The sequence below is a fragment of the Oryctolagus cuniculus genome, chromosome 10, assembly GCF_051225735.1.
Source record: "Oryctolagus cuniculus isolate XC-2025 breed Fujian yellow rabbit chromosome 10, ASM5122573v1, whole genome shotgun sequence".
In the NCBI taxonomy this organism is placed as follows: domain Eukaryota; kingdom Metazoa; phylum Chordata; class Mammalia; order Lagomorpha; family Leporidae; genus Oryctolagus; species Oryctolagus cuniculus.
The window spans coordinates 63,083,830-64,237,262 of NC_142876.1; the positions used below are offsets into that span (position 1 = coordinate 63,083,830).

The window sequence follows — 1,153,433 nt, forward strand, 5'->3', positions numbered from 1 at the left end:
ACCAAAAAGAAATGGAAAAACAGTGCTGATCAGAAGTGGAGCAGCCAGGACTTCAACTGGCACTCAGATGTGGGATGCGGGTATGGAAAACAGTGACTTAACCTGCTGTGCCACAGTGCAGGGCCTCAGCTCAAATTAAATAAATAAACACTTCAAACAATAGACAGAATCAGTGAACTGGAGGACAGTGCTGAAAAAGTTACCCTAGCACACAGCATAAAGATACCAGAGTGAGATTTAAGAGAGAGATTCAGATACATGGTGGATAGATGGGCAGGCTCCAACAAATGTTAAACTGGGATTTTAGAAGAGGACCTAGAAGGACTGGTAGAAAAACAATATTAGAGGCTGGTGCTGTGGCTCAATAGGCTAATCCTCTGCCTGCGGCGCTGGCATATAGGGTTCTAGTCCTGGTCAGGGCGCCAGATTCTGTCCCAGTTGCTCCTCTTCCAGTCCAGCTCTCTGCTGTGGCCAGGGAGTGCAGTGGAGGATGGCCCAGGTCCTTGGACCCTGCACCCGCATAGGAACCAGGAGAAGCACCTGGCTCCTGGCTTCGGATCAGTGCAGTGCACTGATCGCAGCGCATTGGCCGCTGCTGCCATTGCGGGGTGAACCAATGGAAAAAGAAGAACTTTCTCTCTGCCTCTCTCTCTCACTGTCCACTCTGCCTGTCAAATAAATAAATAAAAACAATATTAGAGAAGATAATGGGTAAAATTTATTTAGGCTTGATGAAAGACCTGGGCCCTCAAATTGAAAATAATAAATAAGGTGCTAATAAAGTTAAACTAAAATAAATCTTTGACAACATTTCGGAGTGAGAGTGCAGACTATCAAAAAGAAAAAGAAAACCGTGAAATTACCAGGGAAATTATTGGCAAAGATATGGAACTAAGAAAGATTTCTGCCGATGCCGCGGCTCACTAGGCTAATCCTCTGCCTGCGGAGACGGCACCCCAGGTTCTAGTCCCAGTTGGGGCGCCAGATTCTGTCCCGGCTGCTGCTCTTCCAGGCCAGCTCTCAGCTGTGGCCCAGGAAGGCAGTGGAGGATGGCCCAAGTACTTGGGCTCTACACCCGCATGGGAGACCAGGAGAAACACCTGGCTCCTGGCTTCAGATCGGCGCAGCACGCTGGCTGTAGCGGCCATTTGGGGAGTGAACAAATGGAAGGAAGACCTTTCTCTCTGTCTCTCTCTCACTGTCTAACTCTGCCTGTCAACAACAAAAAAAAAAAAAAAAAAAAGAAAGAAAGATTTGTCATTCATAATAGATGCAGAATTGTGGACCAGAAGCTTTGCAGTACTAATGGTGATGTCAACCTCTCATTTAATACCCATGTAAACTATAATTTGAGATTGAACAGAAAATAGAGCCATTTTCAGACATAGTAAATAGTTTATCAACCACAGAACTTTATTGTTAAAAGTTTTATCATCAGGAAGAAAGGAAATATTTATGATAGAAAAAGTATTAATAAATACAGCAATTAATAAAACATACTAGTAGACATAATTAACAATAGATTATAAAACACCAATAACTCACTAGGGGATATGATTTTAGTAAATAAAAACCCAACTCCTATCAGTTAAATATGCTAAATTTGAAGTTTGGTGTGTGTGTTTTAGAGTTGAGGGTAATGCTACATGAGTCTGCACGTGTGAATAAAATCACATAGAGCACGTACATTCATATGTGCACATACACAAACATAGACAAATACATATAAAACTGATGAAATCTGAATGAAGTCACCAGATTTTAACAATGTAGATTTCTTTGTGATATTGTTTTATGTTTATAAAGTTGTCAGCATTAGGGAAAAGTAGGTGAAGTTTTAATCAGATCTTGTTCCATTATTTCTTATAATTACATGTTAATCTACAGTTATATCCAAATAAAAAGTTAAAAATAGTATAAATATAGTCCCCAGTTTCCAACCTTTCCATAGAAACATAAGTTGGGGATGTAGACAATATTATCAATTCAACAGAATATAGGAAATGAAGAAGCAGATAAAAAGGATGATAAAATACAATATGAAATGTAGATTATAAGTTCAAATCCAAGGGTAATTACAATTGTGAATTGTATCACCCACTAGCTTAAGACAAGGTTAGTAGAATAAATAAAAATAAAATCAACCACATGCTATTTACAAAAAGAAAAGTAGAATAAAATGATACAGATATGTGAAGAAAAAGAAAAGAAAATGATATGCCAGGTAATTATTTCCTAACCAAGTTTTGGAAGTTAGTTGATTTGGCAAAATTAATGTGAGGCAAAATAGAATCTAAAGGAAAAGCCATTAAATGGATAAAACAGCCTCAAATATATAATCAGATAAGAACTATAGCAATCGTGAGCTTTTAATATAGAAATTAGAGTTGGAAGAGAGACATGAGTAGCATTTATGAAACTATGTCTATGGGCTATATTTTTGTTCAGTTCAGTAAATTTTATTAAGTCTTGGCTAAGAACATCCTTAATGTTCTAAGGACTATACTTGCAAAGGAATTCTGTCTTACATGTGGAGCTAAAATTTGGATAGCATGGAAAAATTTTTGAAAGTACTTCAAAAAGTTTGTGGAAAAATGACATTAAAAGAAAGTTTTGTTTTGATGCAAAAAAAAAAATGAAGCACATGCATAGTTTTTTCATGATACACATTTTCCATGAGTTTTTGGAAGATTCCTTGTATGGCCAAAAGTTTTGTTACATAAATAGAATACAGAGCCAAACTGGTTATTAGGATTGTGTGTGTGTGTGTATGTGTGTGTGTGTGTGTCCTTAACTTCTGTGAATGGAGTAAGAAAGACAACAAAGCTCTTTCATGAGACATTATTTGTTTTGATGTCAGAGGTATCAGGTTGTTCCAGATCATTCTTCTCACACAAGATTGGCCTATGCAGTTACATTGTGCAAACTGCAGAAGTTCATTTCACATAATGTTTACCATGATCCAAATGTATGTGTTGTTGAAATTCTAATCACCAATATGATGGTATTAGCACCTGCAACCTTTGAGATGTGGTTAGGTCCCACGGGTGGAGCTTCCGTGTTTGGGATTAGCACCCTCTTAAAAGGGACTCCAGCTTGCTAGCTGGCCTCTTCTGTCCTGTGAGGCCACAGGGAAAAACTTGCTGTCCATACCCTCACTACACAGGGATCCTGCCCGAGCCTTGCTGCTGGACTTCCTGCCTCCATCAGTGTGAGAAAGAAATTTCTTTCATTTATAAGCTACCCAATTTCGTGATACCTTTATGAGAACAGCCCAAACAGACTAAGGTGGACTTCTGGATTGTTGTGATTAAAGCTAAAACTTCAATCTGAGTGCCACAGGCCCGGCTCCCCATTCCAAAAGTCTGAATTCTGAAAGCCCAACAATGTCTGAGTCAAGAACAGACATTCCAGGCCAGGGTAATAGACCACTGATGTGTGACTGAGGAGGAGCATGCCACGGACACCACTCACCCCTCACCCAGCTCACTGCTTCATCTCTTTGGCCTGAAAGGAACAGAATATTCTATGGCTTCCCTCACCAGGCTTATGTACTGAATGAAACCTGGAATTGTGTGTGTGTGGCTTCTGTAGGAATTATCATTGGTGTACTACATACCAATAAGGTTCTTACGACATTTACAGTATGTATTTTCATCAATTAATTAGAAAAGGTCAGCCTTATTGGAATGATTAATAACCCTTAGGAAGCCCCATCAATATCTCTTCTTCCTGTGGCAAGCACAGAGGTTAGGCTCGGGGTGGAGGGTGGAGCCACAGGCCTTGGTGACAGAGGGCAGGTGTACAGGTGCGTGCTGGCGAGTGCTTGTGTACAAGCATGCACACATACACACACATATACACACACTACTTGTGACCCACAGCCAGAAAGAGGTTGCTTTAAAACACAAAGACGACTGGCTTACAACAAGCTCTCAATTGTTTTAAGCTTGCTCCTGGTTTTGTGGGTCACCAAACCCTTGCATATTATTGTATCCTTCTTAGGCCTTAGGGGAAACAAGACAGAGAAGAGAATTCTCATGGATCATAGGTTGGAAAAGTATTTGGCTTCACGCAGAGGAGAAATGACTCAAGTTCAGAACCTGGCACATTGCGTATTCCACACTTATCCGAATAAAATCTCCTGCCTCCCACTGAGCTAGTTGAATGACCTCTAAGGTTTTAACAGTCTGCAATTCTGGTGTTTTAGCTCTTATGGTACATTCACATTAGCCTGGTAGCCTAATGAAATTCAACAAATCCTTGCAAATATAACACTGTAAGTGGATATATTTTATTAGCTATCTGCCTGTACTTATATAAGGGTACTTCAAAACTCATGAAAAATGAAATTTAAAAGATCATTCTTTTTTAGTACAAATTTGAAATCTATGCATGTTTTTTCAAAATACAATTTTGCCATAAACCTTTTGAATATCCCTTGCATATATGGATTTCCACTTTTTTTTGCAGTCAAATTAATTTACCTTTTAATTCTGTTTTCCCATAATGTTTAAGTATCCTCACATTTGTATTTCATTGTTTTCTACCATGTTTAAATGAATTCTTGATGCCTTTTCTGAGTCTCAAATAAACACACAAACTCACCTGCAAATCTTCGAGGTTTGCAGACTTACTCTTTGGGTGAGACAAAGGACAACCCTAGAATCAGTGGGGTGCTGGAGCTGATTTATACTGGGTTGGACGAGCTGACTCCGGCATGTCTTTCCAATTCCATTTTGGGTGATGTCCCAGGGGGCAGTTTGAAATCAGCCATACTGAGAACTTCCACTGTGGGAACCAACAAATGGTGGAGAGCAGGGTTCTCCCTGCCAGTTGCTAATGCTTTGCCAGCAAACTTTTGTTCATAATCCTTAGCCTTCAGTCAGTTTCCGCTAGCATGCTCTTCCAAAGCCCGAAGAAAGGTCATCTCAGAGACTGTGCACAAGTGACCGGGAAGCAGTGACACTAGTGTCGCACAGGGCCTGAGGGGCATTTATTCTTCCCTTAGCAGAAGACTAAGTGCAAGCTTTTTCCTCCAAAGTTGACATGAACTCAGTTACAGCTTCCAGTTAGAGAACTGAAAAAAAAATCCCACCTCCAGAAATGTGTCCTGTTGCTGAAGTTCTTTATTCTCTTATATTGTAAATTACTGGCTCTTGCTATATCAGATTATAATAATTCTTTCCAAACATGATTTTCTTGTCAATCAAGGAATGAAATATTCAATGAATATTTACTACATACAAGACTTGGTTAAAGGCAATATGCTAAATATAAAGAATGATTGTCTAGCCTCAAAATTATTATCTTGAAGAACCATAAAAGTTCAACAGAGAGGCAACACCTATACACAGAAGTTATGTTTTAAAAATTCTATAACAGTGAATGAATTGAATACATGCAGGATCTCTTTTTTCCCTCAAGGTCGGTTTCAGCATATTGCTGCATCAGAATACACAGGGGTAGTGTCCAGTGCAACAGTTCAGTTGCCGCGTGGGACACCTGCATCTCTTACCAGAGTACCTGGTTTGAGCCCCAGCCACATCGCTTCAGATTCGGCTTCCTGCTAATTTGCACCCTGAAAAGCAGTGATGATCACGCAAGTACTTGAGTTCTTACCAGCCACACGGAAGACCTGGTTGGAGTTCCCAGTTCATGGCTTTTGGCCTGATCCAGCCCTGGAGGTTGCAGGCATTTGGGGAGTGAACCGATGGATGGAAGATTTCCCTTTGTCTCTGTCTCTCTGCCTTTCAAATAAAAGTGAAACACACACACCCACACAACTATTGAAGATTCTTCTTAAAGGTCTCTGAAGGGTGGATATCATAAACCAAAGGTGGGAGTGCCATTTCACATCATACAGCAAAACTTTCTAAAAATCTTCCTTCGATATGGCTAGGATTTGAATATCTGTGTACACCAAAACTCATATTGAAATTTAATTCCTAAGTGTATCTGTTACTGGGATTTGGAAGTCGCACCTTCGGGAGGACACTAGGTGGAATCCTCATGATGACATTAGTGGGTTTATAGAAGAGGAGAGAGCCCAGAGCTGGCTGTGAGGCCCTCTACTTCATACGATGCAGCAAGAAGGCCCTCACCAGATGACGGTGCCATGTTCTTGGACTTCTCAGCATCCAGGACCCAGAGCCAAATAAGCCTCAATTCTATATAAGTCACCCAGTCTCTGGTATTCTGTTGTAGCAAAAGAAAGTGGACTAAGACAAATATTTTTATCTTTTCACAAATCACCACTCTGACAGCACCCATCTCCTCTCCTCCTGTTTCTTTTCTGTCTTTCTTCATTCTCTTGTTTCAGCCCTCGTGATGGTTCTATGCCCCCGTTTCTTCAAATATTCTTGAAAATTTAGCAAAACAAGGATTTTCTAGGGACCCACCCTCATTAGAAGGATAAGGAGGAAATATTGGTAAATTCAGATGGCTTCCTGTGCATATGCCATAAAAAAGAGAACAATTGAAGATGGATCAGAAAGAATATCCCAATTAAAGGCAAACGGTTTTGAGTTCTAAGTTAAGATGGAGAAAAAAAACATGAAAATATCATTTTGGGGATGAGAAAGCTTTAAAAGAGTGGTAGGTGAACAGAAGGTCTCAAAAAGAAGGGGACTGGAGTAACCAGTTAGTGCTTCTCTCATAATTGCTGCTGCCTGGAAAGTTGCTAAGTTGGGCTCATGCTCCAGGTGTTTGGCGATAATCATCTCTTGCTTTTTACATTATTGTGCCCTTCTGTATCCTTAAAATGACCTGCAGTCCATGGACTCTTTATTCCCTCTCTCCAGAGAGGTGGCGAAGTCTGCTTCAGGTAGATTGAAGTGCAGATATATTTTTAAGACACATCCAAGGTCATTCTGCAAGTTGGTACAGTGGTAGGTCATATTCAGATATTTGGATCTTAACCAGGGCTCTTCTCTGACTGCTAATGTATTTAATGAGAGATTTGTTCCAAATAATTTTGAGATGACACTGTATTCCAAGAAGTGTTATACCCAGGTTTCCATGCTACACACAATTTTATATATAAAACCCAACCCAATAACCAACTGGAAATGGTACTTCCATGCTGCTTGGGTCACAAAATGTTGGCTACACAGTCACTAGCATTTTTGTTTTGTACCCCTGTACCAATAAACTAGAGAAATTTTTAGAACAGTCGTTTCCTCTTCTCATCGAAGTAGACTCAAATGACTTTGATGTAAAGAGACATTTTGGCAGTAAAGTCTGTTGTCAGCAACTTTGCAAAGTTCCCAGCTTGAGAATTTTCAGCCTTGTCTTCCTGCCTGTTTGACAAGTTCAGAAATCTCTCTCTAGCATTATGAAACATTGTCAAAAACCAAAGTTACCCCAGGGATTTGCACACTTTCCATGCCCTTTTGATGATGGAGCTGTCAGCATGGGACATGTGGAGCTCGAAGTATTAGGAATCGCTGTAGGAAGTCGTTAAACTAACAGCAACCTGATTTCCTTCATTTTCAGGTCTGAACATCTATATTAGTCTAAATAGCTCCTTTCCCAATCAACTAATAAGCACTCCCACTCTTCTGACAGCATCAGAGGCACTTGAGTCATTCAACCAACTCTCATCAGAGCTTCAGAGATATTTGGCTCCTCCGGATTCTGGACAGTTTCTTTTTCCACCTCACAGCGGCAGCTCCTTCTGGCCATATGACCTTGAGTCAGTAACTTAACACCTTCCTGAATCTCAGTATTTTCATCTCCAGGTCAAGCCAGTGACTCATTCTGCATCTTCAGGCTGTTCTGAAGATCTGGATTAGCTGATATGTAGGAAATCACTTGGAAATTAGAAAGCTCTATGCATTAACTAATGGGAAGATTAAGATATATCCTGCTGGCTGATGAGAAAAGCAAGCTTGCCGTGGAGTCTTAAGTCTTATACACAAACATTGCATTCAAAGCTCGAATCTGTCATGTAGCATGTCCAGGATGTTTAGGCCACAGAAGGGTTAAGGGTTTATGTGAGAGAATTCATTTCATCCTGGTTTCTAATACGAGGGACCTTCCAAATTTTTCAAAATATGTATTATGAAAAAACTGTGTATGGATTTCATACTTTACATCAAAACATACTTATATTTTAATTGCATTTTCCTTCAACTTTTTGAAGTGATTTTGTAGGTTGCTCCCAAATTCGAATGACATTGTAGACAGGACTTATTATTCTGCTTTCTTTGACAAATAAATTATTGGGGAAAAGACGAACAAATCATTTCCCATAGTCACTAGCACTTGTCCAAAACACAATATGTAGCCTTACTAGAGCCATAATCCATGCAGTCCAATTTACGAGAGAGAGGAAGAAGAAGCACATCAAGAGAACAGATTGAAAAATTACTCAAGTTCCCCTAGAGAAACTCTTCCTAAACTTATTTTTCTCAGTTATGTGTAAGACTTCCCAATTATGACTTGGATACCTCTTCTCCTTCTATTTTCTTTTTCCCAGCTCTGCATCACCCAAGCCTAAGAACCAAGCTAGCAAAAGTGGTACTCTCCTTGGAGGGCAGATGAAGAACATGAGTTACTGGACAAAACTAGAACCCTCAGGAGAGAGGCAGATGCTGAGAACACTCATATATCCAGAATATTTGACCAGTACCAGTGCAAAAAAGAATTGTCACTCAAATCATGGCAGGGCACAGACATATTTGGGTGTGAATGGAGTCCTGGAGCAGACAGGACTAATAAGAGTCCAAATGAAGCAAGATCCAAGTAGGAAAACCATGGAAAAAATATAGGCAGAGAAGTGTTCAGCAGGACGTATTTGGTTGAGGTCATTAGGAGGGATAGGTGATTCTGAACAGAGCAGGTAGTGCCCCCCTGGTCGGGTCCCATGAACCCACACTGGAAACCCAGGGAAAGAAGGCTACTATGAAAGAACAAATAAAAAAGCTGAGACACTGGAAGAGGGAGGAAGGATCAAAGCTCGTGCCAGCAACTTCTGCTGTGACAGGAGCTACACCGTCAGCCAGGAAACATCAGTCTGCTCAGGGCAGATATTGAGGTGGTGGGGGTGGGATGGGGACAGGCAGCTGTGGTTAGCAGGCTGCAACTCTGGAAAGCCCTGGGAGCAGTGCTGACACTTTTAGGATCGGTGGGGGTGAAAGCTGGGGCCAGTGCCCAAGAGTGATCAATAGAATTCACTGGAAATGTCCAGGACAGCTCTGGAGGAGAGAGTAGGAGGGGTGAGATCCTCGAGTCATTCACTCTTCATGACATTGAGCTTCTCCAGTCATCCTTTTTATGAGCAGTTCCATAGAAGGCAGCAATAGCATAACTATTCCCAAACACCCCATTCTTTCCTCGAGCCTACCATGTAGTTGATCAGCACATGAAATTTTCATTTCTTAAAAGAATTATATAGTTTCTTCCAAAGGAAACAGAGATACCATATTTAACTGGTACATACTGTGTAGCAGGTGCAACTCATGGAGCTTTACTGTTTATTGCTGTGTATGTTCTTAGTTTTCTCATCTGCAAAATAAGGGTTTGACACAGAAGGCCCCTCCTGCAGCTCCGAGTCTACCTTCCTGGAGCCAGCAGCACAGTGAGCTGCTTACTAGGTTCAGGGCAGTAGATCGTCTGCATACTGAATAACAAAGAGGCAAAGGTCTGTGCTTATGTTTTCTATTGTTTTAACATCATACCTGGGGCTGGGTAGTTTATAAGTAGAGAGGTTTATTTGGCTCATGATTCTGGATGATCCAAACAACACGGAACCTGCCAGAGGCCTCCTGGTGAGGGCGCCGTTGGCTGCATCATCACATGGCAAAGAGCAGAAAAGAAAACTGTGTACAGAAGGGACCAAGCACACAGGGTAACCTTTATGACAGCTCACTCGCATCAAGACTCACTCACTCCTGCAAGACCCAACCTGCTCTGGGAGACCAGCATTCAACCATTCATGAGATGGAGCCCCCTGAGCCTTGACTGCTTCCCGCAAGGCCCCACTTCGTAAAGTTCCATCATCTCAATTCTGCCACTCTGGGGACCAAGCTTCTAGCACATGGACCTGTGAGGAACCCACTCAACCCACATCCAGACCATGGCAATATCTGGTAAGAAGAGCAAACTAAGAGCTTGGTTCTCTACCTCAGAAGGTAGAGACGGATTCTATGATGAGGAACGGCAGTCCCTAAGTGTTGCAACACAGCAGAGAGGACTAGGGTATCCATCACGGTGTCTAAACAGAATAGGGAAGCCAGAGGAAGTACTCAGGGCATCTTGTCCTCTGCAAAGTCACTCTCAAAGGAGGACCCAAAGTTCTGTCTCTTGAGTCTGTATCTTTAGATACTGCAGACCATCAGGTCATGTGCCTATGTGTGACCACAAGCAGGCAGATGTGTGTATTTGCGATTAGAACATTGCTGCTTTTTGAAGATTAGTTAAGAAATGTTGGGGCTGGGCATTTGACATGCTGCTTGGGATTATTTAATTCCACATGTGGGTGCCTGGTTTGAGTCAGTTCTGCTCCCAATTCCACCTTCCTGATAATGTGCATCCGAGGAGGCAGCTGCTGATGGCTCAAGTGGTTGGGTTCCTGCCACCCATGTGGGAGATCAGGATTCAGTTCCCTGTTCCAAGCTTCAATTTGGCCAGGCTTCCATGTTGTGGGCGTTTGAGGAGTAACCAAGTAAATAGGATATCTCTCTGCCTCAAGCAAACCTTTGGAAAACCTAGAAAAGTCAGTAGAAAATATAAGTGACCCATGATCCTGTTACTTATAAATGAAATTAATATTTTGGCTAATTCCTTTCCTGTCTGTTCCTTTAAAATATTGCTAAAGTGCAGTATAAAATTGTATATCTTACTATTTTCTTTGCTTAATGTCATGACAGAAAATATGATATTGCTACTTAGCATTTTTTACATACATACTACATTGTTAACTTGAATGTTTCCCCCCATGTACATTCATGTTATTATTAGATATTCTTTTATTTCAAATCATTTTTAAACATATTTGTACTGAAAATCCTGGTCTTTTTTTCTTGGTTATTTCCAGAGGATAAAGTCTTAGAAGGATGTTCACATTTCAGAAGTCCAAAATGCATTCCTCTTATTATCTCAGTGACTATTGATCTGGGCTGTGTTCTGAGCCCTGTGCCTGGGGAAGAAGGTGGCAAGGCGGCCTGAACCCTTGGAGCTCGGAGGTTGCAGGAGATGGGGAAAGCCGTCTAAGAGGAAGTGCACTAAAGGAATCGGTTCATGAGACCATAGGTTCTGAGAAGTCCCAGGAAAGGCAGTCTGTGCTGGCTGGAGACCCTGGGATGCCAGCAGCATGGCTGAGTTCAAGTCCAAAGGCCTCAGAACCAGGGAAAATGACAGGATAGGTCTCAGTTTGAGTTCAGGAATCTGTGAACCCACGTTGGGTGCTGGTGTAAGTCCTGGGGTCCAGAGGTTGGGAGCCCGGAGTTCTCTGGTGTGCCAGGCCACAGGAAGAGCACAGCCCAGCTCTCAGACAAGAGACCAGTTTACCTTCTGTGCTCACACCCCTTGTGCCCCAGCCAATCAGATGGTGCTGTCCACATCGAGGTCGGCTCTGCCCCACCTTGTGCACTCGGACCCACATGCTGACCTACTCTGGAAACACCCACACAGACACCCTAGAAATAACGCTTTATCAGGTTTCTCAGTGTTCCCCAGTCCAGTCAGGTTGACACCTGACATTAACCATCACAGACCCCAACTGAGGAAGAGGGCTAACTAACACCAATCAGAGACACTACAATTATGTTCCTAAGAATTCTCACAAGGGGGGAACAGTCTGCAAGTCAGCTGGAGAAAGGAGGGGAGGTCCTCAGAGACCAACAGGAAATCAATCAATGTCTACCTGTGAGGAGGGTGGCTGGTCCACTGTAGGGGTGTGGGCTTTTCTGGGCGGGCTGGGCAAGCATTGGCAGATAGACAATATCACACCAGATGAGGTGCCCTCCTGCCGCTCGTGTTTCAAACACATCTGCCAGACACATCAGTGAGATGACCGGCTGAGGTGGCATTTGGTCAGGGGCGTCAACAGGAACAGGCAAAGGAAGAGAAGAAGTTCACGAGCAGTGCCAGCACAGGAGGAGGCCTGAGAGAGGCCAGGAGAGTCCAGGGAATGAAGGTATAAAAGTGAGCAGCTGGTTGACAGTGCACAGTGGGGCTGGAATGCCGAGTGAGAGGATGATGGAAGCGTTGTGTTGGGTTTACCAGCGAGGAGCTTGGTGGTCATCTGTGGTTGCAAGGATTGTGTGAAATGTGGGGAGGATTCTGGGACATTGGGCAGCAACTTTCTCACTGCAAGTCATCAAAGTAGAACGAGGAATTCAACTGATCTTCCCAGCAGTTCGGCATTGTATGGCGTGCGAAGAGAGTGGAAGGTGGCATCTCCCTCCTGCTGCCCTCTGGCCTTACGGCCTGTGCAACATTTGACAAAAGTTTCAGAATCAAAACACGATTTCATGATTTGAACTTTTGACATTAATTATGAGTAACAGTGACTATTTTCCCTTATGGTTATGTGTCATTTTTCTTTTGTTATTTATGTCTTTTGCCCAATATTCTGTGTTAGATGAGTCATCATCTTATTCATTTTGAATATGTATTTATATACCATAACCTCTGCAATTATATTTCAGGCAAATATAATTCCCAGTGCTAATTCTATCTCTGCTTTTTAACATATAAATTTCATTTCCATCTATTTGTTTATTCTTTTCCTCCCTTCTTTGCTTCCTTCTCTCTCTCTCTTGCTCTTTCTTCACTTATTTTATTTGAGTGGCAGAGAGGGGGAAGCAAACAGAAAGGGCTCCCATCTTCTGATTCACTCCCTCCGCACTCACAGAGGCTGGGGCTCGGTAGAGCAGAAGCTGGGATCTGGGAGCTTAATCCAGATCTCCCGTGTGCGTGGCAGGGACCTAACTACTTGAACCATCACTCTTGCCTCCCAGGGTCTGCGTTAGCAGAAACCTGGAGTCAGGAACAGGAACTGGGTATTGAACACAGGCTCTCTGCTTTGTAGGATGTGTCTTTATGTTATGAAATCTTCCTTGGACAATAGGTTTTCTTTTTTTCTTTTTCTTTCTTTTTTTTTTTTTGACAGGCAGAGTGGACAGTGAGAGAGAGAGAGAGACAGAGAGAAAGGTCTTCCTTTTTGCCGTTGGTTCACCCTCCAATGGCCGCCGTGGCAGGCGCGCTGTGGCCGGCGCACCGCGCTGATCCGATGGCAGGAGCCAGGTACTTATCCTTGTCTCCCATGGGGTGCAGGGCCCAAGCACTTGGGCCATCCTCCACTGCACTCCCAGGCCACAGCAGAGAGCTGGCCTGGAAGAGGGGCAACCGGGACAGAATCTGGCGCCCCGACCGGGACTAGAACCCAGTGTGCCGGTGCCGCAAGGTGGAGGATTAGCCTAGTGAACCGCGGCGCTGGCCAGGACAATAGGTTTTCAAAAGAAAAGTAAGTAGCAACAACTTGAGTTACATGGGCAAGATCAACAATCTGGTGATAGGTTTACAAGAAAGTCCAGGGACACACTTCCTCAGGGTGAAGATGACCGAGCCACATTCTCTCAATTACGTCATTTAGGACTTAATTGAGTACCTGCTCTGTCTAATTCACTGCTGTTGCCGCTGAACTCAGTGTGGTTTTATCTGGGAGAGTAATTTGAAGAGACTGTCTTAAGGGAGGACCATGAGAGAGTAGTTCAGTTGTAATGAAAGATGGCCCGCACCATGCCTGGTCTCCTGCAAATGAGCATGCTACCCCACAAAACCTAGCACCATACCTGAGGGCTCAACCATTTTTGCACAATGGTCGATGTCTTTTCTGTCACCAGAAATTGTCCTGTTAGTTGCTTTTGCCCTTTGCTCTCCCCTTGTAGCCTGAGGGTTTGGACTGCATCATCCAGTCTTTCCCGCTCTGCCTGTCTACCACACACACCCAGCTCAGGCCACCTTGCTGGGTGAGTACTATGGACTGGATGCTTGTGTCTCTCCACAATTCATGTTGAAACTTACTCCCCACTGAGGTGGTATTAACAGGTGAGGTTTTTGGAGAAGTGATTAGATCGTGAGAGTTCTGCCCTTGTGAATGGAATTAAAGCTCTTTTTTTTTTTGACAGATTTATTTCATTATTCACTTGAAAGGCAGAGTGATAGAGGGAGAGGAAGGAATATTCAGTGCACTGCTCAAATAGTTACAACAGCTGGGGCTGGGACAGGACAAAGCCAGGAGCCAGGAATTCCACCCTGGTTTCCTACATGGGTGGCAGGGGCCCAAGGACTTGGACCATCTTCCCGTCCTTTCTTAGGAGCATTAGCAGGGAACTGGATTGGAAGTGGGGTAGCTGGGACACGGACTAGCACCATGGTATGGAATGTGGCCCTTTTGCAAGCGGCAGCTTCACCTGGTGTGCCATGATGCTGGCTCAAATGATTGTCCTTGTAAATCCGACCTCAGGGAACTGCCTGGCCCCTCCGTCTCTTCTGCCATGTGATGACACAGCATTTGTCACTTGTTGCCCTTTCAGTCACGTGAACGCACAGCAAGAAGCAGCAAGTCCTCATCCAACCTGTTGGCACCTCCAGCTTGGACTTCCCAGCCTCCTGAACTGTAAGAAATTCCTTTCTGTTCTTATCCGTGACTTGCCCTGCTCCCAGCGTCACTGTTATCTGTGTGGCCCATTCATCCTGAGCCCCTCTGTCAAGGCCTCTTCTCTACCTGATGATCTTGAGCAGGTGATATGAGCTGTCTGTGCCAAGTTCCCATCTGTAACAAGAGGGGAGGTGGTAAAAGGACAAACGACGTAGGGTTGCTGTGAGGATGGAGAGGGTGAATGGAGAGGGCCGCCGTGTCCCTGCGACTGCTGCTGTCATTACTGTAAATGGGGTCTGCCACCCAGCCTCAGGCCCCGTGCTACGACTCTCCAAGGGGAGGCAGATGATCCAGTAAAACTCCAGGAAGCTGTGTCTCTATTGCCAGCCGTTCCACAGCCGGCTCACTCCCGGCTGCCACAAAGTTCTGCCTCCACAAGCAGGCACGTCGCAAGGCACCAGGCAGTTGGAGACTCTCTTCCATGGGCCCTCACCACTGTGCAGCTAGAATGCTCTGGCTGAGCAAGGAAGGCTCAGGAGGCCTAGCCAGCTTTTATTTGCCTGTGAATGGCGCTGAGAGGAGCAGGGTAGCAGGAGGCAAGGAGGTCCCTTCCCCTTGGCGTTCTCAGGGTAGGCTCTGCCGATGTCTGCATCTCAGCACTGTCCTGCTATGAATGTTGGGACCACATGACCTTACATTATGCAGGTATTTTATAATGGCCACAGTACCCTTGTCCTTGTCTCACCTGTTCTCCTCCATTCGCTGGAAGCTGGGAAGTGGGCTGGATGCAGAGGAGAAAGCATGATTTTTAAATCTGTTTTCTTGCTCAGAGCCAGGAGGGAAACAATGGGAAGGAAAACAGGAGTTATTGTCCCTGTTACATAATCCTTAAAAACCGAAGTTCACTGGGGCCGGCACGGTGGCATCGTGGGTAACAATGCCACCTGCAGTGCTGGCATCCCATATGGACACCAGTTCTGGTCCCGGCTGCTCCACTTCCAATCCAGCTCTCTGCTGTGGCCAGGAAAGCAGTGGAAGATGGCCTGAGTCCTTGGGTCCCTGCGCCCGTGTGAGAGACCCGGAGGAAGCTCCTGGCTCCTGCCTCCGGATTGGCGCAGCTCCGACCATTGCGGCCAATTGGGGAGTGAACAAACGGAAGGAAGACCTCTCTCTCTCTCTCTCTCTCTCTCTCTCTCTCTCTCTGCCTCTCCTCTCTCTATGTAACTCTGACTTTCAAATAAATAAATAAATCTTTAAAAAAATACCCAAAGTCCAGATGATGCTATATGATTGCTTCCTTTGCACATGGAAAAGCATTTGGAATGAGAGATCTACTCCCTGTGACACTTTGCAGCTTTCCTGGCGCTCCAGTAGCAGTAAACAGATGTCATTCCTGGGAACCAGGAGAGCAGAACCCAGGGCTTCATCAGCCAGCCGTGGGAGGCAGGGTCTACTTTCATGAAAAGGGCTGAGAGCAAGACCAAAAGCATAAGCAATGACGACATCAAGGAAACCAGCATCTATCTCCTTAAGCGTTGACCCAGTCCTGTTGTTTGGAGCTCATGGACTCCTCTTTATAAAAGATCCAGTAATTTGTTGTTAGCTACAGCCCCCTCCTGTGCTGCTAGACAGTTCTCTGCTAGATGATTCTCTGGTGTGATCACCACACATTTATATGCATGTATCAAAAAAATCACACTGTGTCCTATAGGTATGTCACTTATTATGTCAATTTTTTAAATTTATTTGACAGGTAGAATTATAGGTAGTGAGAGAGAGAGAGAGAGAGACAGACAGAGAGAAAGGTCTTCCTTTTGTTGGTTCACTCCCCAAATGGCCACCACAGCCAGCGCTGTGCTGATCCAAAGCCAGGAGCCAGGTGCCTCCTCCTGGTCTCCCATGCGGGTGCAGGGGCTCAAGCACTTGGGCCATCCTCCACTGCCTTCCTGGGCCACAGCAGAGAGCTGGACTGGAAGAGGAGCAACCGGGACAGAATCTGGTGCCCATATGGGATGCCGGGGCCGCAGGCAGAGGATCAACCAAGTGAGCCACAGTGTCAGCCCCTATTATGTCAATTAAGAATAATTTTTAGAGGTATTTTAAAATGCCTTGGTAGGAATGGTCAATAGCTGTGTTTGGGGTAAGCCTCACTCTTAGGTCGGGTAGCTAGACAAGGGCCAACAAGGAGGATTCTCTGGCCAGTGTCATGTCACCAAACAAAATAGTTAAAATTCTTACAACTGAAACTCATTATGTTTAAGTTTTATAATCTGCTTTTTGTAACAGCGCTTTTTTTTGAAGATTATGGACACATTTAACATGTACAGAGGCAGGTGGGTGTTTGGCTCAGTAGTTCAGGTGGCATTTGGGGATGTCTGCTTTCAGTATCAAAGCACCCGGGTTTGAGTCCTACCTCCACTCCTGACTCCAGCTTCCTGCTAGTGGGAACCCAGGGAGGCAGCAGATGATGGGTCAAGTACTTGCATTACTGCCACCCATGGAGACCTGGATTGAGTTCTGGCTTCTCCTGGCCAAAACCAGGGGATGCCGCTCTCTGTCTGTCCCTCTGTCTGTCTGTCTCTGTCTTTCACATAGATGAAAATAAATGTAAAAATATTTTAAAATTTAAAAAATGTAAAAATGAAGTGAGTTATTTCCTAGGGGAGATACTATTTCTGCCTAAAGTCTTTGAGAAGACTTAGGGTGAGATACATAATTCCATCTAGGGCATCTAGGAAAGTCCCTAAGGACACGCCAGGACGCTAAGAGGTAGATTGGTGCCAGCGCTGGAACACTGGGCAGGCCATGAGACTGTTCTTAGTGTTCAGTGGGTCCAGAAAGGAAGCATCAATGGGTCCACTGTGGCCGTGGTTCTGGGAGACCCAAAGAGGGGGAGGGGCGGCTCGCAGTGTGGAGACTACAGAAGCTCTCATTCCTCCTACGGAGAGACTACTGGCTGCTAATAATGACTGGAATACCTGTCATGCTCTGGGGATCGTGCGTGCATTCTGACGACTACAGGCAGATAACATTCACCCCATTTTATGAATGAATGAGCTGAGACTTGGAAATGATTGGGGATTTAATATTCTCCTGGCTCTGTCTGGCTTCACGGGCTATGCTTTCTCAGGCTTCTTTTTGAGCTTGTTGTACTTACCAGGTCTGAAAATGTTGGAATTCCTTCTCTTCTCACCCCCTGCCCACACAGCACAGTATTATTAGCCACTTTCTGTGAACTTCAGAACTTAATTTCCAACCTCTATCTCTCCTCAGAATGGCAAAATTAACCCAAAAGAACATATGAGGAAGGAATACATCCTAGGGCACTTTGAAGAATGTGAATAATGGGATTAAAAGATAATTTTATTTTGGTATACACAAAAAATTGAAATTCATGCATAGGTTTTTCATGATACAAATTTTTCATAAGTTTTTTTAGATACATTTTATTTATTTAAAAGGCAGAGTTACAGAGAGAGAGAGAGAGAGAGAGAGAGAGAGAAGGAGAGAGAGAGGTCTTTCATCCACTGTTTCACTCTTCAAATGGCTGCATTGGCTGGGGCTGGACCAGGCTGAAGCCAGGAGCTTCTTCCAGGTCTCCCACGTGGGTGCAGGAGCCCAATCACTTGGGCCATCTTCCATTGCTTTCCCAGGAGTATTAGCAGGGAGCTAAATCAGAAGTGGAGCAACCAGGACATGAATGAGAACCCATATGGGAATGCCGATGTTGCAGGCAGCAGCTTAACCTGCTGCACCACAGTGCTGGCTTCTCCGTGAGCTTTCAGAAGACCTCTCATTTGTATGGAATTAAAACATTTTTTACAACAAAATAAACATTGTTTTATTTCATCTTCCGTGAGCTTTTTTAAAAAAAAAAAAGATTTATGCCGGTGCCGCGGCTCACTAGGCTAATCCTCCGCCTAGCGGCGCCGGCACACCGGGTTCTAGTCCCGGTCGGGGCGCCGGATTCTGTCCCGGTTGCCCCTCTTCCAGGCCAGCTCTCTGCTGTGGCCAGGGAGTGCAGTGGAGGATGGCCCAGGTGCTTGGGCCCTGCACCCCATGGGAGACCAGGAAAAACTCCTGGCTCCTGCCATCGGATCAGTGCGGTGCGCCGGCCACAGCGCGCTGGCCGCGGCAGCCATTGGAGGGTGAACCAACGGCAAAGGAAGACCTTTCTCTCTGTCTCTCTCTCTCTCTCATTGTCCACTCTGCCTTTCAAAAAAAATAAATAAATAAAAAGATTTATTTATTTATTTGAAAGTCAGAGTTACACAGAGAGAGAAGGAGAAGCAGAGAGAGAGAGAGAGAGAGAGAGAGAGAGGTCTTCCATCTGCTGGTTCACTCCCTAACTGGCAGCAACGGCCTGAGCTGTGCCAATCCGAAGCCAGGAGCCAGGAGCTTCTTCCAGGTTTCCCACACAGGTGCATGGGCCCAAGGACTTGGGCATCTTCCACAGCTTTCCCAGGCCGTGGCAGAGAGCCGGATCAGAAGTGGAGCAGCCAGGACTCGAAGCTGCCCCCATATGGTATACCGGCCCTGCAGGTAGTGGCTTTACCCGCTACACCTCAGCATTGCCCCCCCCCCCCCCATTAACTTTTTAAAGTACTCTGGTAGATATAAACATTTCTATTTGTTTATTGGAAAAGCAGAAGTAACAGGATGATTTCAAAGGTGGTGTTATTGTAACTAATAAAATAGACAAAAGATTAACTGATCCAATAAAGAAAATTAGAGAAAACATAAAATTTGGGATGAGAAAATATTTCAAGAGACCACTTTTCCCAATTTTCTGTGGATACTTTGGAACATTTCAGTGAAAATGTAAATTTTCTAGGAAAATAGTTATTACCAAAGTTCACACTAGAAGTGATCCCACTCCTGGAGCTGCCAGATTTAACAAACAGAAATTTGAATTTCAGATAAATAATTGTTTTAGTATAAATATGTATGCCCATCCAATATTTGAGACATGCTTTATAGCAAAAAAGCATTATTGGTTTTCTGAAATTCAAAAATAATCATACATCCTGCATTTTATTTGGCAGTTCTACTAAGACAGATTAATTATCATGGAAAAATATTAGGGACCAGTCAATAATTTTAAAAGCAGCCAGGGTACAAGGGTTTTGCTTAGAGGATAAGACACTTATTAGGGCACCCACATCACACATGGGAGTGCCTGAGTTCAAATCCAACTTCCAACTTCCTGTTGAAGCAGCAGCTGGAGAGAGAGGTTCTGGCCCAGGTAGTTGGGATCCTGTCACTCACCTACCAGACACGGATTGAGTTTACAGCTCCTGACTTTGGCTTGGCCTATCCCTGGCCACTGGGGGCATTTGGGAAGTAAACCATTTGACTGCAGGTGTCTCTCTCTCAGTCTGCCTCTGTCTCTCCACACACACACACACACACACACAGTAGATCGGATATTTCAAGTGAATATATGAACTGAATTCAAGGAATATTTTCAACTCTATTTAATTACTCCCAAGTATAAAAAAGAGAGGCCATTGTTGTAGATCATTAAGCTAAGCTGCCACCTTATAATTTGGCATACCACACTGGAGGGCTTGCTCGAGTCCCAGTTGCTCTGCTTCTGACTCAGTTTCCTGCTAATATGCCTGGGAAAGCAGTGGAGGATGGTTCAAGTACATGGGCTCCTGCCACAACATGGGAGACCCAGATGGAACTCCAGACTCCTGGCTTTGGCCTGAACCAATCTTAGCTATTTGGGGAATGAACCAGAGGATGGAAGACCAAGTCTGTCTCTCCCTCCGTCTCTCTCTTTTTCAAATAAATAAATCTTTTTAAAAAATTGTATTTAAAGTATACAAATTTCATGTAGTTCTTGTATACAGATTTAGGAACATAGTATTTCTTCCTACCCTACCCTCCCACCTGCTCGCTCTCCAACCCTTCTTCTTCCTCCTTCTCCTATTCCCACTCTTAATTTTTACAAAGATCTATTTTCTGTTTACTTTATACTCATAAAATTAATCCTACACTAAGTAAAGTGTTCAACAAATAGTATGAAGCAAAAAAAACAAACAAACAAACAAACAAAAAAAAAAAACAAAACACTGTTCCTCAACAGTAGAGGCAAGGGCTGTAAACAAGCATCAAATCTCAAAATGTTAATTTCTCTCCAAAACATTACATTTTGGGTACTCTATTAGTTACTACATATCAGATAATACATACGGTATCTGTCTTTTTGGGACTGGTTTATTTCATTAAGTATAATGGTTTCCAGTTGTATCCATTTTGTTGCAAAAGACAGAATTTCATATATATATTTATGAAACCACTGAGTAGTATTCCATAGTGTATATATACCATATTTTCTTTATTCACTCATCAGTTGATGGATGTCTGAGTTGATTCCATGCCTTAGCTATTGTGAATGAACATGGGGGTACAGATAACTCTTTCATAGGCTGATTTGATTTTGTTTGGGTAAATTCCCAGGAGTGGGATGGCTGGGTCATATGGTGGATATATTTTCAGATTTCTCAAGTATTTCCATACTGTCTTCCACATGGCTAAACCAGTTTACATTCCCACCAACAGTGGATTAGGGTTAAATAAAGGAATAGAGATCGGCGTTGTGCCACAGTGGGTAAAGTCGTTGTCTGCGATGCTGGCATTTGGGTGCTGGTTCAAGTCCTGGCTTCTCCACTTCTGATCTAGCTCCTTGATAATGTGCCTGGGAAAACAGCAGAACATGGTCCAAGTACTTGGGCTACCGCACCCACGTGGGAGACTCAGAAGAAGCTCCTGGCTCCTGGCTTCGGATCAGCCCAGCTCCGGCTGTTGCAGCCATTTGTGGAGTAAACCAGTGGATGGTTCTTTCTCTCTGTCTCTCCCTGTCTCTCTCTCTCTCTCTCTCTGTAACTTTTACTTTCAAATAAATAAATGAAAAAATCTTAAAAATAACCTTAGGAGAAGAGATTACATCATTAATTGTATAAATTACATAATTTAATTATATAATTAATTATTAATTATATAAAATTATAGTAAAAGAATGTAGGCACACAGCTACAAATGTCTGTGATAAAATCTTTATTGTGATGGTAATAAACCTGGAGGGAAATGATATTTTCTTTAAAAGTGACACACTTTAAAAAAAAAGCAACTGAGGAAAATTATCAGGTGATTTTGCCAAGTTTTCTGTATTTTTTTCTCAGTCTTAATATGCCTGTGTGTATTAGGGACATAATTCTTAGCTGCAAGTCATTTGTATAATAGATGTTCCTTCCTATAAACATCTCAAATTAAAGCCCATTGTTCGGAGAGTATTAGTCAATGCAATTAGATTAGAGAAAGAAGTGAGACATCAATCCATCAGCTGAAGAGATAAAATTATTACTATTTTCAGACAATGTAGTTGTTTACCTAGAAAACAGAAAAGAAGACAATTCAGTTAGATGAAATGGTTTTAAAATTAATACCCATATTCAGTAAGCACTTTACTAAGCAAATAGTACTTAACTATAAAATGTAACAGAGCAAATGATCTCATTTATGTTAGCATAAAGAAGATAAAACACATAGCTATAAATTTAATAACAACTGTATAAAATCTATTTAAAAAGCTAAAACTTCTTGAAGGGCTTAAAAATGAATAAATAAAAAGAACTATTGCATTCATGGGTAGAAAGATTTAGCCCTGTTAAATCTGTAAACACATTCTTTTACCTCAAATTAATGCAAAAATATGACAAAATCCTCATCAAAACACCAAAAGGCATTTTTATAGTTGGCAACATATTAAAGGCAGCTGGAAACATAACCTAGGGGATCTGCTCAGATTCCTGCCCAAACCCAATAATTTCAGTGAGGAGCCGCACAAAGCAGTTTATAATGTTCTTCCACCTTTAGGTCATGGAATCGGAGGCCTGAAGGCCTTATTTTATAGCTGTATTTGCCATTTTCATTTTAATAGGTGTGCACATATTACGTACATGATTAAAAATGATAGGTGTTTTAAAAGAACATTTTCATTCACTGCGTAGTGAGTCCTGTCCCTCATTCCTTTTTAGAATCATAGATAGGGCTTACGAAAAACAAACGAAGAACCAAAATAAAACAAAGAAAGCACCAGTGTCCACGCCTCATCTCTAGATTCTGACTCATGTGGTCTAGGTTTGACCAGGGCATCAGTATTTTTTCAAGTGCCAGAGTGGCTCTGATGTGCAGCCAGGGCTAAGAGTCACTGCCACAGAGTGACCCATGCCAGAGCTTTGCAAACCTGCTCACAACACATTGGTCATGAAATCAGTTTAGTGGGTTGGGATCAGCATTCAAACAAACAAAATATGGGGCCTGCATACTGGCACCAGTTTGTGTTCTGGCTGCTCCACTTCTGATCCCACTCCCTGATAATGCCCTAGGAAAAGCAGCAGAAGATGGCCCAAGTGTTTGGTCCCTGCCATCCATGTGGGAGGCCCAGGTGGAGTTCCTGGCAACTGGCTTTGACCTGTCCCTGCCACTTCAGTCATCTCTCTCTCTCTCTCTGTAACTCTAGCTTTCAAATAATTAATTAATTAATTAAAAATCAAAACAAACAAAACACAATATAATTAAATAAAAATTATGTGTGTGTGTGTGTGTGTCTACTGGCTGGTGAGATGCAGTAAAAATTATTAGAAAACTGCTGTCTTTGTGACTCAAACGTTTCTGACTTTCTGAAACACCTCATCAGAGTTTGTGTGAACTATTAAAGGTTTTTTATACTTTAAAACTTATATTGTAATGCTCACTTTTGCTTATTTTACTTAGCTGTTTAATCATTCTTTTATCACCAAGGTTCAAAGATGCAGTGTATAATTACTTGTGCTTCTGTGATGAGCATTGGGACTTGCTCAACAAATGCTAAAAAAATGGATGATTGGAGCTGGCGCCGCGGCTCACTAGGCTAATCCTCCGCCTTGCGGCACCGGCACACCGGGTTCTAGTCCCGGTCGGGGTGTCGGATTCTGTCCCAGTTGCCCCTCTTCCAGGCCAGCTCTCTGCTGTGGCCAGGGAGTGCAGTGGAGGATGGCCCAAGTGCTTGGGCCCTGCACCCCATGGGAGACCAGGAGAAGCACCTGGCTCCTGCCATCGGATCAGCACGGTGCGCCGGCCACAGTGCGCTGGCCGCGGCAGCCATTGGAGGGTGAACCAATGGCAAAGGAAGACCTTTCTCTCTGTCTCTCTCTCTCACTGTCCACTCTGCCTGTCAAAAAAAAAAAAAAAAAAAAAAAAAGGATGATTGGAATAATCATTAAGTAATACTTTCTGGTTCTCTGTTGAGTTATTTTTATACGCTAGTTTCTTCTTTTCCATAAATAAGCTCTAGTTAAGTAATTACTCTGGGTAGAATAAAACAAGAATAATTGGGTGGACATCCAACAAGCAAGGCAGGACTTTCTTCCTGGCCAACACACTCATGCAAGTGAGGATGCTGTTTGGACTAGGCCCTACATATTCCAGTCACACCAATGTTGCCGAAGGTCACCCTGACTGGCATGCCTTGCCATGCCGTAAGACACTCAGGAAAAGATGGAACCCGAACAAATATGGCTGATAGGAGTCAGCTTCATTCCAAGGAACTTAGCTCATGGACAGTTTTCAGGTTGAGAGTCAGGTCTTCAGAGAAACATTTGAATTCTCTACACCACCAATTTTATGTAACTGAGCAATTACTTATTGAGTTACCATGTTCTTAGCCTTGGGCAAGGTGCTTCAGGAAATATTAAAAAACTATCAAAGTTGCTTAAACCACGTGATCCTAATTATAAGCGAGAAAGAAGTTCAAATTGGACAGGGAAAAACATTAAGTAAAAAGGAAGAAGTCTTCAGATCCAAAAACCAGACGCTCGGGACATCACACAGGCATCACAACAAAAAGGCTCAGGTGACATCCTCGGGCCTGAACACTGCGCGCTGATTCACCTAAAGCCTCTTCCTCCAGGGCCTTGTCTTGGGTCACGTTTTCAAAACCGTGAACAAAATAGCCATGTCTGGAGTTTTCTTGGCACATTAGCCCGCTTGGACACTGCTGAGTCACTGCTGCACGACCCCATGGCTTTCTGTTCTGTTCCACCTCCTGTTCCTCGGATGACGCTTGTGAAAGAGTTGACGTGGACAGAGAGTGAAAATAGGAATCCATGGCATCGCAAGCATTTACCAGAAACGCGCCAGAGGTCGGAGTGACCCCAGCTGGCCTGTGAGGGAGCCTTCAGAGAGGGTTCTGTAAGGTTAGGTGGGGGTGAAGAGCAGAACAGAGCAAGTGCCTTACGGGGTCCTTCCAGAAATCTGGGGAAAAGCAGTTAGAAGCTCATATTGGTGAAAATATTTTGAAATCCCTGCAAAACTTTTTATTATGTGCATTTTCCATGAACTTTAGATTTTTTTAAAAGATTTATTTATTTATTTGAAAGAGTTAACACAGACAAAAGGAGAAACAGAGACAGAGACCTTCCATTCATTGGTTGACTCCCCAGATGGCTGCAACAAGGAGTCAGGAGCTTCATCTGGGTCTGCCATATGGGGACAGGGGTCCAAGGACTTGGGCCATCTTCCACTGTGTTTCCCAGGGCATTGGCAGGGAACTGGAGTTGCTGGGACTCAAACCAGCACCCATGTGGAATGCTGGCATTGCAGACAGTGGCTTCCACTGCTACACCACAATGCCAGTCCCTCCATAGACTTTTTTGAAGATCCCTCATTTAAATAAAAAATTTTAAAATTTTGCAAGTGGCTGCAGTGAAGCCAAGAGTCAGGGGCTTCTTCAGGGCCCCAAGGACTTGGGCCATACTCGGTTGCTTTCCCAGGTGCATTAGCAGGGAGCTGGAGCGGAAGTGGAGTAGCTAGGACTCGAACCAGTGCTCACATGTAATACTGGCATTGCAGGCAGAGGCTTAATATACTATTCCACAGTACAGATCGTCAAATGACTTTTTACACTTCTTTTTTAGAATATTTTATTTATTTATTTGAAAGAGTTACACAGAGTGGTAGAGTCACAGAGAGACTGCTGGTTTACTCCCTAAATGACCACAACAGCTGGGGCTGGAGCTGGCTGAAGCCAGGAACCTGGAACTCCATCTGGGTCTCCCAAGTGGGTGGCTTTGGCCATCTTCCCCTGCTTTCCAAGGCACATTAGCAGGGAACTGGATCAGAAGTGGAGTAACCAGGACTCGAACCATTGCACATATATATGGGATGCCGGCATGGCAGGTGGCAGCTTAACCCATTATAGTAGGTGTTCATTTGCTCATTCATTATTGTAACTCCTTTATGTCAAGCATTCTGCTGGAGAAGGAAGAGACACAAAGGAAGGTCTAAGAGCCCTGGATTAAGAAACTCACAGACATGAAAAATTAAACCTCTAATTCTGCCAACGTACATTAAAGCAGCAAAAAAAGCTATTTCAAATAGATCACCCAAGAAAATTAGGAGCAACAAAGTCCTGAAGGTTCTAACGAGCTTATTTTAAGTTAATAATGAAAAAAAAGCTAATTGGAAAATGATTACTCTCATTGTGGTAAAAATTGACAGTGAGACTTGAATTACAAAATGTTAATCAGAGTATAAGTTATACAGTTACTTGCCAAGAGAAAATTATGCTAGGTATTTTTAAAAGATAAGTAAATTATGTTTAGATATGGAAAAGTATCTGCATCTCAGAGTTAATTTTTGCCTTGATCTTGAAGATTGGTGGACAAGAACCAAGCGATACAGTACTTGATCCAGAGCTTAAATTACACAAAAATTGAGTTCTTAAATGAACAATTTGAGGGTCAGGCATTGTGGTTCAACAGGTTAAGCAATTGCCTGCAATGCAAGCATTCCATAGGAGCACTGGTTTGAGTCCCTTCCAATCCAGCTCCCAGCCAATGCACCTGGGAGAGCAGCAGCAGATGGTCCCCACTTGGGAGACCTGGATAGAAATCTATCCAGACTTTGTCCTGGCCCAGCCCCAGCCACTATGGCCATGCAGGGAATGAACTGGTAGGTGGAAGATCTCTCTCTCTAGATCAATCTCTTTCTCTGTAGCACTACCTTCCAAATAAATAAACAAATCATTAAGAAGTGAGTAAAGAAATCATAATTTGATGGAGTTCAAAATCCATGTTCAGGATACAATAAAACTACTTCTAATTTTTTTATGATTGATTGATTTGGAAGGAAGAAACAGAGAGAGAGAGAGAAGAGAGACAGAGAGATCTTTCATTCATGGGTTTCACTCCCAAAATGGCCAAAACAGTCAGAGCTGCTTCAGGCTGAAGCAGAGCCAGGAGCTTCATTTGGGTCTCCCGTGTAGGTGCAGGGTCCCATCCTCCGCTGCTTTCCCAGGTGCACCAGCAGGGAGCTGAATTAGAAACGGAGCAGCCAGGACTTGAACCGGCGCCCACAGGGGATACTGATGTCACAGCTAGTGACCCAACCCACTATACCACAGCCCCGACCTCTAACATACATGAATACAGCCTTTAAAAGTTGTACTTGGGGCACATCTTTGCCTAAGCAGTTAAGATGCTGGTTAGGACATCCACAACCCACATTAGATGCCTGGGTTGGACTCCTGGCTCTGGCTTCCAATTCCAGCTTCCTGCTGATGTGGACCTTGGGAGGCAGCAGTGAGGACTCAAGCAGTGTTGCCCATTCCACCACGAGGGAGATCTGGACTGAGTCCTTGACTCCTGGATTTGGTCCTGGCCCAAAATAGGGCATTTGTGGGCATTTGGGGAATCAACCAGCAGATGGGAGTGTCTCTCTGTCCATCTGTCTCTCTTTCTCTGCCTCTCAAAAATTAAACAAGACAATTAGACTCTGTAAAGCCAGTAGTTGTTAAACTTACCTTAGCATTAAGTCACATTTTTTCCTTAATCAAAATGCTAAATCTTACGTAGTCCTAGAACATACTTTTTCTTTTTTAAGTTTTTATTTATTTATTTGAGAGGTAGAGTTACAGACAGTGAGAGGGAGAGACAGAAAGAAAGGTCTTCCTTCCGTTGGTTCACTCCCTAAATAGCCGCAACAGCCAGAGCTGAGCAGATCAAAAGCCAGGAGCCAGGAGCTGCTTCTAGGTATCCCAGGTGGGTGCAGGGGCCCAAGCACTTGAGCCATCCTCTGCTGCTTTCCCAGGCGCATTAGCAGGGAGCTGGATGGGAAGTGCAGCAGCCAGGACTTGACCTGGCGCCCATATGGGGTGTGGATACTGCACGCTGAGACTGGCTTGCTTTCTTTCTCCCTTTCTTTCTTTCTTTCTTTCTTTCTTTCTTTCTTTCTTTCTTTCTTTCTTTCTTTTCTTTTCTTTTCTTTTCTTTTCTTTTTTTTTTCTTTCTTTTCTTTCTTTTCTTTCTCTCTCTTTCTTTCTCTCTTTCTTTCTTTCTTTCTTTCTTTCTTTCTCTCTCTTTCTCTCTCTCTCTCTCTCTCTTTATTTCGTTCTTTGGGAAAGGGTTTATTGGAGGAAACTCAGAGGGAAGGGGCGAAGAAGGAGAAAGAGAGAGAGGAGAGCATAAGGAAGATCAAGAGACACAGAGAGATAGAGAGACAGAGAAGTCAGGAGATGGGAGAGAGAGAGAGAGAAAGAGAGAAAGAAAGAAAGAGTGAGCCACATGTTCAAGAACAGGTCCTTTTAAAACTTTGCTGGGGCAGGCAGGGAAGTAGGGGCAGGGAATCCCATTAGGATGGGGGTGGAGCTTGACACTGGTGGTTGGGCCAAGTGGCCACCTGGTTTCCAGGCTGGGGCTTTAATCCACTGTGCCACAGCCCTGGCACGTATCTACATCTTGTAAAAAGAAAATTTTGATCAGATAATTGGCTCAACTGATATTATATCTGCTTTTTATCTTTCGTTATTTCTCTCTCTTTTTTGCTTTCCTCTTTCTTCCTTTTAAAGTTTTCAAGTGCTTCCAAGTGCAGATATTGGTAAACCATTATAATTTATAGACTTTTCAGTTTAAAAGAACTGGCAGAGAGCAAAATAAATAGATGAAAACATGTTGCTAAAATTGCATATCCTCTAAGGCTAATCAACTCTCAAATTAATGTGCGTAAAACTGACCTATTTGGAAATGTTGCCCCTTGGAGGCCTTGAAAAGAATTGTGATATGGCGCCTATTCTAGGCACAAGGTACATACTTCTTCCCACCTTACTGGGACAGCGCTGTGGTGTAGCAGGTGAAGCCGCCACTTGTAGTGCTGGCAACCAGTTTGAGTCCTGGCTGCTCCACTTCCAATCCAGCTCTCTGCTATGGCCTGGGAAAGCAGTAGAAGAAGGCCCAAGTCCTTGGGCCCCTGTACCCGTGTTGGAGACCTGGAAGAAGCTCCTGTCTCCTGGTTTTAGATCGGTGCAACTCTGGCCATTGCGGCCATCTGGGGAATGAACCATCGGATGGAAGACCTCTCTCTCTCTCTGCCTCTCCTCTCTCTGTGTAACTCTGCCTTTCAAATAAATAAATAAATCTTTTTTAAAAATAAAGTTATTGCCATTTTTAGTTCATCATTGTATTTGCTCTCTAATCACATTATTAACCTTTAGCTACCCTACTGGAAGGGGATGAGAATCAAATGTTAGTTGGATAACTTTCTGGGTTTGGCAGGATTACAAAGCATAGCTATGTGAAAACATATTTGCATTTAAAATTCTTATGTACATATGCATAATAAATATTAGAACACCAGTGAGCTAAAATTAATGTCTGTATTTAAAGTGTGACAGTATTTAAAATTACCTCCTGATGACAATTTCAGTTAATCACATTAGAAGTATGTCTGATTACTTCTTGTTAATTGCAGTTTACAATCCAGAGGGGAAAAGGTCTAGAAAATTCTAGGTAATAGGTTACATAATTGCTAACATCGATCTGGGGTTTAAAATAATATTCATACTCTTGGGCCAGTCAGTTAGTGATGGGTACTGAGAGCCACCTCTGTAGACTGTGACAGGTTCTGTAGGGGAGAGGTGGAGCTGTCTCCACAGTTTACAACAGCAGAGCAGGAATGAGGGCTTAGAAATGATCACGGAGCCAGCACCGCGGCTCACTAGGCTAATCCTCCGCCTTGCGGTGCTGGCACACCGGGTTCTAGTCCCAGTCGGGGCGCCGGAATCTGTCCCGGTTGCCCCTCTTCCAGGCCAGCTCTCTGCTGTGGCCAGGGAGTGCAGTGGAGGATGGCCCGAGTCCTTGGGCCCTGCACCCCATGGGAGACCAGGATAAGTACCTGGCTCCTGCCATTGGATCAGCGCGGTGCATCGGCCGCAGTGCGCCAGCCGTGGTGCCCATTGGAGGGTGAACCAACGGCAAAGGAAGACCTTTCTCTCTGTCTCTCTCTCTCACTGTCCACTCTGCCTGTCAAAAAAAAAAAAAAAAAAAAAGAAAGGAATGATCACGGGAACATTCAGGTATGTGCCAGTTATGTGTCGAGTGAATCACGAAATGCTGGCGGATTCCACCAAAGGGCACCACTTGACCCGACTGTGCAGAGATCTGTGAACCAGTCAGGCCGCATCCCCATTCCATAAGACCCCAGACTGGTCTCTCTTTACCCTTCTACCATTCATTTCCATAATTTATGCTTATTATTTATTTTCTATCCACTCACTTACATTTAAGTTTCATAAAGGGAGAAATTTTTATTTGATTTGTGCACAGAAATATCCCAACTGCCAATAATGCTGGATTCTGTTGAATGAATGGATTTAATCATTTCACAGTGGGCAGACGGAGACATCTGCTCGGGTGAATTTGTTAATTCATTTGAGGGAAATTTCAGAATCAATAGGAACATGTATCTGTGATATTTTTCCTTCTACTCTTCGACCTATCTTTCCCAGCCTAGAAGGCATGGGGCTAAATCTCTTTGAAGATCCAACAAGGACAGCTTCAGGTTTCAGACTAATGATAGCAAAGGCTTGTAAAAGACAAATCTATTCTTTAAGAAAAAATATAGGGAAAGTTTGGCTGTTCTTGAAGAGAAATAACATTGGAAATTGGTTGAAAAATGAAAGAATAAGATTCAGTTACCAATGCCACATCACCTGAGTCACTTTCCCTTTAATAAACCCACTTTTGACTGGTGTGTAGACTCTTTTTGTGGGAGAGGCCAGGCCAAATGAAATTCAAATTGCTTCTGCTTGGAAAACACAAAACAAAAAGTAACCTCTACTGGCTTCTGAAGCAAATTATCACCATGCATCCTAACCTCAAGTCAAGGAACAATTCATAGAGAAACATCTGCCTCTAGGGAAGCCAGATGAGAATCCTACACTTATCCTATCTGCTCTCACACTGAGCTGATGACGAGACTTGGGCACCTTTTGGGAGTGCTACAGTCTGGAGGTGCCCCCAAAGCTCCAGTTTTGTAGGCTCAATCCCTAGTGCAACAGTGCTGGGAAGTAAAGCTTAATATGAAGTGATTAAGTTAGTAGGACTCTGCCCTCATGAATGGACTAATGCTGTTATCACAGGAATGAGTTTGAGTTCCTCTTCCTGTCTTGAGTTCTCTTGCCCTTCTGTGTTCTGCCATGGAATGAACCAACAGGATGGTCTACGTCAGATGCTGATGCCATGCTCAAGGACACCCAATCTCCCAAATCATCCCAACACACACACACACACACACACCATCCTGTTGTCCACAAATTACCCAGTTCTGTGATGTTCTGTTACAGCAACACTAAGACTAAAACTAGAATGAACTAAGACACAAAGAGATCCTGTAGATACTCCTTTTTATTTCTTAAAAAAAAAAAAAAAAAACAACTGAAAATGGGCTAATATTAGTCAATAGCTCTTGATACGTTTCTTACTGGAAACTGCTGAGACCCCAGAATTTCTTAGTGAAATACAGGCATTGGAGTTTTAAAATAGTCCCCATGCATGCTTGATACAACTGCTGTCAGTTATGGTTCAACGATCGTGGTTTGATCCATCGTGGGACCATCTGGGTTTAACCGGGGGTCTCTCAGCACGTTGTGTTCTTCCTCTATCAATCTTCCTTGATGCCTATATTCCTAAATCAAAGGGAACAACATCTAGTTTCAAATGGCAGTAAATGGGGAATTCATGGGTGTTGCCTCATTGGCAAAACATAGCACAAAACAATTAGCACGAGGCCATGAAACAGAAGCATTTGGAGAAAAAGAAATTAACAGCATATTTTAAACTTAAAGTCTCATTCCTCCCGTGTTTTGATTCCCATTCTCTTTTGAAAGGTTGTTTCACATGTTTTTTTCACCCCATCACATCCCCAACTGACTTTTCTCCACTTCTGGGTTATTCCTGCATGTCACTGTTAGCAAATGGTGACTGGGACACCATAGCATTGCCCCTCCACACTCTGCAGTCCCCAAGGGATGGACAGCATGCTCTGGTGACACTCCTGTGGCCTTTTCAGTCATGCAGGAACCCATCTCCACGGCTGCCATCATGCCCTCTGGACTTCCCAGCCCATCCCAGCCTGGGATTCGGCAGACACCGCACGAGTGTGTTTTATTGACCACTGGATTCAAAATCTGTCATCTGTCCGAAAGGAAAGCCTGATGCAAAGATTTAGAAGCAGGTAATTTTACTGAGAAATCAAATTACCGATCACCGATTCACCAAATGGCTCAGTCAGCAAGTTTACTTAACTCTTGGGTTTGGGTTGAGCAGTTTTCTTTCTGTCTTACAGCATCATTAAAAGGAGTGTGGCTGCCCCTGCTGCCTGCTACAGCTGGAGTGGGCAGAGAGAGACAGAGACCGAGGGGATAGAACAGGAATATATCTTGAAAAAAGATTTCTTCTAAATATTTTATTAATCAATGTATTCACAGGAAGGATAGAAAGATTCTGCATATTCAAGATCTATTAAATAAATTCTTCATGAATATATGTACAGGAATAATTTTTGAGAGAAATATCTTTGTTACAGAAAATATTTGTGGAGAATATGTTCTCAACCATTAAGAATACAGTCACAGAAACTTGTCCTATTCAACACAATATTCTTCAGCCCCAGAAATTGCAGACACAAACTGAATTTCCTTAAAATGGTGTAAAGTAAAACTCAGTGTTTCAAAAGAAATGAGTAAGTGTGGAGAGAGTTGGTCATTTGCTGGGTGGTTAAGAGTTGCTTCTAGAGCATGCATCCGGCAAGTTGCAGGAGTCTTGGGTTTAAAGCTGCACCACATCCAAAGCCCAAGTACTTCCTGGTATCTGCCCCTGCCTCCCCCCTCCCCCTGCTCAAGAGATGGGGGTGCTGTAGACATGGGTGACTCCTCTGAGACATCCCAGGCATGTCTGAAAATCAGCGTTCAGCCAGGGAGCCGCGTCCTCACTGGGAGTCCTGTGTTAGCCAGCTCTCCATCTCCAGCACCAGCACTCCTGGAAACACTTTTAAAACACGAGTTATACAAGGTCAGGATTTCAAATCACAGAGGAAGAAAGGAGGTGCTCAGAGATTGTTAAGGCTCGAGTTTTTTTTAATGTCCTAGGGCTGTTGGAAGTGAGAGAAATTTATTTTTTGCTGAAGCTATCTGAAGTGACAGACATTCAAAGACTATAGTCCCACAAGTCCCAAGCTCCTTCAGGACTCTCGCTAATGATCTAACTTCCAGCATCATCGTGTGTACTTGTGATGTGTTGCACAAATGGTCCTTTGGGGGAGCTTCTTCTAATAACCTAGAAGTGTGTATCTGGTCACGAGAGGAGGAGGTGCGTATGAGGCTGAGGTTGGGCTGGGGTAGCCGAGGACTACACGTTGTCTGCCATTTCTGGGTGTTGCTTGACCCAAAGGTGGTGGGAGTCCTCCCCGCACAGCAACGATTTCAGCTCCCGATAGGTCACGCCTTTCTGGAGCCCATTGGGATTGGGGAAGAGGCACTGGTTGGAACAGGAGCTGGATGTGGGTAGAGGTGAGTCCCAGGCAGTTGAGGGCTCAACAGCACCCCAGCGTCTGCCGTACCTGCTCCTGGGCCTCCAATTTGGAGTGGCACTAAGAGTGGCTCAACTGGGTTGCTGAAGGTGCTCACGCTTGACGCACACCCAGGGGCTCCTATGCGGGAGATTGAGGCTCAGCCACTGCTGACTTAGAGAAGTGGAGCACTGCTGGCACATTCCTGGAGCTACTTCGTGGTTGCTCTTAGATGTCAGTACCCCATACCAGGGTGCTTCAAAATAGCATTAAAAGGTTTGAAGTCTGAGGCTGGCGCTGTGGCGTAGCAGGTAAAGCTACTGCTTTCTGCGCAGGCATCCCATATGGGCACTGATTTGAGTCTGGTTACTCTACTTCTGACCTAGCTCCACTGCTAATGTGCCTGGGAAAGCAGCAGAACATGGGCCAAGTCCTTGCGCCCCTCACCCATGTGCAGGAAGAAGCTCTTGGCTCCTGTCTTCAGCCTGGTCCCGCCTTGGTCATTGCAACTATTTGGGAAGTCAGCCATTAGATGGAAAGCCTCTCTCTCTCTCTGCCTTTCAAATGAGTATTTTTTTTATTTTTGAAAAAGAATGTTCTTGAGAGCTTAAAGAGCTCATGCACCTTAAAAAAATTCAAAATCTGGGTGTGCGAGAGTCTAAGATGTTCATGAAAAATATGATGAAATCACATAGATTCCAAATTTCCTTTGGCACCTTTTAATTCCATTTTTCCACGAACATTTTGAAGCACCCTCGTGTGTGTGTTGTGTCAGCCATTTACATTCACAAGCATGCAGGCGTCCTCAAAGTGAAACTGAAAGACCTTTGGTGTAGGTACTGTCTTCTCATTCCATGGAGATGTTCTGCCTATTTAGGAACGTGCCCAGGTGGACTTTGCCGTGGAGTTTGATTGGCTTGTTTGAGCAATAAATAAATACTTACGTGTGTCAGTTAAGTGTGAGAGTAGGTGTTGAACATGACAGGTAAGAGTCCTTGTTCCCACAGATCTTCCAGACCTGGGGGAGAGACCAACTAGGAACAATAAAAAGAAAAAAGCCAAATGGTGGGTAGAGACCAGGTGCCGTGGGGCTGTGAAGTAGGTGATACTGTGGACGCAAGCAGTTAAGGGGTCAAAAAAGACTGCTAAGAAGTTGGGGGAGGGGTGAGAACACCTAGGCAGAGGGATCAGAGACACGAATGGGGGACACCCATGAATTGGTGCGTTTGGAGAAGAGAAAGTTCAGTGCAAATCAAGTAGGGAACATGAGAGAGGTACCTGGAGGAGCAGGACTGTGGACTGCCTGCAGCCTCTTGGACCTGGCACTGGTCACCTCTCAAGAGTTGACTGTGGGGGCTGGTGGTGTGGCTCACTTGGTTAATCCTCCACCTGTGGCGCCGGCATCCCATGTGGGTGCTGGGTTCTAGTCCTGGCTGCTCCTCTTTTAGTCTAGCTCTCTGCTGTGGCCTGGGAAGGCAGTGGAGGATGGCCTGAGTGCTTGGGCTCCTGCACACATATGGGAGACCAGGAAGAAGCACCTGGCTCCTGGCTTTGAATCGGCACATCTCCTGCCGTTGTGGCCATTGGGGAGTGAACCAACGGAAGGAAGACCTTTCTCTCTGTCTCTCTCTGTCTATAACTCTACCTGGCCAAAAAAAAAAAAAAAAAAGAAAAAGAAAAAAAGAGTTGACTGTGCCCTTTGTGTCCTAACTCCAGTGAGGTCATGTTGGTAGATGACACCCCAGAAACGGGGCAAGAGGTGGGCAATTCCAGTTTCCTGGTGAACAGTTCCTCTGATGATGGCACTGTTTTGTGTGGTGCTAACACTTGGTTAGGGGATCCAAGTTCCTTTTTCTAAAAAGTGATTTTTATTTATTTAAAAGGGAGAAGGAAGGGAGCCAGGCACTGCACCCAGGTTTCCCACGTGGGTGGCAGGGACTCAAGTACTTGGGCAGTCACCTGCTGCCTCCCCGGGCGTGTGTCAGCAGGAAGCTGGCATGGAAGGTGAGGTGGGACTTGATCCCAGCCACTCTGATGCGGGCTGCAAGCAGCTCAAGCAGCAGCTTCTCGCTGTGACCTAACACAGAACTGCCCCCGAGTTCTCTTTTGAGTAAGTCAAGCTTCAGATACTTGGAAGACAAAGCTGATGGCTGGCTACCTGGATTTCTCTCTTCCTATGTGACCACATGGTCTTTTGTGAACAAAATAGTTCAACCCCAATTTGGCTTGTTTTATCCATCCTGTTTGAGATCCGTCTGTTGAAACGACATATATTAAATATACAAGCCAAAAATTTCTGGTTTTCTATGGAGCCTATACAATCAGCAATTTTGAGATTCTTAGTAATTGAAAAAACTTACAATTTGATTTCTAAGAGTATTAACATGTCAATCTATTTTCCTAAGGAAACACCCTAAGGAGCATGGTCTCCCAAAGTGACTGACTTCTTCGCCGGCCAATGCATGCAGTTACCTTTGTTCTCCATGCAGAGAAAAAACATGTTCCAGGCTGTGTTGCAGGCACAGGTCATGGCAGCACAGTCATTAAGACAGTAGTCAGGTATGGGTTTTATCTGTTTATTATCATTTAAAATATATTAAAATCTTAACACAGCAGAGCAGGTACTTTTGTTGCACATGACAGTTTACAAAAAGCAAAGCAAAACCAAACAAAATTCCACAGAAACAAAACATCAACCAATAATATATTAAAATTCCATTTCTGTAAGGATATAAAGGCATGTAATCAATAATGCACACCTCTGAGAGAAAATCTATCGTTTCTTCAGGGACTTACACTTGGAGACATTCTTGAAGCAGAATCAACTTTCTTAAACTGTACCATCTTAATGAAGCAAATGGATAGAGCTGGGTCTTTCTGTATCTATTGCCTTTCCCTCCCCCTCAAAAGTGATGACTGTCCACTCCCATGAGGGCATTGGTAGCTGTTACTATGTGTGACAAGACCGAGAAGTGTAAGCAAAGAGGTACTTGTCTTTGAAAATTGTGGGACTGATTCCACACGACTTAAATCTTGGATAGAATCACCTGTAACAAAAAAAATAAGGTTGGATAACAAATCAGAATTTTTCAAAGAATCAATACTGAGCTCCTACTTTAGAGATCTTCCCTCTCACAGATATGCACAGGCCCCAATGTAACACAGCTCCCTGCAATGCGAACTCCACAGCCAGTGGGAGAAACAGTTCTCCTGCAACCTCTTTGGAGTGGAGCCAGGGAGATTTCAGACCCACCGCCCAATGCCAGTGTGAAGGCAGGGTCCCTGGGTCCCGCTGCTGGTGGTGTGGGCTCAGCAAGAAATGAACGGCTTTTGGATGCCCTCTGCCTGTTCTCACCTCACCCCTGGCCACTCTCCCACTTCTTTTAGGCTCTCTTAGGTTTGGGAGCAAACCAGGAGATGGAAAATGGGAGAGTAAGGAGATTTAAGGAGTCCTGAACACATGTGCTTGTTATTGCTGTTATCTTTAAAGAGTCACACTTCCTGAGAAAAGTACACAGACACCTCCTGTGAAGTCTTTTGCCTTTAAAGCACCAGGCCTCCAACTCTCGGACCTGTGGCACCCAGATGGCCGATGTGGGGCACGCTCAGATGTGGTTCAGGTAAAAACATTCACACCTATTCCTGAAGATGACTTCTCTATTTGAAGACTTGAGAGCTGTACGCTTGCCAAATGGGGAATGGTCTTCTTTCATGGCAAGGGACAGAATCAGGTGTGAGTGGGGCTTCTCCGGTTTGCTTGCTGCAGCACATTAAAGTGGGGGTCCCACCCTTGCTGCAGCACATGGGGGGCAGGGGAAGTCCCGCCCCGAGGTGGTGACCTTCCTAAACCCACATTGTCCCCGAGTGAGTAACTAGTGCTAGGTCAGGCATCAAAGTCCTCTGCACACACAAACCACACTTTGGAAGGCCCTGCTGAAATGCAGATAGGACCCCAGAGACATCAACATCAAATTAAGAGGCACCAGACTTCCTGTTGACCGGGCCCATGCATGTTCAGTGAGCCGGCTACCCCCTGATCTGGCCTAGGGCAGGGTCTTCCTCGGTGAGGTCCTGGGAGTTTCTGAACATCAGGATGGAATTGTATATCTTCAGTGCTGGGCCCAGTTTGATCTTCATCACCTTGACGATGTCCGTCTGTGTCAGAAGCAGGAAGGCTTTGCCATCGATTTGCTGTAAATAAACACACACACACACACACACACACAATGTGAATACCCCATGCTGTTACATCCTGTTCCCCCTGGGGTGCCGAGCCTGCTGATGGCTGAGCCTCAAGGCTCTAGCCAACTGTCACTCAACATCCCCCCACAGGAATGGGAAGTTGAATCAGATTAAAAAGGTGCTCACTCTGGTAAGTACAAATTCAATAGACACAAACAGTTCCCAGGCTACATTTTGGTTGTGATGTTTTTAAAATCTTGACCTCAATTTGTATTGAGAGCTTTAAAAATGACAGCAAGCAAATCTCCAGGAATTTTTCCCAAGAGAATAATTGCAATGTGTATTCCCCAGTATTATTTATGACAAGCGGATACTGACAGCAGCCCAGGGTTCCAATAACAGCAGAAGTAAATAAATTATGATATAATCACAGGATGGGATACCACAGTCATCCAAATTCATGTCCCAGTGAAACATTTAATGATCTGGGAAATTTTTCATGAACTGTTAAGCAACAAAATAAGATACGATGATATACAGAGATGTCATATTTAATCTGTAAAATTAAATATGCATGGCCACATGAACACATCTACATATGTAAAATATTTGAAGTCTTCATACCAAATGATAAACTGAAGTTATCTTTGGATGGTAGAATAGTGGCTGATGTTTATTTTCTCCTTTTAACTTTCTTATATGAAAAAAATTCTGTAGTAACATTATAAGCAGAAATGTATACAGAACAAATGATTTCTTTATTAATTTTTAAAAAATATTTTAAGGGGCCAGCACTATGGTGTAGTAGATTAAGCCACTGCCTGCAGTGCCAGTATCTCATACGGGCACCAGTTCGAGCCCCACTGCTCCACATTCCATCTAGCTCCCTGCTTATGCGACTGGGAATGATGTAGAGAATGGCTGAAGTGCTTGACCCCTTACACCTCATGGGATACACAGAAGAAGCTCCTGGATCCTGGTTTTGGACTGGCCCAGCTCCGGCTATTGTGGCCATTTGCGGAATGAACCAGCAGATGGAATATCTCCCTCTGTCTCTCCTTCTCTCTCTCTCTCTGTAACTATGCCTTTCAAATAAATAAAAAATAATAAACCTTTTAAAAAAGAGAGAAAATATATTTTTACACTAGTTCAGAATGATTTCTGGATTCAGATGAATAAGTTTTGGTGTCTAATGTACAGCAAGGATAGTGATGGACGTGCTAATTAATTCGACTGTGGTAATCACTTCACTATATACACACACACATTAAACTATCATGTTGGATAATTTGAATATATTCTTTGAATATATTCAGTTTTTATTTGACAATTACATTTTTAAAGATTTATTTATTTATTTGAAAGGCAGAGTTATAGAGAGAGAGGGGGAGAGATAGAGAGAGAGAGAGATATCTTCTGTCTGCTAGTTCACTCCGCCCTCCCCCCCACCAAATGGCCACAGTGGCTGGGGTTGGGCTGAGTGGAAACTGGGAGCCAGGAGTTTCTTTCTGGGTCTCCCACGTGGTGTCAGGGGGCCAAATACTTGGGCCATCTTCAGCTGCTTTCCCAAGTGCATTACTGGGAGCTGGATCAGAAGTAGAGCAGCTGGGGCTTGAACTGGTGCCCACATGTGATGCTGGCGTTGCAGGCGGTGGCTTAACCTGCTGCGCCACAACATCAGTCCTGACAATTCTGTAGTTTTAAAGTCAAAAACATACTGCAGTCTGAACTGTGGCTTTCCCCAGTAATAGACGGCCCTGGCCACCATGCAGGCTGCTTGTCCAGCTTCTGTAGGCCTCAGTGACCCAGGTTTTGATTCATGGGACTTTTTGGGGTCCTTACACCAACGTGACTTATTTATACACAGCCTGGCTCAGAAGATTCCTGGATCCAGAATCTTGTTCATTTCCTGTTCCAGAACCATGAACGCAGGAATGAGATTTCCATGGTAACACCCTTCCTGAACCAGGGTTCTAAACCTTTGCAAGTTTAACAGTGAATGGGGGCTGGTGCTGTGGCATAGCAGGCAAAGCTGCTGCCTGCAGTGCCCACATCCCATGGTTCGAGTTCCAGCTGCTCCACTTCCCATCCAGATCTCTGCTATAGATTGGGAAAGCAACAGAAGATGGCTCAAGTCCTTGGGCTCCTGCACGCATTAGGAGACCCGGAAGAAGCTTCTGGCTTTTGGCTCTGGATCTGGATAGCTCCAGCCATTGTGGCCATCTGAGGAGTGTACCATCAGATAGAAGGTCTCTCTCTTTCTCTCTACCTCTGCCTCTCTGTAACTCTGTCTTTCAAATAAGTACATAAATAAATCTTTACAAATATTTAACATTGCTTGCACACACCCTTAGATGATCTCACTGATGGTGATGCTTACGAGGGCAGGAAACCCCTGGGTGGTGTATGGGAATTATAACATTTAAAACAGCTTTAGAAAGCTTCCTGTGTATTAAGGAAGACTCATCCCTCTGGAGAATGGCACACTTTACCAGGGCAGAGGAGAGAGAATGTCTCTACTTCCATACCCTGACCCTTCTCCACATGCCCAAAGGGGACTTTTTGTGTGGGGCTGGGCCACCACAGCCAAGCTGGCCACACCCAGGCAGAAGCAGGGGAACATTATATTTCCTTGGCAGCTGCCCAGACTGATAGCGCCTGGGCCTTGTGCTGTGCTCCCTGTGGGGCTCTCAGGGATCCAGGACTCAAAACCCCAAGAGCACTCGATCTGAACCCTGCCTGCTCTGAACTCTAGAGAGGGAGAGGCACATGCTGTTTCCTAGAATATCAAAAGGTCCATTCTCATGCAGAGTTCTAGAGTAGTGACTGGGGCTCTGGAATCAGGCAGCAATGTGCTGGATCCTGGCTGTCCTTTTCTCAGTATGCCTGACCTTCTAGAGCTCAGAGCTTAGGTCCCTTGGCCATGAACGGCCACCGTGGAGTTTGGTGATGATCGAAGCTCTATGCCTTTTATCTAAGCACATCTCAGCACAGCACCTAGCCCATGGCAAGTCCAGGTAAACATCAGGAGCATTACTATTTGCATTATAATTCTGTAGCAGGCCCAGCCCCTTCTGAGGCCCTTGTCATGGATACTAATTCCTGGACAAAATGCTAAGCAGTTCAGCATATTGTCAGGCAAGAAGCAGCAACCCCAAAGGAAGATTTTGTGGTTTGTCTGCATCCCCCATAGAGCAGGTACAGGGCAAGGATAGGCTTATGATCCTGCCCTCACTTGGGAGTACACCAATCCCCTCTGCTCCCCAGTGCAGTCCCAGGGAGGATCCCTCCCGCCCCCAGTCAGGCTTAATGCCGCCATGCAGAGGCTTCAGGACACCTGCAGGTATTAATTCATTACTGCTAGGGTTAGAATGTCACCAGAAAAACTGCTGTTGAAGTTTAATCTCCATTTTAAGATGTTTTAAAATGTGGATGCAGAAGATGAGGCCATAATGGCTCTATCCTCACGAATGCATTGACTCATCCACCAGTTAATGGTTAACAGGTTATCCTGTAGGTGGATTTGTTACCAAAGCCAGGGTGGTCCCATCTCTTGGAAGCACTCCTCTCATCCATGTGATGCCCTGTACCTCCTCAGATCCCTGCAGTCCCCACAAGCAAGAAGGAGCTCACCAAATGCCACCCTTTGACCCTGAACCTTGTAGCCTGTAGTACCATGAACAGAGTAAGCCTCTATTCTTTATAGTTGCCCAGGCTGCGGTATTCAGTCACAGGAACATAAGATGGAGGAAGACAAATCCTCTTGTTTATTTACTATTCCCCTGAATAGTGTGTTTGCAAAGCATGACATATGAGCTGGGTGCCACAGAGCTCTGTGACAGCACAGCTGGGTATAAGAGAACCCAAGATGGGGGCTGTCCTGCTGTCCCACCTGCATTGCTGGCTCTTTCCCCACTGGCCCTTCTCTTGCCTCCCCAAGCTGATCTACACATCTGTCAATGGATGCAGAGCACTGCTGGGGGCCTAGAAGTGCAGAGACACATATAATGTTCACAGTTCTCACCTCTTTCCTGAAGCACTTGGCTTGTTCTTCACAGCCCAGGAGAGACTGTACAAACTCAGCCACCTGCAGAGCAAGATAAAAGGCCTCATTTACAACAGGCACCTGCGGTAATACCAGGTCCAACATTTGAGGAAGACACACGCCACATCTCTCTCATGTTTGGGATTAAATAGCAACTATCAGTTCACATCAGCATTTTCCAACTCACAGCTCAGAAATGAAACCTACTCGTGTCTTTTCTGTCCCCTTGTCACTAGGCCTACCCAGGGTCATGGGGATGGTAGTGCCAATGATGGCCTCTATCTGCACAGGGCTCTGGCATTAGGGAAGCTTCTCTCATCGGACTTTCTGGTGCACCCTGTAAGGGGTTGGAGGAGGGGTGGTGGCCTTGTGCAGCATTTGCCGAGAGAACTGCCAAGGGGCAGCAAGCGGTCAGCTTCCTTGCAGCAGGCCCCAGGCAAGGTCCTCTCTGAGGTCCCAGCTCCTTCCTGGTGTCTAGCCAACCACAAGGACTCAGTAAATCTAACTGGAATGGGTCCCCCTACAGATGAGGATGGAGCTGAATGCTGGTGACCCCCATTCACACATAGTCGCTAAGTAGCAAGGTGGATCTGGAACTCAGGTTAAATCCAAACCTCAAGTTCTAGACAACCTCTTCAATTCGATCTCCCATTCTCACTTTTCCCCCACCTTCTTTAACTCCCATATCCCCCCAAATTCCTCTTAGTAAGAGAGTTCTCATAAAGACCTGGCTGTTGGCTCAGGAAGCCACTAGATGTTATAAGCAGGTACTTGTGTGAAGCTGACTGAGTCAATGTGATACAGTGCAGACTCCCAACAAACTGAAAAGGCAGCTGGGTTCTGGCTGCTTCCGGCCAGGTCAGGTGCAGTGGCAGCATGGGCTGGGAGGCACCAGGGCAGCATAGGTAATTGCAGTCTTAGGTGCTGCCTGCATTGTGTATACCTGCCCTCCTCCTCCCGCGGGTCCCACAGGAAGGTCCCTGGAGAGCTACACAGCCCAGGACCTGGAGTCAGCCTGTTCTGCTATCAAACATCTCTGCAAACACCTGCTCCCTCCAAACTCGGCCATGAGTAGCAGTACAGGAGTGGCCACCAGGTGCATGGATTCCTGGTTACAGAGCAGTTAGAGCCAGAGGAGCACCCTGACACCTGTATGCACCCTGGATTTGCCCCACGGTCTCACAGCTCTACAATATTCAGTCTGTGTGAAGGAGGCGAGTTCTCAGTATCTTCTTTCTAGAAGCCATCAGTGTGTTACGTCTGCTTGTTACTCATCTCTGGTGCTGCCATTACATTTTATCATCAGTTGTTTTATAGTCTTCCTTCCAGAGTGCAGGGTGATAAGGGTTTTTAAATGCCCTCCCATATCAGCCATCGTGCTGCCATGCAGTGACATCTCCAAGCCCTGGGAGCTCCTGGGACTCGTGTGGGTGCTCCCACTGTCCTCAGCTTCCACATTATGAGTGGGTTCAAAGCAGACGCTGGCAGTTCAGAGGCAGAGGAGGCCAAGTCTGCTTGCTGAGTTAAGGTGATTTTTCTGGGTGAACAGGATGCACAGAACACTTTTGATAGTTGCAGGTAGCTGGTGAGAGCTATGGAAGGTCTCCAGTCAAGCTGCAGAGATGGTACAACTAGGGTAGGTGACAGGGCGGGTGGCAGCAGCCCTGACGGTGGCTGAAGCGGGGCTTCCAGAGTGTCTCATGCCCGGGACAGTGACAAGTGGATGGCTTCGTCTTTCCCCAGGTTGCTCCTTTGGCTTTGTGGGAGGCCTTGTGCTAGGTGCTGGGAGGGTTGCACCTGTGAGCAGGTTGGGCCTGAAAGTTAGTGAGCTGACTGATTATTGCGGGGGGATAGACGGTGCCTGGTGCATTCGGGAAAGTTCATTCTTCACTACAAGACAAGGTCAAGTGCACCAGCATCCTTAAGAGAAGTATAAAGGCCTTGGGTGATAGGGACAACCTGTATGTCGGGGGGACTCAGGGAAGTCACCATGTAAGTGGTGGTCCCTGGGTGGATGGGTAGAGAAGGCAGGAGAACCTCAGGAGCAAGCCCAGAAGCATCTGTGAGGAGTGCAGCATGGCTGAAGCTGAGCAGCAGGAGGGAGTGGCAGGCAAGGCAGGGGCAGCTCTGGTTTCTCACTGGGGGTTGTACTGCCATCAGCAGGTGGCAGGGAGCGCTGGGTTCTCTGCCATGGCCACACAGTGGAATCCCCTGCAGAGCACTGAAACTGACTGGGGTGCAGGCCTCATGCCACTGAGGTTACAAATGAGTCCTGCTGGACAGGGTCCAAGTACTGGGCAGTTATTTTTAGAGCTCCCTAGCTGACGCTAATGTGCACTGAGGGCCGAGGACAGCGGCGCTCGAGAATGCTGGGGTGATGATCCAGCAGTGTCCAGGATCCGTGCTGGCGCCTCCAGTGGGCAGTATCATCTGGGAAGCATCGGGGCAGGCGGAGGCGCCGAGGGCCTGGATGCTCTGCATGGGCTGAGCAAACAACCCAGGCAGCAGGCGCTGCTCAGGTGAAATCCTGAGGTTCTGGGGACGGACTGGGTGTGGGAATGAAAGGGATGGAAGCTGAGTCTGGGCCGCAGGCCCGCGAGCGCAGCTTCTCCACCTCAGTGCTCCTGAAACTGGGCCAGCCAATGCTGTGCAGTGGGGGCTGTCCTGTGCATTGTGGTGTGTTTAACAGTGTCCCTGGCTTCCGCTCACTAGGTGCGTGTAGGCTGCAGTAATGTGACCCTCCTAGCCGTGATATCCAAACATGTGTCCAGATGTTTCCGAATGTTCCCAGGGGGAAAACCGCCTTCTACAGGAAGATAAACTGTCACAGGAGGAAAAAAAACAGTGATAGAAATAGGTGCCCAGAAATTAGCTAAAGACCCATGCTTGGTTCCTCCATCAGCAGCTGCTGTGGGGAAGCTCGCTAGTGTGAGGTGAGGCCCACTGATGGAGAGAAGTGGTTGGTCAGAGACACGGTATTTGAAATACTTGTCCAAAGGGCTTCTGCTAGCAAGGAAAGTGTGGCAAGTTGCTCTGATGGTTTGCATATGTTAAACTGTCCTTTTCTGGGCAAACACACGAAAAAAGGCCCACATCCTCCTGCCTTCGTTTTGTTAGCCAGGAAATCACTGTCCATGTCAGAGGTAAATTGGATTTTTTTAATGGGAATAAACAATGTGTTGAATCACAGTGTCAACAGCACGGAGCAAGTGCTGCCGAGAAGGTGGCCTTGTTCAACATCAGCCCGGCGCCTGTGCCTCCCGCCCGCCTCACCAGCCCGCTGCGATCTGCAGACGGTGGGGCAGCTCTGGCTCCTCTGCTTTGCCACTCATGTCAAATCCTCTGCCTCTCGGGAAAGCGATTCCCATCCTATTCTTTGTTTTCCAAAGAACAAGTTTCATGAACTCTAATGAGACAGTATTCTAATAACTGAAAAATATCCAAAGACCTGGATTCAGGATTATTAGCTGGTGTTCAACTGCCCCTAAGAATAATTTCTAAGTTTTAGTAGAAAGCCAGTACTGCTATTAATTTTCCACATGTACAGTGGTGAGTTTTAATACACCATAGACCCACATCACAACGTTTCCCCTTCATTCCCCCTTAAAAGACTTTTCCATTCCCTCTCAAGTTCATGGTAAACTATGGACAGCTATTCAGATGGGAGCGAGCTCTGTGAGAGAGGAAATGACCACTCATTTGTCCTCCACCCAACAAATAGCAGGTTCTGGGATGAATCTGCTTTTGCAAGGTAACAACTGAGTGTCCTGTTAGAGCCCAGTGGGAAGTCCGGGCCTTGGTCTTGGCTCACAGCAACCCCAGTCCCTACCCCCACCTCTGTGGTGGGGGCTGGTGCTGCTGCCATTTCCTGCACTCTCTGGAGGGAGCGCCTGTGACTAAAGCCCTGTTTTGTTCTGGAAGGACACTGAGCAAGCTGGATCCAGGTATGCAACATCAGTAGTCAGGGACAACTAAGAAGGGAGACCCTGCCCAGGCTTTCTACAGAGGAGCCCGTCACTTTGCCCAATCCCGTCCCCCATGACCTACTTTCCCTAGCTTCCACCCTGGAGCTCAGCAGGCCTTGTGTTCTTCTGCGGGGCTGCTGCTCTTAAATCTTCCTGTGTGGTGGTGTCCTCTCTCTTGCTGAGCCTGGGGATGTGTGCCTGACCGGCCGGGCTAACGGTCCACTGGGGACAGTGCTTCCAGCCTGGCTCTCGTGTTGGAGCCACAGAGCTAATTTGCTTGCTTTTTTTTTTTTTTTAAGGGCTCAATGGTACAAGGCAGTTATGCTTAGTTAGCAGTACTCTGAATTTTTCAAAAGACTCCCTCCTGTGTAAAGACTTTTAAAGTGACTGCCATCTTTTACAGTTATGGATCGTTTAGGGCACTTTTGATTGAGGCTCAGGCAATTTACATGGGGTGCTTCAGACAATGTTTGTGAAAACAGGAAATAAAAGCATCTCCATGTGCATCCAGCATGACTGAGTCATCGCTGTGGTGGTAAATGTGCACTTGACAGGTGGTACCCTGCACATGTGTGCTTGGACACACACCTGCAGGAAGAGACTTACCCATTCACTCACTCACTCTCACTCAACACTTGTAAAACACTTACTCTGCACAGGATGCTTGCCTATGAAGATGTAAATGTTATAAGATATTTTATTTCCTATTCTCCAAAGCCTGGACTCCCATACAGGGTATTTTATTCATGACCCAGAATAAGAAACATGAGGGGTCTTCAGAGAGTTCAGGGAAAATGCATATTATAAAAAAAAAACTATGCATGGATTTCAAAAATTTTTGCATGAAAAAAATCCTTATCTTTCAAGTCCATTTTTCACAAACTTTTGGAAGTACCCTCGCACACACAAGGATGGTAACTTAGTGTGTGCACCCCTCTCCACAGCTAACCAAAGCTTCACAAAACAGTAACAGTTATGACCCAGCACCTACTCTCATCTTTCTCGCCTTTCATTTTGTAAGTATGAAACTGGCTTCACAACTCAGGCATGCTTTGAAAATTATCACTTGGGGAGAAACAGCCCCAGGAGCAAAGGAGTTCAAAGCCCGCTCTGGGCTCTAGGGCAGGTTACAAAGGCCCTGCGCTGGCCTCTCTTCACAGGTAGCAGGCGCAGAGCGGAGTCTTCCTCCCAAGCCAGGACTGGGGACAAAGAGATGTGCTTTTACTCCATCTCTGCCACCACCACTCTTCATTAAGTCTCGCTGAGAGGCTTAGCACTCATGCCTGAGCTCATTTCAACACTCCCTGTCCCTGATACCCAGGTCCCCTCCAAATGCCAGGCACCCATCAGGCACAAGGCACCCCCAGAGCCCCTGCTCAGCCCCGATTCACCTTTTCAAACCCTCACTCCTCCCAGGCAGCCACAGTGGTCTCACGCTGCTATCGGTTGGTGTTCACTGGATGCTCCCTACATGGATGCCCTCCTCGGAGCTGCCTTCCCATCAATCAAGGCCACAGCACAAGAGTCACAAAGTCCCCATTTCCAGCCCATCATTCCCCCAGACCTGTTTGGTGAGGGAAACATGGGTAGTGGGACAGGATACAGAAGGAAATTTAGAACAAGCTCCTCATCCTTCAGGGCATCCAATGATGGGCTCTGGAGCCTCAGATATGTTCAGCATTGGGGAATAATGAACTTGGTCTCTGGGATGCTTTCCAGATGGAAGTCATGGTTACAGAAGCTTCAGGAGGCATCGCCAGCAGGAGTGCAAGGCACTTGGCGTCTCCAATAGCCATTCTGAAAAAAAAGTCTATCAGTGCTCTCGGGCCTCTTCCAGCTGTAAAAATGCTGAGATTCGTGTGAACGTGCCCCAGAGAGCTTAGGAAGTGGGACCTCAGCTTCCCACCAGTCCTGGAAAGCATCCAGTTTCCTTCCCTTGGGCCTTCCTCCTGAGGCCCTTGGTGTCCCAGTGAGACGTGATTTGAACCAGCAACTCCCTTTAATCACCATCAGCCTCTCGCTCCTGCTTTTCTTCAAGGACGACTCAGAACTCATCAGACAGGAGCCAGCTGCTCCTCCTCTGTTCTTTTTAGTGATGGGACTGGAGAAAGTAATGAGTGTGCTGGCCGCGAACACGTGCATGCACTGGACAAAGCTTTCTGAAGCTTCTGGAGCCCACGCCCTCAGGACTGTCCCCTTCAGTGGCATCTGTCCCTTGTTCCTGCCCACTGACCATCTACACTCTCACCACATCCTCCATAATAAATTCTGCAGGTTGGCCTCTGCCCCCATGCTGGGTCCCTACCCCAGAGTTTCAGACCCAGGGCCGCACGGTTTCCCATTCTTTCAGATAACTCCCACTCATTCTCATGCTCATCACACAGCAGACCATGTAGCTCATTTCACCCTTCCGTCTTCTCCACCTGTGCTGCTGCTGCTGACCTTAAAATGTCTGCTGGATGCAGGTTCTTCTCACAGCAGTGTCCAGTCCTGGCCCTGATGCTTCCAGGCCAGGTGCATATTGGTGATTTCCTGGGCATCTCCCTCCTTGGCTTCTTTTCATTGCTCTTTGCTGTTCTCACGTCCCTGTAAAGCCCCCTTCACCAACCTACCTGCACAAGAACCCTCTGTGGCTCCTGCTGCCCATCCAGCACCAAGCCCACTCTCTGCCCAGCCTTGAGGCCTTTCACACCTGGTCTGTCTTCCTTGTCCCAGATCTGCCGTGTGCATGATGGGGAAGCAATGAACGTAGGGGCTGGCTCGTATAGTCTTAAGCAAGTCATTTAGTCTCTGAGCATCTCAATTTCCCTATCTGCACAATGGGCGTAACAGGAGTATCTGTCTTACCTTCACTCTATTAGCTCAGTCGGTCAGCATCACTAATGTTAGCAAAGGACCCAGGGCTTTGCCGTCCAGGGCATGGTTCCAGCCATATCCATGCAGCCTCCCGTTTCCCTTTCAACTGCAATGTCTCCCCTTCTGCTCTCTGCTTAGACATGTGCCACTTCTGCTTCCAAATTCAGCTCATGATCAATTCCCTTGTTATTCAACACTTACTCAACAAACATTCGCTGGGCATTTAATAAAGCCAGGAATAGTGACAGGTTCCCAAGAGACTACACCAAGTGAATGAAATGAGGTCTCTCCTCTGGGCAGGAGTCAGGTGAGAGAGGTACAGGGAGAGAGGTGACCCTTGGCTCTGCTGGAGGTGGTGGTGAGCACTGAGCTGTGGGCTGGTGGTGGCAGTGGAAGTGGGCGGTGGTGGCATGGTGGGCGGTGGCTGGTGGTGGCATGGAGGTGGGCAAGAGTGGAGGATCAGAGTGGAAAGGTAGTTGTAGACAGAGTGTGTGGTGAGAATGTTACTGGAAGCCAGGGCCTGTTTTAAGTCAGGCAGCTCCCTTCCATATTCTCCCACTGTCAGGACTCAATTGCTCGGTAATCACTGGGCTGTAGAGGCCCTGAAGCTCTCTCTTCCAGCCCACTGCAAGGTGAGGTGAGAGCAGAGCTGGGGTTGGAATCTGGGCAGCTGTTTCCATGCTATCACTCTGCGGGACAGTGAGGAGCAGTAAGAGAAGAGGAGCCTCCACCACTCTCACTTCCAAGCAGGCAGAACTTCAGACAAGTGGCTGGGAAGTCAAGAATGAAGGACTCGCCACTTAGTTCTCAACTGCATTCCCTGTTCCATGCAGTGCCACTTCAAGGGCGAAACCACCATGATCTGATTACAGACATAGCAGATTTTAAGTCAGTGGACTTGGTCCTGCATCTGCTGCTTACTTTGTAAACTTGAACAAATCCATAAGCCAGGAGCAGACTCAAAATACACTTTCAGGAGCAGGTTCATATGTCGGTCACCTCTCCAGACACCCAGCCAGCGTCTGGCGAGTTCAGCCTACTCTGTTCCAGGACCATCTGGGCCCATCAAGGAAGGGGAAGGGAGAGCAAGGCATGCTGGGAAAACAGTGTCAGGCCCGTTCTGCTCCACAGTGGGGGCATGTAGGACACAGGGAACCTCAGGCCCATTGTGAGAGGGGTATGGGAAGGAGGCGGGGACACGCTGGCTCCAGGCTCCAAGGTCTGTATGGCTGCCAGCCCTGCCTGCTCCCTGGCCCACGAATGGCAACCAAGTCTTAAACCAGGCCTAAGTGAAGGTGACTGCAGTTAAGTGCTCGGTGAACATTCTGGGCCTAATTTAACTTCAGCTCCAGCTGTCATCTTGTCCTCAGAGTGACACAGAATTTTCCTTGATTGAAAAAACAATGTTATCTAATACCTAACTAGTGAAAACAATATCTTTTTTAAAAAATGCAATATATTCGTTAAAAGGAAATTGCTTTAAGCATGAAGAATCTCTACAGCATTCTAGTAAGCAATGGGGCTTCACGGATCCTTATTAGAAACCAATACTGCAAGGCACATTTACATTAAAACCTGAACCAATGCCCTCTGTACATCGCTGTGAGCAAACACATGTTTAACATCAGCCCGAGGCTGACCTTGGCTCTGCGGGCAGCAGGGGCCTGCTCTGATGACACCACATCTGGGGTGGGCGCTCGTTTCCTGAGAGGACGCTGCTGAGGTGCTGGCCCAAGATGCTACTACACGTGTCCTGTGGAACTGGAGGCTTAGGGCTCTCTGCTTCCATTCTCCTGAGCAGGTGGTGCTGGGGTACAGGTGGTGCTGCAGGAGAGGAGGTCCTGGACCAAGTGGGCATGCCCTACGGGCTTTCTTCACGTCTACAGAGTCATGGCATACTTCTCCCTCCAGCTGAGACTGTAAATATGACACAGTGGATGCTACCCCTAAGAAACAAGGGTATTCTCCCAGGCCTGCCTACAGAACCTCAGCAGCAGCACGTCCCATCCCAGGGCCCCGGGGCGGCTCTGCTCACCTCGTCCACCGTCCAGCGGGCCACTTGGCTGGCCTGGATGTCCGCCACGCCTGGAAGCAGCTTGCAGTGCTGCTCCCTGCCCAGGGGAAGGTCCCGGAAAGGGTGGGCCGACATGGAAGACATGAAGACCGACTGGTGGAGTGCCTGCTGTGTCTGCTCGGCTGAGTACTCTGCAAAAGAGGAGTGGAGTGAGCACGGGCTCTGTGAATCAGCTGGCAGCCAGGCCAGCCTCGTGACAGAGGCCCCTGGGTCAGCGTAGGTGAGGTGCAGGCAGAGTCACAGCCCCATCCTCTGCTCCTGCAGGGCTATAGCCAGAGGGGTCCCAGAGCACAGCCTACATCACTGATCTATTTTAAAACATGCTCATGAAAAACCGATAGCAGCTAAGGCCCACAAGACTGGGGCTGTTCGCTAAGCCAGTTCAAATATTCTCCCTGAGATACTGTCTGATGGGCAGTGAGGACTGGCTTGTCACTGCCCCTGGCTTCTCTCTCCTTCAATCAGGAGTCAGAGGAATCAAAGACCACGCAGAATGTGAAATTAAGCAGCCTGACACACTGAGCCATCTGGGCTGTGCGTGCACACAAAGAACCATGTCTTCCTGGAAGCTGCTGCATACATCTCTAAAGAGAGAACAGGCCAGGTCCACAGCTGGCTTTGTAAACCCCCTGAGTGATACGGACCAGGAAGTGCAGCTCAGGGGCCCCAAGGGAGACATCAGCTGCTGCTCTGGATCCCCATCAAGACAGGCTGCCCTCACCTGGCTGGCGTGAACTCGTGTGGCAGCCAGGGACATCTGGAAAGCAGTCATGGCTGAGGCAAGCCTTCCCTGGCACAGGCAGCCTTACGTGGGGCGCCCTCTTTTCTCTGCAAAGCTCTGGATGTTCCGTGGTTCTCAGGCACAAAGGACAACGGCAGCTTGCTGGCCCAAGACCGGCTGCTCTTACTAAGGGGTAGGACTTCGCTGGGGTCAGGATGCATTTCAAACTCACACTATCAACGGCCTCTGCACTGACTTTCCACCTTCCAAAGTGACTTAGCTCTTAGGTTACTTCCCGACACTTAAGATGCAGAATGGATCTCAACTCCCTAATTACGTTGCTTTGAATTTACAAATGGAGGGTAAGAACCAACAACATTACAGAGACTGCAGAGAAAACAAATGGTTTTATAATGACATCTTTTAAGATAATTTCAACACACATTAGCAAAAATAAAACTGCTGGTATTTAAAGAGACTTTGAAAAGAAAGATCACAAAAGGAAATGCTTCCAGCCCTCTGGAAATCAACCTTTCCTAATGCAAACGCGAGACTGAGTGAGCAGCAGACACATAATGCAAAGTCTTAGGGTGGTTTGTGTTTTGCGAGCCGAGTCTGAAAAGTTATTATTCAAACGTTGCCACCTGAAATTAATTGCAGTTTTTAGTGGATGAGGCAGACGTAGTCCCTTAGCCACACACCAGACAGCAAGTCTCTGAACAGTGAGTGAGCCTGTCCATCATCGGACTTCTCTGCACAATGCCAATGTCACAGATAGGAACAGACATCCTCATATTTACCAATGCTTGCTGCCTATGCAGATAAAGACAGCAAAATTGCCAGCTTCTCACCAATCCTTATGCTCCAGTTACACCCGGCAGAAGATTCATCTCTAACTGCCGACTGTCCAACGCTGACCTTTTTAGTATGTAAATAGGTTATCTCTCCCTGTAGTTCAGCCAACAGTATGTAAAGCTGCGGCTTCTCAAAGGAGAGTTCACATCAAAAATCAGTGTGCCGACAAATGTGAATTTTCTTCCATGGAGTTGTCAGGTTGGACGAGGAGCACATAGGAAACAAAGCCCAGGAAACCCAGGGCTGGCTGGCAGCTGCACCTGCCAAGAGACCTCAGAGGGCTCTCCTGGGAAGCCAAGAGTTAAAGCCATGCACACTCAGGGATTAAGACAGGGGTCAAAGCCCAGCTTGATTCTGGAAAAGAACTGCTGCATCCGTCAACTAGTTGTTTTTGCTGGAATAGCATGGACTTGAAAAAAATACATACATGTTTATGTGTATGTATCTCAAACCCAGGCCTTGGGTAAATCAGTCATGCATAGCTTCCAAAATATAGGCACAGAACTCTAGAAAGACACAAGATTTTATTTTGGAAGTGCAAGGATGTCGAGTGTTGGAGATCAGAGTCCTGTGATTTACAAATAAAGGCTGACCATTTAAAATGCAACAACAGCAACAAGGCACCTGTGTGCTCCCAAGCAAGAACATTTTCCACACCATAATCTTGGAGAATTGTCTGATCTGAGTATGTAGCAAAGCTCTTAGGAACAGACCTAATGTGTGACCGGCAGATCCCCAGCAGTATGGGGTTTCTTGATCCACTGCTTGCCATTGCCAAGGCTGGTCATGGGTCCTGGAAGATGGCCGAGGGTGACTAGTTAGTTCAAAACCTTCAGGATGGTCTTTTGGTTACAACTAGAGGTAGGGAGCTCTAGCTTCATGCTACACACTTGAACTCAGGCAGATTTGATATCATTTTTTGTGAAGGGATGTGTAATCTAGATTTTGTGAAGGCTGGACCACCCCTGAGAGCTGTGGGTAAGAGCCACAGGTGGTGGAAGCAGACTTGTGGCCACTTGGTGGGCTGTGGATCCCCGACCTGGGGTCAGGAGTCCTCACTAGTCTAAGGGCCCTATTTGTCTGCAAACCCAAGTTCTGCCTCATCCGTTACATGCTGCACACAGGTGACTTTTGTAAAAAAAAAATTATTTTGAAATAGTTACAGAGACAGAGGAACACACAACCCCATACACAGTGAGCTTCCATCCACTGACTCACTCCCCAGATGACCTAACAGCCAGCAGAGGACCAGGCTGAAGCCAGGAGCCAGGAGCTTCATCTGGGTATCCCACGTGGGTGGCAGGGCCCTGGCACTTGGGCCATCTTCTGCTGCCATTCACAGGGAGCTGGATTAGAAGGTGGGAAGCTAGGACACCAACCCTCACCTCTAAGGGATGCTGGCATCACAAGTGGAAGTGTTACCTGCTGTGCCACACCAGCCTCATGGGTGACATTTTTACCACACCAATTTTATATCATGGAAAGTTGAGTTTGTTGCTACTCAAAAAGATATGTTAGGTGAGGGAGCAGGTCTGTGAGCAGGAAGCTGGGCACAGCCAGTTTGTCATCTCTATGACAGGAATAGAGTTATCAGTGAGGCAGACAGAGATGTTCATGGTATGACGGCCTCACTCACTGGGACCTACTGTTCTGAACTCCCTCTGCAAGCTCCTTGAGGCCAGGACTGACATTTTATAAAGGGAAGTTGCCCTGAATGAATGTAATGTAACACAAGACCAATTCTCCCAACAGTAACAAGACTGTTTCTTGTCTTGCCGTTTTTACCCTTTAAGGTTGTGGGACAGCCAGTTCTAGCAGAATGAGTTCTGGGTGGCAGCCACAGAGCTGCTGTGGCGGAGAAGGGGGCAGGGCTGGGTTGACTCCAGAGAGCCTGGTTCTGAAGCTGATCTGCTCACGTCATGGCCCAAGGTTTCTCAAGTCTGAAATGGGGTGTAATGATTATATGAACCCTCACTGTTATCATAGAACAGCTCCTGGTTACATAAATAACAACAATTAGAACCCTGTTGTAAGATGCAAAGGTGTCTTTAAGTTGGAACAGCAGCAAATACGAGGACATACAGAATTTCCAAAGCCAGTGTGGCTCGCTGTGACTAAACCCTGGGAACACTGGCATCCAGATTGAGACTCTAGACCTTGCGGGTCAGGCCCAGGTTTCACACCCATGTGGTCCTGTAGTGACAGCACAGTGCTCAGCAGAACCCTTTGCGTAAGTCCCAGGGAAAGTCTCAGCTCCACAGGGGGGACTCGTGCTCTGCAGGCAATCTGGGGCCCATGTGTGGCAACTGCCTCACAGGGCCAAAATGCACTCGGTCTGCAAGCTTGGAGAGTACATGGCTCGTGAGAGACTTTTAAAGTTTGTGGTGATTTGCATGATTTTAAATGTTGTGCATAAAATTAGACTTTTGAAAATATCTACTTAAAATCTGCATAAAATTTCCAAAGTTGTGAACACACTGATTTCCACATTTTACCAGATCCATCACAGTTCCTGTCCTAGCAGATACTCACTGAGTCACTGTTAATAAACTAAATGACCTAAGCTGGTGTGTGCAGTATCCTCAGAAGCCATCCTCATCAGATCCAGAGGATCAGATCATTCCGCCTTGGAGTATGCTGGGTAAGCAGGGACTTCCGGATTGGAAAAGCACATTGCCCATGCAGAGGGCAGGAGGGGTCACTGGCATGTACCATGGCCGGCATCCTGGCCCCGCTCCCATCTGACACAGCCCAGGGCCAGGGGAGGCTCCCAGGTTACACTGTGGTGTCTCTGACCTAGCTCCCTGAAAAGTCAGCCAGGGAAATTCAGCCAGCAACAGCAGCGCGCCGACTGGAGGTTTGAACATATTAATTAATCAAAATGTCCTTTTGTACCAGAAAATGGAACGCGTATCTAATCCTGGCTTTGCCTCTAACACCCATATGTGAGTGACAATAAGTACATCTCAGACGCCTCCCCTTTTCAGAAAACAGTACGCAGCACTTGTCACCTTAGTGGTTTAACCATGTGTGCAACTGTTTGCCTGTAAGATTTTCTTGCTACCACTTCTCTTGCAGCCTGTAAGAACATATACAATGAAGTGCTTAATGACTCGTTCAAGGTGTGGTGAGGTTTGGAATGCTCTGAACTTCCCAAGGCCACGGTCATCCAGCTCTGTGTTGCTCCTCAGGATGCAGCGCTGGAGGACTTGCCCTGGGAGTCCCATCAGGACCTCCCATGCAGAGCAGTCGATAGCAAGTGGGGACCCGGCCGACTCCCTCAGGAGTCCTCATTGCAAGTCAGAAACAGCCAGCTGGAGGCGGGCCCATCTTAAGAGCCCAGGGAGCCGGGCAGCCCGGCCAGCGGTGAGTGGCCACCCTTCCAGGCTTGTGATGTGCTGAGCAGTGCTGGCTGCTTCCCAGTTGCATAGATTGTTTTTTTTTTTTTTTTTTTTTTTTTTTTTTTTTTTAATTACGTACTTAGAAACGAAAGGATTTTAATTTGTCTGAAAATAACATGAAAGTAGGTCCCTGGTTTCTTCTCTGTCCCTCTCACTCGTCCTTCCCACTCCTGCTCAACCCCCACAAAAGAAAAAAAAAACCTTTATGGAAATGTTCTTTAAAAAATCTGTCTGTTTCTTCACAAAAGCCTCACACAACAAAGCTGAAGCAAGTGAGTCATAAATGGTAAACTGGAGTCTGCATGACGGCCCTGGAGTTATTTTTAATCCCACTAAAAACGGAGACCCATTTCACACGTAACCTTCTCTTCAATGAAAGGGGTAGCGATGCTACCGCGTTCCCTGCTCCAAAGAGGAGGACATAAAGAAGGGAAATCGCAGTTGGTCCCCAAATCTAGTCACGGGATTGTTCTCGCCCACTGTGTAATGGGGAGGACTGCCGACTGATTCCATCAGCTCAGCCATCACTCACTGCGGAGCCGCTCTGTCCCAGGCACTGTGCTCCCCTAGTGACTTCTGCTGGAGAAGCCAGGAAACGTGCAGAAATGGCTTCTCACTTGGAAATGCTGTTTTCTTCCTGGGTCACCTATTTTCAGGGTCTGTGAACCCAGTTTGCCTGGAGCCTCATTCTTGGGCTACATCAACATCTCTTCATGCTTCTGAGTCTGCTCCATCCCTCTTTTTTTTTTTTTTTTTTTAAAGATTTATTTATTTATTTGAAAGAGAGTTACAGAGAGGCAGAGGCAGAGAGACAGAGACAGAGAGGTCTTCCATCAGCTGCTTCACTCCCCAGATGGCCGAAACGGCCGGAGCTGTACCAATCCAAAGCCAGGAGCCAGGAGCTTCTTCCGGGTCTCCCACAAGGGTGCAGGGGCCCAAGGACTCGGGCCATCTTTTTTTTTTTTTTTTTTTTTTTTTTTTGACAGGCAGAGTGGACAGTGAGAGAGAGAGACAGAGAGAAAGGTCTTCCTTTGCCGTTGGTTCACCCTCCAATGGCCGCCGCGGTTGGCGCACTGCGGCCGGCGCACCGCGCTGATCCGATGGCAGGAGCCAGGAGCCAGGTGCTTTTCCTGGTCTCCCATAGGGTGCAGGGCCCAAGCACCTGGGCCATCCTCCACTGCACTCCCTGGCCACAGCAGAGGGCTGGCCTGGAAGAGGGGCAACCGGGACAGAATCCGGCGCCCCTACCGGGACTAGAACCCGGTGTGCCGGCGCCGCTAGGCGGAGGATTAGCCTAGTGAGCCGCGGCGCCGGCTCGGGCCATCTTCTACTGCTTTCCCGGGCCATAGTAGAGAGCGGGATGGGAAGTGGAGCAGCTGGGACTCAAATCAGCACCCATATGGGATGCCAGCACACAGGAAGCGGCTTACCCACTGTGCCACAGCCCTGGCCCCTCCACCCCTCTTCATGTCCATTTCTTTATCTCCTCTGTTCTTCCATATACAAGAGAAAACCAAAACAAAAGAAGTCCAGCCGGCGCCACGGCTCAATAGGCTAATCCTCTGCCTACAGAGGTTCTAGTCCCGGTCTGGGCGCTGGATTCTGTCCCGGTTGCCCCTCTTCCAGGCCAGCTCTCTGCTGTGGCCAGGGAGTGCAGTGGAGGATGGCCCAAGTGCTTGGGCTCTGCACCCGCATGGGAGACCAGAGAAGCACCTGGCTCCTGCCGGATCAGCGCAGTGCACCGGCTGCAGCGTGCCGGCCATGGTAGGCATTGGAGGGTGAACCAACGGCAAAGGAAGACCTTTCTCTCTGTCTCTCTCTCTCACTATCCACTCTGCCTGTCAAAAAAAAAAAAAAAAAAAAAAAAAAAGTCCAATCTTGAGTGACAAGACAACTGTCTCTGCCTGTGCGGGCACAGAAGCCCTCTGCACATGCTGTTGGTGACATGCCACAGCACACCACTGAGCACCATGTGCTGTGGTTTGTCCACCACACTATGTCCTGTTTCTTCAAGCCTTTAATATTTAGAATGGGTCCACTGGTGTCTCCAGAGTGCGTGATAGCCACAGCTGTTAGTGTTCCCTCATTACAAGCTGTCTCTTCCAGACTGGTTTTATACAAAAGTGAGAGATTAAGTCAGAGATGGTTCCAGGACTGCCCAGAGGACTATCAAGAGAATTGGAAGTTGAATAAAGAACTTTGGATATTCTATATCTGTTATTGTCCAATGTGGTGGCCATGAACCACGTGTGGTTGTGGAGCACTTGGAATGTGCAGAGTACAAATTGAGATATGTTATAATAGGACTTAATGTTTAAAAATGATGTAAAATATCTATGTAATATTTAAATTGTAATGCACACACTAGAATGATATTGGGTTAAATAAAACATGCTGTTGAACTGATTGTATTTGTTTTGTTTTATTTGAAATGTGGGTGCTACAACACTTCAAACTATGCACGTGGCCAGCGTTCTATTTCTGTTGGACAGTCCAGGTCTGGAAGGGTGCTGCGTGCTGCCTCTCTCGAGATCTGCCCTGGTGTAGGAAGAGACCAGGTGGACAGATCAAGTATCTATTCCTGCTGAATGAAGGACAACAGGGCTGGAGTTCCCTGCAGCCCAGGAACACCAAGAATGGTAGAAGACATGAAAACCCTCGCGAGGTCATGGCCAGTCTACAAGAGTGGACAAGCCTGTCTGTATTCAGAATACTTGAGTTCTTGTCTCGGTCCCACAGTTCATTAGCTGTGAGACTCTGAGTGCCGTACGTGGCTGGCACACAGTAGATCCTCAACCGTTACCTATGGAGTGGACGCACAAGTGACTGAAGGGAGGCATGGGCTAGGAAAGCAGGACTTTTTCATTTTCTACAAAAGCTAAGAGTGACTCAAAACTAGGTTAGGAAACATTCGGATCTATAGCCACTCTCGCTAAAAGTGTTGCTGCCCACCCCAGATCACTAAATACCAAAGCAGTTTGTGGCAACCCAGCTGCTCTTCCCTTCCCGAGGCTTGGGTGTTGAGGAGAAGAAACCAGGGAATGAGGGTGTGGGCGTCTCCAGACCCCCTGGTCACTTCCAAGCCTCCTCCCCAGTCACCACGGTGCAGTCCCACTCCTTGGAGGCCCCAGCTGCCTGGCTTTAGGGCTCACTGGATGACTTGGCCAGCCCAGTCTCACGCCCTCCTTCAGAGAGGAGTGAAGGCCCAGGGCATGGCCCTCTTCTCAGGCCTGCCCTCCTCCGGGACCTGGGCCTTTGCCTTCCTCCTGCAAGCTCCTGGGAGGTGTGAGTAGGGCTGAAGACCATGCAGCTGCCTCCTGCCCTGGGAAGCCTGTGGGATGGCTGTGCGGGTCCCTGGCCTTCCTGCCGGCACAGCCAGCCACGCCTTCCTTGGCTTGGGCCTCTGGCTGCTAGGTTTCTCAGTGGTCTCCACACTTCATCACACTGGGGTCTTCGTGCCCGTGCACACCTGTCTCTCTTCCTTGCCCTGACCTGAGGATGAAGCCTGCTTCTGGTGACTTTCAAGGCCATCACTTTCTTCAGACCCCTGGGGGCCTCACCTACCCCAAGCCTGGCTGCTGCGTGGGACGCACTTTTCCCGGCTTTCCTCATCTTGCGGCCTCCAAGAGCTCTTTCTGAGAGACGCATTGCCAAACAGAGCTGAATCTTGATGGCAGGGGTCACTTAAAAAGCCACAGGTGTCTGTGTTTTTGCGTGTACGTGAAATCACAAACCCCCTTGAGAAGGAGTCGGTGTGGATTCTGTGACGAGCTCGGCCGTCAGCTTGTCTTCCTGAGGGCGCGGTTTCAGTTCCTTCTTTCGTTCCAGTTTCAGCAAACACCCTTTAGAAGGGTGCCTGATCCCAGGAAGTCAATTCCCAGGGTTCCTGAGACCCAGAGGCCTGGGACTCAGTGTACCCTGGCTGGGAAGACTTAACTCTTTGCGACTCCCTCCACCATTATGGGGTGGGCAGTGCACCTGCCACTTGCTCCTTACACTGAAATTTTCTGTTTAATTTTCAGCCTCTGTTGGTAGAGTACAAAGTCAAGGGCAGTCATTTCGGACTCACCCTCAGAGTGTGGTGGTGGGGCACAGATCTGACACATGGTGCAGCCCAGTACAGGTGCTTAATCCACGAAGTGACTATTGAACCATCTGAGGAAGTTTACTGCAGAGACAACTAATGCAGTGGCAAATGCGAACTTGGCCTGTGCCAGGGAAAACAATGAGTTTCCATCCTGCGCTGGCTCGTTTGCCAAGTATACTCATGCCTGCAAAGGCTGGGGCTTGTTTGTGATATGAAATCTCACTTGCTCCTCTGATATTTGAGACGCAGCCATCCCTTGATTTCATTTTATCAAAAATACAGAAAAAACTCTTCCAACTTTTGATATGTTATTCATCCCAAAGAAAAGAAAAAGGAAGACTTCAGTGCAGCCTGTTGTTGGATGGCTTTTTCACACAGCTTGGAACATTATTAATTAACTCCTCCTGCTTGACTACTACAACTCCAGCACCAGCATGTACTTCTGTGTCCTCTGCAAGGCTTCTATGTCTTCTTCTTTCAATAGTTGAATGAATTCAAGCATCAGCTTGACCAGAGAATTGGAGCTGTTTTCTTCTCAGAGCAGGCCTCTTACCTGTCACCTTCCGACCCCTCTCCTACATGTGTGGCTAGAGGAGGAACAAGCTGGGTGGGGTTGGCACTCACAAATGTAAAAGCCCCACCACATGACACAAGGGAAAATGTTCCATTGCATGAGGCAATGGTCTAATTGACCTTTAATTCCAACTGGGCATGGCAGCACTGGAATGAAAGCAGATGGATTGGGAAGCAAAGCCTGCGAGATCAGGGCAGGGTCCAGGTGCCCAGGTCTAGGGTAGGGCAGACCGCCACTTTTGCAAAACTCCAAGCAGGTCTGTGTGTGAGTCTACACCACCCAACCCATCTCTCCACTCCAGCAGGGCTGAAGCTTGGAGGAGCAAGTGAATGAAGAGAAATTCTAATCCTCAACATCTTTACACAGCCTGCCTCTGGGAGGGCTGGGACCCAGGGAACAATAGTTTCCTGGACCTCTCTTATGTGGTTTTATTTATTCCACGGGACTTCAGGAGGGGCAGTGGTCTTAATATTTTTTATAGACAATACAATGATATCAGAGACACAAAGTCAACTGACAAGCTCTCCAGCAGGCCAAGTCAGGGCTGGAGTGCTGACTCCAGAACCTGTCATACTGGGGCTCCCACACACGGAGCACAGTGGGCTGTGAGACTGGAAAACACATGGGCACATATCCCTTTCCTTCAATCCTTCAACGGTGGGTTCTTTCATCACTGCCTGACACTCCTGGCTGAAGGTTAGGGCAGAAGTGACACTTTGGGGATGGGGAGTGGCCCATTCACTCTTCCTGGAGAAGGAGTGCCTCTGTTGTAACACTTGCTATCCAAATCTCCAGGTAAGGCCTTGAAAGTATTGTCAAGTTCATATCAAAACCAACAGGTTCCCAGGGGTTGTGCCTGGGACCCGGAGCCTTGATCTAAGGAGCCCCAAGAGCCTTGCGAATGCCGAGGCCTCAGCTTTGCTGCCTTGGGAACACAGGGCTGCTGCTCAGCCTCCTCATCCCTGGCACAAAAGCATCTCCTCCCCTGGCAGGGAGCTCAGCACAGATGCCAAGGGCTCCCCTCATGGCAGTGCTGACGTGCTCATGGGCAGAACCAGGGAAGTGAGCCTGCACGGGGCTGCGTGGGGGTGCGTGGGGGTGCTCCGAGGTCTGAGTGGCTTCTGTGTGTGTCTTCGGAGCCACCTGTTCAGGTGCTGCCTCTTCCCTCACACAGCTCTTCCCACTGGAACGTGGTTCCTAGGAGAAGCCAGCAGCACACAAGGAATGAACAGCAAGCACCTCCTCTTAGGCACTTTATCACACCTTCTGCCCCTGGTTCTTTCTTTTGTTGAGAACATAGAAGTGTTTGGACTTCTTTTGCATGAATACAATGAGGAGGCAGCTTCTGGGCTGTTTCCCTCTTGTAGGAGTTCTGTGTTTTTTCCCAGGATTTCCTCTGCCTTGTGGAGAAGCCAGAGGCACTCTGAGACCAGAGGGGACAGCACCCTGGGCATGCCCAGGTGTCTGGACCCACGCCAAGTGCCCTGCTGCTGAGCCTCTAATGAGCCCCACCTGCCTGTTTTCCAGGATTTCCTCCATGCACACAGACGACTGCCCCCGCAGCGTGGCACTGGCTACCTTCCCACCACTGCCTCTTAGTGTCCTCTCGGTTCCTTGGCCTGCTCTCACATTCTGCTGATTACAGGGAGCACAGGAGGCTCGGAGACTGGAAAATACACGTGCAGAACAGAGAATACAATAAAGCCTCATCTTCCTTTGGTAAAAGAAGAACGTAGTGTTCTCAGTATTTCATGGACTTCACTGTTTTCTTTAAAAATTAGAAAAAAAAATACCAGCATATTACATCAGCTTTTAAGAAAATGGATTTGTTCTGGATCTTTATAAAACATGCAAAAATGCCATACTCTTTGTTACAGGAGTCAAGTCTTGGCAGATTCTGGGTTCCAACAAGCAAACAAGCTATTCTGTCTGGTCTTTCTCTTTTAGTATAAATATCACTTAATGCCAATATGTACAGATAATGTATATGACCTTTTCCAATTCATCAACATTCAAGCAACAGAAGGATTTCAATGGTTTCAGTGTTCTTGTGGTATGTGTGTGTGTGTGTGTGTGTTGGAAAAAAAGAAATAAAAACCCCCAAACCAAACGTTTAGAATGGCAGGATCAAGCACCTGGAATAAGCTAAAAACAAATGAAGCAAAGGGATAATGAAGGAATGGGGTCAGCCTCAGCCCATTGCATCTCAACCTGCTCTTTGCAGATGTCCAGCCCATGGACACATTCCCTGCTCCTGAGCAGGGCCTGCATGGCCTCTTCGCACCCAGGCCGAGTGTCTCATTCCCGATGGCCTGGCTTGAACAGCCCCTTCTCTCTTTCAGTCAGTAGGTTCCTTTGCACTGCCGACCTGACTTCCCAAGTCCACCAGGCTGTGGTTACAGCCAAGTGTTGCTTCCTGGTGACACGCTAGAATAGGAGTCAGAACTTTCTCTGCCACATGACATCCACACCCTCCAATCAGAATTCCACTTGGAAGTATGAAGTGAGAGGAACCACTGTAGAGTGCTTCACAGCCCTGGGCCTCGTGATGTCCAGGAAAATGCCCAGGATGGGGCTGGTGCTGTGGCACAGCAGGTAAAATTGCTGCCTGCAGTGCCGGCATCCCATATGGGCTCTGGTTCGAGTCCCAGCTGGTCCTTTTCTGATCCAGCTCTCTCTAGGGAAGCAGTGGAAGATGACCCAAGTTCTTGGGCCCCTATACCCACATGGGAGACCTGGAAGAAGGTCCTGGCTCCTGGCCCCTGGCTTCAGATCGGCTCAGCTTTGGCTGTTGTGGTAATTTGGGGAGCGAATCAACAGAATGGAAGACCTCTCTCTCTCTGGCTCTACCTCTCTCTGTAACTCTTTCTTTCATATAAATAAAATAAATCTTAAAAAATAAAAAAAGAAAGAAAATGCCCAGGATGAAGCCAATGGCTTGCTCTTAGAAAGCACAGATTGAGAAATGCACTCTTTGCACTTCTAAAAACAAGCCAGGAGAAATTAGAGCTCAGAATAATTAAGTTTATGATCCTATTGTATTTACAGCATACATTAGTTTCACATGCTAATTTTATGCATTCGTAATTTCTTGTAGAAGTAATGGTCTGTTTCATGTCCAGTCTTAAAAAGCACAGAAGATTGGCTCATAGCTACCACGTTTATCAGACCACGCTTAAGAGAAGTAGAAATGAGGTAGTATGAGAGGTGGTAAGATTTATCCCAACAGATGGCCCGAGTGCTTGGGCCCCAGCACTCATGTGGGAGATCCAGAAGAAGCTCCTGGCTCCTAGCTTTGGATCCGCCCAGCTGCAGCTATTGCAGCCACTGGGCGAGTGGACCAGCAGATGGAAGACCTCTCTCTCTGTCTGTAACTCTGCCTCTCAGATACATAAATAAATCTTAAAAAAAAAAGATTTATCCTGGAATAATTCATTGAATGGTGTTTCCTGTTAATAGGAATATATCAAAAGATGCAGAATTTGATATTGGCATTTTTATGAATACTAGTGTGCCTACTAAGTGACTATTTCTTAGTAATCACTTTGAAAGCATCATGTCAAGTAACAACCAAGGGGTGATGGAGGAAATGGGTGTAAGGTTTTCTCACTTCAGTGGGAAATGACAATTTCCTAGGGCCAAAATTTTACTTTTCCACGTGGATAAGCACGTGGTGAGAACCTGCTAGTAGAGCCTCAAGTTGCTGAGATCAGACGGAACACGGTCTGTGGTGAATTAAGCCCTTCCCTTCTGACGACATGAAGGGGAATCCCAGACTTCTAACGATTTGGTGAGTGTTTCTCAGTGTAAATGATACTTGCATGTAAAACCCTTCTTCATGCCGCTGTGCAATGCAGCTGCATGTGGAACCAGTAACTTTCTCTACATGGCTGCTTTCCATGGGAAGGTGCTGTGGGGGTGGTGGATCAGCAGGGATCAGCCCGCCACAGGGTAGCCGCAGCACTGCTAAGACTGACAAGCGAGGTGGCCCCACCAACACTTAAAACAGCAAGTTGCTAATATTTGTGTATTTGTGTGGGTGGGTGGGGATTTTTAAAAAAAGTTTCAGAAAATAAACGAACCTCACTAAAGTTGGCATTTGAGAAGACTGATTCAGGTAAGCTGTCACCACACTCTCAAAGTGCCATTGGTTGTGATGGTAATATTTAGAAACATTCTGCAGAGCTTCTAATAAACCATTCAGAAGGAACACCATCAAGTGGCAGATTGAATAGTGACAGAACACAATGGAAGTGATGGAAAATGTGCCTGAAATAAATGAGAAACAGCAAGTTTCTGAGGCTGGACGACCCCTCCTTCCTCCCGGATAACTTGTGAATCTTCAGGGAATAGAACTGGCCCTCATTTTGCAGTCTTCCTGTAGGCTGACATCTCCATGCTAAATATCCTTCAATTACACAGTGAGCCTTCACTGTGTCAAGCTGTATTCTAACCTGGGAATGGCAAGATCATGTGAATTTTTTAAAGGCTCATGCAAATTTATTAGGACATACCAGTGTGATTCTTTGGGGGAGTGCAAGGATAGATAATTGTGGCAGCATTTCTGAAGTATGATAGCACTGCGGGTCCCATAATCAGTTAGACCTGATTTTAGAATACTCCTCGTCTCAAATCTAGGTTGAAGTGCTGGTGTGGTGCACTGGGTTAAGCCACTACTTGCAATGGCAGCATCACAGATCAGAAAACCAGGAATCCTGGCTGCTCTGCCTGTGATCCAGCTCCCTGCTAATGTAACTGGGAAAGCCGAGAAGAATAACCTAGGTGTGTGGGTCCCTGTCACTGTTACAGGAGACCCAGATGGAGTTCCAGGCTCCTGGCTTCAGCCCAGACCATCCCTGGTTGCGGTGGCCTTCTGGAGAGTGAACTAGTGAATGGCAGATCCTTCTCTTGCTCTCATACTCTCTCTTTTGCTCTTTGTCACTCTGCTTTTCAAATAATTAATTAATCTTTTTTTTTTTTTGACAGGCAGAGTGGATAGTGAGAGAGAGAGAGACAGAGAGAAAGATCTTCCTTTTTGCCGTTGGTTCACCCTCCAATGGCCGCCACGGCTGGCGCACTGCGGCTGGCGCACCACGCTGATCCGAAGGCAGGAGCCAGGTGCTTCTCCTGGTCTCCCATGGGGTGCAGGGCCTAAGCACTTGGGCCATCCTCCACTGCCTTCCCGGGCCACAGCAGAGAGCTGGCCTGGAAGAGGGGCAACTGGGAAAGAATTCGGCGCCCCAACCGGGACTAGAACCCGGTGTACCGGCGCCGCTAGGTGGAGGATTAGTCTATTGAGCCGTGGCGCTGGCATAATTAATTAATCTTAAAAGCTAAAACTATAGCTGCAACTTTAATGTGCCAGAGAAAATCGCTTCCTCTTTTTTTCTTTCTTTTTTTTTTAAAAAGATTTATTTTATTTATTTGAAAGACAGAGTAACAGAGAGGTAGAGACAGAGAGAGAAGTCTTCCATCCACTGGCTCACTCCCCAGAAGACCGCAAGGCCGGAGCCTTGCCAATCCAAAGCCAGGAGCCAGGAACTTCTTCTGGGTCTCCCATGCGGGTGCAGAGGCCTAGGGACTTAGGCCATCTTTTACTGCTTTCCCAGGCCATAGCAGAGAGCTGGATCAGACGTGGAGCAGCTGAGACAGAACCCATATGGGATGCTGGCGCTTCAGGCCAGGGTGTCCCATATGGCTGAGTCCCAGTGCCAGCCCAATGGCTTCCTTTTTCTAATGATGTCCACTATATTACTCAAAACTGTAGATGGAGTGGGTGTTTGGTGCAGCAGCTAAGTCACTGCTTGGAACTCTAGCATCCTGTATTGGAGTCCCAGTTATTCCACTTCCTGATCCAGCTTCCTGCTAATGTGCACCCTGACAGGCAGCAGATAATGGCTGAAGTACTTGGGTCCTTGCCAACCCTGTGGCAGACCTGGATGGAGTACCAGGCTATTGGCTTCAGCCTGGCTCAATGCTGGCTATGGCAGGCATTTGGGGGAGTGAAGCAGCAGATGGAAGATCTCTCTCCATGTCTGCCTGCTGTCCCCACTCCCACTTTCCCTTTCATATAAAATGAAAATAAATAAAAAATATTTTACAAATTGAAGATGGGGGGTGGCATTGTGGTGTAATGGGTTAAGTAGCCGCCTGTGATGCCAGCAACTCATTTGGGCACAGGTTTGAGCCATGGCTGCTCCACTTCTGATCCAGCTTCTCTGCTGATGCACCTGGGAAAGCCCAGAGGATGGCCCAAGTGCTTGGGCCCCTTCATCTATGTGGGAGCCATTTGAGGAGTGAATCAGCAGATGAAGGACCTCTCTCTTTATCTCTCCCTCTCTTTCTGTAACTCTACCTTTCTGTTTATTTAAAATTTTATTTAAGTTATACAAGTTTCATATATTTCATATATATAGATTTAGGCACACAGTGGGAAACCACCCCCCTCACTCTCCCTCCTACCCACGCTCCAACCCTTCCTCCCACTCTGTCTCAGATTCCAATTCTTAATTTTTACAATGATCTACTTTCAGTATATTTAATGATTGTATAGTCAACCCTACTCTAAGTAAAGGAGTTCAACTAATAGTAGGATGAGAAACAAAACAACAAAACAAAGCACTGTTCCTCAATGGAAGTGGAACTCTGCCTTTCACATAAATAAAGTAAATCTTTTAAAAAACTGAGAATGATGACAAATGAATATGAATCCAAAGACATTTAAGTAAGTGTAAGAGTGGAAGTTAGGCTTCATACAGCTGAATATCTGGAAAACAAGACTTTTAAAACACATCAGAGGCAATTCCAGTTCAGATTTGAACAGAAAAGGGTGTCCCCTTTCTCTGTCCTAAAACATTACCCTATGAAAGCTGCCCTTGCTGCTCACAACCCCACTTATTTCTTAGAGGATTAGCTGATAAGCTAAGATAATTAATTGATATGCTAGGATAACATGCATTGGAACCTTGTCCCTGAATGATTTTTGGGAGATTTTGGCCTTCTTGAATCATGGATGATAATCTAGGTATCTTTGGATGAATTTTTGTCAGGGGGATAAAATTTTATAAGTGCAGATAATTGTGGAAATCATATTGGTCCATTCTAGGAAGGAAAGGAAAACTTCTGCTTAGGCTTCAAACTCTGCTTCTTAATGATTGGAACACATTATTCTAAATGTGGCACAATTTAATGAAAGTTTGCACATGCTGGACAATATTAAGAAGCCTATTTATAACCTTCTCTGAAATCTAAGTAAAAGGCTCTTACTTGTTCGAGGTTCAAATGAGAGAGGCATTGGTGTGAAGACACAAAGAGAAACTCAGGCTGGGAGAGAGGTGTACAAGACACTGAACCAAAGGCAAGGACATCAAAGATGCCACGGGGAGTCAGTGGGGAACCCCAAGGCAGCTGGGGCTGACCTGAGCAGCACTGGAGGTGAGGTGGTGTTGCAAGTGAAGAGTATGCTATTGCTCCTTGAGGTAGGACTCTGCTTATTCTGCTCCCTGTGACTAGAACCCAGCCCCTTTTCCCCCGTCTGCCCCGTAGGAACACATACCACGTGCCCTAGCTTCTATGCACTGCTCATGGAAGGCCAGCTGCTGTCCTAAGACTTGGAAGTGGAGAAAACAAGGCACAGAGGGCACTGGAATTGGCCTAAGAATTTGCTAGAAGGTGGCAGAGCCAGGCTTCCTAATAAAGCTGTCTGGCTTCCAGGACCGTGCTCTTGACTCCTGTATTAAGGAGAGGGATTCAAAAAGTTGATGGAGCGGGCCAGTGCTTTGGCATAGAAGGTTAAGCCTGTGCCTGCAGTGCCAGCATCCCATATGGGTGCCAGTTCGAGTCCCAGTTGCTTCACTTCCAATCCAGTTCCCTGCCAATGCACCTAACAGGGCAGTGGAAGATGGCCCAAGTTTTTGGGTCCCTACACCCAATTGGGAGACTTGGAGGAAGCTCCTGGCTCCTTGCTTTGGATCGGCCCAGCTCTGGCCATTGCAGCCATTTGGGGAGTGAACCAGCAGATGCAAGACCTCTCTGCCTCTCCCTCTCTCTGTCTGTAACTCTGCCTCTCAGATAAATACATCAATCTTTTAAAAAAAAAGTTGATGGAAAGTGTGCAGTTACTTTCATTCCACTGCTTTTATCAAGGTACTGATAAAGTTATAAAGGAATGTTGTCAACAAGAGGCAAGAACTGGTCTGTAAAGAGCAGGCTGTGGGAATTACTGACCTGCCTGGGAGACACGGCCAAAGTCTTCAGACCGGAGGCTCTGGGCTAGGTTTAGAGCCCATAAGAATAGGAGAAGACAAAGGGTAGACAGCAGGGATGCAAGGGGACTCCAGAAGAGGCACTAGGAGAGGAGTCAGATCCAAGAATGGATTTTGTGGTTGTGGTCTGGGGGAAGGGTGTGGCTGAGAGCCAGAGAGGGTTGCATTGTAGATGTGGCTCTGAGTGTGTGTGTCTAGGACAAGCAACCAAGGGCACTGGACAATAATGCGGCCTTGGCTAAGCACTGGAAACTAAGAGGGACGTGGTCAAACAGAGCAAAGCATCCACAAAGCCCAGTGAGTGGAGCGGGTATGTCATCTGAAATTGTGCTGAGTCAGGCCTGAGGAGGTATGTGCCTGTGATCTGAACCATTCCCACTTGGGCCAGTGGGCCCCTGTCACCTATAGGCTTAAAGCATATTTCAGATCCTATTTCATTTGATCCCCCCCACAATCTTGTGAGATGCCACGTTTCCTGCTTTCAGATGAGGAGACTGATAGGCATGTTGCCTGCTTCTAGTTTGTCAGCAGTCATGAAGTGGGTGGAGAAGGTGGGAGTTGAACCTGGCACCTGACTCCTGTTTTGCTGCACTTTCCATTAACTTACAGTTCTTTTATTTATTTATTTATTTATTTTTAACTTTTATTTAATGAATATAAATTTCCAAAGTACAGCTTATGGATTACAATGGCTTCCCCCCCATAACGTCCCTCCCACCCGCAACCCTCCCCTCTCCCACTCCCTCTCCCCTTCCATTCACATCAAGATTCATTTTCGATTCTCTTTATCTACAGAAGATCAATTTAGCATAACTTACAGTTCTTAAAAAGGGCTTTAAAAAGTGCATGGGAAATCCACATCACTTTGTAATATCTTTTCTATGAACTTTTGGAATTCCTCTTGTATTTTCCTACCTCTGTGACGTGTACATGTCAGTGTTTGCATGCAGTGTCATAAGATGACATCACCTCTAATAAACATTCCCTGAGAGCCTCTGCTAAAATTCTGCCAAAAGCAAAACTCCCAGTCCTGCCAGGAGAACCTGCCTGTGTGTGCTTGTCTGCAGGGCACTGAGGCCAGTGAGCCTGCATCAGTGCAGCTGCTGTGAAGGGAACAGACCTGGGTCCTGACTCCACTGTGCCTTCCAGGGGCAGTGTCATTGCGAGATCTGACTTCCCTGATCCAGTTTTTCGACAGGCTCTGGAGTTAGCTAACTTAGGACTGTGAAGGAATGGATACCACTTGCATGGACTAGCGGGATGCAAACGTCAGCACTGATCTTGTTCATGTTTTCTAGCTTCCCTTCCAGGCCAGAGAGTAGGGGACTCCCAGGGAAAAGCACGCAACTGTGTCCCTTGTCAGGGGGAAGGCTGAGCCACTTGTCTCTGATGGCTTTGCTAAAGCCTGCACGGCTGGCTGCCAGCCTCCGGGTGACCAAGCCTCCAGGGGGCCCTGGCAGAACAGCTGCCGCGGAGCTTGCACGAGGTTCAGTTTGGGGAAGGGTCTGAGCCCTCAGTTTTGCTCTTTTTTTTCCCATCAGTCTTGAATTTCCTGGGGGACTGAAAATGTGCTACAAAGTAAAAGAGGCATACAGAAGCAGAGAGTGGAGGGCATTCTAAAACTGGTTTATTTTTGCAAAGCAGAATGCAGGATAAATCTTGATGAATTCACATTAATCTTAACATTCGGCACTGGGCCCTCGCCCACTCAGTGCCAACTGTGGGACCCAGCCCCGGAGTGTGGGAATGCACTCAGAAACGCTGCCTGAACAGCGTCGTAGCTGCAAGTGGACTTGCTAACGAGGAGCCAACTATATTTCAGTTCTCGCTATTTAGGTCTGTCTCTAGCGTCCACCCACAAGGCACAACACAGATGAATGAAATCCCTGAACCTCACAGCGCACATGGCCCTCCCCCTCCCCCTTGAGCAGTGCTTCTAATCAGTTAGATTCTTTGCGATGATTTTCCCAGCATCTCCCTCAAACAGAATGCTTTTTAGTAAAAGTTCATAAAACAATACAGACATTACTCAAAGTAAGTTAGTGGAAAGGTGAGAAGTAGAACTTCTGAAAAAATTCTAAGCTAGTGTATGATTTGGGAATTTAGCAAAGTGAACTGATAAACTAGGCCACTCAAATCTGTGCCACCAATCTTTTTTCTGGCAAGAGATTTGCATTTTCACTTTAGGACTTAAATCCTTTTTTTTTTAAACCTGGAGGAAAATTTTCCATTAGCTGTATCTTTTTGCCAATGCATATTATAATATATAATTAAGCATAATCACATTACAATATTATGATGCTGTAAGCTATTAGGAAGAATGAAATGTCTTGCATGAAGCCATCACATGATTTACTCTGCTGCTTGTTAGACCCCTAATCAAGGAGAGCTGCCCCGACAGCAGCTTTCACTTGCCAGGCCCTGCAGAGCAGGAGCCAATCGGCAGCCTGGGATGGGGGAGGATTCCCATTAAAGCTGCAGCATTAGAGGAGTCATCCGCTAGGGCATCCTTCTGTGGCATCAACAGCTGAATCCCCACAGTCAGAGCAATTATTCTGAAGTAATTAAAATACAAATGGAATTTCAGGCTATGTGATAATGGACAAGGTAATAAAAGCAGTTCTATGATTCTTGAAGGGACCCTGTGTGATATATATTAGCTTTCTGCTAATGTAGCTGGGAGAGGGGATGATGGCTCAAGTACTTGGGTCGCTGACACCCACATGGGAGACCAGGATGGAGTTGCTGGCTCCTGGGTTTGCCCTGGCCCAGACTTGGCTGTTGTTGACATTTGTGGAGCAAAACAGTAGATGGAAGATACCTCTCTCTCTCTCTCTCTCTCTCTCTTTCTCTCTTTCTGCCTTTTGAATAAATAAATAAATCTTAGAAAAAAGAACATCTGGAGAGTGGTCACTGGTAGTTTTACCAGGTCCTCGTCACTGGGTGAAGACTCGATAGCTTAGAGTCCTATGACTCTCACTTTGGCTGTGTTCCCTGTCCTATTCCCATGGGAGATGCTTCTGTACAAAGTCTCTGAAGGAAACTCAAAAGGGGCATCCTGCCCTGCACTCTCCCAGGAGTTCTATGGTGGCACCTGCCAAGACTTCTAGTTCCCTGCTGTGAGTTCTACAGGAGCCCACAGGCCCACTAAAGGAGACAGCGGGGGTGGGGGTGGGTGGGGAGGCCCGTGGGGAAGTGGAGAGCACACGCCCACTAATGAGAGAGCCAGTTTCTAGCCCATTGTGCCTTCAGGAAAACCATCAAGTTTGCAAGAAAAGTCAGAACTCTGCTTTTTATGTGGAGGTCTCTTAGTTTTTAAATGCTTACAATGAATTAAGAATTTATGGAAACTATGTTGGCTAAATAATCTCATAGATATGGCTTACCAAATGCCAAATTTATTATTTCTGATGTAGCATTCATCTTGGACTTAAGCAGACCCAGATAAATATTTGCAACACAAATGAGTACAACGAAAACAATACCTGGAAAGTTTATGTTTTAAACATACAGGGAAGTCTATGTTTGCTTATTTATAATTTAGCTGTGCTTTCCAGAACCTAATAGTATAGGTTCTATTAATAAGCCCTCAAAAAGTTTGCTAAATGAATACAGTCTAACCACTGTAGAGCAAACATCAAGTCAAATCAGCCAACTGCCCACCCCACTGGACCCCTTGTGAGACACACAGGGGTTCTCAAACTTTCTGTGCAACTAATCAACTGGGGGTCTTGTCCTGTCCCTGTGGCAGGGGCAGTGGGCCAGCTGGACCTGGTTCTGCAGTTTTTACAGGCTCACAGGTGCTGTCACTGTGACTGGCCATAACCACTCACATATCAAAAACTAGGACTGTGTGCTCCTGGAGGGCAGAACCTGTCTTGTTCTCACTGGGCCTGGCACATGCCAGGAGCTCAGTAAACATAGACTGAGCAGCACAGTGAATGGATGCACATGGAGAGCTCCTAGGACAGGCATGCAGGGTGCGGGCTGCAGGCCCAGGAGAAAGCCACACCCAGAGGCCCTTAGAGTCTAGTGGGGGAGAAGATTGCATCCAGATAGGTGGCAGTGAGATAAGCTCCACTCATTGGGGACCCAGGAGATGGGAAGCCACCAGTAAATGGAGATGCAAAGTCAGGCCTTGGAATGTTACTCTGAGGGGTCTGAGTTTTACCCCCACTGGCTGCAGCGAGCCAAGGAAGTGTCTCAAGCAGGGAAGTGAAATGATCACAGTAGGACCTTAGGAAAATGATTTTGGCAGTGACGTGATGAGGGCTGCCAGACGAGTCCCTCTGGAAGGCGCCTGTCTAGAAACTCGAGTTGGAGCTACTCCAAGGTTGCTTGTCCTGCTGCTCTACCTGTGCCTTGTGCCTGCTGCAGAAATCAAACCTCCTAAAATGGCAACCACTCGATAGCTCTGCTCCTGCTCAAGTGTCTACTTACAGATTTCTGAGAGCTGTTACCCAAAAAAATCCATGTCTCCTCGCAAGGAATACACATGAAGAAAACAATAGCACAAAGTGAAGGCTGTGTTTGGTGAGCTATTATTTCACCTGGGAGACTCCAGTGTACACTGAAACCATCTTGTAGAAAAGAATGTCTGAATTTAGTAAAATCAAACTCCTTCACCTGCAGACAAATGCAATATATCACAAACCCAGAATCCCCTGTTCCCGGATGGAAATGGCATGAAGAGAATGGGTATGGTATGCTCTACTCCCAACATCCTGTTGTTTTTAACTTTGCTTAAGTGCATAGATCAAAATTGGCCACATTTATTATATAAAAATGAGCTAAGGAGCCGATGTTGTGTCTAACAGGTAAAGCTGTTGCCTGAGACACCAGAATCCCATATGGATGCTGGTTCAAGTCCTTGCTGCTCCACTTCTGATCCAGCTCCCTGTTAATGTGCCTGGGAAAGCAGCGGAGGATGGTTCAAGTGTTTGGGTCCCTGTACCCAGGTGGAACACCTGGAAGAGTCTCCTGGCTCCTGAGGCCATTTGGGGACTGAACCAGCAGATGGAAAATCTTAATCTTTCTCACTGTCTCTGCCCTGCCCTACAACGCTGCCTTTTAAATAAATAAATCTTTACAAAATGAGCAAAGGTTGGGGCTGGTGCTGTGGTGTAGCTGGTAAAGCCACCGCCAGCAGTGCCGGCATCCCATATGGGCGATGGTTTGGGTCCTGCCTGCTCCACCTCCAATCCAGCTCTCTGCTATGGCCTGGGAAGGTAATAGAAGATGACCCAAGTCCTTGGGCCCTGCACCCACAAAGGAGACTTGGAGGAAGCTCCTGACTCCTGGCTTCGGATTGGTGCAGTTCTGGCCGATGCTGCCAATTGGGGAGGGAACCAGCAGACGGAAGACCTCGCTCTCTCTCTCTGCCTCTCCTTCTCTCTCTGTGTAACTCTGACTTTCAAATGAATAAATAAATCTTTAAATAAATTAGCAAAGGTCAAGCTATGAACTCCAATATGGGATGTAAGCATTCCAACTGGAGTCTTAACTGCTACACCAAATACCTGTCTCCACAATTTGTTCTTAAATATATGTATATTTGTCTGTATCTTCTATTACTCTCTACCTAGCGGTTAATCCAGTGCTTTACATGGAATAGGGGTTTAGTAAATGCATGTTAGGGAAATAAGTGGAAGACTATAATAATTTCTTTAAGGCAAAATCTATTATTCAGTCCTTCAGGGCTTTCTGCTGAAACACTTTATTTTTTTTTAAGATTTTTTTTTTATTTGAAAGGCAGAGATACAAAGAGGAAGAGGCAGAGAACGAGACAGAGAGAGAGATCTTCCTTCCATTGGTTCACTCCCAAAATGGCCACAATGGCCGGAGCTGTGCACATTGATCCGAAGCCAGGAGCCAGGAGCTTCCTCCAGGTCTGCCATGTGGGTGCAGGAACCCAAAGACTTGGGCCATCTTCTACTGCTTTCCCAGGCCACAGCAGGAAGCTGGATCAGAGGGAGAGCAGTCGGGACAAGAACTGGCACTCGTATGGGATGCGGGCACTGCAGGCAGCGGCCTCACCCACTACACCGCTGGCCCTGCTGATACACTTTAAAAGACCCTACATAAGTCACCGCTCAAGTTAGTCACTCAATTCCTGCATCTTCTGTCTACACTGGAGCTGTCTATAACCCATTTAATTACCCTCATGCCTAGACTTCTATAACTAGAGTGAGGAAGCAGGAAGGCCATTGAGGTAAACTAAAGAAAAGTTCACAGTCACCAGTGCCAAGATTTTTGAAAAATGCAGTTAAAATGGCAGGGAATTAGCTAGCCCCACCTTTGAATTGTCTGCAATAAAATGTTACTACATAAAACTTCAGTCACATTAGACACTCTTGAAATACTTCTGGGCTGTGGGGTAAAATCCTGGGTCATCTGTAAAAGGCAGCACTGGCTGGGCTGGGGCTGGGGCAGAATCTGAATCCCTGCTGAGCCAGGCCATCTCCAGGGCTCGAGGTGCCTCTGCCCCTTCCCCACCTCACCCAGGGCCCTCTAGACCGTGACCAACAATGCAGCCACCCAGCCTATGCTATGCCAACTGCTTGGTATAGAGATGAACAAGACTCATTTTTTGCCATCATGAACTCATGATCTATAGGTAAGATTGATGTGGAAATAATTAGTTGTGGTGATGCAGCAAATGCAAGGGCAGAGTCATGCACTGAGTTCAAGGGCGAGACAGAGGGGATGGTGACGGGCCATGGGAAGGGATGCTTGGGTTGGGTCTTCAGTTGAGTGGGAGCCTATCAGGCGGATAGGGCTTTGGGCCTTCAGGTTAATTAAGGGGCATGGGGCTGTGGTGTATTTGTTAAGGGAAGAGCAGACCAGGGAATCCTCTGAGCACACAACTTACTTTGAACATCGCCTGCAAGGATGTGGAGGAGCTTTCTGCACGGACAAAGTCAGCAGATTCAGGGGCAGAGGACTGGCTGGCGGGCTGTGGGACTGTCAGCAGAACAAGCCTTCTGGAGGGTTAGCTGGTCTGAAAGCTCTGAGCAAGGCAGCTGTGGTGCCTTGTCACCTGCTGTCTTTTCGGCACTCCTAGCTGTGTGTAAGGGCATCTGTGTTGTGGGGCAGGGCTCTGGGAGCATCATCCTGTGTCCACATCCCAATCCTACCTCCTGAGCCTTTCCCGAACAAAAAAGTTTCTGTCTTCCCAAAGAGAATCAGTTTCCAGCTCAGTTTGAGGATGAACTGGGGGGGGGGGGTGGGCAGGCTTGGGACGATGTGTAGAGCCGCCCAGGGAGCAGCAGCCTCTGTAGATTACACTAACAACAGCTTAATTGATCAGGAATGAGGAGATGCCCAATGGTGGGACAGCTTTTGATATTTCATCCTTTATTTCTAAAATGAGACACAATGAGCTAGCCTGGACAAGCTCTTTTAGGGAAAGTTGATTAGTTTCTGTTTTCCCCCCATGATTTTAGGATTAGGCATAATCAGAACCACTAATTTATCCAAGTGTTTTGCCATTTGCAGCTAATTGAAGAAAATAATCCTGCTGAAGGGCGCAGGGCCTTTGAAGCAACATCATATACTTCCTTTCGTATGTCAGTCTATGCAGTAACAACAATGACAAAGTGCACCTGCGATTATACGATTATAGCCATTTTCTCCCATAAGGTCGCAATGCGAATAACTCTTATTTTCCCTCAATAGTTTCATTCAGAAATATAAGAATGGAATTTGCAAGAATTCAGAAAACTTATATAGGCTTCTAACTGAATAAAGTTCTGGACTGGATAAAGTTCAAAAACACATGTTTTTGCATGAAAAGTTTTAGACTCTATCATGTTCGTAAAGTTGAATGTGTGAACAACTGAATGAGTGAGTCAGGGATTCTAGGGAGATGTGGTCCTAGATGAGGGCAGCGGGGCCTCAGCCTGCAGCTGCCAAGGGCCCAGGGCCCCTGCTCCTCTTCCTCTTCAAGGCGCAGGATCCACACCATTTCCCTACCGGTTCGGCTGTAGGTTCAGGTAGAGGCTTCTCAGCAGCCTCTCCTGGGTGCTAAGCAACCTCTTACATGGCCCTGTGTCCCTCCAGGCCGCAGGCTGGCACTGGCTTTCTTCTTCCAGCGTAACTGGGAGCTGCGTGGAAGCAGGGCTCACGTCACTCTCTCTGCTGCACCTTCAGGGTCTGCTTTACTGCTTAGCAAGAAGCAAATGCCCTCAAGAGATCTTTCCCATCTCTCAGAAACCTGAGAAAGTATTTTCCTTACTCATATGAAAGTTGTCCGAATCAAAATGGGGTTACCTGTGTCAACTCTAACCAAAATAAATAAAACCAGGGAGCTATGAAGAAAGCTTTTGTGCACAACTGCCAGAGAGTAACGGCCACACAAGACCCTGCCAGAACCACAGCTTCAAAGAGGCCACCAGAACCTTACATAGAAAGTACTATGTCAAGGACACCTGCCCAGCCACTGTCTGTTCAGCCCTGCACTAATGTCACGCAGTTATTTATTCACTGTGGCCAAAGATCACTGTTGCAAAATGTCAGACACAATCTTCATTTTTACCGTTAAAAACTTTCTCTTGCCTCAACCTCTGTGAAGGTGCCCATGGTTTACTACAGCATATTCCCATGGCAACACGCTGCTATTCACATCGCAATGCTCTGGGATCCCCAAACACCTGTCATTATTCTTTAGAGAGCCTCTCTCTCTTATGTAGCGTTTTGTTGCTTCCATCTAACAGGCATTCACACAACACTTTCTATGGACCTGCCACTCATTGTTCTAAGTTTTTATTTTTTCAAATATCAACTCTTCAAATTTCTTAACAGGGAAGCCACTGAGGCATAGAGTGGGTGAGGTATGTGTGTCAGGTTGCATTTGGTATGCAGCAGAAGCAGGATTCAAAGCCAGACAGTGAGGGCTCAGACTCTGCCCGTGCTGGCACCTGCTTGGCCATGCTGTCCTCTCAGAGGGGAAGGGGCTGGACTGCTCTGGATGCAGGTGGCCCTCTCCAGCAACACAGCACTGTCTCCTCCAAAAGTGAACCTTCCCATCCTGAGCGTGGCCACCAGTGCTGGTTGGGTGTTCCTTGGGCTAAAGTGAAACTGACACAATCCTCCTCATTTTTGCCATTAAAAACTTTCTCTTGCCTTTTATCTGTTAGCCTCAGTTCTGCTCTCTGGAATAGCTTTGAAATAGTCCATTTTCTCTTCCACAGAAAGACCCGTAGCCTTACAGTGCATTTAGATACCACACATTTATAAACCTTCACACACACTCTACAGTTACTCAGGATCCCCCCCCACCGCCCCGCCCCGAAAGGAGGCAAGCCTTCCTTTCATCACTCAGAAGCAGTCAGGCCTTGTTATTACTAGAAGATGATGCATTCAGAACCGTGGGTTTTCTTTACAAAGTATGTTTAAGGCTAATTTCCCAAATGGTTGGAAAATAGCTATGTTCAGACCCCAGCTATAGAGAATGGCTGCATGCAGCGGGGCTGTGCATTTGATGTCACCGAGGGACAGTCACCATCTGTGCTTTCACAGAGGTGGCTTCGCCATGTAGGGACACTGCAAGGTGGAGATGCAATCAACAGCTTAGAAAATAACACAGCAGTGGGCTCCCTGGATTTGATTAAATCCCAACATGCTCACCACTGTGTGTGGCACCAGACTGTGACATTGGGCACTGGATTTAATGTCATGGAGAACAAGGATGGACGTCAAAGGTGGAATCCTCTTTAAAAAAATTCATGGGGCTGGCACTGTGGCATAGCAGGTAAAGCTGCTGCCTGCAGCACCAGCAACACATATGGGTGCTGGTTCATGTTCTGGCTGATCCACTTTCAATCCAGCCCCCTGATAATGTGCCTGGGGAAGCAGAAAACAGCCCAAGTACTACACCCACATCAGAGACTCAGATGAAGCTCCTGGCTCTGGGCTTTGGCCTCACCCAGTGCTAGCTACTGTGGCCATTTGGGAACTGAAACAAAGGATAGAAGATCTCTCTCTGCCTCTGCCTCTCCCTCTTTGTAACTCAGCTTTTCAAATAAATAAATAAATAAATAAATAAATCTTTGGGGGAAAACCCCTACATACTACAGAGAGGCTATTTTCGAAGAGTTATTTATATAATGGTCTTTCTTAATAATGGAAAGTTCATTTATGAAAACAAGAAAAACAGAAACTCCGAATTCAGGCTCGGCTGTGGTGGAGGAAATGTTCTCTGGTCTTCTAGCTATAGTTATTTCACCCCAGCCCTAGGATGGCCCCTCGCACTGCTGGGTGCAGGCCTGTGCGGATTGCTCAGTGCAAATCGAGAGGCAGACTGTGAAGCTGGAGAACAAGTGCAGGAGGACAGAACAGTGCTGGAGGAACACAAGAGTACGCTGAAGGACTAGTTTGGTATGGAAGATGGAGAAAGGGTGGGCCCAGGAGTCCAGTGTTTTCAGGCAATGCCGTCTGAGTTATTTTCACTTTCCATGAAAGGAGGCCAGGAGATTCCTGTTTACCAGCTAGGTGTCTGGGCTAGAACAGTGTGAGAAGTACAGGCTGGGCCAGCGGCCAGCACAGGCTTCTGCACCCCTTCTCTGGCTGTGGCTATCTCTGGGGTTGGGCCCCGTGGTTGCTCTAGAATTCATCATCCCAAAAATGGGAGCTGGAGAAGCTTCTCTGCAGGAAAGGGCTGGGCCTGGCCACCTCGCTAGCTGTGAGTTAACCTAAGTGGAGGAGATGAAGCACACTGAAGATGCTAAGAGGGAAGCGTTTTAAGACTAAGCATCCAGAAAGCACCAGATTAAGTTAACAGTGTTGAGGGGAGGCAGCTCGCGGAACAGCTTAACAATGGGCAGGGCTCAGAGTTCTCTTGATATCAAATTCATGGGTTCTTCAAATGGACAAAAGGAAGTGATGCTAAAAACCACTAGTATCGAAAAAAACTATTTTCCCTCCAGATCCACACTCCTCTGAGGATTTAAAATAGGAAGGTGGGCCAGTGTTGTAGTGCAGCAGGTTAAAGCACTGCTTGGGACACTGATATCCCATACTGGAGTACCAGTTCCAGTCTCGGCTGCTCTGCTTCTGATCCAGCTTGCTGCTAACATACCTAAAAATGCAGCAGACGGTGGCTTACATGGGAAATCAGAATGAAGTTCCTGGCTCCTGGCTTTAAGTTGGCCCAGACCTGGCTGCTGCAACCATTTGGGGATGAACCAGTGGACAGACAATTCTCTCTTTCTCTCTCACCTTTCAATTAAATAAATGCATAAATCTAAACAATAACAATAATAAAAGAGGGGGACGGGGCAGGCATTTAGCCTACTGGTTAAGATACTCCAGTTCCACAAAGGAGACTTGATTTGGAGTCCTAGCTCTTTCTCCTCTTAATCTTCTTGTTAGGTTTTCTTCACCTTTATTGATTTTTTTCCTGTTTATTCTTTTGGTTCCTGAGAGAAATGTGTTCAACTCCTGTATCACAGCTAGGGACATTGTCTATGAGGGGTTTTCAAAATGTTCATGGAAAATGCCCATGATGAAAAAACTATGGATGGGTTTCAAAAACATTTTTGCACCAAAATAAACTTATCTTTTAGTTTCATTTTCCCACACACTTTTTGACGTGTCCTCATATCAACAAGGTCTCAAGGGCCATAGAGGGGTCAACAATAGAAGTCAGAGGCTCGGAGACTGTTTTCTCTTGATGTGGTGGAATGAGAAGGCCATGCCAAGATAGCCGCTGGCAAGTGAGCATCAGTTACTCAGGAATGGCGTTGAAACCCACCTGGCAATGGAGCCTGCCTGGCAACTGGCTCTGATTGGTTAGGGCATAAACCTCCCCTTGACTGGATTGGCTGCCTTGGCTATTTAAGCCGCTTTACCAACTGAAATAAATGAGTCTGCGGGTTGCTTGCCTCTGGCCCGCTTTCACCCGACTCCCGGGGTCTGTGTGGTGACTCCACGCCTCTTGCCCCCACCACACTCCTCTCAGAATGAATCCACCTCAGCACTCTGAGGCTTGGCTATCTTTCTGGAGGGGCCATAGCGTGGGGCTGCTTGCTGAGGCTGAGGGTGTGCCAAGTTTAGGGGCCTGGAGGAAGGGAAGAAATATAATTTAACCAAAGGCCCCCATTGGACAAAAGACTTCAGCTAATCTTTTATAAACCTATGAATGGGAATGTGGAGGGTCTATGTCCATTCTTGTTTATCAATACCAATGTCAAAGTCATAAATGAATTATTATGATTCACTTATTTATTTATTTGACAGGCAGAATTACAAAGAGAGCAAGAGAGAGAGAGAGAGAGAGAGAGATCTATCTATCTGCTGGTTCACTCCCCAGATAGATGCAATGGTCAGGACTGGTCCAAGCTGAAGACAGGAGCCTGGAACTCCATCCAGATTTCCCAAATGGGTGGCAGGGACCCAAGCAGTTGGGCCATCTCCCTCTGCTTTCCCAGGCACATTAGTAGGGAGCTAGATTGGAAGCAGGGCAGCTGAGACAAAAACTTCTCATATGGGATGCCAGCATCATAGGTAGTAGCCTAACCTCCATTAAGTGAATTCTTAATACACAAACTATATGTCATGGCAATATGGGATTTATCATAAGAATGCCAGGGAAACCTTGTTATGGGAAATATATTTATATAGAAAAATCTAAAGAGAAAAAAATATGATCACCCAGATCAACAATCATTATTAATAAAGATTCAATAAAGGTAATGATTGGTATTGATCCTTAACACACACAAAAATCTCTATTTTAGTTTAAAAAGTTAGCTCTATATTTATTGGGAAGCACTAAACTAATTTCACATCAATTTCTAAAGAAGTTTGCCTATAATCACCACTATTATTTATTATGAGCATGCTCGTCTCACTGTGGCCAATCTCAACACAATTAGACAACAGAAAATTATGAGAGAAGTCAGCTTGAGCATGTCCCAAATTGTACATCTCTTCCCTCTCTTATTCCCACTCTTATGTTTAACAGGGATCACATTTCAGTTAAATTTCAACACTTAAGAATAACTGTGTATTAATTACAGAATTAAACCAGTCATATTAAGTAGAACAGACAAAAAAAAAACTACTAAAAGGGATAATGTATTAAGTTGCCCCAAATGGTAGAGTTAGAAACATACCAGGGGACTCCAATTTAATCCCATCAAGGTGGCATGTACCAATGCCATCTCACTACTCCAAGTGATCAATTTCAGTTCACAATTGATCATAATGAAAGGACTAAGAGTCAAAGGGAGCACATAAACAAGTCTAGTACCTGCTAATACTAACCGATAGAATAAATAAAGGGGAGAGCGATCTAACATGGGAAGCGAGATACTCAGCAGACTCATAGAATGGCGGATGTCCTAAATAGCACTCTGGCCTCAGAATCAGCCCTAAAGGCATTCGGATCTGGCTGAAAAGCCCATGAGAGTATTTCAGGCATGGAAAGCCAAGACACTCTGGCAAAAGATCTCTGTGAGTGAGATCCCAGTGGAAAGAACAGGCCATCAAAGAAGGAGGTACCTTTCTCTGAAGGGAGGAGAGAACCTCCACTTTGACTATGACCTTGTCTAAACAAGATAAGAGTCGGAGAACTCAAGGGGCTTCCATAGCTTTGGAAGCTCATGACTGGTGCATAGGGAGATTACTGATGCCATAAACAGGAGTGTCAATTTGTAAAGTCAGCAACAGGAGTCACTGTGCACTTACTCCTCATGTAGGATCTCTGTCCTTAATGTGCTGTACATTGAGACTTAATGCTATAATGAGTAGTCAAACAGTATATTTCACTTTGTGTTTCTATGGGGGTGCAAGCTGTTTAAATCTTTACTTAATGTATACTAAACTGATCTTCTGTAAAAAAAAAAAAAAAAAGAAGAAGAAATTATCAAATCCCAACTTGACTCTCACTGGGATTAAACATGACAATAGGTCTGATCTGATTTCATCATCATTTAAAAAATCATCTATCATTTTTCACTTTATGTTTCTGTGTGGGAGCAAACTGTTGAAATCTTTACTTAATGTATGCTAAACTGATCTTCTGTATATAAAGAGAATCGAAAATGAATCCTCATGTGAATGGAAGGGGAGAGGGAGTGGGAAAGGGGAGGGTAGTGGGTGGGAGGGACGTTATGGGGGAAAAGCCATTGTAATCCATAAGCCGTACTTTGGAAATTTATATTCATTAAATAAAAGTTAAAAAAAAAAGAAAATTATGAGAGAAGTATCCTTTGGAAAAGAGAAGCTAATAGTACCATGATGACAGATGGAATAATCATAAACACAGAAAACCAATGGAATCAACTGAAAAACTCCTACAAAAATGAGAAAATTTAGTTAATTAGGGTTCAAAATGTAAGACTGACATAAAAAGCCCTTGTATATGCAGATACTTACCAATTAGAAGATGTAATGGAAGAGCCCATTACACTAATCAAATACTATAAAGACATATAACAAGAAATGTGCAAGACTTCTACCAAGAAAAAAATTGGAACATTTCTGAGGGACACAAAAGATTAAAGAAAATTAAAAGACTCAGCACATTCCTGAAGAAGAAATTACATCATATGCAGTCCCACTTTTAAGTTACTTCTGTACATTTACTGTGACCACAATAAGAATGCTAACAAGTTGATCCTGAGGTTCATATATGAGGAAACTTGAAAATGAGGGAAATCTAATGGCTGGACGTTTATTTCGTAACAGAACTTTCTGAAATCCATGGACTTTTTTCATAATATGTTTTTGCTACAAAGTTTTTGAAGACCTGTCACAGATAATATAACAAATAAGAACAGCAATGAAGTGTAACTGACATCAGATATTAAAATATATTGTGAACTTCAATAAATAAAATAATATGACACGAGCACATAAACAGACCAATAGAGCAGAAAAGGAAGCTCACAAATAGACCAGTTATTTATGGAAGCCTAATGCAAGCTAAGTAGATATCTAAGATTAGTGAGGAAATGATGTAAGTAACATTGAATCAACTAGGTAGCCTTCTGAACAACAACAACAAAACAGATAAAATTAAGTTGAATTGTTCATTGATGACTTGACACACTAGGATAAATTCAAAATGGATACAAGGTTTATGTAAGCAACAAAAGTACAGAAGATAATATAGCAGGATCCTGTCATGGCAGAGGAAAGTGTTTTACAGCTATGTTATTAAATAAAAGAAAGTAAAAATTTGATTAAAAAAAGGCAAAGGAAGCCTAAATCAACCAATCAGATATGTACAACACCTGTAAGTCAACAGGAAAACAAAAAAATGAGAAAAAGCAATGCAAATCATGTCAAGAAAAAAGACCTAAATACTGCTACATACAGATATAAAGCTCTAAAAATACTAATACGGAGCTATAAAAATTGTAGAGTTCACAGGAAGGGAAACACAAATGACCCTTAAACACTTGAAAAGAATGCACATAATAAGAAAAGTCATATATAATAAAAGAAAAACTCATTTTTAATAAAAGACACAAATTATAATTATACTAAGATAGCATTTTTTAATTACCATGGTGGCAGAAAATGTAAATGTTTGATAACAATGGGAAGTCTTCAAAAAGTTCATGAAAAATGCAAGGTATGAAAAACTTCTGCATAGATTTCAAAATGTTTTACACCAACATAAACTTATCTTCTTTCATCTAGAGTGAGTGATCACAAGGATTTATCCTTGTCTGAGAAGGGGAAAGCACCCCTGCCCAGCGTGCCTGGGACCCTCCTCCATGCTCTTCTCTAGAATCACATGTCCCACTCTTCCTCTGCAGAAAGGCTGTGACCTTGACCTAGGTTTGATCTCTGTCCTTTTGGGGGCTTGTGACAGACACCTGGAGGAAGGGTGATCTGCATCTGGCATAGAGACGTATGAATTTGATGGAGACGCAAACATTCAGTCCACAGCTCCACGGGTTTGGATTTTGTTCACATTTCTAAACTGGGTACTGTTTGTTACATTACCCTTTTGCCCACCCATTTAGAAAATCTGAAGCTTACAAAGTCAAAGGCTAGACCCCAGCGTGTGTGTGTTCTGACAGACACGCCTCTGAAACTTGCATGGGGTATAGTGGCTCTCAGTGGGATGGGAGTCACTTATACAGCCACAAATAGTGGCAGTCCATTAGCACCACTCCTGGGTGTGCTGAGGAAAGTATCCCTGGACTTAGAGGTTTATGTGAACCTAAGGGTAAAGTTCAGAGAAGGAGGTCCAGGGTTGAAGCCAGTGGCTGTCAAAAGCAGGCACGCCTGGGAGGGGCAATCACCAGCCAGGAATCCTGGCAGCCCTGGCTTCCGGTAGACAGTGAGGGACAGGGTGAAGACCTGGGGGTCAGGGCCAAGAAGAGCTCCCCAGGGGCCTTGGACTTTTCCTGCATGCACCAGGAGTCTCAGGTTCCCTAACTCAATACATTGCAGATTTTCCAAAGTGCACCAACAGGCCAGTGTCCTAGATGTCAATTTAAGGGCACAAGTACAGGGATCCAAGGGAGAAATCTGCTCAACATAGCTCCTTCTCTTTAGTCTGAATGGTGACTAAGAACAAAGTTGCTATTGTGAATTGAGCTGCAATAAACATGGGGGTACAGTTTACTCTTTCACTTGCTGATTATGGGATATGTATACCATGAAGCACTACACAGCCTTAAAAAAACCTGAAATCCAGTCGTTTGCAACAAAATGGGTGGAAATGGAAAACATTATATTTAGTGAAATAAGCCAGTCCCAAAAGACAAATGTTCTCCCTGATGTGATAACTAATGGAGCACCTAAAAGGTAATCTATAGAAGTGAAATTGACACTTTGAGAAGCAATGTCTTTGAACAGCCCTTGTCTTGACTGTTAAGGAATAGTTTTTTTTTTGTTTGTTTGTTTCCATACTATTTGTTGAACTCTTAACACAGAGTTAATCATATATGTATAAAATTAATTGAAAATAGTTCTTAGTAAAAAAAAATGTGTGGGAGGATCGGTTTGGTGGGAGCGATCACCATATTCCTAAAGTTGTAGTTATGAAATGTATAAAGTTTACATTCCTTAAATAAAAGGTTTCTGGGGAAAAAAGAAAAATAATAAACAAAGTTGCCCATTGTCTCCTCTGTAAGACAGTTACTGATAGGAGACTCACAGCTCAGTTAGGGCCTCAGGCTTTTAGAAAATGTACTTGAGCTCCCTGCCCCTTTCCCCCAACTGTTATCACGCTGGGTTCCTTAGAACCATTGCTTGTCTGCTCTGTCCCCGTCATGGTTTCAGGTGTGATGAGCTACTCAACAAGGGGCAAGGGATTTTTTTTTTTTTTTTTTGGAAGACTGTAAATTGAAAGTAATGCATTTCTGATTAAGAAACCTCTACTCTCTCTTTCTTTATAAGACAGGCATTAAAATTTAAAAGTCGGAACATGGAATAAGAAGTGCTAATGAAAATGTCACCAAGTGAGAGTTTAGATTTTAAAATGGTGCAAATCTAATAAGAAATACGGGATGAGCACGAAGGGCCGAGCAGCTCTGATATGATCTGTGCTGTGCCTTTGAAATGTCCTCCAAAATTCCCATAAAAATCACTGGTGATTCACTTTGATCAGGGATGACTCAAATTGTATGTGTGTTTTAAATAGGAAACCTGAGCAAGTCGGATGGGAGGCGAGACCCGAGAAGGCAGAGGGAGCGGCTTTCCTCGCCGGCACGCCTACCTGGACTAGGTGCACTGTGGCACGGCCTCTGTGAGACAGATCTGGTTTCAATCTGTGTTTCTTCAATTTTTATCAGGGTTGGCCTAGATTTCCAAAGCTGAGCTAAAATGGAAATATTCTTTCCCCCCCTTTAACCCATCTGTCTCCTTTTATTTACATAACATCTTTTTCCCTGAAGAATTCTGAGTTTTTTTTTTCTTTTAAGGCAAAAATTAAAGTTAAATAAACAGAAAATTTCTCCTCATAAGGGCTCTTCCCTTTGGATTTCTACACAGCCAGGCCTCACCACCTCCCAAATTCAGTAAAAATTAGTGGGAGATAAGGCTATAAAGCAGCAAGATGCCCGTGACTTCAGAATCACATTTGTCAAGTGAGTCAGTGACACCTCAGAAAGCCAGACTGAAGGAATACTCCTGATAGCTGGCTCATGCCGGCCTCGTCACTGCAGAGTAAGCACAGCTGCCTGCGGATGGCTGTGTTGAGCGCCAGCATGGGAAAGGTTCACGGTCACACAGGCTCCGCTGTTGATGCTGCCGCTGACACAGTAATTTCTCACCTTGTGGTGTCTCAGGGAGGTGACAGAAAAGCACGTTACCAGTAACAAATGATTTCTAAAGAAGACTTAATTACTAGTACATGTGTTTTTAATGTTGGCTGAAATACACAAGAGGAAAGCTTAAGTGGCATGTGACAAGTCCTCATTTAGTCTGTTGGCCATAATAGCATATTTAGAAAGGTACAAAATTAAAAAAAAGATCAAGAGATAAAAGCAAAGCAAATCTTCTTGTCATCTCCAAATAAATGGTAGTATTTGCAGGTGAGGGCAAAGTTTCTGCAGACAGATACTTGACAAAGATAGTTCTATAAACTTCAAGTGAGAACTAGGTACAAGGCCATGCTCAGTGCGTAGTACTGACTTGGGTGCATTCTGACTGACCCACATCTGAAATGTAACATATCTATGTTAATACTTCCTGGTCTTCTTTCAGTTTGTTCAGAGTGAACTGCTCCCATCCCCATCTATTGCCAGAATTACTATTTTATATTTAATCTGAGAGTCAAAGACAGAGTTCCCAATCACTAGTTCATTTTCCAAATGACTGCCATGGCCAGGGCTGGGCTGGGCAGGGCAGGAGCTATGCGTGAGGAATTCAATCCAGATCTCCCATGTAGGTGGCAGGAACTTAATTGTTTGAGCCATCACTGCTGCCTCCCACCCAGAGTGTGCACTGGCCGGAAAGCTGGAGTCAGGCACCTGAGCCAGGGACCCCCCGGGCACTCCAATGTGGGACATGGTCTTCTTAACTGGTGGGTTAAATCCCAGAGCCTTGCACTGCCTGCATTTATTCTCCCCTGTGCTAAGAGAAACGCATCCACACCCTATGGGTGGCCCTCATTAGTTGTTGGTCAGCCCAGCCCAATGCAGATGCAGTGGCTTCAGGAATACAACTCACCTCTGAGACACAGAGCACAGATGGCAAACTTTCTCTCCTATGTCCCCAGTTTCTTGTTATGACACAAACACACAGTACAAAATACTGGAGCTCTTGGCTGAAGGAGAACTGTTAAATGGATATTTTTAAGTAACAGAGAAACCAGCACTGCTTATTGAAGCAATGGCTTCGGAATTGCTTTCTCTAGTTCCCATTAGTAGTAAACTTTGCATCTGGATAGAACTATTTTTTTACTTTTTTGGCCTGAAGCACTTCCACATCAAGTTTTCCTTAAAAATAGAATTGTAATGACTACCCGTGTGCAGGCTGCTGGCCTGCAAAGATAGCGGGACAGACATTTCAGGAGGTAGCTGAGGTGCACGCGCCGCACTGCGGCATAGCTAATGTCTACAAATTAGATGAGGATTGGAGGGGAAGCAGCAAACACAGGGCTTGGATCATAAAACAATAAAAATGAAGAATTGAGGAACAGTTGTCCTGAGGAGCTCTCTGGAAGGGACACAGCAAGCACACTAAGAAATTTAAAGTTACATTTGCTGTTGATGAAATAAAGATCAAGCAGGAGAAAAGAAGAAAGGAGGCAAATTGTTACGAGGGTGATAAAGAAGAAACCTGGGTTTCAAATTCCTAGTGTAGAAGGTAAGTTTTGAAAACACACACAAGCATCTTCATATTCATGTCAGTTTTGCCAGAAATCAGAATTAACGTTTTTGCTTTTCATTAGCGGCAGCAACATGCAGAATAGCTCCAAATGGGCCAGCATGTACAACCTTGGCATTTTTTTCACCTGATCCTCCATGCTCTGACCATTTCTCATGAGTCTATGCACCTCTATAAACAAGAATGCCTTTTTCCCAGTGCAAGCTTGTCTGGTTCCATCTCTAACCTGCTTGGGGAAACACAAACCTCGCCCCCCTCCTCCCTATCCCATCTTGCTGTTCCAGGGGCAGCCAGAGGTCTCGGTCGCTGCAGAGTCCCTCCTGTCTGGGCTTTCTTGTCCTGGCCTGATGGACAGGGTGACCAAATGGCTTACTGTACATGTGCTCACTCTCTTAAGGGGAATAAAATCAGCAAACCAACTCTAGTCACCACCCACAGGGCCCCTGTGGGTTCAATTTTGATACCAGGAGAAATGTCCTAGATTGCACTGATTTTCAATAAGGACCCAGAGGCAGACATTGGCAGGCAAACCCCTGCCCACTGGCAACAGGAGCTAGCTTTTGAAAGTGGAACATAGTAGTGAAGGGAGAATTCATTTGCTCCTTCTCGGAGGCAGCGTTGTCTCCCTCCAGCTCCTTTCACTGTCTTGCTTTGCCCTAATGTCTCAGCTATAATTGGCTGGAACGCTGTCTTGTGCTGACTCACAATGCAAAGTGGACGGAACTTCGAGGGAGACCTTTTATCTCCTTCATGTTTCCAAGATGAGCTGTGCTCTTCTGCTCCCTGAACTTCCAAGAAACTAAGAGAATACTGCTCAGGGTGACTTATCATCTTTGCCCTCTGCAGGTACCCTGGCAGCCTAAGCCCTCCCAGGCCCAGTGAACACCTGCTGCTGCCCAGCACAGGCTCAGATCTCCCCAGTGGGGGAGCTAGTGGAACTGCCCCCTGCCAGCTCCTGAGGAACCACCCCTGCCTGCCCCCAGGAGCTCCTCGCACAGTGTGATTTCACATGGTTCTCCGTGGTTTTGATTGGTCTGCCTCTCCTGCCTGTCCACACACAAGGCAGATACGGTTTCCATGGTTGTCTCAGGACCCAAAACATATTAGATATATATTAGACCACCAAAAGTATGTCCCGAATTACTGAACAAGAGGGATGATCTGATATTTGTTCTCTTCTCATGATCCACTTTCTCTGCATTTTCTCTTACTCCAAGACTTTCCTGGTGTAAAGATGGTTGATTATTCAGTTTCTCAGTAATAACCAGAGAACAGGCAGCCCTCAGGGCAGGGTGGGTGGGATGGGAATGGCAGTGGGGGACATGGCCAGCACTGCGGAAACTTTTCATCACGTCCGAGGTCAAAAATCCAGTGTGACCTTTTGCCAGAGACTTCATTACTCTGGGCCTTGGCTTTTTCTCTGGTAAATGAAGCTCAATATTTTCTGCCCCTTCTACCTCACACAAAGCTGTTAGTGTGACAAAACTGATTTTTAAAGGTGCTATATAAAGATAATGGTTATAGGAATATAATGCATTTTTTAAATGAAATGCTGTGGGGCACTTAGATGTCATCTCTTACGGTTTCACATACCATTGATGAGTTCTCTAGATCAGGTTGCTTCTTTAAAGCTGACATTTCCAGAGACGCTATCTTTTCAGTAAACAAATCACCCATCCACCCATGTATCCACCCATTAATGTGCCCATGCTTCCGTCCATGAATTCCTGCGTCTACCGTAGAGGCATCCAGCCTGCAGGCAGACTGTTACTAAGAGCACAGCTGCACAAGCTCCTGCAGTTCCTTACAGCAAGGTCTGCGCGAAGAGCAGCAGAGGCTGCTCTGCTAGTGGAGAAAAGGGTCCCTCACCCAGGCCATGAGAATGCTGAATCAGAGAATGCTGCTGAGTAGCTGAAGTCTAGAGACAGATCTCAATCCAAACCAGCCGCAGCTGGGAGGCGGCAGCGTGTGTTTGAGTGACAGCAGAGAGGTTAGTGGCAGCAACACAAGTAGAGTCCAGGAGGTGAGAGGAGCATGGGAGACTCTGAGCAACAGAGGGTCCATGAGAACTATGGCTCAGTGCGGACGGGGGTCAAAGGAGCTGGCATAAGGGAACGACAGGCTGTGAGGGAACATGATGAAGGGTTTTGTTAAGAAGACTTGATCCTAACAGCAATGGGAACACTTAGAAGAGCTTCAGGCAGAAAGATTACATGATGGCATATGACCTTCTGAGGTAATGACTTTGGCTTGTAAGGTTAAGAACGGATCACAGAGAGCAATGGAGGCAACAGAAGGCACAACAGGACCAGCTCTGTGCAAAGCAGGTGAGATGTCATGGTGGCTCAGATTTATGTAGTCACAGAGAAGCAGGACGGAGATCGAGGTCAATAGTTGGAATCAACAGGACTCCCAAACGGGATGGCACTAATACTCTGGTTCTGGCTTCACCTAGTGGGAGGAAAGCCCCTCACTGGCACAGAGACCAGGAAAGAAGGGGGAAAATGTCATGGCTGGTGTTTGGGAACATCCAATGGAGTATCCAAGAAGCAGGCTAATTTTGTGTTGGGAGCTCAGGAGAAGGGTGAGAGCTGGAGATGCAGGAAGATTTCAATTTGTTCAGCAACTGAAATGGAGTGGAAGATATTCCCAGAAGCAATATGGAAAGAGAAAGAGAGTGAGGTCTAGAGGAAGAAGAGGTCTCCCATATCTCAAACTTTAAGAAGTCCAGGAAGGAGGGGCTGGTGATGCAGGAGCAGAGGTAGGAAATCCTGGTGCTTTGTGAAGCTTCTAGAGGGAAGGACCAGAGGGTCAACTGCATTCACAGCTGCCTAAAGCTGAGACCTACCACCAGGTGCTCTTCTCGTCACTGTGCCATATTTAGCTATCCCAGCAGTGATGAAGGGCAGGGCCACCTTCAAAGCCTCCCTCTACATTGTGTCCTCTGGGAGTCTTCATAAACCACTCCAGTCAGGAGTGATCAGCATTTCTAAGTATTTATTGAGTTGCTACTCTCTGCACAGGGCATCAGTAATTTTAAAAGACAAAGAATGGTCCTTGAGGGGAAGAGAGTAGACATAATAATAAATCATGATCCAGCACAGCCTCTACTTGGTGTCCTGTGAATGTTACAGAAGAAAGGTGCTCACGTGAGGTGGTCAGGGTGGTCTATTCTGCTCTAAGCTGTGTGATTATGGTTCACATTTCTTTGGCAGCTTGTAGGTAGAGGCCATGGTGTCTTTGTAGCCTTTGATCATTCCACAGGGACTGTCCTCTAGTGCAAGAATTTTTCATATGAACGAAACTGCAAAGATGCTTCTGTGGCCTGTGGAGGCCAAGAATGGTGGCACACAGTCCAGTGAGCTGACGCCCACTGTCCTCAGGCAGAGCCCCAGCAATTGGTTCATCAGGTGTGGTGTGGTGTGGCCCTGAGTTCCCTCCCTGTCTCAGAGCAGCTGTCTTTGTTTAGGTCATCTCTTTTGTCCTTTGTCATCATTCAGTGGATATTCATTGAAGTTCTGCTACTGCTCAGGAACGGCAGGGATTAGCAGGAAAATCTCTTCCTGCCTACAGGCTACCTTTAGGGAGCTGTGAGCATGGCCAGCAAGTCAATGGGCAACTTAAGCACCATTCCTTAAGTCTACATACCTATGATGAGTGAAGAGAACAGTGGAGGCCCCTAACTCGGTTCTGGGAGGGGGCAGGGGTGTGGCGGGCAGAGAAGCCCCTGAGCACAGGGCCAGAGAAGAAGGGTCATGGAGGCTGGAGAGGCCAGCCAGGTTGGGAGCACCATGGATCCTGCCCCTCCCTTACCAGAGCTGAAGCACAGTGAGGGGGTGGTGGTGAAAGGCCCATCTGAGCTGGTCCCCAGGGAGTGAGGCCCACAGTCTTCCCGAACACATGGGCAACAGCTGAACACAGACCTAATTGGCTCATTTCTAGTTCTGTTCAATACAGAAATTTGGCAAAAAGATGAAAACAACTATGAGCTCTCAATGTCTCTAAACGAAGTCTGCATTTCCCCCAACCTTGGAAAAATACTGCAAAAGATAATGTTGAAAGAAACACGTAAAATGGATTGAAATGTAGTCTAAATGAAAAGAGACAGCCAGGCCAGCTGGAGATGAGAGACACTGCTCAGGAAGTGACAGTGTGAGAGACGCTGGTGCCGTGCAGCCCAGAGCGAGCGGGTGAGGACAACAATCCTTTCTGATGCTGACGCTGAGTCAGTGAGCAACAGCTGTGAACATTTATTTACTTTTCCCTAGATCCTACACTGTAATTTTAAATTATAAATACAAGTTGTGTCACCAAACACTCCTATCTATTGGACACACATTTTCTGACTTGTGTCAGGCATTGGACACAAAAGGGAAGATCACATGGTCCCTGGCCCTTGAGGGTCGCTGGTTAAATGGGGAGATAGACCCATAATATCTCATGGGGAATGGACACCAGTGGGGTGAATGGAGCGCTCGGGCCACAGGAAGGGTGGTTAATCCGAGCATTTCAGTGTAAAAAAGTGTCCTCAGGAGCTCTGAGGCATCAACAGTGCTACCCTCAGGGCTACCTGGAGAGCTTGCCAGAAATGTCCAATCCTGGTGGGGGGGGTGGGCGGTTAGGCTAAGATGAGCTTGAAATGTCCACATACCTTACCAGAGTGCCTTGGTTTGAGTTTTGACTCTGGTGCTGATCCAGTTTCCTGCTGACAAGCACCCTGAGAGGCAGCTGTCATGGCTCATGTACTTGGGTTCTGGCCACCCACGTGAAAGACCTAGATTGAGTTCCGGCTTTGGCTTGATCCAGCCCTGGCTGTTGCTGGCATTTGGGAAGTGGACCAGTGGATGGAAAATCTCTGTCTCTGCTTTTTAAATAAAAAAAAAAAAATAAGAATGTCCTATTCTGGATGGGGTCTGGAGATGGGAAGATGTGGCATAGTAAATGTTGGGAACAGGAGTTCTTTTAAGCTGTTTCAAGAGTTTTTCTTGGCACAAGGTATTTTACAAGTCAGCATCTTAGGATATGTCTAGATTTCAATGAATGGAAAAAAAATTGAGGTAGAGGTAACACCATGGAGAAGAGATGTGCAAGTGAGGATCCAGTGGAGTCCTGGAGGCAGAGGAAGTTGGAAAGTTGGGCAGAGGCCGGAGGTGGATACACTTCAGTGCCATCCAGAGGACAGCGGGTCCCGGCTATAGCTGCATTTCCAAATCACCTGTACAAGCGAGAAGTATCTGCATGTCTGTGTACTCGTGCAAATTCACACACATGAATTTCACGATGGTCTCCTAGGTGGGGCTTGGGTGCCTACAACTTGAAAAGGCCAGTTGGTGATTCTGACCAACACCCGGGCGAAGCACCACCACCTAGGTCAGAACACAGGGAGTGCTGGGAAGTCAAGAACACCTCTCTCGCTACCCCCTGGATGTCAAATTTGTCTTGTTACAAAATATGGGTAGTTTTTAGAATGGCAATTATCGTTGCCTACTTATTGACAACTGCAATGCATAAACTGCATGCAGAAGTAAGAGATGCTCCGCAAGTTGTTAGCATGCATTGTGTTCTCTAAACCTGTGAAAACCACGAGAAGCCCTACAATCTGCTCCTCACCCTAGCTCTGAGGGCACTCTTACTTTGTTTTTCCTGTGAACAAACCACTTGTGAGCCTCTGAAGAGGGGTGTTCATTCTTGGGTAACTGAATGATTATTTTAGGAGATGTCAAACTAATGACATGCCTATGCTCGGAGAAACAATTAAGATTTGAGGAGCCAGTGTTGTGGCGTTGTAGGCTGGGCCTCCACCTGGGCCGCTGATGTTCCGCATGGGTGCACGTTCGTGACCTGGCTGCTCCTCTTCTGATCCAGCTCCCTGCTAATGCACCTGGGAAAGCAGCGACCCGGCTGCTCCTCTTCTGATCCAGCTCCCTGCTAATGCACCTGGGAAAGCAGCAGAAGACAGTCCAAGTGCTTGGGCCCCTGCACCCATGAGGGAGACATGGAAGAAGCTCTAGGCTCCTGGCTTCAGCCTGGCCCAGCCCCAGCCATTGCTGCCACTTGGGGAGTGAACCAATGTGTGGAATATCTGTCTCTGTTTCTCTTTCTCTCTGTGTCTCCTTCTTTCTTTTTAACTCTGCCTTTCAAATAGATAATAATAAATCTTTTTTAAAAAGAGTTAATATTTGAAGAAAATCTGAGCGCAAAAAATATGATCATCATAATGTTAAAGAGAGGCAGCAGCAAAGATTACAGCAAAGTTGACTAAAGGTATGCAAATTAATTAATGTCTTAATGTTATCTCAGGAACCCAAGACTAACCTAAATCGACTCGTTAGAACACTGAGAGTGATGGGAAATAGAAATTTCATGATATTATCTCTTAGGAGTCAGGAAGGCAGATATGTTAGATCACTAGCAACACCAAGAAGAGGCTTATGGGATGAGTCTTTTCCCAAATAAATAAAATGTAATATATAGATACTACCTACAGCTTTTGGTCAGAATTATATTCTTGGGACATGTTTTCAAAAGCATCTCTGCTGTTCCACAGACAACCACAGGTGGAAGAGAGCCTCCTTAGGGTGCCAGGCTGATGAAGTTGTTCTGGGCAAAAGAGCTTGTTACGTAAGACAATGCAGACTCAATGCTGTGGATGAATTCAGATGGCCCAGGGCTGGGGAATCACTCTAAGCAGGAGCAGAGGGGTGCAAATGATTCCCCCAGGATGTGGTAGGAGTTTGCTAGCGTAAACACTGTCCCTTTGCTCCCCAATCGTTCATTACAGTTTAATGGAGGCAAACAATAAATTATATATTAGACTACAGCTTAGAAACTTTCCTCTCCTGAGAGTGAAGTTGTAGCTGTAGTCATATTCAAGAAATACTTTCCTTCTCAGTTGGCTTCAAGTGCACTCATTCAAGCAGCACTGTGTAAATGAGCTTAAATTCGTTCCAGTGGTCAAACAGCTCCTGTCTACTGAGAGCACCTACTAAGTGTCATGCTTTGTATAAATGCCACTTCCATTATTTTGTTCAATCTTCCCTACAGTGTTGTGAAGAAGTGAAGAAAATGAAAAGTTCAGATAACTTAGGTCCATTTATCCACCACGAAAAAGCTGAGTCCCAAGCTGGATCTTGCGTTAGCTTCTCTCACTTTTTAAAGAGCAACCAAGTCTTGCAGGTGACATCAGCCACTCCCTCTTCTGCGCTAAGCTGGGTTTTGTATGCACTTCCATTACTGCACCTTGGATATGGTAATTATTCATGAAATTTTCTTCTTCATAAGAGTATGAGTCCTTGGAGGAGGGATGCACAGTCTTCTCTGCATTCCCAGGGGACATTATTTATTCGCTAAAAGCTTTTGAGTGCCTACTGTGTGCTATACATGGATTTAGGCACTGCAGATAGAGGGATGAACAAAGCAGAAATACTCGCTACCCCTATGGAGCTCACATTTTGGAGGAATAATGGGTGGTTAATTAATCAACTAACAGAGTACAATACATGCTATCTTGGGAGGAATACAGGATTATAGGCTTAATGAAATTAAAGGGCAGGGCTCAGAATCCTACTGTGGGGAGTGAGGAATAGGAGCTAATGGTGACAGGGACTAATGGGGGAAGAGATATTCAGGTTGAGCTGAGAGGGTTTTAGTCAGGTACTGGGTGGAGGTGAAAACTATGAAAGAAGGTTCTGGAAAGAGGAAATAATATATGCTAAGGTAAGAGGTGGGAGGAAAAACAGGAGGGAGGATAGCAGAGAAAGAGCTGAAGAGGTGAGCAACCAGACCATGACACCTACAGTATCTGTAGTGTATCATGCTGAAGGGAGTCACACACTGGGTGTGTAGAGTCTTGCAGTCAATGCAAGAGGCTCTCAGGGCCTGGATCAGGTTACACAGATGGAGAGAAGAATTTGAGTTAGAATCAATGGACTGGAATTCCACATAATTTCATCTGTGTGGGTGCATGCATTCATTAACCAGAGGAGGGTCAAGAGTAGGACATGAGACCCCAGCCAAAAGGCTGAGGTTGCTCAGAGCCTGGAGGAAAGGGGGCTGCACAGTAGGATGCCTACCTGCAGGTGGAGGAGACAAGGTGGCAAAGGAGCCAAGGCAGAAGGAGAGGCCAGAGAGAAGGCAACAGAGGAGAGAACAATGCCAAGGGAGGCATAGGAGGAGATTTTCAGAAGGCCAGGTTGACTCAGAGGTCCCAAATCTTCCCCAGGACCAGGTAAGCAAAGCCCTGAAAAGACTCTAGGGGTTTAGCAGCAAGGAGATGGTCTATCTCCACAGCCCTGGCCTGCTGAGGACTGAGGACACAGGGAAGGGGCTCTTTGGGGGCACATCTTGAACCCAAGTCTCTTTGCTAAATCCATAACATAATAAACTTTACACTTTCACTCATGCAGTGCATTTCTTTTCTTTTCTTTCTTTTTTTTTTTTTTTGGACAGGCAGAGTTAGACAGTGAGAGAGAGAGAGAGACAGAGAGAAAGGTCTTCCTTCCGTTGGTTCACCCCCAAAATGGCCACCACGGCTGGCACACTGCAGCCAACGCACTGTGCCGATCCAAAGACAGTAGCCAGGTGCTTCCTCCTGGTCTCCCATGCGGGTTCAGGGCCCAGGCACTTGGCCCATCCTCCACTGCCTTCCCGGGCCACAGCAGAGAGCTGGACTGGAAGAGGAGCAACTGGGACAGAATCTGGCGCCCCAACCGGGACTAGAACTCGGGGTGCCAGCCCCACAAGCGGAGGATTAGCAAAGTGAGCCGTGGAGCCAGCCTGCAGTGCATTTCTATGTAGCTGTGGGAGATGCTGGTTTATCTGCAGGAGAGAATGGATCTTGGTGAGGATAGTCAGGAAGGGACAATGCAAACAGAGACTGAAGGGACCAAGAGGCCAGGACTGTGAGTCACTTATGTTCAAAGACACCATCTGTTGGGAGCACCATAGCACAGTGCCTGTTCTCTTTTGTGACAGCCAATGGCAGCTGCTCTCCTGTGGGAATCTGGCCTTTCAGGGCACTGCCTGCACGGAAGTGACTTCACTAGCAGTTTTCAGACTGTGTGGGAGAGGGGACCAATGGGAAAACTTAGGGTATCTATCAGACTTCACTCAGCATAGACAAGGGGAAGGACGGTGAGAAGCAAAGCCAGGGCATGGTGCTCCTTTGGTTCTGCCTTTCCTGAGCGGTTTGCTTCTCAACTCTAGTGCAGCTCCTCCCCTCCCTCTTGCTCTTCTGGTGCTGCCCTCTCCAGCCCTTGGCCTCGCCCACCTTCGTTCCAGGAGATTCACCCAGCACCTCCTAGGAGCCCCACTGCCATGGTGATGTTGTTGACAGTCATTTTCCTCTCTCTAGATAAATCCTGAATGTTGATTCATATCACAGGTGGAGCTTCTGAACCTCCAAGCCTATATCTAATAGAAATTTTATCTGTGATTTTGGGAGTATAAAATCTAGCATTCAGCCTCTCCCAAAGTAGCCTTGTTATTTTTACCAGGAAATCTATTCCTCATCAATATCTCCTATTTGGGTTAATAACATCACCAGGCACTTGGCTGCTAGAATCCCCATGGCCCTGTGTCATGGCCCCATCTCTTTACCCCCCACATTAACTGGCCACCCACCCCTTTCCTCTTCCTCTTCAGTATCTACGGGGCTGCTTCCCTTTCCCTTTCCCCCACCACTGACCTCTTCCAACCTTAATTCCTCTTGCCTGTACCACAGGAGGAGCTCTGATCTTGGTCTCATCCACGCTTGTAAGGTCGTTTTGTTTTGTTTTGCTTTTGTCTTTCAAAAGCACAGATCTGATCATGTTCTAGATGGGTTAATGGACATTCAATGATTTCTTCTGCCAAGAGATGGCAGTCGACACTCTGAGTCAGTACTGCTCAAGAGGTCTTTAAAAACCAGTCTTCACAGCCTCCTCACCCAGCTGTGTGCCAAGCACCACGCCACTGTGCTTTGTGTAGATTGTCCCATCCAACCCCAACATCTCTGTGAGCTAGGTGTTTTAAAAAACCTAAGGCATGAAATGACTAAGTGATTTGGTGAGGGTCACCTGGCTGCAAGTGGGCCAGAATTCAAACCCAAGAGTTCACAGGTTTCAGATGTTTATGTTTCTCTTTTAGTTCTCAGCAAGTATTACTGGGCACATTACTGGCACCTTCAGTACAAAGAGAGAGAGGCACCACTGTCACTTCCCAGGCCACTTTCATTCAACTGTCTCTGGGGTCACAGTGCAGGGGGCTGAATTGCCGCTTTCACTTTCTACTCTGGTGCCTTGATTGGATCACTGCCACCCACGAGGCTTCTGCCTACTCCCTGGTAAAATCAGGACTTGCGGGATGCGATGAGGAAAAGATGAGTTGCTTGTGCAAAGCACCTTTGGACAGGGGGTGGGTGTGCCAGCTAGGGCCAGGGCTCAGTACAGGCAAGGCCATTCCTTGGGCATTGGATCCTGTCTGCTTCTAGCATAGGAGCAGCTGCTCTACCAGTTAACCAAGGCCATTTATGTAACTGGACATACTGGGGACAGCTGTTCTTTTTCAGTGTGGGGAAGGCCAATAAAACTGGAAAAGACAAGAAAGGTAGAAGTGATCTGTGTAACTAAGTGCACTCCTTCAAGATTTGCAGAGAGGTAAAAGGAAGCTCTGCTTTGATAGTCCTCAAACCTCAAATGGAAGAGAAAGTAAAATATCTACAGAAAGTGACTCAGCTTATTTTTCCTTGGGATTGGAATGTGAAGCTTTCCACAGGCAATGTATAAATAAGTGGCCGATTTCCTGTGGAAGAGTTCAGTCTTCTAGGAGACAAGAAAGTAAATGAATGAGGATTAAATAATCCAACATTGTGTAAGCATTTATGAAGGAGCACATTTCACTGAATACCCTGCAGGACACTGTGAGAAATACTTGAAAAGAATGGGAAGTAAATGATTTAAATTGCTTAAATGATTTAAAATACTTAAAGCATTCTTAGAGATTTATTTATTTATTTGAAAGAGAGGAGTAGAAGCAGAGATGGGGAGAGAGACAGAGAGATAAAGGAAGAGAGAGGTACCTTCCATTTGCTGTTTCATGCCAAATGACTACAACAGCCGGGGCTGGGCCAGCCAGGAGTCAGGATCCAGGAAGCTCATCCCAATATCCCATATGGGTGGCAGAGTCTCAAGTAGTCAGGCCATCTTCTGCTACCTTCCCAGGTGCATTAGCAGGAAACTTGTTTGGAATCAGAACATCCAGGGCTTGAATTGTTACTCTGATATGGGATGTGGGCATTGTGATTTAATTTGCTGTGCCACAAAACTGGCCTCCTAAAGTAGTTTTAACTGAAAATCAAGTTCATATGAAATGACATTAACAATAAACTGGGTATGTTGCAGGCTGGGTTGTTCTTTTCACACCTGGTCCTCAGTTATGCTGGGGAGAGTACCACTATTCCTTAATACCAAGTGGAAATTGAGGCTTAGATAAGTTGAGATATTTGCTCAGGTTTGTGCAGCTTGGAAGTATAAGTTACCATTTGAACCCAATGCACTTTCTATTGCAATAAAACACCTATGCAAAAACACAAATTACTAAACTTTTTACAAGTCTGTGATTCTTGTTTTAAAAACTTACCTCTTTAGCATACTTGCATGCTATCTTTGCATGGGAAAAAGTTACATCAAGATTAAAAGTAACTGTAACTCCCACAATATGCAATGATTCCTGAAAAACTGCCCATATATCAACATTTTCTTAACAAAGTACTGTGCTTTGATGTTACACACGCCATAGATTTCCAGAGGCAGATTTTCAACCTGTTGGTCTGAAAGTGGTAACTGTCAGTACCCTGCTGGAAGCTCCTCCTTCTTTACTGTCTGGTAGCATACTCTGTTCACAACTACCCTAATTTATGTGTTTAAAGTTTGCATGGTCACCTCCTGGAATTTCTTGCAATGGGGCAAATTCATGCACTATACGTACAGAGTTAATAGTCACAACACAGTTGGGGGGCTCCCAATTTTTCCTCTCTTGCTATCATCTCAAAAACACTGATTTAGAAGCCTATGTCTCCTGACTATTTTTATATTACAAATATAGCATTTATATTTACATAAATGGCTTTTGAGGGCACAAAATACAAAAGGAATCTGTCATTGTTGTTTCCTAATCTATTCAAGGATATTGCTTCACTAAATCAGTCTCCAAAACCCACAGAAAAATACGAACTAGCTACTTTTCCGCTTTCAGGTGCACTGTCTGAAGGAAGTCACTGCGTAAATAGTGCCTGTGCTAATTAATTAGTGCTGGTCATACTCATTTTTCCAAACTAAGAAATGAAACCAAATCATATAATTTGCATTCTTTCCCCAAATTCTAGTTAAAATTAAAAAGGCCAGAATAATAAACTCAGCTGCAGACTGCTGCTTACAATGATTCTTTCTTTCTAATTACTCAAATCAATGGGTATTAAAAAACCCTCATATTCAGTTTCATTGTTGATTTTACAAGACAGGGAGGCTAATTAAAACCACTGCACATGCTGGCACATTCTGGAATGTAGTTTATGATTGTGAAAAGGTCACATACTTGTAAATAAAGTTCAGTACGCCTCCCGCATTTAGCTATATAATTACAGAGGGTGTTTAAAAATATTTTTTGTTCCTCTCTTTCAAGCAACTTCTTTTCTTTTCCTTGTCTGCTCATGATTGCCCATCCATGCCCTCTCCTCCTTGGGTGATCACATATTAATTGGGTTCCTTCAAATGATACTTAAGATTATAATTTGCAGAGGGCATTAGAAAATAAGGATTCAGGTCTGGCAAAAAGAAAACAAAACAAAATCTTGGAATGATGACATTTCAGAACTGGAATACCCAGTTATGCATCTATGGAATATCGGTGATCATGCTCTCCCAGGTAAATGGGACAAATACACTTTAAAGCCACTGCTCCTAGGTAAGAGGAGTCACCTTTGCCTTTCCTTGGGCAGTTCTCTAAATTCAGAGAATGTACCCAGGGACTTGCTTGCTGCACTCCTCTTCCTCACAGCCCTTTCTCCCTTTAATACAAACCAAGCTTCATCTGATCTTTTCAAAATGAACCATAACATCCAGACAAGCCCAAATCTTTTCATGCTGTCAATGACTGAAGACTTTCCCACATTTTCAAGTGTTGGTGAAAGTTTTACTTCTCATTTATGATGTCTGGTAGGATAACAACTGCAGGTAACATGGTCTCACTTCAATCAGGTCAGCAGCAGAGAAACATCACGATATGACTATCACTCACTTCTCTCATGTTGCTTTTCCTCCAATTGGACATTTCTGCAATGGACGGTTTTCTAGTCTTAGAAAGGGACAGAAAAATAGGACCTTATAAAAAAGTATGGCCAGGAGCTGGCACCGTGGCTCAATAGGCTATCCTCTGCCTTGTGGCGCCAGCACACCGGGTTCTAGTCCCGGTCGGGGCACCGGATTCTGTCCCGGTTTCCCCTCTTCCAGGCCAGCTCTCTGCTGTGGCCAGGGAGTGCAGTGGAGGATGGCCCAAGTGCTTGGGTCCTGCACCCCATGGGAGACCAGGAGAAGCACCTGGCTCCTGCCATCGGATCAGCGCGGTGCGCAGGCCGCAGCGCACTGGCCGCGGTGGCCATTGGAGGGTGAACCAACGGCAAAAGGAAGACCTTTCTCTCTGTCTCTCTCTCACTGTCCATTCTGCCTGTCAAAAAAGAAAAGTATGGCTAGGATAACAGAGAAATATTGGGGTGTGAGATTTGAGAAAAAGAAAAGACTTTGTATATAGAATTTAAAGGAAATTTGCACTGGTACTCCTTTTGGATATTGTTTCAATAGGTTTTTATTTTTTAGTTAATATATTTCCCAGCCTTCATGATGTTTTACAATGCCAATGCCTTATTCCAAGGAAGTCTGCTTGTGTTTATATTACTCAGCATTTCCAATTTGCAATGATATTAGCAAGAGGTAAGGGTTAATCCCTTTAAACCACAGGGAGTCAGTGTGAGGACTTCAGGGTCAGCTGAGTAGGAATCCCTGGCTGTGGGTTCTCATTGCAGCTGTGCCCTCAACATGCTGGAGGAACACAGGAATGACGAAAACCCTATCCAGTTTCCTCACCTAAAATGCCCTAGGAGGAATAGAATAACTGCCTTGACTAACAATTATCAATACAAGGGGCTGTTTGGTGAGCAATGACTGCAGAGTATGACTACAAATACAAGAGGTTCAATATTAGTTAACATTTATATCAATTAATTAAATATTGAATAATAATTCACACTCACAAATTGAAAATATCAAAGTAGGGAGGTTAAATGATTTGCCAATGGTTGCACAACAAATTGGAATCTGAGCTAAGATCAAATCCATAATGCCTCACATTAATTTTCCTCACCCTATGTTAAAATTTAACTATAAAAGCACTGATTATTAATATTCTCTCAAGCAGCAATCTTAATTAACTTGTGTGTCCACTCACCAGTAAAACAGCTAATGTGGACACCGATGAGACTTAGGAGCAATGTGATACTGGAGTCCCCAGTGAATTAAGTCATAGAAGAAAAGAAAAAAATTAATTTGGTTCCTTATAAGACTACCAATTATCAGATGATGAGTCTACAGTAAGACATGCTCGGTATTACAATAATACTGCATATAATTTAATTTGGACAACTTTAAACTTCTGCGACTCAGCATTTTGTTCTTCCTCTCTGAATGTTCACCAGAATTGGTAAGGAAACCATAAGGCAAAAGTTTAAATCCCCTGAAGCCATGACTCCTTCCTAAACAAATGTGGGAAATGAGTTGTTGAGAAAAAGAGAAGAAAAAGTGAGAAAAAGCGCACGAGACTAAAATAAAAGCAAATTAACTGAAGGGCAGTAAGAGGGTTCTCACTAGCCGTATGGGAGACACAGTTCCCTGCAAGCTCAGGGGACCTCCATTCTACCTGCCAGGAAGAAAGCAACAGTACATGCTGGGACTTCAAAAAGCTCACGGAAAAATAGAATTAAAATGGCTATTTTAGTGTGACTGTTTTTCATCAAGTAACTTCAGTTTAGGAAAAATTAGAATAGAAAAATATTCAATGGTTAAAGTGATAATTGTCTGTAGATGACATATTTACTTACTCAGAAATCCAAACTAATTACACGGGAAATTAAAAGTAGTAAGAGAACCCAGTGGCAGAATTAATATTAATATACCCACACTGACAGCCTTTACGTACAAACAGTCCTAGCCAGAGGATAGCAAGGAAGAAATGCTCCATTTATCACAGCAACAAAAATAATAAAATGTTTAGAAGAACAAACTTCACAAGAACAATGTAATTTATACTTGAGGAAAACTTAAAATGTTATTAAAGGACAATAAATATTTGAGTACATGAAAAGCTTAGAATAGTTAAGTTCATAAAATACAAACTTAAAGCAAGGAAATGTATATGTATATATACACACATATATATATATCTGCAGAAAAACTGATACTAAAGTTAATTCGTAAAAGTGAACAAGCAAGAGTAGCTAGTGAAATTCTGAAAAGGAAGGGTATTAAAAGGGGGCTAGCTGCTATTTACGTTTTAAAGCACAGAGCAAAGCTATAGTAAGTGAAACTGCGTGGACACATTCACAGGTGTGTCTATCAATGCAAACGATGTAAAACACATGAGGGACTCTGTGATGAAGGGAAGATTTCAAATCAGCGGGGGAAGATGGATTACACAGTCAATAGGGTAGGGACAAGTGGGCAGGCAGCTAGATAAAATGTTAAACCTGGAGCCAGTGTTGTGGCACAGTGGGTTAAGCAGCCTCTTGCAACACCAGTGTCCTATACTAGAGCACGGGTCTGAGTCCTGGCTGTTAGGCTTCAAATCTAGTTCCCTGCTAATGTGTCTGGGAAAAAGCAGCTGAAGATGGCCCAAGTTCTTGGGCTCCTGCCACCCTTGATGGAGTTCCAGATTCCTGGCCTGGGCCTGGTCTGACCCTAGCCATCATGGCCATTTGAAGAGTAAACCAGCTGACAGAAGAGCCCTCTCACTATCTCTCCATCTCTCTCTGCCACTCTGTCTTTGAAATAAACAAAATAAAAATTTTTAAGATTTATTTGTCTGAGAGGCATACTTACAGACAGAGAGAGGGAGAGGGAGAGAAAGAGAGATATTCCATCAACTGGTTCAGTCCCAAAATGGCCAGAGCTGGATCCAAAGCCAGGAGCCAGTAGTTTCTTGGGTTATCATCCACTGTTTTCCCAGGCCATCAGCAGAGAGCTGGATCAGAAGTGGAGCAACCGGGACTCATTCTGGTACCCACATGGGATGTTGGGCGCTGCAGGTGGAGGTTTCACCTACTACGCCACAGCATCAGCCCCCAAAAAATAAATCTTAAAAAACAGTTAAATTTCTTCCTTACACCTTACAAAGAATTTCAAATGGAGCAATACTTTCAACTTAAACAAGGAAGCAATAAAAGCATCAGAAGAGATCACAGTAGATTTCCTTCTTAATTAAGGAAAGAAAAGCCTTTCTAAAGCTGTTATAAAATTAGAAGCCACAAATGAAAACACTGACATAGTTGAATACAAAAATATATAAAAAATCATAAATAGTGCTACAAGCAAATCCAGAGACAAAAGATAAGCTCAGGACAACACTTCGCACAGCAGTCAAGATGCTGCTTGGGATATCCACAGACCAAATTTTTTTTTTTTTTTTTTAATTTATTTTTTTTTTTATTTTTGACAGGCAGAGTGGACAGTGAGAGAGAGAGACAGAGAGAAAGGTCTTCCTTTGCCGTTGGTTCACCCTCCAATGGCCGCCGCGGCCGGCGCGCTGCGGCCTGCGCACCGCGCTGATCCGATGGCAGGAGCCAGGAGCCAGGTGCTTTTCCTGGTCTCCCATGGGGTGCAGGGCCCAAGCACCTGGGCCATCCTCCACTGCACTCCCTAGCCACAGCAGAGGGCTGGCCTGGAAGAGGGGCAACCGGGACAGAATCCGACGCCCCGACCGGGACTAGAACCCGGTGTGCCGGCGCCGCTAGGCGGAGGATTAGCCTAGTGAGCCGCGGCGCCGGCCCCACAGACCAAATTTGAGTCCCCAATTAAGCTCAGGGACTCCTAGCTCCACTTTCCATTCCAGTTTCTGGTTAAAGTGTAGTCTGAGAAGGCAGCAGATGATGGCTCAAGTAGCGGGGTCTCTGACACCCATGTGAGAGACCTGGACTGAATTCCTGGCTCATAGCTTTGGCCTTGCCCAGCCCAGGCTGTTGCGGGGATTTGGGGAATGAATCAGAGGATGAAAGATCTCTCTGTTTGTCTCTCTGCCTTTCAAATAAAATGAACGTATATTTTTTAAAAAGCTGAAAAAAATGACTTTACAATACAGAGAAATGGATAATTTCTCCATGTAGACACACACATAAAATTACAACTAAGGAGAAAAACGGGTACAAGATTTAACCAAATGTCCAAAGAAAAAGGAACACAAATGGCTCCTAAAATACAAATCATGCTTACCTCATCCTTAATTTAGTATCAAATTCCCTCATCAATACAGTGTGTGGAAAAGAGATGCCCTCTTACAAACTGCTGATGGAGTATATTGGTGGAAATTTAATGGAGCTAAAATTCACACACCCACTGACTAGCAACTCCACTTATACAGTGTTTCCTCCAGACCCTCCCAAGTGTGAGATGAGGAATGCAGAAGACATTCGTCAGCACTGCTTACATAGCAAACACTGAAAACCACCCGGATGGGCCGGTGATGTGGCACAGTAGTAGGTTAATCCTCCGCCTGCGGCACCGGCATCCCATATGGGTGCCGGTTCCAGTCCCAGCTGCTCCTCTTCCAATACAGCTGTCTGCTATAGCCTGGGAAAGCAGCAGAAGATGGCCCAAGTCCTTGGGCCCCTGCACCTGCATGGGAGACTGGGAAGAAGCACCTGACTCCTGGCTTCTGATTGGCGCAGCTCCAGCCGTTGCGGCCATCTGGGGAGTGAACCAGCGGATGGAAGACCTTTCCTCTGTCTCTCCCTCTCACGGTCTGTAACTCTACCTCTCAAATAAATAAATAAAATCTTTAAAAAAAAAAAGAAAACCTCCCGGATGGCCATTGGCAGGGGACTGTTCAGTTACATTGTGGTACAGTCATGTGCTAAGAGAGAGCCGTGGCTCCCCACGTGCTGACGTGATCCACTTGTCAACTTTTACTGCTGAATGACATGTGGGCAATATTAAAGGGTATGGTATGCCTTCATTTATGTAAACAAACACATGCACATATTCTTAACTAAGTAGAGCAGTAGAGAGGATACCCTCTGGAGAGAATACTTGGGGCTGATGGACAGACTCAATTCCTATTCAAAAATTAATGGTTGGGCTGGCGCTGTGGTACACAGCATCCATATGGGCGCCGGTTCGAGACCCAGCTGCTAAAATTCCGATCCAGCTCTCTGCTATGGCCTTGGAAAGCAGTAGAAGATGGCCCAAGTCCTCAGGCCCCTGCACCCACAGGGGAGACCCAGAAGCAGCTCCTAGCTTTGGATTGGCGCAGCTCTGGCCATTGCGGCCAACTGGGGAGTGAACCAGCGGATGGAGGACCTCTCTCTCTCTCTCTCTCTCTCTCTGCATCTCCTCTCTCCATGTAACTCTTTCAAATAAATAAGTAAATAAATCTTTAAAAAAATTAATGGTGTGTTTTGTAGCCTTTTAAAAATTCTGGGTGCCAGAATGGGTGGTTAGGAAAAAAATAACTCCAAGAGAATTAGAAATGAAAGAAAGCAGGAACATCTGTCCAAGTACATTGATTTTATCAGGAAATATTACTTCTCATTGTTCTACTGAACAAATGATGTAATAGGCTTACTTTAATTAGGAAGTGCTAGTAGAGAAGAGAAGGTAGCCTCCCTTCTCAGACTTGCAGCTAATTAACAATGGTTGAGAGTATTGGAAGCCCACTGCAGAGGATAGACAGCCAAAGGAGGAAAGAAAAAAGATCTAAGTTTCCCAGGTGGCAAATTTTAGTTTAGTCTTATTTGAATATGCCCAAAGCATTTGCTTGTCCTGTCCACTGCAAACTTTGCCAAATAAAAACTCTGTCTTAACTTTTTATTTTTATTCAGTGCTATCTCAATTTCTCCCTGTTTTATTAGTGTTCTAAGATTTTTCTGGCTTGAAATTTCATTGCATTGAAAAACTTATCATAACACAAAATAAAATATTTTAGAACAGGCATACACAGAATATACTGTGACTGCATTAGGTGCCATTAAGAGCCAGGCAGCTAATTAAACCCAATGTGTTTTCCTTTCTAAATACAATGAGCTTATTGTGGACTACTCAATACGCTTGCTAATTAATTCTACCATCTCATCTTTCCCTTCACCTGGCTTGTTTGTTCCATGTTTCAATGTTATGTTGGCCCTGAGGCCAGACTGCCCCATGTAATAGCCACTAAATCCAGGGGTTACTTATTAAGAAACTGGGGTTTGTGATCCTCTAGAACAGCCATGTGCGACACGAGGTGGAAGCACAGCTCTTCCTCTGATTTGTGTCCTCCCTTTCCTCCCTCATGGGAGTAGAGTGAGCAGTAGGCATTATTTTAGTTTCTATTACAAAGGGGATTTAGCAAGTGGATCTACCTGCTGCCAACAAGCCCACTGGAATGGGGGACTTTTTTTGGGGGGCTGTTGTGCATTTGAGTTACAGATTTTCTTTTCTGCAGAGATGAATGCCCTTCTCCTCATTTCAGACGGGAAGTGAGTATACATGAAGCACTCCTTCTCTGTGTCCATCCAACTTCTGAGCATTACAGGCTGCTAAGAGGGATCATTCTTTACCTCCAGAGGCCAGATGCATTTCATTCTCTTTTGCTTAAAACATGAACCATTTATTCAGCTCACACATCTGTGGATCAGTGAGTCAGCCTCAGGTAAGCTGGGAAATTCTGATTTCCATGGAGTCCACTCACACAATTGAGCGTCCACTGGGTGATCAGAATGCACATGGACTTGGCTGGGCAGCTGGATTCACCATCACAGTTTCTTCCTCCAGCAGGCCAGCTTCAGCATAGTTTGATGAGGGAAAGCATAGAAGTGAGAGAGGTGGGGCTGGTGCTTTGGCGTAGTGAGTAAAGCTGCCACCTGTAGTGTCAGCATCCCATATGGGTGCTGGTTCTACTCCCACATGGGTGCAGGGGCCCAAACACTTGACCATTTTCTACCACTTTCCCAGGCCATAGCAGAGAATGGCATCAGAAGTGGAACAGCACCTGTAGTGCTGGCAGGACTCTGTTAAGTATTTCTTGAAAGGCAGGTCTAGTGGCAGCTAATTCTCTCAGCTTTTGTTTATTTTGGAATGTCTTAATTTCTCTCACTTATGAAGGACAATATTGGATACAGGATATAGGATTCTTGGTTGACAATTTTCTTCTTTTAATATTTCAAATATATTATCCCATTGCCTTCAAACTTTCTGATGAGAAATCTGCTAAGAACCTTCCTGTGATTCTGTTGTATGGGATGAATCACTTCTTTCGCACTGCTTTCAAGATTCTCTGGTTTTCTACATTTCAATTTCTAATGTGTCTTGATGTGAATCCTTTTGACTTAATCTTACTTGGAGTTTATTGAACTTCTTGGATTTTTATGAAATTATTTTATATTAAGATAATATACAATTAAGATTATTTTAGATATTAAGATAATAATTAAGATGATTTTCTTAATTTTTTTAAACTTTTATTTAGTAAATATAAATGCACAAAGTACAGTTAATGGATTACAATAGCTTTCCCTCCCCCATAACTTCCCTCCCACTCACAACCCTCCCATCTCCCACTCCCTCTCCAATTCCATTCATATCAAGATTCATTTTCAATTATCTTTATATACAGAAGATCAATTTAGTATATATTAAGTAAAGATTTCATCAGTTTGCACCCACACAGAACATAAAGTGTAAAATACTGTTTGAGTACTAGTTATAGCATTAATTCAGATTGAACAGCACATTAAGGACAGAGATCCTACATGGGGAGTAAGTGCACAGTGACTCCTGTTGTTGATTTAACAATTGACACTCTTGTTTATGGCATCAGTAATCTCCCTAGGCTCTTGTCATGAGTTGCCAAGGCTATGGAAGCCTTTTGAGTTCACCGACTTTGATCTTATTTAGACAAGGTCATAGTCAAAGTGGAAGTTCTCTCCTCCCTTCAGAGAAAGGTACCTCCTTCTTTGATGGCCCATTCTTTCCACTGGGATCTCACTCGCACAGATCTTTCATTTAGGTGTGGTTTTTTTTTTTTTTTTTTTTTTTTTTGTTATTTTTGCCAGAGTGTCTTGGCTTTCCATTCCTAAAATACTCTCATGGGCTCTTCAGCCAGATCTGAATTTTATGAAAGATTCAGATCTTTCATAAAATTTAAAAATTTTAAGCCACTACTTTTTAAAAAAATGTTGTCTTTTCTTTTCTCTGTGTCTGCTCCTGGAACTCCAACAATGTGTATGCTGGTCCATTTGATGGTTCCCATGGGTGTCTCGTCACTTACTTTTCTTCTTCAATCCTGTTTTCTTCCTGTTCTTTAGAGTCAATAACTTCCATTGTCCTAGCTATGTTTCTCAAGGTAATCTCCAGTGTTCTATGTTTAAGTTAATCAATTCTTTCTTCTGCCTTCTCACATCTGCCTTTGAATCCTTCCATTGAATTTTCCATTTCAGTTACTGTACTTTTCAGCTACAGATTTTCTTTGGTTTACATTTTAAGTTTTCTGTTTCTTATTTTGGTGTTTCCATTTTATTTATATGTTGTTTTCTTGGCTTTCTCTACATTCTTAGTTATTTCAGCATCTTTTAAAGTCTTTGTCTAGTAGACCTACAGTAAGGTCTTTTTCAGGGACATTTTGTTTCATTTGATTTTTTTCTCTTTGAATGAATTAATAATAAATGTTTCCAATGTCTTCTGCATTCCTTGAGTTTTTTGTTGTTGTTGCTGAAAACTAGACATTTGAATTTAATAATGTGGTCACCATGGGAATCAGATTTTCCCACTTGCCCCAAGTTTGCCATTTTAAAAATAATTTTTGAGCTTTTCATTGGTGTATGCTATCACTATGGCATAGATTAGCCTGAGGCATAAACTTAAACTTTTCTTTTTTAAAGAAAGTTTGGTTTATTTCAAAGACAGAGTTATACAGAGGGAAATGGATATATATATATATATATAGAGAGAGAGAGAGAGAGAGAGAGATAGAGAGAGAGAGAGAAAGAGAGAGAGAGAGAATATGAATATCTTCCATCTGCTGGTTCACTCTCCAAATGGTGGCAATTGTCTGGGCTGGGCCATTCAGAAGCCAGGAGTCAGGAGCTTCATCCAGGTCTTCCATGTGGGTGCAGGGACCTTAATACTTGGGCTATATTATGCTGCTTTCCCAGGCACGTTAGCAGGGAGCTGGATCAGAATTGGAGCTGTCTGCAGCCATACCACCCTGAAGGCACTTGATCTCATCTGATTTCAGAAGCTAAACAGGGTCAGGCCTGGTTAGTACTGGGGCTGGCACTGTGTTGTAGCAGGTAAAGCCACTGCCTACAGTGCCGGCATCCCATATGGGTGCTAGTTTGAGTATTGGCTGCTCCACTTCCCATCCAGCTCTCTGCTATGGACTAGGAAAGCAGTAGAAAATGGCCCAAGTGCTTGGGCTCCTGCACCCACACGGGAGACCTGGAAGAAGCTCTTGACTCCTGGCTTCGGACTGGCCCAGCTCTGGCAATTGCGGCCATTTGAGGAGTGAACCAAGAGGTGGAAGACTCTCTCTCTCTCTGTCTCTCTGTCTCTCTCTCTGCCTCTCTGTAACTCTGCCTTTCAAATAAATAAAATAAAATAAAAAAGTGGAGCAGCCACAGTGCCAGCCCCAAACTAACTCTTCAGAGGTCTTTTCTGAATCTGTGCCTTTCCTGGTCTTGGATTGTTACTTACTAATTTTATTTGTGTATGCACAAATCTTGAGTGATCTAGTCTTTAATATCTGGCTCCCAAAAGTGGAAAAGGATAAAATTGAGAGTGGGTAAAAAAAAATAAATGTCATTAACTTTTGGAACCTACAAACACTCACTGCAGCCAAAGACAGGGTAGGGCTTGCAACAAAGGGAGAAGTGAAATAGCAGTGGCTTCCTGCCTCTTCATACCTCTATTATCAGAGGTGGTGATCCGTAATCAGAGCACAGACCTCTGAAATTAAAGGACAGGGTTCCTCTTTATGCCTACACTGAGTCCCACCAGCTGTGTGCATGCTACTCCAGGAATGTTAGTACTGCTCCTCTGCTAAGAAGAGAAACTGACCAAAATTAACAATAATTAATGAACATATAGAGCACAATTTACTAAGTCTTCATGTGGAATTTTCAAAACAGTCACAATATACACATTCTGCCAGTGTAATTGTCGTCTAGATGGGGAGACAGATTCTTGGTGCTTCCTACCCAACCATCTTACCACAGTTCATTCCCAAGAATGAATCATTTTTACAGTGAGACATTAATTGGGATACAGCTATCATGCTACATATGAAAATCCACACAGGGTACTTTCCTTAAAGGAAAGACTGTAATTTAATTTAATTCAAGACTGGAAATTTAATTTCTAATAACTCTCAGTCTTTAATTTCCCTTATATAACACCAACAGGTACATTTATTTTGCACAAAATAAGCAAATAGACAATTTGTGGAACAACAATGACAGCCACCACAACTGCAGAACCAAATGAAGTCTCTATTAACACAGGCTGGGAAGATGACTGTTTATAAAACTTTGTTCTGTAACTGCGTAATGACATCTGAGATCATATAGGTGAGGCTTAATGATGAATGTTAGGGAATATCTAGTTTTCAAGGGAACCCAGTATGCTAGTCACCCCTACTCCATCCCAATATTTCAAGTGAGAAGAGCACGAGTGTTCGGTTAATGTATAAAAGTGCTCTGACTCTGGCCTCAGAATCAGCCCTTAAGGCATTCGGATCTGGCTGAAGAGCCCATGAGAGTATTTTAGGAATGGAAAGCCAAGACACTCTGGCAAAAATAACAAAAAAACCAAACCAAACCAAAACAAAACAAAACAAAACAAAAAACCTAAATGAAAGATCTGTGTGAGTGAGATCCCAGTGGAAAGAATGGGCCATCAAAGAAGGAGGTACCTTTCTCTGAAGGGAGGAGAGAACTTCCACTTTGACTATGACCTTGTCTAAATAAGATCAAAGTCGGTGAACTCAAAAGGCTTCCATAGCCTTGGCAACTCATGACAAGAGCCTAGGGAGATTACTGATGCCATAAACAAGAGTGTCAATTGTTAAATCAACAACAGGAGTCACTGTGCACTTACTCCCCATGTAGGATCTCTGTCCTTAATGTGCTGTTCAATCTGAATTAATGCTATAACTAGTACTCAAACAGTACTTTACACTTTGTGTGTTTCTGTGTGGGTGCAAACTGATGAAATCTTTACTTAATATATACTAAATTGATCTTCTGTATATAAAGATAATTGAAAATGAATCTTGATATGAATGGAATTGGAGAGGGAGTGGGAGATGGGAGGGTTGTGGGTGGGAGGGAAGTTATGGGGGGGGGGAAGCCACTGTAATCCAAAAGCTGTACTTTAGAAATTTATATTTATTAAATAAAAGTTAAGAAAAGTGCTTTGAACAGGGAAATAAATGGAAGAATAGGCTCATGAGGGATAGTTGGCAATGAGTAGAAAGAAGCTAATGCGAGAATTTAGCAAAAGGAAAAGGGGCTAAAATAACTCATGCATTCATAGCAGCAGAAAGAATATTTTGGAGCCAGTTAGGATAAGTGGATAATGGAGGAGTGGGAGTACCTGTGTGATGACGTATGGATAAAGAGAGAAGGGCAAGCATACCGCTGAATGTTTTTGTCCCCATGAGACTGATCCACTACAGAGAAAAAAAAGTTATTCAGACATATTTTTAAAAAAGATACTACAAATAATTTTTACTATCAATTTCTAGTTTCATTTTTGGACTTTGACCTTGACCTGGTGATCCTACTCAAGGACAGTGACACTGCTGCACAGGGAAACGTGGCGCATCTATAAAGATAGGAGCTGCCATATACCAACGTGCACAGCATCAAAGCAAAGAAATCAGCAACCACAGGCACCTCAGAAATGACTATGTTCATCCTACTGAACAAGCAAAAATGCAGGACAGAGCTTTGGCCAAACAGTCATCGCCTTATAAATACTCAGCAGCTCTGGGTCAGGCATGGGTGTCAGTTCAGGCTCCACATCAGTTCTGGCTTCCTGCTAATATGCACCCTGGGAAGGCAACAGGTGATGGCTCAGGTAGCTGTGTCCCTGCCAACCACAAGGGAGCCTCTGAGTGAGTTTCTGACTCCTAGAGTTGGCTTGGCCCAGTCCAGGCCATTGTGATCATTTGGGGAGTAAGCTGGTTAATAGAAGCTATCGCTGTGTCTTTCAGTTGGTCTCTCTGTTACTCAAAGAAATCAATTAAATAAATAAAAATGTAAAAAAATCAGCAATTCTATCATCCAGTTTATTTTTTAAAGATTTGTTCATTTATTATGAAAGTCAGAGTAACAGAGGGAAAGGGAGAGACAGAGATCTTACTATCATTAAGTAGGTATGATGGAGTGAATATGTGTGTCTTTCCATAATTGATATATTATTGCCATAATCCCCAATGTGATCATACTTGGGAGTTTGAGAGGTCATCAAGATTAGATGAGGAAAGAGTGAGGCCCTCATGGCGGGCGTGGTACTCTTGTAAAACAGACAATGGAAAGCTGACTCCCTTTCTGACACACATACACACAAAGAAGGTGTCATGAGAGCACATGCAAGATGGGGCCACCAGCATGACAAAAGAAGGAGTGTCAGAATGGAACCCATTTCCTTGAACCATGATCTTGAACTTCGGGCCTCCAGAACTGTGAGAAAAACGTTTCTGTTGTTTCAACCACTCAGTCTGTGGTATTTTGTTATGGCAGCCTGGGCTGACTAACTTATTAGGTGTCTAAGATTGCCTCCTTCAAAAGACTGACAGAAAGGCCGGCATTGTTGTGCAGTGGGTTAAGCCACAGTCTATGATACCAGTATCCTGTGTGCGCACTGCTTTGTCCTGGCTGCTCCACTTCTGATCCAGGTCCTTGCTAATGCTCCTGGGAAGGTAGTGGAAGATGGCCCAAGTACTTGGGCCCCTGCACCTATGTGGGAGACTTTGGATGGAGTTCTCGGCTCCTGGCTTTAGTCTGGCTGAGCCCTGATGATTAGGGTATTTGGGGAAAGACTCTCTCTCTCTGAGCCTTTCAAGTAGATGAAAATAGATAAAACAAACATCAAAAAAATAATGACAGAATAAAGAAAACTTTCTTTTGGTTTTAAAAATACTCTGCTCCACCCACACTTTAGTGACAAGGCTTCAACTCTTTAGCTTCCATATGCTGCCTATGACTTTTCCCTTTTTCTGAATGTCTTCACTTTTTGTTTTTCTCCATCATTTAAACCAATGCAAATTAAGGGGTAAGGAAAGGGTGACATAGATCCTTTCTTTAGGATCCTTTTCTGTGTTGTAATTGTGCAGAATCTCTTAACTGACTGATATTTTATAAACTAAGTTTACCTGTGGTCTATTAATACCTTTCACCCAAATGAACACATGCATGCATTCTTCCTTCCTGTTACCTGGGCTCCTAGGGGTTCATAGCCATGCCTGGCAAGTGTGACCATCTCCGAGATACCTGATGCTGAATACACTGCCTATAAAGAAGAGAGCCAAGCATGCATGGCATTCTAGTCTTGGCTGACTAACAAATTTGTGTCAAAATACCTAGAATTGGAACTAACAGTTATTATGATTCTGCTGATTCAAATATTCAAAGTAATGAAAATTATCTGACAAACTGGAGAGTTAAACAAGACTCATAGTAGTTACAATTATAAAAGCAGCATAATGTCCGTGATCTTAAGCCAGTATGATAGTTAGGAACATCAGGATATCAGAAAAAATATTATTTGCTTTTAAGTGAATCATTTTATATACAAAGTTTTTTAATGTTCTCCTTTTTAACTTGTATGATGACACATCTACAGTGGAGAAGCTGGGAAATTTCAGAAAAAGAAAACAAATTAAAATTACTTGGAATTTCATCTTTCAAAAATACACACTGCAAGGTATTTTTATAGCCCATATTTTTTCCTCATCAAATAATATAATAACCTGAAATTAAAAAAAAAGAACCTTCAAACATTACAGAACTAGTTAATGACAGACTCTACACAGTGGTTTCTCACCCAGGGGCATTTCTGTCCCCTTCTTGGAGACATGTTTGGTTTTCAAGTGTGGCGGGGGGAGTGTGACTACAGAGTGAATAGCACCAGGGATGCTGCTAAATGCCCTCTAAGGCAGCAGACAGGCCCCGCAGCAGAGAACAATCTGGTCCCAAATGCCAATGGTGCAGAGGCCGAGAACCTTGCTCTAATGCATCACAGAACTAACAGCTTTACTCCAAACTACCAACAATTATCAAGCCCCTGCTGTGAGTCTGTTTATTCAAAGATAAACAGGACTGAGTCCCATTTCTGCTGAGTATGGGTGATAGCACATAAACCAAAATGAGTGAGCTTTTTGTTAACATCTTTTTTGAGAGCCCTTTGAATGACTTAAATCATTCTGTGCCTGAAACTTCCATCTCAGTTTATGAAAAGAACCTAAGTTAATCTTCATCTGAAAAAACAGGCAGCCAAGCATGGCAGCGACTAAGACACCCTCTTTTGAGTTCAGCTCCACCCTCATTTTGACACTCCCTGGCTGTCAACTCTCAGCTTGCAGTCACAGGAGACAAAATTAAGCCAATGCAATAATATGGTTACAAATCACCTAAATTTTGTACAATTAAAAATTATTTTAGTTTTGACCTCTGTAATCAAAAAAGTAAAACAACAACAACAACAAAATATTTGGTCTGCTAAGAAAGTGACAATGTCACAACCAAGAAACAGCTGCTGCTCAAACTTTTTTTGGATTCACAATCAGATGTCAGATGTGTGATTTACACACTAACCTTATTCACTTTGCAGTAGGGAGAAGGCTGCCCCAACACACTGTGTACCATTGGCAAGGCTAGGAGACCCTGTCACCAAGTCTGCAGCTGTGAGTCTGTGCTGACCCTGCTGGAGCCCGGGTCATCCCAGGTGGGCATCTGCAGAGTGACTTCCAGGACTATGCCACTTTTCACTAATCAGCTTCTAACAGGAGCTCCCACAGAGATCATCAATGATTGATTCTCCTAATTTCTCCCAACTCATCAATCTTGCTTCTTCACTTTCCTCCATTTTCTGTGTTGATTCTGTGGACATTTAAAAAAAATCTCCATAGATATTCCCTTATCTCATTGTCTTGTCACTGTGACCATCTTACCCAAACCACAATCTAAGGAAAACTAGCTCTATCTCCACATCCTGCACAGGGCGTCAGAACCTGCAGGGCTGTTGGCTACTCTGCCCTGGTAGGCCTTCAGCACTGCCCTGTAAACCCACTGCTCTGGTTCACTGCCTTGTCCACACAGAGATATTCCACCTTACTCTTATCTTCACTTCTATAACTCCATTCACCTGCCATAATGGGAATTTGACCTGTGGCTCCACCCATTTTCCCCTGTATGTATGTAGCCTCCATATCGCAGGATCCATCCTGGACCCCTCAGCATCATTTCCCACTGAGGCCTCTCCTTCCTTCTGAACGTGCACTTTCCTCTGGGTGCTTATGGCACCGCAGGCCTGGCACCCACTTCTGCTTTTCTGGTCGGACTCCTCTGTTCTATCACTTTAAGACTCACCACCTTTGATACAGCCTTTGGGTATCCGAGTTCCTCAAGACTTGGGGCTGGGTTTCCTCGGAGGCCTTTTCCTCATCCAGATGCAGGCGCTGAGTTGTCCCCTCCAAGTGTACTGCCCACAAATGCCATCTCCAGGCCAAACTTGGTCTCTGAGCTCTCAGCCCATACATTTACTACTTGACATTTTCTCATAGTTTCTCCAAGGCCTCTCAAAACTCCTCACATTAAAACATAGCTCAGTATGTCTGCCCTTGCCCCAACTGCCCTCCCTTTTCAAGTGTCCTTGTCTAAGTGGAAGGCACCACCATCTACTCATTTGTGTAAGTCATCCTTATACCCCTTGTCTCTCATCCCCAAGAGCCAAACACTGTTAATATTTACTTTTGAAATCCATCATGAATGAATTCTCTTCTCTTTTTCTTTTCTATACCACTACACCAGCCAAAGCTGTAGTGATTTCTGTCCTGGAAAACTTTAATAGTTTCTCCACTGGTCAATTTATATTGATTTTGCCCTACCCTCACCAAGGCCTTGCCTGTGCACTCAGGAATGAAGAGCAGGCTCCCTCATCTGCTCATCTTGAAATGTGCTCTGCTCATAGCCACCCACTCTCTGCCTTCTGCCACTCTCATGTCATCTTAGTGCTCCCCGCTGGCCCCTCCCTGGGCTTGCACACACAGCCCTCTGCTGCGATGCAGACCTTTCCTCCCTTGCCTCTCCCTCATTTCTGCTCAGCCTTTCAGTCTTAGCTCAAATATTGCTTCCTCAGGAAGCTTCACCGCATTAGCTCAATTGCATCAAATCCTCTTCTAATCAACAGGCTCTTAGAAGCCTCCTGAATAATCCTCTGTTTGACTTGGTCATTTGACTAAGGGAAAGTTAGTGAAGCCCAGGGCTGTGCCCAGTTTTGGTGAGCAGAGCATAACACAGGACTTGCCAAGTAGTACACTCTATCAATGTTTATTAAGTAAGTGAACGAAGGGGCTTTAATACTCATGCACTTAAACATGTTACAAACAGATCCAAATGTTTGGATTGCGTTATGGAACAATGGGATCTTCAATTTCACTTCCATTGTCCAGGATTTTCCAGAGTCTGTCAACTAAAAGCCCACTCACTTTGGTATTTCTGTCTTTTAACCTCCTGACCAGTTAGGTCCTCTGTTTGAAACAGGGTTGGAAGGAGAGTAATTGCTCCATAAAATATTGGTTGATGACTGACACTGGAGTAAAAGGAATCCTTGGTAGGTGCATCATTTATGTTGGGATATTTTCTCATGAGCACTGCTAAGGGATCACTGTTTTGTTTTTAGGTAACCCAGGAAGTAGGTGAGGTTTTGAACTGTGTTTGGGACGTGAATGCTCAGATAACTGCATTCATGAAAAGTCCTATAAAACTTCCCAGAAGAACGTTAGTATTGACCTATGGCACTAGGTCTCTGGAGCAGATGAAAAACACTTTGTTGACTCATTCCCCCATGATGAAAATACACATATCTTCCACTTACATCTCTGTCTGTACCATGCATCTCCTACTTTGTCTCAAAGTAGCACTCAGAAAGGGATTTCTTTTGCAGATGTAGATTCAACACATGTCGGAGACCGCAGCCTGTGCCACTCAACTGCTTACCAGGACATGGCCCCACCGTGCTGGCTGTCACAGGGAATGACTGACTGAAAGCTCTGGTGCTTGTCAGCATTCATTATCTGTGAGGTTCTGCAAAGGTTATCTACACTCTGTGCTGCAGCTTCCCTGTGGTTGGAAGGCGAAAAGAGGAGGAAGAAAAAGAGAGGGAAGAAGGGGTGGGCATGATGAGAATGAGAAGACAGCATGCCTTAGACAGCTGTGATGGGTAGTGGGCGTGGGGCCTTCGGAGCCTGGCCTGGAGACCAGGAGAAGGCATTCTCTGACTTCCCCGAATCATAGTCTCCTTTCTGTTCTGAAGTGGTTCATCAGAGAGCAACTTCTGTCCCCCAAAGATCACATATAGGCTTTGTTTCCAATTACCCAAATGTTTTTTTTTTTTTTTTTCAGGTGAAGTCTCCAAAATAGATTTGCCTGCAAGCGTAGCTCACCTCTCCCCAGAAGGCTGAATAAGGGTCTTAATAAGCCCCAGAGCACCTGCGGGGCACGAAGCTTTCCCTGACAGCCACCACTACAGCACAGCGAGCTTTTTTCCTTCCTTGTTCTGCTGTTCTGATTAGCTCTTGGAAAAGGAAGAGAGATGAAACAACAGGACAATTGCAGCTGGTATGATTACAGTGCAGTTTCAGAAAAGTAAGGGCACATTAAGTCCAATTTGTAACTGCATATGACACTTATACGATGCTACCATGTTCCTTACTTTTAATAAAACATGTTGGACCAATCAGGATGCAAGTTAGCAAAATTTTGCCCCAATCCACAGGGGTGAGATCAGGAAGGCAGCATTTCAAGGACTCTAAGTAAGCTGTCCACCCAACTCATGCAATTTAATTTGGTACAGTAATTATTAAGAGGGAAAACTTTTAAAAAATCACTACAGATTGCCTCAGTGCAAGTCTGTACAACAAATGCTATAAAAATGATATAATATTTGGGGGACACTAAGTGAAAAGAAGGACTAAGAGTTGATGCTCCTGTATTCTGCATAATCTGACTTCTCACCAAATCCTATTTTCCCAACATGTTTTCTCACAGTATGTCAGAGAAATTCTTTAGGACTATGTAAGAGGCTCACTGATTCAGTCATGGCCTTTTCCTTTTAGTGGAAACTGTGTAAGAACCAGTCACACTTACCATTCTGAAAAGCAATTAACCTAGCAGTCTTCACAATGATAAAAATATTAATAACTTCACTATGCAATTTTTACCATTTAAGAGCAAAGTGTCTCAGTCTTTATAAACATTGATACCCTCTATTATTAATACCTGTGCAGAGTAATTTCTAAAATATCTAATTTTACGCGACTCAACAAAATCAATACCTAATATTTTCCAAAATGCAAATATAATCTGACTGCAGCATGCAGAGCAGCTCTGGGATTTGCTACTTGAATATAACCCACACTGCTCCCAGGCAGCTCCATGGGCTGCTACTGCGAAGTGTATGATTTCTGGTTTTTAATGGATTTTGTTTCTCATAGGGCAATAACATGAATCTGAATTAAGCTCTGGAGAAAGGGAGAGAAAGCAAAGAGGAGGATTTTTTACTCCCAGCAGATGTTCTGCTCAAAATGGAGTGGGGGAGGAGCAAATTTTCTTGAAGATTGTGCATAAATTCTTAGAAGACTGTGCTCATAAATTCTTAGAAGAATTCTGAATATGTTAATATTAAAGAGTCATGACCATGTGACCCTACTATAGGTAGTAACCTATTTAGTGCCTTTCCAAGTGGTAGTGTTTCTCTCTTGCCTTAGGTGTCTGGAGAAGCAGATGTGAATGGTGTAGGTGCCAGCTGCTGCCAAGCTCAGGGTGTGGCTGTGAGTGCAGTAGGGTGGTAATCAGACCCTCTTTTTTGGGCTGCCAGAGGTGCTTTTTGTAAAACACCTTGCACTCATATTTCACTGTATCTTCAATCTACACTACTTAACAATATAATTTGGTTGCTAGTCCAGAAGGATTCTAAAATCTTATCAATGCTTGAGCAGCGAGGCCATCGAGGCAGTGACAGTCTGCATTAATGTCTTTATCCTGGTGCATTTCCTTGGTAGGACAGAGTTAGCTGATATATTCTACCCTTGCTTGAGAAGGCCAGGAGTAGACTGAATTGATTCCGTAACTTTGGTGGAGACATTGACCCTGGCCCTGGGTGAGCCCCACCTTGTGTTTTGCTGGGGCATCTAAAAGATGTCTGCTATATTAATGGAATCTGACATTCTAAGCGCTCCATTTTTCAGCCATGGCTTTGACTATACTGCATTAAAAATCCTAGCTCTGCTAGATGAGTGCCAATGGTAGGGACAACTGAGAATAGCAGTTTTGGCTGCTTGAGGAGATACTGCACAAGGTCTAGTAGCAGAAAAGGTAACCTATAGAAGTGAAATTGACACTTTGAGATGCAATGATTTTGAACAGCCCTTGTCTTGATGGTTGAGGAACAATATTGTTTTTTATTTTTCATACTATTTGTTGAAGTCTTTACTTAGTGTAGCATTAATCTTATGAGTATAAAGTTAACTGAAAATAGATCTTTGTAAAAATAAGAATGGGAATAGGAGAGGGAAGAGAAAGAAGGGTGGGAATGTAGGCAGGAGGGAGGGTAGGATAGGAAGAATCACTATGTTCCTAAATTTGTATATATGAAATGCATAAAGTTTGTATGCCTTAAACAAAAGGCTTCTAGATTAAAAAATATTTTTGGGCTGGTGCCGTGGCTCAATAGGCTAATCCTCCGCCTTGCGGCGCCAGCACACCAGGTTCTGGTCCCGGTCAGGGCGCCGGATTCTGTCCCGGTTGCCCCTCTTCCAGGCCAGCTCTCTGCTATGGTCCTGGAGGGCAGTGGAGGATGGCCCAAGTGCTTGGGCCCTGCACCTGCATGGGAGACCAGGAAAGGCACCTAGCTCCTGCCATTGGATCAGCGCGTTGCGCCAGCCGCGGCGCGCCGGCCGCGGCGGCCATTGGAGGGTGAACCAATGGCAAAAGGAAGACCTTTCTCTCTGTCTCTCTCTCTCTCACTGTCCACTCTGCCTGTCAAAAATAAAAAAAAAAATATTTTCAAGTAGTTAGCTCCTCTGTCTCATTCAGCCTTGATGGTGCCTATCTGACCATGGAGAGCAGCGCTTGATTACCACGGGTTCTCAGAGCTTTCTTCATGCTGCAGTGCTCAATTACACAGGCTCTATTTTGGAGTTTTCTGAAAAGCAGCAGATCCAAAGGTTTACTGCGAACTTAGAGAAAGACTTAGCAATTACTAAAAAAGTGTTTAGGTCAAATTCATAGCATTCTTCTTTGTTTTTTTTTGGTTTAAAAATTAAGAATAGAGATGGTAGTAACAGTCTGCTACCAGTTGGAAATTTCTACTAACTGGCACTATCACAGTAATCAATACGATTTGACTGATGGAAAAACAACAGTTTTGAAATGAAGTAAGTCTGTGGAATACTTTCTGAATCATAAAACAATAAAATATGTTCAGTGTATTTGCAGTATCACATTAAAATCAATTTTAAGGAATATAGCAGTGGGTATATAGTTGACTTTTAATTCATCAATATATTGGATTACAATAAATAAAAATCATTGCCTACTCCATGCTGGGTGCTGGTCACAGTGAACCATGCAATTTCCTGTAACTATATGCATTTGATGGAATAATAAATATTAGCCTTAAGACAAGTAAATGGAAAAAAAAGTCAAATATCCTTGTTTGACCTTTGCAGGTGGAAGGGAATCAAGTCATGTAATTCATATACATTTTTTCATCTAACCTTCTAATGTAAAAGAGAATTTCCAGTTAAGTTTTGGAAATATCTGACTTTTTCTTATTTTGCCAAAAGTGAAGAATTTCCTGTTTCAAGACTCACTGAATAAGTAGGCTAATGGATATAAGGAATTCTGACATTGTGAGTTTTCAGGCAAAGAACAAGTCAACAAACTGGAAAATGCACTGCAATGGCCTGAGATTGTGCCATGCAAATTGAATGCCTAAAATCCCTAAACTACAGTGCACACTTGAGGGTAAGGCAGGAGCCATTTACATGTAGGGGATTCCAACACAGGTCCTGTCCATTTACACTTCCTACAACAAATCTGCCATTTGGAAGAAGTCCAATTTAGAAGTATGTCATTATCATCCTGTGGTTTATCATGTCTTCCTATTTTTAAATGGCATAAGGAGCTTCTTGCCTATTTACAGCTAGAGATGGCGCTATAAAACACATTGTTAAGAAAGTAAGACAATTTGTAATCTATGTATTTGTAAAGCAACTGTTTACATAGCTGAAATATAATTTCTATAAGGCAATAAATACTCTACAGAGAAAGAGGAGAGAGAATTGTTACACAATTTATTCAGTACTGAGCTTCCACTGTAGGACTGGTGCAAGGCTTGGTCTAGAGGGTGCAAAAATAAGCAATGATTTTCTATTTATGAGAAGTTGGCAGGGTAGTGGGCATATATGTACATTCAGTGAAGGCAGATGAACAAACTATGATGTAAAAAGTGACTAAAAGTAAACTCATTGCATTCAAATGCTTTTGCCAAGTCTGACTGACTTGGTTGGGTTAAGTCCTATACATCAAACATTTTTGGCCCCGTTCGACCAGGTACTAGCAAATGCCACAATTCTCTTCTGATATCATGTTCCAAGTCCCCTTGCTTCTCTCCATGTGTTGGAAACAATGTACTTATTTGCCCATTCTTGGTGACACCATCTTCTCCTCTATAGATCCTCCAGACTCTAAGACACCATGGGTTCTGGAGTAAGAAGTGATGTATTGAAGCCCTCATCCTTGTCTGCATCTGCCCAATGAGATTTTTTTTTCTTTTTTGGCAAACAGACTGTCACATATCACTGCCACTTGAGTTCCCAAAAGGACCTGCTCACATTAGGAGGCTGTGCATGGTGCAAAACCAAGCTGTGGACTCTGCAGTAAGATTAGGCTCCAAACCCTGGCCCTATCATCTTCAGCAGTGAGATCAAGGGCATGTGACTCAATTTCTATGCTTTAATTTCCTCTTCCTGTAGAGGATATGATTAGATCCCCTATAAAGGATTAAGCACACACAGAACTCAAGTGGACAGTGAATGCATCCTTTTTCCACCTGTTGCCTTTGTCTCTGAATCCCAATTCACTTCTTACTCTTCAGATCTGGGTCCTGAGACACCTCCTCAGTGTCAGGGTCCTGACCTTTCAGCACCCCATACTGCCCTTTTCTGGCATTCTACAGCCTTTCATGGATTAATGTCTATCACCCTGTGAGCTTCATGACAGCTCAGATGAGCTCTGCTCATGTTTGCTGTGGTCTTTCATCCCTGGAAAGATGTTTGCCTGTAAAGGATGCATGCTGAATGAACAAAGGCAGGATTCTAGTATGCCTTAGACAGCTGTGTGGAAATGCCTGCAGGCCCCACATGGCAAGGGAAGCATCACCAAACAGGTGGGCTACAGGCTGTTCACCCTTTGCAGGAGCTCAGCTTTGTTCTGCCTCCCTGAGAGGTTCCTCTGCATGATTCCACTGGAAGACACCAGAACATTTTAGCAAATTCCTGTTTTTAGATTTGCTCCAATGACCCTTTCCCTCCAGCGTCTCAGAAAGTATGACCCAACCCTCAGAGCTGCCTCTTCTAGGAGAAGCAGCTAGAACTGCTCATCAGTTTCTGCAGTGAGCAGCTGCACTACCCAAATACATTGACAGAACCCATTTTGCCCATGTCAACTTCTCTAAGGAACTTCCTGGAGGTTCATGGTATTTAAAAGGATTTTAACAGTTTGCAGAATGGAACTCCCCAAGAAAATGTGCAAAACTTTTGTCATTCATTCTAAGATGAATTATGATGTTAAAGACATTAGGTATCATCTTGTTCCTTTCACTCGTACCCGGTTACCTTTCAAATCACTAGGCCTGAAAGTTGTTAAGCATGAGATATGATGTGCAGGATTCTAAGCAAAATGAAGAAGAATTTACAGAGCAGAGATTTGAAAATGTGCTTTCTTTGATAGTATTTTCAATGTGCAGATTTTTGGCAGAGGATGGGGTGGGGAGCTGAGAGTGATCTAGACAGATTGATCACGAAACACTTTTAATTTTAAGGCTAAACAGAAAGCAACATTCAAACAAGAATTATTTTGAAAATTTGTTATTTCTCAATCTCTGGGTTCACAGAAGCAATAAAAGAATCATCTTTTGATATATGATATAATGAAGAAATAGTTAAAAATAAACCTTGCAATTTAATGAAGTGTCGTTCATCATCTGACTGATATCTTAAGAGGAAGGTGGTCCAACACCTTAGAAACAGTGACCCCTGGGCAGGGGGCAGGCTTTCAGATCCCCCAGGAAGGGTTTTCCTACTAGCCTTTATGATATGCATGTGAGACACAGGTGGACAAACTTTTGTTCTTCTCCTCTTCTCTGTATACAGGGGCTTTGTGTCTTGTTTGTAAATGCACTCACACAAACTGCAAAAGCAACCACTTCTGCAAGGGGCTGGGCAGTTGTGATCTGAAGGTGCACCTGCCAGTGAGGCTGACAACATTTCATGGTTTCAGGGGAGCAGTGCTTTCCTCTATTTTGTTTTGAAGCATGGCTTTGGGTAGATACGTCCGTATTTCTTTCAAAATAAAAGGGATTTTGGCTGTAAAATTCATTAATGGTAAGACAGCAATTCTGTCATTTCCAAGAAGTTTCTGGACAAGCAGGAAGGCATTGCTCCTAAGAGAAGAAAGACTGTCATCAAACAGAATAAGAACACTGGAGACACTGAAATGGCTTTTGACTCCAGACTTCAATGCTGCAGCACAAAGCTGAAGTCCCACAGTTTGTGTAGAAGTTTGCTTTTCTGTTTGAGAACTTGACAATGGTCACAGAGAAAACAAAGTCACAGCACCTTTGGCACATATAGCACATGGGGCTGGGAGGTGGGGGTACCAGCTGCCCACCCAGGACATTCCAGCTGTAGACATTAGGAAACCACATCAGGGACTGACACAGGAATGTCTAAGTTCCAGCTTCACATACATTGTAGTTTTTGTTTTTCATTCAGTAAATTTTAAAATAATCACAGATTATTGAAACCATAGTAGTATATCATTCTTAACCTTCTGTTTGAAAAAAAACCAAAATTTGATAAAACTATATTTGCAGCAATACTGATATACACAGGCATTTCTTTCTCTTTTTGTGTGTTAATTTTTTCCTTTTTAATTTTAGCTCCCACATATAAAGAACATGCAATATTTGTTTTTCTGTGTCTAGCTTATTTCAGTTAACATGATGTCCTCCAGTTGCATCCATTTTGATGCAAATGGCAGGATTTCCTTCTTTTTTATATCTCAAGAACATTCCATGCATTTTCTTTGTCCATTCATCTCATGATGGACACCTCTGTCGATTCCATATTTTGCTATTGTGAACAGTGCTGCTATAAATATGGTGGTACCATGTGTTCTTATCTTTTTGGTATATACCCAAGGTGGGATTGCTGGATTATATACCAAATCCATTTCTAATTTTTGAGGAAACCTCCATACTGTTTTTTACAGTGGCTGTGTTAATCAACATTTCCACCAACAGTGTATAAGAATTTTCCTTTCTCCACATCCTAGCCACCATTTATCACTTTCAGTTGTTTTGGATAATAGCCATTCTGACATGGGTGATTCATTGTGGTTTTAATTTGCATTTATCTGATGGCTAGTGATGTTCAGCATTTTTTCATACTTTGCCATTTGTACATCTTCTTTTGAGAACTGTTTGTTGAGTTCCTTTGCCCATTTCTTAACTGGATTCTTTTTTTTTTTTTTTTTTTTTTTATTGTTGAGCTTTGTCGCTCCCCGTCTTCGTGGTGGAACAACACAGGACCCTGCGCTGTTCTTTTGTCTGCTCGGCCCTCCCCGGGTTTGCTGCTGGTTCTTCCCGGGTTGGCTACCGTCCCTTCCACCTCCGTGGAAGGGCGGTTCCCCCTGCCACTTTCCCCACTTCCGTGGGGGAGCGGCACACCGCTGGCCGGCTCTCTCGGGGGCTGCACAGGTGTTCCTTCAGATAGATGTTCCTGGTGCATGTTGTCTCTCTCCTCCTTTATAGTCCTCTTCCACCAATCCCAACTCTGCTACCCACATGCCGAGTACGTTGCTCTCCTCCAATCAGGAGCAGGATCAGCTCCTGCAGGTCATCACTCAAGTTGGCGAGAGGCAGCTGTGTAGAAGTTGTTACTCCCTTCTCAGCGCCATATTGTGGGAAAGCAGATGCATAGAATAAGTCTTAATTCGAGTAACAGTCTAGTCCCAGTTGCTCCCCACAGAGCTTTCTGGAGTTGCTGATATATTTGGGATGTTAATTCTTTGTCATATAAGTAGCTTTAAAACATTTTCCCCATTCTGTTGTTTACTTTGATACATTTGATTATTGCAATTCTTCCAATCCAAGAACAAGGAATATTTTCCTATTTTTTTGTGCCCTTGATGATTTTCTTCTTTTTCTTTTTCTTTTTTTTTTTTTTTTTTTTTACAGGCAGAGTTAGACAGTGAGAGAGACAGACAGACAGAGAGAAAGGTCTTCCTTTTTCCATTGGTTCACCCCCTAAATGGCTGCTACGGCCAGCGTGCTGCGCTGATCCGAAGCCAGGAGCCATGTGCTTTCTCCTGGTCTCCCATGTGGGTGTAGGGCCCAAGGACCTGGGCCATCCTCCACTGCACTCCCAGGCCACAGCAGAGAGCTGGCCTGGAAGAGGAGCAACCGGGACAGAATCCGGTGCCCCAACCGGGACTAGAACCTGGGGTGCCGGCTCCGCAGACAGAGGATTAGCCTAGTGAGCCATGGCGCCAGCCACCCTTGATGATTTCTTTTATCACTGTTTCATAATTTTCATTGTAGAGATCTTTTACTTCTTTGGTTAAATTTTTTCCTCAGTACTTGATTTGTGGGTGTGTGTGTATGCGCGCGCGAGAGTGTGGCTTTCATATGCGATTTTTTTCTTGATTTCTCTGTCAGCAAGTTCATCATCTGCATATAAAAAGCTACTTTTATATGCTTATTTTGTAACCTGCAACATGGAATTGGTTTATCAGTTCTAATAGCTTTTTGGTGGAGTGCTTAGTTTTTTCCATGTACAACATCACGTCATCTGCAAACTCGTGTATTTTGACTTCCTCATTTTCAATTTTGATGATCTCTAGTTTTTTCTAGTCCCTAACTGCTTTTGCTAATAATTCCAACACTACATTGAATAACAGCGCTCAAAGTGGATATCCTTGTCTTGTTCCTCATCTGAGGGGAAATGCTCTCAGCTTTCCCCCACTTGGTGTGATACTGGCTATTGGTTTGTCATATATAGCCTTTATAATTTTAAGAAATGTTTCTTCTATGACTAACTTGTGGAGGGTTCTTACCATGAAGGGATGTTTAATCTTATTAAATCCTTTCTCTGCATCTGCTGGGCTGACCATAGCTTCTGTTCTTTTTTCTGTTTATGTGGTTTATGAGATTTATTGATTTGCAAATGTTGACCCATCTTTGCATCTCTGGGATAAATCTCACTTGATCTTTTTATATGGTGATGGATTAAGTTTGCTAGTATTTTGTTTAGATTTTCTGCATCTATGTTCATTGAGGATCTAAGTCTGTAGTTTTCTTTTTGTGTTGTGTCTTTTGTCTAGTTTTGGTATTACAGAGGTGTTGGGCCCATAGTAGTTTCTTATGATCCTTTGTATTTCAGTGGTGTCTTCTGTAATTTTTCCTTTTTTATATCTAATTTTATTTATTTGAGTTTTGTCTCTTTTTCTTCTGGTCAAAGGTTTGTCTATTCTGTTTATCTTCTCAAAATATATCTTTTTATTGTGTTGACCTTTTGTATTTTTTAGTTTCAATTTCATTCATTTATGCTCTAGTCATTATTTCTTACCTCTTGCAAATTTTGGGTTTGATTTGTTCTTGTTTTTCTAAGTCCTTGAGATGTATTATTAGACCATTTATTTGACACTTCTTTTTTTTTAAAGATTTTATTTATTTATTTGAGAGGTAGAGTTACAGACAGTGAGAGGGAGAGACAGAGAGAAAGGTCTTCCTTCAGTTGGTTCACTCCCCAAATGATTGCAACAGCCAAAGATGCGCTGATCCAAAGCCAGAAGCCAGGTGCCTCCTCCCGGTCTCCCATGCGGGTGCATTCTACTGCTTTCCCAGGCCATAGCAGAGAGCTGGATTGGAAGAGGGGCAGCCTGGACTAGAACCAGCACCCATATGGAATGCTGGTGCCACAAGCAGAGGATTAGCCCACTGTACCATGGCACCATACCCAGAGACCTTTCTTTTTTTTTAATGTAACCACTTAATGTTACAGTTACCTTTTAATACTGTTTTTGCTATATCGCACAGGTTTTATATGTTGTGTTCTCATTTTCATTTATTTCAAGATATTTCTTGATTTCTTTTTTAATTTCTTCAATGACCCATTTGTCATTCAGTAGCATACTGTTTAATTTCCATGTATTTAATAAATGTCCTATTTTTCTTCCTATTATTGACTTCTAGTTTTATTCCTTTGTGTTTTAAGAATATGCATGATATAATTTTAATCTTTTTAAATTTTCTGAGACTTGATTTTTGGCCTGATGTATGGTCTATCCTAGAGAATGTTCTGTGTGTTGATAGGAGGAATTTATTCTGTAGCTCTTGGGTAAAATATTATATAAATGTCAGGTCCATTTGCTCAATGGTATGGTTCAATTCTGATGTGTTTCTGTTGACTTTCTGTCTGGATGATATGTCCATTGATGACAATGGAGTATTGAATTCTCCCACTATTATTATATTGGAGTTAATCTCTCAACTTTGCTATCAGTACTTGCTGTATGAATCTGAGTGGTCTTTTGTTGAATGCACATATATTTATGATTGCTATATCTTTTTGCTGGATTAACTGTATTATCAATATATGATTTCCTTCTTTGTTTCTTTTTGCAGTTTTTTACTTAAAGTATGTTTTATGTTATGTGTGTATAGCTACTCCTGATCATTTTCAGTTTCCGTTTGCATGGTTTATCTTTTCCCAGCCCTTCACTTTCAGTCTATCTGTATCTTTATTTGTGAAATGAGTTTCTTGTAGGCAGAATATACTTGGGTTTTGTTTTTTTATCCATTCACTCAACCTATATCTTTCGGCTGGTAATTCAATCCATTTACGTTCAAGGTTATTAGTGGTAGATAAGAACTAACACCTGTCATTTTGTTAGTTATATACTGATTATAACTGCTCTGTTAGTGAATCTGGTGGCATCATACACTTTCATGATGTTTACTTCCAATGTAGGATCCCCTTCAGAATTTCATGTAAGGATGGTAGTGGTGAATTCTCTCATTTGCTTATCTGGGAAATACCTTAATTCTTTACTCCTAAAGAACAGTTTCACTGGATATAACATTCTTGATTGAATGTTCTTCTCTTTTTAAAAAAAAATATTTTATTTATTTATTTCAGAGGCGGAGTTACAGACAGAGAGAAGGTTAGACAGATAGAAAGGTCTTTCATCTGCTGGTTCATTTCCCAAATGGCCACAACAGCCAGAACTGGGCCAGACTGAAGCCAGGAGCCAGGGACTTCTTTCAGATCTCCCACATGAGAGCAGGGGCTCAAGCGCTTGGGTCTGCTTTCCCAGACCATGAGCAGAGAGCTGGATCAGAAGAAGAGCAGCTGGGACACAAACCAGTGCCCACTTGGGATGCTGGTACTGCAGGCAGAGGCTTAGCCTACTATGCCACAGCACCAGCCACAAGTTCTTCTCTCCTAAGGCCTTAAATGTATCATCCTATGCTCTTCTGGCCTGTAGGGTTTCTGTTGAGAGGTCTGTTGTTGGTTTAATTGTTTTTGCTTTTTATGTAACTTGACACTTTTCTCTGTTTTTATGATTTTTCTCTTTATTCTTAACTTTTGGCAAACTGACTATATCATGTCTTGGAGAAGATCTTTTTGGTTGAGTGCTCTTGGGGTCCTTAGTGCTTCTTGTATCTGAATGTCTATGTCTCTTTCAAGACTTGAAAAGTTACAACTATTCTTTCATTTAGTAGTTTCTCAACACCTTTTTTTTTCCTTCTTGCCTCCTTCACAAATCCATATAATATGAATATTCAGTCACTTAATGGTATCCCATCGTTCGTATAGACTTTTTCATTCTTTTCTTTTTTTTTTTTCCCGATTGTGCTATTTTAGAAGTCATGATCTTCAGATCAGAAATTCCTTCTTCCACTTTGTCTGTTCTGCTGTTGAAACTCTCAACTGTATTTCATTGATTGAAGTTTCCATCTCCAAAATTTTTGTTTGGTCCTTCTTAATGATTTTTATCTCCTTAGTGAATTTTTCATTCATGTCACCTATTGATTTCCTCATTTCTTCAAGCTGCCTATCTGTATTATTTTGCATTGCACTGAGTTTTCTTATAATCTTCATTTTGAATTCTATTTCTTGCACCACAAGTTTTTTTTATATGTTATAACTTTTATTTATTTCAGAGGCAGACGGAGAGAAAGAGAAACACAGAGATCTATCTCCCACCTGCTGGTTCCTTCCTCAAATGCCTGGGACCTGGGAGCTCAATCCAGGCCTGTCACACAGGTGATAGGAATCTGAGCACTTGAGTCATCAGCTGCTGTATCCAAGAGTGCACATTAGCAGGAAACTAGATTATGAGTGGAGTCAGGACTTAAACCCAGGAACTCTGATATGGGATACAGGTGTCCTAAGTGGCTGCTTAACCATCACACCAAACACCTATCCCTTGTGTTTTGTTTTTAATGCCCTTATCCATCAATTTCCTCTTTATCAACTCCACTGCTAAGGGAGTGAAAGAGATGATCTCTGCTTGATGGATGAGGACACTAATGCTCATAGGATAAAGGACTCAGCCATCAGCAGCAAGCCTGTATCTGAGATTCTGGTCAGGTCTCAAACGCTCCCAATGATTGACTCTCCACTAATCCACACTGTTGGTCAGCTCCATGGGTGCCTGTGAGCATACAGTATGTTTCAGGGAAAAGCTGTGGTCGTGCAGAGCAAACCTCAGGTGGTCACTGTCATTTCCTAGCAGTGTGGCTTATATAGTGGCAAGCGTTAAGTGTTAGATGTGCACATTGTTGCTATTGCTACCATCATAGCTAACATTGTAAGGAAACAGTTATTTGCTGTCAGTGCTAAGAAATGTTTAAAACAAGAGTGTGTTTTTCATAGTTACAGAATTAAAACTATACAAAAGTGTTTAAATGACAATTCATCATCACCAGGGCAATTTTCTTTAATCTGCCACAGTTTAATGGCAAATAAAAGAAAAAGCAATCAAAATAGCTATATCTAGAACAAATCAAGAAGCATCTTTCTATTCTTTTAGTTTCTAGTTTCCTTAAATGTTTGCTATTTTGTTGTTTGATTTAATGGTTTTCTTATAGTTACTTTGTGATCTGATTTTTTGTGCATAAAACCCACTAAGAAGAGCTCAACAGACAAAATTAGAACAAAAAATTGCCATCACCTAAAATTATTTGAAAAACAAAAAATTAGCAAGGAAAAGCAGAAGAAAATGCTGAATGAGGGACACCTATGAAAATAATGGAAAAAGCCACTGGCAACGCTAACCAATAAAACATGTGACATACATGATACACGATATTCCCCCACAAGGCAACAGTAACTATGGCAACAAGGAGAGATGCAAGGTACTCAGAGTGACTCAACCAACACCTCAACTGTTACACAAAACATATTTCAGGTATATTTCTTAAACCTCTTTTCACCTGGTATTATAGTATTTCACACCTCTTTTTAATATAAAATAACTCATGTTAATAGCTATTTCTTTAATTTATACAAAGATGAACATTTCTTGTGCCCTCTACGTTATACAATAGTTCAGTAAGACTTAACCCCAGAGTACTGGGACCAGTAACAGCTCTTACTTTCTCCATCTTAGTAAATAGATTTCAGTTCCAATTTCTAAAAAGATGACTGCCCAGTGATGTAACTAAGAATCATTCACATACATTTAAGACATCCAATCCCAATTCTCTCATAGACATAGGTGCTTAGCATTACTATTTAAAATTCTTATCTTACAGCAATTTAATGAAAGGTCAGTATAGCAGAGCTGTCTGGGCAGAGAAGCTCACGATCTTTGACTGAAGACTTTTAAGAAAAAAGAATACACTGCTTCATCCCCTAAATTGCTCCAGTATCTTGAACATTTCCTGCCTTCTAACCTGTCTCTGTATCCTTCAGAAAGAGCCCTTTGCTCTTTTCATTGTTTCCAAATTTAAGGAGTACAAATCCCAAGTTTAGAAAATTTTTCTTATAAAACAGGCATGTTTTCTTACTTCAAGGAGAGTGTGTATTATTTTCATGTCAAAGGAAAAATTTTGTTTCCTATCATAAATCTGTTGGTGAAGTCTTAGATTCCAGGTAGATATAAGGGAAAGGTACTTGGCTCTGGTTTGGGGTACTTCCCTTTATCACTGAAATTAGCTACAAGGGACCCAAAGTCTGGCAGTGCTGGGGGAGAAATGACGAGTAGAGGAGAGGACTGCCTTGCAGTACAGGAGTCCCCACGCCACATACATCAATATGATCCCTCTGTGATCACAAAACTTAAGGGGGAAACACCTGTATCCTTGAGACCCAACAGGCATGATGCTCTGACCCTGGGAAGAAGTAGAATTCCCTTTCCACCTTGATTAGGATGATGCACCTGGAATCTAAGGATCTAGGAACTCCATTTTGGCCTTGGGGAAAGAATACTGTGTGGTGTGGGAATAAAAAACTGTAATTCTGTTTCAGAAACAAGCACTGCCTGTCTGGTTGTCTCTGGGGTGTCCACTCTGATAAGGACCTCAGCTTGATATCTGGTGTCCACTGCAGTTCCACACAATGTTGAAGAGACCCAATCAACACATAGGCTGGAGTGACCAGTAAAGTTATGGCCACATCTCGATGTAACCAGAGACAGTGTCAATGCAGACAGGATGTGTCAGAGGCAGATCCTAGTGCGTGGGGCTTATTTTGGGAATACTCTGAGGAAGCTTATGCCATGGCTGCCCACATCACACCACACTCAGGGCTGTGGGATTGAGTTTTCAGAGCTGTCATTCCCTCAAGCTTTACAACCAAAAATAAGTATCCACTTATTAAAGCAGGTTTATTTTTACTCAATCCTTTTATTCTTGCACTGTAACTATTCTCTACCTTTGAATTTTCAAAATATTTTGTCAATAATTCTTCAAAATCCATAAACCATAAACTATGTCTTGATTCTAGCTAACCAAACAAACAGAAACCACCTGGCTTTCTCACTTTTATGTACTTCTGGAACCTGACAAGGAAAGAATTTGCATGGAAAAAGTGTGAAAGGATGTTTTAGGAATATGATAGAATATACTAAAAACCAAGTTAAAAAAATGAAAAACAGGGGCCCAAGGTATCTGAGAAGGGAGGCTACACAGGCGCCTCCAGAAGTCCCTCTCACCTGTAAGTCTCTACTCACATAGTCAGCAGGTCCCTGAGCTCAGCTGGAGATACCCTGACCAGAGACGAGTCACTCATGCACATCACAGCTGCTCCCAGGCCTTGAGAGCAAGCCCTGTAATCTCAGCTGGTATGCATCGTGGGATAAAGTTCTTTGGTATTTATTTTGTTAAGCAAAGTAAAGTTGATAACTATCCTTTTTTAATGAGAAACTTATTGCATTCTCCTCTGTCTTGTAAGCTCTTATTATTAATATTCTAATTGACAGCTAAAGAAAGCAACAGAGTGCTATAGGTGAACAGATGCAGTATCTACGCGCTGTAAGAACCAAGACACCATTTGTGTTGTCTCATAGCACTACAGTCATTTATAACAGTGAACTCCCATTATGCCATCAGTTTTGTTTTACTTGTCAGAATACATTCCTTGACTTAATTGTGGGTGCCAGCTTCTCCCTTAGAATTGTCCTTCAGCCCACTTCCAATAATCCCCTCCTTCTTCTGCCTCCTACTCCAGTTTGTTGTAACTCCATATGACTCACAAACCCCAAGCATTAAAATGCATTCAAGGGGCCAGTGCTGTGGCATAGCTGGTAAAGCCACCGCCTACAGTGCAGGCATCCCATATGGGTGCTGATTTGAGTCCTGGCTGCCTCACTTCCAATCTAGCTTTCTACTATAGCCTGGGGAAGCACTGGAAGATGGCCCAATTCCTTGGGCCCTTGCACCCATGTGGGAGACCTGGAGGAAGCTGCCCAACTCCAGCCATTGTGGCCATCTGGGGAATGCGCAAGCAAATGGAAGACCTCTATCTCTCACTCTCTGCCTCTGCCTCTCTGTAACTCTGGCTTCCAAATAAATAAATCTTTAAAAGAATGTATTCAAGTACAGCAAATACAACTTAAAATTTTTTAAATTAATTCTTTTATTTTTTTTCAGGACAGTTTCAGGCTCACAGAAAAATTAAGCAGCCAATACTGAGAGTTTCCATAAGCCCCTTCTACCCATCAATATCAGTTTCCCCCAGTATTAATACTTTGCATTAGTGTGGTGCATTTTTTACAACTGAAGAACCAGTGTTAATGCATTATTATTAACTACAGTCCATAGTTTACATCAGGACTTTGTATTAGATAGTCGAAGTGCTTTGACAAATGCATAATGACCTTGAGTTACTAATATGATGGATTGGTTCCTACAGAACAGCTTTTCCACCCTAAAAATGCTCTGTGTCCTACCTGGTCATGTTTCCTGCCTCCTTTTCCCCACTCAGACCTCTGGCAACCTTTAATCTTTTTGCTGTACCTATAGCTGTGCCTTTTACGGAGTATCATACATTTGGAATCACATAGCATGCAGATTTTTAGATGGACTTCTTTCACTGAGTGACATGGAATTGAGGTCCTCCATGTGTTTTTGGAACTCAATTTTTTATCACTGAATAATATTCCACTGCATCGATGACCACAGATTGTCCATTTGTCCACCTGCTGTACGATCTCTTGGTTGCTTCTAACTCTTGTTAATTGTAGGTAAAGCTGCAATGAACATTTGTGTGCAGGGTTCTGTCTGGATATAAGTTTTAAATTCACTTTGGTAAATACCTAGAAGCGCTAGATCATATGGAAAGACTACGTTTAGCTTTGTAGAGAATGGACAAAATGTCTTCCGAAGTGGCTGTACCATTTTGCATCACCACCAACAGCAATGAGGGAATTCCTGTTGCCATACATCCTTGGCAGTGTTTGTTAGTTTTTTTTGGATATCAGCCATTCTAAAAGGTGTGCAGGGGTAGCTCATTGTTTTAATGTTCATAGTTATTTCCTAAGGATATATGATGTAGAACACTTTGTGTTTGCTTGAAATGTTTGTTCATATCTTTATCCTTTAAAAACTGGCTTGTTTTCCTATTTTTGAGTTTTGCAGTTCTTTGTGTTTGTTGGAGGCAAGTCCTTATCAGTTCTGTTTTCCAAATATTTTCTCCTCAGTCCATGACTTGTCTTTATTTGCATATATGTCCTTCACAGAACAGAAATTTTTAATTTTAATGAAGTGTAACTCATCAAGATTCTCTTAAATGGATTTTATACCTTTTAAAATTTATTTATTTACTTGAAAGTCAGAGTTACAGAGACAGAGAAAGAGAGAGAGGGAGAAACACACAAAGAGATCTTCCATCTACTGGTTCACTCCAAATATTACTGGAATGGCCTGGCTTGGCTGAAGCCAGGAGGCAGAAACTTCTGCCACATGTGTGGGGCCCAGACATTTGGGCCTTCTTCTGCTGCTTTTCCCAGGCCATTGACAAGAAGCTGATCAGAAGTGGAGCAGCTGGGGTATGAACCAGTGCCCATACAGGATAGGTGGTGGCTTAGTCCATTATGCCACAATGCTAGCCCCATGGATTATACTTTTGATATTGTATCTAACTCTTCACCAAACCCAAGATTCCCTAGATAATGCTCCTTTGTTTGCTCCATTTTTGAATCTGCTGCACTATCTTTCCCTGTTTTTCATCTTCCTCTTTTTCTCCCTTTCTGAATTGAGCATTTATACGAAACAATTTTCTCTCTCCACTTAGCATGTCAATTACACTTTAAAATATTTTAAACTTTTTTTTGTCATTGCCCTGGAGTTTGTACTATACACTTAGAACTTATGTTAAGTCCTCTTTCCGTTAACAGGATATCACTACATGGACAGTACAAGTATGCTCCCTCTCATTCCTGTAACACTGCTGTCATTCATTTCACTAAATGAAAAACAGCTGAACAAACTATTATTTATTGGATCAATTAAGATTATGGAAAATAAAAGATCTTACATTTTCATTTTTTTTCCTTCTCCAATGAGTTTTCTTTAGTTAGTTTTGAGTTTCTGATCTATTTAATTTTCCTTCTCTCTGAAGAACTTCTTTAAACATTTATTGAAAGGCAACTCTAGTGGAGTCAAATTTTATTTTTATTTGCAGTTTTAATAGGACTGCAAATGAATATGAATAATATCTAATATAGATGTTTTGGTATTTATCTCTTTTTTTTTGACAGGCAGAGTGGACAGTGAGAGAGAGAGACAGAGAGAAAGGTCTTCCTTTTGCCATTGGTTCACCCTCCAATGGCCGCCATGGCCAGCGCGCTGCAGCTGGCGCACTGCGCTGATCCGATGGCAGGAGCCAGGTGCTTCTCCTGGTCTCCCATGGGGTGCAGGGCCCAAGGACTTGGGCCATCCTCCATTGTACTCCCGGGCCACAGCAGAGAGCTGGCCTGGAAGAGGGGCAACCGGGACAGAATCCGGCGCCCCGACCGGGACTAGAACCCGGTGTGCCAGCGCCGCAAGGTGGAGGATTAGCCTAGTGAGCCATGGCGCCGGCTAAGGTATTTATCTTGATTTGTATTCTTTGGGCTTCTTAGATCTGTACTTGGATGTCTCAATGATTTTGGAAAATCCCATAACATTAGTTCAAATATTTCTTCTCCTTTTGGAATTAGTATTAGACGTATTTTCAATCGTTTGTAATTTTCCCACGGTTCTTACATATTCAGTAACATCTTCTTCTTTTTTTTTTTTTTTTTTTTTTTTTTTGCCTTTCAGTTCTGTAAGTTCTGGTGGCATATCTTAAAGTCCACTGATTCCTTCTTTGGTCATTCTCCAGTGATGGATGAGACTGTCAAAGGCATTCTTCACTCCTGTTTTACATCTACTATTTCTTGTTGACTCCTTTATAGAGTTCTCAACAGTCTACTTATATTTACTCATTTATTTGTGCACTTTTTCCATTAGAGTCCTTAATTTTCCATTTTTATATAATAATAATTATAGAACAGTTAAATTTGCAATTTTTAATAATTTTGTATTTGTCTAAGGTGAACAATTTCATATATATCATACATATACAGATTTAGGAGCAGAGTGATAGTTCCCACTCTATAGTCCCTCCTGCCCATGCTCCCACCTTCCCCTCATTTCTTTCTTATTCTCCTTTTAATTTTTACAGTGACATACTTTCAGTTTATAATCATAAGCTTAATCCTCCACTAAGTATTCAACAAATAGTAAGAAGACAAAAACACTGTTCCTCAGCAGTAGAGACAAGGGCTTTAAACGATAATCAAATCTCAAAACATCAAATTTGCTTATATGTTACTTCTTTTGTACTCTGTTAGTTACCACAGAACATTTCTAAAATCTCAACCGTACCCGAGCATGGTTCTGATGACTGCTTTGTCAATATATACTGTATTTTGTCTCATCATGTAGCATGCCTTGCAATTTTTTGGAAAGATAGATATAATGTAGTGGACAGTAGAAGCTAAGTAAAAGGTATCCAGTGTGAGGTTTTATGTTTATATAGCTAGGAGTTAAGTTATACTTAAGTTTGGGTTACTTCAGGTGTCAGAGGTTTCAATTTCCTTTAGTGTCCTTTTCAGTCTCTCCTGTTGTTTCCATGTTTTCTCAGGAACTCTTTGAATAGTGTCTGTGTCTTGGAGCTGTCTTTTGTAATCTACTTTTACCATACTGGAGCCCTCTGCTAAGGTTCTGGGAGAGGGGGAATGTTCTATAGTTTTATTATTAAAACCAGCACCCTCCAGTCACCTCCTGACCCTGGCCACGATCCTTTGAAGAGTTTCTTAACATTTTAAAATCTTTTCCTTATGGGAGACAGAAAAGATAGAGAGGCTGACTGCCCTTCTCCTGGGGCAGATGAGTCACTGGTAAAGCAGTGTCCCTTGACAGCAGGGCTCCAATTCTCTAAAGGATCTAAGGAGAGTTGATAATTTGCAGTTTGTAATCGTGTTTCCTGTTGTGAGGTTAGGAGACATGATTTATAAGCTCTTTACTAGTCAAAGGTAAACTAATAACCCATTTTTAACTTTAATTATTCCCATGCCTCAACAATGCCAGTAAAAAAGGCTGTTCAGAGCTATTTATTTCTGCAGTTTCCTGCGAGAGGAAATCCTTAGGTCATGATCTTTGAAAAGGCACTTACAATTCAACATATAGAAGCCCTTAGCATAACCAGATCATTTTGCTAAATAGTATAATACATAGCATAGCATTAATTTTCTATGTATCCTTTATCATAACACCTTAAAATTACAGTTTGTGTTCTCACTGAACTTGGAGGCCAAGGAGGTGATGGTGTTTAACCTAATTAAGAGGCTGTAGAGTGAGCACAGATTCATTCCGGGGGATCACCGAGCACTTTCAAATGCTGGGCAGTCACTCTTTATGGGGCAGTGACGAGGGTCATGGCAGGTCTTCAGAGTCGTGCCACATGGAGTAGGACATAGGCCTGGGGCAGAGAAAGTGCTAATTCCAAATGAGAGCCTCAAAATGCAATAAAAATCATAGCAGATACACGTATCACTTTGCTATTGAACTCTCAATCGCAAGTATCTCTAGGTATCATACCTCAGGTTGAATAGCAACCAGTTTTTAAGTCTATGGTGGTTAAAGATCTGTAGGCACACACAGAAATAAGTTTAGTGATATAATTAAAGCTGAAAGCAATAATTCCAAGCTTTCTCATAGACTTATATCATAATTCTACTAATTAAAAACTTCTGACAAAGAGATGTGCAGAGGATGCCTGGAGGGCATTTAAATGTGTGTAAAACTGGTGAGGTCTGAAACTCTGAAAGTCACTTTCCATGGAGAAATTAAGTAGAATAAAAATAAGCCCAAGAGTATCTGAGCCTTTGATACTTCTGGAGAAGGCCCACAAATCTTTGGTTTCCTGACAAGCTGCTTCAACTCGGGTTTTCAGTCTTAGGTTCCTTGGTTGTTGTTTTTTCTTTTTTAAAAATTATTTATTTATTTTATTCATTTGAGGAACAGAAAGACCCTGAGAAAGAGGGAAAAACATACAGAAAGAGGGCGCTTCTATCTGATGATGGATTCAACCCAGGTCTCTTGATTGAGTGGCAGGTGGCAGGGACCCAACTAATTGAGCCAATATCTGCTGCCCCTCAGGGTGCACATTAAAAGAGTGCACATAATAGCAGTTTGAAGCAGTCAAAGTAAGCACTAGTGATCTTTAAGATCAGCCAGTGGGAAAAATCCAGGTAAATAGAAGAAAAATGGAGGGAAAATGTGGAAAAAAGCATATGAGTCATACAAATAAGAAAATTCTAGTATACCATAGATCAAATCTCAAAGAAAGAGAAGAAATTATAGAGTAGAAACATATTGAAGAAACACTAGTCAATATTTTTGAATTGATGAAAGACACACCCACAGATTTATGAAGCTCTCTAATCCCCAAAAGACTGATATACAAATAACTACATCTAGAGACTTCATGGTTAAATCGCCAACAGGAGAATCTTGTAAGCAGTCAGATAAAATAAGATACATCATTAGACACATTTATTTCAAAAGACACATAACAAAGTTATAGCTGACCTCAGAAAAAAATGGAAGTCATAAGACAGTGTAATATCTTATTTGAAGTCTGAAAAGAAATTGCCAATCCAGAATTCTTTAACCAGCAAAAAATATTCTTCAAAAGTTCAGGCATAAGAAGGACATCTCTAGATAAAGGAAAATATACTTTAAAAGAAAATAACTAGGAGACATTTTAAAAAATACAGGAAAGTTTTTCAGACAGAGGAAAAATCATCGTATAAAAAGATGTGTATTATATCAGCTAAGATATCTACTAAAAGAATTTTAAAAATGTACAACCAGAAAGCTGATAGAAAGAAAAAGTATACCAAAATATATGTTGGTTAATGAAAAATAAAGCAATAAGTATAAAATTGAGCAAAACATGTTAAGAAAAACAGAAAACAATATTATAGCTATAAACTCAACAGAAATACTATTAAATACAAATGTATTAAATACTCAAATTTAAAAACTACTATTAGGGTGAACATTTGGTTCAGTGGGTAGGCTGCCAGTTGGCATGCCCACATGCCATATAAACATGCCTGGGTTTGATACCTTGCTGCACTTCCAAACCACTTTCCTGCTTGGGAAGCTTTCTGTTTGGGAAGCAAACAGGTAAGGGGTCATGTATCTGGGTCCCTGTCACCCATGTGGGACACCCAGATTGAGATTCTAGCTCCAGGCTTCACGTTGGCCCAGTCATAACTTGCGTGGGCATTTGGGGAGGGAACCAGCAGATAGGAGAGCTCTATCACTCTTTCAAATAAATTAAATTAAATTAAATTCAAAAGATTACTATCCTTAGTTTGGAATTAAAAATAAAAATCACATGTGTGTTAATCTGCTTTTCACTACCTCAAAATACCTGGGAGGAGCTTCTTTGGGAAAGAAAAAGGTTTATTGCAGCTTATAGTTTGGAGATTACAACACTGGGTGGCTCCATAGCTTGGTGTCTATGGAGGCTGGTCATGGTGAGTGTGGAGGCACAATGACACAGTGAACAAGGGAGCAAAAAGAGACCCAAATCCAAACTTGCACTCAACATCAACCTCTCAGGAGAACTACCCTCCAAGGGCACTCCCCAATGACCTCAAGACCTCCTAGCAGCCTCACCTCCTAGCCGTTACAATTAGGTCAAATATCTACCCTTAATCCTTCAACCATTAGCATTAAGACATCAGAGTTGAAACATCTACATGAATTTGGGGAAGACATATCCTACTCAACCAGTAACTGTATGTCACTTACAATGGACATACTTAAACATAAGAACAGAGATGAAAATATAAAAGAGTGGAAAGAGACAACAATGTATAAATATGAATCAGAAAAAACTGCTGCAGCACTATGGATGTCAGGAAAATTAATATTAAAGGAGGTGGGAGTTCCAAGATGGCAGAATAGTGACAGGGTGGTCTGATTTAGGATGGACGAAATTAATATTAAAAAAGTGGAGAAAGTCCACTTTCAGGACATAGCAGCAGGGGAAACTGCAGTGGAAGGTCCTGCAAAAGCAGTAGAATCAGCCCAGACCTCTGCAGAAAGCACAGACTGCGTGCAGCAAGGTGCAACGGGACAACAAAAGACCCAGCAGCTTAGATAAGGGAAGAAGGTGGCTGCCCTGGTGAGACTGGACTGCAAGGGTCTGTGCCACTGTTTTCACAGTGGGAGGGAGAGCTTAGTGAACATTACCCTTTTGAGTCTGGCACAGATCCCTCAGGACAGTGGGGTGACTGCTCACCCAGTGTGTGTGTGTGGGAAGCTGCGCATCGCTCTCGCCTTCTCCCTGCTACAACAGCAACCTGCAGCCAGTGGTGGGAGTGCTGGTGCCATTTTTGGCCAGAGGCCAGTAGCACCTTCTCCAGCTTGTGTGTTGTGCACACCCACCAGTTATTGGTCTCGCCCTCCACCCAGTAGGCAGGGGCAACCACAACAGTTGAAAATCAAACAATGGAGATGGCCTTCACCATGCCAGTTGCACCTAGATGGCATCGGGAGAAGGGGGAGCCATCCCCACAGAAGGAAAGTGCCGCCCATGGCACTTTACTATGTGCCTAGCACAATAATGAAGGGAGTGGAGCAGTGGCTGGTAGATATTTTTACACGCCTGTCATCTAGAGATCTTAGCAGAGAGAAAAACTGCATTCCCCACTGACATCAAATCTGGTTCGAAAGAACAGACTTGATAGTGGGCTAGAACACACAGTAGCTCTAGGAATACCTCAGGATCCTTGCAGACTGGATGGGGTAGTGGGGCGGAGTGGCCCCACTGGCACTCCTTGATACTGAGAGCCCTGGGAATTGAGACTGAGAAAACACTGTGACTGTGAGAGGAGGCAGGGTGTAGCTGGGTACTGGGCAGTCACAGAGGGCTGGTGCATACTCTCAAAGCTCTTTGGTTCTTTGAGCAGCTCAGCAGAGGGAACCGTGCTCATAGGAAGGACTGCACAGATCATATGTGTCAGTGTGGATGAGTGTCAAACACACTTGGGCCTAACACCTGAGCATTCCTCAGCTTGGAGGATAAGGGTGGTCACACCAACAGAGGTGACCACTCCTCTTCATCCAATTAACCAGAAGAGAGCTACTATGCCCAACCTTGGACACTTGCCTAATCCTGTAGCACTGAACAGAGCTTCCTGGCCACACCCACAACAGACTCTTGGTATTCACTGAAGGTGTAGATATTCCATTAAGCCACAGAGGCATAGCTCAAAGATAAAAGCCATCAGAGAAAAAAAATTCTATAAATGCATAATAATAAATGCAGAACTTCAAGAAACAAGAATAAGGGAGATACTATGACCCAATCAAAGGAACACAAAAAGTCAATATTAGAATATGAAGATGAGAGGCCGGTGCTGTGGCACAGCGGGTTAACACCCTGGCCTGAAGTGCCAGCTTCCCACATGGGCGCTGGTTGTAGTCCCGGCTGCTCCCTGCTATGGCCTGGGAAAGCAGCAGAAGATGACCCAAGTCCTTGGGCCCCTGCACCTATGTGGGAGACCCAGAAGGAGCTCCTGGCTCCTGGCTTCAGATTGGCTCAGCTCCGGCCGTTGTGGCTATCTAGGGAGTGAACCAGTGGATGGAAGACCTCTCTCTCTCTCTCTGTCTCTACCTCTCTGTGTAACTCTGTCTTTCAAATAAATAAAATAAATCTTTAAAAAAGGAATATGAAGACAAAGAGATTGAGGAAACCTTGGAAATGGAATTCAAAAAATTAATCATAGGATTACTTAAAAGCAGTAAGAAACAGATACACAAACTAAAGACAACCATATATGATATGAATGAAAAATTTTCCCATGAAATTGAGATTTTAAAGAAAAATCAAAATGAAATACTAAAAATAAGAAATTTAATAGGTCAAATAAAAATGCAGTGGAAAGCCTTAATAACAGACTTGGTGAGGCAGAAGACAAAATATCTGTCTTAAAAGACAAATCTCTGGAAACTTTATAGTCAGGCCAAAAAAAGGAAGAATAAATTACAAAACTTAAAAACAATGTTGGAGATTCATGGAATACTATCAAATGACCCTGCATGTGGGTCTTAGGAGTTCCTGAAGGTGTGGAAAGAGAGAATGGGTTAGAAGTCCTTTTTAGTGAAATAATTACAGAAAACTTTCCCAATTTGGAGAAAGAAAGGGATGTCCACATACAAGAAGCACATAGAACTCCTAATAGACATGACCAGAAAAGATTTCACCACTACACATTGTAGTCAAACTCTCCACAGTAAAACACAAAGAAAAGATTCTAAAATGTGCACTAAACAAACATCAGATTTCTTTCAAAGGATCATCAGTTAGACTCACAGCTGACCTTTCATCAGAAACTTCACAGGCTAGGAGAGAATCCCAAGATATGGCCCACGTCTTAAAAGAACAAAATCTATAAACCTAGAATACTGCACCCTGCAAAGCTATCATTTATGAATGAAGGTGAAATAACGACATTCCATACCAAACAGAAATTGAAAGAATTTGTCACCACTTGTCCAGCCTTAAAAAAGATGCTTAAGGATGTGCTACACATAGAAACATGGTCATCACTATTAAAGAAGATGAAGGCAGAAAATCTCCCAGTAAAAGTATAAAGGAATTCCAAAGTAAAAATAAACAATAGGAATATTTATGGGAAAATGGCAGGGCTAAGTCATTACTTTTAAATAGTCATCTTAAATGTAAATAGCCTCAACTCTCCAGTTAAAAGATATAGAATGGCTAAACGGATTAAAAAACAAGATCCATCTATTTGCTGCCTACAAGAAAAACATCTCACCAACAAAGACACTAGCAAAATGAAAGTGAAAGGATGCTAATGGAAACCAAAAAAATTGGTGCAGCCATCCTAAAATAAGACAAAATAGAATTTAATACAAAAACTGTTAAAAGAAAAAAATGAGGACGCTATGCAATGATTAAGGGATCCATTCAAGAGGAAGATATGACTGTATAAACATATAAGCATCAAATTATAGGGCATTGACTATTTAAAAGAAATGTTAATGGACCTAAAGGGAGATATAGACTCCAATACAAACTGGGGGACTTCAGTATGCCAAATTCAGCAATGGACTGGTCAACCAGATAGAATATCAACAAGGAAACAACAGCATTAATTGAAACTATAGGCCAGGAGCCAGCACTGTGGTGCAGCAGGTTAACGCCCTAGCCTGAAGTGCTGGCATCCCATATGGGCACTGGTTCAAGACCTGTCTGCTCCACTTCCCATCCAGCTCTCTGCTATGGCCTGAGAAAGCAGTAGAAGATGGCCCAAGTCCTTGGGCCCCTGCACCCATATGGGAGACCCAGAAGAAACTCCTAGCTCCTGGCTTTGGATTGGCACAGCTCTGGCTGTTGCAGCCAATTGGAGAGTGAACCATCAGATGGAAGACCTCTCTCTCCCTCTCTGCCTCTCCTCTCTCTGTGTAGCTCTGACTTTCAAATAAATAAATAAATCATTTTTTTTAAAAAATAGAAAATATGGGCCAAATGGACCTAATGGATCTCAACAGAACTTTTCATCCTATGGTTGCAGAATACACATTCTTCTCACCAGTGCATGTAACTTGATTGACCACATGCTGGGCCATAAAACAATTCTCAGCAAATCCATAAAAAATCGAAATCATACCATGCATCTTCTCTGAGCACAATGGAATGAAGCTGGAAATCAACAACCCATGAATCTCTACAACATATGCAAACACATGGAGACTGAACAACATGCCCCTTAATGAACAGCAGGTCATAGATAAAATCTAAAGAGAAATAAAAAAAATTCTGGAAATAAATGAAAATGACAATACAACATATCAAAAGTTATGCAATATAGTAAAAGTGATATTAAGAGGGAGGTTTATAGCATGTAGTGCCTATATCAAGAAATTTGGGAGGCATCAAGTAAATGAACTATCAGTACATCTCAAGGACCTAAAAAAATAAAACAAAACCCCAATTAGCAGGAGAAAAGAAACAATTAAAATCAGATAACAAATTAACAAAATTGAAACCAAAAAATACAAATTATCAATGAAATGAAGATTAAAAAAAAAAAAACCCGAACAAAATTGACACACCATTGGCACAACTAACCAAAAAAGGGGAGAACATCCAAATCAATAAAATCAGAGATGAAAAAGGAAATGTAATAAAAGATACCACAGAAATATATAGAGAATCACCAAGAATTACTTCAAAGAGTTGTATTCCAACAAACTGGGAAACCCGGAAAAAATGAATAAATTCCTAGACACATAAAACCTACCAAAATTCAGCCATGAAGACTTTGAAAACCTAAACAGACCCATTATCAAGACAGAGATGGAATCGGTCATAAAGATCTTCCCAACAAAGAAAAGTCCAGAACCAGATGGCTTCACTGCTGAATTCTACCAAATTTAAAAAAGAACTAACTCTGATTCTTCTCAAACTATTCAAAACAGCTGAAAGGAAAAAAAAAATCCTCCAAACTCTTTTTATGAAGTCAGCAACACCTTAATTCCCAAACCTGAAAAAAATAAAACAGAGAAAGAGAACTACAGACCAATTTCCTTGATGAACATAGACCCAAAAATCTGCAACAAAATACTGGCCAATCAACTCTAAGAACACATTAGAAAGATTATTCCAGACCAAGTGAGTTTTATCCCTGGTATGCAGGCATGGTTTGACATTCACAAATCAGTAAAAGTGATACATCACATTAACAAACTGAAGAACAAAAACCATATGATTATCTTAATAGATGCAGAGAAAGCATTTGATAAAATACAACATCCTTTCATGAAGAAAACTTTAAGAAAATTTGGCATAGGAGGAACATTGCACAACACACTCAAGGCAATTTATGACAAACCTATGCCCAGCATCTTCTTGAATGGGGAAAAGTGGAAAGCATTCCCACTAAGACCCAGAACCAGACTAGCATGCCCACTCTCCCTATTACTATTTAATATAGTCCTGGAAGTTTTAGCTAGAGCCACTGGGAAAGAAAATTAAATCAAAAGGATACAAATGGGGAAGGAGAAAGTCAAACTATCCCTATTTTCAGATGACAAGATTATACACAAAGGAGATCCAAAAGACTTCACTAGTAGACTACTGGAACTCATAAGAGTTTGATAAAGTAGCAGAATATAAAATTAACACACAAAAATCAATGGCCCTGTATACACAGACAATGCCATAGCTGAGAAAGAACTTCTAGATCAATCCATTCACAAAAACTACAAAAAATTAAATACCTTAGAGTAAATTTAACCAAGAACATCAAAGATCTTTATGATGAAAATCACAAAACATTAAATAAAAAATATAACACAAAAAAATGGAAAAATTTTCCACGTTCATGGATTGGAAGAATCAGTATCATCAAAATGTCCATACTTCCAAAAGAAATTTACAGATTGAATGTGATACCAGTCCAAATACCAAGGACATCCTTCTCAGATCTAGAAAAAAGGATGCTGAAATTCATATGGAACACAGGAGACTCCGAATAACTAAGCAATCTTATACAACAAAAAATAAAGCTGGAGGAATCACAATACCAGATTCCAAGACACACTACAAGGCAGTTATAATCACAACAGCCTGATCCTGGCACAAAAACAGATAGGAATACCAATGGAACAGAATAGAAACTCCAGGAATCAATTCATGCATCTACATGAACTTATCTTTGATGGAAGCTAAAATCAACTGCCTGAAGCACCGGCATCTCATATGGGTGCTGGTTCGAGACCCAGCTGCTCCACTTCCGATACAGCTCTCTGCTATGGCCTGGGAAAGCAGCAGAAGATGGCCCAAGTCCTTGGGCCCCTGCACCCAAATGGGAGACCCGGAAGAGGCTCCTGGCTCCTGGCTTCGGATTGGCGCAGCTCCAGCCGTTGCAGCCAACTGGGGAGTGAACCATTGGATGGAAGACCTCTCTCCTCTCTCTCTGTAAATCTTTCAAATAAATAAACAAATCTTAAAAAAAGAGAGAAATGCTTCTTGGAAAAGACCCCAGAAGTACAGGCAATCAAAGCTAACATTGACAAATGGGATTACATCAGATTGAGACACTTCTGCACTTTAAAAGAAACACTCAGGAAAGTGAAGAGGCAACCAACAGGATGGGAGAAAATATTTGCAAACTATGCAACTGATAAAGGATTAATATCCAGAATATACAGAGAGCTCAAAAAACTCAACAACAGAAAAAGAAACAACACAGTTATGAAATGGGCAATGGACTTGAACAGACATTTTTCAAAAGAGGAAATCCAAATGGTCAACAGATATATAAAAATGCACAGGGTCACTAGCTATCAGGGACATGCAAATCAAAACCACAATGAGATTTCAACTAACTCCAGTTAGAATGACTTTCATATGAAATCAACAAACTACAAATGCTGGTGAGGATATGAGGAAAAAGGTGCCCTAACCCACTCTTGGTGGGAATGTAAACTGGTATAGCCTCTGTGGAAGAAAGTATGGAGATAACCTCAGAAATCTGAATTCAGACCTACCAAAAGACCCAGCCATCCCACTCCTGGGATTTAACCCAATGGAAATGATATCAGCATATGAAAGAGTTATCTGTACCCCATGATTACTGCAGCACAATTCACAATAGCTAAGATGTGGAATCACCCCAGATGTTGTTAACTTAAAACTGGATAAAAAAATTATGGTGTATGTATGCACATCATGGGATACTTCATAGCAATTAAAAAAATGAAATCCTGTCACTTAAAACCAAATGGAGCCGGCGCCGCGGCTCACTAGGCTAATCCTCCACCTTGTGGCACCGGCACACCGGGTTCTAGTCCCGGTCAGGGCACCGGATTCTGTCCCAGTTGCCCCTCTTCCAGGCCAGCTCTCTGCTGTGGCCCGGGAGTGCAGTGAAGGATGGCCCAAGTACTTGGGCCCTGCACCCAAATGGGAGACCAGGATAAGTACCTGGCTCCTGCCATCAGATCAGCGCGGTGCGCCGGCCGCAGCGCGCTGGCCGCGGCGGCCATTGGAGGGTGAACCAATGGCAAAAGGAAGACCTTTCTCTCTGTCTCTCTCTCTCACTGTCCACTCTGCCTGTCAAAAAAACAAAAAAAACAAAATGGATGCAACTGGAAACATTATACTTAGTGAAATAAGTTAGTCCCCAAAAGACAAATACCATATTTTCTCCCTGATTTGTGGTAACTAATACAGTATCTAAAGGTAATCTATAGAAGTGAAATTGACACTTTGAAATGCAATGATTTTGAGCAGCCCTTATCTTGGCTGTTGAGGAACAGGTTTTTTTTTGTTTGTTTTTTTCTTACTATTTGTTTAACTCTTTACTTAGTACAAAGCAAATCTTATGTGTAAAAAGTTAATTGAAAATAGATCTTAGTAAAAATTAAAATGGAAATAGGAGAGGGAGGAGGAAGAAGGGTAGGAGGGATTGTAGGATGGAAAAAATCACTATATTCCTAAATTTGTATGTATGAAATACATGCAGTTTATAGACCTTAAGTAAATGGTTTCTAGGTAAAAATAAAAAAAAAATAGCCTACCATAGAAATGCCTACCTTGTCACTATTCAAGACTCTAGATATGCATCCAGAGATCTGAGTGATGACAAGTTCATTAGCACAATAAGAAAAGTGGTTGTGACACACAAGTTGAAGATGCCGCAACAAGATGTGATGCTGGCAAAACAAACAAAAGCCCTGCACAGTAAAGGGACTGTCAGACATTTTATACAACATTGCAAGTGCGAAGGATGAAACACTGGAAGTGGATCCAAACTTGGATAGGAGGATGATTGTTTACTAAGACATAGAAGAGATGCTCACTCCATATCACAGTTATTCAATAAGGTAAAAAGAAACATGAGAAAAGCTATTTAAACCTAGAGAGTTTTTATTATTAACACCACAATTAATGAGAAGAGTGTTATTGCAGGTTCAATTGATCTAGTGATTAAAGTCTTCAGAATTAATATTTCTTGTATCAGTTTTTATAAGAATTTGTCTTTTTCATTTGAATTGTCAAGTTTGTTGCTACAAAGCTGTCTACAACGTCTCTGATGAGTTGTTCAGTATCTATAGAGACCATGGTATGTCCTTCCTGATTTCTCAAATGGAATCCTTTGTGCAGTTGTCTCTCCCACTGTTTCCCTCCATCTCTCTGTGTCTCTTTCTCTTGATAAATCTTGCTGGAGGTTTATCTGTCTTTTCAATGGGCCAACTTTTGTTTGTTGATTTTCCCCACTGTATGTTTGTGTTTTTTTCTATTATTAATTTCTGCTATTATTGTTATCGTTATTACTGCTACTTTCCACACTCTTAGGGTCTACTTTGATAATGTTTTTCTGACTTCATTAAATGATTACTTAGATCATTTACATTTTAAATGTATTTCAATATATGGACTTAAAGCTATTGGTATTAATCTAAAAGCATAGCTTTACCTATATCCTATAGGTCTTGATTTGTCAAATTTCATAATCTTTAATTCAAAATATTTTTTCATTTACATGGTGAGTTCTTTTATCTCTGGGTAGAAGTATTTGCCTCACTTCCAAGAGCTGGAGATTTCATTATCTTTTGTTAATGATTTCTAGCTGTATTCCACTGAGATCAGAGGACATATTTTGAGCAGTGTTTGTTAATAGTGTTGTTAGATCTTTTTTAATCCTTACTGATATTTATCTTTTTATCTGATTATTCTTTTGGTACCTGAGATAAATGTGTTAAAATCCTCCACTATGATTGTGGCATTATCTCTTACTCCTTTTTATTTTAGACTATATCACTAGACCCATATAAATTTTGAATCATCATACTCCTACATTCTAATTATCTGACTTCTTTATAATTTTGAAATACACCTCTATTTCTCCTAATGCTTGCTTTTAATTTTTTTTTTGTGGGTAGGCATCCTTTAATTTCTTTAGGCTAAATGCACAGAATTGGAATGACTGGTTTATTGCTATTTCATGTTTAACTTTTTTTCCCAAAGTCCCATCTATTTAACTGAAAGGCAGAGCCACAAACAGAGAGAGATCTTCCATCCAAAGGTTCATTCCCCAAATGGTCATAATGGCTGGAGGTGGACTGATCTGAAGCTAGAAGCCAGGAGCTTCTTTTGGGTCTCCCACTCAGGTGCAGGGGCCCAAGGACTTGGGCCATCTTCTGCTGCTTTCCTATGGCCAACTATTTTTAATAAATGTCTTTACATGTGATTACATTTGTTAATTTTCAGCATTCATCATTTCCTTTCTTTGTTGTACTAACACGTTTGTTGGCCAATTTCCTTTTCATAATATCCAGTTTTGTAAAATACCATGTGAGTTTATCACTTGGTGGCAAGCAGGCAACTGAACAAATGCCCTTTTGTCAGCATGTGAACTGAATAACAGATGTGCTATGACCAATCACTGACAGACTTTGATAGACATAAATCATTGGCTACTGAACATGATGAGACACTATTACTAGCAAACAGGTAGTACTAAAGAGCTAGTACTTTTTGCAAGCTCATTTAACATATTATGGTCACTGAAATCTGAACTGTTTTGCTGTTATTTAACTAAATCATATCAATGGATATGCATGTAGATCAGAAGTATGCAAATGAGGTTTACCTGTGTTTGTAATGAAACATTGATTCTGTTCTTGAACTGGGTGTTCAAGAATGTTCATTTTATGAAATTTATTGAATAACACAAGGATAATTTGCACAATTTCCCATGTTTATGGCAAATATCACTAAAATTTTCATTAAGAATCATTTTAATTCACTTATTCACATAAGAAGGGAGAAAAATCATATAATCATATCAATAAGAGCAGAAAAAGCATCCGACAAAATTCACTGCCATTGATTAAAAAAAGAATGAACTAGAAATGGAGGCAAATTTACCCCATCTACCATAGAAAACTATGTGAAGTATCATGAGAATAAAACACAGATGCTTTGCTGCTGTTGCATCTATTCAACTTTACACTGGAGGTATTAGTTCAGGGAAACAACCTCATACTACTGAAAATTACTAAAGAATATTTAACTGAATTGAAGATATACCATGTCCATGAATTAGAACACGCCAATTAAACTCAAATTGTTCTACAGATTCACTGATATTCTAATCAAAACCAGAGCAGATGTTATGGGCTGTGTGTACGTATATGTGTGTGTGTGTGTGTAAATGTAGAAGCCTATCAGAAATGTAAAGGGAAGAGAATAATCAAGGCAATGCCAAAGAAGAACAAAACTGAAGGAGTGACATTCTTAGCTAGCAACATGTATTATATAAAATCATGATAACTAAGACAATATGGTATTGATACAAGAACAGAAAAATAAACCAATGGAATGGAATGGAGTCCAGAAACAAACACACACAAACACACACATATTTATATAGTTATTTGTATAAAATCAATTCTATGTGAATTATGGATCTAGATGAGAAAGATTTAAAAAATTCTAGAATAAAAATAGAATAATATCTTTATGAAGATGAAATAGGCAATAATTCTAACATTAAAAAAATTAAACTAAAATTAAACTAAAAATTAAATTTTTATTAAAAAATAAAACTAAAAGCACCAACCATGCAGAAAGAATCGATAGACTACATTAAAATTTGGAATCTGTATTCATCACAAGGCACCCTCAATAGAGTAAAAAAGCAAATCACAGAATGGAGAAGACATGAAAAATGCATCTCTCCAACAATGTGCTCATACGCAGTATGAAGGATTTCTTCCCAAGTAAGAAAAAGACAACTGAGAACAAACAAAAAAGACAGCTGCAAAGTCAAACAGGAAAGATACTTCACAAAGGAGGACACTCAAATAGCTACCAAAATGAAATTGTATTCAAGTTCATTAGGTCTCAGGGAAACACAAAAGTAAAAGCATAATTAAATATCACTGTAATCCCAAAAGAATGGATACCATTAAGGAGACTGACAAATAACAACTACTGAAAGGATGTGCAGAACCTGCAGTTTTCATACAGTGCTGGCAGGCATGCACTGGGTAAACTGCTTTGTAATGACATGACACTAGCCAATGAAGTTGAACTCACATAAATCCAATTATCCAGAAATTCCACTCATAGATGTTCCTTTACAGAAATGCAAAGACATATCTATCAAATCACATACTACAATATCCCTGGTGGCACTACTGTTAAGAGTGTAAAATTGAAAACAATCAACATTAAAGTGGCTAAATAAATTGGGGTATCTTCACAAACTTGAGTAATAAACAGCAATGAGAATGAGTAAGCCATTATTTGGATATATCTCACAAGCATGCTATTAGCAGAACAAGTCAAACATCAAAAAGCGCTTAGCATGTGATTCCATTTATGAAACATCCAAAACACAAAAAAGTAACTAACAGCAGGAGAGGTCAAAGCAGGCTCTACCATGGCAAGAGGCAATGGGCCAGTAGAAGGCAGGCTTCTGGTCAAGGTCTGTTTGTTGGCCAGGTGGTGATTAAGTGAGAGTATGTTTACTTAGAAAAGAAAGAGGGATGGATGTTTTATGGAGCAGTTAAGACTCTGCTCAGGATAGCTGCTTCTCACACCACAGTACCTGCGTTGGCGTCTTGGTTCTACTCCCAATTCCAGCTTCCTGCTCATGTGCACCCTGGTACACAGCTGGTAATAGCTCAAGTATCTGGGTTCCTTCCACCCACATGGAGCCTTGATTAAGTACCAAGCTCCTTGATTCAGCCTGGCCCAGACCTGGATGTTGCAAGCATTTGGGGAGTGAATGAATAGATAAAGAGATCTCTCCTTGTCTCTCCACCTTTCAAATAAATAAATTAATTAATTAATTAATGTGAACCTGGCAGGTGTATGTACACTGATTTAGAAAGATAATAATGAGGGGACCAGTGCCATGGCATAGCAGGTAAAACTGCCATCTAAGGCTCCTGCATCACATACAGATGCCTGTTCATATTCTGCTTACCCCACTACCCATCCATCTGCCTGGTAATGGCCTGGGGAAGCAGCAGAGGATAGCCCAAATACTGGGGCCTCTGCACCCATGTGGGAGACACAGAGAAAGCTCCTGGCTCCTGGCTTCAGATTGGCTCAGCTCTGGCCGTCACAGCCATGTGAGGAGTGACCAGTGGATGGAAGAACTCTCTTTCTTTCTCTCTCTCTCTCTCCCTTTAACTCTGCCCTTCAAATAAATAAACAAATCTTTAAAAAAGATAAACATCATATATCAATTAAATCACCAAATAATATATGATTTTATATTGGATAAGATAATAAAATGTAAATTATATTCAAAATAAATCTATGAAGGATGTATTAACAATGTTTATTAATTTTAAGTTTTTACCTCATGAAATTTTGGGATTTTTGAAAAATGAATATAGACATATGTTTGAAACCCAAAATAATAAATACTTTTAAAAAAAATCAATGTTCCAGCAGGCCATCCCACAATCCCAAAGACATCCCCTGGTGTGGGGCAATGCACTGGTCCAACAATGATAGCTGTTTGATGCACCAAGGAGCTTAGCTGTAGCTGCTCTGTTTCCAGGCTCTCTTCACTTACATGAGCTGATCTTTCATCATTAATGCAAATTCACTTTAATTAGCCTTTTTCAACTTGTGTTCAAGAAGCAGATTCTGTTTTGTTCTCTGAGGAACATTTACTGAGTAAAGGTAAAAACCCTTTGCTACTGCAAAGATACCCAGTTTCATGCCAGAGAAGGACATGTATTGTCACATGTCTGCATTCTTGAGCTATGTGACTTAACAGAAGGCACAAAGGACAATTACCACTGGTCATGTTTTCCTTATAGCACTCAACGAGCTTACCTGTAAACCTCGAGATTAGTAAGACAAATTCCAACTGTACTCCTGTCAATTGCAATACCAAACATAGTTTTAATATAACCATGCTTTGTTTCACAGATTTACTTAACTATGAAGCAATTTAAACTTTCTGTCATTCAGTCTTATTTTTATACGTTCTATAGAATAGGAAAGAGAGTTGAATCCCTAAGAATTATACTAGAAAATGAGTAGCTTTAAAAAAACTTCGTACTATAAATGCTAGCATATATATTGTGAGTAAAGTGCTTTTTAAAACAAAGTTGATTACAAGTAAAAACTACAAACATGCCCAAGGTCTTAAAAACAGAAACTACCTGTGCATGGGGACATCTGTGAGCACCACCTCCAAAAGTGCAGAGTTTCCCCTCATGGAAAACACATTTTGGCCCATTCTTCTTTTAAAAAAAGAAAAGAGAAAGACTCCTAATGAATGCAGGCATTATTCATTTAAATCTATGCCCAGACCAAAAAAGAAGAAAGATAAGGACTTGGAAATTATGTTGAGGTTTACATGCCTAAGAAAAATAAAGGAAATTTCGTTACCATAAAATGTCACTGTGGTAACATATTTATTCTCATTATTTTGTCTCATCCAGGCTAGAACCAGAGCAAACGAGCTTAATGATAGTAATGGGGATTAGACCAATATGAGGAAGAATGACTTTGGGTGACAAAAGGCTAGTCTAGGAAATAAGTGCTGAATGCAGCACCTGGGAATTTCTGTGGCCCCCTCGTGCCATTCTAAAGGCCCTGGCAACTGTGCTCTGCACGAGACAGCTGCCCCAGTCCTTGCTTTTTGACATTACTGCCATCTCTGCTGCCACAGACCTGGAAATCGCAATGTCTAAATTAACGAGCGCAGTGCAGGCAGCAGTACGCGCAAGCATATGGGCAGAAACCTTTCTAAGAGATGCAGGGAAGAGCCAGTGCACACTGAGCAAGCTGGGAGAGATTCCATCGTTCACACCCTGCCAATGCATTTTGCTACTGGTATTTTCTATTTCTGTCAGGATGCGCCTCATTACTACTCTTACTATGAGAATGGCAAAACTGTGTATCTGTTTTAACAGGAACATATACATAATTACTCTGTGAAGATATTTTCAAAAGTGTCAAAATATGAATTAAAACACTGACACTTTTTTTAAGGTTTCTTATATGGTTCCAAAACATGTTGTTTACAGAATTTGGGCTTAGTGCAGTGGATGAGAACATTCGTATGCAGCAGTTACTAAAATATCAGCTATTTATCGTATTGAAAGCAAGCGTCAGCTCTGGTGATGTTAAAGGGAAGTTCTTCTGGTGAGGGAGAAACATGCAAGCGTGTGAAGAGTTCCAAGCCACTGGACTGCCCTCCGTGTTTTGAGGAAAAGGCCCTCAGCTGGTGTGGCTGAGATGGAAGCAAGAGCTCCACCCACTGGAATAAGCTGTCCAGCATTGGCCAAAGGCCGCATAGCCCTTTTCTTCTGATTCTGGTTTGCTGTTAAACTCAAGCAGATCACTGAAATTGGATAGGAAGTGAAGTATCACCAAATTGTACGAATGTGCTGCTCTTCTGCCCAAGTTTGCCGCAAACTCATGAGTTTTCCTTTTCTCAAGAAGGTGAACAGATCTACCATGTTCTGAAAGATACCATAGAACTAATAGGCAGAAGACACAGGATATACATCACAAATTACCACTATTTTCACCTGACCAAATCAAACACTCTGCACTATAACACAGCCAAGCAAATACCCACTACACCCACTACAATGCAACCTGACCCCAACATTCTTTCCATATTGAGCCTTCAGAGGAGACAAACTAACTCAAGGAAAATATACAGTTCTTTTTCCTACAGTCCAACAAATCCATCAGCTCTGATGGTTAAACATTTCCCCCAATATCCCTGTCCCTAATGAGATGCATTTTCTACTTTCCCAATAGTCATGGTTTCCCTTCATGGCCTCTGCAGATGGCAGAGCAACAGAGTCAACCAATTTGACTATGACTTCAGCAGGCTTGGCTGAGTCCTGTCATGAGAGGAGGCCAGACACCACAGAGTCTAGTCCTTTCACTTTAAAAATTAGAAAATTATCGTTTAGAGGACTGAAGTGACAGAATGAATGATTCACAGGGTTGGAAGCAGGGCAGTGTCTTGACTTCTAATCAGTTTCTTTCCACCATTCTCTACTGGAAAGATAAAACTGAACAAACAGAGAAGACATTCTGAACAACAAAAAGTATAATCTGCAGTTTTGCTAATGTTTGTGTTTTTACCTCTGAAGAGATTATCCAAGTCAATATCTTCTTTTCCTTTGATTTTCAAACTCTTTGCCTGCTGTACAAGTCTGGGCAAAGAACAGAAATAAAATCTAGATTCATTATCATGTGAAGTAGAAATAAATCATGATAGCAGTACAAATTTAAATAGAAACCACAGGGTAAACAATGGATTAGCAGCTAGCTACTCTGCTGCACACAGCCTTGGTAGAATTTTTCTTTAGTTTAAGACTTTAAAAAATACACTTTTGCACAGAAACTCTGACTTTTACAACTGAAACTTGAGTGTTTTTCCTCATTCATTGCAGCAAAACCTTGATAGAATCCTCTGGCGATCACCTCTTCAGATCCTGAGACTATCGGGGATGGGGTGATGCTGTGGTAGATGGGTAAATAATAATTGCTACTGATTTTAATGCTTATTATTTTAATCAGAAGATTATAGACATTGTACTCAAACAACTCTATGAAGTAATTTAGTTACATTGCTGAATGTCAGAGAATTAATTAACTTTTAAAATGTTGCAGTATTCAGTAAGGCCTAATTTTGTAACTTTCATCATGGAACCTTATTAAAACTTGAGGTTCATACTTTATAATGAATAGGGAACTTTCTAAAATGAAACTTTTCTAGGAGAGCTAATTACCTGGTAATTAATTTTAGGTAGACAAACCTGAGATAATTAAGTTATCTGTATATATTTTGATTTTAATGAGATTCTAATACCTTGCTTTGCACATGTTCTCATTTCCAACTGAAAAGCAACTCTCATTTTATGTTCACTGACAAGTCCCAGAGTTGAAAAAGTAAGGACAGTTTTTGTTGCAGGTGAGGAAGTGGATTCAGTGACCAAACCCCTACCTAGAAACCTACATGACTTGGGCATGAATTGTGGTAATTTTATGGACGTGTTATGTAAGTGTGTATGTCATAGTCAAAGTACATTCTATCCACTTCTTCATCATTAAGACATTTTATTTGAAAGGCAAGAAAGTGAGGAAGCGTTCTGGTTGAAATTCTGTCTCTAGAACTCACAGTAGGTCGCGAATCCTCTCTGGTGCAATGGAGAAACAGTGCACCTAGCGTGGGAAAACTGGAGTCCCACCCAGGCCCCAGGCCACAGGTGTGTGACCCTAGGTGGGCGATGAAATGCTCTTACTCTTCCAATCCAGAAAATGGAAAGCACTTGCCTCACTGGGTTGTTTTGAGTAATCAGATACACACACACACACACACACACATATACACATATATATGTAAACAACTTAAAATGACTTATCATGGGCATATATAAAAATGTGTGGACTATTTTTTATAATTTAATATGTATAATTTTATTATATTTTTCATTATATCTATGTCTACATACATATAGGGATCTAATCAGGATCTGTTAACATTCTGTTGGGAAAGACTGTATCTACAGAAAGAGGACTCAAAGTTAGGCAGGGAGCACCCGGTGGGATGGAGCTGGTCAGTACAGGATGCTGGGAGGTACCACCACATGCATGGAACAGCAGGATAGCCATTTTGCAAAGAATAAGATGGAGAAAAGGAAGAACAAGTTCAACTCTGCTTACAAATTTTTGGCAAATCCTTGGGAACTTTTCACTCAATTTTACAAATTTTATGAAACTTTGAGTTGACTTTCAAACCATCCTAAAGCATCCCTCAGTAACACATACCATTGAAGATCTCAATTTTACTTTACAAAATTAAAATATAAAAGCTAGCCTGTGTTATGCAACTTTGAAGAGGATTTTAAAAATTTCTAAATAAATTGAATAAATTTATTGAGTGGTGCTTTTATTTTTAATGCCAGGTGCTGTAATTAATCCTGGGTGTGTGATGGTGCTGTTTTACCCCTGAGCAGCTGAGTCTTGAATGCTCCATGAGGTAGGCACCTCCCAAGGACTCCCAGCCACTTCCCTTGGCTTAGCCTCATTTCACTCTCAAAAGCTCTGGTAGGCAGGAATAGTGCTCTCACTTCACAAAGAGCTGGCTTTGCCCAAGTTGGTCACATAGTGACTCAGAGCTAGAGCCAGGATACCAATTCAAGCCTTCGCATTCCAAATTCAGGATGCCTCTGCCACACTCATCATCTTCCAGTAAGGTAGGGCTCACCCATTATTTACAGGGACATTGATAAGGAGAAGTCACAGAAAGAACAGAAAGGGACAGTCGGTCAGTAATGCTCCCAAGGGCTGAAGGGAGGACATGGCTTGGTGTAGGCTCCAAGCTGGGGTGATCTGCAGAGGATTGGGGGAGGAGTGACTGATAGGTTTCTAAAGGCCTAGAGAATTCAGGAGGGTGAAAAGAAGGAACTGGAATAGAATGAGCATGAGAAACATGAGAGGGGAGAAGTGTTTGGGGGATCTGAATAAGCAAATCAATGGATTTGACTGAAGCATCTGCACTACGAAAGTAAAGGTGACCTTAACCAAGTAAGTTGGAGCCGAGCTGCAGAGGGCCTTTCATGCTGTTCCCAGGTGTTTGGACTACAAATCGTGGACAGCAGAGAAAGCCACTGGAGTGTCTGAATCTTGAAAGTATTTTCTCACAGCCAATAAATGTCTGGAGATCACTAGGCCAGTAAGGTGCCAAAGAAGCACATTTTGTTTCTAATTTAGCTAAAAAGGTCTAAGTCTCCAGAGGTTTCTACTTCACCAGTAATTCTTCCTGAAGCCTGGTCCACACCCTTCATATAGCCATAGTTCCAGGCACCCTAACCAACATTCAAAGTCCTTTGTTAATGGTACTGCTGCTACAACAGCAAGTGTCAAGCTATCTGTCTGTCTAGCTCTACCAGATTCATTCCATTAAGGAACATACATGATCCAGAGGTGAAACTTGCCACTCATAACTGATAGTCTCTGCTCTCTGCTGTTTTTCTACTTGCTTACTATTTTGCAACTCTAAGTTGGAAGAAGGGTTGCGTGTTCTCTGAACTTCCTCCTAGGTTTCTCCTTGATAACAGGGCAGTATCAATGGCTACCATGTCGTGCTCATTAAGTGCAGGGCCCTGAACTTCATGCCTAACATTAAGGAATTCATATTAATAAAAGACAGAGAAGTCAATGAGTTTGTTCAAAGTAGAAGAACCAGAATTTGTATTTGACTCAAGTTCATCTAGCTGCTGCAACAGAAGTTGGTGAACTCTAGCCCATGAGTTACATCTTGCCTATCACCCACTCTTAAATGGCGTTTCATGTATAGCTACTAGCACTGTTTTCTGTAGCATCCTTGTCTGTGATCACTACTAGCCTGAGGTGAGAAACTGTTAGCAGATACTGATGGCCACCCAAACCCAAGCTATTTAACCTGGCTCTTCACAGGAAAGGTTTGCTGACCCCTGTTCTAGAAAGTTCCCTATAGTCAAAATGCACTGGGCACATTAGGGGTTTGGTCTAGGCCAATAACAAACTTTCCTATGGGAAGGGCAGAGAGCCCTAAAGGTGAAGGATATGGTCCTCGAAAAGGCAGGGGTTGGGGAGAATTAGCCACAGGATGTGGTGTGGGATGAAAAGTGGACCTGGAGAAAACTGGTGAGGCCTACAAAAGCTTTGTTTCCCGATGTGTATGTATGTTTGGATTCATGAAACTACTTCAATAACTGTGAGATTCTGTCAACTCAAAGGAATCATACAGTATGTTCAGTTTGTAAATAACAAATAAACATTTTAAAATACAGCACTATAGGGGCTGGTGGTGTGGGACAGAGGCTTAAGCTACTGGTTGTAACACTGGCATCTCATATCAGAATGCTGGTTGGAGTCCCAGATGCTCTACTTCCAATTCAGCTCCCTGCTAATAAATTTCAGAGGGTAGAAAATGATGGCCCAAGTATTTGGGCTCCTGCTATCCACATGGGAGACCTTGATGGAGTTCCTGGCTCCCTGCTTTGGCCTTGCCCCAACCTGGCCCGTGTGGCCATTTGGGAGTGACCCAGCAGGCAGAAGATCACTCTGTCTCTCTCTGTCACTTTAACTTTCTTTTTTTTTTTATTTTTAAAATTTATTTGACAGATAGAGTTAGATAGTGAGAGACAGAGAGAGAGAGAGAAAGGTCTTACTTTCATTGGTTCACCCCCCAAATGGCCGCTACGGACAGAGCTACGCGGATCCGAAGCCAGGAGCCAGGGTGCTTCTTCCTGGTCTCCCACGCGGGTACAGGCACCCAAGCACTTGGGCCATCCTCCACTGCCTTCCTGGGCCACAGCATAGAGCTGGACTGGAAGAGGAGCAACTGGGACTGGAACCCGGCACCCATATGGGATGCTGGCGCCAGAGGAGGAGGATTAACCAAGTGAGCCACGGTGCTGGCCCCTGTTACTTTAACTTTCAAATAAATAAATAAACCTTTTTAAAGTGGTAGTATAAAGCATTAGTATGATAAACATGTGGACTTCAAAAAGTTAATGGAAAATGATGGGAGACTAGGAGGAAGCACCTGGCTCCTGGCTTCGGATCAGCGTAGTGCCAGCCGTAGCCAAATAATGGAAAAAAAAAAAAAAAAAGAAAGAAAGAAAGAAAAGTTGATTTGGGTACAGTTTTTTTTTTTAAAGTATATACGTGCAGGAAAGTAGTTTTCTAAAAGTTCATGGAAAATTAACATTAAGGAAAAGCTAAGCATGGCATTTGGAAAAATTTTTTAAAGATTTATTTATTTATTTGAAAGGCAGAGTGACAGAGATGGGGGGGAAAGACAGATCTTCTATCCACCGGTTCACTCCCCAAATGGCTATGAAATAAATGTTTTAAATTCCATTTTCTGTGGACTTTTGGAAATACTCTTGTGCATATGAACTAGTTTGTTTTGTCAATATAAGAGGGATGGTAAAGGAAACTGCCTATCAATGAGGGAGCAGGCTGAATGAGTTCAAATGTGTCTACACTATGGAATAGGACCCTTTTGTCCAAAATAATGCACAGATCCATTTGTGTTGATGTAGCCATTTATCAATGGCATACTGCTATATCCAAGATAACACACTGCAAATGAACACAAGCTAGAGATGTATGTGCCTGTGCACAGGCCTGTATAGACATGGACATACAAAGAGTGGACAGCACATGACAATCTGTGAGCACCAGGAACCTCAGAATACAGCATCGATGCTGAGGAGTAGGGAAAGGGAAACCATTCATTTAAAAAGCTCCACATCACTTGAATGATGAAGGTGGGCACTTACTCACATTTTTACATGCACACAGGTTATGCTGTTTCATAAAAGGTAGATATTATTAAAGTCTTTCAACTTTCCTTTATACTCATCTATATTTTCTAATTTTCTTATAACAAATAAGTATGCCTTTAGTAATGAGAAATAAAAATCATGATAAGTGTCTCAACTTTACTACTTACAATGAGCGGGAAGTAATTATCTTAGAGCCAAGTTAGGAATGTAGACGAAAAAACAGCGCCTGCTGGTGCTCGTGCAGCAGAGGTTTATTTTCCTGGGTACAGGAACACTCACACTTCCTCTCTGCAAGGAACCATGGAGACTGTAGGACACACTGTTCCTCTGGATTTCATTACTAAAGGCCCATGCAAGGCAAGAATCCAGAAACCCAGAGATGCACAATAAATTATAAAATGCCTCATGAGAATCAGCTCATAAAAATATTTTTATGACCCCACGCAGGCATACATTGGTTATTTCACAACTTTTCAGCAAAAGCCTAAGTGTGTTTGGGAAATAAAAGACATTTTTAATTGAGGTGTCAAAGGGAACAGGATGGGTGGAGCCTGGGGAGGGCCACACCCATTGCTCTCATCACAGTTTCTCTCAACACTTCCGAGTCAATGGATTGACTGTGACACAATGCACTTCATGCTCTATTTCAAAATAGTCAGCAGAAACATTTTTTCCCACAATGACTTGTACCTGCTTATGTTTTCCAGGCTTTGTGATGGGTAACTGTTGAGGACATCCTGAGTGTGACCCTCATCGCACCACTGTTACTTCCTTCCTGGCACCTGTCACAACTTGTGATTTTCTTTTCATTCATGACTTCCTGTCTTTTTCCCTCTTCTGTTTCTGTTTGGTCACCTCCATGTCTCCAATGCCTAACACACCGCTTTGCAACAGTAGAAGCTTCACACATACTTGGTAAATGAATGAGTGGTGCTACAATGAATGAATCAACTACACCCTACTGTTACTCACTAACTTGGGTGGTTTTCTTATCACTGCGTGAAAGCTTGATAGGGATAGGGAGTTCTGTTTTGTCTACTGCTGTTCCCTGGAGTTTGGAGCAGAGTCCTTCTCAATATTTACTCAGTGAGTCAATGTTAAATGAGTGAATAAATATGTCTAACTTCAGGACCTGGCAATGGCCATGATCCTGAATTCATCAAGTCAAGTGTTACGCAGCTCTCCAAAAGTCCAAATCCAATTCTGCTCTGACTGAATTGTACTTCCAGGGTAGGCAGTAGTACGGCCTAGTGAGAAGAGCTATGCCTTAGAAGTCAGAAAGCTCAGAGATGCCACCAACTAGAGAGTTAATAAAGGGACTCAATTCCTTTTCTTTGCTTTCCTTTTTTCTCCTTGGGATAAACCGAATTAATCTCGAGTCCTTTCCTACTATTAATCTTGCAGGTGGTTATACCTGGCTAGAGGCTCCTCAGAATCTGATTGGAGGTGAAGAGCAGAAGGGAGCTTCTCTAAATGCCCTTGGAGTTTCCTGTTCAGCCACGATTCCATTCAGGTCCAGAAGGATCCTGAGTCGTCCTGGTGTTTTCATCAGTGTTTGTTTATTACTTAATTTGCTTATTGATGCTGAGTGTTATACTAAATATATAAAGGTCTAAACTCTTATATTCAGTGGGGAAGACATGTAACACACACAGCTAATACTGATCCACTGCAAGACTTTAAAATCAGTATTTTTTTATAAAAACAGAAAAAATATATAGAACTATTATTTCAATCATTTCGACTATGTGGCAGGCCTGGTCATATATCTACACCCATATCAATGTGTACATTGATACACCTATCTTAACAATCTTATATAAGCCTCACATTCATGTCCATTTTAAAGATAAAAGATTCAGATTCTAAAAGGAAAATGAAATTATATTAGCTGAATCAATCAACTTAGATATACTAAGAATCTATGTAATGTGAACAGTAATGCAGAAAAAAACCAAAGCATAGTGAACACTGGTCCTTCTCTTTAGCAGCCTACAATCTTCTTGAGAAGGCACCCACACAAAACAAGGATTCAAGCAGAACATGCAGGAAGTCACATATAGAAGCTAATGTGTAATACAACACCAAAGGTCAGTGGGATGCTGGGAGCAAGGGATGGACTATCTCTTACTTAACACTATCCCAGTGCCTACCACTGTCTCTGCAAGCAGTGGTTGCTCAAAATCTATTTAGCTTGAGTGTCTACCAAGTGTCAGGCATTATACTGTTATAAATATAGATACTTGTAAAACCCAATCTCTACATTCAAGAAGCTAATACAGGTTGGGATGTTTAGAAAACTTTAGACAGAGATAAGCCTTGGGGAAGGGAGGAGAATGAGGCAGGAATAAAGGATGGATAAAGGCTGGCAAAGAAGGCTTCCAGGTAGGCATCGACAAATTGTGGATGAGAATGGGAGCAAATGGGGACATGCAGCAGCTTTAGCCCCAAAGCAGGGACTTCCATGTGGGAAGAAGAGGAGAAAGGCCTGATGGATTAAAGAAAACTTATTTACTAACTTTGGAGGTTAATATGTGGAACAACTAACTAATACAATTATAATTCTGAAAATGGCCCTCATGGAAGGTATTTATACTGTAGCTAATTTGAGTAGTTTCCACTACTCAACCTAGTTAGCTCATGGCATTGCAATTTATTTTGAGAATCATTAAGGAACTATTCCACTGCATGCCATTCCCTCTGATTGCCATAATTTTCCTCAGCCATCTTTATTACCAGTAAAGACCTTCGTGAAGTGAATAAAATTTATCATATGCAGGGATCAGAAAAAACAAAGCAAGCTTTAATTAGTCATTTTCCTTAGATTTTCTTAATAGCAACGATTGAATATCACAGATATTTTATTGAATGGTGGTGCTATAAATTGTGTGAATTTGAATACTATATTGAACCCTGCTTTTGAGAGGCCAAGAAAAAAAAACCCAAAAAGATTATTAAAGAAAATTTATGTGGGTGGGAAAAGTCTGAAAGAAACATCCTCCTCAGGCCTGAGGCAAGAAGCTAAAAAGAGGTGGGAGACAATTGCATCCCAAAGTAATTTTATGATGAAAATGTCTTAATGACTATAATTTTATTCTCCTGTTGCAGATAGATGTCTTTAGTATATTACAATGAAATGTGTTCACAAAGGAAAATCTGGTATTATTTATAGTATAAATAAGGATAAACACTTCAAGGAAACCATGGTAAGCTTCTTCCCCTTCAGTAGTTTTCATAAAATAAGAAACAAATACATCACAAGATGACCCTGGGAATCACAGAAAGAAGTAAAACATAACATAAATATAAATCCAGCCAGTCTTCCTCAAAAACAGAAACTGTCATTCTCCTTCTGGCCTAGTGCAGTGGACACAAGTGTGCAATTTGGAATCCTATAGTGCTGGATTCAAATTCCAATTTTTCCACTGCTGATTTATGTGATCTTGGACACTTTGCCCAAACTCTCTGAATTTTCAGGTGCTAAGGGAAAAAAAAATCAGAATAAGAAAACCCACTGCACACACCTTATTGTGAAGATGCAATAAAATCAGCAAGATGATGCATATAAATTGTGTAGCACATTGGTTACCCAAAAGAAGTGTGCAATATTACAGGAAAGCACATAGTTATTATTGATACTTCTGGTGTTATAATTGCTTTATTGGACTTGGAAACACTAGATTTAATCATAAGATCCATATCTGAGTCTCAGATCTCTAAAATGTCTCTATCTCCTTGCCTATAACCAACAACACAATGATAACAATAGTGTGTCCTCTGCTTGAAGCGCAAGATGATGGGAAGCTGCAAAGATCATGGTTGCAAAAATTATAAACTGTTAGGCAAATTGAAGTATCCTCCACACACACTCCAAAGCACATACCCAAACAAAAGGAACCCAAGTATAAGGTCACTGCCTCCACCTAATACACTGTGAATATACTACAACTCACTTTATCAGCACAAAGAACACAATCTCTTAACTTCTGGAAGCATAAAAAGGTCAGAAAAAGTACACACACACACACACACACACACAGTCTCAATAATAGTGACCTGTCATGAGTCCAAATTTGGAGAATTAACTTAAGATGCATGTCTGACTGTTTTGGAGGTAAATCTTGCGAACATCTAGTAGTACATAATCTATTCTAATTTAAATAATGATGCTCTCCTTAAAAAATGTGAACATAAACAGAATATTTCCATCATGCAGTGGAGCCATCAGTTTACTAGTAACTGCCACCCCACCCCCAAAGAATAATAAGGGAACAAATATACGTTTTAAAAAAATCAGAAAACTGGAGTGCAGTTAAGGAAAAGACAAAATTCTTTAAATTGCTGAGCAGTGTCTAATTGATTCTGGAAGAATATCAAAGCAGAGTTAATTTTATATTTTGCACTCAAATGGTAAGAAGTCTGGAGATTCTGAGGTGGCAAGTGCTGCTTGTATAAGCAATTACACAAGCCTGGCCCACAGCTTATGCTCCATGGATTGTCTGGAGGCCAGTGGAAACTGTAGCTCCAATTTTCAACAATCAAAACCCCACTCCTGTCCTTATACAGGAGACAGGTAAAAAAATTACCTCTTTTCCACATGTGAAAGAGAAGAGATGGAATTTAAATATTTGCCACCTGGATCTGATTTCAAGAGCAAAGGTTTGGGAGAGAGAAAGGCAGTCCCAGCCGAGGACTGTGACTGGGAGGACACTTAGAAGGAATGCTGTCTGTGCACTATTGGTCTACAGATGAGGGCTCTCCACAAAGTTCATGGAAAAGAAATCCACTTTTCCATGTCCTTTCTGAAGTCCACCTCACCCTATTCCTTGTTCTTTTTCCTCACCCCAGAATTCAAGCCAGGATGTCATGGAGTTGTGGTAGCAGAGGGCATGGCACAGATTTCAACTGGGCCAGACTTCTAATATTATGTAGTCAAACATTACTATAATGATTGGCTGGGGAAAAAATGAAAGGGACTGGAGTGCAAGGATGGCTTTGGTTTGGGGCTTTCAAAGTAAAAGGCAGCATTAGGATTCATGATGTGCACAATACTACCCCTGTTCCTCAGTGACTTACACAGCTGTAGACAATCAGGATTTGGCAGAACTAAATTTTTCTGCTATCAGCTAACATCTTCCACTCGTTCTATCTGTAGTAACTAAGCCTATCTGATATATTAAAGTGCAAAACACTTTCAAAAATGGACTTTTAAAAAAAGTCCCTAATAATATATCAAGAAAGGTAAATTCCTTTGAGTGGGTGAACCAAAAGAAGGAGGACCTTTCTCTCTGTCTCTCTTTCACTGTCTAACTCTGCCTGTCAAAAAATAAAATCAAATAAAAAAAAGAAAGGTAAATTCCTAAGAAGATTTCTGCACAGGGGAGGCAATATGTCTGTGTTTGTTAGAAAGAACAGTTTAGCTAGCCTCTGAGAGACTACAACGGTGGGATCACTTTTTTTTAAGAAAACAGTTCAAAGATCTGTTTAGTCTCTGTAATTTTTGACAATGAGGATGAATGTCTAAAATATTTGCAAAAGAGACTGGGTTTTTATTTGGAACAAGAACAATAGAAGATAGCAAAAAGAACAAAAGGCAAGTGTATATACTATTGATAATTTTAGAATAGACACTGTTCCATGGAAAACATTAAAAAAATAGAAAAAAAAATTCTCCCTCAGCAAAGAAATGGAAAAGACATTCAAGCTCTCAACTACTTAAGTTGTAAACAGTGTGGGTGTGAAAAACAGTAAAGAACAAGTAGACCCTGTGAAGTTTCAACAAGAGGAGTGGATGTGTAACAAATAATAAATATGCAAGATACGGATGCAAAAAGAGAGAGGCAGGCATGCATATCCGTGGGAAATATATCATGCAATCGAGAGGAAAGCTAACCTGCAGCCCAGAGAGAACCATCAAACTGAGATAGGCTATTCTACAAAAATGAAATGTCACCCAAATGCTCTAAAACACATTTGCATAAAATAAGAACAAAATTCACAGCTCTAAAATACCTGTGAAAAGCCTGTCCTATGAGACAAATTCTACCAAGGAACAGGTGCCCCTGTGGGAGTAAAGGAGCAGCAGTGCTGCTGGGAAGGAGGTGCTCCATGGCCTGGGGCAACTGCACTCCAGAGCAGCACGCCCTTCTCACCTGATGCACGCAGAAGGAGCAGTAGCCTCAGACACAATTGACTTCTGTCTGTGGCAGGGTCTGGAGACCCCTGCTTTTCAGTTCTTGTCTAGCTTTTCTTGGCAGTCCCTGTGGGATTTCCTGTTGTTTACTTAAGGTTCCACTTTCCTGTGTTTACAGTCCCCCCCACAGAGTGTGGAACTCTCTGAAGAAAATGTTATTTAGATTGTTTACTCCTTTAGGTTAAATAATGTCAAATCAAGTTGTATTTATAGCTGTTTTGAAAATAATTATATGCAAATAAAGATTGAAAATTATACTTAAAATCATATTTATATACAGAAAAAAAGGATGATGTGTCATCAATAAATCTAAATGGAAACTATTCAGTGAGCAGAGATCACATGTGAGGTGAGTCTGGCTTAAAGACAACAGAAGCCAGGAACAGGTCAGACCTCATACAACCAAGTGGATACAAGTACTGGGCCATGATGAAGAGTAGTATCTATGGAATGTCTATGATGCCAAGGAATAAAGACATTTTCAAGAAAGTAGGGAATCCTCTAGAAGTATACAGTTACATATAGTTGTTTCCTACATATAATATGTACATTCAGAAAGAAGTAAACTAAAATATTTGGGGACAAAGCAACAGGAATATTTTCTAACTGATGATCAAGGCTTAGTAAATTCTATGAAACAGAGAACATAGCAACATCCAGAAATACAAGGAATTATTTTGAAGAAATATAAGAACTATTACTAATAACAAATTTGTTCCTGTACTATTGCACATGGTTTACGGCCTGGTTCATATTTTCAGTTTCTTACCTGGGCTGACTGTTCACCTTTTCATGTTTCCCATTGAAGCTCAAACTACAGAGGTTTTTCTGTTTTGAATGTGAAGACTCTGATTCAAAATTTGCCTGTGTTAGTTCTCTCAGACGATCATGAAGCGTTGCCTCCTTTTTCAAGTTCATGTCCGAATACGGGCAGCCAAAGGCACTGGTTTGTATAAAAATGAAAGCATGGCTGTCAGTTTAGTGATAAATCAGGGATCCACTGCCATTAGAACAGACTTACATCTAATATTTAAAAACTGAATAGAGACATTCTTCTGGTTGAACACAGGCAGATAACAGATTCTTTTCATACAGCCTTTGAAGTAAGTCTCAGGCTCTAGAACCACGGACACTGGTCAGGGAAATGTTACAGGCAGATTCATCAGCACATATGGCTTTTACAATGTGGGAAACATAAAACTCTAAGAATAGCATGCGGATGGGCTTCCTGTGGAGCAGAGAAAATGTCACATAACACTTGATGCAAAGTGTGGATCCTCCAGAATTGACACTCTGGTTTGACCACAAACATCACAAAATGCCATGGGTAATTAAAAAATAATGTATCAGAGAATATTATTCTTTCACTCCCTAATATTCATGTTTCCAGAAACACTGTTTCTGCGTATCTGCTGAACTCCCTTAAAATCCGCTAGTTAGTTTTGTGTTGGGAGGTGCACAGACCCCTGGCAGGTGAAAGGAGCAACCCACGGCCAGCTGGCCTGACTCCCTTCCTGTCCCTCACAGAAGTCAAGGCCAAGAACTGCATCCTGGATGTTGGAGCTAACAGGCTATGGGCAGGAGAATCTGCCAGGGCAACTGTCCTGGTTCCTCCCACAGGCTGAGTGGTTGTCTCCATGAAGCCTGTCACCAAGGAGGCCGCAAACCTCTACTGCTTCTTGGAGTGAGGCAGCCAGTGCTGGGGAAACTGCAGACATGACAGGTCACCTGTGCACCCTCTGGAGAATATATCATGCCTGAGTTTGGAGTATTTCCTCAGTAAAATGGGAGAAGCACATCAAATTCATAAGGGTTGTCGTGACCATGAGAAAACATCTGCACACATACAAAGAAACAAAAGAAACAAAAAAGCACATGCCTACACAGGCACGCATAGGCATGTATGTACCTCCACACTTCCCCCACCCACATGGATGGCAGCTACTATTATCATCACAGTGTTATCTTTGGCTACACCCAGGGGAGCATGAGGTCAAACACATCAACATCAAGGCAGGTGGTTATTTTTTAGGAATTCACTTCCTATTCACTGTGAATTTGTCAATATCTGGTACATAAGACATTCTTTCTGAATACATGGAAATTTTCATTTGGTGCTGAGTATTATGACAAAAATTAAGGACCAGAGCATATGCTCCTCTGCTTAAAAGTCAGCCGAGTTTTCCAAAGAAGACCTATACACCATTTAATTCCAGAAGAAATTTAGTACCAAGTTACATGTAGAATGGATCCTGGAATTGTGGCCAGGGTAAGTAGGATGACAGCAGCTGAGCCCAACATGACAGGGTGGATCCTATTTTTACAATTCATCCATAGTTTTTTCATAATACATATTTTTCATTCACTTTATTTTAAAGATCCCTTGTACACATGGATTTCAAATTTTTTTGCACTGAAATAAAATGGCATTATTTATTTAATAGCATCAACATGAGCTTTTTGAAAAACCCCTACATATACCAATAAATACAATTTATAACAAAAACAGAAAGTTACCCATTGAATATACACTATAGGTAAATGACAATACAAGGTGTTTTACATATATTATTTCTAATATTAATTGCTGAAACCCCCCCAAGACTGTAGTCATATATGTGTTTTACAGGTAAGAAGACAGGTTCTCACAGTGTAAGCAACTTCCCCAATGCCTTCTGGTACTTTCTTGGACAGCCTCAGCATAGATCACTTAATTGTTGGCACCAATCAGGTGGACAGAAAAGGGACAATGATTTGAACACCACCAGAAGAAGCAATGTGAAGGAAACCACAACATAATTCCTTTGCCCTGAATCAGGAAGCAAGTATTCACAGGCTAGAGTAGCACTTGGTTTACTGTGGTTTACTGGCTGAGGGAAAACAAGTGCTAGGCCAGAGTTGGGAGGGAAAGCACTGTTGCCATTCCCAACAGAGCAGGACTGTTTAGATTGCACAAAAGGAGTTTTAAGGGAGATGTTAGAAAGAATTAGGCTACCTGAAGAAACTTAAAGATGTTTTATTCAAGCACAACTGATTTTTCACCTATCCTATTACCAGCATGGCTCTCTGTCCAGCGCATACACCCAATGTGAGATTTCTGAATGCTGTTACAGTGATAACTTTTCTCTTCCTTAACTTCACAGCCCCATCCCTACGTGATTCATGCCCCACGGCACTGATGGCGTCCCTTCCTAAGTTCATGTGCCCAGAACGTGTAGAGCTACCAGACTGTTTTGTTCAGTACTTGTTGACCTTGAGAGAAATGTATCCCTCTATATTTATTCAGAAATTAGTCTGCCTACTTATTTAATCATCTACTTATTTAATCAGTCCAGCTTCTCTTTGTCTCTTTTGTAATAAGGAATGCAAAACAGGATGGAACCCCTGCAGTGCACTAGAATGGACAGTTCCTCACTCTGTGAGGACAGGTTTTGTCGCTCCCCGTCTTCGTGGAGGAACGACACAGGACCCTGTGCTGTTCTTTGGTCTGCTCGGCCCTCCCCGGGTTTGCTGCTGGTTCTTCCCGGGTTGGCTACCATCCCTTCCACCTCCGTGGAAGGGCGGTTCCCCCTGCCACCTTCCCCACTTCCGCGGGGGAGCGGCACACCGCCGGCCGGCTCTCTCGGGGGCTGCACAGGTGTTCCTTCAGATAGATGTTCCTGGTGCATGTTGTCTCTCTCCTCCTTTATAGCCCTCTTCCGCCAATCCCAACTCTGCTACCCACACGCCGAGTACGCTGCTCTCCTCCAATCAGGAGCAGGTCCTGCTGTTTATTGGTTGAACTGGATGCAGCTGTTTAGAAGCTGTTTCTCCCTTCTCAGTGCCATATTGTGGGAGAGCAGATGCATAGAATCAGTCTTAATTCCAGTAACTTAGTCTAGTCCGAGTTGCTCCCAGTTGCTCCCCACAGGTTTGTGGGGACATAGCTCCAGATTCTATGGAGCAGAATCGAGGGTGATGTTCAGAAGATAATATTAAATAACAAAAACATACTTTGCAGAAGATGATGTTTGGTGAATAATTTGAAAGAAGATAATGATGAGAGATAAAACAAAGTACAAAAGAAGTGAGAGTGAGGGAGCTTTCATATATAATTGTCTGCATGGCTTTGAACCTCAGACCCGGGTTCTGAGACTCCCAGGAGCAGGTTTCTTTATTGCCACACTGCACTTGTTTTCTCTGCAAGGAAGTGGTTACCTTAAAGAGATGGCAACCTAAATTTCATGTTCTGTGTATGTGCATGCATGTGTGCCTGTGTGTTTAAGACCGTATATGATACTATATATGATAAGACTATATATGATACTATATGTCTACTATATGAGCAAAAAAGATTAATGTGGATATCCCCACATATGACAAAATCACTTTAAATTTACTTCTTTTTTCATTTTTTTACAAACTTTCTATTATATAAGGTGGACAAATTTCAAGTATTTTATATATGCAGATTTTTTGTTTGGCTTTTTCCTAAAGAAGCCTTTTATTTAATGAGTCCAAATTTCATAAGTACAACTTTAGGAATATAGTGATTCTTCCCACCATACCCACCCTCCTTAGCCCACTCCCACCCTACTTCCTCCTCTCTCTCCCATTCCCTGTCCCATTCTCTATTAAGATTCATTTTCAATTAACCTTATGCACAGAAGACCAACTGTATACCAAGTAAAGATTTCAACAATTTGGAAACAAACACAAAAAATTGTTTGAGAACAAGTTTTCAGTTAATTCTTATAATACAATTCATTGAGGACAGAGGTCCTGCATGGCAAGTGAGTACACTCCTGTTGCTAATTTAACAATTATCACTCTTACATATGACCTCATTGACCACCTGAGTCTCCTGACATGAGCTTTCTAGGCTTTGGAAGCCTTTTGAATCCACAATCTCTATTAGTATATAGACAAGGCCATAAGCAAAGTGGAAGTTCTCTCCTCCCTTCAGAGAAAAGTACATCCTTCTTTGATGGCCACTTCTTTCCACTGGGGTCTCACTCACAGAGATCCTTCATGTAGGACTTTTTTTGTGCTACAGAATTTTGGCTTTCTATGCCTAAAATGCTCTCATGGGCTTTTCAGCAAGACCAGAGTGCCTTAAGGGCTGATTCTAAGATCAGAGTGCTATTTAGAGCGATTGTCATTCTATGAGTCTGCTGGGTGAACTGCTTCTCATGTTTGAACACTGTCTCCTTTTTAATTCTATCCATTATTATTACAAAACACTTGATCTTATTTATTTGATCCCTTAAACACTTATTCCGATCTATATGATCACTTTAACACTTAATATAATCCCTTTATCACTTAAGATGGCATTTTTACCAACAAGCTTAATGGGATTTGAGGTCCCATGGTAAGTTTTAAACTGAACTCTTGGATGCAAGTCTGTAGAAATGTACACAGAACTATAAAGCTTTAAAGTTATGAACTTCTTCCTCACTTTCTTATTCCACTCTTATTTTTTTACTAAGGCATATTTTCTTTTTTTAAGATTTATTTTTTATTTATTTGAAAGACAGAGTTACAGAGAGAGGTAGATAGAGAGAGAGGTCTTCCATCTAATGGTTCACTCTCCAGATGGCCACAATGGCCAGAGCTGCACCGATCCAAAGCCAGGAGCCAGGAACTTCTTCTGGTTTCCCACATGGGTGCAGGGGCCCAAGGACTTGGGCATCTTCTACTGCTTATACTGCTTTACCAGGCCAGAGCAGAGAGCTGGATTGGAAGAGGAGCAGCCGGGACTAGAACCATCACCCATATGGGATGCCAGCACTTCAGGCCAGGGCTTTAACAGCTGCGCCACAGCACCAGCCCCCTGAGATATATTTTCAATTGACTTTATACACATATAATTAACTCTATATTAACTACAGAGTGCAACAAATTGTATGAAGAAGATAAAAGAGGGAAAAAAAACTGTTCTTTGACAGTCAAGACAAGAGCTGCTCAAGTCATTGCTTCTCAAAGTGACAATTTCACTTCTACAGATTTCTGTTTAGATGCTCTATTAGTTATCACAGTTCAGGGAGGATATATGGTAATTGTCCCTTTGGGACTGGCTTATTTCACTAAGTATGATGTTTTCCAGATTCATCCATTTTGTTGCAAATGACCAGATTTCATTTTTTCCCTCTGTGTAGTATTGCATAGAGTATATATCCCATAATTTCTTTATCAAGTCTTCAGTGATGGGCATTTAGGTTCATTCCATGTCTTAGTTATTGTGAATTGAGCTGCAATAAGCACAGAGGTGAGATAACTCTTTTATTTGCTGATTTCATTTCCCTTGGTTAAATTCCCACGAGTGGGATGGCTGGGTCTTTTGGTAGGTCTGAATTCAGATTTCTGAGGTATCCCCAAACTGTCTTCCATAGTGGTGTTACCAGATAACATTTCCATCAAAAGTGGATTAGGGTACTTTTTTCCCCACATCATCACCCGCATTTGTTGTTTGTTGTTTTCCGTATGAAAGCTAATCTAACTGGGGTGAGGTGAAACATCATTGTGGTTTTGATTTGCATTTCCAAGACAACTAGTCACCCTAAACATTTTTTTTTCATGTGCCTGTTGGGCATTTGGATTTCTTCTTCTGAAAAATGTCTGTTTAAGTCCTTTGCCAATTTCTTAACTGGGTTGTTTGGTTATTGTGGAATTTATTGATCTCTTTGTATATTCTGGTTATTAATCCTTTATCAGTTGCATAGTTTGTAAATAATTTCTCCCATTCTGTTGGTTGCCTCTTCACTTTTCTAAGTGTTTCTTTTTCAGTACAGAAGTCTCTCAATTTGATATAGTCCCATTTGTGAACTTTGGCTTTGATTGCCTGTGGCTCTGGGGTATTTTCCAAGAACTCTTTGCCTGTACCAATGTCTTGCAGGTTTTTCCCAATGTTCTCTAAAAATTTGATAGTAGATGGTTGTAGATTTAAGTTCTTAATCCATTTTGGATGAATTTTTGTGTAAGGTTTAAGGTAGGGGTCCTATGTCTTTCATCTGCGTGTGGAAATCCAGTTTTCCCAGCATCATTTGTTGAAGACTATCCATACTCCAGGAATTGGTTTTAGCTCCTTGGTCAAATATAAGTTGGATATAGATGCTTGGATTGATTTCTGGCGCTTCTATTCTGTTCCACTGGTCTATCTATCTGTTTCGTACCAGTATCAGGCTGTTTTGATTATAACTTTCTTGTAGTATGTCTTGAAATATGGTATTGTGATGCCTCAGACTTTATTTTTGTTTTATAAGATTGGTTTAGCTATTCAAGGTCTCCTATGTTTCCATATGAATTTCAGCATCATTTTTTTAGATCTGAGAAGAATATCTTTGGTATTTTGACTGATACTGCATCAAATATGTAGATTGTTTTGGGAAGAATGGACTTTTTTTGATATTGATTCTTCCAATCCATGAGCATGGATTTTTTTTCTTCTGTTTCTTTATTGTTTTATAGTTCTCATAGCAGAGATCTTTGACATCCTTGCTAAAATTTATTCCAAGGTACTTGATTTTTTGTAGCTATTCTGAATGGGATTGATCTTGGAAGTTCTTTCTCAGTCATGGAATTATCTGTGTATACATAGGCTGTTTTTTATGTATTGGTTTTATATCTTGCTACTTTACCAAACTCCTTTATGAGTTCCAATAGTCTCTTGGTGGAATATTTTGGATCCCCTATGTAATCATGTCATCTACAAATAGCAATAGTTTGACTTCCTCTTTCCCAATTTGAATCCCTTTGATTTCTAATTCTTGCCTAACGGCTCTGGCTAAAACTTCCAGGACTGTCTTGAATAGCAGGGTGAGAGTAGGCATCCTTGTTCTGGATCTCAGTGGAAATGCTTCCAACTTTTCCCCATTCAATAGGATGCTGGCCATAGGGTTTGTCATAAATTGCCTTGATTATGTTGAGAATATATATATTCCTATATATTTCTATACCCAATTTGCTTACAGTTTTCATCAAGATAGGGTGTTTTTGTTTTATCAAATGTGTTCTCTGAAACTACTGAGATATCATTTTTTTTGTTCTTCAGTTTGTTATTGTGATGAATCTCACTGATTGATTTGTGAATGCTGAACCATCCCTGCATATTAGAGAATAATCCCACTTGATCTGGGTGAATGATCTTTCTGAAGTGTTGTTGGATTTGATTGGCCATAATTCTGTTGTGGATTTTTGTGTCTATGTTCATCAGGGAAATTGGTCTGTATTTCTGTCTCTATTATGTTTTCCAGGTTTAGGAATTAAGAAGATGCTGGCTTCATAGAAAGAATTTGCGAGGATTCGCTCCCTTTCAATTGTTTTTAATAACTTGAGAAGAATTAGAGTGAGTTCTTTCAATGTTAGGTAGAATTTGGCAGTGAAGCCACCTGGTCCTGGGCTTTTATTTTTTGGGAGGATCTTTATTGCTGATTCAATTTCTGTCTCAGTAATGGGTCTGTTTATGTTTTCTATGTCTCCATGGCTCAATTTAGGTAGGTTGTATGTGTCCAAGAATCTGGCCAAATCTGGGTTTCCCAGTTTGTTGGCATATAGCTCTTTGCAGTAACTTCTGAGGATTCATTTTATTTCTGTGGTGTCTGCTGTTAAATTTCCTTTGCCATCTCTAATTTTATTAATTTGGGTCTTTATTCCCCCTTTTTTGGTTTGTCAGGCTAATGGTATGTAAATTTTGTTATTTTTTTCAAAAAAACTGCTCTTCACTTTGCTGATCTTTTGCACTGATTTTTGGCTTCAAATTTGTTGATTTCTTCTCTAAATGTAATGATTTCTTTTCTCCTACTAGTTTTGGGTTTGGTTTGCTGCTATTTTTCAAGATCCTTGAGATGCATTGAAAAGCTTATTTATTTGATGCCTTTCCAATTTTTTGATGTATATACCAACTCTATATATTTTCCTCTTAACACTGCTTTTGCTGTATCCCATAAGTTTTGAAATATTGTATTCTTTGTGGGCAGCAGGGTCCGTCTCCTGCAACATGGCGGGGCGCCCGGGAGACAAATAAGTACTGAGACTGTGGACTGAAACTAACTCTATGCATCTGATCTCCAACCATATGACGCTGAGAGGGAGTAAGCAAATCTTACACACCTGCTTCGTCAATTAGCTCTGATTGGAAGAAAGCGGTGTGCTCAGCACGCAGGCAGCAGAGCACGGATTGGTGGGAGAGGACTATAAAAGAGAGAGAGAGGGAGAGAAGGCAAGATGGCGGAATAGGAAGGGAGCACACTGATAGTCCGGGGAGAGACAGTTTAATAAAAGTGGAGATACTGCAGGTTCAAGGAAGAGTAGGGGAGGAAACAGCAGAAGAAACTCTTCCAGAATGCGTGATTCACAGCGGACCTGCGTGGAGAGCGTGGGAGCCCACAGTTCGGGACACCAGCGGCAGACTCAACACACCAGCACTGGAACACGAGTGAAACATAAAGAAAAGATCCTAAAATGTGCAAGAGAGAAACGTCAGATTACTCTCAGAGGATCTCCAATCAGACTCACAGCTGACTTCTCATCAGAAACTCTACAAGCTAGGAGGGAATGGCGAGATATAGCCCAGGTACTAAGACAGAAAAACTACCAGCCCAGAATATTATATCCTGCAAAGCTATCATTTGTGAATGAAGGTGAAATAAAGACTTTTCATAGCAAACAGAAATTGAAAGAATTTGTTGTCACTCGTCCAGCCCTGCAACAGATGCTTAAAGATGTGTTACACACAGAAACACAGAAACACGGTCATCAATATGAAAGAAGGTAAAGGAAGGAAAGCTCACAGCAAAAGATCACAGGGAATTCAAAGCATATATTAGAACTTATCTTTGGCAAGTGGCAGGGCAAAGTTACCACTTTTCACTAGTCACATTGAACATTAATGGCCTGAACTTTCCAGTTAAAAGATACCGATTGGCTGATTGGGTTAAGGAACAAAACCCATCTATTTGCTGCTTACAAGAAACACATCTTTCCAACAAAGATCCATACGGACTGAAAGTGAAAGGCTGGAAAAAGATATACCATGCCAACAGAAATGAAAAAAGAGCGGGCGTAGCCATCTTAATATCGGACAACATAAACTTTACCACAAAAACTGTTAAGAGAGACAAAGAGGGACACTACATAATGATTAAGGGATCAATACAACAAGAAGATATAACAATTATCAATGTATATGCACCTAACTACAGGGCACCAGTTTATCTAAAAGATTTGTTAACGGACTTAAAGGGAGACTTAGACCCCAATACAATAGTACTGGGGGACTTCAATACTCCACTCTCAGAAATAGACAGATCAATAGGACAGAAGATCAACAAGGATACAGTAGATTTAAACGACACTATAGCCCAAATGGATCTAACAGATATATACAGAACTTTCAATCCTACAGCTAAAGATTTTACATTCTTCTCAGCAGTACATGGAACCTTCTCTAGGATTGACCACATATTAGGCCATAAAGCAAGTCTCAGCAAATTCAAAAGAATTAGAATCACACCATGCAGCTTCTCAGACCATAAAGGAATGAAGTTGGAAATTAGCAACTCAGGAATCCCTAGAGCATACGCAAACACATGGAGATTGAACAACATGCTCCTGAATGAACAATGGGTCATAGAAGAAATTAAAAGAGAAATCAAAAAGGGACAAATACCATATGTTCTCCCTGATCGGTGACAACTGACTGAACACCAAAAAGGAAACCTGTTGAAGTGAAATGGACACTATGAGAAACGGTGACTTGATCAGCATAACCCTGACTGTTAATGAACAAGTTAATACATTATCCCTCTTAGTAGTTTTTCTGTCTGTTCTACTTAATATGACTGGTTTAATTCTGTAACTAATACACAGTTATTCTTAAGTGTTGAAATTTAACTGAAATGGGATCCCTGTTAAACATAAGAGTGGGAATAAGAGAGGGAAGAGATGTACAATTTGGGACATGCTCAAGCTGACTTGCCCCAAATGGTAGAGTTAGAAACATACCAGGGGATTCCAATTCAATCCCATCAAGGTGGAATGTACCAATGCCATCTCACCAGTCCAAGTGATCAATTTCAGTTCACAGTCGATCATAATGAAAGGACTAAGAGTCAAAGGGAGCACATAAACAAGTCTAGTACCTGCTAACACTAACCGATAGAATAAATAAAGGGGAGAGTGATCCAACATGGGAAGCGAGATACTCAGCAGACTCATAGAATGGCAGATGTCCTAAATAGCACTCTGGCCTCAGAGTCAGCCCTAAAGGCATTCGGATCTGGCTGAAAAGCCCATGAGAGTATTTCAGGCATGGAAAGCCAAGACACTCTGGCAAAAGATCTCTGTGAGTGAGATCCCAGTGTAAAGAACAGGTCTTCAAAGAAGGAGGTACCTTTCTCTGAAGGGAGGAGAGAACCTCCACTATGACTATGACCTTGTCCAAACAAGATAAGAGTCGGAGAACTCAAAAGGCTTCCATAGCCTTGGAAACTCATGACTGGTGCATAGGGAGATTACTGATGCCATAGACAAGAGTGTCAATTGGTAAAGTCAACAACAGGAGTCACTGTGCACTTACTCCTCATGTAGGATCTCTGTCCTTAATGTGCTGTGCATTGAGATTTAATGCTATAACGAGTACTCAAACAATATATTTCACTTTGTGTTTCTATGGGGGTGCAAACTGTTGAAATCTTTACTTAATGCATACTAAACTGATCTTCTGTAAAAAAAAAAAAAAGGAAAGTATCAATTCCCAATTTGACTCTCACAGGGATTAAACATGACAATAGGTCTGATCTGATTTCATCATCATTTAAAAAAATCATCTATTATTTTTCACTTTATGTTTCTGTGTGGGAGCAAACTGTTGAAATCCTTACTTAATGTATGCTAAGCTGATCTTCTGTATATTAAGATAATTGAAAATGAATCTTGATGTGAATGGAAGGGTAGAGGGAGTGGGAAAGGGGAGGGTTGTGGGTGGGAGGGACGGTATGGTGGGGAAGCCATTGTAATCCATAAGTTGTACTTTGGAAATTTATATTCATTAAATAAAAGTTAAAAAAAAAAGTTGAATGAAGGGGCCAGCCCTGTGGCACAGTAGCTTAAGTTACCATCTGTGACACTGTCATCCCTTACGGGCGCTGGATCCAGTCCTGGCTGCTCCATTTCCAATCCAGCTCCCTGCTAATGCACCTGGGAAAGTAGTGGAGGATGGCTCAAGTGCTTGGGCCCCTGTACTCATGTGGGAGACTTGGAAGAAGCTCCTGGTTCCTGGCTTCAGCCTGGCCCAGCCCTGGCCATTGTGGCCATTTGGGGAATGAATCAGCAGATGGAATATCCCTCTGACTCTCCTTCTCTCTTTAACTCTGACTTTCAAATGAATAAACAAATCTTTAAAAAAAAATGAGGATAACAGCACAACATACCAAAACTTATGGGACGCAGCAAAAGCAGTGTTAAGAGGAAAGTTTATATCAATAGGTGCCTACATCAAGAAATTGGAAAGGCACCAAATAGATGAGCTTTCAATTCACCTCAAGGATCTAGAAAACCTACAGCAAACCAGACCCAAATCTAGTAGGAGAAGAGAAATAATTAAAATCAGAGAAAAATCAACAGGATTGAATCAAGAAAAACATTACAAAAAATCAGCCAAACGAGGAGCTGGTTTTTTGAAAAAATAAACAAAATTGACACCCCATTGGCCCAACTAACTAAAAAAAGAAGAGAAAAGACCCAAATCAATAAAATCAGAGATGAAAAAGGAAACATAACAACAGACACCACAAAAATAAAAAGAATCATCAGAAATTACTACAAGGAATTGTATGCCAGCAAACAGGGAAACCTATCAGAAATGGATAGATTCCTGGACACATGCAACCTACCTAAATTGAACCAGGAAGACATCGAAAACCTAAACAGACCCATAACTGAGACAGAAATTGAAACAGTAATAAAGGCCCTCCCAACAAAGAAAAGCCCAGGACCAGATGGATTCACTGCTGAATTCTACCAGACATTTAAAGAAGAACTAACTCCAATTCTTCTCAAACTATTCAGAACAATCGAAGAAGAGGGAGTCCTCCCAAATTCTTTCTATGAAGCCAGCATCACCTTAATTCCTAAGCCGGAAAAAGATGCAGCACTGAAAGAGAATTACAGACCAATATCCCTGATGAACATAGATGCAAAAATCCTCAATAAAATTCTCGCCAATAGAATGCAACAACACATCAGAAAGATCATCCACCCAGACCAAGTGGGATTTATCCCTGGTATGCAGGGATGGTTTAATGTGCGCAAGACAATCAATGTGATACACCACATTAACAGACTGCAGAAGAAAAACCATATGATTCTCTCAATAGATGCCGAGAAAGCATTTGATAAAATACAACACCCGTTCATGATGAAAACTCTAAGCAAACTGGGTTTGGAAGGAACATTCCTCAATACAATCAAAGCAATCTATGAAAAACCCACAGCCAACATCCTATTGAATGGGGAAAAGTTGGAAGCATTTCCACTGAGATCTGGTACCAGACAGGGATGCCCACTCTCACCACTGCTATTCAATATAGTTCTGGAGGTTCTAGCCAGAGCTATTAAGCAAGAAAAAGAAATTAAAGGGATACAAATTGGGAAGGAAGAACTCAAACTATCCCTCTTTGCAGATGACATGATTCTTTATTTAGGGGACCCAAAGAACTCTATCTACTAAGAGACTATTGGAACTCATAGAAGATTTTGGCAAAGTAGCAGGGTATAAAATCAATGCACAAAAATCAACAGCCTTTGTATACACAGACAATGCCATGGCTGAGGAAGAACTTCTAAGATCAATCCCATTCACAATAGCTACAAAAATAATCAAATACCTTGGAATAAACTTAACCAAGGACGTTAAAGATCTCTACGATGAAAATTACAAAACCTTAAAGAAAGAAATAGAAGAGGATACCAAAAAGTGGAAAAATCTTCCATGCTCATGGATTGGAAGAATCAATATCATCAAAATGTCCATTCTCCCAAAAGCAATTTATAGATTCAATGCAATACCAATCAAGATACCGAAGACCTTCTTCTCAGATCTGGAAAAAATGGAGCTGAAATTTATATGGAGGCACAAGAGACCTCGAATAGCTAAAGCAATCTTGTACAACAAAAACAAAGCCGGAGGCATCACAATACCAGATTTCAGGACATACTACAAGGCAGCTGTAATCAAAACAGCATGGTACTGGTACAGAAACAGATGGACAGACCAATGGAACAGAAGTGAAACACCAGAAATCAACCCAAACATCTACAGCCAACTTATATTTGATCAAGGATCTAAAACCAATTCCTGGAGCAAGGACAGTCTATTCAATAAATGGTGCTGGGAAAATTGGATTTCCACGTGCAGAAGCATGAAGCAAGACCCCTACCTTACACCTTACACAAAAATCCACTCAACATGGATTAAAGACCTAAATCTATGACCTGACACCATCAAGTTACTAGAGAACATTGGAGAAACCCTGCAAGATATTGGCACAGGCAAAGAATTTCTGGAAAAGACCCAGGAGGCACAGGCAGTCAAAGCCAAAATCAACTATTGGGATTGCATCAAATTGAGAAGTTTCTGTACTGCAAAAGAAACAGTCAGGAGAGTGAAGAGACAACCGACATAATGGGAAAAAATATTTGCAAACTATGCAACAGATAAAGGGTTAATAACCAGAATCTACAAAGAGATCAAGAAACTCCACAAAAACAAAACCAACAACCCACTTATGAGATGGGCCAAGGACCTCAATAGACATTTTTCAAAAGAGGAAATCCAAATGGCCAACAGACACATGAAAAAATGTTCAAGGTCATTAGCAATCAGGGAAATGCAAATCAAAACCACAATGAGGTTTCACCTCACCCCGGTTAGAATGGCTCACATGCAGAAATCTACCAACAACAGATGCTGGCGAGGATGTGGGGAAAAAGGGACACTAACCCACTGTTGGTGGGAATGCAAACTAGTCAAGCCACTATGGAAGTCAGTCTGGAGATTCCTCAGAAACATGAAGATAACCCTACCGTTCGACCCAGCCATCCCACTCCTTGGAATTTACCCAAAGGAGTTTAAATTGACAAACAAAAAAGCGGTCTGCACCCTAATGTTTATTGCAGCACAATTCACAATAGCCAAGACCAGGAACCAACCTAAATGCCCATCAACGGCAGAGTGGATAAAGAAATTATGGGATATGTACTCTTTAGAATACTATACCGCAGTAAGAAACAATGAAATCCAGTCATTTGCAACAAAATGGAGGAATCTGGAACACATCATGCTGAGTGAAATAAGCCAGTCCCAAAGGGACAAATACCATATGTTCTCCCTGATCAGTGACTACTGACTGAACACCAAAAAGGAAACCTGTTGAAGTGAAATGGACACTATGAGAAACGGTGACTTGATCAGCATAGCCCTGACTGTTAATGAACAAGTTAATACATTATCCCTCTTAGTAGTTTTTCTGTCTGTTCTACTTAATATGACTGGTTTAATTCTGTAATTAATACACAGTTATTCTTAAGTGTTGAAATTTAACTGAAATGGGATCCCTGTTAAACATAAGAGTGGGAATAAGAGAGGGAAGAGATGTACAATTTGGGACATGCTCAAGCTGACTTGCCCCAAATGGTAGAGTTAGAAACATACCAGGGGATTCCAATTCAATCCCATCAAGGTGGAATGTACCAATGCCATCTCACCAGTCCAAGTGATCAATTTCAGTTCACAGTCGATCAAAATGAAAGGACTAAGAGTCAAAGGGAGCACATAAACAAGTCTAGTACCTGCTAACACTAACCGATAGAATAAATAAAGGGGAGAGTGATCCAACATGGGAAGCGAGATACTCAGCAGACTCATAGAATGGCAGATGTCCTAAACAGCACTCTGGCCTCAGAATCAGCCCTACAGGCATTCGGATCTGGCTGAAAAGCCCATGAGAGTATTTCAGGCATGGAAAGCCAAGACACTCTGGTAAAAAGAAAAAAAAAAAAAACCTAAATGAAAGATCTCTGTGAGTGAGATCCCAGTGGAAAGAACAGGTCTTCAAAGAAGGAGGTACCTTTCTCTGAAGGGAGGAGAGAACCTCCACTATGAATATGACCTTGTCTAAACAAGATAAGAGTCGGTGAACTCAAAAGGCTTCCATAGCCTTGGAAACTCATGACTGGTGCATAGGGAGATTACTGATGCCATAAAGAGGAGTGTCAATTTGTAAAGTCAACAACAGGAGTCACTGTGCACTTACTCCTCATGTAGGATCTCTGTTCTTAATGTGCTGTACATTGATACTTAATGCTATAATGAGTACTCAAACAGTATATTTCACTTTGTGTTTCTATGGGGGTGCAAACTGTTGAAATCTTTACTTAATGTATACTAAACTGATCTTCTGTAAAAAAAAAAAAAAAGAAGAAATTATCAATTCCCAACTTGACTCTCACTGGGATTAAACATGACAATAGGTCTGATCTGATTTCATCATCATTTAAAAAATCATGTATTATTTTTCACTTTATGTTTGTGTGGGAGGAAACTATTGAAATCTTTACTTAATGTATGCTAAACTGATCTTCTGTATATAAAGAGAATCGAAAATGAATCTTGATGTGAATGGAAGGGGAGAGGGAGTGGGAAAGGGGAGGGATGCGGGTGGGAGAGACGATATGGGGGGGAAGCCATTGTAATCCATAAGCCGTACTTTGGAAATTTATATTCATTAAAAAAAAAAGAGAGAGAGAGAGAGACAACATGCGGGCCCCCCTGAGAGAGTCGGTCGGAGAGCTCACTAGTGCCGCTCCTCCATGGAGGCAGGGGAGCGACAGCAAATCCGTGAAGGTCCGGGGAAAGAAAACAGCGTCTGGTGTCGTTCCTCCACGAGTGGGGGAGCAACATTCTTCATTTGTTTTTCAGAACTTTTTTGATTTCTCTTTTAATTTCTTCTATTACCCATTGTTCATCCAAGAGCATGTTTAGTCTGCATGTGTATGCATATGTTCTAGAGATTCCTGATTTGCTGATTTCCAGCTTCATTCTATTGTTGTCTGAGAAGATGCATGGTATGATTTTGATTTTTTTGAATTTGCTGAGACTTGCCATATGGCCTATCATGTGGTCAATCCTAAAGAAAATTCCATGCACTGGTGAGAAAAATGTGTATTCTGTGATTGAAGTATAGAAGGCTCTATAAATATCTGTTAGGTCCTTTTGGTCAATAATGTTGATTAACTCTGTTGCTTCCTTGTTGATTTTCTGTCTGGTTGACCTATCTATTGCTGAAAGTGGGCTTTTGATGTCATCCATTACTATTGTATTTGAATCTATATCTCCCTTTAAATCCATTAATATTTCTTTTAGATAGCCTGGTGCCCTATAATTTGGTGCATATACATTTATAATAGTCACATCTTCCTACTGAATTGATCATTTAATCATTATATAGTGTCGTTCTTTGTTTCTTCTAATAATTTTTGCATTAAAGTCTGCTCTTTCTGATATTATAATGGCTACACCAGCTCTTTTTTGGTTTCTTTTAGCATGCATTATCTTCTTCCATCTTTTTTACTTTCAGTTCTCTTACATATTTTTTGCTAAGATGTGTTTCTTGTAGGCAGCAAATAGATGGGTTTTCTTTTTTAATCCATTCAGCTAGTCACTGTCTTTTAACCAGTGTTGAGACCATTTACATTCCTAATGACTATTGTTAAGTACCAACTTTGCCCCACCATATTTCCATTAATAGTCCTAGTTTTTTATTTTGGGTTACCTTTGTACTTTTATGGGGTCATTTTCTGTGTTTATTTTCTTTTGTAGTGATGTTCCTGTTTCTGTGTGTAGCACATCCTTGAGTATCTTTTGTAGGGCTGAGTGGATCATTACAAATTCTTTAAATTTCTGTTTGTTGTGGAAGATTTTCTTTCTCCTTCATTCATAAAGGACAGCTTTACAGGGTACAGTATTGTAGGTTGACAGTTTTTTTCTCTTAGGACTTGAAATATATCTCACTATTCTCTCCTTGCCTGTAGAGTTTCCTATGAGAAGTCCAGAATGAGTCTAATTGGGTTTCCTCTGAATGTGATTTGACATTTCTCTCATGCATATTTTAAGATATTTTCTTTATGTGTTACTGTGATCAGTTTTACTACAATGTGTTATGGTGAAGATCTTTTCTGGTCCCGTCTATTGGGAGTTCTGTGTACTTCCTGTACTTGGATGTCTCTTTCTCCAGACTGGGGAAGTTTTCTGCTATTACTTTGTTAAGAAATTCTGTTAATCCTTTCTCTCTTTCTATGCCTTCTGGAACTCCTGAGATCAGTATTTTGCATCTTTCAATAGTGTCTTGTAAATCTCCAATAGTGTTTTTTAGTTTTCTAATTTCTTCTTCTTGTTTTTGATCTGACTGTAATATTTCTAGAAATTTGTCTTCTAGTTCTGGTATTCTTTCTTCTGTCTTACCTATTCTGTTATTAAGCCTTTCCACTATATATTTTATTTTATCTATTGAATTCTCCATTTGTAGTATTTCAATCTGCCTTCTCTTTAATATCTCAATTTCTTGTAAGAACTTTTCATTTATATCGTGAATTTGCTTCTGACTGCTACTATGTAATCTGATGATTAATTTTCTGAGTTCCATTTCTGGCATAGCCTCTATCTCTTCATGTTCATCTTCTATTATTGAAAAGTTGTAGTGTTTCTTTGGTAGGGTTCATAGTGTCTTCCTTATTCTTATTTAGGGTTTTTTAGTATTTATATATTTTCTCTGGTTGCTTTTCTCTTTATTTGTGTATCTGTGATTTAGCAGGATGTCTATACTTTCAGTGAGTTCCAAGTGGTGTGTGCAAGATGTGGCCTCTGTGCTCTGTTCAATATTCCAGAGTGGAGAGGGTATCCAATATAAGGGCCCCATGGAGCACCATAGCTTTCCTCTGATGTTTTGGTTAGAGGTGGTTGTTCACTTCTGTTGGTGTGACCTTCCCTTTTCCTCAGAGTTATGGGATGCCCTGGTGTTATTCTCTGGTGTATTCAGGGTGATATCACCCTGGTTAACGAACTGCACCTCTAATCTGTGAAGATTTTCTTGTGGTGAGGTTTCCGTTTGTTATGAGCTGCTGTGTATTTATAATATGTTGCAAGCAGAAGTACAAATTCACACCTACTGGAGCCTGGCTCACTTTTGATTCATGGTGGACCTGGGTACGAGCTCTGAGCCCTGGTGCCTGGAGTCCTGTTTACTATAGCCCAGATTGCTTCTCAACGGTGGATGGAGCGGCTCAAATTTTCAATATTCAGGACTTTCCCCTGTTGTACAGCTTGCATGGTGGGGAAGAAGTTCTTCTGAAACACTGTGGTCCTCATTCCCACCTGGGGGTGTGGTGAGGTGACCCTGGCAATTGTGTGAGCAGGAGGCAAAGGCTGCAGTCCCCTGCTTACATTCGAAAATGTAAACAATGAAGATGTCTTCTCCCAGCTGGCTGCAGGTCCATTTAGCGAAGGGGGGAAGAAAGTGGGGAGTAGGGGCAAGACCTCTGTCTTTGTTCCTCTATATTTTCTTTTTTCCCATGTGGAACTTCAAAAACAGTTCATCAAGTTCTCCCTCCCACTGTTATTTGCAGCTCTGTGGACCCATGGTTTCCCATCTCACCTGGTCGGGTGTGGGCTGGCACAACCTCCCCAGTCCAAGCCTCCACGGCTTCCCTTTCTTATTTGCTCTTTCAGCGTGGACCTGTGAAGTCTCTGTTGATCTCCTGGGCTTCGTGTCAAGAGTTTCCCATGGCTCTATCTCTGGCATGTATCTTCTCTCCTTTTTAACTATCTATTTTGACCTGCATGACTCAGGTCATCCTGTTGCTACACTGCCATCTTGGAAACTTCCTAACTCTACTTCTGAAGCTTGGGATTTAGCAAAATATGGGAGAAATATGGTTTTGAAAGAGCTTCATTAATAAATTTCTGATAGAAGCTGAAACTGTTATGAGTTAGAGCTCTGTTGGTCAAGGTAACATGTGAGTTTCAGGTTGGCAGGTGGTAGCACACTCAAATTTCAGTTCAATGTGGATGGAGCTAAGCCAGCTTAAACACTGCAAGCTATAGCAGGTGAGGGGTTTCCCAGGTGCCAGCCTCTGGTCACTTTGGTTCTTCTAATGAGCAGACCATTTCCCCCTTCCTCCTTAATTCACAGAAAAATCTGTTGTTTGCTAAAGAGAAGGGAGAGGCAGCAGGAAATATTCGATTGATCCATATGAAACTGCCGGTTTTAAACATCAAAGGGAGTTGAATATTGGGAATTTCATATGGTTCGACAATAATTTTTTTTCCATTCACTCATTTAACTTTTATTTAATAAATTTCCAAAGTACAGCTTTTGGATTATAGTGGCTTTTTCCCCCCATAACCTCCCTCCCACCTGCAACCATCCCATCTCCCGCTACCTCTCCTATCCCATTCACATCAAGATTCATTTTCAATTGTCTTTACATACAGAAGATCAATTTAGTATATATTAAATAAAGATTTCAACAGTTTGCGCCCATACGGAAGCACAAAGTGTAAAGTACTGCTTGAGTACTAGTTATAGCATTAATTCACATTGTACAACACATTAAGGACAGAGATCCTACTTGGGGAGTGAGTGCACAGTGCCTCCTATTGTTGATTTTACAATTGACACTCTTTTTTTATGGCGTCAGTCATCACCCTAGGCCCTTGTCATGAGTTGCCAAGGCTATGGAAGCCTTTTGAGTTTGCCAACTCCTATCTTATTTAGACAAGGCCATAGTCAAAGTGGAGTTTCACTCCTTCCTTCAGAGAAAGGTACCTCCTTCTTTGATGGCCTATTCTTTCCGCTGGGATCTCACTCACAGAGATCTTTCATTTAGGTCTTGGCTTTCCATGCCTGAAATACTCTCATGGGCTTTTTAGACAGATCCAAATGGCTTAAGGGCTGATTCTGAGGCCACAGTACTGTTTAGGACATCTGCCATTCTATGAGTCTGCTGTGTATCCTGCTTTGCATGTTGGATTGTTCTCTCCTTTTTAATTCTATCAGTTAGTAATAGTAGATACTAGTCTTGTTTATGTGATCCCTTTGACTCTTGATCCTATCATTATGATCAATTATGAACTGAAACTGATCATTTTGACTAGTGAGATGGCATTGGTACATGCCACCTTGATGGGATTGAATTGGAATCCCCTGGCACGTTTCTAACTCTACCATTTGGGGCAAGTCCGATTGAGCATGTCCCAGATAGTACATCTCCTCCCTCTCTTATTCCCACTCTTATATTTAACAGGGACCACTTTTCAGTTAAATTTAAACATCTAAGAATAATCATATGCTAATTAGAGTTCAACCAATAGTATTGAGTAGAACAAAAAAAAATACTAAAAGGGATAAAGTATTAAGTTGTTCCTCGAAAGTCAGGACAAGGGCTGATCAAGTCATTGTTTCTCATAGTGTCCATTTTACTTATATTAGCCAAACATGCCAGCTCCTATACCATCAACAGTCCAGCAGATGAAGGGAGGGTATATGCCTAGTAAGCAAGCAGTTGCTGGATAGCTATAAACTTCTAAAAGAAGAGTTTTCTAACACACCCCAGTGGTCCTCTTACCTAACAATGGGAAGAAGTATAAAATGATTAAAATTAAAAACACTTGTTTGCTTGAAGGTTATTAGGAAAACTGTAATCCTTCGAAGAGAACATTCCTGATGGTTGCTCTGCCTTTGAGTTGTAGTGAGGCAAGGGCTTCACAGGCAGCAATTCCATGTAGCAGCGGCTGAAATCCTGAATTCCGAGTCAGGCCCACGGTTCCTTCCTTCCACCCACAACATGAGGTACCTGACACCAAGTATAGGTGCAGTTTCCCCATATGGCCAGGGAGCATTCTGAGCTGAGGCCACAGGTAATTTGCTGACCTGAGTGCTCCTGGCTAAAGTCCACAGGTTTCACCCTGAGTTGCTGTAGCAGAGGTGCCTTGATTGGAGTCCTACTCAGCCTTGGGGACCCTGGTCCTCTAACTTGGCATCTCCTTTGGTCCTTGGTCTAAAATGCCTTGTCTGCTGCCTAGATTAGAATTCAGCTGCCTACCTATAGGGGACCCAATGCTCCTACTGTCTTCTCAGGACATAACCCCTGCCTACTGATCCCAACCTAGGAAATGAGAGTCCACTTCTCGGACACCATATGGTCAGCCTGCTGTGTGCTTCTCACCTTAAAGTATTCCCTGTTAAGCCCTAAACCACCCCCAGGTTGGGTTTTCCTCATCAGGGCCCTGAGTTTCGATGGTGACTATTGGTTGCCAAGCTCATGGTCCCCAAGTGCTGCTCATTCAGCTACATCAGTATCTTATTGTAGCAATGTTTACTTCCCCATACCCTAATAGGGCAGCAAATTTGGTTCCTCTTCATTCTGACTACCCCATTCTGATGAAACAGTGGGCCACACTGTGAAATCTCAGACAAGGACAGTGCTGACCATGAGATTATAACTAAGTTGTTCCAGTTTACCAATGGCAACACCCTAAGGGGAGGCAGGACTGGGCACCAGGGTCCTGGTCAATCATTTAGCCTCTCAATCCTCCCTTGCTCCCAAATGCTGAGTATAATTTCCTTGCTGTGACATGGCACTAAAAAGACTAGGAAGCATTACAACTTTTAGCAAAATGGCTAAGATGGACTAGCTTCTTGAGTGCTATACTTCAAAACATAAATAAAAACCCAGAAGTCAGCAATATTTCAGGAAATGTCAAATTGTTGACAACCGTTCTTCTGATCCTGACAAGTGAAGTCATTAGACATAGGCAAGTGGCTCCCATAGGGAGCTCAGAAATGTGAATGTGCCCTCATACATCCCAGGAGTTAAGAGATCTGTTTAGAGTTTAAAAAGTTCTACTCCAGATGCAATTAACTCACCCTTCCAATGAAGCCTTTTATAGTTTTTAAGATAAATACTACATTATATTTATTTATTTATTTGAAAGAAAGAAGAAGGGAGAGAGGGAGAGAGAAACAAGAGATATTTCTCATCCTCTGGTACATCAAATGCCTGCAACAGCCAGGGCTGGGCTAGTCTGAAGCTAGGAAGCAGAAACTTCATTCAGGTCTCCCAAGTGACCCAGACATTTGAACCATCACCAGCTTTCCCAAGGTACGCAGCAGTGGGAAGGTGAAATATGGAGTACAGCCAGGACTTGAACCAGGCATTGTGATACAGTGGGCATCCCAAATGGCAGCTTAACTGCCATGCCAAATGCTCGCTGCAGGTCTGTTGCATTTTATATTTTAGTCTCAATTATTTTACCAGTCAGTTCTTTTCCTTCTAAGAAGTAGTTGAAACAAAATTGGAGAGTCATCTCTCAGCCGAGGTAAGAGTTTACGAGTCAGTGGGTGGGTGGGAGGCCTCTTAATCTGGAAGCATTTATGTAAGACAAGGTCTAAGGGGGTTTGCCCCCCAGAACCAAAGAGCAGTGAGAATCACTGAAAGGGGTTATCTCTGTCAGATAACAAGAGAGGGCTCTGAGACTTGGCAGAGAGAGGGATTCAGCGAAGTAAATGGGCAGGAATGAAATGAATAAATGCTGCTGACTTCCCCGTGTGGCCTGCTGGCAGCAAGCGCCCCATCCTGGTGGTGGGTGGCTCTGGCTGAGTGAGGTGTACACATCACACCTGCTACCTAAGGGAGGCAACACCATACCCCATCCCATGCTATTTCCCAGTAAGAGCTGATCCTGTATTCATTTGCCATGTAACGGCATAAAGACAGACCACTTCATTTCAGAATTTTACTGTCCTTTATATGTGGGTAGTCTAATTTTATCCATGTGGAGCAGGGGAGGGCTTCAAAAGACCTGGAAAAAATGGAATTAAAGACAGTACATATTTTCAATGAACCTTCTGAAGATCTCTCATAGTATAATGATGTTAAATGAACATCTTTTATTCTTAAGAACATATTGACTTCTTGGCTAGATGGCACGAAAAGACATGATTGATACAGAAATACAGACTGCTGGAATTATAGGGTAGCTATAATACTTTCTATGCAAACTTTTAAAACCTAACACATGCCTTAAAATGTTGCTGATTTTACTTCTCTGAGGATCAAGAGCAGGTATAAAGGATACATGCTGGAATGCTGACCAGGAAGTGTTTAATATCTAAAGGAGGAGGGAACATGACTTGCACTTTTTTTCCCTTATACATGCAGATGGGTAAAACACAACTGGTCCATTTAAGATTCTCAGGACTTTGGGTCAACTTTCTTTAAATTCATGTGGCTTTAAAATGAGATATTTTTCTGATTCTAACATCTTTCCATAAAATAGCTGATACCTTCACTAAATAGTCACTTCTAGTACTAGGAAATTTAATGCATACAGAGTATAAAAGAAATATGAGGACTGAAATTTTTTCATAAGTAGAATTAAAACAAATCCACATATGCTTAGAACTCAGAATTCAAAGAGCTGGATGAAATACCTTTGGTTGTAAAAATACATTTCTCTGGATTAGTTCAGCATGTGGAATCATCCTAGATATTATAAACTTCCAAAAAATGGACAATTAGGAAAGGAGAAGAAAATTACTACTTAACTTTAAGCACCACAATCAGCTTTGTGTGGTGGAGAACAGCATGACTTAAGAATTGAAAAACTGGGTTAACACTACAATTTATTCAACCTCTGTTTTCCATTTCTTCACCTATAAAATAGTGATGACAGCAGCTTCCTCAGAGTGTTTGTAAAAACTAAATGAGATAATTCACAGGAGACCCTTAAACAGTTACTAGCACCAAACAAATACTCATGAGTTTTTAATTTTAACAAGGTTTCTTTTAATTCAAATATAATATCAATTATTCATTTTATTGTCATTATTGTGCTTATCAATTCTAAAATTTGCATTTGATTGTGCTTCTATTTCTTTGGTAAGACTACTTTTTCATTTGTTTCAAGTGTGTTAGTTGCTAGTTGAAGTGTTTTTATGATGGCTACTTTACAATTCCTGTGAGATAATTCTAACATATATGTCAGCTCAATGATTGCCTTTTCTCCTTCAACGTGAGATTTTCCTGGTTCTTGGTGAGACGAGTGAGTTTTGGTTAAAATCTGCATATTTAAGTCCTGTGTTATGGGAACCTTGAAGGAAGTGACACAGCCTTGTGGCTGCCACGTCAGGGTGGAAGTCCAGATCCTTCAGCAGGCATCGACTGATACCTCCCTGGCCAGGAGTGAGCAGCTTCTCCACACAGCCTCCACAGCAACACAGAAGGATGGCGGCCTTGCTAACCCTGGGCTGGGGAAAAGGGTTTCCTCTGATACCATCCCAGCAGAGATGGAGAAGACATCTTACACCTGGGTGGGCTGCAAAAATTCATTACACAAAATGGGTGGCTCTTGTCTAACCTCTCTACAATGGCCACAGGAGAGAAGGGGAAACATGCAAGTCATGGACACCTGCTCCAGGAGCTGTCTCACAGACCCAGTCCAACATAGGAGCCTGCCTAGCAAGTGATGACAGAACTGCCATCTACAACCTTAAGACTAGCTTCATATGGTAACTGTTTCACTGCCCTTCAGAGCTAGTCACCTCCCATATGCACCAAAAAGTCAATCTGCCTTTAGCAATAACTAGAGCAGGTTTCTCTGTTGTAGTAACACCTCCAACTAGTCTTTGTTCTCTGGACATACCAGACACAACCTGGATTGTGTGTCCTGGATTGCAGTTCCATTCGGCATTCCCACATAAACATTCCCTTGCTGGAGATTCTTCTCTATAGTTTTGCTTGACTCTGGCAGGGGTGTACTCTCAGGCTCCCCACATGATGTTCACTGGCATTGGGTGTCTGTGTGTATTGGGGCTGGGGGTTGTCACCACCAGGGATGGATCAGTAGCCTGGCTCCCCACTCAGACTTCTCTGACACCGGCTTAGTGGTGGTGGTGGTGGTGTGGGGGGTGAGCTTGGGGCCTCATTATAACTCCACACTCAAGGGTTCCTCGGTGGTGGGTGGGCCGTAGTGTTCCTATGGTGTTTGGCTGGAGTGAGTGGTTATTGTCTAAGCTTTCCACATTGATAGGCTGCCCCTTCCCTGGTTCTTTGACTACAGAGATCAGGATAGGGGAGGGAGGGTATTTTTGCCGTCTCCTTCAATTTCTCCACATTTCTGGCTTCTCCCACAACCAGCCCTGGATCTGTAAGAAGAAATACAGGGACCTCACCACTGCACTGATCTTTGGATCTCTAGGTCCCCAGCCTCCTTCATGTTTGCTTTCTGTATAGTCTACGTATTAGAATGAGGAAAAGAAAGAGGTAGTTCTACTCCCTCTTTCTGCAAGTGGAAGCCCAGAAACTCTCCTTTTATTGTTAGGAAATTTTATTGAAGCTGGAGCCTTCTTTACTTCTCAAAGGAAATTATTCTTCTACTCCAGTAAAGTCTCCAAGGAGTCCTGCAGTAGAAGAGGCTTTTGATACAGGTCAGACTGAGTTTCAATCCTGCATCCACCCCAGTCCTCACCTTCTCTAGCTCATGAGTTCCTTGTAGGTAATATCAAGATGAGATTGTACTTACTGTGACATGCTTTGGGCTGCACTGGCTAGAGAGCTTATGACAATAACTGGCCTGTGTGCATTTGATAAATGCAATGTGTTTCTAACTCCAATTTACTCCTGTATGAACCATACTAGTGTTGGCCATAGGAATTTAATCTCTGTATTGCACATGCATTTCAGAAAGATGCAGTCTTTCTTTCCCTCCTTCTACTTGTCACAAATGTGTCCTTTCAGATCCAAGCAGAAATTTGTTTGCCTGGCATTGAAAGTCCCATTCTATCTCTAAGTGACTTCCATCTCCACTCCCCATAAAACCAAAGCTTTGGTCATATCAGAATAGTCACTTTTATGAGTATATTTCGCATTATACTATTGTTTGTATATATCCATCTGCTCAACTACAACTAACTTTCTTAAAATTATTGGTTATCATTGTTAGTGACAGTGTGAACTAAATAAAACCGGGGTACTTCATGCGTCAGCACTTCAGCAGTACATCAGTTTCTAAATTATTCATCAGTGTAATTCAAAGTGACACCAAAGAGGAAACCACACATAAAACCAGAATAAAGACTTTCCATGTCTCAGTCAACATGGAACTTGCCCTACCTCTCATATCACTCCTTTCAGCAGTCTCTAACAGCTCGAGTTGGCACTTCTTGTCTTTCTCATCCACCTATTTAACCACCATAGACTGACTGCTTCCTTCAAGGAAGCTACTGTTGTTCTTACAGAAGAATGACTTAAGGCCCAACTGCAGTACTGGAACACATGCCTTTCCTGGAGCCATAGGCACTATCACAATATATCCCACTGGGCTTGACATGGTTCCAGAAATATTCACAGATTTTAACTGATAAAGACTAAAGGCCATGCCAAGAATATAAACTTTGCAGCTTATGTACACAGAAATAGATGAGTATTAAATGCAATTTCCATTTAATTTTGCTTCATTGCAGCCATGAGCTTAGTCAATTCATTAATACCTATTCTAACACCAAAAATTTAAACATAATAGGTGACACTTAATTGGTATGCTTAGGAACTACCCTTTAATTGAATCTGTACAAAAATGCTATCTGAATTGGGTTATTTTGTCAATACTTTTTGTAGACTATATAAGACAGGAAAAAGACCTCCAGAGTACAGGTGAGGGTGTGTGTGTGTGTGTGTGTGTGTGTGTATGTGCTTATGTGTTTTAGTGTGTGGTTATGAGAACTTCCAAGGTGTAAAATGGTCTCAAAAATTGTGATAGTGTACTAAACTAGAACCATTAATGGCCTTTAAAACTTTTATGCTTAAATCAGTTTAGAGCACTAAATCAGAAATTTATATAATTTATGCATAGAGAATATCTGGTGAATAGAATCTGCAGTTTAAAGATTTCTATGAGAGCACTGTCTACACAGTTAACATTAAGCAGGAAATTAAACAAATGAAGGGATTAACATGCCACATTATTGACTTAATCAAAACAATTACAATGATAATTTTGTTTTTCTATTGTTACAATGAACATTTCTGTTAATATATACGAATTGTTTTCAGCCTTTTAATTATAACATCTTGGTTAACAGTATAACATGTCAAGGTTATTTTTATAGCTTAACTTGTCAGATTCATTTTAATTTGGAATATTCTAGTTATACATACATTTAGTTTCTGCAAAGGTCTTTAAAGTACACTTTTCCCTTTTTTTGTTTTTTAAACAAAAATGCCTTTTTTCCCTCAACAAAGGGTCACTCAGAAGTTACAGCATTTTTCTAGGACAGTAATCCAAAAGGCACCTGAAAAATAACTCAAAAATGCTACAAAAGTTCAGTTTTGTAAAACTCTATAAATGCATTCATTTTGGCAATGGATCACTGTGAAATAATTCCATCTTTTGGAAGACTTTAAATACAATATATTTAATTTTAATGAAATTTTTAAAAGTTACTTTGATGTGAATGAGTATATACATATATATATCTCACACATGTTAAATGTTAATATTTACCCAATGTCAATAGGGCTCTTAAATGTTAGTTTGGATCTTCTTTCTTAAAGTGATAAATTCACAGTTATCTTGACAAACCTATGTACTATGCTTAGGAGTAGAGTCTATGCAACAGAAAAAGAAAAAGAAAACTAGCCCATTCTTCCATTGCTTGAGCTAGTGTTCCCAAACACTAACAGATACACGAAGACCTGCAGAGATCCTGCCATCCTGCACAAGCACGAGTTTTGTTTGAGGTGAGCCACCTGTTAGGACGGCTATTAGAAAAAAAAAAAGATAACAAGTATTGGTGAGGGTATGAAGAAACTAGAACCCTTCTTGGTGGGAATGTAAAATGGTACAGCCACTTCGGAAAACAGTATAGAGGTTCCCAAAACAAACAAACAACAAACAAATAAAACACAAAAAACCTTATATGATTCATCAATCAGAATATTTGCCCAAAAGAATTGAAATCAGGACCTCAAAGTAACAGTATTTTCATGTTCACTGTGGCATTACTCACAAAAGGAAAGAGAAAGAAACAACTCATCTACTGATAAAGACAGTTTCAGACTGGATAAAGACAGCAATACATGCAAGTAACAGAGTATCATTCAGCCTTGAAAAAGAAGGAAATCCTGTCCTATATCGATAGGGATGATTCTGGCTAGTTGAACTAAGACAGCAATTGAAGAACAAAGACTGCATGATTCTGTTTATAGGAGGCATCTAAAATAGTCAAACACATGGAAGTAAGGGGTTACAGTGGTGGATGCCAAGGATAGGTACGATATCAGTTATAAAGAATGACTAAGTTCTAGAAATCTGGGTCTGGCACTGTGGCATAGTAGGCTAAGCCTCTGCCTATGGCACTGGCATCCCATATGGGCACCAGTTCATGTCCTAGCCACTCCTCTTCTGATACAGCTCTCTGTTTATGGCCTGGCAAGGCAGTGGAGGATGGCCCAAGTGCTTGGGTCCCTGCACCCATGTGGGAGACCCAGAAGAAGCTCCTGGCTCTTTGCTTTAAATTGGCTCAGCTCCATCCATTGAGCCCATTTGGGGAGTGACTCAGCAGATGAAAGACCTTTCTCTCTGTCTCTCACTCTCTGTCTGTAACTCTACCTCTCAAACAAATAAATAAATAATCTTAAAAATTTTCTAGAAACCGGCCACATACATTGTGCCTATAATAAACAATTCTTACATGTATACTTAAAAAGTTATTAACGGGGTCACCATTGTGGTGTAGCTAGTAAAGCTGCTGCCTGTGATGCCAGCATCCCAAATGGGCTCTGGTTCCTGTCCCAGCTACTCCACTTCTGAAACAGCTCCCTGCTAATGGCCTGGGAAATGCAGCAGAAGTGGGCCAAGTACTTGGACTCCTACCACCTCGGTTGGGCCTGGTTGAAGCTCCTGGCTCCTGCCTTCATCCTGGCCCAACGCTGGCCATTGTAGCCATCTGGGGTGTGAACCAGAGGATGGAAGATCTCTCTCTTTCAAAATAAAGAAATGAACAAATAAACAAATAAATAAATCTTAAAAAAAAAAAACTTGTTAAGACAGAGGATCTCATATTCTGGCCTTAGCAAAATTTTAAAAAAAGAAGTAATCTTTTATCATTCGCTGTCGCAGAAACTAATTTGTAGATTCAAATATGTATAGTCAGGTTCCATATTAAAGAAGCTGATTGCCAATTATATTCTCTTTAAATTGGTTAACATGCCCAAGGCAGATATGTTCTGTAATTTAATATGTGGACAGCAATGTTGTCCTTATTAGAATAAGAACCTATATTAGGACTCCTTTGTGAAAGGGAGTTTAAAAACTGATGTTTAAAAACAACAACTTTGAGCTATTAAAAACTGGGGATACTGATGTAATTTTTGATAAAGAGGAACATCTAATTCAGAATATGATCAACATAACTTTTCTGCCATAAACTATTCTAAGCTAGTCTTCATACAATTTAATTATGTGATATTGAGAAAGAACACAAAATATTTTATTAAAGACTCCCAGTCTAACTTAAAAATAGATATTTTTATTTCTATTAAATATAGTAGTAAAATTATTTTGAAAGCCAAGATGCCATCAAAACCTAACTTTACTAGTATAATAATAATAATAATAATTTCAAAAGAGGTTATATGAGGGTACTTTACAAAGTTTATAGAAAATGTGTTTTATGAAGAAGCTAAGCATGGATTTCAAGGATCTTTTTTTGCACAAAAAATAAACTTACCTTTTAATTCTCCTTTACCATGAACTTTTTGCAGTATCCTTGTACTTCCACAGAATTCACTATGACTATACTCTGATTAAATTCTTCTTGTGTATCATTAACCAATTTTCGCAATATTCCTATGAATGGATGCTATTATTATCTGCATTCAGTAGATAAAGAGACTAAGGCACAGAACAGTTAAGTCAGTCACTCAAAGTCACACAGTTCAGAAGTTACACAGAGGGGTTAGAGTGCTGGCATAGTGAATTAAGCTGCTGCCTGTGACACCAGTATCCTATAAGGGCACCTGTTTGTGTTGGGCTACTCTACTTCCCATCCAGTTCCCTGTTGATGTGCCTGAAAAAGCAGCCGAAGATGGTCCAAGTGCTTGGGCCTCTGCCACCCATGTGGAAGACACAGATGAAGTTCCTGGCTCCTGGCTTTGGCCTGGTCCAGTTCTAGCCACTGTGGCCATTTGCAGAGTGAACCAATGGATGGAAGATATCTGTTTCTCACTCTCTATTTCTCCCCCTAACTTTGCCTTTGAAACAAATAAATAAATCTTTAAAAATACAAAAAAAAAAAAAAAAGAGAGAGAGGACTGAAACCCTGGAAGCTAGCTAGCTGTCAGGGCTGGGGCTCTTATCTACATGCCGAACTGCATCTGCTGCTGGATTCTTCTCCGAATACACTAAGGAAGGTAAAAAAGATGGAATGCCTGATACAGTGCATTGTACATAGTAGGTGCTTTGCCAAATGAATACTGATGATATTAACATGTTCGTGTCCTATCTTTGGCATGGCTGACTGAATATGGAGAGGAGTGAGTAGGGAAATTAGAATAGTTTAAGGGAATTTGAATTGCTTAGGGCTTTTAAAATTTCACTGTCCAATGTACTGGGTTGCTGCAAGAATAGTACATGTGGTAAAGAAGGGATTCTTTAGAAACAAAGACACATTCTCTGCATGGAATGAAATGTAATGTGGAGCACTGGCCATCTGGATAGCTTTTTTTTTTTATTGGAATGAGCTGTAATTTATAAAACCGTGAGAAAAGAAAATAGAAAAGACTGAGCCTTGACTGTCTGCCAGAAAAATATTTCAAAGCTCAGGCCTCACATGCTTTTAAATGAGAATTTAAATATTTCAGATTCACATATACACATATTGAGGTTGCACCTACACAGTCAGACACATTTTACCTATCAGCTTTACAAGCACTCAAATTGTATCTGGTTTTAGTTGAAGCTAGGATTAGAGGGTTAAGCCAGAACCACTTCATTCCATGCACAAATATGTACAGAATACCACTCTATACATGGCATTATACAAGGCAGATGGTAAACTCAAAAAAAGGCAAAGATCCTACCTCAAGGGCATTTGACCAAGGAGAAAACAAACAAAAAAACTCAGTGGCAATGTAAAATACAGAAGCTGTATATACTGTGTCTTATTATTGTTATGTATGTCTAAGTAATGATATTTCACAATAAGAATGTATACTTATTATTAAACATTTATTGTGGAACAAGGTTTTATGATAAATGTATATCATATGATCTGCATTATCTTGTTAAAAATACAATCTAGGAAAGGAAGGTTTTCATAAACTGTTTTTGCTGCTACTGTTGTTGTTTCTTAATTTGGTACAGTGTAGAGAACAGGCACAGGTTCTGCAAATAAGACTGGCCCTGCTCAGTTCCCAGGGAGGAGGCAGAGAGGCATGACTATGAGAAGGGCAGAATGGGAAGGACCCATCCTTCCCATGGCAGACATGGCAGACATGTCTGGTCAGAGAGGCTGTGTGTTCTTGAATTATGAAAGTGTCCAAAGGTTGGGAAAGTCACTTCACAGCCTGGACTGCCAGGAGCAGTGTGAGGGAGAGCTGAGCAGGACCTGGCTGGCTTCCAGGTCTGGGTAAGCGTGGCAGGAACAGAAGGAAAGCTGGTTCTACACCATGCTAGAAAAATAGCCATCCCTTAGTATCCACAAGGGATTGGTTCCAGGACTCCTGTGGAGATCAAAATCGGTGGACGTTGAAGTTCCTTATAGAAAATGACATAGGGTTTGCAGATAACGTACTCAGGTCCCCCACATACTTTAATCACAGAGATCACAGATGATACCTAACACAGCGTAAATGCTACCTAATCAGTTGTTACACTGTATTGTCTGGAGAATGATGAGCAGAAAAGTCTGGACATGTTCAAGAGCAATGCATTTTTTTTCTAGGATGATTTTCCACCTGCAGTTGGCTCAATCTGTTTAAGCAGAACCCACAGATATGAAGGTCCAAATGCAGTTAAGAAAAAGCAGGGGAATTCAGGGGAGCTCTACTAAGCCTCCTTTTCCTGGCAGGTAACATTTTCCTTCTGTTGACAATGGCCTTCCCTGTTCCACTGATGCTTGTGGAGTGATATGACCAGTGGGAAATTCAGGTCAGATAGGAGGGGAGGGGGAGTTTATCACCATAACCATGGTGATAAACATGAGCCTGGCAGAGATGCTGATTCTGGGCTAAGATAATGCGCCTTGTTTCTACCACATAAATGGCAGGCCTGGTAGTGGAATTATGGACTCTCTGCAGGTGAGCAGAGGCAGAGGAGTCCAACGTGAAAGTGACTTTGGGGGTTTCAGCAGCAGACCCCTGTGGCTGAAGCAGCCGACAGATGTATTGGGCTGTGCCTCATATTTCAAGCATGGGTTAAATATTGCCTGGAAATCTCCAATATTGCCACCACTTCACCTTGCTCACTTTCCTCAGGTAACACATCTTTTGAGTAACAGGATTAACCATTGAGCTCCCCAAATAATTGCATACTGTGCCAACAGGAAGGATGTGCCTGACCACACACAGCAAGCGCCTGGAATATTCTCTTCCAACTGGGGCAGGAAGATGCAGCACTGCTGTGCTAATAAAACAAGAGCACTGCACAGAGCCCCTGGTCTCCCACTGCCAGTCTGGCTAGGGATATTTAATAACAGCCTTAAATGACCTTGCAAGGACAAGTGCTTTTGTGCTGAAGAGTAGTTTGAGGCAAGAAAGACTTCACTGCCAAAGCAATGGGAGGTCTCCTGGGAGGAGGGGGGACTTATTTACTCTCAGTGATTGGCACTGAAAGTAAATAGTGTTTTTAAGATTTTTTTTTTTTTAATTTGAAGGGCAGAACTACAGAGAGAGGTAGAGACAGAGAGTGAGGTCTTCCATACACTGGTTCACTCCCCCAAATGGTGGCAATAGCTGGAGCTGAGCCAATCCAAAGCCCGGAGCCAGGAGCTTCCTCCAGGTCTCCCACACAGCTGCAGAGACATAAGGACTTGGACCATCCTCTACTGCTTTCCCGGGCACATTAGCAGGGAACTGTATTGGAAGTGCAGTAGCAAGGACTCGAACCGACGCCCATATCAGATGCCTGTGATACAGGTCAGGGCTTTAACCAGCTGTGCCATGATGCCAGCCACAAGAAAGGAAATATTTTTAAAAGGCTAAAAATATTTTCCTTTGTCTTCCATCATCTCAATTAGCATCTGTGAAAAACCTACTTGTTTAACAGATACGTTCCAGTGTATGTTTTGCTGGCAAACCTGTCCAGATAAGCTGGCATTCTAAACTCTCTAGATGTGTTAGTCCTGCAAGCTAAGAAAACTGGAACTAGGCACAATTTGCAACAGTATAGACTACTCAGGTCCAGACATTGCTCTCAGTGTGGTTTTACAGAATTGGATTTCACAGCTAGAGTCGCTGACTGCAGTCCATCCTTGAAGATGACTCAGTCTCAGGGCAGATGGGCTTTTCTAGAACTTGGGAGTATCAACTCGCTGGCTGCTCAACTTCCCTTCCTGTGAGCCTTCTGAGGATGCCCCCTCCGTCTGTTTCTTTGTTGGTGCCTTGAGATTTTCCAGGGCATGTGTATCTGTGCAGTTCTGTGTGTTTGGGTAGAGTTGACAGTACAAATGTTCCAGGGGAAAGAAACTAGTGAAACTAAATCAGGATTGTCTTTTGACTCTACAACATGAAATATCCTCCTCAATCGATTGTACAGTTTTCTCTCTAATTCATGGTCACTGACTTTTAGACCAGTGGTGGGCCTCTTCTGCAAGCAGCATCTGACTTCAAAGGTGAAACTAACCCACGACTCCACCCTGGTGGTGGTTGTTTGTTCTAACAGTTTCTTTGCCAATGCAGGTCCTGTAAATTTTCACATTTACTTTCTTTGATTTAAATCTTTATCGAGTCATTAGATTGTATCAGTTTCACAGTGAAATCCTTGTGAAAGTATTCTGACTCTGCAGACTTTATTCTTTCTTCCCACATCTGCAAGGTTTATTTTTGTCCGTGAACATTCTGGGAATACTACTACCTAAGGCCTTGCACAAGATTTTTCCTGCTTTCATTTTAGCTTGCAAACTATATATTAATGTTTATATTTCACATTTATATATAGAGAGAGTATATGATTAAAAAATTTTCAGCTTTCTAGTTTAGGATAAATAGAAAAAAAGTCCCTCTACTCCCACCAGAAACCATAAATATGTTTCTGCACTTCCTTCCAGTTTTATTTTTTATAACATATGCATAAGCAGGTGTATCTAAGTATGTACATGGATGTAGATGTTGTCATAATCCTTGTCAGCAGGCTTTCATGTCTCATTCCTGGGATAAAATTCTTTAGTACCAGCACAGCTTTGGGGCTACGCAGCAGCCTTGCAGGATGTGTCTGTCCCTTTGCTGGATTGAGCATCCCTTAAGGCTTTACTGTACCCTCTATCAGTCCTTTCCGAATGACTAACCAATATCATCTCAGAGCCTGTTTTGGGTCAAAATCATAGGAGAATCTATTGAGCATTGTGAATCCCGTGGCTGAACAAATAATGCACATGTACAAACACATCTCAAATTGGAAAACCCTTTCCCGGAGTTCCCAGCCCTCCTGCAAGCCATCGGGGCACTCCAGAAAACTTTGGGCCAATGAGATCTTAATACACAGAAAGTCCCATGCAATATGATTTCCCTGAGCGTCTTACTTTCTTTTTTTTTTTTCTTTAAAAAAAAAAGGATTTTACAGGGGCCGGCACTGTGGCTCACTTGGTTAATCCTCCGCCTGCGGCGCCGGCATCCCATATCGGCGCTGGGTTCTAGTCTTGGCTGCTCCTCTTCCAGTCCAGCTCTCTCTCTGCTATGGCTCCGGAGGGTAGTGGAGGATGGCCTAAATGCTTGGGCCCCTGCATCCACAAGGGAGATCAGGAAGAAGCACCTGGCTCCTGGCTTTGGATCGGTGCAGTGCCGGCCATAGCGGCCATTGGGGAGTGAACCAATGGAAGAAAGACCTTTCTGTCTCTCTCTCTGTCTATAACTATACCTGTCAAATTAATTTAAAAAATGTAACTTTTAGACAGGAGTGTCAATTGGTAAAGTCAACAACAGGAGTCACTGTGCACTTACTCCTCAGGTAGGATCTCTGTCCTTAATGTGCTGTGCATTGAGATTTAATGCTATAACGAGTACTCAAACAATATATTTCACTTTGTGTTTCTATGGGGGTGCAAACTGTTGAAATCTTTACTTAATGCATACTAAACTGATCCTCTGTAAAAAAAAAAAAAAAGAAATTATCAATTCCCAACTTGACTCTCACTGGGATTAAACATGACAATAGGTCTGATCTGATTTCATCATCATTTAAAAAAATCATCTATTATTTTTCACTTTATGTTTCTGTGTGGGAGCAAACTGTTGAAATCCTTACTTAATGTATACTAAGCTGATCTTCTGTATATAAAGAGAATCGAAAATGAATCTTGATGTGAATGGAAGGGGAGAGGGAGTGGGAAAGGGGAGGGTTGTGGGTGGGAGGGACGGTATGGGGGGGAAGCCATTGTAATCCATAAATCGTACTTTGGAAATTTATATTCATTAAATAAAAGTTAAAAAAAAAGTTAACCTTGAAAAAAAAAGAATTATTCATTGCTTTTTAATATGTTCTTCTGGTCTCTTTCAAATATTTTCTTTTTTCCCTTAAAGAAAAGAGAAGACACCAAGCCACTTGTTATCCTACAGGCACCAGGGCTGCTGGATTCTGTATGTGATCAAGGTGGACCCTGCGAAGGTGCACATATGGAGTGAACAGACAATGGCCCTAGTGGGCATGAGCCTGTAGAACCAAGGGTGTGTCTCACCACAAATATTTACTAGCAGTGCAAACAGATGGTAATAAAGAATTTTGTGATGCACTATTCAGCATCTTTTGCATGCTAGGAAAACTAATGACATTTATACTTGAGAAGCCGGTTGAGTTCCAAAATTTAATCTATTGGGAATAGAGTGAATAAACATTGTAGTTATCATTATTTCTGCACATTTATATGAGTCAATTTTTACACACACACAGTGGTCTGCTTCTGTATCTTTTCTTAGCTGTGTATGTTCATGTGTGTGTTTGTATGTGTGGTGTGCAGGTGTCAGCAGCCCATCTGTATCACTCGTCTGCCAATGGTTACTATTTTGGGAAATAATAGGAGGAAAATATTAGAAGGACAGAAGAAGGAGATGAGGCGAGTTCCATATGGGAGCATTCTCACCTTCTCACTCTCTGTGCTTGTCCTGTCCACCTCCAGCTGCTCTCAGAGCGGCAGGCAAATGCCTCTTTCTATCTCCTCCTTTCCTCCCTCTTTCCCTTTCACAGCAATGGACAAGAGAAGACCAAGAGTTGTCTTCACAACTTACGAAGAACAGAAAGAACCCAAAAAGATAACTATGCAGGGACAGGAGGACCAAAAAGGAGAGTAAGAAAAGATGAAGTCAGAGAGGGACAAGGAGAAAGAAGAGAAATAATCTGACAAAGAGGAGTGAACATGAGAGGAAGATGCAGAAAAGGTTTATTTTGATTAAAATGTCCTAAAAATAGTGTGATTTACGACTCTGAATTCACTAAAAGCTACTAAATGAGTAGTAGACTAAATTCATAAGTTGCTGGGGCTGTGTTTGTTGTCCAGTGGGTTTTGGTGCCATTTGGGGCATCTGGAATCCATAATGGAGTGCCAGTGCAAGTCCCAGCTACTCCACTTCTGATCCAGCTTTCTGTACCTGGGAATGCAGCAGAAAATGGCCCAAATACTTGGGCTCCTGACACCCATGTGGGATTCCAGGATTGAGTGCCTGGCTTTTGGCTTTGGTCTGACCCAGATTCAAGTATTGTGGCCATTTGGGGAGTGAACCAATGCATGGAAAATCTCTTTCTCTCTGTCTCTTCATATCTCTCTATCACTGTGTCTTTAAGTAAATATTTTTAAAACATAAATGAGTGAACTGCATGGTGTAAGAATTATAGAAAAATAAGGCTGCTATGTTAAGAAATGTGACCTACGAATTTCAAAAGCACATTGTTTAGCCTGGCGCCGTGGCTCACTTGGCTAATCCTCCACCTGCAGCACCGGCACCCAGGGTTCTAATCCCGGTTGGGGTGCTGGGTACTAGTCCCAGTTGCTCCTCTTCCAGTCCAGCTCTCTGCTGTGGCCCAGGAGTGCAGTGGAAGATGGCCCAAGTGCTTGGGTCCCTGTACCTGCTTGGGAGACAAGGAGGAAGCACCAGCTCCTGGATTCGGATCCACGCAGTGCTAGCCATGGTGGCAATTAAGGGAGTGAACCAACGGAAGGAAAACCTTTCTCTCTGTCTCTCTCTCACTGTCTATAACTCTCCCTCTGTCTCTCTCTCACTGTCTAACTCTGCCTGGCAAAATTTTTTTTTATAAAAAAAGCACATTGTTTCAAAGCACACAAGTCCTGGGTCCACTTCTGCACAGCACAACCTCCCTGTTAGCCTATGCTCTCACTTGCATAACGAGGCAGATGGCCTCTCACCGTCACTATGGATGGGGAATCCTAAGAGGAAGCAGCCTCCTGCAAGGGTCCATTGTGCAGCTTCAACTGCTGAAAATCTGTCCTTTTCTGAGCTCTTGAACACATTTTACAAATTAATAAAAATTGCATCTATTTGTTCTAAACAACATGATATTTTGAAACATAATGGAAAGGCCAAATTAAGTTGACTAAGATATAGGTTACTTCACATACTTATTTTTATGAGGACATTGGGAATTAGCTCTTTCAGCAATTTTCAATAATACAGGGACAGCACTGTGCTACAGTGAGTTTAATTGCCCTTTAGGACTATGGTTTCCTATGTCGGAGTGCCAGTTTGAATCCTGGCTGTTCCCTTTCAGATTCAGCTTTCTGCTAATGCACCTGGGAGGCAGCATATGATGGCCCAAGAGCTTAGGTCCCTTCCCCCCATGTCAGAGACTCAGATGGAGTTCCTGGTTCCTGGCCTCAGCCTAGTCCAGCGCTGGCTACTGAACCATTTGGGGAGTGAACTAGTGGATGGAAGATCTCTGTCTCTCTTTCTCCTTCTTTCCCTCCCTTTTTTCTTCCTTCCTTCCTTCCTCCATCCCTCCCTCCCTTCTCTGACACTGCCTTTCAAGTAAATAAATATTTAAAAAAGAATGAAATAGATTATCATTAACTATAGCCATCATCTTATACAGCAGAGCTCTTCCACTTGTTCCTCTGTGTGACTGAAATTTTATATTCTTTGACTAATATCTCCATTCCCAGCAACTGGTAGCCTGATTCTACTCTCTGCTTCTTGACTGTAACATATTTTTAAAGTAATTATTTATTTATTTGAGAGGCAAAAAGAAAGATATACAGAGATAATTAGAGCAAGAGCAAGCAAGAGCAACCATCTACTGGTTTACTTCCCAAATGCCTGCAATGGCTAAGGGTGGGCTGAGGCATAAGCCAGGAACTCAATACAGGTTCCCTCTGTGGGTGGCATAAACCCAAATACTTGTGCCATTACCCCTGCCTCTGAGAGCATGTGTTAGCAGGAAGCTGGAATTAAGACTCAGAGGCAGACATTGGTCCCAAGTACCCCACTCTGGTAGGTGGGTGTCCTAACAGCCTCTTTGAGGCCATATGTCTTCCAAAGCTCCAGTTTTTGGAATCCACACGCAAGTGAGATCACAAACACATTTTTAATTAGAGAAAAGTGGCCAATTAACTACTAGAGATGCTCACCAATGCTAAAATCCCATTTTCCTGACTACCGCAAACACACATGCACAGACGCCCACACACTCACCAGGACGGACATGAACTCATGACTTTCTGTCACTGTCAAAGCTGTTCTGTTCCATTTCTACAATACTAATACATGGCTACAATTTTCAACTTATTATTAAAAATGGGTCTGACTTTAATCCTAAATTCTTTGGTAACTGCTCTGTAGTTAGTACTTTCCAATAAAGTGTCTCTCCTTTCTGCCTTGGCATTCGCCAAGGCCTGAAGTAGGGGAGCAATTAACCACATCTTTAGAAGCACTTGAACCTAGCAACTCATCTTGGGCCCAGGAGAGACACATACAGCCTGCGGTAGCCTCTTGCACTGCCCAGAGGCTGTTTCTAGCTCCCGTCCTATGTCTCAGCCTTGCTCAGCATGGACACATGTATTGAATAAATTATCTCTGGCTATGCAAGGGATGTATCTATTTTGAAATCTCTACACCACCTACATTTATGAATCAAATTCAGAAAACCAATTTTTCTCCTTAATCCTGAGCAGTACTCAGAATGTAGTATGAATAGAAGTTACTTTCAAAACATGGTAGGTATGTACCTGTCATAATTTGGAAATTTAAATAATATAATATTGTTGTAGGCAGGCATGTAGAATAAAATTGATCAGATTTGTGAGCTGGAAAACCACACCTTCACCATGCCCCTGTGTGACCTCATGCCCCTCCCTGCCACACCTGTGTGCCAAGATAGGCCATCGGATTAATTAACCGCTCCCTTTTGAAAGTGGATTAAAAGCCTGGGACATGGTGGGCTCGCTCTTCTTTTGGCTTTCAGCTCTTTTGCCAGTGTGGGCCCCTGCAGCCCTGCACCTCCAGGGCATGTGGCCTTTGGACCATCTACCTCATGCTTCCTTGCCTAGATGCTCATCCACATGGCTGGCTCCTAGTACTCAGTATGAATCCAGATTTGTTTCTCTTTTAGATAAGGCCCTCACTCTCCTTTGCATTTCTCTCACTGAATAAAAAAGCTTAAAACATATCATGCTGCCTCATTCATTTAATGCTGGTATTCAGAATTCTTCTCTGAATATTAGGAAAGAAACCACACAGGATTATTAATATCGGGAATTTATTAATAAGCACATGGTAATATTGTATGGCACCCCATATTCCAATATCAGTATTGGGGTCAGTGCTGTGACATGGTGGGTAAAGCCACTGCCTGTGATGCCAGCATCCCATTATGGATGCTGATTCAGGTCCCGGCTGCTCCTCTTCCAATCTAGCTCTCTGCCAGTGGCTTGGGAAAGCAGTAGAAGACAGCCCAATTCCTTGGGCCCCTACGCCCTCATGGAAGTCCTGGAAGAAGTTTCTGGCTCCTGGCTTTGAATTAGGCTCAGCCCTGGCCATTGTGGTCATTTGGGGAGTAAACCAGTAGATGGAGGACCTCTCTCTATCTCTGCCTCTCCATAACTCTGCCTTTCAGATAAATAAATAAATCTTAAAAAAATAGTGTCTTGGATGTCATAGATACAGTTATGAAAAAAGAAATTGGTATTTAGAGAGGAAGTCTCTCCTCAATGTAATTCAAATTTAAATTAATGAGAAGTAATCTTGAAGATGCATGATTGATAAAACAGCTCCTTTTTGGATCTTAGTACATTTAGAAATAATCAAGTTATATAGCAAATTAGGGGAAGAAATTGCCTCTACGATGCCTGGGAATGCACATGGTAAATGATGAATTTTCCCATTAGTGTTAATGAGCTGTGCCTGGTTAACTCCCCAGTACATCAGCAGAAGAACAGAGCCCAAATCATCTGTCTTCTATATTTAATTCAATTTGTTTGTATATTGAATCTTTCACTCAATGTTTCCCAAAAAGCAGTTTTAGGAATAAAATTATGAGAAAATATTTTACAAAACTGAATACAGTGATAACAAAAACAAAGGAAATGGACAGGAATCTTGGGAGAAATAAAAGTTACTTTTTAATGTTCTGTGTACATCTGAGAATTATCTGATTAGTATTAAAGGCTAACATATTCATTCCTGGAAATTGGAAGTGCTGCTTTTGTTTTCAAAAACTGCTAGAAGAGAACAGAGACTGACAAAGGAAGCATATTCAAAGTGCTTCTAAAATCTATATTGTATAGCCACAAACTAGATAAAGCTGTGTTGCATTAAAGTAAAACTAAGGTGCTAATATAATTGTAGGGATGTGTGGGTCAAAGGGCAAATGTGAAAAAAGAAGTAGGAATCTGTATTTTTTTTTTTTTTTGAAAATACCAGCTACAGTGATTTGATAATGGGTCTCATTGGCTCCTTTAAAGGCTGGAAGCATTCTGTTCCCTTATTGGGTAAATTTAGGCATTGAAGTACTGAAAAACATTTTTCAAATATATTGATTCACTGTTTGAGGATCACTAAACCACTGCCTTCCTCTAGGAAGGGGAAGTCCTAGGGTAGATTCATTTTCATGTTCTACTAATAATGAAGAACTCAAAGACAACTCGAGTTTACAGTCAGAATTGCATTTCCAAAAACTAGATTACTAAAGCTTGGTCATAGTGAATTAAAAAAAGGTAAATAGTAAATAAAATAGTAAATAAAAAAATAAAGCAGTAAGTAGTAAGTAAAAAATTAATGTTTTAAGTTGTTCTAACGTTAAATAGTCCCCTCCCCCATCTGAAACACATCATGAAATATCTTGCCCCATGTGGAAATTAAGACCAAGATCAGATGTGAATTCTTTCTCTCCATTCCTCTCTGTTTTTCCTTCCTTCACAAAACACTGAGCATCTACTATGTACTGGGATTATATAGGCATTTTTGACACTGCAGTGAACCCCTCCACACACACACCACATATATGGGGGGGCTTCAAAAACTTCATATAAAATACATATGAGATTCATATTATAGTGCTCGCTTGGGCAGCACATACACTAAATGGAATGAAATACATATGCCTGTATTTCAAATTTTTCTGAACCAAAATAAGCATATTTTAATTCTGTTTTCTGTGAACTTTTGGAAGTACTTGGTATTATAGCAGAGCAGTATTTTTCCCATTTGGCAGAAATGTTCCTATCAAGGTAGAATTTCATGTTTAAACATATCCAGAACTGCCACATGGATTTGGCATGGTTTGCTTGGTTGCACAGGAACACTCATCCTTCCAAGAGCTCCTGTGCAAGACTGCCTTCCACCTCTACTGGAGTGGCACTACCTACCCATGCCTCAGTGGCACCAGGTATTGACAATAATAACGCTCTGAAGCTACAGATAAGGAAAGATAGAGCACTGTGTTTTGATTTTTCTGCTACCAAACGCTGGCATGATTTTAGAAACATGACTGCTAGGGATTTGTGCTGAAATCCTTGGCACTTACATCTCTGAACAAAAATAAGGGGCTGGCTAGTCACTATCAAAAGGAAGTGTAAGAATGTTTGACCAGCTGCCCTTCGCACAGTGATGCTCAGTGCTGTGGAAGCCAGACACTCCCTTCTGCTCAGCAAGGAACTGTAGTTTGCTGCTTAACAAAACAAGGCTTTTTCTCTCTTTTAAAAAGACTTTTTTTTTTTTTTAGTGTTTGTGAATTAACAGCAAAGAATTCTTAGATAAATGTGTGGGTGGTGGCGATGAGAATGGCAGGGTGTTAGGCGTGGATGTGTGTGGATCTCTGTTCAGGAAATACTCAAAATAGTGATCCATGCTACTTTATTCTTCCCAAGATTTTACCACTAGTTTATAATCTAACTTAAAAAGCACAGCAGCCCAGGCTCAGGAATATCACCTGACAGAAGACCCCAAGCCTGGCTCCTGTGTGGGAGGCGTGGGTAGCAGTGGCAGGCTGGATTTTAGGACCACACCCTGGGTGTTTCCTGACATGGCTTATATGTCTCCCTCCAATACCTGTTGTCTCACAGGAGGAAGAAATCTTTTCTCTACCCACCCAGAAGCTAAGTATATAGGAAGCAGAAACAGACCAACTACTGGATAATGTACCCCACAACACAAGGCTGAAAAGCTAGGCCTTCTATTTTTTTTTTAAAAAGATTTATTTTTTATGTATTTGAAAGACAGAGTTACAGAAAGAGAGAGAGAGACAGAGAGAGACAGGAGGAGGGGAGAAAGAGAGAGAGAGAGAGAGAGAGAGAGAGAGAGAGAGAGAGAGAGATCTTCCATCTGCTGGTTCATTCCCCAAATGGCTGCAATGGCTAGGGCTGGGCCAGGACAAAGCCAGGGGCCAGGAGCTTCATCAGGTCTCCCACGAGGGTAGCAGGGGCCAACCTCTGCTGCTATCTCAGGCCATTACCAGAGAGCTGGATCAGAAGTAGAGCTGGTGTCACAGCCTTAACCCACTTTGCCTCAAGCTGGTCCCTGGGTCTTCTGATTTGTAACTCCAGGGAATTTAAACATTTCAGTCTGCTCTGTTCATCTCTAATTCATTACGAAGAGGTGAAGCAGATTAACACCCTGGAGACCATGGGACTTCGTGAGCGCTCATGACAGCACAGCTGCTTTGTTTTCAGTCTTACTGAACATCCTAGGGCAGCCTGGAAGCAGGCTACCTGCCTCCTGAGTCACTCAGCAAGCACCCTGGGCCTGGGCATGGTGGATCTGGGGACTGCTCTAGAGAAGACAAGACTGGGACTCCCTTCCAGCTTGGCCTTGCTAACCTCCATGTCAGACTGTTAGAAGGACTGCCAAACCGAGAGGGTCACCTTGTCCACACTTGTGAGGACTGTTAGCTAGGAAGGTGACCTTGATATCCATGAGGTAATGTTTTTATTATTATTAAAGTGGATCTTACATACAGAGTGTGCAGAACACAATTTGCTTTCAAAATCTGCATACACTCATGTAACAAGTGCCAGGTAAAGAAAAGGAACATGAATGCAGAAACCTTTCAAAGCCCCTCTTCCAGTCCCTACCCAAGGGTAACTGCAGTACTGTATTTTAAAGCAGTAGGTAATTTTGTACCTAAAATTAATTGAATCACTCAGAATTCACCATTTGTCCTTGGTGTCTTTGGATCAGCATTAAACATATGAGCATCATCCATACTGTGTGTTGTTAAACCTGCTCATTCTCATTGCTGTCCAGCATTCCACTGTGAATATGCACACTTTATCCATCCACTGCTGATGGACATTTTGTAGATCCAGGTAGGGCTATTATGAACAGTAGTGCTATGAGTATTTTGGTACATGTCTCTTAGTGAACAGATGTACACAGTTCTGTTGGGCATATAACTAGGAATGGAATTGTTCTATTTTTGAAGTTATTTTTAGTATTAACTACATAATTGATAGTTTCAACATTCCATAGATTTCTAGGTTCAAAACTCCATTTGTTGATTACATGGAGAATTATCTGTTGTCCATTCATACCTACCTTCTGTAGAATGTATTATTACTGGAGTTGACATCATTGTGTCTATCTTAGTAAGCAGCACAGTATGTTATTTACTTTGGATACTGCTACAGCATCCCTAATGGAATCCTACACCACCCTCAACCTTACTCACTGTCACCACTGAGGGATTCAGAAAATTCAGTGATAACAGCTAGTTCTTATAAATAGGCAATGCACCTCTTCCACCTGGCTCCACATAGACAGGCAAATGAATATTAAATCTGATATTTGCAGACACTGAATTATAATAACAGAAATTTTAGTATGATGTGGTAATTATTATATCATCAAAATGAGAACAATCATGACAAAAGGATAATTAAAAATCATACCTGGCTTAATACTTTCATAACTTAAGCTTTTATTCCAAATTTCTAATTTGTAGTTTTCTTATTGATAGTTCGTGTTCTACAAGGAGTAATTTAGCAGTCTACACATTAAGTGGAGGCAGATTCAAGCAGCTTATATTCTTTATTTTCTATAATAAATTGAAAGCAACAACTACAGTTTCCTTTAAGAGTCTTCCCCTTCCCGTGTGTGTGTGTGTGTGTGTAGTATGTATTTTGGAACTGGGACTCAAAAATTTGCAGTTTGAAAAAAATCCTGGAGGTCATTTTGTTTTGGCTTTGCATCAAGTGAAGAAGCTTTTATAATATTCCTTAATGGCTGTTCATTCAGATGCAGTAGATTTGTGTGTTAGTTTAGTATCAATTTCCTTTTTTGACCTTAAACCTACCCAATACACAAATAAAAGGCATAATTTCAACTACCATTCCAGTTCTACATACATGTGGGGGCCCAGGAGAAACATTATCAGACAGGTAGTAAGGAAGCATTGAATTTAAAATCAGCTCTACCAAAACTGAGGTTTGGCCCAGGAGGAAGACACTGATTGAGATGCTGACATTCTGTGTCAAAATGCCTGGATTCAAGTCTTGGCTCTGCTCCTGATTCTAGGTTCCTGCTAATGCACACTCTGGGTGGCAGCAGGTAATGGCTCAAGTGGTTGGGTTCTTGCCACCACATAGGATAGAAGATCTAGGTTGAATTCCTGGCTCTCATGAGCATTTGAGGAAAGAACCAGTAGATGGCAGCTCTTTCTGTGTCTCTGCATCTCAAATAAATAAATAAAATTTAGTTTTACTAATTATGAAATGTGCAATAAGAAGACATATTTGTGTAAGATTTATTTTTTCATTCATATAAAAGGTGTGCTAAAACATACCCTACACGGATGTACTGTGTGTATGGGATAGTATAATGCATGTGGAAACATTCTCAAAGTGGTTAAATGATACATAAATAAAACCTATTATTATAATTGTTGCTACTTGTTTGTGTAATAGACTCTTTCCAAAAGAAAAATCATCAACATTCAAATTTCTAATCAATCTAGTCCATCCTATTGTTTGCACTGCAAGAAATTTCCAAATAGATCCCTGTGGTCAACATGATCTTTCACAAAAGGCAATCTTGGGTCCCGCTGCATAAACTCCTGGGCTTTAGCTCTCACAATGGTGTTTAAGAAAAAATTGAAGAAATCAGAGTCTCCAAGAGAATCATGTACTTAAGCTTAACTTACATGAGGGTATTTTGAAAGGTTTGTTGAAAATGCATATTATGAAAAAACTGCATGGATTTCAATTTTTTTCACCAAAATAAATTTACCTTTCAATCCTATCTTTCCATAAACTTCTGGAAGCATCTTCATAAATAATGACAAAACTATAGAAACTGACAAATTTTCCAGGCATAGAAATGTTAGCTCTTAAGAAAAATAATCCACTGGAAGGGGGGAGGGAGAGGGAAAGGGGAGGGTTGTGGGTGGGAGGGAAGTTATGGAGGGGGGGAAGCCATTGTAATCCATAAGCTGTACTTTGGAAATTTATATTCATTAAATAAAAGTTAAAAATGTCATATTAAAGAGTATTTCCATGCATTCAGATAAGCTAGGAAACTTTTGTCATCAATTTGATTGATTCCAGGAAGTCACAGCAAGTTAATTATGAAATGATATGTCTTTTTCTATGTGTATAGTAGATAATGGAAGGATCATTAATCCTGATTCTTACAATGACTTTAGGAAAGGGTGTTATTCCAACCCAGTTCCAGCTGCTAGCAACAGTTTTGCAGGTGTGGGTCTTGGAATCCTGATCCTGGACTCAAGCTACTTATATTTCAGTAAGCAGTGTAATGTACATATGGATAAGTTACAGACAACTGGGGTAAGCCCTGTTCAATTGCTATGTTACAGGCTGTAGAGGATTATGTTGCTATGTATCTTTTAGACTAAACAACATCATAGATACTGATATACTTCCCTACTCCATTCCCCTTAGCTGTAGTTTTAAGTTCTGTGGTTTCAATTACCTGTGGTCAAATATGGCCTGAAGATAATAAGTGGAAAATTCTAGAAATAAACAATTCATAAGCTTTAAATTGCTTGCAGTTCTGGGTACTGTGATGAAATCTCCCACTTCATCCTGCTTGAAATAATAATCATCCCTTTGTCCAAGGAATCCACTCTGTATGTGTTACCCTGTGTTGTTAGCTACTTAGCTATCTTGGTTATCAGATGGTCTGTCACAGTACTGCTGTGCTTGTGATCAGCTAACCCTTATCTTACTTAGTAATGGCCCCAAAACATAATAGTAGTGATACTGGTAATTAGAGAAGGTGTAAGTGCTTCCTTAAGTGAAAAAATGTAAAAGTTCTGAACTCAATATGTAAGGAAAAATAAATCATGTGCTAAAGATGCAAATATCTATGGGAAGAATGAATCTTCTACCCATGGAATTGTGAGGAAGGAAAAAGAAATTTTATTTATAGCACCTCAGACTATAAAATTTGTGGCCACAGTGCTTGATTTAAGTGCTTGGTTAAGATGGGAAAGACATGAACAGAACATATTTCTGACTGTTGGCAACTTGGTGCCCCAGCCCCGAATCTATACAAAGATGGTCACAAAGGAGTCCTAATGAGAACTACCAAGCCATGTACTGTAGGATAAGTAATGGCTACACAGATCTGGGGACAGTTTTGGACTGGAAAATATTTTTAAAAATACCAGATAGGCTGCATTCAGTATTCTCTACAGTGCCAAGCATCCAGGGGGTCCTGGAATGTATGCCCACACACAAGGGGTACTCCTGTCACTACTAAGGAAATGAAAAATCACCTTGCACAATCATATGGTTTTGCAGTTGAAGAAATTGTGACTCAGGGATGATGGGAACTTATTCTTTATCCTACTGCCTGGCATTATAAGGATTATTCTTAAATTACTTTTAGTTAAGGGCTAAACCCATTTGAAGATTTTTGTTTTGAAAAAGTAAAATGCAAGAATGATACTTTCCATTCCAGAGGTGTTTATATGTACGAGCACTTTAAAGTCTAGAATTTTGCATTGGAAATGCCTCCCTTGGTAACCAGTAGGAAGCAGATCCACTTAAGGCCAGTACAGAAGATGGTGACTGGGAGGGCAGGAAACAAGGAAGTGGGGAGCTTGCAAGGAGGAGGCATAAGACAGTCCTCACGTGGTGAAACCTCCACAGAGGCGCACAGATACTACCAGCTTTTTAGAACCTAAGTTCCAATGACTACCCTAGCACCCAGAGGGACAGAATGGAGAAGTGAAAATGATGAGAGCAAAGATGAGACATGATGCACAGACACACAGCATCCAGTGTCTTTAACAGAAATTCTGGAGTGAAGAGTGCAGCAGGAATCAAAATTTCAGAATAGTTGGAGAAAAAAATGGTCTGATACAGAGGAAGATTTAGGCCTAAAATTGTGATAAAACAGCATTACAGGTAAACTTAATAAAAATAAAGTCTTATCTAGAGGTATCTGGGAGAATTTTAATTATACCCTCCCACACACACCAATCTACCAGTGTAGACTTTGTCATCACAATCAAAACTAGAAGCTAACAAAAGTAACATTGACAGAACTCTGGAAAGAAAAGGCATCCATCAAATTGCTGTCATGGGTAAGATGTGTTTTCTGATTGGCAAAGATTTTAAATATAATATTCAGGCACTATATACAAATTAAAACAAATCTTGAAAAGAAGTGTGTCAGAACAAAGAACAAAAGATGTTAAGAAACAGGGCAAGAGGACTGGAGATTACCACTGGAAGCAGTAAAGCTGATGGAAATAAAGGCACACAGGTGTTTAAATATGATTTCAAAATTGTTTTTCCGTTTTCTCTCTTCTTTATTATAGGGGTTTATTCTAACACTAAACAGAAACAAAGAAAATAGTGATATGTTTAACCACAAATTCAACAAATGGATTAGAGAAAAAGAACAGTATTTATCATTTCATATTTCCCCCCATAAAAGCCAAAAATTAATGTTCTTCTAATGACTTTGGTAATAAGTAAGTGTAAAACGTTAAAATTACCAGTAGAATAAATACAAACCTTCTATCTAAACTAAAAGCAACCAACACTTAATAAAAGGAAGGAAGAATGGCTTCTTCCCAGTCCCATCACCATCAACAACAGCAATAATAACAGTAACAAAAGAAATAAATCATGTAAGGCATATGTACAATTTATGTGATAATTATAACAGCAAATACAAATAGATAAAACTCTGTCATCAATAGAAAAAGACTTACAAAATTTTCCTTTTAAAAACCTATATATGCTTTTCACAGAACTATACCCAAATAAAATAACATGAATGCCAAAAAATAATAGAACAAATATTTTTAACATTCACACAAAAAAGAATTTTGTTAGATGGTATTAATATGAAACAAGGCAGAGGTTAAAAAAAATCCACACAAAGTCATTTATAATTAATATCTAATCCAGAACACAAATAATCTTGAAACTATTAGATATCATATCTAACTAATGTATATTAATAGTTTCTAACAACATGAAAAAACGATTTGATATTTTGCTTAGAAATAGGTGACAAAATACTATATATCTAGTCTGATTCTACACATGTACATACATACTATACATATTTAAGTTTATAAAAGCCTGGATGAATAAGCAGATTAGGGCATACAACTTTATAGTTGGATTGCAAATATTTTTTGCGTTGTTTTTTAATGCCTCTTTATAGTGACCACATGTTTAATACTGATTCGTTGGCTAATCTTGTAATAAAGTTCTATCAATTTAAAAATAATGTACATTGGAAATATTTCTAATTTTGAAGAGAATGAGCTTTCTTTGTCTATATTTCACTGTGGGTTTGGTTTTCAAGGTGATTTACAATGAACAGATATCATCACTTTTGCTTACCCTTAATCAATGTTCTACTGTTCTCACACAGAGATAAACCAAAGCTGTGTCTGCTGTAATCATAATAAGGATACAGTTTCTACAACCTTGGAAATTCATGTAATTTGAGATGCTAATAAAAAGGCCTCAGTATGTGTTAAAGAATAAAGTGTCTTTGGAAACCAATGCTGTAAAACTAAGCATTCAATATGCAATTAAAAAAAGAATTTATTAAAAAATCATAGAATTCTCATTGATTTTTCCCCAGTTCAGTAAAATCACATCTATGCATTAACCTTCAAGAATTTTACAGTAATGGATAGAAGTGATTTAAAGACCCATGACGGATCTTTTGTTATACTATCAATGCTTTTACTAAATTAGGTAATTAATCATGTCATTTTGAGAATTAAAAGTGTTCTTTAAAGTCAGATAGTCATTTCCCATTACTTATTGAAGTAAAAATATGTCTTCCAGTTTATTTTAAAATTTCTACCCAACTGAATTACACTACATGGTATCCAAGACAGCAAAACCTCAGACCAATGACAAAGGGATCAGATGTGAACATGTCAATAAATTTAGAAGTTCTGTACATATAAAATTAAAGCCATATATTTAGAAATCCTTATAAACATGGTAATACAATCAATCACAATTAGTTCATAAAAGCTACAAGGCCAAGCTAAACAAAAACTCACTTTATGAGATATTTTATTTTCTGTCTTTATGAAGAAAGTACTACTGTGATGAAGTACGAATACTACACAGACAGAATTAAAAACAAAAACTCTAAGCTGAATTACTTTGAGGTAAAACAAAGTTTTAAAAATAAGGAGAAACATGCCAGGTTAGAAAATTGTATTTATCCTTTCTCCTTGACAATAAATTCAATTTCTCTGTATTAAAAGAAGAAAAAATAAATAAAAGGGTCTAAATTAATGAAGACAAAGCATGAACAAAGAGATGCTAGAAAATAAGAGAAGGTAACACATTTAAAATTTTGTTTGTTTGTTTTGCAAGGCAGACAGAGTGAGAAATAGCAAGAGCAAGAGAGACAGAGAATGCAGGCTCATTCCCATGTGCTGCTTCACCACCCAGATGTGCAGAATGGCCACATCTGGGCCAGCTAAAGCCAGAATCCAGGAACTCATTCCAGGCATCCCACATACATGGTAAGAACCCAATTACTTCAGCAATCACCGCTGCCTCCAGGGCCCACATTGGCAGGAAGCAGGAGTCAACAGGAAGATCCAGGAGTCGAACCCACACACTCAGATAGGGAATGTGGACATCTAAGCAGGTATTTTAGTAGGCCTCTTAACAACAAGGCCAAATGCTCACCCAGAAAGACTTTTTCAAACATGGAAATTGGCTCTCCAGCTAAGAGTCTGTTGAGGCAAGATGCCACAGAAACACACCAGGAAAAGTCTGGAAACATTTTCTCTGACAGTAGGAACTTTCTCAAAGAACAAGGCCTCCTGGAGGTGGTGCAGGAGAACTCCTAGGCAGCACCCTGGTCCCTGCCCAGCTGCACTTCCCAGGGCTCACAGGGCACAGAGCTTCACATCAGCCCTTTGGATACCACACTTTCAGAAGTGAATGAAGATAAACTCTGCCAGGATTGGAGAAAACACTTTTAACATGATGGGAAGGAGGGGAAGGAACCAACCAACCTAACCAGAAACCAAATCAAAACAAAAATACTGGAAAAAAAAAAAAAAAAGAAGTTCACAGAGGACAAACAAAGGTAACTTCCACCACTACCATACAGGCAAGGCACACATTCTACCACACAGGAGCAGGACATGAATGAGTTGTCAGGGCCTGGCAAGGAGTCACGCATATTTAAAAACATCAGTGAAAGGAACAGCAGACACACTGGAGGGAAAATTTCACTCAACAGAACCAAAGAGGGAGGGTTTCAAGCCATATGAGAAAATATGGAGCCTCAGCTCTGGAAAGCAAAGGCAGCAAACAGTAAAGAGAATGTTATTAAAGAAATCATGTGCACAAATGCCCAAGAATGAAAGCTGTAGGTGTCCACACAGAAACGATGAATGAGAAAGGCCCATTTCAGATATCAGAAATAAAAGGCAGTCTGACAAAGTGTCCAGGGCATCCAATTTTTGCAGAGGGTCGCAGGGAGTAGGGGTGGGATGGATGAAGACAGGAAACATAATGAAATTTGAAGGACAGCAGCCTTCTCAGTAATAATAAGTCAACACAGCAGGGAATGATGCCTTCCATATTCTGAGGAAAAAGGATTTCTAACTGGAATTCTACCTACAACTAAACTGTGATGGCTGAGGAAATATAAAGGATGCTTTAGATACACCAAAAAATTACCTCCCACAAACCTGACCCCAAAAAGCCAGGGGAAGAAGAAAATAAGCCAGCACAAAGGTTTCTCAGTTCCACAAGGCTCACTGTGCAGCCTGTCAGAGGCTCCAATAGAAAGGAGCCAAGGGGGATCCCTTGGAGTAAGGCCCAGGAAGACCCTGAGCAGCATGCCTGGAGCGGAGACTGGAGGGTGTGGAGGCCTGAGGGCTTCCGCAGAGTGAGCTGATAGCCTGAATGAGAGGAGAATCAGAGGTGAGGATGGCTAAGCAAAAGCAGTGTGAGGCTGCTCTGAGCTATCAGGTGAAGGAGCTGGTGTTTAGGTTGCACCAGGATGCACCTGAGATATTCATTACCAAGCAACCCAGCAAGCAGGAGGATGGTTCAGGCAATGATCTCCTTGGGAAAGAAAATGCAGCCACTTCTAAGGAAGAACGGAGCCAAAGCGGTTCCACTCCCTCAAAGAAAAAAAGGCAATCAATAATTTAAACCAAATCATTGTATATCGGGTCACAGCAATTGAACAGAAAAGCCCAAGGCTGTGCCTCTAATTCCTTCTATAAAAGGAGTCCTAATTCTCAGAATAATGCAAGGAAGTTCAAAGACAATTTCTCAACAATGTTGGTACCTACTGTTTATTGTTATAGTGCTACTATTTTGCTTCAAAAAAAACTTTCTTGAATACTTTTTGCTGATTTATGGTCTTTTGTGTGTGTGTGTCTGTGTTCCAATTCATTCCTGTTAATTTTTTTGCTTGGATATTTCCTCCCTTTCTGTGATTTCTTGTAACTATTTGACTATTTCATTAATTTGTTTCCATTCTTTCTTGTTGATGACGGTATATATTTATCTCTACTCTGATATACAGTGATATCTCAGAATTTATCTCTTGGCTATTCTCATCACACTAAGTCTAGATTTTCTGAGATTCAGGTTTTGGTTTCCTTTGAACACATGACTGCTTAAATTATAGCCATGAATGTTTCTGTATGTGTTATAGGTGACTGAGCTTTATTCTCAGCGAGAAGGGATCTGAACTGTTTTGGCTTTGAGAATTCATGGAGTTGCTTGTTGTCTAACAATCAACTTTTCAAAAGTGCTTTTAAGCACTTAGACTGTTTTCGGCTTGATAGATACATTTCAGTCACTCTTCCTTTCCTTAATTCATGTCATTCTGATTTTTATATCCTTATTTCTGCTTTGCCTATGTCACCTATCATTGTCTGAAATGAATGAATTAAAGTCTCTTTATATTATTCTGTTTTTCCTTTATTTTCTGCAGTTATGCTGTTAGTAACATACATCTGAGGCCGGCATTGTGGTGTAGAGGTTTGGACCTCTGCCTACTGCGTCAGCATTCAATATGGGTGCTGATTCAAGTCCTGACTACTCTACTTCCCATCCAGCTCCCTGCTTAAGCACCTGAGAAAGCAGCGGAAGATGGCCCATGTGCTTGGGCCTTGTGGGAAACCCAAATGTGGCTCCTGGCTCCTGGCTTCAGCCTGGCCCAGCACCAGCACTTGCAGCCATTTGGAGAATAAACCAGCAGATGGAAGACCTCTCTCTCTGTCTGTCCCTTTCTCTCTCTAACTTTGCCTCTCAAATAAATAAAATAAATCTTAAAATATATATCTGCTTTAACCTCATTGTGAAATTTAACATTTTCTACAGCACAAACCTCTGATTTAGTGATGAGGAAACTGAAACTAGAAATAATGGAGCAATCTGATCTATATTACATACTAACTGGTAGATGTAGGCATCCAACTTGAGCCAATCTGAAGCCTCAAACATATAGAGATTCAAATCTCTCTGTCTCTCACATACACACATACAAAGGAACAAATGTGAAAAGTAAAAATAAATCTGAACTAATTTCAGTCATTGTTCTTGTTTTTTAATTAATTTGTTTACAAGAGAGAAAGAAGAGAGGAAAAGAGATAGGAAGAGAGAGAGACAGAGAGAGACAGACAGACAGACAGCAAGACAGCAGATAGACAGAACTCCCATCTGGAGGTTCACTCCACAAATACCTGTAAGGCTGGGGTTAGCTCAGCTGTAACCAGGAGCTGGGACCTCAGTCCAGGTATACTATATTTTGAGCTATCAAATGCTGTGCCACAGGGTGCACATTGCACACTAACAGAAAGTAGAGTGGAGACTGGGACTGGAGCCTGGAGTTGAACCCAGGCACTCTAATATGGGCCACAGGTGTCCCAGGCCGCGTCGTAACTGTTGCACCAAATGCCTGCCCCCATCACTGTTCCTGAACTTACAAAAGGATTCTGGCAATTCCTAAGTAGCGGCTGAGTGTGTTCTATGTTTCCATGGAAAGACATTGTGGATTTATTTGAAACCCTCCCTTCTGAGCAGCACATGCTCCCTTTTGATCTATGTGGTTTAGGGTGGGGCACATTAGCCATTTGCTCCCTGCATCCCACACATCAGGACTGGGGCCAGAGCCCATCACCTTGTTAGAATATTTGGCTCTCTATGTAAAGAACATAATTATTAGCACCTCGATAACTTCCTCTGCATGTTTTATGACACAGAATTAGATCAAATCTTCTTCGGTCTGTGTTCTACTCACTTAGAAAAAAACACACAGCTTCACATCTAATCTTGGACCCTGGCTCAAAAGTAAGTTTACATCTTGCATTCTCAATGTTGTCATCTCTAAATATTTCTATGTTAACAAATACACCTACTTCATTTTATTCACTATGTAAATTCATTCAAATAAAATGTAAATGTGTGATAACTGTGTGCCAAAGTCCTATTTTCATAAAGATAAGAACTGATGCAATTTCTTTCAAATAATGGTTTATGCAGATTCTACATGAACTCCAAACAGCTTTGATTATTATTGTTAACCCCTTGCCTATTTTAATGAAAGCTAAAACAAACCCGTCTGAAATCCATCTAATCCATAGAAAGGATCTGCCTGACCTACTAAAATGATGTATTAATTTTCAAATGTCTTTAGTGACATCTTGATGCCATTGTTCTAATTAGCTATATAAACCAAGAAGATGACAATTTATTTTAAGACTATTTACTTCCTTTCAAAACACCAAGGCTTCAATATCAGAATCAGAAATTCTGACATAAAATGGTAAGAACTACTTTCACTACTTATAAGAAGTCACTGCCTGGCAGTAATTCTATAGCAAAGCAGCAAAATCCCCACTTGCTTTAAGTGAAGCTCCAAGGTTTGAAGCTTTCTCTGAGGCTTTGCAAACAGAAGTCAACTGGATTATTTTGTAAAGGCCTTTGTGAAGCTGGAGGGACTTTCTGCTTTGATTTTTTTGCTTTCTTCTTGTTTTAAATTTTAAAAAGAATATTTGCTTAATGGTATAGATAGCAAGAAACACCTTAGAGAATGATGCTTCTTTGGCAAAGGGACATATCTACGACATGAGAAAAAAACACTTTTATTTTGCAGTATGCAAGTTGTACTCATTTAAATTTGTCAGGAACCTCAAGCTAGAAGCTGTGATAATAACACATTAAGGAACCTTGGCTAAGCAGTGACATTTTAAAGTCTTCCTCTCTTGTTTACCACCTCTTTGACATATAGAAACCAAGGGATAATGATAACCTGGGGTGTGTTATGGCACAGTGTTATCTGGTATGTGTGTCTGCATGTGTGAATTCTTAACAGACACTCCCAAAGATAAATAGTGAAGAACAGTATTTACAGTCTTTTAGATTATCTTGGTTAATACCATGACTAAATGACTATAGCAAGAGGTAGAACCATTGAGCACTTGTTGGCACAAACCTGTCACCTGTGACCCCCACTCTGCAGCTACTGTTGAAGTTCAACACCAACTCCAAGAAATTGTCCTCACTCCTTGGATACAAAGCAGGGTTAAATGCCATAAAAACCATTTACAGTTCCTTTCACAGGAATGTTAAAATTTATTTAACTCATAGTGTAAATATCTTATAAATTCTATATAAAAATATGTGTTCAAGAAACATCCAGTTTTCTAATTTTCAGCTTTTCCATTCTAAAGGGAAGCTAACAACAGTTACTCATTGCTTTTCATTTTTCATTTCTGAGACCTTGGAATCATTAAGCTTTGGAATCCCTTGCTCCTGCTTTCATGAGCTCTGCTGTGTCATGACAAGGTTGAGAGTTGGCAAAGAGCCAGGAGCCAAGCACAAGGCATGGCCCTGAGCTGTCCTGTGCCTTTGTGAGGTCCAAGGGAGGAAAGTCTCATAACTGCCAGCTCCTGAAAATGTCCCACTGCTCTCACTGTCAGCATCTCCAGTATTTCATTTTCTTCTCTAAGTTTCATAGAACACTTTTCTTTAGATTCTGCTTTATTTATTTATTTTTTACATTACTGTCCCTTGTTCAGAATTTCTCAGCTCAACCTTTATTGGCCACTTGGTGGATAAACATCTGTCAAATATGTTCAATATTACTGATAATTAGATGGCACAGATAAGGACATTTGGCCCAATTACATCATATTGGATGAGCCTAAGTTGAGGGAAGTTACCAGAACAAAGTGGTATAAACCCACTGTGACTGATCACAACATTTTCAGAACCTGCTCAGGAAAGGTGAATCACTGATGGGTAAGACAGTGGGGGAGGCTGTCAGTTTCTGTAAAGTGGAAGAAGAAGCCGTGGATGAGTAATCCAGAGAGGATATTTGTTACTCTAGCACCAGCACCACACAGGCGAATGTCCAGACGGCTCTGTGGGAACCATAAACTGTAACCCTATATTCTGATTACTTCAAGGATAAAGACCCAAGTTCTGATGGAGGCACTAAGGTGGTTAGTTATTTCACCCAGAAACACCTGCCACTCAAAAATCTTCAAAGAGGAGTCGTAATGTGCTTGACTCGCTAGCCTCTCTTGGTGATGGTGGAAATGTTCTCTACCTGTGCCGCCCAATGCAGTCGCCGTTAGCCATGTGTGACTGCTAAGTATCTGAAATACGGCTAAGTGTGACTGAGTGACTGATGTTGTAACTGTATTCAATTTCCATGAATTTAAGCAGACATGTGACTAGTGACTATCATACTGGACTCAGTAGCTCTAGATGCAACTCACACACACACGCCTGAGGCAGGTTCTCTGAAGCAACTCCAAGTGATGTCTGGAAGGTGTCTCTCCCCCATCCAGCAGAGCCTCCACCTGATTCAGATCACCATCCCCATTCTGAGGTGTTCTCCTCTCCTCTCTTTCCCTCCATCTGTCTGTGCTTTCCTCCCTCTTCTTTCCTCCCTCACACAGCACAGAAACATTTACACCAGGCTCGGCTCACTTTCAGAACCTGAGTCCCAAATATTTGCAAAAGTAACCAAGCTGTCTGCATGTCTTTAAGACTGATACCTTTTTTTTTTTTTTTGGATTCTGTGTAATTTTTATTGTGAATGTTAATATACTTACACACATGGCATTTTTATTCATGTAGGCTATCTGGGGTGTCTGCCACTGTGTCCTACAGAGACACTGACTTTGATTCACTTAGACAATAGTTTTTAGGCAATGGCTTCCAGGATTGCCTCCTCCTGAAAAAGCAAGGACTTCCTTACTGCATTTAAATTTATTTTAACAAGTGTTTTATATTTATCTGTGTTTGTGTATTTGGACACATTTAATGTCAATCCTGCTCAGTTTTAATTCATGTAGTCTGTTATGAGGTCACCAATATGAACAGTCAAAACATCATGTTACCAGTTGAAGGGAACAGAAAAAGTAGTGAAGACATAAACCTTTATTTCTACTTGAAAGTGTTATCCAATCCACATTATCAAGCATTCAAAATATGGGCATATTCTATAACAGAACTTCCCACTTACTATTTGTTCACAGAATGAGCTCATCTCCAAATGATTAAGAAAGAGAGAAAAAGAAACAGAGGCAACGTGAAAACAAGAAGGGACAAGGCAAGAAGCTCCAGAGTTCTCTAGAAGAAACAAGACTCAGAATGGTGTGGAAACAATTTAGGCCTGGGGTTGGACAGGTCTGTGTGTACGTGCAGAAAGGTGTGTTGCGAAGAAAGCTGATAGACCCCAGAGTCAGGCACACGATCTGGGTCTGCCAAATGCCTCAGATGTCCAAGAGGGCCCCAGAAGGGGAGAGGAGGCCAGATGGCAGGAGACGTCAAGGAAGGGCTGTAGCAACAGAGAAAGGAGTGTGATAGGGGCAGCTGGCTCCAAGAGGCTAAGGTATAAAATGCTACAGCAGCTGCTCATCTGCATAACGTTCTCATTCAACCCTGAAATATTAAATAAGAAAAAACTTTACCTGTGATGTCCTGAATAACGTGGACCACGGATATGGCCTATTCCTCGGCACCCTGGAGTAGGACAAACAGCTTGACCTGGAAGGATTTTCACATCATTTGCTCCTTCAGGAAGTAAAAGAACATACCTTAAAACACCCTCATTAAAGAACTAGAAAGGCTGAACTATGTAAATGACATTAACTGAAGCTTTGCAAATGAAAACCAACCCATCAACAAAAGACACTCACTGAGTACTTTCAATGTTTTATAATGTTTTAGCAAAAAATACCACTGCTGTAATGCTGTAATAAATAACAACCACAGCACAACTGATAGAGGGAGAGAGGGAGAGGGAGAGACAGGGAGAGAGAGAGGGAGAAGAAGAGAAAGAGAAAAAGGAGAGAGAAAGAGAGAGAGAGAGAATGAGTAGGCATAGAGAAATTAAAAACCTTTGGGAACATTCCTTTATTTCTTTCACAGATTAAAAATGACAGAGGCAATATAGCTGTCAGCTGAGAGCCTGAGGATATGGGCTCTAGTTTGTTGCTCTCAAAGAAACCCCCACTTAGCCAACACAAGGCTCCCCAAATGCAGAAATGAAAGAGAGCTACCCTATGGGAGCTGCCCCAGATAGCAAACATGGTCCTAACCCATGCTTACTCAAGAGCTGTCACAGCTGGGCTAAAAACTGAGTGATCTCATACTGAATTGAACTGGGCCATGCTGTACTATAAAACACTATACTGTACCACACAATACTGCACTGCATCATACCATACCATACCATATCATACCATACCATACTGCATCATTCCACACCATATCATACCGTATCACACCAAACCACATCACACCATAGTGTACCATACACACCATACCACATCATCTCATCCCATCCCGCACCATTTCACATGCCATACCACACCATATACCACACCACCTCACATACCATACCATACCACACACTATATATATATATACCACATAAGACCATATTGTACCATATACTATACCACACATCGTACCAATATACACTGTACCATACTATACCACACCACTCCACATCATATCACACCATACCATACCATATCATCTCATTCTGTCCTGCCCCATCCCACACCATGCCATAACACATCATATACCGTTCCATACCATACCACACCACATCACAACACACCATACTATAACACATCACCAGCTGAATATCCATCTGAGCATGCTATCCACCATGCTATTCCAACTGATCACAAGTCTCCTTATCTCTGGTGGCCCCTTTCCCAGATCCATCTTGGTCACATGCACCAACAAAAATATCAGAGATGTGGCATCACCACAAACAGCCCCACTTCCAAACTTGCTGAGCCCTCACCCCATCAGATGACACAGCACATCATTCCAGGTTTCCAGCTCAGGTGCCCAACTGTAGAAGATATTTCAACATCAGAGAATTTCCTAGCACTGACTTCTTTTTTGCTTTCTTTATCAATCCTCTCTATCACTTACCTAACTTAGATTCTATCAAATCATTAGCTGACTTTCTGTTGCAAGTAATTTAAACTCCTTTGTCTTTCTGGCTTTTTATCATACCTGGCTGTTACGGAGAAAAAGCCAATCATGGAGGGGTAAGCCATCCTACATGCTGTTTTGCATAGTAAATTTTCTTGGGAAAATGCCACATGGTGCAGATTGATGTTATCAAAACACCACTCTCACAAACCTTCCACTACCTTCCACCTTTTGGTTCTCAACAGCTGAGCCTTCCTGCTAACTGAGAAAATGGGAGTCAGTGCACAGGCACTCCATCCTTATGCACCCATCTGTCTTCCTTTCCCTCTGTCCTTTCCCTTGCTGTGGCTGGTAGCACTCTCCTCTCCCCAGAGCAAATCCCTCACCATTTATGCTTAGCTCTCATCCACCTCCCATTCTTTAGAATCTTTAGGCTACCCTGTGTTTCAATGGTTCCTTGACTACTGCCCAGCATTTAGACACATTCCAGTTTTTCTCATTATAAAAAGAAACCAAGAAACCAAAACAAAACCAGTGTCTAAAAGTCTATACAAACCCTACATTCCCCTTAGGTGCTTTTATCTCTTCTCTGCTTTATAGCCATATTTCTGTTTCTGCTGTTTCTGCTAGCTCACATCTCTCAATCTACACAATCTACCTTGCAGGGTCACTAATGATCTCTGCATGCTAAGTCTCCACCCTGCTGCTGACCATGTGTGCTGCTGACCACACTCAAGACGGTGGTGCTCTTCATCACAGCTGCACATCTCCTTGAATTGTTACTGTCCTAGCTTTGATGACATCACACTCTGGCAGTTAGCCTTCTGCATGTGAAAAGTCATTAGTAATCTCTGTCAGTGTTTCCTTCTCTAGTCGACTTAAAAACATCAGAGAACCTCCTGGAGGTTTGCTCCTGAGCCTTACAACTGCAGTTTCATTTGCTAACCATGAGCTCAGGATGCTGACAGATTAGCCCTAACATTCTTCACGTTCCAGTATATCCCTGGTTTCTAACTTCCCACTCAACGCCTTCATCGGGATATCTGAATGTCATTTCAAACCCAACTCATCGTCTTGTCCCCCCGCTTTTTTTTTCCTGTAGCCACTCATCTCAAGAAATCACATCACATCTATGCCAGAAACCTGGGCCCTGACATCCCTTCTCTCTCATTTCATTGCATCCCCCCCCTATCAACCAGCCCTCAGTCTCTTAAGGAGTGCTCACCTGCTCAATGAACAGATGAGTAATTCATAGGTATTTCCTTCAGGTGCTCACAATATAGAAAAGAGGCTTTCATATAACCCAAAAATTCGCAAGATCATATGATTATATTGCATGAAAACAGTGATGGAGGCCAAGTCCCAATGTATGATGATATTATAACAACTATTTAAATCTCAAATACCAATACATCACAATTACTGAATAAGAAAACACTTCTCAGCTATTTCTTCTACTCTTTTTGAAATACGTGGAGAGATAAAGAGAAGTAAGAGTTGCCTTATAGGGCCGGTGGTGCAGCGAGTTAAGACACCACTTGCAGTGTCAATATCCCATTTGTGTGCCAATTCAAGTACTAGCTGCTCCACTTCCACTCCAGCTCCCTACTAGTGTGCCCAAGAAAGCAGTAGAAGATGATCCAAGTGCCTGGACCCCTGTCACCCATGTGGGAGACCTGGATGGAGTTCCTGCCTCCTGGCTTCTGCTTGGAGCATCAGCTTGGTGCAGCAACTAATGCAGCCATTTGGAGAGTGAAATCAATGGATGGAAGATCCCTCTTTCTGTCTCTGTCTCTGTCTCTCCGTCTCTCTCTGTCTCTCTCTCTCCCACTCTCCCTCTGCCTTTCAAGTGAATAGTCTTTTTAAAAAGAAGCTTGCCTTTAGTAAACATTTTTTAAAAAGAGGAATTAATGATTAAAATCATAAACAATTCCCCTGTTAAGAAATACGCTTGTGTGATAGCAAATAAAAACAACTTTGACAAAAAAAAAAAAAAAAACACACACACACACAGGATATATAAATGGGCTCTCTGAATTGCTTGTCACAAAGGTCTATAATACTAAATCCATAAACCACTACTCTCCATCAGCCAGCACAAATGGAACTCTGTGGACAGTACTCTACACACATTGAACTCTCGAAGAATGGCACTTAAATTATTTTCAGCACTAACTTAATGTTTTTGATTAAGTTAAGGTTAAAGCAATATTTAAATATTTACCAATGCATATTTATCTCCAGATTCCTGATGAGTGCTATAATTCTCTCCTTGTTGGAGCTATAAGGAGAGGTATGACCTTGACCACTGGGAAAGGAGTTATTACATAAAGAATATTTTACAAGGGACATAACAAAGAAGGAGTCCAAAAGAATATGAAGTAAAAGGTGTGAGACCTTGCCATTTCCCTCTTAAATTTTCTATGAATGAAATTTTCTATGATGAAAAATGTATTCACTCAACGGTGAGTCAGACAAGAGCCATCTATTAGGAAAGAGAAACCTGTATGTTCTGTAACAGTTTACATTATTGCCTAGGATACAGGGGGCCTTGATTAAATCTACATTTTTCTCCAGGAAATAGACACATTTCTCCAAAAATACCTTACTTGAAATTCTGATATTTAGAGATTTATTTGTCAAGAGAAAGTGTTCCAAATCACTTTGTCAGAGACCATCCCTGGCCATAGCACCTTCTCTTGCCTTTTACCACTATTCCTGAAATCATATTTCCAGTTTATTTGCTGATTGCTTGTCTCCCTTCACTAGAGTCAGTGCATCCACATTATCTGACTTGTTTGTCATTGAGTCCATAATACCTACTAGAGCGATGATTGGGGTATAATACTCCAGAAGAATGTTTTATAAATCAATAAATAATAGTAAAGATAATGATTAATGCTTGTAAGCATTACTGTAGTATATCTTCTTCATAGTGTTCTGAGTTAATCCCTATTTTATTCCAACTTCAGAATGTAGCTTATCTAAAACCAGCCTCTGGTCTCCTATTTCTAAATATTATGGGCTACTTGCTATATCAAGCAACATGATATAACTCCTAATTTATTTCAAGTTGTCTACAAGAATTTCACTTAGAAGGAATAAATCTGATGGTAAGGTTCCTTAATCAAGAAAAATAAATTCATTAATTAAACTCTCTTTATAGACTGGCAAATACTGGAACAGCAAATAACAGGCACGGCTGTAAGAGATCCTCAGAGGTCACCACTCAGGGGAAACCCCGTCACTATGAGCAGCCAGCACAGGCTCTGAGGTTGCCTTTCCACTATCGATTCCTGCTGTGTCTGCTAACCAAGTCCTGATTTTGTTCAGCATAGCAATGTGTCCAGCTAAAAATGTCATCTTTCCCAACCCCTCTTACATCCATATGTGGACACTGGACGCTGGACACCACTCAGGAAGTGAGACCTAGGGGAGAGGCACCAGAAGCATGTCTCTGGATGGCTTTCTTTCTTGCTGAAAGGGTGAAGGTGAGGCTGATGCTGCTCGGCCCTCTTCCCCATCTTTGAACTTTCTGAGATGCAGACATAAAGTTCACAAAGGGACAAGCACAAAGACAGAAGCAAAAGTGTTGAGGAAGGACAAGATAAAAGAAAGGCAGGGCGTGGACCTGTGACACTGCCAGCACTGGACCCACAGCATAGTAGTATGTCATGGAAGAAAAATAACCCTCTATCTGATGAAGCCACTCACAGATTTTTGTGTTACTTGCAGCTGAATATTCCTAGGATAAAAGAGCAATTTTATTTTACTGCTTTTTTCTTCTGTGAAATCAAGCAATTGCTCCTCAAAAAAAGAAAAAGAAACCAATAGAGTTGCACATGGGCATTAGTCCTCTTGTCATGTAAAGATGATGTGAGACATCAAGGCAAAATCAAGGCAGGAGAGACAGTGCTCACTGAAAAACGAGCAAGGAGTCCGTCCTTTCTCATTTCAAAATGGCTCTATTTGGTAACTATGAGTGAGGCAGCTGAAAGGGCTCCTTCTTCTGCTCGGGGTGGACAGAGGGGGTGATCATCTTCCTCCTGCTGAGGGGGATGCAGTTTCCTCTCAGAATTGTGATTGTATTTGGCATGGAGATGACCCACAGCAGAATGGTAGCACTGACATTGATTGAAGCAAATTTAGATGATCTGTTCACTTAAACATATCTGTGAGTCCCAGACTGGTGTTGGCCAGCATCCGAAAACAAGGATGAAGCAGAAGCAGCATTCTTATCCTCGTTTCAACACTAACTGCTTGCTGCTGAAAAAGCACTCAATTCATCCTGAATCATTTAGCAAGTTTTTTTTCTAGAGAAGCAACATTAGTTTCTGGTGGTAATATTCACTGCAGGATATACAAACACTTCCTCTTTCAAAGGGGAAACAGATACATGTCAACAGTAACAGACAAGTTACGACACTATATTCTCATTTTTAAAATAAAATAATTGCTGGGGGTTCCTCATTCAATGATGGACAAGTGTGCCAGAGAGTACGACAGTCCGTGTGTGCTAAGGACATGGCAGAAAACCAAACAGGAAGACCCTGCCTTTTCGCAGCTTAGTCTTTGTTGCCAAAGAGAGAATTAAACACCAAGTTAAAAAAAAAAAAAAAAAAAAAAAAAAAAAAAAAAAAAAAAACCTGTGATGTCCGACAGTGATGGTGCCAGCAGATGGATCAAGTAGTATAAGAAAGAAGGACACGGGATGCCATTTAAGGCAGGGTAGTCCAGTAAGTCCTGACATTTAAGCAGAATCCTATATGAAGTCAGAATGTAAGCCAACCCAAGACAAGTGCAGGGAGACCAGTGTGGCTGCAGCAACATGGACAATGGTAAGGTTGGCAAAAGATGAGGTCATGGGGGCCAACGTGAAAGTCTCCCTGCAGAAGTGTTTACTTCCTCTACTGGAAATGAATAAAGACTTGGAGGTGAGCCCAGCATCACAGGGCTGGAGGTAAACTTTTGGGGGTCAATTTATAGACGTCATCCATGCCCTGTACTTAAAGCCATGAAATAGATGAGAACCCATGGTGAGTTAGTGGCCGTGAGAAGAAAAATCTGAGGACTGAACTCAGGTAGATATTAGAATGGAGTGAGAAAGAGCAGCCAGGGAAGCAGGAAAAACACCAAGAGAGGAGTGCCGGGCCAGACACATGAAATCAATACACCAAGAAGGGAGTCCTGGCTGTGCTCAGCGATGCTGAGATTCCCATTTGCATGGGTGCTACTGGGCTTGGCAAAGTTCAATGACTGTACCGTGAATGTTTTCAGTGAAAAGATAAGAACAAGGCTGACTAAAGTTCAAGGGAGAATGGGAGAGGTAAAAGGAGAAAGCAGTAATTTAAACAACTTGTTTGAGAAGTTTTTATATAAAAGTGGTTATAAGAAGTAGATCTCTGGCCTCATTATTATTATTATTATTATTATTTTTAGTGACAGTGAGAAGCTTTCAGTAGAGGGACATTTCATTAAGTGGCAAGAGAGGGTATTCTCATAGGAAAAGTCTTTTGGTGTGCAGGCTGTGACAGACTAGTGTCCAGGTGGGGATGAACTGTGGACAGGAATAGGACAGGCTCCAGCAACAATGGAAAGGACTGCAAAGTGCGTGGCTGGGAGGCAGGGGTGCTGCTGGATTCCACACCTAGAGAACACAAAGTTCTCCACGATGGCTTTTATTTTTCTCAGCAAAACACAGAGCAAGGTCATGAGCTAAGACTGAGAATAGGCAGGGAAGCAAAAATATTAAATCTAGATAAATAATTAAAATAATAATAAAGAAAAGTGTTAAAATATGCACATGTCCCCATTTGGAATAATAAAGGTTTGGCTATTTTAATTCTTGATTGGAAACTTATAAGTTAATATACTAGTTTATTTCCATCCCACCCCTAGAAAATTTATGTTTTAGCTTGCTAAGAAGATTTAATGAAATAATTACCCTAGAATGTTAGAGAATGTAAATAATAAGCATTATCTTTCAAACTGAAATTATAGGTTAATCATACCTATCCTCCATCTCCTAATGAAATAAATACTCATTGTGCTGTGATAATGAGATTCTCAAATAGACGGAAAATACCATGGTTGCTTGAACTGGGTTTCAGGCTATCGTATTTCATGATACATAAATAAAACAGAACAATCACTCTGTGAAATGCAAACATAGCAAAAGACTTTTTTTAAAGATCCTAAAATATAAATTTTACATTTACATGATGATCTAGGAAAACCTTTACCATATAACAATGAATGGCAAAAATCAATAGAGAAGGGTAATCTAACCATCTGCCTAACAGAGACAAACATTCAGAAATGAGGCAGAGTCCTGAAGGAGACCAGGGAATGTAGTAACAGCGGCTATTTGCTACACTGAAACAATCAGCTACACTGAAACAATCACACAGTAAGGAAAGGGTGCAAAAGCAATAGGTTTCTAGAAGTGCTTCTAGAAATCAGAGCTACCAAGCAGTTAAGCCAAAAGGAAAACCATGTTATATTAAGCTTTGCTTATTATATAAATAACTTCTTAGAGAAACATGGTAAAATACATTTATCATATGTTGAACATTGAATAGGTGCAAAAAATGTGCAATACATGCATATATGGGGTTTCCAAAACGTTTGTGGAAAACACATATTATGAAAAACTATGCATGGATTTCAAAATACTTTGCACCAATATAAACTCATCTTTAATTCAACTTTCCCTGAACTTTTGGAACTTCTCTCTTAGTGACATTACGGAGTAAAGAAAAGAAATAGATTTAACATTGGATACCTTTCCATTCCAGCATATTCAAGTAGCATCTTAAAGTAAAGAATTATTTCACTTTTTATGCCACAAATATTTAAATACACAAACTAGGCTCTTTTTGAAGTATGGAATAGTGTAAGACTTTGTGAAATCCCGGTTGTTTTATAATCCAGTCTTTTAAGTTTTTTACAAAATGAGGAGAATGACCCTTCTTTTGACCTCTAGAAAAAATAAAAATGTGATAAGTATAAGGAAAGAGGGGCAGAACAGAGAAAAGACAGGATACGAACTCACAGCCAAAATGAATTTATTTCAAGGGAAATAAGTTCCCAGAGAAGGCTAACTGCCAGCATGCATACAGAGCGAGCACATGGCAGCAGGCTGGGTTTATATAGCATAAGCCAGCTAAGGGCCATGACAGAGAGCAAAGCTGAGCTAGCTTTTCCAGTGGGCCTTCCTCTCTGCTGGCTGGTTCACTGGAAATGAATGCAGAGGGTTGGCTGAGGAAGAATATAGGGCATGGGATTGAGCTGATTGAGAAATAATGCAGGGGTTAGGAAGTCCCTAGAGGATTGGATCTATTTTCAGACAAGGAGCTAAAATGGCCCTGAGGCTTCTGTCCCTGGTCCATCAGTAAGCCCACACAGACAACACAGATCACAGAATTTTAAGAATAGAAACAAACTTTTTGTTGGATCATGTGCATGTGCACATATACACTCAGAAAAGGAGTAAACTGAAAATTAACGCAGATCACAGAATTTTAAGGTTAGAGAGGGGATGGCCGGCACCACGGCCCACTAGGCTAATCTTCTGCCTGGGGCGCCGGATTCTGTCCAGGTTGCTCCTCTTCCAGTCCAGCTCTCTGCTGTGGCACAGGAGGGCAGTGGAGGATGGCCCAAGTGCTTGGGCCTCTGCACCCGCATGGGAGACCAGGAGGAAGCATCTGGCTCCTGGCTTCGGATCGGTGCAGCGGCCGTAGCGGCCATTTAGGGAGTGAACCAATGGGAGGAAGACCTTTCTCTCTGTCTCTCTCTCTCTCTCACTGTCTAACTCTGCCTGTCCAAAAAAATAAAAAATAAAAAAAAATAAAAAAATAAAAAAAAAAATAAGAGAGGGGCTGGCACTGTGGCATAGTGGGTAAAGCTGCCGCCTGCAGTGTTGGCATCCCATATGAGCATCAGTTCAAGTCCTGGCTCATTCACTTCTAATCAAACACTCTGCTATGGCCTGGTAAAGCCCTAGAGGATGACCCAAGTCCTTTGGCCCCTGCACCCATGTAGGGGACTTTGAAGGAGTCCCTGGCTCCTGGCTTGAGATCTGCCCAGCTCCTGCCATTGCAGCCATCTGGGAAGTGAACCAGTGGATGAAAGACCTCTTTCTCTGCCTCTCCTTCTCTCTCTGTGTAACTCTGACTTTCAAATAAGTAAATAAATATATCTTTAAAAAAAGAACAGAAAAAAACCTTTTTGCTAGAGCACATGCATATGCACACACACTCACAAATGGACTAAACTGAAACCTAAACTAAACTGAGTTAAATCTGCCCTCTGATAACCCTATTACAACAGACTGAAGAGTAATGTCATATCTAAAAGTATTTAAGAGAAATACATTTTCATTAGACAATCCTATTTCATTTTTTCATTGTTTTTAAGAACAAAATAAGAATCTGTGACCAAAATAGATGTTTGCCTTTATAAACTTGTATCTTTGATAAGAACTGTCTTTCAAATAAATTATAAAAAGTTATAACTACTTTCCTTTAGTTTTTTTTATCTTTTAGCTGAACTTTTTTTAGTTTTTTTATATGAAATCAACCTTTAAAAACAAAAACAAGGGCAAGCCTTTGGCCTAGCAGTTAAGATGCCAGCACCCCATAACCAGAATACCTCAGTTCAAGCACTGGCTCTGCTTCTGATTCCAGCTTCCTGCTAACATGCACCCTGGGAGGCAGGAGGTAGAGGCTCAATAATTTGGGTTTCAGCCACCTAGTGGGCATTTGGGGAGTGAACCAGTGAGTGGAAACTGTGGGGAGCAACCCGGACTGGACTAAGTTACTGGAATTAAGACTTATTCTATGCATCTGCTCTCCCACAATATGGCGCTGGGAGAGGAGAAAACGGCTTCTATGCAGCTGCCTCTTGCCAACTTGAGTGCTGACCTCCAGGAGCTGATCCTGCTCCTGATTGGAGGAGAGCAGCGTACTCGGCGTGTGGGCAGCCGAGTTGGGATTGGCGGAAGAGGACTATAAAGGAGGAGAGAGACAACATGCACCAGGAACATCTAAGGGGAACACCTGAGGAACACCTGTGCAGCCCCCGAGAGAGCCGGTGGTGTGCCGCTCCCCCGCGGAAGTGGGGAAGGTGGCCAGGGGGAACCGCCCTTCCACGGAGGTGGAAGGGATGGTAGCCAACCCGGGAAGAACCAGCAGCAAACCCGGGGAGGGCCAAGCAGACAAAAGAACAGCGCAGGGTCCTGTGTCGTTCCTCCACGAAGAGGGGGAGTGACAGGAAACTGTCTCTGTCTCTGCATCTCAAACAAATAAAAATTACATAAGTAGATTGTTCTCATTGCACCTAAGTGAAAATGCTACAAAATCCCTTATTATTTTCTCCCATTATTCTCTCTCACTCTCCTCTACCTAGGCCCCCTGTCTGCATTGCTTTATTGAAAATGACACTAAACTCAACCCAAAAGGACTTGAGTTTCACTCCTGCCCTCCTCATTCCTAGGCATTTTCTTATTCAAATAACTTATTCAAATGAAGGGCGATAAAGGAGAAGCCTAAACTGCAAGTTTCTAACAGACTCTGATGAACAGCTTTTGTGTTTCCCCAATCCTTAATCCTTAATCTGCTTTCTCCACCTTTTGCCAAAAGAGGAAATTAGGACACTGCAGTTTCATTGAAGGTATCACACATGGTTTTCTGACTAAAGAAAACCCAAACTTACTAGTGGCTGATAGAAATGCCTATGTTCTTACAACTAAAATGTACAAACATAAAAATTAGTTAGAAGAATCAAACAAACTGTATAATGCAAAACTCCCATGTGAGGTGACAATATCTTCTCAGTAATCAGAAAAATACTTCTAAAGCAGTGATTACAGTACCAAAATCTCTTCTCAAATTACTCTAACAGGGCCTAATTAAGAGTGTTCATGATCAATAAGCATTTGGTCATTCTTAACAGAAAATGTTATGATTTGAACAACTCTGAAAAAGATGTATACATACACATATGTATATATATTCATATAATACAGATATCTGTATTTCTCTTTATATATAGCTATATTTATATATACAAATGTACATATATATGCATTCACACCCACATAGGTACTTCAAAGTTTTAAATGGAATTAAAAGATAAATTTATTTTATGCAAAAAATTTAAAATCTGTGCACAGTTTTTCCATATTAGATGTTTTCTATGTATTTTTGAAGATCCTGTGATATGGGGTAGGTAGCTAGTCAGGTTTATGGAACTTGAAATCACAAGCTATCCCCACTTACCCTGTCAAACTACTCAGGTACCTGTCCATTCAATTGCCCCTTCACCAGGGATCTAGGGGTGGGGGAGGGGAACCTGTCCATTCAATTGCCCCTTCACCAGGGATCTAGGGGTGGGGGAGGGGAACACCAGGTGAATAGCCACTTTCCTCCCTAACTCATCAGAGAGGTCAGAAACTAGGAAGAGCTCTCTGTTTTTCAAGAGACTAAAAGTGTAAGAGGAACTCAAGTGCTGACTCTCTGCTTCCCTCTCCCACCCCTTTTTTCCTGCCCTACTCCCCACTTTTGCTTACCTGTGTGTGTGTGCTTTACTTTCTCACCTTCTGAACAGAATTTATCTGTGCCACCAGAATTCCTTTCTATATGCAAGGCAAGGGCTTAGAATATACATTAAACCCTTTCCCTGTGTATGCACGGATTTCAAAATGTTTTTCCAAAATAAACTCATCTTTTAATTCCATTTTCCATGAACTTTTTTGAAGCAGATTTCCATCTATATGCATCCAATTCTTTTTATTTATTTATTTTTATATTTTTGACAGGCAAGTTAGACAGTGAGAGAGACAGACAGAGAGAAAGGTCTTCTTTTTTTTCCCCATTGGTTCACCCCTCAAATGGCTGCTACGGACAGTGTGTTGCGGCCGGCGCATCGCGCTGATCCGAAGCCAGAAGCCAGGTGCTTTCTCTTGGTCTCCCAGGCGGGTGAAGGGCCCAAGCACCTGGATCATCCCCCACTGCACTCCCGGTCCACAGCAGAGAGCTGGACTGGAAGAGGAGCAACCAGGAAAGAACCGGTGCCCCAACCGGGACTAGAACCTGGGGTGCCCGTGCAGCAGGCAGAGGATTAGCCTAGTGAGCCACAGCGCTGGCAAGCATCCAATTCTAATCCTCTGTATCTCCATGGCTTCTGCCCTAGCTTAACTCTCCAATCAATAGTGTGTCCTTATTGTGAGCAGAATTGGCAGAGTTGCAGTATTTCTAAGTGGAAGGAAATTCTCCACTCTGAAGACTACAACAAATATTTTGATAAACTGGAAGGAACAGAATAGCATGCCTTTCCAGTTTACTTTCTGGTGACTTTTAATCTATCTGGACTGTAGGACCCAGAAAGACAAGCCCTCCATGAGTGCCAGGGATAGTGCTGCCCCAATGGGAGCTCTATGCAAGAAGCTGTAATAGTCTAGACTTTATACCTGCTGCCTGATCAGAACAGCACAGAGTAACACTCACCTCAAGACTCTCCCCTTGAGGGAGAGAAAAACAGCTATCATAGGTATGAGACTTAAAATTCTAACTTGCCTGTGGCTTGTGGGCATCCACAGTGTCATGGACCACATTTGCTGCCATTTCAGCACAGTCTAAAACAGCAGGCCAATAATTTACCAGGCTCCATAAGGCCAGGGGCCAAAGGACACAGCATGACTAGGAGAATCAATGAGGCTACAAGAAGAAGAAGGGCTCTGTCACTGGCATACAGAGCTGCCCAGGACTCAAAATGTTTAAACATATTAATTTCCAGTTCCTATTAAAAAAAAAAGGTCCAACGGAAGCCTGCGAATCTTACGCTTTAAGTGTTTACCATTCAGGTTGTGAGTCACAAACTTAGTCCTCCCTCTTATTTTTTGTGAATGAGGAAATAAAGGATTAGAATGTCAAATGATTTGTGGAAATACATACGTTAAATTATGGTGGTTAGGACAAGAATTCAAGCTTCCAAATGCACAGATCTGTACGCTTTTGACTGTGCTATGCTGTATAATAAGCAACTGCTATAATTGACTTTTGTTAATTTAGAAATAATTAATTGACAAAGAGAGATTATATATATTCAATATGTTGAAATGTGGATTTTTTTAAAAAAAATTTATTTTATTTATTTGAAAGGCAGAGTTACAGAGAGAGAGGAAGAAACATAGAGAGACGTCTTCCATCCATTGATTCATTCTCCAAATGGGAGCAACAGCCCAGGGTCAGGTAAGGCTGAAACCAGGAGCCTGGAGCCAGGAGCCAAGAGCCAGAAGCCAGGAGCTTCTCCTGGGTCTCCCACATGAGTTCAGGGACCCAAGCACTTGGGCTGTCCTTCCATTGTTTTCCTAGACACATTAACAGGGAGCTGGATAGGAAATGGAACAGCCAGGATTTGAACTGGTGCCTACATGGGATGCCAGCATCACAGGTAGTGGTTTTACCTGCTATGCCGTAACACCAGCCCCCAACATAAGGATTTGATATATGTGTACACTGATTATCACTTATGTGTATAGGATTATCACAGTCATCACCACCCATGTTGTAAATTAAATCCCCACCACATCATCTGTTTTTTTAAAAAATATTATATAAAAGGAATAAATTTCATGTATTTCATATATACAGTTTTAAGAACATACAATAGTTTGCACTGCATAATCAAATTTCGCCATTTCCTCCATCCCCTGGCCCGCTGCAGCCAGTATTTTACTATCAGCTTCTGAGTTAAACCTTTTAGACTCCTTATGTGAAATCGTATAGTATTTGTCTCTCTGATTTATTTCACTTCACATAATGTCTCCAGGTTCCTCCATGATGTCCTAAATGGCAGGATTTTCTGCCTTTTTTACTGCTGAATTATGTATCATTATATATTCTGTCTTAGGTTATTTCTATTTCTTGGCTATTATGACTAAGGTTGCAATGAATATGGGGATGCTGATATCTCTTGGAGATACTGAATTCATTTCCTTTGGCTATACTCTCAGAAGCGGGACTGATGGATCACACAGCAGTTCTATCTTTAAGTAAACCCCATTTAGTTTTCCATGTCTGTACCAATTTGCATGCCACCAACAATGTGCAAAGTTTCCCTTTTTCCCACATCTTCACCAAGATTTATTTTTCGTCTTTTTGAAAACCACTCTTAACAGGGGTGAGGTGATATTACACTGTAGTTTTGATTTGTGTTTCTCTGATTATTATTGAAGTTGTGTGCCTTTTCATATACCTGTTGGCTGGGGCCAGTGTTGTCACACAGCAGGTTAAGTCACTGCCTGTGATGCCAGCATTCTATGTGAGCACCTCTCCCAGGCTTGGCTGCTCTACTTCCAATACAATTTCCTGTTGGTGCATCCAAGAAAGCCGCAGAAGATGGCCCAAGTGCTTGGGTCCCTGTCACCCACATGGGAGACTCAGATGAAGTTTCTGGCTCCCAGCTTCAGTCATGATCCATTTGAGAAGTGAATCAGCAAAAAGAAGCTCTCTTTCTTCCTGTATAACTTTGTCTTTCAAATTAAATAAATAAATAAATCATTTAAAAAATCCCATATATCTGTTGATCATGTGTGGATTTTGTGTTATTGGGTTGTGTGACTTCTGATATATTTTAGATATTAACCTCTTATTAGATGCACACTAGGACAATATATTCTACAGTTCAGTAGATTATCTCTTCACTGTTTACTGTTTCCTTTGGTAGGCAAAACTTAATTTGATGCCATCCCACTTTTTTACTGTTGCTTATGTTGCATGTGCTTTCGCTGTCAAATACAAAGTCAAGGAGCTTTATCCCTATGCTGTCTGGAGGAGTTTTGTTGTTTCCAGGCTTATATTTAAGCATTTAAGCCATTTGAGTAAATTTTTTATGTGTTGTAAGACAAGAATCTTCTGCATGTAGATATTCAGCTTTCCCAACACAATTTATTAAAAAGACTCCCTTTCTTCCTTGTGGATTCTTGTCAAAGGTTAGTTATCATATGAAGTGTCTTCAAAAAGGTTGTGGAAATATGTATTATGAAGAATTTCAAAAATGCGGGCACCAAAATAAATTTGTCTTTCAATTTAATTTTCCTTAAATTTTTTGAATTACCAATGTATATGTGTAGATTTATCTCTGGGTTCTCTATTCTGTTCCACTGGGCTATGTGTTTTTATGCTATTAGCATACTGTTTTGATTAGTATGGTTTTGCAATATAGTACAAAAACTGAATACAACATTTCCTATTTTGTTCTTTTTTCACAAAATTGCTTTGGCTAGTTAGTTTTAGGATCGTGTTTTCTTTTTCTGTGAAAATGCCATTGGAATTTTTACACTGTATTAAACTGATCTATAGATCAATTTAAGAACTATGAGCATTCAGAAAACATTGTCTTTCAGTCTGTGAGTATCAAATATCTTTCTATTTATCTGTGTCTTCTACAATTTCATTCATCAATATCTATATAGTTTTCAGTATATAGACTTTTTAACTTCTAGGTTAAATTTATTGCCAAGTATTTTATTCTTTTGGTTGCTATTGTACATGGGATTGTTTTCTTTTTCTTTTTTTAAAGAATTATTATTTACTTGAAAGTCAGTTACACAGAGAAGGAGAGCCAGAGAGGCAGAGAGGTCTTCCATTCACTGGTTCACTCCCTAATTGGCTGTAATTGGCTGGAGCTATGCCAATCTGAAGCCAGGAGCCAGGAGTTTCTTCTGGATCTTCCACGCGGGTGCAGGGGCCCAAGGACTTGGGCCATCTTCTACTGCTTTTCTTGGCCATAGCAGAGAGCTGGATAGGAAGTGGAACAGCCAGGACTCGAACTGGTGCCCATAAGGGATGCTGGCACTGCAGGCGGCAGTTTTACCAGCTATGCCACAGCGCCAGCCCAGGGATTTTTTTAAATTTCTTTTTAGTTAATTGTTAATGTATAAAACCTCAACTGTTTTTTGTATGTTGATTTTGTATCCTACTATTTAATTGAGTTAATTTATTAGCTTTAACAGTTTATTTGATGGAAAATTTGACATAAAGATCGTGTAATTTACAAACACAGATAATTTTTCTTCCTTTACAATTTGCATGCTTTTTATTTATTTTTCTTGTCTGGATAAAACTTCCAATACTCTGCTAACTAGGCATCCTTGTCTTGTTCCTGATCTTAGAAGAAACCATACGGCTTTTCACTATGGCCATGATTTCAGCTATGGCTTTGTCATAAATAACTTATTATTATTTTGCATTACATTCCTTCTCTATCTGTCTTATTAATAATTTTTATTATGAAAGGATATTGAAATTAGTCACATTATTTTTCAGCATCTGTTACAATGATCATACAGTTTTTGTCCTTCATTCTGCTAATATGGTATATCTATTGGTTTATTGCTTTACATATTTGACCCATTCTTGAATCCCAGGGCTAAAGGACTAAATGCCACTTAGTTATGATGCATAATCTTTTTTTTAAGATTTATTTATTGACTTGAAAGGTAGAGTGACAGAGAGCCAGGAAGAGATAGAGAAAGAGATCATCCAACTGCTGGTTCACTTCCCAAATGGCCTCAACAGCCCGGACTGAGCTAGTCTAAAGCCAGGATTCTGGATTCCATCCAGGTCTCCCATGTGAGTGGCAGGGCTCAAGGACTTGGACCACCTTCCATTGCTTTCCCAGCAGCAAGTTCAGTAGGAAGCAGAGAAGCCAGGACTCTAGCACTCCAATATTACATTGCTGACACGAGAAACGGCATCTTAATCCACTATACCACAAAGCTGTTCTGATTTTTGATTTCTGATTCAACCCCCTTACTCATAAATCTGTTCAAGTTTTCTATTTCTTCATGATTTGGGTTTAGTAGGTTGGAAGGAAATTCAACCATTTTTTTTCTAAGTTATCTAGTTTGCTGGCATATAATGGTTCATAATAGTATCATAATGCTCTATATTTCTGTGGTATCATATTTCTCATTAGTCTATCTTGTCTATATTTATTTATTTATTCTCTGATCTTTATTTTGTCCTTCATTCTGATGATTTTGAAGTAAATTTGTTATTTTTTTCCTGGTTCCTTAAGATATGAATCAGGTTGTTTTCTTGAGATATTTCTTTTTTTCTTTACATAGGTATTTATCATCATGAACCTCTCACTTAGCACTGCTTTTTCAGCACCCAGTAAACTTTAATATGTTGTTTCCATTTTAGTTTGTCCAGAGACATTTTTTTAAAATTTTCCTTTCAATTTATTTATATAGTGGTTGTTGAGGAGTGTGTTAATTTTCACATTTGTGAATTTTCCAAAATTCCTTCTGTTAGTAACTTCTAGTTTTGCACCACTATGGTCAGAAAAGATACTTAAGATGTTTTTGATCTTCTTAAATATATTTTCTTCTTAATTAATCTTGTTAAATTTGTTAAGAACCAATGTATGATCTATCATAGGCAATGCTACATGTATGTTTGAGGAGAATTTATATTTTGTTGCTGTTAGATGGAATATCCTGTATATGTCTGTTAGGTCCATTTGGATTATACTGTTATTCAAGTCCAGTGTTTCTTTACTGATTTTCTGTTTCAGTGATTCTATTCAAAGTGGGGGTACTGGCATTGTGGTACAACAGGTTAAGCTACCACCTGCAGCACCAACAACCCATATGAGCACCAATTCAGATCTCAGCTGCTCCACTTCTGATCCAGCTCCCTGCTAATGTGCCTAGGAAAGCAGCAGAGCATTGCCTAAGTCCTTGGGTCCCTGCACCCACATGGGAGACCGGGAAGAAGCTCCTGGCTCCTCTCTGTCTCTCCCTCCCCCACCTCTCTGTAACTGCCTTTCAAATAAATTTTTAAAAGTCTTATAAAATGCTCAATCGGACTTGCCCCAAATGGTGGAGTTAGAAATGTGCCAGGGGATTCCAATACAATCCCTTCAAGATTGCATGTACCAGTGCCATCTCACTAGTCCAAGTGATCAATTTCTGTTCACAATTGATCACACTGATAGGTCTAAGAGTCAAAGGGATCACAGAAACAAGACTAGGGTCTGCTAATACTAACTGATAGAATTAAAAAGGGAGAGAACGATCCAACATGGGAAGCGGGATACACAGCAGACTCATAGAATGGCAGATGTCCTAAACAATACTGTGGCCTCAGAATCAGCCATTAAGGCATTTGAATCTGGCTGAACAGCCCATGAAAGTATTTTAGGCAGGGAAAGCCAAGACACTCTGGCAAAACAAAACAAAACAAAACAAAACAAAACAAAACAAAACAAAACAACACCTAAATGAAAGATCTCTGTGAGTGAGATCCCAGTAGAAAGAACGGGCCATCAAAGAAGGAGGCACCTGTCTCTGAAGGGAGGAGAGAACTTCCACTTTGACTATGACCTTGTCTAAGTAAGATCAAAGTGAGCGAACTCAAGAGGTTTCCATAGCCTTGGCAACTCATGACAAGAGCCAAGGGAGATTACTGACGCCATAAACAAGAGTGTCAAATTGTTAAGTCAACAACAGGAGTCACTGTGTACTTACTCCTCATGTGGGATCTCTGTCCTTAAAGTGTTGTCCAATGTGAATTAATGCTATAACTAGTACTGAAACAGTATTTTACACTTCATGTTCTGCGTGGGTGCAAACTGATGAAATCTTTACTTAATGTATGCTAAAATGATCTTCTGTATATAAAGATAATTGAAAATGAATCTTGATGTGAATGGAATGGGAGAGGGAGCGGGAGATGGGAGGGGTGCAGGTAGGAGGGAAGTTATGGGGGGAAAAAGCCATTGTAATCCATAAACTGTACTTTGGAAAATTATATTTACTAAATAAAAGTTTAAAAAAACAAAAGAAACAAAAAATCAAAAACAAAAACAAAAACAAGAATTCAGAGGATTAAAAAAATAAAAAAATAAAAAAGAAAGTGGATACTGAAGTGCACTTCTATTATTATACTGCTATTTCTTCCTTCAATCCATTTAATATATATTCTATACAATAATCAAAATATGTCTACTTATATACACAACTTTCTTCCCTCAACTATTCCCAATTTCAAGAGATGGCAAGGATTGCCCATACACACGAGAGTAGTCAAATATCTGCTCTGAATAGAATTGTGTTCCAGCATATGTGCAATTCAGGGGCACACACATGGGCAGACAAGGCTGGAAACAAAGGTATCAGAGCAACTCCAAGTGAGGGTGAGCCTATCACATCATTCAGAGATGGAATTGGGCATGTGCACATGGTGAGAGTCAGAGAGTGCTATTCATCTTCTGTATGCTAACGTGTTCCTCAAATGTGAGCAGTACTGAACTTGTAATGGTTTTTGTATTTTAAAATGCAGCATGGTTTTCTTGCAGCATAGTTCTCCACTCACACCAATGACTTCACCCAATGTACCTGCCAAATGTCTAGTTCAAGGATGGGGGAAAATGACTCACTGTTCAGTAACTGTGACCAAACACATCTGTTGCCTTGCTTTCTGAACTTAGAACCTAACCTCAGAGCAAGACGTTGCTACACTGTACTACAGAATTTTCCCTAACTGCATGGCATTTTATACAGTTTTGTTGGAGGTATTACATAAAAGAGTATTCTCCTATTCTAATAAATTCCATGAAAAACAGGCCCACTGACATATAAAAGAGAATGATGACTTCAAAGAAAATGACAGAGGATATTCTTGTCAATGCAAAACATGCAAACTGAACATTAAAGAATGAAAACTTCCATAACCACATTTCTTTACAATTCCTTGAGACAATGAAAGCTTTTAGTGTTCATGAAAATAGTCAAGTAAAGCAGCAATAAGAAGACTGTGAGTTATTCAAGGAGAACAATGTCTTGAAGGAGAGGGTTGGTAATTCAGAAGAAAAAGTGGTATTCTGTAAGCAGCTGTGGCCTCCCCTGCTTGACAACCAACTGTTTGGTGATTGTAGGAATAACATTAAACATGGAAGTTTTCTTGGAAGAACTGAATGCAGGTAAAGTTAAAGCTATAGAATGCTACAGGGTGGATGAGATGCAGCAGAAAATTGAACTACAACAGGTTCAGCCTATAAGGCAACATCAATACAGGGGGGAGAGGCTACTGCTGGCCACAGTGCTTCTGACTTTATGTCTGCAATGCCTGGCAAGACAAGCTCCTTATCTGGCAATCCTGTGAGTAGGTAATAGAAGAAAAGACTGATGGCCACTGTTGCTAGATGGACAGGTGCAGAGAGCTGTTAACCCAAAGACCAGTGGAAAATATTATGCCATTTCTTATAATTATAGCATTCCGTATTGAAGTGAAACTTACTGTTTTACTAAAGAAAAAATAATCTTTTACTTTCAGTTTAAAATGAGTTTCAAACCATAAATGAAAAGTTAACATAATCAAAAGCTCTTAGTTCCCAAGTACACTATAAAATTTTGTAATTCTCTTAACTTTACCATACCCAGCATTCACTGACTTTTAGATTTGTATATATTTTCAACTTCCTGATTCTTGGTTGCTTAGAATGCAGAGTAAAATAAAATAAAAAAAAACCCATAATCTTCAAGCATCTCTCTTTCATAATGCAAAACATAATGGGGCTTTTACATTTAAAATATTTGATTCTCTGTTTTTGCTAGGAGTCATTTAAGGATACAACCACTTATAAAGCAAAACTATCAAGTACTTTTATGTCTTTTTTACCATGAAAAACAAATGAATAAAATATATTTTGAGATGCTAAGACTCCAAAGTTTGTGTTTAACACCAGAAGTTGCCCACACCCACTTCCCATTCTCACCTTGAACTCCCAGTTTTGATGAAATATACTGCCATAGAGACAGCTCTGTGTGTGGGTGTGTGTGTGTGTAAACAACAAGAATTTACTTTCACAATTCTGGAGGCTGGAAGTTTAAGATTAAGGCATACTAATGCATGTGCACAATGTGTAATGATCAGACCAGGGCAACTGGCTATCCAACACTTACACAGTTATCATTCTTTGTGTTGGAAACATTCAAAATCCTATCTACTAGCTATTGTGAGATGTCTACAGAAGCTACACTCCTATACAACTGCACTCCTGTAGTTAATCATACTCTCTTCATTTTTCCCTTCCCACACCTTTTCCAGGCTCATGGAGCCAGGATTCTGTTCTCTACTTCTTTGAGACCTTTTTGTTAGATTCCATATTTAAGTGGGAAAACAAAATAGTTTTCTTTCTGTGCCTGACTTATTTAATATAACATCCTCCAGCTCCATCCATGTTGCTACAATTGACACTTTTTTAACAGCTGAATAATATTCCAATGTGTATATATGAGAAGACTTCAAGAAGTTTATGGAAAAATAGAATTGAAAACTAAGTTTATTTTGATGAAAAAAAATTGAAATCCTTGTACTGAGGAAGTTCATGGAAATACACATTATTTAAATTACACATGGATTTCAAAAATTTTTGTACCAAAATAAACTTCTTAATTCTTGTTTTCCATTACCTTTTTCTGAGTTGTCCCCTCATACTGCATTTCCTTTTTTTGTTTATCTGATGATGGGTATCTAGGTTGATTCCATATCCTGGCTATTGTGAATAGTACTGAAATAAACATGCAGCTGTAGAAATCTCTTTGTCATACTGGTTTCATCTGCTTTGGAGATATACCAGTGTTGGGGATGCTGGATCACAGGGCAGATCTGTTTCTGGCTTCTTGAGGAAACTCTGTTCTGCTGCCATGATGGCTATGTGACTTTATATCCTGACTAGCTGGGCTTAACCATGCCTTTTCCTCCACATCCTCTCTAGCATTTATTTTTTGTGATAGAGAAGACACCTTTGAGAGGAGGAATTCTCATCTCAATTTTTTTTTTTTTTTTTTGACAGGCAGAGTGGACAGTGAGAGAGAGAGACAGAGAGAAAGGTCTTCCTTTGCCGTTGGTTCACCCTCCAATGGCCGCCGCGGCCGGGCCACAGCGAAGAGCTGGGCCTGGAAGAGGGGCAACCGGGACAGAATCCGGTGCCCCGACCGGGACTAGAACCCGGTGTGCTGACGCCGCAAGGCGGAGGATTAGCCTAGTGAGCCACTGCGCCGGCCGGAATTCTCATCTCTTAACACCAAACACTTCTGCCTCTGACAGCCAAAGCAGCTGCATGCTGTCTCTGCTGAGTGTCTTCACCACAGCTCCCAATGCTCCAACCCTCCGCAGCAGTGGGTGATCACAGGCCCAACCCTCCTCAACTGTGGTTTCGCAGTGCCTTCCTCACCATGGCCACCGGTGTAGACTGTCCCACGGGACTCTCCAAGTCTGAGCACAGAGGCTGGTGTACTACAGACACCACACAAATCTATTAAATTACAGAGCAACACTGTAATGACAGAACCTTTCTTCAGGTAATATTTTCAGGGAGTCAACTGCTCATGGTTGCTGTTATCCTGGCACTGCAGAACAACGCAAGGCAAGGATACAACAGTCAAATCTGGTTCCTCCCCCCATGTCTGAAAGGTGTTACCGGATGTGGAAAAGATGGAAAAGATGAGTCCTGGCAGCTTTCTTGTCTAACTCAGGATCTCTACTGTACATCCACATGCTGACCTCCATAAACCTATGACCAGGTCTGGGTCATATTTCAGGAAAGGGTGAGAATCTGTTTAGCTCTAAGTCGTGACTTAGAAGTTAGTGTATATTATATCTGTTGTAAATGTCTGTAAACCTGCATAGAGCTGTGCCTTGTTTAGATGATATCATCTACTGCTGTCTGAACAAATGAAGGTGAGACTGCTCACCACACTGCATCTCAACTGCGACTACAGACTGGTAGTGAACTAGGTTATCTGGCTATGAGGGGCATGAAATCTGCAGAATGTTTCTGAGCAAGCTCTCGCACTCAAAGACCAGGTTTTAGGAGAAAGTAAATGATTAAGCCCCAACACTTACAGAAGGTAGAAACACAGGACATGCACTTCATCAAGGAATATTTAAAACCAATAATATCATTAAGACTTTAAGTACATTTTGAAATGTATTATTTTTTTCTTGATAAGCCTATCACATAAATCTGTAATTAGAGACTTCTAAAATAGCTAACTTTTTTGAACAGAATATGCTGTAATTGTCTATTAAGTCAATGAGTACTCAGGGACTCTTAAAACTGCTGATTACTTGCTTGCTGTATTTTAGAAGAACAAGTAGTACCAAGGTTGCTTATGAAAGTCTCTCTAAATTAGAGTCAAACTAAAAATGTGCTGTTACTTGGCTAAGTTAACCAATTTACTTGTTCACATGAATGTCATTCATCCATCATTATATTTACTGCTCCAGATCTGATGTATGATCTTATTAATTATTATTTTATAATACAGGTGAGTTTTCATCTTTGAATGAGTAAAATTTCTCTAATTCCACAAAGCTCCAAATGTTCATTAAACAGAGCTTTATTAATCATTCATTTCTTAATGTAGATTAAGTATTTTATCTCACTCAACAGGATAAACAATGTACCAAACCATATGTTGTATTTACAAGTCATCCTGTGTAATGAACCAAAGAGAATAAAAATGAGTTATCTCTTTTATCAAGATACACCCTTTATGCTTGTCTATGTTTAATAGTTAAATAAAGTAGCACTGTTTTCAAGGCCTTTAAAGCAAATTATAAAGACGACACATATATTACTGATGTAGTTTGTGTTATTATTCTATTAATATACTCTTCAATTTCATGATAATGATTCATTTAATTTACTTTGCAATGAAGTATTAAAATTGCTTCCAAATATAAAAGAAGCTTAGGAAAAATGACAAAATTATTTAGAGATAGAAGCCAGTTAGGAAATCTCATTTTTCGGTTTGTCAATTTTCTTTTTATGAATGTTTCCTTTGTCTGTCATGGAGGTTGTTGGGACCCATGTCTGTCCTATGAGACTTGACCCTGCTAATTCTATGGCTACTCCTCAAGAACTCACTCACTGCATAAAGAATGTGGGAAAGAACTAGAACTAGAGGAGGCCTCTGGAGATGTAAGTCCATTTGGCATAAGTAATTAACCATAGACATAGAGATGAATATATAAAGTTCCTGGGAAGCCAGTCTCTGGAGAAACACTGATAGACATGCCACTCACTTTTCTTCCATTCATGAAGCTTATATTGTCATAGGGACCAATGACAATTAAAACAGTAACATATTGTAATTTGCACTATCAAGAAAAGCAAGCAGGGTAATGGAAAGCAGTATGGCCAGGGAAGGCCTCTCTAAGAAGAGACCATTTGAAATTAATTCTAAAGAGTGAGAAAGGGTCATCCTTTAGTAGAGTAGATATAATGTTCTGGACATAGAAGGCAATGTATACAAAGGTCTTGGTGTGGAAAGTTTCGGTTCAAAGAACTGAAAGAAAGAAATGCAGCAAACAAGAAGTGAAAGGAAGACAGAGGTTTGGACACCCACACCCTTTTTCTTTTTTCACATTTACCTCCCTTTCTTACCCTTCTTCAGGCTGGCATTTGGAGTGGGCACCTATAAGTACTATAAAGCAAGGAGGCCCAAAATGAACCACTGCTTTCTTCCTTAGGTATACTAAGGGGCAGTGGTGCATCTCCTGGAAAAGATCCTACCACTTGCAGATAGCAAAGGGGGCTAGTAAAGTAGAGGGCAGGAGCCAAATTAACATGTCCAGGTTGTACTTCTGCTTCTACACAGCTGGTGTGGAACATGGAAGGGACCCAGATGTCCCTATGTGCTTCAGGTAGGAGGCACTGTGGCTCTGAGAGGGCTGTGAGGTGAGCACATGCCAGGTGTCAAGACAGAGAGCCACACACAGAGAGGCTTCGGCACTAGACTCAGGGGCTATTTTGATGTATAAATCCTAAGCATTCACTGTGGTGACTTTAATTACAACGTGTTGTGGTGAGGATCTCTTTTGGTCATGTTTATTTGGGGTTCTATGAGCTTCCTGTACTAGGATGTCTCTGTCCTTCTCCAAACCCGGGAAGTTCTCTGCTAGTATCTCACTAAAAAGGCCTTTTAATCCTTTCTCCCTCTCCATGCCTTCAGGAACTCCTAGAACTAATATCCCTGATGAACATAGACGCAAAAATCCTCAGTAAAATTATGGCCAATAGAATGCAACAACACATCAGAAAGATCATCTACCCAGACCAAGTGGGATTTATCCCTGGTATGCAGGGATGGTTCAATGTGTGCAAAAAAATCAACGTGATACACCACATTAACAGACTGCAGAAGTAAAACCATATGATTATCTCAATAGACGCAGAGAAAGCATTTGATAAAATACAACACCCGTTCATGATGAAAACTCTAAGCAAATTGGGTATGGAAAGAACATTCCTCAATACAATAAAAGCAATTTATGAAAAACCCATGGCCAACATCCTATGGAATGGGGAAAAGTTGGAAGCATTTCCACTGAGATCTGGTACCAGACAGGGATGCCCACTCTCACCACTGCTATTCAATATAGTTCCGGAAGTTTTAGCCAGATCCATTAGGCAAGAAAAAGAAATTAAAGTGATACAAATTGGGAAGGAAGAACTCAAACTATCCCTCTTTGCATATGATATGATTCTTTATTTAGGGACCCAAAGAACTCAACTAAGAGATTATTGGAACTCACAGAACAGTTTGGCAAAGTAGCAAGATATAAAATCAATGAACAAAAATCAGCAGCCTTTGTATACACAGGCAATGCCACAGCAGAGAAAGAACTGCTAAGATCAATCCCATTCACAATAGCTACAAAAATAATCAAATACCTTGGAATAAACTTAACTAAGGACTTTAAAGATCTCTACGATGAAAATTACAAAACCTTAAAGAAAGAAATAGAAGAGGATACCAAAAAATGGAAAAATCTTCCATGCTCATGGATTGGAAGAATCAATATTATCAAAATGTCCATTCTCCCAAAAGCAATTTATACATTCAATGCAATACCAATCAAGATACCAAAGACCTTCTTCTCAGATCTGGAAAAAATGATGCTGAAATTCGTATGGAGACACAGGAGACCTTGAATAGCTAAAGCAGCTTGTACAACAAAAACAAAAATGGAAGTATCACAGTACCAGATTTCAGGACATACTACAGGGCATACTAAATGGTAGTTGTTATCAAAACAGCATGGTACTGGTACAGAAACAGATGGATAGACCAATGGAACAGAACAGAAACACCAGAAATCAATCCAAATATCTACAGCCATCTTATATTTGATCAAGGATCTAAAACCAATCCCTGGAGTAAGGACAGTCTATTCAATAAATGGTGCTGGGAAAATTGGATTTCCACGTGCAGAATCATGAAGCAAGACCCCTACCTTTCACCTTACACAACAATTCACTCAACATGGATTAAAGACTTAAATCTATGACCCGACACCATCAAATTATTAGAGAGCATTGGAGAAACCCTGCAAGATATAGGTACTGGCAAAGACTTCTTGGAAAAGAACCCAGAAGCACAGGCAGTCAAAGCCAAAATTAACATTTGATATTGCATCAAATTGAGAAGTTTCTGTACTTCAAAAGATACAGTCAGGAAAGTGAAGAGGCAACAGACAGATGGGAAAAAATATTTGCAAACTATGCAACAGAGAAAGGGTTGATAACCAGAATCTACAAAGAAACAAAGAAACTCCAAGATCAAAACAAACAACCCACTTAGGAGATGGGCCAAGGGCCTCAATAGACATTTTTCAAAAGAGGAAATCCAAATGGCCAACAGACACATGAAAAAAAAATGTTCAAGATCACTAGCAATCAGGGAAATGCACATCAAAACCACAATGAGGTTTTACCTCACCCCGGTTAGAAAGGCTCACATTCAGAAATCTACTGCTGGTGCCATGGCTCTCTAGGCTAATCCTCTGCCTTGCAGCGCCGGCACACCAGGTTCTAGTCCCAGTCGGGGCGCCGGATTCTGTCCTGGTTGCCCCTCTTCCAGGCCAGCTCTCTGCTGTGCCCCAGGAGTGCAGTGCAGGATGGCCCAAGTATTTGGGCCCTGCACCCTATGGGAGACCACCATAAGTACCTGGCTCCTGCCATAGGATCAGCACAGTGCGCTGGCCGCAGCATGCTGGCTGCGGCGGCCATTGGAGGGTGAACCAATGGCAAAGGAAGACCTTTCTCTCTGTCTCTCTCTCTCACTGTCCACTCTGCCTGTCAAAAAATAAATAAATAAAAAATAAAAAAAAAGGAAATCTACCAACAAGAGATGCTGGAGAGGATGTGGGGAAAAAGGGACACTAACCCACTGTTGGTGGGAATGCAAACTGGTTAAGCCACTATGCAAGTCAGTCTGGAGATTCCTCAGAAACCTGAAGATAACCCTACCATTCAACCCAGCCATACCACTCCTTGGAATTTACCCAAAGGAAATGAAATTGGCAAACAAAAAGATGTCTGCACATTAATGTTTACTGCAGCTCAATTCACAATTGCTAAGACCTGGAACCAACCCAAATGCCCATCAACAGTAGAGTGGATAAAGAAATTATGGGACATGTACTCTATAGAATACTATACAGCAGTCAAAACCAGTGAAACCTGGTCATTTGCAACAAGATGGAGGAATCTGGAAAACATTATGCTGAGTGAATTAAGCCAGTCCCAAAGGGACAAATATCATATGTTCTCCCTGATCGGTGACAAATAACTGAGCACCAAGAAGGAAACCTGTTGAAGTGAAATGGACACTATGAGAAACAGTGACCTGAGCAGCTCTTGCTAACCAAGCATCAAAAAGGAAACCTGTTAAAGTGAAGTGAATACTATGAGAAACGGTGACTTGATCAGCCCTTGCCCTAATTGGTGATGAACAACTTAATATGTTATCCCTCTTAGTATTTTTTTTCGTTTTTTCTACTTAATACTTTTGGTTGAATACTGTAATCAATACACAGTTATTCTCAAGTGTTGAAACTTTACTGAAAAGTGATCACTTTTAAATATAAGAGTGGAAATAAGAGAGGGAAGAGATGTGCAATTTGGGACATGCTCAAGCTGACTTGCCCAAACGGTAGAGTTAGAAACATACCAGGGGATTCCAATTCAATCCCATCAAGGTGGCATGTACCAATGCCATCTCACTAGTCCAAGTGATCAATTTCTGTTCACATGGATCATAATGATAGGATTAAGAGCCAAAGGAATCACATAAAGAAGACTAGTGTCTGCAAATACTAACCGATAGAATAAAAAAGGAGGAGAACGATCCATCGTGGGAAGTGGGATACACAGCAGACTTATAGAATGACAGATGTCCTAAACAGCACTCTGGCCTCAGAATCAGCCCTTAAGGCATGCAGATCCGGCTGAAAAGCCCATGAGAGTATTTCAGGCATGGAAAGCCAAGACACTCTGGGGGAAAAAAAAAAAAAAACCTAAATGAAAGATCTCCGCAAGTAAGATCCCAGTGGAAAGAACGGGCCATCAAAGAAGGAGGTACCTTTCTCTGAAGGGATAAGAGAACTTCCACTTTGACTACAACCTTGTCTAAATATGATCAGAGTCAGTGAACTCAAAAGGATTCCATAGCCTTGGCAACTTGTGACAAGAGCCTAGGGTGATTACTGATGCCATAAACAAGAGTGTCAATTTGTTAAGTCAACAACAGGAGTCACTGTGCACTTACTCCTCATGTAGGATCTCTGTCCTTAATGTGCTGTTCAATGTGAATTAATGCTATAACTAGTACTCAAACAGTATTTTACACTTTGTGTTTCTATGTGGGTGCAAACTGTTGAAATCTTTACTTAATGTATGCTAAAATGATCTTCTGTATATAAAGAGAATTGAAAATGATTCTTGATGTGAATGAAAGGGGAGAGGGAGTGGGAAAGCGGAGGGTTGCGGGTGGGAGGGACGTTATGGGGGGGAAGCCATTGTAATCCATAAGCTGTACTTCGGAAATTTATATTCATTAAATAAAAGTTAACAAAATAAAAAAAATCCTAAGCATTCCCACAGGCCAAGCAGGGAGTTTCTTTTCGATGAAAGATCAGGCTCTGTTTTCCCCTGGAAAGAGCTGCTCTGCTGCGAGCTGCTGGTGACTATGAGTGGCAAGGGCAGCTGCAGAGGCTCTGGGGACAATGAGGTTTCCCTGTGATGCCATCTGGTTTCCATCGCTGCCACCTTTGTCCTCTCAGATGTTGGTGCTGCACAACAGAGGACATTGTCTCTTTCTGGAAACCCAAAGGCATTTCTGGTGGCCTGGCCCCAGGCTGGACCCTCTCACACTGAGGGGTAAGGTGGAGAGTCACGTCTCATCAAAACAGTGCAGGCCACACGGCTCCGGTCAAGTCAGTAAATGCATGCTGACCAGGGCCAGAGAGCCACTTCTTTCCAGACAACCATGCCCATCGTTTCATTTCCTTGGCTCTGAATGAGCTCTGACAAACTCTCATCATTGTGTCCATTTCATACTGTCCACCCCTACCTTGGGTGGCTCCCAAGAAGAAAGGATTTGCTTTGGGTTGACTCACCCTTCTGGATACGATGAATCTAATCAGCTCTCCTACATCTGCCTATTTTTATACCAGAGCTGAGAGAGCAGCTTTGTTCTCCTCAGCACAGAGAGGGGAGGTGTACACATCAAAACAAGAAGCCAGCCTAAGATGATGTGGTGTTTCCCCACCCAGGACATACCAGCACATTCCACATGGCTCTCTCTGGAGGGCCCAGTGGCCACCAGCTACTCTGTACCCTACCAGATCTTGTCACTGCATGTCAGCTCTTTGTCACTTCAGAACAGGCACATAATATGTACCCTGGTGAGAAAAGTCTATTAATTACCAAGTGTTGCATCTAAATCTGTATTTAATTAAAATATGCTCCTTTTGTCTCAAGCTGTATCTACAATATTAGAGGAACTGGGACTAGGCATGTTATTATTTTATCATTTTTTTATTCCTAGCTTAAAGCATTAACAAGAATTTCCACATGATCAATTATTTTATTCTAATTCTGACTTCTAAAAGGGTATTTAAAACAAGGGTTAGAGATGCAGGGAGGGTGGATTACTTATAGAAGAATTACATTATAAAATGCAGGAAGTCAGAAAAACAACTGGAAGTTGGACACTCACTCACTGAGGGTCCACCATGCATGCAGTGGGTGGAGGGCATGACTGAGTCATCAGGGTCCACAGTAGGAGGGAGCTTGGTGTCCACAGAGCTGGAAGGTGAGAAACAGACACATTCCATTCTAGACCCCCCAAATGAGCACTGGTGGGTGTGCACTTGCCACCAGCACTGGCTCCAAGGAAGAACAATAAATCATAGGGAAACCCCACTCTGGGGAGGTTCATGGTCTAAAAGGATCATTCACTCACTCATCTGCTTTCTCTTGACTCCCGGGTCTGCACTCACTCACGGTTCTGCCAAGGTGTTACACACAGGGCAATAGAGAACCAACAGCATCATCCAGTTCTTGCCATCACAGGATAGATGGTCTTATGTGGAAGAAGCAGTGAGAGCATGGCAAAAAGATTTAGACTATTGTGCCCATCTTGAAGAGCTGCCATGAAGAAAACTAAAGAGGAGAAGGGGCTAGAGAACAGCAGGATTGTTGTTTGGGGGAGGTGTGGTCAGGGAAGACATCTCTGGGAGGCAGTGTCTGAACCAAGCCTAAGACCATGGGGAGCAACCGTGGCACAAGTGCAAGCTCAGTTGAGGGGGTGGGGCACAGACCTCACAAGAAGGCCACTGTGGCAGATGCTCAGCGAACCAACTCAAGAGAGGAGAATGCTCTGCCAGAGTAGTGGCCACAGGCCAGTCTGTGCAGTGCATCAAGGTGACAGAGAGAATTTTGCAGGGAGTTCCATGACAATTGGGAAGAAAGACCTAGCTACCACAACAGAAGAGAGGATAAAGTATTGGGGCAACAGAGAGGAAGGACCATCTAGCTCCTCCAGGGCATCAGAGTTTTGGACAGGAGCTGGCACTTGACTGCAAAAGGCTTCATCTTGTCTGTGCAGATGCTGGAAGCGACTGGCATTAGGGTCACAGACCCTCTCCAACAACAGGTTAGACTAAGAAGAGAAGGGAGAGGAGGCCAGGAGAAAGTTTCAATGCTTAATCAGAAATAAAGAAAAGTTAGAACAGAACCTAAGGGGTGAAGAGCTTTGTGCATTTGGTAGACAACAGAAAGCTACTGAACAACTTAGAATGATTTTATTTCACTGAGGATATACTCATGGCGTATTCAGATGTTTTTTTAAAGAACTAGTTCTCAGCTGAATTTGGTTTATGGGGCCTGCACAGCTTATGTGTAAATAATTCTAAGTATTATGAACCATTCAAATGTTTGTCAATATTCATTTAGCAATCAGCAGAACCTTTGTTTACTGTATGATTACAAGTATCCAGGAAAAAACCATTCTGGTTGTATAAGTTTTGTGAAATAAAATCAACTGCAAATTTTCTGAATTAATAAGCAGTATGGCCTGGGAAGCAAATATGCCTGTGCTCTTTGCTCCATCCCTGTTCTTCAGTGAAGGACACCGTGCACCAGACAAGTAGCCACTCTTGTGTTTAATCTCATGGGCCTGCAAAGAGATCCTGCAAATATACAGGGATGTGCCCAGAGTTAGAGCAGAATGGAAGTTTAAATCGAAGTCTTTCTGACTCCAGTGTTCATCATCTCACTTCTCAATCTTTGGTAACTTTCAAATCAAGAAATACCAGACATCCCACAGTTCAATGGGGTGAGGAATCTGTGAGAAAATAGCCAACAATGAGCTCTACTGAAAGAAGCACAATATCAAACATAACTGGGATTACACTTTCTAAATGGTGGAACTGAAAAGATTGCCCAAAGCCAATCCAGTTAGATAATCAAGGTAGGATGGCCTTTGGTTCTGATGTTCTGATATCTTTTTAAGAACACCCAAGGTACACACAGCATGATGGTAAGATCATGACAACTCAACAGTGCCAAATATTTCATGTTCAGTTTTGATTGTAACTGTAGAACAGTCCACCATGAAGGATGGTCCAGTAAAACAGACAAATCACATCCTCATAAGAAAAGGAGAGCACATTCCACTAGCAGGAAAAAGGGGTGAATTTAAGCCAAGTGTCTTTCATTAGGAAGGGCAGTGAAGAGGAAATTGTGGTCACCTTGTCACACAAACTGGGCTCCTCCCAGCTGAACTGGAACACTGACATTTTCATTCTCAACAGCTTATCTAGTTACCTTCCCAGGAACTCACAATGGGCTTTAGTGATTAAAGATTATGGTCATGGTCAAAATTTACTACCTAAGTTTTCCTGCAGAAGCTGGAAGCTATAGCATGTACTTTATTTGGCTATGTTTCTTCAATGAGATTAAATGGCATTAGAAAAACTAAAGAGACTATAATCTATTTAGAAAGTTATAATTTTTTTAAAGATTTACTTATTTGAAAGGCCGAGTTATGGAGTGGCAGAGGCAGAGAGAGAGAGAAAGAGAAAGAAGGAACGTCTTCCATCCACTGGTCCACACCCTAAATGGCCACAACGGCCAGAGCTGGGTCAGGTCGAAGCCAGAAGCCAGGAGTTCCTTCCAGGTTTCTTACACGGGTGCTGGGCCCCAACGACTTAGACCATCTTCCACTGCTTCCCCAGGCCATAGCAGAGAGCTGGATCAGAAGTGGAGCAGCCAGAACTCGAACCAGCACCCATATGGGATGCTGGCACTGCAGGCGGTGGCTTCATCTGCTGTGTCAAAGCGCTGACCCCAAAAGTTATAAAATCTTAATAAATTCTAATTTGCATAAGAACCAACAAGTTCCAAAGTTCCAATTTTGCTTGTGCTTGGACACTTCCATCTCTCAAGAGGTGAGTGGCTGCCTCTTTTTCAGGTCCACAGTGCCCTTCTGAGCCATTCAGCTCCATTCTAGGGAGGCTGCAGTGTTCCGTACACTCTTTACAGTCACAATAGCCATCAAGGTTTAGTTTTACTCATTAATAATCAGCTGTGTGATTTCACTCTTTTTTTTTTTTTTTTGACAGGGAGTGGACAGTGAGAGAGAGAGAGACAGAGAAAGGTCTTCCTTTTCCGTTGATTCACCCCCCAATGGCCGCTCCGGAGGAGACCGATTCAACATGGGAAGTGAGATACACAGCAGACCCATAGAATGACAGATGTCCTAAACAGCACTCTGGCCTCAGAATCAGCCCTTAAGGCATGCGGATCCGGCTGAAAAGCCCATGAGAGTATTTCAGGCATGGAAAGCCAAGACACTCTGGGGGAAAAAAAAAAAAAACCTAAATGAAAGATCTCCGCAAGTAAGATCCCAGTGGAAAGAACGGGCCATCAAAGAAGGAGGTACCTTTCTCTGAAGGGATAAGAGAACTTCCACTTTGACTACAACCTTGTCTAAATATGATCAGAGTCAGTGAACTCAAAAGGCTTCCATAGCCTTGGCCACTCATGACAAGAGCCTAGGGTGATTACTGATGCCATAAACAAGAGTGTCAATTTGTTAAGTCAACAACAGGAGTCACTGTGCACTTACTCCTCATATAGGATCTCTGTCCTTAATGTGCTGTACATTGAGATTTAATGCTATAACTAGTACTCAAATAGTATTTTACACTTTGTGTTTCTATGTGGGTGCAAACTGTTGAAATCTTTACTTAATGTATGCTAAACTGATCTTCCGTATATAAAGAGAATTGAAAATGATTCTTGATGTGAATGAAAGGGGAGAGGGAGTGGGAAAGGGGAGGGTTGCGGGTGGGAGGGACGTTATGGGGGGGAAGCCATTGTAATCCATAAGCTGTGTTTTGGAAATTAATATTCATTAAATAAAAGTTAAAAAAAAAGAGGTGAAAAATCTTAACAAAGAAAAACACATGAAAATAACAGAAAAAAAGCCATCTACGTCATATTTTCTTTGATTATTCTTATTGTCATATAAACATCACTGGCAAATTACTGTGACCACTTTTTAAAAAATCACTAATGCAAATCAATAAAACAGATAAATTTCACGTCAAGCCTACCACTATAAAATGATGGACTAGATTAGACAATCTCTAAGATTTCTTTGGCTCTAAACTTTAAGTGGTCTTTACAGTGTTTACTCACCAAAACTGTAGTAAAAGTACCAAAAGTGCTTGTTAAGTTATAGAAATGCAACAACAATAACAATGACAACAAAACAGAATCCAAAAATGATATGAAAGTGAAAATATCTGGAAATTAATGTTGGCCAATTACCTAACCTGTTCATTTGTGATAAAAAACTGTTGTTTTATAGATCTAATTACAAAGATCCAATTATTTTGATATTTGATCACAGAATACTCAACACTATAGTAGGAAAAGTTTATTTTGTATTATAAGATCAATGCTTTGACTGAAAATAGCACTCAGAAATGAAAATTATTTGATATGGTGGGTTGTACAAGTATTATCCATATAATATTTGCTTAGGAGAAAAGTCAAGTATCTACATATAGTTTATATTATAGAGACATTACTCCCGTCAATTCCTCAGCCCACAGGGATTCGACACCAACTGAGGGGTATCATTTCTATGTAAAGAGAGCTAAGATATGGAGCAAAGTAATGGAAAGGTGGTGTATTGTCTGCAGAACCTTAGGAAGCTGACATTCAAGTTTCTAAGAGTGTATCTGTTTGATATACATGAAGGATTTTTAGAGAAAAAGATTGGAAGATTCAGGCACAGCTATAAAGTATAGATTATGAGGGGTATTGTGTACACATAAAGGGATCTAGAGCTTGGTCCCAATGACAAATTTTAAGATTGGAGAGAATGACTTTTGGGTTGTACACAGGCTATTTCAGGAAAGAAATGGAAAACGACAGTCATAAAGCTATGGCAACAGTCAGTGCCAGACCCTCAAACTTCTTTTTGTCTGAATACCTAGAACAACCATTTGTTTCTACTCTCCAGTTGAGAAAGGATTCAGTGGCACATAAATAAAGAACAGGAGTGATTTTGGAGTGGGATGGTGTGCATGCATGCATGTGTGTGTGAGTGCACATGTGCGTATGTGTGCTTGCTTTCACATTATGGGCATGACCAATACACACCAAGCCATATCACAAGGATGCTGTAAAATCTAGGTATTTAAAAATCAGTAAGATATAAACATTATGACTCAGGTATGCATAAGCACAACCATAGGGTTAACCAAGCAACATATACTAAGCCATATTAATAATGAATCATCTAAACAAATTTATAACAAAATCTAAACAAATTTATAACAAAATCAAGCACTGAAGACCACATTCTGCAGATTATCTGTAACTATGATGAGAAAGCTCAAAATAACAGAATGGCATTGAGAAGGGGAGTGGGAACCCAAGATGAACTCTGGGTAAATTAAGAGACAGCAGGATGTGGTGACTGATGGTGTGTATGGCTTACAGAAAGGACAAGAAAGGAGTGGAGCCTTGAATGACTCTGCAAGGAGAAGAAACTTAGGAAGCAGGTAGGAATTACAGTGGAAAGATCAAGTTTTCACTTGAGAAGCAGTTTGGGTTTTATTCATAGACTTTGGGATGTTTGAAACATTCTGTAGATAAGTGAGGTGGGCAGCTTGACAGGTAAGCAAGAGAGGGGGTGAGATGGAGTGAAGACAGCTAACCCTCTAACTGCCATAATCTATCTACCGATCTCTACCCCAGCTGCCATCATTCCTAGGTGACAAAGTTACTGGGTTAAGGCTGGCTATCTGGGGATGAGCCAGAGCAGGTGGTTAACATCAAGTGAAAACCACCTCCCTGTCATGCCTGGAGTGTGGAATCATGGAGAATAAAAAGTGGAGCCAGGGAAAAACAAACACAGACACTTTTCACTACCTGGAATCCTCCCACGGAGTGCTGGCTGCAGCCTCCTGGGCTTTGCATTCTCTGTATAAAGATGCTAAGTTTGCAAATAAATACCCATAAATTAAACAAGGATTTTCATCCAATTGATTGTGTTTGAGGAATCAGCCCAATGTAAAAACAATTTGTCCAATAGTGGGTCAGGGATTCTTCTCACTTTTACAGAACATTAAGGAATTCTTTCTAGAAGTAGTTAGTCTTTTAGGTCTAAGGTTCACGCATCAGTATTAGGCTGGCTCAATGTACAGCACCCTCATTAACAGAATAGCATTCTAGCTTCATCTTCAGAAGCCAGAGGGAGAAAAAGAGAAGCAGTGAGGGAACAAAACAAACAGAAGAATGGAGAATGTCTGCATTTATGTCTGGAACTAGTTATTAGTCATGTCAGCCTAATCAGATCAGAGGACTCCTTCAGACAAAAGAATAAGATATTTTGGTTCAAGGCTCATTAGAATTTAGAGTGCTTAATTTCCTCCTTAAGTTAAACCAGAAAGGCAGCTATAATGAAGATACTAATAAAATAGGGCTTTTTTGTAACTAATTTTTTCTTAATGACTGAAATATAAAATATTTGAAATGTTTTCTTTTCTGAAAACTTTTTACATTCTAATGTATACAATAAAATTAATATGGGATGTTAAAATAAAGCTGACTTCAGCCAAAAGCAATGACCAAAATCAGGTGTATTTAGACATGCTGACTCAGCTTTCCAAACTAAAATACAAAAAATAAAGTTTCCTTTAGAAAATACCCTCAAAATAATTTATAGTGATTATTACTTTTTATTTATATAAAGCATGTCCTCTGAGGCTTGCTTGTGAATAACTGGCTTTCAGTGTAGCTGTAGTGATGAGTAATTAGTTTACCTACTGATATTAGGCTTTCAAATGCCTATAATGACATGAGTAAGCAACTTTAGGCTCGAATTCAGGCTAAGCATTTAAAAACCAACAATAGAGCAAAATACTCACTACATGGCACTTCCAGGGGATGCCCAGTCACATCACACCATCCAATAGGGTGAATATCAGGGCTGTCTGCTTCTATCCAGTAGTCATATTTATGGTCCCAACCATCAAAATGAACCTGTTAACATGAGTTTTGGATTATTAGTATTTAGTAATTATTAGTATTTAGATTTCACTATCCCTGTATCAAAATACTTCAAAACGGATCTCTTATGCTCAAGTTAAAATTTTATTAATCACATTTTGCATCTGAGACAATATTCAAAATGTAGTATCCTACACAGCATTCTAATGTAGCAATCAAAAGCTATTAAAACAAGTTTTCAAGAAAAAGAAAAAGATTGGTAAATAAAAGATTTCCAGTTATTTTTGAATTATAAGGGGTAAGACCAATCCATTTTTTAAACTAAGACAACTATTCTAACACTGTTGAGAAGACAGACACTTCCTGTCCTGGGTAATTGTCCTGGGAGCTACTGTAAGAAATGTCAGCATCATCAACAAGAGTCACCAACTTGACATCAGTATAATCCTTGTGCTAGGATAAAATGCATGGGTCAGAGTATACAGAAGGTATAAGTTCCTAAATCTTCAAAAATGAGGAGAGACAGACCAAATGCAGCAAAGACAGCAGACAAAATAGACTAGTGTATATGTGGATTTTGATAGCTATCTTAGTAGCTATTAAAGGACAAAGTGTAAACTCTCAGGAAATCTTCCAAGGAAAAGATAGAGCCTGGGTCCAGTAATCCTGTTTGAACAAAGTAATTTGTCAGTGTTTTGTATCTTATCTACAAAACAAACATACATATGTATACACATAGGTCTAAGAATAATTAAAGTAAAGCCAAATTTCTGAAAAAAAATCAAATATTTATTTTTATATGTAACAAATTTCATGTTCCAGAAGTTTAATACCTGGATAAAAAGCTAATTATATTTGTGCAGGAAATGAAGAATGGAAAGAGTTCATTACTAAATAACTCTACTTGTTCTCTTATTTTCTGGTTTTGACTATCAATTAAATTGGAACTTTATCTTTTCCAATGTAAAACAACTCCTTAAAGTTTTTTGGAAATCATATTTTGAACAAAAACATCAAGATGTTTATCACTATAATAAACCAACTGAAATATAAATCTATCTAGCAAAACATAGGGCCAAAAAAAGGCAAAGTAAAATCTGTATATATGAAGTCTCAAATAAACTCCCAAAACTCATTTTCCTGAGCAAATTAGTTTCAAAGTACAGCTCCCAGAACAGCAACATCTCCTCACCTGGTCAGGTGTTAGAAAAGGCAAATTCTGGAGCCTCACCTCAATTCTACTGAATCACAAGTTCAAAAGAGTGGGGCCCACCCATTTCTGTGTAGTAGTCCTCCAGCTGAATCAGACACATGCAAAAGTTTGGGAGCTAATATCTGAGGAATAATTTTCAAAAGTATATTTCTACCAGACTTCTGCTTCTTCCCATAACAGAGTGCCCTTTCACAGTAATAAGAATAAAACTGGGTAAAACATATGCAGTGACTAGTTAAGAGATGCTGGACAAAAGGTAGAACAGAAACATAATCTCCAAGTAATAGAGAACACCTTGGATGAACCCTTAATGTCATCCTAAGACAATTGAATCACATACATAAATTGACTCACTTGTACATACACTTATATATTTATATTAATCCATTTACATACATGTTTTCATATAGACAGTCAACTGATTTTCAACAACTATGACAAATATTCAACATGGAAATGACAGTCTTTTCAACAAATTGTGCTTTCTAAGCTAGATATCCATAAGTGAACAAAATGAGAGAGATGATTTCTACTTCACATACAGATTTTGAAATAAATCACTGACTTTAAGATGAAACTAAAACTTTAAAACCTAAGAAATAAACTCAACATAAAATCCTTATGATTCTGGGCTATTCAAGGATGTCTTACCACACAGAAAGCACTACCCAAACAAGACTTAATAAGTTCTATTTTATCCATAACCAAAAACTTGTCTTTCAAATTCATTAAGAAAAAAATAAAGAAAGCCACAGACACTGCAGTATAATTTTCTGACCAAAGATTTCACAAACAATCCAATTTAAAATATGCAAAACATAGATACTTTGAAAAATGTGAGTGATCAATAAGCAAATTTTTAAAAATCTCAACATCACTATTCATCAGAGACACTAAAATGAGATACTACTGCACTGGAATTCTTTAAATTGTATGACTAACAATATCAGGTATTGGTGAGGCCACTGGGTTCCTGGAACAGTATTCAATGTCAACAAGGATAAAAAGTCGCATAACCACTTCAGAAAATGTTTCACTACTTTCTTTATATTAAACTTGTGCCTATCCTGTGACCCCTAGCAAAGACAATAAAACAAAGGTGAAAAGACAAATTTGAGTAAATAAGTATTTGTTGTGATTTTATTGCCAATAGAAAAAACCTGGAAACAACCCAAATCCATACGCAATAGCAGGTACATATCCATTCACAAACAACGGTTCCATGAAAGGGATACTAGTTAGCAATAAAAAGGGATAGAGTATCCACATATGATCATGGGACCAAACACATCATGTTGAGTAAAGTGGCAGATCCCAAGAATATACACTGTGTAATTCCATGCAAGAAGCAACAGAAATCAGGTCTCTGGAGGTTTAGAAGGAGAGATGGCTACACCAAGAGCATACAGGAAACTTGAGTGCTGTTGGAAATATTTCAGATATTGATTGGGGTGGTATATACAGGATATACACTTTTCAAAAGCTCTCAGACCTGTACATTTTATCATTTGTAAACTACATCTAAATAAAGTATTTTAAATATTTCTGAATTCAGGTACTGTCCGTCACATGTGGCTGTTCTGCTGTTTTCCTATATTTTACTTAGGGTGACATTGCAGCATTCACTACTGTGATGACCAGGCAACTACACATTCTAGTAGTGGTAAGGCAAACCTGCCATTCTTTTATAAAATGAGGCCTACTACTTTGGATTTGGAGAGAAGCTGTGTTAAGTCTGTACCATGGAATAAGATGAAGTAAGGACAATTTCCCAAACTTTATTTAATATTTCAACCTATCTAATTTTAATATCCTTCCCCCTTTAGATTTTCAGTGCTCTTTTATGTTTCAAAAGCAAGAAATCCATCTCCAAGCACAAACAAGACAGGTCAAACAAATTAAAGCAGGATCCTGCTTCAAGAAGACAGGCCATTCTATTTCAGATATTGTGCAGGGACTCTCACTATGGAATTGAGTCTAGAAGTGAAAGTAAAAGGATAACATCTTTTCTTTCTTTCTTTTTTCTTCTTTTTTTTTTTTTTTGGTAGTAGGTACAATGTGTTTACATGCTCTAGTCAATATTTTCCTCTCATGCTCATTAAAAAATATTAAATTATTCTCTCCAAGGCTGTACACAAAGGTACTTCAAAAAGTTCATGGGAAAGCAGAATTCGTAAGATAATTTAATTTGGTGCAAAAAAATTCTGAACCCATGAATTAGTAATTCTAATTACTTAGGATGGAAGCACAGGAATTAAAAATAGCCCCTCCTGGGCCAATGATGTGATCCCCACCAAAGGACTATCTAAACTAGGAATATATAATTAAAATCTGTACCCATATACATCTTTATGAAAGATATTTTTATATCTTTGGATCTTCATACCTCTGGAGTAAAAATCCAATTTTAAAAATTCTGACCAGATGGTCAAGTTAATAGAGGAGATCGACATTTTAGTGACATTTACCAAGGCTCCTTTTAGAAAGCAATCATTTTTGAAAACCAAATCTTCATATATATATGGACATATATATATATACACACACACACACACACACACACACACATACACACACACACAGCCCAGTATTTGGGATTGCAGAAAGTAAACATAGACATCACTCTTGTTCCTACTTTGATTAATTACAAAACAGAAGTCACATCACTAAATCAACCACTGTCTCAGGTTCTTTTCCTTAAACAGACAATAATACTTCCTGATGGTATTAACATTAAACATATTGATTATTAGTGACTGGTAAAATAACTCAGAAATTTAAGGGTTAGATCAATCTATAACAATACAGGGACTGACTCCTTAGCATAGCCATGAAGCTTTCAACTATCCAAGCTGGCCCTGTCCTTCTGCTCTGCTGATCACCTCTGGCCCAATGCCTACACTAAGACTTGCCCTCAGCCCCTGAGCCTTACCCCTGAACCTTACTCATCTCTGCTGTCCCCATGGAACTTAGCACTGAGGCCTATGCCCTCATATCGTGAGGAGGGCTCTGGGCCCACTCTCTAAGATGCAAGGTGGTAATCAGCTCCTTGACGTACCTTAGGATAGTTGGAAGAAAAAGCAATTATTTATTCAAGAACACTGGGGCTGAATTTAATGCCCAATTACAACAATTTTATTCACCTAATAAGTGATTATATTTTCTTCTACTGTATGGCTTTTAAATTTTTAATTTCTACTTTAACAGGCTTATTGAATATATGTATTTTATTGTCAGGGCCCTCAAATCTATTTTAAATGTTCTTGGGGAATAAATTATAAGCATATACATGATGTTAATTTATTTGGATAAAGTCTTTACTGAGCTTTAACTCTTCTAGCTTTAATTTCATACGTTTTCAGTTACCTGGACCTAGCCATAAATTCATTCTAGAAAGTCAGGTTTTAATATACTATTCTAAAATTCATTCATCCTGGCTACTGGTGCCAGTAAGACTACAGTTCACCTTCTTCCTGAGATGCAGGTTCTGGCTTCTGCTGAGGGATGGCATGGGGGATGAGGCAAGTACTGGGACTAGACATCCGCTTCACTGCAGGGCAAGGATGCTGGTACTGCACCTTCAGAGAAGAGCAGCACATGGGGTGGCGCATGGCACAATGGGTAAACCTCTGCTTGAGATGATGGCATTCCATGTCCAGTGCTGGCTCAAAACCCAGCAACTCTGATTCTGATTCAGCTCCCTGCTAATGTGCTTGAGAAAGCAGTGGAAGATGGAAGACGGTTCAAGTATTTGGGCCTCTGCCACCCATGAGGGAGACCTGAATGCAGTTCCCGGCCATTTGGGGGAACCAGCAGATGGAAGATCTCTCTCTTTTTGTCTCTTTTTCTCTGTCATGACTCTTCCTTTCAAATAAATGATTCTTTTTTTTTTCTTAAAAGAGTACCACGGGCCCAGCACTGTGGCGTATCATGTAAAACCGCCACCTGCAATACCAGAATCCCATGGGGGCACCAGTTCAAACCCAGCTGCTCCACTTCCAATTCAGCTCTCTTATATGGCCTAGGAAAGCAGTAGAGGATGGCCCAAGTCTTTGGGCCTCTGCACCCACGTGGAAGACCCAAAAGAAGCTCCTGGCTCCTGGTTTCAGATTGGCTCAGCTTCAGCTGTTGCGGCCACCTGGGGAGTGAATCTGCGGACGGAAGACATGTTTCTCTCTCTCTCTCTCTCTCTCTCTCTCTCTCTCCCTCTCTGTAGCTCTGCCTTTCAAAAAAATAAACCTTAAAAAATAAAGAGCACCACAAGCAAGACTGCTGGAAACCACAGAGCATGCAATTTGATGGTATACTTACACGTTAGGCATAGCTGTAATATACATAATACAATATTCATTAATATCCAGTGATTTGCTTTAATTGGTGATGAATGGGAGCTTCAGCAAGGTTAAGAGCTTGGGTGAGATCATACAGTCAGTAATTGGGGAGCCAGACAAGCTGAGAATTATTTTTTGACAGAACCATGCAAGATAATAAAATGCGAGGATACCTGGAACTACCACAGGAACACTGAAGCAGAAGTAAATTACATTTTTAAATATAAAATGAAAATAAAACAATATAGAATAATGCAGAGATGCAGTCAAAAACTGATAAACCATTGAATTCTTCCACCAGAAAAATGAGCCTACACTCATACACACAAAATTTTGTCTATAATTCAATCCTTGTGAAAAACTTAGAAACTTAGACCATTCTTTCTCCTTCAAAATTAATTTTCCATGATAATATATTTCCACTTTTTACTTTTTCATGTCAAATAAATCCCTTCAATTTCTGCTCATTTTATTTCTTTCACCTCCCCTCATTATATTATTGATGATTGATTCTGTTTATTGACTCAGTTTTTCCAATATGGTGTTGTTTCTATTAACTTGTCTTCTTTTATATCCTATAACCTCAAATTCTCTTGATATTTTTATTGTGTTCCTCAAATCTTTTTGAGCCTTACTAGTCACTCCACAAGAGTGAAGAAGGACAACAATTTTGTTCATGGCTCCCCAGCAGCATGTTGTACAACAACTGGACATGACTGGTAACTAGTCTGAGAATGCAAATTGGTTAAGCCACTATGGAAGTCAGACTGAGTAAAGAAATTATGGGACATGTACTCTATAGAATACTATACAACAGTCAAAAACAATGAAACCTGGTCATTTGCAACAAGATGGAGGAATCTGGAAAACATTATGCTGAGTGAATTAAGCCAGTCCCAAAGGGACAAATATCATATGTTCTCCCTGATCGGCGACAACTAACTGAGCACCAAAGGGGAAACCTGTTGAAGTGAAATGGACACTATGAGAAACAGTGACTTGATCAGCTCTTGTCCTGACTGTTGATGTACAATGTAATACTTTATCCATTTTAGTATTTTCTTTGTTTTGTTCTAGTACTATTGGTTGAACTCTGTGATTAACACACAATTATTCTTAGGTGTTTAAATTTTAACTGAAAAGATATCCCTATTAAATATAAGAGTGGGATAAGAGAGGGAGGAGATGTACAATTTGGGACATGCTCAATCGGACTTGCCCCAAATGGTGGAGTTAGAATCGTGCCAGAGGATTCCAATACAATCCCATCACGGTGGCATGTACCAATGCCATCTCACTAGTCAAAGTGGTCAATTTCAGTTCACAGTTGATCACACTGATAGGTCTAAGAGTCAAAGGGATCACACAAACAAGACTAGTGTCTGCTAAAACTAGCTGATAGAATCAAAAAGGGAGAGAACGATCCATCATGAGAAGCGGGATACACAGTAGACTCATAGAATGGCAGATGTGCTAAATAGCACTCTGGCCTCAGAATCAGCCCTTAAGGCATGCGGATCCGGCTGAAAAGCCCATGAGAGTATTTCAGGCATGGAAAGCCAAGACACCCTGGGGAAAAAAAAAAAAAAAAAAAAAGACCTAAATGGAAGATCTCTGTGAGTGAGATCCCAGTGGAAAGAACAGGCCATCAAAGAAGGAGGTACCTTTCTCTGCAGGGAGGAGAGAACTTCCACTTTGACTATGACCCTGTCGGAATAAGATCGAAGTCGGCAAACTCAAAAGGCTTCCATAACCTTGGCAGCTCATGACTAGAGCCTAGGGAGATTACTGACGCCATAAACAAGAGTGTCAAATTGTTAAGTCAACAACAGGAGTCACTGTGTACTTACTTCTCATGTGGGATCTGTCCTTAGTGTGTTGTCCAATGTGAAGTAATGCTATAACTAGTACTCAAACAGTATTTTACACTTTGTGTTTCTGTGTGGGTGCAAACTGATGAAATCTTTACTTAATATATACTGAATTGATCTTCTGTATATAAAGATAATTGAAAATGAATCTTGATGTGAATGGAATGGGAGAGGGAGCGGGAGATGGGAGGGGTGTAGTGGGAGGGAAATTATGGGGGGGGGAGGCATTGTAATCCATTAACTGTACTTTGAAAATTTATATTTACTAAATAAAAAATAAATAAAAAACTAAAAAAAAAAAGAATTACCTGCACTTCTCCACATTGAATTTAATTCCAAATGTGTAAAATCTGCTCACAAATCTGTTCAGGCAAGGACAGAAAAGGGAGCAGGAAAGAAAGGAAACATGTATCTGCACATCTTAAATGTCTTTCTCACATACGATTATCCCTATTTTACACATAAATCTTGAGAGAGACACAGGGTTGGGGATGTGCCTGTAAGTCCCTGTCCCTGAGATTCTGAAACATTGCTATCTCCATGACTGCTCTGAGGCCTGCCTGCCCATGTTTCTGCTTTACTGCTGCTTCCACACTCGGTCTTGCAAACTATCTCAGTTCCCTTTCCTTGCCACTCCTTCACAAATAAAATTGTTTCCAAATTCCTTCTAGTCTATTCCCTTACTAAGTATTGCAGAAAAACTTTTAAGCATTAAATGGAAACATTAGCTTCTACTGTCTATGGTTTTCATTTAATATTTCAAGTCTACTGCTCAAATTTATTACATATGTTAAGACATTGGTTCTAAATTTAGCCAAATATCCACCATTCCCTCCTCCAATAAAGATCTGATTCAGTAGGGGGTTGAGGAATGATGGTGGAAATCTGCATTTTTTTAACCACATATCCTAGATTACTTGCTGAGGCTAGTTTTTGGATAAAATTTTTCAAATGCTCTGTAGGGTATCACCATGGCAACAGAGTGGTTCATCAACTGGATTTGCTGTTAAATTTACAGTTCTATCTAAACCCATCAAAGGTAACTTAATTTTTTAAAAAGTCATAGGCCTTTTTTTAACTTTGTAAGACAAGGAACTCGAGAGAAACCAGATTGAAATCCTGCTGCAGAGGACACTCCAAACGTGTCCACTGGTGATGGTAAGTCTCTCTATGGTTACAGCTGTAATAAATATAATTACTTTTTCCCATATGTTTTCCCCATAAAATTCCCACAAGAATAAAAATGCCAAATTTTAATAGAATCTCTAGGGTCTTCATTCTTAGGAAATATTTAAATATTTCATCAGAGTTAGCCAACAGAGGAGCTATATTCCAGGCTCTGTGGTCACACATCTTTAGGTGTAGGTAACATCTCAAAAATACAAAGTTCCTGCATAAGCAGGATGAAGACAAACCATCTGAACTTCTGTTGTAACTAACATGAAAAGCATCACAGCTCTGCAATGATCCACGTCCGTACAGTTCCATCAAGGCACAGTGCCACAGCTCTGTCATGACAGGAGGCCCTACAGCTCTGCCACTATACACAGTGTCATAGCTCTGCCATGGTACACAGAGCCACAACTCTGCCAGAAACTTTACATAGCCTGAAGGACTGAAGAAGCAAACTGCATAATGATGCTGAATACTATACATTCATTTGTTGTTAATTTCAAAGTTGTTTCCTTTGTGATTATTCGCCCAGATGTGCCTTTCATCTTCCTTTCAGGACAACACCCTCTCAGTGAAAATTATCTCAACATACACTCCTAGCTGGTCCTGAGATCTTTCATTTCCACTTCAGATATGTCTATTTATATACCACCAACTCAAAAAGGACTTGAGCTGTTTGCAATAAAGGAGGATATATTTCCAAATAAAAATATTAAGGGCATGAGGTCATAAAAGATCAGAAAAGTTGGTTATAGCTAGAGTGCCATGAAACTTATGGTCTGATTAGAACATTTTTAAGAGATTTATTGGGAGATCCAAGATGGCTGAATAGGGAAAAGATGTGCTGATTGTGACCACAGGAAGATACCAGAAATGCAGGAGAGAAGCAGTGTCCCCATGGGATGTTTGGAGAGAAGTTTGCAGTACAAAGTCTACAGGAAGAAGAGGGACTCTGAGGAGCAGCAGAGACAGTACAACCACCCAGCAGCTAGATGGACACCGCTGGCAGTTCCCACAACTGGTGGCTGGTAGGACTCCATCTTCTCAGAGTAAGTTGAGAAAAACCTGTAGCAGCCTACAAACAACTGGTGAAATTGTCTGAACTAGAACCTCATGGCCCCAGGTGACTTGGAGTCCAGACTGAACCACCAGCTGGGAGTAGGGAGGTGGGATAAGGGGCCCACCTAACCTTGGGAAGGGAAGACATATTGCTTTCTTCCCCTTCCCCTACCAAGGTACCTGGAAACCAACACACAGGAAATACCATCTTCATAAAGTGAGTTGAGGATGCTGTGGCCTGCAGTCTCCACCGACTTTAAGTTTGGCTGCAGAGCTGGTAGGGGCACAGTGTGCACTTAAGCAAGTGAAGCAAGGGCATGTTGCTAACCTCTCATCACTCTACCAATGCTCTGGAAAGAGCTAGCCAGGGCGGAGTACTAACTAACCTCTGCTGGGCTGGTGGCTGACTCTGGGAATGGGGTGGCCTTCTCCTCAGAGGAGGAAAACAACAAGTATTTTTGCAGATGTCAAAAAATAAACGTAGAAATAATACAAGAAACATGAACAAGAAAGACAATATGACTCCCCAAAAGGAATAAAACACCTCTTCAATATTAGAAAGTGAAGACAGAGATTAAATGAAATGCCTGTAAAGAATTCAAAATTAATTACTCAAAAACAAACAGAACCAAATCGATGAATTAAAGAAATTCATATATGTCATGAATGAGAAATTTTGCCAGGAAATAGAGATATTAAAGTAGAATCAAACTGAAATATTAGAAACGAGGAAATCAATCTCAAATAAAAACACAGTGGAAAGCATTTTGTAAAGATTTATTAGTTTATTTACTTGAAAGAGTTACACAGAGAGAAGAAAGAAAGAGAGAGAGAGAGAGAGAGAGAGAGAGAGAGAGAGAGAGAGAGGTCTTCTATCCAGTGGTTCACTCCCCAGTTGGCTGCAATGCCTGGAGCTGCGCCAATGCAAAGCCAGGAGCCAGGAGGCCAGGAGCTTCTTCCAGATCTCCCAAATGGGTGCTAGGGCCCAAGCACTTGGGCCGTCTTCTGCTGCTTTTCCAGGTCACAGCAGAGAGCTGGAACATAAGTGGGGCAGCCGGGACTTGAACTGGTGCCCATGTGGGATGCTGAAACTATAGACAGCAGCTTTATGATACAGTGCCAGCCTCAGTGGAAGGCTTTAACAATAGACTTGGTGAGGGAGAAGAAAGAAAATATGAGCTAGAAGACAAATCTTCAGAAATATCACAGAAAAGAAAGAAAGAAAGAAAGAAAGTCAGAAAGACAGACAGACAGACAGACAGAAAGAAAGAAAGAAAGAAAGAAAGAGAGAGAAAGAGAGAGAGAGAGAGAGGGAGGGAGACTGAAAATAGTGTTTAAGATTTATGAAGGGCCTTCATACAATTATTCTCAGGTGTTTAAATTTAACTGAAAAGTGATCCCTGTTAAATATAAGAGTGGGAATAAGAGAGGGAGGAGATGTACAGTTTGGGACATGCTCAATCGGACTTGCCCCAAACAGCAGAGTTATAAACGTGCCAGGGGATTCCAATTCAATCCCATCAAGGTGGCATGTACCAATGCCATCTCACTAGTCAAAGTGATCAGTTTCAGTTCATAATTGATCATAATGATAGGATTAAGAGTCAAAGAAATCACATAAACAAGACTAGTGTCTGCAAATACTAACTGATAGAAATAAAAAGGAGAGAATGATCCAACATGGGAAACAGGATACACAGCTGACTCATAAAATGGCAGATGTTCTAAACAGCACCCTGGGCTCAAAATCAGCCCTTAAGGCATTCGGATCTGGTTAAAAAGCCCATGAGTGTATGAGAGTATTTCAGGCATGGAAAGCTAAGACACTTTGGCAAAAAAAAAAAAAAAAAAAAAAAAAAAAAAAAAAAAAAAAAAAAAACACCCACACACCTAAATGAAAGATCTCTGTGAGTGAGATCCCAGTGGAAAGAACAGGCCATCAAAGACATCAAAGAAGGAGGTACCTTTCTCTGAACGGAGGAGAGAACTTCCACTTTGACTATGACTTTGTGTAAATAAGATAGGAGTTGGCCAACTCAAAAGGCTTCCATAGCCTTGGAAACTCATGGCAAGAGCCTCGGGTGATTACTGATGCCATAAACAAGAGTGTCAATTGTTAAGTCAACAACAGGAGTCACTGTGCACTCACTCCCCATGTAGGATCTCTCTCCTTAATGTGTTGTACTAGGTGAGTTAATAGTACAACTAGTACTCAAGCAGTACTTTACACCTTGTGTTTCTGTGTGGGTGCAAACTGTTGAAATCTTTACTTAGTATATACTAAATTGATCTTCTGTATATAAAGATAATTGAAAATGAATCTTGATGTGAATGGGATGGGAGAGGGAGCAGGAGATGGGAGGGTTGCGAGTGGGAGAGAGGTTATGGGGGGGTGGAAAATGCTATAATACAAAAGTTGTACTTTGGAAATTTATATTTATTAAATAAAAATTGAAAAAGAAAATATCTGAACACATGGAGACTGAACAACATGCTCCTGAATGAATAGTGGGGCATAGAAGAAATTAAAATTGAAATAAAAAACTTCTAGAAATGAATTAAGATGACAATAGAAGTCAAGACTTAAGGGGGCTGGCGCCGTGGCTCACTAGGCTAATCCTCCGCCTTGCAGCGCCAGCACACCGGGTTCTAGTCCCGGTTGGGGCGCCGGATTCTGTCCCGGTTGCCCCTCTTCCAGGCCAGCTCTCTGCTGTGGTCAGGGAGTGCAGTGGAGGATGGCCCAAGTGCTTGGGCCCTGCACCCCATGGGAGACCAGGATAAGTACCTGGCTCCTGCCATTGGATCAGCTCAGTGCACCGGCCACAGCAGCCATTGGAGGGTGAACCAATGGCAAAAGAAGATCTTTCTCTGTCTCTCTCTCTCACTGTCCACTCTGCCTGTCAATAAATAAATAAATAAATAAAAGACTTAAGGGATATAGCAAAAATAGTGTGAAGAGGAAACTTTGTAGCAATTAGTGCTTATATCAAGAAACTGGAAAGGCATCAATGATCTAATAATGCATATCAGGTTTCTAGAAAAATAAGAACAAATCAAACCCAAAATTAGTAGGAGAAAAGAAATAATAAAAATTAGAGAAGAAATGAAATTGAGATAAAAAAGATACAAAAGATCAGTGAAATGAACACCTGGTTTTTTTGAAAAAGTAAATTAATAAGCCATTGGCCCAACTAACCAGAAAAAGGGAGAAGATATCAATTAATACAGAGATGAAAAAAGAGATGTTGAAATGGATACAACAAAAATATAAAGAATTATGAGAATTACTACAAAAAATTATATGCCAACAAATTGGAAAATCTAGAAGAACTTGATAGATTTGTGGGTACATACAACTTACCAAAATTGAGACATGAAGACACAGAAAACCTAAATAGATCAATAATCAATATGGGGACTGAATCAGTAAAAAAGTCCTTCCCAACAAAGAAATTCTCAAAACTAGATGGTTTAATTGATGAATTTTACCAGACTTTTAAAGAACTAATCCCAATTCTTCATAAAGTATTCAAAAAAATTGAAAAGGAGGGAATCCCCTCAAACTCCTTCTATGAGGTCAGCATCACCTTAATTCCAAAACCAGAATAAAAACCAACAAAGATCTATAGGCCCACATCCCTGATGCATACAGATACATTATCTTCAACAAAATACTAGCTAATCAAATCTAACAACACATCCAAAAGATTATCCATCCCAGATTTACACCTGGGATTTAGGGATGGTTCAACATATACAAATCAATAAATGTGATATATCACATTAACAAATTGAATAAAATATTATGTTTATTTCAACAGATGTAAAGAAGGCACTTTATACATACAACATCCTTTCATGATAAAAACCTTAAGCAAATTGGGAATAGAAGGAGTATTCCTGAACACAATCAAGGCAATATATGACAAACAGGCATCATTATACTGAATGGGGAAAAGCTGGAAGCATTTCCACTAAGATATAGAACAAGACAAGAGTGTTAACTTTCACTATTATTATCAAATATGGTTCTGGAAGTTTTAGCTAGAGCCATCTGAAAAAAAAAAAAAAGAAATCAAAGGGATACAAATGGGAAAAGAGAAGTCAAGTTATCCCCGTTTGCAGATGACATGTCCTTGTACAAAGGGGAACCAAAAGACTCCACTAAGAGATTACTAGAACTAAGAAGAACTTTGGCAAAGTTGCAGGATATAAAATCAACATACAAAATCAGTATCATTTGTAAACATGAACAATGCCATGGTTGAGAAAGAACTTGTAAAATTAGTTCCATTCACAAAAGCGACAGAACTATTTAAATGCCTTGGGATGTGAAAGATCTCTAATGAAAATTATAAAACATTCAGGAAAGAAATAGAAGACACAAAAAATGGAAAAATCTACCATGTTTGTAGATTGGAAGAACTAGCATCATTAAAATGTCCAAAAGCAATTTACAGATTCAATGTGATCCAATCAAAATACCAAGAACATTCTTCTCTGATCTAGAAAAAAAAGAACTTAAAAGTCCTGTGAAAACACAACAGACCTGAATAGCTAAAGCAATCAAACAATAAAAACATAGCCAGATGCATCAAAATACCAGATTTCAAATCATATTACAAGGAAGTTATAATCAAAAGAGCCTGATACTGGCACCAAAATAGACATGTGGACCAATGGAACAGATTAGAAATCCCCAAAATTTATCCATGCATCTACAACCAAATTATCTTTGACAAATGAGCCAAAATTACTCCTTGGAGCAAGGACATTCTCTTCAACAAATAGTTTGGGAAAATTGGATCTCTACATACAGAAATGTGAAATAAGATACTTACCTTACACCCTATACAAAAACAAACTCTCAACACATCAAGGATCTAAACTTAAGACCTGAAACTATCAAATTACTAGAGGAAAACATAGAAACTACAAGACATTGGCATTGGATAAGATCCCAGAATCACAGGCAAAGAAAGCAAAAATAGACAAGTAGGGTTACATTAAGCTGAGAAGCTTCTGCATAGCAAAGGAAACACTCATGAAGTGAAGAGGAAACTGCCAGGATGGAAGAAAATATTTTCAAACTTCATGTTTGATAAAGGATTAATATCCAGAGTATATAAGGAGCTCAAGAAACTCAACAACAACAAAACAAACAATTCAGTTAAAAATTGGCTAAGGATATGAACAGGCATTTTTTTCTAAGGATGAAATAACAAATGGCCAATAGATACATGAAAAAGTGCTCAGCATCACTAGCCATCAGGGAAATGAAAATAAAAGCCACAATGAGTTTTCACCTCACCCCAGTTGGAATGGCTATCATCCAAAAACCGAAAAACAACAAATGTTGGTGAGGATGTGGAGAAAAAAGAACCCTAATTCCTACTATTCGTGGGAATTTAAACTAGTACAACCATTGTGGAAAACAGTACAGAGATTCCTCAGAAATCTGTAAGTAGATCTACCATATGTTCTAACCATTCCACTCCTGGGAATTTATCAAAAGGAAATTAGATCAGTATATGAAAGACTTATCTGTACCCCCACATTTACAGCAGTTCAATTCACAATAGCTAACATATGGAATCAATCCAGATGTCCATGAACAGATGACTGGATAAGGAATTGTTGTATACATACATGATGGAATACTGCTCAGCCATAAAAGAGAATTAAATTCTGTCTTTTGCAACAAAATGGATGCAACTGTAAACCATTATGTCTAGTGAAATAAGCAAGTCCCTAAAAGTCAAATAGCATATCTTTTCTCTGATTTGTGCTAACTAATAAATAAAGCACAAAAAAAGTGAAATCTACATTTTGAAATTTGATTATTGTTTACAATCTTTGTTTATACTTCTGAGGAACAGTGCTTTTCCTATTTCTACTTTTTGGGTTCTTCATTAATGGAGGATTAACTAGTAATTATAAAGTAAATTAAAAATACGTTATTCAAAGAAATTAAACGAAAAATAAGAAAGGAAGGAGGAAGGATGGTTTTAGTAAGGGAGGGAGGATAGGATGTAACATACCATTATATTCTCAAAACTGTATGTAGAAGGGCTGGCACTATGACATAGTAGATTAAGCTTACATCTGTGGTGCCAGCTTCCATATGTGTGCTGGTTCGTGTCCCAGCTGCTCCACTCCTGATCTAACTCTCTGCTTATGGCCTGAGAAGGCAGTGGAGGATGGCCCAAGTGCTTGGACCCCTTCACCCATATGAGAGATCCAGAAGAAGCTCCTGGCTCCTGGCTTTGGATAGGTCCAACTATGGCCATTGTGGACATTTGGGGAGTAGAACCATTGTACGGAAGACCTCTCTATCTGTAACTCCACATCTCAAATAAATAAATAAATAAATATTTTTAAACAAGCAAAAACAAAAAACTGTATATAGGAAATACATAAAATTGTTGCTTTTATAGAAATAAAATTTAAAAATTCTTTCATTTATTTATAAGGCAGAGTGACAGAGAAAGAGAAAGACAAAGGAGAAGCAGTACACAATTCTCATGACAATACTAAAAACCCACCAGTCAGTCTAAATTTGCAAGATTTCTCCTGGTGTGACTTCACTGTATGGCATCTGTATATAGAGCACCGAACCACGTGATGAACTTGTGATAAAGCATGTGGATAATGCTTTACATAATTATCTAATACCCATATGGGTAGTGTCAGCAAAGAGAAAATCTACCCACACACATGACTGAATGAATCACGGGTACCATTTCTGTAACTTTTTTTTTTTTTTTGACAGGCAGAGTGGACAGTGAGAGAGAGAGGCAGAGAGAAAGGTCTTCCTTTGCTGTTCGTTCACCCTCCAATGGCCGCTGTGGCCGGCACGCTGCGGCCAGCGCACCGCGCTGATCCAATGGCAGGAGCCAGGTACTTATCCTGGTCTCCCATGGGGAGCAGGGCCCAAGTACCTGGGCCATCCTCCACTGAACTCCCTGGCCACAGCAGAAAGCTGGCCTGGAAGAGGGGCAACTGGGACAGAATGCGGCGCCCTGACCAGGACTAGAACCCAGTGTGCCGGCGCCGCAAGGCGGAGGATTAGCCTACTGAGCCGTGGCACCGGCCTTATAACTTTAAGCCAAGAGTAAGCTACACATTTCCCCTATCCATTCTAATTATTTATTTTATTAGTAACAAGTTCTAAATTAGTCATATAAATGAGTTTTTGGTCACTCATTAATGTCTTTTAATTTTACTGCCTTTTTTTTACATCTCCTACTGTATTTTAACTATTAATTGAGAACAGAAATAGTTTCTTTCAATTATTTTGCATCCAGTAGCAGATAATATCTGGAGTATATCTGATGAAGCATTTTAATGCTGTATTTATTAGATAAATGAATAAGAGAATGTATAGATTCAAACATGCTCATTCAAATTATGTAAACATTATCAAAAATATGTCTAATGGACTCATTTAAATTTAATCCAAACCTACTATCAATTTTTCCTTTATTTTACAGCTTGGTTTTTCAAGAAATATGACATTCTGAAGCTTTTTAAAAATAAATTCATTTTTAGCCATTCTAGAACACAAAAGTGGACACATGTTCCTATTTGTTAGGTTCCAAGAATTTGGATCTAATTAAAACTTGAAGACAAGAGTGTATACATCATTGGGGGTTAGGTAAAGAAGGGGCGAGGAGAGAGCTCTACTCAGACTCCATGGAAAGAAGCCCACGCACAAGTCAGGAACTCTCAAGAGAAAAGTATGTTTAGAGTCTCAGGGATGAGCACTGTAAACATTAGCTGAGATCAACCAAAGTGATGCCTCTGCAGGGACAAAAGTGGTGGTGAGGGGACCCTGGGACAAGTGTTTTCTCCAACAAGAGAGAATTGGTTTCTGCAATTTGCGTGCGTGTGTCACTTTGATAAAAATAAAAACAAAGTTTCAAATATGGGCATGCTAATTAATGGCTATATCACCACTACATAAGGAACAAAGAAAAAGAAAAGGAAACAGGATTTTGATTTTTTATTTAGTTTGGTTTATTGTGTTATGGAAGGGGAAGTAAAATGAATTCCACTTTGATCATACTAAAGGTGAAGTGTCTACGGAATATTCGAGTGAAAATGTCTAGCCAGACAAATGAAAATTAGTTCCTGGATTCTACTTGAGAACAAAAAGGCAGAGTTAAGAGTCATAAACACATCACTGGCAGGTACAGCCAGGGGCATATACATGCTTATGGGGAAACAGAGTGAGGACTAGAGACAGGACTAAGGAGAGCCAGACTGAATATTGTCTCTGTTCCCTCAATATCTGTGTGCCAAGGGAATGGACCTTTGTGGATGGCATCAGTGGCCTCTGTTCTAGATTCTGGGCAGGTTCTGGTCCATGAGAAGCATCACCCGGCCTCTGGATGGGTATTCTGCTCCCAGGTACCCCTCCCTGCCAGCTGCAGGCTGGCAACATCTGGGGTCCCATCTGAGGCCACAGCCACTGCCTATGCCTTCTGCAGTTCAGCTCTCTCTTCATTTTCCTAGTCCCATTTCTCACTGGCATCTCCTGATTCTGTCCAAAGCACTGTCAATAGTCCTTTATTAAAGTCTGCTTCCTGAAGGACCCTGACTGATATATGAGTCTGCAAAGAAATCCTGAGAATTCTATTAAAAAGTGGCAGAGGAGTAAGAAGTAATAAAGAACCCTAAGTCAAGAAGGTGGAGAATCAAGACAGAATGGTGAGGCAGCAGCCAGAGAAGGGCTTTTCTAAAAGAGGGATGTGAGCTATTGTGTTGAAGCCACAGCAAAGAGCCAAAGGGAAATTGCAATGCCCATACCTACCAACAGCAGCCCAGCAGGCAGCAGCACTCTGAGTCAGTATGCAGAGTGGAGAGGTAGCAAGCACGTGGACAAATGAGTAAAACTCTTAACAGTGCTGGTGATGACAAGAATGGCAACAGAGGGCCCCAGGAAGGACATGGACCAGGCTGCAGAAACTCGATCCCATGTTAAGGGGAAGACCCTGCAGAGAAGAACTGAAGATGGGACTGAAGAAACAGGGTGGCATTGAGGTGAACAGATTCCAGAGAGAGGAAAGCCAGTGTCCACCGATGTAAGCACAGTGAAGCTGGAAGGGTTAGGATTGACACAGGGAAGCTTCCAGATCTTAAGGCAAATGGCAGGCAAGGCCATCTGCTGAGACAAAGGATGGCCCCTGAGCAGAAGCGAAGTGGAAAGGGCAAACAATAAACTAGCAAAGGAATGCTTCCCTCTACTGGGGATGAAGGCCTGAGCAAGGACAGGACACACAGAGACCTGCCCTGACGGATGCATGCCTTGTGATGCCCTTCCAGTTTGCTCTAGACATGGGAGCCTAGGGGGGTTAGCAGACTCAGGGGACAAGTAAGGGCCAAGGTAAGGGCCAAGTTGGGAGCCTGGTGACCTGTGTGAGGCTGCAGAGCAAAGAAGCAACATGGAGAGCTTTTTTTTTAAAATATTTATTTATCTATTTATTTGAAAGGCAGGGTTACAGAGAGAGAGAGAGAGAGAGAGAGAGAGAGAGGATTTTCCTATCTGCTGGTTCACTCCACTAATGGCTGCAACAGCCCAAGCTGAGCTGATCTGAAGCCAGGAACCAGGAGGTTCGTTTGAGTCTCCCACGTGGGTACAGGGGCCCAAGCACTTGAGCCATCTTCCACTGTGTTCCCAGGCACATTAGCAGAGCGCTGGATGGGAAGTGGAGCAGCCAGGACTTTGGAACCAGCACCTATACAGGATCTCAGTATCACAGGCAGTAACTTTACCCGCTACACTACAGCACGAAACTGTGCTCAGAAATCGTGATTTCAGTTTGAAATCTTAACACAAGCTGTTATATGAGATGGAGCAGGTGCAGGAGCAGGTGATGCCTGAGATCATGGCCTTGTCAGTTTTGTGCCTTCTTTGCTTTGATGTGGGTGGACACAGAGGTCCACTCAGAAGCCTGAAATTAACTTCCATTCCTAAGCAGGGCAGATGCTTGCAAGACCTATATGCTTGTTTGTAGTGAATACATTTGAACTGTCACATTTGTAATGTTTTTGTTTAGTCTCTTTCACCAAAACAAATTTGTATTCCATTCAAATAATACTCGGATTTCAAGGTTTGCATCTCAAAAGTTAAGTCATAACGGAAGATGATCTTGGCTCTACTTCAACAATAAAATCTATGTTTAATAGGTTTCATTTACATTCTAATTATATTCATGTAGTATGCAGCGCTCTAGTTCATTCAAATAAATGCATGTTGCTTCTAAGGAACAGAGAAATTGAGCTTAAAACTGTTATGAATTTAAAATTTTGCACAAATTGCTTCTATTTACATGTATGGTACCTTCTGAAATAGGTCATTTATGCAGCCGACTGCAGGAGTCTATCCTTCTTTTTCATGAATAACTGAGTGATTACCTCGAGCAGAACAACACATTCTGAAAGCAGATTAAATTTCTGGAGAAAATAAATAATGTTCAAACCAGTGAGTAACTTTTAAGTAGCAGAAGAGAATGAATGTTTGCAATTAACATGTTTGCCCATGATTTTTATGTAATTCAGTGTCAGAACTAGAATTTATTTTGGTGAAATTATACTTGTTACACATAGTATACTATGTTACACATAGGGCTCTTGGTACAGGAAAAATGCACAGAAACAAATCAAAACACACACACACACACACACACACACACACAAACCACCATTCACAGTCTGTCTTCTGCCGTCTAAAATTCTATGTTAAACATACTGTAATTTAAAATTATCTCACGGGGCAAGTTCTCTATTGATTTTGTTTTAGATCAAAGTGAAAATAGTCATTATTGTCCGGATGGAAATGGTTTCCAATATTTCAGCACACATATTCTTCAGCATTTCATGGATATCAATTTACTCCCTGCATTTCTCCCGTGCTTCTACCTTGAGAAACTAACGCCTGGAATCTAAACTCGGAAACTAGCAGCCTTGGGAGCCGGTGCCGTGGCTCACATGGCTAATCCTCTGCCTGAGGCGCCGGCATCCCTTATGGGCACCGGTTACTAGTCCTGGTTGCTCCTCTTCCAGTCCAGTTCTCTGCTGTCGCTTGGGAGGGCAGGGGAGGATGGCTCAAGTCCTTGGGCCCCTGCACCCGCATGGGAGACCAGGAAGAATTACCTGGCTCCTGGCTTCGGATCGGTGCAGCACTGGCCGTGGCAGCCATTTGGGGAGTGAACCAACGGAAGGAAGAGCTTTCTCTCTGTCTCTCTCTCACACTGTCTGTAACTCTATCTGTCTAATAAATTTTAAAAAATTAAGAAACTAGCAGCCTTCATAACGATCAGACCCAAGCTCCAGTAACCTCCTCATAGACCATATGAAATTGATAATTAGTTCTATTTCTAATTATATGCATAATTATCATAAATACATTTATTATAATCATACATACATTTATATGTACATGTAGTTAATATTAAAAGTTTAATGATGAGCAGCTTGTGCTGTGGAGTAGTGAGCTAAACAACCTCTGCCTACGATGCCAGCATCCCATATGGGCACCAGTTCATGTCCTGGCTGCTCCTCTTCTAATCCAGTTCTCTGCTATGGCCTGGGAAAGCAGCAGAAGATGGCCCAAGTGCTTGGGCCCTAGCACCCACGTGGGAAACCTGGAAGAATCTCCTAGCTCCTTGTTTCAGATCAGCCCAGGTTCAGTCACTGCAGCCATTTGGGGAGTAAACCAGTGAATGCAAGACCTTTCTATCTCTCCCTCTCTGTCTGTAACTCTACTTCTCAAATAAATAAATAAAATCTTTTTTAAAAAGCTTAATGATAGATAATTTAGCTCTGCATCTTATATTTTAGGGAATCCTGCTCCTGATGCAAATGCTGAACTTTAGAACAGACACTTTAGAAGTACCAGAACTAGAATATGTCCAGAAACCAACTAAAAAACTCTAACACCACAGTTTTTAAAGAAATTTTGGATGCCAAGAAGTCTAACTGATCTGGAAGAGCCCTTTCCTAGGTGAGTAGGGATTTGCACCTCCACCAGTTCTGGAGTTGGCTGAGTTTGGACCCAGCAGAACAGAGAGGCAGACCTCACACGGGAGGGAGGACTCTGTCAGAGGAAGCAGCAGCCATGGAGTTGGAAAATCTGTAAGGCCCTCTTGCTGTCTCTTGGTCTAGATCACTGGAGGGAGGGCCTGCACTATGTGAGGAATTCCTTCCTGTCAACATATCTGAAGCTGGATGTGATCCAAAGATAAAAGTGCAACTTGCTCCAGCCCAGCTCAATTCCTAGCTGGACTGCAGTGATGGGTCTCCACATGAGTTTCCCAAGTCTGCTGTAACAAATTACCACATACCCGGTGGTTTACAATAACTGTGTGAAATGTATGTCTTTAAGTTGTAAGGACCAGAAATATGAAATCCACATGTTTTAGGAGAATTATCCATTGCTTTTTCTAGTGCCCTGAGGCTCCAGGTGTTCCTTGGTTTGGGACCACAGCACAACAATCTCTGCTTCCATCTTCACCTGAATATCTACTTTTCATTATTTTTCCCTTTTCTGTCTCTCACAAGGACACTTGCTATCGGATTTAGGAGTCACTCAAGCAATCCAGGATGATCTTATCTCATGATCTCTAACTTAATCATCTGCAAACACTACTTGCTCAACCAAGGTCATAATCACAGGTTCCAGAAGTTAGGAGGTGGACATATCTTTTAGAGGAGGCACCACTCAACCCACTAAGTCCCTTACATTAGCTTCCTAACAAAAGAAAAGGCATGACATTTTCTTCAATCTCTATGGCCCTTTTATATGCAATATCCAAAATATATGAGGAAATATGGACTATGTAAAGAAATGGGATAATGTGACATGTAACCAAGAGAAAATACAGCCAATATATACAAAACAACACATGACCCAGATAAAGAAATGAGCAAGAAAATATGTTATTATAAGTATATTTAAAGAATAGTAAGAAATGGATAAAACATGGGTAGAGTAACAGAAAAAATGTACTATTTTAAAAAATTCCAATGGATTTTCTAGAATTAAAAATTCCATGTCTGAAATTAAGAATTCATCAAAAGAGCTTAAAAAAGACTGGAAAAGGCAAAACAAAGGGCAGATGACGTGAAAGATCAATAGGAATTATCTGAATTGAAGCACCTACAGGAAAAAAAAAACAGCTGAAAATAGAAAAGATTATGAGAGACATGTGGGATATACTCAACGATCTAGTATAAATGTGACCATTATTGAACAAGGATGGGGGACAGAAAGTGAGCAGAATCAATGTTTGCAAAGAGAATGCCTGACAACTTCCCAAAATTTATGATGAACATCAACCCACATAATCAAGAAACTGAGTCACTCCCAAAAATGAAACAGAAAAAATGAATGATACAGAGATTGCTAGAGTAAATGAAAAGTTCACTTCAATTACATCTGCTTTTATAGCTATTTAATATCTGCTTAAATCTCTATAAGGATAAATAGGTTGAAATAAGAATGCTGAATCAAAGAATGGCAATAAGGAGTTCATAGTTTGATTCCACTTATAATATAAAGACAGGCAAAATTAATCCATGGTAAAATTGGAAGTCAAAATGCTGGTTACCTTTTGAGAGGTAAGGGGAAGATTTGTGGTAGTGATTCAAAAGGCTTCAGAATAAGTCTTTGAGCGATAGAAATGCTCTTGATTTTGACCTCGATAGTTGTAATATGGGTGGATATATATGCAAAAATCCTTGAGCTTACACATAAGACTTGCATATATTAACTGTATAAAAATTATCCTTAGTTTCAAAGATAACTGAAATGGGCTCAAAAATATTTATCCTGTTGTTACATGCTTGCTAGTCATAATAAGGCATTCAGAATTTATCGATAGTTTTAAACAATAATTCATCTATTCATTCACCCCATCAGTATTAGTTGCATACTTATCACATGCCTGAGGCTATTTTTAAGCACTAGGGGTATATTTATGAACAAAATAGTTTGTGAAAAAACAAATCCTTGACTCTGGAAGCTTATATTCTGGTGAGGATAATCAGATTTTTTTTAGGATATTAAAAAAGAAATAAAATCTAGAAAAATTAAAGCAGAATTAGGGGAAGCAGGAGTGTGCCAGTAGAGTTGTTGAAGTTAAGTTTAACAGAGGTGAGGGAGTTAGATTTGATATGTGGGGAAGAGTATTACAGGCAAAGGGAATGGCCAGTGCGAAGATCCTGAGGTACAGCCTGACATGTTTAGGGAAGGCAAGGGATATAGTTTAGCTGAAGCAGAGCGAGCAAGACAGAAAGTAGGAAGAGCTAAAATCAGAGAAGTAATGCTAATACCATATTTGGGAAAAACAGAGAGGTGCTAGAGGGCTTTGCCCGGGGAGTAATATGATCTGAGACTTCTGGGAAAGGGGAAAGCTGGACTGGAAGCTTTGTAATAACCCAGGTGGGAGATGATGGTGGTCTGGAGGAGACGGGTATCAACAGAAGTGATGAAGAGGCCCAATTCTATTTACATTCAGAGGCTTTCTCAGCAGTCTGCTGATGGATGTGAGGATTAGTTGTGATAGAAAAAGCAGAGTCAAAGAATACTGCACATCTGTGACTTAGGCATTGGCAAGGATGGAATGCCCATTGCTCGAGATGGAGAAGACGCTAGGTAGAAAAGGTCTGGAGAAGAAGACAGAAATTCAGTTATGGACGCGTCAAGTTTGTGACCTCTATTATAGATATCTAGCAGGTAAATTGAGACAGGAGTTTGCAGTTCATCAGCATATAGATGATATGTAATGCCTGACATTTGATGAAATCCCAAAGGGAGGGAACCTAGCTACAGAAGAGGCTCAAAGATAAGCCCTAGTGCACACTGATTTTCAGAGGATGGGAAGATGTGGAAGAATCAACAGAAGAAGTTTGAGAAGGGACAAACAAGGAAAAGCACATCATGCCCTAGAAGCCAGGTGAAGAAAAATCATCAGAATTACAGACAACTCATTCAAAGAGGCTTCCTTTAAATGGAAATAGAAAAAGTGAATGGAGAAATATAGTCAGGAAATAATACTTTTTATATTATTTTGAATAAACATTTTATTTAAGAAAGAAAGAACTGCTTAAAAATACAGACAGATATAGCGGTAAGGGGCTGGTGCTGTGGTGCAGCGGGTTAAAGCCCTGGCCTGAAGCACCACTGGCATCTCATATGGGCACTGGTTCTAGTCCTGGCTGCCTCTCTTCCAATCTAGCTCTCTACTATGGCCTGGGAAAGCAGTGGAGGATGGCCCAAGTCTTTGGGCTCCTGCACCCAAGTGGGAGACTGGGAAGAAGCTCCTGGTCCTGGCTCCAGATTAGTGCAGCTCCCGCCGTTGCGGCCATCTGGGGAGTGAACCAGCAGATGGAAGACCTCTCTCTCTGTCTCTACCTCTCTCTGTAGCTCTTTCAAATAAATAAAATAAATTTTTTAAAAAAATATAGTGGTAAAATGTAAATCAACTACAGCACAAATCTTGAAGAAACTAAATAAAATATAATAATTCACCTTGTTAGTCCTCTACTAGTAGAGATTAAACATATTAATTGTTTGTGCAAGTAGAGATTAAATATACTAGAACCAAGCCCTAGAGAAGGAAAAACTTTCAATCTTATACTTTATTACAAAAGCATTCAAGTTGAAAACAAGTTAAAAGTTTACAAGCATCATGTACATGAATTTCTCCCATCCTCAACTATATTGAAGTAATTTAGATGAATTTCAGTTCTTTTTAGTTGTTAAATCATTGTTGTAATAGATTATTGTTTGTTTTAGTGATGCATAAAATGTGCACATTTTATGTGATGTATAAAAATCTTCAGTAATTAATATATGAATACATTACATTTGAGTACAATAGGAGACATCTTGTATTTAAGTTAGTTATGGTAAATCCTTTGCCTAAGTAGTACTTTATTTACTTGTTAATGGATGATATTATTTTATTTTATGAATACAGTAAAGTTTATTAATCAGCCATAAAGAGGAAATTAATGCCTTTTAAAATTTTTTATATTTTTAAAATTTTAATTGATTTTCACCAGATTCAATATGAATTGTAGGTATATTTGTAACAACAGAATGATGATGCTTTCATAATGAAAGAAATCAGGACTGGCATTGTGGTGCAACAGGTGAAGCTACCACTTGTGATGCTGCCATTCCCCATTGGACTGCTGGTTCGAGTCCCTGCTGCTCTGCTCTTAATCCAGCTTCCTGCTAATGCATCTGGAAAGGCAGCAGTTGATGGTGCAAGTACTTAAGCTCCTTTCACCCGTGCGGAAGACCAAGACAGAGTTTCAGGCTCCTGGCTTTGGCCAGGATTCATTCTCTCTCTCTCTCTTCCTGTCACTCTACCTTTCAAATAAATAAATCTTTTTAAAAAGAAAGAACACCATATATGTTTGTTGATGGAAATTATATTACAGAAATGGAAAGACAGATGACAAAGGAAAGGGATAAACTGCTGAAATGTGATTGAGTAGGCAGGAAAGGATGGGATTGTATACAATGGGATGCTTTTGACAGAAGTTTAACATTTGCCTATAGTGAAAGGAAGGCAGGTGGGTTGTATGGGGACACAAGGAGGTAGACACATGTTGTTAGCAAATTGTGTGGGGCTTCTCTTCTGGTTGCTTCAATTTTCTTCAGAGGAATACAAAGTAATAAGCATCATCAGCTGAGAGTAAGGATAGGGAAAGACAGGGAGAAGATAGGAGAGTCCATGGCTCAGGGCCACACCCTGGCTCTCAGCAACACCTGGGTCCAGAAAGCATTTGTGATCTGGGGCTGCACAGGGGACAGATAAGTGGACTGTTTCCCCAGCCAGGTCTCACTTTCAGAGGCAGCTACAGGAGGCAGAGACTTTCCCAGGGCTAAGTTTTTACACAAAGTTAAGATGAAAGGAAAGAAAGGAAACTAAAGGGTGACACGATGGTCTGATGACATCTATCATCCAGAGAACTCATGCTGTGCAAAGAGAAAGAGAAAATAAGAAGGCAAGGGACAATGAGAAAGTGGTAGGCAGTGGGTCAGAGGCCCTGAGGAGGCCGAAGAGGAACAGAGTCAGAGTATTTAAGGAAATGACTCAGAAAGAAGATGGTGGTGGTCACAGCAAAAGGTAAAAAAAAATGCATTCGGGGCTGGCACTGTGGCGTAGTGGGTTAAAGCCCTCTGTGGCGCCTGCATCCCATATGGGTGCCAGTTCTAGTCCCGGCTGCTCCTCTTCCAATCTAGCTCTCTGCTATGGCCTGGGAAAGCAGAAGAAGATGGCCCAGGTACTTGAGCTCCTGAACCCATATGGGAGACCTGGAAGAAGCTCTTTTTCTTTTTTTACTTGACAGAGTTAGACAGTGCGAGAGAGAGAGACAGAGAAAAAGGTCTTCCGTTAGTTCACCCCCCAAATGGCCACTACAGCCAGCACTGCGCGAAGCCAGGAGCCAGCTGCTTCCTCCCGGTCTCCCAGGTGGGTGCAGGGGCCCAAGCACTTGGGCCATCCTCCACTGCCCTCCCAAGCCACAGCAGAGAGCTGGACTGGAAGAGGAGCAACCGGGACTAGAACCCGGTGCCCATATGGGATGCCGGCACCGCAGGCAGAGGATTAACCAAGCGAGCCACGGCGCCAGCCCTCAGAAGAAGCTCTTGGCTCCTGACTACAGATCTGCTCATCTCTAGCCATTGTGGTCATCTGGGGAGTGAACCAGTGGATGGAAGACCTCTCTCTGACTCTACCTCTCTCTGTAACTCTGTCTTTAAAATAAATAAAATTTTTTTCTTTTTTTTTTAATTTAATAAATGTGAATTTACAAAGTGCAACTTTTGTATTGTTGTGGCTCCCCCCCCAACTCCCTCCCTCCCGTGGCCCTCCCCTCTCCCACTCCCTCTCCCATCCCGCCCTTCATCGAGTTCCATTTTCAATCACCTTCATATACAGAAGATCAACTTAGTATACACTAAGCAAGGATTTCAACAGGCTGCACTCACACAACTGTACAAGGTACAGGGCATTGTTCGACTAGTAGTGTTGTTTTTAAGTTTCATAGTAAAACACATTAAGGACAGAAATCCTACGTAGGGAGCCTGCACTCAGTGACACCCGTTGTTGATTTAACAATTGGCACTCTTATTTATGACGTCAGCAATCACCCGAGACTCTTGCTATGAGCTGTTTGGGTTATGGAAGCCCCTTGAGTTCACCAACTCTGAACTTGTTTAGTCAAGGCCATATCACAGTGGAGGTTCCTTTCTCCCTTCAGAGAAAGGCGCCTCCCTCTTTGATGGCCTGTTCCTTCTGCTGGGGTCTTATTCACCAGGATTTTTCATTTAGATTGTTTTTTTGCCACCGTGTCATGGCTTCCCATGCCTGTGAGACTCTCATAGACCTTTTAGCCAGATCCGAATGTCCCAAGGGTTGATTCTGAGGCAGGAGTGATGCTTTGGGCATTTGCCATTCTATGAGTCTGCTGTGCGTCCTGCTTCCGCCGCAGGATCATACTCTCCCTTTTAATTCTATCCTTCATTGTTTGCTTACACTGGTCTTATTTGTGAAATCTCTTTGACACTTACCCTATCTTTTTGATCAGTTGTGTATTTATACTTATCACTTTACCAAGTGCACTGGCATTGGTACCTGCCTCCTTGGTAAAACTGAGCTGAAATCCCCTCGTATATTTCTAGTTCCACCATTGGAGGTAAGTCCGAGTGAGCATGTGCCAACCTATATATCTCCTCCCTCTCTTATTCCCACTCCTATGTTTAACAGAGATCACTTTTCTGTTAATTTTAAACACCTAAGAATGATTGTGCATTGATTACAGAGTTCAACCAGTAGTCTTATGTAGAGCAAACAGAGCAACAAGAACAACAACAACAAAAATACTAAAAGGAATAAAATAGTAAGTTGTTCCTCAACAGTCTAGATAAGGGCTGATCATGTCATTGTCTCTCATAGTGTCCATTTCACTTCAATGGGTATCATTTTACATGCTCGTTTAGTTGCCATCGATCAGAGAGAACATATGATATTTGTCCCTTTTAGACTGGCTTATTTCACTCAGCATGATGTTTTCCAACTTCTTCCATTTTGTTGTAAATGCCTGGATTTCATTGTTTTTTTTTTTATTTTATTTTATTTTTATTTTTTTACTGCTGTGTGGTGTTCCATAGAGTACATATCCCATAGTTTCTTTATCCAGTCATCCGTTGATGGACATTTAGGTTGATTCCATGTCTTAGCTATTGTGAATTGAGCTGCAATAAATATTGAGGTGCAAATGGCTCTTTTTTTCTCCCCTTTAATTCCATTTGGGTATATTCCAAGGATTGGGATGGCTGGGTCCTGTGGTAGTGCTATATTCAGGTTTCTGAGGACTCTCCAAACTGTCTTCCATAGTGGCTTTACCAGTTTGCATTCCCACCAACAGTGGGTTAGTGTCCCTTTTTCCCCACATCCTCGCCAGCATCTGTTGTTGGTTGATTTCTGTATGTAAGCCAATCTAACTGGAGTGAGGTGAAACCTCATTGTGGTTTTGATCTGCATTTCCCTGATGGCTAGGGATCCTGAGCATTTTTTCATGTGTCTGTTGGCCATTTGGATTTCCTCTTTTGAAAAATGTCTGTTAGGGTCCTTGGCCCATTTTTTTATTGGGTTGTTTGTTTTGATTCTGTGGTGTTTTTTGATCATTTTATAGATTCTAGTTGTTAATCCTTTATCTGTTGTGTAGTTTGCGAATAACGTCTCCCACTCTGTTGGTTGCCTCTTCAAATTCCTGACTGTTTCCTTTGCTGTAAAGAAACTCTTCAATTTGAGGTAATCCCATTTGTTTATTTTATCTTTGATTACCCGTGCCTCTGGGGTCTTCTCCAGGAATTCTTCACCTGTTCCAATATCTTGAAGGGTTTCCCTTATGCTCTCAATTAGTTTCATGGTGTCGTGGCGCATCTCCAGTTCTTTGATCCATGTTGAGTGGATTTTTGTATAAGGTGTAAGGTAGGGGTCTTGCTTCATACTTGGACATGTGGACATCCAGTTTTCCCAGCACCATTTGTTGAAGAGGCTGTCCTTGTTCCAGGGGTTCGTTTTAGGTCCTCTGTCAAATATGAGTTGGTTATAGATGTTTGGATTGATCTCCGGTGTTTCTATTCTGTTCCATTGGTCTATCCATCTATTTTTGTACCAGTACCAGGCTGTTTTGATTATAACTGCCCTGTAGTATGTCTTGAAGTCTGGAATTGTGATGCCTCCGGCCTTGTTTTTATTGTAAAGGATTGCTTTAGCTATTCTCGGTCTCCTGTTTCTCCATATGAATTTCAGCATCATTTTTTTGACTTTTTTATATTTTATTTTATTTAATGAACATAAATTTCCAAAGTACAGCTTATGGATTACAATAGCTTCCCCCCCCCATAACTTCCCTCCCACCCACTACACTCCCCTCTCCCACTCCCTCTCCCCTGCCATTCACATCAAGATAAATTTTCAATTATCTTTATATACATAAGATCAGTTTAGCATATATTAAGTAAAGATTTCAACAGTTTACACCCACATAGAAACACAAAGTGTAAAATACTATTTGAGTACTAGTTATAGCATTAATTAAACACCTAAGAGTAATTGTGTATTTTTTTTCATTTTCTATTCTCTTTATATACAGAAGATCAGTTTAGCATACATTAAGTAAAGATTTCAACAGTTTGCTCCCACACAAAAACATAAAGTGAAAAATATTGTTTGAGTACTAGTTATAGCATTAAATCTCAATGTACAGCACACTAAGGACAAAGATCCTACATGAGGAGTAAGTGCACAGTGACTCCTGTTGTTCACTTAACAAATTGACACTCTTGTTTATGGCATCAGTAATCACCCCAGGCTCTTGTCATGAGCTGCCAAGGCTATGGAAGCCCCCTGAGTTCACTGACTCTGATCATATTTAGACAAGGCCATGGTCAAAGTGGAAGTTCTCTCCTCCCTTCAGAGAAAGGTACCTCCTTCTTTGATGACCCATTCTTTCCACTGGGATCTCACTCGTGGAGATCTGTCATTTAGGTTTTTTTTTTTTCCCCAGAGTGTCTTGGCTTTCCATGCCTGAAATACTCTCATGGGCATTTCAGCCAGATCCGCATGCCCTAAGGGCTGATTCTGAGGCCAGAGTGCTATTTAGCACATCTGCCATTCTATGGGTTTGCTGTGTATCTCACTTCCCATGTTGGATCATTCTCTCCCTTTTTGATTCTATCAGTTAGTATTTGCAGACACTAGTCTTGTTTGTGTGATCCCTTTGACTCTTAGACCTATCAGTGTGATCAATTGTGAACAGAAACTGATCACTGGGACTAGTGAGATGGCATTGGTACATGCCACCTCGATGGGATTGAATTCGAATCCCCTGGTATGATTCTAACTCTACCGTTTGAGGCAAGTCAGCTTGAGCATTTGTTGAAGTGAAATGGACACTGTGAGAAACAGTGACTTGATCAGCTCTTGTCCTGATGGTTGATGTACAATGTAATACTTTATCCATTTTAGTATTTTTTTTTTGTTCTAGTACCATTGGTTGAACTCTGTAATTAACACACAATTGTTCTTAGGTGTTTAAATTTTAACTGAAAAGTGATCCCTGTTAGGAATTTGGAAAACATTATGTTGAGTGAAATAAGCCAATCCCAAAGGGACAAATACCACTTGTTCTCCTTGATAGGTGACAACTAACAGCACCAAAAAGGAAACCTGTTAAAGTGAAATGAACACTATGAGAAACGGTGACTTGATCAGCCCTCACTCTGACTGTTGATGAGCAGCTTAATATGTTATCCCTCTTAGTATTTTTTTTGTTTATTCAACTTAATACTTTTGGTTGAATACTATAATCAATACACAATTCTTCTTAAGTGCTGAAACTTAACTGAAAAGTGATCACTGTTAAATATAAGGGTTGGATAAGAGAGGGAAGAGATGTGCAATTCAGCATCATTTTTTCTAGGTCTCTGAAGAATGACTTTGGTATTTTGATTGGTACTGCATTGAACTTGTAAATTGCTTTTGGGAGAATGGACATTTTGATGATATTGATTCTTCCAATCCATGAGCATGGCAGATTTTTCCATTTTTTTTTTGTGTCGTCTTCTATTTCTTTAGTGTTTTGTAATTTTCATTATAGAGGTCTTTGACATCCTTCGTTAAATTTATTCCAAGGTATTTGATTGTTTTTGTAGCTATTGTGAATGGGATTGATCTTAGAAGTTCTTCCTCGGCCCTGGCATTATCTGTGTATACAAAGGCTTTTGATTTCTGAGCGTTGACTTTGTATCCTGCTACTTTGCCAAACTCTTCTATGAGTTCCAATAGTCTCTTATAGGAGTTTATTGGGTCCCCTATATATAGTATCATGTCATCGGCAAATAGGGATTGTTTAACTTCCGCCTTTCCCATTTGAATCCCTTTAATTTCATTTTCTTGCCTGATGGTCCTGGCTAACACTTCTAGGACTATATTGAATAGCAATGGTGAGAGTGGGCATCCCTGTCTGGTGCCAGTTTTCAATGGAAATACCTCCAACTTTTCCCCATTCAATATGATGCTGGCCATTGGATTATTATAGACTGACTTAATTGTGTTGAGGAATGTTCCTTCTAACCCCAATTTGCTTAGGGTTTTCATCATGAAAGGGTGTTATATTTTGTCAAATGCTTTCTTTGCATCTATTGAGATAATCATATGATTTTTGCTTCTCAATTTATTAATGTGATGTATTACATTGATTGACTTTCGAATATTGAACCATCCCTGCATACCAGTGATAAATCCCACTTGGTCCTGGTGAATGATCTTTCTGATGTGCAGTTAGATTTGGTTTGCCAGAATTTTGTTGAGTATTTTTGCATCTATGTTCATCAGGGAGAAGGTCTGTAGTTTTCTTTCTCTGTTGAGTCTTTTCCGGGCTTAGGAATTAAGGTGATACTGGCTTCGTAGAAAGAATTTGGGAGGATTCCCTCCCTTTCAATCATTTTGAATAATTTGAGAAGAACTGGGGTTAGTTGTTCTCTAAATGTCTGGTAAAATTCAGTGGTGAAGCCATCCGGTCCTGGGCTCTTCTTTTTCGGTAGTGCATTTATTACTGATTCAATTTCTTCCATGGTTATGGGTCTGTTTAGATTTTCTATATCTTCACAGCTCAGTTTAGGAAGGTTGTATGTGTCCAGAAATCTATCCATTTCTTCCAGGTTCCCCAATTTGTTAGCATACATCTCTTTGTAGTGGTTTCTGATGATTTTTTTTTTATTTCTGTTGTGTCTGTTGTTACATTTCCATTACAATCTTTGATTTTACAGATTTGGGTCTTCTCTCTCCTTTTTTTTTGGTTAGTTGGGCCAATGGTGTGTCGATTTTGTTTATTTTTTCAAAGAACCAGCTCCTGGTTTTGTTGATCTTTTGTATTGTTTTTTTTGTTTGTTTGTTTCAATTCTGTTTATTTCTTCTCTGATCTTTAGTATTTCTTTCCTCCTTCTGGATTTGGGCTTGATTTGCTCTGTTTTTCTAAATCCTTGAGGTGTATGGAGAGTTCATTTGTTTGGTTCCTTTCCAGCTTCTTGATGTAGGCACCAATTGCTATAAACTTTCATCTTAGCACTGCTTTTGTTGTGTCCCACAGGTTTTGATAGGTTGTGTTATCATTTTCATTTGTTTCTAGAAATCTTTTGATTTCTCTTTTAATTTCTTTGATGACCCACTGTTCATTTAGGATCATGTTGTCCATTCTCCATATGTTTGCATATGGTGTAGAGATTCTTGGGTTATTGATTTCGAGTTTCACTGCGCTATGGTCTGAGAAGCTGCATGGTATAGTTTCAATTTTTTTGAATTTGTTGAGGCTCCCTATATGGCCTAGCATATGGTCAATCCTAGAGAATGTTCCATGTACTGGGGAGAAATACGTGAACTCTGTGGCTGTGGGACAGAAGGTTCTGAAGATATCTAGTAGGTCTATTTGGTCTATAGCGTCAATTAGCTCTGTTGTTTCCTTGTTGAATTTCTGTCTGGCTGATCTGTCCATTGGTGAGAGTGGGGTGTTGAAGTCCCCCGTTACTATTGTATATGAATCTATATCTCCCTTTAAATCCTTTAGTAATTCTTTCAGGTAGCCAGGCACCCTGTAATTAGGTGCGTATACATTTATAATAGTAATGTCTTCCTGTTGAATAGATCCTTTAATCATTATATAGTGCTCTTCTCTGTCTCTTTTAATAGTTTTTAATGTTAAAGTCTATTTTGTCTGCTATTAGGATGGCCACACCAGCTCTTTTTTGATTTTTGTTAGCTTAGAGTATCTTTCCATCCTTTCACTTTCAGTCTGCATGCATCTTTGCTGATGAGGTGTGTCTCCTGAAGGCAGCATATAGATGGATTCTCTTTCTTGATCCAATCAGCTAGTCTATGTCTCTTGGTGGTAGAATTAAGACCATTCACATTCAGTGTGATTATTGTTAAGTGCTGTCTTTTCCCATTCATGTTTCCTGAAAGGAGCTGTTTATGTATTTTGAACTTTGTTTGTAGGTTACTCTACATTCGCTTTTTTTTTGTAGTGAAGTTCTTGTTTTTGTATTTCTGTGTGCAGCACGTCTTTGAGCAAGTGTTGTAGGGTTGGACGCATGGATACAAATTCTTTCAGTTTCTGTTTGTCTTGGAAGATCTTTATTTCCCCTTCATTCATAAATGATAGCTTTGCAGGGTATAGTATTCTAGGTTGGCATTGTTTGTCTTTTAAAACTTGAAATATATCATGCCATTGTCTCCTTGCCTGTAGTGTTTGCGATGAGAAGTCTGGGGTGCATCTGATTAACTTACCCCTGAATGTGATTTGTCATTTTTCTCTGGCACATTGTAAGATTTGTTATTTGTGCGTCACTGAGATGAGTGCTGCCACAATGTGTCGCGGTGAATTTCTCTTCTGGTCTACCCTGTTCGGAGTCCTGGCTATCTGTTGAATTTGCCTGTTGTTATCCAGATGCCTTTGTTTGAAGTTTTCTGATATTATTTAATTGAAAACAACTTCCAATCCATTCTCTCTTTCCACCCCCTCCGGGACTTCTATTATCTGGACATTACACCGTCTGATTGAATCTTGTAGGTCTCCGACCATATTTTTTAATTTTTTAATTTCTTCTTCCTGTGTTTGAACTGACTGTATTATTTCTGGAATTTTGTCTTCGAATTCTGATATTCAGTCTTCTATTTCATCTGTTCAATTTCTGAGGGATTCCATGGTGTTTTTTATATGGTCAATTGAATTTTTCATTTCCAGTATTTCATTCTGGCTTCTCTTTAGGATCTCTAATCCTTGGGCTTGTTTTTCATTCAGCTCTTGACACTGTTTCTCATTATTTCTAAGTAATCTTATTATTAATTTTCAGAATTCTTTTTCTGGCATGGTTTCAAATTCTTCTTCTTCTTCAGCTTCTGTTATGGTTGATTTAGCCTGCTCCATTGGCGAGTTTATATGTTCTTCTATATTCTTATTGTGGGTTTTTGTTTTGTTTTTTGGCATTCCATCTGGGTGGTTTTTCAGGTTGATTTCCCTCTGCTATAGGCTGCTGTGAGTCTGTACCAATATCCAGTGTAATCAGGCTGTTCTGCCTTCTAGAGCTTGTTTATTTATTTTTTACTTACTTACTTTTTATTTATTTATTTATTTTTGTAACTTGAGTGGGCTGGTGTCGGGGCTTTGAGGTGCCAATCTCCACCCCTTGGGGGCCGGTTTCCTTGTTCCTGTGTTAGCCCTTATGTGTCTGTGCCTGGAGTTCACTGGTCAGCCGCTCTCTCTCACTACACCTCCTGCATGAGAAATGTCAAGTAGCTCCAGACTACCTTTGGACTCCGCCCCTGCTGCTTCCTCCTTCGGAGCAGAGGCCAGCCTCCTTTAAGCCCGAATGTAAATAAAGAGGATGGCTGCACTCTGCCCGCTGCAGCTCTGATTGTGGGTTGGGCGGCTCCTAAGGATCCTGGCGTTTTTGATCCCTCAGGTCGTCCCCCTGGATGCTGCCCTCTTCCCGCGGGCACTATTCAATTTTTTTTTCTGGTAACTTGAGTAGACTGGTGTCAGGGCTTTGAGCTGCCTTCCCTCGCTGCCTGCCCCTGCGCGAGGAGTGTTGTATTGCTCCACTCCACCTTTGGGCTCCGCCTCTGAAGGTTAGTGCGGAGGCAGAGGCAGTTCTCCTTTAAACCTGAATGTAAACAAACAAGATGGCTGCTTCCTGCCCACTGCAGCTCTGATTTGGGGGAGGGTCGAGGCAGCAAGGGATCCTCGCTTGTTTAGTCCCTCAATTAGTCCCCCTGAATCGTGCACTCTTTCTGCAGGTGCTACTCACTCTGTTCCATTTTCTATTTCTTCCCCCACTAAGTCGTGCGTGTCTCAGTGTCCGTCCCAGGGTGCGTTGGAGGAGGGGCAACGGCGGCTGTTGCAGCAGTGCTGGGTGAGTGCCCTGTCTCACCTTGACTTCCAGCACTGGTGCGTACACACTCCTGCTGGTGTCCTGCGCTTCAGGCGTCTGTGTCCTCCTCGCAGGTTCACCCTGTCTCCCCAGTTTTGGAAGAGCTTCCCTTTCCCTCAAACTACAGATTCTCACCCTTCTTTGAACCTTCCCTTCCCGGACCATCGGTGTGCTCCTTCCCTATTCCGTCATCTTCCTAGAAGCCTCAAAATAAATCTTTTTAAAAAGAAGAAATTGCAGTCATAACTAACGTTGTATTACTGTTCATTGCATGGCCTGCAGTATGACAGTAAGGGCCAGGGGCTGAAGCAGGGGCAGGGAAGGACAATTCATAGAAGGAAGTTCCAGAGACTGAGAAGAGGGCTGTAGGATACACAAGCATAGGAACAAAGGCTGCTGGGGGAGGGGGGAGTGCCACAGCCAGTAGCTGAAAGCCAAAGTGCACCTGTAGGCATGAGACGTCCTAGCAGAGTTCAAAGACAGGAGATTCAAAGCTAAGGGCTTTCAGGGAGGAAAAGGGAGAAGGTCTAGAAGTAGCCTTTAGGAGCAGAGAAAGATCTCTCCAGATGCTGCAGGGGCTTCATTTACAGGGGCTGCAGAGAAGCAAGGTCCCAGGGCCAAGCCAGCACTAGTCTAGAGTTAAAGGAGGGCAGGTTCAGAAAGAAGCTGCAGAGGGCACAAGGCGAAGCATCAGGACTGGGGTCAGGGAGTGGTTGAGAAGTGCCCTGAAAGTCCAAGCTTCCCATTCAAGCTGAAGAACAGAGGGACAAGGTTGTGCCTGGAGGAATCCAAGGAGCTAGCAGTGTGAGGCTGGGCATCTGGGGGTTAGGGAAGAATGGGGATGTGGGTGTTCCTTCCAGCCTTTGTGGATGAGGGTGTGGCTGACTGGGACACTGGGTCACACACCAGAGCGGCCACTCTCTGAAACATGCTTCACTATTCTTCTATCAGCACAAATGCACTGTATGGCTACCAACTCCTGCTATTTGACCGAAACCACGCAGAGAGTAACAGGACAATGAGTCCTCTGCCCTTGACTAATTCATAATCAAGTTCAGCTGCTTCTGGCAGTATTTACTGCAGTGTTTTGTGGCATTGCAGAGGGCAATACACCCCGCAAAAGTCCTGCACTCAGACTTTTCAAAACTAAGGATAGGAGAAAAGATTTGACACTATTTATATCCTTCTCCACTGGAAAAACTTTTAAGAACTTTTGGCACCAGCAGTGTTAAATTCTCAATATACAGTGATCAGCTTCAGGCTTACGGAAACTCAATAGCACACCTTCCCACACTGCCACCAAAAGAAGCAAACAGATATCTCATAATTCACGTAAGGAGAGTGACTCAGTGAAGGAATCTCAATGAGCCCACTCTCTTAGAGGGCTGGGTGATGGTCACAGCAGCCTGCCTGCCTCCAAAAATGGGCCCAATGCCATATTTGTAATGAATGCCACACGTAGGCTGCTAAATGCCACCATCACAGTCATTTTGCCATTTCTTTTAAAAATATTTTTTCAGTAAAGTGTCAACTAAGGAATCACAGTTATTACCAAGTTAAATGAAAGCACCGTGGGAAGTGGCCCATTCAATAACTGCAGTCCATGTGCTGTGCAGCCTAAGCAATGCATCCTCCCTCAGTTACACCAGCATGGCCAGGACACCCACTTCAGTGAGCTGTGATCGTTAGCTTTGAACTGCAAATCACAGGCAGAAAGAGTCACAAAGGACCAGTGCTGTGGATTGGATATTGGTCTGAATGTCCCTTAAAGGCCTATGTGTGAAAAGCTTAGTCTCCAGGGTGGTGCTACTAGGAGGTGGTGAACCATTAAGAGGTGAGTCTAGTGGGAGGTCCTTGGGTAGTTCTCACACAAGGCCTGTTAGAAAAGCCTGCACTGGGCCTGGTCTCTCTCTTTGCTTCCTGGCTCACTATGTGAGTCTTCCTCCATACATGCTCCATGTTACCAGAGGCCAGACCGATCTTGGACCTGAACCTCCAAAACTGCAAATTCAATAAACCTCTTCTTCTTATAAAATTAGTTGTCTCAGGCATTTTTTTTTTTTGTAGTAATGAAAATCTGACTAACAGAACCAGTAAGGACGGCTGAGTCCCCAGCAATCCATTCTCTGTGAGGTACAGGCAAGAGATGAGCAGTAAAGACAATGATCTGGAGAGCCACAAACCACAAAGGAGTCCCCCCTATGGATTGCCAGCCTGCATCAAAGAGCCCCCAGTATCAAACTTAGCAAACAGCCCCCAGTCCAAATCAGAATGAACACTACTCCTCAGGAACAGCTCCTAGCTCTATTAGACAGACAGCCCAAGCAAAACTCAAGTCCTGCCTCTCCCTGTGCTAGCAGAGTGACTCAGAGCACCTAGCAGTAGAATGATGATGCTCAATAGACCCAAGTGAAAGGTCTCTAGTTATTAGATGTCCTGTATACTAAGTAGGCATGCAGGAAGTAGTGATTATGGGTGCTGACATCATTACAAAAAAATCTTTGCAAGTCATGTCTGTTTGGGGACAATATTAATACAGTTTGTAATGAAACCATGAAAAGAAATAAACTGTCAGTCAGTTAACAATTAATGTCTGTTCTTCCCTAAGAGGGAGCCCCAATGAGCTGTGCTACAAGCTCCTCCTTGGCAGTCGGTGGTCTAAGGAAGGAAGAAAGGTTCTGATCCTGCCTCAAACTCCTGGAAACCTGGATGTGAGGAGCCCCTCACAGCCATCGCATGCCCTTGCACTATGCAGACAGGAGGCCTGAGCTCATGCTCTTGGTACTGGATGACTGATTTGCGCAATCACTGCAGTGCTGAGAGCTCGCTGACTTGCCAGCATTCTGTCAGAGTTGTTTGTGTGGTCAGGAGCTTCAGTAAACTGGGTGACAGAAATTTTACTTGGGGCAGGTGCCCTGGATGTGTTAGTTCCCCACAAGCTTCAGATTGCCTGAGGACCATACACCCAAATATATGCCACTGGCAGACTTCAAAAAAGCCCCCACAATTTTTGTAGTAAGAATGTCAGAAATCTTAATTTTATTATAAAAATACTATCTTAAGGTTAAAACATTTTATTGCTAAGGGGAAAGTAATTTTTTAACTTTTATTCAATAAATATAAATTTTGAAAGTATAAATACTGGATTATAGCGGCTTTTCCCCCCATAACCATCCCATCTCCCACTCCCTCTCCCATCCCATTTTTCATCAAGATTCATTTTCAATTTATCTATATATACAGAAGTTCAACTTAGTATATCCTAAGTAATTTTCAACAGTTTGCACCCACACAGATACACAAAGTATAAAGTATTGTTTGAGTATTTTGAAAGTCCTGTGTAATCCCTGCGCTTGCTCAGTTTAATTTCTCAGATGGCTATTGCTTCTTCAATTGGCTTTTGTAACCATTCTGTCACACTAGGTTTTCCTGTACTACAATGACAAAATGCAATTTTGAAAATTTTTATTTTTATATTTTTAAATATTTATTTATTTATCTAAAAGGCAGAGTTACAGTGACAGAGGCAAAGAGAGAGAGAGAGAGGCTTAAGTATTTAAGTTCCTGCCACCCACGCAGGAGACCTAGATGGAATTCCTGGCTCCTGGCTTCAGTCTTGCCCAGCCCTGGCTGTTGCAGCCATTTAGAAAATAAATCGGTGGATGGAAGATCTCTGTGTGTGTGTGTGTGTGTGCATTTCTCTCTCTGTGTCACCATACCTTTCAAATAAAATAAATTTTTTAAAGATTTATTTATTTTATTTGAAAGGCAGGGTTACAGAGAAGCAGAGACAAAGGCAGATTGGTCTTCCATCTATTGGTTCACCTCCCAGATGGCTACAACAGCCAGAACTGTGCCATTCCAAAGCCAGGAGTTTCTTCCAGGTTTCCCACATGGGTGCAGGAGCCCAAGCACTTGGGCCATCCTCCACTGCTTTCCCAGGCCATAGCAGAGAGTTGGATCTGAAGTGGAGCAGCTGGGACTCCAACTGGCGCCCACATAAGATGCCAGCATGCAGGCAGTGGTTTCACCAGCTGTGTCATAGCACCAACACCCAAAATGGATTTTTTTTTTTTTGACAGGCAGAGTTAGACAGAGAGAGAAAAGAGACAGAGAGAAGGTCTTCCTTCCGTTGGTTCACTCCCCAAATGGCTGCTACTGCTGGTGCGCTGTGCTGATCCAAAGCCAGCAGCCAGGTGCTTCCTCCTGGTCTCCCATGCGGGTGCAAGTCCCAAGCACTTGGGCCATCCTCCACTGCCTTCCTGGGCCACAGCAGAGAGCTGGACTGGAAGAGAAGCAACTGGGCCAGAATCCGGCACCACGACCGGGACTAGAACCCAGGGTGCCAGCGCCACAGGCAGAGGATTAGCCAAGTGAGCCGCGTCGCCGGCCGCAAAACGGAATTTTTAAGAGCTCTTTGCAAATTAATGCAGAACAGAGGACACAGTACTCTGGTGGACACTGAATGTCAGCAGATGAGAAGCTGTGTTGGGGCATTTCTGTTCTGCCTTGGACTGCTCCTCTCCCTCTTTATTTGACAACCCTGGCCCACACTGCTCTCACATCCCCCACAAAGTCACCAACCCCGGTACCAGGCAAACACACTGGAGAATGACTACCTCGCTGGCAGCTCTATTGATGGGGACATCCTGGAAAGTCTAAGGAACGCCCTTATTCACACTTAATCTAGAAATCCTCTGAACTACAACCAGATCTTAACTTGACTCTGAATACACAACATTCTTACTCTCAAAATTTCGGCCTCTGATTCAAATTCTGAACAAAATAGGCAGCAGGAAAGTCACATCATTAGTGAAACCTATTTGCTCCTGTGGAGCCCATCTATCCAAAAAAGGTGTCGAAAGCATTTTAAGTATACAGCCCTGACCCTGTCTCAGTCTCTTAAAGACTTCAATGCAAAGGAGCATCTTAATGTCTCATCTGTCTCATTAGTAAGCCCAAGAATGTCCCAACAGAAAATGGCCCTGACCTTAGACTTCATCCTGAAGATCAGATATTGGTGGAGATAATCGTTAATTACAGAAGAAAAGGATGCTGAAGGACTATAGTTTAGCTGACCCATGAGCTGCTTTGCTTTGGGGACCAAGACCTCGATAATTACAGGCAGCCAAGGCTCAGTCCCAGTCTAAATCTCCACCACAGGGACTAGCTGGCCAGAGTACCCTAGATCCTGACCTCAGTGATGGGTTTAAGGATTACTCCTGAGCACTTAAGAGTCCTCTTCTCTAGCTTTCTGCTAGAAAGGCAGGGGGGACTCTTACCAGTAGGGTCACTGTGCTGGGATGCTGTGAGGGTGGCGGTGCTGCCACATCTAAATAGGGAAAGTCCATCTCTAGATGAAAAGTTAACACCACAGTGGGAAGGAGAGGCTGAGAAACAGAGACAGAGAAAGGTCTTGATCTAGAGAGAACAGTAGAGACTCTGGAGGGAAAAGGAATGAGGAAGTAGAAGGAAGATGCAACACTATTGTTTGAGACCCTGGATCTCATGTAGATCTATGCATGTCCTCTCACTCAGTGAATCAATAAACCCACCCCTGTCTTTTTTTTTAATATTTTATGTTAGGTTGGCCCTGGGATTCTCTTACAACAGTAGATAGAATCTTGTCAAATATTGTTTCAGCAATTTCTTGGAAATCTGAAATTCCACGGAAAGGTAAGGCCAAGTAGAGTCCTGGTTGCTTAAGATAAAACTAAAACATGGGCCTAAACCAGCTTTCAATGGTGCTGAAAGCTCTTGTGCTTCACCCATCCTTGACTGTATTAAGCAGGTCTACTATACAGCCCAAGTCACCTCCTGCTAGCACTGGCCTCTGAGGCACCTGTACAGCTGCAGACCTCCTGTGACTCTGTCCTACATCTCATCCTTGGTACTCATACCTCCACTTACTCAAAGTGACTACCAGACCCAGATTTCTGCAGGTATAAGCTCACTCTCACTCCCACACTCACAAGTATTTGAAGAAGTCACACAAAGCTCCAACACTGGAGAGCAGTAGTCCAGAAGCATCTACACTCTGCCCAGGCCAAAGGACTCAGGGCTAGACAATGTGTGCCTTCTGGCCCTCTTCCACTCATCTATTTCCAGAGCCTCCTAACTGCCCGTTTCTTTGATCCCTTTACTCTTTCTCTGTGCCACTGTGATCCTCAACTGGATGAAAGCACTGCTTTCATCTTCCCTCAGTCTCTCTTTGTGGGTATTTTATCGTGGGCATACTTCTTGCATCCCTAGTTGACACATGTTCAGGGTGAAAATGTGAGGAACACAATTTGAACATCACATAATCCCTGCACCACAGCATACCCCAAGGCTGCAACCACTCACACTTCACAGTAACAAATTTGTCTGTTCCATTTCCTCACATGGGTATATTCCCTGTTGATAAGATTCCTGAGACTTCCCAGAGAAAGAAACCCAGAAATTCTGCACTACTTACTAACAATGTTCTTCCATGAGATTCCATGTCTAATGGAATCTTTTGCATTTTCCTGCATTTTCTGTCATGCTCTGACCATGAGGTACCTGACAAATATCCTTAAAGAATAAACATCTGTCTAAAAGCATCAGTTTCTATTGAATCTTTTTCTTACATGTTCCTTGGTCTGTTTCTCCTGGTTTGAAATTCAGCAAAGTCTATCCCCATTAAGTCTGAATTCTAGAATTCTATGAATCAATCAGAACTGAAATGGCCACATGTTGTAAAATGTATTAAATGAAGGCTACTCAATCTTTTCAGCATGGACAGTGTATTCACTGCTGAACTAACAAGGTGTTTACATTTTGACAGTGGCAGGCTGGTGACATGCACTACTGGGGAATAGTCATTAAATGCCTAAAAGACAGATATTGAGTCGATGTCTATTTTTTAAAATAGTACACAATCCTGAAAAGATCTTGAGAGTAGGAACAGAGAGGTCAATTTAAACATTTAGATTACTGTCAAACTTGAGAATTACTCAATAAATAATTGCTGATTTTGCATACTGCTTAACCAGTTCCTCTCCACTCATCTGAATTCTACTTTTGATTTCCAAATTGGGAAAATCTATTCCACATTTTAAGCTTGTGATAGTCCTTAGTATGTTAAAGAGGCAGCAGGCCTTAAGACACTGGTTACGAGAAAGCAAAATGATAAAATAGGGATATTCCCAAATCCAGTACAGAATCTATCCACTTTCTGAGGGCAGCTTATTAGCCCCTCATGACCCACAAGGACATGTTAAAGAGGACACACACAACTATCACTCTACTTGGCCCCAACTGACCCAGAGAAGCACTGTCCACTGTGACAACCATGCCCAAAAGTCCTTATTTCAATCTAAATTAAATTTACCTAAATTTAAAAAACAAACAAACAAACCATGGTTTCTAAACCCCACTAGTCAATTTTAGTTACATGTGGAAAGTATCTAACTCTCTGGAGAAAGGAGAAAATAATTCCAACCTTCCAGAAACTTCTATTATATAACACTGCCTAGATTACTTGATTACTGAGCCCATAGACAGCACATGTGGGTAGAATTTACCACCAGGACATATAGGTAAAATGATCTTGAAATGGTAAACTTGCACCCTACCACCATCAAATGGGATGAAATGAGAGTATCTGTGTGGACTCAGCCTTGCCATACATGCCCTAAGCAGAAGGGGACATTGGAAAGACAACAAGGGACACTCGAGGTCACATGGAGATCTCTATGACTCTATTCTTTAATAAATGTGGATTTTGAGGCAACTGAAATGAAGAAATGAAAACGAGCCTCAACAGAAGGGAATCACTGTTTTTGGAAACAAAGCTGACTTACAGGTGATAACAGGTGAATTATAGTTACTTATCAGAGCAAAACATGTGTCTCTGGGCTCTCACTGCAAGACCTATGGTCCACAGGCAGCTAAGGAGCTGGGAGAGTGTCCTGTAGGAAAGTGACTGGAGGGGCAGGCAGGATACCAGAAGGATAGACAGGCACCCCAGGAGGAGGATGCCATTATTAGTAGCTGGTGATGGAAGATTGCTGACAGCAAGGAGTGGTTAAAAGGGGCACATTCACCAGGGTCAACACTGCAAGCTTCTGAAGGCCCGAAGAAAACACAGAGATGCACAAGCATTTTCCACTCAAGAATATCACAAGCAAATGTGAAATAATCAGTGTGGAGCACAGGAAATGAGAGGATGCAATAATACTTTGTATATCATAGGATATATTGACTTGTGGTTTGAGAGATTTTCTGCTCGTTGGAATACACCACACTCAGACATGTATGGAACAACACCATGGTCACCATGAGCACCTGCCGTGGGAGGAACTCTCCTAGTTGGCTGGGGATAGGGGGATTAATGTGGATGTCAAGATGGCTGACACTAAGCAAAGTAGGCCACTCTCAAAAAGCCATCTGGACCCTTCATGCTGCTCACAATTTTTGACATTAAAGTTACATTTATTGTAAAAGGAGACTATTATTACTGGAAAATCACTAGCAACCATTACTATTCAGAACTCAAGCCATTTATTATCCATTATGTATCCATTACTACACCACAGTCCCACTGTTTGTCATGTTATTAGTATAATGGTCTCATAATGGGGCTATGATTCTTTGACATTGCTACAATTCTGCCATGATTCACTATGACAATATTTCAAGGCAGAAAGCATCATATACAATGTAACAAGGCTGATTTACATTATTCAAATATTATATAATTCTTAGCCATGCTTTTAGTAAGTGTGATGCTTATTAAAGCTATATTAGGACCACAAAGCCCGAATCAATCTAGTTTTCTATGACGTTATAAGTAGTTACTCTTGTGAAGGAATGTGTTGAAGGCTCTTAGTTTATACCAAGAGATAAGGAACGTTTGTTTTGCACAAGGAATAAGTAATGAATAATCCTTAATAAATGATAACTGTCAGCAAATAATCTATCAGCACATTTTTGCTTATAACTCACATTCATCCCTTCATTTACTGGTTTAGCAAATATGAAATGCCTGGTACTGTTCTTAGGCACTGAGAATATCAAGAATACTTGGCTATTTAAGAAAGAAAAGATGCCCTTTTCACTGGCTTTCATTCTAGTGGCAAAACAGATTATAAAGTAATAAAACAAAGACCTAATCTAATGTCATATAACCATAAGTCCTCCAGTGAGAAGTAAATTCACACACGAAGACAATGAATTGCTTTTGGTAAGAGCAGGAAAAATTCTCACATGGCAAAAAGGATAGAAAGGTAGATGTTGGCATGTGAATACCAGTCATTTCATTCTGTTTCTTCTATTTTCTTAGTGAATGAGAAGCATGGTTGTGGGGAGCAACTGGGAGCAACTCAGACTAGACTAAGTTACTGGAATTAAGACTTATTCTATGCATCTGCTCTCCCACAATATGGTGCTGGGAGAGGAGAAAACAGCTTCTACACAGCTGCCTCCAGTTCAGCCAATAAACTGTAGGACTTGCTCCTGATTGGAGGAGAGCAGCGTACTCGGCGTGTGGGCAGCCAAGTTAGGATTGGCGGAGGAGGACTATAAGGGAGGAGAGAGACGGCATGCACCAGGAACATCTAACGGGAACATCTAAGGGGAACATCTAAGGGGAACACCTGTGCAGCCCCCGAGAGAGCCGGCCGGCGGTGTGCCGCTCCCCTGCGGAAGTGGGGAAAGCGGCCAGGGGGAACCGCCCTTCCACGGAGGTGGAAGGGACAGTAGCCAACCCGGGAAGAACCAGCAGCAAACCCGGGGAGGGCCGAGCAGACAGAAGAACAGCGCAGGGTCCTGTGTCGTTCCTCCACGAAGAGGGGGAGCGACATAATGGTGCCGTGACTCGGATATGAAGCCTAGGCAGGGCTTAGTGTTGCTCCTCCACGAAGAGGGGGAGCGACATAATGGTGCCGTGACTCGGATATGAAGCCTAGGCAGGGCTTAGTGTTGCTCCTCCACGAAGAGGGGGAGCGACATAATGGTGCCGTGACTCGGATAGGAAACCTAGGACGGATAGGAAACTTAGGACGGATAGGAAACTTAGGAGGGAAGAAACGGGAAGAAATGGGAAAATATCGGAGAGAGAGACTAGCAAACAGCCTAGGGAAAAGCCGGACGAAAGAGGTGCCGGAGGAAGCTGTTGAAAGCCTAGGCATAGATTCAGATACGGACTACAGGGGGAAGCTGGGAGAAATCTCTAAGGTCGAAAGCGAAAGTGAAAGCTAGAACAAACAGACTTGGATACGAACTGTGGGGAGAAGCCAGGAGAAATGAGGGAGGAGTATTGTTGGAGGAAAGCTTGGGAAAACGTACCGGGTAGAGAAAAATGTTAGGGAAATTGAAGCCACAGGGGGCAGGCCGAGGCGGAGACGAAAGCTACTTTGGGATTCTCAAGTTAGCCCAGGAATGGGGGGCGAAGAGTTGAAACCAGAAGCGGAAACGTGAGCTGGGTTGAATTCGCCAGGTTAGCCCGGGGAACTTAGATTGAATGCTAGTGGCGGAGACGTAAGCTACACTGTGTGACTCGTGGAGGCTGCCGTGCGCAGAGAGAGCGTGCGGGGCACAAGTAGATAGGGAACGCTGGGCTAGTGCGAGACCACGGAGTGTGCGCGCAAAGCCGAGCCGCGCAGATGAGAGAGGCGCGGGCTGAAGCGGCTCAGCCGGGAAGCCGCCGAGAAGCAGCCTCGGGGCGGGGGCCGGGAAGCCGCAGGGATAAGAGAAACAGAAGTTTTAGAAGTAAAATGAGAGAAATAGGAATGCTGGAAGATAGAAGTAAAATGGGAGAAATAGGAATGCCCGGAGATAGAGAAATAGAGAAATAGAAAGGCCTCCCCACAACACAGCAATGAGAGAGCTTGGATTCGGTCTGCCTGATTAGTGAGGCGATGAGCACCTGCGGGCGGCTAGCAGCTTATGCACCGCAGGTCACCGAAGACGGGCACGTTATTAACATCAATAGTCTCCCCACAACATGGCAATGAGAGAGCTTGGATTCGGTCTGCCTGATTAGTAAGGCGGTAAGCACCAGCAGGCAGCTCGACCAGAGTATGAGCTGCAGGTCACCGAAGACAGGCACGCATCAGCGCCTAAAAACCTCCTCACAACATGGCGAAGAGAGGACCTGGATTCGGTTTGCCTGATTGATAGGACTTGTAAGAACCTGTGGCAACTCTAGCAAGCAGAGCAGAGTGTGTGCCGCGGGACACCGAAGACAGGCGCGTATCAACGCCAAAAAATAAAAAGAAAGGGGGATCTGTGGGGAGCAACTGGGAGCAACTCAGACTAGACTAAGTTACTGGAATTAAGACTTATTCTATGCATCTGCTCTCCCACAATATGGTGCTGGGAGAGGAGAAAACAGCTTCTACACAGCTGCCTCCAGTTCAGCCAATAAACTGTAGGACTTGCTCCTGATAGGAGGAGAGCAGCGTACTCGGCGTGTGGGCAGCCAAGTTAGGATTGGCGGAGGAGGACTATAAGGGAGGAGAGAGACGGCATGCACCAGGAACATCTAACGGGAACATCTAAGGGGAACATCTAAGGGGAACACCTGTGCAGCCCCCGAGAGAGCCGGCCGGCGGTGTGCCGCTCCCCTGCGGAAGTGGGGAAAGCGGCCAGGGGGAACCGCCCTTCCATGGAGGTGGAAGGGACAGTAGCCAACCCGGGAAGAACCAGCAGCAAACCCGGGGAGGGCCGAGCAGACAGAAGAACAGCGCAGGGTCCTGTGTCGTTCCTCCACGAAGAGGGGGAGCGACATAATGGTGCCGTGACTCGGATATGAAGCCTAGGCAGGGCTTAGTGTTGCTCCTCCACGAAGAGGGGGAGCGACATAATGGTGCCGTGACTCGGATATGAAGCCTAGGCAGGGCTTAGTGTTGCTCCTCCACGAAGAGGGGGAGCGACAATGGTCATGAGAGGGGAAGAAGGAAAGAGGATGTGTGAAACTGTTTTGGAGAATGAGAAAGCTAACTGATTGGGAAAATGAAACAATTACAACATTGGATGTGGGGTTACCTTGAACATTTGTGGATATAAATTTGAAGTCAGGCCTTTTGGAATGGCTCTTTGATTTTCTCCAGTTTTAGGATTAAATTTAGCCTCAATCAGAAATGCCAACAATGTGAAAAAGGCCTAAAATTACACTTCCAGTAAAGTGAGGGTCTATAGTAGGAATTCAAAGCAAAATGCAGACAACCCCCTTGGAGACAGGAATGCCAACGCCAATTTGACTACCTTGTGCTACACAAGACAGCAGTGCTTGCCTCACTGAAGATTCTTTGTGCAACACCTTTGCAGTCAGCCTGCAAACCTAATGACTCTAAATGACCCTAAAAGTATCTACATGTGGTTCACATGTACAAATATTGACCATATTAGCTTCAAACTTCACCATCTACTTACACATTTATACTCACAAAAAATTCAGCCTACTTCCATGCATTAGTAAAAAAAATCTGCTGACCTCAGTAAGTGAGGGTCTGTTGAAATAATTCAACAAAAAAGATTTTTTTTATTTCCTTAATTCTATCATGCACATCCCTCACCCCAACTTTTATCTGTTTAGTGACTCTGAAAGCCAAATATATCTGACAATTCAAATCTGAAGAACTTTTCCATCTGCCAATTGCAGAAATCATTTATGAAAAAGTCATTATTACTCATTTGGGTATTGAAAGTAGCCAATTCGAGCCAGCGCCACGGCTCACTAGGCTAATCCTCCGCCTTGCAGCGCCGGCACACCGCATTCTAGTCCCGGTCGGGGCGCCGGATTCTGTCCCAGTTGCCCCTCTTCCAGGCCACCTCTCTGCTGTGGCCAGGGAGTGCAGTGGAGGATGGCCCAGATACCTGGGCCCTGCACCCCATGGGAGACCAGGATAAGTACCTGGCTCCTGCCATCGGATCAGCGCGGTGCGCCGGCAGCATTGCGCAGGCCGCGGCGGCTATTGGAGGGTGAACCAATGGCAAAGGAAGACCTTCCTCTGTCTCTCTCTCTCTCACTGTCCGCTCTGCCTGTCAAAAAAAATAAAATAAAATAAAATAAAATAAAATAAAATAAAATAAAATAAAATAAAATAAAATAGAAAGTAGCGAATTCTTGGGACCAGCATTACAATGCAGTGAGTTAGGCCTCCATCTACGACACCTGTATCCCCTATGAGTGTTGGTTCAAATCCCAACTGCTCTACTTTCCATCCTGCTTCCTGCTAATGCTCCTGGGAAAGGAGTGGAAATTGGCCCAAGTACTTGGGCCTCTGCCACCCACTTGGGAGACCTGGATGAAATTCCTGGCTCCTGACTTTGGCCTGGCCCAGCACCAGCTGTTGCCATAGTTTAGGAAATGAGCCTGCAGGTGGAAGATCTCTCTCTCTCTCTCTCTCTCTTTCTGTGTGTGTGTGTGTGTGTGTTCTGTGTCTGTGTCTCACTATAACTCTGACTTTTAATTACATATATCCTTTTTTTTGGAAAAAAAGAAAGTAGACAATTCTCCAAGAAGGAATCCCAACTTTTTCAAAAGCAGAAGACAGAGTGTGGCCCATTCGCAGACAGCTAACAGTGAAGTATTACTGTCAACTTAAAAGACAAATTAACGAAATCAAAAGTCACTGTCAAATTCTGGTATTTTTCAATTTTCTCCATATTTTATGGTTATCTCTAAATGTGATAATGCATGGAATAAGTCAGGACTAGACTATGCAGGATCTAGGAGGGCGATTAAACAGTTCATTTTTACTTATGCAATGGAAACACACTGAAGGCTGTAGGCAAGGAATTCATGTGATCCACTTCATGTTCAAGGTCACTTTGACATCTCTGTGTAGCACATGTTGACAGGGTCTCAAGTGAGTTCAGAGAGAGGTAAGAGATGTTGCCAGCTATCATTAGGGTGGCAATCATGGAACTGGAGAGAGGTGAGAGGCCAGAGATTTGTAATTTGGAGTTGTAAGCTCCAGAAAACAGTGGTTGACTGTATGTGGCAGCTCTGAGATGGGTAGACATTAAGACTGACTCCCAAGGTCAGCATTATGGCATAGCAGATAAAGCTGCCACCTGTGATGCCAGCTTCCCATATGGGCACCAGTTCCTGTTCCGACTGCTTTAAGTGTTTGGGCCCCTACCACTCACATGGGAGACCTTTTTGAGGTTCCTGGTTCCTGGGCCCTGGCTCCTGGCTTCAGCAATTGTGGCCATCTCTCTCTGTCTCTGTCTCTCTCTCTCTGTCCTCTTCACCCCCCCAACCCCGTGTGTGTGTGTGTGTGTGTGTGTGTGTCCCTCTCTACATATATAACTCTTTCAAATAAATAAGTAAATCTTTTCTTTAATGATTGACTTCCAGGTTTATAGTTTGGGCATCCTGGTAGATAAAAAGGCTGTCAATGGATGCCTAGGGAAGAAACAGGTTTGGGTATATGTACGGATGAGTTCAGTTTAGGAGATAGTACCATGAAACATACTAACATACTGAAAGTATAAAGAGACAGTCAAATATACGAGTCTGGGGTTCTGGACAGTAGTCATGGCAACATATACAAATTTGAAAGTTAGGAGCCTCTGTGATTCTATTGTACTGAAAACCAAAAAGAAGGGTAATCTCACTTAGGGAGAGAGAACCAAGCAGATATTTTCAGGTCAGGAGAGTATCAAAATCACCTGGGGAAGTTCTATAGCATACTGATGCATGCTGGGTGATTTAATTATGCAATTAGGCTTGAGAACTACCAGTATAGAGAGGAAAAAGAAACAACCCAAGTGCATGGCCATAGGTATGTTCACATATAGAAAGAGGTTAAGAAGAAGCGAGAAACCCGAAGACTCACAGGGAGCAAAGAGGCAGAAAAAAAAACCCAGATAATTGTAATTGTATAGAACCTGAGATAATAATTACCATGCTTCCCACTAAATAAAAAGGATAAATAGAGAAACACGATTACATCAGGAATCCAAAGACCACCAGTGTGCCAGCACCATGGCCCTCTGACACAAAGCCTCACATAGGAAACCAAATTAGGAATACACATTTCAAGTTCATTAGCAAACTTTGCTTTCCAGCAGGAGTGTTTGGGTGGGAGGGCTCCCCAGGGAATCACCCAGACCTTAATGTCTGCTGAAATCTGGGCCAAAAGCAGCCACTTGCACCGGGCTTACAGGGGAATGCATTTAGCACTTAGTCCATGTGGAGAATGATATCAAAACTGAGGCAGAGGACAGAAAGACCATGGGATGTGGTGCAAAACAGAAGTTCCTTATTCATACTTGAGGACAAGTGTCTCGACCTTCAGTGCACAGGCAGACCAGGTGGGGATCTCATTACAATGCAGATTCCTATTCAGGAATGGAGAGAGGACCCAATTCTGCACTTCTAACAAGCTACTAGGGGGATGCCAATGCAGAGTCTACTGGTCTTGATGATAAAGTCTCTAGAAAACCCTCACCCTCACTTGTACTGATAAGTCCATGGAGGCCACGTCCAGTTCTGGGAAGAACACTCAGCTGCCAACCTGTGTGCCCTGAAGTCGGCAGACAGCTGTGCCTATCTCAGGTAAACAGCTGGCTCACCTCTCACACCATCAGTCCTGTTCTCTGAGGCTGACCTGCTGGCCTCCTGACCCCATCAATTGGTCAACTTTCATTGTCCCCTCTGTTTGGTGCAACAGCCTCAAACACAAATCCACTCTCTGGGTTTACAGTATGTCCATTCTTTCTCCATCAACAAACCCCTTGCATCGGGGGAAGATGATCCCTGTGAATGGAGCCTGGTCCCATTGCCCCCACAGCCCACTGCTGGTTCTGAAAAGGCAGCACAAAGTCCTGGTGGGGCTGCAGGCTTGGTGGCACTGGGAACAAACCTCTCCTGAGTAGCAGCAGAAGAACACGCTCTGCAGCAGCTGGGGAGCTGGGACTCTCCTTCCCAGCCTCTGCAGCTAAGCGAGCACTCACGGCTTTGTCGCCACTGCCATGCAGCTAGGCATTGTGACTTACTTTCTCTCAGGGCCATAGAAAGATGTAGTATAGAACTGCTGCCCAAGGGCTGCTCTCAATCTAAAAAAGGAAGAACAAAGTCCTAACATATGTGCAGGCGTATTTCAAAAAGTTAAGAAAGTGCAGCAATGAAAGTGAAAGATAAGTTTATTTTGGTGTGAAATTTTTTGAAATCCACGCATCATGCGCTTCGTAATTTATATGTCTCATAGACTTTCTTAAGACTCATCTGTAAGCTTCCATGTGGACACAGATGCATACATACATCCATTCAAATATTAAATGTATCCTTTGTGTCTTCCCACATGATAACAAATAGAAGCATTTGGTGTTTGGAAATGCAATAAAATAAGACATACATATACTTTCTCCAAGGGGAAAGCTGCTTTTCATGATAAGACATCTGCCTCTTCATATCTCTGCTCACTGTGTTCACTACATCGGCTATGACTTCTGTAGCACTTGGGGGTTTGGGCCATGCCCTGCTACAGTGCACTGTGATTCTTCCCTCACTCTGCAACCAGCTTTGGAGTGTGCACTGCACGTCTTAACCCCCTACCTAGAGTCCTCAGCCCCCTGATGCCCTCTTCCACTTTTGGGGTACTCAGTAGACAAAAGCTACTAACTGATTAAGCAGCCAACCTCATCTTGTCTACTTCTTTTTGCTGAATACTCTAATTTTACACAAAACTTCTGCAAAGCAGAATAATGGGTCCTAAAGATGCCCACATCCTAATTCCTGATCTCTGGAAATGCTATTTTACTTGGCAACAGGGATTTTGCAGGTATGATTAATTTAAGAATCTAAACTTGGAGAAAACCATCCTAGATTATCCATTAGGGCCATAGTTATCATAGCAATCCTTCAGAAGGAAGGCATGAATATAAGATAGAAGATTCTAGTGCACTTCTGGTTCTGCAAAATAGAGAAAGAAACATTGAATCAAGGAATAAAGGCACCCTTTAGAAGCTGAAAGAGGCAAGTAAATGGATTCTTTTCCAAATTTCCAGAAAGATCCAGCCTTGTTGACACCTTGATTTTAGCCCCCTGAGACTTCTGCCCTAGAAAAATGCAACATAGTGCACTAGAGTGGTTCTAAGCACTGGTTGTGGTACTTTGTTACAGTAACAGTAACACAACTGCATTTTGTAGATAATTAACCTGGTGTTTTGAAAACGAATCTCCTTTTCCTAAGTCTATAACTCTTTTTCACATCACAAGAAATGCCAGATTTAAGAACAAAGAAGAAATGTGCTCACCATTAGCCTCATCTGTGTGTCTCAGGGTGTTCTGTTCACTTATTTACTTTTGAAAGATGTTTGTCCAGGGGTAAAAACAGAGTTCCTCCAAGGGAGAATGTGATACAAAGATGTGGTGTTCAGCATAATTAGCTAAGTGTCCTTATGAGAAAAGGCATCTGCAATGTCAAAGCTGCAGCCAGTCAGAAAGAGTACACTGTGTTCCAGAAAGCCACGGAGTATGAAGTCTTCTCCAAAGCTAGGACAATTCTAATAGAATCTTGGTTTGCTGCGAAGGAATTCAATGAGCCTGTACTGCACCTTCCAGTTGAGGGTCTGGGAGAGAACAGGCTTCCTTATCACAGCAGGTAAGGGGCTCATATTCTTGAGTATATAAGGCAATGAATGAAATGATAAGAGTGTGTGAAATGGAGACCTTGTTTTATCAACTTAAGTCACTAGGTCAAAATGGGGTCCTACTCAAAGACCCATTAGCCCTTGAAATGCAACTATAGACAAGTATTTGTACAGATGTATGCACATTTTTCAGCATAGCAATTCTATAGCAGTCTTCACTCATAAACATGCATAACCTTAAATCATAGTTTAGAGCAAAACAGGTCTGCAACATCATGATCTTCTATTATAGAGGTCTCTACACAGCCAGCATTCTGCATAGAAAACTGGGAACTTGGGGCCAGTGCTGTGGCATAGCAGGTAATGCCACCTCCTGCGAAGCTGGTATTCTATATGGGCACTAGTTCGTGTCCCAGCTGCTCCACTTCTGATCCAGCTCCCTGCTAACACACCTGGCAAAGCAGCAGAGAATGGCTCGAGTTCTTACGCCTTTGCACCTACATGGGAGACCTGGAAAAACTTGGCTCCTGGCTTTGGCCTGGCCCAGCCCTGGTCATTGCGGCCATTTGGGGAGTGAACAAGTGGACGGAAGGTCTCTCTAAATAAATAAATCTTTTAAAAATAGAATAGAAAACTGGGAACTCTTCTAGTCTGTCTGGGTCATGACTAAGCTGATGTCTTTAACTTATTAATCTCATAGCAGGCTCATTAGCTCTCACATACCAGGCTGGGAAATTTCCAGAGGGGTAAATATTATCCAAGGAGCTTTAGGGTGGGCATCACTGTAGGTGGGGGCAGGGGGGACAGGCTATGCTTCTGTTCTGTCTGTATCAAAGATATATAACTATATCAAAGTTAACAAAAATGTGAAGGCTAAGTCTCTACTTAAAATTCTTGGGGAAGACAATTCTAGCAGAGGATATGCCTACCACAGGAGAGAGTGTATATCATTTCAGTGACTTGGCTATATTCACACTGGAAACCAAACGAATGGACTGTGATTAACTGAGACTAGGAAATTTTTTTACTTTTAAATCAAGAAGCTGTTGATTGCATGATAGGTCTCATCTCTTCTACCTGCTTTTACTGAGTATCTAAAACAAGACTGAAAATTACATATAGATGTGTTCTGGTTCAAAAGTCAAATTAAAAAGTAATTCAAGGACACAAAACTACTTATACTAAAGATAACAATAATTCATCTCATAATCTAATCAATGCAGTATCTCTTAAGAAAGGAATTGGAAGACTATGGTCCACACACCAAACAGGGCCTAACTATTTGTGTTTTGTGCATCCCACAACTAAAAATGGTTTTTACATCTTTAAATGGCTGGAGAAAAATCAGAATAAGAGTATTTCATGACATCTGACAAACATATCATTCATTAATTCACATATTGTGTCTGGCTGCTTTTGTGATAAACAACAGAATCCAGAAATTGCATTAGAAACCATGAGACCCTCAAAACCAGAAAAACTTACTCACTGGCTCATTTTTGAAAAGGAACTTCACCTTGGGTTAGGAGCTTAGGCTGTAGAACAAGGCCTTCCAGATCCCACCTGGCCCTACTGTTTATATATTGTGTGATTTTGAGGAAGTTACTTAAGCTCTTTGTGCCTGATTCTACACCAATATCTACCTTACAAGGTGGCAGTAAGGACTGAGAAAGAAGCTTTAAATAGCCATCACTGGTGTTACTGTTGCTGCTGTTGCATCTACAATTACACTAACACACATACACCAGGGAGCGTGCTCTACCAGCTTCAACTTTTCTGGAAATCAGAGGTGACACGAATTTTTAGTTTCACCTATTCCAAAAGTTATATTAATTGGTCATAATACTTTCTGAAAACAATGCCAGTCTACTTCCCAAATGAAGACAATCATCAGTCATTGTGACACTGTAGTAGTCATTAATTAGAAGTTTAGCTCAAAGGATGGTTATTTTTTCTGTTAGTATCTTGTCTTATCCTCATATTTGAAAGTCATTTCCAAAAACCACTCTAAAAACTGGCAAGTGGGACGACCTACTCCCGAATCTGCTCTCTTCTTGACAGATAATTAAACCAGGACTCACCAGGGTCAAGCAACATTCCCAAAGCACAGGCAATGCTTAATTAAAGTGGGCATTCGCTGACTTGTACTAGACTTCTGCTTAGCACTGATTCACCTGCAGGTGTTTTTTCTTTTTTCTTTTTTTTTTTTTTTTTTTTTGACAGGCAGAGTGGACAGTGAGAGAGAGACACAGAGAGAAAGGTCTTCCTTTTGCCGTTGGTTCACCCTCCAATGGCCGCCGCGCTGCGGCCGTCGCACCGCGCTGATCCGATGGCAGGAGCCAGGAGCCAGGTACTTTTCCTGGTCTCCCATGGGGTGCAGGGCCCAAGCACCTGGGCCATCCTCCACTGCACTCCCTGGCCACAGCAGAGAGCTGGCCTGGAAGAGGGGCAACCGGGACAGAATCCGGCGCCCCGACTGGGACTAGAACCCGGTGTGCCGGCGCCGCTAGGTGGAGGATTAGCCTAGTGAGCTGCGGCGCCGGCTACTGCAGGTGTTTTTTCAAACAAAAGTTTTTGAACCTACTGGTTTAACCTAAAATCCAAAATATTTTGTAGTCATATAAGCAGACAACTTACCATGATGATTTCTCATGGTCATGACGCTCTTACTTCATTTGGAAATGCCACAAATACATCCAGTTAATGCATTAAATATGAAAAGACTTGCTGAAAAGACTCAATTTATTAATGATTCAGTAGAACTTCCTAAAGTATCTATTTGGAATTCATTTATAATTCATTTCACAGCTTAGCTGAAGTTCCCACAGGGCAAATATTTATCAAGTATTACTCTGATTTAAGTCCTCCCTTTACATTTACTTGTAGAAGAATACTTTCTCCCCTCAAAGAAAGACCAAACTTTCTAAAAGCATCCATTTGTCTATTGTAATTTAATGTGCATTTCCTGATAAGGTGACAATAATGGGCTTTTAGATGTGACAGAGTTCACTGTGCAACAAAACAAAGGGATAATTATTAAACCTAATAGCTCACTACAATTGAACAAGATACACTGAATGTATCATTAATATTTATTGAGAGTAACCATGGTAATTAATAAGTCTAGTATCAATACAAAGAGAAAATAGCATCTTCAAATCCTGCCATAGCAAGTAAAACCTCAAGATTCACCTACTCATGAAGCATGCATGATCAAACTAATATTTCCAGAATGAAAAGTAGAATATCAGGGCTGACTAGGATAAGTGGATTCATGAGTCCAAGAGAGTAGAGTATCTATAGTTAAGCTGCCCCTGGCTAATCCTGCATCTTGACAATTCATGACCTCCAATTAGCTTATGACAGTAACTGCTCACATGTAGAGAACATTGGCTTTGGGTGCAGAAATCCTAACTCCTTGAAACATTGGTCAAATTCCTTAGCTCTCTGTGCCAGCTGCACAACAGGAAGAACACCTACCTAAAATAGGTGATGTGACGAGAAAGAGCTGACATACCTCACATTTAGCTCAGTGCTCAGAGCACAGTACATGGTAACAGGAAGCTCCTACTCTACTATTACTACTTCTGTTACTTCTGATTCTTGTACCACTACCTGCACCACGCTTACTGCTTCTGCTACTGAAACCATGCAACAACTTATTTTGGCCATGATATTACTAATGGGCATATTAAAACAATGATAACTCGGTATTTTTGGATCTAAAGAACATAAGACCTACTAGGATAGCTAAAACAAGACAAAACAAAAGAAAACAGAATACCAGATAGTAACAAGTGTTGGTAAAGATGTAAAAAACAGGAACGCTCATATACTTCTAACGGGGACATAAAATGATGCAGGTACGTGGGAAAACATTTCAGTAGTTCCTTAAAATTTTGAACATAGTTATCACAGGACTTAGAGAGTTCACTCTCAGATATAAACCCAAGAGAAATGAAAACACATGCCACACAAGAAGGTGCTTGAATGTTCATAGCACCATTATTCAAAACAGCCCCAAAATGGAGACAACCAATGTCTATCAACTGATACGGGGACAGACCAAATGTGGTACGTCTATACAATGAACATTATTTGGCAATGAAATGGAATGAAAACTTTATGTCAAATAAAAGAAGGCAGTCATGTATTAGTTTATGTGAAATGCCCAGAATAGGCAAATTGAGGGAGAGTACAATGAGGAATAAATGTTAACTGGGCATAGTTTCATTTTTGGAGTGATAAAAATACAAAAATGTTCTAAACTTCATGGTGATAAATATAAATTTTTGTGAAGATAATCAAGAGCACTGAATTTTATGGTATATGAATTATATCTCCAAAGAGCAGTTATAAAAATAGAACTCATAAATCACATAAGGGAAGCTACATACATGTAGAGTGATAAAAAGGAATGAAGCAAGGGAATGCTAGCTCCACATGCAAACCTGCAGAAAAGAAAGACAACAAAATACAGTGGTGGCTGAGGTCTCTACTCCTAATGTGACACATCTATTCTTCACTCAGAAGAGTGTAAATTAGGATAAAAATGAGAACATAAGAGTAGAAGGAGTAGGGAGATTATCAGTGCTCAAATCAGAAAACTCTGTTTGAAAGCTAGAGTGTAAAATTCTGTTGCCTGATAAACCAACTTGTGACCTTGGATCAATAGCTTAACCTCTCTGGGCTTCAGTTCCCTCATCTGTAAAATGGGTATAATAACAGCACCTATCTCACATGGTTAAGGTGAGGACACATCAACACATGTAAAGCCGTGAGAGCCATCGTCACTGCTGCCACTGTTATTACTGTAGTTCCTGACAGAACAAGCTAACCTCACTCACAGACCGAAGCACGCAGCTCAATCACATTTGAAGTCCCTGTTTTTTTTTTTTTAATTTTATTTATTTATTTTCATTTTTTTTTGAGAGTCCAAGTTAGAGACAGGGACAGAGACAGACACAAGAGAGCTCCTGTCATGTTGTTTCACTCCCCAGAATGCCTGCAACAGCCATGGTTGGACCAGGCTGAAGCCAGGAACCAAAACTCAATCTGGATCTCCCAAGTGAGTTGCAAGGAGTCAAGTACATCAGCCATCATCTGTTGCCTCCCAGGAAGTACATTAGCAGGAAGCTGGACAGAGCTGAGCAGCCAGGACTCAAACCAGGGACTCTGTCCCACATATGTGAGAATCCCAAGTGGTGCTTGGATGCTTTGTCCAAGATGCCAAATGTCTGCCCTAAGCTCCAAGCCTTTTACACCAAACCATGTCAACTTTTCCTTTCCCATCTACAGATGCTAAATACTTTCATGAGGCTCCTTCATCAACCCAGAAAATAAACACACCCTGGGAGAGCTGCACAGGGCATTTGCACTAACTATAATTTTTATTTATTATTTTTGACAGGCAGAGTGGACAGTGAGAGAGACAGACAGAGAGAAAGGTCTTCCTTTTGCCGTTGGTTCACCCTCCAAAAGCCGCCGCGGCCGGCGCGCTGCGGCCGGCGCACCACACTGATCCGATGGCAGGAGCCAGGTACTTATCCTGGTCTCTCATGGGGTGCAGGGCCCAAGCACTTGGGCCATCCTCCACTGCACTCCCTGGCCACAGCAGAGAGCTGGCCTGGAAGAGGGGCAACCGGGACAGAATGCGGCGCCCTGACCAGGACTAGAACGCGGTGTGCCGGCGCCGCAAGGCGGGGGATTAGCCTAGTGAGCCGCGGCGCCGGCTTGCACTATTAACAGTGGCAGCCACTACTGAGGTGCCTATAAAGTTTTAGAAATCTTACATGCATTGTACTTTACTGAATTTTCACACACACAAAAAAAATCCTAGAAGGTAGCTGTATTGATCACATCATGTTATAGATAAGAAAAGATCAAATAAGTTGAGTAACTTCACCAAGTCAATAACACAGTTATATAAGAGTCAATTGGAATTCAAACCCAGAGCAGTCCTTTCCTGAGGCTCTTTCTGCTATGTTATGGTCAATTAAATTTCTAGTGGAAGAGTAATTAGGACACGAACTAAGAATCAGGGAGGGGTGCTTTTTGACCAAAATGGATTATGATTCAAAGAATGTTTAGCATCATTCACTCCTTCACTCACTCATCAATAAGCCAGACAAATATTAAGCATCTATTATGTACTAGGGAGTATATAATAATAATCTTTGAAGGATAATGACTTTAAAGGAGAAAATTACAGAATGGGATGATCAACAAATTAACTGAAAAATAAAGGAATATGCCAGGCAAAGAAGAGATCTCCTTTAATGAGAATTCAGAGATAAAAATCTGACACTCATTTTCAATGTCTTTTCCACCATAGAAAAACTGATAAGTAAAATCTTAAGACAATATTTTTATTATTATTTGTTTATATTTGAGAGACAAAAAGAGACAAACAGGTGGCTAAAGACAGAGAGAACTTGCATTAACTGGTTCACTACCCCAAATGCCTGCAACGTCCAGGACCAAAACCAGGAGCTGGGACCACAACCTGGGTCTGTCATGTAGCTTGCAGGGGCACAACTACTTGAGCCATCTCCACTACCTTTTTATACATCAGCAGCAAGTTGAAGTCAGGAGCTGGAGCCAGAAACTGAACCCAGGCATCCTAAATTGGGATAGAGGCATCTTAACCAGAGTAAATTATAAGTTAATGCCTGCTCCCTATGCTGCTACTTTTGATTCTTCTCTATTTGGAAAATGGCCAGGAAACAGATACAGTCTTTCCCTCTCAGCCTTATGGGAAAAGATAACTGTCTACCCAACTGCAGGACTAGACAGATCGAGGTGGACAGTGGAGGGTCCATGGCAGAATTTGTTAGGAATAGGCTGTAAACAGCTCCAGCAGTAAGCAAGCCTTAGGACATTAATGTCAATCAAGAGTGACAGATTCTGATGGACTAAATGATATGTGGAAAAATTTATTTCACATTTTTAAGTCACCACTTCACAGGTCAGACACATCTTAATTTAGTCCTAAAACCCTAACAGGATTTCCATTATGCCACAGAGATAACAATTATGGGTATAATCCTCTCAGAGTCCCCAAATACTTTTCAACTCATTTTCCTCCAATAAAGGACAGAGCAACTACCATGAAAGAAAAAGAATAAGGAGATGGTGAAAATTGTTTTTGGAAAAATCTATTAAATGCTCAGAGATTTAAAGAGGCAAATGCTGAGATAGTAAATAAGAAGCATGAGTTCACTTTAATAGTAAAATATTTTCCTAGAATATTTTTAGGTAACAGGTTAGTCCAGCATACCCCATAATAAGCCAGCAGCAAACAATCAATGGCTACTACACCTTCTATCTCATGAATAAAAAGAATAGTTTGTCAATTAAATTCTAGGTATTATTTGATACGCTATTAAGATCAAGCTTTTCCTAGAATCAACAATTTTAAAATAAAAGTTAATAATAAAAGTTAATGATGAAATATGACTCAATTTACAAATCAGTTACCAGAATTCATTATCATAAAAAATTCCATAAAAGTAAACAAAAAACAAAGAATTTAACAGTATGCATAAAATTTAGTTTAAAATAAAACAGTAATAATAAGGTATTAATGAAGAAAATGACTATATTATATTATCCCTGAATGGAATTTAACAGAGCCACTATCTATATTTGTTAGAATGAATGACATTGTCAATATTTGCTATTGAATCAATGGCCACACTGGACAGTCATCTCTAAACTTTACCAAAATTTAGGTCTGATTATTCTCTATAAAATAAATCAGCTATTACTTTCAAATTATAGATATATCAAATAACATTTCCTTTAAATTATATCAAACTGTATATCAGACAAATATATCTTTCAACTTAGTGTCTTTTAAAACTAGTTGACTTCAATCATTTTGTTTTGATAATAATCTGGAGTTCGTGTGAAAAATCATTTTTTCAACTGTTCCATGCTATGGAAGATTGACTGAATTCCAATATGCTTTCAGTTCTCTAAATAAAAAAGATAAAAAGCTTTCATTTCAGGAAAATTTCATTTTGAAGATGTATTTAGAACATCATTAACAAGGACACTCTACAGATCAGTTAATCAAATCTTTCATTCAAAATCTAACCTTGTGTTTTGGCTATAGTGAATAAAGTGTTTTTATTTTTTTTTTTACAAAGAAACGCTTAATTGTTCTTGATAGGGTTTTTAATGACAATTCCAAGAAAAACCTGATAATGCCAACAAAACTGAAACTTTTAAAAGGAGAGTTGATGGAAAAAGTCTAAGCAGCAAATCAGACAGAAAGTGTCAGACTCCCTCTCAAAGTCGGTCGTATCTAATCTACAGATTTCCCATTGCACACCCAGATACACCTGAGCTGGGAATCTCCCCTTGAAGGTAGTTACTAGAAAGGAAGACCCAGCCAGGGCTTTCTCCTACTGTACACATATATCAGCACTTCGAAATGCCTCTGTGTCAGTTACACTGCCTCCCACTTTAACCATCCTATTATCCCTAGTCCAGTCTTCAAGGTCAGATACAGAATGGCTTTCCTTCTTAGAAAACCACTGTGTAGATGAATGAAAAATTGGAAGGTAAAGAGAACAGGAGAGATGGGGAAACAAAAGAAGTGTGGGAAAAAATACCAACATATAACATAGTAATTTAAAGTGTATACCTTTACTCTTTGGTCATCAACATCTGTAATCGAAGCAACACGAATCAACCTGGGGTTTCGTTTATCCACAACTTCAAGTTTCATATTTGGCAGAAAACCATGAGGCAATCTCTGTAATATACAACAAATAATGTAAAATCCATCAACTCAGATATGCTACTAATTTTTTTCTCAAAGATAGTTTTTAACACATGATGTATTTTAAAGGATTTATTTGTTTGAAAGGCAGAGTCACAGAGAGAGAGGGAAAGAGATCTTTCACCCGCTGGTTCACTCCCCAAATGGACCCAACATCAGGGGGCTGGGCCAGGCTGAGAACTGGAGCCTGCAACTCATCCAGGTCTTCCAAGTGGGTGGCAGGGATTCAAGTGCTTGGACCATCTTCATTGCTTTTCTCAGATGCATTAGTAAGGAGCTTGATAGGAAGTGGAACAGCCAAGAAATGAATGGGATCTGGCTTCTCAGGCAGAACCTTAACCCGCTGTGCCACAATACCAACCCGCATGTGGTCTTTAATACCACTGGAATTTAGTTTTAAGAGAACACATTTATCATACCCAGTTTTCAAAAACTCGTGAGAGAGTCTTTTTTTCATTTTAAAGACACATGAAAATATAACTTTTGATTAAGTCATAGATTAATTAATGGTTACCAAAAGTTAAAAAAGAATTGTATTACAGTTAATATATTAACTTAGGTTTTTTTCTTTTATTCTGAAATCATTTTCAAAAATTAAGGAATTGTTGACTATTCTAATGACCTGGTATGATTTCAAAGGCGGAATTATTTGATAAGTACTTTGAAAGGACAGACATATTCCTTTATAAACTAAACTTAAGGGGCCAGTGCCGTGGCATAATAGGTAAAGCCACCACCTGCAGTGCCAGCATCCCATATGGGCACCGGCTCGAGTCTTGGTTGCTCTACTCCCCATCCAGCTCTCTGCTATGGCCTGGGAAAGCAGTAGAAGATGGCGCAAGTTCTTGGGCCCCTGTACCCACATGGGAGACGGAGAAGAAATTCCTGACTCCTGGCTTCGGATTAATGCAGCTCTGCCATTGTGGCCAATTGGGGAGTGAACCAGCGGATGGAAGACCTCTTTCTCTGTCTGCCTCTGCCTCTCTCTGTGTAACTCTGAGTTTCAAATAAATACATCTTAAAAACAAAAGCTAAATTTAAAATACGCTTAGAGAACAGTTTCATAAATTCAACTTTGTTAAATTGCTTTAAAATCATATCACAAACTCTGACATTATTTAGACAAGGCCATAATAAAAGTGGAAGTTCTCTCCTCCCTTCAGAGAAAGGTACCTTCTTCTTTGATGGCCCATTCTTTCCGCTGGGATCTCATAAGAGATATCTTTCATTTAGGTCATTTTTTTTTTTTTGCCACAGTGTCTTGGCTTTCCATGCCTGAGAAACTCTCATGGGCCAGATCCCAATGGGCTGATTTTTGAGGCCAGAGTACTGTTTCAGGCATCTGCCATTCTATGAGTATATATATATATATATACACACACACACACACACACACACACACTTTGTATCCCACTTCCCATTTTGGATCATTCTCTCCTTTTTAATTCTATCAGTTATTATTAGCAGACACTGGTCTTGTTTATGTGATCCCTTTGACATTTAATCCTACCTTCATGATCAATTATAAACTTAAACTGATCACTTTAGCTAGTAAGATGGCATTGGTACATGCCAACTTTATGGGATATGGAATCCCACTGCACGTTTCTAGCTCTACCATTAGGGGTAAGTCCGAGTGAGCATGTGCCGAACTGTACATCTCCTCCCTCTCTTAATGAAGAATGGGATGGGAGAGGGAGTAGGAAATGGGATGATTTGTGGGTTGGAGGGTGATTATGGGGGGGAAAACTGCCATAATCCAAAAGTTGTACTTTCAAAATTTATATTTATTAAATAAAAGTTTAAAAAATATCACACCACAATGTAATTTAAAACCACAACCTTTGTTTTTCCACTTCTTTTGTAACACTAGAGGGTTAAACTTCACTAAGGTTTCTTTCAAATCTTAAAATGCTGGGAACCAAGAGTTTTTAATGACAACCACATAGGTAACAATTAAGAGAATGGAGTGTGAAAAAAGTGGGAATTATCAATCGTTCACACTAAGGAACTATCAGACAATTCTGAGTTTTTTTAGGTTGGCAAAAAAATTTCTCTTAGAAAGCTAATACATACAAAAGTTTTCAGCTCATCTTACTGGAAAGGACTAACAATCTAGCAATGGTATCAGAAAATAAAACCCTAATAATATCTGAGAATAATCAGTATCTGATGTTTCTCTTCAACTTTTTGTGGATGCATGTGTTCTTCTAAATGCAATATTACACCTAATAAATGGATTATACTGACTTTGTTCTCTCCAAGGTCATTGTCCTGAACTACAAGGGTGATTTCTGAGCATTGAACATGTCAAAGATATTATAATTGAATAGATCCACAATAATCTCATAACAGAGAATGGAAGACACTTTTTTAAATAAATCTTTTCGTGATTATATTTTTATACTTTCCTGCTGGGAAAAGTAAAAGTTTTGAAAGGAAGCAAGAGAGAAGGGAAGTCTACCAAAGGCAGGTTATTGTGCTCAATGAATTTCTGTAGATCTTAGAATACTCTGTAGTACTCCATCACTTCTTGCCATCTTAATTTTATTATACCTATTTCCCCAAATCCTTTTGATCCCTAGTGAACTCTCAGAAAATGAAATCTCATGTAGAAGCCTGCTGACTGGCAAATGATTAGATGTGAAAGGAAAGAGTTTTGAAAACTACCACATTAGAACCACAATATTTGTACTTGGACTATTCATGCACTACTACTCATAAATAAACATTTAGTTCAGCAGCCTTGTACATAAGTACAAATTTGAACTTTAAAAATTAGTATTCTGGGTCAGGCATTTGACCTAGTAGCTAAGATGTCTTTGTTCCAAATCAGAGCACTGGGGTTGAGTCCAGGCCAGGTTTCTGACTGTAGTATTGTGCCAGGGGAGACTTGCAAAGGCAGCTGTGAAGCCAAGGAGTTGGCTTCCTTCCATCCATGTGGGAGACCTGAATTGAGTTCCCAGCTCCTGGCTTCAACTCCCTGTCCATTCTGGGGCCACTGTTGGAATTTGGGGAGTGAACCAGAGGATAGGTATTTCTCTCTCCTTCCCTCCGAACCCCTCAAATAAATGAGTGATTTTTTTTTTCTAATTAGTATTCTAACAATTGGTAAAAGAAATGTTTCTGGAGTGGGTGTTTGGTGTAAGGGTTAAGATACTGCTTGGGACATCCATATCCCAACTGGGCTGTAAACCAGGGCATGGAAGATCTCTGCCTTTTGAATAAACTGAAAAAAAAAAAATTAAAAAAATGTTTTCCGCAAAATGGGTGAAACAATACACACAAAGACTACATACATTTTGCCTATTTTGTTATCACATCAAGGACATTCAGTCTGAGAAAGTGATGCTTTGAAAGCTTGGAGTTTTCAGTCAGCAGGCTAATAGAATGAGAATGGAAGGAGACTTAATAATTAGCCCTCAATGAGGGGCTTTCAGTACTGCCTCTGGTGTGCCCGGAGAGTGTTTTTTCAAGAAAAGAAAGAATATCTACACTTGTATATAGGAACAATAGCAAATGAGTCACCTACTTTGTAGTGTTCACTAAAAGCAAACTAAATTGGTTATGAAAATACCATGTGAATTTAAGAAGAAAAAGGAGAATTTAAAATTGCTACATGCAGGTATAACACAAGCCAGACATTGTTTAAAGGTAAGGGCATATACCTACACAGAACCTACCATTTTAAAAACTTTGGCAGGAACTGCATGAGTTTGAGTAGCTTCCAGATATTCCGTCCAGGAAAAATTTTCTGGATTAGGATAACCTGAAAAAAATACATACTATCAAGATGTCACTCATGGATTCCCAAATGCTACAAAATACTTGATAACAATAACACTTGTTAACTGCACACTCACCAACTAACAGACCCTATGCTAAGAACTTCACATCTCACTAAAGCCTTGTGATAACCTCCAAACTAAAGCATTCCTACACACCAGTACATATTCACTGGTTCATTCACTCAGCCAACAAGGTCAAGCAGGTTGACCAAGGGCAAATGGCAATACCAGTACTTGGCAAAGCAAGGTGACACCCAGGGGTCTGACTTTGCAGCTCCATTATAAGGCTTCTTAGAAGTCTGAAAAAAAATGACTATTTGACCTCAAACTCTGAATAGAAAAAGATACTGACATTATTTCCTATTTGTTCAATAATTTTATGTCTTCTAGGGTTTCATTCTCTGTATTATATTTTTTAATTACAATTTACCCAAATTTCCATTTATCACTATAACTTAAAAATATATATTGAGTGTAACATGGTAAAACATATTCTATTTTTCTAAATGTCCTTTTAGCTGGGTTTCTTGTTTCTCTTATGCCTGTATTCTTTTAGTACTAATCACATCTGCTAAAGGTTTGTCTTTATTCTGTTGTGTTCTTCATCCTTTCAAGGAATGATACTTAGATTTACCCATCAGTTCTCAGCAGTTCTACTGTTTTATTTTCTAATTGTTTTGTTTGCTGCTTTTATTATCATCACTTTCTTCTTCCTACTTCTTTCAGGCTTATGTCGTATAACTTGTTTTGTCACACTGAATTGTAAACATCATTTCCATTTTTTCAAACTAATAGAAACATTTAAAACTATGAACCTCACTGATGCCACTGAGTAGAGCTTTAGATAGCTGGATAAACGTTTATAAAATGTGTATTAATCTCACTTTTACTTTATAAAAAGAAATTATATTAGAATCTGTAATTGTTGTCTTAACTGAGTTGTTGGTGAGACATTGATTTGAGAAATATCCCAAGTGGTTAATTTTGGTGGTTATTTGAAATATTAATATAGAATCTTCCATTCTGTAGTTTCAGAATGTCATGTGGTATATACAACTCCTCTTTTTGATATTTGCATATTGCTTTTTGAAGTAACATTAGATAAATTACAAAAAATTAATGTGTTTGTCTTTTAAGATTTAGAACTAATATATATTAATATAATCTAGCTATAATTATTTTAAAAAATCTGGCTTTTTTTTTTAAAGCAGTGAGCCTGAAGCAGTATTCTAGTCTCAAAACTAAGTATGTTTGTATATAGTTATCCAGTACTGCTGATGTTTCCTTCTTAACTACCTTTTACATGTAGAGCTCTTTGTTTAGAGGAGCACTGAACCAGTGATTACAAAGTAAATTGAAAGTGTGTTATCACAACAAATTAAAAAGAAAGAAAGGAAGGAGGAGGGAGGAAAGTACTGTACTCTTGAATGGTATCTATGAAATTCATGAAATCTGTTCTCTACATGTGAATAAATAAAGAAATAATCAAAATAAATAAAATAAAATAAATTTAAGTGAAAGCACACAAGTCAAGCGGCCAGCCCAAAACTTCCTCACAAAACCAGCAGGGCTGTGTAGCCAGGCCAGCTGACAACTGGAGCATCCCCAGGGCACAGGCCCTCCCCACTATCTTGACCTCTCTCACTGAATCACTTCCTTCCAGAGAAATCTCCACCTGATTTCTCCTGCTTTACTTTCTCTATACAGAGCCACAGAACTGGTGTTCATTTTTGATAGGTGGTCAGGCTCAGGATTCTGACCCTGAGAGTCAGTCAGACTGCTGCATGCAGAACACCCACCCTCACTGCTGTATAGTATTCCATTCTGTGAGTGTTTCATAACTTATTCATCCATTCGACTGACAATGTTCACTTGAGTAGTTTCCATTTGTACTGCTATGAATATTCTCAAATATTCTTAGTAACTTCTGGATCAAGAGGCACTTTCCTTCATATTTTGATGTTACCCTATTCAGCATATTGTAAAGTGCACTGTGAATTGCACTTTTAATGCAATACAGAGAAAACTTCCCTTTTGGACACATTTATTGCATTTTGCTTCAAATTCCTTTCTTTAATAATTATCACTCTGTTATTTTCTGTGTTCATTTCAGAAAAGGTTGAGCATCATTTATGTGCTTATATTATTTTGTTTCAAGTGTATTTACTTTAAATATCTCTTAAATGTATTTAAATCTTTTATATTTTTTATCATAATTAACTGGTTCATTTAACTTCTGTAAACATACTTTAAGTTAGATTAAAAAACAAAACTTTCTTGAGGTGTCCTTTGCTTTCTGTCATTTTCCAAATGAGATGTGCTAGATATCATATGTTTCAATAATTATTTATGTAGTTGCACTTCCTTTTTAAGATTTGTTTTTTTATTTGAAAGTCAGAGGTAGAGAGACACAGGGAGAGACTGAGAGGCAAGGTCTTCCATCTGCTAGTTCACTTCCCGGATGGGAGTTGCTCAGACTAAAGCCAGGAGCCAGGAGCTTCATCTGAGTCTCTCACATGGGTAGTAGGGGCCCAAGCACTGGGGCCATCCTCTCCTGCTTTTCCTATCCATTAGGAGGGAGCTGGATAGAAAGCAGCGGCCAGGACATAAAACAGCACCCATATGGGATGCCAGCACTGCAGGTGGTAGCTTTACCCACCACGCCACGGTGCCAGTCCCAGTTGCACTTACTTTCAAAGGTCATAGTTTAAGAAACCATTCTTTGTCCATGAGATCTCTACCTTTCTGTAGTTTTTAATACAGTCTACACCTTGCCCCTTCAGCTCCAGGGTGTCTCCTGACCCAGGTGCTGACCAGAGGGTTGAGTGGGATGGAGGGGACAGGAACCAGAGTGTAAAGGGTCGAAGAATGGATGTGAGGTGAGAGAGGTAGCAATCAGTCCTGGCCCACCTTGTAAAGAAACCTGGCATGCTTCCATTGGAGGTCCAATCCCTTTCCCCCTCTTTGTGATAATTAAGCAAAAAGATAAGGCTGCGCTGTTTTAAGTGGTTCTTAAGTAACAATTGCCTCTGTACCACTATCTAGAAACGATCTGTATGGCAAAACAGAAAACACATTGCCTTTTTATCCCCTGTTCAATGAACCCAAGAAAGAAATACCTCATGACCACCTATGCCCACTGTCTGCTTCTACACAGTCTCTAGTCCTTGGAGGCTTAGCAGAGCCACAAACAAGGCTACAAAGGAAGAGGTGGCCGGATTCCTTCACACAGCTATGTGGCAGTACCACTGCAGAGGCTTTTGAAAAGTTTAAATTCTTACTTTAAACAAAAAGGAAACACATCCAAAGGAACAAAAGCAGCCTTTGACCTCTTCATTCCACTCAAAGAAAATCAACTGGCTTCCACTTAGTGGTAAGTACTGTGATAATACTTTATGTCATTCAGGTATTCATTCCTCACACATACCTTGTTTTACAGTGAGTCTCAGAGAGCATGAGCAACCTACAGTGTCATATAGTTAGCAAGTAAAAGACGTGAGATTTAAAAAATTGTGTCTGTCCCAAAGCATCCTTGATCCAGGATCCAGGATCCTCCATAGTCCTAGGCCTCAAGACTGAGGGCTTGAGCTCCCTCTGGAGGCCAAGAAGTAATATCGTGAGAGTGAGGGGGTGGGAGGGTAGGCAGCTGCATTGGAGACTGGGCTAAGAACTTAGGCAAGTTCTCTCATGGTGCCATTTCTTTCAACACTATTTAGAGCTAAAAAAAGAAAAAGAAAACTCTGTAGGAAAGAAAAATTAGGTCCGAGCTTTAGCTTTGGACAGCAAGGAAAAGTGTTTTAGACGAAGAAGTATGAAGTCAGGGCCTCCATCCCACAGCCCTGGATCTCCCCCGTGCCACCAGTAACTCTTCAGGTGAAGAGGGACAGCCAAGTGACAAATGTCTTGAATTAATGCTGCAGTGGGATTCAAAGCCATCACACGGTAGCCAAAGGAGTGGAATGGCCTGGCCCTTGGGGAGGAGAAGTTCTTAGGAACAGTTGAGAACTTTCAGAGGAAGCACAAGGGCTGTGTGGGTCATGGAGGAACCAGCTACTCCTTTATTGGTCGCAGGGAAGTAGTGATCTCAAGAGTAGAACCAGAGAAGCTCGGTGTTGAGAAGCTGGGGTCTACGCAGGTTATTTGCAGAGCTTGGAGTGAACAGGTGTCAGGGTCAAGCAAAAGTCACTCTGGAGGATACCAGTGTGAATGAGAATGAAAAAGGGATTCCCAAAGGGTTAAATCAAAATAAAGAGAAGTTAGACACACCTAAATAATGTCATCACAAAGTTCCCTGGATCACTCAGGGAAAAAGCAAGCCCTAACAGTGACATGCAGGCCCCTACACAATGTGGCCAATTACTGCTCCGACCGCATTTCCCTTCCACTTAACTCTTTCTGTAACTACAACATGGCACATGCCCTCCCCTCTTCAAGTGCTGGCACTTATCAGTCCCTTACTGGAAAGTTCTTCCCATAGATCCTGCAGACTTGCCATCTCATCTCCAGTCAGCTGTTGTTCAAATGTCACACTCTCAGTAAGTCTGTTCCTGAACTCCCTACGTAATATGGACCTCTCTGCCCCAAATAGTGTGCCTGTCCTAACCCTGTCAACTGTCTCACTTCTCTCCATAGCTTGTAACCTGCTAACATTTTGTGTGCTTTTCCTATTCCTTGATTCCCTTGCTCCATTAGAATAGAAGCTATCTTACAACAGTAAATTGTTTGCTTCACTGTGATTTCCTTAGAGCACACAGTTGTCACTTGGTGTTTGGTGAATATTTGTTGAATGAATGAACTACATTTCCTGAGAAGTCTTCCTTTAATATTTCAGTGACCAAGAGTGACAGAGATGCACCAAAATGGTTCTGGACTGGCCTCATGACTCAGGATGGATTCTGATAGAAGGTTGTTTGCCTGCCAGTGCTGGATGTTTCAGAGGTACCACTGGAAAAAGATGTCATAAGTGCATCAACACTGGCTAATGTCCCAAGTAGTGCTGTAGATTGGAAGATGCCTAAAGAAGGCCTATGATATATGGCATCTACACAATTCAAATGTAATACTCCTTAATGGTTTGTACCATAGAAAAAAGAAAACTTAACCTGAGATTGGCTATAGTTTCTTTTCATAAGGGTAACCTTGATTTTCTTTTCCAGGAACAATAACCTTAGCAAAAGCCCAATTTTGTCCCTGACACACTCTTTCTAAAGAGCAAGGATCATGAATAAATATTACAAGTCCTTGAATCCCTGACTGACTTCTTGTGTTGCTGACCCATCCCACAAGAACCAGGGAAGCACAACAACCAGAAGTACACTGGGGGCCAGTTCAGGAATCAAACATCATAGGTGTTTTAGGATAATCAACTTTTAAATAATCAATAGTCACATGAAAGAGCCAATAATAAAACATCTGCTAAGATCTGCTAGGAGTCTTACTGAGAAGAAAGGTCAATCAGAACAGACAGAATATTGATCATGGGCACACATGCTGGACAGAAGTTAAGAGGACACTTCATCAGCTCCCCATGGTATTGATAAGTAAAGTGAGTCCTGGCATTTTAAGTGACTTAACCTTGTCAAGACAAGACAACAGATAATGAAGTCAAACCTAGAACTCATGTATCCTACTAGCAATCTATAGACATCACAACTTCTAAGAATCCACTTTGATGCTTAATGAGTGCTCCACAGGCTGCTGGACCCTAAGTGCAGGAGGAAGCACCAACCGATGAGTGGGGACCATGTGTCTATTACCAGCTAAATCCCACCTGGCTTTTGCCATCATTTTAAGAAGATCTAAGAAAGGGCCTCAGATACCAACTACTTTTTTCTGTTTCCACAGCTCTCATGAAGCAGAGCCATATCTCACCCAAATTGATAGGTTTTATGGTTTCCAGGCCTTATAGTGGTAGAAACAGACAAAAATGGTGACCCAATGCTAGCCGCCATCTGTGGTAGATTCTGAACACACAGAGGGATTCTGATGGAAAGCATTTCATCATCCAGTGGTCACTAATTGTCCTGTTACACAGCAGTATGCTGTCTACTAAGAGACTAAAGAAGCACAAGACACGAAGACAATCAGATACCTCCTTCACTGACCCTATTTTGTTCTCAAAAGGTATGCTGAAATTGACATCACATTTATAGTACATTAGATGTCAGAAGTCCCAGACTCATATTCAGTTCATCACAACTGGAGTTAAAATATCCTTTTGAGTTAGGTTCCCCAGTATTAATAGCAGGAGGTCAGATTTGTGACTTCATTATCCATCATCCTCAAAACATATGGAGAACTCTGCCACCCACAGTATGGTGAACCAGTGCCTCAGGCATTTGTCAGAAAGTTCATTTTGTAATTGATTGCTTTGTTCAAAGTTTGGCTGACCTGTAGTATATCAAGAATAGACTTTGCATGGAAATAAACTCTTTTTTGAATCTAAAAAGAAACTATCGGTGCTGCATTGGCTGAGCCCCAGCAGAAATGTCTTCAAGAAGGCCATAGCTACTGCAGAACCTAATCCATCCTAGTGCTTTGGAAATGGCAGTCATTCAAGATAGAGCCACTCTATAATAAGCTTCCAGTTGAAAAGGCAAAAACAACCACATACTTATAGCTATGCTTCCTTTTAAATGCTACCAAAATGCCAGTAAATGCATTTTTCAAATGAATGGCTATTAATGAAGAAAATATCAAACAAATTTTGATAAAACACATCTTATAATGTTATATAGTCATTCTGAAGAAAGAATTAGAACTGTATCAAATGAGATGGAAAGGATTTGCTGCAGGTACATAGTTGAGAAAAGTATGTACTCAATACAATCTTATAGCACAAACAATAACAAAAAAGGAAATGAATTCATGAATATATAGTGTTTGAATATGCACATGAGTATATATACATATGCATATATATACATACACACACTTATGTGTATGTATATATATGTATATATATATATATATATATAGAGAGAGAGAGAGAGAGAGAGAGAGAGAGAGAGAATCTCATGCTATACAACAGCTAATAATGGTTCAAACTGTTTTTCTTTTCCTCTTTAGCAAACAGCTAAACTGCATTTGCTGAGCTGCTTTGCAGTTAGATGTAGTCCTGTGACTGACTTTAGGCTAGCACCTGCCAGTAGAAGTGATGTTATAAGCCACTTCCACCTTTGGCCCCCAAATCTCCCCTGTGCAATTAGCCATTCCCTTGCAATTCTAAGGGTAAATTGAAAGCTTCTCAAGGTTCTGGAGGAGTCCCAGTCCCAGAACAATTGCATGGAGCAGAACTAACCTCTGTCAACCATGACCACACTGTGACAAGATAAATAAATAAATTCTTAATGTGTTACATGCACTAAAATTTTGGAGTAATTTGATATACTACTTAGCTCATGGTGAGTGGTATGGAGGGATTAGCATCAATTGATATATCCTTGGTGGCAGTAACTAACCTGGGTGGAAATAGAAACAGAAGATAACTTAGTGGAAAATTTTGCAGTTAAAAATGGTGCAAATATAATAAAATTCACGGCAAACAAAATTAATACAAGGACATAGGCCACAATAAGAACAGGTAAAAAGCCGATGAGAAATGTCAACAAAAGTTTCTGGAAACAAGAAAAGAAAACACATGAATGAAAAACACTTAATGGTACTGAGAACGCTGAAGCATTAACTCCTCTTTAAGGCGACTGCTGATAAGAAGCAGCTCATTTATGTTACAGAATTCCTGGAAGCTTTGAGAATTACAGGCACCAGATCATTCTTCTGAAGGCAGCAATGAGGGGCTAAATATGTATGACTGTCTTAAAGACCTAACAGACACTACTGGAACCACCAGGTCACCTATCTTGTCCCACAAAGCTGGGCCACTACCCACAATGCATCAAGGCAAAAGTTGGAGACTTTAATCTCTGGAAAGGCTGAAACAGAGATGTCTCTTGGGTCCTGGTGAAGGATCTTGGGTCCTGAGGATCTTGGGTCCTGTTGAAGCATTCTTACTATCCCATGCCTATAAGCTCCTAGCTTCAGCCTCAGCCACGCACTAGTTGTTGTAAGGATTTGAGAAACAAAGCAGTGAGTGAAAGCACTTTCTGTCTTCTCTCTCTCTCTCTGCCTCTCTCTGTCTCTAATAGATAAATGAAAATAGTCTAAAACTGAAAGAAGACACTCTGGCAAAAAAAAAAAAAAAAAAAAGACCTAAATGGAAGATCTCTGTGAGTGAGATCCCAGTGGAAAGAACGGGGCCATCAAAGAAGGAGGTACCTTTCTCTGAAGGGAGGAGAGAACTTCCACTTTGACTATGACCTTGACTAAATAAGATCAAAGTCAGTGAACTCAAGAGGCTTCCATAGCCTTGGAAACTCATGACTAGAACCTAGGGAGATTTCTGACACCATAAACAAGAGTGTCAGATTCTTAAGTCAATAACAGGAGTCGCTGTGTACTTACTTCTCATGTGGGATCTCTGACCTTAAAGTGTTGTCCAATGTGAATTAATGCTATAACTAGTACTCAAACAGTATTTTACACTTTATGTTCTATGTGGGTGCAAACTGATGAAATATTTACTTAATATATACTAAATTGATCTTCTGCATATAAAGATAATTGAAAATGAATCTTGATGTGAATGGAATGGGAGAGGGAGCGGGAGATGGGAGGGGTGCTGGTGGGAGGGAAGTTATGGGGGGGTAGCCATTGTAATCTATAAACTGTACTTTGGAAAATTATATTTACTAAATAAAAGTTAAAAAAAAGGAAACTGGTTTTGGACTCCTAATGTCCAGAAATGCAAAACAAGTTTGTGTTGTTTTAAGCCATACATTTGTGGTAACTTATTACAAAGCTGAATGCCATCAAATAATTCTCTCCAGGAAGTATTTATTCCTCTGTGACCAATTACCTTGCTATCTTCCATGCAGTTACTTGCTCTCCCAAGGTCTGATAGTAGGATGTTAGCTCCCTGAGGCCTTGGAAGGTGGTCTAGTAGCCCCCTCCATCGCACCTCATCCACCAAAGCCCTGCAGATTACAGCACCCTGAATAAAATGGGGATCCATAACTCCATCATACTTTAAGTGGCAAAATGAATGAACAAAGACATTGCTAAAGAAGAAAAGCCAACTAATAGATAGAAGGAATAATGGAATTAGAACATTATCATTTGGTAAACACCACACTAATAACAAATTCATCTAATAAATATCAAATGTTAAAAATTAGTGGGTGAAATCTTGATGAGTAATAGAGTATTTATATAATCTCAAAGCAATTCCCTATCAAGTACAGATTGATTCCAAAAGGAAGAAAAGTAATTTTACAGTAGAGAAACTTGGCACACAACACTTGAATCAAATAGCCAAAGTTACTACTAACAGGAAGTCTGAAAATGCAGTCAACTGGATAGGATGCAAACAGAACGCAGCATTGCTGCTGGGACCTTCCTCCGTAGAAGCACACCCCACATCTAATCATGAGGAAAGACCGACAAACCCAAAGGGAGAACATTACAAAATTACTGGCTTGTCATCTTCAAAAATATCAAACTCAAAATAAATACTGAAAGACCACTGCATAATGAAGGAGACAAATGAGGCAGGACATCTAAATGCAACATGTGATCCTGGATTAACTATGCACATTTTTTTGTCTGCTTGTCTGTTTTATGATACAGGATATTCCTGAGTGACTGGCAAAACTTTTATTTTGGAACTATATTTCAAAATTTGGCAGGGAGGAGTTCTTTTTGCTACTTTTATAACTTTTCCTAGCCTTTAAAATATTTTGAACTTTAAATAAAGCAAAAACCTTCCAAAGGTCAATCAAATATCAGTCTGAGCCCCATGTTCTAAGCCATGGCTCCCATACCTTGCAGCCCAGTTCATTACTCACAATGCTCATCATTCTAATTGTGGAGGAACATCATGCCATCTTGCTTTGGTACATACTCTTCCTTCCACCTAATATTGTCTTCCACCTCTTTTTACTTTTAAAATTTCACACATCCTTCAAAGACTTCAAATTCTCCCTGTCATGTGAAGCTGCCTATATAAGAAGTTGGAATTAACTGTACTTTGGAAATTTATATTTACTAAATAAAAGTTAAAAAGTATAGTATAGAAAACTGTAAGTGGATAACATTACTTGCACCAAAATAAATTTATACTTCAAAAAAAAAGTTGGAATTAACATCTTCCTCCCTAATCTGGAAAACATTATGCTGAGTGAATTAAGCCAGTCCCAAAGGGACAAATATCATATGTTCTCCCTGATCAGCGACAACTAACTGAGCACCAAAGGGGAAACCTGTTGAAGTGAAATGGACACTATGAGAAACAGTGACTTGATCAGCTCTTGTCCTGACTGTTGATGTACAATGTAATACTTTATCTATTTTAGTATTTTTTCTTTGTTTTGTTCTAGTACTATTGGTTGAACTCTGTAATTAACACACAATTATTCTTAGGTGTTTAAATTTTAACTGAAAAGTGATCCCTGTTAAATATAAGAGTGGGAATAAGAAAGGGAGGAGATGCAAAATTTGGGACATGCTCAATCGGACTTGCCCCAAATGGTGGAGTTAGAATCGTGCCAGGGGATTCCAATACAATCCCATCAAGGTGGCATGTACCAATGTCATCTCACTAGTCCAAGTGATCAATTTCTGTTCACAATTGATCACACTGGTAGGTCGAAGAGTCAAAGGGATCACACAAACAAGACTAGTGTCTGCTAATACTAGCTGATAGAATCAAAAAGGGAGAGAACGATCCATCATGGGAAGTGGGATACACAGTAGACTCATAGAATGGCAGATGTGCTAAATAGCACTCTGGCCTCAGAATCAGCCCTTAAGGCATGCAGATCTGGCTGAAAAGCCCATGAGAGTATTTCAGGCATGGAAAGCCAAGACATTCCGGAAAACACACACACACACACACACACACACACACACACCCCTAAATGAAAGATCTCCACGAGTGAGATCCCAGTGGAAAGAACGGGGCCATTAAAGAAGGAGGTACCTTTCTCGGAAAGGATGAGAGAACTTCCACTTTGACTATGACCCTGTCGGAATAGGATCGAAATCAGCGAACTCAAAAGGCTTCTTCCATAACCTTGGAAACTCATGATTAGAGCCTAGGGAGATTTCTGACGCCATAAACAAGAGTGTCAAATTGTTAAATCAACAACAGGAGTCACTGTGTACTTACTCCTTATGTGGGATCTGTCCTTAATGTGTTGTCCAATGTGAAGTAAAGCTATAACTAGTACTGAAGCAGTATTTTACACTTTGTGTTTCTGTGTGGGTGCAAACTGATGAAATCTTAATATATACTAAATCGATCTTCTGTATATAAAGAGAATTGAAAATGAATCTTGATGTGAATGGAATGGGAGAGGGAGCGGGAGATGGGAGGGGTGTGATTGGGAGGGAAATTATGGGGGGGGGAAGCCACTGTAATCCATAAACTGTACTTCGGAAATTTATATTTACTAAATAAAAAATAAAATTAAAAAAAAACCCACATCTTCCTCCCTCTAAACCTAGCACATCTTTGGAAGTCTTTCTTCATTACACTCAGAAGCCCACAAACAGGAACTCACACAATGAGATGGAATGGACATGATAGAAGGATATCAAGTACTCGGGTTGCTACCACATTTCCAACACCACAGAAGAGAGCTAGGGCAAGGTATCTGGTATCTTGGGACCTATGAAACTGAAAAAAATGACACAAATGTCACAAAGTTGCCATAAAGATAGATAAGTTTGTGAAACTCATCTGATATCAGGAATTCAATAAAATAAGGACCCTAAATCAGATACTCTCTTTACACCCATGTGATGTCCTTAAGCAAGAAGAGAAAAATTGATGAAGACGCAGAGAAACTGAAAAATCTCATACACTGTTTATGATAATGTAAAATGGTGTGGCTACTACAGAAAAATGGTTTAGCAGTTTTGCAAATACAAATGATGTAGAACTACTCAATTGCCCAAATTAAACTCTGAGGTATATCACAACAGAACTGAAAACACATACTCATGTAAAAACTCAAAGGTTCAAACATACATTATTCAAGAAAGCCTCAAAGTGGAAACAATCTAAATGCCTATTAACTGATAAATGGGTAAAAATTTTGTGGTTTCTCCACTCAACAGATTATCTGGAAATAAAAAGAAGTGATGAGGTAATACATACTATCTTGTGAATGTGTCTAAAACTTACTATGCTGGGTGAAGTTGCCAGACCACATGGCAGCATGCAATATGATTCTAATTTACATGAAACACCTGGACTAGGAAATCTGTAAAGATAGAAAGTAGGTTAATAGCTGCCAAGACCTTAGAGGGATGGAGAATTGGAGAGTAGTAGCTACACGTTTGGGGTTTCCTTTTAGAGAGATTTAAATTGTTGTAAAATTGGAAGTGGTAATGATTATACAACTCTATATACTAAATACCATTTTTATTGAACTGCACACTTTAAATAGATGAATTGTGCAGTATGTGAATTACAGCTTAAGTAAAGCTGTTATAAAAAATAAATGGATTTCTTACTTCAGGTTGACATCATGTATTCTTATTTGGTTTTGCCTATTTCATCAACACAGGGGACACTGAAGAGACATTTCCAAAATTGAATTGGAGTCAGTTGCAGTCTGCACTCAGATGTGAGCAGCAGTGTACATTTGAAGAGAAATTCTATGCAGCACAGTTCTTCATGGAGACCTGGTCCTGCTGTCAGTCAGTTGTGCCCTCACGGCTCCACAGGTGTTCCTTTGCACCTGCCCAGATTAGGTAGGAGGCTGGGTAGGTAGAGGGTCCTATCATCAACTACAGAACATATTTTTATCCATAGAATACTGCTGGGCAAAGTCTCCTAGTACTGTTTAAAATGGTAAACAAACCACTTAGGCAGTATGGAGTGCTGGAGATTCGGACACACACAAAATAATCAAAATAACTTTTAAAATAGCAATACCAGTCAAAACAATTCAAAAAGCAAGAAATGTAACTTTCAGCTGACATTTGCTTAATATTCTTTAGTACACAGATTGGAAGTTTTACTGCACAGGGGTCACAGACTCTGCTACTCAGCGACTTTCCTTCAACAAAGGATGAGACTCACCCCAATGTGTAAGGCAGTGATTCTTAACTGCACATCACCCGCCCCTCACAGAAGGAAGACCAAGACGTCCTGTGAGCTCCACAACCCTTGTGGAGAGGTTTCTTTCTTTAAATGTTAAGACCTGTGTTGTGAGGGTTTTATATATGTCTAACATCTTTTTGCCATTTTGTAATTTCAAGAAAATTTCAGCATAGTGCTTCTCCTGGAGAAATGGAAGACCTTATCACAGTTTTAAGTCTTCTCTCAGAAGATACTGAACACAATATTTAACACCTAGAATTAAATTTTGAACAATGAAAAGCATCTTACATTTTATAATTTGCCATGTGTTAAGAACTGCTCTCTCTTCTCTCTTCTCTTCTCTCTCTCTCTCTCTCTCTCTCTCTTTCTCAAGCTCTTTCACCTCAAAGCTATGAGAATTTGAGGACATGGCAATTACAGACTTAACACACACTGCTCCATTTTATAGCACAATAGCTGCTCTCAAAAGTGCAATTACACACACACGCACACACACACAAACAACAAATATAGCAAACGCATTTTTCTAACAATATATTTGAAACCAGAAAATAAAATTTAATATAAAAATCAATAGGCATAAATGATGTGTAAACTAAATTCACTTTAAGTAAAATAACTATAGCTAGCACATTTTGGAGCCAAATTACTAACAGAACAAATCATCCAAATAGATGATTATAAATTCTATTTTATATTTTATTATAATTATACTTTAAGTACATATAAATAGATAAACAGACAGATGAAGACAAACAAGTTAAGCGTTCTTAAACCCCAAATCCCAACCCCTTCAACTTCCTAAACTTGCTGAGCACTGACTTGATGCCACAGTGGAATATTCCACTTGATCACAAGTGACAGGACACAATCAAAGCACAGATGCATTAACAATGTTGTATAGGGTATACAACAGGCCATGTGTATAGGGTAAATATGGAACATAAATTAATTTCTTGTTTAAAATTGGATTCCAATCCATAAAAGCTCATTGTATATATATATAAAAATATTCCAAAACTTGAAATACTTCCAGTCCCAAGTATTTAGGAGCAAGGAGACTCAACTAGTGTGTGTGTTTGTGTGTGTGTGTAAAACCTCACAGTCCTAGCTTCAGCCTTGTCTTAGAGGAAACTATCTGAAGACCATGGTGATTCTCCTTCTGCAATTTAATGCTTAAACTCTACTTATAAACCAACTGAGCACACAAGGCCTTCATTTCTCCTGTCTCAGGGACCCTTCCCCTGACTATGACTCTGAATCTTTCCCATGTTACAAAGTCAGTAAGGGCAGAATATCTTTGGCACACTCATGTTTTCACAGAACCTATAGGCCACCATGATTATCTCTCATCACAAGCATCAAGAAATTTTGTTTAGTGCTGAGCATTGTCTTCACCAAATTTCTTCTTACCACTGCTTTGAATGTAGTTTTAATATACTCTATCTTGTTCATTTCTTGATTAAATGGCTGATGTACTTGAATTTTCATTTTAAAAATCATCCCAGCAAATGAGAAGTTGTCCAAGGTTCAGTGAAAGTTGCCATGAAGGGTCAATTCCCCATGTTATCATAAGAAACCCTATCATTTGCAGTTTCATCCTTACTAAAGACAAGTAACCATATGGTGGTAACTACATTAAATAGTTCACATTTTCTACTTATTGCTTCTCCTATTTCTTTTTAGCTTTCAAAATAACCTTATATATCCTATTAGGGAAAAAAAAAACATAAAAAAGAGTGGATTTGGGCTGGGCATTTGGTATAGCAGTTAAATAACTGCTTGGTTGGATCCTGCTGTTTCTAGCTCCGGCTAAACACCTTTAGATGCAGCAGGTGACAACTCAGGTGGTTGAGTCTCTACCACCCACTAGATGACAAAGATTGGATTCTGGACTGCTGATTTCAGCCTGGCCTAGCCCTGGTTGTTGTGGGCATTTGAAGAGTAAAGCCAGGGATGAGAGCTCATTTTCATATGCTCTCTCTCGCTCTCTCTCTCTCGCTCGCTCTCTCTCTGCCTCTCTTTGCCCTAAAGTGAATAAAGGCAATACTGGTAGTATAAGGACAGGCCATATAGACCAATGGAATAAAAACCAAAAGTCCACAAAGGAACCTAAAGACCTATGGAAAGTGTATTTCCACCAATAGTTCCAAGATCATTTAAAGGGAGAAAATTTGTCTCTTCAACAAATGTTTCTGGGAAAACTAGAAAACCAGATACAAAAGAATTAGATTGAGCACCTACTTCATTTAATATATAAAAATTCAATAAAAATAGATCAATGATCTAAATATAAGAAATAAAACTGCAAAACCCATTTTTAAAACATAGGAATAAAGCATTGTGATATCAAATTTGGCAATAGATTCTTAGCTTTAACACTCAAAATACTATTTACAGAGAGGAGGCAAGATGGCGGAATAGGAAGGGAGCACACTGATAGTCCGGGGAGAGATAGTTTAATAAAAGTGGAGATACTGCAGGTTCAAGGAAGAGTAGGGGAGGAAACAGCAGAAGAAACTCTTCCGGAACGCGTGATTCACAGCGGACCTGCGTGGAGAGCGTGGGAGCCCACAGTTCTGGACACCAGCAGCAGACTCAACACACCAGCGCTGGAACGCGAGGTGAGCCGAACCTCAATAGCCCGAGACACCGGCAGGCAAGCGGAGAGAGGAGACTAGAGGGAACGACCCCCGGGGGGGGGGGGAGTTCACCAGGCTAACTGGAAGAGAGAGAGAGAGAGAAAAAAAAAAAAGGTGACTGGTACGGACACGGGTTTCTCTCTCTCTGCTCACCTCTCAAGGGCAAGCAAGACAAAGAGCAGGTGCCATCTGGGACATAGGTCATAAGCAGAGTGACCTCAGGTCTGCACCGGCCCTGAGCCTAGCAGAAAAACCTGACTCTGGGCGGGGTGAATTAACAGGAGATTAGGACCTAGTAAATTTGTGGTGCTACTGAACTGAGACTGTGAAAAAAGAGACGGTGGGGGAGAGAACTCACAGAATTCACGTGAGTACTCTCCAGAGACACTAAAATTCCGTAACTTTGGCAACCCAGTGGGAGACTGAAGGAGAATTTGAGCCCACTCTGAGGGCCGAACAGATTCCCTGTGTGGTCCTTGGGAAAGAGCTTCTGATCTCTGGCTCCTGTGGGTATATCATTTGCGTACTAACTACCTCCAACTTCGTTCAGCTGTGCGGAATTACTTCCTTTTAAATCAAAAAAAGAGAGAGAGAGAGAGAGAGATTTACCACGCCTAACCTGGGAGTGTCACCTTTGGCACACCAAACAGAGCTCTCAGGCCACACCCATCTCAAGCCCTAAGGCTCCATCAAAAACAGATAGTCCACTTAATCTAGAGTCATAGTATAACAAGAAAAAGCACCACAGTGAAGAAACCAAATATCTCCAATATGCCAAATAACAAACGCAAAAACCCTGGTAATAAAAACAAGGAAGTCACCATGACCCTCCAAATGAAAAAGACACCCCAATTCAAGATTATGAAGATGATCACATAGAAGAAATGCAAGAAGCAGATCTCAAAAAATTTATAAGAACATTAAGAAGTTCTCAAAAACAAATTCTTGAACTACAGAAATCCTTAATGGACAAGACAGAAAATCTCTCTTGTGAAAATGAAATATTAAGGAGGAATCAAAATGAAACGAAACAACTAGTACAACAGGAAACTGTGATAGTGACTGAAGTGAAGAATTCAATAGATCAAATGAAAAACACAATAGAGAGCCTTACAAACAGAATGGGTGAAGCAGAAGAGAGAATATTGGACTTAGAAGACAGAGAACAGGAAAGGATACAGTCAGACCAAAGAAAAGAAGAGGAAATTAGAAATCTAAAACATATTGTCGGGAATCTTCAGGATACTATTAAAAAACCCAACATTCGGGTTCTAGGAGTTCCTGAAGGCATGGAGAGGGAGAAAGGATTAGAATGCCTTTTTAGTGAGATACTAGCAGAAAATTTCCCAGGTTTGGAGAAGGACAGAGACATCCTAGTACAGGAAGCTCACAGAACCCCTAATAAACATGACCAAAAGAGATCCTCACCACGACACGTTGTAATTAAACTCTCCACAGTGAAACATAAAGAAAAGATCCTAAAATGTGCAAGAGAGAAAGGTCAGATTACTCTCAGAGGATCTCCAATCAGACTCACAGCTGACTTCTCATCAGAAACTCTACAAGCTAGGAGGGAATGGCAAGATATAGCCCAGGTACTAAGAGAGAAAAACTGCCAGCCCAGAATATTATATCCTGCAAAGCTATCATTTGTGAATGAAGGTGAAATAAAGACTTTTCATAGCAAACAGAAATTGAAAGAATTTGTCGCCACTCGTCCAGCCCTGCAAAAGATGCTTAAAGATGTATTGCACACAGAAACACAGAAACACGGTCATCAATATGAAAGAAGGTAAAGGAAGGAAACCTCACAGCAAAAGATCACTGGGAATTCAAAGCATATATTAGAACTTATCTTTGGCAAATGGCAGGGCAAAGTTACCACTTATCATTAGTCACAATGAACTTTAATGGCCTTAACTGTCCAGTTAAAAGACACCAATTGGCTGATTGGGTTAAGGAACAAAACCCATCTATTTGCTGCTTACAAGAAACACATCTTTCCAACACAGATGCATACAGACTGAAAGTGAAAGGCTGGAAAAAGATATACCATGCCAACAGAAATGAAAAAAGAACGGGCGTAGCCATCTTAGTATCGGACAACATAAACTTTACCACAGAAACTGTTAAGAGAGACAAAGAGGGACACTATATAATGATTAAGGGATCAATACAACAAGAAGATATAACAATTATCAATGTATATGCACCCAAATACAGGGCACCGGTTTATCTAAAAGATTTGTTAACAGACTTAAAGGGAGACTTAGACCCCAATACAATAGTACTGGGGGACTTCAATACTCCACTCTCAGAAATAGACAGATCAACAGGACAGAAGATGAACAAGGATACAGTAGATTTAAACGACACTATAGCCCAAATGGATCTAACAGATATCTACAGAACTTTCAATCCTACAGCTAAAGATTTTACATTCTTCTCAGCAGTACATGGAACCTTCTCTAGGATTGACCACATACTAGGCCATAAAGCAAGTCTCAGCAAATTCAAAAGAATTAGAATCACACCATGCAGCTTCTCAGACCATAAAGGAATGAAGTTGGAAATTAGCAACGCAGGAATCCCTAGAGCATACGCAAACACATGGAGATTGAACAACATGCTCCTGAATGAACAATGGGTCATAGAAGAAATTAAAAGAGAAATCAAAAATTTTCTGGAAGTAAATGAGGATAACAGCACAACATACCAAAACTTATGGGACGCAGCAAAAGCAGTGTTAAGAGGAAAGTTTATATCAATAGGTGCCTACATCAAGAAATTGGAAAGGCACCAAATAGATGAGCTTTCAATTCACCTCAAGGATCTAGAAAACCTACAGCAAACCAGACCCAAATCTAGTAGGAGAAGAGAAATAATTAAAATCAGAGAAGAAATCAAGAGAATTGAATCCAAAAAAATTACCAAAAATCAGCCAAACAAGGAGCTGGTTTTTTGAAAAAATAAACAAAATTGACACCCCATTGGCCCAACTAACTAAAAAAAGAAGAGAAAAGATCCAAATCAATAAAATCAGAGATGAAAAAGGAAACATAACAACAGACACCACAGAAATAAAAAGAATCATCAGAAATTACTACAAGGACTTGTATGCCAGCAAACAGGGAAACCTATCAGAAATGGATAGATTCCTGGACACATGCAACCTACCTAAATTGAACCAGGAAGACATCGAAAACCTAAACAGACCCATAACTGAGACAGAAATTGAAACAGTAATAAAGGCCCTCCCAACAAAGAAAAGCCCAGGACCAGATGGATTCACTGCTGAATTCTACCAGACATTTAAAGAAGAACTAACTCCAATTCTTCTCAAACTATTCAGAACAATCGAAGAAGAGGGAATCCTCCCAAATTCTTTCAATGAAGCCAGCATCACCTTAATTCCTAAGCCGGAAAAAGATGCAGCATTGAAAGAGAATTACAGACCAATATCCCTGATGAACATAGATGCAAAAAAAAATCCTCAATAAAATTCTCGCCAATAGAATGCAACAACACATCAGAAATATCATCCACCCAGACCAAGAGGGATTTATCCCTGGTATGCAGGGATGGTTTAATGTGCGCAAGACAATCAATGTGATACACCACATTAACAGACTGCAGAAGAAAAACCATATGATTCTCTCAATAGATTCCGAGAAAGCATTTGATAAAATACAACACCCTTTCATGATGAAAACTCTAAGCAAACTGGGTTTGGAAGGAACATTCCTCAATACAATCAAAGCAATCTATGAAAATCCCACAGCCAACATCCTATTGAATGGGGAAAAGTTGGAAGCATTTCCACTGAGATCTGGTACCAGACAGGGATGTCCACTCTCACCACTGCTATTCAATATAGTTCTGGAGGTTCTAGCCAGAGCTATTAGGCAAGACAAAGAAATTAAAGGGATACAAAATGGGAAGGAAGAACTCAAACTATCCCTCTTTACAGATGACATGATTCTTTATTTAGGGGACCCAAAGAACTCTACTAAGAGACTATTGGAACTCATAGAAGAGTTTGGCAAAGTAGCAGCATATAAAATCAATGCACAAAAATCAACAGCCTTTGTATACACAGACAATGCCATGGCTGAGGAAGAACTTCTAAGATCAATCCCATTCACAATAGCTACAAAAACAGTCAAATACCTTGGAATAAGCTTAACCAAGGACGTTCAAGATCTCTACGATGAAAATTACAAAACCTTAAAGAAAGAAATAGAACAAGATACCAAAAATAGGAAAAATCTTCCATGCTCATGGATTGGAAGAATCAATATCATCAAAATGTCCATTCTCCCAAAAGCAATTGATACATTCAATGCAATACCAATCAAGATACCGAAGACCTTCTCAGATCTGGAAAAAATGGTGCTGAAATTTATGTGAAGGCACAAGAGACCTCGAATAGCTAAAGCAATCTTGTACAACAAAAACAAAGCTGGAGGCATCACAATACCAGATTTCAGGACATACTACAGGGCAGTTGTAATCAAAACAGCATGGTACTGGTACAGAAACAGATGGATAGACCAATGGAACAGAATTGAAACACCAGAAATCAACCCAAACATATATAGCCAACTTATATTTGATCAAGGGTCCAAAACTATTTCCTGGAGCAAGGACAGTCTATTCAATAAATGGTGCTGGGAAAATTGGATTTCCACGTGCAGAATCATGAAGCAAGACCCCTACCTTTCGACTTACACAAAAATCCACTCAACATGGATTAAAGACTTAAATCTATGACCTGACACCATCAAGTTACTAGAGAACATTGGAGAAACCCTTCAAGATATTGGCACAGCCAAAGAATTTCTGGAAAAGACCCGGGAGGCACAGGCAGGCAAAGCCAAAATCAACTATTGGGATTGCATCAAATTGAGAGGTTTCTGTACTGCAAAAGAAACAGTCAGGAGAGTGAAGAGACAACTGACAGAATGGGAAAAAATATTTGCAAACTATGCAACAGGTAAAGGGTTGATAACCAGAATCTACAAAGAAATCAAGAAACTCCACAAAAACAAAACCAACAACCCACTTAAGAGATGGGCCAAGGACCTCAATAGACATTTTTCAAAAGAGGAAATCCAAATGGCCAACAGGCACATGAAAAAATGTTCAAGGTCACTAGCAATCAGGGAAATGCAAATCAAAACCACAATGAGGTTTCACCTCACCCCGGTTAGAATGGCTCACATGCAGAAATCTACCAACAACAGATGCTGGCGAGGATGTGGGGAAAAAGGGACACTAACCCACTGTTGGTGGGAATGCAAACTGGTTAAGCCACTATGCAAGTCAGTCTGGAGATTCCTCAGAAAACTGAAGATAACCCTACCGTTCGACCCAGCCATCCCACTCCTTGGAATTTACCCAAAGGAAGTTAAATTGGCAAATAAAAAAGCAGTCTGCACCCTAATGTTTATTGCAGCTCAATTCACAATAGCTAAGACCTGGAACCAACCTAAATGCCCATCAACGGTAGACTGCATAAAGAAATTATGGGTGCCCATCAACGGTAGACTGGATAAAGAAATTATGGGATATGTACTCTTTAGAATACTATACCGCAGTAAGAAACAACGAAATCCAGTCATTTGCAACAAAATGGAGGAATCTGGAACACATCATGCTGAGTGAAATAAGCCAGTCCCAAAGGGACAAATACCATATGTTCTCCCTGATCGGTGACAACTGACTGAACACCTAAAAGGAAACCTGTTGAAGTGAAATGGACACTATGGGAAACGGTGACTTGATCAGCATAGCCCTGACTGTTAATGAACAACTTAATACATTATCCCTCTTAGTAGTTTTTATTGTCTGTTCTACTTAATATGACTGGTTTAATTCTGTAATTAATACACAGTTATTCTTAAGTGTTGAAAATTAACTGAAATGTGATCCCTGTTAAACATAAGAGTGGGAATAAGAGAGGGAAGAGATGTATAATTTGGGGCATGCTCAAGCTGACTTGCCCCAAATGGTAGAGTTAGAAACATACCAGGGGATTCCAATTCAATCCCATCAAGGTGGCATGTACCAATGCCATCTCACTAGTCCCAGTGATCAATTTCAGTTCACAATTTGATCATAATGAAAGGACTAAGAGTCAAAGGGAGCACATAAACAAGTCTAGTACCTGCTAACACTAACCGATAGAATAAATAAAGGGGAGAGTGATCCAACATGGGAAGTGATATACTCAGCAGACTCATAGAATAGCAGATGTCCTAAATAGCACTCTGGCCTCAGAGTCAGCCCTAAAGGCATTTGGATCTGGCTGAAAAGCCCATGAGAGTATTTCAGGCATGGAAAACCAAGACACTCTGGCAAAAAGATCTCTGTGAGTGAGATCTCAGTGGAAAGAACAGGTCTTCAAAGAAGGAGGTACCTTTCTCTGAAGGGAGGAGAGAACCTCCATTTTGACTATGACCTTGTCTAAACAAGATAAGAGTCGGAGAACTCAGAGGGCTTCCATAGCCTTGGAAACTCATGACTGGAGCATAGGGAGATTACTGATGCCATAGACAGGAGTGTCAATTGGTAAAGTCAACAACAGGAGTCACTGTGCACTTACTCCTCATGTAGGATCTCTGTCCTTAATGTGCTGTGCATTGAGATTTAATGCTATAACGAGTACTCAAACAATATATTTCACTTTGTGTTTCTATGTTGGTGCAAACTGTTGAAATATTTACTTAATGCATACTAAACTGATCTTTTGTAAAAAAAAAAAAAAAAAGAAAAAGAAATTATCAATTCCCAACTTGACTCTCACTGGGATTAAACATGACAATAGGTCTGATCTGATTTCATCATCATTTAAAAAAAATCATCTATTATTTTTCACTTTATGTTTCTGTGTGGGAGCAAACTGTTGAAATCTTTACTTAATGTATACTAAGCTGATCTTCTGTATATTAAGATAATCGAAAATGAATCTTGATGTGAATGGAAGGGGAGAGGGAGTGGGAAAGGGGAGGGTTGTGGGTGGGAGGGACGGTATGGGGGGGAAGCCATTGTAATCCATAAGTCGTACTTTGGAAATTTATATTCATTAAATAAAAGTTAAAAAAATTTTAAAAAGTTAAAAAAATACTATTTACAAAGGAAAAAATATACATTGGAATGCATCAAAAATAAAAACTCTTGTAGGCGTGGGAATTGGATATAGTGATTAAGATGCTTTTTGGGTTGCCCACATCCCATATTTGACTGCCAGGATTCAAGTCTTTATTTCACTCCTGATTTTAGATATTTGCTAATGTGCACCCTGGGAGGCACCAGATGATAGCTCATGTAGTTAGGTCTCCGCCACCAATACAGGAGGCCAGATGATGGTGTTGCCCTGCCCAGGCTGTTGCTGGCATTTGGGGAGTGAACCATCAGATGGCAGATATCTGTCTGTCTCTCTCTGCCGCTCTGCCTTTCAAATAAATAAAATAAAATAATAAAATGAATTTTTTTTTTCATGAAAAAACTATGCATTGATTTTAATCTTTTTACACCAAAATAAACTATTATTTTTATTATGTCTTCTACAAACTTTCTGAAGTACTTTCATATTCATTTTATAAATCTTTTTTTCTTTTTTTAACTTTTATTTAATGAATATAAATTTCCAAAGTACAGCTTATGGATTACAATGGCTTCCCCCCCATAACGTCCCTCCCACCCACAACCCTCCCCTTTCCCACTCCCTCTCCCCTTTCATTCACATCAAGATTCATTTTCAATTCTCTTTATATACAGAAGATCAGTTTAGCATATATAGGTAAAGATTTCAACAGTTTGCACCCACATAGAAACACAAAGTGAAAAATACTGTTTGAGTACTAGTTATAGCATTAGATCACAATGTACAGCACATTAAGGACAGAGATCCTACATGAGGAGTAAGTACACAGTGACTCCTGTTGTTGACTTATCAAATTGACACTCTTGTTTATGGCGTCAGTAATCACCCTAGCCTCTTGTCACGAGTTGCTAAGAATATGGAAGCCTTTTGAGTTCACCGACTCTGATCATATTTAGACAAGGTCGTAGTCAGAGTGGAAGTTCTCTCATCCCTTCAGAGAAAGGTACCTCCTTCTTTGATGACCCGTTCTTTCCACTGGGATCTCACTCGTGGAGATCTTTCATTTAGGTTATTTTGTTGTTGTTGTTGTTGCCAGAGTGTCTTGGCTTTCTATGCCTGAAATACTCTCATGGGCTTTTCAGCCAGATCTGCATGCCTTAAGGGCTGATTCTGAAGCTAGAGTGCTATTTAGCACATCCGCCATTCTATGAGTCTGCTGTGTATCCCACTTCCCATGATGGATCGTTCTCTCCCTTTTTGATTCTACCAGTTAGTATTAGCAGACACTAGTCTTGTTTACGTGATCCCTTTGGCTATTAGTCCTATCATTATGATCAATGTGAACAGAAACTGATCACTTGGACTAGTGAGATGGCATTGGTACATGCCACCTTGATGGGATTGAATTCGAATCCCCTGGTATGTTTCTAACTCTACCTATTGGGGCAAGTCGGCTTGAGCCTGTCCCAAATTGCACATCTCCTCCCTTTCTTATTCCCACTCTTAAATTTAACAGCAATCACTTTTCAGTTAAGTTTCAACACTTAAGAATAACTGTGTATTGATTACAGTATTCAACCAAGTATTAAGTAGAACAAACAAAAAAAATACTAAGAGGGATAACGTATTAAGCTGCTCATCAACAGGGTGAGGGCTGATCAAGTCACCATTTCTCATAGCGTTCATTTCACTTTAACAGTTTCTTTTTTGGTGCTCGGTTAGTTGTCGCCGATCAGGTAGAATATATGATATTTGTCCCTTTGGGACTGGCTTTTTTCACTCAGAATAATGTTTTCCAAATTCCTAACAGGGATCACTTTTCAGTTAATATTTAAACACCTAAGAATAATTGTTTTTTAATTACAGAGTTCAACCAATGGTACTAGAACAAAAAAAATACTAAAATGGGTAAAGTATTACATTGTACATCAACTGTCAGGACAAGAGCTGATCAAGTCACTGTTTCTCATAGTGTCCATTTCACTTCAACAGGTTTCCCCTTTGGTGCTCAGTTAGTTGTCGCCAATCAGGGAGAACACATGATATTTGTCCCTTTGGGACTGGCTTAGTTGACTCAGCATGATGTTTTCCAAATTCCTCCATCTTGTTGCAAATGACCAGGTTCCATTGTTTTTGACTGTTGTATAGTATTCTATAGAGTACATGTCCCATAATTTCTTTATCCAGTCTACTGTTGATGGGCATTTGGGTTGGTTCCAGGTCTTAGCTATTGTGAATTGAGCTGCAATAAACATTAATGTGCAGACTGCTTTTTTGTTTGCCAATTTAATTTCCTTTGGGTAAATTCCAAGGAGTGGGATGGCTGGGTTGAATGGTAGGGTTATCTTCAGGTTTCTGAGGAATCTCCAGACTGACTTGCATAGTGGCTTAACCAGTTTGCATTCCCACCAACAATGGGTTAGTGTCCCTTTTTCCCCACATCCTCTCCAGCATCTATTGTTGGTGGATTTTTGAATGTGAGCCATTCTAACTGGGGTGAGGTGGAACCTCACTGTGGTTTTGATTTGCATTTCCCTGATTGCTAGTGATCTTGAACATTTTTTCATGTGTCTGTTGGCCATTTGGATTTCCTCTTTTGAAAAATGTCTATTGAGGTCCTTGGCCCATCTCTTAAGTGGGTTGTTTTTTTTTGATGTTGTGGAGTTTCTTGATTTCTTTGTAGATTCTGGTTATCAACCCTTTCTCTGTTGCATAGTTTGCAAATATTTTTTCCCATCTGTCTGTTGCCTCTTCACTTTCCTGACTGTATCTTTTGAAGTACAGAAACTTCTCAATTTGATGCAATATCAAATGTTAATTTTGGCTTTGACTGCCTGTGCTTCTGGGGTCTTTTCCAAGAAGTTTTTGCCAGTACCTATATCTTGCAGGGTTTCTCCAATGCTCTCTAATAATTTGATGGTGTCGGGTCGTAGATTTAAGTCTTTAATCCATGTTGAGTGAATTTTTGTGTAGGGTGAAAGGTAGGGGTCTTGCTTCATGATTCTGCACGTGGAAATCCAATTTTCCCAGCACCATTTATTGAATAGACTGTCCTTGCTCCAGGAAATAGTTTTGGACCCTTGATCAAATATAAGTTGGCTGTAGATGTTTGGATTGATTTCTGGTGTTTCTATTCTGTTCCATTGGTCCATCCATCTGTTTCTGTACCAGTACCATGCTGTTTTGATTACAACTGCCCTGTAGTATGTCCTGAAATCTGGTACTGTGATACTTCCATTTTTTTTGTTGTTGTACAAGCTGCTTTAGCTATTCGAGGTCTCCTGTGTCTCCATATGAATTTCAGCATGATTTTTTCCAGATCTGAGAAGAAGGTCTTCGGTATTTTGATTGGTATTGCATTGAATGTATCAATTGCTTTTGGGAGAATGGACATTTTGATGATATTGATTCTTCCAATCCATGAGCATGGAAGATTTTTCCTATTTTTGGTATCTTGTTCTATTTCTTTCTCTAAGGTTTTGTAATTTTCATCGTAGAGATCTTGAACGTCCTTGGTTAAGCTTATTCCAAGGTATTTGACTGTTTTTGTAGCTATTGTGAATGGGATTGATCTTAGAAGTTCTTCCTCAGCCATGGCATTGTCTGTGTATACAAAGGCTGTTGATTTTTGTGCATTGATTTTATATGCTGCTACTTTGCCAAACTCTTCTATGAGTTCCAATAGTCTCTTAGTAGAGTTCTTTGGGTCCCCTAAATAAAGAATCATGTCATCTGTAAAGAGGGATAGTTTGAGTTCTTCCTTCCCATTTTGTATCCCTTTAATTTCTTTGTCTTGCCTAATAGCTCTGGCTAAAACTTCGAGAATTATATTGAATAGCAGCGGTGAGACTGGGCATCCCTGTCTGGTACCAGATCTCAGTGGAAATGCTTCCAACTTTTCCCCATTCAATAGGATGTTGGCCGTGGGTTTTTCATAAATTGCTTTTATTGTATTGAGGAATGTTCCTTCCATACCCTGTTTATTTAGAGTTCTCATCATGAAAGGGTGTTGTATTTTATCAAATGCTTTCTCTGTGTCTATTGAGGTAATCATATGGCTTTTCTTCTGCAGTCTGTTAATGTGGTGTATCACATTGATTGTTTTGTGCACTATGTTTATCAGGGATATTGGTCTGTAATTCTCTTTCAATGCTGCATCTTTTTCCGGCTTAGGAATTAAGGTGATGCTGGCTTCATTGAAAGAATTTGGGAGGATTCCCTCTTCTTCGATTGTTCTGAATAGTTTGAGAAGAATTGGAGTTAGTTCTTCTTTAAATGTCTGGTAGAATTCAGCAGTGAATCCATCTGGTCCTGGGCTTTTCTTTGTTGGGAGGGCCTTTATTACTGTTTCAATTTCTGTCTCAGTTATGGGTCTGTTTAGGTTTTCGATGTCTTCCTGGTTCAATTTAGGTAGGTTGCATGTGTCCAGGAATCTATCCATTTCTGATAGGTTTCCCTGTTTGCTGGCATACAAGTCCTTGTAGTAATTTCTGATGATTCTTTTTATTTCTGTGGTGTCTGTTGTTATGTTTCCTTTTTCATCTCTGATTTTATTGATTTGGATCTTTTCTCTTCTTTTTTTAGTTAGTTGGGCCAATGGGGTGTCAATTTTGTTTATTTTTTCAAAAAACCAGCTCCTTGTTTGGCTGATTTTTGGTAATTTTTTTGGATTCAATTCTCTTGATTTCTTCTCTGATTTTAATTATTTCTCTTCTCCTACTAGATTTGGGTCTGGTTTGCTGCAGATTTTCCAGATCCTAGAGATGAATTGAAAGCTCATCTATTTGGTGCCTTTCCAATTTCTTGATGTAGGCACCTATTGCTATAAACTTTCCCCTTAACACTGCTTTTGCTCTATCCCATAAGTTTTGGTATGTTGTGCTGTTATCCTCATTTACTTCCAGAAAATTTTTGATTTCTCTTTTAATTTTTTCTATGACCCATTGTTCATTCTGGGGCACGTTGTTCAAACTCCATGTGTTTGTGTATGCTCTAGGGATTCCTGCGTTGCTAATTTCCAACTTCATTCCTTTATGGTCTGAGAAGCTGCATGGTATGATTCTAATTCTTTTGAATTTTTTTTTTGTTGGAAATGTGAAACTTTGTAACCACTTTGTATAACAGTTTGTTTCTTAAAACTTAAACATATACTTTCCATATAAATCAACCATTCCACTCCTTGGCATTTTTCCAATAGAAAAGAAAGCATATATTTATATAAAGACTTGTACACAGATGTTTATAACAGCTTTATTTGTAATATCAAAGTGTGGAAGAAATTCAAAATGTCCATCATCAAATGCATGAATGAACAGACCGTGGTATGTCCATACAGTGGAATACTATACTAATCAGCAATCAAAAACAATAAACTATTGATACACACAACAAAGATGACTCTCAGAATAGTTACGCTTGACTGAAAGAAACCAGACTGAAAACAGAGTATAGAAAGAATTATTTAATTTATATGAAATTATAGAAAATGCAAACTAATCTATAGTGATAGAAAGCAGTCCGTACTTGCCTGGAGTAGGGCAGAAGCTATGGGGAGGAGTGAGAGGAAGAGATTACAAATCAGCATGAAAACAGTTGGGGGTTGATGGACATGCTCATTATCTTAATCATGGGCATGGTTTTACTGACATATGCACTGTACTTTGGAAATTTATATTTACTAAATAAAAATTAAATAAAAAATTATCGTATTCTTTGCATATTTCCAGTGTATTATATGTTAATTATACTACAATAAAGCTTTTTGGTTTTTTTTTAACTTTTATTTAATGAATATAAATTTCCAAAGTACAGAATATTGATTACAAAGACTTCTCCCCCAATAACGTCCCTCCAACCCGCAACCCTCCCCTTTCCCACTCCCTCTCCCCTTCCATTCACATCAAGATTCATTTTCGATTCTCTTTATATACAGAAGATCAGTTTAGCATACATTAAGTAAAGATTTCAACAGTTTGCTCCCACACAGAAACATAAAGTGAAAAATACTGTTTGAGTACTAGTTATACCATTAAATCTCAATGTACAGCACACTAAGGACAAAGATCCTTCATGAGGAGTAAATGCACAGTGACTCTTGTTGTTGACTTAACAAATTGACACTCTTGTTTATGGCCTCAGTAATCACCCTAGGCTCTTGTCATGAGCTGCCAAGGCTGTGGAAGCCCCCTGGGTTCACTGACTCTGATCATTTTTAGACAAGGTCATGGTCAAAGTGGAAGTTCTCTCCTCCCTTCAGAGAAAGGTACCTCCTTCTTTGATGACCCATTCTTTCCACTGGGATCTCACTCATGGAGATCTTTCATTTAGGTTTTTTTTTTCCCCCCAGAGTGTCTTGGCTTTCCATGCCTGAAATACTCTCATGGGCATTTCAGCCGGATCCACATGCCTTAAGGGCTGATTATGAGGCCAGAGTGCTATTTAGCACATCTGCCATTCTATGGGTTTGCTGTGTATCTCACTTCCCATGTTGGACCATTCTCTCCCTTTTTTATTCTATCAGCTAGTATTTGCAGACACTATTCTTGTTTATGTGATCCCTTTGGTTCTTAGTCCTATCATTACGATCAATTGTGAACAGAAATTGATCACTTGGACTAGTGAGATGGCATTGGTACATGCCACCTCAATGGGACTGAATTCGAATCCCCTGGTATATTTCTAACTCTACTGTTTGAGGTAAGTCAGCTTGAGCATGTCCCGAATTGCACATCTCTTGCCTCTCTTGTTCCCACTCTTATACTTAACAGCAATCACTTTTCAGTTGTTTCAGCACCTAAGAAGAATTGTGTATTGATTACAGTATTCAACCAAAAGTATTAAGTAGAACAAAGAAAAAAAATACTAAGAAGGATAACATATTAAGCTGCTCATCAACAGTCAGGGGAAGGGCTGATCAAGTCACCATTTCTCATAGTGTTCATTTCACTTTAACAGGTTTCCTTTTTGGTGCTCAGTTAGTTGTCACCTATCAAGGAGAACAAGTGGTATTTGTCCCTTTGGGATTGGCTTATTTCACTCAAAATAATGTTTTCCAAATTCCTAACAGGGATCACTTTTCAGTTAAAATTTAAACACCTAAGAATAATTGTGTGTTAATTAGAGTTCAACCAATGGTACTAGAACAAAAAAATACGAAAATGGATAAGTATTACATTGTATATCAACTGTCAGGACAAGAGCTGATCAAGTCACTGTTTCTCATAGTGTCCATTTCACTTCAACAGGTTTCCCTTTTGGTGCTCAGTTAGTTGTCGCCAATCAGGGAGAACATATGATATTTGTCCCTTTGGGACTGGCTTAATTCACTCAGCATGATGTTTTCCAAATTCCTCCATCTTGTTGCAAATGACTGGGTTTCGTTTTTTTTGACTGCTGGATAGTATTCTATAGAGTACATGTCCCATAATTTCTTTATCCAGTCTACTGTTGATGGGCATTTGGGTTGGTTCCAGGTCTTAGCTATTGTGAATTGAGCTGCAATAAACATTAGGGTGCAGACTGCTTTTTTGTTTGCCAATTTAATTTCCTTTGGGCAAATTCCAAGGAGTGGGATGGCTGGGTTGAATGGTAGGGTTATCTTCAGGTTTCTGAGGAATCTCCAGACTGACTTGCATAGTGGCTTGACCAGTTTGCATTCCCACCAACAATGGGTTAGTGTCCCTTTTTCTCCACATCCTCTCTAGCATCTATTGTTGGTGGATTTTTGAATGTGAGCCATTCTAACTGGGGTGAGGTGGAACCTCACTGTGGTTTTGATTTGCATTTCCCTGATTGCTAGTGATCTTGAACATTTTTTCATGTGTCTGTTGCCCATTTGGATTTCCTCTTTTGAAAAATGTCTATTGAGGTCCTTGGCCCATCTCTTAAGTGGGTTGTTTTTTTTTGATGTTGTGGAGTTTCTTGATTTCTTTGTAGATTCTGGTTATCAACCCTTTCTCTGTTGCATAGTTTGCAAATATATTTTCCCATTCTGTTGGTTGTCTCTTCACTTTCCTGACTGTTTCTTTTGCAGTACAGAAACTTCTCAATTTGATGCAATCCCATATGTTAATTTTGGCTTTGACTGCCTGTGCTTCTGGGGTCTTTTCCAATAAGTCATTGCCGGTACCTATATCTTGCAGGGCTTTTCCAATGCTCTCTAATAAATTGATGGTGTCGGGTCATAGATTTAAGTCTTTAATCCATGTTGAGTGAATTTTTGTGTAGGGTGAAAGGTAGGGGTCTTGCTTCATGATTCTGCACGTGGAAATCCAATTTTCCCAGCACCATTTATTGAATAGACTGTCCTTACTCCAGGGATTGGTTTTGGACCCTTGATCAAATATAAGTTGGCTGTAGATGTTTGGATTGATTTCTGGTGTTTCTATTCTGTTCCATTGGTCCATCCATCTGTTTCTGTACCAGTACCATGCTGTTTTGATTACAACTGCCCTGTAGTATGTCCTGAAATCAGATTTCAGGACATACTAATTCTTTTGAATTTGCTGAGACTTGCTTTATGGCCTAGTATGTGGTCAATCCTAGAGAAGTTTCCATGTACTGCTGAGAAGAATATAAATGCAATTATGTGTAGGATGAAAAGTTCTGTAGATATCTGTTAGATCCATTTGGGCTATAGTGTCATTTAAATCTACTGTATCCTTGTTGATCTTCTGTCCTGTTGATCTGTCTATTTCTGAGAGTGGAGTATTGAAGTCCCCCAGTACTATTGTACTGGGGTCTAAGTCTCCCTTTAAGTCCCTTAACAAATCTTTTAAATAAACTGGTGCCCTGTAATTAGGTGCATATACATTGATAATCGTCATATCTTCGTGTTGAATTGATCCCTTAATCATTATATAGTGCCCCTCTTTGTCTCTCCTAACAGTTTTTGTGGTAAAGTTTATGTTGTCTGATATTAAGATGGCTATACCCGTTCTTTTTTCATTTTTGTTGGCATGGTATATCTTTTTCCAGCCTTTCACTTTCAGTCTGTATGCATCTCTGTTGGAAAGATGTGTTTCTTGTAAGCAGCAAATAGATGGGTTTTGTTCCTTAACCCAATCAGCCAATTGGTGTCTTTTAACTGGACAGCTCAAGCCATTAACATTCAATGTGACTATTGATAAGTAGTAACTTTGCCCTGCCATTTGCCAAATATATTTTCTAACATATGTTTTGAACTTCCTGTGATCTTTTGCTGTGAGATTTCCTTCCTTTACCTTCTTTCATATTGATGCCCATGTTTCTGTGTTTCTGTGTGTAACACATCTTTAAGCATCTTTTGCAGGGCTGGATCAGTGGTGACAAATTCTTTCAATTTCTGTTTGCTGTGAAAGGTCTTTATTTCACCTTTATTCACAAATGAGAGCTTTGCAGGATATAATATTCTGGGCTGGCAGTTGTTCTCTCTTAGTACCTGGGCTATATCTTGCCATTCCCTCCTAGCCTATAGGGTTTCTGATGAGAAGTCAGCTGTGAGTCTGATTGGAGATCCTCTGAGAGTAATCTGACCTTTCTCTCTTGCACATTTTAGGATCTTTTCTTTATGTTTTACTGCGGTGAGTTTAATTACAACATGTCGTGGTGAGGATCTCTTTTGGTCATGTTTATTAGAGGTTCTGTGAGCTTCCTGTACTAGGATGTCTCTGTCCTTCTCCAAACCTGGGAAATTTTCTGCTAGTATCTCACTAAAAAGGCATTCTAATCCTTTCTCCCTCTCCATGCCTTCAGGAACTCCTAGAACCCGAATGTTGGGTGTTTTTATAGTATCCTGTAGATTCCCCACAATATGTTTTAGATTTCTAATTTCCTCTTCTTTTCTTTGGTCTGACTGTATCCTTTCCTGTTCTCTGTCTTCTAAGTCCTATATTCTCTCTTCTGCTTCACCCATTCTGTTTTTTAGGCTCTCTAATGTGTTTGTCAATCGATCTATTGAATTCTTCATTTCATTATGATTTCTCGTCACTATCACAGTTTCATGTTCTACTAGTTGTTTCATTTCATTTTGATTCCTCCTTAATATTTCATTTTTGCGAGAGAGATTTTCTATCTCTTCCATTAAGGATTTCTGTAGTTCAAGAATTTGTTCTTGAGAACTTCTTAATGTTCTTATCAATTTTTTGAGATCTGCTTCTTGCATTTCTTCTATCTCATCATCTTCATAATCTTGAATTGGGGTGTCTATTTCATTTGGGGGCGTCATAGTGTCTTGCTTGTTCTTGTTACCTTGGTTTCTGCGTTTGTTGTTTGGCATATTGGAGATATTCTTTGGTTTCTTTGGTGTGGTTTTTTTTCTCGTTATACTGTGACTCTAGATTAAGTGGACTGCCTGCTTTTGATGGATCCTTAGAGGCTGTGATGGGTGTGGCCAGAGAGCTCTGTTTGGTTCTTCAGGGTTAAGGGTATGCCAAAGGTGACTCACCCAGACTGTTCTCTTGCTCGCTCGCTCTCTCACTCTCTTTTTTTTTTTTTTTGTTTTTGACCCAGTTGGGAAGTAATTCCACAGAGCTGAGTGGAATTGAGGGTAGTTGTATGAAATCTGGCCCCTGTGGGTATTCATCTGCTTACCCCTGGGACCACACACAGAGTTTATGCAGCCCTCAGTGTGGTCTCAAATTTCCTCGAAGTCTCTCACCTGGTTGCCCAGGTTACCCAGTTTGTGTACTCGGTGAGTTCTCTCGTCCCCCCCCCCCCCGATTTTCACAGTCTCAGTTCGTTAGCTCCACACTTTCACTAGGTCTTAACCTCCTGTTATTTCTCCCCACCAGAGTCAGGTTTTTCTGCTTGGCTAATGGCGGGCACCGCTTTACATATGTAAAATGGCACCTGCTCTTTGTCTTGCTCAGCTTTGTAAGGTGAGTGGAGAGAGAGGCTAATGTCCGTGCTGGTTCCCCTTATTTATTCGTTTTTTTTTCTCTCCTCCAGTCAGCCTGGTGAACTTTCCCCAGTGGGGCTTCAGGCCTCATTCCCTGTAGGCTCTTTCTGCCTTTCCCTGCCAATGTCTAGGGTTACCGGGGTTTTTGTCTCACCTCCCCTTCCAGTGCTGGCGCGCAGACTCTACGGCTCGGCTTCTGTGGCGGCTCGGCTCCTGCGGCTCGGTTTCCACGCGGTGGGCAACCTTGCTCTCCCGGTAGGTCCTCTGTGTCACATCCACTAGATCCGGAAGAGTTTCCTCTGAAATTTTTTCCTGAGCCTTTTCCTGAGGCTACAGTAACTCCACTTTTATTCAACTATCTTTTCCCAGACTATGGGTGCGCGCCCTCACTATTCTGCCATCTTGGCTCCGCCCCCTCAATAAAATGAATTTTTAAAATCATTGTATATCAAAGGACATTTTCAAAAATGTGAAAATGGAATGGAGGGAAAACATTGGTAAATCATCTACCTGATAAGAGTTTAATATCCAGAATGTATAAGAAATTCTTACAATAACAATAAAGAATAAATGTTTGTAATATTTAAATAATAAAACATGAATAACATGAATAAACATTTCCCCCAAGAAAATATACGAGTGACCAAATGCACGTGAAAAGATGTTCAACACAATTATTCAATAAAGAATTGGAAATCAAAGCTACAAAGAGATATCACCTTATATGCATGAGGATAGTTTTAATCAAGAATACAGAAGATCACAAAGATTGGCAATGATTTAAAAAATGGAACACTCACAGGCCATGTAAACACTCACACATTGCTGAGGGGAATGTAAAGTGGTGCAAGTAATCTAGAAAACAATCAGTTCCTCAAACTGTTAAGCATAGAATTAGCATATGACCCAGCAATTCCACTCCTACATATATTCTAAAGAGAAATGAAGATATATGTACACACATACAATTATAAATGAATACTTATAGAAATATTATTCATAATAGTCAAATAGTCCATCAACAGATTAATGGATCAACAAACTGTAGTCTATAGGTTCAACACAATGCTATTCAACCATGAAAAGGAACACACTACTGATAGATGCTACAACTTGGATGACCCTCAAAGTTTCTAAATGTCCCATGTTGTGGGACTCTTTTCACCTAATACTCAGAATCAGCAACTCTATAGAGTCAGAAAGCTGATTAGAGGTTACAGGAGTGGGAGCAGACATCTGATTTTCAAAGTTTATTTATTTATACATATTTATGGAGTACTATGTGATATTTCATGACATGTATACATTGTGTAATGTACAATCAAGGTAAACATATTTATCCTTTCAAGCATTTAACATTTCTTTATAGCAAAAATGTCCCAAATCCTTTCTTCTAGGTTTTTTTCTCTTTTAGGCGTTTTTAGTTATTTAATGAGATTCTCCTAAGAAATTCAGACCACCAATTTGTGAGGGTAAATTCCATTCGTTACAGCAAAAACAAATCGCAGGTAGCACTGGAAATGAGGAACAGTTGGCTTTTTGGCATTATTTGTGAATCCACAGCTTTCTGATTAATCTGGTGCTACTCTGTTATCTCATATTTCTCTTTCTCTGTGTTGAAGACTTCACTTTCCTGGTGTCTGGGCCTCCACAGGTTCTTCTTCTTGAAATAAGCATCCGTGAGATGCTCTGGGATTTTCACATTGCTGATGTTAATTTTCATGAAGGTGGCAATGACAAATTTTTGGTGTGTTCTATTCAGAGGAATCCAATTAAGGGAAAGAGGTCCAGTCACAAGCAGCAAACAACTGCTCAGTTGCTTCAGGAAAACCATGCTTTCGCTTCTGTGGTACCCAGTGAAGATGATGAGAATGGCCCAAGTGGCAATGCTGGCCCACAGTTTCCTCACTGCTGACTAAAGTGATTTTTGCCATGGTTCAACAGTTTTCTAGGGACATCTTCATTGGGATAGTATTGGGTCATTTTGTGAAGCATAAACATCCTGGTGCCACCATTCTTGTCACCATCAACTAGTTTTGTGACAGTAGCAAGAACCTTCTTCTTTTCAATCCTGGATTTGGGAGCCACATATTTCCTCTTGTACAGGACTTTCCTGGAATATATAGCTGACTGGGAGTAATCTGCCAATCCCTCTCACAAGGACAGGGCTTTGGCTGCAGTGGGGCTTCCTTTTCTTGGGCTTTTTATCCTTGAGGCTTTTTTTTTAACTCTGCCACTGGCATTATCTGCATTTTTGGCTGGAGATTTCTTAGTGTCTGGCTTTAGAGCTACAGCTTTTTTACCCATCACTTTGCAGGATGAGAAAGAGTCTAGGTATTTTAAAATAGGGAAATATTCAAGGAATTAACATTATCTACCTGAATACTATTGTGCAAAAGAACCCCAGAACTGGGCCGGCGCCGTGGCTCACTAGGCTAATCCTCCACCTAGCGGCGCCGGCACACCACGTTCTAGTCCCGGTTGGGGCGCCGGATTCTGTCCCGGTTGCCCATCTTCCAGGCCAGCTCTCTGCTGTGGCCAGGGAGTGCAGTGGAGGATGACCCAGGTGCTTGGGCCCTGCACCCCATGGGAGACCAGGAAAAGCACCTGGCTCCTGGCTCCTGCCATCGGATCAGTGCAGTGCGCCGGCCGCAGCACGCAGGCCGCGCTGGCCATTGGAGGGTGAACCAACGGCAAAGGAAGACCTTTCTCTCTGTCTCTCTCTCTCACTGTCCACTCTGCCTGTCAAAAAAAAAAAAAAAAAAAACCAGAACTTCTTATTCCTATTTAGCTACAACCTCATACCCACCAAAAATCCTTTCTTTCCTCTTCTCTTCCCCCTCACCCAGCCTATGTTAACAACCATTATATTTTTAACTTCTAGATCACCTGTTTTTTAGATTCCACATATGGATGAGATCATGTGATATTTCCATGTTTGGCTTACTTCACTTAACATTCATGGCCTCTAGTTCCATACATGTTGTTTCAAAAAACATCTGTGTTTGTGAATGACTGTTATTACACTGTGTACACACATATACAACATTTTCTTTATCTATTCATTAGTGGATGGACACAGCTTGTTTACATTTCCTGGCTATTGTGAATAGTACTGCAATAAACATGGGGATGTAGATGTCTCTTCAACAGAGGGATTTCATTTTCCTTGGATACATACCCACGAGTAGGATTGCTGGATCATATTGTAGTCTTATTTTCAAGTTTTTTGAGGAATCTCCATATTGTTTTCCACAATGGCTGTACTAATTTATACAAAGGGTCTCTTTTCTCCACATCTGCAGTAACACTTATTGTTTGTCCTTAAGATAATACCCAATCTCACTGGAGTGAAGTGATTTTTCCTTGTGTTTTTGATTTGCATTTCCCTTATGATTAGTGATACCGAACATTCTTTCATATAGCTTTGCATGTCTTCCTTTAGAAATGTGTTTAGATCTACTGCCCATTTTAATTGGATTATTAATTTTATTTTTTTGCTACTGAGTTGAGTTCTTTATATATTCTGGATATTAACCTTTTGCCATATGCATAGCTTGTACATCATCACTTTCACTATAGGTTGTCTCTTTACTGATTGTTTCCTTTGCTATATAAAAACCCTCTAGTTAGGGCATCTAATTTTTAATGTACTGCACACAACACCAAGAGACAAAAGTAGAAGATTTAACCACTGAGCCTCTCAGCAAAGTGTCATGAGAACAAGGTAGTGGCAGCAATGGAGGTATTATTCAGCTAGAGGTGTTTGGACAAGACAACACTCTGTCACCAGGCACACCAACTCAGGCAACACACTCTGAGATCAAACACTTCCCCTCATCTTACAGAATATTATTCTCAAGCTACCTGCAGCCAGTTTTACAGAAAAATACAATAAATGAATATGAATCTGCCTGCATATAAATATCAGAATTTGAGATGTATATATTTCTTTTTTTTAAAAAAGATTGATTTATTTGAAAGGCAGCATTACAGAAAGAGAAAAAGAGAGGGCACGTGAAGGAGAAAAAGATCTTTTATCCAATAGTTGATTCCCCAAATGTCCAGAACAGTGGAGCTACGCCAGGCCAAAGCCAGGAGACAGAAGCTTCAACTGGGTGTCCCACATGGGTGGCAAGTGCCCCATCTCCCGCTGCTTCCCCAGGAGTATTAGCAGGTAGCTGGGTCAAAAGTGGAGCAGCTGGAACTAGAACTGGCATCCATATGGGACACCAGCATTGCAGGCAGTGGCTTCCCACATTAGGCCACAAAATTGACCCTGAATTGATATCTATTTTCCAAAACATTTTTAGACTAAATAGATACTTTTGTATAGTTCACAATATGTTGGTTTTGTTTTTGTTTGGCTTTTTTATTGATTTTAATTCTTGATTTCTGGGTCACCAAATTTAGGAATTTCATAGATTTTTTTTTAGTATTTTCCTATATTTAAGGGAAAAGAATTTTTATTTTAGAAAACTTTTATTTAATAAATATAATTTTCGAAAGTACAACTTTTGGATTATAGCAGTTTCCCCCCCCATAACCACCCTCCCACCCGCAAACCATCCCATCTCCTACTCCCTCCCCATCCCATTATTCATTAAGAGTCATTTTTAATTATCTTTATATACAGAAGATCAACTTAGTATATACTAAAGTAAAAATTTCAATAGATTGCACCCACACAGACATACAAAGTATAAAGTACTGTTTGAAGACAATTTTTACCATTAATTCTCATAGTACAACACAGTAAGGACAGAGATCCTACATGGGGAGTAAGTGTACAGTGACTCCTGTTGTTGATTTAACAACTGACACTCTTATTTATGATGTCAGTAATCACCTGAGGCTCTCGTCATGAGCTGCCAAGGCTATGGAAACCTCTTGAGTTTACAAATTCTGACCTTATTTAGACAAGGCCATAATCAAAGTGGAAATTCTCTCCTCCCTTCAGAGAAAGATACCTCCTTCTTTGATGGCCCGTTGAAAAGAAGATTTAGAAGTGGCAAAACTAAAGTCATTCAAATTAAAAACTAAAAATCTGATCCATCCAAAAATAGCATATCTGTGATACTATACTTCTTCCTGTACATTAGTTATAGAAAGAAAACAAAATTCTCCTTGGACATTTATTTTAAAATGCTTAGATTAGGTGTGAGTGTTTGGTGCAGTAGTTAAACTGCCACATAGGACACCTATATCACAGATTGCAGTGTTTGGATTTGAGTCTTTTATCTCTCCTTCAGATTCTAGCTTCCTGCTAATACACACCCTGGGAGGCAGCAGTGATGGCTCAAGTAACTGTGTCCCTGCCACCCATGTGGAGACCTGGATTGAATTCTGGGCTCCTAGATTTGTCCTGGCACTTCCTCTGCCTATTCTGGGCATCTGGGGAGTGACCCAGTTGATGAGGAGATTGCTCTTTGTATATTTTCATCCATCCATCTTTCTTTCTCTCTGTCTCTCTGTCTCTTTCTCCCTTTTTCCTTCCCTCCCTCCCAAATAAATTAAAAAGTGAATGAAAATTAAAAAAAAAAACTAAGATTACACAGATACTGTCTAATTCACTTTTTAATTAAAAAGCAGGGGTTTGGTTGTGCATTTCTCTAAATGCTTATGCAATGAAGAGAAAAGTAAAGCCTAGAAAGCATCCTTATTGAAATATTTAGTTAAGTATTTTATTGGTTTGCTGAAAGAGGATTGGCAAATCTGGAGACTCAATGTGAAGTTAATTCTCACTTGCTAGATTTGTATAGTCATACATTTAGCAGTGAAGTTCAGTATATTTTATAGTATTATGGTCCAAAGAGTGAATTAAGTCATAACGGAGGTGTAAGATAAATTATACATTATTGGATACAGCTAGTTTAAATGGTGATCCATGACAATGACCCTTATTTGGAAGAATAAAGACCTTTAGCATATTTTACTTAATAGCTGACTAATGCATCTTCATAAACACTGTCTGTTTTCAAACGTGGAAGAACATGTAGTTTTCAGATGTTGGGCAGTCAACAGAATTCTGCACTGCATTTTTATCGTACATGATACATGATTTGCATACACGAAAACAAAAATGGACATTGCCACTCACAGAAATGACATCCAACAAAACGTGGCCAGTCCACTCACCTTGAGGTGCTATCAAAGTTCTCCCATTCTCCTGACACCAACCAACTGGCTGGACATAGGGACTATTCACATCACACCTGCAGAAATAGGACTGTACTTTAGATCACATACCACTCACTGCCAGAGAAAGAATCCAAAAATAGAAGGCATTCTGGATATCAAGAGATAATATGGAAAATAGTACTTCATAGCTAGAGAGAATAAGAAGTAATTTTTAGTACTGTATTTATAGATTGAGTAATCAAAATTTTCTTTTACATAACTCTCTTGAAATTTAAAAGTTAAAAAACCAAGGAGGGGTTGTTGACAAGTACCTAAATGGCTAGTGATTTCCTCAGAGTGTACATTTCATAAACTTCCTCTGCTAGCAGCAGAGAAAATGTTAATGGGGTAGTCCAATCAGATTCCAGGTGACTACACTTTCCCCCTCCTGCTCTTTTCAAAGAGCCTAGAATATTCTACCTCAGACATGTGAGATAATTATGCTGTGCTTTGCTTTTAAGTATACAGGAGAAAACAGGGGCCCCACCATGCACCTGAAGAATCAGAGCCTGAGGCAGGGACTTGTCCATTATTCAGGACATGCTATGAAGAAACACGACAAAAATTATTTTTGCCATGACCTCTCCCATATTTCAGGTTTCCATCCAGAAAACCCTTTTAACTCATGCAATGTTAGTTTAATGGCATCGTAGCATACATTTTCTCTGCTCCCCACAGGCTTTCAAATAATTCACTCCCCTTCTCCTGGAATATTTCCTTTTAAAAATGTGACAGGCTGAGTTCAACATTTTTCTGACAAAAAAGAAAGAGAAAATACTGTAGGCTCTTAACTTCCTCTTCCCAGAAATGCTTCTCTTATAAACTAGACAAAATACAGTGAAGTACCATGAACTGGTCATATTATTTCAGGTGAGACCTCATTAGGTAACTTTTCATAGAATGGAGAAAAAGTATCTTGTGCTCTTTAATTCAATAATTCATATGGAAGAGAAAGTAGCAAAAAGTCATCCACTAAATTACTGTTTATCACTATAATAAAAGCAAGAGCAGTGACGGTACCAGAAGGAATGTAAGCTCATAACAACAAACATAGGAACACACAGATATAAGACACACATTGGTGCCTCACCAGTAATCATAACTATCATCCCAATTGTCAAAATGCACTAGTAAGCGATCTTCAACAATGTCTGCTATGGTCGCCACACACACCAAGGACGGGTTCTTCCTGTCGATGGCCTCCAGCTTCATTCCAACTTGAAATTCTTTAGATGTTAGCCCATTCTAACAAGGCACCAGAAGGGGAAGAGGCATGGAAAGAAAACACCAAACAGAACTGAGCCAGCATCAAAACTTGCATGGTGTTTAGCATCAGCAATGTCCATGGGGCATCAGAACTGACCCTCGGGAAGAAGGCCTGCCCACTCCTGTAAACCACCCAGCAGTTGTCTCTTAGATTGCACTCACAGCAAGCATCTGGGAATCTCACTTTCCGTTGGGCTTTTCTCTTCTGTTGTGCAGAGAGATTTTCTTCCCTTTGTCACCTTCATTTTACCCCTCTTCTGTTCTTGCAGCAATATGTATAAATTTTAAGATACTATATTTACTGAATACAGTAATATCAAAGGATTGTATATGCTTTGAAAGGTTTTTGATTAGTTTCCAAATACCACGATTTGAAAAAAGTGGTAAAGATGGGCTCTTTATGTGTCAAAAATATTATTTACCTGAACTGAAAATAGTGGCTTCCTCAATATTTAAGGAGCATATGTACTAATCCATGAATAAAATTATAGTTTAAATATAAATGCCTTCTTCAATTATCTTTACTCTTTTAGTATACAATATATGAATTATGATTTACACCACCATCACAATTTCAAAGTCCCACTCAGTATAGCTGTAACTAATGAGTCCTAGAATTTAGGGAGTGTGCACTGTACACAGTTATCTGGACAATAGACAAAGATTTTTTTCCACTTCTTTGCTATCCACACTGAACCCTGACTGTTATTTCCCTTTAGCACATTCTATTTTTAAAGCAGGTTCACATTTCAATGGTACCCTTCCCTTGGTATCGTTCTATGAAACACATACAATACTTGTACAACATTCGTTTCGAGATGAGCAAAGTGAAGTTTGGAGAGAGTCACTGAGGGACCAGCACAGTGATATGGCCTGCAGGTGGCACAGCTGACTCCTGACCCCAGGCTGCTGTCCTGCCCTGCTCTCTCCGCAGTGTGCCAGCCTCTCGGCTGAACCAGCGAAGAAGAGAGAAGGTTGTAACTTATTCTCTGTTGTAGGTACATTCGGTTGCTGTGAACACAAATAGCAAAGGAACAGCTGCACCCCAATCCTCATAACCCCCTTGAATCCATATGAAATATTAGTTTTGTCTGCATTACACTTAAGTACAGGAAGCCTTCAAAAAGTTTGTGAAAAATCAAAGTTAGTATGAATTTTCCATGAACTTTCTGAAGTTCCCTGGTAGATCTGTGCTGGTAACTCGAAGTCTATCTGGGTTATCTATCGCTTGCAAAACTAAGTCTAAATGACCAACTCACTGACTGCAAGCAGAGAAACAAATGTTTGAAAAAAAATCTTAATTTTTAGTAGGCTTTAAATATATAGTTTTCAACTTTACCCATCTAATTGAAGTATTTAATTGCACTTTTAGAGAGAGAGAAAAAAAATACACCCTTAGGAAATTGTGACAAATTAAATGAGAAAAGTCATAGGAAGTTTTCAGAGTTCCCATAATTTCTTAAAGGATTAAAATACAACATAAATATGAAGTGAATTTTAAGTACTTAAGCTCAGGGGGAAATGTGATTTATACTGAAGAAGAAAATACTTACAGAACTTCTGTTTCTGAATAATTTCTTGGGAGCATTTTGCAATTTGCAGGCTTTCAAGTAATCCATCCAAACAAATTTATCTTTTCTATAACCTAAAAAAAGTGCAGATTACTCAAAATACCCACTAGATGTAACCATATACATATTAAATATATTATTATTATTCAGTCTTCTGCCATACAATGATGTCCTTAGCAGACCACAAATTTACAATAATTATAACAATTTTTAAAATGTATTGAATTCAGAAGTATAAAGGGTGGTTTCCCATTATGTACTTTCTTGTCTACAAATTTTCCAAGTTCACTGAGCTGTAGGGTCGGCACCCTGGTGGCTTGATTATTAGAGTCTCAACTCCCATGAAGCTTTTCCAGAAGGGCAAAGGATAAGATGAGATGAGACTGCCCCCACTCCCAAAAAAGCTGTGTCCTGGAAACCAGTATCAGAGGCCCCGATGGTGCTGCAATCCAGGACGTGAGACACCTTGGGAGATTACAGGCACCCTTCCCAATAGAAAGGCCACTGGGTTTCTCCAAGCTTTCTGTTCCTTCTCTTAGCAAGTTTCCCACTAAAAGATGACTCATCCTCCCATTCATCTTCCCTGAAGTGGCTCAACCCAGCACTGACCCAAATAATACAGTCTCAATAAATAGCTTCTGGCTGAGTGTCACACTGTGCACAGAAAGCCAAACCCCTGGCCAGCCTTCCAGGGCATGGGGACACCTCTTACCTCCTCACCCACTTTCTATCTTGCTTCTCCGCTGTCTCCCTGAGTCCCCTGACCCCCAACCCAAGGCACTCACTCTGGCTTCTCCTCAACTACATGCTTACCTAGAGAGCCAACCTGTTCCCTTTCTCTTTCCATCCAAGTCTCTGGGGATAGGGAGGCTTGCACCCTCAGAGTCCTCTCCATCCTGCTTTCTGAAGAGTGCCCTGCCCCTATTCTCCCTCTTCTAGAAGGAAAACTGCATGCAGATGGAGGCTGCTTGCTTCATTTGCAGTTTTAGCCCCAGTGCCTGTGCACAGAAAGGGCTCCACAGCACCCACTGGGTAGAAGAGCCTATCTCCAGCTCCAGTGAAACCCAGCAACCTTGAGGCAGTTTGCAATCAGCCCACGAGGGGCAGACTCCAAGGGACAGCTTGAATTAATTACAAAAAAAACAACTATATTCTAACTCTAGAAGTTGCAATGGTCATGAAATTGGCTAGCTCCCAAAAGGAGGCCATTCACAGAAGTTTGTTAGGCAAAGAGAGAGACCCATCACCACCTCCCTGACCACATCCTCTCACTTGGCACACACCAAATACAAAAGATTTTGGTCATGTCTACCCAGTCCAGGTTTCTGCAGGGTATAACAAAGATGAAATTTTTAATTCCCACTCAAAAGAGATAGACAGTGAAGTCTTTTTCCTCGAGCCATATTCAACATGATTCTAAACTTTGAAACAAATGATTGACAGTGAATCTAGTGTCCTCTCCATGCCAGGCCATTGACTAAGCGGGATATTTCATTTCAACCATGATCTGATCATATTTTCTCACCTTGTAAGTCTTAATAAAGTTTATGTAAAATAAATGCACTCGTAATATTCTATTTCTTCCCTAGTACCCTACCAGAATATCAAATCTAAACAGTCTTGATGCTTTTCTTTTAAAGACAATCATCTCTAAGGATGGTTATCACTGTGGCCTTACTGCTTTTGTGGCTCAAGCTTTTCTTTTGTAAATCAATTCACACCAGGCTCTCCTGTTAATATTCCATGAAATGTTGTTAAAACAAAGCTAAAATAACCACCAGCTCTCTTTCCAGCTGGTAAATGCATCCTGGCTTACCCTTAGGGATGTGAAGTTCATGTTTGGTCTTTTCACACCACCCCACTGGGTGGATGTCAGGGGAACCAGCATTGGTCCAAAAATCATAGCAGCTTAAATAACCGTCAAAATGAAGTCTTAGACGGTAACCACACACCTGCAAAGTGGAAAGTTTGTAATCATTCATTAAATGCTGTAAATTTGAAGTAGACACAAAATATTCATATATTTTGGCAGTACCATGAACATGTAGGAGACATTCCTTCTATCCTCTTGTTTTCACTAGAAAACAAATTTATAAATGGCATCTAATCAAAATGAAATGGTGAAAGTAAGTTTTCAAGAATCTACAGCCTTCTGCAAAAAATATTATCTTTTTACTTGATTTAGAAATCTGAAGGCCATTTACATATTCACTAACTGACTGCTTATTAATTCAATACTTATCAAATATTTTGCTCACAAACCCTACCTCCTGCTGTCTGCCTTAGATTCACATCTCAAAACAGCAAAAGCAAAAGCAATGAGAGAAACCAGTCTGGGTAGCGTTTGCTTCAACCATAATATATGGATCTGGCATACTCAATAATGGAAATAACAAAATGGTCTAAGAATTACACCCTCTAGATAGGCAGCACAAGTTTAATAGCTATAATCAATCAGTAAAGTAAATGGATGTGACTCTATGTTTAATACCATCAGAAATATAGTATCCTTTATCAATCTAATGAAAATAATATATATAAACATAATGATAAATCATATGTATTACATTTTATGAGCCATCAGTTTTATCATTGGCTCCTCACTCTATACTATTTTCATAAAATGTTTGTATTCATATAAATAATTTACATGCATGAATAGTAATCATACACTTTCTCATTAGTTCAGCTACAACACAAGTAAGTACATCTCTGTTAACAGGTGAAACAAAACTGTGTGGATTCAGATACTGTTATCAGCTTCAGGTAAAAACTATTTGCCAAGTCAAAGTAAGTACCAGTGATGAAGGACTTATTAGAAAATTTATCTTCAGACAAAGATAAAAATTCATTAAGAAGCGTATTTTCAACCATCGCTGACTAAAATAAGTCCACAATGCACTATCACTTATTTATGACATTAAGTACTCAATTCTTTTATGAGAAAACCCTGCTTCTGTCACTATGCAATTAGCCCAAGACAATTCCTCCATCTCTTACCTCAGCTACAGAAAGCACACAGAATACAGACGGATGTCGGGGATCAACGCCTTCTAATCTCATTCCAATTTGAAAACCATTTTCATATTCTGGAAAGGACTGATCCTATGAAAGTTCATGATATATTTTAGCCATTGAGATTTCCATATTAAACATTTATATATTTTAAATTAAACATTTGGTGTCACTTATATGCAGAATCTAAAACTCATGGAAGCAAAAGGTAGAATGGTCATTATAAGAAGCTGAGTGATGGGAGAACGGAAAGACTTTGGTCAAAGAGTATGAAGTTGCAGTTAGGAGAAATAAATGACAAGTTTTTAAGATATTTGATATGTTAATCAGCTTGGTTCCGTAATTCTACCTTATTCTTGTTTTAGTCATCACTGGGTAACTATGTATGATTATAGCTTGCCAAAAAATGAAATAAAATTTGAAAATTAAAAAGAATTTTTGTATAGTTTGGAAGCTCAGTAACATAAAAGACAGAAAGTCACTTTCATATACAATGGCCCTCAAAGTTGGTGTGACCATTTTAATATGCTTCGAAACAGTTTTTCTGTGAAGTTTTATGCCTTGTGGACTTTCAATCTACTCTTTTTGCCCATTTTTCCTTCCCATCCTCTGGATAACCAATCTCTGTTGATTAATGTCAATTTGTGACTTGGATCTTCACTTTGTTTAGAGTGACTTTTTTGTAGAGAAAATTTTCACTTTGATAGAGTAAGACATACTACATTTTTCTTGTATAGTCTGCACATCCAGCCTATGAAATCCTTCATAACCTTGATGCTATACATATATTCTCCTTTTATTTTTTTTATTTGACAGATAGAGTTATAGACAGTGAGAGAGAGAGACAGAAAGAAAGGTCTTCCTTCTGTTGGTTTACTCCCCAAATGGCCGCTACTGCCAGAGCTATGCCAATCCGAAGCCAGGAGTCAGGTGTTTCTTCCTGGTCTCCCATGCGGCTGTGGGGCCCAAGCACATGGGCCATCTTCCACTGCCCTCCCGGGCCATCGCAGAGAGCTGGACTGGAAGAGGAGCAGCCAGGACTAGAACCCAGCGCCCATATGGGATGCCGGCACCATAGGTGGAGGATTAACCAAGTGAGCCACGGCACCGGCCCCTCTCCTTTTATTTTTTAAAATTGTTGAAGTTGTGTTCTTTATATTTAAATCTACAGTGTAACTGGAATGGACTGTTCTGTGGTGTGAGGTGGGGGCCTTTTTTTTTTTTTTTTCATTTGGAAAACAAATTATCCAAGGAACTCTGTTTGAATTGTCCATACTAGAGTTGATTTGCAAAATCACCTTTTCATATCTGGTTCCTACACATGTGACATTTTATTTCTGGACCTTTCATTTTTTTTTTACTTATATGCCTATCACATATAGTCTTATTTGCTTACAATGAATCTTTTTATCTACAAATCAATTTGTACCACATTGATTTTGCTAATACGGAAGTTTGTTCTCTCTCCATTCAATCTAATCATATTTGTTTATTTGACAAAGATGTGTGCTTTTTTTCACACAGATATCCAAAACGGTTGGTTATATTTCTTTCTGGGTAACTTTTAATGTTTATTGGTATTGTAAATAAATTTTCTTCACAATGGATTTTCTAATTTGTTCCCATTCATTATTCCATTCTTTAATATTGGTATCATATACCACAACTTTTCTAAATTAGTTTGAAGCAGCTGCTTTTAGCAAATTCAGCATTACCAGTCTATTTGTTCTTAATTGCAAATAAACTTATCCTAATGGAAAATGATGACTAGAATCTAGTTCTATTAGATCTGGAGTTGGGTTTTAGCCAGTAATTGTCTTACTATTTAATGTTGCTTAACATCAGAATGCCTATTTTTAGTTTCAAATGTATTCTTTTTAATAATCTTTTCATTTGGAAATAATCTCAAGCTTAAAGAAAGTTGCAGGAACAAAATAGTGCATGGGACTCTTGCACAGCCTTTCCCCAGATGCACTGACTGTGAACAGTGCACCTCATTGGCTTTATTGTTTGTTCTCTCTCTCTCTCATACATCTGTGGACACACACAGCTGTATGAAGAGATTTCAAAAGTTAATAGAATATGAAATTAATACATAAGTTGCTTTCGGTGCAAAAAATATTGAAATCCAGGCAGTCTGGCCATTAAACCCATTTTCCATTAACTTTCTGAAAACCTCTTATACAGATTGGATATATGTTTCTATGAATCATTTGAGGGTCCTTTATCCCTAAGTATTAAATGTCTTTTCCTAAGGATGGAACGTTCTCTAACATAATCACAGCTCAGTTACCAATGTCTTCAAATTTAACATCTATATGATTCATTTAACTAATTACCCATTCATATTCCAGTTTTGCATATTTTCCCAACATTTCCCTTTCCCTCACCCCTGCCTCACAACAGAACAAGAGCCAATCTGGGGTCTGAAATTATATGGGGCTGACAAGTCCTCCTAGTCACCCACAGTCTAAATACTTTCATTGCATGTGTTTGTCTTTTATGATACTAATTTCTTTTTAAAAATTTTGTCACAATAGCTAAGATATGGAATCAGCCCAAATGACTGTCAACTGAAGACTGGATAAAGAAATTATGGGGGAGGTTCCAAGATGGCCAAGTAGGGAGGGAGCATACTGCTCTGCTCTAGGAGAGGACAGCTTTAAAAAAGTGGAGAGAGTGCAGTCTCAGGGAAGAGTTAGGGAGAAAATGGCAGAGGAAATTCTACACAAATCAGAGGGACACAGTAGACCTACATGGAGGGCATGGACACCCGTGGCTCAGGATTCCAGCAGCCAAGAGCTTACACACCAGCATGGAAGAGTGAGGTGGGACCAGACTGCAGCAGCCCAAGCCACAGGAAATAAAGCTGCAGGAAGAGCATAGAGGGAACCTGGCTTGAAGCCCCATGGGGGATAGTGTACCTACAAAACTGGAGGGGAAAAAAAAAGGAGAGACACATTTCTCTCCCTCCCCCATCACCTTAAAACGGTGTCCTGTAATAAGCCGATAGAGCAGGTGTCATTTTGGACATATGTAACAGCTGCGCCAGCTTATAGTCTCACCCAGCAATCAGCCAAGTGGAAACTCCTGACTCTGATGGGAAGAATTAACAGGGGGCTAAGTGCTCATGACTTGGGAGGCTTGTGTGCCAGAACTGGAAAAAAAAAAAAAAAAAAAAAAAGAGCGAGAGTGAAAGAAAAAGAAACTGAGGTTGGGAAGGAGGACTGTGTGTGGCTGGGACTTTGGGCAGTAACTATGGGAGACTCCACACTTTCAGGGCTTCCTGGTTATCTGGTAAGGGGCATTGCCGGGGAATTTGAGCTTACTTTGAAGACAGCATAGATCCTCTGTGTGGTCCTTGGGACTGAGTGGACTAATATTACACCCATTGGAGCTAGCACTCCTTTGAGGAGTGGTCTCCTTTAAGGAGAGGAGCTCAGCTGAGCAGAATAAATCACCCTCTGATACAGAGAAAGAGAAGAAAGAGAAAGAGAGAGGGAGAGGGGGAGAGGGGGAAAGGGGGAGAGGGGGAAAGAGGGAGAGAGGGGGAAAGAGGGGGAGAGGGGGAAAGAGGGGGAGAGGGGGAAAGAGGGAGAGAGGGGGAAAGAGGGGGAGAGGGGGAAAGAGGGAGAGGGGGAAAGAGGGAGAGGGGGAGAGGGGGAGAGGGGGAGAGAGGGAGAGAGGGAGAGAGGGAGAGAGGGAGAGAGAGAGATTGACTTACCAAGCCAAACCTGGCTGTGTCACCTCAGACATGACATTCACCCTGGAGAACTGAACAGAGCTTCCTGACCACACCCACCACAAACCCCTCCCCCCATATATATGTATATACACACTCCCTGAAGGCAGACACTCCACATATATACAAAGACATAATACAGAGGCCAGAGCCGTGGTTCAATAGGCTAACCCTCTGCCTGCGGCGCTGGCACACCAGGTTCTAGACCCGGTCGGGGCGCCGGATTCTGTCCCAGTTGCTCCTCTTCCAGGCCAGCTCTCTGCTGTGGCCCGGGAGTGCAGTGGAGGATGGCCCAAGTGCTTGGGCCCTGCACCCGCATGGGAGACCAGGAGAAGCACCTGGCCCCTGCCTTGGGATCAGCGCGGTGCACCGGCCACAGCACACCGACCTCAGCGGCCATTGGAGGGTGAACCAACGGCCATTGGAGGGTGAACCTTTCTCTCTGTGTCTCTCTCTCACTCTCCACTCTGCCTGTCAAAAAAATAAAATAAAATAAAATAAGACATAATACAGAGATAAAACCACCACAATGGACAAAAAAAAAAAAAAAAAGAAAGAAACCAACAATTATCTCCACAAATGACAAATAAAAAATGCATCAATTCAAGAAACAAGAATAAGGACGATAACATGACACTCCCAAAAGAACACAACACTTCAAAACTAGATTGTGAAGATGATGAGATTGAAGACATGCCAGAAATGGAATTAAAAACATTGATCATAAGATTACACATAAGTAATCACAAGCATATGCATGAGCTACTGAATTCTGTACATATGAAAGAAAATTTCTCCAACAAAATTGAGATCTTAAAGAGAAATCAGAATGAAATGAAGAATTCAATATAACAAATTAAAAATGCAGTGAAAAGCCTCAACAGAATCAGTGAAGCAGAAGAAAGAATATCCAACCCAGAAGATAAAACAGGAAATTATACAGTCAAACCAAGAACAAGAAGAGGAAATTAGGAAACTCAAAAACACTGTTGGAAATCTACAGGATACTATTAAACAACACAACATATGGGTTCTATAAGTTCTTGAACACATGGAAAGAAAGAAAAGATTAGAAGACCCTTTTAGTGAAATAATAACAAAAAAATTCCCTATTTGGAGAAAGAAAGAAACATCAAGTGCAGGAAGAACATAGAACTCCTAATAGACATGACCAGAAAAGATCTTCACCACAAAACACTGTAATCAAACTCACCATAGTAAAACCTAAACGATTCTAATATGTGCATGAAAGAAATGCCAGGTTACTTTCAGAGGTTCTCCAATTAGACTCACAGTGGACTTCTCATCAGAAACCCTACAGGCTAGGAGAGACTGGCGATATATATTCCAGTCTTAAAAGAACTGCCAACCCAGAATATTAAGGTGAAATGAAGACCTTCCATAACAAACAGAATTACAAAACACTGAAGGAAGAAATAGAAGAAGATTTAAAAAATGGAATAATCTTCCATGTTCATGGATTACTAGGATCAGTATCATCAAAACGTCCATTCCTCCCAAAGCAATTTACAGATTCAATGTGATACCAATCAAAATACCAAAGACATTCCCAGATATAGAAAAAATGATTCTGAAGTATATGTGGAAACACAGGAGACCTCAGATAGCTAAAGCAAGCTTATACAACAAAAACAAAACCAGAGGCATCACAATACCAAATTTTTAAGATACTGTAATGCAGTTATAATCAAAATAGCCTGGCATTGGTACAAAAACAGATGCATAGACCAATGGAATAGAATAGAATTGCCAGAAATCAATCCAAGCATCTATATCCAACTTAGATTTGACCAAGGAGCCAAAACCAATCTCTGTGGCAAGGACAGTCTCTTCAACAAATGGTGCTGGGAAAACTGGATTCCACATGCAGAAGTATGAAGCAAGACACCTACCTTACACCTTACACAAAAACCCACTGAAAATGGAATAAAGATCTAAACCTACGACATGACACCATCAAAGTAATAGAGAACATTCGGGAAACCCTGCAAGACATTGGCACAAGCAGAGTTCTTGGAAAAGACCCCAGAGGCACAGGCAGTTAAAGCCAAAATTAACAAATGGGATTACATCAAATTGTTTCTGCACTACTAAAGGAACACTCAGGAACGTGAAGGGGCAACCCACAGAATATTCAAACTATGCAACTGATAAAGGATTAATAACCAGAATATACAAAGAGATCAAGAAATTCCACAACAACAAAACAAACAACCCAGTTAAGAGATGGGTAAAGGACTTACATAGACATTTTCTCAAAAGAGAAAATCCAAATGGCCAAAAAACACAGGAAAAAAATATTCAGGATCATTATTCACCAGGGAAATGCAAATCTAAACCACAATGAAGTTTCACCTCAACCAGTTACAATGGCTTTCATACAGAAATCAGCAAACAACAAATGCTGGCGAGGACATGGAGAAAAAGGTACCTTAATTCACTGTTAATGGGATTGTAGTCTTGCAAAGCCACTTTGGAGGACAGTATGCAGATACCTCAGAAACCTAAATAGGGCCGGCGCCGCGGCTCACTAGGCTAATCCTCCGCCTAGCGGCGCCGGCACACCGGGTTCTAGTCCCGGTCGGGGCGCCGGATTCTGTCCCGGTTGTCCCTCTTCCAGGCCAGCTCTCTGCTGTAGCCAGGGAGTGCAGTGGAGGATGGCCCAGGTGCTTGGGCCCTGCACCCCATGGGAGACCAGGAGAAGCACCTGGCTCCTGGCTCCTGCCATCGGATCAGCTCGGTGCGCCGGCCACAGCAGCCATTGGAGGGTGAACCAACGGCAAAGGAAGACCTTTCTCTCTGTCTCTCTCTCACTGTCCACTCTGCCTGTTAAAAAAAAAAAAAAAGAAAGAAAAAGAAAAAAAAAAACTAAATATAGACTTACCATTTGACCCAGCCATTCCATTCCTGGGAATTTACCCAAGGATAATGAATTCAGCACATAAAAGAGTTATCTGCACCCCCCCATGTTTATTGCAGCTCAATTCACAATAGTTAAGACATGGAAGCAACATAAATGCCTGTCAACCGAAGACTGGATAAATAAATTATGGGACATGTACACTATGGAATACTATTCAGAAGTAAAAAAAAAAATGTAATCTGGTTATCTCAAACAAAATGGATGAATCTGGAAATCATACTTAGTGAAGTAAGTCAGTCTCAAAGGGACAGATATCATATGTTTCCGCTGCACAGCGGGAACAAATAGAGCACCTAAAACAAAATCTACAGAAGTGAAATTGACACTTTGAGAAGGGCTGACCTGAGCTGCCCTTGTCTTGACTGTTGAGGAACAGTTTGGGTTTTATTTTTTTATTTTTCATTTGTTTTCACTTTTTACTATTTGTTGAACTCATTATTTAACATAGAGTTAATCCTATGTATATAAAGTCAATTGAGGATGGATTTCAGTAAAAAATAAAAGTGGGAATAAGAGAGGGGGGAGGAATTTTGTAACTGTAAAGCTGTATAGCTCTGCATACATTCACAACACTAACTTCTTTTTTTATTTTTAAGAGGCAGAGTGGACAGTGAGAGAGAGACAGAGAGAAAAGTCTTCCTTTTGCCGTTGGTTCACCCTCCAATGGCCACCGTGGCCGGTGCACTGCGGCCGGTGTGCTGCGGCCAGTGCATCGCGCTGATCCGAAGGCAGGAGCCAGGTGCTTTTCCTGGTCTCCCATGCGGGTGCAGGGCCCAAGGACTTGGGCCATCCTCCACTGCACTCCCGGGCCATAGCAGAGAGCTGGCCTGGAAGAGGGGCAACCTGTACAGAATCCGGCGCCCCGACCGGGACTAGAACCTGGAGTGCCGGCACTGCAAGGCAGAGGATTAGCCTATTGAGTCACGGTGCCGGCTATAACACTAACTTCTAAGGTTACAGTTTAAAAACTTGTAATGGGACCCCAAATTCCATTAAGCTGGTTGATAAAAATGTCATCTTAAGTTTTAAAGTGATCATATTAAGTGTTAAAATGAACATATAGATAGGATTAAGTGTTAAAGTGACCATATAAATAGGATCAAGTGTCAGGTATTTATAATAGACAGAATTAAAAAGGAGAGAATGTCCCAACATGGAAAGCAGTCCACACAGCAGACTCATAGAATGACAATTGCTGTTCTCAATGAGTTGTATTATGAGAGTTAACTGTAGATGCAGATACATCTAATTCTAATCCATCCCCATAAGGCATACTCTACATCTTCCATGCATTTCTGCATTTTTCTTCTGACAAAGTCAACATGCTTACGTATTTACTAAATCCTATACTATATTCTCTTATAGTTTCAGAACAGTTTTACCCATACTACCAAAAAATTTGTTAAAAAGAGTTCAAGATTTGTCTGCAATTTTCCTTCCCTTGTTGTCATCCAAGAACATGGTATACAGTTAAAAGCTGTGTTCAAACACCATTTGGGTTCATTTTTTCTTCTGTTTTCAATGCAGTTATGGTATTTATTTGAAATAAAGTTGAGTTCATTTGTTTCTATTTATTCTCAATTCTTAATGATGATTTTTATTTTATAGTATGTGGACTATGAATATGCTGCCCAAACTTAAAACTATACTGATAGGTATTCAAAGATACATCTCTTGTGGCTCCTCATGCCTCCTTTTGTATGAAACCATCTTCACTGTGTTACTCTTCTGAAGTTTCTTTTTTGCAAAGGTATATGATTATATGCATGTTTCTCTTCTTTTCCTTTATTTCATACATAACAGGCACCATATCATACATGCTCTTTTTCAAATAGCTATTAGCACACATGCATTTGCAATGTCACTCAGCGTCGGTTCTTCTCAACTGCATTCCTTTCCACAGCTGCACTGTACTGCACTGTGTGTAGGTACCACAGCATGTTCAGTCCTCTTCTACACTGGGATTCATGCTTTTTTCATATGGACATGAAATTGTTTCAAAATCTTTATGAATTGGCTTGTAAAATGTTGTTAAGAACTTTCTTACATTCACAGATCATTTTGGAAGCTTCTAAAGAGAAACTTAAAAAATGACAAAACCCAAAAATGAAATGGCAAGAATGAATGATTTCTCAGGAATATTTTATTTCTACAAAAATAAATGTCATGTGTGTGTTTAGCTCTCCCAGGCTTCTTCTCACATCTACTCTGTTTTCCAGCAGATTGTATTTCACAAGTTTTCTGTGACTACCTCCTGCTCACTGCTTTCAAAATTCTCAGTTAAGTTCAAAAGCACCACACACTTATATACATACACACAATATGACACACAAGCAAATGAGAAGGACAGATCCAGGGCAGAGGGAGGGGTGGGGAATCAAATAAAAAATATGGAAAGAGGGCAGGCATTTGGCCTAGCAGGCAAGTCAAGGCTTGAAAGCCCATGTCCCAACCAGAGTGCCTGAGTTAGTTCAAGTCCCAGCTCCACTCCTGATTCTAGCTTCCTGTTAATGTGCACCCTGGGATGCAAAAGGTGATCATTTGAGTAGTCAGGTTCCTGCCACCAACACGTGAGACCTAGACTAAGTCCCAGGCTCCTGGCTTAGGCTGGCTCAGCCCCGTCTATTGTGGGCATCTGGGGGAGTGAATCAATGGAAGGGAGCTCTGTCTGTCTGTCTCTAGCAATCTCTTTCTGTGTCTGTTTGTCCCTCAAATAAATAAGTGGCTAAATAAGTAACTAAATAACATGTAAAAAGCATATGGAAAGAAAATTTAAGGAGACAGAAACTGACAGAAATTTTTTTAAGACTTATTTATTTATTTGCAAGGCAGAGTTACAGAAAGGCAGAGGCAAAGACAGAGAGAGAGGTCTTCCATCCAGTGATTCACTCCACAAATAGCCGCAACAGCCAGAGCTGGGCTGATCCAAAGCCAGGAGCCAGGAGCCAGGAGCTTCTTCTGGGTCACCCATGCACGTGCAGGGGCCCAAGGACTTGGGCAATCTTCTACTGCTTTCGCAGGCCACAGCAGAGCTGGATCTGAAGAGGAGCAGCTGGAACTCAAACAGGTGCCCATAGGGATGCCAGCACTGCAGGTGGCAGCTTTACCTGCTATGTCACAGCGCTGGTCCCAGAAAAATTATTAATGTAAAATTGATGGTGAGGAGAAAGTAATACTACACTGAGAAGACTATACCTTCTAATGACACCTGAATGATAAATACAAAAACACACTAGCAATAATTCATTGATATAAAACTGGGGGCTGGTAGGAAACAGTATTATACTGAGTAGACTACACCTCCTAATCATACTGAACTGATCAATTCAAGTACCAGCAATAATTCACGGGCAGTACCTGGGATAATCAAGGATGCTCATTCCAGAAGTTTAAAATGGTTCCTCAACTGAACGTTCGGAAGCTTCATGGAGTGCTGCAAGGAATACTGTACACCTAGCAGACGAAGCACTCCCTGATGGCGGGTTTCCAATAAAAATAAAAAATTCCTTTAATACTTTGAAAGACAATGTTTGGTGAGAACTATTACTGCCTTTCATCAGTCTTTTGTCCATTCAATGGTTTATTCATGACCTGAGACTTTTAAACTTTTTCCATTCTAAAATTCTTACATTTTGTGAACATAATTATTATCTGTGCTTACAAAATTAGGTTTTATGATGAGAAAAGGAACTATAATCACACACTTAAAGAGAATAAAAAGGCATAAGTTTATATATCTGAAGGAAAATTTACAGATAAATAAATGCAAGCCCAGAGAGGCCAAGAGACTCCTCAAGGTCACACAGCTGGTTTGGCAGCAGAGCATCACTCAGGACTGAGGTCCTCTGAGAGCCTGCCAACTGTTTGTCCCACACAAGGGGACAGAGCTGGCAACAAGACAGGCAAAACAAAACCTGGCTCAAGGCCATGGAAGGTCTCAAGGCCAATCCCCAAGAAGTGCCCTGTGCATGGGTACAAAAGTGAAGTTGTTTTCTTTTGTCATTTTCTTTGCCCAGAACAGGTACAAAATAATATTTTGTAGTATCAAATTGATTTATTTCATCACTAATGATGGAGAAGCAGCATTATTCAAAGTTCCATACCTCGTGGCAAAAGCAAGTTCAAATTATATGCTATTATTTTAAAAGCTTGTAAAATGAGTCATAGCATTAGGGAGAAAAAAGTATGATAACTAGAGGAAAGGCAGACGGGCTACTGGCAAAATTCCTTTATGAAGTACAGCGTGTGAGAGCACTGTGATTAAGCTCTTGTGCCAGCAGATCTTTGTTCCATGGGTAAAGTTACAAATATGCAGAACGAACAGCTCCTGGACACTTGCAAGATGTAGGTGAATAATTCCGGCCTTCTCACTCTGTCCCCAAGGACCTCAGTGGCAAGGGCAGAGAGATGATACTTTGTAATGATTATCATGTGAACCACTGTTGACTGGGGAGGGTGGGTGGCCATCAGCACTAGCAATAGACCAGCTACTGTGCATCCCAGGACAGCACTGGTGTGCCAAGTGCAAGGTGCCATCTGAATACCCACAGGCATGCTGTTTCACTCACTGGCACTATTAATTTGACATTCAAAGAAATGTGGGAAATTGAGCATGCAATTAAATCATGGCCACCAAAGAATAGGGCAGGGCACTGTGCAACAAACTAGGCAAAGTTCAGAGGCCTCTAATTTCCAAACCTTTCCATGACAGCTGTCAAACGGAAAGGTGTTCATAGGAGTTCTAGGTGCAGATGATAAAAAGTTTACTATGATGCCCAAGAGTCTTTCCAGGAGTACAGTACCCTGCTAAAGTGATCCTATCCTAGTAACATTTTCCACATCTTAACTTGTTCCAATGCGCATCTCCATGCATGCTGGAAAGTTACACTTTTCAATATGAAGGTTGAGATATCAGGAAGTCTTAAGTAGGAAACCAGTGATCTTTCAGCTGGACCTATAGAGAATTTAGCTTTTGTCAACACTGTTTTCTTTACTTAATTAAGATAATCAATCATATTATAGTAGAGTAAACAATCATTTAAATGCTGCAGATCAGAACATGGAGAAATATCTTCCAGAGATGAACACAACTGAAGAGAAAGTCAGAATGCATTGTTGCCCTCTGTAAAACAGAGAGAATCAGCCTGCCAGGTTTGGAGTGTGATACTTCTGTTATTTAGTGTTTGATGAAGCAAAAGGAGTCTGGGTTTCCATTTTATCTGGATATCCCACGTGATTCAGAACTCTTTGAAAAGCCATTAAAAACCTGCTGTCACAGCCAACAACCTTAATGGTTAGAAACAATGTTCTCATGAATAGAAATAAAGTCTAAAGAATGAGAAGACCAGTTACAGCAGCCAAGCTATCCTTTTTCAAGCCATAAAGAGACACCTTTTATCCAACAAACACTCACTAGCTCTGAACTTTGAGCCAGATACAGTTATAACCACTATACTCATATTAACACATCACAGCATTATAAAATCCCTGTTAAGTAAGTGTTGTTATGTGCATTTCACAGACAAGATGGCCAAAGTACAGCAGAAGGGTGTCTGGGTTGAATGTTTGGGCAATTAATCTGTATGTTAGATCATGAAGGAAGGTTACAAGCAATACTATTCCCTTAACTGATGAAAAAATGCCATTTTAAAAATTTTATAATGAAAATTATTGTAAATTTTTAATACCTAAAATTGGTGGTCAAATATGTGCTATATAGCTATTAAATGATCCCCAAATGACAAAAGTTTAAAAACAGTGCCATGCCCCATGTAGGATCTCTGTCCTTAATGTGTTGTACTATGTGAATATAACTAGTACTCAAACAGTACTCTATACTTTGTGTGTCTGTGTGGGTGCAAACTGTTGAAATCTTTACTTAGTATATACTAAATTGATCTTCTGTATATAAAGATAATTGAAAATGAATCTTGATGAAGAATGGGATGGGAGAGGGAGCGGGAGATGGGAGGGTTGCGGGTGGGAGGGATATTATGGGGGTGGGAAGCCGCTATAATCCAAAAGTTGTACTTTGGAAATTTATATTTATTAAATAAGTTAAAAATTAAATTAAATTTTAAAAAACAGCGCCATGAAGAGTCCAACAAAAGAGCTACTATACTTGTATAGGGGATTTGATATAGAGTAGAGGTGGCACAGTATCTTGTATGTAAAGCAGAGAAAAATGGCATTAGCACATGTGACGAACCATTTGGAGAGAAATTCCTATCACAATGCACAAAAAAAAAATTTAGATGAAGAGAAAACAAACCTTAAGAATAAAATCCATTGCAGCTATCACAAAAGTACCTGCCAAAGTGCATGACAGTCATAGCAAATACAAAGTATGGAAAAGTATGCATATGCTTTCATTTTTTGTTTAAAAAACAGCTATTTTTATCAACATTATTTACATGTCTGTGTAACAACATACACAAATCTGAGAGTTGACCAATCAAGGTATTTCAAACAGCTCACCCAGAGTATGGAACTGGCAGAGAGAATGTCTTTTATTATAAATTCTTTCCTGCTGGAATTTCTAAATAGTACAGTAATTTTTTAAAAAAAATCAACATACACATAGTCAAGCAATGATGATGCCAGGTGAGTAGGCGGGGTGCTGGCCATGGTACAAGGATGTTGTCTTCCTCCAGGAACCATTAACCCATGCAAAAAAAGAACCATTCTTGCATTTTAGAAAACTCTTATTAGTGGAAGTGTGGAGGATTAATTAGAAAAGTAGGCAAGATTATTAAATAGGCTTTCAAGACCTACCAATAACAGAATTCACCACATGCCCTGTATAGCATCTAACCTGTTTTTTTAAACTTTTATTTAACAAATATAAATTTCCAAAGTACAACTTTTGGATTATAGTGGCTTCCCACCCCCATAATGTCCCTCCCACCCACAACCCTCCCATCTCCCGCTTCCTCTCCCATCCCATTCTTCATCAACATTCACTTTCAATTATCTTTATATATAGAAGATCAATTTAGTATATACTAAGTAAAGATTTCAACAGTTTGCACACATACCGAAACAGAAAGTATAAAGTACTATTTGAGTACTGGTTATACCATTAATTCACATAGTACAACACATTAAGGACAGAGATCCTACATTGGGAGTAAGTGTACAGTGACTCCTGTTGTTGATTTAACAATTGACACTCCTGTTTATGTGCCAGTAATCACCTGAGGCTATTGTCATGAGCTGCCAAGGCTAGGGAAGCCTCTTGAGTTCGCCGACTCCGATCTTATTTAGACAAGGCCATAGTCAAAGTGGAAGTTCTCTCCTCCCTTCAGAGAAAGGTACCTCCTTCTTTGATGTCCCGTTCTTTCCACTGGGATCTCACTCACAGAGACCTTTCATTTAGATCTTTTTTTTTTTTTTTTTTTTGCCGCAGTTTCTTAGCAGTCCATGCCTGAAATACTCTCATGGGCTTATTAGCCAGATCCAAACGCCTTAAGGGCTGAGTCAGAGGCCAGAGTACTGTTTAGGACATCTGCCATTCTATGAGTCTGCTGTGTTTCCCGAATCCCATGTTGGATCGTTCTTTCCTTTTTAATTCTAACAGTTAGTATTAGCAGACACTAGTCTTGTTTATGTGATCCCTTTGACTCTTAATCCTATCATTATGATCAATTATGAACTGAAACTGATCACTTTGACTAGCAAGATGGCACTGGTACATGCCACCTTGATGGGAATGAATTGGAATCCCCTGGCACGTTTCTAACTACACAATTAGGGGTAAGTCCGATTGAGCATGTGCTGAACTATTCATCTCCTCCCTCTCTTATTCCCACTCTTATATTTACCAGGAATCACTTTTTAAGTTACATTGAAACACCTAAGAATAATTGTGTGTTAATTAAAGAGTTCAACCAATGGTATTAAGTAGAACAAAAAAAAGTGGTAAAAGCAATAAAGTAGTAAGTTGTTCCTTGACAGTCAGGACAAGGGCTGATCAAGTCATTGTTTGTCATAGTGTCCATTTCACTTCAACAGGTTTCCTTTTAGGTGCTCAGTTAGTTATCACGAATCAGGGAGAACATATGATATTTGTCCCTCTGGGACTGGCTTATTTCACTCAGCATGATGTTTTCCAGATTCCTCCATTTTGTTGCAAATGATGGACTTCATTTTTTATTGCTGTATAGTATTCTATAGAGTACATATTGCATAATTTCTTTATCTAGTCTTCTGTTGATGGGCATTTAGGTTGACTCCAGGTCTTAGCTATTGTGAATTGAGCTGCAATAAACATTGAGGTGCAGGCAGCTCTTTTATTTGCCAATTTAATTTCCTTTGGGTAAATTCCAAGGAGTGGGATGGCTGAGTTGTATAGTAGGGTTATATTCAGGTTTCTGAGGAATCTCCAGACTCACTTCCATAGTGGCTTTATGAGTTTGCATTCCCACCAACAATGAGTTAGTTTCCCTTTTCCCCCACATCCTTACCAGCATCTATTTTTGGTAGATTTCTGAATGTGAGCCATTCTAACCAGGGTGAGGTGAAATCTCAATGTGGTCTTGATTTACATTTCCCTGATTTCTAGTAATCCTGAACATTTTTTCATGTATCTGTTGCCATTTGGATTTCCTCTTTTGAAAAATTTCTATTGAGGTCCTTGGCCCATCTCTTAAGTGTGTTGTCTGTTTTGTTTTTGTGGAGTTTCTTGATCTCTTTGTAGATTCTGGTTATTAATCCTTTATCAATTGAATAGTTTGCAAATATATTTTTCCCATTCTGTCGGTTGTCTCTTCACTTTCCTGTTTCTTTTGAAGTACAGAAAACTCTTAATTTGATGTAATCCCAATTGTTAATTTTGGCTTTGATTGCCTGTGCCTCCTGGGTCTTTTCCAGGAAGTCTGTTCCTGTGCCTATATCTTGCAGGGTTTCTCTAATGTTCTCTAATAATTTGATGGTGTCGGGTCGTAGATTTAGATCTTTAATTCAGGTTGAGTGGATTTTTGTGTAAGGTGAAAGGTATGGGTCTTGCTTCATGCTTCTGCACGTGGAAATCCAATTTTCCCAGCACCATTTGTTGAATAAAGTGTCCTTACTGCAGGAATTGGTTTTAGATCCTTGATCAAATATAAGCTGGCTGTAAATCTTTGGATGGATTTATGGTGTTTCTGTTCTGTTCCATTGATCTGTCCATCGATTTATGTCCCAGTACCATGCTGTTTTAATTATAACTGCCCTATAGTATGTCCTGAAATCTGGTATTGTGATACTTTCATCTTTGTTTTTGTTGTACAAGCTGCTTTAGCTATTCGAGGTCTCCTGTGCCTCCCTATGAATTTCAGCATGATTTTTTCCAGATCTGAGAAGAAGGTCTTCGGTATCTTGATTGGTATTGCATTGAATGTATAAATTGCTTTTGGGAGAATGGACATTTTGATGATATTGATTCTTCCAATCCATGAGCATGGAAGATTTTTCCTTTTTTTGGTATCTTACTCTATTTCTTTCTCTAAGATTTTGTAATTTTCATCGTAGAGATCTTTAACGTCCTTGGTTAAGTTTATTCCAAGGTATTTGATTGTTTTTGTAGCTATTGTGAATGGGATTGATCTTAGAAGTTCTTTCTCAGCCATGGAATTCCCTGTGTATACAAAGGCTATTGATTTTTGTGCATTGATTTTATATCCTGCTACTTTGCCAAACTCTTCTATGAGTTCCAATAGTCTCTTAGTAGAGTTTTGGATCCCCTAAATAAAGAATCATATCATCTGCAAAGAGGGATAGTTTGAGTTCTTCCTTCCCAATTTGTATCCCTTTAATTTCTTTTTCTTGCCTAATAGCTCCCACTAAAAATTCCAGTAATATATTGAATAGCAATGGTGATAGTGGGCATCCCTGTCTGGTACCAGATCTCAGTGGAAATGCTTCCAACTTTTCCCCATTCAATAGGATGCCTGCTGTGGGTTTATCATAAACTGCTTTGAATGTATTGAAGAATGTTCCTTCTATACCCAATTTGCTTAGAGTTTTCATCATGAAAGGGTATTGTATTTAGCAAATGCTTTCTCTGCATCTATTGAGATAATCATATGGGTTTTCTTCTGCAGTTTGTCAATGTAGTGTATCACATTGATGGATTTGTGAACACTGAACCATCCCTGCATACCAGGGATAAATTCCACTTGGTCTGGATGGATGATCTTTCTGATGTGTTGTTGCATTCTACTGGCCAGAATTTTATTGAGAATTTTTGCATCCATGTTCAAAAGGGAAATTGGTCTAAAGTTCTCTTTTTTGCATCTTTTTCAGGTTTAGGAATTAAGGTGATGCTGGCTTCATAGAAAGAATTCGGGATGATTCCCTTTTTTGTGATCGTTATGAATAGTTTGAGAAGAACTGGAGTTAGTTTTTCTTGAAATGTCTGGTAGAATTCAGCAGTGAATCCATCTGGTCCTGGGCTTTTCTTTGTTGGGAGGGCCTTTATTACTGATTCAATTTCTCTCTCACTTCTGGGTCTGTTTAGGTTTTCGATGTCTTCATGGTTCAATTTAGGTAGGTTGTATGTGTCCAGGAATCTATCCTTTTCTGATAGATTTCCCTGTTTACTGGCACACAACTCTTCATAGTAACTTCTGATGGCCCTTTTTATATCTGTGGTGTCCGTTGTTACATTCCCTTTTTCATCTCTGATTTTATTGATTTGTGTCTTTTATATACCTTTTTTAGTTTGTTGGGCCAATTATGTGTCAATTTTCTTTATTTATTCAAAAAACCAGCTCTTCCCTTGGCTGATCTTTTGTAATTTTGTTTGGATTCAATTCTGTTGATTTCTTCTCTAATTTTAATTATTTCTCTTCTCCTAGTAGTTTTGGGTCTGCTTTGCTAGTCCCTTGAGATGCACTGATAGCTCATTTATTTGGTGCCTTTCTAATTTCTTGATGTAGGCACTTATTGCTATAAAATTTCCTCTTAACACTGCTTTTGCTGTATCCCATAAGTTTTGATATGTTGCTATCCTCATTTACATCCAGAAAGTTTTTGATCTCTCTTTTAATTTCTTCTATGACTCACTGTTCATTCAGGAGCATGTTTTTCAGTCTCCATGTGTTTGCATATGCTCTAGGTATTCCTGAATTGCTAATTTCCAGCTTCATTCCATGGTGGTCTGAGAAGATGCATGATATGATTCTAATTCTTTTGAATTTGCTGAGATTGCTTTATGACCTAGTATGTGGTCAATCCTAGAGTAGGTTCCATGCACTGCTGACAAGAATATGTATTCTTTAAGTTCATGATGAAAAGTTCTGTAGATATCTACTAGATCCATTTAGGCTATAGTGTCGATTAAATCTGCTGTTTCTTTGTTGATGTTCTGTCTGGTAGATCTGTCTATTGTTGAAAGTGGAGTATTAAAGTCCCCCAATACTATTGTCTTGGAGTCTAAGTCTCCCTTTAAGTTCCTTAACACATCTTTTAAGTAAACCCCATGCCCTGTAATTAAGTGCATATACATTTATAATAGTTACATCTTCCAGTTGAATTGATCCCTTAATCATTATATAGTGCCCCTCTTTGTCTCTCTTAACAGTTTTTGTATTACGTTTATTCTGTCTGATATTAAGATGGCTGTGCCAGCTCTTTTTTTTGGTTTCTGTTGGCATGGAATATATGATTCCAGCCTTTCACTTTGAGTCTGCATGCATCTTTGTTGGAAAGATGTGTTTCTTGTAAGCAGCAAATAGATGGGTTTTGTTTTTCAATCCATTCAGCCAGTCTGTGCCTTTAAATGGAGAGTTGAGGCCATTTACATTCAATGTGACTCTGGGTAAGTAGTGACTTTGCCCTGCCATATTTCCAAAGACATTTCTAATATATGCCCTGAACTTCCTGTGATCTTTCACTGGGAGATTTCTTCCTTTACCTTCTTTTGTATTGATGGACGTGTTGCTGTGTTTCTGTGTGTAACACATCTTTAAGCATCTTTTGCAGGGCTGGATGAGTGGTGACAAATTCTTTCAATTTCTGTTTGCTATGAAAGGTCTTTATTTCACTTTCATTCACAAATGAGAGATTTGCAGGATATAATAGTCTGGGCAGGCAGTTTTTTTTTCATTTAGAACTTGGGCTATATCTCACCATTTCCTCCTAGTCTGTAGGGTTTCTGATGAGAAGTCTGCTGTGAGTCTAATAGGAGATCTCTGAGAGTAATCTGACGTTTCTCTCTTGCACATTTTAGAATCTTTTCTTTATTTTTCACTGTGGTGAGTTTGATTACAATGTGTCATGGTGAGGATCTCTATTGTTCATGTTTATTGGGCTTCCTGTACTTAGTTGTCTCCTTCTCCAAACCCGGGAAGTTCTCTGCAAGTATCTCACTAAAAAGGCCTTCTAATCCTTTCTCTCTATACATGCCTTCAGGAACTCCTAGAATATGAATGCTGGCTTTTTTAATAGTATCCTGAAAATTCCCAACAATATTTTTTAGATTTCTAATTTCCTCTTCTTTTCCTTGATTTGTCTGTATACTTTCTTGTGCTCTGTCTTTTAAGTCCGATATTCTCTTTTTTTTTTTTTTTTTTTTTTTGACAGGCAGACTGGACAGTGAGAGAGAGAGAAAGGTCTTCCTTTGCTGTTGGTTCACCCTCCAATGGCCGCCGCGGCCGGTGCACTACAGCCGGCGCACCACTCTGATCCGACGGCAGGAGCCAGGTACTTATCCTGGTCTCCCATGGGGTGCAGGGCCCAAGGACCTGGGCCATCCTCCACTGCACTCCGTGGCCACAGCAGAGAGGTGGCCTGGAAGAGGGGCACCCGGAACAGAATCCGGTGCCCCTACCGGGACTAGAACCTGGTATGCCGGCGCTGCAAGGCGGATGATTAGCCTAGTAAGCCGTGGCGCCGGCCCCAATATTCTCTCTTCTACCTCACTGATTCTGTTTTTAATGCTCTCAAATGTGTTTTTCATTTGTTCTATTGAATTCTTCATTTCATTTTCGTTTCTCTTCAATATCTCAAGTTCATGTTCTACTAAGTTCCTAATTTCATTTTGATTCCTCCTTAAGATTTCATTTTCACAAGAGAGTTTTTCTGTCCTGTGCTGTATGGGTTTCTGTAGTTCATGAATTTGTTTTTGATTACTTCTAAAAGTTATTATAAATTTTTTGAATTCCGTATCTTGCATTTCTTCTATCTCATCATCTTCATCATCTTGCATTGGAGCGTCATGTTCATTTGGGAGCATCATGATGTCTTCCTTGTTCTTGTTTCCTTGGTTTCTGTATTTGTTGTATGGCATTGTGGAGATTGTGGAGACATTTTTTGTTGCTGCTTTATTTATTTATTTATTTATTTATTTATTTTTTGCTGTGGTGGCTTTTCTCATTATACTATGACTCTAGTTTAAGTGGATTGTCTGTTTTTGGTGAATCTCTAAAGGCTTGTGGTGGGTGTGGCCAGAGAGTTCTATTCAGTTCTTCAGGGTTAAGGGTGTGCCAAAGGTAATACACCCAGGTTTGCCATGGTAAATCTTCTCTCCCTCTTTTTTTTTTTTTCAGTCAGAAGGGAAGTAATTCTGCTCAGCTGAGCTCTTCTCCTTGATGGCAATCAGTGCCTGAGCGCTAGCCCCAGTTGGAATATTATTAGTCTGCTCTGTCCCAAGGACAATACAAAGGATCTGTGCAGTCCTCAGTGTAAGCTCAGATTCCCCTGCAATGTCTCTCACCAGGTAGCCAAGGCTACCGAGTTTGTGGCATCTCACACCGAGACTACTCACATCTCAGCCACACTGTGAGTTCTCCCACATACCCTTAATTTTTTATTCATAAGCTCCACTCATTCACTAGGTCTTAGTTTTCTGTTATTACTCCCAACCTGAGTCAAGTTTTTTTGTTTGGTTGAGGGTAGGTGCAGCCTCAAGCTGGTGCAGCTGTTACATATTTCCAAAATGGTGCCTGCTCTATTTTCTCACACACCTTTGTAAGGTGTGTGGTGAGAGAGAATCGTGTCCATACCGTCCCTTCTGTTTTTTCCTCTCCTCTAGTTAAGCTGGTGTACTTTCCTGCACAGGGCTTCAAGCCTCGTTCCCTCTAGGCTCTTCCTGCCACTTTTCTGCCAGTGTCTCGGGCTACTGCGGTTCCATCTCACCTCTCTTTCCAGTGCTGGTGTGCGGGAGAAGATTCTTGGCAGCTGGGCTCCCAAGCCATGGGCACCTGTGTCCTCCATGTAGATCCACCATGTCCCTCTAATTCCAGAAGAGTTCCCTGTGAAGTTTTTTCCCTAACTCTTCCCTGAGACTTCACTGTCTCCACTTTTATTAAACTATCTTTTTCTCGACTATCAGTAAGCTCCCTCCCTATTTCACCATCTTGTAGCCACCCTAACCTGGTTTACTGAAGTCTTGAAACTAATTATATTACAACTCCTATTTTCCAGGGGAAGAACATGACGTTCAGAGTAGTTCAGAAATTGCTCCATTTGCATAGTGAATCAGTACACATTTAGAATGTGAATTTCAGCCCTGGACTGTGCACTTAACTGCAAAGTTACACTACATCCCAGAGCATTACAGCAGCCTTGCCAACTTACAATGAGGACTCAACCAATGCACAGCAGGAGCTGGGGATAGAAGGAGGGAGCCAGATTCAATACAAGTTAGGAGAGAAAACAGGCAGCACTTGCTGAATGGCTGGAAGGAGGATGAGGAAGGCAGGGAGTTTTATATTGTCACTCATGTTTCAAGCTTGGAAGAAACTCTCCAGTTTTCCATAGTAAGATAATCTTTTCTTCTATAATGTGAACAATAGCTACCAATACCCTTCACAGACTTTCTGGGAAGCCCGTGAACAACCCCATGTGCCTGCTTCTCAGTTCCAACCTCCTGGGGCATTGCTATGTTTTCAGTGTTCTTCCAGAAATCTTGCAATAATCGTTCCATCATAAAACCTGCTCACTGTGACATCCTGCAAGACTAGTTAGAGGCTATAAAATTCCTTACTTGCTTTTCCTCAGGAAGCTTTACAATTTTCACTTAAGCTAACAGCAGATTGATCAAGATTAGACCCCCTGCTGGCTTTCTCTTATTTCAATCAGAGAGAAAAGAGAGAACTTGAAAACACACACACACACACACGCATGCACACACACTCATACATGTGATTTTTTAAAGTCTGGTTCAAGCTACACTTCAGTGTAGCTGTTTTTAATGGTGGAGATGGGAGTGCAGTTTATGATGTCTTCAGGGATTCTCAAAACCTCCTGAATCTTATATAAAATTTTGCATGCAAAGGGATACAATCATTTATTCTAGGATATTATAAATAGCTAACATTAGATGTTCAAAGGAATCTATAACTCAAAAACAAAAAGAGGAAAACACACGGCTGAAAGCCAGGTGGCTATATATCCTTTAAGGGATTCAGTTGTTAATTCACCCACTGACGAAGTGACATATTTTGGGGACTTCAGTAAACAGAATACAGCAGTTCCAGCAGTTCACTACAGCTGTTCTTCCTGTACAGACAGGCCAGGCAGCAAGGCTTGCTTCAATTTCTGTTTTTTCAAATTGATGCCTATTTTTGCCATCTATTTGTTAGGCTAATGGAGAAAAATCATCACCTACATAATTAAACACAACTTGCTGCAAAGCTTCAGTTAAGATGGAGTGAAGGATGGTTGATTGTGTATTTTTAAACTTTCGTTTCAGAGACTACTTCCTTGTTATTTTGAACATTTTTCATAGATTAATTCTGAACGCAGAATCCCAAACTGCTGCCAGGATTATACAAGAGGCATTCTACAAATACAGAACATATAATTCAGGGCTCAACAAAAAGTATACTTTAATAAGTTTAATAAGCCAATTCTTACTGGCTTTTTGTGAATCTACTCTGCTATAATCTCAGATACAAAATTTCTCATCTCCCCAGAACCTATGGAAAGTAAGAAACCCGGCTGCACAATAAATATGCTAATATGTATTCTGACCAGTAATGGGCCTGTAATTTCTGACACAGAAAGACACTACATACCAGAGCAGGTAACACACTGATGGGACCCAGACCAACAAAGAGAAAGAACCCAGTCACTATATAATAAAGGACAATATAAAGATAATTTGAGAATGATTTTTAAAGTTATTATCTGAAGACTCACTGGCCACAGGCAAACACATTCCTTGAATCCTCTGCATCTGGTATCTTAAACAATAAATTCATACATTTTGTTGCAAATGACTAACCTCTCCCAGGGGAAAAAAAAGACAAGGATACTTCTAATATAAATTTCCTTTAACTAAAAGAGAAGAGTCATGTCTCTCCTTGATTTGGAATGACACATTTTCTTCTTTTAATTTCTCTTCCTATGAAGAGCTCTGAACTTGACATTCGGCTTCCAGCTGGAACTGCAGATAAGCAGACTTTCCAGGGGCTTCAAGCCTTCCCAGGAACAAGAAAGCAACCCTGATCCGCTTGCCTAGATGCAGACTTCAGACCCTCGATTTTAGAGCACCGCGGGAACTTTGAATCCAAGCATTTCAGAGACGCCAATTCTAAGTACACAAGCTAAGGATACAGCTTCAGTTTTGTCCCAGAACTTAGAATACTGGAGACTATGAGAAACAAACATGAATGGGAATTCCTTTTGTTCTTCAGAGGCCCAGCAATTATCAGCTTAAATGACTTCATATTATAAGGCTACATTATCTTTTTTAAAACCATATTTCCTTCTTTGACTTCCATATGCCTTGTGACTTAAATTGCAATGAGACTTCTGAATATAACGAACACTTGTATTTTCAAAAGATGTTTTGTTTTTGTTTCCAGGGAGATATGTTAAATACCTATGAAGCTAACTTAAAAACTGGGGCGACAAGATGTATACAGAAAATAAAAACAAAAGATAATCAAATAAGTAAACACTTTAGGAAAACAAAAAAAAGGAAATATAGATTCCAATTATAGTTTGATCCACAGCTTATCAGAATGTATGAGGTATGTCTGTACAACAGCTCAAGAAGCCACACATGGTCACTACTTGGCTCATGATGAATATTTAAAGTGCTATCTAAGGAATATTTATTTTAAAACAAGGAGGGTATTCTCAATAAGTGAAAATTAATTTGATATCTGATGACCAGTTGGCTTGAAAGGTTCTCGGCATCTCATGCAGTGTTAGAGGGAGTTAAAACAAACAGAGATGTTCACTGAAGCATCTTTCTGCTCCAGAGCTAAAAAAACAAACCCAGAGTTTATCAAAACATGCAAAGATTATTCAGAATGTATTTAACATATACACATATATGGAAAAATTACTTTTAAGAACATAGCACAGAGCTGGATGAAGAAGTTAAATTTAGAAGGAAAAAGCTATTCCTTTTGCTGAGATTTCAAGTAAGGAAGACAGAGTGATTAGAGACATGTTCAAATGAGGCTGTCTTCTACTTGGATAATTAGAAGGTTAAACCAGGAACGTGTCTTTGTTCCCCAACCACTCCCAGCTCCTCCAAAAACAAATTCAACTCTATGATTCTAGAGATGGCTGGGATTTCCTTATCAGGACACCATTTGTCTAAACTCATAATAGATTCTGCTAGGTGTTAAGAAGGGAAAATGGATGACACAAGAAGATGGGGTGAGCAGCAGCTCAAAGATGCCCCTGAAAGCAAGAGGTCACGGAGAGGAGAATACTCCACCGTTTCTGTCCCAATTGTGCCTTGTTTTAGAGAGAAAGGCTCACAGGACCACAGGAAGACCCGTCACTGTATTCACCACACAAGAGGCAGAGCCTAACCAGAGTGCAAGCAGGTGAGGCTTGCATGATGGTAACTTCCCAGGTGGGCACTCACCCAAGCGCAGAAGATCAGGAGACTAAGAATGGAGCACCCCCATGGGCAGGGCAGGCTGGCAGGTCCTGACAACACCAAGTCTAGGGAGACCAGGAGGGCTTGCGTTCTGAAGGAAAGGGGAGGCCAGAGATCATGGCACAGAGAAAGAGTTCTGGACACAGCAACAGACTATGACCTGGGAGAAAGAGCAATTTCTAGACCTTCTTGCCATTAGTAAAATGAACTGTATGTCAGCCACTGCCATGTGCTGGACACCATCACACAGTAGTCTTCAGGATATCCTTGGGCAGCAGAAGATGGTGTCTGCCATTTCAGGTGAATATGCTGAGTCAGAGACATGCACCTCAGGCCCTCAGTCCAGAAAGTGAGGGGGAAAGAGCTGGAAGGGCTTGAATTAGGCAGCACACACAAAAGCACCAGGACAGTCATAGGCACATCCCCCTGAGAACCACAAAGCACAGAGGAGAAAAGGAAGGAACAAGAGGAAAGAAGGAAGGAGAGATGGAAGGAAGGAAACCATTTCGTCTTCAAGGACATCATAGTTCTACAAGAGGCAAACATACCTCCATGTGACCCAGAGTGGCAGAACAAGCAGCCAATGACACTGTACACACATTATGCAAACAACTCTGGCCCTCAAGGATCACTCTGGCCACAGAATGCTAGAAAGACTAGCCTGGACTGAGAGGCTTTTAAGAAACTCTTGTTAAAAATTCATGTGAAAAAAAAATTAGCCAGGACTTATTTCTAAATCAAGGGAGCAGTGGCAGCGACTGAGAGAAGCCACTGAATGATCATAAAGCAGAAGCTGAGCAGGTTGGAAGCCAAATGCAGGCAGAGCAGAAGAGAGGCAGGCATGGAGCTGGCCTCCCGGGGAATGCTGTAGGAGGGACATTCACAGGAAGAAGACCGCACAGAAGGGGACTGTGAGTTGAGACTGGGCTGGATACACTGCGAAGGGGAGCACCGTGTGCCATCCAGATGAGCAGGCAGGGAGATCAGGAAAAAGACCTGGCAAGAGACTGGGAACTGCACTGTGTGGGGGTGGGATTGAACTGGCCGGGGCGCTATGCAGAGTGGAGCCCAAACAGAGCCACAGGGAAGAAAAGGAACATGGGATGAGTCTGACAAGGAGTGGAGGGGAACTGGCAAAATCAGAAACCAAGACTCGGTAAGAGTCTGCATGGTGGGAGTACAAGTGTTTGCCTGTGAATTCCTAGAGGTCACTTCTGCAGGACAGGGTCAAGGAGGGGTGGGAGAAAAGGCCAAGTGGAAGAGGTAGCAGATAGAAAAGGTGAGAAAAATCAAGAGGAAACAAATGCCGTTTAACATTTCAGCAATCTGGACTCATCTAAGGATATCAGTAAGTGAGGGGACCACAGAACCCAGGGGCAGTTGTATTCTTAAAAGTAGAAGAGACCTAAACATATCTGTAATCCAAAGGGGAAGAGGCAGAAGAGAAGAAACTTTTCAGGGTCACACCAGATGATTCGTGGAGGACGAGCTTTAGAAAAGCAACAATGGCAGGAGCCAGACCCAAGGAAAGTGAGACAAGGAGGAGGCAGACTATTCCAGTCCACAAGGGAAACAGGGAGGACTAGGGCATTGAGTGATGTGTGCAGGGTGAAACTCAAGTCTCACCATAGCCTCCAGGGAAGTCATGGCTTCCAGCAACAGGGAGAGAAGAGGTCTGAGGGTTTAGAGCTGCTGTCCTGGGGAACAAGAGCCCAGGCTAACAACACAGACAGGAGATGCCCATGCAGCTGAGGCAAGGTCTGGGGTCTCCTTAACCAGCAGTGCTCGACACCCAAAGCAAACCCAGATTCATCCAGAGCTGGGACTCTGCATGGCAAAGGGTAGCAGGGGCACAGGTTGCTGAAGATCCCAGCAAGACAATAACTGAACTGAAGAAACTAGGGAGCAGAGGCTGGCCAGGGGAAAAATGTGACTCAAAAAGGGAGAAAATGGGGGAAGCCTTAAGTCTTGGAAGGAAAATTGGTTCTGTGAGAATATGGTAGAGAAAGTCTGGAAAGGCAGTGGGCAGATCAGAAAGTGAGGTGCATCAGCAGGGAGCTGGATTTGGGGGTGGAGCAGCCAGAATTCGAACCAGCACTCTGATATGGTATGCCAGTATCACAAGGATTGGCTTAACCTGCTGCACCACTTCAGACCCCAGGCCCTGACCTCCTGCACAGTGGGGTAATGTGTTGTTTTAAGACACGAAGTTGGTGATAACTTGTGTCAGCAGCAATAAGAAACACATATGTACCCTAGCTATATGGAATTCAAATGAAAATTTTATTACTAATTTATAATGATATATAAAGAAGCTCAAGTAACTTAATTTTTCTCATGGTTACTTTTATTTTGTTCTGAAACAGAAAATTATTTCAAAAAATGTGAATATGCCCTTGCCTTCCAGGTACCTAACCCTATGTCCAGTCTATATTCCTGGCACTCTCACTCTGGCTAGGGAGGCGGGAACACCCTGCTTGGGCATAAAAGGCAGAGCTGGCCTTGTTGCCAGTGACTGAGGACAGGAAGATGTGTGGTGTAGTGGGACTGGCTGCAGAGAGGGCTGCACCCCCAGGTCATAGGTTGGCCAGTACAGGTGTGACTGGCCAGAGCAAAGTGGCTGCTGAGGATGGAGGTCCAGGTGCTCCTCAAGGCCAAACACATGGGAGCTGTCTCTGGCCTCTCTGTGACTATTGCACTGTTTCCAACCCTCACCACCACCAATGTGCACTGGACAGGTGGCGGCAGCCACCCAGTCAGTACCTGTTGACAGGCCACGGTGGACAGGCTGGGACAGTTGCATGGAAGAGGAGCACCTTGAGAAGAATAGCAAGAGCAAGAGAGAACCAAAGCCCTTCGAACCTGGATGAAGACTGCGTAGAAGGACCACATGAGGGCCAACCTGACAGGCAGGAAGCAGCTTTGTCCTGGAGAGACTGCAGCTGAGGCCCTGATGGAGGCTGAAATCCCCAGTATTCCAGGACTTGATGTGATGAGCAACAGGGTGAAAAGAACACACTGAGGACCTACATGTGAGGTTGGGAGGACTGGCAGTAAGGGAGGAGAGAGAAAAGCTCTTCATACCAACTTTGAATGACAGAAAAAGCCCAATATTTCATATTTAAATCAAATCAAGATAGGTACATTTCACAAGCCATGGATAGAAAGTGTTTTTAAATTTACTGTGTCGGGGCCAGGGCTGTGGCACAATAGGTTAATCCTCTGCCTGCCACTTCAGCATCCCATATGGGCCCCAGTTCTGGTCCCAGCTGCTCCTCTTCCAATCCAGCTTTTTGCTATGGCCTGGGGAAGCAGTAGAGGATGGCTCAAGTACTTGGGCCCCTGCACCACCAGCAAGGGAGACCCAGAAGAAGATTCCAGCTCCTGGCTTCGGATGGGCCCAGCTCCAGCTGTTGTGGTCGTTTGAGGAGTGAACCAGCGAAAGAATATCTTTCTCTCTGTCTCTCCCTCCCACTGTATGTAACTCTACCTCTCAAATAAATAAATAAAAATCTTTAAAAAATAAATTTACTATGTCAACAGAAGATGTTTATATCCTTGTGTACTCATTACTCAAGATGGTAAAACAAATTATAAGAGATAAAAAAACACCTTACTTTGCTTTGTGCAGAAATTTAAAACAGTCACACACTCTTCAGTGGTTCAGTCTGGTCTGCACACCACTAGACACACGCACAGAATTAAACAACATGAGTCGCCTGACTCTGATTATGAGGAAGGGGAAAGGCAGGCTAAGATGTCACACTCTAGTTTTCTAACAGTCCCAGACTCCCCCCACCCTGCACAGGGAGCCTTCCAGTCCACAGCCCTGAGACTGCTCTTCTCCTGCTGGGTGCTTTCCTCCCTATGAAGTCAAGGGGGAAGCTCTGTGACGTACGACTGTAACCCAGCCTTCCCACGATGATTCACTTCAAGAGCACAAATCCCATACCTGCCCTATGGTGGTTTTTAGTCAACACCAAGTAATGAAGGATATTCAGAATGTGGGGGAGAAAATCTCTCTTTTATAAGTGTTCTTGCTGTGGCTGATTAACCTTCAAGTATCTTAAAGGGGAAACTCTGAGAATGAAGTAAACACACCTGCTGGCTGAGATGAGGGTCAAGACAGCCCCTAACAGGAAATCTAATACATTGCTGCCTGCAGCCAAAACTATGTCTTACTTGGAGAAATCGTCCACTTCGCCTCACACCTCAGTATTTGATGTAGCCCTGTGTGGACATCACAGAGGACATGTGCCCTGGGAGCCTGGTCACAGAAAGTAGCACAAATATGACTCCTAGGACACAGCGTCATTCAAGCTAGTTTTGTGACAAACAAGGTCCAATTGCAATCACTGACTGTCTCTTCCTCATTACGACTCCTGGCCATCCTCAGAACCTGGACAGTGATGCTATCAAGGCCTCAGCAGCCTATGTATCCTCTGGGTGAATGTCACACCCTGGACCTGTCCTCAGGCGTCATGGTATCTGCCAGGCCATAGGCACCTCCTGTTCTGACCTACTCTACATCCTGACCTGAGTGATTCTGCATGCAGGGCACAGGATGCATTCAGGTGAAAGGGCCACCGAGTTACCCCAGGTTGCGCTGGTCCAAGTCAAGCCCCTTTAAGTCCTTCTCAGAGAACTAAGAAGCAGTTTCCCAGAAAATATTCAACATCACTGGTCACATGAGCCTGCTCAGTATGGTGGGAACTGTGAGCAGACATGGGAAAAAAAAGGTGGAAGAAATCCCCGAGCTTAATGGACTTACATGCTTCCAGTGGACACACAGCCTGAGTTACCTCAGGTGACTGCAACACTGGAGTAGTAGGGATGTGATGGCTGAGCAACAATCACTTGGTATTTAGTCTTTCCACGGTAAAGGGCCTCGAGCCTGCACACAGAATGCCCCAAGGAGGTTCTCACACTACCCATTTCCAGGCCCAGTTCCCAAGGTTCTGACCTAGTAGGTCTCCAGAAAATCCATGCTTATGCCTTCCAAAGCCCAACAGAAGAGTCTGCTGTGAAGCAGGGGGTTAACAACCGATGCTCCAAAACAACCTTTCACACTGCTTGGTCAGTGAAGAACTGCCCAGACAACAAAGGGCATTAACTATTTTTTTTAATTGAAGTGTCAGTCCTTGGTTCCCCTTTTCTTCTTTACCCATACATTTACATATGATAATAAATACTAAAGGCAACACAAGAGAGGTCATGAAAAGTAAAGTTTTAGCTTATTGCTATAGGTTAAAATGCAATATAAAGACACTGGAAACTCAGATCAAGAAGAAGAGAAAGGGCAGCATGAGCTTTGGCCTTGGGCAAAGATTAGCCCCTGTGTCAGCAGGCCCTTGTGGCTGGCCAACCAAGTGCCTGCACTGTGATTCATGCTCTGTGCATCCAGGTAGCCAGGCAGAACGTGATCCAAGGTGGGTCACTGTCTCCTCCAACATCTTGCTTGACCTACAACTCCCATGCAACAGAGCAAAATGGATCCCTCCAACCTGAGCCCTCAGTGGACATATGCAAGTACTACCAGCTATAAAAATAAAGACTGACATTAGCTGTGTATTAAGTGCCCATTGCATCTTATATCCTTCACATAACAACTGAGTTAGCCCTCTGACATCCTGAAGAGGCAGGTAGAATACTTTCCCTACTTTGCAAATGAGGAAACTGAGGCACGGACAGGTTGAATGAACTTCCCAAGATCACAGAATTGGCAGGTGTTGGTGATGTGCTTCAAGCACAGGCAGTCCCAACTGCAGCACATGCAGAAACATCCAGGCTTTCATGAGGTCACTTCCTAGTACAGCCTTTAAATTCAGGTAGGTCAGTGGGCTATCTAGGTAGATGGGTTTATTTGAACTAACTTTCCTAAGTGTTGATTCCTTGCAAAAAAAATATAAGCCCTTCAGTGACTAACCTTGGAAAACAGTTCAACAGGTGCTGCTATTGCTTTCTGTTCTTGCAGGTACTGCTCCCAAGACCACGCTTCATGGTCAACCATGGAAAGGTCTGGAAGAGAAAACACAGTAACTTTTCTTGAAATAGTTAGTGACAGAAAAATAACATTTAACTGAAGACAAATGCAAGAAACAGGCTGATGAAGCTGGTAGTCAGAAAACCCAGAAACTAGTAAGAACCTGCTCTTTCGCTCTCTGTGAACATTCAGTAAAAAAAAAATAAATAAAAATAAAAATAAAAAAAAAATCACCAATCCACTTGGTACACAACTCTTCCTGCTTTGGGACAGGCTAAAAATACTTCCCACACTCAAGACAGTGCCTGATCAACTCTCTGATGGGTGCCATCAGAGAGGGTGAGCAGGGACAGGTTTTCTGGAAAGGGATCTGGTGCATTTTAAGTGCTTCACCTGAAGATATTTTAGAACTCCTTTCACTTTCATACCCTTTTTGGGTGTGGATGTCAATTGGTACAACCTGTCAAAACCCACTGTGGCAATATTTGTATGAAGCCTTCAAAACTATTCCTACAGTTTATACCAGCAAGTCTCCTTCTCAGAATTTGTCTTAATGAAACAACAGTAGATGTGCACAAGGGAAAAAAACGCAGTGTTTTTGCATTAGAACTCTGCATAATAATGAAATACTGGGAAGAATCTAAAGGTCCACCAAGGGGGGATTAATTAAATGCATTGCACAGATATGTCATTTTAATAACAGGCAGTAAAATTACATTGTGGAAGGCTAATGACAGAGAAAGGGGATGTTAATGGCATACTACTAAGTGAGGAGAAAAAGCAGTTTAGGAAACAAAATGATGCTTTTTAGTAAACAGTAGCAGATTTGAAAAGATTAACATTATGTAAATCAAAATCTTGATGCCAGAATTATAAACCATTTCTTCCCAGTTTTTTTTTCTTCTTCGTTGTCCTGCTTTTCCAATTTTTTAGATGAACGGCTAATTCTTACAATTCAATAAGTGTCATTTTTAAATAATAAAAAATGGCAAAATAATTAATAATTGTTTTAATTCTATGTCCTAATAATTAGAACTCCATACAAATGAATTAGTCAAACTCTAAGAAAAGTTGATGGAAAAACATCACTACATAACTATAAAAGTAAATAGCAGAAAGATGATTACCAGAGGTCCAGGGAATAAGGTATGGAAAAGGTAAAAATGCTGATTAATGGGTATAAAGTTTCAGTTGGAGAGTAAGCTTTAGAGCTGTATTGCATAACATGGTGACTAGAGTTAAAGATTGTGTATTTTAAACTTCAAAATTGCTAAGGGGCAGAGGCAGGGATTAAGATGCTGCTTGGGACACCTGTACCCACACAGGAATTGCTATTTCCAATTCCAGCTTTCTGCTAATGTGGACTCTGGGAGGCAGAAGGTGATGCCTCATTTACTTGGGTACTTGCCACCCATGTGGAGGACACAGACTGAGTTCCAGGCTCCTGGCTCAGCCTGGGCTATGCAGGCATTTGGGGGAGTGAACCAGTGGATGGAAGATCTGTCTCTCTGACTCTTTGTCTTTCAAATTAACAAATAAATAAATTTTTACAAATGTTTAAAGAATAGATTGTAACTATTCTTGCTGAAAAAAAAAAAGGTGAGGTGCTAAATTCGTTAATTTCCTTGATACAATCTTTATAGAATATAAACATGTATAAAAACATCACATGGTGGGCTGGCACTGTGGCACAACAGCTTAAGCCTCCAACTGCAGTGCCAGCATCCCATATGAGCAATTGGTTCATGCCCCAGCTGCTCCTCTTCCAATCTACCTCTCTGCTAATAGCCTGGGAAAGCAGTGGAAGATGGCCCAAGTGCTTGGGCCGCTGCACCCACGTGAGAGACCTAGAAGAAGCTCCTGGCTCATGGTTTCAGATTGGCTTAGCTCCGCCTTTGTGGCCATTTGGGAAGTGAAACAACAGTCGAAAGACCTTTCTGTCTCTCCCTCTCTCTGTAACTCTGCCTCTCAAATAAATAAAATAAATTTTTAAAAGAAAAACAAATCACATTGTCCTAAATCTGTATATATGAAATACATGAAATGTGTACCTTAAATAAATTTTTTTAAATTTAAAATTTTTATGGCCGGCGCCGCGGCTCAATAGGCTAATCCTCCACATAGCGGTGCCAGCACTCCGGGTTCTAGTCCCGGTCAGGGCGCCGGATTCTGTCCCGGTTGCCCCCTTCCAGGCCAGCTCTCTGCTGTGGCCAGGGAGTGCAGTGGAGGATGGCCCAGGTCCTTGGGCCCTGCACCCCATGGGAGACCAGGAGAAGCACCTGGCTCCTGCCTTCGGATCAGTGCGGTGCGCCGGCCGCAGTGCACTGGCCGCAGCGGCCACTGGAGGGTGAACCAACGGCAAAGGAAGACCTTTCTCTCTGTCTCTCTCTCACTGTCCTCTCTGCCTGTCAAAAAAAATTTTTATGAATAAAAAAGATTTTTAAATAAAAAGCATCACATTGTATCACATAAATATATATAATAATTTTTCAATTACAAATTAAAACAAAAATATATACATATTCATTATTAAAATATTCATTCATGTACACATTGGGCAATAGGCACATATTCGTTCATATCTGCAAACATGCTCCCATAGAAGAGGAACTGGAAAGAAATAGCGCAATATTAACACTGGCTATACATAGATGGTAAGATTAATCTAAATTTTCTTTCTTGTTACATTTTTTAAAATTCTCTACAAATATTGCTACTTAACCATACACACACACACACACACACACACATTTCCTTTGAAGAATACTGGTCAAAAAATGCTTTCTGAATTTTAAATATTCATCATGCTGCAGAACATTCCAGAAGTCATGGATGGTACAAGATCAGCATTGCATTAGCAGTAGCGATGACAGGTGGTAAGAAACACTTCTAACTCAACATTGAATCCTCTAAAGCCAACAAAGCAACTGGATAGAATTACAAACACAAAACCCATTCAGCTGTGCAGGAATTCATGTATACTTTAACCATTTAGAAGATTTCTGAGCTCCTGTGAATGTGCCCAAACCTGCGCTGTTTGTCCACTGGGATGAATAGATAATTCTGTTCCTGAGGCAGGAAATGAAAACTAAACAATAGACATTACTTTTCCTTTGATACCCAAATATATAATTGACAATGAAAGGAGTAATTTAAACTCTGGAGATAAAGAGAAACATGCTATCAATTTATAGGTTAAAAAAAATCTGCAAACACATTGACATCAACCTTCACCAACAGTCACAGCACTAACTTGCCATTGCTAAGAAATACATTTGTTAAAGTATGAGATTTGTAAAAAGCATTCTACTCATCAAATAAGACTAAGAATTCTCATCAGTGGATTTTCTTATTTTGTTTGACAACAAGAAAAATAAAAAAGAACCACAGTATGATTTCCATCAAGAAGCTTGCAGTCTGTTGGTCCATTACTGCAATAAAAGGTTTGCTGCCATCTCTACCACAACGTGAGATGTTTTATTTTGCTGAACAGAGAAAGCAATTTGACAAACCCTGAAGATGCTTGGGTAAGATCATTCAAGGTCCTTATCTTCACACAAGCATTTTACTGCCTTACAATTATGTACTTTACAAAAATATTACAGCAGGGGTAGCTCCAAAGCAAATACAGATACTTTGTTTTCTAAAACAGCTGTGTTCTTAGAAAGCCTCTGTAATTTCTCAATTTAATCATATTTCCAATTGTCACATGTTACCATTTCAACAAATGCAAATTGTATCTAAGAGACTTTCTTTTATGATTACCTCAGTGGGCAAAGACACTTTTAAGATTTACAAGAACAAAAATACATAATATCAAACAATAAAAACTCCTGAATGAGGTAAGTATCTTTGGGAAAGCAAGGAAACTACTCAACAACATGGAGCCACAATTGTCCACAAGAGCCTGTAAACTGACCCTTCCTCTTCCCTGACTCTGTAAAGATTGCCTCGCCTTTGCTGTCTCCAAACGTTATTGCATTATTTTGCACAGGGATTACATTAGCTGAAATTAACCAGTTTGCTTAATTTTAAGTAGAGCATAAGCTTATAAAAGGGAGGGATCTTATTACTATTGTTTATCACTAAATTTTTGGAGCTATAATCATAGCTGGCCATAATATTTGTTTAATGAATTAAAGGGCAGGCAGGCAAGCAGAGCAGTACTTTCACCTTAAAAACAAACTCAAACATACATATTTTGACTAACTCATTTCTCAGTTTCCTAGACAGAAGGAACCGATTATGAGACAGATTGCTCAGGCACTGAATTTATTTTTTATGCAATTTTCTCAGAAAAATTCCAGATAGGCCATTCATATTATAGAATATTAGATAATCCATGCAGCACTGTAAACTCTAAATTTCATTTCCTTTCACTGTACTCATTAGCAATAGAAGAATACTCCAATTATTACTTTTCTGCTAAACATAATGTAAACAAAATTTGCCAAGGTACTTCACAATGTTCATGGAAAAATGGAATTAAAAAGTAAGTTGATTTTGGTACAAAACATTTTTGAAATATATACACATCTTTTTCATAATATGTATTTTCATCAACTTTTTGAAGATACCTTGTATGCACAGATTTTTGTTTTAGTAACACTTTTCACAAACTTTTTATTACTTCCATATTTGATTGGGTATCATCTGTCACTTAATATGCACTTATTCTATGCCAGGCATGGAATTAGGTGGTTGAGGTATGTCTGCATGTGTACACATGTGCATGTGTGAACATGTGTGTGAATGTGTATACTTCCATTTGTTCAACACTGAGTATGAAATTAATGATGCTACAGTTCTAAAAATTTGAAGCTCATAGAGGTCTCACAACTGAAAAAGTCTGACTTTAAACAAAAGTCTTCGTGTAGACTCTCCCATTACAAAGTACCATCTAACCTTAGAACACACAGACAAGTTGTAGCAGTAGCAGAAATTATAACTTAAAAAGTGAGTCTTCAGGGAAGTTAATAAACTCACTCATTGATCGCAGCTTTGTAAATTTGATTAAAAGTTTTTAGTCATATTTATAATACATATTTATAGCTATAAAAGATGCTATTTTAATTGATCTATTCACCAACTTTAGTATTTTATTCTAAAAAATGCAAAAGCAATAGATATAGACTTTACAACAGCACAAAGCTGGGAAGAAATATAATTTCCAAGAACAGAAGTCAAATAAAGTAAGTTTATGAGGGTCACATGTTACTTTATAAATGGAACACAGCTTGTATATTATCATTTGAACCCTGTATGTTTACATACAATTAAAAATCACAAAGTAGAAAGAAATGAAGATTAAAGTAAAGCAAGACAAAGGCTGACCTGACAAATCTGGCTGGTGAAGAACCTAATTTTTTTAATATCTAGACAATTCATGTCTTACATGGACAGCTAAGAGAGCCAGCTCCTCTGGCCCAAAGGACAGTGAAACTAAAGGGAGCAGATACTGAGACATGGATGGTCAGAGACCCTGCTGTGGAAGATCTGAGTTTATGAGGCAGCCATGCAGCTCCATAGCCTGCACCAGGACACCAGAGTAGAGACACTGTCCTACAAAAGGATGGATGGATGAGGCTTTTAAACATGGAAATGCAGCCCTTCTTCTACACGGAAATAAGCAAGGCCATCTCTTTCTCTCTCCAGCAGAAGTAAGTAGTATATGGGGGGTGTTTCCTTTCTTTTAAAAGCAACGAAGACTCCACCAGCTTCATTGTCTGCCAGCCTGCACTGTTTGGTTTACTTGACCTTAGCCAAATATGCAGCTCAGCATTAATCATAGCCACTTCTTTCACTCAAACTGGAACGTGTGCCTGCTGAGAAGGCACACCTTCATGTTACCGGCTGCTAAATTCTGCTTTGATTTCTACACGTACCTTTAGGTCTGTTGGATTATTCATCAGATTGGCAATAAAAATGGCAGTAAATTGTAAACAAAGTCCACGGGAAAAAAATATGAGTATTCAAGAAAAACATCAAGAAAGCTAGAAGCAAGTGGCCAAAGTCCAGTCAATAACCAAATTACATTAAGAAATATTGATGGTGGCTCTCATTACCATCACAGGAGGTTAGCCTCTCATTGTGCTGTTGCTTGTTTTCAGGAGTTGAAGCAGCCATGAGCATCCCCTTGTTATTAATTAAAACCAAAAACAAACAAACACGGCTATGAGCCAGTGTGTCACACTGACCATAATTCTCTCTTTTGCCTGCAGCACAAGGCACAGGCCTGTGGGAACTTTAAACACAGCAGGTGGGGAAAAGAAGCCACAAAGGACCCAGTCAGAGCGAATGCCAGAGCATTCACAGTGCAGAAGTATGGCCCAAGGGAAGGCAGTGAGTGCTAGGAGACAGAACTCAACTGTGGACTGGGCGGTGGAGCAGGAAGGTCAATCGCTGAGATAAATAAATCTAATGGTGCAGCAAAACAAAAAAGTCAGGCAGAATGCAAGCCAAGGAAAGGCAGGCTCAGTGTTCAGACGGGCTGAAGGCTGGTGCTGTGATGAGTTTTCTTAAGAGTGTGTGCGTGTAGTCTCACTTTATGAATGAATAGGCACACTTCCCTGAGCCAGGCCATGTCCTTATAGAGAGCAGAACACAGACAGACCCAGGGTTGCAGCTCTCTGAAATATCCCTTTTTACAAAACACTCAAAATGTCTAACAGACTTAGGCAGTAATATCACACTTGTAAAGGGGGCTCACACACTGAGTATGCTATCATCCAAACCAGGTCCACTTTAAACTTTTAGATATATGTAACCATACCTGTGTCCTACTTTATCATTTTGAATATGGAGTTTTGAATAACCGAATTTACTTAAATTAATAAAAGCTATAACAATGAATCTCAGTTTTTATATGAATATGCTTTCACATGTGTACACTAATGCTTTTGTTCTCAGCTTTTATCAAAAATCCCTAAAATAAAAATGCACAGTGTGCTTTTTAGATATGGAAAAAAGCCCTAGATGTCATCTAGTAGCCCTGTGATTTTCTCAGACCTTAGATTTCTCTCCAGCATGACTCATTTTCACTTACAAAACTATCATATTAGTAGCCCCAATGCTAGGAAACCTACAAGTAGGACTGCTTGGGCTGCTACACAATCTGCCACTTGGCCTCCCATTCACCTCACCTGAGAGCACAAATTGGAAATATCACTGTGAGATTAACTTCTCACTTGGGCAATAAGAATGCCCAGTTCTAGGAAACTGCACAATAGTTATTTGTAAAAAGCAGAGAAGTAAAGAATGAATAAATTATCATTCTTACAGACACTATGTAAATTTTAAGACTCATGTCTCAGAGAAGGTCCTTCCCAATTCTACTAGATGTAAATACAATCCTTTCACAGCACTATTTCAACTTCATTTCTAAAGTTATGGTGTATACAGCTCCATGAGAGAATATGTGAGAAACGACCATTAGTAGCAGCCAACCAACTTTCTAATAGTTATAAATAATGCCCTCCTTTGCAGTACCAACTGGAAATGATACAATTTCTCTAATGTTAACAGCTTATCACTCCCAGATAATGACTCCTGAAGCAGCAGCTTCCTGAGTATAACTGTACTTTGCAGGTTCACATTTTAGTAACTATGGCTTGCCACTGCAACAAGGACATGCCCATATTCTGTCTACATTTTTCAATTGAACATTCGAGCTGCTTTTCATCTTGGTACGGCTGAATTTGAAAACAGTGCATCACTCAGTTCCCTCAGCAAAGCAGGGTACTGAGTGTCGTTAAGATGCACAGAGAACTGGACTCCTGGCCACATACAGCATTTGCTCTAGTGGGACAGCCACCTCTGCGGACTGACCATTATCAACCCTAGCATTTAGCAGGTCTTATGTGTTTTGATAAATAAACAAGCAGACATGAATGCTAACATGCACTAGTTAAGAAGCTCAAACAATGTCTGGGAACAAAATGAAAGAGGATTAGTTCTGAACACAGGAAGTTTCTGGGGGACCGTTACTTTTGAGACAAATAGAAATTGAGCAGGCAATCTGGGGAGAAGAAGCACGCAGCATGAGCTAAACAATGAAGCTGAAAAATAAAGAGCTGCTTCTGCAAATACCACAAAGGCTGTTAAGCATCAGGCATCGGGCCTGTAGGAACCCACAGAACAGAAGATTGGATGGCTGGTCTGGGAGGAGGCAAAAATGAGATAGTGAAAGTTCTTGAAAGTCAGCTTCATAAATTTGACCTTATTTCTTGTGATAGAAATAACCACTGGAGACTTCTGAGTGACAGAGGATATCACCAGAACTTACTTTATAACACAGAACTAGGCAAGGGTGAAAAGGATGTGGAAGATGAAGACTGAAGACTAAGAATGACAAGAGATAGAGTGGGAAGGAAATTGAGAAGAAATGCAGAATGCAACTGACATGCTATGGCCAACAATGGCCAATGGACAGGGATGGGGTGGGAATGAGAGAAGGCAAAAATGACTCTGAAACTCAATTCTAGGAACCCAGGAAGAGGTTAGTGAAGGGAGGGAGCCAGCACAGAATGTTGGAGGAGAAAGGGATTGTTTTCAGAAATGCTTAAAATTATGCATCTGGAATAATCTATCTATAATATTCATTCATATATATTATATGGAAATATATATATATATATCTATATATATCTATATATATATCCAACAAAAGGCAATTCCAAATTTTTCAGAAAGAAGCAACAATGTAGTAAATACTCATCAGGTGAGTGAGCAGGAGAGGAAGGGGTATGAGGATCACAGGAGGCGCAGGCACCTCCCGGGAAATAGAAGCCTGTAGCAAAGGGGGCATAGGGTTTCCAGAGGGCAGGAAGTTTAGCACAGCTAGTGCTGGAGAGCGGTCAGGTAGGAGAATATCAGAGACAAGCTGCTGGACTTGTCAGCTGGGCTGTCACTGGGACCACAGGGGCAGGTTTCTGTGGAAGGATGAGATCAGAAGTCAGAATACAAATGCCAAGAACAAAAAGGACACGTCAGGAACGCAGCAAGTATAGATCAGCAATGAGATATTTGCAAATGCAGAGGAAGAGGCAGGTGAGGAGGTGGGAAGGAACAACAGAGTCAAGAGATAGGAAGTGTTCCTCTCTCCCTCCCTCGTTCCCCCTTCCCATCCCCTTTCTTCGCCCCCTTCCTTCATCTCTTCACTTCTTTCTTTTTTGTTAGGAACATACAGAGTAAAAGGTATTTCAGTTCACCAGCTAAGGGACATGAACCCAGGGAGAGAAACAGAACTCTTAGAAGAGAGGGGTGGTCCCTGGGGAGAGAGGCAGAACAGAGAAAGAAAGGTTTAGTAACATGGGTAGGGGCAAGACCCTGAGATTTTAAAAAATGCCCTGGTGAATGAGATTAACAAAGGAGTTTCAGGTGCTAGCGAAGAAAATGTAACATCATACCACCAAATACCCTGATTTACTTCAAGAGGTTGAAGGACATCTGCTAAGAGTCAAGGTTACAATGTTACCTTTGGAGCACAAGGGAAAGCAATCCAGAAATTCTACCAGGACTGCACACTATGCAGTCCCAAAAGGGCCCTCAGCTACATCAGTGGTTCTGCAGAGGAGCCTTGGCACCAAGGGGCTTTCTCCAGCTGCTCCTGGCAATTTGGAAGCGGGGCAGATGGTGAGGTTTATAGCAGCTGGGAGCTGGGAGGACCTGGCCAAGAAGCCTGGCAAACAGGAGACAGAAGGTGTGAGGGACCCTCCTAGAAATGGAAGCAAATAATGTCAGAAAAAAACTGCTAAAAACCAGAAAGAATGGAAGGAAACACAGGATATAATTTTCTTTTTCAGTTCCACAAAACTGAAGGAAAAGGAAGAACTGTGGGGAACAAGGTTTATGATCAAGAAAGAGACTTCATAATTTTAGGTCTGGTGAAGCAACAGTTCACTCGGCAAGCATTGTGTTCAGAGTTGACAGCACAGCCATGCAAGGCGCTACCATTGGAAGTCTGAGTCAGCAGAGAGAAGAAGTGGGAGCAAGTTGTTCAATAAAATGCTTTTCAAAGCACCCCTGACACCTAGTTAAAATGCAGTTTGGGGACCGCACCCCAGATCTAATGATTAAGACACTCTGGGTGAGATCCATAACCTGTTTTAACAACCCTCTAATTGATTCTGAGCCTTGAGAATTCTAGCTTGAGAACAAGTGTCCTACTGTAATAGAAAGAAGCCTGTGAGCTAATTCTGGCTGACCTCACCAAAGATTTCCCAAATGCTGTGACTGGGCCTTGGATAAAGCTCTCCAAGTGTGATACCCAGACCAGCAGCAGCAGCATCCCTTGAAGAACTGTAAGGAAGATGACATTCGAAGACATCAGTGAAAACTTGGTGTCTACTGAGTCAGACATTCCATGCATGGGGCCCTGCAGTTTTTCAAACGCGTACCAGGGCACTCTGAAGCAGCGAGCATTTCATAACAGCGCCTTACAGTGAGGGCCCAACCACTGCTCAAAGGCCCTACAGACAGGGACAGGGTCAGAACTCTGATCACAGACCCTGTTCTGTAATCTCCTGAGTCTCCATCCTCCTCCAACTACTGGAGCAAGCCTGTGTGATATGTTTTCTTCACAAAGCAAAGTGTCTACCCAAAACATCATGTTCAGAATTTCAGCCTTCAGCATGTATGTCCTGTGTAGCCAGTGAATGTTTCTGACGAAAACAAGAAAGAAAGCCATGAGCAATGTTGGACATCTTTCTCTTCTGCCCTCCCTTCTTTGTGGTTGTTTTGATTTTTTTTTAAGATACCACTATTGGCTGTTTACAAGACAATGAGATGGATGGAACAAGGAAGGAAGACTAATAACAGAAACATCAGGAAAGGAGACCACTGCAAAACTTGGGCATGAGAGGATGACTGCTGATATGAGATAGCTCCTGTGGGTGTTTAGAGGAGCAGAAAGAATTCAGAGAGCTCACCAAACAGGACTTGGAAAAACTGGATGACCTATGAGATGGGAAAGACAAGGCTTTGACATTTCTAGCTTGGGAGACTGAGTTGATCATTGTGCCTGCCATTATGCTGAACAAAGCTGGAGGAGCAGGCCTGAACAGCAAGAACAGTCCCACATTTTCAGAAGTGCTGACTCTTAAACCTAAGGGGATCTGAAGGATACTAAGGATGAACTACACACAAGCATTTTAGCAGAATGTTCAGAACAGGAAACTTGGATTTAATGACCATCAGTGTACAGGGAATGAGGACAGAGGAGATTCTCAGGCAGTGCCTGCAGAGCAGAAAACCTGGAGGGCCCAGAACAGAAGCCCAGAAAACCACAGTTTTTAAGATGCAGGTAAAGGAAAAATCAATAAAGGCCAGTAAGAAGGAGGAACGCAGGAGGAAATACTTTCACAAGGTAGAGAACTACCACTGTCACACTTGATAAAAATTTACAACAACATGAAGACCAAAGACAACTGAATTCAGTAACCAGAAGAGTATAAGTGGCTTTTCCTTGAGACTTGACTCAAGCACAGGGATTGACTGGCAATGCAGGAAAAAGGAGGAATCTTAAGCAACAGAAAAGGTGAGATCAAGCTCAGGTGGTGGGATTAGTCTCAGCATGGTTTCTTCCATAAAAACCAAGGAAAACACGTGCTTGTTCAGGGAGGTCTGGGGGTGCAGAGGAGAATGGCTGGAAGAATAGTATGTGATAGGGATAAGGTTCACAGGTATGAAAGTGTGTATAGAAATGGTAAACTTCAGAAGTGACAAACTCAAAGAACCACAAGATTGTGGTAATGTATAAATCACTGATGTTTTAGTCACCTATGGCAAGAAAAAGAGAACACCAACCTGAGTGATATTTACTAAGTATCCTCTTTGATAGGCAGGAATTACTCAAACAATGAGATACAAAGTTTGCTCTTAAGGGGCATGAGGCATAGTGGAGAAAAATGGATAACTATGAGAAGACAGGGAAAACCAAATTGCAGAGACATGAGCTAAAGGCTGAGAATACAATAGTCAGAACAGTTGACATTGTTTGGGGATATATTTATTCAGGTTTCATTTTTTGTTCACAAATATTAATGGAATGCTTAATATATGCTAGGAACTAATGACACAGCAAGAAGCAAATCAACCATAAATTTATCCACTATAACTTCCAATGAGTGAAAACAGACAATAAACAAAATAGATAAAAAAAAGCACATAGGATGTCATAGAACAATAAGTGTTAAAGAAAAAGTAAAGCAAGAAGAGAGTTAAGAAATATTGGCAGGAGGGGTTGTGTAACTTTAGATATAGCAACTTCTCATCAGAAACAAGGGAGGCAAGAAGATAATGGAACAGCATCCAACTTAAAGTGTTTTAAAAGCACTGAAAGCTAAAAGACTGCCAAGGTAGGAATGTTTATCCATTGACTAACTAAAGGGAGAAGGGGATTGTTAAATAAAAATACAAGAGACTATTGTTTTGGACTGAACTATTACATACAACAGGCTAAAAATTAAAACTGAGACATTCATGCTCAAGTTGCAACTTTCACCAAGTTGGAACTCAGCTGTTTATATGATCTTCTAAGAAATCAGGATTAGGGAGTTAAGAACCAAATTTCCCAAACAGGACAGTTATAATTGGTATGATAAAGAAGTCAACTCTGCTTCAATCTTATGCAATGGTAATTTGAAGTAACCTGATGTTAACCAATCAGTTATTTTCCTATTTTTCTTTCTCCTTCTCCCTATTTTACCAGGAAAGTAACTTGGATATGACCAGTATACTTTTTGTTTCTATTTCTGGTATTTTCAAGAATTTTTCTGTTTATAAAACCAAAGTCCTTAGTCTAGACCACTGGAATACTTATTCTACTTTATGGAATGAAGTACTGCCCAATTCTAGAATAAAAAATGAAGCAAAATAAGATTTCTTTTAAAAAATAAGTATATGCCCAGTAAGAACATCATTAATGAAATTTTAAGAGTAAATAAAAACTGATTTTGATATGTCTTCCGTTTAATTTATACAATACAGATTTTGACTTTTGATGTAGTGCTTCCTCATTTAGCCTCCTAAAATGTTCTTATGGAACCATTTTTGTTTCCTTTTAAACATTCACTTCTTGAATGTATTGGAATTCCTTTTGTCTAGATGGACAAGAGTAATCTATTAAATACTCTATGTGCTGTCTCCCAAATTGATTGGTCATCTTTCTCATCTATTTTCCTGTATCTATTTCTGGTTTCCCTCTCCTGTCCCAAAGATTTCTGATCTATTACTGTACCACCAAAATGCTGGAGATTTAAGTACAAAATAATTTTCACTCATTTCAATTAATACCATTTGGATTTCTGCTTTGGAACTGAATTAAATATTAATCTGAGGAGAACTGGCATTTTTGTGGTATATCTTTCCACTGTTCAGATGCTAATTTATGTTTCTAAGTAGTATTTTCTACTTTTCTTCACATAAGGTTCTTCTCATTTTTTGTTCACTTTGTTCTAATTATTTTATATCTTGTGAATGGAATATTTTTTCCCTTTTTAATCTGTAAGTGTTTATGGCTGAAATAAGCTAATGATTCTTTATATTTATCCTACATCCAACCAGCTCAAAATTCCTGTATTAATTTCAATAGTTTACAATTAGATTCTCCTAAATTTTCTAGGCATAAAACCCTATCTTCTGCAAACACATGAACATGTGTATGCATGTGCACACACACACATACACAGAGTAGTTTTATCTCTTTTTTCCAAGTTTTGCAATATTTAATCTTGCTGCTTATTTCACTCATTAAATACTCCAAGACAACACTGAATACTTGGCCATCCCTGTTTTTTGTGCTTTGTATCTCTCTCCCTCCCCCTCCCTAGGTCTCCCAGTGGAGATCTACAGCCAGTGTGGGGAGAGCTGATGCCATTTTTGGTCACAGGCAGGTTGTAGCAGCCCCAGCTCCTGTGTGCACATCAAGCAATAGCTGGGGTCACGTTCCACCCAGTTGACGAGGGCCAGAGCAATTCAGAGGAAAGCAAGGAGGAGGGCACTGTGCCAGTTGCCCTGCAATGGCAGGGGAGGGAAAGCCACCCCTAGAAAGCAGAAATGCTGCCTGCGAGACTCTCCTACTCACCCAATACAACTGAGAAGTGAGCGGGGCTACAGTGGGCAGGTACTTTGCATGCCTGCGAATCACAGATCTAACAAGAGAGAAAAACCTACCTTCCCCACCAACACCAAAAAAAATTTGTTGGAAGGATCACACGCAGACAGCAGCTCTGGAAACACCTTAGTTTTCTTATAGACTGGGCTGGCTAGAGGTGCGTGCAGAGAGGCCCCACATGACACGGAGAGCCCTGGCAGCTGAGTCTGAGAAAACAGTGACTGCGTAAGAGGAGGCAGAGTGTGGCTAGGCCCTCGGTAACTACAGAGTGCTTCTCCACACTCTCTAAGCTCCTCAGCTGCCTATAGCAGAGGGAACCATGCTTGCAGGAAAGACTCCACAGTTTAAATGTGCAGTTCATAAAGCAGTGTGGATGAGTACTAAGCAAACTGGGGACTAACATCTGTGTGTTCCTTAGCTGGAAGAAGGGCTGGTCACAGCAACAGAGGTAACTATTCTTCTCCAGCCAGTCAACCAGATAGAGCTGCCATGCCCAACTGGGGTCTTACTGTGGAAACTTGCCCCACTCTGGAACACTGAACAGAGCACCCTGACCACACCCAGCACACACCTCTTGGTATTCACAGAAAGTGTAGACGTCCCACTAAGCCACAGAGACACAGATCAAAGTTAAAAGCCATCAGGCAATAAAGGCAAAAACTCAAGAAATAATAAGGAAGACACTATGAGCCCCCCAAAGAAACACTACAACATTTCAATATTAGAATGTAAAGAGGAAGAGATTAAGGAAATTCCGGAAACAGAATTCAAAAACTAATCATCAGATTACTCAGAAACAATCAGAAGCAAATTCACCAACTAAAGAAAGCTGTATACTATATGAATGACAATTTTTCCCATGAAATTGAGATCTTAAATCAAAATGAAATACTTGAAATGAAGAATTCAATAGATCAAATAAAAAATACAGTGGAAAGTCTTAACAACAGAGTTGGTGAGGAAGAAGAAAGAATATCCAAGCTAAAAAATAAATCTCTGGAAATTTTACAGTTTGACCAAAATAAGAAGAAGAAATTAGAAAACTATAAAACACTGTAGGGAATCTACAGGATACTATCAAACAACTCAACATATGGGTCTTAGCAGTTCCTGAAGGTGTGGAAAGAGAGTAAGGATTAGAAGGCCTTTTTAGTGACATAATAACAGAAAACTTCCCAAATTTGAAGAAAGAAAGGGACATCCAAGTACAAGAAGCACACAGAACTCCCAATAGACATGACCAGAAAATACCTTCACCAGGACACACTATAGTAAAATTTTCCACAATAAAAAATAAACGATTCTAAAATACACATGAGAGAAACACCAGATTGCTTTCAGAGTATCTCCAATCAGACTCACAGCAGACTCACATCAGGAAACATTACAGGTTAGGAGAGAGTGGTGAGATATACTACACGTCTTAAGATAAAAAAAAACTGTCAATCCAGAATACTGTACCCTGAAAAGCTCTATTTTTGAATGAAGGTGAAATAAAGACCTTCTGTAAGAAGCAGAAATGGAAAGAACTTGTCACCACTTATCCAGCCTTACAAAAGATGCTTAAGGATGTGCTACACATAGAAACACAGAAACATGGTCATCACTATGAAAGAAGCTGAAGGCAGAAAATCTCCCAGTAAAAGTTCAAAAGAAATTCAAAGGAAAAATTACAACATTTATGGTAAAATGGCAGGGCAAAGTTGTTCCTTATCAATAGTCACCTTGAATATGTAAATGGTCTCAACTATCCAGTTAAAAGACACAGACTGGCTGTATGGATTAAAAAGCAAAGTCCATCTATTTGCTGCCTACAAGAAAACACATCTCACCAAGAAACATACTCATAGACAAGGTGAAAGGATGGAAAAAGATATTCCATGCTAGTAGAAACCAATAAAAGAGCTGGTATAGCCATCCTAATATCAACAAATCTAGACTTTAAAAAAAAAAAAGTTGAAAGAGATACAAGGGCACTATGTAGTGATCAATTCAATAGGAAGAAGTGACTATTATAAATGCATATGCACCTAATGACAGGGCATCTGTCAATTTAAAGGAAATGTTAGTAGATCTACAGGGAGACATATACTCAAATGCAATAGTAATGGGGGACTTCAATACCCCATTTTCAGCAATGGAAAAATCAACCAGACATAAAATCAGCAAGGAAACAACAGAGTTAACCTACAGAACCTATGAAAAGGACCTAACAGACATCTAAAGAACTTTCTATCCTATAGCCATAGAATACATACTATTCTTACTAGTAATTGGAGCGTTCTATAGGACTGACCACATGCTAGGCCATAAAGCAAGTCCCAGCAAATTAAGAAAAAAATGGAAATCAGGCCGGTGCCACAGATTACAAGGCTAATCCTCTACCTGCAGTACCGGCACCCCGGGTTCTAGTCCCAGTTGGGGCACCGGTTCTGTCCCGGTTGCTCCTCTTCCAGTCCAGCTCTCTGCTGTGGCCCAGGAAGGCAGTGGAGGATGGCCCAAGTGCTTGGGCCCTGCACCCACATGAGAGACCAGGAGGAAGCACCTGGCTCCTGGCTTCGGATCAGCGCAGCGCACGGGCCGTAGCAGCCATTCGGGGGGTGAGCCAACGGAAGGAAGACCTCTCTTTCTCTCTCTCTCTCTTTCTCTCACTGTCTAACTCTGCCTGTTAAAAAACAAAAATTGAAATCAGACCACACATCTTCTTGGATCACAATGCAATGAACCTGAAAATCAGCAGCTCAGGAATCTTTAAAATATATGCAAACAAATGCAGACTGAATAACATGCTCCTGAATGATCAGTGGGTCATTAAAAAAAATCAAAATAGAAACAAAAAAGTTTCTGGAAACAAATGAAGATGACAAAACAACATATTTAAAAGTAAGGAAAACAACAAAAGCAGTGTAAGGAGGCAAGTTTATAGCAATGGGTGCCTACATTAAGAAACAGGAAAGACAACAAATAAATGAGCTATCAATGCATCTCAAGGATCTAGAAAGACAGCAACAAACCAAACCAAAACTAGGAGAGGAAAGAAATAATTAAAATTAGAGAAGAAATAAAAAAAGAATCCAAAAAAAAAACCATAAAATATCAGCAAAACGAAGAGCTGGTTATGGGAAAAAAATTTAAAACACTGATGCACCACTGGCCCAACTAACCAAAAGGAAAGAGAAGACCCAAATCAATAAAATTAGAGATGAAAAAGGAAATTTAACAACCAACACCACAGAAATAAGACTCACCAGAAATTATTACAAAGAGGAGTATGGCAAGAAACCGGGAAACCCAGAAGAAATGGACAGATTCCTGGACACATGCAACCTACCTAAATTTGGCCACGAAGACAGAAAACATAAACAAACCCATAACCAAGACATAAATTGAATCAATAATAAAGACCTTCTCAATACAGAAAAGCCCAGGACTAGATGACTTTACTACTGAATTCTACCAGACATTTAAAGAAGAACTAACTCCAATTCTTCTCAAGCTATTCAAATCAATTGAAAGTAAGGGAAGCTTCCCAAATTCTATCTATGAAGCCAGCATCACTTTAATTCCTAACTCTGAAAAATATATAAGATAGAAAGAGAACTATACACCAATTTCCCTGATGAACATAGATGCAAAAAACTCTCAAAAACAAGAGAGGGATGTGATGCACCGTTTGGCACAGGCTCAACTGGACTTGCCCCTAATTGTGTAGTTAGAAACGTGCCAGGGAATTCCAATTCAGTCCCAACAAGGTGGCATGTACCAATGCCATCTCACTAGTCAAACTGAACAGTTTCAGTTCATAATTGATCATAATGATAGGATTAAGAGTCAAAGGGATCACGTAAATAAGACTAGTGTCTGCTAATACTAACTGACAGAATTAAAAAGGAGAGAACAATCCAACATGGGAAGCAGGGTAGACAGCAGACTCACAGAATGGCAGACGTCCTAAACAGCACTCTGGCCTCAGAATCAGCCTATCTGGATCTGGCTAAAGAGCCCATGAGAGTATTTCAGGCATGGAAAGCCAAGACACTATGGCAAAAAAAAAAAAAAAAAAAAAAAAAAAAAACAAAACCTGACCTAAATGAAAGATCTCTGTGAGTGAGATCACAACGGAATGAAAGGAACATAAAATAAAAGAAGGAGGTACCTTTCTCTGAAGGGAGGAGAGAACTTCCACTTTGACTATGGCCTTGTCTAAGTAAGATCAGACTTGGCGAAATCAAAAGGCTTCCATAGCCTTGGAAACTCATGACTTGAGCCTCGGGTGATTACTGACACATAAACAGGAGTGTCAATTGTTAAATTAACAACAGGAGTCACTGTGCACTTACTCCTCATGTAGGATCTCTGTCCTTAATGTGTTGTACAATGTGAATTAACAGTGTAACTAGTACTCAAACAGTACTTTACACTTTGTGTTTCTGTGTGGGTGCAAACTGATGAAATCTTTTCTTAATATATACTAAATCAATCTTCTGCATATAAAGACAATTGAAAATCAATCTTGATGTGAATGGGATAGAAGAGGGAGCGGGAGATAGGATGGTTGCGGGTGGAAGGGAGGTTATGGAGGAAAAAAGCCACTGTAATCCAAAAGCTGTACTTTGAAAATTTTTGTTTATTAAATAAAAGTTAAAAAAAAAACTCAAAAAATACTAACCAATTGAAAACAACAACACATCAGAAAGATCATTCACCCAGATCAAGTGCTATTTATCCCTGGTATGCAGGGATGGTTCAACATTTGTAAATCAATCAATGTGATATATCACATTAAAATGCTGAAGAACAAAAATTATATGATTATCTCAATAGATGCAGAGAAAGCACTTGATAAAATAAACACACTTTCATGATGAAAACTCTAAGCAAATTTCATATAGAAGGAACATTTCTCAACACAATCAAGGCAATTTATGACAAATCCACAGCCAGTGTCCTATTGAATAGGGAAAAGTTGGAAGCATTCCCATTGAGATCTGGAACCAGACAAGAATGCCCACTCTTACCACTGCTATTCAATATAACCCTGGATGTTTTAGCTAGAGCCATTAGCAAGAAAAAGAAATCAAAGGGATACAAATTGGGTAGGAGGAAGTCACACTATACCTATTTGCAGATGACATGATTCTATATACAAAGGATCCAAGCAATCCATTAACAGACTATTGGAATTCATAAATGAGTTGGGGAAAGTGGCAAGATATAAAACAAACACACAAAAATCAATAACCTTTGCATAGACTGACAATGCCATGGATGAGAAAGAACTTCTAAGATCAATTCCATTCACAATAGCTACAACAAAATTAAATACCTTGGATAAATTTAACCAAGGATGTCAAAGATCTCTATGGCAACAATTACAAAACATGAAAGAAATAAATAGAATAAGATACAAAAAAAGGAAATATTTCCCATGTTCATGGATTAGAAGAATCAATATCATCAAAATGTACATAGTACCCAAAGCAATTTATAGGTTTAATACAATTCCAATAAAAATACCAATAATGTTCTACTCAGATACAAGAGAAGCAATTGGGACAGAACCGGTGCCCCAACCAGGACTAGAACCCAGAGTACCAGTGCCGCAGGCAGAGGATTAGCCTAGTGAACCACGGCGCCGGCTACAGACTCATTTCTAAGGATACAGTTTAAAAACGTGCCATGGGACTCCTATATCCCATTAAGCTGGTTGGTAAAAATAGCATTCTAAGTGTGAAAGTGAGCAAATGGATAGGATTATGTGTTAAAGTGATCATATAAATAAGATAAAGTGTTTGGTAATAATAATAGGTAGAATTAAAAAGGAGTGACTGTGCCAACATGGGAAGCAGTTCATATAGCAGACTCAGAGAATGACAATCACCTTAATTATCACTCTGACCTCAGAATCAGCCCTTAGGGCATTCTGGTCTGGCTGAAAATCCCATGAGAGCATTTCAGGCATGGAAAGCCAAGACACTGTGGCAAAAATTGTTCTACATGTAGGATCTTTTTGAGTAAGATCCCAGTGGGAATAAGTGGTCATCAAAGAAAGATGTACTTTTCCCTGAAGGAAAGAGTGAACTTACGCTTTCCTTATGGTCTTTTTTAAATACTGAAGGAGTCTGTGGATTCAAAAGGCTTCCATAGCCTAGGCAACTCATGTTAAGAGCCTTAGGTGATCACTGATGTCATATATAAGAGTGTTAGTTTTTAAATAAACAACAGGAGCCACTTCCCATGCAGCACTTCCTCAAGAGTTGGATTATTATTTTGTCCTCAAAGAGTTGGATTATGAGAGTTAATAGTAAAACTTGTTCTCAAAGTTTTACCTTTTTTAATGTGTTAAGTAGAGGATATTCTTATGTCTCATAAGCTATAGTTATGTCTCAGTGCTCGCAAAAGATGTATCATTCTTGGGTTCCCCTTCAACTTAATTAAGTTTTCAAAGAAAAAGAATGCTTAAAAATAAATATTAAAAATTAAAAATAAATTAAACTCAGAAAGGTTTACTTTTATTGAATTAAAATGTTTTTTCCTTATTGTAAAAATAATCCTTCTGGCATTCTATTGCATAGTAGGGTAACAATAGGTAACAATAACATATTGAATATTTATAAATAGCTAGAAGAAAGAGTTTTGAATGTTCATACTACAAATAAATCTTGAATATATGAAGTGATGGATGCCAATTACCTTAATTTGATCATTAAAATGTATGCATGTATCAAAATATTACATTGTACTCCATAAATATGTACAATCATTGTATGTAAACAAAAACAAATAAGCTAATAAACAACAACAAGAAGAAGTAACCAGGAACATAACGGAAGTGGATATTTGGGGGAAGGGGTAGGAGTGAATTGGTATGGGTGAAGGACAACCAGGTTAAGTCCACTTACAACATAAGAGCTGAAACACAGGTCTGCAATTAGGTAGAAATAAGCAGGGCAGCATTGATATGAAAAAAGAATTCACTCAGAACAAAAGTATAAAATGAGAAGAGAACCAAAGTTGACACAGAGGGAATCCCAACACTTATGTAGGTAGGTAGAAAGTGAAACACTGATAACAGAAAGCGCTGAGATATAAAAACCAGGACAGACTTATGTATTAGAATATGAGGCCGTCAAGTGGGACTGGAGAGTCTGTGGGCCCCACAGACATAGGTAGAATGTCCTTCACAAGCAGGATGCCAGCTGTGGCTGGAAAGATTGTCTCCAGACAGGCTGGCATCTCCTCGACTAGTAGCTTCTTATGATGCATGCGTGCCTGTGGCTTTAAATCACACCCTCAGGGTGGGTGCAATCTTTCACCCAGAGCTGGCAGGGAAAGAGGCTGAGCACCTGGGGAGAGTTGGACTGGTTCCAGATCCTGGCTATCTTGTGTGACCCTTGCAGTTTTAAATCATGCCTTCAAGTTAGCAGTAATCTTCACCCAGAGGTAGCAGAGGAGGAAGCTCAGTCTCTACAGGGGAGATAGGCCATCTCCAGGAGTCCCCCACTACCTCTATGAACCCCAAGCCAATCAACATACAGTATGTGAAATCCCCATTCAATAGGCAACTTCACAGAATGACCCAAGGTGGGGCGGGGAACAAAAACAGCAACGCCTTAAAAACCTGCAACACTTCCTCAAAGCCAGTTTCCCGCTCGGCGCTCCAGCTGGTCTCCTCTCAGACCAGATGCTTTTCTGTCAGTTGCCAAATAAAAATTTCTTTTTTGTCAAATAAAAGTTTCTGCTTCTTTCCCTGCCTCCCCTCTGCAACCGATAACAGAATACAGGGAAAGTACAAGTGAATACTTAGAAGAAGAAAAGGAAGGAAAAGGATGAGAAGTGAAAATAAGAGGAAGAGAGGAAGGAGAAGAAATAGTCACCACCTCTCTGGAAGATCAAGTCAGATGGATAGATATGGCAAAGAAAGTAAAAGACACAAGAAACTGCCAAGCAGATTGAGGGTCACTGTAACAGCAAGCTGAATGTTGATTGGGATTTCTGAGTGGGATTGGCTATGGAACTAGAGGTGAATAGAAACTGAGGAATCTCAACATTCTTGCTGGATGATGGTGAAGTGCAGGTGACAATGAAGTCAAGAACTCATTTGTTTGAGAATTTCAACTTTGAACTGATTTTCCCCTTAACACGTAGTAGATATGGGGCAGACAGGTCTATGAAAGTAATTCTCATAGCTGAGACTCTACAAAAAAGACTCCATATTATTAGGAAGTTGATGTTAAAATACTCTCTGATGAGCACCACCCTACAAGTCATCAAATAAGCAACTGTCTATATAAAGAGCATTATTCTCTTCATAAAATGATCACCTACCTATTTCCTTGACCTTTTTATTCTCTGTGTCCTAGACACACCTGATATAATCTATTAAATATAATACAGTTCCAGCTGTTATTGCTACTTTCATTATTTTAATAATGTCAATCAGAATTTAAACTTTCCTCTATTTAAAATATATGCTGGTGGGCTTCAATTACTGGATATATTTAAAATAATATTCAAGAATATTTTTTTCTCTTGGCTCCAAAAAATGTCCAAAATAAATTATTTTCAGAATCGTATCTTACCCTCACAGCTTGCTAACTTTTGAAACACTGGTCATTCTCAGTGAACATAAATTTAAAATCCATGAAGGAACACTGAATTTCAGTTCACTAGCAAATGAGTATAATTTTATTATTTGATACGTAATTTATATCTGCTTAAAGAGAAGTTTTAATGTGAAAACATCTAAACCCATCTCATAAAATTAAATTTCTAGAAAGCCCATTCAGAACAGCCAGTGAAACAATCTATTTGTCCATGCTGGCCTTTGTTTCACTGAGTCTTTTACGACCCTTTTGGAGAAAGAGTCCCTTAGTCCTAACCTGAATTATAATGTGGCATCATTATAACCCCCAAATTTAATAGCTGTTGGACTTGATGACTGAAAACCCTAAACTACATGCCAAATAAGTTCAGTGATGGTGCTGTTTCCTTAGCAACAGGTACCAAATAATTTCCATTTCCTATAAGAAAGCATACAGTGATTATACAGTTTAAAAACCATGGCAGGAACAGTACTGGTCTCCCAAAGTTGTCGACATCTTTATCCCTAGAGACTGTGAATGTATTACTTCATGTGTCAAAAGGAATTTTACATATCCGGTTAACTGAAGTCCCTTGAGATGGAGAAAGTATATTGAGTTATCCAAATTGCCTCTGTCGGCCCAATGACCCCAGGGTCATTAAGTGAAGCAGCTAGGGGATGTGGTTGAAGGGAGATGCAATTGTAACATGGCAGTCAGAGAGATGGGACTCTGCTGGCTACGAAGATGGAGGGAGGCTCTATTTGCCAAGCAGTGCAGAAGGCTTGTAGAAGCCAGAAAAGGCAAAGAAACAGACTATCTCCTGGGCCCTTCCAAAGGGGCACAGTGCTGCCAACACCCTAGTTTTAGCCAAGTCAGATCCAGTATAGACTTCTCCAGGAAGATTTTTTTTTAATTTTATAGACAAATACAATTATGTGTATTTGTGGGATACTGTGTGATATTTTGATACATGTATACATTGTATTATGCCCAGTCAAGGTAACTATATTTCCTGAAACATTTAACATTTCTTTACAGTGACAACATTCAAAATACTATCTTTTGTGTTTTTTTTTCTGTTCTCTAGAGAAATATACACTATACTAAAATTATCAATAGTCACCCTACAATAGAACCCCAGGACTTCTTCCCCATATCTAGCTGTAACTTAGCACCCATTCTCCCCTCAATGAGATCACTGCTTTTTTAGATTCCACATGTGAGTGAGAGCACATGATGCTTTCTTTCTTTCTACTTGGCTTATTAAGAACCTCCAGTTTAGGCCGGCACCCCGGCTCACTAGGCTAATCCTCCGCCTTGCGGCGCCAGCACACCGGGTTCTAGTCCCGGTCGGGGCGCCGCATTCTGTCCCGGTTGCCCCTCTTCCAGGCCAGCTCTCTGCTGTGGCCAGGGAGTGCAGTGGAGGATGGCCCAAGTCCTTGGGCCCTGCACCCCATGGGAGACCAGGATAAGTACCTGGCTCCTGCCATCAGATCAGCGCGGTGCGCCGGCTGCAGCACGCCGGCCACGGCGGCCATTGGAGGGTGAACCAACAGCAAAGGAAGACCTTTCTCTCTGTCTCTCTCTCTCACTGTCCACTCTGCCTGTCAAAAAGAAAAAAAAAACCCTCCAGTTCCATCCATGTCATTGTGAATGACAAGGTTTCATGTTTCTTTATGGCTGAGTAGTATTCCATTGTACATATACACCACATTTTCTTTATGCACTCATCAAGGGATGGGCACTTAGGCTGTTCCCATTTCCTGGCTATTGTGAATAGTGTTGGGAGTGCAGATGTCTCTTCAACAAATTCATTTCATTTCGTTTCCACTGGATATACACCTAATAATGGAGTTGCTGGACAAAAACAAAAGTAGACAAATGGAATTTCATCAAACCAAAGAGCTTCTGTGGAGCCACCATTGTTTGCTAAAGTAGTAAAGTTAAGGTTGCACAGCTGTTTTAGATGCCACTCTGAACACTGGCATCCCATATTGTGGTGCCAGTTCGAATCCCAGCTATTCCACTCCCCATCCAGCTTTCTGCTAACACGCCTGGGAAGGCAGTGGAAAATAGCCCAAATACTTTTATCCATCATCCATGTGGGAGTGGGTGGAGTTTCTGGCTCCTAGTTTTGGCCTGCTACAGACCTCACTGTTACAGCCATTTGGAGAGTGAACCAGTGGATACAAGATCTCTCTCTCTCTCTCTCTCTCTCTCTCTGCCTCCCTTCCACCCTCCCCCACCCCCAGCTGCTCTGCCTGTCAAATAAATAAATACATCTTTTTTTAAAAAGGATCTTCTGGGCCAGCACTGCTACTCACTTGGTTAATCCTCTGCCTGCTGCACCAGCACACCGGGTTCTAGTCCTGGTTGGGGCACCGGATTCTGTCCTGGTTGCTCCTCTTCCAGTCCAGCTCTCTGCTGTGGCCAAGGGGGGCAGTGGAGGATGGCCCAAGTGCTTGGGCCCTGCACCCGCATGGGAGACCAGGAGGAAGCACCTGGCTCCTGGATTCGGATTGGCACAGCGCACCGGCTGCAGCACGCCGGCCGTAGCAGCCATTTTGGGGGTGAACCAAGGGAAAAAGGAAGACCTTTCTCTCTGTCTCTCTCTCTCTCTCTCACTGTCTAACTCTGCCTGTCAAAAAAAAAAAAAAAAAAAGGATCTTCTGCACAGCAAAGATACAGAGTGAAGACACAGCTTAAAGAATGGGAGAAAAAAACTTGCCAGTTACACATCTGACAAAGGGTCAATATCCAGAATACATAAGGAACTCAACATAAGGAACAAACAACTTCACAAATTCTCCAATTAAAAATGGGCAGTAGATCTAAACAGACATTTCTCCAAGGTAGGCATACAAACAGCCAACAGGTACAAGAAAAAGTGTTCAATGACACTAACTCTCAGATGCAAATCAAAACCACAAGGAGGTACTACCTCATTTCAGTTAGATTGGCTCTGATCAAAATAACAAAAATAACAAGGAGTGAGAACCCCTGCACTACTGGTATAAATGAAAATTACTATATACCACTATGGAAACAGGGTGGAGGTTTCTCAAAAAACTAAAAATAGAACCACCATATGAGCCAGGTCAGATTTCTAACATACAGAAATTTAGATACTAAAGTTCTGCCATCTGAGCCTTTCAGCTGTGGCTGTGGCGGCAACAAGAAAGTGATAGAAAAATGTATCTCAGGAATAACGAGCATAAACATTAGCAAACTGTTCAAACTCACCACCAAATTCTCTATACCTGGTAAAACAGAGCAAATAATGACATTTAATTTTTCTCATAAGAAGGGATCTATAAATAATAAACTACTTTAGGACTACAGTCATCTCAAAATAGGTACCATATTCTCTGATTTGGACTGAGGCTCACTGTACAAAACAGAGAACAAGGTAATATTTACCTGCTTCTTTGAGCTGATGTTCAAGGAACTAATATATAGCAGTGCATGGGGGCAATGAAAATAACCCACCACTCTCCAATGGTTTTCGTACATGAAATTTATATGCTAATTCTAATATGATTTCAAACATGATCATAAAGTTCAAAGCTTAACTGTGTCTAACAAATCAGCTAATCATTTTAAAGACAAAAAATGTAATTTCCTCTTAGGTTTAACTGTGGCATAAATGCCTTATTTCATGGACCAATTACCCCAATAAGCCATAAATGTGCATTAATTTGAATAACTGGTTTCAATTCCCATGCATCCTTTCTGTTTAAAAAATCATCCATAAAATACAGTTTCCTTGTCAAGTTAAATTCTGAACTACTGAATTCACATTTGCTATTGTAAAAAATTAATTATGACAACATTTCCTGAGAAAAAATAATTTCTCCTAAAATCTTGAGCACTGTGAAAATAACTACAGATAATTAAAACTGCAAAAGAAAGTGGAAAACATGGCATAATTAGCAATATATAGCAAAAATTAAAATAACTGTCATACACTTCTAAAATTTAACCTTATGTACTTTTGATGCTAATTTGTGAAAAAACATGTGTTTCTATTTAAAAAGCCCATCATCACACAAACATTCTCTCTGAAAACTAATGGTGCACACACAGTGCCAACAGCAGGTCCTGGAGCACAGAATGCCACACACCCTGTCCCCTGTCCCATGACCTGGTTCCCTGGTCCATTGCTGTTCCTCTAGCTCTGAGGGCTCTGCCTTAGTTTCTTTCCCTATCAGAGATGTTCCCAGTGTGGCCCTTAAAGCTGATCCTAGTTCCTTCTGTGGGTGAATGGTATCTACACTGGATCTGGTGACCCTGCCTTTTCCAGCTGCTGTGGTCAGTTGTTTACCAAGCCCTGTGGACACCCCCCCCCCCCCCCCCCGCCAACCTTATTGAATCAGTCTACTCCCACTGTCTCACAGACATAACAGCTGAGCAAGCCCATCTCTCAGCTCTGGGCAACACAGCCATCTCCCATTTCCCTTCAACCTGAAGTGACACCCTGACAGTAGGGACTCCATTTTAGAGCACCTGAGACTCCATCTTGAGAAAGCACCCCCACCATGAGACTATTGGTCTGAAACTAAATGTGGTCTTAAAACAAGACAATAATAGTACACTTCATCCCACTTGGCAGAACAGAGACCATCTCCTAGCATGATCACTTAAGCTTAAAACAGATAGGCCGCACCTGGATTAATGTCACGATTGTAATTTGTGTATGTCCCACATATGATTTAGATCAGTACCTGGACTAATGTCAAGATTATAATTGGTATTGTCAAAATTGTAATTTATATTAGTTTCCCACATGCTTTAGGTGAGCTTGGCCCTAGTAACCATGTATCCCCCCTCCCCTCCTTGCGATTTTTGCCTTTATAAACCCTGTTGCTTTGAGCTTTAGGGTTGAGAGTTCTTTAGGGCATGAGCCTGCTCTTAACTGCTGGCATTAAAGAACTTCAAAGTTTATCAGTGTATGGTGCTCTTCTATCAGCACTCACTCAGGCACACCTTTGCCTAAGTCTCCATAAGGCAGGCCATGCCTCCACTGCTCTAAAGCTTCAAATGAAAGCTTTACGAAACACAGGACAATGTCCAACAACCTGAGCGTGGCACACAGGTGCTTCTCCCCAGGGCCCAAACCAATACCAACCTCATCCACTGTTCTCTCTAGCACTAATTCAACAAATACTCAGGGAGGACCTACTACATGCTATGGGCACAAATCTGGACAAAAAGAGAAAACAGCACTCCCCTCGCAAGGAGTCAAATAATCAAAAATATAATGACAAACTATACTAAGTGCTTTCATAGAATGACAGCATGGAAGAGAGGCCCAGCCCAGTCTAGGAGATCAGGGAAAGCTTTCCTAACAACATTAAAGCCAAAACCTTTAGCAACAGAGACAGTTAAAACAGGCAAAAGAAGGAGCTGGAGAAACAAAGATATTCCAGCACAAGGGTGGCAAGTACAAGGGTCCTGTGGCAGGACTTCAAGCAAGGGCGACACTGTCAGAGCATGAGGGAAGAGAGGGCAATCATGGGAGTCAAGGCTGAGGACACAGGAGAGGGCTGGATTCCACAAGGCTCAGAGCCTTAGTGAGGATGCTGCCCAATCCTCTCTGACAGGCAGTGGGAAGCACGTGAATGGTATTAAGCAAATAAAAGGTGGGTCTGTTGACAGGGCCAGGCCTATATTCTGAACAGAACAATCTGGTCAGCACCGCATAGCCTGGGTTTGACAGTTCTAGGAATGGATCTACACAGATCAGCTAGGAGGCCCAGGTAAGGGATGACAGCTTGGCCTCAAGCGGCACAGGAAAGATGAAAAGAAGTAGAAAGACCCAAAAAGTAGTCCAGAAGTGGAAGCAACAGCCCTTGAAGACAGACTGCCCACAGGAAATGGAAAAAATAAAAATGTCAAGACGGCCCAAGGCCCCAGCTGTGCCCCTGGTGGGCTGGGCTTTCGCTGACCTCAGAGCATCCTCACCCCTTCTGGACCACTGAGTATGGGCTTCAGAAAGTGGCAGGGACTCTCAATCTCGCATGTGAGATCCCTTTTCTCCCAAAATAATTAAAGATTTCTTGGGCTCTTAGAGAGTTTTTATATTTTTAGAATCCTACACCTATATATCTTTGAAATCTGTTCAACTTCCTAAAGACCATATCCATGCCACGATCATTTTCTCAGGCTCTTCATTTTCATCAGAACAGTAGCAATTATTGGCAGTAATCTTCTATTTTCACTTAAAGAGTGCTTTTCCAAAAAGTTATTTTCTACACATAGCTACATCCCAAAGAGGCTCTTCAGGAAAGGCTTGTGAGAAACATATTGTGCTGCTTCCAGTTATATAAGGAGAGAGAAATTAAGTAAGTTTTAAAGGTTTAAACTTCATATCTATCTACTCCTCGAATTAAAATAAGTTCTTTCTTAAGTAGGATAAAAACACCAGAGCAAATGCTTCCATTAATGTTAATTCTCTAGAGCAAACAGTTTTTAAAATAGTCCTCTAGGAATCTCCCAAGCAAAACATAAGCGCCTCTAACAAAAAGAATCTAAAAGTCATTTAAAAACTAACATATAACTTCCACCATTTAAGCTGCTCAAGAAAAATACCATTTATTGAGTATTTAGAAAAGAATGTAAAAATTGTCAGAATCAAAATGAAGTTGTCTATGCCAACTCCAACAAAAACAAGTAAATAGAACTGGAAGAGTGTGAAGGAAGGATTCTTACACACAATCGTTTGATAGCAACTATCAAAAAAGACTCAGAAAAAAAAATGACCACATGCTTTGTGATCAGGCTTAAATGTGGCATGCTTTTCCAATATCACCTTTATAAACTAGCAAAAAAAAGTATTTTCTTTGCTTGTTTCACCAGTTCTACTGTAACACACTCGTGAGCATACAGACATGAAGCAATAATAGGAGGTGGGGGAATATAGTTTCACAAAAGGGCTGGAACTTGCCTTAAATCTTCCTCAACCAAATAAGCATTTTGTGTACTAGTGCTTGAGAATATGAATGTAGGATGGGTTCGGCTGCACGAAAGGAAGAGATCTATACCACTTTATTTTAAATAGAGATACAAAGTGAAGAGACCACTTCTTAGTGCTGAAATGGTGTCCAGTACATGAATATGCCTTGTGTAATTACAGAAAAATCCAGAACTTATACTATTTTTTCCATGTAGAAAGGTAAGGACATTTCCCAAGCTTTCCTGGACAGTGGATAAATGAACAGACACTCTAGTGTGAGTGTAGTTACAGGTGCAAGGATCACTATGTGCGTACTCTTGGACTATTTTGAAGAAGTAGGTGTTCGAATGTAAAAAGAGAAATGAACTTGAGTGGTAATATATTTTGGGGAATCGGATCACTACAAATTGTGAGTGTAAACATTGTACTGTAAATGTTTTGTAGTTTTCTCCTAATAAAATTTTCTGAGGAAAAAAAGACTCTGCCGGAACCACATTACAGAGAAACCACAACATCCTTATACAGAAAGTAAATGTCAAAGACATCTGTCCAGGCGCTTTCTGTTCAACCTTAGACTAACATCAATCTGGTTATTAATTATAGTGGCCAAATATCATAGCTTAAAAATTACTGATATAATCCACCCCCAATTTTGCCTTTATAAACTTTCCTTTGGATGATGGCACAGCAGATTTAGTTGCTGCCTGAGACATCTGCATATCATAGAGAACTGGTTTGAGTCCTGGCTGTTCTGCTTCTGGCCCAGCTCTCAGTTCATGCACTTGGGAAGGCAGAAGATGTTGATACAAGTACTTAGGACCCTGCCAGCCACTAGCAAGACCAGTTCTTGGTTCTGGCTTCAGCACAGCCCAACCCCAACCATTGCAGCCATATGGGCAATAAGCAAACAGTTGGAAGATGCCCTTCTCTATCTTTCTAATTTCTGTCTCTGCCACTATGCATTTAAAATAAGCAAATATTTAAAACACACAAACAAACACACAATGAAAATATTCCTTTGCCTCATCCTCCTAGAATATTCCCATAGCTTGCTATGGCACATATATTCCATGGCAATACTCTGTTATTCCCAAATAAATATCACTATTCTCCAGAGAGTGTCTTTCTGCTTGTTGTTTGTTTTGTTATTTATGCTGACAATATCTACCAAAGAGTCCAACATGTTAAAACATTTTCTCATATAATCTCAACCATTTGAGGGATACAACTTGCTGGAACTTACACAGCCAATTAAGTGGCAAAACTAAAATTCAGACAATGTCTATTTGCAAGCACACATTCTACACTTCCTTTCAAACATCAAAAGAAGTCATTCTTCATAAAGAGTAATTAAAAGTTTGGACTTCCTTTTTATTTTTAAATATTTATCTTATTTATTTGAGAAGCAAGATTACAGAGAGAGACAGGGAGATATAGATATAGATATATAGATGATATAGATAGGGATATAGAGATATAGATATAGATATATACAGACTGAGAGAGAGAGAGAAAGCTTTTCCATCATCTGCTTCACTCCCCAAATGGCCAAAATGGCCCTGGTTGGCCAGGCCAAAGCCAGGAGCCAGTAGCCAGAAATATCTTCCGGGTCTCCCACATGGGTGCTGAAACCCAAACATTTGGGCCATCTTTGGCTGCTTTCCCAGGTGCATTAGCAGGTGGCTGGATTGGAAGTGGAGCAGCCAGGACTCAAGCAATTGCCCATATGTGATGTGGGCACTGTGGACAGCAGCCCAATCTGTTAAGCCACAATACCAATTCCATGTTTGGACTTCTAAAAGATAAAATTTACCCTGGGCAAAAGACATAAACCTTGGTTGACTCCTCCATGTTCAGCATACCTACTTGCCTATCCATCTGCCTATCAGTCTATCCACCCATCCATCTATACACATGCCTTCCATTCACTGGCTTGAACATTAGAGAATATGTTATATACTACACAATAACTTCTTCAATGTGAATTAAATGCTTTCTTAGAGAAAAGCTGCTTCTTATTTAAATCATTCAATTGTACACATGGAAATCAGAAAGAAAATAAGATTCTAATCTTGAACATTAATTTCCAGGTAAATTCACAAAGAATTCTTCTGTTTATAAAGTGAACTACCACTCAAATCCAGGGTTGCATTTAAGCACTGAAGTAATTAACATCTTTACCAAAGCAGCAAGAATCACTCCTAATTACTACCTCTTGCAGGCTTTTGAGGGAAATGCACAGTACTCTCTCAGTCCACTCCAAAGGGACAAATATCATATGTTCTCCCTGATCAGTTCATTCTTAAAGATTTGTTTTATTTATTTGAAAGACAGAGTTACAGAGAGAGGTAGACAGAGAGGTCTTCCATCTGCTGGTTCACTCTCCAGATGGCTGCAATGGCTGGAGCTGCACTGATCCAAAGCCAGGAGCCAGGAGCTTCTTCCGGGTCTCCCACATGGGTGCAGGGGCCGAAGGACTTGGGCCATCTTCTACTATACCAGGCCATAATAGAGAACTGGATCAGAAGAGGAGCAGCCGGGACTAGAACCGACACCCATATGGGATGCCGGTGCATCAGGCTAGGGCTTTAACCTGTTGCGCCACAGGGCCAGCCCCAGCATTCAGTTCTAAAGTCAATGTGTGGGGCAGAGCAAGGTAAGACAGAGTGATAAAGTCAGGCAGAGCAACTCTTGTCCAGAGCTGGCCTTACTCCAGGAGGTAAGGAGGGCATCTGCTCAACATGAGAAATGCAAACACGTTGGGGTGGGGGCGTCCAGGACAGGAAAACAACCTTACCGAGGAAGGAAGGCTCACCATGGAGAAGCAGATTGGCATGGGTTGGAGGCAAGGATGAATCTTAAACAAAGCATTGAGAGAGTATCTACCTGGAGGGTGACCAGAGTCAGGAATCAAAGCTCAAACACAGTGAGCAGGATGACTCCTGTAGGGCAGGCTGGTGTGCAGCCTCAAGCCCAGCTGGAGTTGTTCAAGGGTGGCATGATACATCAGAGCAAACCAGTTCAAGGGTGGGACCCAGGGCGAGGCAATCTGGACTGGTGACAACTGGGTCCAATGAGCTGGCCATGAATGCCAGGCAGGGATGTGGACAGCTATAAGAGGTTGACATAGATTACTAGACAAATAAACAGAAGTAGTAGGAATGATGGGAGCCATGTGTCTCACTGACAAAAACTAGAGGGCAAACCAGAATGAATCCTGTGTGATGTTACTGAAAGTGGAGATAACACTTTGAAGTCATGGATATCAATAGAGAGACACAGATGTAAAAACAGTGATATAAGGTTGTGTGCATGTAAATTCCCAAGGATGCACATGTTCTTATAAACCCATGGGCACTCTCTAGCTCTGCTCACTGAAAGGGCCAAGAACAATGACACCCTATCAGCAATGAATACACTTAGCTCCAGTCACAATAAAGAATCAGAGTTCTGTGGAGAAATAACTGAGTTAAGATCTAGGACAAGGAGAGTAAACGTTGAGTCCAAAACATCTTGTGCCAGAAAACATGGAGGTGCTCAGAGACAGACACACACATGAAAGGACAACAAACCAGCATAAAGAGGGCCCTAATGCCAAATTGGACAATCTGGGCATCAGAACAAGACAGAAATGGGTTAAAATCACTGGGTAAAATAAAGAGCCATAAATCCACAAGGAAATAAATAAAATAAACAGAAAGTTGGGTAAAAAATGGGTTATTTTAAATTCAAGTTACCTCCCTACAAGACATTTAATTCTCAAAGAAAACTAGTAATTTTACAATGTAAAAACACAGAGGACAACACCTTAATCAAGAGATCAGAGTTAACACCAAGAATGATACGTATCATATGGAAACCAGTTCGAGTTCCGGCTGCTCCACTTCTGACCCAGCTCCCTGCTAATAGGCCTGAGAAAGCAGCAAAGATGGCCCAAGTCCTTGGACTCCTGCATCCACTAAGGAGATCCAAAAGAAGCTCCTGGCTCTTGGCTTCAGATTGGCATAGCTCCGACAGTTGTAGCCATCTGGAGAGTGAACCGGCAGATGGAAGACCTCTCTCTCTCTCTCTCTCTCTTTCTCTTTCTCTCTCTGTCTCTGCCTCTGCCTCTCTGTAACTCTGCCTTTCAAATAAATAAATAAATCTTTTTTAAAAATGAAAAAAAAAAGAATGAGACATATCAAAATCTTGAGCCATCTGATATGATTCAAGAAGGAAGAAAAAGGCATTACTCTAATACTTCCGCAAAGATACATAACTTAGGTCTCATTATGAGGAAGCTCAGACAATTCCAAAATTTTATATTTTACAAAGCACTGGTATAAGATCATCAGAACTTCCATGGTCATGGAAGTTCCTAAAAGGCTGAGGAAGCATCTCAGACTGAAGAGACCAGTGCAACATAACAACACCATAGGACGTATGACTGAAACAGCTTTGTCCACGAAGCACACTGTGGGGATAACTGGATAACCTGAGATTTGAAGCTTGGAAGGGAGCAGCACAACCATGTTGTATTGGAATTGGCTGTATTGCAGGACAGACCATGTTCTTCTTGTTTATAGAAAGCAGGTAATAGAGTATAGAGGAGGTGTATCCATTTGGCAACTGACTGTCTAATAAAGGAAAAAAACTTTTCTTACTTGTACTGTACTTGCAGCTTTTTAAAAAAGTGTGATAGAGTTCCATTTAAAAAACAAAGACTGTTTTCACTCTTCAGCATTGAGAAAGAGAGCACAGGGAAATGAAGCAGTCATTTAAGATAGTCATGTCAGCAATTTGCTATGGATGGTATTTGACTGCCTGTATGATGAGGTCTGTATGACAAGGAGGTGCTATCTGAGAATGCCTTCTACAAATAGGAGAGCAGCACAGACCCTGCCCAGCAGAACAGGAAGGGCGTGACCCTGTAACGCATTGCTACATTCTTTGCATGGCTGTGGGAAGCAGCAAATAAGCCATGATCCAAATATTTCCTATGAAAAAGTTTAGGTCTGTATGAATATTAAAAGACCCTCCCTCCAAGGAGCAGCTTTAATATCAGTAGCAAAAGGTAATTATGTGGAACAAAAGTCAAACATGTTTTAAAAGAATAGAAAAAGCATATTGGTGGAAAGAGGCCTTCGGTTAAACTCCTCAAATGAAGCAGAAGCTTAGCTTCAGGAAAAAAAAAATATGAGCAAGGCTCACAGGAGGGAGGATGATACTGACACCAGTGAGGTAGGGGCTGGCTACCACGTGGCCACCTGTGTGCAAGGCACTGCCCACACAATTTGAAGGCTTCACAGGTGTCTCTACTGGAACAAAGGATGCACTGTGACATTTTCTTCTGTTGGATCCATTAAAACATCAAAGTACACTGTCTGCTTTCCAGTGTTCAACACTTTCATTATCCACCAGGAACATCCAAGCACAGAAATAAGAGACAGCACTGGCGTTAGAGGAGGTTCCTGTGTAGTGTGGCTTGAGGACATGAATAGAAAGCCTTCACATGAAGCTCTTCAAGGAGGGCAAATTTTGATTATGGTGTTTACATTCTCAGGAATTCTACACAGGGGAGTAGGCATTTAACCTAGCAGTTAAGACAACCACATTCCACATTAGAGTACTTGAGTTCAGCTCCTGGCTCCAGCTCATGATTCCAGCTCCCTGCTAATGTAGATCCTCAGAGCCAGCAGTGAGGGATCAAGTCATAAGGTTCCTGCCACCCTTGTGAGACCCAGATAGTTTCCAGTTCCCAGCTTCAATCATTGACCTGCTTTGCCCAGGCTGTGGGCATTTGAGGAATAAACCAGCAGACAAGATATTCTCTCTCTCTCTCTCTCTCTCTCTCCCTCTCTCTTCTCCCTCCTTCCCATCCTTCCTCCCCCTCCCTCATATAAATAAATAAAAAGAATTACACATGGCCCACAAAGACCATCTCCATAAAACAGTTTTCATGAACACAAGTCTTTGCCCCATTGTGGTGCTTTACACAGTTTCATTCATTGATCTCATCTCCTGAATACCTCCAGGCATAAAACAAATGTGCTCCTTTCCTTTGTAAGCACCTACATTCACAGCAGGACTACCTTACCCCGAAGCAACAGAATGCCATAGGGAAGGTTTGGCAACTCAATCAGTGAAGTTCAAAGAATAGCTCATTTATAAATCAGCATCGAGAGCAAACAAATGATTTGAAAATACATACTAAAAACAACTTGTTTCAGAGTTGTGCATGCAGATGCTGTAACATGCTGTGCATGCAGTGCCACCAGAGAAAACTCATTCCTTAGTTATTCATCCTCCAATGAGTGGCATGGTTCAATGTGTGGGGAGCAAACCGGACTGGACTGAGTTACTGGAATTAAGACTTATTCTATGCATCTGCTCTCCCACAATATGGCGCTGGGAGAGAAGTAAACAGCTTCCGCACAGCTGCCTCCAGTTCAACCAATAAACTGTAGGACTTGCTACTGATTGGAGGAGAGCAGCGTACTCGGCGTGTGGGCAGCCGAGTTGGGATTGGCGGAGGAGGACTATAAAGGAGGAGAGAGACGGCATGCACCAGGGAACATCTAAGGGGAACATCTAGCTGAAGGAACACCTGTGCAGCCCCCGAGAAAGCCGGCCGGCGGTGTGCCACTCCCCTGCGGAAGTGGGGAATGTGGCCAGGGGGAACTGCCCTTCCACGGAGGTGGAAGGGATAGTAGCCAACCCGGGAAGAACCAGCAGCAAACCCGGGGAGGGCCGAGCAGACGAAAGAACAGCGCAGGGTGCCGTGACTCAGATATGAAGCCTAGGCAGGACTTAGTGTCGTTCCTCCATGAAGAGGGGGAGCGACATCAATGAAAACAAAATCCTTTAGCTTTAAAGTAGCCAGATGCCTAAATAATTAAATGTCCATTTAATGACAGTAAATACCATCTATATTAATAATAATCAAATAAAGTAAAGGCAATTTAGCTTTCCCCATTGTGATACTGATACGCATTCCTGGGTAAGGAATTACCTCCACAGAAATGAATGGATCTCTTATCAAGTTTAGAAAATACAGGCATTAGTTCCACTGACATATTATTCTTTAGCAAGAACATCCTTATGTCATTACACAATGCCACGGCTGAGGAAGAACTTCTAAGATCAATCCCATTCACAATAGCTACAAAAACAATCAAATATCTTGGAATAAATTTAACCAAGGATGTCAAAAATCTCTAAAATAAGAATTACAAAAAATTTAAAGAAAGAAACAGAAGATACCAAAAAATGGAAAAATCTTCCATGTTCATGGATTGGAAGAATCAATATCACCAAAATGTCCATTATCCCAAATGTAGTCTACAGATTCAATGCAATACCAATCAAAATACCAAAGACATTTTTCTCAGATCTGGAAAAAATCATGCTGAAATTCATATGGAGGCACAGGAAACCTCAAATAGCTAAAGAAATCTTGTACAACAAAAACAAAGATGGAGGCATCACAATACCAGATTTCAGGAAATACTAAAGGGCAAGTATAATCAAAACAGCATGGTACTGGTACAAAAACAGATAGAGAGACCCAAGGAACAGAACAGAAACACCATAAATCCATCCAAAGATCTACAACCAACTTATATTTGATCAAGGATCTAAAACCAATTCCTGGAGCAAGGACAGTCTATTCAACAAAAGGTGCTGGGAAATCTGGATTTCCAGGTGCCGAAGTATGAAGCAAGACCCCTACCTTATACCTTACACAAAAGTACACTCAACATGGATTAAAGATCTAAATCTAACACCTGACACCATCAAATTATTAGAGAACATTGGAGAAACCATGCAAGATATTGGCACAGGCAAAGACTTCTTGGAAAAGTCCCCAGAGGCACAGGCAGCCAAAGCCAAAATTAACAACTGGGATGACATCAAATTGAGAAGTTTCTGTACTGCAAAAAAACAGTCAGGAAAGTGAAGAGGCAACTGACTGAATGGAGAAATTATTTGCAAATTATGCAACTGATAAAGATTAATAACAATAATCTACAAAAAGATAAAGAAACTCCATAACAACGAAACAAACAACCCACTTAGGCTGGTGCTGCGGCTCAATAGGCTAATCCTCTGCCTGCGGCACTGGCACACAGGGTTCTAGTCCCGGTTGGGGCTCCGGATTCTGTCCCGGTTGCCCCTCTTCCAGGCCAGCTCTCTGCTATGGCCCAGGAGTGCAGTGGAGGATGGCCCAAGTCCTTGGGCCCTGCACCTGCATGGGAGACCAGGAGAAGCACCTGGCCTCTGGCTTCAGATCAGGGTTGAATGGTAGGGTTATCTTCAGGTTTCTGAGGAATCTCCAGACTGACTTCCATAGTGGCTTGACCAGTTTGCATTCCCACCAACAGTGGGTTAGTGTCCCTTTTTCCCCACATCCTCGCCAGCATCTGTTGTTGGTAGATTTCTGGATGTGTGCCATTCTAACTGGGGTGAGGTGGAACCTCATTGTGGTTTTGATTTGCATTTCCCTGATTGCTAATGACCTTGAACATTTTTTCATGTGCCTGTTGGCCATTTGGATTTCCTCTTGAAAAATGTCTATTGAGGTCCTTGGCACATCTCTTAAGTGGGTTGTTGGTTTTGTTTTTGTGGAGTTTCTTGATCTCTTGTAGATTCTGGTTATTAACCCTTTATCTGTTGCATAGTTTGCAAATATTTTTCCCATTCTGTCGGTTGTCTCTTCACTCTCCTGACTGTTTCTTTTGCAGTACAGAAACTTCTCAATTTGATGCAATCCCAAAAGTTGATTTTGGCTTTGACTGCCTGTGCCTCCCGGGTCTTTTCCAGAAATTCTTAGCCTGTGCCAATATCTTGAAGGGTTTCTCCAATGTTCTCTAGTAACTTGATGGTGTCAGGTCATAGATTTAGGTCTTTAATCCATGTTGAGTGGATTTTTGTGTAAGGTGAAAGGTAGGGGTCTTGCTTCATGATTCTGCACGTGGAAATCCAATTTTCCCAGCACCATTTATTGAATAGACTGTCCTTGCTCCAGGAATTAGTTTTAGATCCTTGATCAAATATAAGTTGGCTGTAGATGTTTGGGTTGATTTCTGGTGTTTCAATTCTGTTCCATTGGTCTATCCATCTGTTTCTGTACCAGTACCATGCTGTTTTGATTACAACTGCCCTGTAGTATGTCCTGAAATCTGGTATTGTGATGCCTCCGGCTTTGTTTTTGTTGTACAAAATTGCTTTAGCTATTCGAGGTCTCTTGTGCCTCCATATAAATTTCAGCACCATTTTTTCCATATCAGAGAAGAAGGTCTTCGGTATCTTGATTGGTATTGCATTGAATGTATAAATTGCTTTTGGGAGAAAGGACATTTTGATGATATTGATTCTTCCAATCCATGAGCATGGAAGATTTTTCCATTTCTTGGTATCCTCTTCTATTTCTTTCTTTAACGTTTTGTAATTTTCATTGTAGAGATCTTGAACGTCCTTGGTTAAGTTTATTCCAAGGTATTTGATTGTTTTTGTAGCTATTGTGAATGGGATTGATCTTAGAAGTTCTTCCTCAGCCATGGCATTGTCTGTGTATACAAAGGCTGTTGATTTTTGTCCATTGATTTTATATCCTGCCACTTTGCCAAACTCCTCTATGAGTTCCAATAGTCTCTTAGTAGAGTTCTTTGGGTCCCCTAAATACAGAATCATGTCATCTGCAAAGAGGGATAGTTTGAGTTCTTCCTTCCCAATTTGTATCCCTTTAATTTCTTTTTCTTGCCTAATAGCTCTGGCTAGAACCTCCAGAACTATATTGAATAGCAGTGGTGAGAGTGGGCATCCTTGTCTGGTACCAGATCTCAGTGGAAATGCTTCCAACTTTTCCCCATTCAATAGGATGTTGGCTGTGGGTTTTTCATAGATTGCATTGAGGAATGTTCCTTCCAAACCCAGTTTGCTTAGAGTTTTCATCATGAACAGGTGTTGTATTTTATCAAATGCTTTCTCGGCATCTATTGAGATAACCATATGGTTTTTCTTCTGCAGTCTGTTAATGTGGTGTATCACATTGATTGTCTTGCGCACATTAAACCATCCCTGCATACCAGGGATAAATCCCACTTGGTCTGGGTGGATGATCTTTCTGATGTGTTGTTGCATTCTATTGGCGAGAATTTTATTGAGGATTTTTGCATCTATGTTCATCAGGGATATTGGTCTGTAATTCTCTTTCAATGCTGCATCTTTTCCCGGCTTAGGACTTAAGGTGATGCTGGCTTCATAGAAAGAATTTGGGAGGATTCCCTCTTCTTCGATTGTTCTGAATAGTTTGAGAAGAATTGGAGTTAGTTCTTCTTTAAATGTCTGGTAGAATTCAGCAGTGAATCCATCTGGTCCTGGGCTTTTCTTTGTTGGGAGGGCCTTTATTACTGTTTCAATTTCTGTCTCAGTTATGGGTCTGTTTAGGTTTTCGATGTCTTCCTGGTTCTATTTAGGTAGGTTGCATGTGTCCAGGAATCTATCCATTTCTGATAGGTTTCCCTGTTTGCTGGCATACAAGTCCTTGTAGTAATTTCTGATGATTCTTTTTATTTCTGTGGTGTCTGTTGTTACGTTTCCTTTTTCATCTCTGATTTTTTGATTTGGGTCTTTTCTCTTCTTTTTTTAGTTAGTTGGGCCAATGGGGTGTCAATTTTGTTTATTTTTTCAAAAAACCAGCTCCTCGTTTGGCTGATTTTTTGGAATGTTTTTCTTGATTCAATCCTGTTGATTTTTCTCTGATTTTAATTATTTCTCTTCTCCTACTAGATTTGGGTCTGGTTTGCTGTAGGTTTTCTAGATCCTTGAGGTGAATTGAAAGCTCATCTATTTGGTGCCTTTCCAATTTCTTGATGTAGGCACCTATTGATATAAACTTTCCTCTTAACACTGCTTTTGCTGCGTCCCATAAGTTTTGGTATGTTGTGCTGTTATCCTCATTTACTTCCAGAAAATTTTTGATTTCTCTTTTGATTTCTTCTATGACCCATTGTTCATTCAGGAGCATGTTGTTCAATCTCCATGTGTTTGCGTATGCTCTAGGGATTCCTGAGTTGCTAATTTCCAACTTCTTTCCTTTATGGTCTGAGAAGCTGCATGGTGTGATTCTAATTCTTTTGAATTTGTTGAGACTTGCTTTATGGCCTAATATGTGGTCAATCCTAGAGAAGGTTCCATGTACTGCTGAGAAGAATGTAAAATCTTTAGCTGTAGGATTGAAAGTTCTGTATAGATCTGTTAGATCCATTTGGGCTATAGTGTTGTTTAAATCTACTGTATCCTTGTGAATCTTCTGTCCTATTGATCTGTCCATTTCTGAGAGTGGAGTATTGAAGTCCCCCAGTACTATTATATTGGGGTCTAAGTCTCCCTTTAAGTCCGTTAACAAATCTTTTAGATAAACTGGTGCCCTGTAGTTAGGTGCATATACATTGATAATTGTTATATCTTCTTGTTGTATTGATCCCTTAATCATTATATAGTGCCCCTCTTTGTCTCTCTTAACAGTTTTTGTGGTAAAGTTTATGTTGTCCGATATTAAGATGGCTACACCCGCTATTTTTTCATTGCTGTTGGCATGGTATATCTTTTTCCAGCCTTTCACTTTCAGTCTGTATGCATCTTTGTTGGAAAGATGTGTTTCTTGTAAGCAGCAAATAGATGGGTTTTGTTCCTTAACCGAATCAGCGAATCGGTGTCTTTTAACTGGACAGTTCAGGCCATTCACGTTCAACGTGACTAATGAAAAGTGGTAACTTTGCCCTGTCATTTGCCAAAGGTAAGTTCAAATATATGCTTTGAATTCCCTGTGATCTTTTGCTGTGAGGTTTCCTTCCTTTATCTTCTTTCATATTGATGACCGTGTTTCTGTGTTTCTGTGTGTAACACATCTTTAAGCATCTGTTGCAGGGCTGGACGAGTGGCAACAAATTCTTTCAATTTCTGTTTGTTATGAAAAGTCTTTATTTCACCTTCATTCACAAATGATAGCTTTGCAGGATATAATATTCTGGGCTGGCAGTTGTTCTCTCTTAGTACCTGGGCTATATCTCACCATTCCCTCCTAGCTTTTAGAGTTTCTGATGAGAAGTCAGCTGTGAGTCTGATTGGAGATCCTCTGAGAGTAATCTGACCTTTCTCTCTTGCACATTTTAGGATCTTTTCTTTATGTTTCACTGTGGAGAGTTTAATTACAACGTGTCGTGGTGAGGATCTCTTTTGGTTGTGTTTATTAGGGGTTCTGTGAGCTTCCTGTACTAGGATTTCTCTGTCCTTCTCCAAACCTGGGAAATTTTCTGCTAATATCTCACTAAAAAGGCCTTCTAATCCTTTCTCCCTCTCCATGCCTTCAGGAACTCCTAGAACCCGAATGTTGAGTTTTTTAATAGTATCCTGAAGATTCCCGACAATATGTTTTAGATTTCTAATTTCCTCTTCTTTTCTTTGGTCTGACTGTATCCTTTCCTGTTCTCTGTCTTCTAAGTCCAATATTCTCTCTTCTGCTTCACCCATTCTGTTTGTAAGGCTCTCTATTGTGTTTTTCATTTGATCTATTGAATTCTTCACTTCAGTCACTATCACAGTTTCCTGTTGTACTAGTTGTTTCGTTTCATTTTGATTCCTCCTTAATATTTCATTTTCATGACAGAGATTTTCTATCTTGTCCATTAAGGAATTCTGTAGTTCAACAATTTGTTTTTGAGAACTTCTTAATGTTCTTATCAATTTTTTGAGATCTGCTTCTTGCATTTCTTCTATGTCATCATCTTCATAATCTTGAATTGGGGTGTCTTTTTCATTTGAGGGCGTCATGGTGACTTCTTTGTTTTTATTACCATGGTTTTTGTGTTTGTTATTTGGCATATTTGAGATATTTGGTTTCTTCACTGTGGTGCTTTTTCTTGTTATACTATGACTCTAGATTAAGTGGACTGTCTGTTTTTGATGGAGCCTTAGAGGCTTGAGATGGGTGTGGCCTGAGAGCTCTGTTTGGTGTGCCAAAGGTGACACTCCCAGGTTAGGCATGTTAGATCTCTCTCTCTCTCTTTCTTTTTTTGATTCAAAAGGGAAGTAATTCCGCACAGCTGAACAAAATTGGAGGTAGTTAGCAGGCAAATGATATACCCACAGGAGCCAGAGATCAGAAGCTCTTTCCCAAGGACCACACAGGGAATCTGTTCTGCCCTCAGAGTGGGCTCAAATTCTCCTTCAGTCTCCCACTGGGTTGCCAAAGTTATGGAATTGTAGCGTCTCTGGAGAGTACTCACGTGAATTCCGTGAGTTCTCTCCCCCACCGTCTCTTTTTTTCATAGTCTCAGTTCAGTAGCACCACAAATTTACTAGGTGCTAATCTCCTGTTAATTCGCCCCGCCCAGAGTCAGATTTTTCTGCTAGGCTCAGGGCCGGTGCAGACCTGAGGTTGCTCTGCTTATGACGTATGTCCAAGATGGTGCCTGCTCTTTGTCTTGCTCGCCCTTGAGAGGTGAGCGGAGAGAGAGAAACCCGTGTCCGTATCAGTCACCTTTTTTTTTTTTTTTTTGTCTCTCTCTCTCTTCCAGTTAGCCTGGTGAACTTTTCCCCCCCGGGGGTCGTTCCCTCTAGTCTCCTCTCTCCGCTTGCCTGCCGGTATCTCAGGCTATTGAGGTTCGGCTCACCTCGCGTTTCAGTGCTGGTGTGTTGAGTCTGCCACTGGTGTCCCGAACTGTGGGCTCCCACGCTCTCCACGCAGGTCCGCTGTGAATCACGCGTTCCGGAAGAGTTTCTTCTGCTGTTTCTTCCCCTACTCTTCCTTGAACCTGCAGTATCTCCACTTTTATTAAACTATCTCTCCCCGGACTATCAGTGTGCTCCCTTCCTATTCCGCCATCTTGCCTCCTCTCATAACTGAATATTTTTAAAACCAGATTCCCTAGAATGTGATGAGAAATAAATAGAATTGGGAGAAAAAAATAAAATAAAAAGAAAAGACAATGATTTTTGAAGGAGCCAGCCAGAATAAAGAATCTCCAGGCAGAGAAAATGATTATTCAGACCACACATTCTAAACTGAGTGCTCTGGATAACTGTAAGGCAAGTTAGGGGTGTGGGGCGGGGCTTGGTAGCAGGATCCAGGCAAATGCAGGATATGAAAAAGGACATGATACACTCTACTAATAGAATTTCATATTCATTCCAGTTGAGAAAGAGAGGGTATGGAAAGACTGAAGATAAATGAAAAGTGATAAGGAACTCTGTCATCTGGGGAGACATTATCTGAGAGCTATCATAAAGGACAAGCTGAGCAAAGGTGATCCCTGTGCTGTGGAGTTGGGCAGATGAGAGAGGGATGCCATTTCTGGGATTCCAGTTTGCCTACGGGTTGAGAACAACACTTCAAGTGAGGCACTACAGGCAAGGCAGACAGTACAGTGCAGAACAAAGATGAGTTCAGTTTTAACATCTGAAATTTCAAAAGGAAGAAAAACATGAGCATGAAAATGGCATTGAGTTAGGAGGTCCCTGTTTCCATTCAATCAAACCTATTTTAATGACTATGGTGAGGGACTAAGAGCTAAGCAAGAACAGCTTCAGTGGGTAGATGAGTGTAGACACCAGTTGGTACCAACATGATGAGCTGATGGCAGGTGAGGAAATATTGCAGCTTTCCAGAAGCTTGGATGCTACTGGAGACTTCTGGCTATGAGAGAACAAGATAAGAATATGCAGTAAAAGTAATCTATATACCATTCTAAATGTATAGTGACATTCTGAATTGAATCTTGCAATACAAAATGGATATTATTGCAAAAACTGGTGAATGAAGTCCATAGTTTAATGAATAGTAATGTACCAATATTAATTTCATAGTTCTGACAAACTTTCCATGGTCTTAGAAGATGCAAATGTCAGGAGGAACTAGGGGAGGGGTATATAGGACTATCTCTGCATAACCTTAGTAGCTTTTCTGCAAATCTCAAATGACCCCAAATAAAAACTTAATTACCCCCCAAAAAAAGTAAAATCTAAGAATAGATTTCCCTACAACACCCTCTACTCCACAAATCAAGTGATCAGGAGTTAATGACTTTACTTTTACCAATATTTGTCTGATTATAAAATTATTATGTTATCTTTACAAAACAAACTTGGAAAATACAGAGCTATATTTTCATCTTATGACTTAGAGATAATGTTAACATGTTTTTCTTTTACTCTTTAAATTTGTGATTTTTAAGACACCATTTATACTAATTTTCTAGAGTTTTTCTTCCTTAATATCTTATCATAAGCTTTTCTTCTCATGAAATTCAAACATCTTCCCTCAAAAGAATTTGACTATATAATTGTCTATACACAATTGCACATATTAATTTGTTTAGTTTCTTAATTTTTTACTAATATAAAAAGAACAGATTTTATGCATTCCACAGGTAGAGTTCCAAGCAGACAACCACACTTCCCTAACTTCCCGAACACAATATTTTATTTATTCCCAATCAGCTGGACATCTAGATTATTTCTGACTTAGCAACCACTTACAAATGATGTCATGATGACCACTGTACATAGATCAAATGCATATGCTCATTTCATCAGGAGAAATTTCAAAAAGTGCAGTTCCTGAATTGAAGGAAATATTTATCTAACACTTTTGGTAAATACTATCAATATGCTATCCTAAAGGAGAGAAGCAAATACTGAAAATGTCTACCAAGCCAGGCTTCCCACCCTATAGCAAGAGGTAGGTACACTTTTTATTAATTGTTAATTTGGTAGACAAAGACACATGATCACTACTTTTAAATTTGTATTTCTTTTCCTTCTGTTCTGCAAATATTTTAAATATATTTATTTTAGCTATTTTATTTTTTCTTCTATGAATCAATGTTATGCCTTCTGTTTTTGGACTGAAATCTTAATCTTATTTTTCTAGTTGTTCTATCTATTATGGACCTTTTGTCAGAATTGTGAAGAATATTTTCTAATTTTCTATTTCCCTTTTAATTTTGTTTATTATGATTTTCTTTGACATACAGAGTTTAATTTCAACATGGATACATCTCATTGTCCTTTACAATTTCTTAAACTACTTTTATGTTTCTAAAATCCTCACTGCTGCAACACCAAAACTACAAAATATGAGTGTTATTTTAAAAAGGGCACTTACAAATTTAAAAAGGGAGAAAGAAAGATCACTTGGCCAAACGAAGAAATCAAGTGTTTTCATTTTAAAGTCTTCAAATGTAAAGGCATATGGTCTGAAATTACATAATGATCGGCAATATTGTCTCTATAACTTTATTTTTTAAATTTTACTTAAGTTATGTAAGTATCATGTATTTTATATATACAGATTTAGGAACATAGTGAGACTTCCCACCCACCTTCCAAACCGTCTTCCTCCTATCTCTATAACTTTAATCACAGACAGTTATTGACAAGTAATACTTGCTGAGACCAGTGCAGTCTTAGAGGTTATCTAAGACAGCTGTTAAATTTTGGGAATTACTAGGAATAATTTGGCTCACAGAGTTTCCTAAAGAGCCCAAAAATTAATCTTAGGGCATGACTATGTCAGGGGAAATCTAGCTCAGCCAGACCTCAGAAACACAGAGAGCTGGATGCACTACACACCATTAATACTGTAATTAACAGCAATTACTTTTTCCCATCCCATTTCTAAGGAAGATTCCAGTTTTCTCTACCTCTGCCTCAATAGCTACAAAGAAAAAAAGACCAGGAATGTAAAAATCCCAAAAGGTTTAGAACTTGCTGGTTATGGGTTAAAACCCTGGCTCCACCACTAACTAGTTGAGTTTACTCTAAACAATTCAAATGGCCTCTCAAAGTTTCATTACCTGTAAGAAAGGCCTCAGGGTTAGTGACACAGTTTGAGCATTCAGTAAATTATTTTTTGATGGTGTCCAATGCTTGTTATAAAATTACTACTAATAATTGTTTCTCAATATAATTTTCTGTTCACATATAAGTAAACTTGTGAACACACACAATTTTCATTTTTCTTTTGTTATTACTTGTGAGGCATATGGTAGGTAAGGTAAGTGACTACATCTCTTCTATTTCGTAAGCAATCCAAAGGAAGAATTAAACTATTTCCACAAACTATAGGAACGATTCAACAGGCAACTTGGAGAATTATGGTAAACACGTAAATTATTTCAAAATTCCCTCAAATATTTTCACTACAACTAGACATTGGTAGCATCTATATACACAAACTACATTATCTCATCCTTTTTCTAAACCTTTAGTTATGCTCTATATCTGGTAAAAACAGAAACAGTAACATCCTCAAATCTGCAGCAGAATAAACCTGTGTGATACCTTTGAGAATATTCCATTCCCTATAAAAAAACAAACTCCAGCAATCGAAGAACAACAACAGCAAAGATTACTGTCTATTAAAAAGAGATAAACATATACCTGGTTATTACAAAGCCATAACTACTAAATTAGCAAGGAATCTTTCTTTGGATGACTGAACAATTTTAAATTGCTGATCTAAGTCTTTTTTTTCTTTTTTTCCTAGAGTCAATGCTTCAAGCACAGAATAAGAGAACCTAAAACAATTTGCATTAGTGTACAAATACAGCTGCGGGGGGAGAAATAGCATCATAAATCACAACCTCTCTCTGAGAAGAAAAAAATCATTTAAAAAACCCCTGCTGTTCAGGCCAGGTACAGTCCAAATTTATGTCTAAAATCCCAGGGTTGCATAACTGAAGTATCTTTCAATGGAGCTGAACATCAGGTTATGCAATTATCAAAGTGCAGCATTAGATTTTGCTTTTTCAGCAAGAACATGACAAGTTTGGGATGGCAGCAAGGGAAGACTAGCAGTTTAAAGCAGAATATAGTGTGTTCCTTATAAAAGAAAAAACTTTCATTTTTTAAATCATTAAGGCAGAGAATCACAAATTTTTATGATTGTGTCCTAAAATGAGGTAATCTAAAATGATCTTTATAATTGAAAATGAATCTTGTGAATGGAATGGGAGAGGGAGCGGGAGATGGGAGGGTTGTGGGTGGGAGGGAAGTTATGGGAGAGGGGGAAGCCATTGTAATCCATAAGCTGTACTTTGGAAATTTATGTTTATTAAATAAAAGTTTAAAAAAGCATAAAATGATCTTTAAAAATGTCAATTCTTAAGAACTTGTGATTTTTAAAAGTATTTTTGTTGTTCCACTTTTAAAAGCATAAAAAAGCTTAATAAATAAAGTACTATAAAAGTTTATTAGAGGAGTATTACCAATTTTCATGCTTCCTTATTAAGAATAGCACATATGTGGGATTTTCAACCACATTTCATGGGATATTAGTAACAGTCATCGGTTTACATAGCAATAATCATACAATATGTGGAAACAACATCTGCATTTGTTGATTTAAAGTTAAGGCATCAGAGAATTAGCTGAATACTAAAAGGCTGATATCTAAAACTTATTGATGTATTGACAGTCATAATGAGGTATATGAATCCTAGATTAAAAGTACAATCTCTTCTGACAAAGAGCTTTACTCAGAAAGTATGAATACAATCAGATTAAACTAATCTGGGAAAAGCTTAAGCAAAGAATTATAAATGAACCAAGTAGCATATCTTGCTTTCTTGCTCACAGAGAATTTATAAATCAGAAGTTGTTTTCCTGAAAGCTTTTTTTTAAAAGGGAAATAAATGAACTAACAGTGTTATATTTTTTCTTGATATAGACAGGTGGAGACTTAAAAAAGTTAACAAAAATGTTATTAGAAGTTTATTTTGGTGCAAAGAAACTTGAAATCCATGCAGTTTTTTTCATAATACATATTTTCCATTAACTTTTTGAAGACTCCTCATATTTGAAACCCTTATATAATTCTGCTAAGGTCTAGAGAAGAGTACATAAAACACTATGAATTATAGGTAGTATTATCATATATTTAAATTAAACCCCAAACAATCAACACAATCTAGTAAATCTCTCACTTTAAAGATATTCACTGAGAACTAAAACTAACAGATGGTGATGATTACCATGACTCAAAGAGGGCGCGCCAGCCACAGGCTTCTCTTCTTCAGCTTGCTCCTGGAATACAGAAAAAGTGATTTAAGCCATATTTCTGGGTACTTGTTTGAAACACTGAAAATTAATGTTTCTGTTTACAGGAAGAAAAGCCATGACCATCCCTGTACAACACACAGCAGCCAGCACCTTCCAGTGGGTGCCAGAGGGGCTCACCACAATGCATTCAGATGTAGGAGGAATCTTTTATTACCGTCTTAACCATTTGTGGGCTACAGCATAAGACAAAACAAGCTTTAATCACACTTTATTAATATTACAGTGGACACAATGCTCTACCTAACTGGTTCCCAAGTCTGACAGTCACATGGGAGCTGGCTGACAGGAAGAGGCTTGCTCCACACCAAAATCAAGATGCCGACCTACTTTTGCTTTATCAGCTTCTACTACAACCTAAAGTGCTCACTTATGATAGCATTAATTTTACCCAAACTCTTCATCCTAGAATGGATAAACCACTTCAAAAATTCCTGCAAAGAAACCACAGACTGAAAAAAACAGGTACAAGCACAGAAAAGGCAGTAGAACCTCTCTCCACGAACCAAGAGATTCATCAGGCACACTCAGTGCAAAGCCTGAAGTAAGGCACACATCACCTAACAAAGACTGAGAAAACAGATATGCAGATATGTACATCATTTGCAAAATTTTATGGCCACAAATAATGCATGACAACTAATAAAAACTTGTGAAAAATACAAAACAAAATTTCCCAATTTGAAATGTTTCCAAAAGAACGGTTTCTTTCAACTTTGAACTCATTTTTGAAAACACAAATATGCAATACTTTGCTTAAAGATTTATTTTTATTGATTTGAGAGAAAGAGAAAGAGAGAGAGAGAGAGAATCTTCTATCTGCTGGTTCACTCCCCAAATGGCTGTAACTGCCAGGGCGAGGCCAGAACAAAGCCAGGAGTCAGGAGCTTCTTCCAGGTCTCCCACATGTGTGCAGAGGCCCAAGCACTTGGCCATCCTCTGCTGCTTTCTCAGACACATCAGCAGGGAGCTGGATCAGAAGTGGAGCAGCTGGAACGTGAACTGGTATCCAAATGAGATGCCAGCTCACAGGTAGTGGTTTTACTCATTTGTTCATTTCCAAGAACAACTAATTATCTTAAGAGAAAATGAAAATTCTACAGCTGAATTACTAAAACCCTTCCATACTTGATGGCTGATGCTAAAAACTGAGTATCAAGATTTAGCAAGCTCAGTCAACAAACATTTCTTCAATTTATTCCCATGTGAGAAGGATTCAAAATGTACATGAAAAAAATTATGCATGGGCCTCAAAAAATTATGCATGGGCCACAATATATTCATACCAACTTGTTATAATGTGTCTAGCTAGGATCCAGTTTGAGGCTCGAAAAAGGATAAAATATCACTTTGAAAAAAGCAATGTGAATTCTGCTCAAATTGATGCAAAAGCAATCTTCCAACTGATAGTGAAACTTGGGTGGGAATCATGGATGCCAAATGAAAAACTAATGGGGAAAATGCCCCCAAAGAAACCAGCAGTTTAGAATGGAGAGCTCATTTTAAAGAAGGGTTGAGATGCTGCTGAAGATAAAACAGCAAACCATCCACAACAAATTGGATGAAATATTAATCTTGTTGTGCCCGCAATGAAGAGGACTCATAGCCAACAGCAGGAAAAATAGCCAACACCAGAGACATCTAAACTGGCTCAGCCTAGAGAATCCTCACTAAAAAATTAAATTGGAGCAAGTTTCTTCTTGGTGGGTGCCAAAACTGTTGCACTCAGACAGAGCTACAGACAGAGCTTCCAATGGAAATCTGGCTGAAAAGCCCATGAGAGTATTTCAGGCATGGAAAGCCAAGACACTCTGGCAAAAAAAAAAAAAAAAAACCTAAATGAAAGATCTCTGTGAGTGAGATTCCAGTGGAAAGAACAGGTCTTCAAAGAAGGAGGTACCTTTCTCTGAAGGGAGGAGAGAACCTCCACTTTGACTATGACCTTGTCTAAACAAGATAAGAGTCGAGAACTCAGGGGGCTTCCATGGCCTTGGAAACTCATGACTGGTGCATGGGGAGATTGCTGATGCCATGAACAGGAGTGTCAATTTGTAAAGTCAACAACAGGAGTCACTGTGCACTTACTCCTCATGTAGGATCTCTGTCCTTAATGTGCTGTATGTACATTGAGGCTTAATGCTATAACGAGTACTCAAACAGTATATTTCGCTTTGTGTTTCTATGGGGGTGCAAACTGTTGAAATCTTTACTTAATGTATACTAAACTGATCTTCTGTTAAAAAAAAAAAAAGAAGAAATTAGCAATTCCCAACTTGACTCTCACTGGGATTAAACATGACAATAGGTCTGATCTGATTTCATCATCATTTAAAAAATCATCTATTATTTTTCACTTTATGTTTCTGTGTGGGAGCAAACTGTTGAAATCTTTACTTAATGTATGCTAAACTGATCTTCTGTATATAAAGAGAATTGAAAATGAATCCTCATGTGAATGGAAGGGGAGAGGGAATGGGAAAGGGGAGGGTTGCGGGTGGGAGGGACGTTGTGGGGGGGGGGAAGCCATTGTAATCCATAGGCCGTACTTTGGAAATTTATATTCATTAAATAAAAGTTTAAAAAAAAAACTATTTATGGTAGTATTCCTACTTAAAAAAAGGAAATTTTAAACAAATGGGTTTAAGATTCCAAAGCATTTTGTGGGAGAACTGAAATGAGAGATGGAACATGGTTTTACCAGTGTGATTCTAAAGTCAAAGCAAAGCCAAAGCATTGGCTTCCCAGAGGTGGAAGTGATCCAATCAAAGCCAAAGCAGGGACAAGACTGTGGCACAGTGGGTTAAGCCACACTTGAGATGCTGGCATGCCATATATGAGTACCAGTTCAAGTCCTGGCTACCCTGCTTCTGCTCCAGCTTCCTGCTAGTATGCCTGGGAAGCTGGCAGAAGAAAATGCAAGTACTTGGGCCCCTGTAACCCATGTGGAATAGCAGGATTATGTTGCTGGCACCTGCGTTCCTGCCCAGATCTGTCTGCTTCAAGCATTTCGTGAGTGAATCAGCAGATGGAAGATGTCTTTCTCTCTTTGTGTATATGTGTATTTTTGTGTGTGTGTGTATCTCCTCTGTGTGTTGCTGTGCCTTTCAAAAACACATTAAAAATAAAGCAAAAGTGTACTGAACAAGAACAAAGGTCTTGGCATAAGGTTTTTTTGGATGCTCAAGGTATTCTGCTTGTTGACTTTCTGGAAGGCCAAAGAACGGTAACATCTGCTTATTAGAAGAGTGTTTCAAGAAAGTTACCCAAAACTTTAGCAGAAAAACACCTAAGAAATCTTCACTAGGGTCCTTCTCCACTACAGCAATGCCACCACTCAGTATTCTGATCAAATGAGGGCAGTTTTGTGAGTACTCCTTGCGGAATATTTAGGCATCCACCTTACAGTCCTGATTTGATTCCTTCTGATTCAATTCTGTTTCCTAGTTTAAAAAAATCTCTCAGGGCATCCATTTTTCTCCAGGTAACAATCTAATTAAGGATTCATTGACATGGTTAGATTCCCAGGACCCTTAGCTCTTTAGGATTGGACAAAGTGGCTTCTATACTTATCAAGTCTGGAACTTGTTAGGATTTAAGTTGAGAAATAATGCTTATATTTTTTACATTTGTCTTTTAATTCCATTTTCCAACTTTATGAAATCCTCCTATATAGTTATGGAATATATGCTTTTAAAATATGATGAGAATCCCAATTTTCCCAGGATTGACAACACTAACAAGTTTCACATCCAGGGAAACCTATCAAGGAGTCCTAGGCAAGCAGGGATGGTTGATCACTCTATCAATGGCAAGTATTAAAACCAAGACAAAAGAGCAGGCTGCAGGTTATGTAACACAAAGCTTTAAATTACTTTCAAAAGAACCGTGCATATTAGTTCTTAATTGTTACATACTATTAGTAGAATCAATTTCATTTTGATATTGTGTGGGTTTTTTTATCTGACAGGCAGAGTTAGACAGTGAGTGAGACAGAGAGAAAGGTCTTCCCTCTGTTGCTTCACCCCCCAAATAGCCGCACTGCGCTGATCCGAAGCCAGGAGTCAGGTGCTTCCTCCTGGTCTCCCATGCGGGTGGCAAGGCCCAAGCACTTGGGCCATCCTCCACTGCACTCCTGGGCCACAGCAGAGAGCTGGACTGGAAGAGGAGCAACTGGGACTAGTATCCAGTGCCCATATGGGATGCCGGCACCGCAGGCAGAGGATTAACCAAGTGAGCCACGGTGCCGGCCCTATATTGTGGTTTTTTAACATATTTTCTGGTCTAAAATGGGTACAAAATACAATTTTCACAGTAGTAAACCATAAACATTTCAAGTAAACAAATAACTCACATATATCCAGATATGTGATTAAAGTTTATTGATGGGATAGGCAAATGAGTTTGAAGATAATTACATCAAGGTGCAAATCAATGTGATGGATTCCTTGACATATTTTAGCTTGATATCTTTCTATGTATATAAGTTATTTTGTTATTTTACTAACTTTTTGGGGTTCTTATGTTTCAAGATATACTCAAATATAACGCACACACATAGAGAGGGAAAATATAGTACAGAAGCAGGTGTGACACAGTGGGTTAAGCTGACACTTGGGAATTCTTACATACTATTATCAGAGTGTTGGCTCACGTCCTACCTCTATTTTATTATTTTACAGAAAGTTTTTATTTAATAAATATAAAATCCAGAGGTATACTTTGGGAATATAGCAGTTTCTCCCCATTCCCACCCTCCCACCCCCAAACCATCCCACCTCCTACTCCCTCTCTCATCCCATTCTTCACTAAGATTCATTTTTCCATTTTAGATCCAGTTTCCTACTAATGTGCCTTAGAGGAAGCAAGCAGTAGTCCAAGTACTTGGTTCCCTGCCCACTCATGTGGTTCCTGGCTTTGGCCTGACCCAGTCCCAGCTCTTTGAGGGCATTTGGAGAGTGAACCAGCAAATGAGCAGATTGATCTCTATCTCTCTCTCTCCTCCATTCTCTTTCTCTTTCTCTCCCCTATGTCACTCTTTCAAATAAATAAAACAAATGGGGGGGGGGAGAAACTACAGTAAAAATCTCCCCAGATGTCCTCTCCTTTCTGACAAGTTCATATATTCTCACCTAGCAATTACTGGAATTAGTTTCTAAACATCCTTTTAAAGTTTTTGTTATAAAAATATAAATAAACAAAATACATATTCTAATTTTCTTGTCTTTGCACACAGAAATACTAATATTGTTTTTCATCTCTCATTTTATTTAATAGAATACCTCAAAGATCCTTCTCTATGAGGTTTAGAGTGCATGCTACACTGTTCAGCTGCATATTATGTTGATATGTCATGATTTAGTCAGTTCCTTGTGAATGTTTAGGTCATTTCTAATTTTTTATCAGTTGTAGAATGCTGCAATGAAACAATGCACATGTATGTGGGAATCTATAGGATGGCCTCTCAGACTGGCCCCACTGGGGTACTCCCTCTTTCGTGAAGTGTCTCTTTATGTCCTGTGGGGATGATTATCCCTTTTTGATTTGATTAACTAGGAAGATTAATCTTTGTCTACATTATGATAGACAATATTTTTCCAGTCCATCATTTCTCTATTTACTTTGTTTATGATATTTCTAATGCAGAGAATTGTTGTTTATTTCAAGAAATCAAATTATCAACCTTTTTTTCCACGGCTTCTAGATTTGAGTAATGGCTAGAAAAGTCTTTTCCACTATTCAGATAATGAACACCTTCTCTTTTGTCAGTGACCATTACATGCATCAATCGTTTCTCACATGGAAATCTTTGATGAATCTGGAACATATGTCAGGACATGGCATGAAGCAAAGACACAGCACACTTGCCTGGATGGCTGTCATTTGCCCCAGCACCATCAGTCTAAGACATGTGCAGTATATACTAAACGCCCACATGCAGTTGATCCTTTTTCTGACTCTATTCTCTTTCTTTATGGGTCTATTTATGTGCCAGTACTGCATCATTTTAATTATTACAGCCTTATGCTCTAAAAAGCTTCCTATGCTACACAGTATTTTACCCAGAATAAAAGTGTTTTGTGTCTGAACAAGTTTTAGAGTCAGACAGATGAATGTTCAAATTGCAACTCCATCTCTTACTAGTTGTGAGACACTGGGCAAGTGATTTAACCTCTGTGAGCCTCAGTTTCCTAATCTGTGACTTGGAGATAATTTTAAAATTCTTTTCAGAATCATATGGAGGATGAAATACTCTCACTGTAGCACATGATACATGGAAGATGCTCCATGAATGGTCATTAGCCCAGCTGTGTGGCCAGGATTCAAATGGCTGAGAATGTATCCAGGGATTTCACAAAAATTGTCAACCCGCCTGTTGGTTTTAGCTACTAAGACGGAGATCTAAAACAAAATCTCAAGAAAGAATTCTGAGGGACAGAAAAGAAGAATCTTAAAACCCCAACTGAACCAAGCACCCAACTGAAAACATCTATTGAGTGTGCCAGGATCTGCATTGGGTTTTAAGGGCACAAATAAACTAAAATGTCTGAGTACTCACAGCCCTGTGTCTGTTAAGGGCCAACAAAGAGTGAAGGGATGTGTCACTTGCTGGACTCTCATCATTGTAATAGCCTTGAAGTCACTGTACTCCCAGTTCTCCCTCCACAGTCCTGGGCTCTCCTTTGTATTCCCTGTTTATGCCTCTCTATGCACAGCCATCCCTGCTACTCTCCCCAAGGTTCCTTGGCTTGGCTACATTGTCCATCTGACTCCATCATTCCACCCTATAAACACAACACCAGTGAATACACACACATACCCACACACAATCTTCCCATCAAGTTCCAACATACAGACACAAAGTCCCACTTCATCTGAATGGCCTACAAGCTCCTACAGCTCAATCATTACAAAGGAAGAGTGCACCATTTATTCCTCTAAACCTGTGCTTATTCCCAATTCCCAAGTCACTTGAAGCCAAACTGCAGCTTCCTGCATTGACACTTCAGTCATGTGGTGCCCACTGCTTCTCTATGATAGGCAAAGTTCTAAGATGCTGCATATAATTCCATCGCTAGTGGGGAGAAAATGTGATTTTATCTGGATCCTATGGCAAAGGAAACACGACAGTCATTCCCAACTGCTTTACAATATAGAACTGTCTCACCTTACGGCAGTGAGGAATTTCCTTGCTGGTCTTGAGGACATGGGCCACCACACTGCTGCAGGATCTATGATAGGACCATGAGGCCGGGAAATGCAGCTTACAACTCCTGCTTGGGAGCAAGAGAGAGAGCAGGGCCCTCAGTCCTATAGCCACAAGGAAATGAACCTGCCAACAGCCACAGTGCTTGGAAGAGGCTGCTTAGTCCGAAGAGCTGCTCAGCCAGGCCAATACCTTGATTTCATCCTGAGACTTTGAGCATAGAACCCACTTAAGATATGCCTGGATTCCTGAGAAAGCAGCACAAGATGGGCCAATTCCTTGGGCCCCTGCACCCACATGGGAGACCCAGAAGAAGCTCCTGGCTCCTGGCTTTGGATCACCGCAGTTCCGGCCGTTGCAGGCAATTGGGGAGTAAACCATTGGATAGAAGACCTCTCTCTCTCTCTCTCTCTCTTTCTCTCTTCCTCTCCTATCTGTATAACTCTGTCTTTCAAATAAATAAATAAATCTTTAAAAAAAGATATGCCTGGACTTCTCAGAAACTGTGCATTTAACAGTAAATGGATGTTTTAAACACGGGAAGTGAGATACACAGCAGACCCATAGAATGGCAGATGTCCTAAACAGCAATCTGGCCTCAGAATCAGCCCTTAAGGCATGCGGATCCGGTTGAAAAGCCCATGAGAGTATTTCAGGCATGGAAAGCCAAGACACTCTGGGGGAAAAAAAAAAAAAAAAAAAAAAAAAAAAAACACCCTAAATCAAAGATCTCCGCGAGTGAGATCCCAGTGGAAAGAATGGGTCTTCAAAGAAGGAGGTACCTTTCTCTGAAGGGAGGAAAGAACTTCCACTTTGACCATGGCCTTGTCTAAATATGATCAGAGTCAGTGAACTCAGGGGGCTTCCATAGCCTTGGCAGCTCATGACAAGAGCCTAGGGTGATTACTGAGGCCATAAACAAGAGTGTCAATTTGTTAAGTCAACAACAGGAGTCACTGTGCACTTACTCCTCATGTAGGATCTTTGTCCTTAGTGTGCTGTACATTGAGATTTAATGCTATAACTAGTACTCAAACAGTATTTTTCACTTTATGTTTCTGTGTGGGAGCAAACTGTTGAAATCTTTACTTAATGTATGCTAAACTGATCTGTATATAAAGAGAATCGAAAATGAATCCTCATGTGAATGGAAGGGGAGAGGGAGTGGGAAAGGGGAGGGTTGCGGGTGGGAGGGACGTTATGGGGGGGAAGCCATTGTAATCCATAAGCTGTACTTTGGAAATTTATATTCATTAAATAAAAGTGAAAAAAAAAGTTCTAAAAAAATTTAAAAAAAAACAGTAAATGGATGTTTTAAGCTTTTAAGTTGGTGGCGATTTGTTACACTACAGAAAATATCTACTTATCCTTTGGGAGTCAGTTCAGGAAGCTCTTTGTGATTCTCCGTCCTCCCCTTCCACCCATGCTAAGCCAGGAGTACCCTACACAAATCTCTGCTACTGGGCCAATCACGTAGCACTGCAGCCATCTGTTTTGTTGGTCTCTCCTGTTTTGGTGAGCTGATAGCATATTAACAGATAGCAGATAGCATATTAACAATTCTTCATTCCTAAATCATAGCCTAGCACCTGATCTAGTTCAACAAGTATCTGCTGAACAGAAGCATGGAGGCAAGGTTCAAGAACATTACCAACGGGGCCGGCACTGTGGCATAGCGGGTAAAGCAGCCAACTGCAATGCCAGCATCCCATTTGGGCACCAGTTCAAGTCCCGGCTGCTCTACTTCCAATCCAGCTCTCTGCTGTGTCCAGGGAAAGCAGTGGAGGACGGCCCAACTTCTTGGGCCCCTGCACCCACATGGCAGACCTGGAAGAGGCTCCTGGCTCCTGTCTTTGGATCAGCGCAGCTCTAGCCATTGTGGCCAATTGGGAAGTGAAGCAGTGGATGGAAGACTCTCTCTCTCTCTCTCTCTCTCTCTCTCTCTGTGTGTGTGTGTGTGTGTAACTCTGACTTTCCAGTAAATAAATAAATCTTTAAAAAATTTTTAAAAAGAACATTACCATTTTGGCTGGCAGATTTCATATCCAAAGCTATCATGGATATCTCTGTGCAGTTAATGAAGCATCCTCCTGATAACATGTACCAAAACCTAGGGCCTCTCTCACACTTTCACATGCATATGAATCACCTCAAAGATCTGGATGACATTCAGATCTTGACTCAGCAGGTGTGGAGTTGGGCCTGAGATTATGGGTCTCCAAGGTGCCACAGCAGATGCCACTGCCATCAGTTTATGAACTGTGAGTAGCAAAGCTACTGCCTATCACCAGGGCAATGTTTGGGAGTGTAAACATGGTGATCAAATACAATAGTTTATACACTATTCTGCTGCATGTGAGATGATGAACTCCCGAATTGGGTCTAATGGTCTACGATAGCTTGTTCCCCAATTTTATCTCTCTTTATTTATTCAATACACAGGGAATTTACATAATTCAAAACAGCAGGGCTGTCTTCTATTGCAAAACCTGACACAGAACAAGAAATAGCAATAAAGAGTCGGTTATGCTCACAGGACAGCTTCGGAAGCCTTTTTATAACCACTGAATCATTCAAAAATAAAAAGAAATATATCATATGATATGTCTCACTCACTGGGTTAGTATGTTTGCCTTACACTTCCTAATTTGTTACTGAAATTTTGTCTACCAAAAAAATTCAGTATTCCCCACAAAAGTAACACTACCTCTCACTTCAGATTTAAATTATACAAATCCCTATATTCTTCAAATGCACCAAGGTCACAGACATGAAGACAGGCACATACATACACAATTGGTCACAATTTTGTATTTCAGACTATGCCTACATTTATATATTTATATATATTTATATACTGACCTCAGGTTTTAACAATTTTGCCAATAACAAAATATGTAATATATGACAGAGCAGGAAAAGTTCCTTTTTATGCTAGCTTGTTTTTTTTTAATTTTTAATTTTTTTACATAAAGGGAACAAATTTCATGTATGTACCTCATATATATAGTTTTCAGAGCAAAATTATACTTTCCACCTTATACTCCCTCCCTACCACCTTCCCTCCTCTTTTGTTTCTTACTTTTAAAAAAATTTTACAATGACATACTTTCAATTTAGTTTATAATCATAAGCTTAACCCTCCACTAAATAAAAAATTCAACAAGTAGTAAGTAGAAAAACCACTGTTTCTCAAGAATGTAGACAAGAGCTATCAACAATAATCAAATCTTAAAATGTCAGCTTCATTCAAATACTTTACTTTTTTTGTACTCTGTATTTTAGTCACCAAAAATCAGGAAAAGCATATTATATTTGTTTTTTGGGACTGACTTATTTCACCAAGCATAATGGTCTCCAATTGCATCCATTTTGTGGCAAAAAAAAAAAAAAAGCAGGATTTCATTCTTTTTTACGGCTGAATAGTATTTCATCATATTTATATACCACATTTTCTTTATTCAGTCTTCGGATTATGGACATCTGCGTTGATTCCATATGTCAGTTATTGTGAGTTCTGAGTTTGGGGCTAAGTGGTCTTTGGTTAAATCTCAATCCTACCCATGCATAGCTATTTACTTTCAAGAACTGATTTATATTCTCTGACCTGATTATCTTGATTGCTAAAATAAAAGGACTAGCCAAAATGTTCTCTAAAGTTCCTCTGAAGCTTTAACATCGTTTGCTTCTGTCTGGGCTAATTAATTATACCATTAAGGTAATAAAGATATACTGCTATCAAACAATGGAAATGAATTCTAAAGAAAGAAAAATGAACACTTTACCTTATCCTCCCAGACAGAACACTTTAGGAAATCAATATGAGTTGAGAAAAATAGGAACATTATTATGCTTTCTCATGTTTCAAATCTCAGATCTGAAAACCAAAAATAAAGCTTTACAGAAAACACATTCTGAAGAACAGGAGACAATGGTTTAGGATCATAAAATAACCCTGCTATGGTACATTTCCATTTGCCAATTAAAGTCCATCATTTGGGTACGGATTATGAGGTAGAAAAAGAACCAGAAGGGTTGATGCCCTGTTACTCCTGATGGTACTGGACACATGGTAAACCCATATCAGTGCAGATCACAGTAGACCAGCCATTGCCTACATTATTCTGTTTATGAATTCTAACCAAGCGGACAGAACGGGATTGTCAACCACTGTTCTGTGTTTCATGGTTTTAAATCGTACCCCTGGAATTCTCACATAAGGGCCATTCTTGTACTTTCACTGTCAGTCTCTTGAACACCAGGAATTTCTGAGTATCTTGCTATTCCTGTTCCATAAGAATCTGACACCTGTGCCTCCAGGGGGATACAGATTGATTTCATCAACTGCAGATAATCCTGGTATCCTATGTAATAACTCCAGGAACAAACTGCTGTTTGAATTTTACTTGCTGTGTTGGAGACCACGCAGCATGTGGCCTCTTAGTGGAAAACTAGTGAGGCAGGACTAGACAGCCCAGGCCGGACAGTACTGATAACGCAACCTTGTGCCTTAAGACCTTGTAACCTTTCCCCTACTTGCACAAGCATTGCAGCTACAAGATAAGCTCCCCCTCCTTCCCCCGCCCGACACCCTGCCTCTATGATATATAAGTGTGTGGTTGAAAAATAAAGTCGCAGCTTGATCAGGACTTGTCTTGCTGCCATCTTTGTGTCTCCTGTCCCTTTCATTTCTCCTTGTAGGTGCTCGGCCCCAGCTGCTGTCCCGCGGGACGGGACGTTGCTGTTTTAGGTCTACTTTTTCAAATTCTCTGTTGCTATAATCCAAGGTGAAAGATGAAGTGACAAGAAATTAATTCAATCTTTCAGATAAGCAAATACTGAATATTGTAGGACATTTTTCCCGTAGCTCTCCTGGAATTCAGTTGCAATCCGAGACAAGGAAAACCTCCATTTTGTTCAAATACTAAATGATACAAGAGTTACAGACATCAAATGAAATCTCCCTACAGCATTTGCTAAGACATATAAAAAATGGAAAAATTAAAGTAGTCTCATAAATATCACGTTTCTGTGGTTCTTCTTTTTTCAAAAAAAAAAAAAAGAAAAGAAAAGATAAATTTATTTATTTGAAAGGCAGCTAAGCAGAGTTGGGGACAGAGACAGAGATCTTCTAGCTGCTGATTCATTACCCCTGCCCAAGAGGCCAAAATCAGGAACCAGAAACTCCATCTACATATCCCTCACAATTGGCAGGGTCCCAAGCACCTGGACCATCTTCCTCTGCCTTCCGAGGTACATTAGCAGGAACCTGAATCAGAAGTGCAATACTATCAAAAGCAGTGTACAGCTTCAATATGATCCCAATCAACATATCAATGACATTCTTCTCAAAACTAGAAAAAATGATGGTAAAATTCATATGGAAACACGAGAGACCCAGAATGGCTAAAGCAGTCTTAAACAATCAGAGCCACAGACCTTGCTGGCTAAAAGTTGAAAAGCCCTTCACTCAGCCCAGCTTCCAAAGTAACCACCACTGCTGAGAGGATGGTCAAGTATGATCAGTAACATTACAGGCAGAACTGTAAATTTCCTCTCAGAGATGCCACCTGCCTTAACCTGGCTAGCTCTCCACCCAGGTCAGCTAGGTAATGGAAGTCGACAGGGTGCTTCCCCAAGGAGGTTCACACCTCCCTTAGGATGTATCCCATGTGAAGAGATACATAGGTCTGAACCTCATAACTGACAAGGCCTTAAAGCCCACCAGATTATTATCAAGCTACTTCTGTCAGCTTCTATTTGCCTCTCAATTGGAGAACTTATTTGTGGTTTAGACAGCACCTTTCTTAGGTCCTCTAATAATGACTCTGTCCTTTGTTCTAGACCCTGTCTAGCCCACTTGGGGCCTCATTCCTCTGTAATAATAGCCTCTACTCTAACATCAATGGCTCTACTGACGACCTGTGTATTGATGGTCATCTCTCCCACTTAATGTTGTATGATTGTTTAGAATTTCTCTACAGACAAACCCTTCTACCCACAAAAGATGAGTGGCCTTTCTCCCAGTCTTGGTTGAGATCAGCTTTAAACCACATCTATCAAACAGTCTTCACAAGGGTCCAGAGAGCCCCCTCATTTCCTCTCCTCTATGAGATCTTCTCATTACTTGGTTAATGCCATTCTTAGAATCATTGGTTGCTATTCTCATGCTGTCTTTTATACTACCATGTCTGTTTAAGTGTTTACAGGAGTTGATAATGGAACAAACTAAGGCCTTCACCAATCATGTGGTCAAATAAATGCTGCTACAGGGATGTACTCGGCTCCCCATCCAAAAGACAGCAGCTTGAGACATCCCCACATGCCAGCAGAGAGTACCTCGTCACCCCATGTCATCAGGAAGTAGCTCCAAAGACAGATCATCATCCCTCTACCCTTCCTGGACTTTGGGGCCATACAACTCTTGCTTTATAAAAAACAAAAGGGGGGAATGTTAGTAAAATGGCGCAGTCTTATCTACGGTGCGATCTACACCCTGGACACCATCCTAGGCCCTAGCCCCCACCACTATCATGGCTGGAAGCCAGGTCACCACATGGTCCAACCACTGGTGTCAGCCCTACCCCCCTCCTAACGGGATTTGCTGCTCCTACTTCCCTGCCCGCCCCCCAGCAAAGTTTTAAGAGACTCTGTTCCTGAACATGTGGCTCTCTCTCTCTGTCTCCTGATCTCTCTCCCTCTCTATCTCTCTCTGTCTCCCTCTCTGTCTCTTGCTCTTTCTCTCTCAATCTTTCTCTTGATCTCTCTCTTACACTCTCTTCCCTCTTTATCCCTCTTCGCCCCTTCCCTCTGGCCTGTCGGGTTTCTCCCAGTAAACCCTTTCCCTTAAAAAAAAAAAAAAAAAGCCAGAGGCATCACAATATCAGATTTCAAGACATACTACACAGGAAAGTTATAATCAAAGCAGCCTGGTGGTGACACAAAAATAGACATGTAGACCAATGGAACAGAATAGAAATTCCACAGAAATCAATCCTTGCATCTACAACCAATTAACTTTGACCAATGAGCTATAATCAAATTCTAAGAAAGGACTGTCACTTCAACAAATGGTCGTAGGAAAATTGGATATCCACATACAAGTATGAAACAAAATCCCTAACTTACATCTTATACAAAAATCAACTCACAATGGATCAAGCATCTAAATCTATGATCTGATCCCATAAAACTGCTAGAGGAGAAGACTGAGGAAATTCTACAAGATACTGGGATAAGCAAATTCTTCTTGGAAAAGAATCCAGAAGCACAGGCAATCAAAGCAAAAATAGATAAATGGGATTACATCAAGCTAAGAAGCTTCTGTACTGCAAAAGAAATTCTCAACAAAGAAGCAAGCAACAGAATGGGAGAAAATATTTTCAAACTATGCAACTGATAAATAATTAATATCCAGAATCTATAAAGAGCTCAAGAAACTCAACAACAACAACAAAACAAATAATCCAGTTAAGAAATAGGCAAAGGACTTGAAATGACATTTTTCAAAAGAGGAAACTCAAATGGCCAACAGATACACGAAAAAATGCTCAGGATCACTAGCCATCAGAGAAACACAAATCAAAACCATAATGAGGTTTCCCCTCACCCCAGTTAAAATGGCTGTCATAGAGAAATCAATAAACAATAAATATTGATGAGAATTTAGGGGAAAAGGTACTCTACTCCACCACTGGTAGGAAAGTAAAGCAGTACTTCAGTTGTACTAGTACAGTGGAAGACAGTAAAAAGATTACTCAGATTTCTGAAAATACTTCCTGAGAATTTATCCAAAGGAAATGAAATCAGCATATGGAAGAGTTATCTCTATCCTCCATGTTTACTGCAGCTCAATTCACAATAGCTAAGATATAGAAGCCAGATGTTCATCAACCAATGACTGGATAAATAAAATGTATGTATACACTACAACATCAGCTGTAAAAAAAAAAAAATGAAATCCTATTTTCACAATACAATGGATGCAACCAGAAACCATTATGCTCATTAAAATAAGCCAGTCCCAGAAAGACAAAAATCACATGTTTTCCCTGATCTATGGTAATTAATAGAGTACTAAAAATATAATATATATGAACAAAATTGACATTTTGAGATTCAACGATTGTTTATAGCCCTTGTCTCTAATGTTGAAGAGCAGTGTTTTTTTCTTCTTACTATTTGTTGAATTCTTTACTCAGTGGATGGTTAGGCTTATGATTAAAAAATAAACTGAAAGTATATCATTGTAAAATTTAAAAGAATGAATAAGAGAGGAAGGAGTAGGGAAGGTAGGAGCATGGGCAGGAGGAGGGTCCGGTGGAAACTCTCACTTTGCTCCTAAATCTGTATATATGAAATTTGTTCACCTTATATAAATTAAAAAACTTGAAAAGAAGTGGGGTATCCACAATTCTAACTGGCACTGTGATATGGGATGCCAACATCACAAGCGGTTGTTTATCCTACTGCACCACAACACCAGGCCCTCTTTCACCTTTAGATGCATTTTACTGGATGTTGCAAACCCACAGCAGTCTTGTGTGTAGTGAATAAATAAATACTTCTGAAAAATGAGAAATGAAAATAATCCTACCCAAAATATTTCCTCAGCATCAATTTAGTGATTTTCAAAACAGATTTCATTACATTCAGCCAAAGCTGGTATCTACTGTAGCTCCCTGCTGTCTTCCTGTCAGGGCTGGTAGCCACCATATCAATGAAATTTTCCCTAAAAAATGTGGCTACTAAGATCTACCCTATTCACCCCAAAGTCTCATTATGCACCATTATGTACCTTAGACTCACTGAAAAGGAAAGACCCTTAAAATCTTCTACACTAAGCCTCTTATTCTATACACAAAGAATTGAGCCCAACCTGGGGAAGGGACTTGCCTTGACCACGAAGCTAATGAGTGACAGAGCCAAAGACTAAAATCCAGCTCTTCTGACTCCACCCCATCCAAGGCTCATTTTACAATGCTGCTGACAGCAACATCTGCTTAATGCACACATCATTAAAATCCTGCTGTTTATCACATGTGTTATGTTCAGCCAACCCCATGCCTTCGCTCAGGCTACCTCCTTGGCCCAGACTATTCCTTCCCTGAACACTCAACCACATTTCTCAAGGTTACAAAGTACCAGGTGTGAATATATGAGCAAGTTGTTCTCTCCCATACTTCATGTACCAGGCTGAACTTAATTAAGACTTACATAGAGACATCTTAGATACTCTTCATTCTGCAAATCAGACTAGAGCCTCAATGGCCTCCCTTCCTCTGAAGGGTGGCTGTCCCTTAGAGAGCTGGCTGGTAGTCCCTTACTAGGCACTGTGCATTGCTCCACATAAGGTAATCCTCTTTACTCAGCAAAATTCCAGGATCTTTAAAGAATGAAAAACGTATCCTATGTCTATCTCTCAAAGTTCACGATTCAATATTTAGAAATTTGCTGATTTTAAGAGGCTCAGAGGGAGAGGAAGAATAGGAATTAACATTTAATCAGCATCAGATATTTTATATACATAATTAGAGGGCATTCATTTTATTCATGTATAGCCAAATTAAATTTCCTTTTTTACTTTTGCAACTTGTATTGTTATGTAGGAAATTGGAATTTTTACAGCCTACAAATGGTTTTGGGGGCTTAGTGCCCAGAACACCCACAACTACACCAAACATCTATGAAATCACCTTGAAATCCCCAATTACAATGTGCTTACAATTTGTTAGTCAATTGTAAATATGTAGAAAAACCTGGCAAAGGGCACCCAAGATGACACATATCTTTGTGCCATGTGCAGAGAAAAGGTACAACATGTCAATGAGCCTAAAAGGAGCAGAGAAACACCCTCTCCAAGTCTGCAGCAACACTTTGGAGCCCAGCAACTCAAGCTGAGCTCACCCACACTGGATAATTTATTAACAAAGGGAGGATGGATAACAGCATTCCAGAAAGAAAGACTGGGTTAGAGATGCTGCTGGGGATAGGATAAATGGGGGTGCCGTCTTTGGAGGATGATATTGAAAAGCTTATTGAAATTTAAATGCACATACCTCTCAGCATTACAATTCCACTGATAAGACTTTACCTATAAATCAGCTGCAAAAGTATGCTTACATCAAAAAGATATATGGGGTTGGCATGGTTGGCACAGCAGGTTAAGCAGCAATGTGGGATAACTGCAATCCCTATCAGTGTGCTGGTTCAAGTCCAGGCTGCCCTGCTTCCAATTGAACTCACTGTTAGTGTGTCCTGGGAGGCAGTAGATGATGGCTCAAGTGCTAGGGCTCCTTTTACTCATATTGTAAATGGAAAATGGAGTTCTGGCCTCCTGGCTTCTATCTGGCCTAGCCCTGTCTATTACAGGCATTTGAGGAGAGGCCTAGCACAAGGCAGGTCTCTCTCTCTCTTTTTCTGTCTCTCTCTCTCTCTCCCTTTATTTCAAATAGATGAAGAAAAGTAAACATTTTTTTTGACAGGCAGAGTTAAACAGTGAGAGAGAGAGAGACAGAGACAGAGACAGAGACAGAGAGAAAGGTCTTCCTTTTCCGTTGGTTCACCCCCCAGTGGCCACTGCGGCTGGCACGCTGCGGCCATCGCACCGCGCTGATCCGAAGCCAGATCCTTCTCTTGGTCTCCCATGAGGGTACAGGGCCCAAGGACTTGGGCCATCCTCCACTGCACTCCTGGGCCACAGCAGAGAGCTGGCCTGGAAGAGGAGCAACTGGGACAGAATCCGGTGCCCCAACCAGGACTAGAACCTGGGGTGCTGGTGCTGCAGGCAGATGATTAGCCAATTGAGCCGTGGCGCTGGCAGAAAAGTAAACATTTTTCAAAGGTGCCTAAATAAGCAAATTGCTTATAATACTGTAAATGATCACAAAAATAGAAAGTAACCTAAACATTTATAGTAGGACACTGTTTAAAAAGTATGAAATAGAGCCGGCGCCGTGGCTCAATAGGCTAATCCTCCACCTTGCGGCGCCGGCACACCGGGTTCTAGTCCCGGTTGGGGCGCCGGATTCTGTCCCGGTTGCCCCTCTTCCAGGCCAGCTCTCTGCTATGGCCAGGGAGTGCAGTGGAGGATGGCCCAGGTGCTTGGGCCCTGCACCCCATGGGAGACCAGGAAAAGCACCTGGCTCCTGGCTCCTGCCAGGATCAGCGCGGTGCGCCGGCTGCAGCGGCGGCCATTGGAGGGTGAACCAACGGCAAAAGGAAGACCTTTCTCTCTCTGTCTCTCTCTCTCACTGTCCACTCTGCCTGTCAAAAAAAAAAAAAAAAAAAAAAAAAAAGTATGAAATATTTACAAAAGAGAATACTATGCATCACTGAAAAGAAAACAAAGGTCTGCATCTCCAAGACATACATAATCAGGTGTAAAAAAAAAAAACAAGGTATTAAACAACAATTAGAGTGCAAGCCTGTCGCTCCCCCTCTTCGTGGAGGAACGACGCAGGACCCTGCGCTGTTCTTTTGTCTGCTCGGCCCTTCCCGGGTTTGCTGCTGGTTCTTCCCGGGTTGGCTACCGACCCTTCCACCTCCGTGGAAGGGCGGTTCCCCCTAGCCACTTTCCCCACTTCCGCGGGGGAGCGGCACACCACCGGCCGGCTCTCTCGGGGGCTGCACAGGTGTTCCTTCAGATAGATGTTCCCCTTAGATGTTCCTCGTGCACGTTGTCTCTCTCCTCCTTTATAGTCCTCTTCCACCAATCCCAACTCTGCTACCCACACGCCGAGTACGCTGCTCTCCTCTAATCAGGAGCAGGTCCTACAGTTTATTGGTTGAACTGGAGGCAGCTGCGTAGAAGCTGTTTCTCCCTTCTCAGCGCCATATTGTGGGAGAGCAGATGTATAGAATAAGTCTTAATTCCAGTAACTTAGTCTAGTCCAAGTTGCTCCCAGTTGCTCCCCACACAAGCCCATTTGGGATATGAGGATGTATGTGTGATTTATGTTCACATGTGCATAAAGGGTTATGTTTCTCAGTTTTCTGTTTGTGTTGTGGCTTCCTGTGTAGATACACAAGAGACTATGAACAGCACTCGCTTCTTTAGAAAAATATCAGAGTATGTGTGAGAGGGGGAAGGCTGGAGAATCTACTTCTTATTTTAATACTTTCTGTACTATTCATATTTTAAACAGAGACCTATATTTTAAATTCTATATAGAAATACATAGAAAATATTAATCTAGAAAGATATTCATTGATAGATATTATTGTCATCTAAACTTACTAGCTATCCAAGATACGGAACTACTGTCTCAAAAGTAGAAACATTCAATAGTGCATTTCTTTGATGTTTCATGCACTTCATCTGCCAATAGGATTTGAGTTGGTTGACTAGAAATGACACTTCTGAAAACAGAAGAGTAATACAGAAAGGGTGCTACTGATATTTCAAGAATTTAACAAATCCAAGTATGATTTAACTCTTCTCTCCACAATGAATGCAGCCCCAGATGTGAATCAGCTAACTGTGTTAATGTGCTAAATTCAACTAAGGAAAATGGATGCTGCAGCTGGCATTAAACAGCAAATTGACACAGTGCAGTGTGAAAATCATCCAAAAGTGTGTCTCTTCAATGATCCTATGTGAACATCCTTTGGAATAACAATATGCTCTAAATAGTTCCAAACTTAAATTAATAACATGGATCTTCAAAGTATCATTTTCTTAAAACTGATCAGAGCAATCCATTTGCATGGAGATGCCATTAAGCACCAGGAATATCACTTAACAGATACTTCCAGAACTCCGGCTACAGTTCACCTATGCCTATGATAAGTGTAAGCACTGCTGCAGTTCACCAAGGGGAAGAACCTAGTGTGAGGGAGGAATAATGGGAAGAAAATTAAGATTAGGTCAGAAACTGAACTGTGCTCTAAGAAGAAATTTGGAATTATACTAATGCTGAAGAGACAGAAGGTTAAATATTCAGACTTCAGTGCAAGACAACCGAGTACTGAGGGGGGAGGGGAAAATGATTTTTAGATGTTTAAGGAGAAATAGTGATTAAAATTAGAAAATATGTTTGGATGATGGGGTAGAATAGCCACACATAATAAACTAAAAAAAAAAATGAAGAAAAACACAATAGCCAATATAGAAGAACTATATAGCACCATTAGTAGATACAATGCATATGGCTGTTTCCCTATGACAATGGTTTCAAACATGTGCAGGCACCAGTTTCACATGGATTGTTAAAACGCAGGTTTCTGGGTTACACCTGATCCAGTATCTGATCCAGTAAGTCTGGAATGGGATCAAGGAATTTGCATGTCTAACAAGACCCCATGCTGCTGGTGGTCTGGGAACCACATCTGAAATCCACTTCCCAAGAATAACTTAAAATGCACCAAATGCTGAGTTTCCTCAGAGTCTGTCTCTTCAAAGCACATAGTACAGCAAACCAAAAATGCTGAGGAGAATGGCATCCTCATAGTACCTCAGATAGGTCCAGGCAATCTCTTAAATACAAGTTCCTCTTGAGGAAGCATTTAGAGCCATGAACTCCCCTACAACAGATCCAAGAGATGGAACCAACGTGGACCTGGGGAACTGGACTCCAGGCCCATGGCAATCATCCCAGTGAGAATGATCCTGAGGGAGCAGGAGCAGGATCCACATCTATAGTTCAATGCCAACCTCAGATCACACTGTCAGTTAAGATCCAGTTCCAAGCCTGGAGCTCAAAAACCACGCTAACCTGGGCATTGCACCAAAGAATGCCTTTGATTATGTCACTTTACCAAGTACAATGTATAAATGCATAAACACAAGACCACATGAAGACCTCAAAACCCAGAAATAGACAGCTGACAAGAGCCCATGAGAGTGTCATGAATGAGAATTCTATAATGGCCCATTACCTCCAAAACTGTCACTAGGGACTTCTGCTCACTGGGCCAACCATTAAATTTGTAGGAATAAACAGCTGTCACAGGAATCAGCACAGGCAAGGTCACCAGAAAGATGATGAACAATATACTTTCTAATTATCTAGATGTTGCTGTGAAAATAATTTTTAGACGGGATTAACATCTAAGTCAGTGGACTGAATAAAGCAGATGATCTCCATAATGCGGATGGGTCTCATTCAAGCAGTTGAAGACTTAATAGGAAAAACTGAGGCCCTTGGGAAAGAAAGAACTCTTCCTCCAGACCAACCTGGGGTCTAAGACTACAAGAATCCTTCCTGGCCCTCCAGCTTTCCCACTGCCCATCAATTTTCACACTTATCAGCCCCCATACCTCTGTGAACCAATTCTTTAAAATCCATTCTCTTTTGTCCCCCACCCCCTCACACACACCCATAGGTTCTGTTTCTCTGGAGAGCCCCAAAATCGCCTCTGAAAGCTCACAACCGCACCCACTTACTTAACAATAATTACCTCTATATTTCTAAAAGAAAAGGCCTCTGCTCACCTTTAAAATAACCTTAAAAATGTATGAGTTTATACCACTATGCATAAAACTCAACAAGAAGCAAGTCATTTAACGTAATTGGAACACCTCTCAGTTATGATTATATAAGCTATTCTATTCCCCTGTGAGGTTCAGTAGTGCCAGGGTTTGGCTGTGATTTTTTTGCCAAAGGGTTCATGTGCTGGAAGCTTGGTCCCAGTGTCGTGACTGAAGTGGAGGAACCTTTAAGAGGTTAGATCCACTGTGAGGCAAGCAGTTCATGTGGGTACTACCCTCTAAAGGAATTAATGCTGATCTCCCAAAGTGAATTCATTCCCATGGGACTGGGTTTTATAAAACAAAGATCCAGGACCTTCGCAGGTTTCTTGATTCCCGTCTCACTGTGTGATCTCTTCCATAACCTCTCAGAGCACTGTGAAGCTGTCCACCATCAGCCCTAAACTGGAGCTTGGCAGAAGCCTGTGCCTTACTATCGGACATCCAGAACTAGGAGCTGAATAGGTATTTTCTCTTCATAAAGTACCTAGGCTCAAATATTTTGTTACAGTCACATGGAATGGACTGAGACAAATAGTGAGTACACACTGTAAGGAAAGAACCAGGAACCAACATCTCATGAAGCATCCAACCTGGTCCAGATGCTCTTGGGAATCCATGCTAAACTTCCTCTTCTTGCTGGGCTGTTTCATCTTCTGTTCAGCGCTCTTTAGCTGTGTTTCTCTGCAAAACAGTGCCACATTAAAAAGTTGAAGAATCCTTGCCCTTCAGAATCACAAAAGCACACAAGGAAACAGTCTTGCTATCACTGACTTTTATAAATAACCCGATAATGAGCTGACAAAAATTTCACCATTGGTTTTAGAGCCCCAATATAATCATAAAATAATGGAGTGAGAAAGGTTTTGCTGGCTCATCTAAAATTTGTATCACAAAGAAAAAAGCTATCACTGTTTTCTCTTCTCTGTGACTAAATACATGGATTTTTGCTTAGAGGACTTAGTCCATTAGGATTCACTACAACCTGCCAACGTGGCCCTGTACTCACGTGCTCTGACCGTCCACAGTGTCAAGATAAAGAAAGGTATTTCTGGTAAGAGATCTTAGTCATTCAAGGAATAGATCAGCAATCTGGAACATAAGAAATAAGAAAAAAAATTGCTAATCTAATGATCCAACATGGGAAGTGAGATACACAGCAGACCCATAGAATAGCAGATGTCCTAAACAACACTCTGGCCTCAAAATCAGCCCTTAAGGCATGCGGATCCGGTTGAAAAGCCCATGAGAGTATTTCAGGCATGGAAAGCCAAGACACTCTGGAGGGAAAAAAAACCCTAAATGAAAGATCTCTGCGAGTGAGATCCCAGTGGAAAGAATGGGTCATCAAAGAAGGAGGTACCTTTCTCTGAAGGGAGGAGAGAACCTCCACTTTGACCATGGCCTTGTCTAAATATGATCAGAGTCAGTGAACTCAGGGGGCTTCCATAGCCTTGGCAGCTCATGACAAGAGCCTAGGGTGATTACTGAGGCCATAAACAAGAGGGTCAATTTGTTAATTCAACAACAGGAGTCACTGTGCACTTACTCCTCATGTAGGATCTTTGTCCTTAGTGTGCTGTACATTGAGATTTAATGCTATAACTAGTACTCAAACAGCATTTTTCACTTTATGTTTCTGTGTGGGAGCAAACTGTTGAAATCTTTACTTAATATATGCTAAACTGATCTTCTGTATATAAAGAGAAATGAAAATGAATCTTGATGTGAATGGAAGGGGAGAGGGAGTGGGAAAGGGGAGGGTTGCGGGTGGGAGGGACGTTATGGGGGGGGAAGCCATTGTAATCCATAAGCTGTACTTTGGAAATCTATATTCATTAAATAAAAGTTTGAAAGCAAAAAAAAAAGATTATTTTTCAATATATTAACAGTGTAGACACTATTCCAACAAAAAGTTCTTTGAAATGTATTTTCTATAGAGCAGCTCAACTATTTTGGAGAACCAACAACCAGTTCTGCACCAATACATTGGAGCTAAAATTAGAAAAACAAAAATCGCGAATAACATTAACAATAGCTCTGTGTGTGTGTGTGTGTGTGTGTGTTTAAAAGTTTAATGCCTTAAATCCTCCAAGGTCATCAGTGCTTTTGGACCACAGCCAAGTTTTTCATGGACATTTCCATCTGAGTAATGATACTTACCAAGCTCATCATTTCCTTCCTCGCTACCTCCCAATTCTATTACCTTCCTATTCACATCAATGATTAATGATCACCGATTTGCCCACAACCAACTCTTACAGTTGGTCAGATTGTGCACTGCTCAAGAGCCTAGGACAAGTGGGGCTAAAATCCACCTGAGACTCCATACATACAGTTCTTTCTGCCACAGGGTTGCATCTGCACAGAAGAAAATGCATACTTTCTAATTCAAACAAAACACCTTTGTGGATAATGGCAGCCACACTTGCACTGAGCCAGAGACTGAAGAGTTGCCATCATTTCATTTTTGCAATTCATCGCTTCATCACAGCACATTTGACAAACCATCACTACCACATCTTCATATGTCCAGAAAGAAATGGAAGTTTCTACACCAAGGAGTAGTATCAAAATACAATTTAGCAGCAACTGAATTCCCTTTATATTATTTATTTATCAGAATATTAATTTATTTTTTTCACCTAAACATTTCTTGAATTTAACTTCTTCTACTCCTCCTTTTAAGAATTCTGATCACTGGGCTGGTGCTGTGGCACAGCAGGTAAAGAAAGCTGCCACCTGCAATGCTGGCATCCCATATCAATTCCTGGCTGCTCCACTTCCAATCCAGCTCCCTGCTAATGTACCTGGGACAACAGTGAAAGATGGCCCAAGTGCTTGGGCCCCCACACTCATGTGCAAGAACCAGAAGAAGCTTCTGGCTGCTGGTTTTGGCCTAGCCCAGACCTGGCCATTGAGGCCATTTTGGTAGTGAACCAGCAGATGGAAGCTATCTCTACCCCACACCTCCCTTCTCTCCCTAACTCTGCCTTTCAAATAATAATAATAATAATAATAATAATAAACAGAATTCTGATCACCTCCAAATTATGGTCTATCAACCCAAAAGGCCTTATAGTTGTTTGCTACACAATGTGCCTGCTGTTTCTTAGCCCCAAACTTTTGCTGGTCCCTCAAACTCAACATTCTTCTTACTTGTGCAGGTCTTAAACACGACACTTAACATTTCATATTATACTGTTTTGATTTGCAGATACATCTCTCTAAACATCCTTATGATGAAGATTGTGAACTATTGAATTGTTTTCTATTTTCTAGATTGTACCCAGCTCCGAACATACTCTCAATCTGTTTGTTGACCTGAACTTAATAAACATGTCTTTCATAATTATATGACAGCCTCAAAGCGCTTAAGTACAAGGGAAATTACAAATAGTTCTTGGTCCACACATTACTCCTTTTGCAATGCTATATCACTGTAGGTAGGCTAGTTCTCAAACTTAATTCCTTTCCACTTTTCTTTAATATACAAAATTTAAAAAATTTTAAAAAAACTTCCTCATATTGATTTGCCTCTAGTCGCATGATATTTATGTCCTTAAGACAGGCACTTACTGACTAAATTCAATAGCATCACATTCATTTTGCAGGATGTAAATCCAATTTATCTTGCCTAGCTCCTGGTAATACTCTGAGTTGTCTATGCAAATGAGCAGCTTAAACTTGATGCCTTTAGCAAAGTATTACTGTGGAAGACATCAGCATTGCCCAGGCAGGCTTGCCTGTCACAGTGAATAATACTCCATGGCTTGTCAAACTGAAATCTTCTGGCTATGATGGTCTCCTCACCCTCAAAGTGATCAGCCTCACTAATCCATAGTAATTATTTCAATAACCCTGGTTTGTCTAAAACAACATGAAAGCCTGGATTTATATTATTATATGTCCAGAAAAAAATGAAAGTTTTTACACCAAGGAGTAGTTTCAAAATACAATTCAGTAACAATTGAACTCCCTTTATTATTAGAAATAATGAAGCAAAAAAAGAGGCTTCCAACAGCTCATATAATATTTTACTGCCAAACAATAAAAATAATAAAATAAAATATACTAGAAAATTTTTACAAAGTAGAACAGAATAATGAACAACAGAGAGACAGACAGTCTGACACACAGGAGACTTACAGAGAAGTCTTATATGAGCCTTTGGAATACCATTTTAACCAATACAACAGAACACTTCTTTTGACACAAACTTAATTTGGTTGGTATCTTTGACACAGTATCAAATTACAAGTACTGTTCTGATTGTCCCTGACACAATAAATGGCCCCCTTGGTGGTGGGGTGTGTGTGTGTGTGTGTGTGTGCAAATACCCCATCAGCCATGTGCCTCCCTGCTGAGCTTTAAAGAATTCAAAGTTTTTAGAATCAAGGAAGAATAATGTCAAGTTATAAACACATTAAAGAACAAATTATATAGGGGAAATAAAGGTAAGTGATGACTGGACTGAGCTACTCCTCAGTGTACTTTGGCTCTGCAACACCCAAGAACTAACTATAATAGGCAAGGTGATTATAAATCATTTTAATTAGAGGACCTTGTAAATAGTATTTACATTTTAAAAATATGGCAGATAGCACATGTATATAGCATTTCTGTAGAGAACTTGGAAATACTGTATTGATTTTTCACATAATCCTCTTAATCAGTTTTATCTACCTCCCAGTTAGAAATATGACTGCACATTGTCTAACATGGGGTGGGGAGTGACAACTGTGGGCTGTATAGAAGCCCCGTGAAATCATTTGGTCTGGCTTTGCCAAGGCAACAACAGGCAGGTCACAAAATTGAATAAATCTATAGCAGACTAATTTTTAAGCTGATAAAAACTGGCCCATGAATGATGTCATAAATATCCAAAGGACCCTTGGCAGTAAAAAGGTTCCCCACCCTGCTAACACTGGTCTTCCTGACCTCTTAGTTAGGGAGACAAATTAGACTGCTATTTGAAAAGCATCTGAACACTGTCAACTCTTCCTGTTGCACAGGTCTATTAAACAACAAAAGTAATTTACCACCTGCTTATGTCCAGGTATTATTAGGTAATTCTTTCAAAAAGGATTTATTGATCACCTGTTATCACAACCCACAGCATAACAGGTACATCAGGGATACACAGGTGATTCATCAGACATCCAGGACAGGGAGATAAGCAAAGGAGCTGCAGCCCTATACCCAGGAGAACTGTCCTTCTGCCACTATCCTGGGGCAAGTTCTAACAGCACCACCTTTTGCTCCCGCAATATGCCAGTGTGAACAAATCATACAGCACTGTGTGGTTAAGAGATGTACAGAAATTAATATGAAATGTAGCACATGCCATTACAAATCTCACAGGGACATGAGTGTTCACAGGAGGGAAACATATCCAACAATATCCACTATGGAGGAACAGGTCACCTTCTTCTAGAGTACTGCACAGAATTTAAAATGACTTAACACCAAAATATTGCATACAAGTATCTGAGCATCCTACTGATTTCTTGCTACTTCAAAAATGTTACTAAACTAAAATTTATTCATCCAATTGATACTCAATTGACTGTGTATCCAACTGATACACAGTCATTAGTGTTTAAATAAATCATTTAATTACAACTGAATTCATGTTGTCAACTTATGCATGAAACACTGATCCTTTCTAACTGTATTAATAATAATACCTAATGGGCCCGGCACTGTGGCACAGCGGGTTAATGCCCTGGCCTGAGGCAACGCCATCCCATATGGGAATTGGTTCAAGACCAGGCTGCTCCACTTCCAATCCAGCTCTCTGCTATAGCCTGGGAAAGCCGTGGAGGATGACCCAAGTCCTTGGGTCCCTGCACCCACGTGGAAGACGCGGAGGAGGCTCCTGGCTCCTGGCTTTGGATTGGTGCAGCTCTGGCTGTTGCGGCCAAATGGGGAGTGAACCGTCAGATGGAAGACCTCTCAATTTCTCTCTCTCTCTGCCTCTCCTTTCTCTCTGTGTAACTCAGACCTTCAAATAAATAAATCATAAAAATAAAGAAACAAAGAAATAACAGTTAATAGGGTTGAGCTCTCACATACCAGGCATGGTTATCAGCCTTCTACCTGAACACTTTCCATGGATACTTATGACAACATCCAATAATGTCACACAACCACACCCCATTTATCCTTAAGGAAACACAAAGAGGTTCAGTAACATGTCCAAAGGTATACAACAGATTCCCAGGTGGTATGATTCTAGGATCCCTCTTTTAAACACCATACTGTAACTATTATAAATTCAGCCATTAAAAGCTTAACAATTCAGTACCCAGCCAAACCCTTTTGACATACAAGGATCTAGGTCAGAATCTGACAGTAAATTCCCTGTGGGCAGCCCTGTCCCTCATGTAGAGCTGAACTGAGGAATTGCTCTGGATCATCACTCTACAGACATAAGGGAAGCCACCTGCTTTGATAATATTTTCTATTTTGTCTTTATTATTCTGAAATTTTAGCAAGTGGATAGTTAATTATGGACTGAACATGCATTCCTACGTCTCACCCAAGGCTTTGTGAGAATGGCACAAGAAGCCCTAAGATTCAGGGTTCCAAAGATAAAAAACAGAGCTGCTTGAAACTGAAAATGTTCTATGCCGGCGCCACGGCTCACTAGGCTAATCCTCCGCCTGCGGCGCCAGCACCCCAGGTTCTAGTCCCGGTTGGGGCAATGGTTCTGTCCCGGTTGCTCCTCTTCCAGTCCAGCTCTCTGCTGTGGCCCGGGAAGGCAGTAGAGGATGGCCCAAGTGCTTGGGCCCTGCATCTGCATGGGAAACCAGGAGGAAGCACCTGGCTCCTGGCTTCGGATTGGCGCAGCACACTGGCCGTAGCAGCCATTTGGAGGGTGAACCAAAGGAAGAAAGACCTTTTTCTCTGTCTCTCTCTCTCTCACTGTCTAACTCTGCCTGTCAAAAAAAAAAAAAAAAAGAAAGAAAGAAACTGAAAATGTTCTAAACAGTTACTGACTAGACACATTTTCCAGTCTGAGTCATCTGTATCAAGTGCAGCTACAATCATATCAGATCATCAGAATAATAATTTTTTCCTCCTTCCCCCACCCCACCATAATACACACACAATTGCTCAGCCCTATGAAAAATAGAAACCTCAACTTGAAGACAGGAGCATCAGCATAGGAGTTAAGTCTGGTGTGTCTATTTTAATGACTATCTGTTCTGAGCTCTTTCTAGAACAATATTTAACACTTTCTACTCTATCCAAAATAATATAGAAGCTAACACAGATAAACATGCCCTCTTTATCTCCTTATAAGAAAATGTCTCTTAGAAGTTGGTTCATATGCAGGTCCCTAACTCTGAGACAATTATTTTTTTTAACTCATTGTTGGAGACCAACACTGTGGCATGGTGGGTAAAGCTGCCACCTGCAGTGCTGGCATCCCATCTGGAGTCCCGGCTGCTCCACTCCAGATCCAGCTCTCTGCTAGAGTCTGGGGAAGCAGTATAAGATGGCCCAAGTGCTTGAGCCCCAGTACGCACCTGGGAGACCTGGAAGAAGCTCCTGGCTCCTGGCTTTGGATCGGCACAGCTCTGGCCATTGCAGCCATTTGGGAATTTAACCAGTGGATGGAAGACTTCTCTCTCTCTCTCTGTCCCTCTTTCTGCTTCTGTCTCTCTAACTCTGCCTTTCAAATAAAGAAATAAATTTTTTCCCAAATAAACCTTTTATTTAATGAATACAAATTTCATAAGTACAACTTGAGGAATACAGTGATTCTTCCAATCATATCTGCCCTCTCATCCCTACTCCCACACCACCTCTTCCTCCCTCTCCCATTCCCAGTCCCATTCTCCATTAAGAAAAAAAAAACTGTTCCTGAACAATCAAGACAAGCCTTGTTCAAGTCATTGCTTCTCAAAGCATCAATTTCACTTCTACATATTTTAGGGGCTTATTTAACCCTAGTATGCAGGGTTAAATTTGCAAATCAATCAATGTGATACATCACGTTAACAAACTGAAGAACAAAAACTATATGATTGTCTCAACAGATGCTGAGAAAGCATCTGATAAAATACAACATCCTTTCATGATGAAAGCTTTAAGCAAATTGGATATAGAAGGCATCTAGAGAATTTATGACAAACCCACAGACAGCCTCATACTGAATGGGGAAAAGTTGGAAGCATTCCCAGTGAGATCTGGAACCAGACAAGGATGCCCACTCTCACCTTTGCTATTCAATATAGTCCTGGGAGTTTTAGTCAAAGCCATTAGGCAAGAAAAAGAAATCAAAGGGATACAAATTGGGAAGGAGGAAGTCAAACTATACCTATTTGCAGATGACATGATTCTATATACAAAGGATCCAAACAACTCCACTAACAGACTATTGGAACTCATAAAAGAATTGGGAAGAGTGTCAGAATATAAAATTAATACACAAAAATCAATAACCTTTGCATTCACAGAAAATTCCATGAATGAGAAAGAACTTCTAAGATCAATTCCATTCACAATAGCTACAACAAAATTAAATATCTTGGATAAATTTAACCAAGTATGTCAGAGATCTCTATGATAATTATAAACCTTAAGGAAATATAAGAGGACACAAAAAAATAGAAAAATCTTCCATGTTCATGGATTGCAAGAATCGGTATCATCAAAATGTACATAATACTTAAAGCAATTTACAGATTCAATTCAATTCCAATCAAAATACCAATGACACTCTTCTCAGATCTAGAAAAAATAATGCTAAAATTCATATGAAAACACAAAAGACCCCAAATAGCTAAATCAACCTTATGCAACAAAAACAAACCCAGAGGCATCATAATAACAGATTTCAAGACATACCACAGGGCAATTATAATCAAAACAGCCTAGGATTGGTGAACAAAAAATAAATAAATAAAAAGATGCGTAGACCAATGGAACAGAATAGAAATTCCAGAAATCAATCCATGGATTTACAATCAACTTATTTTTGACAAAGGAATTAAAATCAAGCCCTGGAGCAAGGACAGTCTCTTCAACAAACGGTGCTGGGAAAACTGGCTCTCCACATGTAGAAATATAAAGCAGAACTCCTATTTTACACCTTACATAAAATCCACTGAAAATGGATCAAAGACTTAAATCTATACCATCAAATTATTAAGAGAACATTGGAGAAACATTTCAAGACACTGGCATCAGCAAAGACTTCTTGGAAAAAACCCCAGAGGCAAAGGCAATCAAAGCTAAAATTGACAAGTGGGATTACATCAAATTGAGAAGCTTTTGTACTGCAAAAGAAACACTCAGCAAAGTGAAGAGGCAACTGACAGAATGGGAGAAAATATTTGCAAACTATGCAACTGATAAACAATATCCAAAATCTATAAAGAGCTCAAGAAACTCAATAACAAACAATCCAGTTAGGAAAGGGGCAAAGGACTTGGACAGGCATTTTTCATAAAAGGAAATCCAAATGGTCAACACACACATGGAAAAAGCTCAAGATCACTACCCATCAAGGAAATGCAAATCAATACTACAATGAAATTTTACCTCACCCCAGTTAGAATGGCTCACATACAGAAATCAACAACGAACAAATGCTGGCTAGGATGTGGGGGGAAAGGTTCCCTTAACCCACTGTTGGTGGTAACATAAACTGGTACAGACACTGTGTAAGATAGTATGAAGATATCTCAGAAATCTAAATACAGACCTATCATATGACCCAGCCATCCCACTCCTGGGAATGCACCATAGGAAATGAAATAAGCATTGGAAAGAGTTATCTGTACCTCCATGTTTATTACAGCTTGATTCACAATAGCCAAATATGGAATAACCCCAGATGTCCATCAACTGAAGACTAAATAAAGAAATTATGGTATATTTACACCATAATTACTTCTATTACACAGAAGTAAAAATAAAATGAAATTCTGTCATTTGCAACAAAATGTATGCAAACGGAAACCATTGTACTTTGTAAAATAAGCCAGTCCCAATAAGACAAATACCATATGGTCTCCCTGAATTGTGGTAACTAATAGAGTACCTAAAAGGTAATCTACAGAAGTGAAATTGACACTTTGAGATGTGATGATTTTGAACAGCCCTTGTCTCAACTGTTAAGGAACTTTTTTTTTTTTTTAGCCCACACTATTTGTTGAACTCTTTACTTAGTGTAGGGTTAATCTTATGTATATAAAGTTAATTGAAAATAGATCTTTGTAAAAAATAAGAATGGGAATAGGAGAGGGAGAAGGAAGAATGTTAGGGGTTCTGGCAGGAGAGAGGATAAGTTGGACGAATCACTATGTTCCTAAATTTGTATATATGAAATGCATGAAGTTTATATACCTTAAATAAAATACTTCTAGGTAAAAAAAAAATGAGTCAATCACTTAACTGAAAGCATGAAAACCATAAAACTCCTGAGTAAAATGTAGGGGTAAACTTTCATGCCCTTGGGTTAGGTAATGATTTTTTGGATATGACATCATCAGGACAAGTAATTTAAAAAAAAAAAAAAAAAAAAAAAAAAAAAAACAGAAAGTGGACCACATTAAAATTAAAATTCTTTGCTGAGAATTACACTATTAAGAAAATGAAAGTAAAACTCACAGAATGGGAGAAAAAATTTGTCAATCATTTATTTAAATGACTTCTATATAGAATATACAAAGAAGTCACATAACTCAATAATAAAAAGACAACTGACCTAAAAAGTATAGAAACATTTGAACATTTGAACAGACTTTTCTGTAAAGAAAGTTGTTCAAAAGCTCAATAAGCACATGTAAACTTGCTCTACATTATTAATCAGGGATAACAGAAATCAAAACACAATGAGAAATCACTTAACATCTACTAAAACAACTATAATCAAATAGCACAGAAACAAGGATATTTAGAAAATATAACTTTTATCCCATAACTACTTTGGAAAATAACTTGGCAATACATCAAAATGTTAAACAAATTAAACACTAATTCCACTACTAGATCTACACTTAAGAAAAATGAAAATGTGTCCACACCAAAGCCTGCATATGAATGTTCACAGAAGCATTATTTTTATCTGCTAAAAGAGTACAAACAATCTAAAGTCTACCAGCTGATGTGTGGATAAACAAAATGCAGGTATCCACAAATGGACTACTATTCAGACATGAATATGCACTGATATGTACCACAACATAGATGAACCCTGAAAACACTGTAAGTGAAAGAAGGATGTTAGCAAAGACCACATATTATATGACTCCATTTAGACAAAACTTCCCTAGACAAGGCTATGATGATAAAACATCAATAACTGGTTCCCTAGGACTGGAGATTAGAGTCCTAGGGTGCCTGTTAATGGGTATCAGACATTTTTAGAGTGGATAAACTGTTCTAAACTTAGATTGCACAACCCTATGAATAAAGAATCCGAATGTACACTTTAGATGAGTGGTTTCACAAATCTCAGTAAAGCTGTTTTTAAAATGTAGTTGGTGTCTAAAAAGGAAATCAGAATCCTACAAAAGACTGAACCTGGACACAGTCAATAAGATTAAAAATGAATTGGAAGTGAAGAGCACAAGGAACAAGCAAACAAAACAGAACTAAAGATTTATTTTAATCAAACAAAACAGATACATTGGTAAATATCACAAAAAGAGCAATAATGTTGGAATTAATTTACAAGTCAATAAATTCCAATCAAAAGCTTGTTTGGTCTGGTAGTTAAGATACTGCTTGGATTGCCTGCATTCCATATTGGAGTGCCTGTGTTTGAGTCCTGGCTTCACTCCCTATTCTAGCTTCCTGGAAGCTATGGGTGAGGGCTCCAGTAGTTAGGCTCTTGCCACCCAAAAGAAAAGCTTGTACTGGGTTCTGGCTCCCAGCTTTAGACTGGTCTAGCTCTCACTGGGAGCATTTGGAAACGCTCTCTCTCTCTCCCTCTCTTTCTCTCTCCTCTCTGTATGTATGCGTGTGTGTGCATGTGTGTGTGTGTGTGTGCATGTGTGTGTCTGCCATGCAGATAACTTTTTAAGAAAAACCTAACATAATTTTTCTTGAAGTTTGTCAAAATTTTTCTAAAATGAATAAACAAAAGACAAAAAAGCTAAGAACAGGTGTGTGAAAATATTTACCTTATCATTTTATTATAAAGCTATATTTATTAAAGTAGTGTGAAACTTATGCAGAGACAAGCAAACAGACCAATTAAAGAGATTGAGAGCCGGCACCGTGGCTCACTAAGCTAATTCTCCACCTTGCAGCGCTGGGACCCTGGGTTCTAGTCCCGGTTGGGGTGCCAGTTCTGTCCCGGTTGCTCCCCTTCCAGGCCAGCTCTCTGCTGTGGCCCGGGAGTGCAGTGGAGGATGGCCCAAGTGCTTGGGCCCTGCACCCCATGGGAGACCAGGATAAGCACCTGGCTCCTGGCTTCGGATCAGCGCGATACGCCAGCCGCAGCGCACCGGCCACGGCGGCCACTGGAGGGTGAACCAATGGCAAAAAGGAAGACCTTTCTCTCTGTCTCTCTCTCTCACTGTCCACTCGGCCTGTCAAAAAAAATAAATATAAAATAAATAAAGAGATTGAGAAAGCGCAAAAATGTAAGGGTATGTATGAAAATGTGATTACCAGAAGAAGTATTTATAAATTATTATGGAAAGAATAAATACACTAATAAATGGTAATATCACAACTTTTTTAGTCATATGTTCAAGCCAATAAACAAAAACCACTGGAATTAACTTTGATTGCTTTATTTCTCGTGATATACAAATCTACCATCAAATCTTATTGACTTTAAAAAACATACAATTCCTCAGTCGTCTCCACCCTTGCTCCCTTCAGTCCACTTCCTACCAGTAGATAGAGTGAACATTAGTCAACAAACAAAATGGATCATATTGGTCACCTACACATAGCTCTACAAAAACTTCAATGAACTAACTCATGAAGTTACACAAGTTTTGGGAGCCAGCATGTGGCATAGTGGGTAAAGCCACCACTTGCAGTGCCGTCATCCTATGTGGGCACCGGTTTAAGTCCCAGCTGCTCCACTTCCAATCCAGCTCTCTGCTACGGCCTGGGAAAGCTGCAGAAGATGGCCCAAGTCTTTGGGCCCCTGTACCAGTGTGGGAGACCCTGAAGAAGCTCCTGGCTCCTGGCTTCGGATCAGCGCAGCTCTAGCCATTGCGGCCAATTGGGGAGTGAACTAGTGGATGGAAAAATCTCACTTTCTCTCTCTCTGCCTCTCCTCCTCTCTCTGTGTAACTCTGACTTTCAGATAAATAAATATTTTTTTAAAAAAAGAAGTTACGCAAGTTTAAAAGGGTTAATATGTGCAAAGCAGTGCCTTGCACACAGTAACAATAAAGAGGCAATGTAGTCTTCTCATTTGGTTCTACCTTTTACCTTTTCCTTCCCATCCTTTCCTTAACTAATTAGACCTAAAGCCAACAGATTAGGCAGAGTAAGGTAGGTGTCAACATGAGGGCAGAGAAATCCACATGGGCCCAAATGATGTTAGATCCAAAGAGGATAAGGAACATATCACATGTTGGGAGAGGAAGAGTGTCCTGCTTGGGAACTGGAAACTATTTTGGAATGAGTACATTTGATCAGGTTTCAAGAAAGTTAAGGGAAAATAGAATTTAGAGACACTGTAGATTTTCCATGAACCTCCTGAAGACCCCTTATATATTTCCCAGGGCGATCTACCAAGAAGCTGCAGAGAAGCGATACTTCACTGCAAGTGGTCACACTGAGCACAACCAGCACCCAGATCTTGACTTCTAAATACTATTCTCCATTGAAAGGAACCAGGGGTTCCTTGGAAAAAATAGCTGGCTCCAGGATTGGTCACTGGAAGAAAAAGATGAACTTGAAATATCTTGGTGTGTCATAACCTAAGTTCAAGAAAGACGGAAACATGATGAAAGGGCATGGAAACAAGAGGTTCCCGCTGATAAAATCAGGGACAATTTCAACATCAAAATAAGCAATGGACCTTGAGAGCTTGTTTGGAGGTTCTAGCAGGGGAGTGCAGCTACTCCTATATCCTTGATGGAAGACCAGTCCTCCTCTAGCAGGGAACATCTCCTCTTCAACCTAGCACACAGCTTTGGGAGGAGTGCTGAGGGAGGAAGAGGACATCCACCTAGCCCGCCAGATCAGCTGAATCAACCCTGGCAATAAATGGGGTGACAGATGACACAGCCAGATCGCCCTCACATCCAAAAAATAAGTAATGATAATAATGGTTTACAGCCCACTAGAGACCTATGAGACTACATGGATACAGATAAATATATACATTTACAAATCAATGCATATTTTTAGGAAACCATTTTACATGAATTTTTGAAGAACCTTCTTATGAATAAATTTCCTTTCCTTTCTTTGGCACCAAAATAAACTTACCTTTTAATTGCATTTTTCCATAAATTTTTCGAAGTCTCTTTGTAAAAACATAGCTGAGAATGGCATCAACTATACACAGCAGTTACATCTCAGGAGGGGTAAAGATAAATAGGTTTGGGGATAGGAAAGCTCAACTGTAATTATAATACTTTCTTCCTGTTAAGAAATGGAAGTAAATATGGCAATGTGTTAAAATTATTATATCTGCATGGTCAGTATTTTCTTATTCTGTGTACATCATTGCATACAGGAAATATTTATAATAAAAATCCAACATTCAGGAATAATTTTATAGGAGGAATTTTATGGGTTCTTACCTTCACTTGTTTTTTTTTTTAATATTTGTTTTATTTATTTGAAAGGTAGAGTACACAAAAGGGTTGAAGGAGGTAGAGGTCTTCCATCCACTGCTTCACTCCACAAATGCCTGCTACAGACAGGGCTGAGCCAGTCACTTGGAGCCCAGAACTCCGCCCATGTCTCTAACAAGGTGCAGAGGCCTAACCACTTGGACCATTGTCTGTTGCTTTCCCTGGTGCATTTCCCAGAGTTGCGTTGAAAGTGGAACATTCAGGACTTAAGCCAGCACTCCAATATGAGATACCAGTATCACAAGTAGGGTTTAACCCTCTGCACCACAATACCAGCCCCATCTTTACTTCTATAAGGACTTGTTTGGCCTACGAATATTGCCATCAAGGAATGAAATTATGTACCATCACCCTTCTGTATTGACAGGTTGCAATCCATGAATCCAATCAAGAATGGAAAACATTACAGGAGCTGGCACTGCAGCGCAGCAGGTTAAAGCCCTGGCCTGAAGCACCAGCATTCCATATGGGCACCGGCTCTAGTCCCGGCTGCCCCTCTTCCCACCCAGCTCTCTGCTATGGCCTGGGAAATCAGTGGAAGATGGCCCAAGTCCTTGGGCCCCTGCGCCCATGTGGGAGACCCAGAAGAAGCTCCTGGTCCTGGCTTCAGATTGTGCAGCTCTGGCCATTGTGGCCATCTGGGGAATGAAATAGCAGATGGAAGTCCTCTCTCTCTGTCTCCACCTTTCTCTGTAACTCTGTCTTTAAAATAAATAAAAATAAACCTTAAAAAAGAAAACATTACAAAAATAAATCCACTAAGTTCAAAAAGAAAAAACTTGATTTTGTTGCATGCCAAGCATTACACTGAATCCACATGAATGATAGGATGTTTAGGCACTGTGTTAGATATTACACATAAGCTACAGAGGATGCAAAGTGTACAAGAAGATGTTGGGTAAGTTATTTGCAGTTTATGTAAGAGACTTAAGGATCCAAGGATTTGGGTATCCACGGGAGCTGAGGTGGTCCTGCAACCAATCCCCCATAAACACCAAGGGATGACTGTACTTCATCCATATCCATCATTTGCTCAGAACCTCAAGTAACAACTGGGACATTTAATAAATTATATCATCATACTTGCAGCTGCTTTTTATTAAGCAAGCTCTTCTCACATGCCAGGCATGTGTTGGTGGCCTCACAATGCCCACTCAGACTGAATTAGCAAGGTGGCACCATCAGTAGCAGCAAAACTGGCTTTCCACTAATCAAAAACTTTACATCTTAACCAGCATCTCCATTTCTAAAAGAATGTTGCTACTACCTCTGGCTACAAAGGCAGAGCATTTATTTAATCCATAGGAGTAATATTAACATACACTTTGACTGTTGAATAGTGAGGAAATGTGTAAACAAATCACCCACCTATGCTCACAGGGATATTTGGTAGCAGAACTAGAACTAAATTGTAAGATTTAAACAGATCACTTCACACTTTATTGAGGAGGACAGAGTATACTCATTACAACAGATTTTCCAACAAATGCCACTCTGGGGCCTTGCCAAAATTAAATGTTCCTAATATCACACCACTAAGCACCACTCAAATACATTGCCTTCCAGGAATATCTTTAATACATTGGCTCTTAAATCATGACAACTGGTACTGTTGCCTAAAATAACATACTACACTAAATGCCATGAAAGCACATTATTTGCAGGAATAAAAATCAAACTGTATTGTTATTAGAGCATGTCTCTCTATTAGCATTTCCGGACATCATCAAATCTTTTGTGAGTTCTAATAATTAGAATTTGCATGAGGCAAATAAAAACTAGTACTGCAGGAACTTTCTCCAGTCTGAGATGATGACAGCAAGAAGGCAGACTACAGTAATGGGAAATTCATTGACACCAGTTGTAGATCTGTCTCTCCAGCTAACTCACAACAAGATCATGGCCAATCAGAGCTCCACCAAGCCTCGCCCACACCAAATGACCTGCAGAGTTCTTAAGGAAGATAAGACAATGTTTGGGAACACATTATTTTTAAAATAAAATTGTAATACGCATGCAGAACAGACATAAAAAAGGAGTGTACAGCTAAACATACTTTCAGACACTGGACACTCTCCAGTAACCAGAACCTTGTAACCAGAATTGAAACCGACAACACACCATGTTAAAATATCTTTCACTCACTATCAAGGGATTATCCTTGCTAATCCTGATGGTTATCTCAATTCTAAAACAATAGCATACTTCTGTCTCTTTTTATGTACTGCTAAGTGGAATTATCAAACATGCATTGTTTCTGCCTGGTTTACCTGTTAACATCATCATGGCTGTGACAGTCATTCACACTGTTCCATGTATATGGAGGTGGCGTAGTATTGTAGAGTGTGTGAAACACACTTACTATTTCATTGCTGATGGATATTTGGTAACTTTCATGTTTGGGGTATTACAAGCAGTGGTACTTGAACATCATACTACATTTTTTTCTCCCAAAATGCACATTCAGCACAATTCTCTTAGGTCCATTCCTCAGAGTAGAATTCCAATATCATATAGTACATGTATTATTTTCTTATTTTAACAAACTACCAAAAAAGTTGGTAACTTAAACAACACATATTACAGTATGAATGTCAAAAGTCTTAAATTGACCTCAGTAGGCTAAAATCGAGATGTTTACGGAGCTATGTACCTTTCTGGAGACTCAAAGATCAAATTCTATTTTCTTGCCTTTTCCAGTTTCCAGAGGCTCTCTGGCACTCTCTGGCACAGGGCCATTTCTCTCCATCTTCAAAGCCGGCAGCAGCTACTAAATCTGCAGAACAAGTCACCCTAAAATTCCACATCTAAGAGACCTATGCTTCTGCCTTTCATGGGATATATAGACTTTGAAACTGTTTTCAAAATTTTAAGTACTATAAACATTTTATACAATAGTAAGTCAAACTCAAATTTCTTCCTTTCATGCAGTAGATATAGTCTTAAGTTAGCCTTGTATGTCTTCTCTACAATCAGAAAAATCTTTTTGTAATTAAAATCATAACAATAAGTTTTAAAACTTTTATGTCCTTATAATTAATTTTCACTTTATATCATACAATATACTGGGGATTTCAGAAATACAAAATAAGTAGGTCACTTCTTTCCAAAGTATCAACTGAGCTGATGCACAGAAAAAAAATTACAGAATTACTCCAGAAACAATGATAAAGCTGAGGTAGCTAAATATGATATTTAGGGATTTTGCTTCTTATTTCTACCTGGGAGTAAAAATTGAAGCCACAACCTGTATGCTTGGTTTTGAGCTAGAAAACACCTCTAGCTACACAGCCAAGAGCCAAGAAAAAGCTGCCCTGTTTTTGATGAAGGACTAATAAACCTTCACTCACTGGCTTCGGCAACACCACAGAAGAATGCTACCTCACTGAGACACCGGAAGGAAAGTAATTATCAAGATATCAGAAACTCGGGGTGGACATTTGGTGTAGTAGTTAATACACAGCTTGGAATACACACGTCCCATATCAGAGTGGCTGAGTTTGAGTCCTGGCTCTACTCCCAATTTCAGTGTCTTGCTAATGTGCACCCTGGGAGGTACCAGGGATGGCTCACCCAGTTGGATTTTCACCACACACTTGGGAGAGCATGACTGAGCCATTGCAGGCATTTGGAAAGTTAACCATCAGATGGAAAACCTCTCTCTCTCTCTCTCTCTCTCTCTCTCTCTCTTTCTCTCTCTCTCTCTCTTTCAAATAAATAAATAAATCTTAAAAATAGAAAGACATAGAGCATAAAGTAAGAGGCTGTAACAGATATCCAACAGGAGATTTAGGAGAAACAAACATACAAAATAGATTTAAAACATAAAGGTAGGATATATTTTAAAAGCAAGACGAAGTACAAACCTTGCCCTCCAGGAACTTTGAATCCAGCAGGAAAAAAAAACCCTGGCCTATGTTGTCAGAGAGAAAGTAGTATATGAGATGACTTTAGAGCTGCAGGGAAGCATTCACAACATTGGCATTCTACCTCTCTGGCATGACACCAGCTTCTAGTGTTATGCTACAAACTTGAGTGAGCCAGAGCTGAGGCCAGACATCTTTCCTGAGTTTACAGACTTTCTACAGTAGTATTTACCTTCCCCTTCTTGTTCACATAAGCCAAAGAAGTTCCATCTTCTGAGGACCCCTAGGCTGTGCTCAGAGCACCAGGAACCAGGAAGGAGGATCTGTCAGTTCAGCCAGCAAAACATCTTACTTCTCTGCCCAGATATGTAATATTTGGGGCAGGGGGCTTACTCGGGGTCCATATGGTCCTAGGATAAGCAGATAACCCAGAAGGGGACAATTTAATAAAATGCATCCTCTTACCAACAGTATTTGGTTCAGTGATATGTAAGCCAAGCAAAACCAAAGAGGTTAAATTCTAAGATTCTCACTGGGAATGGTAAGCAAAAGAATTGTTCTCCCAGAACTGTTAGGTTGGTTACCTGGATCTTTTATGATCACCAAGTTAAAAATCAGTTCACTGAGACCAAAAACACCACAGTGGATGAAGTAACTATTAAATATGAGCAGTCTCTAGATCCAGCCAGACCTAATCCACAACCCCTCCAGGTCCTCTTAGTTTTAGGAGCTATTAACTTCCTTTTTCTGGTTAAGGCACTCTGAGATGCACTTCTGTCATTCAGACCAATGAAAATTTTAGAAACTTGGAAGCAGCAGGAGCAGTAGCCATAGCTACTGCAAAAAGAACAGCTGTTCTCTTAATAGACATCAGTTTAAAATATCAAGAAAGATCTGGATTGTAATCCCAATATTATCCTAACTTTTTAACCATATCCTACTTTGAGAATTCAATCATCATTTGATAACATCTTAGAACTTTTCTGACCACCTTAAAAGATTTCACAAAATTATGAAAATTTAAAGCAAAATGATTTGACTGATTAAAATACAAAAAATACCACATTTAGGATTTTATGGAAATTAAGAGATGCCAAAAATAAAGGCCTTATTTAAAGGTTTGAAAGGTAGAAATAAGTAATATTGACATTGAAAGATTTGGGCACATGTAGAAACAAATATAGGTTAATATTTGGGCATATGAAGAAAAGCAAGACTATTTATGAATAGGGGAGGATATTGGTGCAATGGGGAGAGATGTTCACGGATGTATTTAGATAACTTGGAGCATAACCCCAATCAGACAGAAGTGACTACAAAAATCCCCAGGCACTTCAATGGGAACAATTTATCTTTTTTTCTTTCAGCCAGGAACTCTTATTCCTCACCACTCCATAATGTTACTAGGATCTTCCCCATAACCCATGAGTATCAAATATTAATGTTGAGCAGAGCACTAAACTCGTCCCTTATCTTCATTCTGTCTGTGGGAACCAATGTATATGTGACCAGAAATATAGAGCAAATAATGTATAAAGTATCCAATATGAAGTTACTAGAATGTATTCCAAAGCACACCGTATTTGGCTGATAACAAGACATAATTTGTACACTTCAACACATCTGAAATCAAACTGTCTTACCCTATTGTCAGCAAGATATAGCACTTATGCAACTATAACTGCCTGTCCAAACACACATATGGCTATCCTTCCTGCTTAATGGAATAACCGTAACCCTTTGACACTCTGGTCAACATACATATTAAAATATCTTTGGAAAAATGGCAGGGCAAAGTCACTACTTATCAATAGTCACATTGATGTAAATGCCCCCACCTCTCCAGTTAAAAGGCACAGACTGGCTGAATGGATTAAAAAACAAAACCCATCTATTTGACATCCAAGGATGTCAGAGATGTTTATGATGAGATTACAAAATCTTAAAGAAAGAAATAGGAGAGGATACCAAAAAAAAAAAAAAAAAAAAATGAGAAGTCTGCTGTGAGTCTAATTGGAAATCCTATGAGAGTAATCTGACATTTCTCTCTTGCACATTTAGAATCTTTTCTTTATGTTTCACTCTGATGAGTTTGATTACAATGTGTCCTGCTGAGGATGTCTTTTGGTCATGTTTATTGGGGGTTCTGTGTGTTTCCTGAACTTGGATGTCTCTTTCCTTCTCCAAATCTGGGAAGTTTTCTGCTAGTATCTCACTAAAAAGGCCTTCTAATCCTTTCTCTCTCTCCATGCCTTCAGGAACTCCTAGAATATGAATGCTGGCTTTTTTAATAGTATCCTGAAGATTCCCAACAATATTTTTTAGATTTCTAATTTCCTCTTCTTTTCTTTGATTTGTCTGTATACTTTCTTGTGCTCTGTCTTTTAAGTCCGATATTCTTTCTTCTTTTTTTTTTTTTTTTTTTTTGACAGGCAGAGTGGACAGTGAGAGAGAGAGAGAGAAAGGTCTTCCTTTGCTGTTGGTTCCCCCTCCAATGGCCGCCTTTGCTGGTGTACTTTCCTGCACAGGGCTTCAAGCCTCGTTCCCTCTAGGCTCTAACTGCCACTTTTCTGACAGTGTCTCAGGCTACTGCGGTTCCGTCTCACCTCTCTTTCCAGCGCTGGTGTGGGGGAGAGGATTCTTGGCAGCTGGGCTCCTGAGCCGTGGGCGCCCGTGTCCTTCACATAGATCCACTGTGTCCCTCTAATTCCAGAAGAGTTTCCTCTTCAGTTTTTTTCCCTAACTCTTCCCTGAGACTTCACTGTCTCCACTTTTATTAAACTATCTTTTCCTGGACTATCAGTGAGTTCCCTCCCTATTCCACCATCTTGGAGACCCTAATACTTATTAATATTATTAAAGTTTTCAAAGTTTTATTTTTGTCTAGAATTAATATGCATTTCAATAATAACAAAAAATGAGGGCAGGATCACAGCAACTAATATTTTTAAGGGAAAGGAAAGAAAGCAAACTAAGTAACTACCTTTTTCACATAATAGTTAAGTAAGGATACAAATTTCTTATCACCTGGTTAACCATTAAAAGGCTAGTAATAGACAAGTTATATGTCACAAGAGTATGCCATATAGAATACAAGTAATGGGTGATAACTATGAACATAAATCATTATATTAAATTAGTCAAATATTATAAAATCTAAGATTATCAAAGTACATTTAGAAATCTAAACACTAAATCTATTTACATACAGAAGAAACATTTTAAATTTAAGAAAATTTGCTTTTTAAAAAAGTGTAAAAAGACATACCATGCAGAAAACTACAATTTTTGAAAGCTAGTACAATTATACTAATATGGGGCAAGCATTTATCCTACAGGTTAAGATGAGATACACAGAGGCTGGTTTTGTAGCACAGCAGGTTAAGCTGCTGCCTGTTATACAAGCATCCCATATAGGAGCAGAAGTTCCTTCCTGTCTCAGCTGCTCTGTCCAATCTAGCTTCCTACTAATGTACCTGGGAAGACAGTAGAAGATGATCCAAGTGTTTGGGCCCCTGGAGTTCCAAGCTCCTGGAACTTTCACCTGGCCCTGCACCAACCATTGCAGCTATTTGGGCAGGGAAGCAGTAGAGGGAAGATCTCTCATTCTCTGTCTCTCCTTCTCTGCCACTCTGTCTTTCAAATAAATTAAAACATATGTAATTTTTTGTAAAGATGAGATACCCACATCACATATTAGAGTGCCTAGGCTAGAGTTCTGGCTTTGGTTTGCAATTTCAGCTTTCTTTTATTGCAGATCCAGGGAGACAGTAATAAAAGATCATTGTGTTCTACCACACGTGAAGACCTGGATTGGGTCCCCAGCTCAGGGTTTCAGCCCGGCCCAGTCTTAGCTGCTGCAAGATTTTGAAGTGTGAACCAGTGAATGGAAGCTCTCTCTTTTCATGGGATGGGAGTGTTCGTTCTCTCTCTCTCTCTCTCTCTCTCTCTCTCTCTCTCTCTTCCTCCCTCCTCCCCTCCCTCAAATAAACATGTTCTCTGTAACATTAAAAAATTACATTAATACAAGATAACCTAGACTTTAAGATATAATTACCAGATTCCCCCCAAAACGGCGATCTAATTGTCACAAAGGCATCCATCTATTTGACAGAAACAGCAGTCTAAATTGGTGTGTATTCAGTAAAAGAGCTTCAATATATTTAAAGAAAAAATTGACCATTACCAAAGGAAGTAATAGACAAATCCACAAACATATAGGAGAATCTAAAACACCATTATTAGTAGCATACAGAACAACTAGGTCTATCACTGTGCAAAGGAAAATATCAAATCAACAATGCATTTACACATTTGCCAAAATTTACTATATGCTGGGTCATAAAACAAATTAAATTTTTTTAATCGCCAAGGAATTATAATCATTCAAAATATACTCTCAGTACACAACAGATTTAAGCAAGAAATCAATTTTGATTAAAAGTATACATTTATTTAAAATAAAAAAATATTCAACTAAAGCAAGGAAAAGTTAAAAACCTGAATGTTACTTTGTCTATAAAAGAAATTGAATTTCGTATTAAAACTTTACTATAAAGAAATCTTTATGCCCAGATGGCTTCACCAATGAATTCCTCCAAATATTTAATTCCTCCAAATATTTAAAGCTCATATTTTTCCAGAATATAGAAAAGAAGTAAACATTTCTATCTAATTTATAATGTGAAGATAACATTAGTCTCACAACCAAACAAGGACATTACAAGAAAAGAAAATTACAGACTAATCTTTAATGAACATGGACACAAAGATCTATTTCTTAAAAAGATGGAATATATGTAACTGTCAACTACCCACGTACAAAAATATCTTCATGAGCATCCAGGGTCTAGCTGCTTCTAGAACTATCATTGATAAAAAGCATCTGAGGACAGAATCATTGAAGAAGGTACAAACTGCAGCTTCATTTCACCCTTGCCATCTCTTGCCTAAAAGCAGCACAATTTGGTGCTGGGACACAGCTTTGACCTAGAAAAGTCTTCCACAAAAGAAACAGAGAGTAAAGTTTGTTCCTGCCTTCACTCACTTTGCTGGACACTGCCCTGGAAGACCACATTTATCGTTCCTACACCTGAATCACTTGGTAAATGGTAGCAGGAAGAAGAGACAGAAACTCACAGCACTCAGTATGTGGATCACAGCAGCTGGTCTTGGATCTAACCAACTTGCAGACTTCACCAGAGGTCCATCCATAAATCTCACAGGGCAGCTCACCTGTGCATCCTCTCAGTCAGCTGACCATGCCACCAGCACCCCGTGCAACTGCCCTGGCCAGGGTCCAATGTATCCCTGTTCAAAGCACATGTATGTCCCCCAAAATGATGCACACAAGTCTGCCATGAATACAGCACACATCTCAATAGCAGGTACCAGATCTCTGTAGGTGGATCAACTCTGCTGAATTGGGAGAAGGTGAAACTCTGAAGACATCAGAGCACCTAAACACCTAAACACCAGGCCTAGATACAACTATCCCCATAAAGATGAACAAGAGGATCACAGTAGTTGAAAACATCTGATTTCTAGAATTTCTAGATAAAGACTCACTGGTGAAGATCTTTCTATTCTGAAGGTCATAAAACTGAAGGAAGTGATTATTCAAATGCAAACAAGAAATGGCAGATTTCAAGACAAAGCAACAAAACATGGCACCACCAAAGGAAGAAAAAAAATGACTTCACCAAAGTCCTGGTGACTGATTCTAAAGAAATGGAGACTTAAGAATTGCCTGATAGGGGCCAGCGCCTTGGCTCACTTGGTTAATCCTCAGCCTGCGGCGCCAGCATCCCACATGGGCATCAGGTTCTAGACACGGTTTCTCCTCTTCCAGTCCAGCTCTCTGCTGTGGCCCAGGAGGGCAGTGGAGGATGGCCCGAGTGCTTGGGCCCCTGCACCCACATGGGAGACTGGGAGGAGGCACCTGGCTCCTGACTTCGGATTGGCGCAGTGCCGGCCATGGTGGCCATTTGAAGAGTGAACCAGCGGAGGGAAGACCTTTCTCTCTGTCCCTCTCTCTCACTGTCTGTGACTCTACCTGTCAAATAAAAAAAAAAAATTGCCTGATGAAGTCAAAGTAACAAAGTGATCATCTTAAAGAAGGTCAGTGTTGTATAAGAGAACAAAGATAGAAAACAATGATATCAGAGAGACTATAATGATGGTTGCTAGGAGCTGGGGGAAATTGGAAATGGGGAGCTGTTAAACAAAAGGGATAATGTGTCAGTTATGAAAGACAAATAATTTCTAGAGTGTATGTAGCTAATGATACTGTAATTTATACTTCACATTTATTACCAAGGCAGATTGTAAATACACCATTGCCAAAAAAGAAAACACTTAAACAATAATTAAAGGGACAGAAGGAAACTTTGAGAACTGATGGAAATATTTATGGCTTTGATGGTACTGATAATTCATGGGTGAATACTTATTACCAAACTCATCAAGACATATACAATAAATATGTACAACTTTAAACATGAATAAAGTGTTCTAAAAAGAGTTTTATTTAATTAAGTGAAAAGCAAGAGGAATTATATTATTACAATATATACAAAAGAAGCAACTGAAAACATTTAACAAAAATTCATGATTTAAAAAATACATTGTTACCATTCTAGCAATAAAAAAAAAAACCTACCTGATTCTGATAAGGAGTATCTATAATAGATCTTCAGCAAATATCACCCATATAATGGTGAAGTTTTGAAAAATTTTCTTCTGCAATAATAAAGAAGATAAAGATGTAATTTTACTGCTACTTCTATCAGTATTATATTACATGTCCTAACCAGTCTAATGATGAAAGAAAAATATAAGAAGCATAAGGATTGTGAAGGAGGAAAACTCTCATTATTTTCAGGCAACATATATCTGAACACAAAAAAAAACACAACTAATTACTAGAATTAAGTAAATTTACCAAAACTGCAGGACACAAAGTCATTCTTGTTTCTACATATCTGCAACAAAAAATGTCATTTACAATAGCATTAATTAATATTAAACATCTAGTAGTAAATCTAACAAAAGATGAATGAGATCTCCACATTGAAAACTGTACAACTTTAGTTAGAAAAAAAAAACTGAAAACACTAAGATAAACAAAAAATACCATATATATGGGTTATAAAATGCAATATTCAAAGATTACAATTTAGGGGCCGACGCCATTGTGTAGTGGGTAAAGCTGCTGCCTGCAGTGCCAGCATCCCATATGGGCGCTAGTTCAAGTCCCAGCTGCACCACTTCAATCCAGCTCTCTGTTGTGGCCTGGGAAAGCAGTAGAAGATGGCCCAAGTCCTTGGGTTCCTGCACCCACATGGGAGAGCCGGAAGAGGCTCCTAGCTCCTGGCTTCAGATCGGTGTACCTCAAGCCATTGTGGTCATCTAGGGAGTGACCCAGCAGATAGAAGACCTCTTTGTCTCTACCTCTGCTTCTCTATAACTCTGCCTTTCAAATAAATAAATAAATATTTTTTTAAAAAAAGCAAAAAAAGATTACAATTTACTCTGGAGAAATTTGTTGATTCAATATAATTTAATAAAAATACTAATAAGTGTGGTTTTTTTTTCGTTAAGACTCTGGCAACTGGATCATAACATTTATATGGAAAGGTGAGGGGACAAGAATTAAAATAAGCTAGATAGCTCACATTACCAGATATCAAGATACATAAAGCTGCAATAACTATGACAACATGACACCAACAGAAAGATAAACAAGTATCACTGGAACAGATCAGAGAATTCAGAAACACATACAAAATATGACACAGTTCACCCATTTGAAATAAGATATGCAATAGGTTATATACAATGGGAAAGACAGTCTTAAATGACTACTGCTGTCAGTGGATTCTGTATGGTATAGAAAAAATCCTGACCTCTACCCAACCTATACACCAAAAGAAAATCCAGATGTAAAAGGTAAAATAACAAAATTTCTGGAAACAAACAAACAAAAATAAATAAATAAACTACTGGATATTTCCAAGACCTTGGGTATTAAGTGTTTAAACAATACACAAAAAATAACCAACTCTACAGGAAAAAAATATACATCAAGGACTACACTAAAATTAAAAAATCCACTAAAAGGCTCCATTATGAAAGTGAAAAGGCAACCCAAACACCAGGGTAAAATGTCTACAATACATATCCAAAGTTTTTGCCCAGTAGAAGGATCAGCAAAACTTTGAATAGGATTAATATCAAGAGTAAGTAAAGAACTTGTAAAACTCAACAACAGCAACAACAAAAATCTAGGAGGTGAGCATTATGGCACAATACTTTTAGCCACCAATTTAAATGCCTGCAACACATATTACAGTGCCTCAGCTCAAGCCCCACCTCCACCTCCAATCCGGTTTTCTTCTGATACACATCCTAGACGACAGCAGGTGACAGCTCAAGTACTTGGATGGGAGACCCAGATAGAGTTTCTGGCTCAGGTTTAGCCTGGTTCCACCCTGGTTGTTGGGGGCACTTGGGAAGAGAACCAGTAGATGGACTATTTCTTTCTCTCACTCTCTCTCTCTCTCTCTCTCTCCACTCTCTCTTTCTCTCTCTGCCTCCCTCCCTCCCTGACATTCAACTCTTGAAACAAAAATAAATCAAAACATATTTTAAAAATCCAATTTAAAACAGGACAAAGGACTTGATACACTAATGATCAATAAGCACATGAAAAGACATTCAACATTACTTTCCATCAGAAAAACATAAATCCATTCCATACCTAGGAGAATGACAACTTCAAAAAAAATAGAAAATAGCAACTGTAGGCAAGGATGTGGAGAAATTGGTAACTTGTGCATTTCTGTGGGAGTATAAAATGGTGCAGGTGCTACAGAAGACAATAAAGCGTCTGTTTTAAAAAAACTAAACAAAGATCAAAGGGAGCACATAAACAAGTCTAGTACCTGCTAATACTAACAGATAAAATAAATAAAGGGGAGAGTGATCCAACATGGGAAGCGAGATACTCAGCAGACTCATAGAATGGTGGATGTCCTAAACAGCACTCTGGCCTCAGAATCAGCCCTAAAGGCATTCCGATCTGGCTGAAAAGCCCATGAGAGTATTTCAGGCATGGAAAGCCAAGACACTCTGGCAAAAAAAAAAAAAAAAAAAAAAAAAAAAAAAAAAAAAAAAAAAACAAAACCAACCCTAAATGAAAGATCTCTGTGAGTGAGATCCCAGTGGAAAGAACAGGTCTTCAAAGAAGGAGGTACCTTTCTCTGAAGGGAGGAGAGAACCTCCACTTTGACTATGACCTTGTCTGAACAAGATAAGAGTCGGAGAACTCAAGGGACTTCCATAGACTTGGAAACTCATGACTGGTGCATAGGGAGATTACTGATGCCATAAACAGGAGTGTCAATTTGTAAAGTCAACAACAGGAGTCACTGTGCACTTACTCCTCATGTAGGATCTCTGTCCTTAATGTGCTGTACATTGAGGCTTAATGCTATAACGAGTACTCAAACAGTATATTTCACTTTGTGTTTCTACGGGGGTGCAAACTGTTGAAATCTTTACTTAATGTATACTAAACTGATATTCTGTAAAAAAAAAAAAAAAAAAGAAGAAGAAATTATCAATTCCCAACTTGACTCTCACTGGGATTAAACATGACAATAGGTCTGATCTGATTTCATCATCATTTAAAAAATCATCTATTATTTTTCACTTTATGTTTCTGTGTGGGAGCAAACTGTTGAAATCTTTACTTAATGTATGTTAAACTGATCTTCTGTATATAAAGAGAATCAAAAATTAATCCTCATGTGAATGGAAGGGGAGAGGGAGTGGGAAAGGGGAGGGTTGTGGGTGGGAGGGACGTTATGGGGGGGAAGCCATTGTAATCCATAAGCCGTACTTTGGAAATTTATATTCATTAAATAAAAGTTAAAAAAAAAAAACTATATGATCCACAATTCCCCTACTTCTAGGTGTAAGCTAAAAAAAAAAAAAAAAAAAAAAAGATTGAAACCAGGGAGTTTGTGCACCACTGTTCACAACAACATTATTCAGAATAGCCAAAATGTGGAACAACGCAAATGTCCATTGACAGATGAATGGATAAGCAAAATGTGGTATCAAGACACAATGGTATATTACTCAGTCTAAAGAGGAAATGAAATTTTAGCACATGCTACAACATGAGTGAATCTTTGAAACATTATGCTAAGGGAAATACACCAGATACAACAGGACAGGTATTATATAATTTCACTCAATTTATGTACACAGAATTGTCAAGATTGTAGATACAAGAATGGTAGCCGGCGCCGTGGCTCACTAGGCTAATCCTCCGCCTTGCAGCGCCGGCACACCGGGTTCTAGTCCTGGTCAGGGCGCCAGATTCTGTCCCGGTTGCCCCTCTCCAAGCCAGCTCACTGCTGTGGCCCAGGAGTGCAGTGGAGGATGGCCCAAGTGCTTGGGCTCTGCACCCCATGGGAGACCAGGATAAGTACCTGGCTCCTGACATTGGATCAGCGCGGTGCGCCGGCTGCAGCGTGCCGGCCACAGCGGCCATTGGAGGGTGAACAAACAGCAAAAGGAAGACCTTTCTGTCTCTCTCTCTCACTCTGCCTGTCAAAAAAAAAAAAAAAAAAAAAGAATGGTTACCACAGGCTGGGGGGAAGGTAAGGTGGAGTTAGTGTTCAATGGGCACAGAATTTCAGTTGAGGATGATTCAAAACTCCTGGAGACAGATGTTGGTGATGGCTGCATTAACAATCTTAACGCACTTAATGCACTCCATGAAATTACATACTTAAAAATGCTGAAAACAGTAAATTTTATGTGTGTATTTGTAAACAAAATATATATAGAATATATATATGTATATATGTAACCACAATTTCAAAAGTTGATTTTAAAAAACATTTATTGGGCACCTCTTATTTCCCAATCATACTAATTACTGAAACCATAAGTGAATTTCCCCCTGCCATTAAAAAACATGGGCTAAAAATTTTCTGTTTCTTGCCTGTCCCACTTCTATTCACTACTCAAGAAGTAGCCACTCTCAGTGTTCTCTACCTAATCTTTTACAATCTACAGCAGCAGGTAATTCAAACTCATAAACAAACATCACAACACACAATAGTGATTACACCTGCAAGTATGAGAGTACTTCAAAGAGTTCTTGGAAAATGAGTGAGTTCTACGAAAAATTCACAGATTGCTTTATTTTTAAAAATTTCAAGACATTTTATTTATTTTCTTTATTTTTTTAACTTTTATTTAATGAATATAAATTTCCAATAAAGCTTATGGATTACAATGGCTTCCCCCCTATAACGTCCCTCCCACCAGCAACCTTCCCCTTTCCCACTCCCTCTCCCCTTCCATTCACATCAAGATTCATTTTCGATTCACTTTATATACAGAAGATCAGTTTAGCATACATTAAATAAAGATTTCAACAGTTTGCTCCCACACAGAAACATGAAGTGAAAAATACTGTTTGAGTACTAGTTATAGCATTAAATTTCAATGTACACCACACTAAGGACAAACATCCCACATGAGGAGTAAGTGCACAGTGACTCCTGTTGACTTAACAAATTGACATTCTTGTTTATGGCATCAGTAATCACCTTAGGCTCTTGTCATGAGCTGCCAAGGCTATGGAAGCCCCCTGAGTTCACCGACTCTGATCATATTTAGACAAGGCCATGGTCGAAGTGGAAATTCTCTCCTCCCTTCAGAAAAAGGTACCTCCTTCTTGGATGACCCGTTCTTTCCACTGGGATCTCACTCGCGGAGATCTTTCATTTAGGTTTTGTTTTGTTTTGTTTTGTTTTTCCCCAGAGTGTCTTGGCTTTCCATGCCTGAAATACTCTCATGGGCTTTTCAACCGGATCCGCATGCCTTAAGGGCTGATTCTGAGGCCAGAGTGTTGTTTAGGACATCTGCCATTCTATGGGTCTGCTGTGTATCTCACTTCCCATGTTGGATCATTCTCTCCCTTTTTGATTCTATCAGCTAGTATTTGCAGACACTATTCTTGTTTATGTGATCCCTTTGGTTCTTAGTCCTTTCATTATGATCAATTGTGAACAGAAATTGATCACTGGGACTAGTGAGATGGCATTGGTACATGCCACCTTGATGGGATTGAATTGGAATCCCCTGGTATGTTTCTAACTCTACCGTTTGAGGTAAGTCAGCTTGAGCATGTCCTGAATTGCACATCTCTTCCCTCTCTTATTCCCACTCTTATATTTAACAGTGATCACTTTCCAGTTAAGTTTCAGCACTTAAGAAGAATTGTGTATTGATTAGAGTATTCAACCAAAAGTATTAAGTAGAGCAAACAAAAAAAAATACTAAGAGGGATAACATATTAAGTTGCTCATCAACAGTCAGGGTGAGGGCTGATCATGTCCCCGTTTCTCATAGTGTTCATTTCACTGTAACAGGTTTCCCTTTTGGTGCTCAGTTAGTTGTCACCTATCAGGGAGAACAAGTGGTATTTGTCCCTTTGGGATTGGCTTATTTCACTCAGCATAATGTTTTCCAAATTCCTAACAGGGATCACTTTTCAGTTAAAATTTAAACACCTAAGAATAATTGTATGTTAATTACAGAGTTCAACCAATGGTACTAGAACAAAAAAAAAATACTAAAACGGATAAAGTATTACACTGCACATCAGAAGTCAGGACAAGAGCTGATCAAGTCACTGTTTCTCATAGTGTCCATTTCATTTCAACAAGTTTCCCCTTTCGTGCTCAGTTAGTTGTCGCTGATCAAGGAGAACATATGATATTTGTCCCTTTGGGACTGGCTTACTTCACTCAGCATGATGTGTTCCAAAATCCTCCATCTTGTTGCAAAACCAGGTTTCACTGTTTTTGACTGCTGTATAGTATTCTATAGAGTACATGTCCCATAATTTCTTTATCCAGTCTACTGTTGATGGGCATTTGGGTTGGTTCCAGGTCTTAGCTATTGTGAATTGAGCTGCAAAAAACATTAATGTGCAGACAGCTTGTTTGTATGCCAATTTCGTTTCCTTTGCGTAAATTCCAAGTAGTGGGATGGCTGGGTTGAATGGTAGGGTTATATTCAGGTTTCTGAGGAATCTCCAGACTGACTTCCATAGTGGCTTGACCAATTTGCATTCCCACCAACAAAGGGTTAGTGTCCCTTTTTCCCCACATCCTCGCCAGCATCTGTTGTTGGTAGATTTCTGTATGTGAGCCATTCTAACCGGGGTGAGGTGGAACCTCATTGTGGTTTTGATTTGCATTTCCCTGATTTCTAGTGATCTTGAACATTTTTTCATGTGCCTGTTGGCCATTTGGATTTCCTCTTTTGAAAAATGTCTATTGAGGTCCTTGGCCCATCTTTTAAGTGGGTTGTTTGTTTTGATGTTGTGGAGTTTCTTGATTTCTTTATATATTCTGGTTATCAACCCTTTATCAGTTGCATAGTTTGCAAATATATTTTCCCATTCTGTCGGTTGCCTCTTCACTTTCCTGACTGTTTCTTTTGCAGTACAGAAACTTCTCAATTTGATGCAATCCCAAATATTAATTTTGGCTTTGACTGCCCGTGCTTCTGGGGTCTTTTCCAAGAAGCGTTTGCCAGTACCTATATCTTGCAGGGTTTCTCCAATGCTCTCTAATAATTTGATGGTGTCAGGTCGTAGATTTAAGTCTTTAATCCATGTTAAGTGAATTTTTGTGTAAGGTGAAAGGTAGGGGTCTTGCTTCATGATTCTGCACGTGGAAATCCAATTTTCCCAGCACCATTTATTGAATAGACTGTCCTTACTCCAGGGATTGGTTTTGGATCCTTGATCAAATATAAGTTGGCTGTAGATGTTTGGATTCATTTTTGGTGTTTCTATTCTGTTCCATTGGTCTATCCATCTGTTTCTGTACCAGTACCATGCTGTTTTGATAACAACTGCCCTGTAGTATGTCCTGAAATCTGGTACTGTGATACTTCCATTTTTGTTTTTGTTGTACAAGCTGCTTTAGCTATTAGAGATCTCCTGTGTCTCCATATGAATTTCAGCATCATTTTTTCCAGATCTGAGAAGAAGGTCTTCGGTATTTGGTTGGTATTGCATTGAATCTATAAATTGCTTTTGGGAGAATGGACATTTTGATGATATTGATTCTTCCAATCCATGAGCATGGAAGATTTTTCCATTTTTTGGTATCTTCTTCTATTTCTTTCTCTAAGGTTTTGTAATTTTCATTGTAGAGATCTTTAACGTCCTTGGTTAAGTTTATTCCAAGGTATTTGATTGTTTTTGTAGCTATTGTGAATGGGATTCATCTGAAAACTTCTTCCTAAGCCGTGGCATTGCCTGTGTATACAAAGGCTGTTGATTTTTGTCCATTGATTTTATATCCTGCTACTTTGCCAAACTCTTCTATGAGTTCCAATAATCTCTTAGTGGAGTTCTTTGGGTCCCCTAAATAAAGAATCATGTCCTCTGCAAAGAGGGATAGTTTGAGTTCTTCCTTCCCAATTTGTATCCCTTTAATTTCTTTTTCTTGCCTAATAGCTCTGCCTAGAACTTCCAGAACTATATTGAATAGCAGTGGTGAGAGTGGGCATCCCTGTCTGGTACCAGATCTCAGTAGAATTGCTTCCAACTTTTCCCCATTCAATAGGATGTTGGCTGTGGGTTTTTCATAGAATGCTTTGATTGTATTGAGGAATGTTCCTTCCAAACCCAGTTTGCTTAGAGTTTTCATCATGAAAGGGTGTTGTATTTTATCAAATGCTTTCTCGGCGTCTATTGAGATAATCATATCGTTTTTCTTCTGCAGTCTGTTAATGTGGTGTATCACATTGATTGTTTTGCACACATTAAACCATCCCTGCATACCAGGGATAAATCCCACTTGATCTTTCTGATGTGTTGTTGCATTCTATTGGCGAGAATTTTATTGAGGATTTTTGCATCTATGTTCATCAGGGATATTGGTCTGTAATTCTCTTTCAATGCTGCATCTTTTTCCGGCTTAGGAATTAAGGTGATGCTGGCTTCATAGAAAGAATTTGGGAGGATTCCCTCTTCTTCGATTGTTCTGAATAGTTTGAGAAGAATTGGAGTCAGTTCTTCTTTAAATGTCTGGTAGAATTCAGCAGTGAATCCATCTGGTCCTGGGCTTTTCTTTGTTGGGAGGGCCTTTATTACTGTTTCAATTTCTGTCTCAGTTATGGGTCTGTTTAGGTTTTCGATGTCTTCCTGGTTCAATTTAGGTAGGTTGCATGTGTCCAGGAATCTATCCATTTCTGATAGGTTTCCCTGTTTGCTGGCATACAAGTCCTTGTAGTAATTTCTGATGATTCTTTTTATTTCTGTGGTGTCTGTTGTTACGTTTCCTTTTTCATCTCTGATTTTATTGATTTGGGTCTTTTCTCTTCTTTTTTTAGTTAGTTGGGCCAATGGGGTGTCAATTTTGTTTATTTTTTCAAAAAACCAGCTCCTCGTTTGGCTGATTTTTTGGAATGTTTTTCTTGATTCAATCCTGTTGATTTCTTCTCTGATTTTAATTATTTCTCTTCTACTACTAGATTTGGGTCTGGTTTGCTGCAGATTTTCTAGATCCTTGAGGTGAATTGAAAGCTCATCTATTTGGTGCCTTTCCAATTTCTTGATGTAGGCACATATTGATATAAACTTTCCTCTTAACACTGCTTTTGCTGTATCTCATAAGTTTTGGTATATTGTGCTGTTATCCTCATTTACTTCCAGAAAGTTTTTGATTTCTCTTTTGATTTCTTCTATGACCCATTGTTCATTCAGGAACACGTTCAATCTCCATGTGTTTGTGTATGCTCTAGGGATTCCTGAGTTGCTAATTTCCAACTTCATTCCTTTGTGGTCTGAGAAGCTGCATGGTATGATTCCAATTCTTTTGAATTTGCTGAGACTTGCTTTATGGCCTAGTATGTGGTCAATGCTACAGAAGGTTCCATGTACTGCTGAGAAGAATGTAAAATCTTTAGCTGTAGGATTGAAAGTTCTGTATATATCTGTTAGATCCCTTTGGGCTATAGTGTCGTTTAAATCTACTGTATCCTTGTTGATCTTCTGTCCTGTTGATCTGTCTATTTCTGAGAGTGGAGTATTGAAGTCCCCCAGTACTATTGTATTGGGGTCTAAGTCTCCCTTTAAGTCCCTTAACATATCTTTTAAATAAACTGGTGCCCTGTAATTAGTGCATATACATTGATAATTGTTATATCTTCCTGTTGAATTGATCCCTTAATCATTACATAGTGTCCCTCTTTGTCTCAACAGTTTTTGTGGTAAAGTTTATGTTGTCCGATATTAAGATGGCTACGCCCGTTCTTTTTTCATTTCTGTTGGCATGGTATATCTTTTTCCAGCCTTTCACTTTCAGTCTGTATGCATCTGTGTTGGAAAGATGTGTTTCTTGTAAGCAGCAAATAGATGGGTTTTGTTCCTTAACCCAATCAGCCAATCTGTGTCTTTTAACTGGACAGTTCAGGCCATTAATGTTCATTGTGACTAATGATAAGTGGTAACTTTGCCCTGCCATTTGCCAAAATAAGTTCTAATATATGCTTTGAATTCCCTGTGATCTTTTGCTGTGAGGTTTCTTTCCTTTACCTTCTTTCATATTGATAACCATGTTTCTGTGTTTCTGTGTGTAACACATCTTTAAGCATCTTTTGCAGGGCTGGATCAGTGGTGACAAATTCTTTCAGTTTCTGTTTGCTGTGAAAGGTCTTTATTTCACCTCCATTCACAAATGAGAGCTTTGCAGGATATAATATTCTGGGCTGGCAGTTGTTCTCTCTTAGTACCTGGGCTATATCTCACCATTCCCTCCTCTTGTAGGGTTTCTGATGAGAAGTCAGCTGTGAGTCTGATTGGAGATCCTCTGAGAGTAATCTGACGTTTCTCTCTTGCACATTTTAGGATCTTTTCTTTATGTTTCACTGTGGAGAGTTTAATTACAATGTGTCGTGGTGAGGATCTCTTTTGGTTGTGTTTATTAGGGGTTCTATAAGCTTCCTGTGCTAGGATTTCTCTGTCCTTCTCCAAACCTGGGAAATTTTCTGCTAATATCTCACTAAAGGCATTCTAATCCTTTCTCCCTCTCCATGCCTTCAGGAACTCCTAGAACCCGAATGTTGGTTTTTTTAATAGTATCCTGAAGATTCCCGACAATATGTTTCACATTTCTAATTTCCTCTTCTTTTCTTTGGTCTGACTGTATCCTTTCCTGTTCTCTGTCTTCTAAGTCCGATATTCTCTCTTCTGCTTCACCCATTCTGTTTGTAAGGCTCTCTATTGTGTTTTTCATTTGATCTATTGAATTCTTCACTTCATTATGATTTCTCATCACTATCAAAGTTTCCTGTTCTATTAGTTGTTTCATTTCATTTTGATTCCTCCTTAATATTTCATTTTCATGACAGAGATTTTCTATCTTGTCCATTAAGGATTCCTGTAGTTCAGGAATTTGTTTTTGAGAACTTCTTAATGTTCTTATCAATTTTTTGAGATCTGCTTCTTGCATTTCTTCTATCTCATCATCTTCATAATCTTGAATTGGGGTGTCTTTTTCATTTGGTGGCGTCATAGTGACTTCCTTGTTTTTATTACCTCAGTTTTTGCGTTTGTTATTTGGCATATTGGAGATATTTGGTTTCTTCACTGTGGTGCTTTTTCTTGTTATACTATGACTCTAGATTAAGTGGACTGTCTGTTTTTGATGGAGCCTTAGAGGCTTGAGATGGGTGTGGCCTGAGAGCTCTGTTTGGTGTGCCAAAGGTGACACTCCCAGGTTAGGCATGGTAAATCTCTCTCTCTCTCTCTCTCTCTTCTTTTTTTGATTCAAAAGGGAAGTAATTCCGCACAGCTGAACAAAGTTGGAGGTAGTTAGCAGGCAAATGATATACCCACAGGAGCCAGAGATCGGAAGCTCTTTCCCAAGGACCACACAGGGAATCTGTTCGGCCCTCAGGGTGGGCTCAAATTCTCCTTCAGTCTCCCACTGGGTTGCCAAAGTTAGGGAATTGTAGCGTCTCTGGAGAGTGCTCACGTGAATTCCGTGAGTTCTCACCCCACCGTCTCTTTTTTTCACAGTCTCAGTTCAGTAGCACCACAAATTTACTAGGTCCTAATCTCCTGTTAATTCGCCCCACCCAGAGTCAGGTTTTTCTGCTAGGCTCAGGGCCGGTGCAGACCTGAGGTCACTCTGCTTATGACCTATGTCCAAGATGGCGCCTGCTCTTTGTCTTGCTTGTCTTTGAGAGGTGAGCGGTGAGAGAAAAACCCATGTCCGTATCGGTCACTTTTTTTTTCTCTCTCTCTCTCTTCTAGTTAGCCTGGTGAACTTTTCCCCCCGGGGTTGTTCCCTCTAGTCTCCTCTTTCTGCTTGCCTGCTGGTGTCTCGGGCTATTTAGGTTTGGCTCACCTCGCGTTCCAGCGCTGGTGTGTTGAGTCTGCTGCTGGTGTCCCGAACTGTGGGCTCCCACGCTCTCCACACAGGTCCACTGTGAATCACTTATTCCAGAACAGTTTCTTCTGCTATTTCTTCCCCTACTCTTCCTTGAACCTGCAGTATCTCCACTTTTATTAAACTATCTCTCCCTGGTCTATCAGTGTGCTCCCTTCCTATTCCCCCATCTTGCCTGCCCTATTTTCTTTATTTGAAAGGCAAATAAAGAGAAAGAGATAGAGATACAGAGATAGAGATAGAAATGATAAAGATAGAGATAGAGATAGAGATAGAGATAGAGATAGAGATAGAGATGGAGATAGAGACTAGATATAGAAACAGAGCCGGAGAAAGACTGCGCATCCACTAGTTCACTCCACAAATGTCCAAAACACCCAGGTCTGGGCCAGAAAGAAGCAATAATCTAAGAACTCAATATAGGTCCCCTGGAGGGTGTCAGGGACTCAAAGTTACCTGGGCCATCATCTGCTTCCTCCAAGGGTGTACATTTTCCTGAAACTAGAATCATAAGCAGTGCTGGGACTTAAACCCTGGCAGTCTGACATGGAATACAGGAGTCCTGAATGGCATCTCATCTATGACACCAAATATTTTCTAACTCTGTTTTTCCACAGAGTTTTTGAAGGACCCTTGTCACTTTCTTTTCTTATTCAAATCAAATCTGTTCATCTTTTATGAGTCAAATTTGTGGGCCCAGTTTAGACCTGTTACTTAATTTACCCATTTAGAAGAGGTTTATTCCACCCAAGTTCTCAATAAATTTTGTCTTCACTATTCTCTTAAATATTTTGATATCCTCTTGTGATAAAGAGAAGGTAAGCAGTCCCACATGAAGAAAGCTTCCATATCACACTCTCTTGTGTTCTGAGAATAAGGAGAAATAGATGGCGAGATCTGACTGAACTCCATCACGACTATCCGTCATCTGTAGCTCGCTGACATCCTGGTCATTTGCACATCATTGAGTCCTGCTGTCCCCATGGCAGAATCCTGAAAATCCCACAATTACAGGCACCTCTGAGGTCAGTACAGGCAGTGACCCCACTTCTGCCAGGGAAACACACAAGGAAGCCACATCATGACCAACACGATTTCTCCATCTATTCACTGCCTTTCCTATGGGTTGAAAATGCAAAGACAAGGAGACAGGGCTAGTAGCCTCAAAGCTAGAAGAAATCAAGAACAGACTTCTTTCAGGAACTTTAAACTGTCAAAAATAGTTTCCTCTCACGTTCCATTGTCACCTACATTGTTCTTAATACCTTCCTAAACAATAGTTGGATAGCACAGAGTTTTTAGAAATCCTTACTTTGAAGGCCCATACCTTTTGTGACCTTCTAGATAATACTAAATGAACAAAATTACAGTTTTTCAATAAACTGAATTAGACATATATACATGATAATTTACCACAAATTTATGCAGTTTAGTGAAGTACTATTTTAAAGGGGCATATTCTGCTTCAAAAGCTTCACACATATTTTGTCTCCATCAAACGTATATTTGAAATACTATGATGGAAAAGATACTGGCTTGCTGCCACCAACATAACTCCCAACATAATACAAAACAACAAAAGTGACTATTCACGAGGTAGCTCTAAAACTGCAGCTTTCAAAAGTCATAATTACAGCCAAATAGCTATGCAGATGTATTTGCTACTATTCACATATATAGCCCACTCATTATATTCAATCAGCATTCTGACTACAGAGTTTTTGATATCGTGCACAATGAAGCAAGGATTCTGTGGACTCTAGTTAACCAGATGTGATGAGATGCAGGTACAGAAAATACAAGTAAATGTTTACAAATGAATTCTGTCAAGAGCACACAGGCAAGTTTCTTACAAAGTTTTTAATAAATTAACTATTCACTTAAAATATTTTCAGTGAGAGTTACTAAATGAAAATCTTGAAGATTACAGAGTAGGGAGTGAGCTTGCTGCTCGAGACTAGGAGAAGACAGTTTAAAAAAAAAAGCAGAAAGGATGCAGTCTTAGGGAAGAGTTAGGGAGAAAACAGCAGAGAAAACTCTACACAAATTTTAGGAACACAGTGGACCTACAACGGAGGGTGAAGACCTGTACAACATAGGACCACACCAGCTGAGCGCCTCCACACCAGCATTGGAGAACAAGGTGAGGCCAGACTTCAGCAGTCCACGCCACTGGCCAAAAAGCTACAGGAAGAGCCTAGAAGGAATCTGGCTTGGAGCCCCATGGAAGATAGTGTACCCGCCAAACTAGAGGAGGAAACACAAAGGGGGGGGACACATTTTCTCTCTTCCCATCATCCTGCAAAGGCATTCTGTAATAAGTTAACAGAGACCAGGAGCCATTTTGGACAAACGTACAGCTGTGCCAGCTGATGTCTGCACCTAGCAACCAGCCAAGTCTAGACTCCTTCTTTGTTTTTTTTTTTTTTAAACAGATTTTGTGTGAAAGTCTATTTTGTCTGATATTAAGATGGCTATACCAGCTCTTTTTTGGTTTCCGTTGGCATTGAATATCATGCCAAACATGGGTGTGTCACCTCAGAAACGCCCTTGACCCTGGAGCACTGAATAGAGCTTCCTGGTCATACCCACCACACGTCTCTGGGTATTCCCTGAAAGCAGGCGCTCCACTAATCCAATCAGACACAGTCCAAAGATAAAAGCCCTCACAGCAAAAAATCAAAGAAAACAACAAATATCCCCACAATACTGAATAACAAACACACCAATCCAAGAAACAAGAACATGGAAGACAAGATGACAACCCCAAAAGAACACAACACCTAAATACTAGATTCTGAAGATGATGAGATTGAAGAAATCCCAGAAATGGAATTCAAAAAGAGCCTAGGGTGATTACTGATGCCATAAACAAGAGTGTCAATTTGTTAAGTCAACAACAGGAGTCACTGTGCACTTACTCCTCATGTAGGATCTCTGTCCTTAGTGTGCTGTACATTGAGATTTAATGCTATAACTAGTACTCAAACAGTATTTTTCACTTTATGTTTCTGTGTGGGAGCAAACTGTTGAAATCTTTACTTAATGTATGCTAAACTGATCTTCTGTATATAAAGAGAATCGAAAATGAATCCTCATGTGAATGGAAGGGGAGAGGGAGTGGGAAAGGGGAGGGTTGCGGGTGGGAGGGACATTATGGGGGGGAAGCCATTGTAATCCATAAGCTGTACTTTGGAAATTTATATTCATTAAATAAAAGTTAAAAAAATTGATCATATGATTACTTAAATTTAATCAGAAGCAAATGCACTAAATAATAAAATTCATATATGAGATGAAAGAAAACATCTCTCATGAAATTTATATCTTAAAGAGAAATCAAAATGAAATCTTTGAAATGAAGAATTCAATAGAACAAATAAAAAATACAGCCTTAACAACAGAATCTGTGAAATAGAAGCAAGTATATCCAACTTAGAAGACAAAGCACAGGAAACTATACAGTCAGACCAAACACAAAAAGAAGAAATTAGAAAACTAAAAAACAATGTTGGGAATCTACAGGATGCTATGAAATGATCCAACATACGGGTTCTAGGAGTTCCTGAAGGTGTGGAAAGATATAAAAGATCAGAAGGCCATTTTAGTGAAATAATAACAGAAAATTTCCCCAATTTGAAGAAAGAGGCATCCAAGTACTGGAAGCAAATAGAACCCTGAATATTCATGACCAGAAAAGATCTTCACCACGACAAAGTCTCCATAGTCAACTCTCCACAGTAAAACATAAGGAAAAGATTCTAAAATGTGCACAAAAGAAATGCCAGATTACTCTCAGAAGATCTCCGATTAAACTCACAGCAGACTTCTCATCAGAAAACCTATAGACTAGGAGAGAATGGCCAGATATAGTCCAATTCTTAAGAGAAAAAAAAACTGTCAACCTAGAATACTATACACTGCAAAGCTCATTTATAAACAAAAGTGAAATAAAGAACATCCATGACAAACAGAAACTGAAAGAATTTGTCACCACACATTCAGCCCTGCAGAAGATGCTTAAGGATATAGTGCATACAGAAACACAGAAACAGTCATCATTACAAAACAAGTTAAAGGAAGGAAAGCCCCCAGTAAAAGTACAAAGGAAATCCAAAGTAAAAAATAGTAATATTTATGGAAAAATGGCAGGGCAAAGTTGTTACTTTTCAATAGTCACCTTGAATGTAAATGGCGTTAACTCTCCAGTTAACAGACAAAGACTGGCTGAATGGATTAAAAAACAAAACCCATCTATTTGCTGCCTATAAGAAATACATCTGACCAATAAAGATGCATGCAGACTGAAAGTGAAAGGATGGAAAAAGATATTCAATGCCAACAGAAACCAAAAAAGAGCTGGTATAGCCATCTTAATATCAGACAAAAGAGACTTTCACACAAAAACTGTTAAAAGAAACAAAGAAGGAAACTTTGTAAAGATTAAGTGATCAATTGGACAAGAAGATGTGTCTATTATAAAAGTATATGCACCTAATTACAGGGCACCAGTTTATTTAAAAGATATGTTAAGGAACTGAAATGGAGACTTAGACTCCAATACAATAGTAATGGGGGAGTTCAATACCCAACTTTCAGCAATGGACAGATCAACCAGACAGAATTAGCAAGGAAAAACCAGAGTGAATTGACACTAAGACCAAATGGACCTAACAGCTATCTACAGAACTTTTCATCCTACATTTGCAGAATACATATTCTTCTCTCCTGTGCATGGAACCTTGTCTAGGATTGACAACATGCTAGGCCATAAAGCAAGTCTCAGCAAATTCAAAAAAATCGAAATCATACCATGCATCTTCTCAGACCACAATGCAATGAAGCTGGAAATCAGCAGCTCAGGAATCTTTAGAATATATGCAAACAAATGCAGACTGAACAACATGCACATCAATGAACAGTGAGTCATAGAGGAAATCAAGAGAAATCAAAAAATTTCTGGAAAAAATGAAGATGACAATACAACATATAAAAATTTATGGGATACAGCAAAAGCACTGTAAAGAAGAAAGTTTATAGCAAGTGATGCCTACATCAAGAATTGAAATGGCACCAAATAAATAAGTATCAGTGCATCTCAAGCATTCAGAAAAACAATATCAAACCAAACCCAAAGCTAGTAGCAAAAAATAATTAATTGAAATTAGAGAAGAATCAACAAAATTGAATCAAAAATATACAAAAGGTCAGTAAAACAAAGAGCTTGGTTTTTTTTTTTCTGAAAAAAATTTTAAAAATTGACACACCACTGGCACAACTAACCAAAAAAGGAAAGATAAGACCCAAATCAATAAAATTAGAGATGAAAAAGTAAATGTAACAGACACCACAGAAGTAAAAAGAATCATCAGAAATTACTACAAAGAACTGTAATGCCAACAAACTGGGAAACCTAGAAGAAACAGATTCCTGGACACATAAAATATACCTAATTGAGCCATGAAGACACAGAAAACCTAAACAGACCTATTGCCAAGACAGAAATTGAATCATTAATAAAAACCCGCCCAACAAAAAAAAGCTTCACTGCTAAATTCTACCAGACATTTAAAGAAGAATTAACTCCACTTCTTCTCAATTTATTCAAAACAATTGAAAGGGAGAGAATTCTCCCAAATTCTTTCTATAAAGCCAGTATCACCTTAATTCCTAAACCTAAAAAAGATGCAAAAAAGAGAACTTTAGACCAATTTCCCTGATTAACATAGACGTAAAAATCCTCAACAAAATTCTGGCCAATCAAATCCAATAACACATCAAAAAGATCATTCACCTAGACCAAGTGGAATTTATCCCTGGTATGCAGGGATGGTTCAACACTTGCAATTCAATGTGATACATCAAATTAACAAAATGAAAAAACAAAAACCATATGATTGTCTCAATAGATGCAAATAAAGCATCTGATAAAATACAACACCCTTTAATGATGAAAACTCTAAGCAAGCTGGTTATAGAAGGAACATTCCTAAACACAATCAAGGCAATTTATGACAAACCCACGGGCAGTGTCCTCTTGAATGGGGAAAAGTTGGAAGCATTCCCACTGAGAACTGGAACCATACAAGGATGCCCATTCTGACCATTGCTATACAATACAGTCCTGGAACTTTTAGCCAGAGCCATTAGACAAGAAAAAGAAATTAAGGGGATACAAATTGGGAAGGAGGAAATCAAGCTATCTCTTTTTGCAGATGACATGACTCTATATAAAAAGGATCCAAAAGACTCTACCAAGAGACTATTGGAACTCAGAAGAGTTTGAAAAGTAGCAAGATATAAAATCAATACACAAAAATCAATAGCCTTTGTATACACAGACAATGCCATGGCTGAAAAAGAATTTCTAAGATTGATTCCATTCATAATAGCTACAAAAAAATCAAATACCTTGGAATAAATTTAACCAGGGATGTCAAAGATCTCTACAATGAGAATAATCTGTGTGGGTACAAACTGATGAAATCTTTACTTAATATATACTAAATCGATCTTCTATATATAAAGATAATTGAAAATGAATCTTGATGTGAATGAAATGGGAGAGGGAGCGGGAGATGGGAGGGGTGTGGGTGGAAGAGAAAGTTACGGGGGGGAAGCCATTGTAACCCATAAACTGTACTTTGGCAAATTATATTTACTAAATAAAAGTTTAAAAAAAATTTTTACTAAGGGTTCTAGTTAGTGAAATAAAAAATAAAAGTCATCCCAAATAAGAAGGAAGAAATAAAACCATTGTTATTCAAAAATGACACTATGTTGTATAAAGAAAATCCTAGTAATCCACTAGTAAACAGAACTTACAAATGAGTTCAGAAAGGGTGAAAGATATGGGATTCATTATACATACAAATTACAAATATGTACAACAGCATATAATATCAAACTTATGAAATGGCAATACATGAATGCTTTTAAGAAATTCATTTACAATAGAATTGAAATGTTAAAATACTTAGTAATACATTTCATAATGCAAAGCATCTTCTCTGAAGCCTACTGGGATACACAGCAGACTCATAGAATGGCAGATTTCCTAAACAGCACTCTGGCCTCAGAATCAGCCCTTAAAACATTTGGATCTGGCTGAAGAGCCCATGAGAGTATTTTAGGCATGGAAAGGCAAGACACTCTGGCAAAAAAAAAAAAAGAAACATAAATGAAAGAGCATGAGATCCCAGTGGAAAGAACGGGCCATCAAAGAAGGAGGTCCTATTCTCAGAAGGGAGGAGAGAACTTCCACTGTGACTATGGCCTTGTCTAAATAAAATCTGAGTTGGCGAACTCAAGAGGCTTCCATAGCCTTGAAAACTCATGACAAGGGCGGAGCCAAGATGGCGGAATAGTGAGGGCGCGCACAGATAGTCCGGGAAAATTTAGTTTAATAAAAGGGGAGTTATGGTAGCCTCAGAAAAAAGAACCAGCAAAATATTGCAGAGGAAACTCTTCTGGATCCAGTGGTCGTGAATCGGAGGACCTACTGGGAGAACAAGGTCGCCCACCGCGCGAAAGCCGAGCCGCGGGACCGAGCCGCGGAAGCCGAGCCGCGGGACCGAGCTGCGCAAGCTGCAGGGTCTGCGTGTAAGTGCTCAAAGGGGAGTGAGTGCCACACAGACAACAGTGGAGAGACTTGGGACGTCCAGGGCTCCGAGTCCACACATCGGCGCAGGAAGGGGAGCGGACCTGCGTTGAGAGCGTGGGAGCCCACAGTTCGGGACACCAGCGGCAGACTCAACACACCAGCGCTGGAACGCGAGGTGAGCCGAACCTCAATAACCCAAGACACCGGCAGGCAAGCGGAGAGAGGAGACTAGAGGGAACGACCCCCCCGGGGCGGGGGGGACTTCACCAAGCTAACTGGAAGAGAGAGAGAGGGAAAAAAAAAAAGGTGACTGGTACGGACACGGGTTTCTCTCTCTCCGCTCACCTCTCAAGGGCGAGCAAGACAAAGAGCAGGCGCCATCTTGGACATACGTCATAAGCAGAGCAACCTCAGGTCTGCACCGGCCCTGAGCCTAGCAGAAAAACCTGACTCTGGGCGGGGCGAATTAAGAGGAGATTAGGACCTAGTAAATTTGTGGTGCTACTGAACTGAGACTGTGAAAAAAGAGACGGTGGGGGAGAGATCTCATGGAATTCATGTGAGCACTCTCCAGAGACGCTACAATTCCGTAACTTTGGCAACCCAGTGGGAGACTGAGGGAGAATTTGAGCCCACTCCGAGGGCCGAACAGATTCCCTGTGTGGTCCTTGGGAAAGAGCTTCCGATCTCTGGCTCCTGTGGGTATATCATTTGCCTGCTAACTACCTCCAACTTCGTTCAGCTGTGCAGAATAACTTCCCTTTTGAACCAAAAAAGAGAGAGAGAGAGAGAGAGAGAGAGAGAGAGAGAGAGGTTTACCACGCCTAACCTGGGAGTGTCACCTTTGGCACACCAAACAGAGCTCTCAGGCCACACCCATCTCAAGCCCTAAGGCTCCATCAAAAACAGATAGTCCACTTAATCTAGAGTCATAGTATAACAAGAAAAAGCACCACAGTGAAGAAACCAAATATCTCCAATATGACAAATAACAAACGCAAAAACCAAGGTAATAAAAACAAGGAAGTCACCATGAAGCCCTCAACTGAAAAAGACACCCCAATTCAAGATTATGAGGAGGATGACATAGAAGAAATGCAAGAAGCAGATCTCAAAAAATTGATAAGAACATTAAGAAGTTCTCAAAAACAAATTCTGGAACTACACAAATCCTTAATGGACAAGATAGAAAATCTCTCTCGTGAAAATGAAATATTAAGGAGGAATCAAAATGAAACAAAACAACTAGTACAACAGGAAACTGGGATAGTGACTGAAGTGAAGAATTCAATAGATCAAATGAAAAACACAATAGAGAGCCTTACAAACAGAATGGGTGAAGCAGAAGAGAGAATATTGGACTTAGAAGACAGAGAACAGGAAAGGATACAGTCAAACCAAAGAAAAGACGAGGAAATTAGAAATCTGAAACATATTGTCGGGAATCTTCAGGATACTATTAAAAAACCCAACATTCGGGTTCTAGGAGTTCCTGAAGGCATGGAGAGGGAGAAAGGATTAGAAGGCCTTTTTAGTGAGATATTAGCAGAAAATTTCCCAGGTTTGGAGAAGGACAGAGAAATCCTGGTACAGTAAGCTCACAGAACCCCTAATAAACACGACCAAAAGAGATCCTCACCATGACACGTTGTAATTAAACTCTCCACAGTGAAACATAAAGAAAAGATCCTAAAATGTGCAAGAGAGAAACGTCAGATTACTCTCAGAGGATCTCCAATCAGACTCACAGCTGACTTCTCATCAGAAACTCTACAAGCTAGGAGGGAATGGCGAGATATAGCCCAGGTACTAAGAGAGAACAACTGCCAGCCCAGAATATTATATCCTGCAAAGCTATCATTTGTGAATGAAGGTGAAATAAAGACTTTTCATAACAAACAGAAATTGAAAGAATTTGTTGCCACTCGTCCAGCCCTGCAACAGATGCTTAAAGATGTATTACACACAGAAACAAAGAAACACGGTCATCAATATGAAAGAAGGTAAAGGAAGGAAACCAAGGAAGGAAAGCTCACAGCAAAAGATCACAGGGAATTCAAAGCATATATTAGAACTTATCTTTGGCAAATGGCAGGGCAAAGTTACCACTTATCATTAGTCACACTGAACGTGAATGGCCTGAACTGTCCAGTTAAAAGACACAGATTGGCTGATTGGGTTAAGGAACAAAACCCATCTATTTGCTGCTTACAAGAAACACATCTTTCCAACAAAGATGCATACAGACTGAAAGTGAAAGGCTCGAAAAAGATATACCGTGTCAACAGAAATGAAAAAAGAGCAGGCGTAGCCATCTTAATATCAGACACCATAAACTTTACCACAAAAACCGTTAAGAGAGACAAAGAGGGACACTACATAATGATTAAGGGATCAATTCAACAGGAAGATATAACAATTATCAATGTATATGCACCTAAATACAGGGCACCGGTTTATCTAAAAGATTTGTTAACGGACTTAAAGGGAGACTTAGACCCCAATACAATAGTACTGGGGGACTTCAATACTCCACTCTCAGAAATAGACAGATCAATAGGACAGAAGATCAACAAGGATACAGTAGATTTAAACGACACTATAGCCCAAAGGGATCTAACAGATATATACAGAACTTTCAATCCTACAGCTAAAGATTTTACATTCTTCTCAGCAGTACATGGAACCTTCTCTAGGATTGACCACATACTAGGCCATAAAGCAAGTCTCAGCAAATTCAAAAGAATTAGAATCATACCATGCAGCTTCTCAGACCATAAAGGTATCAAGTTGGAAATTAGCAACGCAGGAATCCCTAGAGCATATGCAAACACATGGAGATTGAACAACATGCTCCTGAATGAACAATGGGTCATAGAAGAAATCAAAAGAGAAATCAAAAACTTTCTGGAAGTAAATGAGGATAACAGCACAACATACCAAAACTTATGGGACGCAGCAAAAGCAGTGTTAAGAGGAAAGTTTATATCAATAGGTGCCTACATCAAGAAATTGGAAAGGCACCAAATAGATGAGCTTTCAATTCACCTCAAGGATCTAGAAAACCTACAGCAAACCAGACCCAAATCTAGTAGGAGAAGAGAAATAATTAAAATCAGAGAAGAAATCAACAGGATTGAATCAAGAAAAACATTCCAAAAAATCAGCCAAACGAGGAGCTGGTTTTTTGAAAAAATAAACAAAATTGACACCCCATTGGCCCAACTAACTAAAAAAAGAAGAGAAAAGACCCAAATCAATAAAATCAGAGATGGAAAAGGAAACGTAACAACAGACACCACAGAAATAAAAAGAATCATCAGAAATTACTACAAGGACTTGTATGCCAGCAAACAGGGAAACCTATCAGAAATGGATAGATTCCTGGACACATGCAACCTACCTAAATTGAACCAGGAAGACATCGAAAACCTAAACAGACCCATAACTGAGACAGAAATTGAAACAGTAATAAAGGCCCTCCCAACAAAGAAAAGCCCAGGACCAGATGGATTCACTGCTGAATTCTACCAGACATTTAAAGAAGAACTGACTCCAATTCTTCTCAAACTATTCAGAACAATCGAAGAAGAGGGAATCCTCCCAAATTCTTTCTATGAAGCCAGCATCACCTTAATTCCTAAGCCGGAAAAAGATGCAGCATTGAAAGAGAATTACAGACCAATATCCCTGATGAACATAGATGCAAAAATCCTCAATAAAATTCTCGCCAATAGAATGCAACAACACATCAGAAAGATCATCCACCCAGACCAAGTGGGATTTATCCCTGGTATGCAGGGATGGTTTAATGTGCGCAAGACAATCAATGTGATACACCACATTAACAGACTGCAGAAGAAAAACCATATGATTATCTCAATAGATGCTGAGAAAGCATTTGATAAAATACAACACCCTTTCATGATGAAAACTCTAAGCAAACTGGGTTTGGAAGGAACATTCCTCAATACAATCAAAGCAATCTATGAAAAACCCACAGCCAACATCCTATTGAATGGGGAAAAGTTGGAAGCAATTCCACTGAGATCTGGGACCAGACAGGGATGTCCACTCTCACCACTGCTATTCAATATAGTTCTGGAGGTTCTAGCCAGAGCTATTAGGCAAGAAAAAGAAATTAAAGGGATACAAATTGGGAAGGAAGAACTCAAACTATCCCTCTTTGCAGAGGACATGATTCTTTATTTAGGGGACCCAAAGAACTCTACTAAGAGACTATTGGAACTCATAGAAGAGTTTGGCAAAGTAGCAGGGTATAAAATCAATGCACAAAAATCAACAGCCTTGGTATACACAGACAATGCCATGGCTGAGGAAGAACTTCTAAGATCAATCCCATTCACAATAGCTACAAAAACAATCAAATACCTTGGAATAAACTTAACCAAGGACGTTAAAGATCTCTACAATGAAAATTACAAAACCTTAAAGAAAGAAATAGAAAAGGATACCAAGAAATGTAAAAATCTTCCATGCTCATGGATTGGAAGAATCAATATCATCAAAATGTCCATTCTCCCAAAAGCAATTTATAAATTCAATGCAATACCAATCAAGATACCGAAGACCTTCTTCTCAGATCTGGAAAAATTGGTGCTGAAATTTATATGGAGGCACAAGAGACCTCGAATAGCTAAAGCAATCTTGTACAACAAAAACAAAGCCGGAGGCATCACAATACCAGATTTCAGGACATACTACAGGGCAGCTGTAATCAAAACAGCATGGTACTGGTACAGAAACAGATGGATAGACCAATGGAACAGAATTGAAACACCAGAAATCAACCCAAACATCTACAGCCAACTTATATTTGATCAAGGATCTAAAACTAATTCCTGGAGCAAGGACAGTCTATTCAATAAATGGTGCTGGGAAAACTGGATTTCCATGTGCAGAAGCATGAAGCAAGACCCCTACCTTACACCTTACACAAAAATCCACTCAACATGGATTAAAGACCTAAATCTACGATCTGACACCATCAAGTTACTAGAGAACATTGGAGAAACCCTTCAAGATATTGGCACAGGCAAAGAGTTTCTGGAAAAGACCCGGGAGGCACAGGCAGGCAAAGCCAAAATTAACTATTGGGATTGCATCAAATTGAGAAGTTTCTGTACTGCAAAAGAAACAGTCAGGAGAGTGAAGAGACAACCGACAGAATGGGAAAAAATATTTGCAAACTATGCAACAGATACAGGGTTAATAACCAGAATCTACAAAGAGATCAAGAAACTCCACAAAAACAAAACCAACAACCCAATTAAGAGATGGGCCAAGGACCTCAATAGACATTTTTCAAAAGAGGAAATCCAAATGGCCAACAGGCACATGAAAAAATGTTCAAGGTCATTAGCAATCAGGGAAATGCAAATCAAAACCACAATGAGGTTCCACCTCACCCCGGTTAGAATGGCTCACATACAGAAATCTACCAACAACAGATGCTGGCGAGGATGTGGGGAAAAAGGGACACTAACCCACTGTTGGTGGGAATGCAAACTGGTGAAGCCACTATGGAAGTCAGTCTGGAGATCCCTCAGAAACCTGAAGATAACCCTACCGTTCGACCCAGCCATCCCACTCCTTGGAATTTACCCAAAGGAATTTAAATTGGCAAACAAAAAAAGCGGTCTGCACCCTAATGTTTATTGCAGCTCAATTCACAATAGCTAAGACCTGGAACCAACCTAAATGCCCATCAACGGTAGACTGGATAAAGAAATTATGGGATATGTACTCTTTAGAATACTATACCGCAGTAAGAAACAACGAAATCCAGTCATTTGCAACAAAATGGAGGAATCTGGAACACATCATGCTGAGTGAAGTAAGCCAGTCCCAAAGGGACAAATACCATATGTTCTCCCTGATCGGTGACAACTGACTGAACACCAAAAAGGAAACCTGTTGAAGTGGAATGGACACTATGGGAAACGGTGACTTGATCAGCATAGCCCTGACTGTTAATGAACAACTTAATACATTATCCTTCTTAGTAGTTTTATTGTCTGTTCTACTTAATATGACTGGTTTAATTATGTAATTAATACACAGTTATTCTTAAGTGTTGAAATTTAACTGAAATGTGATCCCTGTTAAACATAAGAGTAGGAATAAGAGAGGGAAGAGATATATAATTTGGAACATGCTCAAGCTGACTTGCCCCAAATGGTAGAGTTAGAAACATACCAGGGGACTCCAATTTAATCCCATCAAGGTGGCATGTACCAATGCCATCTCACTATTCCAAGTGATCAATTTCAGTTCACAATTGATCATAATGAAAGGACTAAGAGTAAAAGGGAGCACATAAACGAGTCTAGTACCTGCTAACACTAACCAATAGAATAAATAAAGGGGAGAGTGATCCAACATGGGAAGTGAGATACTCAGCAGACTCATAGAATGGCAGATGTCCTAAATAGCACTCTGGCCTCAGAATCAGCCCTAAAGGCATTCGGATCTGGCTGAAAAGCCCATGAGAGTATTTCAGGCATGGAAAGCCAAGACACTCTGGCAAAAAGATCTCTGTGAGTGAGATCTCAGTGGAAAGAACAGGTCTTCAAAGAAGGAGGTACCTTTCTCTGAAGGGAGGAGAGAACCTCCACTTTGACTATGACCTTGTCTAAACAAGATAAGAATCGGAGAATTCAGAGGGCTTCCATAGCCTTGGAAACTCATGACTGGAGCATAGGGAGATTACTGATGCCATAAACAGGAGTGTCAATTGGTAAAGTCAACAACAGGAGTCACTGTGCACTTACTCCTCATGTAGGATCTCTGTCCTTAATGTGCTGTGCATTGAGATTTAATGCTATAACGAGTACTCAAACAGTATATTTCACTTTGTGTTTCTATGGGGGTGCAAACTGTTGAAATCTTTACTTAATGCATACTAAACTGATCCTCTGTGTTAAAAAAAAAAAAAAAAAGAAAGAAAGAAATTATCAACTCCCAACTTGACTCTCACTGGGATTAAACATGACAATAGGTCTGATCTGATTTCATCATCATTTAAAAAAAATCATCTATTATTTTTCACTTTATGTTTCTGTGTGGGAGCAAACTGTTGAAATCCTTACTTAATGTATACTAAGCTGATCTTCTGTATATTAAGATAATCGAAAATGAATCTTGATGTGAATGGAAGGGGAGAGGGAGTGGGAAAGGGGAGGGTTGTGGGTGGGAGGGACGGTATGGGGGGGAAGCCATTGTAATCCATAAATCGTAGTTTGGAAATTTATATTCATTAAATAAAAGTTAAAAAAAAAGAAAAAAAGAAAAAAAAAAGAAAACTCATGACAAGAGCCTAGGGTGATTACTGATGCCATAATCAAGTGTGTAAAATTGTTAAGTCAACAACAGGAGTCACTGTGCACTTACTCCCCATGTAGGATCTCTGTCCTTAATGTGCTGTACAATGTGAATTAATGCTATAACTAGTACTCAAACAGTACTTTACACTTTGTGTTTCTGTGTGGGTGCAAACTGTTGAGATCTTTACTTAATGTATACGAAATTTATCTTCTATATATAAAGATAATTGAAAATGAAACCTGATGTAAATGGAATGGGAGAGGGAGCGGGAGATGGGAGGATTGTGGGTGGGAGGGAATTTATGGTGGGGGGAAGCCACTGTAATCCATAAACTGTACTTTGGAAATTTATATTTGTTAAATAAAAGTTAAAAAAAAGAGAATTACAAAACATTAAAGAAAGAAATAGAACAAGATACAAAAAAAAAAAGATACAAAGAAGTGGAAATGTCTTCCATATTCATGGATTAGAAGAATCAATATCATCAAAATGTCCATTCTTCCAAAAGCAATTTACAGATTCACTATGATATCAATCAAAATGTCAAAGTCATTCTTCTCAGATCTAGAAAAAAATGATGCTGAAATTCATATGGAAACACAAGAGACCTTGAATAGTTAAAGCAATCTCATATGACAAAAACAAAGCCAGAGCCATCACAATACCAGATGTCAAGACATACTACAAGGCAGTTATAATCAAAACAGCCAAAATCAACAAATAGGACTATATCAAATTGAAAAGCTTCTGTACTGCAAAGAAACACTCAGCAAAGTGAAGAGGCAACCAACAGAATGGGGGAAATTATTTGCAAACAATGCAACTGAAAAAGGATTAATAACCAGAATCCACAATGATATTAAGAAACTCCACAACAACAAAACAAACAACCCACTTAAGAGATGGGCCAAGGACTTAAACAGACATCTTTCAAAAGAGGAAATCCAAATGGCCAATAGACACATGAAAAAATGCTCAGGATCACTAACCATCAAGGAAATGCAAATCAAAATCACAATGAGGTTTCAATTCACCCCAGTTAGAATGGCTCATATAGAAATCAACAAACAACAAATGCTGGTGAGGGTATGAGGGAAAAGGTATCCTAATTCACTGATGGTAGGAATGTAAACTGGAAAAAACCACTTTGGAAATCAGTTTGGAGATACCTCAGAAATCTGAATATAGACCTACTATATTATCCAGCCATCCCATTCCTGGGAATTTACCCATGGGAAGTGAAATTAGCAAATAAAAGCATTATCTGCACTCCCATGTTTATTGCAGCTCAATTCACAATAGCTAAGATATGGAATCAACCTAAATGTCCATCAGTTGAAGACAAGAAATCATGGTATATGTACTCTATTCAACACTGCATAGTGGTTAAAAAAATTAAATCTGGTCATTCACAACAAAATGGACAAATACCATATGTGCGCCCTGATCTGTGATAACTAATAAAGCACCTAAAAGGAAATCGGTAAAAAGTGAAATTGACAATTTGAGAAGCAATGACTTGAACATCCCTCATCTTGACTTTTGAGAAACAGGGTTTTTTGTTTTGTTTTCTTTTTTCTTAATGTAGATGGAACTGGAAATGGGAGAGGGAGGAGGACGTGGGATGGGAGTGGGGGTAGAAGGGTGGGTATGATGGGAAAAATCACAATATTACTAAAGTTGTACTCACAAAATTTGTACACATTAAATAAATAGTTTCTTGATGGAAAAAAGACCCAAAGAATAGGGAATTTTTAAAAAATTCAGTAGCAATATGCTAAGACAAGAACATTTGTTTAGGTTCTTTTTCTCTTGTTCTTTTAAAGAGGGAAGACCTGAAAAGTCAAAAAGCTGGATAGCAATAAACTCCCTCCATTTTGTCTACAAAGCATTCAGCTCTCCAATCTGAACAGGCAATTACTATAAAGATGACTGAGAGGAGCGGCAAGTGAGCTGGAAACAACCTAAACACAAAGTCTGAGAAATGGGACCAATCTGAAAAATTTTATTTCATATAAGGATATAGAGCTACATTCAGTAAATCATCTCAATGACTTTTAAATCTAACATGTAAGTCAACCTCTGGCTATATTAAAAATCCATTAACTTACATGATTTATTACTAAACAGTGTGAAAAGTAAGAAAAACATTAGCATCCTTATATTACCCTCATCTCAGTTACTTCTCTAATCCAAATTTAAAAATAAAGCAATGAGCTCTTACCCCAGCACTATGTGCATGAAAAGTGACTCTCCAGTTGGTGTGTGATACATCATCAAGGGGTTGGTGCATCCATTCCCCTGAGACCACAATCATAGGCCACCATTCTTGATATCTCCAAGGCACCTGCAGTGTTCTTGCAGGATCAGAGCCCTCAGTAAAAGCCTTCAAGTTCTGTCTTTTCATCTAAAGTTCATGCCTTCTGCTCTAACATCTCTTGCTAGTTGCTAATAAAAGCCTTATGAATCATCTAGACTATATATTCAGAACCTACACAATATAATCCAAGATATTCTGTGTTATCCTCTGAATTTACACACCATCACCAGGACAGGGCTAGTACAAGGTGACATGTACACTCTGGAAAATGGCTTGAGGGAAGCATAAGACACTGCTCTCACTCAAGGCAAGCTACAGGCCAAACCTGGATAAGGAGAAGATGATCAACTCTAAGAGAGACCAGCATTGCAGCAAACCTTGTAAGTTCTTCAGTGTTCCTATGTGCATCCTCCACAAATATGGATATTTTTCTAATTTCCTGGGTCACTTTAAACATATTTGACTTTTGCTCTACCTCATCCAAAGTGTGGATACTCATATCTTATCAAGGTAGTTCCTACTTAAAGCTTGTTTAAGTTGCTTAAAGTCTATCCCAAAAATGTAATTAAGAAACCCTGTTTATCTCAAGAAACAATGATAGACTAGAGTTTTTGACATTTCTGTATATTATTTTGGGTACTTTCTCATCAAACCTTGGAACAATGTGTTAAATTCTTAAGTCTTTATTGGACAGAGCACCCTAAGACAAAAATGTGGTTTTATGAAAAGCATCAAACAATTAAACCTAAACAGTAAAAGAACTAGTTCACGTCCTTCCATTCTGTAGCTCATTTCATTTGGTGTTTTTCTATTAAACCAGCCACCCCTACCACCTACACCCAATGGTCCATTTTAATTCACAATAAGGGAGATTTGAGCAAAAGGCATTGCTCTTCATAGTAGGTAGGCAATGAGTCCTCCAAATGATGATTACCTGATTTTAAATGGCTCTTATCAAAATGCTACATATACGTAAGCAACTGTGAAAATGCCTTTCAACTACCGGGCCCCAATTATCACAATCAGGACTTTTGAAAAGAATCATTAGAGAAAAGTCAAGCCATGTGCATAAAGGATCTAGACTGGCAGGGTTTTCTGGTCATTTGATGGGTAAATCAGTTACCTAAGCACTGTAGATCATGTAAAATGCATAAATTGTGATATAACCAGCAAAATGGAATTATTCATGCATCCACCCTTTCAGACCTTTCTCTCCAGGCTGACTTCAAGTTAGTGCTTCACAATTAAGAACACAGTCTCTTTATCTCACTGTTCTCTTTCAGTCTCATAGGAAGACACAAAACTCTAGCCACTGAAAAACAATTACTCAATGAAACAATGGGCAGATGAAGAATATACCAGGGCAAACCTCACAAAAGGTGGGTGCTTCTTTTCAGTCTTACCTGCCTTCCCCCTTCACCAAGATGGAGAAAACAATCTCCTCATCAATTAAACAGTGTACTATTTAATTTAAACAAGTACTGGCCTTCATGCCTCTGGGAGTTAATAACTTTCTTTGTAAAATCCAGGGGTTTGACAGCCCTAGGAAGTGATCTTGAACACCTCCTTTAGGCCTCAGTTGCACTTTTCTAATTTTCTAAGTCTATTTTAGGCCTAACTTACTACTAGAAGTGTCTATCAAATGAACTTCTGTTTGATGGCAACACTGATTTTGAAATATGGATGCAAGTCCTTCTTACTTCAAAGAAAAAGAACCCAAAGCCCAACAGCTCAGACACAGAGTTATGCAGTCAGCAGACTATAGGCTCAAGTCTGGAATGCTGGGCTAAGCCCACTGGAAGCTTCCTGTACCTTATGCCACAGCCAAATAGTCCCTTCTAAAAGGATAAGAAAAGATGAATGTTGGCACACTTCAAAGTAAATTTTTTCCAAACAATACTAAGGGTTAGAATGGAATCAAAGGAAAAAATTTCCACAAAGGAAGAAAGCTATAGCAAAAGTCATGGATAAGAATACACACACCTCCTCCTCACCACAGCACCCCAGCTTCCCCACTCCATCCTCCCATGCTCTGCTACCCAACCAAAAGGCCTTGTGAGAGGTGACCTGGCACGAGCTTTAGCAAGCCTCTGAGTCATGTCAGTCTTCAACTTCTGCCTCAGCAAACCTGACTCTTCAAAAGCACAGACTGTCCTTTGTGCACAGAAAAGGTAGGTCAAAGGACAGTCCTCAGGAAGCCAGGTGACAAGATGGGGCAGAGGGCCATGCTGCCCTGGGGGCTCCACAAGATCTCTTTGTATAGAAGTCCAAAAAGTATGAAGGTGGTAAGTGGAGCAAGTGAACTTCTGATTTTTATTTCTAGCTCATCAAATATTTCAGCTAATAGTCCTGGTTAGATTTCAGGTTACAAAAATGTCTTGCAAAGAACAGTTTCTTGGTCCTCCATATTTATTGATTAATTTTATTTTGTGCCAATTACCTTCGATAGTGAAGACCAACAACCAATGCTTATTCAATCAGTCTTTTAAGACATTCTGAAATTATTTTAAAATATAAGATAGGATTGGTGTTGTGGCTCAGCAAGTTAAACCACTGATGATGATGCCCACATCTCCTATCAAAGTGACAATTTGAATCCTGGCTGCTCCACTTCTGATCCAACTTCCTGCTAATGCATCCTGGAAGGCAACAGATTCTGACTCAAGTCGCTGGACCCCTGTCACCCACATGAGAGATCCAGATGGAATTCCTAGCTCCTGGCTTCAGCATCACCTAGACCTGGCTATTGTGAGCATTTGGGGAGTGAACAGCATATGGAACATTTCTCTCTCTCTCTCTCTGGTCTCATTCTCTCTTGCTCTCTCTTACTCTGCCTTTCATATACATAATCTTTAGTACTATATATATATGTGTGTGTGTGTGTGTGTGTGTATGTATACATATATATATATAATTCCATAATTTACTTAATTCTCAGATCAACTTTAACAATATGAGGAAACTTCAAAGGTTTGTGGAAATTGAATTTTTTGCCATTTTTTATTTATTTTTTCCCTTTTTTTATTTTATTTTATGAACATAAATTTCCAAAGTACAGCTTATGGATTACAATAGCTTCCCCCCCCATAACTTCCCTCCCACCCACAACGCTCCCCTCTCCCACTCCTCCCCTTCCATTCACATCAAGATTAATTTTCAATTATCTTTATATACAGATGATCAATTTAGCATATATTAAGTAAAGATTTCAACAGTTTCCACCCACACAGAAACACAAAGTGTAAAATACTACTTGAGTACTAGTTATAGCATTAATTAAACACCTAAGAGTAATTGTGAATTAATTACAGAGTTCAACCAATAGTTTTAAGTAGAACATAAAAAATACTAAAAGGGTAAAGTATTAAGTTCTTTTTCTTCTTTTTTTGTTTGTTATATAGTTTTTTTTTATTTAATAAATGTGAATTTACAAAGTGCAACTTTTGTATTGTTCTGGCTTCCCCATCCCCAACCTCCCTCCCTCCCATGGCCCTCCCCTTTCCCACTCCCTCTCCCATCCCACCCTTCATCGAGTTTCATTTTCAATTACCTTCATATACTGAAGATCAACTTAGTATACACTAAGCAAGGATTTCAACAAGCTGCACTCACACACCCGCACAAGGTATAGGGTATTGTTCAACTAGTAGTGTTGTTTTTAAGTTTCATAGTAAAACACATTAAGGACAGAGATCCTACGTGGGGAGCATGTACCCAGTGACTCCCGTTGTTGATTTAACAATTGGCACTCTTATTTATGACGTCAGCAATCATCCGAGACTCTTGCTATGAGCTATCTAGGCTATGGAAGCCTCTTGAGTTCACCGACTCTGAACTTGTTTAGTCAAGGCCGTATCACAGTGGAGGTTCCTTCCTCCCTTCAGAGAAAGGAGCCTCTCTCCTTGATGGCCTGTTTCTTCTGCTGGGGTCTTGTTCACCAGGATCTTTCATTTAGATTGTTTTTTGCCAACATGTCATGGCGGAAATTGAATTAAAATGTAAGTTACTTTGGTACAAAAATTCTGAAACCCATGCATACTCAGACATCATGATCTCAAACAATTATGTAGTATATTCCTAAGCAAATGGCTAAAATAAATTTTCACTTAACTTTTGTTTTCACCTTTTAGAAGGAGAGGATTACTTCAAAAGAAAATTATTTTTCTAAAGAATTCCAAAGAAGTTGTTCTAGGGATTTCTGATGGAAATATTACAATTATTCAATTTTAATCTCTGAAAACAATCCCAGAGTTGGATTTTATGAGGCTCCAACACCTTGCTGAATTACCAGATGATCATAGCAGGTCCTTATTATGAGAGAGATATACCCTGTGAGTGCTTTACCGATTTATTTTTCAAGCAGAGAGAGTGTGTTTTCTCTGCATTCACTCTTCCTGTTCCTCTCTGCATAGAAAGCAGAAGGCAGCAAACATACAGCTTAAAGGAGTGTGGAATTGGGAACTCATCATCTTTCCTGTTTTGCTCTCCTTGTATTTCACAATCACTTAGGTGTGAGCTGATCATTCAGAACCACCAGATGACACCCTAATAAGCTGGCAAGTAAAAGGTGATTCTGTCTCACATGCACAATGCTGAACATAGAAACAGAACTCCATCAAGGGGGTGTTAAGACCAGTGACTAAATCAGTCACCTCTCTCTTCTAGAGGTTTGCACGACTCTAGGATCTTATATACCAGGCATTGTTAAGGCTTTACAAAAACTACCTCATCTGAAAGTAGATTTATCACCTCAGTGTCATAAAGAAGTAACCCAGAGATCAAAGTTTGAGTAAGAATGAAGGGGCCAGTGCCATGGCATAGCAAGTAAAGCCACCACCTCCAATGCCGGTGGGATTCCCATATGGGCGATAGTTCAAGACTCTGTCTGCTCCACTTCCAACCCACCTCCCTGCTAATGGACCTGAGAAAGTAGTGGAAGGTGGTTCAAGTTCTTGGACCCCTGTACCCAGATGAGAAACCCAAAAGAAACTCCTGGCTCCTGGCTTCAGCTTGGCCCAGCCCCAGCCATTGAGGCCAATAGAGGACTGAACCAACAAATGATAGGTCTCTCTCTTTCAAATAAACAAATCTTTAAAAAAAAGAAGAAGAAGAAATGAAGAGAATGGCATTGGACTATAAGATGGTGATTAAGTCATAACATCTTAATGTGTGTATGTGTGTGTGGTTAAACTCTTTCCAAATGCATCAGCTGGTTTGCTACTCCCAAGAAAGAAGCCAGATGCCAAGGAAACAGACTGGATAATGATGATGGTAACAGCAAGAGCACCAATCATAAAAACAGCAACAACAGCAGCATTAGCCGCAACCCTTGCTGATCCTTCCACTGGGGCCAGCAATGTGACAATGCATGTGACACCAACGGGGGCACTGAGATTCACACTCACATTAGCAGAAATGCTCAGGCCACTGCAGCTCAAAATAGCAAAGGCCACACTCAAGCACAGATCTTCTCACACTAAATGTTCTTCTCTTTCCATTGACACTAATGGTGGCAGTCTCCCAGAGTCTTCCTGACATCTTTTTCAGCGATTGCTGCATCCCTTGCATTCCCCCAACTCCGGCCCCTGCCACACCTCCATTCATATTTTCACACCAGGAGCTGCCTCATTAGCATTGCCCCTAAAAACAACTGATGAGTCCAGGGGCGGTCCCCATAGTCAAGCTGGACAAATCAGATTTCTTACCAAGAAACGTACAACCAGAACCAAGGCAGATGAGATACACCTTTCTCTGGGTGGATGGACTATAATGGACTATCTGGGAATTGTTGGAAGAACCTATTTTCATTGAGTGTAAATGGAGAAAACCAGACTGCAGGGAGAAAAGAGAATAAAAGAGATCTGAAGAAACACGCACAGCAGAGTTCTTGGGAGTTCACCAGTCCTGGGTTCTGTTGCTTAAACTGACGGCAATCCTTTCCGAAGGTTCTGTGAATGCCCTCAGGAGCCCTGCAGCACAGTATTTCACCTTAGGCTACCTCTACTGTCTCTCTCTGCTCCAAGCAACCAATGGACCCAAGGAGTAGAAATAAATTGCCCAAGTAGGTGCCAAGTCCTACACTGGGACACCTCACCTACACCATCTCCACAATTGTATTTTATCTGCTCAGTACACCTCTCTCCTTCTGCTAGCAGCAGCCCCCTCTACTGAAAAACTATTCCCTCCCCAACCATGCCTCCCCATTCATGTGGGAATCAGCTATATTTTAAAATGATGCTCAGAGAAATCAAGGATCTTGCCTCAAACCTCAGTTCCAATAAATGATGTTGCTGGTATCTGAGCCAATTAGCTCAACTTAAAAATGTATATTTTTTCCTACGTGCCACTTCCCCTCCCTTGTGAGCTGTAACATCTCAGTAGCAAACTATAAATCAGAATTTATTGACCACTTCCTGTAGATGGAATTGAAAGTAAGGGGAAAAAAAGTTATACCAAAAATGAGGAAAGTCAGTATTTGATCAGGTTAAGCCGCTACTTGAGAGATACTTGTATCTCATACAGGAAAGCTTGGGTTCAAGTGCTGGCTCCTCTCTCCATTCCAGCTTCCAACTAACATACACTCTGAGAGATGGCTGAAGTAACTGAGTCCTTGCCACTCAGGTTGGGAGACCCAGACTGAGTTCTAGGTTCCTGACTTCTGCTTGACCCAGACCTGGCTCTGTGTGTGTGTGTGTGTGAGTGTGTGTGTATGTGTTTGTGTGTGTCTGTTTGCCTGTCTCTGCCTTTCAAATAAATGAAAACTTTTTTAAATCGGGAAACAAATGCAATATTCTATTAAAAATATGCCATCTTGATTCCAGTGTCACAATGGCTCTCTCATGGGAAGGGCTGGGGAAGCAAGGCGTGCAGGGGCTTCCTGTCTGGTAAACCAGGAGAGTCTTGATGCTGTGCCATTAGCACTCATCTCCTGTGAGCTATGGTGGAATGTTCTCCACTCTGAAGCACTCTTCCCATGATTCTTGGGAAAATGGAGAATTCTTTTCTACGAAGCCTTACAGAGATAATGGCCTAGAACAAACATCAGGGACAAAGTTAAATGCTAGACAGACATTTTATCCCTAATGAAAAAAAAAATAAATAAGAGAAAAATCACCAAAACGATCAAGCATCCCCATTTTCTCAGCTGGTAAATTGTGGCAGCTCACAGTGAATGGATTTCATTCTTTGTCTAACCTTAGAAGCCTCTTTTTTAACAAACTTTTTTTTATAAAGGAAGTATTTTTTCTTAGAAATATTTTATTTAAAGAATAAAAACCATGCTTTTCATAAATACAATTTTAGGAATATAGTGATTTTGTATGGAAAGTTAAAGTGTTGAAATCTTTACTTAGTATATACTAAATTGTTCTTCTGCATATAAAGATAACTGAAAATGAATTTTGATGTGAATGGGATGGGAGAGGGAGTGGGAGATGGGATGGTTGCGGGTGGGAGGGAGGTTATGGGGGGAAAAGCCACTATAGTCCAAAAGTTGTACTTTGGAAATTTATATTTATTGAATAAAAGTTAAATAAAAAAGAAAGTTAAAGTGTAAAATGTCTGGAAGAAGACTCTGCCCACTCACTACTGCACCCCTACACCCAGAGGCTTCACAGACATCCTAGACCACCTCCAGACTGCAGTATCACAGAAGTTGACAAGTCAGCAAACAAACCCTGATGTGTGAGTAGTACAACGCAAACTGAAAGCACATGGGAAAAGCAATGACTATTAAAAAACAAATACCCATTAAATGACTTCTGGAAATTCAGACAGAACAATAAAAATACTAACAGCTACATGTGGAGTGCTTACTATAAGCCAGATTTCCAAATACTTTATATGAATTACCTCACTAGTGTAAGAAGTAGGAACTATTACTACTCTCTTATTAGACAGGAACAAATTGAATCTTACAGAAATTAAAGAACTTGCCTAAGGTTAGAAACCAGCCAGTAGAGGGAATGCCCTGGGCGCAGGCAGTCTCAACCTGCAACCTTCACTGCTGTGCTTACCTGACTCATCCTGAATTCCAGTAGAGTCACACGTTGAATCTACATAACAGCAGTCAACCTTCCTCCACAAGTTGAGATGATTGAGATGACTTCTCATTACCACAGAGTCAGCTTCTGGGGCAGGGGCAGGAGATATCTTTAATCTGGTACAGCAGCATCACAAAGCAGTGATTGTTGAAGTCTGGTCTGAGCACCTGGACACTTCCAGGGGTCCTCTAAGCTCTTCCTTTCCCACCCTTGCCACCTCTCTGTACATGCCTACATTTTCTTCCCAGGCTTCAAGCAGTACAACACATCACAACAGACTGAATGCAGAAGCAGATACAAGAATTCAGCTGTCTAAAATCTAAAACAGTCTAATAGATGTTAAAGAAACGTGCAAAAATGTGAAATGGTGCCACTTGTCAATCAATATTTTTGAGAAAAGCATTATTTTTCACATAAAGATTATTTATGTTAAGAAATTAGCTTATTGTTATTTTAAATAAATCAATAAATATTCTTGACCTTTTCTACATTAACTTATAATGCAATAAATATTAGTATATATGAAGTGCATGTAACAATAAAAGTGACTCTGGGGCCCTCAATAATTCTAAAAGTTTAACAGGGTCCTAGGACCAAAAAATTTAAGAATTCCTATCTTAAAATATACTAATTAATCCTCTGCTTCCATGGGGGACAAAGAATCCACACTTCAGATCTAAAAGCCTTAGTGTCATTTCTTAAAAGTCTGACCTACAAGTTACTGGGAACACTGTCTTCTTAAATGATTAAGTGAACTGCTAACTTGAAAACTGACAAAATTAGACTAACCCTTGAGTTAAAACGCAATGTAAATTCCCACATAAGCATAATCAAAAGAATGTATTTCTATGCATGTTTAAATTAATTAGTAATAATTATAACACTCCAACATTTGATTTATCCTATATGCTTTCAATGGAATACATGATAACCTCATAACTGAAATCTCAGATTTTGGTAGTTAAGTTTTAACATGAAAGCAATTGAGGTTGATGGTTTATATTTATAGGCATGTTTCAAAAACAGTTACACAAAAGTTATAGTTAACATCATACAATAGAAACGTCTAAAACCAAGTATGAGGAAAGTGGTGTTTGTTTTTCTAAATGCTCTACAGTGCTATGGTTTGATTGTGTTCCCTAAAGGGTCATGTGTCAAAATTTAGTCTCTATCTTTAAACACCATTAGTTGGATTTTGGGAGGTGATTAGATGAGGTTATCAGGTAGAACCCTGATGATTGGATCCTGGTGGTTTGTCACCAAAACACAAAAATGCACTCTCTGTGTTTTGACATGTGATACCCCATGGTGTCTTGGGGCTCTGCCAGCAAGAAGGCCATGACTAGATCAGGCCACTAGACCCTGGATCAGACCGTGTGAGTGACATACACCTCTTTTCTTTAAAAAGTTACTTAGCCTCAGACATATTGTTACAGCAATGCAACATTGATCAACACAAGTGACAAAAAATAATGTTTTCAAATTAAAAAAAGTTTATTCATACTACTGTTACTATATATGTTTGTATGTCTATTTTAAGTTAAGATTGAATATTTATATGTACAATATTACAATTAAAATCATCACCAAAACATCTTTTAGATGCTGAGATAACCAAATGAATGAGTGTGACTATTCTATATGCAACAGACATGCTTCTTTTCAGACAAAAAGTCTTATCAAGGCTACAAAATAGATGAACACAGAATGTATAAACATGTCTTATTCAGGCAAAAAGAGAGAGAGTAGGACAGGGAAAGAAATGTACTTTCTAGTGGAATGTCTGAGGAGCTGTGATTTTCCTTCTAGCTTGGAGATGTAAAAATGTGTATTATGAAGTCCAAAAGACGTTATAAGTAGGTTAATCATAAGCACACAGGACAATAACTGTTTAGGCTAAGTGAGATGGGCTCCAAATTATTCTGTCTGCCTCCTCCTTTGAAAAAAAAGAAGGGTAGTCTCTTCTGCTGTCACTTTCCTGTTTGAAAAAACATTTTAACCGCCTCATGAATCCCTCTCTACAAAGATAAGTCGCAATCATTGTGTAGTTTGAATTGCCAGATTACAGATAAAGAAAACAATGCCCACAGAAAAAGAAATGCTTGTAAAGTTGAAGAAGTAACAAAATCCAGCTACCATCTCCTAGTATACATTGGCCCTTGAGCCCCTTCCTCCTGCAAAGAATTATTTGAAACACTACATTGTTTGTAAGTCAAGCGATCTTAATTTAATCACTGGTTGTACAAGGAATATCACACTTTTTTTGGCAGTAATTAAACAGGATGAAGTGACTTCAACCAGTTTATTCTCCTGTAGTAAGAAAAGAAGAGTCTGTTGACATACATCAACATTTTTTTTTGGAAAAATGTCATAAGATTGGCCAAATGTACTTCACTAAGAACACATCAAATGCAGGAGGGAGAAGCGGATTCTCTTAGGAGAACCAAAGGGGAAGGTGGCAGCAGTGGCCTCTCATAAATTCAATCTCATAGGCTGCACACAGGCTAGATTAAGGAAAGTCAGTCCCAATCTTTAAATTCTGTAGCTTTCCTTCTCTAAAATCATAAATTTAAAAATCATGTGTAAAGTTGGTAAATTTAATAACAAAACTAGGCAATTTCTCCATACAGAAGAGACAAATGGCCCATTATGTACTTTCTGATACAATATTAGCATGGAATTTCCTGTCCACAGATGATAAGCACATTCTTCATTAAACAACTATGAAATATACTGAACTGCACAAAATATGGCTATACAGAAGAAAACAACAAATGTTTTCAAATCAGATAACAATCCATGACTACTATGTCTAAAGAAAAGTATCATAATATCATATTATCATATCATAGATGACTATTTTAAAATAATTCTTTCATACCTAAAAGTGTATACAGTATAACTGAATTCATAAAACATAAGGTTGATATATTTAAATGATGACATTATCTAGGAATAACTCTTACAGAACAACAACAAAAAAGTAATGCATAAAAGAGAGAGTGGGGAAGATGTATGAATACTTCTAAATAAAAACATAGAGCTGACAAGTCCTTGATGCAAAAGAATTGATATTTAGGTTCTGTATATCTCTATTAAGACTGCACAGCAATGCTGTGAATACAACTTTTAAATGGGTGTCTAGTTTCATGTTTCCAAAAAGAATATTCACAGCAAGAATCTAGCTGAATAGATTGTGTTGTGACACTAAAACTCCATTGAGCACAGATGTTTGTTTTATGCCAAGGAGACTGCAAAGCCATCAAGATGCTAGATTTTTCTCTCACAGTTTGCCTGCTTTTTCTAAACAAGTCATGGATGTAAATTAGTGCTTTTAAAGGAAATTCATGAATTCCTGTATACCTACAGGAAATTCTGCCTTACTTTTACTCTACCCAAGGAAACAACCATCTGCAATACAAAGAGAAAAATCAGAAGGGCCTGGCAGCTACCACTGCACTAACCCCAAACAAGGCACCAAACAGTTTCTCTACAGACTCCAGGAGGGGCACCAGAAGCAAAGCCAGGAGGGAGGCTCATGCAGCAGAAGCTGAGAAGACTCAGAAACTGAGAGCCTCACCCCAGAGTCAGTCCTTTCTCCATAGGTCACTGTGGTGGCCTAAGATAGGCATTTCTGAGTGGTCAGAAACGTATTCTTCATATACAAGGGTACTTCAGAAAGTTCATGAAAATATGAAATTAAAATATACATTCATTTTGATGTAAAAAAATTGAAGTCCATAATTTTTTCATAATGTGCATTTTTCCAAGAATTTTTGGAGACCTTTCCCAAGTGCCCAAAACAATCCTCTATCTCCATTAAAAACTAAACACAATTCTGATTTCAAAACTTACCTAGAAACAGTCCCAGTAAAGGCCAGGCAGACAGGCTCACAGATCAATTTAAATGAAACATAAGGCCTGAGATCCTTGGCAGACATACCCTTCTGGAGGATGAGTGGCTTCCTGCTGACAGCAGGCTTCCCACCAAGCCTAGGAGGCTGAGGGATTAACTGGTGTGCCTGCACCAGGCACTCTACCTCCTGGCCACACAGAGAGTATTTCTCCACTCCCCACTGAATTAGAAGAGCCTGCTGAGGCTTCTAGAGAGCCGGATACAGCAGAGTCCCTGGCAACCTCTTATCACAGCCCTTTACCAAGGAGCTGTAGCAGCTCGCACATGTTCATCAGAACACTCCAGAATGTTCTGAGATAAAGCACTGCAAGGGCAAGGCTGCTGTCAGAAAGCTGTCCCATTTCTAGATTTCCTGCAATCACCAGAAAGACTGCTCACATAAGCAGTGCTAATGGGCACCATTTAGCAGTTGCCATGAGCTTTGCTCCCAAAAATGGACGCAACATTATCCCCACTTTAGTCCTAGTCCCAACCCTGCGGAGAAGCTAAGAGATCATCTCCATACTGGAAATTAGTAGAGGCCCTGCAGCCTACAGTATTAGGCACAAGGCTAAGAAGTGGTGAAACTGGAATTCCACGCCAGGTCCTGGGAGAAATATACTTGAAGGAAGGGGTTAGTTTAGAAAACTTCAGCACTGAACTGCTCAAGGCTACCACACCAGCATATATCCATGGAGCTCATACGAAGGAGAATGAGCCCAGCTTCAATCAAGGCCAGGCAGATGCCACCCTCCCTTCACCTTCTTAGCTCCTTAGCTCCCTCCAGTCATCAACATCACTAATGACCTGCTTCCTGTTGCTTTTCCATGACTGACAGCAAAGCCGTGTTGGGTCTTCACTGCTAACTGGTGTCAACAGCAAACACAGGGTATAAGCATGGGAGAGAAAACAGCAGACATCTCTGTTGATGCCCACGTACTCCTATTCCAGCCATTTCCCTAAAGAAGCATAAACAAAAAAACTTGACTCTCCAATGAGTTATGTACTTTGCTAGGGTTAGCGGAGGTTAAAGAATTGTTAACAATAGCTAAGCAGCTGTCTACTGTGTGCTTACTTACTGCCAAGAAGCTTTCTAAGTACCTCACAAGTATGATCCCATTGAACCTCAAAACAACCCGGATCTAGATACAATCACCAGTTTGCAGATGAGAAAATAGAGTGGAAAGTTTAAGAAACACACACACGCACATAAAGTTTAAGAGACACAAAAATAGTATGGGAAATGACCCCTGACTTTTAAGAGCCTATAATACTATCACATCAACACTTAAAATGACTGGTAAACAATACTGTCTAATTAAAAGGCCAGCATACGGCATGGGCAAACCCTACAGTGGCCCATGGTAGAGAAAGTGAGTGAGCACCATAGCTGACAGAGAAGCTCTGTGGCGGTAGCAATGACAGTGTTCTCAACACACAGTTTGAAAACAGTGGTTCTGAAAAACCCACAAAGTAAAAGAGAGAAGTTGACAGTATGTGTAAAAATCATTATCTGATAATATGCTATGAGGCACTCACATCAAATACCACAATAAAGTAGACTGCAAGTGAAGGATTTGGTCTTTCTTTGGGGGCCTGGGTGGGGAGCAGTACCTCTAGCATGCAGTGAGTAGAAGCCCAAGCTTCTGCTAAATAAACTACAAAGCACAGCACAACCTCCACAACAAAGAATTATCTGGTCCAAAAATGGCAATAGTGCTGAGATTGAGAAGTCCTAAATTAGAAGACTGAGGCTGTTTAGACAGGGTCATGCTAGACCAGGGAAACAACACAAGCAGTTGTGACTCAGCAACAGCAGAGGGCCCAGGCACACCGCAGGTGAGGTATTACAGGGAGAAACAGGAAAAAATGCTGCTTGGGAAGGCTTCAGAGGATACTCTGAAAGCCAAGCAGAAAGAACACAGCTGAATTTGGTCACAAATGGGAAAGCATGGCGATGACACACACAGGATGAGAACCAAGAGTCCAGATGAAGATTTGTTACAATAGTCCAGGTGGAAAATAACAAGCAGTATCTGGAGAGAAAGAAGAAAACACATTATAAAGACAGGCTGACTCCTGGACACAGGGGTGATGGAAAGGACTAAGTGTGGCAGGGGTGGGAGGAGTTACTTGGCTTCACCTCTTTCTTATGCATCCTAGACAGTGCCTGGTGGGTAACACACAAATTTGATGCACCCAATTAACACAGGGGATCCATGAGTTTCAGGGAAGTTGGGTTCTAATGTCCTCATGTGAAAGACAAAATCACATACAATTGCTCCTTGGCCTACAGTGAATTGTATCCTGAGAAACCCACTATAAACTGCAAATGGCTTAAGTGAACAACACAAGTAGTGCATCTGACCTAATTGTGCTAGCTTAGCAGCACAGTGCGCGGGAGCATCAGCGGCTTTCTCATGACGGTGAGGCTGTCACGAGAGAGGGTGGCACCACCCAGCACTAGCCCAGAGAAAAGAGCTGAATTCACAACTCCAAGTACAGGTTTTAAGTGAGAGCAAATCATTTCCCACACTCTAAGTTGGGGACTGTGTGTACAGTCACAATCTGATTGGGAAAATGATAGTCAGCCTCTAACTGGGCAGCAAAACCATCCTTTCCTCCAGCAGGGGGAGACACTGCTGGGTCTTGAGAGGAACACCAGATGGAAGAGCAAGCCCAGGTCTAGGGCTGCTGTAGTAAGTTGTGCCTCCCCTCCAGCACAGGCAAGGAGCAAGACAGCAGCATATGTGAACACTTGCCTCACACTCCCAGCAGGCACATGGGCAGCAGAATCACATCCACTAATAGTGGCCAAAACACAGCAAGTCAGTTAAGTGAAGTTGTTGTGCGATGCCCTGGGTGCTGGACAGGACATTCAGGAAGATTCAGGAATAGGCTGGAGGTCTATCTGATAAAACCTCCCCAGAAGCCCATAACACACTGGCCCCAGGTGAGTCTTAATGGACTCCCCATAAAAAGCCACTCTTAAGATGTGTGGGGCCAGCGCCGCGGCTCACTAGGCTAATCCTCCGCCTTGTGGCGCAGGCACACCGGGTTCTAGTCCCGGTCGGGGCGTCGGATTCTGTCCCGGTTGCCCCTCTTCCAGGCCAGCTCTCTGTTGTGGCCAGGGAGTGCAGTGGAGGATGGCCCAAGTACTTGGGCCCTGCACCCCATGGGAGACCAGGACAAGTACCCGGCTCCTGCCATAGGATCAGCTCGGTGCGCCGGCTACAGTGCGCCGGCCGCGGCAGCCATTGGAGGATGAACCAACGGCAAAAAGGAAGACCTTTCTCTCTGTCTCTCTCTCTCACTGTCCATTCTGCCTGTCAAAAAATAAAAAAATAAAAAAAAGATGTGTGGGCTCACACGACTGGGGACCAGCCAGCATTTCATCTCTCTCACCAGCATTTCATCAGTACATCGCTCTTCCTTTATAAACGTGGCTTGAGTCTTCCATGAGCTTTGCATTGTGGCAGATGCTCATTAACCAGGCCCATGCACACCAAAAAGTGTGCTGTCTAGCCCCTGTATTAACCTAGACTGGGGTCAGAGGCCTTCTATGGAAAAATCAGACAGTAAATATTTAGGTTCTGAGGGCCACACATTCCTTGCTGCAACTACTTCAGCAAGAAAGGAACCACAAAGTGAAAACAAATGGACATGGTCATGTGCCAGAGAAACAACCAGGATTGGCCAGGATTGGCCACCAGTGTACCACTTCCTGGCTTACACCATGAATTTTATCTGAGCAACCAGAAGACCAAGAACAAAGTTGAGAGTATCAACATTTTGATGAGGGTAAAGAACCATGGCCTGTTATCTAGTACATTAACCCTGTGGGAAGAGCTTCTTGGAGACTCAAGGTTACCAAGTACCCAAAGCAGCCCAGCCCCACACTGGGAAGGAGGGACACAAACGGAGCATGAAGCATCTCACAATCTCAAGGAGAGCTAAGTCTCCTGCAAATAACCCTCGGAATGTTCATCCAAACCCACCACCAAGGCAGAGTCTAACTTCCAGAAACAGCCTCACTCACATTCCCCACCTCACCAGGTGACTGCACTGCTGAGGCAAGACTACTGATGCCTGGTCACAGCAAATGGTACTCAGCACTTTCCTAACTCAGCTCAAATGAAGGGGTCACTGAACCGAGATTGAGAAAATACATGGCTAACTACAATGAAGCAGAAAGCCTAATAACTGGGTCTCATGCTTGGTTTCCAAACACCAGAAGGAATTTCTTTTTAATTCCTGGCTCCATTTCTAGGAGCTTATCAATATCACCAATTAAGAAGCACTCTGAGATCCCACAAGCCTCCCCCATCAGTGTTCTTCACCCTCAAATTTGATGCATTAAGCAGAAGCCTGAAACCAAAAAAACAGCACAGTTGACAACCCAGCACTTTCTGAAGAAACAGGACTCCAGGCCTTTGCACTCCTACACATCTTGCTAGGCACAACAAGACTGTAAGGCCTTGGCTGCCCTTTTACCCAGGCCATTTCCTACTGTGTTTATGCAACTGTAACCTTAAGAGATGTTTGTGTCTCCCCTCCTTTCTCCATCCCCTCCCCAGCAAATTCTAGGGCTTTTTTTTTTTTAAAGATTTTTACTTTTCTATTTGAGAGGTAGTTACAGAGAGGCAGAGAGAGAGAGAGAGAGAGTGAGAGAGAGAGAGAGAGAGAGAGTCTTTCATCCACTGGTTCACTCCCCAAATGGCTGCAACAGCCAGCTCTAGGCAGATCTGAAGCCAGGAGTCAGAAGCTTCCTCCCAGTCTCTCACACAGGTGCTTGAGCCCAAGGACTTGGGCCATCTTCTACTGCTTTCCCAGGCCACAGCAGAGAGCTAGATTAGAAGTGGAGCAGCCAGGACTTGAACTGGCACCCATAAGGGATGACAGCACTGCAGGCAGTGGCTTTACCCACTATATCACACTGCCGGCCCCAAATTCTAGATTTTTTTTTTTACTACTTTCTATAAAAGTATTAGAGGCCCCTCAGCTATGATGCAACCCCACTGTGTGTAGAGCACCCACCTGGTCCATGTCAAACCATTCTGCATCCTTTACAGGGCATGGGAAACTGAAACAAACCAATACTCAGGCTACTTGTCTACTTGTCGTGCTGAGAATCAAAACCCCTTTTCTTCCGACCCAAGAGTCTCCTGTCTTCTGCTGGCATGATGAAACAGCAATAAACTAACATCTGTTTTTAAGTAAGGCAAAATCAGATCCCAGATCCAACAACAATTCTCTTCAATATTAAATAAAAAGGTACAGCTCTTTATTTCATTTTCCTGTCTATAACATCCATTCTTTGGCAAGCCTTATAATGCTATAAGTGGGCAAAGTTCTCAGTTTGGACAAGACAGGCCCAGTTTACTCCTGCTAGCCAAATACTTCCAATCCACTAAGTGCCCTCTTTCTCCAAAGTTTCCTGGCTCGTACACCCAATGCAATGGTTATAATTCAATGGATGACTATTTTTTTTTATCTTTTATTTAATGAATATAAATTTCCAAAGTACGACTCATGGGTTACAATGGCTTCCCCCCCCCATACCGTCCCTCCCACCCACAACCCTCCCCTTTCCCACTCCCTCTCCCCTTCCATTCACATCAAGATTCATTTTCGATTATCTTAATATACAGAAGATCAGCTTAGTATACATTAAGTAAGGATTTCAACAGTTTGCTCCCACACAGAAACATAAAGTGAAAAATAATAGATGATTTTTTTTAAATGATGATGAAATCAGATCAGACCTATTGTCATGTTTAATCCCAGTGAGAGTCAAGTTGGGAATTGATAATTTCTTTCTTTTTTTTTTTTTTTTTTTTTTACAGAAGATCAGTTTAGTGGATGACTATTTAATTTTTAAAAATACATAAATCATTTAAGGGGCATGCATTTGATACAGTAAGTAAGTTTTTTGGGACACCCACATCCTATATATCCCAGTGCCTAGTTTGATCCTGACAACTCCACTTCAGATTCAGCTTCCACCCTGGGAGGCAGCAGGTTTTCAGTCAAGTACTTGAATGCCTGCCATCCATGTGGAAGACTGGATTTTGGGCTCCTGGCTTCTGCCTGGCTGACCCTAGGCTGTTGTGGACATTTGGAAAGTGAACCAGCAGATGGAAAATCTCGCTCTGTCTCTCTTTGCCTCTCTGCTTTTAAATTAAAATAGGTAAGAAATATTTTTGATGGTTACAAAGCTTTGTGTGGGAATAAGATGATCTGACTTAAATTCTCTCACTTCGAACACATTTTCTTCCCAGAATCGAGCCCACTATAATTACAATTTTGCAATGATGTGGAAGTTTTAAATCCAGTGCCCTCTTGAAACAAGATGATAGTAAATGTAGTTACAAGCTTTATTGTTACAAAGCACATTTAAATGTGCACCATCTCCTTTTAGAAAATCATCATCTAAAACTGAAAATGATGCAACAATCACATACATCTGATATTTCATTAAATGTTACGTGAATTTTTAATCATAGTTCCTTCTCCCCCACAATGTTGTAGGGAAGAAAGTTCTCTAAGAACAATAATGACACTGTACCACAAAGATGTGACTCTGCAGATTCTGGGAAGCTATCCAATTTGCACATCTTTGTCTCTGCAACTGCAGCCACGCTGGGAATCGGACAGCTTGTGGCACAGGCAGCATGGAAACAACCTGAACAGAGTAGTCCTTTATCAAAGCCTCCCAAAGGCAGCCAAATTGGCCCAGCTCTAAACACTTTCTGCATGCTAACAGGTAATCATGATGTCCCTTCCATTCCTATACACATAGGACACAGGCAGTCACCCTACTCAGTGTCCTTGACCTCATCTCCTTTGTAGCTGATATGCTACAGGATCAGTAGCTAGGCACAAATCCCACCAAACACTGAATCCCACTTGACCAGCTCACTCCCCCTACACACATCAAGGTCTCAGAGCTTTGACAAAGCAAAAAAGTAGAAGTTGCTCTACCCTAAATTATGGCAATCCCTACCCTCTCAAGGAAGCTGACCACTGTCACCAAAGCCAGCACTCAATCAAGCAGATTAGGCACCACCCAAAGTACATCTTCAAGCTAGTCACAGCAGAATAATCCCAGAGAGGCCGGCGCCGCGGCTCACTAGGCTAATCCTCCGCCTAGCGGCGCCAGCACACCAGGTTCTAGTCCCAGTTGGGGTGCCAGATACTTTCCCTGTTGCCCCTCTTCCAGGCCAGCTCTCTGCTGTGGCCAGGGAGTGCAGGGGAGGATGGCCCAGGTGCTTGGGCCCTGCACCCCATGGGAGACCTGGAAAAGCACATGGCTCCTGGCTCCTGCCATCGGATCAGTGCGGTGCGCCGGAGGCAGCGCGGCGGCCGCAGCGGCCATTGGAGGGTGAACCAACGGCAAAGGAAGACCTTTCTCTCTGTCTCTCTCTCACTGTCCACTCTGTCAAAAAAAAAAAAAAAAAAAAAAAAAAAAAAGAATAATCCCAGAGAAAGTCAAGGGGATCATAGTACAGACCTTGACTGATAAATTATGTCAGACCTGACTCCAGCTTCCCACTCACGCAGACCCTGGCAGGAAGTGGTGATGACTCAACAGATTGGGTCCCTACCATCCATGTGGGAGACCTGAATTGAGTTCTCAGCTCCTGGTTTCAGCCAGGCTGAGCCTCAGCTATTATGAGCATTTGGAGAGTGAACCAGAAGATAGAAAATCAAAAACGCTCTCTCAAATAATTTTTTTAAAAATTTAAAATATGAGCCGGCGCCGTGGCTCAATAGGCTAATCCTCCACCTTGCGGCGCCGGCACACCGGGTTCTAGTCCCGGTTGGGGCGCCGGATTCTGTCCCGGTTGCCCCTCTTCCAGGCCAGCTCTCTGCTATGGCCAGGGAGTGCAGTGGAGGATGGCCCAGGTGCTTGGGCCCTGCACCCCATGGGAGACCAGGAAAAAGCACCTGGCTCCTGGCTCCTGCCAGGATCAGCGCGGTGCGCCGGCTGCAGCGGCGGCCATTGGAGGGTGAACCAACGGCAAAGGAAGACCTTTCTCTCTGTCTCTCTCTCTCACTGTCCACTCTGCCTGTCAAAAAAAAAAAAAAAAAAAAAAAAAAAAATTTAAAATATGTACAAAGACATAAATGACTTCTTCCATAATTACATATAAAATTCCACAGAGCTTCACTGAATTCAAACTACCAGGAAACTGGAAAAGTGTAGTTCTCTCACCACCAGTGGCACTTCCTCCCCTTCCACAGTCACTGCCTGTCCCTGTGAACACACCACAAAACCACTCGTCCCTGCCTCTGCCATGATACCACTCTCACATAATAAAACTGACCACTTCCCACATAAACCATTACCCACACTTCCCACCATAATTTCCCTCAACACCAGCTCTTCTATTATTGGTATTTATTGCCAATAAAGCATGAGGTAAAATGAAATTTGAAAGAAGCATGAAATCAATGGAAAAATATTCAGAAGCAAAGCTTTCAATTAATTCAGTATCTAAATGAAATTCATTTTAGACCCAATTCAATATAGCCTTCACATTCTGAAGAAATTCCCAATAACATGAAAAAATATGGCTTTCCAAAAAGTGTCTGCACTAGTAAAATTGGGAAAGCTGGGCAGCTACCCTTCCATTACTGTTTAATCTGATGAGTTGAGATTTCCATACAGGGAATTCAAACTCTGACCCACTGGTTCCACCCCATTCTACATCAAGATTTATTTTCAATTATCTTTATATATAGAAGATCAATTTAGTATATATACTAAGTAAAGATTTCAACAGTTTGCACTCACAGAAACACAAAATATAAAGTACTGTTTGAATACTAGTTATACCGTTAATTCACATTGTACAACACATTAAGAACAGAGATCCTACATGGGGAGTAAGTGCACAGTGACTCCTGTTGTTGATTTAACAATTGAAACTCTTATTTATGACGTCAGTAATCACCCTAGGCTCTTGTCATGAGTTGCCAAGCTAATGAAGCCTTTTGAGTTCACCGACTCTGATCTTATTTAGACAAGGTCATAGTCAAAGTGGAAGTTCTTTCCTCCCTTCAGAGAAAGGTACCTCCTTCTTTGATGGCCCGTTCTTTCCGCTGGGATCTCACTCGCAGAGATCTTTCATTTATGACCCACTGTTCAGTGCTTTTCACTTGTCAGCTCACTGTCTCCACTACAGCATCAGCTTTCATAAGTACAGAAATTTCAATTGTTCTACCTTCCAAACCCACTGTCCATGTGTGGCTCCAAAATGCCTAATGATGTGGCTCCTCCTGCTTACAACCCTTCAGTGGCTCCTCACAGTCTTCACGGTAACTACTAAGTCATCACCAGGTACTTCCTGACCTGACTCCCCACCTAATTAGCCAACCTCAGGTCCTAGCCAGACTGTGCTGTAATCTGACCTTGCTCTCTTCACCTCCCACCTGTTACATCCTTCCCACATCTTCCTACCTGCCTGCTCTCTGCGAAGATGTCATTTATTGGGATGCCTCCCACACGCACCCCCCTCCCAGGACAGGCAGGTGACACTTCTATAGACAGCACTTCCCTCACCAGGACACTCAGTGCATCTTGATTTGTCTGTCTTTCTTAATCGACTGTCAGCTCCAAGAGGGCTTCTTTATCACCATATATCCCACACCTGCAATGTGCCTGGGGCTTAGCAAGTAGTCAGTATATACCAATTAACAAATGAGATGTTAATGGCTTAACCACAACACTGAAGATGAAGAAATAGAGAAGAACACAAAAAGAACCTGATGGAATCCAGTAATGCTTAGTGACAGAACAGACATGAGCAGTAATAAAGAAGGGCCTGGTTTGTCAAATTTCTACCTTAGGCATCAACAAAAACATTGTCATCCACCAAGAAGTAGGCATAGATGCAAACTCAGGGATGAAGAAATGAGTTCAGGGTTAGACATGTTGAATCCAAGGTACCCCCAGACATCTGCCTGTGAGATCCTGGCTAAGAGCTCATCCTCAACCTGCTCAAGGCTCAAACAGCGGCCCAGTGTGTTAAAGTAATTCCAAACTCCTGACAAAGTCCCTCTTCAGTTCTCCTCCTTCTGTTTCTACATCTGTTTCCTCCCACTTACTCACAGCCACAGCAACTTTCTCACTGTCCCTCAGAGATGCCAGTGCACACTCCACAGCCCTCAGCACCCACAGTGCCTGCACTGTAGAGCACACCAGGTCCAGAACCCCCGTAACTCCTTGCCTCTTGCCAAGCAGGTCTTCCTTCAGCTGCCACCTCCTCCTGGAGGCCTTCCTGGAGCCCATGAGAACCATTCCAAGCAGACCTCCTGATGCTCTGTCATATCAGTCTGTTTTAGTTTCACCACTAAACACAAAACAAACCTCCACAATCTACTCATTTGTTTTGCATCCTTCTTGTAGGCCTAGCCTGTCTACATTGTGAGCTCTACAAAGTCAGACCACTCAGCCATTTTCTTCACCAGCCAGTTGAACAATGTTTGGCTCTTGCCCACACTTCAACGTTTGTTGAATAAACAGCCATAGAGGTGTAAAAGTAGCAAGTTGTGGTCTGCCCTCCCATTATAACAGCTGTGCAAATACAGTTGTGATAAAATGTGTCACTTATTTATATGCAAATGAGAAAGGTTTACTATCTCATAAAAGGGAAATATTGATAAATTATCTCATATCCAAGAAATTCTACTAATCAAAAACAAAGTTTCTGAGTAGGGCAGGAGCAAGAACAGGAGAAAGAATGCATCTCTACCACAGGTTGGGCATTCCTAATCTGAAAATCCGAAGTCCACAATGCTCCAGAATACAAAAACATCCACATGACACCAGCAATAAGAAATTCCATACTCTGTTTACGCACTAGTTTATTTAAAATTTTGTATAAAGTTACCTTCATGCTATGTGTATAAGGTATATACAAAACATAAATAAATTTCGTGTTTTGAGATATCTCACTGTATATATGTAAATATTCCAAAATAGAAAAAGTCTGGTCCTAAGCATTTTAGATAAGGGATACCCAATCTGCACTTCCATCCAGCCTCCTGTCTCAAGAGTCACACACTTGCTTAACCACCAGGAGCTCTGTGTTGGGTTCAGTTTACTCATTTTGTAATATATTTCTGCATTGAATAAATGATATATTCATTTGGCTCAAAGATCAAAACAATACAGACACATAGAAGAGATCTCACTAACTCCCCATCCCATCCACTCTGTTCTACACACACACCCACACACACGCACACATTTGACTAAGAAGCTTTAATATTTTGTGCTTCAATAAGTTTTTTGTAAAACCTGCATCCTTGTTACTTCACACAGTGACCACTATAGCTATATGATAAAGACCTAAGAATTTAGGATCAAGTGTAATATTTAAAGATATTACCTGCCTGCCTCCACAGAGGGTATACCCTCCAATCCCTGGAAAATATTAAACATAAAAATTCTTAGACCTCATTGTGCACCTAGCATATCAGAATCTCTAAGGCTGGAGGTAAAGCTGACTTTCTGAAAACATCTTCCTTTTCACTGGAATGTCCCGTCCTATTTGGGAACTGCTGTCCTGAGAGAGCAACAGTGTTCACCAATCAGAGGAGGCCACTGCTGCCTCACTGGACAAGGTCTGTGTTCCAGAGCAACAGAACCCTTTCCCCGTGCTCTCCTTACTATTTCTTTTATAAATAATATATAATAATACTTGAAAGGCTACATATGCAAACATGTACACGTGCACAGACATGCATATATTAGTTTATTTGTGTATACACATACATATGTATTTTCCTGCTTTCATATGAAACTTGAATTTTTCTGAAAAGAAATATACACAGTGGTAATAACTGCTGACTACATGGAATGTAACGGGGTAACCAGAGTACAAGATGGAAGGAAAACTTTATTCCCCTTTGAATTTAATGTTGTACCATGTATATGTATTAGCTATTAAAAAACTTAATAAAAGTTCTTTCTTCTTGCACCTGAATCTTGAACACTGTTGCCAAGAAGACTGTGATAATTCATGTACACAAATGTTTTAACATTGCCTTATGTCAAAAGGTGGATCTACCTCTCCACATTCTACAAAAGAATGTGGCAGAAGTAGCCTCCAAGCCTGGGTCACAAGAGGAGGGCCTCTGCCCGGCTTGCTGTGTCCTGGATGGAGCCCTTTGGGGAGCACCAACATCATGCTGTAAGAACACTCAAATTCCATGGAGAGGCCTTGTGGCAGAGCGGAGTAGAAGGGATGGACTCACTGAGAAAAAAGGAATGACTTCTAGAAACAAACCTGGAGATAGAGGGCAGGAAGAGGTAGGGATCTATTATCCACACCCCTCCAGCCTCAGTCCTGGGAAAGAGGAGGTAAGGCAGAGAAGGAAGGGAGAAGAGACACAGATGCAGACATCTGGGTATAAAAGGGGTGGGGGTAGATGACAGGTTCAAAGAAAATATATCACTATTTCTGTGGAGTCGGCATTTACCAACTAAAAGGAGGAGGTAAAGATCTCCAACAGTCACTAAAATAATGGAAAGAGAGATGAACAGGTTAACAACTCAAAAACAACACGTTCAACCACTTTAAAACTACTATCACCTTTATGCACAGAAAGCTGTTTAACCATTCACCAAGCTCTCCAAAAAACATTTGAGAATTTTAAAATTATTAGTTCAAAGTTCTTCCACATGTTAAGCCTTAATTATTAGTTATTATCCTTTGGAGGCTGGAGTGAGTGTCCAACATTATTTAGGAAAACCCTTCCTACTCCTCAATCTCTCTCTAGGCCAGAGAAACTCAACTCCTACATGGTACATCTGCCAGCCAGCCCTTCAATTTCTAATGTTATCTTTAGGGAACCTCCCAAACCTCCCATTTTCTTTCAGTAAATTATAATTTTAATCAGTCTCTAAGTTTAAGTCAATGCCATGGGTAAAGTAATAAATATCATATATAATTTATTTCCATGACCACTTCACAAGTACCTGGCATGCAAAAGCACCACAACAAGCACTGAGGGAATACAAGCATTTCCTAAAGGCTCTTTCAATCCAGTAGGAGAGACAAGCCGTGTATATAAATAACTATAACACAAGGCATATTGCAATAAATAGAACTACAGATATCACACTGGGCACACAGAGGAAAAAGTACAAGTTGGGGATCTAAGGGTTCATTGAAGAAACCGCATTTGAGTCTATCTTGAAGAATGGGAAAGAGTTCAAAAAACAAAGACAGGCAAAAACCATTTGAGTAAACATGGACATCATGGGTAAAGACACGACAAAGAGCAAAGCCTAATGCCTTGTCACAGGTGGCATGCCAAAAATGTGTGGAGACTCAGTGGCTGGATGGAAACAGTTTGATGAGAGTCAAACATCCAAGGGCAGGAGCAACACAGCAAGATTCATTAATTCATTCAACAACTAATTTATTGAGCACTTACATGCTAGGCATTATTCCAGGTATTGAAGGTACAGCAATGAACAAAGCAAATTTCCTGGCTTCACAAAGCTCACATTCTAATCAGGGAGTCAGACCATAAAAAAATAAATATACAATACATACTCCAGGTAGTGATAAACGCCTAAGTCAGGGAGCCATCTCCCCTGAGGTAGAATGGAACAGGAAAGAACAAGAGAATTTAAAATTGGAAAGTCTGGGGCTGGTGTTGCAGCACAGTGGGTTAAGCCACCACCTGCAGTGCCCACATCCCAAATGGGTACATGTTCAAATCCTGGCTGCTCCATTTCCAATTCAGCTCCCTGCTAACGGGAAAAGCAGCAGAGATGACACAAGTCCTTGGGCTCCTACGCCCATAAAGGAGACCCAGAAGAAGCTCCTGGCTTCAGTCTGGCCCAACCCTGGCTGTTGCAGTCATTTGCAGAGTAAAACAGTGAATGGAAGTCCTTTTCTTTGTCTCACTGCAACTCTGCCTTTCAAATAAATAAAATAAAGTTTAAAGAAATAAAAAATAAGGTGATGTACCTCTGTAAGGACTGTTTCCAGCAAAGAGAAGTGCAAAGTCTGGTGCTGGTTGCTTATTAACCTGCTCAGACGATGACCAGGAAGCCAACACAGTACCACAGAGCTTGCAAGGAGGAGAAGGAAGATGAGATCAGAGAAACAGAAAACAGCCAGCTCATGGCAGAATCTCTCTGTAGACCACGGGAAGGACTTCCGTTTATTTTATGTGTGAAATGTGAATGAGATCAAGGGTTCCAGACAGAAATAAACCCTCAGTAGACACTATGGAGGGCAAGGCAGAACACGGAAGCCACTTAAGAGCCTGTAGCCAGTGATCCAACTGAGAGATGTTGGTGGCTCAGGATGAGGTGGCAGCACTAGAGGTCATGACAAAGAACAAGAGTCTGGCTATATTTTGAAAGCAGAGTGGCCAGGACTAGGGATAGACTGAGTTAAAGAGAAAGAGAAATGATGCCAAGGTTTTTGGTAGGAGCACACTCAAGACAAAATATGGCTGGAAACAAGAGGCCGGGCCTGATTACAGATCATCTAGCAAGTTCGTCTTGGGAGCCACAAGGGGACAGGTAAACAAAGCGTCTTCACCTAAGAAAACCATCTATTAACGCTACCACTGCCCTTTCTATAAAATGAAGCAAATGGTTACAGTTTTGCTTCTCAAACTAGGTCACAGCCACATGAGCCTACAAGCCATGATATAATGTTATATATCTTTGCAGAAAGCTAACTAAATTAACAGACTCAGGGGTGATCTGTATTTACTAGTTATATTCATGAAAACAACAAAATGATAATGTTATGGAGCACAAAATACAACACTACCTAACATTTACTGAAAAAGCACACATTTGTGGGAACAGAAGTGTTATATTTGTTTGTGACTGGCATTTGGCACATTTGTATGGAAAAGTTTGAAAAGTTCTGGTTTAAATGGTATCTCTAGCCCTTTAGCTTTAATACTGTGCATGCCATTAATATTTTACTGGTTTTCAACCTGGTTGTGGTTAGAAAATAAAATCTATGTGTCACCATCTATCAGGATTTCAGAGTAATTGAGAGCAGGTAGAATGTGGGAGTAGAGGAAAGATGGAGGGAAAAGCACAAGTGCAAATACTCTAATCTGAAAAGACAGAAGAAAAAGAAACTGACAACTACTTATTCTGAAAAGAAGCCAGGAAGTAGTATAAATAAAGATAACTGTCATCTTTCCTATCCAAGTGTCAACAGAGAGCAGATAAAAACTGATTAAAGCAAGACGTAAAGATCCACACCTTTAACATGGTAAACACACCTCCATATCATGGCTAGAGTTATGGAAGCACAGAGCCAACAAGTACATGAAAACATGCTCTAATACTCTATGTTCAAGGACATGGACATTAAAATAACAACTAAATATATTTTTAGTCCGATCAGATTATCCAAAAAGTAAAGACTTATGTCTATAGATGTGTGGAAAACATATTGATATTTATTTATCCATTTATTTGAAATGCAGATCAACAGAGAGTGAGAAACAGATAGAAAGAGGTCTTCCATCCACTGGTTCACTTCCCAATTGGCTACAATAGTCAGGTCTGGGTCAGGCCAAAGCCAGGAGCCTGGTACTCCATCTGAGTCTCCCACATGAGTGGCAGGGGCCCAAATACCTGGGTCATTTTCTGCTGCCTTCCCAGGAGCATCAGCAGAAAGTTGGACTGGAAACAGAGTAGCTGGGCCTAAAACTACCACTCCAATACAGGATACCCGCTGTGCAAGCTGAGGCCTAACTCACTGTGCCACAACACTGGCCCGCAGATACTTTCTTATATTGCCAGTGGAAATGAGATATGATTTATTTTTTGAGGGGGGGAGGACAGGGGGAGAAGAGAAAAAGACACAAAAAGTGTTATGTCTATGAGTGCATATGTGTAAGAGAAACAGAAAAACAGAGAAAGTGTGCGTGTATGTGTGAATGTGTGTGTGAGAGAGAAACAGAAAACAGAGAAAGTGTATGGGTGTGTGAAAAACAGAGAGAGAGAGAGAGAGAGAAATCCATGAGAATATGCTCCATTCCACTGATTCACTCCCCAAATTCCTCTCAATGGCTGGGGTTGCAGCTGGGCCCGGCTGAAGCCAGGAGATGGGAACCCAATCCAGGTATCCCACATGGTAGTAGGAACTCAATTACTTGAGCCATCAGTGCTGTATCCAGGAGCTGCATTAGCAGGAAGCTGAAGTCAGTAGCCAGAGCTGGAACTCGAACTCAGGGGCCCTCCAATATGGGACAAATCATCTTAATGCTCAGGCAAACACCACCACTGACAGACGATTTTAGGAAACAATCTGAAAAGATCTATGAACATAAAAAATACACAATCTCATCATCTCAAAATCTACTCCTGGGAACCTGTCATACAAATAAAAGCACTAGTATGTATGAAGGATGATTATTCTGGCATTTTGTGAAAAGACAAAAGGGAAAAACATCAATTCTCAACAATAAGAAAACAGCTGAATACAATATGCTTATGGAGGTGTCAGCATCATTGAAGATAAACCTAGAAAGAAGAAAGTTGATGTATAACAATATATAAATTTCAGGATCAATCACAGCACATCATCACACCATGGACTAGTAGAGAGACTTACAAAGAACAAGCTGTGCTCAGGAGAACAACAGAGTGAGAAGCAGAAGATGCTGTGGAGCTGGAGGATACAGAGTAAGGAGATGAAGAGGGATACCACCTAACACAAATTTTGTGGATTGTTTTTTAGAACCAGATCATCAGCTGAGAAACGGAACTGAGAGGCCAGACCCAGGGCAGCTGTATCCCCCTCAGCTCCTGGTTTTCAGGGATACCTGGGGCCTCCCACACAGGCCATGGAAGCCTGGAGGATGCCACTCAGAAGTGAAGTCCAGGAACCAGTTGCTCCTCTTCCAGCCCAGCTCTCTGCTGTGGCCCGGGAGTACAGTGAAGGATGGGCCAAGTGCTTGGGCCCTGCACCTGCGTGGGAGACCAGGAGAAGCACCTGGCTCCTGGCTTCAGATAGGCGCAGTGCGCCAGCTGTAGTGGCCATTTGGGGGGTGAACCAAAGGAAAGGAAGACCTTTCTCCCTGTCTCTCTCAACTGTCTAACTCTGCCTGTCAAAGAAAAAAAAAAAAAAAAAAAAAAAAAAGAAGTGAAGTCCAGGTATGTGGGGTCCTGAACAGGGCATGGGACATGGGAGAAGGGAAGGGCTACAGGCAACTGAAATAAGCCCTGAAAGCAGAAAATAGGTTGCCTGTAGGGAATGGGAGAACAGGGGATAGGGAGAGCAGGGCATCATAACCTTTCTGCACTCTCACTTGTCATAAGGTGTAGGAATTGCTTTCAAATACTACATTTAAAAAAATAAAATAAAATACTCATGGAATCTGCCATAAATATTTAATTTATGAAAATAAATAGACTAAACAACAATGGTAAGTTATATGAATTATACACAGTGGCATTTTTAGATATGCAACCCATTTTCTGTCCACTATTTCATCCTATTTTTAAAGATTAATTTTTTTATTTGAAAGTCATGGAGTTCCAGCAAGAGAGGGAGACACACATACACACACATGCATTCACACACCAGGAGCTTCATCTGGGTCTCCTACATGGGTTCAGGGGCACAAGTACCTGGGCCATCTTCTGCTACCTTTCCAAGCACATCAGCAGGGAGCTGGCTGGGAAGTGGAGCAGCTGGGACACGAACCAGTGCCCATATGGGATGCCAGCACTGCAGATGGCAGATTAACCCACTATACCACAGTGCCAATCCAACCCCTGTCCACTATCTCATATTCACTTTCTGTGACACTGATGGAACAGAGTTTTGCCTCAAAGGGAAATCATCAGGAAAGAAAGATGAGGACAGCTCACCTGTCTCCTGCTGAGTCCAGGCTTGCAGATTCCATCGTATGCCAAATAATTCTCCTAGGGAGTAGCAACTCAATACACTGGAGTGGACAAAAAGGACCCAATGCTACAACATGTTATTTTAATGATATAAGTTAACCTTGACTGAATACCTCCCATATACAGATCTGTATTCAGAGTTGTACACATGTTAACTCATGTCATTCTCACAATCACCCGCCTGCCCAAGCCCTTCTCAGTTTCAGACTGCAATGCCAGGAGCTTAACACAACACAAAAGTCTTCATGCCATGGTAAATTCCTCTCTCATCCACATCCAACTACTCAGGAAATTCCACTGGCTCTGCCTGTAAAACAGATCTAGAATACAGCCACTTCTCACCATGGATATAGCTACCAGCCTAGTTGGAATCAGGCCATCTCCCCCTCAGATATGATAATGACCATCCTGGCAGGTATATTTCAGCCTTAAGCGCATTCATGTGACCCTATGCCCACCTTCTGCCAGGGCTACCCATCATAGTGCACAGAAGGTTCTCACAGTGGCTGCTGAGAACACCATCTCTCTCTTTCCGACCTCCCTGCCTTCTACTCCTCTGGCCCACAACAGTCTCCTGTCTGGCCCTCCAGCAAGCCCCATGCTTTGGCCTTAGACCTGCCTTCTAGCTGCTCCTTTTGTCTGGAACTCTTCAGTTTTGTCCACTTTGGCCTTATCCCTTCTCATGGCACCTATACCTGACCATCCTTTCAGTATAACAAGCTCCCCTGAACCCAACGCACCCAGAACTTCCCACCGACATTAATTTTTTTTTTTACTTTCCCATAGCATTTTCAACTTGTAAAACACTGTAAAGTGTACCTATTTATCACATTTACCAGTTATGATAGTCTCTCCCATACTCAGATGTAAGTTCCACAGAGAACCTGTGTCGCTTACTGACGTACCCAAATGCCTACCATCGTGCCCCACACACTAGTATTACTGATTTTGGAATAATGCTGCTTTAGTTACCTAATACATCAATTTTGTGTATCAACTAAAAGAAAAAAACAACAAATCCTAAAAGAGAGATCCCATCTTACCACAAATAAACTGGCCTAAATTCTCCCACTACTACAGCATTTTTAATTTTCCTTAGTGCAAATCCATGGGACTGTAAGAGACAAAAGAAAAGATCATTTGCTTACAGTTTGCAAATGTAATCCCAGAAAAATAAATCTATTCTCCCTCAGTACACCAAAGAATCTAGCTCACTCTTAAAAAATCAGTTATACCCAATACCACCCTGATATACATGTAGTTGGCTTTCCCTAATGTCAGCTCCATTCCTTTGTAAAATATGAAACTGTTCCTGCCAGGATCACCTCTGATACTGACAAATGACCATGACTCATGAGACCTTGTTTCTTGCTCCATGTGACACTGTGGGTCATACTCCGTGTCTCATACATACCTCACCTGATGTTTTTCTAGCTGCTCTTGGCAAAGGTGACCAACATACTTGCTACTCTTACATACAAAGAAGATCAAAGGAGAAATGTGTGTACTGTGAAGATACAAAGAAAAACAGCCAATTCAGCCCCAGGCTGGGGAATTTTCTCTTTTAAAAAGTATACTTTACTAAAATGAGGTGTCTGACACAAAAGCTGTGACAGGTGTGCCTACATACACAACATACAGTTCTCAGCACTAAAAATATATCCTGCAATATGTTTGATGTATTACTTTTCATTACAATCTCAAAAATGTGATTAGTAGTAGCAGCACATGAAAAGCTGCAGTAGCTAAAACTTTGGGAGGAGTGAGACAATAATTAGACACTGTAAAAATCAGCACTTGGCTACAACTTTTGCTCCACAACAGGTAAACATATTACACAGGTACTCTATACACAGTACTCAGTTTTCTGTTGATTAATTTTACAGTTTAACCACCAAGGATATGATCTACAATAAGAAAACAGGAAAGAACAAGACACCAAAGAAGTATTTCTTTCCCAAAGTCTAATAATAGGACCGAGACATGAGCTCAAGTGCTTCCAGGACTAAAACTGACACATTCACAAAACATATTCATCAATGCTTTCACTAACAAGTTAAAAAACTACAACTTACATGAATTAAAAATAAAAATAATTTTGGCATTATTATAGAAAATGAACCTAGCTCAGATTCGGAATCTGAATTTTGGTCTTTTAAACATTCAGTCATGAGAAAGCATCTGTCAAACAAGGATTCAAAAAGTGTCACTTTTTAAGTTGAAACTATTCTTATAAGATCATCCGAACAGTTTGTAAGTAATTACTGTGCATCTACATTACATGGGCAACCCAGAGCCTCAAAGAGACCATCATGCAGCCCAGTGGGAATTCTGGACTACTCAAAGTTAGAGGAACATGGAAAGACCTCAGGCTGTGACAGGAGGCAACTAAGAAGAAACACCCCCTCCATCTCCCACCTGTGGAGAGGCGCAAATCTCTACAAAGTAGTTTCAAGAGGATGTGGCTTTTATGCACACGCACCAGGAAGCAGTAAGGCAGCACCTGTGATTGGACAGAAACCTTACAATTGCAGTTCAGCATAGCAAAGGACTGTTAACAGATCAGTGACATCCCCCAAGAAGAGGATGTGTCTCTCATCTGTTTACTTACCTTCAGAATAATCACACAATTTTCGCAGCATGTAACTAAATTCATCACCACCCGCCATTAAGGGTAACATTAAATACATGCAAGTATAGCAACTGAAATTCAGTTTCCAGCATTTACTTAACAATAGCTAGCATTGCACCAGGTTCTAAATGTTTGGTACTTAGAAAGTCATTCAATCTGCATAACACCCTACTATCATCCCCATTATACAGCTGCAGAAACTGAGGCATGTTAAGTTGCCTACATTCACACAAATATCAAAGGTTGACCCAGGAGTCAACTTGTACTGACAGGTTTGAACATTTTAAATATAAAAATGGGCATTTAGGATTTCTAAGAAATTCAACAAAATATGCTGATGAACCATGAGTACAGAAACCAAAAGACCAAAAGGAAAGAAGTGTGGCCAGTGGCAGGGCTGATCAGAGAGAGGCACACTGCCAACAAGACTCGTTAGCAGGAAGCCCAGAACAGAGAGGGAAAGCATTGAACACAGCAACACAGGTGACTCAGACAAGGGGTGGGCATTAGCCTGGTAGTTAATATGCTCAAGATAAGGGCCAGTGTTTTCCCCAGCATCCCGTATCTGAGCACCTGGACTTGAACCCTGGCTCCGCTTCCAATTTTAGTTTCCCGCTACTGCACATCTGGCAGGCAGTGATGATAGTTCAAGTGACTGAGTCCCTGCCACTCACACAGGAGGCCCAAACTGAGTACCTGACTCCCAGCTTCAGCCTGGCCCAGTCCTGGTCATTAGGGACATCTGGACAGTAAACCAGCAGATGGGAGCTCTCTTGGTGCATGTTTTCCCCTCTTATCCCTTCCCACATCCCCTTTTCTCTTCTCTCTCTATATCTTTCTGCCTCACAGATAAATAAAATAAATTTTAACATTAAAAAAGACAAGGTCCTGCATCCCATATCAGAATACCTGGGCTTGATTCCCAGATCTGACTCCAAATTCCACCCTCCTACTGGTGCAAATTCTGGCAGGAAATGATGATGGCCCCAGTTACTGGGCCCATTCAGTTCTTGTGGGAGAAGTGGACTGAATTCCCAGCTTTAGCTTGCAGCTTTAGCTTTATGTGGGCATTTAGAGAGTGAACTGGTGAATGGGAACTAACTCTAAGAAATTAACTTTTTTAAAACATCCAACAACCACAGTTTACCTAGAAAACAATGAAACCCATAAGCAGCCTATATTACGCCAAATACAGAAAGCCAGCAAGCTAGTGCTGCCTGTTGGTGCCTCTCTGTCAATAGCCAGGAGTAAATGTTTATGTGGGAATTTTGTCCAACACTTGCTATAAAAAATCAAAATATCAGGGTTTCTGATCTTAATTTCCAATATCACTGTTCAAACAGCCTTAAGCTGAAAACTTCTCTAATAAGAAAATAGCTGCTCATAGTGGGTTATCATAAAAATCATTTTAAAATTTATATTAAAACTTCACATCTGAGAAATTCCATAATAACTATTTTCTCTTCCCCTGTTTTGTGAGCTACAGATTGCCACCTGTCCTTCCTTGGAAAGAAACAGCCATTATTCTGAGATGATTCCTATCCTAGGTTTGTTGTGTTTTGTTTAAGCTGGCCTTCTTTTTTTAACTTTTATTTAGTAAATAATAAATAAAATAAAAATAATAAATTTAATAAATATAAATTCCCAAAGTATAGCTTTTGGATTGCAGTACTTCCCTCCCATAACCACCCTCCCACCCGCAACTCTCCCATCTCCCTCTCCCATCCCATTCTTCATCAAGATTCATTTTCAATTATCTTTATTTACAGAAGATCAATTTAGTATATACTAAGTAAAGATTTCAACAGTTTGCACCCACACAGAAACACAAAGTGTAAAGTACTGTTTGAGTACTAGTTATACCGTTAATTCACATTGTACAACACATTAAGGACAGAGATCCTACATGAGGAGTAAGTGCAAAGTGACTCCTGTTTGATTTTTTTTTTTTTTTTTTTGACAGAGTGGACAGTGAGAGACAGAGACAGAGAGAAAGGTCTTCCTTTTGCAGTTGGTTCACCCTCCAATGGCCGCTGCGGCCGGCGCACAACGCTGATCAGAAGACAGGAGCTAGGTGCGTCTCCTGGTCTCCCATGGGGTGCAGGGCCCAAGCACTTGGGCCATCCTCCACTGCACTCCCTGGCCACAGCAGAGAGCTGGCCTGGAAGAGGGGCAACCGGGACAGAATCTGGCGCCCCGACCGGGACTAGAACCCGGTGTGCTGGCGCCACAAGGCGGAGGATTAGCCTGTTGAGCCACAGCGCCAGCCTCCTGTTGTTGATTTAACAATTGACACTCTTGTTTATGGTGTCAGTAATCACCCTAGGCTCTTGTCATGAGTTGCCAAGGCTATGGAAGCCTTTTGAGTTTACCGACTCCGATCTTATTTAGACAAGGTCACAAAGTGGAAGTTCTCTCCTCCCTTCAGAGAAAGGTACCTCCTTCTTTGATGGCCCGTTCTGTCCACTGGGATTTTTTTTATTTATTTTATTTTTTTTTTTTTTTGCCTAAGGTGGCCTTCTTAAGAAGGATAGTGGTTTGGAGTTTTTTGGTTTGCTTGTTCAGGTTGGTTGGTTTGTTTTTGTTTTTGTTTGTTCTGTTTTATTGTTTTTGTTTTTATTTTTTAGTCTGCATATAAAAGACTAAAAGCTGACAATTCTCTGTAAGTTCACATGTTGTTTCACCAGAATGGAACACACCAGCATTACGGCACAGCTGGTTAAGCTACCAGTTGCAATGTCCACATCCCGTATCAGAATGCCAGTTCCAGTCTCAGCTGCTCCATTTCCTTTATTTATTTTTTTTTTTTTGACAGGCAGAATTAGACAGTGAGAGAGAGACAGAGAGAAAGGCTTTCTTGTCTTCCTTTTTCCGTTGGGTAACCCCGCAAGTGGCCACTAAGGCGGGCACATTGCAGCCAGCACACTGCGTCGATCCAAAGCCAAGAGCCAGGTGCTTCCTCCTGGTCTCCCATGCAGGTGCAGGGCCCAAGCACTTAGGCCATCCTCCACTGCCTTCCCAGGCCACAGCAGAGAGCTGGACTGGAAGAGGAGCAACCAGGACAGAATCCGGCGCCTGGACCGGGACTAGAACTCGGGGATGCCAGTGCCACAGGCAGAAGATTAGCCTGGTGAGCCGAGGCGCCAGCCTGCTGCTCCATTTCCAATCCAGATTCCTACTAATGCACCTGGCAGTGTGGCAGATCATGGATCAACTGGTTTTGCCCTGTTCCAGCTGTAGCTGTAGCAGCTACCTGGGGAGTAAACCAGTTGATAGAGGATCTCTCTCTCTCTCTCTTATATATATATATATATGTGTGTGTGTGTGTGTATATATATATGTATATGTATATATATATCTGATATTGTACCTTTCAAATAATTTAAAAAATTTAAAAAAAAATAAGACAGCTTCAGATATGAAGGGCTCAGAGTCCAGAGGACACAAAAGGTAAAAGTCTGGGCGGGTGTCACTCCCCGTCTTCGTGGAGGAACGACACAGGACCCTGCGCTGTTCTTTCGTCTGCTCGGCCCTTCCCGGGTTTGCTACTGGTTCTTCCCGGGTTGGCTACCGACCCTTCCACCTCCGTGGAAGGGCGGTTCCCCCTGCCACATTCCCCACTTCCGCGTGGGAGCGGCACACCGCCGGCCGGCTCTCTCGGGGGCTGCACAGGTGTTCCTCTTAGATGTTCCCCCTAGATGTTCCTGGTGCATGTTGTCTCTCTCCTCCTTTATAGTCCTCTTCCGCCAATCCCAACTCTGCTACCCACAAGCCGAGTACGCTGCTCTCCTCCAATCAGGAGCAGGTCCTACAGTTTATTGGTTGAACTGGAGGCAGCTGCGTAGAAGCTGTTTCTCCCTTCTCAGCGCCATATTGTGGGAGAGCAGATGCATAGAATAAGTCTTAATTCCAGTAACTCAGTCCAGTCCGGGTTGCTCCCCACAGGCGGGCATTTAGCACAAGGATTAAAATGTCACTGCCACTTGAGATCCCACATCCCATTTCCAGAGTTCTTGGATTCAAGTTCTGACTCTACTTCCAATTCCAATTTCTTGCTAACATGCATCAGGGAAGCAGCAGATGATGGCTCAAGTACTTTGGTTCCTCCCACTATGTGGGAGACCTGGATGGAGTTCCTGACTCTTGGCTTCAGTCTGTCCAGGCCATTGTGAGCATCTGGGAAATTAATCAGTGAATGGCAGATCTCTGTGTCACTTTCTGTCTCTCTGCCTTTCAAATAAATAAAAAATAAAAATTTATTTTTTTTAACTTTTATTTAGTAAATATAATTTTCCAAAGTACAGTTTATGGATTACAATGGCCTTCCCCCCCCATAACTTCCCTCCCAATCACACCCCTCCCATCTCCCTCTCCCATTCCATTCACATCAAGATTCATTTTCAATTATCTTTATATACAGAAGATTAATTTAGTATATATTAAGTAAATATTTCATCAGTTTGCACCCACACAGAACATAAAGTGTAAAATACTTTTTGAGTACTAGTTATAGCATTAATTCACATTGGACAACACATTAAGGACAGAGATCCCACATGAGGAGTAAGTACACAGTGACTCCTGTTGTTGACTTAACAATTTGACACTCTTGTTTATGGCGTCAGAAATCTTCCTAGGCTCTATCATGAGTTTCCAAGGCTATGGATGCCTCTTGAGTTCGCTGACTTCAATCTTATTTAGACAAGGTCATATATCAATGTGGACGTTCTCTCCTCCCTTTAGAGAAAGGTACTTCCTTCTTTGATGGTCTGTTCTTTCTACTGGGATCTCACTCAGAGGGATATTTCATTTAGGTCCTCTTTTATTTATTTATTTATTTATTTATTTATTATTTTGCCAGAATGTCTTGGCTTTCCATGCCTAAAATACTCTCATGGGCTTTTCAGCCAGATCCGAATACCTTAAGGGCTGATTCTGAGGCCAGAGTGCTGTTTAGGACATCTGTCATTCTACGAGTCTGCTGTGTTTCCCACTTCCCATGTTGGATCGTTCTCTCCCTTTTTGATTCTATCAGTTAGTATTTGCAGACACTAGTCTTGTTTGTGTGATCCCTTTGACTCTTAGACCTATCAGTGTGATCAACTGTGAACTGAAATTGATCACTCAGACTAGTGAGAAGGCATTGGTACATGCCACCGTGATGGGATTGTATTAGAATCCCCTGGCACATTTCTAATTCCACCATTTGGGGCAAGTCAGCTTGAGCATGTCCCAAATTGTACATCTCCTCCCTCTCTTATTCCTACTCTTATATTTAACAGGGATCACTTTTCAGTTAAATTTCAACACCTAAGAATAAATGTGTGTTAATTACAGAGTTCAACCAATAGTATTAACTAGAACAAAAAAATACTAAAGGGATAAAGTATTAAATTGTACATCAACAGTCAGGACAAGGGCTGATCAATCACTGTTTCTCATAGTGTCCCTTTCACTTCAACAGGTTTCCTTTCTTGTGGTTGGTTAGTTGTCACCAATCAGGGAGAACACATAATAAAAATTTAAAAGTGTTCAGGAAAGAAGAAGAAAAGAGAGGGTGGCTTTGTTACAGATTGGCCAGACACAGAGCAGGCCTATGCAGAGAAGGTAACACGTGGTCTGCCGGTCAGCAGGCAGGTGCTCAGTGCAGCGTCCATCCTATGCTGGGGTTCAGAACGCCACCAACAACCACTCTCAGCTGCCTGGCATAAGGCCAGGCTCTGTGGAGCCCATCATCCAATCTTTATAGTCAGACGTGAGGAGCAGCTGAAGTTTCTGAAATGCTCCTTTTCTCTGTCTTCCTCGCCTGCCTGCTCTCTATGAGCACGTGTGCCAGATATGTCCACAGGCTCTATCCACTTACAGATGTTCCATTTGGGCCTCACACTATTTTAAAATGCAGGAAATTACACACAGATTTTTTTTGTTTAAATCAGACTTTAGACTACTGTTGGAGGAGGAAAAAAAAAAAAGAACAGTAGACTCCAGTAGACTCAAAGTCTCAAAAAGCACCAGTCCATTCCAGAAATCCTGCAGATGGGTGCCCCACCCCTCCCCCATCTTAAACCCAGGCCACTACACCCACTAGGGACCTGCTGGACCCAGAAGGCATCAGCAGCTGCAACCGATGAAGGCTCTGAGCAGCACTGTAACCCTAAATCACCAGTCACCTGCTGCTGCAGCGTGGGTAACACCCTGGGTGAATCTTCACTTCAAACTGGTTCCTAAGGCTTTTCCTGTGTGGTTTTAATCTATCTAGATCTAAAGAAGGCCCCCATGAAACCTCTTTATATTTTAATTGCAGCTCCTCAAATATTTGAAAAGAAAAAGGAAATAGTGCCACCTAACTGTGTAAGTAGCTTTGTTTTCAAGGGTTTTGCTGTTTTTTTCTACTGCATATTAATTTCAGCACAATAATTTATTTCCATTTCACGTCTATCTCAACTGAACTGACTGGATTATAACTTAGCAAAGAAAGACCAGTAACTACCTTCTTCTCAAATGCTAGCAAAATGTCAAGTTTTACTTTACTTTTATCTTAAAGCATAACAAACCAATTCTTTTATTAATAAAGTAACTATTACATAATAAAAATTAAGAGGGTAAGTTTTATTCAGCTAACCTTGAAAAAATATTCATTATATGATATTTTGAAATATTCAGAATAGCAATAATTTTGTTTCCCTCCCAAACCATTTATTCTGTTATAGAAATTATAAGGAGATGATCACTTGCAAAATATGCTGTTTTATTCTATTAAAAATCTTTTAAATAAAAAAGATATATTAAAATCTGATAGTTTAGAGTTAACTGCTCCTAATAGCTGTAACTTGGGATATTACACAGACTAGTAATATCAGCATAGCACATGTTTCAAAAAGGATTAACTGAAGTCCATACGTATGTCTTCTAAATACCAAACTTAAAAATATAGGTAATACAGCAGTATAAAAGCACATGGAAGTAAATTGCCACAAGTTATAATGTTTTGCATTATGACCATGAAAAAAAAAGTTAGACTTTCTACCAAAAATTAGACTATAGCCTTTTCAAATTCAAAGAGTAAGCCCATAAACAATTTCATGTGTCAGTTTCCTCTGCTTTCTTTGTATCTGGTTTAAGTGTAAATCCACTTTAGTTGATAAACCATTCATTTTCTTTTATTCAGCAGTTTCTACACTTACATGCAGAATGAAACAAAAAAGTTACAGAAAGTTCAGACGTGACATCAAAGACAAGAAAAATCTATGGGTCTGATTTTTGAAATCTACTTGAGAAGCTTCTTGAACACTCTGCACATACAGGAACAGAGTAAAGCCCACCCCTAAAATCAGTGCACACCTCCTGAGAATGGCCTACAGACAGGTTCAGAAGACTGAACTGTAGTCATCTGCTACAGCTGTCAGGTGTTGACTTGCATCCACAGTGCAGCCACAGAGGTACAGCCTGATTCCAGTACTTTCACTGATGCTGTCTGGTGTCAGACACTAAGATGTACTAACATACCACCAATCTGCACACATGGAGTAAGAAAATTTCCAGTTACCTGATGTCGTCAAGCTACTCTTTCCTCTAACTTTTGAAAAGGACTTCATAAGAACACATGCCATAATCTTTAAAAACACTTTGACATTCTCTAATTCTAATTGCACAATAGCAAGCACATGGAACTTAGGGGGAATATGCCTTTTACATATATGATGGGAAATAATGGTGACCAAACTAGTAATAAAATAAAAATCAACTGGGGCTGGTGTTGTGGTACAGCAGGTTAAGCCACTGTTTGTGGCATCGGCACACAATATGGGCACTGGTTCAAGACCCAGTTGCTCCATTTTCTATCTAGCCACCTGTTAAAGGGCTTGGAAAAGCAGCAGAAGATGGTCCAAATATCTGGGTCCCTGCCACCCATGTGGGAGACATGGATAGAGTTCCAGATTCCTGGCTTTGGCCTGGCGTAGCCCTGGCCATTGACGCCATTTGGGGAGTGAACCAACAGATGCTAGATATCTCTCTCTCTCAGTCTCCCCACCCCCTTCTCTCTCTCTGCCTCTTTCTTTCCCTTTCTTTCTCTATAACTGTCTTCCAGATAAATAAATCTTTAAAACAACAAATCATCTCATTTGTGGAAGTGCATGGGTGTATAATATCAGTACATGGAACATATCATTTTTTTGTCCTTGCAAGCACCATTTATAGACACCACCCTCTATTAATTTCATGCCTTGTACTTTGGATTCTGTGTTTTGACTAGCCATCAAATGGTTTTAAAATAACACACTTTGTGGGAATCTGAGTCTCTCTTGCTTTTCACAGATCATTTTAGGATGTAAGAATGCACTGGACTCCAATCCCACCTCCATCCTCACCACAAAATTCAAAGTCCCTAGGACAAATGTCCTGAGCAAGAAAACAGCTTATAAAACCTAAGTACAGCTTCCAAGACATAAAGCACAAATGAGGAGGGAAAAAGTTAGCATGGAAGGACTAGCATATTTTAACCAAACTGAGGTACTTCAAAAACAATCAAGGAAAATGGAATAAAAAGATTAGTTTATTTTGATGCAAAAATTTTTTGAAATCCAGACATAGTTTTTTCATTATATGCATTTTCCATGAACCTTTTTACCCTGGCATATGAGTAAATTCCACATATTAAATCTAATTTTGTCCCTCAATTCCCAATTCTAAAACAGAAAATGTGATGGGTGCTGTGAAGGCTCTCGCTTTTACACGTGGAGGTCAGCAGGGAAAGTATGCCCTGTGCATCCACACTGCAGCTCCGACTTCCAGAAAGCATTTCCACAATCCGGTGTTTCCACCTCCATCACTACCGACACCAGGCCAGTGTGGACACAAAGGCAATGGGAAAGGTACAGGAAAAGGATGTGCATGCACAAGGATGCAGCAGAAGATGGCCCAGAAAGACACAACTAGAATCCAGGTGGGAAGTTATCCAGGATGAAAGGGACATGTTGGTGACCTCAAACCAAACCTCACACTGGGTAGCTGCTCTGAAATTTAGAAAGAAAAAAAAAAAAAAAAAAAAACTGAGATGCAATTTTCAAACTAATGGTATCATTCTCTAAACCAATGATTTCAAATGCAGTGAGTCTAGGCCTGCAAGACATGAATTTCCGCCACTTTTCTCATAGATACTTGTATCAGCATAAAAGCTTAAAATATATAAGCAGAACTTTCTTTAAAACAAAATTCCAAGATTTATATCTTCAGATTTTTTCACCTCTTCAAAGTAACTATTTTAGGAAGCTACAGATTTATTCTAATGATGTTCTATTATTCAAAATATTCTTTTAATTCTAATCACAATCTATCTTACTATGTCAAGGATACTATAAAAATGACTCCTGGGCCGGCGCCGCAGCTCACTAGGCTAATCCTCCATCTTGCGGCGCCAGTACACCGGATTCTAGTCCCGGTCGGGGCGCCGCATTCTGTCCCAGTTGCCCCTCTTCCAGGCCAGCTCTCTGCTGTGGCCCGGGAATGCAGTGGAGGATGGCCCAAGTGCTTGGGCCCTGCACCCCATGGGAGACCAGGATAAGTACCTGGCTCCTGGCTTCGGATCAGCGTGGTGCGCCGGCCGCAGCGTGCCGGCCGCGGCGGCCATTGGAGGGTGAACCAACGGCAAAGGAAGACCTTTCTCTCTATCTCTCTCTCTCTCACTGTCCACTCTGCCTGTCAAAAAAAAAAAAAAAATGACTCCTGTATCAGTTAGAAAGTTAGAATAGAAAACTTTTTTTTTAAGATTTTTTTTTAAGTCAGAGTTACACAGAGAGAGGAGAGGCAGAGAGAGAGAGAGAGAGAGAGAGAGAGAGAGAGAGAGAGAGAGGTCTTCCATCCATGGGTTCACTCCCCAACTGGTCGCAACGGCTGGAGCTGCGCTGATCTACAGCCAGAAGCCAAAAGCTTCTTCCAGGGCTCCCACTCAGGTGCAGAGGCCCAAAGATTTGGTGCAGAGGCCCAAAGATTTGGACCAGCTTCTACTGCTTTCCAAGACCATAGCAGAGAGCTGGATCATAAGTGGAGTATCTGAAACTCTAACCGGTGCCTATATGGGATGCTGGCACTGCAGGCAGTGGCTTTACCCGCTAGGCCACAGTGCCGGCCCCAGAACACAAACTTCTAAGCTTTCAAGTATCCTTCCAATTCTAATAACTTATTTGGACTTCTAGAAATAATATTAGCATCTCTAATACAGTAAAATCATACAACATAGTCTTTAAATAATAATTTCAACTCCTTCTATGCATGCATGCAAACACACACAAATTTACAGAAATCTATAAAAACTCTTAACAGAACTTGAACAACTCTATTTTGTGGGAATCTGTCTACAAGGCAACACATTCTAAGTTCAGACAGTTAGCTCACTTTAAGCCAAAACAAAATCTAAATACTGGTTTAGTCTCTGGTGCCACACAGAATGAGGTTTGAGCATAAAATACACAAATCAAAAATTTAATTGTTAGTAAATGCAAATAATGCTTGGAAGATTAAGTAATGCTTAGTAATTTATGGAGAAAACCAACATCCATGCATAATATTTTCATTCAAGTCTTGAAAGAATTAAGATAATTACTTTGGGATTAACAAAATTCTTATGAAATGAAAGGTTAATTTATATAAAATAATATTCTGAAGAGGAAAGAATGGTTGATTCCTCTAAAATCTAAGCAAAAGTAATTTGCTCTTCAACAGACTTCTCTGCCTCCATCATCAAAAGTAATCAGTAGAATTATTTAAATTTATTTATCAAAATCAATGGTTCTCAACAGGGGTGAAGACAGGAAAAGAGGGAACTGTCCCCAGAGGAAATTTTTAAATTCTGTGGGAGATTTCTCTAGAGGCATTTAAGGAACTTGGGCAGTATTTCCAGAATTCCTGCACCATATGAGACTATTATTCACAACAAAACATAATCCTGCCTTTTAAATGGCAGGAGCATGCCACATGACGTTCACATATGTAAAAGACCTATTGAAGCTTCTCTAAACCTGGAACCTAATTCGATCTTACATATAATCAGAAAGCATATTTCCTGTCTTTCCCAGAATGCAACTTTGTAAATTGAGGAAGAGTGTTAGTTTGATTTGTGAAGAAATTTAGTAAGTTCAGTTCACCAATTCAGAAAATGATGTCATGAAACAAAATGCTGCTCGAGGCCAGCGCTGTGGTGCACTAGGTTAATCCTCCACCTGTGGCACCAGCATCCCATATGGGTGCCGATTCTAGTACCAGTTGCTCTTCTTCCAGTCTAGCTCTCTGCTGAGGCCTGGGATAGCAGTAGAAGATGGCCCAAGTGCTTGTGCCACTGCACCCGCATGGGAGACCATAAAGAAGCACCTGGCTCCTGGCTTTAGATCGGCGCAGCTCCGGCCATTGTGGCCATTTGGAGAGTGAACCAACAGAAGGGACACCTTTCTCTCTCTCCCTCTCTCTCTCTCTCTCTCTCTCTCTCTCTGTTTGTAACGCCACCTATCAAGTAAATAAATAAAATCTTTTTTTAAAAAAATGCTGCTTGACTCTCCTTCCCTGACACGCTCCACCTGTGTCATAGTTTCATTGGCTGCTTTCACAATCAATCAACATGTGGTACAAGTAATCACAGTTTCACTTTATTCTCTAGACCAATGATGGGGAGTCTTTTTCCTGCCAAGGGCCATCTGCATATTTATAACATCATTCACGGGCCATACAAAATTATCAACTTAAAAATTAGCCCATTATGGTTTACTGAATTTTGATCCTGCCTTCAGCTGTCTTGGCAAAGCCAAACCAAATGATGAATGTTCCCCATCCCTGCTCTAGGATAATCATGACCAAACATTTTTAAACAAATAGCATTTTATTAAAAGTTGTCTCCCAAGACAGACATTTTGGCACAATCATTAAGACATCACTTGTGACACCTGCCTACCAGCATGGTTCAAGTCCTGGCTCTTCCACTTCCAATTCCAGCTTCACGCTATTATATTCATGGGAGGAAGGCAGCAATCGTTCAAGTACTTGGGTCCCTGCCATCCATGTGGGAAATCTGGATGGAGTTCCTGACTCCTGGCTTTGGTCTGGCCCACCCTTGGCTTTTGCAGGCATTTGGGGAATAAACCAGCAGATGAAAAATAACTCTTTCAAATAAAATAAAAATAAGTAACTTATTTTTTTATTTCTTCCACTTATTTCTCCTTTTTATTATAAACTATTATAGTCATTTCTTTTTTAAAAGTTGTACATTTGAACTATTTACCTATTAATTTCATTTCAGGATCCTAAGGAATATGATATTAATAGATGTCATCAATGAGTTTGATAAAGTTGGGACCCCTAATTGGTACACATTCAAGAACATTCTTCTACCCTGGTTTTTTTATACATGAGGTTCTACAACTGGAACCTGTATTAGGTTCAACATTCCAAGTGAAAAAGCAATATAGGTAACAAATAGAACTCAAGCATTTTATTTATATGCCCAACCAGGAGCTGGATAGGGTATGAGGAAAAGTTCACGCTCTAAGAACAAAACAAAGAAGTTCAACTTCCTGTCCTCTCTTCAAAAACTCCTTAATTTCTAGTCCCAGAAGAAAAATCCTTATGGCCTATAGGAAAATGTGATCCTAAGGAATATAAAAGGGACCTAGGGGGCAGGCGTTTGATCCAGTAGTTAAGACACTCAAGTCCCACGTCAGCATATCTGGGTACTAGACCTAGCTCCTCTAATTATTCCAGCTTTCTGCTAATGCAGACACTGGGAGACAGTGGGCAATGATTCAAGCAGCTGGGCCCCTGCTCCCCACTTGGGAGACCCAAATTGAATTCCTCACTCTTGGCTTTGGCCTTGCCCAGCCCTGGCTGTTGCAGGCATTTGGGGAGTGAACTAGTAGACTGGAACACTCTTTGTCTCTCTCCCTTTCGCCCCACCCCCCCCCCTCCACCTCTGCTCTCAAATTAAGACAAATTAAGGAAGCTTATTTAACCATGGGATCTTCATGTTGGAAACTTCCAAGTAACCAGATAAAAATCAGAATACAGAGGTAAGTGACTTAAATTCTCTCTCAAAAATAATGTATAAACTACTTCTTTGTATATGAATGAGGGTTTGACATTTTTAGATACTTAGGTTGGAGAAAACTTAGAGAACTTTTTTAACGCTCATACACAAAGGCATATATATATATATATAGGCAAATATATTGTATTCACTTGCAATATAACACTTCAGGAAAATTTCAAAGGTGAAAACAGATGTTTTTCAATTTCTAAAAGTGAAATCTTTCTTCCTTGTTTCATAGGCCAACAGGGGACACATTAACAACAGGGAAATCACACTAGCGCTCGAGGTGCTGTTCACCCTACATGGGGCTGATTAGAACCTTACACTTCTCCTTCTTTCCTTTACTAGCATGTGGTCCCTGGATCACATGCTGACAGATCACAGCTGACAGAGAGCATGCTGGCATGAAGGTAACTCAGCTCTGCCACCTGTGACCTCCCAGTCAGCTCCTGAGGTAGAGCATTCTGTAGAGCAGAACAAGGTGCTGCTGCCTCAGCAGGGACCTGGCAGGCAGAGCCTCACTCACTGGACAGAGCAGGCTCACTCCCTCATCAGCACAGACCTGGAGAGGCACTGTTCAGCCTCTTTCCCAGGGACTGAGGGTGCTCCCAGCATCGCTGCACACAGCTAGGGCATCTCCTAGGCAGAAAGGACTAAGCACTTTGGGCCAGTGCTAGGCACATCACAGGTGCTCAGAAATGCTGCTGCTGAAGGAATGACTATACAAGTGAGCACCCTGGAACACAACACAAAGAACCCCAATCTGCAATCTGTCTCTAGTGCTGAGCTTCCAGGGGCAGAACCAGCACTGTGCTAGCTCCTCATATCCTTAACATGCGATGACTGAGCAGATCTTTGCCCAAAGTAGATACTCGATAAATGGTTATAGAATGAGTCAATGTACTCTTATTTTTCAGTTATTTATTTACAACACTGACTTCATATTTCTCCACTGTGTGAACACACATGAATTGTTACGCTAGAATAAAACTCATTAAGCTATTGAATACAACTGTACTGCAAAATGTGGTTATGTAAACATAACCACACAATTTAATAGAAAACCCTATGGGGGGCCAGCACTGTGGCACAGCGAGTTAAGGCTCCAGCCTGAAGTGTTGATGTCCCATATGGGCTCTCCTCTTCCGATCCAGCTCTCTGCTATGGCCTGGGAAAGCAGTGGAAGGCTCAAGTCCTTGGGCCCCTGCACCCACGTGGGAGACCTGGAAAAAGCTCCTAACTCCTGACTTTGGATCAGCTCAGCTCTGGCCATGGTGATCATTTGGGGAATGAACCAGCGGAATAGAAGACCTTTCTCTCTCTCTGGCTCTACCTCTCTCTGTAACGCTGTCTTTCAAATAAGTAAAATAATTCTTTAAAAAAAGGAAAAAAAAAAGAAAAGAAAACCCCATAGGCTGAGACTCAGGAAGGCCAAGTCATAATTTCAAATCTGCCAACACTCGAACGGAAAATGTAGGCCAATCACTCCTCCAAACTGATACCAATAATTGATGTTTTGTCAGTTTGATTCACAATAATGATAGTTGTTATTTGGCTTGTCATGGCAACAGAATCAAAAGAGACCTTTGACTGTCATATGAATTGGGCTTTTTTAGAGAAAATTAGTTTTGAATTAATAAGAAGTTTCCTCAAGTTAGATAATTAGCATTTTGGTTCTTATTTTGATATAATGACTTCTAACTACGGAAGCTCCACTTAATACACAAACCTCTGTTTTATCATCTGCAACACTGGGTGAATTAGATCAGTGGACCTCAACGAGATGATCTTGCCCACTTGGCCCCACTCCAGGGGATGATGGGAAAAGTCTGTACACATTTTTGGTTATCACAACTAAGGAGCAGAAAGAGCTCTAGACACATAAAAGGCAGGGATCAGGGGTGCTCTGCTTAACAATGCAGACAACAAAAAATTTTCTGTTAACAGTACCAAGATTGGAAAACCTTGAATCAGAATATTTCTCAACTCCCTAAAATTAAAAAAAAAATTCTGAGTCTAAACGTGTAACAACAACAAAAACTTACAAAGCTGCGAAATGTGAGATAGCAGAAGCTACTTCCTACGTCAACCTGGTCCCAACACAGGTTATAGCTACTCTGAATTAAAAGTTCTAGAAACTTAAAAGACAACTGATTTCAACATGAATGCAATTTAAAAGCATGCCTATGTTAAATTTATACTTGATGCATCACATTGGTGAATAATACTAACCGCACACTTCACAGCTTCCTTTCTGTCCTCTCGCCATCTACTCCATGGCAATGGACATTGTTTTGGACACAAATGTAAGCCAGTTCTGAGAAAATGACAGTAATATTATCCTTATTCTCACAGTACAAGAAAAATAACATAGAACTAATGATTATTAATGATCAACTGTACTGAAATGGATCGGCATGGCCATTCAAACAAAATACAAAGATTGACAACAGCTGGAAGTGAGTGCATTCCTTCAAATTCTTGGTCTGTTAACCTTAACTGCTCTCTTCTGTACTGAACTGTATCTGTAAAGTTGCCCCAGAATCATTCACATATCTTCTGGGAATAAATTCACAGCAAGTTCATTGTGTTGGAACAGAGAGCGAAAATAAAAATCTTTGTTCTAACCATCCTCAGAAATAGAGTGTGTAAATTATAGATTTGGAAGCACTATGCTGGCATCTCTGATAATTCACCTTTATGATGTGTAGGACCAGCTAAAAAGGTGCAATGATAGCTAATTAATGGACATCCTTTACCATAAATCAAGAAGAGTAGAACTTTTATATTTTCTTTGATATGTGACCATAATAATAATAATCATAATAATAAAATGTATTGCTAAAAGGTCAGTGCTTACATTTTAAATTAACCTAAGTCTTAGCTGCTTAATCAAAGAATTCCAAAATGTTAGGAATTTTCTGGAATTTCTTTCCTGTCACTAACTGACACAAAATCATCCAACCTAGGGAAGAGATTATGTTTAGTGGCTAAGATGCCAGTAAAGACACCCAGTTGCCAAATCAAAGTACCTGAGTCAGATTCCCAGCTCTGATTCCTGACTCCGACTTCCTGCTAATGCACAGCCTGACAAGTGGGTCTCTGCCACCCATGGTAGAGATCTGGACTGAATTGCCAGCTGCTGGCTGCAGTTCTGGCTCAGTGCTAACTATTGTGGGCATCTGGGGAGTGAACCAGCACATTGGAGAGCCATTTCCATATCTCTCTCTCTTTATATCTCCCCCCACCCCACCCCACCCCTGTCTCTCCCTCTAACTCTCAGGCTATTCTTTAATTTTTTTAAATATTTATTTATTTATCTGAAAGGCAGAGTTACACATACACACATACATAGAGAGAGAGAGAGAGAGACAGAGACAGAAACAGAGACATAGAGAAAGACAGACAGAGACAGAGAGATATTCCATTTCCATTCCCTGATTGACTTCCCAAATGGCTGCAACATCCAGGGCTGGGACAGGCCAGAGCCAAGAGCTTAGAACTATCCTGTCTCCTACGTGGACAGCAGGGACCCAAGTTCTTGGGCCATCCTCTGCTGCATTCCCAGGCACATTAGCAGAGCTAAACTGGATCTGCAATAGCCACGACTCAAACAGGTACTCATATGGGATGTCAGTGTCACAGGCAACAGCTTAACTCATTGCACCATGATGCCGGTCCCAAATCTTTAAATCATTCAACCTTTATTTACTGGGCATCTAACATTTCAAGCAGTTGTTGAACACTGAAAACTTGTGGTAAAAAGCCTTCACTTACTCAAAACCTTTTCCTGGACAAACCAGGAAAATAAAACATAACATCTCAGAGAGAAACAGCGGACAACAGTACATTATGGCAGGAAAGCACACCACTGGGGGTGTGGGTATGGGAAAATCCAGTTTCAGGGAGGCATGGAGGCCTCTAGAAAGAGCAAACTTCATAACAAAAGAGGCAGATGCAAAGGTGCAGAAGCCCACAAAGGCAGAAAATAGACAGCGGCACAAACAATTAGACACTGGGAGGAAAGAGACTAACAAAGGAATATGCACAAATCTTCACAGAGACTTAATGAAAGTGTTACAAGGCCAAGGCTGTTAACTCTACCTCTGGACACCAGCATGTGCTGACAGAGACTCACAGGGCTGGGGCAACCATCCCAGTCTCAACTCACATCTAATCAAGTCAGACTTAAACAGGAACCAGTGGGGTGAAGAACCAGCACTTTTGCTGATGCTCTGCATCATGATAAACAGGGAAGACATGCGTGGAAAATAAGAAAAACAACTTGATTAAAAATATAGCACATGCAGCAAATGACCCCACCAGTTGGGAAACAGCACACCACAAAATACATGTGGTCAGCAAGCATATTCTATTTATCATAACAAGGTCTTTAAAAGTTTGGGGCCACTATTTTTGTTATATTTTTATTTACTTATTTGAGAGACAGAGATAAGAATTCCCAACTGCTTGTTTACACAACAGCAGGGGCTGGGCTGGGCTAAAGCAGGGAGCCAGGAACTCAATCCGTACCTCCTGTGTAGATGGCAAGAACCCAACTACTTTAGCCTTTACCACTGCCTCCAAGGCATCGTAACCAGTAGGCCAGACACCCACTGTGGGCCACTGTAGTTAAGCAGGGAGATTTCATATTTTTAATATGCAGATTCCTGTCACCCATATAGGAGACTTGGATGGAAGTCCAGGTTCCTGGTTTCAGTCTGGCCCAGCTCTCACTGCTGTGGATATTTTGGGGAGTGAAACAGTGGACACAAAATTTCTCTCCCTCCCTCTCTCTCTCTCCCTGCTGCTTCCCCCACCCACCTTTCAATTAGATGAAATAAAAAACATTTTTCTTTTTCACCTGCAGTGTTAAGCACTGTATTAAAACAGGTTAAGTATCAACTTGGGATGCCTGCATTTCTTTTTTTTTTTTTTTTTTTTTTTTTTTTTTGACAGGCAGAGTGGACAGTGAGAGAGAGAGACAGAGAGAGAAAGGTCTTCCTTTGCCGTTGGTTCACCCTCCAATGGCCGCCGCTGCAGCCGGCGCACTGTGCTGATCCGATGGCAGGAGCCAGGATCCAGGTGCTTTTCCTGGTCTCCCATGGGGTGCAGGGCCCAAGCACCTGGGCCATCCTCCACTGCACTCCCTGGCCATAGCAGAGAGCTGGCCTGGAAGAGGGGCAACCGGGACAGAATCCGGCGCCCTGACCGGGACTAGAACCCGGTGTGCCGGCGCCGCAAGGTGGAGGATTAGCCTATTGAGCCACGGCACCGGCCTGCATTTCAAATCAGAGTGCCTGGTTCAAGTTCTGGCCACTCCACTTCTGATCCAGCTTCCCACTAATGCAACCTATGATGGCCCAGATGCATGGGTTCCTGCCACTCATGTGGGAGATCTGGATGGAATTAGAGCTCTTGGCTTAGGCCTGGCCCAGCCCTGCTATTGTGAGCATTTGGGGGAATGAACTAGCATATAAGAAATAAATTCATTCATATTATTCTTCTCTCTCTCTCTCTCCAGCTCTGCATTTCAAGTAGATAAAAATAAACATTTTTTATAAAAATTTTAAAATCGGGGATAGCATTGTGGCACAGTGGGTTAAACCGTCACTTGCAATGCCAGCATCATATATCTGAGTACCAGTTCAAGTCCTGGCTGCTCTATTTCCAATCCAGCTTCCTGCTAATGCACCTGGAAAGGCAATGGAAGATGGTCCAAATTCTTGGGTCCCTGCAGCCCAGGTTGGAAACCAGGATGCAATTTCTAAGTCCTGGTTTCTGCCTGACCCAGACCTGGCTATTGTGGCCATTTGTGGAGTGAATAGCAGATAGAAGACATTCTTTCTCTCTTTAATCTTTAAAAATAAATAAATAAAAATAAAATGCAGATTTACAATTCTAGTGTTTTGTTTGCCTTTTTTAAAAAACAACAGCTACCTCTTTAGAACACATGAGATCCCTGGTTTGCTACAGTCTCACGACTCTCTACTGATCCCACAGCCCTGAGGGGATTTTTCTCTCAATGTCCTTATACTTGAAAAATTTCTTATGGTACACAAGAGCTTATGCTTAGTTTTTAAAAGTAAGAATAATTAAGCAACATCAAGAGGATTCTGTGAATTTTCTTATGCCTGCTTCACTTTAGACACGCAAATGTTGACCCCAGATTTAGGCCTTAACCCCATTTGCCAAACAGCACCCAGCCAGTGCACCATGCAAAGCTAAATTAAAAAATCTATTCCAAGGGCAGAATATTTGCTCATTTTTGAAATGGGCTTTTGACTGGCAACAGTGTTAACCTGGACCCATTTATACAGGCTGAAATTATGGCCATCACCTGCTCCTTGGCATTTACTTAGAAATCAATCACAACATTAACAACAAACAAAAACACCTTTTAAAATTCTGTCACTCAAGAAGTCCCATTTTTTAGTCTGATACCATCACAACAGAAGGAACCATGCAAAGAAACCATGGCTCCCAGCAGCAGGACCAGAGACCTGTCAGGGTCACAATCATTGTTGGGATGCCATGCTGTGGGGGAACTGAGTAAGAAACGGTCCACAATTGCAGACTTTCCTGCTCAGGACAGAAGATGCTAGCACAAAGGCAGCTTAATGGAAGGCTCTAAGACTATACATATTATGGTGCATGTGTCTGTTCACAATAGTCTAGAGGTTCAAATTCAGGAGGGGCCACTAGGTATTGTGGGATCTAAGCAGTTACCAGGTCTGCAGCTTTCCAGTCTTCTGCATATCCAAAATTCACCAGTTTCTCATGTTAGAGATCAGGAGAATCATCCTGGATTCTTTCCTTTCCCCAAGCCTTGAATCCATCAGCACTTGTAACTTTTACTTCCAAAAACTTGCCAAGTCCCTCCATTTCTAGCCATCCCCAAATTCCCCTGCCTGTGCCAAGCACTGCTCGTTCTCGTGTAAACACCTGTGCGATATTCCATGGATGGTGGTCAGAGTGTGCTTTTACCAGCAGACAGCAGACCACGCCTCACTCCTGCTCCAACACTTCAAAGCCTCTAATCCCAAGAAAATAAAACACACAATCCTCACCATGGCTTCTGAAGGGCTTCACTCTCCCTGATTAACACCACCCCCACCCCCAGCCTCTCTTGCCATTCTTCTTCTTCTGGTGCACCAAGTGCTTCCCTCTGCCTGGGCTCACTTGTTGCCCTGCTCTCCACTAACTGGCAGCTACCTACCCCCAGAGGCCTCTTTTGACCCGCACCATGCAGTCCTGCTGGTCTTTCTCATAGTACACTTGGAGTCCATAGTCACACTCACCAGAGTGATGAGTTGGCCTTTGTGTCCTCACTAAATTGCACACTCCATGAAAGCAGGGGCCATGTGAGTACCCCAAAAAGACAGCACACAGTGCGACAGCATGCACACACAACAAAAATGCCTTGCCCCCTGTTATATTCCTTAACTCATCCCCCTGCAAAAGAACTGAGTAGGACAATGATTAATCTAAAATACTACTATCATCATAATTTTAAAAGCTATCAGAATGCTTGTGTACATGGCTTGCATTGTGGCACTGGGGGTTAAGTCACCACTTGCAATGCTGGCATCCTTTATGGGCTCTGGTTCATGTCACCACTGCTCTACTTCTGATGCAGTTCCCTGCTAATGGCCTGGGAAAGCATCAGAAGATGCCCCAAGTGTTTGGGTCCCTGCTACCCATGTGGGAAACTTGGATGAAGCTCCTGGGAAGTTCCCGGCTCCTGGCTTCAGCCCAGCCAGCCAAGCCCACTGTGGCCATTTGAGAAGTAAATGGACCAATGGAAGATATGTCTTTCCCTCTTTCTTTGTAACTCTTCCAAACAAATAAACAAAATAATTTTTAAAAAAATAGAATGTTTATTTACCATAATACTTTGTGCAAGTGTTAAATTTCTGTCCCTCCTGTCAAATACCTTCTCTCCAACTAGACATGGTACAAAGATACGCAAGCACTATTGCTCCAGCTCCCACAGCCCCCACCTGATACTGTCCAACAATTTATTCTCACGTTTATCACATAAATATATCTTCAAGAGGGAAGCATAAGCGTTCTTCAAAGTATCTAGCCTCATTAAAAGACCACACCAATCAACATGAAATGAGGAAGTAGGGTTCAGTAGGTGACACTAAAGGCCCCAACCAGCAACTTCTTCCCCAAAAGGCATACCCAGGCCAGGGAAGCAAAGCTAGAACAATCCTGAAGTACCATTTTTTCATTTCTACCATGGAAAATTGTTTGTATTTGCAAAATATAATAAGGATAAATTCTCCTAAAGCATTATTCTAAAAAATAACAATAAATGCAAAGGCTTAAACAAAAGATGATTGTATGCATGAGAAAGACCAGCAGGACTGCATGGTGCGGGTCAAAAGAGGCCTCTGGGGGTAGGTAGCTGCCAGTCAGTGGAGAGCAGGGCAACAAGTGAGCCCAGGCAGAGGGAAGCACTTGGTGCACCAGAAGAACTGAAGAGTTTCATTTCTCCAAAGTGTTTCCTAATGCAGTGTGCTGCTTTATGTTGCTTAAGTACAAGATGATACCCGTATTTAGACTGCTTGCTGTAAGCATCTTTTTGAAGCCTGTGAATAATACATTGGTTTTTTAACAGACTAAAAAGTTCTCTTCATTTGGAGGTATGTTCCTATAATAAACTATTCTCAAAAGATTTTTACCAATGCAGCCAGATGGAAATACTTTACAAACAACTTCTACACAAATGGAAGGTGGACACACGTGTCCCTAAAACAGAAAGTAAAACATGATCAACAGTTCACACTGAAGGGTTACCACTGGGATCAACTTTTTCCAGCCACGTCCAGCTACATCTCAGTTCAGGTTTCTCACCAGTAACTAACAAGACTGAACCTAGTACTCCCTCCACGATCCTACACGGGTTCCCTGTTACTGCGGCACTTGCTTTTCCTCCCCTATCTGATCACCTCTTGGTTTCTCTGGCTCGTTCCCCAGTATGGCCCATAGTCTAAGAACTGCTCTCTCTCTCCATTCTCGTGCATTTGCCCTCTCTCCTCTTTTTGACTGCCGTCTCTGCATGTTATCGCTGAACTTTTCCTAGCTGGCTTCCTTCTGGTCCAGCATCATGATTCTCGACAATGAAGAGCATTTCAGTGTCTTATTAAATTCACTGTTTTACAAACTGAACCCATCAACCTCCCAATCCACCAAGCTGAGGCTCTCCTGGCCACTCCCCAAGCTCACCAGCAGCAGAATTTCTTCCTCTTTTATTTTTATTTTTTTAAGATTTATTTATGTATTTGAAAGTCAGAGTTGCAGAGACACAGAGAGAAAGAGGGAGAGAGAGAGACATCTTCCATCTGCTGGTTCACTCCCAAGATTGCCTCAATGGCCAGCGCTGGGCCAGGCTGAAACCAGGAGCCAGAAGTTACCTCCTCATCTGCAAAGTGGCTGGCAGGGGCCCAAGGACTTGGGCCATCATCTGCTGCTTTTCCCAAGCCATTAGCAGGGAGCTAGATCAGAAGTAGAGCAGCCCATACTGGATGCTCGCATCACAGGCAGTAGCTTTACCTGCTATACCAAAACACCAACCCCCAGCATTTTCAGAATTAAATTAGCTAATTCAAAAAATGAAGACTTGTCTAATGGTGATTTTCAATCTCTCCTTCAGCTCTGGAGTGGGGAGGCACACTCGAAGGAAGGAGGCCGGCAGAGGGCGGGGGCTCTTTCTGCCTCTTTCTCAAACTGGCTTTTGTGTCTACCTACTCTGTAATAAGAACTCCTGGGCTTTTCATCTACAAATCTTCCTTCATAATCTCACTGCTCTTCTTGATGGCTGCTTTGATCACCCCACGCCTCTGTTTGGCAGTCACCTGCTGGTGTATGGACTTGGTCCCTTGACTGTTTGTGGCATGCACACTTAGCCGCCTGTCAAGTACCCTGCCAAATACCGGAGGTGTATGACTTACTACTAAAGCTGAACTGGAAGTGAAAATTGAAATACGAACCACACAGCTACTGCAATGAGGTACTCAGATTGAATCACTCACCAAAGGTTCTCACGTGAACCTAAAAACACACCATTTCTCCTTAAAGTGAAAGTTAAGGCAATTCTTCAACTTCCCTTCACTCTGTCTTCCCACAAATACCCTTTCTTAGGAAATGAATGAGAGCTCAATGTAGAAGACAATGTCTTTTAGTACTGTTTCTGGCCCCAATATTTCCCGGCAAAGTGAAAAGCAAACACTCCCCCAGGCCAGGGCTACACCTATACAAACTCATCAGTACCGCGACCATCCCACAGTCAAGGTCCTTCCTGCTAGATTACACACCAAGTCAGTAATTTTCCTCCAAAAGTCTTTCCTCTTTCACCCTCTGTTCCCAATTCTATGTTATCCTAACAAATACATGAAATTGGCATTTTAGCATCTCCTGAAGAAAAAAAATGCAAAGTCTTTAGCAAACACCAAGAACAAACTTCAACCCATTACTGCTTTTGACCACTTGAACCTTTTCTGAGTTAAAGGTGCTAAAAAAAATACCAAGCCAAGAGACTCCACTACTCTTAATTCAGCCAAGGATTGAAACCTGCCATCAGCATTTTTTTTTTTTTTTTGAAAGTTCCAATTAGTGGACACCAAACAAGCCTGAAGTTAGCTTCCCTGCAGGCCATTTCCCTGCGGAGACTCTATCTGTGACCTGCAACCCGTCTGGGCTGTCACACCCCTAGCAGTTTCACAGTGACCAGTGACTGGGCTTCCCTTTTACTTAGTTCGCCTCCGGGCACCAGCGCATTAAGGTGGTCCCTCTAAGTGGATAAATTACATACATAACATAAAGCACATCCTGAGTACCTTAACCAATGACTACGCCAGATCACAGGCAAGGGGACAGAACCGCCCGTTCTCAGACCTCAACAAAAGGCTGCCACCAATCCCGCAAGTAACTGCAGCGCTGGCCCAAGCCTGGCCTGCTCGTTTTGCTCCCACCAGGGACCATGCTGGCTCCGCGATGCACGGAAAGCAGTGGCGCCCGCGTCGCAGGTCCCAGGTCGGGGCACCGGCCAGGGGTCCTCCCTGCGCGCACCCCCTCGTGCCGCCATCCGCCCTGGGCACAACTCTGGGAGGCGGCTTAAGGGACAGCACTTTGTCCGGGCACGCGACCCTTGCCAGCCAAGGGGGAGCAGCAGGCTGACTGGGTCGTCGACCCAGGAGGAAACAACAGCCAGAAATAAACTCCCACGGCCGGGCGCCTAGGGGTGAGGGCCGCCGGGAGCCGCCCCTCTGAGGCCCGAGTCCCCGGCCCCGGTCCTTCGGCGGGCAGCGGACTCCACGGAGTCCGCGCCCGTCCGAAGTGGCAGACAAAGTGAGGCAGCGCCTCGTGTGAGGAAACCGGGGAGCGCCCCAGCGGCGAAAGAGAAAGAACCGGGCCCGGCCGGAGGCGTCGCCAACGGCCGCCGCCCCCGCGGCCCGGCCCGGCCCCCGCCACGGGATTCGCGTACGCCCCCTTGACGCCTCGGGCCGCCCCGCGCGGCGGCGCCCACGCGGGCTCCCGGCTATCCCACGCGGCCGGCGGGTGTCCTCCTTACCCCGAGCCCTGCGGCGACAGGCGGGGGCGAGCGGGATCGCCGAGGCTCGGCCGGCCCGGGCTGCGGCGCCTCTGGCCCCGCGGTGCCTGGCGGGAGGGGCGCGAGGGTGCACGCGCGGGTTGGGGCGCGGGAGCCGCCCCCCGCCTCGCCCCCCGTGCGCATGCTCCCGCCGCACCTGCCTCGCTCCGGGCTCCACTCCCCAGGGAGCCTGGGTGACGCTGGGCCCGCCGGGGTCGGAGCTCGCCCGCGGGAGGGAGGCGGCTGCAGCTTGGTTTTCTGAGGCGGTTTTCTCTCTGTTCCCTGGGAAGGAGTCCCCCCCCCCCCCCAAAAAAAAAAACCCGGCTACTTCGTCTCCTACGAACCCTCCCCCGCCACGGTGTCCCAGGGCTCTCACCCCCCTGTCCTCTCCGCTGTGCGGGGCCGGTCTCCCTCAGGGTGTTCTCCGCGAGTCCTGTCTTTGCGATTTAGCAGCCTCCTCTGGGACGCCCCTTTCCAGCTCTCGACTTTGCTACACATGCGTCCCCTTAGACCATTTCAAAATAAAAGAATACTCCGCACACGGGGCGAGCAGTAGTGGTCACCGACCCTGACCCGGCTGCTTGGGATTGGACAGGAAGCCGAGAACATTCAGTCCCTGCCCTCAAGGAACTTAAAGTCTCTCCGGCTCCCTTGGGCCTCCCGTAGGTCATGTCGCCTGCCTTGGGAGGAACCGACTAAATCTTTTATGTTAGTTTATGGTAAAATGTAGCTGGTTACTGAAGGCTATGTTGTGACTTGCAATGAAATTTTTTCTCATTGCAGTGTCTTACCGGTAAACTCCAGTTAGCAAATAATAGTACAAAGTAGGTGTGAGTTGGTTGCTTTCAGCGAAAGATACTGAATAATTTTACACGTTAGCAATAAGAACATGGAAGATGGCATTTTTGATTTCTTGTTGACTACCATAAGCCGAGAGTGAAAACTTTGGGTTTAGGGATGATACTCTCATTTGGTGAAATACCAGTGTCGTTATTGAAGAGAGAACTATAAAAACCCTTTGCTGATGCAGTTTTTAAATTAAGAACAGTGGTGGGAGAAATCGGTAAGTGGGAACACAACAAACCGTGTCCTTCGTGCTTATCAGGAAAAGAGCAGAGGCAAAAAGATAGAGAAATGGAAGCAGACGGCAGCACTACAGAGAGGCAAATGTGTTAACACTCCCAGCGGAATGCTGGGCTTGTTTCCACTCCATTTTAACATGTTTGTGCTAAGACTTTGTACCGTTTCCATGTGTTTCTGTGATAACAGGCACACCTGAGGGAACCAGCTGTGGATGCTCGCTCACCTGCTGGAGGAAATCAGTGGTGCCCTGTGGGGGTGATGGGTGGAGGAGAGCTCTCCGTTGCTGCTGCTCACGGGAGCACCAAGCTTTTGGTGAAGGGCAAGAGCGGCAGTTACTGCGGCTTACACGCCATCTTCTCTCTCAGGTGTGTGTATTTGTCATTAAAGACTCTAGGTGTTAGCGATATAAACATGAAACTGTTCTCAGCACAGAAAGAGCAAAGGGCACTTCTGAATCCACCTGTCCCTCAGAAAAAATCAACACTGATGTCATACAACATCAAACAGAGCTGGATTGAAATCCAAGTAGAGTGAATGTACATCATCTTGTGCTCACTCTTTTTTGTTTTATGGGAAATAGAATTATTATTATAATGTGTTTAAGCAATATGCTGGGTTTAGATTTGGGAAAGCAGAAACACACTTCTTTCCTGCGCTAGGTTTAAATAAGGAAAAGTATGTGCCCATAAAACAGATGGTGCAGGGACTCTCATGGAGGGCTACCTATCTATAAATGCATAGGTGCAGAGCACAGACAACAAGATAGGATGATATTCAAAGACGCTGGCATCTGTTGTATACTACACTGTTATTCAAATTTTCAGGAAATGTAAGCAGGGACACATCACTGTAGTTCACTTCTTACAGAATTTTTAAAGTGCTGTTGGAGTAAATCCCTTTTATTTGAATAGCTATAGATTAAAATGAAATATTTTTCATGCACTTCTGTGACATTTATTATTTATTATAGTGTTACCAATGTCCCTTATGAGCAAAGGATTTTTTTAATTATTCATTTTTGATTATTTGAAAGGCATAGAGACAAAGACAGACATTTCATCCTCTACTCATTTCCCCAAATGGTGGCAACAGTTGGTGCTGAGCCACAAGAAAACTAAGAGCCTGGGACTCCATCCAGGTTTTCCGCATGGGCGGAAGGGACCCAACAACTACGGAGCCATCACCTGCTGCCTCCCTGGGTGCACATTAGTGGGAGGCTGGAACTGGAAGCAGAACCAGGACTGGAATCCATGCACTTGGATTTTGGATGTTGCCATCCCAAGCAGCATCTTAACTACTCCGCTGAACTGACCACCCCAGAGCAAGGGAGCTTGGAATACTGATGGTTGCTAGATATTTTCCTTTTATAATGCAATTGACTCTAAATGCATCTTAATGTTGTTTACTGTTGGAAACTCTGGTGACATGGTAAACCTAGAAGAGCGCCATTTGTGTAGGTTATCAAAATATGTTAGAATCCCAGCTATTCTTTAGCATGTCTGTGTCTGTATCTATTGTTAATGAAAGTATAACCTTCCCACCTGCTAAGATACAGACCAGATTTATTAAAGGAACTCTCTTTTTTTTTTAATTTCCTAAACTTGTTTTTTCTTTTTACTTTTTTTTTTTAAGATTTATTTATTTATTTGAAATCCGGAGAGTTAGAGAGAGGCAGAGGCAGAGAGAGAGGAAGATAGAAGTCCATCCACAGGTTCACTCCCCAAATGGCCACAGTGTCCAGAGCTGGGCTGATCCAAAGCCAGGAGCCAGGAGCTTTCTCCAGGTCACCCACATGGGTGCAGGGGCCCAAGGACTTGGGCCCATCTTTTACTGCTTTCTCAGGCCATAGCAGAGAGCTGAATGGGAAGTGGAGTAGCCAGGACTCCAAGGGTGCCCCTATGGGATGCCAGCACTGCAGGCAGCGCTCCAACTGAAATGCCACAGAGCTGGCCCCAGTTGTTCACTTTTTTCTATGTGGGTGTTTATCTTTCTTTTCTAAGTAGGATTAAATCCCATTGCTTTGTTATTTGATCAGTGGTAAGATTGGCTGTTAATATAGATGTGTTTGTAGAATCCCTGATTGTTTCCTAGCTTAAGCTATGAATGGGAATGTTTGGGAGAGTTTAGCACACAGTGACTTCCTTTACATGCTTTGGTGTAATCAAAATTATCTTAACCAAATTTTCTTCAGCAACTATTACCAAGTTTATTTTCATATTAATAATCACTGTTAATTTTCCCTGTTACAGTTTCTCTGCGACGAATGGTGTGTTCTTGAGTCAATCATTTGGCTAAGTGCTTAAGACACCCGCATCACATATCAGACCCCTTCTCTGTTTTTGATCGACCTTCCTGCTAATGCACACCTTAGGAGACATCAGATGATGGCTGTGATCCTTGGGCCCCTACCACCCACTTGGGATATCCAGATGGAGTTCCCAGTTCTTGGCTTCAGCCTGACCCGGCCCCAGGTGGGTGAACATTGGAAAGTACATCAGCAAATGAAAGATCTCTCTCTCTCTCTCTCTCTCTCCCCCCCACCTCCCTCAGGCTCATTCTACTATTCTTTAAAAAAAAAAAGAATGATGTGTTCCTAAATGTACTATCCTGTATTAAACTTCTTTCAATAGGTTGCAAAATAAATAATTACATAGAATTCTATTTAAGTATAAATACTGATTTAGAAAGAAGCCATACAAATTAAACTGAATAATTAAAACTAATTTTAAATAAATGATACCACAGCTTCATAAACAAAATGCACATTATGCTCTTTTGAATAAATGACTGAAAATCTTTATGGAAATATAGTTAATTTTATGCTTGTACATTTTTAGTAGATAAAAGCATAAAATAGCTTAAACATACTGCCTCTGGGTATACCCCTTTAAATTTTAAAAACTCTACCTTATGCACTGTACTTCTAATGATGCTTAGTCTGTAGAATCTGAGCAAGATAAGGATCCTCATATCAATGAGCAACTTCCACTACAACTGCTATTGAATACACTAATAGGATTTGAAGAAGGGCATGCGAAGTCCAGAAGGAAAACTATCAATCCCTTTAATCTTCTTCTCATGAATATTGATAGCACAACCAAACCACTTCTAAGGTGAGAGATCTCAAAAATGAAAATGAAAAATTTTTGGTAGGCAATTCATACTTTCTTAAATAGCAATATGTCCAAAATAGCTGTAGTTACACATGGATTCTTTAAAAATACCAGGTAATATAATACAAAGAACATATGCTAGGAGTCAGGAAAGATGTTCACTTTTCCTGTATCTGCCATTGACCCATCGTGGAAATAAACCAGCTGGCTCCACAGGATGTGTCACAGCAGAGTGCTTACATTAGAGATCACCAAGGTCAGGGTCGACATCTAGTTCTTAGCTTTGTAGGTCCAGCAATTTGATTTTGTTAATGCTCCCAGCAGTGCTCAGACCAAGGGAACCAGCTGAAAACAAAAATGCCAAGACTGCTGATAGATATAAATGCCAGAAAGGTCAATATTTCCTGGTTGGCACGTTCCTATCACCATAGGCTACAAAAGAAGGCAAATTATATTAAAAGATTGCCCAGTGACCATGAAATCAGAACAGGGAGAGCTGGCTGCTCTTAGCGGATAGTGTCAACAAGTAATGACTGATATGACCATTTTCCTAGAAGGATGTCTCTAGCCAGGAAACCCAGACTCTGTCAGCTGGAGAAACCAATGGAGTGCAATGACCTTTGCATATCAATCCCTGGGACATTCTCTGGTCATTTCCTTGTTTGGATCTGAGTTCTTCAAAAACCTCCATTGGCAATACACGTACAAACCCTCTCTTGCTGGTAAGGCTGCTATTTCTGCAGGATGATAAACTCAATTTTCCCACTTTGGGTCTTTCAGAAAAGATGGCTTTTTCTTCTTTTAAATTCATTATTTTTTTTTTATTGGAGAGTCAGGGAAAGAGAGAGAAAAACATTAACAGACAAAGAGAAAGCATGTTCCCATCCTCGGGTTCGCCCTCTGCAAATGCTTACAATGGTGGATGCTGGGCTTGAGCCAGAGCCAGGAGCAGGAACACCATCCAGATTTCCCACAAGAGTGGCAGGAACCCAACTACTTGAACCATCATCACTGCCTCTCTGAATCTGTATTAATTAGCAAGAAGCTGGAATCAAGAGCCAAAGCTGGGAATAAAACCCGGGCACTCTGAGTGGGATGCATGCAATTTAACCGCTAGGCTAAACACCTACTTCTGTAATGCCTTTTTCTTAATTTCTTTTTGACCCACTGTCAGAATTCCAAGAATATTTTTCTGCCATCCCTTATGCATTAAGTGACTAAATTCAAACTTACTTTTATTATGTCTAGTCTATATTGAATTGTCCCCATTTTATTAAACCTCTAACTAAGGTTTAAAAAAATGTTTTTGCTTAATATGCTACCATTCCACTAAAAAATTCTTCCTGCGTTGAATCCTTATTTTTTCTTTGTCATTTTTATGCCTAAAATATAAATTCTTACAAAATTCATTTTTGATTTTAGAAAAAAAGAGTTAATATAAAACTGTGAAAGTAACATTTGCAGGAAAAAGTTAAAAGGCTTTATCTATCCTCATAGGGATAGAAGTTCTGTTTAGATTACCAAGAATACAGTGAATATTCTGAACTTAAACATTCCATACTCCCCCATTTCTGGATTTCATGCATTAATTATTTTATATTATTAAGCTATGATTATTATTTTGGAAACAGGATACATACACATATAATGTTATATATGAGGATATTTTAAGAAATCTGTGGAAAATTAAAATATAAGTGGGGGCAAAAAATTTGAAATTAATGCATAGTTTTTTCTTTTTTTAACTTTTATTTAATGAATATAAATTTCCAAAGTACAGCTTATGGATTACAATGGCTTCCCCCCATAACTTCCCTCCCACCCGCAACCCTCCCCTTTCCCGCTCCCTCTCCCCTTCCATTCACATCAAGATTCATTTTCAATTATCTTTATATACAGAAGATCAGCTTAGCATATATTAAGTAAAGATTTCAACAGTTTGCTCCCACATAGAAACACAAAGTGAACAATACTGTTTGAATACTAGTTATAGCATTAAATCACAATGTACAGCACATTAAGGACAGAGATCCTACATGAGGAGTAAGTGCACAGTGACTCCTGTTGTTGACTTAACAAATTGACACTCTTGTTTATGGCCTCAGTAATCACCCTAGGCTCTTGTCATGAGCTGCCAAGGCTATGGAAGCCTTTTGAGTTCACCGACTGATCATATTTAGATAAGGTCGTAGTCAGAGTGGAAGTTCTCTCCTCCCTTCAGAGAAAGGTACCTCCTACTTTGATGACCTGTTCTTTCCACTGGGATCTCACTTATGGAGATCTTTCATTTAGTGTTTTTTTTTTTTTTTTTTTTTTTTTTTTTTTTTTTTTTTTTTTTTTTTGCCAGAGTGTCTTGCTTTCCATGCGCAAAATACTCTCATGGGCTTTTCAGCCAGATCCACATGCATTAAAGGCCATACATAGTTTTTTCATAATACACATATTTCATGAACTGTTTAAAGATCCCTCCTCTATTGTTATTATACGGTGTAATAATAAGAAATATATTTGGTCTTTGATTCCCTGCACAGAGCTCCTAAAGCCTTTGGAATTTCCTGAGTGACAGAAGTATCTTCTGTTACTCATAGGGAGACCCTTTTGATCACATTCTTCATGCTAGTCAGACGGCTTAGAGTGGGGCCCTGCATAGTCTCAGAGTGAGGCTGCTCTCCAGAGAGACCAGGTGCTGAGAGGGAAGGGAGCCTTTAGCCCCACCCACTAGTCTCCAGGAAGGTGCAATTAGAGGGGCTGGAGTTGAGCTGTATAAAATTCTTGAGAGGTAGGTCATGGGAGGTCAGTTAGGATGCCTGCATCTCACATCAGAGTACGTGGCTGTGAGTCCTGGCTCTGGCTTCTAACTGCACTTTCTAGTGGTGCGGATCCTGGGAAGCAGTGGTGCTGACCTAAGGTTGTTGGGCTCCTGCCACTCACTTGGGAGACCTGGAGTGAGTTCCAGGCTCCCAGCTTTGCCCTTGTGCAGGCATTTAGGAATGAACCAACAGATGAGTGTTTCTCTAGCGTTTCTCTCTCCCTTCCTCCTTCCCTCTTCTCCCTTTCTGTCTCTCCCCTTCCCTCTACCTCTCATTCATTTATTTGAGAAAATGAACAAAACTTAAAAAAAAAAGCCTAGAATAAGATATGATGAACTTCTAGGTTGGCAAACACCTCCCTGTACCTGGAGAATGGTACACCCCAGCCCTATGAGGTTAGTAGGTATTGGAGTGTTAAATTTCCAGGTGTTGGGAGGTTTCTCATGCAGCAATAATTAAGCAAGGCAGAAACCTTATTCATTTTTTATTACATTACAGCTATGTTATTTCTTTATGTCTTTTCTTTTGGAGCAAAATGAGTAACCAGCTAGATTTTTTTTCCCTTAAAAACGTGAATGTTGTACAAGGAACCTTCAAAAAGTACATGGAAATGCATATTATAAGAAAACTATGCATTGATTTCAAATTTTTGGCACACCAAAAGAAGCTTATCTTTTAAATCCAATTTTCCATGAACTTTCGGGGACAAAATTGTAGGAAGTAAATGCAACTGTCTGCTTTACAAAAACATAGACCAGTATAAAATATCATTGCTAATGTATCTGTTAGTGTCTGATTAATGTTCTCCCTAATATAGCCATTCCCTCCACCCTATGAATTCTCCCCTCCTAATACATAGATACTCAAATGTTTCCTACCCTGACCAACAGCAGCAAAAGCTTTTCTCTGACTTTGCTTCCATTTTAGGTAACCCTACTGCTCTTGGTCCCTTAATTATCAAACTCCTATAATCCTACAAAAATCTATCTGTAGTTTCCACTTTGGCTTTAACTGCTTGCATTCTGACATTTGCCCCCTGCACTTTTTGAAACAATTCTCTAAGTGGTCATAAATGGTCCTTGGATTGTCCAAATTCACTTTATCATGCTGTTATCCATTTACCAGATTCCTCTGAAGCATTTGAGGATGCTGAGCCCAATCTTCCAATTCTCTTTTGGCCTTGCTTAGGGGCAAAATCCCTCTGATGTTGCTTAGAAAAGGGAGGTGGGGGCTTTATCAGGTAGAATCAAGGATTTTTCATTCTTTGGAAGAAAGGGTGGACAGCTTGTCCTTGTGTGGCATTGGGACCCAGATCACCACACCCTCATCACTCCAGATCCTCCTGCCTCTCAAGCCCTTGTCTGTGCATCCTCTGTTTGTCTGTGTACTTCCTCTACTTGGCAGATACACGTTGTCAAATCCAGTTACCTCCAGCCCTGCTCAACCACGTAATATAATAATTAGCTTCACTGAAATCCAGTTTCATTCCTGAGAATGAACTCCATGTCTCAACTAGATGTCTACTCTTAATCCATACATGGGCAGGGACTCATATTCAAAATGCCTACACCTGGCATAGGTGTGACACAGAATTGGCGGATGGCTCGCAAATGCATCTGCAGCATCTCTCTTGGTTTCTGTGATGCAGACTGTCTTGATGCTCCGCTTCTTCTCTGTCCACCTCTCCCCAGCCTCCTGCACTAACATTGCTTTTCTTTCACTCTTTAACAATGGGCTGATGAGATTCTGTTCCTTCCCAGCCTAGGCTCTTCTCTTGAGCTTTCAGACCCACTGATGTACCATCAGTGACTCATTTTTCACTCTGAGATCCTCTAACATTTCTCTGGATCTGCACCCTCAAGTTTCCAACCTCTTGCCTGTTATTTTGTTTCATGGAGTTCCCACTGGTTTTTTTGACCTATCCCCATCATCCCTCATTTTCTGCTCTCTGATCTCTTCCTTCTTCTTCTTTGAGACCCCTTTTCCCAGCCATTCCATTCTCCTTGCTACCTCCAAGTCCAACCTATTGCCAACTGTTATTAACATCTTTCTGCATTATTAGTTTCTCTCCACCTCACTGTTTTTCTTCTCTTTCTTTCCTTTTTCCTTCCTTCCTTCCTTCCTTCCTTCCTTCCTTCCTTCCTTCCTTCCTTTTTTGTTGTTGTATTTTCCCCTCCTCTCTCATTACCTACTTCAGACTTTGACCATATTTTTTTCCAGAACAATTATAGTACTCCTGATAGATCTAAGGGAAGATTTTTACCTTAGGCATCCACATAATTCTGTTTCAGAATAGATTATAAAATAATTCAACTGATAGAAGTATTTTCAAGGAAATCCCACTGTTTTATATTATTTGTGGAAGAACAGTGAAGGAATCCAAATATTTCATCTCTTGATTGCCCTTCCAACAGGTTGAAAAACTGTCTCCCCTGCACCCTTTGGGTTTCACTCTCTCCTCTCTACCATCTCAGCACTTGTGATGGATACAGACTGATCCCTTAAGTAATCTCATATTTTCTTTGTTCCCCATTCTCTCCCTTTTTTTAACTTTTATTTAATGAATATAAATTTCCAATAAAGCTTATGGATTACAATGGCTTCCCCCCCATAACATCCCTCCCACCCGCAACCCTCCCCTTTCCCGCTCCCTCTCCCCTTCCATTCACATCAAGATTCATTTTCAATTATCTTTATATACAGAAGATCAGTTTAGCATATATTAAGTAAAGATTTCAACAGTTTGCTCCCACATAGAAACACAAAGTGAAAAATACTGTTTGAATACTAGTTATAGCATTAAATCTCAATGTACAGCACACTAAGGACAAAGATCCTACATGAGGAGTAAGTGCACAGTGACTCCTGTTGTTGACTTAACAAATTGACACTCTTGTTTATGGCCTCAGTAATCACCCTAGGCTCTTGTCATGAGCTGCCAAGGCTATGGAAGCCCCCTGAGTTCACTGACTCTGATCATATTTAGACAAGGCCATGGTCAAAGTGGAAGTTCTCTCCTCCCTTCAGAGAAAGGTACCTCCTTCTTTGATGACCCATTCTTTCCACTGGGATCTCACTCACGGAGATCTTTCATTTATTTTTTTTTCCCCCAGAGTGCCTTGGCTTTCCATGCCTGAAATACTCTCATGGGCTTTTCAGCCGGATCTGCATGCCTTAAGGGCTGATTCTGAGGCCAGAGTGCTATTTAGGACATCTGCCATTCTATGGGTCTGCTGTGTATCTCACTTCCCATGTTGGATCATTCTCTCCCTTTTTGATTCTATCAGCTAGTATTTGCAGACACTATTCTTGTTTCTGTGATCCCTTTGGTTCTTAGTCCTATCATTATGATCAATTGTGAACAGAAATTGATCACTGGGACTAGTGAGATGGCATTGGTACATGCCACCTTGATGGGATTGAATTGGAATCCCCTGGTATGTTTCTAACTCTACTGTCTGAGGTAGTCAGCTTGAGCATGTCCCGAATTGCACATCTCTTCCCTCTCTTATTCCCACTCTTATATTTAACAGTGATCATTTTCAGTTAAGTTTCAGCACTTAAGAAGAATTGTGTATTGATTACAGTATTCAACCAAAAGTATTAAGTAGAACAAACAAACAAAAAATACTAAGAGGGATAACATATTAAGTTGTTCAATAACAGTCAGGTTGAGGGCTGATCAAGTCACCGTTTCTCATAGTGTTCATTTCATTTCACTTTAACAGGTTTCCTTTTTGGTGCTCAGTTAGTTGTCACCTATCAGGGAGAACAAGTGGTATTTGTCCCTTTGGGATTGGCTTATTTCACTCAGCATAATGTTTTCCAAATTCCTAGCAGGGATCACTTTTCAGTTAAAATTTAAACACCTAAGAATAATTGTGTGTTAATTACAGAGTTCAACCAATGGTACTAGAACAAAAAAATATGAAAATGGATAAAGTATTACATTGTACATCAACTGTCAGGACAAGAGCTGATCAAGTCACTGTTTCTCATAGTGTCCATTTCACTTCAACAAGTTTCCCCTTTGGTGCTCAGTTAGTTGTCGCCAATCAGGGAGAACATATGATATTTGTCCCTTTGGGACTGGCTTAATTCACTCAGCATGATGTTTTCCAAATTCCTACATCTTGTTGCAAATGACTGGGTTTCGTTGTTTTTGACTGCTGTATAGTATTCAATAGAGTACATGTCCCATAATTTCTTTACCCAGTCTACTGTTGACGGGCATTTGGGTTGGTTCCAGGTCTTAGCTATTGTGAATTGAGCTGCAATAAACATTAATGTGCAGACAGCTTTTTGTTTGCCAATTTCATTTCCTTTGGGTAAATTCCAAGGAGTGGGATGGCTGGGTTGAATGGTAGGGTTATCTTCAGGTTTCTGAGGAATCTCCAGACTGACTTGCATAGTGGCTTAACCAGTTTGCATTCCCACCAGTCCCTTTTTCCCCACATCCTCTCCAGCATCTATTTTTGGTAGATTTCTGAATGTGAGCCATTCTAAGTGGGGTGAGGTGAAACCTCATTGTGGTTTTGATTTGCATTTCCCTGATTGCTAGTGACCTTGAACATTTTTTTATGTGTCTGTTGGCCATTTGGATTTCCTCTTTTGAAAAATGTCTATTGAGGTCCTTGGCCCATCTCTTAAGTGGGTTGTTTGTTTTGATGTTGTGGAGTTTCTTGATCTCTTTGTAGATTCTGGTTATCAACCCTTTATCAGTTGCATAGTTTGCAAATATATTTTCCCATTCTGTCGGTTGCCTCTTCACTTTCCTGACAGTTTCTTTTGCAGTACAGAAACTTCTCAATTTGATGCAATCCCAAATGTTAATTTTGGCTTTGACTGCCTGTGCTTCTGAGGTGTTTTCCAAGAAGTCATTGCCGGTACCTATATCTTGCAGGGTTTTTCCAATGCTCTCTAATAATTTGATGGTGTCAGGTCGTAGATTTAAGTCTTTAATCCATGTTGAGTGGATTTTTGTGTAAGGTGAAAAGTAGGGGTCTTGCTTCATGATTCTGCATGTGGAAATCCAATTTTCCCAGCACCATTTATTGAATAGACTGTCCTTACTCCAGGGATTGGTTTTGCATCCTTGATCAAATATGAGTTGGCTGTAGATGTTTGGATTGATTTCTGGTGTTTCTAGTCTGTTCCATTGGTCTATCCATCTGTTTCTGTACCAGTACCATGCTGTTTTGATTACAACTGCCCTGTAGTATGTCCTGAAATCTGGTATTGAGATGCCTCCAGCTTTGTTTTTGTTGTACAAGATTGCTTTAGCTATTCGAGGTCTCTTTTGTCTCCATATGAATTTCAGCATCATTTTTTCCAGATCTGAGAAGAAGGTCTTCGGTATTTTGATTGGTTTTGCATTGAATCTATAAATTGCTTTTGGGAGAATGGACATTTTGATGATATTGATTCTTCCAATCCATGAGCATGGAAGATTTTTCCATTTCTTGGTATCCTCTTCTATTTCTTTCTTTAAGGTTTTGTAATTTTCATCGTAGAGATCCTTAACGTCCTTGGTTAAGTTTATTCCAAGGTATTTGATTGTGTTTGTAGCTATTGTGAATGGGATTGATCTTAGAAGTTCTTCCTCAGCCGTGGCATTGTCTGTGTATACAAAGGCTGTTGATTTTTGTGCATTGATTTATACCCTGCTACTTTGCCAAAATCTTCTATGAATTCCAATAGTCTCTTAGTAGAGTTCTTTGGGTCCCCTAAATAAAGAGTATTTTGAGTGTTCTCACAAAAAAAACAGATGGGGGGCCGGCGTCGTGGCTCACTAGGCTAATCCTCTGTCTGCAGCGCTGGCACCCTGGGTTCTAGTCCCACTTGGGGCGCCGGATTCTGTCCCGGTTGCTTTTCTTTCTGTCTCTCTCACTGTCCACTCTGCCTGTCAAAAATTTTTTTAATCTTCCAGGGACCTATGTTGTGTTACAGCAGACTAAGGCACCTCTTGCAACACTGGTTTATCAAGTTGGAGTCTTGCCTGCTCCACTTCTGATCCAGCTTCCTGATCCAGCTAATGCTCCACTTGTGATCCAGCTAATGCTCCTGGGAAAGTGGAGGAAGATGACCCGAGTAGCTGGGCTCCTGTCACCCTGAAAGACCATGATGGAGTTCCTGGTTCCCAGCTTTGGCCTAGCCCTGGCTGTGGTGGTCATTTGGGGGCTGAACCAGCACATGGAAGACTCACTCTCTCTCTCTCTCTCTCTCTCTCTCTTTCCCCAGCTCTGTCTTTCGAATAGATATATAAACATCTTTAAAATTTTTTTCAGAAAAATGCAGAACATTTACCTAATGCTCATTTATCCACCAATCACATAAAACATTTCAATACTTTATATTTGCCACTTTTAATAAGACATCATGAAGTTGAATTCTTTCCTCATCCTTTTGTTCATCTCTCTGCACCTCCTTTATTAGAAGCAATCACTACTATGAATTTGGTGGTACATTTTCCTTTGCTTTAAACCTTTAGCCTTGTAATTCTTGAGGTTTCTGTATTTTCAGAAAATCTTTTCTGGTTTCCAGGTTATAAAAGATACTGTCAATTTAATTTTTTTTTAATCTCATGTGCTACTTAGAACCTTCAGTGTAATTGGAATACCAGACTGTCATGGGCAGCCCTATTTTGCTCCTGATTTTAATGAGAATGTATCTAAGGTCAACTGGTTTACTGTAGGCACCCAGAGGAAGCCCCACAATCTCTTGTTTCTAGTGTTTTTTGGGTTTCTGTTTCTTCTTTTGTACATGAGCAAATTTTTGATATTATCAGGTGCTCTTTTAACTTCTCTCAAGGGTCATTTTTCCCTCTTCTCTTGATAACTTGTTTTATAGAGTTTACTTCTTTATTTTTAGGAGGACCATAAACATATCCATTTTAACATAATTTTGGTATTGTTCTCTTATGTGTATTTTATTGTTGGTATGCTTACCCTCCAGGTCTGATTTGTTGATTTTTCCTTTTTTCCCAATTGTCCCCAGAGCCTTTGAGTGGAGGCCTTCTTCCTCCTCTCTCCCTCTCCACTGTCTTCCCTCTCTTGCCTCCTCCCGGCTCTTGTCTTCTTGTCTAGGTTCAAGTCTTCTGTGAGTGCCTCTGGCCTTCGATTCTAGTGATAGAATCACTAGAATCACTTTCCAGGACAGCAAGGAATCAGCCCAGGTCCTCTCCCTTTCTGTGTCTGTTTTCACAAGAAGAACACAGACACTATAGCCCCTAGTCCCAAAGTAGCTATTGTCTAACTCCCTTCAGAGGTCAGCGAGCAGCACCCAAACCCCAGTTTTATATACTGATCTTGGCTCCAGGATTCCATCATGTGCAAAACCATTTTTGGCAGGAGTGGAACTGCCACACATCTGACATTCCAGAATCTAAAAATTCAGAGAAGCATCGTTTTAGTCCCTGCATTCCATAATGTGTTTGTTTCTAGAACATAAAAATAGGCTGCCTTATCATTTTAATTTGTTTCACCAGCTTTGTTTGGATCAGGATGAAGATGAAGTCAGTGACTCTTCCAAGTTCCCCTTGTTAACTTGACTTTATCAATCTCTCAGCACCTCGCGTAGCTCTTTGCACATGATAAGTGCTCCAAGAAAGTTTCTGGAATTGGAACAACTTTACCAAGTTCAAGGGGAAGCTGAGTGATGGCTCATGTAAAATAAACTGTGGAGGAAATTCATTCTTAAATACAGGGTTGATAGCAATAAATTTTAATCCTTTCAGTGTGAAGGGTTCCAAGATTCTATCCCTATTCACAGGCAGAGTGGCTCTGATGAAAATTGGACACATTCCAATAATTACCACTACTGGTGGTTAGCAAGTACTCAATGAATAATAATGACCACAATGATATAAGAAGAGCTGCTACATCTACAATCCAATCCTAGGAATGTATTTAATATCTCTTATGTATGTTTTCATTATCCCCAGACTTTTCTTTCTCTGTCTGCCTTCACTAATCATTACTGTGGTGAAATGTATGCAGGTAGCTACCCTATTTGTTTGGGGCTACACTCTTTTTTTTTATCACAACTTCATTTTCCAAGCTTCCTTCCAGAGGTCATAACTAACATAACTAAGGATGGCAAATTAACCTCACCTCCCTTCCACTTTTATTTCTTTTCCTCTTAATTTTTGTCCTTGTTAAATGCCAACTCTTTGGTTTCTTGCTATGAAGTGTGCCAGGAGCTATGAAATAGAGATCTAGACATACAATTTGATAACCTACAGTTTCCAAAAAAAGAATATATCTGATTGCCCTTTTTGAATCTTAAATTATCTCACCTTGGGTGCCAACTCTCAGCATATAAATCAGCTTACTCACATTGGTTATTCTATTATACAATTCCAACCCAGAGGATAGTTCATGTTTCTTTCACAAGCTCAGATTTCAACCTGGAAATGAATCACCACCAAATAAGTGAACATCAAATAGGAATCCAATGATCAGTTCTCCTACTTTACAACTAACAGTCTTAATCATCAAAAATAATTTTTATATGTACAAATACTTGTAAGCACCATGCATTGATTTGTATTCATTCAATTGCCCTATCATTTTCTTAGCATAGAGATAAGATCTCTTAGATTTTTTTGCAATAATCTTCTTATAGGCTCTGTCAACATTTAGGCAGGTACTTCTTATTATTTTACATTTCATTTTAATATCTGAGGAAAACTTCTAAGTAGCAAATTATGCAGATTACAGTTGTACCATTTATTGGCTTTTTATCATATTGTCAATGCCCTTTTGGTGTTTTTTTCTAATTACTTCATTTAATTCTCACACCAACTCTCACCACACTATTAGCATCATTTTTATTATTTCACAAATGAGAATATAATTTTTGTTTCTATTTTCCATAGCTAATTGTTAATTAGCTTTCACTGATTTATGACAATCCAACATTGAGGGCATCTTATCTTAAATAACCAGATACTTGATAGCAAAGCACTCAGTAGCATCTTTTTTCAAATTTTTGTCACAAGAATTATGAAGCAAATTAATACTATCTGTTATCTTTTCACTAAGTGTAAGTCACCTTAATATTTGGAAAACAATTTATAAAATGATGCACAAACTATTCTGATAATAAGTAAAAACATCCTTTACTTTAGAAAACATTTATGGATTTCATTTCCTCTTGGAAAAACAGGGCTTAATTGCAAAAACAATTTTATGAGAAAAGTGCATACTAATTGTTCCCTTGTATTTCATGATTTAAATGCTTTCATTCAAATTCTTCCACTCAGGGTGTATTGTCGTAGAGTGCTTCCCAAATAGGAGACCATACCCAACCCCACAGGAGTGAGCATCCATGTTCTGAAAGCATAGGAAGGAACTTCAAAAGGTTCGTGGAATTGAAATTTAAAAATACTTTTACTTAGATGCCAAAAAAAATTGCTGAAATCCACACATACAAGGCATCTTCAAAGAGTATGCATGGAAAATGAATACTATGAAAAAACTGCATGGATTTCAAATTTATTTTGCACCATAACAAATTAACTTTTTAAAAAAATATTTTTATTTATTTATTTGAGAGGTAGAGTTACAGACAATGAGAGGGAGAGACAGAGAGAAAGGTCTTCCATCGGTTGGTTCACTCCCCAAATGGCAACAACAGCCAGAGCTGCACCAATCCGAAGCCAGGAGCCAGGAGCTTCCTCTGGGTCTCCCACATGGGTGTAGGGTCCAAGGACTTGAGCCATCTTCTACTACTTTCCCAGGCCACAGCAGAGAGCTGGATTAGAAGAGGAGCAGCTGGGACTAGAACTGGTGCCCACATAGGATGCTGGCGCTGCAGGTGGAGGATTAACCTACTGTGCCACTGCCCCAGCCCCTCACATTAACTTTTAATTACACTTTCCACAAACACTTTTTAAGTTTTGTATTTTTTTTAAAGAGGGAAGGGAGAGAGAGAGAGAGAGAGAGAGATCTTTAGCCTGCTGATCCACTCCTCAAATGCCAGTAACAGCTTGGGTGGGACCAGACCAAAGACAGTAGCCAGAACTCAGTCCAGGTCTTCCACGTGGGTGGTAAAGATTCAACTGCCTGAGCTATCATGAGTTTTCTCTAGGATGCATATTAGCAGAAAGCTGGATTAGAAGCAAACAAGCCAGGACTCAAATCATACACTCTGATGTGGGACGCAGGTGTCCTAAGCATCAGCTTAACCACTGTGCCAAATGCCCATCCTCCCACAGACTTTTTGAATTTCCCTTTTACAAACTCATGAACATCTTCCTGGGACATCTGTTTTTCTCTAGAATTGGCAAAAGAGAGAATTAAATTATTCAGATAATTATTTAAAACATCATTTGTATATTAAAATAAGCATGGATATATTATAGAATGCAAGTCACCTAGATTTTCTGGATAGAGCAGAAGACTTCAAAAATAATTTTGTTCTTCTGGAAAAACTGCCGGCAGCTTCTCTATCCATAGAAAGCTAATTTTGCCATTCTAATATTGTCCTCTTGTTAGAATTTTCCTCCTCTGTAATTTTATGCATACATCTGTTTACTAGATAAGCGTTGTAGCTGGTGGACAAAGCCAGATTGTTTATCGGTTCATTTTTCCTTTGACCCATGTACTTTGATGCAGGTGGATCAGCAACATCTGCTGTGGTACACAATGACCTGTAGAGACGTTCATGTAAAACAGATTTGTAGCTTATTTTCACAAACTATTTGTTGGCATTACATGAGTGGATTTAACATTTTGTTGAACAATACCTATAGTCTTTGCAAAATGAGAAACTAATACATAGCTATTACCATGACAAAAATTTTATCATGGCCGATACTGGGCATATATAAAATGAAAAATCATATCCCCCAGTTAATCATGTGGTCACCTTCCTGGAAGATGAACAATGTCAGAACAGAAGGTGAGTGCTCACTACTCAAACCACATGGGTTCCGGCACATTGGTTCATTAATAAAATCACTATGTTGCTGATAAAAATGACTATTGTCTTGCTTTATTGAAGAATGTATCAACTTAAGCAAAGGAAAGAATAAGAAAGGAAAGAATAAGAATCCAATAAACCCAACTGAATGTATTTATTTCCATCCAAATTCTCCCCTACTTTGCCAAACATGGTTGCTTTCATACAGTTGAAATCAAGAAATTCTAGATCCTGCTTTTCCAAATTAATCCTAATTTGTATTTCCATATGTCAGAATGGTTTTCAAAATGGACATTTTTATAATGTTGCCTTATAAAATTAGTTTTATTTCATATTTTCATCAGCATGAGCTACACAGTTGACATTTTTATAGCTCCACTGTGAACTTCTGTTGTGATAAGACATATTTTGCCTCACCATCTCCTATTCTTAGACATTTGCGTTTTCCCTGCTGTGTTTTTGTTCTTGCAATCATAAATAGCATCACTATAAATATTTTAAGTAGATGACTTTTGAATATGTTTATTTCCTCGGAGAATGTTCCAGAGAGTAGGATTATTGCTCCAAATGATAACCAATAGTTTCATACCTTATCACATGTTTTTTCCCCTACAAAACCTGAAAGACTTAGCAGCATTTGTCATTCTCAGATCTAAAAGAAATTTTATAATTTCTACTTATTTAATAAAAAGATATATAAAAGTATCTTAATATTTCTGAAGTTTATATTATTAAAAATGATAGGAATATGGATTACTCTGTAATGATTTCCTATTTGCAATTATCTATCATTCCTTTTTTAAAAAGATTTATTTATTTATTTGAAAGTCAAAGTTACTCAGAGAGAGGAGGAGAGGCAAAGAGAGAGAGAGAGAGAGAGAGAGAGAAAGTCTTCCATCTGCTGATTCACTCCCTAATTGGCTGCAATGGCCGGAGCTGCGCTGATCTGAAGCCAGGAGCCAGGAGCTTCTTCTGGGTCTCCCACGTGGGTGCAGGGGCTCAAGGACTCAGGCCATCTCCTACTGCTTTCCCGGGCCATAGTAGAGAGCTGGATAGGAAGTGGAGCAGCTGGGACTCAAACTGGCATACATATGGGATGCCAACACTGCAGGCGGTGGCTTTACCCGCTATGCCACAGCACTGTCCCCTATCATTTCCTTAACCAGTTATCAGAATTGGGCCTTTCCACCCAATTCCATGTCCAGAGCTGAGCCATGTGGCCTCCTCTGACCAGATAAGAGAGCTGCTTCTACTGGGAGACAGCTAGGGAGAAAGAAGGGAATTGGGAATTTCCAGGTGTATCTATCCAGCATCCCTGTCAAGACTAAAATCAGCAGACTTTCACATGTTTTCACTCATCTGTGATTTTCATATTTCCTTGATTATAAGTGAAGTTGAACACATTTGCCATCCTTCTACTCTTTCCTCAGTCATCTGTTCACATTCTTTGGACGTTTCCCTGCTGAATATCTATGTGTTTTTCTTGATGTGTACAAATCTTTACAATGTTTTGGATACAAAACTGTAGATTGCCTGCATCTCACATATGTTATTCTAACAGTAGTTTACATTTTCACTGTCTAGTGTTTTTTGATACAGATCCAGCTTCATGCTAATGCATGTTGGGAGGCAGGAGAACATGGCACAAGTGCTTGGGCTCTTGCCATCTAAATGGGAGAGCAGGATGGAGTTCCCAGCTCTCAACCCAGCCCTTGCTCTTGTGACCAATTGGGGAGTGGACCAGTGGTTGAAAGATCTCTGTCTTTCTCTCTCTCTCTGACTTCCAGGTAGATGAAAAATAAACAAGCATTCAAAAAACTAAGCAGTTATGTTTCTCTATCTTAAATGCATTTCAGGTTTGATATCTTATTTAAGAAGCTTGAAATTATAAAGGAATTTTTCTATGTTTTCATTTCAAACTCAAGTATTGATTCCACTGAGGACTAATTTTTATTCATGGCATATGTGGTAGTGAGCTATATTTTTTTTCCGTAGTGGGTAATCAGCCATCTTCTACCCATTTATGTAGTCTAAATTTTCCCTACTAATTTGTTATTTCTATCAGATATCTAAACTTCCATTTACACATTGTTGTTCTTTGGGGCTCTTTCTTCCGATTTATTAGTATATTAGTTTTTTTGTTATGTAATTTTAAGTCTGACATCTGCCAAGACTATCTCTTACCTCTTGAATCTTGAAAATTTTAATGCGAATTCTTGGTCCTCTACTGTTCGCTATACAGTTTAGAAGAAAATAAAAAGAAAAAATAGATTTAGTTTGTGGGTCAAGATGAGGAGAATGGCAGACTTAACAATACTGGGTTCTTCTAAGGATATTGGGGACATTAGGAATAGCTCGGATCCAATTCTGAAGCACAATTCTGCTCCCAGGTTCTAGGCCAGGTCTGTCCTCCCCTGTGCCCTGTGCCCACAGCCTGCTAACATCGAGAGGTTAAGGTGGTAGATACCAGCCGCTTTCTTCCACCCGCTTCCAGGGTGGGGGCCTTTCCTGCCCATTGTGGCCCCCTGCCTTGTGTGAGCCCCTTAGCCCAACTCCACCTCTCACAAATGGAGCTACATGCCCACCACTTCCTGATTTCAAAACTGGAGTAAAGTTAATGGCTATCTTCATCTGTACTCCCTGCTCTGAGTTGCTCTTAAAGTTCTGATCCATTGTAGACTTTTACTTCTGTATGAATCTGGATTTTCTCTTTGAGTTTACATATTTTAAAAAAGAGTAAAAAAGACCATAGTTCATCAGGAATATAGGCAAGGATTATGAATTAATCAAAGGAAGAGACATCAATTTCACTCATATATAGTACATTTTAAAATAATTACAGATGATTAAAACTTTAATAGCATATTATTTTTATCAATTTTTGACAAAATCATAAAACAAAGTTTAACAAAACTATTTGCAGCAATACTGTTACACACAGGCATTTCTCTTTGTTTTCTTATTTTCATTTTTAAAGTTTAGCTCCCATATAATTAATCTATTTTTTCAAGATTATTTATTTATATGCAAGGCAGAATTATAGAGAGGAGAGAGAGAGCTCTTCAATGACTGGTTTACTCCCTGAATGGCCACAATAGCAGAGGCTGGGCCAGACTTAAGTCAGGAACCAGGAACTACGTCCATCTTGGGCAATCTTCTGCTGCTCTCCCAGGCACATTTGCAGGGAGCTGGATTGGAAGTGGAACCAGGTCTTGAACTTGTGCTTATCTGGGTTGCCTGTACTGTAAGAGGTGGCGTAACCTGCCGTGCCACAACTCCGGCAGGCAATCCATTCTTTACTACGTGTTTGAAGCTAAGGGAGTAGTTCCAAGAATCATGCGCTATATGATGGAAAGTGGAAGATCAAACGTTCGTTTTAATTGTGATATGCACATATCAGTTTTCTTCCTGTTACATTTTATTCTATAATTCAATTTATCCTATAGGCTTATTCATCTTCAATGTTCTATTTTTCTATAGTTTTGTGTTTAAATGCATTTAATAAACACATGAGTGAATTTGTTTCTAGCCTCCCAAGGTCTGCATCAGCAGGAAGCTGGAGTCAGGACCCTGAGCTGGATATTGAACACAGGTGCTCCCATATGGGAGGCAGGCGTCTTAACCACTAGGCTAAAAACCTGCTCCCTGTCTGTGCATTTTAATAAAGAGAAAACTCTAGTGTGTGTGAGCTTAGGAAAGTCATTTTATCGCTCTGCATTCGTGTCCTTTTTGATAAAACATACATAATAATATCAACTCTGTGGGATTGCGTCAATGTATGTGTGTGTGTGCATGTGTGTGTGTGTATTTACAGCCAGACTGAATTTATTCCGAGAAAATAAATTTGCAGAGGTGGGTGACCAACTGCCAGCGTGCACATTGGTGGAACACGTGGCAGAAGGCCGAGTCAATGTATATTAAGCCATGAGAACAGTGCTTGTATATTCTCCACATAATTAATATCATTATAACTACATCAGCTAAATCTCTAAATTTATTCTTTTTAATTTGGACTTCTCCACAAAGATTTTATTTTAAAAAATTAAACAAAATCCTTTGTCCAAGCTCAAATAATTTCCAAGAACCATATATTTTGCTTTCATTATAAATGGAATCTCTTTTAGTTTCTAACTTTTGCATTGCTTCATGGAAGAATGCATCCGATTTCTGTGTATTTATACCCCTGCAACTTTGTTGAACAATTTTTTTTCTTTTTCTTCTATTTTTTCTGCTTTATTTTATTTTCTAATTTGAACATGTTTATTCTAAAGTTTTTTTGTTTTATTTTACTAAACTTTATGGAGTGTGTGAATTTATATTCACAGCCATGATTTATTAAACTCTCCATGTATGCACTGTACTAGGATTATATACTAAACTCCATTATTTGAGGAAAAAAAAAAAAAAACAAAACCTCTTTATCAATTAGGATTAGGCTCAACTGTGAATGCAAAAAAATAATAATAAAAAAAAATAGTGGCCAGAACAAGACAAAAGCTGGATTCTTTTTTTAAAAAAAGATTTATTTATTTTATTGAAAGACAGTTACAGAGAGAAGCAGAGAGAGAGAGGTCTTCCATCTGCTGGTTCACTCCCCAAATGGCTGCAATGGCCGGAGCTGCGCCTATCCGAAGGCAGGAGCCAGGAGCTTCCTCCAGGTCTCCAATGTGGGTGCAGGAGCCCAAGGACTTGGGCCATCTTCTACTGCTTTCCCAGGCCGTAGCAGAGAGCTGGATTGGAAGAGGAGCAGCCAGGACTAGAACCGGCGCCCATATGGGATGCTGGCACTTCAGGCCAGGGCCGGCCCCAAAAGCTGATTTCTTTGTCATGTAACCTAGTTCCAGAGTTGGACTGTCTAAGGTTGTGGTAGCTCCAGAGTTGTCACAGACCAGGGTTCCCAAATCCTCTACATCAGCCTGCAAGTACAGTGATCTGCCCAATGTCCCCAGCTAGCAAGTGAGGGACCAGGGCTTGAAGCCGGGTAGTCTGATTGCACTGTCAGGGTCAGGCTGCCCCCTCTTACCTGTGCACTAAGGGAGATTGGGAGGGGCAGGGGTCTCTGTGAGCACAGGACTGTGCCCTTTCTGCCTGTGTGAGGATTTAGAATGCCCTAGGTTCCCTCACTGTGCACACCTTTCCACCTCCTGTCTTCCTTGTTCTCTGCCATGCGCTCTCTCCTGCTCTCTCCCTGTCCTTTCTTCCGCAGAGGCGTTTCTTCACTTGCTGCATGAGGAGAAAAGGGCTTTGCCAATTTAAAAAAACATGCATCTTGCCTTCAAACTGCTGTTCCCTTGACAGGAAACATCCTTTGCAGCATTTGAAATCCTTGAACACTCTCTTTCCTGCAACATATGAGTTCTTGTTACAGGAAATTAACAATCTTTTTTATGCTACTACACAGTACCACTCCCAGCCCCTTGCAGCTTCTGCCTTGTTCCTACATTTAAGTAGAACCCTTCTCTTTTCTCTCCTTCTCTCCCCTCCCCTCCTCTCTCCTTCCCTCCCCTCCCCTCCCCTCCCCTTCCCTCCTTCTCTTCCCTTTCCTACCCTTCTTTTCTTCTCCTTTGTTCTGATTTATATTCCCTGAGTTACATTATTGGATGTGCTAACAATTCTTCCAGAAATAATGATACTATAATATGTGATCCACTCCTCAATCTTCAGAGCTGATTATTTTTGAAAAAAAGAAAGAAAGAAAGAAAATGGATGAAAACACCAAATAGCTCAATTTAGTTTACTTTTATGTACGAGAAAAATGACTCAATTTTATTTTACTATAGGCAGTGTTAAAAAAAAAAACCATCAAGTGCTGATCATATCTTTTGTGACTTACAGAGCCCTGGAATATGCCTCTGAATGGTTGTGAACTGCATTTCTGAGAACTTCCTTGTCATAGAATGATAGGTGGCTGGCAGAGGATGCTACTCAGTTGGATCCTGTGCCTGTTTTTTCCCACGACTGTTTTGGCAGGTATGAATATATTCATAACACAACTTAAACAACATTTCCTCACAACTGAAACTCCAAATTTTGCGTAAGGGACAGCATTATTAGAAAGGATGGATTCACCTGATGAGAGAGAGGAGCTTGATTTTTGAATGACCTTGAGCAGCTGTTTGGACTCCCTGATCCTCAGTTTCTCCTATAAAATTAGACAGTTCAACCTAAACAATGTAAAGATTCTTTTCACTCTAAAATCGATTCAGTATAAACAAAATTAATTCTTTTTTAAAGAAATTGCATACATTTTTGAAGGACAAAGTAGCTGTTAGCACAAGACAGGAGCAAACATTACTTGCTGCCCATTTTTCCTGGTTGTGCCACTGTATTTAGTCCCTACACTACAACAGAGTTCTTATTTTTTTTTTACTTTTAAATTTTATTTTACACAGAGAAAGAGAGAGAGAGAAAGAGAGAGAGAGAGAGATACAGGGAGAAAGAGGCCTCTATCTACCGGTTCACTCCTCAACTACCTGCAACAGCCAGGGCTGAGACAAGCCGAAGTCAGGAGCTGGGAACTCAACCCCTATCCCAAGTTAATGGCAAGGACCCAACTTCTTGTGTCATCCCTGTTGCCTCCAAGAATGTGCATTAGCAGGAAATTGGAATGAGAAGCAGTGCAAGGGCTCATTAATTCCCTTTGGTGTCCTCTGGACTCATTTTCTTTCTTCTTCTTCTTTTTTTTTTTTAAAAGGGAAAGGATTTATTGATGGGGGAAATCTGACAGGTGGGAGGAAAGGGACAAAGAGAGAAAAAGGAGGATCGAGAGAGAGAGAGAGAGAGAGAGAGAGATCAAGAAAGAGGCTGAAGAAGAGAGAGAGAGAGAGAGAGAGAGATCTGAAGAGAGAGAGCATGCATTTGGGAAGCAGGACCTGTTATACCTTTGCTGGGGGCAGGGAAGTAGGAGCAATGAATCCCATTAGGATGGGGGTAGAGCTGGCACTTGTGGTTGGGCCTTCTGGTCACCTGGCTTATAGTGATGGGGGGGATGGACAGAGCCTAGGAGGGTGTCCAGGGTGTAGATCCTGCTATGGATAAGACAGTGCCATTTTATTAACATCCCCCCCTTTTGTTTTTTATAAGGCAAGTGTTGTATTGGATTACAACTACCCCAAAAGGGTTTTTTTTTCCTTCTTTACATCACTTGGGCCTCCCCTTTTTGACTCCTAGGATGAGAACTTATTTTTTTTTACAATTTATTTATTTATTTGAGAGGCAGAGTTACAGAGAGGGCATGATAGGAAGAGAGATCTTCCATCTGCTAGTTCACTCCCCAATGGCCACAACAGCCAGAGCTGAGCCAATCCAACGCCAGGAGCCAGGAGCTTCTTCTGGGTCTCCCACATGAGTTTAGGGGCCCAAACACCTAGGCCATCTTCTACTGCTTTCCTAGGCCATAAGCCGGAAGCTGGATCAGAAAAGGAGCAGCTGGGACATGAACTGTGCCCATATAGGATGCCGGTGCCACAGATGGAGGCTTAACACAGTGCCAGCCCCAGGAAGGGCCTTTTTAGTTCCAGAGAATAGAGATCTCAAAATTCTTAGTTTTTAGGAGATAGAAAGACGAAGTAGACATGTTATCCAGCTACAGGCTGAGACTACACTTGAGAGTGGGTTTCTCCACACAGCACAGAGAAGTGCCTCTTGGGCTGGGTCTTCTCTGTCTCCCACGGAGGCCACCTGGGCTCCATACTTGTCTGCAGTGGGTGGGTGCATGGATATAGACTCCAGAAAACTTAGAAATCATAGGCTGGAAGTCATTAGAGAGGCTCAGGTGGGGGCAGCAGCGCTGGTCTGTGCTAAGACAGATGTAGGCTAGTAGGTTAATCAGTTTTCATCACCACGATGAAAAACCTGAGAAAACTAACTTTATAAAGAGAATATCCTTACTTAAGTCACAGTGTTAGAGGTTCAAGTCCACGACTGAGTGGCCCCACTGGTTTGATGACTGGTGAGGGCACACCTCAGGCTTTTATATCGAACCCTCTCTTGAGAATTGCCTTCCATGGGCTCACTCCCAGTGGCCTAAGGACCTCTCACTAGACTCATTTCCAATCACTGTAACTTAGAGCTTTGGGTATCAACTGTCTGCATGAGTGGAAGCCAACACCTGCTCAGACCATAGCAGCAAGTCACAAGAGCCTCGATCAGACCCAGGAGGGCAGGAGAGAGACCCTAGGCCTCTCTTCCCCACCCCACCAGAAAAGGTCTTTGAGTGACTGTTGATGACTTGAAGCCACCATTGATTTTCATTGCATCATTATTTTGTGTCAGGCCTAGAAAGTAAAGCTATGGCATGCCAGGCAGCTTCACCTTCCAGGAAAATCATCCCATGGATCTACAGGGCTTCCTCCTGCTCCAGTCACCATGCTACACACAATGGTCCCTGCTTGCCACTTAACCATGTGATACTGGGTTTGTCTGTACACGTTCTGGTTTATTCACTTTCTCTTCTTTAGAATGCAGATCCCATTAGAAAAGGACTTAGTCTATTTTGTTTATTGCTCTCTTCCCTGAAAGAGCCTGACAGAGTAGCATTCAATGATTATTTTTGAATTTTTTAAAAATTACATAAAGTGTTTATCTCAAGAAAGCATATATCTCATATGTGCATGCATGCCTATCTTTATTATGTATTATATATTTATCACATACATAAATCAATATTCATTTTGTGGGGTTTGTTCAGTTAGATACAATTAATGAATCTCTTCAGAAAGTCTAAATCAAGCAAAATCACCAAAATCATCATATTTTGAACCTCATTTGATATTATTTTGGTCTGGGAGAGGAATGAATTTCAGTGACTAAAACCCAATTACAACAGGTCTTTCTCCCCTCTCGCTGGCTCTGGAGATGCCCTGTGGTGCTGAGGACGATGGAGAGGAGAGAACAGTCTCCTGCCCTGCCCTGCCCTGCCTCATCATTGCAGGCCTTCCACTGGCCCTGGACTGTGCTTTTAAGACTTGGCTTCTCAGTCCACACAGCAGATTCATAGAATGGCAATCGCTTTAAGTAGTACTCTGACCTCAGAATGAGCCCTTAAGACATTCTCTGGTCTGGCTGAAAAGCCCATGAGAGCATTTCAGGCATGGAAAGCCAATATACTGTAGCAAAAAAATTGTCCTACATGAAGAAGCTCTGTGAGTGAAGACATCAGTGGAAATAAGTGGCCATCAAAGAAGGATGTACTTTTCTCTGAAGGAAAGAGAAAACTTCGACTTTTCTTATGGCCCCGTCTAAATACCAGCAGAGTTTGTAGATTCAAAAGGTTTCCATAGCCTTGGCAGTTCACATCAAGAGCCTCAGGTGATCACTGATGCCATACATAAGAGTGTCAATTATTAAATTAACAACAGGAGTTACTGTGCACTTACTTCCCATGCAGGACTTCTGTCCTCAAAGAGTTGTATTATGAGAATTAACTGTAAAAATTGTTCTCAAACAGTTTGTGTGTATGTGTATGTGTTTGTGTATAAATTGTTGAAATCTTTACTTAGTAAAGAGTTGGTAGTCTGTGTATAAAGTTAATTGAAAATGAATCTTAATGGAGAATGGGACTGGAAATGGGAGAGGGAGGAGGTGGGTGGAAGTGAGTATGGGGAGGCGGGTATGGTGGGAAGAATCACCATATTCCTAAAGTGGTACTTATGGCATTTGTACTCATTAAACAAAAGGTTTCTTTGGGGGAAAAATAAAAAAGGCTTGTCTTCTCTTTCAAGGTTTAGCCAGACTCCATCTCCACAAAAAGGGGTAGGAAGAGGAGACAGGTCATGTGACTGCCTTTTCTTGCTGTCTCTTAGGTATGCTCTTTGGTTGGCATTGTTACAGGTGGAGTGGTGGTGGAGAAAATATTATTACTTCAATTCTTTGTCTCACATGGAAGAAGAATTTCCAAAAAAACAAGCAGAGAGGTTTTCATATTAATGTGAAAATTAATTACAAATCACTTCTTTTTTAAAGATTTATTTATGTATTTCAAAGGCAGACTTACAGAGAGGCAGAGAGAGAGTTCTTTCATCTGCTGGTTCACTCCCCAGATGGCTGCAACACTGAGAGCTGGGCCGATCTGACCAGGAACCAGGAACTTCTTCTGGGTCTCCCATGCAGGTGCAGGGGCCTAAGCACTTGGGCCATCTTCTACTGTCTTCCCAAGTCTTAGCAGAGAGCTGGATCGGAAATGGAGCAGCTGGGACTCGAACCGTTGCCTATATGGGATGCCAGCACTGCAGGCAGCAGCTTTACCCAGTATGACACAGAGCCAGCCTCAAGCAGAGATATTTAAAAGCAAGATTTATTAACATCAAAGACTTCCAGCCAGAGCAATAATGGAGGAGGGCTCCAAGAGAGATAAAACCCAAAGTGGAGTTTTTAAGCATGATTTTGGGCAAGAAAAAAATCTTGCCAGTTTGACATTCAGTTACAAGGCAAGGACAAACCCATCAAAAGACCTGATCTGTAATCTTATTTGCTGAGGGGTGGCATAGGTAACTTGTTTACCTTGTTTACAATAAACTGTGAACTCAGAAGGAATGGAATCCCTACTCCCTTGCTATTCTTAAGGTAAAACTGGAAGCTTTCAAGGAGTGGGAAGGCAGGCAGGCATTTTTGGCTTTGCTAAAGACAACTTTTGGGGGAAAGCAAGCACTCTGCATCCCAGTTTCCACTGGGACCACCCTGACTGCATGTTAAACCATGTGATTCCTCACAGCATCACTGCCAATTTTGAGAAAATTCACAAATAAAGACAGGGGTGGGCATTTGGTGAAGAAGCTAGGTTACCACTCAAGATGCCTGCATCCAGTATCTGAGTGCCTGGGTTTGAGTTCTGGCTCCATCTGTACCCACACCCCAATTCCAGCTTTCTGCTAATATGCATCCCTGAAGGAAGCAGGTGATGACTCTATTGCCTGGATATTTGTGGCACACATGGGAGACCTGGATTAAGTTCCAGGCTCCTGACTTAGGCCTGGTCCAGTCCTATTAGTTGTGAAAATTTGGGGATTGGACAGGCAGATGGAAGAGTTCTCCCTGTCTGTCTGCCTCCCTCTCTTTTGTCTCTCTGCATTACAAAGAACATGAAAATAAATAAATAACAATTTACAAACAAAAAGCGAAGGTTGACACCATCATTACTGCGTAAATGTACTCTGAGTAGATAATCATAATGAGAGATGCACTGTGGGTGCCCTGGGCACTGTGCCAAGTGCTTAACAAACATAGCCTCATGGCTTCTCTGAGAGTCAGTCAAGACAGCAGATTCTAATCTTGGGAACCTGTAAATGTCACTGACTGTAAAGGAACAGATATTGAAGATGTGTTAGGATCCTGAGATGCAAAGATTATCTCAGATTATAAGAGTGGGCCGTAAATGCAGTTGCAAGTGTCCTAATGCGAGAGAGGCAGAGGAATACTGGTCCCACACTGAAGAGAAGAAGCCATGGGGCCACAGAAGCAGAGACTCAAATGCAGCCGCGACCACAGGCTGGGAGAGGCAAGGACAGGAGCCGAAATTCAAAGCCAAGCTGGCTGACTTCAGAACCTGTGTTCTTAATTTCTGGGTTGTCATTCTGAGCCCGTGATGAAGAAAATTTTCATCTTCTAAATTCCACTTTTGAAAAAGACCCAACAGAGGAATTTCAGAATTGATTGATGAGGTTCTCTTTCTCCAAATATTGGAAAGAATAAAAATGCAGTCTTCCAGGCAACTCATGATGCAGAAAGCAAAGCAGTGCTCCTTGGGCCAAATGGTTCCCTAAGTCCCTTCAGGAGCTATCATTTTCACGGCACGACCATGTCATGCTGAACCCTTAATTATGTAGCACATCACATAATTAGAAATGCAGAGACAGATTTGGGAAAAATCTAACTCTGTACTTTTATCTTTTGGCGAACAGGGATCTACATGAGCAGGGTTTTGAAAACCACTATTTACTTAACAAATGCCAGCCTGTGTGTGATGTTGAGAGAGCCATGGAGCCCTGAAGCCCTTGCTAAGTGGGTCTCCATAGCCCTTGTGAGCCCCATGGTAAGAACATTTTATCTTACAGGCTGCAAATGAAAAGATGTTTTGGAAAAAAAAATCTATCAAAGGAATATTGGAAAGGGCACTGGGTTTGGAGGAATGAAACAGATTTCCCAGGAGACTCTGCAGCCCTTACACTGACCACTTGTCCTGGTTTCATGCCAAATTGAAGTTAGATATATGAAAAGGTCCCTAAATTGTACAATAGCCTCCAGTTTCAGGCATCATATTTGACTGTGTTCTAGTTTCATTGCCAAGAAGAGACGTGAGGCCAGCGCTGTGGCTCAGTTGGCTAATCCTCCCCCTGTGGCGCTGGCACCCCGGGATTCTAGTCCTGGTTGGGGTGTCGGGTACTAGTCCTGGTTGCTCCTCTTCCAGTCCAGCTCTCTATTGTGGCCGGGAGGGCAGTGGAGGATGGCCCAAGTGCTTGGGCCCTGCACCCGCAAGGGAGACCGGGAGGAAGTACCCGGCTCCTGGCTTCAGATGGGCGCAGCGCCGGCTGTGGCGACCATTAGGGGAGTGAACCAACAGAAGGAAGACCTTTCTCTCTGTCTCTCTCTCACCTTCTATAACTCTCTCTCTCTGTCTCTCTCTTTCACTGTCTACCTCTGTCAAAAAAATAAAATAAAATAATTTAAAAAGAGAGACGTGCCACGTTCTTCTCCTGAGAAGCATTGCATTGGACTGACCTTCTGTCCAGGTAATATGGAAAATTCAGTCCACATGCTGTGTATTCCTCACAAAAATCTTCTTTTTCTGAATTGGGCACATATTTGCTATGAAAGGCAGATTAGGGCTGGCGCTGAGGTGTAATGGGTAAAACCGCCACCTGCAGTGCTGGCATCCCATATGGGCGCCAGTTTGAGTTCCGGCTGCTCCATTTCGGATGCAGCTCTCTGCTAAGACCTGGGAATACAGTAGAAGATGGCCCAAGTGCTTGAGTCCCTGCACCTGCATGGGAGACCTGGAAGAAGCTCATAGCTCCTGGCTTTGGATTGGCCCAGCTCTGGCCATTGCAGCCATTTGGGGATTGAACCAGCAAATGAAAAGACTTTTCTCTCTGTCTCACCCTCCTCTCTGCCTGTAACTCTACCTCTTGAATAGATAAGTAAAATATTTTTTTAAAAAAGGCAAAGATTAAACAGATGTTGGAAGAAGACTCCACTTTCATTGATTTTCAAAGGAAAATAAAAAGAATTCACAGAAAAGCTAATAATCCACGAATATCTTTGGTTACTGATTCTGGTTACTTCTGGTTAAAAATCATTATACTAAATAATAAATCATTATACTAAATAATAAATATATAGAGGGGCCGACATTGTGGCATAGCAGGTGCAGTGCCGGCATCCCATGTGGGTGCTGGTTTGAGTCCTGGCTACTCTGCTTCCGATCCAGCTCTCTGCTATGGCCTGGGAAAGCAGTGAAAGATGGCTCAAGTGCTTGAGCCTCTGCACCACGTGGCAGACCAGGAAGAAACTACTGGCTCCTGGCTTCAGATCAGCACAGTTGTGGCCATCATGCCCTATTGGGAAGTGAACCGGAGGATGGAAGACCCCTCTCTATCTTTCTCTCTCTCTGCCTCTCCCTCTCTCTCTCTCTGTGTAACTCTGACTTTCAAATAAATCAATAAATCTTTAAAAATAAAATTAAATAAATGAATAAATATACAGAATCTGGGGATAGAGAGCAGGTGAAACTGCATATTTTATTTCTTCCAACCCATTGTCTACAGAATATTGTATTATATATACTACAAGCTTATACATGTGGAGAACTTAAATTTTCAATGTCACTTTTCATTCTTAGGAAAGATGTTCAATGAACATCTGTCACTGTAATTGTATGTTTCAGAAGTTGCAAGATTGCTAGAAAATCTAGTTGATTGGAAGACAACAATGATTCTATCATATTCATATGCCTGTGCCTGGAAGCATACATTTGTAAGGAAGCCAACAGCATCAGTGGGTAAGATTTGCTTGCTTGGAGGCAAAACGCAAAGTGGTTAATTTTTTGGATTCTGGAGTCAATTTATTTGGATTAAACTACTGCTTCTGGGGTGTGTATTTGGCAAAGTGGGTAAGTTGCTGCTTGAGATACTCCCATCATTTTTTGGAGTGCCTGGGTTCGAGTCTGTACTCTTCCTCTGATCCATTTTCCTACAAATGTGCATCATGGGAGGCAGCAAGTGATGGATGAAGTACTTGGGTCCTTGCCATATCAGCAGGAGACCCTAAATGAGTTCTGAGCTCCTGGTTTCAGGCTGGTCCAGCATGAACAGTTGTGGGTGTTTGGGGAGTAAACCAGTGGATGGAAGACCTCTCTGTGTGTCTGTCTCTCTGTCTGTTTTTTAAACAAAATGAAAATAAGTAAATAAAAATTTTAAAATTCCATTTCTGCCAATGTGTTAGTTATGTGAATTTGAACAAATTCCCTACATCTCTGTGCCTTAATTTTTCTCTCTGTAGAGGAAGCCTAATATCAATGCTTGTACTATATAGAGTTTATTATGAGTATGAAGTAATATTATCCTTTTCACATATTTCATTTGACAAGTAGTTAAAAAAAAGCATTCAGGACTGGCACTGGGGCACAGCCGGTTAAAGCTCCAGCCTGCAGCGCTGGCATCCCATATGGGCGCCAGTTCCAGTCCCAGCTGCTCCTCTTCCAATCCAGCTATCTGCTGTGGCCTGGGAAAGCAGTGGAAGATGGCCCTAGTGCTTGGGTCCCTGCACCTGTGTGGGAGACCCGGAGGATGCTCCTGGCTCCTGGCTTCGGATCAGTGCAGCTCTGGCAGTTGTGGCCATTTGGGGAGTGAACCAGCGGAATGGAAGACCTCTCCCTCTGGCTCTGCCTCTCTCTGTCATTCTGTCTTTCAAAGAAATAAAAATAATTCTTAAAAAAAAAGCATTCAGGAAATTCTATTAATTCCTATAGTGATTGTCTCAGAAAAATCATTTTTAAAATATAAATTTTTCTGTGACAAATAGCTAATACTTTGCTCATATCTTCCTTTATTTTTTATTACTTTTAACTGATATTTAAAAATTGTACACAATTATGGGAAACCATACAATGTCTGACTATGTGTATACATTGTGCAATGTTTGAATCAGGGTAAACATTTCTGTCCTCTCAACATTGATCATATTATCATTCTATTTAAAAGATTTATTTACTTTATTTGAAAGGCAGAGCTATAGAGAGAGAGGGAGAGAGAGTGAGAGGGAGAGGGAGAGAGAATGGGATCTTACATCCACTGGTTCACTCCCTAAATGGCCACAATGGCCAGGGCTGGGCCAGACCCTAAGCCAGAAACCAGGAGCTTCATGCAGTTCCCTCATGTGGGTGCAACAGCCCAAGCACATGGGCCATCTTCTGCTGCTTTCTTAGGCAGGATGGCAGGGAGCTGGATCGAAGTGGAGCAGCCGGTATTAAACCAACACCCATATGGGATACCGGTGCTGCAGGCAGAGGCTTTACCTGCTATACCACAGAATCGGCCCCCATTTTTTTTTTTTTTTTTTTTTTTTGTCAGGCAGAGTGGACAGTGAGAGAGACAGAGAGAAAGGTCTTCTTTTTCCATTGGTTCACCCCCAATGGCCGCTGCGGCCAGTGCACTGCGGCCGGCACACCGCGCTGATTCAAAGCCAGGAGCCGGGTGCCTCTCCTGGTCTCCCATGCGGGTGCAGGGCCCAAGGACTTGGGCCATCCTCCACTGCACTCCTGGGCCACAGCAGAGAGCTGGACTGGAAGAGGAGCAACCAGGACAGAATCTGGCGCCCCGAGCGGGACTAGAACCCGGTGTGCCGGCGCTGCAGGCAGAGGATTAGCCTAGTGAGCTGCGGCGCCGGCCCCCCATCTGTTTTTTGTGAGAACACTCAAAATATTCTTTTCTAGCATTTTAAAATTATGGAATTTATTTATTTGTTTATTTATTTGAAAGGCAGAGAAAGAGAGACAGAGACAGACTAATCTTCCTTCTGCTGGTTTACTCCCCAAATGATGGCAATAGACGTTGGTAGACCAGAATGAAACCAAGAATCTGAAACTCAATCTGTATCTCTTCCGTGGGTGGCAAGGACACAAGAAGTTGAATCATCACCTGCTGCCCCCTGGGGTGCTCATTAGCAGGAAGCTGGAACAGAAGCAGGGCCAGTACTTAGACCCAAGCATTTGGATATCAGTTGTGGGTATTCCAAGCAGCTTAATGGCTGCATCAAATGCCTACCTCCTAGCTTTTTAAAAGATAAAAATATACCATACATAATTATTATTTATAGTCACCATACTAAACAATAGAACACCAGAACTATTTGCTAGTATTGAACCATAACTGAGCACCAACTAATTAACCTTTTTTGATCCCTCCCTGTCCGCTACTCTCCGTAGTCTCTGATAATCACCATTCTACTCTCAATTTCTATGACATCAATTTTTTAGATCCCACATATGAGTGAGATTATGTGATACTTATTTTTCTGTGCCTGTTTTATGTCACTTAACATAATGATTTCACATTCCATCACTGTTATCACAATGGCAAGATATTACTCTTTTTATGGTTGAATTGTATTCCATTGTACATGTAGACTACATGATTTCTGTGTGTTCATCAGTGGGTGGACACTTAGATTGTTTCCATTGCTTAGTTATTGAATGTGCTGCAATAAATGTTGACGTGCAAAGGTTTCTGTGACAGATTGATTCATTTCCTTTTGATCTATGCCCAGTAGTGGGAATACAAGATCCTATGGTTGTTCTATTTGTAGTTTTTTGCGGAACTTCCATACTATTTTCCTCAGTGAATGTACTAATTTCCATTCACATAAACAGTGTGCAAGGGTTTCTTTTCCTTCATATCTTTGCCTGCACTTGTTATTTTTGTTATTTGGATAACAGTCATTCTAACTGGAGTGAGGTGACACTGTGGTTTTGTTTTCATTCCCCTGAGGATTTTTGATTCTGAAAATTTTTTCACATATCTTTTGGCCCTTTGTGTGTCTTTTTCTTTTTCTTTTCTCTTCCTTCCTTCCTTCCTTCCTTCCTTCCTTCCTTCCTTCCTTCCTTTCTTTGACTTGTCTATTTAGATCTACTGCTCATTTTAAAATCAGATCTTCTTAGGGGCAGGCACTGTGGCACAGCAGGTTAAAACCACAGCCTGCAGCACCAGCATCCCATATGGGTGCCTGTTCGAGTCCCAGCTGCTCCACTTCAGATCTATCTCTTTTCTTATGGCCTGAGAAAGCAGCAGAAGATGGCCCGAGTACTTAGGTTCCTTACCCACATAGGAGACATAGAAGAAGCTCCTGGTTCCTGGCTTCAGCCTGGTTCAGCTCTGGCCATTGAGGCCATCTGGGGCATGAAATAAATAAAATAAATGTTTTATTTGAAAGACAGACTTAACGGGGAGGTGGGGGCAGAGATGGAGAAAGAGGTCTTCCATCCACTGGCTCACTCCCCCAGATGGTCACAATGTCTGGAACGGGGCTGATCCAAATCCAGGAGCTAGGAACTTCTTTCAGGTCTCCCACATGGATGCAGAGGCCCAAATACTTGGGCCATCTTCTATTGCTTTCCCAGGTGCAATAACAGGGATCTGGATTGGAAGTGGAGCATCTGGGACTTGAAACAGTGTTCATATGAGATGTTGGGACTGCAGGCCACAGCTTAACCTGCTGTGCCACAGCTCTAGCCCCAAAATAAATCCTTGAAAAAAACTAGAGATAAAATCAGATTTTGGGGGGATTTTTGCTCTGGAATCTTTTTTAGTTGATATCTTTCTAATGAACAATTCGTCAAATCAATGTAGTCAATCAGGCAGAAACAAAACAATGGAAAAGCACTGATAGCCTAAGGGGAATCAGGAGGAGAACTGGGGTCCAAGGACTCACAGGCAGCAGAAGGAATGTGTACCAGGAGTGACAGCAGCATTTGTGTGTCCTGAAGCTTAGGGAGGGAAGAGCTCAGCCCAGAAACACATGTGTGCATGTGCAGCTGGTGGATGTGGGATGTAAATCAAGGTTCCAGGGCTAATTTAGCCTCTGACTTGAAGTATGTATTGCTCAGAATAAAGCCATTGAGGAGATAGTACCGATAGCTGTTCTTAAACTCAAGTCGCAGAACCCTTTTTCATCAGAAATTCGTTCTGTAAAGCAGCTAAGAAGCACAGCTGTTCTGCCTGAGGCTGTCTCTCTGTGGTCTCAGAATCTTCCAATGGGGTCATGACACAGGGCTGAGATGCTAGATCCCTCTGCTCTGGGGATACCACCCGCTTTAGGGGGCCTGACACTTCTAACAAGGCTCTTTCTGGGAACACCATGCGTACGCTCTCTCCCCCCTCATTCCCTGCCCCCCAAGGAATCACTTTCCAGTGTTAGGGCTGCCTGCTCTAACTACCTCCTCTACCCTACAGAGGGTGTAAATTTATGGTTTTATTTTGCAAAAGCAGCCACACTTGAAATAAATATCTTTGCTCTGCCCTGAGGCCATGAGTAGGGCTGGGGCATACCTGGGGGTGGGAATAGCTTCATAGATAATTAAGAAGCTTATATATGAATATGATATAATTTTTGTTTATTTGAAAGGCAGAGAGAGAGAGAGATTTCACATGCTGGATCACTCTCCACATGTTCACAACAGACAGGGCTGAGCTAGACTGAACCAGGAGCCTGGAACTCAATTTGGGTCTTCCAGTGGGTGTCAGGGACCCAATTACTTGAGCTACTTCCCAGAGTGTGCACTAGAAGGAAGCTGGAATTGGAAGCAGCACTGAGACTTGAACCTGCATTCTGATACTGGATGCAGGCCCTGCCCCAAGCAGTTTTATGTGTTTTAGGAGATAATCTGACCTTTCTCTGCCACATTAGACAGTAGAACTTGTGAAGACTGGACCCTTGCCCTTCACTGTTGTAACTGGGTAGCTCACACAGTAAAGTGGCAAATGATAGACACTAGCAAGCATGAGGTAATAAAGCGACTACAGGGTTGCACAGAAACCACTGTGAAAACCACTCATTTGTCCAAATCTTTGACAAGATGACATTTTAACCATCTGGAGTTTGTGCCCTCATCTCTAACTCTCATGAATTCTCCCATGGCCCTTTGCAGGTGTTCCAGTGATCTGTCTTAACTGTCGGTGAGTACAAGGCGACTTCAGAAAGTTTGTGAAAAAATGGAATTAAAAGATATGCTTATTCTGTGGCAATAAAAGGTTAAAAAATGTGAACTGGGAGTTTGATGCAGCATTTAAGACGCCTCTTAGGATGTCTACATCCCATGGTGCAGTTCCCAAGTTTGAGTTCTGGCTCCATTTCTAATTCTAGCTCCCTGTTTATGAGAACCCTGGGGGGCAGCAGATGATGGCTTAAGTAGCTGAGTCCCTCCTACACATAGGGGAGACACAGGTGGAATTCTAGACTCCTGGCTTTGGCCTCTCCCAGCCCTGGATGTTATGGGGCATTTAGGGAAAGAACCAGCATGTGGAAGATGAATCTCTCTCTCTCACTCCCTCTCTCTTTCTCTCTCCCTCTCTCTGTCTTTCTAATAAATAAAAATTTAAAAAATTCAAATCCCTGCATAATTCAAAACATATATATTTCCCATGAAATTTTCGAATACCCCTCATAGGCTTCGATTTCAACATTTTTGCACCCAAATAAAGTTATGTTTGAATTCTTTCTTCTACAAACTTTTTGAAGTGCTCTCCTACTGCCTTGTTCTTATCTAATGCTTCCAGTTAAAGATGTCTGCCTCTTCTAATATCCTTCTCTAGTAATGGGCAGCCATGGCTCTGAATCCTTTCATATAGCTCTTAGTGTACTTGAAAACACCCAAATCAACTCTGTCTATTTTTCCAGATAAAATAGTCCAACCGCTTATTTAGATGTTGTTTGCACACCTCACTGGTATTACTTTACAACTTTGGCTGTTGTTGTTTTCTTTTTAACCAATATTTTGGTGTTAACGTTTAAAATATAGAGACCGGCTATGAATGCAGCACCTTAGCTATCTTGCTGAACTCATTTCTACACGGTATTTTCTGTGGTTTGTTCTCTGCTAAATTCAGGTTGAAATTCAGTCCCCATTCTGAGATATGAAGAAATGGATAACGTGGGACCTTCAGCAAGTGACTGGGACTTTGCTCTCAAGAAGAGATCAGTCCATTCATGTGAGTAATGCATTGAGGGGTAATGGTTTATCTGGAGTGTGAGTCTGCTATAAAAACCAGTTTGGGAAGGTTTCTAACACACTTCCTCTCTCTCACTGTGCAATGTCCTGTGGTATCTCCAGACTCCATGGCAAGAAGACCATCACTAGATTGGTCTCCAAGACCTTGGACAGACCCTGAGAGAAAATAAACTCCTTTCCCTGTAACCTCCTCTGTGTGTGGTGTTAGGTTACTAGCAGCAGAACAGCAGTCTCTTTGTAAACCATACTTGCAGCACACAAGGCTGAGGGCTTGGCTCATGGACTATTCACTAGAGAAACTGAAGTCAAGTTGAAAGGCTAAGGCAGGGGAGAAAAAGAAGGCGAGGTAGAAAAAGGATGCAGAGGTGTAAGACTGTAAAGGTTCTTGACTACCTCATTAACTAAGTCTAGAACTTTATCAGCAAGTAAAGTTGCATAAGATATTCAATAAATACTCATTAGATGGATTAATCCAATTGACTCACCATCTATGTAATCTCGCTGTTATCAAGCAACATTTTTAAGCCTATTAAGTGGCTTCAGAACAAACTCAGTGTCTCCCTGGAGGGACTTTTTTGGAGAAAGCTTTCCTTCTGCTCTCTCCAGGGCAGTATTTCTGAAGCAGTTTGGGAAAACTCTAGAATTGTTGCTAAAAGATTCATAACTCAGCCCAGTGTGTGTCTGCAGGGACTGTAGGTGGTGACACCTCATAGAGATGACATATATTTCCATGTGTGCTCGGAGCACAGTCCTCCCAAGTTCAACCTTCACAAGCTGCGTAATGCCAGACAATGATTGATTACTACAGTGAGTGCCAGAGGCAGCACACAGTGAAGGGTGAAAAATGAACTTTCATCAAAGACCCCAAACTGAGCACCCCGCAGCTTCTTTGCCTCAGCCCCACAATGAGAGCAGGAAGGCTGTGCCGTTCTGCTTCGCCATCCTCCAATGCTCTGTTTCAGCAGAGTGCGCAGGGACAGATGTCTGAGACCTGACACCTGAGCACTGCCTCTGGGAAAGCACTGGGTGGCCTGCCTCCTCTGTCTCCTGGGGTTGCTGTGGATCACGTGGTCCTTGCTTCAACAGACTGGTTATGTCCTTCCTATGCTGTTTCTGTCTTGCATTGACTAGCTTGGGCTCCTGTAGAAACTCCTGCTTACTTAATATGCTGCTGAACTTTCTGCTTCCAAAGGAAGCTGTAGCAATGGATACAGACATGAACACCTCACATGTGATACCAGTGAATTCAACTGCTACCCAAAACCATGTCGTTAGCTGGTCCATGATAAAACATTGCTACAAGGATAAGTTTGGTTTTAAAGAGATGCAATGGCTTCAATGTGTCCCTCAGAGTTCAAGCATTAGAAAAATCCCCAGTGCAACAATGTTCAGAAGTGGGACCTTTAAGAGGGCAAGATGTTCTGAGGAGCCTGACCTCACTAATGTATTAATGCTTTTAATGCAGGGGTGATGTCATTATGGAGTATGAGTTCAGCCTCTCTCATGCACACTCATCATGGGAGGCCTTCCATTGCAGCAAGAAGCCCTCCCCACAAAGGCAGCCCCTTGATATTGGACTTGGTGGCTTCCAGAATGAAGATTCAGGTAAATCTCTGTTATTTATTAATAACACAGCCTGTGGTATAACAACAGAAAATGGACAAGGGCAGCATTGTGGAGCCGCAGGTTAAGCCACTGCTTGTGACACTGACATCCCATGTCAGAATGTCTGCTTGAGTCCTGGCTGCTCTGCCTCCAATCTACCTCCTGGCTAATGCATTTGGAAAAGCAGTGGTAGATGGCCCAAGTATTTACACCCCTGGCAGCCACATGGAAGGAAGAACCAGTTGGACACCTGGCTGCAACCTGGCTCAGTACTGGCTGTTGTGACCATTTAAAGCATGAACCAGTGAATGGAAGATTCTCTCTCTCTCTCTCTTTCCCCCTCTCTCTCATTCTCTCTCTCTCTCTCTTTTTAGTGTCACTCTGCCTTTCAAATCAATAAACAACTAAATCTTTACAAACTAAGAAAATTAACTAAAATAGAAGATAATTGTATTGTTTTAATTTTAGGAGACACTTAAATATTAGCATGTCATATCAATATATTGAATCTTTAAAAATAATAAATGGATACTGAAAATTATTTGATCACAAGTACCTATTTGTAATAAAATCATGAATGAAAATGGAAATGAATTTCTCACAATGATGAAGAATGTGTAGTCTAAAGAAAAAGTGAGCATCATACTTAATGATAGACTACTGAAACAGTCTCCTGAAAATCCAGAATAAAATAAATAAACACAATACTATGATTATTTAACACTTTAGGTACCTTTTGGCAATCACAAGAAGGCAAGGAACAAAGATCATATATGTATATGTATATGTATATGCACAAAAAGAAAAAAATAAAATTAGTGTACCTTGCCCATGGCATAGTTCTAATACTAGAAGTGGTAAAAGATTCAACTGAAAAGTATGAACACTTTCAAAATTAAATTATTTGCATATCAAATGAGAACATTATGATGAATATTGCTGAAGCAAGCATTTGGCACAGTAATTAAAATGCTGCTTGGGACATCCACATCCCATATCAGAGTGTCTGAAGTTTAAGTCACAGCTCCATTTCTAATACCAGCTTTCTGCTAATGCATTCCCAAGGAGGCTACAGTGATGGTCAGGTTGGTTCCCTGCCACCCACACAGGAGACCTGGAAAGAGTTCTCAGCTTCCGACTTTAGCCTTGCCCAGTCAAGGCTATTGTGGGCTTTTAGGGAGTGAAACAGTGGATAGAAGTTCTCTCTCTGCCTGCATCTCTCTCCCTCCCTCCCTCTCTCTCTTTCTGTCTCTGTTTTTGTTTCTCTACCTTTCACATAAATTTTAAAAATATTAACAAAAAATGAGAAATCCTCTCATTAAAAAAAAAGCCACCATGAATAGTGTTCAGATATATCAGCAATGTCTAATGATTTGAGTTCCATCTGCTCCATTTTTCATCCAGCTCCCTGCAGGTGGCAGAGAATGGCTCAAGTGCTGTCTCTGCCACCCACAAGGGAGACCTGGATGGAATTCTGGACTTCTAGCTTCAGCCTGGCTCAACCTTGCTTCTTGGGGGCATTTGGAGAGTGAACCAATAGATGGAACATCTCTCTCTCCCTCTCCCCCTCTTTCTCTCTCTCTCTTTCTCCCACTTTCCCTCCCTCTCTGTCATTGTGCCTTTCAAATAAATAAACATTTAAAATTGTAAATTTAAAAAGTTTCCATTCATGAGTAACTAAATCATAAAAAGATGTGACAGTATGCATGGAATCACAATCTTTTTTTTTTTTTTTTTAATACAGATGAGAGGTGTGGTGCAGCCGCTGCTGGAGATGCCCACAACCTTTTTTTTTTATGTAAAGATTTATTTTTATCTATTTGAAAGAGTTACACACAGAGAGAAGGAGAGGCAGAGAGAGGGCCTTTAGCAGAACCTATGAAGTCAACGTTTTTAGATTCCTTTATGTGAGTGAGGTCATGAAGTATTTGTCTTTCTGTGTTTGCCTTATTTCACTTAACACAATGCTCTCCAGGCTTCTCTGTATTGGAGTAGTTTCCAGAGGCTGGGCACATGCGGATAGGGGTGGGGGATGGAGAGAGGCTGGTCAAGTGGTATAGCATTACAGTTAGACAGAAGGAAAAGCTCTGGGATCTGTTGCTCGCTAGAGTGACTATACTCCTAGATAACAACCATGTCGTATAGTCATATCTTTCTGAAAACGTACAAGAAAGGACTTTGGATGCTGTCACTACAAGGAAATAGTACCTGTTTAAAGTGATGGATATGCCAATTACCCTGATTCGATCATTACACAATGTATGTTTGAAGGATTACATTGTACTCTCCAAGTGTGTATAATTATTATGTGTCAATCAAGGATAAAATAAGACCTTAAGAATGAAGTAAGTGATTCATAAAAAAAAGAAGATAGGAAAAACGACACAGCACCCTCCTGGATTCACCCTCCTGATCTGGCTTTATTTTCTCTGTTGGACCTATCTACCTAACTGACTCATGTGAGGGGTCTTCAAAAAGTTCACAGAAAATGTATATTGTGAAAAAATTATGCATGAGGCAGGTGCTATGACATAGTAGGTGAAGCCGCCACCTGTGGTGATGGCATCACATTTGGGTGCTGGTTCACTACACAACTGCTCCTTTTCTGATCCAGCTCTCTGCTATGGCCTGGGAAAGCAGTGGAAGATGGAACTTCTTAGGCCCCTGCACCCATGTGGGAGATCCAGATGAAACTCCTGACTCATGGCTTCAAATGGGCTCAGCTCCTGCCCTTTGTGGCCATATGGGGAGTGAACCAGTGAATGGAAGTCCTCTCTTTTTGTCTCTACCTCTCTCTGTCTATAACTCTGCCTCTCAAACAAATAAATACAAAATACATCTTTTTTAAAAATTGTGCATGAATTTCAAAACTATTTTGCACCAAAATTAATTTATGCTTTAATTCAATTTTCCAAGACATTTTTGGAATACCTTGGTTTGCTGTCTTTTTCTATTAATATCTGCTCCATGAGGGTACTGATATTTTTAGTCCATCATGTTCTCTGATGTGTAAATGAATGAATGTAAAAAAGGCATAAATTTAAAAGATTCACTTTACCATCAAAAATAAAACATTAAATGTGTGGTGGCAATGATATCATGGGTGTTTGTTTTTCTTTTCCAAACTTTCCGTAGCTTAGATTATTACCTTATTAAACTAAATTGATAATTTTAAAAGAATTATTGCTCTCATGCCTAGCTTGCTCATTTCCTGCCTTGTTTGCTAGGAATAAAAGATTATGGCAGGAACAGACAGGCTCCAATGCCAACTGACAACAAAAACAAGCACACGATCTATTTTCATTAGGCTTCCTTTGATTTTGTCATCTTAAATCAAGCTAGATATTTTTAATTACAACTGTTATCCATTTCTTGAGACCATATTTTTATCTTCATCTTTTAATTATCATCTTTTTTTCTCAAATGGATTATACAATTTTTTCTGATCCCAAATTGAATACCTCCAGCTATTCACAAACTGGAATTAGATTAATTACATTTAATCTAAATTTTCTTAAATGTGTGCTCCTTTCTTGCAAGTTGAATCCTTTTTTAGTTACTGATGTTCAGTGAGTTTTCTGTTTTAGTTCTATCATTGCCACTGGATTTATTCTTTTTTAACAAAATGGGTCACTTTTATCACTCATAATTTTTGGACTATTATATTTTAAATTGAGTTATTAAGAGTCAAGATTATTTATGAAGTGGCTGTGGTAAGAAATATTTTGTGTTTAGATCCAGCAAGAGGTTTGAAGACAAAAGACCTCATCAGTCTGTGCAAAGGAGGCTGGCTTGGCACCAAGTCACCTATTTGCTTGGAGCAATTCTTAACTGTGTGACATATTCTAGAGCCCTCATTATTCATGAAAAGAGCTTTGGAGTCTATTTCCAGCTGTCTTCCTTTCTTAATATATGTCATTGGCCACACTATCATTCCCAAGAAAGACCCTAGCAATCCTAGTTAAGCTTTTATTATATTCTGGTGATTATGGACTGGGACTAAAAGTTTATGTGATAACTACACTTAATTTCATTAAAAGGTCTGTGGTTTTTCATTCCTGCTTTTCCGGAAACCATTCAATATTTACTACTGAACAAAGCCCAAGTGCTTTTGGAATTAGGTAATCTCATAGCCCTGAAGAAAGGGCTTCATAGCATTTCAGAAGCACCAAACATTCCCACTCAAGCAGCAATGAAATTGGCAGCTGTCTGCCTACTCTGAGTGCCCTTCAAGTGGAGGGAGCCCCTGAAGCAGTCGGTTCCTGAATAGCTGTTCCTATATCTCCATGTAGTGACACAAACAAATTCCATACAAGGCACTTTGTGAGGCTATGATTCCTTTTTTCTGCTCTCTGGGACCTAAGGAGCTCATGATGTAACACTCAGGCAAACCACTGTGCCCAAAGGTGTTTATTTGGCTGCATTCCCACCAGCAAAACCCTCACACATTTGTCCTGAAATACTATCTAAATGTCCAAGATGGAAATGTCAGTGTGTGTGTTAGGATATTCCGCATGATTACTCCATGACTTTACCTCCAAGATCCACCAGTGAGCTCTTTAAAAAAGAAAAAAAAAAGAAAAAAGAAAAAAAAAGATTTAGAGAAAAGGAAAGAGTGATCTTCCAACCTCTGATTCATTCTCTAATGGCCGCAGTGGCTTCAACTGGACCAGATCAGAGGCAGGAGCCAGAAACTCCATCTAGGTCTGCCCATGTGGGTAGCAGGGATGCAAGGAATTCGGTCAATTTCTGTTGCTTTCCCACGTGCATTAACAGGGAGATGGATCAAAAATGGAGCAGCCAGGATTCAAACAAGAACTCTGATATGGGATGCCAGCATTGTAAGCAGCAGCTAAACCCGTTGCACCACAATGCCAGCCCTCCACCACTAAATTCTGTGTTCAGACTGTATACCTTTTGGGCTTGGCTGTTATTGCAAGATACAGGTGAGGGCAATACACAGGTGTAGGAAATCTCCAATGTTAGGCTCAAATAGAGACTTCAAATGGAATACCTGGAAGGGACAGTCATTAGAGAAACCAGGAAAGGGAACCTGTGGTTGAAATTGCTAGTGTCTTTCATTGTCCATTCTCTTTCTTTCTTTGCCTCCAAGGGAAGCTGAGTCCTCCAGTTAAATACTGTGTTTCCTACCTTCCTTGCAACTGTATGTGGCCTTGCAACTAAAACCTCACCAATAAAACAGGAGTGCAAGTGATGTGTGCTGTCTAAAGGGAAGGAGGGGTATTTTCTTTCCCATTTTCTCTTTTCCTCTCCCCATCAGATGAAGGACAATCACAGACCACAAGCTGGAAGCCATGTGTTGAGAAGAGGACAACAAGCAAGGAATCAAGTTCCCCAACAACATAGAGACTCCATGTTGTTGTTTGCAATCACACTGCTTCATGAGGTAGAAAGGCGGCCTGTTCTTGATGTCACTGTTATTTTAGCATCTGTTACAGCAGTTCTATCATAACTGAAAAAAAAAAGGTCAAGATGTGGAAAGGTAGACACCTCAGTCCATTTCCTGCTGCTGTAACAACATTCCACCGACTGGTTAATTAATGAAAAAATGGAAGTTTATTTGGCCCATTGTCTGGAGGCCAGGAAGTCCAAAAGCATGCATGGTGCTGGCACCTGGTGTGGGCTCCTGGATTGCATCATACCATGGTGGCATGGTGGAAAGGAAACTAAGGATGTGTGAGACCGAGAACATCCAGTAGAACTCACACGTTTGGTTAGGATCCCACTATCAAAAAAACTCCCTCAGCAATCATGGCATTAATTCATTCATTCACAAGAGCATGGCCCCCCTGGTCTAAAGGACCCGACCCTTAATGCTGTTACAATGTCAATTAAATTTCAACACGAATTTGGGATAGAACAGTCAAATCACAGCAGCACAGAATTCACCTATCAAGGTGTTTTAGCTACAGAGACAAGAGGGTAGAAGGTAAGCTAAGGTCAAAAATGGAAAACCACCATTAATCTTCCAAACAGTGAACGGTTATCTAAGTTGGAATGAAATGTTTCAGATGGAGTTTTGTGAACATTTAAGGTCCATCAGGGTAATTCTCATCCAAGGGCAACCACTTATTGGGATTGAGATGTAATCAATGTCATGACCAATGTACCTTGGCTCTTGTTTCATGGAGCAGTACTCTGGGTTTGTAACTCTGGAATAAACTTAGTTTCCTGTGTCCAATGAGAAAATAGGTGAATGAAGTGGAGTTATTTGATTCATAGCTAGGTGAAATCTGTAATATTTTAATATGATATATGGATCATCCCAGATCCCTAGACTCTTAAAGTTGTGTGTGCCCCATGAGCAACACTCTCTTTAGAATCCTGTACTAACACTCAATTTTTGCATTTATTTGGAGTTTAAGCAATCATATCAGAAAAAATAATAAGTGATTAGGGAACCCTAGACTCTAGTCACAATAGGAAGAGTTACATTTAATTGCCTTTTATGTGGGGTTAATAATGACTTGTTAATTATTTTTCTAATTAATTTTATGATTTAATCTTGTACAAGATCTTCAATGTGTGATGAGAACTAATCTCTTGTAGAATCCCATGGAGTTTTCTTGTGAGACATGTGAAAATTATAAAAAAGTCAATCATAAGTAAAATGTTAATGACAAAATTAATTGAAAAAGTTATATTGTTATTCTTATTAGAATTGAATCATTATAGTAACCTTTGTTAAAATTAGGAACCATAAGATATTTTCTTGAAATTGTTTCCATACAATCAAAAAAAGCCTGAATTCTGAACATGTACTATATTATTAAAAGTATGTACTGAAGTTTTAGTTTTAGAAAAAACTAAACAAACTATACAAACCTGTCTTGGCTAGCTTTATCTCTATATAAGTAACATATATAATGATGGCACAAATTGGTAGTACCTTTCATTTCAAATGGGCATCATTCAGTAAGTGGTTTGGAATCACTGGGTTCTGATCAAATTCCAACAACCTCTTAATGTATAAGAAGGCAGTGTCTAAGCACTCTTATGGGTCTTCACAGAGTGTGGTGTCCAGAATTATCCCTAGAAAATGACAATGTAGGTAGGGGTGTTTGTCATTGGCTGTTCAGCACTTCATGTTAAGTGTATAACCTGTTAAGTGTATAGACAATCACTGGTCCTGTGGTATGTGAGGGTTCATACAAGAGGCTGTGAGTACTATATACAAATACCTTCATGTTCTTGAGAAAATGTCTAAGAATACAGCATATAGGAAATACATAGAACAAATTACAAAGGAAAACATGTATATGGTTAAAACAAAATCAGATGTAAAAATGGTGACCAAATAGAGGGGTGTCTCTTCAGGTTGAAAATGAACTAAATCTGGCCAAAAAATGATTCAGTTAAATCCATGGGAGCCATCCAGAGAAGAAACTCCTGCCAACCAGTGGAAATGCCCAATAAAATCATCATTAAGTAGCTTTGATGAGTTGATGGGAAATCTATGTAATTAAATGTTCTCATATTAAAAATATTATTGATATTTTATAATCAAGAAAATGCATACAAGACATATTTAGGAAGTTTGTTAAAATTTGTGATTATGGTCATAGGGTCTTGTGAATTAGATTTTGATCTGTAAAATAATTACTTGGGTTATTTCAAAGATGATGTTTCTTATAGAGAAGTTGTGGGAGGATCTGAAAGTTAATCAGCAAAATTCCTGCAGTTCTTCAATATAGAGGCTGTAACCAAAAAGTGAAGTAGCTTTAGTAGAATCTTCAATACATCATTTAATTTTTATCCTGAAAAACACAAAAGGTACTTTACAATTATTAGTGTGTAAATAAACTTATAGGTTACTGAAGTAGTCAAATTGAAAAATGTTCAATTGTGAGTAAATAGCAAAAATAGTTGGTGATAAAATTTTATATGTGATTAATCTATTTGGCTGTAGTATTATATATAGGAGAAATTTTAAATATATAATTATATATTAATTATGAAATAGTTTATAAATATTTTTAATTGGATTTATTGCATCATTTTGTTTTCATATTATCTTTAATTTATCATATTTTGTTGTTACTCCATAATGTTTGGTAAATATAATCTAGCAAAAAACTAGAATTCATTGTATAATTTCAGGAATTGATTTGATACTTGAAAGGAAGATTTCTTAATGTACAAGATAGTTGTTTTCCTTTTGTATCATTTTTGTTGGTCAATTCAACTACATAGGAATAGATAGGCTGTCTTTTAAAAAAAGATATTAAGAGTTCCTGAAGTTTATCTGGCAAATGGTTAGGGTTAGGGTTATATTCAAAATATCATAGTCATATAGGGATAGCTTCAAAGTAGTATAATGAAGTAGTTTTCTCTAGGTTTCTAATAGGAGCCCAGCTGTGAATCAAATAGGAGACAAATTAAGAAGAGAAATTGGTAAGCTTAAGTTTAAACAAAAGTAAAATATTTTTCATATGTCCTAAAAAATGAAAGAGAAAATAAAAAGGAACAAAAATGACAAACTGTAGTATCTACCCCAGGGCAAGTTCTTGAGAAATCTCGTGGCTAAAATGCCCCATGTAAAGGGCCAGTGTGGATCTGTGGGTTAAGGCACCACTTGCAATGCCAACATCCCTTATGAGAGTGGTGGTTCAAATCCTGGTGGCTTCACTTCTCCTCTGCAACTGAGAAAGCAGCAGATGAAGGCCCAAGCATTGGAGTCTCTGCCACCCTTATGAGAGACTCAGATGGAGTTTCTGACTCCTGGTTTCCGCCTGGCCCAGCCCTGGCTATTGGAACCACTTGGGAAGTGAACCAACAATGGAAGATCTCTCTCTCCCGTCTCTCTCTCCCTCTCTCTCTCTCTTTTACCCCTTTTCTCTCCCCCACCCCTCTCTCTGATGCTATTTATTTCAAATAAATAAACAAATCTTTTTAAAACAACTATCCAAAGGCATAAATAAATGCAATACATCCTCTTGATTTTGTAAGCAGAGACTTTTTAACTTTAATTTCTGTAGTCAAGGGGTACATACTAGAGAGGTTTAGAAAATAAACACAGTGAAAGAACACCTGAGAAGTCAAAGGCAGGAAGAATCTGCAAGATGACATGGAACCATAGTTGAGAGGTATGTGTCTCAAATATAGGATATAGCTATACTCAGAACGAAAGAACAACTGAAGGCAAAAGAAATCTTTAAAAGGGTAGTGGGTGGGGGTTGGGCGTTTGGTAGAGCAATTAAGACACTGCTTGTGAGTCCTGCATTCTTATGAGAGTGCCTGGGTTCAAGTTCCAGCTCCATTCCTAATTCCAGTTTCCTGCTAATGCAGACCCTGAGAGGCAGCAGGTGATGGCTCCCGCCACCCCCTGGGAGACCTGTCCTGAATTCCTGGCATTTTGTTTTAAATACCACGGAACCTGGAGGGGAAAACCCTTATATTCCAGAGGGGCTATAACTCTTTCCTACCCCCACCACTTCCCAGTCTGACTAAGGAAATGTTTTGTAGAAATAATTCAGCTGCCACAGGCAGTTTGCAGCGGCATCTGCAGAGGTCATTCAAATTTAGATAAGGTCAGGTCTCTTGAGCTGTCTATATTGCATGATGTGTGAAATGCTACAGGAACTGAAAAAGTACAATAATGGGAATTCAGTGATCTGAAAGAGCTGGGACCCAGCTTAACTGAATTTCTAAGACTTACATTTAAATAATTCAAATCAGAAACTGAACACAATGTGTCCTAAGAGGTAGTAGCCTCTTTTTTTTAAGATTATTTATTTTATTTGAAAGTCAGAGTTACACAGAGAGGAGAGGAGAGGCAGAGACAGAGAGATCGGGAGAGGTAGAGAGAAAGAGAGAAAGGTCTTCCATCCTCTGGTTCCCTCCCCAATTGGCTGCAATGGTCGGAACTGTGCCCAGCCGAAACCAGGAGCCAGGAGCTTCCTCTGGGTCTTCCACTTGGATGCAAGGGCCCGGAGATTTGGGCCATCTTCTACTGCTTTCCCAGGCCATAGCAGAGAGCTGGATTGGAAGTGGAGCAGCCAGGATGTGAAGCAGCGCCCATATGGGATGCCGGCACTGCAGGAGGCAGCTTTACCCACCACGCCACGGCACCGGCCCCAGCCTCTTTCATTCAATCGTGGACCAGCTTGATATAGAAATTAACTAGCATGAGATAAAGAAGTGGACCAATAAACCACACAGAGGCAAGACAGAAACCAAAACAGGTCCTTTTCCCAGTATTTCCCCATCTCAGAAGGCCTGAGGGCTTTACCTATTCAGAAGGAAGAGGTAATGGCAAAACAACATTGCCATATTTATTTCTTTCATATGCTTCACATTATCTTCTTCTTTGTGCTTATTATACAGCAAAGGTTAAGCTCAGTTTTTGCTTTTGCTTGCCCAGGGTTGTCTCGCTTTAGTTGAATGCCCTTTCAGATTTTCGTCAAGGGGAAATCTCAGGGAAGTGGTCCCCTTTTACTTCCTCAGGGATATCTTTCCACCATGTAGATTTTTCTTATTCCCTTTCTGTATTTTTTGAAGATTTATTTATTTATTTTAAAGGCAGAATTACAGAGAGAGAAAGACACAGACACACACACACACACACACATACATACACACACAGAGAGTGAGAGAGGGCACAACAGCCTGCTGTAAGCCAAGGCCCAGGCTTTCATCCGGGTCTCCCACATGGATGACAGGGACCCAAGCACTTGGGCCGTCCTCTGCTGCTTTTCCAGGCACATTAGCAGGGAGCTGGATTGGATGTGGAGCAGCCAGGACTCAAACCACCACCCAAATGGGACACCGGTATTGCAGGCAGCAGCTTTACTCATGATGCCACAGCACCAACCCCTCCTATTCTGTATTTTTAAAATTTATTTTCTAGTAGAGGCCTTGAGATCAAAATTAACATCTTAAATTTGTAGAAATCTAACCTGAACAGCACTAACTTAAATTCAGTAGTATATAAATATTCTATTCCTTTCCTCCTTCACACTATCATTATTGGCACAGAATACATCTCTATGTATCATGTGCCCATGGACATAGATTTCTAACCTTTTTTTTTAATGTATTTTCCTTTAGAGTCATACAGAAAAAAGGAAGAGTTGCAGACCAAAAATACATTAACACTTTATTTTCTGTTTACATATGTGGTCATTTTTAGAAGCACTCAATATTTCATCTTATGACTTCAAGTTACTGTCTAGTGTCTTTTCATTTAAGCCTGAAGAACTGCTTTATACAGCAAGTTTTCTGGGGGAAGACTCCCTTAGGTTTTGCTTATCTGGAAATTTCTTTGGTTCTCCTTCACTCTTGAGTGACAGTTTTGCTGGATATGGCATTCTTGGTTGACATAGTTTTTTTTTTTTTTTTTCTTTCAGTACTTTAGAAATGCCATTTCATTGCCTTCTAGAATCAGTGCTTTCTGATTAGAAATCAACTATTTATCTCATTGAAGATAAATTGTGCATGATGAGTCTCAGTGTCTCTTCCTTTCTCTCTGTAACTCTGCCTTTCAAATAAATAAAATAAACCTTTTCTAAAAAATGTTCTGTTCCCAGCAGGTCTCCAAAGATTCCAAGAGGACAGAAGGAGTTCTGTGCTCCTTTGCTTCCTTCATTTATTTTTAATACAGCAACTAGAATTATCCTTTAGGAAAAAAGAGTTTATTTTATTGTGGTAAAAACAATTGACATGATATCTACCTTCTTAACAAATTCCAGTACACAGAAGAGAATTATTAACTATAATTAGAGAGATAATGTTGTCTAGTAGATCTCTTTTGGTAAGGTTATGGGGAAGTCGGAATTCCTCTGTATTTTCCATAGGAACGCAAAAAAGGTGCAGTGGTCATGGAAAACAGCATGGAGATTTTTCAAAGAATTAAAAATAAAACCACCATATCATTAAGCAATTCCACTTGTGACTATTTATCCAGAGGAATTAAAATCAGGATCTTAAAGAGATAGCAGGATTCTAATGTGTATTACAGTGTTAATTCACAACAGCCAAGATATGAAAACAGGCCGGCCCCACGGCTCACTAGGTTAATCCTCTGCCTGCAGCGCCCGCACCCCTGGTTCTAGTCCCGGTCGGGGCGCCGGATTCTGTCCCGGTTGCTCCTCTTCCAGGCCAGCTCTCTGCTGTGGCCCGGGAGTGCAGTGGAGGATGGCCCAAGTGCTTGGGTCCTGCACCCCATGGGAAACCATGAGAAGCACCTGGCTCCTGGCTTTGGATCAGCGCAGCGCGCTGGCCGCAGCACCCCAGTCATAGCGGCCATTTGGGGGGTGAACCAACGGAAGAAAGACCTTTCTCTCTGTCTCTCTCTCTCACTGTCTAACTCTGCCTGTCAAAAAAAAAAAAAAGATATGAAAACAATGTCTGTGTATGGATGAATGGATAAGAAAATGTGGTATATGAACGATGAAATATTATTCCACTCTTACAAAAGGAATAAATCATGCAATATATGACAATATTAATGAGGCGTATGTGAAATAAACCAGTTGCAGAAGGAGAAATACTGTTTTATTTCACTCAGATGAGGTATCTAAGGTGGTCAGATTCCCAGCATCAGAGAAGAGTGGTTGCCAGAGGCTGGAGGAAAGAAGAAAGGGGAGTTGCTATGAAATAGACATGGCATGGTCTTTACAATGGCCTAAATATCCTGTGTGATCTGGACTTCCCATTCCCCTCTGACCTTTCCTGGTCCCCTCGGTCCCCTCACTCTTGGGCCCTATCCTGTTGGCTGATCTCCAGGTCCCAATTGACCATCACTTGCCTGCCAGAGTGTGCAGATGGCGTCTCACTCCACTCCCTAGAGCAAAATCACCATGAAGTTGCTGAGAAGCTTCATCCAACAAAGAGACTGAATGGCCTGCCTAGATCATCCCTCCCTTCCTCTCACCCCCGGAAAGAATAACTGGCTTCCTGTTTCTTTGTTCGTAACTGTCAAAGGCAGGCATGACTTTGCTCTAGGTAGCAATACCCTCACCTAACTTTGTGCCTTACTTCAAGGCCCTCCTCCAAGTAGCTTCCAGAATGAGACCCTCCCTACACGGGTCATTTTTGTTTGAAAGCATAGGCATTGTAGTCCTAGAGTGGATCCATTACATAGAGTGAGTCTGACATTGCCTGGTTTTCCCCAGCATTCTCATCGCTGTGCTACCCTGCAAATCCTTTCTGCTGAGTGAACGCTTTCCTTCATCCCCTGTCGCTCCCATGACTTTCTGGAATTTCTGAAACTCCTACTCAGGGGACAACAAACATCTCCCACCCTTCTCTCAACATTCCTTCTGCCACTCTGCCTCAGCTGACACCTGTCTATCCCCTGCAAGCAGCATCCCCCTTCCTCCTCTTAAGCAGAGGCTGTTTGTTTTCTCAAACTCGATTTCCAAGGACTGAGAATCAGAATTGGTGTCCCTGCTTATTTCTTCTTGCTCCTTGCTGACCACATTCTGTTTCCTTTCTCTTCAGATTTAGAAAATTGAGTTTTGAAAAGAATAAAAGTGGCCAAAACCTCAAAACAGGACTCTAGTTGGAAGCAGATTCCATTTTCTAACCCCACAACCCAGCCACCCATGCCATCCACCTACACATAGTTGTATGTGCATCCTACCTGGACAGAGGTGTACCTGTGCACATGTATGCACTCACACAGAAAGGCACTTGTAGACACATCTTTATAAAAGCACATACATATGAACTGAGAGCAAGCTATTCAGACTTCCAGTTTATTAATAAACTTTTTATGCAGTACAATATGACAGTACATTAACAGAAAATTGCACAAATCAGCTAGAATTATCTCCAAGTGAAGACACACATTCAACACTCACTAATTATTTTCATTTTATGTTCTACCGTGAAGATTTTCCTAATCAACACAGAAATTTTTAAACTCACTCTATCTAGAACTAAAGTGGTAATTTATTTAACCAGTCCTGGATCTTTAGGTCTTTTCTACTGTTCTCTGATGCTCCAATGATTAATCTGTGCCTGTCTCTTTGACCATGTTTATGGGCATATCTCAAGGCAGCCTGGGCTCCCTCGCTGTCTGAGGGGATCATTTCCACAAGTCCCTTTGGTGGATCCTCATTGGTTATTAGAGGAATTGCAGGCCACTGGCTGTAAGGTCAGCTCTGGGCCTTTGCTACTTTGGGGCTCCCCACTCCCATGGATGTTAAGGACTCAGGTCTGCACCAGTCTCTCCCACCATCATCACAGCTGACAGAGGAGCCACTCCTGACCCTCACAGTGGAGCTGCTACCTCACTTACCAGGGCCACCAGCTCTGATGATGGGGTGTCCTCAGTGCTCTGTGGTAGAACACCATCGTCTGGCATTTTACAGCTTCCCTCGGCCTCTGTATGCCTCCTTCTTTCTAGAAGGCCCAGTTCAGTCATTTCACTGACTTAGCATTTGTTTTCATTTTCTCTTGGTTTCAAAGAACCTCCCTAGAGACAGGTTTGAGTATCCATTGGGATTAGGGCTGCTTGAGTAGCAAATAAACATACAGGCTGGCCAGCTAGGTTTTTTTTAAAAGATTTATTTGTTTATTTGAGAGGCAGAGTCACAGAGAGAGAGATAGGTTTTCTTTTTTTTTTTTTTTTTTTTTTTTGGTTCACTCCCAAAATGGCTATAACAGCCAGAGCTGGATGGATCTGAAGCCAGGAGCCTTTTCTGGGTCTCCTGCACAGATGCAGGGGCCCAAGAACTTGGGCCACTTTCCACTGCTTTTCCAGGCCATCAGCAGGGAGCTGGATTGGAAGCGGAGCAGCTGGGACATGAACGGGTTGCTATATGGGATGCTGGCACTGCAGGCAGAGGTTTAACCTACTAAGCCATGAAAACTGGCCCGTAGCCAGTGAAATTTGAATTTCAGACAAATGACACATACTTTTTAGCATACATATGTCTCAAATACTGAATGCGGCATACTTCTATGTTATCTGGCAACATTCCCTTTGGAGTTTTTGTGAGATGTTAAATCATGTTCTCTAAGAAAGAGTCCACAAATCAATACATTCTTCCTCATCTTATGTTCTGTTTTCCTTAATCAAGCACCCCTTGTATACCCCTTGGGTCTGTCTGAGCAAGCTGGGTAATTCTTGCAGCTCCTTCATGGTCAATCCTTGGGTCCAGTTATAGTCCCAGTCAGGTTACGCTGGGATTTGCCCTCACTGTTGGCCTTGCAGCAAGGAGAGGAGGTAGAAGCTGTACCTCTTGCTTTAACGTTTAATAACCAGCTTTCTGCAGAGAATAACCAAGAAAACCTCTGAATGATTCATAGTTCTTGCTGATTTTCATAGTACAGATATTTTAGAGGCTTGAATTTGAGCTACCAACATGATGTCATTGAATGTGGAGTTCTGAAGAGACTGATTGTTAATTGGTTCTTGTGAGCTAAGAAGAGCTAGGTCCAACATGTTATTGGCCCTGCCCTTGGTATAATAGATTTTGGCTGAGCATTTAAACATCTCTGTAGCTGGATGACTATCAGGACCTGCATCTGTTGTACAGCTGGGTCCACTCATCTCTTGCAAAAAATAAGGGCCTCTTTGGAAGCCACCAAAGAGAATGTCAGCCTCTTACACTTAGCTTGCTAATGACTTTCAATTTCTCATTATCTCCCATCAGGGCTACAATGCAGCTAAGCAGAATTAAGCCAATTCTGCCATCTTTGTTGGCATTGTTCCCTCTTATCTTCCAAATGTCCAACTTCAATGCAAAGGCATTCTCTTTCTCTGACACTTTTCATTAAAATCGGAAGCAACTGAGTCTCTCTTTGGTCAGAGACTACCTTTGTCTACCACAGCACTTGGTATCTTCTTTGCCTGCAGGAAGGTGAGTGTTTTAATCCTCAAACCCCAATTTGTTACTATTGTCTTGGACAACTCCTGTGCCATTTGTGTCAGTTCTGATCCTCCAAGAAGCAGAGGCCGCAAAGTGGTTAGAGGTGAAAAAAATATTTATTAAAGGGAGTATGTTTTAATTACAAATAAGAGGGATCAGGAGAAGGCAGTGATGTCTGAACTTTGTAAAGGAGAAGGAAAAAGAAGGAATTGAGAGGTACAAGTGCAGACTGAAGCACATTTCTGAGAAAGGTATAGCCTGCAGAGTTACATAGTTCACAGGAATAGGTCTGCGTTAGGAACCTGGGCATGCCCAGTTATTGTCTGGGAAGCAGCCACACGGGTGTGAATCCAGAGGCCCTTGGTCAACCTCTACCCACTGCAGCAGGAGATTTTTGGACAGTGCACTGCACAATTGCCAACCTGTGTTTCTTTTGAACTGGAAGTTATATCTAAAGGCTTGATGCATCTGAGTTAAGATCTATTGGTAGAAATGGATCATTGGCAGCTGTACGGTCTACAAATTGACCTCACATCACATCATGTTAGAAGGCTTATGACATCTAGTATAACTGCTTTCAGGGATGCTCAGGCCAAGCCCTGGGTAGGAAGGCAGCAGTCTTGTCATTGAAGTGCTGCTGTCCGGGATCACAGGCTTGCTCACTGATGACCTCTTTGCCCCCATCACCTCAGTCACCCATGGCCACCACCTTCTTCACTTTTTTTAATGATTTACAGAGCTACAGAGGGAGAGGGAGAGACTGAGAGAGAGAGAGAGAGAGATCTTCCATCTGCTGGTTCACTTCTCAAATGGCCACAATGGTCAGGCCAAACCCAGGAGCCAGGAGCTTCTTCTGAGTCTCCTATGCAGGTGCAGGGGCCCAAACACTTGGGCCAGCTTCTACGGCTTTCCAAGGTGCAGTAACAGTGAGCTGGATTGGAAGAGGAGCGGCTGGGACTCAGACTGGAGCTCATATGTGATGCTGGCATTGCAGTGGGCAGTTTAACTCACTATGCCGCAACGCCAGCCTCTCCTCACCTCCCCTACCCACCGTAGCCGGTACCTTAGCGTAGACCTCGTCACCTCTGATCCAGGCCTTCTCCAAAACCCTCATTCAGATCAGTGTTCCTAGTCTATGTCTCCAACCATCCAGCACATTTCACAAGTATTCTGAAGGACTGGTTCCAGTGTCCATAGCACAACTAATTTCAACCTCATCAAGAAGTCAGTTGAGTGGGAAATGCTCCCATTGCTTTAGCATTCATTGTCTTTCAGCACCTGTTTTTCACCTTGCAAACTCTAGCTAATATTCCAAAAGTCCTCTGAGGCAAGAAGGATTGTCCCTGTTTTTCAGAGAATAAGTGCCAGAGCTGGACACGAAACTGCTGACCCTGGAGCCCACACTTGGCTAACAAAGACAATCTGGCAAGGCAGGCAGGGGAATTTATACCCAAGGCTAGAAGTAAAAAAGTAACAATGGGGGGGGGGTTAAATAGTGAAGTGATATAATTAATAACTTGTAAAAATAGTGTGATTTTTGTATGCAGATGGGATTAAAAGAAGAAAAACCAGAGAAGTAATTTAGAGGACAAGAAACAATGATCCAGGAATGTATGGTGAGGTGGAAGTGGGGGAAACAGAGAATGAAGAGAAAGGAATAAAATTTGGGGATATTTTAAAGAAAGTGGTGTGAGTTTTTTCAAACTGATACATTAGAGCAATTGACAGAAAATTATTAGTCAAATTGTGTTAAGGCTCGGTAGTTGGAAGAACAGAGTTGACCCTGAAGGGATGTTGAGAGGTGGCAGCTGGCACTGGACAGCCATTTGGGGGTTTTGTGCACATGTTAGTGGAGTTGTGAGTGCTTCCGAAGGGGATGTGGGAGAGAAGGAAGGGGCCACAGTCTGTGCCTCAGGAGCCTCCACTTTCAAAGAGCCAAGAAGCTGCCCCAAAACAGAGTCAAAGGAGAGGGTGGAGGAAGACCAGAGAAGCTAAGTGTATCCCATTGAAATCATGTTATTTCAAAGGTTTTTATAGATCCCAGGGCACTTCCAATTGAGGGTAGTATAGCCAATGTTCAGGTTAGCATGTTTGGTTGAATAACAGCATTAACAATAGGGCTCTTTTTTAATGAAATTTTTGCAGCTTAGCCAGAAATGTTCTATGCTCCATAAAATGAGATAGTATGGTTCCAAAATTAAGATAAAAAAGCCAGTAATTATAAACCAGTCAAATAGGTCTGCAAATAGAAGTCCTGCTCAGAAAGAAGGTATTTGGAGAGTGGCCATCCCTTGGCTCAGCCTTCCTGAAAGCACCCTGTCCTCAGCCAGCTCCCTTGCCTCCCAGCCCCTTCTCTACAATTAGAGCTCCCAGTGGCATCTACCACTGCAACCCTGGCTCTTCGCCGGGACAGCAGCAATGGAAGATGCTTTGATTTCTTTCCTTTTAAATTTGTGAGGTCTGAATTCACTTAAGGTCTCAAAACTCACACATTCATTGCTGGTATTTAAATTGTCTTTAAAATGGGTATACTGCCCTTTAAAGATATTTAGGTCAGAATTTACAGAAGTTAAAAATTCACTAAATAAGGACTCAATGGGGAGACAATAGTCTCTTCCATAAGTGTAGCAATTAAAGAAAACACTATGGAGGTTCCCAGAGAGATTACAAAGAGAACTACAATATGACCCAGAAATCCCACTTCTGAATAAATCCCAAAAAAGATTAAAGACCACCTTGTAAAGCTATCTGCACTCCCATGTTCATTATAGATTTATTCCCAGTGGCTGAGATATGGAAGTAACTTAACTGTCCATTGACAGAATTCATTGACTTAATAAAGAAAACTACATATATATATATATATATATACACATATATACATACATACATAAAAGAATATTATTCAGTCTTAAAAACAGGAGAGCCTGGTATTTTCCACGACATGGATTAACATGGAGGACATTGTGCTACTGAAATAAGCCAGAGACACAAAGACAAATATTGCACCATCTCACTTACATGTGAAATTTGTAAGACAAGGTCAAATACTCAGATGTAGAAAATCAAATAGTGGTTACCAGGGTCAGAGGTGGGAGAGGAGAAGGGAACATGGAGATGCAGACCAAAGGATGCAAAAGTAGCAAATATGTAGGATGAACAATCTAGAGATATAATGTACAACATGAGGCCTATATTTCATAAAATAATTTTGTATCAAGGATTCTTGTTTAAAAAGTAGATTTTAGCTGCTCTTGTCACAAGAAATAACTATGTGAATAGTAGGTATGGTAACTTGCTTCATTCACTATGGTAACCATTTCAGTATCTGTATCCCATAACATTATGTTGTAAATCTCAAATATGCACAGCAAAATCCATTTTAAACAATAGCGATGACATAAAAATGAAAAGATCTGCATAAAACTTAAAAATATCAGCTAAATGGACAAGTATACCTGTATTAATCAAAGTAAGTGACAAAAAGGAAAACATCATGGAACTGGAAGTTATTCACCCAGTTACCTCACTCCATAGAACATAGCCAGAAAGTCTTTGAGCTCCAAAAATAGGTCATCAAAGTCCTGGTCTCAAAGCTTATGTGAGCTAACAACCCTATTGACGTTCCTTGCCCTGTGTTTGTGTTGTACTTTTATTCTATTTTGACAGGCTACTTTTTACAATCTACAATAAATTAGAAATATTGAGGAGTGTATGTGTGTGTGTGTGTGTGTGGCTTTGTGTGACTGTAGGTCCAATGGGAAGCGCAATGAAGAGAGATCTAGGAGAATGGAAAAGGCAGATCCAGCAGAGAGAAGAACAAATAGGTGATAGTGAAGGAGAGACAGAGAAACCCAAACAAATGAAAACAAGAACTAAAAATAGTAAGGTGGCCCCGAGTTGTTTATTGTCACAGCAAACAGGATTGTCAAACATGATCGCCATAGTCCCAAAATTATCACCTCATAGGCAAAACTAAATTTCGGGAGAGACACTCAGTCACAAGGAATCACTTGGATTATATGACAAGAAATATGTACTATATTTAAGAAAGCTATTTGCTATGGTTTGAACACGATTTGGCTCCCGAACTGATGTGGATGTAAAATCCCAAAGTCCTAAGTTAATAGTATTCAGAGGATGGAAATAATCCAATTATAGTGATTAGAGGTGGGAAGCTGCTGAGAAGTCCTTAGGTCACTGGGGATGTGCGGTGATAAGGCAGTTGTCTCCTCCCACAAGAGAGATGGTTACAAAAGCCTGAGTCAGACCCAACCATTTTTTTTTCTACTTCCTGGCTCTCCAAGTAACCCTTCTATCACACGTCGTCCACCACTGCCATCTGCCACCTTCTCACCAGACACCAAGCCAATAAGGCTGCCTGATCTTGGACTGGACCCTCTAAAATCATGACATGAAATAAATCTTTTCTCTTCCTAAAGTTTACTCTTCTCAGGTACTTTGTGGTAGTAATGAAAAGGTGGCCAATACACTACCCACTCAAAATGGTCACTATTTTTAAACAATATTTTGAAATCTATATAAGTGGAATTGTGACTGTGTAGTTGTGTTGGCACAAATATTGGATTAGTGAGCTCATACAGTTTCCCCCACTAGGAATAGTGGTGCTGTATTGAAGATCTGGGTTATAAGGAAATGGAAGTTTTTGAAGATTTCTTTTTTTGACGATAACTTCTTTTTTTAACAAAATATGGCATATGCACATCAAGGAACAGATATGCATGCAAAGTGAATTTCTGTACATGGAATGCAAATTTTTCATTTATATGTTTTCATTTATGTGTTGTTAATGAATGATGAGCAACTCTTAAAATGTTTTCATAAACAATAATAAAAATAAAGTTTATATTCTCTAATACTCAAAAATAAAATAAAGAGCTCTTCTCTGAACTGACCAACAGGGAGTGACAGAGGGACTGCCGGAGCCCTGTGTTCAAGTCCAGAGCCAGTCAAGGCTCCTGCTACGGTTTTGAAGAAGCTCCCTTTTCTCTCTGAACCTTGGCTTGCTCATCTGTGCATAATTCACTCCGTGGACGCTTTGTTCACTTCAGAAGCTTTTCTAGAGTTCCTGCTAAGTGTCAGGCATGCTAGGTTGTGGCCATGCAAAGTTATGTAAGACAACCTCTGGGTTACTAGGTTGTTCAAGAACCTTGAAACTACTTTGAATTTTTGAGATGAGTAAAACCAGAAATGAGCTCAAGACAACCTGGAGATTGTAGGTGCAACATGTTAAGAATTACAAAATTCACTCCCTGCTTATCTTAGAATCACATTTCATTAGTCTACCCAGGAAGTGCTCAGCCTGCCTTAGCCCTGGGTCCTGTGCTGCCTCAGCGCCACCTACTGGTTCCCAGGGGAAATGGACTGCTGGGAGGTGCTCTATTATCCACTCAACCCTTTTACAAAAAACGTTCTGAAGACCTCACCTAGCAGGACATGTTGATGCGTGGTTGGGCCAGGAGTTCATAGTGGTGAAGCAAGCTGGGAGGGAAGGGAGCCTGGTGGGTTAATCACCACAATTTGGCATCCAGCATCCTACCCTGGTGAGAGCTCACAGAGGAGAAAGACTAACTGTTTCTAGTATTGTAAGATAGGAATTCTTACAAGAGGATCAAATGTCTTGCCAATACTGGACTTATCTGTCTTACAGAGATGCCTGGGAGAGGATGGTAGAGGCAGGCACCGTCTCTCATTCCCCTGTGTACCCACCATGGCAGAGACCCTGGTGTTGGTACATGCTCAGTAATATCTACCAGACAAAGGAGGGACCAAGTTTGCCCCGGGCCTCTCTTTCCTGATTCTTAAGCCCACTTTAAGCACTCTGCCAGGGTGGCCTATTGGCTTACTGGTTTTCTTAGTGGTTTGGCTTTGAAGAGAAAATGAGATATGTGTCCTCTTAGGAAAGACAGAAACCAAATAGTGTGGTGCTGTTAGGGTTATTCCACAAAGCAGAGCCTGACACAGGCTTCCATGTGGATGGTTTATTTCAGCAGCCAGAATTGTGGGGCAGGAACATAAAACAGGGAGCTATTATCCAAGGTGTTATCTAATGGACTACTATAAGGGCTGATTGATGCCCTGTTCAGCCTGAATCTTCTGGGGAGCTCTATAAAACATGTATCCTAACATCTTTTCCCAGACAATAGGAGGCTGGACCCTACATTGTATCTCCTACACCCTGCATCATGCAGGTGCAAATAGAGAATAGGCTCCTGTGGGCATTGTCCCCAACGACCTCCATCAAGTCTCAGGGCAGGGAGGAAGAGGCACGTGCGGGTATGCACAGATGTGTACAGGTGTGAGGTACACCTGCTGGAAGCAGTCAGAACCCTCAGAGTGGTGGCCTTCTAGGGCTGTAAAATGAGATGCAAGAGGTATCTAGTTGAAGTATGATCCTGCTTTGGCTAAGTATTGACACAGGAATAAAAGATACAGACCTATCACAGATGATTTATAACCACTTCCTAAATTATTATAACATTATTGATTGGGTGGGTGGAAGAGTGTGGGTGCTTTGCTGAGGCTGAGAATAAATAAGGGTGGGCCACCTTTCAGTTTTGTCATCTAAGAGAGTATTTCCAGTCACTTTTTCTGATCAGTGCCCTACCGGATTGGGCAGTCTTGTTACAAATAACAATAACATTATATTTAGAAATCCATTCTTAGGTTATGCATGAATGGTTCATGAAAAACAGAGTTATCGTTTATCTGACTAATTATGCCTAAGTAGGTAGCTAAAATGCATAAGAATCCAAGGAGCATTTTACCACAGAGGGGGATTAATTGAATAATTAATAGCCTTCGCTTTTTAGCATGAATCATTAAGAAGTCTAAAGGAAATACAAGCTGAATTGCATTACAATGAAAAATTCTTAGGCCAATACCAGTGGCATATTAAAGCAATATTCAATACAACCGAATTTTAAGACACACCAACTACAGAAGCGTCCTCTTAGAGCTGGTTACAGTAGGTTTGCTGGATTGTTCAACATTGTTATGTAAGGATGCATGTTGCGGTCCCTTTGTTTCTGATCTGGGCTCTGGGCAGACGGACCAGACATGTTATTCCAAGAGTAGCTAAAGCGATTTGTTGTTCGTGCGACATTTGGCACGGACAGAGGGTTCCCTGTCGGCTTATTTTTCACATATATTTCTGGAGATTATCACTCTGGTGTTAAATGCAAATAGGACATTTTAAAGGCAAAACACACTGGAATTTCTTTATAATGAGCATAAGTTTCTGTTCACATATTAATGTCTAAAAGTCTCCGCTGAAAGAAAACTTTCTGTTGGAATGGTGCCTCCCAGCACAGCCCTGTGAGGCTGTTTTACATCACCTTGGGACGACTCCTTCTCTGCTGTCAGCACTTCATGGGTTTTCCTATGGAACCTCCAACACTGTTTCTCCCTCTTTCAGCTTGTTTGCTGGTAATGACTGCTGACTGCCCGCAGGCAACAAGATTTTCTGGTAAGTGGAATTACAAGGCAAATGCTTTGGCTGAAACCCAAATGAATCACCCCTGCTCTACTGATCACCTGTAAAGATACGATTACAATAGTTTCTTTATTAGAAGGTCAATACTTCCGCTGCACTTTAACGTGCCTTAAATCAAGATGCGATATGAGTCGATCTGAATATTGCTAGTGTATTGTCTGAAGAGCCTTGCACTCGATTCTATCAGCCAATGGAGAAAACATTGTACTAAAGCACAGAAGCTTAACTCACAAATCATCATATATCAGGAGGGTACACAGAGTGAGTGTAAGGCAGTAGTTCTCAACTTTCCCTCTCCCGCATCCCTCTAGAATGTGACCTTGGTTGCAGGCAAAGTAGAAGGTTTTTTTTTTTGTTTGTTTTTTTGTTTTTGTTTTTGTTTTTTGACAGGCAGAGTGGACAGTGAGAGAGAGAAACAGAGAGAAAGGTCTTCCTTTGCCATTGGTTCACCCTCCAATGGCCGCCGTGGCCAGCGTGCGGGGTGCAGGGCCCAAGGACTTGGGCCATCCTCCACTGTGCTCCCTGGCCACAGCAGAAAGCTGTCCTGGAAGAGGGGCAACCGGGACTAGAACCCGGTATGCCGGCGCCACAAGGCGGAGGATTAGCCTAGTGAGCCACGGCACTGGCCCGCAAAGTAGTTTACAAGACTCTCTCCACACCTGGGCATTTATTCTTTCTCCTCTCTCTCCACCTCCCCTCTACGTGTGTTGAACAACTGCTCAGCACCTGGCATCACAGTGGTGACCCTTATGGTTTTCTCCAATTGCAGTCCTTCCCTCACCCTCAGCATTCACCTCCCCCATTGGACGTTTTCCATAGCAGGTGTTGCCAACCGACTTACCAGGTGCTTCCTTTATTTATGATAATCTTTCTTCTCCCAAGTAAGTTCCCTAGGACGGGAATCTTTGTTCTTCTGTTCATTGATAAATCCTAATCCAGGGGTTATTTGGAGCACCTGGTTGGCCCAATAAACATTACTAGAGTGAATAGTATGAAATGAAGAGATATTCTAATGAGAAAACAAATGAATAAACCAGATAATTACAGATTGTAGCGAATGCTGAGTGATGAGAAAGTACTGAATTAGGGAAGCCTGGGGAGTAGACAAATCCACTGGGAGAAGTGACAAGCAAAGACCCAAAGAGTGAGAGGGACACAGGAATCAACCCTGGGGGTCCTGGAGCACAGAACAGGGGCTGGGTATTGTCAAGGAGTGAGATGAGCAGCCAGGTTCAGTCCAGGCCACAGGGGAAGCATGAGAAAGAGGTGAGGCAGGAAGAGTAGAATCAGCGCTCGCGCTCAACCCTGGAGATAGAATACAGATTTTACTTGTAACAGGAAATCCTGGCAGGGTTTTTAAGGCACTTGATGAGCTGCACGATCTGAAACTTTCTGATTCTCCCTCCAGGGGTAGTGTACACATTGCGATTTGAGAGTCTCTAGTCTTAAGTCAGAAGCCGGTATCCATCTTGTCTTTAAGTTTAAGGATTCCTCCTCTTCTCCTTTATAGCTTCAAAAAGAGAAATCCCTAGCAACGTCTCCCAGGCCTTAGCAACAGCCCCTGGACTCGTGTATGGCTCTAGGCTCTGTGATTTCATATTGCATCAAAACTGTTGGCACCTTCCTTGTCTGTCTCCTACCTGTAGAGGGGCTGCCTTCTTTATTAAAAGATCAGCCTCCCTCCCTCTCTCTCCTCACCACTTCCTCTTAAAATAACTGCTGCTGATGTAATCTGGGAAAGGAGCTTGAGTTTGCAGAGCTACCACCCTGGCACACCCTCTTTCTACAATCGCGTTCTCCCAGGTGAAGCAGCTCACAACCTCTTGGGCAGTCTCCACACTGAACACAATCCCATCCCTTGTTTTTCCCCAAAGAGAACTTGCCTTCCTGCGTGCCCTAGCCCTCACCTTTTGGGAGAACTCCTGGGCAGCCAGGTGTTGAAGGCACTCCTGAGGAGACTCCCATTGTCATTTCCCTGGAACCTTCACGTCACCCGGCCTGGGACACATCCCATGGAAACAAGCAAGCAGTTGGTCTTTTTAGTAAAGCTTTCTGAACATAGATCTCACTTCATGTCATTCGCAGACTTAGGGGTCAGTTCTGCAGTCACCAGTTATTCTATCATAGTAATCTTAGCTTGAAGCCAACAGCCAATAAAGGATGACAAAGTGGTCATTCTGCCTGGATAGGCTCTTTGCTGGATAGTATCCTGGAGACAAGGAACGTCTTCTCCACTGTAAGCAAGGAAGGAATGAGTCAATCATATACTTGAACTTTGTGGTCATTTTAGAGCAAATCTTTTTTTTTTTAATTGGGTGAGTCCCATATTGTGCACTTTTTTTTAAAGATTTTATTTATTTGAGAGGTAGAGTTACAGATAGTGAGAGGAGGAGACAGAGAGAAAGGTCTTCCTTCCATTGGTTCACTTCCCAAATGGCCACAAAGGCCGGAGCTGTGCTGATTCAAAGCCAGGAGCCAGGAGCTTCTTCTGGGTCTCCCATTCTTCTGGGTCTCCCTCGTGGGTGCAGGGGCCCAAGGACTTGGGCCATCTTCTACTGCTTTCCCAGGCCACAGCAGAGCTGGATTGGAAGAGGAGCAGCTGGGACTAGAACTGGTGCCCCTAAGGGATGCCAATGCCCCAGGTGGAGGATTAACCTACTGCACCATGGTGCCAGACCCTCTCCAGTGAATCTTAAAAACTGCTAGATGTCAAATTTCTATGGCTGCAAAGCTTTTGTATGATGCCCAGGGACACTGAAATATCCTCACTTTATCTTTTCAGAGGAGGTGGGCTCCTTCCTCCCAACCCCTGAATGCTCCTTTTACTGTGTATATGTCTATCTGGCTGCAACCACTGGTCCAGCTGCCTGTCACTCAACCACTCACTATGACCCCTGTTGATTACTCCCAGGCCATGTGCACATTTATGGAAACAGACTCTGCTAAGTTCTAGAAGAGCCATGTGGACTGATAGGAAGATGATATTCAAAGGAGAAATGGAGTGCTCTTACCGGAAACAGAAGAGATGAAGGCCAGACAAAGTAATCAAATAGACTGTGCAATCTCCAGAGACCAGTCAAGATAATGGCTACCATTTTTTATTGAGTACCTACTACACGCCATCCGTATGTCTACGTATCATATATGGATATATATAAATCTCACCTAGTGTTAAACTTTTACAATTTGCTCTTCTCTCAATGTGTAACTCAACAACACAAATACTGGCCTATTCCCCCAACTATTCTAGGTAATTACCTACTTGACCTAAACAAGTAGATAGAAATAATGTTTCATTAACACAGAAAGATCAGATCATCTTATCACTGAGGGGAGGAAGAAGAGATAACCTAGACTTCTGTCTTCCTCCCTTATCTCAAGCAACTGATTGATGAACTCAATATTATAAAACCCCTTTAAAAAAAAAAAGATAGCCTTTTGTGACATTGACTGTCAAAGAGTTTTCCCAAATGAATATTCTCAAGACCCAGGACTAACCTATAGTAAATGTTTACTCTTCCTTGAGGAGAATTCCACAGTTCGTCAGCTATGATGTATTTTCCTTTATCTGCTTGGAGAACTTGGAGGAAGCTGTCATATTCTGTAGCCAATTCTGCCTGAATTCAGGTCACAGCTTGCCCATTAATCACCAGATCACCCTGGGATATTTTACTTCTAAGTTTCACTTCCCCTAATTGTAAAATAGGAATAATTAATAGTGTCTACTCCATGGAACTGTGAGTCTTAATTGAATTAACACAGCAAAATAACTTACAGTAATGCCTAGCACATAGTAAGTACAGAATGAATATTAATTATTACTTGTGCAATGAAGATGTTCATAAGTTAATTTCAGCAGCCCAGGGAAAATGCATGACAGAGTGAACAGTAGGATTATGACATGAATTCTAGACTTGCTTCTATCGTAGATTCTTCCAACCTTGAGCAAGAGCCATATGCTGTTCTATGGTTCAGATAATGATTGGAGTATGTATCCTCCAGGGGTTCACGTGTGAGAAGTTTAGTCTTTAGTCCTTTTCCAAAGATGAGTACATGACCCCTGAGCTTTAGGTATAAGGACTCCATCATTCGATGGAGTGGTTAAGATGCCCACATCCTGTATCAGAGTGCCTGGATTTGAGTCTTGTCTCTACTTCCCATTCTAGTTTCATGCTAATGCGCATCCTGGGAGACAGCAGGTGATGGCTCAATTGCTTGGGTCTCTGAAACCTGCATGGGAGACCCAGATGGAGTTCTGGGCTCCTGGCTTCAACCTGGCCCAACCCTGGCTATTGGAATGAACCTGCAGATGAAAGATCTCTCTGTCTCTCTGCCTTTCAAGTAAATAAAATAAATAAATGTTTTACAAAGAGAAAAAAAGAAGTGGGGTCAAGTGGGTGACCATTGACTCATTGCAGGGTGGGCCATAAGAAGAGACTGATATAATTCTGGTACTATTCCAATCAGGGTCCTCTCTTCTCTCTGACTTCCTGTCTTGCCATGTGAACTCTCCCTCTCATACATTCCATACTGTGACACCATATGTTATGAAGTCTTCATCAGAGCAATGCAAAAGCCAGTGCCATACCTTTGAACTTGTATAACTGTGAGCTAAAAGCCTCTTTTCTTTATAAAGTCACCCAGCCTCAGGTATTTCATTATAGTAACAGAAAATCACTAATATACCACCTTTCCTGAGCCTCTGTCTCCTTAACTGCAAAATGGATGTAAGATCTCCTTTGCCCATATCACATTTCTGATCTATAGAGAAATAATAGATATAAAAGATTGTATAAAATTTAGAGTGCTAAGCATCTGTATCTCCTAGGATTTGCTTTTGCTGCAAATAAGAGAAACCTCTAAAACAACAGTTTAAATAGGACAAAAGTTTATTTCTTTTTCATGTCAAAGAAGTCTGTAAATGAGCAGTCCTAGGGCTAGGGTGGCAGCTCTATGGCACCAGAAGTCTGGATATGATGGCACAAGAAATCTTGGTGCCAGTATGAACGGGCAGTGGCCCTCATCCTCATGGACCAAGATGAGTGGATGCCTCCCAAGACACATTTGCATATATTTTACATTGCAAAGGAAGATTGGACAGTGTTATATCTAAATGGCAACAGTTGTAAGTTGTGTCTGTTAATAAAAGAGAGAAAGAGACAGTGGATATAACAAAGGGAGCTGGCAGTCTCTGTCACAGCAATTGCATGGTGTCAATGTCTTTGACATATGCACCTGGGGACTTCAAAAGTTCATGGAAAGTGCATATTATTAAAAACCCATACATGGGCTTCAAATTGTTTGCACCCATGTAAACTTATATTTTAAATCCATACTCCATACACATGAGGGAGAGACGCATACAGAGAGAGAGAGACACACACAGAGACAGAGAGAGACAGAGAGATCTTCCATCCTCTGGTTCACTCCTCAAATATACACAACAGCTAGGGATACACCAGGCTGAAGCTAAGAGCCTGAAATTCCATCCGGGTTTCTCATGTAGGTGGTAGAGTGTATTTGGAGAACTTGGACCATCTTCCATTGTTTGCCCAGGCACATTAGCAGAGATCTAGATCTGAAGTGGAGCAGCTGGGTTTTGAACTGGCACTCATATGGGATACTGGCATTGCAGGTGGTGGCTTAAGCTGCTATACCTTACACTGGTTCCTCCATAAACTTTTTGAAGCTCCCTCATTGTGTGTGTGTATATATATAAAATATACAAATTTTCCCCAGGAGTGAGTTTGCATTCAGTGTTCAGTCTCCTTCTTCTTCTATTCTTCCTCTTCCTCTTTGTCCTTCTCCCTCAGCACCTACTCTTTATTTTTTTTAGTATCATACAATTATTAGATAGTTGGTCAGTGTTAGAATTATAATTTAGGGCATAATCTGTATTTTAAAAATATTTTCCTATGGGGGTGAACCAATGGCAAAGGAAGACCTTTCTCTCTGTCTCTCTCTCACTGTCCACTCTGCCTGTCAAAAAAAATATTTTCCTATGGGAAAATGATCTATTTTGGGATCAAATACACATTTTAATTTTACAGGAATCATAGCTTTCTTTTCTTTTCTTTTTAAGATATATTTATTTATTTGAGAGGCAGAGTTACAGAGAGAAAGGCAGAGAGAAAAGGCAGAGGCAGAGAGAGAGAGAGAGAAAGAGAGAGAGAGAAGAGTCTTCCATCTACTGGTTCACTTCCCAGATGGCTGCAATGGCTAGCGCTGGGCCTATCCAAAATCAGGAGCTTCTTCCAGGTCTCCCACATAGGTGCAAGGGCCCAAGTACTTGAGCCATCCTCCGCTGCATTCCCAGGCACACTAGCAGAGAGCTGGATCAGAGGTGGAGCAACTGGGACTCGAACTGGCATCTATATAGGATGCTGCCCTCAAGCCAGAGCGCCAGCCCAGAATTAGAGCTTTTTAAAAACATCAGGAGCAAGTGCATGGTAAGTTACTGCTTGAGATACCTGCATTCCATATCAGAGTGCCCGGTCTGAATCCCAGAAACACTCCTTCTGATTCAGCTACCTGCTAATACAAACTCCAGGAGGCACCAGGTGGTGGTTCAAGTAGTTGGATCTTTACCATTCATGTGGGAGACCTGGGCTGAGTTTTAGACTCTTGGGTTTGGCCTAGCTGAACCCTGGTAATTGTGGGCATTTGGGGAGTCAATCAGAGGATGGGATATCTCTGTCTCTGTCTCTCTGCCTCTGACTCTCTTTCTGCTTTTCAAATAAAATGAAAAAAAGTTAATAAAAGCATAAAATGTAAATAAAAAATTTTAAATGTAAAGAAAAACATCATACCATATAGCTGTAGCTAAGTGCCCCAAATTCCAGCTGATTGTGAAAATCATAACAACGTCTTCCTTTGCTGTTGGTTCACCCTCCAATGGCCGCCGCAGCCGGTGCACTGTGGCCGGCGCACCGTGCTGATCCGATGGCAGGAGCCAGGTGCTTATCCTGGTCTCCCATGGGGTGCAGGGCCCAAGCACTTGGGCCATCCTCCACTGCACTCCTGGGCCACAGCAGAGAGCTGGCCTGAAAGAGGGGCAACCAGGACAGAATCCGGCACCCTGACCGGGACTAGAACCCGGTGTACCGGCGCTGCAAGGCGGAGGATTTGGTTGAATACTGTAATCAATACACAATTCTTCTTAAGTACTGAAACTTAACTGAAAAGTGATCGCTGTTAAATGTAAGAGTGGGAATAAGAGAGGGAAGAGATGTGCAATTTGGGACATGCTCAAGCTGACTTACCTCAAACGGTAGAGTTAGAAACATACCAGGGGATTCCAATTCAATCCCATCAAGGTGGCATGTACCAATGCCATCTCACTAGTCCCAGTGATCAATTTCTGTTCACAATTGATCATAATGATAGGACTAAGAACCAAAGGGATCACATAAACAAGAATAGTGTCTGCAAATACTAGCTGATAGAATAAAAAAGGGAGAGAATGATCCAACATGGGAAGTGAGATACACAGCAGACCCATAGAATGGCAGATGTCCTAAACAGCACTCTGGCCTCAGAATCAGCCCTTAAGGCATGCGGATCCGGCTGAAAAGCCCATGAGAGTATTTCAGGCATGGAAAGCCAAGACACTCTGGCAAAAAAAAAAAAATAAAAAAATAAAAAAAAAAAAAAACTAAATGAAAGATCTCTGCGAATGAGATCCCAGTGGAAAGAATGGGTCATCAAAGAAGGAGGTACCTTTCTCTGAAGGGAGGAGAGAACTTCCACTTTGACCATGGCCTTGTCTAAATATGATCAGAGTCAGTGAACTCAGGGGGCTTGCATAGCCTTGGCAGCTCATGACAAGAGCCTAGGGTGATTACTGAGGCCATAAACAAGAGTGTCAATTTGTTAAGTCAACAACAGGAGTCACTGTGCACTTACTCCTCATGTAGGATCTTTGTCCTTAGTGTGCTGTACATTGAGATTTAATGCTATAACTAGTACTCAAACAGTATTTTTCACTTTATGTTTCTGTGTGGGAGCAAACTGTTGAAATCTTTACTTAATGTATGCTAAACTGATCTTCTGTATATAAAGAGAATCCAAAATGAATCTTGATGTGAATGGAAGGGGAGAGGGAGTGGGAAAGGGGAGGGTTGCGGGTGGGAGGGACGTTATGGGGGGGAAGCCATTGTAATCCATAAGCTGTACTTTGGAAATTTATATTCATTAAATAAAAGTTTGAAAGAAAAAAAAAAGAAAATCATAACAAGGACTAAGGAATAGGATTAATCAGAGCAAAATGCTCACTGTTTCTGGCAAAACAAATCAGCAATGGTCCAGGGCCATTCTCTTTATGAACATTGCTTCTGAGAGCTCACATTACCACCTGCTTTGTTAAAGGTACTCTTATTTTGTATACTCCCTAAAAAGGCTAAATTAAAACACTTAGAGAAAACTGACCTCTATGTTCTAATAATTACAACAAAAAATAAATGTGTTCATTATTTAGAAATTCTAGTTGGGAAAAATATTGCTTTTGTTTCACTTTTAAAGATTTATTTTATTTATTTGAAAGACAGAGTTACAGAGACAGTTAGAGACAGAGAGAGAGGTCCTCCACCCGCTGGTTCACTCCCCAGATGGCTGCAACAGCCAGAGCTGTGCCAATCTGAAGCCAGGAGCCAGGAGCTTCTTCCGGGTCTCCCACGTGGGTGCAGGACCCAAGGACTTGGGCCATCTTCCACTGCTTTCCCAGGCCATAGCAGACAGCTGGATCGGAAGAAGAGCAGCCAGGACTTTTATCAAGCCTCTGCATCCTGGATCGGGTTATGAGCAGGTCACATAACTATTGTGTGCAAGTACACATATGTATACTCTGACTGATTCATGTAAGGATTCCAAGGGCTTCTATTTATCAGGACATAAATAACCCCAGTTATACCAAACACAGAAAATGAATATGTGAAGTTAAGTCATTCAAATGATCTCACTACTAAACATCACTGGCTTGTTGATGAGACAGGCATTGAAGCCAAATTCCCTATCTTCAGAGAGCTGGTGTTCTATGCCTTTTTAAAAGAGTATTAGCTCTTTGGTTATGGTCATTAGGTCTTCCAAGTAGCTGATTTTCATTCCAATGCATAAAAGTATGCCACTGATGGGCCTCCTTAGTGATAATAGTAGCTTTCTCACTTCACTGGTTAGTGGGTCCATTCACACCTGTGCTTCTCTCGCCTGAAAATTCCAGGGTTGAATAGTTTTTTTCTCCTAAGAAAGTGAATCGTTATTATATTGGTGGTAATAATGACTTGAAAGAAAGTAGCAGTGAGATGGAAGTAAAAAACACTGCTTCATCCATGAGCCAAATGCTCATGTCAACACGGGCTAGCTAGATTATAAAGGTTAGGCTCACAGGCATTGTTCTGGGCATGTACGGCCGGCCATTGTGGATCTAAAGTGCCTCTACTCCTGGAGATCAATGCCAGAAAACGGAGGCATGATTTGCCCAGCGACACAGTTCTAATAAGGTAAGAATACTTTTATCCCAATGAAGTTTTTTTGTTTTTTGTTTTGTTTTGTTTTGTTTTGGTTTTTGGTTTTGTTTGTTTGTTTGTTTGTTTGTTTTTGACAGGCAGAGTGGACAGTGAGAGAGAGAGACAGAGAGAAAGGTCTTCCTTTGCCGTTGGTTCACCCTCCAATGGCCGCCGCGGCCGGCGCGCTGCGGCCGGCGCACCGCGCTGATCCGATGGCAGGAGCCAGGAGCCAGGTGCTTTTCCTGGTCTCCCATGGGGTGCAGGGCCCAAGCACTTGGGCCATCCTCCACTGCACTCCCTGGCCACAGCAGAGAGCTGGCCTGGAAGAGGGGCAACCGGGACAGAATCCGGCGCCCCAACCGGGACTAGAACTCGGTGTGCCGGCGCTGCTAGGCGGAGGATTAGCCTAGTGAGCCGTGGCGCCGGCCCCAATGAAGTTTTTGACAATGTTTAACTTCTCAGAGTTTTTCTTAACTTCTTAGTTAAAATTCTGAATTGACTCTTTTTTTAGATTCATTTATTTATTTCAAAGTCAGAGTTACACAGAGAGAGAAGAAAAGGCGAAGAGAGAGAGAGAGAGGAGAGAGAGAAAGAGAGAGAGAAAGGTCTTCCATCCAATGGATGGTTCACTCCCTAATTTGCCACCACGGCTGGAGCTGTGCTGATCTGAAGTCAGGAACCAGGAGCTTCCTCCGGGTCTCCCACATAGGTGCATGGGCCCAAGGACTTGGGCCACCTTCTACTGCTTTCCAAGGTGCATAGCAAGGAGCTGGATCAGAAGTGGAGCCGCAAGGACTCTAACCAGGGTGTACACGGGATGCCAGCACTGCTGGGGGTGGCTTTACCAGCTAAAACAACAGCGCTGGCCCCACTTCTCAGAGTTTTACAAAACAATTCTACTTGCCAAGTCCAAAAACTTGCAAATCATAGTTGGACTCAAGTTGCCATAAGGAATAGTAAACAAAGCCAATGTGACCTATTTTGCTTGAATTTTTTTTTTCTTAAAATCAGGTTCTAAGGGGAGCAGCCCTAAGCAAAGTAATGAAGGGGCTGTGCTTGCGACTGTTCAGTCAAGTGTGTCTGCAGGAAGATTAGCTACTCCTAATGTTGTCTAGGATTTCAAGGACATATTGTTTGCTTCTTGTTTTGTTTTTCAGGGTTATTGTAAGGTAACAAATGAATTTTTAATAATGTCCTGAATATGATGAGACAAAAATATCTATGGTGAACTTTCTATCAAACCTTCACTGAAAAAAAAAATTACAAGGACAATTTCCAGCTGAATCTTTCACTTTTCCAGGTGCATGAATGAGTAGACATTCGCTCTTCTAACGTGACAGTCCCCTAAAGACCTTTCTCAATGACAACTGTGATAGGGTCTTGGTCTCCTTCTGAGATGAGATGCTTATGTCTCGCTTGTTACCCAGGGAGTGACTTTCTTCTCCATCTGGTCAAATAATTCTCGTATTGGCAGGCTCATGGGCAGTATGAAACCACTCAAAGATATGATTCAAGCAGGATATAAGCCATCGATAGCTGCTGTCACATGCTGAGGTGGGTTCTACCTGGAATAACATTCTGAGAAGAGAAGACTCTTGGCTGTCACATGCCCCAAAATCATACCTTCTATCCTTCTTTTACAGATAAACTATACTATGATAGGCCCCTTGAGCATGAGTACTTGTAAACTGGTTGGAAAACAGCAAAAACAGTCCTCCCTGTTTCACGGGGTTGTTGTGAAGCGTACGTGGGATGCTCCATGAAGAACAGGCCAAGAATAAATGAACTCTTCAACACTTAATCAGTTTTGTTAGCAATGCTAGAGGCGGTGCAGCCTGGGTCTTTCTGTTGAGAATAAACATACATTATGCATAAAATACAGAAATATACATTTTGAATTGCCTTAGTGATCTGGCAAGAGTGAAAGAATCCTGAGCCAACGACTAAATAGAAGTGGGAACCCAAGGAGGTAAATGGAGCAGAACGTGGGCTGTTATAGTGAGGGCATGTGTCCCTGCCTGTTTGTGTGTGTGTGTGTCCTTCCTGTGTGTGTGTGTATCTTCCCTTGTGTGCATATCACCCCTATGTGTGTGTTAGGTGTGTAAGTACAGAAGACGTCTCTCCTAGGGGATATATAGACACATGTAAGGATAAAGCTAGCGCTGCGTAAATCTACCAGATTAAAGGGCTGAATCTCCACTGTAAAGGCGACCCAGAAATAGACCCTCCCATCTGCGCAGAGAAGGCATGTGCCTAGCTCACATCTTGGTACACTCCCATATCTTATATATCTTATAACCACAAACTAGACCTCACATACTTTCAGTCTGCATTCATAATACTAGGTTGGCTCAACAACCCTAAACCAGTAACATAAATTCAAGTGATCCAGGATTGAGAAGGAACCCCATCAACTGGAAGACACAGATACAAAACTCCGCGAAAACCCACCTTCAACTCAGTCTTCAAAGGATATCCATCGAAAAAACATCTGTAAAATACAGGCTCACATTTTAAAATAATCAGTACGTGCACACACACAGACACTGAGGAAGAATCACAGAAATCATAAACGCAACCAGATATGCACAGATTTCCGGTATTACAACGAGCACATATACTGCATTAAATAAGTCTGGTTAATATGATAAAAAAAGAAAGGTTGCAAATGTGCAAAGGCTGCATTGATGTTTCTGTATCTGTTTGCATATACTAAAAAGCGAAGTTCATACTGATACTTTAGATTCCAGTCCAACACCCCAGTGCTCACTCTAGCCTTCTCTTTCCTTTCTGCATTTGTAACTTCTTTCTTTGACAAGAAGACACTTGGCTCTCATAATACACCTATGTTTAGTTGTTTTCTCAACCCATGTTTACACATAAAATACATTCAGGGTCTCTAACCCATATCCCTCTGAAAAACCAATGTACTACTGAATACAAGATTAGTGTGCATTTCTTTTGATCTTTAGTTTTTAAAAAATAATCAAGTTACTGTTTTCTAAAGTCACTAGGTTAGTTTTGTCCCTGGCCTCTTTCTGTACATTTAATATTATCCATTGTGTTACTGATAGGCTCAATTGTCTCTTTGCATACCATTTGAGTTCCTCCCACAGCCTGGTTGATTTTGATTATTTATTAGAGGAATGTTTGAAACATTATCACAAATGCATTTCCCTTAGAATGATGAACAACATGGTTATTACCACCAATTTATTAAACATTGTAGTCAAGATTCTAACTAATATAATAAGGCCATAAAAAGAAATAAAGCTTACAAGCATTATAAAAAAAGAAAACAATATCATTACTTGCAAATAATATTATTGTCCACATACAGAACTCAAAAATCTCCAGATACATTTTTACAGTTGATATGAGAATTTAAGAAGATTATTGGCACAAAAGCAAGATAAAAGCCAATTGAATGTCCATACATTAGTAACAAATAGAAGACAATAAAATATAATTTCCCCACTTTATTTGAAAGGTGCAGAGATAGAAAGATTTTCCATCCACAGATTCATTTCCCAAATGCCAACGAAAGCCAGGGTTGGGCCAGGCTGAAGCCAGCTGCACAGAACTCCATCCAGGTCTCCCATGTGGGTGGCAGGGACCCAGGATACTCATTAGCAGGAAACTGGAGAGGAAGCAGAAGTGGGACTCAGATCAGGTACTCCAATTTGGCATGTGCACATCCCACATGGCACAGTAACCACTAAACCAAATTCTGACCCAAAGTACTCATTTTAAACCATTGAAACATAAGCTCTAGTGAAATAAATATAACAGAAATCTGAAAAAAATGAAAACAATACAGACATGGCAGAGATGCTAAATCAGGCCAAAATAAATGGAGCTCCATGAAATGTCTATCAATTGGTGTACTTAATGACATAAGATGATTTTTTAACCCCTAATATATTCAACAGGTGCAATGCATTCAGCCAAATCAAAAGCTTTCATTTTTGATTTCTTTTGGTGGAATTTGGAAAAATGAATCTAAAATGAAGAATAAACAAAGTCATAAAATACTCCTGTGATAAAATAATAAAGTAGGAAATTTGCCCTACTAAATATCAGCACTTCCTATAAGCCTGTAGCAATTAAGACCGAGTGGTATTTGATCAGGAAAAGTCATCAAATAGAACAAAATACCAAGCCCAGGAATACACTCACATGGATGTGGATGTGAGCACTTGAGTTATGGCTAAGCTGGCTTTGCAGAGCAGTAGGAAAGCTTAGCCTTTTCAATAAATAGAGCTGTGTCAAGTGATTGTCCAAATGGAAACAGTGCAAATTGAATCTTGTTTTTCATCAGTCAAAAAAGACTCTAGGTGGATGAACAACTTAAATGTGGAAGTCGAAGGCATAAATTGATACAAGACAAAGGACACTCCCTTCCTAATTTCAAGGAAAGGAAAGAGCTCTTAAGAACAGATAAAATATCACCAGTTTAAAAGGGAAATATTGATATATTTGACTACATTAATTTTAAAAATTGTTTTTCATTTTATTTGAAAGACAGAGAGATGGAAAATGGGAGAGGGGAAAGGAGAAGGGAGAGGGTGAGGGGGTTAGGGGGAGGGGGAGGGGAGGGAGAGGGAGAAGAGAGAGAGAGAGAGATTTTCTATCTACTGGTTCACTCCCCAAATGCCCCCAACATCTAAGGCTGTGCCAGGCTGAAACCAGGAGCCTGGAACTCAATCAGGGTCTCCCATGTGGGTGGCAGAAATCCAAGTGTTTGGACTATCAGCTGGTTTCCCCAGGGTGTATATTAGCAAGAAGCTGCATTAGAAGTGGAGTAGATAGGACTTGAACCAGACACTTGGATATGAGATACAGGTATCCCATGCAGCAATTCGACTGCTGTGCTACCCACTTGCTACACAGCTACACTAAAATTAAGAAATGAGAAAGTGGAAAGATATATTAAAACTAGAAGAAGATATTCGCAGCACATGTATATGAGGGTTAGTACAATGGTTTTATAAAGAAATCTTAGAATGTTCTCCTTCCAAAAAGACAAATAACCATCTAGAGAAAGGGACTGAAAACTTGAATAGGCCCTTCATAGAGGAAGCAATCAGGAAAATGAAAATTAAAGCAATGAGGTGCTAATCCACAGCCACCTGATTGCCAAAAATTTAAAAAGCCGAGAACATCAATGTATTAGACAGGACATGGAGCAACCAGAACCCTGTATACTCTTGTCAGAGAGTCACTGGGTGTGGCTACTCTTCAAAATAGCCTGTCATTGTCTCCTAAGTTGAACACATGCATACCCATTGCCAGGCAATTCTAAGTAAACGCCCAAGGCCAGTTTTTATATCTGTACTCCAAGGGATATGTATAGAAAGCCAGAGAGCAAGAACTTGGAAGTAACCTAAAGTACAGACAATAATAGAATACATCGGTAATGATGTAATCCCATACAATAGGCTAGCAAGGAACAGGGAAAGTGAGTGCATTATATTCTCGCTCTCACTCTCTCGATCGCTTGCTCTGTGTGTGTGTGTGTGTGTGTGTGTGTGTGTGAGAGAGAGAGAGAGAGAGAGAGAGAACGAGAGAGATTTAATCCTATTTACAGAAAGTGCAAAAATGTGGAAAACTATGTAACATTTTCTTTAGGGATAAAACTCATGTGAAAGAACTATAGATATAGAAATGATCAACACAAAATTTGAATGCACAAGAATGGAAAGGAACTAGGAGCTTCCACATCAAAAATTGGATTCTAATTCTCACGCTGGGTGTTGCATGTACTGTCCTTTATTGTGCTATTGTTCTGTATACCCTATTCCCATCTGAGACTTAATGGAATGTGAATATATTTCAAAATAGCAAATCGTAGCACATATGTAGAGTATAACACACTCGGAGATTTAACACACGCACAAAGCTGCACACACCTGGGGTGTGGAGCCTGTAGCAGGAGCCCTGGAGGAGGGCCACACGGCCAGCACGTGACTACCTCAGAGCAGGAGAGGCCGCCACTGTGGACCGGCAGGGGAAGATCTGGATATCGGCTTATTTTTGAAACTTCGGCAACGAGAATATATTTTTATATGAATGGTGTGATTAGAATAGATTTGATAAACTTGAGGGACGAAGGGATAGCCGGAGGGAAGGAGGGAGGGAAAAGAAGGAGGGAGGGAAGGAGGGAGAGAAGGAAAAAGAGAAGACTATGGGGAAGGAGGGAAAAAATGAAAGCTGCGTGGGTCCGCGAGTCCTTCCACGGGTGCCTGTGAATCCGAGGGGAGACGGGAAGACTCCAGGGCCCTTCTCTGCGCGGCAGACCTGGAGAACTGAGCGCCGCCCCAGCCACAGGTCCCTTCCCTGCGGCTCCAAGGCCAGCACAGAGAGGAAGCCCCAGTCACCCCTCCCAGTGGCTGACCTGCTTGGCTGCCAGGGGCTGGAGGCTTCCAGTGACTCAGGCTCTAGTAAGTCAGCTGGTCCAGGAAAGGAACAAACCTGCCTCTGGGCTCTCAGTGGAGCCGCCTTCTCTGCTTACAGGGAGTTTCTTCCAAAAAAAGATGCCCATAATTCGACTGCGATGGTTTTAAAAATGTGGAAACCTCAACAGCTATTATTAAATTATTCATTACAGTTTTTTCAGAGCTCTGAATCCTTAAAAAATGAATTTTGTGTTTCTAAGGCTTGAGGTGAAAATTTTGTCTAATATTTCCCTATGTCAAGACATCAAAAACTTTATTTCATGTATTTGAAGTGCAGAGAGTGCAGAGGAGAGACAAAGAGAGAAATGCTGTCTACCTGCTAGTTCACACCCCAGATGCCCACAACAGGCAGGGCTGCGTCAGACTGAAGTCAGGAGCCCCAACTTCATGCAGGTCTCCCACCTGGGTGGCAGGAACTCAATTACTTGAGCTGTCACCTGCTGCCTCCCAGAGTGTGCATTAACAGGAAGCTGGAACCGGAAGTGGCATGGAGACTTGGCCCAGGGCACTCCCATATGGGATAAGGGTACCTCAAGCAGTGGCCTAATCACTATACCAACCATCTACCCCAAAAGACTTTAACTTCCAGCTTCTTATTGATCTTTCTTCTTGGCTAGCAATTATTTTCTGCCAAGACAGAGATAAAATTCCTAATTGAAACGACTTTTAAAGATTCCACTTTTGAATATGCAGTAATGTAAGCCAATCATTTTTTTGTTTTTCTCCAAGTCTGGTTTTGGTTTCAAGGCAGGCAAGACATTAATAAAGTTAGAAAGCTAATCTGTAGCCCAAACACTTTAATAAATAAAGAGGGTAGCCTTAGAAGAGCAGAGAAAATGCAGTGACCTTTTCCAAGTCTCTTGTAAATGCAATATTGCATATGACATGCAGATTTGTAACCACGACGCCGTCTCCAACCTCGCAGACCATGTAAGCTGGGAGCATGTTCCACTTGGCTGACTTTAAGACAGCGGTTTGAAGGGCAAGAAAGAGCCATCTTGGTCTCATTGTTTGGAACCGTCAATCACGTCTGTTAGGAAATTATGGCTGCTAATACACGACTGCATAGATTCCGTGCTTCAGTTTTTATAAATCAAAACTATAATTGCTTTATAAAGGAAGTCATACAAAGTAGGTGTTTTCAGAGTGAAATGGACAAGGAGGGGAGACAACGGAACAGAACAGGAAGGGAAAGAAGACTGACATTTGGGGAGGAAAGTACAGATTCCGGTTAAATTTAAAGCAGACACCTAGACATTAAAAATAGTCAGTGCATCACTGGGAAGCACCACAGAGACAGACTTAAAATGGCCCTGCTGCTCTCCAGCTTGACTTTCTTATTAGCGTCAGAACAGAGCAACTGAAGTGTGAAAATCTGCCTCGCCCTCAGTCACCACGGCACCTTGCATGGGTCCTTCCTTTGACTCATTCATTTATTCAGACCCTGAATATTTATCATGTCCCTGTGCACGGTCCTAAATGTCCAGCAGAGAACTCCCATGGAGCAATCAGCATCTAGAATGTTCCTCTCCTTCCTGTATTACCTCTCCTCCATCTTCACAACGCCATTTCCTCCCCTTTCCTGAGCTGTAGTCCAACCTCTGCCCTGTATACCAACCCATGCACCTGTTTTGCTCTCATCTCTGAAATAGTGTGGCTTACGCCCTGCCCTCATTGTACAATCTATGTGATGCTTCTCTGGCTGCAGCAAGTGTAAAACACAGTGACAAGGACAGTGACTATCATCCTGCAGACGGAAGACACTTGAGACCAGAGACACTTGTCGGGTGTTCGAGTGGAGGCAAAGCTGAGGTGTGCATAGGCAGCCATTTCTGGATTAAAAAAAGGAAAGCGAGGTGCGGGTGTTTGGCACAGCAGTTACAACACAACTGGGATGCCTTCATCCCATATCAAGATGCCTGCTTCATGTCCCAGCTCTGCTTTCAACACCAGAATCCTCCTCATCTGCACCTTGCGAGGCAACAGGGAATGGCTTTAGTGCCTTGGTCCCTGCCACCACATGGGAGAACCAGATTGAGGTCCTGGCTCCTGGCTCCTGGCCCAGCTCCTGCTGTTGTGGGCATTTAGGGAATGAACCAGCAGATAGATCTCTATCTGTCTATCTCTTTCTCTCTGTGTGTGTGTCCCTGCCTCTCACATAAACAACAATTTAAAAAGCACGATCTGAAAACCATCTGTGGCCAGCCCTGAGTGCTCTGGTGTGAGAGTGCCTGGAGACCACAGAAGAGGCTGCAAGCTGATGAGTAGGACCCTGGTTCACAGCGGCCTGGAGACCTGTTCTGCCATACCCTTTGTCACCCACGGTGCACAGGGGCATACTGTTCTCATTACAAAGTGTGGGTTTGTTCATTCTAAACATCTCCCCTTTCCCATTCTCATGAAGTCCCAAGCTTGAATGCCATCTCTGAGTCGTCACACCTGAGCCAGCTGCAGCCTTGATTGACAGGGTCAAGTGAGGGATTCCAGCTGAGCACCCTCCCTGACTTAATTTTGCTTATCCAATCTGGTTCTGCATTGGGTGTGCTGTCTGCCAAGGGGGACTTCCGTGTGTGGCTCTGTGTTAGTTACTTTTGTATTTGCTTAACAACAGCCAAGTCGTACTTGGGCGGGACTGGGCCTACCTCAGCTTTCTATCTCTCCTAGGGCAGAGTGCATTAACACTGGTGATGATGATGGTGTTGCTGTTCACAGCTAGTATATAGGGAGGGTCTTCAGAAAATTCACAGAAAACACATGTTTATGAAAAAAAAAACTATGGTTTTTGGAATTTTGGACTAAAGTAAACTTAATTCAATTTTTCTACAAACCTTTTGAAGTACCTTCCTATAGTGTTCACTTTGTTACTATGCCAAATGTTCTGCACTTATTAACTCATTTAATCTTCATGACAACCTCAGGAGGTCAGAGCTATGATTATCCCATTTTATAGATGAAGAAATTGAGGCATGAAGAGACTACCTACAATATTCAGACCCTAGTAAGTTTGTGGTTATCTTTGCTAAGTTGAGTCGACTTTTACCTTTTTGAAAAAAGCCTCAGTGATAGGGTCTTACCATGTTTTTGATGTACATAAATACATTTTAATGTATTGATTTATCTTTAATTTTTACTTGTTTCATAAATTTATATAATGGTTTTCTGAAGACTGGTATATGATGGTTTCAAACAAGATGAAATACAAGGAAATTTCAAAAATTTTGGAAAAATGGAATTAAAAGAGGAGTTTATCTTGGTGCAATAATTGTTTGAGGAAGCTGGTGCTGTGGCACAGTGGGTTAAGCCTCTACCTGCTGTGCCGGCATCCCATATGGCCACGGGCTCGTGTTCCAGCTGCTCCTCTCTGCTGCTGGCCTGGGAAAGCAGTGGAGGATGGCCCAAATGTATGAAGAAGCTCTTGGCTCCTGACTTCAGACTGACCCAGCTCCGGCCATTGTGGCCACTTGGGTAGCGAACCAGGAGATGGAAGAACTCTCTCTCTGTCTCTCTCTCTCTCTCTCTGTCTATAATTCTGCCTCTCAAATAAAAAAATCAATCAATGCCTAGTTTTTAATAATATGCATTTTCCATGAACTTTTTCAAGAACTACCGCAGCAAAGATTTCAATTTTTTGCCCCAGAATACTCTTATCTTCTATTTTTTTTTTTTTGACAGGCAGAGTGGACAGTGAGAGAGAGAGAGAGACAGAGAGAAAGGTCTTCCTTTGCTGTTGGTTCACCCTCCAATGGCCACCGCGGCTGGCGTGCTGCGGCCGGTGCACCGCACTGATCCGATGGCAGGAGCCAGGTACTTGTCCTGGTCTCCCATGGGGTGCAGGGCCCAAGCACTTGGGCCATCCTCCACTGCACTCCCTGGCCACAGCAGAGAGCTGTCCTGGAAGAGGGGCAACCGGGACAGAATCCGGCGCCCCGACCGGGACTAGAACCCGGTGTGCCAGCGCAGCAAGGCGGAGGATTAGCTGGCCCTCTTATCTTGTAATTCCATTTTTCCAAGAAATTTTTAGCATACCCTCCTAGAATTCTTGTGCTACATATTTGACTGTTTCCAGTGTTTTAGTACTTTTTGATGGTTTTGGTTACTCGTAATTAATTTATAGCAAAATTCCACATTTGCTTTTGCAAGTTCTCAGCATATTGCATCTTGTTATGGGGTAATTGTATTTTAACGAAAACCAGGAGTCTTTTTTCTGTAATCGTCTTCTTTTTCTTCTCTCAGGGGCTGAAATTGCCAAGTCGCTGTTCTTAAAACCCCCTGCTCCTGTCTTTTCCAAGTGCACTGCAGTGAGATAGACTCTCAGGGTCCCCTGTGAAGGCAGAGCAGTCTGGATGCTCCAGCCGGTCTAAGGATGCCAAGCAGGTGCCCGCTGCAGATTACTTTACATTTTGCGAGAGGACTGTGCAAGGTGCTGCTGGTTAATCTGTGCATCTGAGAAAACAGTATCCTAGGCCAGGTGTCCAGGCATCTGTGTGTGTTTCTCTCTGCCTTTGTGTTTTCTCTGATGTATAAAATTCTTACGGGACAAGGCACTTAGTCAACTATATTTAGCTGGATTTTTATAAAGATTTGTGCTGCAGTTACACAAAGCTGCTTTGAAAATGTATTTTTTCCCCACTCTCCCTTGCATACAATGCAGGAAGAGCGTGTCAGCAGCCTCTTTATGCATCTTGGTTATGATTCAACAGTTCAAAATGTCCTTATTTCAAACTGGCCTGGGGGAAGTCTGGCTAAAATCAAGACTTTGGGGAGACAAGTAACATGACACTAAGCAAATTCTGAAGCTCATTGTTTATCTTTTTTCCCTATTGGATCCCATATGTATACTTTTTTCTAGGCTGTCTGGAACCAAGTTGATGCATTTTTTTGTTTTGTTTTGTTCTTTTGCCTTCAAGGATACTCTGTAAGCACAGTGCTTGGTGGCAGCGGCCGTCTGAGCGAGGCGCAGGCTGACAGGAGTGAGGGCCGAGGAGGGCCAGCCCGATGGGGCTTGTTAACCCAGCACTGTTCTCCGTGGCTGGAGAAGAGCCTCGACCTTTGTGCTAGAAAATTCCCTACAGTCCTAGGTACCGACCAGAACAAACCAGACTCTGTCTCTAGAAACTAAACTACAAAGGAAATTTCTTATAAAATAGAAATTTGCAATAATCTTCTCTCTTTGTCAGGTGGGATGGGGAAGCTTTCATTGGTTCCAAACAAAAATTTCTCTTTGGTAGGTAGCATAAGTGACCTATACATGAGGCTGCTTCAGAGTTCATGAAACACAATTTATTTTGGTTTCAAAATTTTGTGAAATTCATGAATATGAGAAATATTCCAAAAGGTCATTCAAAATGCGTATTATAACAAAAGATGCATGTATTCCAACCATTTTGCACACAAATAAACTTATCTTTTAATCAAATTTGTTCATTTTAAAAACATTTATTTTCGTTATTTGATAGAGATAGATTGATCTTCCATTTGCTGGTTCATTCTCCAAATGACTTCAACAGCCAGGGCTGGATCAGACAAAGCTGGGAGCCAGGAGCTCCATCCAGGTCTCACAAGTGCTCTGAACATCTTCAACTGCTTTCCCAAGTGCATTAGCATGAAGCTGGATGAGAAGGGGAGCAGCCAGGACTCAAAATAGCTGCCCAATGTGGGACAAAGTCATTGCAAGCTGCAGCTTAGTTGGCTGCACCACAGTGCCAGCCCTGCAATTTTTCTATTTTTGAAGTGTCCAGGTATGTGATTAACAGATTTTCTAAACCAGAAGATGTAACATATAGTGGTAGAATGGAATTGTGTGACTGAAACTTCAGGAAGAAAATCTAAGGAATATGTTCAGGAGGAGACCCTGCAAAAGGATTTGAGTACAAGTAATTTATCTGGGAGGTAAACCCAAGGAAAGGACAGGAAGAAAGCTCCTGAAGTCCTCAAGCCACTGGGAGGGAGCCTAGAACATACCTAAGAGTTAGCCTGGCCGGGGGTGGGGGCACTTAGTGTTTTATCTACCAGTTGCTCATTTGTCACTGTTAGAGAGCTGCTCCAAGAGTTTATCGTCCTAGCTTCCCCACCTTGCCCAGTGAGAGAACTCACAGCAAGTGTGTCCTTAACGTTAGAAAATAATCCTTCAGAGAGTCCCAGATGCTTGCAGTAAGCAACTTCATAGTGTAGAGATTTGGTAAGGGCAAGGGGGCTCCGTATGCTTAGTGTGCAGGGAACAAAGCACTTGACCAGTGGACAAGACTGTGCTTCTTGAGAATTTTTTCTTATTCCTCGCTCGCCTCCCTATGTCTTGTCTTTGCCAGCTAATCCCACACCCAGATCATGCCTGGCACTTAGGAGTTCAAACCAAGTTGTTGGTTACTGAAAGAGTTGACATGTATATAAGCTGAGATGACTCAACTTCATTTCTTTGGTTCTTCTTTGTTCCCCATGTACAATTCAGTGTTAATATGATGACTTACTTTATGGGAACCCAATTGATCAGGTGGTGAGCTTTGCAGAGTTCTCTGGGCCTCTGGGTAGGCAGCACCCTCTTAACCTTTATCACCTATGGACATCACACACAGGCACACAAGCAGGGGCCACAACCTTCCTTCTTCAGGATCTTGGATCCCTCATGCAACATTGAGATCTACCCATCCTTGGGTCAGGACCCAGTTAGCATTTCTTGCACCAACATTCAAATTGTATTGTGTTTAGGTGTTTATAGGGATTAGACCTGGAGCGCACAGAAGCACCATTTGGTGATGACATTCAGATCTCCTGTGAACCTTTACTAAGAACTCACTATGTGTGGACCAGCGTTCCAGATACCTGCACATTAACTACAGTGTGCAACCTGTGAGTTTGCTCTGGAATTTCTTTTAATAGGGAGGGGGACCATTCTTGGTTCCCTGCTACTTGCTGGTTGTTTGAAGGATGCTATGGAGACTCTACAGAGTCTGAAAATGGGCAGCCCACAGATATATTTTGTTTGTTTAACACAGAGGTTTATTTAAAAATTGAACAGCATTATAGGCAGAGCACATTGGCTCGTTTTTCATAGTCCTCCCATGGTGGGCGGGAGTGAACACTTCACTTACTGAGGCTCCTCGCCTGGCCTTGAAGCAACTGGGCTTGTGCTCTCTGAGCCACAGCTTCCAACATTGTCCAGGCAATCTGTGCAGGGATGTATGTGTTTTGTCCAACTCTCTCTCTTTCTCTCTCTCTCTCTCTCCCCATAAACACCCTCTTTCTTTGCTGAGAGTAAAGTTGGGGAAACCCAGTGAATGGGAGGTAAAAGGACAGGATGGAGGGAGAAAGAACCTAGCTCTTCTATCTAGCTAAAGGTCCAACTTATGCACAAGCTGGTCTCAGGCTACGTATTTCTCCTAATACCTGCAACCTCTGTCCTCCCATCATCCCACACTCACCCTACCCCTAGATGTCTCTCCCAGCTCTCACTCCTGAAACTTTACTTTTAAAAACTTAAATAACCTTAACTCTGCTCCTAATTAACATCCAGACCCCACTCTCACTCTGCCCTTTAACCCTGAGCATCAGGCTGCAACCATACTTGTGAGTTCTCCAAGTGGGTATTTAAAAATGAAGGAATGAGGGAATGTTCTGGTTCTGGCCCTGTCTGTGTGGAGGAGGCGTGGACTGAATAGGTCAGGAATGGACACCTCAGTGCCCTTATTATATATGGACACCCAGATCATAGCTTCATTTCAGGATTTTAATATATTTTTAGTAAGATTTATTTATTTGAAAGAGTTACAGAGAGAGCCGCAGCCAGAGAGAGACAAAGAGGTCTTCCATCCACTGGTTCACTCTCCAAATGGCTGCAATGGCCAGAGCTGAGCTGACGGAAGCCAGGAGCCAGGAACTTCTTCCAGGTCTCCCACATAAGTGCAGGGGCCCAAGGACTTGGGCCATCTTCTACTGCTTTCCCAGGCCATACCAGAGAGCTGGACCGGAAGTAGAGCAGCCAGGTCTCAAACCAGCACCCATATGGGATGCCGGCACTGCAGACCAGGGCTTTAACCCATTGTGCCACAGTGCCGGCCCCAGGGCTTTAATATCTTCCAACTAAAATACTCAGGTTGTGAAACTGAGAAGCTGTAGGTAGGCAATGTGCAGTGAAAGTTACTAAAAGATAAACCATGTTGTGTCTGTGTCCGTTTTTAGTGGAGACAGATGTAGAGAAAGGTAAATGATTCATATAAGGGATAAACAGTTTTAAGAAGAAAATATTTTGTAAGCATCACCTGGATGTAGCAGAAAAAAAACATGCCAATGTGTGGTTAGATCCCAAACTGTGAGTCTGATATACAAGTATGCGCTTTCTTAAAAATGGTTAACCCTACTCTTGAAGCTTTCTAACCAGCTTGAGTTCCTCCAAAAATCTACTAAAGCAGGGTTTCTTCAGAAGGGCACATAAACTCCAGGATGGTATCATCAGGAGAGTGAGGTATAGTCCCTGTAGACTAACATGTATAACTTGGGAAAGAAATCCAAGTGGCATACTCTGGTGCCTGAACAAATCACTAGAAATTGCCCTTACAGCAAACCAATTCAATCTCCTCTGAATTTAGCCTTCTTGGCAAGGCTGTCCTTCCCTGGGGGAGCGAAAATGAGTTAAAGAGCAGGTTACAGCTGGCGCCGTGGCTCACTTGGCTAATCCTCCGCCTGCAGAACCGGCACTCCGGGTTCTAGTCCCGGTTGCTCCTCTTCCAGTCCAGCTCTCTGCTGTGGCCTGGGAGGGCAGCAGAGAATGGCCCAAGTGCTTGGGTCCCTGCACCCACATGGGAGACCAGAAAGAGGCACCTGGCTCCTGGCTTCAGATCTGCGCAGAGCCGGCCGTAGCGGCCATTTGGGGAGTGAACCAACAGAAGGAAGACCTTTCTCTCTGTCTCTCTCTCACTGTCTAACTCTGCCCTGTCAAAATAAATAAATAAATAAAAGGTTACACCAAGTATACCAGGCTCCCCTACCACAGGAGAAGTCTGGAGGCTGTCAGCACAAACGAAGGGACCCATTCAGCGTATTTGGGAAAGGGCTTGGTATTTGCATTGGCTCCCCTAACATAGGCATTAGCACCGTGAGATATATAGATGGTGACTGCAGAGCAAAATGACAAGCAGCTGCAGTCACCCACCTTGCACAAGCAGGAGGATGGTTCCTGAGACCTCATTATGCCTCCCTGGTCTTCTGGCAGCTCCAGGTCCCCTGAGGCTCTGTGGAAAGCCACCTGAAGGGAGGTGCACCTGCCGATACTTGCAATCCCTTCAAGGTAACATCTGCTTTTGTTTTCTTTATGCGCAAGATGTCCAGAATTAAGATCAAACCTTATCTTATTCTCCCAGAAATCGACACAGAAACCTGACGTGGCTGGGAGCTGGATTGTGGATATTGATGACAGATACCTCAGTGACTACAAAAGATATAGACACTGAGGAGAAGCAATTGGAAAGTAACCAGCAACTGATAAAGAAGAGTTGAACATGAGAATGTTTCAGAAAACACCTGCCCCCATTCTCTATCTGCTTTCAAAACAGAAACTACAAATCAATGTCGATTTCTTGAAGATAGAGCGGTTGGGATTCTTTTACTGTGGTAAGATATAAATAACATTACATTTTCCACCATAACCATTTTTAAGTGTACAGTTCAGTAGTGCTAGTTACATTCACAGTGTCGTAAAGCAGATCTCCAGAACATGTTCCATCTTGGGAAACTGAAAATCTATACCTACTAACAACTCACCATTTTGCTTTCTTCCCAATACCTGGCAACACCACCCTTCTGCTTTCTGCTTCTATGAATCTGACTGCTTTACTAACATAGCTCAGGTAAGTGGGATCATGCACTATTCACTGCTTTATTTCACTTAGCGTCATACCCTCAAGGTTCATCTTTGTTGTTACATGTGTCAGAAAGGTACTTCAAAATGTTCATGGAAAATGGAATTAAAGAAACGTTTATTTTGGTGCAAAAAATTTAAAATCTCTGCACAATTTTTTTCATGATATGGATTGTCCATGAGTTTTTTTCCCCTCCCTCTCCCGTATCCCATTGATTGTATGATTTACAGTTTGATTAGCCATTCATTTGTAAATGGAAAGTTTGGTCATCTCCACTGCTTGATATTGTGTGAATGGTGCTGCAAGGAACATGCCTGTGCTAATGTCTCTTTGTGACACTGTTTTCAATTCTCTCAGATATGTAGCCAGAAGTGAGATTTTTTGATTATTTGATATTCTTGATTCACTTTTAAAGAAATCACCATATTGTTTTCCATGATGATGGCATCATTTTATACTCCACCAACAGTGTTCAATGGTTCAAGTTTCTCTACATCCTCACCAACCTTGTTATTTTCTGTTTTGTTTTCATAGTCGCCACTTTGTGGGCATGAGGTTGTATCTGTTTGTGCTTTTTATTTGCATTTCTCTGATGATTAGTGATGTTGAGCATATTTTCAATGCTTATTGACCATTTGTACATTTACTTTCTGTTTTGGGGGAGAAACTGATATAAAGGGTCTCCTCTTGGTTGCGCCATACTATGACAGGTAGGGGGAGAGGCAAGGATGGGCATAACACTGTGCTTTTTTTCCTTTTTACTGATATCATTTCTTGTTCTTACCTTGACGTGGGTGCTGTAGTTTCTCAGTTGCTCTCTGGAGTTCTCAGAAAAATGTTTTAATCCGTATATTGTTGACTTTGTGTGTCTCCAGAGGGAGGAAGAAGACACTGAAGCTTCCAAGTCCATCTTACTGATGTCGTGCATGAATTTTTTAAAAAATTCTGCATTTTAGCTGCAATGGATCCTCCTCAGCTAAACCATCCCTTCTATTTTGAAAAAAAAAAAAAATGTGAGAAGAATTGTTCTGCCAGCCTCACACCAATAGCCCAAGGTGGCTACTCAGCCATGAAAGCTGTTGGGTCAGGACACAGATGGGAGGCTAAGTATGCAGTCCCATGAGGGATAGAGTTCTGTACTTATTCTACAGGCAACTGAGGAGGAGATGTTGATGTGGGGACCATGGCAGCCTCTTGCTGACCATGATGACCTGGATATGGACCTGTCCCTGAGGGCACATGGTCAGCTCTTCCAATGCCTGCTTTGATGAATACATGAACTCAGGGAGGAGCCTGCAGCACTGACCAGGACAGATGAGGAGCGGCCAGTTTCCTGGGCCACCTGAGTTCCCTGTCCTGCAGTGGAAAAAGAGCCAAAATACATGATAGATGCTGTACTTTCCCTCACCTTGGCAAACAGAGGCTTATAGATCAATATGATTTAATATAGAAAAAATTAATTACATATCATTTATTACTCCTCAAAAACTGTGGAGCACTATACATACTTTTTTTTCAAAATGGAGCTACCAACTTCTTTTTCAATTAATGCGGTATTAGGATTATCACTCATGACATTAAATATTCTCCCATAGCATCATTTTAATGACTACTTCATATTTTATTGATGAACTGTCTTTAAAGGAAGATTAAATTATGTCATTTAAGAAATGTGTGATACAGAAAAGGCCTCCCTGGCCTGAGGAAATTTCAAGGGCACTAGTGTGGATAATATATTTGAAGGCTCTGCTTGGTGCTGTATTTGAAGCCAAGTTCATCTGGATCATAGCTCAAGTACCAGAGACCTTCGGGTCACAACTTTTATTGAAAAATACAAGAGGACTTCTAAATGTTTATGGAAAAATAGAATTAAAAAATGAGTTTGAGTTGGACATCTGGCACAGCAGATAATCAGTTCCTAGGAATGCTTGTATTCCATACTGGAGCATCTGGAGTCCTAGTTTCCCAACAACGCACAACCTGTGAGGTAGCAGAGGATGACGGCTCAAGTAGTTGGATCTCTGTCAACCCACATGGGATTGAACTTCCAGCTCCTGGCTTCAGCTTGGTCCAGCTTGGCTGCTATGGGCCATAGGGGGAGTGAAGCAGTGGATGGAGTATCTGTCTGTATGTCTTCTCTGCCTTTCAAATAAAAAAATGTTTAAGATAAATTCATTTAGTGCAAAATATTTTTTGAAATCTATTCAGTTTTTTCAAAATATGCATCTTCATGCATGTTTTGAAGACCCTCCATACATTTACATGCTACCTAGTTTATTTGTTCAAATTCAGCAATATCTGTAGGTGTTCTCATCTATTGTAGGCAAAGAAGTGGACAAAACAGACAAAAGTCTAAGTAGAGTTTAAATTTTCATGGGCAAGAACCATAAGAAACCCAAATTAAATATAAGCCTGTGTAGTGCTTAGATAGTAAAAATGTCTGGTAAACAAAATTTATGGGAGCTCCATGTTTTAGACTCAGTTCTTGTACTAGGTCCCAGAAAAAAGAGTTCACGACAGAATGGATTTACCTGTACTAAGTGACAAACTCAAACTGCATTTTGAACCTGACAACCAATCAGAGGAGGCTTGCTTTCCTTGAGCTGGCATTTCAAGGAAATCACTGCTTTAACCTTATAAGGAAAGTAACTTTGGAATGATCACTTGGTGTTGTATCCTTCTGCTTCCTTCAGCATTTTCTGCCCCTAAAGCCAACCTCTTCTTCTGAGCCCGTTGGAGCACCCAATTGATTTTATAGAATGAGATATTGTTCAATTTTAGAATTGCACACTGAAGCCAATGAGATCTTTAATTTTTTTGTAAGTTTGTCTTTTAACAGAGTGTGTGTATGTGTGTCTCTGTGTGTGTGTGTGTGTGAAAGTTTAGATCAGGTATTCAGAGAGGACTTACCAGGAATGGTGGATTTGAGTTGGGACTTAGAAATGAAGGCACAAGTTGAGCACCTGTAGGAGGGGAGGGGCTTCCAGGAAGGTACTGTGAAGATACTGGCTTTAACCCTGAATGACATGGGTGTCAATGGAGGGTTTTCATCAGAGACATGAGATCCTTGAACCATTATGTTGAGAACAGAGTATAGAAGACTGGAACGGGGATGGAGGGTAAAAGGCAGAAGCAGGGAGACCGTTTAGAAGACTAGTACAATGCTCTGGGGGATAGAAAAGGTGGTAGTAGCAACGAAATGGATAAGAAGAGGGGTCTCAAGAGGAGAGAATGAATATCTACATTTAGTGCTGTTGATCAATGAAATAAGATGAGAACTGAGAATTCACCATCAAATTTGGAGATTTGACTGTCATTGGTAACATTTTTAAAGATTTTCCATTTATTTGAGAGACAGAGTTAGAGAGAGAGAGAGAGAGAATTCTTCCATCCACTGGTTTATTTTCCAGATGAACACAATAGCCAGGGCTGGGCCAGGCCTAAGCCCAGGAGTCAGAATCCCCATCCAGGTCTGCCACATGGGTGGCAGGGGCCCACATACTTATGCCAATATCCATTGCTTTCCCAGGCCACCAGCAGAGAGCTGGACTAGAAGTGGAGCAGCCAGGACACAAACTGGAGTCCCATTTGGGATGCCAGCATCATTGATGGCAGCTTAACCCTCTGTGCTGCAACGGGGGCCACCATTGGTGGCATTTTTAATGTATTTTTAATTCATATAATAAAAACAGGTTTCATGTACTTCATAGACAAAATTCTAAGAATATAATGATACTGCTCTCCCTTAATACTTTTAGTTCACTTTATAATCACAGGCTACATACAATGCTCCACAAGTACAAGGTAGAAAGACCACTGTTCCACAGGAATATAGACCCAGGCTATCAACAATAATCAAATCACAAGATATATCACTCTTATATATTCAGGATTTTTTCTCTCTTTGTTAGCTATCACAAATCAGAAAAAAACACTTATGCTTATTTTGCTAAGCATAATGGTCTCCAGTAGCAGCCATTTTGTTTCAGAAGACAAGATTTCATTCTTTTTATGGTGGAATAGTGTTCCATCATGTATCTATACCACATTTTTGACAACAGCAGTGTTGCTGGAATGGTGTATTTGAAAGCCCAGGGTAGGGCAGTCATCAGACAATGGAAGGACTGAAATAAGGATGTGTGTCTACCACTTTCAGGAAATTTGCTTGCAGAAATATGGAAGAATTAGGAGAGTAGTTGGGGAATTATTGGGATCAGAAGAGATTTTGTTTTAAAATAAAATAATTCAGGGCCAGCATTGTGGCACAGCAGGTTAAGCCACCACCCACAATGCTGGCATCCCTTATGGGCACCAATTCAAGTCCCAGCTGCTCCACTTCTGATCCAGCTCCCTGCTAATGCTCCTCAGAAAGCAGCAGAAGGGCCTCCTTCACCCAAATGGGAGACCTGAATGGAGTTCTTGGCTCCTGGTTTGGCCTGGTCTAGCTCTGACTGAGACCACCATTTGGGGAGTTGGGGAGTGAACCAGTGAATGGAAGATCCCTCTCTCTCTCTCTCTCTCTCTCTCTGCCTTAAAATATATAAATCTTTTTAAAAATTAACAGTAAAAAATAATTCTATGTTTATGAAAACCAGAAAATTCAGGAGAGAGAGAGAGAGAGTAGAAAAATGTATTTTAAGGAAAAGGTTTTCACTCAAACAATACTTACCATATGACATGCCTTTGACATCATTCAGACACTTTCTATTTTTCTTTCCAGTCTGTTCTGTTCCACCCCATTCTATGTTGGTCATGCCATATTGAATTGATTTCACAACTCAAGTTCAACAAAAGCACTGTATCCCACTAGGCTGCCTAATTTAAGTTCCCTCCTCTTGTTCAGAATTGTCTTTTTGTGACAATACTCACCGTGGGGAAGCCTTTGGTTAGAAAAGTCAACACAGGGCAGTTTATAGACACTGGAGAAGCTTGGGAACATTGTGTTCAATAGACTACTGTGCTGACAGCCTGCAGTGCAGAAGCCTAAGGGTTACTCACACAGGATTTAGTTGATTAGAGTACGAACACTGCCTGTTAAGCCCATTAGTCTAAATAGCCAGCCATGTACACAAGCTCTGACCACATCTACAAGACCTAGAAAACAAACAACTATAGATGAAATATTCATCTTCCTGATAATATTGTTTGCTCTTCATAGCCTTGATGTTTGCTTTTGCCTCCCTAATAAGAATCACTAGCATTTTTAACACACTGGATTGTCATTTTTAAATGACTGGTTGGATGAAGCTTCTTTTCTCTGAAGGGGAGATTTTCTTGATTGCATGTGTATGGGAATATTAAGCTAATTGCTCCAATGGTAAAACAATGAAGATAATGCACACATAAGGCTATAAAATAGCATTAGTAATTTAAAACATCATATCCTGCTCATATATCTACAAATACATGGCTCAAATCATAAGTGAAGTCTAGCATATATATTAAGGATACTCAATAAATATTTGCTAAATGCATGAATAAAAAATGAATGTATGAATGAATATGGCCTAACTTACTGAAATATAAGGTTTGAGAACTTTTTCAGACTAGATTTTCTGCCTTATCCCCCTACCACCCTTTTTTCCCTACTACTACATCTATTTAGATGAAAGAATATTTTACCAGTCTTGAATGGGCTGTGATGTGAATATATATTGTAAAAATTACCAGGAACCTTAAAGAAGAAGAAGGTGTTTTTAGAATGATAATGACACCAGGCTATGTTTCTGCTTGGCCCCAAACCATGGCTAATGATAAGAACAGCATGCACAAATTCTTATCTTAGTAAGGAAATAAAGCATTCATATTTAAATAGAGTTGAGTTTGGAAAGGCAAAGACGCTAAACTTGAGTAAACTGGTTATTCAAATTTGCATTAACACCATCATCTCTGGTCTCATCCCTCCTCCTTTTGAGACATCAAGACAAAATCACTTCAGAACAGAAAAAGAAGCATATAAATAAGCACCCAAAAAGGTTTAGTTCCTGTGAGAACACAAAGATGCCCAGAGCTCACAGGATATGTGGGCTGGATTTCCTTCTCAAGATTAAGGTGGACTTGGGTCAAGGCTACTGAGCCACCACTGGTTGAGAGTCTTGAGTTAATGTTTCTAAGGGCGTTGTACTTACCGTGGCCTTCTTGTCTATTTCCACTAGGCACAAAAAATAGGTATTTCTGACGTGACTGACTGCATTATGGATATGGCAGCAAATGAAACAAAAGGATCAAAGTGGGCATCAAATATTCTCATTAAGCTCTATGAGCACCTACCTGTCATCAGCTAAAATAATTCAGGTGACACCGGTCTAATTACTACCTAAAAATATCTCAGTCTAGTTTAGGTGGAGGCCACGCCTTGCAGATTGAAATGCAAGGATGGAAAGCAGGAAACAGGAAGGTTCTTGTTGGAGACAACAATTCTCCCAGTTTAATGGGTCCAAGTGACGACTTTCCAGTTAGCAGCAAAAGTTGGAAAGTGAGCAATGACACACGAAATTGTAGAAGAAATATGGCTGCACTCAGAGACAAAGAAAGAAAAGCGGACCCTCCCTCCAACACAAACCTTGAAAAGTGGCTGCTCCCACTGAACTAGTGCAACAGCTGCCCACGGTTATCGTGTCTAGGGAGGGAAGTTCTGCATCTGTAGACTCCAGTCATAAATCTGTCCTAATAAATCTGCCCCTGGCATCTCTTTTACAAACATACTGGACCCGCCGACCTTTGGAAGTATAGTCCTAAGTCATACAGGCTGCAATTTAAACCCACCAATGCTGTAACAGTTAAGGTATGATGCTGATGAACCTATAAATATTGTGAGAAACTTGGGATTGTTGCTCAGGTCTCAGGAAATGATTCCAGCTGAGCCTGCTGGTGTTAATAAAATGCTTGGATCCTCCACTGTCTCCGGTGCCTGTTTGAATGAAGGGAGTTTTCCCTCCACAGGTTTCTGTAACAAAATCCTAAAGCTACCATGATGATGACCCCACAATTCGTAGGAACGGAAAGTCACCAGTGTGCACCTGTCACTACTCCACAGGCAAGTATTGATTACTCTTTCGGGAGATCTCTTTTCCAAGGCAAAGTGCTTGATTGTGTAAGTGGGACTTGTTGCCCAGCCTAGCCTGATTGACACATCCCAGAGCTGTCACAGGTCTCGATATAGATCAGTCTCTTTGTCTTTTGATATGAACATTGCATTTGGAATGAGAACATTTTGTTCCAAGCAGTAGGTAGTGAGTTCCTCATATTTCATGTGGTCATTAATGATTCCTAAATTATAATTTTACATCTTTTCTTCAGCACCAGAAGTGCAAACAAACAAGGAAACATGGTGGGAAAGGAATGGGTTTTGGAGGAAGGAAAGTTGTATTCAAACTGCCTCTACTGCTTTTAGCAGTGTGACCTTGAACAAGTTATTCAAACTCCTGACTCTCAATTGTCTCATCCATAAAATAAAGACAATATCTACATAGGTGGCTGTTTGAGGAGCATAAAAGCCATAAAATGTGGCATTGTCACACTGTTAATTGTGAATGATCCTTGTCCTTTACCATTATCATACCCCTCTGTTTGTGTGCCAACCTTCAGCAAAATGAGGCTTGGGGACTCTACAAACTATCAGTTTGGATCATCAGTTTTCATTCTCCCATGGCCTTCTTTTTTTAAGATTTATTTTATTTATTTGAAAGACAGAGTTACAGAGAGAGGTAGAGACAGAGAGAGAGGTTTTCTATCTGCTGATTCACTCCCCAGATGGTTGCAATGGCTGGAGTTGCACTGATCCAAAGGCAAGAGCCAGGAGCTTCTTCCGGGTCTCCCATGTGGGTGCAGGGCCGAAGGACTTGGGCCATCTTCCACTGCTACCCCAGGCCATAGCAGAGAGCTGGATCAGAAGAAGAGCAGCCGGGACTCGAACTGGTGACCATATGGGATGCTGGCGCTTCAGGCCAGGGCGTTAACCCACTGTGCCACAGCGCCGGCCCCTCCCATGGCCTTCTGGTATCAACCCCCACGTCTTCTCCTCCTTGTCTGTCTCTTATAAGAATGCTTATCATGGGATTTAGATACTTCGAGAAATCTCATCTTGAGATTCTTAACTTTATTATATTTGCAAAGAGCTTCTTTCCAAATAAGGTCATAGTCACAGTTTCCAAGGGCCAGGAAGAGGACTTTTTTTTTGAGCAACTACCATTGAACCCACTATAAATAAAAAGTTTGCATGGCACAAGAAGATTTGTATGTAATAAGAAGTTCAAGGTAGCTTTTCCCCTTTCCTTCTTAGTTTTCTTCTGGAATGCACAGCCTTCATGTGAGCCTGTGTGTCCTCATTGTTCCCCACTGTTTTCTGCACCTTTTGATACGTACTCACATTCCGAGCAGGGAGAATGGGCCAAGCAGGAAGAAAGTAAAGAGGGCTTACCCTTGCCATAAAAATATTCCTCAAAATCTCCTCCAGTGACACAAATTTGTTTTTCATTTGCTAGTAATGGATCAAATGGTCACTTCTTGCTGTTGGTGGCCTGGGAAAGTGACTGGTTAATCTTCCCAAACTTTTTAATAGACAAAAGAAAAAATAAGAGCAACTGTATGTAGCTTTTGGGTGGTCATTCCTTGAAATCTGCTGTCACTATTCAAAAAGGAATGCAAGATCTGCTCAAGACCTTGATGCTTTAGGAAATGACCTATACTGGATACCTTCCACATGCCAAGTTATTTGGATTTTACTCTCCTGCACTGGAGTTAGATAGCAGCATCATATTTTTGGAATGATCATGGTACATGTTTTTTAGTGTTTAGGTAAAAGTTAAGCAATAGAGTTGCCACATTATCAAATAAAATATAATAAAACACTGGGGCCAGCACTGTGGCATAGTGGGTAAAGACACCACCTGTAGAGCAGGCATCACATATGGATGCCAGCTAAAGTCTGGGCTACTCTACTTCTGATCCAGCTCTCTGCTACAGCCTGGGAAAACAGTGGAAGATGGCCCAAGTCCTTGGACCCCACACCTGCATGGGAGACCCAAAGGAAACTCCTGGCTCCAGGCTTCAGATCAGAGCAGCTCTGGCAGCCGTGACCATTTTGGGAGTGAACCAGTGGCTGGAGGACCTCTCTCTCTCTCTCTCTCTCTCTCTCTCTCTCTCTCTCTCTCTCTGCCTCCCCTTCTCCCTCTGTGTAACTCTGACTTTCAAATAAATAAATAAATCTTTAAATAAAATGAAAGTCAACTAATTAAATTTGAATTTCAGATATATAATGAATGAATTTTAGTGTAAATATGCCCTAAATATTGCATGGAGCATCCTTATATTAAACAACTATTCATTGTTGATCTGAAATTCAAATTTCTCTAGGCATCTTGAATTTTATTTGGCAAACCTAGATTGCAGTCTCTACAATGGACCAGAACATTGAGCAGTGGGCTAAACAGTGGATTATTGACAATTGCTATATTGTAAAATACAAGTTCGGAAGTTGTTAATTTTGACCATACTATGCACCCGAACTGTACTTAGACAGGAAGAGAGAAGAGCTGCTTCTCCTAACAGAGAAGTTTTGAAATTCAAAGATGTTTCTTTTACGTACTCTCCTTGGGGTAGGCATTTTGCACAGAGGTTAAGATGCTTCTTGAGATATCTGCATCCCATATTGGAATTCCTGGTTCAAGTCCCAGCTCCTCTGCTCTGATTTAACTTCCTGATAATGTGTACCCTGGGAGGCAGTGGAAGATGACTCAAGTGCTTGGATCCCTATCACCCACACAAGAGATCTAGATCGAGTTCTCAGCTCCAGACATTGGACTGGCCCAGCCCTGTCTGTTGCATGTATTTGAGAAGTGAACCAGCAGACAGATGTCTCTCTCTTTCTCTCTGCTTTTCAAATAAAATAAATATTTAGTATTAAATGTAATAAATATAAACAGTTATTATTAAAATAATAAGATAAATAAACATTAGTGTTATTCTTTCAGGATTAATCTTCAGCCTATCTAAGGAAGTATATGCTTTGAGGAAAGTGATTTGCTCACCTACTATTAAAGTACTCAGGCTCTGTGGAGGGTACATGTTTATTGAGTTTCTAGAAGGTGAGCTCACTCAGTGTCTAGGTGCTAATGTCCTAACAACAGGCTGTTATAATTAATCTACTCTAACATTTCAACAGCTTAAAAAATCTATTAGGAATTTAAGTCGAAACTTCAGAGTAAATAATTACATTATATGGCAGGCAAGCCCATTATAATTGTTGCTATCCTTGGTCTTGGGATTCAGTTGATCTGAAATGCTTTATTGGCATTTGTGATGCTTTGCTACTAAAGAATTACTCAAACCCTGGCAGAGAAAGCCTCTGGAAAGAAATGTAACCTAATTTTGTTTGCCGTGGGGTTCATTTAACAAATGAACTACTCCTAACATTCTATACCCATGGGTTTTCACAGAGAGAAGGGAGAAAATGGGGCAATCAATAGCACTGATAAGAAAAATATATAAAATTAGACAAGACTGTTGTCTCACTCATTTGTGTGCTGCATCAAGAAAAGGGGATAATAACTCCTCCTCATTGATTTTAGAAAGTATATGATGGAAGCCGAGGTTGATGGTGAAATTGGCTAAAAGCCACCAAAGGTACCTTGAAAAAAAAATCACTTGCCTTACCATTGAACCCCAGCAACCGCTGACATCAGTGAGTCAGTGCATACAGTCCTTAGGCTGTCAAGTGGGCATAATAAAGTCAGATAAGGACATTAGAGACTTGGTGCATGGCTAACAAATGTTTCAAGGGAAAGGATCATTTCAATTTAAAATTACTGACTCACAAAATTGACAGTGATTGGAATGTATTTCTGCATCAGCTTCAAAATCCATATACATTTCAGAGACAATTTCATTAGTACTTACTTCTACTTTCTAAATAATTTCTTTGTATTCTTATTAAAGCTTCACATTGCCACAACTTCCTAATGGGTTTTTGCATTTACACTCATGACAATTATAGGAGCTCTATTTGTGCTTGGAAAAACTTCCACCTAATAATGGCCAAGCTGAGCAGTTCATCTGTCACTGCTAATGACCATGGCCCCCACATCTGCCCCCTGGAGGGCAATTTCCCTTTATTCCACTGCTGTGACCTCTCAAAACACCCTCGCTATGTGAACTTGGGATTTTTTCACCACAAGAAAGAAATTTTTAAATATATTTTATTTATTTATTTGAGAGGCAGAGTTACAGACAGAGAGAGGGAAAGACAGAGCGAAAAGTCTTCTATCCACTGATTCACTCCACAAATGATGCGAACGGCTGCAGCTGGGCCAATCCAAAGCCTGGAGCCTGGAGCTTCTTCGGGGTCTCCCATGTGGGTGCAGGTGCCCAAGCACGTGGGCCATCTTCCACTCCTTTCCAGACCACAGTAGAGAGCTGGATCGGAAGTGGAGCAGCCGGGATGTGAAGTGGTGCCATATGGAATGCTGGCACCACGAGTAGAAGCTTAATCTACTACACCACAGCCTCAGCCCCCATAAGAAAGAAATTAATAAAGAGCTTCAAATGCAATTAGTTTAAAATAGACTTTTAACCATCAATTGTAATTCACAATAAATATCTGTGATTGTAACAGGAAATTTTTTTTTCTTTATTGTTATATTTTTCCAGTGAATCTAGATATGATTTTGGTCACATGAGACTTAGTTTCACTTCCTTTCAAAATGTAAGACTAAACATATAGCTACCAAGACTAGTCAACTAGAGGACTATTGAATGTTTCACATCTGGTAAAGACATTCTTCTCAGATCTGGAAAAAATGATACTGAAATTCATATGGAGGCACAGGATACCTCGAATAGCTAAAGCAATCTTGTGCAACAAAAACAAAGTTGGTGGCTGGCGCCACGGCTCAATAGGCTAATCCTCCACATAGTGGCACCGGCACACCAGGTTCTAGTCCCAGTCAGGGAGCCGAATTCTGTCCCGGTTGCCCCCCTTCCAGGCCAGCTCTCTGCTATGGCCCGGGAGTGCGGTGGAGGATGGCCCAAGTGCTTGGGCCCTGCACCCCATGGGAGACCAGGAGAAGCACCTGGCTCCTGCCTTTGGGTCAGCGTGGTATGCCGGCCGCAGCGCACCGGCCACGGCAACCATTGGAGGATGAACCAATGGCAAAAGGAAGACCTTTCTCTCTGTCTCTCTCTCTCACTGTCCACTCTGCCTGTCAAAAAACAACAACAACAAAAAAAGAAAAAAAAAAAAGTTGGAGGCATCACAATACCAGATTTCAGGATATACTACAGGGCAGTTTTTTTTTTTAATTTATTTATTTTATTTTTATTTATTTAATTTTTTTTGACAGGCAGAATGGACAATGAGAGAGAGAGACAGAGAGAAAGGTCTTCCTTTGCTGTTGGTTCACCCTCCAATGGCCGCCGTGGCCAGCGCGCTGTGCTGATCTGAAGGCAGGAGCCAGGTATTTCTCCTGGTCTCCCATGGGGTGCAGGGCCCAAGCACTTGGGCCATCCTCCACTGCACTCCCTGGCTACACCAGAGAGCTGGCTTGGAAGAGGGGCAACCGGGCCAAATCTGGCGCCCTGACCAGGACTAGAACCCGGTGTGCCAGCACTGCAAGGCAGAGGATTAGCCTATTGAGCCACAGCGCCGGCCTTACAGGGCAGTTATAATCAAACAGCATAGTACTGGTACAGAAAAAGATGGAAAGACCAACAGAACAGAATAGAAACACCAGAAATTAATCCAAACATCTACAGCCAACTTATATTTGATCAAGGATCTAAAACCAATTCCTGGAGCAAGGACAGTCTATTCAACAAATGGTGCTGGGAAAACTGGATTTCCACATGCAGAAGCATGAAGCAATTATTCTTAGGCATTTAAATTTAACTGAAAAGTGATTCCTGTTAAATATGAGTGGGAATAAGAGAGGGAGGAGATGTACAGTTAAGCACAGGCTCACTTGGACTTACCCTTAAAGGTAGAGTTAGAAACATGCCAGCGGATTCCAATTCAATGCCATCTCACTAGTCCAAATGATCAATTTCAGTTCATAATTGATCATAATGATAGGATTAAGTGTCAAAGGGATCACATAAACAAGACTAGTGTCTGCTAATACTAACTGATAGAATTAAAAAGAAGAGAACGATCCAACATGGGAAGCAGGATACACAGCAGACTCATGGAATGACAGATGTCCTAAACAGCACTCTGGCCTCAGAATCAGCCCTTAAGGCATTCGGATCTGGCTAAAAAGCCCATGAGAGTTTCTCAGGCATGGAAAGCCAAGACACCACTCTGCCAAAAAAAAAAAAAAAAAAAAAAAAAAAAAAAAAAAAAAAAAAAACCCTAAATGAAAGATCTCTGCGAATGAGATCCCAGTAGAAAGAATGGACAATCAAAGAAGGAGGTACCTTTCTCTGAGGGGAAGAGAGAACTTCTACTTTGACTATGGCCTTGTCTAAATAAGATTGGAGTTGGTGAACTCAAGAGGCTTCCATAGTCTTGGCAGCTCATGACAAGAGCCTCAGGTGATTACTGACATCATAAACAAGAGTGTCAATTGTTAAATAAACAACAGGAGTCACTGTGCACTTACTCCTCATGTAGGGTCTCTGTCCTTAATGTATTGTACTATGTTTATTAATGGTAAAACTATAACTCAAACAGTACTCTACACTTTGTGTGTCTGTGTGGGTACAGTCTGTTGAAATCTTTACTTAGTATATACTAAGTTGATCTTCTGTATATAAAGATAATTGAAAATGAATCCTGCTGAAGAGTGGGATGGGAGAGGGAGTGAGAGATGGGATGACTTGTGGGTGGGAGGGAGGTTAAGGGGTGGGGGGGAATCCACTATAATCCAAAAGTTGTACTTTGGAAATTTATATTTATTAAATAAAAGTTTAAAAAAAGGAGGGTCATACATACTTTTTGGGCTTGGATGAATGTATCACGCAGGACAATTAGAAATCGGTGCCTCCGTCTTGTTTACTTTGGGCCATGGTAGGATTTAGATTGAAAGCTAGACAAAGTTGAGGTTTACGATCCATTCATACACCACAGTAGGTTTCTCATCACAGCAACAACAATTACAATAGTAGCTATCAATTATTGACTACACACTATGGGCCAAACATTTTTAGATGGGAAACTGAGGCTTTGAGAAGTAAAGTAATTTGTCCACTCAATTCCCAGTCTCTCAGACTCCAGGTCAGTACCAGGGTCATGAATAGAATGCTTCTCGGGTTTAAAATTCTATCCCTACCATTTCTTCAGGATTTCTTCTTTGTTGTTCTTTTTTGCCACCAAATATTCTTCATCATATGCCCTCTTAGTGTATGGGACACACAGCTTTTCCAGTGGCTCAGTGGGTATGCTGTTTGATTTCGCCATCGCATAAGGTTGTAGTACACCCAACAGTGTCGTAGATGTAACATACATGGTGTTGGGATTTTAGAGGTTGCAGTTTGAGTCTTGTATGTTGATTACTCATTCTTTACTTTATTCAACAATATGTATTGAGTATGAAAAGCTAATTTATTATGAGTTTGATGAAAAATTAACCATAGAGCTGCTCGCTTGCATAGCCTCCTTTCAAAGTTTTGGGCAATCCATGTACTCATTTGGTTGGATGTTTTGTAAAGACAGTTAATACAACTGCCTTTCACTCAAACTTCCCGTTTGTTTTCTGGAAATGAACAGCTACAGAAAAGGCAGTTCTGGGGCTCTTGTTAAAAGAAAGCTGATGCATTTAATCTGATACATATGTAATTACAGACAGGTATGTAATTCAAGATATATTATATATAATTATATGTGTGTGTAATGTATGAGTTACTTCAGTGCGTGGTCAGGCAGTTGCTAACCGTTGTGGTATAAGAAAGTTTCTAGCAATACTCCTACTGCCTACTTTGTCAATCTGCCTAGAGTTTTTGCCTGAAATTGAAAAGTCAGAATCACAATCGACTATGAATATGCCTTGCAGGGCTTGACACTTTAAGCTATGGAAAGTAAAGGAGAAGCTAGCAAGGGCTAGTCTTCGGAGAATTCTTCCAATCACTAGTCATGCAGAACAGAAAGTAGGAAATTCAATTCTCATTGACTCCTGCTCAAGCCAGAAGTTTTGTCTGGTTAGGCATATACTTAAAAATGCAGCAGATATGTTCACAGTGTAAACACAAAAGACAAGGATTTCTTTTTGGTGGAAATTACACAAAATAAATTTTAATAGATTACCTATTTATGGAGGACAGAAATATGTATAGAGGCGACATCAAAAGGTTCATGGAAAGATGTAATGAAAAGACAAAAATAAAAAATATAAACTTTATTTCTCAGTATAAGCTCTGTCAAGTTCAAGAGACTTTTGTAAGTGATGGTACTAGCCATTTAGGTAATCTTTAAATTAGAAATCACTGGGTCCAGTTTAAGATGTCTGCATCCCATACTGGAGTACCTGGTTTCAATTGCCAGCTCTGGTTCCTGATTCCAGCTTCTGAAAATGTAGATCCTGGGAGGCAGCTGTAATGGCTAAGATAATTGAGTTCCTTATACCAGTGTGGGAGACCTGGCATAGTTCTTGACCATTGTGGCATTTGGGGAGTAGACCAGTGGATGGGGAATTCTCTCTCTCACACAAAAGAACTGAGGGTTTTCAAAATTTAGCCATGTCAGTGCAGCCTTGGTTACACTATTAACCAAAGAAAAATGGATACCCTTCAAAGAATTTTTAAGATTAGGGAACAAAAAGATAATAGGAACCAAATCAAGACTGAAAGGCGGATTCTTAATGATTTCCCATCACTATTCCTACAGAATTGCCCTTGTTTGATGAAAGGAATGAGTCAGAAGTTGTCTTGGAGGAGAAAGACTCTCAGGTGAAGATTTCTTGGGCACTTTTCTGCTAAAACTCTGACTAACTTTTCCAGACACTCTCATAATAAGCAGATAGTATTGTTGTTTGCACCTCCAGGAAGTCAACAAGAAAAATGCTGTAAGCAATCCCAAATACTTGCCTAATGAACTTTGCTCTAGACTGGTTCACTTTCATTTTGTCTTCTACTTCCTGATAGCCATTATTTTGTCTGTGCTTTGTCTTCAGGATCACACCGATTAAGCCATTTTTTCATTTCCTGATATGATCCCTTGAAGAACTACTTCAGGATCTTGATTCTACTTGCTTAAAATTTCCATTGAAAGTTCTTTTCTTGTCTGCAGCTGACTTGAAAGCAACAGTTTTGGTCCCTATGGAGTAGAAAGTTTCCCCCCACTTATTTTTTTTAGTCAGAATTGTGTAACTGAGCCAAGTTGTCTATGGCGCATGCCATTGTTTATTGTTTCAGCTGTTAATTGTCAGTTGTTCCTCTTTAATTAAGCATGAACAAGATCAATTTCTTCCCGAAACTTGATATGTCCTGAAGTCCTACAACTCTACGTTGAAAAAAAAAAAAAAAAACACCTGACAAGCATTTTTGTGAATTAAACAACACTTCTACAACCTTAGATGACATTACCAATAACAAGTTATAAAGCTGAACCATGGATACAAAATAAACAACAGATTAACCAAGCAATTGGAGCCAAACAAAGCAGAATTATATGATAATAACACTAGAGAAAAGACTAAGCTACCTTTCAATTACTTATAGAGATAATCATGTTAGAAAATTACCCTAGAAATATGTGATTTAAAATGATATGGTAAAAATGCAGGAAAAATTACTTTGTACATGAACAGGTAGTTAACTAACAATTATTTTAAATAATTTTTCTGGACTTTGCAATTTTTTCATTAGTTAAACTATTTAAGGGGCCAGCGCTGTGGCGCAGCACGTAAAGCCGCTGCCCGCAGTGCTGGCATACCATATGGGCACTGGTTCGAGTCCCAGCTGCTCCACCTCTTTTCTGATCCACCTCTCTGCTATGGCCCGGGAAAGCAGTAGAAGATGGCCAAGTCCTTGGGCCCCTGCACCCATGTGAGAGACCCAGAAGAAGCTCCTGGCCCCTGACTTTGGACCAGAGCAGCTCTGGCTTTGTGCAGCCAATTGGAGAATGAATGAGCAGATGGAAGACCTCTCTCTCTCTCTGCCTCTCCTTCTCTCTCTGTGTAACTCTGACTTTCAAATAAATAAATAAATCTTTAAAAAAAAACTATTTAAAAATTATTCATTGTGATTTATAAGTTTCACTTTTATGCCTAATTTTGTACCTGTAAATTTGCATTATTTTTGTTTTTTAAAGAGGATCCTTCAGATTATAGAGACTTCGGGCCAGGATCCAGCATTGTGTGCAGCAGGTTAAGTCACGGACTGGGACACCAACATCTCATATTGGAGCACCAGTTTGAGTTCCCACTGCTCTATTTCAGATCCAGCTCCCTGCTAATGCAACTGGAAAAGCAGCAGAATTTGTCCCAAGTATTTGGGCCACTGCCACTCATGTGGGAGACTTAGATGGAGTTGCAGGTTCCTGGCTTTGGCCTGGCCAACCCCAGATGTTTTGGCCATTTGGGGAGTGATGGAAGATCTCTCTCTTTGTATCTCTCTCCTCTCTCTTTGTGTGTTTGTGTCAGTCTCTCACTCTATCTCTCTGCTCTTCAAATAAGTAAAATTAATTTTCTACAAAGATGCTTCAGGGGCTGGCATTGTGGCATAGCAAGTTATGGTGCTGCCTATGATGCTGGCATCCCATATGGGTGCCAGTTCAAGACCTGGCTGCACCACTTCTGATCCACTCCCCTGCTAATGCACCTGGGAAAAGCAGTGTGAAGATGGCTCAAGTCCTTGGACCTCCTAACCCATGTGAGAAACCCGGAAGAAGCTCCTGACTTCTAGCTTCAACCTGGCCCAGCCCCAGCTATTGCAGAAATTTCAGGAGTGAACCAGTGGATGGAAGATCTCTCTGTCTCTCCCTTGCTCTCTCTGTGACTCTGACTTTCAAATAAAATCTTTTTTTAAAAAAGACGCTCTAGGACATATAAATCTGGGTCCACCCTGTTGATCTCTAGATACCAGGTACTGAGCACTGAGAATGCAAAAGTCACCCTCTTCCCACTTCAGGAACTTTAGGTGCTAACAGTGGGAGTTGTTAGAGAACTTGGTAAAATACACAGTAAATTAGCTGATGACAAATGCACAGAGAAAGATAAAATAGGGAAGGGTTGAAATAGTGTCAGGGGCACAGATTTTGCAATTTTAGATATCACAAGAGCAGACATAGACCACAAAGAAGAGAGGGAGTAAGGCAAGGAGCTAAGGGACAAGCTGTGTGTCAGGCAAAGGAAATAGATAGACACCCAGAGTCTGAGGATGAGTGAACCTGGTGTGTTACAATTTAGTGTCTGGAATCTGGATAGAAAGGAGTCCAATGTGAGAGATGAGGTCAGAGAGGCAAAGGAACAGGGGACAAATGACAACACAAGGCTTTGGCCATCATATGGCTATTGCCTATTACTGACTACTGATAGGGAGGAGGAATCATTGGGAGGTTTAGGGCAACAGCCTAATGTGATCAGCCTTAACCCTGTAACAGAATCACTAGCTGATGTTTGCAAATGGGTGGACGAACACAAATGGAGAAGCTGGAAGACCAGTTGGATGGCCATGACAATGAACCAGGTGAGAGAGAGAGTGGCTATGCAGCTGCTGAGAAATGCTTGAATTCTGGATAGACTTTGAAGACAGAGCTGATGGTGTTTGCTACCAGAGATGGGTTTCTTGAGAGAAAGAATTGAAGGACGATTCCAAAATTTCATGCCTTAGCACTTGGGAGAATGACTATAATGGGTAAGATAAGCATACATTGCTCAGTTCTGATTGTGTTAGGTTTAAGGCGATGCCAAGCAGACTATTGAATAATGGGTTGCAGTAACACATGTGTGTGGAGACAGGAAATGGGACTTGTGTGTGTGTGTGTGTATGTGTATGAGGGTGCTTTCCTCAAGATTGGAGGAGGTTAAAAAAAAAGAGATCTGAGCAGAATAGTAAACAGTTTCTATCATTTTCCTAGCATTTACAAAGTTCTAAATATTTTTAAGGACTTATTTATTTATTTGAAAGGCAGAGCTACAGAGAGGCAGAGAGAGAGAGAGAGAGAGAGAGTTTTCCATCTGCTGGTTCACTCCCCAAATGGCTGTAACAGCCAGGAGCTGTGCTGATCCAAAGCCAGGAGCCAGGAGCTTCTTCCAGGTCTCTCACACAGGTGCAGGGGCCCAAGGGCTTGGCCATCTTCCACTACTTTCCCAGGCCACAGCAGAGAGCTGGATCGGAAGTGGAGCAACCAGGTTGCTGGCACTGCAAGTGCAGCTTTACCTGCTATGCCACAGCGCCGGCCCCAGTTCTGACCATTTAACAAACAGTAACTCCATCCTCATCCTCACGATCTGTAGGTGACAGTTGCTACACTGTTCATGACTGTCCCAGGTTTCCAATAACATCTCATGCGCTACTGCTTTCATCATTTACAATATTTTCAAATACTTGTGATCTGAGAGTCAAAATCTGAAGCTGCTTTTTTTCTTTTTGAATTTTTGGTTTTCCATTTCCTATATACACTGTGTGCTCCAAATTTTAGTTTCATGATTTTTTTTGCATAGTTGATGAGTGCTGGAATTTAAAAAGATTTTATTACAATTTTTTGAAAACATTACATTGACTTCTGAGTTGGTTTATGCCCTAGGCTTTTTGTACTTTTGCCATTTTCTGAGAGTTCAGTGCTAAATTGATTATGGGCTAGCTCCTGCAAAATCTTCAGCCAAGAGATTGATACTTGAGGGGAGACTTCACAAAGGACGCGTATCATATTTTGTTCCCTTGGATTTTCAGTACTGTCTCCTTAGAACAAGTTATCATGGGAAAACTGTGCCTATATCTACTTGTTCCCACATAGCAGTGTGTGAGATGAGTAAGCAGATTGTGAAGTTTTAAACCTCATCTACAGTTCTGCTTCGCTAACGGCGCAAATGAAGTCTACCTTTACAACTGTGGGAATCATTTCGGTAATTTTATTACTTTAATTTCCAAACACACTCCGTGCCAGCTTTCATAAACGAGAATCGTGTTCCCCCAATGCAGATTTGGATCCACTGCAGGAATAAATCAGGGATGCGGTTGGTTCTCATGAAGAACAAAGCAATTGCGTGCGCAGGGGCGTCCCTGTCTGCTCTCAGCCGCCCGCCAGAGCCACTGTGCTTTCTGTCAACCCTGATGCACGTCACTGGAGTTTTCTCCTGTTTCCGGATCTTGCCTTTATTGCCTTTGCTCTTGTTGAGCCACTGCACACCCAGAGACACACGTCTGGAAGCACATTACTACTGTGTTGTCCCTACGTTTGAATGGAATGAGATCTGTGAAGAGGATTCCATGCGTAAACATTTGAACCAAAGTAAGACCCTGATACAGTTTGGAAGGAGAGACCAAAGGACGCTGGAGAAAGAGGCCAAAGGGAAAAAAGCAGAGGCAAGTGGCATCAGCCACGGCTAAGTTCTGATAGGGGTTGTTAATTTCAACGAGGAGAACGTCTTAGCCTTCCCTGGTTGGTGTGGCCCCTCGTGGCATCTTTACCGTTACAGCTGATGGAAAACCTCATCTGGTTTTCTTTCAAAGCCACATCACATCGAAATAAAGTGAATGCTAGGAATCCGCTTCACTGCAACATATTTTATCCTCCCAAGACTCACTGTTTAAACAGCAGGTGACATTCAATGATGACTCATGTGATTCCAACGTCCACACGCTATTGCTCCTGATGAGATCAGGCTGAAAAAAAAAAAAAAAAAAAAAAAAAAGGTCAGAGCTGTGCATTGGTCACCAATGTTATTTTTTGCATTTTTAACTCCAAAGCAACTTTATCTTTCTTTTTGGCCCCTTAATGTAATGGGTATTTAAGGTCAATCCCAATTTATCTGAGAGCACATTTTAGTGTTAAGAAGTTCCCAAGGGGCTGGCTCTGGCGAAGCAGGTTAAAGCCGCGGCCTGCAACACCAGCACCCAATATGGGTTCGAGTCCGGGCTGTTCCACTTCTGATTCAGCTCTCTGCTATGGCCTGGGAAAGCAGTAGAAGATGGCTCAAGTCCTTGGGCTCCTGCACCCATGTGGGAGACCTGGAAGAAGCTACTGGCTTTGGATCAGCTCATCTCTGGCCATTACGGTCATTTGGGGAGTGAACCAACAGATAGAAGACCTCTCTCTCTCTCTCTCTCTATCTCTATCTCTGTCTCTATCTCTATCTCTCTCTGACTCTACCTCGCTCTGTAACTCTGTCTTTCAAATAAATTAAATAAATCTTTAAAAAGAAAGAAAAGAGAAGTTCCCAAGCCCCCACTTCTGATACTAGAAAAAAATATAAGCATCTTCAGGATTTTGATCTACCACTATTGCAAGGTCCAAATATATGGGAACACTTAAAATTTTCAAAGAAAGTTGAGTTGAAAGATAAGTTTATTTTGGTGCAAAGAAAAAAATCTTGAAATCCACACATATTAGAGGTCTTCAAAAAAGTACATGTAATTGCATATTATAGAGAGACAATACATGGATTTCAAAAAATTTTTGCACCAACATAAATTTATGTTTTAGTTCTATTTTTCCATAAACTTAAAAAAATTTGAGAGGCAGAGACACAGAAAGAGAGAGAGAGAGAGAGAGGGAGAGAGAGAGACTGTCTTCGGGTCACTCCCCACATGCTTGCAGTGACTGGGAGCCAGGAACACAATCCTGGTCTCCACGTGAGAGGCAGGGACCTTGCTAGTAGAGCCACCACCTGCTGCCTCCCAGGGTCTGCACCAGCAGGAAACTGAAATCAGGAGCAGAACCAGGGCTTGAACAGGGCTCTCCCATATGGAATGCAGCCATCTTAGTGGGCATCTTCCTATTAGACCAAATGACACCTCCCTACACTCAAACTTCTTGAGGTATACAAGTATTGGACATAGTGCCCTGCCCTTATTCTGCATTTCACTTTAAAATACACCTGTCCATCTCCCTTCTTTAAATTCTAAACAACTTAAGATAAAAAAAAAACTGCCGAGTCTGTGCTTGAATTTATTTCATTGCTCCCCAGAGATTCAATAAACATTATTTAACTGAAAAAAAAATTATTATGCCTGAAAACCTTGTTTTGATGGGGGATATTATGATTTTCTTTGTCCCAATTTCAAATTTATGAATTATAACATTGCTACCATAGATGAATGAGTCTATCTTGGAGAAGAACACATGTAAATGAGGATATGAATGACTATTTTCAATTTCATGAAGAGAATGTGCACTGCAACCAACAATTTGCATTGTAAATATTATAATTAAAGCAGATATGATCCCTGGCAATCTTTCGAGAAAAGTTGGGGGAATATTTCCAAAGAAAGCTTTCATTTTCCTAAGTATATTACATAGCTATTTAATTGGATTATTTAGGTCAGTTCTTCCACAAAATGTTAAAGCCTTAGTGAAACCCACCATTTTACTAGTCTCTTACCTGAACAATATGAAAATGTATTTCCTTTTATAAATTTTTATTTACATCAGTTTCCTTTTCACTGCATGTTGTTTTTTATGTTTTTCAATGGCATCCAAGGACCAAATCTTCAGCCTGTTAGAAATGATGTCATCCTAATAGTTTATTTAAAACTGATATTAACATAACCACTAGATGGCAGTGAACTGGCATAAAAAAGTGGGCTCTGGAGGGAAGAGCCTCACTAAAATCAGCTTGGAGGGTCAACAAGAGATTCAGGCTGTCATACACGCTCAACACCTCCTTTTTCCGCATCACCTACAGCGCCCTGAAGGTGCTAGAAACCATTGCTTGCCATCCAGATGGGGCCAATGAATAGAAACATGACGACCAGGGGCATCAAACAAGCAAGAGTGAAATGAACCTGAACTTTGGAGCTCAACAGGCCTGAGTGGGAGCATTTGCTCTCTCACTGACCAGGTCTTGAATTTTGGATGAGCTGCTAACTGTGTAGCATCTCTCCTTCCCCATCACCATAACAGCAGTACCAATACCTCATCCACAGGCCACAAAGGGACAAAGGAGGGTCTATCTGTACAACAGCACCTTGTCTATGGAAGATCTTTTTTTTTTTTTTTATCTTTTATTTAATGAATATAAATTTCCAAAGTACGACTCATGGGTTACAATGGCTTTCCCCCCCAATACCGTCCCTCCCACCCACAACCCTCCCCTTTCCCACTCCCTCTCCCCTTCCATTCACATCAAGATTCATTTTTGATTATCTTAATATACAGAAGATCAGCTTAGTATACCTTAAGTAAGGATTTCAACAGTTTGTTCCCACACAGAAACATAAAGTGAAAAATAATAGATGATTTTTTTTTAAATGATGATGAAATCAGATCAGACCTATTGTCATGTTTAATCCCAGTGAGAGTCAAGTTGGGAATTGATAATTTCTTTCTTTTTTTTTTTTTTTTTTTTTTTACAGAAGATCAGTTTAGTGTACATTAAGTAAAGATTTCAATCGTTTGCACCCCCATAGAAACACAAAGTGAAATATACTGTTTGAGTACTCGTTATAGCATTAAGCCTCAGTGTACAGCACATTAAGGACAGAGATCCTACATGAGGAGTAAGTGCACAGTGACTCCTGTTGTTGACTTTACAAATTGACACTCCTGTTTATGGCATCAGTAATCTCCCTATGCACCAGTCATGAGTTTCCAAGGCTATGGAAGCCCCTTGAGTTCTCCGACTCTTATCTTGTTTAGACAAGGTCATAGTCAAAGTGGAGGTTCTCTCCTCCCTTCAGAAAAAGGCACCTCCCTCTTTGAAGACCTGTTCTTTCCACTGGGATCTCACTCACAGAGATCTTTTTGCCAGAGTGTCTTGGCTTTTATGGAAGATCTTTAATCAATGACTTGTATTTCAGAAATTTTCCAAAGTTTTCAGAATTTTTTAAAAAATTTAATTGATAAAGCATATATTTTGTATTTGTACTCTGTCAGGGGGCAGCACTCTACTCACCTAATCAAACACATTTTTATGTCTGTAGCAAAATGTATTGATACTAAAAGGTATAAAATAATAAAAAAAAAAAGTACTTCAAATAGTTATGGAAACAGAATTAAAAGATGAGTTTATTTTAGGGCGAAAGTTTTTGTTGTCCATGCATATGGAGGCTTTCAAAAAGTTCATGGAAAATGAATATTATGGAAAAGTATGCATGGATTTCAAAATGGTTTTGCACAAAAATAAGCTTATCTTTTAATGCCACTTTCCATGAACTTAAAAATAATTATTTATTTAAAAAGCAGTTTGACAGAGAGAAGGAGAGACAAAGGGTGAGAGATCTTCTATGTGCTGGTTCACTCTTCAAATGGCTGCAAATCAAGGGCTGGGCCAGGCCGGAGCCAGGAGCCAAAAACTTCACCCAGGAACTCCTATAGTGAGTGACAGGGACCCAAGCACTTGAGTCATCAACCACTGCCTTCGCAGCCTCATTAGCAGGAAGCTGCATGGGAAGCAGAGGAGCAGGGACTTGAACCAGCCAGCGTTGCAAGCAGTAGCTTAGCCTGCTGTGCCACAACATCTGCTCCCTAGGAAATTTTTGAAGCACTCCTGTACACCTAAATATCAGTTCAGGTCATGTTTTGTCATCAAATGAACTAGATTTTTTTTAAAATGTTCAGAGCTTTGGGGACTTTGGAATTTTAAATAAAGGACATTGGGTCTGAACTGTCCATTTATAAGCCATTTCCACATGATCCTATATGCTTGCCCCAGGGCCCATCAGTGTGAATGCCCCAAGGGACGTTGGCAAGAATGTGGGTCTGTACCCGTTTATTTCCCCACCATCCAGGGTAAAATTTCAAGCTTAGGACCCTCTCTATAAGGTTTTCTTTTCTGAACTTGCACCTGACAAAATGACTGCATAAAACACAGGGGGAGATAGGTCATTTTCTGTACCCAACATGAGAACTATTAATGAAGAAAAAGACACATTAAGGCAGACAGTAAGAGCTTAAAATTAGAACAGTAGCATTTACCAACTAGAGTTATATGCACAATTTTTCTTCCTGGAAAACTTTATCTTCATAGCATCGGTAGAAACACAATGGCATGTTCTAGGAAAGCTATTATCAAAAAGACATTGAATCTGGTTTCTTAAGAGATTGTTCTCAGCCTGTCAAATTTCTCCTTCATATGTTTGTAACAAAGCGTTTTCAATAGTTTCATTTGTGACCACCTAGCCTCTCCTACAAGATCATCAACCTTCCAGGACTGGAGCTAGTCTTTCTCCATATTTTCTTTCTTTGTAACCTCCAGGAAGCCTATAACTTGTATAGTACCGAATTTAAAGAAGATGCTAGCGAAATGCTAGTTTTCTTAGCGCTAAATCAGAAAAATGCTTCCACGGTAGTTCGCATATTCTTGGAGAATAAATAAGACACCTTTGGGAATTACATGAATTCTTACAGGAAGCAAATACACTATGTATGGCCCAAGAAAGAGATTTATCTTAAAGGTTTGGAAGAGTGGGAGGCAGAGCTTATAGAATGAGCAAAAATGTCTACATAAAATCCAGGAGAGGATTTCTCTCCGATTTTGTGCACATAAGATCTAAAATAAAGCCCTATCCAAATGGTCATAACAAAACTTAGGTGATTTCAGCCACATTTTATCAAAGTTGATAGCATAAGAGGAGCCTTGTTCATGGTGCCATGTAAAAAGCTGTCCCTGGTGTTTCTGAGTAAGTCGAAGCGGGCCCCGCTGGCACAGTGGCTGACATGAGTGGATGATCCATCTGCCAGTGAAGGCTGACCCACTGGAACAGAACACCACACTCACCCTGGCCCACCCCGGGTGAATTATCTCTGATTGACCCAAGATCCCATAAGACAAACCCCAGTTCCTTAGCAAGCAGTCACGGCCCTGTACAATCTGTTCTCACCCAATGCTTTTCCCTCTCAGCTCCATTTGTAAACCACTTTGGGCTATTCGTCCAGTGTCCTTGGATTTTCTTGAACTTTGTCTCTGAGCCTTCCCTTTGCCTTGACTATCCTATCTCTCTGCCTCATTCCTCTCCACACTTCCTTGCTAGTAATCGGCTACTCATTCTGCTGGACCAGGCACAGACAAATATGATCCGGAGGAAACCCGCCTGTGCTGCCCGACATAACCCATCATTCCCTGCAGGTTTTCTTTGTTCTGTGGTTTTTATCTGCTGGTTTGTGAACCCCAGGGGCTTTTGGGAAGAAGGACTTCTTACTTATCTTGGTGTCCTAGCACTGAACACACTATTTGGAGATTCACCAGCATGTAGTAAGTGTTTGGTATTACTGATAAAAAGCTGGGTCAGGCATGGCCCCACTCACTGGCATACAAACCAGTGGTGAAAGTTTAAGAAGTAACAAGACTCTTCCTATGCTACTCTGTTCTTCCTGGAGTCCTCATCTACAGATGAAGGAAATGGGACCAGTGAGGACTGCACAGCTAATACGGAGAAGGGTCTTGGTTCTATGCCAAGTGTCTAAATGCCAGTGCTGTGTGCTTTCCACATCTCTGTCTCCTACAGATGAAAATACATAAAGGCCCCTTGGCTCTGACATGCCCGCATCCCCACGTGGTACAGCATAATGGTTTTCCAAGTGACTGATTAAATGTAAGTTGTAATTCTTTCCTCTTTCTTGTAACTGGGTGAGTTGATGTTCCAAAGGTAACTATTTAGGTTTATGTAAGAACCATTCAAAGAAGTTCTGTTTGTTAAACTCAGCGGAGGTGTGAGGACTGCTTCAGAGGTTTTGTTTTATGAATGTCATTGACATTCTGGTGACCAGTTTCAAATGACTGACTTTCTAGTGGAGGATGGATAGATCAATGACTTCCTTGTATCTGCAGAAATTTCAGTGGTTTCTCTTAATTCAAAACACATTTATTTCAGCAGTTCATGTTAAAGTGCTTTTGTGTTTTTCACATTAATTTCAAAGGAAACTGTGCAAATAAATGTGTGTTTAAAAATGGTTGATTGTGTAAATACAACACAAGATGTCACTTTTTTTTATCCTGTTGAGTGAGTAAATTTTCCAGCCTAAGCCTGGCTACACTGAAGATTATATATCTTATCAGGCATGTCTAACTTGGCTAAAGTCCAGCTCCATCATTTGTCACAATTTTTGGCATATTCACTTCTCTAGTGCTTTGTGAAGATATTTCTAAATGACCTTTTCAAAAAGTCAGTCTACAGTCACTCAGTTAACATAAACAAAACTTTCATTGTCTTTCTTATATGGACAAAGTTTAGTCACCATATGGTTTGTCAGTCTCAAAACTGAAAATTCACAAAATTTTCCTATGGTCATTCCAGAATCTTTTATCTTTTACTTAGCTATTATTGGTAGATTCTTTTTGGAGTGCTTTATTTACAATATTTTTGTCGGGATTTTTTTTATTATGGAAATGTCCAAATATGTTCAAAAGTAGAGACAGTAATCAATATACTGAACTCCTAGCTTCAATAATAATTAACAATCCATGGTCAATTTTGCTTCCTCGGCCCCATCTGAACTATTTTCAAGCACATTCCAGATATCATAGCATATAGTTTATGAATATTTGAGAAATATTTATGTATTATATGTGTCAGTATGTGTCTTTCTAGAAAAACAAGGATCCCCTTTGAGAGCATAACCACAATCTCAATAATCAAGGAGTAATTCCACAATATTGCCAAATATTCAATCAGTGTTCACATTTCCCTACCTGTACACTTTTTTTTAATTTGTTTGAGTCAGGATCCAAAGAAGGTTCATACATTGATGAATTAATGTTATTGAGTCTCTCTTGTGAGCTGTCTCATTCTTCCCCCCCTCCACCCTGCTCTCATAAAATGGGTTGTTTACCCTACACAGGTTCTCACAGTAGGAATTCACTAATTACATCTCCATGCTGCCATTTAACAGGTTTGTCCTTTCATTTCCTGTACTTCCTGTAAAATAGTAGCTAATCTAGAAACGTAATTCCAGATCCCATTCTTTCTGTCCCCCCAAGAATTCTTCATAGATAGTGCTGTTTACTTCCATCTGGAGGTGGCTAATACCTGGTTGACTCTTTATATAACATTAGCTACATTCACCAATGTGATCAATGCCTGGCTTCCTTAACCAGGGTTTGAAGAATGGTGATAATCTTGATTTCATCGTCATTTATCAGATGAGATAGTTCTACGAAGAGCATTTTTTCTCAATATCTATTTGATTTCTTGAAGTAAAGCTGCCATTGGAAAGACAGGATAAATGATTCTTTCCCTTTAATTATTAGTTTTCTCTTTTTTAAGATTTATTTATTTATTTTAGAAGGTAGAGTTATGGAGAGAGAGAGAGGGAGAGACAGAGAGAGATATCTTCCATCCACTGGTTCACTCCCCAAATGGCCATAATGGTTGGGATTGGGCAGATCCAAAGCCAGGAACCAGGAACTTCTTCCAGGTCCCCCATGTGGGTGCAGGGGCCCATTCACTTGGGCTATCTTCTGCTATTTTCCCAAGTGCATTAGCAGGGAGCTGGATCTGAAGTGGAGCAGCCAGGACTCAAACCGCTGCCCATATGGACTGCAGGGACTGAAGTCAGCAGCTTTACCTGCTATGCCAGAGCAGCCCCTAGTTATCTTTTTTTAAAGATTTATTTATTTATTTTGAAAGTCAGAGTTACAGAGAGAGAGAGAGAGAGAGAAAGGAAGCTTCCATCCACTGGTTCACTCCCCATATGGCAGCAATATCTAGCATTCAGCAAGGCTAAAGCCAGAGCCAAGAGCTTCACCTGGGTCTCCCACAAGAGTGACGGGGCCCAAACGCTTAGGCCATCTTCCACTGTCTTCCCAGGTGCATTAGCAGGGAGCTGGATCAGAAGTGGAGCAACCAAGACTCGAACCAGTGCCCAAATGGAATGTCAGCATCACAGGAGGCAGCTTTATCTATTACCCCACAACACTGTCCCTTAATTATTAGTTTTCAGATTGAGTTGGTTCCCTGATGTCATTAAAATCAAACACTAAATGAAGTTGACGTATTTTAATCTGTGCATTATTATTCTTATTAATTTCTCAGCTTGTCCTATATTTAGCCTATGGGAACATATTTTCATTTAAACAGAGTCCTTTCCGTCAAATCATAGTAACATTTGATACATTCTTTGAACATAGTTTGAGAAGCTCTATCAAGTCCTGATTCCATTTAGTGAGATATGGTAGTTAGAGAACATTACCTGGGTTATATAGGTGCCCATTGCTAATGTGTTGGTTACAATTTCCAGGCCTTCCAGTTAGCAGAATGGGAAATGTATATTGCCTTTTAAAGATAAAGTCCATTAAGATTTCATGCTGATTCTTTCACTTTAACTCAATAGTTAACCAATCTTTCTTTTTTTCCTCTCTTCCACATCAAAAATCTCAGTATTCAAAGACAAAAATAATAATTATTCATTTACCTTGTTCACATAACACATGCAGTAATCTCATATCAATGCTCTTAACCTGTTCACCAATATCAACAATATTTACACTCTCCCCAGCAATACAATTTTAAACATCTAATTAAACATTTTAAAATTATTATTATAGGGACTGGCATTGTGGTGCAGCACTTTAAGTCACCATCTGAAACACCGGCATCCCATAATAAGTGCCCTTTCCAGTCCTGGCTACTCCACCTCTTATGCAGCTCCCTGCTAATGCTCCTGGGAAAGCAGCAGAAGATATACCAAGTGCTTGGACCCCTGTCACCCATGTGGGAGACCCAGATGGAGTTCCAGGCTCCTGGCTTTGGTCTGTCCCAGCTTCAATAGTTGCAGACATTTGTGAAGTGAACCAGTGGATGGAAGACCTTGCTCTCTCCCTCTTTCTCTCTCTCTCTGTAACTCTAACTTTTCAAATAAATAAACATGTCTTTACAAAATACAATAGAATAACCATTGTATATTGGCTATTTTCTTTCACTAAGGCATGGTAGACTAGAGTTCCTCAAAGCAAAGTGCCTAGTGCTCTAGGAGGCGACATCACCAACAGAGTCTCAAGTTCATTTATTTAATCTTATAGATAATTTTAGGACTTACAATTTTGACTTGATTGCTAAATTTTGTGTAATAGTATAGAAAACTTCTACATGGTCCCAGGACACATTCAAACAAATCTAACATCTCTGTTCCCTTGACCTTGATTTCTCCCTCCTTCTGTAGATAATCATTTTATTTGTATTTGCTTCTGTTTATTTTCATTTTAAAAAATGTAAAAAAAATCCTTTGTATTTTATGTAAAATTTTTTTTTTGACAGGCAGAGTGGACAGTGAGAGAGAAAGACAGAGAGAAAAGTCTTCATTTTGCTGTTGGTTCACCCTCCAATGGCTGCCGCGGCCGGCACGCTCCGATGCCAGGAGCCAGGTACTTCTCCTGGTCTTCCATAGGGCGCTGGGCCCAAGCACTTGGGCCATCCTCCACTGCACTCCCTGGCCACAGCAGAGAGCTGGCCTGGAAGAGGGGCAACCAGGACAGAATCTGGCGCCCTGACCGGGACTAGAACCTGGTGTGCCGGTGCCGCAAGGCGGAGGATTAGCCTAATGAGCCGCGGCACTGGCCTAATGTAAAATATTAATATATGTGTGTAACATGTTATTTGCTGGCTCTCTTTGGTATATCTTCTTTTGAAAAAACTTTTATATCTTTATTTGAAAGGCAGAAAACAGAAAGAGAGAGACAGAGACAGATGTATGAACTGGTTTGCTCCCCAGATGACAACAGTCAGCACTGGGTCAGGCCAAAGCCAGGAGCCAAGAACTCAGTCCAGGTCCCTTACATGGGTGGCAGTGATCCAAGTGCTTGAGCCATCATCTGCTACTTCCAAGGGTGCACATTTACAGGAGGCTGGATCAGAGGTGGAAGGACAGGGACTGGAACCAGGCACTCTGATTGGGGATGCAGGTGTCCCAGGTAACATCCTAACTGCTCCACCAAAAGCCACTCCACTGTACCTTTTGATGTCAAAAAAGCTGTGCTTGTTTTTAAAATGATGATTCCCTGGCTTTACACCTCATTTTTAAAAGATTTATTTATTTATTTGAAAGAGTTACACAGAGGGGCTGGCGCTGTGGCACATGGGTTAATGCCCTGGCCTGAAGCACCGGCATCCCATACGGGTGCCGGTTCTAGTCCTGGCTGCTCCACTTCTGATCCAGCTCTCTGCTATGACCTGGGATAGCAGTAGAGGATGGCCCAAGTCCTTGGGCCCCTGCACCCATGTGGCCATCCTGTACTCCTTTCCCAGGCCACAACAGAGAGCTGGATCAGAAGTGGAGCAGCCGGTCTGGAACCAGCACCCATATGGGATGCCAGAACTGAAGACACCAGCTTTACTGCAGTGCCAGCCCCTATATTTCATTTTCATTATTGAAAAATTCTGAGCAAAAAACTATTTTCTCTTGATTTTCATGGCACTTGCATTAGTAGTTACTAATTATAGTAGAATTAGGGCCTACTTTTCTGAAATGATGTCCTTCCTTTAAAGAGTGCCCATGTAAGCAGCAAGCCTTTTTCATCTATGACAAGTATTTGATCACAGCAGAAAGGAAGACAGTAGGACTTGGTCCTTAGATCTCCGTATTATTGAGGATTATGGAAGAGCTAGTAGCCTCAGAGGAAGAGCTATCGGACTTAAGGAAAAGTGGCTAAATAATTATTTCTATTACTGGCATATTTTTCTCCTGATTGACTTAAAATATGCCATTTCCAGGATTCGATGAGGTAGTTTTTTTTTTTAATGCCAGCATAGCAGACAAAGGCTTTTATCAGCTACACCATGATGCTGAGCCCAGTTTTTGTTTGTTTGTTTTAAGATTTAGTTATTCATTTGAAAGAGTTACACAGAGAGAGGAAGAGACAGAGAGAGAGAAAAAGAGAAATAGAGATCTTGCATCTGCTGGTTCGCTCCCCAGAGGCCACACAGCCAGTGTGAAATCAGTCCAAAGCCAGGAGCTCGCGCGCGCTCTCTCTCTCTTTCTCTCCTGCCTCTCTTACTTATTTTTAGAAGGTTTTCAGTGCAGTTTACAGTCCATTCAGTTAATTTAATTATCCATTAAAGAATGATGTCCCGCTATTTGGAAATCATTGCTCTATTTGAATGCATGAATTATTCTAGGAGTTTTTTGTGTTTACATAAAAATTAAAGATAATTTCCTTTTGTGAGTACTGGAAGACATCTTACTATACAGCAAATAAAGTTCAAAATTATAATGTAGATTAACAAAAAAGTATTCGTATGTCAAAGAACTAAATGCTATTTGAAGTATATGTGACCAAAGGTTACAAAGCCAGGGTTAGCTCTGACTCTGAAACTTGCCTTGTGTCCTTGAACAAATTAAGTTCTCTGAGATTCAGCCGGTAAAGGTGGCTAACGCGATCAGCACACTGAGTTGGAGGCTGCGATGAGGATGGGAATTGATCATGGGTTGAAAGCAGTGAAATGCTATAAACAGTGCATTGCTGCTTTAAGGTGTCCACGGGAGTCTCGTGGAGAGCGCTGTAGTCAATAACGGTCAATACCTAGTCACAGCCGGGACAGTATTCACCGGTTCCTATCTATGAGCCCTTGTTCTAAGCCCTTTGCTGTCATTAACTCCTTTAATCCTCATGACAGCCCCATGAGGTATGGACTATTAATATTACTCTCTTTCTAAAAATGAGAATATCAAGGTACAAGGTGACATGGTGACAAGTAACTTGACCTGAATTGTATCTCTAGCAGAAGTAGATTCAAACCCAGAGAGTCCAGTTCTTGTGCCTGAAAATTCCTATACTATGCCCCCTATTTAATGAAGGTAGAAATCAGAATTTTATGTTAGTGTGTCTGGCCATTTTATAGAATTTCCTGTAGCATTAATTATTTTTGCAATTTAAATGCTTATTTGAAAATAATCAGTGAAGGAAAAACATACGTTTTTATTAGAAGGGGCCTTCAGAAATTTCATGGAAATTTATATTATGAAAAATCTACATGCATGTTTTAAATATTTTTTAGAGATTTATTTATTTGAAAGACAGAGGTACAGAGAGAGGTAGAGACAGAGAGAGAGGTCTCCTATCCTCTGGTTCACTCCCCAGATGGCCACAAAGCCAGAGCTGCGCCGATCCGAAGCCAGGAGCCAGGAGCCTCTTCCGGGTCTCCCATGCAGGTGCAGGGGCCCAAAGACTTGGGTCATCTTCTACCGCTTTCCCAGGCCACAGCAGAGAGCTGGATTGAAAGTGGAGCAGCTGGGACTAGAACCAGTGCCCATATGGGATGCCGGCACTTCAGGCCAGAGCTTTAACCAGCTGTGCCACAGCGCCAGACCCTCAAACATTTCTTACACCAGCATAAACTTATCTTTTAATTCCATTTTCCATGAACTTTTGAAAGTACTTTTAAAATTTTCAGGGAAAAAAGAATATGATCAGCAAGTCCCTGCCAAGAATGATCAGATACTATCTTTGAAGCTGGAAGACGACAGTTTCCTGAACATATATGTACACATGTAAGCATGCGTGTGTGTGCGAGTGTGCCTTTGCTTGCCCCAGCTTCAAAGAGACCTTGCCAGCTCCTTGCAGGGATGAAAGTGTAATCGCACAGGAATATAAAAGAAAACTCAAGGAGAGAATTGAGCAATTGGCTTAGCTCTGAAGTCCTGCCCTCCTGACCCCAGGCTGATATTAACCATCCCTCAGCCCTGGGAACGCCTCTCCTGACCTGGCATCATGGACGTGTGTGCAGCCTGCTGGGCAGAGATAAGTCTAAGCCTCGCCTTTGATTCTGGACACTCACAGAGGCTCCCATCAGTTGCAGAGACTGATAATTGCTCAGCTGGAGTGACTAGATTGCTGTCAGGCTCTGGCTTTGATTTATTAATCAGCTCAACTGGGCTTAAATGCCCAGGCGCATGAATGTGAAGGACCCAGGGAACTTTTTAGCTGAGAGGCGAGCCACTAACCATGTCTCGCACAACGCAGACTGACCCAGCACAAGGAGGTACTGTGTAGAGAAGGAGGTGTGCTCCCTGTTCTTTAGAAGACTTCACAGTTATAGATCTTTCTCCTGAGGGCCATCCTGGGCTCTGGGATGTTGTCCAGCATCCATGTTTCTCATGATTTGTGTTGCCAGATGTAGGAAGAGCCAGGCTCCTTTTTGGAACTGGCTGAACCGGGTTAATCAGAACAGATCCATGGCATCCGCCAGCCAGATCTCACCGGGGCCAGGAGGAAGCCAGAGCCGCTGGCTCCCAGCCTCCCACATGGCATTGGTCAGATAATGCTTGGCCTCGCCAGGGTCAGGGAAGTCCTCCTGCCTGCATAACTGGAAACAGATTTTGTTGGCTTGCAAATGGCTGTTGGTGTCATGCGTTTCTGAGTTAAGAGGAGCGGAGGGTTTTTAAAAGCTCGTCTGTTTCATTATTAATGCAGAATGACTCCCTGCCGCCAAATTCTGCGGCTGATCAGGTGCCCTTGCTGGTGAAGCATCTCTGCAGCCGACAATGCGGTGCGGAGTGCATCCACTTCAGCGCCTGCCCTCGGCGACCCAGCTGCCCGCGGGGTGTTCTTTCCTGAGCACAATGAAAAGAAGCCACCGAATTCCTTTGCTTCCACCCTGTGAGCCTCTCTGTAGGTTTCAGAACACCTGGCGCTGACAGGGAAGCTTCAGGACAGCTTCTCAGACTAGAAAACTCTTTTCAAAGTGACAGGGAAGCTGTGCCCAGTCCCACTTCACAGATACCTAGAATTTGGGAAGTGAGATCACTTGCCTCACTTTACTTTGAAGTAAAAGCTCCAGCAGAACACAACAAAGGCTCAGGGTGCTAAAGATCAGGGCATGGAACTGTGGGTGGACAGGTAGCTTGGCTCGCTTTGAAATGCCACCATTTAGCAGGTCCGCAGAGCCCATGTGGTCTGTGTTCTACAGTTAATATGTAGCCCCCCTTACACATGATTTCCCTTTTTGTACTTTAGTTACCTGTGGTCAACCATGGTCCAAAAATATGAAATGGAAAATTCCAGAAACCAACAATCCATGCCTTTTAATTGCATGCCCTCTTGAGTAGACGGCATCCAGCCTGGGATGTGAATCATATGCTTCCTGAACGTGTTAGTCACTTAGTAGCCAACTCAAGGATCAGATTGTCTATGTAGCAGCCCAGTGCTTGTGTTCGAGTAACCCTGATGTTTGCTTAATAATGGCCCCACAGCACAAGTGTAGCAATGCTGGCAATTTGGACATGCCAAAAAAAAGCTGTAAAGGGCTTCCTTTAAGGTCAAATTCTACAATGAATGAGGAAATAAAAATAAATCATATGTGGAGGTTGCTAAGATCCATAGCAGAAAATATTTTGAGAGTAGAGATAGACACTAAATTCACCTAAGTTGTATTAGAGCATATTGTTATAATTGTTCTATGTTAGTACTTCTTGTTAACCTCATTTAGTGCCTAATTTATAAAACTTTTATCATAGGAATGCATATATGACTATATGTGTGTGTTTGTGTGGATATATATGTGTGTATGTATGTAAATGTGTATGTGTGTATATCTTTTGTAAGTACCAAAGGCCAAATCTTTCTAATGAACAAACCTAATGAACACATTTCCTAGATAGTAGGTTGTTTATTTTCTAAAACAAAGTGAAAACATGAACTTCTGAAAGATCTATGTGATGAAAATAGAGAAATCATTCCCAATAAGCAGTTGGGATGATTTTTTATGTCTCTGATCTTGTCCCCACTGTAACACACATAAACCCATGACACTTGGTGACACATGCATGTACCCATATACTGACACACACCTGCACATGCACACAGGATGAGCAGGTAGAGTGTACGGCTTGGATATGAATATATGAATATATATGAATATATAATATACCTATATATATGTGTATATATATGTATATATATACACACACATAAAGAGAGAGAGAGAGTTTGGAACCAGCTGCAGTTTCAGATCTCCACTGGAGTCCTGGCCTGTTTCCTACAGATAAAAGGTGACTATTACACTCACAGATTATGCTGCATAAATTCTCAGATTATTCCAAGATGCATGAAAAGTTCAAATGGACTTGTTTGTACAAAGAGTTCCTTCTAGACCACTTCTTTTCCTCAGTGTGTCTCATATTTTCTTCTCAAGCATATCTCCTTCAGGAAGTGTAGAGAGAACAGAGCCTGGTGGGAAAAGTGTATGTAGTGATAATAATGTGTCCCTGTGGAAAAAATTCTGTAGTAAGCAGAATTTCAGTTTCACTGTTAAGCTAACATTAGATTACCTATCCTAACTAGATTTAGGCATCTTGTTCTTCTAAATGCTCTGTCATTTGTGTGAAAACAGAGGAAAATGTGGCATCTAACTTTTCTATTTTTCCTGAGAAAAGACTCTGTGTCTTCCACGTGTTGCCAACACCACTTTCCCCTCATTTACTACAGGAATCACATTATCTGTGATTGGAAAGCCAGTGTCCTAGCTGGACTGTTTGATTTTATCTTTTATACTTGAGCACTTGATGTGATGCAGGTACGTGTCAGTATATGGGTACATGCATGTGTGACTGGGTGTTGTGGGCTTTTGTGTGTTACAGTGGGGACAAGATCAGAGACTTAAGAAATCATCCCAACTGCTTATGGGGAATGATTTCTTCATTTTCATCCCATAGATCTTTCAGAAGTTCATACTTTCATTTTGTTTATAGAATAAACAACCACTATCTAGGAAATGTGTTCATTAGGTTTGTTCATTAGAAAGATTTGACCTATTGGTACTTGCAAGTAAACAGCTTTCCCTAAGTTAATCATTTGCTTATGATTCTCTGAAGAGTAGATTTTGCTAACTGATTTTTCAAAGACTGTTTTTAGTTTATCTGTTGAAAGCAAGCAAATAAATAAAGGATGGAGACAGATGAGGGAGACACTTGCCCTTTTAACACATAGAGTTCTGAAATAAAAGACTACAACGCACAGCAAAGCCACCAAACAGTCATTTGTTTTCTGAAGCTACTGGGGAGTCTTTGTAGAACTGTTTTTGAATGGAACATTTTCTTGCTATCACAGGGAAACAGCCCACACGACAGGGTGGGTTCTGGTTTCTGTGGTTAAAATCTCTATCTCCTATTTCCAGAGGCAGAAACACAAATGAAACCTGCCTTCCATTTGGTTGAAAAGTTAATGGAAGGGAAAAAATGGAATATTTGTGCATAGGAAGCAACACATACATGCAAACGAATCCAAGCAAGCCTGGGGAAATTTGAATAAGGTCCATGGTTTCTCAGTGTCAATTTCCAGGTTGCAATGCTGTACCATAGATTTCTTTTTTTTTTTTTTTTTTTTTTTTTTTAACTTTTATTTAATGAATATACGTTTCCAAAGTACGAATAATGGATTACTATGGCTTCCCCCCCATACCGTCCCACCCACAACCCTCCCCTTTCCCACTCCCTCTCCCCTTCCATTCACATCAAGATTCATTTTCGATTATCTTAATATACAGAAGATCAGCTTAGTATACATTAAGTAAGGATTTCAACAGTTTGCTCCCACACAGAAACATAAAGTGAAAAATAATAGATGATTTTTTTTAATGATGATGAAATCAGATCAGACCTATTGTCATGTTTAATCCCAGTGAGAGTCAAGTTGGGAGTTGATAGTTTCTTTTCTTTTCTTTTCTTTTTTTTTTTTTTTTTTACAGAGGATCAGTTTAGTATGCATTAAGTAAAGATTTCAACAGTTTGCACCCCCATAGAAACACAAAGTGAAATATATTATTTGAGTACTCATTATAGCATTAAATCTCAATGCACAGCACATTAAGGACAGAGATCCTACATGAGGAGTAAGTGCACAGTGACTCCTGTTGTTGACTTTACCAATTGACACTCCTGTCTATGGCATCAGTAATCTCCCTATGCTCCAGTCATGAGTTTCCAAGGCTATGGAAGCCCCTTGAGTTCTCCGACTCTTATCTTGTTTAGACAAGGTCATAGTCAAAGTGGAGGTTCTCTCCTCCCTTCAGAGAAAGGTACCTCCTTCTTTGAAGACCTGTTCTTTCCACTGAGATCTCACTCACAGAGATCTTTTGCCAGAGTGTCTTGGCTTTCCATGCCTGAAATACTCTCATGGGCTTTTCAGCCAGATCTGAATGCCTTTAGGGCTGATTCTGAGGCCAGAGTGCTATTTAGGGCATCTGCCATTCTATGAGTCTGCTGAGTATCTCACTTCCCATGTTGGATCACTCTCCCCTTTATTTATTCTATCGGTTAGTGTTAGCAGGTACTAGACTTGCTTATGTGCTCCCTTTGACTCTTAGTTCTTTCATTATGATCAATTGCGAACTGAAATTGATCAGTGGGACTAGTGAGATGGCATTGGTACATGCCACCTTGATGGGATTAAATTGGAGTCCCCTGGTATGTTTCTAACTCTACCATTTGGGGCAAGTCAGCTTGAGCATGTCCCAAATTATACATCTCTTCCCTCTCTTATTCCTACTCTTATGTTTAACAGGGATCACATTTCAGTTAAATTTCAACACTTAAGAATAACTGTGTATTAATTACAGAATTGAATCAGTCATATTTAGTAGAACAGACAAAAAAACTACTAAGAGGGATAATGTATTAAGTTGTTCATTAACAGTCAGGGCTATGCTGATCAAGTCACCGTTTCCCATAGTGTCCCTTTCACTTCAACAAGTTTCCATTTTGTACCATAGATTTCTAAGAGGCTGCCAGTGGGGGAGACTGGGTAATAAGTGTTTGGGATCTCTGAATTATCTTACAATTGCATGTGAATCTATTGCTATCTCAAAGTAAAATGTTTTGCTAACAAAACAAAAAAAAACTATGTGTTATCTTAAAAATGAAAGATATTTAATATTTATATTTTGAAAATAATTTTTTTAAGGGCCAGCGCTATGGCGCAGTGAGTTAAAGCCCTGGCCTGAAGCTCTGGCATCCTATATGGGCTGGGAAAGCAGTAGAGGATGGTCCAGGTCCTTGGGCCCCTGCACCCACGTGGGAGAACCAGAGGAAGCTCCTGGCTCCTGGCTTTGGACCAGTGCAACTCCAGCCATTGTTGCCAATTGGGAGTGAACCATAGGATGGAAGACCTTTCTCGCTCTCCGCCTTTCCTCTATGTAACTGTGACTTTCAAATAAAAATAAATAAATCTTTTAAAAAAAAAAGAAAAGAATTTGTTTAAATGAACTTAAAAAGGTGAATTGGCTTTTTTCCTTAATTTTTTTATAAATTATCATTATGTTGCTATATCACCTAAAATAATGAAAGGAAACAGCAACAGCATAATTCAGTTTGTAAGTTTGAGACTTTTTTAGGTGGTTTAAACCTGTAAACTAAATTATAATAACTATGAAATCCAATTTTTACTTATTTTTGTCTTTAATGAAGATATATTTCATTCTGATTGGCAAAATCTAGGTAGAGCTAAAACTTTTATAACTTTTGGGGCAATCATTGTGGAGCAGTGAGTTGAACTGCAGCTCAGTACATCTGCATCCCATATGAGTGCGGATCAAGTCTCACCTCTGCTTCTGATCCAGCTTCTGGCTAATGTGCACCATGGAGGCAGTGATGATGGCGCAAGTACCTGCATCCCTGCCACCCACAAGAGACCTGGATCCTGGATGAAGTTCCTGGTTCCTGGCTTTTGCCTGGCCCATCTCTGGCTGATGTGGGCAGAAGTGAACGGGTAGGTGGAAGATTCTCTCTCTCTCTCTCTTCCTCTCTGTCTCTTTATCACTTTCTCTCCCCCTTGCAAATAAATAAACATTTTAAAAATATTTTTATGCTTTGGTTGGAGAAAATGATGAAATCAGATAAACCCATTATTATGTATGCATATAGCAAATGTCTTTGCCAGTACAAAGAACATGAATATACTTGCTTCTCGGGAATTATTAAGAGAAGATTCTAGGAACAATTGCTAATCCTTTGAATGCAATATGGGTTGAGATGAGATGATGAGAAGTATATCTTTAACTGATCATATTGGTTATTGAAGTAGATGACAAGATTTTAAAAAGCAAAACCTGGGCCGGCGCCGTGGCTCAATAGGCTAATCCTCCACCTTGCGGCGCCGGCACACCGGGTTCTAGTCCCGGTCAGGGCGCCGGATTCTGTCCCGGTTGCCCCTCTTCCAGGCCAGCTCTCTGCTATGGCCAGGGAGTGCAGTGGAGGATGGCCCAGGTGCTTGGGCCCTGCACCCCATGGGAGACCAGGAAAAGCACCTGGCTCCTGGCTCCTGCCATCGGATCAGCGCGGTACGCCGGCTGCAGCGGCGGCCATTGGAGGGTGAACCAACGGCAAAAGGAAGACCTTTCTCTCTCTGTCTCTCTATCTCACTGTCCACTCTGCCTGTCAAAAAAAAAAAAAAAAAAAAAAAAATAAAAAGCAAAACCTCTGTCTATCCATCTATCTATATCTTTACTGTCTTCTTCAGATTTTATATTTCAATATGAAATCAGTTTTATATTTCAATAATTGAAGGGCATATATAAAATTACACTTATGTATGTGTGTGTGTGCAGTTGAAGGCAATCATAGAAAGAGACCCCATGTGCCCATCCTCCAGTCCTCCAATGGTAACACCTTGATGACTCTAGTACAACATCATAATCAGGAAATAGACATTGACAAAATCCACTGACCTTGTTCAGTGCAAATGATGCTTTTTGAAAAAAAAAACAATAATTTTAAGGTTATTGAGCCAACAGTTGATTACTAGCATACTTTCCTTAAAACCCACCTGACTTTCTATAAATAGGTATTTCTAAAATTTGTTTTGAATTTTACAAGTTCAGATATTTTTCTTCCTTTCTCCCTGCCGTTTCTCCTCTTTTCTTGATCTTCTCTATTACCTTTTCCTTAAATGAGCAGAGGTCACTATAATTGTCAGAAATAATGTCAGTACAAAGCTGGGAGACAGATGATTTGTAGAAAAAATTTCAGAGATCAGACTTCATAGAAATGGGATGATTAAATCTCCTATGAAAGATATTTTACTACATAACAACCTGTCCAAGTCCTTGAGATTTATTAAATCCATCCTATAACACAATAAAGCTATACAGATAATCTGGAGCTAAGATTTGGTTTTGATGGGAGATTTTGCAATATTTGGAGAAAGGGATGATGTTGGGGGGAAAGATCTTCCTTTCAAAATATTTTCCATAACAGAGAACAGCTTGGGGCAGGAGATTGGGTTTCATTCCCATCCAATTCAAATTGGACTCCCAGAAGCATTTCCAGACCATGGCAGCTGCCCACATGACAAGACTCCTCAAGAAAGAACTTGACACTTAAAAGTGTTGAGTAGAAGGAGCAGTTATGAGAGGGGGATGACTGCGTTGGAGAGGAAAGAAAGGGCCAATTTCATTCGAGTGCCATGGTAAACCCTGAAGGGCTTGAAGCAGTGGATAATGAAATGGTCTGGATTATGGTTATAATGGATTGAAGGGGGCAAAAGAATAAGCAAGGGGGCCATTAGAAAGCAACCGTCATGGTCCAGGTAATAGCTAACAACTCAATGGGCATGATTCCCAAAGGAGATGGAAGGGAAAAAACCAGATCAATTTGGGGTAAATTTTATTGGCCAAATCTACTAGATTTTATGAGTGATTGCTAGAAGGAGCTGTTGAAAGTGTCTTGGATTTGTGTTGTGAATGAGCAGATAGATTAAAGTTCTACTTAAGATGAAGGAAAAAAGAAGGCAGGATTTCCTGAGAAGACAAAGCAGAGACTAATTTTCGTGGGAGAAATAAGTTGACATTGAGTTTGAGATACTGCTATGGTTTGAGTATGATTTGACCTCTGATCTCATTCAGCAGTTTAAGCTCCAAAGTCCTTGGATAATGGCACAAAGAAGGTAGAGACTTAATCCAGTTGTGGTGTTTAAAGGTGGGACCTTTGGGAGATAGTTAGACTTGATTAGGTCATTAGGATAGGGCCATTAGGGTAGAGCTGCCATGACTGAATGCTTTACGTAGAATTTTAAATTTACTTTTATTTATTTATTTTGAAAGAGAGATCGAGCCTCCATCTTCCATCTACTAGTTCACTTCCCAAATGGCTGCAACACCTGGACTGGGCCAGGTCAAAACCTGGAGCCGGGGACTCAATCCAGGTCTCTCACAGGAGTGGCAGAAATCCAATGACATGATCCATCACCTGCTACTTCCTTTGGTGCATATTAGCAGGAATTGAGAGTTGAGCTGGGGCTCAAACATGGCATTCTGATATGGCATACAGCTGTCCCAAGTCACATCTTAACTACTACCTCTAACACCTGATTCCAGGTAGCTTTATAAGTAGAGATGGAGCCAGACACATGCACTCACTGTCTCTTGCCATGTGTTGCTCTGAATTACTGCAGGATTTTGCCAGCAAAAATGCCATCACCAGAGACAAATCAATGGGACTGCCTAATCTTGTGCTGGGAGCCTCCGGAATGATGAGCTAAAATAAACCTCTTTCCCTTATTAATAAGCCTCAATTATTTCATAGTAGTAACAAAAATCTGATTAGATCATTTCATCATCTACTGCCTTCCCAGGTACATTAGCAGGAAGCTGGATAGGAAGCAGAGTAGTTGGAACTCGAACCAGCACTCATATAGGATGCAGATACCACAATAGCACTTAACCTGCTGCACCACGATTCTGACAGTTCCAAAGTGAAGCCCTTTTTAAAAAGAAAGAATAAAAATAGATACCACAGCAGTGGTTCTTAACCTGGACTGCACATTAGAATCCTCTGCAGAGAAATGTTAAATTCCGTTGCTGGGGGCTCCTTCGATTGCAATCAAATCAGGATTTTTGCAGTTGGGATCCAAGCATCTACCTTTTGAAATCCACACAGGAAAGCCAAGTGTGGGGGCAAGTTTGAGAATCCGTGTACTGAGGGAGTTGTTAAGTCACTCAGGAACTGTTACAAAGAATATTCCGACTCTGAGGACTGACATAAGACCGAGGTATTTTGAATTTCTATTAAGTTCCCTGGTGCTGCTGCTTCATGACCTACCGTACATTTGCATGGGAATGGTCTAGAAGAGACAGAAGTTAGAATGCAAGAGAGGATCTGACCCATGTGGACTACAATGTGATGCAAAATGCTTACAGAGGCTTTGCTTGAGTAGATAAAGGGATGGTGTGGATGGACAGGAGACACAGTTGCTTTGTGCATTTGGGGATCAGGAAGGTAAAGGAGTTACAGCCCATTGGTTCCCAACCATAGTTTCTCTTCGCCCATTTCTTTTTGTGCTCTCAGCCACCTCAGACCAATCTCCTTCTTAGGGACATTGCCCTTTCTGCTCCGTGGTACAGCTTTTTGCCTATGAATATCTCAGCTTTCAGGAGGGACCCAAAAAGGTCACTTCTTCCTGGGAGAGCAGCATGCAACTGCATTTATCTGTGGTGATTCTGAGATCTTGCTGTTCCTTCTTTGCAATTCCAGGCCTGGTTCTGGGGTGCTGTGCTGGGGCTGAGCCCACTGACAGGGATCATGTTGACTCCACCTTTATGGTTGGGGAGTTAAAGGAGGTGGGACAGGAGAGTGATGGCTGCCTGACAGGAACACTCTGGGACCTACTGGAATCATCGTAGGTGGAGGGCAAATGGCTGTCTACGGAGTAACAATATCAGCTGTGTGTCCTGCAGGAAGAAGGTGACAGAGAGCTTGCAGAGGAGGCTACGGTGATTCACCTGTTCTCTTAGCTAAAGATTTGAGACAAATCTCTTCTTTCCTATTTCTGATCCTGCTTGGGGAAAATAATCAGTTGTTCTATGTTGAGGGTACTATAATGATAGTCTTTAAAAATTTCATGGAAAATATATATTATAATAAACCATGTATGTATTTCAAAAATTTTTTGAACAAAAATAAACTTGTCTTTTAATTTCATTTTCTCACAAATGTTTTGAAGTACCCTCATATTACCATTTCCTGAGCATCTATTTATCACACATCAGCCATTTTCATGTGACTTTTCTCCATATATCCTTACCCTACATCATAGGTGCTAGTATTGTGTTCATTTCACACCCAGGAAAGCTGAGGCTTACAGAGGTTGAGGAAAATGCCTCAAGCCACATTCCTTTAAGTGGTAGAACCAATATTTAAACCCAAGCAGACCAAATTAGATCTCAGGCTAGCAGCGTATCTCTATCAGTCAAGGAGGTGGACACTGCAGGTGGCAAGTCTTCATGGACTGCTTGTGCACACTGTGCAAGTAGAGGTACAGTCTTTGCTGCAGGTTGTATTTTCAAGGATGCTTATCTGCATATAGTAAACAGTCTTGGAAGACAGATACAGTGACCCCTCCAGAGCAAAGTGCAGACATCCTGTGTGCCCAGTGTAGCATTGTTGCATTTTCAACCTTTAGGTTTCCTCTGCTGTATCACACCTGCTGTGTCTGCCACTATCTTCTGGCCCTCTCTGCATTGTCCTGTGGGAATTAGGGCTGGAGGAAGTAAAACTGCTGATGCAGTAAGCATTTGCACAATGGTTAAAACACCACTTGGGAGGTCTGCATCCCATATCCAAGAGCCTGGTTTAAGCCCAGCTCCTCCACTTCTGACCAACTTCCTCGCAGTGTACATCCTGGGAGGGAGGCAGCAGATGATGGCTCAAGTACTTGAGTTCCTGCCACCCACAGAGGACCTGGAATGAGTTTCCAGTTTGCGGCCTTGAACTGGCCCAGCCATGACTGTTTGGGGCATTTGGGAAATGAACCAGCAAATGGGAGATTCTCCCTCCCTCTCTCCTTCTCTCTTTCTCTCTGTTGCTCTCTGCCTTTCAAATAAAATGAAAATAAATATGACAAAAATTGTTTAATATCCATTCTCTGACTTCTATTTTGTGAAAAGTAAGTGTCTCTCTCTCTCTCTCTCTCTCTCTCTCTCTCTCTCTCTCTCTCTGTGCCATGAAAGTGTAGCAGGCTGATTTAGTGTGCATTTGGTTCTATTTCATGGTAGTGGGAAGAGGCAGATTAGAAAAGGGAATAAAACAGCTGATGGGCTCTATAGAGACAACCTCCTGGCTTCCAGTGGGGAAGGCAGAGAAAGGTTTAAACAGATCCATGCGCCCTCTGGGCTTATTGTGCCAACCACCTGTCCACCCAGCTGTCTTCTTTTGACTCTTGTGGTGGTTATTGTGGTGCTCCACCCAGGTCTTACCTTCAGAGCTGAGATACTCAGTTCCCAGCTGCTGCAAGTGCTGGCAATTGAAGACCCCCATCTGAGTCCTGCACTTGAGTTGTCTTAGGCTGCCTTGCCCAAGGACACAGCTCCTTCTGCGGGTCCATGCGCAGGGCTGGGTGAAGGCGGGAGGTGGGGAGTAGACAGTATTCTGCTGCCCTTGCTTCAAGGAAGGGCAACTCTCAGCTCCCGAGCACTGTTTGGGATATTCTCAGATTTTCTGTCTGTTTTGCCACTCCTTCCGCTGTTCCGGCCTCCCTTTTTTCACTCAGCGTCCATCCCGAGAGCCTCCCCAATGAATTTCAGCATGCAATGTCAGGTCACAAATGCTGGAGAATATTTCCTGCAGAACCAATGAAAGACAGCTTCTTCCCGGAAGAAGCTCCTGGCTCCTGGCTTCAGATCAGCCCAGATCCAGCTTTGTGACCCTTTGGGGAATGAGCCAACAGATCAAAGACCCCTCTCCGTCTCTCCATCTCTCTGTTTGTAATTCTGTCTCTCCGATAAATAAATAAAACTCTTTAAAAAAAAAAAAAAAAAAAAAAAAGCTCTGTTGGGGCCAGCTCCCTGGCGCAGTAGGTTAATCTTCTGCTTGTGGCTCCAGCATTCCATATGAATGCCAGTTCTAGTCCCGGCTGTTCCTCTTCTGATCCAGCTCTCTGTTGTGGCCCGGGAAAGCAGTGGAGGATGGCCCAAGTGCTTGGAACCCCGCACCCACATGGGAGACCAGGAAGAAGCTCCTGGCTCCTGGCTTTGGATTGGTGCAGCTCCAGCCGTTGCAGCCATCTGGGGAATGAACCAATGGAAGGAAGACGTTTCTATCTCTCCCTCTCACTATCTGTAACTCTACCTCTCAAATAAATAAAATCTTTTTTTAAAAAAAAATAGGTCTCTTATGAATCATGTTACAAAACAAAGTCATACGGAAAATGTGCTTCCAAATACTTTTGAGTGCTTTAAGTCATAACGGTTTGATATTTGTAGATTTAAATAAGCCCTTTGAAATATCACCTATAAAGCTGAGAAAAAATACAATTAACTCAAGTTTTGATTATTGCATTAAAGAAATATTGTTTCAGGCATTCAAGTTCTGATCATTTTGTAGTATGTTCACAGAACTGCTTTTCCTGATACACTGTTATTATACTAATAAGTAAAAAGCAATAGAAAAATCATTAGCTTATCATAAAATGCCCTGGTGGAAATTTTAGTATAATTGAATTTGTTTTCTCATGAGACGTAAATACTGTTTCACAGATTATGTAAATGGAGCAGTGGGAAATAAGTCACATCATTTACTGTGTCCAGGAAAAAATACACTAACCTTTTTTCCCATAAAGGGAGACAAAATGCCCAGAAGCCTTGGGGAATGGAAAAACTGGGACTTTATGCAGCCCCTCAAAAATAGATTCACAGGGAGAAAGTGATCATGAGTACAGTAATCCCTCCCTATCTCTGGTTTTACTGTCCATGGTTCTAGTTACCCTTGGTCAACTACAGTCCAAAAGTATTAAAGGGAAACTTCCAGAAATAAGCTATTCATAAGCTTTAAGTTGTGTGCCATTCTGAGAAGCAGGATAAAAGCGCGCATCATCCTGCTCCATGGCACCTGGCACAGGAATCCCCCGTTAGTCCAGTGTCTCCATGCTGTCTATGCTACCTACACCTTCATCACTTTGGTGCTCAGATTGACTGTTGTGGTATCACAGTGCTTGTGCTCCAGGAACCTTTAATAATGGCCACACAATGGAAGAGTGGTGCTGCTGGTAATTCAGATAAGCCAGACAGAAGCCATAAAGTGCTTCTTTTAAGTTAAAATGGGAAAGCTTTTAATAAAAGAAAAAATCATATGCTGATGTCAAGATTTACAGCAAGAATGAATAGGAAAATGCATAGTATATGTAGAGTTTGGTGCTGTCCACCATTTTAGGCCTTCATTGGGCATCTTGAAATGGATCCACCACACACAACAAAGGGCTAATGTACATTGAAATAAATTCCTTGCTTCTGAATTGAGAAAAATAAGCCAGTGAGAGTGAAGATCCAATGAAGCACAGTTAGGTCCATACAAAGCAGGTGTTAGGACAGGAATACTAAGGAATCCAAGCTCTGGTCAGACGATGTCATCAGCTTTATTCTACCTACTCAAGGTTGTACAAACGCCAAATCTAGAACATGACTTTCTTTTTCTTTTTTTCTTTTTTGACAGGCAGAATGAACAGTGAGAGAGAGAGACAGAGAGAAAGGTCTTCCTTTTCCATTGGTTCACCCCCCCAATGGCCGCTGTGGCCGGCGCACTGCGGCCGGCACACTGCGCTGATCCGAAGCCAGGAGCCAGGTGCTTCTCCTGGTCTCCCATGGGGTGCAGGGCCCAAGCACTTGGGCCATCCTTCACTGCACTCCTGGGCCACAGCAGAGAGCTGGCCTGGAAGAGGGGCAACCGGGACAGAATCCGGCACCCCGAATGGGACTAGAACTCTGTGCGCCAGCGCCACAAGCGGAGGATTAGCCTATTGAGCCACAGTGCCAGCTTAGAACATGACTTTCTATAGGGCTAAGAAGTTAGCATGGTTGTTGATTGCTTATGATTCCAAAACTAAGTGTTGAAATTGGGTTTTGTCCCATTTGATAAGCAAATCAGATTTTTTTTCATGACGGGGAGGTTACATTTTCAAAATGTGCTACAGGGGAGACTATGTATATAAAAAATTAAAAGCAGCACTAAAAATATTTTAAAGTTCTATATTTTGAAGTTTTACATGAAACATGTATATTTCTTATGAATGAATGTGTTGTATTTGCAAGTTTCACACTTGTTATGCAACCAGTTAAACCAGTTACTTTTAATCAGGAAATTATTATGCAAAGTCGAACACTCAACTCAACCATGTAAACAAATCAAGCAAGCTAAATGCTTTAGAGTCTGCTGAACATTTAATTTGGTTAATCTCCCACATAAACAAGCGGTCTTTAAACAGAAAAAGAAATCACAGAAATAATAAATACTGTTAATATAAATATAATGGAGTGTTCGGTTTAAAATGTTGCATAGGTTGTCAAAAATTGTGCAGTGCTTTAAATAACCAATGAATTATGTCATATGCCTGGTATCATGTTATTCCAGTCATTAAACCAAAAATGAGATAATAGATTGAGCAAGTTTCTACAGAGGAGTTGCAAAAGTTCCATCCTAGAGATACATCAGATGACATCACAAAGAAATGCATTGTTGGGGAATCATCTTCCTTGTTGGAAAGTAGAGTCAAAGTTTTTGAAATTACAGATATATAAGGGTTTTAAATAGTTGCCTAAGATGATCATCATTGCTCAACAATTTCCCAGGAGGAAGAAGAGAAGGAAAAGTTCAGCCAGTTGCAATTTTGGTGGTAAAAGTGCAGAAGGGTCATCCAGAGATCAGCATTCAACTTGGGGAAAATCTAATGCCATGGTGGGGAGGAGGGGGACAAGGACTCTTAATGAGCCTAAGATTGCAAGGTTCTCCTAAGCAAGAAAATGTACATGAAATGCCCGAGGCAATGGCCAACCTATAAATGGACCTCAATCTTGTCAGTCAGTGACTTCTGTACATAGATGGAGATATTGCCTGCCTGTCTGTCTGAGTGTCCAGGTTGGATTTACTACAGTCCGACTTGCATTGCAGCTATTGAAAATTCCAAGCAAGATTCTTTGTTGTCTGATTGCTCTTGCGGTCAACATCCTTTACCAACTGATGCTTTCAGAAACTTTTGGAGAAATATCCTTTCTGGAAGTCCTGAGTTACGCTCCAACATCATTTGAGTGCCTTAGAAGCTGGTGGGACTCTACCCAATGCTAAAAGATTGAGGATAATACAGGGAAAAATGGAACTGAAAGAGTGGTCTCCTTCCCCATGGGCAAAATGAGAAGGTCCTGACTCTCATGGATCAGATTTTAAAATCAGGTGCGCCAGATTGTGATATCTGTATGACATATACCAATACTCAACTTTGGAAAATAATATCCTGGGTTAGGTCGGTGAGCTTAGTTCTTGCACTCTCATGGGTCTTTCCCCAGGGTGTTTACCATTCAGAAACAATAGAGATCCCAAATCAGATAGGACTAAACCACAAGAGAAGCTCTGAGAAGGCGCATGAATCGAACCTCTGTGTAAAGCAGGTTAGTGCAAGTTCTGTTGTTCTCACGAGGAGGCAGAAGGGCCCAGGGAGATACAGCTGTTTTTTCTTTTGTTCCAGAAAAGTCCCCTTATCAATATTTCATTCATTTTGTAGGTTAAGGGGAAAGTGACTTTCATTTCCTTTCTCATTCTATTTTGAAACCTCAGATTTATTTTTATCAGTGATACCACATGTGGGTGAATCATAGCCACCTGAGCTCTGGTTCTGGCATTGCCTTCAATGTCATCATGAGAACCTGGCAGATGGTATCTGTGGCACAGTTTAGAATTAATTGATCAAGGAAATGATTGGTCTATGTTTTATTGGCTTTGCTGTGTCTAAAAGAAATACATTTCTGACACCCAAATAAAAGTAACTGCTCCAAGTCCATATGGTAGACATTTGACATGACACAATTTTCTTCACTAAAAGAAAATTTAGTGAACTGTAGCTAATAGAAAAGCTTGAACCAGTGGCCAGGCAAGCCAGAATGGAGTCTTATCTATGCCATTATTTTTAGACTCTTTTGCTACTCATATCAATTCCTTCTTCTCTGTTGTTTCCTCATTCACAAAATTAAAAGTAGAATATTTCATGTTCTAGAATTGGATGGTTTTTGTGGACTCTAGACAAACATCCTTTTTGATGAGTTCCCAGATTTAGAAATGCCTTTTGAATATTGAAATCCATAATCCAAGCAATAAAAGTAATAAAGAAAAGGACTTTGCTAAGACACAAGATCTGTCTTCATTTCTTCTTTATATTTGCAATTGGTTGTGGCAGAAGGTTGTTGTGTGTTCCTGTATGGGCATGCATCTAGCAATGAATTTGAGACAAGAGGTCATTCTCTAAGAAAGTTCTTCCTGGAGCGGGCATTTGGTACAGTGTCTGAGACACTGGTTAGGATGCCTGTATCCCTAGTGAAGTGCCCAGGTTTGAGTCCTGGCTCTGCTTCCCATTCCACGCATATGCCAGGAAGCAGAAGGTGATGTCTCAAGTACTTAGGTTTCTGCCATCCATTTGGGAGACCCCAGCTGAAGTCCATGCCTCTGGCTCCTTCCTGGCCCAGATCTGGCTGTTGAGGGCATTTAGGGAGCAAACAAGCAGATTGAAGATCTCTCTCTCTCTTCTGGTTCTGTTCCTTTCTCTCTCTCTCTCTTTCTCTTTCTCTCTCTCTGCCTTTCAAATAAATAAATACATAAATAAATTGTAAGAAAATCTTCCTTATAATGTTTTGCATTCATCTAATGCCCTCTTTTCCTCTAGACTCAACTTTTAATAAACACTGCACTGTCAGCCAAGGGCGAGTGAATCTCACCTGAGTCATGACTGTTTCACTCAGGTGGAAGAAGCTCACACTAATTTTCCTCCTTGTTTCTCTGTATTGTCCTCATCTGTTAGCTTTGGGAAGGTTCTGCCCTGCTTCTAAGACACACAAATGATAGCTGAGCGTAGCCCAGAACAACCAGAATGGATATTTCTCCAGCAAGCCTCTACAAGGATCTTCTGGTACAAGATCCTAACTACAAGAGCCATCGGGTATCAAAGAACTCTGCTTGGAATTTTCCATAGCTTGTATGCAAGCCCAACTGTAGTAAATCCATCTTAGACACCATCTTCGTATCTATGGATTAAAGTCATTGCATACTCTGGCCACTGCCTCAGGCGCCTCATGGACTTCTCCTTGCTTATTCCCCACAACTACATGGCAAATTAGACAATACTATCATCCGCATTTTCTAAAACCTGTAGATAATTTGTTCAAGACCTCTTGAGCTCCTACATCTGATTCCGAATGCCTCAGTCTCATACTTGGAACATTGCCATCTGTTCTGAGAGACACGGTCTCCTGATAGGCGATGAGTTAAGGATGTCTTAACTTTCTATCTTGGAAGAAGGAGTAACAGCTTTCTCTTGTGCTTACTTCATGAAGTTCTCCAAGCCACAAAGTGTCTAAGGTGAGCCTCAAGCTGAACAAAACTGGTATGTCATGATCTAGTGTCTGAAAAGAAGCAAGGAAATAGGAGAGCTTCCAGTAAGATCTGATTGCCCTTCCAAGCAATATGTGTGTTTTTTCGCATTGAAAAACAACTTTTTTTCAGAATATTTTTAAATCTACAAGTTACATACTTGGTTCATGACAAATTTTTTTTTAGATTTATTTATTGAGAGGCAGAGTTACAGACAGAGAGAGGGAAAGACGGAGAGAGAGGTCTTCCACCTGCTGGTTCACTCCCCAGATGGCCACAATAGCCAGAGCTGGACCAGTCTAAAGCCAGGAGCCAGGATCTTCTTCTGGGTCTCCCACATGGATGCAGGGGCCCATGCACTTGAGCCATCTTCTGCTGCTTTCCCAGGCCATAGCAGAGAGCTGGATTGGAAGTGGAGCAGCCGGAACTCGAAGTGGTGCCCATATGGGATGCTGGCTCCTCAGGCAGATGTTTAAGATACTATGCCACAGGACTGATCCAAAATATTAAAAAAAATATTTTGTGATGGTGAAGTTCTGACATGAAATGTGTTCAAGATTGGGAGAGGCAAACACCTCGTGTCCTGTTTCATGTCTAGCATGCCGGTTTGCAGTTTCCGCCTGTGCCTGACTAATTTGGACATCCAGCTGATTGTCTTAGAAACATTTCAAGATTGATCTGTCCCATTTGCTAGGTTATAATGCTGCACTAATCCTCTGTGGATCAGAACTCATCAGGGAACACGATGGAACACACGTCAGGGAGAGCTAGAAATACTGGAAATCAGGAAACTCCGATTTTCTTTCTCCTGGCTTGTTTTAAGAGATGAAACACGGCAAAGGAAATCAGTGTCTACAATCATCTCATTTCATTCCTTCAGCAATATAAAGGACATTCTTTTCTCTTTTCCACAAGAGAAGAAACTGAGGCTTGGAGAACTTGCCCTGTTGCCTGTGATTGGGGCATAGGCTGGGACTCAGTGTGCAAACTATACGCAGTGCAGGCTCCGATACACCCCAGTGACAGGAATGAGAATGAACGTCTTGGGGCCGGCACTGTGGTGTAGCAGGTAAAGCTGCTGCCTGCGGTACTGGCATCCTACGTGTGCACTGGTTCTAGTCCCAGCTGCTCCACTTCTAATCTAGCTCTCTGCTATGGCCTGGGAAAGCAGTACAAGATAGCCCAAGTCCTTGGGCCCCTGCACCCATGTGGGAGACTTGGAAGAAGCTCCTGGCTCCTAGCTTCGGATAGGTGCAGCTATGCAGCTATGGCGTTGCAGCCATCTGGGGAGTGAACCAGTAGATGGAAGACCTCTCTCTCTGCCTCTGCCTCTCTGTAACTCTGACTTTTTTTTTTTTTTTTTTTTTTGACAGGCAGAGTGGACAGTGAGAGAGAGAGACAGAGAGAAAGATCTTCCTTTGACGTTGGTTCACTCTCCAATGGCCGCCACGGCCGACGCGCTGCGGCCGGCGCACCGCGCTGATCCGATGGCAGGAGCCAGGTACTTATCCTGGTCTCCCATGGGGTGCAGGGCCCAAGTACTTGGGCCATCCTCCACTGCCTTCCCGGGCCACAGCAGAGAGCTGGCCTGGAAGAGGGGCAACCGGGACAGAATCCGGCGCCCCGACTGGGACTAGAACCCGGTGTGCTGGCGCCACAAGGCGGAGAATTAGCCTAGTGAGCCGCGGCGCCGGCTCTGTAACTCTGACTTTCAAGTAAACAAATAAAATCTAAAAGAAAGAAAGAGAGAGAGAGAGCGAGGAAAGAAAGAGAGAGCGAGGGAAAGAAAGAAAGAGAGAGAGAGAGAGAGAGAGGGAGGGAGGGAGGGAGGGAGGAAGGAAGGAAGGAAGGAAGGAAGGAAGGAAGGAAGGAAGGAAGGAAGGAAGTCTTCCAGACTCATGCTTCTTGGACTCCTCGAAATAATGAACTATTCCTCAAGTCATTTTCACATAATACTTTCACTAGTTCATTGAAAACAAAAACTTGTAGGTCTAGATCACTGGTAAGTGACTCCTTTTTTCTTAGTCCCAGAAAAGAAGGGAATTCTAAGTCTTAAAAACATGGGAGAGATTTGATACCCTATGTACTTGCTTTAAATGTATAATATTTTCAAAAATAATAAAATATGTATTTGTGAGAATCAAAATCCTTATTTTAGCCACCCGAAGAGGATTAGACTTTTCAGAAACTATCATTTGCAGGAGTTTCTGAGCCCTGTGAATAAACTGGTTTATTTTGGGTAAGACTTATTAAACATGAACTGATGGAAGTGGATATTTGTAACTCTGCCTTTTGTGAATTTCAGAACACTGGCACTCTTTAGCTCCTGATTCGTTAACTTTTCTGTCAGGATACAAAGGCATCTTGAATTATCTGACAGATAATCATATAAAGAGGTGAAGTCTGAAGTCATATTTCACTAATCCAAAATCTACAAGCACAGAAAGGCTGGGCTACTCCGTGTAAACGTTTGACAGATTTGGAACTTCTCTTGCCGTGGACGTTGACGTGCGTACCAGATTATTTTCTCAGCCTCCGTTGCATAGGAATGGTCCCTGGCTCTACTTGTAATGGATGTGCCATGAAAGCCGAGGAGAATGAGCTGTGCTCAGGGACGCGATGCTGCAGGACGTGTTCTGGGTGCTCTACCTGCTGAAGCATAGAAAGCTGAGCTTCCCCCGGGACCTGCCCACAGAGTCTCAGTGACAGTCTCTCTGGAAGAGACCTCATAAGGTAAGGACAGCTTTGCCAGGGAAATAAGGTTGCCAAACTAAGTTCCTGGGATGTGCAATATTAATATGGAAAGAATTACTGTAATAAGAAGCAATTTGATCGTTCTCAAATCACATAAGCTATATTTTAAAACACTGAGTTGCTGGGGCTGGCATGACACAGCAGGTTAAGCTGCCTCCTACACTGTGGGCAGCCCATATCAGAGTACTGATAGCAGTCCCACTTGCTCTGCTTTTGATCCAGTTCCTTGCTAATGCATCTGGGAAGACAGAAAAAGATGGGTCCCTGACACCTAGGGGGGAGATGTGGGTGGAATTCCTGGTTTCTGGCTTCAGCCTGGCTTTGCCCTGGCTGTTGTGACCATTTGGGGACTTAAATGGAGAATAGAAGATCTCTCTCTCTCTCTCTCTCTCTCTCTCTCTTTTTTTTTTTTTTTTTTGACAGACAGAGTTAAACAGTGAGAGAGAGAGACAGAGAGAAAGATCTTCCTTTTTCAGTTGGTTCACCCCCCAATTGGCCGCTAAGGCTGGCACGTTGCAGCCAGCGCGCTGTGCTGATCCGAAGACAGGAGCCAGGCGTTTCCTCTAGTCTCCCATGAGGTGCAGGGCCCAAGCACTTGGGCCATCCTCCACTGCACTCCCAGGCCACAGCAGAGAGCTGGACTGGAAGAGGAGCAACTGGGACAGAATCCAGCACCCCAACCAGGACTAGAACCCGGGGTGCCGGTGCTGCAGGTGGAGCATTAGCCTAGTGAGCTGCGGTGCCTGGCCGAAGATCTCTTTCTATGTTTCTCCCCCACCTCTCTTTCACTCTGCCTTTCAAATAAAAGAATGACTAAATCTTTAAAAAATAAAATGAAATAAAACTTTGAATTCCAAATCTTTTATTTTCTCCTTGGAAAAGGCCCTGAAATATTTCTTATCAACTCACTCTAATTATGTTGATTATGGGTAATCTATATTTTTAAGGCAGATTACAATTTAGATGGCATATCTGCTTCAGAAGAAAACAATGATGATTTGAAAGAAATACCAATGAGCTAACACTAAAAATTGTTTCCGTAGTACTAAGTCATGCAACTACAAACAAGTCAGTGTGTGTATACAAGGGGAAAGTCTGCACTTGTCTAAAACAGGGACAATTGTCCTAGTCTGGAATCAAAATATTCCTATAGGCAGGATTAAATCATTAACAAAAAGTTGGAGAGACAGACTATCCAAGAGTCAGTTAAGATTCAAATCTGAATTAAAATGACTTAAGTGGTGGTAGATGTTGGGTGCAGCAATTAAGCCATCACTTGGAATGCCTGTGTCCCATATTGGAGTGCCTGGGATCGAGTTCTGGCTCCCATTTCACTTCCAGCTTCCTGTTAATGCTCATCTTGGAAGTAGTGGTGATGGCTCAAGTACTTCTATCTGTTGCATCCATGTGGGAGACCTGGATCCTGGCCTCGGCCTGACCCAGTCTAGGCTGTGTGTGGGTACTGGGGAATGAACCAGTAGATGGAAGATCTCTGTCTTTGTCTCTCTGCCTTTCAAATAAAACTAATACATAAATACAATATTTTTTTTTGACAGGCAGAGTGGACAGTGAGAGAGAGAGAGACAGAGAGAAAGGTCTTCCTTTGCCGTTGGTTCACCCTCCAATGGCCGCCACGGTCTCCTGGTCTCCTGGTCTCCCATGGGGTGCAGGGCCCAAGCACTTGGGCCATCCTCCACTGCACTCCCTGGCCATAGCAGAGAGCTGGCCTGGAAGAGGGGCAACCGGGACAGAATCCGGCGCCCCGACTGGGACTAGAACCCGGTGTGCCAGCGCCGCAGGGCGGAGGATTAGCCTAGTGAGCCACGGCGCTGGCCTATACATAAATACAATATTTGAATGACCTAAATGATAAAGAAAAGTATTCACTAAACCAGAAGTTCAAGAGGAGTTGGCTTCCAGGTTGGCATCTCCCTGGGGCTGTCTCTGTTTTCCAAATGTTGTTTAGCAGGTATTGCCCTTGACCGGCTTCACTCAAGGGCACATAAAGGATGCAGGTGTCCCAGGCCTCCTTCTTCATTTGTACTACAACATCCTGGGGAGGAGGCTCCTGGAGCCTCGAGCACTAATTAAATCACATGCAGTGGGAGTGCAGGATACTGACTGCCTTCAGCCTGAATTCCTTGAACAAATCTTTGTGAAAAGGAGCCTGAGATAAACTTGATTGAGCTAAATTAATCAGGTCCCCACCTCTGGTGTGGAAGATAGAGTTAGGCTCCCCTCAAACCCCATCTTACATAATGGGAGAGGGGTGGAAGGGATGCTGGCGAGCCATCACACCCCCCCCCCCACCATAATCATGACTTCATGACATCTTAGTCAACATTTCACAGTTTACAATAAACCCCTAGGAATCTTATGTATATTTTGTAGATAAAAGGGTTTTCAGAGATACTTCTGCTGGGAAAAAGCAACAGGAACGGAATTTTAAGCTTTCAGCATAACTAAGAATGTGCACACTCTCTGTCCTCGCTGTGTGATCCTGTGATCTTGTTCTATGACCACTAACCCTCCTGCCTTGTTGATTGCTCTTCGTATGCTGCTGCAAATCTTCTGGTCCCTCTGTCCTTCCCACTGTAGCCACAGCTGAAATGACCCGCCCCACACAGGTTCTGGTCAGCTTTGGGCAGGTGGAACCTGCCAGCACCTTGCAGTTCCTTGTTTCTGGCCCTAGGGTTTTGCTGTGGATGCCTACTGAAGTCTGCTGGCCAGTAAAGTGGGGTTAACATCACAGGGCAAGGTTTGAGCAATGAAGGATGGGAACTGAGGGGGTCATTCCCCTTTCAACCCTCAGGTGGACAAATCTGTAACGTGTTTCAGCAGGTTCCTGAGAAGAAGCTAGTCACACAGATATCTTGTAAAGATTTCCCCTCTACCATTCCTATTCCCTCGGCCTTTCATGCTGCTGTCTGGGACCACTTACCAAATAAGTGCCAGTCTCCAGGCTCTGAGTCTGGCTGTGCTTTCAGGGATGTACTGGAAAATGATGCCATTTCCTGGGCAATGATTTTGTAGCATGTGTCTATGGCAAATGCAAATTTCACCTTGCACACATAGACAAGGAAACTTCAAAGAGTTCATGAAAATACACATGATGAAAAAACTACGCATGGATTCCAAAATGTTTATGCACCAAAATAAATTTATCTTTTCATTATTTTTCATCAACTGTATGAAGTCCTTTTGTACACAGCCTGTTAACTTCTGCAGACTACAGCAAATTCAAATCATGGCCAGTATCCTAAATATAAGGCCTCTCTCTCTCCTCACATCTCATCAGCTCTATCTCTAAACAGTAACTCCCTTGTCATTTTTATAATTTATTGCCCATGAGTTACCCTTTAAAAAAGTTTCCATTAATTTATTTGAGAGACAGAGATGTAGACAGACAATGGAGAGAGCTTCCATCTTCTGGTTCACTCCCCAATTTCACAATGACCTGGAGGCTAGGAGCCAGTAACTCAATCATCAGCTTGGTGGCAGGAACCCAACCACTCTAGCTATCTCTGTTATTTCCTGGGGTGTTCATTAGCAGGAAGCTGGAGACAGGAATGGAACCAGGAATCAAACCCAAGTACCCCAATATGGTAGGCAGGTGTCTTAACTGCTAGGTCAAATACCCACCCAGTGAGTTACCCTTTTTAAGTGCATTTTTTGAAAGTTAAAAATGCCCTAAAAGAAAGCTGAAGTGGGAGGTAGGGGGATAGAGATGAAACTACATTGGAGGAGCAACAAAAGTGGAGGAGCTAGAAAGACAAGTTCATTCTAGTACTGAGCCTTGTGAGAGAAGAAAACAGCTGGCAGGCTTACAATAATTTCATGCTACAGACTTGGTGCTGATGAAGCCAAACTTTGGTCCCTGGCCTGCTCTCCCAGTACAGGTGGTAATAGGGTGGCTGTAAGAAATGGGGAAGATGATGGTCTACAGTGCTTATACAGCAAGCTCTTCAAAATACATCCTATAGTTGTTGGGTGGTTTTCTTACTATGGGGCTCAGAAAGCAATGCCCCAAAATATGCCACTTCAGCCTTCAAACTAAGAGTAGCTGGGGAGCAGCCAACACAGAGGAGAGTTCTCTCTCCTTAATCCATCTAAAGATCGTAACTGATATGAGCAAGAAGCATATCAATTTCTAACCCAGGTTCACATCCCAGGAAGAGATGAAAATTCTTAATGAGGACTAGTAATGTGCAGATAGAAACAGCATTTACCTAACACGGGAGCGTGGGCTTCCACCCCACACAGAGACACATCCATCATGAGTTGGGTTGCCCTTCAAGGAGAGAAGATGAGAGTGGTACCTCTAAGCATGGTCTTTGGTGAAAAGAGGGAGCTCTTCCCTACCCTCAATCCCTTTTAATGAGGTAGAGGGTGGTACCTTATCAGACATACAGAGAGGGTGGGGTCTTAGTATGCACCTGGCCCAAGATGAGACAGGTGCATCCTGGGAAAATGGCCATGTTGAGCCAACAGTTAAAGAGATAGAGTTCCATTGCAGGGTTGTAAGAATTCCAGCTCGCCTAAACTTTAACTGACTGCCTAGTTACACCACACCAGAACTATCAAAAAGGAGCACAACTGCCTTTAATCTTTTTACTGAAATTTCATTAACCAAGGAAGATGAACCTCGTATTGCAGAGAGAAAGGCTGAAAATCAAACACCAACATCTAGTGCTGAGGAGAAATTTGTCCAAGGCTATTGTCTGTTCTTTGGGCCTATCCATCTTCCCTAAAATAATTCATCACCCCCTCTAACATTGCAGATTACCTGCTGTTCCCTCTTCCTTGCCAAAAGTGTATTTGAGCTTCAATCATCCAACTCCTCTTTGGGTTTCGTAATTTATATGGCTTCTTGCGTCCATGTCCACATTAATAAGTTTGTGTTCCTTTTCTCCTGTTAGCATGTCTCTTGCCAGTTTGGCCCAGCAGACTCAATTACTAAATCTTTAGAGGGAGTATTGAACTTCCCAACACTTCCATAGGTCCTTCCTGTTCTCCAAAAACTCCTGAAGCATCTTCTCCTTCAACCATACTGGTTGATATCCCTGCGCATGAAGCCAGGCAAATACCTACAGTGATTACAATCTTGACAGGGACCCTTGGGGTAGCAAGATAATTTTTCTCACTTCATTCATCCAAGAAAAGTTCAACAAACTAGGAGCGACAGCACAGTTTAGTTGTTCTTGAGCCCACAGCTCTGCCTCAATGGTGCGGGGGCGGGGAAGGGGGTTGGTAACTGGAAGCAGAAACAACACCAGCCACAACCAGGAGTGCTGATCAGGTGAGATGCTGTCAAGGCAACATTCAATGTCATTGTCAGTCTCTCTGTAATTTCCCCAAAGGTCTCCTGTTCCTGCCTTCAAGGGTACACTACACGCGGTGGGGTACAAAAACGCTACAAGCTAAGCAAGGCTTTCTCCCTGAGAAGTAAATATAGACAAGAGACCATGGTGAGACATGGGGTGTCCACAGGCATTGCAAACGTCTTTGTTTCTCCTTAGAGTTATTTAAGCTGTAGGCAGAACAAAAGGACTTCAGATGAGCTAACTTTTTCTGTATTTGTTTTCAAGTCTTAAGACCCTATATGTATATTCTTAGTACAAAGGGAAAAGTTATTCATTAACTTATCTTCCAGTCAGATTGCATGTACTTTCAGTTCAACTAATTGTTTTGTCTAGAGATTTCATTTACAGTGTTCATAGCAACTGATGATGCATGTGTTTTGTATAATATGTTCATTTTTTTTCCTGAAGGCCCTCAGAATCTGGCAGAAACCACTTGCAAAATTTGAGCTGTTGAAATCTTAAGTCCAAGAAAGTCTCATTTTATTTCATCTGTATGGGGAAAGCTGTGGGGAGTATTTCTCTTTATTTATAATTCATTTGTGATTATGTCCAGGGGGCCTTAGAAGCTACTCATTTGTTTTCCAATCCTCTCTCCTGTTTAACATTCTTTCAAGTGAAGAAAGGAAGCATCCCAGGCATATGGAAGAGCTCCTTATCTCCAGCTCCCCTTAATGAGGTCAAAACAATGCCCGAAGTCTGAAAAAATAGTCACGAAGCACCCGGATGCATTGTTACCCAAGCCCTGATGTTTGTGGCACTGCTAGTCTTGGTAGGAAATGTGAGTTAGTAAACATATGAAAGGAAGTAATGATTCATGGCTGCTATTTCTATCCTTCCACCAGAAAATAACTAACAGCAGTATTCATTTGATACTTTCTTTGTTCCCCTTTTTCCTGTTGGATAAATTGCCTATGGGCAGGCTTGAAACAGTGGTAAAAGCATCTCTGGCCACAGCCTAAGATCATCCAGTGACAATGGAAGCAACCTTTGTAAAAAGAGTGGGGCTCACCTCAGCAGCTGGACTGAAAGGGCAGATTTTCCTTTTCCTGTTCCTGACAACTGGGCAATGGGGTTGCTATTTGCTCACTGCTCTTTTACTGTTGCCTTCCTGGTCGCCATCACCAGTGGTGACTTGGATTGGTACAGTATAGGAACACAGAAACTTGAGCCTTAGGAGTGGAGCAAGAGAAATTCTATAGACCATTGTTGTATAAATGAAGAGGGAAAACATGTTAGTGTGATCAAGCAAAAGAGGGAATAATACATTCTTCGTAAAAAATTCACATTTGGGGCTGGTGTAATGCTGTAGCGGGTTAAGCCAGCGCCTGCAACCCCAGAATCCCATATGGCTGCCAGTTCGTCTCCTGGCTGTTCCACTTCCAAACCAGCTCCCTGCTAGTGCATCCGGGAAGGCAGTGAAGGATGGCCCAGGTGTGAGAGATCTGGAGGAAGCTCTGGGCTCCTGGCTTCAGCCCCGACTATTATGGCCATCTAGGGAATGAACCAGTGGGTAGAAGTTTCTCTCTCTCTCTCTCTCTCTCTCTCTCTCTCTCTCTCTCTCTCTCTTTCTCCCCACTCTTCCTCTCTTTCTGTAATCTGCCTTTCAAATAAATAAAAATTAATCTTGAAAAAATTCACATTTAATAGAGTTTTCATTTATTCAAAAGGCAGAAAGAACAAATGGAAAAACAGAGAGACAGAGGAAAGAGCTCCCATTCATTGATTCACTCCCCAAATACCCACAATATCTGGGCCTGGCTCAGGGCAAAGCTGAGCTTCAGGAAGTCAATGCAGGTCTCCCACATGAGTGGCAGGGACCCAAGTATGTGAGCCATCATTATTGCCACCAAGGGTGCACATTAAGTGGAAGCTGGAATTGAAGCAGAGCCAGGACTTGAACACAGGCACTCCAGTATGGGATGTGGGCGTCCCAAGTGTCATTTTGATTCCTATGCCAAATGTCTACCCCAAATGTAACATGTTATTCTCAGTACACTGAGATGGCAAAGGAAAAAGTCATGAGTTTACATATAGATTGTGCTTTTTAAAAAAATATTTATTTATTTGAGAGGCATATGCACACAGAGCTTCCATCCACTGATCCAACTCTCCATAGGCCTACCAGGACTGGCGCTCAGCAGGGGCTGCTCTGCAGATTGGGAACTCAACGCAGATCTCCTACATTGGTTGCCAGGAACCAAGAGCTTGAGTCCTCACCACTGCCACCAGCCTGTGCATTAGCAATATCTGGAGCTGGGTACAAACCTAGGCACACTGCCATGAGAGAGTGGGTGTCTTAACACAATGCCCACCCCCAAATTGTGCTATGCTCATGCATTCATACAGAAATAAGATCCAGGTACCAATTATCTTTAATTTTGGGATTTGGATCAGGTCAGCAAAGAATAGCTATGCACTTGCCCATGAATGGTTTGAGTTCCAGTGGCCCCTTCTGGAACTTGAAGACTCTCCATGTAGGGGGGGGGGGGCAGCCCATAGCAACTCCTAAAAGGAAATAGGATGGTGCAGGCCTGAGGCTGGACCTGGAGAGGGATGAGTGTCACACACTGCTTACAGTGAGAAGGTACATAGCCACAAATACGGCACCAACCAGAAAAACAATGAAAGTTCATCATACACCATGTGCTGACTTTAGTGCTGACGTGTGCAACACTACTTTGGCCTCCCCTCCTCCCTTTTGCTAAATCACCATATTTTTATTTTATTTCATTTTATTTTTTTATTTATTTATTTTTACTATGCTCCCTTCCTGGGCCAGTGAATGCCTCTGCCTAGAAATCCCCAGGTAGCCCAGGTCCACACCGTAGAAGTAACATTGCAAGTTCCCATGCTTTCTAGGCCTTAGCTCCCTCCTCCATAAAATAGGAACAATAATAAGAGTAATTGCTCCCTCAGGACTTACCTGGATTAGCAGATGCATGATAGCTAATACTGGCTGTGCCAAGCATCATTATAAGTATTTTCCATAGAGTTTCTGGTTCATCTCTCCTAACTATAATATTTGCTGGTGAGATAAAAACTATTATTTTCCCATTTCACATAGGAAAACATCAGCATGTAGGGAGGTGAGCTAACTTACCCAAATGTACTCAGTTAACAAATGCTGCAACTGGTACTTGAACTCAGGCCTGCCCTTATCATCAGTGTACACTTACCATACAACCGCATGCAATGAATTTGTGGCAGAGCGCATGACATGTTTATTTGCGTACTATTGTCTTTCATAACTTGATTTGTATGCTTTAGAGTTGAACCCAGGCAGCAAGGGCGGAGGATCCCCCAGGCATGAGGGTTCCAAGTCATTCCACTGGGCTACATAGCATCCTGGGCATTCTGGTGGGAAGATCTTCTCCCAGGTGATTGCTAGCTTGAACCTGGCCCTCCCAAGAGACTGTTACAGTCTCCAAGAGCAGCTTCTCCCTGCTCTGCACCAACGACCTAATACATTTTAGGAGTTCAGTGGAAACCTGATGGATGAGGCTACACACTAATGTCTGTGAGTGAAGCTCCTCTCTCCCTGTGATCTCCTCTGTGAGATGAGTGGCTTAGTAGCTTCCTCCACATTTCTCTTTGAAGTGGGCCTTTGGCCTAAGCCGATGTCTGCCATCATGCTGTGAGGTCTTTGTTGATATCTGTGGTAATATCAGAGGTAACAAAGACACTACAGGTCTGTGATACCGTGTTTCTTCAAGCAACCACAAACTCATCAACATTTAACTAGTAATGCTCTAGGTTTTTTTTGTTTAATAAGAGAGGTTTTGATGGTTTTTCATGTTAATGAGAATCAAGTAAAACTTATGAAATGTCTCATCTAAAATACATAGGAATACATTCTTAAGATTTATTTGAAAGGCAGAGTGGCAGAGAAAAGGAAAGACACCCCCTCCCAAACACACACACAGAGATGTCATCCATCTGCTGGTTCAAGAACTCCATCCAGGTCACCCACAAAGAGAGCAGAGGCCCAAGCACTTGGGCCATCTTCTGGTGCTTTCTTGGGAGTATTAGCAAGGAACTGGATCAGAAATGGAACAGCCAGGACTTGAACTGACACTATGATATGGAAGCCAGTATCCCAAGAAGGCCCTCAAATGAATACATTTCTAAAAGTTCACAATCTCTATGCATCAATGTGATCAGCTGTTTGTTTAATTATGTGCTTTGCTGTTCTCGGTAATAGCCCTCCCAAGTTGTAATCATTGGATTTGATGTTATATTTTAGGGAGAGCAGGGGAAGCCATGTGTTTCTAGCAGACAGAGTTGAGTACTGTCATATTCTTCCAACTTCCTTCAGTTTTGTTGAAACAGTTCTGAGGTATGCATAGCTTCACAGATTATTATTAGCTCAACTGTTAGTCATTCAGATGCTTGACACCATTGAGCTAGTGGGAGTTGAGATGATCAGAAATGACTCAGAGTGACTGTGGATGCAGCCGAGTCACAAACCCAGGTCTCTATTAGAGTGTGCTGCCTCCCCTCAGCCTGCAGGCAGGCACCATGCTACCTGTCACCTGGGTCACCTGGGCTCCGAGATCACTGTCCAACTCAGTGGCCTGCAGAGCCAACTGTCCTGATGCTAACAGCAGTGCAAAAACAAAATTAAAACTTCTATTTGTGGTTACTTGAATACTTTTAAAGTCTTACTACTGTGTATATCTTAAATATACACAGTATGTTCAGAGAACAACACAAAGTTGCTTCTTCAAAAGTTAATGGAAAGAATGAAACCAAACAATAAATTCTTTTGGTGCAACATTTTTGAAATATATGTATAGTTTTCCCATAACATGAATTTTCCATGAACTTTAAAAAAAAAAACATTTATTTTATTTATTTGAATGACAGCGTTACACAAAGAGAGAGAGGTCTTTGATCCACTGGTTCACTCCTAAATGGCTACAATGGCCAGAGCTGAGCCTATCCAAAGCCAGGAGCCAGGAGCTTCTTCCAGTCTCCCATGAGGGTACAGGGACCAAAGGGCTTGGGCCATCCTCCACTGCTTTCCCAGGCACATGAACAGGGAGGTGGATTGGAAGTGGAGCAGCAGGGACTTGAACCAGCACCCATATGGGATGCTAACTCTGCAGGCTGGGGTTTTAATCTGCTGCACGATAGTGCCAGCCCCTTCCATGAACTTTTTAAAGGCCCCTCCAATGCATGAACACAGTTTTAAAAAACATTTATTTTATTTGAAAGGCAGATAGAAACGGAGATACCTTCCATCCACTAGTTCACTCCCCAAATGGCCACAAATGCCAGGTCTAGGCCAAGCCTGCAATGAGGAACCTGGAATTTCATCCAGGTCTCCTACACGGGTGGCAAGGGCCCAAGTTCTTGGATCATGTTCCACTCCTTTCCCAGGTGCATTAGGAGGGAGCTGGGTCGAAAGCAGAACAATGACTCAAACCTGTGCTCCGATATAGGATACTGGCATTCAGTCAGTGGCTTAACCTGCTGTGCCACATGCCGGCCCCATAAATGTATCTGTTAATTCAATTTTCAAGAACTTTTCAAAGTACTCTCATATAATAATAATAATAATAAATATAAATATAATATTTATTATGGCTCATAAAATATATATATTATAAATAAATAAGTGTTCAAAATAGTCATGTATATAGGGAAAACAAAACAATCCACATTTCTAGCAATAAAGCACAGAAGAGAAGTGAGAATCAATCAGAGAGGTGGGGCTGTCTTACTGGATACCTGTGATGTCAGTAACTTTTCCCCACAGGCTGGGAAGAGTGCAAGATATTTGCAAGTGCAACGTCAGGTCAGGGTGAAGGTCACTGATTAGCAGCAACAGGAAAGGTTGAAGCAGCACTTGGAGAAGCAAGATGACTTTGTAGGCAAGACAAAAAGTGATTCACCCAGTTCTTGTCTTTCTGAAGGGTAGTTCTACTTCCATTTCATTTTCTTGAAAAGAAGGACTGTTGTTTCCTTTGAAAATTACAGCAGATTTCCTAAGGAAAGCGCAACTCCCTATTTTGAGTCTCATTCTCTTCATGTAAATTTTGAAATGGCTCAAATTCCCAAGTTCAATCTTCCAGGAAGATCTCCCATGTTATTATCACACTGCAGAGCACGTCTGTGAGAGGGAAAGAGATGAACCTGAAACATCGAATCCTCTCTTCTTTTTTACAGTAATATGATTAAAACTTTTATCTCTGTTTGATGTGAACTGAGGGGAGGTGACGGCTCCCGGGAGGCCTGGGTTGTTTTCAGGTTCACTTCTGCTGTCTGTGGGGAGACATCTTTCTCTGAGCCTGCCCCTGCACGGGGGACAGAGGTGGGGAGCACTTCCTGTTGCGTCGGAGCATAGGATGGTGCAAGTAGGGCAGAATGTCACTGGATACGCTGCCCTCCCATAGCTTAGAGAGGGCTGGGCAACGAGTGAATTGACTTATCAATGAGTTTCCAGCAAGACTCACTTTCAGCCAATCATTTCCTCCCCTTTACGCACTCACTCACCTTGGGTGAAACTAAGGAAAAGCTACCACTGTTTATCTAAGGAAAAACTACTGAATAGAAATTCTCACTGGATTTTTATTTGTCAAATAAAATAAGAAAACCTAGAGATATTTTTCTTAGCAAAAGATGTTCATCCCAAATGTAAGTTTCCTAGGTATTGACTGTATTTTACAAGTGTTTAGTTTTAAAGGGTAGCGTGCTGTCCCAAGGCCTGATACTTTGAACCCTGTTTCTGGTGTCAGACATGAAGGAAATCAGCACTATCGCCCCAAGTGAGTGAGAGTAAAGTTGTGTAACCTTCGGGGTTTTGAGTCAGGATCAGGGCTGAAACAACGCATGTTTCAACCATAGACACATCTCAGTTGTTAGGGAATTGATCCCAGGGGAAAAAGAGAGAGCATAGGATAGATGGAAGGACACTTTTCTCCCAGGCTGTGGGGTAATCACAGTTATTTAGCATGAAATGCTTAGGTACCTGCCTGCAATTAGAGGTTCACATTTGGAAGCTTGCCTTGTAGTCTAGGACACGAACAAATGAGTCTTGGGATAATGCCATGCAAAGAAAAACCTAGAAAGCCTTCCAGCATTTCTAGACAATTAAATTCACATTTTACCAATGGATGATGAAGACAGTGTTAATGTAGAAAAGGTCATGACTGCAAATTGGGTTCACTTGGCTTTCTGCACCTCCAGACACTGGTGGTGGATGGCCAGCTCACACAACTTCAAATGAAGTATGATTGTCACCAAGGTTTTGATACATACTTTGAAATGAGAACACTAGCATTTCATTTTTTTCTTTTATTTTCACACACTTAAGAAACAATATTACTCAAAAGCAAAAGTCTCAGGGTGGGTGTTTGGCACAGCTGTCAGTCTGCCATCTGGGAACTACACATACTACATCAGAGTGCCTGCATTCCAGTTCTGTTTCTGCTCCCTATTCTAGCTTCCTGAAGACCATGGGAGTCAGCAGGTGATGATTCATGGGAGTCAGCAGGTGATGGTTCAAATAGCTGAGTCTCTGCCATCAGTGTGGGAGCCCGGACATAGTTCCAGGCGCCTGGTTCCACCCTAGCCGTTGGGAGTAACTGGAGACTGAACCAACAGATGGGAGTGCTTTCTCTCTCTCTCTCTCTCTCTCTCTCTCTCTCTCTCTCTTCTCTAGTAAGTAAAAAATAAGCTTAAAAAAAAAAAAAGAATCCTGGTATGCCTGATTTTATGAGAAGATGATAAAGTCAGTTTAAACTTTCAAGCTAAATATGCTGTTTTTTTCCACAGTTGAGGGAATATTTCATTGTGTTTAAAACACAGAAGCTATAAGAGAATTAGCTAGAGATGATTAAATCAGATGGTTCTGCTTCTCGATCTGCAGAAGAGCCAATCCACACACCTTTGTATGAAATAAAGATTTCATTTCACCTTCCTCCATTTCCTAAGACTTTTAAAAATATTTATTTATTTTACTTGAAAGGCAGTTATAAACAGAGAAATTTTCCATCTGCTGGTTCACTCCCAAAATGGCCGCAACAACTGGAACTGAGCCAGGCCGAATCCATGAGCCAGGAACTCTATACAGGTCTCTGACATGGATGCAGGGGTCCAAGCACTTGGTCTATTTTCTGCTGCCTTCCCAGGCACATTAGCAGGGAGGTGGAGCAGCAGTGGAGCAGCTGGGACTGGAACTGATATTCAAAAGGGATGCCAGCATCAGGTGGCGACTTAACCCACTGTGCCTCAACACTTAGCTATTTCCTAGGATTTTAATCATTTCTTTGCACAGCCGTGTCCTGTAGATTTGCAGGCAGAAAAATAGCCTTGCTGAGGGGCTGAGTGAGTATGTCAGTGCCTGCAGGGATGGTTGCAAACTTTCTGAGGTCGCTATGGAACCTGGATAAGAGGGGTGCTGTACAGGTCAGGGCAACTCTAGAGGACATGGGCGTTGTGCCCTCGACCCCGTTCCACAATGCACCTGCAGTTTATAGCCGCAGACTATCAGGTTTCTATGCTTCTTTCCACATCGGTAGTTAGAAGCCCTTGTTGCCCTCACCTATAGTCAGGTGAGCCTTTACTGGGGCCAACGCTGCGGCAGAGTGGCCTTTTCTGAATGACTGGTGAAAAGCTGCAGCCGAGAGAAGAAAGCTCCAGCCAGAGCCACATCTCTAGAACTACGTCAATATTCTGTGCTTGCCTGCTGATGAGCCAAGGAACTAAGCCATGTCTCGTTACTTCTTCTGAGCACTATGCTGCTTGCTTTCCATTTATAACCATGTTAAAATCATTTTATTCTGAAATATGCTTAATGCTATATTAAATCAGTTAACTACAATTAAATGTAACACTAAAATCCTTTATTGTGATATTTTCCCCTATGTTCCCTAATGTTTTATTTCTGCTAGGATCACCAAGTGTCTTATTAGTGATATAGTGAGTAAATGGTGAACAAGTGGTGAGTAGGAACTAAACCATGGTGTTACCAAGAGACGCTGAAGGTCTCTATCCGATCCGTGGGTTGGGTTGAAGATAGAATAATACCATTCGTCGTAGTAGACATTTGCAAAGATTGAGCCTATTTTCATATGAGACCACTTTTTAAAGTCTGTAGAAAATAGACTTGAAAGACAAGTTTATTTTGATGCAAAAAATATTTGAAAGCCATGTATATTCATATTTAGATGCAAATGTTTTCTTCAATTTTCTCTGCCTCAGTTCCTCCTTTATCACATTAGATTAGAGTAGGCTGGTCTCATAAGTTTATGGTGAGGATTAAACAAGGAAACACTGCCAAGAACGTCTAGCGCAATCTCTAGTATGTGCAAAACAATATGTAGAGGCTAAACATTGTTCTCACTTACTTATCATTTTTCCCAGCTGAAAGTAATGCTCATGTGGCCAGTCAATATTTAGCAAGCAAGCGGGTGCTAATTCAGGGGTTTCAATATGTCTGCAGCTTTGAATGGTAAAAATAAGAAAAAAAATAAAAGGCGACTAAACATCTTGGGCAAAGCCTGGTGAAGAAACCGTGGGAGCTGACTCACACCCTGTGAGTCACATGCTCTCAAAGGGAGGGAAGAGCTGTTTGGGGAAGTGACACAGAGCCCAAGACTGCTAGGATGGCGACAAGGGCAAAGGTCAAAGGTGTGTACAAAGACTGCTACTGAGCACAGAGTGCAAGAAGCTAAGCTTGGCAGGACGGGAAGGGGCAGGGGCGCCCTCATGCCAAAGAATGATTTTTACAAAGGTAAAACTACGACTCCCTTAAAAATAATTAACAAACACATGTCCAAGATTTCATTTCACTCATCATATATCATGGAATCATTAAAATGTCAAAAAGAAAATGATTCCAAAGAGAATCCAAAGAACATGTGTACTATAGGAAATCAGAAACGTGTAAACAGATGCCAAAGTGGCCTTGTAGGAATACACTTCCCAGCTTTTATTCCAGGCCCCTGCCCCCACATAAGATAAAAATGCATAACAGGGACACAAATAAAGGGAAACAGTGGGAGCTGGGTTGATTTAAAGTGTGGGAGTAAGCATGCATTCAGAAGTAAGTGTGCACAGCCCCATGAGAAAAGCTATCTGTAAGAGGACCAGAGAGAAACACCTGCCTATGAGGAACGAGCACTTGAGAAGGGCAAAGAGGGGTGCTCCCAAGTCCAATGGTCCCCTTCATGGATAGGGGATGGTGCTCTAATTGAATATGCAAATAGGGTGGAGTATGGGCAGGGTTTAGTGTATGTGAGTTCTTCAGGTAGTTAGACTGTGTCTCCTCATGTGGCTCAGTTTACATGTGCTCATCCATCCTTCCTGGTGTGGGAGGAGACTCAGGTGCACCGTGGGAAAGTCAATATGCTGGATTGGCCCACAGAGGGCTGGGGTTAAGGTGCAAGGCTGGAGACAGAAACTGTGGGAAATTTGGAGCGAATTTATTCCCTACCCAGCTCCCTGACTATTCTGGGCCCTTTTTCGGCCTCTTCCCCAGCTGAGAAATCAATTGCCTCCTGACCTGGGCAAAACTCATACAGGTCACCTCTTTGAACCAGAATCGTTGGAGTTACTATCAAGTTTATACAATTTACAGAGTTGTAAATGAGCTTAGTCAAAGAAGCTCCGATGCTGTAGCATCAGATAATCCTGAAGAAGGTACCTAACATTCCATTGAAAGGACATCTAGAGATCTTTTATGCCCACTTTAAGGTCCTGGACAAATTTTCTACCTATGAGGTCATTAATTGGGGGAGGAAAGGTGCACTCAGACTGTTTGTCATGAGGGAGGTGGGGGAAAAGGGGGAGTCAGAGGTGCGGGTGGAAGCCTAGCCTCTCAGCCAGCTTGCCTTCCATGCAGGTGTAGTTATCAGCAAAGCAGGGAGACAGTTCAGGATTTCTTGCTTTAGAGCTAAGTCTCTTGGCTACAGGGTCCAAAAAGCCCTGGGCTATTTAAACACATTAAGCTTTATCACATATTTACACCTTGCTCAAGGTCAAAATGGGTTGTGAGTTCCTTTATCAGAATCATTTCCTACTTCATAGTAGCTGGAGGCGAGACAATGAAGAGGTGGGATGTGATGGAGGAGGGAAGGAGTTGCTTGGTATTTATCTCCAAGGTTATGGGAAATTTCTCACTTCATTTCTCCCCTACGTCATAACAACCCTACAAGGTTAGGAGCATTAGCCCCCATTTTTCAGAGAAGGAAACTGAGAGATGAAGTCATTTTTCCAGGGTGAAGCTTGGAGAAGCAGGGATTGAACTCTGTGCTTTGTTCTCAGAGGAGAGGAAAGGAAGGCTGTGTGTGGCCTCAGGCCAAGACCAAGCTCAGGGCTCTGAGGGCCTGAGGCTGGAGGCAGGGCGAGATGAGGAAAGGTGATAAGACAAGAATTCACTGTCTGGCCTTGGCTTTCTAGCAAGGACACTGAGGGGTTTATATGATGGAACTTCTAAAAGTTCATGGCAAATAGAATAAAAAGGTAAGTTTATTTTTGTGCAAAGAAATTTTGAAGTCCATGCATGTGCTGTCGTAGTAACCATTTGCCATGAACTTTTGAAGGCCCTTAGTATACACAAATTTCAAAAATGTTTGTATCAAAATAAACTCACCTTTTAATTGCATTTTCCACAAACTGGAAGTAACTGCCTATGTAAGTGTGGCATCATTGCTGGGTGGCAGATGGGCTAAAGAATCAATGAGAAGGCCCAAGACCCATTTCCAACTATTATTGCTTCTAACCTACAAGGCACGTGCTTAACTTGGCTGACTTATTCTTCCTATTGTGGAATGAGGGGTTTGAGCCAGAACACTTCTCAGGTCTTTTCCGGCGTGAGCCCTGTTGGACTCCAAGGTAATTGAGAACAGCCACACGCAAACACAATCAGCTTACTACAAAGAGGAACTCAACTCATATGCGGGTAACTCTGCCAAATACCTCTGCCTGCTTATATGCAGTCTCCCCGGGGCATCTATTTCCCGTGGTCAGGAAACTAGGAAGATGGTGATGCTTTCACTCTTTGTTAAGCCTTTCAAGGACATCTTTGACACTGGTTCTTTGTGTGACTGAGAGGCCATAAGGTAATGCCCTGGTTCCGTGGCTCCCACAAATCTGGGAGTTGTTTACCTACTGCTGTCTCCTCTTGTTATGGGACCCCCTTCAGCCTGGGTGCCATTAGCGCCTCTGCTGTCACTGCAGCTTTGCTCAGACTTCTCCCCTTCGCTGATGATTATGAAACCTCAGCTGGGCTGCTGAATGTAAACCTGCTGCAAGCGTTAAGAGAAAAGCAATGTCAGCCAGGAGACGGGGTGAGGCGCAGAAAACTGGGACTGGATTTGGGAATAAACCTTCCAGCCAACCCCAGGCCAGTGTTGCATTCCGTGTTTGTTCCAGCCATCCTGTCTCTTCCCATTAGAATAGGATTCCCATTCCTCTCCAGAGCTTAGGCCATTGGGGAAGGACAGGTGGTAGATGTATCAATTGGTAAACTCAAAGCTTCAAAGAAATCTTTATTTTTAAAAGCTCTCTCCCAAGCCACAACCTATTAAGCATCTCAAGGCTTACCAAATGGCATTAATCTTTTTTTAAAGCAGAATTTCAGAGAGAGGGAGAGATTGATTCTCCACCTGCTGGTTCACTCCTCAAATTGCTGAAAATGTTGGAGCTGGGCCAGGCCAGGAGCTGGGTCAGGAGCCTGGAACTCCATCCAGGTCTCCTACATGGGTCCAAGGGTCCAAGCACTGCACCAAGGGCCATCCACTGCTGCTTCCCCAGGTGCATCAGCAGGGAGCTGGATCAGAAGTGGAGCAACCAGGACTCGAATCTGTGCTCACAGGGGATGCTGGCATGGCAGGTGGTAACTTAACACACCATGCCACAACACTGGCCCCAAAATGGCATTAACTTTAAAAAGTGAACAGAGTATTCAACAGGAAACCTGAGTTTCATTTTTCATTTAATAAATATATTTTTAAAAGTTATTTGTGAGGCAGAAAGATTGCAAGAGACAGACACACAGGGAGTGAACTCCTGTCCATGGGTTCTTTTCCCAAATAACTACAACATCTGAGATTGGGCCATGCCAAAGCCAGGAGCTTGGAACTCAGTGCAGATTTCCCATTGGTAGCAACCCAATTACTTGAGCTATCACCACTGCCTCCCAGGGTCTTCATTAGCAGAAAGGTACAGTCAAGGCTAAAGCCAGGAATCAAACTCAGGTTCATTGATGTGAGATACAAACATCTTAATTGGCATCTTAACAACCAGGTTAAGTGCCTGCACCATTTCACGAATCCTCAAGGAGCATTTACTACATGCCACGCATTGTTCTAACAGCAGGTAACATAACAGCTGAAGTCCTTGACCTTGTGGAACTTTTATTCTTGTGGGGAGAGATGGACAGTAACAAATAAGAATATGATACTGGGGGCTGGTGCGGTGGCGCAGCAGGTTAAAGCCCTGGCCAGAAGCGCCTGCATCCCATACAGGCACCAGTTCTAGTCCCAGATGCTCCTCTTCCAATCCAGCTTTCTGCTATGGCCTGGGAAAGCAGTAGAAGATGGCCCAAGTCCTTGGGCCCCTGCACCTGCATGGGAGACCTGGAAGAAGCTCCCAGCTCCTGGCTTTGGATTGGCACAGCTCTGGCAGTTGCAGCCATCTGGGGAGTGAACCAGCAGATGGAAGACCTTTATCTCTGCCTCTACCTCTATCTGTAATTCTGTCTTTCAGAAAAATAAAATAAATTAAAAAAAAAAGAATATGATACTGGTGGGGGCCAAGAGATCCAGGTTCTTGTGTCCAATGTGTGAAAGGTTTCTAGAAGGAGACATGGATAAAGGTTAACAGAGGAATAAGATTTATTATCAGGGAAAAAGTACACACTCTGAGAAAGAAAAGCCAACAGTGGTTCCTGAGGTGTGAGAGAAGTCAATGATGTGCTTTTTTTGGTAGATTTATTTATTTTATATGAAAGGCAGAGTTAGAGAAAGAGAGAGGGAGAGAGAATCTTTCATCCACTGGTTCACTCCCCAAATGGCCATAATGGCCAGGGCTGGGCCAGGCCAAAGCCAGGAGACAAGAGCTTCATCCGGGTCTTCCACACAGGTGCAAGGCCCAATCACTTGGGACATCTTCTGATGCTCTCTCAAGCACATGAGCAGAAAGCTGGATCTAAAGTGGAGCAGCCAGCACTGGCACCAGTACCCATATGGGATGCCAGCACCATGGGCAGCGGTTTAGCCCACTGTACCTCAGGACCAGCCGCAATGATGTGCTTTTGAACCAAACACTGAAAACAAAGAGGTACCATTTACACAGATGTGGAAATCTCAGAAAAAAACAGTTTGGGCATTAAGAAAAGACAACCAAAGCAAAAAAAAGAGCTTAATTTTATGCTGGAGATGCCTGTTAGAAATTCCAGGGGAAGGCAGTGAGTAAGCATCTGGAAATATAGTTCCATGATTCAGAGGTGAGATCTGAACTTGAGATAGGCATTTGAGAATCACCAGGAGCTGGACAAGGTCATGGAAGGTGTGAATATATTTGGCAGAGAGCACCAAGCCTAGGGTTCCAGCATTGGGATACTGGGAAGATGGGGAGGGTCTAGGAGGAGTCTGAGCAGTGGCATCCAATGAGGGCAGACAGGAAATGAGAGAATATTCCAGAAGTCAAATGAACTAACCATTTCAAGATGGAGGCTGCTCTATAATAAATACTGCTGATAGGTCAATAAAATAAGAATTACGAATGGAGCACTGGCACAGACATTTAGCTGGGCAGTTACAACATCACGTCCCATATCATAGTTCCTGGTTCCATTTCCAGCTTCAGCTCCTGTTTCCAGCATCCTTCCAATGCAGACCCTGGCAGGCAGCAGTTGATGGCTCAAATAATTGATTTCCTGGTATTTATGTGACACACCTACATTGAGGTCCTGGTTCCCAGCGTTGGCCCCAGCAAGAGGCTGTTGGGGCCATTTGGAGAGTGGAGCGTGAGCCAGTGAAAGGGAGCTCTCTCTCCCGTCTATCTGCCTCTTAATATGCCAAAAATGAGCAAAAGTAATGGAGTACTAGATTTGGCAACATGGGGGTGAAGAGAACAGGGTCTGTGCTGTGAAGAGAGAGAAGACAGTCCAACAGGAAGCTGTTCAAGAAAGAATGGAGCCGGTGCCACGGTTCACTAGGCTAATCCTCCGCCTTGCGGCGCCAGCACACCAGGTTCTAGTCCCAGTCGGGGTGCCAGATTCTGTCCCGGTTGCCCCTCTTCCAGGCCAGCTCTCTGCTGTGGCCCGGGAAGGCAGTGGAGGATGGCCCAAGTACTTGGGCCCTGCACCCCATGGGAGACCAGGAGAAGCACCTGGCTCCTGCCTTTGGATCAGTGCGGTGGGCTGGCCGCGGCGGCCATTGGAGGGTGAACCAACAGCAAAGGAGGACCTTTCTCTCTGTCTCTCTCTCTCACTGTCCACTCTGCCTGTCAAAAAATAAAAAATAATAATAATAATAAAAGAAAGAATGGAGGGGCCAGTGCTATGGTACAGCAGGTAAAGCCACCGCCTACAGTGCCAGCATAACATTACGGGCGACAGTTCCAGTCTCAGCTGCTCCGCTTCTGATCCAGCTCTCTGCTATGTCCCGGGAAAGCAGTGGAAGATGGCCCAAGTACTTGGGCCCCTGCACCCACATGGGAGACCTGGAAGAAGCTCCTGGCTCCTGGCTTCGGACCAGCACTACTCGGCCATTGCAGCCAATTGGGGAGTGAGCCAGTGAATCAAAGACCTCTCTCTCTCTCTTTCGCTCTCTCTCTCTCTGCCTCTCCTTCTCTCTGTGTGTAACTCTGATTTTCAAATAAATAAATAAATCTTTAAAAAAAAAAAAGAATGGAAGAGAAGTGGAGCAGGGTGTAGATAATTCAGTAAAGCATTTTCCCCCTTGCTTTGAAATAGAACTGGAAAATTGGACAGCAGTTGGAGAGAGATTTTTTAATCAGATGAGTGAAGTGTTATTATTACTCTCATTGTTCTATTATTCTAATGAGGATACAGAAGTATTGAGAGGCAATCCCTGCTGACTCACGGGCAGTGGTGATTTTGGAAGTGGTGTTCTGGGGTAGATGCAGGGGACTGGCTGTGGATAGCCTGTGGGCCCCTCTGTCATGGAATCAGGAGAGAAGCTGAATATAGCTGCAGGTGGGTGGTAGATTTGGTCATGGAATGATGTTTAAGTTCTCTTCTAATTTTTCTATTGTTTCCCATAAGAAGCCAAGTCATCAGCTGAGAGTTAGGCACAGCAGAAGATGGGGCCAAAGTAAAGATAAGGTCTCTGTCCTCACAGCATCACTGTCCTGGGCATGAAGCAAACCTGCGAGCTGGGCTGGAGGAGAATGTGCTGAGGGCTGTGGCAGAGGCAAGCTCAGGATGCATGGGACAGCCAGGCAAGCCCACTCAAACCAGCAGCGGCACGTTGGCAAAACCCGCAGAAGCACTGACGTAGCCTTGAGGCTGAATGGAGCTGGCCATGTGGGAGCTGAGCTGGGGGTTCCCAGAAAGGGATCTGCTGATGAGGGAGTGCAACAGTCCCGGAACCAGCTCCATGTACTGGAGGTACAATTCCCACTAGAGCGAGAGGAGCCACGCTGCCCCCTGTGGGGGTGCAGTTCCTGTGCTGCAGGGGGAGGCAGGGGATGGAACCAACCCAGCCTCTGTGTCCAGGAGGCTGCACCTGCTTCTAATTGACCCACCCATGGGAGCTGTCTTTCTTTTTATGTATTAATTGGCATGAAGTTACCTGGCTGGCTGGGAGAACCCTGCTGCCTGTCCTTAGCCCTTCAGTATTCGTCATGGCAGCTCCTCTAAGAATGCGGATGGTTTACTCAGTACTGTATAAAGGAAACTATTTACTAAGCTACTCTAACCTAAGCAGCAGAGTTCTGAAATGAGCCCACTCAACGTTGGCCCAGAGTTTTGAGTAGGGGGGAAACTGAGCTCTGTTGGAAACAGGAAGTCCTCCTGGCTCCTTTGGGACTAGGAGCCACGCCCAACTCACTGGCTTCCTGCCTGGTCCCTGCCTCTTAGGCTAGGAAGTGGAAAAGCAGGCGGAAACTCAGGTCTGCAGTGGGAGATATTTCGGGCTCAATGCAGCCAGGCAAGATCGCCATTCTGCACCTGCTCAGGGAAGTGTCCTTCACACACCTGCGAGTGGACTCAGGAAGAGAAAGCTGGGTAGCTACCGGGCTGGGTGACCTCAGAAGACCAGCACTGTGATGTAAACTCTGTAAGGCCAGGGACCGGGGAGTAGGCACCTGGTCAATGAAATGTCTGTTCCGAGAATGAGTGGGTGAGTGAGTGAATGAATGAATAGTCTCTGGAGGAGATTACAAATGGTATCCAAAGAGAAGGCCTGAACCTCCAAGGGGTACAGAGAGAGGAAGGGATGTGGGATCATGCAAGGGGCAGGGAGGGAGATATAAGGTTCCAGAAATTCTGTGGGGCTACTTTGACTGTCATTAGCATTCCCTGTACATCCTCAGGGTAGTATTTCTGGGAAAGCAGTTATTACACGGACAGCCAGCAAACAATTAAGTTCTTTAGAGCCTGAAAAGTTTGTTGTTCGACTAATTAAACTTGGTATGTCTAGCTGTTTACTGAACATTACTCCAACATTGCGCAAAGGACATTGCCATGTTGTGCACCTCAGGCCCCATCAGATTGGCATTAGTGGCCCCTAAAGAACATTTTATGATGTGTGTTGATAAACTCCCAAGACAAATGAGCCCGAGACATATGTGAGTATCTCATAAAGCAAACCCTATTGGACTTTCATTTTAAATGTTTTTGCATTCACAATTAAAACACTAATATAGCACCCTTTTGCACAGCATGTAAAACCCAGCAGACTATGAGAATACCACCTTTTGTCAGCATTTGGTATGCTAATATATATATATGTATATGTGTATGTGTATAAATGAAATTATAATACATTATAATATATATGGTGTGGCTTTTGAAAGTAAATAGGTTTTATAGTTCTAGCTGTGAAATTCCTTTCAGCTGAAATCCTGGGACAATCTTGGAAGCTTTAAATGTCAGTTTATTCACGTCATTGAGGAAAGAGTCTTTGAGAATTTACATTTATTTGGAGAGCTGATAGTCATCAGATAGTATGGGAAAGCAATAATAGCTCCTTAAAGACAGAAAATCCAGTCAAACAAAATGCACTGTCTACTTTTAAATGCAAAGCACACACTGTAAAATAGAACAACACCTATGTCAACACATGAGCAAATGACACGAACCTTCAGCACACATTGGGAAGACAAGCTCTTCTTCTAACTGACTGTGAGAGTGGCCAAGGCTGATGTGGTCTTAGTAGTTTGCTTTTCTCTTCAAGCGCCTCCTTGGCTGATGGGGCACCTGGGTGTGGGGTGGGGCACACAAATACCTCACCTGCTTGCAACCCGGGTCTAAAACTCCTTCAGGGCAAACAGGTTTATTTGTGGCTTTTTGGCCCATAAGATTTTCTGTCCTAAGTTATTTTTTTAAAAACAGAAACATTTGGATGCTGCTATCATATGGGCTGAGATGACCGAGGCATTTTAAATAACTGAATAATAATGTAATTTATAAAACATGATGAGATACCAGAAACTGCTTGTAATATTTTCCAGCTAAAGCTTTGCAAACAAAGAAGCACCTTGGAAAAGGCCAGTGCCCTTGAGAGTGGTGGTCTGGCAGTCGCATGGTGGAGAGAGCGTGGGACCTCCCTTGGCAGCAGGGAGAGGGGAGCAAGGCCACTGGGTTTGTAATCCTCAGCCTTCCTTCATGTGCGTGCCCACTTCCCTGCAAGTCGACAAAGGGACTATAAATCTTCTGAAAGATTTATTTTTCAAACATCAGAACCGTGTTTGGAAAATCGATTTGGAATGTATAAATCATATTATGGTAATTGGAGTTGGCCAGAATCTTGCCTTCCTATTGAAAAAGATCATTTCTGAAATACAAGCTAACAAAAAAAGTGTACAGTGCTGTATAAACAGGGCACACTGCGAGCTGGGTAACTGGATCTTCTGGCACAGAACCTCCCCGCGGAATCAGCCAGTGCCTCATTAATCCGCGTGCTGTGGCTAAGCCACAGTTGTTCAGGTGGCTGGCATTTTAAAACTCCAACAGGAAAAGCTGCAGTTACCAAAACTCAGCTTCCCACGCGGGGCCAAGTGGAACTCATCGGACAGAAAGGAATCACCAGATTGACTAAAAGTGAAGAGGAGGAACCTTTATTGAGTGCTTAGTGGGGGCCAGAGACTTAAAGATTTTTTTTAAAAATTACTTATTTGAGAGGCATAGACAGAGACCACAAATGCTCAGGTCCACTGATTCACTCCCCAGATGCCCGCCTCAGCCAGGACTTGCCCTGAAGTTGGAAGACACAAGTGGGATTACAACCCAGGTCTCCCAAGTAGGTGGCAGGAACCAAAGTACTTAAGCCACATGCTCTGCATCTCAGAATCTGTATTAGCAGGAATGCTGGGGTCAGGAGCTGCAGCCGAGTGTTGAGTACCCAGCGACTTTGACATGGATGATGGCTCTTACCCACTAGGCTTAAATGCTTGCTGCCCACCAGAGGCTTTAAACACACTGTGCCATTTGTCTCTCACAGTAACTCTTATAGGTTTCATTATTCTATATTGACAGATTGGAAAAGCTCAAATAAAAAAAGCTCAGTTGGAAAACTTCAGCCAGAAATAGTTGAATGAGCTGCCAAAAGATAATCAGGTAGGGTTGGTGCTGTGGCTCAGAGTCTTAAGCCGCTGCTAGGGACATCGGTATCCCAAATTAGAGTGCCAGTTGGAGTCCTGACTACTGGGCGGTGGCTGCTTCTTCTTTATCTTCTTCTTGTTTTTTTTTTTTTTTTTTTTAGATTTATTTATTTATTTATTTATTTGAAAGGCAGAGTTATGAGAGGCAGAGGGGCAGAAAGAGAGAGAGAGAGAGAGAGAGAGAGAGAGAGAGAGAGAGAGAGATCTTCCACCTGCTGGTTCATGCCCCAGATGGCCGCAATGGCCGGAGCTTTGCCAATCCAAGACTGGAATCAGGAGCTTCTTCTGGGTCTCCCATGGGGGTGCAGGGGTCCAAGCACTTGGGCCATCTCCTACTGCTTTCCCAGGCCACAGCAGAGAGCTGGAATGGAAGTGGAGCAGCCAGGAGTTGGACCAGTGCCCATATGGATGCCGGCACTGCAAATGGCAGCTTTACCCACCACTCCACAGTGCTGGCCCCTACTGGACTTTTGATCCAGCTTTCTGCTAATGTGGTTGGGAGGGCATCAGAGGATGGCCCAAATGCTTGGGCCTCTGCCAACCACGTAGGAGACTAGCAGGAACCCCTGGCTTTGGCATCAGCATGACCAGCTTTAGCAATTGTGGCAACTTGGGAAATGAGCCAGTGGATAGAAGCACTCTCTCTCTCTCTCTCTCTCTCTCCACACATACACACACACACACACACACACACACGCACACACACACTTTCCTCACCTTCCCTCTATGGAGCTCTTTCAAATAAATAAATAAATAAATAAATCTAAAACAGTCACGTAGCCAATCAAGGTGAACATCAAGGTCTGAGGATTTCTCTTACTGATAACTCAAAAGTAGCACATTCCGCCACCCTCAGCAGTAGGGAAGAGGAATCTCTCTATCTGGGTGAGTGAGCACTGTGTTAGCTGTCTATAGTTATAGCAAACTTCAGTTGCTATAACTCATTGTCACAAACTGAGTAACTTATAAAAAATTCACATTTACTCTGCTTGTTATTCTGAAGGCTGGGGAGTTCTAGATGGAGTAGCTGTATCTGGTGAGGCTCTTCCTGCTGCTGGCGTCTCTACAGAGGCCCAAGGCAGCACAGAGCACCGATTGGTGGAAAAGAATGTCCCAGATCAGGTCTCTCCTCTTCTTGCGGAAGCACAATCCCTTGGATTATGGCCCCACCCTAATGGCCTCATGTGACCTAATTCCCTTCCACAGGGCCCTCTCCATGTACCACTTCATATTAAGTCTCCACCCTCTCAGTGCCTCACAACAGGGATTCAATTTCAATGCAAGTTCGGTGGGACATTCAAACCATGGCGGTAGACATCAGAATGTTAAAGAGCAGACAGGAGGTGCATTTGGTGCACCAGTTAAGATGCCACCTTTGATATTGGAGTGTCTGAGTTTGAGTCTTGGTTCCAGTTCCAGCTGCCTGCTAACTTATACCCTGAGAGGCAGTAGACGATGGCTCAAGTACTTGGGTCCCTGACACCCACATTGGGGACAGAATTGAGTTCTGGGTTACTGACATATGCCTGGTCCAGCCCCAGCTGTTGTGGGCATTTGAGGAGTAAACCAACAGGTGGGAGAGCTCTCTCTCCCCGCCCCCCACCTTTCAAAGAAATAAATAAGATTTTTAAAAAATAGGTGAAGCTCAGTCTTGAAGTGGCCAAGAGAGATGAGCAGCTCTTCTTCATCATGGACAGAAACTTACAAACCAGGCTCCGCCTTCTCCTTATAGCCATAACCACAGTCCAAAGGCAGGGAAAACCACAGACCGCTACTGTGGAGTGGGTGCCTAACTTGTATCCGGTACTGTTAAGTTCTTTTAAGGAATCCGAAGTACACAAGAACTTGAAAGAACAAATCTATCCAAAGATTAAACCTCCGGATTCTTTAGAATTCATTCCCATATAACAGCATTCCATACAACACACCAATACCATATAACAGGGGTTCCACACACCCCCCATAGAGAATGCAGTAAATTCCCTCATGCCTGAACATGCAGCTTTTGGACAACGGATCAGCGAGCAACCTCAGCTGAACCACAGCACCGGGACTAACGTCTGGTCCTGTGTGGAAGCTTGGGAAAGCCAGACCTCCAACACAGGCCCCTGTGGAAAGCTTTTCATCTCCATACTACAAAGAACACACAACATCGTCTAGGGTTACTGTAGATTCGGCCCAATTTCTGTCGATAAAAGATAGACGCGGCGCGGTTCTCTAGGATTTCTGAAGTTTTCTGCCGCCTGCCTTTCAGGCTCTGATTTGAGAGGGGGAAATCAGTTCACCTTTTCAGTGTTGTTTATTTGTCCGGGCCAGGCTAAGGGTTTAGTGGACAACTTGACCTTTCCATTGTAACTTCTCCTGGTGGCAACAACTTCTCCATTGTTTTCTGGAACCACTGAAACTGTTCTGTTTCCAACCTGTGTTTGTTGTCCAGGACTGTTTTTTTTTCTTCCCGTCCACTGAGAAATGATCCTGAGTCTCTCTAGATCCTGGCCCTCTCACCACCGAGGGCCAGCCACAGTTGGACTTTTCTGAGGCCTTTTAAAAATATTTTGATGCTGTTTCAACGGTTTCCTCTGATCAAAACACCAAGGAGATATGGTTGGGACAGGGCAGCGTAGACAAGAGGACAGCAAAAGTTCTCAGGAAAATGAAATTACATGATCAGTTTATTTTAGTGCAACAGATTTTTGAAATCAAGCCTACGAATAGAAGATTGAAATGCTAACCAGAACAGCTGTGCCCGTGATAAGAGGCGGTTGTGGACGGCGCCGCCGCACATAGGGCGAGCGGTTTTCTTCCCCTCCAAATGATCGCCAGGGGAGTCAGCAGCAGGCAGTGTCGTACTTGCTGTGGACAGTGAGAAACAGCAGGAAGGAAAAAGCTACTTACATAGGCAGCATTCCTGTGGGGCCCCGTCCTCTCCTTCGCAGGCTCCCACCTGGCACCCACGTCTCTGGCAGCCTCCACGCACAGCAGCTGCCCGGCCACCTGACAGCTGAGGGCTTAAGCAGCCGCTGCTCGCATCGGCTGCATCCTGAGGTAACAAGGACAGCAATGCCCAGGGGCTTAGTGCCCACGCAGAGATGACAGAAAGAGAATGAGGGAGGCACAGATCGCAGGGCCGGGAGGCCTCCTCGGAATTCCTGAATTCTGTCAACACCTCCTGAACACGGCAGGCTGATACTGCACTGTAGCTGGGTTATCAGTTGAGTCCATGGATTCTTGTCTTAGTGTAGCTTACCTGTCAGATTTTAGGTGATTTATGGGTATGGTGCCATTCATTTAACTACTTACTAACTTTTTCTCTTCCTGATGCCTCTCCCCATACTGCGCTAGGGACACAGGGAATGATAAGCAGCCTTTGTTCCAAAGAATATTCTGGGCTGGGGGAAGGTGACAGGGGCGCAGTACAATGCAGTGGTGGCAGGGGTAAGGGTGAGGGCCTGCCATCAGAGGGGAGGGAGGGGATGATTGCTCACAGGAGGTCGCCGTGGGACATGATCCATGACAGTGAGGAGGCTGTCCAGCTGGGTGTGGGGCCATGGCTCTCTGGGGTGGGTGGCAGGCCAGCTGTGCCTTCATATGTATCAGTCAGAGCTCTCCAAGGCTAGGAAGAGATGAGTTATAAGGTATTAATTCAGTATTACCGAGGTGGAGAAGTCCCTTGACCTGCTATCTGCAAGCTGGAGATTTGGGAGGATTGGTGGTGTGGACTTGAGAGCCAGGGAGCCAGCCTTGTAGGTTCCAGTGCCAGTCTGAACCCGGAGAACCACAGGGTCAGGCACAGGCAGGTCCCAGCTCAAAAATCAGACAGCAGGGATTCCCTTCTTCCTCTACCTTTTTGTTCTATTCCAGCCCTCAGCAGATTTCATGATGCCCACCTGCACTGGAGACTACAACAGCCTTCGCTCAGTAAGTACACTGATTCAAATACAATGTCTTCCAGAAACACCCTCACATACAAAGAAGGAGGTACCTTTCTCTGAAGGGAGGAGAGAACTTCCACTTTGACTATGGCCTTGTCTAAGTAAGATCAGAGTTGGTGAACTCAAGAGGCTTCCATAGCCTTGGCAGCTCATGACAAGAACCTTGGGTGATCACTGATATCATAAATAAGAGCGTCAATTGTTAAATCAACAACAGGAGTCACTGTGCACTTGCTCCTCATGTAGGATCTCTGCCATTAATGTGTTGTACTATGCGAATTAACAGTAAAACTAGTATTCAAACAGTACTTTATACTTTGTGTGTCTGTGTGGGTACAAAATGTTAAAATCTTTACTTAGTATATACTAAGTTGATCTTCTGTATATAAAGATAATTGAAAATGAATCTTAATGAAGAATGGGATGGGAGAGGGAGCGGGAGATGGGAGGGTTTATGGGTGGGAGAGTGGTTATGGGTGGAAACTGCAATAATACAAAAATTGTACTTTCAAAATTTATATTTATTAAATAAAAGTTTGGGGGAAAAAAGAGCCACACTTAACCAGACACCTACCTGGGCATCCTGGGATGTCAGGTTGACACGTAAGATTAATTACCCTATGGGGACAGTCCAAGTCTTCAACCTAGCATTGCCACGATGTGACCTTGAAAGTGAAATAAAACAGTGACCAGGCCTGTAGAAGTTCCTGAACACACAAGGCCAGACCTTGAAAGTGACCTTAACCTTGTTTAATTTTCAGACATAAGTGGAACTTAATTTGGACTATTTCTTATAAATATCCATATGACAGAAAAATGTAACTTAAGTTCAACCAATCAGAAGCTACAAAGTAACCTGTATTTATAGAACTAGGGACTTTTCAATAATAGACACAATAAGGCAAATACATAAAAGTAATCAACCAAATATTTTGCCTTGCTTCTGCATTGATACTATAAAAGCTTCCTCCCTCCACCATCATACACTTCTGTGATAGAGTACACAATCATTTTTGTTTTTATGCTGCTCAATTCATGAACCACTATTTGCTCAAATAAACTCTTAAAAATTATATTGTGCCTCAGTTTAACTTCAATTCATTGACCATAATAATCCTGTAATCCCTTCCAGCTCAAAACATGTTATCATAAAACAATTTTGTCTTGTATGTACATATAGTGCCAACTGTTGTGCGGCCATCATATGTGGAGTATGGGCTAAGAGTGTCATGGGATTACGTAGAGGCCCTTTCCTTACCTTTTTCTTAATGATAATGACCTTCATTGAGGCATTGCTGGCAGATAGGATGTGCACTAAGCACTTTGCTTACACATGAGATCTTTAACCCTCTAAGGATCCTATGGGAAAGACATTGTTACTGCAGCCTTCAATTTGCAATGGAAGACCCAGAGCCCTGAGAGGTCAGCTCACTTGTCCAAAGTCACAACCACTGAGTGGCTGGTCAGGAAATGCTGCTGCTCAGACCCCAGACCCTCTGTTCTTGGCCACTACTTTACGTGATTGCCATAAGTTCCACCATCGCTCGCCATAGCTGGATGCTGCAAGTTCTCTGCCAGATACAGCCCCATAGGAAGCTTCATTCTAAAATGGCAAGAAAGAGAAAGTAGGAAGACTGCTAGCCAACAGGTTGCCTGGAAACACTGGATGGGTTGTGGAATAAGAAACTACAGAAACAGGAGTTGAGCCAGAGTGTGTCAAGTATGACTACTGGGAGACTGAATCAATAGAGCAGGCTGCGGACCTCAATTGGAAAGACAGCTGGGGCGCTGCGGGACACTGGATTCAGGAACAAAAGTCTACACTCTGCTCTGTTTAAGGTGAGAATAATTAGAGGAGGGCAGACCACTTTGGGCTGCAGCGGGGGAATGAGGCCCCTCCTGTCAAGGAGAGCATTTTAGGAAGGGTAGACTCAGGGAGCTGAGAAGACCCATTTTCTATTGATCTTTTTAAAGGACGCTTTCATTTTGCCAGTGGTAAGTAGTCGAATCCAGTCTTCTCCCCCAAGTCTGTGTGATTCCCAATCCCGTTCTCTTTGAAAGCCCAAGGGAGGCAAGGATCTGTCAGTTGCAGTCCTATTCAGCCACTCTGATGCAGCCGTGCTAGAACATATAACTAGGAACCTGGAAACTTATGTAATTTATTTTCAAATATCTGACAAGCTCATCCATTTCTGTTGACTGTGTTCATTTTTAAAAGTCATGCAGCTGATCGCACAGTTATTCACTGTGTGTGTGCAATAAGATTCGATCATGACGGCTTAGGAGAGAAGTACAGTCCCGTGAGCTGACAGTGACCCCAAAGGAGCTAAAACTCATTGCAGCTTAAGATTTTTATCAGCAACAGAGAACTAAATTCAGCTACTTTAGCAATGCACTGTTCAGTAATGCCCGCCAGAGTGAAGAGAACGAAACCAAGGAGGGACACATAGGTGTTCATTTAGTCAGAATTGAAATCTCACCTGAAGTTTCAGCACAAAGTTTGGGGATACTGTGGCATGGTCTGCACCATCAATAGCGGAGAAGCAGAGACACACTCTGGCACCTTCCTTCCTGATAAAGAAGCCTGGGCCATTGCTTGCTGGAACAGAGCTCATCGCGTAGCCTTGGGAGATGAAAGCAAGTACCAGGTCTGCTAGCAGCCAGTGGAGAAGAGTCACGGTCACAGAACACAGAGTGTTGCACAGTGCTCCTGAAATGGTCCCAATGCTCAGGTAAAGAAAAACAACCTTCCTGCACCATCTGAGAGACAAGTCTTAGGCACACCACAGGGGGGATCTAAGTGGAGGTCCTTGACCTTGGCTGCATGCCACAATAGCCCGAGAAGCTCAAAACCATTCATGCTTGAATTTGACCCCTGAGGCCTCAGTTCTGTGCCAGGTGTAACTGTGAATTCCAGACACAAGCTCCCTGTGTTGCCAAGCACACAGGGAGTGACAGAGACGGTCCTGCTTCTCCCGGCAAAGCTTTGGAATAGCTGTCAGTCTGAGTGGCAGGTGAAACACCCAGTGTCTGGGTGAAGAAGCCTCCTGAATCCTGTCAATATCCACCAGGTCATGATCATCACCAGTGCTGTTACCAAAGAAGATGATGGACAACAGCAGCATCCTGAAGCATAGGTTCTAGCAAAGAACAAATGTCAACTACATAAGGAAAGAGATGGTGCAGTTAGACATAGTTAAAGAAATTGGGGCCGGCGCTGTGGTGCAGCAGGTTAAAGCCCTGGCCTAAAGCACCGGCATCCCATATGGGTGCCGGTTCTAGTCCCAGCTGCTCCTCTTCTGATCCAGCTCTCTGCTATGGCCTGGGAAACAGTGGAAGATGGCCCAAGTCCTTGGAACTCTGCATCTATGTGGGAGACCTGGAAGAAGCTCCTGGCTCCTGGCTTCAGATCGGCACAGCTTCGGCCATTGCAGTCATCTGGGGAGTGAACCAGCGGATGGAAGGCCTCTCTTTCTGTTTCTACCTCTCTCTGTAATTCTTTCATATAAATAAAATAAAATCTTAAAAAAAAGAAATCATTGTTGAGCATGTGCTACACAATAAAACACTGAGTAACAAACATTGAAGAAGACACTTGGTCGAAAGAGACTCATAATTCATGTGGCAGACAGTAAAATTCAGGATACCCTCCTAACAGGTAATGGCATTCAAGGTAAAGGCATTCATACATGAAGGTGTGGGAGCCCAGAGCCCAGGACTGGGGTTTGTGGAAGGCTTCCCAAAGGAGGAAGCCTGAGGTGGCCTCAGAAGAGAAGCAGGTGCAGGGCAATGTGGGGAGTGTGTGGGCCCCAGGGGTCCTCAGGTCTACTGTGTGCCCATTATTACTAGCAGCTTCCAAGGGAAGAAATGGTGCCTAGAAAACAGGAGAACCAAGGATCATACCCAAGAGCTCCCTGCCTTTGCTTTCTCCCATAGTCCTCCACGGATGCTCCTTGGGGCACACCTTGCCCCTTCCCCTCTCTGCATATGGTCACCCATAGTGGGAAAACAGTACAACCTAAGGCCAGCTCTGGGGGCATAAATGTGAGCTCATCAGCACTTGAGGGTTGAGCGTGTTGTCGTGAGTCCACCTTGAGTTGGATTTTACTGCATTCTCTCTGTCTTCACTGCTGCAGGGTAGAAAGCTATAATATCCTGGGTTTGTTTGGCTTTTTTTTCCACCATTCATTTGAGTTCAAGTGGCCTGCTATACATGTGTGGCTTCTCCTTGACTTAAAATGGAGCTCTGTCGTGCTAAACCCGTAACGAGTTGAAGATATTGTGAAGTGGAAAATGCACTGGATCCACCTGACCTACCAAGCATCCCAGCTCAGCCCTACACAGCTCAGAACACTGCAGAGTGTGGGTTGTTTGGCTCAGGACTGCAGGGCTGACTGGGAGCTGGGTTCACTGCTGTTGTCCAGCATCCCAGAGAGGATCAGAGCATATGTTGCTAGTTTGGAAAAAGGTCAAAATTCACAATTTCAAGAACGATTTATACCAAATTGGTGTTGCTTTTGCAGCATCGTCAAGTCAAAAGCTTGTAAGTCAACACTCATTTAAGTCGGGCACCATCTAACCACCTGGGAGCATGTACTGTGGCTCTTGAGAGATGGCCCTAGGGCCGGCCTCAGAGGAAGCCCACTCTGGGAGGAGCCCAGTAACTGAGGTTTACTGCCATCCTCTTTTTTGTGCTTGACTCCAAGCCAGAACTCATTCTGAGCTATCCCACTGTTCAAGTAAATACCCCATGGTGACACATGGCAGGCTGAGCTGGCGGACTTGGTGGCCAGCCCCTTGCATTTGCAGAAATCACTCCAAAGTGGCCCAGGCCCTCCAGACAGTGCTCCCCTCACATCCTTCAAGCTCTCCCAGCTGAAGCTTGCCATGCCTGGGCGCTGCAGGGTTCTTCTGGAGTTTCGTGTGCTCCTCCCACCCCAGTCCGAAGCCCACTTCAGTTTTCATTAGCCCAACTTTCTCTGCAGAGCTCCATCTCCCTCCTCTACTTGCCCTGGCCCAGTTCACCTTCATTGGCTTGCATGAGCAGCATATTCTCATGCACCCTTCTCTCTCTGTCGCCACACCAGCCCCTTTCCCTTAGAGGGTTAGACCGTAGCTGTCCTTGAGTAATACCTTGGCAAGCCCTCAGGTACAGGAGGTAGAGGCCTACGTGGAAGAAGGCAAGAAAACAGCTTCCTGTAACTTCCCATCCTTAGTTTTGATACAATATCTGCTTCTCTTCTCAGCAGAAAAGACAAAGAAAATCGAAGTAGACAAATTAAATATCATGGCAATTGATTTGTGTTGAACTCACTTTATCCTTGGGCTCAGTATATCAAGTATTAGAACTTTTAGCCAGTTTATGTCAAAAGATTTAGTGATTTTAGGTAATTATTTGAGTCTCGATAACTTCCTCTGCAGTGAGTACAATAGCACATTCAATATTGCAAATCAAAGCAATCTTAACACTATTCCGCTTGGCAGCTACAGGGTTACCATTATGATCTATGCAATCTCCATGAAGGTAAATAATGACAAACATTAGGAGCTCAGCTGGTAATAATGTATTTTAAGTGCTTTCCCCAAGCAATTTTTCATAAAAAATGTTCAATTAGATTTCCAGAAGAAATGAGAAAATAGGATTCTTACTATTCAAAACTAAAGGCCTTGCACAATGGTTTATTTCTTAATATCTTTTGAGATACTTTTTATCTCTTTGTAGTCAGGGAATATGCAAATTGCCTTAAAAGAAAAGGACATTGCACAAAAGGAGCCCTCAGGGATGACTCTGTCCATCAGGTGTCACAGTTTCCCAGAAGGCAATGACTTAGTGATAGGCTTCCCGTACATATTTATTCTCTGCACAACCCAAAGAATGCCTCCACATTCCTGAGTCTTACCAAATCCTGAGAAGATCACTCCCTTTTTTCCTCTCCTTTATGTCAGGTCCTCTCTATGTCACCCACTGGGCCAGGTAGAAGCCAGAATTCCATTTGGGGCTCCTACGCAGGTAGTAGGAATTCAAGTACTTGACCTACCATCTGCTGCCTGCTAGGTGTGTTAGCAGAAAGCTAGTTTGGAAATGGAATAGCTGAGACTCTAAGGAGTCACCCCAATACAGGACTCAGGCATTGCTGTGCCGCAATGCCTGTCTTATCTCAGATTCTCGATATAGCCATTGTTCTAGCTTTGGTTCCCCCAGAAATAGACCCTAAGACAATAATTTGAGTGCAAGTAGTGCTTTGGGAGGTGATTCCAGGAAACAGCAGGGGAGTAGAGATGCATGATAGGAAAGGGAAAACCAAAAAAAGCAAATAAGGGTGCATTACCAAGCAAATGATCTCTGTTAAGTAATTGGGGCGTAACTCCTTCCTTTGTGGGTACTCTGGGAACCACATAAACAGTTGTAATATCTGAAGGGTGAGGGAGCTGGGGTATTTATACACCTTTTCCATCAGCTACTCAGCCATTTATTGTTGATTCCCCAGCATTTCTAGACTGCTGTGTGGAGACAGCAGAGTATGTTCCTGTAGCTACAGAAGATTCTTAGCAAAGAAACACAGTTGCTTGTAGCTGGATGTCCAGCCAGTGAGCCCTAAACTTAGGACAGAGGTATAGAGGCACAGTGCTAGAGTCTTCCATGGCCATTGTAGTGCTAATTTGTGTGAGTGGATACCTCCTAATGCTTTTTTGAAGCCCAATTAGTGATGCCAAATATATTTCATTTAGAGTGTCAACCATAACTGATTATAAGAGATACACACACAAACACACAACACAAAATTGAGAGACAGAGAGACAGAAGAAGAGTGAAACAGAAACTGACAAAGATCTTCCATCCACTGATTCATTTCCCAAATGCTTGCACAACAGGGGCTGGACCAGGTTGAAGCTGGGAGCAGGGAACTCAATTTGGGTCTCCCACATGGGTGATAGTACTTCAGTTGTCACCTGCTGCCTCTCAGGGTACGCATTAGCACGAAGCTGGATCAGAAGAAGAGCAGCCAAGGATTGAATCCAGACTTTCTGATTTGGGATGCCGGCATCCATGAGGCGTGGTAACCACTGCACCAAACACTAGTGCCACAAGTGACTCTGTTGAGAAGGAGTCTGAGTTTATGCTAAAGTTTATATTAAAGGAGAGAAAATCTGCGGTTGATCAGAGACCTCTGCCAAAAGGGAGTTGGAAGAAGACTGGAGAGGCCTTGCCAGATGTTTGCTATTCTGGCTCCTGGGATTACTTCTGAAAGTGGTGGGCAGAGCCAAATGCAGAAAAATGAGATTGCTGAAGCGGAGGTGGAAGGTGATCAGGAATGTCCTGATCTGTTCGGGCTACTTTAACAAAGACAGCGTGATCTGGAAGGCTTATAAACAAACATTTATTTCTCGCAGCTCAGAAGGTCTAAGGTCAAGCCAATGGCAGATCTAAGCTTGTTCCTCACGGATGACGCCTTCCAGCTGTGCCCTCCCAAGGGAAGTGCTGACTCCTGCCAGCCCTTTTCTCAAGGCACAGATCCCATTCAAGAGGGCTCTACCCCCATGATTTCATCACCTCCTAAATTTTGATCTCATCTCTGAATACCTCCTGCAAGAATGGTTAGGTTTCAACACATGCATTTGGGGAGGACACAGACATGGAGACCACATCAAGGACTGTTGAGAAAAGCCTCCTTGTTCTCTGCTCTTCTGCACACCCCATAGTTTCATGGTAGTTCTAGCATTACTTTTATTGATATCAGCCAGGCTTTTAGACACCATACCTGGGCAGCCATGGGGAAGTTTGCCTTGAGAGAGAAAGAAAGTGTCTTAACCTGACTCAAGGAAATTTTGACATGAAAATGGAATATTTCATGTGATTTTTAAGTTTAAGGTAGGTTTTTCCAAGGTTGAATATTAATTAATGATCATATTTAAGAACTACTAAATGATATATTATAGATCCACCAGTAATAAATCCATTGGAATATGCTTTTGAGAAGTAAAGAAAATTAAGGGCCAGTGCCGCGGCTCACTAGGCTAATCCTCCGCCCGCAGCGCCGACGCCCCAGGTTCTATCCCCGGTTGGGGCACCAAATTCTGTCCCAGTTGCTCCTCTTCCAGTCCAGCTCTCTGCTGTGGCCCAGAAGGGCAGTGGAGGATGGCCCAAGTGCTTGGGCCCTGTGCCCGCATGGAAGACCAGGAGGAGGCACCTGATTCCTGGCTTCAGATTGGCGCAGCACACTGACCTTAGTAGCCCCTTGGGGGTGAACCAACGGAAAAAGGAAGACCTTTCTCTCTGTCTCTCTCTCTTTCACTGTCTAACTCTGCCTGTCAAAAAAATAAATTAATTAAAAAAAAAAGAAAATTAAGAAGGCATAGTCCAAGTCCTTTTTGAGACCTAAAATATTTGTTTGTTCTATAGATAGAAGATAGAGCTGCAGATAGAGAGAGAGTGCTCCATCTCCAATCTGCTGGTTTATTCCACAAAGCTGGGTTTGGGCCAGGCTGAAGCCAGGAATCTGGAACTCAATCTGGGTCTTCCACATGGGTAACAGGGATCCAAACACTTGAGCCATCTCTTGCTGTCCCCTAGGATGTGCACCAGCAGAAAGCTGAATCAGGAGTAGGGCTGGGATGCCCCAGTGGTGTCCTAACTACTGTGCCAAATCCTGCCCCCATTTTAAGTATTTTTAACAGTTGAGTAGCATTAGATACATTCCATTTTTTGTGCTATCATCACCTATCCATCTCCAAACAGAAACTCGGTCCCCATGAAGCTCTAACTTGCCATTCTCCTTTCTGCCTCCACAAATTTGACAGCCCATGTAAACGGATTCTCACAGTATTTGTTCTCTTATGACTAGCTTTTGTCTTTAGAATAATGTCTTCAAAGTTCATCCAAAATGCAGCATATATCAGAATTTCCACCTTTTCAAGGCTAAATAATATCCCATCATATGACTGTAGCATGCCATGTTTATCCATTCAATCCTTAATGGACACTTGGATAGCTTTTTGGTCCTTGAGTTATATCATCTAGAATTCTGGTGAGGTGTTCCAATTAAGGAATGAGCAAACCTCGAATGGGACCTTGGGGGGGGGGGGTGCTGAGGTGGGAAAAGGCTGCAGAAATCCCCCCTCTTGAAGTAATGGGTGCCGTCCAAGCTATCACCTCAGAGCTGGATGGTGCTGATGAGTGGATTTGTCCAGGTTCTGGAGCTCTACTTCCCATATTGGCTTCTGTTGTATCCTGCTTCTAGCAGTAACTTCCTCAATCCTCAAAGGGCCTGTGGATCAGGGATCAAGATAGGAGCGTAACAAGATGTCATGTTTCACCAATCATGGTGACAGATGGGACAAATGTATGTATGCCTCTAGTCATGCCATCAGCTGGTCCAACCCTTCAGGAAGATGATTTTGCAACTTGAACCCACCCAGTGAGATGATCCCATGCTGTCTGGAATTGAGCTTGAGCAGGACCCTCATCATGTTGGAGTTGCTATCCGAGTCATAGCACCAAAATGCTATCTGGTGAAACCGCGGCGGAGGAAAGATGACCTCGGTTCTTTGTCCCACACAGGTTTATATAAGTCAGAGACCTCCATCCAGAGTGGCCCGGAGGTGGGGCTCCAAGACAGGCAAAACCTCAGTCCAAGTCCTTCTGTGGGGTTCTTGTCTTCATGCAAGAAAGAATTCAGGCGTGAGACAGAGGGCGAAGTGATATGGTTTTATTGGGGATGGGGCATCCATCAGAACAGAGGGGACAGACAGAGAGCTCCCAGCCACTGGGACTCGGGGAGAGCAAGGTTCCATGGTTGAATGGAGAGAATACACCTGGGCAGACCAGGTGGTGGCTCAGCTGAGAGGCAGAGGGCTGCAGAAGCGTGCAGTCTGTATGGACTCCCCGTGTTTTTAGGGGAGTCTGTTTATCCACCTCCCCCTCTCCGCCAAGACAAAGGATAGGAGTCCTTTTAGCTAGGGAGTCCTAGCTAAAGGGTTTGTTGGGTGAAAATTATTATTCCTCCCCAGATTTTCTGGCCTGGGCAGAGTAGAGGAGCTTCCCTTAGGATGTCTGTGAAGGTTTTATTGCCCCATGTTATCAGGTCAGGTAATCCATTTGGTCCTGAGGAGAGAATTCTCCTGGGAGCTTTCCTTGGCAGGAGGGCTGGGACCACCTAGAAGGTTATAAGGGTATAGGCAGGACTTTGAAGTGCATAATGCTGGGCTTCTGGAGCTTCCACAGTAGGTGCTGGTCTTCAGGCCTTTCTCTCTCACACACATAGGCTCACTTTCTGACTTCCTATCTAGCACTTCGAGGTCCCATCAGCCCAGTAAAGGGCAGTCAGCTCCTCACCAAGACATCCCCCAGGAATGTGTCGCTCTGAGCCTGCAGCTGACTGGCAGAGTGGCCAGGAGACACTGAATCTTTTTGTGCCTCAGGCTCCTCATTGGCTCCTACTTTGGAAAGCAGCTACAATTAGAGCAGGCATGCCACACCCTCAACCCTCAATACATTTGAGCTCCTTGCTTTTCCCAAAAGCATAGGTGGGGAGCACTTCATTTTCTATTGGAGGGATCAGGAAGACAATGACAAAGAGCTGGTGCTCAAATTGGCACTGGAGAATGACCTGGACTTCACCAAATGGAAAGGGGAGGATGGCTCTTTTAGGCAAAAACGAACTATGGGTAAAAGGCAGACAAGGGGACTAGAGCATTCAGGGAGCCCCTAGCTGACTGCCCCACGCAGGGGGCAGTTGTGCTTTTCCAGGCAGTGGAAAATCAACACAGATTAGCCATTGGGCATCAGACATGATCCACAATTGTTATTTTTAAAATACGACTATGGCAGAAGAATTTATAAATGTATACAAATTTCTATAAAAATTCCCTCACCCTTTTTTTCTCTAGGTTTACCAAATAAGCACTGAAAGTAAAATTAAAAAAAAAAAATAACAACTTGAATCTCTTAAATGAGTCAATTCAATATGACTCTGATTAGTGCCTGTTCCCTAACAGCTTCAGCAGGGCTGGGAGCCACTGCGGACCCCCGCTCCTCCTCTCCAGGGCAATTTCAGCTTGGAGCGCACCAGCTGGAGGGGGTGAAGTGCTGCTTACATGGACGCCAGATGCTTTTTGTCTGCAAACACATACAGAACAATCAACACTCCCATATACAAGTTAGTGAATGGGTTTCTAATTGAGAGAACTAAAGAGGAAGCAGGCAGGGTGCTGTTCCACATTCATGAGGGCTTGGCATGCCTTGAGGTCATGAAGTTAGGGGTATAATAGTGTCTCTGAGGACACACTGGCTAATCCCAAGCCTGAAGGAGAAAAAACCAATAGCTTGAAGAACCAGCCAGGAAAAAGCATTTCAGCACCAGCAAAGAATCTCTGGGTAAGGAACCAGAAACAGGCCCGTGAGGCTGGAGGGAAGGGAGGAGAGAGTGACGTGTTTTCTCTGTGGCTTGTTTACATGTTGGAGAGAATAAGACTGTTTCATGCATGGTTCCTTTCGCTGCTGGAAATAGGAAGTAGTCATGACTTGATGAAGGTATGAGGACTGGGTAGAAGGAGCAGGACAATAGTACAGGTCAAGAAAGATTTCAAAGGAGAGTGGAATGCCTGTCCCAGTCCAAGGCCAAGGATATTCTTCAAAAGCATGAAGGATCTGAAATAAACAGATGAGGTTCAGTCACTTATTCAGACAAGTGAATTCAGACTGACTCTTTCTTCCTAGGAGAACCCTCCATCGTTCAGCGTAGATTAAAATTCCGGGAAAGTGATGTCCTTAAGGTTCCCTGGGAAATTGTTCTCCTAGATCTCTGCCCATATCAGTCTAGAATCTTCTTTGTTTTTACATTTAAAACCATTTTTAAAGACATTTGTTTTTCATTTTATTTGAAGAGCAGAGAGACAGAGACAGAAAGAGATCTTCCATCTGCTGCTTAACTCTTCAATTGTCCACAGTAGCTGGGGCTGGGTCAGTCCCCAGCCCGGAGCCTAGAACTCAATCTAGAATGCCTGTGTGCCCAAGTATTTGAATCATAAGCTGCTACTTCCCAGGGTACACAATAGAAATGGATCGGAGGTTCAAACCCAGGCACTCAATTATGAGATACAGACATCCCAAGGGATGTCTTAATGCTACACTAAATGCCTGCTCCAGTCTAGAATCTTCTTGGCTTCAGGACCAGAAAAGTCCATAGGCAAGCGTCTAGGGCAGTCACTTGACATTAGGAACAACCACAGTGAAGTCATTTCAGAGAAATGAGTTGTCTTCACCACCACGGAAAAGGATTTCACATTTTCCTTGAATGATCACTTTGGCAGAAAGCCTCTCTTGATGTCTGACAGCAGTCTTCCCTCTGAGATTAGCAGCAGCACTGCTGAGTGCTCAGAACACAGAGGCAGGGCTTTCATGACATGCAGGAATGGGTGCGTCAACAAAGATTGCTTGGTCTCAGTTGGAGGTACTGGAAATGTCTAGAAGTGACTCTCACGGGGCCGGCACTGTGGCTCAGTGGGTTAACGCCCCAGCCTGAAGCACCGGCATCCCATATGGGCACTGGTTCGAGACCTGGCTGCTCCACTTCCGATTCAGCTCTCTGCTATGGCCTGGGATAGCAATAGAATATGGCCCAAGTACTTGGGCCCCTGCACCCACGAGGGAGACCTGGAAGAAGCTCCTGGCTCCTGGCTTTGGATCGGCACAGCTCTGGCTGTTGTGGCCAACTGGGGAGTGAACCAACAGATGGAAGACCTCTCTCTCTCTCCCTCTCTCTCTCTCTACCTCTCCACTCTCTGTGTAACTCTGACTTTCAAATAAATAAATAAATCTTTAAAAAAAAAAAAAAAAGAAGTGACCCTCACTTTCTCTGGATAATATTCATCATTCCACTCCTTTAGCTTTTTTGCTCCATGTTATAAGTCTAGGCAATTTCCTAATTAATTCTCTTTCTATTACCTCTAACTACTGCAGTTCAGGAGAACAACAATTTGCTTGACGTTCCCATCAAGAAACAAGATATTGGAAGGTGGACTGACACCCATCAAATACCACAAAAAGGCATCACCTCCAAATCCCACTCCTCTGTCGCCTCCCAGGCACTGAAATGCCATTGTAGACGGAATGATGCATTAGGCCATTATCAGCCATAGAATTGTAGGTTGGTTCAGGTACTCGGATGACCCAGGAGGACCCCGGATAGAAGAGGTAGTGAGCTAAATTGATCAATTTTGTTCAGGGGATTGAGAGGAGGAGGGTAAGGAAAACAAGGGTAACACTAAAGAAAGATCCAAAGCACCCAACAGAGTCAGTGGAAGGCAGACCTGTGATGAGTGTCAGAGTGGGGGCACTTGGGAACCGTGAAAATTGCCCCAAAGAGAGACAGAATGTAAGAACTTTTTACAGAGTGAAGACAAACTTTATCCACTTTTTCCTAAGGCCAACGTGCAAGAGGTGTAAATCAATCAAGTGTGAGACCTTTGCTGGCACCAGTGCACTGTTCACCCTTTATCCTCTGTGTATATGTATAGACATGAACTGTGTGAAAGGCCTGGGACAAATGCAGGGCCTCATTGTTCCCTGAGGACCTGAATCTTTGCATGTGGTTATTTAATTTAATTTTAGGCATCTTCAACTTTGATTTTACCATAAACTTTTACTATAATATAACATTTTACCATAAACATTTACCATAAATTTTTACCATTTTGGAAGCCCACTCATTCAACTGATTCCTACTTCTTATGTTGTCTAATCCTGTTCTGGAATTTTAATAATTTTTAGAAGATTCAGATGAAAACCAAATATAAAATTAAAAATCTTGGATATATTTAGGATCAACTGTCAGTTTCTTCTGGTCCAAATGAAGGAAAATGTCTCCTTGCTTTTTGTCTTGCTGCTTATCAGACAGGTGATCAATGAAGGGGGGCTAACATTGATTCAGCACCTAGTACTGTGCCAAGCAATTTTCTTATAATTCTTTATTTATATCTTTTAAAAATATTTGTTATCGGCCGGTGCCATGGCTCACTTTGTTAATCCTCTGCCTGCGGCGCCGGCATCCCATATGGGCGCCGGGTTCTAGTCCCGGTTGTTCCTCTTCCAGTCCAGCTCTCTGCTGCGCCCAGGAAGACAGTGGAGGAAGGCCCAAGTGCTTGGGCCCCTGCACCTGCATGGGAGACCAGGAGGAAGCACCTGGCTCCCAGCTTTGGATTGGATCAGCGCAGCTCTGCCTTAGCGGCCATTTGGAGAGTGAACCAACAGAAGGACGACCTTTCTCTCTGTCTCTCTCTCTCACTGTCTATAACTCTACCTATCAAATAAAAAAACATCTAAAAATATTTATTTAATTTATTTTAAAAGCAGATTCATAGACACACACACACACTGAGAAAAAGAGAGACAGAGAGAGAGAGAATCTTGTCTGCTAGTTCACCCCACAAAGGCAATGTGGCATCCCAACAAAGGCATCCCAATGGCTGGGGTTGAGCCAGGCTGTAGTCAAGATCCAGGAACTCCATCCTGGTCTCCCACCTAGGTGACAGGGGCCCAAGGACTTCTGTTGCCTTCTCAGGGGCATTATCTCTGTGCTGGATGGGAAGCAGAGCAGCCAAGACTCAAATCAGCACTCCAATGTGGGATGCAGCATTGTAAGCTGAGGTTTAGCACACTGTGCCACAACTCTGGCCTCTACTCCATTTGTGTCTTATTATATCTGTAAAACTGATTTCATAGCTAATGAAGCACAAGCTGATAAACTTAAATAATTTAACTAAGTGCAAATAGGTGATAAAAGGGAAAGTCAAAGCTGGTGCTGCGGCTCAATAGGCTAATCTTCTACCTTGTGGCGCTGGCACACCGGGTTCTAGTCCTGGTCAGGGCACCGGATTTTGTCCCAGTTGCCCCTCTTCCAGGCCAGCTCTCTGATGTGGCCAGGGAGTGCAGTGGAGGATGGCCCAAGTGCTTGGGCCCTGCACCCCATGGGAGACCAGGATAAGCACCTGGCTCCTGCCATCGGATCAGCGCGGTGCGCCGGCCGAAGCGCTCTAGCCGTGGCAGCCATTGGAGGGTGAACCAACGGCAAAAAGGAAGACCTTTCTCTCTGTCTCTCTCTCTCTCTCACTGTCCACTCTGCCTTTTAAAAAAAAAAAAAAAGGGAAAGTCAAAACTGGACCCAGATCTGTCTAATCCACCAAATCAAGCTCTTTTTTTTTTTTTTTTTTTTTTTTAGCAATTTGGATGAACTTTCTACCAATTTGAAAACATGATGTTAGAACTAACTAATTCAGTAAAAATTTCAGGATACATGGTGTTAGAACCAATAATCAAATTCAGAAAAGTTGCAGGATACAAAACATAGAAAAATTAGTAGTATTTCCAAATACTAACATTGAACTATCTGAAAAACAAATCAGGAAAACAATCTCATTTAAAATAACTACAAAGTGAAAACACCAAGGAGGTAAAATATATACTGAAAACTATAAAACACTAATGACAGAAATTTAGGAAGACACAAATAAATGGAAAGGTATCCTATGTTCATGGGCTGGAAAAATTAAGGTTATTAAAATGCCCATACTACCCTAAATGATCAACAGATTCCATGTAATCACTCTCCACCAAAATTCCAATGAAAATCTTTCAGATATGGAAAAAAATTACTATGGAACCATAAAAGACTATGAATATCCTAAATAATCTGTAGCAAAAAGAAGAAAACTGGAGGCACCACACTACTTGAATTGAAAATCAATACTAAGTTATGGGGCCAGCACTGTTGTGTAATGGGTAAAACTGTCACCTGCAGTACCAGGAGCCCATATGGGCACTGGTTCAAGACCCATATGCTCCATTTCTAATCTAGTTCTCTGCCATGGCCTGGGAAAACAGTAGAAGATGACCCCAGTGCTTAGGCTCCTGCACCCTTGTGGGAAACCCAGAAGAAGCTCTTGGCTCCTGGCTTCAGCCTGGCTCAGCCCTAAATATTTTGGCCATCTGGGGAATGAACCAGCAGTTGGAAGACCTCCCTCTCTCTGCCTCTGCCTCTCTGTTACTTTGCCTTTCTAATAAATAAATAATTTTTTTTTAAAAAAAGACATTGGCATAAGCAAAAATTTTTAAACATATACCAAGTTATAGTAATGAAAACAACATAGTTCTGGCATAAATCAGACACACAGGCCAATGGAATAAAATAGAGAACACAGAAATAAATACATGTATTTGAGAACCAATAGAGTTTTGACAAAGGTGCCATGTGCCCATGATTGGGGAAGGTACAATCTCTATAATAAAATGGTACTGGGAAAACTGGAGTATGTCAAACTCAAAATGTGTTAAGACTGAAATATAAGATCCTAACCTGTACAACTGCTGGAAGAAAGCGCAGGGGGAAATATCTATGATATTAATCTGGTCAAAGATCTTCTGGATGTGACTCTAAAAGCAAAAGTCCCAAAATGAAGTAGACAGGCGGGATCATGTCAGACTAAAAACCTTCTACATGACAAAGGACACAATCAATAGAGTGAAGAGGCAACCCACAGGATGAGAGAATATATTTACGTGTGATAAATCTGATAATAGGACTAATATACAAAATATAAGGAACTCAAGCAACTCAACAGTAAGAAAAAAAAACCTACTTTTAAAAATGGGTCAAGGACATGAACAGACATTTCTCAAAAGAAGTCAAATGGCCAAAAGGTATACAAAAAAAACTACTAATCATCAGAAAATGCAAATTAAAATCATGGTGAGTTATCACCTTACAACTGTTAGAATGATTATCGGAATGCAAGATAGCAATGAAAGATAACAATGTGGAGAAAAGGTTTGTAGAAAAGCCAAACTCAGTTATTCCCACTATAGTCTCACAAACATGCTTCTGGTGGTTGGGGGTGTAAGGGATGGTCCCCTGTCCCCCAGGGAAGCATGGTACAGCAGCAAACAGCAGGTGTTCTCTAGCTGAATTCACTTCCAGTATTATCTATCTGGAGATAGTGTCAGATTCCACTGGTTGAGGGCTCAGTCTGCAGGACTGCACCTTCACAAATTCCAGGTTCTCTTCCCAGTGCCTCTGACCAACTGGCTGTAAATCAGGATTCCCACAACTTGCCTTGGGTTCAGTTAGTTTCTAGAGTGGCTCACAGAACTCAGGAAAACATTTATTACATCTAATTGGTTCATTATAAAGGACACTGATTGAAAATCAGAGGAAGATATTACAGGGCAAGGCCTGGGGGAACCGGCCTGGAACATCCACGTGCTCCATGGCTATGTTGCCCTTCAGAAACTTCCATGAATTTCAATGATTCAGTCATCCAGAAGTGCCCCCAGAAGTGACCCTTCCTTTTGGGTTTTATGGAAGTTTCATCACGTAGACACAATTGATTCCATCACTGACAAGTTCATATTCATCTCCACTTCCCAGAAGTTGGGAAATGGGTATAAGAATCCCAATCCCCTAATCCTGCTTTGGTCTTGCTGAGGGCCAACCCCTGTCCCTCTACCTGTAGCAGTTAATTAGCATGCAAAGATTCTCCTCATTTTAAAGATTCCAAGTTTCAGTAGATATATGCCAGGAAAACAGGATGGAAGACCAAATATATATTTCACAATATCACAAAAGAGAATTGTGTACACTGTTAGGAGGGATGTAAATTAGTGTAGAAGTCCTCAGGAAAAAAAATGGAATTACCATAGGATTCAGCAATCCCACTACGGATTATTTAAGGATACTTTAAGAAGTTTGTGGAAAATGGAATTAAAAGGTAAGTTGATTTGGGTACAGAAAGTTTTAAAAGCATGTACAGTAGCTGCATAAAATGCTCTTTATGAACTTTTTGAAGTCCCCTCATATACCCAAAAGTTATAAAATGTGTGTTGAAAAGCTGTCTCTACCTTCATGTTCATTGTAGTAGTAGTCACAATAGCCAAGCCAAAGAATTAACCCAGTTGTCTGTTGATGGATGAATGAATAAAGAAAATATGATATACAGATATATATAGAGAGATGTACATACACACATGGAGTAGTATCCAGCCTTTCAAAAGAAGAAAATGTCATTTATGATGAAATGGATCAACCTGAGGATATTTTGTTAGCTGAAATAAGCCAGGTACAGAAAGGCAAATGCCACATCATCTCACTTGCATATGGAGTATAACAAAGTGGGACTAATAGAAGGAACAGTATTGTGGTGCAGCAGGTTAAGCCATCGCTTGAGTTGCTGGCATCCCATATCAGAATGCCTGTTTGCTGCACTTTCCACTCAGCTCCACACTGATGCTCCTAGGAAAGCAGCAGATAATGGGCAGATCCTGGCTCCTGGCTTCTGCCTGGCCCAGTCCTAGCCATTTTGATGATTTCAGGTGTGAACCAGCAGATGGAAGATCTGTCTCTCTCTCTGTCACTTTGCCTTTAATGTAAAGAAATAGGCCTTAAAAAAAAAAATAAGATGGAGCTGTTATGGATGGAATGGTGGCAGAGAAAAGATTACCTTGATTCTTTGTCTCACATGGAAGAAGAATTTCCAAGTGAACAAGGCAGGGAGAAAAGCAAGATTTATTTTAGTCACAGACCTCCAGCCAGAGTGGCCTGAAAGGGGGCTCCAAGAGAGGCAAAACCTAAAGGGGCTGGGGTTTTTAAGCACAACTTTGAGTAAGAGAAAAACTTGACAGTCAACTTGACATTCAGTTACAAGGCAAGGACGAAACTGGTCAAGAGACCTGATCTGTAATCTTATTTGCCCTGTCTGGCTTGCTCATGATAAGACAAAAATGCCACCCGAAGGGTGGATAGGTAATTTGTTCTCACAGTACACTGTGAGCTCAGAAGGATGGAATCGCCACTCCCTTGCTATTCTCATGATGAAACTGGAAGCTCCCAAGGAGTGGGGCAGGCAGTTTTGACCTTGCTAAAGATAACTTTTGGGGGAAGCAAGCATTTCGCATCCTCAGTCTCCACTGGGACCAACCTGACTGCTTATTAACCAGTCTGACTCCTCACAGAACTTATAGAAGCAGAGTCAAATGGTGGTTGCCAAAGCAGGAGAGTTGGCAAAATATAAGTCAAAGCACACAATTTCAGTTAGGAGGAATAAGTTCAGTAGATCTATTACACAGTACGGTGACTTCAGTGAATAACAATATCATGAACTCGGAAACTTCCAAGAGAATAGATTTTAAGTATTCTCACTTTAAAAACACGGTAAGTGATGGGACACGGACATAAGCCTCAGCCATGAAAATAGACAAAATACCATTTTACCCCTTGCCTCTGCCTTCTTTCAAGAGACCCGTTCAGTCTCACACCCTATATTGTTCCCCCACACTACCCCTTGCATTCTTCTCCAGATTTGAAAGCCTGCAAAAAACTTGAGGAAGCTGTATGGAGAAACTCACCTCATGGGACCCTCCCCCAGCTCGAGCCTTAGCCCACCCTAAGATACACAAGGCCCAGCTGCCTGGGGAACTGGGCCCTGTGCCATGTGTACAGTCTGTGTCCACGCTGGCAGTTGGCCACCCACCCCTGAGAGTTTATTTTTCTCAAATAAATTCATTCTGGCTGAGAGTTCGCATCCTGTCTCCTCTTTGATTTGTGTCCCTTTTCCTTATGGCAAGTTTCAAAGGTAACATCTATGCCAAATGGCTTGGTTTAGCTGTCCTGCAATGCATACTTGTATGGAAATGTCATGTTGTACACTACAACTACATTCAATTTCACTTGCTAATTAAAAAATAAAACAAAATACAGGTAGGCATTTGGCTTAGCAATTAAGATGCTATGTAAGAGTTGTATTCCATATCTAAGTGGCTGGGTTTTAATTGTTTTGTGTTTTGTTTTCATTTGAAAAGCTGAGAGATAGAAAGAGAGAGACAGAAAAAGAGAAAGGGTAGAGATTCCCACTCTTTGATTTACTCCTCAAATGCCTACAGTGGCCATGACTGAGCCAGGCCAAACCTGGGGGCGGGGAGCACAGTTCAGGTCTCCCATGTGGGTGGTAGGAGCATAATGACTTGAGCCATCAGCACTGCCTCTCAGGAGCACATTAGCAGGAAGCTGGGATGGGGCACTGAGCTGGTACTCAAACCCAGGCCCTCCAGTGTGGGATGCGGGAGCCCCGTGTGATGTCTAAATTGTTGTACTGAATCCCTGTGTGGAGTGGCTGGGTTTGATTCCCAGTTCCAGCTCCTGACTTTGGCCCTGCCCCAGACATTGTGGGCTTTGGAGAGTGAGTCAGCAAATAGGATCTCTCTGCTTCTCTTTCTTTCTCTGTGTGTGTCTCTCAAATTGAAAAGAAAAAAAAAAAGGAAAATACATTTGTTCCAAACACAAACTGTCTCCAGACAGAGTGGGTTTGACTCCCTACCCTGTCATGCAGTAGTATGGGCAAGGAACTTCCATCCTCTGTGTCTCAGTGGCATGATCTGTATGTCCCTATAGTGGACTACAGCAACGCCTTCTTGAATAGGGCAGAGATGCTGTGAACATTAGCACTTAGACTACTGCCCAGCACATAAGAGGTATTCAATAAATATTAGCTGTTTATAACTTCTAGTAGCATATTAATGAACACCAGTGTTACTGTAGAAATAGCCCATGGTTTTCCTTTCTTTTTTTGACAAGCAGAGTGGACAGTGAGAGAGAGAGAAAGGTCTTCCTTTTTCTGTTGGTTCACCCCCACAATGGCAGCTGCGGCCGGCGCACCGCGCTGATCTGAAGCCAGGAGCCAGGTGCTTCTCCTGGTCTCCCATGCGGGTGCAGAGCCCAAGCACTCGGGCCATCCTCCACTGCATTCCCAGGCCACAGCAGAGAGCTGGACCGGAAGAGGAGCAACTGGGACAGAATCCAGCGCCCCAACTGGGACTAGAACCCTAGGTGCCGGTGCCGCAGGCGGAGGTGCCGGCCCCATGGTTTTATTTTCAAAAGCATTTCTGCACCAGCTACATGCTGTAGCCAACATAAAATGTTTTGCTTTCTGTTTCAGAGTCATCATGCCTTCTGTCAGTGCCACTTGTCAATAATAAAATAGTGAAGAAAACATTCTGTAGCTACTTAATGGCATATTAAGCAATTTAAAATGATGGCATAAAGACACACACCAAAATGGAACCACACCTTCAACATAATGTTAAAGAAGAAGAGATGTAAAATTATGCAAATATTATGCTGACAAGCACATCAAAAAATAGGCTGGAAGGAAAAGACCAAAAATGTGTCTATATTACTCACTCGAAATTATGGGTGAGTTTTCCTTTATCTTCCAACATTTTTGCTACATAAATTACTTTTGTACACTCCAGTAAAATAACCCATCATCCCAATGCATATATTAAAATACATATATGTGGCTGGCATTTGGAGAAGTGATTAAGTTGCTGCTTGGGGTACCTACATCCCATATTGAAATGCTTGGTTCGAGTCCTGGCCCCTCTGCTTATCACCCAACTTCTTGCTAATGTGAACCCCAGGAAGCAGCAGTGATGGCTCAAGTAATTGGATCTTTGCCACCCAGTGGGATCCTAGATTCAGCCAGCCCAAGCCCTAGCTGTTGCAGGCATTTGTGGAGTTAACCAGTGGATGGAAGATTTTTGTCTGTCTCTCTCTCTTTCTCTCTCTCTCTCTCTCCCTTTCAAATAAAATGAAAATAGATGAATTTTAAAATACACATATAAACAAATAAAACACCTGTATGTGATAGTACAATTATTTTAATATCACCTGTATGCAAGAGGGTGAGTTTTGTGTAAAATAAAAAGAACTAAGTGCATTCAAGAACATTATAAACTCAACAAAAGCCTGTAGAAAGAATAAGAATGTGAGTCTTTCCATCAGAAAATAAATGTTCCTTAAGAGCTAAAATTGGCTGGCTGTGTAATAAAAACACCGGAGGAGCCAAGAGGAAATCGGAGGCTGCTCACATTTCCACGGTGGAAGCTTTACTGACAGATGGCGGCTTCCTCTCCTTGCCCCACGGAGACCCACAGGCGCTCTGCCCAACCAGGCTCCTGTCTGCAAGGCTTAGTCACCTGGCTCGGCTTGGCCAGTGACCTTTGTGGGCCCTAGCTGCAGGCTCTCCTCCCACCATTCTTACCTTATCCTGACTCCCTCCCCTCCCCATTCCTCCCCACTTCTTATGTCTGCAGCTTAAAGGATGCTGGGAAAAATGCCCACCTGCCATTGCTAGGGCCATCAGCCACAGAGGGGCTCAAGGCAACTTGTGGGTGGCCAGTCACTGCCCAGCATGCAACATGGCAGTCAAGGGGTTTGAATACATGGCTTTCCCACTTACCAGCTGGCTAATTAGAAGAATGCCAATTCAACTAGTGAAACTTCGGTTTCTGTCTCTGTAAAGCTTATGTGAAGAATGAAGAATCAACACATCGCTATATAAAGTACTGGCCCAGTCAGTGCTTGATGGAAATTAGCTACTGTTACTACTTCACCCCTGAAATATTTGCCTCTGCAACTCTATATTTTTAGATACCTTTCTCCACTTTTTGGCAGACCTAAGAATCTGTTACATCAGTTGTCCAGATAGCAGTTCCTGCATAAGATGTGTGTATTTTTTTTAAAGATTTATTGTTATTTATTTGAAAGGCAGAGTGACAGAGAGAGAGGGAGAAGTAGAGAGAGAAAGAGATCTTCCATCTGCTGGCTCACTCCCCAGATGAATGCAACAGGCAGGTTTAGGCCAAGCTGAAGCCATGAGCTAGGAACTCCCTCCAGGTCTCCCCCAGGGGTGGCAGGGGCACGAGTAGTTGGGCCATCATTCACTGCTTTCCCAGGCGCATTAGCAGGCAGTTGGAGCAGAAGCAGAGCAGCTGGGGCTAGAACTGGTGCTCAGATACAGGAGGCTGCAGCTGAACCGTCCGTGCCACAACACCAGCCCCAGCTGTAGTTCTTTTCTGAATCCTTCTCAGGCCGTGAGTTGTCTGCAGCTCTACCTTTCCTCTCACCTAATGTTCCCACACTTCCACCAGACATTAGGTTATTCTATAGTGGCAGACAAAGTGAGCCTGGTAAATCTCTATACTCTCCTTTCCAGAGAAGGGCCCACCCCTTTACAAGGTGCCTAGTGAGAGCCATCATTGGCTGCTATCTATCCCGAGTTTTTATTTTTATCTGGGAGACCCTGAAAGATTAAGCAGCTTGCCCCAAATCTTTTCTACAAATGATGCATCAGAAATGCAAACCGTATTTGCCTGACAGTACCAAAGTCCACATATATCCTATATGCTTTAAATAAAATGTTTTTCCTTTGCTTTTTTTTAAAATGAGCAAAAGAATGAATGGGGGGGAGTGGCAGGCATCTGGTGCAGCAGTTAAACCACCTCTTGGGGTGCCCGCATCACATAATGGAACACCTTGTTCCTAATCCCACCTCTGCTCTTCCTTCCAACTCTGCTAGTGTGCACCCTGGAAAGTAGTGGTGATGGCTCAAGCAGTTGGGCCCCTGCCACTCATGTGGGAGACTTGGATTGCATTCTGGACTCCAGGTTTCAGCCTGTCCCAAGTCCTGGCTATTGCAAGCATTTGGGGAATGAACAGCAGATAGGAAATCAATATCTCTCTCTCTCTCTCTCTCTCTCTTCTCTGCTTTTCAAACAAAATCAATTAATAAAAAAGCTTTCAGAAAAGAATGAATTAGGTAATGGCATAGGAAGAATTAGGGTGGCACAAGTTGCCCCTGAATCCCAGTGTCTCACACCTTATGCCACCTATGAGACCCCAAGCTGGAGGAGGGCAGAGTCTCCTTCATTCTTCCATCTTCAGCACACTCTGCATCTCCAGGTGTGAGATCACACCAACACCCTGTGTGAGCGTGAGCGGGAGGCAGAGAGGCACACCCAACCCGCCTTTGGCCACTTTACTTTATACAAAGGAAATTTCTTAAGAAACGGAGCATAAATCTTTATAAATTGGATCATACATTCAATTGACATTTAATTTTAGCAACGTGTTCCACAAAGAGACAAAAGAAATTGGCCTGGAGACCACAGAAGAATGCAATAAACCATTTATAATCATACTTTTAGTCAAAAAGCATTATGAAATATTTTAACACATTCAATTAAGTAAAATAATGATAAAAATAGATTAGAGACCACCAGGAATAGTGCATAAAGAGGGAAAAGACTTGGAGCTGGCGCTGTGGCATAGCGAGTAAAGTCGCCGCCTGCAGTGCTGGCATCCCATATGGGCGCCGGTTCAAGTTCCAGCTGCTCCACTTCTGATCCAGTTCTCTGCTATAGCCTGGGAAAGCATTAGAAGATGGCCCTTGGGCCCCTGCATCCATGTGGGAGACCCAGAGGAAGCTCCTGGCTCCTAGCTTCAGATCGGTGCAGCCCCAGCATTGTGGCCATCTGGGGAGTGAACCAGAGGATGGAAGACCTCTCTCTCTGTCTCTCTGCCTCTCTGTAACTCTGCCTTTTAAGTGGATAGGTGAATCCTAAAACAAAAAAAGAAAGAGGTGGTGGGGAGACTAATGTCCTTGGAGCCACTCCTGGCATATAGAATAATTTTTTCTTTTAACACAAAAACAACTCCCCAAGGTCTGCTCTTCGAATGGCTCCTCTGTGCCCTCAGTTCTCGGTGGAGCTCTCTCACTTGTAGGCTTCTTGAGAGACATCATCTTTTCCAGAACAGAACTCTTTCCCTAGTCTGGGTGGCTCAGTTCCAGCAAAATCCAGCACCTGGAGAGCAAGCATAGGGAGTTCATCATTTCAATAACAGGTGCACGGCCAGGAAGGTGCTGGCCAAGCACAGTGCTCCACAAACAGGTGGAACAGGGACCAGTGGGAGGAGAGCTCCCTGCCTTCTGCTACTTCCCCATCGTTCTTCTCACTACCAAGCCCTGCATCTTACCTCCCATTCCACCCTGTGGACGGGTCACCCTGGAGCAGCTAAGGCCTTCTGAGAGACAGAGGAAGAGCCAAGGAAGCCAGCAGAGGCACTGCATGACAAGGCTGTGTTCAAAAGCAGCAACAGGGTTTCCCGTGCTCTATGATCTACACAGTAGTTAGGGCCCGGCTAAGCTACTTCATCTTCACTTCTAGGGAAAAAAAGACAGTCCTTACTTAATTGTCGCTTGAGTTTTTGGACCTGTGTATAAAGGGTAGAAAAGAGAAGCCGGCGCCGTGGCTCAATAGGCTAATCCTCCACCTTGCGGCGCCGGCACACCGGGTTCTAGTCCCGGTTGGGGCGCCGGATTCTGTCCCGGTTGCCCCTCTTCCAGGCCAGCTCTCTGCTATGGCCAGGGAGTGCAGTGGAGGATGGCCCAGGTGCTTGGGCCCTGCACCCCATGGGAGACCAGGAAAAGCACCTGGCTCCTGGCTCCTGCCAGGATCAGCGCGGTGCGCCGGCTGCAGCGGCGGCCATTGGAGGGTGAACCAACGGCAAAGGAAGACCTTTCTCTCTCTGTCTCTCTCTCTCACTGTCCACTCTGCCTGTCAAAAAAAAAAAAAAAAAAAAAAAAAAAAAAAAAAAGAGAGATTTCAGTATATGGGAGATCACAGACTATCCAAGGCCTTCTACTCACGTACAGTTTCCTGAATCAGGGCCAACTCTGCTCAGTATGCGAAAACACCTGGAATTCCTCATCGAGATCTCTCTGCCACTCTCTTACACTGGCCTCTGTTTTTGCCTAAGTTCTCCAGAACCATGCAGACCATATAAGGTTCAAGAAATCACTGGGTCTGGTCCTGCCAAGGCAACCACAAGCTGTCTATAGTAGGCAGATTTTTTTTTAAGATTTATTTATTTGAAAGTCAAGAGTTACACACAGAGAGAAGGAGAGTCAGAGAGAGAGAGAGAGAGAGAGAGAGAGAGAGAGAGAGAGGTCTTCCACCTGCTGGCTCACTCCCCAATTGGCTGCAACGGACAGAGCTGGCTGATCCAAGGCCAGGAGCCAGGAGCTTCTTCTAGCTCTCCCACATAGGTGCAGGGGCCTAAGTATTTGGGCCATCTTTCACTGTGTTCCCAGGCCATAGAAGAGAGCTATATTGGAAGAGGAGCAGCCAGGACACAAACCGGTGCCCATATGGGATGCTGGCGCTGCAGGCTAAGGCTTAGCCTTCTGCACAGCGCCTGCCCCTGAATGATCTATTTCTTAGAGTGCATTCATTTCACTAAAGTGTCAGGAAAAACAATCAGCTGATTAACTCAATCCATCCTAATACACAGCATTCATGATGACTCGAGTCTTCAAGGAGTATACAAATACCGCTCAGCTTAAGATGAGGTCACCTCCTGGTTAAACCCACTCATGGTACACAGAAAATACCCTAAGCCGAAAACGCACTTATTGTACCTATTCCATGGAGTATCCCCACTCAGCAGCACAGTGCACGGGAGAGTGATGCTTGTCTTGCTTGTGAGCATGGGACAGCCTGGGAACTGTGCTCACGGCCACAGGCAAGCAGCTGAGTGTCGTCACACGGCCAGCCAAGGAGCAGACGCAAACTCCAAAGTCCAACTGCAGTTCCTACTCAATGAGTAGGAACTATGGTAAAGTTGAAAAATCAGAAGTCAAACCATCATTAGTCAGGGATCGTCTGTACATAATTTTGGAAGGGTTGATCACTAACCCACGAAAGCTCTATGTACGGAGTAAGAAGGGAAGTGCATGTCCAGAAGCTAACTTGCCATGATGCCAGCTCTGGCCACCCAATTTCCTGACTCCTTCAATTCTGTTCCTCTCTTTCTCCATTATTGGGTCTCCATTTTATTCCCAAAATCTAGGTTATTTCCTGACCTAGTTCCTCCGGCAAGTAGCTGTGGGTAGGGTTGTTGCCATGGTGATTGTTATGTAACCATCACCTCATAGCTCTGAGACTTAGTTTTTCATCTGTTGAATGGGGGTGTAATTATGTCCATCAAATATTATTTTAAACATTGAAGTAGGTGGTTGGTAAATGTTAGCTGCATCCTACAATAAGTCCACTGTTATCAAGTCAAGGAATGAACGATTACTCCATAGGGCTATTCAGAGATCTAAGGACAGAGACAGAGAGACATTGTCACCGGGTAGACGTGATTCTCTAGAGCCAAGAACACCTTTTTCCTTCCTTTCTCTTTTTGTCTGATTTAAATAGGTTTGAATCTTCACTAAGAATTACTTCCTTTTTGTGATCACAGCCTATTTTTCTAATTGAACCTGAACACCCCTAACTTACTATAGTACTTTTAAAAGTTCATAGAAGGGACTGGCACTGTAAAGCCACTGCCTGCAGTGCCGGCATCCCATATGGGCCCCAGTTCAAGACCCAGCTGCTCCACTTTCAATCCAGCTCTCTGCTATGGCCTGGGAAAGCAGTAAAAATGTCCCAAGTCCTGAGGCTCTTACACCCGCGTGGGAGACCTGGAAGAAGCTCTTGGCTCCTGGCTTTGGATCAGCACAGCTCCGGCAGTTGCAGCCAAATGGGGAGTGGCCCAGAGGATGGAAGACCACTGTCTCTCTCTCTGACTCTCTTTCTCTCTCCGTGTAACTCTGACTTTCAAATAAATAAATAAATCTTTTTTTAAAAAAAAAGTTCATGGAGAATGGAGGGATTAAAAGATAAATCTGTTTCATAAAAAACTGAAATCCATGCATATAAAGGATCTTTAAATTGTTCATGGGAAACGCACATAATAAAAAGCTTGATAATTTCAAAAATGTTTGTCCCAAAATGAACTTATCTTTTAATTCCATTTTTTCACAAACATTTCAAGTTTCTTCCTATAGCTACATATGTGCATTTAGCTGGGCTGATTTAAGTTTGTGTCTCTAAAGTATTTTTACTGAATCCACTTACCAACCAGCAGAAGTTAATAAGCAAGACCCCTAAGCATTAAAATGTCCTGGTCTGTGTTCCATTATAGTAAGTGGGATATTTGCATTCCACTTGAAAATATAACTGATGTGTTTTTCATTACAAAAACATTGAAAGTTACAAGTTTCATTGCTTTAATTTCTCTCCCACCCTCACACATTTTTTAGAAAATTGATACCATTTATCCTTTGAAAGTTGTAATAATTGAGAGACTGGGTAACAAAGTTTAGAGCACACTTTAGGAACAACAACAAGACAATGGGCAGAGAAATCTATCCTTCCAACTGCTACCTAATCGTTCATTTAAAAGTAGAAATCAGGGGACCAGCACTGTGGGGTAGTAGGTTAAGTCTCCGCTTGCTAGCCCGGAATCCCATATGGGTGACGGTTTGAGTCCCAGCTACTCCTCTTCCAATCCAGCTCTCTGCTATGGCCTGGGAAAGCAGTAGAAGATGGCTCAGGTCCTTGGGCCCCTGTACCTACGTGTGAGACCCAGAAGAACTCCTGGCTCCTGGTGTTGGATCAGCCCAGCTCTGGCCGCTGCAGCCATCTGGGAAGTGAACCAGCAGATGGACGACCTCTCTCTGTCTCTCCCTCTCTCTGTCTGTAACTCCACCAGTCAAATAAGTAAATAAATCTTTAAAAAAAAAAAAAAAAAAAAAAAAAGGTGGAACTCAGCAGCTGTTTTGCCTGGTGGTGAAGACGCCCATATCCCACATCAGAGTGCCTGGGTTTGATGCCCTGTTCCAGCTCCTAAGTCCAGCTTCCTCTCCTTGGAGGCAGTGGTGCTGCTTCCAGTAATACGGTTCCTGTCGCTCTCATGGAAGACCCAAGCCGAGTTCACTGCTCCTGGCATCAGTCCTGCCAGCCCTGGCTGCAGCAGGCATTTGGGGAGTGAACCAGTGGGTGGGAGCTTTCTGTCTCTGTCTCTTAGATGAATTCATTTAAAAAAAAAATTAAGTGTCAATATACCTTAAAGGAGTTAAATTTAAAGGTGCACACTACTTATAATAACATCATGTACAAACACATGGGTCCCACTGAATTTCTGTGGTGCCAGCAGTTACAAAAAGGGGAGCAAAGCCTGGGTTCCATAAGAAATTGCTGGGCAGGACAGAAGGGCTGAAGAAGGCATTTCATTTTATCCCTCTTTGTTACCTCGTGCAAATATTAATGAGGACAAGGAATGACTAATTCTAAAAATTTGAATTTTGCCTTTTCCTAGTAGTTATCTCATTTTTGGATATTTGCCTGTTTGGCCTCCATCCCTTTCTCTTTGCTTTTTTCTGTCATCCCTTCTTCACCTTTCCCCTTCTCTTTGGGTAGTTCTTGCCACGGCTGACCAAACACATAGAAAACAAATTGGAGGTGGACCCATCCCATGAATTTAGTTTCCTTTTAATTTTTAAAAACCACTGCTGGATTTGCAACCTTTTTTTGGGCTTGTGAAGTGTCCATTGGCAATAGCAACATTTGATTGTCACATGGCATCCACGGGACAGTAGTGAGAGTTTGTCAACCTAATGGGATTCCAACAGCTTGTGATGCTTCAACTCTGACAAACAAAAACGTGGGAAAACGTAGAAGCAGGAGTTCCTTGAGGTTAATAATTACATAATAGGCTTGGGGAAAGATTCGCTCACATCTAGGAATCACTCTGGAGAGACTTACACTTTTGGCTAAAAAATATGAAGATTTGAAAAACATATGAACTTGAAATCCTTGCCTTTAAAAAAAAAATAGAATGTCCTTGACATTTGAAACAGCTGCTTTGCTAGAGATAAAGGTACTAAGGTTGCCAAGTTTAAGGTTGAGATAAAGATGTGGACGCTTCTTGAGATTTTGAAATAAAATTTAGAAGCTTGGAGCAAAAACTCAGATTCTTGGTAGACACTTAGTAAAGAAAATATTTTTCTTGGCAAAATAGGCTTCATTTATCATAGGCAAAAGTTAGAAAAAAGACTGAGAGTCAGTTAACATAAATAGTGCAGAGGTGAAGCAAAAACTAAACAATCCACATGAATTCCTTTCTGGTCTTACTGAGGTGGGAGGGAGAAAGCAAAAAAAAAGAAGAAAAATAAAATTATTTGCTTATTTTATTTTATTAAATGTATCTTTTAGTTTCACTTCTTTTTTAAAAAAATAATTTTAAAGCAGAGTGGCAGAGAGAGAAGGACAGACAGAGAGAAATCTTCTATCTGATGATTTACTCCCCAAGTAGCTGCAACAGCCAGGGCTGGGCCAGGCTGAAGCCAGGAGCCAGGAACTCCATCCTGGTCTCCCACACACTCGGGCCATCTTCTGCTGCTTTCCCAGGTGCATTAACAAGGAGCTAGATCAGAAACAGATTAACCAGGACTCGAACGGGTGTTGCAATTTGGCATGTGAGCATTCCAAATAGCAGCTTAACTGGCCACGCCACAACAATGACCTCTCTCTGTTTACTTTAAGAGATATGAATTCTAATCAAAGGAATCATGGGAAGGTTTTATATGATAGCTTACTCTCAAGAGCAGTAGAGTGCTCACAATACTGAGCTGGCCTGTAACGATATCAAAATCCTAAACTGAAGAGTAGAAGATGTTTCACTTGTGAAAAATGGTACCAATATCTAAATCAGCAAAAGAGATCTGACACATCAGCCTCAAGTTCATTACTTTGTGTTTTACAGGACAATCATCACTACGATTTCTATGGATTAGGGTAGAGGTGGGACTCCTGTATGAGTCACACATCTGCCTGCCTATGAGTAAATATGAAAGCACTTCAAAAAGTTCATGGAAAAAGGAATTTAAAATATAAGCTTATTTGGTGCAAAAACATTTCTGTAATTCATGTTTAAATGGTCTTCCAAAGGTTCATGGAAAATGAGCATTATGAAAAAACTATGCAAGAATTTCAAAAATTTATCTTTTAATTCTATTTTTAATGACCTTGAAGTCACCTATACAAATATCCTAGCATTTCTAGAGATTCTTTTTTTTTCTGAAAATTCTAGTAGTTTTATTGTTTTGACTGTGCAGGAAGTTTTTCTTTTTCTTTTCTTTTTTTCTTCTTTTTTTTTTGCTTGAAAATATGTACAAAATCATGGCTTTAGGTTTTCCATTTTTATAGAAATGAGAACCCGTTGGTCAGGTTTAGCCAAGAGCATATTTCTGGAATAAAGCTGTAAACTTAACATCAGTGGAAGTTAATAACAGAAACTCAAACAGAACTTGCACTAAAAGTTCTGGTAACATTCAAGGCAGTTTATTTTTCTTTCTTTTTTTAATATTTATTTATTTATTTGAAAGATAGAGGTACAGCGAGGAAGAGGCAGAGAGATTGAGAGAGAGAGAGAGAGAGAGAGAGAGAGAGAGAGAAAGTCTTCCATCCGGTGGTTCATTCCTCAAATGGCGGCAACTGCTAGAGCTGGGCGGATCTGAAGCCAGGAGCCAAGAGCTTCTTCTGGGTCTCCCACATGGGAGCAGGGGCCCAAGGACCTGGGCCATCTTGTGCTGCTTTCCCAGGCCATAGCAGAGAGCTGGATTAGAAGTGGAGCAGCTGGGACTCGAGCTGGCACCCATTTGGGGTGCCGGCACTGCAAGTAGTGGCTTTACCTTCTATGCCACAGAGCCTACCCCAAGGCAATTTCTAGATACAACCTGATTTTTAAAATCTTTCTACTTGAATTGAGACTGAATGTCCTTAGACTCCCTATGGAATTGAAAATGTGAAATGCTTTCAAAGAGCAGGATTACAGGTACCATAGGGTGCTCTGTTTTCTCAGTGAGTGCTCCCTTTGGTCTATATTTGAATCTCAATGTGCTTATTTGTATAATTTGGGGAGTCTCCAAATTCCAGCGATTCTCAAAGCGCCACACCCTTCTGAAGTGATAGGAACAGCAGCGTCTGGCTGCAAGGTTGACCTAACCTCCCCCTTTTGATGTTCCTAAACACAGACATCAAGTAGAACCTCACGCAACAGTGAACCTGACGTCTACCTTTCCAGACAGATGCATAAAACTTTAATTATCTAGAGTCTGAGTAGCAAGAAACTTAAAGTAACTGAACATCTTTCTGTTTAGAGAGTAAAAATCCAGGGGCAAGAAAGCACAAGATTTAAAGATTTAGTCGAAAGATCACTTCTAGTTCACATTTCAGACTTAACAACTATTCAGGTAATCTCTTAGGTCTTCTATGTAAGTGTGGGTTTTAACTTTTGTTAAGCTATATATTTTTATTTTTAATGAATACATAATAATTGCACATAAGTATGGAGTATAGTGTGACATTTCAATGCTCATGTACAATGTGTAATGATCAGATCAGGGTAATTGGTGCATCTATCAACTCAGACAATTTGAATTTGGGTTTTAACTCTTTTTTTTTGAATTTGCATCTGTTAGGTAGGAAGTCAGATATGAGCTTATGGGTGTGTGACAAAGGCCTAAGGAGACATTTAGGTTCAGCATATGCATCTCAAAGTCATCCGGATAAGGTTCCAGGGGCAGCCCAGTATTTGCATCCTGCCCTGCCCCCTTCTCCAGGATAACCTGCCAGGTGGGGGTCCCTGCCCCTTCTGCCTGATAATTCTCCAGATGCAGCCCAGCATCTGCATTTCAAATATCCTGCTCCAGATCCTGATCATGGTGGGGGGGGGGGGGGTCTTGCTCACCCTTCCTCTAACCCAGAACAACGCCAGCCAGGCTTCCTCCTGTCTGATACCTTCAGGGGGAAAACTCAGATAGGGGTTTTTAGTATTTACATCCATAAAGTCTTTTGTTTCAGGAGGAGATGTGAGAAGACAAAGACCCATCCCCTTAAAAACCCCCAGCCTCAACCTCTGCCTCTCTGCTGAGTCGCCTACCTCGCCTGCCCAGGTGTGTTCTCTCCACTCAACCATGTAACCTCGCTCTCCCCCAGTCTGAGCGACTGGGCACTCTCTCTCAGGTTCTGCCTGGAGAGGTGCCCATCCATTCTTACGGATGTCCCTTCCCTAATAAACCTTGCTATTTTACTTTCCACTACTCTCTGTCTCACGCCTGAATTCTTTCTCGGGCGAAGACAAGAACCCTGTCATTCACCGGTAACACATCCAGTGTCAAAAAGGAAAAGAATTATATTCAGTGGAAAACAAATCCAAGAGTATAAAATTTTATATTTGAAAAATGAACAGTTTATCTAGTATGTGTGTGCCCTGAACCTCAGAACTATTAAGAGAGACCAGCAGCAGTCAATGAAGAAAACCAACAAAAAAAGAACCAAAAAGAAAAGAAGGGAGGATGAAATTTGCTCCAAAGTAGAATATATTTATAGATTCTCTCTTGTCAAAAATGTTCCAGGAGTCATTTCTTTGGGAATAGGTCAACAATTGATTTCTTGAATCCTTATAAACCACTTCATGGCATGCTTGAGGGCAAATATTGACATGGAACTTAGGAGCCTGTTGCCCTAAGATTTCCAACCTTGAAACCTTTTTCATATTTAAGATTCATTTGTTTATTTGTTTGAAAGGCAGAAAGAAAGAGAGAGGTCTTCTATTCTCTGCTTTACTCCCCAAATACCCACTAGCTGAGGGTGGGCCAGGCTGAAGCCTAAGAGCCAAGAACTCCAGCCAGGTCTCTCCTTGTGGGTGACAAGGACCCAAGTACTTGGACCACCATTCCCTGACTTCAGAGCAAATTTGTAGGAAGCTGGATTGGAAGTGTGGAATAGCTGGGACTCAAATGAGCATTCCAATATGGGAGGTGGATGTCCCTACTGACAATGGCTGTGCCACAAGGCCCACCCCTGCCCTGAAGCCTCAGAGGGTGGGAAACCTAGCACCAAGAGACATAATGTCAGCAGATATTCCAATTGACATCAACATACTCCTTCCAGTAGCTTCCAGGAGACACGAATGGCAGAGATAGTCAAGGACGTCAGGGGCTTTTAGTGACACAGTTTCCATGAATACAGATGGACAAAAATGATGGAGAGACGGCAGGGTTAAGTATTTTGAAATCACATTAGAACAGCTCTGTGATTGGGATATTGTTCATGGCATGTTTCCTGAGCTCCATCTGCTGCAACCCAACAGTTAAAATGAGACATTCCTCAGACTGGACATTCTATCATCTCACCATGATGAGGTGTGTCCTTTGTATCCTGTGGCTTTCTTGGTTATTAGAATGTCCTCCTTTCATCACTTAAATGGCATTTATTAAAGATCACCTTAAAAAATTCTGTTGAACAATTTCTTTTCTTTTTACAACATGCGATTTTTCACGAGGACTGACCTTGAGAGGTGGTATTCCTCCCTGGTGTGTTAGGAAAAGCAGGCCAAGTATTTGCTGATGTTCTGGCAGGCTCTGGATGCTCCGCCTTCCCCAGCATATTGTTGGGATGCTGTTGTGCATAGTGGGGTGACTGCCCTGAGCAGTGGGAAGTGCTGTTGATTTAATCCTTTTTGGAATATAAAAGGAAGCTGAGGGTCTCAGTGTGAGAGCAAGCTTTTAACTATGGTGGTAATTCAAGTAAAGTTAACTTGTGAAACTACATTGGTCTTAAGGTTCAATTTGGTTTGCTATATTGCTTCAAAATGCTTGAAACATCTGTTCTGAACCATGCTGTGAGCTGAGCAGTAAATTGTTTTTTAATCTTTGGAGATAATTCTTCATAAATAAGATGCTAGGAACAGTGCCCATGTATCACGTTTTCTCATAATCCATCAATAAATGTATCCCATTGTACTTCATATTAGGGGGAGGCATGTGGGGAGAGACAGAGAAACTTGGCAAGCGTCATTATTAATACTGTTTTAGGAAGATGACCCCTGTAACCAAAATCACCCTGATTACACAAAACCATGATGAGAACTTGCCTATTATCTTTAGTGCCACTGAGTTTCCACTTGAAACTGCTTCCATTTTTTCTGCTATTGGGGAAGATTCATCAATACTGCACATTATTGAAGAAAGTTGTAAGAGAACTGACAAGAATCTACAAAAACTGTATCCTTCCCAGAAATAGGGATGGGTATTTGGCCTAGAAGTTACAGATTCCAATTGAGATATCCATATTGTAGTATCTGGGTTCAATGCTTGACTCCGACTCCTCTCCATCTTCCTCCTAATGTGCACCCTTGGAGGAAACATTTCCACCCAATAGAAGCTATCTGGATTGAGTTCCCAGTTCCTGTATTCAGCCTTGGCCCAACCCTGGCCCATTAGAGGAGTTAACCAGTGGTTGGGAGCTCTCTCTTTCTGTCTCTCAAATACATAAATAAACATATATATTTTTAGCATTATTTTCAGAAGCATCTTGAAGACTGCTGACCAAAGTGCTCATCCAGTATGGCTCAAATCCCAAACTCCTTTTGTGCCACCTTCAGTTTTCTCATTGGGAGGGCCCATGTCTTCATGAAAAGGATACAAAAACAAGCCAAAGTAACATTTATTGGGTCCCTTCCATGCATCATGTGTTTTCTTTTCATCATCTCGGTATGCTTCCCACAAAGACTAGAAGCTATCATTACTGTCAATTTGCAGATTATGAAAATGTGAAAACGTCCTAATGTCAGGTTTTTATAATCCCATTTTCCAGCATGCTGTGTTTTTGAGTAATAAAATATGGTATGGGGGTGTATATCACTATTTTTGTGAATCATTAGGAATTTGGAATCATTTAATGATACAGATTTACTCCCCCCACCCAAAGGGAAGTGGAGTCTACCAGTTGAAACAGCACTGAGTCTCCAAGTGTCCCAGAACGTCTGGTGTTACGGTGTTGCTAAGCTTCTATTGTAGAGTGTAAGCCTCACTCAAGTTCAAAGACTTCCAACGAGTTGGACTGCTAATGTGATGATGGTGAAAATTCAATGTGCATCTATTGTTGACGAAATTAATCACAGATGGATCAGAGGTGGACTACAGTTTCCTATGGATGCAAAAGTTGTTGGAATATTTCTTTTGCAAATTTATAAAAGATAAAAGTGTTTTAAGGTGATGGTGGTCATGGAAGCTATTTTTAGTACTGTCTGCTCACCATTCCTGTGTCTGATGTGAGGTCAAAAAGGGCTATTGCAGCAGCTGAAAACATTTGTTTGATATGTCACTCACAATTTAACAATGGTGGTGAGATTCACTTTACTGATTAAGGTCATACTTTAAAGCTGTCAACAATATGTTTGTGTTAAAATGTTTTGAGAATGATTACAAGCTTCCAATTTTAATGTGTTCTTTTTTTGAATAAAATAACACTTGCATTAATTTTACCTCATTGCTTGATATTAGAATGACAACACGTTTAGTATTTACATTTTAATTTATTTTTGAAGTTTATAAATTATTACTTTTAATACATTAAAGTTTTAGTTATTACAATATAAACTTTGCCTTTATAAAAATGTAAATCACTGTACAATTTTAATTTTAACTTGAAACTCTCTTACAGTGAATGAGAATCTCTTGATGTGTTTAAATGTTATTTGCATTTTTCTTTGCAAAGTTTGTATACAACTTTTGCCTGTTTTTCTGTTGTGCTGTTAGTTTTCATTAAACCCGGAACATTCTAGCCTTTGTGGCCTTAATTTTTTTCCTGCTTCCCCCTTCTTTTCTCTTTGTGAGATTCTAGGTACAAATTGTCAGAGTATTTAATATTTTCTTACAGATAAGTGATGCTATTCTCATTTTTGGGGTTCAGAATTTCCGTTGTTCTCTGAGTCTCATTTTGGATAGACCCTATTACTGTCCCTTTGAGCTTGCTGTTCTTTTGTTTTGCAGTGCAATATCTAATCTGCTATTAAGCCTATCCAGTTATTTTATCATTTCAGACATGACTGCACTCACCTGTAGAAGTTCTAGTTGGTTCTATTTTATTTCTCTTTATTATGAGAATATTTCTATTAAATATTGTACATAGTTATAAGAAGCTGTCTAAATATCCTTGTACCTTAGTTCTTTCATTGCAATAATTTCTGGGTGAATTTTTATTTTCTGATTTTCTTCTGGTAACGTTTCATCTTTTCCTGCCTCTGAGCTTGTCTAGTAATTTTTGATTGGGTAATGTACATTTTGATGGTTAAATTCTTAATTTTATTGTTTTCCTTTGAAGACAGTTGGACTTTGCTTTGGCATGCAGCACTGTGTTTAAGCTTCTGTGAACAGGAGCTTACAGTATCCTTCACTGCTGGAAAAGCTCAGTTTTAATGTAACTACCAAGCAGGAGCCTACATAGGATCTTTAGTAAACGTCCTGCGTGATCCGAGTTCTGCTCGCCCTGGCTCTTCGGGTCTAGAACTCTTCTCACCGTGTGTGAGGTCTGGAATTGCTCAGCTCACCTGCTCATGGTTTTGCTTGCTCTGCAGAGTATCCTTCCGTGCAGGCACGGCCGGGTCCTCAGCGAGAGCTCTAGAGAATGCCGGCACAGGTTCCCAGCCTCCCCTGCTCCGTTGCTCCACCCTTTCTGAGACTCTGCCTTGCAACCCCCAGCTGCCTCGGCCTCTCCTGCTTCTGATCTCTATGTCCTCAACTCATGGGTCCCCTGGCCTCTGTTTTGGTGTTCCCGTAACTGCATCTGTGTCTGTGTAACTGGTTCCAGGCAGAATTCTGCAGGTATTAGGGAGTTTTCCTTTGTTTCCCCTCTCTCAGGGATCATAATCCTGTGTTGCCAGAAGACCAGTGCTGAAACAATCATTTCATACATTATGTCCTATTTTTCACTTGTTCTTTAAGGACAGTTTTGTTGTTGTTATTGTATCATGTCTGACTGTGGAAGCTTAAGATAGTTTTAGAATGCTGACATTTTATTTTGTAATTTTGATTGATTTTCTATACTTTTTTAATGGTTGAATCTAAAAAATAAAAAATAAATATCCTTTGTCATATTAAAAACTTATAAAAACTTCATTCATTATGTAATTAGAATATAGTCATTCATAAGTATAGGAAGACTTCAAAAGTATGTGAAGAAAGGGAATTAAAATATACTTATTTTGGTGCAAAAATTTTGAAATCCATGCATAGTTTTTTCATAATATGAATTTTACATGAACTTTAATTTTTTTAATTTAAAAATGTTAATAGGCATATAAAATTATACATACTATGTGATGTATATACATTGCATAATGTCTAATCAGGGTAAATATACCTATCTTTTCATACAACCTTTCTTAATGATGAAATATCCAAAATCCTATATTGTATTTTTCAGATAAATATACAGTCCATTACATTGATTTATAGTTATTCAAGAGTGTAATAGAATCCCAGAACTTCTTATTCCTACCCAGCTATAACCAAGTCCCCATCAACCCACCTTTCCCAATTCTCCCATCACTCTTCCCTCCCAAGCCTCTGGTAACCACTATTGTAACTTTTAGCTTCTCTGAGATCACTTTCTTTGTAGACTCCACACATGAGTAAGATCACGTAATACTTGTGTTTTTGAGCTTGGTTTATTTCACTTAACATAATGACTTCCAGTTCCATCCATGTTGTTCTGAATGAAAATATTTCATCCTTTTTGGGACCAAGTAGTAGTCCATAGTGTACATCAGGTCCATGAACTTTATCAAGAACCCTCATACATACTGTAAATGTAATACTATCAGCTTTAAATTTGTGTGTTGAAGGAGAATCTTCCAAGCACCTCCTAGTAACTGCATTGTAGTTTCTTCTAGCATTATACATTGTTCCTGGTGCTTTTCAACTGTAATTAATTTTTACAAAAGTGTATCCTTTATTGCCCTCATTCTTGGATTCTTTATCTTGCTAGGTCACTGTTAGGGGTTAGGGGACAATGTGACAGCCCAAGACCGTCTGTGTAGCAAGATTAGTGTCTTCCTTTGGGTCAGAGGGAAGGCTTAGTTCCTAGCCAGCATAATAAAGATAATGTCTTCTTCTTCCATGGGCAGTGTTCAGGTTTACCATCTGCTGCTGCTAAGATCAGGGGCTTTCTAAGCTCAGGGTATGTTGGTGCTGATGTAAGCCCACTGTATATGGACTGCCCTATATGTTACCCAAGGGACTTAAGAGACAAGGGTACTGCTGCAAACATGAAGCTCATGATGTGCCATGGATGATCAAGGCGTTTGTCTCTGATTCAGAGTCTTGTGTCCTCTGCCATCATCTATGACATTGGGACTCTTAGGTTTACAGGTAGGATAAATGATTAGACTTCCGCTGTGTTTTGCAAGAACCATTGGGCAACTTCCTTCTTACAGACGACACCGAGCTGGTGACATTCATCTGAACACATTTTGTTCTGTCCTCACGTTTGATTGTTATTTTTGCCTGAGTGATGATTTCTAGAATCAAAGGATGTTCTTTCTTCAGAACTTTGAATTGCTTCATTTATGTATGAACTCTAGGGTTTCTAGTTGGAAGCTTGGTGCCAGGATGTTGTCATCCCTTTGTAAGAGACCTGACTTTCCTTGCAGCATTCTCTATCCAAGAAACGTTTTGGTTTTTTTTTTTTGTTTTTTTTTTCAATAGCTTTGTTTGATGTTTATAAGTTCCAGCCTAAACATCTCTGCTTGGTTTTGTTTTTTAGGCCCAATAATTTTTCTTAGGTTTCTTCCTTATTTATCCTGCTGTTTTCCCAGCTAGAATTCCTATTAGATATATTCTAGATCCCCTGAATTTATCATTCAGGTTTTAAACTTTTAATCTTAATTTTTAATATATTTGTTTTTTTAGCCAGTGTTATGGAATATTTCCTTAACTCTGCCTTCTATGTTAATAATTTCCCTTTCCGTGATCTCCAGTCTTTGAATTCAACAAATTCACTGATATGTTAATAGATGTGTATATTTTTAGGCAATCACATATTTTTAATTTCCAAACATAATTTGCTTTACCTAACCAGAAACCAATTACTTCTCATCAAGTCTATGCATAGTGTTCACATCTAAATCACCATCATTTCTCAACTGGACTATGAAAACTACGTTCTTACTTACATCTCTTCTCCTCTCTTCCTCTAGCATTTGTTAGCCATTTTTTTAAATGTAAGTCACATCATTTCATTCCCCTACTTAAAATGCTCCAATGAGTTTCCACTGCATCCAGAATAAAATTCGAAGTCTTTACCATGGTCTATAAAGTTTTATTTGATCACTTTGCCCCCTCCCTTGCTCTATTAACCATAACTCCTGGACATTTGCACTTCTTCTCCCTTATGCCTTCCCCGGGCTGTATGACTTGTTCTTCAATTTAGTCGGATATTATTAAGGTCTTTTCTAACCCCTCTAGTTAAGATGGTCACCCTATTGTTCACTTCCTTGCTTCATTTCTCTATACGTAATTTCACTTACTGATGACATACGATATCTGATTGGTTGGCTGACTGACACTGTGCCCTTGTGTGAGTTCCAGGAGGGATCAGAGTTGTGACTATTTTGGTTAACGCTGTATCCCCAACCCCTAGAACAGTACCTGATACACTGTAGGTGCTAATGCATAGTTTTCAACTTGATGAATGAATAAATCAGTGAATAATTTGTTATCAAATTTATACCACAATAGCCTCAGAGAAGAACCTCTCTGAGACATGCTGACAATTTTAAGGTTCTACACTAATTACTGGGCCAACTTTATTTTCTCTCATATCAGTAATGAGGCTTATTCACCTTAATCTTTCTATTATTTATTCTCAGTTTTCCCCACTGGTCTGTCCTTATTGGTAGTGAAATGTCTTCAACTGTAGTTTCTTTTGCTTTTCCCATTAATTGTATCACATCCACTTCTTTCCTTCCAATGTTTCATACTGTTTCTGAACCAATGAAGGTATACACATGGTTGCATACTTTTCAAATTCTTCCTGATAATCTCCAGAGGGATCTGGGGCAGAAAATACAGATGTAAGAGCTAAGGCTGCCATCTCAAATGCAGACTGCCCTGTAATGTTCCAATCAGATCAAATTATTGTAAATGTCTGAAGTTTGTCCCCTTGACTCTTTAATCAAGAATATCTTAGGATAACTAGTGTGGCTGTGGGATTGTGGCCCGGGTTCAATTTCCCATCATTTCCCATCCTCGCCTTTCCTCATCTCGCCTTTTGGGAAGATATAGAACCAAAAAATGAAAACAATAAACAAATTTTGTTCATTAAACATCTGTCTTGAGGCACGAATTTGTCCACTCTGCCACATCAGCATTCTCCAGTGTTGTCTTCTCTTCTTATGCAGTGTGAAAGCTTTTTCATTCAAACTACTAACATGTATTTTCTGCCTTTTTCTTATCTTTTCATCCTAAATACGAAAAAAGGCACCAAGTGACATTTGAAGAGAACCATGACCCACTGATGGGAGGAAAGTACAGAATCATTTTGTGTTCATTTGTTTTCTATTTCCTTGTGTTTATCTTATTTTTATGTTCTTTGAAGCTTGGATTAACTGTGTCCTCTGAACTCCAGAATTTCTACCAGATGAGCAATTTCATTAACCCACACTCCTTTACAGAACACTGCAAATGAATAAATCATCCTTGAAATCAAGCTGTCCAACGAGATTTTGGGTATCAAGAGTTATTGCCCTAAAATTATTTTCAGTTGATATATAACATTCCAAAATAGCTTAACTTGCATTTGGTTATGTGAGTCTTTTCTCTCATTGTTTCCCAATGTAAATGGAGCAAATATGATTCAAAAAGAAAGCCAAAATCTAGAAAAAGCCCAGAGCTTGATAAACAATATTTGGAATAACTCCATTCCCTTTTAAGTGACTCAAAGGCAAAGCTAAATGAATCTACTCTTGGAATATGTTTGGACAGTTATTGGTATGGGGAAAAAATTGTAAAGAACATGTTCTGTTTCCAAGGCATATTTTTTATTGGATCTATATAGGTCTAAATGAGTTGGTACATTCTGAATCAGAATGAACCACTTTGGATTAATATTAAATATATGCAGACACCAATTTTTATTCATTGCTTTAAGTGATGACATGGTGCAGAATTCCACTGAAGAGCAATCTTACTTTAGCAACCACTTCCATTGCTCTTTCATCTTTGTGAATTCTTGTTAATTCTTCTCCTGCATGAACACATTACTTCCTAATTAGGACATTACCATTTTTCTCTGTTCTTACCCAGAGGCTGCTAAAATCAACAGAGCTCTTAATTATTTAGTTAAGAGAAAACACCCTAATTGGAAACCATCTTCCCTCTACAGTCAGTTTCAGAATTTTCAGCTTCATCGCTGCAGCTTAGGAGAAACTTACTCAAAAACCTCAAGGTGCTAATTATATGGTTTATATAATTTACATAGACTCATGTCGCATTAACATGTCTGTTTCAATTTTTTGAAAATTGATCTAGTGAAAACTGATGAGGGTAATTACTGGAGTATTTGAGGATTTTCCCCTTACGTTCACCCCAAGTGTATCATTTATTTTTTCTAATGTACATTAGTTTGCTCTAATGCATAATGTCTCAGATAGAAATAAACATTGTTGGTTAGAATTCATGAAACTCTATGCAGCAATTCTTTAATGATGAGAACTGTAGTCCAGTGGTCCTACATTCCCTCTAGGCACAGAAGCATCGGATGGTGTAAAGTAAATATTTGTAAAATTCAGAGGTCTGTGCTCATCTTCTGAGATGTGAGTTTATTTATTTGGGGTAGAACCTAGGCCTTGAAGCTCTTCTATATCCCCTCGAGCCATTCTAATGAGCAGTCAGGGGAGAGCTAACAATAGGGTGTGTAGGTACGGCATATTGTGTATCATTTTAAAAACCACTGTGACCACAAAGCAGTAATTGAGTAATTATAAACACATTCCAGCAGAGGCAATATTGTAAGCATTTTTTAAAATTAATGAGCCCTTTGGAAAATCCTGTTCTAACCAGCATGAGGTTCAACTTGACAATTCTTTCCTTTCTTCCCCCTTTCCTTCTAGTCATCTGTTGATAGCATTCAAAATGGTATGGTATTCCCAGCTATTTTAAGTGTTCAGGACGAAATGCTGCAATTTTTTAGAGTGGTTTTAATGTTGGTTGCATCGTCATACAAAATCTAAGTCAATTTCTCTACATCCTCACATTCACCAGAGACGAGCGATGCTATTTCTGTACATTAAGGATAGGAGTTATACTGCTTACATCAACCTAATGAAACCCTGGATACTAACAGCTTCCTAACTCCAATTCTTTTCACTTTTTTTTTCATTAATTTTATTCATGCTTTCTTGTTGATCACCCTGAGATCTGCATTAATGCCTGGTGTTAGTCGCAACTACATAGTTAATTTTTCCAGCATTAATGCATCTAATTATTAATTAATAAATCCTGTGAAATATGAGGGTGTACCTGGCTTAGCCCAGGACAGCAGGGAATTCTGAGTGCCACCAGGGGATATATCTAATTGTCTATAACTCTGAAAAGCATATTTAGACCATATTTATTTGGGTTATATAAATGAAAACATACCCAGATCTGAAGAAAAAATACACTAATGGTTTCTACCTGAACTTATATTAAATACTCATATTCAGATCTTTTATTGTTCCCTTATTGACTTAATGTATGTGTTTCCTCAAAGCCACTGGCAGATGTAAATTGATGATTATAACAAGTGGAGCTTTAAAAAAAAAAAAAGAGGCAAAGAGAGAGAGTGAGAGATAGGGAGAGAGAGAGATGGAAAAAACTCTCATTCACTGTTTCACTCCCCAAATGCTAGCAATGGCCATGCTCGGCCAAGATCCAAACCAGAAGATGGGAATGCAATCTGAGTCTCCCATATAGGTGGCCGGAACTTGCTTACTTGAGCTATCATCACTTCCTTCTAGGGTCTGCATTAGCGGGAAGCTGGAGTCAGGAGTCAGAGGCAAGTATTGCTAAATCAAACACCTACCACCAAAGAACTGTTCTTAACATGAAAAGCATGCACATAGAAAAGATACCATTGAATCACATTTAAGTACCTCTCCACAATATCATATCTACCTCTTTGAAGTAAATAAGGAGAAGTCACATATTCTTCTGATAAAGAAAAACCAAACAAAACTGTGGAACAAGCATGACACAGTAAAGATGCCAGTGTTAGTTACTTAAGCCAAAACAAATTTCTGCAGGTCGTTAAGAAATTATTTTGGAACAGTAACCTCTTGAGAGACTTCATATATTCTCATGATATTCCTACTTTAGTCCTTAAAATTATGTCTAAAAAAATTCCTACACATATAGTATCTGAGAAGAGACAGTGAAATAGTTCCAGCCCCATTTGAAAGCCAGCCAGTTAGTCAACTGCGTTTATTGAATGCCAGGTGGCTAATTGTACCCAGAGTAGTTTATTTTGCCAGCATCAGATTGCTTTTCTACATGATAATTTGGGTATCAAATTTTTCATCTGCAAATGGACAAATTATGAATACAAATTGGAAATGTATACTGTGTAAAATTAACCCTAAATGTAGAAACTAAAGTTTTCATCTGGATATCATCTCCATCTTACCTTCATAGATACAAAATTATTAAATTAAAGCAAAATGTGGGGTGGGTGTTTGCCATAGCAGCTACAACATCCACATCCCCTATCAGAGTGCCTGGGTTTGTGTCCTAATTCCGCTCCTGACTCCAGCTTTCTACTACTCACCCTAGGAGGCAGCAAGCTATGGCTCAAGTGGCTGGGTCCTTGACACCCATTTGAGAAACCTGATTGAGTTCCCATCTCCTGCCTTCAGCCTTACCTAGCCCTGGATGTTGAAGGCACAGGAGGAGTGAATTGGTGGATGGAGTTTTGCATTCTCTCTTTCTCCCTCTCTCTCTCTTTTTCTCTCACTCTCTCCCCCTCAAACAAATATGTCAACAAAGACAAAATATGTACATAGAGCCCATCTCTGTCATCATTTCACCTATATCAAGAGCCTTTGGGAAGTACATCTTGTAGCAATTTAATCAAATTTTTATTTTATGAAACATTACCAGAAATACAAGAGTAATTACTAATTTCATAGAAAATGAAATTAAAAAGGTACATTTAATTTGGTGAAAAAACATAAATGAAACCCATGCATACACAGGGTCTTCCAAAAGTTCATGGGAATGCATATTATGAAAAAATGATGTATGGATTTCAAACATTTTTGCACCAAAATAAACTGATTTTTATTCCATTTTTCCAAGAACTTCTGAAGTATGCTTTGTGTTTGTTTGCTAGGCCTGCCATAACAGATGCGTCTTTTAAACAATAGGAATTTATTTCTCACAGTTCTGGAGTCTGAAAGTCCAAGATCAATGAGTCAGCCAGGCTGGTTTCTTCTGACATTGCTCTCTGTGGCTTGTAGGTGACTATTTTCTCACTGTGTCCTCACACAGTCTTCCCTCTTACAAGAACACCCATCAGTCTGAAATAGGGGACAACTTAATTTAACTTTATCACTTCTCTAGAGGTCTAACACCAAATATATCATGTTCTGAAGCATTGTGGTTTAAGCCTTCAATATATGAATTTTGCAAACTCAGGTATCATTGCATTGCTCCCAGCTCCTGCTGAAAGTGGGGTTCTTCTCTGCAGCCCAGGGCCCCTGAGCTGATAGGGTTTATGCAGCTGAAGGTGTGGACACAGTGGGATGTGCTCACAGCAAGCTACTGGGGGTAAATGGATAACTGCTGCAACAGAGTATCCTGATGTCCTTCTGAAAAATCAACTCTATTGAGGTATAATTTACAAACAAACAATAAAATGCACCCACTTCCGTGAATTTTGATGAGTCATATGTTCATGAAATCACCACCACAATTCAGAACCAAGCAATTCCATCACACTACACCTCTTCATCATCTGATCTGCTCTCTCCCAATAGTTTTGTCTTGTCTAGAATGTTCTAAAAGTGGAGGAATATGAGAGAAACTTTTTTGCTTCTGGTTTCTTTTACTTAGCATATTTTAAAATTTTATGTGTTGACCAAATATTGTAGCCAATGACAGCAGTTCAATCCATCTTAATGCTGAGTAATACAAGGGTACTTCCAAATGGTCATGAAAAAATACAATAAACTTTTTAAAATTCCCTCATCTTCCTTTGCATGGGTAGATGATGACTTGTTTAACCATACACATTTGATGCACCTATTCTACCTCAATCTGGGGACACTGGGTTTGGAGTAAATTCCTCGATGGGAAATTATAGAGTTGGTAAGAGTGGATTTGACTTTTTCAAAACCACCAACCAGGTTTCCAAAATGGCAGATAATTTTGTATTTCCACTAACAGTGTATAAGGTTCAGTGAGCCAACTATCTAAAAACAATATTTACTAACAGTTGCTATTATCAGTATTTTGTGTTTTAGCCAATCCAATTGTGTATCTCATTCAAGTTATAGTTTACACCTAATGATGAATGATATTAAGCATCTCCTTGCTTTGAGTAACATTATGCTTCTTTAATAATATTCAAACTTTGTTTGTAAAGATTGGACATCAAGAAAATTTCATAGGGAAAAAATCTTATAAATGCCAACATATTTTGGATAAAAATTTAAATATATAGAACTATTTGGAAGCTGTAGTACCATCTTTTATATTCTGACTGTTTTGACTTGTCATCAAATAGAATTTCTGAACTCCTGCTAAAAACCCCAGGACCTCTCTCCATCAAGAGGAAGAAAATATTTTGAGGAAAATAGTATTGTGTTTTGGTAAAGCCTGGCTATCTCTAGTGGTTAAGTATGGGAGGTTGACAGTTGCCTCCCCATTATTTATCTGAAATAGTAACAGAAAGAGAGAGAGATCCTTCACCTATTGGTTCACTTCCCAAATGGTCACAATGACTGGGGCTGGGCCAGGGCAAACCCAGGAGCTTGGAGCTAGGAGCTCCATCAGAGTATCACATATGAGTGTTAGGGGCCCCACTAAACCGCAATGCTAGCCCCTCTTCTTTCTTTCATTCGGGCTGGGGATGTACCCAGCTAAAAGGTTGCTTCTCAGACTTCCTTATAGTTTAACAGTGTAGCCATGTGACTAAGTTCTGGCCAGCAGGAAGCAAGATGAGATATTGGATGGGTCTTCCAGGCAGGCTGTCAGAGAGAGCTGTTTCCCTCCTTCTCTCTCTCTCCTTCTCTATTGAGCACTCTGGCCCACTGAAAAATAATCAATTCATTAGATTCATTTCACAAAAATCATTCCAGGCAATCAACATGGATAAAGAATACTGAACCAACAATCAGCATGTTGGGGTTGTAGCACTCTTTCCACATGTAATGACTTGAGGTCAATTGTTAGTATTTTCTGAACATTTCCAGCAGGAATTACAGGTATAGGTCTTTAATTTGCTCCTTCCTTTCTCTCCAGTGATAGTGCAACCCTAAATTTGGTGAAGGTTACTAGAAAGATGAAATCCCCAGAAGAAAGCAAACAAGTTAAAAGTACAACTTTAATAGTATATTCTATTCTGTATACAAAATATTTAATATAGTATGATGACATTATATTTTATATATTTATGCTAACATATTTACATATATAAATGGCCTTTAAAACATTCATGGGAAGTGCATAGTGTGATAAAAATTTGCAAGTATTATTCCAAAGTTTTTTGATCAAAATAAAATGGAGTTATCTTTCAATTCCATTTTCCACTGACTTTTGAGGCACCCTCATCTAGAATACATATGCCATAGATAATTTGATATACAATAATATGCTAAAGTGATTCAAGGCTGGTGGAAAAAAAAAAACTCTTTTTGAAGTTGATTCTGTTCCAGGGGGAATAGTGATAGAGCAGCAGCTGTGATGCCAAGGTTTCTCTCTTCTTCATCTTCAATATTTTTGTATCTTATAGAAGCACTGTAGTGTCTGTGTGAGTTTGCAAAACAATGGCCACAGTTGTCAACCCTCCCTACTGCATGCTGATCTATCCTGCTTTTGCCTCGAGGGCCCCACTGGCAGTCCCCTACCCCTGAAGCTGAGCCAGGCAGCTGATCTCAGACGCCAAGTGCTGATGCCCAGAATCATGAGCCAAAGAAATGGCTGCTGGCTTAAGCCACTAGTTTCTGTGGATGTTTGTTCTTCAGCAAATGAAATTTCCCTGTGTGTCATTTTTCCTTCTTCAGATTGGAAAAGAAATGAAGCAGGCTTTTGAACACAAAATTTCTTCTCAACTCACCATCCTCCTCAAGAAAACATTCTCTGGGACAAGGAGCAAGCACAGTGATTAAGGATCGCCCCTGTGTTCACCGTAAGGCCACAGGGCAACTGATGTTTCACTTTACCGTGCTGAAGCAAATGCCTGAACCATTGCACAAGAATTTCTCCTGTCTTCATGAATGATGTTTCATTATTTTTTAATGCCCTAGTAGCTTCGCTGAGAGCCTGCGAGTCTGCGGGGAACTGCCCGAGCTTTGTGTACCTGGCTGTGACTTCTCAGAGTCATCAGCCATCCTGGTTGTCCTAAGAAAAGGGATTCTCACCCAGCCACCCACGTTCACAGCCCTGGGCCTTGCCATGGGCTCGCTCACCTACAATGTAGAGAAAACACTGCTTTTACTTTTGATCTGCAAAGCTAATTTTGAAATGTAGGCTTGTCTTCCCATGCAATTTTAGAGCATTTTGTGCATGCGCAGATGTAAGCTATTGAACTCATTTGTTTTCTTAGGCCTCACCTCATCACACAGTGACTGACAGTGGCTGGGGAGTGGGGGGTTGTCTGACAAGTACACAGATTATGAGCACTCCACAGGATGTGGATTTGATGGAAGTCTGTGGACTCATTTCTTTCCCAAGTATCCATCCCACGGCTGTCACTCTGCCTGGATGCACTCCATTAGCTCATATTTCTTCTCATCCTAAAGGTGTTTTCACGTTCAAGCCTCTCTCATTAGCGTTAAAGCTGCACCTCGGCTAAAATTAGCTGACAGCTAGTTATGGGGAAGAGCAACACCTAGATAGGCCCGAGAGGGCAGGTGGGGCCACGTCATGCCTTTCACCATTTTGGGGGTGTTCTCCCTCCGGGGACCTGCCAGTGGCTAGCTTTGCCTCCAAGTCTCTCTCCCCTCCAGAAGGTGGCAATTGACTTTCGTTCTTGGCGATCTTAGTGTTCTCTCATTATTATTTTGGGCACTGCTTTATTCCACTGTGGAGTTTGTGCTTCAATCACCGAATTCAGGAGGCTCCTTAGAGGCCACCTCCTCTGAACCGCCCTCCTCCTGGTTATGCAAATCACCGGTGAGGATCAAAGGAGAGCAGTGCAGTCTGGGCTCAGAGCCTCCCACCAACTGCCTCCCTCCTCTCCTTAAATCCACCCCTTGCCCCCAGGATTCGGGGCATTTGGAGGAGTCTAGCTTGCAGGGAGAAAGAAAGAAAGAGAAAGAGTGATGGAGAAAGTAGGAAGGAGGTGGAGGTAAGGAGAGAAGGAGGGAGAGAGCGAGTGATAGTAGGAAGGAAGGAAGGCAGGAGGGAAGGCAGGCAGCAGCTTGGAATGCAGTGGGCTTTGCACTGTAGCTGCAGAATTGCCAGCGCAGGACACATGGGGGATACCCTCCTTTTCCTTTTCCTTCCTTTAGGAATAGAGCTCCCAAGGGCCAGGCTGGAAAATTACCGACGTGCGTCAGTGACGGTCCCCACGGATAGCTGCAAGCCACCAAAGCGCATCCATCCCTTCCCTTGTGTGCCAGCCACACCCCTCTTCTGTTACAGCCCCTAACACCTCAGCCTGCCTCCGTTGGTCACTGTGCAGCAGAGAGCCCCTCTGGCAGCTGCTGAAGGAAGCAAACTGCACAGGATAAAAAGAAATTGGCTTCTTTGATTTGTGTCTCCTCAAAGCTGAGTGTGGCCTGAGGACCTGGGGTCAAGTTGGGTTTGCTTGGCTGTGGCTTCAGGGAGCAGGAGTGAAGATGCTGACAGAGCTGCAGAATGTTTGAGAGGAGGCAACAGCAGGCAACCACTGGCTACTGCCACAGGCAACAGGCTCCGTCCTGCTGCGTGCATCCCAGGAGAGCCCTGTGCAGAACACACATCCGTGTCCCCATCGCAGGACCTGAACCTGGGCATGTACCCGGCTAACTCAACAGTTTCCTGTGCAAATGGAGTTAAATAATAACGTTGATTTTGATGCAAGAATGTTTTTGAAATCCACAGATTTCTTTTTGTTTGTTTTTTGACAGGCAGAGTGGACAGTGAGAGAGAGAGAGACAGAGAGAAAGGTCTTCCTTTGCCGTTGGTTCACCCTCCAATGGCCGCCGCGGCCGGTGCGCTACGGCCGGCGCCCCGCGCTGATCCGATGGCAGGAGCCAGGTACTTATCCTGGTCTCCCATGGGGTGCAGGGCCCAAGCACCTGGGCCATCCTCCACTGCACTCCCTGGCCACAGCAGAGAGCTGGCCTGGAAGAGGGGCAACCGGGACAGAATCCGGCACCCCGACCGGGACTAGAACCCGGTGTGCCGGCGCCTCAAGGCGGAGGATTAGTGAGCCGCGGCACCGCCCATACAGATTTTTTATAATGCACATTCTCCATGAGCTTTCTGAGGACCTGTTGTATGTATGGATTTCAAAATTTTTTGCAGCAAAGCAAGCTTATCTTTTACTTGCATTTTCCATGAACTTGGGGAAGTACCTCGGGGCCCCAGCCCAACACCTACTTCTGGGAGCATCTCACGTTGTCGTGAGCCCCAGGGCTTGGGAGATAGCCTAGAGGCAAAACAGCCCTGAGGCGGCTGAGCAGAGTTTGGCAGTGAACCTAGGACGTGGAAAATGTCCCGATACAGACTGTTCCCCCAGATCAGGTGACATCAGCCCAGGCGGAGTGGGGGCCACGAGGTGTGGATGAAGGCCCTAAGCTGCTGCTGCCAGGATGAAGGGGAACAAGTCCTCAGGGTCTTGCTTGGATTGGACTTGGGGCTCAGCAACACCTCCGCTGCCTGGTTGCTTTCTCCAACATGGAAGATATGAATCATCTTTAGATCATACAGGAAGGAAAGACAGCAATTACGACCCCGAGGACTCACTCGGTCTAGTATTGCTTCATAACAGGGATGCGTTCTGAGTGACTCTGTCCTTGTGTGGACACGATAGGATGTACTTACACACACCGAGATGGTGTGGGTCCATCACTCCTTCATAACACCTGGTAAGAATAAGGCTGCTGTCCCCATAACATGACATGCTTTTTTTTTACTTATTTATTTTTAAAGCTTTATTTATTTTATTTGAAAGGCAAAGTTACAGAGAGAGGAGGAGAGAGGGAGAGACAAGGGGAGAGAGATCTTCCATCCGCTGGTTTCCTTCCCAAATGGCCACAAGACCTGAGCTGGGCCAATCTGAGGTCATGAGCCAGGAGCTTTCTCTGGGTCTCCCAAGTCCTAGGTGAAGCCTAGAGGCAGAACAGCTCTGAGGCGGCTGAGTAGAATTTGGCAGTGGGTGCAGAGGCCCAAGGACTTGGGCTATCTTCCACTGTTTTCCTAGGTGCTTTAGCAGGGAGCTGGATCAGAAATGGAGCAGCTGGGACCTGAACCGACACCAGCTCTCCCCACCCCAAGTCACAGAGCCAGCCCAGACACACCTTTTTTTAAGACTTATTTTATTCATTTTTATTCATCTAAAAGCAGAATGACAGAGAGAGAGGAAGAGGCAGAGAGAAAGAGATCCTTCAATCCCTAGTTCATTCCCCAAGTGACCTTGATGGCCAGGGCTGGACCAGGAGTCAGGAGCCCCATCTGGGACTCCCACGTGGGTAGAAGGGGCCCAGGCACCTGGGCCATCTTCTGCTGCTTTCCCTGGCCCATTAGTAGGGAGCTGGATGGGAAGTGGGGCAGCTGGGCCTTCAATCAGTGCTCTGATGTGGGATGCTAGAATCCAGGCAACAGCTTAATCCCCGCTGTGACACAGCACAGGCACCCTTGACACACTATTACCATCAGCGTTTTTTTCAAGCTGGGGTACACTTTAAAGTAACAAGAATAAATATAATATAAGGAAAGTATACAACAGTGACATAGTCACTTACATTATTGTTGAGTCCTATGGAGTTGTAGGTCCTGTCCTTACATACGGCTGTCAGTGCAGTAGGTATGTCTATGCCAGCTCCACCACAGACAGGTGGGTAACTGTTGCTACTTTTTTCTGACTGCCCTGAAATCACTAGGTGGTAGGACTTTTCCAGCTCTATTTTGATCTTATGAGACCACAATCATACACACAGTCCATTGTTGCCTATCATGTGCCACTGTGCAGCGCATGAGTATATCGAGTTAGCAAACGATCAATTGTCCCAAAACATCCTCTTTGGGTCTGAACGTGGTGCTAGATGCTCATTCTAGAGTCTAGAGTCTAGACCTGCCTGGAATGCATCACAACTCGCCTGGCTCATCGGCCACACTGTGCAGCTTGGCGTGGACCAGGGGCCCTGCTCACCCCTCCATGCCCAGCAGGCCTTGTGCCTCTCTTCTTATTGACCCGAAGAATTCAGACGCATCCTATCAGGCTCATCTTACGGGTCTGTACTTTGTCACCCTCAAACTTCCCATCAAATTCATTTTTTCCTCAAAGGACTACAGAGAGAAGTTGTTAAACATTCAGGCCTGAAAGCATCCTGCCAGCTGCAAATCGTGCCTCTACTGCCCACCTGCCGCCGGAACTGGCAACTCACTGAAACTCCCAACTTCCGTGTGAGCATGCGGAAGACGGGGATGATAGCGTGGGAGAACTTGCCTCTTGTCAGGGTTTTGAGATTAAACAAATACATGTGTCTTTGCTACGGTTCCTAGCACTTGACTGACTAAAAGCTGTGTAAGTAGTGACTGTTGGTGGTGTTCTCCCCGACTTTTCAGGAAGGCCTGCTCTTGTCACCCCAATCCCCCAGGACACTCAGTGTGAGCCTCTGAGAGAAGACTGGCCTTTCTTTAAGTTTCAGAGGCTAACCCAGTACTTAGCCCATCTCTGGCCAGTCCTCTGAACATATTTTTCCTTAAGAATGTTTGTTTCAGAGAGGAGAGAGTGGGAGTGGGAGGAGCGAGAGGGTACTCCCATCTGCTGGTTCGCTCTCTAAATGTTCCGCAACAGCCTGGGCTGCGCTAGGCTGAAGCTAGGACTTCAATCCAGGTCTCCCCCATGGGCGGCGGGACCCCGGCCACTTCAGCCATTCAGCGCTGCCTCCCAAAGTCTGCATTAAGAGAAGGCTGGAATCTGGAACCAGAGCCAGGAATTGGACTCAGGCACTTTTTGTGAGATGTGGGCAGCTTGATGGCAAGGTTGAACAGCTTCCTGAAAGCATTATTTGAATGAATGACATGATGATTTAATAATGCTTAGAAAACTCTGATTTCTTTTTTTTTTAAAGATTTACTTTATTTATTTGAAAGACATAGTTACAGAGAGAGGTAGAGACAGAGAGAAAGGTCTTTCATCCGATGGTTCACTCCCCAACTGGCTGCAACAGCCAGAGCTGCGCTGATTCAAAGTCAGGAGCCAGGAGCTTCCTCCAGGTCTCCCACGTGGGTGCAGGGGCCCTAGGACCTGGGCCATCCTCCACTGCTTTCCCAGGCCAGAGCAGAGAGCTGGATCAGAAAGAAGAGCAGCCAGGACTAGAACCAGCACCCGTATGGCTTCAGGCCAGGGCTTTAACCTGCTGAGCCACAGTGCCGGCCCCACTCGGATTTCTTAACTGGGCTCCTGACACACTCCCTTGGAATCTGACTATAATGCACTTTTTAGTCTCTTCTGCCACTTTCCTACCCCCACATCTTAAATCCCATCCATAAATGTGCCATGGGCTGTTTGCTGCCATAATTTGCTTGTGCTGTCCCCACGCTCATATAAAATGCCCTTCCCCTCTTTCTCTGCCCCATGAATGCCTGCACTTCTTAAGGCCTCCTTTGAATGTCATCACTTCTGTGAATTCTTCCAGACTACCCCAACCCCCCGGCCAGAACCTATTGCTGGTTTTGATGTGTTCTCCTAGGTCTTTGTTCTTTATTGTACTGCTTGCAAAAATAAACTGTCATTGGTCACATGCCTGCCTCTGTCTCTCCCTCGGGTTTGTCAGCTTCTCTGGGTATGAGCCTGTCTGGGCTGCCAGATATTCAATAAATATTTGTTGGGGGTTAATGCTTAGGACTTTGCTGCTTTGGGTGATGTTTGGATTTCTGTCTGCCGCATCCACCCAGGGTTCAGCAGGTTATTTCTGTCAACCAAGCTAATCAAAGACATTCGATGATGCTAACTAGGTGGTCTGTGGCAGTGGAGTCACAGGTCATTAAACTTTATCCTCCGTGTTCAGTTAGCTGTTTAATAAGCCAGGCCTTTTCAGGGAGTTTCTTTTGTTGTTTTTTTTTCCCAAACTTGAGCAAAAGGATCTAAAATATATTTCCTGGATATGTGCTAGGAACTAACATGTCTAACATCTTACTTGACTTTTGTCTGTCTCAGTCTTCCTTGCTTTTATGTGTTGGAGTTTTCTCCTCATAGAAGAAGGGATTTTGCTCTGCTGTGGCCAGGGAGTGCAGTGGAGGATGGCCCAAGTGCTTGGGCCCTGCACCCCATGGAAGACCAGGATAAGTACCTGGCTCCTGCCATCAGATCAGCACGGTGCGCCGGCTGCAGCGCGCCGGCCGTGGCGGCCATTGGAGGGTGAATCAACGGTAAAGGAAGACCTTTCTCTCTCTCTCTCTCTCTCACTGTCCACTCTGCCTGTCCAAAAAAAAAAAAAAAAAAAAAAAAAAAAAAAAAAAAAAAAAAAAAGAAGAAGAAGGGATTTTGATAAGGTTGGTTAAGAAATTACAGGTTCTTGGAGGCAATTCTTTCCATGTTTTCTGCATGGATCCTAAAATGCCTTGCAGAAACAACGCAGTGTAGTATTCTCGTATCAGTATTTGTCTGAGATATTAAGCTGCTCACTTTGTCATCATGGGTGAGAGGGCACCGAGAAGTTCTCTGTCTAGGCCTGTGTCGCTCCTGATTCTTGTGTGTCCCTCTCTTCCCACAAAGCCTAAATTCTGCACCAAAGTGTTTTCAGGGACATTACTTTCTTCACTGGGCTCAGTCATGAGCAACCAAAGGAGGGACAGGCAATCTTCTCCCACATTCTCAGAGGCCTCATTGTTTTCAGACGTGGCTCAGATCTCATAACCAAAACTGTGGGCAGTCTCGCGCACATGCACAAAACACACCAGAGAGGAGGCTCCAAATAAGACACTATGCAAGCAGACACTTTGTGCCTGTTTCCTTTTTTTATGTACTTTTTTATTTATTTGAAAGGTGGAAGGAAAGAGAGAGATTGAGAGAAATAAAGAACAGGAGAGAGAGAGAGAAAGAGAGAGAGAGAGAGAGAGAGAGACATCTTTCATCTCCTGGTTCACTTCCCAAATACCTGCAACAGCTAGGGTTGGGCCAAGCCAAAGTCAGGAGCCAGGAAATCATTCTCCCACATGCATGGAACAGAGCCAACTGCCTGAACCATCACTGCTGCATCCCAGGGGGTGCATTAGCGGAAAGCTGTAACTGAAAGCAGATTTGGAACTCAAACTCAGGTGCTACAAATATGGCATGAGGTTGTTCCAAGAAGCCAGCATCTTACCTGCTGCACCAAACCCATACCCTATGCCTGTTTTTCTTTCTTTTTTAAAAAAATTTAAACCTTTCAAAAAAAATTTTTTTTGACAGGCGGAGTGAACAGTGAGAGAGAGACAGAAAGAAAGGTCTTCCTTTTTCCGTTGGTTCACCCCCCAATGGCCACTGCGGCCGGCATGCTGCGGAGGCACACCGTGCTGATTCGAAGCTAGGAGCCAGGTGCTTCTCTGGTCTCCCATGCAGGTGCAGGGCCCAAGCACTTGGGCTATCCTCCACTGCACTCCCGGGCCACAGCAGGGAGCTGGACTGGAAGAGGAGTCCCTGACCGGGACTAGAACCTGGTGTGCCAGCACCGCAGGTGGAGGATTAGCCAATTGAGCCACAGCACCGGCCCAAAATTATTTTTAATCTTAGAGTGTTCTATTAAGAAATGTATTACGGATTTAAACATGCATTAATCTAATTTGTGAAACTGAGTTGTTTGTTTTATTTTCAAGTGTAAAAATGAGGAACAGAGTATGATTTAAAACTAATATTCATAGTATGAACCAGGTGGATGCAATATTTGTTTTTAAAACTCCTTTAATTGTGTGTAACACTACAACAGTTCAGTCATGCTCAGTTTAGTCTCCGTCATTACAAATAATCTTTCAGTGTTATCAACAGCATTTAAAGTAACACAGAAATTTGGCCTGCTAAATGGTAATACAGTAACAATAGGTTATAGTTCTAGAGTGTTGTCTCTCTAAAGAGATTACTACCATGCAGGGTCACTTAAATTTTACCTTATTACAACTAGATAGATAGTATTATTCCCATATTACAGATGAGGAAACTGGGCTTATTTTATTTTGCTTTTTTTTTAAAGATTTATTTATTTATTTATTTTTATCTGAAAGGCAGATTTACAGAGAAGCAGAAGAAGAGAGAGAGGTCTTCCATCCTCTAGTTCACTCTTCAGATGGCTGCAATGGCTAGAGCTGAGCCAATCCAAAGCCAGGAGCCAGAAACTTCCTCTAGGTCTCCCATGATGGGTGCAGGGGCCCAAGGACTTGGGCCATCTTCTACTGCTTTCCCAGGCCATAGCAGAGAGATGGATAGGAAGTGGAGCAGCCAGGACTCGAACTAGTGACCATATGGGATGCTGGCATTGCATGCAGCAGCTTCACCTGCCATGCCACAGTGCCAGCCCCGAAACTCGGTGTAGAAACTAAGTAATGTGTCCAAGACAATACACAGGCCAACAAATTTGAAACTTGGACTCAGATGTCTGATTTGAAGACTCATGTAGGCATAATTATGTGATAATACTCTCTCCTCAAAAAGTAATAGTGACCCTCTGTTATTTAACACCTGTCTACTAGTTTCCAGCTCCTCTGAACAAAGATAGACCAGTATATAAGGAAGGGTTGGCTCAAAAGACATTCAGCTGTATTAGTCCATTTGTCCATCTTCTGTTGCTATGATAAATACCTGAGACTGAGTGATTTATAAAGAAGAGAAGCTTATTGAGCACACAGTTTTGGTAACTGAAAGTCCAGGATCAGGTGGTCCCACCTGTTTGACCAGCAGGTGACATAACAACAATGGAGCATGAGTGGAAGAGATCACATGACCAACAGGAAACCAGACAAGGGCCAGGCTTGCTCTCAGAGCAACTTGCTTTCAACTCGCAACCAGAATTCCAGAAGAACTACATTAATCAATTGCAAAGGCAGTACCTCCAGTTGCCTAACAAGCTTGCACTGAGCCACAGCTCTCAACATCATCACACTGGGGACCAAGCTTCCTGCATGTGAACCTGTGAGGGACACACTTAAACCATTATTGAAGCCACAGCATAATTAATGAGCCACGTGCACATATTCCTTACACTGTGTAAATACTCCATTATGCATGAATGTTATCCGTTATTCTGTAAGGGGGGGAAAAAAACTAATAAAATGAGGTTAAATGGTAAATCCAAAAGATGTTTACTTTCAAGACTTATACTCAACCCTCCTGTCTTTATGCCTGAATTATTACCATAATCTCCTAACTAATCTCTTTGTCCTAGTCACTTCATCTGTAATCTGTTTTGTATTCTGCTTCCAGGTAAATATTTATAAAGCATGTTGTTCTCCTCTTCAAAAACCCGTGGTTTAAAATGAAAAGTTCAGATGTTGTATCTGCCTGCATAGCTAGAGTATGTTGTTTATATGACTCATCTGCTACTCAACTTATACTGTCTTGTGATTTAGCAGTATGTACACAATTTATATTCTTTTAGGTAACGTAAGCACTTTAAGGGTTGAATCTTACATGTTTAGCTAAAAGTAAGCACTTAATAAGTAATTGTCAAATTCAGAATGTTCCACTAAGCAGCAGAAAGTGTAAGATTTTTGTTCTGTGGTTGAGTCTCTAACAGAGCTCAGCTCACCCCGGCTGCACATTCCCCAGATTTGCTAATCCACTACTGTCTCAAGTTGGGGATTTACCCAGCTCTTCCTCCTTCCCCTACTTCCACTCCCCATTTCTTGGGGTCTTCTAACCTAAACCCTTGCCTTTGCCCTCCAGTCACTGAAACCTACCTCTGGCCCAGCTGCCTTTGAGGTGCATTTGACCTCCAAATATGATTCCCCAACTCTGATTCTCAGCATTCTATCTTGGACTCAATCATTAGGTACTGTTTATAACTTGTGCCAATAACAAATTGGTATTTCCTCTGTCACAATCTGGCTCAAAGAGCTAACACCACATGGGACAACTTATCTTGATGCCCTGCCAGGGAAGATAGTTCCAACATATTGTCCAAAATACTTAGGTACTTAGAATTCATTATCCACGGAGTACTGATGAGCAACAAAATGGGAACCACAGGACTCCTTGGACAAGAGTAGTTTAATTAGAATGCCTTTAAAAGCTTGCCATATCAAGTTGAAAGGGAATAGAAGAAAAATAGGACAAGAAGTGTAGTAGAAAGATTCCTGTGGTGGAGTGCAAACACAAAGATTCCATCTTTAGTATAGCTGATGCAGACAATATCTACCAAATTCATTTTGGAAAGCATCAAATGAGATGATGAATGTAAGAGTTCTTTGCCAGTCACCCATATTGGTTGAGTATAAGATACAATAGTTCCCCTTATCCACTGTTATACTTTTATGAGGCTATAGTTACCAATGGGCAATTATGGTACAAACATACTAAATGGAAAATTCAAGAAACAAACAGTTCATTAAACTTTAAAATGTGTGCTTTTCTGGACAGCATGATGAACTCTTCTGCCATCCTATTTCATCTGGCCCAGGCTGTGAATCATGACTTTGCCTAGGATGTCTATGTTGTACATGTTACCCACAGGTTAGTCATGTAGTAGCCCACTACACTGTCAGGGTTGTGGTATCAGTACTTGTGTTCAAGTGACCCTTATCTTACTTAATAATAGTCCCCAAGTCCAAAGGTAGTGATGCTAGCAATTCAGATTAACAAAAAGAAGTCTTAAAGTACTTCCTTTAAGTGAAGAGATGAAAGTGCTTGACTTATTAGGGGAAGAAAAAAAAATTGTATACTGAAGTTGCTAAGACTCATGGTATGAAGGTTGACATTTGGTGTAGTGGTTGAATCGCCTCCTAGGCTGGTGACATCTCATATTGGAGTGCCTGGTTTGAGTCCTAGCTCTTCCACATCAAATCTGGCTTCCAGCTAATGCACTCTGGGAGGCAGCAGCTGATGGCCTATATGCCTGGGTCCCTGCCACCCACATGGGAGACCTGGGTGGAGTTCTGGACTCCTGGCTTCAGCCTGACCCAGCCCCTGCTACTTCAGGAATCTGAGAAGTGAATCAGAGAATGAAATATATCTCTGTTTATCTCTCTGTGTTTCTCCGCCTTTCAAATTTTTTTTAATTCTCCAAAAATTGTTTCAAAGCTCTATACTGAGTTGTTAATCTCTTTAAAGTATTTATTGATTTATTGACTTATTTATTTGAAAGGCAGAGTGTTGGAGAGACAGGGAAAGGGGGGAGAAAAAGAGGGGGGAGAGAGAGAGAAACTCTTCCATCTGGTTCACTCCCCAAATACCCACAACATTTGAAGCTAGGACAGGTTATAACCAAGAGCTAAGAATACCACTTGGATCTCCCATAAGGGTGACAGGAACTGAAATGCTCAAACCATAGCCATGATCTTCTACCTCTTAGATGTGTTAGCATGATGCTAATCAGAGCCAGAGTACCCAGAATTCAAACCAAGTGCTCCAATATGAAATGCTGGCATCCCAAGGGGTGTCCTAACCCACTGTGCCACAATGCCTGCCCTGCTAATCTCTTACTATGTGTAATTTATAAATTGAACTTTATCATAGGCATGTATATATAGGAAAAACAAAGTAGGTATGAGCATTTGGTACTCTGCAGGGTGTCAACATCCACTGGGGTCTTGGAACACATTTCCTACTGATAAGGGAGACTGCTGTATACTCAAGGAAGACCTAAGTGCTTCACTGGGACTGCTTCCCAGGTGGAAAATGAGGCATTAGAGCAGATTGCAGCACATCCTGGTAGCATTATAAGTCTACAAGTTCTTTCAGCCCTGTCCCTTCACAGGGTTAGTGTGGGAGTTATTCTCTTTCTTCCTCTTCCAAGTCACCACTCCAAACTCTGGGTCACAAAGAAATGATGTGACCTTTTCAAGGTCAATGCTGAAAGGCAGGAATGGGTAATAGGTGTGTCTTGTTCTGCTTGTGTGTTGACCCATGCTTTTACTCCTCCCCAGACCTGCTCAGACTCACCTGTCCTCCCAGAAATCTCCCTTAGGGCTTGTGTAGCCCCTGCAGCAACTCATGCTGTTCCCTCCCCTGTCACTGCTACAGCTTCTGACGCCAACAATCCTTTCCAGCACAAAATGGCCAGGCAGAGGCATGAGCTCTCCACACCTGCCGTAATGGGAGCCACACTAGCTTCAGTACCTGGTCCGCCTTACCCTGATTCCTGGAGGAGCAGCTTCTGCTGAATCCCTCAACCCAGATGTTCAGGAGAGTTAGGTTGTCAAGGGGCAAAAGGCTACCCATAAAACGTGTGCCTTCTTTTTCCCCAGTGGACACAGTGGCTTCAAAGCAACTTCTTGTCTGGTTCCCCTGTGATAGTGAAGCAGCTGTTTCCTTGGGAAGCTGGGTCAGTTGGGTAATTTGCCGCCTGTGGCTTCCCCTCCTTCCCTTTCCCACTATTCATCCCTGAGATTTCACTACCAAATAGAACATTGGCATAGAGCTTCACTTTGGCTTCCAACTTCTGGAGAATCTAGGATAAAGCAGCTTCCTATTACAAGGACTTCACACCACACTATACCTCATTTTCCAGCAGTGGTTTAGCAATGTTTCTAGCATTTTCCTGGAGAGAAAAATCATTACCAAACTTCCCTTTTCCATTATTGTGTAAGTAGGGAAGACTTCCAAAAAATGTGTGGAAAATTGAATTAAAAGATCCATTGTGGGGAGCAACTCGGACTAGACTAAGTTACTGGAATTAAGACTTATTCTATGCATCTGCTCTCCCACAATATGGCGCTGAGAAGGGAGAAACAGCTTCTACACAGCTGCCTCCAGTTCAACCAATAAACAGCAGGACCTGCTCCTGATTGGAGGAGAGCAGCGTACTCGGTGTGTGGGTAGCAGAGTTGGGATTGGTGGAAGAGGACTATAAAGGAGGAGAGAGACAACATGCACCAGGAACATCTAAGAGGAACATCTATCTGAAGGAACACCTGTGCAGCCCCCGAGAGAGCCGGCCGGCGGTGTGCCGCTCCCCCGCGGAAGTGGGGAAAAGTGGCAGGGGGAACCGCCCTTCCACGGAGGTGGAAGGGACGGTAGCCAACCTGGGAAGAACCAGCAGCAAACCCGGGGAGGGCCGAGCAGACAAAAGAACAGCGCAGGGTCCTGTGTTGTTCCTCCACGAAGAGGGGGAGCGACAATCCATCAATTCAAGACACTTTTATAAATGATGGTACCAGCCATTTAGTCCATCATGGAAGAATTGAGTGTCCCGGTAAGTCTAACCACATCAATGTAGTCTCTTTTACCTTAATAACTAAAGGTAAATGGGGGTCTTTTACATATTTTAAGATTAGGGTACAAAAAAGAAGTCAGGAGGAACCAGCTCAGGACTAGAACTGATTAAACAGGCATTTAATGATTTCCATGGAACTCTCACAAAAGCACCCTTGTTGGATAGGAAAAATAAGCATGAGCATGGATATGATGGAGAAGGGCTCTCTGGTGAAGCTTTCCCACATATTTTTCTCCTAAAACTTTGGCTAACTTTCTCAAAATACTCTCCCAGTAAGCAGATATTCTTGTTCCTTGACACCGCAGAGAAGCAACCAGAAAATGCCTTGAGTATCTCCAAACCATTGCCCTGACCTCTGCTCTTAACTGATCTGCTCTTGCTTTGACTGGACCATTGACACCTCTTGGTAGCCATTGTTTGGATTGTGCATTATCTTCAGGACCTTACTGCTAAAGCCATATTTCATCTCCTCTTCCAGTTCTTCAAAGAATTCCTTCAACATCTTGATCCCACTTGTTAAAAACTTTCATTGAAAGCTCTGCTCTTGTCTGCAGTTGATCTGGGAGTAAGAATTTTGGTACCCATAAAGCAGAGGGTTTCCACCACTTCAGTTTTTCAGTCAGAATTGTGTAAGCTGAGAGATGTCTACAGTGTTGGCTATTATTTCCAGTGCTAATCATTGGTCCTTTTTAATTAAGACATGAGCAAAATTAATTTCTCCTTGCCAGTTGATATGAATTTTGCCTCTGTGAGCCTCATCTTTATCATCCTTGCATCTCTTCCTAAACTGAATTATCCTTTTGTTAAGCATTGATTGCTTTGGGAGCATTGTCTTATCTCTTTCTAAAGCATCAATGATTTCACCATTCTTCCATCCAAGCTTCACCATTCCTTTGATGTTTGCTCTTGTTTTGAGTAGAATTCTTCTTGCTCTGAAAGCAGCCCTTTTCAAATTGATGTTTTACATTTCTTAGTACATCATACTATCTCTTATTCAGACATGTTATAAAAAAGTAGCGGGAGTTTATTCTGATGCAAAAACTTTTTGTAATCTATGCATAGTTTTTTCCATAATGCAAATTTTCTGTGAACATTTTAAAGACCCCTCATATTTACCTGGTGGCAAAATATAAAATCAAACCTAAGATTGTACTAATAATCACTCATTTAGGAACAAAAGGTATGCTAATCTGCATAAAAACAATAGCACTCCAATCAAACTATAAACCATGCCTGTGTTTGCCATTCTGTTTGGAAGGGCAATTTTATGGACTAAAGCATTTCAGAGAAACACACTAAGAATTGCCTAAAAGATCCCTGCTTCAGTATTTTACATCCTAGATCAAGCACTCTTTTATTAACATTTTCTTTCTTAGTATTTTTAAAGGACTTATTTATTTGTTAACTTATTTATGTATTTGAAGAGTAGAATGATGGAGGTGGGTGGCGAGAGAGACAGAGGGAGATTGAGAGAGATTGAGAGAGAGAGATCTTTCATCTTCTGGTTAACTCCCTAAAAGACTGCAACAACCAAGCCTGGCCAGGCCAAAGCCAGGATCCAAGCCTCCCACATGGGTGGCTTGAGCTCAAGAACCCAAGCCATCTTCTACTGCTTTCCCGGGTGCATTTGTAGGGAGCTGGATCAGAAGCCAAGGCCCTTGGGTTCAAACCACTGCTCCCATATGGGATGCCAATGTTGCAAGCAGTTGCTTAACTCACTGCACCACAACACTAACCCCTGTTTCTTAGCTTTTTTGAAAAGTTCATTGCAGGTTTAGAAATATATGAGGCAATAGCAGTGACATTCATGGCTTTGGGAGTTAGGACCGATGTGAGCTGCTGTGGGGGCTCCAAGGAAATTTCAACATGGGCGAATCAGCAAATGCCCTGGTTCACGTAATTCAGTAAACCGACTTACCAGGAGGCATGAAAAGTATGAATATGAAATGATTAAATAGCAAAATCTCAGGTTGCTTAGCCCAGCATCTATATCCAGAAGTGGGATTCAGAAAGTGATGGACCATCCTTGGATGATAGAATTGCTATCATAGACAGCTAGCGTTTTGCAGAGAGTAATTTAGTGGAAATAAATGCAATTAGATTTGAGATTTACAGGGATTTGTGCAATACTTTGCAGAGTCTTAGTTGAACTACATGAATAAAGTGACTGTATTTCAAGTCTAAACACTGAGAAATTGCAGTAAGAGAGGCTGAGGATCTCCTGGGTCGATATAAAGGCCCAGCATGTGTGCTTTCTGTAGAGAGTGGGAGCTGGGTGCCACCAAGTCTGCAGACAACTGCGAGGCCAAATTTCCTTTGGCTACACCTAACCAAGCCTTTCAGCAAGACACCATAACAGACCCACATCATAGAATAACATTTACAGTTCTTGTTTGGAAGTTAAGTGCATATTTGAACTATATATACTTTATTCCATAAAGTTGTTTTAGTAGTTTTCGTTTCTCAGTTAGATGTGTTGTCCTTTTTATAGAAATCTCAGGAAAAAAATTTCTGTAGTATACTCTGAATGGTGGTCTTCTGAAAAAGACAAGATGACTGGCCCTTGTGCCCATCTATTCTGAGATGAGGCCCAGGGCAAGCTCAGTAGAGGTCAGGAAGAGGCGTTGGTGGAAAGTGCCTTAGCATTGTTGGACAGACCAACAAGGAACAAGCATGCCACTTTCCTACACACAGACATGGAGGAGCTGAGTAGTCATAATAAGGGCGTCTGGGGCAGTGTTGGGTGTAGCAGTTAAGATATTGGTTAGGATGCCTGCATCCCACTTTAGACTATCCGGGTTCAATTCCTGGCTCTGCCTCTGAATTCCAATTTCTTACTAAAGCAGAACCTGGGAAGCAGTGGTGATGGCTCAAGTAATAAGGTTCTGTCATCCACGTAGGAGACCAGGATTCGGTTCTTGGCTCACAACTTTGGCCTGGACAAGCCCTAGCCATCTGGTCATTATAGAAATTTGAGGAGTGAATCCTTGGATGGATTCATTTTCTCTCTCTCTCTCTTTTTCATCTCTATGCTTGTAAAAAAAAAAAACACAGGAGCAGAAGCAAAAGAAGTGGAAGAAGAGGAAGCAGCAGTAGCAACAGGAGGACAACCAGGTGTCTGTAGAAAGCGACAGGCTGGTGCAGAGGGTTAATGCCCTGGCCTGAAGCGCCAGCATCCCGTATGGGCACTGGTTCTAGCCCCAGCTACTCTTCTTCCAATCCAGCTCTCTGCTATGGCCTGGGAAAGCAATGGAGGATGGCCCAAGTTCTTGGGCCCCTGCACCTACATGGGAGACCCAGAAGAGGCTCCTGGATCCTGGCTTCGGATAGGCGCAGCTCTGGCCATTGCCACCAATTGGGGAGTGAACCAGCAGATGGAAGATCACTCTCTCACTCTCTCTCTTTGTGTGTGTGTGTGTGTGTGTGTGTAACTCTGACTTTCAAATAAATAAAATGAATAAATCTTAAAAAAAAGAAAAAGAAACTTGTGGCTAGAGTTTAGGAGGATGTACAGGAGGAAGAAGGAACAAGTAGTCAACACACAGACATAGGTCAGATAACCAAGGGAATATATATGAGTAGATTGCTCAAGTGGGAAAACTTTCAGGAGTCAGGCAGAATAAAGCCATTGTGTACCTTCTTTGCAACCATAGCATCCAGAATATGCTATGTAACAGAAAGCTGAGGGTCATATAAGGACGAAAAAGGTGGTAATTTGCAGGGGTGAGCTAGTCTGGTTATATCCTGCCTGGCAAGGTGATTTTCTGACAGCTCACATTTTTCCATCTTGGTTGATCTATATTTACTCTTTAAAGAGTTACTGATGTGGAATCTGTCATACAAAAAGACTTTTAAGTAAGTAATCCCTTACAGAATAGTGTTCAAATAAGACTGTCTAGATTTAAATCTGCATCTAATTACATGTATCTAGTAAGGGTCCTTATCTATCATCTGCAAAACAGCAAATTTGCCTATTGGAATACTGATATCCTTCCCACCATACATCCTGAGGCTTGGAATGGTGGAGAAAACTATGGCTTTGCTTAGATGGAGAAAATTTTTTATTGGGAAAGCAGACTTCTTTGGTGGGTCTTCTTGGAAGAGGCCAAGGTCCCCTCCTGGGCAGGAGGCTCACTCAGTGCCAGTTGGCTATGGATATGGTTTCCTGCAAGTGGATCATAATTATGGGGGAAGAAGCTAATGTTCAGAACTGGGAATTCAGAAGCAGGATTATAGCTGGGAAAGGAAGCAGAGCCCTGCTGGCCACCCTGGAACCCTGTCAGTACTGGAGCAAGTCAGGAGTGAGGAGTGAGGAGCGAGGATGAGAAGCCTCACTGCTGTGGCCCAAGAAGGCAGTGGAGGATGGCCCAATTCCTTGGGCCCTGCACCCATATGGGAGACCAGGAGGAAGCACCTGGCTCGTGGCTTCAGACTGGCGCAGCACGCTGGCTGTAGTGGCCACTTGGGGGGTGAACCAACGGGAAAAAGGAAGACCTTTCTCTCTGTCTCTCTCTCTCACTGTCCACTCTGCCTGTCAAAAAAAAAAAAAAAAAAAGATGCAGGGTTTCCCCTGTGTAGTTGGAGAAGACAGGGGGCTGGCAGTGCTTCTACATGTGAACTACATTCCTCACAGGTGATCATGGCAATAATTCTCTCTGCCCTCTTTTACTAACCTTGCCTAGAATTTATATTGCTTCTTCCATCTTTCCTCCCAATAATGAGATTCCATAGATCTGATCAGTCAAGCTAAGGAGCATCCCAGTCTTCTATGGCTCAGAATCTCCAAAATCATGAATTTTTTGACAGAAGGGAATAAGAAGAGATGGTGAGGATGGGCATTCAGCCCACCAGTTAAGATGCTCATCTCCCATGTAAAAGTACCTGGGTTCAATGTCCAGCTCAAGCTCCTGACTCCAGATTCTTATCAATGCAGACCCTGGAAGGCAGCAATGATGGCACAAGTTATTAGATTCCTGCCACTCACATGGGAGACCTGGACTGAGTTCTTGTCTCCTGGTTTGGGCCTCAGCCCAAATCTGGTGGTTGTGGGAATTTGGGAAGTGAACCAGTGGGTGGGAGCTTTTTCTGTCTATATATGTCTCTTTGGCTCTGGCTTTTTTCTACCCCTCAAATAAATTTTCAAAAATAGTTTATAAAGTATCGTAACTTATAAACTTATTTTAGGTTATAAAAAGGGTGGAGTTAGATTTCTTAATGTAAAGTCACTATACGATGATTTGGGTGAAATACCATCTAGTGTAACAATGGAGATTATATATTTGCTTTATCTGATTCTTATCAGCCTTTATCTGAATTTATAGGCTTACTTTTAGAAAGGGACATTTCTTCTATCACAATATGTATAATTTTTTGCAAACAGATGAAAAATTCAAGAGCATAAGGAAATGCCTTAACCCATTCTTTCCTTAAGGAGGGAAGGAGAGAAGAAAAACTAAAGTATGGCCAGTGCTGCGGCTCACTAGGCTAATCCTCCGCCTTGCAGCGACGGTACACCGGGTTCTAGTCCCGGTCAGGGCGCCGGATTCTGTCCCGGTTGCCCCTCTTCCAGGCCAGTTCTCTGCTGTGGCCAGGGAGTGCAGTGGAGGATGGCCGAAGTGCTTGGGCCCTGCACCCCATGGGAGACCAGGAGAAGCACCTGGCTCCTGCCATCGGATCAGCGCAGTGCGCCGGCCGCGGCGGCCATTGGAGGGTGAACCAATGGCAAAGGAAGACCTTTCTCTCTGTCTCTCTCTCACTGTCCACTCTGCCTGTCAAAATAAATAAATAAGTACTAAAGTACAACATTTGCTGGAAAGCAATTTAAATTTAAACTCAGTTACCTGTCTGATTGCATGTTCATTGGTATCTAAACAGATCATATGCCATTAGGATGGACTCTCCCATAGGGTTTTGTGGAAGCTGATGTGCACACAGGCCAGTGACTGCATCTGTATCTTCCAAGCTCCAGATGTGCATATTTAACTGCCTACTTCATAACCCCCCCAGATGTGTCACATATCCCCCATCCAAGCAGCAGACAGAGCTTATCATGAACCTACAGGTACACTCATGACTTTTAATATCATCCATTCATCCATCTCATTGCATTTGATCACAAATTTCCAAGTTTCTCGGGCTTAGTTTATTTCTTTGTAACATCATCTCCGGCCTTGAAAAATGAAAGAAATCATTTAAGAGAGGAGGTCATTGCAGGGTTGTGTCCTCTGCACTTGGTCTTGAACTACCCTTCTTCTTATAGGAACTGAATGTCATTTCTGGTCTTCCCATTTCCAACTCTCTCTCACCACCTGTTCAAAAATGATGCCCCATTCATTCTGTCTTTTGGATGGCAGCCTTCATTTCATCTTGTCTGGACTGTATCCTTCCCCTCAGAGAACACCACGGACTGGCATACTAGTCAGGAGATCCTCTTTGGTTTGGTCCACAGCATCAGCCCCATTCATGCCCTTTTGAGCTCAAAATATTTCCAGGTTAAGCCCAGGACCTGGACCTAGAAGCCAGACCGATGGATTGCTACATTTACCTTTTGCATCCTTCCAGAGGCCACTCCTAGTTCATCAGGGTACACAGAGTGCTCTTAGTAAGTGATGAGAATGATCAAATATGCTCATGGAAGATAAGCCGGAGAGGAACTAACTTTACTTTTAGAAAACAACCCTTCTTCAGCTCATCCTTCCTCACTTTCAGATCACTCACTGTAATCTAAGATAACTAGAAGTCCTGATTTTGCAGAGAATACAAATCTTATTTAGAAAAATTTAAAGCTATGCTTGTTAAGGACATGGCTAAGTCGTAGGCTCTTAAATGCTCAGTTACCTAACCACAGACAGAATGGCAAGGCTTTTACGTTGTTCTGCTTGTATAATCCCATTCGTAGCTTGAAGATTCATTTATACCTGAAGAGCTTAGAGGCTTCAGGTCATCATAGTCTCCTGACAGCCAAATAGGAGTGGGATTCTTAGGACAGCAGAATCTTTACCAACCCTAGAATAAGCCCATCTGCTCATCGGAAAGTCACAGCAAAAGGAGGGCAACAGAATGTTTTTGTGTTTTCCTGCCTTCCTTTTCTTCTGATTCTTCCTGACTCTGCTTTTTTCCCTTGGCTTTTTCCTAAATTAGGTATTCACAAATGTAAATGCAACTCTGAGCCAATGTACTTGCAGGCATCTATGTTAAACTACATTTATATTCTAAGAGCGTAAGACTATTTTGTAGAAGAGATAAGATGCTATAGATCTTAGGAGCATGGACTCAGGACTTGGACTGTTTGAGTGGAAAGTACAATGCCTTTACTCTCTACCTGGTGATGCTGAGCTGGTGACCTAGTGTCTCGATGCTTCTATGTCCTCATCTACTCCTTTGCTATGGTCACCTCCGGGCAAGAGACTCTGTAAGCCTCAGAATGATGCTGATGATGTGGAGCTCACAGAGTTGTCGAGATCATTATATAAAGTACTGTGTACAAAGCACTTGACACTTGGTCAATGGTAACGGCTCAGTAAATGATAGCTATTTTAATTATATTTATGCCTAAGAATATGCAAAACAGCTGCTCAATCTCCAGGAAATCTATTTACACCTAAAACAGGTCCTTAAACCTTTGAAATAAACAGCCATAATGCCTTTTCCCTTTGTTCCGGATGCCATGTGGTCACCTGGTATGTACATTACACATATCAGTAAGGCTGGGAATGGCTATAATCCTGTGCACCACTAAACTGCCTGTAGCCAGTGAGATGTTGTCAGATGAGCTAAGTGGTAAATTTTTTGAAATAAAGTATGGATACCTTATTTTTACTGATTCTCTTCATTTCTCTATGGAGAATTCTAAACAATTAAACATAGCCTATACTTCACTAATCCTTGCAATTTCAAAAATGAGCATTCTTGGATTATTTGAAATTTTATTTGTTGTATTACCCAAGGATATTTAGGAAAGTTCATACAAAATGGAATTTAGAGGCCATTTGTGTGTGTGTGTGTGTGTGTGCACATGTGTGTTTTAGCACTGGCTGATTTTTTTAATATCTTTTTATTTATATACGGTGAACAAATTCCATGCATTTCACATGTACAGATTCAGGAGCATAGTGGTTTCTCCCTACCTTTTCTCCTTCCATGCTTCCACCCTCTCTCCTCCTTCCGTTCTTTTGTTGAAATCCATGCCTAGTTATTTCATGACACAAGTTTTCCATGAATTTTCGGAAAACTCCTATATGCATAGATTTCAAAAATCGCAGCAAAATAAACCTGTCATTTCATTTCATTTTCTGTGAACTTTTTGAAGGCCCCTTGCATCCTGAATGAGCAAACTCTTTAAATGTCTAACCCAGTTTTGGGTACCATAAAAGAAAACAATGTTTATGGTTTCAATATATATTTTATTGAGCTTATCTTGGGGAAGTTTTAAGTGGTGAAATCATCAGAATTTTCTCTCCCTGGGTTACTTTTATGAGTTTAAATTATGTCTATTCCTTAGCAAATTCTGGGTATAGCTTATGTTTTCAATAAAATTATATTTAAAGATATTTTGTTACCCCATCATGCCACATGAATTTCCAGATTCAATCTTTCTATTAGAATTTGAAACCAGTGAGGACTCAGTCTTCATTAGTAGAGGCGTGACTTTATAATTTCTTTGTTTTCACTGGCAGAAACTCAGGGCCTAATTAGATTTGATCACAGCAATCATTATGATGTCATTATATGCTAGCCTTAGGGAAGGTCTCTTTCTTTGGTCTTGATATTTCTTTTTATTAATCTTCTCATGTATGTATTTTTTTGGGTTTTCTCCACTTTATTTAAAGAAGACGAGTACACATTTTAAAATAAATCACTGTAGGGATTTCAGATAGATTGGGGTCTACACAACTCCGTGTCATTGTACTACTGGGATAGAATTAGGTACTGGGATTGTCACCCCATGATACATTAGTATTTCTTAGGCTCCAAATTCGCCATGCTACAGGGCTCAATTTCTTACCATTTCTGGTCTCATTTGGCAAACTGGAACAATTTAGAAATCAACTTTGGCATTTTGGGCAAGTACCCAAGAAATAAGGTCATTAACATTAAAATATTCTGTATGAAACTGCTAGATTACAAACACCCCCATAACAAGTACAGCAACAAAAGATGTCCAACGTAATGAGCTATTTATTATGCCATTTCTTCCTTTATTCCTAATTATTTCAACAAATTGTTAAATCCTTTGAACCTCTCACCACAGTTGCTGTCACAGTTAGCATCATTTAAGAAAGAAAACAGTTTTAACCTTCTGCAGACAAGAGAATTTTTGCGGTTAAAACAACTTATTACTGATTTAGGTTAATGTAAACCTGAATTTTAAGACTGCTATCATTGCAACAGTACTAAATACAGAAAGAGTTCTAACTTGCAATTGTGTCTCCCACTAGGGGACTATGGATTTCAGGCACATTCCAAAGCAGAATTAGGTCTCATCATTATAGCCTCACTACTTCCCTCTTCAGGTACGTGTTACCTAGGAGCCTAGAGGCACATTAACAGTCCCCAAACAGATGGGCTTTCCCTTTATGTATTCCCCCTCCACTTGGGTAACAAAAGCACAGCTGCGTGGAGCAATTTCATGTAAAAGATTTCCTAAACATATCCACAGCTTTTCATCTGCTCTTCAGCAGGGAGCTGGAATCTGGAAGCAGCAAGCTTCCTAGCTCAAAAAGGACCAAGTGCCCCACTTGGATTCTTTTGTCTTCCATAGCATAGACAGGTATATTTGCAATCATTACTAGCTTCAGTAACAGGTTCTGCTACCCATTTCTTACGTGGCTTATTTGGCTTTCAGGATATGCCTTTCCGTATTAATCAGAGGCAGGTGAACCACTGTAACAAACACCCTCTAATCTCAGCCTCTCCATGGCTGACGAGGGCTTATTTCTCACTCAAGATCAAGGTCAGGGATGGGTCTGGAACTGTTTGCTGGACTCCTTCCATCTTCTACCCACTTCTAGATCCTTGGAATCATCTTGACCTCCTCGGAGGTTGGAGACGAAGATGAAGCATGGAAGACTGTGTGGGGAAAGTTTCCGGGTCAGGTCTGCCACATTCTCACTCATGTAGAGATATCCTTGTGCTGGACATGTAATCTGGCTGAGTGCCCAGACTGGGGCTTGGGGGCATGTAGCAGTCTCCCTCTCACATCCCCCTCACCCTGGATTTTCCATCTCCATCATATTAGCAATCTTTGGCAAATAAGCTGTTTGCAAGGGATTTATTCCAGTAAGGAACAAGCTGTTCAGTTTGCATCTCTGATTTTATTTTACCCATGTTTCCAAAGGCTCTGCCCTCATGATGAATACCTACCATCCTTTGTGATTCGCTTAGAGTTTGTTTCTTTCCTTCTCTCAAATCCGTTTAGTCAGGTTCAAAGGGTCATCATTGGAGAAATGACTTGGATTTCTCCCAGGGATGTAAGGCAACTGAGCAGAGCTGGATGAATGTAAAATAAGGGGACTGCTGAGGCTGTGCTGGAAACAGGGCATGTGGGAAGAGGTGACCACCATGGGGCTCCTACCAGATGTTGCTAAGAAGGAAAAGGGCCCAGGCTTGTCAATGCTTCCGATTGGTTAAGGACACAGAAATCAGATTTTTAGATAAAATGTCCTCACTTATAAATATTGGCAACCGATTAAGCTAGCTTTAACACTCTGAATAGGCCACTGGCTTCAGCTGGCAGGCCACCATTCTGCAGTCTTTGGTTTGCCTTTTCTGCCTTTGCTTGGAAGAAAGGGGAGCAGTGACCCCCAGGCCTTCCGTCAGAGCAAAGGTGAAGGTGCCTTCTGCTCTCTCGAAGGCCTTGTGTTGGGAGTTCAAAGGTGCTCATCTCTGCCAAGGTAATTCAGATTCAGAATTTTGCATGTGAAGCACCCTTTTTTAGTTCTTTGCAAATGTTACAGACACAAGATGTATGGGGGAAAGTCAAAATTCCTTTGTTCATAGAGAAAAATGAAAGGGATGCCTAGATCAAACTCTCATGAGTCTCAGTAAGACACTGTTATGTGTGCGTAGTCACCTGTCAGTGGAGGCTGTCTACAATGACTTTATCAGGATAAGCCCAGTTTAATTTGGCATCTGCTTTTTTTCAGAATGCCTGTGAGAAATACATAATTGAAATAGTATTTTGTTTCTAAAATCTTTTCAAGTGGTGGACAAGAATGGAGGGGAGTAGAGTAGAAAAGAAAGGGACACAGTCAAAAAGTTAAAAGATAACACTATTTTTGGTGCATGCATATTTTTAAAAAAATCCATGTTCAGCTTTTTCGTAAAATACGTCTTCCATGGAGTTTTTGAACTCCCCTCAGGGAGTAGAAATAAGAGTACATGCCAGTGGGATTTTCCAAGGATGACTTGGGTAGTCCTGCAGCAGAGGGAGGTCCCATTTCTCTAAGCAACAAAGTCAAATGCCAGCCGCCATCTTCAGGGATCAGATACGCCAGGAACACCTGCTGAGGAGGGACTCAGAGTTCACGACTTTAATACTCTCCTGTGACTGAGATTCTGAGACCACCAAGATAGGATTTGCAAAGAGAGAAAAGATTAAGTTACTGTGTAAAACAAATCCTCAATTAAAAAGACATAGAAAAATTTTCAAGAGTACATTGACCCTTAAGGGAAAGAAAGAGAATTAGGAGAGGGATAACAACAGATAGGAGGTAATAGCAATTTGAGATTAAGGGACTCCAAATGCTTTTAAGACATAGGAGGAAAAGAAAAGAATATTTTTGTGTATGTGCTGGGAGGGAGGGAGGTGGAAGGTCTGTTCTGGAAGCGCCTGGTGGATAGGAGACTTTGCTGGAGGTCTCACCTTTGTGCCTCTCATCTTGTGTAGCAGCCACATCTTTATCCCCACATATTGTCTAGAGATCTAGTTTCTAGCCCACCACACTAGACACATTGAATAACAGAAGCAATATTATTTGAAGTTACTGTGTTTTTATTCACTTGCTAGCTCTTCCTCTTAAACTTGGTTTATCCTAACAGAAGCTCTGCAAATTTCTATGAGAATGCTTCCCAAAATTCATGGAAAATTGAATTAAAATATATTTATTTTAATGCAAAATTTTTTGAAATCCATGCATTTAGGGTATCTTCACAAAGTTCATATAAAGTATATATTGTGACAAAATGTACCAGAGGAGCTAGTGTTGTGGTGTAGAGGGTTAAGCTACCGTCTGCAATGCCCATGTCCCATATGGATGCCGGTTAAGTCTTGACTGCTCCACTTCAGATCCAGCTCCCTGCTAATGTGCCTGGGAAAGCAGTGGAAGATGACCCAAGTGCTGGTGAGACTCAGATGGACTTTCAGGCTCCTGGTTTCAGTTTTGTCCAGCCCTGGCTGATCCAGTCATTTGGAGGCTAAACCATCAGATGGAGGATTCTCTCTCTCTCTCTCTCTCTCTCACTCTCGCTCTCTCTCTCTCTGTATGTATGTGTGTGTGTGAGTGTGTGTCCCTTTCTCTGTGTAGCTCTGCCTTTCAAATAAATAAATAAATCTTTTTTTAAAAAGTACCAGAATAAATTTATTTTTTTAATTCCATCTTACCACAAATGTTTTAAAGCCTCCTGTTATATAATATAGAGAGGCTTCCTTCTACACATTTCTCCCCTAAAATATAGTTCCAGTGTTAGGAATCCTATTTGAAAGACAGAGTTAGAGAGAGGCAGAGGCAGAGAGACAGGTATTCCATTCACTGGTTCATTCTCCAAATGGCCGACTGAAGCCAGGAGCTACGAGCTTCTTCCTGGTCTCCCACACAGGTGCAGGGACCCAAGCACCTGGGCCATCTTCTACTTCTTTCCCAGGCCATAGCAGAGAGCTGAATCAGAACTGGAGCAGCTGGGACTCAAAGCAGTGCCCATATGGGATGCGGGCACTGCAGGTGGCAGCTTTACCTGCTACACTACAGCACCAGCCCCAGGAATCTCCTATTTTTTCCCCCAAGAGACTGATGAATAGCACCATAAAGCTCTATACTTTCTGACTAGAAACTTTCCAAGGTAAGTTTTGAGAGATATTTTTTTCCAATTTCTGGAATCTTGCTCTATTTAAACAGTTTTAGAGCATATTTTGAAATTTAGCAGAGGCCTGGCCCATGGTCACATAAACCATCAGTAGATAAAACACAAGTGTTCAGTTATGGCTATTTACTTAATCTAATTTTTGATAGACTTGATTTTTAGAGCAGTTTTAGCAAAACTGCGAGGAAGAGGAAGTTAACAGATATTTCCTTTATCACGTCTGCCCCACACATGCACAGCCTGTGCCATTCTCAACATCCCTCACGGGGGTGGTCCATCTGTTCAAGCTGATGAACCTACACTGCTGCTTCATGGTCACCCAAAACCCACAGTTTACACTGGAGTTCACTCTTGCTGGTGTACTCACTACAGATTCGGACAAATCTTTAATGACGTGTACGCAGCGTCACAGTATCTCAGAGTATTTCCACCGCATGAAAAACCCTATGCTCCACCTACTCTGCCATTCTTCCCCATGACACCTGGCCACCTCTCATCTTTGTACTGTCTCCATAGTTTTGTCTACTCCAGGATATCATATAAAGTTGGAACCCCAAGATAGGACGCCTTTTCAGATCAATTTCTTTCACTTAGTAATATGCATTTAAGTTCCCTTCAGATGTTTTTGTGGCTTGAGAGCTTTCTTTTTATCCCTGAGTAATCTCCCATTATCTTGCTGTACCACAGTTTATCCATTGACCTGTAGAAAGCATCTTGGCTGCTTTCAAGTTTTTGCCATTATCAGTAAAGCTTCAATTATTAAAAAGTAATTTACTGGTTGTGGTTTATTTACTTCATCTAATTTTAATCAAGTTTCATTTTGTATAAATAAAGAGGTAAATAATTTAAATCCGCATAATTGCAGAAGCTTTGGAAATTGCATAAACCTCATTAGATGATAATAGAGATTTCTTGCAAATATATTTGTATTACAACTTGTAAAGAAGTAATCACCCTGAAGCCCTCTACCAGTAAAAAGTAGGAATTTCCATGAACTTGATATATTTGAAACTTGAATTTCATTGATTTCTTTTTTTAGAAGTTCTATCACCTTCATATTTTTTTATTTTTCTTTTTAAAGATTTATTTATTTATTTGAAGGGCAGAGTTTCAGAGAGGCAGAGGCAGAGAGAGAGAGAGAGAAAGATCTTCCATCCACTGGTTCAATGCCCAGATGGCCAAAACAGCCAGAGCTGGGCTGATCCGAAGCCGGGAGCCAGGAGATTCTTCCGGGTCTCCCACGTGGGTGCAGGGGCCCAAGGACTTGGGCCATCTTCTGCTTTCCCAGGCCATAGCAGAGAGCTGAATCAGAAGTGGAGCAGCCAGGGCTTGAACCAGTGCCCATATGTGATGCCAGCACTGCAGGTGGTGGCTTTAACCCACTATACCACAGCACTGGTCTCTCATCTTCATATTTTCAAGGCACTGTATGGAGCCCAAAAATCAACGATGAACCAGACCTGAAGATAAATCTTAAATTCCTTTAACAATATGGAAAAAATGTGAGTAAAACAATGAAAATGAACACTTTTGAAAGAAATAGGCAAATGCAAAGTTCCAGAGCATTGAGTTGAAACAAAGGATTCAAGTCTTTGGACCCATTAATTTGTTGACAAGAGCAAAACTATGCTTAGCACTGAGGGTGGGTCTCTTCCTTGGTTCTGAATGTTCCACCAGAACAATAAAAGTAATTTGAGGAGGGACCACCCTCAGATATCTGTGGTCACCAAACAAATTTTTATTCCTTTTTAGTTGTCACTTAGAGTTAAGGGGAAAGCCAGGAACTACATGTTTTCCCAAAGCAAGCCACCAATAATAATCACAAGAGAAAATCAGAACTATAAGAGAGCATTGAGGGGAAATAAGGGACAAAGAAGAACAGTGGGCACAACCCCCAGGGACTATAGCCTGGTGAGCCTGGTCCCACCTGCCCTCCCTCCAGGACACCTCTGTCCCAGGTAAGATCCTCAGGATACATAAGGAGTCACAAGCACATGTATGAATGTCAGGAATTTTACTCAGTGATTATAGAATACAACAAGCTTTCGGTGTTCCCTATGGAGTGGCAGAAAATATAAAGTAGAAAAACTCCCACTTCTTAGAAAATTATTCCTCTCTAAGCTTCCTCCCTAAGTACAAGCACTAGAAAGGAAAACATGGAAGGACTTGCCAAGAATGAGAATACCTGAAATTTTATCATTTCTCCTTCACAAAGGTATTGGATTCAGGAATGCCTGGACTGCACTGGTGTTGGTTTCTGGTTTATGTTTAACCTTGGGGTGTGTTCTATGAACAGTGTCTGTTCAACATGTTGGGCCCAGTGAAATCTGGCAGCTTAAAAATGTTGATACTCTTTTGTAGTTATAAACTCAAAAGTCATAGAGATGTTTACATAAATTTAAGCCATTATCATAATACTTTCATTAGTATTATTTAAATCAGTGTTCAATAGCAAAAAAAACCCAGTAATGGTCTTGTATGATATTTGCATTAGCTTTGCTCAGCAAAATTTTGACAGGTCCTTAATGCAGATGTAATGCAAATTCTTGAGATTGTTTGAATACTTTCTGAACACAATACTTTGGAGTTTGGGACTGAATAGGATTTCTGGGTATTACTGGCATTCTCAAAGACTTTCCGCTGCACCTTGAGCACCATCCTTGTGGTTCTGGCTGTACAGCCTGGCTACTCACCCACTTTCAACCAAGGCACACTTTTTCTAGTCTAGGAAGGTTTTGCTCTTCAGCAGATAATGTTGCTGTAAGGGAGAAATGGTACAACTGCCTGGTAAGCCAGCTCTGTCCAGGGTGTCCAGGTCACCCAAAGTCTACTCAAGAGGGAAGTTGATGGCTAAGACAGAGGCAAGGCTTATCAAAATTGGTCTTGGCTATTTTATTCATGTCTTCATTCATCCATGTCCTTATTCCTCCATGCATAAGATGTTTATTGATGCCCAGTGTCAATCTTCTGCTTAGAGTTGCAGACACAATTATGAAAAGTAAGGAGAAGAAAGAGAAAAGAGGAGGAGAAAGAATAATAAGAATAGAGTTCATCGGCTGGGATGGGAGAGGGAGTGGGAGATGGGATGGTTGCGGGTAGGAGGGAGGTTATGTGGGAAAAAGCCACAACAATGCAAAAGTTGCACTTTGTAAATTCACATTTATTTAAAAAAAGAATAGAGTTTATCAGAAGTGGCAACAAATAATTATTGAGCATTTATCATATGGTGTTAGTGGACACAAGGGGTCCACTGACCAAATAATCAGACTCAAGTGAGGGTTGCTCATAGGAGAGCTTTATTTTCATGCCTCAAGTGAAAGAAGAAGTGGTGAAGTAGAGTTCCTTAAAGAAACTGCCTCTCAGAAAAGCAGGACTATTTTTTAAAGATTTTTATTTATTTATTTATTTATTTGACAGGTAGAGTTACAGACAGTGATAGAGAGAGAGACAGAGAGAAAGGTCCAGGAGCCAGGTGCTTCTTCCTGGTCTCCCACACAGGTGCAGGGGCCCAAGCACTTGGGCCATCCTCTACTGCTATCCTAAGCCATAGCAGAGAGCTGGATCAGAAGAGGAGCAGCCGGGACCAGAACCAGCGCCCATATAGGATGCTGGCGCTACAGGCAGAGGATTAACCCAGTGCGCCACGGCACCGGCCCCAAAAGCAGGGCTTTTATAGCAAGAGATAGGGGAGTATCCAGGTTGAAGAAAAGCAGGTGAATGAGAGCCTTCCTGGGACCAGTGTGGTAGTGCAGCAGGTTAAACTGTTGCTTATGGCACCAGCATCCCACACTGAAGTGCTGGTTCAAGCTCCGGCTGCTCTGCTTCTGATCTAGGCCCCTGCTCATGTGCCTGGGAAAGCAGTAGACAATGGTCCAAGTACCTGGGCCCATTAGTCATATAAGAGACCTGTGTAAGGCTGCCACAAAACACACCAAGCACTGGAGTTAGAGGTTTATTGTTGGGTGGGGGAAGCCTTACAGGCTGAGGGGAGAGGGAGAGCGGGTAAGAGAGAGATTGGGGTCAAGAGAGAGAGAGCACGTGCGCAGGAAGCAGGTTCTATTTTACCTTTGCTGGGGGCAGATAAATAGTATCAAGGGATACCATTAGGGTGGAGTGGAGCTGACACCTGTGATTGGGCCATCTGGTCACCTGGCGGTGGCCAGAGCCTAGGAGGGTGTCCAGAGCATAGATCACGCCACAAACAAGACCGCACCATTTTACTAAGAACCCCTGGATGGAGTTCTGGGCTCTTGGCTTCAAGCTCACCCAGACCTGCCTGTTGTGGTCCTATGGGGAGTGAACAAGCAGATGGAAGATCTCTTTCTCTGTGTCCCTCTGCCTCTCAAATAAATAAAACAAATCTTGAAAAAACAGAAAAGAGGGCCTTTCCTGCTAGCAATAGATACTCAGGATGTGGAAATAAAGGGAGTGGAAGGGTCTTTCCTGCTCACGCACCTTGCATCTTCACACACTGTGTGTTGCAAAACCCGACTCAGACTGGCTTCTTGCAGCTTTCCTAGTTTATGGTGGACTGGCCTCCACTGAGTAAACTGATGCAAGATAAGCTTTGCTGGAGCATCCTCTGAGAAACAAGCTCAAGGGACTTCACGTTTCAGGTTCTCTGCCTCTGTTCCTGCCCCCGCCCTTTTGCCTAAATCCTACGCTGTTGGTTACAGTGGCAAGTACACAGCTGAGTGTACTACCTGCTATCTACTGCATACATTGTCTCACGGAATCCTCTCAGCTCCTTGTAGTAAATACTGCTATTGGTTCCTATTTTTCAGATAATAAAAGTGAGATCCACTCTGGGTAAGTAATTAACATGGAGTCAACTGGTTACATTGGGGCTGACCTTGTTCTAGAACCCAAGATTTCAGAGCCAACACCTTATGATAGTAAACAGCATGGTGTCTACAAACAAGAGCCAGGGTTCAAATTATGGACTTGCCACATTCTGGCTGTGTGACCTTGGAAAAGATAGCATGCCCTGTCCCAATCTCCTCCCATGCTATAATATAATCAAAATGAGGTGTGCTAGATGGAACATATTCCAAATTATACTTGGCTCAGTATATATTTTATTATTACAAAGTCTATGCTCATAGCTATCGCTTTCCTGTCCTGATGGAGCTTAGACTCTAGCAGAGAATCAGGACCAGGGGAGAGCCCATCACAGTATAGTGTGTCCAGAGCTCAGATGGGAAAAGCACAGGCATTCAGGGATGCACCGGTGGTCACAAGTCCAGACCCAAGGACTCTTCCTCGAGGAAGTGGCAGCAAAGTGGGCCCTGAGGAGATGGAGGAGGAAGAGGAAGGGGAGTGAGCTAACTCAGGGAGTTGGGGTGTGTGCCTGAGAAAGCTAATGTTTGTGAGAAATACACCTTAAAAATTAATTCAAGGAAATATTCTAAGCCCTCACTAATGTTTTCCTGACTCTTAAAGCAGGAAATAGTGCACTTGACAAGTGTAATATAAATAATATTTATACATATATGCTCATTGAATCTGGAATCAGCATTTCAAACATTAAGAATTTTAAAAAGTACTTTAGCTGCGGAATGATATTCAACACTGTTGTTCTGAATGGCTCCACTGAGAATACTTTCAGAGACGCCAGCCTGTTCACTCATTGCCTCTGGCTGGCTGGCTTCTCTCCTCTGTCTCTGTTCCTCTTGCCCTCCAATGCCTTGACTCCAGTGTCAGTATCCCAATCAACAGCAAATAGCTGCTGGGAACCTCTTTGTCATCTTAGTGTGTCAACAGCCTCTGTGCCGCCCCACTGGAGAGAAGAGGCAGTTTAAGCATAAATGGAAAGCCGGGAAAGGAGCTAGAAAGATATTCAGAAAAACATGCACCTGCATGATTTTTCTAGCATGTTCTAACCTTTGCAGGACTTTCTCAGCAATCATGCTACTTTGTAGGACAGAGGCTGCTCCTTGCTCTCATCGTTTTAGTGCCTTCTATAAAAAAAGTCCCAGTATTCAGTATCGAGTTAACATTTTCATCCAAAACAATAATATAATCCAAGCAATGCTGTCCACAGCTCCAAACCGATCCTCGGTACAGAAATTCAGACATGGGAAACCCCCTTTGCAGTGAGACAGGCTGCAGGGCCTGATCACTTTAATCCAGGGGGATGCAATCGCCACAAAAGCAAAGTGGAGAAGACACTGCTTTTATTAGCACTGCCAAGGAAATCCCAGTTGCTGTAAGAAAAATGTCACTGTCCTCCTCCAGGCAGCAAAGGAAAAAGGCAAATGTTGAACACTTCCGTGGTAAATTTTTAAAGCCATGAAATGAATTTTTCAGTTAAGTTTCTCCTCATTTATTCTGTATAATAAGACATAGTTTAAAAAATAACCTTCAGGGAAAGAGTTTCTCTTGTTAATGCTGCCTAACTTTTACTAATTTTTTATTTGGCAAATTCCCATGTTCCCCTGCTTTGTGTTTTGTGGCTAAAATGGCGGATCAGAGGTCCACAGCTTCATTTCCAGGGGCTGCTCCTGCTGTCTGGAGGCCTTTGGTATGTGGGGATCACAGTTGTCTGTACCACTGCTATCTGTGATTTCAAAGACGGGAAAAGCTTGTTTGCAAAGTCCAGGCAGGATCCCTGTTCCATTTTCTTGACCCTTCTGCTGATTAGAAAGCAAGCACATCGGAATGCCCTTTCTTTGAGTGGAACCTGATAATACTCAAATGTTTACAAAGCACAGGATAATTTTATGAGCTTTTAAAACTAATTATATCTTAGTTGATCAAGTTTTTTTTTTCATATGAATTCATACATATGAAAATGTTCCATATATATGTGTATACACACACACACACACACACACACACACACACATATATATATGGGGGCATCCCTAATTTAAAAATATGTAGTCTAAAATCCAAAATTTTTGAGCAGAGATATGATGTCACATGTGGAAAATTTCACACCTGTCCACAGGTCACCATCAAAATGCAGGTGCACCAAAAAGATTGTATAAAAGCACCTTCAGGCTATGTATATAAAGTACATGTGAAACAATGAAATTTGTGTTTAGACTTGGGTCTTACCCCCACTGATGTATATGCAAATAGTCCAAAATCTGAAAAAATCTGAAATCCAAAGCCCCTCTTTCAGATGGGGGACCCTGAACCGGTACTTGCTTGAGCTGTATTTTCACTAGCAAGTCACTGGGAACTGAAATTGTGTTCTTGATATTTCCAGTCTATCAATTCGTGTAACTACCAGCAATGAGGCTAACTGATGAGGGTAGATAATTAAGTGACTCTTAGGATGTCCATTTACTTCATTCATGGCAATGCATATACTGCATAAGTGGCCAGTCACAGCCAGTTCATTGAAGCATGGCAAGCCACCGCAGCATGGTAGAAAGACGTGTATTATGGGAGCAAATCATCAGTGTATTTTTGTGCTTTGTAATCAGCACTGTGATCCTGCAGGAAATGGCCCCAGATTTCAATATTCTGACCAGGATAACCGCTGTAGACCTTATGCTGCCTCTGACTACCACCATGTCAGCAGTGCCCATTTCGTATGATTCTCAGTTTGACTGCTATGTGTCCTTTTCTGAATTTGTGGTTCTTCATCTATTTGAGACTTCTGAGAGAGGGGCTGGTGTGCAGAGGATTTGTGACTTGTATTTTGATGCTTGGAAGACTTGTTATGTTTAGTCCCCGATTCTCAGTATAATCTGGGTGGTTGGGAAGATTCAGATAAATGAAGGGTTGGTTGCATGGAGTTTGAAATGGAAACTTTGTGTCTGAGAGTAAAAATTTTGAATGTGAAAATATGTTTCCCATTAAGGTAATCTGGCTGTCCATATCCTAGGCATACCAACGTTAAAATTAATTCTAACTCTTCTTTGACATGGATTTGACCAAAATCAAATGTTCTTGCTATGAAAACATATCCCATACATAGTTTTCTTTTCACTTGATGCCAAATGATTATTAACTTACTTCTATAATCTTTTACAGATCTCATGTTACAACAATATGGCTATGGAAATACACAGCTCTTTATTTTTCAACACATATGAAGTTGATTTTAGCTACAAACAAAGCACATACTTCAAGCAAATGAACAAAACGCTGAAGCACATGGACCAAATGAGCACTTCAATTATCACGGTTATTCAATCAGCTTGTGATTATGGCAAAACATTTCTAGAATGAAACATTTGTTGAACATATGCCTGGCAGCCTTCCAAAATAGTTTCATAGAAAAATCAAGAGGACAAGAAGTCAAAGTCCTTTTCACAGTTTTTAAACAAAGTTTCTGTTAAGGCTACAGAAGAGCAATAAAACAGTTCTGGAAATATCAAGGAATGATTAGCTCTTTCATTGTCATTTTATCTCTTACCATGAAAGCAAATCTTACAACTTTTGGTAGAAACATCTAAATCAAAATCTGGTATAAAATAGTCCCAGCAAATTGAAATACAGGAGCATCTCTGCAACATTGTACATGGGCCACTCTGAAAGCTGTGCTTTCACTCAGTCCCTGGACCTTATCTTCTAGCCAGTGGAGTACTGTTGACGCTAAATGAATAACTAAATAAAATATAATAGTAATTGTTTCCAATTTTTAAATGTAACATGTAAGGGAACTGTGGAAATGTGCTTTAAGTTTTTCCATGAATATTTTCAAATACCCTCATATAATCATAGAGAAAATTCAAACACGATGGATGTTCTGGATTTTAGTTTTGGTGAAATTCATGTTACAAAGCAATCAATTATCTAATTTTATTTCTTAATATCTCAATTTAAAAATTTTATGTCTGTATGTATTTTACTTGCAAGGTAGAAATACATGGAGAAAGTTCTTCGATCTGCTGGTTTACTTCCTCAAACCAGCCTGGAAACAAGTCAGAAAACCAGGATGGAATCTGGGTCTACCAAGTGCCTCCCTCCCAGGGTGTACATGAGCAGGAAGCTGGAATCAGAAGTGGAGCTCATACTCAAACCAGGCCCTCTGGTACAGGATGCGGGAGTTCCAAGTGACATCTGAACTGCTGAGCCAAACACTCGCCCTCCCATCCCCCATTAGCTAATTTTAACCTTGAGAAAGTTCAAATCAATATGAGGAAAGTAAACATTACTGGTAATCCCACCACCCAGAGCTAGGCATCCTCTACATTTGGGGTAACATGTTTCTAAGCAACTCTATATGCACATATATACAAACATGCATACATACATAGATACATGTACACAATTTTAAACAAGTAGAATTACATTACTTATTTCATAATCTGCATTAAAATCACAGTGTCATCTAGCTCTTTCCCCACCTACGAATACAGGTGCACATCACCTAACAGAGCTTCATTGTATTCTAAGATTGACAGATTATAGGTTACAGTCAGGGGAGTGTTCTGAGAATTTCCCTATTAGATTTTCTTGTTGAGAGAATTGTAGAATTTACATTGGACAAACTTAGATGTACAGCCTACTGCACACTTAAGCCATAAAGTCTGTTACTTCTATGCCCGTGATGAACAAAACAACAGCAGAGTAAATCAAGTGCAAGAGAAAAGATGCAATCAAGAGATTTGGTAAACATGAAGCATACGAGGCCGCTGCCATCATCACACACCATACTGTTTACAGTAAATTTTTTTGATAAGTGCAAGTATACTCTAAAATAAAGATAAAAGTTTAGTACAGTAAATATTTGAAGCAGTAGTCATTTATTATCATCATCAAGTATTTAAAACCATACATAATTATATGTCCTATATATTTATATATAATATATATATATATATATGACTGGCAGCGTCATAGGTTTGTCTATATCAGTATCACCACAAATATATGAATAATGCATTGTGCTGTAGCATTACAATGGCTAAGTCATTAGATGATGGGAAATTTCAGCTCCATTATAACCTTATGGGACCACCATTGCATACATGGTCCTTTGTTGACCAGATGTTGTTATGCAGTGCAAGACTGTACTTAATTTAACAAGCTCCAAACTAGTGGATTTTTAAATTGTCCCAGAGTTTATTATTTAAAATAATACAATGTGGTGAATATTTTTGTGCCTTTGCAAATCTCACTTCTCATCTTTGGGAAACTAAGGAAATCCTTAGCCATACACAGGCAATGATTTTACTTTTCTGATGGAAAGTAGAATGGAAAAACATTGACCATTGTGTATGATGCTGAGCAACTACTTCAAGAGCTGTGTGACCCTTTGCAGAATAGAAAACGTGTATTTACAACCAGAAACAGACCACCTAATACTTCAAAATTCCCTCTGAAAAGACCCTCTTTGTCTACGTGGATATAGTTTTCTTTTGTGCATGGTGTTATATTGACCTTGGACAGAAGAAACACTTTTCCTTGGACATGGTTGAATTGAACAATGATGGTCTTGAGTATACTTGTCTTCTAAAAAAGGACAGTCTTATATTTTAAGGAATTATGTTTGAAGCAATAACATTATTGTCAGACAATCCTTCACTTCCCAGGAAAGAAGTTTTATTCCCCCTGGTTCTTCTTGTTAATAAAAATAAATTAAATATTTGGATTGTTTGCTTTCACTTGCTTTAAAAATAAAGAATCAACAAAAAGCTAAAGAGAACATTTCTAAGATCATTGAGTGGTTTTCAAGACTACAATGAAGGCTTTATGCTAAAGGATTAGTAGACACAATTATGCTGCGTTGTTTTAAGAAATTCCATAGGGAAAAGAAAGAGATTAGTCGGAGCCTGATGTAGAGAAACCAAGAATCATGTAGAGCTTCCAGAAAACTGAGACAAAATCAATAGGAAAATGGATCTTTTCTTTATAACAGAATTTGAAATTCAGAGGTAAAATTCAGCACGTCTCCAGAGTTTCCTGAAGAGTTGCTGAGTGAGTGGATGTGGAAAGCCAAACAAGGAAAGGGATGGAAGCGTTTGTAATTAATATCAGTTTCAAGGAAAGAAGAAGCCATGAGTAATTCCCAGAGTGGTTGGACTCACCACAAAGGACATTCGTGAATGTTATGTGATGATTTTCCAAGTTTCTTTCTCTTCCTCCAGGTTTGCTGAGTTTTGTCTAATGCCCAAAGCAGATCCTGATGCCCAAAGCATCACCCTGATGACACTGGAGACTGTTCTGGGGTGTGTAACTTTGACCTTTACTTTTGAAGTAAATATTGAGTACGTTAAGAGGTAATCTTAAAAAGTCACCGAGAGTTTTTATTTGAAGAAATGGCTTCCTAAGATTGTTTAAACCAATCTGCTGCTGAAAATGAGGAAAAGCAGAGTTTTTCACCAGGAAGAAGTACAAAGGTGTTTCGATCAGTAAGTACAGGACCCATGGAGGCTTTGTGGTTTGGCCACGTTCTGAGATTTTCTTGTTCTGAGATTTTACAGGGTATAATTGCCTGTCTTTAACTGGGTGGTGGCTACCTGTTTCCCCATTGTTCTGTATGTAAGTTACATGACAATTAAAACATTTTTAAAATTATCAAATTCAGCCCTCAACCTTCAGGCAGATAGAATGTTCCCAAAGAATAAAAGTTCTCATTTTCCATGAATAGAAATATTATCCTCCTTTAGGGGCCACTTTCTCAAATCCCACTTCCTGGCGACTCTCGTAATCTTCTATATAAAACTGAAAACTGGGGCCGCCACTGTAGCTTAGTAGATTAAGCCTCTGCCTGGATGCCGGTTTGTGTCCTGGCTGTTCCACTTCCAATCCAGCTCTCTGCTATGGCCTGGGAAAGCAATAGAAAATACCCAAGTATTTGGGCTCCTGCACCATGTGGAAGACCTGGAAGAAGTTCCTAGCTCCTGGCTTTGGAAAGGCTCAGCTCCGGCCGATGCAGCCAATTGGGGAGTGAATCGCAGATGGAAGACCTCTCTATCTCACCCTCTCTCTGTTTGCAACTCTGCCTTTCAAATAAATAAATAAATCTTTAAAAAATACAAAAAAAACCTGAAAGCTACAGAACCAAGGCTAAAAATATGGGAGAGATTTTCATGGCAATTCTTGTCTAAAACATTAAAATGTTTGAGATTTCCAATTAAAATCATGTATAAGAAGAACAATTGCTAATGTTTATACAACTTTCTTTCAGCAAAGAATTGTTATTCCTCTCATATAGCTAATTAAATTATGCAATATGAAATTTGCTTTCTGTAATTTTCCCAAACTTCAAAAAGTAATACACAGCTCTTAATAATTACAATCAATAATTTTGTTCTCTGCATTTTCCTAAAAGATATTTGAAAATATTCACAGAAAAATAGAATTAAAAGATGATTTTATTTTGGTACAAAATGTTTTGAAATCCATGCATAGTATTTTTATAATATACATTTTCCATATGCATGGATTTCAAAAATTTTTTTGCACCAAAATAAGCTTGTCTTTTAATGCCCTTTTCCAGGAACTTTTTGAAGTACCCTTATATTTGGACTAGACACTCTTCACCACATTATGGAAAATCACTGACATAAAAATAATTTCACCAGCCGGCGCCGTGACTCACTAGGCTAATCCTCCGCCTTGTGGCGCCGGCACACCGGGTTCTAGTCCCGGTCAGGGCGCCAGATTCTGTCCTGGTTGCCCCTCTTCCAGGCCAGCTCTCTGCTGTGGCCAGGGAGTGCAGTGGAGGATGGCCCAAAGTACTTGGGCCCTGCACCCCATGGGAGACCAGGAGAAGCACCTGGCTCCTGCCATCGGATCAGCGCGGTGCGCCGGCCGCAGCGCGCCGGCCGTGGTGGCCATTGGAGGGTGAACCAACGTCAAAAAGGAAGACCTTTCTCTCTGTCTGTCTCTCTCTCTCACTGTCCACTCTGCCTGTCCAAAAAAAAAAAAAATAATAATAATAATAATTTCACCAACCATAGTTCACCTTTAGTGAACCTTCCAAACATAAAATTCAAAATAAGATTTAACACTATTGAAATCTAATGAACTATTTTCTTTTCTGTGTAGTATTCTTTTCTAAAGATTTATTTATTTATTTTGAGAGTTACAGAGAGGGAGTATGAGAGAGAAAGAGAGAGAGAGGGAGAGATAGAGAGGAGAACTTCCATCTGCTGGTTTATTCCCCAGTTGGCTGCAAAGGCCAGGGCTGGGCCAGGTGGAAGCCAGGAGCCAGGTGTTGTTTGTTTGTTTGTTTGTTTTTAAGATTTATTTTATTTATTTGAAAGAGTTACAGAGAGAGGTAGAGACAAAGAGAGAGGTCTTCTATCAGCTGGTTCCCTCCCAGATGGCCTCAACAGCCATCCGAAGCCAGGAGCCAGGAGCTTCATATGGGTGCAGGGGCCCAGGGACTTGGGCCATCTTCTACTGCTATCCTAGGCCGTAGAAGAGAGCTGGATCAGAAGAGGAGCAGCTGGGATTAGAATCAGTGTCCATATGGGATGCTGGTGCTTCAGGCCAGGGCTTTAACCTGCTGCGACACAGTGCCAGCCCTAGGAGTCAGGTGTTTCATCTGGGTCTCCCATGTGGGTGTCCAGGGCCCAACACTTGGGCCACCCTCTGCTGCTTTTTCCAGGCCATTAGCAGAGAGCTAGATTAGAAGTGGAGCAGCTGGAACACAAACCAGCACCTGTATGAGATGCAGCATTGCAGGTGATGGCTTTACCGACATACAATGCTGGCTCCAGAAATGTCTCTTCTAGAAGTGACAATAGAGGTGACCCTGGAAAAGCAGTCTCATGAGCCTAGCTTTCTAGTTGAGGTGGTGCTAAGGTATCAAATTTCATTCCAGTGAGAACATAAAAGACTCAGTTTCTATGGTACATCAGCTGGAATTGGTAAACATTAATAATTTATGTACAGAACATGTGTAGTGAAATTTAACCTACAAAAATTATCCAATACCTAGATGAGGCAAAGCCACCAGTGGTTGATCTGAAGGGTCAAAATTTTTACAAAGTTACTTTATTCTATTCTTGGTAAGATTCATTTAAACCGCTCAAGTGATAAATTAAATGGACAAAGGACCTGCCATCCTTATATCCTTGGAGGTCTTTCAGTGTGGCACTAATCTACTTTATCTATAAGTTGTGGTGTTATTTTAGCTAATATTTGTGTGTGTGAGCGAGAGTGAGAGAGAGAAAGAGACAGAGAGATGGTGATGGATGGGTACAGTGGAGAAAGTGTCAGAGGTTTTTCCTTAACCTTGTAAACTATGATAGCTTTTGCCCACAAGCAAAGGAACTCATGTGAGGTTCTTACCATCTATCAGTGACATCCATTCCCAGTGAAGTAGTGGGAGACTGGAGACATTACCACTGGTTCGGTCTGGACCTAACTTACTCTAGCTGGACCTGGACCAGGACTCCATATTTTTGTAGCTCTAACAGAGGGGCCATGATGAGTCCCTGTCTCAAGCGCAACTCAGCCCCTGTGTCTAACAATCCTCGAAATATTAGGTATTCCCTTTGTTCATGTGTAACTGCTTGAGTAAACAGTCATATATCTCTGTGGGGAAGAACCAGGAGACACATTACTGTGCGTGTGAAGGGACTTCAAAAAGTTTGTAGGAAAATGGGACTAAAAAATGCATTCATTTGATGGGCGAGGGAGCGGGAGATGGGAGATGTGTGAGTAGGAGGGAAATAATGGGGGAGGGAAGCCATTGTAATCCATTAACTGTACTTTGAAAAATTAATATTTACTAAATAAAAAATAAATTAAAAAATGAAAAAAATGCATTCATTTGGTGCAAAGTTGTTTTGAAATCCACACGTATTTTTTCATAGCATGCATTTCCATGAACTTTTGGAAGCACCGCCATGCTTCTTTTGCAGGCTTCTGTCTCCTGGAGACCTATGCTTTTCTGCAGTGTGTTGACTGTGTGTCCAAAACTGACTCAAGCCCCCAGGCTGGGCAAAAGATTCTGACTTTTTGTGTGGATGACTGCTTTTACTTTGTCAATCATGTATCTGATTTCTCTTTGGTTTTCATTTTGTTTTGTTTTTACCACCTCTCACATTGAAGGATTGTCATGTCCTGTTCATCACCTCCACAGTCCTCTACCAGACATAACCTTGCTATTTATAATAACGGCAACCATTTTTCTTCTGACATTGAAACATGGCCAATGTGCTTCTTTTATTTCCTGTTCCTGTCACCCCCCCTTGCTCTGAGGGAGTCTAGGTCTGTACCAGATCTTCTGTCACCACACTAGCCTGCAGCAGATGGCCACCTCTGAGCTTCTCCGTGACACTCATTCCCTACCCCTGCAGTGCAAGGAGTTTCCTCTGGACCCTGCTTGGAGTATGGCCACATGGTGGGTGGCCTTACATAGCACATTCACTCTGGAATGTCCACCTTGCCAAGCCTTTTGATCCTTTTTCCCACACTGCCTTGATGATTTTAGGCATTTCTAATTCACTGAATCTAGGACATACTGCTACCCCAGCAGTATGAAGCAGAGTTTAGCACCATCTGGGATAAACTCTCCCTTTTCTGACTTTATGATCCACTCCTCTTCATAAAGCACCCTCAGAACACAGAACATTCATCTTCTCCTGGCTCCCAATCCCCTGCTTTGGCTACTCATGGAAGTCTTTTAGAAATCTTTTCATCTATTAACATATAAAAACACTTGTCTAAAGAAGGTGTATTATACTTTAGTTAGGTCTCTGATCCGGGGAGGAAGATGGGGTCTGACACTGTGTATGGCATGTGCTGTCTCGTAGGGCAGAGGCACCTGCATCAGCCTCACACCATAGCACTAGACCTCATCTTTTATTTTATTTTTTTAAATATTTATTTTATCTATTTGAAAGACAGTTACAGAGAGAGGTAGAGACAGAGAGAGAGCTGTTCCATCCGCTGGTTCACTCCCCAGATGGCCACAATGGCCAGAGCTGTGCCGATCCAAAGCCAGGAGCCAGGAGCCTCTTCCAGGTCTCCCTCGTGGGTGCAGGGTCCAAGGACTTGGGCCATCTTCCACTGCTTTCCCAGGCCACAGTAGAGAGCTGGATCAGAAAAGGAGCAGCTGGGGCTAGAACCAGCACCCATATGGGATGCCAGCGCTTCAGGCCAGGGCGTTAACCCGCTGTGCTAGACCTCATCTTTTAGAGAGGAGGGACCAGTTGTGCAGGTTCAGAGGGCTGGAGGAATCTGGAGGCTCTGTATAATCAGGTGCGTGACTTCAGACATCCCAGTAACAATGCGTCACACTTCTTCCTGGCCAGGCTCTCTAGGCCCTTGCTGGAGTGTCGCAGGTCCCTCAGGGCAGAGAAGTAAACCTTCTCTGGAGCTCTGCTAGCTTCCTAATTACTTTCTTGGGCCTGGTCCTAAGGATTTTCTCTCCTCCAGTGGTAGGCAGAATAATGTGTCCCGAACTTCCACTTTGACTATGACCTTGTCTAAATAAGATAAGAGTCGGAGAACTCAAAAGGCTTCCATAGCCTTGGAAACTCATCACTGGAGCATAGGGAGATTACTGATGCCATAAACAGGAGTGTCAATTTGTAAAGTCAACAACAGGAGTCACTGTGCACTTACTCCCCATGTAGGATCTCTGTCCTTGATGTGCTGTACATTGAGATGTAATGCTATAGCGAGTAATCAAACAGTATTTTTCACTTTGTGTTTCTATGTGGGTGCAAACTGTTGAAATCTTTACTTAATGTATACTAAACTGATCTTCTGTATATATAGAAAATTGAAAATGAATTGTGATATGAATGGAAGGGGAGAGAGAGCGGGAAAGGGGAGGGTTGCGGGTGGGAGGGAAGTCATCGGGGGGTGGGGGGAAGCCAATGTAGTCCATAAGCTGTACTTTGGAAATCTATATTCATTAAATAAAAGTTAAAAAAAAAAGAATAATGTGCCCCAAAGATGTCCACATTCTAGTTCATGAAACCTATGAAAAAGAGATGGCACAGCTGTTGAGATACCCAATGTTTTAAGATGGAAAATTCGCCTACATTATCTGGGTGAGACTGACATAATCCCAAAGGTCCTTCTGAGAAGGAGACAGGAGGGCGAGAGTCAGAGAAGCAGACAGAGAATGGAAGCAGGGGCTGAGTGCTGGGATCGTTGCCTGGGGGCCTGGAGTCAAGGAATGCCTGAAGCCTCTGGAAATCCTAAGACTGGGGAGTGGACTGTACCACGGAGCCTCCAGAAAGAACGCATCCCTCCCTGTCGCTGTCTTGATCTTGGCCCGCTGAAACCCACTCCAGATGTCTAACCTCCAGACTTGTAAGGCAAGAGCTTGTGTTGTTTTAAGTCCCGTAGTTTACAGCAATGTGTCACAGCAGCAATATAAAGTGAATGCAATCATTTTTTCATTGTCTTTCTGCAAATTTAGCTTTGATTGCCTTCAACACCATAGCCGTCCAATTCCATAGTCATCATTAGTAGTGTTTCTTTCATCTTCTCAAATATCTAATACCTCGTACCTGTTAATGCATTCCCTCCCATCAACACCTCATCCAAGTTCTCTACCCCAGAACCTTCTAACCATTAACACTGCTGCCATATACCAGGAGCCACTACCAACAGTGATGGGGCCCTCGTAGCCATCAGGTCAGCATGCATCCAGCTCTCAGATCTCGTTCTGGTGCCTCCTTCCTTGGCCTACTTCTGGTAGCCACTGCTTAAGGCCAGTTTCTCAGGAACCATGCTCTGAGACAGACATTCCTGTGCCTGAAATGTCCTGGGGAGTAACACCTGTGGGAGTGACGGAAGGAGGAAGGGGGAGAAGGGTTTGACCCATGCTGGAGCAGGAACAGAGGCATCATCAGATCCAATCTGGGGCTCTCTAGCTGCAATGGCCTTTCCCAGTTGACCCCAAGAGAGCAAGGATACCAAGCTTTGTCTCTCTACCAACAGATCACGCCACATGAGTTGCTGTGTTAACACTGCTGCCTGAGTCAATTCATGTTGCTACAGCAAAAATGCCGTCAAACGGGTAGTTGATAAGCAACAGAAATATGTACCTCAGTTCTGAAGACTGGTAGCCCAAGCACGGGAAGACTTGGCATCTTGGAAGGGTCCATTCCTCAAAGACAGTGCTCACATGGTGAAAAGGCAGGCACGCTCCCTTGGACATCTTTTATACGGGCGCTATCCTATTCATGAGAGCTCAGCCTTCATTATCTTTTCATTCCAGCCCTAAAGGCCCCCACCTATTGATATAATCACCTTGCTGGTTAATATCTCAACATATGAACTAGGGGGAGATACTTCCATTCAGACCATATCAGAGGCCCAGCCTAGGGTGAATGGCTATGTACATATACATATGGTAGGATCACAATTGTCATTTTCTGCTCCAGCTGTCCTTGTTGGTGTCTATCTGGTGAAACAATGGACAATCAAGGGTTCCCTCCTCTTAACAAGCTTCCCTTAGCTCCCTAACAAACAAGCAGCCCATAATAGTCATCTGCCTGCCTGTCACATAGTAACTTGCTATCCCCAGTAATAATCGTCTTTACTAGAATCTGCTGAGCTATCTTTTTAGAATCTATGATAAAACTGAACAGAGGCCGGCGCCACGGCTCACTAGGCTAATCCTCCACCTGCAGCGCCGGCACCCCAGGTTCTAGTCCCGGTTGGGACGCCGGATTCTGTCCTGGTTGCTCTTCTTCCATTCTAGCTCTCTGCTGTGGCCCAGGAGTGCAGTGGAGGGTGGCCCAAGTGCTTGGGCCCTGCACCTGCATGGGAGACCAGGAGAAGCACCTGGCTCCTGGCTTCGGATCAGTGCGGTGCACCAGCCATAGCAGCCATTTCGGGGGTAAACCAATGGAAAAAGAAAGACCTTTCTCTCTGTCACTCTCTCACTGTCTAACTCTGTCTGTCCAAAATAAATAAATAAATAAACAAACTTAAAAAAAAGAAAAACCCTGCCTGAAATGCTGGTATCCCACATCGGCGCTGGTTAGAGTCCTGGCTGCTCCACTTCCAATCCAGTTCCCTGCTAATGTGCCTGGGAAAGCAGCAGAGCATGGCCCAAGTCCTTGGGTTCCTGTACCTACATGGGAGACCTGGAAGAAGCTCCCGGCTCCTGGCTTCAGACTGACTCAGCTCTGGAATTTGTGGCCATTTGGGAAGTGAATTAGTGGATGGAAGACCTCTCTCTCTCTCTCTGTCTCTACCTCTCTCTGTAACTTTGTCTTTCAAATAAATAAAAATAAATATTAAAAAATCCATTTATGATGTTCAATGACTCACATACAACGTTTCAATGGCCATCTTTCTTTTTTTACTTAATTTATTTGAAAGGCAGAGTAACAAAGAGAGAAGAGACAGAGACAGAAAGAGATCTTTGATTTGCTGGCTCACCCCCTAAATGTCTGCAACAACTGGGCCTGGATCAGGCAGAAGCTAGGAGTCTGGAACACGATCCAGGTCTCCCACATGGGTAGCAGGGGCCCACGTTTCTGCTGCTTTCCCAGCTTCATTAGCAGAGAGCTGGATCAAAAGTGGGACAGTTTGTACTCCAGCAGGCACTGGGCCCCATCAGAGGCCGTCTTTGAACATGTGACATGTGGAAAGACATAAATCCTTAGTGCACATGCTCAAAGGACCTTCCACACCCTGCTCCTCTGCACCTATCATGCTCTATCACTTAGTTTCACCACTAACGCCATAAATTCCCAAATATCTTTCCGAAGAGGGCAGTGGATTTGGCTTCTGTTGTTATTTTTCCTGTCTCATTAGGCCTGTAATAATAAATCTTCTCTTTCTCCGAAATGGCACCTGGTGCTTCTTTAGTTGGCATTAGTATAGGTGGCAATATGAGAAGTAAAGACATGTGGCTCATTTTCAAAGTAAGGTGTTTAGCTGAAAATTACTAACGACTAGCTGGGTTACAAACCATGGAGTACATGCACCTGGGAAGTCCAGAAGCCAACAGGGTATTGAGAAAATAGTTTAAGGGTGGTTAAGTTAGCAAAGCTAAAACAGATGGAGATGATAATAAGCCACATTCGGGAAGAGTGTAACCGGGTAGTACTCAGTCAATGAGGAAACAGGGGAGGGACTTGCGTGCTAGGGAATGGATAGCTTGCTGTAAACTCTCCAGATGTGCCTGCCTACCGGACACCGGTTCTTGCTTCTGCTGCACTTTCCAAGTCCAAGTCCATCCTTCGAGTGGACAGGTGAGGCTATTTCCCACAAGGCAACCCTGTCACACAACAACACTGGTGCGTTCTCAGCTTTGCTTGTCACCCTTTGGCCCCTTGTCCGCTGAAACTTTACTGGCACCAATCTCTGTGGCTCACACGTTGGTCCCCAGCCCTGCACGTTACCTCCCACTGTTCCAGGTTGGGGACTCCTTTTCTTGGGGGCCCAGACAGTGGCACTCATGTGCTCTGGACTTCTCATGCCTCTTGCCCACTCCAGTTCCTGGCCTTGAACCCCCTGCTCCCTTCCTTAGAGTCTTCCTGGCTCTTCTCTGCTCTTGTCGGCACTGATGTGTCACTCTTGCTTCAGGCGAGACAAAGCCTACAGCACGGGGTTTGTGCTCTTAGAAGATTCTGGTTGGTTCTTATAACACATTCCTCTCTTTTGCAGTCATCAAAGCATTCTGAGGAGAGGCAGAAGTGCGAAGGCCATGAGTCTTCACACATACACACAGAATTGTGTTTGACCTGTACCCATAGTGCGTCCTTGTCCTGAGTCTGATCCACCCTACCTTGGTGATCCTCCTCATCGAGGGCTTTCTCAGGAAGCTTCTCATCTCCCTTCTTTTGTGTTTTTTGGTTTTTTTTTTTTTTTTTTTTTTTTTTTTTTTGACAGGCAGAGTGGACAGTGAGAGAGAGAGACAGACAGAAAGGTCTTCCTTTACCATTGGTTCACCCTCCAATGGCCGCCGGGGCCGGCGCGCTGCGGCCGGCACATCCCGCTGATCCAATGGCAGGAGCCAGGTACTTCTCCTGGTCTCCCATGGGGTGCAGGGCCCAAGCACTTGGGCCATCCTCCACTGCACTCCCTGGCCACAGCAGAGAGCTGGCCTGGAAGAGGGGCAACCGGGACAGAATCCGGCGCCCCGACCAGGACTAGAACCTGGTGTGCCGGCGCCTCAAGGCGGAGGATTAGCCTAGTGAGCTGCGGCGCCAGCCCTCATCTCCCTTCTTAAACTCAGCTCTCAACCCCTGGAGTCTGGTTAGACTTATCTGTGGGTATCTGTTCCTAATTCCTAAACAAGCTTCAGTTAGTCTCCCCCATGGAGATTTTGGGCTTCAGGAAATCCCGGGTGTTGCTCTAACGCAGCTTCAGTAACGAACATGCAATGAAGGTGGAGAACTCCCTGGCATCCTGTCTGCCCAGTGCACAGAGCTTCCTGGGAGGAAGTGCTGCCCCTGGCTTTCCCAGTCCACAGCCAAGAGTCCTTGCTGCCTGAGGTGGAGTGAAAACTCATGTGGAATTCATAGCCATGTCTTAGTACCCAAGTTGGTTAACATCAAAATAACCTTTGAAAAATCCTTATTATTAAACTCCAATGAGATCCGTATAGTTCCACCAGTCAGGGAGCCCTGCAGTGGAACTGATTGCTATTTCTTAGTTGAATAGTAATTAGCTTAGCCTCTGCTTAGGGGCTATGTTGTACTAAAACAGCACAGCCAATTCTGTCTTTGAACTCTTTCATGATATTCAGCATAGTGAGGGGCTCACAATATAGGCAACCCTCAAGAACCACAGGGACTGAAGGCACTCCAGACCCATATCTCTTGTCTCACACTCAGTAATGGCAAGTGGAATCATCTGTTTACATTAGCTAAAATCAACAAGTCAAACAAATGTGCAGCGTGAGTCTGCTGTGTATATAGGAAAGAGATCAGAAGAAAAAACATTACATATTTTTTAAAAGGCTATTAGCTCTGGATATGAGAATATGAATGATTTTATTTTGTATTCCATGTTTTGATAGTTTCCAAATTTTTTTCTAACAAGTATGCATTTCCAAAAGCTTTTCTTTTCTGGTTATAAACACAATACATGACCACTGTGGAGAATTTAGAAAAACACAAATATGTGAAAGAAAATAGAGTCTGTCTTTATGGCCCACCCCCATCACCTAGAGAAAGTAACTATTAACTGTTTTGGTATATTTCATTCCACATTTTCTGTGCTCCCAGATACGAATGTATAAATGTAAACATCAGTTGATATTGGACATTCAGTCATGCATCTTGTTTTATTTTGCTCTCTCTCAACATTGTATGGTGAGTTGTTTTTGCTTACCCTTAGTTTTCTTTTCTAAATTTTTATTTATTTATTTTGTTCTCGAAAGGCACACAAAAAGAGACAGACAAAGACTGTGACAGAGAGACAGAGAGAGTGCTCCCAAACTCTGCTCCACTCCTCAGGTGTTCAACAACAGCTAGGGCTGGGTTAAGCTGAAGCCAGCAGCCAGGAACTCCTTCCATGTCTCCCACGAGCATGGCAGGAACCCAAGTACTTAAGCTGTCACCTGCTGCCTCCCAGGGTGGGCATTAGCAGGAAGCTGTCATCAGAAGTGGAGCCAAGACCTGAACCCAAGCACTTTGATATGGGATGTGGGTGTCCCAAGTAGCGTCTTAACCACTGCATGGACTACTTGTCCCACCCTTAATTTTCAAAACACCATTCTTAACAAAGGCAGGATATTATAGTACACTTCCTTACAGTTAGGCATGGATCTTATCTCCAGTTTCTTAAATTAATATCAAAAATATAAATGATGTGTTGAGTAAAGTTATATGGAAATATTTAACCACATATCAATTTTTTTCCCTGAGACATATTACAAACAAGTAAGGTGTAGATTACTTTCATAATCAGAAAAAAGAATATTAAAATATCAACCTTTGATGTGTGCAAAACGATCTGCCAAGAGCTGACTAACACCAGTAGGTTTGGGGAAAATAAACCATCTTTTTCTTAGCTTGCCTGTGTTTAGTGAAAGAAGCTGAGGCCCAATACAGGTGGGTGTTCAGTAAGCTATCTTCCTTTTCTTTGGAGAGGGAAGAGGTGTTAGACTGAGCAAAGCTTACTTGGTTGCATGGAAGAGGGAGAGAAAGGTCATTTTATTTTTATTTTTTTATTTATTTATTTTTTTTTTTTGACAGGCAGAGTGGACAGAGAGAGAGAGAGAGACAGAGAGAAAGGTCTTCCTTTGCCGTTGTTTCACCCTCCAATGGCCGCCGCGGCCGGCGCGCTGCGGCCAGCGCACCGCGCTGATCCGATGGCAGGAGCCAGGAGCCAGGTGCTTTTCCTGGTCTCCCATGGGGTGCAGGGAGGTCATTTTATTTTTAAGGCTTTATTTGAAAGGCAGAGTTACAGAGAGGGGAAGAGACAGAGAGAGCAAGAGATCTTCCATTCACTGGTTCACTCCCCAAATGGCCGCAACAGCTAGGACCAAGCCAGGCTGAAGCCAGGAGCCAGGAGCTTCATCTGGTTCTCCCACCTGGGTGGCAGGGGCCCAAACACTTGGGTTATCTTTTGCTGCCTTTCCAGGTTCATTATCAGGCAGCTGGACGGGAAATGGAGCAGCCACGACTCAAAAACTGGCCCCTCTCTATGGAATGCTGGCATTGCAGACAGCAGCTGAACACCCTGCACCACAACACTGGCCTGGAGAAGTCATTTTACAGGCGGGACCTCGAAACAAAGCAGCAGCCAGGACGGTGCAGATGGCTGAGCCAAGAGACAGTGACATCTGGGTACCCACATTGAGGGAACCCGTTACCCTGCACTCAGTACAGGATAAACTGCATGAAAATCAAGAAATTTCTTCCAGACTATTATTTCATGTTGTGTTTTGCATCATTTGCGCCCATTTGTTAAAATATGCAGAGAAAATGATTGGTTCAGATCTTGCTGGAACACTGCAGGAGGAAGCAATGGGCTAATTTCTCCCTAGAAGTACTCTTCATTCTTCTCAAGTTCATTTCATCCCTTGTGTATCAATGTGTTTCACATTTGAGAAAACAACTCAACCCCCTCGCAAAACAAAAAACAGTGGTGTTTCCTTATTTGGATTTTTTTAAATCCCCAACAATTTTGAGAAATGGTTTTAAAAGATGTGAGTTAAACCTTAAGTTTTCTCTCTGCTGTAGGAGTGAAAGCTATACAAAAGTATTTTCACCAACGGGGGGGGGGGGGGGGCATCATTATTTTTAAAGCCATGAAATAAAATACTCAATGACTAATCCTTATGGAATACTACAGCCTACAAATGACATAAATGTATGTGTCCTTGGATAATTTTATTTTAATACACAATTGCAAAAATTTATAGCAAACATATGTTTTGTAGTTTAGGCAAACTTCTTCCCCTGTAAAAATAAGGACACGAAACTTTAGCATTAGAGCACGTCATCCATTATAATAATGGACATGATCGCCCTTGTAAAAAGTGGCTTTTCTTTGAAGACAGTGACAGATAAACCAAGCCACTGCAACCTCTCTCTACACAGCTAAATTAGGAGACTCTATTATCAATCATGTTGAATTTGTTGATATACTTTTTATGTCAGGTTGGAACAGCACTTGCCTGTTATAGTTACCATCAAGTTCCTCATATTTTTCAAACCAGATGTTTTCAGGAGAAAGCAGAGTGGCATTTGATGTGGACGGAAGGAGTTTATCACACCAGTTGTGATAAAGAAAACCACACTCAAAGCTATAAAACTTGGGAGAGAGTGAAGCTTAAAATATCTCCAGAGGGAGGAAATTAATTCCAAATAATGAGCACCAAAAAAAATAGAAAGACGATTATTCACATTAATATTCTATTAATTCTAATTACTGACAATTGTGCAATTTTAGAAGATCTCATAATCTGTTCATTTCATGTATATCTGACTTTCAAAATAACACTGTGAGTTAGGAATTTATTATCTGTGTTCTTCAGATGAGAAAAGTAAAGAGAAATAGGGCTACTTGGAAGTTACAGATCTGTTTACTGTCAGGATGGAGCCTGGGACCAGGATACCTGCTTCCAGTTGCATGAATATATGTGACTTCTCACAATGTGTGTTGTGTGATCCATAGACTGATACCACTGCAGTTGTTCAATTCAGAGAACAGTCACTAATCTCTTAAACTTTAGGAGTTTAGTTCAAATCCTATGTTTCTGAGCATCGGGTTTTTTTTCCCAAAAATACTTTCATATAATTATTTCTATATTTTTAAAATATTTTATTTATTTATTTATTTGAGAGGTAGAGTTACAGACAGTGAGAGGAAGAGACAGACAGAAAGGTCTTCCTTCCATTGGTTCACTCCCCAGATGGCCACAATGGCCGGAGCTGCACCAATCTGAAGCCAGGAGCCAGGAGTTTCTTCCAAATCTCCCAAGTGGGTGCAGGCGCCCAAGGACTAGGTCATCTTCTACTGCTTTCCCAGGCCACAGCAGAGAGCTGAATTGGAAGAGGAGCAGCCGGGACTAGAACCAGCACCCATATGGGATGCTGGCGCCACAGGCTGAGGATTAACCTGCTGCGCCACAGTGCTGGCCCCTATTTCTATATTCTTAACAAAATATATTAAGCAAGCAATCAGAATTCTGTTATCTTCATTTACTAGTAAAGGAAGCAGGAAGTTAAATTACACATCTGGGGCCTGCATTGTGGCAAAGTGAGTTAAGCCACCTCCTGAAATGAAAGCATCCATACTATATGCAGTGCAGGTTTGCAGCAGTGGAAAATGGCCAAGTCTCTGGGCCACTGCACCCACTCCTGGATGGAGTTCAGGCTTCTCTCTCTCTTCTCTCTCTCTCTCCCTTTCAAATAAGTAAAATCTTTTTAAAATAAAATTACATATCTGAAGTCAAATGAACTGAAAGATGGCATGGATTGGAGGAGAGTTTAGGTCTCCCGGTGCTGTTCTGGGGTCTGTGTGCTATGCCCACTGGCTTGTGGGAGGCTGAGAAAATCTTGCACAGCCAACACTGCTTTCTTCATGGAGTCCAGATAATCCATGACAATCTGGCACTGGGACTCGGGTTTGAGTCCGTGTTTGCTGACTCCTTCATTATTTTCTAATGCTCACCTGTTGTGATCACACCCCTTCTGTACTGTGTTCCTTTCAATTCTGGCCCATCAGGGAGCTGTGATGTGCGCAGTTTAATACTGGCATATGGGTTAAGTCTAGAACTTCACCTCCAGTGACCACTCTACCCCTCCAGCCAAGTACGTTTTTGAGCAGGTAGTGTGAGCCGGTCACTATGTGAAGTGCTTTATGTGCATTTCCCTATTTAAGCCTCACCATACTATCATTATCATCCTTATTAAATAGGGTGGAAATGACCTGGCCTGACTTATAAAGTTGGGAAGTAACAAACCCGTGATCCAAACCCAGACAGTTTGACTCAAGTCCTGATACTGAACCGCCATGCCACTTGTCTACGTCTCTACCTTGAAGCTGTGTGGTTTTCAGTTTTGTCAACGTGTCAATCTCTAAATAAGAAGAATGCCGCTTTTTTTCTTTGGGGGCATATCTCTCTCACCTTTCTTTCTCCCTCTCAATTCAGTTCTCCCCAGCGTCAGTCATTACCGGATGATGTTTAACCTCAGAGGCAAACCCCAGTGACAGGTCTCATTTTCTGGGAAACCCCACAGATGTAACAATATTTCCCTTGTGTAAACTGGCATTTGATCTTGGGCTCCTCAAGGCCCCCTGTTGGCCTCCAATGCAGCGCTGACTCTGCAAAGCAGTGTGTGATGAATTGCACGTTCCTCCAGCGTCTATGCTTTAAGAACAGAGTCATTCATCCACATTCCAAAGTTTCTGTGTCACTGTCAATGATGTCTGATCCCGTTTGTAATCTGGTAAGGCGAAAGAGTCCCCCAAATGTCAAAGTGCGTATTGTGACACAGCTTTCCCCAGTCCGCATTGCATCCTCAAATGTAACCGCATGGAAAAAGCTGAACAGTACTGAACGTCGCATAGTCTAGCTTCACTCAGGTCCTGATGGGCATGGAGAACTGGTAATCTTTTGAGAGTCACCAAGCTAACTGAAAAATTGCCAGGATGTAGTTCTTTTAATAGTTGCCAAATGCCTTTATGAGAACCAGGAATGCACTTTAGAGATTCTTATGCTATTTCCTCCACATTTCCTGTGCATTAAAACTCAGCGCACCACAGTGTGCCTTGATCTTATAAAACACAGGCTTTTCATGAGCTGACCAGGTGTTTTTCACTAGGGTTTGCACTTTCAATGTGAAGACTTTTGTTTGAAATCGTTAATACTTTATTCAATGTAGGACACATAGTACTGAGTAACACTACAAGTGACTGCGGGTACAGGAAAATGCGAATTTCTGCAAATTTAAATGTCACTCTGGAAAGCCAGTCCTGGAATGCATTTTAATGTGTATATGCTAGTCAAATAGCCCTGGATACACAAAATCATTAGAACAGCAGGAGGATCAGAACCGCGACCTGTTAACTTGCTAAGCATTTGTCTGAACTTAGTGCAATTTGCTGAGATTACCCTGCCTTGGTAGCAAAACATATAAAAATGAAAATAGTTAAGCACTGGAAAGGCACACTGCAAGAAGGACTTCTTTTTTAATTAAAGAAGCCTGGGTGTATAGAAAAGAGAGTGCTAAGGTTGCAGATAGAAGGCTTGATGCTGCGGAGCTGTTGGGAGTTTGGGAGACAGCACTTATTGCCCTGAGAATTAGTCAAGGTTTCTGTTGCCTTTTTTTTTTTTTTTTTTAAGATTTATTTACTTATTTGAAAGGCAGAGTTATAGAAAGGCAGAGGCAGAGAGACAGAGAGAGAGGTCTTCCATCCGCTGGTTCACTCCCCAAATGGCTGGCTGCAACAGCTGGAGCTGGGCCTATCCAAAGCCAGGAGCCAGGAGTTTCTTCCAGGTCTCCCACATGGGTGCAGGGGCCCAAGGACTTGGGCCGTCTTCCACTACTTTCCCAGGCCATAGCAGAGAGCTGGATTGGAAGTGGAGCAACTGAGACTTGAACCAGCGCCCATATGGGATGCCGGTGCTGCAGGCAGTGAGTGGCTTTACCCTGCTAAGCCACAGCACCAGCCCCTCCATTGCCTTTAAAACTCAAATTTCCAGGGCTAGCTGCTCAGTTCTGCTGCCCTGACTGGCTCCTCTGACTTTAAAGGCCTTTTCCTAGCCTGTGATCAAATCCTTGGCGCATGATCCTCTGGGCTCAGGCCCCTTTGCTGTAGTGAATGGCAATCTACCACTGTTAGCTTGGCTTCGGGATGGGAATGGTGTGTAAATCTTGAGCTTAATTGTTTGACTCACTGCATGTCCATTTCACGCTGCTACTGCCACTCGGGTGTCTAGAGGGCCGTGAAAAGAGCCACCGTTCTGCTCACTGTGGTCTGGGGGCTGAGAACATTCCCTAAGTATACAGACAGGAATCTTTCCTGCTGGACCACAGACTGCTTTGAGGCATCTCAGAACAGAGGAAGGTGTGCTGTCCACCTAAATGCTGACAGATAGCGGGCGCTGGGTGGCCTCGCAATTGCCGGTGCTTGCTTGGCAGAGGCTAAACTCAGTTTTGATATTCTGCTCCTGCACAGGCAGTTCCTGTCCAAGGGAGCAGTGACTCACAGGTCTCCCTCCCCATGATCCAGGCCCCACAGGTCGGGCAGTCCAGCTCTACTCTCTCGCAAACTATTGTTTGTACCTCCATGCCATGCTCTGTTATTTGTGTATAATTTTTTTTTTTGAGAGGCCAAGAGAGATGGACACACAGACAGCTCCCATCCAGCAGCTTCCCCTAAATGCTGGCAATGGCTATAGTGGAAGCTGGGAGCCAGGAACCAGGAAGTCACTCCAGGTTTCCACCATGGGTGGCAGGAACCCAATTATTTGAGCCATCATCGCTGTCTCCCAGGGTCTGCAATGGCAGGAAGCTCCAGTCAGAAGCCAGCACAGGCATTTAGGCCAAATGACTGCCCTGTGTTTTTCATCCTTAAAACACATTTCAGGGGGCCGGTGCTGTGGCTCAGCAGGTAAAACTGCCATCTGCAGCACTGGCATCCCATAGGGGCACTGGTTCGAGTTCCGGCTGCTCCATTTCTGATTCGACTCCCTGCTGATATGCCTGAGACAGCAGCAAGAAGCCAAATATTTGGGCCCCTGCACCCATGGGGGAGACCCTAAGAAGCTCCTGGCTCCTGGCCTCAGACCACACAGCTCAGGCCATTGCAGCCATCTGAGGAGTAATCAGCGGATGAAGCTCGCTCTCTTTCTCTCTCTCTATCCCTGTAACTATGCCTTTCAAACAAATACATCTTAAACACACACGCACACACACTTCGCCTTATAAAACCAGAGACAAACCTAAGAGATGCTGGCAGCTATTTTCGATCAAATCCTACCAATTCTGGACCCAACCTGCCTTCCCCTCACCCCATTCCAGCTGCGCCCGCCCCATCCCCAGGCCTCTGCGCAGCTGCAGTGGCCGCCCTGTGGCGGGGAGGGGAGGCCTGCGTCACCTCTACTGCGCAGGTCGTGGTTACTCACCCGGTCATTGGGCAGCCAGGCCCTCTCGCCTACCATGTGGTGCTCATTTTCCTGCCTCATTTCAGGTGGAGAGCACAGCTAGAGAGAACCGCGAGGCTGTTGAACGCAGCGGAGCCGAGATTCTTCCAAAATTCCCAGAAAGGCGACACAGAGGCCGGCCGCGGAAGAAATCGGCCTAACTTGAGCAGCTCTGAACCCCATCACCTCAGCGAGCAGGCGGTTCAATGGGTAATGGACGCCAGGGGCTAAGCAGGGCTGAGGGCTGGAGAGGTTTCCTGGCAAGACCAGGGTCAGGAAGGAGGCTGCCTGGCCTGGAGCCTTAGGGAGGGGATGGTGGAGGGTACTCGGGCAGCGGAGTTCGTCGTTCTGTATTTTTTGCTCTTCTCGTTGTTCCGGTTTTCAAAGCCCATCTTGGGGTCGTTTAGGATAGCGCTTTGCAAGTCCAGGTTCAGGACTTCTTTGCGCCTTTAAAAATTACTGAGAACTGCATAGAACTGTGTATGAGTTTCATCCATCAGTATGTACCGCCTCACAAAACAGGGAACATTACGACTATCTTTCTTAAAACACTCGTGAACCTCTTAGATGTTGACATTTTTATGAGATTGAACAGTTTTTTCCAAAACAGAAGAGCGGTATTGTTTTACATTTTTGCATTTTTTTTGTTCTCCCATCTCTTAAACAGTTCTGTCTCTGGTGCTATCATATGTCATACAGCTCCTGGAAAACCTCACTGGACACCCAGAGAGAATGTGACAAGATAAGGAACGTCTTGGCATTACTATGAAAACAGCTTGGACGTCCCAGGCTGCCTCTAAGAGTCTTGGGAACCCCAGGGGCCCCCAGTTTGAGAACCCCTGGATTAGGAGGTTGGAAGGCGGAGTTCTCTCCGCGGTGAAGCAGGCCACCGCGTTGCCGTTTGGCTGATGCCTTATAGCACACAACTATAGGTGAGGGTTTCCAAGGAATCATCCTTTTGATAAAATTCGTCGTGGGAAAACCATAGTCATTTTTGGATATCTGCCAGAGATTGGGTCCAGATTCTTTGAAAATGCTCAAGTCTGTTACATAAAATGGTGCAATATTTGCATATAACCTATGCACATCTTCCCTTACACTTTAAATAAACCCTAGATTATTTATAATAGCTAAAAGAAGTGCCATGTAAATACTTGACATACTGTATTGTTTAGGAATTGATAACAAGAAAAAATAGTCTATAAGGTAAATACTGATGCAGTTTTTTTTCCTGAATGGTTTCCATCTCTGGCTAGTTATATTCATGGGCTTAGAACTGCTAGTATAGAGGGCTGACTCTCCCTCACTAATCACTATACCCTTATTTTTTTGAAGGTGTAGCAGTTTGTAGGAAATGGAATTCCCCGGGTTTCCCTAACCCCCTTTGACGACTCTTTTTCAGTCTCCTGTACTGGCTTCTCCTCTACCTAAATGTGCAGAGGAGAGGAGGAAAGAGAGGGAATTGCACTCATGGTAGTCTGGACAGAGCAAAGTCTCCAAGTACAAGCAGGCATCTTGTCTGTCTGATCTGGGCAGCTTTCTGGGTTGCAGCGAGAAGACCGGTAGGACTTCTCAACACAGGAGAATCTGCAGTGTTCTGAGTGTTCGCTCGCTTTACGCAGTCACCCCAGACGGTTTCGTGCAGTCCCACGGCTTTCTGTCCTATCTTCAAAACACTCTAAGGACCACTAGTGCCTCTGAGTCCTGGAATGAAAATATAATTGTCTACGTGATGTCTTCCCTTTTAAGTCTTGAAGACAACTCAGATTTAACAAAGCTGAAACTGCACTCTCTGTCTTCACTCAGTATACACACTCAGCCTTGTTCCTTCTTTAGCTTTATCACCTTAGAAATCGGCACCATAGTCCTCTAAGTTGCCCAGACTTACAAATCTGCAAGTTGTTCTTGAGATCTACTTATCTAGACCCAGACATCCCAGTATTTCACCTAGTCTTGCTGATTGTGATTGCACATTGTAGCTCTAATACGTTAGCATTTTTCAGTGCTACTAACCTAATCTGGGAGTACAATCATATTTTGCCTGGGCTACTCACCAGCATCCTTTCTAACTATTCTTAAATCCACATACATTATCATCTTCTCTACTGTCTCCAACTAATTTTCTTTAAAAATGTATTTATTTACTTGAAAGTCAAAGTTACACAGAGAAGGAGATGCAGAGAGAGAGAGAAAGAGAGAGAGAGAGAGAGAGATCTTCCTTCTGCTTGTTCACTCCAAAGCCATGAACCCATCCAAAGTTGCGCCCATCCGAAGTCATGAACCAGGAGCTTCTTCTGGGTCTCCCATGTGGCTGCAGGGGTCCAAGGACTTGGGCCATCTTCTGCTTTTTTCCCAGGCCACAGCAAAGAGATGGTGGAGCCGGAACACGAACCAGTGCCCATAAGAGATGCTGGCACTGCAGTGGCAGCTTTACCCGCTATAGCACAGTGCCAGCCCCTCCAACTAATTTTAAAACATCATATATGTATATATCACTCTCCTGTCTATAATTTTTCCATGGATTTTCTGTATTCTTAGGCTGTTCTGACCCTGCCTGCTTTGGCTGTCTCCATTACTCTGTCTTCTCCACCCACAATTGATTTCTCCAGTGGTCCACATTGATGTGTTGAGCATTACACCTTGGTCCAGGCACTAATTACAAGGCCAAGAATCCTATTCTTGTGAAAATTATATTGAAGAGTATGGAGTTGAGCTACAAGCAGCCATACCCATAAATGTCCAAGATAATTTCCTATGGTAAAATTGCTATGAAGAAAAAAAATGTGATAGAAAAGAATTACAAGCTGCTTTAAAGTGTGAGGCCAGGGGAGACCTGTCTGTGAAGCAGACTCAGAATCACAAGGGGACCAGATCAGCCACGTCACTATATGGGAACAGAGCATTCCAGGTGGTAGTCAACACCAGTCAATGGAAAACATAGACCAGTGTAGCTGGTTCACAGTGTTAGTTTTCTATTGGCTGCTATGAAAAGGCCGGCGCCGCGGCTCAGTAGGCTAATCCTCCTCCTGTGGCGCCAGCACCCCAGGTTCTAGTCCTGGTTGGGATGCCGGATTATGTTCCAGTTCCTCCTCTTCCAGTCCAGCTCTCTGCTGTGGCCCGGGAAGGCAGTGGAGGATGGCCCAGGTGCTTGGGCCCTGCACCCGCATGGGAGACCAGGAGGAAGCACCTGGCTCCTGGCTTCGGATCGGCACAGCGCGCCAGCCGTAGCAGCCATTTGGGGGGTGAACCAACGGAAGGAAGATTTTTCTCTCTGTCTCTCTCTGTCTAACTCTGCCTGTCAAAGAAAGAAAGGAGGAAGGAAGGAAGGAAGGAAGGAAGGAAGGAAGGAAGGAAGGAAGGAAGGAAGGAAGGAAGGAAGGAAATAAGGAAGGAAGGCAAGTAACACAGACTTTATTTGTGGCTTAAAACAACAAAAATGTACTTTATTACAGTTCTGGAGATCAGAATACTAAAATGCATCTCCTTAGGCTAAAATTGAGGTTTCACCAGGGCTATGTTCTTTCCTGGAGGTTCTGGGGAGAAAATATTAATTTGCAGCTTCCAGCTTCTGGTGGCTTCCTATATTCCTTAGCTCATGGCCCTCTACCTCCATCCTCAAAGCCAGTAACATGAGAGTCTTTTTCTTTTTCTTTCTTTCTTTTTTCTTGTGGAATTTGAGGTAAAGAATTTTAAAACAGCCAATATTTTAAAAACATTTAGCAAGGGGCCGGCGCCCTGGCACAGTAGGTTAATCCTCCATCTGTGGTGCCAGAATCCCATATGGGCGCTGGTTCTGGTCCTCGCTGCTCCTCTTCCAGTCCAGCTCTCTGCTGTGGCCTGGGAAAGCAGTAAAAGATGGCCCAAGTTCCCAGGCCCCTGCACCTACATGGGAGACCAGGAAGAAGCACTTAGCTCCTGGCTTCGGATTGGCGTAGCTTTGGCTGTTGTAGCCATTTGGGGAGTGAACCAACAGAAGGAAGACCTTTCTGTCTGTCTCTCCCTCTCACTGTCTGTAACTCTACCTCTCAAATAAATAAATAAAAATCTTTAAAAAAGCACTTAGCAAAAAACTGTAAATAAGAAAATGCTTTTGTGCTATAAGAAATATTTCTAACCTGTCTACCTAATGTATATAGTAAATATAAGATGATTTTCACAAATCACATACAATCTTATTATTTTACAGTTATTCATTTATAAATGCCTATGAACATTAATATCATCCTTAGCACAGTTATTAGAATACAAGGTATGCAGATACAATGATCTTGGTATCATTTTGCTACATGCTGTGTGAAATGAATGTACAAAATATTACCATAATTTTCTCATAAGATGGTTTGAGAAGTCTATGAAATAAGATAGAAAAATAACATTCCATAATAAGTGGACAGTAAGGATTATTGCTATTGTATCTGTGTTATATATTTTAATTACAATATTTATTTGGTATTAGTATAATTCTATAATTATACTAGTCTTAATTTATCAAGTAATATGAAGATACTTCAAAAAGTTTATGGAAATGAAATGTGTTCCTCTTGGTGCAAAAATTTTTGAAATTAATGCAAAAAGTTAGTGGAAAATGTGTATTATGAAAAAACTATACATGGATTCCAAATATTTTTGCACCAAAATAAATTTGCATTTTACTTCCATTTTCTACAAACTTTTTGAGTACCTTTGTATAATATAATTGAATTTTCTTAATGATATATTTAAAATATAAACAAATAATATAATACTCATACATCATTATTTTTTTCAGTATCTTCCTGCTGTGGGTTGAATTATGTGCCACCAAATTCAAATGTTGAAGCTGTAATACTCATTACCTCAGAATATGACCTTATTTGGAGATACGGTCATTTCATAGGCTATCAAGTGAAAATGAGGTTGTTAGGTTGGGCTCTAATCCAGTATGACGTATGTCTTAATGAAAGCGGAAAAATTGGAGACTGTCATGTGAAGACAAATGTAGACTGGAAAGTTGCTTAAGTCAAGGAACAGCAAGGACTGCCAGCAAATCCCAAGAAGTTAGGTGAGAGGCATAACAGATTCTTCCTCTTCAATGAAGAAATACCAACCTTGCCAGCACCTTGATCTCAGTCTCTTCGCCTCCAACACTATGAGAAAATTAATTGTCATTGTTTAAGCCACTTGGTTTGTGGTGCAGTTGTCCCCAGTTATCTGCAGTTTTGTTTACAGAGCCACGGCATCTTTTGCTACACTACAGAACTCAATGATGAGGACTTCAAAAAATTCACACAAGAATGGTATTTAAAGATTAAGTCTGGGGCTGGTTCAGGTAGGCACCAACTTCAGCACAATGCAACACCTCCATGGTTCACTCTTGCTCCCAAGTTGCTGAAAACATCTAGTGTGGCCAGAGAGAACCCTGGCTTTTCTTATCTCAAAGATGAGATAGAAAGAGGAGGAGGAGGAGGAGGAGGAGCAGGCGGCGGTGGCGGTGGTGGCGGCGGCTGTCAGCTTAGCTGCCCATGGCCAACCATGGTACAAAAATATTAGATGAAAAATTCCAGAAAGAAGCAACTCATGAGTTTTGAATTATGTGCCCTTTTGATAGCATGATAAAACCTGGAGCCATTCTACTTCACCCCACCCAGGATGTCAGTTATCCTTTGTCCAGTGTATCTAGGTTGTATACACTACCTGCCCTTCAGTCATTTAACGGCCACTAGTCATCAGACTGAATGTTACAGTATTGCAGTGCTTGTGTTCAAGTCACAGGTACATAGTAACCTAATGCTATATCATAATGTCTACAGTATTCATTTCACTTCATCTCACCACATGTGCACTGTATCAGTTCTCACCACAAAAGGGTGAATAAATATAATATTTTGATATGGAGAAACAGAGGCTGCATTCATGATTTTTACTACAGTATATTGTTAGAATTGTTCTATTTTATTATTAATTATTGCTGTTAGTATTTTACTGTGCATAATTTATAAATTAGTCTTTATAACAGATATGTATATTGTATATATATATATATATGAAAAATCATAGAATACAGAGGGTTCAGTACTATCTTTGTGGGGCCAGTGTTGTGGCATAGCAGGTTAAACCACAGCCTGAAAAGCTGGCATGCTGTATGGGCACAATTCAAGTCCCAGCTGCTCTAATTCAGATCCAACTCCCTGCTAATGCACCTGGGAAAGTAGGAAAGCAGAATAAGGTGGCCCAAGTAGTTGGGACCCTGAATCCCAGATATGAAGTTCCAGGCTTAGCCAGGTTTAGTCTCTGCCATTGCAATCATTTGGGGAGTGAACCAGCAGATGGAAAATCTCTGCCTTTCTGTTTCTTTCCTTGTGTTACTCTACCTTTCAAATAAATAAATATTTTTTAAAAAATACTGTCCATGGGTTCAGGTGTCCACTGCAGAACTTGGAAGGTAGCCCTACTCTGCTTTATCATGGCCACCCTAGCAAACTGATGCCCTCTCTACTGGAAAATGAGGAAGAATGTCCAGATAGGTTTCAGGGCACAGCAGCATAGGCAGAGACACCAAGGGTGTTTTCCTGTCTTTCTCTTTGATCACTGCTGAAATTCCATTGTCTTCCCAGGTCTAGTCCAAAAGCCTTTTCCACCACAAAGACTTTCCCGGGATTCTGGTCAGAAGTATGTTCTTCCTCTTTCATGCTCTCTACATAGAAAGATAAGCATATTTCCACAGCTCATCCTTTCTCCCTATAATCCATTCTGCCCCTGAAGTCAGATTTATTTTGCTAAATTTTATTTAATCTTGCTCTTCTGTCTTAGTTAATTTTTTATCCCAGCCATCACCCATTCAATTCTAAGAGTTTTTGAGAGCAAGAAATATCTTGCTTATTTGAAGTTTCAGTTCCAACCCCTACTAAGTAGCACAGAGAACAATGCTTATATGAAGTATATACTACATGCTTGGTAACTGTTTGACATATTGAACTGATTTGTACATCAATATTTCTTTATCTTAACTGTACTAAGAGAACATTTCAGAGAAGGAGGAACTAGAATGAGTTGGATAACCAAAAGTAAGTACCCAAGAAATGATTTTTTTCTTGTTGAGGTTTCTGGAAAGAGAACTTGTGGCCAAAAAAGACAGTCTGGGGATATTGGGGATATTGAGGATTCCAGGGCACAGAGCCAGTCAAGCAGACTAATTTTGTTCAGTTGCGGTGGGGATGGGACTGGATCAGTGGCCTTGAGAGCAATACAGGGCTTGGAGTATGAAGGTTGGCCAGGTTGGAAATGCTGGCTGTCACAGAGGGAAGGAAGGTAGGGTTATGATGACAAAAACAGATGAGGGCCAGGGGTTGTTTGGGATGTGGGGGGGGGGGGGGGGGAAGGGGAATGGCTGAAAGGGGAACCAAAGATTTGTTTCTGTCTAGCGACAGACCAGGCAGGAGGAACTGGGATTATACCAGAAGTGAACCTGAGGCCAGGGTAGAAGTAGGTTAATTAATGTTTTTCAAACTAAAAATCAATAAATGTATCTGAACAAAACTATAGAATCTGAAACAGGAACGACTTGAGAAAATGCATCGTTGCTGTTGGTATTGACAAGGTCATTATCTGTGGGATAGGCTTGGGCTGACCATTTTCTTTCTTCTACCTTCTGTCATTGTTTCCTTTTGTCTAGCTTGAATACGGAGCTGAAACTTTTTAATTACTAGGTTTTGTCCTAGGAGCAGATGAATTGATTTTATATTTCTTTTTATTAAATGGCAATGTATTGATTGTCTTTGACCCTTAATGGATTTTTTCCTACATGACTTTAAGATTCCACCCTTGCTTTAATAGACTCTATATTTAGACCATTTAAATTCAAGGGAATTTCTGCTTTGCTTGAGAGCACCTTATCTCTCCCTTAATGGCCTAAGGAATTTTGCTTATGTCCTCCTCCCTTCTTCTTATAAAGTGTAAATGAGCAGGAGTTCTGGAGGGTTTTTTCCACTGGATACTTCGATCTGGCACAAGAATAACCCTAAAATGAATCTCTGAAATTTGAATTAGCTTGAATTTTTATTTTTATTTTTGGGCCTTGTTAATTCATAGGAGTGGGGAAGGCAATGGTTAACAGGAAAAGTATGAGTCAGCCATAAAGACTTATAAGACACTGTCCGTGTCATTGGGCTATTTGCTCAAACTAACTGTACAGTAGGCTAACCCTAAGCATGAATTAGATAGCAGTACAGCCTGTGTCTCACATAATCTGTTCCCAAGTGTGTGTACTATAGTCATGCTATGCTTCATAAAATGTCTGCAGTGGCACATTCACTTTCGAATATTCACATATCTCCTATAGGCATACCCAGGAAGTGTGGTTTGTATTCCCAATTATGTACTTCCAAGTCAGTCTGGGAGCAGTATGCCTTCAGTCTTCCAGGAGCCAGCTTGTGTGTTGAACTGGGGACAGGTGAGCTTTTGACAAATAATGTGGAACACAATCACTTTAATGAAGGAAAAAAGTCAACTACAACTTTTTTCATCTGACCATAAAAATAAGTAACAGTTGAGAAAAACTTCTTTTGCACCCTTGTTTTTTTTTTTTTTTTAAATAAATGAACAGTTAGGGATACGTGTGTAAACACTGGGAAAAGTTGTATATTTTTAACTCACTCTTACCATTATTAAGAACACGTTGAAAGATTTTTTTTTTTTTTTAGAAATTTATTTTGTTTATTCATTTGAAAGGAAAGACAGAGAGAGAAGGTGATCTTCCATCCACTAGCATGCTTCCCAAATGGACACAATGGCCAGGGCTGGTTTAGGACCGAGCCAGGAGCCCCGTCCTGATCTCCCAAGTGGGTGGCAGGGGCACAAGTATATGGGCCATATTCTGCTCTTTTCCTAGGCACATTGGCAGGGAGTTAGATGGGAAGCAAAGCTGCTGGGGTTTGAACCCACACTCTGATAATGGGATGCTAGCATTGTAAACGGCAGTTAACCCGCTATGCTACAATGCCAGCCCCCAAAGGTATTTTTAAAGCTACCCTATGCTTAAGTTGATAAATATTTTAAAAACATGGCATAGCTGAAATGTCAGAGGAGTTTAATAGAATGCAAAGATGTAGAAAAATCTGAGGGGTCTTCAGAAAGTTCAGGGAAGGAGAGGCATTTGACCTAGCAGTTTAGACACCTGTGTTCCACATCTGAGTGCCTGCATTCAGTTCCTGGCTCTTGAAGAACAGTGCTCATGGCTCAAGTGATTGGGCTCCTGCCTCTCACACGGGAGACCTGGATTGCATTCTTGGCCCCTGGCTTTGGTCCCAGCTGGGAAGATGTTTCAGGCATTTGGGAGTGAACCAGCAAATGGGAGTTTGTCTGTTTCCCTTTCTCTCTGTCTCTCAAAAAAGAAAAAGCTAGTTCTTGGAACATGTGTCTTATGAACATTGTGTATATAAGTATTTTTGCAGGGGCTGATGTTGTGTTGTAGTATGTTAAGCAGCTGCCTGTGACTCTGGCATCCCATATGGGCGCCAGTTAGAGTCCTGGCTGTTCAGCCTTGGATCTGGCCCCCGGTAATGCGCCTGGGAAAACAATGGAAAATGGTCCAAGTGTGTGAGCGTTTGCACTTAGTGGGAGACCCTAACGAAGCTCCTGGATTCCACCTGGTCCAGACCTTGCCATTGCAGACTTTTAGGGAGTCGGTCAGCAGATGGAAGATCTCTCTTTCTCTCTCTCTTTCTCTTCCCCTACCTCCTCATTGTGCTTCTCCCTTTCTCTCTCTGTGCCTCTGCCTTTCCAATAAATAAATTTTTTCTTCAAAATAAGAGCATAGGTCCTAGAAGTTAGCAATTAAAATATATAGCTGATATTCCAATAAAAGCATTTTATTACTAATTACGGAAACAGTTTTACTTAACATTTATTTTGTATATGCTACAAGCTGCACATTTTCCACAGGACTTTATAAATATTAACTAATTTAATCCTTTAAATCTATATATGCTGCAGAAAATATTGAAACAATTTCACAAAGAAGAAATTGAAGCACAGATTAAATAATTTAACAAGATTAAATAATTAACAAATGACAGAGCTGGTTAAGCAACCAGGGCCCACACAGCTACACATTTCTTGTGATAAGTATTAAATGACTAATTTATCTTCTAGGCCTTTATTATGAAAACACTCTGTACCTTGTTTTAGAGGCTGGATTGACTGGACATTACCCAAAGTGGGATAACGTGAATGTCTTTAATGTGAAGAGCCCTCTGCATTCCTCAGGTCCGGTCTCGAGCAGGGGTGAGGTGACACAGACCCTGTTTCCTGCAAGTTCATGAGCGTCCCTGGGAAAGCTCTGAGTGCGAGAGCGAGGCAGTGGAATGAGAGCACCTCAGGGTGAGTGGAAGCACCAAGGCTTCTTCTGAAACCACAACCTGTGGTTGGTATGGTGTGTGCAGTAGGAAGGTGGACACTAGAAAACCACTATTTCAGGGCCGGCGCCATGGCGCAGTAGGTTAATCCTCTGCCTGTGGCGCCGGCATCCCATATGGGCGCTGGTTCTAGTCCCGGCTGCTCGACTTCCAATCCAGCTCTCTGCTATGGCCTGGGAAAGCAGTAGAAGATGGCCCAAGTGCTTGGGACCCTGCACCGGCATGGGAGACCCGGAATAAACTCCTGACTCCTGGCTTCAGATCGGCGCAGCTCTGGTCGTTGTGGCCATTTTGGGAGTGAACCAACGGAAGAAAGACCTTTCTCTCTGTCTCTCCCTCTCAAATAAATAAATAAAATCTTTAAAAAAGAAAAGAAAACCACTATTTCTAAAAATAGCAGAGAATACAACAGTGTATGTGTATGTTCACTTACAAGCAAAGCAGGGAAGCAAATGATTAACGCTTCCTTTGATGCTAAATTGCTCTTCGTAATCTCAGCAAAAATCCCCTTACTCTAGTGAATGTAATGGAGTAATGGGGCTGAATATTTGGAATGTGCAGTTCTTAGAAGCCATGATAACCAGAGAGGTTGAAAAGTGCATCAGCCACTCACATCAATGAAGTAGCACTGATTCCAGAGGCAAGGTTTAATTGCCCATGCAAATCACCTCAGGTTACTTTGCACGGGAAAGCTCAGGTTTTTTTTTTTTTTTTAATAAAGATTTATTTATTTATTTATTTATTTGAAAGGAAGAGTTATAGGTAATGAGAGAGAGAGAGAGAGAGAATCTGTGCACTGGTTCACTCTCCAAATGGCTGGGCTGGATTGAAGCCAGGAGCCAGGAGCTTCATCTGAGTTTCCCATAGTGGGTGGCAGGGACCCTGGCACTTGGGCCATCTTCCACTCCTTTGTCAGGAACATTAGCAGGGAGATGGATGGGAAGTGGAGCAGCCTCCCCTGTGGGATGCCAGCGTTGCAGGTGGCAGATTAACCCACTATGCCACATCACCAGCCCCCAAGAAAAACTCAATTTAATATACTCATTTTAGAACTTGTTCTTTGCTCCTAAGTGTTGAGCCTCATAAGAATACAGTAATGCTTGTCTCAGCTTTGATGTGTACCCTGTGTGTGCTTTTTTTTTCTGTACAGCATTATAAGAAAATAAGTCTTATTTTGGAAATAACAATATTACTGACTGGCCTTTTTTTTTCTTTTAAAAGTTTATTTATTTATTTATTTGAAAGGATGAGTTACAGAGAAGCAGAGGCAGAGGATGGATAGGGAGAGAAGTCTTCCATCCATTGGTTCACTCCCCAAAGGGCTGCAGTGGCCGGAGCTGGGGAGATCTGAAGCCAGGAGCCAAGAGCTTCTTCCAGGTCTCCCACAGGTTCAGGGGCCCAAGGACTCGAGCCATCTTTCACTGCTTTCCCAGGGTATAGCAGAGAGCTGGATCAGAAGTGAAGCAGCTGGGACTCGAACTGGTGCCCGTATAGGATGCTGGCACTGCAGGTGGTGGCTTTACCCACTATACCACAGCACAGGCGCTACTGACCAGCTTTATAGAAAGTTGTTCAATATGTTTATAAGTCTTGGATAATTTTATTCCACATAACATCTTAGTTTCAAAAACAGTTATGATTCTGTAATTTAAATTTTACTGGAGGTGAGCATTTGACCTAATAGTTAAGATCCTATGTTCTGTATGGGGCTGACATTGTGCCATAGCAGGTAAAACCACTTGCCTGCAATGGCAGTATCCTATATGGGCACCTGTTCACATCTCAGCTGCTCCAGTTTTGATCCAGCTCTCTGTTATGGCCTAGGAAAGCAGTGGAAGATGGCCCAAGTCCTTGGGCCCCTGCCACCTATGTGGGAGACCAGGGTGAAGCTCCTGGCTCCTGTCTTGGGCCTGATCTGGCCCTGGTCATTGCACCCATTTGGGGAAGTGAACTGGTGAATTGATCTCTCTATCTCTCTCTCCCTCTTTCTCTGTCTCTGTCTCTGTCTCTTCCTCCCTCCTTGTAACTTTCAAAATAAATAAAACTTAAAAAAAAAGAAAAGATTATTTGAGAGGTAGAGTTACAGACACAGAAAGGGAGAGACAGAGAGAAAGGTCTTCCATTTGCTGATTCACTCCCCAAATGGCCACAACAGCTGGAGCTAGGCCGATCCAAAGCCAGGAGCCAGGAGCTTCATCTGGGTCCCCCACGCAGGTACAGGGGCCCAAGCACTTGGGCCATCTTCTATTGCTTTCCCAGGCCATAGCAGAGAGCTGAATTGGAAGAGGAACAGCCAGGACTTGAACCAGTACCCATATGGGATGCCGGCACCTCAGTTAGAGGCTTAGCTTACTACACCACAGCACTGGCCCCAAAATAAATAAATCTTAAAAAAAAAATCCTGGTTCCTGATTCCAGCTTCCTGCCATTGTAGACCTTGGGAGGCCATCAGGATGGCTTCAGAAATTGGGTTCTTCTCACCCACATGGGAGACCCAAATTGAGTCCCTAACTCCCAGCTTCAGCCTAGCCCAGTCCTTGGGCATTGTGGGCATTTGGGGAGTAAACCAGCAGGTGAGAGTGCTCTCCGTGTTCACTTGCTCTCTGTCTCTCTCTCTCTGTCTCTTAATAAATAATATATTTTTATCCTCCAATAGTTTGATCTGAGTAAAGTTTGCTGTTTATGGTGTCCTAGGTATAAGATGGCTTCCAAAAATCACTTATAAATAATTCCATTGTACCTTTTTTCATTTAATCAAGTGTACCATTGTATGACAACAAGTGCCTCTCATATTTGTTTTTAACTGAAGGAAATCTCAGACACAGTAAGTAAAGGGAATAACATAATGAAGAATTCCATCTACCTTTCAGTAATTATCAATTCATAGCTCATTTTGTTTCTTCTATTTACCTCTACCTTCCACCTCCATATTATTTTGATGAAAATTACAAACACAGTATCATTTGAAATATAACTACTTCTTTTTTTTTTTTTTTTTGATGAATTAATTAATTCACAAGCTTTTATTGGAATTCCACTCCTGGGCGAGGTTCTCCGGTCCCAACAGGGCAGGGGGCCTGGGAAGTCGCATGACTTCAGAGGTTGGGAGTGCTCCTTTTATAGATACAGGGAGTGGGGGTTAAAGGTTGAGGCAGGTCTGATCCTCATTGGTTGACCTCTAGGCACCCGTGGGGACCTTGACAAGGACTTTTCGTTCCCAGAAGTTCCATTCCTGGAAGTGTAAGCCTTCTCCCTTGCGGATCCCAAAGCTACCATCCCAACCTTTAGATGACAGGAAAAGGGGCAACGATGAGTCACTCTGGCTACTTCCTGTTGACTGGGGACGTCGTCTACAGGGGTCTGCTGGGGGTATCTTGGGGCTCTGCAGGGACAGGCATGTATGGATGGAGAAGCATCTGGTTGACCGCTACTCTGGAGGCTTCCTGGATTCGATCTTTTATGAGCCTGAGAGCACAAGAAGCGATCATAACAATTATCCCTACAGTTATTAAGGGTCCCAAGGTTGGGAGTACCAATGGGAGAAAAGAGGAAAATAGATCCCATCCTTGTTGTCCCTGGTACTCCTGTTGTCATTTGGCAATGCGTTCCTTAAGTTCTTGTGCCATGTTTCTGAACACTCCAGATTTGTTAGTAAAAATGCAGCACTGTTCCCCCCAAAATAAGCATGTTCCCCCTTTTTCTGCTAGTAAGAGGTCTAATGCCGTTCTGTTTTGAAGGGCCACATCAGCCAGGGAGTCAATCTGGTCTTGCAGTTTTATAATGGAGGCTGCAACATTTTGTAGCTCCATATTTAAGGTGTTTGCCAGTTGCTGTATCTGGGTAGTACCATACGCCAGGCTAGCTACTCCTGTCCCCACTCCCGTTAGAACACCTAGTGCCACTAGAAAGGGAATGATAATTATGTCCCTTTATCTCTAAGACAGACACTGTTTTCAAGTGTTATCCTGACACTGTCATCATACCCCTTGAAATCAACAGTCATTCCTATGTTACTGATTGTTATAAATAAAAAAGCAAGTCTTTGGTCTTTGGCCTGCTGAGCTTCCCTTCATTCAGCTCTCCCTGATCACGTGCCCACATGTCAGTTACTGTGTACTTCTGCCCATTACACTGTGAGTTAGATCTGGATCAGTCCAATTTAGGTTACATGCTTTTTACGGAGATACCTCACAGGTGACAGTGTTTGCCTTTACCAGGATATACATAATATCTAGTTTCTCTCTTCTGGGGTTCTGCAGAAGTGAATTTTTAATTCTGTGATTCCTTCTTTGATTATTATTTGGAATATTTCTGTATGAAAAGATTCCTTCATCAATTATTTGATTACCCTGGGGTGCAGTTCTTATTATAAAGGAAAGATAAATATTGAAGTCTTTCATTTATCACTTTTCACAAGAAAGAATTAGATTTTTAAAGAATTTATTGATTTAAAGTTACTTGACATGGCGGCTGGCGTTGTGTGCGGTGGGTTAAGCTGCTGCCTTTGATACTGGCACCCAGTATGGGCGCTGGCATCCTGTTTGAGTGCTGACTGTTCCACTTCCGATCCAGATCCCTGCAAATGTGCTGGGGAAAGCAGTAGAAGATAGTCCAAGTGCTTGGGCCCCTGCACCCATGTGGGAGACCAGGAAGAAGCTCTGGGCTCCTGGCCTCAGCCTGCTCCAGCCCACCTGATAAAAGATCTCTTTCTCCCTGTGTCTCTACCTCTCACTGTAACTCTTTCAAATAAATAAAAGATAATTCTAAAAAGTTACTTGGTATGCTTTAAGTACTGAAATTATTTGAGTGAGAGAGATGATCTAAGTTGGTTCTTGAATCTGATTTTGGTAAATCTGGTAATTGTTATCAGCTGCTAATGTGACACCATTTCCATCAATAATATGATTACCAGAAAGAATTTTGTTTGGTAGTTTTCTGTGACACTGGTAATGTATAATAAAATCACTGCTACTAGAGTCACCATGTCAGTTACATCAGGCTGGTTGATAGTGCTCTTCAAGTGTTTTATATCCTTACTAGTTTGTGTCTTCTTCTTCAGTCAGTTTTTAAGGGACAAGTGTTTAAATCTCTAAACTGCGAACTTCTCTAGCTCTTTTGATGCTATATATTTCTACTTGGTGTATTTTGAAGTTTTGTTGTTAGGTGTATATCCATTTAGAATAATGCCCTGTTGATGAAGTAAACTTTATACCGTTATGAACTGTACTTGTTATAATTATTTATTTAGTTATTTATTTTATTTGAGGGTTAGAGAGACAAAGAGGAGCTCCCACTGGTTCACCCCACCCCCCAAATGCCTGGGAGCCAAGAACTCAATTAGAAACTCAAGCCAGCTCTCCTATGTGAACAGCAGGGACCTAAGTACCTGCCTTCCAGGGTGCACATTAGCTAGCTATTAGAGCCAGAAGACAAAGCCAGGACTTGATTCAAGGCACTTTGATGTGGTATATGAGCATCCCAATCAATAGCTTAATCACTACACCAAACGCCTGCCCTTGAACTATACTTCTTATTCCTGGGAAATAGTCTGATCGGCATTCCAGCTTTCTTTTGCTATACACTTGCATGCTATATGTTTCTATCTCTTTATTTTTTAACTAGTGGTATCTTTATATTTACTGTTTGGATTTTTTTGTTTGTTTTGTTTTTTGTAGGCAACATACATTTGGCTCTTTTTTTGTTTTTGTTTTTGATAGGCAGATTTAGACAGTGAGAGAGAGAGACAGAGAGAAAGGTCTTCCTTCCTTTGGTTCACCCCCCCAAATGGCTGCTACGGCCAGCGCTGCACAGATCTGAAGCCAGGAGCCAGGTGCTTTCTCCTGGTCTCCCATCATTTGGCTCTTTTTTTATATGACTTGACAATTTCTGCCTTTTAGTTGTGTGTTTAGATTATTTGCCTTTAATGTAATCATCTATATGGTTAGGATTAAGTCTCCCATCTTAAAGTTGATTACTGTTCTTTCTTTTCCTTTTTTGCCTTCTTTTGAATTAACTGAGTATTTTTGCTGTAAATTTCTGTATGGTTTATAACAAATCATTTTTTAATTTATTTTTAACTTTTATTTAGTAAATATAAATTTCCAAAGTACAACTTTTGGATTATAGTGGCTTCTTCCCCCCATAACCTCCCTCCCACCTGCAACCATCCCATCTCTCATTCCCTCTCCCATCCCATTCTTCATCAAGATTCATTTTCAATTATCTTTATATATAGAAGATCAATTTAGTATTTACTAAGTAAAGAGTTTAACAGTTTGCACCCACATAAACACACAAAGTATAGAGTACTATTTTAGTAGTAGTTTTACCGTATAACAAATCATTTTTAATTTTTTTCAAAAAATTATTTATTTATTAGAAAGGCAGAGTTACAGAGAGGAAGAGACAGAGAGAGAAATCTTCCATTTGCCGATATACTCCCCAGATGGCCTCAACAGCCAAGGCTGGGCCAGGAGAAAGCCAGGAGTCAGGAGCTTCATCCAGATTTTCCATGAGGTGACAGAGGCCAAACACTTGGACCATCTTCCACTGCTTTCCCCAGGCCATTAGCAGGGAGCTGGATTGTAAGTGGGCAGGTAGGACATGAACCTGTGCCCATATGGGATGCTGGTGTCGAAGGCAGCGGCTTTACCCACTATGCCACAATGCCTGCAGCAATCATTTTTAATTTAAAATCTGTGTCCAAACAATATTACAATACTCCATGTATAGTGTGAGAATCTTACTAGACCTCACTTCCATTTCACCTTCCAATACATTGTTATGATTTTATTTGTCTTAGCAGTTATGTTTTAAATATATGAAAATGAAAAAAAATATGTTGGCCTGCATATTTGCCATTTTTGGCATCTTCATTTGTTATTGATTTAAATCTCCATCTGGTATCATTCTGGTATTCTGTTTAAGAAAATTCCATTTACAGTTATTATTGTACAAGTCTACTGTATCATAAGCTTTTACTCTCCTGGAAAATAATTTATTCACTTTCAAATTGGTTAGATATTTTGATAAAGCAATTATGTTGGGTCTTGATGTGGTTTTCTTCATGTTTCTTCAGCTTTTGAGTTTCATTGTTCTTGGATCTGCAGGCTTGGAGTTTAAATTAAATTTGAATAGTCTTTTCTCTCTTCCAGGTCCATCTTCTTGGATTATGCTTGCACATGTTTTCCCACTGAGGTCCTGGAGGCTGTGAGGTATATATATATATATGTATTTCCCTCTGAATTTCATTTTGAGGGAATCCTTTTTTCATCTTCAAGTTCACTGATCTTTTCTTCCGCACCGTATAACCTATGATTATCCAGAATATATTTAGTTTTAGACATGATAATTGTCATTTCTAGAAGTTTTATTTAGATCACTTTTTTATATCATCCATTTTCTCTTTATTGTAATGCTATCCACTGTCTTCTTCACCATCTCGAGTATCGTGGTGCAAAAACCAGCCTTCTGCAAGTGTCTTTTCATTCCTCTCCAGTGTATCTTTGATTAGACTGCTAGATGGGAAATTTCTGGGTTAACAGATAAATGCAGATATTGTTTGGCTACAAATGACTACAAATTACAAAATCACTCTCCATAAGGGCTGTACTACGAGGACTTAACACCAGCAATATATGAGCAAGCTGTTTTCTCCAAGGTCTCATTAACATGCTTCAGATTGCTAAGATTTTGTCAACCTAATTGTAGCTTAAGTTGCATTGCTGTTATTCTGAGTGAAGTTGAGCACCTTTCTATAGAGTAAGAACTCTGCATCTCTTTCTGGGACTGACCTGTTAATATCTTTAGCCCATTTTTCAATAGGGCGTTGTCCTCTCTTCTCTATGTTTAGGAACTCTTTATATTAAGTACATAGTCCTTTTCATGTGATACAAACACAAATGTTTTTCTTTTAGTTTGTCACAGTACCTTTCCTATGTGAAAACTTGGGGGCAGGCATTGTGGTGCAGGAGGTCAAGCTGATGCTTCGGGTTGCCCACATCCCATATCGGAGTGCCTGGGTTCAAGTCCCTACTCCACTTCATATCCAGCTTCTTATTAATGAAGGGAGCAGATGGTGACCCAAGTGCTTGGGCTCCTGCACCCACATAGGAGACCCAAATAGAGTTCCTGGTTCCTGATTTCAGCCTGGCCCCAGCCTTGGCTCTTTGGGGAGTGAACCAGTGGACAGAAGATCACTTTCTCTCTCTGTGTATATGTATGTGTTCCTTTCTCTGTAGTCTGGCTTTCAAATAAATAAATAATAAATAAATTCAAACTTACAAAAAAATTGAAAATCTTTATGTACTCAAATTACCACTGTTTTCTCTTATTGCTTGTGAATTATAGCACATAAATTACAGTTAAGAAAGGTTTTGCCATTACCAAGCTATAAAGAAATTCATTATTTTCTTAAGTTCCTGTGTGGCTTTATTTTTTATGTTTAATATCTGATCCTTTTGTAATTTATTGTACTTGTAGGTTAGGCACTATGTTTTGGTCTTTGCTTAGGGATGGAAGGAGTAGATCAGGGAGGGATTTGGGAATAATGAGAATCAAAGTTATTTAAGGTAGCATCCCTGCATCAGAGAGCTCTTAGTTGAAGAATCAAAATATCTCATGGGAAGAGCTGAGTAAATGGGTACTTTTGAGGCTGTGTGGGAAGATAGTATAGTAAGGAATCAGTTGTTCATGTACTTCAGGATAGAAAGGTGAGGAGGAGGAGGAAGATGATAGAAACGTTCTGACCAATGCATTTAAACAGTAAAATGATACAAAAGACGTATTTTATGGGATAGTCAGGGAAAGAAAACTCTCAAGTGAAGTGACACTGGAGCTGGATTTTGAATAAGCAAGAACTCAACAAAGTGAAGGTGAAGGGCCAGAGGTGAGGGAGGTAAGCTGCTGTTTCCAGGCCAGCATCACATAGTGGAGCTCCGATTTGAGTTCTGGCTGCTTCTGTTCCCATGCAGCTTCCTGCTAACACACCTAGGAAAGCAATGGAAGATGGTGCAAATACCTGAGCCCCCGCCTCCTATGTCAGAGACCCGGATGGAGTTCCTAGCTCTTGGCTTTGGCCTGGCCCAGCCCCAGCCATTGTATCATTGTAGCCATTTGGAGAGTAAACCAAGGAATGAGATTCATTCTCTCTTTCTCTCTCAATTGCTCTGCCTTTTAAATCAATAAAGTAAGTCTTTTTTTAAAAAAGAAAAAGTGCAGGTAAAGAAGGAAGGTATTCCTAGCAAAAGGAGCCTTTGCATGACATGAAAGTACTGCCATGTTCTTTAAACGATGGAAGAGTTGCTGTGGTTCAATCATCCCCCACATTAGGGGAGGACAGGGTGAAAGAGAGGACTCAGCGAACCTCTTAGTCCAGGGGTAGAGAGACGTTTTCTTAAAGGTCCAGACTGTAATATGTTAAGCTTGCAGATCACATGCTGTCTGTCATAATCAGTCAGTTCTGCTATTTACCATGAAAGCAGCCATAGAGAATATTAGCACCCTCAGAGAGCTAAGACTCTTAGTATTGCTTTTGCCACCATGTAATTTTTTTAGAAATAATGCATAAATTTCAAATCAGAACCATCTTGATCTTTCATATTGAAAAACATGAGTTATGGGAATCAGAAAAGAATGATCTCAGTGTTGCCTTGTCCAAATGACAACATTAAAAGCTAAATTTCCCAGAAATCTGGGTAATCTTAATTCAGTTCCAAGTAAGTACCACCCTGTGTAAGAACTCTCCCAAAGGAGGTTTTTTTTAATTTGGAACCCAGCCTCTCGATGTGGTAGTTAGTCAGTGGTGCCACTGATGGTTAAACTCACAGGAAGCTTAAAGGTTATTTGAGCATTATATTAAAGTTTAATGAATTGGACCTGAGAACAAAAGAGAAACTCTCTCAATGAATTGAGTAGAATGCCTAAATTAGTTCTCAAGGTAAATGAGATGGACATTTAAAAATGCTTTCACTTATTTATTTGAGAGGTGGAGAAAGAGAGAAAGACAAGGGGAATAGAGTGCACGTCTGCTGGTTTACTTCCTAAACACCCACAACTCCCAGGGCCTGGGTCAGACTCCCAGAAGTGAGGAACCCAGTCTTGCTCTTCCACATGATGGTGAGGACATAACCACTAGATCCGTCACTGCTGTCTCCTGTAGTGTGGATTAGCAGGAAGCTGGGGTTTGAAGCAGGGCTGGGCACTGAATCCCAGGTACTCTGCTATGGAATGTTAAGCAGTGACCTAACTGATAGGCCAAACGCCCACCCAAAATTAGAGGAATTTTAAATATTCTCAGACTTTCATATCTGAAAATACGGACAACTTAGCGACAGAGCCAATGAGAATGTTCTTGACTGACTGGTTCAGAATGCAGAAGTCGCAGTTGGTAAATATGTCTTCATTTTGGTAACAATATCAATAATTACTGATTGTCTATGTTATTAAATCACAAAGGTGATGATTATTCAAAAGTTATTTTAACCTTAAAAAATTTAACTCTACATCTCTGAAGGAAAACAATCTAGAGATTATTAAAGTGAAAATGGGCAATTTCCATCCAGGAGCCAGTGTTGCTTCCATAATTATTGGTTTTTACATGAGTGTTTAAGTCAGTGAGTATATAATTATGTTTTAATTGTTAGAATTCGCTAGAGACCAAGAAGACAGTTTTTTTCCCCCCACAGGCAGAGTGGACAGTGAGAGAGACAGAGAGAAAGGTCTTCCTTTGCCGTTGGTTCACCCTCCAATGGCCACCGCGGCCAGCGCGCTGCAGCCGGTGCATCGCGCTGATCTGAAGCCAGGAGCCAGGTGCTTATCCTGGTCTCCCATGGGGTTCAGGGCCCAAGCACCTGGGCCATCCTCCACTGCACTCCCTGGCCACAGCAGAGAGCTGGACTGAAAGAGGGGCAACCGGGACAGAATCTGGCGCCCTGACCAGGATTAGAACCCAGTGTGCCGCCGCCGCAAGGCGGAGGATTATCCTAGTGAGCTGCGGCGCCGGCCTGGAAGACAGTTTTTAAACAGGAAAGTTACTGAGAATGTTAGAAAGCAAAATAAAGTTCAACAAGATGAAATTTTCATGTTAATAGTAAATTAAATTCTCCGACGTGTCCTCATATGTCATGGTGTGCCTGAATTATTTTTGAATCATAGAGATAAATTACTTAGCCATTCGTATGATTTTTTAAATTTTGTTTTAATTTGTCAAGAAAGAGGTAGGAATGAGATGTGTTTTTCCTTTTTATTCCAATTATTGCTCACTTTGCTTCCTGAGCCTTTCTGATTGTTTCTGTTCTCCCTATTTTCTGCAAATAAAGTTTTTCCACACAATAGCATGTATTTAAGCTCTGTAGTAACAGGGGTCTGTGACTCTAATTAACACACAATTATTCTTAGGTATTTAAATTTAACTGAAAAGTTATCTCTGTTAAATATAAAAGTGGGAATAAGAGAGGGAGGAGATGTATAATTTGGAACATGCCCAATCGGACTTGCCTCAAAGGGTAGAGTTAGAAATGTGCCAGGGGATTCCAATTCAATCCCATCAAAATGGCATATACCAATGCCATCTCACTAGTCCACGTGATCAATTTCAGTTCATAATTGATCATAATGATAGGTCTAAGAGTCAAAGGGATCACAGAAACAAGACTAGTGTCTGCTAATACTAACTGATAGAATTAAAAAGGGAGAGAACGATCCAACATGGGAAGCGGGATACATAGCAGACTCATAGAATGGCAGATGTCCTAAACAGCACTCTGGCCTCAGAATCAGCCCTAAGGCATTCAGATATGGCTGAAGAGCCCATGAGAGTATTTTAGGCATGGAAAGCCAAGACACTCTGTAAAAAAAAAAAAATGAAAGATCCTTGCAAGCGAAATCCCAGTGGAAAGAATGGGCCATCAAAGAAGGAGGTACCTTTCTCTGAAGGGAGGAGAGAGGAGAAAACTTTCACTTTGACTATGATCTTGTCTAAATAAGATCAGAGTCGGTGAGCTCAAAAGGCTTCCATAGCCTTGGCAACTCATGACGAGAGCCTAGGGTGATTACTGACGCCATAAACAAGAGTGTCAATTTGTTAAGTCAACAACAGGAGTCACTGTGCACTTACTCCTCAATGTTCTTAATGTGTTGTTCAATGTGAATTAATGCTATAATTAGTACTCAAATAGTATTTTACACTTTATGTTTCTGTGTGGGTGCAAACTGTTGAAATCTTTACTTAATATATACTAAATTGATCTTCTGTATATAAAGAGAATTGAAAATGAATCTTGATGTGAACGGAATGGGAGAGGGAGTGGGAGATGGGAGGGTAGCGGGTGGGAGGGAAGTTATTGGGGGGGGAAGCCATTGTAATCCATAAGCTGTACTTTGGAAATTTATATTTATTAAATAAAAGTTTCAAAAGGCTTTTAAAGTGATCTCCTGCATATATCATTCATTTTTGAAAAATAATTAATTCATTAAATTTATCTGAAAGGCAGAGAAACAGAGACAGACAGACCCTTCATTCCCTGCTTCACTCCCCAAATGCCTGCAATGGCCGGGGTTGGGCCAGGCCAAAGCCAGGAGCTTGGAACTCAATCCAGTCCGCCATGTGGGTGGTAGGTATGTAAGTGTGTGAACCATCACCTGCTGCCTCTCGGGCTGTGCATTAACAGGAAGCTGGAACTGCAAGCAGAGTCACCAAATGGGATGCAGGTGTCCCAAGTACCATCTTAAGGATGGAGCCAAATTCCTGCTCCCATCTGTTATTTTTGAAACTTTGGCTCTCACCTCCTAGGTTGCCACCTAAACTGCTATGATGATGAGGGGTAGGGTTAGTGGAGGTGATGTTTGAGCAGAAGAGTAGAAAGTTATCTTCAGGGGGCTGGCACTGTGGCACAGTGGGTTAACATCCTGGCCTGAAGTGCCGGCATCCCATATGGCACTGGTTGGAGACCCAGCTGCTCCACTTCCCATCCAGCTCTCTGCTATAGCCTGGGAAAGCAGTAGAAGATGGCCCAGGTCCAGGTCCTTGGGCTCCTGCACCTGCGTGGGAGACCTGGAGGAAGCTCCTGGCTCCTGGCTTCAGATTGGCACAGCTCCGGCTGTTGTGGCCAATTGGGGAGTGAACCATTGGATGGAAGACCTCTCTCTCTCCCTCTGTCTCTCCTCTCTGTGTACAAACTGTGACTTTCAAATAAATAAATAAAAGAAAAAAAAGATGTACTAGTCACACATCAACTGTTCAGTAGATATGGGGCTAATGGCTACTTTATTGGACAATGTACCTGTAGAGCATCCTAATACAGAGAAAAGCATTTGTTTATTTAAACAGATCTGCTTATTTGAAATGATAATGTTAGAGTGAGAGAAATAGAGAGAGATCTTCCATCTGTTGGTTCATTCCCCAGATTCTGGCAGTGGCCAGGACTGGGCCAAACCAAAGCTAGGAGCCTGGAACTCCATCTGGGTCTGCCCATGAGGGTGCCAGAGATCCAAACACTTGGGTCATCTGCTGTTTTCTCAGGCACATTAGCAGAGAGCTAGGTGGGACATGGAGCAGCTAAGACTCCAGCCAGTGCTCAGTGTGGGATGGAAGTATCACAGACGGCAGCTTAACCCACTGTGCCACAAAGCCGGCCTCGAGAAAAGCATTTTTTTCTTCATAAGAGACACATATGAGGGCACTTCAAGAAGTCCATGGAGAACAGAATTTTTAAAAATTTTGGTTGCAAAATTTTGAAATGCATAGTTTTTTTCTTTTTTTTCTTTTTTCTTTTCTTTTTTTTGACAGGCAGAGTGGACAGTGTGAGAGACAGAGAGAAAGGTCTTCCTTTTGCCGTTGGTTCACCCTCCAATGGCCGCCGCTGCCAGCGCGCTGCAGCCGGCACACTGCGCTGATCCGATGGCAGGAGCCAGTTGCTTCTCCTGGTCTCCCATGGGGTGCAGGGCCCAAGAACTTGGGCCATCCTCCACTGCACTCCCTGGCCTCAGCAGAGAGCTGGCCTGGAAGAAGGGCAACCGGTACAGAATCCGGCACCCCGACCGGGACTAGAACCTGGTGTGCCGGCGCCGCAAGGCGGATGATTAGCCTAGTGAGCTGCGGCACCGGCGCATAGTTTTTGTCATAACACACACTTCCCATGAACTCTTTGAGGGTTCCTCATACACATGAATTTCAAAAAATTTTGCACCAAAATGAACATACCTTTTAATTCCATTTCCGTGAGGTTTTTGAAGTATCCAATTATAGTTTCTGGAAATAAACTAATTCAGGTAAAAGATCAAGTATAGCTCAGAAAGTTCAGCTTAACAAGAGTATGATTACTATCAGGACACCTACTTTGAGTTCAAACGCTGAAAGTCGTGTGATCTTTAGTCACTTAACTTTTCTACACCAGAGTAAATCTAAGGTCAGGATTCCTTATAGTTTCCTTTTAATATCTCTGAGTTAATGAATTGACTGTGTGGTGTAGCAGCAATTGTAGCTGTGGTGATGGCAGTAGTAGCAACGGTGGTAATGGCAATGGCAAAACTAATACAGCATTTAACTGTGTGCCGGGCATGTACTAAATATCATCTATCTATATACATATAAATATATATGAACATATAAATATATTTAATAAATATATTTATATATAAATATATTTAAATAAATTAAATATATATAAAACATGTAATAAATATGTTAATCTATCACATGTAATAAATATGTTAATCTATCACAACAACTTTATGCAGCAGATCTGTAACCATGTCATGTCTCAGATCAGGAAATTGAAGGACAGAGAAGTGATCACAATAGCTAACAGAGCTAGAAGGTTACAGTTTGAGATTTTAAATGTAAGTATTTGATTCTCCTGTCCATGCCCTTAATCACTGAACTATACTGTTTTCTTAAAAAGTGCAAAAAATAGCTATTTTCCTTTAACGATCATAAACTGAAATCTTTTTCAAATGTGTAAAAGTAACTTGAAAGCCACTGCCAATAAGTTTTTTTGTTTGTTTGTTTGTTTGTTTTTTTGACAGGCAGAGTGGACAGTGAGAGAGAGAGAGAGAGATAGGTCTTCCTTTACTGTTGGTTCACTCCCCAATGGCCGCCACTGCCGGTGCACTGCGGCCGGCGCACCGCACTGATCCGAAGCCAGGAGCCAGGTGCTTCTCCTGGTCTCCCATGGGGTGCAGGGCCCAAGAACTTGGGCCATCCTCCACTGCACTCCCTGGCCACAGCAGAGAGCTGGCCTGGAAGAGGGGCAACCGGGACAGAATCCGGCACCCCAACCGGGACTAGAACCCGGTGTGCCGGCGCCACAGGAGGAGGATTAGCCTAGTGAGCCACGGCGCCAGCCGCTAATAAGTTTTTAATATAATACTGATCTCTGGATTAACACAGATAATGCAAGGTGTGCAAATTCATCCTTAACACTTCTAACTGCAAAGAAAATAGAGAGGTAAGTGTTGCTTTCCCTTTTCTATAGCAGCTTTAAGCCAAGCACCTCTTAACATCTTGGAAATCAAGAAAGTCCAAATGCAGAGATCTGAAAGTGGATATTTCTACAACAAAGACAGCAAAAAGGCCAGGCATTTGGTGCATGAGTTAACACACCCCTCAGGACACCTGCACCTTGTATGGGACTGCCTAGGTTTGAGTCCTGGCTTGCTCGCAATCCCAGCTTCCTGATAATGCTAATAAGCACCCTGCGAGGTAGCAGTGATAGCTAAAGTACTTGGGTCCCTGCCACCTATGTGAGAGCCATAGATTGAGTTCTGGGCTCCTGGTTTCGACTGGCCCAGGCTCAGCCATTATGGGTTTTTGGGAGAATGAACCAATGGATGGGAAATCTCTGGCTATCTGGCTGCCTTTTTGCCTTTCAGATAAATACACTTTTTTCAAAACTGAACCAGTTGTCACCTTTCCCTAGAAGAAAGTGCACAAGCAATATTTTTGACAACTGGTTCTCTGGGGGGAAATTTTGTGTGTTGTACATGTAAATTTATTATGTATTTTATATATGGGATGTGTATCACACAATTTATAAATAATGAATATATATTTATTTGTAAATTTTATGCATTGAAGTTTTTCACAAATTGCCTTTGTTCTTTTTTTTTTTTTTTTTTTTTTTTTGCTGAATCCTTGTACCTGTAGCTAACCTGTGATAATATAGTTCTGACATGAATGTTGGTGAATATTTACATTTATGTTAGCAAGTAAGATGTAATTATAACATGACTCTTTTATGGATAATAAGTCACTTCTTTTCTGAATCAGAAAATTATTTGTGAACAATGGAAGGAGATCATATTGGCAAGGCAGGAAGCATAGAGAAACTCCATTGGGCCAGGCTCTGGCTTTCATAACTGCTATGTTGCAGGAAGTAACCAGGATCCATAAGAAACCTTAATCTCTGCAGAGGACACACCTCCAATGATCTAAGGACCTCACTTCTCCAAAGTCCCACCTCCCAACATTACCACACTGAGAACCAAGCCTCGAAAATGTGGGCCTGGGAAAGCAAATCACATCTAAGCCACAGCACCACCATCATAGTGCATCTCTACCATACTGGAGTAATAGATGCAAAGAGCCTCAAAGACATAAAAGGAGTAAAATTTAAGAAAATAATTAGAAAATATTTCTTATATTTGTTCTTCATGTAAGTTATTTACCTGTATATTTATATAGTTCAGTTTTTAATCACAGTTGTGCCTAGCTTATGAAATTCCTGAAAATGCAATCATTGACTTAGGCACCAATGCAAGCAACCCCAACACACCACTGCTGTGAAGTACAGGGAGCTCATATGCTGACTTATAAAGGAGTGCATTCCCTAGTCTACATACCCAAGAGACCCAAAACACCATCGGATTGTATGCTTGGAGAGATGATAGGGGACTGGAGAATTAGACGTATAAATAAGTATAGCCTATTTAGTGTACTCATCAAAAAACATCCTGTTAGTGCTCTTTTGCCAGAATCTTGATTTTAATAAGCAGTCAGGATGCATGAGCAGAGGGATATTTAACTTGGATTTTTATGGAAGCATCAAAAACATTTGTTGAGAATGACTAAACCCATACTCTGTAATAAGACCTCTGTATGATTGAGGTACATGGTAAGTTAACTAGAAAGGAAGCCAAGGGTATTTTTATGCAGGTGTCTGGTTCTTGCTCACTGAGGAATTGATGACAGTGCTTCTCCATGGTGATGGAATGACCTTGCTGCTTCATGCCCCACACTGCCGCCACAACTGAGTCTGCTCTGCTTTGAGATGCCTGTGTCTTGGATCAAGGTGCTCAGTACTGAGTCAGGTTGCTGCTTACTCATTTGCCCAAAGCCCACTCTGAGTCTTGAACCTTGTTTGCCCAGCGAGGGTTTGCAGGTCTGTAGCTTCGAGCTTTTTCTTTAGAGTTCCATGTGAATTGAATCTCTGCATCTGTGATTTCCCCGAGGCATGAGTGTTCTGTCGTTGCATCTGAAATTTTTCAGCATCTGATTTGAAAGGTATTTTGGAAGAAAATTCCTTCTGGGGTGGAGTCTGCTGTGAAACCAGATGCTGCACTGCAGAACCTTCCTTGGGGAACACTAATAAACCTACTGTGTGAACCCTGGCCCCTCCCTAGCAGATCCAACACCTACGATTGCTCCACTTCTGACTGCCACAGGGGGGCTGAGTGTTTGGCTTGGTGGTTAGGACTGGTTAGGGCATCTGTGTCCTCATCCAGAGTACCTGGGTTCTATGTTCACCTCTGGCTCCTGACTCCAGCTTCCTGCTTGTGCTGACCCCGTGAGGCAGCAGGTGTTGGCTTCAGTGATTGCATTTCTGCCACCCACATGGGAAACGCAGGTTGAAGTCCCAGATCCTGGCTTCAGCCTTTGCCTGTTCCATGCTGTTAGGGGCATTTGGGAAGTGAGCCAGTGGATGGGAGCATCACCCTGCTCTGTCTCTGCCTTTCCCTTCATCCCAACTCCAGTTGCCACAGTGAGTGAGAGTCTGAGCCGTCCAACTCATTTTTTTTTAGTGGAATCAAATAATGGCTCTTGATGTTTTCAATATTTTTTAAAAAACTGATAGAGGTCAATCTGTATCCTCCCGCAACTTGCCATTCTTGACTGATAAATCATCTTACTATTTCTTTTCATAAAACATCCCTTTCAGCTTCTTTACATTCATCCTGTCCTATTATGTTTTTCTTAATTGGGGTTACATTTCTGCCATAGAATATGAGCACTGCTGGTTCTAGGCTTTATCTCTCTTTTTAGTTCCTTGGGCCCAATTTATAAGATGAAGTGTATTGTCAGGATCAAGCGTATGCAAAATTATTAGGTAGAAAACTTCTGTCTTTCATACCTCACCTCACAGTGCAGCCCTAGATTATAAAATTCTTGAGGCAAACATTTTCTTTTTCATTTCCATGGTTTTACATTTCTAGTACAGTCAAAACTCAAAAGTATGAAAAGTATATACCTTCAAGGGCAAGTGTTTGACCTTGCAGGTAAGTTGCCTGTTAGGAAATCTGCATCCTACATCAGAGTCCCCAGCAGTACTCCCAATTCTAGCTTCCTGCTAATGCAGACCCTGGGAGGCAGCAGTGAAGGCTCAAGTAGGTGGGTCCTTGACAGCCACATAGGAAACCTGGATTGAGAGTTCCCAGGCTTTTGCACAGTCTGGGGCCACTGCAGGCATTTGGAGAGTGAATCAGTGGATCACATTCATTCTCTCTCTCTGTCTCTCAGATTTTTTTTTAAAGTGTGCCTTTGTTCATTTATCCTCAAACTCAACTTACCTTTATTCCTCCTGCTTCAAAGACATTCTGTGCCTTCTGATTTAAAGCAGTCTTATCAGGAAGTCACTCACTTGAGGATGCAAACTCAGCCCATCAGAGCTCTAACTCTGTCATGTGTTGGGTTCCTATCTTCTGCTGAGGTTGTGTGTGGGCCCAGGGGACACCATAGGACATGGTTGGGGTGGTGCTGCCCTCTGACCTTTGCTCAGCCACTTTACCTTTGGAGGCAGGGCAGCAAGTCTGTGTCCGCACTGCCCCCCTACTAAGGGAACTCTCCAGCCCCTCTGTCAAAACAAGCCAAACTCCTGTGGGGGCTCCTACATTTCCTGCTGTTCACTGGGATCCCTGCTTGGCCTAGCTCCACCTACTCTTCGACTCCCTGCCTGGTGGTCAACCCAGAGGCCTTCAGCCACAAGGCTGTTTCATCACTGACAGTAGTGATTGCTATGAGAGCTGGTCATGTGGTGTTGATGGAGGACATTGGAGCTTCGAGATCCTCTCCGCACCCTCTGTGCAGGGCTCAGGGAGGCGTCGGCCCCTTAATATCTCTTTTGCCAGGACTGCCTCATCCCAGGGTGTCAGATGGGAGTGGCTCTTAAACTTCTCTGTTCTCAGGTCCTCAAACCCATCACTCATTTTACCCTGCATCCCAGAGGTTTAACCCAGAGAGAGGCAGACTCGGGTGCTCCTCTTCCTCTCTGAGATCCACCTAAGTATCACTCTCCTCTCTCTCTGCCGTCTGTGCAAGCTCTCTCTGTGTGGGAGCAACACTGCCCTTCTCTTTACATCACTGTCTGCTACCTTCCTCATTATGCTTTCAACTCCTCCACATTCAGTCTTCCAACCATGGTTACAGATGTAATGGGAAGCTTTTAGGATTTTGAAAACTCTCAAGTGCCGAGTTCTGGTCCTCAAAATTGGATTTTCTTAACTAACATTTCTAGAAAGTGCTTGGAGAGGCACTCTCAGAAGTCAGAATGTGAAGCTGGAAGTCTCATCCACCTCACCTTTCCACCCACGATGACAGCAATCAGTTTCTACATCTGTGAATGTAAGATGTAACGTCAAGACTGTAGTTACCATGAAATAAAGCTATGGGACCAACACCTCACTGTGACTTTCTCAAAAAGGAGAAGGACTTGGACATGATAAGAGAGCAGTTCCAAAGGGCAGAAACTAGAGTGTGGTGTCACTTGAATCCTGTGCCTGGCATGGGCACACAGCCGAGTTAGAACAGCTTTGAAAACAGGAGCATAACCAGGGGATGGAGAAATAAAACTTCTGTTGAAGGGACAGGGCAATTTTTCTCTCCAGTCTTCCACCTGCCAACCACTGGGACCATCTATAGGTTAGGTCTGTTCCTAATCCCTTTATTTGGGGCATGACCCTGAGTGCCTTCCTGCAGAACTCTCCCTGGGCCATGCTGTTTGGATTGGGTGAACCAGGCTTCCTGTCCCAGGACTTATCACATGACCCAGACCTGGCCTGGATCATCACCTATGGTTGAGAATGGGATCTGGACTAGAGCTGGGCTGCCCCATGAGAACTCTGCTGTATTTTCTTGATGAGAACGTTACTGTCTCTGGAAGGAGACAAGACCTGTATGGTGCATCTTGAAGCCATGGAGAAACTAGGCTGAGACGCTGGAGGATTCCTAAGACAATCATCCTTTAAAAACTCTGTCCTGAGTATGTTTAGAACTATCACCACCACTTCTGCTGCTGCTTGTGCTAGGGTAAGTTCATTCTCATTGCTTGCATCACAAGGATAATAACAATAGCCAGCATTTACACAGCATTTGTGAGATGCCATTTATTCTAAGCATTGATTCACTTAGTACTCACAACTGCCCCACAAAGTAAGTACCATTGTCATCCTTGCCACTCCACCCAAAAGAAATGGGAGCCTAGAGAGGTTCAGTTAGGGTCCAAAGTCACAGACCGAGGAAGAGATGTAGACAGGATTCAGCTCTGGTGGTCTGCTGCCAGGGCCCAGGAACTTAAATGGTGGCAGGCTGCCTGTTAGTCGTCCAGATGGAGCCTGTGAACCTGGCAAGCGACTCTGAGCCTCCAACATAAGGGATAAATGATTCCATGTTTTATCATGGTAGACTGTCAGTAATAGCAAATCAATGTTCCTAGTTATTTTACTACTTGATTCCATTTCCTTCATTCTGAGTGGTGCTTGACTGGGTGGGGGATCAGGGTGGGAATGCATAAATGAGTTTGTGTCTATAAACAACTTTAGGATAGAAGCTGGTTACTCAGAATCATGAATATTTATTTCCCCAAAAAAGATAACTTGGGGGTGGTATTGTGGTGGAGCAGGTTAAGCTATTGCTTGCAACACTGGCATCTCATACCATAGTACCCATTAGAGTCCCAGATGCTCCATTTCTGATCCAGCTGCCTACCAATGCCCCTGGGAAAGCAACAGAGGATGGCCTAAGTCCTTGGGTCCCTGCTACCCAAGTGGGAGACCCAGATGGAGTCTCAGGTTCCTGGCTTCAGCCTGGCCCAGCCTCAGCTGTTTAAGCCATTTGAAGAGTGAACCTGTAGATGGAAGACCTCTCTCTCTAAATCACTTTCTCTCTGTCTTTCACTCTGCCTTTCAAATAAGTAAATAAAAGTACATCTTAAAAAAACAAGAATTTTGTTCCTTTATACAAAGAAAGACTGAAGCACAATTTGGACCTGATGTCTTGATCTAGTCTGGCTCTGTCAGTACCACATGCAGGAATAAATGGTCACTTGAGGTTTGGCTGTTTTTTAACAATCCTCTCAAGGTGACTGAAAGAAGCTTAAGAGGATAAGATACTTGAGAAAGAATGATTACATCCTTTACCACGGTGCTTCAGAGGACTGGGAAGCTCTTTGTTCTGAATTCGTTTCAACTGACAATGGTAGAAAAGGGTACATTTCCTAAATCAGAGGAATAACTGTTATCTAGAGACCGCAAATCTGATCCAGATGAAATATAACTCCAAAGGTAATTTGATTAGGAGCAATTTACCTTCAGGCGACTGCAGCCTTTTGGTGTCCTCTGCTTTTATGTTGTTTTTTTCTTTTCCCTGCAGCTTCCCCCTTCTTGTTTGTACACATCCTCTACAGACATGGCACAAAACAGCTGCTTTCCTCTTCCTGGATGACTGGTCCCTTCAGGTCCCTGGGAAAGAGGAAGGTGCCTGGTGCCGGGGCATTCCTGGGTGAAGTCATGTGGCCGTACTCATGGCTATTACATGGAAAAATTATCCTCATGATTTTGCTAGCTGTGAAACTTTGGTATTGGAAGTAGAGAGGATTCCATATACAATTTTCATTTATTCTACAATATACGAAGTATATTGATATATAGATTCACTCACTAAATGTAAGTTTATAAATGTATACCTCTCATCTTTTTCTTATGGCAATATATTTAATATATCATGATAATATAGTACATTTTAGACTTTGTCTGATTTGGCTGCTGTGAAGTCCTGTTACATATCTCATTTTGAAAACAGTTCATTATCTCAGAGCGGTGTATCTGTTAGTAAACATTATTCATTAATATACATAAGATTCTAATTTTACTGACTTCCCTATCAAATTGTTTTCTTTAAATTATTTCTTAAATATATTTGAAAGGTTGAGTGAGAAAGAGAGACAGAGAGAGGGAAAGAGAGAGAGAGATTCTGTCCATCAGTTCACTCCCCAAATGGCTGCAACAGCCCAGGGTTGCTCCAGGCTGAAACCAGAAACTTGGGGCTCTGTCTGGGTATCCCATGTGAATGGGAAGGGCCCAGGTACTTGGGCCTTCCTTCACTGCCTGCCCAGGCAAATATATACCTTTCTTGAGAGCACCTATGCCGGACAGCATTCTGGGGTCTGAGGATACAACTGTAATGAAATAGCATGATGACATTTATCCACATGCTTTCCTCTTCGTATTTCCTAGTATGACACTATTCCTATTCAGCCAGCTGTTAAGAGTTGTGGATTCCCCAAAGGAGGTGCTCATGAGTAGACAGAAAATCGTGTTCAGCATGGCCTCTTGGCTGGCAGATGACAGCGCACGCAACATAACTATCCTCTGGATCCAACAGAAGTTTGATTACTACAACTACTGTGGGAGTCATCCTTACACTCCTATCTTACAAGCCATTTATCTGGTGTCAGATGTATGATATACAGAGCATCCCACTCCGAGAAAGAAAGCCACAGGGATGTGTCAATCCTGCAGCTATGTTTTATGGTAACTGTGGTCTGTAGTTACATCTTACAGATGTAGAAACTGAGGGTAAGAGGACTTACTCTTTCACTGCTATATAAGCCCACTGTATATGCCAAATGTTATCCTGCGTGCCTTCTGAGTCCCCAACTGTAAATGGCTAATTTGGAATGCCAGCATGGTGAGCAGACTTCATCTTCAAGGCTGTGCTTCTACTCCTGCATGGATGGCAAGGCCTTTGGGCTTTCCAGGACATTTTTGAACTGGACAACGATCAGTAATCGCATATCTACACCTTTGTCACTAAATGATGTTTCAGCAAGCAAACATCCATTTCCTGTCATCTGCCTACGCCTGCTCAGGTTGCAAGCACGCCATCTGATAAGAGTCATCACCTTTTCCGTGGAAATGTTTATAGGCTTGGTGTTTGTAACCAAGAGAGTAGGATTTAGGCAAGAAGGAGACACAAGAACAAACAGAAACTCTCACACAGTTTACTTGGTGAAGCTTGTTTTTCAGGTGTTCCAGGAAAGCTTATCTCACAGTGTTGCACTCAGAAGGGGCCAGATCACAACAAGAAAAGATGCAGGAGACCAGTTTGAGTCAGACGTTTGAACACGGAGTGCTTGAACTTGGATGTTACTTGTGCAGGAAGAACTCTTTTGCTCCTTCTTCTCTACATCCTGGACACTCCCCTAACCCTTAATATAAACACCCTCGCAAACTGCTTCTTGGGAAGCAGTTTCTCTAGAGGCAGTTTCTCAGGAAGCTCTGTCTTCTCACTGTCTCCTTTACTTGTCACAGGTAAATAAAGCTTTCCTCTGAGCAGCTCCCACATGAGACTGATTATTTGGTGACATCTCAAGCAAACAGAACCCAGTGTCTGCTACAAATTGCAGTGTTTTTACTGGGTGACTAACAGTGGCCAGAATTTATCAAATGCCCCTGGAAACTCAAAAAGATATTTCTAACAAGGTCGAAGATAAAAATACCAATTTCTTAAGTGCATAGCATAATAATAACAAAAGGAACCTATGTTTATTGAGCATTATGTACATATTGATTGACAAGTATTTTTTTTTACATCCTGGTCACAACTCAGCCAGCCAGTAATTATCAAAATTCATTTTACAGATGAGAGAAATTAGGTCATGGTCTCACAGCACTTAGTAGAGGAGAGGGAATTCATACCTACTCAGTCCTGCTCCAAGTGCCACCATGCCATTTCATCACCATTGTGTAAACTTACTTTACGGTGATACTTTCAGCTTCTCTAGACCCAGGCGACTCGGTTGGGGTCATGTAACTCTTATAGAATAATGAATTCTGAGCCATTTTTAATAGACTTGGGTAAGCCATTATGAATTCGGATCTTCTTTTTTATTATTAATATAAAGAGAAGAGATTTTATGCATTTCTTAGGTACAGTTACAAGAAGACAACCACACTTCCCTCACTTCCTGCTTCCTCCCAATATCCCTACCTCCTTCCTGTCTCTCCATCAAATTTTACAAAGACATAATTTTAACCCACTCTATATTCACAGGCTTAATTCATCACTAATCATAATATTCAACAAGTAAAAGTAGGAAGACCATAATTCCACAGGAGTATAGATAAGGCTAAAAACAACAATCATAACCCAAGTGACCATTTATTTCTTATACATTTTTGTACACTATATTAACTGCTATATATCAGAGAAAACATGATATTTGTCTTCTTGAAACTGGCTTATTTAAACCTAATGATTTCCAGGTGCAACCCAGAAAAGACAGAATTTTATTGTTTTTTATGGCTGAGTAGTATTCCATAGTTTATATATACCACATTTTCTTTATCCAGTTATCGACTGATGGACATTTGGGTTGACTTCATATCTTAGTTATTGTGAATTGAGCTGCAATAAACATGAGGGCACAAATAACTCTTTTATATACTGATTTAATTTTGTTTGGGTAAATTTCCAGGGGTCGGATGGCCAGATCTTATGGTAGATCAATTTTCAAATCTCTGGGGAATCCCCATACCATCTTCCATAATGGTTTACTAGTTTATATCCCACCAACAGTAGATTAAGGTACCTTTTTCCTATATCCTCATGAGCATCTATTAGTTTTTTGATTTTTGGATAATAGCCCTTCTAACCCTGGTGGGTGAAGCCTCATTGTGGTTTTTATTTGCATTTCTCTGATAGCTAGTGATCCTGGGGATTTTTCAGAGTGTCTGTTGACCATTTGTATTTGTTCCTTTGAAAATTGTCTGTTCATGTTTTTTGTCCATTTCCTAACTGGATTGTTCGTCTTGTTGATTTTTAGTTTCTTGAGCTCTTTATGGATTCTGGATATTAATCCTTTATCACTTGTATAGTTTGCAAATATTTTCTCCCTTTCAGTCAATTACCTCTTCACTTTCCTGATTGTTTCCTTTACAGTGCAGAAGCCTCTTAGCTTGATGTAATCCAATTCATCTATTTTTGCTTCAATTACTTGTGCTTCTGGGGTCTTTTCCATTGCCAGTGTATTGCAGAGTTTTCCCCAAGGTTTTCCTGTAGTAATTTGATGGTATCAGGTCGTAGATTCAAATCCTTGATCCATTTTGAGTTAATTTTTGTATAAAATGTAAGGTAGGGGTCTTGTTCCATACTTCTGCACACAGAGATCCAATCCAATTTTCTCAGCATCATTTGTTGAAGAGACTGTCATTTCTTCAGGGATTGATTTAAGCTCATTTTTTTTTTTAATTTATTTGCCAGGTAGAGTTGTAGACAGTGAGAGAGAGAGAGAGAGACAGAGAGAAAGGTCTTCCTTTTCTGTTGGTTCATCCCCCAAATAGCCGCTATGGCTGGCGTGCTGTGGCTGCTGCACTCTGCCAATCTGAAGCCAGGAGCCAGGTGCTTCCTCCTGGTCTCCCATGCAGGTGCAGGACCCAAGCACTTGGGCCATCCTCCACTGCCTTCCTGGGCCACAGCAGAGAGCTGGACTGGAAGAGGAGCAACCAGGACTAGAACCCAGTGCCCATATGGGATGCTGGCGCTGCAGGTGGGGGATTAACCAAGTGAGCCATGGCACCGGCCCTGATTTAAGCTCATTTGTCAAAGATTAGTTGGTTGTAGATGCATGGATCAATTTCTGTGGCTTCTATTCTGTTCCACTGATCTACATGTGCCACTGCCAGGTTGTTTTGACAGTAATTATCCTGTAGCATGTCCTCAAGTCTGGTATTGTGGCCAGTGCCGCGGGTCACTAGGATAATCCTCCACCAGTGGCACTGGCAGCTGGGGTTCTCGTCCTGGTTGGGGCACTGGATTCTGTCCCAGTTGCTCCTCTTCCAGTCCAGCTCTCTGCTGTGGCCTGGGAAGGCAGTGGAGGATGGCCCAAGTGCTTGGGCCCTGCACCTGCATGGGAGACCAGGAGGAATCACCTGGATCCTTATTGGTGCAGCACTTGTCCAAAAAAAAAAAAAAAAAAAAAAAAAAAAAACACCAAAAAACGAGTCTGGTATTGTAATGTCTCCAGATGCATTTTTGTTGTTTAAGATTGCTAAAGCTATCCAGGGTACCCTGTGCATCCATATGAATTTCAGTATCATTATTTCTAGATCTGAGAAGAATGTCATTGGCATTTTCATAGGGGTCACACTGAATCTGTAAATTGTTTTGGATAGTATGGACATTTTGATCATATTAATCTTTCAATCCCCCAAATATAAGATTTTTCCACTTTTTTTGCTTTCCTCTATTTATTTCATTAATACTTTGCAATTTTCAGTGTAAAGATCTTTCACATCCTTGGTTAAATTTATTCCAGGTATTTAAACTTCTGATAGCTATTATGAATGGAACTGATCTTACACGTTCTATCTCAGCCATGGTATTGTCTGTGTATAAAGACTATTAATTTTATTTATTTATTCATTTATTTATTTATTTATTTTTGACAGGCAGAGTGGACAGTGAGAGAGAGAGACAGAGAGAAAGGTCTTCCTTTGCCGTTGGTTCACCCTCCAATGGCCACCGCGGCCAGCGCACCGCGCTGATCCAATGGCAGAAGCCAGGTACTTCTCCTGGTCTCCCATGGGGTGCAGGGCCCAAGCACTTGGGCCATCCTCCACTGCACTCCCTGGCCACAGCAGAGAGCTGGCCTGGAAGAGGGGCAACCGGGACAGAATCCGGCGCCCCGACCGGGACTAGAACCCTGGGTGCCGGCGCCTCAAGGCGGAGGATTAGCCTAGTGAGCCGCGGCATCAGCCCAAGGCTATTAATTTTTACATGTTGATTTTATATCCTGCAGCTTTACCAAACTATCTTACAATTTCCAATACTCTCTTAATGGAGTCTTTTGATTCCCCTATATATAGAATCATGTCATCTGCAAACAGAGATAATTTGACTTCTTCCTTTCCAATTTGTACCCCTTTGAATGTTTTTCTTGTCTAATGGCTCTTGCTAAAACTTTCAGAATTATACTTAATAGCAGTGGTGAAAGTAGGAATCCTTATCTGCTTCTGGATCTTGGTGGAAATGCTTCCAACTTTTCCCATTCAATATCATACTGGCTATGTGTCTGTCATATATTGCCTTGATTGTGTTGAAGAATGTTCCTTCTATACCCAATTTGGTTAAGGTTTTCATCATGAAAGCATGTTGTATTTTATCCAATACTTTCTCTATATCTATTGAGATAATTATATGTTTTTTATTCTTTAATTTGTTAATGTGATATATCATATTTATTGATTTGTGTGTGTTGAACTAACCCTGTGTAACAGGGATAAATCCCACTTGGTCCAGGTGAATGATTTTGCTGATGTGTTGTTGGATTTTATTAGCTAGTATCTTTTGAGAATTTTTGTGTCTGTGTTCATCAAGGGTATTGGTCAAAAGTCTATCTCTTTGTTGTATCTTTTTCTGGTTTTAGAATTAAGATGATGTTGGCCTCATAGAAAGAGTTTGGGAATCTTCTCTCCCTTTCAGTTTTTTTCAGTGTCTTGAGAATTGGAATTAGTCCTTCTTTAAAAGTTTGGTAGAATTCAGCAGTGAAGTCATCTGGTCCTGGGCTTTTCTTTATTGGGAGAGTCCTTATTACTGATTCAATCTCTTCTTGGTTATTGATTTATTTAGGTTTTCTGTGTCTTCATGACTCAATTTTGGTAGATTGTATGTGTCCAGAAATCCCTCCGTTTTCCAATTTATTGTCATATACCTGTTTGTAGTAATTGCTGCTAATTCTTTTTATTTCTGTGATATCCATCTGATTTTATTGATTTTGGGTCTTTTCCCTCCTTTCTTTTCTTTCTTTTTTCTTTCTTTTCTTTTTTTTTTTTTTTTTTTTTTTTTTGGTTAGTTGACCCAATGGTGTGTTGATTTTGTTTATTTTATTTTTTCAAAACACCAGCTCTTCAATTCACTAATCTCTATCTTTTTATTGTCTCAATTTTGTTTATTCTCCAGTTTTAATTATTTCTTTCCTCTTACTAACTTTTGGTTTGGTTGGTTGTTTTTTGAGGTTTTTGAGCTGTATTGATAGATCATTTGATGGCTTTCCAACTTCTTGATGTAGGCACTAATTGCTATAAACTTCCCTATTAACACTGATTTTGATGTATCCCATAGTTTTAAATGTTGTGTTGCCATCCTCATTTGTTTCCAGCAATTTTTGGATTTCTCTTGTGATTTCATCTATGACCTGCGGTTCTTCAATAGCATGTTGTTCCATCTCCATGTGATAGCATATTTTCTAGAGTTTCTTAAGTTGTTAATTTCCAGTTTCTTTTCACTGTAGACAGAAAAGATACATAGTATGATTTCATTTTCTTAGAATTTGTTGAGACTTGCTTTATGGCTTAGTATATGGTCTATCCTAGAGAAAGATCCATGCACTGATGTATTCTGTAATTGTGGGATGAAAGGTTCTGTAGATATCAGTTAGGTCCATTTTGTCCATAGTGTCAGTTTTATTGTTTCTTTGTTGGTTTTCTGTTCAGTTGATCTTTCCATTGATGATAGTGGGGGTTTTGAAGTCCCCATTACTATTGTATAGGAGTCTATGTCTTCCTTTAGATCCATTAACATTTGTATTAAATATTTATTTATTTGAGAGGCAGACTTACAGAGAGAGGGAGAGACAGTCTCTTGGTTCACTCCCCAAATGGCTGCAACAGCCAGAACTGGGTTGATCCGAAGTCAGGAACCAGGAGCTTCCTCTGGGTCTCCCAGTTGGGTGCAGGGGCCCTAGCACTTGGCCATCCTCCATCGCTTTCCCAGACAATTAGTAGAGACCTGGATCAGAAGTGGAGCAGCTGGGACATGAACTGGCACCCATATGGGATGCTGGTGCTGCTGGCAGAGGCTTAACCTACTATGCCACAGCACCAGCCCCTAACATACATTTTAAATAGCAAGGCACACTGCCATTGGGTGCATATACATTTACTATAGTCACATCTTCCTGTTGAATTATCCCTTAATCATTACATAGTGCCCTTCTTTGTCTCTTTTAGCAGTTTCTGTGTTAAAGTCTATTAAGTCTGATATCAGGATGGCTACATCTGCTCATTTTTGCTTTCTGTTAGCATGGAATATATTTTTCTATCCTTTCAGTTTCAGTCTGTATGTATCTTTGTTGGTGAGTTATGTTTCTTACAGGCAGCAAATAGAGGGGTCTTGTTTTTTTCATACAGCTACTTTGTATCTTTTAATCGAGAATTTAGGCCATTTATACTCCAGGTAAGCAACAAATTGGTCCTACCATTTTTCCATAAATAGTCCTAATGTTTGCCTTGGATTTCTGTTGTACTTTTATTAGAAAATTATCTGCTCTCACATTCTTTCGTAATGATGACTGTCATTCTCTGTTTCTGTGTGTAGCACATACTTAAGAATTGTATGTAAGGCTGGACAAGCAGTGAAAAATTCTTTCAATTTCTGTTTGTTTTGTAAGGTCTTTATTTTACCTTCATTTATAAATGAAAACGTTGCTAGGTACAGTATTTTGTGTTGTCAGTTTCTTTCTTTCAGGTCTTAAACTACATCTCTCCATTCCTTCCTATCCTCTAGGGTTTCTGATGAAAAATCATCTGTTAGTCTAACTGGGTATCCTCTGAAGGTAATCTGGCATTTCTCTCATGCACATTTTAGAATATTTTCTTTACTGTTGAAAAGTTGATGCTAATGTTTCATGGTGAAGATCTTTCTGATCATGTCTACTAGCAGTTCTATGTTCTTCCTGTACTTGGATTTCTCTTACTTTTTCCAAATAGGGAAGTTTTCTGCTATTACTTCACTGAATAGGCCTTCTAATCATTCTTTCCATGCCTTCAGGAACTCCTAAAACACAAATCTCTAACACTGTTTTCAGTTTTTCTAATTTCTTCTTCTTTTTTTTTTTTGACTGAAATATTTCCAGAGATTTGTCTTCTAGCTTGGATATACTTTATTCTGCCTCAAGTCTGTTGTTGAGGCTTCCCACTATATTTTCTATATGATATATTGAATTCATCATTCCTAATATTTCAGTTTGATTTCTCTTCAATATCTTTATCTCTTGGCAAATTTTTTCATCCATATTGTGTATAAATTTCTTTATCTTCTGAATTTGTTTCTCTGTGGTTCTGAGTAATGTTATGATCATTCTTTAGGATTCATTTTCATGCAGTTAATCTATTCATCTTCACATTCTAATATTGAAGTATTGTGTTCCTTTTGGGAAGCATATTCCTTGTTCTTGTTTCTCGTATTTCTGCTTTTATTCCTAGGCATTTCTGGAAACACTTACTGATTTTCTTCTCTGATGGTTTCTATGTTTGAACTATGCTTTGGTGGCTTAGTAGAATGTCTGCTCCTTCAGTGGATATTCAGAGGTGTGTTCTGGTGAGCTCTGTTTAGTGCTCCAACATGGGGCAAGAGTCCAGGATGATGCCCAAACTGGGCATGGTAGATCTCCTCTATTATCAGCATCAGGGAGGGTATGATCCCATCTACTGGTGTAATCACAGTGTCACCTCTTCTCTCTCTCTTTTTTTTTTATTTATTTGACAGGTATAGTTATAGACAGTGAGAGAGTGACAGAGAGAAATGTCTTCCTTCTGTTGGTTCACTCCCCAAATGGCCGCCATGGCCGGTGCTAGGCCGATCTGAAGCCAGGAGCCAGGTGCTTCCTCCTGGTCTCCCATGCGGGTACAGGGGACCCAGCACTTGGGCCATCCTCCACTGCCCTCCCGGGCCACAGCAGAGAGCTGGACTGGAAGAGAAGCAACCGGGACTAGAACCCAGTGCCCATATGGGATGCTGGCACCGCAGGTGGAGGATTAACCAAGTGAGCCGTGGCACTGGCCCCACTTCTTCTCTTCCAAGGTGATCAATACCCAGGGTTAACCAACAGTGGCTACACCCCCCACCCATGCAGGCATATGAACCATACAAAGAATGTGTGCAGGCTCCAGCATTGTGGAATAGCAGGTAAAGCTGCCACTTTGGCCATCAGCACCCCAAAGGAGCACCGGTTGCTGTCCTGGTTGTTCTACTGCCAGCCCAACTCCCTGCCAATATGCCTGGGAAAACTTGGGCCCCTGCACCCACATGGGAGACCTGGAAGAAGCCCCTGGCTCCTGGCTTCAGCCTGGCCCAGCCCTAGCCGTTACAGACATTTGGGAAGTGAATCATCAGATGGAAGATTTCTCTAACTCACCTTCTCTCTCTCACTCTGTAACTCTACCTTTTAAATGAATTAAATAAATCTTAAAAAATAGTGCTAACCTCGTTAATCAAATGACAGTGAGATGAAAATTTTAAAAAAGAAAAAAAAAAGAATCTGTGCAGTCCTCAGTGTGAGCATAGAACCCTCTGCAATGACCCACTCCAGGTAGTCAGGAAGCTCTGAAACTCTGAAGCCACAGTGATTGTCCAGAGACGCAGGTACAGCCCGCACCCAGTCATGTGGTCGCAGAATTCCCACAGACAGAGTGCACAAGGCTCCCACAGTCATGGGGTACAGGGGATCCATGCAGCCTACGAGCCTGCCCTGTCAATGGAGAGAGCAGAGGCATTCTCAGAGCTAGCTGCCTGTGGTTGCTCCATATTGGCAGTTTGAGCCCTGGAGCCTGTGATAGGGTGGGGAATTGGAGCACCTTACAGTCCTAAATGGGTGCCCAGCCTCCTGCCAATCCTCCCAGACAGATTCAAAGTCAGTGGAGGACATGGGTTCATCCCTCTGATAAAATCCCCTAGATACGCGTGAGTGACCACAGCCTCTACTGGCATTAAGATGGCACTTTTTTCCCAGCTGTTCACTGGGTACCCTTGTTGGAAGGTGGGAAGAAGAAAATGTGCTTTTCCTTCATAGGGTTGGCTGGGTATCTTGCCACCCATGAGGGCTCCAGGCCAGACTCAAGTTCAGTGTGGTCTGCAAGGTTCTCCTGAACAGTATCCACCAATGAAATGGACCACTGCAGTCTGCGCTCGCCTTGCTCTTGGAAGCTCGTGTCTCTTGTAGCCCCTGGCTGGGGAGTCACAGGTGGTATGTTTGCTCATTGCTGTGTGTTTGTACTATCCATGCTGCTCCATGGCATCTCTCTTTCTTTAGAATTTCCACTGCAAACTTCTCCCCAACTCTCCCCTGGGAATGCACTTGGTCTACTTTCCTTTTGTTATCTTCCCCTTGTCCAAATCAGCATGTCTTTTCCCTATTCAGCCATCTTGGAATCCTGAACTTTCTTAATTTTCATCTGAAAATTCTGGATCTGTTTGATTTGTAAACTTCATCAGGAAACAACACCCTTTGACTCAGGGGCGCATCCAGGCAAAACTCTAAATGAGCCAGTGTATTTTCTATGTTCATTTCACTGTCTGCAAGTTCCCCTCTGCTTCCCAAATGTTGGAAGTCTTTACCATCCATGTCATGACTGTGCCACTTGGCCAGTGTTCCCAGGCTAGCCTTGCATCCTGTAGGCCTCACCAAATCATGCCGTAGTAAATTAACACTGTTAATTTGTTGGCAGCCATTCCTGTCACCTGAAAGCATTTGGGTGTCAATTTGAGGACGTCTCCTTTGGGTATATGATCTTGGAGCCTGCCTTACTATTACAGCAGAAAAAGAGGTCCCTGAAGCCCATGTTATCAGCCAGGGATTGCCACATACAGGATAAGCTGGTGATCTAAGCACAGACAGTTTGATGCAATATTCTGGTAATCTGTATATTGAGAAGAAGGGATCAAAGATGGAAGAAAAATTTAGAATTCATTAATTTTGAAAGAAGCACCCTGGCAAGTTCTGTTCTCATTCTTCCTCCAAGCACTGTTCGAAGATTTAACCTTCAACCCTGTGCTATTCCTCAAATTGTCCTAAAATGAGCTTTACATTTTCAGTTAATCATAAATATTTCTGTGGTTTGCAATCCAAGAGTTCTCATTATAAACCTTCTCTTCTTTTTGGTAGACCACATGCTGCATGAACAGGACCTAGCATTCCAGACTCATGCAGATATTTAAATCCCAGAGTCTTATGATAACAGCTAATGGATTAATGCTAAAGACTGATGGATTAGAGTGGAGGCTTCATCCAATTATGGTGTCTGAAGGTGGGGCTTTTAGGAAATGAGTGGATTGGATTAGGTTGCTAGTGTGGAGCCTCATGATTGAATCATGGGTGATGTACAAGGAAAGGCCACTTTTAAATGTGTGCTCCTCCCTGTTTCTCTCTGCTTCCTGGCTTGCCCTGCAATTGCCTAGAGTCCACATTGCCAAGCTGCCTAATCTTGAACTGTGAACTTCCAGTCTACAGACCAGAATAATTCTTTTCCTCCCCAAAGGCTCCTCTCGGGTACTCCAGTTAAAGAAATGAAAAACTGACTGATACACTGCATCTCCCCACAAAGCCTCTCAGTAACTTCTAATGTGCTCACCCCATGCCTTTCCAGGTCAGGTGGTCTGTCCAGCCCAGGGGGACTGGTTAACCATGCAGGCAAGGAATCTGCAATAAGGAGCTAGTGACAGAGAGAGGGGATTGCTGGTGTCCTTTCCCAGGTTCCACTGAGACACCTGTGTGAATCTTTAAGCTACACTTGTTTTCAACACTTATTGACTTCCAGTGTGGACTTTGTCTTAGGGTTCTATTTGGTTTTTAGCATCTAGCCATAATGGACTTTCTTCTTTCACAGAATTTTTCCAAAAGAAATTTGGTAGCACAAGAGATGTCAGTCAGAAGAGTCAACTGAAGACCTGGTTGTACAGAGCCCAGTGGGGAATGATCTGAAAGCTCAAGTTGAGTCCAGCACTACCATGTTGGAAAGCCTCAGTGATTCTCCATCTGAACTTGAGGACGGGTTTAAACTCCTCTGGACATTCTGATCCACGAAGGTCTGGCTGATGCCTATCTTCATCTCCAGCATTCTCTACTCTACACCTATTCACCAGCAACGTTAAACAGCAGGTGCTTCCCCATATCACATTGCCTCTTCTCTGTGGCTGCTTTTAGGGTATTACCTCTCCAACGTCCTGTCCTTCCTTTCCTGATGCCAACTGCCCACACCTGCTTGTGAGCATCTCTAGAGTTACCTCCTCTGGGAGGTGTGATGACCTCCTACTCTAACCTCTTTCCTACCCCTTGTCGACAGTGTGTTATTCTGTGCTTTCAAATTCTTATACATCTGGGTCTTTATGGTGCCAGTGGTGATTGTAGTTTTGTGAGAGGGATGGATGAAAGGATTGATTGAAGGATGAATGAAGCCCTTATATAATTGCAGACATGGCATTGCAGGAAGTATTCCATATTGCAAGCCTTTTTAGCCTATGGCTACTCTGTTCCCTTCCCTCAGCCTGCCTGGGCCTACTAGAAGTGATTTATTTCCCATCCATAATGATTCGATTTATTTGTAGAAGTCACTTAAGAGACTCAATTATGTCCACCACATAAATAACACAAGTCTTGACCTGACTGACCAACTGTCACAGTGACATAGTCTGCTTAACCCAATTACCAAATTGATCATAGAACTCAGAACAGTTAATGAAGAAAAATAGAACTTGATTTCTCTTTGAAATAAGATGCTAAGAAAGTAATAGGCAAATCAGAAGAGCCTAAAAATCCTGTGTCATCATGAGAGCACTCAGAAAACAAATTTGTATGATGCAATAATTTCAGGAAACTTTTAAATTCAGAGTAGCAGTTCAAGTTTTGTCAGCTGATCAGAGAGAGGAAGCACTTACACATACCTCCTGAAAATACTTTAAAAAGTATTTGTTTCAATGGCGAGTGTTGGGTGTAGCAGGTAAGATACCACTTGGGACACCCACTTTTCTTATTGAAGTGCCTGAGTTTGAGTTCAGTTCTTCTGTTTCTGATCCAGGCTCCTGCTAATGTACACTCTTGGAAGCCCAAAATGATGGCTTAAGTACTTGGATTCCTGGCTTCTGACTTTGGCCTGGCCCATCCCTGACTGTTACGGGATTTTGGGGAGTGAACTAGCAGAAGGGCAGTATCTCTGTTTCTGTCTGTCTGTCTCTGTTATTCTGCCTTTCAAATAAATGAAATAAATACAATTCTCAAAGTATTTGTTTTATTTTGTAAAATTTTCTTTATATGAGAGTACTTCAAAGATTTCCTGGAAAACAACTCAATTACAAGCTTATTTGGTGCAAAGAATTTTGAAATCTATGCACAGTTTTTAAATAGCATGTATTTTTCATGAACTTTTTGAAGGCCTCTTGTAAATCTGGATTTCAAGTTTTTTTGGCATCAAAATAAATATATCTTCTAATTGTATTTTCTGTGAGCTTTTGAAGTACTCTCAGATCCAGATGAAGCTCCTTGCTTCTAGCTTCGGCTTGGTCTAGTCTAGTCCTGGCCATTGCTGCCATTTCAGAAGTGAACCAACAGATGTCTGTCTCTCCCTTTCTCTCTGTAACTTTGCCTTGCAAATACAGAAATAAATCTAAAAACAAGCAAACAAATAAAAAACCCATGCAGTTGCTGCTGTTTTCCTATTCTGCTGTTAAATGATTGTCCAAGCAGCAGTTTTGCCAGATAAGCTGTCAGGGCCACAAGACGCACTTTTCTTTTGTCCATGTTAAGGTTTCACGTAAATGTTCTGTTTCCTTGTCTTTCCTGGAAGAGTTGAACATGTTGGGCTTTCTCTGTACTTTGTAATCCTACAGCTGGTGGCACTTGGGGTCAGTGTTTCTGAGGGTTTCCCAGGTAGATTTCTGCATTGAATTGAGTCCATCATCTCTTGGTAAAGGTTGTGAAGTGCCCTGGGGTCCCTAAGTCTTGGATACACTCTTGAGGGTTGTGGTAAGTGATACTTCTGGCAAGGGTTAGAGGATGACAGATGACAAAGGACAAGAAAAAAGACACAAGGGAACCAACATCCCCTGCACAACCATGATGCACCTAGCACTGTGATAGATTTTTAAAAAAGAAAAAAACTTTTCATTTATTTATTTGACAGTGAGACAAAGAGTGCTGTCATTTGCTGTTCCACTCCCCAAAGACCCAGAAGAAGTGACAGAGCTTGGTGGAGACTAAAGCGAGGAGCCTGGAACAAAATCCAGGTCTCCCAGGTGAGTGGCAGGAACCCAATCACTTGACCCATCAGCACTGGATGATCTGGGGTGAGCATTTGCCTTAGTGGTTAAGATGTCTGCATTCTATATCAGAGCATCTGAGTTCCATTCCTACTTCCAGCTCCTGAATCCATCCTCCTGTTAATATAGACCCTAGGAGACAGCAGGCAATGACTCAGTGGTTGGATTCGTATCACCCATATGAGGGATTTGGGTTGTTTTCCCAGCTCCCAAGGTATCCCAGGGCCACCTTTTGTGGGCATTTGGGGGTAAAACATCAAGTAGTAGCTCTCTCTCTTTGTTTTTGAAACAAACAAAAACAACAACAAGAAAAACTCAAAGATGTAATCTCATGTTATCTTCCCATCTGCTATTGGAGGAGATATTATTAGTCTGTATATTTCAAATCAGGAAACTGAAATAGGAATTAAAATCATTTGGCTAGGAAGTAGCATATTTATAATTCAAACTTAGCGCTGCCTGATGCTCTTTTGTCTACCACTATACCACCAATGTTTGTGTAGAAAGTGCAGTCTTCATGTCCTGTAGTTGACAGATTCTACCACGCTCTAATACCTTATGGATCTGTATCCCCTAACAAAATTATAGAGCAAAATGAAATACTGAATTGGTCCTCAACACATTCTGAGAACAGTTAATGAAAATCATTAGACACATATGCATAAAGAAACTGATTTGAGCTACCTTAGAATTGTGCCTTAAAAATACATGTAATCCTTCGTTTATAATTTTTATTATCATGACAATATGTTAATGATATTTACCCTAAAATATAGTAAATAAGCTTATGTAAGAATATCACGAAAAGAGAGCCGGTGCCGTGGCTCCTGGTTAATCCTCCACCTTGAGGCGCCGGCATCCCATATGGGTGCCGGGTTCTAGTCTCGGTTGCTTCTCTTCCAGTCCAGCTCTCTGCTGTGGTGACTTCAGCCTGGCCCAGACCTGGATATTTTGAGCATCTAGGGAGTAAACCGGCAGATGAAAGAGCCCTCTCTTTGTCGCTGTGCCTTCCAAGTAGATGAAAACAAATAAACACTTAAAAGTATCCCTGTATAATGTAATGAAATGAGTAGGATTTGATTTATGTTTCTTTGTGATATTCTTTTTTTATTATTTATTTGACAGATAGAGTTAGATAGTGAGAGAGAGAGAGACAGAGAGAAAGGTCTTCCTTCTGTTGGTTCACCCCTGAAATGGCTGCTACAGCTGGCGCTGTGCCGATCGAACCCAAGAGCCAGGTGCTTCTTCCTGGTGACTCATTTGGCTGGCAAATCTCTTCATAACCTGAACCTTTTAGTGACAAAACACATGAACTGAAACAAGGATATTCGTATTTTGTATCTGCCCCTCACAGTGTGTGCTCCCTCATACAGTTTACTGCTGTTGCATTAATGTTTGTGCTCCCCTCATTTCAGGGCACGGGGATGGGTATCTATCGGGGTCTTGGCCAAAAGCAGGGGCACTCTGTCCAGGTGATTGAGGAGAGTTTAGTAAAGGGACTGGCTACACAGGTGTGAGAGGAGTGAAGGAACCAGCAAGGGATGAGGCAGAGGACAGAAGGAGTGGTCATCTGATGCACCAGGAGTTGTCTGAAGAGCCAGTAGAGGTAGTAGTTTCTGGCATCTGAAGGAGAAGGTTGTGGTCAAGAGTTTGGCTTCAGGTGGAAGGAGCCAATCCCAGCGAGACGGTAGAGAAGCAGCCTGGGAAATCAATAACCAACCTTGCTTTTCTCTTCCCTCCAGATCTCTTGTAGGTGCCTCTGCTTGATCCCACCCTACCTGAAACTAGAGGCAAGGGAGTTCATAGATGCAGATGGTAAGGTGAGCCACCAGGGCACCCTGCAGGACACTGAGGGTGGTAAGTGGGTCTGGAAGGCAAGTGAAAACATCTGGCACAGGGTAGCCAGTCATTTCCGTCTATGTGCTTTGCTTTCTCTCCCTGAAACCTGAACACTCCAGAAGGCTTTAGAGAGTTGCATTTTTATTAAGTCAACAGTGTGTACAAACATTTGAAAAATATTAACAGATTTAAATGTTTCTCTCTTTTTGGTGCGCAGTTTTAGTGTTTGCTATGTGGGTCCTTTGTAATAATGCTTTAGCTACTCTGAAAGTTCAGAACTACCACATTAACAAGCCTTCCCTCATTCATTGAGTAGTATGTTCATGTATTCAACAAATATCCCATATTGAATGCTTACTCCGCCAAACACCATGGACTCTGGGGTATAAAGACAAAAATAGGACACACAGCTTTCCAGTGGCTTCTAGGTTAGTATAAGACATGAATTTGTTGGTAGTAAATAGTTTGGATTAGTAAATAGTTTTCATCTCAAAGCTTTCTTGCTTCCATGGCCCCATCTGAGCTAAGTGGAATAAATGCCCTCCGACCTATTAGCAACATCTGACACGGACCCAGGAGCAGAAAAAGCACACACGTTGTGTGGTTTTGCTGACCGTGCTTTAACTACATGGCAGAATGCAACTGTTCTTATCGTGGAAGAGTAATTTCTACAGAAGGGCAGAAGGAGGGGATACTATTCATTAGCAACACCTGCCAAACTTTATAAGGGATTACTAGACAGGAAAACAACAGGTAGGAGCCAAAGCAAAGTAGGAGCTTGCGACAGGTTGGTGTGAATGGCCCCAGGGTCTTGGGCATGATGAAGTAGTAAGTGATCAAACTAAGTGATCAAAAAGTGATGAATGTAGAGCCATATGAAGGAGTTTGGACTTTATTGTGTATCAAAGAGGCTACAGTTGAGTTCATAGGAGAAGAGAATGTGTTATGTTTTAGGAAAATACCTCAACCAGCATTTTGAAAGGGGAGGCTTAGAAGGAAGCTGAATCGAAAGCAGTCATGTGAAGGCAGGACTATCTTGGCCTGGGCAACACTGGCGATGTGAGAATAAGTCACCCGCAGTGGGAATGGAAGGAATGGTGGGCGGGCTTGATCATTGCTGAGAGGGAGGAGTCAGTGGAGCCAGGGTGCCTAAAAGAACATTCAAGAGGAGGAGAGCTGCTGAAGCTGATGTGAGGGAGCACGCTGACAATGTGCCTCTTGAGGCAAAGTTGCAGCCAAAATATTTACAAGGAAAAACACTGCAGGTATTTAGAATTGTGAGTTTGTAATCCGGGGAGGGAGAGGAGTTTGGGCAAGAGAATGCCAGGGAAATATTCTGTTTCCAGAAAAAGTTTCACTCCTGTAATTTCTTATGGCAATTTCAATGACCAAAAAGCTGTGAAAATAACTAGTTTTTAAAATATTTGGTACTAAAACTTATTTGGTGATAGACCCGACCTGAAAGCTATGAGGCTTCCTATAAGCTTTTTTATTGACACATTCAGGACCAATGTTTATTCTTTTTGTTGCAGAAATAATAGGTTTGAATAAGGGACACTGCCCCTAATTGACTGGACTGAGGGTGCTTTACATTAAGTGCACCACATTTGGTACATGTACCAAATTAACTTTTTTTTTTTTTTTAAAAAAAAGAGTTACTTATTTATTTGAAAGGCACAGTTAGAGAGAAAGAGAGAGAGAAAGAGACACAGAGAGAGAGAGCCATCTTCCATCCACTGGTTCACTCCGCAATTGACTGCAATGGCCAGAGCTGGGCCGATTCAAAGCCAGAAACCAGGAGCTTCTTCTGGGTCTTCCACATGGGTGCAGGGGCCCAAGAACTTAGGCTGTATTCCCCTGCTTTTCCAGGCATATTAGCAGAGAGCAGGATAGGAAGTGGATCAGCCAGGACTTGAACTGGCACCTATACGGGATGCCAGCACTGCAGATGGTGGCTTTACTTGCTATGTCACAGTGCCAGCCCCCCAGTTTACCTTTTAAAAGTATGTATATATATATATTTATATTTACATGTGTATATATATTTACATGTGTATATATATATATTCTGAATATATACATTCTGAAACATATCTGTCTTCAAAGTTTTAGACAAGACATTGTAGACATACATTAATGTCTGTACCACAAATGTACTTCAAAAAGTTCATGGAAAATAAAAAGATGCTTGTTCTGGCACAAAAATGATGGAAAATGTGTATTATAAAAAAACTATGCATGTATTTCAAAATTGCATCAATATAATCCTGTGTTTTTTTTAATGACTTTTAAATAAGATGTGTTTGAAAGGCAGAAAAATAGAGGGAGAGGGACAGAGAGAGAAATCTTCCACTTGCTGGTTCATTCCCCAAATGGCTGCAATGGCACAGGCCAAAGCCAGGAGCCAGGAATTCCCTTTGGGTCTCCCACATAGGTGGCAGGAACCCAAGTACTTGAGACATCTTTGGCTGCTTTCCCAGGGATATTAGCAGGGAACTGGATCAGAAGCAGAGCAGCCAGAACTCCAACCTGCACTGCAATATGGGATGCTGGTATTGCAAGCAGCAGCTTAACTCACTGTGCTATCACGCTGGCCCCGATAATCCTGTGCTTTTAAACATATATTTTTATTTATTTGAGAAAGTGAGAGAGAGAGAGGGAGAAGGAACTCATATCCAGTGGTTCACTCCCTGAATGTTTGTGATGGCCAGGACTTGGCCAGGGCCAAAGTTAGGAATCAAGAAATCAATCCAGGTCCCACATGGGTGACAGTAGCCCAATATCTTATTTTTTCTTAAATATTTATTTATTTATTTGAAAGTCAGAGTTCCACAGAGAGAGAAGGAGAGGCAGAGAAGGAGGTCCTTCATCTACCTCTCCAGTTGGCCACAATGGCTGGAGCTGCGCCAATCCGAAGTCAGAAGCCAGGAACTTCTTCCAGGTCTCCCATACAGGTGCAGGGGCCCAAGGACTTGGGCCATCTTCCACTGCTTTCCCAGGCCATAGCATAGAACTGAATCAGAAGTGGAGCAGCCAGGATGTGAACCAGCGCCCATATGGGATGCCGGCACTGCAGGCAGCGGCTTTACCGGCTACACCACAGCGCCAGCCCCAGGAATCCAGTATCTTGAGCCAACATTGCTGCCTCCCAGGGTCTACATTAGAGAGAAGCTGGAGTCAGGAGCAGGAGCTGATATGGAACCTAGGCCTTCTGATGTAGGAGGTGGCCATCTTAACTGCTAGGTTAAACATCTACCCCAAATCGGTTTTTTACTTCTATTTTTCCAAGAACTTCTTTGAAGTACTCTTGTATTTCTGGATTTCCCATTTTTGAAAAGTCTGATCTTAGTTTTGATGTTTGGCATAAGCATTATGGTTACAAATGCCTCTTTCTTGAAGCACAAAGCATTCTTTTTGTGTCTTTTTCATTTACTGAGGCTTGATAAGTTTCTTTATCCATAAAATCTGAATAATAACATAACCTGCCTCAGGGGGTGGTTTGAAGAGTTAATGTATGGGACTGATGCATCAGTATTTTAGCAAATGTTAGTCATTACTATCTTACCCCTTCAATCAGCTGAACTTTTTTTTAAGTTATTTGTTTGTTTGTTTGTTTGTTTGAGAGGTAGAGCCACAGAGAGAGGGAGAGACAGACAGAAAGGTCTTCCATCCGCTAGTTCACTCCCCAAATGGTTGCAATGGCCAGAGTGCGGCCAGTCGGAAGCCAGGAGCCAGGAGCTTTTTCCAGGTCTCCCATGTGTGTTCAGAGGTCCAAGCACTTGGGCCATCCTCCACTGCTTTCTGGGCCATCACCCGGGAGCTGGATCAGAAGAAGAGCAACAGGGACAGGAACTGGTGCCTATATGGGATGATGGCGCCGCAGGCGGAGGCTTAGCCCACTACACCACAGCATAGGCCCTTGGCTTAACATTTTTAAAAAGGCATTTTTATGCTTTCCCAGCCTCTGAACGTGCAGTAAAAACGTCTTCCTTCTTGATTAATGTGAAGGGAGACAGAGAGAGAATCAGCGTTTCCAGAGCACCTGGCTGCTTTTAACCAAGTAAGATGAGTAGTGTTTTCCCCATTTCACAGGTGGAGAAACAGAGTCCCAGATGGCAGGGGCATGGACCTGGTCACCCTCCAGTGAAGGGTACAGGGCTTCTCTTCGTACTGCTGGCTCTGAGATGTGTGCACGCAACTGCAGATAAAGCCTAGTGTAGTGGCTGTAAGAGTCACGTGGCCTCTTTCTAGCCTCTTCGGGTTACCTTTTCAACTGGTCATAGGCAGGCTGTTTTTCTCATTTGTGCTATTAGCCTCACAAGGGTGGGCTTCAAAAAGTTCATGGGAAACAGAACTAAAAGATAAAATGTAATTTGTTGCAAACACTGTCTGAAATTCACGCATAGTTTTTTTCACAGCACACTCTTTCCTATAACCTTTTTAAAGACCCCTCCTAATCATGGATTTCAAAGTTTTTTGCACCACACTAAGCATGTGTGTTAATTCCATTTTCCACGAACTGTTCTTAGTAGCTGGGTACTTCAATCTAATTATGTCCTCCCCTTTCCCTCTCCCTCCTCACCAGTCCCTATCTTGCCCTCCCCCTCAACAACAACAACAACAACAACAAACCCTCTGGAAATAACACCCATTTGGCCCTCAACAATCAAGGCTAATTTCAAACAAGCTGGAAACAGTACGTGTTAATTTGCTCGGGCCTGGGAGGAGGGAAGGGATGGAGGAATGAGGTAAGAGTCTGGGGCTGTGGTATCGAGGGTGGGGAGCGTCCGGTTGGCATGGGCAGGAATGACCCGAGCACGGAGGCAATCAAGTTCGTGCAAACCTGACGGAGTGAACAGCCCTGCAAGCCGGCTGTTCAATTTTTCATGCGGATGCTCTCACCGCGAGCTTCCCATTCCCGCCTCTTCCCCCAGACACCCCGCCGACCTGGCACTGTTTCTCCGTGTCACTTCTGCCCGCCAGGCAGGAAATGTTCCCAGCCCCAGGATAAGCCTCCCGTTTGAAGGGGGTGGTGAGAAAAGGAAAAAGAAGAAACAAAGCCTGAAAGACACAAACTTTACTCGAGTGGCTGGCGGGAGCCCCAAGCACGGCAGGTTTCCAGTTCCCTATTAGCTGGGAGGCGGCCCGCCCCGCCCACTCTCGGCGCCCCGCCCCAGGGCGTGGCCTCCATTGCATGCTAATGAGAAGCCCGCGGGAGGGGCGGGCGCGCCTGGCGCTGACAGCCGCGGGGAGGGCCTGGCTCAGGAGCGGCCCCGCCGCCGGCTGCTGAGCACACCGGCCCCGGCGCGCTGGTCCATGCTGGTCCCGGTCTTTGTTCTGGGGCCGGCGCGAGGACATGCGCCGCTGACGATGGAGGTGGAGGACTCGGGCGGCGTGGTGCTCACCGCCTACCACTCGTACGCACGCTCCCAGCCGACTGGCCCCGAACCGCGCTGCACGCCCCGGGCCGCTTCCAGCCACCCGCTCAGCAGGTACCGAGAGCCGCTCCCGGGAGGGCGCCCGAGTGGGCTGGGTCGGGCTGCGCTGGGCTGGGAGGGGGCTGCGTCTTGCAGCTGAGCTGGGTCTTCTGCCGGGGCGTGCGACCTCCGTCTCTTGAGTGCTCTTCCAAGTCCTTGGAGGACTGGATGCGGGAGACCCCGCTTCCGTGTGGTCCCGGTGGGGAATGGGACAGGCACTGAGTCTCCCCCAGCCTCGGCGGAAGTCGCCCCCCAGCAGCGCTTAGCCGCGGACCTGTATTCGCGATCCCTAAGACGTAGACCTCATTTCTGCCGAAGTCGCCGGCAAAGTAGAATAAAAAAAAATTAGGAATTAAACACAAGCAGAAAATGAAAGAAATTAAAGTAGCTTATCCCATATCCTCGGGATACCGTCGATTCCTTAGTTAACTGCGTGCCATCTGAGCCACACGTGCATAGTCTGTAAAAAGTAAATCTCAGTAGCCGTGATAAAGTTTTATTTCTAGACGTTTCAAACTTTGCAGTTGCATAAATACTTTGCTGTCATTATTTTTACCAATGTTGACTATGCTGTAAATGCAAATTATAGTTTATTTTCTTTGGGCCAAAAGGGGGTCTTTAACCATCTGACTGTGTACATTTTAGATTTAATGAATCAGGAATCTATGTGAAATTACTGTTAGCAATATTGATCTATATGATGCGAGATCAAGACCAATGAGGCTTCCAAGAACTAAACCAAAATGGTTGAGTTGGGTAGACATAAGCATTACAGTAAATGAGATGGATTGATGCCTGACATACTTGGAGGGGAGGTTTCATTTGTTTAAATGGGCCTGTTGCTGTACCTTAGAGACATTGAAGCCACTTTTTTTTTCCAAGTATACAGTTCGAATGGTGTGCTTTTATTTTGTCATGTTTAGCTTTCATTTGTTCTCATGCTTCTACCTTTGGTTACATGACAGTGATTACTTCTGTTTCTTAATGTAATTGACTTGTGGGCCTTCCAACAGTGTGAGTTTATTTCAAGGAATATCCTTTTGACTAGCATCCAGGAGAGGAACAAACTGCCTTGGCCTGAGATCTATCTTGGGCTTGGCTAACAAAGAAAGTATTGTTTCTTCCAAAAAACAGCAGGTTGAGTGAAATCTCATTTTTTTATATTGACAATGAAAAATTAACATATTTCTTCCAGCATTAGGGGTTGTGCACATGATTTGAAAGGCTGCTTAAAGATACACACTCACATTTGTCTTCTGGGTGCTTTCTAAACATAATCATTGGCTCTGATTACTCAGATTATGAGTCACTAAGTGGATACCAGCAATGTGATGAGAAGCATGGGCCACGTTTGTACATTTTTTGCATGGTTCTGGGGTGGCTGTCCTGTCTGTAACTCCCAGCAGCTGTGTGGAGCACCAGCCAGATTGTGCCATTGGGGCCATCTGAAACTACAGTTTCCAAAGCAAACTGGAACGAAAGTTCTATTAACTCAGCATGTGGTCTTGTGGAATGATAATGCATGAGAGCAGAAGAGCTGCGCGTCATAGCTGGTGTGTTCCCCTAGGGTTGCCAGTTAACATTTCTGTTGGTAAGCTTGCAGTAGTGGTGAGTGCCCTGCACTCTCCCTCCGGGGAGCTTTGTGCTGCCCACCCTGTGATACAGGAGATGGATGGACCCTCTGCCCTCTGCCCTCTGTAGCGGAATCACGGGAGAATAGCTCAGATCCTTGGTTCCCAGTGAAAGCAATCAAAAAGAGATTCCTGTATTTACAAGGGACCAGAAGATACCACGCCATTAATCATGAGTCTGATAACAGAAATAATCAGGCCCCAGTTATTAACCTTTGACTCACTAAGTACTGATCAATACTTCCTTTCAAGCCAAGAAGCAAGATGGTATTGTTCTGCTTCTGAAGAAAGCACTCTCTCTTTCCAGGACCCCCTTTCCTTCAAATTGCTTACATAGTCGTACCAGATTTGTAGATGGAGTATAGTGCGTACCGCCCTAGATGGCATGGAGTATTGCTATCTGACTACTCTCTGAGTATCATTCTTTAGCTCTTGGTAGCATAGGTTCAAATCAAAGCAAACCGTTTCTTTCCAAACACCATTAAACCTGAATTTACGCATTTTTGAGTTTTTTTTTTCTTATTAACCAACACAAAGGAAGCACAAGTTCTGTTAACTCTATTAGGATTGCTGTCGCTATTCATCATGGTTGTTGATGTAAAGAGGAGAGCGGAACAGTTTTGGAACTGTGTCAGCATTGGGAAAATCAAGCAGGGTCAAGAGGGCCTGGTTTTTCAAGGAAAAAAAGGGCTACTTAAAGACTCAAATATCTGACTTTGATAGCTTCTGTCTCAGAATTGGGGAGGGTTTCAGAGATCATTCTTTTCTCATTTTATGGATTTGGTTAAAACTATGCATTATATTGGGTAAGACTATATATAGAGAGAACATAGTGAATGAGACCATCTCAAAACATACAAATGTATTGGCCTTCAGAGGGAGTAATATGTTGCTAAAGATTCTAACAGTAGATGACCCTATCAGGGTGCAATCTACTTCGGCTTTTAAAATACTGTTATATTTTGGGAGCCGCTCCTTCCCCATTTCATATTCCTTTCTTTTCTTTTAAGATTTATTTATTTATTTGAAAATCAGAGTTATACAGAGAGAAGGAAAGGCAGAGAGAGAGAGAGAGAGGTCTTTCATTCGTTGGTTCACTCCCCAGTTGGCCGCAACGGCCGGAGCTGTGCCGATCCAAAGCCAGGAGCCAGGAGCTTCTTCCGGGTCTCCCACGTGGGTGCAGGGGCCCAAGGACTTGGGCCATCTTCTGCTGCTTTGCCAGGCCATAGCAGAGAGCTGGATTGGAAGTGGAGTAGCTGGGACTGACTTGAACTGGTGCCCACACGGGATGTTGGCACTGCAGGCAGCGGCTTTACTCGCTGTGCCACAGCGCCGGCCTCCACTTCTTTTTCTACAATTTCTATCACCCTAGTCCTTGATACTGATAAAATTTAGGAGGCTGGATGGATAATCTTGGTTGTTGATTCTTGTAATTATTTTCTCACATTTTTTCTTTTAAAAATTTTCTTAGGATTCAGAGTCTTCCCTTCTCCCCAGTGTACACACATTCACACACATATTTTCGTTAGTTTTAAAGCAAGAATATACCTCCTTCAGGGGAGATATTAGCGAAAATCTCTCCATCTAACTTATTTTCCATTTGGTCTGAATTTGGTATTATAGCAAACATGCATTATTTCCAGTTTGAAGTTCTGGGTTGATAGATCTTGATGGATAATTTAGGTCTATTCTTCATTAGAAAAACAAAATGTCTTATTGTATGTTTAGCATCTTTATGTATTCAAAAGTGGTAGAGAGTCCCAGGCCTAGTTTCAAGTGCATTTCCAGATCACAGTGACTCACACCATTGCAGAATTCATTCACTCTGCAAAGAGGCCAAGAAACGTTTGTTGGGAGGGAAATGATTCTTTGTTATACAAACATTCTATAGCTACATTCTAATCAAGGAGAAGGAAAAGGAAGAACTAGGCCTTCTCAGTTCTGTTAAAAGAAATATTGAAATTGTCTTTAGAATTATGATTTTTACAGAGACTGAGCTTCTGTTCAGTCTGTTTAGGAATCCAGAATGAGAATGTTGACTTAACGTACAAAATAATTTCATCTGTCAAAGGAAAGGTAGCAGAAGATAAAGTTAGAGCTCTTGTTCTTCAGAGACTCCTGAAATTATGTATCGTCATAAGTAACGATGCACAGCACTCTTTGGTGAAGATAGAATATGAAATGGCCATGATTATTTCTGATGTTATCTAGTTATACCATGAACTTCCTGAGAGAGGACAAGAATAGAGGAGGAAAAGGTCCAACTCTTCCTCAAAAACAAATACAGAAGCAGGCCAAGGTTATCCTGGGAACCCTACTTCTACAGCAGTGTTCCAACTTCTGAGAAGAGGATGTTATTTTCTGAGACAATTCTTTATGATGAGAATGATTTAATTTACGTGGGATTAATGATGAGTAGAAAGTAAATATTTTCTTTTGAGGAAAATCTACATTTAACACTTTTAATGGACTAGTCATTGTACTTTTCTGGATTGAGATTAATTAAAAATACATGTCATTCAAGGTGCCATTTCTTGCTAAATTAAGCATTTATGTGGTTCTGTATGAGCTCATGCTCACATACACGGGGACAACCAGTTCATGGGGGATGGCTTTTTTCTAGAGAATTCAGAAATGATAGTGGAATTAGGATTCTTACAAGAGAGTAGATATTTATAGGTTGTTCTTTGTGTTATGGTGGAAACTAGAGTTTGTGTCTCTGGTTTCTTTTTCCAGTGGGGTCCCTGCTGAGAGGAGCTGCCTCCATATGTGGAGCTGTTGGAAAACATCTGGCACGTTTCCTTTGATCCTGTCATTTGGCTAAACATTTGGCCAGTTGCTCTGTCCATTTTTAACCTGCTCTGTTCTCCCTGCTCATTAATCCCTAATGTAGCTACAAAAATTCAAGGAATTCAGGGTGTTGTGGAATCACCTGCATGTAGATGAAGATGATGAGTTTTTCTGAACTTTTCATTTTGATGTAATTTTAGAACTATAGAAAACTTAAAAAAGAAGTACAGAGAATTCCTCTGTAACCTTCATGCAAATTCCCCTTTAGATCCATTAACATTTGTATTAAAGATTTATTTATTTATTTGAGAGGCAGACTTACAGACAGAGACACAGAGAGAGGTCTTCCATCTGATGGTTCATTCCCCAAATGGCGGCAACAGCTGGAACTGGGTTGATCCAAAGCCAGGAGTCTCTTCGGGTCTCCCACGTGGGTGCAGGGGCCCAAGTACTTGGGCCATCTTTCACCGTGTTCCCAGATCTTGAGCAGAGAGCTGGATGGGAAGAGGAGCAGCCAGAACACAAGCAGGCACCCATATGGGATGCCAGCACCACAGGCAGAGGCTTAACCTACTATGCCACAGCATCGGCCCCCATGTTTTATGTTTTAGAAGTATTTTTGTGACTTAATGGAAAACATTTTCCTCTTACCAGTCAGTGTTCCTGAATATGTATATATATATGTGTGTGTGTGTGTGTGTGTGTGTGTATAACATGAACATTTACAAATTTATTTAACAAAAGTAAATTCTCTAATTTGCAGATGATCAAACTTTCTCCTCATGCCATCCTGAAATCCTACAATTTCATGTCTAAAGTAATTGTTTCTCAGCATATCAGTTCTAGCCAAGAACAAAGGTAAAATATTCTGTAGCAGAGCCAACAATGTGAATAGAATGTTTCCCCAAGAAAATTTTGGAAATAAATTCTCTCTATCTAAGTAATAGACAATAGACTTGGTGTAATTTTTTAACCCTTTTTGGATGAAAGTATAAAGTCAGCATATCCTTCAATAGTTTGTAGAAATCAATCTTTTCTTAATGAGTATCATCATTAGGACACCATCATTAAGAATGCTATAGTTAAGTAGATGTTTAGATTTGCTTACTTAATAGTAAATACCAGTGTTGGTATATTCTTATTTATTATTTGATTTGAACGATTATTTATTGTTCCTGTTCTTTCTCCCTTGTTTTCAGACAGCCCTGAAAGTCTTTAACAGGACTTGTCTTTCTAATATTGTTAGCTTTAGCTTGCTTTGTGATGTACTTTTGATTAGATAACTAAGCTTGTTAGAACTGGTGAAAATACTGCGCAAAGGACTAAAATGTATAGTGTTGCTGTTAAACAGATTGATTACGTTTATTTTGGTTTCCTTCAGAGTTATTTTATTTATTTATTTTTTACTTTGCTTTTAACTTCTTGTGTTCTGGTTACTTGAGTTAGTGAGTTTGGGTGTCCTTATCACATTGTTTCATGCACCCATTTCTTTGTGATTCCTAGAGGATATGCATCAAAACAACACAACAATGTGTCCCAAAGTTTCCAGTTGCTTTAAAGTGTGATGTATAGAAAATGGTAGGTTGTTTTGCTATGTATTTATCTTCTTAAATTTCTGGGATTTATGACACATTCTTTGAGTGTCAAATGTGTTATGTCACTCTTCAGCAAATGACTATTGTAGACAAATGATCCATTTGACAGGCATTAAGTGCCATGTGATTCCAAGGGAGGGAGAGCATATGCTAAGCATCACTTAAGGAACCAGCTGCATGGCTCATGTTACTCTTGAAAACTAATTAAATCTGTGCATTCCATTTCTGATCCCTAGGTGAACAGATACTGACTGCACACAAACACAGTACATAGGCAGGAAGGTAGACCTGGACAGCAGAAACAAAGTAGTATGTAGTACCTTTTTAAACTGTCAAAAACTTGAGATTTATTTGTACCATTTCAGTATCTGAGTTATCTCTTTGGGAATCTTTTATGTATAAGATAAATCTTTATGTTACACTTTGTGGTTAGCCACAAAATTTACTTTTGTACATCAGTAATGTATAGGGAAAAGCATCTCTTTGAAGTTTCTTGTTCAGAATTCATTGATGAAAACCAATTAAAAATATATTGCCTGGAAGTGTGTGTTGTGGCGTAGTGGCACTGTTTGGGACCCTGCCCGCAGAGGGCTGGTTGGAGTCCTGGATTCTCTGTGCTTCCCTTCCAACTTCCTGCTAATGTTTCTGGAAAGCAGTAGATTATGGCTCAATTACTTAGGTTCCTGCCATCCCCCTGGGAGACCCAGATGGAGTTCCTGGCTCCTGGCTTTGGCCTAACCCAGCTTCCAGCTGTTGTGGCCATTTGGAGAGTAAACTGGTGGATGGAAGATATCTTGCCATCTCTCTCTCTGACTTTCAAATAAATCTAAAAAAAAAAGTTCAAGAAATTGCCCAATGCATTTACCATTAAACAGATACCCACCAATGTATTTGCCTTTATACAAAGGTCCATCAGTGCGTTTAGATTTTCACAGATCAGTAGGGAAATCTGACAGGTGCTTGAAAAACTTTTAAATATCCCCAAAAGATGTTATAACTGATAATAGCCCTGATTTCTCATTCTCTCCATCACCCTCACCGCTATATTATTTAAATAATTCATACAGTAGTACAAGTTAGTATGTCAGTGGTTGGGATGAAACCCATATTTAAACGACAAGAGATGAAAATCGAAAAGGAAAGATAATTACAATAACAAAATGAGCACTAACCTTCTCTGAAGGTTTCCTTTGTAGTAGTAGATGTAAGAGGTCCCAAACACCAAAACAAGCTACAGTCTATTGCCATAACAGTCCACTGGTGATTACTCATGCATGACTGTCCTGTGGTGTTGATCAAAATAAAAGGGCCCTAGCTTCACTGAGAGCTTACAGTGGAACAAGCGCTAGGCTAAGAGCTGGATATGTGCTATCCCAGCTCTCTTGTGACAGGAGGGACCTGAGGCAGAGAGAAGTAGCCCAAAATCTCACCGCAAGGTAAGGAGAGCCATGTTTCAATCCAATTCCTTTTAAAACTTATGCTTTTAACCTGTTTTTATAAATCTTGTAACATTGCTTACTACATTATGGTTTTATTGTTTTTCTGCCTCAGTTTGATGATAGATTTATTGAGAGTAGAGACAGTATAATTGTATTCTTCTTAGCAATTGGCATTAGCAACTTTTACATAGTAAATGCCATAAATATTCAGTTTAGTCTTTCCTTTTACAGACATTTTTATTCTATTTTAACGGAGTCACTAAAAGATGGTAACTATGAATGGAAATAAATAACCTGATAAGTTTTGTTATCACTTGTAGGCAGTTCAGTAGAATTTGTGTTGTTCATTTAAAAGCTATATTCTTGTTATTCATCCTGGTTATTTAGGTACTAATATTTTAAACTAGACAAAATGTACTGGAGAAGTCGGTCAAACTGATCAGCAAAATAAAACCTGACCGGTTGGTAATGGGAAATCTTCCCGTGGCTTTTCTCTCTTGTTCTCAGTCTCTCTTTTGGTAGAAGAGGGGAGGACAATTTTTAATCCTTAAGTCCATTTCATTAATTGTTTTGCAAGATGACTTATAAGGAATCTTTTAAATGTTATTTTTTAAAGTCATTTCTTTCCTTTATCTGAAAGGCAGAACAATAGACAGAGAGAAAGACAGATAGAGTCATCCACTGGTTCACTCCCCCAGCTGGCTGCAATAGCCAGGTCTGGGCCAAGCAGAAGTCAAAAGCCAGGAATTCCATCCAGGTCTCCCATGTGGGTGGCAGGGGCCCAAGTACTTGGACCATCTTTCACTGCCTTCCAGGCCCATTAACAGGGAACTGGACTGGGAGCTGAGTAGCCAGGACCTGAACTGGTACTCCAGCATAGAGTGCTGTTCCCTCAATGCTTGATTCTTAGCCATTGTCTTATCTGCTTGACTAAACAGCCACTCCAGGAATTCTTAACTAAGTTGAGAAGCAATACTCCATGATAGTTAATGTGACCTTTCTCTCTTATTGCCCAGTATTTGGTCAAATTTTCACCTCTTCCTGGTTTGAAGCCAACCATGGGACCAAGTGAGTTCCTAGAATGTGTCTCTGTAGAGAAAAGTTATCTTCCAAATCTTGCTTAAAAATTTATGGTAAGATAGGTCATGAAAATATAGACCCCTAATGCATCCCTTGTCCCTTATAAGCCCGACGGTAGCCCTTATCCCTAATGACCTTAGAGCCATGTATGATACTGACCTACAATGGGCTTCAAGGATTTCTATTTAGCAAACTAATTCTGGATCCCTTTTGGTTTGGACTTGAATCTTTGTTCTATAAAGTTCAGAATTCTGGAGAGACCAGAATAACCTCCAGGCTCTGGGCCTTAGTGTTTGTTTTTCAAGGTATTCCCTTTGTTCAGCTTTGGTTCTAAGGATTCTAGAAGGACGGAGACTGGACAGTGATATTACCTATGTGAACAGTGGCCTGGGCAGCTCTCTCACTGTCTGTATGAGAAGAGTTTCTTCCCACAACTCTTAACCTGCCAGGGGGTCAGAGAGTGCTGCTGATAACCCCCAAGTATCCCGAAGACCCACCGTGAATAAAGACAGCAAAGGACAACCCCCAGAGGACACTAAGTGTGGAAAAGGGTGCTGCCCGGAGCCTCCCAGAGGGTGCGCTGGGCTCTGAGTTTCCTTCTGCCAGCCCTGCTCAATTGCCCCCATCACTGCAGGGTTCACTCAGCCCACGGCATGGGTAGCTGTGCTCTGTGAGCCCTCAGGCTAACAGCCAGGGTAACATGGAGGAGAGGAAATGGGCTTGCTGACTGGGAAACATCCAGGGTTAGGACTAGAGAGGAGGTGGTGTCAATTGTGAGAATGGCATTTCCTTAGCTTCCTTTCAAACACCATTACATCTACCCATGCATGTTATCTTGCCAAGCGTAAATCCCAGTGTCTTGAAAACACACTCGCTATGACTTTTCATTGGCATCTTAAAGAAAAACATTTACTGACCTCAATGGAGTAAGCAATTAATGGGGAAAAGAGCTGACTGAATGTTTCCGTAGGTTCTGTTTTGAAAAACAGAGGATCCCTGGCCCTGTGATCCTTAAATACAACAGCTGAACTCCTCTCCTCCCCGTGACTGCAAGGTCGACTTGGCCACTGCTTTTATAAAATCTGAATTGTGCTTAGTTGCAAAAGTGCCACGCTGGAGGACTCCCACCTCTTGCAGTGGCTGGAAGCATGGAATTGGAAGAGCCAGCTGCACACTGTGTGTGGAAAGCTGTATCATCCCTTGCGAGGCAGTGAGTCAATACCAGCTAAAACAACATGAGTCATTGCACATAAGAAGTCCCAGTGAAGCTGATTTTGATTATACCAATCCTAAACAAACATGATACTCCTCTTATCCAGTTGCTAGAAACTCTCGTATGATGGGAGTTTAAAAAGCACATATTTCTCTTTAGAGTTCATGGAAGTGCTCTGCTACCCAGAGGACTTTGGAAATGTTGTCTTAAAGAGGAATAATTCTCTTCAGTTAACCAAATCTTAACCGTAGTTAGTGTGCTCTTTGGTCTCTTTCTTTCTTCCAAGTCTACCCTGCCCATACCCAAGACTGCTCATTGTCCTTTTCTTCTGGCTTAAGAGCTGTTGGATGAAAATCTGTTCAGATTGGAATCTTAGAACGGTTTGCTTATTCTGTTCCAGGATCCTCTAATCTGTTTAATCTTCTGGTGTAAAAATGATGCTTTTAAGGTAAATCATGTTGAGGTAGAGCAATGGCCTAGAATGCTAATGGAGTAGTATGGTAAAGTTACTAAGGGCCTAGATGTGGGTTGTGGGACCGTGGATGAAAGGGAGTAACCATTTTTTTTTTTTTTTTTTTTTTTGAGAGAGAGAGAAGAGAGAGAAAAAAGGAGAGAGAGGTCTTCCATTTACAAGTAAATTTCCCAGATGGCTGCTATGGCCAAGGTTGGGCCAGGCTGAAGCCAGGAGCCAGGAGTTTCATCCAGGTCTCCCACATGAGTAGCAGCAGCAGCCCAAACACTTCTGCTGCTTTTCCCAGGCCATCAGCAGGGAGCTGGATTGGAAGTGGAACAGCTGGGACAAGAACTGGTGCCTGTGTAGCACAGTGCCTGCCCTGGGAGTAACAGATTCTATAGAGAAAACAAGCAAAGACATTGGCATGATTTGATGATTTGATACATACTAGGAACCAAGAAAAAAGGACTTGGGTTTTGGTCTGGGAGTGTTATGAACTGAAATTGGAAATGCTGGTGGGTGAACAAATTTTAGATAGGGAAATGATGGGTTTAATGTGAAATTTTTGAGCTTTAGGTTTCTGTAAGATAATGAAGTATACAAGAATATTTCAAAGTTCATGGAAAAGTAGAAATAAAATAAGTTTATTTTGAGGCACAAAAAAAGAAAAAAATAAATTCATGCATAGTTTTTTTCATAATAAGCATTTTCCTTGAACTTTCTGACGATTCCTTGTAGATGCCCAGCAGACAGTTGGCTGTACGAGTTGGAAACTTAGAAGGGCGATCACGGCTAAAAATTCTAAGCTGGTTTACTCATGAGAGACTTCAGCCTTTGGGGGCTGGATGAGATCTTGCAGCGGGGAGTAGAGTCTCCAAAGTTAGCAGCAGAACAAAGATGGAAATCCAGGGAGCAATGCCAGTTAGGGAAGAGCAGGGTTTAGGCAACAGGCTCAGAATGACTGAGCAGCCACATGAAGATTAGCTAAATGATCAGTAAGGTAAAAACTGAAAATCAGCCACTGGATTTAGGAGTGTGGATGTCAGTGGCAATCTTTGCCACAGTGGGTTTAGAAGAGTTATAGAGATGGAAGCCAGTTTGCTCCAAGTTGAAAAGTGAATTGTGAGGTAAAGAAATCGAGGCAGCAGATAGAAATAATTCCTTCTGAAAGCTTAGCTTAAGGGAAGGAAAAGAGAAGTGGCATACTGAAGGGGGAGCTTTTAAAACTTACTCAGAAGAGCTGAAAATATAAAAGTCGAGAAAGAAAGCTGGCACTTCGAAAAGGCAAGGCTTAAACACATTTCTTTTCCTATTTGAAATTCTCTCTTGAGGCTGGTATTGTGGCGGAGCAGGTAAAGCTGCCACGTGCAATGCTACCATCCCATATAGGTGCTAGTTTGAGTCCCAGTTGCTCTGATTCCAGTCCAGCTCTTTGCTAATGGGCCTGGGAAAACAATGAAAGGTCCCTGCATCCATGTGCGAGACCTGGATGAAGCTCTTGGCTCCTGGATTCAACCTGGTCCAACCCCAACTGTTGCAGCCATTTGGAGAGTAAACCAGCTGATGGAAGCTTTCTCTCTGCATTTTCCTTTCTCTAACTCTGGCTTTCAAATAAATAAAATAAATCTCTTTTTTAAACTTTTATTTAATGAATATAAATTTCCAAAGTACAGCTTATGGATTACAATGGCTCCCCCTCATAACTTCCCTCCCACCCGCAACCCTCCCCTTTCCCGCTCCCTCTCCCCTTCCATTCACATCAAGATTCATTTTTAATTCTCTTTATATACAGAAGATCAGTTTCGTATATATTAAGTAAAGATTTCAACAGTTTGCACCCACATAGAAACACAAAGTGAAAAATACTGTTTGAGTACTAGTTATAGCATTAAATCACAATGTACAGTACATTGAGGACAGAGATCCTACATGAGGAGTAAGTGCACAGTGACTCCTGTTGTTGACTTAACAAATTGACACTCTTGTTTATGGCATCAGTAATCACCCTAGGCTCTTGTCATGAGTTGCCAAGGCTATGGAAGCCTTTTGAGTTCACCGAGTCTGATCATATTTAGACAAGGTCGTAGTCAAAGTGGAAGTTCTCTCCTCCCTTCAGAGAAAGGTACCTCCTTCTTTGATGACCTGTTCTTTCCACTGGGATCTCACTCGCGGAGATCTTTCATTTAGGTCATTTTTTTTTTTTTTTGACAGAGTGTCTTGGCTTTCCATGCCTGAAATACTCTCATGGGCTTTTCAGCCAGATCCAAATCCCTTAAGGGCTGATTCTGAGGCCAGAGTGCTGAATAAAATAGATCTTTAACAAAAACTTCTCTTAATGCATTTTTGCTTTTAGGATGAAACTTTCTCCTTAGCCTTATAATGGCGTGTAAGTGTTGTTAGGACAAGAACACAGTCGATTTTCTTTGCAGATTCCTTAATTATCTGTCCCTTTCCCCATCAAAGGACCTGTCACTTAGTAGAGTCCTAATAACTGGTTGCTGAATGAACTTGGTGCAGGCTGAAACATGGACGGGTGACCTGTCCTTAGTGGGAAGCTATCGTGGATGTCTTCCCAAGTCTGAGCATCTCTTCCATTCTGAAGTCTTCCCTGAGGGGCAGGATCCCCTAAATTAACCTTTAGTCATAGGATGACACAAACTATTATTATTGTGCTATAAAGTGAACAATAATTAATAAAAATAAAAACTGGTGACAGTTGTAAATAATCTTATCTTGAGATATGAAACCAAATGCACCCTGGCTAGAGCATGAGTAGAAGGTAACTTATCTCTCATTGCTTTAAAGATTAAATTTTGCTTATCTCACTTATGAAAATAAGAAAAGGTCAGGCTCTGAATCTCATAATATATAAGTGACATTTCTCAGGCATTTTTGAGCTACTGTATGCTATACATAATATCAGATGCTAGGACTACGAAAGTGGTTTTAGCTGATCCATAAGTGAGAACAGATGTTTGTGTTAAGGATCAATTTCAGCTATATGCATAATTTGTAAGCCTTGAGGACAGAAACCATAGCTCTCATCTCAGTATCCCCAACTATTCGCCTACTGGCCCAGAACGGACACTCAGTGATTGCATGTTTGAGTGAATGGACAGATGAAGGGATGAGGAGAGATGCATGAGGCACTCTAGGAAAGCAGAGAAGATGTACCTGACCCTCAGAGCTCAGGGTTGCCAAGAGGGGCGTTCAGGAAAACCTCCTGGAGGAGTCAGTAACTCAAAGAGCAGGAGAGAGCAGACAATTGGCACAGGGGATTAAGGCCTCAGTTAAGACGCAGGCCTCCCATATCAGAGTACCTGGGTTCAAGTCCATCCCTGGGGTGGCTCCTGACCTGATTCTCACTTCCTGCCAAGGCAGACTCCAGGTGATAGATGTGATGGCTCAAGGGATTGGGTCCCTGCCCTCCATGCGGGAGATCTAAATTGAGTTCCCAGCTCCAGTTTTGGCCTTGCCCAGTCCCAGACATGATGGGGCCTTTTTGAAGTGAGTCATTGGATGAGAGCTCTCAATCTCTCTGCCTCTCAAAGAAAAAAAAAATGAGCACAGTTAGCAGAGGGGATGTAAGTGTTGGCAGAAGAACTGGTAAAAGCGAAAGGCACTGTAGTGTGTAGCCATGGGAGATGGTATTACTGACACCGCTTAACATGAAGTGAACAAGGGAGGGTAGAAACCATTTTATGTGCACTTTGGGCAAAATCATTAGGGTCGACTGAACTCAGTAACATGCCTGGTTTCCGTTGGCTAATGAAGGGGTTCCATTAACTGGCCTCTAGGGCCTCCTAACACATTCTATTTTTCTCTATGATTACATTGGAAATGAAGATAATTAGCTAATCCTAGATTTTTAACTAAAACATGAGTTTGGGCCTCTCCTAATTGTATAACACGGCTCCCCCTCTCATTGAACTTTGCTTGCTTGATGAAGCTCTCAGATATTTACAGTCTGTATTATAACATAAGCTATTTCCTAATTTTATTATTTGCAGTTTGGTTTATTTCAACCAGGCGGCCTAAGTCAGGGTAATATATCAATAAAACACTTGTCTTTAAGCCTTTTTTTCAAGAAATAAAACCTGTCCTTTTTGCTGAACTGATTTGATTTTCACTTGCTTAGAAATTGATAGCTCAGTTAATAGATGTGTTGGATATTGTTTAAGAATGACATTAAACTTTATTTTATTTACTTTTTGTTCAAAGTTAAAGAATATTCACCAACAATTTCTTTGGGAAAGATAAACTTTATTACTATTATATATGCTAGATTTAATATTTTAATTTATATTTAACTCTATTTATATTTAATTTGGATCCTTTAATTACTATTTTATTTTGGTACAAAATTATAATAAATTTAATGTGATATAAATTCAATGGAGATTTCCAAGAAACTTGGGAGCATATTGTTGAACATTTTCTCTGTGTTTTCTGATAGTTTAATAACAGACACAATTACAGGAAAATTTCTGCTTCATTTTTTCATAATTTTCATGCTTTTGAGGTTCTTTCTGACTTATTAGGTCCTAAATCTGATATTTGATGACCTATAACATGAATGTACCTGTGGAGGAAATTGATTAACAGACTTGATAGGCATTTCTCTCCACCAAGAACCTCCTCTGCTATTCTCCCTCTACTCCTTTCTTTTTTCATCTCACCTTCTTATCTTTTATGATAGAGGGAAATTATATAATATGGTAATAATCCTTCCAGGATTTCTAAAGACATACCTGCGAACAAGTAAAAACAAATTCTTTATTTGGCTGTAACAGCCATTTCTTTAAAAATAAGATACACCCAATATATGGCAAAACACAATTAAATATTCTGTTTGACTTTTGACACATGGAGCAACCATCCAGAACAAGATATAGAATATTGCCGTAACACCAGACGTTTCCTTCATGTTGCCTTTCTTTCAGTTGCCTCCTCCCTGCTGCCTGTCTTGGAAGATCATGTAAAGTCATGTGTACAGTAGTGCTGAATGTGTTATTTTGTGTTTGGCTTCGTTTGCTCATCCTAATGTTCTTAGCGTTTCAGACACATCGTTTCCTCAGGGCCTGAAAATGGCCATAATGTATACAGACCATTTGGTGGTTTATTTCATTATTATATCTGCCATCCAGCTGTTTTGTAGGTAATGGCTGTTAGATATTAGAGGTGCAAAGCAAGGAAGCTGGTTTAGATTAAAACTCATCATAGTTGGCCGGCGCCGTGGCTCACTAGGCTAATCCTCCGCCTTGTGGCACCGGCACACCAGGTTCTAGTCCCGGTCGGGGCGCCGGATTCTGTCCCGGTTGCCCCTCTTCCAGGCCAGCTCTCTGCTGTGGCCCGGGAGTGCAGTGGAGGATGGCCCAAGTGCTTGGGCCCTGCACCCCATGGGAGACCAGGAGAAACACCTGGCTCCTGCCATTGGATCACCGCAATGCGCCGGCCGCGGCGGCCATTGGAGGGTGAACCAACGGCAAAGGAAGACCTTTCTCTCTGTCTCTCTCTCTCACTATCCACTCTGCCTGTCAAAAATTAAAAAAACAAACAAACAAACAAAAAAAAAACCTCATCATAGTGTCAGAAAATTGAATCAAGACTGTGTTCTCAGCCCGCTGGACCTGGAGATGTGGCTCTCCATGGTAGACTCAGGCAGAATTGGAATGTAGGCAAATGTATTTCTGTGTCTGCTCCATTGCTTTGGCTTCTTCGAGCCCTTCTATTTTCCTGGTAGTTTGATTTCTACCAAGGAACTATCTACTTAATGTTTAAGGTGTTTTACATTTTCATAGCTTACCTACCTTTTTTTTTTTTTTTTAACTTCTAATGGTATAAGTTAGAGGTCTCAACTTCAGGGAACAGAAAAGACTTCTTTAGGAAGGAAGTTAGTTCAGTGTGTACCATGGAGACAAGGTGTTGGTGAAGTTTTTTTGCAAAGGGTCAATATTTTGGGCTTTGCTGTTGATATTGTCTCACTTGCATCTCTGCTGATGTCAGAATGAAAGTGGTCATAGGCAATGCATAAATTCAGTGGTTTGATTGTATTCTAATAAAACTCTTTACAAAAACAAGTTTTGGCCCCTGGCCCATAGTATTCAGCCCCTGATTTAAATAACTTCCTGCTCTGCCTACCCATAGCGGAAAACAGAATTAATTCTCCAGAATACAGAAAGCTGAAAGGAACTCAAGGTTGTACCTGTTGAAAGTGAGGACATTGAATCTCAGAGTAGTAACTTTTCAAGTTCCCAAAGAATCAGGGGGAAAGCCCACTCTAGACTTCTGTTTCTGCCTTCTTAATTTGTAACGGATAGGAGTCCCACTACCTCCAACATATTTTCAGTTTGGCAGTTGGAGAAACTGTCTTAGCTCACACATTTAAAGGAATAAAAGAGATAGAGGCAGATCGAAACAGACATGGGGATTCAGGTGATAGGATTCTGAGTGATTAACCCAGAGTTGGTCAAGAAAAGATGAGAGCTATGCATTTAGCAAACATATTAAATTAGTGGATTGAAGAAAAAAAAACCTCAGCATAGTATATTGAACATGTCTAAATCATTGTTCTGAAAATGTGTGAGAGGAATTCATAATAAAATACAAATTGTAACTGAGAAAATGCAGACCCCTTGATTCTCTGATATTTAGTTCATTGAGATATTTATTCCTTTTTTCAAAAAAAAGAATTATTTTATTTCTTTGTGAGACAGTTACAGAGAGGTAGAGCCAGAGAGAGAGAGGTCTTCCATTCCACTGGTTCACTCCTCAATGACTGCAATGGCCAGAGCTGAGCTGATCCAAAGCCAGGAGCCAGGACTTCCTCCAGGTCTCCACACGGGTTCAGGGGCCCAAGGACTTGGGCCATCTTCCACTGCCCTCCCAGGCCACAGCAGAGAGCTGGATTGGAAGAGGAGCAGTTGGGACAAGAACTGGTGCCAGTATAGGATGTTGGCACTGCAGGCTGGGGCTTTAACCCACTGCGCCACAGTGCCGGCCCCATTATTCATTTTTATTTATTTATTTTTTCCTTTTTAGCAACCTTTCATTAGGTGTGTTCCCTTGAACTCATGGTGAAAGATTAAAGCTAAACCAGATGGGATTCCTGTACTTGTGTATATCCCAGAGTTTATCTTGGAGGCCCCCAGAGTTGGGAACCATGTCTTGTTAGTCTTGGAGCCTTTGGGGAGAAAATGGGGTTTGGTTCATGGAGGAAATAATGCTTGAGGTGAGCATATGGATACTCTGTGATCTGGTACAGATAGAGAGGAGGGCAAGGAGAGAGAGTAAGAAGGGCCAGGAATTCAAGTTGGAGATACTACGGATTGGTGAGGGAAGCGCCAGTAGTCTCTGCAGATAGATTTGGCAGGATTTCACTTGGAAGGGAGGGTTGGCCGAACAGGCAAGTTGTCAAAGAGATGTTGTTCCAACCAAAGCAATGTGAATAAATGAGTAAAAGTACTTCACTTTGACAGGGTGTCTTCAACTCATGTATACGTACCATCTAGTCTGTAAAAATAAAGTATCGACTTTGAAAGAAACAAAAAATGAATTCTTTTGAACTCTTGAAGATTTTCTGTCCTCCCCTGCCCCTACACACTCCAAACAAAAATACCCCAAAAAACTGATAGAAAGCAATTTACCCATTGGGAGTGGTTGGCTTAATAGCTACCAACATAACTAATCATAACCATAGGCTGGAATCCTAGTGGTTCAGCCAAAGTTCCAGGATTTGAAATTTGTGTTTAGTAGAGACCCACACGGCTCTTACCCCAGTGACTCAGGCTTTCCCTGTGTTTAACTTGGCTCATGGTTGAGGGACCCAGCTGGGTTTTATGGGTAACAGAGGTTTTTTTTTTTTTTTTTTTTTTTTTTTTTTTTTTTACTGCTGTGCACCAAAGAGACACAGTGCAGGTAGAGGGGAAAAACTTTGACTCAATACTAATGAGACTCTTTATCTTTTGAGTAGTTCCATGAAGGTGAGCATGTTACTAATGCTACAGCAGATTTTGGAGATCAACTGAAGCTTGGACATCTGCAGTTAAGCCCATGGCTACTAATGTTATGAAATGTACCCCTATTTGTTTGGGGAAAGTGGCTAAATAGATTCACTGAAGTTTTATGCCTTCCTGAGATGATGTCACCCCTAGAATAGAATTCTTAACATATCCCAACATGATTGGCCCTCAAACTCAGCAAGGGGTCAATGAAATAAACCCTATACTGCATCAATGCCTATTTTTGGGAAAGTACTGTACATCCAAGATGACTTTACATTTATAGCTGTCGTGACTGTATTATATACCCAGAGAGAGCTCTCACGGTACTAAGGGTGTTTTTGTAGTACTGAGAGATTAGCTTTGAACAAATGCAGGATAAGTTCAATGTAAAAATAGCACATGACTAAAATAGGACGAGCTAGAATGACTGCTGTGTCAGTGGCTGCCCTCTGTGTTGTCTCCCTGTAATCAGGATGGTTCCAGGCAGCCTTGACATGATGGGCAACTTCTGTGGCTTGGACACAGATGTGAGAAAGTGACAGAGCAGAGGCTGGAAGGGTCCTGGGCATACAAGATAATGCCTGCATGTATAATGTGTTTGTGTCTTCAGAAGTGAAAAATTGTAGTCATCAACCTTTAACCTAGTCAAGCACAAGAAGGTACTGAGTTCTAATCATTTCTCAAGGTGTGGAAGAAAAGGAAACCTTGCAGGATTTCACCCACATATAATGGAATGTATACAAATTGCTACCTTATAGGAAGACAAAGGTAATGAATCCTTTTTCTGACCTTATACCTATAGTTTGTGGCCCATTTCCTGAATGGGCATTTGCTCAGTTTCCAGTGCTTTCCTCAGATTTCCAGGAAGATGTGTGATCTGCACATAAGATCATTGGCCCTGGTGTAATGTGTCAGAATGGAAGGAGAAAAATGTTTGCTTAGGTCAATGAAACATTTCTGAAATTGGGGATAAACCTTCTAACCCATCTCTGACCAATGTGATCATAACCACATGAGACAAAATATCTGAGTTAGAAGTCAACCAGTGCAAACAAGTGAACTGCTCTGTTTGCACATTATCCATTCAGTGGGCCATAGTACACTCAAAATGCCAGCTCACGAAAGGTTAAAGTTATAAGTAACAAATCAGTACCATATCTTTATAAGATAGTTAGAAATCCAAAAATCATATACCATTGTCTACTACAAGCAGCCCTTCATTTTATCTGACACATGGCTGGACTAGAGACAGATCTCCCCCTTACCCAAAAATTTATATTCTGCTTCCCTGCTTATCAATCAATTTTAAAAGAAATGTATTACATTTTTAAAAATTTTATTTGAAAAGCAGACAGAGACACAGAGGGATCTACCACCTGTGAATTTACTCCCTAAATGCCCACAACAGCTAGGGCTGGGCCAGGCTGAAGCCTGGAGCCTGGCACTCAATCTGTGACCCTATTACTTGGACCATCACCTATTGCTTCATAGGTTATGCATTAGCAAGAAGGTGGATTGGAAGTGGAGGAGTCAGTACTTGAACTAAACACTCTGATATGGGATGTGGGTGGGTGTCCCAAGGAGCATCTTAACCACTGCTCCAAATGCCTACCCTGGTCAGTCAGTTTATAGGACATTTGAACCCAAAACTATCTTTAGAAAACACCCAGCAGGAGTAGGTATTATCTCCATATCCCACCCCCCACACTTCTGGGTTTTGTTTGTTTGTTTGTTTGTTTTGAGAGACAGAGGGAGAGAAAGCTCCCATCCACTGTTCACTCTCCAGTTGGCTGCAACAGTTAGGGCTGGGCCAAGCTGAAGCTGGGAGCAAAGGAACTCAATCTAGATCTTCCAGTGATTGGCAGGAGTCCAAGCCCTTGAGCCACCACTTCTGTCTCCCAGGTTTTGCATTAGCAGGAAGCTGGAGTCAGGAGCTAGAAGTGAATATTGAATCCAGGCCCTGTAATGGTGGAAGGTAGGCATCTTAGCTGGTGTCTTAACTGGTAAGGCAAAATGCCCATGCCTATTTTTCTTTTTTAAATAGGGAGAATTCATGTTTTCTCATATTTTTTTCTGTTCATTCCTCCCCATATGACATGTAGCATCAGAGTATAACACTATTGGATCCAGTGACTGGCAGATGACTCTTGTGTAGCCAAAGCAGTTTTTGTGAGAATTCTGAGTGTCCATAGATTTAGACTATACTCCGTGTCAGGCCTGGGGACAGAGGGCACATTTAGAATGGTATCATCAAATATTTAAATGAGAAGGATTATTTGAATTTTTAAAGTTAAAAGTTAAGACATAACTGATTTTTACTGACAGGTTATTCTCAAGTAGTAGTTGAGGTATATGTGGATTCAACAGTATCCCCAAAATGTACGTCCAAGGCTCAGTTAGTACTTGAGAAAATGTTATACCCAAGGACCTGTAGCTCACTGTTGTTTTTTTCCCCTTGAGTTCCTTTCTTTTTTATTAGACTTTTCCTTTTATAGAAGGCAATTTAAACTCACTATGCTTCCTAGGTACCCTGCCCCCACTCGCCTCTGGGTCTGGGTATAGGACAACAATTGCTATTATTTACCAACTGCTTCCTGTAAAGCAAGTCCAGTTCCAAATGCTTTGCATGTTTTAAAGCCACAGGGCTTTTACTCCAAAGAGGTCAGTTTATTTGCTTTTACATGGCTATAACAAAATACCTGAGGCTGGGTAATGTATAAAGAAAACAGGTTTACTCATCTCACAGTATTGGAGACTGAAAGTCCAAGATCCAGCAGCACCATTTGTCCAGCTTCTGGTGAGGGTGCGGGAGGGTGTGCAAGGAGGGGAGACCACGAGGGGAGACCACATGGCGAGACAGGATGCCAGAGACTGTGGAGGGGTCAGACTCCCTCTTTTCTAACAACTCACTCTGGCGTGAATTACCTGAGGTCCCAGGAGAAAGACCCTACTCCGTGACCTAACCTCCACCTACTAGTTTGCATTGACACCTGGAGGCCAAGTTACAGCACAGGAACCCTTGGGGGAAGGACCACACCCAAACCATAGCATAGGTAGGGACTGTGTTGCTTCTTATTCTGCAGACTAGAAATTGGTACAAAGGCTAAATAATATACCCAAGTGAAGTATGGCAATCTTACCCCCAAAACCCACAGTGCTGCTGCTTCCTTTTCTTAAACTGTGGTGACATGGGCCTGCCGTGACGGTGCCCCACTTCCTCTTCATCGCAGTTGGTCTCCATTTTACACTGAGTGTTTCCTTGCCCAGTCTTCACCTGCTGAAGTCTTTTGTCCTTGGAGATAGGGTCATAAATTATGTTGTCTCAAAAGCCTTGTCCAATACCTTTTCCTACTCTTTTCCAGTCTGGCTCCAGTTTCCTTCCTGATGCTCCTGGTGAACCCTGGGCCAACTGCAATCCTAAATTTATGATTCCTGGTGGTCTTGCTAATGTAGTTCCCCATGGCCCACACTGGGTCACAGCCTCCCTTGGAGGCAGGAGTCAGGGTCTGTCTTTATGGTCGTAGTATCCAGTGACATACCCTAGAAATGTTTGTAGAATGGAGGAGGGCAACATAAAAATGATCCTCTCTAAACTGGAAGACAAAATAATTGACCCTGATTAAAATTTGTTATAGGAGACAAATTTGTTGCTTCAGAGTTACAACATGATTCACTAAAGAAACTCCAAGAAATGCTAATCTGGGTCAAGTTCCACATGGCCAGCTGCTTATATTTTCACTTTGTCAGATTTTTATCTCTTGTTAAGAAAAAAAAAAAAAAAGCCCCAGGAGGTGAAAGGTGAAAGAGAAAGGGAAATGCTTTTGTTTTTCCAACTGTGAACCGAGTTTCCATGACCTCATCATGAGGCAGTCCCTCTTCACGCAGATAATTTGTCTCCTGTTAAAGTGCAGCATCAAATTTAGGGCTTGGTGATTCGGGAGGATTCAGAAGGAATTAGGGAATGTACTTCTGGGGCCCGGGGCCATGGCTCACTTGGTTAATCCTCCGCCTGCGGCGCCAGCATCCCATATGGGCACCGGGTTCTAGTCCCAGTTGCCCCTCTTCCAGTCCAGCTCTCTGCTGTGGCCTGGGAAAGCAGTGGAGGATGGCCCAAGTGCATGGGCCCTGCACCTGCATGGGAGACCAGGAGGAAGCACCTGGCTCCTGGCTTCGGATCAGCGCAGCTCTGGCCGTAGCGGCCATTTGGAGAGTGAACCAATGGAAGGAAGACCTTTCTCTCTGTCTCTCTCTCTCACTGTCTAACTCTATCTCCAAAAAAAAAAAAAAAAAAAAAAAAAAAAGAAAAGAAAGAAAGAAAGAATGTACTCCCAAGGATTATGTACTCCCCGTGGATTATGAGGGCACTTCAAGGAGTTCATGGAAAATGTGTCTAATGAAAAACTGTATGGATTTCAAATGTTTTCGCACCATAATCAGTCTATCTTTTCATCCCATTTTCCCCCGAAAGTTTTGAAGTGCTCTCCTATGCTGAGGTGGTTGGATCTGAGTCATTGAAAAACAAAATGGTCTTTGCCAGCTGAGCCAACAGAAGAGTAGCATGCAGCTGGTGGGCACGGACTGGTGGGTGCTTTGCTGAGGTGTTTCACCCACAGAGGGCACTGCCATCCCCAGCGACAGCGCTTGCTGCTCCGGAAGTATCACGGAATACAGAATACAACAGTGTGGCCTCTTTGCCGTTGTATAAACCATAGCATTTGCCATATAATTTTCCTTTCTGACTTCAGCTTGGTTTTCTGTCCTTGAAATTTCCTAGGGTTGTAAAGGTAACTGGCAGTTACTAAGACAAGATGCCAATTTTCTTATTATAAGAAATCATAAAGTCCCTTCCAGTTTTAGAAGACTTGCCTACAAAATTAAAATAAAAAAAATTTAGGCATCTATCAAATCCACCTTTACAAATGGTGTTTAATTAGAAAGGAAAAAGAGCTTCATTTATAAAGAGACCCTTTTGATTTTTCTTAGATTGTTAAATAGATTAATTTTCAGGGTGGTCGTTCTTTATTATAAGCATTTAATTGACTTTAAGTTGTATTAAGAATTTAATTTCAGCTCCCTCTACAAATTGGCCAAAGCCCATTCACCCTTGGTAGACTAATAAGATTTCTCTACTCAGTTGGTTTTTTATCAGTCTTCATTACTACTCATAGAAGAAAAACACAACAAGGGACAAATGGAATTCTTTCCACTCCGGCATTCAACAACCATACTTTCTGGAACTGTTCCAACCGAATGAGCCTTATCATAAATTATTGGGTCTTCAGACTCAAATCCAAACAGTGAAACAGAACAGACCTTCCTGCCTGTTCTGATTGCACCGCAGGCGTCACAGGTCTGAAAGGACTGGTGCTTCGCTTTCAAATTTCTCTATGAGCTTTTCCTTGATCCTCTTTATCTTTGTCTCTCACTGTCTTTTCTGTGCACATCCTAGGCTATTTGTGTTTGCAGTGAACACAAAGTTAATGCAGTATAAAAGAGATTGCATCTCAGCAAAACCACCAATTGCTAAATCCCCTTCAGCCTCTGCTCAAGGAGGACCATGTGGAGGACGTCCTTGGAAGCGGCTCTGGAAGCTTCCGGGGGCTCAAGGTCAGTTCTGAGCCTGGAATTACTGGGTGGTGACGCCGTGGGCTTTTGCTCCTCTCAGCTGAAGTGATAGACAGGTAACAGTAGCTCTCTTGTTCCTCCCAACACTCCATTTACCACCGCTGGTCACCGGTCAGGAATGCAGAAGTTGGACTTCTAAGAAATTAAGCAGGAACCCTGCATCAGGGGTGGGCTTATTTCTTTCTCTTTATATCCAAAGAATCATTCTACTTGCTTTTGTCTTTGACCCGCTGAGCAATGATTTCTTATTGTTCTTGTTGCTGTACGTACTGTGTGGAGAGGTTTCTGATGAGGTACAAATACACTCTCGAGCTGTTCCTAATAAATCAGTAGCTTTTGCATCTTACAAAAATGTCGCTTCCTTAAATGACCCTTGAATCTAGGCTGTGATTTGGGAGAGGACAGAGAAATAAGCAATTTGTACTTGTTTTTAGGCGTTCGGTTTAAAATGGTACCAGTGGTTTTACTTTGTAGTTGTTTTCTTTTAAGGGATGGGTCCTTGAATGAGACTATTAAAATATTTCCGCTAACCTTCAGTACAGTATTACAATTGTGAAAGCATAAAGAAAGTTAATTTGAGATGAGTGCCACTGCTCTTGTTAAAAATAAAGTCCTTCAAATGAGGTTTTTAGGATTTTTTGGGGTAATCTTATTTTAACTTATAAAAGTAAAGAGATAGTTGTTTTTAGGAGACCAAATTGAGATCAACTATATTTTTTCTTCATCCCCATCTTTATTTGTGATTGATGAAGTTAAAGAAGTCTTGTGATTGACTCCATATCGTGCAGTAAAGTTTCAGCTTATTCTATAAATGCAGTCCACAATTTAAAGGACATACTATATACAGCCTTAAATAATAAGCAGTCTGGTACGTGATTGGCTTTTTTTTTTTTTTTTTTTTTGTTAGTGAGAGAGAGAGAGAAAGGTCTTCCCTCCGTTGGTTCACCCCCCAAATGGCTGCTACGGTCGGCGCGCTGCGCTGATCCAATGGCAGGAGCCAGGTGCTTATCCTGGTCTCCCAAGGGGTACAGGGCCCAAGCACTTAGACCATCCTCCACTGCACTCCCGGGCCACAGCGGAGAGCTGGACTGGAAGAGGAGCAACCGGGACAGAATCCGGCGCCCTGACCAGGACTAGAACCCGGTGTGCCGGCGCCGCAAGGCGGAGGATTAGCCAAGTAGCCACGGCGCCGGCCCCCGGGGATTGACTTTTAAAATTATTCTTAATGAAGTGGATATTCTCCAAATTAAATAAAAGAATAATAGCTGGAGAAATGTGATTGAATGGTTGTGGCATCTGAATTTTGCTGTTGTTCTTAAAGCTTGAGTGTGATGGTCCACCCGGAAGCATGGCTACCAGGTGTCTCTGAGTCTCAAACGGAGTTTCCTCTTCACACATTTTATCACAAGCATACCAGTTTTTGTCTTAGTAGCAAATGTGGTCTCTTCCCATGAAAAACAAAGATGCTGGTAGAATTCTTATAGGAGTTTAATTGTAACACACAGAGTCATGGTCACTTTTCTTGACTAGGATGTGGTCAAATTCAGATCTATACTAGCAAATGTATTCTTATCTTAAGTATTACTTCACTGGCTCTAAAATATCTGATACGTTTGGGGAGTGAACCAGTAGAAGGAAGAGCTCTGTCTCTCTCTGCCTTTCTCATAGAAAGTGATAATAAATATATACCAAATTGTAAAAGGTACATGTGATCCTCTCTTTTTGTTCTTGACATCTACTTATCTCAAATTAGACCATTCGCATGAAGGAACAAGGTAACAGGCGGTTAAGAAGAAATGACTACTTAAAACATTATTATAGACCAGAATATATAATTTGATTTTGGCTATGCTGTAATTACTTTTCTTAAATCTTTAATGAAATTCACTTCTTTCTATTAAATATGGTCTTTAGTCCTTATTGAAGTTTCCTCCCAAAAAGTTACTACATACCCAAGCAACTTTTATAAAGAGCCCATTAATGGTATGTCATTATCATGGTGAGATTAAATCTGTGTTTGCAAAGCTAAGATCATCTCGTGTTGCCAAATCATAGGAGAAGGCAAGTTGAAAATGAACACAGTTGTGTGTGGGGTATCAGAATAGGGATAAATTTAAGTCCTGAGATCTTAAGGTGCCACGCTGGCTATCACTGAGCAAGATAGGAGGAGCAGCCGTCTCCCTCATATTAATTCATCCCTGGCACTGAGCAGGTTTCGGGACTGGGTGATTGAAGTCACCCTCCAGTATGTGTTGAAGGTAAAGGCGTGAGCGTTCAGAGCAAAGGCTTGCTGACATCAGTGTGAATGCAGTGCTCCAGGGCATGCGTAAACCAGGCTTGTGCAGAGATAGGGCAGGAACGTCCTCTTCTTTCTGCAGGTCAGTTTCCCAAGGATCTATAGAAGCGATGCAATGAGATGAAGCAGGAAATGGGAAGCCTTATCTAGCCGCTGAGTTTCCCAAGCAAACTCTACATCTGCATGAACAGATGAATTTGATCCAAAGGTAAAGAGGTCAGAGATGCCCTGTAAGGGTCTGAAATAAACGAATTTTTCAGAAGAATGTTTAAGTAATATAGAAAGAGTTTAGGCCTATTAAGGCAAGTGCTGACTGGGCCACAATATGGAAGCTTAATGTAAGAGTAGCATTGAATAGTGCCTCATTTTCAAAAAGTGACAACAGAATATTAAAAGAAATAAGTGTCATTAGGGTGGTGATTAGAAAATATCAGAGGAGGACAGGCAGTGATTCGGCAGAAAGACTAGAGAGAAAGAGTTTGAAGATAGAAAGAGACAGAAAAAAAAGAGAAATGGAGAAAGAAAGCCATCAGGCTTGCAAAGGTAAGAACAACTCATTTTAGTATGAGGAAATGAAAGAATAAGAATTATTAAAATCAAATGCAGTTCTTATCAGCTTTTAAGCAGATAACAATTCTAAAGGAAATGGATAAAAGATTATTTGAAATTCACACTGATACATGAAATCCTGTAAAGTGTTTGAGAAGAAAAGGCCAGTATGCACTCCCTTTTATGAGCATATATGATTGCAAGAAATTTATGGAGCTAATTTATTCAGGGTTAGGTGCATAGAAAGTTTTTCTATTATTTGTTTTTTGGGATAGGGCAGGAGGATATTTGTTTTATTTTGATTTTTGTCATGTAGAAGTATTACTTTGTAGTCCTAAAATTTTATAGGCAGAAAAAAATGAAGTAAAAAATTCTTGCTGCTTAGAAAGATTGGGGATGAAAAAATTTACATGAAAATAACAGAATGAATGTTGGGCAATGAATAGCTGCTGGTTAGTGTTAGCACAGTGGCCAGAACTGGGCCGATCCAAAGCCAGGAACTAGGAGCCTCTTCTGGGTCTCCCACATTGGTGGAGGGGCCCAAGCACTTGGGCCATCTTCCACTGCTTTCCCAGGCCATAGCAGAGAGCTGCATCAGAAGAGGAGCAGCCGGGACTTGAACCAGCACCCATGTGTGATGCCAGTGCCACAGGCAGAGACTTAACCTACTATGCCAGCTCCCTCTGTCAGCTTCGAGAGAAGCAAATCAGTGGTGAAAGACAAGATTTCTGGGAGGCTGCATGGACTGGAAGCAGCTGTTTTGCTCGATGTGGGACCTGAGCAAGTTACTTATCCTCTCGCCAGCTCAGTTGGCTCCCTAGGGGTAATAATTGTATTAAGCTCATGGATTTACTGTGAGAATTAAAAATATCCATATCTGTAAACACTTGAGAACCATGACTGTGATACAGTAAGGTTGAAGTAAGAATTAACTGTTCTTATTCTAGTCTCAGGAAGTGCCACAGCATTAGCATTTCCTCTTCTTCCCTTCTCCCTCTCCTTCAACTGTCTTCAGGTGTTGAAAATCAGACTGAGGGATGAAAATATATCTCACAAAAATACCTATCAGAAAATATCCCTTTGCAGGGAATATGGCCTGCTTCATAATTCTCACAAAAGGAAAATAAAAGTATTTTTTTGAAACAGGAAAACTGATCAGTGGAAAAAGCTGTTCTTTAAACCTCAAGTTTTGGAAATAGGAGAAAACCCTGTTATCTATTTCTTAGAGTTTTATAAGGGAGAACTAGGAGCCCCAACAGGGTTGAGAGACAGGAAAGCAAACAGATGAAATAAAACCTAAAGCAGCCAAGTGTCTGTAGAAAGATGAATCAGAGACAGAGATAAATGAGGATAGAAAATTGGCCAGATTAAGTACTGGGAGAATTGTATTCACATTAGGGATTATAGGAACATAATGATGATTAATATTAGTGCAAAGCTTGGATTTTATAATCATGACATTATTTCCCTAGGGGAAAAATTCATACAGATTTGATAAACAGCATTTAAGTAGAGATTGATATTCTGTCTATCCGATTGAATTAAGAAGCAATGACAATGGTATATGCATAACATTTCCTCAAATTTTGTCACCTCTTTTTCCCTGTTCTTTCTATCATTGCAAAGTTAGTAGGACCTGTGCCATCAGAGATGAAGGAATAGACGGAATATTCAATGTTTTCAGCAACTTTGTTAAATTCTTTAAAACTTAGTGTCTAGGGTCCTGGCAGAGTTCAATAGAGTGAAGCACTCAACACAGAGTTGTCAGCCCACAGCAGGATGAGGTTTAAACTCTCACACTGCAGGGCCCTTAAAAAAAGTCATGAGCTCTGTAACTTGAGAAGCCTTTGAGGATGGCCTGCCTGGGACTGTGTCTCAGTATTTCTCTACCCGAGCTATAAGTTTTTGTTTCTGAGAGTCATTTTCGAGAACCATTGAGTTCTTTTTGGTGCTATGTTAGGGAACTCTTTATTTTGTATGTTGCTCTGTGGAATTGTGAGTTTGTTAAAAATAGTATTTAGAAGATTCAAGGCAAGAAATTTCTATGGTGAAACACTGTAATTAAAGCATCAGATGAGAAATGGATTGGAGGATATATTTAAAATCCAAGAGCACAACTCGGATTGTTCTTTGCTTCTGTGGTTGAGGGCATAGATTGTGATCTAGATTCTGTGCTGCTTTGTCTTGTATATATATACACACACGTGTGTGTGTGTGTGTGTGTGTGTGTTTGTATTTTTGCTTGGAGACACAGTGAGAGGGCTCCCATCCACCGGTTCACTCCCCAAATGTCCATAATAGCCAGGGTGGACTGGGGCTAGAGCCAGAAGCCTGAAATACAAATTTGTTCTCCCACATAGGTGACAGGAACCCAACTGCTCAAGCTACCACTGCTGTCTCCTAGAGATACATCTGCCATGCTTGCTTTGTCTTTTACATTGTACTAGATAGAAAACAGGAAGGAAAAGGAAGAGAAATATGAATAATCCTGTTTTCCTCCTGGGTGGCCAGTCTAGTTAAAGATTTATAGGTAGACCTGAAAAAAAGTTTTATGGCATTTGTGGTATTTTCTGTCCGTTCACTTATTGTCTCAGATAAATGTGTTATGATTTTCAATCAGAGAAGATCAGAGTCAAAATAGGAATAGGGATTGTAACTCAGGTGATGACGTGGTATTGCTTTAAATTTGTCCTAAAATAATGTGGAACTTTTTGATCAGTTAAATGAATTTTATTACTGAGATTTTATCATACTCATTTTGCATATGACACTGTAAAATATGCTAAACAAAATGATTGGTCAATGTCAGCTTAACTGCTATTCTTAGCAGGTATGGAGTAGGCTTTTCTTTCAATGCCTACTGTGCTTTCTTGTGGTCTTTATTTCACCAAAGACACTTTACCTGTCATTTGAAAGAGGCAAAGTCAGCTATCCTGGCAGATGGGGATTTAGTTCTTTGTAAGGCAGAGTTTATTTATTTATTTGTAAGGCAGAGTTAGAAGAAGAGACAGAGAGAGAAAGAGAAATCTTCCATTCCCTGGTTCACTGGCCCAGTGGCTGTAACAGCCAGACCGAAGCAAGGAGCCCAGAGTTTTTTCCGGGTCTCCCACGTGGGTTTAGGGGCCCAAGGACTTGGGTCATCTTCTGCTGTATTCTCAGGTGCATTAGAAGGGTGCTGGATCGAAAGCAGCAGGGACTCGAAACTGTGCCGCATCGCTGGCCCTAGGGATTTAGTTCTTACTCTCAAATCCTTTTAGATACACTTACTCAAGTTCCAGAAAGTTCTCTTAAAGAGTCTGCTCCTCATCAGAGCATCCTATTAATGATCAATAGCAATTTCTGTTTAGGTAGCGGCTCCATCCCTACCTTTCCTGTACTTCTTAGAAAGTAGCAGCGGCTTGTTTTCATTTCTGTGATTCTCTTATTTATTTTTAAATGTTACTAATTTTACTCAAAGCTGTGTTGCATAAAGCTTGGTTGGTTAATTTTTAAATTAGAACTTAAACTCTGCATCTATTAAGTTTAAGAATTTTAAATAGACCAAGGCTGCCTGTGGAATATCAGTCTTCAGTGAAGGAACTGAAACCTCCCATTCATCATTGGCAGGAAATAAATAATGGAAATCACAATAGCCAAACAGTAAAAAATAGCAAAAATTTGAGCACTTTCACAGACTCCTATCTTATCTTAAAAAAAAAAAAATTAAAGAATAACAGAGCAACCAGGCTCTTACTCCCAGCTGCAGAGTCCCCTGCTAAAAAATAACTTGAAATCTCACCCTGGTGTCATAGCATCCCACTGTGTTTAAAGGCACAGTATCCTGCAGGCAAAATTGTGGTCACAGGTGGTTGATTCCATTCTCAAAAGGCAATTCATTAAGATTGGAATCAAAACCTTCTTTGGTTCAACAAGAAGGCCGTGCTAATTATTGGCTCTTTCCTCAGAGAGGAACAACAAAATATAATCAGGAATTTTAGGGTTTAACAGGAACTGTGACCAACAATATCTGGAGTAGGAGTTTACACAAAGAAGTCACTGTGCTAAAAAATGGAGTGAATATTATCCACAGTGGAGTTACATCCTAACTATGCCCCTCAGTATAAGCTCAGACACACACATGCACACACACACAGTACATGTCCTGGAGAACTGAGTGAATGGATGAATTTCTTTCCCTTTGTAAGCCCTGGGCAATTTAAAAAGTTTGGAGGTAGTAAATTTGCAAATATAATTATTTTCATCTTCCAAACTAAAAAAAAAAACTGAATTTTTAAACTGTGATTGAATGCAAAAGTAGTATAAATCATAAGATAATTATCAATGTAAAGATACTTTTTCCTCAAAATGAGACTAGAATCCTCACCCCATGAAGAAATTCTTAGGTTCAAGTAAGGAAAAAAAAAAAAAAAAGCTCAGAATTCAGCAAGGAGAACATATAGTTGAGTAGAGTAATGAACATATAGTAAACTATTGGAAGTTAAATAACATGAACTCTGCGAGATTGTTTTAGACTTTTTTTTTTTTTTTTTTTTTTTTTTTTTTTTACAACTTGTACTTATTTGAAAGCAGAGAAACAAATACACAGAGAGAGAGAGAATCTCCTGTCTACTGCTTCACTCCCCAAATGCCTGCCATGGCTGGGGTTGGGCTGGGACACAGCAGGGAGCCAGAAACTCCATCTGGGTCTTCTGCGTGGGTGGCAGGGCCCAATTATGGGAGCCATCACTGCTGCCTCCCAGGGCCTGAGTTAGCAGGAAGCTGGAATCAGGAGCCAGAGTCAGAGCTGGAATTCATACCCAGGCTCTCTGAAAGAGGGTGCTGGCCTCCCAAGCAGCATCTTTATTGTTGTTGTTAAGTTCTATTAATTAATTAATTTGAAAGATTGAGTGATAGAGGGAGGAAGAGAGAGACACAGAGAGAAAGAATGAGGGAGAGAAATCTTCCATCTGCTAGTTCACACCCTCAATGGCTGCAACTGCCAGGGCAGGGCCAGGCTGAAGCCAGGAGCCAGGAACTCCATCTGAGTCTCCCACCTGGGTAGCAGGAAACCACACGTTTGGGTCATCATCTGCCTCCCAGGTGCATTCGCAGGGAGCTCGATCTAAAGCAAAGGAGCCGGAACCCAATCACAGGCACCCCAAAGTGGGATGTGGGTGTCCCAAGCAGCATCTTAACCTGCTGTGCCGCAGAGCCTGTCCCCAGGTGGTGTCTTAACCACTGTACCAAATGCCAGCCTCCGAAAGAGTTTTTTAATTAATAAAAATGTTTATTTTCTACCAACCTTATTGTTTTTATAACACATTCAAAACACTTCCCAAGTTACTTTCTAGGTCCTCGTCAATGTATAGATACCTCACTTGAAAAATGAATAACTTTGCTAAAGAAACAGGCTTGATTTCAGATTTATTATTATCCAAAGCTTTTCTCAATAGCCATTGCAATAGAACTTTCCTTTTTAAACCTCCACCACCCTTCCTATTACTTTACATTCTAATCTTTAATTCATAGCAAGGGGTTTGTTACAGTAAGTCTGGGTCAGTGACTCAATCTCCTCAAGAGGAGGCAACACTGAACCGGCCCTGGAACCTCCCTGGATTCATTTCGCATTACTGATGTTCCCTGGGAGTAAAGACTCAGAATACAGATGGACAGTATGGGTGCTATACGCCCACATCTGTGCTTCTTAGAAGATGGGAGGATTTTACAGTCTCCGTCAAAGCGTTCTTCTTTTCCCATGTTAAATTTCAGACTTTAAAATGCATGTAGACATACACAGAGAGTGTACTGATGTACAGTCTCATACATATACTATATAACAGTAGGTAAAAGTGATCTGTGTTATTAGAAATTGGGAATATAGTGCCCTGGTGGGTGGGAGGGGGAATGGAGAGAGCTCCTGGGTTACTCTTCCTTTCTTGATTTCAAGGTCATTAATAGGTATGTCTTGCTTGTGAAAATCCAAACTATCCACTTACAATTTGTTCATTTTCCTGTATTTAAATTATGTTACATGCTTTTAAAAAAAAAGTCACGTATATTCAGTGGTTAACATTGAATTTTGGTCACCCAGCTTGGGTCTTGGATCCTCACTCAGCTGCAAGTTGGAGGCATTTGCACAAAGATCTCACGGTCCTAGAGCCCAGGCCACGGTGATGACAGAAGGAAGCAGTATGGCAGTGTTGTCAGGTAGCAGAGACTAGCACTGCAGTGACCCAGGCTCCCGACCCCAGGAGTGGAATACCCCTTCCCAGCCATTTTATACTGGATGAGGGCCTGGGGTCAAATCAGACAGGGCCAGTGGTCAGTGGAGAAACTGGGAAGTGAAGACAGCAGGTGAAAAAGTCCTCAGGATCTCCTGAATGCCAAATATGTTCTGCAGTCCAGCCGCCTTCTGGAGTTCTCCGCCATGGCAGTGGTGGGTTTTGGCTTGGGCTCTGCCATTAGATTGAATTCTCCTTTAACTTTGTCACTTACTGGTTTTGTGCCCTTAGCCAAGTTATATTATCTCAGTGGGACTCAGCTTCCTCATCTGTAAATAGATGAATGGTTGTGTGTGTGTGTGTGTGTGTGTGTGTGTGTGTTCCTTGGCACTCTGGATGGATACCAAGAGTTTAGTAAGTGATAGGTGCTATCAGCAGCCAGTGGTCTCTGGGCCGTCCACAGGCTTCTCAAGTTCGGTTAGTCCAGTTTTGGCTTTGCCATTTTCCATCACCATTATCTCCCCATATTTTGGTAAGAGGGGAACCATCTTCCCTTCCTTTTGCCACCTAGCAATCGCCACATGCATTGATTAGCTTGCCAGAGTGTATTGGTTTCTTTTATCTCCTAGGCGTGATTCTAATCATTGGCCTTTCCCACTTGTTTTACTTGAAATGCCTCCCAGGTGGTCACCCTGTTCCAAATAATTCTTTATAATGCAGACAGAGTGGTTTTTCTAAAATTCAAGTTCAATCATGCCACACGTAGAGCCTGTTTGCAATTCAACAGTGGTTTCCACTTCCCTTAGGATATCTCCACCTGCTTAATATTTTATAACGTCTTCAAGGCCTTACATGGCTGGGTTTGCCTGCACTTCCCTCTGCAGGTTCAATTCGTGCTCTCTCCTTATAATCTAGTGCAAAAGGGTTTAATTTCCTTGAGTTTCTCTTCTGTATGCTGCACTATCCTCTTTCAATTCATACACACTCTTCCTCCTGTAAGAAATAGTCCTTTGAGGGAGCCAGCGTTGTAGCGTAGAGAGTAAAGCCACCAGCTGCAATGCCAGCATCCCATATGTTTGTGTCCCAGCTGCTCTACTTCCAATCCAGCTCCCTGCTAATGGCCTGGAAAAAGCAACAGAGGATGGCTTAAGTGTTTGGGCCCCTGCCACCCATGTGGGAGACCCAGATGAAGCTCCTGGCTTCAGTGTGGTCCAGCCCTGGCCATTGTGGCCATCTGGTCATCTAGAGGAGTGAACCAATCAATGGAAGATCCATCTCTCTCAGTCTTTCTAACTTTGACTTTCAAATACATGAATAAATCTTTTTTTAAGTAGTCCTCTGAGCTTTTCCCTGCCTTTCCCACTGTTAGAAGCTGAACTGTGCCCCTCACCTGCCACCCAGGATGCACATGTTGAAGCTCTAATTCCCATTCCCACAGAATGTAACTCTATTTTTTTTTCTTTTTAAAGATTAAGAGTTAAAGAGGGAGAGACATAGGGAGACAGAGAGAGAGAATCTTTCATCTGCTAATTCACTCCCCAAATGGCCACAATGGCCAGAGCTTGCCAATCCGAAGCAAGGAGCCAGAAGCTTCTTCCGAGTTGCCCATGCAGGTGCAGGGGCCCAAAGACTTGGGCTATCTTCTACTGAGAGCTTGATTGGAAATGAAGCATCTGGGATTTGAACTGATGCCCATATGGGATGCTGGCCCTGTAGGCGGCAGCTTTACCTGCTATGCAACAGTGCTGGTCCCTGTAACTCTATTTGGAGTGAAGACCTTTACAGAGGTCATTCAGTTAAAATAAAGCTAACTTACTGTGACTGCTGTCCCACTAAGAAAGAGATACCAGGACACACACGTGTACAGAGGGAAGGCCCGGTGAAGCCCGCACAGAGGAGACAGCTGCACAAGCCAAGGAGAGAGGCCGCAGGGTGAAACAAATTCTACTGACATCTTGGTCTTGGACTTCTGATTTCCAGAACTGTGAGAAAATGAAGTTCTGTTGTCGGAGCCACCCTGTCTGTAACATTTTGTCATGGAAGCTCAAGCAAACCAGTACCCGTGCATTCATCTCCATTCTTGCGGAGTGATTTTCCTAGGACACTGTCTGGGTTAGGTCAGTTGCCCTTTTGCACAGGGTGACAACACCAAAGGCATACAGACCATTCACTGGGAGCCAGGCTGTGTCCCCATTTGTGACTTGTGCCATCCCATTTCATTCCCGTAGTAACTTTATGATGGTGGTACTATTACCATCTTAAATATACTTATTAGAAACCTGGGGGAAGGGTAGCTGGTGATCCTGTGATCAAGTACTAACGACCCCATCTCGTTACCTCGATTCTTACTTACAAAAGTGTGGAGAGTTTGCATCCTACCCTTATTTGCCACACCGTAGCCATCAGCCAACTTGATTACAAACACTTGTTTAATTTTCTTCTCTGCTTAGGCTCCAGAAGCACAAAGTCAGTGTCTGGATTTTTTTTTTCTGCACCCACTGATCAGCCAGTGTCCGGTACAGGATATAACCCAGGGAATTTGCTAGGTGCTCTCAGCTCCAGCGCTGAAGCGGGTGAGCAGCCAGGTGCAGACCTGCCTGGCCTTCAGACAGGGAAGGGAAAACAGCGAGGCTCTTTTAACAAGGCCCAGGTGAGCACAGCTGCTCGGGGCTTCTCCCTCTTCTGGCTTAGGGTTTCTGAGTTTATTTGGGTTAGAAAAGGAAAGGATGAAAGCAGAGAAATAATAATGACTAAGGAATACACTATATCCAATATATAGGGATATGCTTATCCTTACAATCTGGTTTCCCCTCTTTTGGGTGTTTTGTTAAGACAATTTTCATCTGAAATTTAGGATACAGATGATAAAATCTAATTTCACACATTTTCTTATGTTATACATGGAAGGAGCTGTCATGGACATAAAAGAATATGACTGAATAATTTCAGTGAAATGAAGGACAGTAGCTCAATTATTGGCTTGTTTGATGTTAAAAAAAATGGGAGTTGGCATATTTTCTAGAATTTCACAGGTGTTTCCTGTGACTCAGGATCCATGAATATTGGGCAAACCGTAGGCCCAGATTCCAGTTCTACAGTGATAGCTGGGCCAGGCTACTTCAGAATTAATATTTTAAACTCAGAGAACTTTTTAATTTATTTAATTTGGGTTAAACACTAACTGTATGCCAGGCATTGGGATATGTATGTGATAAGACTGTCTCTGCCTTAAGAAGCTTTTCTGTGTAGGGGAAGAGGCAGACAGACATGAGAGCAAATGAGAGCAACAGAGGAGACAGACGCTGGGTCAGACGCCTGTTCCAGACCTGTGGACACAAAGGAGGCAGCAGCCATCACCGCCTGAGGGCGTCAGGAGGGCCTTATAGGGCAGTGGCCTTTGGACTGAGTTGTGAAAGAGAAATCCTTAAACAAATGTAACTACGTTTAGAAATAAAGCCAGTTATTTCAGACAGTTCTTTTGACACATTTTATGCAATTATTTATAAGAAAAGGTCATCACCATGAAAAAATGACCTTCAGGCCAGGGTGGGTATTGTGTACAGTGAGTGAAGCTGCTGCCTAGGAAGCCCACATGCCATATAGGATTTGAGTACCACTTCCAGTCCAGCTTCCTGCTAATGCACACCCTGGGAGGCAGCCGATGATGGCTCAGTTACCTTGGGTCTGTGCCATCCATGTTGAGGACTGGGATGAAGTTCTTGGTTCCTGGCTTCAGCCTGGCCCAGATCCTGCTGTTGTAGGCATTTGGGGAGTGAGCCAGAAGATGGAAGGTCTCTCTGTGTCTCTTGCTGTGCCTAACAATAAATAATAAACTTTTAAAAAAATTTCTTTCAAAAAACTGACTCAACCACAATTAAAAGTATGCTAACACTGTATCTCTAGATATTTTATATTTGGTACAAGTTCCTTTTTATTAACTACTTATTTTGAATCTATATTCAGTATTTCAATTTGACATTGAGTTAATTGCATTGAACCCTTACTTGATGCCATGACCTGTTATAGGGTCTGGCGTATAAGGACAAATTTCTCATCTTCCAGTGTGCAATCTCATTGAGAGACCCATATCTTCCAATCAGTAATTTCAAATACAGAATAAGTGATCCAAATACTGAGAATAAGTGATTCACTCTAAGAATTGAGGCAACCAAGTAGGATTTCTTGGAACTAGTAACAACTGGATGGGAGTTTTGAAAGATTGCTAACTTTGGAATTTTTAAAACAAAGTAATATAATAGAAAGTGGGCATTAGCTTTTAAATACAGTATTTATGAAAACCATTCTTTATACAGTGTCAGGTGCAATTCTGAAATGTATGAATGGCCAAACATACTGCAGTGTATATGATGGGATGTCCATATTTAGGTCCATTTTATTTCTATAAAGAAACCAAGGGGCTGGTGCTGTGGGGTAGCGGATAAAGCCATGGCCTGCAGGGCCGGCATCTCATATGGGTGCCGGTTTGAGTCCTGACTGCTCCGCTTCTGATCTAGCTCTCTGCTATGGCCTGGGAAAGCAGTGGAAGATGGCCCAAGTCTTTGGGCCTCTGCACCCACGTGAGAGACCCGAAAGAGACTTGAGACTCCTGGCTCCTGGCTTTGGATCGATGCAGCTCTGGTCATTGTAGCCATCTGGGGAGTGAACCAGCGGATGGAAGACTCTCTCTCTCTCTACCTCTGCCTCTCTGTAACTCTGCCTTTCAAATAAATAAATAAATAAGTCTTTTAAAAATAATCTGAAAAGCATATTTTATTAATATATGCAATATCAATAACAGAAGCAAGATTTGTGCATTTTCTTAAGGGGGTGTGAGTGAAAAACATTTTTGCTCAAAGCATTTTTGTGTTCCTGTTACTACATTGATTTTGGTGGACTTGGTCAGGGCACAAAAGAATCTTGTGTTGTTCCCATTAGAAATTTAGGAAAAGAATGGAAGGACAAAGAGTATCATACTTTTGCTGATGTTAAAAAGAAAAAGTAAGCAGCATTTACCTTAGGTGAAATGCAGAGTCATTCTAAGTTTTGGACAAAATGAAAGCATAAGTATCTACTTACTGTGTGTGTTTGTGAAAGAATGATTAACATCCTTTCATATCCCACCAACAAAGATAATGCAGGAACTGAAATTTACATACAAAGTTAGTATTTTTCTACAAAAGGAACATTTGTTTTTTTACTCCTTATCTCCATCCTTGTCTATGTATCAGGCCATGTATTATTTTTAACCTATATCTGTATTTCTATATACAGACACACACAAAATGGAAATAATGATCTTTAATAAATTAATGGCTTCTGTACATCCACCGTTCAACACCTATTTATTGAACTCACTAAGTAAGCACCGAGCGCTGTTCTCACAGCTGAGAAAACAGTAGTGTACAAGACAGAACAGACAATGATTTCTGCCTTCAGGGAGCCTACCTTTCTACGGGTTAAACAACATGTCAAATAAAGTTAGCTTTTTAGTTAGTGTAAGGGGCATCATGACAAGAGCAGTGGGGGAAATAAAGGATGGATGAGAGGGGTAGGGGGCACCAGGGAACCAGATGAGAGGTTGCCATTTAAAATGGGGAATTAGGGAGGGAATTGCTCAGCAAAGGACATTTGAACTTGGACCTGAAACAGGTGAGGGCGTGCTCCTGGAGTGCAGTGTGTTTGCTGCACAGGGCATGGATGGAAGAGGTGACAGCAGGTCGGAAAATGGAAGGACCTGTGCACCAATTTAAGGACTTCAAAATCTTTGAGTCCAGACAGTCATGTAGTCATTAAAACTGTTGTACTGACTGATTATATTGTTTCAGGGATGACAAGGAGGTGTGAGAGATACAGTAGACTTGTAATACCTGCCTTGAAATGTTAATACTTGCTTTCAAATACTGTGTTATAGCAGAGAGTTACATTCATAACAGCATCAACTAGAACTTTTTAAAAGATCATTTGAAAGGCAGAGTTACAGAGAGGGAAGAGACAGAGAGAGAGGAGAAGCACCTGGCTCCTGGCTTCGGATCAGCGTGGTGCGCTGGCCGCAGCGCGCCGGCCACAGTGGCCATTGGAGGGTGAACCAACGGTAAAAGGAAGACCTTTCTCTGTGTCTCTCTCTCTCACTGTCCACTCTGCCTGTCAAAAATTAAAAAAAAAAAAAAGACCCAAGATTATGAAGTAACTGGAAGAAAATGTAGGGGAAACACTTCAAGACTTTGATGTAGAGGATGACTTCTTGGATAAGATCGCCAAAGCATAATCAACAGAATGGGAAAAAATATTTGCAAAGCACCTATCCAACAAAGTGTTAATATCCCAAATATATCAGCAACTTAAAAAATTCAGCAACAAAAAAACAACCAATCCAGTTGAACAAAGGACTTGAACAGACAGTTCTCAAAAGAAAAAATACGAACGACCAACAAATATATGAAAATGCTCAACATCACTAGCCATCAGGGAAATACAAATCAAAACCACAGTAAGATATCATCACCCCTATCAGAATGACTAAAATCCAAAACAGAAAGTACCGAATGCTGGCAAGGATGTGGAGAAAGGGGAATACTTATACATTATTGGTGGGAATGTAAATTAGTGCAGCCACTGTGGAAAGCAGTGTGGAGATTTCTTAAAAAACTAGAAATAGACTTGCCATATGATCTAGCAATCTCACATCTTGGTATGCACCCAAAAGATTTGAACCTAATGAATCAAACAGAATTTGGAACCAACCAAAGCAGCCATCATATGAATGGATAAAAAAAAGTACTATATATACACAATGGAATATTATTCAGCTATAAAAAAGAATGAAATTCTACCATTTGCAGCAAAATGGACACAACTGGAGGACCTCAGGTTGAGTGAAATAAGCCAGACCCAGAAGGACAAATACCACATATTCTCCTATATATGTGGGAGCTAAAATTTAAAAAACAAAAAAGAAAAAGAAAAAAAAATGTCTGTGTGTATCAGTATTGCTGCAAATATAGTTTTGTAAAAATTTGTTTTATAACTTGATCAAACCAGTGGTTAAGAATGTTATACTTGGGCCGGCGTGGGGTGTAGCACGTAAAGGTACCGCCTGCAGTTCAGGTATCCTGTATGGGTGCTTGTTCGTGTCCCTGCTGCTCCACTTGTGATCCAGCTCTCTGCTATGGCCTGGGAAAGCAGTGGAAGATGGCCCAAGCCCTTGGGCCTCTTCATTCGTGTGGGAGACCCAGAAGAAGCTCCTGGCTCCTGGCTTTGGATCAGCCCAGCTCTGGCTGTTGCAGCGATTGGGGGCGTGAACCAGCGGATAAAAGACCTCTCTCTCTGTCTCTCTCTGCCTCTCTGTAACTCTGCCTTTCAATAAATAAGTAAACCTTTAAAAAAAAAAAAGAATGTTACACTACTATAATTTTAATGATCTGTGGTTACTTTAAAATTTACTGTATATGAGTGAGATGGTCATTTTCCCATTCAATTATTGTTTGTAGTCCCACTAAGCTTGGGTCTTTTTGCTTTTTACTTGTTAAACTTCTCATTAGGTGAAGTATTAAGCCTTTTGACTGTAATGTAAATTTAAAATGTTATCTCACAGTAAAAGAAAAGGAGAAAGGGAGAAGGAGGGAAGGTGGGAAGGAAGAGGGGAGGGAGGAAGGGACTATCATTATGTTGCTAGAATTTATCTGCAAGTTGCATCGAATCTGTTAAAAATGAATTACATTTTTTTTTTTTTTTGACAGGCAGAGTGGACAGTGAGATAGAGAGACAGAGAGAGAAAGGTCTTCCTTTTGCCGTTGGTTCACCCTCCAATGGCCGCCGCTGCAGCCGGCGCACCGCGCTGATCCGATGGCAGGAGCCAGGAGCCAGGTGCTTTTCCTGGTCTCCCATGGGGTGCAGGGCCCAAGCACCTGGGCCATCCTCCACTGCACTCCCTGGCCATAGCAGAGAGCTGGCCTGGAAGAGGGGCAACCGGGACAGAATCCGGCGCCCTGACCGGGACTAGAACCCGGTGTGCCGGCGCCGCAAGGTGGAGGATTAGCCTATTGAGCCACGGCGCCGGCCCGAATTACATTTTTTTGAAAGATTTAAACAACAACAACAAAGAAAGCAGCCCAGGTCTTCCCATGACAGCCCTCCCAGGAAGGAGAGCAGTGACGCAGGGGAGGGCTGTGACGTAAGCTCGGGAATCTGGTGGATCTGAGGTCCCACTCTACTCTCCCGCCATACTTAGGCAATTTACATCACCCCCTTAATCTCCATTCTCCTAGTCCTTAGAAGCATAGAGCGCAACACTTTCTAGCTGTGTTGTCAAAATGTGATTACACCAAGTAGGAGCAGCATCGCGGAGCCCCGTGCGTGGCCCAACCTGGCCACTCAACAGTTACGTGTTGTCTCCCCTTCTCATTTGACAAGTCACTTCAACATCACCCACCGACCACCTCTTCTGTGCCCATCTTCTGTTCCAACAGAACACTTGAACAAGTATGATTTTTCTTGTCGTAGGAAATGGGCTGGCAGGGCAAGTTTCTGTAAATAGATGTGGTATCCTTTTTTCCATTTTAAGATGTAGGGGTTAGTTTACAGTTTGGTTTTGAGGGCTGCATTGATGTCTTTTCCCTCTGGGTCAGGTGTCTGTGTAGGGCACAGCTCTCCCAAGCTTAACTGAATAGAATGCCTTCTCCGTGCCGTTACTATGCTGTTTGCAAGTGTGCTTGTAGCCTTGAGAGTGCACCACTGCATTATTGAAAAGGCTTCTCAGCCTGGCAAGCTGGCCTGCTGCTGGAAAGTTCACAGGAGAACCATGCTATTGTCCTTTCCTGCTATATTTTTTTCCAGAATCAGCTTATTACATTCATGTAGATGGAAGCAAACAAAAATCCCCATATTGTTGTAAAATATGTTTCCCGCGAGTAGAAGACTTATGAAAATCTAAATTCCTACAGTGTGAAAGCAGAGATGGTCACTGTCACACAGGACTCGTCAGCTTGTACAGCATCAGAAGGCTGGCTGTGCCAGCCTGGACAAATTACTTAGTCTCTCTGTGCCTCCACCTTCTACTTGTGTGTATGTGTGTGTGTGTGTGTGTGTGTGTGTGTTTTAAGATTTATTTATTTACTTACTTGAAAGGCAGAGTTACAGGGAGAGACAAGGAGAGCCAGAGATCTTCCTTCCAATGGTTCACTCCCTAGATGGCCGTAACTGCCAGGGCTGGGGCAGACTGAAGCCAGGAACTAATAGCTTCGTCTGGGTCTTTTCGGAACTAATAGCTTCGTCTGGGTCTTTTCTTGGGTACTGGGACCCAAGCACTTTTCCTCTGTTCTCCCAGACCATCAGCAGAGAGCTGGATCCGAAGTGGAGCAGCCAGGCCGTGAACCGGCACCCAATTGGGATGCTGGTGTTGCAGGTAGTGGCTTTACCCCTCTGCCACCACCCCAGCCCCATCCTCACTTGTAAAATAGTGGTAGTGATGGTACAAATCATAGGGTGGCAATGAGGATGAGATTAGTTATTGTAAGTGAAAAACTTAGAACACTAATGAGCACTGGTAAACGCCTGTTTTATCATTATCCTGTCTCAGCCTGGCTGGATATCTTGATTATACGTGTCTCCCTCCCAGACTGTGCTTTGGCTTCCTACCATGGGAAACATAAACACTGGAGGAAAATAAAAATGGTTTCATTTATTAAGAATCATTAATTGTCAAAAGTAAAACTCTTTTAGGCAAAGCAGATAGCGTGCTTGGCTTGTAATTGCAGCATCAGGCTTGATGTTCTTTGTTGGGTGCCTTTCTGATTATGTGATAAAGGCTTTGTTCATAGGCTGCGTTGTTTGCTTCCTATAGAAGGGTTACCAAAGCCTGTTGTTTACAACCTAAGCTATTGAAAATACAGTAAAACCAAGCTTTAGTAGAATTACTGTGCAATAGCAACAGTCATCCTGTGACTCAATTTCCTCAGTATGCAATCGGGTTAATAATCATTGGCACATAACAGCTCATGGTCGGAGCTGGCTGTTCTCAGCTTACTGTAAACAAGGATATCTGCTAGTTTGGATGCAGAACAGGATTTTTCCCAATAGCTGCTTTTTAAAAAAATATTTATTTTATTTATTTGAAAGGCAGAGTGACAGAGAGGGAAAAAGAGAGAAATCTTCCATCTGCTGGTTCACTCCCCATATGGCTGCATCAGTCAAGGCTGGGCCAGGCTGAAGCCAGGAGCCAGGAACTCCATCTGGGTCTCCCATGTGGGCAAGCAGGAGCCCAAGCACTCGGGCCATCTTCCACTGCTTTCCCAGGTGCATTAGCAGGGAGCTGGGTCAGAAGTGAAACAGCAGGAATTCAAACCAGTGCTTGTCTGAAAGGTGGGTATCACAGGATATGGCTTAACCCCACTGCACAAAGACGCCTGCCTCCTGATACCCAGTTTTGTTGTTTTTCTTCCCACTAATCATTTGGGGACTGCTTGTGTTAAGAAAGCTGTAGTTTCATTTATAGACTTTTTTATTTCCCCCAAAAGGTTAAGATCTGTTTTTGTTTAAGATTTATTTTTATTAATTTGAAAGGGGGAGAGGGAGAGAAAACGAGAGAGAGTGCACCCTTCCATTTGGTGGTTCACTTTCCAAATGACCACATGGCTGGGGCAGGGCAAGGTGGAAGCCGGGAGCCCATAACTCCATCCAGGTCTCCCACGTGGGTGGCAGGGGCCCAAGCTCTTGCACCATCTTTGGTTGCTTTCCCAGGTGCATGAACAGCCAGGATTCAAACTGGCACTTTGATCTGGGATGCTGGTGTCACAGGCAGCAGCTAACCCACTGCACTACAACACCAGCCCCCAGATTAAGATCTTGACGCTTGTATTGAAACCTATTTAAAACTGACTTGGAATTAAGGGTAGTAATTAGGGATAGTTTAGTAACGTGTGTTTACCCATCCTTTCCCCCTCTTGCTGTATCTGACACTATGAACTGCCTTTTGGGTTTTTTAACCTCTGTGATATAAAGACTTTGAAAATAAAACTCTGGCAGCATTTTCCAGCTGAAAGCACTGAAGTTGTAACACCTGTGAAGCTGAATTTCATCTGCCCATGGATAAATCATTGCCACATGGAAAGTATAATTAAATCATCAATCAGTTTTCACAATGTTTAGTTAATAGAAGGACCGTTACAGGAAGGCAGAAGACACAGAAGCAGTGAGCTGAGTAGTAGCTAACACTTCCTTTGATCTCTTTGTCCCACTTAATACATTTGAAGTGTGTTGAGAAATGGCAATAGAAGAATTCCTTTATTTGAGCACAGATTGTCAATGTCTTCCAAACAACCAAAATTCTACAAATTTCATCTCATAACAAGTCTGTAATATACTTCCTGCTTCACCACCCTCCTGGTCTTCCATAACTCCCTGTACTTTTTCTCATTTCCATGACACTTGTCATCTGCTCGAATATGAGGGTACTTCAAAAAGTTCATGGAAAAGTAGAATTAAAAGATACATTGATTCTGGTGTGAAAATTGTGAAGTGCATGTAGATGAAGAGTCTTCAAAAATTCATGCAATATTCATATTATGAAAAAAGTATACATGGGCTTCAAAAATGTTTTGCACCCAAATAAGCCCATCTTTGAATTCCATTTTTCCACAAACTGAAGTTAAGTTGTACTTTGTGGTTTACTGATTTATAGCCTTTATTGTTTGTTATCTTTTGGTCACTAGAATGAATTTTCATGAAGATAAATATCTTCTTCTCACTCAGAATATCAACTGCCTAGTGTCACGCCTGGTAAATAGGCCAGTGCTCAATAAGCATTTGGGAAATGAAGGAAAATCCTGACTCTTTTCTCTTCAGGAAGTTGCTTTTATTGCATGTTGAAAGAGACTATTATGCCGTCTTGTAAGATTCCAGGGAATTGCTGTCTTTCACATTTCCATGCTTTTTCCTAGTGCACTTTGCACAAGGCAACACTACAAGTCAGCTTGCATCCTCATCAGTGGCTTCCCCTTGTTTGAGGGTAAAGGCCTCGCATCTTCTGTCTCCACCCACCTCTCTGAGGCATCTGTGCCCCTGCTTTTTTCCACGCTGCTTGGATGCCCCCTCTCTCTCTTGGACCAGGCCTCGTGACATTGCCAACTACCCTGCCTGTCATGTTGTTGCAAGGTCAGCCTCCCTGCCCTGCCCTGCACCTGGCAGAATCCTTACGGGCACTCCCATCCCAACTGCAACAGCACCAACTTAGGGGGAACTTTCTCCCTTCATTGAACCAGGCCACCCTGCACATGCTCCCTTGTTCCTCACTACACTTACCACCTTTCTGTAATTATACTTCACTGACCAGTCATCTCGATGAATGCAGACAGTGAATCTGTCTTTGCTCACCTTTATACTCTTATCGCCAAGCCAAGGTCTGGTGCCCAGCAGGTTCTCAGATACACCTGTTGAGTGAAGTGATTGTTACTTAAGTATCAGTACTAGCCTAGGTCAAAATGAAGTGTGCCATGTGCTCTGAGATTCTACATGTGCCTGGGGATAATTTGACTCTCCTTTCAATTTCCTCCTGTTTCTCCTCTCTCTGGTCCCCTGCTTTCCCTACCTGGATCACATAAAGCTTACTGAATAATTGTTGTAGCTATTATTTATGCAGTTACTGTTTCCCCTAATCGAAATGGGGGAGCAAGCAAATATAAGAAGCAAGATGTTCATCATTTCAGAAGAAAGGCACTTTATAAAACAAGGCTTACTTTGTTTTGGGTTAAATGTAATGTAGGCCATAGCCTTATTGGATAAGACAGCACAATCCCCAGATACTAAGATTAAAAACTATAGTATGGAAATTACCTTCAAAGGTGGAATTAATTATTAAACTACTACATTCTTTTTTTTTTTAAATAAACTACTACATTCTGAAGTGTTGCAGATTTCTTGTTCACATAGAGTGATTAAAAAAAGTCAAGTAAGTACCTGGTTTTGACCTTGCTTGATGTTCAATAATATTAGTTTTATTCCAGCATTTTTCTTTGTATAATAACCACGGTACAGAAAGTTAAATTGGCATTTATGGAATTATTTTGGATTTTCTTAGTCTGAAAATGCAATGAAATGTGATGTTTGTTCATTTTTTCAGGGACTCACACTCACACTGCGTGGTGTGTGTGTTGACAGATGGTTGATGAGGAGTTACCAAGTCTGAGGGTAGCCACTATGGATCCCAGTACAGCTTTCTATTTTTCTATACATTTTTGAATATGTAGAAACTTTCATGACTAGTAGGGCTAAAGATAAAGGTAAAGAGAAAGGAAAGTTATTTTCAGCCAAAAAGTATTTTGGAAAAGAGATTCAATGGGGCAGGAGTTTGGATTTTCAACAAAGAGACCTGTTGAGACACCTACCTCCCATATTGGACTGCCTGGTTTCAGGTCCTGGCACCACTTCTGATTCCAGCCCCCTGCTAATGCTCATCCTGGGAGGCAGCAGCTGGTGGTCCAAGTAATTGAGTCTCTGCCCTCCACATGGAAGACTTGGGTTGAGTTTCTAGATCCTAGTTTCAGCCTGACCCAGCTCTAACTGTGGCAGACATTTGAAGACTGAGCTAGAGGATGGGAACTCTGTTTCTCTAACTCAGTCTGTTTCTTTCTCTCTGCCTTTTAGACAAAAAGACAAAAACAAACGAACAAGAAAAGAGGGAGAAATTCCAGTTCAAGTCCACTATGCATTCATTTTCATTTTTGATAAGCAAAGTGATAGCTTAATTGTTTCACTGACTTTTCCATTAAGTGCAAAAGCAAAATTAAGTGAAACTAGGAAAAGTAGTTCAATTGTGGTATGAATATAGGAAATTTAAGTTGTGAGAGAATCAGCAGCTTGTATTGTTAAATATGAGAAGCAGAGAGACAGATACACAGAAATAAACCTCCCATCTGCTGCCTCACGCACCAAATGCCTGCAGTGGCCGAAGGCTCAGGCCAAAGCCAAGAACCAGGAACTCGGTCCAGGTCTCCCAGGTGGGTGGCAGGAACCCAATCATTTGAGTCATCACTGCTACCACCCCGCATCTGCATTGGCAGGAAGCTGGAGTCAGGAGCTGGAGTAGGGAATTGGACCCAGGCAATCTGATATGAGATGTGGGCATCCTAATTGGCACCTTAACCAGTAGGCCAAACACCTGCCCCTGTAAATGTGTTTTTATATCTGAAACCTTGGGAATTCAGAGATCCTCAGAACATTCCTGAAAAAGAATCTGCTACATGGTCTCCTGTGACTTCGTCAACTAAAAAAGAAAACAAGTAAAGCTAATATTAATCATAAAGCTTATTATTAATCATAAAAAGAATTTGACTCAGTGCAATACCAGTGTTGACAACCACATTACAATACCAGTTTTGTCAAGAGAAAGGACTCCCACTATCTATACAACCATGAGAAAGAAATTGTAATGTTTATCCTTAAACTGTGCCTAATCAGCAGAAGAATAGCTCAAGACATTAAACTGCATTAGGGGAGGGTACTTCAGAAAGTTTGTGGAAAATGGAGTCAAAGATAAGTTTCTTTTCTGCAAAAGCACTTGAAATCCATGCACACGAGAGGTCTTTCAAAGTTCATGGAAAATATGTATTATGAACAAACTGTATATGGATTTTAAAACTTTTGGAGCAAAATAAACTTACCTTTAATTCCACTTTCCATGAATTTTTGGAAACATCCTTAATTTATCTTTACTCTCGATCGTGAATTCACAGTGATACAAGAAAGAAAATATGACTCTAAAGTAAATATTGCTATAGACAATAGTTAGCAAGAAGGCACAAATATCATCAGCTAGCACTGGATTTGAACGGCTAAGATTTTGTTGAGGATTTCTTTCTCTGGTCATCAATGATGTTGGCCTGTGGACTTTTTTTCTTGTAATGTCTTCATATGCTTTTGAGATGAGGGCAATCCCAGCTTCTTACAATGAGTCAAGAGCAGTTCCGATGATCTCTATTTTGTGCAGGCCTGGAACTGTTTCTTCCTTAAATGTTAGTAGCATATCAGTAAAGCCATCTGGGCATGCAGTTTTCTTTGTTGGAAGGTTTTGAATTATGAATTCACTTTCTTTAATAAATATGGGTAGCTTCATTTCCTTGTCACTTGTAGTAATTCATCTTTTAGGAATTTTGTCCATTTTATAAAAGCTATTGAATTTCTTGGCATAAAGTTGTTGATAATACTCTATTATTATCTGTTAGCTGTCTGTAGAATTTTAGAGATAACCTTTTTTCCTTCTGATGCTGCTTTTTGTCTTCTCTCCTTTGTCTTGCTCAAGTTTATTTATAAATTTATTGATTTTATTCATCTTTTTCAAAATCTGACTTTTAATAAACTTTTCTCCATTGTTCATTTGTTTACTCTTTCATTGATAGTTGCTGTTGTCCTGATATATCCTTGCTTCTATTTATTTTGGATTTAATTTGTTCTTCTGCTACCTTCCCTGAAGTCAAATCTTAGATCATTGATTTTTTAATGTCTCTTTTTTAATACTAGCATTTATTGCTGTAAAATTCCTTTTTTTAAAAGTTTTATTTATTGAAAGAGTTACATAGAGAGAGAAAGAGATGAAGAGAGAGAGGTCCTCCATCCACTGGCTCACTCTCCAATTGGCTGCAATGGCCGGAGCTGTGCTGATCCGAAGCCAGGAGCCAGGAGCCTGGAGCCTCCTCCAGGTCTCCCATGTGGGTTCAGGGGCCCAAGGACTTGGGGCATCCCCCTGCCCTCCCAGGCCACAGCAGAGAGCTGGATTGGAAGTGGAGCAGCTGGGTCCCAAACCAGCACCCATATGGGATGCCAGCACTACAGGCGGCGGCTTTACCCCCTACACCACAGCGTTGGCCCTGTAAAATTCCTTCTAAGGATGACTTTAGCTGTGTCTTGTATATTATTAATATGTTATAGCTTTCTCCCTTATTCAGTTAAAATATTTTCTAATTTCCCTTGGGATTTCTTCCTTGACATCCAGGTTACTTTAATATATGTTGTTTAATTTCCAAATATTTAGGGATTTTCTGTGTGTCTTTTGCCAATTTCTAATTTAATTTCATTGAGATCAAGGAACACACTTTGCATGAGGGAAGTCCTTTAACATTTATTGAGACTTGCTTTAGGGCCTGGGCTATGTTTTAGTTCGGTGATGTTCCCTGGGAACCTAAAAATAATGTGTATTTTGTTCTTTTGGATGGGAGTCATTTATAAATATCTGTCAAGTTCATTTGGCTGATGCTGTTGTTCAAGTTTTCTACATTTTTCCTGATTGTCTGTGTCCTTGTCCTGTTACAGACAGGACACCTCCAGCTGGAGCTGTGCATTCCTTAATCCTTTCAGTTTTGACAGTTCTTCCTTCAAACATGGATTTTGAATCCCGTGGTTCAGTGCATGTTCCATTCTCTTGATGAATTTAGTATTTTGTCTTACAGAAAAATCCCCGGCCGGCGCTGAGGCTCAGTAGGCTAATCCTCCACCTTGCGGCACCAGCACACTGGGTTCTAGTCCCGGTCGGGGCACTGGATTCTGTCCCGGTTGCCCCTCTTCCAGGCCAGCTCTCTGCTGTGGCCCAGGAAGGCAGTGGAGGATGGCCCAAGTGCTTGGGCCCTGCACTCTATGGGAGACCAGGAGAAGTACCTGGCTCCTGCCTTCGGATCAGCGTGGTGCGCCGGCCGCAGCGCTCCAGCCATGGCAGCCACTGGAGGGTGAACCAATGACAAAAGGAAGACCTTTCTCTCTGTTTCTCTCTCTCACTGTCCACTCTGCCTGTCAAAAAAAAAAAAAAAAAAAAAAAATCCCCTCTTGTCCTTGGTCGCGTCCTTGTTCTGAAACCACAGCAGCTGTGGGTTGTGCTACCCAGACTTCCTTTCCCAAAAGTGCTGTCCTTGGCCTGCAGCCGCCGTGCTACACTGCCCGCCCATGACTGAGCACAGTGCATGCTACAGCTGAGCTGTTTTCTGCCCAGTGCCAGTGTGTTGGGGGACCCCCTCTGCCTAGCTGAAACTGTTGGGGACCTGCACTTCCTCCCAATCCTTCTTCCTCCCCATCTGTGCACACATGTCAGCTCTTCGCTCACATTTGATGGCCCTTCCGTGCCCGGTCCTGCACCTGCTTACCTTTATGATTCAGGGCCGTTTTCCCATTGCCTCCCCTGTGAGTCAGTCTTGAAATAGCGGCTCAGAGGTCTGCCGGGTCTGCAGACCAGTCGTTCAGCTTTCTTGTGATTAGTGCTTGTCCAGAGTGACTTAGTCCATCCTCTCAGTGTGTCTGCCTTTTCATCGTTCAAGGGTTATTTCTTGGAATAGCATGCATTCTTAGGCTTATTCTGCTATCTGCTAAATGTTTTCTATTTGTCCATCTTTCTCCCTCCTTTAGATTTCTTGAGGTCTGGGTTTTTTTTGTTTTTTTTTTTTTTTTTTTTTTTTTTTTTTTTTTTTTAGTATTCCATTGTCTCCATTCTTATTTCATACTATATAACTTTCTGTACATTATTTAAAAAAATTCTTTAAATTATAGTTATTTGAGATGCACACACACACACACACACACACACATAAACACACGCAGAGAGAGAGAGAGAGAGAGAGAGATCTCCCATTCATTGTAGTATACTATAGAAATGATCCCTGAAAGTGTAGTCTTGTCCATTCATTGTTTCACTACCTAAATGCCCACAACAGCTGGGGCTGGGCACGGTCCAAGCCAGGAGTCTGAAGCTCAAGGGACTCACATATTTGAGCCATCACTTACTGCCTCCCAGCGGGTATGTCAGCAGGATGCTGGAATCAGGAGCAGAGCCAGGAGTCCAACCCAGGCACTCTGATGGGATGCGGGCATCCCAAGCAGCTGCTTAACCCTACCAGATTCCATTTCCATTTTTGTTCATTACTTTTAGTGGTTGCTTCAGAGTTTCTGGATTGTCATTTCATCTTATTACATTCCACCTTCAGACGATATTATATCACGTTATATATAATGTAAGAACCTTGAGGCTGGCGCTGTGGCGCAGTAGGTTAATCATCTGCTTGCGGAGCCAGCATCCCATAAGGGCACTGGTTCTAGTCCCAGCTGTTCCTCTTCTGATGCAGCTCCCTGCTGTGGCCTGGGAAAGCAGTAGAAGATGGCCCAAGCACTTAGGCCCCTGTACCCACGTGGGAAACTCGGAAGAAGTTCCTCAGCCCAGTTTCGGCCTTTGTGGCCATTTGGGGAGTGAACCAGCAAATAGAAGACATCTCTCTCTGTCTCTCCCTCTCACTGTCTGTAACTTTACCCCTCGAATAAATAAATAAATAAAATCTTTAAAAAAAAAAAAAACCTTAGGACTTCACACATTCGTTTTCTCTTTCCTTTTCTCTGTTGGCATACCTTTTACTTATTGCCTATGTCACAAATCCCATAGTACATCATTATTATTTTGGCTTTAAACAGTCAGTGCTTTTTAAAGAAATAAAAACATAATGAAATAGCTTATTTTGTACATACCTAGTTTCTCACAATTTCCCACACATTTTATTCTTTTGTACAGGTCCAAGTTTCCATCTGGTATTATTTTCTTTCTGCTTAAAAAACTTGCTCTAACATTTCTTGTAGTGTGAATCAGCTGCACACGAATTGTCTGTGTTTTTGTTTGTCTAAAAAAGTGTTTATCTAGTCTTCCTTCTTGCAGGGGAGTTGCACTGGCTGTAGAATTCTAGGTTGAGTGTTTTTCTCACTCAGTCCTTTCAAGGTAGCTTTCTGCCGCTTTTGGCTTGGGTTGTCTCAGACCAGAAGCTTGGATTCATTCTTATCGTCATTCTCCTGTGTATAATATGTCTGTTTTTCCGCCTCTGCTGTTTTCAATATTTTCTCTTTATCTTTGTTTTCCAGCAAGGGCATCCTGATCTGTTTGCCTGTGGTTTTCTTTCTGTTATCTTTCTTGGAGTTCGTTGAGTTTCTTGGATCTTTGATTTAGAGCTTTCAACACATGTGGATAATGTTCAGCCACTATTTCTTTAAATCAGTTTTCTCTCCCCAAGTCCCATCTCAAGACTCCAGCAACACAAATGAGAGGCCTTCAGAAAGTTCATGGGAAATGTGTATTATGAAGAATCTTGCATCATTTTCAAAGATTTTGTATCAAAACAAACTTACCTTTTAATTCCATTTTCCCAAAATGTTTTTGAAGTTTCCTCATTAGGGCACTGAAATTATCCTACATGTCACCTGGGCTCGGGTTGCTTTTTTCAGTTATTTTTTCCTCCATATATTTCAATTTGGTTATTTCCTATATTGTTTTATCTTTATTGGTTTCTTGTTCAGCAGTTAATTAATATGCTGATAAATCCATACAGTACATTTTTCATTTCGTTTTTTATTTCTACAAAGTTTATTATCTTCCATTTCTCTCCTTGTATCTGTCTCTTTCAACTTCTTACGTAATTGAGCATACTTATGATGGCCATTTAATGTGCTTATGTGCATATTGTTCTGTTATTTCTGAATCTGCTTCTATGTCTCATCGTCTTCTTTGCATTTGTAACATTTCTGATTGAATACCTGACTTGTTTTTTTGTTGTTGTTGGTCTGTGTCAGGTTTTGCTGCCTTTAATTTTAGAACAAAAATTTTTAATGTATTTATATCCATGTTGAGACAGACAATCTTCTAAGTGCTGATTCACTCCCTAAAGGCTTGCAACAACTAAGGCTGGGCCAGGCTAAAGCCAGGAACCCGGTCTCAATCGAGTCTGCTGTGTGGGTGGCAGAGATGACCCAAGTCCTTGAGCCATCATTGCTGCCTCCCAGGGTGCACGTCACCAGGAAGCTGGAATTAAAGTAGAGCAGGAACTTGAACCCAGGCATTTAAATATGGAATGTGGGCATCTCAAGCAACGTCTTAACCACTGTGCCAGATGCCTGCTCCTATTGCCTTTATTTTTAAGTTTCATTAGGATGGGATTGGAGTAGCCTTTACTTTAAGAGCTGACTTAGCTTGACTAAAATGAGACTCCTGGGGTGCTGACCTAAAGCCCCAAATCTCAACAAAGACTTTTCTATTCTGACTGATCACAACTCAAATGTCTCCTGGCCCTTTGGGATCTCCAGGAATTATTTAACTTATGGATCCTCATTTGTTTTTGCCCAGCTCCGTGAAGCTGACCCTGCACGTAGGCAACTTAATGTTCAGGAACAAACTCGAGGAGATCCCATATGGATTTCTTAAGCTACTTGGCTGCATAGTTCCTTCCTGTCTTGTATTTTCCTAGCTAATTCCATCTGTCTGAGCCTCCCTGGGCCCTGTTCTTGGGTTTCCTCTCAACGCTTTGCCAGCACGGACTGCTCATCTGGGCAGACAGTTTAGAGAACTATAGGAATCAGTCATTCCCCTTCTCTCAGTTCACATCTGGTGCTTCTTTGGTCTAATATCAGTAAACAACAATTTCTTACTTGTTTTTACTGGGCAGGCTTATCCAGTCCCGGTTAATCTGTCATGGCCAGAAACAATTTCAGTTGTTATAAATATCCTGGGTGTTTCCTCGTACACATGAAGGTAGCCTTTGAGACCATCTTGGTTTTGAGAAGGAAGCGGATTTTGGAGAACAAGAGAGGGGAGACTTCAAGGCTATTTACTGTGCCCATGCTGGTTACAAACTGAGATTAGGCACAAATCCATGGTTGGGTTTCCCAAAAAGGTAGAGGGCATGGCAAGTAGGGGATAGGGAGTGACAAGTGGGAGAAGAAGAGTGACTGTGACTTCCAGGTTCTCCCCCTGAATCATCTTTCAAATGTAAGGTATGTAAGTCAAGCACAATCTCTCTGCCCATTCGAACTGTTACAAGAAAGCAAGGTTTTTCCTGACTCGAAAAATTTCGTATCTCTAATTTCACTTATGGATGTGACTTTCTTTTCCTGTTTAATGTCCTTGGTACTTTAAGAATTTCTTCAATCTTTTGCATTAGTGCTATTTATCAATGGCATCAAAAGGCCAGGCATTCTATTAAGGAATTGCATTCATAAAGTCATTTCATTTTCACAATGATCCTTGTAGTAGGTACCAGTATGATCTCTATGAGGGTTTCTCAGAAAGTTGATGGAGAATGAATATTAGGAGAAAACTACTCATGCATTCCTTTTTTTTTTTTTTTTTTTTTTTTTTTGACAGGCAGAGTGGACAGTGAGAGAGAGAGACAGAGAGAAAGGTCTTCCTTTGCCGTTGGTTCACCCTCCAATGGCCAGCGCTGCAGGAGCCAGGTGCTTCTCCTGGTCTCCCATGCGGGTGCAGGGTCCAAGCACTTGGGCCATCCTCCACTGCCCTCCCGGCCCACAGCAGAGAGCTGGCCTGGAAAAGGAGCAACCGGGACAGAATATGGCGCCCCGACCGGGACTAGAACCCAGTGTGCTGGCTCCGTAGGTGGAGGATTAGCCTAGTGAGCCGCGGTGCCAGCCATGCATTCGTTTTTTGAACTAAGTGAACTCATCTTTTTATTCCATTTTCCAAGAACTTTTTGAAGTTTCCTCATATTTTTTCCATAAGGAGAGCAAGGCTTAGAGAAATTAAGAAATTTGCCCAAGCTCACACATCTTGGAAGCAGCAGGACCAGGATCTGGGGCTCTGCCTCTCTCATTTTGTGCTCTGCATTCTTCCCTTTACTACACATTGCCTCTGTGCTGGAGTGCAGTGTTTGCACGGTTGATGGTAGGAATCCTGAACTTCCTCCTCTTGTGGCTGCACAGCATCTAGCAGAGGCCTTGCCCACCACTGTTCCCCTTTGTTACAAGAAATAGTCCCGAAGTCTCAGAATTTCAGTGTCGCTCGGTTTTAGTTAGCTTGTTCTTAACATTCCGTGGTCACTAGAGACAGAAGACTTGATCCTGTTGTAAAGTGTGCATACCTGGTGATTACAGATTTGGGGGTGATTGTCACTGTGATATTTGTTCCTTTTAGACATGACTGTAGCTTGTCTTTTCTGACAAAATAGTTTTCTTTCTTTCTTTCGTTCTTTTGGAGTAGAGGTCCACTAGCTCACTTCTCAAATGTCTGCAAGGCATTCCGCCCACCCAGAACAGAAGCCAGGAGCCAAGAACTCAGTCAGAATCGTCCACTTGAGTGGTAGGAGCCCAGTGACTTAAGCCCCCACCTCTGCCTTCCAGAATCTGCATTAGCAGGAAGCCAGAGTCATGAACCAGAACTGGAAGTGAATCCAGGCACTGTGATGTGGGACACAGATGTCTTAACTCCAGGGCTAATGGCTCTTCCCAAGATTGATTTTTATGTTTTCTGTAGTAAATGTTTATTAACAAATGTTAGCAATGTTAGGCAATTAGCAACTGTTAGATAAATGTCTATTGAAATAAGATACATAGGCCCAAGTAATGATAGAAATAGCACCATAATGCCCTCTAATCAGTAACTTGAAGTTCCCTGTTTGTTTGCTAACCAAATATAGTTCAGAGGACTGTCTTGGTTAAGTCTGTCAGTAGGGAGACAATAAAGCTGTTCTTCAGGAAATAGCTTGGTGCCCATCAACATCCCCCAAGGGATGACAGAGCCTCTGGGTGCTTTAAAGACTTACATTAGATGAAGGAAAAAAAAAATTGAATACTGGATGGTGGTTTCCACAATGCCTTCACCTCTCCTTCAGGGTCAAACGTGCATGTTCTGGGAGTCATTTAAGCTCCATCTGATAAGCCTCTGTAGTTGAACTCACAAGCTCTGTGTGAACTGGTATTGCCAGGCCAGGGGCTAAATGTAAGGTGAGAAAGCCTGCCTGCTGGAGGCTGCTCAAAAAAATCTCTGAGAACTTCTGTAGAATCTTTAATTATTCAATTAGAAAATGCCACTAGCGCCAGAGTGAGAGGAGAGGAGAGGGACATGGGAGTAACATTGTTCCTGTGTCTGAAACTTTGAATTCAGAAAAACAGAAAGAGAATACTATATAGTATATATTTATATATAGATAATATATAATAGTAAAGTTGCTCTGGTAAGGCAGCCCATCTGTTTCTGACCACCATGCTGTAGTCTCCAGAATTCTTTTTCACTGACCAAAATCTTTAGAATTGTCAGGTTCAGTCCTTAGGAAACTCTCCTCTGTATTTCCATCTAAAATGACTGCATTCAGAGTGAGCAACTTTAAATCTTTATTTTCCATCATATGGCACTTGCAAAAAGATCTGTAGCGTGACGGTTCTTGTTCTGTCCAAAAATGTAGAAGCCAAGGGAGGGCAGAGAAGAAAAGAGAGATGTGGAGGTTCTTGTCCTTCAAGCAAAGGGAGAGAGCTCCTTAGAAGTAAGTGCAATTATCTCACTTTTTTTTCTTAGGATTTTTTTTCTTAGAATATTTATTTCTTCATTGGAGAGTCAGAGAAACAGAGAAAGACAGATAGCACTCCCATCCACATCAGATGTACACAACAGCTGGGACTGGGCCAAGTAAAAGCCAAGAACCAGGAATTCCAACTGGGTCTCGCAGGGAGGTGGCAGGAATCCAAGGGCTTGAGCCATCTCCTGCCGCCTGCTAGGTTATGCGTTAACAGAAAGCTGGATTGGAAGTAGAGCCAGGACTTAAACCTGCTGTGGAATGCAGGTGTCCCAACGAGTGTCTTAACTACTAGGCCAAATGCCAGTCCTTCACGTGGTCTTTTGAGACGCAGGATCTTCCCTCTGTTGTTAATTTTATAAAAAGGACACTTATTTATGAATCACTTTCCTCCTTACTCAGAGTAGATTATTGAACAGTCATCAAGGAATTGATTTGTATTCCCTACAGGCCCAAAGTGGATTCAGGCAACAATGGGAGGGCCCAGCATAAATGGACTGTTTCAGATCACTGAGTATATCCTGTCTCCCAGAATACTGTTAGGTTATACTGAACAGCATGTTGGATGATAAAGAGCATAAGGGACCACAGGCCTTTATTCTTCTTGTCTGGGTAACACTCTTAGAAAAAAAGAAAAATCAATTTGAGTCTCACTGCTGCCAAGCAGGGACTTAAAGGGTAATGGGGAAAAGGGAGCTTCCATTTTTAACAGAAACAGGTCCAAGGAAAATTTTACGTACAGTCTAAACTGGACTAAACTTTCTTCAGTGAATGAATTCATATAAAGTATTATACCTAATAGTCATGCTGCAGGGAGTTGGTACATTAACCACCTCAAGACTACGTGTGTGTTTGAACAGAACGATCCAACAGAGCAGTTGTCTTTATTGCAGCTGCTTTCAAGGACTCCAGCTTGTCTGAATATTTCATGCCATTGTATTTTACCTAGGATATTTCTGTTAGTAAAAACGTTGTATTCATTAACTAATCCAATCAGAATTTGTTCCAGGGTTGCTGTGTGAAGAGCATTGTGCTTGATTTTCTCTGAAATTATGTCTTTATCCATTTATTCATGTGACAGATATTTATTGTATGTTAATATATGCCAAGAACTGTTCCTGGCACTGGAAGTGTTATATCAGCATAACAAATGTGGCTTCTAACCCCCTCTGCAGCTATGTGCTGTTGGGGGAAGTCAGGCACTCATAAAGTAATTCTGCAAAGAAGAGAGGAGATATGCTAACCCCCTTTATCCAGCTATCCACGTGTGATCATCACTTAACAACAGCTGGGAAATAGGATACCAGATTTTAATGATAACATGATCTGATTTGATGGCCAAGTATGGGATCCTTGACACTCATCTTAGGCATTTCTCACAATAGTTTTGTAAATTACATATTATTAGTTCCATTTATTCAGACAAAAAAAGTCTTAAAAGAGAATGTGAATTTCTCAAGGTACCAAGTGTCGCTCCCCCTCTTCGTGGAGGAACGACACAAGACCCTGCCTAGGCTTCATATCCGAGTCACGGCACCATTATGTCGCCCCCCCTCTTCGTGGAGGAACAACACAGGACCCTGCGCTGTTCTTTTGTCTGCTCGGCCCTCCCCGGGTTTGCTGCTGGTTCTTCCCGGGTTGGCTACCGTCCCTTCCACCTCCGTGGAAGGGCGGTTCCCCCTGCCACATTCCCCACTTCCGCAGGGGAGCGGCACACCGCCGGCCGGCTCTCTCGGGGGCTACACAGGTGTTCCTTCAGCTAGATGTTCCCCTTAGATGTTCCTGGTGCATGCCATCTCTCTCCTCCTTTATAGTCCTCCTCCGCCAATCCTAACTCGGCTGCCCACACACCGAGTACACTGCTCTCCTCCAATCAGGAGCAGGATCAGCTCCTGGAGGTCATCACTCAAGTTGGCAAGAGGCAGCTGTGTAGAAGCTGTTTTCTCCTCTCCCAGCGCCATATTGTGGGAGAGCAGATGCATAGAATAAGTCCTAATTCCAGTAACTTAGTCCAGTCCGGGTTGCTCCCCACACCAAGGCTGGCAAAAGGCAAATTTGGAATTGAACCCTTCCCTTCCGACCATCAATTACATGTTTTTCTCTGCAGTACTGCCTAAAATATGAGTACAAGTGTACTTCAAAAGTTAATGAAAATTGAATTAAAAGATAAGTCTATTTGGGTGCCAAACAACGTTGAATCTATGACTGGTTTTCTCATAATACAAAATCTTTAATGAATTTTTTGAAGACCTCTGGCATGCATGGATTTCAGAAAAGTTTTGTACCAAAATAAACTTGTCTCTTATTTATTTTTGTAAATTTTAACATGATCACAGATCCATAAAACTTGGCAGTAAAGCATTCTTAATCATTGGTTTGCATTAATTCCATGTTCTATCCACTTTTCAAAATACCCTTGTACATTGGATAAACCATCCACAAATTCTTTTGTACATTTCAGGTTAGTAATCTTTCTGGAAATAAACTTTTACCAAATCATGACAGATATTTTGCTTCTAAGAACTTTTATTAAACCTGGTGTTTGTTTAGTGGTGAAGAGGTGGAGGGGGGAAATTGCCTTCGCACATGTGCTGCGTGAGTCTTCACAAATCTCAGTCCAGGCGAAGCTCATTACACTCTGCAGTCTTCCTAAGGAAGTGGATGGAAGTTAGAGCTGAGACACAAACAGGAAGGCTGGGAGGCAGCATTTGTCCGGCAGGCACCACCTCTTTAAATAGCTGCTGTGCAGGGGGAATTAGTTCTCCACTTAGAGAAGGAACTCCATTGCCCTTTGTTTGTAGTCCTGCAGGGCTGGAGGTCGCCAGTGGCAGTGCTGTCATTTCAGAGGTTGAAGGCAATGCTCAGTGGGTGTGGGGTGCCAGACTGCCTGCCTCTGGGCCATGAGCGGACCCTGGCACAGAGATTTGGGCTTCTCCCGTAAGAATATCAGCCCCGAGACTTCCAACCTGCTGAAAGGTAAGCTTCCAAGTGCTTCTGAATTCAATACTTGGGCTGCAGACTTCTTTCAGTAGGCTGGCTCTTTTTTGATTGCAAAGAGAAGGGAAAAGTGCCAGTAGTTGTTAGAGCTTTTTAATTGTTAAGCCATTATTACAGTTTTGTTAGTAGTTTGTAGGCATTTTAAGTGCTAGTGATTTGTAATTTTTTTCACCTTTCAAATTAGCTTTTTGTTATGGTGTGAAAAGCTCAGATATGGAAGGAAAGTAGGTAAGTCCGATTACTAATCTGAGAAGACTAGCTAAAGTGGAATCTTAATAGTTGCCCTAAAGTGAATGGCATACAAGTCCTCTGATTCCAGTTCCTGTTTTTGTGCTGGAGTCGTTCAACAATCTAAGCCAATCTTTGCAGATAATCATCTAACTTTAGAAACATTTCTTGAGGTAGACTATTACCTAAGCACACTGTTCCACTCTTTAGTGGAAATAATGCATTACTCTGGTCAGGCTACCAAACCTGTCTTGTTTTCAGTGCATGGAACAAAGGCCGCCAGCCAGAGTGGCTGCTTGTGGCCTTGGTTCTGCAGAAGAGGTGAGTGGACAGGGACTGCTCATTCTTTGCCTGCGCAGTAGAAAAGAGTTTCTTCCCTGGGATTTGTGTGACCTGCATCTGTCCATTTTTTCTGATTTTTTTTTTTTTTTTTTGGCTTCTGCCTACTCCTCCCCTGTGTAGCTTCTTCAAGATTAATTATCACCTGGGCTAGAGTGTAGGAGTCTTCTGGAAGCCAGTGACCTGATTTGTCTGATCTGTAGCAAACAGCAGCTGCACTTTGAAAAACACAAAAGTATGCTCTTCCCAGAAAGGTTTCTATAATATCTTGTAATCTCTCTGATTATGCTTGTTTTTATTGTCACTGTTACTTGAGAGCCAGAGAAAGAGAGTATGTGACAGACAGAGTTCCCATCTGCAGGCTCACTCCTCAAATGCCCAAAACAGGTTGGGGCTGGCCTGAATCTGGGAGCTGGGAATACAATCTAGGTCTCCCACAATGGGGGGCAATTACTTGAACCATCACCACGGCCTCCCAGGGTCTCCAGTAGCAGGAAGATGAAGTCAGGAGCCTGAGCTGGAGATTGAACCCATGTACTCCTCTGCACGACATGGGCATCTTAGACACAAGGTAAATACCCACTCCCTGATAAACTTCTTTTCATGTTTAACTTTTAGGCACTGTCATCCATCCAGCCACCTTGCCAGTGACTCCTTACTTCTCTCATTTCATTTTTGTTCTTGTTCCTGTCCTTAGTGTTGTGTTTGGAGGGGGAAGGAGGAGTATTAGGAGAGGTGCTCTTGTGTTTATTTGAATTTAATTTCCTTTAAATTAGATTTGGATCATGTGCTTTAGGGCATTATGGATTCTTTTTCCTTGAGTCCTATCATCTTTCTATTTGCAAAGCTGTGTTTATAGTTTCTTTATTGTATTTAAATTGTTTTACTTGTATATTTGTAATCAAGAGATAAAGTCTACTTTGATCCTATTGAGTTTCTTCTTGGATTACAGTGTGGTACAGAAGCCTTCTTCAATGAAATATGGCTTGTCTGCGTTGTGTGTGGATGTGGGTAAAAGATTATTTTTTTCCAGTTTTACCTTTGTTTCAGAAGGTGTAAGCAGAACCAAAGTCCATGATAGGGTGTGGGTTTCCGGTGTCATGCCTAGGATGTGATGTTAGCTTGGTGTGCGCAATTGCAGAAATAATAATGTCACACATGCTTTGGTGATTATTCCTAAAAAAAAGTGATTTTGTTTAAATCTCTTAAGTGATCATGAGTTTGTGATGTATCTAGATAATTTTTTCTAAGTTACTCACTGTGCAGTTTCTGTCTGATGGTCCCTGAAGTTCTAAATACAATCAAATCACTGCTCCCTTCTCCTATAGGCCCCTTGGTATATGGACCTATCCTGAGACCCTGGTTAAATGCCAAACCAAGGGATTAAATGAGTAGGGGCTGTCCTAATCAAAGGCAAGTTTAACAAGATAAGACTGATGTTTAGATTTGAAAATATAAACAAAAAGATCTTATTTTTATGGTAGGGGTAAGGGGGATCAGATAGAACCCAGAACAACACTTAGTGTCTCTAAGCAAACAAAAGCTTTCACAGGGAACAGATTCTGAAAACAATGGTCCTAACAATCCTGTTGGCCAAGGATGGGGCCAAAATTTTAGAGAAAAAAGGTACAAAATAGCCTATGGATGAACTGAAAGGAAATCAGTGCCTCTCCCTTAAGTGAAATGACAAAGTAAGGTTTAGTAGAAGGCCTCCTACCGCCTTCAGTTGAGCTGATTGCAGGAATGTGTTTTAAATGCCTGCTTAAAGCCCCAGAGGTGGTGTTTTCAATCAGTCTTGCTGACATAGACTGCAGACCCTGCCTGGACATTTTCCAAAAGTAGAGGATGAAAACAGTTCAGCTAAGATGGACAGTACTCTTATAGTAAAGGCCTTCCCTGGCGAGCCTGGAGACGGGGAGTGTGGCAGCCTTTCAGTCCTCTCTCAAGGCAGTGCAGCTTGTGATAAGACCATTCAGAGATGGAAGATTGCACCAAGAACAATCCCACCGTGCTTATCTGCCCAGAAGGAAGGAGAGAGGCAGAAAGGGGGGATTGTTTCTTAGTGATAGAGAGACCTGTGGAGTATTTCAGAGGGGGAAGAAAAAGCTATTGAGAGGAGTGTTTGGGCAGTGTCAGTGCTGATTAGATGGACATTCATTCTAGGGGACTGCAGTGAGGAGTAAATGATAGGTTTGCAAAGCTCATTTACCAAACACACTTGGGTAAGTAAGCAAACAGGCCTTGTGCTGTTAGCTATGAAAGTTCACCAGAAGCAATCCTCCGCAGGTCAGATGTGTTTGATTAAATGCACTGGAAAATTTAATTCTTTTTTTCTGTTAGGAACACCCATGGTAAAATTGGGGCCAGTGTGGAAAGGATATCTAAACCAGAATTCCCAAGAATCCAAGTGGGTGCTTTCCCCAAATCACTATTTGGAACAATAATTCCAAACAGATCCCATTGTTTGGAAAAGACAGCTGCAAGGCATAATATTTCAGTTATTTGTGCATTGAAGTGGTGTTTAACAATCCGCAAGTTCTAGATTAAATAGATGTTGCCAGAGATTTTTTTTTTTTGCCCTATTTTTCTTCCTGTTCCACAACTCCTAGAGTTCATCCCCCAAAATGCTGCCATAACTTGGAGATGCAGAGGCAGGAACCATGTCACAGTCCTGCCTGCTGATGGCGGGGGCTTCCAGGAGAGTCCCCAGTGCTGATCAGTGCCTACGGGCTTTGTACTGTGCACCTATAATAACTTTATGAATATTTCACGCAGGATGCTTTGTAGCAAACAGAGTTAAAATGGAGGCTCTCAGATGAGTTCACATTAGGAGACTCTTTTTTAATAAATCATATTTTACCCTTTCACTTCATGCTTTGTCAACCATGAATTATTCAGTAGGTATGAATCTGCTAGTATATTTTGATAAAGCATTATGGGATTTATCCTTTGATCCATCCCTGGCAACTTCTTTTTATTCTCCTGTCTAAAAAAGGATAGATTTATTTATTTATTATTTGTTTAAAAAGGCATAGTGTCAGAGAGAGAGAGGGAGAGACACTGAGAGGGAGAGAGAGAGAGATCTTCCACCTGTTTGTTCACTCCCCAAATGACCACAATAACCAGGGCTCGGCCAGGCTGAAGCCAGGAGCCAGGAACTCTATCCGGGTCTCCTACGTGGGTGGGTGGCAGGGGCCTTAGTACTTGGGCTGTCCTTGGCTGCTTTCTCAGACATATTAGCAAGGAAGTGGATAGGAACTGGAACAGCCAGGATTTGAACCAGCGTTCATACGGGATGTGCGCATCACAGGTGGCAGCTTAACCAGCCGTGCCACAATGCCAGTCCCTCCCTTTTTTAAAAAACAAAACACTCTAAACCATCATCTCTTTTTTTTAATTAGATGAATCTGTGGGCTTCCTTTATTAATAGGAACTTTGAATCTCTCAAAGCCCCCTTCAAATCTGGAGGCTGGAAGAGAGCAGAAGTCACTATTAGGTAAACTCAAAAAGTGGCGGATTGTCCAAAGTCACAGAGGTGCCTGTGGGGTTGAAAGATCCATTGATAGAAACCTGTAGGCTTTTGTGGTAGTGGTAGGAGTGGAAGCATGGCATGCTGGAGCAAGATAAGACATTTGAGATAGAAAACTTGGTACAGGAGTTTTCACATTTGCCTCAGGAAAATTCTAAGGGTGTGAATGGGGCACGTGGGGGTGGAAGGACCTCTGTACCCTCGTCCATGAGCCAACCAGGGATGTTCTGCATTTTTCCTTTTGAATTCCCAGCTTCTATACAAGTTTTTATTTGAACAAATTTTGTAATTCAACAAAGTGGAAACCATTGAACAAATATGGTTGCTGGCATACTGCTGGCTAGCCTTGAGAGTGGAGCTTCTGCTTCCTGCTTCCTTATGTTCATTAATAATCGGTGTCTGCCAACAGGTGATTGGGCTAGTGGTTAAGCCTCCCATGTCTCATCAGAGTGCTCCAGCTTCTGCTGATACAGACCCTGGAAGGCAGCAGTGAGGGCTCAAGTAACTGGGTTCCTGCTCCCCAGGTGGAAGACCTGGATTGAGTTCCCAGCTCCTGGCTTTGGCTCCAGCCCAGCTCCAGCTATTGCAGAAATTTGGATAAGAGCCATCTCTCTTTGTTTCTCTTCCTCTCAAATAAGTACATAATTGTTGTTTGAAAACAGAATCAGCTTCTGCACTACAGGGCAGAGCAGTCATTTTTAGCTCAAATCAATAATGCAATGTTCTTACAGATGGACACCATTTGTTCACTACCCCTCAGGGCCCATGCATGTTACAAATAGAGTTTCATTGATCTTCACACACACACACACAACACACACACAACCCTCCATGAGGAAGCCAAGGCACACTGAGGTTAAGTGTCTTGCCCAGGTTGTAAGTTATACAGTTGTGTGGGGGCAAGAATGAGAATCAAAGTTCGATAGTTTCAGGATCTGGGCACTTTCTCACAATTTTGAGTGAATGCTAAAACTGATATGTGTTTTTTAGTCTAGAGGCGGTAGAAAACTCTTAAGGTTGTGATAGAAGTAGTTGCACAAATTTAAACAATCCTGGGAGACTGTTTCTTCTCATTATAGTCATTATTGTCCATTTTTTATTTCATTTTCTGATTATATTCCTGAAAGAGAAAAGGGTAGTTAATCCCTTTCCTACTACAATGTAAATCTTGTGTGTGTGTGTGTGTGTGTGTGTAAGTGTGTGTCTAGAGGGTGAACTTGTTGGAAAATAAGAGAAAAGAATCAGTTTTGAGAAGGAATGCATTGCAGTGAACTATTGCACGCTCTTAAGCCCTAAGTGGATTCACTGAGCGTTTTTCCGTAATCTGCTTACAATGCTTTCTGTTTACTGAAGATCTGGCTTTTTGGCTGTTGCTTGACTGCTTTGGATTTGTAAACTGATTCTTCTGTCAAAGTCCAGCTCAAATTCCACACCCTCCCCTTCTCCTTAAAGCCCTATATCACCACTCCTCACATTGACCTCTTCTCCAAGTTCCTAGCGGCTATGGTGTCAGTATCTTTGCTGTAATATTTATACAGTTGCAGACTTGGTAAGGGCAGAATTCCTTTTCAATGCATTCTTTGGTCTCCTGATCCAGCTTGGAGGTCCCCATTGGCCACAGGTTGTTTCTCTTACCTCAGTAATATCCCCCTTCCCTCATGGCTAAGAGAGCTGGCCTTGAGTAGTAGTTGATCCCTTGATGATTTTATCCTGCTATTGGTTCTGTTTTTATTACGTGAGTACACACAGCTTGTTCTTCCCCAAGGTAATTCTTGAAATAGTTGAAGAATATGATCATGCTTCCCCCAGAGCCTTCTCAATTTCTCTAGTGCAATCAACATTTTCCCACGTGGGATGGCTGCTTGGTAGTCTCTCTTGGACTATATTGCACTGAAGTCAGTCCTGTCAGCACTCTTCCCAGAGCTGGGTTTTAGTTTTGCTGGATTTAGGACAATCATCTTCCCTTTCTGTATGATGCTTTTCTATTCCTATGCCTCTTAAGATTCATTTGCTTTGCTGGCATCCATGTTATGCTGTTGGTATGCACTGACCTTGCAGGTGGCCACAGTTCCTTGTTGTTTTTCACATGAACTCTGCTCATACCAGGAAGTGATCATCCTGCACATGCACAGCTGAAGTTTCTACAGTTTATGCTCACTCCTATGATGACTGTTATGGTAGTTTCTTTTTTCTTAAAGATTTATTTATTAGCTGGCGCCGCGGCTCAATAGGCTAATCCTCCGCCTAGCAGCACCGGCACACCGGGTTCTAGTCCCGGTCGGGGCGCCGGATTCTGTCCCGGTTGCCCCTCTCCCAGGCCAGCTCTCTGCTGTGGCCAGGGAGTGCAGTGGAGGATGGCCCAAGTCCTTGGGCCCTGCACCCCATGGGAGACCAGGAGAAGCACCTGGCTCCTGCCATTGGATCAGCGCAGCGCGCCGGCCGTGGCGGCCATTGGAGGGTGAACCAACAGCAAAGGAAGACCTTTCTCTCTGTCTCTTTCTCTCTCTTACTATCCACTCTGCCTGTCAAAAAAAAAAAAAAAAAGATTTATTTGAAAGTCAGAGTTACACAGAGAGAGAAGGAGAGAGAGAGAGAAAGAGAGAGGTCTTCCATCCGCTGGTTCACTCCCCAGTTGGCCACAAGAGCCAGGAGCCTCCTCCGGGTCTCCCACATAGGTGCAGGGGCCCCAGTACTTGGACCATATTCCCCTGTTTTTCCAGGCCATAGCAGAGAACTGGAGCAGAAATGGAGCTGCCGGGTCTTGAACCGGCACCCATATGGGATGCCGGCAGTGCAGGCAGTGGCTTTATCCACTACACCACAGCACCGCCTCCCTGGTAGTTTCAATCCACTAGTCCTTCCAATCGAGTATTTCTTGACGTGTGGATTTTGTTTCAAAATTGTCCATTGGCTTTTGTAAGGAAAATTATCAGAAAAATAAATGCCTGCAATTTTAAAATCTAGTAAATCTCCCCTAAGAATACCTCTACTCATGAGACCTCATTGAGGAGACTTAAGAGCTCTTCTCAACTTACTGATTAAAGCCCAAAAATGTCTTCTCCTGTATCTGGAGTATTTTATTTTTAATTATAGTCTACCCTTTGTATCTACAGGTTCTATACCCATAGGCTCAAGCAACCATGGGTCAAGAACACTTTTTAAGGATTGTGCTCATACTGAACACATACAGACTTTTTTTCTTGGCATTATTTCCTAAACACAGAATAACAACCATTTAAATAGCATTGTACTAGATATTATCAATAATCTACAGATGATTTCAAGTATATGGAAGAATATTTGTAGGTTGTGGTCAAATGTGATGTCATTTTATGTAAGGGACTTGAACATCTGTAGATTTTGGTATCCTTGTGTGAGGATAGGGTCCTGGAACCAATCTTCCATGGGTATCAAGAGACGACCATACGCTTTCTACTGCGTCACCAGTTATATGAGTCAAGAGTCATTCATTCTACTCCATTCTCTTATCTTCTTCTGCTGTGCAGCTTTGCCCACCCAGGGCTTCCTCTCAGAATGCTTGTCATGCTCTTACCATCATCTCTACAGTCAGATCACTCCCATCCTTATCCTAAGGTCTTTCCTGAACTTTTAGTAGGAAGTACTTTCTTGTTTCTCTGAGTTTCTCAGCAGTATTGTGTAATATGCTTAGCAATTATTTTAGCCTGTGTAATATGATTGAGAGCATAGACTGCAAATGGACAGCCTGTGTGCAAATCCTAGTTGTACCCCTTAATAGTTTAATTATGGACAAGTGCATCCTTCTCTCAAATATCAGTTCTCACAGCTGTAAAATGGAGTGGTAGTACCTACCTCACAAAGTCATTGTGGGGTTCATCCAGTTAGTTTGTGCAAAGCACTTAGAGTGGTACCTGGCACATAGCCACTACTTAATAATTGTTAGCTATATCTATAGGCACTCAATATGTGTTTGTGAATTTTAGTGAAAAAATTCAGAATAACTTATGGACCTAATTGCTTGAATCCTCAAAGCATGGCTGCAAGAAGAAACACATCCAAATTTGTAGAAATTGAATATTACATAGAATAAGATTTTTCCATGAAGCATTGTGAGATGGTCTCGAACTGGTCACCAGACTCACAGACTCTTTCATTTATTGTCAGCTGGACAGCCAAATATTAGTCCATATTTTTATAAGCACTGTGTGTATCTACAGGTATAGAGAAGTGCAGCTAGGCTGGAGAAGCATGGCCTCCATGTTATGAACTGTGATTATTAACACTGAAATTAAATCATTAGTCAAAACCTAAGTGTATCTTGTAGACCTATGATGTTGTGCTAGTTTGCATTTTGTTTTTTGCATCATAACAAAAATTATAAAACCTTTTTTCCCCTTTTATAAAGCATAATCCTTAGTTCCTTGAGAAAACATCACTGTCAAGGAGCATCAGAAATTCATGCATTTAACTTTTGACATTCATCTGGGGATTAGCAACCTGTATCCCACTAGCTGACTCTGACCTCAATATTTATTGAAGGCCTACCAAGAATCTTGTATTTGGTTAGGTAGTATAAGAAAGTCAGGAAGGACAAGGTGAGATGTCTGTACTCAGGAGCTTATTTGGAGACATAAAACATAATAATTAATAAAATAATAATAGAAGGTATTTATTATATTATCATATTATATTATTTATTATATTATCATTATACGGAAGTTCTGTACTCAGTTAATTACTAAGTCAGCAGTGTAGAAAAGTAGGCATGATAAGAACCTAAACAGGTTAGTTTTTAATTGCTACAAAACTATTTCAGTTGTCCTCCTTGACAATCAACTCAAGAAGCCCTACCGACTAATGGGCAGGAGACACAAACACATTAGCAATAAGTAATTATGGGAGTGATTATAGTTAGGAGGAGGGTGAATTTTGGACAAGATGCGTTTCAGTTGAGAACCACAGAAAGCAATTTCACATCCTTAAGAGTCAGAGCTCAGAGTGACCAGCCCAACAATTTGTGAACTTTAATATATTTGTACGAAGTGTTTCTTCTTTGAAAAATTTTCTCTATATTAAATAGCAGATATGAGTATACCTGGTGATGAGGAGGAGCCAACACATTATCATATTTAGGTCTGATGGCAACCTTATATTGTCTCATCTTTGAGACAAGGGAAAATTGGATTTCAGAGTGGTACTTAAGTTATTCTGTCAGTGAGGGGTAGATTGGGATTCAACTCACTTGCACTTACCTGCAAAGCCCACTTTCTTAATTGCTATTTTGTCCTCCTGGGCTCTGATAGAGCAGCCTCATGATTAGGTTGTTATAGCTGAATTTTAGGAAGATAAGGGCAGGGAGTCAGGACACTGTGATACAATATAAGGAGTTTTGGCTGTCCTCCCAACAATTGGAGAGGCTTTACCAACTGATTGTTAATACTAAAAGTTTTGTTTTAGAAAAACAGAACTTGCTATGGTACATGCAAGACATCAAAGTGGGAGGAGACAAGAGATTAGGAGGTCAGTCGGGAAATACAGTAGCCTGGATATATCAAAAACGTGGACACTGGACATGTAAAAGAATAGAGAATGATGGATTTGAGAGAAGTGTTGGAGGGAGACTCCCTGGGTTCATACCTTTATCCCCTGTGGAGCACACAGAAGAAGAAAGAGTGAAAATGGCAGGGTGTGTAATGATGCCATTCCCGAGGCTGGGGAAATGAAGTGATTACAGTTAGGCGGAGGGTGAAGTGTGGACAAGATGAATTTCCAGTTGACAAACACACAGAAAGCAGTTTCGTACCCCTGAGAGCCAGAGCTCGAGAGTGATCAGGCCAGCAATTTGCAAATCCTCGGGGAATGGATAAGATCATTGCTGGGCAGCTGAAATTAAAGAGAGATTGAAGAGGAAGAAGGAAAGAATCTAAGAAAGCCACCAGCTTTGAAGGAACGACCAACCCTTCTTAGCTCAGTTCTAGTCTGGTGGCTACGCAGGGACTCTGGTAAGACGTACGTGTTTCCCAAGCCTTCATCAGTGTGATTTCTAGCCATCCTTTGCGGTGGTTCCTGTAGACCGTGGCTAAGCTGGTAGCTCTTGATTTCTACTGGTTTCATTCTGAGATTGACCGCAAACTCAGGAAAGGTTTGAGTTTAAGAATTGACTAAGGATTGGTACAGTATAAATTCATAAACCACTTGCTTGGTTAGATGTTTCGGCTTTTCTTTAGAATTAGGATTTTTTTTCCCATGAAGTTGCCATGTTAGATTTCTAGCTTTAAAATAAGTTGTTTCAGTGATGGAATTCACATGAACTGACTGGCAACTCCTTTATGGGCTACAAAATTCTTGTGCAAAGTCTTGGTATCTTTATTGGCAGCTTCCTATATCCTAAAAAAAATGTGTGACCTCCTTGATTCTATTGCAGTGCCCTCATTCAGTAATGAGCGGAAGAAATTGATTATATGGGATGCTTCAAAGAGTACATGGAAAAAAGAATTAAAAGATGTTTATTTTGTTGCAGAAAATTTTAAAAACCCACGCATAGTTTTTTTTCACAGTATGTGTTTTTCATGAACTTTTGAGAGATCCTTCTTATGCATGGATTTCAAACATTTTTTTGTGCCAAAATAAACCTATCTTAATTGTATTTTTTCCACTGAGTTTTTGTGTACTCTTGTATTATTTGCTCCAGGCAGCTTTTTAGCAATGGCTACTGCGTGAGAAGCAACAATTTTGCAAGTAGCCTATTGGAAAATACTACTCAAGGCACAGAGCAGAGTTTTTTTTGTTTTGTTTTGTTTTGTTTTTTTAAGATTTACTTTTATTTTATTTAAAAAGCAGTTACAGAGGTTGAGGGTGAGGGATAGCAGAGCAGGAGACATCTCCAGTCCTCTTGTTCATTCCCCAAATGGCAGCAATAGCCAGCGCTAGGCCAGGCCGAAGCCAGGAGCTTAAAACTCCACCCAAGTCTCCCACGTGGGTAGCAGGGGCCCAGATACTTGGGCCATCCTCTGCTGCTTTCTCAGGTACATTACCAGGGATCTGGGTCAGAAGTGGACAGCCTGGACTCCGACCGGTGCTCATGTGGGATCCCAGTGTTGCAGGCAGTGGCTTAGCCTGCTCTGCTACAGTGCTGGCTTCCAGAACGGAGTTCTGACTCTGAGGTCGCACTGCCTGAGTTTGAATCCAAGCTCTTCCTCCTGCCTAGCCATATGACTTCAGACCAGTGACAAACTGTGTTTCCTTACCTCTGAAATAAATTATAACAATTCTATGTTCAGTATTATTATTATTATAGTTAGAATAGAGCCTGTATTTGTAGGATTTCTCATGGAATTATTGAAGATATTCGACAAGTATTTTAGCCAGTGTTGGGCAGTAGAGAGTGTTAGGTATAATTATTGAGCATTAATACACCTTGACCGGAGTCAATTCCTTTTATTCTGTCTGAAATACCTTTGTGGGTCTCTGGAGATGTTTTTAACCTAAATTCTCTGAATATAATATAGCTCCTAGCTGGATGGTACTGTGCATAACAGGTTCTCTGAGATCAGAGGGTATTGAACTCCTGCAGCAGTTCATTCGAATGGATTGGAAAGACTCTACTTTTTCAGGGTATTCCTCCCTTCCTCTTACAGAATCACCACTTGACATCTGTCAGCAGAGCGCTGGCCTGACTCTGCCACTTAAGCAAGGGTCAGAACATCTGAAGTGATCTGCAGATATTCTGGTATGTTCTTTTCCTTTGTTCTCCAGACCAGGTCACAAAGACGGCTTGCCTGAGTGTTGTAGAAGCGATTCCTTTAATGTCCATGACATGGAATCAAACAGACATAAGAGCCTGGCCTTTTGTAGGCCACCATAAATATTAAATTGAGTTTGGGTTCAGGTATTCATGTAAGGTACACAGTATAACCTCAAATAAAAGCACTCTTAAACACTAGGCATTTTTGTCTAGCCGTTAAGATATTAGAGTCCCTGAGTTCAATTCCTGCTGCTGGCACCTGATCCCAGCTTCTTGCTAATGTAGACCCTGGAAGGCAGCAGTGATGACTCAAGTAATTGGGTTCCTGCCTTCCATGTGGGAGACCTGGACTGAGTTCCTAGCTCCCAGTTTTGGCCTGGCCTAGCCCTAGACATTGGGCATTTGGAGAGTGAATCAGTGAATGGGAGCTCTCTATCTTTGTCTTTCTGCCTATCAAGTAATAAAAAAAAGCAATTTTGCATCGTGTTATTTGACAATTTCTCTGAATTGCAGTATTTAGAAAGATGCTGAAGCTCTGCAAATTAAGCAGTGATATCCTTGGGTTGCTGATTAGGGTTGTGGAATTTGTATGATAGAAAAATAAGAATAACGGTGCCAGCAAAATAGACATTTTCAGGAACTGCATATATTAATCACATTTTCTCTGGTGCAACAAGATTGCTGAAGGCTTTATCATTGCATCTATTGTTCCACAAGCTGAATAGGAACACTGTTTATATTCCAGGTTTCCCATTTTGTTTTCATCAGGATTCTAAAGGAAAGTTTCAGTGTGTTAATCAACCCCTGACCTCCAAAACAGTCTTTTTGGGAACACTGTCTGCCTTCGTTCTGGGGGGTGTGGTTACGGTCAATAGCTCATCGGTCCTTACAGAGAGCAGAACCGTCTGCCTGTTCTTGTATAGTGTGTTAACCATCTTCCTCCTCATGAGGTACAATATGTTAGCAGCAGTGAGAATCCATTTATCAAGACCTGCGCTGGCCTCTGACAATTTTTTATTGCTTCAAAATTACTCTGACCTGCAGGCCTCTTTGTAACAAACTTCAGGCAGGAATTCAACTATTCTGCTACAAAAGTAAATGGAAGAGAACAAAAAAGCCACTGACACTGAACCTGAGAACCCTGAGCTTAGGTCAGACTGATTGCTTTGGACTGGGATGGGTTGGGAAACTTCAGGGGGGAATCTGAGGCTGTGGCAGAAAGCAGGCTCTGGTCCCTTGTGAGCAGCAGCGTGGGCAGCTATGCTGACAACAGTCAGCAGGGCTGGACTGCACGTGCCACCTCTCGTCCATGACCAAGGATAAGGCCCAGGTGCTATCGGGATGCCATGTGTTCTGCATGGGCTGGGCCCACTGGGCCATCCCAGGTTGAAGTCAGAGCTCAGATAAGATCAATGTCAAGGCCAGGTGGCTGGCCCCATCAGTCCACTGGGCTGAAGGCCAGAATTTGACTTTAACCAAATATTCACGTTTACCACTTTAAGCAATGAAGGCTAAAAGAAAAATCAGCCAGTCTTGTGATGCATATGAATTCCACAGTCACAGAATATAAAAGGTTCTTATTTTTGATTATCAAATTTATATTCTAACTCTGAGCCCGCATTTCTGACAGAAGAAAAAACTTAATATAGTCAAAGCCACAGCCAGTCAGCTTGATCCAATTTTGTGCTTTTGAGGTTGCTTCTGGGTAAAATTCAGGCATATTCAGACTCTCTCCCCTTGTCTTCCTCCTTTCCCTCCCCTCTCCCACTCTTTTCCTCCTTAGAGCAGTCAGGGGACCCGGATCCTGGCTCAGTAGAGCAGTCAGGGGATCCAGATCCTGGCTCAGTAGAGCAGTCAGGGGACCCGGATCTTGGCTCAGTAGAGCAGTCAGGGGACCTGGATCCTGGCTCAGTCTTCCCCTGACTTTCCTGAGTCCTACCCCAGTCCGATTGAATGCAGAACTCCTGGCATGGGCACGTGGCTGGCTGTGGTCACCAGCTTGGCTGCCACCTGTTTCTCTATGAGGAGCTGAGCCTTGGTCTCCCCTGGTTTCTGACAGGGACTGCCCACTCTGCAGCTCCTCCCATGGGGACCCTTAGCTCAGCCAGGAGTGTGCCTGCCTCAGAGACTCAATCTCTGTGTCCCCCTCCCCCTCTTTCTCAGCTGCAGTCAGCACCCCCTCAGGCAACACGGGGAACTCCTGACCCCAGCATGCCTTAGCCCATCTGCCGCATGCCCATCTGCCGGCTCTGTCTGCCCCTCCTGCCCCTGTGACACGCGATGTGTCTCTGAGCTGCCTCCCTTAATCATGGAGGAAGGGAGGCAGGAAGCAAGTGTCCTCCCAGGTGCCCTTGAACTTTGAGGGAAAGCCTGCGGAACCCCAACTCCCACCCTGATGTGCTGGCTTTTTTAACAGGACTGGGAAAAGCACAGGGCCTCTGCTTGCTCTCCCAGTTTTTCTTTTCTCTGGAGTTTGGAGTGGGGTGGTGAAAAAAACTTGTTTTGCCAGTTCATATCTTTTTTCAAAACTTCTTGGACTCTCATTTGAATTAGAGCCAAGAATGCGGTATCTTTGTTTTGCTGTTTTTGTTTTTCTGGTTTTTTCTTTTTCCTCTGCTGTCAACTCTCCCTGGGGCAGATGAACTGACCACCTCCTATCTCTTGGAGTAGGGCGGAGAGAAGGGGTGGACTGCTGGAGGAGGTGGTGACGGGACCCATGTCTGTCAATATCCTCTGTCACCCTGCCCGTAGCACCAGCTCTGACTCACCAGTCAAGGTGCAGTGCGCTTCTCCCTTCCTTGTGATTCCGGCCCTTTTTTGTTGCTCTCCTCCCTCGGAAGGACTTCTGTGCTTAGCGCTGTTACTGAGGAGGGCTCCGGCACCCTCCTCAGGAGTGGGGACGCAACACTGCATTGTGGGGTGCAGGAGTGAGAACGTTCGCTGTTCCCAACATGCTGAAAACCCAGACATGATGCTGCTGATCTTTCTATTTTTTAATGTTTGCCTAAAAGCTCTGCTTAGAGCACTCATGATGAATTCTTTGACATATATACCCCCCTCTGTCCATCCTTGCAGCTTCAGTTTTTGTGGATTTGACCAAACTTGGATTGAAAACATTTTTAAAATTGTATCTGTACTGAACATGTGCAGATTTGTCTTACGGTCATTATTCCCTAAACTGTGCCATATAACAACTATTCATACAGCATTATAGGTAAATTAGAGATAATTAAACCAAGTTATATGCAAATAATATAATTTTATATAAAGGACTTGCACATCGTGGTTTTTTATAGCCATGGAGGTTATGGAACCAATCCCTGGTGAATACTGAGGGTTGACTGTGTGTGTATGCTATATAGCTATGTGCGTATGATATACATTTGTATATTGTGTATACTCTGTGAATAATATTCATGGTGTTTACTATTTACTCATGGTATTTACTATTTTTTTATTTTCCTTGGGTCTGCTTTTTTCCCAAATATTGGAAATCTGCCAGTTACATTGCATTGAAAATCCAAAAAGGGGTTGGAGGATTTCAGGCCACGTTTCCCTGAGATGAGAGTGACCTCTGAATGCCCAGCTCAGAAGGCCAGTCCTGTTTCCCAAGCAATCCAGCAGAGGTCACTCTGTTTTTTCCCTCCTGAGCCAGGCTTTGAAAATGGCTTCCCTGGGCTTCTGTGTGCCTTTGCCTCAGGCTTTTAGCTTGTTGCTCTGTGATCTGTAAAGCTGCCCCTACTTACCATGCCAGACTCATTGCAGTCTTTTAAAAACAATTTTTTTTTTCTGAGAAGCAAACAGAGAGAGAGAGAGAGAGAGAGAGAACTGTCATCCCGTGGTTTATTACCCCAAATACCCACAACAGGCAGGGATGCCTAAGCCAGGAGCCAGGAACTCACTCCAGGTCTTCCTCGTGGGCAGGAACCCAATTATTTGATCTATCACCGTGCCTCTCAGGGTCTGTACTAGTAGGAAGCTGGAGTCAGGAGCTGGACTGGGAGTTGAACCCATGCAGTCTGGGTCTTAACTGCCAGGCTGAACACTCGCCTGTCCTTGAAGTCTTTGTTCATCGAGCTCCCAAGTCCAGATCTCTGTTTTAAGGGCATTTCTTTTAACCACAGGAAATTATACATTGCTAAGTTAGCTGAAGTCTCTCTGTTGAACAGTTCCCTTTCCCTCCAATCCATTTCCCATTCCTCTCCTGCTCTGTGCTCTGGGGGCTCGTCCATGAGCCTCTCCTCTTCAGATCCCAGCTGAGTCTGGCTACTGGGAGGCACAGGAGGAGAGCAGAAAGGGAAGAAGAGAATAAGACTGGGATGTCTGTTCTCCGTTCCCCTCCCCTTCTTCCCAAGATCACAGCTCTTCCCATGATCCTGCCGCCCTGCTCCTGTTTGAGCTCCAAAGTTCTATAGTTCTGGTAGTACCTCTTCTTTGTAAATAGCCGAATAGCCTCCTCCCAAGTTACCCTGTTTGAGTCTCTATCTGCTTTCTCCCAGGACTCAATCTAGTCCCTACAGTTATAAACTCCCAGTGTATATACCCCTGGGCTGCATTGCTACAGCAGGTGTGTCTGAACCTTGGACCGGCAGTAATTGTAACTCTGGGACCTTTGTTAGAAATGCACATTCGTAGATTCTTCCCTACACCTCTTGAGTTGGTCTGCATTTTAGCAAGATTCCCATGTGTTTTATAGGCACCTTAAAGATTAAGAGGCACTGCTCTAAAGGTAAACTCCCTGTAAAGGGAGTCAGAAGCCAGGAGCCTTGATACCTTTAAGCCTTCCCTCCTAAATTTGAGCTCTCATTTATAGAGAAATCCCGTACTTCTCTTGAGCTTACTATTGATTCTCGTGCCCTGCCAGCAACTTCTTCCCTACCCGAAGTTCCCATCCCTCTTACCTCTTTCCTTATTTGTTTATTCCACAAACTTTATTGAATCCATTATAAATTCCAGGCACTGGGTTAGTTGCTGGGGATACAAAAAAGAATAAAATGGTGATAAGGCAATAAAAATAAATAAATAAAGGTATATCCCTGCCCTCAACTGTATAAAGACGTATTCATAGTCAATGACAATCCAGCAGGACGTATATACTGTGACAGGGATCAAGGCCAAGTTGTCTAAATTACAATTACAATGCTTGGTGAGTGTTGGGATGTCCTTCTGTCAAATCCTCTGAACAAGTTTAGTTTCATTTGAAAATCTTTTGTAGAGTTATCTGATTGTAATCCCCTGTCTGCATGCATGTTTCTAATGTCACATTTGACAAACAGCAGCCTTCTTCCCAGGGAAGGCCAAAAATTCATGCAGTGAGAGTTGTGTGTATGAAGGCAGCAGCCAAGCAGCAAATGCCAATGGGCAGCTAAGCAAGCATAGAGAAATAAAGAGGTTGGGTTTTTTTTTTTTCCCTAAAGGAAATTCATAGTGGGAAAAAAAAAGAATGATCACCTCATAAGCTGTTCTTGGAATTAATTCAGGTGCTTCTTAAAGAGTCTAAACCCCTCTTTCTGAATGTTGTCACAGGAGCTCCTAATTGGGCCCTATCTTTTATTACCTGTAAATAACACTCCCACTCACTTCCCTGCGTAATTCACATAAATGAAATAACACAGATTCCAAATGACTCAAGTAAAAACAAAGGAACACTTTTTCTTATCTGTGTGACTTTTTAAAAAGAAATGTTGGCTTCAGGCTGTGAATAGTGGTTTAACCATCCATCCATTCATTCAAGAAGTCCAGGTATATTGCTTAAAGCCTAATTCTTTCCCACCCCTACCTGACACTAGAACTCTGTGCAGGAGTTATCTCCATCGTTCTGAATTCTTGAACTTCCTTTCTACCTCCAGCTCTCTGTCTCTGTTCCTCTCCTACCTTCTACCAGCACATGTAGATTCCACCTCTCGACTCCCTCTGTTTGTAAGCAGCTGAGGCTTACATAACTTCCGTGTATACTTATGGGAGTGGATTCCCTTGAATATAGCCCTGTTATAGTTATATCCTAGTGTGTTGTAATCCTTATTGTACAGAACAGGACTCAACCAACCAGCAGCTCTGAGAATTCCAAAGAAGTGGGTAGAGCTGAGAAACTAAGAAAGGGCGTTACTGTGCTTATGATATATAAATGAGCTTCCAAGTAGCCATGGGCACTAGACTGACATGGAAATTTTAAGCCATTACTTAGTTTTCCAGGGACTAATACTACTCAGTAGAAGCTCATCAAGTCAATTTAGTTGGTCATGATTAGCATTTGAAGAAAAAAATGGTATAGAAAAGGAAATATGATATAGTGCATCATACATAATGAGACTGTTCTGTGAACGTAAAAAGTTTTGTTTTTGAGAGAGAGCAAGACACACACACACACACACACACATGGGGTTGCGGGGGAGAAAGCTCCCATTTACTAGTTCACTCCCTAAATATCCACAACAGCCTGAGTGGAGTTAGGCCAGAGCTGAAGCTGAGAGCCAGGAACTAAATCCAAGTTTCCTAAGGAGCTCAAATACTTGAGTACTTGAGCCATCACCACTGACTCCCATGATCTGTGTTAGCAGGAATCTGGAGTCAGGAGCTGGAGACAAGTATTGAACACTTGTACTCTGATATAGGATGTGGGCATTTTAACTGCTGGTTCAACTGCTCACCCTGTATCATGAATTTGTATTTGTTGCATATGTGATATATGTGTGTACTGGGTTTAGATATAAATTATGTTTCTTCATATGGATTGAAGTTAAACATTAGGAAAACATTAGATGTGCAGTATTTGAAAAAAGGAAGTTTTTTTTTTAAAGATTTATTTATTTATTTGAAAGGAAGAGCTGCAAAGAGGCCGAGGCAGAGAAAGGGAGAGAGATCTTCCATCCGCTGGTTCACTCCTCAAATGGCTGCAATGGCTGAAACTTGGCCGATCTAAAGCCAGGAGCCAAGAGCTTCTTCCGGGTCTCCCACATGGGTGCAGGCTCCCAAGGACTTGGGCCTTCTTCCACTGCTTTTTCAGGCCATAGCAGAGAGCTGGATCAGAAGTGGCACAACCAGGACTTGAACCAATGCTCATATGGGATAGCGGCACCGCAAGCGGCAGCTTTACTCACTACCCCACAGCGCCAGCCCTGAAACAGGGAAGTTCTATTGGAAGGAGCCTGTGGGAGGGAGATGCTTATCATTAAGTGTAGGGAGAAAGTCAGTTGAGCAGCACAGTGTTTTGACACTGAGTGACCACGATGTGATTTCCAGGGGTGGGCATTTGTCCTTGTGATTAAGATGCTGCTTAGGGTGGCCACAACTAAAGTGCCAGGGTTTGAGTCGCAGCTGTGTTCCTGGTTCTAATTTCCTGCTAATGCTTACATACCCTGAGAGCGAGCGGGTGATGGCTCAGGTAGTTGGATCTCTGTCACGCATGTGGGAGGCCTGAATTGAGTTCCAGGCTCTTGTCTTCAGCTGACCAGCCCCAGCCATTGCAGGCATTTGGGAAGTGAACCAGTGAATGCGAGAGGCCTCTCTGCCCATCTCTCTCTCTCCCCCTCCTTCCCTCCTTCCCTCCCTACCTCTCTCCCTCTCTCTGTTTCTCTCTTCCCTTATGTCTGCCTTTGTGCTCCTCAAATTAAAAAAAATTAAAAGATAATGATTTCTGGAGTTTTTAATTTTATACATCTGAAGTGAACATTGCTGTTAAGTTGCGAGCTTATATATTAGAAATTTCCTGTGGTTTCTCATTTCATTTGCTTTCCCCCTCCTTTCTTCCTTTTTTTAACACAGATTTTTTTTTAAATTATCTTGTCATATATACTTAAAGAAATTTTTAAAAATTATCTTGTCATATATACTTAAAGAAAAATGAAAAAATATTTGCCTAACTATGCCAGATTCTAGAAGGATTAAGTGTATACTTGGGTCAGGATAAGTTGGTGACAATAAAGATAAAAGTTCAAGAACCCAATGAAGAAAAGAAACCCCCAGGAAGGGAGAAGCAGAACCCAGTCCACCTCCCAATTTGTCTTCCAGCCCCGTGTCTCCACCACCACCTTACGTGACCTTCCCACCACACACCCACCAGGTTGCCTTCTGATGGTGCAGTGGCCACTTCATTCTTTGAAACCACTATTCCAGAATCCTTGTTATTTATAGGGGTTGAATCCCTTCAAATGACTTAAGATTGTACCAATTAAAATTTTATTTAAAGAATAAGGACAAATTCTCCCTACTGCGTTGAATTGCCATTCAGGGCTACTAAGGTTATATGCTATGGCTGTTAATACATTAGCAGTTGCAGTTAAAGTTATCTGTTATGGGGAAAAATCCCTAAGATAACAGATTTTCCATTTAAAGTTCAGTTCCTTATCATGGAAAAATTTTTTTTATTTTAATTCTTCAGCATTTTTCTTTTGGCTTCAGCATATTGAAATGTTCCAATGTAGTCAGTTATTCAGAAGTGAATTTAGTGTGGGAATGTAATTTGAGGGTAGGGACAAAATCAACAAAAAAAATTGGCATCCCCTTGAGTGAAAGTTCTTTAAGCTGCATCGTTGTTATTTCCTTTTCCTTTATCCTAGATGCCTTCACTTTGTTGGCATGAGATTCTTAATACAAAGATCTTTAAGATAAGTCTTCCAAGGGATGTGGTCTACAAATGGAGAGTGGTGGCTTTTAGCTGTGGGAGGAATACTTAGAGCGAAGCCTCATGCCCGGAAATTCTTCTTTAGTTTATCCAGGATGTGACTTGAAACACTGTGATGTGCACCTGAGATGATGGCACCTTGAATGTAGTCGGCTGGCCTGGCTCCCCATAGCCCTTGCTGTGGATATTTTGTTTTACTACTCAAAAACATTTTTACAAAAGCAACAATTCTTTATTAGAAGTGTCAGACACCAGCTTGAGAGACTTCTGTTTTAAATACATGAACACAAAATCTTTTTTTAATATTTATTAATTTATTTGAAAGGCAGAGTTATAGAGAGGCAGAGGCAGAGAGTGAGGGAGAGAGAGAGAGCAGTCTTCCATCCGCAAGTTCACTCCCCATATGGCTGCAATGGCTGCAGCTATGCGGATCCGAAGCCAGGAGCCAGGAGCTTCTTCTGGGTCTCCCACATTGGGGCAGGGACCCAAGGATTTGGGCCATCGTCTACTGCTTTCCCAGGCCATAGCAAGGAGCTGGGTCGGAAGTGGAGCAGCTGGGACTGGAACCGGTGCCCACATGGGATGCTGCTGCTGCAGACCGGGGCTTTAAGCCGCTGTGCCACAGCACTGGATCCACAAAAGGTTTCTTGATGTGAAAGTTTAACTCTTGTACCAATCTGAAGATATCAGTCCCCGCAGAGCCCACCATCGTTTGTCTTTAAATAATTTGAGTTTTGCTCCCTTCAGCTCACTCTAGCTCATACTGCCTTCTGTCTTGTCTGGTCTCAGTTTTTTTCCAGTCTCTGGGTAGCTTATTGATTTTCTTCCTGCAGCTTTTGGCTATGTCTATGGATTGGGTCATTTGTTCAACACCTTCTAAGTTTCCCAGAATGCCTGTTGTTTGTCATACATTTTATCAGCGGCTCAGGACCCACAGAAGACAAGAGACAGTATTAGCTCGTGGAAAGAACTTCCTGGGGCTGCTTCTCTTATACCAACAGATAAGTGAGAAGCCAGTCATCACAACATAGTTTGGAAGGTGGTGCCAGGGGCTCCTAACCATCAGCAAAGGCCTCACAGAGACAATGACATTTGAATGGAGTCGTTGCCCATCGTGATGTTACGTGGCCTTGCAGTACAGGGGAGAAGAGGCATTCTTGTCAAAGAAAACAGCCTTGTAGGAGCTGCCACAGTTCATGACTTGTTCAAGCAGGGTGTAGAGGTTGATTTGTTGATGAGGAGTTGTCTACGACGAGACTAGGACTCTGGCTTGGGAGAGAAGGTGTCAGATCTTTTCATAACATGCTTAGGAGTTGGGGCCTTGGCCTTTGCATGGTTGGAGCTGGTGGAAGGTGAACTCCAAGAACAGATATATGCTTTGAAAAGACTAATTTCATGGCAGCACGGAGATGGTCTGAAGGGAAAAGATACAGGAAGAAATAGCACTGGGAGGCTGTGGTGACAAGTAAACAGCTGAACTAGAGTCCAGATGCTGTTGCCAGGACTTGAAAAGAAATTAGAGGAAAAGCATTATCACTGTGAGAAATCTGGAAGAGAATAGAAAAATAATGAGGAAAGTACCAATTACCTGTAATCCTTTTACTTGCAATAACTGTCATTACCAATTCATTGCAATCAGTTTTTCTTGTATATTTTATTTACTTAAGAAAATTTTAGATGCTTAATTTTCATTTGACATAATGAAAAGCATTTCTTATTATAATAGACATCCATTAACATAATGATGTCAAAGTCATGTTTCTTTTTTTAAAAAAGATTTGTTTATTTATTTGAAGGGCAGAATTACAGAGAGAGAGAGAGAGAGAGAATCTTCCATCTGCTGATTCATTCCCCAAATGTCTGCAATGATAGGAGCTGGGCCAATCCAAAGCCAGGAGCCAGGAGCTTTCTCAGGGTCTCCCACGTGGGTGCAGGGGCCCACGCATTTGGGCCATCTTCTACTGCTTTCCCAGATCATTAGCAGGGAGCTGGGTCAGAAGTGGAACAGCTGAGATTCAAACCAGCACTCATATGGGACCCCAGTGCCACAGGCTGTGGCTTTATAAATAATTTCACAGTGCCAGCCCCCAAAGTAATGTTTCTATAGATGCATGATAGAAATACCAGATCATTCCCTTAATTAGTAGTTTCTAAATTTTCATAAGTAGCCTTGTATTTTACATCTTTGTGTATAAAATTGTCTATAGTTATCATTGTCTTGGACTAGATACCTTAAGTAGAATTAGTGAGTTAGGAGGTAGCGTTGTAGCACAGGAGGTTAATCTGCTGCCTGCAATGCCAGCATCCCATATGAGCACCAGTTCAATTCCCAGCTGCTCCCAATCCCATCCAACTCCCTGCTAATGTGCCTGGGAAAGTAGCACATGATGGCCCAAATATCTCCAGTAGGAGACCAGAATGAGGTTCAAGGGTCTAGGCTTGGGCCTGGCCCAACTCTAGCTGTTGTGGCCATTTGGAGAGTGAACCAGAGGATGGAAGATTCTATGTGTGTATGTGTGTGTGTGTGTGTGTCCCTCTGTCACTCTGCCTTTGAAATAAATCTTTAAATGTTTTTAAAAACTACAGAATTAGGCCAGCGCTGCGGCTCACTTGGCTAATCCTCCACCTGTGGTGCTGGCACCCTGGGTTCTAGTCCCGGTTGGGGCACTGGATTCTGTCCCGGTTGCTCCTCTTCCATTCCAGCTCTCTGCTGTGGCCCGGGAAGGCAGTGGAGGATGGCCCAAGTGCTTAGGCCCTGCACCTGCATGGGAGACCAGGAGGAAGCACCTGGCACCTGGCTCCTGGCTTTGGATTGGTGCAGCGGCCATTTGCAGGGTGAACCAACAGAAGGAAGACCTTTCTCTCTGTCTAACTCTGCCTGTCAAAAAAAAAAAAAAAAAAAAAACTACAGACTTAGTGAGCTAGGTCATATTTAACATTAAGAATTTAATACCGTTGTTTTGCTTTTTAATAAAAATGAAAACCTTCTGCTTTAGGTTTTAGAAATGTTCAGGACATAGAACAATTTGATTGGGTTTGGTGAACACTTTAGGAGACTGAAAACAATTCCAGTTTTATAATTTGAAAGATGAGGTGTATGGTGTGGTCATTAACTGAGAAAAACAGAATGCAGGAAAAGCAGATTGTCACAGATGAGTCGCGTTTTCAGCTGGTTACATTTGAAGTACTACACTTGCAGAAAATGCAAGTTGTATATAGTGGGCAGGTGAAAACGTGTTGTGTAGCCATTAAAAGAAGTTGAAAACTCACGGTGTAGAGGTGAGAGCAGTTTAGCAGATAAGTGTTCGTCAGAGTCATAGATGTGGATGGGAGAGGGAAGTTGGTAAGAATTAAGGGTGAACCTCCAAGGAACACTGCTGTTGTTCAGGGTTGGGTGCATGATGAGTCAGTGAAACAGAATGAACAGGAAAACCAGGAGGGAAGCCAGGAGTGAGAGATTTTCTGAAATGAAAGAATAAATGGTCTGCAGCCTTGGTTCTTATCCCTGTCAGATATATTGCTCTCTTTTACCCATCCCAAAATGAAATTTATGGATAATATCATCTACCTTTGCAAAAACATGATGTTATGTTTTGGTGCAAAACATTTTTGAAATCCACACATACAAGAGATGTTCAACAATTTATGGTAAAATATGCATGAATTTCTACTTTTTTTCAAGAAATAAATTCATTTACTTCCATTTTTCTATGAACTTTTGAAATACCCTGCTGTAAAGAAAGAAAAGGAAAGTCTCTTTTATATAGCAAACATTTCGTGAAAACATAAGGTCATGACAAAACCAGGTGGGTGACATACTGAGGGAGTCAGATAGTTGTTTTGTGTAGAATTACCAACTATGGGGAAGCTATCATTGGAGACAGGCTTACTTGAACTGTATGACTACATTGCTGTAGATGATTTAAATTTCCACAGTGCTGAATGTTCAGGCAAAACAAAGAAGCAGTTTCCCTCAATTTACATTATGATTGCTTTGCTGGAAAATTCTTCATATTAAAAAATGCTTTGGAGTGCCTCTGCTGTGGTGCAGTGGGTTAATGCCCTGGCCTAAAGTGCCAGCATCCCATATGGGCACTGGTTCGAGACCTGGCTGCTCCACTTCTGATCTGGCTCTCTGCTGTGGCCTGGGAGAGCAGTACAGGATGGCCCAAGTCCTTGGGCCCCTGCACCTGTGTGGGAGACCCAGAAGAAGCTCCTGGCTCCTGGCTTCAGATTGGCGCAGCTCCATCTGTTGCAGCCAATTGGAGAGTGAACCATTGGATAGAAGATCTCTCTCTGTCTCTCTCTCTCTCTCTCTCTCTCTCTCTGCCTCTCCTCTCTCTGTGTAACTCTGACTTTCAAATAAATAAATAAATCTTTTTTAAAAAATGCTTTGGAGCAGGCATTTAGGTAAGTAGTTAGAAGGCCCACATATCACATTGAAATGCCTGGGTTCAGTTCTGACCCCTGCTCCTGACTCCAGCTCCTCACCAAGGCAGACCCTACAAGGCAGCAGTGATGTCTCAAGTAATTGGATTCTTGCCACCCACCTGGGAAACCTAGATTGAATTCCTGCCTCCTGACTCAGACCCTGGCCTCGGCCACTGCGGGCATTTGGGGAATGAATCAGCGGATGAGAGCTCTGCCTGTCTCTATCTCTCAAATAAATAATTATTTTCAAAAATGCTACATTTTTGTATCTAGGACTGAATCAAACTCTAGTTTCAAATAACTGTTAAAAGGTGTTTCACCTATGTTGCATGTCCTTCAGAGATTTGAAAGTTACGTGTGACACAGGGTAATTCATTCTTGTGCAGGACTGTCCCCTGCGTCATAGGACTCCTAGCATTCCTGGCCTTGCTGATTACATGTGAGTCATTGCGTCATTGCAACGTGCAAAAATGTCTCCCACGGCATTCGGAAACACAGTCCAGAGGAGAAGCAGGGGCCACACTGTTGAATGCCCCTCCCGGATCCTTGGTCTTCAAAGTTCTGACTAAGCAAGAACTGGGGGAAATAACATAATGGTGTAGTAATAGTGACCGCTGTGACACCAGTTGTCTCTCCTCACTCAGGTGATGGGGTTTTTCCACTGGATCTGCATAATTTGCTGCGTCCCTCTTGCCTCTGATTTACGGTTCTTAGGTGAACTCATCAGACACATGAATGTCGCAGTTCCCCGTATCAATGGCTCTCGCCTAGCCAGTTCCCAGCCCACTTACAAATGAAATGTGTCCCCCACAGCTGCTTCCAGCCTGATGCTTACATTTACCTGGCTCAAACTTGTGTTTTTTTTGTTTTTGTTTTTGTTTTTTACATTAAGTGGAACTTAACGAAGACCCTGAAAGAAACACATTGTTCCGGCTGGTGCTGCAGCTCACTAGGCTAATCCTCCGCTTGCAGGGCTGGCACACTGGGTTCTAGTCCTGGTCAGGGTGCCGGATTCTGTCCCGGTTGCCCCTCTTCCAGTCCAGCTCTCTGCTGTGGCCCGGGAAGGCAGTGGAGGATGACCCAAGTGCTTGGGCCCTGCACCCCATGGGAGACCAGGAGAAGCACCTGGCTCCTGGCTTTAGATCGGCATGGTGCAGCGCGCTGGCCGTAGCAGCCATTTGGGGGGGTGAACCAATGGAAGGAAGATCTTTCTCTCTCTCTCTCTCTCTCTCTCTCACTAACTCTGCCTGTCAAAAAGAAAAAAAAGAAACATATTGTTCCAGCTTTTATACTGATCATATAGGGTGAGTCCACATTTCTTCCCGAAAGTCCCTTCCAGTTTACATCATGTGACTTTAGATGAGTTATTTGATGTTTGGGGCCTCCGTTTCTATAGAATTAAAATATTTCTGAGACATAATAAACACAACACCCTGAAATACTGTGCATGCACAAGGTTCACCATGGCTGTGATTCATGATTGGATGTAGAAGACCCTGTAGAAGATAAGGTCTTCTTACGCTTGGAATAAGGAGAAATGAGGAGCATTGCTCCTCTAGAGTTGCTTTGAACTAGGCATTCAGTCTGTAGATGGTCTTCTTATATACACACCTGTTTCATTTCATGTACTTCCCCCTTCTTATCCACTTTAGCTTCCCACAGCCAAAAGGGAATGGACAGATTTGATGTGAAAGAGATAATATTGAAGAAGATAATTAAATTTGGGGCTCCAGAGGATACTTTTTGAGTAGAAGAGAACTGAAGAGTTGCTGAACACCTTCAGGAAACTATTTAGATGGTTCTTGCCACGGCCCACACATTTGAAACTGTTCTATAGATTGTAAATAGACTCCAATGGCAGTGACATTGAAAAGACTCTCGGTTATAGTCTGCTGCTTGCTTTCATCAGCACAGATGTGTACGGGCTTCCAGGACGCTGAGCGTTTGATTTAGACTTGCTCCTTTAAAGGAGCCCAGGAAGGTTAATCAAAGGGACCCGTGCAGATTAAAGGTCACAGAGGGCATTAGAAAACGCACAATGTGGGTGGAAACTTCTCCACTCAGAGTCATTCACTCATATGGAAATGTCCTGGCTTGCCTGCCAAAGGCTCTTTTAGGTCATTCACACAGTGGATATGAAGGGGGAGGGAGAGATTATATGTCATAAATTCTGTAAGGTAATAAAATTAATGCTTTATTCATTTTAGCCATAAAAATAAAAAATGTTAGATAACAAGCACTGTTAGACTGTTTTCCCAGTTGTAGATCGGCAGTATTTCGCTGACAGAATGCGTATGGGGTGAGATTCTGGTCCTAAGGTGCTGCAATGTAGATGCAGAGAAAATCACATCTAAAGTAGCTGCCAGGTTTTCTATGCTTGCTGCAGCACAACTCGTGAATGTGATTTTCCCCTCCTAACCTGCCTTGATTTTCCTCACCTACTCAGTTTCATAAAAGACTAGCAAATTTTGTTCTACTCCATTGTTTTTTCCCCTCTCTGAGGCTTTTGATTTACACTTTTGCCTGACCTCAATAACACTGGAGGAGTTGTTACTTTTTAGGAGTGGCTTCTTGACCTTCAGGCTGTAAAAGGGAAATGAGGAGAGCATCCTTGGAATGACAGAGGAGGCTGGGGATTGGCCAGTCCCACCAGGGGGAGCTGCACCTGCACCAGCCCATAAGGACAAGCGTTACTGTTCTGCCCCTCACAGGGCCGAGCTCAGCTCAAGGGCTTTTATTTTAGATGTTAAAAATTCCCAGTGGTTTCAGTTTTTCTGGTAAATTCTTTGAGTTGTCTTAAAGAGTCTCTTGCCTTTTTTCCTGATCTTGCTTTTTGTTTGTCCCATGGAACTTGAACCTGGGTTCTGAAATCACATGATCAACCTAATTGTTCAATAGTAGTTTTTCCTAGATACACAAAGAAAGATTCAACAGGTTTGGGGCCAGCGCCATGGTGCAGTAGGTTAGTTCTCGGCCGGCGGCGCCAGCATCCCATATGGGCACCGGTTCTAGTCCCAGCTGCTCCTCTTTCAGTCCAGCTCTCTGCTATGGCCTGGGAAAGCAATAGACGATGGCCCAAGTCCTTGGGCCCCTGCACCCTCATGGGAGACTGGGAAGAAGCACCTGGCTCCTGGCTTCGGATCAGTGCATCTCCAGTCGTTGTGGACATTTGGGGAGTGAACCAGTGGACGGAAGACCTTTCTCTCTGTTTCTCCCTCTGTCTGTAACTCTACCTCTCAAATAAATAAATAAAATTTTTTTTAAAAAAAAAGAGAAAAGAAAGATTCAAAAGGTGTAAGCAGACTTTCTGGAGGCATCAACTGAAGGACTGAAATTTGATTTCCACATATGGTCAGAGGATTTTCCTGGGCACTCATTTCTAATGACTAATTCTCTAAATCCTGGAGAGGATTTTTTTTTTTAAGATTTATTTATTTGAATGTCAGAATGGCGAGAGAAAGGGAGAAACAGAGAGAGAGAGAGAGAGAGATCTTCCATCTGCTGGTTTACTCCCCAAATGACCATGGTGGAGGTTGGAGGGCTAGGCCAAGTCAACACCAGGAACCTGGAACTCCCTCCGGTTCTCGCACATAGGAAGCAAGAGCCCAAACACTTGGGCCAGCTTCCGTTGCTTTCTAAGGTGCATTAGCAGGGAACTGAACTGGAAATGGAGCAACTGGGATATGGGATTCTGGCGTGGCAGGTGGCAGCTTAACCGGCTGCACATGATGTGGAACCCCGGAAGTGGATATTTGCATGCTTTTCTCTCTAGGCAAGTGAATCTTTATACAAAGTTTCAGACTCAGCATGAACAAAACAGCTTGTTTCACTTGAGCCTCCCATTCTTACTGAGATCCAGTGAGGAACAAGTGTGAGGGATTCTTGCCAGAAAGGAGTCAAGTCTCAGCCTTCCAGCCAATCCCCTGGCTGGGGAAGGAGAGGATTCCTGCCAGTGTGGCCCAGGCCAGCAGGCAGGCTGCAGCCTGGGCCCTGCACACGTTCTTCCACTCTGTGCTGGAGGTGGGGAAACTCTTCCCTGTAGAAGGCCAGAGGTAAACACTCTCACTACTGTGAGCCATCTGATCTGTGTCCTAACTGTTCAACAATGGACTCTACAGAAACACGTGGAAGTGGCTGGGAAAGCTGTCTTCAAAACCTCAGCAGCAGGCAGCATATTTTATGCCTTGATTGTCCACAGGCTGTAATTTACTGTCCCTTAATGCCAGGTCATGCCCAAGTCCTTACTTGGCTAGCTAGGCATAGCCCATGTGAATGGCCAAGTTCCATTCACAGAGAGAGGGTAACCTTATATTTAGAGGTTTGGCTTCCCTAAGTCCTTGTGGTTCTGCTACGCCTGGGGCATCCCTTTAAATATTTTAAAATACATAGCAAAGTAACAGATATACCCACCCTGACATTTCATATGTGACATTGGAATCTGAATCAAATGACAATGTGTGACAAGTGCCAGATTATCTTATCTAAAGTCTACAGGCTTCTCTTGCTTTTGGGGATAACCTGGCAAGTGGATGAATGAAAATGTTTGATAGAGGAGCTGGTGCTGTGGCTTAGTGGATTAAGCTGCTGCCTGCAGTACCAGCATCCCACATGGGTGCTGATTCAAGACCTGGCTGCTCCACTTCTTATCCAGCTCTCTGCTATAGCATGGGAAAGCATTAGATGGTGGCCCAAGTCCTTGGGCCCCTACACCCACATGGGAGACCCAGAAGAGAATCCTAGCTTCTGGCTTCGGATTGGTGCAACTCCGGCCGTTAAGGGCAATTGGGGAGTGAACCAGAGGATGGAAGACCTCTCGCGCGCGCTCTCTCTGCCTCTCCTTCTCTCTCTGTGTAACTCTGAATTTCAAATAAATAAATACATCTTTAAAAAAGTGCTTGATAGAATGTATAGCAGCATGCAGAGGTGATGTTCCAAATACTCAGTGACTCTTTGTCCGGCTCAGGTAACTACCGAGAGCAACAGGCCCTAATGGTACATGCCCAGTGTGACTGCTGTGTGGGCAAGCACTCATTGAAAACAAGTCACTGGCAGCAAATGGAGCACAGCACACACACATCTATGTAGATGTGAAAATGTGCACACACATGCACGTATATTTTTTTGGATAATATTCAGAGTGTATGAACTCTCCCAACTTGCAAATAAATAAAATATTTATTTATTTGAAAGGCAGAGTTACAGAAAGAGAAGGAAAGACACACACAAACATACACACACACACACAGAACTTCCATCTGCTGTTTTACTCCCTCCCCCAAAATGGCCTCAACAGCCCGGGCTGGATCAGGTCCAAGTCAGGAGCCTGGAACTCCATCCACATCTCCCATGTGGGTGGCAGGGTACTTGGGCTGTCTTTTGCTGCTTTCCCAGGCCATTAGCAGGGACCTGGATCAGAAGTGGAGGAGCAAGACTCATACCAGCACTCATAGGGATTGCTGGTGTCACAGGCAGCGGCTTAACCCACTGGGGCCACAACACCCACCCCTGAGAAAGCAGTTATTTAAAATTTTCAGATGATTCTTACAAACAACAAAGGAAAATGAGAAACAAACCTTAGCCAGGTGTCCAGTGGGTAGGGAGCTCTGTGCATTGGGAGTAGCAACAAAAGAATCCAGGCAGACTTCAGCACTTACCTTAGGGGTGAGCATTTCTGCATTTCTGACAGGTAAATCTTTACTGAAAGTAAGCAGACTTGGAGGCCCTAGGGTTGTCCTGCAGGTGGTACAGACCAACAACTTCCTGTGGTCAGGTGGATGCACTTGGGAAAGCTGCCCTGCTTTGCAGAAGAGCTTCCTCTCCCCTCCCCCAAGGCATCCCTAATGCCCCACTTGCAGCAGACCTTCAGAAAGGGAAAGACTCCAGATCCCTTTGATGGCTTTTGGAATTTGTCTCCATCACAAAAGAAAAGAAAGCAAGGCTGCCAGCACAAAGATCCCTGCCTTCCGGAAGCTCCTGTGGCCAGGGCATCTGCCTGTGCTTCCACGGTCCTCTGAGGCCGGCGTGGTCCTGGCAGAGCTCTCCTGGGCAGTATATGCAGCGTAAGGGCTCTGGGTTTCCAGGAACATCAAACATCGTGTGGTCTCTCACCCCCTTCTCCCCAGCCGCTGTTTCCTTTTCTCTTCCATAATAGCATAGCTGTGTTATCTCTTCAGAGCTGGCACTGCCTGGAACTGATTTCCACAATTGGGGGCCCTGTAAGAGAAGGGAAACTGGAGAACTGTAGATAATGTTTTTAAAAACAAGCTTTTTTTTTTTTAATGATACCATATGCTTAAAGGAATAGTGTTAATTTGGAAGGAGAAAGAAGATAGGTATTTATCTTGTTCAATACAAATTTTTCTAGAACTGAATGATAAATTAATAAACCTATAAAATATTTTTTGAAACATGTTTCTTCAAATCAACATTCACTTTTAGAAATTTCCATAAATTTTACAAATTTCCATAAATACCTACAGTTTATCCATGTTTACACTTTTAGTATTTACGCATAGGGCTATCTTTTGCTGCTTTCCCAGACCATTAGCAGGGACCTGGATGGAAAGTGGAGCAGCAGGACTCATACCAGCACTCATAGGGATTGCTGGTGTCACAGGCAGCATCGTGCCATAATAAATCTAATGTCATTTCTGATTTCAAGCAGTTTAAAACTGCATATTCGAGATAAGTCCTATCTTTAAGTCAGTGGAATACAATGGATGATGAATGTTGGCTGATCATTTTCATCTGATAAGGTCAGGGACAGTGCCTTACAGAGAATGCTGTTTTCCACACTTTTTGGTTTATAAAACCTTGTTTTAACAATGTGTACAAGTTTTCTTCTTTGGTGATTTGTCTGTCTGTTCAAATACTTAGCTCATTTTAAAAACTCAATTGTTTTATTGGAATTGAGTTTTTCAAGTTTATTATTGATTTTGAAAGGCAAAAGGAGAGAGAGAGAGCGAGCGAGCGAGCTCTTCCATCTCTGTTCACTTCCCAATGCCCACAACAGCCAAGCCTGGGCCAGGTCAAAGCCAAAAGCCAGGTGCTCCATCCGATCTCCCACATGGGTGGCAGGCAGCAGTCCAGGTGCTTGAGCAGTCATCTGTTGCCTCCTAGGATGCACATTAGCAGGACACGGGAAAGGACGCTGAGGTGGGACTTGATCCCAGGCACTCGGACGTGGAATGTGGGCATACCAGGCAGCAGCTTAATGCTCTGCACCACAGCACCCGCCCCTGGAATGTCGTTTTGAAAATTCTCTATATGTTTTGGATACAAGTGCTATATCATTATTTGACTTGTCAAAGTTTAATTGTAGTCTGTGGCTTATCTTTTCCTTTTTGAAGTTTTATTTATTTTTATTTATTTTAAAAGGAGAGAGACAGAGATACAGCTAGATCTAAGCCAGGCCAGAGCCAGGAGCCAGGGACTTCATCCAGGTCTCCCACATCAGTGGCAGTGACCCAAGTACTTCAGCTGGGGTGGGCTGAGGCAAAACCAGGAGGCGGAAAGGAGGCAGAAATTCAGTCTAGGTTATGGGTGCCAGCAACGCAATTACTTGAGCCATCCCCCCTGCCCCCCCCCCCCCCGGAGGGTCTGCATTAGCAGGAAGCTGCTGTCAGGACCAGGAGCTGGGTGTTGAACCCAGATATGGAACTCAGGTACTCTGCCGTGGGACTCAAGAATCTTTTTTTTTTTTTTTTTAATTTATTTGCCAGAGTTAGACAGTGAGAGAGAGACAGAGACAGAGAGAAAGGTTTCCTTCCATTGGTTTGCCCCCCAAATGGCCGCTACAGCCGGCACACTGCGCTGTTTCGAAGCCAGGAGCCAGGTGCTTCCAAGGACCTGGGCCATCCTCTACTGCCCTCCCGGGCCACAGCAGAGAGCTGGACTGGAAGAGGAGCAACCAGGACTAGAACCCCGTGCCCATATGGGATGCTGGTGCTGCAGGCAGAGGATTAACCAAGAGAGCCATGGCACAGGCTCCAGGACTCAAGAATCTTAACCAGCATCGTAACTGCTAGGCCAACATCTGACCCTTCACAGTATCTTTTGAAAACAGAAGCAATTTAAGTTTATTTCACAAATGTTTTATTTTACAGATTACACTTTTATGTGTCTGTTGCCTTTGCATCTTTACTGAAAATTAATTGATAACATATATGTGGGTATATTTTTGGACTCTGTTCTGTTGATCTATGGGTCTCTTGACAGCAACAGCACACTGCTTTATTACTGTAGTTTATAATGTCTTGAATGCAAGTAGTACAAGTGTTTTGCCTATTCCAGGTTCTTTGCATTTCTCTATGAACATCATAAAGCTTGTAATTTCTATAAGATAACCTGCTGCAATATCATTGGGATTGCTCTGAATCTGTAAGTCAATGTGGGGAGAACTGACATGCTGACATATTTAAGCTTCCAATCCATGAACAAGTTGTTCTCTTAATTAATTTAGTACTCCTTTAATTTATCTCAGCAATATTTGTAGTTTTCAGTGCACAAGTCTTACACATCTGTTGTAAGATTTATTCTCCGGTGTGGCTCTCAGTTTGATGCCATTATAAATGGTATTGTTTTAAATTTTTCTTTTGTGTTTGCTCCCTGTTAGTGTACAGAAATACAAGTTTTTTTGTATATTGATCATGTACCTTGTAACCTTGCTAAACTCGCTTCTTAATTTAGTAGTTTTTTTCTATATCCTATATGACTTTCTGTTTAAATAATCATGATATCTGCATATGAAGAGAGTTTCCTGCTTTCTTTCCAGTCTGGATGCCCTTCCTGTCTTGTTGTTGCTTGATGGTGCTGGTTAGACACATCAGCACAGCATTGTAGAGAGGTGGTGAGAGGAGTCATCAGGTCTGGTTTTCATCACAGGGAGAAAGCATCCAGTCTTTCACTGCTAAATATGACATTAGCTGTTTTTCATGGCTGCCCTTTCCTGCTGAGTACCACCCTTCTGTTCTTAATCTACTAAGAGATTTTTCGACATACATGGAAATTGAACTGAAAGTACCTATTTTTTTTGTATCTACTGCATGATCCTTTGTTTTTTTAGTCTATTAATATGATGAATCGTATTAATTGTTTTTTCAAATATTCAATCAACTTTGTTTTCCAAAAAACCTCGTGTGGTAATTATGTACTATCCTTGTGATATTTTGTGGGTTTTAATTTGCAAAAGTGTTTTAAAGAACATTTGCCATCTCTGTATAAGGAATCGGCCTGTGGTTTTCTTTTACTATCTGTCTTGTTTGGTGTCGCTCCCCCTCTTCGTGGAGGAACGACACAAGACCCTGCGCTGTTCTTCTGTCTGCTCGGCCCTCCCCGGGTTTGCTGCTGGTTCTTCCCGGGTTGGCTACTATCCCTTCCACCTCCGTGGAAGGGCAGTTCCCCCTGGCCACATTCCCCACTTCCGCAGGGGAGCGGCACACCGCCGGCCGGCTCTTCTCGGGGGCTGCACAGGTGTTCCTTCAGCTAGATGTTCCCCTTAGATGTTCCTGGTGCATGCCGTCTCTCTCCTCCTTTATAGTCCTCCTCTGCCAATCCCAACTCGGCTGCCCACACGCCGAGTACGCTGCTCTCCTCCAATCAGGAGCAAGTCCTACAGTTTATTAGTTGAACTGGAGGCAGCTGTGCGGAAGCTGTTTACTTCTCTCCCAGCGCCATATTGTGGGAGAGCAGATGCATAGAATAAGTCTTAATTCCAGTAACTCAGTCCAGTCCGGATTGCTCCCCACATTTGGCATTTGGGGAATGCTGACCACATAGAATGAGTCAGTTTTTTGAAAGTCTCTGAAGGATTGGTATTATTTCTTCCTTAAATGTTGGTTGAAATTCCCTAAACCTGGAGTTGCCTTTGTGGGAAGATTCATTCAATTTATTAAATGAAGGGTTATTCTCATTATCAATTTCTTATTGATTGAATTTTGGTGGATTATGTTTTATGGAGAATTTATCTTTTACATTTAAGTTGTTGAACTGATTGACATAAATTTTTTATAATATCAACACTAGTTTCCTTTTAATTTCTGTAAACTCTTTAGTGATCTCGTTTCTCTCATTTGTGATGCTGCTAATTTGCATCTTGTTTTCACCTGATCCATCTGGATAGAGGTTTGTTAATATTACTGAACTTTTGTAAGACTGATCCTTCCATTTCATTGATTGACTATTTTTTTCTAGAAAGCTTTTATTTAATAAATATAAATTTCATAGCTACAGCTTTTGGAATATAGCAGTTCTTTCCCCTATACCTGCCCTCCTACCCCCAAACCATACCAACTCCTACTCCCTCTCCTGTCCCATTCTTCCTAAAGATTCATTTTTAATTATCTTTATCTCTCTTTATATACAGAAGATCAACTTGTACTAAGTAAAGATTTCAACAGCTTGCACCAACACAGACACACAAAGTATAAAGTACTGGTTGAAGACTAGTTTCTCCATTGATTCTCATAGTACGACACATTAAGGACAGAGGTCCTACATGTGGAGCAAGTGCACAGTGACTCCTGGTGTTGATTTAACAATTGACACTCTTACTAATGACATCAGTGATCACCGGAGACTCTTGTCATGAGCTGCCAACGCTATGGAAGCCTTTTGAGTCCACAAACCTTTGATTGACTCTGGTTTTTCTATTTCATTGTTTTTGTTTCTGGAATTTGCTATTTCCTGTTTTCTGCTTACTTTGTGTTTAATTTGCTGGTTTTTTTTTAAGATAGAAGCCAAAACATTAGTTGGATAGCTTTCTCCTTTTCTATTGTATGTGTTTAATGCTATCAGTTTTTCTCCAGCTACTGCTTTAGCATATTCCACAAATTCTGTTATACTGCATTTTTAATAATTTCATAATTTCTATTTAAATTTTTATTTCTCTTTGACCCATTGGTTGATTAAAAATGTGTTTTTTAGTTCCAAAATAGTCTAGGATTTTCTAGATATCTTTCTGTTATACATATCTAATTTAAGTCAAAGAAAATATTTCTATGATTTGAATACTTTTAAATTTATTGACACTTTTTGTAAATTTTCTATTTGTACTTGAAAAGAATGTGTTATTCTGTTAATGATGATGGAGTATTCTGTAAAAATAATTAAATAAGTTGTCTTTTACATATTTGCTGATTTGTTACCTACTTATTCTATAAATTATTCAGGTAGGAGTTTTGAAATATTTTACTTTAGTTATTTTGTTGTTTTTTTCCTGCTGTTCTATCAGTGTTTGCCTTATGTGTTTTGAAGCTCTTTCATCACATATATAAAAGTTGAAGATTGTTATTTCTTCTTGATTGATCTTTTTAGTATTGTAAAATGATCTTCTTAATCTATAATAATATTTTTGGCTCTGTAATAAACTTTTTCTGCTACGGATACAGCCAATGGCGAAGGTTGGGCCAGGCCAAAGTCAGGAGACTGACTTCTTCTGGGTCTCCCACAAGCATTTGGCAGTCTTCCATTGCTTTCCCTGGTGCATTAGCAGGGCATTGGATTGGAAGTGGAGCAGCCGCGACTTGAACTGGCACCCTTATGGGTTGCTGGCATCGCAGGCAGAGGCGTAACCTAGTATACCACAGCACTGGCACCACAACTTTCATTTTTTAGCATAGCATTTTATTTTTACTTTAATCTATTTATGCCATAACGTTTCACGTGTTTTTTATTTTTTGTCAGCAGCATATCGTTGTGTCTTGCTTTTTTATCCAATCTGACAATTAATGCCTTTTAATTGGGATGTTTAGATCATTTATACTTTAATGTATTTATTGATAGGGCTGAGTGCAAATCTACCATTTTTCTATTTGTTTTGTATTTGTCTTCTTTTACATTCACCTTTTTTTCTTTGGCAGGGGCTTCTTTTAGATAACCTTTTGCTTTATAACTATTTGTTGTGGTATTTTAGTGATTTCTTTAAGCTATATATTATATATAACTTACCAACATTTACCTTTCAAGTAAAATGTCTGAAGGTTAAAAATACACTAGGCAGATTCATGGCATAGTAAACATAGCGGAAGAAAACGGCTAGTGAATGTGAAGGCATAGCAACAGAAAGTCTCCAAAATAAAACAAAGAAAAAGATAGGAATATATGAAATACATGTAATAAAAATCTTACAACAGTATACTTCTGTATCACCTTCCAGTCTTTTCTGCCATGCCATAGATTTCAGTTACTTTTTGTTTTAAGCACCTAATTAGCCTTTAAAGGGACCTAATTAATAAAAAAGTATATCTAACCTACGATTACCATTTCATATATTCTTCATTCCTTTGAATATGGCCCTCATTGTTCCATCTGTTATGTGTGTGTGTGTGTGTGTGTGTGCTTGAAAGATTGATTTCCTTTACCATTTCTTATTAAAAAAAAATCTGCTGCTGCTGGATCTTTCCATTGTTCATGTTTGATATTTATCCACCTTTCATTTTTGCAAGATATTTCTATTTAGTATACAATTTTAAGTTGATAGATTTTCTTTAAGTACCTAAGGTGTTGTTTGCTGTTTTTTGGATTGTATTGTTTTAGGCAAAAATATCTGGCATTCCTTGTTTTGCACCTCTGTTCATGTCCTTGTGTTTTTTTTCTGATTTTGAGATTTTTTTTTTCTTTACCAGTGTTTTAAACAATTTGATTTTGATTGTGCCAGGATTTTGTTTTCTTCCTGTGTCTTATGTTTTAAGTCTGTTGAGCTCCTTGGCTTTTAAATTTTCGTCAAATTTTGTTCTCCTATTTGGGTATTTTAAAAACCTTCCATGTATTTACTCAGGATGTCAGTATTTCCTGTAGCTTCTTAAACGTAAAGTTATAATAACTGTCTTAATATCATTGTCTACTAATTCTAGCATCTGTGTCATTTCCCAATCTGTTTGTATTGAATTTTCTCCTCATTGTGGGTCATGTTTTCCTGCTTCTTTGCATGTCTGGTATTACTGTTTTTGGTTTGTTTTTTTTTTGTTTTTTTTTTTTTTTTGAATTCACAATGCTGACTTTTACCTCATTAGATATCTCATTGGATATTTTTATATTTCTATGCATATTTTTGAGCTTTGTTCTGGCACTAACTCCTTGCGAGTTTTGATTTTGAGATATGTTAGATAGGACCAGAGTAGTATTTAGTCTAAGAAAAAGTTTTCTCCAGAAGGAAAAACTCTTTGGAGTACTCTATCCAAGTCCTATAAATCATGAGCTTTTCCAGTCTGGGTAATGCAAACACAAACTCTTCCCCAGGGGCCTGTGATTACGGGGTTCCTGTTATCTAATCTTTCTGGTGTTGTTTTTCTGAACTAGGGTGCTTTCCAAATATGCGTCTGCTGATCAGTATTCGGCTAAGAAAAATTTGAGGGGTATTCTGTGAGGATCTCCAGATTCTCTCTCTCTCTCTCTCTCACCCTCACCCTCTCACCCACACACAGAGACACACACACACACACACGCACATGCCTCAATCCCTGTTTGGTGAGCCAACAGGCCCAGTTGGGTTCACACCATGGCCCGGAAGCTCTCTCTAGGCATTTAACTGGGGCCATTGTGGGGCTGAGCTTGTTTATTTCCTGTCTTTCAAGGATCACCGTTTTTAGTTTCCTGACATTCAGTATCTTGAAAATCAATTCATATATTTTGTGCATGTGTAGATGCATGTTTTTCTTTATTATGGCAAGGGGAGTAAATCTGGTTCCTGTTACTTCATCTTGGCTGGAAGTTGACACAATTATTAGGCCACCTGACATCTTCCTATTGGTCAGAGGGGTTGTGTTTGTCTACTTTTTTCACTCCTTCTCTTCCGTGTGTTTCTGTTTGTCTTATTTCTGTTGATATGTGTTCAAGTTCACTGATCTTTTTTTCTCTTTTTTTCTCAATTGCTGTTCCACCCAGCAAATGTTTTATTTCACATATTACTTTATATATGTACAGAGATACGTATTTTGTAACTTCTATTTCTTTCCTCATCATGTTCATTTTGTATTTTAAATCCTTAAGCATCTTGAGCATTTTTATTCCAGCTGTTTTAATATTTTTCCTGCTAATTCCATAATTTCTATGTCTTCATGTTGACTCATTTTTATCTGGTTATGACTCTTTTTTTTCCTTCTTCATAAATCTAATATTTTTCACTTGATTCTGGAACTTGTGAATTTCAGGTAGTTGGTTGAGTGCTGGGTTTTCTTGTATTTCTTGAAAGAGTGTACAGTTACTTTACTTGTGGCAGAGGGGATACGTACATTTCAGAGTAGCGTCTCATGAGGACACATTTGGCCTTACTGGCCAGGCATGAGACTTGTGAAGTTCCCACAGTATGCCATGTGTGTTTGGTTGCATTTGTTTACGCTGGCTGGGATGAACTTAGTTACTCTGTCACGCTTGAAGCAGAAGCACAACAGGTATAATCACACATTTAATGTGTACACCAGTGCACATGTGTGCTGGCACCAGTGTGAAATCACTTCCCTAGCCCTGTGTGACTTCCGGAAATTTTCTGGGTTCCAGCTCCCTGGTTCTTTTCAGAAGCAAATGCTTGCCTGATTTTGTGAAGGTTCAATGTATGCAGCCTTGATAAGAATTCAGCTCGAGTCCAAGGGATTTCCCCCGTGCCAGTTGCAGGATTTATTTCTCTTGGTTGATCCTGTCTTTCTGGTGCTCTGACCAGCAAATTCTTGCTGACTCAGTCTTCCTGAGCTTTGATCTCTGCTTCTTCCCTCTGGGAGACTGCTGGGCTCTGTGCAGGAACTCCTTCCTTGTGCTCCATCCTGGAAAGTGCCTCCAAGTAGAAAACCACAGTGACTGAAGAGCTGGCTTCATTTGTTTCCTTCCCCCGGTGTGGTAGTCCTGTACTGCCTGTTTTCAGATTTAAAAACAGTCGCTTCCCTGTGTCTGATTTTCTGGTTGTTTACAGTGGGAGAGTAATTTTGAACCCTGTTGCTCTTGCATGACTGCAAAGGGAAGTTCACTGGATATGTTTTTCACATACACATCTGTGCATGTGACCCCATGCCGTATTTGTTTTGGCTCTATTTGCCCTCATTAGAATGTCAGCTCAGTGAGGGTTAGGTTTCTTGCTCTTTGCTATCATTACAGTAACTAAAGTAGTGTCTAGCATCATGAACTTTGTACTTCCCGTTAGTAGGCACTCAATAAATGCTTAAATAAATTGTTAAACCAATCACTATCATTAGCATATTGTGGTCAGCAAATTTCTGAACCTATAAAAGTATGTTTATACCTGCATATTTTTAGTCACTTTCACCACTGAATTATCCTCAGATTAAATTCTTCTTTGTATACACTTTCCAGAAATCTGGCATTCTCTTTTCTTTTCAAGGCAGATTTCAGCTGATTATTGAGAAGGTTGGAGCTAATTTGAAAAAGTGTTTTGTTTACCAGGGGATTCCAATTCAATCCCATCGAGGTGGCATGTACCAATGCCATCTCACTGTTCCAGGTGATCAGTTTCAGTTCACAGTTGGTCATGGTGAAGGGACTGGGAGTCAAAGGGAGCACATAGACAAGTCTAGTACCTGCTAACGCTAACTGATGGAGTAAATAAAGGGGAGAGTGATCCAACATGGGAAGTGAGATACTCAGCAGACTCATAGAATGGCAGATGTCCTAAATAGCACTCTGGCCTCAGAATCAGCCCTAAAGGCATTCGGAGCTGGCTGAAAAGCTCATGAGAGTATTTCAGGCATGGAAAGCCAAGACACTCTGGCAAAAGATCTCTGCGAGTGAGATCCCAGTGGAAAGAACAGGTCATCAAAGAAGGAGGTACCTTTCTCTGAAGGGAGGAGAGAACCTCCACTTTGACTATGACCTTGTCTAAACAAGATAAGAGTCGGAGAACTCAGAGGGCTTCCATAGCCTTGGAAACTCATGACTGGAGCATAGGGAGATTACTGATGCCATAGACAGGAGTGTCAATTGGTAAAGTCAACAACAGGAGTCACTGTGCACTTACTCCTCATGTAGGATCTCTATCCTTAATGTGCTGTACATTGAGATTTAATGCTATAACGAGTACTCAAACAATATATTTCACTTTGTGTTTCTATGGGGGTGCAAACTGTTGAAATCCTTACTTAATGCATACTAAACTGATCCTCTGTAAAAAAAAAAAAAAAAAAAAAAAAATATCAATTCCCAACTTGACTCTCACTGGGATTAAACATGACAATAGGTCTGCTCTGATTTCATCATCATTTAAAAAAATCATCTATTATTTTTCACTTTATGTTTCTGTGTGGGAGCAAACTGTTGAAATCCATGCTTAATGTATACTAAGCTGATCTTCTGTATATTAAGATAATCAAAAATGAATCTTGATGTGAATGGAAGGGGAGAGGGAGTGGGAAAGGGGAGGGTTGTGGGTGGGAGGGACGGTATGGGGGGGAAGCCATTGTAATCCATAAGTTGTACTTTGGAAATTTATATGCATTAAATAAAAGTTTAAAAAAAAAAAAAAAGAAAAAGTGTTTTGGCCTGTGTCTTTGAATGAATTCCAATGCATTCACATACAAAGTCTGTTCATGTTTTCATGAGGCATCAGTGGATGCATGGACGCAAATATAACTGAAACTCCATTGGCCCATGTCTAGAGGCGGGCAGGGTGGGCCTGAGGCGCTCTTTCCTTCAGGAGAGGCCCCCTAAATGAATCTTAAACTGAGTCAGGTAGGAGTAGGAGGGAAGATTCCAGGCACAAGACTACTTTTCTAAACAGAGGTACCAGTCATGAGCCTGCAGGATGCCTGGTGGAGGAACACGTGCCGGGTCGATGGAGTCCATTGCAGTATCTAGAGGGGGTGTCTAGGGGGCTGCTGCATGTGAGTCTGGGGGAGCAAGTCGAGGATGGGTGTAGCGACTGGGGGGTGGTTTTAGCTAAACTCTGAGGCAGGAAGAGGTTTGGGGAGGAGGTGGCTGCAGACAGTATGAAGAGCTGTGTGCTAAAGGTTGTACCTTGAGAACTACTAGTAGGCAAAGATGGGTGGGTAAAGAGGATTCAGAAAGCAGAGAGAGGAGCACAGCTCAGAGCAGTTTGAAGAGAATCAGGAAGGAGTGATTTCAGGCTAAGAGACAGAACTGTGTCCGACTCAACAATTAAGGGGTGCTGGAATTATTTAGAGTGGGCTTTGGTTGGGGTGCCTGTAAAATGCATATTGTATATATTGTATATTATTTTATATATGTTATTATATATTATATACATATTATATATTACATATATGTATGTAAACATATGAAAATAAAATAAAAATACTCAGGCCCAAAATACATATACTCAGGTCTCTCCCTAAATCTTCTGACTTGAAATTTCTATGGGCAGGACCTGAAGATCTGCAGCTTACAAAGTTCTCTAAGAAATGTTTTAGCAAAATAACTAGTGTGAGTTGCTGGAGTAGAGTTTCAAGAAGGAGGGCTCATCAACTGAGCCACGTACATCATAAAGTTCCAGTGCAGTTGCATTGTGAAAGTACTCACCAGATCTGGCCATTCAGAGGATGCTCCTAGACTTAGTTGCAGCTAGTCGCCCAGTGTGAAGTTTCCATAAACTTCACCATCAGAGAGAAGAAAAGGCTGGAGAGGAAGGCAAGAGTCATCGTTGAGTCAGCATTGCATTGCTGGTTCTCATGTATTTATTCGTCAGAACCGGAAATGGATCCAGCTGCCATTCCTTTTCAAAGTTCTCTCAGGCACAGGTGGTTAGCCTAGTGGTTAAGATGCTAGGTAGAACACGAGCATCCCGTATCAGAGTACTTGGATGCAGTCCCTGACGCTGGCTACTGACTCCAGCTTCCTGCTAATGCATACCCTGCAAGACAACAGTTTAAGTAATTTAGTCCCTGCCTTCCACTTGGGAGCCCTGAACTGAGTTCTTGGCTTATGGTTTTGGCCTGGCCCAACCCTGGCCATCGTGAACATTTGGAGGGTGAACTACCAAGTGGGAGCTCTCTCACTCTCCTTCTCTCTCTCTCTCTCTCTCTCTCTCTCTCTCTCCCCCTCCCTCCCTCCTTTCTCTTTCTCTTTCAAATGAAGTAAAAAAAACCCACACACTTTTTTTCCAAAATCTATTCAATGCATTTGGTAAATGTTTTCTAAGGGCTTGCCGTGTGGAAGTCACCCACTGAGTGTCTGTCAAGAACACCCAGATATACTTCCAAGTACAACAGAACTTAACTATACTGAGAACTACAAGAGGGGTGTGGGGAGCTCTGGAAGCTTACGCTTACCTCCCTCCTGGAGTTGTGAACACTGCATTTCTATTTTTTTTTTGCAGTGTAGTTATTTTTGTATCTTTTTTTAAGAAAAACATAGTACTCTTTGTTTCTTTTCTTCTTTTCTTTGTAGGATAATACAACCAAAAAAGTCTTTTGTAAAAGATCCCATTTCTCAAAAAGTTACTGAGATAGCCAAAACTAATTTTCAAAAACTTTGCAATAATTTTTAACTTTCTTTCTTTTTTTATTTTTATTTGACAGCTAGAGTTATAGAAGTGAGAGAGAGACAGAGAGAAAGGTCTTCCTTCCGTTGGTTCACTCCCCAAATGGCCGCCACGGCCGATCCGAAGCCAGGAGCCAGGAGCCAGGTACTTATCCTGGTCTCCCATGCGGGTGCAAGGGCCCAAGCACTTGGGCCATCCTCCACTGCCCTCCCGGGCCACAGCAGAGAGCTGGCCTGGAAGAGGAGCAACCAGGACTAGAACCCAGCGCCCTTATAGGATACCGGCGCCGCAGGCGGAGGATTAACCAAGTGAGCCACGGCACCGGCCCCAATAATTTTTAACTTTCTATCAAGAAATTAATATCAATCCATAGTTAGCAAATGTAGAAAGTGATTATTTTTCTTAAATATGTGATTCTGAAAGTTTTCCTGGAGATTGACATTTTTCTAAGTAAGAATTATGTAATAGAAATAAATGGGGAACTGCAAAGGATTTAGCTGAATTCGGGATCAATGATTACAGTTGTTTATTGACTAGTAATATCTGGAGGACAAGTGTGGACTGAAATCCAGCCTTGCTTCATTAGCTGAACTGCATTTCCCGGAGAGAATAGTCTCTACTGAAATTATACAAAGGTGCTGTGTTGGCTGGCAGGAATCCTGGTAGAACTTCCTTTTACAAACTACTGGAATATACAAGTATGTAGTCTGTTAAGCAGAACATGGGTAATTTCTGTTTTAACCAGGGAGCTTTAGAATGAGAGCAAGAACTAGAAACTTCACTTGCCCATTCATCAGAGACAAAATATTAAGCGGTGGGTTCTTCTGTAAAATAAACACAGAAAAGTATAAGACCTAACTTCTGTGTGCCAGTGGTGCTTAAAAGAATTTCAGTGAAAGCTCGTTAGGTCTGCTCATAACGGAGTCCGTCCAAGGAACTGCTGACTATCATAATTACTCCTGGCCGGTGGTGAAGATGGTAACATCACTGGGAAAATGAATGGCTGGGAAGCCTCAGAGGAGACAAAACTTCCCAGGTCAGATGGTTCTCTTAGAAAGAAAAAAAACCCAAAACTTTACCTAAGATGACAGACAAAAATGACTCCCCATGCCCCCTGGCAGAAACTATTGACCAGGGATTTGTAGCTAGTTTCTGAGCTGCTGTCAGGAATTAAATCCTGAGCTGCTAACGCTATTCCTCTTGGCTGGGGGGCAGCTTCAGAATTTCGGTGACAAGCGTCCCCACTGTGTGAAGTGTCAACCAGTGTGAAACATTTACTCGAGTCGCTTGTGATGGAACGTTCACATCTCTTGTCTATCCCAAGTTCGCATTTACCACGAGCATTCAGGGTGCCTTTCCTTGTCATCCTCTAAGAGGGATTTGGAGGACCTAATTCTGACAGTGGCTTTCATGGCAGTTTTAGAGAGTGTGGCATGCTTTAACTGCTGGCTCTGTGGTTGGCTCAGGCAGCTTATATGATAATGAACAGTGTGTTGGGTGAACCGGAGACAGGCAGAGAATGCATTTCAAATGTTTTCAGTGGGATTCTGATTATCAGTAGCATCAATAATAAAAGTGCGAATTTAGAATGAATTATTTTATTTTCACCTCGTTCTGATACTTTGGGAATATGTGTACTAGCTAGTAAAATGAAAGTCTTGGCGCCCGCTTCCTTGAATGGCTTTCAAATAGAAGACATGAATTATGGACACTCTTTGAAGAATCTCTCATGCATTCTAATATGTCAACCAATGTATAAATTTAAAATGTGATTAATGTTTAATGATGAATAGTGCTAATGTATTCCTTTTAGATCCAATATACAATAGTTTTTAAATGTGTGGTACTGTTTCATGTTTTATATGCAATTTTTATAGCCAAGCTAGTTGGTTTGCTACACTTGCCCAGTTTATTAGTTTACCTTCAAATTTTTGAGAATTTTATATATACTTATATATAATATCTGTATTTTGTGATACTTTTCTTGTAGCTCTCTTTGTTCTTTGAAGACTTTGACCAGAGATAAAACTCCCAACTTGTTTTATGATTTAAAAAAATGTAACTAATTTGATTGTCTTATATTTTTTGATTATCATATGTTTTTAAGAAGTAGAAGAAGGGAACAAAGATGATAATATCTGATGTGAAATGTGAGCCTTTAAATGTTTTGGCGAGTGAGTGATGACATAAAGTGTGCACAGATCGGGAGACTAGTAACCGGGGGAAAAGGCATGGGATTAGGTCCCAGGATAGCAAGCTTGTCCTTCTGGTTCTTACTAAGGATCTGTGTGATTTTAGCCGACTTAATTGACCTCTCTGAGCTTTGTTTTTCTTATCTACAAAATGCGGTAGCTTATTTGGGTGACTCTCACATTCCTCCTCAGCTTTCCAATTCTAGAATTGTCTGTTTTCTTGGCAACCCTGGTTATGACTTCCCAGTCCAAAGCTGCTTCTGTGGGTACAGAGCTGAGGATACACATGTGTCAGAGTTACCAGCGAAAATAAGTGAAACACGGCTGGTGATTGCTCAGAGGCACCCTCAAGAATCAAAGCATCACAGAGTGAGTCTGAGGGTGGCAACAGGATATTGTGGAAGAAGAGAAATCAAGGAGGCTGAGCGTCTGCACGGCCAGCTCCCCTCTGCTGGCGTTTCCCAAGTGGCTCTCGGGGATTTCACACCACATCCATCGTTTGCAGCTGAAGTGATGGGAGTGCCCTCTGAGGAAGGCCAGACTCTCCGGGGCTCTAGGCTCTGTGAGCTCTGTAAGCCAGCCCCACCCCCGGATGATGCCCACCTGGGCATTGGGCAGAGCCACTGCCTGATGCTTCCTGCGGCCGTTTGCCATTCTGTCCTGCTGGAATGCATTTTTTTTTTTTTTAATACACTGAAGAGAAGGCAACTATACAAAGAAGCAATAGAGCAGGGTTTTCAGGCTTCATGGCTGAGCATTAATGACAAGGTAATAATGACAACAGAGACCAGAGAGGTCAAGTGGCTGCAGCCCAGCAGTGGCAGTACACCTCGAGAGGCAGAAGCAGACAAGAACACTAGGAAATCAAGGCAGACCCTTAGACGATGGCAGAATGGGGGACACATATTTTTTTTTAAAGACTTATTGTTTATTTTGGAAGTTAGAGTTACAGAGAGAGAGAGAGAGAGAGAATCTTCCATCAGCTGGTTCATTCCCTAGATGGCCACAACAGCCAGGACTGAGCCAGGCTGAAGTCAGGAGCTTCAAGAGCTTCTGGGTCTCCCACATGGGTGCAGGGGCCCAAGCACTTGGGCCATCTTCCACTGCTTTCCCAGGCGCATTAGCAGGGAGCTGGATCGGAAGTGGAGCGGCTGGCACCGTGGTGGCCCCAGATTCTTCTTTTTAATGACTGAAAGTCACACACAGTGGTGCCAGCTGCAGCAGACCCCTTAAAAGCACACCATAAAAATATACTGAGATGTGGTACTATGGAGAGAACACAGATGGAGAACAGGTCATTTACTTCTGAAATAAAAAGACGGTCTTTTTAGGAGTATTGATCCAGATTACTTGCTGGAAAGTATGAATTTCTGAAACATACAGGCTGCCAAGATTCCCACGGGTCAGTGAATGAGTCAAGGTGAGAATTCGGAAAGATTCTTTTTGCTGACATTCTGTTTCATAGACTCTTTCCTGGTGTCTCCTAATTAGATACAAAATATGAGCCTCTGAGCAATGATTAGGTGTCACTGAGCTGGTTCCCTACTCATAACTTTAATTTATCTTTGAGGCTAATGTGATAAGAGTCACTTGTGGGACAGATTGAACTTCACCAAAATCAATATACACGTCAAGCTCCTACACTGAGTATTAGTTTTAGCCCAGATGGAACATAAAATGCTCACGACTGGTGATTTACTTTGTTGCTGGTTTAGATGATTGTTAGCAGAACCATTTCCCATCTGTGTCCGAGTCTCTCTTTTGCCAAAAGCCACCCATAGCCCTCCCAGGGAGTGCATTTCAGTCTTTCTAAATGCACGCCCCTTCTTAAAAATTCTGCCTTTTGCTAAAAATTATTTGAAATCTCAAACCATTTTTAGTCATCAAAATTCCAAAAAAATACATTATCTCAGGGGTCATTATTTTCTCATACAGGTGTTTTATTGAGATTTAATCCAGATAACATAAAATGCACCCTTTTAGAGTGTAAACGTGAGTGGGTTTTGGTATATTTACAATGTTGTGGTCTCCTCGCCGCCATCTCATTCCAGAGCACGTCCATCGCTCCAGAGGAAGCCCTGGACCCGAGGCGGGCAGGCAGTCCCCTCTTCCCCGCCCCTGGCTCCCAGCCAGCGTCGGGGAATTTTCACAATCAGATTGTATTTCAGGGCTGTTATGTACCTCGTTCTATATACATTTATAATTTATGTACTTAAACCCTGGGGTAGCTCTGCAGACATTGACTCTCTTCCGTGGCCTTCTCTGTTCCTTGGTAGAGCAGTCGGTGGAACATCATCTAAGTTGCTTTCAAAGGCCAGCATGGAGTTTGCTTGACCTCCGTAGCTAGAAGTGCAGAAAAACCCATTACCCACGCCACTCCACCTCCGCAAGAAAGGATTCTGTTGATCTTCCTTAGACAGGCATCCATCGGCCCAGGTAATCCCTGGGATTTGGTGTATAATGAGTTGAGGTCATGGTTTCTTCCATTGCCACCATCTGGCATGCCACCATTTCTACCACAGTGTTTGTTCTCGAAGGCACTATGTAAATATCCAAGAATGTAATTGTTGATGGAGCGCCTACTGGCTCAAAAAAAAAAAATTGACTTTCTAATATTCCCTGCCACGTGACTGTGGGTTTCTTTGCTGTTTGAAATCTTCCTCCGGTATCCGTACACAGTTTCTGTATCATCTACTGTCAGCACACAGGCTCAGGCAGCTCCTTTGCCGTGGACAGGTGACGTCATCAGCTTCTCCTTTTTCCCCTAAAGGGGCTGACGCAGGCGAGGGAAACAGAAAATCGAGAGGGCAGAATGCAAAGAGAGGGTGCCCGGGGAACAGGAAAGCAGGGTGCCGGAGCAAGTCAGAGCACCCCCGCTCTGTGGCCCAGCTTCTCTCACCCTGAAACCAACCGTAGCTGCTTTGTATCCTCCTGGCCTGGAAGTGTTTTCTGAGAGGCAGCCAAGCTGAGCGTGTTTGTAAGCCTGTAGAAGCACAGAGCAAGGGCCTTATCCTCCTGAGGAAGCTAGAGGGTGGACAGGCGTGTCAGTGGGACCGGGCCCAGGGTCTGTCCCAGGGAGCGGGCAGCTCTTCCCTCAGGGGCTCTGCTGCAGTCACGAGTCCCAGACGACTGCGTGGGATGTGCAGCCCTGCTGCTGCCACGAGCAGCGTTAGAGGACAGTGACAGCCATGGAAAGTCAGCCCCCTTCTTCTGGAGGAAAGGGAAGAGCGGATCTGAAACTCTGGGGTTGTGTTCAATTTTAGAAGAATCGTGAAGCTTTTCCTGTACATTTAGGCAAGGACGTCTTGCATAGAAACTGTTTCAGCCCATGGAGTACAGGTCAAGGCCAGACCAAGACATGGAACTGGGCTCTTCGCTTTGCCACCCCTGCAGTGGAGACGTGTTGTCAGCCTGCACTCTGCCTAGGAGACGGGTTACTGATGCTGTTGTTACTGAACGTTCCTCTTAGCGGGATGGGCAGTGTGTCTCACCTCACCCTACCTCAAGTGACTCAGTAACGTATTCCTTCCAGTTGGTGTCAGGAATAATTTTGGCTGCAAATGACAATAAAAACAACAGACTAGTATATTTTTTAAATAAATATTTATTTTTCTTACATTTCTGGATGGACAGCGGCTGGTGTGATTTCTGAGACCCGGTGATATCAGTCCTGTCCACTACAATTTCTTGGCTTTATTCTTATGGGTGTGATGACTGCTGAAGCACCAGCCATCTTGTCTACATTCCAAGAAGGGAGTGGGAGGAAAAAGATAGCACCTGTATCAGGAAAACCAAAGATCTCAGTGAAAACCTGGGGAAGACTTTTACTTACGTGGCTTTAACCAGGACTGTGTCGGAGGCCTTTTCTGGCCTAAGGGAGTTGGAGAAACAAGGCCTAGGAAAGGGACAGCGTCAGAGAGCAGCTGGGATAAATACAGTTTTATTTGTTTCATTAAAGTTCTAGCAGTGTATTAGTGCATTGTGATATTCCAGCACCAGTTATAGCTTGATTCTAAATGTAGCTCTGAGCAGCCTAACGCATTAGTTAAATCGTAGTAACCACTAACACGTGGGCTGCATTGCAGTGACTCTGTAATGTGGGTGATTATATCTCCCATTTTGCAGATTAGGAAGTGGAGGTACAAAGGCTCAAAGCTGCAGAGCCTGCCTTCAGACCTGGGCCAGCCAGCTTCACAGGTTTTCTCCGTATAAAAGTGTGTGTAGCCATAAACAGATAAGCAAATACCTGTGAGGACTCCTGAAATTAAGAAAGATGATGGGGGAGGGCAGGGGGCCGGGGAGCATTGGGACATGGCTGAGAAGGTCTGAATTCAAATCCCGGTCTACTGTCACCAATCATTCATTCAGTAAATATTTCTGAGTTCCTGTTAATTGCCAGACAAGGGTCCACTATGTGCTAGTGGGGAAAAGAGGCCCCCAAAACCGAAGCAAGCAAATAAGTAAGTTGTAGATTGCTGATGAGAAGCAAACACTGAGAGCTAAGATGGTGGACGATTGGAGAGATGCCACTTCAAGGTGGCCAGGAGAGAATTCCCCACAGAAGGTCATGGGCAGTGTCGTGCTGTGAAAACAGCAGTGGCAGAATGTTCCAGGCAGAACAGACAGAGCGCATTCCCAAGGGGAAGAAAGAGCCTGCCTTTTCAGAGACAAGATGAGCATGCCCAAATCTACTGCCCGGAGAGCGGGGTGGAGGGTGGGCTGGAGGTGAAGATCCAGGGACAACATGCTGAGCCTGGACGTCATGGAAAAGAATTCGTATTCACTTGGGATGGCAGTGGTAAGCTCTGTGTCACCCTTTACTCTTAAAAAAAAAAAAAAAAGATTTATTTATTTATTTGCAAGTCAGAGTTACACAGAGAGAGGAGAGGCAGAGAGATATAGAGGTCTTCCATCCACTGGTTCACTCCCCAGTTGACCGCAATGGCTGGAGCGGCGCTGATCTGAAGCCAGGAGCCAGGAGCTTCTTCCGGGTCTCCCACATGGGTGCAGGGACCCAAGCACTTGGGCCATCTTCTACTGCTTCCCCAGGCCGTAGCAGAGAGCTGAAAGGGAAGAGGAGCAGCCACAACTAGAACTGGCGCCCATATGGGATGCCAGCACTTCAGGCCAGGGCATTAACCCGCTGCACCACAGCGCCGGCCCCACTCTTTACTCTTCAGTAATTTTTTCCCTCATTGGATGAGACATTATCATACTGGCTGTGACTACTTCATGTGGTGAGTGTAAGGATCAAATGATGTAATGCAAGTGACAGAAAACTAGTTTATGTAAAATTCTCCATAAAATAAGAGGTCCTAATAACCCAGACACAGAGAAAGTGTTTCTTAGCCAGACGAAGGCCTTTTAAAAATAGCTTTGTGGATGCCCTCTACAATCGTGGTTAGGCAATGCAAGCTTATCCATAAAGAAATGCAACTTTAGCCAGCGCCGCGGCTCACTAGGCTAATCCTTTGCCTGCGGCGCCGTCACCCCGGGTTCTAGTCCCGGTCGGGGCGCTGGATTCTGTCCCAGTTGCTCCTCTTCCAGTCCAGCTCTCTGCTGTGGCCCAGGAAGGCAGTGGAGGATGGCCCAGGTCCTTGGGCCCTGCACCCGTATGGGAGACCAGGAGGAAGCACCTGGCTCCTGGCTTCGGATTGGCGCAGCACGCTGGCCATAGCAGCCATTTGGGGCGTGAACCAACAGAAAGAAGACCTTTCTCTCTGTCTCTCTCTCTCTCACTGTCTAACTCTGCCTGAGAAAGAAAGAAAGGAAGGAAGGAAGGAAGGAAGGAAGGAAGGAAGGAAGGAAGGAAGGAAGGAAGGAAGGAAGGAAGGAAGGAAGGAAGGAAAGGAGGAACTTCTAGAAGGAAGTGTGTTTGCAATGCTTTGTGGGAATTCCTCTTCCAGTTAGGATGTTGATTCGATTGTGCTAGCCCATGGTTCCCACTGTAACTACCAGGGGGTTGAGGACAAATGGCAGAACGATGTATTTTTAAAGCTACATTGGAGAGCTGTGGACACAAAGAAGTCAAAAAGAGCTCTGTTCTGGTGAACACAGGGCTTTCCCTGGAGCAGCAGAGCCCAGGGCTCACTCCCTCACTGGGCATCTGTTAGAACTTTCTGCATGTCTGTGCCCTTCGGGACAGAAGCTCACACTTGCCGGGGAGAGGAACTCTGCGAGGGCAAGGAGACACCAGTGGAGCTCTCCATGGCGGCCCACACTCCACAACAGATAGGAATTTGTAGAAGCTCCAAATGCGGAGCTGTTCTCTGCACTCAACGGGATTTTCCCCTTGATGGTTTTGCTGAGAGCCCAGCAACACGGGAGCCTGGGGGCCAAGCTCCAGAGCAAAGAGAAATTTCCGCAGTTCATGGCTTTTATCTCCAAGCCCATCTAGCAGGAGTGACCCGCACACACAGGGTAGTCATCCCCTTGAAGCTTTTGAAACCAGAGATGCAAACTAAAACCAATTAAAGTGAAACAGCCCGGCCAGACCCAGCGCAGCTCCCGATTGGATTGAAGTGATTTGCTTCTCCATCCAAAAACCAGACAGCAAAAGGCTGACCCTTTCTGGGGGAAAATGCATGCTTATTCCAGTTTTCTTGAGGTTTTTTCAAACAGAGTCTGCAATATAATAAAAAGGTAGGAGAAACGTGAAGATAAAGGAATAGGTGACTCCTAAACAACTGATTGTTTTAAAATCAGTATTAGCAGGGGCAGGCTTTGGCTTACCAGTTGAGATGCCCATTGAGATGGTTAAGACTCCCACAGTGGAGTGCCTGGTCTGCTCTTGACTCCAGCTTCCTGCTACTGCTCACCCTGGGAGGCAGCCATTCCAGGGGCTGTTGGCAGGGCTCTGGGGAATGAGTCAGCAGACGGGAGCAGAAACTCTCTGCCTGTCAAATAAATAAAAATTTTAAAAGTAATATATTATCAGACACATTAACAGAGCAGGTGTTAGCACTAAGAAACAAAAACTACCTAATAACAATGATAAATATGTTAAAGAAGTTAGAAGAGAGGATAGACAAAAATGGTTAAATGTCAACAGAGAAATAGAATCTCAGAAAAGAACTGTTTGGATATTCTTGATATGAAGAAGACACAGTATTGGAATTGAAGCACTCAACAGATGAACTTAGAAACTGGACTTGGCAATGGAAATTCATTAGCTGAAGCCCAGAGAAAGGATGGCGGGGGAACCCAAGAAGGTTGTGAAGGGCATAACAAATGGCCTTGTTTTTGGAGTTCCAGAAGGAGATGATAGAAGAAATGGACAGAAGAAACGTGAAGAGAAAATGTATAAGAATATCCCCCAATTGATGAAAAACATAAACCCATAGACTGAAGGTCAGTAAGTGTCAAGCAGAATTTATAGAAAGAAAACCACAAATGCAGCTGTTTTAGACTCAAACTATAAACAACAAAAGATAAAGTGAAAAATGCATTAAGAGCAGCTAAAGAAAACGGGTACTATATTTAGAAGACCATCCATAAGAATCACATCTGACATCAGAATCAGTAGAGTCCACAAGACAGTGGAACGACTTCTTTAGAAAGATTTCAACAACAGCAAAACTGCCAGCCCTGGGGTGGGCAGTTGGCCCAGCAGTTGGGATGCCCACATCTCATGTTGGAGTGTCTGCGTCTGAGTCCATGCTCCACTCCTGATCCTAGCCCCTGTTAATGAGCACCCTGTAGGAGAGCTCAAGCACTTGGGTTCTTGCCACCCATATGAGGGTCCTGGATTGAGCTCCCCACTCCCAGCTTTTGCTCCAAGAGGGGGCCATTTCAGGCATTTGAGGAGTGAACCAGAGGATGGGAGAGCTCTCTCTCTCTTTCTCTCTCAAATAACTAAATAAACATTAAGAAATAAAAGGTGGAGGGAGAATTATAACTCATACAGTATTTATGTTTTAAAATTGTAAAATACCAGTTCAGTATGAATGATAATAAGTTATAAGTCTCTGGTACCCATTAAAATATAACACAAGTTATAGCTAAAAGCACAATGGAAGAAAAACGGAATAATAAATTTTTTCCTGTGTTTTTTCAATGCCAGTTTGAATTTATGGTAAGTACCATATGTGATATTGCTCTTCCAGATGAAAGCTGCTACAAAAAGCTCCTTTTGTAGCAAGATTGCATTCTGTTTTTCATATAACATTTTACTGGTATTTTTTGGAATAAAAAAAAATACAGACAGCTGAGGAAGCCTAAGCCTTATTTTCTCCTTATATGGTGATGTCAGGAACTGCGGATTGAAACTCAACAAATTGCTGGGTGGGCCTGAGGACCCGCATATGTAATGTTTTGAGAGTGGAAGGTCATGGTGGAAGGTCCATCTTGGGGCAAAGGAGAAATATTTGGACTCTTAGCTAAAAAAATGAGAGCTCTTCCAAGTGCGCATTTCCAGAAAAAATGCTGACTTCTTTGCCAAAAAAAAAAGAAAAAAGGCTGATCACTGCAGCTCAGGGATGCCTTGTGTGGATGTCACAGATGAGCAAGTGTGTCACTCAGCAGCTTGTGACCAGGATTTCCGCTGTCCCCAGCAGAGTTTTATGAAGATTTCGTCTTTGAGATCCTATTAACATTCCCTTCGCATGAGGAAGAAACTGTGCCATAACTGAAATTATCATTGTTAACCCCAAATGTATCGTTCCTTCTTGTTGTACTCTACAGTTCCCTCATTCCTAAATTCTCAACAACTTTAAATATTGTCAGTACTTGGGTATATCTTCATGTTTGCTTTATCCATTGATTCAAGAGGCAGAGATAAGAGGGAACAAGAGACAGAGGGACAAAGAGAGCTCCTACCTGCTGTTTCACTCCACAAACACCTGTGACAATTTGGACTGGGCCAGGGCCAAAGATAGGAGCTAGGAAATCAATCCAGGTCTCTCACGTGGGTAGCAGATTTCCAGTTACTTGAGCCATCACTGCTGCTTCGAAGGATCTACATTGGCAGGAAGCTGTAGTCAAGAGCCAGAGCTGAGAATCAAACCCAGCACCCTGATGTGGGATTGCGGGCATCTTATCTTAACCACTAGGCCAGACTCCTGCTCTTGTTGAAATGTTGAGCTAGATTATACAACTCCATGCAGCCATTGTTGTGGCATCACTATATTGTTGTGGAAAAAATGGCAATGACATGTTTGAGTTAGGAAGACAAGGCAATTTGTGGAACAATGTTGATGGAATGCATATGGGAGGAGACCCTCCATTGATACTATTATATATTATTTAAATGTTCATACTTACAATAAAGGAAATTATGATTTTAAAGACTTGACCCATGTCTGCTGTGAAGACTGGAATTTTTGGTGGCAGGCTTTGTGGTGCATCAGATTAAGCAGCTGCTTAGAACACAAGCAGCCCATATCAGACTGCTGGTTTGAGTCCTGGCTACTCCACTTCAAATCTAGCTTCCTGATAATGTTCCTGGGAAGGCAGAGGATATTAGCACAAGTGGTTTCTTTTTTAAAAAGATTTATTTATTCATTTATTTGAAAGAGTTACACAGAGAGAGAGGAGAGGCAGAGAGAGAGAGAGGTCTTCCATCCACTGGTTCACTCCCCAGATGGCTGCAACAGCTGGAGCTGTGACAATCTGAAGCCAGGAGCCAGAGCTTCCTCCAGGTCTCCCACGCGGGTGCAGGGGTCCAAGGAGTTGGGCCATCTTCTACTGCTTTCCCAGGCCACAGCATAGTGGTGCAGCCAGGTCTCGAACCGGCGCCCATATGGGATGCCAGCACTTCAGTCCAGGGTGTTAACCCACTGCACCACAGCGCCTGCCCCTAGCACAAGTGTTTGAGGCCCTGCCTCCAGTGTGGCAGACCCAGATGGATTTCCAGCATCCTGACTGGGGCCTGCCCCAGCCCCAGGTGTTGTGAGCATTTGGGAGTGAACCAGCACATGGAAGATATTCTCTCTCTCTGTCTTTCAAATAAATGAATATATACATAAATAAGTAAATCTTTAAAAGAAAACAGTAAGTTTTTTACACATCAGACATATTCACTTTTTAAAAAGAAAGTAACCTCAAAATTTTTTGCACCAAAATGAATTTATATTTCCATTTTCCATGAACCTTTTGATTTACCTTCATGTATACTCATATTTTATGAATTTGTTAGCACTTTCAGTATTAGCTAAAGGAAAAAATTATTAAAAGCTTAAAAATAATAATGAGCCATAACTGTCTTGATATCTTATTGCTTTCAAATCGGTTTCAGCTACTAGAATGTGTCTGTTTTATCAAACTATAAAGAAATCATTGAAACACTCTTTATCACTCAATTATCAAAGCTGCCTAACATTCTTTTTATCACACAGCACATAAGGAAATAAAGAGAATAATTTATATTTTCCTGAAACACTTTGATTTAAAAAATAAGTTGACCATCTTGCTGTCTTGTAGATGTTCAGAACTTCTTACAGTCAGGTACTATGACAAGATCAATAATAAAATTCTAGAAATTTCTATGACAGGTGGTTTAGAAATTTAGAAGGATTTTTAGAGGAATAGGGAATCTGAGCAGAAAGATTTTAGTCTTGTTTATGGAAACATTATTTTCCCTTTCTTTTTGTACTCCTGTGTGTACTAGTGTGTTTCCCATGAGCTGTCGGCCATGGTTACATTTTATATCTGCGGATCTAGATTAATTGTCCTAAGTGAGTCATGGCAGTTGGACCTCCCTGTGCCGGTGCTCTGGTTACCTCTTCCCAGTTCTTGTTTGTGGTGAATCTGCTCTGACTGCACATCCATTAGAGGTAACCTCAGCCTTTGGTTCCAGCCCACCTGAACCCAAGAAGAAGGGAAGCTCCAAGGAAGTTCTTTGCAGACTCACACCAAATTTGAAAATTAAAAAAGAAAAAAGCAAGAACAGACAGAAGGCTTTGCTGTATAAAGCAATCCAATCTTAATGGCTGAGGACCAAAGTGTTTCAGTGCATCAAACATCACATTCCAAAGAAATGTAATATTTGTGACTCATATATCATGGAAGCCTTGTATTTGATTTTATTTTTGTCAATCACCAAAATCTCTCAAAATCTCAATATTTGGCATCTGTCTACCCTGCTGTGTGTCTTGCTGTTTGAAACAGACATCTGTTGCATACTTCTGTGTTGTGAAGGTTTCACAAGTGCTTGTTCGCTTGGTGTTGGCAGCAGACCCAGGAAGAGAGGGCCCCACGAGTAGCTGCAGGCTTTGCCCTGGCTGCTTGTGTCCTGTACTGGTGGTGGCACTCTTAGGGAATGAGTTCCCTCAGGGGCTAAGCTGCCCTCCTCTATGGCCAGAACCTCCCTTGGTGGCAATCTGCTTCTCCCCTAGCTGACCACGGCAGGCTGCCCCCGGTCATTGTTCCGCTCCCCCATCCTCGTATAGAGTTTTCACTTAACGTTACAGAACATTTCACTATCTCATCATCAAGTAACTTTAAACATTTTATGTTTTGTATTTCAGAAAATTGTACAAATAAATGTAACATTAAATTTATCACCTTAACCATTTTTAAGTGGTATCCACATTCATAGTATTGTGCAACTGTCCCTACCATCCACCTCCAGACTTCTTCTCACTGTCAAAACTGAAACCATACCCATGAAACGGTTAACCCCCCGTTCACCCTCCCCCCAGCTCCTGGCCACCACCAGGCTACTTTGCCTTTCTATGAATTTGACTTCTCCAGATACCTCATCTAAGTGGAGTGACAGGTTTGTGATTTTGTGAATGACTTATTTCCACTTGGCATAAAGCCCTCAATTTTATCCATATGGTAGCATGTATTGGACTTTCCTTTCTTTTGAAGAATGAATAAGTATCCCATTGCACGTACATATCACAGTTTGCCTATCCATGTGTTTGTTGATGGACACCTGGTTGCTTCCACCTTTTGACTGTTGTGAATAATTGTCATAGATATGCAAGAAAATCTGCAAGATTTTGCTTTCAATTCTTCTGGGAATGTACCCAGAATTGGCATTGCCAAATCAAGTCATAATTCCATATTTAATTTTTTGAGGAATTGCCATATTTTCCATAGAGTGTGCCATTTTACACCTCCACCAATAGTTTCTCTACCTACATCCTCAATACTTGTTATTTTTTATTTCCTTTTTACATTGAGTACCCTAATGGGGGAAACTACCCTTCTGTGTTGTTGTCTGAGATGCTTTACTGGAGCAAGCTTTGACTATGCATGTTTTAATACATACGTTTAATTTCTCATTTTATGAGTGTGTGAAAATTAGAAAACAGATTTTCACGTGAATTCCTGGGTGGCCCCTCATTATGAAGCGTAGAGAATAAAAAGGAAAATCTGCCAATGAACAGAGACTATTCCCAGGAATCCCATTCCACCACACTAACTCCATTTCTCCCTTGGTGTTAAACTGAAACTTAACTTTGTGACTGTGTAACCAAATCTCACTCACCTGTATTATTCTTTCCTTAGAAAATCCATTCCTCGCTGCCGAAGAATTAACAGGATGCTCTCCAATGAATCCCTACATTGCCCTGCGTTCAGTCGCTCCAACTCGCAAGCCTCCGTAGACAGCGCCTCCATGGAGGATTTCTGGCGGGAAATAGAAAGTATCAAAGAGAACAGCCTGGGAGGGCAGGAGGAGCAGCCGCCAGCCGAGGTCAAGCCTGTGGATGGTATGGGTTAGATGTGTTTTCCTGCTGTGCTCTTGCTGCGCTCTCTTGTTCTGTTGCCAAGCACAGGTCATCCCACCATGAGTTTAACCTGCAACTTTGTAGAGGTAGGCTATCAGTGACCCTACTGCCTTGGATTTCTATCCACTGGGCTGGCTCAGAATGGCTTTTATCAATGACGACTTGACTTGAAGGTGGGCTAGACCTTGACACAATTCAAATTGATCCCTTGCACATCACTACTTAGGGATGGTGTACCTGCCCATTGATTTGATTTGCTATCATTAAGTAGACAGTATTCTAACTTTGGTGACTTTTACATGTGTGTATTAGATTGATTAGAGAGAATCATCGTGATATGCCTATCATTGACACTATCAGACAATCCTCAGATCACATTCAAGTTCTGTTAATCATTTCTATATTAACTTATGTTTTTATTATTTATTATCTGAAAGAGTGACAGAGAGGGACTGGCACTGTGGCATAGTAGGCTAAGCCTCTGCCTGAGGTGCTGGCATCCCATATGGACACAAGTTCGAATCCTGGCTGCTCCTCCTCTGATTGAGCTCTCCTCTATGGCCTGGGAAAGCAGTGGAAGATGGCCCAAGTGCTTGGGCTTCTGCACCTGCATGGGAGGCCCAAAAGAAGCTCCAGGCTCCTGGCTTCAGATCAGCCCAGTCCCAGCCATTGCAGCCATTTGTGGAGTGAACCAGTGGATGGAAGACCTTTCTCTATGTCCTTCCTTCTCTCTCTCTGTAACTCTACCTCTCAAATAAATAAACAAAATCTTAAAAAAAAAAAAAAAAAAGAAGAATTAATGACACAGAGAGAGAGAGAGAAAGAACTTTTATCTATTGGTTCAGTCCCCAGCTGCACGCAATGGCTGGTGCTGGGCCATTCTGAAGCCAGGAGCCAAAAGCTTCATCTGGGCCTCCCAAGTGGGTAACAGGGGCCCAAGTACTTGGACCATCTTTTGCTGCTTTTCCCAGATCAATAGTAGGGAGCTAGATTGGAAATGGAGCAGCCAGGACATGAATCAGCAACCACGTTGGGATGCCCGCATCATAGGCAGCAGTTTTATCTGCTGTGCCACAACACCAGCCTCTGTATTGACTTCTATGACTGAAAAAAAAAAAAAAAAAAAAAAAAAACCTCTATTTTAGAGTTGCTTGTTGCATTTACATTATGGGACTGTTTTTTTACAGTCCCTTTTTCCTTTACAGTCTGGTCAGTCTTGTAGCCTTTCCTTGGTTTTATGACCTGGACACTTTTGAAGTTGACAGTTCATTTTTCAGAATATTCCTGCTGTGAAGTTGTCTATGTTTCCTGGTGGTTCAGATGTGGGCTATGCAGCTTTGGCGAGTCATGATGTTCTATTCTTCTTGTTCTATCCTTTGACAGATGCACAGTTTTGATTTGTCTCATTACTCATGATGTTCACTTTAATCTCTTAAGATAATATATGCAAGATCTCTCAAATGTGGTTATTATTTTCCATTTTATAATTATTAATTACTTTCTTGTGAGATACTTTCAAGCTATGTAAATATCCGATTCAACATCACATCATCTCTTTATATAAGAATGTGCTACTAGTTTATTTAGTGGGTTTATATTTTACTATAATTTGATTATTTTTATTTGAAAATCAAAGAGACAGACAGAACTCACACCTGATGGTTGACTGCCCAACTGCCTGCAGTGGCTGGGGCTGGGCCAGGCCAAAGCTAGGGACTAGGAACCTAATCTGCATTTCCCGTGTAGGGGAATCATTTGCGCTATTACCGCTGCCTCCTGGGGTCCACATTAGCAGGAAGCTGTAATTGGAAGTCAGGACTCAAACCAGACATTCAAATATAGGATTAAATGAAGTCAGGACTCAAACCAGACATTCAAATATAGGATTAACATGTGTCCTAACCACTAGGCCAAATGACTGGCCTTTATAAATTATCTTATTTTTAAAGATTTAGTTATCAGAGCTGGCAATGTGGTGTAGCAGGTAAAGCCACCACCTGTGATACCAGCATCCCATATGAACACCCTTTTGTGTTCTGGCAGCTCCACTTCCAATCCCACTCTCTGCTACTGTGCCTGGGAAAGCAGTAAAGGATGGCCCAAGTGCTTGGCCCTTGCACCCACAGGGGAGACCTGAAGAGGCTTCTAGCTCCTAACTCTAGCCTGGCCCAGTCCTGATCATTGCAACCATTTGGCGAGTGCACCAGCAAATGGAAGACCTCTCTTTGTATCTCCCTCTCTCTCTCTCTGTAACCCTTTCAAATAAATAATTAATCTTTAAAATTTTACTTATTTATATATTTGAAAGGCAGTATGACAGAGAGGGCGTGAGATCTTCCATCCACTGGTTCACTCTCCAAATGGCTACAACAGCCTGGGCTGGGCCAGGTTGAAGCCAGGAGCAGGAACTTTATCAGGGTCTCTCATGTGGGTGGAAGGAGCCCAAGTAGTTGGGCCATCATATTCTGCTTTCCAGGCACATTAGCAAGTAGTTGGATCAGAAACGGAGTAGCCAGGAGTTGAACTGGTGCTCTGATAGTGAATGAGGGCATATTTGATCCATCCCCCTAGAGGCCCCCAAGTTTACTTGTCCTCTCTTGGTTTCTCTTCCCCTTGCACTTGGATCCAACATTCCAGTTCAGAGTACCTCTCTGCATAGAAGGCTGTCTTCCTGTGCCCCAACTAGTGGTTTTAGGCTTCAGGACTGAAATTTGGGGATGAGGAAGTAGCTGCATACCTTTTAAAATATTAGTATCCACACATTTAACATTTCCACTCCTTATTAGTATCCACACATTTAACATTTCCACTCCTTCTCTTTTATACACCCAAGTTTCTGTCTGATCATCTTTCCCTTTAAACCACAGAGCTTCCTGCAGCAGATCTTACAGAGCAAGTGTGCTAGGGATGAATTCTGGCCATTGGTATTCATCTGGTAATGACTATATTTCACCTTCATTCTTGGAGGATATTTGTTGCTGGCTATGTAATTGTGGATTCACAGGTTTTTTGTTTTTCTTTCAGTATTTTCAAGATGTCATTCTGTTGTCTTCTGCCTTACATTGTTTGATGAGGAGTCGATGCATTCGCATTGTTGTTCCCCATATGTAATGAATTGTTTTGCTCTGACTACTTCCAGAATTTTCGTTTCACCTTTGATTTTCAGCAGATTCACTTTAAGGTTACTTACTGTGGTTTCTTTTGTATACAACCTTCCTACTTGGTTCTTCAGACATTCTTTCTTCAAAAACTTTTTTTTTCCAGCATTCACTCATCTCTCTCTGTTAAAACTACTGTTCCATGCATATTACACAACTTAGCATTGTCCCATAGGTCATTGGGGTTCTATTTTAAATATTTAAAAAATATTTTTCTCCGTATCTTTCAGACTGGATAATTTCTTTGAACTATTTTCAAGTTCACTGACCTTTCTTTTAAAGCCTCTAATATGCTATTAAGCCCATTGCAGCTAATTTTTAAATTTAATGTATTTTAGTTTCTAGTTCTAGAATTTACATTGTAATTCCTTTTTATGCTTTTCATTTACATTTATTTGTTGAGATTTTTTTTGTCTGTTCACTCATATTGAGCATCTGTTCCTTTATATTCTTGAGCATAGATATAATAGCTACTTTAAAGTCCTTGCCCTGCACCAAAGTCATTTCAGAGTCACTTTCTACTGACTACTTTTTCTCTTGATAAGTTGCTCTCTCTCGCTTTCTCTCTCTCTCTCTCTTTCCTCCCTCTCCCTCTTCCTCTCTCCTTCTTTGGGTTCAGCTTATCATTATTTAATAAACACAGCTTAACCAGTTTTTATACAGTATTTACAGTATATAGGTGTTATCAGTACTCTGGAGATAAGCTAAAGTATACACAAGAATATGCACGGTTATCTACAAAGATTGTCCCACTTTATCAGAAAAGACTTGAGTATCCATGAATTTTGGTCCCCGCCAGGTCCCTGGAGCCAATCCCCATACAAACACCAAGAGACAACTGTACTCTGTCATCTTGCTCTAAAGGGAGTTCATCTTCAGTCTAGCAATTCACCTGATGACTCATACTCCCAACATCTTCCTTGCTATATGCACCATCTGTGATTTTGATATGTTATTTCATCCCTCAACCGTTATTTTTCAGTGGGATGCTTGGAGTGTCCCACACACCTTGCTAGTTCAAGGTTTTGTCAAGAATTTGGCCAGAGTTTATGTATAGATGTTAGAACTATCTCCTGTGTGGCACCCTGGGGAGCCACACTTCTGGAAACCCTCTGACTTTGCAAATAAATAGAACGTTTGAGCTCTTGTCATCTCCTACCATACCTAATAGAGAGTGACCTTAATGGAGACGTGATGTACATGTGGATCTCATCCAGCATTTTTTTTTATAATTATTTCAGTTCCTACATGCACTTAGTTCTTCTCCAGTATCTTCAAATAGTAGTTATTTTATGTATTTTGTTCAGAGTTCATAACCATTATAGAGAGGACTGTTATTTTGATGCAAGCTATTTCATCTGTACTGGAAGATTTTATTTCCTTTTTATCTCTTTCCCCTACAGATTTACTAAGCTGGTAGACTTTCACACGGAATGAAATATATGATAGTCAAGCTTATTTTTTAAAGTTTATGTTTTTTCATCACATAGTATTAATTAGCTGCTCCTTTCTAAAAAGCATTCTTTTTTGTTTGAAAGGCAGAGTGAGAGAGGGAGAAACAGAGATATCTTCCATCTGGTCCATTCCCCCAAACGGCTGCAATACACAGGGCTGAGCTAGCAGAAGTCCGGAGGCTGGAACTCCATCCAGGTCTCCCATGTGGGTGGTAGGGACCCAAGTACTTGGACTGTCTTCTTCTGCCTTCCCAGGCCTATTAGCAGGGAGATGGAATGAAAGCAGGGCAACTGGGACCCCAACCAGCACCCTGATACGGGATGCCAGCACCATAAGCAGTGGCTTAACCCACTGCTGGCCCCTAAAAGTTTCTGTTTCAGAGTCATCATTTCCTACTTATTTGAATAATTTCTTTAATTGTATTTTTCAGAGAAAATGTGTTAGTTAATTAGTTCTGCAAGTGCCAGACCCTTGTGATGTGTTGGTGTTCAGTTACAAGGAAAAGCAGAAAGGTTTCCTTTCCTCATGGAGTTAATCTTGTAGAAAAGAAAGTAATTAGTGGTGTAATATAATAGATAGATTGCAGGAATTATTTGAAGGGAAAAGAAACGCAGCAGTATTGTGATTGGTAGCAGTAGGTCATGGTCTTGTCTAATAGATGTGGGGGAAAAAGACTTAGTTGAGGAAGAGATGCCTAAACTGAGATCTGAAAAACTGAGTGGGCCAATAATAGTGGGGTCAGAAAGGACTGGCGTGTCCAAAGGCCTTTGTGATAAGGTGAGCATGGAGTGCTTGAGGAGTTGAAAGTAGGCCAGTATCACTGGGGAACAGAGGGTGAGTGTATCTAGAAATTCAAGCTGCTTCATAGCTTATAGACCATGATGAAGTTTTATTCTTAATCCTAAAAGGCAAGGCGAATTGGAATATTAATTGCAAAAGGCCCATGGGTTTAACATTTTATTTTATTTAAGGCTTCATTTTGTTACCATCTGGAAACTGGGTCCTTAGGGGATCAAGTGTGGATGCAGGAAAAAAGTGTTTAAGTCTGTTGCAGCAGTTGGGTGAGGGATGTTGGTAGCTTTGACCAGGGCCATAGTGGAAGAGATAAAGAAAGGTGGGTGGTTTTGAGAAATAATAAGCAGATGTTATCCATAGTTCCTGGCAATGTGTTGGAGTTGATGCATGAAAATGAGGGAGATGTCAAAATTGTCTCCTGGGTTGTTTGCTTGCCATATTACTTGGATAGTGGTTTTTGTTTATTGAAATGTGGACTACTAATGAGGTCTGGAGTTGAGAATGAAGAATGCAAGTTCAGGTCTGAACTTACTGAAAGTGACATATGACTGAGAACCAAGTAATACTGAGTATGCAGTTAGATATGTGAGACTGAAATGCCAAGGGTATTCTGTATTGAACTTACATATTAGGCAGTTGGAGTAATGGGCGTTGGATTGCATTGTACTTAATTCAACAAGCAGTGGTAACACTTAAATGTGCCAGAGATGTTTTCTAGCTGTGGAAAACATATCTTCTGCGTGCTGCAGTCTGAGTCCAAGGATTTAAATAATCCTCATCCTAGTTTATATTAACTCTGGCCCTACCAATTTCTCCTTCCTTTAATTTTCATTACTCTTTACAGAGGTGGAGGGAAGAAAATTCCAGATCATAAGCTATATTTATAAATGCTGTCTTCAGAAATAAAAATCTTAAGTGAAGCTTAAGTGAAGGAGGACTTCCAAGGTGTAAATCAATAATTTAAAAGGCTCATTGTTTTAGAGGAAGACTGCTCATCGTAAATTCACCTTTACATTTTCTGTTAAAAGGATGGCTTACAAAGCAAATGCATAGTAATAACAAGACAACACATAAAATACTTGCCTAGTTAAGAAATTGGCCGTGTTTATCCACAGTGATGCAGTAGTGTAAGTGTGCTTTCACATACTGTGTAAAATCAGTCTCATGTGCTCCTTGTACAGTCTTCATCAGGTAATGTCTGTTGGTATAGTTCCAAGAAATGCATGTAATTTTTCTGTTATAAGATATTGTCTTTTTCTGAAATCCTTGTATTTCGGCACATCTAGTTTATAACAGCAGTTCATTCACACTGATGAATTTCAGATTTTTTTATTTGCTTTCTGAAAAAAAAAAAAGGAATGATTAGCTGATGTTCAGAATAAGGAGAAAAGTCAGAGAATAAACATCTGTTGCATACCTGCTTTGTTCCAGGTTGCTTGCCCTCTGTCATAAATACTTTGATTAAAACAAATTCTTATGACCATGTAGTACTTTCGTCCACCTTGGTCCCACTGTCATATTTACTACTACTCTGTCCTGAGCTCTTCTCAGGAGAATGGCTGTGAGCGCTCCCCCTGTCCTAATGGGGCTGCAGGGGAGGTAGACAGGAATGTTTCCGGTGTGCATTTTTGGGGAAAATGTTTCTTTATCCTGTGGTTGCCTTGATGCTTAAATATCTGACCCAAGACCAGGTGTCCATCTCATTGGAATCTTGTTTATCCCGGCAAATGTCCCGTGGCTCTGGTCTGACCTTTGTCCTGATTATTCCTACTGAAATAGCCACTCTCTTAAAGAGCCCTGACCAGGAAAGTTTCAAGTGTGTTAGGTGAGACACTCAGGACCTGTACATTCAGCCAGAGTCTGGGGAGCAAGAGAGAGGGAGCTGAGGGCCAGAGCCTTTGTTGGAGTCTAGGATGTTACCAGTGGGATGTTACCAGTGGGATGTTACCAGAGGGGATCCTGAGGGGAGATGCAACTGGTGAGGTTAGAGAGCAAGAGGGCCCAAGTTATATAGAGTCAAACTGTAACTAGGAGGCAGCCCCTGTGACATCCCTACATAGTCCATGCTAGGGCGTGAGAATCACTGGGGTCAGTCATTGTGTGTTGCTACCCACAGGGAGGCAGTCACTAGGAGGCCACAGCTGGGAACTGGGAAGAGGTAGAGAACAGGTAACAGTGTCAAGGCTGACTGAGTCCTGAGTGACAAAGTTAAACCTTTGCTCAAGATGGATGCAAAGGCAACACAAAATCACAGGAATTTTTTAAAAGATTTATTTATTTATTTAAAAGGCAGACTTCCAGTGAGAGAGAGAGAGAGAGATCTTCTATCTGCTGGTTCACTTCCCCCGAGATGGCTGCAATGGCCAGAGCTGGGTTGATCAAAAGCCAGGAGCCAGGAGCTTCTTTCAGGTCCCCCACATGGGTGCAGGGGCCCAAGGACTTGGGCCATCTTCTACTGCTTTCCCAGGTGCTAATTTAGCAGGGCACTGGATTGGAAATGGAGCGGCTGGGACTTGAACTGGTTCTTGTATGGGATGCTGATGCTGGAGGCAGCAGCTTTTACCCACTAAGCCACAGCGCCAGCTGTAAAATCATGGGATTTTACTACCCCCATTTTGGTGAGAGAATACTTAGTACTTTGCAAAATCACTCAGCCAATAAGTGTTGGTACTGAGATTTCAACTTGCATTTCAGTGATTGAAAACTCTTTAGTGTTATATTAACCCACACTTTTATCTATTAAGATTTTAAAGTCAATATTCTTACTTCACCATTTTTTGAAATTGATAATCCATTACTTATATTATTATTTAATCCATTGTCAAGGAAAATTACCTTTTCCAATCTTCCAATCTCACTTGGCTAGAAAATACTTTAAAATTCAACTTATTTAAGAAATACAATACAGACTTTTCATTCATTCTTTTCCTTTCCAGCTATTGCTATAGAAAAATATACAAAATAGAATCTTAAGTTGCTTACTAATATTTCTTACTGTCTGTTCTGTGCAGACCTGCAGGTACATATATCACCTGCAAGTACATACTCTAACTTTCGCTTGGTGATGTTATCTTACAGAGGGTGAGCTTGAAGCAGAGTGGTTGCAAGACGTGGGCTTATCAACTCTGATCTCAGGCGATGAAGAGGAAGATGGAAAAGCCTTGCTCTCTACGTTGACTCGGACCCAAGCAGCTGCAGTGAAAAAGAGATATAACACCTATACTCAGACCATGAGGAAAAAGAATAAGCACTCTGTCAGAGACGTCAGAGACATCTTTGGAGCCAGTGAATCTCCTGTAAGTAATGTACATGCTTCAAAAGGTGTTTGCTTTCATTTTTGCTGGGGGTGTTGGGTGGGGGGCTGGGATGGAAGAAGTATTGGAAACGGCTGGGTCCATTCTAGGTTTCATATAAAAGCTAGATAGCATTGTGCAAAACTGTACAGATCTAGACGTAAGCTGGCCATCTGTATCCTCCATACCGCAATCTCTCCCTCCATACCTAAGGTATTGCCCTTCTTTGTTGATACCGGTGATTTAGGTTCATCTTCCATTTATTTATAATATCAAGAATGACATCAAGCTTGAAGGGTATTGGGTAGAAATCACAGTTGAAGACAGTCTCCAATTTTGGTTACTTTAGGTTGTCTGTAGGTTGTTCCTTCTCTTAGGTGTGTTCATTGCACTGGGCAGTTGTCAGGACAGCCCACATAGCTCCAGTTCACCTTTGCATCTCTACTAATAGTGTCCTCGCACCGCACTATCCTTCAGAACTTCATGCAGTGATGGAAACGATGCATTCCTTTGTTGTCCAGTATTGGAGCCCCCAGTCATATTGTGGCTACCAGCACTTAAACGTGGCTAATGTAGGAATGGGATTTTAAATTTTGTTTCATCTTACTTTATTTGAATCTAAATAGTCACAGCTTAAGTCTTGAACAACATAGTTCCAGAGTCTTCTGCCATATGTGTTATACCCTGAGCTAAGTGTAATGAGTTTAAACTTCTGGCATAGTCGAAACCTTTCTGCATGGTTTTGGTTTCCTCTGTAGCTATGATTGAGTAAAGGTGACTCCCACAACTTTAGTCAAAGACATCAGCTACAGGTATCCTAGCCAAGATGCCTATCAAAGAAAGGCTTGTCCTGCCAGCTTAAATGTCCTTCTGGGTTGTTTTTTCAGTTGTCTCTAGGATCAGCTTGAACAGATCCTAAAAACTTTGTCTACCTGCTTCCTTTTCCACTTCTCTTTCTAGCTACTTTGGACTGAGGTTTTTGTTCTTCTCTTTAGCAAAATGTGAAAAGAGCAGGACTACAGGTTGTTTTGTTGTTGTTTCCTGAATCTTCCAGTTGCTCATCAGATTAACAGCTGCCCATTTCAGGCTTCCTAAAGCTTTGAACTTCCAGTAATATATAAAAGTGGCACGCTAGGAGTAGGTATTTAGCTTGGTTCGCAGTGAAGATGTGTGTGTCCCACAGTCAAATACCCAACTTCAGTTTCTAGCTCTGGCTCCTGGCCGCCTTTTCCTGCCATTGCAGATCCATGGAGCATTTGGGATGGCTCAAGTAATTGAGTCCTGCCACTATGTATGAGACTTGGATTGAGTACCTAGTTCCCAGCATTGTCCCAACCCCAGCCAAGTCCTGGCTGTTGTGAGCACTTAGGCAGTAAACCAGTGGATGAGAACTTTCCCTCTGTCTGTCTCTCTGTCTGTGTTTCTCTGTCACATGTGCATGCTCACTTTCTCTCTGCCTCTCAAGTAAATAAGAACATAAAATAGAAGATAAAAAATTTTTGTGTAGGATTCTCGATTTCAGTTGATGCGTAAGCTGTACATATTTATGGAGTGTTAGGTGCTATTTCAATACAGACATACACTGTATAAAGTTCAAATCAGGGTAAGCATTTCTCCTCAAACATGTATTATTTCTTTGTATTGAAGACATTAATAATTCTTTCTTCTAATTTTGTTTGTTTGTTTTAAACCTAGAAGGGGAAGATAAAATGGGCACTTACTCATTGAGTCTTTTTTTTAAGATTTATTTAAATATTTGAAAGGCAGAGTGACAGAGAGAGAGAGGGAGACACACACACACACACACATGCACACACATGGGGAAAGAGAGAGAGAGAGGGAGAGGGAAAAAGGGAGAAAGGGAGAGGGAGATCTGCCGTCCAATGGTTCTCTCCTCCAATGGCTGTGACAGCTGGGGATGGGCCTGGTTCCAATAAGGGATGCTTCATGTCAGAAATGATGGCTTGGCTGGCGCCGCGGCTCACTAGGCTAATCCTCCACCTGCAGTGCCGGCACACTGGGTTCTAGTCCCGGTCAGGGCGCCAGATTCTGTCCCGGTTGCTCCTCTTCCTGTCCAGCTCTCTGTTGTGGCCCAGGAGTGCAGTGGAGGATGGCCCAAGTCCTTGGGCCCTGCACCGCATGGGAGACCAGGAGAAGCACCTGGTGCCTGGCTTTGGATCAGCACGGTGTGCAGCCACTGGGGGGTGAACCAACGGAAAAAGGAAGACCTTCCTCTCTTGTCTCTCTCCCTCACTGTCCACTCGGCCTGTCAAAAAGAAAAAAAAAGAAGTGATGGCTTCACCCACTGCAGCACAATTCCAGTCCCACTCATCAAGCCTTTAAGTATAAAAATAAATGATTCTTCTCTTGTTTCTCGGAGAGATGCAGGTGCAGTCAAATACTGGGCATCAGCTCCAGGAAGCGCAGAGAGAGGGCCTAGGTGGGCACATTTGAACGGCCTGGGTCTCTGCTGTTCACCTACCTTCTCTCTCCATGCAGTCTTCCTAGGGAACCCCCATTTCTGGAGTGAAGTGAGGGAGAACTAAGGCAGAGACCTGGTCTGATACAAAGGACTGACCACATATTCCAAGGAATAGAAAGATACTATAACCAATGCCATCTCACTAGTCAAAGTGATCAGTTTCAGTTCATAATTGATCTTAATGAGAGGATTAAGTGTCAAAGGGATCACATAAACAAGACTAGTGTCTGCTAATACTAACTGATAGAATTAAAAAGGAGAGAATGATCCAACATGGGAAGCGGGATACACAGCAGACTCATAGAATGGCAGATGCCCTAAATAGCACTCTGGCCTCAGAATCAGCCCTTAAGGCATTTGGCTCTGGCTAAAAAGCCCATGAGAGTTTCTCAGGCGTGGAAAGCCAAGACACTGTGGTTAAAAAAAAAAAAAAAAAAGCCTAAATGAAAGTTCTCTGTGGGGGAGATCCCAGTGGAAAGAACGGGCCATCAAAGAAGGAGGTACCTTTTTCTGAAGGGAGGAGAGAACTTCTACTTTGACTATGACCTTGTCTAAATAAGATCAGAATTGGCGAACTCAAGAGGCTTCCATAGCCTTGGCAACTCATGACAAGAGCCTCAGGTGATTACTGATGTCATAAATAAGAGTGTCAGTTTTAAATCAACAATGGGAGTCACTGTGCACTTACTCCCCATGTAGTATCTCTGTCCTTGATGTGTTGTGCTATGTGAATTAATGGTATAACTAGCACTCAAACAGTACTTTATACTTTGTGTTTCTGTGTGGGTGCAAACTGTTGAAATCTTTACTTAGTATATACTAAATTGATCTTCTGTATATAAAGATAATTGAAAATGCATCTTGATGGAGAATGTGATGGGAGAGGGAGTGGGAGATGGAATGCAGGTGGGAGGGTGGTTATGGAGGGAAAAAGCCACCATAATCCAAAAGTTGTACTTTGGAAATTTATATCTATTAAATAAAAGTTAAAATAAAGATACTATAGTACTCTGGGAAATTGGGTACCTAGAGAAATAAAAGCCTGGCTGCTTAAAAAATTTAAATTGTTCCTCATCAGAAAAATGAAAAAGACATATAAACTTCCTATTTAAAAATGCTGCATTTACAGTATATCAAACCTAATAGGCATCTTCACAGATTTTTCTTCTCTAAAAAATTTCACAGCTATTTCTGCAAGTAAAGAAATGTTTTCAGTTTCCTGTTGAAGTTTGACCGCATGAGCACCAGTTCCTCCCTCGCTCTTTCTCTGGCTCTGTGTCTCTGTCCTGGTCTCTGTGTGTGTGTGCCGCTGCTATCTCTTCTTCCTCTCCTGCTTTTTCTCTTCGTCATCCTCCTCTTTCTTCCTCCTCCTCCTCTTCTTTCTTCTTGTTCTTCTCCAATACTCTGTCTGACTGATTTCTCTCTCATCCTTTTCTACTCTGGATATATTTCTTTGGTATCAAATTTTCCATTTCACTTAATGGAAACTTAACATAAATTTCATAAGGAGATTTTGTATTAATCCTAGACATAGGAATTTGACCCAGCATGATTATCTAGTAAGGATATAAATTTAATCATTTAAAAAAGATATGTAGGCTATATTGGTCATTTTCTTCTTTTTATAAACATAAAATTCCATGCTCAAATGACTTTCCTTCAGAATATATGTGTGTGTGTGTGTGTGTGTGTGTGTGTGTGTGTTCTGCCTTCCTGGATATCAACCCCATTTATTATGTCAGTAGTTTGGTCATTGTGGCATCAGCATTTACTCTTTTCATTAATTATTAAAAATTCGGAAATCCTGTTGCTAATTTACTGAAGTCCCTCTTTTTCCCTCATTCTTCTGTTATTACAGCAGTCTGTTCTTGTTTCTTAGTGGCCAGAGTTTCTCAGCACTGTGGAGGTGCTAATTTTAAACTGTAAACTCCAAAGCTCTCTCTTTTCCCTCAGGGCCATTCATTTATTTTAAGCCTCATTGCTTTTCTTTCCCATTGCTATTGGTCAATAAACTGATTTATATTTATAAATGGAGAACTACATTGATTTCTTGATTCTTAGAGTACGTTAGTCAGATTTTTGGTGCTACTGTGAAATACCCGAGACGAGCTACTTACCAAGGAAGGAGAAGTTTAGTTTGGCTCATGGTTCTGGAGGTCCCCTTAGTCCAGGACTGGACGGGTCTCATTGGTTTAGCCTCTGGTGTTGGCATTCTTGCAGCACAGAACACTGCGTGACCGGAGGGAGTGCCTGCGTCCGTGTCTATGTCTCTGTCTGTATCTGTGTCTATGTCCTGTTCTCTTGTAATACCACCAGAACTTCACCTGGGGTCTCCACCCTGACAACTCAGTGTACTCCAAACATCTCTCCAAGGCCCCGTGTCTAAACACCATAAATAGATGAAGTTCTACCCTAGTACCACTAACATGATACTTTTGGGATCAAGCCTTTAACACATGAGCCTTTTTTGGGAAATCTAACATTCAATATAATAGCAAAACAATAGTATCTAGGTCATGACTGTATATTTCCTACGCAATTGTGTAGCACTTCTATGTCCCAAGAACTCTCCTAGGAATAGGAATGTGGACCCATGTGTGTGGAGAAGTGTGTCAGTTGTTATACGGCACTTTAAAACACATAAATGTGGCTTCAATGCTAAAGAAAAAAGAAACCTGAAAAACTATAATTTGCTTCCTTTTCAAGCAAATTGAATCCCCCTTTTTGTACTTCTACCCATAGCCTCCTTGAACGTCCAGCATGAAGTGCCATTCAACCTTGCATCTGTACATGACCCCATTCTCTCCCTCCCACAGCTGTGAACACCACCGGGGCAACTGGGGCAGCACTCACTTCCTCTCGCAGGGTTAGCTGCTGCCTGCTCTTCAGTGTTTGAGGAATGAAAGGGTCTACGTGGCCTCTTTTTCCTGTTACTTTTGTTATCACCCTCTGAGTTGTGGATGTCTCCCTGCTCTTTTTATTTTCGTTCCTAAGTATGTACTTCCCCTGGGTCAGCATCCATCTTCTGCTCGTTTTTCTTGTGTGCCTTTCTCCAGGATGAGGTTTTCTACCTTTATCAAGCTGTTCTTGCCAGCTTTTTATCTGCCAGGAGCTTCCAGCAATTTCAGTTCTGCTAATGGAAATGTTTAGTGGTTTTTAGATCTACTCCTTTAAAAAGATATCTCTTTTGACACCTTGAGTGATTTGCAGAGGAAGGAGAAAGTGGTATGTGCATTTGCTGTCCTGATCCAATTTTCTTGTACTTATTTTTTTCAATAGCATTTGTTCCTTTCAAAAAAATAAATGCATTTTTTCTTATTACGAAAGTAGAACATGATCTTTACTGGAAACAGAAGACATGGACGGGCAAGGTGAAGAATAACAATTCCTGCGGACTCAAATATATTTTGTGGTTGCATTAAATACCCAATAGATTTAATTTTTCAATGAAGTTCTTACAGTAAAGGAACAGAATATTTAACCCTTGTTTTGACTGAGCTCTTATACAGTAAATGAACAGTGCTGAATAAATCTCTGTATACATTACGTGTGACCTATGTACCTAGTCATCTCAAGCAGAACCCTGGTATCCAATGCATTTTTCCATATTACAAAGACATGAATTAAATATTCCTTTGTTTGTAGAAAATATTCAGTTTCATTTATATGTAATTTCTTAATTGATAAGCAACTAACTAAAGGTGGAACTTATTCATAATTGACTATAAAAATACAGTTGTATACAGCATGATTTTAAAATGTGATTATATTATTTATGAATATATTTGATGGCATATAACAGAAAACTCGATAAATCAAAAAGTTATATGGGATTGTTTTTCTCTTCACAAGAAGCTAATAGTAGTAGTAGATGATCATCTTTTTTTTTTTTTTTTTTTTTTTTTTGACAGGCAGAGTGGACAGTGAAAGGGAGAGACAGAGAGAAAGGTCTTCCTTTGCCCTTGGTTCACCCTCCAATGGCCACCACAGGCGGCGCACTGCAGCGGGCGCACCATGCTGATCCGAAAGCAGGAGCCAGGTGCTTATCCTGGTCTCCCATGTGAGTGCAGGACCCAAGCACTTGGGCCATCCTCCACTGCACTCCCTGGCCACAGCAGAGAGCTGGCCTGGAAGAGGGGCAACCGGGACAGAATCCGGCGCCCCCACCGGGACTAGAGCCCGGTGTGCCGGCGCCGCAAGGCGGAGAATTAGCCTAGTGAGCCACGGCGCCGGCCGATGATCCTCTTTCTTAACATGAATCCAGATTCTTTGTATTGTTATTATGTCTTTCACATGAAGCCTTCATCTTTTTGCTTACAAGTTGGCTGGCCACTCCAGGACCACATCCATGTTCCTAAAACTTATACCAGTGGTCTCTGTTTCTCCAACCTTCCTTTCCTGGACAGCCAGCTTGGTAGAAATTTCAGGTATCTGTCATCTTTGCTCAGAACTCCAGCATCCTAGTAGCAAGGGAGCCTGAAACATTGATTTTATTTTTAGTTGGACATATAACTTCCTGTAAACAATATCAAGATGCTGTTAAGGAAGACATCAGGCTGGATTTGGAGCACACAGTAGACACTGTCTTCCACAGAGAATAATGTCTGTTATAGTGATTGACATTTAGCGAGTTCTCACTGTTGCCTGGTAAATGGCCAGTGCTATGATTAATTCATAGGCAGTCAGTCATAGCTTTGGCTCTCTCCACAAATCTGTGCAAACATACATGTACTATGCTCAACACATGATAAAAATCACAGTTAAATTTGGGGGACTATTCCTGTATAAAAATGCACTTTCGCTTTTCTCAATAGCCAGGTGATTTTTTTGTTGCATCCCAACTCCTGTTTTGTGTGGGACCCTAATGGAGAAGAGATGAGAACAGTTCCCAGAAGAAGTAGTCAACTGGTGCCTTGAGTGTAAGCAGGTTAGGAAAAGTAAGACTTTCGAGGTAGTCAGGGACACTTGGAGCAGAGGATGCTACTTACCTTGAAACAGCGCAGAAAAAGAGAGACTCTTAAACTCAGGAATGAATAAGTAAATGGCTAAATCCACAAATAACTACCTGCCCTACCTCGACCTACAATAACAACAGTAACAAGAACGTGCAGTGATGGCCACAGACAGAAATCTAATGTAGGGGAGGCTGTCTGCTCAACTTGTGTTCTCCTGGTTGAACTCACAGTGGAAAAACCTTATGCTGCCCTCGGTGGGTCTTCAACGTAAACTTAATTCTCACCACAAGAATTTTTTTTTTTTTTTTTTGACAGGCAGAGTGGACAGTGAGAGAGAGATACAGACAGAAAGATCTTCCTTTTTACCGTTGGTTCACCCTCCAGTGGCCGCTACGGCTGGCGCGCTGCGGCCGGCGCACCGCGCTGATCCGAAGGCAGGAGCCAGGTGCTTATCCTGGTCTCCCATGCGGGTGCAGGGCCCAAGCACTTGGGCCATCCTCCACTGCCTTCCCCGGGCCACAGCAGAGAGCTGGCCTGGAAGAGGGGCAACCGGGAAAGAATCCGGCGCCCCGACCGGGACTAGAACCCGGTGTGCCGGTGCCGCTAGGTGGAGGATTAGCCTATTGAGCCGCAGCACCGGCCACAAGAAATATTTTGATATTTTAGTTATTTTCTAAATGTATCCTTCCTCTGGGAAACAGTGCTATGTTATTTCCAATGCAGGTATCTTCTGGGAAACAGCACTCTGTCATCTTAAATGTGTATCAGTAAGTGGGGAAAATGTGTGATCCAGCCAAGGAAGAACATATATTGCATCAGAGCCCATCTTGTCCGTTTTGGTACAGGTTTCAAAGAAACCCTGCCAGTGAGAGCTCTGTTTATGAGATGAGTCCTGTGCCGTGCACCGCACCATGTGGCACAAGGCTTGGGATTCCCGTTGTAGGACCCATAGAGGGTCCGGGCAGCTGACATTCGCCTCCCCTGGGACTCATGATGTCAGGCGAGTTAGAGTGGAAACTTTCCTCCATTGCACTTTGCCGTTTCCTTCTGTGTAGCTTTACACACTTTATTTTCCCTGCCTGTCAAAGGAAGAGGCGTTCTTCACTGTCTCAGGGATAACCCCCGTGCCTCCCTTAATCTCATCAAGATGGAGCTGATGAGGTTTCATTTCTATACGTTTTCTTCTCCTCTCCCCTGACTCTCACGTCCTAACACAGGCTGGTCCTCGGTCCCTTCCAGGATTCTGAGCCAGCTTGTGGTCCGGTAGCCCCTCAGTTGCCGGAGGGCTCACTGATGTCTGGAGAAGGGAGGGTAGTCCGTTGGGCTGTGAGCAGTCCTGTTTGAAGGATTTCACCTGTGATTTTGTTGGCTAATGTTACATTTCTCCCAAGAACACCGAGGTTCCTCTGGTATCCTCAGCCTTTGCACTGTTCCTTCTGTGCCAAGCCTTTTTATGCCACACTGGAACCGGGACACTGACTCTGTTTTCCCCATTGTCCTCACCGCAGCGGCCGCCTCACTGTCAGCCAGAGGAGGAGCGAGTCAGGGTAGACACGAGAATTTTCGAATAAGGGCTTGCATTCTTTTTAATTTTCATTTTCTGTGATTTTTTAAAAGTTAATTAGTTAATTTAATGAATATTAAAGTTATTCATTTATTTGAGAGAGACAGAGAGAGCAAACAAGAGAACTCCATCTACTGATTTATTCCCCAAGTGCCTGAGGCCAAATCTGGGAGCTAGGAGCTCAATCCAGGTCTTCCATGTGGGTGGGAGGGACCCAACTATTGGAGCCATCAAATGCTGCCTCCCAGGGTCTGCATTAACAGGAAACTGGAGTCGGATTCAGAGCTCAGAGTCAAACCCAGATACTCCAAAGTAGGAGGCGAGTGCCTCACCGCTAGTGCCATGACCAAATAGTGGGAGTTCTCTGAGCCTTTTATCCTGCCTGACTCTACCTACTGTTTGATACATTGGAGGAGAGACTCTCCCACGAGGGAGACACCAGACACAACAGGTGAAGTCCATGGCAGTTTATTGGCCAGCACACATACAGCCTTGGGAAGAAGGCACTGCATGTTACACAGGGCCCCATGTCAGGTGCACTGGGGCACAAAGTGAATTACCTGGGGCTGCAGGCTCTGTACTACAAAGTCAGGTGTCCCCAGTTCCCTAAGAAGGTGTGTGATTGGCTTATTAGAATAATGCCACAGGCTGGCAGGGAAGTGAAACCCACTACTAAGGCATGATCAGGAATTGCCTCGGGGCCTCTGAATGATGGGGATTGCGTGGCTGGTGGATCTTAACCATGGCAGCAGAGTCGGTGGAGAGGAGAGCTTGCTATTAGGTCATTCATGGTCCTCTCAATTTTACCAGATGTCAAAGGAGTACACGATGCTGAGCTGTATCTTAGGTCCCACAGCACACCCATACTCCTACCCCTACTTGTGGATTCTCTTTAGTCTGGGTTTATTTTATTTCCTTTCTCGTTTTCCTTGCTATCCTCCCATTCTATCTTTTACCTTCTTCCAAACTAGGGAAAACACAACAATGAGTTTCTACAGATGTTCTCTTTTTCCAGTGTGACATCGGAGAAAGACTTCTACTTTAGAGAGCCACGTCTTGTTCTTTCCTCTGCCTGGAGATCTTCTACCTGGCACACAGGCATGAGTGTACACACACACACACACACGCACAAGCTCAGCCCACTGTGTGTGGCGTAACAAAATACCCCCAACTGAGTAATTTCTAAAGAACAGAGATGTATTTCTTACAATTCTCAAGGCTGGCAAGGCCTTTGTGCTGTGTCACCCCATGGGGGAAGGAGTAAGAGGGGGGTGCAGGTGGAGAGAGAGAATGAATGAACACGAAGGGGCTACACACATCCTTTTATTCTCCAGATAACAAACCCACTTTCATGGTAGCAGCGTTAATCCATTCAAGATGATGGTGCCTTCATGGCCCAGTCACCTCCTACATATGTCACCTCTCAATTCCATCGCATTAGGAAGTAAGTGTCTAACACGTGCTTTTGGAGCAGGGGAAACACATTCCAACTAAAGCTCAAGCACACACCTTCGGTGCCAAAAGAGAGGAGAAGGACTTCATTGCATACAAAGCTGATGTTTTCTGTTCATTCTCCTTCCTATCCAGGTCTTTCATGGAAGTCCAGATCAGCCTGGTATTGAGGTCTGTTTTTGGTTCCAAGCCCAGGCATCTACCCAGGAAATCTTCCCAAAACAGGCTGTTCATTCACTTCATTTCAAGTTCTTGTCTTGGGTTCGTCCCTACCTACTGCTGTTGGGTGTCTTGGGATTGGCAGGAGATCTGTCTGGCTTCTCTGCTGAGGAACCACTTTACATGAAATTATCTTGGCCATGGCCTTTGAATTTTTTTTTTTTGACAGGCAGAGTGGACAGTGAGAGAGAGAGACAGAGAGAAAGGTCTTCCTTTGCCGTTGGTTCACCCTCCAATGGCCGCCGCGCTGATCCGATGGCAGGAGCCAGGAGCCAGGTGCTTTTCCTGGTCTCCCATGGGGTGCAGGGCCCAAGCACCTGGGCCATCCTCCACTGCACTCTCTGGCCACAGCAGAGAGCTGGCCTGGAAGAGGGGCAACCGGGACAGAATCCGGCGCCCCAACCGGGACTAGAACCCGGTGTGCCGGTGCCGCTAGGCGGAGGATTAGCCTAGTGAGCCGCGGCGCCGGCCATGGCCTTTGAATTTTTTACTTTGAGCTTTTTTTACTTGGTATGTGTGTGTGTATTGTGTTTGCTTCTTAAGGATTTGCTCTTCCCTTGCTAACAGTGTTGAGTTATGTTAGTCTAAGACTGAGAACATTTCCACAATTATCAAGCAAAATATTTACTTTTAATTTTCCAGGAATTTATGACTGTTTCTGATTTGTTACTAGAACACCTTGGTTTCCAGGGCCATTTTGGATCTTTCCTTATCAAAATATGTGCCTCCTTGACATGGAGTGATTAGGTAGAGGCAGAGGGAGTAACGTGCAATCAGTCCTCCATCCTGAAGTTCTCCTGCACTGCTTCTTGAGCATTATTGCCACTTAATAATGTATGTTTTATTATTAATATAATATTTACACTTTGAAGAAAGTTAGAAATACAGAGAAGCAAGATGGAAATAGCAGTTTCTAAGGTCTCATGTACCAGCTTATTTTTTCATGCATATCTGGTATGCTTGTGGGGAGCAACCCGGACTGGACTGAGTTACTGGAATTAAGACTTATTCTATGCATCTGCTCTCCCACAATATGGCGCTGGGAGAGGAGGCAACAGCTTCTACCCAGCTGCCTCTCACCAACTTGACAAGCTGCAGGACCTGCTCCTGATTGGAGGAGAGCAGCGTACTCGGCGTGTGGGCAGCCGAGTTAGGATTGGCGGAGGAGGACTATAAAGGAGGAGAGAGACGGCATGCACCAGGTACATCTAAGGGGAACATCTATCTGAAGGAACACCTGTGCAGCCCCCGAGAAAGCCGGCCGGCGGTGTGCCGCTCCCCCGCGGAAGTGGGGAATGTGGCAGGGGGAACCGCCCTTCCACGGAGGTGGAAGGGTCGGTAGCCAACCCGGGAAGAACCAGCAGCAAACCCGGGGAGGGCCGAGCAGACGAAAGAACAACGCAGAATCCTGTGTCGTTCCTCCACGAAGACGGGGAGCGACAATGCTTAACTTGCAAAAATTTTCCTCAATTGTGAAATGTAATAATATTTGCCTCTTAATTTGGGGGACATCATGTATGACAAATGCTGTAATATCTTACAACTTATGCACAGGGCCCATAAGAAAGAAGCTGAAAGGAGTTTAGTCTCCAAATATACTTCCTGCACAGTGAAATATGGTGCTTTGCCAACATTTAGTGAATGGGAATGAAATATTTGATTCAGTCCTGTGTATTAATGAGGCAATCAGCTTAATGTATTTCCAATTCATAGTTTTTGAAACTGACTCTTCCTGTTTTTGAATTAGGAATCATTACAGAATAGAGTTATAAAGTCTCATTTCAAAATAGCAAGGTTTTATCAGTAAGCTGCATCCTTTAGGCAGTTAGAGGTTGACTTTCCTTATACAACAAGCTCAAGGGAGATGTCCATGACTGGTATGGCTGCCCTGGCACAGAGCCACTGACTTTTCCATCTTTGCATTCTGCTGTCCTCTGTAACCAGGCTAATAGTTAATCCTCAGAGGCTGCCTGGGCAACACAGACACTATGTCCATGCTCCTGGAAGAGCATCGGCCAGCTGATCCCATTCACTTTAACGAGAACACATTAACTCTCCTGGGTGTCCCACTGGGTACAAGTCCACTTCTCCCATTGGACAAAACCATCACACGATCACCCTTACTTGGGTAGACAGGTAGCATCGTGGAGTAAAATCTCGCTATTCCTAAGAATAGCAAAGTAAAGTGAAATTTTGCAGGCAGCTAACATTGTCTGCCTCTTAGATAAATTCCATTATAACACACAGCATTTTTGAGGATCCATATTATGGACAAATCATTAAATGACATTATCAATGCTCAAGTAGTCCTTAACTCTGTGTAGCTCCACAGAACTGAGCATATGTGGGTATATATGTATAACTGTGTAATGAGTGCACAGTCATATTTGAAAGCTGCACCTGGATAAAAATGACTTTTGAAGTGTGAATGTTTGGACTAGTGGTTACAATACCAGTGAAGATACCTGTGTCCCAAATTGGAGTACCTAGGCTCAAATCCTAGCTCTTGCTCCTGACTCCAGGTTTCTGCTAACAAAGACTCTTAGGGGCAGTGGTAGTGATTCAAGTGTTTGAGTTCCTGCTACCCACATGGGAGACCTGGCTTCTGGCTTTGGCAATGCCCAGCCACAGATATTTCTGGTATTTGGAGAATTTGCCAATGGATGGGAGGTCTCTCTCTCACACCCCTCCCCATCTCCCTCCCTCATTAAGTAAATTTTTAAAACTTTAAAAGGTGACTTTCATTTCTTTCATTAGACAGGTGCTTCTTGTGACAACCATACTACACAGCTGGATGGCACTGAAGAAGACAAGGAGCTCCCAGGAGTTATCACAAGAAGTGGTCCCATGGTGAGTTACAGCAGGGGGATTGGTGGGAGTGCAAGAGGAAGCCATGTCTTCAAGACAAACACCCAGCACTTGGAAAAATTGCAACATCATTAAGATGATTGGAAAACTGCAGCTGTCAGCATGCCTATCTGCCTTTGAGCAATTTATAAGAAAAAATACTCAGTAATTGTAAGTGGGTTCAAGTTTAATAGGAAAATCAACAAATAACTGAATCTCTTCAGAACAGATTCGACCCTAAGGAGTCAATGATTATGAGTGTTTCTGTTTTTGGTAGATATTGTGTCCTTAAATTTTTTTCTTCAATTTGACACACTCCCTTAAAACTGTCGGTCCCACCAAGTCACACGTCTTCCTGCAGTAGCATCAGCTGTGCTTGGGTTTTCTGCTGTCCCCCCATAAGGACGGATCCTTGCTCCTGACAACACTGGAACCCTGGGTGTCCAGTTCCTTTCTCTTTCTCTCTTCTCCCTTCCCTTTCCACAGCAGATGCCTCTACTCCCACTTCTCCAGAGCAGGGCAGTCAGCCAAACTTGAGGACAGTGATCAGGCCTCAATCACTGTACCACAGAGCAAGATGGCTTTGATTATGGGACACGCAGAGCCTCTTCTCACATCTGTTTCTACTTGCAGTCCTATCCTAAACTGTCTTTCTCTCCCTTTGTGTAGTTTATGTAATTTATTTTCCCTTTGGTTTTTCCATTTCCACATCTCTTCTCCTAGCTTCCTCCCAACCACAAAAAAAAAAAAAAAAAAAAGAAGCAAAACAGAAAATCCAAATAGTTTCTGTCTTCCCGGCGGAAGTGATATTTGAGGGAGACTTTTATTTTGAAGGGGCAGTCATATACAAACCCAGGTGTGGCTACTCATACCTGTAGTCATTTTCCCTCTTAATGTAGAGGAGATAGCAGAGTCATTTCCAGAATGTTCTCCATTGGCTTTCTTCCTTGATGTTGTTTTGATGGGGTGTTAGGTAAATTTTGGAGAAGAACCCCATTCCTTCCATCTCTTTTTGACTAGGGCTGCTAGGATTATTTTTCCTCTTTCTTTGGTTACATTTTGTTGATTCTGCTAAGCTGTAGGAGAGACAGGCTTGAGTGCCTGACTTAATTCTCATTTTTTCCCAGATAATAGTCTTTCTTATTACAGAAGTAACTTGAAAACTCTTTTACATATTATAAATTCTCCATAATCTGGTACCTATTTCCAAACCTTAGTTCTCGTGAATTAACCAAACAAATCCTCTACTTTTCAAACAGATCAAATTTCACTTTCAAAAAAAATACCCAGTGTTTTCCAGTGTGAACATTTTATTAAGTCCTTTCACACATCTTTCAATGGGCAAAAACTTCGAACAGATACTTCACTCAAGAAGATTCAAGGATGGCAAATAAAATCTTGAAAAGCTAATCAGTATTGTTAATGATTAAGGAAATGCAAATAAAACATGTCTAGAAACCTGTAGAATGACTGAAATTAAAAAGACCAATCATTCAAAGCAATGCCAAGATCTGAAGCTTTTAAACATTTCTGGTGGAAATGTGAAGTGGTATATCCACTTAAAAATAATTTTGTCAACTCTTAAAATGTTAGCTTTATGCTTATCATAAGACCCAGCCATTCCTCTTGCAAATCATATGTATCTATATAGAGTCTTATCTACAAATGTTCTTTGTAATAGACTCAAACTATAGAAAACAGCTCAGACGTCCATCTGCAGGTACATAAATGGTCATATATCTATCTACACAATGCAATACCACTCAGCAAAAAAAAAAAAAAAAAAAAGCAATGAACTGATTATACACACAACACAAAGTGATCTAAAAGTAATTATGCCAAGTGAAAGAAGCCAAAGAAATCTTTCAATCTACATAAAATTACAGAAAGCGTAGTCTCACCTAAGGTGAGAGCAAGAAAATTGGTGATTGGAGACTTGGGAGCAGGCTAGGAGAGGAAGAAGGAGAAATTCCCAAGGGACATGAGGATGCTTTGCAGGTTACTGGTTTTGTTCATTCTTTTTGACTTTGGTCTAAATTTTTGTCCGAATTCTCAAATTCTATGCTTTCTACACTCTAAAGTGGGTGATTAATTGTGTATCAGCTCTATCTTAATAAGCCTTAATAAACCAAAAAAGAGTCTATGTAAAATTGTACAATTTCATTAATAACCAAGTATTTATCTTGTAGTAAGCTTCTTCTAATAAAGGAGTATTCATGTATTACATGTGATTGATCTTTGACTCTAAATCACAAATGCTACTAAATCCAGGCATTTACAAAAGATTTACATTCCAATCTAACCTGTCCTACAAATCACGTCTTACATGGATGAATAAAGATATTTTCCTTATGTTCAGTCAACATAAATGAAATATTCTTTTGAGATGTTAGTTTATTGAAAAGGCAAAACAATCCATCTAGTCAACTTCCAATGCCATAAGTGAAGCTCAAATAGCTACACTTCTGTTGATTCATAATTCACTGCAAAATACGATCATACCATCTGTTAAAAATCGTCAGTTACATCTGTGTTTGCTTCATATTAAAAAGCTAAGGAACCTTGATTTACACAAGAGCTTGTTTTATTAACAAAGCAAAAAGTTGGTGGTAAAGGATGGTATAACCACAAAACAATGCAGTGGGAATCCGAGTGCGGACTTCTAACATTTTCCTTTTGTGCTATCCCTTAGCATGTAGTTTTAATCCTCATACCTACAAGATATATACCATGCTGATGTCCTTATTAGCTGATTTTTTTAAAAGATTTATTTAATAAATATAAATTTCATAACTACAAACTTTGGATTATAGAGGTTCTTCCCCCCATACCTGCCCTCCCACCCACAAATCATTCCATCTTATACTCCTGCTCCCATCCCATTTTTCATTAAGATTGATTTTTAATTATCTTTATATACAGAAGATCAACTTAGTATATACGAAGTAAAGATTTCAACAGTTTGCACCCACACAGACACACAAAGTATAAAGTACTGTTTGTGTAGTAGTTTTACCGTTAATTCTCATAGTACAAAACATTAGGGACAGAGATCCTACAAAGAAGTAAGTGCACAGTGACTCCTGGTTTTTTTTAAAATTTTATTTAATAAATATAAATTTTGAAAGTACAACTTTTGGATTATAGTGGCTTTTCCCCCCATAACCTCCCTCCCAGCCACAACCATTCCATGTCCCACTCCCTCTCCCATCCCATTCTTCAAGATTCATTTTCAATTATCTTTACATACAGAAGATCAACTTGGTATATACTAAGTAAAGATTTCAACAGTTTATACCCACACAGATACACAAAGTATAAAGTACTGTTTGAGTAGTAGTTTTACCATTAATTCTCATAGTACAACACATTAAGGACAGAGATCCTACATGGGAGCAAGTGTACAGTGACTCCCGTTGTTGATTTAAAACTGACACTCTTGTTTATGACATCAGTAATCACCTGAGGCTCTTGTCATGAGTTGCCAAGGCTATGGAAGCCTCTTGAGTTCACAAACTCTGACCTTATTTAAACAAGGCCATAATCAAAGTAGAATTTCTCTCCTCCCTTCAGAAAAAGGTACCTCCTTCTTTGATGGCCCTTTCTTTCCACTGGGATCTCACTCACAGAGCTCTTTCATTTAGGCCCTTTTTTTTTTTTTTTTTTTAACCACAGTGTCTTGGCTTTCCACGCCTGAGAAACTCTCATGGGCTTTTTAGCCAGATCCAAATGCCTTAGGGGCTGATTCTGAGGCCAGAGTGCTGTTTAGGGCATCTGCCATTCTATGAGTCTGTTGTGTATCCTGCTTCCCATGTTGGATCATTCTCTCCTTTTTAATTCTCTCAATTATTATTAGCAGACACTAGTCTTGTTTATGTGATCCCTTTGACACTTTATCCTATCTTTATAATCAATTATGAACTGAAATTGATCACCTTGACTAGTGAGATGGCATTGGTACATGCCAGCTTGATAGGATTGATTTGGAATCCCCTGGCATGTTTCCAGCTCTACCATTAGGGGTAAGTCCGAGTGACCATATGCCAAACTGTATATCTCCTCCCTCCCTTATTCCCAGTCTTATTTTTAGCAGGGATCAATTTTCAGTTGGATTTAAACTTCTAAGAATAATTGTGCATTAATTAAAGAGTTCAACCAATGGAATTAAGTATAACAAAAAATACTAAAAGGAATAAAATAGTAAGTTGTTCCTCTACAGTCAGAACAAGGGCTGATTAAGTCATTGTTTTTCATAGTGTCCATTTTACTTCTACAGGTTTCCTTTTAAGTGCTCAGTTAGTTGTCCCAATCAGGGAGAACATATGATATTTGTCCCTTTGGGACTTGCTTATTTCACTCAGCATGATGTGTTCCAGATTCCTCCATTTTGTTGCAAATGACTGGATTTCATTTCTTTTTACCGTTGTATAGTATTCTATAGAATACATATCCTATAATTTCTTTATCTGGTCTTCTGTTGATGGGCATTTAGGTTGATTCCATGTCTTAGCTATTGTGAACTGAGCTGCAATAAGCATTGAGGTGCAGATAGCTCTTTTATTTGACAATTTAATTTCCTTTGGGTAAATTCCAAGGAGTGGGAAGGCTAGTTCATATGGTAGGGCTATATTCAGATTTCTGAACTGTCTTCCATAGTGGGTTTACCAGTTTGCATTCCCACCAACAGTGGGTTAGTGTCCCTTTTTCCCCACATTCTCACCAGCATCTGTTGTTAGTTGATTTCTGAATGTAAGCCATTCTAACCAGGGTGAGGTGAAACCTCATTGTGGTTTTGATTTGCATTTCCTTGATGGCTAGTGATCCTGAACATTTTTTCATGTGTTTGTTGGCTGTTTGGATTTCCTCTTTTGAAAAAAATGTCTATTTAGTCCTTGGCCCATCTCTTAAGTGGGTTGTTGGTTTTGTTGTTGTGGAGTTTCTTGATCTCTTTGTAGATTCTGGTTATTAATTCTTTATCAGTTGCATAATTTTCAAATATCTTTTCCATTTCTTTTGGTTGCCTCTTCACTTTCCTGACTGTTTCTTTTGCAATACAGAAACTTCTCAATTTGATGTGATCCCAATTGTTAATTTTGGCTTTGACTGCCTGTGCCTTTGGGGTCTTTTCCAAGAATTCTTTGCCTGTGCCAATATCTTGCAGGGTTTCTCTGATGTTCTCTAATAATTTGATGGTGTCGAGTCATGGGCTTAGATCTTTAATCCATGTTGAGTGGATTTTTGTATAAGGTGTAAGGTAGGGGTCTTGCGTCATGCTTCTGCAAGTGCAAATCCAGTTTTTCCAGCACCATTTGTTGAATAGACTGTCCTTGCTCCAGGAATTGGTTTTAGATCATTGATCAAATATAAGTTGGCTGTAGATGTTTGGGTTGATTTCTGGTGTTTCTATTCTGTTCCATTGGTCTATCCATCTGTTTCTGTACCAGTACCATGTTGTTTTGATTACAACTGCCCTGTAGTAAGTCTTGAAATCTAGTATTGTCATGCCTCCAGCTTTGTTTTTGTTGTACAGTATTGCTTTAGCTATTCAAGGTCTCCTGTGCCTCCAAATGAATTTCAGCATGATTTTTTTTCCAGATCTGAGAAGAATGTCTTCAGTATTTTGATTGGTATCGCATTGAATGTATAAATTGCTTTTGGGAGAATGGACATTTTGATGATGTTGATTCTTCCAATCCATGAGCATGGAAGATTTTTCCATTTTGTGGTATCCTCTTCTATTTCTTTCTTTAAGATTTTGTAATTCTCATCATAGAGCTCTTTGACATCCTTGGTTAAGTTTATTCCAAGGTATTTGTTTTTGTAGCTATTGTGAATGGGATTGTTTTTTGAGTTTTTTCTCAGCCATGGCATTGTCTGTGCATACAAAGGCTGTTGATTTTTGTGCATTGATTTTATATCCTGCTACTTTGCCAAACTTTTCTATGAGTTCCAATAGTCTCTTAGTAGAGTTCTTTGGATCCCCTAAATAAAGAATCATATCGTCTGCAAAGAGGGATAGTTTGACTTCTTCCTTCCCAATTTAAAGAAAATTGACGCACCATTGGCCCAAATAACTGAAAAAAGGAGAGAGAAGACCCAAATCAATAAAATCAGAGATGGAAAAGGGAATGAAACAACAGACACCACAGAAATAAAAAGTCTTCAGAAATTACTACAAGGACTTGTATGCCAGCAAACAAGGAAACCCATCAGAAATGGATAGATTCCTGGACACATACAACCTACCTAAATTGAACCATGAAGACATAGAAAACCTAAACATACCCATAACCGAGTCAGAAATTGATTCAGTAATAAAGGCCCTCCAAACAAAAAAAAGCTCAGGACCGGATGGATTCACTGCTGAATTCTATCAGACATTTAAAGAAGAACTAACTCCAATTCTTCTCAAACTATTCAGAACAACTGAAAGAGAGGGAATCCTACCAAATTCTTTCTGTGAAGCCAGCATCACCTTAATTCCTAAACCTGAAAGAGATGCAGCAGAGAAAGAGATTTACAAACCAATTTCCCTAATGAACATAGACGCAAAAATCCTCAATAAAATTCTGGCCAAAAGAATGCAACAACACATCAGAAAGATCATCCACCCAGACCAAGTGGGATTTATCCCTGGTATGCAGGGATGTTTCAATGTTCACAAATCAATCATTGTGATACACCACATTAACAGACTGCAGAAGAAAAACCGTATGGTTTATCTCAATAGAAGCAGAGAAAGCATTTGATAAAATACAACACCCTTTCATGATGAAAACTCTAAGCAAATTGGGTATAGAAGGAACATTCCTGAACACAAGGCAATTTATAAAAACCAACGGCCAGCATCGTATTGAATGAGGAAAAGTTGGAAGCATTTCCATTGGTACCAGACAGGGATGCCCAGTCTCACCACTGCTATTCAATATAGTACTGGAAGTTTTAGCTGGAGCCATTAGGCAAGAGAAAGAAATTACAGGGACTCCTGTTGTTGATTTAACAATTGACACTCTTATTTATAATATCAGTAATCACCTGAGGCTCTTGTCATGAGCTGCCAAGGCTATGGAAGCCTCTTGAGTTCACAGACTCCGAGCTTATTTAGACAAGGCCATAATCAAAGTGGAAGTTCTGTCCTCCCTTCAGAGAAAGGTACCTCCTTCTTTGATGGCCCGTTCTTTCCACTGGGATCTCACTCACAGAGATCTTTCATTTAGGCCATTTTTGTTGTTGTTGTTTTGCCACAGTGTCTTGGCTTTCCATACCTGAGAAATTCTCATGAGCTTTTTAGCTGGATCCAAATGCCTTAAGGGCTGATTCTGAGGCCAGAGTACTCTTTAGGGCATCTGCCATTCTATGAGTCTGTTGTGTATCCTGCTTCCCATATTGGATCATTCTCTCCTTTTTAATTCTCTCAATTATTATTAGCAGACATTGGTCTTATTTCTGTGATCCCTTTGACACTTTATCCTATTTTATAATAAATTATGAACTTAAACTGATCACTTTAACTAGAAAGATGGCATTGGTACCTGCCAACTTAATGGGATTTAGGGTCCCATGGCACATTTCTAGATTTATTATTAGGGAAAAGTCCGAGTGAGCATGTGCCAAACTGTATATCTCCTCCCTCTCTTATCCCCACTCTTTTTTTTTTTTTTTTTTTGGACAGGCAGAGTTAGACAGTGAGAGAGAGAAAAAGAGAGAGAGTTATAGACAGTGAGAGAGAGACAGAGAGAAAGGTCTTCCTTCCATTGGTTCACTCCCCTAATGGCCACTACGGCTGGTGCTGCACAGATCCAAAGCCAGGAGCTGGGTGTTTCCTCCCAGTCTCCCATGCAGGTGCAGAGACCCAAGCACTTGGGCCATCCTTCATTGCCCTTCTGGGCCACAAAAGAGAGGTGGACTGGAAGAGGAGCAACTGAGACTAGTACCCAGCACCCCAACCGGGACTAGAACTCCGGGTGCCGGTGCTGTAGGCAGAGGATTAGCCAAGTGAGCCACGGCACTGGCCCTCCCACTCTTATTTTTAACAGGGATCAATTTTCAGTTGGATTTAAACTTCTAAGAATAATTGTGCATTAATTAAAGAGTTCAACCAATGGTATTAAGTAGAAAAAGAAAATACTAAAAAGAATAAAATAGTAAGCTGTTCCTTGACAATCAGAACAAGGGCTGATCAAGTCATTGTTTCTCATAGTGTCCATTTCACTTCTACAGGTTTCCTTTTAAGTGCTCAGTTAGTTGTACCAATCAGGGAGAGCATATGATATTTGTCCCTTTGAGACTTGCTTATTTCACTCAACAGGATGTTTTCCAGATTCCTCCATTTTGTTGCAAATGACTGAATTTCATTTTTTTTAATGCTGTGTAGTATTCTATAGAGTACATAGCCAGTCTTCTGGTTAACTGATTTTTTTTTAATAAATAGCCTGCATACAATGTCTGTCTGTATCCATTTAAGAGACAGACAAGTTCATATACATACACATACACACACACACACACACACACACACAGATCTCCCATCTGCTGATTCACTCCCCAAATGCCCATTGTGGCCATGACGGGGCTGGCCAAAGCTGGGAACTGGGAACACATTGCAGGTCTCCTGTATGGGTGGAAGGAGCCCAACTTCCCTTCCAAGGTCTATGTTGGCAGGGAGCTGGGCCAGGAATCAAACTCAGTCACTCTAATATGGAATAGTGGGAGTCCTAACAATGATTTTGAGTGTTATTACCAAGTGCCCAACCCGAATCTCTCTTATTTTCATTGATAGATTTTTATACTCTCACATGACATTATGATTTTATTGCTTTTCTTGCTTGAGTTGCTTCTCTACTTCATAAATAAGCTTCACTTTTTCACTTATACTGTGCAACTTCTTAAACCTTATGAATTTTTACTTTTTTGTGTGTGTTGCAGGAGTTGTAAACTTTCACAGGGATTTTCTCTTTATTTAATTCATTTTGGTCAACACTCAGTCCTGTTCCTCTGAGACCTTTTTTTATTCTCTTCAATTCCTGAACATTTTCTTCTATTATATCTTAAATTATGTCTTCTCCCCATTTTCTATGTGCCACCTTTCTAGAACACATATTAGATGTATGTTACTTTGCTAAAATTGAACTTTATTGTCTGTTTTTTTTTTCTCATACTAATCTGTTTCTCCTTTGCTCCACACTTCTTCAACTTTGTGCCCAAGATTAGTAGATTTTTTCTTGGTCATTATTATATTATTCATCTTGTCTCTTTTTATCAGGCCCAGATTCCATTACCAATTCCAGCTGTGGAGGTGCCCCCTGGGAAACATCAAGTACCTTGGTCCCTGGTCCCTGTCTCCTACAGAGGGACTCAGACTGAGGTCCAATCTCCTGGCTTCAGCCTGGCCTGGCCTTAGCTATTGCAGGCATTTGGGGAATGAATCAACAGTTGGAAGATCTCTGGATCTCTTTATGTCTGTGTCTCTCTCTCTCTCTTTCAAATAAAAATAAAAATTAATAAAAACTTAAAAATAATAGTCCATGTAGAAATGGAGTTAAAAGGCAAGTTTAAAAAATTAATGAATCAGTAACGACATGTTATTAACTAAAGCCCATGATTAGATGTGAGCGATTACTTCCGAACAAGACCACCAAACCTCATGGTCTTCCTGTCCAGCTCCCTAGCCTCTCTTCCAGCGCTACTCCCCATGTCTATCAAAGCCCCATCACAACAGAGGAATGTGATGGGACACACTCAAGGACTCCACCTGATGAAACCTAATGTGAAAGATGTTCCCCAAAGCAGAAAATACCAGCACAGTTGCAGGGGACTCCAGCTCTTTGGGCCCCTAAAGTTTTTGCACAGCTGAATCTTTTTTATTTTTTTATTTTTATTTTTTGACAGGCAGAGTGGACAGTGAGAGAGAGAGACAGAGAGAAAGGTCTTCCTTTTCCATTGGTTCACCCCCCAATGGCCGCTGCGGCCGGCGCACCGCGCTGATCCAAAGCCAGGAGCCAGATGCTTCTCCCGGTCTCCCATGCGGGTGCAGGGCCCAAGCACTTGGGCCATCCTCCACTGCACTCCCGGGCCACAGCAAAGAGCTGGGCAGGAAGAGGGGCAACTGGGACAGAATCCGGCACCCTGAATGGGACTAGAACCCGGTGTTAGCCTAGTGAGCTAAGGCAGCGCCTTAATTAGTTTTTCACTTGATTCCTATAGGAAACTGTTGTGTAGTTCCTTTCAGTTGAATAGATTTGAATAGATCTGTGTTTCCAAAAAGCCAATATTTGCCGGCGCCGCAGCTCACTAGGCTAATCCTCCACCTTGCGGCGCCGGCACACTGGGTTCTAGTCCCGGTCGGGGCACCGGATTCTGTCCTGGTTGCGCTTGCCGCGGCGGCCATTGGAGGGTGAACCAACGGCAAAGGAAGACCTTTCTCTCTGTCTCTCTCTCTCACTGTCCACTCTGCCAGTAAAAAAATAAAAATTGCAAAAAAAAAAGCCAATATTGTAAGTGAGTGGGCTGTGCTTAACATTAAGGTGTACAGAGGTACTGGACTGGTTAGTATACACTCTCCCTAAACTCTGGTTTGTTGCTTCCGGACAAAGCTGACTTTGGTTTCGTTCTTCCTTTGGAATTCCTTGTCCCTTAAACCCCTGTACTCACGTTAGGAACCTGCCCAGCCCCTAGCCACTTAGTTGACTTTATTTATATTGCATTTCTTGGGACTTTGCCTATAAGTATATAAGGGGCTGTATAGCACTATTTAAGTGGGGAGAGGCCCACCTGACTTCCATCTCTGTAAACACTGCTTAACTATTTGTGGCTCCTTCCTTCTTGTTCATTCTATACTATTTGTTTTCTGCTTCCCTGTCGCTCCCCCTCTTCACGGAGGAACGACACAGGGCCCTGCGCTGTTCTTTTGTCTGCTCGGCCCTCCCCGGGTTTGCTGCTGGTTCTTCCCGGGTTGGCTACCGTCCCTTCCACCTCCGTGGAAGGGCGGTTCCCCCTGCCACTTTCCCCACTTCCGTGGGGGAGCGGCACACCGCCGGCCGGCTCTCTCGGGGGCTGCTCAGGTGTTATTCGGATGTTCCCCTTAGATGTTCCTGGTGCATGTTGTCTCTCTCCTCCTTTATAGTCCTCTTCCACCAATCCCAACTCTGCTACCCACACGCCGAGTACGCTGCTCTCCTCCAATCAGGAGCGGGATCAGCTCCTGCAGGTTACTGGTTGAACTGGAGGCAGCTGTGTAAAAGTTGTTTTTACTCCTCTCCCAGCGCCATATTGTGGGAGAGCAGATGCATAGAATAAGTCTTAATTCCAGTAACTTAGTCTAGTCCGAGTTGCTCCCCATACTTCCCCTCTCTAGAAATTGTTTATACTGCTTTTCAGTAGAAATTTTTATCCCACCAAACACATCTGATTTGCTTTACATCTATAGATGTCTCCATTGGCATGCTATGGAATTCTTTGCTGGTTTCTAGTGCTGTTAAAAATGTTTGTTTAGGCATGGGTGCTGTGGTGCAGCAGGTTAAGGTGCACCTTGGGTACCCACAACCCACATCAGAATGCTGACTTTGATTCCCAGCTACTTTCCTTCTTATCCAGCTTCCTGCTAATGTGCCTGGGAGGCAGCAGATGATAGCCCAGGAACTTGGGTTCTTGCCACCCTTGTGGGAAACCTAGATAGAGTTTCTGGCTTCTGGCTTCCCTCTTACCCAGCCCCCGCTGTTGTAGGTATTTAGGGAGTAAACCAGTGGATGGAATATCTCTATTTCTCTGAGTCTGTCTCTGTCACTCTGCCTTTCAAATAAGTAAGTAAATCATTTTAAAAATTTGTTCCTTTGAAAATATGTATAATATGTATTTTTTTCTTCCAGTTGTAGTGATTTGGGGTAGGAGAGGTGGAAAATAATTGACAGTTAATCATCTTCACTTAAATTCTTTTTCTAGTTCCTGTATTACATTTGATTTTTTTTTAAAAAAAAGCTTTATTCATTAAAATTTTTAATTCTTATTAATTTCAAAGGGATAGAGAGAAAGACCTTCTGCTTGCTGATTCACTCCCCAAATGTCTGCAACAGCCAGGGATGGGCCTAGCTGAAGCCAGGATCCCAGAACTCCATCCAGGTCTAGCACATGGGTAACAGGACCCAAGCACTTGAGCCATCACCTGCTGCACTGCACGGTGGCACCAGCAGGAAACTGGAAAGGATGCAGAACCAGGACTCAAACTCAAGCACTGTGATAGGGAACGTGAGCATCCTGAGCCACATCCTAACTGCTGTAACAAAGGTTTACCACCTCCTTATTCATTCTATAAATCACTACATCTGTCTATAGAAAATTGAGAAGATACAGTCAAATCAAATGAAGAATGGTAGTGTTTTAAGAAGATAAACTACTGCATATTTCTCTGAGAATCAGATATATTCAATTTTGTAATACATTTCCTTTGCTAAAGAAAACTAATTTCAGTAGTATCATTGTATGCTACAACAACAACAAAATCTTAATTCTAGATTTATAAATAAATTTTGCTACTGAATTCTATTCATTATGAAAGGCAATTGTAGAATCTGCTAGAAATGTTAAGATTAGATGAGTTAAAATTGCTTGTGGCTGCATGTAATTAAAAACTAGGAACTATTAGGGCAGTAGGGACTGTATGAGTACAAGTTTGCATTCTGGCTGCTCTGCTTCCAATCCAGTTCCCTGCTAATGCACCCGGGAAAGCAGCAGAAGATGGCCCAAGTACTTAGCCCCGTGCCACCCGAGTGGGAAGCCCAAATGGAGTTCCTGGCTCCTGACTTCAGCCTGGCCCAGTACTGGCTCTGTTCTGGCCATTTGGGGAGTGAAGTAACAGATGAAAGATTTCTCTATCTCCCTTTCTCTTTCTCTAGCTGGCTTTCAAATAAATACATAAATCTCTTTTGCTTAAAAAAAAAAAAAAAAAAGTAGGAGCTGTGTTGCTTCCCCTGGAGATGCTCAGTTGAACTGGTCCCGATCTGATGTGGCAGCTGCATGTTGGCAGGGACCCAAACCTTCTGTCTCTGCCATCCTTCGCAGCACCCACCATCCTTATTTGTGCAAGGTGCAGCAACTCCAGGCTGTCATCCATCCATGGCCCTGTCCTGATGTGAGTCAGCTGACCTTACTGTTTTTACTGAGAAGCTGGGGTTTTCCTGGAAGCATTCTTGGTAAGATCTCTCTTACACCTTGTTGACCACACTCATCACTCTTAGCTTTCCTTGCTGCAAACAAACTGGAAATCAGGGTGTTTTTTTTTTTTTTAATTTAAAAACAAGCTTCCTAGTATTAATCCAAGGTGTTATTAAGACTAATGGATGGGCTGGCACCGCGGCTCACTAGGCTAATCCTCCGCCTAGCAGCGCCGGCACACCGGGTTCTAGTCCCAGTTGGGGCGCCGGATTCTGTCCCGGTTGCCCCTCTTCCAGGCCAGCTCTCTGCTGTGGCCAGGGAGTGCAGTGGAGGATGGCCCAGGTGCTGGGGCCCTGTACCCCATGGGAGACCAGGAAAAGCACCTGGCTCCTGGCTCCTGCCATCGGATCAGCGCGGTGCGCCGGCCGCAGCACGCCAGCCGCGGCGGCCATTGGAGGGTGAACCAACGGCAAAGGAAGACCTTTCTCTCTGTCTCTCTCTCTCCTCTCTCACTGTCCACTCTGCCTGTCAAAAAAAAAAAAAAAAGACTAATGGAGTTTGTGACAGTACAGAGCAATGTCTGACATAGAGGGCAGTGTCTGTGATGGCCGGCATCTCAGTGGCTCACAACAGAGCTGCATGAGGCTGGATACTATCGTCTATGCACAGGCAGTGGCAATGTTGTACATAAGGCCACAGGCATCTCAGTGTGCACACATAGTGGAATAGGCAGTACGTTAGAAAGTCTCTTCCTGAATAAGAATGGTACTTTTATTTTTCCATTTAGCCAGATGATGCTTCTCTCAACAGTACCACCCTGTCCGATGGAGCCCAGGATGAAGAAGGGAGTTTTGCAGTTCCCAGGAACAGCTCCAGGGTAAGTCCTCACCTATCAATGTGATTTCATTTCAAGGCAAAAGCTGCAACTAATGTAGGAAGCAGATTTTTAAAAAATCCTTGAACTAAGGCTGCAAAGAAACCACAGCTGCCAGGAGGTTGATCAACTTCATAAAAATGAGGAAGAAGCAAACTCAACCCTTGGAAATGAAAAGATTGCAGTTGGAAGGAAGACTTCGTGAATTCCTACTGCTGTGGCTAAAAGTCCAAGAACATTCTTCACATGTATCAGTGAGGAGGGATTTGTTAACGTGGCTGAAAAGCCCATGAGAGCATTTCAGGCATGGAAAGCTGAAACCCTATGGCAAAAAGTGTCCTACAGAAAGGACCTCTGTGGGTGAGACCCTAGTAGAAAGAAGTGGCTATAAAAGAAGGATGTACTTTTCTCTGAAGGGAGGAGAGTTACACCTTGCTTTTGGTCTTGTCTAAATACTGAAGGATTTTGTGGATTCAAAAGGCTTCCATAGCCCAGGCAGCTCATGTCAAGAGCCTTGGGTGATCACTGACGACATACATAAAAGTATTAATTGTTAACAACAGGAGTCACTGTGCACTAGCTTCTCATGCAGGACCCCTGTCCTCAAAGAGTTGTATTATGAGAGTTAATAGTAAAACCTGTTCTCAAAAAATCATTTCCTTTTAGTGTATTAAGTGCAGGATATTCTCATGTCTCATAAGTTATAGTTACGTCTAAGTGCTTGCAAAAGATGCATCATTCTTGAGTTCTTCTTAAAAGATAATTAAGTTTCTGGAAAAAAAAAGAATGTTAAAAAAGAAGCAAAATTAACTTCGAGATGCAATGAATTTGAACAGCCCTTGTTTGGACTGTTGAGGAACGTGTTTTTTTTGGTTGTTGTTTGTTTTGATTTTTTTCCTTTTCTTTCTCATACAAATTGTTGAACTCTTTACCTAGAATAGAGTTAATCTACTGTGTATAAAGTTAATTGAAAATAGATATTAGTAAAAAAAAATAAAACTGGGAATAGGAGAGAGAGGAGGAAGAAGGATGGGAGAGCGGGTGGGAGGGTGGGTACAGTGGGAAGAATTACTGTGTTCCTAAGTTGTATTTATGAAATGCATGTAAATAAAGAAAGAAAGAAAGATTAGGTTCACTTTCATCAAAATTTTTTTTCTATACTTGGAAGTTTTTTTTTTCAGATTAACTTAGAAAAAAGACTAAGTCACCCTTAAAAATCTTATTAGGGCCTTATTAAGAATTTAATTTAGATATTAATGTCAAGGATAGAATTCATATATTAAAACATTAAGTCTTCCCATTGAGTAACAATGACTCTGCCATAATATTTATTTGTGTCCTCTATCTTTCAATAAAATTTTATAACTTTATTTCTTTAAGTGTTACACATTTCTTCATAAGTTAATTGCTGGGAACATAACAGTTTGCATTGGTATTTTAAGTAGGAGGGTTTTCTATGGTATTTTCTAGCTTATTTTGCAGAGATGCAAGGAAAGTAGTTATTTTTGTTTCTCACAACACTGTCCTATGTAGCTTCCTTGATGTGACTTTTTTTTTTTTTTTGACAGGCAGAGTTAGACAGTGAGAGAGAGAGAGAGAGAGAGAGAGAGAGACAGAGAGAAACGTCTTCCTTCCGTTGGTTCACCCCCCAAATGGCCGCTACGGCCGGCACACTGCGCCAATCCGAAGCCAGGAGCCAGGTGCTTCCTCCTGGTCTCCCATGCGGGTGCAGGACCCAAGCACTTGGGTCATCCTCCACTGCCTTCCTGGGCCACAGCAGAGAGCTGGACTGGAAGAGGAGCAACTGGGACAGAATCCGGCGCCCAATCAGGACTAGAACCCAGAGTGCCGGTGCCGCAGGCGGAGGATTAGCCTAGTGAGGCGCGGCACCAGCTGGAACAATGTGTTTCTTTCAGGGTGTTTCTGGCCCCTTTATACAACTTTAAAACTAAGAATTTTTTCATTTTATTTTGTGATTTTGGTAGATAGCACTTGCATATACTCTAGTTTTATTTACTCTATCTTTACTATAACTATTCATCTTAATTATTTCTCTTGTATTAATTGACTAATCATAATAACTTGTAACATTGATTTATAATTTGGGGGAACCTTTGATAAGTTCTTGATTTTTGTCAATAATTCTAATATTTCGTCATTAAGTAGAATATTTGTTCTAGGTTGTTGAGCCTTGTAATTGCTTTAATCAGGAATAGAGGTTGAAGTATATCAAATGATTGTCCAGTATCTATTAAATGAATATATTATTTTCTTTCTTTAATCAATCACTTTAGGAAATTACACTGATAGATTTTTCTAATATCACATTATAATTGCTTAGATGAACCCTGCCTGTTGTATCATCCTTTTTTTTTATTATGCTGCAGGATTTTGTTTACTGTTTTAGAATTTTAATGTCTATTCTAGCAAGGGATTATTCTATATACATACTCATTTAGAGTTTTTAGCAGTGTTAAGTTAACCTTTATGTAAATATGGTGAGAACTTTGAATACTTTACAAGATTTTTGCGTCACTTAATAAACTATAATGTAAATATATATGATATATATCTATGCATATCTACAATTTAGTGTAAGTGCATTTATGATATAATTTGTAAGGTCTCCTAGGTCTAATATCATTGTAGGCATGAAACATTGGTTATTTTTTCATTGGATACATATTAATGCTGGTAATGTCTGCGTGTTCTATGAAGCCATGTAATTCATTGAGCATTTCAAAACTGATTTTTATAAATTTATATGTATATGTACATATATACATATACATTTATTTACATGTGTAGCTTCTAAATTGTCTGTGGAGGCAAATATAAAGGGTCTTCAACAATTTCATGGAAAATGTGTATGATGTAATATGTATGATAAAAAACTATACAGCAATTCCAAAACTTTTTGCACCAAAATAAACTTGTCTTTTAATTCCATATTTCCATGAACTTTTTGAAGTAGCCACATATTGCATTTTTTCATTTTTTAAAAAAAGTTTATTTATTAATTTGAAAGGCAGAATGAGAGGGAGAGACAGCTCTTTCATCTGCTGGTTCACTCCCCAAATGGCTGCAACAGCTAGGTCTGGGCCCAACCAAAGCCAAGAGCCTGGAATTCCATCCAGGACTCCCAGGTAAGTGGCAGGGGCCCAAGCACTTGGGCCATCATCCACTGCTTTCCCAGGCACATTAGCAGGGAGCTGGATCAGAAGTGGAGCAGCCTGCATTTGTACTGATACTCAACTGGGATGATGACATCGCAGACAGTGGCTAACCCACTTGCCACAATGCCAGCCTCAATATTGCAAATTTTATTCCTCAAATTTGTATCTTTTGTGCTAAATCAGAACTGTAAATAGTTTATTCTATCAATAGTTTTTTTCATTAATAAAGTTTATTTTTAAAGATGTATTTTATTTATTTGAAAGGGAGATAGAGAAATCTTCCATTTGATGGCCCATTCCCCAGCTCACTCCCTTGGGGCTGGGCCAGGCCAAAGCCAGGAGCCCAGAACTTGGTCCTGCTTTAACCCAAGAGGGGTCTTTTGTTTTGCTCTGTTCTGTTTCTAACCCTTACAGTTCCAAGTCTCAGTGTCTCTGCCTGGCCTTCTCCAGCTTCCATAAGTTGAACTTACTCTCTTGAGTAATTGGTTTCCTGTATTTTTCTAATATCGTGAGTCAATTCCTGACATGCCAGTCTCTTGTACTGAAATGCTCCAGATATCTCTGTACTTGCAATGTCTGTTTGCGTTTCTGACCTGAATGCTTTGCCTGTCTCCTCTGCCTTTTGAAAGTGTCTTCCATCATGCTTCCTTGAGTTGTAGGGCAAGCTCAGCCACCTCTGTATGGAAAACCTTCTGGGCGGTGCTTCTTCCTTTTTTGGTGCTTTGCAATTAGTCAGCTTGCATCATGGGTATTAGCTCTCAACAGTGATTTGTCTTTTAGTAATGTTCCACAAATACTGTTCTGCTATCCTCAATATAAGGAGCTCAAAAGCAGGAATTAGGACTCCAACTTCTGCTTCCTCAAGAAAGTCCCAGGGTGATTTACATGACCAGGAGCCCTGTACTGAGTAGAGTACAGCCAGCGGGCTAGAGGCCAGGCACACCAGCTCAGCGGTGGGCGCTTCCACTCCGCACATTGAGAAACTGACATTCACTAGGGTTGGTTCAGCATCCCACACCTCCAACTTCAAGCCCCAAATGAATAGGAGCCAACAGTCTCTCACTCTTCAGAAAAGTCCTCTCCCGAAGAGGTGAGCTATTTCAAAGTCTGACAAAGCATTTCTTTTTTGGTAAGCTGAAGAAAATCCCTGAAAAGTTGTCCACTTCCTTTTTTTTAGCGATTTTTTGTATGAGAAATCTTCGTTCTGTGGTGTGGTTTTGAGCAGCACCAAAAGTCTGGTGGTCAGTGGAGTAGAAGGCCCTAGACTTTGGTGTTTTCGTTCCTTCACCACCTCCGTTATTTGGACATCTATGTGTTAATAACTAGTTCTCTATACACAATTACAAGTGTATCATCTCCTTTGAAATAAAATAGGAATAAAGAGGAACACAGGCTCAGCATTCAAGACTCCCTTGTGCAATTTGTAGCTCATGTTAAAAGATCTTTTATGAAGCAGGTGTTCCGTTATTGCTAAATAAACATATGATAAAAGGAACAACATCAGGCCCTGGGGGATGAAGAGCAGATTTTACGTGTGAATAGCATATACAAGATTCTTGATGGAACAGCGATATTCACAGCCTCTCACACAGTCAGATAATAACTCCCACATTAAAATGTGTGGGATGTGCAGGTAAATTTTTGGTAGGACTTGTGTATAACTTTTTTATTAGTACTCAACCAGACCTGAGCAGTAAGTAGCGTGCTGGGCAGGACTCTGCGAAGATAGATTCTCAACTTCTGATACTATCGCAGTGGAGCTGAGGGCTATGGCAGGAAAGTACCCGGTTAGTGAAGAGGGGAAACTGGGCAACATTTTGTGGCACAGCTCCTTAAGTTGCCACATGAGATGCCCACATTCCATAACAGAGTGCCCGGTTCAAGTCTTGGCGCCATGACTTCCCCTACAGCCTCTTGCTATGCCTGGGAGGTGGCAGATGATGGCCGAGGAATAGAGTTGTTAGCACCACCACGTGGGAGACCCAGATGAAGTTCCTGGCTTCATTCTGGCCCAGCCCCGACTGTTGCCAGCATCTGGGGAGTGAATGAGTGAATGAAAGATGTTCTGTGTCTCCTTCTCTTTCAAATAAATAAGTAAATCTTTAAAAAAAAAGGAGGGGGGGAGGGATGACTCAAAGGAAAAGATAATTGTTTGCTTATATTTGCTATATTTGCTCTGTATTTTGAATTGGGACTATTAATACATTAATTTTATGTTAAAATAATATAGTTAAAATGCATCTTGATTAATAAATTATAATTACCAAAGGATTTGACATCAAACTTTACATTTTGTATGCTTTGGCAAAGTAACAAGCAGTCAGTATGTAAGAGCTAAGAAGGAGGAGTGATCCAGACTTGGACGAATTCCCTTTTGAGAAACCTGTGGGAGCTGTACGTGTCTCCACTGAATGCAGAAACAAAGGAAATCCGATGCAGGTCCTTTTCAAAATCAAGAAATGCTTCCTGTGAAAAGCACTCTTGTTCTGCACAGCATAAATCAGATGAAAATATGGGGTTCCATGAATGTGATTCGTGGTAAAATGTTTTGTGCTCTCTTCCCCTTGCTTGGCAGTCTATACTTGAGGCGATCCCTGACATACCAGTTCATTCCAATGGATCTGCAGGCCCGGGACAGTCGCTGCAGACCGCAGTGAGTGGTGAGTGACGTAGCCTCCTCCTGCACCGAAGCTGTGTCCCCTGGCCTCCATGCACTCAGTACCATTAGCGGTGAATGTCTACAAGCAGGATGCGACCATGCTTCCTCCCCATTCTGATTCCATCACTTGCACACTCGCTCCTCCCACCTGCCTCCAATCACCCCATTCTAGCACAGCACGCAGAACTAACTCATGGAGCCAGATTGGAAGCAGAATCTTTTCTGCCTTCACAATCCTTGCATCATATAGAAACTACAGGCTGGGTAGTGTCTTTGAGTAGAGGCGTCTTTCTGGAGTGCCTGGGTCTGCTCTCCAGTCACCAGCAGGCCAGGAAGCACACCACGCCCCAGTTGTTGCTCAGGTGTATGCAACACCAGAGCAGCTTGTGGTAGACAACCACAAGGTTAGCTTTCACCTGTGCCTCTGTGGCTTGAGACGTGGGCTCCCTACATGGACTCAGTGTGGAAGTTCAAATCTTTGGTACAAAATAGGCTCCTTCAGGCCACATTTTTGCGATTCCTCAAAGTTTTCCCAAAAGTTTGTGCTTGTTTCTTGTGAACAACAGGATCGGTACTTTCAGTGTTAGCTTCAAAATATTAAAGAACTCGGCCGGCGCTGTGGCTCACTAGGCTAATCCTCTGCCTGTGGCGCCGGTACCCCTGGTTCTAGTCCCAGTTGGGGCGCTGGATTCTGTCCCGGCTGCTCCTCTTCCAGTCCAGCTCTCTGCTGTGGCCCGGGAAGGTAGTGGAGGATGGCCCAAGTGCTTGAGGCCTGCACCTGCATGGGAGACCAAGAGGAAGCACCTGGCTCCTGGCTTCGGATCGGCACAGTGCGCCAGCCGTAGCAGCCATTTGGGAGGTGAACCAACGGAAAGAAGACCTTTCTCTCTGTCTCTCTCTCTCTCTCTCTCTCACTGTCTAACTCTGCCTGTCCAAAAAAAAAAAAAAAAAAAAAAAAAATTGAAGAACTCAGGGTTCTGAAACTGATCTGGGTGATCATTGTGTGGCTCTGTGAATATATAAAAACTATTGACTGGTATACTTCAAATGGCCGAATTCTATGGCATGTACATTGTATCTCAGTAAAGCTGATACAAGAAAAAATATCAAAGACAAGAGATTTGCCAGAAGTAAGTCCACAGCATTCTGTTTTACTGCCATGGTGTAATTTCAGGTCATGCCACTCAAGATGGACATCTGCATGGAGGGAGGGCTCCTGTGGCCTGGAGCCTTGGCTTGTTTAACCTCTGCTCTCCAGTCTATCCATAGATCCTCAAGAACTTAGACTACTATTTTGTGGTTGCTCTTGCTCTGTTTTGAGTGCAAGCCCTCTGTGCAAGTGAAAAGTGTAACTCTTTTTGCTGTTTCCTAAATTTTAGCTGCATCCATTTGTTATGTTTTCAGTTAGTTTTACTAATCAGGATTTTTAAGTCTGGTGGCTTATAAATTTCTCCACCTAACTTTTAATGTAACATTTATTTGGCTATTAATTCTGTCTTTTGTTCCTTGGACTCTGACTGTTGTCCTGTATGTGGTCAGTGCCTGTAGAAGAGGGAAGAAGATAATGAGTTGCTTTGCTAGTCCGGAAAGTCTTCACTTTGCACAGGGACAGCCTTTCCAGGCAATGAACCGAGAAAACAAGCCAATGTCTCACTCACAAGTCAGAGTTGGGATTGCTCAAGTGATTCATGGGCTCATTTGGTTTTGCTTTAAGAATCTTTTGTCTTAATTTGCAAATTAGCTCAAGAAAAGTATTTATAGGAAGCATTAATTGTAGCTCATTTACCTATTCTTAGTGTTTCTTATATAAGGATAGCTAAAAATATCTAATTCCAGAAATTCAGATTAATTTGTCTGAACAGATCCAACAGTGAAGTCCAAATTGAGTTTGAACAAATCTTAAGAGGAACAAGAGACATTCTAGTGGGACCTTCTCTACCCCTTCTCCCTCTGTTTTAAACTTCTGGTTTCCCAATAACAATGACATTGAGTCTAGCTGGGCTCAATTTTAATGTTGTAAGAATATATAGAAATACCCTGTCTTGGACTTTGCTTAAATAGTTCTCCACAACTCTCATGAAATATAAAAATATAAAAGTTGAAAAGTCAGGTTAAGTAAAGTTTCTTTGAATAATGAAGATGTAAATTTGCTCCCACAGAAGTCTGATGACAACAAAATACTGCTTCCCTGAACCCCTCTGGGTGAATCTGCTTTTTGGATGTAAACATTGTAACATGTCTGTGGGTTAAGTTATCAATGTTTGGCACGTCATTCACCCTAGATGGCAGGGGCTGACCGCACTACGTACTGTTTTTTAGATGGTGGTTATCTGGGAAAGAACATTCCTCCAGAGACTGAAGAGCTGTCCTTTGAAATATCTTATTCAGAAATGGTTACAGAGGCTCCAAAAAGAAGTAAATTTAAGAAATTGGAGATTAAGAAAGAAGACTATGCTTTAACTGTAAGTAAAACCTTTCATGATTATTCTGATAACTTCCCATGACTTCTCCACAGGACAAAACTAGGATTTTTAAAAATATCTCTGTGTGTGCACCAGGGCTTTGGGGAGATCAGACATCAGTGTGGACGCCACCATTTCAGGTGTTATTTGGAACATGTATTGGACAGTGCACGGCCTGCCTGGCTATACCTGGCAGCCCTGAGGGTAGAAACTTGAATACTGTTTTACAGAGGAAGTAGGATTTCTATCTCACTGGTATAAACTGCAAGAAAGCGTATTGCGTCTGACTTCACTTGTAAGTCAATGCACATCCTAACTCTCTGTGCTTGTGCTCTGTGAGCCACGGCGCAGAAGGCAAAACAGAGACTATCACAGTCACAAACACAAGTGAGGCGCTAAAAACTCATCAAAACCAATTCAAGAACTGACATCAACTTAGAATAGGCAAACAGAGCCGCCATATACTTGTTATCCTGAGAGCCTCATTACACACACACACACACACACGTGTGTGTGTGTGTGTGTGTCTCCAGAAGATTATGTGCTGCGAGGCTACTACAGAACTGTTACACCATTGCTAGTTGATACATGCATCTGTGGAGAGTTCTTGCTGAGGAGTTCTGATCCTGTGCTGATCCCAGCTGGAGGCATGGCGAGCAGGGCTCGGGGGTTTCAGAGCTAAAGGAATAAATCAGCCAGGAACAGATTCGTTGTCTCAGGCGGACAAGACGTTCCAGAGGAAGGCTCCTGACGGACCCTCTGTGGGCCTGACATTGCATTAGTTCTATCTAGCTCTAGGGTGAACCCTAGCGACTACTCCCATTTTACAGATGCCGAAACTGAGACCCAAAGATGCTAAGTAGTGTGTTCAGAACCCCACTAGAATTTAAAACCTAAGTGTGTCAAAGTCCAGAATTCAGGAGGGGCATTGTGGCACAGAAGGTTAAATAAACACTGCTTGGGAATGCCCGCATCCCATATCAGAGTGATTGGGATTGAGTCCTGCCTTCACCTTTGATCCAGCTTCCTGCTCATGTACACCCTGGGAGGCAGGGGATGATGGCCCAAGTAAGTTCCTGGTTTCCTGCCTCCCACATGGGAAACCCAGGTGGAGTCCCTGGCTCCTAGCTTCACCAGGCCCAGTTCTGATTGTTCTGCATTAAAGAGCTGTGTGTGTTTGTGCCCCCTTATCTCCATTATTCTGCCTTTCAAACAAACAAACAAACAAAAAATCTTTCCTTTGTGCTAAGTAGTCTCCATGTTGGAGAGCAGAGCGGTATCCTAGGACAAAGTAAAGAAACCACAGGCCCTCTGGTTTCAGGGAAGCCCCTGTTATCTTTATGGCAGTCATCCGAGACAAGACCCTGGCGCCCAGGATTCCTCAGCAAGTCTCTACTGAAGCTTGCCTCAGCCAGGGTGCAGGTCAGCCTCCCAGGGAGAACCCAGCATGGAGTTTAGCGCACAGTAACTGCTTCATAAATGTCCAGGGTCCTCGCTTCTATTGTTATGTATTACTGTTATTTTGAACATTGGCCTCAGAAAGAAGGTAAAATAAATCTTTAATAGCACAAGATATGGCCCAAACCACAACCTACATTATGTTCTTTTACTTTTTTTTTTTTTAACAGGCAGAGTGGACAGTGAGAGAAAGATAGAGACAGAGAGAAAGGTCTTCCTTTGCCGTTGGTTCACCCTCCAATGGCCGCCGCAGCTGGCACGCTGCGGCCAGCACACCGCCCAGCACACCGCGCTGATCCGAAGCAAGGAGCCAGGTGCTTATCCTGGTCTCCCATAGGGTGCAGGGCCCAAGCACTTGGGCCATCCTCCACTGCACTCCCTGGCCACAGCAGAGAGCTGGCCTGGAAGAGGGGCAACTGGGAGAGAATCCGGCCCCCGACCGGGACTAGAACCCGGTGTGCCGGCGCCGCAAGGCGGAGGATTAGCCTAGTGAGCCACGGCGCCGGCCTGTTCTTTTACTTTTAAACCTGGGATTTCAAGACAAGTGTTGGTTGCTTGGATGGATGCATGCATGCATGGATGGCTTAAAAATCCCAGGGAAGCTCCAGTTTAGGGAACTTCTGTGCTGAATGTGTGCTTAAAACTTTGTAATTTAAGGAACTATGGGATTTTTTTTCTACTTCAGCCATATTTTTTCAATACCAAGTTTTTAGTAAGCAAAGTGTACCTGTGGGTATTGCATGAGAATGGTCTTTTGTTTTTAAAAGTCTTGCTGGGGAATGTGGGAAGCAGGGCCCAGCTGGCTCCCACAACATGGCGCTGAGAGGGAGTAAACAAGTTCTACACAGCGGCTTCGGCTGCTTCATCAATTTGACTAATGAGTTGCAGGAGCTGACCCAACCTCTGAACAGCGTGCTCAGCACCTGGGCAGTGGAGCACGGATTGGTGGGAGAGGACTATAAAGGCGAGATAGAAGTGGCGCGGGGGGATTCGCTTATGCGCCGCAAGGCGCTGCAGACATCTCACACCACACGCCGAGAGAATAACAAGAATGTGGACACACCAAGTGGAATGCGGTTAGAATGCGGTTAGCACAGAAGCAAACTTGAGCGCACAACGCAGAGTCATTCGCTTAAAGAACAGCGTCCAGTCCGGTGTCGTTCTCCCGCAAGCCCGCGGAGGAGCGACAGGGTGGACATTTAGCCTAGTGGTTAGGGTACCCACATTGCGTTCTTGGAGTGCGTGGGTTTGATACCCGACTCTGGTTCCTGTTTCCAGCTTGCTGCTAATGTGAACCTCGGGAGGCTGCAGTGATGGCTTAAGTAAATCGTGGTCCTGCCATCTATGTGGAAGATCTGGATTGAGTTGCAGGCTCCCAGCTTCTGGCTTTGGCCCAGGTTCAGCCTGGTCATTGTCAGTTTTGGTAGAGTAAATCTACACATGGAGCATTTTCTTTTCCTGTCTCTGCCTTTCAAAGAAAGAAGACGTCCTGGTGCATACATTCTTGACAATATTTCTGGATTGCTGAAGGATTTGCTGTTATTGTATTAGTGTAGTTTGTTTCTTAGCATGGGAATGAAGACTTATATCTTTGGAAAATATAGCAATTGCCTTCGAAATGTAATAGGATCATTTGTATTTTCTGTGTATTTTGCTTTTTTATGAATTTGGAATATCTAAGTTTATTTTACAAAGTAGAAAAGCTGCTGCTTCAACATACATATGTAATCAGCTTCAATGGGGAGATGTCTGTGGGTCTTTCAAAGTATGCATTAAAGAATACACGAAGCCTGGTTTAAAGACTGACTGTGTTAAACAAACAAAGATACAGGTAATACAATCTCAGATTGCACCTGAATGTGTTGTTTTACATGTGTGTATCACATGCAATCCAGATGCCCACCATGTGTGCATTCCTTGTGATGCTTGACATGTATGTTACTCTGACAACACTGGCAATTTTTACGGTTGTGATGTCAATACTACCATATACTTCAGACAACTGTTTTGTCTCAAGTTTAACACAGTAGAGATCTACAGTTGGTTTTTCTATGATGCAACTTGCTCCTTAGAGATTGTTTTGCAAATAACATGTTTTGTTGTATAGATTTAGCCTATCCAGCTAGCATTTGAATGAAGGTGTATAATCATTTTCCTTTGCCACAAAAAAAAAAAATATTTCACTCTGTGTTTTAGAAATTTATCGTTCAGAAGACCAGACTTGGCTTGACGGAGGCAGGAGACTTGTCTACTGAAGACATGAAGAAAATCCGCCATCTCTCTCTCATTGAGTTGACAGCCTTTTTTGATGCCTTTGGAATTCAACTGAAGAGAAATAAAACAGAGAAAGTAAAAGGGCGAGGTAACTAAGCAGACCCATTCCTTCTGGCCTTGACCCTGACACCCTGGACTAAGAGTTTTCTAATTCTCCTTTCTTTTTCCTTTGGCTGTTGTACAATGAAGACAACGGGATCTTTGGAGTTCCACTCACAGTCCTCCTGGACAATGACCGAAAGAAAGACCCTGGAGTGAAAGTTCCCCTGGTGTTACAAAAAGTGAGTAGAGTGAAACTAATAGAGCCTACTGCTTAAGAATCTGTGCTTTGTAAACCCATCAGTGAATGTTCTTCGGGATTGAAGGACACTAAAGCTCTAATGAGACTCAGGCAGTTCATGATTTTCAGCTTTATCCCGTGTATCCTCATATCGCCTGGTCAGTACTTGGACCACTGTCCTGGCTGTGTACTTTTGGAGCCTGTTGCATTGTTTGACCATAAAGCATCAAATGGCTGACCCAGATGCCGTGTCTCATGGCTTCCCTTAGGTATATTTTTCCAGTTTTTTTTAAATGTTATTTGTACATATTTATGTATTTGTGTGCATATGAGGGTTCTTTAAAAGTGTGTGAGAAAATAGAATGAAGAGATTTATTTTGACACAAAAAATTTTGGAATTCCATGCATGCACTTTTCATAATATTCATATAACATGAACTTGTTGAAGTCCCCTCATATTTGGTTATTTGGTCTGGGTAAAGATAATTAGCAATACATCTACAAATCATGCAAGTATTGCTGGAATATATCACAGGTTGGAGTTGTTCACATGGGCACATAAAATCATTTTATGGATTTTCCAGGGCTAACAAAGTCTAAAAATCAGCTTGTTCTGGTGGTTTTTCAGGTGTGACCAGGCAGATAGGATACATTTAGACAAAGATAAGAGTTTTGTTAGAAGAGAGTTTTGAAAGTTATATTGTCTGAAATGCCATATGCAAATATCTGTCATTGCCAAATAGCTGATTTACATTTAAGTAAATTTTTATAGCTAACAGTTTATACTGTTTTACCTAAGTATGCATTTATTCAACAGTGACCCCCAGTGGCACAGTTAGAATTCTAAGCCCTTAACACAAATCCTGTTGAATTTTTAAAATGAGCTTTTAAATTATTTATAAGAATGTTAATTGATAAAACATATGAGGGGTTTTTAAAACATTCATGTAAAATACATATTCTGAAGAAACCATGCATGAATTTCAAAATATTTTTGCACAAAAGTGATCTTTTCTATTTTTCCGTGATTTCTGAAGTCCCTTTTACTTTACTCACACTAACAATCCTACACCCCTCTCTGTCATCCTGTATTTTAACACCTGTGCCTCAAATTAAGGTGAGGGTGATTGGCTGATGACAGGAGCAAAAGGATGGCAGCCGGGTAGCCACAGGAAGCCAGCATTACCTCTGTACACAGGGGCTACCTGGAAGCTGCCTCCCTGGGGCGGGGCTGGCCAGTGCTACTCTGGTAACGTCGCATCTCACCAGCACAGAGCGGCCTAAGGAGGTCGGGGTTACCGTCTACCTTTCACAGATGAGCAAGCTGTGGCACAGCATGGTGAGGTCACTTGGCCACGAACACAGAGCCAACACGAGGTGGAGTGAGGAAAGGAACACAGCACCTATCCAAGTCCCAGGTCCATCGTGACTTAAATATTTTCTTTCCTTCTTTGAATTAAAACCAGAATTAGGCCCTTCGCCCTGTATACACAAGATAGGATTTGAAGAAAATTCATAAAGATCAAAGACAGAAGGTTCAGGATGTGAGTGCATAATTGTCATGGAGGTGGAATAACCGAGCACAAAAGTTAGCAAGTGGAAGCAAACAAGACATGTTGAGAAAACGGTAGCTCTGGAGCTAAGTCGCATCGACAGCTCCACAGATGTTGGCTGAGGCCGTGTTCCTCATGTAAGACGGGTACTCCTCCACTCTTGTGGGAGAGCCTTTTCTTACAGATATGTTTCTTCATCTTAAATACTATTTCTCTCCTCCATACAAGAACTACCTGAGTTCCAACATACATCAGTTTTTGGAGAGAAACTGCCAATGACACTGTATCTACCTCCCACTGTGAGTGAGAACTTAAGCAAGTAACTCATTCATCCTGTGCTTCAGTCTCCTTGGCAGTAGAATGGGGGTAGTAATAATATCCACCTTTTAGCACTGTCGTCAGGATTCAATGAGTTAATGCATGGAAAGTACTGAGAATAGGGTCTGATACACAAGAGACACCCAGTAGTTTGCAATGTTTGCTGTTATTGTTGTTATTAACACCCATCATCCCCACCATCACCACAATGAGGACTCAAGAAAGTGATCATCCTCTTACAATTTCTGACTTCTTGGCCAGTCTTCTAGGATTCCTGCAGTTTCTTACCCAGGGTGGCTGCTACTAGAATATTGTCTTACTGATCAGTCTGCACAGAGAGACACAGTGATCAGATATTAAAATGGTCATGTGGCAGCCCTTTACAGTAATTATGAGTTCAAGTGTGAGAGTTGAGGCCATTACTTACTTCCAGGGGTGATCCTGAGACAGTCAGATAGCCACTCTAAATCTCCATTTGCAAACAGAAGATCATGCTGACCTCATGGGGTGCTTGTGAGCATTTACCAAGGTGTGCAAGAACCAGGCACGAACACATGCTGGGTAATTTGTTGACTATCATCATCATTGTTTCAGATGTTTGTCTTTCCATGGAGGTACTTATTTTGTAATATGTCATTGCTCTCTAGTTTTTTGAGAAAGTTGAGGAATCGGGTCTGGAATCTGAAGGAATTTTTCGACTTTCAGGATGCACAGCCAAAGTCAAGGTACTGGATGTTTATTTTCTTCCTACTTAGATACCTGAGCTGGATAGGCCCAGTGCACACAAGTCTCAGATGTCTAGTTCCTTGTCATTGTTGTTTGATCCTATCACTTGACCCCATCCAGTCTTTCTCTGTAGCTAGGATTGAGTATGTGTTCCGTACTCAGTTGTGTGTTCCATAATCCAGAGTTGTACGTCCTTGTGAGTTAAAACAACAGCAGTAAAAAAACAACAATAAAACAATACATTATTTCACCATCAGAAACTGCTCCTTCCCTTTGGTTTGGAAAACTTCAGATGTCCCATAACTGTTTTGGGTATCTAAGCACTTCAGTATTTTATGTTATCGTCAGTCATGGAATTCACAAGACCAATGTTACATGAGACCCTATTTCCATTCCATCTTGCTTCAAGTTTACATTCTTCAGCTCTCTTTTTAATGAAAGTTTTGGTAAGAATTTGTAACAATGACCATAACCACTAGAATACTCACTCAGCAATTCTAAAACCCAGTTCCATTTATGGTAATGTCAATGTTCCCATATAAAAATCGCTGTGCAGTGTGAATCCTTTTCCTTTGCTCTATTAGTTCCAGAAAGTGGCAAAGTCTACAGTAAAACAAAGGAGAAGACCATTAGAGAATCAAAGTATTGCTCATCAACTTCCAGTGAACTGTGCCCACACGTGAACACACACAGTGGAGAGGTGATCCCTGCCCTTGGGTCTTGTGGACATTAGAACCTGTGTACTTTTAAATGCTAAATCCTGAGATGTCTTACGAAAAGGGGAGAGGGAAGTCTTATGGAGAGTTTGGCTGTGTTCAGAGCTATTAAAAGGAAATGTATAGAAGTGGAAATGCAGTTTTTCATTAATTCATTTTGGTGCATATTTTGGGAAGTTTGATTTGTATCAGAAGTCTCTAAGTTTTTATTTAGAAGTGTGATGAGACATTTTACCTAGGTGGAAACCGAGAACAAACAGGCTGTTTCTATTGGATTCTCCTGAAACAAGATGTTGAGGCGGATTAGGAGAAGAGGGTTAGAGGGATAGGTGGGGGGTGGCTCTTCTGACAAATACAAGGGCCATCATGCAGGGCTGGGCGGGGTGAGACTCAGCCCATGGTGCAGACGCCCTACCCTGGGCAGAATGGGCCAGGCCCTAGTGAGCTGTGGGCGGGGGCTTTCTGCAGATAACGTGGCAGGGGCAGGTCCAGGAGGGGTGACAGCTCCTGAGCTTTTTGCTGATGAGTGGCAAACCGTCTTCTGAAGGGAGACACAAGAAGGGCTCCAGACTTTACAGGTGACGTCAGGCAGGGATGGGATACGTGGGAGAGTTCTGACTTCCTGAGAGTATAGTTGGCTCAAGATGGGATCAAGCTCATTTGGGAGGTAAGACAATTCTTTTTAATGACTCCTTAGGGTTTATCCTGTCTCAGTTGAATCTGCTTTTTGTCTGACATGTTTGGCTCTTACATATACTTGTGAACAAATGCGTCCTAAATCTGAAGATAAGCACTACCACTTGCTCACTTGCTCCCATTAACTCTTTAATTATATCTGTAGTGTCAGAGAACCAAAAATGGAGCCAAGGAATTGAATTTCCTAAACAGAATCAACTAAGTCCCTCTAGACCTCCCTTCATAATTGGGAGGCTGCATGTACACATATTACTCATCTGTGTGAATGTAAAGCATAATGGATATAATTTAAATTATATTTTTTCTGAATACTCAGATAAGAAAATGTGGTAGGACATTTCTTATATGCACAAAGTTTAACATCTTAGCAGAAGTTACATTTCTTTAGCAAATGTTTGACTGGGAAAAAAAAAGGCTTCATCAAAGGCTAATCATTCCTTCCAAGTGTTCTTGTAGGCACACACATTCCTGAACCACATTTAGGTCAGAGCCCCGCTCCCCCTAGAATGGGTTTTATGTAGTGTCAGCCTATTTATTCCATTCCCTGTTATTCCACAGAATGGAATCCAGATGTTTGCATGTTTGGGGATCCAGGAAAGCCAATGTGACAGCAATCTGAGCCAGTGAACAGAAAGAGGGAAAGGTTGCAGTTAGAAAGGCATTGTAACATGATGTTTTAAAGTCTCTTTATTTCTCTCCTTTATTCAAACTCTGAACTCCCTTTTTGTTCATAATTTGATCCACTGGACTGCTTTGTCTAGGAATGTGCTTGGGGAAAGACATAAAAAAAAAAAACCACAAAACTCCATTGCTGAGATCATCATAGTGTGCCAAGTAGATGACCCCAACCACATCTGCACAAATGGACTATTGCTAGAACAATCCAGTCTGGCTTTGTGCTTTAAATGCTTGGTAAGACTGACAGGGAGACAGCTGTGACGGGAAGCTGCTCGATTGTAACCAAATAGGGACACAAACTGCGAAGCCAGTTCCTAGAAGCCCCAGATCATTTGGAACCAATTTAATGCTTTGGTGTTTCCAGTGGTTTTCTTTAAAAAAAAAATACATATATACATAAAATAACAGAAATGTGAGCCAAACACTGGGGAATATATTTCATGGAAGAAGGCAGACTGTTTGACATAGGAGAGGCTTTCTTTCTTGACTCTTGAGTTGGCTCTAAATGTTTTCTAATGACATTACCTGGTGTGTTGGTTTCCCTTCCTGGACAGTGGGTTAAAGCCAAGGCTGATCATTTGTATTTGTAGACAAGTACCTTAGAAATGGAAGCTGGGTGCGTTTTAGTTCAAAAGCGATTTTGGGATGTGACTCTTGCCTAGTGTTTTGACTAACAGTGAACAGAAATCATGACCCCTTTAACCTCTGTGTGCCCCCTGCCTTCTGCAAGGTAACTTCACACCTGGCAGGTGTGGTTTCACATTTTAGGAGTACAGCCAAAACATCACCTCTCCTGATCCTCTCCACCATCTGCTGCTGTTGGAACCAACCAGAAGTGACATTCCGTGTCTGTTGTTTCATGACAGCCATACAACCAAGATGACATGGTGTTTTACCCGAATACTTGCATTCGAATCTCATACACAGGCACTTCCCGTAGAGATGACACTAAAGCTTAGACTAGACCTGGGGTGGGGGTGGAGTGGGAATTGAGGATAGAGCAGCTGGCATTATTTAGTGTCTTCTGTGTGACACTCTGTGAACTTGAATATTGTCTGATTTAATCTCAAAGTCATTTTTATAAGAATTTATTTATTTGAGAGGCAGGGGTATCAATATCCAAAGAGAAAAATGGAGAAAGAGAGAGAGCACTTCTGTCTGCTAGTTCACCCCCACATGCCCGTAACAGCTGAGGCTGGAGCTGGAAACTCAATCTGGGGGTCTCACATGGCTGGCAAGGGACCCGGTTACTGGAACTCGCATCTCTGCCTCCCAGGGTCTGCATAAGCAGGAGGGTGGAGTCAGGACCAGGAGATAAACATCAAACCCAGGCACTGCAGTGTGGGACACAGGCATCGAACCTGGCATCTTAACCAGTAGGCCAAACACAGCCCCAAGAAGGTGGTTTCAATATCCGTGTTATGCCATGCGAAGCTGGAGTCACAAGCTATGCAACTGGTCAGTTGTGGAGTTGGGATAAAAACCTGAAGGATGTAGTTAAGGCACCTGCCCTTGGTGCCACACTGCCCTGTAGCATACCAGGACCCCTCACAGGTCAGAAGGGTGCTCATATCCCTGCTTCAGATAGATTCCAATGGCAGTGGTGTCCATTTATGTTCCCGTTAGCTCTTCCTGCCCTCTTGAAAATGATTTCCCCTCTGCTTATGGCAGTGGTGCCCAGTGGGGCACTTCCTGTTAACGACACCTTCATATGCCCATTAGAGTTGGAGTTATCTTGGACAATACACTTATAGGGAGCCTCATATTGAACTCATAGCTTTTCCTTCAGCATTTGCCTTCCTAAGCATTTCTCACCTGCTCCTTCTTCTTTCTATCCTAAGCCTGCAAGTCTGGGTCATTCCTTGACTATCCAACCCCAGAAGTGGTGCCAGAATCCCATAACTAGGTGCCTTGCTTCTTGCCTGCTCCCAACTGATGTCAAGCCCCACACTTCCCCAAAGCAGTTTTCCATGTGGTTTTCAGAAAACATTAATCTAGGGCCGGTGCTGTGGCGTAGCGGGTAAAGCCGCTGCCTGCAGTGCCAGCATCCCATATGGGTGCTGATTTGAGTCCCAGTTGCTCTATTTCTGATTGAACTCTCTGCTATGGCCTGGGAAAGCAGTAGAAGATGGCCCAAGTCCTTGGGTCCCTGCGCCCACGTCGGAGACCTGGAGGAAACTCCTGGCTCCTGGCTTCGGATCTGCGCAGCTCCTGCCATTGCGGCCAACTGGGAGAGTGAATCAGCAGATAGAAGACCTCTCTCTCTGCCTTTCCCTCTCTGTCTTTGTAACTCTGACTTTCAAAATAAATAAATCGTAAAAAAAGAAAAAGAAAAGAAAAGAAAATATTAATCTGACGTCCTCATTCCCTTGCTCAGAGCTGTCCCAAATTGCCGCATTGCCTACAGAACGCAGGCCAGTCCCTTTAGGACGGGCTCTTGCCTGCTCTGCAGTCTCATTCCTTGTTCGCAGTGGCTCAGCAGCACTGAACTGACTGGTTCCCCAGACACCCAGGACCTGCACGCACTGCTGTAACTGTGTGAGCAGTTTCTTTTCTCCGGGCCCCTCCTCTGTGCCCTCTTAGCCTGGCAAACTCCTCAGCAGCCATAAGACTTGGCCCTGGCACAGCTTGATGCCCCTTTCCCTGACTGCACAGCACCAGAAGATGGTCTTCCTTACCGTGTGATCTTTCTTTACACTCCCACTTAGCATTAGCAGTGCATGAGCTAGCCTCCTCCACTAGACTCCACGATGCCTAACGTCTGGTGCTCTGTCTTATTCCAGGAAACACTGTGTAGCCTTGCTTACGGCTATGGCAAGCATGTTTATCCGCAGGGGATGCCTTGACTAGCTGTTGTATCCCTGCTAGGTCGAGAGCTTCTCCGGAGCAGGAACAACCTCTGTAGAGTCTAGATCAAAATCTTGTGTATCTCTAAGGAAATTGTCCCGCCAGGGATCTCTGTTTTGCATGCTCTGGGAACTGACTGCATTTATGTCTGGCTGGTTAATAGCTGATCCTTGGTAGAGAGTGTCAGATGTGCGAACTGACTTCAGCTTTGCATGTTCAAGACTAGAGAAGTTGGGCTTCTCAGGAGCATAAAGCAGAGGCACATTTCCGAGTGCCCCGATGGAGCAGTTGGTGTCAGGAACTGCCTATCACTACCTGGTGTTACAGACTGAGTAGCCCAAATTACTCAGGACCCACATCATTTCCGATTTTATTTGTTTGGGTTTGGATTATTTGTGTATATGAGATACCTTGAGGGTGGGACCCAAATCTGTTATCTTTCTGATGTACCTTATAACCTGAAGGTGATTTCATAAACATTAGTGCACCTGTGTGTTGACTGCCACCCATCATCTAAAGTCAGATGCGAAACTTTCCACTTGTCGTGTCATGTTGGCAGTCAAAACGTTTTGCATTTTGGAGCCTTTTGGATTTTGGACGTTCAGATTAGGGTTGCTCAGCTGGCATGAGTAAACCTTGAAATCCACGGGGGCAGGGAAAGTGAGTTTGACTTGGAAAAAGAAACATGGAGAATGGGGTGGTGCTGATAGTCAGATGAATTAACAATGTAGATTTCATAAGCCGAGTAGAACTGTAAGGAGGCTTGGTGATTGTTTAAAAAGTATCTGCAGAGTGATCCAACCTCAGGAATGGTTGGACAAGCGTGCAGACATTTGGAAGCCACGTGTGTGTCTTGGCATCCAACTGTGCTGTATCCGTGCCATGAATATGTCATCGGTCTGCACGTTGCAGGGAGGGTGGAGTTACTTTATTGGGCTGTTTTTCATTCTGTATGTGAACTAGCTAAGAGATACACATTCTTAATCTATTTTATAAATAGAAGAGAGGATGGCAGAAGGGATTATGGGGAAAAGGGGAGAGGGAGGCTTTGTCAAAACCTAACAGTGCCTTCATCATGCAGCAATAGTGGTATTCCACCAAAACCACAGAAAGGAAGCTCAGATCTAAAAGACAGCCTTTCTATTTGTGTCAAATTAGCAAATTATTTTCAGATTAACATTTAAAAAGAGATTTTAGAAAACCACTTTTGTGTTCATTCATAGCAATTTCAGTTGCCTTAATCACATTAAAAAAGTTACACTTAGTAAATACTGCCTTATTAATCCGTCCACAGCAATAGTTTGTGCAGCAATAGTTGTCAGAGGGGAGAAAAGAATGCCAGGTGGCAAACACTCATTGCGTGTTGGCTGTTTTCCTTCACTTGCAGCAATACCGCGAAGAATTGGATGCCAAGTTTAATGCAGATAAATTTAAATGGGACAAAATGTGCCATCGAGAAGCTGCTGTGATGTTGAAAGCATTTTTCAGAGAACTGCCCACCTCTCTCTTCCCTGTGGAATATATACCTGCCTTCATCGCTCTCATGGAAAGTAGGTGGTTGACGTTAAATGTGAAAGAACTAAGATGCCCATCAATAAAGCAACAGAGGAGAGATGCATAATCAAATGTGATTAGATCTGCTACTTCCAGTAAATGCTTGGCTGAAATATTGAGTTTGCTGATGAACAGTCACCTGTTCACATCCTTACTATGTATTTAAGCCTGGTAGATGTGAGTTAGAAGGTTGTATAACATCACAGTACAGAGGGGTCCAGAAGCCGACCAGGCTCTCGAGATTCAAATACCTGTGCAGCCAGCCGTCTGTTAGTCACACTGTCACACTTTCTGAGATTGAGCTGCTGCACCTGTAAATCACAGGTAATAGTTACTTGTCAGGGTTGTTGTGGGTGTTGAATGAAGTCATCTAGATCTATGCCTGGTGTGTAACAGTCAGTCAAAACTAGGAGATCCTTCTCCTTAACTGGGAAGTCCCCAGCCACATGATACAACCCACAATAAATATTGCATAGAAGATATTTTGTGCCTGAAACTTACAATATCACGTAGTGCTGTTTCTGAAATGACAGTCACATAGACCGGACCTAAAGCGAGGTATTCAGGTGAAAGCATAGAAACTGGAAAGTGTGTGGTATTTGACAGGTGGGGAAAAGCTTGGTGTGGTTTGAGCATCAAGGTTGACTGTTGTCAAGGATGTGACGACAGGACTAGATAGTCAGGGCGTTGACCGCTAGCCTGGGGAGTTCAAGGGTCACAAGCCCAAATATGTGCAGACATGTTAAATAACCGGTGGGACTATGTGGACAGGGAAGAGCTGTGGCCACACTGAGAGGGCGTGCCCTAAAGAGGGCACAAAGTACCATATATGTATAAAGAGGTCAGCCCCTGCTCAGCTCTCAGTATTGATCGCCCTGCAGAACCAAGAGCCAGGCGCAGGCTTGAGTACAGGGAAGTCTTAATTCAAAACCGTCGGCCACAAATTCAGATTTTAAAATGCCATGGGAGACTGACAAGTACGTCTGCACCTGCCAGTTGACAGTGTGGTTTGGCCAGACCTCTACAGTCATTACAGCCAAAATGAAAGACAGCAATAAACCCTGAGTGCTCTGACAACATGTGCCCTAAATGTAAGTTCCTAGTCTTTAAAAAGTTTTAGCTAAACCAGATTCATAAAATACTCTTTTTTGTCTCAAAGAATAGACTTTGGTAGGCAAGCCAGTCTTTTTCTCATCTTTAAATCACGTGTTGCCTGCCACCAGAATCTCTTTGTGGTGTAAGCTCTGACGTTTTTGCTTCATGAAAGGAACTTGCTGAGAGACGGAGGAGAGACAGTTCCTATCATTCTTTGCTCATGTTATGCATTTTTGGCAGTTCTAGAATTCCCAGCTGGTGCATTTAAACATATTTTCTGTGTGTATCCTGAGATTCTATATATTTTTATTCATTATAAGCATATTTTCCTTTACATCATTGAGTGTAGTTGGGATGGCTACATCAAAATCCCTGTCTGCTATTCTACTGGATAGGTCATGTCAGGTTTGGTTTCTGTCTTTACTGGCAGAATGGAGCTTTGTGTATCAACTAAGTTTAATGTCTATTGTTAATGTTGTGTTGGAGGACTCTCCAGTCTATAATATTTCTCCCAAGAGTGTTATCTGATTTCTTTGATTGATGTTGCTGTTTTAAGCAGGAGTTCTGCTTGTCTGGACTCAAACTGTCAGTGGTTATTAAATCCTTCCTTTTGCTAACTCACACGTGTATGGTTCATAGATTTGGGTGGAGTTTATTCCAGAATTAGGACTTTCCTTCTCTGGATCTCTTGGGGTTTCTTTTTTTTTTTTCCAAGATTCCTGCATAATTTCCTGGTGGCTGTGGTTGCTTGAACCCTGTCTTCTGGTTGTTCAATCCGGAAAGTCTGGGGTTTTCTTTTTGAAGGTTGACCACCCTGTGCTGCCCTGACGGTGGCTGACCTCAGACTGAAAGCCCGAAGAGCCCTAGCTCCAGGTGCCCAATCTGCTCCTGCCCCTGCCGACCTTTACTGCCTCTCCTCCTCCCCGGGCAGCTGGACTGTGTGCTTTGTCCAGAGGTTATTGTTACCTTCAAGACCGTCGATCCAGTAGGCACTGACTCAGCCACAGCAGAAGCAGAATCACCTTCCTCCAGTTTTAAGTAAAGCAGAGCAAAATGAAAGCAAAGGATTTTCTGTGGCGTTAGTTCTCTTGAAAAATGGGCTGCAGAATGATGCGTTCCCCTTGCTCTATAGTTTGTGTGCTGAACAGTTCATCAAGACAAACCAGTGCCACCAAGATTCTTTTGTTTTCTTACTTTTGTGAATTACGCAAGGAGAATTCAAACCTCCAGTGCCAGACCTGTTAAGAAACTTGTATTTAAGAAGAGCGTACGACAAATGAACTTTCCATACCATCAGTGCCCCCTGTCTGACTGCAGCCAGCGCACTTCGGGGAAGACAGAGAACCTGAAAACTATCCCAAAAGTGTTCACCAAGGAGTCCACATTTCTTTGTATGACTTTGAAAGTGAAAAATACTGTATTGCAGATGATTGATTTGATACCAGCCAACCCTGCAGGAAGCCCAGAGTTCTGGCCTCCGACCAGCAGGAAATAATGGCCTTTTTGCCACCTAAAGGGAGCTCTAGTTGTAACAAGATTTTCTGAAGGGGAGAATTTTGAACATGTGCATGGATGGGTTTCAGCTGCCACCTCTTGTTGTCTGAGACAGAGGGCAGAGAACACAGAATCTTCTCCACTAGTCTAATTACTTTCTCCTTTCAAGCTTGGCCCAAAGATTGTCCATCACATTGCAGGATGATGGTTCATCAGTCAAGCCTTAGACTTACATGAAAAGCACTATGGGAGAATAATGACCTCAGGTACAAAGAAATTCTTGACTAGGTTGAATCAAATGAATTAATTATAAAACTATTAACCATGAAACAAAATGTAGGGCCAAATTTCCTGAGAAAAACGAAAATGATGGTTTTCCAAATTAGAATTGTATGGGTTTTTTTTTTTTTTTCATTTTATTTGAATGGTGGGAGGTGAGAGAGAGAGAGAGAGAGAGAGAGGAAGGAAGGAAGGAAGGAAGGAAGGAAGGAAGGAAGGAAGGAAAGAAGGAGGGAAGGAAGGAAGGAGGAAAGAGAGGGCTCCCATCCACTGGTGCATCCCCCAGATGCCCACGACAGCTCCTGACCAGAGCCCAGACCCTAGAATTCAATCCAGGTCACCCATATAGGTGGCAGAGACTCAAGTACTTGACCCATCATCTGTTGTCTCCCAGGATGTACATTAGCAGGAAGCTGGAAGGAATTGAACCAGACACTCCATTATAGGCGGCAGCTTAACCACTCTATCCAATATTCGCCTCCAAATTAGACTTGCAATTAGGTAATCATGATTTCTTTCAAAATGATAGAAATAGAGAGGCCCCAGCCTACATCTGCATCTTTTTCCTTCCCTGCCCTCTGAGGATTGCATTAGAAGACTAGCGACAACCCTCACCTTGCAGTTTATGCCTTACATTATATCTCACCTGCCCCTATATACTTTGTACGAGACACGCTTTTGATTATTTCTGTTAAGCAACCACGTTCACACAGTGTGCATCAACCATTTCCAATAACATCCTGGGCCTGGGTCATTTTTTGTTTGACAGAAATATCGAAAACCCACGTGTGGATCGTGCTGAGACATTCCGCTCTGATCCCATAAACCCGCCTCTCTCGCTGTTCCTTTATTGCTTGGTTGTGTACACTTGTCATCCACTCCTTAACTCTGGCACCCACAACCTCCGGTCACCGAGTAGCTTTTCACAAGAGCATTTCCAATACTGTGCAGGCCGTGAACCACCTCGGAATGTGAAGAGCTTCCCCTCCCCAGGGATTCCACAATTTAACGCTTTCCTCCAGGAACGGCCTACCAACAGGCCACTTTGAGGAGAATACAGAGAGACAAAGAAAAACCTGGATAGTCTGGTGTACTCTAATTTTTCAGCGGGGCTGGCTGCAGATCATGCATTTGAGTTTGGAATTCCTGAGTGCAGCTGCCAGCCCTCTGGTGCCCTCTTGTGTCAATAAGGAGTAAAATACCACCTTCCCAAAAGTCCATTTTTGACCTACAGTTAAGTGTCATGGATCATAAAGATAAGATAAAATTTCTATAAGGGCAACTCTGTAGAGGGGCTAATTTCAGGATGACAGCCCTGGAAGGTCAGTTGCAAGGACGAGGCCCATTTTAACTGATGGTAACCTAGACACAAGGAGGGCATTAACTAACCTGCCCAGTGCACAGAATTATTCCATGGTCGATGCAGGATTTGAATCTGGCTCTGGAATCTGAGCTCCTGATATTGAACTTTGCTCCCTCATTATGTGAAAGCAAATTTCATTTTCTCTTGAACTGAGCTTCAAACCCTCTGCTTATAGACGGAAAGGAAGGCAGTGCCTGTGAAAGTCCTCGGAAGGGAGACATGTTCTGCAGGTACAGGATTATGTTGTTTTGTGGCCTGCATTGAGATGGGAACGGGTTATTGATAGACCGAGGCTGCTGTCAAAGTGGACAGGTAGAAGTTGCTGGGCACAAGCCTTGGCTCTGCAAGCTGTCAGGGGCCCTCCTGTGCCACAGATGTCAGTCAGAACTGCTGGAGGAATATGCCAGTGTGGTCTAAGTGTGTGTTTATTTCTGTTTTCTTGTTAGGAGGGCTTCACATCAAAGTGCAGCTTCAAGCCTTGCACCTCATGGTCATGGCACTGCCTGACGCTAACAGGGATACAGCCCAGGTACGTCCTGTCCGACCTCATGGCCTGTCACCGGGCTCTTGACGCTCCGAGGAGATGACTCATCTAGAAAAAAATAAGCACAGGGGTGACAGCTCGCCGTGCCATCTGAGCATGCTGCCAACCCGCTGCCTTCCCAGGCTTCCGCTGACAGTTCTCCTGAGCATGACAGAAAGCAGCAATCCTTGCTTCTTCCTGAACAATCGCCTCGCGCTCATTCAGTTCATCTGGGACCTGTTGAGAGTCTGCCACACGCCAGGCCTGGAGCTGGGTGTTAGGAGTAGAAGGGACAGGGGGCTTCAATAGAACAGTGCCAGAAGGAAATGAGACCATTATGTAACTTAAGAAAATATATATGGGGGGGGGTCTTCAAAAAGTGCATGAAAAATGCATGTTATAAAAAGCAGTGCATGGATTGCAAATTTTTTTGCACCATAATTTTTCATGTAATTTCATTTTTCCATGTACGTTTTGCAGTACACTCATAAGAGACTTTGTAACTGTTGATTCTCAGCTGCTTGCTTTAGTTTTGTGGCAAGAAAATCTGATGAGGATTCTTGGGAAGGAAATGTGAAATCACAAATCGAAATGAGATTTCTAAAATGTTCATGTTTTGCCATTTGTATGAGGATAATTCAGTTTAATCCCGTAACTTCAGAATTTTTGGAAATCACCTAATTGAATCTGGTCATTTGTCAGATTAGGAAAAGTGAAGCTCAGGAAGTGATCTCTCTATGAACATATTCTAGAACACTTGATAGATTCGTATTTTTTAATTCCTCATACCAAATATCCCTCTCTTTATTTTAACTTCATTGCTTTGCTGTATATTGATTAAAAAAAAAAACTGGTCTCTCTTGTATTTTGATGATGATTCCAAGTATTGTAGGATGTTGTTAGTATGACAGGTGTTTGGAATGAAGTTGAGGTAGGGATGTGTTGCAAAGAGCTCAGGAAACATAAAGCTGAAAGCAAATAAGGCCCTCAGTGTTGTTTGTAATCAGACATTTCAGTGTGGGGAGGCCCTTTCCCTGTGTACAGAGCAGAAGCACCTGTGTCAGCTATCATGCATGCCAATTATATCACATCATTTATGCAAGGGTGGGGATTAGCTAGCACATAAAAATGTCTGTTTCTAATGTCAGTAAGTTTTTCAAAAACTGCAAACTTATTAGCTTGGTTTTTGGCTTTGTTTACATGATGCCCTTTTATCAGAAGTTAAAGGAATGTAGGACATTTGGCCTAGTCCTTAAACTGCTGACCAGCAGGCTCACATCCCACATTGCGTATTTGAGTTTAACTCTCACCTCCTGTTCCTGCCTCCAGCTGCCTGCTGGTGCAGACCCTGGGAGGCAGTGGTGATGGCTCAAGTAGGTGAGTTCTTGCCACTCACATGGGAGACCTGGAAGAAATTCCTAGTTCCCAGCTTCAGCATAACCCAGCCTTGGCTGTGGCAGGCATTTGGAGAGTGAACTAGTGAATGGGAGCTCTTTCCCTCTGCCTGCTTCTCTCTCTCCTGGCTTTCCACTGATGCTGGGGGAAGATATTCCATCCCTATCCATCTGTTTCCTCTTCAGTGGAATAATATTCACAATAGCACTCAACCCTAAAGAGCATGGAATGATGATTAGTGAATATGTAATTACATATATATGACACTCAAAAAAGTGTGTATTAGCAGGAAGCCAGGAGAGTGAACCAGGCACTCTGATGTGAGATTTGGGCATGCCAAAGGGTTATTTTACTGCTGCACTAAATGACTATCACAATAGTAAATGTTTTTAAAATTTGTCAGTGGAATTTACTTTTGGGCTGATGAGATACTAATGTTATTTAGATGGATGTTCCTGTCCCCAGGAAATGTTAAATAGTTTGCAACAGCGATGTTTTAAGTATTTTTTTTAGACTTGCTTTGCTTCCTTCACACCAAAACCGTATTTCATGTTTATTTGAGCCGCCACGTTTTCCTGGTTTATATTTAATTTTAATATCTGTCAGACTTGTTTAGGATAAAAGGAGAAAGTGCAAACTCTTAGAGACTCCACCGAAATAAGCTCCATCAAACGGAGCTGCTGCTGTGGGCGGTTCAGCCAGGTGGTGACGCGTCTTCTTAGCGCGGTTACAGGGGAAGCAGGACACGTTCCTCCATTGTGCTTCTGACCAGTTTCCTGCAGTCCCGTGAACGGGTGCAGACCTGAACGGGCGCCACCAGCGTGCCTTTCGATGGGGTACAATAGTGTGACGCGGTCCTTTTCTCCGTAGGCCCTCCTGACGTTCTTCAACAAAGTGATCGCCAATGAATCCAAAAACCGAATGAGCATATGGAACATTTCGACTATCATGGCGCCCAACCTCTTCTTCAGCAGAAGCAAACATTCTGACTACGAAGAGCTGCTGTTGGCAAACACTGCAGCCCACATCATCCGCCTCATGCTCAAGTACCAGAAGATCCTGTGGAAGGTGAGTGGCAGCGTGCTCACTGTCATTCTTCTGGGAAGGCTGCAAGCAGCAGGCTCTGGGGTTGAGCAGTTCCCTGAGTCGTAAGCTGAGAATGTCAAGAAGGAGCCCCAGGGCATGTGTGGCGGCCTCACACGCTTGGTCTTCTACAGCCACACATTCAACCAACCTCAGAGCTAAAATACTTAAAAAAAAAAAAAAAAAAAAAAAAGTTGCATCTATACTGAGCAGGTATGGATTTTTTCTTATCTTTAGCCCCTAAACAATATGGTATTACAGCCATCTACATAGGAATTGCTTTATGTTAGGTGTTATAAGGAATCTAGAGATGATTTCAAGTCTACAGGCGGATGTGTATAGGTTCTATGCAAAGGTTATGCCATTTTTAAGGGACTTGGGAATCTGTGGATTTTGTTTTCTGCAGGAGTTCTAGAACCAACCTCCTACAAATACCGTGGGATGTGTGTGCATTCCTTAAGAGCTCCTCTTTAACGTGTTTTCCCCAAGAAACAGTAATCTTGATAGTCTTTCTTACATTGTATAAGAACAGGCCAGCACTGTGGTACAGCAGGTTAAACCTCTGTGTGCAGTGCCAGCATCCCATATGGGCACAGGTTCAAGTCCTGGTCGCTCCACTTCCAATCCAGCTTCCTTAGAAATCGGCAGAAGATGACCCAAATCCTTGGGCCCCTGCATCCATGTGGAAGAGCCAGGAGAAGCTCCAGACTCCCAGCTTTGGCCTGGCCCAGCCCCAGCCATTGTGTCCCTTTGGGGAGTGAACCATCAGATGGACTATCTCTGTGTGTGTGTGTGTGTCTCTCTCTCCTCACTCTGTAACTCTTTCACATAAATAAATAAATAAAAGAAATGTCTTTAGAAAAACTGTACAAGCACCACAGTTACTGGTTCCGGGGTACTGGGGAGCTGGGAGGCGTTGCCATAACTGAAGCAGAATTGGCGCGGGAGGCACAACCCCAGTATTTTCTCTCCAGTCAAGGTCTTGTTCTTCTCCAGGTGCCGTCTTTTTTAATCAGCCAAGTAAGGAGAATGAACGAGGCCACGATGTTGTTAAAGAAGCAGCTCCCGAGCGTGAAGAAGCTTCTGCGGAGGAAGACCATAGAGCGAGAGGTAACGAGAGCCACTGGGGCACGAGGAGGGGGGCACGAGTGGGGCACAGGGTGGGCACGAGGGCCGGCCGCTGTGTCCCAGCAGGATAAGTCGCCGCCTGCCACACCAGCATCCCACATAGAGCACAGCTCCCGTAGAGCATCCCAAATAGAGATTCGAATCTTGGCTGCTCCGTTTCCAATCCAGCTCCCTGCCAAAGCTCCTGGTAAAGCAGGGGAAGATGGCCAAGTGCTTGGGCTCTTGCACCCACGTGGGAGAGCCAGATAGAGTTCTGGCACCTGGCTGTGGCCTGGCCCAGCCCTGGCTGTTGTGACCATTTGGGAAATAAATCCACTGATGGAAGATATCTCTCTCTCTCTCTCTCTCTCTCTGCTACTCTCTCTCTTTGTCACTCTGCCTTTCAAATAATAATTTTAAAAAGCCCAAAACATTTTTAAAAAGTGGAGGCACAAAGTAGCTGGTAATTTGGACCCCAAAATTTTATATTCTAACAACGTGTTAGGCAGTCTTGTAACTTTGGACCTTTTGGAAAATACGGCCATAAACAGAATACCATGGTCTTTTCCTTTTGTTGAATTAGGTGCCTTTTGGTTGAAGTTCTCGAAATCTCTGTATCATTAAGTTTGTTTAATTTTTTGTTAAGTGCTTACCAGACAATGGCTCTCACAGAAGCTGAAAGTCCACATTTTATTCTCTGTGAAGATTTCAGGGGATCCAGTATATATCTGATAAGTAGGGAAAGAGATTTCTGTAGGAATTGGATAATGAGAGAATATCCAATCCTCAAATTGTTGTGCACAAATTAATCGCATTCCAAAGAATTTTTGCTTCCCCTCGTGCTTTCTGTAGACGTACATGACGGAAACCAGTCATAGAAGAATTATCTGTTGCTTTAGCCTGAGGATGACCATGAGTGCCGGGCTACAGGGGGATGCAGAGAGTGTTGAAATTCACCTTGCCTTTAAAGGAACTTATGGGAGACAACATACATGAGAGCATCAAAACCCAGCAAAACTGGCTGTGCTGACCGTGGGAGGGGCCTGCAGAAAAGGAATCTGCTCCAGCAGGGGAAATGATGGATGGCTCCCTGGAGGAGGTGGCACTGGAGCTACATCTTAAAGGATGGAGCGCGTGTTGAGGGGAGAAAGGACAGGGAAGCACATCCAAGGAAGAGGGATAGTAAATGCCCAGGCCGGGGGGTGGGGGGGGGGGGTGAGAGGAAGTGTTGCCCCCATGATGAATGCAAGGTGACCTCATGTCAGTTAGGAGAGGATTTTTAAAACTTTGTTTTGGTTGAGAAAAATTAATATAACTTAAAATTCACCATTTTAGCCATTTAAAAATGCATAGCACATGCAGCAGGCATTTGGCACAGTGCTTGCTCAAGATGTCACTTGGGATGCCCACATCCCGGACTGGAGGGCCTGAGTTTGAGTCACAGCTCCAACTCCAGCATCCTACTAATGCGCACCCTAGGGGGCAGCAGGCACTGCCTCCCACGTGGTTGACCCACATTGAGCTCCTGGCTCCTGGCTTTGGCCCAGCACCAGCTGTTGTGGGCATCTGGAGAGAGAACCCGTGGACGGGAGCTTTCTCTCTGTCTCTGTCTTTCTCGCTCTCACTGTCACTCTCGCTGTTGCTCTGTGTGTGTGTGTGTGTGTGTGTGTGTGTGTATCTCTGGCTCTCCCAAAAAAATGCTTAGTCCAGTGGGTTTTCGTATGCTCACATATTGTATAGCCATCACCAGTAGACGTGGTTTCCATTATTCTTTGAATATTTAAAAGTATTTGAAGGCTTTTTATGGTAAATCAAATGTCTGGGCTTCCTCAAGGACAGTTTCTTTTGAAACTATCAGAACTCCTGTTTTTTTAAGTAGGTTCAGTGTGTATGGGCCCTATTTTCTTGACTTTTTTTTTTGCCTGCCTCATAACTATTTGTTGAAGACTGGACATTGTTAATCTCAAGACCGTGGCTACCTTGGAAATGAAATTCTTTCCCTTCCCCCAGAATCTGATGTTGCTATTTGTTTAGTGACTTCTCTGCTCAACTAATTTTGCAAAATCTGTATTGTTTGCTGTGTGTGGCTGCTGTTCCATTACCTTAATTGTTAACCAATGATTAGATCGAGATTTCTTAAATGCCTGAAACAACAACAACAAAAAACTTCCAGTCTTTGCAGAGATCTGTGTATATTTGGGGCCAGCTTCACCTGTTTTTTGTTTGTTTGTTTGTTTGTTTGTTTAAGGAGCACAACTTCATGCATTTGATAGATGCAGATTTGGGAACATGATGCTTCTCCCCCTCCCCCGCCGCCCTCCCACCCATACTCCCGCCTTTCTCCACCTTCACCCTTAGCCAAGCAGTTTGTAAGTCTCTGTGGCCTTTGCTTCGGACTTGCACAGAGCCTGGAGGTCCGCCAGAGGTGAGAGCTCCTGTGCTTTTCCGGTCCTGCTCACAGCCTGGGGCATTAAAGGGACCTTCCAGATTCCCAGGGATGTGTCGGAACTCTTCAAAGCCCTAATTCCCCCAACACTTCCTAGTCTCCAGCCTTGCTTCCTAAGCTTCTTAGTCAGCTTTTGTTTTCCCCAGCTCTTATCCGATACCTCGATACCTCGGGCAGCTTAGGCTGAAACATCTGCCTATAAATGTCTTCAACATTACCTCCCTTTAGCACCCATCAAGTTCCAAGCGAGAGCAGATTAAGGCAAACCTTTGGAGCCAGGCTTCCAGGAAGCCCCAGACAGGTTACAACATAGAGGTAGAATTGTGTGTAAGCGGGGCCCATCCTGTCTCCTCTGGCTAACATTAGGATGTTATCTTCAAAGTTATCTGTAAGCCAGGGAGCAGGGATGGGAAAGAGCTCACTGTTCTTAACCAGATTCACTGTTTTTCTTGCTTTAGCACTCCCTGGGTTGTAACCACTGGGTTAATATGCAGAGCTCTGTAAAGGTCAATTATGTCCGTTTGGGCCAGTTAATCCATAACTTCTGTGGACAGACAGTTTTCTGGAGCTTTTTGCTCTGGCATTTTCACACTGGAACACGTTAATGGCATAAGGATGATGTGTGCAGAGCTAAAGCTTTGGTTATAAATCACTAACCATATTAGCCTGGGCAAATTCAATCGTCTCTTTGAACCTCAATGTTCTTATCTTATAAATTGGGGAGGGGAAAGTAAAGCTATCTCTGTTTCGCAGGGCTGTCATTAATGTCAACTCATATCATGTGTGTAATGCACTTGCAAGTGGTGCATTCCTAAATTAAATGATTTTAGTAAATGATTTTAGTGGATGTAAATTATTTTAGTGTTTTCATTGTAAATAAAACCAAGATAGAATTTAAAGACTGTCAGTACCATGGAAGAGACTACTTAAAGATGAAGAAAGAGTTTTTCTTCAGTGCACTTGTACTCTGCCGGATTTTTCATTCATAACTTTGATTGGAATAGACGATTCATGACCAAATTACAAATTCCTGGATCAGGTCAGCCCCACTCTCGATTCCAGCTTCATGCTAACACACACGCAGGAGATGTTCAAGTACTTGCACTGTGGGAGACCCAGATTGAGTTCTGCACGCCCAGCTTAGGCCTGACCCCGCCCCGGCTGTTGCAGCCATCTGGAGAATAAACCCCGATGGAAGATCTCTGTTTCCCTCTCTCTGTGTTTCTTTGCCTTCCAAATAAAGTAATTAGAAAACTAAAAATAAATAATGATGATTATTCCATATGAGTCAACAAAGCCTGCTTCTTTGCTTCTTTTCCATGGTATTCCATAGACAAACAGTAATTCATGGAAACAATCCATATTATTGAACAGTTAGATTGTGTCCTATCTGCTTCAGTGAATGAGAAGTATACAATCATTTTTCACAAATGAGGTATAATTTAGTATAAATTTATGGACGTAGACTTGTTGGGTCAAGGTGCATATGCATATTTTAATATGATAAATATTGCCAATATATTTCCTATAAAGACTGTACCAATTTACACTTCCCATAATAGCAAATGCATGTCTTCCCAGCATTAATCCTAAAGCCTAAATGTGTTTTTTGTTTTTGCTTCTTTTTAGATTACAAGCCCCAAGACTTCAAAGGTACTACAAAAATCACCCTCTTCAAGAAGATTGGTAAGAAAATAAGTCATCTCTGTGTGCCCCTACCAACTCCCTGGCTAATACACTCTGGCTGCAGCCTTCCTGTTTACATAACATGATTTTGTTCCTGATCTGTCCTACAGCTTCACCTTTTCAGGGTGACACCTAAAAGAACAGGGACCCAACAAACGGATGCTTTGCAGTGTGTGGTCAGGCACCCTCTACACAGTAAAGAATGTTACCGGAAGTCACAAGGGAAATGTGATTATGATGATCCTGCACTCTGCATGTGGAATTTGTCTTACTCAGGCTTCTGGGGAGCTAGAAGGGGAGAGACGGAGATGATCAAAGGAGTCTCTTAGGTGTACAATCTTGGCTGCAAGGAGCAAGGGACACTGACCCCCTCCCAGTGCAGTTCCCTCAACATCTAACCCTGACATACTATCACGGTTCCGGCTGGTCATATTAGGAGAGTACTCTTAAGAATGGAACTTATTTAAAAATATCTTGTATTCATTTCCTAGGGCTTCCATAATAGGGCACTGCAAACAGCATGGCTTAAAACAGTACATGTTGATTACAGTTTTATAGACTCAACATTCAAAATCAAGGTGTTAACAGGATTGATTCTTTTGAGGGCTCTGAAGGAAGAGTCTGTTTGTTCCTTGCATATCTGCTAGCTTTTGGTGAGGCCAACAATCCTTAGCATTTCTTAGCTTGCCAATGAGTCACCCAGTCTCTGCCTCTAGCCCCTGCCCCCCGCAACACATTCACTGTGTGTCCCTGTGACTCTTCTCCTCTTATAAGGACACCAGTCATACCGTGCTAAGGGCCCACTCTCTTCTAGTTTGACCTCATGTTGATTAATTATCTTTCAATAATCCTATTTCCAAATAAGGTTACATTCTGAGATTCAGAGATTAGGAAATCAATATATCTTTTGAGTGAACAGAATTCAACCCATAACATATTCATTCTGTGAAGTGTTATTGATCCAGTTCATATATACCTCTATATTAACAACACCATCCTTTGAGAAAGCACTTATTTTAAATGATTACCTGACAGTGGCCATGTCCTTAAACAAATAGAAATTTATTTCTTTTCATCTTATAGATAGAGAATTAATTTATTAAAAATTCAAAGTTTGAAACAAACTTTACCAGAAAGCACCATTCTTTGACCATTCCATTTAGACCAGGGCTCCAGTCACATTTTAGGAGAGCAGAGACACCTTCTTCTCCAATAGCAAGGCAGAATGGTCTGCACAGTGCTGCCACACACTTCCTGGGATCAAGTTTCAAGTGCACCTGTGGAATTCGATTTGGGCTAACTAAAAAAAGAGAGGGGATTTGAGAAGCATATTCTCTCTTTTGTCTTTTATTTCAAAGTATTTCAAACAATACAGAAAAGTATAAAGAATTCAATGAGGATATATAGATTTAACAATTTTCAACATTTTGCCAGTTTCATTTTAATATACATACTTTCATACTATTTTTAAAAGCAATGGTGGATATATTAACATCCCATAATGTGGGGATTCATGACAAAGATCGTAAAATATGGAAACAGGGGTATTAATATGTAAGCCTAAGGGGTATAATTCAGTGAGGACAACATTCATGAATATCAAAATACCAAATAGTAGGCATTCACACTTGTTTTTCTAAAGTACATATTAACTTCCACATATGAAAGAAAACATGTGGTATCTGTCTCTCTCTGTTTGGAGAAGTCATGATCTCTAGTTAATCCTTGAAATGTTCAGAAAGTGTCTTCTCAGGTATATTGAAGTTCAGAATTCTGCTTAAAGTAGGCTTCTTTAGGACACTGCAGTAATAGAAGCATCCTGTTTCTGCCATGGTCCACTTTTCCCTTCTCTTGATTTTAAAGCATTGTGGAAAGGCCTAAACATGTATTGAAAGTAAAGCCCCAGGTTAAGCTCATTAGTGAATCTCCTGATAAATAGGAAAAAGATGTTTCTGGGGCTGGTGCTATGGCATAGGTTAAACCTCCACCTGCAGTGCCAGCATCCCATTTGACACCAGTTCATGGCTATCCCACTTCTGATCGGCTCCCCATTAATATTCCTGGAAAAGCAGCATAAGATGGCCCAAGTCCTTGTGCCCCTGCAACTATGTGGGAGACCCAGAAGCAGCTCCTGGTTCCTGGCTCCTGGCACCAGCCTGGCATAGCCTCAGCCATTGCAGCCATTTGGGAAGTGAACCAGCAGGTGGAAGATATTTCTCTCTGTCTCTGTCTCTCCCTCCTTCTCCCTCTGTAGTTCTGCCTTTTAAATAAATAAATAAGTCTTTTTTAAAAAAGGTATTTCCTTTAGGGTAAAAGCTGGTCACACACATGTGTTTCCCTAATTCTGAGTGTCAGGGATGGTCCTATCTCTAAGTGCTGTTGTTGGGTCTGTATTTGTGCTAGTTTGACAGAATGTATTGAATTTTTTCCTTTTGGCAGTCTGACGTGCCAGAAGGAGTCATCCGGGTCCATGCTCCACTTCTCTCGAAGGTGTCCATGGCCATTCAACTTAACAGTCAAACCAAAGCCAAAGACATATTGGCGAAATTCCAGTATGAGAACAGGTGAGTGAACGTGAGGGAACTGCTCTGTACAAGGAAGCTGGACTTCCCTGAGTTGGTTCTCCCAGGCATTGACAGATTTGGCCTCTTGAAAATTAACTCTGTGACTTTGAGGGTTTTACCAGTTGACTACAACAGTCAAAAGTAGAGAAAGAAGCTAGCAGACAGTAGAAGGTTGGTGACGAAAGGTTGTTTTTTAAAAGAATTTCTACAAATGAGGTTTTGAATTGATATGTTCTGTCTTGGTATCTTTGTGTAGTCAATGAATTTTACCTTCTATTAGAATGAAAAGTGTAGCAAATTAGTTTTTTTAAATATCTGGATAGATTTTTCAGGAACATCATGAGGCCAGGTTTCCTAATGGGCACATAGCTGTTGCTTTTTTTAAATAATTTTTTTATTTATTTTATTGGAGAGGCAGAGTTACAGACAGTGAGAGGGAGAGACAGAGAGAAAGGTCTTCCTTCTGTTGTTTCACTCCCCAAATGGCCGCAATGGGCCAAAGCTGTGCCAATCCGAAGCCAGGAGCCAGGAGCTTCTTCCTGCCCTCCCACGTGGGTGCAGGGGCCCGGGGACTTGGGCCATCCTCCACTGCTTCCCCAGGCCATAGCAAAGAGCTGGATTGGAAGAGGAGCAGATTGGAAGAGGAGCAGCCCGGACTAGAACTGGCGCCCACATGGGATGCCGGCATCGCAGGCAGAGGATTAACCTACTGCACCACGGCTCCAGCCCCGATAGCTTCTCAGCCTTTTGGCTAAGATCAAGTGTAAAACCTAATCCTTAGGATCAGGATGATACTTGCAAAAACTCTATCTGCCAGTCACGTTAAAAGAGCAGAAATCGTCAGAATTTTTGTCTAGGCATATTTTATTCAAGAGCTAACATTTGCCCTGAGGTTTTCAAATTTATGCATTGGAGAGCAGATACGGTTTTATGATCTGCAGTAAATTCTGATGGAAATCCTTTAAAAGAATTCCAGCAGTGGGTGTTTGGCTTAGTGGAAAAGGCACTGGTCGAAACACCTACATCCTGTATTGAACGGGCTACCTGGGTTTGAATTGTAGCTGTGTTCCCAGTTCCAGCTTTCTTCGAATGTATACTCTGGGAAGCAGAATTGATCCTCAAATAGTTAGGTCTCTACCACCGATGTGGAGACTTGGATGGAATCCCTGGCCCCAGCCATTGTGCCCACAGTGCTTTTGGGAAGTGGACCAGTAGATGGGGACTTTGTCTGTCTCTCACTCTGACTGTCTGCCTCTCAACAACAACAAAAAATTCTAGTTGTATTAAAAAAAGAGTAGCCTTGTTGAGCAAAAAAGAAAAAAATGCAAAAGTTTAGATATTGTATAATGACAGAATTTTTTAACTAGAAGACAAGGTGTGGTCACCAGGGAGATGTGTCTGGATATAAAAGGGCAACATAAATTGTGGTGTTGGAATTTGGGCTGTGAAGGTACACAAACAAACTTTTATAAAATTGCATTGAACTTAAAATCACACAAATGAGAAAAATGGAAATCTATACTATACTATACTATACTGTACTATAGTTCTGCAAAATATTGCCATAGGAGAAAAGTGGGCAAAGAGTACAAAGAATTTTTAGTATTTCCTACAGCTACATGTGAATTTACAATCATTTCAGTAACGTTTTCCATGGTCCATGGGGATGGGCACTGTGGATGCCACTTGGGATGCCGGCATTCCTATCAGAGTGTTCATTTGAGTGTTGGCTACTCTGCTTGTGATCCAGCTTCCTGCCAATGTGCACCCCAGGAGGCAGTAAATGATGGCTCATGTATTTGAGTTCCTGCCACCCTTGTGGGAGACCTGGAAGGAGTTCCCAGCTCCTGCCTTCAGCCTGACCCAGACCTGGTTGTTACAGGTGTCTGGGAAGTGAACAGCCAGTGAAAGATATTTCTCTTTCTATTTTTCTATGGTACTCTGCCTTTCGTGTAGATAAAAATAAAGAAATAAACGTGAAGAAAGAAACAGAGATAGAGGAGGGAGAGAGAGAGAAAGGGAACAAAAGAAGGGAGAGGAAAAAGAAAGGGAAATGGAGAAGAGGGGAGGGGAGGGAAGGAAAAGGAGAGAGGAAGAGTCAATGAAATTAATCTGGAATTCAGGATGGTGGCCGTCTGCTGGGGGTGGAAAGCAGTGACAGAGAAGGCCTTTTGAGGCTCCTGAGTCCTTTTTGTAAGATATGGTAACTAGTTACAACATATATTCACTCCAAAAAAAATTTGTTGTTTTATAATTATGATGTGCACAAGTAATATATGTGTGTATACATATATTTATTTTTATTTGTGTATATAAATAAGTACATTTTTAAATGAAAGAATACATTAAAAAAGGAAGAGTAGACACACCCAAAAAAGGTTACAAAAGCAAGAGTAGACAGAACAAAAAAAAAGTTGTCCAAAGTTGCCCTTCTATGATTCAATTTATAGAGTAGAGGCCAACAGGAACCCTGGACATTTGTACCTGCCTATTGCTGGCCTAGACCCCTGAAATACTGTTAATAATACCTGTAGGCAGGCATGTAAAGATTTGAAGTTTCGTACCAGGGATTTGAGCGTCCAACTGGTTCCTAGTTACATGTATCACAAAACTGACTTTCTACTCTCAAGTTGACTTTTTGTGGATAGAAAATATTACTGGTAAAAATTACCTACAACCAGCTGGTGCTGCGGCTCACTAGGCTAATCCTCCGCATTGTGGCGCCGGCACACCAGGTTCTAGTCCCAGTCGGGGCACTGGATTCTGTCCCGGTTGCCCCTCTTCCAGGCCAGCTCTCTGCTGTGGCCAGGGAGTGCAGTGGAGGATGGCCCAGGTGCTTGGGCCCTGCACCCCATGGGAGACCAGGAGAAGCACCTGGCTCCTGCCTTCGGATCAGCGCGATGCGCAGGCCGCAGCGCGCCGGCCGCGGCGGCCATTGGAGGGTGAACCAACGGCAAAGGAAGACCTTTCTCTCTGTCTCTCTCTCTCACTGTCCACTCTGCCTGTCAAAAATTAAAAAAAAAAAAAATTACCTACAACCAATGACAGCAGATAGACAAATCCTTTGTAACAACTTCTCCAAATTCTCTTGTTAGAACTGTGGCCCATTTCCGTTTAAAAGTTGTAACCTGGCCCAGTTTTTGCCTCTTATCACCCCAGGCTTATTTTCCAACTGCCTGCTCACTGCCTCTTACGTTTAAGTAAAAAAGCAGTGAGGAGAGCCTTTCTCCCCGGTTCCTCCTGCTTGCACCTCTACCCTTGCCCGGAACACAACAGCCAAGAAGGCTCTGAAAGAGGCTTCATGCTCAGGACCACAGGCCTTGAGAAACAACACTCGGACAACTTCCGGGGGTTTCCTCGTTGCCTCCCCCGAATCCCACATGGGCACTGCAGACACCTCTCAGCCGGAACTGACAACAGGCCCAGATGACCGAGAGCTCCAAGGAAAGCCCATCCCCACCCCACAAGCCAAAGGGCTGGGGAAAGGCTGACCTGACCACTAGAAACCTTCAGGACCAGACCTGCCATATGCCAGCCGAACACTGAGAGGAACAACTCACCACTGCCTCTCTGGTTTTGGTGGGAAGAAGCAGGGAGTGATCTGCCATCCTCCTCCCAGCAGAGCCAGGCCAGGATCTGATTCCCAACCCGGGCAGTGTGTGCGCAATCCTGAGATGAGGCTTGACAAGGCACAGCACCGAGGCAGCACGACACAAGCTATTCGCCTCCAGGCTCGCTCACACTCAGTGTCATTAAAATCCAAGGAGGAGCTGAGCTTCCGCTCCCAGCCTCATCCGCAGAAATGAATGAGGCAAAGGGAGCAGAAGCAGTCATCATCCTGTGCCCTCCCGCTCCCTCTGCTATCAGCCAGGCCCAGTGAGGGCTTGAGCCTCCACCTGACAGCTGGTAGAACAGGTGCTAGGAGGGAGGCATAATTGGCACTCTGCTGCTGCCCCTCTTTTCCGGTGTTAAGAGAGACCCCGCGAGGAGCTGAGCCTCACTCTCATGCTGAAACAACAAAGCTGTGTAATCAGCCTGTGTCTCCCCAGCCCTGGCGGCAGAGCCCAGCAGGTTGCTGATCTACCCCTTCCACTAGGGGCAGTGAGGCAGTGGCGTTTGGTGTCCCACTTACACTGGGGCCCAGCAAGAAAACCAAACATAGACGCCCACCCAGATCTGCGATAAACCTCAATAGGAGGACCGCCGGCCAAAACACGAAGAGTAGATTAAGATCCAGAGTCTCACAATGCAATCCAGAATGGCCACAATGTAGTACAAGAATCACTCCTTACAGGAAAATCACAATGTGAATGAGAAAAGGCAATCACCAGAGGCCAGCACTAAGCAGAATCAGATGTTAGAATGATCCAACGAGGGTTTCACAACCATCACAAAAAACCTTTCGACAAGCACTTACGAAGTCTTTCAAAACAAATGAAAAAAGAGAAAATCTCAGCCAAGAAAGAGGCGTTCTTCCTAAAAACCAAATGGAAATTATAGAACTGAAAAATGCAGCAACTGAAATCAGAAACCTGCTGAATAGGCTCAATCTAGGGGAGCACTAACAGCGGATAGAACTAGCAAACTTGAGGACATACCCAAGAATCAATCTATTCTAAGCAACAGAGAGAACGTAGACTGAGAAAGAGTGAACACGGCCTCGGGGACTTGTGAGACTAAACCAAAAGGGGTAAATTCTGTATCATCAGAGTCCCAAAGGAGAAGACTCACAGAGTCTCAGAAAGTGCCTCAGAAAGTGTGTCAACAAATAATGACTGAAAATTCCCCAAAACAGCAAAAGACATAAACCTACGTATTGAAGAAGCTAAGAGAACTCAAACGGGATAAAGCTGAAGAAATTCATGCCAAAATACTATAATTAAAACTTGCAAAATTTAAAGATAAAGAAAAAAAACTTGAAGGCATTTTTCTATAGAGGACAACACCTCAGATTATAGCAGATTTTTCATCTGAAACCATGAAGGCCACAGGCTGTGACATCACATCTCTCAAGAACTGTCCATGTGAATTCTGTACTCAGCAAAAGTATCTTTCTTTTTATTTATTTATTTATTTATTTAGACAGGCAGAGTGGACAGTGAGAGAGAGACAGAGAGAAGGTCTTCCTTTGCCGTTGGTTCACCCTCCAATGGCCGCCGCGGCCGGCGCACCGCGCTGATCCGAAGGCAGGAGCCAGGTGCTTCTCCTGGTCTCCCATGGGGTGCAGGGCCCAAGCACTTGGGCCATCCTCCACTGCACTCCCGGGCCACAGCAGAGAGCTGGCCTGGAAGAGGAGCAACCAGGACAGAATCCGATGCCCCGACCGGGACTAGAACCCCGTGTGCTGGCGCCACAAGGCGGAGGATTAGCCTAGTGAGCCGCGGCGCCGGCCAGCAAAAGTATCTTTCAAGGATGATGGGGACATAAAGGGCATTTTCAGATGAAAGAACTAAGAGAATTTGTTGCTGACAACCCTACAAAAAACAGTGGCTGAAGAAAGATCCCTGAACAGAAAGAAAAAGACAACAAAGCTTGGAACATCAGAAAGGAAAGGAGCACATTGGAATAGTAAATATGGGCGTAAGTGGAATACACTATCCTACATCACATGCATTTCTGAAATCGCATTTAATGATAAAAGCAAAAATTGCACCATCTTATGTGGTGTTCAGTGCATTTAGAAGACATGCATAAGACAAACATATTTTAAAATAGCATGTATATATGGAGTAAGAGGTTCTTATTCCGTAAATGTAGTTTGTGCAGAGTAACTTCTTCCCAAAAAGTACAGCATTGTAAAGATTGAAGAAGTAATTTCACAGTCAGAAATATCTAACATCAGACAGTGTTCAAGGTTAGCATTAACAGTGGTAAGCCATGTTGGATGTGTGCACTCTTGGTAAGATATGATGGAAAATAGCATTTTCCAAGAATACTGAACTCTGGCCTAAACATGAGAAATACATCCAACAAATCCAAATTGACAAATGTTCTACAAAATTCCTCCAAACTCTCAAGGACATCAAAAACAAGGCAAGTATGAGAAACTCACAGCCATGAACAGTCTAAGGAGACATGACTCCTGTATTAGGTTTCCAGTGCTACCGTAACAAGTGGCCACAAAATGGGTCACTTGCAGCAGTAGGACTGTATTCTCACAGTTCAGGAGGCCGGAAGTCTGAAATACAGGCATCAGCAGGGTTGGTTCCTTCTGGAGGCTCTGAAGGAGAAATTCTTCCATCCTCTTCCCCAGCTTCTGGGGTTTGCCAGCGTCCACAGCCATTCCATGGTGTGTAGATTGTTCATGCCAGTCTCTTCCTCTGTCTTTAGGTGCCTCTACATGCAGGATAAATATATCTCATGATCTTTAACTAATTACATCTGAAAATACCCTATAGGAAGGTCATATTCTGAACTTCCAAATTTTGAATTTGGGAGGAAACACTCTTTAGACTGTTAAAATTACGAAATGTCATATAGGGGGCTGGCGCTGTGGCATAGTGGGTAAAGCTGCTGCCTGTAGTGCCAGCATCTCACATGGCCGCCCGTTAGAGACCAGGCTGCTCCACATCTGATCCACCTCCCTGCTAATGAGCCTAGAAAAGCAGCAGAGGATGGCCCAAGTGCTTGGATCCTTATATCAACATGGGAGACCCAGAAGAAGCTCCTGGCTTCTGGCTTTGGATCAGCCCAGCTCCGGCCCTTGCAACCATTCGGGTATGAACCGCAGATGGAAGATTCTCCCCCAACCCCCTTTTAACTCTGCCTTTCAAATAAATAAGTAAATATTTAAAAAAGAAAGATATGGCATGTATCATGGATGGGATCCTTGAGCAGAAAATGAGCATTAGGTAAAAATGAAGATACTATGAGTAAAAAATTGATTTTAGTTAGTAATAATGTCAGTTTTGGCTCGTTGATTTTAGTAAACACACTTTATTAACATGAGATGTCTACATTAAAAGAACAGTGTGTGGGGCATATGGGAACTCTGTACTATCTTCAGAATTTTTCTATAAATCTAAGAGATCCAGAGTTATGGGGCCATTGTTGTGACATAGCAGGCTAAGCTGCTGCCTGCAACGCTGGCATCCCCTATCCAAGGACTGGTTCTAATCTCAGCTGTTCCACTTCCAATCCAATCCAACTCCCTTCTAATGCACCTAGGAAAGCAACAGAAGGTGGCCCAAGTAGTTGAGCCCCTGCTACCCACACAGGAGATCCAGATGGAGTTCCAGACTCCTGGCTTCTAGCTTTGGTCTGGTCCAGCACTGGCCATTGCAGCCACCCGGGGAGTGAACCAGTGGATGGAAGATCGATCTTCCTCCCTCCCTCCCTGCCTCCCTCCCTCCCTGAATCTGACTTTCAAATAAATAGATCTTTTTAAAAAAATGCTTAAAAGAAAAGTTTATTTTAAAAATTTTCCGAATCTCCTATAAATGAAGAGAACTACCACTTTTTTTTGTTTTGTTTTGTTTTGTTTTAATCCAGCAGCCTGTGGCAGAGGGCCCCGCCCACCACCCCTGCCCCCGGGTGCCAGAGAGCCTCCACTGTGCATGTGCAAGCCAGACAGGGGCACTGGGGCCCAGAGCTTCCCCCAGAGAAGGTTTCGGGGGCTCGCTCCAGCCCGCAGGCGTGTTCCTGAGGCCTCCAGAGGCCGGCCTCAGCCTCTAGGGAGAACTACCACTTTTTAATGGTGAAATAATTTCAGAGTGAAATGAGGTTTAGTTATGCTAGCATATCAGATTATCTCTATTTTAAAAATGAAATTCTTATATGCATCAGTGGCATTCCTCCTTTAACTTACATGATTTTTAATTCAAAGAACTAAAAATAAAGAGAATTATCACATTCTCTAGGGTGTCTGCTATTTTCAAAGGCAGAAAATAGCAAGTGGGGGTGAGGGCGTGGAGAAACCAGACCCCTGTGCACTGTTGGGAGGAATGCAAAATGGTGCAGCTGCTGTGGAAAACAGCATGCAGCTCTCCAAAAATTAAAAATAGATTCATCATGTAACCTACCAATTCCATGTCTGGCCGTGTTCCCAACAGAACTGAAAGCAGGGTCTCCCCCAGATATTTGTACTCAGATGTTCATAGCATTAATTACAGCAGTCAAAATGACAGATGAATAAACAGGATGTGATATATATGTAAATATATATAAGATGTAGATATATGTATATGTATATGAGATATATTTGGCCTTTCAAAGGAAGGATGTGCTACAACATTGAGCAACCATGAAGATATCATGCAAAGTGAAATAATCCTGTTACAAAAAGACAAATACTCATATGATTTCACTTATGTAAAGTAGTTACAGTAATCAAAATCATAGACCAGAAAGTAGAATAATGATTGCTAGGCAATGGGGTGACAGGGGTAACGGGGTTGTAGTATAACGGGCATACAATTTCAGCTTTACAAGATGGAAAGAGTTCTGGAGATGTATGCTAGTGATGATTGAACAAATTATGAACGTATTTCATGCCATGGAACTGCATACTTCAAAACTGTTAAGATGGTAAATTTCTATGTCATATTCTTTTACCACAGCATAAAAATACTATTTTTTAAACAAAAAAAATTAAATTTCTACACATCACCCAAAGTGTAAAGCATCTGTATGTTCCATGTGTATGTTGTAATACCCAGGGAAACCACAAAGTCATACAATACAATACACTCAAAAACACTGTAAGGGGGGTTGTTTGGCATAGCAGTTAAGATATCAGTTTAAGATGCCCAGGTCACAGGGTGGACATTTGGCACATTTTTTAAATAGAAAACTTTTATTTAATAAATATAAATTTCAACAGAACAACTTTTGGATTATAGCAGTTCTTCCCCCCATAACTACCCTCATGCCCACAAACCATCCCATCTCCTGCTCTTCTCCCATCCCATACTTCATTAAATTCATTTTTAATTATCTTTGTATATAGAAGATCAACTCTATACTGAGTAAAGATTTCAACAGTTCGCACCTACACAGACACACAAAGTATAAAGTACTGTTTAAAGATTAGTTTTACCGTTAATTCTCATAGTACAACACATTAAGGACAGAGATCCTACATAGGGAGTAAGTGCACAGTAACTCCTGTTGTTGACTTAACAATTGATACTCTTATTTATGACGTCAGTAATCACCCAAGGCTCTTGTCATGAGCTGCCAAGGCTATGGAAGCCTCTTGAGTTCACATACTCTGACCTTATTTAGACAAGGCCGTAGTCAAAGTGGAAGTTCTTTCCTCCCTTCAGAGAAAGGTACCTCCTTCTTTGATGGCCTGTTCTTTCTGCTGGGATCTCACTCACAGAGATCTTTCATGTAGATCATTATATGCCACATTGTCTTGGCTTTCCATGCCTGAGATACATTCATGGGCTTTTTAGCCAGATCCAAATGCCTTAAGGGCTGATTCTGAGGCCAGAGTGATGTTTAGGGCACTTGTCATTCTATGATTCTGCTGTGTATCCCACTTCCCATGTTGGATCATTCTCTCCTTTTTAATTCTATCAATTATTATTAGCAGACACTGGTCTTATTTATGTTGGCACATCTTAATATATCCTTTGTGATTTGCCTAGGTCTTTAGGGAGAGAACTGGCAGATATGAGATCTCTTCCCCTCCCCCTTCAAATAAAGTGAAAATTAAATAATTAATTAAAGAGGTGCCCACATCCCATATCTGAATACCTGGGTTCAAGCCCCACCTCTGCTTTTTATGAACACACACTGTGGGAGGTAACAGGTGATGGCTCAGGTCTTGGGTCCCTGCCATCCATGTAGAATTCCTTCCATCCACGTAGGAGTGAGTTCCCAGCTCTTATCTTCAGCCTGGCATAGCCCCAGCCATGTGGGCATCTGAGGAGTAAGCCAGCAAATGGGAGCTGTCTACCTCTCTTTCTCTCTCTCTCTCGCTCTCTCCCTCTTGCTCTCTCTCACTCTCTCTCTCTCCCTCTCTCACTCTGTGTATATCTTCCTCTCAAATAACAACAGAAAACAAAATGCTATAGATAATTCAAGACAGAAACCTAAAAGATAGACCATACTGTGGGCCATAAAACAAACCTCAACAAATTTAAAATACAGTGTTTATACAGAATATCTGCCGTGACTATTAAGGGATCAAACCAGGTGTCAATAAAAGAAGACAGCATGCAATTTCCAAACCCTCTAAAACTATGCCAAATATTTCTAAATAAGCCATAAATCAAAAAGGAAGTCTTTTTTTTTTTTTTTTGACAGGCAGAGTGGACAGTGAGAAAGAGAGACAGAAAGGTCTTCCTTTGCCGTTAGTTCACCCTCCAATGGCCGCCACGGCTGGTGTGCTGCTGCCGGCGCACTGCGCTGATCCAATGGCAGGAGCCAAATACTTGGCCCATCCTCCACTGCCCTCCCTGGCCACAGCAGAGAGCTGGCCTGGAAGAGGGGCAACCGGGACAGAATCCGGCGCCCCGACCGGGACTAGAACCCGGTGTGCCGGCGCCGCAAGGCGGAGGATTAGCCTAGTGAGCCGTGGCACCAGCCAAAAAGGAAGTCTTAAGGGAAATGTTTAAGAAATGCATAGAATGAAAAAAAAAAAACTGCACTGTATCAAATTACAAGGGATGCAAATAAAGCCATGCAGAGAGAAAATTTTAATTTTTATTATAAGAAAGTTGTACTGCAGGTAAAAGTACTTATGTTACAAAAGAGGGAAAGATCTTTAATCAGTCATCAAGTTCCCACTTTTTGAAAGTAGAAAAATAAGAGGAAAATAAACCCAAGGCGAGCAGAAGAAGGAGCTCATAAAGATGAGCAGAAATCAATAAAATTGAAAATGGAAAAATGATAGAGAATATTGGGGAAACAAAAAGCCAATTTTACAGCTTTTGAAAAATCATAAAATTAATAAACTTTTAGAAAGACAGAAAGAGAAAACACAAGTCACCAATATCTAGAATAAGACAGGGGGTATCCAGTACTTCCATTAGAATGATATCAACCTTGGCCGGCGCTGCGGCTCAATAGGCTAATCCTCCGCCTTGCGGCGCCAGTACACCGGGTTCTAGTCCTGGTCGGGGTGCCGGATTCTGTCCCGGTTGCCCCTCTTCCAGGCCAGCTCTCTGCTGTGGCCAGGGAGTGCAGTGGAGGATGGCCTGAGTACTTGGCCCTGCACCCCATGGGAGACCAGGAGAAGCACCTGGCTCCTGCCATCGGATCAGCGCGGTGCGCCGGCCACAGTGCTCTGGCTGCGGCGGCCATTGGAGGGTGAACCAACGGCAAAGGAAGACCTTTCTCTCTGTCTCTCTCTCTCACTATCCACTCTGCCTGTAAAAAAAAAAAAAAAAGATATCAACCTATGAACAGCTTCAGGTTCATATATTCAAAAAACTTGGAAGAAGAGGATCAGTTCCTTAAAAATCACAAATGACCAGAGGCATTAAGTAGGTTATTACTGTGTAACCATCACATCGTAACGGGCTTCTTACCTGCTAGACCAGATGCCCACCCCTGTATAACACTTCTGAAATGACAAATGTGTAGACCTGTAGAATAGGGTAGAGGTTGCTCAGGGTGGGAGAGGGAGGCGATTGTGCTATAAGAGGGCAACAGGACAGATCCTGGTGGGGATGCAAGTGTTCTGGATCCTGACGAGACGTCTAGCAACATGCTGCTTGTGACGTTGCACTGGAATGTTAGTGTTGGGGGAAGTGGGTAAAGGATGTACATCGTCCGAATCTGTTTCTTTCTTGCATCTACAGATATTACCTCAAATAACACTTTTAAACAGACAAAGGAGGGGGGACACACATCCTGTTTGCTGACAATAAAGAGGTGAAAAAAATAACCAGACTCAAAGTCGCTTCTGAATCGGGAGGAAGATCAGCAGTGGGCTTTGAGATGCTCCTATCCTAGCGTGGAGCGGAAAATTAACTCGGGCAGTTGTTTGCTCTGACTTGCTTTTTATCACAGGCGTAGAGACTCGCAACGAAGTCAACCTTAAAAGCATTTGCGGAGTATCAGGCAAGCTCTGAAAGGTGACGTGGGTTGAGACAATTTCATTCCTTTTTTCGGAAAACACAGAAATGAAACCTGATTTCTTCTGACCAGAGAGTAAAGTGACCGAGACAAGGCACTGTTAAATGCCCAGCTGCTCCTTCATCAGCCCTGATGTGTCAGTAGCCATCACCGCCTTGCAGGGTCCTGGAGCTGTGGCTGGGACTGGCTCCTGATGGAGCTCCCTGAGGTCCCGTCCCCCGTGGGCCTGGTGTCAGTCACACAAGACGCTGTTGTCGGAATATAATAGGTAGGGTGTGTTGCCTCACAGCAGAGTGAATCGTTGGTTATTGTGTTGTTTGATATGCAAATATCCCTCCTGTCTTGATAGAGTTCATATTATATTCCATTCTCTCTCTCTCTGTTTTTTTCTTTAGTCACAGTCCATCAGAGTGTATTAAGATTCAGAACCAAAGGTTATACGAGATCGGAGGAAATATAGGTGAGCATTTCTTCAATAACTACTACTGTTAAATTCCCCGATTACCCTAATAGAAGTATCTTCCTATTATGATAAAGATGTATTTTAGAAGTTTCTTTTTCTTTAATTTTATTTATATTAAGTTTGATGTATTTCATATATACAGATTTAGGAACATAATGATACTTCTAATAATTATAGGGCAGCCTATACGTTTCTGAGATAAAAATCCAAAATCAGTAAGTTCTTGGTTTTTTAAAATGTTCTCAGAATTCCAAAAAAGAATATCATTATGCTGATTTGCAGCAGACAAATGTGACGCTTACCCTTGGAAAGCTTCTCCCTGAAGATTCACGCAGAGTGGGAGAACTGGGAACCTTGAGAAGCAGTACACCCTTTTTGCTTAACTTCCTAGTTCATTCTTCCTGTTTGCCTGGTGGTGGGCCGGCGGCAGCTTTGCAGGAAGAGAGCTCAGCAGAAAATTCCTTTGGGGCCGGCGCTGCGGCTCACTTGGTTAATCCTCCGCCTGCGGCGCCGGCATCCCTTATGGGCACTGAGTTCTAGTCCAAGTGCTTGGGCCCTGCACCTGCATGGGAGACCCGGAGGAAGCTCCTGGCTCCTGGCTTTGGATCGGCACAGCGCCAGCTGTGGTGGCCATTTGTGGAGTGAACCAACGGAAGGAGGACCTTTCTCTCTGTCTCTCTCTCTCACTGTCTGTAACGCTACCTGTCAAATAAATTAAAAAAAGAAAAGAAAAAATTCCTTCTCCCATTGTCTGAGTCCTCCCATATCCTCCTGGCTCCACCGTGACTGTCTCCAGCCCCACTCCGGCCAGCATGTCCATGGCCTCTCCCTCCCAGGAGTCCTCTATAGCCCCTCGGGGCCTTCTCCGTGCAGCCTCAGTTCTCCGCGTCATCAGCTGTCCCCTCCCAACTACATCCTTTCCATGTGCATACAGAATGTTGACCATTTCTCCCATCTTGACACAACTCCCTGGACCTCATTCAGATCTACTCGCCTTTCCCTGTCCACTTCACTGCAGACTCCTTCGATCAGCTGTCCCCATTCCAGTTTCTTGTCCTGTTCTCTCTTGAAACCAGTCAGGCCGTACCCCTCCACACTTCACCAGAATCGCTCTTGTTGGGGTCACCAGAGCGTTCCTTCTGTGTTTGTGACTGCCTGGCGTGATCTTTCCCTTCTTGTGGCCAGCATTGTGTTGCAGTGGATTAATCTGCTGCCTGCTGTGCCAGCATCCCATATTAGAGCACTGGTTAGAGTCCTGGCTGTTCTGCTTCCAATCCAGCTCCCTGCTAATGCACTAGAGAAAGCAGCAGGACATGGCCCAGGGGCGTGGGCCCCTGCAACTTACATGGGAGACCCGGATCGAGTTCCAGGCTCCTGGCTTCGGCCTGGTCCAGCTCCCAGACGTTGCAACCATTCGGAAAGTGAGCCGAAAGATGAAAGATTCCCCACCCCCCCACTGTGCCTTTCAAATAAAATAAACCAAGCATTCGTATCACCTGATTTCGAGAATGACCTGAGCTAGTGTCTTTCCTCCCATCTCACTGACTGCTTCATCAAGTCTCGTTTGCCTTTTATTTCTTGATCTCTCAACCTTTCCACCTTGGAGAGCTGCAGATGCAATCCTTGGGACTTCTCTCCTCCACTCAGCCTCCTTGGTGAGCTCACTCGTCTTGTTGCTCTAAATGCTCCTGGAGGCTGATGCCTCTCACATTTGCATCCCATAGTTCCCAGCAGACACCAGGCTTGCACTTCAGTCACCAGCATCTTCGGCCTGGGGCGCGGGGAGGGGGAGGGGGTTGCATTTGCTCTGATGTTTTCATGGAATACTCTCCCTTCAGCCATCCCCATTCCTCACTCTGTCACCTTTCTGGGGCTTTGCTGGTGCATCACCCTCTCAGTGAGGTCTCCTGGGACACACCTTCCCTGCTTGGTTTTTCTCTGGTAGTCTTGTCACCACCAGGCTTACTTTATATTTTAGGTGCTTATTTGTTGCAGAGGGGTCCTGAGGGCAGGTGTTTGTGATAGGCCCATACATTGCTGCAGCCCCCACCCCAGGACAGTACCTGGCACATAGCAACACTCAGTAGACATTCGCTACATGCATGAAGCAAACAAGCCAATCTCCTGGTTTTGTTGCACAAGCATTATACAAAAAGAATGTCGAGTGTACTTGCCCAGGGGATGATCTTTACATTTCCAGATCTTTGACCTTTGGGCATTACTTCTATAGTGAAGAAGCAAAGTGGCCATTTCCAAACCAAACTTGACTTTGGTCTTCTCTAGACCTGGTTAAATTACTATCTTTAAAAGCATTCCAGGGCATGTATCAGTATAAGCATGATCAGTTCATACCCACGGTAGCTGGCATCCTGTTTTTCTACTTGATGTGGAGAAGCAGGGGAAAAGGTTGTCCATATTTGGTGCATCCGCAGTTTTACAGGAGATATGTTTGAAGTACTTGACAAGAGACAGAGACAATGACAAGAGAAGAACGAGAGGGAGAAGAGAGGGACAGAAGCGAAAGGGAAAGGGAAAAGAAAGGAAGGAAGGAAGGAATGGAAGGCAGGCAGGCAGGAGACAGGATGGAGGGTGGGAGGCTTTATCAAGAAGCTTCAGAATGTGTGTGCTTACTGACGGCTGAGAGGACCTCGTTGGCCTTATTTGAAACCTGCTGACACATAGGCATGAGCACGCATGATAAAAGTCATGACAGAGACACAAGTGTGCACTCACTCTTACGAACGCTCTGTTCCTTTCCTTTTAGGACAGCATTGCTTGGACCCAGATGCATATATATTGGATGTATATCATGAAAATCCTCAAGCAGAATGGGTAATTAAGCCCCAACCAAGTCTTTGAATTGTCCACAAGGTGGCTGCTATCCTGTATTACATGCCAAGAAGATCCTATCTTTGGTGGGGAAAAAAACAAGACTACTTTTGACACACTTGTTTCTCTAACCCTCTCCATGTTTCTTGGTCCTGAGTGCTGGTGTCTGCAGCACTGTCAGAACGGTGGAAGAGGAGCTGGCTCACCATGCGAGAGCAAGTTTTCTCACCGTGCTTCTGGATTAAAAGGCAAAGCGAGAGGATGTGATCCTTCCAGAAGACAGGCCAATGTGAAATACGGGACTGCAATCATTTCTGGTACTTTGACTTCTCAGCCGAAATGAACTTGGCCTTACACCAGGGGATAAGCAACAGTTCTTCACGTAGCCAATGCTACCAAACACAAGGAGAAAGAGACCTTTTTTTTATACTTATGTTTTCTGCACGTGTTGACCATTTTGAACAACAATGCCAGAAATAGCCTTACTTTCTGCCTTACAAAATAATCCAGATCTACTTTGCAAAGGGAATCCATTTCTCTAACGTGCAACATACAATATTTATGCTCTGACTTGCTCCTGCATCGGAGGAAGGACTTCCGTTTAAAAAAAAAAAAAAACTGTATTGTTGCATACATCATACTGTATTAAGGCTATAGCGTTCTGGTGCAAATGAACATTTCCCTATCAGTAACTGTTGAAGTTGATATGTTTAAAGCTTACTCTCTTGTGAACACAGGTCCCCATAGTGAAGCATACTTTGACAAAGGGGGTCTTCGGCTTCCAGAACTTTCTCTGTAGTCAGCTGTCACACAGCCTGTTTTCGCCTCATGGTGATGGTGCTCAGTGAATGCATCTCTCCACCTGCCAGGCAGTTTCCTTTGCTGAACAAACATATCGCTTTTTCTATTTTACAACTGTAGATAGTAATTCCTAAAGCCCCGATTTAAAAACAGAATTGCTCTTTTCTGAAAGTACTGAAAAATACCATATCCGTGTCTGATAAACTACAAAAGCAGATTGTGCTTTTGTTCATTAATCATAGACGTGATCAGCGCTGGGGATTAAGATCAGGCGTTCAAGTCAGGTGCATGTTTGATGAGCTGAAAACTGTCTCTCTAACGAGATACCATGGAGTCATTTTCTAAGCCTGCAGTTGGCCGGAATCCACAGTCCCCACGTTTCCAAATTAGGGCAAATCAAAGCTGTGTGGAGGGATTGGGCAGCTCTGCCCTTCACCTTGAGGCTGCAAATGCAATCCTTCTAGTCAGCCAGAAGCGGGCACAGAGACCTCACATATCTCAGACTTGTACTTTGGCTTGGAGTGCACAGATTGAGACTTTGTTGAGTTTACCGCAGTATTAATGAGATGCAAGACCCGAATGCCTCTCCTGCAGTTCATTTTGACGTAGTTGCTCATAAACAAAGAAAACGCTTTTTACTCTCCTTACCGGTCTCAAAATGTGTGATGATATTTTAAGCCAACATATAGAACAAATATTTTATATGCCACATTATGCCTTGGTGTCTATACAAGACATGCAGGTACTTGCATTTCTAGTGTTTAGGATATAAAAGAACATTATAGAAAACACAAAGATCCATTCATTTGATTTATTTGGGAATTTTTAGTTCCTTTGCCTGAAAACCTGTTTGAAAGTAAATGTGTGTTCCATAGGTTTGTATTGGTTCCTGCATTTCACCAGTGTTCAGTGGACTAATTGATGGCAGGTGCGTTTACATTATGAATTTCCATAGACTGAAAAAAAATGTTTTTAAACCACAGGAGTAAACCTTTTACTCTATGTAGTTGCCAAATATTAAGACATAGGATGACAGTAACTTATGTCCATACATGGAAGAAATTCTTCAAATAGCTGCCTTAGATAGCTATGTATATACAAAATACGACTGATTTTTCTCATTCTATATGGGCTCATCATAGTAGTTAAATTCTGCTGCGTTTTACACAAAATTCACATATCTGTTCATTTATTTTTCTATTTCAGAATTTTCGTTTCTTTGGACAGGAAACACATTAGAACCTAAACATAAATTCTAAAAGTTTTTAAGGTTTACTCCAACTTTTCATCAATTTTCAATAAGTGGCTGAGAGATGACAGGTAAAATACACTAAGTCTCAATTTCTTAGCCACTTTTTTGTGGCAAAGACTTAGATGAATCTGTAATTTAAAATGAGTCACTTCATTTTATTCAAGGGCTATGACAACTTTCAAATAGCTATCCTATGGAGAACCAACTTGTGTCAGTACCATTGGACATAATCTTTATCCTCAGTCTTAGCACTCACTAATTGGTTAGAGAAGAATTTTGGTAAAAAGACTATGCATGGTTAAAGAGGTTTTTACTAATTTTATAATAAACAAACCTCTGCTATTAAAATTCAAAAGTGCCCTTCACCTAGATATTGAAAGAACTGTTGCCTTATCAAGAGGTTTTTTGTTTGTTTGTTTGTTTTAATTTCAGTAATCAGTCTGTGAAAATAAACAGCAAATTTCCAATGAAAGGTCACATACCCAGCTTCTTGTTGCTATTCTCCGTACCTTCTCGCCTTCAATCCACACCAAGTTTTCTTGGTATCCAATTAGGAAAATTGTACCCTCCAGGGAGGTATTAGAGAAGGTTAACATTAGAGGAACACTTAGAAAAATTCATAGAGCTGGCTCATTTTTTCCTCCGTTTTGCAAAAGAGGATTCTTTTGCTAAATAGGGCACTTGGGGATATGCTCCTTGGAGTCAATGATCTTTGAACAAACTGGAATATCAATTCTTCACATTGTATATACCGTATAAACTACCTCACTTGCCTTTCTTGGGAAAAAAAATTAATGGACTTTAACAATTTTTGTTACAATCTGTCCCTGAGTCTTAAGTCTTATTTAAATCCTTGCAGTTAGCTTTCAGTGTACATCTAATGACGTACCTTTAATGATGTAAAATATTTTTAGCAAAAGCTTTAAAACCAAAACTGTGATCTGAGGAATACTCTGAGAGAATCTGTATCCCTTAGCCGTTGTCTTGTGTTTCTGACTATGTGGCAATGCAGGTTTTCAAGAGTACGAATTAATATTCAGCTTTTCTTTGAGGCATTTTCAACTGCTGTCCACATATTTCACTCCTCTGAAAAGTAACATGAGATTAAAATGTCTCTTCCTTCTAGCTAGAATATTCAACTATTTTTCACATAAGTATTACTTGCCTGAAAAGACCATATATTATTGGAATGAAATAGTTCCTCTGACAGGCATTTTTCAACTTTCCCATAAATATGTCACTTAGTAAAAATTATATGACATGGAATTAAAGTGTTTCTTCCAAGGATTGTCATCAGTTTTACATACACACACACACACCAGAAATTTTCAACTATTTTCTAAAACCATGTGATTTGATTGAAAAATCATATATATCACTGGAAAATGCCAATGTTTTATGTTTTCTCCTGTTTCAGGAATTAATATTAATGCTTTTGTCCCATCAGCTTTCTTTGTTTATGTAGGATCTGTATGTTGCATTTTATCCATCAAAATAAAGAAGTAAAAAACCTGAAAGTTTTGTCATGAGAATTCTTATATTTGACTAAATCAGAGGGCACAGTTGTGTTGGTGAAAAAACAGCAGTTTTTTTAATTAAGTTACACAAATTTCATGTAGTTCATATATACAGATTTAGGAACATAGTGACCCCAATGCCCCTACCCTCTCTCCCACCCACAAGAATGTTTTTATCTGAGCCAATCTATGTCACCTATCAGCAGATAATGGTCTTGTCCAAAGCCATTTAACACTATGGTAATGGTGGGTGGTTGTGACTAGAGGCTAGGTTAAATAAACAACTATTTACTACATTTGTTTGAGTTAATGCTTTCTCTGGGCAGGTTTTTAGTGTTTGCTGTTTAAAAAAAAAAGACCTTTTCAGTAAATACAGAAATTAATTTTGACAATATTCATTATTCATTCATGATCTTTTTTAAAAATTTTTTTAAAATTTATTTGGAAGATAGAGTCACAGGGAGGATAGAGAGGGAGATATCTTCCGTCCACTGATTCACTCCCATCCTCTCACTGGTTCACTCTGCAGATGGCCTCACTGACCAGGGCTGCACCAGGCTGAAGCCAGAAGCCAGGAGCTTCTTTCAGGTCTCCCATATAGGTGGCAGAAGCCCAGGGACTTGGGCCATCTTCTACTGCTTCCCTAGGCACATTAGCAGGGAGCTTGATAGGAAGTGGCGAAGCCAGGACTCAAATGGGCTTCCATATGGGCTGTCAGTGCTGCAGGCTTGCAGCTTAACCTGCTGTGCCACTGCACGGGCCCCCATTAATTACTTTTAAAAGTTCAATATTTGCTTTATATTTTGTGCAAAAGGCAAAAAATACAAATAAAGGTATACATTAGAAAAGAAGAAAAGGTCTAGTCACAAATGATGTTTATTTTACTTTATTTATGTAGAAAAACCTAAGGAATCTTCAATTATCAACCAATAACTAAATAAGGTAATAGGGTCATGGCATATAATATTATATAAAAATCAATTTTATTTGTATGTTAGATGCAAATAATTGGAAAGAAATTTTTTAAGATTGATTTATTTATTTGAAAGAGTTACACAGAGAGAGAAAGAGAAGCAGAGAGAGAGAGAGAGAGAGAGAGGTCTTCCATCCACTTGGCCACAACTACAGGAGCTGCACCGATCCAAAGCCAAGAGCCAAGAGCTTCTTCCAGGCCTTCCCATGAGGGTGCAGGGGTCCAAGGACTTGGGGCATCTGCTGCTGCTTTCCCAAGCCATAGTAGAGCGCTGGATCGGAAGTGGAGCAGCTGGGTCTCGAACCAGTGCCCATAGGGAATGTTGTCTTTAGCCACTATGCCACAGCGCTGGCCCCTGGAAAGTAAATTATTAAGAATTCATAAAGTATTTATGAGAACATTTAACAAAATACTTGAAACTGTAAAATAGTTTCATAAAAATTAAAGAACAGCTCAATAAATATGTAGATTATACCATGCTCTGAACTGGAAGAGATGGATTTAAAAATTAGCAAAATATCAGTTCTTTACAAATAGTTCTATATATTCAAGACCATCCCCCTCATAACGTCAGGAGGGTGGTTTGGGCAGAAATTGACAGACTAATAAAATTTATATGGAAATACGATTCACCTATAATATCTAAAGTCATTTTTTAAAAAAAAAGCAATGTTGTTAGCTGGCACCGCGGCTCAATAGGCTGATCCTCCGCCTTGTGGCACCGGCACACCGAGTTCTAGTCCTGGTCGGGGCGCCGGATTCTGTCCCGGTTGCCCCTCTTCCAGGCCAGCTCTCTGCTGTGGCCAGGGAGTGCAGTGGAGGATGGCCCAGGTCCTTGGGCCCTGCACCCCATGGGAGACCAGGAGAAGCACCTGGCTCCTGCCATCGGATCAGCGCGGTGCGCAGGCCGCAGCGCGCCGGCCGCGGTGGCCATTGGAGGGTGAACCAACAGCAAAAGGAAGATCTTTGTCTCTCTCTCACTGTCCACTCTGCCTGTCAAAAAAAAAAAAAAAAAAGCAATGCTGTGTAACTTAGAATGAATGAATTAATGATTCCAAGACTTACTCTAGGTGTTGACACTGTGGTGCAGCGGGTTAAGCTGCTGTCTGCAGTGACAGCATCAGCATCCCATAGGGGTGCCAGTTCAAGTCCTGGCTGCTTCACTTCCAATCCAGCTTCCTGCTAATGCACCTGGGAAATTAGTGGAGGATGACCCAAGTGCTTGAGCTCCTGAACCCACATGGGAGACCCAGGTGAAGCTCCTGGCTCCTGGTTTTGGCACAGCCCAGCCCTGGCCATTTCAGCCATTTGGGAAGTGAGCCGGCAGATAGAAGATTCTCTCTCTCTCTCTCTCTCTCTCTCTCTCTCTCTCTCTACCTCTCTGCCTCTGCCTCTCTCTCTTTCCTCTGCCTCTCCTCTCTGTAACTCTGCCTTTCAAATAAATAAGTAAATAAAAAAAAAAACTTACTATAGAGCCACAGCTATTAAGACAGCACAACAGAATAAAAACAAGTACTTCAGTGACACAGAACAGATTCATAAAAATAGTAACCCAGTGGGGAAAGGCAGCTCCTTTCAACAGCTGATATTAGAACCTCTGGATATCTATATGGCAAAAAGGCAAGGTTATCCTCTCACATGGTACACACACACACACACACACACACACGGACACACGGATCATAGAGGTACCTAAAACCATGAGACTTTCAGAAGAAAACTAACGAGATAGCCTTGGAATTAGGAGTAAACAGAGATTTCCCAGAAACAAAAAGCAACAAATATATAAAACTGATTAATTAGACTTTAACAAGATCTAAAACTGCTGCTTATCCAGAGACCATTAAGAATTCATACAAACCAACCACAATTAAAGAGAAATTGGTAAACTATGTGAGGTCTGACAAAGGACAGACAAAGGACAGATAGGATACATAAAGAACTCATTAATAAAAAGACAACTCCATTTTAAAAGACCGGAAGACTTGGACAATTTACAAAAGAAATAGAAATGGTCAATAAGCACATGAGAAAAAATTTAACATTATGAGACATTAGAGAAATGCTAACTAATATCACAAGAAGATGCCACCACATGCCAATCAGAATAGTTGAAACTTTTTTTCAAAGATTTATTTGCTTATTTGAAAGGCAGAGTGACACACGGATAGTAACAGTGAGAGTGAGAGCAAGAGCGAGAGAGGAAGAGAGCTCCCATCTGCTGATAGCTTCAACATTTGGGGCTGAGCCAGGCCAAAGCCAGGAGCCAAGAACTCCATCGAGCTAGTCCGCTCATGTAGGTGGCAATCCAAGGGCTTGAGTCATCATGCCCTACTTTCCAGCACGTTGGCGGGGAGCTGCGTCAGAAACAGAAGCCAGGCCCTGATCCAGCACTGCAGCATGGGATGTGTGCATTCCAAGCAGCGGCTTAGCATGCTGCACCACCACGTCTGGCCCCGGAATGGTTAAAATCTAACGGACTTACCATTGTATGTGTGGAAGAACCAGAGCTCTTAGACACTATTGGTCACTACATAAAATGGTAGTCTCTTTGGAAAAGCGTCCAGAAGTTTCTTATCAAATTAATCAAGCAAATACCTTATAACAGCAATTTTTAAGTATTTACCTCACAGGAAACATGGTCACAAAAACACCTCTGTAAAGGATGATTATAGCCATTTTACTTAGAATAATAAACTGGGAACATGCAGTTGTCCATCAATAATAACTGTGGCATATTCCCACCACAAAAAAATCATTACTCAGCAATAAAAAGCAATAAACTGATAGAGGCAACAGCATGAATGAATCTCAGAAACATTATGCTGAGTGGAAAAAAGCCAGGCCAAAAGACAACATACTGTGTAATTCTATTTGTATGAAACGCTAAGGTAAAACTAAACAATGATGGGGGAAAAAAAAAAAAACAACAGAACAATGGTTGCCTCTATGGGGATGGATAAGGAGACTGGAGGGGGCACGAGGCAGCTTCCTGGGGAATGGACATGTTCTGCATTTTCTCAGTCAGGACCACTGGCCACGTGGGCCTTCCCAGCGCTCGAAATGTGACTGGTAGGTCCAGGTTGTGAAGACTTCGTAGGAACGAAAAAGTATAAAATATCTCATTAGTAATATTTTACTTTGATTACTTATTAAGTTCTTATTTAGATAACTGGCTTAACTGGTATATGAGTAAAATAAATTTTAGCAGTTTCCCTTTGCTCTTTTAATGTGGCTACTAGAAAATTTCAAATTATATAGATGGCTGTATTATATTTCTGTGGTAGAGTAGTCTGTATTTTGAAATGTTTTGGGTCACACTTCACACACTTCAGAACTAAATGCATATCAACTTAATATTTATTTATTTCATTGTGTGAAAACTCAGAAGGAAAAAAATCTGTAAATAATATGTAAATACTGAATTTCTGGTAATGTTATTCATACTGAAATACTGGGCGGGGAGAGGAGTATACTGGTGTCTGAACTCATTTTACAATGTGTTTAAAAATAAGATTGGCTGGCGCCGCAGCTTACTAAGCTAATCCTCTGCCTTGCAGTGCTGGCACACCGGGTTCTAGTCCTGGTCAGGGTGCCGGATTCTGTCCCAGTTGCTCCTCTTCCAGGCCAGCTCTCTGCTGTGGCCAGGGAGTGCAGTGGAGGATGGCCCAAGTGCTTGGGCCCTGCACCCCATGGGAGACCAGGAGAAGCACCTGGCTTCTGCCTTCGGATCAGCGCGATGCCCCGGCTGCAGCACGCCGGCTGTGGCGGCCATTGGAGGGTGAACCAACGGCAAAAGGAAGACTTTTCTCTCTGTCTCTCTCTCACTATCCACTCTGCCTGTCAAAAAAAAATTAAAAAAAAAAAAAAGATAGATTGATGAATGGACAGAAGGAAGGATAGGTGACTCTGTCAGGCCAAATGCAGTGTGCTAGGATGCCACGGACCAGCAGCGTTCAATATGATATTCACTATGCCGACAATTTTCCATAATAAGTTTCTGAAAAGAGGATCCTTACAATGAACATGATACTTATCATAATGGTAATATACCAAATATTTTCTTCTCAATACAGAGATATTCAGTTGGGGGTGGTTTTCTCCAGAATGGATACTTGTTCTATCTAGAAACATCTAAAAGAGCACCTTCCCAGCAATCAGTTGTCATCACTGGGGAGTGCGAAGCTGCTCGCTAGCAGGAGAGAAGCCAGGAAAGCTGATAAACACGCCAGGATGCAAGAAAGCCCAGCCAGGAAATATCTTGTCCCGAACACCCTGGCTCGAGGTGGAGACGCCTGCCTGAGATCACAAGGCAAGAGTGTCTTCTCCTGCTGTTTCTTCTCGAAGCGGTGTAGATCCCAGCTAGTGCCGTAAGCCAAGACAGTGAGGCAAGCGAGAAGAAAGGAAATGAAGCACTAAAAGGAAGAAGGAAAGCTGCGTAATTTGCAGATGATATGACTAGATGATTCGGTAAAGAAAACCATAAAGAGTCTGTTGCTGCCGTTACTAGAATGAATAAGCACATCTGGCCAGGTCGCAGGATACAAGGCCAATCACAAAAATCAATTGTGTTCCTCGTATTAGCCAATGATAATTTGGAAAGCACATTATAAAAACAACACCATTTTTAACAGCATCAACAAATATAAAATATCTAAAACTAAATTTAATGAAATATTTAATTGCTAAATACTGAAAACTACAAACATTATCCTGGGAAGCATTTAAATAAGAACTAAACAAGTGGAGAGGGATTTCATGTTCATGAGTTAGAAGATCCAACAATGCTAAGGATGTGAATTCTCCCCTAAATAGAACTGAAGATACAATGAAATCTCAGTCCAAATCCTAGCAGTCTTTTCTCTATAGAAATAGAAAAGCTGATTTTAAGATTTATATGGACGGCCGGACACTGTGGCACAGCAGCTCATCTGCCATTGGGAATGCCTGTATCCCATATCGGAGTGCCAGTCTGAGTCCCAGCTACTCTGCTTTCCATCCAGCTTCTTGCTAACGCACCCTTAGAAGCAGCAGATGATGGCCCAAATGCTTGGGCCCCTAATACTGACTTGAGAAACCCAGATGGAGTTCCAGGTTGCTGGATTTGCCCTGGCCCAGCCTTGGTGGTTGAAGGCATTTGGGGAGTGGCCCAGGAGATGGAAACTTGCTCTCTCTCTTCCCCTCTCTTTCTCTGTTGCTCTGCCTTCCCAAGTAGAAAATATATATGGAAATTCAAAGGATTAAAAAAAAAAGAGTGCATGTAGAGGAATTACATTACTTGTTTTGGAACAATACAAAGCTACAGTGATCGATGTGGTGTAGCCCTGGCATGAGGGTGCACAGAAAGATCAATGGTAGAGAGTAGAGTTCACAAGGAGACATGTACATACAAAGTCGTTGACTTTTCATAGACTGCCAAGGCAATTCAGCAGAGAATGGAAAGTCGGAAAAACAACGAACCTTGACCTCTGTGTTTCACAAAGTACAAAATATTCAAGTTGGATCACAGACTTAATGCACAAGCTAAAAGTACAAGTTTTCTGGAAGAAAACTTTGGAGAATATCTTCAAGACTTTGGGGTAAGCAAAGATTTCTCCGACAATGTTCCAAGGCATTTTCTCTATTTCAAAGGTGTCTTCAAAATACAATTTTCTTGACAACAACACATACAAGAAAGTGAAGAGAACTGGGAGTTGGGACAATGCTGGGATTAGTCTGTCATATTTATCTTCTAATTACTTTCTCTGAATATATTAAAAAAGAAATTGGATGGCTGGGGCCAGCACCGTGGCCTAGTGGGTAAAGCTTCTGCCTGCAGTGCCAGCACACCAAATGGGCACCAGTTCAAGTCCCAGCTGTTCCACTTCCAATCCAGGTCCCTGTTATGGCCTGGGAAAGCAGTAGAAGATGACCCAAGTCCTTGGGCCCCTGCACTCTTGTGGGAGACCTGGAAAAAGCTCCTGACTCCTGACTCCTGGCTCCTGGCTCCTAGCTTTGGATAGGCCCAGCTCCGGCCATTGCAGCCATCTGGGGAGTGAACCAGTAGAAGGAAGACTTTCTCTCTGCCTCTGCCTCTATGTAACTCTACCTTTCAAATAAAGGAAGGAAGGAAGGAAGGAAGGAAGGAAGGAAGGAAGGAAGGAAGGAAGGAAGGAAGGGAAGGGAAGGGAAGGGAAGGGAAGGGAAGGGAAGGGAAGGGAAGGGAAGGGAAGGGAAGGGAAGGGAAGGGAAGGGAAGAGAAATTGGGTGGAAGTGAAGAGCAAGGTGCATGGAGGGAGTATGCTTTTGAAAAGTCTACAAAGTTTTATTAATTTGGAAGCACACGTGTACTCTTGTAATTTGCTTGGGAACTTGTTCCTACAGTAGCTCATTCTGAGCATTTGCTCTGCGGTTTTATAACTTTTGTCTTCATCAGAGGGCAACTTCTGCTGGCCTGTGCTGCAGCAGACATCTTGTCTTTATATGATGAGGTGTTCAGGCTCTCTGCATCTCACGCCACATCACCTAGGGCTCCAATCACATCACGTGATAACAGTGTGCATGCAGTAAGACCATACCCATCACAATAGCCGGAAAATTCATCAGTCTAATAGTATATTCTACTTTCTACTTCCATTACTCTTTCAAGGATGCAACTTTTTGTTTTACAGAAGTGACTTATCAGCTCCATAAGGACAGCAAGTTCTTTTGGAGATCGTTATGATGTGATCCAGTTCTAACAAGTAATCCCCAGCTGTTCTGCTCTCCGATTATCTCTAACCCCACAACTCTTGACTTGGCAATGAAATGGTTCAGAAGCTGAAATGGACAAAATGCACTGAACACAAAATGTTGCCATCCTCTGCATCAATCTAGCAAGTCAACATGATGCCATGTCGTTTGTCCAATGGGCACAATGTTCAGAGATGATCAAGAATCCCTTCGTCACTTGTATTTGAAAGAGTGCACAAAGGTATAAGCTCCCTTAGCCGCAACAGCACACAGCAGTAACTTGTCCCTCTTTGGGACACCATGTGAAATCATTAAAGAATTTCCCAAGTGCTCTTGCAGGAAGCAAGGCAGGGTCAGGTGTGGTGTGTGTTCTCCTCAGCATGTCACGTGGAAGGATGGAGCTGGGCCTGATTCTCCCTGGTTCTTCAGGCCAGCTGCAGCCAGAACCTCATGTCAGCTACATGTACTGCCCCTCAAATGGAGGAAACACTCTATTTCAGGGAGAAAAGCTTGCAACATACAGACACAGCATAGGATCTGCCAATCTCTGGTTGCTTTATCTTCCCAGGTTTACAGGGAACAGGAGTTGGAAAATTGACATTAAGTGTAATTCCCATGGAGATAGAGAAAATGTTGCCCACACATGATGTATTTTCCAACCCACTTAACATACCAATATACAAGGTAATACACATATGGCATCAGGGTTGCACTTTTTCCATGGAACAACAATCTCCCTTTCATAGTTGATCAATCCAGTTACAACACATATAATTAATCTTAATAGGACTCCAATACCTTTTATTTATCTATTTACTTATTTACATGGGAGGAGAGAGTTCCCCAGCCCCACAATCTACTGATTTACTACCCAAATGCCAGCAACAGCCTGGGCAGGACCAGGCCTAGGCTAGAAGCCAGGAACTCAATCCAGGTCTCCCATGTGGGTGGCAGGAATCCAATTACATGGGACATCACTGTTGTCTCCCAGGGTCTGCATTAACTGGCAGCTGGAGTCAGGAGGCACACTGGGTATTAAATTTAGGCACTCAGGTAAGGGATGCAAGCATGTTGACCACTAGAACAAAGCCCCTCCCCTAGACGCCAATATCTTTATGGCAGGGGATGGTGGCAGGTAATAGTACAGACTTTAACACATCAAATCATAGCCAAAATGCCCCCACCGAAACATTTCAATCTTTCATATTCAAAGTGGATTTGTAAATCATTCCAAAATCCATTCCATCCATTTTGCTTTCTTAATATCAAGGAGCAGCATCTTTATAGCCCTTCAAGTCAAAAATCCTGGCGTCCCCTGGAAGACTCTCTTCTCATCGTATCCCACGGCGGCCCACGGAAAAGTCTGGGGCGGCAAGACCGAAAGTACGTCACAGCGGTCACTAAGGAGCACAGGCCTGCGCACGCCCTGCACGGCGAGCACTTTTAAGCAGTTAGACTGTCGGGCTTGGCAGCTCAGTCTTAGATCCTTTTGCCCTGTTTTCCCCATGTGTGTCACTAGAGGGCAGCAGAGAAGCTTGATGCGATCCTAGGCTGTGGTTAGAGCCTGGAGGAGGGGTCGTGGTCCTGATTTCGTCGTCTTGTCCTCCGGTCTGGTTGGAGCTGGCCGTTTCCTCAGGTCGCGCTCTTCCCTTGGGCCTGGGCTGGGGCGCCTGCAAGGCTTTGCGCTGCGCCCCGGGGCCGCTTCCCGCGCTCCCTCCTCGCTGCTCGCCTGCACCCGCTGGCTTCCCCCTGTGGTGCTGCCTTGGCTTTGCTTCCCCGGGGCGGCTGGTGGGTGCCATGCCTGTCACCTTACTGCCTGGAGTTCATCCAGAATGGCGCCTGGCACCATCATGGGCCACCATTGGCCCCTGGCAACCCGGAGGGCTGCGTGGTCAGCGTCAGCGTCTCCCTCAAGGGGAGGGACTTGGGCCTCTGTTTCTTTGGCACTTCAAACCAATATGACTTCGTTCCATATGGTTCATTTACTTCCCTGGATGTAGCTCCTGGCTTTTGGCAGACAGAATGGATAATGAGTGATAGCCCAGCCCGTGTGCCTGCCCCATCCTCTCTGTTTCTTGGCAGATCCATATTAATAGGCCTGGAAGGGTAATGGAAATTTTCATCCCATGGTACAGCATCCTGCTCTGTTCCAACAAGGTCCTTTTTCTGCCCCATAGCTAATGAAGCTGTCACTACCAAGCATGCAGTTGATTGATTGATGGCTTCAAGGGTATATTTATGCTATCTATTCCCCATGTTCTTAGCTAGACAGTGCAGGCTGTCCCCTTCTGGCCATTCTAGAAGGTTCTGACCCTGAGCTGAATGGCAGTGTTTTGGACTAGACCAAGTTGGAACCCTGTTGGATGTACCAGGTGAGACTGGGAATTATCTCAACTCCAAACATCTCTGCAGAATGTGGTGTGGCAGCAAAGTAGAGAGGCAGAATGAAAGGAATCAGGAGTTCAGGGGATGCTGGAGCTCCAGGGAGGCAGGCTTCACTCTTCTTCCCCACAGTAAATGACAACATCCCGGACCACCCAGACAGAAGTTGAAAGGGGAGGAGGGCACTCTGGAGGGTGTTGGAAATCAACAATCATTTGCTGGCCTCAACTCTCCAGTTAAAAGATACAGACTAAATGGATTTAAAAAAAACACACACACACAAACCAACTATTTGCTAACTACAAGAAACACATCTCACCAATAAAGATACCCACAGATTGAAAGTGAGAGTATGGAAAAAAGATAGTCCATGCTAATGGAAAACAAAAAAGAGAGAGTGTAGCCATGCTAATATCAGACAAAAACTTTAACACAATAACTGTTAAAAGAGACAAGGGCGTTATGTAATAAGATTAAGGGATCAAGTCAACAGGAAGATGTAACTATAATAAATGTAAATGCAACCAATTACAGGGCATCTTAAAAGAAATGTTAAGGGATCTAAAGGGAGACATAGACTCCAATACAGTAGTAATGGAGGACTTCACCACCCGACTTTCAGCAATGAACAGATCAACCAGACAGAAAATCAGCAAAGGAACAACAGAGTTAATTGACACTGTAGGCCAAATGGACCTAATGGGTAGCTACAGAACTTTTTATCCCACAGTTGCAGAATATACATTCTTCTTACCAGTGCATGGAACTTTCTATGGGATAGACCACATGCTGAGACATAAAGCAAGACTCAGGAAATTCAACAAAATCAAAATCATACAATATATCTTTTCTGACCACAATGAAATGAAGCTGGAAGTCAAAAACTCAAGAATCTCTAGAACATATGCAAACACATGGGGACTGAACAACATGCTCCTGAATGAACAGTGGGTCATAAAATAAATAAAAAATTTTTGGAAACAAATCAAGATGACTATACAACATATTAAAACTTATGGGATACAGCAAAAGCAGTGTTAAGAGGGAAGTTTGCAGCAGTTGGTGCCTACATCAAGAAATTGGAAAGCACTAAATAAATGAATTATCACTAAATCTCAAGGAACTAGAAAAACAACAAACCAAACCCAAAATTAGTAAAAGAGACGCAATAATTAAAATTAGAGAATAAACAAAATTGAAACAAAAAATACAAAAGATCAGCAAAACGAAGAGCTAGTTTTTTGAAAAAAAAAAAAATGATATCATTGGCCCACATAACCAAATAAAAAAAAGAAAGAAAAAAAGGAAAAGAAGACCCAAATCGATAAAATCTGAATGTAGACCTACCATATGACCCAACCATCCCAATCCTAGGAATGCACCCAAAGGAAATGAAATCAGCATTTGAAATGTTATCTGTAACCCTATGTTTATTGCAGCTCAATTCACAATAGCTAAGATATGGAATCAACCCAGATGTCTGTCAACTGAAGACTGGATAAAGAATTTCTGGTATATGTACACCATGGAATAGTACACAGTGGTAAAAAATGAAATTCTATCATTTGCAACATCATGGAATCAACTAGGAACCATAATACTTAGTAAAATAAGCCAGTCCCAAAAAGACAGATACCATATAGTTCACTCTGATCTGTGGTAACTAGTAGAGCACCTTAAAGGAAAGCTATAGAAGTGAAATTAATACTTAGAGATGCTATGATTTAGAACAGCCCTTGTCTTGACTGTTGAAGAACAGATTTTTTTTCTTACTATTTGTTGAACTCTTTACTTAGTGTAGGGTTAGTCTTATGTGTATAAAGTTAATTGAAAGTAGATCTTTGAAAAAAATAAGAGTAGGAATAGAAGAAGGAGGAGGAATAAGGGTGGGATTGTGGGTGGAAGGGCAGAGTTGGAAGAATCAATGCGTCCCTAAATTTGTATATATGAAATGCATGAAGCTTGTATACTTTAAACAAAATGTTTCCAGGGCAAGAAAAAATGTATAGGAATGAAACAGAAAAAAAAAAAAAACACAATCATTTGCATATTCCTCCAAGTAATGTCTTCTTACTGATGAACTTATAACAGCATGTGCTTGGTAGTTGCTATGCATTTGTGTAACATCTCTATCTCTGAACAGCAGTGGACTTTGCTATAGTCCTTAGCCCCACATCCTTGACAGACTAGAAGTGGGCTCTTCTACCACTATGGCACACTACTACAGAACAACAGAAATCTTGGCCACAGAAAGGATAATTGACAAGGCTGATCCATAAAATTTAAGATTTTTGCTCATCAAACATACTATTGATGAAAAGGCAAGAGGAAAAAAAAGGGGAAAAAAGGGGGAGGGGTTGTGTGTAAAACCCAGAATACTTATAGAACTCTGACAATTCAAAACGAAAAAGTAGACAGTTCTTTTTAGATGGAAAAAAAGATTATATTCACATTTTACAAAGTCTAGAAAGAATCAATATGCATAAAAAGGTACTCAACATCACCAGGCAAGTGTCACAATGTGATAGCACTGTGTAATCACATGACTACTCAAAAGTAGAAGGATATATAAATTTGGGAGCTGGCGCTGTGACGTAGTGGGTAAAGCCACTGCCTGCAGTGCCAACATCCCATGTGGGTGCCAGTTCGAGTACTGGCTGCTACACTTCCAATCCAGCTCTCTTCTATGGCCTGGGAAAGCAGTAGAAGATAGCTCAAGTCCTTTTGGGCCACTGTGCCCAAGTGGGAGACCAGCAAGCTCCTGGCTCTGAGTTCAAATCAGCTCAGCTCTGGCTATTGCAGCCATTTGAGAAGTGAACCAGTAGATGGAAGACCTCTCTCTCTCTCTCTCTCGCTCTCTCGCTCTTGCTCTCCGCCTCTCCTTCTCTCTCTGTGACATTCAAATAATTAAAAAAATTTTTAAAAAAGATATATAATACCAAGTGTTAGCAAGGATATGAAGCAACTGGCCATTCTTACACCAGTAGTGTAAAACAGTAGAGCCAGTTTGGAAAACTGGCATTATAGTGTAAAGGTAATAATACTCATCCAATAACCCAGAAATTCAACTCCTAGGTTTATCCAAGAAAAAGGAAAATATTATCATTCAAATACTTGTGCAATAATGTTCACTGCTTTTTACTCATAATAAACAAAACCTAGAGAAGAGATAAACATACATGGTTAATTCATATATAATGATGCACTAAATAATAAAAGAATCTTACGTTCATGCCACAACATGAATATCAAAAATATGTCACAAAAAATAGTTCCATATGAAAGAGCACCTACTGGCCGGCACCATGGCTCACTTGGTTAATCCTTCACCTGCGGCACCAGCACCCAGGTTCTAGTCCCGGTCGGGGCGCCGGATTCTGTCCGGTTGCTCCTCTTCCAGTCCAACTCTTTGCTGTGGCCCAGGAAGGCAGTGGAGGATGGCACAAGTGCTTGGGCCCTGCACCCGTATGGGAGACCAGGAGGAAGCACCTGGCTTCTGGATTCAGATCGGCGCAGTACGCCGGCCGTAGCGGCCATTTAGGGGGTGAACCAACGGAAGGAAGACCTTTCTGTCTGTCTGTCTCTCTCTCTCACTGTCTAACTCTGCCTGTCCAAAAAAAAAAAAAAAGAGAGAGAGAGAGAGAGGATCTACTGATAAAGACTCCCTTGATCCAACTCATCAGGCTTCTCTAAGCCACCAAGGCCTCAGCTTTTTCATCTGTCCTGGACTCATTTAGTTCAGTTTTAGTGAGAATTCTGCTGGTCAGTTTGGCAGTAATCCCCCATGATCAACTTCCTCGTCCTCTACCCTCTGCACCTTATCCCCTGCCTCAGCAAGACTCTCCCAGCTTTGGAGTTCCCTGGGTAATTTTCCTGCCCACCTTGCTCACTTGTCCTTGCTGTGTTTCGTGTTGAGCCCAACCTCTCCTCCCTACTGGAAAAGGTCACTGTAGTAGTCCCCTGAATAATACGTCCTTTACCATCTTTAACAGGTCTCCTGGTCAACAATAGTGCCTGATTCTGTTTATGTGAAATTCCATAGCAGGAAAAACTGATTTAAGAAGGAAGACATCAGAGAAGTGGTTGCCTTTTGTAGAAGGCATTAACTGAAAATGGGTCAGAGGTAACCATCAGGATCTCCATGATTAGGCTTAACCTACTTTGTCCTCTCTCCTCTCTCATTACTGCACCAGAGTCCTGCTTCCACAAGGCAGCGTGGATCTGCCATGAACCCATCACCTACACCACCCCAACAGAAATGTTCCCATTACACTTCTCTGAAACCCAATTACAGATGCTTTCTCAAGTTTTCTCATACTTTCTACATCACTATACACACTGTAGCCTTTGACTCTGTCTTAAGGTGAAAACACATGCCTCCTGGCTAAAGCCATTTAAAGAAAGCATTTTCTCCATTTTTACCTCAGTATCCGAGTCAGGTACAAAGTTAGCACTTGATATTTGTTGACAAACATATCCAGTCATGTATCATTCCTAAATTCTATGAATCTGAGAGACAGCTGCAGGGCATGCTAACGGGGAAAACTAATGTCTTAATCCTGCAGACCTATTTGCTGGGCTCCATCTTCCAGGTTCAAGGAGGAGTCTTGTTTAAAGGAGTTTTGCCACAAAATCAAGTTTCCCCTCTGCCTCCTATGGTATTTTGCTGGACCTATTAAGGGTTCTGCCAATAATAGAAAGGCCTAAGGAAACTGATTACAACTTGCCAGTGCTCCGGTCTTCTGGAGATGCAGGTATTTGACACCCACTAGCATCCTTTCTTCACCTAGGACACATTTCTCCTCCTAGAGCTCATGGGAAAACAGTCAGCCTGCTTGTGTCAATATAAAATGAGAATTATCAATCCAAGCTAAGGCTGCAGGGGAACTACAAGCAAACTGGAAAGGTGAAAAGAAAAAAGATTGACTAAAACTAACACATTGGAAAGAAGAGTCTAGAGGGGACAAAATTGGTCATATGTTTTTGCATTATTAACCAGTATTGTGAGATTTTTCACTCTGAGGTCCAAAAGCAAGCTTGGTCTAAAATTGTTTTATAATTTTCTTACTTTGTTTTGGAGTCGAGGTTACCCCACCTTGCTAAATGGGCAGGGGAGCTGCTCGATTTTCTTTTTGGAAAACTGGTGAATAGATAAAAAGAGGCAGGAGGTGACTGGTATGTACATTTTGAATGTGGTGATGGTTGCAGAGGTGTGTGTGTATGTATGTGTGTGTATATATATATATGCAAATTCACCGAATTGCACACTTTAAATATGCAAAGTTTATTGTATGTCAATTATATCTCAATAAAGCCATTCTTTGAAAGCCCAAAACTTAGGTCTGGGTTTTGCATGTGGGCACTGAAATGTGATGGCAGTGCCAGGTCCCCATGCTGGTGGGATAAGCTCTGCACACTGCCCTTATCTCAGAAAAGACACCAGCAAGGAAGCCCACGGGGAAAACATGAAGACCCACAGACTGTCAAAGAGTGCCTTCTGCATAAAATGGCTATTTCAGTGGAACAACTATTTGAAAGAGACTGGGTCATCCTGAGCCCCTTCACAGTGTTGCAGACAGGTCAGGGTTCCTGTAGCTAACGAGGTCACAGTCCTTTTGAAAGGGAAGCATGCTCCCTTCACAGTGTTTTCTTCACAAGTATTGCACCAGTTGTGTGGATTCTAGGTAACAGATTGCACTTGCCAGTGAACAGCAGTAGCAACAGAAATGACTTCAGGATGCTTGTAGGAAGCTTGGATACACCACCTGTTGGAACATTTGCAGGGTGGGGCATAGCGTTAGAGGAGTTTAATTCAGTGTTCCCTGAAGTTCTAGATGAATGTACCATCTTGTTCAACGCTCCTTTTTATGATCTCTAAGTGGATATGAGGTCAAGTCCCCAACATTCCTTTTGCTTATTTGGGAGGCAAAGAGACAGAGACAGACAGGTAGACTGAGAGCTCCCAATCCCTGTCTACAAGAGCCTGGCCTGGGCCAGGTTAAAGCTAGGAGCCAGGAACTCAACCCAGATCTCCCATGTACATGGCAAGAGCCCGTCTAATTGAGTCATCACTTGCTGCCTGCCCATGGATTCATTAGGACCTGGGCATTGAACCCAGGCACTCTGCTGTTAACTGCTGGGCCAAAGGCCTGCCCCTTCAACATCCTTTCAAAAGAAATCTGCAAAGCCAAACTTAAATCATTTAAAGTAGAAATGAAACATGAAGCAACAGACAAGAAGAATGCTTACCTGATCTTCCCTGCAGTATGGGAGGTGTGAAGGGATCTCTCTCGTATCACATTTGATGGTTGGAGAGGAGCTTTTCACTACTGCCACAGCTATGATTCCTGAGATATTTTCCCAGGTGGGTAATATCACTTGACAGATGTCTTACAACCATCAGGAAATAATGTTCCCACGACAGAAATCTAGTAAAAGCACAATATCCTCCTTCCCATGTGACTCAAGTGTTCAGTGCAGGCTCCGTAGGAAACTGCTCCCACGTCACTCGGAAAGCAGGTCAGGAAATAAGGTTGAGTTAAACCACCTGGACAAACTTCAATGGTCTTCGGCTTTGCGTTCTCCTCTATCTCTAACAAACAGGAAGCTGTTAGAAAGAGACCAGAGCCTTCCACTCAGTGAAGGAGGGCACTGCTGAGACACTGCAGTGATGTGGGCAGCCTGGGTCTTGGCAAACAGTGTCCGGTGCGGAGGTGAATCAGAAGACCCGGGCAGGTGCCCATGCTGTCTGGCTGGACTCTATGGACATGGAGATCTGGCAGGTCACGCAGACCCATGGGAACTGTCCCCTTAGAACTGGCAGGCTCAGATGCCTTCGCAAGGGAGACACTGTAGCTGCCTCCTTTCTGGGGGGGATGTTCTGTCCACCTCCTTTCGGTACTTGACGCCCCTTCAAGACAAACACAGAAAGCAGACACATCAGGAAACAGAAGTATGTAACGCTATCGACATTCTTTCATGCTAGTCCTCTCTCACCTGAGCATCCCGCAGTAGGAATGTATGTGCCAGAAGCATAGCGGGAGATGGCATGTAAGAGGAAAGGCTTTCTGACAATCCACCAACCTGCCAGACTAACTCTGAGCAGTGTCTGGAAAAATTCCACAGCTGTTTATCTCAGCGACACCATTTCTTTTCAGACTTGGTCGGCTACACGGAGCTCATTACTAGGTCTGCATAAACTATCACTGATCTACACAAAGAATAATTATATGAAGGCAGCAAAATCCACATGCAAAGAAGGACTGAAGGCCTAGTTCGGTAATGGTATCTGATCTCGTTGTACTGACAGCAAGGTTCCACAAGGACCTCAGTGCTGGTCTTTGGATAAAGTCACACCATTTGTGAAAGAGGCAGAGCCTCAGATTTGGGCGGCACTCGAAAAACTCTCCAATAGACGTGAAACTGACAGAATGTTCAACTGCACCTAAGAGGTAGATATGAGCATGAAAATAAAGACTGAATTTGAGGCCAGTACTAAAGCTAGGGCACCACACAAAAAGATTTGACAATCAACAAGAAGATTCTGTGTCCCTTCGCACTGTACTCACCTCTTGGGTACACTGATGCCTTGTTAATTTAAAAGTGTTTTTTGTTGCCCTAAGCAGTCTTCTCTTAGCAAAACTCTCCCTTGAAAATTTCAGGACTAACATTGAAACCTACTTCTCAAAAAAAACTATTAAGGATATAAAAAATAGCATATTCCAGTTAGTAGATAGCTGTACCTTAAATTTTCAGTTGTGTAATACAAGCATACTTCAAAAAGATTCTGGAAAAGGGGATTAAAAACTAAGCTTTGATATAAAAAATTTTGAAATCCATGCATAGTTGTTTTCCTAACACATTTTCCATGAACTTTCTGAAGACCTCTCCTAGAGGAAATCAGAACACTTTTATTTATTTTAGTAAACACTTCCATGTAGAACACCTAATTTTCAAAGGGTAAAATTTCAGGATTGATGGTATATATAAATAAATCCATACAAACGGTGTTTTAAGAAAGAACTTAAAGATGCAACCAAATCATGGTTTGTTAACTTCACACTATTGACATTTCAGCCTGGATAGCGGCTGGGGCTGTGCAAATGGCAGGGTGTTTAGCAGTGTCCTTGGCCTCTGTCCACTGGATGCCAGTAGTATTGCCCACACACAGATACAAACACCCTCCCCTCCATGTGCATATGCTAGTTTTGATAATCAATATGTTTATAGACAGAAGTCTCCTAGAGGGGAAACTGCCCTGATTGGGAGTCAATGAACTAGATATATTGCCTCTCTCCGGAATGTTTTATGTCTTGTGCTCTCCTATTCCATCCGTGCTGTTTCCAGACAGGGAATGGCCACGTTCTTTGCTTTCCTTTCTATTATTATTTCATATATTTTTAAAGGACAAGTTTATAAATTTTGAGAATAAAAAATATAACAAACTTAGAACTGCCTGAGTTCACAAAGAGCTTGCCGTTTGGTCGGAAAATCCCAAGGCAGGTCATTCTATCTGGCGTTACTTGAAAGGCTAAAGGTGAAAAAAATGAACTTTCATTTGCAAAGGAGATTTCACAGGAGGCCTGGTGAAATAGCTGTAACAATGCAAACCCCAGAAGCTATTAGATGAAGGGCAGGTCTTACAGATCAGTCCTGAAAAACTCAAAAGCAGATATGCAATTTCCGTTTTAGAAAGAAAAAAGAAACTCTAGAGTCTGGAGATCGCATATATTTAAGGACTGTCTTGCCAAGCACCAGATAAGAAACTGATTCCTTCTGTCCAGGAGCCTGGAGTTCCAAACATGGCCAAGGTCATGCACATTTAGTTTTCCTGTGCCCCGCTTTCTGCCTTTCTGATTACTGACTTATTCATTAAAAGGGTTCAATAAAGTCAACTCTGGACAGCCTGTTCTGCCTGTGGGGGGTAGCTTGGGATTCTCCTTCCACCTCTCCTCAATCAGGATCTGGGCGGCCAAGACAGAAGCAGAGGAAGATCATTGCCTCTGTACTGTTAAAGTAATTAGCAGTTACCTCGTTAACCATTCTAAATTTAAGATTGCGTCTTTTCCGCGCTATTAGAGGTGATGATTGGGAGTTGATGTGAGGTGCATCGACTATTCCCTAACTACTCAGTTTCTGACCCTAGAGAGAAAAGAAGCCCTGGATATGAAGCACCTACCTTGCCCTTTAGAATCTCCCATCCAGTGACATTAATTTTGGTGCTGCTGCTTCACAGGAGAATCCCATTCACAGAGATGTGAAACTTGAAGTGGCATTTACCCTTTTTTTTCTTTTTTCTTTTTCTTTTTTTTTTTTTTTTTTTTTTTTTTGACAGGCAGAGTGGACTGTGAGAGAGACAGAGAGAAAGGTCTTCCTTTGCCGTTGGTTCACCCCCCAATGGCTGCTTCAGCCGGCGCACTTCACTGATCTAAAGCCAGGAGCCAGGTGCTTCTCTTGGTCTCCCATGCAGGTGCAGGGCCCAAGTACTTGTGCCATCCTCCACTGTACTCCCGGGCCACAGCAGAGAGCTGGCCTGGAAGAGGAGCAACCAGGACAGAATCCGGCGCCCTGGCTGGGACTAGAACCCCGTGTTCTGGCGCCACAGGCGGAGGATTAGCCTACTGAGCCACGGAGCCAGCCCAGCATTCACCCTTGATCCGACCTTGCAGCCTTCTTTGACTGAAAAATACAAGAACGGCCCTGAGTCAGGGATGGTCTGCTGGGCCTGGGCCAACTCGGGTTCACAGAGGTACAGGCTGGGCTGACTGCACATTTGGTCTTCAGGCTGAGGCTCAGCAGATCTTCCTCTGGATCTTTCTGCATCCCCCACCAGCCAGTCACTCCTACCCTCTGAGCCTCGGCTTCCACCTCTGTAAGAGGAAATGGCACCTTTTTTTTTTGACAGGCAGAGTGGACTGTGAGAGAGAGAGACAGAGAGAAAGGTCTTCCTTTGCCGTTGGTTCACCCTCCAATGGCTGCCGCAGCCGGCACACCGCGTTGATCCGAAGACAGGAGCCAGGTATTTATCCTGGTTTCCCATGGGATGCAGGGCCCAAGCACTTGGGCCATCCTCCACTGTTCTCCCGGGCCACAGCAGAGAGCTGGCCTGGAAGAGGGGCAACCGGGACAGAATCCGGTGCCCTGACCGGGACTAGAACCCGGTGTGCCGGTGCCGCAAGGCGGAGGATTAGCCTAGTGAGCCATGGTGCCAGCCAAAATGGCACCTTTTAGGGATGACACTTGCAATAAGCTAGGATAAACCAGAGCACAGCAAGAATGGGTGAATCTTCTCATCCATTACCAGGTTACTCAGCATAGGTATATATTGAGGAGGTACCAATCTCAGATTCTGAAAAGACTATTCAAAGTGTGGTTTGTGGGGGATGGGTTTGTGGCCTAGCAGGTTAAGGCACCGTCTGCATTGCCAGACTTCCCATATGGGCGCCAGTTCAAGTCCCGGCTGCTCCACTTCTGATGCAGCTCTCTGCTAATGGCCTGGGAAAGCAGCAGAAGGTAGCCCAAGTACTTGCACCTCCAGGGGAAACAGAGATTAAGCTCCTGGCTCCTGGCTTTGGCTTGGCCGACCCGTAGCCGTTGGAGCCACTTTGGGGAGTGAAGCAGGGAATGGACGATCTCTCTGTATCTCTCCCTCTCTCTCTGTGATTTGCCTTTCAAATAAATCTTTTAAAATTCTGAAAAATTAGAAAGCGGGGTTTGTGGTCTTATGCCAGTTGGCAGACGGCTAGTAGTCAAAGGTAAGGAGAAAGAATGGGAGGAAGCTTTGAGAAAGGACATACTAATCTGACATTTCTCTGAAGCCCCAGCACACAATCAACAACCTCTCATCAAATAGGGGACTGCAATTGCCACGTTTGTACTTTTTGTAACAAGAAGACACCTCCTTAGCATGCATATTTTAAGGTGTGCCAGCTATAATCCAACACTGCTAAGTCCACAGGCATTTATGATTTATTTATTGCTTTTATCTTAATTCTGATTTTTAATTATGAGTGTTAATACTGATATACATACGTGCGCGCACACACACACATATTTACACACAAAAGGAGGTCTTCAAAAAGTTCACAGAAAGTGATTATGAAAATAACTATACATGGGGTCGGTGCTGTGGCATAGCAGGTAAAGCTGCTGCCTGTAGTGCCAGCCTCCCATATGGGGGCTGGTTCAAGTCCCAGTTGCTCTACTTCCTATCCAGCTCTCTGTTATGGCCTGGGAAAGCAGTAGAAGATGGTCCAAGTCCTTGGGGCCCTGCACCCATGTGGGAGACTCAGAAGAAGCTCCTGGCTCCTCGCTTTGGATAGGCACAGCTCTGGCTGTTGAGGCCAACTGGGGAGTGAACCAGTGAATGGAAAAACTCTTTCTCTCTTTCTGCCTCTCCTTCTCTCTCTGTGTAACTCTGACTTTCAAGTAAAATAAATAAACATTTTTTAAAAAAGAAAATAACTATACATAAATTTCAAAAAAAATTTCACACCAAAAAGAATTTATCTTTTAATTACATTGTTCCAAGAATCTTCTGAAGTTCCCACATATATTCAGTAGCTATATTAGGCAAGCACGCTTACATGATAAAGTGCTAAAAAATCACAGTGTTACTTCTAGAAAAATACTGATTAATGAGACTATGGTGAAAGTAGTACTTATGTGATAGTTACTTCTTGAACAAATCCAAAACAAAGAAGTAATCTTTGAGAAAAGAGTTTTGAATTAAAAGGCCGACAGGAGCTGCAGTAATTCACCTATACATAGGAAAGTGTTGGAGAACTTCACACAGAACTTCTCTTCAAGTTGCCAAGACTAAAAACCATTTATACTTGCTGAGAGATAAGCTTAGAAATGTTGGATGAAATCAATGGACAAATAAGACTCAAGAATCACTTTCCAATTAGATGCATTCAGGAACTAGCTAATAAAACACCAGACCAACTCAGGATCAGCAAAACCAGCTAATTGCCATTGAAACTTGACAAATATACATGCATTATGAAAATGTCAATTGTTTTAATATTATGTAACTTGAACATGATGGTGGAAAGATGATTTTTTTCCAGCTTTATTGCTATGAATGTGTATCCCCTCCAAAATTCATGTTGCAATTTAATTCCCAATGCAACAATATCAGAGTTGTGCTCTTTGGGAGGTAATAAGGCACCTTTAGAGTGGGATTGGAGCCGGTGTTGTGGCACAGCAGCTTGCAATGCCAGCATCCCATATAGGTCCTGGTTCAAGTCACAACTGCTCCTGTTACATTCCAGCTCCCTGCTAACGTACCTAGGAAAGCATCAGAGAGATTGGCCAGAATGCTTGGGCCCCTGTCACCCACGTGGGAGACCTGCATGGAGTTTTTGGCTGATAGCTTTGACCTGGACCAACCCCAGCCATTGTGGCCATTGGGGAGTGAACCAGCAAAAAGAAGCTGTCTCCTTCTCTGTTTCTCCCTCTCTTTCTGTAACTCTGCCTTTCAAATTAATCTTGCTCAAAGTTGCAAGGAGTGCCCTGTTGCTGTTCTGTGCCTTCTGCCGTAGGACAACACAGCGATCATCCGCTCTTGTAGAATGAAAGACATGGCATGAAGGCGCCATCTTGGAACTGGCGATGAGGCCTTTCGAAGAGCAAAAACAAAAGTTAGGATTTGGAGGGACAGAGTTTTACAGATTTTGACGTGTTTTATTATCTAACAATGACTACAAGATGAAGCAGATGATCTTAATAGTGCCATTCTGAAAACTTACCAACTTGAATTGGACAGAACGCTTTAAATTTTATCTTCCTGTCACAGGAGATCTATATGCACATAAACCATGGTTCTATGTCTTTCATCAAAAGGTAATTTCAACACAAGGTCACTGAAATATAACTTTATGGGGTAAATTGCAGAACTAGGTGTTGACGGATTGCAAATGAATTTTGAAAACACAGTGTCACTTGATTCATTTTTGATCAAAGTTAAAAATAAGTATCTTGAACTTGAGACTTCTTTAAAATCTCATTTTATTTTACCACAAATACATTCCATGGCACTAGCTTCTCTAATTTGAGTTTTTAAAACAAAATTTATAAATCCATTAGATTCATATTATCCCCCTATAAGTAGTGCCTAAATCCAAATTATATTAACAAAAAAGTAAGTGTATTTGAGAAATGACAAAATGTTAGAACAGGGATTCCCCATATTAATCACACACATACACACACATTAAATGAATGGGATTTTTAAATCTTTGTCTTGTTATATTCTAATATTATTAAAATGTAGTTTCATTGTGTTCTGTAATAAAAAATTAGGTTATTGTTACATCTGTTTTTCATTATTTTTTTAAATGTATTTATTTGAAAGGCAGAGAGAGCTCCCATTCACGGGTTCACTCCCTAAATGTCAGCAACAGCCAGGGCTGTGCCAGGCAGAAGCCAGGAGCTAGGAACTCAATCCAGACCTGTGCCAGGCAGAAGCCAGGAGCTAGGAACTCAATCCAGACCTGTGCCAGGCAGAAGCCAGGAGCTAGGAACTCAATCCAGATCTCCCACTTGGGCAGCAGGGAGCGAAATACTTAAGCCCTCATCTGCTGCCTCCCAGGGTGTGGACAGCAGGAAGCTAGAATTAGGAGTGGAGGTAGAACCCAAAATCCAGGCACTCCAACATAGAATGCAGGCAACCAAAGCAGCGTCTTTTATGTGCATAGGCAATATGCACATCCCTCATTTTTCTAGTAAATCAATTTCATAGTCCTTTACAAAAATACCAGCCCATAATGGAAAGTTTAAAGAAGAAAGCAGAAACTGGCCCTTCCCTGCACTGTGAGAGGCACCAGTTGAGGTAAATTGCTGATAACATCATCCCAACCACTCTGCGTGGTTTTCTGGAGGTGAAGTTTTCATCTGCATGTTTGTTATCAGGTATCCTCTCTTAATCTTTTGACCAACTCAAGAGATATTTACATGTTGATAGGATTCTCTCATAAAGTTTATTTAAAGCTCAGGTAAATTAAGCTGTAGTGATGAAAGGCTTGTTGGTGGAATTACTAGCATTGAACAAATCTCACTGTTGGTCTCCAAAGAAATGCAGCTCAGTATCTTGTCCCAACTAGGAGCTCGCTCTGCACTAAGAACAATGGAAAACACACTGGCATTGGTTCTCTAGTATAGAATGGAGCAGAGGGGCTCCGGAGTCAGCCTGCACTGCAGGGTACTGCAGGACCTTGGGCAAGTGAATTTATCTGAACCACGGTTTGTTCCTGCAGTGAGGAGAGGCACACCCACCACAAAGAGCTA

General features: G+C 41.8%; 2 protein-coding genes, 1 long non-coding RNA gene and 1 pseudogene across 14 annotated transcripts; 2 read left to right on the forward strand and 2 right to left on the reverse strand.

Annotated features, from left to right (window-relative positions):
• Nucleotides 1–36,042: 36,042 nt before the first annotated feature.
• On the reverse strand, nucleotides 36,043–590,434 carry L3MBTL4 (L3MBTL histone methyl-lysine binding protein 4). Its single transcript, XM_089304912.1, has 19 exons — nucleotides 590,313–590,434; nucleotides 589,919–590,218; nucleotides 478,936–479,026; nucleotides 456,584–456,635; nucleotides 407,858–407,949; nucleotides 377,401–377,505; nucleotides 376,217–376,352; nucleotides 374,383–374,474; nucleotides 372,654–372,808; nucleotides 371,522–371,598; nucleotides 331,485–331,570; nucleotides 327,664–327,774; nucleotides 265,196–265,310; nucleotides 227,891–227,993; nucleotides 169,493–169,666; nucleotides 157,330–157,400; nucleotides 50,583–50,752; nucleotides 41,706–41,768; nucleotides 36,043–37,690 (listed from the first exon to the last, which is right to left on the reverse strand). Exons 1-19 carry the CDS (start codon nucleotides 590,432–590,434, stop codon nucleotides 37,526–37,528), a joined length of 2,280 nt encoding a protein of 759 aa, XP_089161038.1. The 3' UTR covers nucleotides 36,043–37,525.
• On the reverse strand, nucleotides 366,723–367,984 carry LOC149123793 (large ribosomal subunit protein eL6 pseudogene; annotated as a pseudogene).
• Nucleotides 590,435–865,844: 275,410 nt separating the features above from the next.
• LOC149123794 (uncharacterized) lies at nucleotides 865,845–910,695 on the forward strand. Of its 3 annotated transcripts, none has more exons than XR_016215142.1 (3): nucleotides 865,845–866,099; nucleotides 883,435–883,494; nucleotides 910,430–910,695. It is a non-coding gene; the product is annotated as an uncharacterized LOC149123794 (long non-coding RNA). The 3 variants fall into 3 exon arrangements; XR_016215143.1 differs by lacking the exon at nucleotides 910,430–910,695 and adding an exon at nucleotides 885,253–885,448; XR_016215141.1 differs by lacking the exons at nucleotides 883,435–883,494; nucleotides 910,430–910,695 and adding exons at nucleotides 866,557–866,821; nucleotides 870,658–871,313.
• Nucleotides 910,696–919,342: 8,647 nt separating this feature from the next.
• Nucleotides 919,343–1,129,078, forward strand: ARHGAP28 (Rho GTPase activating protein 28). 10 transcript variants are annotated; one of them, XM_051851426.3, is made up of 19 exons: nucleotides 919,975–920,185; nucleotides 991,052–991,143; nucleotides 1,037,294–1,037,496; nucleotides 1,046,001–1,046,218; nucleotides 1,059,645–1,059,737; nucleotides 1,073,668–1,073,757; nucleotides 1,079,506–1,079,590; nucleotides 1,081,909–1,082,051; nucleotides 1,085,706–1,085,871; nucleotides 1,085,973–1,086,064; nucleotides 1,088,582–1,088,659; nucleotides 1,094,985–1,095,147; nucleotides 1,099,829–1,099,911; nucleotides 1,102,171–1,102,368; nucleotides 1,103,380–1,103,493; nucleotides 1,107,566–1,107,622; nucleotides 1,110,062–1,110,186; nucleotides 1,122,612–1,122,676; nucleotides 1,125,444–1,129,078. In XM_051851426.3, exons 3-19 carry the CDS (start codon nucleotides 1,037,328–1,037,330, stop codon nucleotides 1,125,536–1,125,538), a joined length of 2,034 nt encoding a protein of 677 aa, XP_051707386.3. In that variant the 5' UTR covers nucleotides 919,975–920,185; nucleotides 991,052–991,143; nucleotides 1,037,294–1,037,327; the 3' UTR covers nucleotides 1,125,539–1,129,078. The 10 variants fall into 10 exon arrangements, with proteins under 10 accessions (XP_089161439.1, XP_002713634.4, XP_089161437.1 ...); XM_070050448.2 differs by lacking the exon at nucleotides 919,975–920,185 and adding an exon at nucleotides 979,040–979,318; XM_089305316.1 differs by lacking the exon at nucleotides 919,975–920,185 and adding an exon at nucleotides 979,040–979,318 and having other exon boundaries at nucleotides 1,037,294–1,037,480.
• The last annotated feature ends 24,355 nt before the right edge of the window (nucleotides 1,129,079–1,153,433 follow it).

Coding starts and splice junctions, on each gene's coding strand:
- ARHGAP28 (XM_002713588.5), top strand. CDS start 920,010: ATGCTGGTCCCGGTCTTTGTTCTGGGGCCGGCGCGAGGACATGCGCCG. Junction 1,037,497..1,046,000: donor CGAGGTCAAGCCTGTGGATG/GTATGGGTTAGA, acceptor GTTATCTTACAG/AGGGTGAGCTTGAAGCAGAG. Junction 1,073,758..1,079,505: donor TTCCCAGGAACAGCTCCAGG/GTAAGTCCTCAC, acceptor CTTGCTTGGCAG/TCTATACTTGAGGCGATCCC.
- L3MBTL4 (XM_089304912.1), bottom strand. CDS start 590,434: ATGTGTAGCAAAGTCGAGAGCTGGAAAGGGGCGTCCCAGAGGAGGCTG. Junction 377,506..407,857: donor CTGTTGAACTGTTTTCCAAG/GTTAGTCACTGA, acceptor GAACTTTCATAG/GATCAGTCCTTTCCAGAATA. Junction 374,475..376,216: donor TGAACTTCACATCCCTAAGG/GTAAGCCAGGAT, acceptor CACTTTTTTTAG/GTTATAGAAAAGATAAATTT.